Genomic DNA, 1,153,433 nt, shown 5'->3' on the forward strand with positions numbered 1-1,153,433 from the left:
GGTATACTTAAATGTTTTTGTATATTTCTTCCAATACTGAACATAATATATAGAATGCATTATCATGTATTTACAATACATTTTAACATTTATAAGAACAAAAGGTATTAGGTACGTAGTTAGTTCACCATATAACTTGTCAGTTATGTCTCTTATTCTGTACACTATATTTATCATAATATAAGATAAAAATTATTTTATTTTTTTAATTATTTGCTTAGGAAGATAATATTTACAATATTATCTCTATCTCAGCTATGCCTATTATTAAAATGTATTTTTCATAAAAAAAATTCGCCACCCCAAAAATACGTCCGATCGAATATTTCAGCAATAAAATTCATACCCACACAAAAAATTAACAAAAATAAAAACCAATTATATCGTTAGCTTCTTGTGATAGTACCTGATCACCTACAATATATTTCAAAACGTTATCTCATTAAAAATTATGAATTATCACAGTCAACACATATTTGTTGACAGGTAGTCGACACCGGTGACCTGGGCAATGTTTATGATGTCGACCTAGCATAGAACGTGTTGATATTATATTGATTCAACATTATAACATTAATAATATTGATTACATTTAAGTTTAGCGAAATCATGGTTCTTTTTAAACGATGATCTATACTCGTATTTTTTAACACTCCGAAAAATGTAAAATTAACTTGTCTATTGAAATTCGAGATTCTTAAGACATTTATCTATAGTATCTTTATATATAAACGTGAAAATGAAAACCTTTGAGGCCTGTGTTCTCGGAAACTACTGAACCGATCGTTAGACCTAACTCACTGCGGAGAAGATTTATGGTATTTGATCGATTTTCTAACTTAATAAACAAAGGAGTTATCAATTATTATAAATAATGGTCTGTTACGTAATAATAAATAATAATAAATCAGTAATATTCTCAACTCCTATAATCCATAGCAACTATTAATAAATAACAATTTCTATCGTAAATCTCAAAATTCCCGTTTGAGAACCTACCAGGGGTGATCAATTCCCTATTTAAATTAGTCTATGGCACTTACAAAGAATGTGGCTTTCTATTGGTGAAAGAATTTTCAAAATCGGTTCAGTAGTTCCAGAGATTACCCTCAACAATGGTAACTAACAACTCCTCTTTATATAACAGTGTAGACTAGCTGATCCCCTGCACTTCGTTGCTCGTTAAATGTATCAACTCTATATGACTCAAACTTTGTTCAATTCGTTATTTAATAATATTCGGTGTATAGTATTCAAAATTTATCTTAACTTTTCCGTTTCCCGGAATAAAAATTCTGATACGCAGCAGTACATTATCAGGTAGGCAATCTACCTGCGGTAGATCGCGGACCCCGTGCTGTTTGTACGTATGATTTGTATTTATTTATTTATTTATTTATTTATTCATTAATACGGACAAAAGTCCAATTCACAATATATTTATATAGATAACAATAATATAATATAATTTAAAATAATAAAATATAACATAATAATAGATAAAACGATTAATATATAGAAGAATAGGAATAATAATGATAATAATAATAATAATGATTATAATAATAAAAATAATAATAATAATAATAATAAAATACATTCAATGTTTATTAAAATAATTTACTATTTAACTCTAAAGTATCAAAGTTATACCAAGTTTGTCGTTTTTACCTAATATAATCAATTTATACAAAATCCTATCCTAACCTAACCGTACTAAAATCCAATGAATGAAATAAAAAACAAATTTAACCCTTTGTAAATATTAACCGATCTTCTCCCCAGAGGTCTAATCTACCAACTAACTATATAAATAGTAAATACACAGACTATAACTATTAACTAAACAGACTAAACTCTGGAACTACTTATCAGATCTTATATGTATATTGACAAAAGACAATAATACAAATCAACAAATATGCCCGATTAACCAATAGCAACCAATATATTATACATAGGTGGATTTTCCTAAAATTTTCTTTTATATAAACCTTCTCCGTGAAATACTCTTTCGTTTAAAAAAAAAATCAAGACATTTATAATATATACAAGAAGATCTGATAAGTAGTTCCAGAGTTTAGTCTGTTTAGTTATAGTCTATGTATTTATATAGTTAGATATACTTATGTCTATAATCATACACTTATGCACAAACAGCACGGGGTCCGCGATCTGCCTACCTGATAATGTACTGCTGTGAATCAGAATTTTTATTCCGGGCAACGGAAAAGTTAAGATACATTTTGAACACCATACACCGAATATTAAATAACGAATTGAATAAAGTTTGAGTCATATAGAGTTGATACATTTAACGGGCAACGAAGTACTCAGGATCAGCTAGTATAATAATATATGCAACAAATTATATTTTGTGCGTTATTTCTATTAATCTCTTACTGAACAATGAATGAAAAACAATGAACAAATTAATTAATATAATGTTCAATATTTGTATTGTTACTTATTTAAAATATTCGCAATATTTTAAAACAATGTTAATACATTGTATTACATTTTTTATATTAAAAATATTTTAAAACAATTATAATAATAAAAATAATATAAATATAATATTGATGGATGATCAATGCACTTGAACACAGTGTAGGAAAACAAACAGACTTTATAATTATAATATTTACCATTCTAGTAAATCATGTATCTATAAATAAATAGAAGATAATACAATTCTAAATAATCTTAATATTATGCTTAATAATAAATAATAACTCATTTATTTATTTTGTATGGCACCGTGTCATCAATATTATGCATAAATAAGCATAATACATATTATATATAGAAATAGAATTATTATTATCATTATTTTAATATATTTATATATTATTAGATATATCACGCGACTTCACCCGGGAAAAAATGAACACACCTGAAATGCAGCGCTACATGTATCGGCGTATCTCGATATTAGATGTCATAAAGACAATACATTTCAACTAATTGTTATAGTAATGTAAAAGTTGAAACTACATTTTTTCTATAACGCCATTCATATAATTCTAGTCACCTAGTCGTGGACTTGTAGTATAAAAATAAAGTGATCGGTGTTTTCTATACAACTCTCGTGTATTTAATAACCAAAGGTGGGCAAGTTAAGGAAAATAATTAATTGTGGCAATTTAAGTGAATTCAATTAAACGGCCTTCAGTTAAGTTAAAAGTTAACAAAAATAAAAATTTAGCAAGATATGTTTAAAGTTGTGATAGAAAATAAACTTAACTTAGCTCAGTTACAATATTTTTAAGTCATAAACTGCCCTTTATTTTGATTTACACAAACATTTATCAAGACGTTTTTCACTGTGTAAAAATTATATTATTACGACAATAATAAATAATTATCTTTTTTTTTTTCCTGTTTTAACCGACGACGCCGCGGGATCTGCTTTTGCATTGCTTCCGCGGCGCCGCCATCGTTTATTGACGGTATCAAATATTAATACATACGTGGGGGGCAGACGGGACAGCTCCCCGACTCACCCCGTTCAAGCATTTTCAAAATTTTACATTAACAATGGTAAACTGAATTTCAATGCATTTTAAGTTTTACTGGACCTCTTCCTGACCTTCTCGGGCCGACCGGAGTTCGCCAATAAATAATTATCTATAAAAGGTTAAGATACAATAATAAACATTTTAACTGAATAAGTTAATAAGTTAAAAAGTTAAAACAAAAATAATTAACTAGTTAAGTTAAAAAGTAAAAAAAATTACTTTTTAACTTAACTTTAACTTTTTAACAAATTAATGCCCACCTTTGTTAATTTTAAAACCAGGCATGTAACAAAATGTATATAATTCTGTAGTTTATAATTTCGGTCAGCCTTTATTTACGACAGAGTGCGTGAACAGTTATATAATCGGTGCATGTAAATTTCTCGCAAACAGCAGCCATTAAAGGTATATTCAGATACAAAAACGGATGGCAGTTCAGTTAATATAATTAATGAGTCCATTAGCAACACCCAATGTTGTAAAAATATGAAATTCAACCGCTCATACAATTTGATTTGACTTTCTTGTAGACAATATTTTTTTTTATAAAAGTAGACAAACTTATGAGAAATCTTGTATAACATTTTACAATCTTAGATTTAAAGACAATTTTTAATGAATTTCTAACTCAAAACAATTTGCACATTTTCGTCATTTTTACGTATTTTGTCAAGATTTTAAATAAAATGTATATCATAAGTATAATATTACTTAATATAATATGTAGTCCATACTGCAATATGTATAGATACATGTAAAAGGAATATGGAAAGGTACATGTAAAAGGATCACGCTGTACAAAGTATAATAGTATACATATACATTATATACATATTATCTAGGTGTAAGAAGTAAATCGATTAATTTCAAAATAATAAGAATTTTAAAATGCAGCATGTACGTTTAAAAAATAATCACACTGTACCTTCTTATAACGGAATCACTCGGTACCAACAGATTTTTCCATAATAAAGGAGTTTTCGTTGTAGGGAAACTAAAATATTTGAGATACAGGTTATAGAAACTGTAGTTGATTTCCATTGTAAAAAGATTTCAGTCATATAGGGTCCGTTATAAAGTTTTTTTACTGTATATTATAAAAAAATACTCCACAAAAAATAATTGCTTACAAGTTATATTTTTAGTTAAATTTCCCAAATGGAATTAAAGCCTATAAAACCAAGTTTCCTAAATTGTAAGGAAGTATTAATATTAATTTAATAAATTGTAATAACACTATTTTATTGTTTTAAAATGCATCATATTTTTCAACATTTTTTATTTATAAGCAATAGTAAATTATTTTTATAATCATAAATATGACATTTTTAGTACAATAAATGAAAGTCAATTAACATTTTTTTTTTAATTTTTACATTTCAGGATAAACGTAGCTCCGTGCCAAAGTTATTTGGACGTTTGTTGTAATGATACAAAAATTACTTCGACAGAAAAGTATAATCCAAGTAGTCCAGATACTACAGACAGTAACTGCGGTTGTGTTAGCCCCGAAGATTATAGTAAAGAGCCAGATATTGACCATAAAGATATTACTAAAAATCCATCTGACGGCCATAATGAAGAATATACCAAGAGGCCATCTGATGGATTTAAAGGAGATTATACTAAAGACCCACATGTTAGCCATAATGAAGAATATCCTAAGAAACCATCCGATGGCCCAAAAGATGAATATACTGAGAAGCCATACGACGTTCATAAAGGAGATTATACTAAAGACCAACATATTGGCCATAATGAAGAATATACTAAGAAGCCATCTGGTGGCCCAAAAGAAGAATTTACTGAGAAGCCATATGGTGTTCATAAAGGAGATTATACTAAAGAACCACATGTTAGCAATAATGAAGAATATACTAAGAAGCCATCTGATGGCCCAAAAGACGAATATACTGAGAAGCCATATGGTGTTCATAAAGGAGATTATACTAAAGAACCACATGTTAGCAATAATGAAGAATATACTAAGAAGCCATCTGATGGCCCAAAAGACGAATATACTGAGAAGCCATATGGCGTTCATAAAGGAGATTATACTAAAGAACCACATGTTAGCAATAATGAAGAATATACTAAGAAGCCATCTGATGGCCCAAAAGACGAATATACTGAGAAGCCATATGACGTTCATAAAGGAGATTATACCAAAGAACCACATGTTAGCAATAATGAAGAATATACTAAGAAGCCATCTGATGGCCCAAAAGACGAATATACTGAGAAGCCATATGACGTTCATAAAGGAGATTATACCAAAGAACCACATGTTAGCAATAATGAAGAATATACTAAGAAGCCATCTGATGGCCCAAAAGACGAATATACTGAGAAGCCATATGACGTTAATAAAGGAGATTATACCAAAGAACCACATGTTAGCAATAATGAAGAATATACTAAGAAGCCATCTGATGGCCCAAAAAACGAATATACTGAGAAGCCATATGACGTTAATAAAGGAGATTATACCAAAGAACCACATGTTAGCAATAATGAAGAATATACCAAGAAGCCATATGATGGCCCAAAAGATGAATATACTAAGAAGCCGTATGACGGCCAATCGGGGTATCTTACTAAAGAACCAGATAATTCGTACGACGTAACGGAAAAATTGATTACTCATGAACATATTAGTACGAAAGAACCCGTCAAAACCTCTTATGATCATCAAGAACAGCATAAATGTGGTGTTTGGAATAAATATGGAGTTGGTTTCAGAATTGGAAACGCAATGGATAGTGAATCTCAATTTGGCGAATTTCCCTCAATGGTGGCTATATTCAAAGAAGAATTATCGAAAGACGGTGAAAAAAAACTTGTGTTGCAATGCGGGGGTTCATTGATCAAAAAAGATGTCATCTTAACAGCAGCTCATTGTGTGATTAAGTAATTGTTTACCTCTAATTATTTATACCGTTAATTAACAGCTTACTTAAATAATTTTGAATAGGATATTAAAATATTTTATATAAGTTGTGTACACTTTTATTAAATATTATTTTATTAATGACTTATTTAGTATCTATTAATTACAATAATTTAAACACACATAATATATGGTGATAATTTTGTTCATGTAGTAAAATTTGCAGTGATCTTAAACGATTCTTAAGAAATTCATAGTATTTTCGTAACAAGAATCACCTCGTTTATATTATATTATAAAATTATATTTATAAATATTTTAAAAAATTAAATTTTTTTATGATTTTTTTTTTTTTTAGGAGAGAAATCTCAACTTTGGTTGTTCGTGCAGGTGAATGGGACCTAAAAACAGAAAAAGAAATACTTAACCACCAAGATCGTAGAGTAACAAAAGTGGTTACTCATCCTGATTATTACTCAGGAGGACTTTATAATGATATCGCTTTAATTTTCACCGAACATTCGTTTTCTTTACAAGATAACATCCAACTCATATGCTTACCTTCAAAAGATGATATTATTATAAAAGATACGTGTTACTCGAGTGGTTGGGGTAAAACTGTATCTTACAATAACTATACAATTGTTAAGAAAACTGAATCGGGAAAAACTAGTATGTAGATAAACTTGATAAAAAATATAACAATAATAAATGTAATGCTTTATTTTGTAGAAGTAACTGGTCAATACCAAGTCAGTATATTGAAAAAGGTTGAACTCCCAATCGTTCCAGTGGATAAATGCATGGCCGCTCTGAGGGCCACAAGACTTGGACCAAAATTTGTTTTGCACGATAGTTTCATATGTGCCGGTGGTATAGAAGGGAGAGACACGTGTAAAGTAAGATAACATTTATTAACTTTAGATTGTGACCTAGACCCTTCGGTGATGGACATAAATATTTTATAGTTAGTTGAACCGATACAACCTAATAATAATATATACTTAGGTACACTACACTTTAGTTTAAATTTAAAACTACTTATGCATTTCAAATAATAGGAACTGGACAGTTGATAAGCATAATATTTCATTAAAACATATTATAATATTCTTCTAATAATCTTCATAAACTCTTCACAAAATCTTAGAACTAATAAGCTATTAAAATATCATTGTATATGTGTTTAAAAGTATAGTGAATCAACCTTAATACCTATTAAATAATTTCACAAATGACAATATTTTAGATGTAACATAGTTTTATATTTATTTTGAAAGCGTTGACTTTCCTCAGAATATTATTTTTACTTCGATAGTTTTATAATTGGACATATTATTTAAATAATATTATGTTTTTATTATATATTTTGACATTTAATTGTTATTAATATTAAAGATGTAATAAACACTTGCATTCCAAAAACTATGATAATAATAATATAATTAATGATATATTTTAAAATATTTTCACTGACTAACTTAAGAATACTTATATTGTGTGTAGGGCGATGGCGGCAGTCCATTATGGTGCCCATACAAAGATGAGCCAGATCGTTTAGTTCAAGTTGGTATCGTGGCTTGGGGTATCGGTTGCGGTTTGGCAGATGTACCCGCGGCCTATGTTAACGTCGCCGGTTTTATGCATTGGATTAATAACGAAATAGAAAATAGAGGATATTGAACATTTCTGTTTGCAGATAGTGTGTATGCATTTTATTAACATTACTAATAATATTAGTATTATGTTGAAACGCAATTTTCTATGGAAATAGTTATTTGTTTATATCAGATCTATTTAGATTTTATACATTCATTATTGATAGTTTAGCTATCATAACAATAATAACTTTAAATTAGTGATACCATCATTACTATGCAACTATAATTGGTTTTGTTTGGAATACATTATTTTTGACATTTTTAGTAGGTAACTATATTTATAATTTTATTTTCAAGATTGTAATCTTTATGTTATAATTACAATTTTAATTTTTAAATGTTGAATTATTACACAGCATACTTATGCAAAATATATTTTATTATTAAATGCTTGTTTATATAATTAATATTATTTAGCATAATATAATATAGTTGTTAATTTTTGTTTTTTTATAATATTCGATTTAATATTATACAATCTATATTTATTAAATTATCTTTATTCTCAAATATTACAATCGACGGCCAATCATGCAATAATTTTGATTCAAGAGCTAAATAAATATATAATTCATTACTCACTTTCATGTATTTACTAGGAAATACTAAACAGATACATGAATTTGATGTGAGTGTTGTATACAATATTGAATTTTCCTGTAACATATGTGGCATATCATAATTAGATTACCGTAACCAGGATCATGGCAATGATGGATTTTAATTAGATTGAAGAAAAGAGTACATATTTATCATATTATTTGTTTAAACGTTTAAGTTTATTATAAAAAAGTCTTATTCTCAAAAGATATAATTTATAATGAGGACAAGTTTTTCCATTTTAGACAGCTGAAGTCCATAGTACCTACCCAGATTAAATAACATTTATAAATTTATCAGTTTAATATTCAATTCTTATTATAATATAATATAATATTTTCTAGTTTTAGTTTGCACAAATTGTTTATACCTACAATAACGTATTTATTAATACAAATTTCCAAAATTAAACCTGGCAAGTCGCTCAGCTGTATATTTATATATAATTCACTGTAACAGATGTGTTAAAAGAACTGAATTTCATGATAAATCATCGCATTTAAACACAATATGATTAAAATAGGATACCTATATTTCTAAGGATGTTCAATTATATATTTATATTGCTAATGGTAAATCGTTTTTATTTCAGTACATAATACGATAAGTTTAACTACTTTTTCTAAAAACAAATCAAATTTATAAATTAGTTATATAATGCAAATTATAATAATATTTCATATTATAATAAAACTACGTGCTAATAAAATACATACGTATCTACATCACATTACGCTGTTTTATATTTAACACAAAAAACTCATCAAAATTAAACATCCAATTTTTACCTGGGAGGTGGGTAATGGTCCACTTTTGCTGGTCACCCCTAAATATTATAATACAACTTGATATAGGTATACTTAATTATTTTAAATTGCATACTTTTCATAATAAATCAAAAATAAATAATTTGTTTATTATTATTCGTTTTATTTATTTCGGTTGTGGATACTATATTACTATCGAAGTAAAGATTCTTGCTGCCGTGCGGTTTTTAATTATAGATAATTTACTATCTTGTAATATTAAGTATTAACCAAATTCCACTATTATTTTAATCCGTCTTCAACCCTAAGCTAATCCATCATTATTATTGATGTATAAAATCTAAGCTGACTATAATTTAAGTGTAGTATTTAATGTTTATTAACGCATATTTATAACTAATTGTAATATAAGATTAGCGTAGTAATAACATAGCCTATAATATAGTGTAGCAGTAATATTTGATTATTAAGATACATTTGTATGTCAATCAGTACCTGATAAGGTGGCGTACTGGCGTTGTAGAGTCGAGTTTATATTAGTATTCAGTGTTTAAAATATTATAAAATTTAATACAAGGCTCCTGATATATTGTTACAATATTAGTTGAAAAATATTAAAAATACATAGGCACAATTTTTTTTTACAAGCATTTAAAGTTCAAATGTTGACAACGTTTAACGAAAATTTAAATTTAAAAATTATTTTGTAGTTAAACAATTTTTAAAATAGTCAACTTTTATTTTTAATGATTGAAAATTTAAAACAAGGTGGTACCTAATCAAGATATGGGTGTAGTTAATTCTGTAACCAAAAAATCTAAAAATATACACAAACACAGTGTTTATTTTAAAATTATTTGAAGTTAAAATTTGGTCGAAATTATATATTAAATAACCAAAATAACGGTTTTATTAATTTATTTGTAATTTTATAATAATTACTTCAACTTACCGTATTAATAATAAGTAATAACAATATTAATATAATATAACATAACACTAATTACATACTTAGAACATAAAATCGCAGATAAATGAACTTTATTTACAACATTTAAATGTTACAATATGTAACGAAATAACATCATATTATTTGATAGAAATATTTAATTATTTAGGTATATTCGGTTATTTTGATTGCCAATCAGTAACTGAGAAAGGGACGTGTTAGATTCGAGTGTTTTCTCGTTTATAGCATTCAAATTACAAAGTTTATATTTTATAATCAAGTCATTAAACAAAATATAAATTAAATCTTTACCTTAGTTACCCTCCATAGTCCATACATTAGAATTACTATTAAGAATGTAATAAACTACAATATGACTTACTAATATACACAATCGTTTTTCGGTCTAGCTTAATCTCAATGTCGACAAAATAATATTATTTAAAATGGATCAAATCTGAATATTTTATTAACGTTCTTGTAGTCGTAGTACGTTCACACACAATGATGCACGCTAAATAAATCGAATTAAACAAAAGATAAAATAATTTAAGTGAATTAATATATAGCAGTAAATATTACCATTAATAAATAGTATGGTTATACTTATTAAATAACTAGATGTCCAGCCCTGCGTAGTCAGTATCAAATATTTGTATTTTTAGATTCTGAGTGGAATGAAATAATATTTTGTATATTTACAATTATGTGTGTTTTTTTCTGTATATTATCAACATTTTGGATATTTAAAAATGTTCCAAAAAACCATGTTTTGATGTATTGGGTGTTTGACGGAGAAAAAACTGGTGTATAGTATCCTGTCATTAATCAATAAACCCATGAAGTAGAAGAATTTTGTATTTTAAGAATAAAAAATACGTTGATTATAACTTTAAAACTGGATTCAAGGATTTCAGGTTATTATTAGTAATAAGTATTATAAATGAAGTACACATTTTATTAATGTCGAGCTCATTGTTGATACGGAAACATGGTTTGCAGCAAGTGGTTAGCAATTGATTGTGCTTAAAAATGATTTGTAATATAAATTTGTATACATTTTATTATTTGACAGTCAAATAAGGGAATATTTTAGTAACTTTATCAAAACATAAGTAATTAATATTTTTATTTTTTTATTCAACAAATTGCGTCAATCAAGGTAAGTTATTATTTTTATTTTTCATTTAAGAAAATTAAATTAAATCAGAACAAGTTAAAATAAAGTTTTATAATACATTTTGATTAATTTATCCCAATAAGCATAGCTTGTAGTGGGGTAAATGAGTTATTTGTTTACAAACTTAAAATTAATATTTTTTTTTTTCTTTATTAGTAATACACAATCTGTACACAATCGGCACAATAAGAGTATGAGCTGAGACACAATAAAAAACATGAAATTATGAGCTAAGAAGCCACCCACCGATGACACTTATGTTTTTTTTTTAATTATTTGTTTTAACTTAATTATTATTATTTTTTTTTTTTTTGTTAGGGATTAAGTAGGTCTCTACACCATTTACGCTTAAGGCGACGAGGAGGACTACCAGGAATGGTTAATGAAGCCAGATTTTTTACAAGTTCGTTTGGATGAGAGTTAAGGCGTAGGTGGAATCGTTTGTAATAATTTTTAGCTTCTTCCTGAACTGTTTTCATATGTAGGTCTTTATGCAGGGAGTGATTTGAGACATATAGTGGAGAGTTGGTAATTTTTCTTAGTATTTTATTTTGGAATCGTTGAATTTTATTTAGATTTGATATTTTTGCGTCACCCCATAGCTGTAAGCCGTACGTCCAAATTGGCTTTAAAAGAGATTTGTAAAGAAGTAGTTTAATATTTAATTTAGAGTGTTTGTTGTTGAATATTAGGGTTTTGATTATTTGTAAGCGGGAATTTAATTGTGAAGTTTTGGCTTTGATGTGGTGAGCCCAGGTTAGACGGCGGTCAAGAGTTAGGCCGAGATATTTAACGTTTGGGGATGGGGGGGATCTGAGTACCAAAAAGCGATACCTCTGGACATGGTGCTAATCTAAGTGTAAATGTAGTATGTACTGATTTGGTTTGATTTATTTTAAAACGCCACTTTTTATACCAATCTTCCATTAATGAAAGATGGTTTTGTAGGTTAGTGGAGGCTATAATAGGATCTGGACTGGATGATATTATGACTTTATCGTCCGCATAGTCTGCTACTAGTGTGTTGGGCGTGGTCGGTTGGTTAGATGTATAAATATTGTATAGCATTGGGGAGAGGATACCACCTTGCGGAATTCCTGCCGCAATACCTGCTATATTAGAGTCTGAAGAACCATAATGGACCTGGAAGTGTCGGTCTACGAGATATGATTTAAGTATAATGTAGTATGTTGGGTGTAGGAATTGTTTTAATTTGTAAAGTAAACCTTCATGCCACACTCTATCGAAGGCCTGCGATACGTCAAGGAATGCGCAGGTGCAGTAACGTTTTTTTTCGAGGGCAAAAGAGACAGCGTCAACCACTCTATGGACTAAAAATTAATATATATAAAAAAAAACAAAATGATAAAAGATAAAGTAAAAAAAAAAAAGACTGACAAAACCACATTCATTATTACAAGATTAATTTTCTAAGTAAAACTATTATTATAAAGTATACGAATTAAGATTTTCTATTAAGTAGTTAAATATATTTTTTTTTACTTTATAAATAACCTAATTTTTTTCAAATGTTATGAAAAAAAATATATTTTTTAGATATAGGTAAAGGCATAGAATCAAACATAGTTGGAGCGAAAGATGATATTATTATCAAAGATACATGTTACGCAAGTGATTGGGGTAGAATTGTTTCTTATAATAACTATACTGTTGTTAAAAAAACCAAATCGGAAACAACTAGTATGTAGATAAACTTGATGAAAAATATAACAATAATAAACCTATTATTTTATTTTGTAGAAGAAACGGGTAAATATAAAGTCAGTACATTGAAAAAGGTCGAGCTTCCAATTGTTCCACGGTATACATGCTCATGCATGACCATTGAGAAAAATATAGGTAGATACCATTTTGTATTTAACAATAGTTTCATATGTGCAGTAGGTTAAGGAGGAGAAGACCCGTGTAATGTAAGATAACATTTAAACATGTATTAAATAGGAAATGTGACTAAATGTGCTAAATAAGGAATGTAAACATTTTATAGTTAGTTTCAGTTAGTTGAACCGATACAAACTAATTTATATCTTGGCACGCGGTCCTCGGTCATTTCATAACAATGTATTATCTAATAAAGTAGAAATGAGATAAATATAAATACGACTCCTGTCGATGGTTATATTAAAATAGTAAAATTAGAGTGGTAAAATTACGCTATTACCTTCCTCCAGGTGTTCGGAGAACTCTCGAGATCGTGTAATCAAGAATTAGATCAAATACACCGTAAAATATAATTTTATGGAAAAAAGGCATATAGAATGTATTAACTGCAATCAACATAAATTATTATATTATATGCCTTACCTGATTCGCAGTTGTTTGTAGATAATATTGTAGGAGTTTTAGGTTTTAGATAAAACAAAGTAATACTTCAATTACACAAATTGAATTAAAGAACGTACTGATTATTGCTCGCATAAGGAGTCCAGTTGTCGCTCGTTGAAATCGGTTTTTTTGGGACTTGATAGGTTGTTATACTGGTGGTTGGTGGCTGGTGCTCATGTACTGGTTTAAGGGACGACGCGAGGATGCTGACCAGAGAGTGGTGGGTGGCTTTATCAAAAAGTTATTGTGAGCCTGGAAACTAGATTATTCTTTGGCGTCAGCATAAAATAAAGTCACACACATCCTACGTAATACCGTTATAAGAGCGTGCCGATATCTTAATTGTCGTTGTTAATGGTTTTATTTGATGCGACCGATTTCTACAAACGACAGTATGGCCGTTGTTTATTATTCTGTACAATTTTAGTTTATTATAATGGTGTGTGAGCATATCATTACAATTATAATATTTTTCTTGTTAAAATATTACTGTATTTAAAATATCGTGAAAGTACCTAATATTAACTAATTTCACAAATGACAATATTCTATGTACAATTATATCAGGTCTATTTAGAATTTTACGATTTTTACAATTTTATACATTATTAATAGTTTAGTTATCATACCAAGAAAAACTTTAAACTAGAGAAACCCTCTTTACCGAGCAACTATAATTGGTTTACTTAATTTTCAATAGGCAACTGTATTTATAAATGTATTTCCAACATTGTTATGATAACATTTTAGATTCTGAGCGAAGCGATGAATGTATTGATTTTACAATGATGTGTGATTTAGATTCTGAGTAGAACGATGAATGTATTGATTTTACAATGATGTGTGATTTAGATTCTGAGTAGAACGATGAATGTATTGATTTTACAATGATGTGTTTTTTTTTTTGTGTCTGTTATCACGTTTTAGGACAGTAAAAGTGCTTGGATTATCTTCAACAGTAACTTTTCTGATAGGAAAGTGAATCTAGTTGGTACTTTGAGTAAAAATTTCCCAGTAGTTTTCAAAAGCGACGTGAAAAACAAAAGAAAAATTAAGGAAAAACGGGAATTTTCACGCAAAATCTGTTTTCGAGAAAATCGATTTTGGTTTTTGGTGTAACTCTAAAACAAATGACCGTAGGGACATGACATTTTGACTGAATGTTTATGATTGCATTTCTTATACACCATAACATTTTCCAAATATTTTGACTTATTTTGAGCTGTTTACGGACATTGTCAATTTCCATTTTTTTTAGTTTTTTTTTCTATAAATATCAATAAAATTTTATCTGTTGAGTAAAAAAGCTTGAAAATTTAATAGAAAGCTCCTAGGTTATTGTTTCAAAGGCAAATGAAAAAAATTAAAAATCCTTAGTCACAGTTTTTAGCGAAAAATAGCAAATTATTATGAGTTGAGAATTCATAAAAATTTTTCTTTTTAAATCTAAGATTTGAAAATGTAATACAAGATTATCCATAAGTTTGTCTACCTTTATCAAAAAAAAAAAATGTCTACAAGAAACTTAAATTACATTTTTATGAGCGTTTGAAGTTCATATTTTTACAACATTTGATATTCACTCGATATTTCATGTAACGATTTTTTTATTTTGTTGTAATTAAAAAACTTATGACTGTAGATACTTGAAAATTTCACTGAATGTTTGTATTTTCATTTTCTATACACCATAAACGTTTGAAAATATTTTGACTCTTTTTCAGCTGTTTACGGACATTGTCAGTTTTCATTTTTTTTATTTTTTTTTTCTATGAATATCAATAAAATTTTATTTGTACGGTAAAAAAGCGTGAAAATTTAATGCAAGGCTCCTGATATATTGTTACAATAGCAGTTAAAAAATATACAAATTAGTCACAATTTTTTTTTATAAGGGTTGAAAGTTTGAATTTGACAAAATACTGCATTATGTTTACATTTTAGCATCATTTAATATTTTAAAACATTACAGTTAGGTTCATTTTCAGAAATGGCCTCCTCAAAATGAAAACCAAGTTATTATCATGTTAAAACAATATTCAGTCACTGATTTAGTTATTTAAGTTTTTAGCTACATCAACCATTACCATTCAATAATAATTTATTAAAAATAATACAATTTTTTTTTGTAAATTTATGTATATTATTTGGTTAATGGTTAGCACAATATTTTTTTTAATACTGTAGGTATTATAGTAATAAATTAAGTAAAAATATTAATAATTGCAATAATTGCTTTATTTTTAATGGCAATATCATTTTTACATGATATTTATATCATCCTATACATATAATAATATAGTATAGGTACTTAAATAGCTAACTAGATGATATTGTATTTTTTTTTATTTATGTATTAAACATACTAACCGCGGCATCTGTAGCCATTGGACGTAACTTTACATTTTATAATATTCATGCATTACGTAATACTAAAAATTGAAGGAACATATAGGTAATAATATAATAAGATCATAAGAGAGATAAAAAAAATAATAAATAAAATAAAAAAATAAAAAATATAAAAATAATATTACTTAATTAAACAGGAATTAGATGTTAATTTGTATATTTCAGTTAGGAATTTAATGAGTTTGAAGAATTTATATTCTAGTTATTCAAGTGATTAAATTTTGCTTGAAACGTCGCATTATATAACTTCATTGTATGTATCAAATTTAAAATTTAATAATTATTATTTTGTAGTTAAAAATTTATAAAATGTTCAAATTTTATAGCTAAGGATTGAAAATTTAAAACAAGGTTCCACGTAAATAGGTCCTATATAAATTACTTTACTCGCAATAATATAATCAAATATACTTAGTAATATCGTAGGCTGACTGGCCGTTTTCCCTCAGAATCGTTTTTCTTATACAATGATATTATATCATTGAATTCAAATTCAACACCATCCATTACAGTGACCCACTTGTAACCTACTGTACAGCAGAGCGACATCCACTTAACCACCTTTTTTTTTGTTGAAACTTTGAATTTATAGTAGGTATAATGTTATACAATCTGTATTTATTAAACTATCTAAATTCTTAGTTATTACAATCTACGATCAATCGTGGGTTTTGATTTAAGAGCAAATACATACCTATATATTTTATAACTTTCTTTCGTGTATTAACAAGGAAATACTAAATAGAACCATTAATTTTATGTAGTTATTAAATATTCTATTTTCCTATACCATGAGGCATACCATTATCAAGTACAACCATTACTAGCATAATGATAATGATTGTGTGCTTATAATTATATTGAAGTAAAGAGTACATATTTATCATATTATATGCTTAAATGTTTAAGTCTGTTATATTAAGGGATTTTCAAAAAATATAAACTATACTAAGGACAATAATACGACAGAGCCTGATACACACCGTCGTATGATAAAGATGAATGTCATACCAGAAGTACTTGAATTGAATATAGAATTGGTGACGATAACCTGAGTAAAAAAATTAAATACGAGTATGATACAAAGTAAGGCGAATTTCCCTTTATTGTTGCTATATTCAAGTTCTAAATAATATGGTTATGCTACATTTGGCTGTGTACTATATTATCGAAGTAACGAATGAATAAAATCATAAAATTTGAATCTCAAATACTAATTTTACACATATTCCTTCATACTCTTAAATGTTTTTTTTAAACATTAATGGTTTATCACGATGTGCCATGTAGAAAATTATCCTCTTTTTAATGAATAAAAATGAATCAAATCAGACCACTCTACGTTTCGTAAGAGTTATTTCTGTAAAGTGTGTTTTGAGCAAAAAATCATTTTATTTTTGGTCGGCGGTGACGTTGACATGTGCGCATGTCCGTGCGTGCGTAGGTGGCCTGGTATCCGTATTTCGTATACAATCACAATCACACTAATCATCATTGACGACTAACACAAATGCCATGGGCGGCAACAAAATTGCATATTGCCTAAATATTGCTCCTTATTAAAGACACACGAGCAGGCCCTTTAAGTCTCAACAATTAGAATTCAAAATACAGTCGTGACTTAATTTTGTCTTGAGTAGAGCTAAAAACATTTATAATTTATACTTTATAGCTTTCTTTCAAGTATTGACAAGGAAAAAGTAAATTACAGCATCGTGACACTGATTTAGTAGGTAAATATAAATAGACGCAGGAGCATGTCTCTGATTTATCAATCCAATGTTCATAGCTGTATTAAACTTTATATTTTGTTTTAGTTTTTACAGGTTATTTTTACCTACAAAAATATGTTTATTGACACAAATTAATAATTTATACGTCGGAAAACATTAAACTATTTCAGAGTATAGGTAAATGTGTATTTAATATGTATTTGAGTTTCAAATGCTATGATTTTATTCATGCGTTTAATGGCCAATAATACAATACACAGCCATATCTATATAGGTAATATATTGTTATAAACCCATTTCATTAGTAATATAAGTATTTGTAATATAAGCATTTCTTTGACATATATATGTAACCGCATGTGAAATAATGTAAAAAAAATATTAAATTATTATTGTTTATTAGAAATCTTTTGCTTCATATTGGTTGAAAGGTTTTTTATATCTGGTTGATATGATGTTGATTACAAGGCTATACATGCTGCCGAATCTTCCTCCGTTAATCTGTTCCTAGCCTTTGAATGTGTATGATTTAATACCGAAAAGAGACTTTCGCAAGCATATGTTGAAGAAAAAATTGTTAACAATGAAATTGCCAATTTTTTGACAGAAGCAAAATTTTCTGGAATATTATTCCATACTTCTAATATTATGTTGTCAACACCGCAATCTGTTTCTTCGTTATGTATTCGATGACGTTCCAATTCTTCGATACGCTCTCGCATATTCACAAATTTGTTTGTCCAAATTGGATTAGTTTGCAAATCGATTAACTGAATTTCTAAATTTTACTAAATACTATTAAATAAAAAAAAAGATAAGATAACAATACGTCGTTGTGAAATATATATTATTAATATAAATATACACGGACAAATGAAAGTTTTTCAAGTGCCATCGAAAATCTCACGCGTGCCACTTATTTGCCATCCCTGGTATAGAGGTTAACTACCTCACTGCGTGTTTCATTTATTTAGTTGTGTAGACGTACATAACATTTTGGTGGCAGCGGTGGGATCACCTGTTGATTTCAGTACTTTAAAGTAAATACGGGAGGTCGTTAAAAACGTAAACCTATATCTTTAAACCCAAAGTGTGTAATATTAAAAATTACGGAAAATCCAGAACAACCAGAATTCAAAAGCATCAAGAAAATCATAGGAACTATCAGAAAATCCATTGTGAGTAAATTTAATAAATTTAATTCAGAACATCGAGAGTGGCATTTCCGTAGCAAGTAATTGTCGCCATTGTGGAACGAGCGCCGCGTACGAGGTGCCGCCCGAAATATCGCAAATCAGCATATTCCAACACTGAGTATATTATATAGACTGGTGTGGAATAGCACGACATAATCGAGCGTCCGCGCCGCCGTGTACATAGTGCCGCGACTGCCGCGGCCGTCCGAAACGGTTATAGCTGCTGCTGCACGTACGCGTATGCGCAGGACGAAACCGACATTAGCGCCGCCGTGAACGTAGTGCCGCCCGAACCGGTAACAGCCGCTGCGCACGTACGCACACCACGCGACGCCTACCATCGTTAACGTCACCCCGCAATAACGACACAGCTGTGTGATACAGCGCCACCGAGATAAGACACTGTCGTCGCGTTGTAAACAAACACTGTCCGAAGTATTATCAAGCCGTCACGAGTCGTGTTATATATATCATACAGATATAATACGCGAGTGCGCCGCCGTCGTAGCGTTATATTATATACAGATATAATACGCGAGTGCACCGCCGTCGTCGCGAAATATTATATACGAATATAATACGCAAATATACCACCGTCGCGCGTCATCTTGTTATATATACGGATATAATACGTAAGAGTGCCGCCGCTGTCGACGATATACAAAACAATTATTTTGATCATCGTCACAGAAACCCACTAACGGATAGTGGTCCCCGCGCCAGCAGTTTCGGGGCTAGCGAACGTCGATTCCTCAAGAGCAGTCGAAAAGGAAAGTCGTCGTCGATTTTTCGTGGATCCAGTGTCCAGCCAAGCTGAGTAGCAGTGCAAAGTAATCCAAGTATCCGTACAGAGCATCAAACGAAAATCCAAGTGAAAAAAAAAAATAGGAATCATGCAAGCGATTTCAGTAGCAGTCGCGTGAGTAATAAAAAGAGTGTTTTTTTGTTTGTATCAATACATACGAATAGCTGTAACGCTAGTATTTAATTAGTTTTAAAAGGTTTAGTATTAGTCGGAGTATTTAATTACATTTAAGTGAGTTAAATTTCGTTCATGAGTGACGATAGCGAACTTTCAAAATCTCGAACCCCTACACCTGAGTTAGGTGATAGTGCAGAAACTCTAGTAGAAACCGCTATTCAAAATTTTCAAAATCCGATTGAACACACAAGCCCTATTCCACGCACTATTTTGCCCGTGACATTCTCTAACCCAGATCTACCCAAATCTGAAAAACTTTATTAGACCTAACATCTACTTTCTTGTGTCCTCAACTACAGGAAACAGATAATCTTTTTAAGAACGTTGATCAGACTATCAGGGGTGTGGATAAAGTATTGGAGAAGATGTAAAGGCTTATTCAACCCGCATCGAACAATTACACAACTTAATCTTGGAACAGGAAACAAGTGGCAAATCAGTGGAGGTGTCGAAAGCACTAGAAGCTAGTCTAAAGGCCCAGACTGTCCAAGTGTTTATTGAAGGGCTGGGGGCATTAAATGACTTCATAAAAGCCCGTAATCCTCCGACTCTCGAAAAGGCGATACAAGCCGCTAGAGAAGAAGAAAGAGTCAGAAGATCTAACACTGAATCAAAGAAACTCTACATTGGAACCACGAAGGCAAGCAATTTCCCGAAAGTCAAATTAACGTGTTTTAACTGTGGAAAAATTGGACATTCATCTAAAGAATGTCGCAGCACTAAAGATCAGAAATCTTCAAAACCACCTAACGGACCATTTGAAAGTGGTAGTAGAACAATGATCATATGCAATTATCGTAAGAAGCCTGGACACCTACTCATAGAATGTAGGAAGCGTCAGTATGTAAATTCAAAGAAAACAGAGAATCAGGGAAACCAGCAACAACCGGCAGTCAACGGTGGACGTCCGGTTGGCGAAATCCGAATAGCCGTTCCAATCAAATCCGCTACTTCCAATAGAGCAATAAATATGGAGTTGGTTTCAGAATAAAAAATGCAATGGATAGTGAATCTCAATTTGGTGAATTTTCCTCAACTGTGGTTAAATTTGAAGAAAAATGTTCGAAAGACGAGACGGTGAAATCGAACTTATGTATATTTGTGTGGTTTCATTAATTAAAACAGATGTAATTTTATCTTCAAGTTTTTGGTTTATCCGGTAATTATTTACACATTGGTATTCGTTTATAGTTTACAGTTAAATAACAGTTTAAGTACTATATAATCATTTAGAATAAAGTGTGAAAACTTTTTATGTAATTTGTTTACACTTTTAGTGTCACTATAGGTACTATTTTACAAATTATAATTTTAGTATTGATAACAATCATTTATATAGATATAATATACAGTCATATTTATATTCTTGTAAGAAATACCTACTTAGCCGGATTCTTAAATGATTCTTATGAAGTACATAGATGTTTTTTAAATGAATTCCTAACCAGCTTGTTTATATATTACGATGTTATATTTGTATATTTTCAAAAATTGATGTTTTAATTTTATATTTTTTTTAGGAAAGATATCTCAACTCTGGTCGTTCGTGCGGGTGAATGTCCCATTAAAACAGTAAAGGAAATTCTTAAACACCGAGATCGTAGAATAAGAAATGCTAACTCATTAGGAATTGAACATAATGGTGTGACATTAATTTTCACCGAACATTCGTTTTCTTTACAAGATAATATGCTAACTGCTAACTCATATGCTTACCTTCAAAATATGACATCATTATAAAAGATTCGTGTTACTCAAGAGGTTGGGATAGAACTGTTTCTTACAATAACTATACTATTGTTAAGAAAACAGAATCGGGAAAAACTTGTATGTGAATACCTACACTAAATAAAAAAAAAAACCATAAAAAAATATTTTATATTTTATTTTGTAGAAGAAACTGGTCAATACGAAGTCGGTATATTGAAAAAGGTTGAACGTTCAATCATTCCTTTGGATGTATGCATGATCTCTGAGAGGACTACACGTTTCACGTCTAGTGTTTATAAATATCCTTACAATAATTCCACAATATGTACCATTGGTATAAATAGGCTAGACAAATTGTGTAAAGTAAGATACATTTAAACATATATTTACTTTAGATTGTGACCAACAGATTATGATGATTAGGGAATGTTAATACCTTATAGTTGGTTGGTTTTAGTTAGTTAAATTTAACCGATATAACCTAATATATATTAAAATTGCATGCCATTCATGGTAATTTCATTACAACGTATCATTATTTTATTTTAGTAATATAATGTCATTGTTTATTTGTTATAAATTATAGTGAATCGACCTACTTTTGACTAGGCAATTTTATAAATTACAATATTTTAGATTCTGAGTGGAGCGATGAATGTATTGATTTTACAATGATGTGTGTTTAATTTATTTTTTTAGTTTTGTGTCTGTCACCACTGTTTGAGGCAGTTAAACTGATTCAATTTTCTTCAACAGTATCTTTTTTGATGGGAAAGTGAATTTAGTTGGTGCATTCGGGAGATTAAGTTTTAAAATTCCCAATAGTTTTCAATAGCACCGGGATAAACAACATAATAATTATGGGAACGCGGGAATTTTTACGCAAAACGGTTTTCGACAAAATTGATTTTGGTTTTTGGTGTAACTTTAAAACAAATGTACGTATGTTAATGACATTTTCACTTATTGTTTATATTTGCATTTTCTATACACGATAACATTTTCAAAATATTTTATTTTATTTTGAACTATTTAGGGACATTTTTAGTTTCCAAATTTATTAGTTTTTTTTTCTATGAATTTCAATAAAACTTTATTTGTTGGGTAAAAATGTATGGAAATTTAATACAAAACTATATTGTTACAATTACATTTAAAAATATTAAAAATCCAATCTCAATTTTATATAAGCATTTAAAGTTCAACTATTGACAAAATACGTAAAATTCACGAAAATGTACAAATCTTATTGAGTTCAGAATTCGTAAAATTTTTTTTTTTAAATTTAAGATTTGAAAATGTAATACGAGATTCCTCATAAGTTTGTTTACCTTTATCAAAGAAAAAAATGTCTACAAGCAAATCAAAATAAATTTTTATTAGCGTTTGAAGTTCATATTTTTACGAGAATAGATATTCACTCGATTTCAAATGTAGTGGTTTTGTTATTTTGTTGAAAATTCAAAAACATATTACTGTAGATACATGAAAATTTCACTGACTAAAATACATAGGCATAATTTTTTTTTATAAGCATTTAAAGTTCAAATTTTGACAACATTTATCAAATTTAAAATTTAATAATGTATTAAAGCTCAACTTTTATAACTAAGGATTGAAAATTTAAAACAAGGTTCTACATTATTACTTAATTCACAATAATATAATGTTACAAAGAATAAAGGAGATAGTGAGGAGCCATCCGTCAGTCATAAAGGTGATCATACGAAAAACCCGTATGTTACCCATAATATATATGATATCAAAAAGCTATCTGTCGGTCATAAAGGAGGTCACACTAAAGACCCGTATGTTACCCATAATGAAGAAGATACTGGGAAAACATCCAATTATCATAAAGTAGATCATTCTAAAGACCTTTATGTTACCAAGAATGAAGAAGATAATGAGGTGCCATCCGGTGGTCATAAAGGAGATCATACTAAGGACCCTTATGTTACCAAGAATGAAGAAGATTCCGAGGAGCCATCCGTCGGTCTTAAAGGAGATCATTCTAAAGAACCGTATGTTACCAATAATGAAGAAGATACTGAGGTGCCATCTGTTCGTCATAAAGGTGATCCTTTTTCATAATAAATAATTTTAAAAAAAATAAGAAAATCTCCCCAGCTGTTCTCCACTCTCAAGTGATGCGATTACCAATGAACAGCATTTAATTTTTATTTATATGGATAATGATAAATTAATTACATATTCTATAACATTACAAAATGACCAAGTATATTTTATAGATCATTGATATAACAATATAATATAAAAACAAAACAAAACAAAAATCATAATTATTATTTAAATAGTCCTAACATTTTAACAATAAAAAATACACCATTTAGAAGAATAAAATAAAACCACTATAATAATAACCTTAAATGACACCAGAACGCGTAAACACATATGTACTCCCATAGTCCAATATATTATCATAATATTTTGTATTTCATATTTTTTAATGCGTACTACATAGTAGAGGGGTCCTTGTGCAATCTTCTTTTAGAAGAACCTCATTCGACCTTCCAACATACATTGCATATTAACATATTATTTCATATAAATCATTCCTGATTAGACATCTTATTTGTCAGAATATTTTTATTTGATTAAGATTTTTATATATGAGGTGCAAATAGTGAGAATAGAACGATTCAGTGATAATCATTTATAAATTATATTAATATAAAAATAAAAAAGGTGGATAAGTGGATGTCGCTGTGCTGCACAGTAGGTTACAAGTGGGTCACTGTAATGGGTGGTGTAAAATTTGAATTCAATGATATAATATCATTGTATAAGAAAAACGATTCTGAGCGAAAACGGTCAGACAGCCTATGATATTACTAAGTATATATTTTATGATATTATTGTGAATAAAGTAATTTATATATAACCTATTTACATGGAACCTTGTTTTAAATATTCAATCCTTAGCTATAAAAGTTGATCATTTTATAAATTTTTAACTACAAAGTAATTATTAAATTTAAAATTTGATAAATTTTGTCAAAATTTGAAATTTAAATGCTCATAAAAATAAATTGTGCATATGTATTTTTAATATTTTTCAACTGCTATTGTAACAATATAGGAGGAGCTTTGCATTAAATTTTCACGCTTTTTTACCCAACAAATAAAATTTTATTGATATTTATAGAAAAAAAAACTAAAAATATTGAAAACTGACAATGTCCGTAAACAGCTCAAAAAGAGTCAAATTATATTCAAAATTTTATCGTGTACAGAAAATGCTAATACAAGTATTCAGTGAAATTTTCAAGTATCTAAAGTCATACATTTTTTAATTACAACAAAATAAGAAAATCGATCAACCTTCTCGAAAACAGATTTTGCGTAAAAATTCCCGTTTTTCCTTAATTTTTTTTTGTTTTTCACGTCGCTTTTGAAAACTACTGGGATTTTTACTTTTGACCCCCCAAAGTACCAACTAGATTCACTTTCCTATCAGAAAAGTTACTGTTGAAGAAAATCCAAGCAGTTTTACTGTCCTAAAAGGTGATGACAGACACAAAAATTAAAAAAATAAAAAAAAAAACACACACATCATTGTAAAATCAATACATTCATCGCTTCACTCAGAATCTAAAAGCGGATAAGTGGATGTCACTCTGATGTACAGTAGGTTACAAGTGGGTCACTTTAATGGATGGTGTTAAATTTGAATTCAATGATATTATAATATCATTATTGAATACGAAAAACGATTCTGAACGAAGATGGTTTGTAAGCCTAGGATATTTTATATTACATTTATATTGGTGTTATTATTACGGTAGCTGGTTTAGTTGAATTATTATTATTTGTTTATTATCATGTTTGTATACAATAATGTACTTTAGAAGTTTCAAGTACCCACGATTAACATTTTTTTAATATAAAACAAATCTATAACTGTTCTACGTTGTTTAAATATCGGATTTTGTCCAAATTTGAACATAAAATAACTATACAAATAAACCGTGTTTAATATAATATAGATTATTTGGTTACAGAATAATCATTTATGTGGAACCTTGTTTTAAATTTTAAATTTGGTAAATTTTGTCGAAATTAGTACTTTAAATGCTTATAAAAAAAAAAATCCTGAATATTTATTTTTAATATTTTTCAACTGCTATTGTAACAATATATAAGGGTCCTTGTATTAAGTTTTCATGCTTTTTGCCCTAGAAAATAAAATTTTATTATAGAAAAAAAAACTAAAAAAAATTAAAATTGAAGCTTAACAGTACAAAACAAGTCAAAATATTTTGAAATTTGTACGGTGTATATAAAATGCTAATATAAACATTCAGTCCAAATTTCATGGATCTGCGGTCATTTTATCCTGTATATAAAATTTCTACCATAAGGAGTGCTTCGATTTCAACATATAGTATCTTATCTTTTAGCAAATTGGATAAATATGGTACTTTAGAGAGGTAATTTTTCGATTTTCTCAATAATTATTTAATGCCACAAAATCACCGACAATTACAAAAAAACTACTAAAAACGGAATTTTAATTTCTAACGCTTTGTTTATCACTATACAAAGAAATAAAAATAACGATTTTTAATTATTTTGCTGTAGTATAAAAATATTATACTTGGTAATTGAAACATTTAATGTATATACATTAATTTCATGATGACATTTTCAAATGCAATGTTTTCGGCAAAAATTAATTCAACCTTCTAAATAGGCAATATGTATACTAAATAGTATAATAATAGGTATACTATCAATAAAATAAACTACTTTAATAGCAATATAAATATAAAAATAATATGTTCAGTATTACAATTTACAGGTCTTTTATCAGAATCGTTTTAAATAAAATGATTTTATATCATTGATTTCAAATTTATTTCATCCACATTGACCCGCATGACACCTAGTGTACAGCAAAGTGGTACACAATAATTGCCCCCATTGTATGTAGTGTAAAAATCATGTTATAATGTCTGAGGTGTTAGACGGATAAAAAAACTGGTATATAGTATCCAATTCATCAATTAACTCATGACGTAAAAGGAATTCCGAATTCTGAAAAAAAAAAAAATGTACAACTTAAAAACTGGATTCAAGGACTTCAGGTTATAATGAATACATAAAAACATTATAAAATGTGTGCATTATATTACTATCGAGCTATTGTTGATGAGGAAGCAACGGAAGCAAGTGGTTAGGAATTGCATGTACGTGAAAATGATTTTTAAACAAATTCACATAAATTACATTATTTATTAGACAAATAAAAAGCACAATTTATTGATAAATTTCATTTTTGTTAGTCCATCAGTACCTATAAAATAGAAATTTTTATTTTTTACTACACAAATTGCGTTAGTCATGGTAAGTTAATTGTGAAAAATGGATATAATATAATTATTTTTACAGTAGGAAAAAATGTAGTAGACAGTGGAGTTGTATTTTCTTAAATACATTTTTAAATAATTATCAAATAACAAATTTATATCAAAGTTAGGATGATTGAATATTTTATAAATAAAACATACTTAATTTGTAATATTACAATTTAGGTATTTCGAAAAAAATAACGTAGGCGTCCAAAATAATGTTAAAAGTTGTTTAAGATTTGTATAATATTAATTTTTACCTACTTTATTATAATTTTATTTAATCACGGTTCACAGAATTACACCATGCATGTTTTTGGTTTGATTTTGTTTGCCGGAATGGCTTCATCATCGGCAATCGCAGAAATGTCTATTCCACAACTAACAGTGGACAGCTACCCGGCATATGATGAACAGTCCTCGACAGGGCTCAAGCCAACGACCATTTTGGAGACTTCAACACTATCAGATGAAAACGATGATCAAGATTGTATATGTACACCTTACCATTTGTGCAAAAGTCATAAACCGGACTATGAAGGCCACGCACTTATAAATATAAGGTAAGACGCTAAAATAGGTATAATATCATAATTATAACATTTTTAACAGCAAAACAATATAGGTGTCTCTGTGTAAAATTTTGATATATTGGCCTTTTTATTTTTCAATTGATTTTACTTTAAGATAATATTTAAATTATAAAATATAGAATGCAGGCATGATCGTTAATGTTCTATATGATAATAATATAATGTTGTTCGCTGACTAACAGTTTTTGTCAGTTATAGAATTATAGGTACATGATCTGGTTTTCTCTAGAAATAAATTTAGTACCAACATGTTTTTGCATATTAATTATTGAACTTACAGAATGCATTATTATGATTTTAAAATAAAAATTTAAAAGAACAATAGTTATAACTTAAGGTCAGTTAACCATATTTTTAAGTTTTTTTTGTTAGTTGCATCCTGTATACTATATATTTTATCATTTAAGATGAATATTATTTTATTTATATAGTTGACTGTGATTAATGATTATTAATGTAATTTTTAAGGTATTGTCTCTATTTCTTTATACATCTATAATTATTATTTCTTTTCGTACGCGTTGTTTTTTAACTTATAAAACCAACATAATTATGTTAATATATTGATTCAACATTATAACATTAATATTCTTGAATATATTTAATTTTACTTGTATACATTTTACTTGAAATTCATAAACTTAGCGAACCAAGGATGATCATTTTAAGTCATAATCTATATGTATTTTCTAAACACTCCAAAAAATATAAAATGTACTTGTCTATTGAAATTCAAGATTCCAAAAACATTTATACATACATATAGTATATATTATGTAATGGGAATGTGGAATACTGACCGGGAAATTTGAATCTTGATCACAAATAAATTATGTAATGAATGTTAGGTACCTACTAATAATTGATTAGTAAACACATATTGTTGAAAAAATAAAATAAAATAACCATTGCACGCTACTCGATATTTTTTCTCTGCAAGGAATATCTATGAATCATAAATATGTTTTTGTTAATAATAGTAGGTAACCATGACAACCAACACCTTACGAAAGATCAGTCAAAAACATTTTATCATGTACCTATCCAGTCCAAAAACATATCTATGTTAAAATGAATATATAATTGGTATTGTTAATTACAATTTATTGTTATTGTATTATTACCTATTTATTATATTCTGAATATTTTAAGAAAATAATAAATACATCGTATTACATTTTTTTATTTTATGAATATTTTTAAGCAATTATAACAATGACAATAATTATAAACGTAATATTGATGGATACGGTGAATGCACTTATAAACACAGCTTTGCAAAACAAATAAAGACAAGTGTAGGAAAGTAGACATTTGAAATTCTATTATTCTAAGTCCCATTCTAGTATATGATCTAAAAATAAATAGTAGTAGTAAGGTGTATTAACATTTCTAAATAATCAAAATAAAATAATAAATAGTAACTTTTTATTTACTTCGTTTGAAGCGGGCGTGTGCCATCAGTGTAAGGTATATTTTTATTATAATTATTAATTATTATTTATATAATTATTTTGAAATATCCATAATGAAATACAATTAAATACAATTAACAATCATGGTTTTAAAAAATTTAAAGTACAAGCCTATAATTAATAATGTATCAATATATATATTTTTTCCATTAATATTAATATAATTAAACCGATTAGATTAGATTAGATTTTTTTTTTTACTAAAGATAAAGGCTTAGTTATTAGCCTAAAACTGTAACAAATGTGAATAGAAATAACCTGTGTGTGTGTGACCTATTCTTGCTCGAGTTATAATGACCTCGTCTCTTCTTTTAAGACTACAAGGGAAGTTCCATTTTTTGATGAGAGGCTTGATGTTCCTTAACTTATTTGAGAGGGGGACGTTGCTCCAATTTTTCTGCCAAGTTTCTAGAATTTTGAGGATGATGGTGTTGCGTGACTTTGCGAATGTGGTTAAGTTTAGTTTTAAGGCATTGTTAGGAAGTGTGGCTTCATTTGCGAATTTGTCTGCTGTTTCGTTTCCAGAAATACCAATATGTGAAGGGACCCATAAGAAAGGGTGTGTTTTATTGGTTGTTGATATCAGCTCCTGGATATTCTGTACTAGTTCATTCTTAGAGTAGGGATTTAAAATTGATTTTAGAGCACTTAAAGAGTCACTTATGATAACGAAAGAATCCGGATGTGAGGAGGATGCGATTTTCAGTGCTTCGAAGATAGCATAACTTTCCGCTGTGTAGATGTTGGTGGTGGGATGTAGAGAAAATTTATGATTTTTATTTCCTGTGATTGCCGCAAAACCCACTCCGTTGGTATTTTTGGATGCGTTAGTGTATATATGTGTACTGCTGGAGTATTGTTGGGACATTATTTCCAAGAAGAAATTGCGAATGACAGTGCTATCGGTGGAATGTTTACAGTGATTGGTGAGTTGTGTATTAAAATGAGGAGACCACAGCCAAGGGGGAGATGAACGTTGTATTTTCCTCAATGTTTGTGTTTGGAGGCCAAGAAGATTAGATTGTACAGATTTTTATATTATGTCCATTCATAGTAACTATTTTATTTTCTGTAACCAATGGCAACAATATAGTTTTTCATTGGTGCACTATATTCAACTTGTGTATTAAAAAGTAACTAATAAAAAGCGGGTAAGTGGATATCACTCTGCTGTACATTAGATTACAAGATGTGGGTCAATGTGTAGTGGATTATATTAAACTTTAATTCAATGATATAATATCATTGTATAAGAAAAACGATTTTGTGCGGACGGTTTGTCAGTCTGGATATTTTATATTGTTATTATTTATTATAGCCTGTTAGTTGAATTAATATTATAATATTATTATTTTTTATTCGTTTCTATACTGATAAACAAAACGTTAGAAATTAGAATCCCGTTTTTAGTGGTTTTTCGTCGATGGTTTTATGACATTAAAAAGCTATTGAGAAAATCAAAAAATGACTTCTCTAAAGTACCATCTTGATCTAATCTGCTAAAAGATAAGATACTATGTAGTAATCAAAGCACTTCTTCTGGTAGAAATTTTGTATACAGGATAAAAAAAATAAACACTATTGTAAAACCACTAGCTTCCTCGCTCCTCTCAGAATCTAAAATTAGCCTATATTATCTACATTACGGATCTAAGCGTCTACCTAAATATTATTGACAAAAATGTTACAAAGATCGATCGAAAACTATGAATATGCATAAGAGTCATCCATTGTGAGATTTTGATTTTATAAAAAGTAGATTTATTTATTGAGTATAGCTGATCCTGCACGATGTTCACTATGGCAAATTAAATATTGCCAATAGATTTACCCTATCTTAAACTCTGCCGTATGTAAAATACGTATAATTTAACACAGTAATTTGAGGGATTTCAACCAAAGTATAAAATACTGGTCTAAAATAAATTATATTGACTATAATAGTTTTGTAATTTTATATATTAGCAATAAATAATAATGGACTGCACCCTATACAAACAAAAATAAAATTTGTAAGCCAACAAATTCCTGTACAAGTCCCTTTTAAAAATGCAGAATTTAATAAGTTGGGTTCGAGATGCACATCTTCGGGTATATGATTGTCCATGTACCGAATTTCAGAACCTTGAGTGCGATATATGTACTTATAGACATGGCTGTTTTATTAATATAGATGATAATACATTTGATACAAAATATTGCTCAAAAAAATTAAATTGCCCGTGTAAATTAAACTTTTTTTTACATATAAGAACGAACTTTTAATATTTTAAAATCCATAATATTTTTAACATATTTGTTCAATAATAATCGTATATTATTTTTAATATCGGGAATATGAAATTTATAGTACAATTAAATGTCTATTAAAATATTTGACTTAACATTTTTACATTTCAGAATAAACGCAGCTCCGTGTCAAAGTTATTTGGACGTTTGTTGCAATGATGATAAAATTACTTCGATCGAAAAATCTAGTCCTGAAGATTATAGCAAAGAACCAAGTATTGACCAAATGGCTGTTACTAATAATCCGTCTGACGGCCAAACAGATGATTCTAGTAAGATTCCATCTGGTGGTCAAAAAGAAGAATTTACTAAAGAATCATTCGTTCATCAAAAAGGCAATTTCACTACAGAACCAAATGTTAGCATTAGTGAAGATAACTCTAACAATCCATCTGACAGCCAAACAGATGATTCTACTAAAAATCCGTCTGAAAGCCAAACCGATAATTCTACTAAGGATCCATCTGACGACCAAAAAGAAGAAAATACTAAAGAACCATTTGTTGATCAAAAAGGAGATTTTACTCAAGAACCAAATGTAAACCATAATGAAGCTGAAAACACTAAAAATCCATCTGACAGCCAAACCGATAATTCTACTAACGATCCATCTGACGGCCCAAAAGAAGAATATACTAAAGAACCATGCATTTGCCCAATAGAAGATTTTAATAAGAAACCGTTTGACAGTCAATCTGAGAATCTTACCAAAGATCCGTCTGTAGATCATTCGTATGCAATGACCGACAAATCGATTCTTAAACATAATATTATTACGACCGAACCCGGCCAAACCTCTAATAATCATGAAGATCAACATCAATGTGGTACTTGGAATAAAAATGGAATTGGTTTTAGAATTGGAGATGCAATTGATAATGAATCAGAGTTTGGTGAATTTCCATCAATGGTGGCCATATTCAAAGAAAATGTATCGAAAGAGGGTGAAAAAAAACTTGTGTTGCATTGCGGGGGTTCGTTAATCGAGAAAGACGTAATTTTAACAGCCACTCATTGCGTGATAAAGTAATTGTTTACCTCTTATTATTTATACAGTTGAATTACAACTTAAATGTTGCCTATAAAATCACAGTATTTTTTTAAAAATAAATGACTGATCAGCCTATTTTATATTATTAAGTCGTATTTCTTATTGTTGCACAGATTTAAGATTGATATGTTAATATTTTTTTTATTTTAGGGAAGATATCTCGACTTTGATCGTCCGTGCAGGTGAATGGGACTTAAAAACAGAAAAAGAAATATATCCCCATCAAGATCGTAGAGTATCCAAAATTGTTACCCATCCTGATTATAGCAAAAAAGGAATTTATAATGATGTGGCCTTAATTTTTACCGACAACTCATTTTCTTTACAAGAAAACATCCAACCTATATGCTTACCTTCGACAAATGATATTTTTATAAATGATAAGTGTTACTCAGGTGGTTGGGGTAAAACTGTTTCTTACAATAACTATACAATTATCAAGAAAACAGAATCCGGAAAAACTAGTATGTGAATACACTAAATAAAAAAAAAAAAAAAAACCATAAAAAAATATTTTATATTTCATTTTGTAGAAGAAACTGGTCAATACGAAGTCAGTATACTGAAAAAGGTTGAGCTTCCTATTGTTCCTCGGAATAAATGTATGGATGCACTCCGGGCCACTAGACTTGGACCAAAATTCGTACTGCATGATAGTTTCATATGTGCCGGTGGTCAAGAAGGAAAAGACACGTGTAAAGTAAGATAACATTTATTTACTTTAGATTGTGACCGAAGGGTCTAAGTAGGGAATGTAAATATTTGTGAGTTGGCTGAATCAATACAACCTAAAGTACCTAAATATATATATTTAAATTTAAATTAATCATTTTAAATATTAGAGCCTGGGTAGTTGATCATCGTATTTCATAACAACATATTATTATAATATTGTTCGTTATCTTCAAAAAAAAAAAAAAAAAATATCTTGTTAATATTAAGTTATTATAATATTATTGTATGTATGTTTAAAAGTATATAGTGAATATTATATATGTTATTGAGGGGTATCAATACCGACCGTTTTTAAGGAGTTCAATATAGGCAATTTTCCATGTGTTTACACGCGGTTCGTGTAAATGTGTGCATAGTATGTGATCATTAGTGTGAGTTACAGTGTATATATAATAAACAGCGGGGCGGTCTCGCACGTGCACATACATGTCAATAAAGCAGCACTTTAGACACTAAAATTCAGGCAATAATTATAAATGCGAATTTTAGTGAAACACTGAAACTTAATTTCGTACTATCACCAATAATAGAGCTTACTGAGTGGCATTATACTATTATAGTATAGCCACTTATTATACAAATTGAAGAGAATTAATATAATATTACTGTATATGACTCGATTTTTGATATTTTATGTTCAATGTCCAATATTTTTTCTTTTCTTTTTGAATTATTGAGTTTAGTAATAATAATATCAAAAATTGACTTTTACACAGGCACAGATTAACTTCTTTTCTACAATATTGATAATGATGTTTTTGCGCTCAATAAGTCATATTATTGGAATTACAACAATTAATTTTATAGTATTTCTCCATTATCTTTATACCCCTTAACTAATCTCACAAAATATGACATTATTTTAACTATAATATTGTTTTATATTTATTTTGAAGCTATTGACTAGTTTTACTCAGAATATTCTTTTAATGCCAGAATATTTGTCATTGAACATATTTAAATCATTCGACTAACTACATCAATATTACTTGTGTTGTGCGCAGGGCGATGGTGGCAGTCCGTTAATGTGCCCGTACAAAGATTATCCAGATCGTCTAGTTCAAGTTGGTATCGTGGCTTGGGGTATCAGTTGCGGTTTGGCAGATATACCCGCGGCTTATGTCAATGTCGCCGGTTACGTGTATTGGATTAAAAATGAAATAGAAAAAGGGCATTGAACATTTCTGTTTACAAATAGTGTGTATGCATTAGGTACCTGCATACAAACTATAATATGTTCAAATTGAACTTCTACGGGTTCCTATATTAATTTATTTTATATCAGGTCTGATTAGACGATTTTATACAATAATTAGTACTGTCTAGAAGTATAATAGTTATCATAGTTTTGGTAAGTTTATATTATTATGGAAATCATCATTACCGTGAAAAAATTATTGTTTGGAATATAATATGTAGCAACATCTTCAGTAGAACATAATATTGTATTCATATTATAGTAGGTATATTTATAATTTTATTTTCAAGATTGTAATCATTATGTTCTTATTACATTTTTTAAGTTTTAATTTTGAATAATGACACAACATACCTGTGCAGGATACATTATATTATACTATTAAAGGCCTGCTTATATAATTTATATTATGAACCTAGCATATTTTTTTATTTTTTTGTTGAAATTAACTAATTTATTAATCTGTCTGAAGTCACAACTGTTACAATTCAATATTCATGGACAATCACGACGTCAATAAATGTACACTTTATAATTATCTTTCATGTATTAACAACTAAATACTAAATATAAGTACCTATAAAGGGCTATTATAGAACTATGAATTTGATGTAGTGTTGAAAATAATTTTCTATTTTCCTGTACAATGCAGCATATTATTAGCAAGTCACTATTACCAGCATCATGACAATGATTGACAATTGACTGATTGAATATAATTAGATTCAAGAAAGGATGAGTGCATATTATATTAATATATTATGTAATAATAATAATATGTCTTAACTTTTAAATTAAATTCTGTCATGCTATAATGTAATTTACATAAAATGGAAACAATATGAAAATTATTTTTCCATTTCAGACAGTTGATTTACAATGTTAGGTCAATCAACCCAAGTTCAATAAAAATTACGAATCCTTCCATCCAATATTCATTATTTTAGTATCAAGTCATTCAAGTGTACCTCTTCATTGAAAACTTCACCGTAACAGATGTATCAAGTTTAAAATCATAATAAATCATTGTACTTATACAAAAATCATTTCTAAGACGAGCCAAGACATATTATATCTCCTATATCTGCTGACACGCCCAAATGAGGCCTGAATGGCGCCCAAACGCTTCTAATGGCGGTTTATTATATATGTTTATTTATATTTCTGTATATTACGGTAAATTTATCTTAAACTTACTATTACCAAAATAAAATAGTATGAATAAAGTATATAATGAAAATGTTAATGTTTCTAGCTGTTATTAACTTATATACTTATAGTCAATAGAACGTATGGAACTGTGTGAATTTGTTAGTGCTATAAATAGCTTAATCTAAATATTTTGAAAATTGTATTGTGAGTAGGTAGTAAATAACAATACATATACATAATGGCAAAAAGTGTGAAATTCATACTAATACTTAATATTTTTCAATTACAAATTTACAAAAAAAATACTCAACTAAATTCGTTATTTTTCGCATATAAATAATATTATACAAATTCGTAAGAATTAAAAAATGTGAACTTAAATTTCCTTTTAAAAAAATAGAGTATTTATGATATTTTTAGGTTGCTTAAGAACAACACTGATGAATCCTGTATTATATATTTTTCAAGCCTTATCTTTTAAAATTAAAAATTATATAAGTTTTTAAGAACCAAATAAATTTGCAAATATTGACAAATTTTATAAAAATTTGCACCAGAGGCAAATAACTCTTCTATTCATATTATGGTGTTTACAGAATAGGTACAAATTATATTCATTAGTTTTTGTCTACATAATATTGTAATTTGTTTTTAATAATTGCAGAACTGAATACTATAATAGAAATTAGCTTACACCTAAGTACTTAGAATTTCATACTTGATAGATTAATAAGCTAAACATAACAGTTCCATTGAATTTGTTTATTATTTTTTTTTAAATTGTTGTAAAAATCATTCCATTTTTAGATACTGCCATCCATATTTAATAATATGTTTTATCAAAGCCAAATAAGGTATTTATTTATATGTATCTACAAAGTTGAGACAAATTCTTTAAGTTAGTTCGATTAGACATTGTCACTTGAGGCGTGTCATATTTATTTATTTTAAATACACGCCCGAGAGCAATCAGTACAGAATAATTAAATACTTATACTAGCTTGACAAAAAATATACATAGATAAAGCGTCATAGCATCAAATACAACAATATTTTTGTTTTGTTATTTTTAGAAGAATATTATTATATAATATACAGTCTATATCTAAGACATAATGAGTATATGTGCGATAAGAGGGAAACAAATAACATGATTTAGGTACATAATTTGGGTAAAGAAACCACCCACTGATGACACGTTCGACCATACAACAATATTAAGTTGATAATATGTTAACACTCTGGTTTTATCAGTTAGTATACTAAATAGGTATATATTACTATATTAAATGGAAAAAATAAAAAATAAAAAAAATAGTTAGAAAGAAAATATATTAATTTGTAACACTTTTTAAGAGGAATGAAAAATATCAAATTTGTTTTGTAAGTTATTGTAGGAGACTATAGTGCGTTTCATAAAAACTGTGACTCGACACTAACGCACCTCATGGTGTTTATTCTTTACAGTTTCTAAAACTAGAACGTAATAATGCAAGGCAAATTTAAAATTGATAACGAATATTATACATAACGCGCGCTTTACATTTTGAAAACCTCTGGTTTGACACAAAACCACCACGAAGCGCGTTAGTGTCGAGTCGTAATTTCTATGAAACGCACTATATAGTGCTCAAGTGCTCTGTTAATAGGGGAAAAAAACATAGTGTTTTGTGACTAGAAATTTGAAAGGTCGACCGGCTTCTAGAATTAAATGTGGGAACTGATATATTAATTTGGTTGAGCAGAAAACTGTATTTTATTGTACCATGTAAGATTTTATAAATAAATATTATGACGTCAAAATACAAACGTCTTGAACTTAGAGAATTAATATTAACCAGTCTTATTCAAAGGGGTTTATAGCAATGATCAGTTATTTTTCAACCTGAAATTGTAAGGAATTTTCGTATTAATAAATCTTAGGAATTTATTCTATTGAGGTTTAATACAGAAATACACATGCCTAGCTATATTGCCTATATTATGTTAAAACGTTAAGATTAACACTTTTTTTTTTCGTATTGAAGTATAAACAAAATTTAAAAGGGGGGCGGAGTGGCCGAGCAAACTAAGGCGTCGGTTGTGACGCACACTGACGCTGGTTCAAACCTAGGTTCACGGACGGGCAAGTCACTGTGTCCGAAGAGAATTGCAGCCATCCCCCACCCGGGCATGGCAGACACCCACGGCCACGGGTGCCAACTAAAAAATCTGCCAAAACTACACACATGTGTTACAACTACAGTTCCCTCCCCTACAAACAAAAACAAACAGCTAATGACCGTTTTTGCCGGGCTTCACGATCAATAAAAAAAAAAATTAAAAATAAATCAAAGGGTACCTTTTTGTTTATAGTATAATATTATTACGTAATTTATTATTATTATTTTTATTGTACGTATTGATATTTTTATGCTACAACTATTATTATTATCTATATATTTTACTGATACATTTAAAACTGTTTTAACAGTCTACATATATTTAAGGAATATGAATAGTATTGAAAAATTCTATGAAAATTTATTTTTGTATTTCCAATAATATGATTTATTGAACGGTTTGAGAGTAAATACACCTATTATCAATATTGTAGAAGAGAAGTTAATCTATATCTGTAAAAAATCAATTTTCGATATTTTAATTACTAAACTCAATAATTCAAATTCAAAAAGTAAAATATCATAAGTTTTAGAATTAAATATTGGACATTGAAAATAAAATATCGAAAATCGACTCCTATAATACAAACCTAGATAAACTCCCTCTCTTCAATTTGTATAATAGGTGTTCATACTGTAATGTCACTCAGTAAACTATATTATTGGAAATACGAAACTAAGTTTCAGTGTTTCACTAAAATTCACATTTGTAATGAGTGTGGAAAATGCTGAGGTACTGACATATGCGTGCACGTGCCGGTGTGCTCCGCTATTAACCTAACCTAACCTAACCTAACCTACTACGCACACAATTAGAAAATTGCCTATATTGAACTCCTTAGGAACGGTCGGTATGCATACCCCTTAACACATTAAATATGAGCTCCGGGTGATATATTTTTGATAATTTCTATTTAAATAATTCCTGTGTCTCTCAACGTAGCACGAGACCTAATAGTTAGCACTCGACTCGTACCTTTCATTTCGGCGCTAGATTAATGGTGTGTACTATGTAGTGAATATTGTGATGCTAATTTCTAAGACAATATAATATTATTATCGCATTTAAAAAACATATTTTTATTATTATTAAGCTTGAGCACGGTAACTTAGGTCATCAGCTATTATGTTTGTTTGTAGGTTGTTAGTAGGGGGGAAACGGTTGAAAGCACGTTTTGTATGTGTGGCAAGGATTCGTTGCTAAAAATCCTGGGCGGTCACCCATCCGGGAACTAGCAACGCCGGCCGTTACGTACACTCGGAGCGTTTCCGTAGTTAAGTGTACGCACTGCACCACACCAAACCACTTTTTATGTATTGTAATTGTATAATATGTTGTATAACATGTTTAATTTCTATATAATTATAGGCTTCCTTATAATATAATGTGGTGGTTTTATACTAAAACCGCAAATGTCTTAGGCAACCTCATACATACCTAGGTAGTTCAAAACGACACAAGTAATTTATAGTTGATCAACATAAGAAATTCAAATTTCTATGATTATTGGGTTAGCTATTGACGTGTGTATTACATATAAGTTATTAATAGCGTTTTCAATTACTTGAGAATCAAATACAAGTCTTCCATGCTTATTAACTGATTCAGTGATCCGTTACCAGTTTAGTAAAGTATAAATATAATGATATCGCCAAATACACTCGTAATTTTATTTTTTTGATTTAAATAAAAAACGTGTTCTAACGGTTCCTAATTTACGATTATAATTCGCTCAAAATTGGATGTGTGTATACGATTAAATAATATATTGAATAATATTGATATACATACTATCTCATAGTTTGATACAGCGAGTTAATTTTAAAAAACCTAAATCCATTGCAAATCTGATGGACTATAATATTATTATGTAATTTCACTGCAGTTACGGATGTATACAAACATGATTTTATTTAAAATATTTAATTTATTGAGGGACAGTTAACATTACAATTGACGTAAGTATTTAATTTGTTACTATATAAGCAACAAGTAACGACATACCTACTTTTTAAATAATACTTTTTTATTCTTATCACACCAACTAATTATTATTATAACCTATTTGAACACTGCCAACTGCATTCGATAACCCAAACTTGCGTCACATATTATGATCATTGTTTGCATACAAATGTATACCATATATTATTATGTAAAACGTGGTATTTGTTTTAATCAAACGAAAATAAATTTTTTATGTGGTAAAATTGCATAATAGTTAAAAATTGATAGTTCTGAAAAATATTATATATTATGTAATGTGTAATATTAAATATCAGTTACATAAAAAGCCCCATTATATATATATAAGCTTTGCCCATAGTACATTTATCCTAAAATATATTATTTAATCCTATAGAGGATAAGAGTAACTATATTATCTAAGTTAGACAACTTTTTTTCAAGATGTAAAAAGAGAAGGCGACGAATTAATTTGTTCGTAGACATAATTTAGAAATAGTCAAATATAGTCAAAATAAACAATAAATATAAGACTAATTTAAAATAAATTAACCATCAACGATTAGTAATAGTTAGTTAAGATAATCGTAAGATTTAACTACACAAGTAAAGAGTATCTTTAAAAAACTGTTAAAATGTGTATATTATATAAATTTAGATAAAATATAGTTCATAATAATTAAGCCTTCATTTGATTCGTACACTCAATAATTGGGAAATAACGAAATGGTTTCAGGAAACACTGGAACCAATTGACTAATACCTTTATAAAATCAATTATGTGTATCTATTTCAGTTAATCAAGGCTGAAAATCTACTGCTTTGTAACATATTTTGGAGTATATAAATATTGATAAATCTAGTTCAATTATAATATTCAGTCGAAGCCTTAAAAAAAATTAAAAAAATTATATTTTCTCATATAATTAACATAATATAATAATCAAGTTTTTAAATTTTATTTTATTATTTTAGTTATAATGAGTAATGACAATCGGTTGTTACTTATTATTACCAATTTTGAATAGTCAATAATAATGCCATTATAAACGGTTTCTTATTTAAAAAATAAATAATTTAATTAACTTTAAACTATACCTATATTATAATATATTTACCTATTAAATTAGCTAGGTAAAATTAGGTATTGTATTCTATAATAATATTTTGTATTGTCTAAAATTAACCTAATGTCCGATTTCTACGCCACATGATTAACCCATTTTAGGTTTCTAAATATTAGCTAAGAATACTTTATATCCCCATCGGGTCCATCCGTCCGTAAAAACTAACGATTGTTGCGGTGAACTCATACTAGACAATATTAAAAAAATATATAAGTACTAAAATATAAAAGTTACCTAATTCTCTTTAATTGTACACGCCTATACATGGAATTATAGAGTAATGGATTGTATTAAAATTTAAAATACGTTTAAAAACGGGGAATTGAGCACGCACGGAAAGTAAACTTTCCTAACATCTTTAATTCCTCGGCACAACTTTAGATTCTGAGCGAAGCGATGAACGTATTGATTTTATAATGATGTATTATTTTTTTTTTTTTTGTGTCTGTCATCACCTTTTAGGACAGTAAAAATGCTTGGATTTTCTTCAACAGTAACTTTTCTGATAGGAAAGTGAATCTAGTTGATACTTTGGGGGGTCAAAAGTAAAAATTTACCAGTAGTTTTCAAAAACGACGTGAAAAACAAAAGAAAAATTAAGGAAAAACGGGAATTTTTATGCAAAATCAGTTTTTGAGAAAATCGATTTTGGTTTTTGGTGTAACTCTAAAACAAACTATTGTAGGGACATGAAATTTTGACTGAATGTTTATAATTGCATTTCCTATACACCATAACATTTTCCAAATATTTTGACTTATTTTGAGCTGTTTACGGACATTGTCAATTTCCATTTTTTTAGTTTTTTTTTTCTATAAATATCAATAAATTTTATCTGTTGGGTAAAAAAGCTTGAAAATTTAATAGAAGGCTCCTAGGTTATTGTTTCAAAGGCAGATGAAAAAAATTAAAATCCCTAATTACAGTTTTTATTTATAAGCATTTAAAGTTCAAATCTTAACAAAATACTGAAAAATCACGAAAATTAGCCAATTATTTTGAGTTGAGAATTCATAAAAATTTTTCTTTTTAAATCTAAGATTTAAAAATGTAATACAAGATTATCCATAAGTTTTTCTACCTTTATCAAAAAAAAAATGTATACAAGAAAGTCAATTTAAATTTTTATAAGCGTTTGAAATTCATATTTTTACAACATTTGATATTCACCCGATATCTCATGCAACGATTTTCTTATTTTGTTGTAATTAAAAAACGTATGATTGTAGATACTACAAAATTTCACTGAATGTTTATATTAGAATTTTCTATACACGATTTTTTTCTATAAATATCATTCAATTTTTTTTGTTGCGTAAAAAAGCAAGACAATTTAATATAAGGATCCTGATGGCAGGTTAGGTTAGGTTAGGTTCTAATAGCAGTTGAAAAATATTAAAAATACATAGGCACAATTTTTTTTTATAAGCATTTTAAGTTCAAATTTTGACAAAATGTATCAAATTTAAAATGTAATAATTATTTTGTAGTTAAAAATTTATAAAATTTTCAACTTTTGTAGCTAAGGATTTAAAACAAGGTTCCACGTAAATATTTAAATATATAAATTACTTTATTCACAATTATATCATCAAATATACTTGGTAATATCATAGGCTGACCGTTTTTGCTCAGAATTGTTTTTCTTATACAATGATATTATATCATTGAATTCAAATGTAACACCATCCATTACAGTGACCCACTTGTAACCTACTGTACAGCAGAGCGACATCCACTTACCCACCTTTTTTTTTTTTAATTTAAAATTAACATTTAATAATAATTAATAAACTAAAATATTATTTACTCCAGAGCCAAAAGTATTAGGTTAGGTTGGGCGTGGCTATATAGTGTTTGAAATTTATGTTATCGTTTCTGTGTCACAGTATAATATTATTTCTGTATTATTGTTACAACGAATACAATACGCATAATTCATTATTTATATTCTAAAAGTTATAACGCACTTTCCTTATATTATATAACAATATTATATTAATATATTATTTTATTTTTATAACAATACAAGCCAAGGCTCAAAAACAAAGTGATGATAATATAAAAATGTTTACAAATATCTTAGTTATAGTAAAAATAGTAACGGTAATAATAATAATAATAATAGAAGACCAATTTGATAAATAGTTTACGGATAGATAAATCGGGACTTTATTAGGAAGAAGCATCAAACGATAAAGTGGAGAGGTTAGAGCCTTAGAAGAAATTATTTTCTAATATTTAAACAACGACTCATTATTCATGTGTTTTTCATAATATATATCGGATTAACCCACAGAACGTACTATGGGTTTAATAGTTGTCTTACAAATTAGTAATTACAATATTATATTACTGATAACATTTAAATTTGCTTAGAACATAGTCGATACTCGATAGTAGTTTTTTTTTTATAAATTTGCAATTTTAAATGGACTATTACAATTATTATAATATAACTAGGTGACCACGTTGCACTTCGTTGCCCGTTAAATGTATCAGCTCTATATGACTTTAACTTTGTTCAATTCGTTGTTTAATATTCGGTATATGGTGTTCAAAATGTATTTGAACTTTTCCGTTGCCCGGAATAAAAATTCTGATTCGCAGCAGTACATTATCAGGTAGGTAATCAACCTGCGGTAGATCGCGGACCCCGTGTTGTTTGTACGTAAGTATATGATTTAACTCTAAAGTATCAAAGTTATACCAAGTATGTCACTGAACTCCTCCTAAACGGCTGGACTAATAATTGTGATGTGAGTCTGTCGACCAATATTTCCTCCTCGTCCACGAGGATTGTTTTATGTACGTAACTTATATGTGAGTAAAATACGCTCAATATTTACGTAATTGCGATACATATAATATCAAAACACAGCGTACAAAAAAATTAAATGCATTGAATGAATACACTGATTTTACGGCAACCAATAATTATTATTATAATAGTTTTAAAACCCATTGCATAAAAATTCATTCAAATTGGTCCAACCGTTTAGGAAGAGTTGAATCACAACACACGTACAGTAGAATTATATATATGAAAATAAAGAAATATATTTTAAAGGTATTTTATCAAAGGCTATGATGGGTAGACTCCCTCCCCCAATCGATATGTTTCATTTAAATATGTAAAGCCCCTTTAAGTTAAAAACTGAAATTGTGCCTAAGGGTACATAACACATGGGTTATGGGTATAACACCTCTGGTTAATATTTAAAACTATTTTTACATAGGTAATAGGAATGGGACGAGTGCCTGTCATGGTGATCACATGTTGAACAATCTTTTTTGTCGCAGTAAAGCGTTTGTACTGGTAATTTATATGATATATGGCATATAACGGGTTTCTTTAAATTTGTGATATCGGTATTAAACCATATAGCATACAGCTACCAATTACCATCCATCAGGTAGGTACAATAGTAATATTGTATTCAAACAGCAACCATTGATCTAAAAAAAAAAAAATTATAAATATTATATAATCTGACCCATTTCCTATTACGTTTATTATTGTTTATAATGCTACTGCAGCATTGTTATTACATAGTTCCAACCACAAATATATTATAGGTACATTTATACCAATGGCAAATGGCAAGATTTACAGTAGTTGATTAAATCTTTGCATTTTTTTTAATACTAATTTTAACCATGACATCGGTATTAAAAAAAAACATTGTACTTTTTTGCAACGTTTCTATTTACCACCTACAATCTCATTAATCTATTATATATTTCCGTTTCTTTACGTTTAGTTTATACAATATTTTCATTTATTTACATAATAATATAGAAGGCCTCAAAATTATTTAATAAAAGTCAATCTGCAGTAGTGACATAATTTGGGATAAACGTATGTACCTATATTATAATATACTTATTATTTATAATAATACATATATTATACTACCTATATAATATACACTGTCGTATATTGTAGACAGTCGTCAAAATAATATTATTTAATATATATGTAATATAGGTGGGAATATTTTAAATTGTATTTTACCACCTAACCTAACCTATTGATACCACAACACATAAGGTACATTGGCGCATCTAGGGGGGTGCAAAAGGGTTTTTAGCACACTCAAGTTCTAATTTAGCATCCCTTGTTTTTTTAGTTTTAACTATCATTATTATAGTAAAATACTATTAATTTTATGTTTTTAAAATATGAAATATTATAGCACCCCACGTTTTAGAAGTGTAATTGCGCCTATGATAATATTGTATATCGAACAGACGGTTGGACACTGGACAATTGATATCAGCATTATATTATTATCAGGGCTTACAAACGTTATATTTGACAAAAAACGATTGAAATTTGTAAACGTTATTATAACGATTAACAAAATATATTATACATCATCAAACAAAATATAACGCAAAACGTAATTTTATAGAATATCATTCAACGAAAAATAACGCAAAACGTAACTTACAGAATATCATTGAACAAAAAATAACACAAAACAAAAAATTATAAAATGTATTTATTTAAAAGATCTAGAAACATTTATTTCATGCAAACAATCTAATAATCTAAGAATTGATTATATTATTATATTCCGTATCCGGGCCATTACCTACCCGCATTAGTTACTATTTTTTTAATTTAATAGGTATTTAATAGCTGTTTTAAATAACGATAAACGCAAAACTTGTAAAACGTTTTAGTTCTAAATAACGATAAACGTAAAAGTTGGATAACGTTTTAATTCTGAATAACGATAAACGCAAAAGTTGTGTAACGTTTTAATTCTAAATAACATAAAACGGAAATTTTTTTCAAATTCAAGCCCAGATTATTATACATTTATACAACGCGACATAAACAAAAACAACGATTAGCGGTAAACAAATACAAACCCAGTATAGGGACGCTAATTAATATATTATGTGTAGTGATCACGAGAACGATGTACGAGACATGTACCTACCTAATTGTTAAACGAATATTTGCAGCCCCAACAAATTATGCGAAAAATCAATACAATTTTGGCATAGGTATACGCTAATAATTTGAGTTCTGCTTAATATAAATACACCACTTGAGTGGCATATTAATATATTATATTTCCACGTGTTGGATAATAATATTTGGTTGGCTGATGGTCTGGTGAATACAATGATACTTCCGTACGTGTTACATCACGTGAACATTGTTAAAACATGGTTAGTGGTAGCCACATCAAACGAGCATTTGGGAATAAAAAAAACCGTCGTCGTATTTGGAAACATACGTAATTTATCTATGTATATTGTATAATGTATAATATATACTTATATTTATAGTATATATATATTATATATACCTAACTACACAAACCAAGTTACCAAAACTAGTTTAGTTGTTGTTCCGTTGTGATGATCCGTTTTGTCGTTTGTAATTTTGTGGGCGTATTTTACGTATACACAGAGAATTCACCATGCAGGATCGTAATTAGAAAGCTGGGAAGATTAAAACCTCGTAAGCCCAATATTTTGAGGCGCGACAGTCGAAGATAAATGCCCTCCAAGATTACTTTAGTATTATGTTCGTCGGGTACTCGGGTTTGGATTGGATACATCCAATTTCCAGTAATAGTATTTCCAGCAATATTTCTATAATAGCAAGTAATGGTATTACTATTAAATAATATTATATACATCGTTAGTTGCAGACTAGTTCAGGATCGTAAATAAAAAATGAACAACCAAAACCATGTTATTATGGATTTCTTCTCCGTTTTTAGAAACTTCAATTTCCATAATAATAATTTTACTCTGTGCTTTTTAGTCATTAGTTCCTATCTGAAAATAAATGTATTTGATTTGATTTTCATCAACAACATGTTGTACAACGCTTTGTATGTGTCCATTTCGAACTTTTTTTAATAAGTACCTACATGGTAAAAATAATGTACATATTTGTATCTCGTTTTACTAATTAAGTTTTTATTTTTTAATTACTGTACGATTGTATTTTATTTATTTATGCTTCAATCTGATGTAAATCATTATACAATTTAGCAGTTTATACAATTATACTAATATTAGAGTTTAGTATAACCTTACACAATCAATAGTAAACGATAAACAGTAAACAATAAAAACAAAGGTATTGATAGTTCAATAAATATTTAATTACCTGCCTTCATCTGTGTAATCTGTCTCTCTTCGCATATACGTCTTATTATGCTAAGTCGTATAGATTGTATAAATCTTAAAAAATAAATATTAACCTAACCTAACCTAGTCATTAGGTAGTCCTTATAATAAAGAATATAAATTATTATTTTTAATATAAGATAGATGTTTAGCTAATGCTATTTTTATAACTTGTATAATATGATAATTATTCTTTGGGTTATTTTAACATAACGTTCTGTACTCATATAATTAAATAAATAGGTACCATACAACTCTTAATAGTTTAGTTGAGATAAACTAACAGTAAATAACAAAAATAAAAATAAAAAATTATGGAAAACTATTAATTTTAGGGTAACGGATAACACTTCAAGAAAATATCGTATTCACAACCAGTTTCGATGATGCCACATCTAATACTATATATATATATATATAATATATAAGCATATTTTAACTATAATGTACACATATAAAAAAACGAGCTGTGCCGTTCATCGCGTTGTATTTATATTCATACGTACATAATACTAACTGTTCAAGTCGTTTCCTAAGCCACAGCCCACAGGCCTGAGCCCTCGTCGAATGACCGCTTAATATTCTATAGGATCAACATATATTATTATGACCTCTTCTCGGGTCTCGGATCTGACTTCGCGACCTACCACTCATACTCATTTCTTGAATTCTTCCAACCGGTTAACGCCTCCGACGTATGTATGTCGTATATATCATATTATATTATAATATTATGGCTACGCCGAACAAGTTTTGTTCTAGGGTGTGTTTTTTTCATTCCATGTACAAGTATATACTTACGAAATCATATAAGCAATATTGACATAGAATTTTAGTAAAATGTCAAGTTCAGGGCCGTGTGCGATGTTTATATTCAAATATATTTAACGAAGAAGCGGACTTAGATCGATCGACAAGAGTTATACTATATTATCACGATGTAAGATTAATACTGCGTACATTATAACTTATAAGCAATATAATTTTGTTAATACACACTTCGGTGGGCACTGGGCTCTTCAGCTTTGTTTGGCAGCCACGCGTCCTATGGGTAGAATGTAGGTAAACAACGAAATCGAATCAGCGTAGAATCAATACCTACCCGAAACAATAACAATCGAACGCACGGAAGGAAAAATAAAATGACTGTTATGTGCGCCTTTGATTTACCTCTGGATGGCCGGATATTTTGATATTAAATAATAATATAAATTACAATTGTTTCATTTTATTTTTATATGAATTAAATGCTTATATTATCATAATTTTGTAGTTCCTAGTAAAATTAATCTCAATACATGTAAAATAACGCATTCGGTATTCATTTTTGATAAGTAAAAAAAAAAAAAACGTTACTTGGCCAAGTGGTACATGAAAATGGTCAAACTGTGTAGGTGGTACGTGGATATAATAAGGTTGAGAACCGCCACCGTAGGAGACGTAATCCCTCGTTTACAACGCTATAGCGTCACCGCGGAACTATTTATTTACCTACTGCAGTTACGACGAGCTTTACATGCTGAACTATATTATTACCATTGTAGAGAGTATCAATTAATATACTCTACTTATGGTATTTACAATCAATACTATTAATACGTTACTATTAAGATTATGATACATTTTTATTAATTCATGTGTCAACCGTGTTGTACGCGTTAAAGTCTCTACGCGTCACGACGGTGATGGTGGAAGAGGAAACACGTTACGTGTCGCATGTGTGAACGTCAGCCGGGTGCGCGCTGCGGATCGGCGGTCAGTCCGTTCGGTACTTCTGCCGCAGTCGTACATGTGCGCCCGAAATCTTCGCTGGACCGTGGTCGTCCGAATAATAATTATAGTGTCGTCGTGTATTACGTAAACAATATTTTTTTTTATCTACAACTGTTATTATTGTTATTATCTATTGTCGAGTTTTGAAACGGATCGCCGGCCGTCGTTATATCGTTATATTTACAGATTTCATACGGGTTGTATAGGTACAACGACAACGAACGATCCACTAACCGTACTGTTATACCGGCGTGGTGGCGATAATCATCCCTCGCCTTACGATCGATTCGAAATAGGACGCATAGGACGAGATATTATTCTACTTCTTGAGGTCAGTATAAACGATTCTTGCCTTACGTAAAATAACATACAGGCACGGAGAATATTTTATACAAATAAATCTGTACCGGCTTAATTCTATTATGCTTTGTCTTAATGTTTTGGATTTTAATAATGCATTGAACAATATAATATTATTATGAATAAAACAATTTTCATACTAAATAAACTACCTAAATAAAAATATTTTCTGGTTCAATATTTTTTAAACATTTTTTTATTTTTTTTTTTTTACCCAAGTTTGAACATAAAAATAGCTTATATTTTCTATTTTTACACAACCAACAAATCTTTAAAATTCTTTCTAATTTTCTAGTCAGTATGTATTTTATTAATTTATTTAGTATTTTAATTTGATTTATTATTAGGCAAATTGTAATATTAAAATATATTTGTTTATCATATTATAGTATCAACGTTAATTCATTCTGTTAGATATAATGTTTATAATTAAACAAAATATTCAAATTTTTTGGCAAAGTTTACTACGATAAACTACCATTTACCAATTACCAATTACCATTTACCCGTTAGAATGTTTTGTGTGAACGTCGAGTCTATAGTAATATTCTTCCTTATTACTGTTATTATACTAGAAAAATAATATATAATAACAATTTAAATCATATTCAGCCATTAATACTTTCATTTTTTTATTAAAAATATATACTATAACACTATAATTTTATATGGTTATATATTACATAATTTAGAATTTCTTAACAATATTTAATCTAGCTTCATAATTTGCTATAATATAAAATATGTTTACAAGTATAAAACACTTAGACAGTTTTCTTGAATGGGAAATAATGCAAATGGCATATGTCATTAATAACTTCAATAATTAATTTAGGAAGTCTTGGTAGGATTTGATGTAACATTTTTAACCTTGCTCTGTGTAGTGTCATTTATACATAGACATATTGTGTGCATTGAAAAAAAACACCTATCGAGCTATTGATTTTTATCTTTGTTCATTTTTTCTTAAAGTTTTTAGCATTGAGATAATACTACCGAAATACCTAATTGTATGTAAAATGTAATTATCTATAGACAAGCATAGAATTAAATATAAAAAATCCATCGTTTCTAAAAAAAAGTAAGAATACTTATTATATTTTTTAACTAAAAAAATTAATAAATTGTTTTCTTGGCTTTGATTAAAAATAAAATATATATTAAAACATTTAAAACAACATGTTTCAACAACGTTAATGGACTTAAACTTTTAAATTAATCAGTTATTACTTATTATACATCCATACTTACTAAAGTGACATTTATTATTTACAAAAAAACATTAAGGTGGGTAAGTAGGTAATAACTTACTGTAAAATTTAAAAAATATTTACATAATTTATAATTGTCAAGTTTAAAAAGTGTGTGTGTATACTGTGTAATTACTCCAAGGTAGCCGGTAGGTATTTATTATATACCACCTCAAATTAAATGTAAACAATTTTAAGCACTAAAACCTATTAGAAAATCACACAAGGTATGTGTGTCAAGTTATTTTAATATTATGGCTTACATTTGTAAGTAATACTTTCTGCAAATCATAAATAACAGCGTCTCATTATTTGTACAATATACATATTTATTTATTTTGTTGACAAATTGTGAAATAAGTGAAATTGTTTTATATATAGAAGACACCTACCAATTTATGTCGATTTGACATTTTTGAAATGAGCAAGATTAAATACAAATAAATTAATAAATATTAAATAAAATAATATAATAGTACAAAAGTTATAAATTATACTAATTGGATAAAAGAAAATATTAAATGAAAAAAAATATACCTAAGAGGTATAAATAAATTGTTCACTTAATCATCATTAATCATCAAAGTGGTTAAGGTGAAATTATAAGCCCTGTAACTACGTTATAAAAATATATAACTAACGAGTATCATCAAATTATACTTAGAGGACGCCATCATACAACCAGTAATTTATCCATGAACATGGTTTTTCTCAGAACAAACTTACAGACGTAAATTCACAGACGTAGGCTTACCAAATGTTTACCATACATATGAAAGACATTTATGAATTAGGGTTTTAGTTTTTTTGATCACTATATTTATCCAAATTGAAAACTGATCCAAATTATTAATTTGTACAGATTCATTTTTTATTATTATTATCATTATTATTATTAATTTGCTTATAAAAAACAATTTAGTATTGATAATTTGACATCCAAATAATAAAACGCTACGACACAGACAAAGTTCTCTTTTACAGAATGTGAAAATGTGGTAAGTAGGCTACTGTAAATAATAATGTACTCGTAAGTTTGTCCCGTGCTAAATCATTTTTCTATGTAATCTCATTATCACGCAATAACCATTATTGGTACCTACTGACACAGGACCAGTTTTAAAATAGTATTTAAATAATTAAATGTACCTATTTAAGATTAAACATATAATATTAATGTTCTCAAAACGTCATTAAAATTGCCTATATTGAACCCCTTAAATAGTTAAATAACGACTGTCGTGCTGTCGTAGCATACGTAATTTAAACGAAGAAATGTACTTAATAAAAATTAATAATTTAAAACATCTTAACGCGCTTCTTTTTAATGGTTTTCAAGATGTTATATGTGGTTGTCTTTTGAACGCAAATAATTACAATATAAAAGATAAATATATATATTCTTATAAAACCCTAGTCACGTTAATCAATATCAATAATGTGAACTTTCGACCAGAGTAATGTATCATAATATATTATATTTCACTTTTGAAGAACTACGAAGATAAAATATAATAATAACAATAATAACAATCTAGCGACGAATTTACATTTTTCCAATTCATTTTTAAAGTACTTCGAGGTATGAATTTGATCTTGATTACAGATCGTATCCGAGAGTGTGCCTACTATATACATAATAATATAGTGTTGTAGACGGCCTTAAGTCTTATTATATCGAAATTATGGTGCAAAGTGCGTATTGTATAGATCACGCGATGATATGCACAAAGTAAACAAACTGCTACCGCATTTAAACACAATATAATATTATGACAACAATCGTACGATACTCTAACGCAGATGAAATGTATATAATAATAATAATATGTACCTATATATTTTAATTTATCATTAATATCATAACTCTTATATTCCGCATCCGAATCTCTGACGATAATCGCGGACTACCGTGAATATGCGCGGGTATCCGAGCCCGTGGTATACATATAATATAATGAAATATTATACTATTGTGCACGTGAATATACTGTATATTATTATATTGTTATATAATTATTATGACCGTTTGTTGACGGGCCCAGCGACCCAAATCGACCGTAAAAACGGCGGTGGCAGTGCAGTCGATTAGCCAGTCGTCGTTGCAGCAGCATCATCATCAGCGTGCTATTATATAGGTTTATAGCTCGAAGATTTGGTGATCCGCTGTCTGTATATGCGATTATACTCGGTTATAATAAATATGATGTTTTATATTATATGTTATATATAACACACCGTTGTGGTCAATTTAATGACCTGCTACAACTTACACTCGACTCTCGAAATCGTGATCTAAAAATAAAATCTTTACTAATATATAAAGCTGTAGACTTTGTTTCTTTGTTGTTTGAACGCGCTAGTCTCAGGAACTACTGGTTCGAATTGAAAAATTATTTTTTTTATTGAATAGTCCATTCATCGAGGAAGGCTATATTATAACACCACGCTACGACAAATTAATAGAAGCCTGGGGAAATGCTCAAACAGGGATTTTGAGATTTACGGTGGAAATGTTTGTTTATATAAATGGTCACTATTGGTTATAGAAGAAATAATTATAATAATAAAGTATTTATTTATTATTGGATGCCATTGGTTAATCGGGCAGATTAGGTACAAGCATGCATCAAATCGAATTTTCGCACATTGCCTACCAGGGTGGCTAATATGCACTTACTGCAGTGATTCACACCAAAAAGAAGTTGAATTTTTTTAAGAGTTGTCATTTTGTACAGGCCACAAAGTGCGCAGGAGCAGCTAGTCTTTTTTATATATAGATAATAATAATAATTATAATATTTTTTTGTAATCAATAGCAACCATTTAAATAAACAAAAAACAAAATAAAATAAATGTATTATAATTACACAATCACGCATTTCCTACGTATACCATACCACGACCAAGACGATCAAATACTTCACGACAAAAGCCGTAACGCAACTATAGGATTCATATATAAATGAATGTTTGTGTGAAGAAGATAGGATAATTTAAAAAGGATTAAATTTGGTTTTATTTTTAAAAATAGTACATTTTTTAGTAAATAATAGGTTAAATTTTAACTTTTTAAAGGGGTTGATTTTAGGAAAGGGTTAAATTTTAAAAGGCTTAGTTTTTTAGGAATATTTAAAAAAGTGGTAAATTTACTTTTTTACTTTTTTTTATCAAAGTTATACCAAGTAAAAACGACAAACTTGGTATAACTTTGATACTTTAGAGTTAATTCATACACTTACGTACAAACAGCACGGGGTCCGCGATCTACCTGATAGTATACTGCTGCGAATCAGAATTTTTATTCCGGGCAACAGAAAAGTTAAGATAAATCTAGAATATTATACCACGAATATTAAACAACGCATTGAACAAAGTTTGAGTCATATAAAAGTTTGTACATTTAACGGGTAACGAAGTGCACGGGATCAGCTAGTATTTTTATATAAAGCTTTTATAGAGTATAGGTACCCAAAGTGAATGTTCTCCTCACCCGACGTCATTTTAGTTTGTATCATTTAGGTAAGTATAGGGATTTTATTTTTATAAGCATCTTATAATTAAACGAGCGATGTACTACGGATTTATGAGATGGTTGCCTATAATCTATCAGTGTTGCTGTACGAATGTAAAATACATTATACATATATTATAGGTATTCAACATGACGTGTTTGTGCGAGTACCTACCTATGTAGTATTGTAGTATATACTTACCACTTGCTTTCGTCCGTTTCCGGTCCGCGAGATGAAAGCGCGTTTTGTACGTCGCACGTGTACAATAATATAATATAATAGTATTATTATGGTAGGTATATTGTGTTTCGCTTGTCTAATATATTATTTAATAACGCGCGTATACCCACGTATATAATATGTTTTTTTATGCATGTGTGCATTCGCTATTCACAAACGACAGAAGTGACAATAATTATAATTTTTATTATTTTTACGATGACCTGCGTCTGTTGCACTCCACCAAATCTATGATAATATTATGTATAGGTTAGGTTAACCTACCTATTCCCCGCCGGTGACCTTCGAAATGCGTAACTATAATATACACAGTATATTATTTTCATGTTACTGTTGGAGACTTCAACTCAAACAGTGTCTAGGTCGTGTTATTATATATATATATATTTTAAATACAACTACTGTCGCCCGAGCTAACTCGCGCGGCGTTCATTATAATATGACCTAAATATTATTCTAATCACGCGATATCCGCTTTTTTCGTCAACCGCCTTGGCTACCTTGGCGTACCGCGAATATTGTTGACACTACCGTTAGCTGTCCATACACGCCGGAATATTCAAGACGTGGGCAATAATCCAATGGTGCAAGTGATCGGATAAAAAACCAGTCGCTTAAACTCAAATTGGAGGTTTTAAACGATATTGAAAATATAATAAATCTTCGAGTATATCTGTCTGCATACCAATTACTTTTTTGTGTTTGACTTGGCCAAAAAAACCCTCGCTCCGTAACGGTTATTTTCGAATACATGTATACATTATTTATATTACGTTATTATAAACGTATAGGTACCTAATAATATGTCTATATTGTTTTTATTAGTTTAAATATTATCCATCGTAAGACGCGCTCGCCCAACGGTGTATTTTAAGTTGGGAATGATTCCACACCACGAAATACAATGAAGATGAGTGGCTTATAAAAAACTAAAAGTCTTGTAAAGTACCTAGTACCTATAGTACCTAGTTATGTATCTGTGGTTCGTAAAACTATTTTGAAATTATAATTATCTTAAAAGAGTTTGAGTCCAAAAATCATAATAATATTAGGAATATAAATTGTGTTTAAATCGGAGTAGACAACTACAATGTTGTGAAATTATGAAACAAATATCTTTAACGACTTTAACCGTATTTCAATAATAATAATATGTTATTTTATAATGCTCGTTATTTCCGCAAATTTTCACATTGATAATATTTATTAAGTAGGTACACCATTTATACAAGTATCTACCTATTTAAACTCACACAGTCACACGATTACATTTTGTAATAATATATTAAAGATAATTATAGTGGTTTTAAACTTAAGTAGGTAGTTTTTATTAAAATTATTGCATTAAATAAGATGCACACATTATAATATACACCTCTGTATTATTGCATTCGTGTTTGACAATTTATATTATTTACATCTGTGCCGTGATAAAGTGTCAATGTCTACTTATACTTTATTATCATTTATGACAGCAAGTATAGGTGTTTTTTAAATTACACATCTAATAAATCATTATATCGCTTATTAAGTATATACATTATACGATAATAATATTAATAATATTGTAATAATTGATCTGTACAGCCAGTTAGGAATGCAAAACGATCCATTAAATAATTATTTAAGTTGGCACGTTAAACAGCGGTGAAGATTCATAGCGAATAGCGATTTTAAATATAGTTATAGCCGTATAGATACATATTATAATTAATGATAGTTAGTATGTCGAGCTTTAAGTAGGTATACATAAATCATAATATTCAGGTGTAGAAAATCAAGATTAATGAGCAAGCTCGATTAGCTAGTTATGGTTAAAGAAAAAAAAACGGAAACACAACGCGTCCGTTATTAAATAATAATATATGTTTTGAAAATCATACAAAAACGATCAAGCACACAAATCTAATAATAACGGATATAATATATATTATATTTATACGCAAATAGTAAGTTGTAAATATGTTATGACTTATGACAAGAAAAAAATGAGTTTCGTACAATAGTGCCTATAATATTGAAACACGATAAATATACCCAATATATTATGGAAAATGAAATATACGCGTTATTACGTTTACGTTGTACATAGGAATTTTTATTTTTTTTTTTTTTTTTTTTTTTTTTTTTATTGGGTAACCCGCGGCAACATAGGCCATTGGGTGTGGGGAGGGCACTGTAGGTTTTATATTGGGTAGGTTTGGTAGGTTTTATATTGGGAAGGTTGGTACACGTGTGTGTTGTGTTTGGCAGAATTTCTAATGGGGCACCCGTAGGTTTCTGCCGTGCCCCGGGGTGGGGGGATGGCGGCACTTGTTCTCCGGACACCGTGACTTGCACGGAGAAAAATGCCGCCCAGTGGTCGAGAATCGAACTCGGACCGGCTGTGCCGAATCCGTCGCGTTAGACCACTCGGCCACCTCGTCCCCCGAATTTTTATTATTGGAATGATTTTCGATCGATGCAAAAACCGGATTGACGTAATAATATATTATATTATATTATGATTACGCAGACGAAGAGAATTCAATGCACGTTTAAAATTGTATATATTATAATATTTATGATATCTACGTAGGGTACCTGTTATATGATATATATCCATATAATATTATAACAACAATCATAATACTTTTTTTTATATATCATTGAACAAAACTATAGGTACTGTACGAAAATATATAGGTGGACTGCAGTGGTAAGCTATAGGTAATTTTTAAGATACCCCCAAGTATAAAATAATATTATTATCGTAATAATTTAGTCGTAACAATCTACAACAACTATAATATGGCAACGCAGATTATCAACGCCGCGCCGTTTCCTCATTTAATATTATATCAGGCTGCAGACGAGAACCGGTCACTATATTATCTGCCTATTATAATATGCGTTATAAAATTTAGGTCGTATTCAAGATACACGCACGTATATTATATTATTATTATTATTATTATAAATGTATAATGTTATATCAGTTATGAATGCCTTCGACGATGGGGTCGGCCGAGCACCGGTCCTCGAGTAAACTTATCACCGTATAGTCATCTGCATACCCGTCCGAATACCATGGACGCGTGTGCCGTGTGCGCGTATATATAATTTAATATAATAATATTATCTTTAATGTGTGTGATTTCAGTATTATACTCATGAGCGAGTGCACCGCTGCAGACGAGTTTTTGCGCTGGGAGATTTTAACGCGCCGGCATTCCGTTCGAATAATAATAATAGTACTATAGCGTGTACCCATACGTTATAATGTGTTTGACCCGCCATTAGCTTTTATTCCAATTCGTTATTCCAATTTTTTTTTAACTTTTAGCAAATTACCAATGCACCGTAGGTATTTGGGTATTAAAATAATAAATTTCTTTTTTTTGGTTATCATTATAACATTACTGTTTTTCGTGTTGTTTAAATGTATTAATGTCAATGTATGAATAATCACTTTGTTAAATGATAATTTGGTTTTCAAAGAAAAATAATTGAAACTGCGTATTCAAAATATTTGAAATATAAGTATATATAGAATTTATGTATTAGTTAAATATATAGTATGTACAGGTAGTAAAGTAATAAGAGTATCAATTTGGTTATACGTATAAGTGACCTATAAATGTACAGGCCTTACATTTTTTAATCTTTTTTTGAAAAAAATTATAGATACGCCACTGTTCAAAATGTGTAACTTCCATAAATAAATTTGTTGTTTCGTGTCTTTATAATATATATAACATGAATAAAAAAATTGTTCATTAACTCGGAAATTCAATACGCTGCACATAATTTGCGAAACTCAGATGAAAATTAAATCATAAATTATAAAATGTCACTTTAGCGGATAGAGTTACGTTTACGTTACGGCACTCTATATAATAAACATTGTTAAGTATATCGAACTGAAAGTCCTTGTATTAATATAACAAAACCATGTTTAAGATCGCTGCTTGTCGTACCATGCCTATTGCCTATACTGGCTATACTTATGTAAAATCGTGTCGAATCCGCGGTAGTGATTGAAACATTAAAAGTGCGACTATATGTCTATATGCCTTAAACCCGCTAACTAATTAGGTAGGTACGTCTTATGTAATTGTAACACATAATTATTGTTATACTATACAATTATTATGATCTGTGAGTCGTCTTGGGCCCACGTCGTTATCCTAAAACTCAACGCGTAATATAATATTTGCTTGATAACCAACATGCTACTGCAGATGCTGCGTAACTAATCAAAACGCGTCCAAATTTTTGAATCGTAACCTAACTTTTCTCTTCCATCTATACAGGAATCACATATTATATCAAATCATTTTAAAGTCATAGGAATCATCATTTTTGTCGGTAGATATTATACCTACAATAATATATCTATTCTGAATAATAATTGTATTTTTTTTGCGATTAACATTATATAAAGTTGGTATTTGGATGATCGACAAATATTTTTAAAACACTTTAAAGACGCGTTAAGTTGGCGGAAAAAGTCTAGCACTAATTTCTGCTATAATACCATTATTAAGTGCTCAATTGCAGTGCTATTTCCTATTCAACGGTAACATTTTCAAAATTAGTTCTACGCTCAGTGAAAAGATACGTGGGGCTTATCTTTCTCTGCTAATTTCACGTACCAGATGTACCATCAGTACAAAAATCCGCTATAGCGACAACAATTAGTGCTCAATTAGTGCTACTCGTAACAATAACATTTTAAAAATTAGGGCTGATAATTTTCCTTTGTAATTTGTAAAAATGTAGTTTTCCGTATTTTGTTTCTACGGTTTGGCGCCATCAGCACCAAAATCCGCTATAAAATAATATCTAGTATTATATTTTGTAAAATGTATACTATTTTGGAAGTCTACCATATAATGTATACTTGTCAACAAACCCATGGGCCCACAGAGTGTATTCAACAAACAGACATAATATCATAGTGTGTAATTTTTCATAGAAATTTCTACTAGTTCAGTTTTTTCGACACATATTATTACTTACAAAATTACGAAAAGCTTACATATTTTATAATAAATTCAAATTCACTATGAATATTTATTTGTATAACTTTTATGGTACAATTTCTCATATAACACCGTGCAGCTTTTTTTCTATTTCTTAGTATATTATATCCGATATCTCTGGTTTTTATTTAATACAGTTTTCAGTTTAAAAACAGAAACTTGCTCGTGAAGGAAGATTTGTATGCGAAGCAAAAACATTTCAAATATAAAAACCAAATCACAAACATTTCTTGGGTTTTGTACGTGCGTTGATATTTATCGTTCATAAATTACAAATCCAATCATTTTGCGTCTTGCGTCGTACAACATATTATTAAACCTCATACCTATGATTTTACGTATCCACGTGGCACGTACGAATCGTCAATAACAATAACAATAACAATATAATTCGCGTCGACTGCAAGTACAATATATTTTAGTTCATTGCATAACGTCCGATGTATTTAATTTAATATTACACCGAAATGGTCATCAGAATAGGTAGGTACGTAAATAATGGTAGTGTAGTATTTTATTTATTTCATCATCGGAAATTGTCGAAAACACTTATACAAACGAAACAAAACCCCGAAAAACCGCGATGACCGCTTGGCGTCGGAGTGGCTATGACCTGCACCGCACACGCATATTATATGGACACACATCTATCATAATAATATATAACTATACATATTTATATTGTTATAATATGTGAAAGCATTTTTCTTTGACGGCAGTGCATAATATTATTATAATATGTTAAGACGATATAATAATAATAATAATCGTAATCATTGTACGATACAGCATACATTGCGGTCGCACAATTTCACACGCACCCGAATATTACTGTGTCCACAAAGATACTAATTAACGATAATATTATATATCTACATCTATAGGTACATCGGACTATACTACAACTATATTAACGAATGTAGACCGAGACAAATTTCTTACTCGACTCGTACAACTGTTGTTGCCGTTGTTATTTTACTATTATAAAATAAATATAAAATATATTTATATATACAGGGTGTAATAATACTAACAGAAAGATTTGAGAAATAAAAAGGATAACAAATAATTTAAGAAATATTATATTTATGTCAGAAAATTCTCACGGAGAATATTTTGAAAAAAAGTTTTTAGGTATATACATTTAAAATAAATGAACACCAAAAAAAATATTGATATTTTAAAAAATAAACTATTTCACTTAAATAAACATTTTTGGTTTTTACTATCAAAATTTGTTTAAAAACTAGATTTACAAATTGGCTATTTTTAATATTACCAAAAAAATTTTATTGAATTTAAAATATTTGCCTTTTAAAAAAAAAAAAAATAAGATATATTGTACTTGTTGCGCAGGCGTCTATAAATTATTTAAAAACAAATGTTTAAATATTGATTAGAACAAAATTTATTTAATTTTTCAAGTCTTTTTGCAGTTACACCCTGTACAATAAATATAGGTATATAAAATACAAAACGCATTTTATTATTTTTTCTTATATCCTCGGAGACAATGCGCGTAATAACCGCACGCGATATTATTATATAGATACACGTAAACTGATAGGTAGTTGATAGGTTGTTTTTACGTGACGTACAGTTTAGTAAATATTATATTATACGTATTAGACACTTGTCCGATGAAGTATCCGACTGCGAAATTCGTTTATCGACGTCTCCCCTGTGGCTGAAACGCAATAAATTGGACGGAGGATCACATCACATGTACGTCGTGTATGTTATAAAGGTTTATCGTATAAAGTATAATAAATAATTATCCAAATCAAATCAAACAATACCACGTCACAAGTCTGCGATGGCCAACAGTGTGAAAAAAAATTAGCACACTCATTGTGGTGGTGCAGTTTCCGCGTTCGCACCTGACATATTACCATATACCGAAAAACAATACGAAATATTCGAAATGATTCCATTTAATTATAATATGGTATAATAATTATATTATATGTAACATACGTCATATTATACCCATTGTGTTCGTCACACACGTGTTTCAAGAGAATGCTATAATATAATAGTCATATCTACTCGATTTTTGTGGATCTTGATGACTAGTCGCATAATAATAATACGACTTAAATAAAAATTACTCTGTCGAAAGTTGTCGAAAATCTAAAAATACCATTAGTTGGACAATTTATTATTATTTTCAAAGAAAAAATGTTTTATTGAGTACATTAGTAGCATTAATATCATTAGTTTAAAAATGACAAAATGTAATGATCCGCATTTAATGTTATTGGATGATTTGTCCGCAATAAAAATAATTGGAAATCGGTATTAAAAAGGATTATCTTTTCAGTTCAATCAGAAAATTAAAAATTGTATGATCTATATGGACACTGATCTACCACAAGTGGTTCTCACGATTATAATATTTTAATTTTTATGACGTGGTTTTTCACATGGTCTAAAAAACATTTTGTTGAATAATCCCTACAGTTTGTTTTAAATTGATTAAACATCTGTGTAAACATTTTACTGAATATTATTTAGTTTTTGATTTAAATATAAATCCATGACTAGAAAAAATACAAATTAAATTAAATTATAATAATACAACATAAAATTACCTATTACATGTGGATGTTTTTACATTATTGTTTTATATAAAAATCATATGGTAAACTACAAACATTTGTTTTAAACGTTTTGATATTTGTTTAAAACGAATAAAATAATGTAAAATCCACAATTGAATATCGTGGTTTTTTTTTTAAAACTGTATTTTTTAAACTGTGTCAATAATAAGTAATTGTAAAACAATAAATAACAACAGTAACATGCTGAATATACCTAATATTATTAAATACTAAATAAACTATTTTATATTTTAACATAAATTAATATTTTTTAACACCTAATAATTAAACTTGTATGATTTATTCATTTTTAATGCAATTATTTGTGTTCTAAAATACTTCTGATTTCCCTACACTATTATTATTATAACGTATATTAATAACCACAACTAGTTTGTTAACAATTTTACAATAATTATAGTGCAATTTTATTATTTCGTGACTGATTGGTACATACTACTCATTTCTACCGACTCGTAAATAAACAACTGTAATGTAATAATAATCATTACCAAGGTATATGGCTTATAAGTACCATGTATGCATTATTTTTATTTTATTCCGATACTAAAATATTAAAATATAACTACTATCGATGATTTATGATAAAATTCCATATAATAATATATTTTTAAACATTTTATGAATTATTGATAAGTGATAACATTTAATTAAAACTGTGCTTAATCCATAAAAAAGTCATATAATCAATTTAAACGAGTTGTTAAAAATGTATCTTTCTAACTACAACTGTCATAAAAAGGCTTAACTCTCTTAACTCTAAAAATACTATATTTGATTAGGTATTTATAACAACAAAATAGATAGGAAAGTAGTAAAATTGTTATTTAATTTTGATTAAAAAAAAAAAAAAATGTTTTATTTATTGTCAGAAGTAGACAATTATATAATATTATATCATTAAGTTCTTGTAAGAAACTTATTTTGTTAATAATTTATTTTTATAAATATAATAGCGTTGCCTCTTTTTGACGCAGAATATTGCGTGAATATTTTTTTATTAAATTTAGCGTTGAGCTTCAGACAATAGTTAATTGGCAGTTGATAAGTGCACGTAAAATTATTGTAATGCACTTATACAATATCGTACAATACACTATAGACACTCATCTAGGCCTTAAATACTTATTTTATTTTTATTTCTAATTAAGCCATACACAATTTAAAGTACAAAATATGTACAATTGTATATGAATATTTTATCTTTGATTTAATTTTAACAGACACGATTGGCATGAAAAACATAAATGATTTTAAAAAAAATGATTTTTTCAATATTTGATGTAAATAAAATAATTAATAAATGCCTAAGTAGCTATAAGTGCTATTAAAATAAATAATAGACAAAACACGATAGAAAAATATAGATTATGTGTTATGTTCATTAATAGTTTATAACACGAAATTAATGTCCATAATATAGGTACTATACACGATATCTGGCGTTTGTCAAAAGAAAATAAACTACGTGCCTAAGACCTAGATTTCATAATTTTTCTGGAGAAATTAATTAATTGTCTTATTAATGCTCCTGAACTTTTTGTGTTGCATTATAGTTTCCGTGTTCTTGTATTTAACTCACGCAAAACAATTTTATTTTTACATTCCCTTATGTAACACTAATAATTATTCAAGGAACAATAAGAGAAATAATTATTAGAAAGATGAGTTAGGCGAATGAGAGAAACGCTTCCTTCTACTATATAGTTATTTAAATTTCCTCAACTATTTATTGAATTTTATTTATGTATAATATATTATTATCTGTTCTTGTTAGACTTCCACCAATTTTATTACACTATCATTAATATTATATTGTGTGTAATATAACATGGACTTCTACGTTTTGTTTGAAAAAAAAAATAAATAAAAAAATAGTTATTAATTATATAATAATAATAATTCTGTTTAAAAACTCTGAGATGTTAACACGTGTACATTGACGTTCTGAACAAAAAACGCCACGACATTTTAATGATGGTGATTAAAGTGCACACATTTTAATAGCATAATATACTGTAACGGTTCCAGTACTCGTTCGGCAACGTGCAATGACATCTGCATGCTTATATTGATAGAGACCTTGCCCCGTTCGCTGCTTTTGCCTATATACAATACATATAATATATATACATATATATAATATATATATCGATCGCAAGAAGATCACATATCATGGCTTTAAATTAGAATTAGTCGCTGCGTTGCGATCATTTTTTACATTTTATCCATTATGGAACCAAATAAAGATACGAAGACGCATTAAACGCGAAACGGCCGTGTTTGCACGTGATGAGCGTTGTCCGCCGTTATAACGATGTATTAATAATTTCTTGTCGTTTTTTTTTTCTTTACTTACAGACATGACTTGTGGCATAGAATTTATCGACAAATGGCTGACGAAAGCATTTTACAGACTCGGCCTAGTGGTCGCCAAACATCCCGGGTACTTTCTTTTGGTGCCCGTATTTTTGACAGCCATCTGCATCACCGGATTCCAGAGAGTAAAATTCGAAATCGATCCAGAATATTTGTTCAGTCCCGAACAAGGGCCTGGCAAGACTGAGAGAGCGATCGTTGAGAGCTACTTTAAGATGAATTATTCGTCACTTTTCAATCCAACACGGATCACCAGACCTGGTACAGAGAGAGCATAATGTTTTTATAATTTATATATGATATGATATAATGTAAGGCAACAGTAATATAATAATTTAAATAGAAATCTCCGTTATTTACATATTTTTAAGTACCTAGTTATTGTTTGTTTAGTTTTCATAAGGTTGAATTAGCCTCGCCTAAATGTAATTATGTGTTTATATTATGTAGCCATGTAGGTATTTATGTTTATAAATGTTTAATGCATAGCATTCATTATTTTACATTTTTTATCATGGCTGAGACCAGATTTTAAAAGGGGGAGTGACAAAGCCAAAATATTTTTAAAAAAAACACTCAACAATTAACAAGAATAATTTATTTTTATGTTGTTTCAATGTTTTGGCCATGTCCCTTCCCCCGGCCCACTTGCCCATAGAGACATTTAAAATGTCAGTTATAACAATCAAGTGTGCTTAGGTAGTTATAGCAAGTAATACAAATAATAATTTGATTCATAAACAATCATTTATATAATATTATATCTAAAATTATTGTTTAATAATAACGAAAATAGTATTTTATTGATTCATAATAAACACTTGAAATATAAAATACTAAAAGATAGAAGAAGCCTGCAAAGTATAAAATATAATCGTTTACGAAGTTCTACAAAAATATAATACGTAGGTAGTAGTTGTGTGTAAATTATTTTAAATAATAAGTATAATATAATGTTTATGAAGCGAAAAAAATTGCCTTACTTAGATTAAAGTTAAGGTCAAATAACAATGCATTTTTATAAACTAATAAAGTCTTTTTATATACAATTATACAGTTATATAACGGGATATTTTAATCATGAAAGATATTTTATGTTATTCATATCAATCTCGTCTAAAGTAAATAATAATAGTTCCTCAGTAACTGTTAAACGAATAGCAATTTAAATACAGGTACGTAATTTCTATAGAATATAATATATTCTATGTAGAAATTGTGTATCTTTAACCTAATAATATATAATATATTAAATGTTAAAATATTTGTCTAAATAATAGCATAAAAAATAATAATATGAATTTTTTATAACATAATTGAAAGCTTCGTTTACTAAATTGAAGAAGCTTTTATTTACATTCATAACTATAGTTTTATGTTTACAATTTATAATTACGAGTCTATTATTTTTACTTATTTATCGGTTAAGAGTTACATTGCATAGGTACTTCAAATTTGAAATTTGAAATCAATAGTTAAATCGGTGAAAAAAAAAAAAAGTACAGCAGAATATAATTGAATTATGATTATAATTTTATATTTATTTAATAAGTTTATTTAAGAAATAATACAGTTCAGGGAATAATTGAGACTTTAATAATTATGTTTTAAAGGACAAAACAAAATATAAAGAAATTAATTCATAATATATATTTTTTTCTCTAATTCTATATTATATTATTATATTTCAGGTCGATTTGGTCGAGTAATTGTTATACCTAAACAAAGCAACACCATGTTATCAGTTGAAATATGGAAAGAACTACGAATACTCGACGATATCATCAGAAATGCGTCGATCACTTGGGGTCCAGAAAACACTGTGTATAAGTATGACGATATATGTGCTCGGTGGATAGACCAGTGTTTCCCGAATGACATCTTAAATCTAGACTACGTGATGAACGACGTGGTCAATGGTAGCTTGAAGCTGACGTTCCCTATCATGTTCAATCCAGTTACGTGGGACGCACATACGTTTCCTGTTTACTTCGGAGGTACTGAAACGGACGAGGACGGGTTGATTACAAGAGTACCGGCGTTACAACTAGTTTACTTCATTACAGCCGATACTAAAGCACAAGATGAAAGGTAACAATAAATAATAATATAATACGCCATTTAATTAGTTAGGTTTGTTTTTTACCTAGGTACATCGTATGAGTACTTTAATAATTAATTGATATTAATATTAAAGTCGAAGTTATTAACACTAACAATCATTAAATCGACCGCGTGCGAAACCACAAATGCAATGATAAAACGATCTTGAATTTACTGTATATCGTCGGTACCTATTTATATTCGTTTTAAAGTCATTATATTATGATTATAGATTAGAAAAATATTTTAGTTGAATATTGTTTAATATTATGTAGGTATTATAATATTACTTATTATATATATTTAATCATTTAAAAAAATATTTAGACTCAAAGTTCTTACTATCTTTAGAATAATTGTTTTACAATGCAATGATGAATGTTTTTTGAAAGTTCAAATATAATCCATATAGATCCCTATCGAATAATTTATTTATATCTTACATATAATATGAAATAAATACATCGTGTTATTAAGCGATTTTGTATAATGTTAAACTGACTGTCTATTGTTATTAATCCAAAGTAAATTATTAATGAGCTTAGAATATTATAATAATAGGCACTTACAGAATACATAATAAAGTAACAGTGTGTTTTATGGAATTTGGAAGCCATTAAAACATACTCGTATTATTTAATTTTATAGTTTTGTACTGCATTATTACCTTTAACATGAAAAAAACCTATAAAACTCTCACTGGTATAATATTATGACCTACAAAATCTTAACTTTCGTATTTTAACTTATTATCTATTCTGAAACATATGTTTTTCTAAATTATTTGAAATTAGAAAGTACATTTTACAAAACTACAATTTACATGAGTTTCAAACAGCTTTTTTAAACGCAATTATGCGTATGCATTTTAAGTTGTAAAAATTAGATCAATCATTCGTTCGATAGTACATAGGTAATATTATTTAGCCAAATGTTGACGAAAAAATTCATAATATTTTACTGTGCCTATATTATCATAGTATCAACATAGTACATTGTCAAAGAGTCTTAAAATGTAAACCGATTAAATATTTTAAATAAATAACGATTCGAGATTACCAATGCGGTAGTCGGAACTGTAACAACAGTCGCTACGGATTCTGCGTATGACAATTATTCTAATACAATACCTACCTATAATATTATTATTGGAATACCAAGACGGTAACGAGGGACTTGGGTTTTCGACAGGGGCTCGGTGTGGGAAGAGGCGTTCCTGGACGCGGTGGGCAAGGCCGAAGACTCGGGATTGTTCAGTCACATATCCACGGCGCGTTTTGGGTCCAGGACATTGGACATCGAGCTGGAGAACAACACCAGGACGGTGGTGCCATACTTCTCGTCCGCGTTCATCCTGATGGCCGTCTTCTCCGTGGTGACGTGCATGATGACCGACTGGGTGCGCAGCAAACCGTTGCTCGGGCTCATGGGCAACGTGTCCGCCGCGATGGCCACGATCGCCGCGTTCGGTTGTGCCGTTTACGTCGGCATACCGTTCATCGGCATCAACTTCGTGTCACCATTCCTCATGTGCAGTACGTAACCTATACGATTAATAATAAATTAATAAATAATAATGTTAGGTACTCTATTCCTGTCTTGCGACGTATCATTTTTGTACCGATGAACTATTTTTGGTCATATTGCGGTTGATCACTGTCTCGGTTGGAGAGGTATTAGATACCTATTACAATAGTATTGCACGCAGTGCTGCAACAAATGTTTATAATATGGGTCTTAGCGATTCCAAATTATCCTGCAGCGTCCCTAGACGGTTAGGTTAGGTTGGAGGAGGGGAATTCAATCAGGTTTAACTCTATAAAGTCACATATTATAATTTAAACGAGTATATTTTTAAGGATGTCTTTACATTTAAAAATGTTAGTAAAATTGTACCTACGTTATACAAAAACAAATACAATCAAATCTATAAATCATTATTATTTTAAGACAGAACATGTTCATTTTTTAGTTAAAAAAATTGTCTACGGGATGAGTGATTTGTCGGCCCTTTGCTCTACCCATCCTGCCTTGGAGACTCGCTCGTCTCATACCATAGCATTAATAATAGTCATTTAAATTGTGCCCCTATGGCTAAAATATATGCTTATATACGATCAGTGTTCGGACTTATCTAGATAAATTTATCTAGATGAATATCTAGATAATTATTTGTTCATCTTTTATCTTATCTAGATAAATAGTTACAAGGTATCTAAACGTTCATCTTAGATAATTTTTTTACTCATCTAAATTAATTCATCTAGATAAATTTTTTATTGATAAAAATCGCGAAATTGTACAAGCGCATTTAAATATTTATACGGATTCTCAAACCAAGTTTGTGGTTTATAAATAATGTAATTATTTTTATTTATATCATCATTATTATTATTATGTTCCTAGTGCCCAACTAAAATATACCTAAATTTAAAACCCATTTAAAAAAAATTGTATCTTTTTTTTATCTAGATAAAAAAGTATTTATCTTTATCTTTATCTAGATAAATATGAGTTAAGTTATCTTTTATCTCTATTTATATACATTAGAGTTACATTATCTTTATCTTTATCTAGATAAAAAACTACTCATCTAATCCGAACACTGCATACAATGCGTGTGAGTCTCACGATTAACCACCTATATTTTCGTTCGGTCCTGGCCATATTATCATGTATATAATAAGTGCAATTATTTACGGTCAGTGTATATTATTAAATATATAGAAATGAGAATATCAATACAATTGGGATAAGAGCTGATTATCTTAAGATAGAAATCCTACTAGTTTTTATGTTTTATAACTAACGAAGTAAAAAAAAAAAACCGGATATACAATAATTATATTCAGCACAAATCCACAGAATTTCTATCGATTTAAAATATTATATACATAGGATAATATTATTGATTGTTTGTTTCTCGTTTATTTATTTTTATTGATGTAGGTACGATAAATTAATTAAAAATAATTGATGGTTGACTATTATGATATAAATAAATATTTATAACCATGTATGAAACTGTTTCAATGAGGTGACATTTTTATCCGTAGGGCATAGGTTAGGTTAATCTATAATATCTATACAATTCAAAATTATTTTTAGCCGTACCTACATGACTACATACTAATTAAAATAATATAACTAATGCGTTACATATTATACAAGTACGAGTTACAACTTACAGACTAATTTTATTAGATCTCTGAAAATAATATGTAGTTCAAATAGGTAACGGAATACATTTTAATTACCCAGCTAATGTTTGTTTCTGTAATCACTGGGTTAGTCGGTACCATAAAAAGTAGGTAAGTATAAATTTAGTTTAATTTTCTGTGTTCTTAATAATAGTGGTGTAGATATGAATTATATGTTTTTTCTCATGTATAATAACCACCAAATTGTGAAAACTGAATCTATTAAGCTACTTTTGATAATTAACGCATTTTATGTGAACAAGTTTTCAAAACACAACTTTAGGTGTATAACAGCCGATTTTCTTATAACATATCTAGTGGAATATATTTTATATTATATTTATAAATCTTAAGTAATTGCTTTAGTTTCAATACACTATAATACAATTAATTGTATTCTTTATTTAATTATATAATATTTGTATAATATCAAAGATAAATATATTATGTAACGTTCCATATTCGTTACCAAGTATGACGCACACATTAGCTATTAAAAGAAAATCGTTTACTAATATTTTCCTAATAACCTACTGCAGACAATTCAATACTCATTGTGTACAATTATCAAGCATCAATTTATTTTATAAATGCCTAAATTGTATTAAAAAAATGTCCAATAATGTCAACACTTGATAAGTAAAATACGCCATGTATATTATATTGGTCTTCATACAAAATTATAATATAGGTACCTATAACTCTACCTATATATATGACTTAATTTCTTATTATTTATTTAACTGTAAAACAATGATGTTTTTATTTTATTTAATTTGCTAGTGCTTATATAAACGATATTAGAGTTCTTAAAACTGTTCATACTTTTCACGCATAACTAGGGGAAAAAATCGAAATCAAATTATAGATACTCGTTTTAAATTGTAAATAAATTGACATATAGAATACATTTGTTTTCAAAAAATATTTTTACATCAGACTGCATTATTTAAGATAATATCAATAACATAAAATAAAAAAATTAGATAGGTATGTATTATATCATTGTAGATATTGCAACTATAGCAGTAATGAGTACCCATGTCCTATAGCATACTACAGCAATAAATCATGGCAATACCTATACTATGCCATTTGTCTATTTGAAATTTGCATTGAGTTGCCCATTGTCATATCAATATAATTTCATTATTTCAAGATACCTATAACCTATTTTAATATTATAAAAATTTTGTATACTCGTATAATTGTTGGATCGTACAACAATTTAAAATCAACTAAAAAATAATAATAAAAGAAACACGTTACTACGAATAATCCAATATGCGATTATTAGCCATTCCGCTGACGTTCGCGGCACCGTTTTATTTGACACACATTCACTGACATGCGCATATATCAATACTTACAGATAATTTTCACTTTTTACACAGCGAATAGTATACATTTTAACGATAGTTAAGATAACATATTATGGTTTATTTTGTTCTAATCAGTTAAAATTCTTAAGCAGTATACCTACAGGCTTCAGTCCCTTTAGGTATACCTATCCTATCCATGCTTGTTTATTATTTTTGTATCTCATCAATACGCACGACTTTTTTCAAGGGTACATACTTCCGATGTATACGACATAATAAAATTACTATCGATTGAAAACATTTAAAATAGCTCATACCTAGTTAAATTAAATCGATGCGCTTAGCCCAAATTCTACGATTAGTTTAATGGCTCAGATTATGCACTAAACGTAAAATGCCGGTCCCTATACCTATAGAGGGGTCCCCGCAGTACATTTTTGATGTTACAAGAATATTATTAAAAACTAGGTAATATTATTGTTTGTAAGGACTGACAATTTGTTCACGTTGCTTTCAAGATCTTATCTGTACAGCGTAAGGCTAATAGGAAGTTAAATCGTGCCTAATGCCCTAATCCGCAGCACTTAAAGTACTGTAGGTATGTATATCATAATATATAACGATCGTTCGGTGCGTGACTGTTCTTCCAGACTCCGTTCACTGTTTTTAAGATTAAAATTGTATTCTTTTTTTTATGTTTGAACGTCTGAATACGGTTATTATGTCCCAAGACGAAGTATTGTATTAGGTACTTTGTTAAAAAGTAAACTCATTTGTTCATTTATACATCAGCCTCATCAAAACGTACACATATTTTGTCATTTGAATGTTTGTATTATTTTACTATATAATTTATAAGGAGTACTATCCAGAAGTATTCGTTAAAATGCGATCAGGCGTTTGCTTACATGTGGAATTATATTATGATGGGTACCTACTACCTTGCCAAATCTGAAATCTGTACTTAGGTAGATACTATAAAAATAAAAATGTATTATAGACGTCAATATTAGGTATAAGTACCAATAAATTGAATAGGTACTGCATTGATATGAATGATATGATATTAAACTTATATAGAAGCGACATCGTAAAAAAATCTTTAAGCAAACATAACTGATGTACTTATACCATTGTTAACCACAACACCTTTTTATTCTCGCTTGTTTAAATGTATATTAGTTTCTTCACTCAGAAGCTTCTGAGAGAGTGAAAACCAACGCTTCTCTCTCCGTTATGTTGTGTACCTATATGTTTAATGAAGATAAGAATGTCGTATTCATAATATGTTTAATATCAATGAGGTACTATAGCACATATTATATCATGCCTATAGTTACGAATAATGTACCAATCATGGGCCGGTAAATCATGTTTGAGAGAACGCATATTATAGGCTCACTATTGATTCATTAAATGTTTAGTGATTGAATATAATATAATATGCTACCCGGCAATAGTTTAAAATGGGTATAATACCTAGGTTAGAACCACGCATTACTAATTACTATCAAATAGATAGAGTGTACCGATTGCTGTAAAGTATATATTGGTGCATACAGAAAATGTCAAATTGTCAAAAAAAAAAAAAATGTTTTCATAATAATTATTAATCGAAATTATATAAAACCCTGCTGTAATTTTAACCATGAGCTGCAGCATGGCCTGTTGACAAATGACTCCTACTTAACATGCCGGACCTGATTGGTTATGAATTACGCGTCATACATTATACACAATGCATGACGTAGGTATACTTACTATGTTACCTGTTTATTTATTAATTATTATATCGTTATATATAGGTTGTGATATTGTATACTAACTATATTATAATATATATATATATTATACTATACTATAATATAACTATATTTTGTATTGTATATTATGAAAGTACCAATGGGTACCTAATGTCCTAATAATCTCAACTCACGTGTATTAATATTATCCTTATCGCATTTTTCAGGCATAGGCATCGACGACACGTTCGTCATGTTGGCCGCGTGGCGACGAACACCAGTGACCATGGACGTGCCCGAAAGATTGGCGAGAACGCTGTCCGACGCTGCCGTATCGATTACCATCACTTCAGTCACGGACATAGTGAGCTTCTGCATCGGGAAATTCAGCCCGTTCCCGGCCATACAAATATTCTGCTTGTATTCGGGTAGGTGCCTATTTTTGTAAACTGCTACTATTAAACATTAGTATAATACGCGTCAAAAGTCAGTTGCATTGGCCTGCTCAGATTTTTTGGAAGGGGGAGGGGGTATTCATTTTTAACTATTCTCCGATCACGTTATATAGCAGTAAATATACTTAATAACTTGCATTGCTTATTCATCAAATATGTTATATGAAATAAATAAGCCAATGGTGGGGGAAGGGGGGGGGGAGAGCACCCTCGGTGAGCATGCCCCTGGTTCATCGTCATATATTATTATTATACAATAATATTCGACGTCGTCATAATATTAATATTATGATATACCTATATACGTTAACATTATTTTTCTCCGCAGGATTTGCTGTTTGTTTTATATTCGTATGGCACCTGACGTTCTTTTCCGCGTGCATGGCCATCGCCGGATACGCAGAGCACAGTAACCGTCACTCCATCACGTGCGTTAAAGTTAAACCGGTGTCGATGTCGGGTAAATAAAATATAATATAAATATTATTATTGTTATTTGATATTCAGCCATACGAGTGATACTGATAGTAACACCGTTCTTTCTTTCCAATGGTATATATACACTTCGAAGTAAAACTTTGTTCGAAGTGTAGTGTGTCGTACTATCCACCGCAATAGTAAAACAAATAATATGGCCACTACGGAGTGATCGATTTAGCGTAAAATACCCCATTTTTATTATAGAAAATTTTTATTTTCATTATTGTAAGTTGTTGCCAAACAACATTATTCACAAATTTTTTTTATTGGGTTCATATTTTAAGTATTATTTTCAATCTTTTGAATATACAATTTTAATTTCATATTCTTATGAAACGTATTGTTTGGAGTATTTCGATCTATTTAATAAAATTCGATACTTACATTTTTATAAATCCAAAAAATATTCTGTTTTGGAATAAAGAATTTAAAATTCTGCACATTGTCATAAAAAAAAGTGGGTAAGTGGATGTTGCTCTGCTGTACATTAGGTTACAAGTGGGTCACTGTAAAGGATGGTGTTTAATTTGAATTCAATGATATAATATCATTGTATAACAAAAACGATTCTGAGCGAAAACGGTCAGTCAGCCTATGATATTACCAAATATATTTGATGATATTATTGCGAATAAAGTTATTTATATATAACCTATTTACGTGGAGCCTTGTTTTCAATTTTCAATCCTTAGCTATAAAAGTTGAACATTTTATAAATTTTTAACTAGAAAATAATTATTAAATTATAAATTTGATAAATGTTGTCAAAATTTGAACTTTAAATGCTTATAAAAAAAAATTGTGCATATGTATTTTTAATATTTTTCAACTGCTATTAGAACGATATATCAGGAGCCTTATATTAAATATTCGCGCTTTTTTACCCAACAAATAAAATTTTATTGATATTTATAGAAAAAAAAACTAAAAAAAAATGAAAATTGTCAATGTGAAACTGACAATGTCCATAAGCAGCTCAAAAAGAGTCAAAATATTTTCAAAATTGTATGGTGTATAGAAAATGCTAATATAAACATTCAGTGAAATTTTTAAGTATCTACAGTCATTCATTTTTAAATTACAATAAAATAAGAAAATTGTTACATGAAAAATCGAGTGATTATCAAATGTTGTAAAAATATAAATTTCAGACGCTCATAAAAATTTAAACTAAGTTTCTTGTAGATATTTTTTTTTTTTGATAAAGGTAGAAAAACTTATGGATAATCTTGTATTACATTTTCAAATCTTAGATTTAAAGAGAAAAATTTTTATGAATTCTCAACTCAAAATAATTTGCTAATTTTCGTGATTTTTCAGTATTTTGTCAAATTTGAACTTTAAATACTTATAAATAAAAGCTGTGACTAAAGATTTTTAATTTTTTTCATCTGCCTTTGAAACAATAACCTAGGAGCCTTCTATTAAATTTTCAAGCTTTTTTACTCAACAGATAAAATTTTATTGATATTTATAGAAAAAAAAACTAAAAAAATTGAAAACTGACAATGGCCGTAAACAGCTCAAAAAGAGTCAAAATATTTGGAAAATGTTATGGTGTATAGAAAATGCTAATATAAACATTCAGTCAACATTTCATGTCCCTACGGTCATTTGTTTTAGAGTTACACCAAAAACCAAAATCGATTTTCTCGAAAACAGATTTTGCGTAAAAATTCCCGTTTTCCCTTAATTTTTCTTTTGTTTTTCACGTCGTTTTTGAAAACTACTGGGAAATTTTTACTTTTGACCCTCCAAAGTACCAACTAGATTCACTTTCCTATCAGAAAAGTTACTGTTGAAGAAATTCTAAGCATTTTTACTGTCCTAAAAGGGGATGACAGACACAAAAATTAAAAAAAAAATAAAAAAAAAAACACTCATCATTGTAAAATCAATACATTCATCGTTCCACTCAGAACCTAAAAAACACACACATCATTGTAAAATCAATACATTCATCGCTTCGCTCAGAATCTAAAATTAAATGATTACGACAAAAAGGAAAATATTGTTTTCAATAACTTAAAATTATGTAAAACATTATTTCCAAAAACGTTAGTAGTTAATGAATTAATAATAAGTGTCAATGTGTCATCATATCATTAAATAGATGACTCGGTTTATAACACGCAGCTAATGATTATTTAACCAACTCGATAAATACAATAATAACAGACCTTATTACAGTGTGGGCGGGTAAATGTGAATAAGAAAAAATCACTACTTTTCAGGAAACTGGAATAATGTTCCATTTCTATATTGACTATAAGAGCTGTTTCATAGATCATTGAAATTAAGAAATTTAACAAATTTTGTATGGCCCACACTAATACTGAATTTTACATTCTAAAAGCCAAAATTCTCACTTATATTAAAATAATATTTTTTAACTTTTATAACTTATAAATTATAATGATTATTATTATTCACAATGTAACTAAGAACTCGGAATCTTTACACCCGTAACCCAGAGAAAAAAATACGACTTCGATCAATAATAATATGAGCAAATTTAAAATTTTTTCTGCATGCCGCAATAGTAATTTAAAAAAAATAATATTTTGCGCTTTCCAAAGTCCTAGTGAGGACTGCTGATATAGACAGTTCAAACAATTATTAATTATATGTTATACCCATACACGAATGACAAGTTGTGTGAATTCATAGTTTTGAAAATTTGTACGCACATATTGCGATTCTTTTGACTTTTCCTTTTACTTACTGTCAACTTTCAAACTCCTTTCTCTTTATTCTGCCGATACATTATTAATTTACCACCCTTCAGTTCGTATTCCTGGGTATTACCTGGTAATTTTTTTTTATAAACGTTCCAAAAATTAATGTACCTATTAGACTATTAAAATTTATATGATTCACATTTTTAGTACTTATACCTATATGTAGCTCCTTTTCCAAGTTTTTTTATGTATGATTTTTTTACTACGATTTATTATTTTGTATGGAAAAAAACATGGAATTTATTAAGTGATTATCAACCATACAATAGAAATTAAAAACAATTGAGAAAAAGTGTTGTTAATGCATTATGACCTTATTTTTTTTACAGAATAGTCCGAAATTAGGTTCACTAACCTGTTGTTACTAAAGGTAGTTAACCGGTTTGATGACTCTATATAGTTTATAATATTAGTATATTTCTATATAAAATTGTTTTATCATTTTTTTTAAATACAATTTAAAGAGTGATAGGTATGATTTGTATGATTCAATAATTATCAATATTTAAATTAAGTGAGTTCTACTTGTACCGTATTAAATATTATTATAACAATAACACAATATACCTACGTAAATGTAAATTATTCATGTATGGGTAGACGATAGTATTTTGAGTGGGCTTTCATTGGGCTGTAGGGTGTGGATTTTAATAACAATTTACGGCAATTATATTATCGTAATAATATATAAATTATTCTAAATAGTTCATTGTTTTTTTTCTCATCTAAAAAAATTATAATTAATTCAAATATAGCGTTTTTTTCTGTTATAATAATTATATTAGAATAATTTATATAATATTATAACATTATAAAGAATGACTAAATTTAATTGTAAGTAGAACGTATATATTGGTTGTACAGTGAAATACTGAAATACAATTATAAGGGACCACTGAAAGGGGATTTGCTACATTGTATAAGAAAAATTTATAACTATAATACTTTAATTAAAGCAATATTGTATAAATAATGTGTTTTACATTTTCCCAATAAAATAAGAAATATAAATCTACAAATATCGTATAAATTGGTTGGTGGTACCTATATATAAACGTGTTTATATGCCCGTGTGGGGCCGTGCAGTTGCGGGTTAGTTGATATTCGATAACAACAATTAATATTATGAAGCTCAAGAGTATAATATATTTTTTTTATTAATTTATAATATATAGGTATATAATATTATGGTATATACCGTTATATATTACACCTATTAAGTCTGCGACGACTACCTACGCGCGTATATTATACGGTTGGCCTTGAAATGCATGACACGCAAATAGTGCGATGACCGAAGAAAGTCGCGGATCGAACGGATATAAGCCAATCGATTCTTTGATTTGACGATCACTCAAAAAGAAAAACAAATTAACAGTATACCAAAAATAAATAAATTGCTTTCAGCGTACGGTATTATGTATCATTTAGTGTATAGTGTTTAGTGGTAATATCGAACAGAACATAATTAATAAACCACCTGTTCCATGCGCTAGGTATAAATAATACTACCTATATAATTATGCTGTTTCCTTGGCCGGTGCAAACACTGCAAACGTTTTAATTCGACCGTTTCTACTCCCGTTACAGACATAAATATCAATAAAATTTTATCTGTTGAGTAAAAAAGCTTGAAAATTTAATAGAAGGCTCCTAAGTTATTGTTTCAAAGGCAGATGAAAAAAATTAAAAATCCTTAATCACAGTTTTTATGTATAAGCATTTAAAGTTCAAATTTTGACAAAATACGGAAAAATCACGAAAATTAGCAAATAATTTTGAGTTGATAATTCATAAAAATTTTTCTTTTAAAATCCAAGATTTTAAAATGTAATATAAGATTACTCATAAGTTTGTCTACCTTTATCAAAAAAAAAATGTCTACAAGAAACTTAGTTTAAATTTTTATGAGCGTCTGAAATTTATATTTTTACAACATTTGATATTCACTCGATTTCTCATGTAACAATTTTCTTATTTTATTGTAATTAAAAAACGAATGACTGTAGATACTTGAAAATTTCACTGAATATTTATATTAGCATTTTCTATACACCATAACATTTTGAAAAAATGTTGACTCTTTTTGAGCTGTTTATGGACATTGTCAGTTTTCAATTTTTTTAGTTTTTTTTTTCTATAAATATCAATAAAATTTAATTTGTTGGGTAAAAAAGCGTGAATATTTTTACTTTTGACCCCCCATAGTACCAACTAGATTCACTTTCCTATCAGAAAAGTTACTGTTGAAGAAAATCCAAGCACTTTTACTGTCCTAAAAGGTGATGACAGACACAAAAATTAAAAAATTAAAAAATTAAAAAAAAACACACATCATTGTAAAATCAATACATTCATCGCTTCGCTCAGAATCTAAAAATTAATTTAACATGTGAAATTGTGAAAGTACGTTTATAATTAATATAAAAATTAAAAAATATAGAAAACTACATTTGTATTAGACGTATTATTACACTGTATAATGAGAATTCCATTTGACCTGAAGATTACCTACCTGATGTTATATAGTTAAAAATGAAAATAATTTATATTACGTTTAACTCCCAAAACAATTGTGTGGTTACAACATTGAATACTTGAAATACATTAGTAGCTTGAATGTATCGAGTAAAACATTCCAAAAAAAGAAGATGCAAATACATTGAAATCCGAGCCCTAGTGATGACAATTTATTGTTATACTGTTGACAAATATCATATTTAGTATAGCTAATAATTATTTTAATTAGTGTGCAGACACACTTGCGACTATACAATTTATTTCACTAATTCAATCACAGGTAAATAATTATGAACACGTGTTTTTTGAAATATATTATATGTATAACACATACATTTAGAAGCAGTCCTCTACCCAGAGATATTATATCGTTGTTTTTGCTCAACAACAATAGTATAGATATAACTACAATATTTACAAATAACAATTCCGTAAACCATTGTAATATAGTTATATACATTTTCGAAAGTTACGTTATGTGATCGTCATTTGTCATCATTGCTTTGGGTAGGTACGCTGCATATATGTGGTATATAATATTATATGGCATATAATATGCTTAAATAAAATTGTAATGTCACGTCCACTGGATAACCGGTAAGCGGTTATACGAATGTGATTCTCAAAAATGTCCAACAATTTTGTTTTTATAAATTTCAAACGAATAAAATGTAACTCCGAACTGGTAACGTATCATTATAATATGTTTGAACTTCTACATTATATACGTACACTTATCATTATAATATATATATCCACTCTACAATTATAGATACATTATTTTAGAGTTGATCGTACAATAAACATATATATTATATATTGATAGCTGGTATAGTATTGTGAGGTGAACATAGAACGTGTGCGCGTGAAAAAATATTATCCTGCAGACCACAATAATAATATATCATCGCGTGTCACTATACTGTAATTTGAATGCGTTTATAAGAACGGGATGTCCGTACGTGAAGTTTGTACAACCGCAAAGTGTAAAGGTATTATTGTAAGACGTGAATCGTGGAATAATATGTGGAAGTTTTCGATATACCGTGGTAGGTATAGATACACAACTATAACACCGGTCATGTCTATATATTTTAAAATTTTCACCATATACGTTTGTACATTATTTTATACGAATCGTGTAGGTACAATGTACATAATCCAATATACAAATATTATTAGAGAGTTAAAATTCGAAAAAAAAAATAATTTACTGTTTTAAAATAAATATTATATGGTACAAGTTAACGTACGTTTTTCCCCTATATTATATTTACCAAATAAATAGTCATTACTAATTATATTTCACAAAACACTATTATTATAATAATCTCTTTAAAATTTAACATCTGTACCTATATTATATTATATATTCCCGTTACTGCTGTGACCTACACTACGTCATAATGTTCGCTTTTCTGATAATTTTAAAAATGCTCATCTCTACAAATGTCTAAATAATTAAATTTATTCTTCGATTTCTAAAATAATTATAATACCAATACGATATTTGTTTTTTCTACAGAAAATATAACCGTTTGACCGGTGGGGGGGGGGTATATCCCCATATACGGGACTTTTGGAACATGCTGTAGGTTAGGTTAGACTACTAACTAACTAACTAACTAACTAACTCTAACCTAACCTATAAGGCAGTTTAATACTAGCGTATACCTTTACCGCACTTTCAGTAATATTAAACAGCTGTATGATTTACGTTGCAGACAAAGAATCGTGGTTGTACAGGGTGTTCTGTTCGGGTGGAGTGAACCCCAAGGACCCTGGAAATCCCCGGGACAACCCTGACAACGCGATAATGGTTTGGTGTCGAGACAGTCTGGGATGGGCGTTGAACCAGTGGTATGTGAAGATAATGGTGCTCTTGGTGTTCGCTGGGTACCTGGCGGGTGCGCTGTATGGCACCACCACCATCCAAGAAGGATTACAGAGGAGAAAGCTGTCCAGGGTCGACTCGTACTCCATCGAATTCTACGACAGGGACGATTTTTATTTCAGAGAATTCCCGTACAGAATCCAGGTAGGAATAACATAATATAATATTATATACTATCGATAATCGACTTTAACATATTATTATAATATGTTATTATATGTAGCCAGGTAGGTATACCTAAAGGTATGTGTATACCTAAATATATGTATACATTTATAAACCTTTATATTATTATATAAAGTATAAACATTTACGTATAAAACAGAATGCACAATCCAATCAAATTTATTCATAGGTACTAGGTATCGAATACAATTCACGCTTGATTGATTCCGTTTTATCTGTGAAAGTTCTACGCATTTTATTCAAATGAATACATTATAACTATTATTAGGTATTATTTATTAAAATATATTATGTATTTAGGACTATTCGATACTTAAGCAATAATATTTTAGGGGGTGCTAAAATTATAAGAAAAATATATAAAAAGTTATAAAGTCTCCACAAAAAGCTCAGCTTACGGAGACAATAATAATTTATGTACAATGTCATATATCATTTATAAGTATAAATTATTGATATTTGAAACCATTTGGTCCCGCGGAGTACATGTGGCCACTTGTCATCGGGATCTCTTTCGCTTAGGAATTTATAAAAATATCAGTACAAAAGGAACATTGTACAATACAGTGTACGGAATACGGATACACAATTAACTGTATTTTATTAGTCCGTAATTAGGTAATATAGGTAATACTGGGTGTAACCTATAACCTCATGAACTACTACTGATATAATTATTATTATTCAAGGTTCTGGTTAACTAAAATATATTCACGAGACGGTGACGTGTAGGTATCATATTAATATGTTATATAAATACGATGAGGGACGTTTGTACCTATATAGTTATAAATTATAATTACACGTGCGTGGTTGTAGAAGTAAGAAAACGTAATTTTGTCATCAATGTCGACTTGTTAAAACATATTAAAAATAAAAAAAAAATGTCACGGTTGAAATTTTTAGCGTCAAGTTCTATATAATAAAACCACGGAGTAGACGCGTGTACCATGTTATTAGTAGGTATATTGAATGAACGACCGCGAGTAAGATTCCAAATATAAAATTATGGTGTTATAATTTAGTAGGTAATTTTCTGTTGTATAACAACTGCAAAGTCTGCAAAAATATTTCAAAAAACCGTTCGGCTAAGAAGTCGTGAAACTGCAGCAGACAAATATAATAAATGATTTCGTATAGTTCATACATATAATATTATGTAGGTCAACGATGGTGATTGGTGACTCAAAGAACAAAATATTTTTTGCGGTCTATTCTGTCTTTTTTTATACAATTATGAAAAATACCTTATGAAACTTCGGTTCAGCCCCTATAATAACTCCTTTGTTATTGATTTGCATATTCCGGGATTAGCCTTGCACATTTTTACTATTTATACTTGTAAAATACTGGCACTATCCAAATCTTGTTTTAAAAAATTGTAAGTTCACACTTTCACAGACGTGTTATAGAGATCAAATGTCGTACGGAAAAAACCGTAAAACATGCAGTCATTTATGAATCCATTTCTTAACGGATAATTGGAAATTCTTTATAATATAGCTAAATAGTAGTACAATAGAGTACCTATTTATAATCAATGATAATACTAATGTATGCATACAATACCATTTTCAGGTAATAATTGCCGGGGAATTGGACTATTGGGATGTGGACGTACAAAACGAAATAGAGAACTTGACCAAGACTTTCGAGAATTCGACGTTCATATCTAGTCCACTGTACACCGAGTCTTGGGTACGGTCATTCGTGAATTACGTGAATAGAAACCAAGAGGAACTGAACGTGACCATAGATACACGCGAAACGTTTTTGCAAACGCTGAACGACGTACGTACTGAACGTTTCCGTATTATATATATTTATGTAACATAATAATTTATTATGGTTTCGAACAGTCGACTTGGATACTTATCGTCTTACTTTTACACGATTTTAGCTGTGGCTGTTCAAACCAAATCCCTTCTCGTTGGATGTAAAGTTTAACGACGACGGTACCAAAATCGTGGCTTCTCGATTCATGATACAGGCGGTAAATATTAGCGACGGAAACATGGAAAAAGACATGGTGAGAGAACTGCGGAAAATCGCGCACGAATCTCCATTAAACGTTAGCGTTTTTCATCCATATTTCGTATTTTTCGATCAGGTAAGATTATACGCATTATAATAATATCAGTATATCACAATTATTATACCTTTACCTGTACAAACTACAATATTATATTCACGTAAAAATCATTTCAAATCATAATTGTTTGCCTCATAGACAATATTCCTAACCAAACGTCCAGACGTGTAAAATTTCTTCACTTCACACAATTATTATGATTAACCCGCATTAAAAATAAATTTTCGATTTTTCCATAAGTCAATTAAATGATTACGCCAATGGAAACGTGGCACTGAAACAATTTATTTTCTTAGAATTGAACGTACTGAAAGACTAAACAATCAGATTTGTTTTGAGTCACGTGCGTCGGTGTGCCCTGGCATTAGTTGCGCGTTGTTGGCAAATATTATATTGATTTCGGTGGGATTTGTTTTTATTTTAAACGGGATTCGAAAGCAATAGCAATACTAACTTTACATAACTACCTACTTGAAATAATAGTAATAGCAACTTTTAAGAATGAAACATCTAACCATACGTCATAGTATACTCATATATTGTATAAAAAGTTTTCAAATACATCCACCTGTTGTACCTGTCTATATCAACCTGGGTAATGATATTTTTTTGTCTTTGTCCCGCGCAGTTTGAACTCGTTAGGCCCACGTCGATTCAGTCCATGGTGGTGGGCGGGGCTACGATGATGCTGATCTCGTTCTTGTTCATACCAAACGTGCTGTGCTCCCTGTGGGTGGCCTTCTCCATTGTTTCCATCGAGCTGGGCGTGGTCGGCTACATGGCCCTATGGGGCGTCAACCTGGACACAATATCCATGGTGAACCTGATCATGTGCATCGGGTTCTCCGTGGACTTCACCGCGCACATATGCTACGCGTACATGTCGTCTGGGGCAACGCGGCCCGCGGATCGGGTCCGGGAGAGCCTGTACGCGCTGGGCCTGCCGATCATGCAGGGCGCGATCAGCACGGTTCTAGGCGTGTCGGCCCTGATATTGGCCGGCAGCTACATATTCATGGTGTTCTTCAAGATGATCTTCCTGGTGATAGTGTTCGGCGCCCTGCACGGTATGATCCTGCTGCCCGTGCTCCTGTCGCTGTTCGGCCCGGGCGCATGCGGCGGTGGGTCGCAGAAAGCTCGCCGACCGTCCACCACGGCGGACGATTGCAGCAAGTCAGCGGCGCAGCTGGCCGGTGGCAACAACAACAGCACCACCCGCGGACCGTACTGCATACCGCACCCGTCGCTGCTGCAGCCTGACTTTGGCGAAGTGGACAGGCGGTACCGCGGCGGTGCGTCTGCCAACAAGCCGTACGCCACCAACCCGAGGCCGGACAAGGACATGGGCCTGGGCACGTCGGAGGACTCTAGTGAGAGCAGTTCATCGAGGTCACAGCGGCGCCGGTTGAGGGAGGCGGCGGAAGACGAGGCGCAGCGCCGCAAGTACCTGGACGGCTGGCGGAAGGCCACGGGCCACTCGATACCGATGACGCCGGCCAGGCCTGCCGGTTACGGGCCGCCGGCCACCAATAACGGCCCCGGTTACGGTCAACGACATTCCAGTGGCGGCGCCGACGGTTACTACAATGGTCGGTCGACCGGGCCCGAGTATCATCGCGACGAACGACAGTACAGAAATAACGACAGCCGATATCATTAGGACCTTACTCGGGCGGCCATCGCGTGCCCGTGTGCGATCCAACGCTTTCGGTATTTCCTAATACGACTCCGCGCCGATCGCCGTGGATTTTTTACAAAACATGACGGTTTTGTGTTTCGTGTAAATATAAGTTAACGTTGCCAGTGATTTCTCCTGGGCATAATATTATTATTAAACAACGAGAATGAAATATTGTAATATATTTTAAATGAATCAAACAATAGATGAGGGTGGTTTTTTTGTGACCGACTTATGTGCTCGTAGTTATTATTGTTTTTCAAATTGCTCAAAAGTAAAACTTAAAAATAATATCGATATCTATCAAGTAGGCGGTATGTATATATATAAACAGTATTATAAATTATTATAATGATTATAGTTAATTGTTAAGGTTAATTGTAAGGCACATGTGGACGTTACCTACAATTATTTTTAAGTTTGACATATTATTTTTTTTATGTATTATTATTTTATTTTTGTAAACATTATATTAAAATAAACATTGTATTCATGAGAAATATCAATAATAATATATCAGCTATAATAGTGATCTTAAAGTTATTATCTTAACCTTTTATAAAAAATATAATCAGTTCCTTGACAAATTAGGGTTTTAATTTCCCAACTACCCGCAGTATAAGCGCTTATATTAAACATAATAAAAGTACCTACCTAATCTGTTTATCCATGGTTGTAACACTTGTAACACAGGGTTTAAAATAGATTAAAGGTAAGAATTAATAACGCGGATATTTGTATTTACAATAATATAATATTAAAAGAAATTCATTTTTTAATAAAGAAATAATTAGTCTTCTAATTTAGGATCTAGCTACTTAAAATACTTTGAAGCTGAAAAAAAATCTGTTTTAGGTAAATAATTCAAAAATATAAAGTTTGTTTACAAAAACTGTAGTTTGATTTATTGTTCTTCAGGTCCACTATAATTTGGAGATGTTGGAGAATAGCTGGGTGAAGATGGAGAATAATTTGGACTCCCAACACCGGGTGAATATGTTGGTGATGTGGGAGAGTACCTAAAATAAAATTGGTTTTTTTTCATAAATTATATGACAATTAAATATAGAGTTAAAAGTTTTATTATTATCGATTTTTATCTTACCTGGGACTTGCTAATGAGAAGTTAGTAGGTGAGTAAACTGGTGAACTGGGACTGTAAGACTGGTTGTACTGTGTAACTCCAGTATTTGGTGTATGTTGCACAGAAGATGGAGAGTATGACGCATTTGATGGCGAATACATTGGACTGGTTGGAGAGTATGTTGGACTAACAGCAAGTGAAGGCGACGTGGGTGAGTATTTGTAATTGCTGGCACCCGATGTAGCACTAGGAGTATAGGAAGGTGAAGATGCTGTATATTGTGGTGAGCTTGGGCTATATGATGGCGAAGTTGGGCTATAAGATGGCGATGTAGGGCTATACCTATTAAAGTAAATTACATTTTAGTTATTGGCGCAAAGTAACTACAATATTATAAAATAGTAAAACCGCGATATATAATTAATGATTAAGAAAGATGATTAAAATTAAAATTGAATATTCATACATTTTGTGAGCTTTTTAAAATTTTTTTTTTTAGTATTTAGAATTCAATTTTGACTATATAAAGGTTACTTACGATGGAGAAGTCGGACTATACGATGGAGATGTCGGACTATACGACGGAGACGTGGGACTGTATGAAGGACTGGTAGGGCTGTATCTGAAATAAAATAAAGTTTATTATAAATTATTTTAAGCTTTTGTGTATTTACATACAGAGCATATTAGTACAAGTATAGACTTAAGAATGAAGTAATAAAAATAAGCGTTGTTAGTTGTTACAATAAACTTAATTTTAATCAACTTACGAGGGAGATGTAGGGCTGTATGATGGAGAAGTAGGACTGTATGATGGAGATGTTGGGCTATACGAAGGCGATGTTGGGCTATATGATGGAGATGTTGGACTATAACTAAAAAAAAAGAGAAAAATTATAACTTTTAATGTTGCAAAATTATTTTAAATACATACGAAGGACTTGTTGGTGAATATGAAGTATGAGAGTAAGATGGACTTGTAGGCGAATATGATGGACTGGTTGGAGAATAGTTGTAGTTAGGCGACATAGAAGAGTATTTCGGAGTATTTTGTTGTGTGGCCGAATATTGTGGACTTGTTGGTGAATAATTAGTAGGAGTCATAGATGGTGACATAGAACCAAATTGTGGACTTGATGGATAATTGTAGTTTGGTGACATCGAATTAGGACTAGGCACATATGGACTAGTGGCCATGCCTGGAGATCCGGGACTACCCGGAGTTCCTCCACTTGTCATCCAGAATGGTGATGTTCCACTAGCTTCACTTGATCCAGCTGGAGAGAATCCAGGTCCACCAGGAGTCATACCAGCTTCCAAACCTGTAAATAATTTAAAGGTTAATGGAATTAATAGAAGAAAAATAATTACTTTTAGGTGTTTAAGTGTCACTCTTACTTGACGACCAGCTATTTTGATAAACTGGTGTGGAAGTTTGATCCCAGGGTGTCATAGCAGGAGACATTGATGGTGTTCCAGCAGCCATAAACATACCACCAGCACCCATACCCATGTAACCATTATCCATTGGTATTTCTATACCATCCTTAGCCTTTTCAGAATCCAAAAGTAAATCAAAACAACCTAATAAAGACATATTATATGTATTACATTAAAATATGCTGTATTTCTTTATTTTTCTTAAATTAAAATAACCAAATGATTTACCTGTTCCCATTCTAGGCAATTGTCCCATAATGATATTCTCAGACACTCCTCTCATTGGATCAACTTCAGCATGTGCAGCTGCATCCAACAACACATCAACCGTTTCTTCAAATGAACATCTATGTGTAAGCACAAATTATTATTATTATTAAAGTTACTGTTATTGTCAAGTTATTGTTATAATATTCATTTTCATTACTACAAATTGTGTTGTTCTATTGGGCTCTTAGCCCGTTCATAAATAAATAAATAAATAAATAAATAAAGTAATAATTAAATTGTAACATAATAATTTATAATATCATATGAAAGAAAAATGTTACCTCATCAAAGCTCCAGTATCTTGTCTGTTAATACCATGTCGAGTAATAGCCATCAAGTGACCTTTAGCTGTCATTACGTCACACAACAATGCCAAATGGCGATAGTTTACATACAGACCATAAAAATTCAATACAGTGTTCATTTCTTTTTCTACAGACTTTCGTACAGCTTCAATGCCCAAAACCTGAAATTCAAGACTTGCATTAATTAAGTTTGTTTTTAGTTTCAAATTTTAATTTAGCAATTTAAGTTATTATATTTAGTATTTACCGAAAATATTTCACAAATATCATTCGAAAATGTTCTTACAGGATCGACATCTCTTTCACTCAATACTTTCATTAAACTAGTACCATCAGTTTCCAACAACCAATCAGCAATTGCTTTAAATTCTCCAGTATCAGTAATGATTATTCTTTTTTTAGCATCTGTTTGAGGCAAATGCATGTACACTTTTGCTATGGCTTCTATACCCTATGAATTGGGAAAACAAACATAAAAAAATTGCAATTTAAATTAAATTTATTCTAATACTGTTATTTCATACTTGTAAGGTCATATCAGACAACATATTTGCTTCAATACATCTAAGGAACATGTCATCTTCCATTTTATCAGCAGTATCTTCATCATCACCTCCATTCATTTTTCCGTCCTCACCATTCATTATGCGTATACGTAGGATTAATTTATCAGCATTGTCATCATTGAATATACAATTGAGATCATCACCGAAACCTGCATTGATCTTTTCAGATATTGCTTCCATAGTTAATTTTTTATCTAAAAAATAAAAAATATATAGATTGATATACTAAAAAATAAATAATTATTAATATTACCAGTCATTCTTTTTCTATCTAATTCAATACGTAACAACCATGGTGAAATCCTTGTTGGATCAAAGTCAGGCATTTCATAATAAACATTTACAAACTCCTGATCTTCTCTAATGACTGTATTTTGAGGATCAGGATCATAATAAATAGCAGTGTTGGCTGTAACTTTTCTCAATGTAGTATGCTCAAGGCGGCACAGTACATTTTTAGCTTTTTCTGCATCTCTAGCAGCTGCTCCAGTCAAAAATACAGTCAAAGAAGGTGCTTTTGGCTTTTTACTTATGTTGATGATTTCCTACATTTTATTCAATATTAATTAATTGTTAAATACATTACAGAAAATAAATAAATTAAGTATTTACCTTCAATCTAGGCACTCCAAGAGTTACATTCTTTGAGGATACACCAGCAAAATGGAAAGTATTCAATGTCATTTGAGTAGCTGGTTCTCCCAAACTTTGAGCTGCCAATGCTCCTACCATCTCTCCAGGTTGTGCCTGAAAAAAAAAATATTTTTTAGAACGGCATTAAGTATATACTATATTCAACAGGAAACTTTACCTGAGCTTGTTTAAATCTATTTTCAATTTCTCCAATTAACCATTCAAATGCTTCAGATGATAAACGAAATCTTTCTGACACTAACTTAGTACAAAGAGTGGAACGCACTAAACATTGAAACAATAATGTGGCATTATGGTTTGCTTTTTTGCTCAACTCATCTCCACCAGCCACAATAACACACTTGTCTAACAATTCTTTGACTCCTAAAGTTAGATAAAATAAAAATAAAAATAAAAATACAAGACTTGCAGTTTAAAATATGTATTTTATTATACACACATACCATTTATGACTTTGACTGGATTCAAGTCTGTTTGCCCTCGTTTGTTAATATGAAAAATTTTTTGTACATTCCAAATCATACGTTTTAAATTACATGGTAATACCACTTTGCTTTCTCCAGAAGGAAAAATTTCTCTTAGAGTATCTCTATCGGTAGTTAATTGTTCCCATTCTCTTTCTAATTCAGTCACACTGTCATTGCTACCAGTCAAGTCTTTTAACACGTCTTCACTAAATATTTTCCTCATGTGTCTCTCATTTGAAACATCAAACTTAAACTCGGCCTCAAATTTCTTGTGTGATGGTTCTATAGTGGCAATACTCTGGAACTCTACGGCCTCCCCACTAAGACCATCTTCACCATAACGCAACTGAATCAACTGACCAACCGAGTTACGAACAGTTCCATCATAGTGAACCATAACTGACTCCATAGCTTTTATCAAACGTCTTTGAATATAACCTTGTAAAAGATGTTATAAATATATGTGTATTAAAATATAACTAGACATTTTTATGCAGATAAAAACTTACCAGTTTCAGCAGTTTTTACAGCAGTATCAATAAGACCTTCCCGACCACCCATTGCGTGAAAGTAGAATTCTGATGGTGTTAAACCAGCAAGATATGAATTTTCAACAAACCCTCTAGACTCTGGACCATAATCATCTTTAATGAAATGTGGCAATGTGCGTTTACGAAAACCGAACGGTATACGCTTGCCTTCAACATTTTGTTGTCCAACACAAGCAATAACCTAAAAGCCAACCAAGTTTTGTTTAAATAAAAATAATAATTTAATAACAATATAACATACCTGAGAAATATTAATATTAGAACCTTTAGCTCCTGATACAACCATAGCTTTGAGATTGTTGTATTCAGTCAAAGATTTTTTAGCAGAACCTCCAGTTTTGTCACGAGCATCATTTAAAATTCTATTTACTTGATTTTCAAAAGTTTGACGAAGAGTATTACCAGGCGTTGGCTCAAGATCCATATTATGAGCTTTTTGTATAACTTCAATTACGTCTTCCTTGGCTTTTTTAATAGCTTTTTGAATTTCCAAATAAGTTTGAGGATCAGCAATGGTATCACCAATACCAATAGAATGACCTATGTTAGCAATAAAAAATATAGTTAAAAACATAACAAAAATATATAATATTAGTGTTTTACCTTCATATAAAAGCCAGTTATTAACCACAGTCTGGATATTACCATAGAACCGTCCACATACTTCATGCCCCAATTCCAAAAAACAAATATGGAGTAATGACCCAGCTGAAGTACCTAAGGTACTCTTACACAATATCCCCATCACTAATTCACCATGTTCAACCATTACCTAGAAATTAATAAATTAAATAAACAAAAATATAATATTATAATTAAACAAATAGTAAATACTAAATACTAAAAAATAGTTTATTGCAATAGTAAAAATAAAATAAGAAAACTTTTAGTTAATGAAAAAAAATATTAGTCACAAATACTTAGGAAATTATATTACCAATTAAATTCAATGTAGTAAAATAAAATCAACTAAGTAAAAATAGTACTTAAAAATATTAAAGAACAAAATAATATGTGAATCGTTTTTTCATAATACAAATTTGAAATTAGTTATATTTTAAAATTAGTATTGTTTTAAAGAAAATTCTATGCATACATTTTAAAGATAAAATTACAGAACTTATTAATTTAATAAGTTATACCTTTGTATCACCGGGTGATATCCATTTATAAGGTCCATTATCTTCTTCATCAGGGTGAGTAGAATGAGTACGTATCAAGTTGACATTACCAGGTATAATCAGTGAGAAAAGTTGTTTACCAGTCCACATTGGTTTAGGTTTAAGAATACATGGGGTAGGCATTTTTCCATCCCAAATTGGTAGATGCATTAATAAATTCATCATTTGTTCCTAAAAAATAATTTAAAAAAATTAAATGACATTGTAAGACAATTTAAAAAATATGCCAAACTATATTTTATACTCATATTATACTCTTATCTCAAATAAGAGTAACAGCGGTGATCAAATTATTTTGTCATAGAGGGGGGGAGGGCTGATTTTTTAACATACACTATTTGATTAAAAATATAATTTATGGTTACTGATTATCCTTTTATATAATATAAAGAACAATCTTTTTCATGTTCAAATTTTCAGACGACACTATTGAAGTTTTTTCCAATTTTTTTACAGAGATATTCCAAATACTTTCCTCAGTGTCACCACGTCACACAATTTTTAGTTTTTTGTCTAAGGGGGGATGAGAGGGGGTGTACTGTATTTAAATGTTCCGTATTTTAGCGTGTCATTTAATAATTTAACAATTTTTTTTTAAAAAGTTGTTTCAAATACTTTTTAGTGATCTATTATTTCTTAATAATAATTTTATTGTTACTTAGAAAATGCAAATCCTGTTGTTTAAGAAGCCACAATTTTATTCGTCATTTCAGTACTGAACTAAACTGTAATCCGTATTTATGTGTGACATATGCCTTAAATGTGTGTTGTTTGCGATAAATGTACATGTACAGATTATATTATAATCGTTTACACACTCTGTCATAAATAAAGACTGGCCGAAATTATAAACTACAAATTAATATAAATTTTGTTACATAAATAATTTTAATATTAAATATACACGAGAGTTGTTATAGTTAGTACCTATATATGAGTTATTAAAAATATTAAAAAGTTGGGGGGGGGTCTATCCCTCTTGTTTAATCGCCACTGAAGGGTAACCACAGGTGCCAACCGGTTTTATCAGACCTCTGCCATCATTTTAATTGGTTTTCAACGTTAGATTTTGTTCCCAATGATCAGCCACAGCCAAAAAAATTCTTTACGGTGTTAATTTTAACTAGCTAGGCAGTTGATAGAATAATACAGTGGTGATTACAAGAGACCAGCGCACTTGGGACATGTTAGCATTAGCCACACCCATTGTTGTAACCATCTCCCCACTACCAGAGGTTACTCTTATTTGAGACACAGTATAAAAATCTAATTTCTAGCAATGGAAATATGAATTAATTACCTTCTCAAGAAATACATCTCTTTTTGTCATTTTTCTGATGGCTGTCAAAGTATCTTGCACAATTCCCATAACAGGTTTATTAGCTTGAGGAGTAATAATTTGTCTAGGAGTAATATGGATGTTTTCCACTTCTGCTCTTGTTTCCATAGATTGTGGAACATGAAGATTCATTTCGTCACCATCAAAATCAGCATTATAAGGAGAGGTACAACTATTAAAAGAAAGTATAAACATTAGTAATCCATTATTAATCAATTATTTATAATAATATATTAATTTACCTTAAATTCATTCTGAATGTAGACCAAGGTAGAACTCTAACTCTATGACCCATCATACTCATTTTGTGTAAAGTAGGCTGTCTATTGAAAACTACTAAATCACCATCTTTAATATGTCTTTCAACTTTATAACCACATTGCAAATGCAAATCTGAAGGTTTAGGATGAAAACGTAAATCAATTCTCTCGCCATTATCACGTATAATATACTTAGCGCCCGGATATTGAGAATTACCACGGCGAACTAACTCCAACATACTAATTGACATTAAATTGTTAATATCATAATACATGTATTTAAATAAATATTAATAATACTCTTATAAAAAAAATATCAACTATACATACTGGTCTATGTTAAATGGGGTGACAATCTCAGGAAATGTCATATTTTGAGCAATAGTACGAGGTACACCAACTTCATCAATTCTCAAATTAGGATCAGGGGTAATTACAGTTCGAGCAGAAAAATCTACACGTTTTCCCATCAAATTTCCTCGTATTCTTCCTTCTTTACCTTTCAACCGTGCTTTAAGTGCTTTTAGAGGTTTACCAGATTTTTGCATTGCCCTAAATATATAATATGTGTGTACATTTAAGGTTCACCATCTCAATTTTACATAAAATTATGTTTAAACTTTTAATAAACTGATATATTATGCTTGATTTTGACTACTTTAAAATATTAACAGGATTATTGCAGACCACATTTCTATACACATTTACATGTGTAGAAAAAATCAAGTTTATTTTTTCATGCCAATTGACGTCATCCCCATCACAAAAAACTTTTAGAGCAGAAATTGTTTTATACCAAATGGTGTCAAAACTAAAATATATTATATCTTACCAAAAATTACTCATACACATTACTAAACATAATATTATATTAAACCAAATCTTTAGTTTTTAATTCATTAATTAACTGTTTTTAATATTTTAGAATGAAAAATGAAACGGTTGTTTTGTATTTTTATTTGAAAATCATATTTATATAACAAATGAAACTGTAATTTGATAGAAAAATGAAAAAGAATAGATAGATAAATTAAAAAAATAATGATCAACACATACAACATGCACAAACATATTAAATAATAATTATAAATAACGCTGACTGAATTACAGTGCAATAAGAAATAAGGTGCGAATGATGCCAATTGGTTAACATGTAAATTGTGTTAGTTAGGTTAAAAAATGTTGGTCCTTTAGTTTTTTCTGGCATAATATTATGAAAAATAAAGTTTACTTTAATCTTAATAAATAACAATATTATTAAATAAAATAGGTACTACAAAAATATTTCCAGCTTACCTAGGTAGACCAGGCATATCATTATCTACTAAAGTAGCAACATGGTATTGTAACATTCTTATATTTTCTGCAATAATATGAGTAGCAGCGCCAGATTGTTCATTGCGAATTAATTCATTATTACATTTTATTATGTCAGACAATTTGTGGGTTAAATCATCCTGTAATATAAAAATATTAATAGAATAGAACATTATACTTAAAATATATTAATTTAACTTACTTGATTTCTCATTGATCCAAACATAACAATAGCAGGACGGACAGGTAAAGGAGGAACAGGTAAAACTGTTAGTACCATCCAATCAGGACGGGCAAATTTAGGATCCATTCCCATGATTACAACTTCTTCATCAGTTATATGTTTCAAAATTTCATGCACACGTTCAGCAGTCAGAGGTATTTTTTTTTCCTGAGAATCTTCATTAACGTGCTTCCATTCAGCAGTTAAATCTAAGCCTACACGCCGTATAGTAGGTTGATAACGACCACAACCACCATGTCCTTGTTTTTTTGGCTATAAAAACAGCATATATAAATAAATATAATCAGTTTATTATTAAATAAATTATCATCAAATAGTTTTTTATTTACAGGCATATTAGGATCATTGACATTATCCTTGTTAATATCTAGTTCATCACCACCTTCACAAATATTTTTGCCTTTACATAGATCATATATAAACGCTAAACGTTTTCTTTGCTGTCCCTTTGATTTCATAACAATTTCTTTTACTTTGGGATGAGTCTGAAAAAAAAATAAAGTTAATATAACTATATTGAGTCTACTTTCAGCATACTTACAGGGCTAACTAATAATTTGGAACAATAAAAACAAACACAGCGCAGGATTTTTATGGCTTTAGTTACAAACCCTACATGAAACACAGGTTTAGCTAGCTCGATATGACCAAAATGGCCACAACATTCAGTCATGTTACCTACAAATATAAAATAAATAAATAAATAAATAATACAAAAACAATTTATAATTATTTTTCTAACCTGCACATGTCTGACATCTTGAAAATCGATCAATAACACCTTGCCGAGGATCCATAAGTCCACCAAGTTTTGGGCGTCCTCCTTCCATAGTCTCTGCAAACCGAATGCCACCTTCTGTGACCGACATACGTCGCTATAACCGTCAACAACTAATTAGTTTTGTTCAATCATGAAAAATGTTAAACTTAACTTAAATTACATTTTAATGTTTACTACATTAGTGAACAAAATTAAATAATTAAGCAACGTTAAACAATAATTACTTAAGATATATTTTGCCAGATAAAAATATTTAGCTTTTACTGAAAATGTAACTTTACAAATTTATCTTAAAAATCTACTAAATTACGTTTGGTGGAAGGTATAATACGTACCATGATAATATATTAAGGCTAAAGAAAACACATCCATACTTAAAATTTGATTTATAATTATATCTGAATCAAATGAATTTCAATAAGCTTCTCACAACTTGCATACAGATATTACCAATACAAACATGTCTAAAAGACTTACTGGTGTTAAAAATCAGTAATTCAATATCGGCTTGTCAGTATTGGACAAAGCCTAGCTTCTATTAACAACCTAAGACAGCTAATGTATAGAACAAATTATATGAATATTTTAAGTGGAATTATTAATTTCTTATGAGTAAACTCATGTAAAGTAGAGAAATACATCTATATTTCTAAAATAAAATATTTACATGATTTCAAATATTTTAATAAAATTAGCATTACGTTAAATTGTGAGTTCTTTATCTATGTAACATTGGTGCAAATTTAGGGAGTACTAAGAGTCCTCAGCACCCTGAATATTAATGCTCACACCGCAAATCCCGAGATTATAAATAATAATTAAAAATCTTGGACATGAACTACTGTATCAACATTGACTATCAGACTTATCAACTGTCCATATCAAAAGAGATATTGTCCTTAAACCGAAGTTAGTCACGCCAGTGAGTTATGTCATTATTCACATTGCCGTATTTTTGATTGAGTTATAATTTACAAGAATAAAAAATGTTGTTTCATAAATTTTTATAATTTTATTAAAACAAATTAATATTTTATACAATGACAAAACAATTAAAACTGTTACAAAAAGTTACTTAAAGCCCTTATACCCACATTAAATTTATTGGTATATTATGAATAATATCTCACTTCAATCTTAGTTTAATATACAAATAAGTAATTCAATTTATTTAGATTATTATTATATTAGTTTTAATAATACTCTTAACAGGTAGGTATATTATGTTTCAGTGGTTGAAATGTAAAATCTATGTCTTATTAAAGATGTGAAAAAGTGTGTTTGTTTTAACCATAGCGGGATTAACGGAGCGTTAATAATGAAATTATTTTAACTAAACATGCTGAAAACAAATGTGCGTTGTAATTACATTTCTAGTATAATTATTAGTTATAAATAAATAAAAATAATTTGTGTTACATAAAATGTTATAATTAATTTAAATCCATGATTAATTTTATTTTGTTAATAGAAATACTAAACGTAACGGACATGTTACTTTGAATGATGAGTGTGAGGTTCTGTTTTCCTTAAATTTTTTTGGTTCTTAAGCGCCCTTAATATTTTTGGGTGATTTGCGCTTCTGAGTATGTATATTTGAACACTATATAAATGTTAGGTAGGTACTTGAAGAAAGTTATAGAAAAAAACAAATATATTTAGATTTTTTTTTTTTTAATAGTGTATTATTTTCAAATTTACTAGTTTTATTTAATAAAATGAAATACTTGAATATAATAAAATAATATTATTTAGTAAATTAATACTCAATGGCACTAAACACACAATCGTATACTTTAACCCTTTGACTGCTACACAATTTATCCACTGCAACGTAAGTACTGCTACGTAAAATAAAATACTTATAAAAATACTTTTGTTTAATTTAAATTTAAATGTTGAGATCTATATGATCTTATTATTTAAGTATAAAACAATGCGAGCCAAGGTTTCCTAAACATTTACCATTACCGGCAAATGAGAATATTATAAAATATTGGGACGTAATAGTACGTATGAAGTAGTGAATGGTATAAATGTTTTGAACGTAATAGTACATCTGGAGCAGTTAAAGGGTTAAATAAATATTTAAATACTTCAATGGTTTTTATGGGACATTAGACCAACCATAGGTTAGGGTAATATCACATCCAATTTAAAACTGAGCTTTTTGTTTCAATTTAATACCGTTATGTCCATATTATTATAAGGGTGGAAAAGAAATACCTATACACGAAACAAATAAAAAACAATATTTTACTGTTTTATATTTACTTATTGAAACCAGCAAAGTAGTTAATAGGAAGTTATAAATTATAATTCATAAATAAGTGTTGAATCCTGGTTGTCAGCAACAAGCATGACTGAAAGAGACATGTCATATTTCAGTATTGCACAGTATAATTATTATTAACCCACACTGCCTACTGTCCCAACTTGTCTAATGGGCAAATTGATATTATTTCCAAAATATCTTTCAAGGTATAAAAATTATTAAATAATTTTATTATTAAATAATTTTATTATGTTCTTTTTACTCGTTGGGCCAAAATTGTGCTTTATATATAACTATGGTCACCCATAGGTATTATGTTATTACATATGACTAAATAATGTGCTTTTCATAATATAGTCAACTGAGTGAGTAGCGCAACCAGAATTTATTCAAGGTAGAGGGTCCATACGTCTTTAAACATAGAGAATTCAATTAAAGAAAATATCTGGTGTATGAGTACCAATAATAATACAATCCAGGCCAAAACCCATAGTTGAAACTGAATAGAATAATTTTTATAGAGTTGTCTATTTAAGATTCTTTACTCCAGCACTCACTACAATCATACGCATTTTTAAGTCAAAAAAGTCGAACACAGAACATTGAAAATGTGTAAACAACTGCAAGTATTACTTTCTCAGTCAGGCACCCATTAGGTACCCAATACTTACCTATCAGGTACTCATATATCACACGACAAATAAATAAAAGTTCGATTATGCCATAATGGGTCTTATAACTAAAGATTTGTGACATGGGTCGGTTCATATTATTGTGGTGGTGGGTTTTTATTTTTTTCGATTCCAACAATGTTTCATTACACAATGTTATGAAACTAAATGCGTTCAGCAGTGTATTATAATATTGTGTATGTGTATTGCGTATCATATTACGGACTGCGGAATATAAATGAGGAGTTTCGAATTAAAATACGTTTCAAATTTTCAATATACTAACACATTCGTCCGCAGACAATATACCGAACTGTACTCGTTTGACACTTCGGATCGGAGCCTTTGAGTCACTGGCGGCCATTTTTCAAGTATTGCGCAGTGCCGTAGCACAGTACTCAATTTAAGCGAGTTCACTTGTTCAGTAGTCCAAAGTTTTCATCAATTACCTATGCATCGAAATAAAAATAGTTTCGTTGTGAATGTCAACAGTAATATTAATGAATGAGTGCACACAATACTTGCACGGGAACAGTGGATCATTCACGTAGTTGATAAACACTGAACACTAAAAACTGAAACAGCAAAAACGGAATGGGTAAACATTAAAATGGCGCAAAGAAAAGGGAAGGAACTGCTGGTGACAATCCAGTGTGACCAAAACACATATACACCGGTTCGGTGTTTCTCTCTTCACCGCGAAAAACTTGACGATAATGTGATAATAATAATTTACGATTATGTTACGATTTTTTAATTTGAATGTTAAATATGTGATCTAAAAAGAAATTTCGTGTTCATTGGTCATTTGAATATTCGATTTCAATGAACTCATTCCACATAATATCTTTGTTACAACCAAAGACAAAAAAAAACATTTTAATATACTTTTAACTTTTAAATTTAAATTTTTATATAGGTGTATAAATGTATAATATCTAAATCGTTTGCAAGCACGGATTAAGGGAGGGAGCAATGGGGGCCCACGTATGTAAAGGGCCCATAGTCTTCTCGGCTTAAAAATACATTGAGTGGTAATTTGTACTTTTTATAGTGCTTACAAGAGTAAATATATTTTTTCTTGTTTGAACTAACAGGCGTTGTGGCCCCTCACCCATGGGTGCACCTATGTATACCATGTTATTACCACCACAGGCATGGTAAGTGGGGACATATTTTTCATTGATGGGGCCCACAACCATGTATTGGCCCCTGGGCCCCTAATGGTCGTAATCTGGGCTTGATCGTTTGTCCTCAAAAACATACGCACTGTATAAATTACACATATTACTCATTATAACATTTATACCCTATAGATATTTTTGAATTCAGTTGTTTGCGGGACATGAAACTATATATTATTGGAGCATCAATCTCTCGCAGACAGATATCTAAAATATTTAAAGGATACTGAGTATAATGTATAGGTATAACTGAGTTGCAGAGTGTACCTACCCAGTTTTCACGGACACTCAATATTTCCAAAAGAAAATGCATATATTCAGATACATATGAATCCTTGTTGCTGCAGAGGAAAAATTCAATACTGTCTTAAAATTAAACTTATTTGATGATATTTGTTTTCCATATTTTTAATTCTATTGATACCACATATATTAAGAACAAAGTTCTAAAAAGTAAATATATAAGATTTTGTTAAAACGTAATTTTTTGATTTTAAAATAATTTTTTATAATATTTTTGTTTTATTCTATTTTATAATTCTGTAACTTGTTTATGTCCATAATGTTATTTAAGTAAGTAATTAACAATTATATATTTTACGATTCTATCATGAAACTTTAATGTATTTGCATTGTAATTTTAACATATTTTTAATGCAATTTTGACACATTTTTAAGACATTTAAATCCAGTAATTAGTATTATAAAATGTAGGTAATATTTCAAGTGACAATATGACAATACACATTACACATACTGATATATTATACACCTATACGGCTATACCTACGTATTATAATTATTTTTATTACAGTTCCATTTTCGAGATCCATGAAAGTGTTGTAGACAAAAAAATCAATATAACAATGGTGGCCTGGTGGTAAGTAGGTAGTATCAAAACTATATCATACATACATTTTGTGATGAGATACGTTTTACTGAGATTTTGTACACTCAAAAACTGAAAAACACCAATTTGAATTTCCTTTATGTTTTATGTAACATTATCTATAATTATCAATGCGGCTACCACAACACGATTATAAGAAAAATGTTTTAGATCAAAGTATAGGTACCCAACATGATGACAATTAAATGACGTTCATCTATTATACTCGACTGTGCTTTGGGATATGATCGAATTGCACTTATTTTAGTCGAACTGCTTTTGGGCTCAAAAAAGGTATTCCAACAAAATTATCATGCATTTGAAAGGGTTAAACGTTTATAAAACAATCATTTCCCTTCCCACTTACAGGCTTAGGACTGACAATGATTTTAATCATTGGCGTAGTTAAAAATGATTGTTTTATAAATACAACCATTGTCCATTATGTTAATATAATATTATATATACTACATATATTAAATCATCAAATATTATTATTGTCATTATTTAATTATTATAACTTTTTTTTTAAACTAATTTTGATATTTTTGTAGAAATAATATAAATATAATTTTTTATTCTTTTTTTAAATTGTCTAATATTATTATAATATAGTAAACGTGAACGTCCGTAGTGACCTTAAATTTTAACTCCTTTTTTTGAACGAGTCCAGTTCGACCATTTCTTTTTAGATAATAAGTGCAATTCGACTATCCCAGTGTTTTTGACTATTATTGTAATTGTATATATTTCAAAGAAATATATTATGTATATTGTAGGTAATTATTTAGAGGAGAATATAATAAATTCTTGGATTCAATATTTCTAGCTAGTTTTAATTGTATGTACTAATTATGCTTGATTAAAATATATTGTCCATTGCAAGGCCGTAACTGGAAATTAATTTCGGGGGGGGTTTTAATCCAAAAATGTGTGTTCTAATTGTATTATAATATTGTGTAGGTAATTAAATATGGTTAAAAATTCATAATATTGTAGAATTATAAATAGTATTTATTAATGAAATTCACATTAAAACATTTTTAGACTTAATATTAATTAGATTATTTAACTTAATTCTATACATTTAGTTTGAAAAATGGTTTATATTTTATATGACAAACTCTATATTTCTTTGTTTTTCATTTGAAAAACGATTGATTACTTCTTCTGGATCTACAACGATATTCCTATGTACACTGAGTAATGCTAGGCCAGTCAATCGGTCTTCTCCAGTTGCATTCCTTAGGTAATTTTTTATTCTTTTCAGCGTCGAAAAAGTTCTTTCCGGTGTCGCCGTAGTTACTGGTAAAGTTGCCAAAACTTTTAATAAAAATGAAATATTTGGGAAAAAATTTTTGTTACAATTTGAATATGCTTCAAGTATTTCAGGAGATCGTTCTAATATTGGTTTATCACACTATTTTCTTTTCCAAAGTCTTAACTCGTTCGAAAGTGCATCCAAATCTAAAAACTCTGAGTATAATTCGAAATCACTTGCTTCTAATTCGGAATTAGTACATTTATTGGGAAGTAAAAAGCACAGCGAAGATATTATTTTTTTATGGTTAGTGAAGCGTTCTTTTAATTGTCTTATAAAATCATCAAAAAATGGTATTGCAATAGCTATACGAAAATATGTTTTCGGACAATTAGTAACAATATTCACACGATTTTGTTGACGAGCTACTATTCTGGGAATTCTAATATTTTCTTCTCCGTCAATAGATTTTAAAAGAAGTTCAGATTGTTCAAAAATGTCATTAAACGTATGATCAATATTTTCACGTAAATGAGTTAATTCGTTTAGTATTGTCTCGATATGTTGTACAGCTTCTACTAAGTCACAACTAACTGATTGTAAACTTTTACACAGTGGAAGTGTCATTGAAAACAGAGTATTTGATGTAACCATACTTAATATAAATTCACTAGTAACTATTGCTCGATAAAATTGAATTGATTTTGATGACGTATTGATGTCTTGAACTAATTGTAATTCTTCCAAAGTTTCAACAATGGGTTGAAAATTTTCAACAAATCTTTGAATTCCGTTGTGGTTTTCAACCCAACGAGTGTCACACATTGATGTCAGTTTAGTCCACTTGGTATTAGGTAAAATGTTTTAACTATCATCAAAGACTATTAAGATAAGATTACTAAAATACTAAGAAATAGTTCTTTGTCGATTACACATTCTGGTGGTAATGTATTATACATATATATACCTATGCAGTATGTACCTATAATATTATCAAGAAATCCGGCTGATATACCCGAAGTGAATTTATCTGGTACAAATTGTTATTTTTAAGTTTATAACGTAGACCATAGCTGTCATTCGTATATGCACGTATCAATGTTTATCGATTATTCTAGACTGAAATAGTTATTTTATTACGACATAAAATAACGCGAACAATTTCGGGGGGGGGGTTTGAACCCCCAAAACCCCCCCCCAGATACGGCCTTGGTCCATTGGAAATGAAATTAAGTGATCATTTAGATTATACCTAACCTAACCTATACGTATATATAATATAGTTTTAAGGCCCATATCACCACTGAGGATAACCTCTTATCGGTGATGATGGAGTACTATTAAAAGATAAGTATAACTTAATACATTTTATAATATTTTTGATATTTTTGAGAAAAAAAAATTGCGTCATATTCGACTATAATTAAAAAAACATATATAGACATACCTATTATAATACTAATGTAAAAACTAAATAATAATAAAAAAACATAAATAAATACAAATACATTTAATATAAAAAAGCACAACAAGAATAGATAAATAAATGAATAAATATTAAATAGTCTACATTATATACACGTCCGGTACATTAAAATTCATGATTCAATAAAAATGTATATACATATAATTAAATTCGGCGGTGAGTGATAATGTAATTTTTTGTACGGATATGATTTTTGTTCCATGATATACTGATATAAATCGTTTATTTTATCGGTACAGTGATATACAACAACTACTGTATGTCTGTATTATACTATTATACATCATTGTCAATATTACAATTTTGAAATTAGTATTTACAATAACAGAAGATACAACATAATAAAATATATACAATTAAAAGTAATAAATATTTAATTCTAAGAAACAAAACAGGTAAACTAATATTATTATTACTCTTTTTTCACTTATACATTAAAACATACTTAATAATTATTAGTTAATAGTTTCATGAACATAACTTTTTTCTGAAATTTATAATCATTATAAATAGGTAAAAATGACTACCAATTCGCGGAAACCCAGTCTGTTTGCTTTAAAAATGCAAAAACGAATAGATCAACAAACAAATTTGTCTCTTGAACCCGAACTCGCCAAAACTTCTTTCGGAGAATCTAGTGTTGTATTGAGTGGCTCTGAAGCTAGTGATATTCACAAAGAAAACGTACAAAAACTTATTAGTATGAGCGACGAGGAGTTATTAAATGCAAAAAATGAATTGATAAATAGCATGGATGGAAAATTAATTGAATTTTTAAAATCTAAACGAAACAATGACTGCACCCATGGAAAGTATGATCTGAAACCAAAAGACAGTGATAGAGTAAAATTGGTCAATAACCAAAATAAGATAAAAGAAGATAAAATAAAACATTTATCTTATATGAAAGATCTAGTTAACAATGGTCTAAATATGGATGTAATTGAAGAAGAGAAACTTGGATGGACAGGTGATGTGAATGTTGAAAATCAAAACAAAGTTGTTGATGTTTATGCTGCTCGTTTTGGTCTTGATGGAAAACTGTTACCCTACATAATTGAAAACAAAACTACTGTTGACGGCTTACATCATCACGGTGAAGAACAACATCGTCCTGGATATACTATCGATGAACTCTATTCTTTTCTTCGTAAAAATCATGCTCCTCAAAGAATATTAGCCTTAGATGTGTTGTCAAAACTTATCAATAACGCTTGTTCATATGATTCAGTTTTAGACAAACCTCTTTTATGTTCGCTGATGGAATCTGGTATGTTTGTACTGTTGAGAATTGCATTAGATGACACTAACATCGCAATTATTACGAATGCATTGAAAGCTATAGGAAATTTATTTTCCAGAAAATCTGACCGCACTATGTTAACTGGTCTATCTGGATGTAACTGTGACATTGCTTTACCTGTTTACACAGTTCGAGAAGCAGAAATCAATCAAAATGAATTAGATAAAACCTCTGATTATGATCTGATAGTATTAGATCTTGTACAAGGAGCGCTGAGAACTGACTTAATTTTAAGATTACAGTATATTGTTTTCAATATGAATATAGGATCCAGCAGTCTTTTAGACATAACAGAAATTTTAACTGGCATTGCTTCCCGAGGGGAAAAATATGCATTTTTAGTTGTTGAGACTAATTTGTACAAGCATTTGTATAGTTTAGTTTTTACAAACTTACATTCTGACGATCTATCAGAAACCTTTGTATTCCTCGCTCGTGTAATCAGTAGTCAGTCAGTTAAATGTGCTTTAAAACTATTGGAAATGAAAATCCTAGATTCTATATTTAAGTATATTAATAATCCGACGAAGACTCCGTTGTTACTAGAATGTCTGTACTTGTGGCAGACATTTTTTGAATATAAGTTAGCTGGTCAAACAATTACCGAAGTAGCCAATCTTGTATTGAAGTTTGTTGATCGCTCAGTTGGACTTACTGCAGATTTAACAAAAACTGATTTGTCTTTAATGTCAGCAAGTTTAAGTCTAATTGATTCTGCCTTGAGAAATTTTGGCAAAATCTATATCGATCCAGTGTATAAGCTTACAGAAATAATTTTAGCCAGACTATTAAGTAGCTCTGATCTACCTAATTTTGAAACTTCAAAACTAATAGGTAACTGCTTCTCTGTTCTCAGTTCTAAGAACTTGAAATTTGATTCTGTATCCTTGAAAGCAGTTGAATATTTAAATAAACATTTTGGAAAAATATGTGAAATACTGTATGAAAAATCATGGTTAATGAGCAATTATGTGAACAATAGTGCAAAATGTTATCCCAGTCTTGGGTTTATAAATATAACATTAAATGGAGGAGAACCTTTGTTCATGTTAATTGGACTTATGAAATTTTTATGCAATAATCCCAGACATTTTAATATCCCTAAACAGTTTTGGACATATTTAAATAAACTAATGAAATCATCTATAGATGAATCACATTGGTATTGCAGATACGAAATAATTTTTTTAATTAACATACTAAAAATGTTGACAAACATTGAATTTGAAGTAGTCTCAACCCAGAAAATTGCCATTACACTTATGTCGTTCATACCTAAACATATGGCTGAAGAATTGTATTATACTTTAAAATTGTATTTTAACAGTAGTTATATAGAAAATATCAAGTACGAAAGCAATTTTGAAATTTTAAAATCATTCTATGAGATACTTATACCCAATAACAAAAGCACTTGTACGAGTATATTAATTACTGAACTGGATCCTATTTTACCAAAGGATTGGTTGTTCTTACCAATTTTGAAGATTCATGAGACTGCATTTTTTAAAAGCTCAAAAGAAGGTGAATCTCTTCTTAAAGAATCATTAGCTAATGTACTGTTTATGGAAACACATTATCCAGAAGTTTGTGAACAAACTCCATTGGCTGCGCGTTATTGCCGTGTAGCTTGTACATTCATGTGTGGTCGTCGTGGTACAATTTTTCATGAGGTAAAATCAATATTGAATCAAATTTGGCATGTATATGCAGCCCAAAACGACACTTTGAATTTTAAAGATCCTATAAAAGGAGTTGAATCCTTCTATGACTTCTACAAAACACTATGTGAACATTATGTAAGTGTATCATACTCGGACACAGTGTTTGGGGCATATGTATTGCTTCCCTTACAAAGAAAACACAGCGTTGAACTAAGAAAACTAGTTTGGTCAGAAATTGAGTTGCCGCAGACTATTAATATTGACAAAGAACATCTAGATCGAGTACCACTGCATAATTATACTCAGCCTGTTGAGACTAATAAAGAACTTCTAAAAATGTATACTCGAGTTATGAGTTTAAGACGAAAATTTATTATGTATCATATTGCCATATCCCATTTAAACCAAATTTAGTTGTTTAAAAAATTATGTATTTTCATTGTTATTTACTTACTTTTTTAGTTTTATTTCAAAGATCATCATGGGTGACCGATACAATATTCACAGTCAACTGGAGCACCTTCAGTCAAAATACATAGGTACAGGCCACGCAGATACCACCAAGTTTGAATGGCAAGTAAATCAACACCGTGACTCGTGTGCTTCATACCTGGGACATTATGATTTATTGAATTGGTTTGGAATTGCTGAGAACGAAGCTAAAGCTAGAGTACGATTCAATTTAATGGAAAAAATGTTGCAGCCTTGTGGGCCTCCACCAGAGAAACCTGATGAATAATCTTATGAACTATCAATATTTTTCAGTTTTATGTTTTATCGTATAACTAAGTTCAAAATCTAAAATAATATATGTATTAAGAATCAATTTTTTCAATTTAATCTACAATGAATATTATACAATTTAAGAAATACATTTTGAATTGTTGAATATGGCATATTATTTACCTAATTTTTATCAGTACCATAGACCTGAATTTAAACAAAAAGTAAATTTATAGTTATTATCATTAATATTTAATAGTAATAATTATATTATGTTGCATGTTAATATAACAATTAACAATGAGTGTTCGGATTATAAGTCATATTATGCAGGATTTTGTTTCTTGTGTAGCAACAGCTAGACAGCAATAATCAGCCCATTTATTTTCTTGATTATCTCATAGCTGCATATAAGGAAAAGGTGTTCAAGATAAAAAAAATTATGTACTCTTATATATTAACATTTTAACATATTAATATACAAAAGGGTTATGGGAATCTAATATGATCTGTTTCACTGTGTAATGCCTTGATTAAACTGTTATTGTCTGTAAATATAATTATATACATGATTTTGTCTGTTACTGAATGCTTGTGTTGATAAATAATTGTTTATTTGATCAACATGAATATTTAGTCTTCATTTTATGAAGACTACATTTTCATGTTTTAATTTAATTTTTAAAATTATTCATACTTAGTATATTTAAAAAAAAAATGTTTACTGGCCTACTAAATCCAAAATAAATTCCAGGTGTGCCAAGACCAACACACAATAATAATAATAATAATAATAATATTAATAATAACGACAATAAATTATTCTGAATGGGTGATTGTAGACACATCTAAATTGATATGCACTGTAAATAGATATAAATATATAATTTTAGTTTAATAGAGGGATAGATTTTGAGTATTAAATTACATTGAGGGGGAGGGAATATTGCATTATACTTATTAAATATGTATTTAAAAATAATATATCATCATCACAAATAATTATATAAGCCACTAGAGTAAAATTGTTAACTTGATTATTCGTTTGAAAACAGATTCTGAATACAATTTGACAATTTGAAATAAAAACCTGGTTTTTATTTAAAATTTACCTTTTTAAATGAATGATCATTAAAACAAAAATCAGTTTAATATGTAATTACAGCTTTAAAATAATATTTTATTTTATATATCATTATTCATTTTCATTTTCAAAATGTTCAATAACATCTTTTCTGGCTGCAGAGATCACCAGTTTGTATAGTTTACAATTTTGATTAGTCAATATTTGTACATATTCTGGAAACATGTTGACATCCATTGAACCATTCTGAGCAAATTCTGTAATCTGTTGCAAATTTTTCATATAAGCTAACATGACAGTGCCTCTGTTTTCTCCATTGTCTATCCTTGATGAGCATAATGTTTCCTCATCATATGTTGGATCCACTAGAATTTTATTTTTGTAAATACCCTATAAAAGAAAAAAGAACATTTTAGTAATTAAAACATAAATGCATAAAAGAATAAGTGAAACTAGTTATGTTGCGCAGTATTATGAGTAATATAACTGACATTAAAAATTAAATCATTCAAATATGATGGTAAGTACAAAGTATAGTATATTAACTTAAAGTAAGTTGACAGTTAAGATAATTATTGAAAAATTGATTTATTATTTTAATAGTACCATTACTATATTATGATAACTATTATTTTCCATAAAATGTATTAATATTGTCAATAAACAGTGAAATTAAAAAAAGATTCTGACCAATTGAATCACGATTAATTCAATTTTAAACTACTAATGCCACAAATCTACACCATTATACAGTACGAGTTATTGACTTATAGATGTAGTTCAACATAATATTTTAATACTCATAAATAAATAAATTACTAATTGTAAAACAAATAAATTTTAGGTAATACCTATATCGTTCAAAAATAAATAGAGAGCTGTGTGTGGGACATACCGTTATTACTCAGAATCGTTTTTAGAATGATTTATCATTGAACTCAAATTGAACACAACAATCAATGTGACCAGTTTAAATGAAGATGTACACTTGAAAAACCTACTATACAGCAGAGTGACATTCCCCGGTTTTTAATTATTTTAGTAAAATATATTTTAAAATGTGACCATTAAAACAATAATTTGAATATTTTTTATTCTATCATAATATGACTCCTTTCTAATTATTCTTTTGAGAGGTGCAATTGCTTGCACACGTAAGACTTATGTAACTTATTACTTAGTAATCACTTTTCATTAACAATATAAAAAATATAACAAACCAATGAAGTGGCAACAATCACATCGTACATAGGTATACATCCATCCATTAGTGCAAGTCCTGCAGCTGTGATTGCAGCAGCCAACACAGATCCATCATTTTCTAATACCAGAACGTTAATATGAATTTCAAAATTTGCAAATTCACCCTATAAAATAATACACTTATAGTATAATATCTACCATCTGTGCACACAATACAGGTTCTATTATTATTAATTTAAACAAGAATTAAATATAATGAAATTAATAAATATTTAATTATTTAATAATAAAAGTAATGTTTATTATCTATCTTTAAACGCATGTTAAGTAGGTAACTAGATACCAATTTAACTGTATTTAAATTAATCATCTAACATTTAATATGTTAACCAACTCACTCTACAAATAGCAGGTTCTAAAGCTCTACGTAGTTCATTACACAATTGCCGTTCTTCAGAATCTCTTGTGTAAGTGCGCCGTTGTCTACATGAAAATGTAGCAAATTTAAATTCACACTGTAGTACTCCAGTTTTAGCATATTCTACTTTGTTCGGAACTTCTTTAGGATCAAATACAGAACATATTAATTTTGTACTACCACATTCTAAATAAGCTGATCCTTTGGCTTGGGTAACAATACCAGTTTTGATACCTTGTTAACAAAAAAAATTGCATTACGGAAAACATTCATTATAACATATTAGGTATTTAAATCTTACATAAATTTCTATGGGCTGAAATATCTCTGCCATCACATCGCACATCCTTCATTAAACTTGTGGCAATTTCTTCAAGTTTATTATTATTTTTATCGTTTAAGTAGTGTTGGTAAGGTATGGTCCCTTCGGGCCCTTGGACTCTATACACATTTGTAGGCATTCTTGCCAGTATCGTTCGTAGTTGGGGATAAATTCAATATTATTAAAATTTAAAAACAAAATATTCTTCAAAATTTAATTTTTATTTTTTATTATGATTTAAAATCCGACCGGCGACCGCATGGGTAAGATGTTTGAATTTCTCATCATGATGATATCATAATTATTGTTTGTATATTATTGATAATGTAATCAGATAATAGATGAAAGTCAAAATAGAAACCATTGAACCACAGAATATATGAAATATATTTCATATATTCTGTGATTGAACTATATAATAACTATTAACTATAATATTATATAGTTTAATGATAGAAACAAAATAATATTATTTAAAGCATTATAGAGTACCCATAGGCGCAAAATGACTAAATTTTTTGGGGGGACTCAAGCTCCCCCTCCCCATAGGCCATTTTGCTTAGTACCACAGAGTATAAAAATTAGAACTAATACTAGATTTTGAACTGGGGGGACTTGACCGACATTTGGGGGACTAAATCCCCCAAGCCCCACCCTATTTGCGCTAATGAGAGTACCTTATTATATTCATGAATCATGGTAATGATGTAATATTACTCTATGTTCTAAAGACATTCCTCCGAGTGTTTAGCGTACTTAGGACAGGTGTCAGAGTCAGATAATATGTAATTTATGTCACATATAAATATCTTAAATAATTAATTTTGTTAATTTAAGCCACTTTAAATTATTTATCAATCAAGTTAAATTGAATAGATAGGTAGCTACAATATTTCAAGAAATTTGTTAAAATGCAGATAAAGTAAAATTATGAAATGTAAGCTAATTGTAATTATTGTAGGCATACCTACGTACTTTATGTATATTTGAGTAATATTTTGTTATAATCTAATAAAATATGTAAAAATAAAAATCAGGAATATTAGTCTATAAGTAGGCAATATTTGCAATGTACAATGGTAATATTAATTAGTTATTACCATTAAGTTATTGTTCTAACCTATTTAATTGTTAACATTCCATGTTATTTATTCACAATTAACGTCTTATTAAGTGGACATGTGGTATAGGTAACTAATGCTTGGTAAATGTACAGGTTAATTCAATAACTTAAATTGGAAGTGTTGCGCAAATTAGTGTTCAGATAATCCCCCCCCCCCCCCACTACAAACACAATATGTTGAGCATAATATTTTTGTACTTAATGTTACAAATCATAATTAATACTTACATATTTAACAAGTTGACCGCCATTATGAGTGCTATATCTGGACCTAACATGGTTTGTACTCTAGGCTTAAATATATTAATTTGTTAATTTTACCGGCATTGGTACTTACTCACCGCTTTTAACTTTTAGACTTTAAGATTAAGACACAATTTTTTTTTAATAATTTACGTCACTGAGTATCTACGAAGTTACAAGATATAGGTACAAAGAAAACCCCCCTATACTGTCTGCGTTGATGTCTGTTCAAAACTGTGGGGTAGTCTTGTAGGTAGGTACGTAACAAAAAAAGAGAGTACTTTTTCTGGTATTCGTGGCGTTTGACTGTTATTGAGGGCAGTTATATTTTAAAATACTGTGGCTGTCAACTTGTAAAATTATTCCTCGCACTAATTAATATTTATTTTAAACCATAATTCAAATTTGTAAGATAAATAATCTTGCGGGGTTAGGGTTAAGTTAGATGTAAATTCGGGCGTTTTGGAAAAAAAATTATTCAGTTAATATGGGTTTTGGCGGTTTGATTTTTTAAGGGCTTTTAGGGGTGTTACTGTATAAGCATAATGTACAGTGCAGTTGTAGGCACGAGCGCATGGGTATAACACTTTAACATGTTAATATAACATAATCATACGTTTCATCTACCACATAAACGCCCATTATACAACAATACTGCGTTGTCTGTTTCACTTATCGTATAACGATTGTCATCATTGGAAAATAATATTATATTAATTGTGTTTACGGTGCGTTTTTTGATCGCTATGTGCAGATAAAACGCGGTATTGAGCGCCACGTCCATAATACAATAAACGAGGGTAATAAACGACACGGTATTATACCCTACATAGCCGGTGAACAATAATATGTGTCAAAAAAAATTACGATATTACACAATATCGTCTGATAACGTGTCCGAGCACTTATATACACTTTCGTTCGGTTCGACAAATATGTAGTGTGCGCGAGATTCGTTCGCGTCCCGACCATGTTCGACGACGATAATAATAATACCGGACCGGTGTATCTGAAGCATCGGAATTTCGCCGAGTCCGCGTACAGACGGCAGCAGCCTCAACCGATAAGTGCGGTGCAGTTGGCAAATTCGGCGTTCAATTCGAAAGCCAACAAAGGGAATAATATCAGTAGTTATGTCGTTTTTTGTATTAACTGTAAAATAGTATGCACAACTATGCACAAAATATTAACACAATCCACATACTTATATATTGGTCCAACAATTTACAATATACTACCATTAGAAATTAAAAACACCAACTCTTTTAAGATTTAAAAAAAAAGGTGGATAAGTGGATGTCACTCTGCTGTACAGTAGGTTACAAGTGGGTCACTGTAATGGATGGTGTTAAATTTGAATTCAATGATATAATATCGTTGTATAAGAAAAATGATTCTGAGCGAAAACGGTCAGTCAGCCTATGATATTACCAAGTAGGTATATTTGATGATATTATTGTAAATAAAGTAATTTATATATAACGTGGAGCCTTGTTTTCAATTTTCAATCCTTAGCTATAAAAGTTGAACATTTTATAAATTTTTAACTACAAAATAATTATTAAATTATAAATTTGATAAATGTTTGTCAAAATTTGAACTTTAAATGCTTATAAAAAAAAATTGTGCCTATGTATTTTTAATATTTTTCAACTACTATTAGAACGATATATCAGGAGCCTTATATTAAATATTCACGCTTTTTTACCCAACAAATAAAATTTTATTGATATTTATAGAAAAAAAACTAAAAAAATTGAAAACTGACGATGTCCATAAGCAGCTCAAAAAGAGTCAAAATATTTTCAAAATTTTATGGTGTATAGAAAATGCTAATATAAACATTCAGTGAAATTTTTAAGTATCTACAGTCATTCGTTTTTCAATTACAATAAAATAAGGAAATTGTTGCATGAGAAATCGAGTGATTATCAAATGTTGTAAAAATATAAATTTCAGACGCTCATAAAAATTTAAACTAAGTTTCTTGTAGATATTTATTTTTTTTTGGTAAAGGTAGAGAAACTTATGGATAATCTTGTATTACATTTTCAAATCTTAGATTTAAAGAGAAAAATTTTTATGAATTCTCAACTCAAAATAATTTGCTAATTTTCGTGATTTTTCAGTATTTTGTCAAAATTTGAACTTTAAATACTTATAAATAAAAGATGTGACTAAGGATTTTTAATTTTTTTCATCTGCCTTTGAAACAATAACCTAGGAGCCTTCTATTAAATTTTCAAGCTTTTTTACTCAACAGATAAAATTTTATTGATATTTATAGAAAAAAAAACTAAAAAAATTTAAAACTGACAATGTCCGTAAACAGCTCAAAATAAGTCAAAATATTTGGAAAATGTTATGCTGTATAGAAAATGCTAATATAAACATTCAGTCAAAATTTCATGTCCCTACGGTCATTTGTTTTAGAGTTACACCAAAAACCAAAATCGATTTTCTCGAAAACAGATTTTGCGTAAAAATTCCCGTTTTTTCTTAATTTTTCTTTTGTTTTTCACGTCGTTTTTGAAAATACTGGGAAATTTTTACTTTTGACCCCCCAAAGTACCAACTAGATTCACTTTCCTATCAAAAAAGTTACTGTTGAAGAAAATCCAAGCTTTTTTACTGTCCTAAAAGGTGATAACAAACACAAAAATTAAAAATTAATTAAAAATTAAATTAAAAATAAAAAAAAAAAAAAACAAAAAAAAAACACATCATTGTAAAATCAATACATTCATCGCTTCGCTCAGAATCTAAAATTACACTTTGGCGAATGGCAATTACAAGAATAAAATATAGACAGACTCACAACAAACGTATAGGATTACTGCAGCATTATTTATCATATTAGTTGTACGACTTTAGTAATTATTGTTAATTTTAGTTTTATATTACCATATTATATTTTATTATTTAACTACACAATTTTTTACATTATACTTTATTCTAATATTATATTATATAAACAAAGAGAAGAAAATATATATTTACGTATATCAATATTATAGATTCGTGAGAAATTTATATTACAAATTGTAATTATTTAATTTATATGAACTATTTAATGAATTTATATTTCAAATTGTGAACTCATGGGCTCCCACACGAACATGTTCAATGGGGCCCATTATCTTTTTGTAGAATAAATAAAAATAAAATTATTAATTTTATACTCAGAGGCGCAGAGTGTAGACACCACAATATAGGGTTGCCAGTTTTCATTCTGAGAAATCCGGGACACATAAATAATTTACTAGGACCCATCACGCATTCACGCAGTCGGCCTATATAATGATAACTAAAGTATTATTAATTTATTGTTATTTTCGATTAAACAGACAATATGTCACGAATGAAAAAATAAAATGCCTAGAATAAGAATATACCTACCTACTTATATAAAATCATTAGTTGTTATTTCATAAACATAGCTTGATTAATAAAATAGTTATGGTGTTAAATGTTAATACGTTTTGTTAAAGTTAACAATAAATTATAAAAATATTAATATGTAGTCCCAATACTCCCAATAGGCAATAAGGTCTCTCTGGTACATGGAAAACGAGTTCTTATTTCTTTAACCGGTAACGCTTAGGATTTTACGGATTTAGGCTATATGAGAGTGCTAGTGGCATAATAAATATTAAGCACTGCAGCTTCTTAAATACAAGGTTGTTATGTTTAAAACATGAATTTAAAACATTTGTCTCAAACGTTTTCGGTTTTGTTCATTGTTTAAAACAGTGTAAAATCCAAGTGAATATTGTGTTTTTTTTTTGGTTTATTATTTATAATTTTTGGTTTCAGTATCGATTTTGGTTTTTAACGGTTTTAACCGGTATTCAAAATCGGTATCAAATATCGATTTCAAGCCCTGCCCCAAACACATGTGTAGTTAATTATCTATTGAGCTAGTGCAATGTACTAAATAATTCTAATAGACTAAAAATATTATTTAGAGGACATTTTTAAGTCCTAAAAATATTATTAAGAGGACATTTTTAGATATCTTACTAGGTAACGCATAACTTCGCAATTTTTACGTTAAGCAAAATTCGGTTTACTCAACTATTTTTAATATTAAAATTAACTTACCTATTATCAAACTTAAAGGTAAGAATATTATCTTGCGCATCTCAAAAGATTATTTTTTGATATTTCGAATTTGAAGAATGTTATAAACAATTTTAAATTTTAAATTTAAATTTGCCAGAGTACATAGCAATAATAATAGCTAATAACTAATTTATCTAGCTAAAATAAATTGAAACTTAACTTGTCTAATATATTGTTTTGAACAACATTTGACATTTCAGATTTTTTTTAGTTTTTTTTTTGCTATAAATGTCGGTTAAAAATACGATGCAATAGGTAAGGTCAAAATCCTTGAAATGTAATACAAGGTTGTTCATGTTGTAGTTCATGTTGTTAATTAATATAATTTATCAAACATACATAGTCACAATATTTTTTTTATAAGCAGTTTAAGAGGTACGTTAACTAATGATATAATTTACTTTGGAAAATTGTAACATAAGGTTTCAGGGTAACGTACCTCGGTTTAAGTTCGAAATTTGCAAATTGTTATGTACCTATAGTTAAAAACCCATACAATTTTTAATATTCGTGTAGGTACCTAAGATTTAAAAATGTAATACATGGTTCCTCGTAAGTTCTTATACTGGATCTAAAAATGTCTGTATTTAAATTAAAATATAATTTATTTATACCTAACTATTCCTAATAAAGGTTAGTTTTCATTTATTTTTTAATATTAGGTATATGTTGAAAATAAAAATAAGTCTTCTTTATATATTACTAGCTAACCCTGTGCACTTTGTTGCCCTTAAAATATGACAACCCTTTAAAAAATTGTGATTGTTCAAATCCTTTTGGATGTAACTTGCAGCAGTAAGTGCTATTTAGCCACCCTGGTAGGCAATCCGACTACGTCGGATCACTGACATTGTGCGACAGCATATCAAGTAGATATGTATTAATAGGTATCTAATACATAAAAATGTCGTGCCACAATGTTTGTTATGAACTCCTCCGAAACGGCTTGACCAAAACTAAATAATGCTCTAATTATTAATAGGTGTATAAATCTCTAATGAAATGGATCAAGTATAATAGAGAAAATCGGAATAAACATTTACTAAAGTTAGTGGAATACTTTCGGTTCCTTACCAATAACTGGTTTTTAACAATTATTGTTTCCCATGAATTTTTTGAGTGTACTGTTGATAAAAAACCACTTTTGAAGTTAAATAACAATTGTTACTATATAATAATTTTATATTTGATTTTCTTATTTTTTCAAAATATATTATGTTGGTAGGTAGAAAATATTTAGATGAAGCTTATGCTGTTCATACAGTCCTTGGTACTGAGTTGGAAGCACCAAATTTTACTTGTTGCAGTTTGTTTTAATTATGAGCAAAACAGTCAACACCATCTTCCTCTTTTGTTTAACACAAGGTTAGGTTAGGTTAGGTTGCGACCATATCATCGAGTAAATAAGTTTCACCATAACTATTTAGTGGTATAATTATTGGTATAGTTTTCCACTGATTTGTGATTATGTTAAAACAAAAGAAAGGAAGATGGGGTTTGGCTTTTTTTTCGGCATATTTGTTCGACTTTTTCAGCCAGCTCATCACGATCAGAGTCTTGCTCCCGTTGCTATTCGCGATTGAATGCATTGTGCGTGGGCTTCCAACATGAGTAGCTGAGAGAATGGTCAAACGACCAATGTTGGCCGCGTCTCCTTTAGTAGCGATGGCATCACGCAAGTGGTCTGATCGTAACTTCAACTGATTGAAATGAATGAGATTATCACGTGTGAACGGCTGGGCCGATTTGACTGATTCTTTTTTGTTGTGTTTGTAATTGTCAGGACAAGGTTCTTATGAAAGAAAATTTTAGGAAAATACATTGGAAAAGTAGAAAATTTGGATGTCAAAAAATACAACAATGGCACCATCTGTCCAGAAAAAAATAAACTAAATAATAAACATTTAGTTGCAGATTAAAATAATAATAGTGTATTGTATATTGCTAGCTATTGGTTACGGGCATATTTGTTGATTTGTATTATTATTTATTATTTTTTTTTCAATATATATATTATATAAATATAAATGAATCTTTGTGTGTAGATTAGACCTCTGGGAAGAAGATAGGCTAATCTAAAAAGGGTTAAATTTGGTTTTTTTATCCATTGGATTTTAGTACGGTTAGGTTAGGTTAGGATTTCATAAAAACGACAAACTTTGTATAACTTTGATACTTTAGAGTTATTAAATCATATACTTATAAACGGCACGGGGTCCGCGATCTACCGTAGGTAGATTGCCTACCTGATAATAAACTGCTGCGAATCAAAATTTTTATTTCGGGCAACGGAAAAGTTAATATAAGTTTTGAATACCATACGTCCATACACCGAATATTAAACAACGAATTAAACAAAGTTTGAGTTATATAGAGACATAGAGCTGGTACATTTAACGGGCAACAAAGTGCACGGGATAGCTAGTAATAAATAAATATTATTCTCAACTCATATAACCCATAGCAACCATTAATAAACAAAAATTTCTATCGTAAATCTCAAAATTCCTGTTTGAGCACCTACCGGGGGTGATCAATTCATTTTTTAAATTAGCCTATGATACTCACAAATAATGTAGCTTTCTATTTGTGAAAGAATTTTCGAAATCGGTTCAGTAGTTCCAGAGTTTACCTTCAACAACGGTAACTAACTACTCCTCTTTATATAATAGTATAGATAAAATAAAAATAAATAAATAAATGTTATTGTGAAATTAATGGTTTGCCGTTTATTATTATACTTTGTTGCTATGCAATTCGATTGTATGTTATTTATAATAGGATTGTCTAAATAGTTTAACTCCGATAAGTTACCATTTGACTTTCTCGTGTTATTGTGTAAAGCTGACTATTTTCCACGTGATAATGGATCGTCAACATAATACTACAACTGTGACTGTGTATAACCCACTGGAAATTTGGAAAAACATTGTTGAGGTTGATGAAGAATCATAAAATGTCTTTAAGTTAACGACGGACCATTTGGGATTTCTAGGAATGGTGGCTAATACTATAAAGTCTGCGGCTATGTTCAGAAATTCGAACGTGGTGCCAAGACAAATTATCGTGACGGAATCTAATAAGACAGACATCTGGAAGTTGAGTGTCGGAGACGCGGAAGGACTACAACAGCTTTCCACGGACTGTGTGCAGAGTCATCTCCTAAAGCCGAAAAGACAACCAGTTCTGCAGCTGCAAGTAACAAAGAGACGTAATCATAGAGCGAAGTTGACTGCCACTCAGGTTGTCAGAAGTACTGGCAAAAGCTCTACGTGCGGCGACCGTGCGCAGATCGTTGAACTATGTCATACCTGTGCATTTTCCTCGACGAATCACTATAATATTAGGTGTAATCGAAGAAAGGCCTTTTGGAAACGTTGCGATAACAAATCGTAGTGCGACAGGTTTTCGGCAGTCGATCACTGTAGAAAATCGACCGGACTTATATCAGCTGCAGTCCACGGACTGTGTGCAGATTGATATTGTAACCCAGGAAATCCAACCTGCAGTCCTGCCTGCAGTGATTTGTCCACAGCAAACCAATGACGATGTTGTAATTGATGGAAATGTTGAGGATGTCCGGCCAGAAGCAGCGACAGCTGTTCGACGACGTAGGCCGATCATCCTATCGGCTTCAGGGAGAAGACTCCTTAAAGTCGATAGACTGTTATGTTGCTGGTGCAGCACGATACCGTCTGAGGGTACGGAATAGCTATGAGCTCGCCTGCCTCTTTGAGACGAAGAGCAATTAGTTAAAGTTTGACTGAAGGAAAATCTTCGTTTATCATAATTATTATATTTATCCTATGTTCCCTATGTTATATATTGTGTTATTTATCAAAGTTATTACATGTTTAATTATTGAAAAGATGTGTTAAATATTTTGCTATTAACATTAATTTTGTTCCATGTATATTATTATCATAAAATTGTATACTGTTATTGTATATTGTATATTGTTTTATTAAAAATTGCTTATTTACAAATCACTTGTTAATTCAACTGACTGGTAGGGGTATAGAATAAAAACATTAATAATGCATTGATTCTATAATAATTTAATTAACCAAAATGTAGATCTACAGTATTGAAAATGTGTCTCAGTATTTTATAAAATTTTGAAAAAGTTTAGAATGAAAACAAGTAACATTGTGGTCGTCATTTTTGACTTGAAACCTTTAGTTATAAAATTAAACGTTTTAACCACAAAATAATTGTCAAAGTTCGTTATTTTGACAGATGTTTTAAAAGCTACCTTATGACAAAAATGATACTATAATAACAAAATTACATTATCTAAATTATTTGTATACAATGTATAATTTGATAAAGAGTGTCAATAATCTTAAACATAATTACTTTAGCTTAGTTTTTATTTATAGGATGGGTAGAAAAATCATTATATTCTAAATCAGGGGTCACCAAATGGCGGCCCGCGGGCCGCATCCGGCCCGCGAATGCATTTTAACCGGCCCGCAGACTGAGAGGAAAATCCAATAATTTAATACGTACTTATTATAAAGCGCGACTGTTGTAATAATAAATGTTGCAGGTAATTTCTTATCTTTGTACATTATTACTGCATTATTAGGTTTTTTCGGCTGCAACAAATATTATACTAGCCGTGAAGCATATCTTATCTTATCTGTTTTATTATTTATTTGAAATTTCATTACGACAAGTCGACAACTCGTTAAGTCACACATATTAATATACGTACTACACGTCAGTCCGTCAGTTATCGGTGAGACGGTGGTGTTCGCTGCGACGTAATTTTTGTTCGTCCGTTCCGTTTTGTTTATTAATTTTCGTAATTAAATAATATATTATTCTTTGTTTTAATTTGACTATGGATAGAAAAAGAAGAAAAGTAGAAAATGAAAATAGACAGTTTTGTCCTGAATGGATGGACTTATATTGTTTTATTTTACCAGATAGAGTAGGTGCCTTACCTGTTTGTTTAATTTGTAATCAAACAGTGGCTGTTATGAAAGTGTTTAATATCAAACGTCATTATGAGACACACAAGTCATTTGCCGAAAAATTCCCATTGGGTACTGGCATTCGTAAAACAAAAATTGAAAATCTAAAAATGAAATATAAATCGGCAACTCAAATTTTGAGCCATGCAATGACTGAACAACAGAAATGTGCACAGGCATCTTTACAAATTTCGTGGATACTCGGTAAACATATGAAGCCATTTACAGATGCTGATATTGTTAAAGAATGTATGCTTCAATCTGTAAATATACTGTTTGAAAATAAAAAGGAAATTGTCGAAACTTTTCGTCATATCCCAATATCAGCATCCACTAACACGAGAAATACTGAAGTACTGGCCAAAGATAATCACAATCAGTTGAAACAAGATCTATCTACTGCTGATTTTTATTCTATAGCCTTGGATGAATCTTGTGATATCACAGATACATCTCAGCTAATAATTCACGTGAGATACTTGAGCAATATCAGTGGGGCATTTTACGAAGAGTTATTGACACTTTTGCCGTTATCAGGGACCAGCAAAGGAAATGATTTGTACAATGCTGTAGTATTGTATTTTGAAACAGAAAATTTAAATTTGAAAAAAATTATCTCTGTTACAACCGATGGTGCACCAGCGATGATTGGCGCTCATCAAGGCTTTGTTCAAAGATTAAGAAATGACCCTAAATGCAACTCTGATCTTTTATCGTACCATTGTATCATTCATCAAAGCGTCCTTTGCTGCAAACTGGATCCGTGTTTGGAAAAAATTATGAAAACAGTAATGAGTATTGTTAATTTTATACGTGCAAAATCTTCACTCCAGCACAGACTATTTAAGGCACTTGTTCAAGAAAATGATACTCAGTTTGACGATTTATTACTTCATAATAATGTGAGATGGCTGAGCAAAGGAAATGTTTTGCAAAGGTTTTTTAACTTACTGAATGAAATTGAACTATTTTTAATTCAGAGTACACATTTGTCTGCCAAAGACTATCACGAATTTATCAGTGATAATAGTAACATAGCAACTATTGCGTTTTTGACAGATATATTTCAACACATAAATTCGTTCAACTTGAAACTTCAAGGTAATCAGAAACTAATTTGCCATTTAGTTTCTGAGGTAAATTGTTTTTGTAGAAAAATTGACTTTTTTTTACAAGATGTTGGTAATGAACGTTTACATTTTCATAACTTGAAAAAAGTTGTAGATGAAAATCACGAGATTGATATGACAAATTTTACGAAGTTTTTGGAAAGTTTAAAAACTGAATTCGAAAGACGCTTTGCTGATTTCAGAAAAATCAAAAACGTTGTACAACTATTGAACAGTAGTTTTACTCTGCAGCCTGATGGTGAATGGATTAACGAAGCAGAAAATGTTTTCAACTGCAATAGAGCACATCTTCAAATGGAAATAATTGAATTTCAATCAGATGATGTCCTAAAAAATTTGTATAATGAAAAGTATTCAAAAACTGAAATTGATTCTACATATTATGATGAATTTTGGTTGAAATATGTATCTGAAAAGAAATACCCGATGTTGAAATTATTGACAGTGAAAATGTGTACAATGTTTGGCTCCACATACGTCTGTGAGTCTGCTTTTTCAAAAATGAATTATATCAAAAACAAATTCCGATCCCGACTCACCAACGAACACCTTGAAATGATGATGAAGATAGCTACCACAAACCATAACCCCGACTTAAAGCAGCTAGTTGAAAGCAAGATCTGCCATTTTTCTCATTGAAAATATTAATTGATAATTGTTTCATATATTTATTAAATTTAATTATATTTGCATTAGTTTTAGTTACATAATAATTAATAAGTGTACATATTTTTTTTTTAGAAATAAAGTATTTTTGACCAACCGGCATATTATAATAATTATTATGAAATTTGAATTTTTATGGCCCGCGAGAATTTTCCGAATTCTTAATGTGGCCCGCGGAAAATATTAATTGGTGACCCCTGTTCTAAATTATATAATCACGATTTTGTTTTGAACTTAACACTCCCAACACAGGCTGAGCTTACATAGATTTTTGTACCTAACTATTATATTATTATATCTATAATAAATGTATAAGTATGTATTTTTGTGATACAAATAAAGTCTTAATATTAAACATATTTTATAAACAATAATTATTGTCAGTCAAATAGACAATAGTCGAAGATTAATCGAATACATAGATACTTAATTTGGTGCGAATTACCCACTATTTTTTACTACCTATACCTATGATGGTGCAAATTAGTAATTACAAACCCTCAAATATATATCTGAAAGCAAATTAAATTTGAAGCTTTTAAAGTTATAAAATAATGTATAAGTAGTGTATAGCATTTTTTATTTCTGTACCCAAGTTATAATATTGGTAGCTGTAACGTTCATATTTTATGTAATTGTGTGGTTCTTGATCACTTTGTACGGTCTACTTTGTAGGTAATAACTAATAATACACGATTCTCTTCTATTTCGAATGTATAAGATACTTAGATTTGCCTAATTATATTTAAGCTTAATAACATGGTTTGATCACGACTTCATACTTGTTAACATTAAATATACATATATACTTTATGCATATAATAGTACAAATTGTCCGCATTATGCATTTTAAGCAATGGACCGTACAAAGTGACCGTTTGTGACCAATTGTGTATGTTCGTATGTACCTTCTAATTTTTAACTGCACAATTATTCAAAATATTCAATATTAATTTCTTTCTGATAATACCTATAGTATGATTCGATTTTAATTTTGTATTATTGTATTTTTACTTTATTATGGTTATTCACAATTATAATGAAAAAAATATTTAAAAAATAATGTTTAGAAGTTTTTACTTTATCAGGTTCTATTTCGCTGTTTATATGAAATGATTTCCGTTCGTTTTAGTTTGGTACCAATGGTTCTAAGTCCTTACATAGTCACATAAGGGGGGGGGGGGGAGGGTGCAAAATTGTGTACAAATATAATATGACCTTATATAATATGTGAGAAGATGTCTTATCGTAACTATTATTTTATGGACATAAACACAAATATTTGAAACTTAATAATAGTGTTTCTATTTTGTCACAGATCTTGAAATACAAGACGATCATGGCATGCCGGTAAACTACGTAAGAATAAAAGCCTTGGAAGACGATATACGGATGAATATAATTAGCGACAAAAATTCATTGCACAGAGCCATCACTCCAGTACTAATTCTGGCACAAATTTGCGCTCTTTTACCAGTTCAAGGTATTCGAGGGCAAAACACTAGTTATTTAGTGTGAGTAAATCTGTGTAGATACTTACCTAATTATTCAATTTGAATTACTATAGTAGGTATACAGGGTGACTCACTATAAACATGCTCACCCCCATTATTCCTTCATTAGATATCTCCAGCCTCTACTTAAAACTGTTTTTTGTATGCAAATAAGCAATAATTTACATATTGTTGAATTCAAATTAATAAATATTTAAATATATTACAGTGACATACACCCAAGACTTAATAAGTTATTACTTATTAGTAGGGCTCGGATTTTGTAGCAAATGCTTCTTTTGAGGGAAGTGTGATGGAAAGATAATTCTTTTATATAAATACGTTTTGAATCGTTCTAATTTTAATGAAGTAAACTTTTTTTTGCTTTTTTTTGCTTTTTTCCATAAAATCTGCTTTTTATTGCTTTTCCTCTATTTGGTTATTTTTTCTTGATTTTTATATATTTTTCTTGAAAACTTAGCTTATTTCTATGTATATTATACGTCTTGGACTATATTAGTATTACCAGAAATTATAAAACCAGTGAAAAAACCAGTAATAAATATATGACTGATAAAATAACTGTCGTTATTGTGCCGAAATAGTTTTATCTACAATTATCTATAGTTGTATTTACGACTCAAGGAAAGGGAAAATTATCTGAATTATACCTACGTATTTTTATAGCACGTGCTAATACTTTAGTTGGCCGGTAAATATCAATCGACAATCAGTGAGGTATAAACGTATAGTGTTCTAAATAATTTCTTTAATCGTCAAAATGCCAAAAGTTATAAATGAAAATTTAAAATTAAAAAAAATCGTAAGAGAATTCGGTGAAAATGTGCTTATGACTGACGGAAATATTATATTTTGTAAATTGTGTGAAGTCAAAATAAATTTGGATAAAAAATATAACGTTCAACATATTGGCAGAGAAAAACACAAAGAAGCATTGAAAAAACTTGAAGCTGAAAAACATAATGCAGTTCAGCCATTCATTCAACAATTTTGTAAGTCTGATTTTAATGCTGACCTATGTTCCGCATTTGTAGCGGCGAATATCCCCCTAAACAAATTAAACAACGAACATTTTCGGTCATTTCTTTCAAAATATTGCAATAAAACTATTCCAAATGAATTAACTTTACGAAAAGGATACTTCGATTCTTGCTACACTAATACGATAACCAAAATACGCGATGCTGTGAATGGCCAAAAAATATGGGTTTGCATAGATGAAACAATTGACAGTGTGCAACGTAATGTAGCTAATGTCATTATTGGTATTTTGAAACCACAAGATGTTGGTAAAACTTATCTTATTCACACAGAATATTTAGACAAAGTGAACCATAGTACTATTTTTCAATTATTTGACAAATCTATGCATATTTTATGGCCAAATAATGTTAATCATGAGGACATTTTATTATTTGTTTCGGATGCCGCGCCGTATATGGAAAAAGCTGGCCGCTGTATTCAAACACTGTATCCAAAAGCTTTGCATGTGACATGCTTAGCTCATGTCCTCCATAATGTGTGTGAAGAAGTGCGTGCACATTTCCCAAAAGTTGATCGTCTGATTGCCGAGATGAAAAAAACATTTCTGAAATGTCCAAAACGGATCGCTATTTTAAATGAAAAATGTCCGGATATTCCAAATCCACCTAAACCAATCACTACTCGTTGGGGTACATGGATTACAGCAGTCGAATATTATTGCACATATTTAAATGAAATAAAATGTGCAGTTGAAGAATTCAACGAGAATGCCCAGTGTGTGAATGTTGTAAAAGAGCTTATAAAAGATCAATCTCTACATTCAAATCTCGTCTACATTACAACAAATTTTGGATTTTTACCACATGCAATTACACAATTAGAAAAAGAGGTATTTTTTATTTTTGTTTCAAGTATTTGCTGTATTTATATATTATTATTTTTTAGGCGAAACCTTGGAAAAAAGTATAGGTATTGTGTTAGAAGCAAAACAAAAGTTAGAGGAAGCTAATGGCGAAGTAGCGAAATTGATTTTAGAAAAGTGCAATCGTGTTTTTTCAAAAAATAATGGATGGGCAGAACTTCAAAAAGTTAATAGTATTCATAATGGCACTGCACTAAACGTAAATGTGGAACAGTATGATTCAAAAATTTAGTTTATATGAAATATGCACCGATTACATCGGTTGACGTGGAAAGGTCTTTTTCTATGTATAAAAATATATTAGCACCCAATAGAATGAGTTTCAATGAAAGTAACTTGACTAAATATATGGTTATGAATTCCTCTTTTAATATTTAATTTTATGTGTAATTGAAATTTGCTTTTTTAGAATTAAATTAATAAATGCTTTTTTTGGCTTTTTTTGGCTACTTTAAATGCTTTTTTAAGGATTTATTTTGCTACAAAATCCGAGCCCTACTTATTAGTAATAACAAAGCAACTTCCTTGTTTTTTTTTTTCTTGAGGTACCTGATAAATAATTTTTCAATTTATTATCTCAAACATTTTATGTTTTTTTTAGATTCAATTGGTTCAGTTGGCCAGTTATTTATGTCTTCATTGTCATTTCTGCGTCTCTCCTAATTCTTTCATTTTCACTCATCAAAATATATATGACTGGACTGACGTACTACAGCACGGGTAACGATTATGTTTCCAAAAAAATCTGTTTTTTGAATTTAAATTAATTAATATTTAATTACCTATATTATATAATATATTGTATTATGTTTTAAAATAGTAACTTAATTTAAATTCTTTAAATTTATACAACCCTCTGGATACCTGGTGCTACCTAATTAGTATTTTCAACATACAATTTAAAACAATAATATAAATAATAATAATGATATATTCGTTGTGAATTTTAAATTCTGAGTGGAGCCTATAATCATGTGGGTACTCGTATAGGTATATTATTGTATATGATTTTACTGTTCATAAAATCCCCTGGTGATACTATGATTTTATAATACCTATTTAAATCATAAATTTAAGTAATAATTATAATTATATAATGTATTTATTAAGTCCAGCGTTCTAGTTATTTTATTTTAATTAAAAATAACAATCTGTTTTAAATGAATAATTTTATTTCACTGTGTAATGGGTAACTGGTAAATGTATTTTTACTTAAATTTATGACTAAGCATTCTAATCTTATAAATTATAAGGTTTACAATGTTCTTGAAATTAGAAATTCTCCAGTTTTTGGACTCACAATTCACGTGGGTGGGATTCAATATTTACTATTCCATGCCCATTTAACTACGGGCGCATGTAAACTCCGCCACAAGTATCTTTTTTTACTGTAAACTCCGCCAGTAAAAAAAAAAACAGGTAAAATTGGGTTTATGTAAACTCCGCCACTGAAGAAAATCAAGTAACAGTATAAAATTAATATAATATATTATTATAAAATAATAAAAATAATAATAATAATTAATAGTCGTTCACATTAAAATATAATAGTTATAGAAACCAAAAATAAATAAAATTAAAAATTCTCTAACGCCTAAGAGAATACAATTGATATAATATAATATTCATAATTTTCATAATAATAATTTATAAACGTTCACATTAAATATTTAAATCATTGTAAAAAAATCATAATAAATAATCGTTCTAATAATCCAAAAGTATGTAGTTATGTTATAATATGTAAACTAAAATTATGTGACACAATTTGTAAATATTCTAAGTCTAGTATTAATCATTAATCCATTAGTGTACCTATTTATAGCATTCTGTAACACTGTCATTTTTTTTTATTTTGAATTTTTCAGTTTATTTATTTTAAATATTATGTCATTTAGTTTTATATAAGTTTGGGTTTGAAATTCGATAAGAACTTTACTGAAAATATGAACATTAGGGTGACATTTTTTAAAATTTCTAAATTTTTTAGATGACTATGAAATGATTCACAAGCATTTGTAGTTCAAATTAAATTTGCAATTTGATCAGCCCACAAAATAGGAGGAAAAGCTGTGTCATTGCTTATATAATTGTCAACAAGGTACCTAATCCGAAAACTTAATTACTCTGGGCCCTGGGGCATGATTGCTTCTAAAGTAAATGTAAATACATCGGGAACTTTTTCAGGAGATAAAAACAATAATCCGAAACATAGACGAAGCCACTTACTTCTTTCCGATTCACTTTTATATTCAACACTCAGTCCAAAGTTTTGAATTGCCCTCCAACATGATTGACTGAGATAAAATCGACATCCCACTAAAGGATGAACACTACGAATAATTATGTTCGTCAAAGTATACGTATGTTACCAGCTACTGCCGATATCAATGATATCATCATTGGAAATACTGTTAAAAGTATTTTTAAATATTAAGTAATTAATAGATCTAACCTTGAAAATGTTATCATTTTCGATGTGGATCCCAATGGATGCCAACGTATTTAATGTAAGATGGCATTTGGCAATGTGAGCAGGTAAGAAAATAAAACTGGTGGAGCTTACATTAGACCTTTTAATTACCTTTTTATCTAACCGGTATTCTGGCGGAGTTTACAATCGCCCTTAACTACATGGAGAGGTTAATTAATAATTTATATAATTCCGTAACCCGGTAACCAACCTTCAATGTTTATCGACCATCACTCACCATACTGTTATAATGACCTAGATTTTGGGTTATGTGAGCAATGAGGTTCAGATGGTGAATATACAGTGACTATAAAATGCTGAAAATTATATTCTAAAAGTTATTTAAATTTAAAAGATGTACCTGTTGTAAAAGAGCACCTCGAAAATGTTTGTTCACTATACTTATGCCTAAATACTTAAACAGTTAAACCTAATGAACTTCTTGTTCGAAATTAGATTTTTATGTGTCGATGTACAATGTACTTCAATAAATATTCTTCCTAGGAATATGAAACAAAAATGTATGTTGTCATTCATAAAAGTAAAAATTTAAAATTATTATGATTAAAATTGTAAAAGTATCTATCTTGTCAAAAATTTTGTTTGGGAATGACATAAATCATAATATTAAATTACATTAAAAAATATTATCAAAAACATCAACATTTTTAAATATCGATTATATATTATTAAATAGATCATCTTGTATTATGTGGTCCGATAATTATTTGATGTTAAAAAGGAAAATAAATATGTTATCACCTGTAGGATTATAATATTGCACCTAATAACTTGTTTTACCAGGTAACTACTATTATACCAGGGCCCAGGGGTCACCAACTGCCAGTCTGCGCAGCTGCGGCCACATTTTTACGGGCCCCAATCATATTTACGTAATTATATAATATAGTTTTTAAATTTGTATAATATAATGAAAAATGATGAATAAAAATATGTTCCAATAGGTATTGTGGAAAAAATTAAATGTTTAAAAATATAATTCCGAAAAGTTGACTGATACATCAGTACAAACTATAAGTATTAATTATGTTTAAAAAAAATCATTACATTAAAGTGTATTAGACCGCGGGAAGTTTATTAAGTTTCAAAACGGACCTCCTTTAGAAATTAGTTGGTGACACCTGTACTATTTACCTCTTGACTATACTATAATAATAGGATAGGTTATTTATTATTACATGAGCTCCTACCTATATAACTGCACAACAAGGAGAATGCCGGTCAGATTTTGTCCTACAACTTTATATTTTTTGTAGTAACATTGTGGTAATTTACATTGTACATTAAATATTATTTATTTCATAGGAGAAATAATGTTTTTCGGAAGTTCACTGGTAATTTACATTCTATTTATTCATTTGGCAAGGGAATGGCCAAAAGTTATGGAAAAATGGGAACTAATGGAACGTGAAATGAGACAATTTGGTTACCCTTCCAAAACGGCCTTTAAGTTCAAGATCCTTACAAGTATCATAATGGTGCTTGCTATAAGTATGTGAAACATAAAAATAATATTTGTAAAAACTAAAATTCAATCTAATTACAAATACAATTAATATGTTTGAATAGTAGAAATAAATTGATAAACTGGTGCACATCCTTTATTAAGCTAATTATTGTGAACAAATTATGTTATAAGTTGCTTAGTAGATAGGTAGTATTTAATAACCAATAACCATCAAGTTTGATCATATTTGAAAAAAATAAAAAAAAATTTAATGTTTAAATTTTATAAAAAATTTAATTCAACCTTTGCAACTACTATGTAATACTTACAATTTTGAAAATTTTGTAAATGTTATGTTACGAACTTTGTAATAGAATTCATGTAGTTATTATTAAATTACGTATAAATACTATTGTATTAGAATAATAGATAAAATAAAGATAAAAGAATAAAAATAAAAATATTTATTGGTTAGTATCCGGCATCCGCAAATCATTGGATTGAGAATTTTTATTAAAATATGCAATTATAGGTTGTCTGGTTGTGTATAATACAACTACTTAAATATTATGTTATCCGTTTTTAAATAATATTTTGTCTACAAGTTGATTCTATTCAGCATGCTCATCCCACTTCTATCCTTAAATAATGTGAATTTATTTCAGTTTTGATTTTCGAATTTTAAAGTTATTTAAATAAACTAAAACCACAATTACATTCTAGGTATACTTAGATTTTTTTCATAAGTATTTATGAATGTTCTGAGGAAGTACAAACTTAATTTTTTAAATGACAACCACCACTTTATGTAATACATGGTTGACAAGGGGTTTTTTTTGAAAATGTTGATATACATCGAAATTCAAAAAAGTAGTTCCTGGGTTATTAAACTATAGGTTCTAAGGATGATAGTTCTTAATAGTAATTTTACATAAAATATACAATATATTTCATAATATTTAAAATAATACATACTTATTATACTCCTAAATTGGGTGATCATGTTACAATTTTTACACATTTATATACGAACAATAAAAGAATAAATAATGATTAAAACATTTTTAATTTGGTTTTTCAGTTGGGCGGCAATTGTGAATTTTATAGTGGTAGAAATTGATTGAGGGTATTTTTCAGTGTTTTTTTTTCAACAAATTTCACTATTTTTATTCATTAATATTTATTACTATAATTTTCAAATAATCGAACCTCCCACCATATTACATAGCCTATTATCATAGATTATTATTTTCAGTAAGTAGGTACTCAAAGTTTAATTACTCGTTCAAATTTTCATTTATATTTAAGAATTTAAAAATTGAATGAAACCATCTTTTCAAAAATTTGTTATAAAAAACGGGAAAAGAAATTTGCAAAGGAGTAAGAATACTTTTTAAATGGTATAAAAATCTAATTATTTGAAAATAAAATCCTTAGTTTATAGACTAAAAAATTCTAAAAATTGGAATTAAAATAAATTTATTATTAGAGGAAAATTAACGAAGTTAAGCCATAATACGCTTGGAAAATCACATGGTATACAATTATGCAGAATTTTATGTTTTTTTAAATTTTATTTTACAGCTGAACATTCTGCTTCCGTTTTGACAGGAATAATGAAAGCAATTCCTTGTTCGACGGGTGGACTTGATATTTTTCGAGCTTACTTTTCCATGTCTTTTCGTCAAGTCTTTACATTGATTAATTATTCACTCGTAATTGCTATACCTTTAGGATTTTTAAATCTTATGCTTGCTTGTGCTTGGAATTATATGGATTTATTTATTATCATACTAGCATGTGCGTTGTCCGATAAATTTAAGCAGCTCAATCAAAAACTAGCCAGTGTCAAAGGAAAGGTTCGTCATAAATCATAATTTATTATCTAAATAAATAAGGTAAATAGGTACGCAGTGGCGTGACGAAGGACTTTATTTGAGGCACGTGCCTCAGTTTAAAGGGCGGTGGGTGTCCTGGAGACTAGGGGCATTCACATATAGTAAATAATTTATTAAGTATACACACTAAGACTAAGCCAATCATTCTCAGTTACCATTTAAGTAAATACGTAATTATTTATATAAGTATTTATAATTACTAATATCAATTATTATGCCTCATAAGTTAATGAAGTTCGTCATGCCACTGTAGGTACCTATAACATATATATATTATCTATCTATCTATACTATATAAAAAATTGTAAGGGTTTTTCTTCGACCGCGCTAACCGAGAAAACTACTAGACCGATTTGGCTGAAATTTTTTTTGGCTGAAACCCGACACTCTGCTGAAGGTTATAGTACCACTTTTGTCAGTAAAAAAGTTCATAAAAGTTCATAAAAAATTAAAAACAATTGTACCTATATTGTGCGGGACGTATTTTGACCGTTTTATTTTTGTATTTAGCATAATAATATGTAACTATGACAATATTTAAAACATAATAATTATTAATCATATTTTTTTACCGCAACTAGGATTTTTACATATTTTGATATTTAACCTGTTTTGATCCCGACCGCAACTCGGATTTTTTTTTTTACCTGTTATAATCTCGACCGCAACTCGGTATCAACCTCATTATCATGCTGAGAGCGCAAAGAGCACGCATTAGCAGAAGAACTGCCAATGCAACTCGAATGTATAACAGAAGGCAACAAAATAACACACCAGAACGTTCTCAAACACGTGCTCAGGAGCAACGTAACGCTTTGAGTATGAAATCAGCGTTTAATTATCAATCCGAGATTGATTATTTAAATATTAAAGCGCTTCAAATTGGACGAATGACTATATTATGTCCTAAGTGCCGTGCAAAAAAATGGAAAGATGAAACCCATGGACTTTGCTGCGCTGACGGTAAAGTCGTTTTACACCAATTTGGGGATCTTCCAGACCTAATTAAAAGTTTAATTGATAATTCTCACCCTCTATCAAAACATTTCTTTAATAATTCTAGACGGTATAACACTCTGTTTCAAATGACATCGTTTGGAGCAAACGAAATAAGTGAAGGGAACTTCATGCCCTCTTTTAAAATTCAGGGTCAAGTGCATCATTTAATAGGTAGTTTATTACCCGAAATTGGAAATAATGCTAAATTTTTACAAATATATTTTATGTCAGAGTCGGATCAAATATATATTCGAACAAATATGATTCCAAATTTAAAAAGAGGTCTCATTGAATCATTGCAAACAGTTTTGCGTGAAAATAATTACCTCATACAGAGCTTTAGATCTAATCTGGAGTCGAGGTCGTTTGATGAGTTGCAAAACTTTAAGTTAATTATTCATGCTGACAGAGTTCCTCAAGATGAACACAGAGGTCAATATAATGCACCTACCATCGATGAAGTAGCTGTATTATTAGTTAATGAAGATAAAGGTCCCAGAAATATAGTTCTGCATGGTCGGAGTGGACACTTGAGTCGAGTTTCCGAATTGAATAGATCTTATGATGCACTGCAATATCCATTGATGTATACTAGAGGCGAAGACGGTTATCACATTAATATATTACAGGAAAATAACCAAAATCGAACCAAAACTGTATCCTGCATGCAATTTTATTCTTATAGGTTTATGGTTAGAGAAACAAGTCTAAATCATCTACATTATTACAAAACATTATTCAGCCAATTCGCCGTAGATATGATGGCAAAAATGATTTCTGAAAGACTACACTTTATTCGTAACCATTAAAAACAACTACGTGCGGATGATTATGTTCACCTCCGAGATGCTGTTAACAATGATGCAAATATTAATGCAAATAACGTGGGGCAACAAGTAATTCTTCCCTCCTCTTTTACTGGCTCCCCACGTTACATGCATGAAAAAAATCAGGATGCCATGACTTATGTTCGTAAATTTGGCCGTCCAGATTTATTACTTTTACATGCAACCCGGAATAGCCGGAAATAAAAAATAAATTATTTCAAGACCAAAAGTCGTTTGATAGACACGATATAATCTTTAGAGTTTTTCATCTCAAACTAAAAAAGTTTATGCATGTATTAAAAAATAAATATATTTTCGGAGATGTAAATTGTTATGTTTACAGTGTTGAATGGCAAAAACGAGGTTTGCCACACTGCCACATTCTTTTGTGGTTACAAACGAAAATTCAGCCAGATGAAATTGATAAAATTATTTCTGCCGAGATACCAAACAAAGACAGAGATCCTATACTTTATGAAATAGTATGCAAGAATATGATTCATGGCCCATGCGGCGAGTTAAATATTAGATCGCCATGTATGAATAATGGAAAATGTAGTAAGAAATACCCTCACAAATTGGTCAGGGATACTCAAACTGGAGATGATGGTTATCCGACTTACCGACGGAGATCACCAGATGATGGAGGTTATACTGCAATATTAAAAGTTCGTGGTCAAACAGAAATCGTGGTTGACAACCGTTGGGTTGTACCGTATTGTCCAGTGCTATCTAGGTGCTTTAATGCGCATATTAACGTAGAATACTGTCATTCGGTTAAAGCGATAAAATACATATGTAAATATATTAATTAAGGATCAGATAGAGCTACTTTTTCTGTTAATCGTGAAAACGATGAGATTACAAATTATTTGAATGGTCGATACATATGTACTTCTGAAGCGTTTTGGAGAATTTTCAATTTCGATATCGATGATAGAGATCCGACAGTTCAGCACTTGGCTGTTCATCTAGAAAATGGACAGCGTGTTTTCTTTAATGCTAATAATCTTCATCAAGTTATTGAAAATTCAAGAAAAACGACATTAACTGCATTTTTTGAACTGTGTTCACATGATGATTTTGCGAAAACACTGTTCTATCATGAAGTTCCTTCTTATTACACCTGGGATAATAGCAGAGGCTGGTTAAAGAGAAGACGGGGAAAAGATGTTCCAGGTTGGCCAGGAATAAAAATGGACACTGCCATTGGTAGAATTTACACGATTCACCCAAATCAAAGTGAGTGCTACCATTTAAGATTGTTAATAAATTATGTACAAGGTCCTACTTCATTTGAAAGCTTGAAGGCCTTTGATGGAGTCATTCACGCGACTTTTAAAGCTACCTGTTTTGCTCTTGGGCTTTTAGAAAATGACGAGCAATGGAAAAATACTCTAGCGGAGGCAACTCTTTCAGAAAGTCCTTCAAAATTAAGAGAAATATTCGCAATAATCATAGTTTTCTGCCAACCGTCTGAACCTCAATCTTTGTGGGAACAGTTCAGAAATGATTTTTGTGAAGATATTCTTCATACTGAGCGCACTCGATTAAATGACTTGCAATTTACTTTTTCTGATGAAATATTTAATAGAGGTTTGATTGAAATAGAAGATAAAGTTGTTTGTCTGTCTGAAAAATATTTAACTGAATTTGGAATGAACTCACCTGTTCGAAATGAAAATGCATCTGATCCTTTTGAATTCTTAATTTTGCGTTCTTACGATAATAACCGATTACAAGAATTTGTAGAAATCAATTTACCAAAATTAGTAAATGATCAAAAATATGCTTTTAATGTTATTACAGAAAGCGTAATGAATCATCAAGGAAGAGTTTTTTTTTTTAGATGCTCCGGGTGGTACAGGAAAAACATTCCTAATTAATTTGTTGTTGGCTCAAAATAGATCCTTAGGTAAAGTTGCATTAGCAGTAGCTTCATCTGGTATAGCAGCAACTATCCTTAGTGGCGGCAGAACTGCTCACTCGACTTTCAAGTTACCGTTAAATGTATTATTTGATACAGAATACGTTTGTCCGATTCGTAAAAATGGCCCTCTTGGAAAAATTCTTCAAGAAACCTCATTCGTTGTGTGGGATGAGTGTACAATGAGTCACAGATCACATATCGAAGCAATTGATCGAACATTAAAAGATCTTAGGTGTAATAATAAGTTTATGGGTGGCATAACATTTGTTTTCGCTGGTGATTTCCGTCAAACCTTACCAGTAATCCCTAAAGGTACTCGAGCTGATGTCGTTAATGCTTGCTTAAAATCTTCCCCTATATGGAACTATGTTGAAAAACTTTATTTGCGAACAAACATGAGAGTTTATTTATGTGGAGGGGACGATATTTTTCCAGCACAGTTGTTGAAAATTGGAAATGGAACTTTAGAAAATGAAAATGGTTACATTTCTGTCAATCACACGATTGGACGGGTGGTCAATAACGTGGAAGAGTTGATTTCTACAGTTTATCCTGACATTTTTAATCTGTCCAATAAATCTTATCAGTGGTTATGTGAAAGAGCTATTATCTCTCCAAGAAATGTAACAGCAGAAGAAATTAATGATATCATCCTTCTAAAATTCGATGGACACTCACGTGAATATCTATCTATTGATACAGTTACATCAACAGATGATGCTATTCATTATCCACAAGAATTTCTCAATTCTCTTTCTCCTTCGGGATTTCCTCCTCATAAACTAAAATTAAAAATTGGTGCTCCAATTACATTATTACGTAATCTTCAACCACCGAACTTATGTAACGGTACAAGATTACAAATAAAATCGTTGCGAAATGATATTATAGAAGCCGTAATTCTTACAGGGCCAGCGAAAGGAGAAATTGCATTTATTCCAAGAATTCCCATGATTCCTTCTGTCTTGCCGTATTCTTTCAAACGGCTTCAATTCCCGGTTAAAGTTTCTTTTGCGATTACCATAAACAAAGCACAAGGTCAAACATTCAAGTACGTTGGCGTAGATCTTCGTACAGAGTGCTTTTCACATGGGCAATTATACGTGGCATTTTCTCGAACTGGAGACCCGAATCATCTTATGATTTTAATTTCAACAGGAAATATAACAAAAAACATCATATACTCAGAAGTCTTATAAAATTCTTATTTTAATTGTTTTTTTTTCTTCATCAACTTCAATAAAATTCTTTATCAACCATAAATTATTTCTTTTTTATCTGTATTTATTTTTATCATTTATAACGCTAGAAAAATTTCAATCCGTTTACATTAACCGTTTTTATATTTACTTGCCGATCACATCAAACAATAATATTTAAATAAAAAATTCTACATATCATGGTCCGATGGCAAAATAAACAACCAATCACGGGCGAAGCTGTGACGGGTCGGCTAGTATATAATATATAGATAAATAATTAATTATTAAATTACATCGAAGATCAAATTAATGTATAATAATTTTTTTCAAACACATATAGGTATAGATTAATTATATGAATAATTTTGTATATTCATAACATAGACCAAAAATAGCTAACATGAAGTGATCGGTTACGAAAATATTGTGTGTGGTTACTATGGTTTTCACGTGAAAAGTCACAAAAACGTCTGGGTTGGCGCGGATCTAGATATGAAAAAGGGGGATGGATAAAAAAATGTTCAATTATCAATCACTCCTAAATATAAATAAGCAATATAATATAATATATTTTAAGTATGGTATTGCTTCTATATCTATCGATTCCACCAGTATCGACTCCACCAGTTCAGGTTGTTCTAAAAACAACCTATCGATTTCGCCACTTACCAATTTTTACCTCAACCTGGTACTTGTTGCTGTCGCCTGTCGACCTATTTCTGTTATAATAATAATAATAATAATATATCTGCAAAATAATTCAACAATTCATTTAAATATTTAAAAAAAAAACCAATGGAACATAATGCTCATTTATATTTACATGGATTGTAAAGAGTTGATGAAAAAACATAGGATATGAAGAAAATGTACCATTAATAAATATCGTATTTAACGAGCTTATTAGAGCCCTCAGATTACTATCTGTAGAAAAACACATCATATTGTTCACCAAATCTGTATGAATTAAAAATGACTCCTTCAACCGTTATATTATCTCAAGATTATTTATAGCTTCAATCACTTCAACAAGATTTTTTGGAAGTGAAGGTATATTTTAAAGTATATATATGTTTTCTACGTTCTTGATGTATAGGTACATTGTTTAGTATTGTCAACATAGTTATTTTCAATTTGAGGATTTTTAAGTATTTCAAAATTTATAATTTTTGTAAGACCTGTGAAATCAGTAAGTTTTCTTTTCAGTTGGTTTGAAAATAGTTATTTTTAATACGTTAATCGGAAAATATATCATATTTTAAAATATCCGTTAAAGATTCGTTTATGTATATTTTTGTATTACACTTTTAGACTCTGAGTGAAGCGATGAATGTATTGATTTTACAATGATGTGTGTGTTTTTTATTTTTTTTTGTGTCTGTCATCACCTTTTAGGACAGTAAAAGTGCTTGGGTTTTTTTCAATAGTAACTTTTCTGATAGGAAAGTGAATCTAGTTGGTACTTTTTTTTGGGGGGGGGGGGGGGGGGGGGGTCAAAAGTAAAAATTTCTTAGTTGTTTTCAAACGTTACGTGAAAAACAAAAGAAAAATTAAAAGAAAACGGGAATTTTTACGCAAAATCTGTTTTCGAGAAAATCGATTTTGGTTTTTGGTACATGATATTTTGATTGGATGTTTATATTAGCATTTTCAATACACCATAACATTTTCCAAATATTTTGACTTATTTTGAGCTGTTTACGGACATTTTCAGTTTCCATTTTTTTAGTTTTTTTTTCTATAAATATCAATACAATTTTATCTGTTGGATAAAAAAGCTTAATAATTTAATAGAAGGCTCCTGGTATATCGTTCTAATAGCAGTTGACAAATATTAAAAATACATAGGCACAATTTTTTTTTATAAGCATTTAAAGTTCAAATTTTGACAAAATTTATCAAATTTATAATTTAATAATTATTTTGTAGTTAAAAATTTATAAAATGTTCAACTTTTATAGCTAAGGATTGAAAATTGAAAACAAGGCTCCACGTTATATATAAATTACATCCACTTACCCAACTTTTTACTAACACATTTCTACTTATACAGTTATATGCACATAAATATTTAACAAAGTTTGTTTTACAATTTTAATTTTAATTTTGATAAATAACTAAGTTATTTTTTTATTCACCTGCTATAATTTCGAAATTCATTAATTAGAAATATAATAAAACGAGGGGAAGTCGAGACTAATCAGGTTATTGTAGGATGATATTATTAATCGCTATATAGACGTTAGATTATCATTAATTAGCGATAACATTTTTATGCAGGTACCTATTTCATATAATATTTATAATATAGCTATGTAAGTGAAATCAAACTATAATTTTCATTCGGGAAGATTATTTTTTCACTGGTGGAATCAATAGGTTGTTTTTAGACTACCTGCACTAGCGGAATCGAAGCTGTCGGAATCAATATACCTTATCCCCTAGTATAAAAGGACTGGCGAAATCGATGAAACTCCTGCTTCTCTAACCTCCTAACTTTAGTAGTTTAGTTAATAAACTTAAAATTAAGGTAATCTTTGAAATAGGTTAAGTACCTACTTAAGGGCAAAAGGTGGGGGGGGGGGGGGATTCAGCACCTGACCACCCTTGCATCTACGCCTGTCTGGGTCTACAACTGTATAGTGTATAACTGTATAAGAGTTTATAACTATTCCAATGTATTAATAGTTATTCAAAATTCATTATTATCATTAACTATTGTTTTTTACAGTTCTACATTTTAACATTTTAAAGCGTAACGACTAATACAATTTAAACAACCACCTTATTAGGATAATAGTTTAATAGTTAATATAATATATACTAGATTTTTTTAATTATTATTCCCGACACTCTTGTACATTAATGATTGAAATTTAGGTGCTTCCAAGTACGTATTGGCGGAAATCGAGAGAAACATATAACCTATTAGCGTCGTTAACTCAAGACTTTGATGAGTTTTTGTCACCGGTGATATTATTATCATTTGCTAACAATTTGTACTTTATTTGCTTACAGCTTCTAAACAGTTTGAAGTATGCAAATAACTATTAGTTATGTACACTTTATTAAGGCTAAACGTGTTTTCAGACCAATGCACAACGTTTGGGAGGCTATTTACTTCGTGTTTTCATTTACATATTTGGTTGGAAGAACATGTGCAGTATCTTTATATGCTGCTTCCATAAACGATCAAAGCAAAAAACCAAAAGCAATCTTATTTTCTGTGCCGACCGAAAGTTATGGAGTGGAGGTGAATTTACATTTAGCTAAAAAGTATTATAGGGATTAATCATGATAACTAATAATATGTAAAATAAACTGTGTTTATTAGTAATCAAATAATAAACAATAAATATTGTTGAGTAGTTATATTTAAGTGAATATTAAGGCGCCCAGTGCCGATGCCATTTTGTCCTCAAAAATACACTCTGTGGGAATAACGATACCGCCTTGTAAAATTAACCAAATTTCATAATTTTTTTTTTAATTGCTAGAGGAAATATTCGACAGCCCACACCGATTTCTGTTTTTCGGCAATTTATTTTGAAACTTTATAATATGTCAAAAAAATACAAGATAAAAAGCATTTTTTACAATTTTTTTAAAACAATTATTTGAAATAAAATGCAAATATTGGTCTAAAACGCATGAAAAATACGTTTGCTTCGATCCCAGTAAAGCCTTAAGTGTACATAAAAATGTGGCTTTCGATAAAATTGGGATCAAGATGGTAAATGGTAATATAATGGTATCTATACAGTATAGGTATACACGAAAGAGTGGCCTAGCGGACTACGGCATCGGTACCGTCGCCGCCGCCGGTTCAAACCTCGACCACGGCGGCTCCTCTCTGGTCAGGCAACTAGAGAGTAGAGAGCGAGGCCGCCATCCCCCGACTGGGTATGGCAGAAACCTACGGGTGCCCAGCTTGAAGTTCTGCCAAAACCTAAAAACTCACGTGTTTCAACCAACCGTTCCATACGTCCACCCACCCTACAAAACAACAAAACTGTTAATGGCCATAATTGCCAGGCTTAAGCACTTCAGCTTTTTTGGTATTATAAATATAAAAAGACTGCGTTCAGGTGTATTAAGTATGAACAAGTAAAAAATGAATGAAATGAAAATTATTTTAACAATATTAACAGATAAATATAGAAACCTATAAACATTAAAACATTAATTTGAAATGATGAGATGATTCTTTATTAAACGTGAAATGGATGAATTAAAAGATAGTTGTGGAAACTTAAAAAAAAAAAAATTAATGGTCCTTCTTTAATTATAGGTAGCAAGATTTTTAACACAAGTAACATCTGATGAATTAGCATTGACCGGATGCAATTTTTTTTCGGTCACTAGAACATTAATGTTGACGGTCAGTTTTATATGCGTTTTTTTTATTTACTGTTTATTCAAATTATGGTTACATACGCTTTAATGCTTTTTTTTATACAATTATTAAGGTTGCTGGAACAATTGTCACATACGAGATCGTATTGATACAATTCAACAGTGTAAATAATGACGGAAATGGTCAAAATTATACAGCTGTTTACTGTCCATAATTATTGTAATTTATATTAAATACTTTTCAATATTCGAGAAAAAAGTATAGATACCATTACAACTTACAAGTAGTATTGTTAGATTATTTTTGTTAGTTTTGAATAAATTATTTATAATGCAGTGTAATCCCAAAATAAAAAAAATGTTCATTCATATATAAATTTTATATTACCTACGTTATAATCAATTAATTAAACTATTATTCAAAAACAAATATAAAAAAAATCTATTTCTTATCTGTAATTTACATTGTTTAGATACTGATATTAGATTACCTATTTTTAAATTAATTGTTTGTATAATATTATACAGTTTAGTATTTTAAGTTTTAGAAATATTGTAGTATAGGTACGCTAAATATTATTCAAACCCTTTATTTGTAAACCTAAATTAATTTTATATGCATGAATCTAATTTATCAATATTAGTTATCATAATAGCACTGTGTGATTATTTTGTTTTAATCAAGATAAACAACTAGAAATGGTATAAAATGTATTCATGGTAAAAATTAAGATTATTTTCTATCTCAAACCCATATTATGTATGTACTACATTTATATTTTCCGAGAAGCGTTTATTATTGGGTAGATACAAATCACAATTATGTATTTATGGTGTGTAAAAAATTACATTTCATAACGTTGAAAATTATTATAACCAAGTACTTATTCCAAAAACGTGTGCTCCGTGTGTCAGATACTCCGATTACATCTCGAGCACTTTATTTTTGCAACTGAATATTTAACAATTCTGCGAATTCCAACTCGGGAAGGGAATTCAGTGTTCTGAGTTTACTCGTGTTGTAGTGACATCACCAGTCTTCACATTTTTTTACTATGCCCAACGAAAACTCTTTTCGGCCCGTTTATCTCAAGGAAAGGAATTTCTCTAAATCTGGATATGAACGGCAGTTGAAACAAAGTTCATTAACCGATTCGGCGGTCTGTTCGAATTACAACGCATTAAGCTTAAAAGAAAACAAGGGAATTATCGGTAATATTAATTTTTTATACAAACTATATTTAGAACATTTCAAAAAGTTAAATACCTAATGCGATAATTGTTTTTTTGTACAAATTAATTCATTAAGAATGTTACATTAAATTTTTTTATTTTTTTTTTCAAGCTATTGAAATACAAGACGATCTTGGTATGCCAGTAAACTACGCGAGAATCAATGCCATGAAAGACAGTATAAGGAAGGACATAATTAGTGATAAAAATTCGTTGCACAAAGCCATCGCCCCCGTACTTATGTTGATGCAGATGTGCGCTCTTTTACCGGTCCAAGGCATTAGAGGACAAAACACTAGTTATTTAGTGTGAGTAATACACTATGTATTCTGTTTGATTTAACAGTTACATTTTAACTATTAATCAAAGTTCTTTAATCTCCATAATTTGTATTTTAGATTCTGAGCTAAGCGATGAATGTATTGATTTTACAATGATGTGTGTTTTTTTTTTTTTTTTTTATTTTTTTTTTTATTTTTTTTATTTTTTTTTTATTTTTTTTTATTTTTGTGTCTGTCATCACCTTTTAGGACAGTAAAAGTGCTTAGATTTTCTTCAATAGTAACTTTTATGATAGGAAAGTGAATCTAGTTGGTACTTTGGGGGGTCAAAAGTAAATATTTCCCAGTAGTTTTCACAAGCGACGTGAAAAACAAAAGAAAAATTAAGGAAAAACGGGAATTTTCACGCAAAATCTGTTTTCGAGAAAATCGATTTTGGTTTTTGGTGTAACTCTAAAACAAATGACCGTAGGGACATGAAATTTTGACTGAATGTTTATATTAGCATTTTCTATACACCATAAAATTTACAAATTATTTTTTAGTTTTTTTTTTCTATAAATATCAATAAATTTTTATTTGTTGGGTAAAAAAGCGTGAAAATTTAATATAATGCTCCTGATATAACGTTCTAATAGCAGTTGAAAAATATTAAAAATACATATGCACAATTTTTTTTTTATAAGCATTTAAAGTTCAAATTTTGACAACATTTATCAAATTTATAATTTATTAATTATTTTGTGGTTAAAAATTTATAAAATTTATAAATTTTTAACTTTTATGGCTAAGGATTGAAAATTTAAAACAAGGCTCCACGTAAATAGGTTATATATAAATTACTTTATTCACAATAATATCATCAAATATACTTGGTAAAATCATAGGCTGACTGACCGTTTTCGCTTAGAACCGTTTTTCTTATACAATGATATTATATAATTGAATTCAAATTTAACACCATCCATTACAGTGACCCACTTGTAACCTACTGTACAGCAGAGCGACATCCACTTATCCACATTTTTTTTTTTTTGTTGTTGTTCTTATAAAACTGTTGTTGTAGAATTAAACATTTTAATAAATAAAAGCAATTGGAAAGATCTTAATACTTGAATTTACAAGGAAGTTAGGTACTACAAAATAAGTTCTATCGCTTTATTGCACATGCGCATAAAAAACTGTTATTATTTTAAAAGTTTCTCAATTATGTATGTTGGCACTGCCGTCTACCTTCTAGCTTCATTTTCAACTGAAATATTAATTGGTACCTAAGCCTTACTGTGAACATATAGGTATATAATATTATGTAAGTATACTTATTAGTTATTATTATTTTAAAATTTATAAATATAAATATATTTAATTCCATAAAAGCTGATATCTACAGTACAGAAATATTTTCAGTTAAAAGATTTCCTAATATTTACAATCAATTAGTTAACTTTTATCATGGGTTTGTTATTTTATAATATGTTTTAGTTTCAATTGGTTCAGCTGGATAATGGCATACAACATTATTTTAGTTGGCTCTTCTATCGTAATGGTTTCATTTATAATATACAGCATGTATATTAATGGACTGTCATATGAGGGCATTGGTAAAGCTTTCAATTTATTTTTTATATAATTTTTATTTTATTTTCTGTTTTAATTTCAAATACTAGACTCTTAATCAATGGTTAATAATAATTGGTTATACTAACTTAATTATACAAATTTGTTGAGAAAATATTAATTATTCTAGGTTATTATTCAAATTTTAACTATACCGATTTTTGTGCATTGTATGAATTGTGCAGTTTAGAATTTTAGAGTTCAAATGATTTACTAGTTCTAAATTTATAGAATAAATAAAATATTTTTCACTTTTTGTAAAAAAAAAATTTAAAAAACTCTAAGTAAAATCAGCTGAGATCTTATTTAAATTAATTATTCGAATGCAATAATATTTATCATTGCGCCCACGAATTAATAATCTATGTAACCATACACATACTAGATGTCTACTTGTCTACTTTACATAACTATATTATTATGTAATTATGGAAAAATAAATTCTTACTCTTAGTACTAATTACATAGATGTCTAGAATTTTTAAGCTAATATTGTTATCAATTATAAATCTATTTACACTTTTAGAAAAATAAATAATTACAGTTTGTATAATTACATATAATAATAAAAAATATATGATTTACTAAAAAATAGTTTTTTGAAATCAGTATTATCAGTAGGTACCTTTAATTTTTATACATTAGGTTATATTTTGGTTTACAGGTGATTTAGTATATTTTGGAGGTACACTAATCAATTACATGGTTTTTATCCATTTGGCAAGGAAATGGCCAAAAGTTATGGAAAAATGGGAACTAATGGAACGTGAGATGAAACAATATGGACATCCACCTAACATGGCATTTAAGATTAAAATGTTAACATGTATCATTGTGTTACTTTCAATAAGTACGTAGAATATAAAAAGAAAAAAATGATGTTTTTATGATAGCTCAGAGAAAAGATAAAACTCTTATGCACATAATTACTGTTATGCAATGTTGAGATTAATTTATATTGTTGTACGATAAGTTTTTAATAATAATAATTGTATTACAATTATATTATGTTTTATTTTTACAGTTGATCATTTGGCTTCTATTTTGACGGGAGTATTGAAAGCTATACATTGCTCAAAGAATGGACTTGATATTTGTCGACTTTACTTTATGACATGGCTTAAAACAGTCTTTACGCATATAAACTACACGTTCGATGTAGCTATAACTTTGAAATTTTTTGATTGTTTGTATTCTTTTTCTTGGAATTTTATGGATTTATTAATAATCGTACTAGCCTGCGCTTTGACGGACAAATTCAAGCAGTTCAACCGAAAATTAGCCAGCGTCAGGGGAAAAGTAAGTAATAACTAACAAAAAAGTAGTATTATAGCTATTTGATATTTTAATAACTCTTAATGATATTTTAATCATAAAATTATATTAAATTTATAAAATCAAATATCATTATGTTACTGAAATTGCATTTATTGTTGGTTGATTATAAAAATCTAACTAGGTATAGTCGTAGGCAGTGTTGTGTACAGATAACTTTAAAATTGTCTAGATAAGATAACAGATAATGCGTTGAAAATGTATATAGATAAGATAACAGATAATTATAGAGTTTGTATGTTTTTTAATGCTATAAATTAAACTACAATGTATACACACATATATAATTTTTTAGTCAATATAATTTATTATTTTATATAAAAATACAATTTAAATTAAATTAATATATTAGGATAAAAACAATAAAAGAACTTTTATCGCATATTAATATATTGGACATTTTAAATTATCTGGACACTTAATTTTATTGTTTAATCAAATAATGACTTTTTTGACAAAAATTGATTTATTGGAAAAAACATAATAAACAATGCAGATAATTAACTCTAAATGAAATTGATAGTTAATTTTGTTTGGTTTTAAACTTACTAACATAAAAAATTATTACACAGTTCGGATGATGCCTTGTTGTCACATTAGGCAAGTTGTTTTAAATTTCAAATAAGTATTAAACATTTTTGAAAAACGGAAAAAATCAAGTGAAATGAATAAAAATATTATCTAATTATCTGCAGATAATCAGATAATGGTTTAATTTATTTAGATAAGATAAAAAGATGAACATTTTTATCTAGATAATGCACAACACTGGTCGTAGGTACCTACTAAGTAAGTAAATCAATTCATTTTTGCATAAAAACTATAATGTTGTGAATTGTTTGTTAAACTAAAGATAAACAACACATATTTAAAACAATCCTATGTTCATTAATTTATACTTAGTCTACTACTACAGTACTGTCGTAGTGTCGTACTACCTATACGAGTAATACATTTTCACTCATAAATAAATTTATACTCACGTAATAAATTTTAGGTGCTTCCAAGTATGTATTGGCGGAAGTCAAGAGAAACATATAATATTTTATCGTCGTTAACTGAAGACTTTGATGAATTTCTATCTCCAGTGATATTATTATCATTTGGTCATAATTTGTACTTTATTTGCTTACAAATTCTCAATAGCCTGAAGTATTTGAAAAATATATTTTTGTACGTTTCATAGATGCTAATAAGTAATATGTAATAACAATATTTTTAGACCTATGCACAGCTCTTGGGAGGCTCTATGTTTCGTGATTTTATTTACATACCTAGTTGGAAGAACATGCGTGGTGTCTTTATATGTCGCATCCATTAATGATCAAAGCAAAAAACCAAAAGCTGTCTTGTTTTCTGTGCCAGCGGAGTGTTATGGAGTTGAGGTTAATTTGAAAATTTGAAAATGGAGTGCTTAATACTATCATTTAAATAAAATACCAAATACGTTTCTTTTTTTAATTACAGGTAGAAAGATTTTTAATGCAAGTGACATCTGATGAATTATCATTTACTGGATGTAATTTTTTCTCCGTCACTAGGACGTTTATGCTAACGGTTGGTCAGAAAATTATTTTTATCCTTTGGCATACTTTTTTTATTTACGTTTTTATTAAGTGCTAATGTTTCAATTCACCATGGCTATTTAGGTTGCTGGAACTATTGTCACGTACGAAATCGTATTAATACAATTTAACAATGTGGCTAGCGGAGTACCTGGCCAAAATAATACTCTTGTTAATTATTGTTCAAAGTTATCATGATTCATAGCTTGGCTGGAAATTGAATCAAAGTGATTCGCCTCCTTAGTGATTAAAGAATACTATGCATAACTATTAGTTAGAACTTAACCATTGGTTTGTCTATGATTACATTTATAATGTAAACATATTATATTGTAAACATCAGTCAACCTTATAGACCCATTAAGAAATATTAATGTTATTCTTAATAGATCTATGGTGGTCATACTCCCTTACTATCATAATAACACAATTCATGTGTACTTAGCAACATAAATAGCTAATCTCTAAAATACAATAGTCACGTAAAAAAATGTCTACTTTAGAAGTAGGCTATTTGTAATCTACAAATACTAATAAATCTTGGAAGAAAGAAGTATTACGAATTTAGATATTTTAATAATGGAACATTCTTCAAACGAATGTATGCGTTATGAATAACATTATAAATACTTGTAATAATTCATTTTTTTCAGTATAGGAATATATTTTTTAAGACATTTGTTGAGTATATTGAAGTGAATATTATTGAAATATGTGGTTATTATTATTACTGTGTAAGTAAACAATAACTTGAAATGCTTTACATAATCATTATTTTATAGTATCCCAAAATAGGTGTTTATTTTTAGCGGAATCTGTAAAATACGTATATTATATTATGCTGTAAACTAAATAGTATGACACATTGATTTAAATATACAAAAAGTGAGACATTAATTGCATTTATCTATGAATAAAAAATAAAATAGGTAAGCGATTGTTCTTGTTTTTTGTGCTACGTTACTTTGTCATTCCACCGCACCATATTTTCGATTTCGATTTAAGTGTGCTGCAGTGAATCATGTTTAAGGAATTTTTTTTTTTAAAGAGTAATATTTAGGCATTCATATGACTGAACATTTGGGGATATGTCTATGTGTGAGTAGTAAATTAACATTAGTGCGTGTGTTTCCGAGAATCGCTGTCACGCCGTGCCGGGTAACCGGCGTTGGATGTAACTCTTGCGCGCGCACAGACACGTTAATATATTGCGAAAATGAAATATATTCCTGTTTGCATAGCTATAAAAATTACTTTTTTTTTATTATTTTAATAATAAGACATTCCTAGCCTGTAAGGCTATCTACATCTATAGATAAATAACACTAATTTTTGACTAATTTTAACATGATAATATAAGTAATTATAATAGCGATAATAACAATAGGATCACAATTATTTAATAATCATTATCGACGGTTAGGTTAGACGACCGCGTTTTAGACGTCTTTGAGGTGGTGGACGTATGTGTAAATTGAAGTGAAGTGAGCCAGTTGATTTGTGGAGTGAATTATAGATGTTTTCAGCAAGAGCTTATATGATCTTGGATTTTAATGATTCGGAGGTCTTTATGAAGATTTTCGTTGTGTATGAACCATGGTGCGTTTGTTATTATCCTTAATATTTTGTTTTGGAAAATTTGTATTTTTTTAAGTGTGTCGCTGAGAAGTTACCTCAGATATGGCAGGCGTAGGTAATTAGTGAGCATAATAATTGCTTGTAAATTAATATTGAACATTTTTTTTGTATAACTGATTTTTTGTTTAGAATAGGGAATAGCATTGAGAGGCGCTGGTATGCTTGTTGCAGTTTAGAAGTTATGTGAGGCCCCCAGGTTAACCTCTTGTCTAGCGTAACACCAAGATACTTGACAGAAGGCTGTCAAGGTATGGAATCGTTATCGAATCTTAATGGTGGTGGAGTGGAATTGCGACGTAAGCTAAAAATGACTGCTGTGCTTTTTGAAGCGTTAATGTGTATTTTCCAGCTGTTGCACCATTTTGCTAGTAGATTTAGGTGATCTTGTAAGTTGTTTGTTATCGCTTCAACGTTGCGGGATTCACTGTAAATAGTTGTGTCGTCTGCGAATAGGGCGATGTTTGCGCGTGGTGATTGTGGTATATTAGATATGAATATGTTGAACAATATAGGTCCCAGTTTGGACCCTTGAGGTACACCGGCAGAGATGGACCGGGGTAAGAGAAATTTTCGTTTATTTTAACTGAGAATTGTCTATTTGTTAGAAAGGAATTGACAATATTGAATAAGTACTTCGGTGTATTGAAAGATTTTAGTTTGTATAAAAGACCTTCGTGCCATACTTTATTAAATGCTTTTGAGACATCTATAAATACAGCACCAGTGTGGCAATGTTTTTCAAAAGAAGTTCTAATATGTTCAGTTATACGAAAAAGCTGTTGTACGGTCGAGTGATTGGACCTAAACCCAAATTAAAATTTTGGGATAACGTCTGCGCTGTTCAAACAATTTTGTAGTCTTGTGTGAATAACTTTTTCGAATATTTTTGATAGGGGGGTAAGTAGGCTTATTAGTTAGGTCTGTAGCTATCAGGATTTGATTTATCCTTACCCTGTTTTTTTATAAGTATAATCGTTGCTGATTTCCACTTCAGTGGAAAGTGCCCAACGCGTAACAAAAAATTAAATAAGGAGGTCATAAAGACGAGTCCTTTGGCAGGAAGTTTCTTAAACATGAGGTTGGTAAGGTGGTCGTGACCCGGGGCTTTTTTGTTTGGTAAGTTTTTGACAATTAGCTTAATTTCATTGGGTGTGACATAATCCATACATGTTTGAACTGAATAATCAAGTAGATCTAATAACTTAAGGACCGGCCGTTCATTATTTATATCTGTAGTTTGGTTGGTGGAAAATGTTTTGTATAACATTTCCGAAAAAAAACATTACATTTATCTGCGTCGGATATCACTAGTTGATTTGCTGTACGGAGAGGGGGGGATTATATTTATTTCTTGGTTCAGTAGTCGTTTGGTCTCCTTCCATAAATTTGAATCTCCCTGGTACATATTTATGAGATAGCTATTATACAACGACACACGATTGTTTTATAGGGCCGTTCTCACTTCTTTAGTGAGTTTATTCAGTGATTTTTTATTTTCCGTATTTCTTTGGTTTTGCTAAATGTGTCTAGCATGGTGTTTACGTTGGATTAAAGAAATTATATATTGGGTTAGAAAGCCGATGTTTTTAGTATTAGGTTGCGTGGGCTTAGAGCACGTGCGGCGTCAGCAATGACTGTAGTTAGGTGTTCAGACATTCGTTCTGCAGATTGGATCGTCGGTATAGTTTTAGGTATTATTAAGTTGGTATTAATTTGATTTGAGAATTTATCCCAGTTTGGGTTGCCTTTAATTAGAGAGTTGTTTGATTAGATTGTGAAGACGAATTAATTGTGATTTTAACTTGGATATGGTCTGAGTCGAGCTCAGCGAGAGCTTCTTGTATGCAATTAAAAGGAAATGATTTTATTAGTAAAATATCTAAGATATCTGGCTGTCTATTTACATCTGAAGGAAAATAAGTAGGCTCATTTGGAGCATAAATTGTATAAGGCGTGTTATCTATAAAAGATAGTAATTTGGTGCCGTTTGGATTAATAATGCGACAACCCCAATTAGTGTGTTTTGCGTTTAAATCGCCTGCTTTTATAATTGAATTGTCTAGACTCATTACATTATCATAATCCGAAGTGTGCATTTGGCGACTGGGAGGTTGATAAGCACTGACGATGGTAACATATCTATTGTTTAATTTAATTAGCACTGCTACGGCTTCTAGGCGCAGCAGGTTTAGATTAGGAATTTCTTGTTGTTTAATTTGGGCACGAACAAGAATAGCAACTCCACCCATAGCTCGTGTCTGTGTAACACGATCTGCGCGCTGTAAGATGTAGCCAGGGAATTTAATTTTGTCTACACTTGATAAGTGTGTTTTTGTTATACAAGCGATATCAATGTTATGATGAGTAAGGAAGGCTAGTAGAGTGTTCCTTTTATTTTTTAGTCCGTTGGCGTTCCAGTTTAATATAATGGTATTATGGGGATCCATTTGAGTTTAGATGTGAGCTATTAAGGATGGCTGGCAGATTTTCTATTATTTTCTGCAATAGTTGAGAGACAAATTTGTTAATTAAGGGTAACAGCGTTTTCATGAAGTCATTATCTGTGTTGTTTAATGACTTGTCTTGCAATTTATTTTTAGTTGCGGCAGCGTATGGACGTTTATCGGTTTCGTCATTTTGTGTGCTATTAGAGATGTTCACCGGGAATTGGAATTTCGTATAATTGCTTGGAAGTGGGTAGCGTTATTTTTGTTATTGTTATTCTTTTTTGAAATTTGTTTGTAGAAAGTACAGCCTCTGTAGCTCGCTGGGTGGTCACTAAGGCAGTTTACACATTTTGGTGGAGTTTCTGTATCTTTTGGACAAGGACTATAGTGGTGGTCACCTGCGCATTTGACGCATCTAGGTGGTAAGTGACAAAACTTTTTTGTATGCGAAAAACGCTGACAGTTGGTGCATTGAGGAATGCCCTTGGAAGGTTGTCTTGGTTCTATCGCTACTACACAGTGCAAGAGTCTGTTTAGAGAGTAAATCGCAGCAGATGATTTGGATAGCAGTACCGCTACGATAGGTATTGGAGTTTAGAGTTTATTTTGAAGACGAGTGACTGAGGCTACTTCGAATTTCAGTTCTACGAGTTCCTTTTATATACAAGCTTCTGATATATTTACAGGGAGGTTCCTAATGATAACGGATAGTTGTTTGTTTTCTGGGGAATTGGTAAGTGTGGTATTCTATACCGGAATCGTCGAAAAGTTTTGTTGCGCTTCTATAGTCGTCAATAGAATCCATGTTTAATTTGAGAGCAGTTTTTGTGTTCACGATGGAGAATTCATCAAAAGTTATATTGGCTAATGATGTATGGAAGTTTTGACAATCAGAAATGTTATATACGTAAATAGGTGGAATTTTTGGTCTAATCTGTGATTGTTGAGAGCTGACTTCGTCTTCGATGCCGTCCGTATTGTCGCTGACTTGGAGAGTTAGAAGTGGAGCAAATCTATTTTTACTTGTATAAGGAAAAGTGAGAGCAACACTGCTAGTTCTTGTATTTTTTTTTTTAAGTATCTGGAAGATTGCGATCTTAAGGAGAACTCCTATTATTTTTAGGATTCATTGAATAGGATTAATTATAAGAAACACAAACGTTGGGATTGAACATAGCGCTGAGAACAACCTGTCGCGGCGGCTACTGATAACCAACTGATAAAAGTTACTAAAAGTGGTAGTAAATTGTTTGTTTTATTTTCACATAATCAACTATGATCGACTTATAATGTGATTTAATTATTTAGTAAATGTACGAGATATTTTTTAAGAACCTTGTCTCCATAACAAGCCTAGCTTACGGAGACAATCATTTAGATATAATGCCAAATTATAATATGTATAAATATTTGTAATTTTACATGTATGTATACATTTCTGTTTTAAATGAAAACAAATAAATAAATAAATAAATAAATAAAAATTAAACTTACTTTTTTGAAGTACGATTGTAATTTCGAAAAAACAGTTTAAATTTATAAGCTTCTGGCTTCTGTAGAATGATTTCTAAAATATTTTTATTTTTTTAAAAACAATACCGATTTAGAAATATTAATAAAATACAATACATGATATTAAATTATAATTAATCTTATTTGGCATAAAAAACACCATACAATTGCCAACCGACCTTTAAGCTTCAATTCATTGTGGGGGAGTTCGCTATCCAGTAGTCAGTACTATCTATGGGTGGCGCGGTCACAGCCATTATCATAGTAGTGTTGTCATTTCTGACAACATAAATACGCTTAATCGCATATTTAAACAATATTATTGAAACACATAACTAAATAAGCGGTAAGTGGATGTCACTCTGTTTTACAGTATATTACAAGTGGGTCAATGTATAATGGATTGTATTAACCTTGAATTCAATGATATAATATCATTGTATAAGAAAAATGATTCTGAGCAGAGACGGTTTGTCAGTCTGGATATTTTATTTTGTTATTATTTATTATTTTATTTTATTTATTTTTTATTTTATTTTATTTAATATCGGTAAAGATTACTAGGCCTCACTGAGTAAAACTCGTGTGGAGGCCTAGGAGTTATCTTATATACAACACATTTACATTTATCCTTTTCTCCTTAAATAGCTACTCAATTACACAGTAAAAAAGAAAAGAAAAAAAAACAATAACAGAAAAACAGTAGTATAATTTTAAACAGCTAATATAAAAAAAAAAAACAAGTTGTATGTGAAAAAAAAAAAGTAAACAATGGTAGTGTAAAAAACAAATTAATCCTGAAACTTCAATATTGTAGCATCGTATTCATGGTGAAGCCAATGAGTAATGTATATTATAGCCTGTAAGTTCAATTGATATTATAATATTGTAATTTTTATCCATTTCTATGGTGATAAACAAAGCGTTAGAAATTAAAATCCCATTTTTAGCGGTTTTTTGTAATTTGTTGGTGGTTTTTCCCGTGGCAATAAATAATTATTGAGAAAATCGAAAAATTATCTCTCTAAAGTATCATATTGGTCCAATTTGCTAAAAGATAAGATACCATATTATGTTGAAATCGAAGCACTCCTTCTGGTACACATTTAGTATACAGAATAAAAAAAAAAAAAAACCATTGTAAAACCATTGTAAAACCACTAAAATACATATTTTTTAAAAAAGCATAATTACCATAATAATTAATTAATAATAAATCATGTATTCAATAGGTGAATTCAGAAACAATATAACTTTTGTGTATTATTCATCAATCCATTATCTTACAATAATTTTTAAAACGCAATAACTGATCGCCCAACCTGAAATTGTATTGCGCATGTGCGTAGTAATCGACTAATAGTTGAACAGCGCACTCACATCGGTGCCCCCCTGGAACTATTACCATGCTATGTCTATTAGTATAAGGTCTATGGTTACATCATATTTTACTATCTGCACAATCAACAAACAAACAAATTTATTGTTATTTACTATTTATTTAATTATTAGTTGTTTCAGAACCCCTGATTGTAATTCAAATATTTAACAAAAACAAACAAAAAAAAAAAATCTATTTCTTATCTATAATCTACATTGTTTAGATACTGATATTAGATAACCTATTTTTTAAATAAATTGTTTGTATAATATTATACAGTTAAGTATTTTAAGTTCTAAAAATATTGTAGTAGGTAGGTGTACCTATACGCTAAATGTTATTCAAACAGTTTATTTGTAAACCTAAATTAATTTATACATACATGAATCTAATTTATTATTTACTTATCATAATATCATTGTGTGATAATTCTGTTTTAATCAAGATACAAAACTGAAAATGGTATAACATTTATTCATGATAAAAATAAAGATTATGTTAGTTGAAAACAATCATGGTGGTATGGACTAATGTTATAATTTAGTAGCGATAACAGTAGACAGTAGGTATATAGGTAGTACATAATATATTTATATTATAACTTTTAACTACAATTTAGAAGTAACCGAGCGCATGATAAACAAAACCAACAATTTTAGATCAGTAAGTACTAAATCTTAAAGTATTTTTAAAACACAATTTAATATACATTTTTTAAACAACAGAACTTCCAGAAAATGTTTAAAACTATGTAGGTACCTAGGTTTCCGACAAAATAGTTCAAGATAAATGGTTTAATTATCACTGCTGCCTATTAAAAAAGACACATTTTTGAAAGATCAGTTGTTGAGTTATGAATTATGATCAATGTATAAAAAGAACATGTTAAAATATTATTTAAATAAGTTGGATAATATTGAAGGCCTTAAACAATACTACACATAGTACCTTGTATTCTACCTATATTTCTACCAAATATTGGAAACTTTTTTAAAATAAATGTTATCGTTTAATTGAATAACTAAATTATAGTCTTGTTTAAAAGTAGTGATTTTTAGATTTATTATGTATAAAAATAATAAAAAAGTCAAATTTATTATTTTTCTTCGATGTCATACGTATTTTATATTTTTACACCAATCAGTATTTTTATTTGACAACGACAAGAAATGTTATTTGTCACAAAAAATCTAAAAATAGGTATTCTTAGACGATAACATATTATATTATTATATAATTGCACACTAAATGTACAAAACAAAATTCAAACGAAACTATTAAAACTACTCGGGCATTGGTGAATCAGTAATAGCAATTTTTATACACCAAACACATAATATTATTATGTATGTACTGTATGTATACTTTTTGAGAGGCGTTTTTTATTTGGTAGATACAACTTAAAATTAAGTATTTATGATGTGTAAAAAATTACATTTCATAACGTCAAAAATTACTATAATCAAGTATTCCAATAACGCGTGTTTCGTGCGTCAGATACTCCGATAACATCACCGAGCACTTTATTTTTGCAATTATTGAATTTTAACAATAATACTTCGAATTCAAACTCTGGAAAGTCATTTAGTGTGCCGAGTTCACTCGTGTCGTAGTGACAACATCAGCCTTCACATTTTTTACTATGTCTGACGAAAATACTTTCCGGCCCGTTTATCTCAAGGACAGGAATTTCACTGAATCTGGATATGAACGGCAGTTGAAACAAAGTTCATTAACCGATTCGGCGGTCCGTTTTAATTATAACGCATTGAGCTTAAAAGAAAATAAGGGGAATATTGGTAGCATTAAATTTTTATACGAACTATATTTAGAACATTTACTATACCAAAATGTTAAATGTCAAATGTGATAAACTAAAATAGTAGTTTTTTCATACAAAATAATTCATTAAGAATGTTATATTAACATTTTTTATTTTTTTTTTCAAGCACTTGAAATACAAGACGATCTTGGTATGCCAGTAAACTACGTGAGAATCAAAGCCTTGGAAGACAGTATAAGGAAGGATATAATCAGCGATAAAAATTCGTTGCACAGAGCCATCACGCCCTTACTTATTTTGGTGCAAATATGCGCTCTTTTTCCGGTGCAAGGCATTAGAGGACAAAACACTAGTCATTTAGTGTGAGTTATAAGCTATGTATAATTAATAATTATTCAGTTTGATTTAACTGTTAATTAAAGATAAATAAGAGCTCCGTAATTTAAAATTTTTTTTTGTTGTACCCATAAAACTCTTATGGTAGTACTAAATATTTTAATACATAAATTCAACTGGAAAAATCTTTATACTTGTAAATAGATACTTCACGGTAAGAGGTAGCACTAAAATACTAAAGATTTCAGGCGGAAGATTTTTGATATAGTTATGATTTTTGGGTGGTGATTGGTGAAACACAACAACGAAATAAACAATTTGAGAAAGTTGAATATTTTTGGTACTCACATAGACTATTTATTAAAATGATTTTTGAATATAAAGTTTTTTTTTGAACTATTAAATTGACAATATTAGAGTAAGTTGAAATTTACGAATAATTAGTGTGTGATATTTTGATCATCTTCATTTTATGTTAAATAATAACAAGTAAGTTAGGCACTAGTATACTATAAAGTAATATAAGTTGTATCGCACTATTGCGCCTACAAATACTGTTATTATTTTGTAAGTTTCTCAAATGTGTATTTTGGTACTCCATTCATCTTCATTTTTAGCTGAGATATTAATTGGTACCTACATCTTACTGTTGAAATATAGGTAAATAGTATGTATGTATACTTATGTATACTATTATTTTAAAACGTACAAATATAAATATATTTAATTCCACGAAAGCTTAGATCTGTAGTACATAAATCATTTCAGTTAAAATATTTTCAATATGTTAATTTTTATCATACGTCTAATATTGTATATGTTTTAGTTTCAATTGGTTCAGCTGGATAATGGCCTACAGCATTATTTTAGTTTGCTCTTCTCTCTTGATGATTTCGTTAATAATATTCAACTTGTATAAGAATGGACTGACGTATGAAATCACTGGTAATGCTTTAAATTAATTTTTTTTATATAACTATTATACTAAATTATATATTTTTTTTGAGAAAATATTAACAATTCTGGGTAATCATTCATGTTTAAATTATAGTCAATTTTGTGCATTGTATAAAATAATGTGTAATTTAGAATTTTAAAGTTCGAATAATTTATTAATTCTAAATTTTAAATAGTATATTGTGTGGCAAGGGCGGGAAGTGAGCTATTTCATTATCGGGCGACGTGTGCGGCACGAGCCGAAGGATCGAAGGAATAAACTATAAAATATTAGAATAACCATAAATTAAATGAGTTAAGATTGACTTGGCATTATTTATCTGAATGTAATAATATTTATCATTGCGCCAATGAACTAATAATTATATGCCTATACAGACTATTGTCTACTTGTCTACCTTACTTATCTTGAATTTTTAAACTAGGTAATATTTTTATTAATTATAAATCTATTTACACTTTTAGAAAAATAAATGATTACAGTTTGTATAATTACATATAATAATAAAAATATATAATTTACTAAAAAATAGTTTTTTTTTTAAATCAGTATTACCAGTAGGTACTTTTAATTTTTATATATTAGGTTATTTGGTTTACAGGTGATTTAGTATTTTTTGGAGGTACACTAATCAATTACATGGTTTTTATCCATTTGGCAAGGGAATGGCCAAAAGTTATGGAAAAATGGGAACTAATGGAACGTGAGATGAAACAGTATGGGTACCCACCCAACATGGCATTTAAGATTAAAATGTTAATATGGTTTATCATGTTACTTTCAATAAGTATGTAAAATATAACTAAGAAAAAATGATGTTTTTATGAAAGCTTAGAGCGATGATAAAACTCTTATGCGCATAATTATTGTATTATATCTATGTTTTATTTTTACAGTTGAACACTTGGCTTCTATTTTAACGGGAGTATTGAAAGCTATACATTGCTCACCGGATGGACTAGACATTTTTCAACTTTACATTTTGACATCGCTCAAAACAGTTTTTACGATTATAGACTACTCGATCGTAATAGCTATAATTTTGAAGTTTTTTGATTGTTTGTATTCTTTTGCTTGGAATTTTATGGATTTATTAATAATCATACTAGCCTGTGCTTTGACGGAAAAATTCAAGCAGCTCAACCAAAAATTAGACAGCGTCAGGGGAAAAGTTAGTAATAACTATCACACCTAAATAATAACAAAAGTCTACTATTAAAACTTATTGATATTTTAACTATTTATAATATTTATATTATAAAAATGGCAGACTAGTGGATACCACTCTGCTGTACAGTAGCTGCCGAGCACGTCGTTGTAATAGATTTGTTACATTTGATTTTAATAATAAACCATTGTATATGAAAAAACGTTTCCGAATGCATTCGCCTAACATACATTAATAAATAATCATATTTAATCGTTAAAATAAAAATTAATAAAAATTTAAAATGCCTTATGGCTATAAATAGCGTAACTTTCCGGTGAACTTTTTCTTAGAGGTAAAAACACTTGTTCTAAACCTTCTATTAACATTTTTAATGTTAGTTATAAAACGAAAAACTTTTATGAATTTCTAGCTGAAAAATAATTTACAAAATTTGAAAAAATAGTCATGGCTCGAAAAAGAATCAAAATAGTTTGAATAATTTACCATTTATGGAAAATGCTAATTTAAATGTTTAGGGAACATTCAAAGAATCTACGGTTTTAGATTCTGAGTGGAATGATGAATGTATTGATTTTAAAATGATTTGTGTTTTTTTTTTAAATTTTTTTTTGTGAAAAAACCTTTTAGGACAGTAAGTGCTTTTTTTCAACAGTAACTTTTCTGATAGGAAAGTGAATCTAGTCTTTGGGGGGGGGGGATTTTTATGCAAAATATGTTTTCGAGAAAATCGATTTTGGTTTTTGGTGTAACTCTAAAACAAATGAACGTATATATATGACATTTTCACTGGTTGTTTGTATTTGCATTGTCTATACACTATACAATTTTAAAAATATTTTGATTTGTTTTGAACTGTTTAGGAACATTTTCAGTTTCCAATTTTATTAGTATGTTTTTTCTATAGATGTCAATAAAACTTTATTATTTGTTGGGTAAAAAAGCTTGAACATTTTTTACAAGGCTTCTACTATACTGTTACAATGATATTTGAAAAATATTAAAAATCCTTAGTCACAGTTTTTATTTATAAGCATTTAAAGTTCAAATCTTGACAAAATACGGAAACATCACGAAAATTAGCAAAATTTTTTGAGTTAAGAATTCATAAACATTTTTATTTTTAAATCTAAGATTTGAAAATATAATACAAGATTATCCATAAGTTTGTCTACCTTTATCAAAAAAAAATGTCTACAATAAAGTAAAATTAAATTTTTATGAGCGTTTGAAATTCATATTTTTACAACATTTGATATTCTCTCGATTTCTCATGTTACGATTTTCTTATTTTGTTGTAATTAAAAAACATATGACTGTAGATACTTGAAAATTTCATTGGATGTTTATATTAGCGGACATTGTCAGTTTTCAATTTTTTTAGTTTATTTTTCTATAAATATCAATAAAATTGTATTTGTTGGGTAAAAAAGCGTGAAAATTTAATGCACGACTCCTGATATATTGTTACAATAGCAGTTGAAAAATATTAAAATTACATGTGCACAATTTTTTTTTATGAGCATTTAAAGTTGACAAAATTTATCGAATTTAAAATTTAAAACAAGGCTCCACGTAAATAGGTTCTATATAAATTACTTTATTCACAATAATATCATCAAATATACTTGGTAATATCATAGGCTGACTGACCGTTTTCGCTCAGAATTGTTTTTCTTATACAATGATATTATATCATTGAATTCAAATTTAACACCATCCATTACAGTGACCCACTTGTAACCCACTTGCCCACCTTTTTATAAATATATTTGTAAAAACATGTGTATGCCATAATTCTACTAATATTATAATATAGTAATAGGTATAATATGTCACCAATGGTAGCCATTTAAATAAACAAAAATGCATGCATGAAATACCCTTACTCTATAGGGGTCGAAAAAATAAGCAACCCTCCAAGTCTCAAGGAATCTATTAATATAACTTTTATTGAAAATGGTCCAGAAGTTTTTGAGTCTATTAACCACGGATAAATCAACGTTCATGTTTAGCTGTATAACCTGATTTAGACTTTGAAAAAATGAAAATTTCTATATAGGTTTTAGTATAGCTTATTTAAGGGCAATTTGGCGTAGATGAAATAATTTTTCACTTTGTGAACTAATTCGATCGAGATCGATAATTCGCCTATACGGTGAATTGCATACAGCACTTGTTATAAATCTAACTTGTGTTTCAAACTACTTTCTAATTTTTCCTGATATCTTTATACTTGTAACCTACTGTAAAGCAAGGCAACATCCTCTTACCCAACTTTTTTGTTTTGGAAATACAACAAAAATTGATTAATGGGAATTCCTAAATGGTAAATTATACCGCTGAATATCAAATATCGTAAAAATCATAAGTTGTTCTCAAAAAAAAATAATGTTCCGTTTAAGTAAACTTTTTTTTTGTGGGTAGAAAAAATTATCTGAAATCTTTTCTTAAAATTTTTTATCTTAGCTATGAAAAGAGAAAAATTTTTATTTCTAACTTTAAAATAATTTACAAAATTTAAAAAAACCTCTTATTTCAATATTTTTTGAAAATATTTTCGATACATGGAAAATGTTATTTTTAACATTTGGTTGAAATTTCAAGTATCTATGCGTTTTTAAATTACTATAAAATATCAATAATTGATAGTTGAAAATTTGTTAATTTACCGATAAAAATCCAATATCGTGAACATTTTAATTTCAAATACTCACAAAACATTATTGTTACTTTCCGGTAAACTTTTTTTTTTGTTTAACATAGGAACATTTGTGGGTAGTTTTCTTCCATCAAAGTTTCTAATGTTATCTATATAAAGAAAATCTTTTATGCATTTTCAACTGAAAAATAGTATGAACATTTTTGAAAATTTGAACTTTAAATGCATATAAAAAATAATCGGGTCTATGTATCTTTAATATTTTGGAAATTACATTAATGAAACTTACAAGGGACCTTCTTTAAATTTAAAAAAATTACAAATTTCTATAAACTTCTCAAGGCTACAACTAGTTTAAATATTTCAAAATTATTACCATTCATTGAAAATGCTAATACAAATATTTAGTGATCATTTTAAAGGTTATTAGTTCTTGAGTTACACCAAAAAAAAAAAAAGATTTTTTTCTAAAAGTGGTTTTACTATTTTTTTTGACGATTTCTATTAATTACTAGACATTTTCCATTTTGACTCACAAAAAGTACCAACTAGATTCACTTTTATAATAGAAAATTTGCCGATCTCGAAAATCTTAGTATTTTTACTTTCCAAAATGTTGTTGACCTCTGATAGACAGAAAAAACACACATCATTGTAAAATCAATACATTATTTTGCTCCACTCAGAATCTAAAATTGAATAATTTAAACTAAAGATAAAAAACACTTATTACAACAATCCTATGTTCAATAATTTACACTGAATCTATTACTACCCATAATACGAGTAATACATTTTCACTGGTGTGTAACCTTTTATTCCTACCAATATAAATCGTAGGTAATTGTATATGCATGTAAATCAAGTATATATAATTTATTCTGATTTAAATTGTAGGTGCTTCCAAGTATGTATTGGCGGAAATCTAGAGAAACATATAATGTTCTAGCGTCGTTAACTCACGATTTTGATGAATTTCTATCTCCCGTGATATTATTATCATTTGGTCATAATTTGTACTTTATTTGCTTACAACTTCTCAACAGCTTAAAGTATTGGAAAAATATATTTGTGTACGTTTTATTAAGGCTAATAAGTAATAAGTAATGACAATATTTTTAGACCTATGCACAGCTCTTGGGAGGCCCTCTGTTTCGCATTTTTATTTACATACTTAGTTGGAAGAACATGCGTAGTGTCTTTGTACGTCGCATCCATTAATGATCAAAGCAAAAAACCAAAAGCTGTCTTGTTCTCTGTGCCAGCAGAGTGTTATGGAGTCGAGGTGACTTAAAGTTTAATTTCAAATGGCATACTTATTTATCATTTGAATAAAATACCAAATTCGTTTTTTTTTTTAATTACAGGTAGAAAGATTTTTAATGCAAGTGACGTCTGATGAATTATCATTTACTGGATGTAATTTTTTCTCCGTCACTAGGACGTTTATGCTTACGGTTGGCCGCAAAGTTATTTTTATCTTGAATGCTTTTTTATTTAAGTTATAAGTGCTAATGCTTCATTTCATTATGGTTATTCAGGTTGCTGGAACTATAGTCACGTACGAGATCGTATTAATACAATTTAACAATGTGGCTAGCGAAGTACCTGATCAAAATAATACTCTTGCTAATTATTGCCCAAAGTTATTATGATTCATAGATTGCCTGGACAATTAAACAAAGTTCATCTCTTTAGTAATAAAGGAATATTATGGAAAGTTAGAAAATAACCAATGATTTATCTATTATTAAATTTATAAAGTGTTTGTAAACATCGGTAATAGTTTTTTACTTTCATGAGAAAACAATTCATGTGTACTTTGTAACATAAATACCTAATTATTAAAATACAATAGAACCTCATTAATCCGGACTAATTGGGGCTCTAGGTTGTCCGAATTAATGAAAGTCCGGATTAAACAAAATAACCAAAAACCGTAAATTATAAATTTATAAAAATTTTATTGTATAGTTTATTAAACCATATATTATTAAACCTAACAAAATAGTAGATACATACATATAATCATTACATACATATACATTACTTACATAGTATTAAGGCACACCTTCATTATTCACACTTGACACTGGTTTGAAAAAACTGCTTATCTTTGGTTGTCTTCCTTTCACAGTGATTTCTTTAATGATTAACTCGCGAAGATGCCTTAGATGCTCATGATACGCAGATATGTTTTCATCGTTGTTATCTTCAACGTATTTAATTACAATGTTTAGATGATCTTTAATTTCACCAAGTTTTGGCTTAGGGTTTACGTTATCATCTGCTTCTTCTTGATCATATTCATCCGATTCAGGGTTTTCTGTAGCAGTCACACAATCTCCTCCTCTGTTAAAATATGATAACCTAGATCATATTCATCTGCTTCTAACCACAACTCAATGTCTTCCAGTGTAGCTGAATTTTCACCTCCTTGGTGGAAAATGTTGTGAAAATCGTCTGTTTCTAATTCAGCCGTATCTGATTCAACCTCTTCATTTATTAATAGTTTTTTCCACGAGTTAATCAAAGTTGAAAGTTTTATATCTTTGACAGCCGATGCGAAATTATAAATCATAGATCTGATATTGTAATCTTTGAGATTTTGTAACGTTTTATAACCTCTTCTATCTTCTTCTCCTGCAGCTGGTTCCTCGACTTCCGAAATTTCATTTAAAAGCTTCTTCTATATGGACGTTTGGCTATGTAAATGACGTCTTGATTCATAGGCTGAATCAGAGAGGTTGTGTTTGCTGGCAAAACATGCACGTGATCTTTTTATCATCGCTAGTAAGCTGTTTAACCTGTGGATGTGCTGGACAATAATTGTCCAGTAGAACTAAGGTCTTCACTTTATCGTCAGGAATTTTCAAAATTTTTGTTTGATATCTTCTAATTTCTGGCACTGTTTTTTTTGTGAAACCAATCTATTGTAATGTCTGAAGGGAACCATGCGCTTTTCGAGTTGTAGTAGTGAACTGGTAACGTGTTAATAATATTTTTTATTGCACGTGGTTTTTTACTTTTTCCTACAATCACAGGCTTTAACATATGACTTCCATCAGCATTAGCGCACAGCAATGCAGAAACTCGATCTTTACTGATCTTCCTACCAGGCGTGTTTTTATCAGCTTTAGACGCTTGGGTACTGTCTGGTAATGCTCTCCAATATAACCCTGTCTCGTCATAATTGTTCACAATTTACAATTTACAATTGGATAACTCTAATGACTATTGGTATTAATAAATATGCTATCGCAATAACCCGCATTTATAGGAAATTTGTAGAACTCGTTTTCATGTTTATTTTAATCTATGGTGAAAACTAGCGTAATTGTCGTACGACCGGTATATTTACGAATTATAAATGGCTGTCCGGATTAAGCGAAGTCCGGACTAATGAGGTCCGGATTAATGAGGTTCTACTGTACAACAACTGTCATCTTTGTTAGTTGGCAGTTCGTAATCTGCAAATACTAATAAACCTTGGTAGTATGGAGTATTACGAATTTAGACATTTTAAAAATGGAAAACTCTTCAAACAAATGAATACGTTATAAATACTATATTAATTGTTCATTTTTTTTTCAGTATTAACATATTTTAGAGTAAAATTACACTATTTAATATTTATAATAATTTAAATTGTACTGAATATATATTTATTTAATATTAAAGTTTTAAAGTTTTATTTAGGTTTATTTAAGCAACATGTATGATAGCTCAAAAATCAATTACCACTTATAGATGTTGAATAAATTTGGGCTGATAATTTATAAATATTTTATGATTAACCCAAAATTGGCCTGAATTTCTTGTTTTCCCTGGGTAAAATTGTATTCCTAGTCCTCTCTTGGTTACTGATATTTAAGTAATTTTGGTCGTTACTGATCATCATTTACTTATAGTTTTTATTATAATGAAAAATCAATGCCATTCTTTACAATTCACTGATGTTTTTATTTACTGTTGTTAGAAATTAATTCAACATTATTTATAATTAATGCACAACAGATAACTTTTTATTGAATATGAACACACATCATAATTATAATTATAATATTAATAATAATAATAATAATTCTTAACAGTGTATAATAGTTACAATAACAACTTTTTGACAGTTTAAGTTTAAAATTTTTTTTTACAGTAAGACATTGTACAAATATAATATTAAAGATACTACTTACAAAATAAATTACAATACTATAATAATATTATATTGTAATCGCTAGTTTTAAAATATAAACAAACATAAAAAGATACGAAAATTATATGTATTTACAAATTTAGTAGTTCAATGAATATTTCACATAGTAAATTCTCGGATTTCTGTCATAACACAATATAGAACATAACAAACACCAAAATGTACATACAATATCAAAATATTAGTTAGGCTATATAGTTATTACGTACTTAATTATAAGTATCTCTAAATCTGTCAAGAAGTTCCATCACTGGAAGCCCATCAACTTTCACAGCGCTTGTACTTATTGTAAAAAAAATAAATTTACAGATTGTATAAATTAATTAATAATGTAAAAAAAAAATTATAAGTATCTAGTATTTTTGTACCTAGACTATTTTCCATATTTTATTAAAAGAAAAAAACGCTATAAGTCATTTTAAAAACAAAAACTATACTTTTAAGACTCCTCTAAATAATAATATTACAGTCTGTATTTAACGGGTGTGTCACCGTAATGTTTTTTTATAAGATTAAAGAAATTGTAAGCTCTTTGAGCAATATTATTATACGAAAGAAAATAATGTATGTTAATAACATATAAATTATATAATATGCAAGTATACAATAAGGTAATATATGATTACTAAACCAAATCGTAATTTATTTAATTACACACTTAAGTGGCAGACCAACTGACTACGCCCTCTACCAAAGAGTAGGTAACCTAATGTGCATGACGATGACAGGAGGTGACTCATCGGATTTATGAAAATGCAAGTTAATCGTCGGTAGGGGGTCTCTGTGGTCGATTCAGTCTGGTGCAATGATAATAGAGCTCACACGAAATAGGTCAATAAACTTAAATTACTGAAGTCTCGTATATTGTGGCCTTGATGCGCAGTAGTCAGAGGTGGAAAGAACCGCTGAACTGGACTACCTGGGCGGCCTTTCACACACCTCGCTGGGTACTGGTAGATTTACACGGACGTGTCTGAGAAGGTGACCCGAGTGTGGAGCATCCCAATCGCTAATGTTTAAAGTCACAACGTCGATTGTGACGGATGTGATGGTGGCGAATACAATAATTAAAGAAAAAAGAACAACTCACTCAATTGCTGATGATACTGTGTATACTTTGTGTTCTTTTCACGTGTACGTGGCTGCATTAGCGCACACGACAAAAATTGTATTAAAAAATAAACGAAAACTGGCTTTGTGATTGCCACTACGAATCCTACATTGTTCGTGCTACACTGGCAACGACCAATAATAAATGTAAAAAAAATTGGTAAACCGAATTTGATTTTATCAAACAACTGAAAAATACAGAAGACGACGAACAAATAACAACAAAAACCATTTTCTTAATGATGAAAATTAAGATTATGTTTGTTGAAAACAATCATGCTGGTGTGAACTAATGTTTTAATTTAGTAGCGATAACAGTAGGTATATCAGTGATATAGTACATATATTTTATATTATAGGTAAGTTATAATCTGCAATTTAGTAACGCTACGCACATGAATTAATAAAACTGGACATTTTAAATCAGTAAGTATTAAACTCGGAGTATTTTTAAAATAAAATTTAATTTTTTAAACTACAGAACTTTTAGAAAAATTATGAATCTATGTAGGTTTCAGACAAAATATTTCAAAATTAATGATCTAATTATCACTGGTGACTGATGAAAGATACATTGATCAGTTGTTGAGATATGATCAATGTATGAACAAGACATGTTAAAAAACGAGTTAAATAAGTTCGATGGTATTGAAGACATTAAACAATACAATACTTAGAAGTTAGAACCTAGTACCTATCTTTATACCCGATATTGAAAACTTTTTTAAAATAAATGTTATCGTTTAATTAAATAACTAAATTATAGTCTTGTTTAAAAGTAGTTTACTTTATTAATTACTTTATTTATTATGTATAAACGTAATAAAATAGTTAAATATTATTTTACTTCGATTTCATGCATACATTTTACCTTTATTTTAACATTAATCATTAATATTGTTCAAATAACAATAAGAAATGTTATTTGCCACAAAAATAATAAAACTAAAATTAGGTATTCTTTGACGATTACATATTATATTATTATATAATTGCATGTTAAATATTTGAAACGAAAATACATATTGAAACTACTCGGGCATTGATGAATAGCAATTTTATTTTTATACTCCAAACACATATTATGTATGTACTATAGTACTACTTTGTATATGTATACTTTTCAAAAGGCGTTAAATATTTAGTAGATATATAGCTTAAAATTAAGTACTTAGGGTTTGTTTTAAATTATATTTCATAACGTCAAATATAACTATAATCAAGTTATCAAATAATGTGAGTTCCGTGTGGCAGATATTTTGATAACATCACCGAGCACTTTATTTTTGAAATTGAATATTTAACAATTCTGCATTTCTTCGAATTAAAATTCAGGAAAGTCATTTAGTGTGCTGAGTTTACGTGTGTTGTAGTGAAAATACCACTATTCAAAATTTTTGCTATGTCTGACGAAAACACCTTTCAGCCCATCTATCTGAAGGACAGGAATTTCACTGAATCATCTGGATATGAACGACAGTTGAAACAAAGTTCATTAACCGATTCGGTGGTACGTTCGAATTATAACGCACTGAGCTTAAAAGAAAACAAGGGGAATATTGGTAATATAAATTTTTTATACGAACTATATTTAGAACATTTACCTATTATTTCAAAAAGTTAAATGTCAAATGCGTTAAACTAAAATGGTTGTTTTTTCATACGAAATAATTCATTAAGAATGTTATATTAAATTTTTTTTATTTTTTTTTAAACACTTGCAATACAAGATAAACCAGTTAACTACGTGAGAATCAAAGCTTTGGAAGAAAGTATAAGGAAGGACATAATTAGCGATAAAAATTCATTGCACAGAGCCATCACTCCTTTACTTATTTTGATGCAAATGTCCGGTCTTTTACCAGTTCAAGGCATTAGAAGACAAAATACTAGTTATTTAGTGTGAGTAATGCAGTATGTATAATTATACAGTTAAATTTCATTAAATATTAATATTGTAGCTCTTTATTCTTCGTAATCCATACATTTTTTTTGTGCCTATAAAACTGTTATAGTAGTACTCAACATTTTAATAAATAAAAGCAACTGGGAAAATCTTAATACCTTGTAAATAGGTAATTTACGGTAAGAGGTACCACTAAAATACTAAATATTTCAGCTCGACGATTTTTGATATAATTATGATATTTGGATGGCGAAATGTGAACAGTTTCAGTACACACGTAGACTATTTATTAAAATAATTTTTGAATATAAAGTTTGTTTTAATTATGAAATTGACAAAGTTAGAATAAGTAGAAATTTATAAATAATAAATGTGTGTTTAATGATAGATTGATCATGTTTATTTTATGTTAAATTACTACAAAGACGCGTAGTATGTCGTATTGCACTAAATTGTTATGATATAATAACGGGTAATATTTTGAAAGTTTCTCAAATGTGTATTTTGGTACTCCCTTCCATCTTCATTTTCAGCTGAAATATTAATTTTTACTTACACCTTACTGTGAACATATAGGTCCATATTATGTAGGTACTAGCCACTAGGTATACATACTATTATTTTAAAATCTATAAATAAAAATATATTTAATTCTATAAGAGCTGAGATCTGCAGTACAGAAATTATTTCAGGTGATATTATATTTTCTAATATTTACAATCAATAGTTATTTTTTATCATGGTTTGATATTTTATAATATGTTTTAGTTTCAATTGGTTCAGCTGGATATTGGCATACAGCATTATTTTAGTTGGTTCTTCTGTCGTAATGGTTTCGTTAGTAGTATACAACTTGTATAGTAATGGACTGTCATATGAGGTCATTGGTAAAGCTTTCAATTTATTTTTTATTTATTTTTTCTGTTTGTGTGTTAGTGTTGAGTGACTCTTATCATGTCTCCACGTTTGTCGTTTTGTATATATAAATAATTTCTTTCGCACACATGATTATTGTAAATGCCATTAAAGATTGTATAAAAACTAATAAATGTTAAAAAATTTTTTTTTATTTTTATTAAAATTTAATTTTTATGGATATCTGTTTACACTTATAGTAGAATAAATAGTTACATATATTGTGTAATTACATAAAATCATAAAGAAGATTATAATTCACTAAAAAAATATTTTTTTGAAATCTGCAGGTGGTAGATATTTCCTTTTAAATATAAGGCTATTCGGTTTACAGGTGATTTATTATTTCATGGAGGTACACTAATCATTTACACACTTTTTATACATTTGGCAAGGGAATGGCCAAAAGTTATGGAAAAATGGGAACTAATGGAACGAGAGATGAAACAATATGGATACCCTCCTAACATGGCATTCAGGATTAAATTGTTTTCATGTATCATCTTGATACTTTCAACTAGTATGTAAAATAAAAGAAGAAAAAAACGTTTTTTTATGATAGCTCAGAGCAATATAAATCTCTTATGCGAATACTTACTGTAATGCAATAATTTATATTGTGCATTAATTGTTATTATTGTACAATAAGTATAGTATTATATCTATATTATTATTTTTTTTACAGTTGAACACTTGGCTTCTATTTTAACGGGAGTATTGAAAGCTATACATTGTTCACCGGATGGACTACATATTTTTCAACATTACATTTTTATATGGCTTAAATCAGTCTTTACGTCGTTTGCAGTAGCTATAATTTTGAAGTTTTTTGATTGTTTATATTCTTTTGCTTGGAATTTTATAGATTTACTAATAATCATACTAGCCTGTGCTTTGACGGACAAATTCAAGCAGTTTAACCAAAAATTAGCCAGCGTCAGGGGAAAAGTTAGTAATAACTTATACCTAAATAATACCAAAAATCTACTATTATAACTTATTGATATTTTAACTATTAATAATATTTATATCAAAAAATGGTGGGCAAATGGGTGTCGCTCTTCTGTACAGTAGATTCAAAGTGGGTCACTGTAACGGATGGTGATAAATTTGATTTAATGATATAATATCATATTGTATACGAAAAACGATTCTGAGCGAAGACGGTAGTCAGCCGCAATGGTATATTACTAAGGGCCGTTCTTACAATGTCCGGTAAAGTGTCAGTTAACGCTAACCGACTTATAACAGAATTTTTTATGGTTAAGTTTCGGTTAACTTTAACCGGACATTGTAAGAACTGCTCTAAGTATATTTGATGATATAATTGTTAATGATGTAATTTATTTACCTATTTACGAGGAATCTTATTTTAAATTCTCAATCTTAGCTATGAAAGTTGAACATTGTATACATTTTTAACTCCAAAATAACTTTTATTTTTAAATTTGATAAATTTTGTCAAAATTTGAACTTTAAATGTTGTATCTACTATATCAGGAGCCTTGTATTCATTTTTCACTTTTTTGACCAACAAATACAATTTAAATGACATTTATAGAAAAAAAACTAAAAATGTCCGTAAACCGCTCAAAACAAGTCAAAATATTTTGATAATTTTCAACTTTTTATGTATCAAAGGTTATTGTTTTCGAATTACACCAAAAACCAAAATAGATTTTGTCGAAAACTGATTTTGCGTAAAAACGACTGATGTTCCTTAATTTTTGTTTTGTTTCCTCTGCGCTCCATAAACTATTGAAAATTTTAAATTTTGAACTCCCAAATGCACCAACTAGATTCACTTTTCCATCTATCAATATACTGTTGAAAAAATCAAAGCTGTGTTACTGTCTAGAACAGTGATTAAAGACAAAACAATTAAAAACAAATTGAAAACTAAAAATAAAACACACAATATTATTGTTTCATTATTAAATCAATAGATTCATCGATCCGCTCAGAATCTAAAAATATTACGATAGAAAAGTATAATATATTAAATTTATGTTATTTAAATTTTATTTATTATTTATTAATTTTAATTCATTTTTGCAAAAAAAAAACTATGAGATTGTGAATTGTTTGTTAAACTAAAATATATAATATATACACTTAATCTATTACTTCCTTATACGAGTAATACATTTTACTGGTTAAATATTACTCCATCTATGTAAATCGTAGGTAAATGTATGTTAAGAAAGTATATATAATTTATTTTGATTTAAATTTTAGGTGCTTCCAAGTATGTATTGGCGGAAGTCTAGGGAAACATATAATATTTTAGCGTCGTTAACTCATGACTTTGATGAATTTCTATCTCCAGTGATATTATTATCATTTGGTCATAATTTGTACTTTATTTGCTTACAACTTCTCAACAGCTTGAAGTATTTGAAAAATATATTTTCGTACGTTTCATTAAGGCTAATAAGTAATAAGTAGTAACAATATTTTTAGACCTATGCTCAGCTCTTGGGAGGCTCTATGTTTCGCATTTTTATTTACATACTTAGTTGGAAGAACATACGTAGTGTCTTTGTACGTCGCATCCATTAATGATCAAAGCAAAAAACCAAAAGCTGTCTTGTTCTCTGTGCCAGCAGAGTGTTATGGAGTCGAGGTGACTTAAAGTTTAATTTCAAATGACATGCTTATTTATCATTTAAATAAAATACCAAATTCGTTTTTTTTTTCAATTACAGGTAGAAAGATTTTTAATGCAAGTGACATCTGATGAATTATCATTTACTGGATGTAATTTTTTCTCCGTCACTAGGACGTTTATGCTTACGGTTGGCCGCAAAATTATTTTTATCTTGAATGCTTTTTTATTTAAGTTATAAGTGCTAATGTTTCATTTCATTATGGTTATTCAGGTTGCTGGAACTATAGTCACGTACGAGATCGTATTAATACAATTTAACAATGTGGCTAGTGGAGTACATTATCAAAATAATACTCTTGCTAATTATTGTCCAAAGTTATTATGATTCATAGTTTAGCTGGAAAATGAAACGAAGTTAATCACCTCTTTAGTGATTAAGGAATACTATGGATAGTTGGAACTTATAACCAATGATTTGTCTATGATTACATTTATAAAGTGTTTATGAACATCGGTCGTATTTCCTTACTTTCATAAGAAAACAATTGGTGTGTACTTTGTAACATAAATACCTGATCACTAAAATACAACAGTCAATTAAAAAAACTTCATATTTGTAAGTAGGCAATTCAACATTTTAATAATGGAACAGTCTCCAAGTAAATTAATGCTTTGTGAATAACCTTATAAATTCTGTGTTAATTGTTCATTTTTTCAGTTTCAACATACTTTTTAAGTAAAATTACACTATTTATAATCATTTAAATTGTACTAAATATATCTTAATGTTATGTTTTACAGTTTTAATTCGGTACTTTTAAGCAATATGTGTGATAACTGATAACCAATTATATTTTACTACAATGGATTTAAAACATAATTAACATACATTAAAAATATATCAGTCTACATGTTTAATGTAGACTGATATATTTTTATTACCTGGATTCGTGTTTCCAATAAATGATTTAGTATGACATTTTTTTAAATAGAATAATTCTACTTTTAACATGTAAAGGAAGACAAGATAGTAAATATAAACTATTTAAAATTATTGAAATTATATACATAGGCATTTATAAATAGATTTGATCATTTTTATGTACAATTATAATATTATCTTTTCGGACACCTATGACTTCTATCCAGTCTCTGTTACATTTCATCATGACATTTATAGATTTGTAAGTTTCTGATTTAAAATGAACACAAGATGTGAAGTAACGTTACAATTTAATAGTCAATTCAATATGTTTGCGACGGCTAATATAATTATATTTGAATGGAAATTCGTGATGATGGTTTTTTTTATTATTTTAATTAATCATTGTCACCGTTAAAGACATTTCTTGTATATTATAATTGTTAATTTTACACCTTATAATAAACTACCATGAGACTATAATTATATTTTCCTATGTCTGATGATTTTGGGTAGGTTACATATTACATTAGCATCTATAATAAATTGGTATACAATTTAGAATTTTAGTTTCAGGTGTTTATGGCATAAAATGCACACGAGGTTACTGATAATTAAGTGATTTCGGTCATTACTGGTGTTGGTTTACTAACAAAATTTATTATAATAAATTAATCGATGCCATTTTTTACAATCTATCTTTGTACGTGTACTGCTTGATACTCTAGGTAGAAAAGTTCAACATTATTTATAAATGCACAACGGATATTTATTGAATATTAACATAATAATTATAGTAATAATATTAATATTAATAATAATAATTTCTTAACAGTGTATAATGGTTACAATAACAACATCTTGATAGTTTAAGTTTACAATTTTTTTTTAACAGTGATAGACATTATACAAATATAATATTATAGGTACTACTTACAAAATAGTTTACAGTTATAATAAATAATATATATATATATATATATTGTAATCGCTAGTTTTAAAATATAAACAAACATAAAAAGATACGAAAATTGTATTTACAAATTTAGTAGTTCAATGAATATTTCACATAGTAAATGCTCGGATTTCCGTCATTACACAATACAGAACATAACAACACCAAAATATACATATAATATCAAAATATTAGTTAGGTTATAGTTATTACGTACGCAATAGGTATCTAGTATTCTAGTACTTCTACTTTCCTTAATTTATTAAGAGAAAAAACGCGATAAGTCGTTTTAAAAACGAAAACAATACTCTTAAGACTCCACCAAATAATAATATTACGGTATCTCACACATCAATTTATTAATAGTATTCTCTGAATATTGGAGATGTTGGCATTTACTCAAAATCGTTTCAACTGCGGTGGTAATTTTAGCAATTCGAACAAAAAATCACTCGATAAACAATTACAAAGTATTTCAGGTTGGCAATGCAATTTATAATAATTGTCAACTTAAAACGAAAGAAAGCTAATTTTGCTAATATGTGAGTACAGTGAATAATATTTTGCATCATGTAGCGACGCCGTTTCATTCGTTTACGTAAGACTTCAATAAACTGTGCTCAGACGTAGTCCGAAAGTTTTCCGACAGCGTAATTCACGATTTTCATTTAAATTATTTCAATATTCATTATATTATCGTTCGGTTATCTACGCATACGGTTTCCTATCTACCTGCTATAATACATAGCGACAGTTAATAATGAAATTACGGATTTGCCATCCACACTATATTGTGCATGACGAGTTATTTACTTTGAAATCATGTCGTTGACACATTGGAAATGAAAATGCGTCGGACTTTTGGTTTGCGCTTTTATCGGACTATTATTGTTGTCTGAGTAAATATTTTTTCACGTTGTATTGGAGTCAATTAATTGGTTCGACTAACACTTTTTTTAAAATTATTTTCACCTGAAGTTTGTATTGGATAGAAATAATATTATTATTATAACGGAACGGTGGGTACATTTTAAAACATAAAATATAGAATCATATATACATGTGTGGATACAAGGAAGAAAATAATTCAAAATACATCCTTTAAAAGTTTTTGTTTTATGATTATAAATAATTGCATTAGAAATAGAAATTTATACGGTTTTCAACTGTTATTCGCTAGCTGCTACGAAAGTTGTGATAAATAATGCATAATATAAATTATTAAACATCAAAATCTCCTGACATTGTTATGTTATAGTTATTATTATTATTATTATTATTAATATTATTACGAGTATTTTACGGAAATGTGATATTTACACTATACACATACATACACAAAAGTTGGATATATTTAAGACTTAAAGGTAATGTGTCATTATTTAATGGCATGGACCAAATTATTATTATTTTCTCCAATTACAATACAACATATATTTTTATATCGATAACCTAATAACAGTATGACATAATTTCTGAAAAATTCTAAAAGTTCTGACGAACATGTTTTATACTTTTATTTGGAATCAATCAGATTTGTTTGAAATTTATATTTTTTTTATTTGATTCATAATGATATAATAAAAAAAAAGAAGATAATATTACGTATATATTATATATATATATATATATATATATAAATATATTTCTTTTTCAGAGATTTTTGCGTAAAAAAATCACTTTAACCTTTCTGTTAAATAAATTATAACAAACTTTTAATACGGTCAAAGTAATAAGAAAAGTTTTTTGTTTTATTATTATGTTTGTAGTTCTAGAGAAAAAAACTTTTATACCGATGGTTCTGTAAAGGAAAAACCATAGGATAACAAGAATATTGTTTTTTCTTTTCAATTTTACTTGTTCTTCTACATTATGTCATCAATTACCTCCCATTTCTCTAATTTTATGTTTTTTTACGAGTTCGAAAAATATTCTTAAACACTTTACCTATTTACGAAAATTCTAAAACATAGTTCTGCGGAAAAGGTTACCTATTGCATTAGACTAAAAATTATTATAATTATGAAATAAATCACTGCTGCAAGTAAGGGTTTTTTGGTGATAGTTTGTCGCAAAATTGTTATTATCATTGAAAATGTGATTGTTTTAGATTTGGGCTCATGATATAATTGACATGTGTCCTGGTTGAATATCTAGTTATTTAATCAAAATGAGACTGTGTTTCGGGAATGTCGACAAATCGGGATAACGATGTCCGCGGTCCATTAAATTAAAATGTACCTACGTATTATTGCACAGTTAAGTGTGATAATAATCCCACAGTTTTTTTTAAATCATTTAATGACGAAACGTTAGAATTATGACGTAATAAATACATACCTACATTTTATAATATACACCTGCCAGTTTAAAATTGTATTTTCAATTTTAGATCATATAATGAAATAGCAATTTGTAAACATAAGTTAGTCCCACTCACTGTTGATAACATAGATTAAGTATAGTTTTGTCTTTCTACCACGTGTGCGTGCGCAAACAATAATTGTCGAGAATTACCGTACGAAACACAAATAGAAATTATTTTGTCAAAAGTTATAATATGAATGAAAGAATTAAAATCTCACGGTTAAAAATCGTTTAAATGCCGATTGAAGATTAAGCTAACTTGTCGGCTCAAGTAGGTCATAATGTTTATTGGATATTATATTATGTTACTGTAACAGGTATCGTGAAATATTTCATAAACTCAAAAAACTTATAAATGTAATGATAATATTTTGCAGCATTTTTGCGCAAAACGTGAAAACATAGTAGGTATAATATAATTTACTTTGAAAAAACATCAATATTTTTATATAAAATATAATATAGTAACATTACAAACTAATAAGATAATCACAATAAAATATAATATAATAATAATACATAATATCAATGTGATGTCGACGATTTTGTCGATGACGGCGAGAGAAATATTATTCAACTGCGCATTGATGATGAAATGAAAAGTTTTAATATAAGTACTTATAATGTTATGTACATTGTACAATGAAACGAAACGTCCAGAAATTGGCGGCGCGTGGACTTCAGTAGGCCGATTCGATGCAATTATTTAAATTAATTTTGTAATTATTCATTTTTACAAGGCAGGTGGCTAATACAATATAGTCGTACCGTCCGCGTCGGCGCGAGTCCTTCCGTCCGCGGGGCGCAACCGAATAACTCATTAATATAAATTAGGTTTTTTTTCTCTGTCCGCCCTACCCTCGAAGTGAAATAAAATTATATCATGATGGAAAACATTGTTTTCCAAAAAAACGTCTTCTGTATAATACTAAAATCAAACGCTGTGGAGTGAATCGATGTTACCTACAGTATAATACTGCACGCAGTTGTACGTTGATTGGCTATACGGACTACAACAGTAAAATACGATATCATAATATTATTATGATATCTCTTTATATCTATGATTATCAGCTGGAGATTATCTATGATAATAATGTACCTACGATACGATATTATTGAAGCGATTTTGAGATATTATAATATATCCATCTGGTTAATTAGATCGTTTCCTTAAAAAACCGACGTTGTCTACGTGTATACAGTGGCGGGCCGAATGTTTCTCGATTTGCTGCGTCAACTTTTCAAAGGGATGGTGCCGAAGTCTATACGGGCATAGGTAATATTCTATATAATATTATGATAACGTGTGGCCAGTTTAGTTTTCTCTGCGATTATTGAGACATTATATTATACGTATGACAGGCGTACACGGAGTAATGCACCGGAAATTCGTACAGAACGCGAATCTATTGTATACATAATAATAATAATAATATGGGATTGATAATTAAACAGATGTGATTGTAACGACGGAAAATTATTGTGACTAAATTATTGCACTCTGCGACAATAGCGGGTAAATTATTTATTATTTATAAAATACTATGTCAGATTTTAATTACAGATTTTAAACTAGACGTGGAGCCAATAATGTATATAATATTATAATACAACAATTTAGCTTAGACATTTTATTTGTTTAAATTATAATATCAATCGAAGATTATGAAAAAGTTTAGTCGAACAGTTAAAACAACATAATATTATACTTAGGTATGTATTATTATTTATATTTTGAAACGTTTATGGGAGTTGGTTTAAATTTTTATCAACTACCCTACCTATATTATTTAAAAACAATATTACAATATATTATACTCTTCCCGCAGTTATATATTTTATAGGTACTAGCATCAACTCTTTTTAATATCTTAATAATTACGTATATTATATTGTTCGACGAGTTGATGTATATCGCATAATAGTTTGTTGAGCAGCAGCTTCTACGGTTTGATTTGATAGCAAGTAGATCAACAGCTGATGTCGTTTTTTCACACCCTTACGATAAACCTATCCTAGAGACTTATTTATAAATCCCCTTACAAACGATGAAATCGTGGGATTTAAAGGTGTGCGATTTACTTCCTGCTCGACATAATAAGAATACCTATATTATGGTATACGATTTATCAAACGACTTTTGACTGTTATATTTGAATCGTCTAAAGTCCATAACATAATATTACGCACGGTCATAAAAATAATTACATACAGGTCGGTCACGTCGTTTACGTTTCATAATAAAAACGAACCAATAAAAACGTCGCTGTAGGCGTTGGACTACGACCCGACCTTATTATTGGTCGCCGTCGACCGTCCACGGGCATAAAACTCTCGGCACGTCCAGTCGGAGGACACCACATTTGCGCAAATCAAATATTACAGTATCAAAACAAGACTACAGAACCACAATATTATTGGCGTACAGTCAAACGCGATCGATTATTTTATTACAAATACATATATTATACAGAATAATAACATAAATATAATAATTATAGGTAGGTACTGTTCTATAATTAAAACGAACGAAACGTAATAATATTATAATACCGTTTTCGGCTACTACGACAGTGACGAACCACAACACAACAATAATACGTATCGGAATAAACGATTTAATATGTTATAATATAATATTAATATTATTATTATTTACATGGTATAATGATACCGCTACCGGCGGCGGCGGTGGTATCAGAGCCCGTGGTACGAATATAATATAGGCACAACGCGCACGTTACGATCGGCGGCGCGTCATTTGCCGGTGCTGCGATGAACCGCGTCGGAGGACGGCCACACGTCTTCAAGCCGTAAATATTTTCAAGTCGAACAATAATATTGTTTAATTTTATAAAACTGCGGCGTCGATTACAACCACAACCACAACCACGACAACGACAATAGGATCATAACAACAACGAACACGACGTGCTGTATAAAAACCGTCGCGCGTCGTACCATTTCATATTATTATACACGCCAACTGCACCAATCGGCATGAGCACGGCGACTGCACGTGCAGTAGAAGCGACCGAAGCGACGGTCAGACCCTCATTTCGCTCATGGCGGCCACGGGCATCTTGAGCGTACCGGTTTTAGGCATCTGCCCGATACCCACGCCCTGCTGCACAAGCAGAGGCTGCGACTCCTGCGACTGCACACCCACCGAGGACCTGGGCGGCGGAGGTGGTTTGGGCAGCGTGCCGTGCACCAGCGACCCGTTGGGTGGACAGCCACCCCCAACGCCCGCGCCACCACCGACCTGGTGGTCGTGCAGCAGTCTGGAAGATGGTTTGGCCGACTTCGGGAACGTCATATCGTGTCCGGTGGCCATGCGCACCGCTGCTGTGGCCGCCGACAGCTGCTGTTGTTGCGTCGTCGTCGTCATCGTCGCAGTCGTCTGAGGTGGCGGTGGATGCTGTCCCCCGGTGGCGGCCGGCACGTGATGGTGGTGCATGTGGTGGTGCTGATGGTGGCCGCCGGCCCCGTGGTGGTGGTGATGTCTCTGTTCCATGTCCACGGCCACTGCGTCCGCGGCCAGGTGCATCTGCTGAGCCGGCGGATGGTGATGGTGCTGCATGTGATGATGGCGCCCGTCGTATCCGCCCGCCTTGTCGACCACCACTGCGGCCGACTGCTGCAGTCGGTCGTCCGGCACGGTGGCCGCTTTGTACCTTACCGAATCTTCTTGGCCACCGACCGTCTGCTGGTGCTGGTGCTGCTGGTGATGTTGCAAACACTTAAACCTGTCCTTCTGATAACATATGATCACCAGCAGTAGGCCGTTGAGCACCAGCAGTGACACTCCAAGCGCGATAGTCACGTGCAGCGCTGTCGAGTAGGCTGCGTATCCGGCCGCACCCAGTGTGGCTAGCGCGTCCTCGGCTGACGTGGACGCGTTGGCCGCGTTCGAACCGCGCGCCGGTGGCACGCACGTGGTCGCTTCCGCCGCCGGCCACTGCGGCCTACCCGTGGTCGTCAGCGACTGCACCACCTCGGCCACCGTGCCGTTGGCCGTGAATCGGTTGACCGTAGCCCGCTGCGGTGCTCGCCTGGACAGCGGGTCCGGCCTCACCACTCCCTCGTACAGTTCCGCGTCGTCGTGGTTCCGGAACAAGTTGTGCCGCAGCATCACGTCCTCCATGCCGGCTCGGTGCAGTTCCGGTATGAGCCGTAGCCACACGGACAGCTGGTGCGCCCGGAAGTGGTTCTTCATCCGGGGTTTCATGCCTGTAATCATTTCGAATAACCACATTAGTATAAGCCAAACGTCGAGGTACGATTTTGTTTTACTGTGTTATTTTTAAATTTTTATAACTGTTTCGGTGTGTGAGGTGAAAAAATAATTCAATAGCGTGAAAAATATAATATATAAAAATCAAAATAAATAACCCTACTCTATCCGTTCAGAATCTAAAAAAAAAGGCTTAAATATATACTCGTAATAAGCGTAGGTATAAGCAATAAAACATTATACGGGTTTTAATCGCATCATCATTAAATGGCGTAAAAAAATCATATAAATAATTAATTACGGTACATATATATTATAAAATATTGATATATGAAAATAATATTATTACAATTTTTTAAAACTATTCAGTGATTGAAATATTTTACACCGTTTAAAATGCAACCAGAAAAAAATGAACATTGTTCAAATAATTTTAAAAAAGTAGGTAAAATATAGGTAGGTAGTTAGGTTAATAGGTACCTATAAATTAATTAATTAAATATAATAATAATATATATTGTATAATAGTATTATCAGTTATAACTGAATTTTAATCCAAAGTTTTTAAAACGAATAAAATAAAGGTTAAATTATAATATTGCAATACTGTTATTTTATATCTAAAATATTAGATTAATTACAACATTAACTCCAGTTGTATGGGATACAACTTACTATAGTAATAATTTCTAGCGATTATTATAAAGTAAAGCATTTATTGTCTTAGGCACTAAACTTGAAACGGAAAACGATTAATAATTTACTTATATATTTTTGTGTACTTTTTTTCCAATAATACTTGTATAGTTTTATCCAAATGAGTGGATGGGCGGTAAAATTATAAACTGTCTCGCGAGTTCGTGAACTCATAATATTTAGATTACTGCTGCCACTGCATATGCAGACTTTGTGCAATTTTATTTATTCAATGACTAAAAGATGAAAAATGTAATTTATTTAAATGGTACTGTATGCTAAAATATGCAAAATATAATATTGACAAACGTCTGAAACGAAACTATGAAGAAAGTGGGTTAGTGTTTGTATTGGGCGCAACTTAGTGCAACTTTTGAGAGCCATCGTCTGTTTTATATCACAATAATAGGTTCTCTCATCGATAAACTGAAAATATATTATAATATGTCAAATAAACCGCAATCATAATCGTATATATACGATAGTAATACCTAATTAATTGGATAATGTGCCTACGATAGCTTTTCTTAAATGCATCCATGTTATGTTGTAAAATATTTCTATTCAAACATTGACTTTGTTTAATACCATCCATTATTGGGTCCCGTAGTCCAAATGTAATTTAATCTAAACTTTCAAAGGAAATCACATTTTCCTCGCGTCGTGTCATATCAAAATCATTGCAAAATATTATACACCATAATAGTTATAAATTAAAATGAAATAAGTTAGGATGCACGTAGTATTCAGTTGAATGCAATACAAAACTTGATGCAACTCCGTGAATTCCTTTTTAATTTTTTACCAAATGGTAAATAAATTGTAATGTTAAAAGATATTATAGATGAATAACACAGATGTCCCGATGATGGGAAATAGAAGTTAAAACAATATCAATATTGTCGCTTCTATCCATTTTCGTTGTTAGTGTATACGATTATTGAATAGGTATAGCTAAAATGTCTGAATAATATTTTGGTAGACTTCAATAGAAATTGGAATTTTAAAAACACACTTTAGTGTATATTTTTGAATAAATGTATAACTGAACGGTATTTCTAAAAAATATTATACTGGGATATACTTTACATGTACGAATGTACGATGTATCCTTATTTAAATAATATTTAAACTATGAAGAACCATTTGAAAAATTGTTCTTTATGAATATTCGTAGATGAAAAAAACAGTTTTGTAGGTAGAGTTGCTACATTTAAAAAAAAAAATAACTTCCATTATAGCAATAAGGAATAATCGACATATTAACAAATCTCATTTAAAACAAAATAGATTGAAATAGAAAATGTATTGCGTTATCCCAGTATTATATCCTTCGGATATGTCCACAAGGGTATAATAATAAATTTATTCCAAAAATAAAGCACAGAAATACAATTTAATGCAAAATATATATATCTTCCATTTTATTGTAACATAAAATTTCTATATGTAATATAATTGTAAATTTCATTATTTTTTATTTGTAGGTACTTATTGAGTTTCTTAAATTTCTTTTAACCATTCACAAATTTAAGGTTCAGACTTACAGAGTTAAAATTTAATCATTGTTCGGTACGTTTCAAAATCTTAATGGATAGGTAGGTACCAATTTACTGGATTTTTGCCATTTATTTTTATTTATTCAAATAAATTGTTTAAAAAAGTTTATGAAACCATATTATAGAGATGATTAAAATAAAACGAAAATGACATTGACAAAACTAGACTTGCTAAATAGTAATCATAAAACACGCTTCATAATATTTTTTAAATATATAGAAAAGTGTCACAAATGTTTTCAAGGAAAGGTATAAAAGTAAGCAGTAAATAATGTCATGTTAACATAAATATATTCAATTTTAAACAAGAATAGCAAAGAAAATGTCAATTAAAATTTTAGAAAATTGACATTGACAAAAACAAAATGATAAATCCCTCCAAGTTACACAGAACTACCGAAAAGGAATTTACTAAGTAGATGAAATATTTAAAAATGTCCGAAGAGTTTACGTTTATTATATCTACCTATACGTATCGGCTGTACAAAACGAAACTACAAAACTGTCAAAATTCACAAACAGCTATAAAGATTATAGTGCTGCACGACCCGTTGACGATGACAATTAATAACAATTTCAGTCGAAATAACTTCGTCGATCACCAAACTAATATTATATACATGTATACCAGATACCTACCCACTGTTCAACTGACAAACAGACTTAAATTATATGAATTAATAACTGCGTATCCGTCTGCTCCGTGGTCGTACAGTGGGAAGGGGGGGGGGACGAATGTACGATAGTAAGTTGGAGTTTGGTATCAGACGAAAGGTCTCGGGGCTGCAGGTGCTCTTATAATGTGTATCGAGGAACTTGAAAATCAATACTTACGCTCTAGGAACTAGCGTTGTACATAGCTATAGGCATGTACGATAATTCAATTTTCAAGTTAGCTCTCATACGAAATAGTTTAATATGACTATGCGGGAACATTAGCAATTACGTCTAGTCGTAGGACATGGTCCGAGCAGACTGTTATTATATTATAGAGATAATAAAAACAAGGGTGTGTGAGTACGCACGACAGATTAGTGTAAGTATAGGCACTTAAATAAATATTTAACTTTGGAACTAAAAGTTTTTTTTTTTTTTATTGAACAAAAATTTATATTTACACGTTTTACAATAAGTAAATTTGATGTGGTTCGATTGGCGGGAGGGGGAAGTCACCCAACGGCGGCACTCCGTGGAAATCGATTTAAGGAGAGAGTAGGACACCAGTTCCTTTTCAGGCGCCGGGATGGATTACCTGGAATTTGTTTGGATGTGATTGATTTGTTGAGTGATTATAGGATTTAAGTGAGTACTGTATGTTTTGTGTGTTTTTTTGTAGGTTATCATACCAAGATTATTTAAGGTTGGAATGCAGATGTATTTATGAAGTGATTCATTGGTAATATACCAGGGTGCACCTGATATTAAAAGGAATTAAAAGTTAAAATATTTTACATAAATATATTATAACGATGAACGTATCGTATAAATGAAAATAATAATACTAATATTTACGTTTGACCACGGCTATAGATAGTATGGTTGCCCATCGGTCCACGATTCCCATACTTGAAAAGTGTCTACCGAAATGAATCTCTATAATCAGTATTAAAGTTAAATTAAACAGCTGGAGACTTAAGCACTAGCGCTTATATGTAGTATGGCTATCACGGAACTACAATTTACATTTGAAAAATAATTGCATTTATAGTCACTACAACAAATAAGCGCTAGTGCGTAAGTCTCCAGCTGTTTAATACCGATAATGGAGATTCATTTCAGTAGACACTTTTCTAGATTTATTGGGCAACCATACTATCTTTAATCATACATTTGACGAAAAGCTCGTAAGACGTGTTAAACTATCCGCCGTCGAATATATTAAGCTATTCATTTCAAAAACAAAATAATTATAACTTCCGTTGAAAATATAAAAAACATTATTAAATAACTGTAAAAAATACGATTCTTGTGCTACCCCTTATGAATATTTGGTTAATACGATTCCTTGACAAATCGTAATCCGGTAAATTCAAATAATAATAATAGAAATAGTAATACATATAATAATATCACACATTAGGCATAAACTCGACGAAACAATAATTCTGTGCGCCTTAGTGGTTTTGAAGTTATTCGACAACGAATATTGTACGGTGGTAATCTCACTCATGCTGTTGGTTTTGTAGGTTATAGAAGCTTAGGAATCTCGTTGCAGTTAATCGCTTAAATAACAGTATATAGTTGAATAGAAGTGTAGTTGTTTTGTGGCAGTGGAAATAAATATTAAATATTTTATTTAACTTACCGAAGCAAAAATTATTTTAGGAAATGTTAGCTGAAAACATTAGAGGAAACCAATTACGCACCGAAAACTGCGTATAAAAGATATTTCTGATCTCTGACGACGACGCTACGTTGGTTCTGTATTAATATATAATAATGTTACGTGCACGAGAAAGCAATAGCGCTGGATTCATTTTAACGTGAGCTTCACAATATTTTGAATGGTATTTCGGTTTATTATAGTGTAAAATTGATGAGAAAGTGAAATGGTAAAATAAATAAATAATTACAGTTTCCTTCAAACGCAGTTTTGAGCAACCCAAATGATAAATGAGTAAAAACACAAGACGAGTGTCGAGTAGGTATACAATTTCAAAATATGTTCAAACTACAACTGAAAAAAAAACAGACCGTTTTAAATCTAATTTTATACTCACTTATTTCTAAATACTTTTGGTGCACAGGATCATATTCATCCCACGTGACGCTTCGGAACCTGTTCCGCTCTTTGGACCCGGAATCGGGCTTATCATCGTGATCGTTTGGATCCCTGGAGGGAGAAAAAAAATATACAATTTTAAAAATAATCGTGCAAGAAAAACGAATGTCAGGAGACAAATTTATTCACCGTGGATATTATTCGTTTACAAAGCACATTTGTCTTTCAGACAACCGATAAGGACATTTTTTCCCATCTATCCTCCCCCACAGTTTTCGCCGGAGACAAACAACAAAATCCCAAAAGCATTTTCTAATTTCAAGGCCTGGGGTCTATTTCAGTATTATCCCGATTGCAACCCTTTCATACCACCAGCCTCGAGAGCAAGGCGATGTGTCCAGTGTATTAAAAAGAAGATTTGGACACGCCCAAATGAATGAACATTTTACTACGTAAAAGGTCCATTTATCATTCAGTATAACATTTGCAAAGGGTCTCCGTATTTTTTTTTCTACATTGTTTTCGTATTAAACACGTACTCTTGTACGATCGTCAATACGCATCGGCGATCGGTGGAGCTTAAATCTGTCCAACGACAATATTAATCGAATTTGATTGAAATCATTCGAGATAATGATATTATATTTAAAATGCTAACAACTATGCATTTTTATTCAATTAAATTTAAACGTATCAAGAAAAAGGGATTTATTTTTGAATAACTTAAAACATTTTTCGGTCTTGAATATTGTTTTTTTTTTTTATTGTCTGTCGAGATTGAACGCTGCAACCGTTCTCCACGCACCGGAAATTAATATTTAAAATTTACAACAAAAGACATCAAACTTGCTATAATAAATAAAATTATCATTTTAATTTTACTTATTTATTCACTTATAATATAGGTATGCATATTGTATACTAATATAATACTATACATTGCATGTAATGGTATAGTTTTTGCAAAACTGACGATTTGTAAAATGTATTCACCTGTTTTTTAGTTCATAAGATATTTTTTTTTCTAAAAGTATTTTTGTTATTTTGTTGTTATATAATAAATATTATATTCTGATTAAAGTTTCTTAAAAAACGTATAAAAAAAAAATGTATAATTAATTTATTAATTTTTAATTTTTACATGATGTAAGTACTTATAATAATGGGGTACTTGACATAAAGTTATTGTTGCCTTAAGTCAGACCCTTAATGTAACGGTTGGTTGAACATAAATGGATTTCACATACTTTTGCAAATCGTATAATATGTGTATATACAATAATAAAATTAATAAAATTAATAAATACATAATTTCTAAAAGTGTATTATTACGAAAGAACTATTATTATATCTGATATGGAATAAGCTACCACCTATATTATTTAGAGTCAGTGAATTACAGTAAAAAATCTAATTTTTATTAAATAAAATTAATAATAAAAATGTTTTCACTGACTTGGCGCAGTGGATGCATTCAGCTAAGAAACGTGTTTTGAGTGCAAGCACCGGCTAGTGACCACCCGGGTTTTTAGTGATAAATCCTTGCCGCACATCCACACACGTGTTCCAATCCAACCGTACCCCCCCCCCCCTCTAAAACAGATATCTAGTTCTGATACAGTAAAAGTAGACCAGTACAAGTTAAATTGTATTTGTATATTTTTATGAAATTTATTTTTAAACCTATGAATTATTACGTGCCACTAGTTAATTGAAGTTAATGTGATAACCTCCGACTAAGATATTTCTAGTTGAAAACTAAGTTTGTTGACCATTTCTAAAAGTTTATTTAACGGCACTCAATGGTATTAAAACTGTCAGTGTCGCAATTTTGAAATAAAACTAAAATAAAGAGTATGAAGGAAATTGACGACAATTAGGAAAACATTGTAATATGTGTGTCTTAGAATTAAAAATTAAAAAAAAAAATGTTTAACCTAACCTACCTAACCGTTTTGTGTAAATATTAACTACCCATATAAAGTCAAATGTATATAAAAGGGCGTGGTATCTATTTATTTCGTAGTCTTATTCCTGCATGGTTTAATGATTTTAATCCAATGAAAAATTATTCGGTGTCGCGAGTTTATCGTGTAGAATTTAGCGTCGTCACTATAATAGTCGTCGTAGGCGGAAACACAGGTGAACTATAGCAGCATACATTAATATTATTACACCATAATATTATAGAAATTATCAACGACGGCGACGATTTCACATTTCCACAAGGCAGTGACAGTAGTGAAACGTAAACAGAGAAAATAATATTATACAAAATGATTTAGGTACGACGAAAAGAACAACGGCACGAGCCGCGAGGCACATAGGTATATAAACATCGATGTGAGCGACGAAGCGATTATTGGTTATATTAATATAATCTATGTCTTAGGTTAGGTATATCATAACTCATATAACCTAACCTAACCTAACCTAAAATAGGTGCCCGTCGATAGTACGGACAATCGATAACGTTTTTTTTTTATACGACAAAATGGCATCATCGATATCGCTCTGCTGTTAATCGAACCACGTTTCACAGAAAAGTACCTACGATTTGCAGTACCTTTTCATATATCTTGTAAGTACACGTACGTGATAAAGTTCACGCCACGTCATAAGAATCGTATAAAGGTATATAACATTGTTCAAGCGAACCGAATGATATGTCGATGTCGATAGCGTTGAAGTCACTCGAACGTGTCATGCGGACGGACCTAGTCGTACTGTAATGTCTAATACAGTTGTAATACGTAATAATATATTGACTAAGCGCATTTTGTGCATCATATATTATTTATTCCACCGATTTTTTTTCCCTGTGTACACATATAATAATATAATGATAATATGTACATTAAATATAATGTAAACGACTTGTCTTGTCACCGCCCCGTTTAAAATAATTATTTTACTCGGAAACCGTCAACTGCACAAAACCTATTAAATTATTAGTCGTGTTTTATCTCATCAAACCCGCCGCCGGCGAGTAATTAAGGTCAACCTCGATGGTATTATTCCCTCTGTCCTCGTTCTTTTTTTTTCCCCCTTTTCACTTTTATTTCCGGTCCGTTTGACTTTCCTAGCGCACACCGGCAATATATACACGCTTATAATAATATGATATTATATACATATTAAAATATATTGAACGAACCGGCGGCGGTGGCGACGACGCGATCTTAGGGTTCGCCCCATCGGGCGGGCAATGTACACAGATCGAAATCGTTTTTAATTAACCGCAAAAATTTCCGTTCATTACGACGAGCCACGACTACCACCCCGCCGCCGGCCGACGATCCGCAGCGATTACTGGCGGCACATCCTGCCGCTGCCGCCACTGTGGGTCTCAACAATCGCGGACATTCGGAAACGACTTCACGTCCCTCCTCCCTTTACCGCACCATCACGAACCCACCACACCCACCCCGCAGACTTTCACTGGGATTTTCGGGCTTAAGCGGTATTTAATATACTATTCACTGGAGTTGGGCACCTATATATAATATACTGAATGCCGATCCCTTAAGTTTTACGTATTATATACTATTACCTAGGTATATAATACAATGTCGATCGTGGTCGTTGTCGTCGTCGCATTGCGCCGGTTCCGCGTGCGGCCAACATTGCCTACCTATGTAACAGCGTATACCTACGCACGAACGAGACAAACGCAACGCGTATCGACGGTTATAAAATGTATATCGAGTCGGCGTGACTACCAGCTATATACCAGAGATACCGAAAAAAAAACGACGACGTGAATCCTGTCAGGGTGCGGTGGTTCGACGGCCTAAAATATATTCGATCGATGTTGTTCGCAGTCGTTGTCGGTTTGTAATATTTTCGAGCAATATCTTACAAAATATTATTTATACAGATTGGCTGCACCAGCTGTCTAATGTCCAATTATAGAAATCCAATTAATATTATAATATCAGAGGAGCGTAATATTTTTTTCAATAGTTTCCGCAAGTAGGCACACTGTCCTGAATTTTTAATTATTGCTTTGAATTTAAATATTGATCAACCGTCGTTGGGTTATAGCTCATATTATTACCATACAGGGTTTACTAAATTTTGTTTGACAAAAATGGTGGGGATCGCCGCATAAGAACCAACATTGTATGTAATCCCCAACATTATTATCACCAACAAATATCTGGAAGACCCTATTTATAATGTATATCGTTTATTATTATACATACCAGATTCATTGTAGGTAATTGGGTTTAACCACTGCGCATTTAAAATAGTCGGATTAGAAATTTTGTATTTAAATCTTTTCACATTTATACAAAACAAAATAAAGTTTAAATAACAATGCGAATGATATTATTTTTCGACGAGTTGATCATTGAAAACAAAAAAAAACTAATATATATACCAGATACCTATATTAAATATATTTAAATTACTTGTAACTTAATATTGTAAGAGATACAAAAAACTGCTGATAAAAAACGTTACATAGGAAGTACCAGAGAACAATACTATAGGAGACAAGTATTATTCAAAATGAGCTCTGTCCAAATATTTAAGCCTAACCATAATGGAAATATGTTAAATAAAATCACGTCTGTAGGGATTAGCGATAATCCCAATTCCCGAGGATTTGTAATGCGTGAAGCCTGACTAGTTTAATGGTTTTAATAAAATCCATAAAGGCCTAATTAAATTTAGCTTATAGATCCTTTGCTTTGCAAATACATTATTACATGATGATTTAATGAGCAGTGTACAATATTATTATAATTGCACATCAGCTAAAATTAGCTTATCTCATATACTATTTTATGAGGTAATGCAGAATATTATGTATAGAATACGTTTGTTAATAATATTAACTGTCTGAAAAATAGGTCAAATGTCTGAAAAATAATATAGAAACTTATCACAAAAAAAGTATAAAATGTATACATATGATTGTAATAATAATTTATTTATTTTTAATGGACAAGAGAAAATCAAATCGTGAAAAATATAATCTTATTTTCAAACATAGGTAACTAAAAAATAATTATTTAAAACAACATTTTTCATTAAAAAAAATAATTAAACTTATTCATGCATCATTATAATGAAAATACATTGAGAAATATTTTATATAATAATTATACATAAATCAATAAAAATATTAAAGACCAATATTAATTTATAGTATCTGGAAAATATAATTTAAATTTGAAACAAAATTGATGTTAAACTTATTTTGCACTGTCTATTCTTATCAACTTTTTTGACTCGAACTTTTCAATTTTTTTCTGTTTTATTTATTCAGTGCATACGATATGACGTTACAAAAACATTTTTTGTTTCCATCTTACAAGCGCGTAACGTTGCACATTTACGTAAGTACATCAGTTCACATAATATTATAATTTTTTTTTAGTTGTAATATTTTAATTACATGTCATCAAACAAAATGGTAACAACAATATTCATTTTATGTACTTATGTAGGAAGCGTCTTATCAAGTTTTAATACATTTTAACATGAGTCAAAAGTGCATTAAATATTACAATTTAAAAATGCTAATAACTCAGTTCAAAATAAAAATAAAAATGATCATCTATTATCTTATGGACGGTATTATCGAAACCATAATATTATAGAATATATTAATCGTATTTTTTTAACTAACTTGTCAGATAAAATGTGATATGAATACATGATGTTATGAACTATAATTGCTATGACGTTATTTTAATTAAAATTTTTTTTTATTATTAAATTTTATATTAATAAGTTTTTATTTAAAATATAGGACAATTAAAGAGTTGGAGTGTCAGAGGATGTTAAACAAATATAATTAAATAATATACAATTTGTGGATTAAGTGAATATATGAACATTTTTTTTTCTAAGTTGGGGATAATGAAATAAAAAACTTAATGCTTACACAAATTATAAAAATAAAAAAATGAAAACATTAAGAACATTAACAATATTATTAAAGAATATCCCATGCTTAAATTTATAAAATCGAAAACGTTAAAAGTGATTTGAATAATTTAGAATTAGCCGGTGAAATATATTTCTTGTCATTTAATTAAATTTAAAGAACTGCGTACTGTGTAGACTTATGAGTTACGATTAATTATAACTATATTTCGGCGAGGACAATAAATCAAAAATAATTAATATTTCAAATCAAAAACTTGGTATTAACCTTCATTACTTTATTTCGTTAATTTTTACTCAGAATCGTCAGAATGAATCCTCTTCGAATATGTTTTAGGACGATTAAATAAATGCACAACATAATTTTGAGCCATGGTAGTACCTAAATAATTCGTATGATTATTTCTAGTATTGTTTTTATTTCCGTGAAAATAACATAAAATATTTTTCCGTGGCTTTAACTTTATTAAAACTCGTGTGACTTATCACAGTGGAAACTGTATGACAATGTATACATCTCTATATACATCTATATACATCTTTTATAAGAGCACCACAAACGATTATTTGCATGTGCATAAAAAGTCATATTATATCTTTGACCGTCTGTACAATGATATTATATTATAATCGAATATTTATAGGTACAATATTTCATCGAATTTATACACATCTTTATTTATTTGTTAATATTATTATATACTTTGGCCAGTTACAACTTATACATATTTATGAATTCTCAGAGTATAATTCAAAAAGTTAAATCATTTCTGATAATTTTTAATGGAAACGTTCCAAGATGTTATATTTTTTGTCCCCATTTTATTTATTTTATTTTCTTTTTTTTAATCCAAAACGAGGCAGATGTTTTTGAACAAAAATATGATTGGTGAGCTCAGCGTCGGCGGTATTGCCTTTGCCGCCGCGCCAAGGGAGCAAATCTCTTAATTTCCGAACACTCATAACTTTCACGGGTCCATGAAAATAATCTAAAATGTGTTAGTAATTGAATTAAAAAAATAAAACAAATAAAAATAAAGTATGCGTAGTGGTGGTGGCAAGACAGTGAATCGAGAGACATTTTTTTTTCATTCATTCAATATCCTTTTGGAACTATGTAAAAAAGAATACAGCCAAGTGAAGCATTGATTTTTTACTGGAAGGGGCGTGAGGTGGTGAGGGTATCCGACGTATATTTATACTTATATATAATACATACACATGTATGCATATCACATATTATACACAATATTATTATTATTATACATATATGTTTAGTGTATTGCTTTAATATTACAATCACCTGAGGCCTGTAGCTTGCGCGGCGACCGTTTTTCACCTTCTACCGCCACGATCCCGTGTGGATCGCTAAACAATGGGAGATAATAATAACATGTTCTACAACAATGAACGATAAATCGCTACTGATGTGGGAGCTGCGGGAGAGTCAAATTAATTTACAATGAAACAACGCGGTGCAAGAAGACGTGTGAGACCAAAAATTATTGTCAAAAATTAATTTATAAGTCATAATATCATTATGCTTAGGTATAATATAGTTGGTATAGTTATGGTACTAATCCTTAAGAGACACCACGGAATCGTTTGTCTAGAACGCGCCACGATTGTTCATATTTGATCGTGGAATAATGGATTCGAGAAGATATTATTCTAAATCTAAAGTGAATTTAAAGCGCGCAAATAGTTTATCCGTCGCATTAATAATTTTCAATCAGGAATACAGACAAAACACGTGTTTTATTAGTTTAAATATATTTATAATATTATATTGTCTCGAGTAATATCCTGGTCATTAAAATCATAATGATCGTTATAAATTATGTATTAAACCTGGAAAATGTTCAGGTAATTTTATTCCCAACCTAATCATTGGATGAACACTTCGTTGAATATTTTAATCGGCTTATATTTTTAATTATGTTTGTAATGTAATTTAAGATTGCGAAAAAATTCAAAAAATATCTGTATCCGACGAAATGCCTATTAAAATGTTAATATTTTTATAATGAAAATCATTTCTACGAATAATTTGTATTTTTATTCCAAGTTGATTCAAGTCCAATTCCAACATCAAGTCTGATCAGAAGTCATGTTTATTAGAGGCGTAATAGAGGACTAGAAACTGAAATTATTATGAACACCAGGATATGCAATTAAAAGGGATATAAATCCATAATCACTATACTTTCTTTATCATCAAAATTTATTTTTAATGTTTTGAAATAACTTTATTCCAAGGAAAATGTCAAATGTGCGTTCGTTGTTCGCATAATATGAAACGTAGTAAGACATAGTTTTATATTCGCATTGTTATAACGTTATTATACGATTTTATTTGGTTTTGAAAAATGGAAATATGCAAGTAAAATATGTTCGTATTATTGTATTATATACTGTACCTATATATGCATATTATTTTAATATACGTGACGAGTAACTTTTTGACAAATTCTTGGTTGGAACTTCTATAACGAAGCTATTACGATTATATTATATTATATATAATACTTCAATACTTGTAACGTTCCTTATTAAAACTTATAGAATCATCGTGTATATATATCGCATAGCAAGTGATAATATTCTATCCTGTAAAATTATCCGCTTCGCTTAAACCTCTAAATGAAAATTATGGGACATTTTGAGAATACGCCATAACTCCTGATCAAGTTTCAGATGCCTTGTTAGCTGAGCTCGTTACATATATTACAGCTTTTAACTCCTCCGATCGGGTTACACGGTATACTGTATTTTTTTTAAAGTCTATTAACAACGTCTCTAATATCTTAAAACATGTCATACCATTGAAATAATTTAAAACACATAATTTTCTTCTTTCTCACTCGTATTATCAATAATATTATAATTTATATTCGTGTCAAATCAAAAAAAAAAAATTATAATAATAACATATTATGATAAATTATTGGGTTTGGTTAAAATGAAGCTAGCTGGTATATTATGTGAGTTAAATCGTCAACTAAATCATCAGTCCTTTATACATTTTTTACATTTTTATATTTTTATATTTATACGTTTTAATAATTTCAGATAACTGATTTGTGAATTGTTTTAATATAAAATACCGTCGTGCCGATTGATTAATATTTACAAACTCAATTTGTTACCAAAGTCATATTGTATTTTTTAATTTTAACCATGCGGTATACTGGTGGATTAATATGATTGAATACCTAACATTATATGGTGTGTACCTACTAGCATTTGAATAAACCATACAGGTGCACGTGTACAATTTAATAAAATACAGCTAGATTGGAATAAGTGAAATGGAATTAAAAGATTAGTGATTTAATACTCATTTTTAATTTAATTCGTTAATTATGATAATATCTGATCAAAACGTTTTGTTGAATACAATTAAAAGTTAAAACATATATGATTTAAATAAAAAGTTTTCTCATCAGAAATTAAAATAAAATAATTTTAAAACTGATTGAAACTCATATTTGAATGAATGCATACGTCGTAAAGAATATAAAGTTGTGTAATAGGTATATTACACAAGGTAATGTTTAATTACTATTATATTGTTATAATAAATGTGTGGATTATAATTATTAACAATCAACTAATAAGGTGAAAAAGGATGTTACCACCCCACAATTAATATTTAAAGTATGATAGCATAAAGTCTAAAAGTAAAAAGGTAACACTCCAGTTACTTATACGATGAACATAATAATATTAATGAAACCAAAAACATTCTAGAAAAAAAAATGAAATCTAATAATACAAACAAAATGTGTAACAGTTCTCGCATGATTTTCGTTAAAATTATTACTTAGAAGTAAAAATATTGCTATATTTTATACAGTGTTGCCGATATCATTATAATAATAAATAGTAACACGGTAATATTTTTATGGTTGTGTTACAAGAAATATATATTTCAATTTAAATGTGTCAGCTTGGTTTTTTTTTTAGAAAAAGAAACGAGAAATTCAAATTTCAAAACATAATATTTTCAACATTCAAACAAACGATTGTTTACGAAATTAAAAATAAATTTGATAAAAGATTACGAAGCAAAAGCCACTTACCCAGTTCTTGCAAAGTTTCCCAAGTAGAGTATCATAGCGTCAGACAATAAAGCTTCTGCTTTTGTGAAATTTCTGGAAAAATGATTCATGCCATCAGTTACCATTGGAGCGCCGAACATATATGGAAGCTCTTCTCCGTGGGCAGTACCTATCCTCTGTAAAGAAAACATTAAATAACATTATGTAACATTAAAATAAATAGATTTTACCATGTTATATGTGAACAAGAAAGAAGAAGAATAGATTTTTATGCTTGGGTTACGTAATTAACAGAGCACTCGTCATTCGAATACTATAAAAATTAATAATTTATTTGAATGTATTTGCAAAATAAATCGATTCTATTAAATCCTATAATTACTAAGGTATTTAATACAATTTTTTTTCATAGTGTTTCATTATATTTGTACGTGTACACACGACTTGCAAGCCCAACATAATATTATTGAAAACATTATAGTATTATATAATTTTAGTTATATTTCAAAATTTACTAAATGTTTAGGTAAAATAACAAATACATATTTAGATTTAGATTACACACAGTTTTATTTTAATAGATGTAGTTTACATTTAGTGATAAATTTAGTCATAATTTTCAAAGTTTATTAAGTTAAAAAGTTAATGAATGACACAAACATAGCAGGACATGGTGTACACATAAAAGTATTATTATTTAAAACTAAAATGTTGTTAAAAAAAAAAGTAATGGATCTATTTACTACGAAGATAAATATCCAAGAGATTACTGAAATGTATTCATAATTTAAAATTATATTGATATTAATTTTAAAGGAAAATATTAGAATTTAACTTGAAAACAAAATTCTCTGCATTTTTAAGTCATTTTAGTATGGTATTACACCTAAAATACACAACATTGCACTTAGACTTTCCCCACTGCAACACTTATTCTAGTTACTCTTACTTACACAAAAATACGTAAAATAAACCAAAATAAGAATTTAAACCACAAAAACCAACGATAAATTAAACTTAGAATGATTCAAATATATTAAAATAAGTACCGAGACGAAAAAATACGTAGATGTAAGAGACGGAACACCAAATGTTAGTAAAGTAAGATTTGTTTTTATTTAGAATTTAGTTATTTAGGAAACTCGGGGGAATTTTGTTGAAACTGTTGGTGTGTTTTAATTTTATATAGCATCGTTTCTTGGCAAAATGTATGATACTTAAAGTTATAATAATATAATATATTATATTAATTGCTCCCTTGCAATCTTTGTAAAGTACTGGCACCCAACCCAGAGATGTCATCGATTCTTTTTCAATTCCTCAAAGAGACAAGCTCTCCGTCCTGCTCCAGAAAATATAACATATAGATACACATAGTTTTATATCACATGACGTGACTACAATAAATTAAACAGTTTTGTATCATATTTAAAATAATTTTTTTCAACTTCAATATACTGTATCTTAAATAGTTAAATGCTTAAATCCACCGTTAGAAACGCCATTAACCGTAGTAGTTAAATACACGTATTAACTATAATAGAAACAAAACTATAACATAATCATGTTGTAATAGAAAATAGAATAAAATATAGTATTAAAAAAAATTTCCATTTATTTTTTTGGTTTTTGAAATCAATGATTGCGAAATTAAACTAAATGTTGATATTAGTTATGTATGATAAGATTTGTATTAATTGTAAAGTTACTATTGTGACTATTAATTATTGCATTTGGTAAAGAAAAGAGAAGAAAAAAGAATTTTATATTACACGTTAAGAATACAACTTTGGATGGATCTTATGGTAAAGCTACTATAATTGTGGTTCACTTAGTACAGTTCTGTTAATTTAACTAAAAAATAAATGTCAACAACCATATAATAATATGGAAAAGTGTTTAGATTTATAATTTATTTTTAGAGGACGTTATTTTTGTAAAAAAAGAAAAACAATCAAAAATCTAATCTTCAAGAAAAAACAGACGTCGTTAGAAAATCAATTTTTTCATTCCTCTACTGAGAATCGAAAAATTAAATCACTGTATTATAGCACTTTTGAGATACTACAGAAAATATTGAGTATTTTATCGTACACCATACTATAAGTTATTATTATTATTTTTTTTATTTACAAAAATTTTACCTTAATGAGTTTTTAAATACCTTATATTATATTACTTTACACAAAGAAAGTATGTTGAATATTAATTTCATATTGAACCAGATTTTAAATAAATTATAATAAATAATATTATAAACAATCCATAATTTATTTTTGAAGTGTTTATTTTTTTCTAGACTAGGCTGCTCTTATTTTATTTACCAGTATCAACATTCAACATAATATGGTGTGTACAAGCACAGCTTCATTTATACTAGCAACAGTATTAATTAAAATATTTACATAGATATTAATGTCTAAATAATCGATATATTAAATATTAATTCAGAAGTAGAATTTTAAAGTTTTAAGATTTTTTGGTTCGGTATTAGGTGTTATGTGTTTAATTGACATTGAAATGACTAATATTGTGTACAGGGTTAGTGCGCACGGTACCAATGTAATTTTGTTGCCAAAAATACGCTCAACGGGAATACAAACATTTGATTCTGTTCTGTAGAACCAACCAAATTTGATATTTTTTTTTTTAAAGTTCGATGCAACCTGTAGGAAGTCATATTCTTTCAGATAAAAAAATAGGTATCAAAATCCGACAATTCTACAAGGCCTGAGAATTATAACCGTGAAGTAATTTTCTTCGATATAATACACGCTATCAACCCCCCTTTATTAGGTGTCGGGTAGTAGATTAGTGGAAAAGTATTATAATAATTAAGACGGAAACTAAAATATAAAATTTTATAGAATTGCGGAAAATTCAAAAAACTGGCACCGGGCTGCTTAATTCATTATTGTATCGTCAAAGTATGAAGTTGACTTAAAATAATAGGATTTTATTAAAAATTAGTCCTACAAAGTATAGGCAAATTCAATGTTTTGTAAAACCGATAACCATGACGTATAATTACACATAATATTATGTCCATTGAACTTTATTTGGATCTCTATATACATTATAATATAAAAAACTCAAAACTCAAATTATACAACATCGGTAAATAAATATGACTGATCCGTCGCTAAGCCGTCCAGAAGGGCTTGATCGACTATATATTGACTAAACCGGAATCTAAAATTACTTGTCCCTTTCTAGTTTCAACAACAATAACAAACTGTACCGAGTACACGCGGCAGTAGTTATTGGGTAAACCACATTAAAGCTCGACGTTGATGTATTTGCATGTTTTTATACGGAATGGACCCAAAAGTGGCTACGTAGATTAGGTACTGCAAACTTAAATATAGCCAACTTCGGCCGACATAGGTCACGCCTATCTTATTTTTTATTCGCACATTATATGCTTCGAGGTTGTAAACTAGGATGTATATACCTTTATGCAATCGGATTTAAAAGCATCTTATCTTACACACGCATTGATTGTAATTTTTTCCATGGAATATAATATAATATATTTTATAATAGTCTACGACGTTGTTTAATTGCAGTTATTGACATAGGTTAATATACTTTCTTTTTACTGTTGATGAAAAAATATGAAATATGTAATCAACTATAGTGAAAATTCTTAGTAAACGACTAAAGAATAAATAAAGTTTGTTTGACTACTTTTAAAAACTGACAAAATGTATTAGTCTTTTAATCAAAATTTAACGTCATGACTTATCTCCTGCAGGACTCCAACAATTATGACTTTATTGGTGCACAAGTGAAATGCGGTCCGTATAAACACTATAAACGGCCAAACCAGTACGACGACGTATAATAATATAATACTAGGTAGTCAGGGGCTGGAGATGGAGGAGAAGGGGAAGGGGCTAGAGCCCTCCTCAGGCCGTATTTCAAAAAAATTGTACCTATATTGTTAAAAACATAATTAGGTACAAACAAAAAACATATTATACTATACTGAAAATTATGACTTAGCCCCCCCCCCCCACCCTCAACCAAATCTCTGAAGTCTCCCGTGGGTAGCCATATCATATTAATATTATAACATTACATAGTAATAATAATTAATATATTAAATTTTATTGTGCTCGCCAAACGCGCCGCGGTTTCGAAAGTCGGTCAGAGGATAATTATTATAATATCGCTAAGAGGCGTTTGTGTTCGCGTTTCGAGCACCGACATAACAATATACACATAATAATGGGTAGGTATGCATTTGCCGACGTACAACTACACGTACACACTCGACAGGTCTGCTGGCAGTCGAGTGCATAAGTCGTCGGTGGCGGCGCGCACGGTCTCGTTGCAGCCAATTTTAAATAACCCCTCCACCCTCTGCACCCGTCAACCACCCACTCGCCCACCACCCTTTACACACACACACACACACACACCCGCACGAGACACGGTCACGGCCACTCGAAATCGGTCGGCGCGGACGCGACCAGTTGGAAATCCCGTCGAGGACACGTCCCTCCCGAGTACAACATTATAAATTATATTATATATTATCATATACGTATAACTACGCGTCGGTAATAATATTATAATATTATTATTAAATCATCTGGTCTGCTTGATTAGCATAAACAGCAACAACGGTTTTACTCGCACCATACATTTTGACACTCGACGTTTTTAATGCCTATTAACCTGTGCAGACATCGCGGTGCCACGTGCACACGCACACACACCGATATTATATATAGTTTATATCGCCATAAACTATATAGCCTATATGGGTGGGTGGTGGTGGGGGAGGCAGAGAGGTGTATATATACCTACCCACCGGTGAATTATTACGGTGTTTAATTCGGACCCGCCGGTGCTGATTTTAGCACTTTTCGCGGCAACGTGTGAAACGGCCGTGTAAAATTGTTAAGCCCCCGAAAACTTGTTTGTACTATTATTATTATTATTATTTTTTTTTTGGTCCGCTGTCGCTATTTTTTTCTCACGTTCCAAACGTATATCAGCACCGGTCGTCGCCGTGCACTTGGCAAGCTGCAGTGTTACTGTGTGTACTCAGCTCATAAACGAGAGTGTGTCGGTCTTTAATTCGCTGGTCTGCCAGACCACAACGTATATATAATATATATTATGTATATATGTGTGTACGCATGTATAGTATGTATGTATGTATGTATGTAAGTATATATAATTACACCTACGTATATGATTTGGGCGTTAACATACGCATATACGCGCGTAGTGATAATATAGGTAGTATATATATGTCTAACGAAAATGTTAAAGTACCCATACGACTGGCTAACGTATTATATTTTTTATTCAACGAAAAAAAAATAGTACATTTTCAACTCTTAAATATTTTATACGTTGCTCTGTATATTATATTATATATTTTGTATATGCTATATAAATGCTTTTTTTATCTTATTTCAGAAACTTTATCCTGGACCGTTAATCATAAAACTAAAAACATCATTTTATTTATTTTTATTCTAAACGTGAGAACTTTATTTTTTTAATTTTTTTTTTTAACACTAGAAATAAGAATTGTAATATTTTTCGTTTGTTTTAAAACTGTTCGGGGAGATTATGAACGCGAAACTGCATTAACTCGGATGTTTATACTTAAATGTTAATTTCAATATTAATCTCATCTATCAACACACCATATTAATATATTATTATTGATTGGGTGCTAAAAAACATCGATTCGTATTCATGGTTTAAAAATTTTATCTCGTCAGTGAGCGAGTAATTTAAAAATAACTACATTTCTATTTCCTTCAGACAATAAGCTCAAATTCATTATATAATTTAAAATAATATCGTCTAGTTATATTGTTTTAAGTGATATTATTATCATTTAATAGGTAGGTCTAAAATTGAATCATGCCACAATAAACGTATAGTTTTACCACGTTCGTTATTGTCAACGAGCAGAACAATAAAATATATTGTTAAGCAATTATTTCGTCATTGATCTTATTTTTTTATCTGTTTCCTTTTACCATCATGGTTTCTATACTCAAGGGCCGCCAGTTTGACAAATGATAATCCTATAGAGTACAGACACATACGTGACGTATGCAATTTATTTATACTAAAATGTAATGCCGTCGATAATTTTTATTACTAAGCCTTTTTTCCGTTGTTTATAATTACTTTTCAGTCACAAAAGCATTAAAGTGTTCACGTACCTGTCTCTACTGTTTTAAAATTCACGTGCATTCAATTAATAATGAACTAAGTCAATGGATATGTTTACCGTAAAACGATTTCATTTGTATGTAAATATGTAATACGCATAGATCTTTTATTTACTTATAATGGCAAAGGTTTTACAGTGTAATGTGTAAATATTGAATTTTAATTAGGAAAACCATAGAATTACAAAGTCATTGGACCTTAACATTTATATTTTATTTGTGAAATTTCCCAACTTGCCTTCAAAACAGAAATAAAATACATATTTCGATCGAATTAATTTGATTTGAATTATGCATTTTCCATTTAAAAATAAAATGTAATAAAAATTATTCGTAGAAAGCATTTAATATAGGTACTATAATATAAATAGTTTACCAACTTATTTATTATTTTGCGACTTGTCTTAGACTAAAAACATGAAGTTTTTGATTAATTTAAATTGAACATAATATTATAGTGATTTCAATTTGTGAGTATTATAATATATTATACACATTTCATTTTTAATTGAAAGCAGGTTATACATGAACGAAATGCGTAATATATTATTTTGTGTACCGTAAATTAATTCAGTTAACAGCAGAATTCTATGCCATGCCAATCGTTTGTTTTTAGATTTATTTTTTTGTTCATTTTCGATGTTGATGAATAATTGAATTGAATTCATTACTAAGTTCAGTTAATTTATTTTTATTATTATTATTGTGGTCGTCACGACTTTGATGGTAGATTTCATTTTCAGATAATTTATAATTATTGTAATTTCTACGGACAAATGAAAAGACAATAATTATTCCAACAACTATAAAAAAATGAATTATTTTTGGTATTTTTGTTGTATGCTCCTTGATAATATAAACGTTATTCAGTTACATCCACAAATTCAAACTTGATGTGCGATTACAATTATAGGGCGTACCAATCACGTTAATAATGTTTTTGGATATTTTATTATTTTCGTTTTCTATAATGTCTGTACATCATAGTTTGTATGTTTATAAAACAAATAATTGAAGTAAAAAAAAAATAAAAATTGTAATAATTAAATTTGTTGTTTGTTAAGATAAAATAAGTAGACTATTATGTTTTTGATGAATGGTATATTATAAATAGTAATGTTGTAAGTATTTCAGAGTGGTATTTTGTTGTTTTTGAAACTGTTGCTACAGTTTAGTACCAAAATATTTATTCTGTATAAATCAATATAAATTGTAAAATCATGTTTTACTGTCTTCTTTGAATTATTGTACTATTATTGTAATTTTATAATCAAATTTCTCTAACGACTGAAGTATTTTAACGCCATAGTGCAGAATTTTTTGGAATGTATATTGTTCGTATAAATCCATTTGTGTTATAAAGGTTATTTATTTACTTCACTAGATCTAAAGAAATCTAAACGGCGAAATCGTTGTAATTTATTTTTAATATATTAAGTAATTTAAAATAAATTTCCGGATTAATTGTATATTCGTTTATTGTAACTATTACCATTAAATTTAGATTAAAAAAAATGTAATTATTATTGCATGCGCTTTTTTATGAAAAAAATTACATTTTTGACAATACCTTAAGCGTGTTCTTGTCAGTGAAGTTGGATGAAGTTAATCTATAGGTAGGTAGGTATGTACTGAGCGTCACAAAGGGCCTATATAATGGTGCAATATAAGTCACGAGGAATAAATAACCGGCGAAAATCTATTCTAATCCATTGCAATGTCAGGGGGTTAAAAACATACGAATAAATCTATGTATAAGCGGGTGTACGCGAGTGCGTGTGATATATATTATTCCCTTATCACATTTTCTTCTTTCTTTTGACCTACTCGCGCGTATACAAATGATATTACTTCCTCGGTATTTTATCCATTCCGAATTATGCATTTAATTTCACCGTATCAATTATTAGATATACAATTCGTGGCACATAAAAAAAAAATTAGACTATTTAAAGTTTTTTATCTCGTTTGACGACGACACCGGTTAACCCGCAGGAACGTTTTTTAAAATACACACACACACACTCTCGGGAGGGTTATTGGAAACGCGAGGACTGTAAAGAATTCGGCGAAAACCGTTGTCACGTGGTATTATAGTGGGTAAGTAGTTTCTTTTCGCATATTATATATTATCATACCATGATTATAGTTGTACGTAAATCCGGCGATATTATTCAAATTGGTCTGATATGAACGACCTGATGGGGGATTCTTCATTTCTAATTTCAGCCGCACTATCGCGCAAAACATAACGTCCTCTCGCGATTTTTTAAAGATAACCACACTTACCCGAGAGACGATGTTAATCCCTTCGGGTACACCGCGTACAGTTGCGTACACACTACACACTACACACATAGTTTTCAGTGCTCATATATATATATACATTATATACACACAACACACGCGAGATCGGTCCGTAAGTCAGAAATCTCGTTATAGCTAGACGTATTTTTTTTTCACCCGACTCCCGAGCACTGCAGTCACTTGGGCAGAAAATCCAAAAAGGCGTATATATAATATATTATCTAACCGACAGATCTAACGCGCGTATCACGCGGAAAAGCGAAATGATTATTCTTTTCTCTCGGTTTTTTTTTCTTTTTTGTTGTTCATGTCACGGCCTCTCCTATACCTAACTTAACCGTTACTTACACAGTTACACAACGACTCCTATCCACCCCACTCACCATTCCGCATGTCGGCGGCTCCATTTGTATACTAGAAAACGCGTATACCACTTACCCATACGTAATGGCCGTGTTAGTTCCGTATACGGCAAAGTTATTTGATTTTCGTAACTCCGGCTAGTATTTTTGGATTTTAGTAAATCCGTTAAGTAACTTTAATTTTTAGCTAAATGACATGTAACCTAACCTAAGCAGTTTAAACTAGTACAATATACATTTTATATTTTTCAGTCACTCGTAAACACTAAAATATAGAAATTCATATAAGCACGAAAATTAACACCTTAATGTACCAATAAAATGAAGCACGTCTTTAATCTCTCGTATAATGAAATGGTAAGCGTTCGCTCGTTGTCCCAACTGGTTCGCTTTAGTATTTACCAATAAAATGGAAAACAAATTGTAATTTGACCTCTGAACTTGGATCGTTCTTGTACAGAGTAAGAAAAGAGATAGTGACTAAAAAACAAATAAATATTATCGGTGGTCAAATTATGTGATGATAATATATGATGTAATTATTATGCATGACTTCGGAATCGATAAAAAACAGTAAACCAGAAATTCTATGTTAACGAGTGTACAGGGAAATTGCGAGATTTATTGATCGTTAACAATAAATAGGTATGCGTGAAATAGGAACCACCAGAGACGACCGGATCAGGCCAAGCATGTAAAACCATAAAAAAGTGAAAAAAAATAAACAGAATATTAAAACGAGTATAAGTATAAGTAAATAATAAAACATTGATACGTATTGCAAGTAAGTACCTATACAATGCACAATGCATAATATATAGGTGAATTTATTTCAAATGAAATTCAGGCACATTTAGCCTCTTCACGACAATGTGTCTAAATTATTGAAGTACCTACCTACACTATAACAATAAAGCTATAGTTCGTTGTGTTTTTAGAATAAATTACTATTTTTATAAAATCGATTTTTAATTTTAGATTATAAGACCTGTGATGAATGTATTTGTCTTACATTGAAGTGTATGTGGTTTTTTTCGTATCTGTTGTCACCTTTTGGAACAGTAAAAATTCATCAATGATCATTGATCAATCTAAAATTATTTACCTATAAAACCTTTATACATATTATTATGCCCAATTAATTTTGATAGACATTTCAAGCTCAAGTTATGTCAAAATCGGATATTCAAAGGTAAAAAAAAACTATTTTAGTTTTTTTGTTGTAATTAAAAAAATAATATTCGTAGGGACTTAAACTTTTCGACACAACGTATTCACCATACACAATGACATTTAAAAAATATTTATATTCATTTTTAAGCTATTCGTGCCATGAACCTATTAACATTATTCTATTATAAGTATTGATTTAAAAGTTAACTACAATATTAACAATAATATAATTCGATATAAATGTATAGATAATATAATAATAATTAATTAACTAATACAATTTTATAATGCTTTTCGCAAAATTTGATTTTTCATACCATATTACTAAATTAAGTATTAATAGCAATGTAAAATATACATACATTTATCCTTAGTAATATAATAAGCCATCACAGAACGCTCAGAATGAGTTTTTTTTATCATACTCCTACCTATCAATGGGTTATCATCGAATTCAAATTTAACATATTATCGATTCAACTGTTGTATGCTCATTGCCGAGGTACACTCATCACTTTGTAGAGTGCAGCAGATCGACTTTTCCAGTTTTTTATATTTTTAAACAACAGCCCCAATATATTATTTTGGTAATACATACGAAATTGAAAATAAAGTTGTTTTTTGAGAAAAAGTTATTGAGTAAATACCAATTATTGAAGCAACGAGTCAGGGGTTATGTTGTATAGCATTTAAAGTAAATAATAATATTATACTAGATACTATAGTGTATAGTGAAATTTTGAGGGGCGTATAACCCTACCCTTCAATTGTAAATAATATACTGTATATTAGGTACCTCAATGTATGTTCAATATTTGTACACGTTCAAAACAATTTAAAGTGTTTCAGAATAATATATGAATGCTTTTACAGAAACATATTACACTCAGCTGCAGTATTCACACAATAATTTTGTTATTTTGTAATATTGTATATTATAATAATTATAACTATAAATTTCAAAATAAAAAAACTGCCAACAAAACATATTATAACAAGTATATTTTTTATAAAGTCATATCGTTAAAAAAAACCTTCGCCGTGTGAGACCCGATACACGTTTCACTTTATGTCCATTGTACTTTAATAATACGGGTAAGTATGCGATATTCTGCCAGCCCTATAATATAGGTACCTACCCACCCACCTACCCACCATCTACTTTCTGACATTTTTCGAAATATTATATTGGCTTATACTCTCCGTGCCTCATCGGTATATAAGTGGGTGTAGCACGCGTTATGCGTCCCTTCATATACCCGCGATGGCATCAATAACAATAATACATGCGCCGGTGTCTTCGTATAATACACATGCCTATATATTACAAAAAAATATGTGCCACGTGTGTATGCGATTTGTCAACCTATTCATATTCGTATTATTTATACGATATATGGTCATGCGAAACAAAAACGTTGTCTTACGCCGTAACAAATCACAATGAGACTTGTCCCGTATATACATAATAATAATACTATATACGTTACACGATGTTTATACAAAATGTTTGGAATTACAATATACTATATTTGTATTCCAGAGACCATACAACAACAACATAAATACGCTACTGTGGCAGTTTTGTTGTTAGACATTTTGTAAAGGTCGATATAAAAAAATAATAATATACGTCCTAAGATAATGTACAGAGGTGAACCCGCAGAAATTGATCTCCGACAATCATTTTTTTTCTCTCTTACTTCTTCTAAACGAATGTAAAAATCCAATGAGAAATAAAAATGTACAGAAATATTCGTGTAGTGAAAAACTGAAAACACGGTGATACTATAAATAAAAACATTACAATTATTATCAAATAATGAGTTATCTATTTGTTTGATTTTTGAAGATGAATTCAAAAAACGATGGCTATAAAACGTGATAAAGTGGGTATTAACGTAGGTATTGTAATAAACTTTGACTTTTAATCTAACCTCCTAAAAAATGGAAAACAATTTGCTTGTGCGTGTATGACTATAATATTGGTGGTCAATAATAATTTAAGGACATCACAATACACAGAGATTTTAGATTTATTCGAGACAAAGTTTTATCATAAAATAAATGTATATTTTGAATTTTGATCCATAAACATGATTTCGTTGAGTAGTAAAATAGTTAAAAAGAAACTGTAAAAATATTTAATTTTTATGTCATAATGATCAATAATATACTTCACAATTCACATATTATATTTGTATTGTGATATCATTTTAGTAATAATATTTTTGTTATTTTACATTAATGGTCGTTTAAGATGTATTTTCAACTTAAAGTTAAGTCTTAAAACTTTTAGTTACATAGGTAGTGTTTGTATTTATGATAAGAATTCCTATACTTCAAACTTTTGATGAGTTTTCTCAACATCAGTCACTTAAGCTTAAATTTAGATACTTAATATCATCATGTCTAATTTTCCAATTATAGTGGTTGACCTTGATTATTTTACGCATATAAATTGGTTAGGTTAGTTATCATAATAGTATAGAGACTTCTCAATTTTAAAAAAATGATATTATTCTCAATGGATTTTAATTTATAATCATAATATTCTGTTTCTCAGTACATATTATTTTGATATGAGATATATAATATTATAAAATCATAAAATAGTACCTATATATGATCGTTTAAAATGATTAAATACATTTTTGCACAACATATTATAATCAATTAAATGTTTTCTTTTTTAAAGAAATAAACTGTGTAAAAACAAAAAACTAAATACCACATTATTATTTTAAATTATATATTTTTAGCTGTTTGAACTCATATTAATTAAACAATTAAAAACTATATTGTTAAGTAGTTTTTATGGATTTTATATTAATGATCGAGTTTTAACAAGAATTATAACCATCTAAAAATAATCAGATATTAATATAATATTAGCTCATATATATTACTATTATATTACCACGATAATCTTGTATTATAATATATTATATAGTTACGAATTATATCTTCGATTTCAAATAAAATCCATTCTTAAAATACGATGGGATAAAACATTCCTTTTTTATAAATCAAGTTATTGTTACAGTTACTATATATGTATAGACATCTAACTCATGTAGATTTAGTGAACTTACCAAAGTTGAAATTGGAATTGAAAGTATACATCGATTTGATTAAATTGTTGGAAATTGGTGAATTGGATAGTAACAAAACAGAGCACAGTCAATTCCAACGAATTCCCTAAATCATTCAAAACTTTGTTCGAATAAAATAACGAATTTCAATAGAGTATGCCTAACTTAGAAGTAATGGAATGATCTATTTTCGAATTTAAAGCAATATTTACTTCAAAATATTTATTCATTTTTTGAACAAAACAAAGAAAAAGTAATTTTTCAACTGTCTAGAAGGGAACAAAATTAATATATTATAAAACATTTTAGGTATACCTACTTGAGGTGCAATATTATTATAAGTTGCACATTTCTATGACAAATCATTTTTTTTATATTAAATATTCACTACAATGAGATATTTTATGCACCTATTTTAAAAGATGCACTCAATCATCACTTATTTAAAATCTAATCGTTTATTTTCAAGACTTGTTCAATAAGATTGATTAAACCCAAGGGAGTGTAAACTTTCAATGTACCTACGTATTTTAAATTGATTCGTTATTTATTCATTAATTTCTTATTTTAATCGCATGAACAATTTTTAAGTCTGTGTAATTGTTGTCTTATTTTGTTGTAGTAATTAATTTTGACTTAGAGACTAGAATATAATGCATTCATACCACTTTATTTTTTATTATTGTAATATGGAAAAAATAATTTATTTAATTTGTTTTATTTATTAGTTCTGAATTTAAATGACTATGGTAGTTAGCTTATTGATTATTATTTATTAATTTAAAGATGTTTAATGATATAATGTTTAATACATTATTTTATTGAATATCTTAGTTGTATTTATTACAATATGGTGCAATAATAATTGAAATATGTTTTCATTGTATTTGATTTTAGTACCTATTACAAATCCCAGTTTTTGGTATAATATAATATTATTTTATTTCTTAATATATTCCAAAACAATGTTGAATAATAAGTTGTAATTTTGTTTTGTTTGAAAAACTTTTGGTACGTTTTCAGATTCACTGTTATGCATTTTAATGGACCGTTCGTTTACCTTGTCTCATTGTCAAACGGCAGATAATGAATAATAATAATAATAATAATAATAATAATAACATTACTTTTTTTTTATCATAGGTAAATTATATATATAACAGTAGTTATAATATTATATTACATTGTCTTATTCATTCGTAATAATATGTTGATTAAGTAAATCGAGAATCGCGTGTCTACGAGGTTAGACGCAGCTATACTGACAGTCGGTTGTTTTATGACGCTATAATTATATTTTAGACATAGTGTACAGTTATGGCCATCTCAGGACTGGGAGTTGCATGGGATTATTATTATTTTAATAATCTATTTTTCGCATGATATGGTATTATATCATGACATTCGGTTCCTAATAATCACGTCGAAACTACTTTGTGTTAAAAATGTATTATAATGATATGAAAATATCGTGATGTCTACACATCGCGGTAATACGTGGAAGGTATAATATGAATTCGTGCACTAACCTGAGGATAGTCGCCGTCTCTGGTCTGATAGTCAAACACGTAGAAAAATGATTTGGTCCTTCGGTCCTTATTCAGGTCATCGGCGGCAGGTGTCTTCGGCTGGCTGAGCATGTCGCCCGTGTGCACCAGAGGAGCCACGTACTGGGCGTCGCTCAGAGCTGCAATCGTCGCGTCCCTGGTGTTGATCGGGTGCAGGACTGTCCGCTCCCAGTCCGTGTACTCGTTGACGATGGTGAAGAATATCTCGGACAGGTGATAGCTGTATGCGTTCCGGACGTACGTGCGCAAGATCTTGTCTCGGCGGTCACCTTCAAAGCCAGCCTGGAATGAGAGAGAGAGAGAGAGAGAGCATCAGATGTATATTACGGAAAAGGGTTGAGAGAGAGGATCAGAAAGATATAATAGACAGATAGTCAGAGACGGAGAGAGAAAGAGTGAGGGGGGAGGGTGAATGAGAGAGAGGAAGAGGAACTGTATAAAAGACAAACAGTGACACGGAGAGAAAACCGAGTAAGGGAGGAAAAAAAAAGGACTTTTAAGTTTCTCGTACGACTCAGCGATCCCGCGGGAACGGGAATCGGACGTGACAGAAAAACGTGGTCGGGTATTATACGCGTTAAAACGAAATTTCCCTCCAGAGTCATTTCGGAAACACCTAAAAGAGAAATTAAAGAGACCAAAGTTTTTTGTTGTTCTACTCAAACCTCTGCCGCTTTTCGTTTCGGCCATCACAGCGCGGCGATGCCAATGATAATGTATTTCGTTTTCGGATTTGTGCGACATTAATATGCAAACATAATCGTGGGCACGCCTATCATTAGAAATCGAATTACGCCGGGCAAAATGAAATGGTTTTTGAAATCGTATTCAATACGGGATGAACGCAGTTAAGGACACCTGCAACGTCGTTTTATTCGATGATCGGAATCGAATGTTTAATTCTGAAATGCTCGACTAAACTGGATAAAAATGAAAAAAAAACTTTGAAATATGAGTCCGTATCGAAAAAAGTTATAGTACTATATTATACACATAATGAATATAAGGATATAACCCTATTACTATTAATAATTTTCTATTGACGTTTTCCTGAGACATATTATATTTTGCGTCTTTAAGAATTCAACGGACTGGATACGATTTGTACGTACTCTCAATGTGCAATCAATTTGTAGAATCAAATTATTACAATATGTCATATTCACAAGAAATCTTATAGTTTATTATTCCTTTGTATAGAGCGGAGATGTACAACTTATTGATTTACCGACATTTTTTTAGATAGCTATAAGTCTACTGAAATTATTTTAAATTTTCTGAATATCTTTTTTTAAATAAATTACTTATGTAATGCATAATATCGTATATTTTTCATAAAAATAAATACCTATTTATATTGTACAATCAATATTAATTTAGAAACATACTTGGTATATTTATTTTTTTTATAATTAACTTAAAATACTTCATACCTACCTAAGTATTACAGTAAAAAAGTTGTATTAAAAAATACTTCAAGATATTTACATTTATCTTATAAAAAGTTTTAAGTTACAAAATAAAGGAAAAAAATAGTTTAATAAAAAAAAAATTAATTTTTACAAGAAAGATACTACACCTACTACTTTACGTAATAAATTTATTTTATAATACAGTTTCTTTTAATAAACTTAAATTGATGAGGGGCACAACAGTCGGAAGTCAAAGAACACTAGTATTCTGTTTTTACAGTGAGTAGGTATTGAATTCATGGAGTTTTATAATTTCCATATTAATTTAAATTTTGAACTTCGTACGTGATAATATTTCATTGTAAATCATCTAGTATGTTTAAACTTTAAAGTGACATACTTGAATGAATTATAAAGTCTCCGAAAATTGTAAGATACATTATATAAAACGATTCATGTTAAACAACCGACACTTCAAAATGTCATCTTTGCCTTAAGACGAGTGTAATTTCCTGCCTATACTATAATACTATGGCCAACCAGCAACCATATACGGATGTGATCACAACTATTGATCGACGACAATAGATAATACACATAAGCCTAATTTTATTCGATACTTTTTTTTCACAATGTTGTAAATTTTACCGGTAAACGTCCATTTTATATATTTTTGCGACGAAAAACGACAACAGACCAAAACGCATGTCGTTGGTAGTAGAAACGCGATCGAGAGCCAACGGTACGCTGTGTCGTGGTACATTCGATTGTGTCAAACGCGACGAATAGAATAGGAGTCGGTAGAACTTGTGATGGGCATGTGGGGTGGGCGTGTTACCTGTATGTCGTTGGAGCTGAATCGCCAGAGGGCCTCGCTCGTGACGACGCCGAACAGCAGGTCGTACTTGTTGATGCCACTGCCAAACTCGAACTTTTGAAACTTTCGGGCCCCAAAAGCCACGCTGGACCCGCTGTATCCGTCAAACTCTGGCAGAAGGTTGGTGATGACGTCCTCCTGGTAGTTGCTCTTGACCACCACCCCGTCGACGCTGGGCCCGAACGCACTCAGATACGTGGGCAGCGCGATGCCGGCGGACATCAACAGGTCCAGGGGCACTTCCCGCAGACAGTCCACGATCGGTTCCGGGTTGTTTCCGGTCCCGTCGGTTGTGCAGTTTACCTGCTTGGCTAGGTCCAGTGCGTACGACACGGGGTCCTCAACCAGGGCCCAGCTGCTCAGCGCTGAGCCTGACAGCAGTATCGCCCGACGGAAAAGTCCTGGAAAACGAGCACGAAATCGTTAAGTGATTAGGTATTATTTTCAATCCGAATTTTACTATTAACTTTGTCTATATTTGAATGAACTATCCTAAACAGGATAATAATACATTTTTGTATTTAATACACGTATATAACCGAATTCAATTTGCACTAGTTTTGTGTTCTAATTCGATACCACACATGCACGCAGTTAGGCAAATGGGTAACAAGTTAGCAAAATAAATCTAAAAACATAGATAATAAATACCGATTCCTGCACCGGTTTGACATCAAATAATTTTGCAGCTGTAAGTCCAATTTAATTTTTGAAATTGTTTTCTGTAACAAAATTCTTTATCGAAATGTGCTGTCAGTCATAACAGCCCAATCTGCAGTTGTCAAACACTTTGCTTCTTGTCATTTATCACCATCATTTTTATTATCATCGCACTATGCAATTACTTATACACATATTATTATATATCTATGATTTCAAAGGCGGTACAATATTCTAGATTGAAGGTTTAATTTGATTTACAGACTTGAGGTAAATTATTCATTTAATTATTCTTGTGAACAAAATATTAATTTGACTAATGAGTACTCTATCACGTGATACAGGTTGAAATCGAATACCTTATTAATTATGATCAGGTATATTATTCCGTCCCATCCTTTATTCATAATATAATACGTAACTTCGTTTTGTTTAATTTTACAATATAAACCTACCTATTTTGAGGTACCGTATAAATGGTACCGTATGGTAATCTAGGGTTTTGGAGAGGATTCAAAAGCTTTTGTGTAACTTTACAATTTATCTTTTACATTTAAGTTTATAAAAAAAAAATATTATTTTGTAATGCTTTATTTAATTTAATTTATTTATTATTGGTAAAAGTTGTTTTTGAAGAGGCCTCTAACAGCTCAAACCATTTTAATTAATTATAATACTATTTATATTAATAGAGCTTAGTTTTTCCTACTTAATACATCTATTATACAAAAAAAAAAAAACATTATTTATAGTTTATTTGAAATTCGATTTTGGAGAAAAACTGACCAGTGTATATTACTAATTTTTATCAGTATCGTTTTATTTTTTTAATAATTGTATTCCAATCAAATGTAAATTAAACATAGAAATAATAACGAAGATTCTAAGTATACTATGCATTAAAATGACCATTTACCTATTAGTGAATTGTGTAGGTAATCTAAACTCATGGAGCTGAATTAAATAAAAAGTATTTTAATGGTGCATAAAATTAAATTTCAAATATTTTGGGACCATTGCTTAGAAACAACATTGTAAATATAATGAATTAATATTCAAGTGTCGGTCTTGGAAAAGGGTGTTATTCATGAAAGTATAATGAGTACCCTTTGTTTTATTGATCTAGAACACTATTACCAGGAAAGAAAATGTCATTATGCTTAAAAGAATTGTAGCCTTGGTCCATTAAAATAATTAAATGCTGAAAACTAGACATTTTTTTAGTGTTTCCTTAAAAACAACAAATTTGAATTTTATAGAAACATTAATTTAAAAGTGTCTTCTTAAAAAATATGTCAGTAATATTTGTTAAGTGTCTCATTCATTTATTCAATTGGTAGGCTTTCTTATAATTTCTTTTAATATTATTATGAATAAATTGTTTAAAAGCTTTTTATGGAATTTTTCTACATCAATCATAACGGATATTAAAATCAAAGATTTACAAATGGTTGTAGGTACATTTTGTTTATATATATTGGAATTTTATTTGTATCAAACACTATACAGTTCGTAGGTCAAAATCCTAAATGTATTTTGTACACAATGGTGTCATATTTTTAGATATCAGATAGTCATAAATTGATTTCCAATGACAACGGAAATTTAATAAGTACTCAATGCGTCTTTTATACTATTTTGATCGAAACGTTGCCGAAATTCTTATTTATCATAATAATTTTTTGGTGTACACAGTATACCTGGAAATAATATCAACAATATCCAAGTCTAGCGTGTCAGCTATAGAAATTTATAATAAATAATAATAACAATATTACTCTTTCATGTTTTTCCTGTAGAGGTCGTTAAAAATAACGACACTGCCACGGCACGATGCGATTAAAATAATAAATCAATGTAATTTAATTATAATTAAATCCATTATTAATTACTTTCGATCGGCTAAAACGGCGATTGGAGTAAATCTCAAATAAGTGAGCTTATACCATGGACGTTTACACTATTCGGAAGTAAAACAAGTGGATAATGACTAAGAATAGATTAAGTAGATAATGTATTTGAAAAACTAAACTTTAAAGAACATTGCGTGTGTATAGATTAATATAGCTGATAGTAACGCGGAAGAAGAAAAACATTAGATTTATGTAGAACGGACGTGTCCGACGGCGTTTGACATACAATCTTATATCTCGTCCGAGAAGCGCAATCTCGACCACGGATGACCGGACGTATAAATCTTTGGTAAAAGTAAACTATTTGAAAACACAATAAAGAAGACTGAGATATTACATACGTAAAATATAACTTACGTACAACAAGGCAATGATATACGGCACACCTGTATCTCAATTAGCACTAATTCAAAAATTAGGTAGGTACCTACCCAAATTAAGTTTGTCAGAATATGTTAAGAAATATTAAAATAACCGTCCAAATACGGACTATCGGACGTATGAATAAAATTAAACAAATGGAAAACACAATAAACAAGAATGGTCAATTTATTGATATAATTTATACACACTCGACCTGAGAACGTTCAACAAAACGATAAGTACGGCATCCGGTATCTCGATTAGCACTGATTCGAAAATGTGATAGGTACCCAAATTACGTTTGTCAGCAGAATTCGTTCGGAATTATTAAAATAATAGTCAAACCGATACTTGTTCTAAATAATGTGTTTTACCTTTCAAATCCAGTAGAGCGTGACCGAGTTTATAAACCCTACGGTGTGCATTAAGTATAAGCAATTCAAATTTATTATAACAGACTGTATTATTCAAAGTCTACAAGCGGAATTGCGTGTATTTCCTTTTGTACCAATGTCCTATGGGGTGTACAGACGTTTAGCATACGATTAATTATTATTAAATTAGCGTTCATTGAAAAAAAGTTATTTGAATAATGTATTCACGTCATTATTTTATTTTATTTTCAACCCGATTTAATACAATCCTCATACAAGTTATGTAAATATTATACTATATATGCCAAATTTATTTATACATTACTTGATTAATGTTTAATATTTTAACGTAAAAAATGTGTACCTATCGATACACAAACATTCAAGAACCTAACAAAACAAAAAATGTTGTACCGATACTTGTTATAAATCCATATTAAAATATATATTATAAATTTTTTTTTAAATACACATAAAAGAGAAATATTAAACATTTAGATTTAAAGTGAAGCTTTTTTTCTTATGCTTTATACTTTAACCTTTTGATTATTAAATAATATTAATGATAATTCGAGTAGGTGAACTTAGTTCATATTATTATTTTGTAAACTGCAGAGTCGTATTTGTTTTTGAACTAAATATATTTTTTAGATTCTGAACGAAGCGATGAATGTATTGATTTTACAATGATGTGTGTTTTTTTTTATTTTTTTTTTGTGTCTGTCATCACCTTTTAGGACAGTAAAAGTGCTTGGATTTTCTTCAACAGTAACTTTTCTGGTAGGAGAGTGAATCTAGTTGGTACTTTGGGGGGGGGGGGGTCAAAAGTAAAAATTCTCAGTTGTTTTCAAACGTTACGTGAAAAACAAAAGAAGAATTTTGGCTGAATGTTTATATTAGCATTTTCTATACACCATAACATTTTCCAAATATTTTGACCTATTTTGAGGTGTTTACGGACGTTTTCAGTTTTCATTTTTTTTAGTTTTTTTTCTATAAATATCAATATAATTTTATTTGTTGGGTAAAAAAGCTTGAAAATTTAATACAAGACTATATTGTTACAATGACATTTGAAAAATATTAAAAACCCTTTGTCTCAGTTTTTATTTATAAGCATTTAATGTTCAAATATTGACAAAATACGAAAAAATCACGAAAATTAGCAAATTATTTTGAATTGAGAATTCATAAAAATTTTTCTTTTTCAATCTATGAAAATGTAATACAAGATTATCCATAAGTTTGTCTACCTTTATCAAAAAAAAAAAAATGTCTACAAGAAATTAAAGTTAAATTTTTATGAGCGTTTGAAATTCATATTTTTACAACATTTGATATTCACTCGATTTCTCGTGTAACGATTTTCTTATTTTGTTGTAATTAAAAAACATATAACTGTAGATATTTGTGAATTTCACTGAATGTTTTTATTAGCATTTTCTATACACTATAAAATTTTGAAAATAATTTGACTCTTTTTGAACTGTTTACGGACATTGTCAGTTCTCGATTTGTTTAGTTTTTTTCTATAAATATCAATAACATTTTATTTGTTGGGTAAAAAAGCGTGAAAATTTAAAATAAGACTCCTGATATATCGTTCTAATAGCAGTTGAAAAATATTAAAAATACATGGGCACAATTTTTGTTTATAAGCATTTAAAGTTCAAATTTTGACAAAATTTATCAAATTTATAATTTAATAATTATTTTGTAGTTAAAAATTTATAAAATGTCTAACTTTTATAGCTAAGGATTAAACCTTGGAAACAAGGCTCCATGTAAATATGTAAATATATAAATTACTTTATTCACAATAATATCATCAAATATATTTGGTAATATCATAGGCTGACTGACCGTTTTCGCTCAGAATCATTTTTCTTATACAATGATATTATATCATTGAATTCAAATTTAACACCATCCATTACAGTGACCCACTTGTAACCTACTGTACAGCAGAGCGACATCCACTTATCCATCTTTTTTAATATTTATATTGGATATTTATATACTGTGTGGATAAATTATCAATAACGTATTTTATTACGATATAAACCACTTAGTTTGTAATATTATAGTATATTTGTAATTCACAATATTATGATAATCTAATAAAATGTAGTTATTACAAAATATAGGACTTATTAAATAAATGTTCTACAGTTATGGTTGTCTATTGGACTTTTTATTATGTTCTATCTAACCAAAACAGACAATCTTAATTTCCAATAAATAACAAGGAACGTAATTCGTCTCAAATAGGAGGACAATATTCAAACGTAAATAACCTAAATAGTTTCAATTACATAGATATAGGAATAATTAAGTTGCATCATAATCAATGACCAATGAGTATATTAATATATTCAAAATAAACCTATGCCAACAATATCATGTTGTTTTAATGAGATATATTTTTTTTTTATTAGAAAACAAGAATATATACAATCTGTAATAATGTATACAATGGGTAATATGAGGGATACTTGTATACAAGACGGGACAGCACGATAGAAAGGGGGAGGGGTCCAATCACCCTACTTCAAATGGAGATATGTATTATATTTAGCTTATATTTAATAAGTTACTGATACTATACGGTGTAGAAGTTATACTTAAAATGGTCAGTAAAAAAATCTAGCGAGCAATATTAAAAACGAATACCAATTTATTAAAAACAATAAAGTGCCTATATAATACATTATGCATATTATGGAGCTATAATAATTAATACAGGTCAGTGTATATTATTTGAACATGTGAGGCACTTAATTCGAGAAAAAAAAGTTTCAAATAATTAAATAAAAATTCGGTTTTGATACGTTTTAAATAACGTATAATAGATTCAATCAATCAAAACACTAATGAATATTGTCATTGTACAATGAGAGTTTTATGCAGACACGTTTAAATATGAATATTATAAAATGGAACGAAGAATAATAATAATAGTAATAAAAACAACACAAAAACAATGACTGGCACAAAAATATGTCAATAATAAAACTGTATAATATATGTATCACGTCATATTGTATTTTGCTTCGGGGAAATAAAGTCTATTATACTTGGAACCCTTAATATATGCGTATATGCGTGTTATAGAAACATTCGAAGACACAGGATTTTTCTCTCGATCTCTCTCTCTTACACAGATACACACATACACACATACATCAGCATTTGATCAGAATTTTGAAAAAATAACATTTTCGAAGTGGGTTGCAAAACGATTGTGTGCGATCAACCTGAGTCAGGGCCGGTGACTGGCCAAACATACGTGCCAGTGACGTGCCGTTGGCGGCAGAGTAGTGAAGTTATAGACGTTGAGACAAACGAAAAGCGTGACAAATTACAGATCGGTCCTGAAAGGGGGGGGGGGTTGAAGAAAGGAAACAGTCATCCAGACAGATTGGCTGTTTAAAGATAAGCGCGGGGATTTAATGCTCGGTTAAAATATGAGCATATCATTGACAAGAAAGAGTGCCACGCGACCCCTCGTAGACGGAAATACAACCACCTACATACCTACGACACTACCAACGCATGCGCACCACACACGTGTGTCGAGAAAATTAAACAGATAGGTGTCCACTAGACTGTCGTCGGAATATGTGGCCCTCGTGCTCACCTGGTCTGTTAAAATAGCTGCCACTGGTCGTAATGGATACAAATGCGAAACGGGAAAATCGATACGAGAAACGCATCCGTTAATACATTTTTTATTCGTGCGAGGACTATATATTGTAGTCGAATAATAATAATGTCCCTGGCGTAAGTTATTATTCATAACGTTCGAAAATTGAAACACCGCGAATGGACATTTATTCGCATCTCATGTGCATTGCTTTTGTTCGCATTCTCTTAGCCTCCGCCAAACACACTGACACACACAAACACACACACACACATACACACACATGCCTACATGCCTACATGCGCACATTAGTTGAGGGAACTCGTGAATTTGTCGGTGTCTCGATCAAATAGCCAAGTCCATGATGACCTAATGTCGTGTATTATATCAGAGCCCCCAGTCGGCCATCTGAGGATACTCGAAAACATAATATGCGTCGTATGTGTAACTCAATTCAAACGAGTCTGAAGGAATAATTGTTAAGTACCTATACGCATAATGTTTATTTACTGTCGCAGAGGAATAAAACGGAAAATCATGAGTATTATCTGTACACTAGCATACGTCTATTTGGCTTTAGCAAAATCGAAAGGTATGTACATAATATTCTAGTAGGATTTTCAAATGTCAACACTTCGCATTAAGACGCGGCCCTGACGGACGCAGTAAGCCAAAAATGAAAAATATATTTTAAAACACTAAATTATTCATAGATTCCATATACTAATTAGTTCAGGACTTGAAATACAATAGAACAAATTATGAAAATAAATTTAGAATACTTTTTATTTTAATTTTTCTTATAATACATAAAAATGAATGATTTTAAGTTTTCCTAAAACTATAATATGACGTGTACCTATATTATAACATACTATGATAATGCTTAAATTATTAAATTGTAGTTTCCGTAAAAGTATTTTCTGTACATTACTATTGTAAAATGAATAACTGTTTTGAAATAATTTTTTAGGAACATTTAAAATAATTCTTCACTTTTTAGTTTACGCATTAAATGCACGAAACTTTTAGTTTAAAGGAAAGATAACTTTTAATAAAGCGCAACATCATTAAAACTAATACTCAAAGCTAACTTTGTATATAAAAATAAGTTAATGAGAATGTTCTATAATTAGTTTTAATATCAAAGTTCTGGATTGATATGTGTATATAATTAAAGTGGATAAGTTAGAATAACATAAATAATTATGTATAATATATAATATGACACAATATATTGTTTATACATAAATATTGTGTAATAAACTGTCATAAACTGTATTTATGGGAAGATATTTAATTTCGTTACTTAATAAGAATTAGTACCTACGGTAACACAGAAGAAATAAAAGAAATCATTTTTATGATAATTATTTATAATAATATCTTTATTGAAAAACAAATATAGCGTCTCGAGATTATTTTTATTGTAGTACTTAAATAAGGTTTTTCAATTCACAAAATGTTTGTCGTAAATAAATAAATTGTGGTTTGTTGATCAAACTTAATGCGGAATGTTCGAATAGTAAAATACGGTTTTGTTTAATTAAAAGTTTCTAAGACAATTGCAGGGTATATTATAAGAAGATTAATGGTCAGCTAATTAGACTTGTTAGTTGATGTTGTGTACTTATCTGAAGTCTATGATAATATTCTTTTTTTATATACCTAACATTAATTCATCCTGGTGATTAGCCACAGACTTGTTTTTACGATTGAAACCCATTGTTTTTAGAATATTTTGAAGGAAATAGAGTCATTCGTAATTTTTTATTTGATTATAATTTCATTTATTTCACGTGCATTTATTCTCGAACTCGTATGAGGTATCATCGATATTCTCAGGAATTAAGTTAAAGTAAAACGTGTGTTTAAATATTTAAGCTGACGGTAAGAAGTCAACTATTTTATACAACAAAAATTATATGTAGATACATCATACTATTTGCATCGTTCTCATATTAAACATAATTTTATGCAGGATACAGTCATACAATATTTATTTGATGTTAATAAAACTAATACTGAGCGTGTACTATACAAACGACATAAATAATTGATATTAGTTCATATTATGTTGAACTACAATAATTCTTATGTCTTAAAACTATTTAAGTATTCTTTGCTTTACAATAACGTTAACGGTGAGCACATTTTTAATATAGGATTTATTCATTTGAATGGTTATGCTATAATTTATGAAAAATCATTTAAAAAACTTATAATATTGTACATTTTTATATTTTAGTTGAATTGAAATGTTACATTTCTGAACTTTTCGATATCAATTAAAATATTGGTTGGATAAACAATTCTTTCAAAATGTATAAAAATGTAATCTTACTAAAACAAAAAATTCGTGTAAATTCCATGACCATAATATTATGTATTTTAATTACAATATTTTTTTTTTTTTAATTTCATGAAATTGTATTCTTAGTTTTCTAGTGTTACTTTAAATTAATAACCGTGATATTCTGTAATTCATAAATATTCTTTTTTGATTTACTTAACTAACAGATTATGTGCACAATAATTCATATTGTGAATTTTATTAACGTAGAATCTTTCAGTACCAGCTATTATAATAATTCTATTGGTTTTTCGAAGCTGTAACACATAAACAATATTTGGTCCTATATAAATTATTACTTCACTTTTTGAATATTAATTAAAACAAAATATTTTTTTTTTTTTTTATTACACTTTTCAATCGATCTTTTTATACATGCATATTTTACTATAATTTAATATAGAATAAGTAATGACGTTAATATCATCGAAATTCGTCGGCATTAATGTATTGTAATATTAGTTTTAAATGTTTTTGGTTTTAGTGATTTAACGAAGATTTCACTTTGGTCACATCGATTGCGCACGCGGAATTTTTTCAATGCACAAAACCAACCGAAATTTCACAATATTATTATTATATTTCTTATGTGATTTCAAATTACAATAATTTTCAGATCGTCGTGTAGCAGTATGTATATTTATATATGTTTATCGTACATTTATAGAATATAAATATATTATTTTATGTTATTTATAATAACAGTCTGTTTAAAGGTAAACTTAACAAATCCTCTAGTACACACGCATGACGACGAACATATATGCGATCTCACGGTGCATAATTTCACAAAGTCTGATCCTGACGATTTTAGACCCGTCCGAATACGCTGAAATTATTCGACGCACGTAAACAAAATTACTCAAGTGTACGGGTACTCCGGTTTAAGATGTAATGAATATGTTATATGTGTATAAAGAATACAGTCAACAACGTCTTGTTACGTGGAACAAATAAATAGGCAGGCAGCTCGGATAAAACTCTGCACCATATAATCAACTGAATAAATAGAGAGAGGATGAACCGGAGGTGATCGAATTTTTAAATGATAACACGTAAACCGAGTCATCGCGGAGACGTGATTATGTTTCGGCTTACGAACATTAATAATATTTTTCCTAGACCGTTATTGTGCTGCCGAATACACATTTTGGGTTTGTTATTGTTCGTCAAATAATAATATTATAATATATCATTAAAAGTTGTGTAGCCGGTACATATAGACAGCAATTTTCTATATTATATTTATATGCTCTTGTTCGGTTTCGAAATGCGTACACGAGCGACGACGAGGTGTCCGTCCGATACGAGAAATCTTTAAATTCGAATAAATACATAGCAATATGAATTTGTCACTGTAGCAAAGTAGTTATTACTTTTTTTAAATTCGTATTAAATTTTATACCGACGATCACTCATAACGCAAAATACTGAAATAACGTCTACTGAAAATTTCAGCAGATCAAAAATCGATTTCTATGATATATTTTTTTTGGTAGACTGAAAAATACGTAATTTGATACTGTGAAAATATAAAACCGCGTATGTCCCCACGTATTGTATCTTTTGTCTACTATGAAATATAAAATGCTTTTGAAATCGTACAAAATGTTTTGTAAAAAAATTAAACAAAAGGAAGAAAAAAAACCGTAATTGTTTTAATATTGTTTAACATTTGTATGATATTTATAATTTAAAACTACGAGTATGGTATACTGCAATATATATGTAGGTATATTTTTTTTTCAATAAAAATATTTTTAATATAATATCGACAAGGCCAATTAAACCGATATTATACAGTGTATTAAAAAATCATAAAAAAAATATATACCCTCAAGGCAAAAAATAATACCCTATGGCCTATATACAATCAATTTAAATTATTTGAATATAATATTTACTTTACTATTTTTTTTTTAGTACGTATAGGTATTGACTTCAATTATGGAAATTTGTATACTCGGTGAAAATTTCTCGGGTTATTCCTAAACGCGATAAATTTGTAGGGTCAACATTTTAACCGTATACGTCTGTCGGTAATAATATCCCACGGCGTCTGTACACCATCGTGTGGTGGGGATATATTCTATCCGGAGGGTGGTTACCGCCACAAAAATTCCTCATCTTACGAATGGTGTATATTATTTAAGCGTACCTGGGACGACAGTCGGCGATATCATCAAGAAATTTATGCAAGCGGCTCCGGGCCCGTGACCCATCAGAGAAACGTTCTCCGGATCGCCACCGAACAGTGCAATGTTCTGCTGCACCCAGTGGAGCACGGCTATTTGGTCCATCAGGCCGTAGTTGGCCACTCGGGCCCTCGAGTTGGGCGAACCGTTGGCGTTCAAAAATCCTGTAAGAAATTACAAAAAAACCGATGATTATTATAATAATATTAATGTAACGCATTGCGTACGCAATGAATATACCACTAATATATTATTGGTTTTTTCCCAGATAAAATTGGAAGTGGCTCAGCTGACTTAGCAATAAATACCGAGTCCGCTCAATATAATATTGTATTAATTTGCGAAACATGTAATTGTACATGTACAATTAAATCCGTTTCCTAATAGTATATTGTTTATAATGGTTTTTTTATGATCGTCGATTTTTCAAATAGTGTAGGTATAGTATATAATACTGTCAACTAACCCAATTCAAACACAAACAATATACTTACTCGTTACCAATAAACCAACAAGTATTTTATACGCATATTGCATGGGCCATGAAGTACACCTAAATATGACATTTTTTTACTGATTGAAAAGTAATAAAGTATCTATATAGGTACCAATATAATAGACATATTATTATTATTATTATTATTTATAATATTTTTTGTGGCTCAGTGTGGCGCGACGTTTGCATTTAATCACGAATGTTTTGTTGAAAATTGTTGTTTCCTGACTTAAGACAATACATTTTGACTTTTCTGCAATACTACCATAACAGTATAAGTTGTTATATTTGCAGTATCTACTTATATAGATAATAATATCGTTGTTATGAAGCGATTTATAAAACAATACCCAAGTAATTAATTATGATTCATAAATATTATATTATTTATTTAGTTACTGTTATAGTTACTGAATTATCCATTAGCAATGCTAAATTATATTGAATATTGATGAAACTGTATTTCATAATATTGTAAACTATAATATAATGTGGGTAATATGCTAGAGTGAAAAGCTGAAAATTCATTATTAAGAGTAAAATGTTAAAAATAATTTATTTATCCAAAACGAATTAATTTTTTTGAATTTCTGGCATCATTTTTCATCTATTTCTGTAAAAAAGTATACCCAAAATATTTATTTCATTTAGAAACAAAAACTTAAAAATATTAATAATAATTATCACGTTTTCGTTTACCAAACATTTTGTATTTAGTCAATGATCATTCTATTCTTACATTTCGCATTATTTCTTATTCCTATTCACATTATATTATGATCTGGTGTAAATCATACAAATAAGATACCGGGAAGCGGTCCCAAAATCTTCCATTTGGTCCCCTTAAAGCCTACGCTCAAGATTTATAATGATATACTTTCTTATTTAAATAAATATTCATTATTTCAATAACAATATAAAATATTATAACGATTTCTTCAAAAGCATGCTATAGGTAAGTCATGGAAAACAGACGAAGCCGTGTATATATTTTGCATATCTAAGGCGCCGTGTTACCAAATTTTAATAAATACATCACAATAACCGAATTTATTATATTTTTATCCTAATAAGATGTATAAGACGTCAAGTACACACGACACAAATTATTATCAAAGTAACAAAATAGATATTAGGAAATGTTATCACCTACAATGTTTTCAAAAACAGCAAGTACCTACTTAAAATGAATTTACATAATGGTCATTGAATTACAATTTTTTTGAAATACAATACGATATATGATTATCGAATACAAGACTATTTCATCGAATACAATTTATAATAAAACGGTTCCGAACGAATTATTCAATAATAAAGCAATTATTTAACAATCAGCAGAGTTATTGGATTATGAAATTCCGATCTAAAAATTGAATGTTTGAGTAACAAATATTGAATATTAAATAATGTAGATACAAGCAAACATTTAATATAATAATATATTGTCAAAATCGATAATTTTTTATGTGTCAGATAAATTTATAAATTATAATGATTTTGTATCTGATATTGAACAATTTAAGAAAAAGCTATGAATAATAATATACACATATTATAATCATTAGCATAAAAACAAGTATATATTAGGTAGTTGTAATTATTGATTAAGTATGAATAGCTAAACAAAAATAATGGACACTCATTATTTGTATAAACTAAACAATATATTATTTTACTTGTTTTTGAGTAGGAGGATTTGGTTTTTTGGCATGTATTAAGAAAAAGGAAAACTTGGCTTGTTTTACGTTAAAAATGTTTACAAATTTAATTAGGATTGTTATTGATATTTTATAAAAGCAAATGACAAGAACGACCTTCAATAGGATTTTCCTGTCGAATTCCTGAAAACGTTATGCTACATTAATCCATTTACAAAAAAGTTTTAATGAGAAGTACTGACGAGAAAAGTAATTAAAGCACAAAAATAAATGTTTCAATTTTTTAACTTTCAGTTAAAATCCTTCAAAATTAATATTAGAGTACAAGGATTTATGCTAGGTACCTGGCTTTCATAAATCCAATCAAATTGCATCCTACCATTTGAGTTGACTTTTTTCTGACAGTATATTTTACATTTTTTTTATAAATAAACATATTTTTATTATTTTATATTAATTTTATTATAGTGATATCGTTGAATTTATTGATGTTAGGGTTAAATTCAAAATATACCAGCAAACTGTTTGTAATGAGAGTTCAATTCAGTTCAATTAAAAAAAAATAGTATAATTGTTTTTCTATTATTATTTAAATTGCAATTTCATAAAATGAGTAGAATAAAAAAAACTATTTGCCTTGAAGGCTTGAATTGTAAGATAACATGATTTTTAGGCAAAACATTTTTGGTCATTTAATATCTTTAAATCTATCATGCGAACCACTTTCGATTAGATACTAAACTCAGATTGAACTTATAAAAAGTATTTATACAATTTTTCAGCAGTTTGTATACAAATGTAAAAAATAAAAGCATGCATTAGTTTAATGAAATATTGACTAATTCTCTAACTAAAATACATTTTTGAATTCATCTATTGTCACTTAAACAGCTTCTGATGCCTATTAAACAGTACACTCATTCAGATATTTTACAAATCTACTTTAAACTAAATATATTATGATAAATCGTTTCGTTCACATTAGGTGCATATATAACTCGATGTTCACTGACATGGTGACATAAATTAAATAACAAATAATATATTTGACTATTTAATCCAACAACCAAATATAGAATACACATTTTTTTAAATATCTTATTAGCATTAATATTCAAGGAGCATCCGTCATACCTGACGAGTATTTGTGCACTTTGCGTTCATGTGTTTTTGTGCAGTACAGTCTTTTCACCACACATCGGAAAATCAATGGATGTGGGGAGTTATTAAATTTCCAAAAACCAAGAGTATAGAGGCATATTTTTATAAATATTAATAGTGGGTAGGTAGGTAATTCACACACGCAAGAAAGTACATTGTACAGGCCCATCAAATCCCTGGGTTTTTCGCATGAAATATATGAATCCATAATGAAAATATATACTTTTTTTTACATAGTAGCTACTTTTTAAAAATTATAAATTTTTTTTCATTTTTTTTTTTTTTATAATAATATTATATTAAACCAAACGCTTATTAGAAACAATCGGTTAGTTGACACATTTTACCTTGGTCAAAAAGTGTCCCTAATAAGCGGCTTCTACTGTACTAATAATAATGCTTAAAATTTGAATTAAACGATTTTAACATTATGTTCAAACAAAAAAAAATAATGTGTTCACAGTTATATCATGTGAAAGTGAATATTATCTACTAGACGAGATTCAGCGCTGATGTATACCTGCCTATTAACTTTTAAATGATCTCTTCGATAAAAGAAGATAATAATATTATATCGTCAACAAATTAATAATAATAGATAGTTCGATAAATTAAAATAATTGTATTGTTATTATTATTAAGTATGCTATACATTATTAAATATCCACACAATGTCAATAAATATTTAGTTAATTTTTGAATTGATTTCATTTAGTTTTAAAATTGGAAAGGTGAACTATTCTATCTTTTTATAAAGCCGTAGAAGCCAACGTTTATAATACTATGTCATTCTATGTCTTGGAGATATTGTTTATTTTTAATAACTGAAAGAAGGCATCAAATAATGGTCATGCATTTAAATATATTCAATTATTTTGTCTTTTGAATAAAATTTCTTTTGAAACGTTGAACTTCAATAATTATTTTAAAGTATCTTAATAATGATTCTCCGTTACATTTAGCTTATTTTGCAAAATAAAATTTACCAGAAACTTCATTATGAACTTTGTGGAAACTTACTTTGTTCCCTTTGTATTTTAATTTAAATTGAAACTATATTTAAATAAAATATTATATAAACAATATTTTATAAGCAAAAAATGCATCCAATATAACGATAATAATTGTATCTATACCGCTAATAATTGGAATAGTAAAAGTAATAATAAAATACCTCATAGCTATACTAGTATGTATTGATTATAATTTTCAGAACAAAGATATAAATCAAACATTCAAAATAATTTGTTTGATTTTTTAAAAAAAGTTACATATTTCCTTATTATTTGCTTATTGAATATTTAATTGTATCATTAGAATTTTAAAATTGTTTCATTGATACTAAACGAGGGCCTATTATAAAATAGGACCTAATTACGTAGCGGTCTTTATAATTTGTTCTAGAATTCTTACCGGTCCATGGTGGGTAAAGTTGTAAGTCACATAATGCTAAGACTTCGACACAATTTTACGCTTTACGTCAGTAAATTTGAGAGTTAAGAACTCTGTTGGACATACAGGGTCAATATAGGGTAGGTTCTTATATTGTCTGGAGATTTAAAATCTTTCGTGGAAAAGTCCCGTTCGTTTTGGCACATTTCGACGTGTTCTTAGTCAAGTTTCGGTACGTGAGTATTTTCACCAATCGTGCTGTTTTTTCAGCAGCTCTTCCAAAACTCACACGAACTATGCCATGTTAAGAGATTTTTGATGTTTTTATATTATAGTTTTCCGTAAAAAACTAATCCTAAGACCCTGTCTCATAATGTAATGAAATGAAAATTTATTTACAATTAAGGCTGATTGATGATTGATCAACACCATTAAAATTTTAGACTAGTGGGAATGTGGGATTGGTTATATGAAGTGCTATAAATCCATATACGAATTGGTAATAATAATTATACTTCTATTACAGACCTGATACATATTTTTATTTATTTATTTTTTTTATTCTTGGTACAGCTTTGACAACTTAGGTTATTAGCTTACACAATATTAAGTATTTACGATGTATTTGGTTGAATACAATGGATTTCCTAGATTAAGTTGTACATATCGATGTGTTTGAGAACTGAGATGGTTTTGTTGATGTTGACTTCAATTGAGCTGAGGGTTTCAAAGTGGTTTTCAGGTATTCCTAGGAATTTTCTTGTATCCATATGGTTTCGACAGTACACAAAGAGGTGCTTGACTTTAAGAGGTTCTCCGCAGGTTCGACACAGCATAACATATTGTATTGCGCCATTTACGAAAAACATTAAGTCCAGATAAATGATTGCAGAGATAAACGACAATAAACGACGATTGAGACCAACGATCGACTATATACTTTATTGTTATTATTTTTGTAATTTATATTATATTGTATTTTATGTATATTTTAACGGCGAATGCAACAAGATAAATTTACAGTTGAATAATAATTACAACGAATTCTATTGTTTTAAAGTCAAAGGTTTTATCCGGTAACCGCAGTCGTTACAAACTTTTGTCATATAAAACATTGATATAACCACTATTAAACAGGCGTATTGTTGCTCGGGAAGCGTAGTACACTACAAGCGTACAGCGTAAACGGAAGTTTGTCATCTTCAAAAGGAATAAATACAACGCAATATAATATGGGCCATATATAAACGGAAGAGAAACAAAAATAAATATATAAACGAAGGAAAAATAATTTAAATTAAATGCATAGAAGCCGAACACAGAACACTATAGAAATCACACGATGGAACAAAAGTTGTGAAGACGGTGAGTAATAGTTAATAGAATGAGCAAATATTGCGAGAACGGCGCAAAGTAGAAAGTGGATTGACAAACTTGAAAGCTGTTAAAACGACTAATTTTCAAGTATTTGTTTGTACAGTCTGACTTGCAAATAATAATAATAATAATAGTAGTATGTAAATAATATATCACAAATCGTGTTTTGTGATTTTAAAATACTTCAGTATAATTTAAGAGAGAGAGAGAGAGAGCGAGTATAACGGTTTTATTAAATATAATAATTAAATATATAATTTATATAGGAAAATATCGTTTTGATACAGTTAAATATTTATGAGCCATTTTCACACAAAATATGTCAATTATAGAGATGTTAACAGATTACATTGTACTAATAAAAACAAAAGCTCACTTCAGATAATCACTTCAGATAATGCGTTCAGTGTATTGTGGAAATATTTTTAATGGCACGATACAAATCGTATTATTTTGTTCATTTTTTTATATCGTGCGTTTTAATTAAATAAGACCTTTAATTAATATTATATTATATTATTATGTTATAATATTATACGGAACTAGTTTGTTTTGTAAATACAACATAAATATGTGTTATAATATTATAGTTTATTTTTTATTCAATTACTAACGGTAATATTGTAATACAATTGTAATGTATTATATATTTTTGTCTAAGCATATACCTACTATAATAATATATACTAAAATTTAACAGTTATGACATTTTTTCGAGAGTAAACATTTCTATAAGAAACAAAATAATGCACATATATGATACTTTTAAAATTACAATCTAAGAAGGTAAAACGACTAAATTCAAGGTCGGATCTTGGATTTTTTCATGGTGGCTGCAATGTTGTTAAAAAAGCTTTTTAGGTACTTATCATGAACAACTTCTGGGTAAAAACAAATTTAATCTATTTTTCAGTAGCGTAGTCTACAATTAATACGTTTATATTTTTTACGCAATATCTGATGTATAAGTTATTCTTATAGAAAAAAAAGTCCAAATGCAGAACGGCTGTTACTTCATATCCCTAGCACCAACCCTCCCCCTTCCGCCCGAAATCCGAAAATGACTAAGTGATATTGCTAGTTCTAAGTAGGTACCTACTGGAAGAAATTAAAATGTTGTGACGACCATTATAATATTATTATATACGACAATTGTAAATGTGTAATAAATATAATGGGTGGCCCAATTTTTTGTTAGGATTAGATTATATTATATTATAATATAGAACTGCATTAGAAATCAAGTGACCGGGTTTGGCTACCTTTTCATTTTTTTATATGCAAAGTTGCATAGTATAATATGCATTTGACCTTTAACTTCTCTCACCTCGATGTAAAAAGGGTCGTATACATTTTAGTAAGTACTTTTAACAAATTTATGGTAATTTTAGACAATCTAAAAACTTTAACACCAACTCCATAATGTTATCGAACATAATGGTGAGGCACACCGTGAGTAAAAAACGAAGGAATATGTATTATAATGGATGTCAAAAAATAGTGCATATTGTATATTATTATAAACATATAATGTTATTTATTTCAAAATTGCTCGAATCCTTTTAAGGTAATGCATTAAGTTTTGTATATTTATGTAATGTTTTATAGCAATGGTTATTTTCAATCTCCGAGGATTTGTTTATTATAATAATTGGACAACTAAGTAAAATAGAAAATATAGTTATTATTATTATTTATTTAAAGTTTAGTTTTAAAACTTGTTTGTGGTATTTAAATAAGTCATCCGAAATTATATTGTTGAATAAACTTTTTTTAAACTCATTTTTTTATAACGAAAATTAATAAAATAATAATATTATAATAATTTATTTAATAATTTAATTCAAACAGAACGAGGAGCACCACTTATTGGTCAGTACAAATCATTTACTTGTTATTGGAATTATAGATTTTTTAGCCAAGATGAACACCTCAATACAGATCATAGTTCAGTATAGAGATTAAGTTATAACGATTATAACTCTTAGACCAACTATAGGTAGTGGGTGTCACTGTCTAGTCTAACTATATAACACTTCTTAATTCAAAACATTCAGCGATAACAAACGTTATTTAACTTAATAATACAATTTTGGATAAAAACTACAACGGTCCCTTCTGCCAACCGAAGTCGTACCATGTCTCCCTCAATTTACCAGCTGATGTAATGCTCTAGGCGGTTTCAAATAAGTATATAGTTTGGTCTAAAGGTCTACGATACGAAACCTACCAATGATAAAACCAAAGAATACAAACAATGATGCTGCCTCGAATTTTCATTTCGCGAGATAATTAAGCCATTATTATTCTATGAATGTCACATTTATTTACTACATTATTTGAACACAAGACTGTAAATTAGCGAGTCACAAAAGTTTCAACAAACCGAATAACCATATATCTTTATAATATTAGTATGCACTACTCTGAAGTGTCCATACTTTAATTTTGTAATATAATATGTAGCTGCATAATTTATAATTTGTATGGACTAAAATTGCGATAAAATTTTTTTTCAAGTACTTAAAACAGTATTTCAAAATTTATAATACCATGTGGTAAACGCAAATAAGAATACAATACCTAACATATAATTTAAAACAAATCGATTACAATTTCGTCCCCCCTCACCCCATCAAAAAAAAGAAACAGTGGTGAAAACATGACTGTAATTTTATGTGCCAAATTTTTAAGTTAAAAATATTAAATATTTACAAATAAATTTCATGTCAATAAAAAATATATGAATATATGAATAATGAATATAACGTAACATATTCTATTTTATTTTTATTTTTTATTTTGTGTCATCGTTGATGGATGCTAAATTTGAACTAGAATTGGTTGAAGACAAGTGGATTTGTGTTTGGTAAAATGTCAAGAGATAAGAGAAAAATCCTAAACACTTGAAGGGTCTTTTTTACTGTTCACAAATTCGAAACTGTCATCGTGACAATAGGATACTTCAGGTTATATTCATGGAGATTGAGATTTTTGTTTGATTCACTATAAACATCATATAATACGTCATACAAGGTGACAATATTAAAGTCATCGGGACAATAATATATTATAAACAGTTCTAATGATTAATGATTGTTATATTTGTTTGAAAAATATTATTTATCTCATTTATATTGATGGCTAGTCAAAACAATAAAATATATCTATTATAGGCATTACAATACATATTACCGTTTTATAATTTGAACTTATTCTATACAATTATGCATACAAAATGAATGGTTTTTATAAGAAATGTGAGCTGTACAAAAACATATACCATAACTACCTATGATTTGAGTAGATGTCTAGTTTATTAACGTTTACATTTAATTATATACGTGTTTCAGAAAAAAAATGGATGAGTAAAACAATATATTTATTATTAAAATTATATTAAATGGAATGTAGTAAGTAATTAAAAAAAAGAATTAACTAAAATATTTAATACCTATGATATTGAATAGCTTAACAAATTTATTTAGTTGATAAACCTATCACACTATTGTAAGTATGAAAATATTTGTTTTTTAATATTATGTTATACGAAACATGAATATAAATAAATTTATAAATAATTACTACTACCTATATATATGTATATTATAATATTATATTACTTACGTCATAATGTCATTATTTACATTATATTAAAATGGCAAAAATATACCTATCTATTATGTTACACTATTAAATTACTATGTACATTTGAATTAAACACATTAATCTATTGTAATAACTGACAATTAACATTATATACATTTTTTTTAGTTAAATTTAGCTACATTTTTTTTATAATTTGTGAAGAGCCGTGCTATTGGTGTTTTTTCATTTATTGTATTGACATAATATGTCTGATGTGAACTAACCGACGATAATAATAATATATTAATTTGTATTAAACAAGAAAAAAGGGTACAAAATATAATCGTCAATCTAAGAAAAAAACAAACTGTAGGTAATCCATTTAAAATTTTACCAAACTCTAGTCTTTAACGGTTTGATTACTCTCGCAAAATTATTCAAATACTTCAAAAAAACATTATTAGGTTAACTGTTTAAGAGATCTCATTCGAATACAATTATTGTATAGGTAATAATATATAATATTATAAATTGTTTATTTTAAACTATATGTAACTCTTTGGTATGCTTAATTTTATAAAAGCTTCATACACAAAGAATCTTTGTTTATTTTAAATACACCTATATATGTTGTTTCTAAAGTTAGTTTTCACACTATACATGTTTATCCATACTATGCAAATTTAAATTGAATTAATTATAACTAGGAGAAAGTATATTGTAATATATTTTCTACTCGTGGATTCGTTTTACTCGGTAAAATAACTAAACAAAGCACTTTCATTGTAACTGATATTTATCGGAAATTTAAAATTAAAACTACTTGGAATCTAAAGGCAAACAAGGCCATTTTGGTTAGCAACGTTCTATAGAATAATTAAGTGAAATTTAAAACGATTTTTAAGCAGTTGTGATTATTAATAATATACATATTGCCACCTACTAATAAGTTAGATGGAATAAAACAAAAATGCAGATATAATTTATATTGGCAGATTAACAATGTTTAACAAGAGAATGTTTTCGTAATTTTGTTTAATATGCCATGTTCTCAATTTCATCTGAATTAAAAAACCCTCGTCATAAAACTGATACCTACAGAATATTATACGATATTATTAAATGTATAATGTGATATTTTATTATTTACATAAGTTTCGGTACATCAATGTATGACGAGACTTACCTTATCTAAAAAATTACATGAGTCCTAAGATAAACAAATATTTGACTAGTATCGATATGGAGCAAAATTTGATTTAACCAAGTATGCTGAACTTGCAGTAGTTGGGTCAATAGGGAGAAATTTGGTTTTCTTTATAACACAAAGAACAAATGTCTATGTCAATGGGTAAATATAATATTATTATGTTCAAACATAATAATACGTACGTATTACGCTTCAAGTTATTCACTCAGTCGCTTAACGTTCAATATTATAATTTTAAAAAACAATTTCATTTTATGTATTATTAATGTAGTTATTATGGTTTATTTTTACCGCGTGGTTAAAATATGTTTAATGTTTACATGAAATAACATTATAAATATAATAATGTATTGAATATATTTTTGTAAATACTCAGAACTCGACATACCCATTAAAATACGACTTGCTCTAGTAAAAAAAATATAAATATTAAACGTACCGAACAACAATTTTTAAATTCATATTCAAGAAAGAACGAGTTAAATGTACATAATATTTCATAGAGATGAAGGTTTTTTTTAAAAAAGATGTGTGGATGGTGTGTTTTAATTGCTATGTACTACCAAAGTAGGTAAATCATAAAATATGATTTTTTGTTTACAAAACGAAATCTAATTTTATTAATTGAATATAGTATTAATTATTGTAATTCCGAGCACGTGACACACCAATCACTATATTTTCAAATATTTTGCGACTAATCGTCTCAGATATATATTTTAAATGATTAAATTGTCGGACTACTTGAACACACAGATTATTATAGGGTCAATAAAAAAAAACAGTTCTATACAGACTTATTATTATTAAAAAGTGACTAAACAATTCAGAGCATAGTACCATAAACCGATTTATTATACTATGCTAATTAATTATTAAATAAGCCATTGTGTAAGTAGTTACAGTACCTACTCGAAACAAATGTTTAGTGAAAAACGTCCATTTTGTTTTGCTTAATAAATAACAGCGACCTGAGTTATGACATGCGTTTAAATTTTAGTTCCACTGAAACACGTTTTTGAGCCGTAATACAATATAACATATTTTAAGTAGACATTTTATTTTTATTATTTATTTATTTTATAAGCGGTTAATATTAGAATATAATATTATATTGTACAAATTAAAAACATCCGTGTAAAATAATCATTTAAGTCATAAATCTTGGAATAAATAATGATAATACACATAATAATAAACTTTGCGTTAACGTTGGTATACTGGGTTTTTTTTATATTATATTTTATCTATGGCGTACCTTTCACGTACACAGAAAATAAAAACGTATACGCTTAAGAAGAACAATTTTAAAGCGAATTCTGCGGAGAAAACCATTTTTAGAAAAAGAATTGAATATTTTTAGGAACGTAGCGTTATGGATGGAGGAAATGAGAGTAACAGCTTTAGGCAATTCATCTTCTATACTTTTTTAGTTTTTATGTAGTGTTTTACATAAACATAATTAAATTAAAAAACTAATTATGTTTGAATTACTGTGGAAAATATGTTTTTTTGTTCATCTTTTATTTCAATTATCAGTGTGAATGAATATTTAATAAATTATTTTTATGATATTAACTATTCTAGGTACGCTCTTAATCAAATACCAATTTTAGAGTTATTTCTAATGTATGTTAATTAGTAATTTCACTACAACTGTGTGAATAAATAAAATAATTAATTTTAAAAGTTATACATATCCAGTGGCTGCTATTCGCTACTGCAGTTAGTTACAGTCGTTTGATGAAAGTTTATCTAAGTATTCTAGGAAGTGTACGAAGTGAATATTGTTCAATTGAAATAATTTATATATTTTAATCGTATATAATATCCATTAAAATTAAAAGGCTTTACTATTTATATATTATGGATTTTGAATATTTTTTTAATCAATTCTTATTATTTACTAATTGCTAATCACTTCAATAGTTTTAGAAAGTTTATTAATTTATACAATATTATAGTTGAAATATATATTCATTATATTATATATAAATCTATTATTTAAAATAGTTATACATTTTATAAATTTAGCCTTACGCTTTCAGAGAAATTATTTTCAGAATAGATACTTGTTTTAGTATGATAAATTATAATAATATAAAACACTGATATAGGTAGGTACATCTTATTTTGGTTAAAGGGGTTGGACTGTAACAGTTTAATGTTTATCTTATGGAAAGAGGAAAGTTGTAAATATCTTATCTATTATAATATCTTTACAAAGTTTACATATCTATTGAGTTAAATTTATGTCATAATATAAAATTACGTTAGTCGTGGGTTTAAAATAACAATAATATCTATTTGAATATCATAATATACGTCGTTTTTAATGTGTCTATTATTATTATAACGTCTATATTTTATGAGAACACTATAAAATATTATATAATAATATTCTGTTTTTTGTTTGTTATTCGTAGTATGTAATTATAAAGTCGTTTGCATGAATTGTATATTAACGTGCGTTATTTTCATTTAAACATATGATATTAAATCATATACAGCTGACAATATTATGTGTCTCGTATGTTCTCAACCGTCATATAATATTATTATAGGGTTTTAAAATTGCGTAAAATTTATTTTCTTGAAATATTTCATTTATGTAAAAATCAAAATTAAAAAAAATTCGTGTATTGTATCTAAAAGTGTATACTGAAAAAATGTTTCAAAATTGGTCGAATGCTAATAAATAATAGTCAATATAGGGACTTAACGGATAAGTGATAAATTAACCGATAATATCATAATGCCATTAACATGGTAATTTGTAAATCTTGATTGTTAATAGTCATCCATTTCCGATATCTTCTGTATGTAATAATTTCTAACCATCAGCTAAAAAAATACTTCTCATAATTTCGTTAAAATATTTAAAATTTAGAGCCCAATTAAATATTACATTATACATAACAACGATTATACGCCCACATCTTCTAGACCACATGCTCGTAAAATACGACTACCTGTATGTGATATTATATTGACGGATAACATTGAATTGAGTCCCGCAAATACTTTTGGGTTATCAGAGTTGAGTTTGACCAATATTGTTAAGTTGTTCGAGATGAGTCCCATCAGCCTATCAGCGTCACCCAGGACACACCACGTCGAGGTTGGCTGAGTAATCTCCCAAAAAATGTTTTTTCATTATATACACGTTTTTCTTTTTAATTGTTATAATAAGTATAAAGAGTCAATTAATAAAAAAATATTAAAAATAATAATAATTATGTATAATATAATGTGCAAGGTTAAAAGTCGCCACCGGCTAATAGGTAGTTGTGACATTTTATCTATACGGACTCAATTCAAAGGTAATAAGATAATAAGCTGGACTCAATTCAAACACATAAAAATAGCATGGACTCAATTCAATATCACCGATCCTGGCGGTTTCTGATCGTTAATTTGTCGTTCAACTCACCCAATATGCCGAGCCTATAGTTCAACGTGACCACCACCAATTCCGCGTTGCTGGCCAACACACGGCCGTCGTAAGGGTTTCCGGAATTCCACTCGTACGATTCGCCGTGTATGAAAACCAGTACGGGATACTTGCGGACGATTCTGCTCCCTGAAACAGGTGGTTAAAAAATCATTGTCATTGTGATATTCTCGTTTTCATAAAAATATATACACGTAACACCACAAACAACGTGGCTTTTTGTATTTTTTTTTTGTCGGTAAAATGTATTATAGCTCAACTACGTTCGCCCCGGAGGAAGACTAACCTAGCCTAACCTAACCTAACCGGCGCGACAGACGCAGCCACAGTGTCCGGCGAGAATGTTATAATATAATATTACTATAGTTTCGAAATTTGCCGTAAAATTCTCATGGTTTTACGATAATGCCCCCGCGTAACTTTATTATATACTATACCGGCAGCGAGCTATATTCGTCTCTATCCATCTATCGACTACGTCTCAGGTGGTGGCGTGCGTATTTATTATTTTTCAATTTTACCTCCGCCGCGAGTTTGCCGACGAAAATAAGCTGCCCTTAAACTTAATGCATACACTGCACACACATAGGCACATATAATATATACGTTATATAGTTGTGTTATTTTTTCCTATAAAAAAAATAACTCGTCTAAAACCTTACGTCTATATAATACAGGTACACATGTACACATACCGCGGTACCTATATACGCGTTTTATATATTTACAAATTCATAAACCGTATACCTACACGTATATCCTCTCTGCAGATATTCTCAGATCGAGCAAAGCCATATTATATTATATATATATATACAACTACCCGCTGCAGGTACGGCGCACTATATTCTTGCGTTGAAAAACATAATATGAATAATGGGATGAATAAGTAACGGGCGGTGGAGACCTGCGAGTTTTGAGATACGGAGACGTATTTTACGATTATGGGTTTTTTCTACTTATACACGGCGGCTGGTGCAGTGTGTGTACAGTGCACACTATATAATACGTCTAAGTAAGTCGAACATGCTGAATATATGAACTAGCTTTAAATGAATTCCACTCGAATGCGAGTCGGGCGTATCTCGCATAGACTCGTATCATAATAATAATAATACGTAAGGTTTGAATATATGCGAACACCGCCCGGGACGAAACCATTATATAATATTATTATAAATGCAAAATTACTCTTTATTTAGGTCGAGCATAAAAACTAAGGTTAAAACATCTCGGTGGCTTGTAGGCCTACACAGGTATTATTATTATAAAATATTTTATGCCAATCAACTATACGGTATAATAATATAACTGGATTCGGTGTTTTATGTTTTATGCTTATGGCCAACAAAATATTAACATTGCAGGAATTTATACGCATCGACGGAACGCAAGTAAGGTCTCATTAAAAATATTTGAACAATTCCAATTACGCGTACTGCGGTCACATTTTAGAACACTCTCGCGTACGCACATATAATATATAGGTATACGTATTACATATATATATATAAAATATTTGTGTTTTATATATTTACAGGTGGTTTTATAATATTTTGTTTTCGCAAAGCTCGACGACAGCATTATTTCAATAAATTATGAGTGCTAACAAATTGATATTAACGAAACTTCGTAAGCCAACTGCTATTAATATATATAGCCACTCTATTGCTTTTCGATTGCGTCAAACGTATACCTAGAAACTTTTTTTCAATATCGTGTCAAACATAACTCGTGTACACTATATACCCGTTGTGCACTTTCGCCTACTTCCAAAATTCAATATTGAAGTCATTGGAATAGTTTTCGAAACGTTCAATGACTTGTCCATTATTTATAGGCATTCAACGAGGTCACGCGACATTAAGAAACTTTCGCCGTTTACGTTTTCAAACTTGTTATGTATTATGTTTAAAAGGATCCGAAACGTTCGAGTAATAATACACTCACATACTTTATAAAAGTTGAGGTATACATTTGTAAAGAAAAAAAAGCTCAAGTAGTCGCGCACTCAGAAAAATCGCGGAATTACAATTAAAATCGATTTTCGTCGAACGTTATAATATTATAATATACGTGATATATTCTTATATATACATAGGTAATATATATATGAACATATTTTTCATACTTAATCCACGCTAAACATAATATTTTATAATATATACCTACTATAATATTATTAATACTATACGAAATTCAGAATTGCACCGAAATCAAGTTTATCGTGCGCAAAACGCGCGGTTTATTACGACGTATTTTATAATGTAATGTTTAAGTCTACTTAAACTCGGGCTTAGATCAAACTCGCGAATCTCTTATCCCCCCTCCCTACCACGCACAACCGTGATTTCAAGTGTGCGGGATTACGACTGGGCTGACGCGCGCACCCCGTGTCGCATTTTACACGCATAATATATATTTTATAATATCATAATATTACACAATAATTTTATAATAAATACGCGTGTACATCATAATATTGTTCGTACACATTGATAACCTCCTACGTAAAACACAGTTCGCGGTCGATCGGCGTTGGCATAATTGAATATTCGCTTGTACGATAAATGAATATAATAATGGATTTGGGGCGGGGGAGCTTTCGAATTTTTCCTCCGTCTGACTTCGGTGTGGTGGTGTTTGCCGAACGCTTTCGCTCGGCGTATAATGGCCGCGGAAAGCACTCGAAAAGGATTTATAATTTTCAATCCCTCCCCCCCGATAGTGTGCCCCGAATAAGTATATATGTTTTATGTATCCTATTGTGTAGTTCATCGTGTTCGCGGGCTTTAGACGGACGGACAAGCTGCCGCAGCTGTAAATACGCGAGAGGGGGGTGGGGATCGCGGGTGCGATAAGGGCGGCCGCTGCAGAGGGGGTAGAGGAACCACCGACGAAAAGGATTCCATGTCGGTATATAATATTATTATACCAACGGAAAGTTACAAGTATATTATATATACCCAACCTATAGGTAGGTATATATATATAAACACATACCTACATCTCGTGGACGATTTATTAATCAAGGGAAACGCTATGGTATAGACCCGCTGGTCGGTCGGTGCTGTTCTCCGATTGCGGACGGGAAAGTGGTCGCGGAGGAGAAGAGGCGAGATTAAAACTTTACCCAAACACACTATCCGTGTATATATGTATATGTACCTACATAATATAACTATGTACATGTATACATGTTGTATATACACACAGTTTCGGTCCGGGCCAGGCGTCGTGTCCGTTTTAGGATCGCGTTACGGCCGCGGCACGACAATGGAACATCTGTTGCCGTACACAGCACCACATTAGGTCTGGATTGCGGTGGCGTGTGCCCTTAACCGGTGCGACCCGGCGTTTTGCGTTTTGTTTGGAAAACACTATAATATATACTGTTGTATAATTCCTATACACGCGCATAACAATATATACATTATAAATGTGTATTAACATGTAATGTACCTATTGTGTATATATATATATATATATTATTATGTGCCGTCGGATTAACATGATACTATAAACCGTATTAAGACGTGCTCGCGGCGGATGTGTACAATAATTATTATAGTCGTTCGCGCCTGCGCCGGCCTACGAAACCGTCGAGATTTATACCTGCGCGACGTGTGAGATTTTATAGGAGGACACGATCGTTTCTGCGGACGGACGGGATCGCTGGGCGAGTAATTATTCCGAAGGGCCCCAAACGAACGTTGTCCGCTGTGGTTTTATATACGACGCGCAACAATAAAGATATGTGTCGCACACGCTCTGACGCTCTGTGATCGCGCGTATTGATGTCACGACGACGATGACGACGACAACAACAGTAATAATAATACGGTATTACAATGCACGAATTACGTTGCTGCAGGGTTGCCGTCCCGTCCCAATATAATAATTAATAATACAAGAAACGGGACGCATTTCATCCGAATTTCATCGATTCCAATCTATCGTACGTTATTTAAAACGCATCGAAACCAATTTTTTATTCAATTATTTGAAACTTTTTTGTCTCGAATCAAGTGCCTTACGTGTTCGAATAATGTACATTGACCTGTCTTAACTATTATTGTTCCATAATAAGAGGGGACGATCGTCTAGCGCGTGTAGGGATCGCCGGTGAGTAATTATTCCGAAGGGCTCCAAACGAACTTTGTCCGCTGTGGTCTTATATACGACGCGCAACAATAAAGATATGTGTCGCACACGCTCTGACGCTCTGTGATCGCGTGTATTGATGTCACGACGATGACAGCAACAACAATAATATCAATGCGGTATTACAATATACGAATTTATTACTATGCAGGATAGCCACCCTTCGCGCACTTCAGGGGACAGATTTGTTGAATGAGGGGATTTTAAGGGTTCAAACAAAGCACCCATATTTTCTTGAATTTCATTAACTTAGGAATTTATTCACTATTTTTTTTTTTACAGCACCTAACATAATAATTGATATTATAATTCTTGTCTCGTTTTTTGACACTTTGAAAGGTAATGACTCTGAAATATTACGTGCACGTGGAGCGATTCATACGGAAATGATGATATCGATGATGACGATTATAATATGTTATGGTGTAACAAGAAAATGATTATTTTCGGATTACGTTTTATATTTTAGAAACTTAGACCTACAGGGTTATAACAATATTATGAGTTATGACTAATGCTAATGCGTTAATTCGTATTCTACGCGGCAGATGATATTTACCGACGTCTCGCTGAAAGAAGTCTATAAGTCTATAGTCCAAAAGAAGTTATGAATATAGGTTAGCTGTGGTCGGGAAATAGCGTCGCGACGTGATTACGGTTTTCCTGTTAACTCGAATTTCAAACGAATATTACGTAGGTACGTAATTTGCAATGGAAAAAATGAATAAGCTTTGTATTATAATATATTCAGAAATTCTACGGCGATAACAAAGTCTCACGCGCATTATTATAAAAGCGTAAACGCGAACAAACCACGAGTGATTTATGTGCAAACGATGATTATTATGATAATAAATTAATAATTATTATACAAAAAATACACAATATAAAACGATTTACAAACATATCATAATATATACTTATACCTACCTACGGTAATCAACAAAGAAAAGTCGATTAGAAAGTTTATGAAAAGTATATTTTTCAAATCTATATTTACGACGTACGAACGAGTAACGACGTATTATTATTATCGGTTTGTGGCAGTAAGTACTTTCTCATAAAATAAATACTTATGTAGCATAGGTACGAAATTTACGAATATAATATTATGCACAGGGTATACGATTTATTTCATAATTATTTCATCAGTTATATGTTACCGAGATTTTTTTCCTCTCTATCGACATCCCGCTTTTGAATATTCCTCACTTCTCTATTTTTTGGCGACGTCTTATCGACACTTGGGGCTGATTAATGGCTTCCAGAACATATCGCTGTCATTAGGAACCCTTCTCTCACTTTTCTACTGACAACACAATCTCGACATTAACACGAAGTCTGAGTTTTATCGAAAACCACTCAAAAAGCTGTTAAAAAGTTACATCCTATTCGTATCCAAACATGCGTCAACAACATCTTACAAACATTGAAACACTTCCACAAATGTAACAGACAACCATGGCATGAACAGTATGGTCCCGTAAAATAGCTGACATTTTAATAATTTTAAAGAGCAGAATTTCACGTTTTCACGGAAAATAATGTAATATTTAATTAAAATTCTCTTTATCATATTGGCTATTATTGTTATAATATTTTATAAAGACAGTCGTACGTCTGCTGAGGATAATGACGTACTGTTTTCTGTTTCTCTGGAATTAAAATGAAAAAAACAAAAGTTTCTAAACATAATATCGGAAACAAACGCGGCACTAAGCAAAAAAAAATAATTGTTATTATACATTCTATAGTGCAATAATAATATTAAGTTGAAAACTCGCAGTCATAAATACATATTAAAATAAAATATTGCAGTGCACGAGTAAGACAAAACATGAAACGTAATAAAACAAAAAAAAAACACAATACGAAATTATGATGGTCTTGAAGAAGTAACTCTGTATTTTAGTGTAAGCCGAGCACGAAAAATAATAATATAAGTAGGTAGGTAGGTAGGTGGGTATAGCAGCTGATGTGTAGATAATTTTTGATTATTCCCGAGTCGTAAAAATAATAATATTATCTTTTGCTTACATTTTCAAATGCTGAGATAATGTCGAGAGATAACTACGGTTCGTGTTTCGTACTCATATGGACGACGGGACTTTGTTTAATGACTCTTGAACGACCGACATCGTTCTGACTATACGACAATACATTTTCCAAATAGAATAATAATAATGATAATATTATGTTCGTACACGCTATACAGTGGAAATCGCAGTTCAAAATGAAATAATTGTTATTATTAACTACCTATACACGTATATATTTATATTATTGCGATTGTCACCGGAGTGCCTACCTAAGTTTATTGCAGCAGTTATTTTAATAGCTGGTATCTATGTTTAGTGTTTACTGGTATAGAATTCTTGGCGGATAGTCAATGCGCGCGCCTACCCTGCTGTGATTTTATTCATTACAAATTATAATCATCGGTCTCGTACCATCGATCACTGCAGCAGCCGAGAATTTATATGATATAACGCGTTGGCAGGCATAATTGATATGCATCAACAGTGTGCCGTTGGAAATGCACGGATTTAAATTGTATTCATCGGCACCACCGCAGATTGTCATTAAAAAAATAGTGAACACTTCAATTTCTAATAAACCACGAAAACAGTTTATGAAAATATTATATAGCCAAAATTCAATGTGTTTCGTTGAGCCTTGAGTGTGGTGATAATTAATATTAAAGACCCTTAATGACCATGGCCACTTAATACATCATCATATTAACATATTGAATACAGTTGTAATCGAAAATACACGAAACAATCAAATAAATGAAAACGTGAAAACGTGAAAACAGCATAATGTGTCTTGCAGCTACGTAATATTATTATATCATATATTATCGTGTTGTATCAAAGAGAAATGTAGTAGACAAGAGAAAATTCGATTTTTTTCTATATTCCTGTTAATTGCTATTTTTGAGTTTTTTTCCTCAAAAGTTCACAATTTTCATGAAAAGCAGTAAAAACTAAAAACTAACAATAGTAGGTACCTATCTTTAAAATTGGTTTAAAAATATTTTTAATACAATAGGTACTACAATAGATACTTTGTAATAATACTGTAATATGACATTCGATTTAGTATGATATATTTGAAATACTGACAACATTCACCGAATTAATCATATTTTAAGTCATGTTCGAATCAAAACATATTGACAGACATAAAATATAGATATACCCAATACAATACTAAACGAAATTATCATCGGGTGAATACCATTCGATAATAATTGTAATAAATTGATGACGACTAAGATATCTGCAGTACCTAAATAAATAAAAATATTTGTACGAATAATATACTGAATTTAAAAATGTTTTTTTTATAGAAACGCCGTTGTGAACAGGTGGAAAAATCGCGTGGCAAAATTATATGCATCTCTTTCGAAATAAAATTATTAAATTACAGAAATAAAAACTGCGGATTGGCGTTTATAAAATATAATATTCAACGGTAGCTGGCGAATAAAGCGAAGAAGAAGTCGGATGATGATTTCGACGAGGAAAATAACGGATAAATCGAATTTGATTTTCCGAGACACACATATACGTGCTTCACGTCTTCGGGACGACAGTTGTATTTATGTGAACGGAGGATGAAACGGACGAACGAACGAACGGATCAAAATCGTATATTGACGAAAAATACGGTAATGTTTTGAGCGCGGGGAGCTTATTCGGTCCCGAATACATGCATCACGTTCCCCGTTTTTGGCGGGAGGGAGAGGGGAAAAAAAAGAAAATAATATGTTTCACCACGCGCGCGCGCTTCTATTTATTTTATCTCGTATTTTATGATATATTGCGCTAAGAGTAGTTTTTCAGCGGACGACGACCGTTTATTCCGTGTGAGGAGCAGCCCGAAATTCGATCAGCGTATAAAAGTATACGGCGTGGAACGGGACGGCGACGGTGGCGGCGGTGTGCACGCTGCGAAAACACGAAACACGTATATATATCGGGCGGAAAAGAGCCAGTTTACTTAAATAAAAAAAAAAAAGTAGAAAAAGTAGAAAAATAGAAAAATAGAAAAAAAAATCTAGGGAAAAAGAATAGAGGAAAACTGCCCATAAAACGGCGAACTCCTCCCCGACGTTATTTTTATTTCATTCCCAGGCGTTACGGCGCGGAGACCAGCGGAATAACCCTCACGACACTTTCGAATTGAAAAATCGGTTTTCGCAAAGTGCTCTGTTGAGAATCGTATAACCGGGTCGGCAGCTGCAGTACTGCGGTGGACAAATGAAATGAAAAAAAAAGAAAAAAAGAATACTCCTAAGAAGAAGAAGAAGAATAAATAGGAGGAGGAGGAGGGAGGAGAAGAAAAACGCCAACGTAATGGTGCCACCCCCCTCGATTCCTGCAGCACAATGTGTGCACCTATATACACTCAGTGTACGTGTGTAGTTGTAGGTACCTATAACGTTTCGGTTATTGGCCGACGTTGAATCGGACGCGTGTAATACAGTCGAGAAAGTGATACCTAAACGCATAAAAAATACTAACCATAAACGCGGTTAATCTGACCAAAAATAACCGATGTGGTCTTGATATTATATGCGCTAGCCCGGAAAAGCGTCGAGACCGAAAAACGATTATAACGCAGAAACATGGAATATATTATTAGGGTTTCAAAATGTCATGAAATATTTCATTTATGTGAATAATAAAAATAAAACCGTACATAAGTCATAAACTTACAGCAAGAGAACATTTTTAAAATTCGGTTTATTGTATCGGATACTTATAAATAATTAATAAATAATAATAAGTAATAGCCAATATTATATAGAGACCCAATTGATAAAAGATAATAATTAACCAAAAATATAGTACTGTTTATATCTAATTAACCGTGTAACATTAGTCGACCAGTCATTCATTATCAATTGAAATTTTAAATTTTGAAATATTTCAAATTTAGAACTCTATAATGTATATTATTATAAATATTATAATATCATCATCATAATATTATATTGTTAAACATTTTTTCTCTGCCCTCACATCAACAACGATGGCGTAGTAGGACTAAAACAGTTATTGAAACGTTTCTGTCGCCGCCATCGTGGATTACCGTCGATAAGCTCGCGTGCGCACGATTTTACAGTTTTCTTATGTTTCGGAAATGGTTCCGGTAAAAAAAAAAAACTATCGTGACTAAATGCACTCGCGATACGACAATAATCGATTGAATAATAATAATTATTATTCATTATTGTTTTTTGCTTCATTATTTTCCGAGAAGATAACTGAAAATTTCTTTCGTCCGACAAACGCCTCGTATTTTATGAAAAAAAAAGGTTCATTATTATTTTCACGACCGTCGAATGTAAAATATACGATAACAAAATCGGAAAATATTAATGAATAAATATTTTATTTTCGTTCAGCGCACTAAAGAGAAAATTAAAAAAATCAAGACTTTTCGGAGTGCGACGAAGAGAATGTTTGTTGATTGCGCCTGGGATTATAGTGTTGACATGACACCAACTTTGTTCGTGAAATAATCAATTTCGTGGTACGTAAAAACTTTTAACTAATCGTAAATACATTTATAAATATAAATATATATATACATATTATATATTCACAACGCGCAAAGTTTTAATTAATTTAAACTGTGTGCGTTTATTTTATGCACCAAATTTCATTTCTATAGTGATCATGTTAGCACAAGATCAACACCAAACGTATTATAATTATTAATAATAAATTCGAACAGACGTTTATCAACCGCAAGAAAACGAGACAATCTGTCCGTCGTTAATAATATTAACAGCGTTTCGAGCAGCTGCAGACATCGCATTGGTTCTTCCATTCTCAAACAATAATAATAAACGCATATGTATAATACGATATTATATTGCTCCCGCTGCAGTGCGGATAGTCAAAACTACCCCGAAAATGTGGTTTGATAATAATTTATATTATCATTATTATTGTCAGAGTAAAGAGCGTGCGGCAAAGAGTTTGCGAATCGAGAAAAATATATTATTGTGCCTACGACACGTGTGGGGTGGTGTTTGTGAAATAATGTACGACGATGGAACCATAATAAACATGCATATTATTATTATTATTATTTCAATACCAAACATTAGGACACACTCGTAAAGTTTCGAGTTTCCGACATTTTATTTACTATTAGACATCTTGTTATATACTCGTTATGTACACGGTATTATATATACCTACGATAAGATATCGCCAAATTAATTTTCGCATGACCGCGATGACCATCCAAATCCGCTGGTTTTAATAATATAAAAATTGACAGTTTTTTTAATCAGACATTCACTGATTATAACGTTATGTATTATTATGTAAATTGATTAGGTATAATATATTTGGAATTGTCTAAAAATATATTGTTGTGCCTATAACAAGTGTGGTGATGTTTGTGAAATAATTTACGACGATGGAACCATAAACATGCATATTATTATTATTATTATTATTATATTTCAAAACCAAATATTATGCACACTCGGAAAGTTTCACACTCATTTCCAACATTTTATTATCTTATTATATACTCGTTATGTACACGGTATTATACATATCTACGATATGATATACTTTTCACGAAAGCCTAATTGTATTTTCGCCTGACCACAATAACCATCCGCTCGTTTTAATTTATAAAAAATTGACAGTTTTTTTAATCGGACATTCGATTATTATAATATTATTATGTAAATTGATTAGGCATAATATAATATCTGGAATCGGCTAAAAATGAAAATAAATATACTTTTTATATTCAGGCCTCATTATAATAATAGTATTTAAAAGTTAAAACATCTATATATTATAACCTAATAATTAGTAATTAGTATAAATTAAAAATTTAAATATATAAAATAATAACATGAAAGAAAATTTGGCGATGAAAACTGATTAACATTTTAAGTCAAAACAAGAAAGTACTTTTAATCAACTACTGAATAAACATAAAATACATTTATTAAATTACATTTTCCTTTTATAAATATTTTTACTTCCTTAACGAACTCGAAAGAAGTACCTATATATTTTTTTCTTTTTGCAAACTACGTTGTTTTTTGGGAAATATAATAATATGATTTCCTTTACCATCTCTGATGGTTGAACAATACTACGTATAAATTGATTGATTTTTGATAAATAATTTTAGATAGAAAAAAAGTATCGATCTTTTCAATTATTAAGAATGTTTAAAAAAATTACGTTTTTTCCGTCATAAACATGATCTTATATCATAGCTCGTAAGCTCGATGAACTAAAGTACACGTCTGATTAAAAATCATGATTTTTTTTCTCCTATAAAATATATGATGAAAACTATTTATAAAAATATAATAAAGTGGGGCACGTCCCGTGAGTAAGATGACATACCTATTTATTTTTGTCGTCGGGAATTGTCCTATAGAATAAAAAGAAAAGGAAGAAAGAAAAGTTGAAAAATAAATTATTGTCGACCAGATATATAATATAATCGAATACAGTAGCATTGTATATTATTATGACCATTGTTTTTGGAAAACCGTTTCTATATACTTGCGTTACGACTACAACAGTGATCCCTTCAATTATGAATATTTTCCCTCGAGACTCGATTATGTGTATAATAACAATCCATATAATGTCGGTATACGGTATGCGGTATGTATATATATACATCACGATCTGCATCGCCAAATCGAATTTACAATACGGCCACTGCGCGATGTTACTACGTGTTTTAAGGTCGGAAAAAGATCGATCGGCGGGATGAGGATGATACGACGGTGGTAGGTGGAAGGGGTGCGCAAGGTTGGCTAGGAAACACTGTGGACAATATATTATAATAATAATATTTAAGAAGAAAAGCCGTATATCGATATTGTATGATATTATAGTCCATCGTATAATATAACACGCGCGCAACGTCTGCGTACAAATAGGCTTTTTAACGTTATGCGCACGCGCATCGACGGCGGATAGTAAAACGACTATTATTATTGGGAGCGATTGTAATATTCGATCGGAAATTTTCGGGGCCTCCAATCGCGTTGTAAGGACGAGGAAGACGACGACTGTGACGTGGTTGGGGCCGCCTTTCGACGAAACGGCTTTTTCACGCAGAAAAGACTTGTTGTCGGTTGACGGAGCAGCAGTTGCAGTCGTATGTGCAGTCGTATGTGCAGTCGTATGTGCAGTCGACAACGCGCGTTAGAAGAATATTATCTCAAAAACAGAAAATTAACACTCATACGGTCCGCCGCGAAATCACGCGGAAAAACGGATGTGACGACCAACCCCCCGGTGGAGGTGCACTTGACAATGGCTTATGTAGGGTTTGATCGTATTCGATTGGAATCGATCTTTGTGACGACGACGGCGAACGTTGTAAATCGAGTCAGACGCCGAAACAGTGACTTTTACACAGAAAAAACTTGTTGTCGTTAGACGCAGCAGCAGCAGCAGCTGCAGGCTCATGTGTGCGGTCAAAAACGCGAGATAACGGTGCGTTAGAAGAATATTATCCGAAAAACAGAAAAATTAACCCTCATACGGTCCGCAGCGAAGTCACGCGGAAAAACGACCCTCCCCGGCGGCGCACTTGGATTTTATTGCGGCCATGGGTGGTTCGTGCGCTCTATCCGTAGTTCGCCGCCGGACCGAAAACGAATAAGTCTCGGGCGGGCCACCGGTCAGGCAGATATATTATGTCGTACGCAAGACGTATAATAACTGGCGGATTATATTATGTTTCGCACGTGCCCGCCGGACGTAATGACTTTGCGAGAACGTTTTCATTTAACTGACGCGCCGCCGTGCCACGTATATATTACTATTATTATTATACAATACCTGCGCAACGTTGTTGCGTAGGTACGCCACGTTAACGACGAGATGTTGTCGGGTTGGGGGAGGGTCGGAAAATCGCGGAATACGCGTCATCATCAATCATCAGCGCGAGTGTAATATAATAAGAACGTAGGCATATATAATAATAATATTATAGCTATATATAGGTATTTTAAGAAAAGAAAATATTATATTAATTTAAAATGTTAAAAAAAAATAACGATTTTTCAATTTCTTGAAGCATACGAACTCAGGACTTTCGACGTTTCCTTTAGATGTAATCGTGCACGATAAAATCCGTCGTTATACGATCGAGTGTGAAATTCGTAAAATCGCAGCAGAGGACAACTACAACTGCTGCCGAGCAATGTGCGCACGACGAACGAAATCACAAACGCATATTATTATTATATTACTATACTGCGGTCGTCTTATAACAGATAAGAACAATAAACGACGGTAAAGTCAAAGAATTCCACAGAGTATTGCACCACGGCACAACCGTAGATAAATATAATAATATATAAGATAAATACAAATATACCACGCGGGAAACACAAGTATTGATTTATGTTGTTAACTGTGTACATATACTACTCGATTTGTATTGCTGATTATTATTGAGACTCTTTGACATTTTACAGACGAAGCAGGTACGATAAACAGAACTCATACATACAAAAGCATAGGTGTTTTAATGTTTTCTCTCGTTTCGTTCCGCACTTGCAGCCGTTTAGTTTCTAAAAAAAAAAACAGCTAGTGCGGTTTGTCATACATCAGTATATTATGGTAATAATATTACGTCACTCTAAACGTTACAGAGCAAACCTCGCGAATCCTAACGAATTACAATTATATTATTACAGATATACGACACGAATTCAGCTATGTCATCGGTACGAAATTACTATTTCCATCACATATTTACGCGTATTGAGTTCGATATTTTGTCTGCGAACCGTTGGAATTTAAATCGTAACGTTTATATAGATCCATTGTATATTGCATTATTATTCCAACTAATTGTATATTGTTGCATCGTTGTTTAATGTTTATCATGTCCAAACGCACCCTAACCGAAACCGTATTCCAGTGGGGCCGACCACTCAAACGCAGTAATAATTACAACACGGCGAATTTGTGGTTTTTTATGGTACCTATTATATACTGAGTGTCCTCGAAAACAGTATACAAAAAAAAAGAGTTAATAGTAGTTACGCACGCGCAAAATATAAGAGTTAAAAAATTTTAAGTGCGGAATTTATGATTCAATAGTTAAGTCGCTTGTCCCGTAAACAGCTGAATTCAAAACTATGAATAGGGTACTGAGTAATATATTAAGTAACTGAGTTGTTGAGTGTACCCATCTTGTTATTGTGGACACATATGGTATACAATTAATACACCGACGAGTATAATATATAGACTTTACGAAAAAGAGAATTTTTTGACAAACTCAAACCTAGTTCATGATTATATTTTTGAATGTATTTTTCATTTCTTATTTGTCTTAAACGGAAAGACGTAACCACATACCAATATTACACTTTTTTACACTCGGTGACTATACTTAGAGATTGATTTTGTCGGTACCGCATGCTTGAGTCAAGTGAAATCGACAACCAACTACATTCATCCCAGGCCAAACCTCATCGATGGCATTTAGTATAGCATTTTCAAATCACTAGTAATATTAGACAGGTTTAGACTGACCGCGAACATAACCCATACATTTTCTGCGGCTAATGCCTCAATTAAATAATAATAATAACGAAGGATATAAGGGTTTCTCAAAAAATATCTTAAATCATTTATACATTTTTTTTTGGCACAAATCGGAACATAACTTATTTAGCAGAAAACTGTCACGTGGTGATAACATGGCGATGGTGATTTTGGCAGAAAACGGTTAAGGCCCGCGTTGATGATCACGTTACACCGAGTATTAGACGACTGCAAAGATCGAAGAGATCTTTTGGACAGTAAATGTTCAAAAGTCTTATGGTGCCGTCTTCCTCATAAATATTACTTATTCTCGGCGCCTTGGCACCAGATAGCTGCTGGTATTAATACCACGTGTCCCGTAGTTTACGGTTTCCGGTCGCGAACGATGATAAATATCGTCGAAATCAAATTACTTTAGGTGTGTACCGTACCTACCAGCTATATGGGTACGAGTAGAACGTAAGAAGTATTTACTCGTGCGTTGGCGGGGCGGATACCCCCCCGGATGATGTAGTGTATATAGGTTTGACGGCGTAACAATTCTGATGGTTTTTTCGTTAATATTCATGAACTTGAAAATATATATTATATGTAATATAAGAAGGTAGGTAGTCGAAATGCGCGAACGCATTACCAGAGGACGGCTTTACAACACCTGCGCCGTCGACGAGCAGCCGAGTTGTGTGTGTGTGGCACGCGATTCTTTTAACCTTTTTGCCAATTTTTTTTTTTTTTATTACTTTTAGTGGGTGGAAAAAAATGTGAACTTTGAAACTGCCGCAGCTAATGGTCTGGAAACCCTTTTCTGCTTTTGTCGTTTTCTACTATCCTAGCTACGGGATCCTTTATTTATTTGTTTAAAGTTACAAGCGTAAAAGGGGAGAGAGAGAGAGAGACAGAGAGAATGTTAAAATAGATAAAAGAGAAGAAAAAAAACCTATACCACCTATACCCACATAAAAAAGAAATTTGGATTTCACTGAGTTCGATAACAACGTCGCGAACTGGTTGACAGTGTGTCGTTATACGACTTTAAACGATATTTAATATACATCATAAAATCATATGCGGCAAGTCGATATTATTATAGTACATACCTATGACGTGTATAATAAAATGCATAATAATAATATGTAACGTTGTATAGGTTGTCGCAAGTGTATAATATTATTTTACTTTGTACAATATGCATCGTGCGCATCTCTAAAAAAAATATTTATGCGACAGTGTTTAAAAGTCATGAAAATAATCACATTACTTCATTTTGTCATTATTTTTATTATACGTGAGTAATTATTTATATTATACCTACCTACGTGTAAAAAATATAATATGTAAAAACAAAAAAAATATAATGATATTTCTTCAACTGCGAAAACGCGTTCAGAACTCGTCGTTCCTAGTGGTTCTTTATATACGTATATTGCAGACACTTGAAAACGAAAAAAAATAGCAAAGACGTTGTTGCAGGGTAACGAGCGACCATACTATTATCATCATCTTATTTTGTTGACGTTTTAAATTATTTTTTCATTTATAATAATTCATATGAGCAAGCAAGTCAGTCACGAGTAAAATTTCACTAAGCATTACTATAATATGTTATGCAATATAATAATATTCTAGCTCGAGTGGAATTGACATTTATTGGATTTAATTATTTTTTTTCTTCAGAATTGTATCAGCTATTAATTTATATTATGTTATTTTCTGTGCTCTAAACGCGGAATAACTGAATACAAATTCAGTTGGTCGTGTCCGACAACCCGAGTTCGCGAGTATTTTTCAAATGTATAAATACGTCGATTTACATGGAAATAATTAAAATATATTATCATCGTCTATCAAACTGAAGGGTATTCGAACAACCCCGGGAATTGTTTACTTTGATTTAAATCGAAACCGATACACAACACACACACACACACACACACACACACACATTATATGTATGTAAATACCTACGAGGTTCATATTTATTGTGCGTCGAAACCCAGGCATCTAGCAAACAATGAGTATAGAATATCCGAGTTTCCGATCATCATATTTTGATATTGTTCTTATATTTTATTATAATATTATGCAATTAAAAAAAATTGCGTTTATGCCAAATCGTTCTGCAGACCGAGATGTTTAAAATCACCCGCCGCCGCACCATCCCGGAAACATTGGGATGATTATTTAGATAAATCACAATTCAATGGATAATAATAATAATAATGGGGACGAGGTGGCCGAGCGGTCTAACGCGACGGATTCGGCACAGCCGGTCCGAGTTCGATCCTCGACCACTGGGCGGCATTTTTCTCCGTGCAAGTCACGGTGTCCGGAGAACAAGTGCCGCCATCCCCCCACCCCGGGGCACGGCAGAAACCTACGGGTGCCCCATTAGAAATTCTGCCAAACACAACACACACGTGTACCAACCTACCCAACCTACCAACCTACCCAATATAAAACCTACAGTGCCCTCCCCACACCCAATGGCCTATGTTGCCGCGGGTTACCCAATAAAAAAAAAAAAAAAAAAAAAAAAAATAATAATAATATAATACTATACAATGAGCCATCGTCAATCGAGAATACCACAATACACACAAGCGCATATTACGAACAATAATAATATTATTATTATAATATATCGACTAAAATATTGCGGTAGTACAAGACAGTACCGTAGCCAGACATTTTATTTGAAGTGAGGGCACTAATTTTATTATTACTTTATTTTAGAATGATTAAACACGCGTGGAAGTAATAGTATAATACAATTAAAATTATTGGTTTACTAGTGAAAATCAAATAAATAGTAGCTTGGCGTTAGAAATTAAAGTTGAATTTAAAAAGACTTGATCGTGACGAGGAGGATAATAATAATAATCAAGTTAAATTCTGAAATCGAAACGCTTTTATTTTTCAGAGGCAAATCTGTCAACAATTTCTTCTACATAATAATATATATCAGCGTTCCAGCAAATAATGCCAAACCAATTTCATAGATTTTCACTGATATAATAATATCTCAAATATCTCGATAAGTTCACATAGAAAATTTACTATATTTTTAATAATGTCTTAACACCAGTAATGCTATTATTATCTCCAAGGCAACGATATAATATCATTAACGTATCCAGTGTTGTACAACTGTTACTCGGTATGATATAAGTATTATTGCCTATTGGTCACCGTTATAATAATCTCGTATAATATGATAAACGGTGTATAATATAGGCCAACAACTGTATCAGTTAAATAATATTGTATTTGGTTTCGATTAATTACGCGTTGAAGCCACACGAAACGAAATCGAGATGACAATGAAAAGCTATATATAGGGTACCAATCGCAAAATTATATATTATATTATTATGCTTGGGCGCGGTGTTCGGGTCTCTTACCTTTGTATCGATACAAAATGGCAAACTATATTGTAATCAACCGTACGTAGGTACAATATAAATAAACCGTACGTACAGAAAGGTGGGTAGTATAGTATATAGGTACATATATATGGGCACTTTAATTTTAGTTGTATTATTTAGGGCCTTTGAGTGGTGCGAGCCAATGAGTATATTATTATTATTGTTATCCGGCACAGAATATTATACTATACCACCGCTAACGTCGATATAATAATATAAAAATCCACTAACGATTTCGTGATATTGCCGTCTGTCTATGGTATATAATATAGATATCTACGTATGTGTATGTATGTTGTATACATTTGTGTGGGTGTGGGGTGGGTGGGGTGCGTATGTGGGTGTGTGTGTGTGTGTGTGTGTGTAAACATACACGTTGTAACCGGAGCACATTTATGTTTGAAATGATAATATATGTTTACCCGGTGCGAAAGAAAAGGAAAGGCCGCGTGCGTTACCGTAAACCCTTAAACCATTCGCAAATCGAGTTATCCATCTTGGAAAGCAAATGAAGGAACAAGGTCAAAAATTACGTTGGTTTGTTCAAGAGTTCTTGTATACCTACCCACATAATAATATACCACAGGCCGATTCTTTATTAGCACTTTTAATAAATGTGTACCCATACGTTTAGCGGGGTCGAAATCAGACGTCGTGGTACGCGGGGAAAATGTAATTTCGTAGAGCGAACGGTATAAAAATACATAAACGCGTACCTCTATTCGGCTACGTATCGTTATGCGTTCTGATGTTTTTTTTTGTTTTTGTTTTAATTTAATACGTTGATAAATATCAATATTACGGGAAAAATAAACTAGCAAATAATTACGCGAGCTTATATCGCTTTTATTTTATATATAATTTTTTTAATTTCCGATAAAAAATTCAATCACGTACACGGCGCGCCGCAAAATCCCGTAATAATAAACAAACCAGCACGTTTTGAATACGTAATTTTTGATAAGAAAAACAAAAAAATAAAAAAAGAAGAAAAAATCGAAAATAAAAAGGAAGTTGAAGAAAGATGAAAAATAAAAATAAAAGAGAAGAAAAACAACAGTAGCCGAGTATATATTTTCGTCGTTCGCCGCCCGCCCCCCCCCCCACCCCTCCCCATCGCACACTGCTATCGCCGACGCTGCCGGTTGACTGATGGTTGGCAATCGCATTCCGCCGAGCCTTACATAATTTCTCCGAGCGCGTTCCTGCTCTCTATCTATATCTCTAACTCACTCGTCGTCCTTCTTCCTGAGCCCCGCTCCACTCCTGCTCCTGCTCCTCCTGCTCCTCCTCCTCCTCTTCCGACCTTTTGGCGTGTATACCTTTTAAACGTCCGTCTCTGTCTGTCCGCCTGTCTACCTCTGCATGTGCGTATACGCCTGCTGCAGTCTCCGTCGCCGTCTCTCCCTCTCATTTTCTCCGTCTGGCTCCATCTGACTCGCCGCGCTTTCACGAACGACTACGACTACGGAGACGACAACGGCGACTTACGCTGTTGTTATATTATTATGTGCTAGGCGAGAGATAAATTCACCACCAGGGACATTCCTAACAGACATGCGAAATGACTGGCAAAGTCACGGTAAATACTTTTACGGCGGTGGCCATACATTTCCGTGTGCCCGCGCGCGGTTTGTCCGTCATTACGGCGGCGGGAACCGACCGTTTTTATGGCGGGCACATTTTTTTTCCCCCGTCCGTTTACGTGATTTCGCTGCCGAATAACGTTCCGGATTGCACAATTTTTTTTCTCCTTCAAAACGTTATAGGTACTTACGCCGCACATGATACACCCCGGCCCGGCCACCGCGAGTCGTGACAATATAATGGAGCACTGGCACTGAAGTTCGGTTTTGCCGCATTATACTCGGCCCCTCGTCATCCGTTTAAGGAAAAACAGTGGAAAATTTCTGCGAATCGCCCGAGCTTTCCCCGTGTAATCCGATTGTTTCATTTCGTAAAATACAATTATGAATCGAAGTTACTTCAAAAATGATTAACTGTGCTATTTAGCCGGTAGGACGGTATCCTATTACTGTGAAAGGTTAGCTTAAGCTAAATATTTATTTATTATTAATATTATTTAATCTGCTACCCATCTCTGACATCTAGTTTTCCGAGAAAAAGTTCTTAGACCGACCGGACTTCCACGAAAATCATATTATTACTACTAAACGAAATAATAGGGTAGTCGTAATAAAATATATTAAGGTCTGGTATTTTATCAGAAATAATAATTGTTTGCGCAGTTCTCTTCTTCTACTTACAGTTTTTACATAATTATAATATTATTATCAAGGCTGTCGTAAACAGTAGTTGAATTATTATTTTATCATTACACAATAACGAAACACGCGACGGGTTTAACTTGTGTTTTAATACAAATTATAATATTTAGGTTACCTACAGAATCGCGTGTAACTATTTTGTATAGCTCCGAATATTAAGTACGTACTAATAGTTTTGTATAAAAAATGGTTTAAACTTTATGGTGGTAAAGCTGTTGACTATAATATCATTATAGGGATTAGAGTTAAATCGCGAGTGCAGCTCGAGTACCGTAAGCCACTCGATGAAATTAAATGGTTTTTAAAAACAAAAATACGATTCAACCGATATAAAAAAAAGAATCGTGTAAAAAGAAAATATATATCGAACTCGGGTGTTCAGAAAATATATTATTATCTGGAAAACATGAAATACATTATATAGGTGGTATAATACTGCAATTTCTCCGTTCGTAATGTTATTACAGTGACGGGTAAAACGAACCGCGGTGAGCCACATCCTTGCACAAGAAATACACACACACACATATATATATGTAGGACCGATCGGATTTAGAAAACCACAGTCTTCGGCAGCAAAATTGTACGTGCATGTGTGGCGCCGGCGGCGGTGTTGGATTGGAGACGAGGTAGGATTTCGGAAAAACCACTAGAATTGCACTTCACTCCCCTCAACGCCGTCGTCGACGGATGTGAAAGGGTTTACCCGTGGGTTTTCCTACGACAATCGTCCGTTCGAGTATAAATCCTAATACAGCGAGCCCCGAATTGAGGTCGGATACGGTTTTGCAGGGAATATAATATAATAACGGATGAAATTATGTATAGCTAGACGCGCGTCCGCGGTTAGCGGGCGGAAAAAAGAAACACAATAATAATATATAGCAAAATATATATTATTATACGACCAAAAAAAACAACAACCGAAATCTCGGTTAGCCGTCAGCAACCGCCCCGTTGCACCACTTGTGTGTGTGGTATTCAAATAAATATGGGACAGTTTTTGGTCCGTGTCCATGTTTACACCCGCACACACGGTCCAGCGTAAACCCTCGACCTCGCCCCCCCCCCTCAAACATCACCCCCCGCCAGCAGTTTAGCGTGCGAGCAACACTCACATATATTTATATTATATACACACATATCTGTGTATATAATATATATTATATGTGTATGTGTGTGTGATGTGTATCCATTTCATTTATATGATAATGCGAATAACTGACACAGAACACCACTTGGCCATTTGTCCGACACGCGTTATGGCGTCAGGATCAGGAATGCGTTATTAGTTCACTTGTTCGATGTAAATTCCGACTGATTCTCCTCTCTCTGAATACGCGCACGCGCACACGCATACTCACACACACACACACCACATACCCACACATACCACCAACACACACTACATACACCCACATCCCGCCCACCCACCCACCCACCAATACGCACGTATACGAATATGTTTGTGTGTATAATTTACGTTAGGTAGCTTAAATACACAATGTACACCCTATCCCTTCCACATATGCACGCACACTGAACGTGCGATATACACTTACATACGCCAGATGTCATGTTTGATTAATGCAACTCTGGCTGCTATTTCGACTACGACTACGACGACGACTGCGACGGCGACGAACGATGACTGGAATATTCTCGTGCGCATAATAAGTCGGAATACATTTCCACCCTAAACCAATATATCGGAAACCGGTCGTTCTGCAAGTATACCATATTATTATACTATTACATATTATCAAAATACCTACGAAGCGACGAGCAATACGCAGCTAGACGCGATGGCTGGCGCCTTTCTCCTCAGGATATTAAAAAATCATTTAACCTAAATCCGTCAAGCAAACGACTACCCTTCACAGTCGCAAATAATATGCTTTCAGTTAGGTATTATTTTTTTCCGAGTCTTACATCACGTTGTCGATATTAACGTTTTCGTCAACTAGGAAATTTAATTAATTTTTTTTTTCACTTAAAAATCTGAGTACTTTATAATGTACGCATAATTTTCAGATTCATTTGTCTCTTCAAAAACCAATTAGTTTTTTATTTCCTTCGCGAAAACTCTCTGTTGGTAGAATTTCTAAGTAATTTAGAAGGGATTTTTTTAACACATTTATAGTATTTTAATTAAATAAATAAATAGATCCCTTGGTTTCGAGTAAACAATAAGCCGTGAGTAATATTATTGTTAGTCGTTCTAACAATGTTGAACATGGGCTGACGAATTTTTTTTATCTAAGTACAAAATCATTATTAAATCCAAAAAAGAGTGACCTATATTATTTTCTATATTTACGCCGCCGTATATTATCTGTTATTGTATTCGACCTTAAAAGGATTACTCTTTTAATATAAAACTTTTTATTTTTTGACAAAATAATAAATGTTGTTTTACAATATCTTGTATTCTTTCTAGAGTTTGATTACGTGTTTAAGCTAACTTTTGATGTTTTATAGTCATACATTAACTATATTATTACTAGATTCCGACATTAGACTACAGCCTGATGAGATTTTGATGATACACTTGCGCTGATGTTCGGTGATATCATATTATATGTACAAAGTTTCGATTCCCAGTCTTAACCGTTTTGGTAGAGTTTATACTCTAACATAAATTTACAGGTTGACGCTTAGAAACAATATAATTTCGTATTATAACCATGCGCGTTTAATACTTTACTGCGATAATAACTTGTTCGTAAAACTAATATAAAAACTACTGAACTTTTACCGTGTAAGGTTGGTAGTAACACCTATTTGTTCGATTAACTATCAATTATCAAAAGAAAAAAATGTATGTAAGATGCAATCTTACACCTTATACCTAGACACAAACCGTGCAAGATAGTATGATGTTTTTCGTTGGTAAATTGTCTTCATTTTTATATTTTTTTCGATAAAACTTTATATAACTATATAATACTATATACACTATGCAGTAGTTATATAGTATTATACCTACCCCAGTTATAATTAATTTTCGACGCACAAACTGGTCTTCATCGCGACTAATTAAGAGGAATTTGTATTTATTTATTTATTTATTTATTTATTTATTTAAATAACACACACACCCTATCGAGAGGTAATCACGTCGAATCGAGTCACTATATAAACTTCAATTTATCGGACGAAAAATATTCGTATATACATATAATAATCGTCGTCATCGACGTCGCAATCCTATCACTTTTTCTAAAAATTTCACACCACATAATATGTCCAACTTTATAATTACGTTATAATATAAATTTAATGAAATGCAAACGAAACGAAATTAACGCATCAGTGGCCGATCGCATCTTTTACCAGTACACTTATTTTTTGTCATCTTCGCCGGTCACGAAAATCAAACATTACAGTTGAAAACGCATCGTTGATGCAACTAGGGGGGGGGGGGGTGCTTTGGGTCCTTAGCACTCCCAAGTCAAAATATTAGCACCCCCTAAAAAATCGTTGTGGTGTTATGTCCCATTGATTCACAAAATAACCTGGAGCTTAAGCACCCCGTTGTTCAAATGTCTAGTTTCGCCAATGAAACGCGTCGTTTACGTAGAATGAACTATATATTATATAACCTAACCTATAGAACGTGATAAAATAATATACACATTTATAAAAACGATAGCGTGTGATAATATAACGTGAATTTGAACGACGAATGATATGTTTCGATATAATAATATAATGGCGTGGAACAAATTGTTTACCGACAGCTTACACGTCCGGTCATGTCTGGTCGAAGTCGCGTGATTCAATATCCTCTTGTGTTTAGAGCGCAAATGTTTATTATTTTTTTCCCCTCAAACACCCCCGGAAAACCCTGTGGGGGGGTGAACCACCGTCTCCATCAGCACACCGCCGCCGCCACGTTCTCAATATATCGCTGCAAACGTTCTCATTCTTTTTGGAAAAAGTGATAATGGAATTCCCGAGCGTTTCCGATACATTACATATATATATGTACATAATATAATCGGTCTCATTCGACCAAAGTCGTTTCAAAAAGTTATCACATAAAACCGTATATCTCATCCGTGGTGTAGCTCGACGCCGGCGGGACTCGTATTATTATTTGGTCGGTGGGCAACAAATTTTAAATCCGGTGTCCACCCTCTAACCCTATCGCGGGTGGCGGGCGGTCGTATTAGAGGAAAACTATTTTTATCGGCTCGGTCGCGTTCTATCATAATAATAATAATAATAATAAATAATAGAAATATATATATTATATTTTATACTATATACGCACAATAATGACGTAATGCGAAATATATAATAGTTAAGACCGCTAGTGCCGGTATTATAGCAGCAGGGCAGCACTCTACTGGGTTTTTTCGCCATCGACGCGGTTCGCGGTTCCGGAAAAAGTTTCCGGTCGCGCGGATGTCGTCGTCTCGGAGAAAACGATGAAGTTTACCCGCTCTGGCCGGCCACGATTTACGGTCGTCCTCTGTTGTACACATTGTTCGCAAAGTCCGACCACGTCCCGACACACAATGCGCACCGTGACTATAGTCTTTATACCTCGCACCTCTATTATATCATACGAGTTTCGACTGATTTTAGTGATTGTCGCGGCCAAAGAAAATATGTGTCAAACTATGGCAAGTATTTTTCCGGAGACTCAGTATCAGCGTTGGCGGCGGCGATGGTCTTATGTAGGCGCAAGAGACGTGCCGGACAAGAGGGGGACACAATACGTTATTTAGCGACCAAACGCTTACCTATACAACTACCCGTGATAAGCGTTTTATGTCCGGAACACGCGCGGTGACGGTGCATCCGGTCTTCAAAACGCTCGTTATAATAATAATAATAATATTATTAATTGTACAAACGGGTATTGTTCTCGTCGTCGTCAACTGTATAATTATAATCAAATCGAAATTGAAAAAAAAAATATATTCCAGTTACGCCGAACAATTTATTTTTATTGATCAGATGATTCTCGTCAGAAAATAATACAATATGTATGCAATGAATGCAATTAAAAAATAATTGTCGTGATTTGTATTTTTTTTTTTTTTGTTACCCTAACTGCACAATCACGGATTGCGTTTCAGCTTTAAATATATTATAATTAATGTTACTTTATGAAATTGGCCACGTTACGCGATTTATCATCGATTGAAGGTAATTAATAATTATTTATACCTAAGCATTTGATTTCTAAAGAGACATTTTCACAGAATAGTGTCAAATCGGTTCTCACGCATTGAAAGCACAGACAAAGATGATGGAACGGTACACGGGTATCAGAAAGCTTAAATAATTATGCAGACCGTTCACAATAGTACCTAATGCATAATATTATACCTCAATTTGATTTCGTATGATAGTGAAAAGCCAAATAATTTCCAAACAATTTCATTCCTATTGTACAAAATATTTCGATATCAATATTTTTAAGTATAGATATTTACTTACGTTAATATAGCTCTAATTAATATCTGATATTTCATATTATTAGGGTTTGCGAGGCTCAGAGAAAATATAATTGCGAAATCTAACATTAATTAATTAATTATATTTACAAGTGTTTTTAAAATACCCACCTGGTTTTACTATTCACTATATTAATGTTTTAAACTAAAAATTAACGAATTCCAGAAGAATTTGATATCGTTCGCAAGGAGCAGAAAAAAATAGTTGAATCTTTAAATTACACCAAAAAATTACAAAGTAAATACACCAAAAAAAAATTACACTAAAAAGTCATAGAATCTGCTATAATTGATACCATATTATCTTTATGAAGATAATACTCATGGTAATGTAGCCTATAGTCAGCGATATTTAGCAATTTTGCTGGTGGTAATTTAATAAATTATTAATTTATAAATTTCCGTTTTTTTTTTACATATTTTATTGCTTTTATTGTATATTTAGTGATATTTAAGTTAATATTATAGTGCATATTAATTATGCAATTTTAAGTGCTATAAACTCCCAGGGCTGGACTTATTACTTATTAGTTACGGATATTGTAAATTATCTAAATAAATTTATCTAGATTGCTATAATTTTTATCTAGATGAAAATTAGATGTCAATAAACTTAGCTAAAGTACAACACTCAACTTATGAGCGGTTCATGGAAAAAAAGAAGCTCCAGTGTTTCCTGAAAGTATAACTGTAGCCTATGCTCGACCATGACAGTAATTTGACTGGTAATTACCTACATTTATTGAGAAAGTGCCGCTACTTAATTTCGAAGAAATGTCTATGTCATTTCTCTGTGAAACGTAACATTTGAATATAGTACTCTATACAATTATATTATAATTGTTCAATCCAATTATTTTTGGAACTAAAGACTTCAAATATATAAGTAAACACCGTGAGCCCCAAGGACGGTTCTACACACGATTATGCTGTAATATATTTCATTGATATTGTAAACACGTTCTAATTCTTTTTTTAGAATACGATTTGTTGTTTATCATCACGTATTCATCCCTAAATTGTGTTTTATTGTGATATATTGTGTGTAAAATGAACTATTGTACTAGTAAATTGCATTATTATGATATACTTATTATGATTTCGCGATTATAACGTCTCTGTTGCAGTCCATAATTGTTGAAACAAATCGAGCGAAAAAAATCATTAAATATTTTAATAGCTTTAATACCACTCAGTTTTTTTATACATACAAAAGTTGTAATTACAACTGCAGGAAATAAAATAAATGTATATTATTATTATATAATGACTGACAGTCGTGCTCATGTATTATAACGCAGTCCGCTCTCATAAAACATGATCTATCGAGCGTATTTTTTTTTAATTTTCGATAGAAACAATTTTTATTGGCATCATTCATATCATAATATTCAATAAGTAAAAAAAAAAAAAAATAATAATATCAAAAACGCATCTTTTTTTTATAATATCAGCTACTAATGTATGGAAATGGGATTTCATAATATATGTTTTAAACGATACCAGTTTCGTGTGTTATATAACTTTACACTACCGTATGGGTACTTAATCCCATATAATGTATAGGTACTTTAGTGAATGTGCTTGTGGGTGTAGCATTGCACAAATAATGTTTTACAGAAATATAACAACGCAGTATTTTATATCACATATTATTGTATTGGATGTCGTTGTGTGGCGAACGGTTTAATAAAGTAATAATGATCATTACAGTAATATGATATGCTTACCTACTTAATGCCGCTGAAAAATATAAATTTAAGTGCGTATGCACAAAACATGAGTATCCGCGACCTCCCTCGTGCCCTAAACCGTACCACGGGTGAAGATGACGACGCATAAGTATTACAAATGGATTTGCAAACAATAAATTATTGATTTAAAAAACATCACAATAAACAATTATTGTACAACTACTACTATATATGTGTACAGTGTGCTTGACGCACCTACAGGCGTTCACGGTTGGGCGTATACGGCGAATGAAAATACACTGTTTATGACGTACCACTACCATGGTCGTGTGCTGCACCGGTCGAGCCGTGTAATGATTACACATTTTAAAACAGTGATAAATCGACGCGTCCGTAAAGCGGTCCTGCGCGGATCTAGAGTAGGTATAGTTGTAGTTAACGTCCTTCGGTACGGTTTTTTTTTTCCAATTTTCTGGTAAAACCCGCTTAAAAATAATGACCCACCTCCTGTGTACAATTGTTTACTATGATGTACCTCCAAACTGTATAATATATTGTACGTAATATTATTATATTGCTCCAATATTTTTGAACACTCTTTCGATTTCTGAAGAATCAATGACAGTTTGCAATAGTTTACACCAAAACTAAATAAATACATTTAAAAAAGCTGAATGGAGAACGACGTTATTTTAGTATGCATTTAGCCATTTAGGTTAGACGTCGTTTGGTAACGTTTTTTTAAAAATTATCACGAGTTCATAATAGTGAATAAATTATATAAAACGAGTGTTATATGAGATTGTTATAAGTCAGTAACAATATAATTGAATTAAATTAAATTACACTTTGTTGTAATTTAAAATAATGGAAATAATGTTATAATTAAGTAATTTGCTCATGAATACAGATATATACCTATATTGCCTATACATGACGCCGTGTAACAAATTAATAATAGAGTGAATGTGAGTGTTAGAAATTCATATTCTGGCATTCTTCACATAAGCATAGAATTATAATAATTGTGTATGATAATAATAAATACCTAAGATAAACGACCGAGCAACAAAAACCAAACTCACCAAATTAGCAAATCTACTATTCCAAGCAACTCCACAAGAGTTATACTCGTAAAGCCCATATACAAATAAATTAATCAAATTCTCAAATTCTAATGAATGTAAACCAAAAAGAAAACAACCTCACACATAACACAAAACTAATACAATGGAACCTTAATGGCTTTCAAAAAAAAATAAATGAATTAAAAATACTAATAGCCGAGCATTCGCCCGATTTCATATGCTTACAAGAAACCAATTTTACTGACCAAACCCACAAAACTTTAAGGAACTATATATGCTACACTAAAAACAGAACTAATGGTTTAAGAGCCAGCGGTGGTGTAGCAATCTATGTCAAGTCATTCTTTCCTAGCAAGCAAATAAAAGTAAAAACCCATCTCGAAGCTATTGCCATTTCTATACATCTCAATGAAATAAATTTAAATGTATGCAACTTGTATTTACCCAACCAAACTAAAATCGAATTTTCCGACATCGAAAACATAATTAAACAACTCCCCAAGCCATTTATGATATTAGGCGACTTTAATGCACATTGTACCATGTGGGGATCAGAAAAAACAGACCATAGAGGCAAGATAATTGAAAAAATACTAGAAAACGAAAACATTGTAATTCTAAATGACACATCCCCCACCCACATTAACCTAGCCAATGGAACCTTATCATCTATCGACCTAACAATGTGCACATCCTCCTTAGCCCAAAGACTCAAGTGGAAAGTGCTGCCTGATATCTATAGCAGTGACCATTTACCTATACTCACAAACTTCATGCACAGGATAGGGGATACTAATACGAATAAAAACCGTAGATGGAATCTAAAAACACCCAACTGGACATTATTCAGTGATATTATAGAGGAAGAAATTACCAAAATACAATATAATGACCAATCCAATATAGAAAACGCAGTCAAAATATTAACTAACATAATCACCTCAGCAGCAGAAATATCAATCGGTAGCTGTATAAACCATAACCAAAAACCAAAAGTTCCTTGGTGGAATGATGAGATTAAAAGAGCTATAATCAATAAAAAGAACGCCTTAAACACGTACAAAAAAAATAAAACCTTAGAAAATTTCATACAACTCAAAAAACTGCGTGCCCAAGCCAAATTTTTAATAAAAAAAAGCAAAAAAAACTCATGGAAAGAATTCACAACCAGCATAAACTCCAAAACTAACTCATCCAAGATATGGAACAAAATCCATTCATTGAAAGGTATAAACCGAAACCAAGAAATTCATATAACTGACGAACAAGGAACAACATCAGCTCCAGAAGATGTCGCCGAAAAAATCGGCGCTTACTTCCAAGATAATTTTAGCAACAAAATCTACACACAAGAATTTATTAACGGAATAAAAATACCATTCGAAAACTCACAAATAATCTCAATGATAAACCCGAACAATAGCGACCAAATTGTCTTGAACTCCAGTATAACACTCAATGAAATGGAAACTGCACTAAATAAATGCCAGAGCAAAAGCCCTGGCCCAGACAGTATCCCTTATTGTTTTATTATAAACCTCGGCATAACAGCAAAAAAATTTCTATTGAATATATATAACAATATATGGCACACAGGAGTTATACCTAAAGAATGGAAAAAGGGAATAATAATTCCTATTCTTAAACCAGGGAAAAACAAACATTCCACTGAAGGATACAGACCTATCACACTCCTAAACACAATGACAAAAATTATGGAAAAAATTATAAACTTAAGATTAACATGGTTCTTAGAAAAAAACCAAATACTTTCTAAAGAGCAAAGTGGATTTCGCCACACTAGATCAACAATGGACAACTTAATTACAATAAAAACTGAAATAGAAAATGCATTCGAACATAAACAAATACTCGGAATGATCAGTTTGGATATAACAAAGGCTTACGATTCTGTATGGAGACATAGAATACTAGCTCTACTAAGCAAAATCTTAACAAACGGCAATATGTTCATGTATATTACAAACTACCTAAAAGAAAGACAATTTCAGGTCAAAGTATCACATACCCTATCAAAGACGTTCTACCAAGAAAATGGCATCCCACAAGGATCATCACTGGCAGTCACACTCTTTCTCTTGGCCATTAATGATATTGTCGAAACAATCAAAGTTCCTGTAAAAGCTAATTTATTCGCCGATGACTTTAACATTTTTTGCAGAAGCAAAAACCTAAAAACCGTCCAAGAATTACTCCAAATAAGTGCTAACAGCTTATCAGATTGGTCAAAAAAAACTGGCTTCTCATTCTCTAACCTCAAATCCAAAAGTATTATCTTTACAAAACAAAAAAAAATAAAAGATCTCAATATAATACTAGACAACCTAGTTATACCTCACCATAATAAAATTAAAATTCTAGGAATAACATTCGATTCCAAACTTAATTGGATACCTCATCTAAAAAATATTCGTGACTCGTTATCTCAAAAACTCAACATAATCAAAATAATTGCCCACACATCATGGGGTGGTGACAGCGCATCTCTTTTAATGATCTATAAAGCGTTAATTCGATCTAAAACAGATTATGGATCAATACTGTTAAAAAATGCCAAAACCAACCACTTAAACATGGTTCAAACTAAACTAAATACTGCTATAAGACTTTCAATAGGGGGATTCAAATCCAGCCCAATTGAGAGTATTAGAAACATTGCTAATGAAATCCCACCTAACCTTAGAAGAGAAAAACTACTGCTATTATATTGTGCCAGAACCATAAGAAATATCAACAATCCAGCCATCAAAGTAATAAATGCACACATACAGCAAGCCGAAAAAGAAAATATAAAAATAAACAATATTTTAGAAAGAAAACCGTACATCTTTCCCCCTTGGAACACAACATTCAATGTTAACCTTACTTTAACTCAATTCAAAAAAGAAAACACAATGCCATCCATATATAAAAACATGCTCAACAACATATTGCAAGAACACCCAAACAGTGTACACATATACACTGATGCATCCAAAACAAATGACGGTGTTGGTCTCGCTATGATAATAAACAATCAAACAATAGCATACAAACTTCCACCTCAAGCATCAATATTCACAGCAGAAGCGATGGCAATATACAAAGCTGTAAAATATTTCCACACTGAATATTCAAACCACCAAACAAAATGTATAATACTTAGCGACTCACTCAGCAATTTAATTGCCATCACAAATACTCGAAACCAAACAGATATCACTAAGCTAATACAAGAAGAAACTTTTCTTGCAGAAAATAAAAATATATACATCCAGTTTGTATGGATTCCGGGCCACATTGGCATTCCAGGAAATGAAATGGCTGACCAAGAAGCCCATAATGCAATCACCTCCAAATTAACTGCAACCATAAAGTCCATCACATTTGCAGATGCAAAAAACGAAATTAAACTACACACAAACAACAAATGGCATTCCTACTGGCGAAAACTCAACACCAAACTCAATAAAATAAAAAACAATATAAATCTATGGATAAATCTTGAACTCAGTAGAAAAGAAGAAACCATAATAAACCGTCTCCGAATTGGTCACACACACCTAACTCACAGCTATTTGATGACCAAAGACGATCCTCCACTATGCGACGCGTGCAATGTACTTTTAACGGTCAACCACGTCATCACAGAATGTCAAAAATACAACATGTATCGAAATCAATACCACATATCAGAACAAATTTGTCAAGCACTAGGACCAAACCCACAAGACGTTAAAAACTTAATCTTATTCTTAAAAAAAACAGAATTGTACAATTTAATTTAATGTAACCATGTAAATGCTAAAATACTAACAATGTAATCTAAAATTCGTGTACTAATGGCCTAGTTGTCGATGTATATTTCAGATCAATAAAAAAAAAAAAAAAAAAAAAATAATAAATGTTTCATCACGATTCAAGACTAAACATAAATTAGGTATTTATATTCATATTATTATTAAGTTAATATGTAGCTATATTAGTTTACACGTATTATAGATAATAATAATAAATAATATATAGTATAATATGTAATAAAAAATGTAATTTATTTTTTCAGTTGATTGATATATTATTTCTCTTATATTAAAGTTTTTAATTAAAAAAAACCATAATAATGTATGGGAAATTCGATACTGTGATACGTGTGTAATTATAATGAATTCGTCTCAAAGATTACGAAAAAACTGTAAAGTTATGCAAAAAGTTTTCCTCGAATCCCGAGTATCCTGAGTGTTATTGCCAAAACTGCAGTTTCTGGTAGTTTTTCACAATTTCCTGGTAAACCAAAGCAAAAATTATAATTTTAAAATGTTGGCATATCTATGTTTCATATTTTGGTAACTTTCGGAGCATTGTTTTACTTACCCAAAAAATTGCGTACATAATACGTCATAACAAAAAAGTAAAAACTAAACAGCAACGAATAAAAATATTACTGTAAGACCCAAACATTTCTAATTTTTAATTTCTTGATATTTTACTGATAAACGTGCTGGTACTGAACATATTGTCGATGAGTAGGTTACCATATTACAAACAATGATTTATGAATGCAAAACTAAAAAGTGCGTTTTAAAAAAATAATAATATTGTGTGAATTATTATTTTTTTAATACAATATAATAATTTACACAATATTATTATTTAATAACAACAAACTGAATTATGTAGATAGTTTATTTAGACATAGACAAATATATTATTTATTTTATCACAATAGTCGCAAATTATTGATAACCTGTTTCGGGACATTTAATAATTTTTAGTAGACACAACATAATAATTATATATGATTAAAAGCCATTTGATAGGTATAATTTTAGCAGTTTCGAATACGGTAGTTGACTGTTTGCACACGGTTAATAATATAGGTGGGCAAGTTTAATGAAGAAAAGTTTTTTTGTTTGTGACATATTTGTTTGCCTTCAGACATTTATTTGTTCTCCTCCAATCAAATTTCACAGGGTACCTACAAACAGACCCCGATAGGTGCTATATATTATTTCAAATGCGAGCGACCTAATCTAAATGATGCGTAGGTACAAAGTCGATAATCCACGTACAAAATCGTCGGTTAAATCCGGCACAAGTACCTAAACGTTTCCGAACACTGCTGCAAACTCCAGAATAAAATGCTTAATGTCGTACCATATACTATGTAAACCCTGGGGCAGCAGATATTAAGCACGTGATCGCTGCATGATTCACTGCGAGCGTATAAATCTTTTGAAGACGCGCCGGCAAATATCTCGTGGCAACCATAAAAGGCCTTTGCTTACACGTCTGGAAAAAGCGCGCGCGCCCACACGCACACGCACACACCCACACACCCACAAGCACACAAACGCAAAAACGTACAAACGAACAGAACAACAACAATGAAAAAAAAAACAACCAAAATCGAGACATTTCACATTACCCGACGAGATACATTGCTGGCGGTTCCGGACGGAAATCCACAACAATGTTGGTTTATTACGAAAACATGAAGGGGAAAGAAACTGTGGCCAGTGGCAACGGTATTACTTTCTCCTTTTTTTTTTCTCATCCCATCCGTCCACTCACTCAACCCTTCCCCAATCTTCCCTCCTCCCTACCGACAGACGTTAGGGCGTGATGTGTGGCGGACCACCACCGCCGTGCCGGGCGGCAAACGACAAAACCGTTTCGGCGCCCTAAACCCCGCGCACCTTTACTATAATATATTATATATTTATACACATCCAAAAGCTCAGCTATACACCCTTATTATGCCCAGCTCGTTTCCACCCACCCTACCATCCACCACCTACCGTCCCGCGATCCTTCCGCCGTCATTCCCGTCGCCCAGCACAAAAGTGGCCACATTATTTTCACTGCACAAATGGCTTATACGTCCCGTTTTACATTAATTGGACGCCTGCACATTTCACGCGCATTCTAGTGCCACCGTCGCCCGTGATATCATGACGTAGATAGTTTTAAGGACGCGTTTTCGTGCAGCCCTAAGTGCGTAGGTACGTGGGGAGAGCAGGGGGTTTACGAAATAAAGGCGTACACGATTGAGAGCTGGACGAACTGCAAGCACAACATGTGGCAATTTGTGGTGCACGACGATCGTCTGCGCGTGTTAAGACACGGGGCAAGCATATCGATGGGGGAGGGGGGTGTTTGGAAAAGAAAAGGTTTCTCCGATGAATAACCGAAAAGCGATTTGTCCGAATCGTAATACGTTTGTTCGACGCGTCCCGGGTTTTAATGACGATTATAAAGGACGTCCGCCCGATAATATAATGGTCGTCGACAAAATTATATTATTGTTGTAACAACCATCTGATCGCTTTTCACGACGCGATCGTATTAATCGAACTCCGGTGGTGGAGGTGGAATTAAAAACGAAAACACTGCGCAGATTGACGACTGACGTTTGTCTGAAAGTGTAATGTTATTGCGATGCTCGTACTGTATTATGACTCGCAGCAGATACGCCTCAAAACTATAAGTAAAACTTTTTAACGAATAATTTTTGTTGTGCGACCTGGTTTCGAATCCCGAAGATAAAAATTATACTCACTGCATATAAAAGTGACAAATCAAATGAATGAAAAACTTCGGTGTCAGTTTAAACTCTGACAAAATCTTGTAGAAATAAATGAATTCACGGTTACTTTTCACAAAGTTCATTTCAAATCAACTGACGTTCTTATAAAAATTAGATTTTAACATCATATTATTATTATTATTATGAAGTTTAGCAATTATTATTATTTTTTATAACTTCTTTTTTTATTTATTTAAGTGGAGAATACTGCAGGGTTCTATTTTAAATAATACGTTTAAAATGATATTTATGTTTATACAAACATCTTATATTTTTATTATTTAAATTATATTCACTTTACTTACATTAATATTAATCATTACTGTGTGACGTTATAAGTTATAACGTTTTATATTTAATTGGTTCATAATTTATTTTGAGTTCAAATTATTTTCCAGACGCAGATTATTAAAACTAGCATACAACCATCACTGAAGTTTATTATCTTGACATTGAGTATTTGTTCAATAACAGTATATTTAAGCAAATCACAATTATAAGTACCAATAAATACAAATACTTATATTTCCACGAGTGAATTAAATGTTATATTAATAACATTATAATATGCAATATTATATGTTAGATATATGTAAAAAATTTAATTAAAATTATTTAAAAAATCTTTTTATCATTGGGTTAACTATTATTATAATGTTAATGCACACACATAAAAAAAAACATTGAATGATACGAAATACTACCAAAGCGTTACAACAAAATACAGACCACATAAGACACGGAAAACGCGAGTAGATGATATTATTACCGTAACTCTGGTACAACTGAGGTAATAGATCATCGCTGAGGCGGCACGGCGTACGACTAAATGTTTTGAATCACCCCCATCATGGTAAATAACAATATTATATTGTATTGAAACAATAATTGATTTGGACATTGTCCATGTTTTGTCTTTGGTATTTGTTTTCTTCTTTTGTCGAAAAACACACGAAAATCGTCGTACGATTTTTCAATAAGACGAATTAACGACTATGGCTAAACGTCGCGTTTAATATATTAATCAAATGCTCGATTCGATGAGAATTTCCTTCATCGGCACCACTCTGTATTTTATATAATATTATATTATTATGTCTGTATACGGTCTTTAGTGTGTTTACTTAATGACTCTCTACTCAAATTTCTCACGGGGGACCGGCGGCGGGCAGTTGGCCGAAATGGTATTACAGTGTCCGCGCGCGTTTGCGGTGAATTAGAGTGGTTTTGGAGTTTGACATGAGACGATATTATTGTCTAGTGCTATATTGAGTTCACGTTAGGAATTGTTTCAATCACGAGGTCGTGGTACGGTTTGTGATAACACACATTCCGATAACGAAGGGCTTAGACGCGTAACCAGAGACCGTCAGATTGAAAAGACTTGAAATATTCGACGGTTATATCGTCGGACACGGTAAAACATTATATTATTGTCATGACGGCACGATTAAAGGAGAAACTTCATTTTTCTCGATATAAGTATTAGTAGTTTGTAAAATTACGCGATTCATACGAAGAAGCGCACCGATAACATAGCTGCCTAATCAATATCATAAAATATAATAGGCCTCCTCTCAATCCATTTTCGATATTTAGTTAAGAATTATTATTTATAATATTTTCATACCTTGATAACACTAATACGGATACGAAAGAACGTTCTGTCAGTTATTACTATTAGAAATTGCATTGATATCTAACATAAAAATAGTTTTACAAATATTTAGATCGTGTTCAACAATCGATACTTTCGACGCCGAATAATAATTATAAAAGAAATGGAATGCAAATAACCGATAACATTTTATAAATACCTATTGGACAAAAATGTTTATTATTTTACTATATTGATAGTTATTCTACTAAATTATAAAATACCAAATACACGATCGTTAAATATTAAAAAGTTGTGAAATAATGCTTTAAGTTAGTATGTGACAGTCAAATCTGAATTTTCCACTAGATTTCGCGTAAGACTACCATTTTCAGGAAAACTTTTATAGTTCTAAGTATCATTTCTGATCAAAATAATAAAATACTAAATACCTATAATATTATTTTCATCTAAAAACTATTCAAGGACTCATATTATAGACAAACCATTAGTTACTAGTAACTTATTATAATTATATTGTAAATCAAATTTGCATATTATACATACTATGCGAAAAAAACCATATCACGTCACTTGATATTTTTCCTCTATAAGAAAAATCTATGAATCAAAAATATTTTTGTGTTAAGAAGTAGGTAGATAATCATGACAAAAAAAATCTTACGAAAAACCGGTCAGAAACATTTTATCGTGTCTCTAGCCCAAAAAAATATTTATATTGAAAAATGTTTAACTATATATAATTTATAAATATATGTATGTATTTAAATAATTTATGGTTGTTATATAATTATATTGATAATTATATATTTATTTCAATGGTAATTTTTAAGTAAAAACTATTTAAAATTATTTCATACATTGCAATTAAAATTATATTGTAGTGAGTAAATCATGAAAGCAATGCAAAACCAAATGTTTAACATGTATAGTAAAAATCGTCAATCTAAGAGATATATATTAGTCGTCTAGCTGTAACAAAAATTGTTTTTAAAATTAAATGCCGTAATTATTGTATTTATATAAACAATCAACGGTTTAATTTATGTATTTCAACTTGATTAACATAATTTAATTAATACCTATACTTGATTAAAATTTTAAAAATTGATTTCCACAAAAAAAAATGATGTAGAAATATATAATATGTGTTGCTGATAACAAAATAATATTGATATTATAATCGTAATAATTAATAATTTATTACTAATAAGTACTTGCGAAGTCAGCAAAATTTTTTTTTAAAAAAAACGGTACAAACTACAAATGTATAAATAAATGAATAACACTTATCTATTACTAAGTACCCATGTGGTAATATACATAATATTAATATAATTGTGCTTACAAAATCTTAATTTTAATTGAAAAATCTCTAATTTAAGTGTTTACGAGAACCGTTTGGAATCATAAAGTATATTATGATTAGTATTACTATTATATACCAATTTTGCTTGGTTAACTAACACAAAGAAAAACCATAAAGTTATTCATATTTTTAGTATATTTTTGAAAATCACGTGGCCACATTATTATATATTATTACCTATATAATATATTATATAAATTGATACGATGAGAGCATGAGTTAATTTAACGTTTTGAAATATAATATGAACAATAATTATAATGCACTGTGAGTTAACTCTTAAACCGTACAACAAAATACGCTTAAACACGCAGTCGGACGTTGGTCGAATTGAAGAAGTTCGTTTTGCTTCGCTCACTGCAGTTCTATAGGATATTACTTTACTCTATTATTTGTCCTATTAGATCCGGCGTACTTACAACTGTGAAAATATAAAACTGAACTGTGTAAAGCAGAAACGAGATACAATTTCATATCTAAAAAGTTGTTACACGAAACTTTCTGAGCACATTTCCCTTAAGCAACGGTCTCGTAAATTCCGTACCTACAGAATCTAAAATTTCAGTCTGGAATTCGAATCCCGCTTATTTAATATACATGTTAAAAATGAAACGGGTAAAATGTCGAACATTTAGTCTTATTAAAATATTCCATTTATGTCAATTACATACAAATTACATTAATATTTTAATTTCATAATGTTTAATTTAATAAAACGCATGACCGTGTCTTTGTACGTATCAATTTTTATAACTTTTAAATTTAATTTGTATAATATCTGATTTCAGTTTTATAAACGGTAAAAATGTAAATAAATACAGTCCACTTTTTTTCAGATTTTAGATTCTGAGTGGAACGATGAATGTACCGATTTTACAATGATGTGTGGTTTTTTAATCTTTTTTTTATTTTTTTTTGTGCCTGTCATCACCTTTTAGGACATTAAAAGTGCTTGGGTTTTCTTCAACAGTAATTTTTCTGATAGGAAAGTGAATCTAGTTGGTACTTTGGGTAGTCAAAAGTGAAAATTTCCCAGTAGTTTTCAAACGTGACTTGAAAAACAAAAGAAAAATTACGGAAAAACGGGAATTTTTACGCAAAATCTGTTTTCGAGAAAATCGATTTTGGTTTTTGGTGTAACTCTAAAACAAATGATCGTAGGGACATGCAATTTTGACTGAATCAAATTGACCCCCCAAAGTATCAACTAGATTCACTTTCCTATCAGAAAAGTTACTGTTGAAGAAAATCCAAGTACTTTTACTGTCCTAAAAGGTGATGACAGACACAAAAAAAAAAAAAATAAAAAAAAATAATAAAAAAAACACACATCGTTGTAAAATCAATACATTCATCGCTTCGCTCAGAATCTAAAATAACGATCTTTAATATTTTTATTTTAAAAAATAAACCATCGATTTGCTCACCAGAGGATTGTAGTAACTTGTGCTCGTAATATTATATAGTGATTTGATATTATTTAAATACAAAAATAAATTATTAAAATGAAAATCATTCGCTGAAGGAACGCGTTTCGATCAAACTCCACATTAGGTATTCTTTTCATCGAGCCGTGTGTATTATATAATACAATAAAGTTAGCTGCAGTTCACTAAATTTAAAGTTTACGGCCTGGACGGAAAAAGCACGGACGTGACATAAATTGTATAACACAGTATGCCTAGGTATATTATATTATAGATGACCTGCGGATAAACGTCACGGCATATTTTATTATTATTTATAATAAATTATGACGACGACCGGTCCGACGACGGTTATAATAATGCTATATTGTTAGACGTCGGGGGAGGCGAAAACGACGTAGTGGAACTCAAATGCGTACTGCAGCCATTCCTCGAAAAGTCCACCCTCTCCTAACAAACCCTTTGCAGCTTGCATTATCGATTAAGAACATTATTATTTATTAATATTAATATTTACGTAATATTGGCAAACGGTCGTATTTTTATTTTCATCATAAAGTGTAGAAAAAAAATAAATATTTTTTCTATAAAAACCCCCGATAAAACGGGGCGTGATGCGCGTATACAATAATATGATAATAATATAATAATATTAATTACAATATAATATCTTACATCGCTTCATCCATATAATAGTATAGCACATAAAATTATTACAATATTATAGTCATCCCTATAGCCACGCGGACATTAAAATATAATAATATAATATTTCGGAATAATACAATACAAACGCGTTTGGAGAGTAATAGAGCAATATCATAATATTGTATTGTATATTATTATAAACGGTTGGTCGATTTACACATAATACCTCTCATATAATGTAATATATTGTGTGTGTGTTTGTTATCTAGCTATAGCTCTTGATACGCGAGTATCGTAGAATTTTTACGTTTTTTTTTGTGTCTTGGACTAAAACCGAGGAGATTTTTTTTCGAATTTTCTATAGCGACTCTAAAACGTTATTGTCCATACAATAACGATCTCGCGGCGGCGACAATAACGTCGTTATCGCCGTCGTCGTCTCGCCGTACGTAGTATATATTCAAATCACTCTACCTCCTTATGTATGTGTGTGTGCGATATATTGTACGTAGAAACAAAAAACTAAAATAATAAAAATCATAAGACGTTATACGCACCGCACGCAGTATGTATAATAATAGTGGTTAGGTTAGTGGGGGGGGGGGGTATTGTAGGGGGCCGTCGGTCGAGGAGGAAGAGAAGAAGACAAACAATATAGTGCGCCTACCGCGTTATAAATTTCGTAGGATTTAAAATCGATTCTGCCGCGCGGCATTATGGCGAAATAATAATGTTTCAATAATTCACCGAGACTAGGTTTTTACACGCAGAGGGATTATGACGCGGTATACCCTCATCGGGAAGACGATGGCGAAGATGACGACAACCACTACGGTCCCTCGACCGACCGTTTGTAATAGTCGTAGTCGTATAATAATAATATACCCAAACGCTTTTTAGAATATTATTATATTCTGGTAATCTCAGATAGAGTTCATCGTTATTTAATACACTCTACATATAGTAATACAATATATGCGATTCCAAATATAATAATATACGGCGACCACTTCTTCCTTGCTATTCGGTTTACCGTCGCTCGCACGCTCCGTGTCTGCTGACTCCGACAATAATGTCATTTAAGTGTGTTGTGTGGGTACATTATAGCACAATATTATATTATATGCTATTTATATGCTATTTTTTTTTTAAATTATGTGTGCAGTACCTACACAATAATATTGTTCTACAGCGCGCGTCGAACACCCGCAAAAAGTGCGACAGGATAAAATTGAATAAAAAAATCGTATCTCCTTCGACCGAAGTCCTTTTCGTTGAGCGTAGGTATACCTATTATTATTATAACGATTTTGATTCATATTATGATATTGATACGGTGTGTGTGTGTGAGTGTGTGTAACATTGTTATCTATGCGACGAGGTGCAGAAAAACATCGTTGCGCAATGTCCGACGAGTCATTTTATTATTTCGTTATATTATGTAATAATAATAATAATAATAATAATAATAAATTATTACACCTTATTAGTGAACGCTGTACCGCTCGACATATATCATACTGACATAGTAAAATATTAGGTAAACGTTATATTATACTAATGTAAATTAATAATAATAATTATGGTCTCGAATTCATCCCGTCTCGCGTTGTTTATTCTGTTCTCGAGGGATTAGTATAAGAAATAATTAATGTACGAACATTTGAGATAATGTAAAATTAGGTGGGTAGGAAAGTAACCCGTGTATTATGATCAAAGGGGGAAAATAAACATTAAAAAGGGAAAAAACCCATTTACCAATAATAACGGGTTAATTATTACCGTCGCCGCGACTATAATAGGTAATAATAATAATAAACACAATGGGAAAACCACAGATTCACGAGGTTCGTAGCAAAATTAGTTAATGATTTTATATACAATAAAATGCTTTGCTTCAAAGAATTTTTGGAAAACTTAAAACAAGTATTACCTTTTATTTTTCCTTTGCTAAAAGGCACCGTGTCCTATAAGTCAGCTGAAATATCATTTTGGTATATACACCTCCATTGCTTTGTAATATCGAATTTTGAACAGCCTTGCTGAATTTTTTCCCCGAGATACCCACCGCCATCGCTTATATTGTACAAGAAAATGTTCCTTTTTAAAAGGATATAAATTATGCTATCCTGCTGTAGGTGATGCAGATGTTCACTTTTCCTGGCTAACGCCTACGCGAGTGGTTGGTAGACTATTAAACGCAGGAACGGCCATCGTGAAGTTATAATTATACAAGGGGACGATCCATTTAAGTTTTTACACTCATTATTTTGAAAAGTATTAACTCATTTGGAAATAAATATTTTACATAACTCGATGTGATTACGACGCAACATTAAAAATAAATACATTATATTTTTTTTTAATTTTTCATGTTTTTACTTTTTCGAAAGACAACATATTACGTTTTTAATTCAATGCTCCGAGTAGTTACTTAAGTAGTTATAACTATATGTATTATAAGAACATATTAAAGTTTGGATGAGTGGAGTAGTGAATCAACATTTTGCGGGGTTCCCCGTGGCATTAAATAGGCAATTAATAACTAATATTAGCCAACCTGATTAGAATTAGATTTGTATTCATAGAAATATTTTAAAAAAATTTCTTTGGATTATGAAATTAAAAATGTCTTAAGAAAATCAAACAAGTAAAAACCTAGAAATACGATAAAAAAAATTGTAAAAATTTTTGACACTTTAAATGGATCACATTGCCTTGGATTCACATGCAACAACGCTTGTACATTATACAACGGCAGCTCTACTTATATTGCCTAGTACGACCGCTCTGTATATAATGGACATTATTATTATATACACGATGATATACACATAATTATTATAAAATATTATGACCTTGGATCATAATATCATACATTTTATATTATATAACATTATATTATATAATATCACGAAGGTGTTCTATATAGCCACGTTAGGAGTATGTGTATAATAAATGTATAAATATATATATTTCTCCTCGTCCTTTATACGTTAGATAAGAAATCGTTTTCGACAAAAGACTTAAGTATCCACCGATAGGTGTTCGATCGCAGCGTTTTGTTACTTTGTTTTATTTTTTGTTGTAGTCGTTGTTGTTCTATTATTTTTTACGCGCACTACGCCATCAAAGCTACTACACACAGCGTGCTGTGAGTATGAAAAAAATATTTAACTTAAAAGTTTGGTGAGAAAAAAATAGATACCTAACTCTTATTCTGCGATTTGTGCGTTCTTTCGCAGCCCGTTTCGTTGTCATCACGGGTATATGGGAACACAGACCACAGTATACCATTCACCTGGTTCTAATTTTGCCTCGTTTTTCGCGATACCATGCTTATATAACACACATATGTCATATACGTACTGGTCATACTTTTCGAAAACAGTACAGTAATTATACCCGCCTGTAACGGCGGTTGATCGACGTTTGTCAAAAACGGTTATCAAAAAAACATCTTTGAAATGATATAACGATTAGAATTAGAAGTAAAAGTAAAAATACATAAAAAAAAATAGAATGGTTGGCAGTATACATATAAAGTAATATTAAAATGATAATATTATAATATTATGTCCTGCCAGTAGCGGTGCATATGTTATTGTTACGTCCCGTTCAAAGGACCGCACAAACGAATTTTCTCTAATCAAATTAACTGTATCAGAAGAAATGTTCACTATTCGCAGTCTTGACGTCGTGGTTTGTCAAAATATATTGCCGAAATCACGAAGACGTCCTAAATAGAATTTCAAATTACGGCTTTTGCTCTCTTAGAAAGTTCAACGGTAAACGTGACAAACGGACGCTCTAATCTCGGGCAAATAATAATTATTCTCCGCGGAGACATACGCATTATATTATACATTGACCGAAAAATTAACCTGTGCTTTTGAAAACTATTAGCCATTTTTACTTTTGTCCCCCCCCCCCCCCCAAAGTACCAACTACATTCACTTTCTTACCAGAAAAGATACTATAGAAGAAAATCCAAGCATTTTCACTGTCCTAAATGGTGTAAAGGAATGAGTCCTTACGATATATGTGTAGGCAAGCGATTCACGTGTTATTCGAGGTAGGAGCAGTTCTCCTTGAGTTGTTATGGTCTCATAGACGTGACCTCGTAGCTAAATACTATATTCCATATTTAGCGAACTAAACAAGAAGAGCGGGCAACAACAAAATTGCCATTACGAGGCGGCAGTTTCACTAACTGCGAGAATAACAACTTTATGAACGAACTACATCCACTTCAAGGAAACCCTGTCCATGCGCTGATTCTGTCAAAGGAACCGACATCGTATATATAGGAGGGCCAGGAGCACAGCATAATCGGATGTACCTGGACCAACAACACAGAAGCACCTTCACGCCACTAGCCATATACAAGACGACTACTACGACAATCGACGATATTATACATTTATTCTGTTCTAATAAATATGTTAAATTTACTGTTCTAATTTGACTACCATTTTATTTCAAATCATCATCATTCTGGATCTCTGAAGGGACAGCACGTAACAACGGTGACAGATAAAAATAAAAAATAAATTTTAAATAAAAAAATAAAAAAACACATCATTGTAAAATCAATAAATTTATCACTCTGCTCAGAATCTAAAATATAACTGTAATTTATTATGAGTTATGGTTGTTTTAATTTGCACATGATAAAAAAATGTTGAGTTTTAGTTCGGGTTTGACTTAAAATGATTCTAGGTTCGGTTCGGGTTCGAAAAAATAATTTAAAGTTTGGTTCAAATTCAGTTCGATTTAAAAAATCAGGGTTCGACCCATCACTAATAATTATATTATAATAATATCAAGGGACACGGTCTACGACACACAGGATAAATTAAAAAAATAATAAAATACGTACAAACATTTCAGTGATATCAGCTGTGGAGTTGCTGAACAATCATTCAAACATCCGGAACGCATATGAGACCAAAAAATATGATATCCGCGTGAATATTTGTCGTGTTGTATTATTGTAGGTTTAACGGAATGCACATAATATCAAAAAAAATATCTCTCGATATCCATATTATGTATAATAATGTGCATGGGAACATCGTTGTATTTCGCATACGTCGAGCCAATATTTACGTAACCATTATGTCAAATGTACATTACACGAAACGATCGTACCCATACATATTTTTATTTATACAATCTGGTAAAAGCGTAACATGAAAACTACAACACTTATCGCGTGCGGCTCCGGTGCTCTGTCGTAGGCGTCGGATGTTATTATTATTATTATGAAAAAATAACATTTCGCAAACATGCACAGAATCCTGCGAATCATTGTCATGCGAGTGTACCCGGAAATGGTATATTATACTACCCTCATAAGGGTATAAATGTATGGTGATGTAATATACGAGTTGTATGTCGTTATATTATTATTATTATTATAGTTATGCGCCTATTGAATTCATCCGACAGAATTCCACAAGGTCATCGTTGACCCGCAGTCGTCGGACGATAGACGGCTAGCTCGTACCTCAACTTATTAGTATAAGGTCTACGGCTACAGCAGTCATCGAAACTACGAATGTAGCTAATTTATGTTATTATTATTATATCAATATTATCCAAAAGAAATTTCGAGTGTCCAGCGCTCAATCGAACCACTTCCCACAGCAGCTAGAGACTAGAGTGCAACATACATTACATAACACATAATATCTTTATTGTTATAATATTATCGTTTTTAACGAGTGCATCTATTTCGGTGGTCATGTGGTGGCATCGGCATAGGCGTCGTCGAGGGGGGGAGCGGGGCCGAAGAGCTCAAAAAATCGAATATCGCGTTTTTGACATATTAAAACGAGAGCGCCAAATGTCCGCGGCACGTTGAGCGTGGCAGGGCCTCGAGGAAATGTAGTTGGCACGATGGGAAAATAGGAAACGAAGTGGAAGAGACTATAATATTATAATAAATAGTAATAATATACATTGCAGAGACGCTGAGTCCATCACCGACGACGACGACACTCGAGATCGCCGAATTCGTATAGACGCATATATTATGATATTTCGGTCCACGTCGATTGGTGTGCGACCGACGCTTCATACTTGTGGACAATTTCATATAATGTATTATATATTATATCGTACTGTTCGTATAGTATTCGCGTGGCGATTGTCCCGGGTCAGCGGGCCCCCGTTACAAGGTTTCGCAATTAAGTGCGTTATACGCGTAGTTCAGCTGCCGCTCGGCGTCATGTCCTTATATTATTATTATTATTATTATTATGTGAGCCGACGTTGGCCGCCGCCTGCACCGGAATATTTACATAAAAGGATCGAAAGGAGAGCGAGACCGGTGCGCTTTATCGCCGCCGAGGTTGGTGTGTTGTACTATGCTACTACAAAGTGTAGACAAAACAGTATATATAATACAACTGTATTATAATATTGTGTGTGGAAAGAGGGCACTAGGGCAGCTATATAGGTACGCCTTATCTACCTCGACGAAATAGTTAGTTAATCCCGACTTAGACCAGTCCGGCAAATACGGTTTTTCTTTTCTGCTTTTCTTTCCTTTCTTCCACCTCAGGGTTTTACCACGTTGACCCTCTCATTTATTTCCCACACACACACTCATACAAGCGCACCTTTAAAAGTTAATTCGAAATAATATGAACTAGTTTCGTATTGGTGGTCATAACATTTGACCAAGTTCAAAAATTCATTCGTTTTCTCTAAACGAAACTATTTTGTCCCAGTTCATCGCTAAATTAACTCTATGTTAATATATTATTTTATTTTTTTTTAATTAAATAAAGCTTTCCATTGCCTCAATAGTTCTAAGCAGGTTGTAATCGTTAAGTGCGTTTTTTTTTTGTAACAAATATAAAAACACTGCATTTAAATTATTTTCTCATTTCGTAATAATATTATAAACTCTTTGTAGCCGGCACACATAGAGAACGTGTAAAAAAATATTGTTCTCTGTACTACAAAAAGTAATGTTTGATATTAATTATTTTAACCATGTGCTTTAAGTGAAACGCTACAATATAAAATGATGCACTTTGGGAACAAAATCTGCTTGCAAAACGAGATTTAAGTTCAAACAAAATATGCCCTTAATTCATTTTCGTTTAAATTATATTTTGAGTGCTTTGATTGAATGAAAACCCACACACCCATCGTATATTTACAATATTTATTGTAGTCGTTCATATTCAATTTATTATGATGTTATGATATTATATACCTACTGTTATACATAATATCGATTCTTTGTAATTGAAATCTTCGTGAAGTCGCCATAGAGCTATTACAGACTGTAAAGTATTTTGTCGACCCGCTGCCGAACACAGACTTAGCGTTCGCGGCGGGATGCGTAAAATACTAGTAAGAGTATACGGAAAATTGACGTGAGGGCAAAACAATTTTTAAAAAAACTCCGTTTGCTTCTATGGAATTGTAGCAGCAGTTTTTATTTTAATTTTTTTATTCCATTTGAATTTAAATATCCGTTTTAACTTGCTTTTACAAACTACGTATTAAAATACGTATAGACTCGAATACATTAAAATGATGTTTTGATGTGACGCGTAATTACAATAATTTTAAATGCTATTACTGGAGACGTAATCAGGATTTTAATTGTTTTTTTTTTTGAAATGTATTCACAGTCAGTTTAAACGATTTTTTTGAAATTTAAACTTAATCATTAACAACTGGGTATGCCGTAACCATTTTAACTTAGGTAGTGGCTTGTCAGATATTTCAATAAAAAAATTAACTGTTTGCGATACTCCTTGGTCTCGGATAACCAAAAAAATAATACTATAATGCCTTGATCTCGAAAATTATTCTCATAACAGATGGTTTTAGTTACTGCAATTTAAAATTAACTTTCGCTACAGTCAAAAGGTACATGTATGGCTGGGAATATTAAATCGGTGTCTATTATATACACTTATGAAAATTAGATTAAACACTAATGTAGCTGCCTAAAAACTTTTTGTGTTTAGCCGCTCATATTTTCTTCATTATGCTGCGTATCACAGGGTACATTAGGCATTTTACGAATCTAATAAATAATTGTGTCGTTATGACGATGTAAAGTTCATATTAATTACATTATTTTAATTCTGTATTTTAAACAAATATAAATGTTGTCTTAAAATTAAATAAATCATTGAAAACTTTGACCACTTTGGGCTATACCTATGAATACCTTTCTATTAGAAAATCAAATGCAGTAATAGTCTTAATTATAAAATTAAAATATGAGACTTTTTGTGAAAAAATCAATAGATAGGTATGTAAGTACCTACTATGTAATAATATGTTTTTCATTTTTGATTAAAAGTTCTATTTAGAAAGATGTTAATAAAAATTGTCTTTTCTTTTACTATTATTATTGTTGTTGGGATTTATACGTACATACGAAATTATTTTGTAAATTATTACAGTATAAAAAGTAATTTTAAATTATAACATAATAAATTATGAATTCAACAATAGAACATCGATGTAGGTATTATTTCTCGATACGATTGTTTCCAATTATAGTAATTCAAAGAAATGATTTATTAAAATTTAATAAATACTTAAGAATAAATACAAATTATAAATGATCAGTTATTCTGCAGTTATAATTGAGTAGACATCGGTGTATTTTTTTCAAACATAAAGGTTGGTAAAAATGTTTCATATATTTTGTATTTTGAATTAATTGTAAATGTTTACTGACGTGATAAAAATTGATAAAACTATTGGAATTTTATATTTTTTTATTATAAGGCATTATTAAAGTTTTAGTGAAATGTTATTTTACTACCTCTAATCAATTAAAAAAATATTTATTAATTAGGTTCAATAAATGTTTGTAAAATATAACTTGATAATGCATTTTTACATTTTTTTTTAAAAACAAATTGTATAACTTGATTCCTCGTTACAATAAAATAACATAGGTATATTAAGGACAGTACTGTCAGTATGTATATTCTGTGTAGTAGTACTATAGTTAATTTATAAAAATACAATATCAGACAAATTACGTCAATTATACAAAGCTAGACGTTATCCTTGGAAATTAAATGACATTTTTGTAAATAATGAAATACCATTATATTATTTTAAAAATGCGTTTATAAATTTATTTTTAAGACATATAGCTATAAATCATGTATATACATGATATATATATATATATACCTATCATGTATAGGTATAAAGTATTATAATGTAATAGTAGCGATAATGTTATTGTATTATTGAAATGTATGTTGATAAGTAACAATCAGAAGTGGGGCTACATGATAATATTACATTATATGGTTATTGTGCAAATCAAAAACCTTTACTATATAATTAATGACCACAAAGTTTCTGTTCTAAAATAATAAGTGATTATTAGTATTATAATATTATGAGAATGCGATAGATTATTATATAATTCTTACAGCAGCGGCAGTGAAATGCAATCAATAGAAAAAAACAAAAAATATAATTATAAAATTATAAAATGCAAACGTTTGCAATTAATAGGTACGTCCTCCTAGTTATCTCAATAAATATAATAATCATATGATAATAAATAATAATACGGTTATAATTATAGAATATATTTAATGTACACATTTTGTGTGCATCACATATGCTATATAGTGCACACTGTGAGATAAAAATCAGCACACATTATTATGCTAGTGAAGTGGCTGATCTGAAGACAAATTTATTTAAAAAAAAATCCGTTGTATCGCTATAATAAGGAATAAAATAGGAACTCGACGATTATGGATTTATTGAAGGCCTGACCGGCAGCCGGCATGACAGTGGGTTACGGACTGTTATTACAATACCCGAACCTAGGTCCAAACACGATTCGATTACCGTTTTACACGCTCAGAACGTTTTTGTATTCCATGTCCGTCCGTCAAATTATTCGGGACAATCCTTCGCGCAGGATACACACCACCCGATTCCCATACAGCGCCTTTACTGCGGCAGTAATAATGATAATAATATGTAAAATGCCGTTTTCATAATAATATAATTTTACACGACGCATGCGCATTCGGTGTCGGTACGTATAGTGTAGAGAATGGTTGTAATATCGCGTTTGATCTGGTTATCATAATAATATGGTAGTTGCTAAGACGGTATATAAGAGTGGAATCTTTTATCACATCATACGAGTATAGGACGTCTTATAAAAGTAACTAATGGATATTATAAAACTACGTAGGTACCATGTGAAGAACAAACGAACCAAATAATAATAATATTATGTCAAATAAAAGCAAATTTCAATAGTTTGGTTATCATAAAAAGACTAATTTGGACGGGGAAACATATTTTAAGCCCTCGTCAACCACACAATGTCATCCTGTAATAATATCTTCGGTGATTACCTGCGACTACACGTTTACGACGTACCTATATTATCGCCACATATAACCGGAAACGAAAGGAAAATGTATTAACTACAATATACCTAATATCGCGAAATATTTTATGATATTTTTTATTTCGCACACGGCACGGGATCAGATAAGTGTCCGGTGAAACGATGCGCAGGGAGAAAATACTATTAAGGGTTCACGCCTCGAACTGATAGTGACTGGCAGTCTAGTGCAGTGTTTTGGATAGGCCACAAATTGCTTCGTTGGCGCGAAGTGTGCAAGACAGAGAACCATTGAGGGATAATTTAAATGGATGAGAAGTGAGACGGTAGAATGGTCTACTCGACAGCGAGAAAAGTCGATTACGTCTTTTCTCGAGAGTTTAACGGGTCCGGGACGTTGAAAGCTATTTACAACAAAAATTTAAAAAAAAGTAAAGTTTTAATGTGATTTAATATTATATACGAGTTTCTTTTAGACCTGACAAAAAAAAAAAAAAAATAAGAAGAAAAGCTATACTACCGTTTTCTTTGCACAAATATTATATCAACGTAAATCTAAAAAAAAAAATAAATAAAAATACGTTAAGTCAAATTTAAATTATAGTCCGGAAATTTTCTACTTTTCATAATAACAACAGTGCAGTCCATGGTATATATTATAATGTAACGGCCAATGAGTATACTTTGTAAAGTTCGGTCAATTACGCGTCTGACTTTTTAAAGTGTATATTATATACGGTGAAAAGCCGCTACTTCAAAGTTCAAATACGAACCTATACCTTCTTAAAAAATTGAACGCAATGGTATATATCATCGAAGCTTTTGAAGTTGATAATATAATAAATATTATTTTATTATATTACGGTGTATTAAAGGGTCTGCATACAGTCTCATGAATAATGTATGCTATATCATGGTATACAGAGTTATACGCTTATACTATGTTCGGTCAAAACATATTTTCATATTCTCGTACACGTCACACAGGTGGCAGATGACCTCTGTGCTTCAATCAGTTATCAGTAAATCGACGTGTCATTGTAATCGTTAACCGTGTGACATCCTTGTAAGAAGATCTTTTTATTACCGACTGTATTGTCTATGACTTTTGTTATAAATCATTACCAATATTAGGCTAATAATTTTAGGTAGGTACCTGTTTAGTTTAATAAAATATTTTTTTCATTTTTCGGAAGCAGCAAATTTGTAAATCTATTTTTTTTTTTTTAGAAAAATGTTGATGGTAAAAACGTATTTTGTTTAAGTCATAATAATATATACGTATAGAGTTATGCACTTTAGTTGAAATGTGTCCACTCGCATTACAACATAATAATATTATGTTCATATTATACCCGTGACTGCGCACACGACACAGAGATGACAGATGGCCTCTATATAGGTCAATCAGTATATTATTATCGACTACGTATCATTGTAATCGTTGACCGTGCGACATCCGTGTAAGACTATTTTATTATTACCGAGCACCAAATGTAGTATTATAAACGATTTCATTGGTTGAATGGAATCGAAAAATAAAATCACCATGACAAAAATCGTCTCGCGTGCGACGTGTGGTATCACGGGTATGGTTAGATAGATCCTGGTCTGTTATTTGCATTCGTATGGGAATTAAAAATCATACTAATGCGTGTAACAGAATGACTTGACCTAATTGATGCTAAAAAATATTTCTTTTTTTTTTATATTTAATTTATAGACATTTGCGCTACGAGGACAGAGTATTATAATTTATTAATAATTTTTTTTGGAGAAAAAATTCAAAAGTGCAGCGTGGTGGAGTATGTCAGCGGTGTTGGAAGTTTATCCGTCGTCCCTTCTCTACTAGGACAGGATATAGCGTATTATTACTGAATTTGATTTAAATGCAATGATTGCATTCGAAAAAAAAACGATTCTGAGCAGAGGATCAGTGTAACAATTATATGTAGTAATTATATGTATATAATATAGATGTTAATATGTTTTCTTAATAATATTATATAATTTGAAATTAGGTTCATAAATTATGTCTATGTTCAATAGTTTGGTGTTTTAACATTAACTTGATTAAATTAAATCCCGTTTTTAGTGGTTATTTTAAAATTTTATTCGTTTCTATGGTGATTAACAAAGCGTTAGAAAAAAAAATAGCTAATTAATAGTGTATTTTGGTGGTTTTTTCCGTGGCATTAAAAAACTATTGAGAAAACCGAAAAATTACCTCTCTAAAGTACCATCTTGATCCTCGCTCCGCTCAGAATCTAAAAATCTTGATGGTAAAAACATTTATATAAGTCTAGTATTATATTTTTTGAAATTTTTTAAAGTATCAATATTTTTTTGGAATAAATGAATTCGAAACGTATTAACTTTTTTTAAAATATTCTTTTTGGGGATTTATACAGACATACTAATAAATCATAAATTATTTATTATCCATATAATTGTCATAATTTTTTTCACCTGTTCGACTAGTATCAATTTTTCATTTTTCATCTGTCAGGTCTTTTTGTTACACCTGTATAATATGCTCCAATACTCATACCTACGTGTAGTATTATATTATTTTAACAATAATAATAATATACTATTAATATTACAGTAAGTCTTGGAAACATTATTTTTGAAATACATAATTTATCTAAAATATCATAAATTAGATATTATTTTTATTTCTATCATATTATTAGTGTATTTTATATTTACATATTTAAAAAAAAAAACTTCGTAAAATAAAACCCGAGGCCACAGTGAATAATATTTGAAGCTGTGAGCCTTTTGTGTAAGAGCTATAATAATATTGTTTTTATTGCATTTTTCGTTGATACATCTGTTGGTAGGTATAAGCTGTTTGACGGTTAATCTACACCCAATAAATACATTTTTTTCTTAGATGTTGTTGGTACTAATCTTATGCGGCCGAATTTCGTACGTTTATATGAAAAACGCTCGTATGAATGTACAATGAATAATCGTTCGCAAAAATAGTGACAAAGTTAATTATTTAACTGTATATTATTAATGGTTTTTTGCATAGAAATAAAATGTTTTACCCTGTTAGATATTTCTAAGTCATCTTACATCTCAATATCTACGTGGGTATTTATAATACTTGATTAAATATCATTTTTTTCTGTACGAAAACATAAATATGTATTTTATTTTATTAATTAACGTAATATAATACTATATTCCGTACGAGATGCAGTAATAGTATAATTAAAATTAAAAATAATTAATTGCAATATTATTCGAGAGAATATTTTATATATTATGATAAATTATTATATAAGAACGTTGCAACGTTTCGTTTCCGTATACCTCATTAATATCGTTACACTAACCTTCATACGAATTAAAATTGATAGTTATTTTGTGGTGACTTCCAATATTGGATTGTTATATCATCGTCGTCAACTGAAGGATGATAATTTATATTATTAAAATGATTGGTATAAATTAAACAGCGTTATCGATCAAAATATAAAATGCCTAAAACGACGATTCAACGATGGCAAAGTCATTTTTGTCGGATAAAGACGATTAAAAATTTTGTGTATATAATAATATTACAAAGGTAGCTTTTTACCCCGTCGAGCGTTTTTCGCTCATATTTATTCCAATCGCGTGTTTTTCTTATGTTTTACATACACAAGATGTTAACCATGGTCACTGCCAATATTTTTTAATCCTACAAATTTAGTAATTTCATAATCTAACCAATTTAAATTCTTATCCTAGTCGTTTTTACAAAAATATAAGATATGTTTAGTTCTATCGTGACATAAACGTACTTTTTTCCAACCGAAAATCACAATTTTCACAGTTAAACGATTACCAGACGACCATTTTAAAAAATTTGATGCATCTTAATCGAAGTTTGATCAGTTTTTTTTAGTTATTCTACTTTGTTTACTAAGCTTAATATATTTAATATTATATACCTATGGGGACTTATAATATTAATGATTTAAATAATATAGCTATTAATATAATTAGTTTATCAATATTTTATCTCTCGTAAATATTACCTACCTGAGTATAATAAATAATAATTAGTACTAAATATTATAATTAATTAGATATTAGATTATTATATAATCATAATAATCATATAAATGACGTCATAATTATATTATATATTTGTAAAATCATTTCTAACAAATATAATTATCCTTGGTATACACATTTTAATAACTCAAAAACTACTGGTTCGAAATGTGTTTCACATTCTTCAAAATAACAATCATCTGCTCAACAGTGTATATTTTATTATAACAAGGTTGGTTCTTATTTGAAAACAATTTTTTTTATCACTACAGTACTTTCCTTAAATTGTATAAAAAAAATCTATATTATTAAAAATATGGCTCTTAACAGTGTGTACATACACTTCAAAATTACAAAAATTTCAAACTTTAAAAAAAATTGCATTAAGCATGTTCGGATAATTCTCTGTATAAACTATAAATAAGTATTATTGCGGTTTGCTGCTTACTGCAGCTGCTTTGCTTTTTAACTACCACGGAGAAAAAAACGTTTTCCGATGAACTGTTCAAACAGCACACATCATTGGAAAAGCCAATAAATTCACCTCCACTTCACTCAGAATCCAAAAGAGAGAAAAAGTTTTAAAAGTCGTACCCGCTTAAAAACTCGAGTTAGTTTCCCGTCAGCACTACGACGAGTTTGTGTAAAATATATATTATATATATTATTATTTAATATATATGATATTATTTCTTTGAATAAAACGATATACATAATAGTACGCTACCTCGTACCACCAATCATTTCATACGGTACGTACCCCTTGTGTTAGTAATTAATTAACGATTCGACCTGTTTAGCAGTACTAATAATAAATAATATACTAGTGCGAGTTCAACACTTTTTGTTTCTGAAAAAAAAAAACAAATTATGTATAAAAAACATATGAACCATATAAAAAAAAAACCGTCTTCGTCGTTTTAAATTAAATGAATCGTTCGCAAAACGCACTGCATCGGCTGCTGCAGTATATAGAAAAAACGTATATCAATTAAAAAGAAATTGATCCAATTAAATAGAAAACGTCTTGTTTACGTCGATCTAAAACCATCGTGAGTTCATGTATTGACGTGTTGATAAGAATATTATATTGATTAGGTATGTTTTGAACAACCTTACCACGTTAACGAACCTATATAGAACGCAACAAAATATTTCAATTGGATGAACCAGCGTAAAATATGGATATATATTAGTTTATTTTATTATACTCATTAAGAACGAACCTAAAACGTGTGTACGCGTATACAGCGAGTCAAGATCGATAATAATATTATTATATTTATCGAATATTAGAGTGCGTTCTGCAGGTGGTCGACTTGACGTGATTTTGATTACCTACCTACGGTTTTTTTTATTTTTTATCCGATATAAAGCACACATTTTACAGTACAATATTATTATATCGTCTTTCGCACAGCTTTCTGACTTTGGTCTAAGCCATAAAGACGTATGCTCGAAATAATGACGCACTATTATGTAGGTAGTTAGGTACCGCCTATGGATATTATTATATATATTTTTTTAAACATAAATATTATGTTTTTGGGCTGGATACGAAAAATTTTTGTTTCTGACCGATTTTTCGTGAGGTTTTCGTTGTCATGGTTACTTAATAACTAAAACATATTAATGATTTGAAGATTTCACCTTGTAGACGAAGAACATCGAATAGCGCTTTTAATGCTAATGTTCGAGATAGGGAATCGTGACATTGAAAATACATCACACACAAAGACGAAATTGACAGACAAAATCGTAAATAAGCTAGTTGCAGTTACAGACTCGTAATTCAAAATATATATTGATATTAGTCAGAATTTAGTAAAGGAAACCCGAACATTTATTTTGTCAAAGCATATAATATAATATTATATAGACTTACATATTATTTTAAATTTCGCCCTTTAACCTAAAATATTATAATATGTAACTATACTTTTTTCACGTCTTTCGATCCTAAGTGGGTTTTAATGTCTATTATTTTTCATTAAACCGTATAAAATTGTATATTATTATACGTCTTGGAGAAAAAAAGGTAATTTGTCAGGAATCGTTATTGTATTATATTATTATATTATAATATTATTTTTTTCTGACGTTTCAGATCACATTTATGTTTATAAAAAATGGGTCCAAAACTGCTTTTACGAAAGAGCAAAAATTTAAGCAACAAAAAATTCATTAAAATACTTCGGTAAAATTACGAAAATCTACGCAAAAAATAATAAGCGGTTTTAGTAGCCGCAATATAAAATACAAGCTCTGATTTGCATTTTGTACGGACATTATAATATTGTTACGATAATATTTATTTATATTTTTAAACGGGTTTTTTTCCCACACGTCTAGCCACCACTCAACTGCGCTTATTATACATATTATTGTTATAACATACTCCACAACGAACACATTTTCGCAATATTAATTGTATAAATTGTACTAATTATGATTCGCGCTATGTTATCATTTATAATCATTATTTGTCTGCCAACTTTTCATTAATATCGATTCAATGTTTGTGACGTATATATTTATAAGTATTATTGCTAAAAAACACTTAAATCCCGATTTATTTAATTATTATTTTCTCTAGTTGTATAATGTATAATATGGCGAACTAATCACAACGATTGATGTGTTTAGGTACATTACTACTTGACTATGGTAGATACGTACACTTAATTCAAAATTAAAATAATGTTTGAGTCCACGAGGAGGAATAATAAATTTTTAAATTTTTTATTTTTCCTCCGAAGTTATAATATAGGTTGGGGGATACCATTATCATTATTACTTTTACACAGAAACAGATGCATCGTTTATTTATAGGTGATATTTCAGTCGAGAAAATAATAACAAAGCTCCAATAAAGTATAAAAGCTGTAAAATTTAATATTTGATTTTGTAAAGGTGAAATAAATTACAATATTATAAAATTAAAAAGCAATAAATTAACTGTCAGTTATCACGTTTCGGTTGACATAGTTGGTACAACGTGTGTCAGTCCCTCAGACTTGTACATCTTAGGCTTTCTTGACTTCGGCGATTTTAGCCTAAAATCATAAAAACAAAACGGTTATTGCTTAGTGATCAGAACAAAAACAATATCTTCTTAATTGTATGTATAATATAATATATGCTGTAAATATATATAGGTATATATGTTTTATTTACTTGAATGGCTTTGGTTTGTTCCATGAGGTTTTCGATGTTTTTCTTAATGAACTCCTTAACTTGCTTCTCAATCTCGGTGTTTCCTTGGGCTTTCTTGGTGATTTCAGTGCCATGTTCTACCATGTACTTAAGTGCCTGTTCGCTCCTTTCGGTGAAGTCCTTCATGGTGAGTTCCTTGGGCAAGTTCTTGATGTACGTTTCGACGAGTGTTTGGAACTGTTTGTTGGATTCCTTGAACAGATCGGACACGGTGGATTTTCCTTCAAACTGCGCGAAAAAAAAAATTTAAGTTAAGAACACAAGTTCCGAAAATGTCAGTGACGTATCATAACGTAAACGACATAATATTAAACGTTCGATTAAAATATTTCAAGTTTCGCCATACCGATTTACCGAAAGCTGTAGTTTCGGCTTTGAGACTTTCGGCGAAAGCGTTCAGATTGTTCTTGGCAGCGGTGGTGTACTCGGCGGTGTTGTCAAGGCCGACCAAATGGGTTATGTTATTTGTCACGGACTTAAGTTCATCTAAGATCGGTGTAGCCCAGTCGGTTTCGGCACCGGGTCTACCCTAAATCGACACAATAATTGGTTATTTTGGATTTTGTTTGAACATTTTATCAGATATTTTGTATAATATAATAATATGAATAGTCATCTCTAGTCAACTTATATAACTGACGCAGAAATGGAAAAAACGAAACAACGACAATGCGCCTATCGCACGTTATTGCTGCTCTGTTGTAGGTATAGTATTTTCGATGATATTATTATATTATTAGAATATTATAGTATGCTTACTTGAACGATAGCTACAGCTACGACGGCGACGGCCAAAATCACTTTGCAGGCAACCATATTGTTTGTTGTGTGTAGTGTTGTCGACGTCGAACGTATGAAATATTAAAATATAATATCGACGAGAATTCACAGTGAACTGTAATATTATCTGTATCACTGCTGACGGTGTCTCGAACAATACTGATTTAACTTACCGGATGGGACGTATATTTATATCAAGCCGGCGGTGCATACACAGTGTGTACTTGGAGGGACCTTTGATTTTTCTGTTATCGGATGAACTAACCACCCAACGGTTACGTTGTGATTACAAATCCGGCGTTCGGATCGCCCGATAAATTGATAAAAAAAACAAACACATTAAACGATTGTCGCAGGCCATAAGTTACGTAAACGAGGCATCGCCGTGTTCCGGATTCAGAGTCGACATTCAATGTCGATTAAAGATCATATTATAATATTAATGTTCTAATGATCTCCGTTGCGAAAACAAATCGAGACAACACTATACCTACTATAATATGTCGTAATAGATTTGGAAAATGGTCTTATTACTTACTAGGCACTTATATCCAGTAATAGGTCACCAAGTAAAAATAATATAGTATAGTGATTATTGGCAAAAATCACCGGTCGTCGTGCCTTCAGGTAATACCACGTGGAGGTATGACACGTATTGGTATCATTATTACAAGCAAGTGGTTGCTCTATTTTAATAGGTATTAAATAATATTGTGTGTGATGATGACGATTCGTTTTATGTTACTGTTATTGTTACTGTTAAAATATAATTGCGAGCAATTTGATAAAATTTCAAATTTATTCATCAAACACAATTGTACACTAAACAAACGAAATCGATTCCCTGCAGCAAAGTCGTCAAACGCGCTTAAATAAAAAAGCTAGAAAACGTCTATGTCGTCTCCGACAAACGCTATACAATTATAATCGAGTTTCCGCTATAAATAATAAATGATTTTATATATAGGTACCTGTGCGCATAATATATTTTGTAGGTACAATAAATTTATTCAAACACACTGATTTGTTATAATGGCATAAATTGTTATTCGACGTATTGTATATTTGTTTAAGTCATCACCTCTCACTTGTAAATATCAAGTCGTGTATACATATATAACAATATACATATTACACAATGTACATATTTTAGGAGCGGACGATTTAAAAACACGCGTTCTCGCCATACCTCGCAATCGCCATAAATCAACATTTTATAACGATCGGTAAAATATAATATAGGTAACGTCGATTAATCGAATCAAAAGTAATTTCATCGACGAGCGAGCGTATACGAATTTAGTGTAGCCAGGTAGGTGCGGCAACATTTCCATATTGTTGTTTAAACAACGACAATAGCGTAATATAAAAATATAATTTGCTTTATACATTTATTATCAACGCACAAGTCACACAAATTGTTAAGTTCCCAGGGCATTCATAAAGAGCTCAATTTTCATTTTGCTTACGCGTGTATTACATATACAATATAATATACACATAAAGAATATTATTTTTAAACCGCAGTGGAAAATGTCGGATTCATAAATTATCAATTTAAACTATTGTTCGTATTTATACGTTTACTGTGAGTATAATGTGGTACAAACGCCACGGAAATATGGTGATAAATTTCTTAAAAACGCCTGAATTTTTTCAGTATCATTATAATAAAATATACCTGAAAAAAAAACGGAAAATACTCGCGTATACGATTAAAGTTACAGCGCACCATATTCTGCTGTCTCATATTCTTATTCTTCTTCTTCGTTCTTTTAAATTTTTTTTTTTTTACTTAAATGGTTACACATGATCATTATTCATGGATGATTAACGACAATAGCTCGGAACACGCGTATATAATATTATAATAACAACGAGGGTAGGAGTTAAGGGGTATATAATGTTATTTTCCACCGACGATACCAAAAATCATGTATACAATAATAATATAATGTACATAATCATTTATTCTGAGACTTGATATCCGGAAAAGCGTATCATACGGGAAATCGGTGTACATAATAATATAGATTCCCAATGTCATTTGATGCGCGTTTGATTCAGGTTTGCGTCCGCATGACAATAATATGTATGTCGTAAGCGATTCACTGTTTTCGTCAGTGGTTTCCTGCGGTGTCTTTTTAGGAATATGAAAAATATTGTGGGGGGGGGGGGTGATAAGCATATGGTGAGGATGGACGTTTGTGGAAATGCCGAGAACGATTTTTTTTTTCTCTGAATAGAACTTTCCCAAATATTATATACTTAAAAAAATATTGGAGAACTAGATTTACAAAAATCTGTCAAACCAATATCATATATTTTAAACTATTATAATATTATATACCTACGTTAATATAATTAATGTATACAACAGCAGCATGACTATAATTATTTAATATTTTTTTGCAATAGTCAAACGAGTGCACTCAAGTGACAGAATTCACCCCACGGTGGCCGAGTTTGCTGATCGCATCACAATATTTTTTTGCGCATCACACGCTCCCAAATTATAATCAATGACACAATGAAATAGGTAACGTTCACAGATATAATATGAACGACTGCGATTGGATATTTCAATCGGTTTTATATTGACTATAGACCGAAGCAATACAATAATATGAAATGGCAATAAATTTAATGAATAAAATAGTTCGTTTTTCCCACCGTACCCACATCGGTTTGGCACATTGACCACGTCTAGTCAGACTATGCGATGGTGAGTGTACGTTTAGGCGACACAATACTATGGCCTGTCAATAATAAAACCATTGTTATATCAATTAATATTTGTCGGGCGGCTTTTGGACCTCTCGGCGGTAAATTGCATGTGGCTGGCGACTGATCGAGCCGTATACGCCGCGAGGTCATCTCGTCCAGCAGCAGACTTATAATAATATATTTGAACGTTAATATAACTTACTACGACTACCAAGACGAGAAGACTCTGTAACGTTTTCATGTTTTCGAGAAATTTGATTTAAAAACAAACCTTAAACGTCTCGGATTCCATGACAGGACATTACAGCGGTATAATACATATACCTAATACCCATAATACCAAAGTGCATATACATACACGCGTGTTGTTTTTCAAACTAACTTTTTATTTGCTCTAGCTGACAACACAAATGTCAGGATATTATTTGTTCCGTGACCGGTATATTATATTTATACATATTTATATATATTTATGTATGTATGGAGGTATGTATATATGTGTTGTGTGTGTGTGTGTTTATGTGTACATAATGTATAGGTATACCTATATGATTTGTGCGTGCAGCGAGTGCGAGTGGAAAAATTCCGTGAAGCGGAAAAAGTCTAAGTCGACCGAGGGATGTTTCGACGGATTATTTTTTGTGGTTTCCTTTCATTCTTCCTTTCTTTTCTGCCAATTATTATTGATATAAAAACAACCGACGCAGGTACACATCGCGGACCCTGTCGATACGGGTAAAATAAATCGACGAACCACATTGTACCAATATTATAAGCTGCGGGCGCGCACGCGCACTCACTCATCCACACACAATATAAAACAGTATTTACCTATATGTTCTTTACGTGCCTACTTTTGAGATGTCAGAATGTGTACTGTAAGTACGTGCCGTGTTTTACGCCAATATGTTCCATTATTTTATAGTTATTTCGAATCAACTGTCCCCCGACGACGGCCCGAGAGAAAAGTTCAAAAACATCCTACGCACAATGAAGTTTTTTCCTTTTTTAGAAGTATTTTCCTTCGAGATCAAGGACACATAATTATATCGACTTACTGTTTGCCTTTTATCATAGTAACACAATTATTATTCATTTTAATGACGTTGACGTAATATTTTACATAATTATTTATGAAATAATATAGTAATTAATTAAAAATACAATAATAATATACCTGTATAAGTGTATAACATCATTTAACATTAATTAGATGTAGCAAATACATTAAAAATCGCGAATAAAACACATATAATACACGACACAATTGTATTGTTTTGAGAAAATACAACAATAATATAAAACATAAAACATTTCAATTTTGTACTTCACAAAATGTTATAAATTATAAAAATAATTTATTTTAATATTATCCAGTTTCATAGTTTCATTTTACGTTTCACCGGTGTAAAATTAAAATAATTGTAAAGAGGAAGTTTGATTGTATACTTCGATGGTTTGTTTTAACAATCGGGGTTAATTGGACTCTCGCAAAGATAAATTGGAAGATGATAAAAATAACAAAAGACGGGACTGTCGAAAAAATGCTCTTATTTCTTAATCAATACAAATTAGAGCACATTAAATTTTGTTTTTCGCAAACAATTTGTGAATAATATATAATATATTAATATACCTAATCATAGTTTGAAATAAATTAAAATACACTTACCACGTGAGGCGTAATTTAAATGTGAACGAAAGTCAAACTTAATGTTACCTATTTTTTTTTATTTTTTTTTTTTTTTTTTTTTTATTTATTTTATCGAAAAGAAAGAAATACATAAATTATTTTTAAAGATAACATTTTCGATTATCTATCTCCTTTAAGCAAAGCTTGTGTTGGAGATAGAGAGTTATTAAATTATGTAATATAATTATTAATAAAAGAAATTATACTAAATTAAATTAAGATTTTAAATACATATAAAACTAAATAAACAAATATCAATATACATTTTCTAGAAATTGTACATTATAAAAACAAAACTATAAAATAACATTATATTCAAACATACCCGTCTAAAACAAATATAGATTAAAATTTTTTACATAACTTAAAATATAAAAGAACTTGATTTAAGGTAAGTTGCACAATAACCATTCATTAATTAATTTTTTTTTTTTAATTTTGTTTGTATAGTATTGTAATTTCTGTTTTAAATCATAATCCAATGAATTGTATGTAGTAGGCCCAAGGTAGTCAATGAATTTTTGACCACACGTTGTTTTAACATAATTTACTAATGCATCTAATGCCCTGTGTTGTCTTTTATTTTTGTATAACTCTGTATTGAACCATGTTTTTCTGTTAGTATCTAACCAAAATATTACAATTTTTTTGTAAACCGATCTAATAGGCAAAACCTTAAACTCTTTATAATTTTGATTTGTAGAGCCTACCATAGTTTTTTTATCTAAACAGATTCTTATTATTTTGTTTTGTTGAAGTTGTAATGGCTTTAAATAAATTTCGGACAGTCCACCCCATACTAAACATCCATATTGGAACACTGATTGATATAGAGCTAAATATATATTGCGTAATATATTTACAGGCAGGATATTTTTTAGTTTATAAAATTTGTGGAGTGAAGAACGTAGCCTCATTACTATATTATTTATATGTAAATTCCACTTTAAATTACTGTCAAATGTTATACCTAGATATCTGGTAGACTGGACCTTTGAAATTTTTTTACACATATCATCATTACATTCAGCGATATTTTTACAACAATGTACTGTTAGTTCCTGAAAAGGAATAACCGAATTGTAAATACTGAAAGCCATAAAGTAGGTTTTTTTTATATTCAAAGATAATTTCTTTGAGTTAAAAAGATTTACTACTTTTTTGAGCTCAGATATTGCTTTAAATTGTACAGAATGCCACGAGCTATCTGTGAAGAGTAGACAAGTGTCATCCGCATAAGTTACAACTTTACCATCTATATTTATATTACATATACAGTTAATATATAAAATAAAAAATAAAGGACCAAGAACACTACCTTGTGGGACTCCACATATGATTTTCCTTTTTTGACCCAATGTTTTGTTTATTTTAACTATTTGTTGCCTATCTTTTAGATAATTTCTAAACCAATGTAAACTAGTTGTTTTTATGCCAAAACTAGGTAGAGTCTTTATTAGTTCTTCGTGATTAACCATGTCAAATGCCTTTGCTAGGTCTAAGAAAACAGCTAAAGTTTTTTTACCATGATCAAGGGCATTATATACGTGACTCGTGGCGTTATAAAGTGCATTAACTGTCCCTAAGCCAGGTCTAAAACCATATTGATTTTTAGACAGTAGTTTATATTTTTCTAAGTAATTAATGAGTCGATTTTTGATTATTTTTTCAAGAATTTTTGAAAAGTTATTTAACATTGATATCGGCCTATAATTATTTACGTATTTATGATCACCACCTTTGTATAAAGGAGTTACTACTGCAATTTTGAAATTATCAGGAAAAACACATTTTTCAATACTTAAGTTATATAAATAAGTTAGTGGTCCTATAATAATTGATTCAATGTACTTAATTAGTTTTACCGTTACTGTATCAATTCCAGCAGCTGTTTCATCTTTTAAATTCTTAATTATATTTGAGACTTCTGATTCTGTAATTTTTGTACTAAAAATATCATCAAATGAGTGATCACTTTTATTATCTTTAAGTTCGTTATCTTTAAAATTTGTGTTATTCTCTAATGTATTTTTCCCTATTTCAGTAAAAAAGCTATTAAAAAAATTTGAAACAGCGTGTGGATTATCTACGGCGTTTACGACTTTGTTATCTATTAATATAGATTTTATTTCGTTCAATGAGTTAACTTCAGTGTTTGTAATTTCCTTAATTAATTTCCATGTCAATTTTGGACTTGATGCAACATTTTTAAATTTTGTTTTAAAAAAATTTATTTTAGTGAGTCTTAAAATGTTTGTAAAATTATTTTTATAATTGATATAATACTTTAGTAAGTTTGTATTATTTGGATGTTTTTTAACTTTCATTGCGATTTTCTGTTTATTTCGTGCTGAACACAGTAGCCCTGCAGTCATCCATTGTTTTATTCTTTTGTACTTAGCACTTATATTTTTAACTTCCGTTGCCAGGGATATACTATTGTTTAATTTGTTATAAAAAATATCACAACATTTATTTACATTCTTGCTATTGTATAGATCTATCCATAGTTCAGTTTTCAAATTGTTAACTATTTTATCAAAATTTATTGATTTAATATTATATTGGGATTTAGAGTTATTTTGTTTTACTAATGGAATTGCTAATATATAACTGTATATTGTGCAGTTAAATATTGATTAGAATATTAGACAAATATAAATATTTTTATCGAAGTCTATCTCGCGATTAATGTTTTGAAAAAATAAAATGCTATAAAAATTGTCAATACGTACGTTACCTTTATATATTTATGTTTCATGTTCTCACGCGATTTTATCATTACTCGTTAGTTACGATAATAATTTTGAACTATAAATTAGGTATCGGGAATTCATTTTCAGTAGGTAGGTATAATAAACGTAACCTGCACTGGTTTGCATGAGCTGTATTTCAAAGGGAAAAATAAATTAAAATAGTAAACGTATTTAAGACAATAATATACAACCTTCGTAAGTCATCGTATGATTCCAGTGGCGGATAAAAAGTAAAATCTTATAAATTTAATATTACCGGTTTCACGAGATGGGCATTGTTGTTGTTGTAATATTCAAGCTTAAACAATATATTCATTATAAACGACTGAATATTATACTTGGACTGGAGTCGAAGTCTACGATTGGAGTGTAAGCAGCGCGTGTGTAACTCTCGACTCAACAAAATTTAAAACCGTCGGTAAAAGTGGTAACATATTATTATTATCTATCGATTTTTCCACGGCCGAAGGTGTCCAAAAGTTTAAAATAACATAAGCCGCGGCACGTCGTCGAAAATGCCGAACGTTGGCCCGACGAGGGGAAAATAATAAAACGTAAAAAGAATACGTGGATATCTACAGAATAATATTTTACATGGTATTTTCAAAAAATAAATTGGATCGAAGAAAAAATGCGAATCCAATTAAATGCATGTAATTGATGAAACACGATAACATCGTGTTTACGCGCCATTTTTTTTCCTATTCATTTTGTAGGTATAATACAGCAATAAATAATAAAAATAACATTGACATTTAAACGAAGGTATATACGGTAGGTAACAATTATATTATTTTGAAACTATTGTCGTTTTTATACGCGTATTGTAGGTACTCTGAGTTTCTCACACTGACAATAATAACTAGACAGTGTTGTAGTAGTATTAGAAAGATAAAAATATCAATTTTTTTTTAACTCGACCACGATGGAGGATATAGTTCGTACAGTAAAATAAATTTATAAAAATAATATTTTGTAAATCAGCACATAATATTATTCAATGTTCGAGCTTTATTCGAGTTTTTAAATCATAATTTCGAAATCAAACAAACAAAATAAATAGGTACCTAATAAAGCGATGGTTGTATGGTCTGTCAAAATATTATCATTATTATTATTCTGCAATGAACCCCGTCGGGGTTTTTTTACCCTATACACACATTTTCCGCCAATGAAGGCGTTTCGTCTGTAACTGTATACTAATACGTAATAATAATAATATTCTGTCAAGTCTGGATTTATACAAATGCGAATTTTTTAATTATAAAACAATAATCGTAATTACGCATACCTACACGGCCTTTGGTAATTGGTTTTAAACTGTAACATCGATGGCGGAAAGTGGCTTTAATAATAATATAATGTGTTGTTTACGCCGTCATCATCCGCAAGGAGTGCATAATAATTAATGTTTATGAATATGTTAAACATTTTTTCAACTATCGTTACAACATTATCATGAAATCTTATATATACAAAGATGATGCAAGTTATAATGCTTATCATAAGGTATAGGTACCATAGATTTTAATTATTCAGTTTATGACTATTGAGAATGTAATATTATTATATAATAATACTAATTAATATGACTAGGTAGGTGACTCGACGATAAGTCTTGTGATATGTGCATAATGAACCCATTAATATAGGCGTACATACACATAGGTCATAATTATCTAAATGTCTAACGTACGAAGTATATTCCTCATTGACATTCGACTTCGGATAACAGCATATTTTATACTAGCTGGGTTAAGCAAACGGAAGAGATAGGTACCTATAAGTTTTTTTAAAAAAATAAAATAATTATTATTGTAATTTATTCGCCTTTTATACACATTTCAGTTAATGTTTTCCTTATAACGCGATTAATTAATATAGTGCGATCGTTGTTAGAAAACTTTGTTTGCTTGCATCATTTTGTTATAACAAATTGAACTGAACACTATTATACAGCCATCGATCAGTGTAATCATCGTCATTCATTATAATATTTTGCACACAGTTTTGTATTTAGGTCAAGCAGTTAAAATTATTATATAATAAAATATAAACCTTTTTTGTTTCTGAAAAAAACTCACTGGCTCTATTCGGACATGCAGTCAGTAATATAATATAGGTACATTGATAATAATATCATTAATTATAACGTTGAGTTTCTATTTTTTTTTTTTTACTCAAATAAATATATTATATTATAATATATTTGTCAGTTGCAAAAAAATAATTGTAAAACGTATTTATTTGAATCCAAATGAGAAAAATCTAAGTATTAATTTAAAATAAACTAAAAAATATGTAACAATTGAGACAATAACTACGCAAACATAAATATTTTCCGTAACAAAAAATATAAATATTTATTAACACTTTATGATATTAAGTGTATAGTAAATTGCACAAAAAATAAAATCAAATTTTTCGTTTTAAGTTGAATAAAGTCCTTTATTAGACAATTGATTAAAAAATTAACATTCTGATTTAATTTGAAGGCATGTATACAGATTTCCTATATTATACAAATGTAATTACCTTAGTAACTTTTTGTTAAATAATTTTGATAAGCTAAAAAAAGGTTATGAATTATTACCAAAATACAAAGTAGGTAAATAATTTTTGTTTGTTAATGAAGTAAACTACTATAATAATGATATCTAGTTGCTAATTTAATATATATACATATATTATATATAAAGTTTAACAAATAACACATTTTAAATATTTTATTATTTTAAAGTGTATCAAATAATTTATACCAACTATAAAGTTATTAATTAATGAATAATAAAAAATAATATCTACCCTTTATATTATTTTTAATTTCAAACATCTAAAATAATATTAATTGCACACATATACTTATTATTATGTTTAACGAGTTAATACAACAAGATTGATTATTAGTATTAACATTTTTTAAGACTATTATTGTTTGACAATTCAATTCATTTTATTGTAAAAATATCGAGTAAATAATTTATTGATTAAGGTAATATAATAATGATTATAATTATAAAGGTTTCATTATTTTCCTTTGATCATTGATAAAATGTTAAAATCTACAAAGTACAATACAAGAAACACTATTAGTGATTTTAATTGTAAACGTATATTCTCAGGTACTAACTAGTTAAACACTAAAGTGTCTAGAAGTAACTTATATAATATTATACTTTTTTAACATGTGAGTTGTTAATAAGACAATCCAAATATGAATACCGAATTCGATACTTTAATTTGTTATTATCACATGGACGAATAATTATTAAAGTCATATGATAATATGAAACTAAATATTATAAACAGATAAGAAATTTTTTCTCCGTCATTCCGTTTTATGGTTTGTGGGGTCCTAAACTATGTTTATCATGTTTTTTATTTGATTAAGTCTAATGATAATAATAATATGTTACCTGCATTAGTATACTTATATAGGTATTGCTATTTAAGTCGATACCTACGTCATATATTGTATTTGCTTATTATAATGTTGTTTTCAATACCTAATGTATTTTGACTAAACGCCTATTACTGCAGACGATTACAACCGTTCAGATAATTAATATTAATACCTAAAGTGAAAAACAATCTTTTTATAAAAATAACGTTATTTAATCATCAATATTGATGTAAAGTACAAACACCATAAAACTTCTAATAACATGATAATAATTTATAATATAATACAGTATAGTTGTATTTGTACACAAGAGCCGTTACATAATGAAATCGTTTTTAATGAAATATATTTTACGGTTTATCGTTAGATTGATGTGACTTCCTACTATACGGTTTGCCCGGTAATATAATACAACACAATAAGTACGGATATATTTTATTTTATGGTGGTCGTGGTATTTATTTTTGTTTTTTATTTACATTTATTTTTAAATTTAGCTGGTTACAGTTTAATATTTGAATTCGGTCGGTGTTTGATGTTTTTTTACGATATGCGTACTTCTAATAATATAATATCAGTTAACTGTGACTTTTTCAAATATTAAATTATAGTATTACTTACACTGCTAATTACAACGAGAAGTATGGACGATTTAAAAATGTTGTTTACATCCAAATACCTTCAAGTTGTTTTAAAGTATTAAATAAATAAACGATATAACTTTTAGTGATTATAATATATAACCACAATACGTCATATGCACAGATTGTAAAACGATTGAATTAAAAAAAAAAAACATTACATGATTTTAAGTCACTACAATACATAATTTTTGAAAAAAATAAATATAATTTTTCTATTAGGTACTATAATTTTTTTATGATATTGACTTTTTTGAACGAAAGTAGGTAATAGGTATAGAATTTTGATTTAATATTCCATTGAAATGTAAATAATAAAAATTTCGAATATTTACTTAGTGATAACTGTCATAGGAATTTAAAGTTTAGACACTTATTATAGTAATATTAGGTTTTTTTCTTATTAGCTTCTAGGAGGAATACTATGATAGCTCAAAAATTATGTAATTAATATTAGTTATATACCTGTAATTTAATATTCAGAAGTAAAATATTATTTTGAGTATTTTGAACAAGACGTATAGCTTAATAATGAGTAATAAATGATAAATTTATATATTATTATTATTGTTATAACTTTTAGTATTATGTAGATAATTATCTTATAAGTAAGTAGTATACTTTTTGAATGATCATAGAAAAGTTACATTTTTAATTTTTAATTTATAGAAAGGAATCCATATTTATTGAAATTCTCAGGAAAGTATAAGATTCCAAAATATCAATTTAAATTTTAAATAAATAAATATATGCTTACTTTCAAACCAGTAAACAGCAAGAGAAAAAAAACATTTTTTTTTTTTTAAATTTTGTTTTTAATGATTTAAAATTATCCATATAAAAACTATATATTCAAAATTGTTATGTTTTTCCAGAAAATGTATTAATTTCTACTGCTAGATGAACCATTATATATAATATATTATTTAAGTTTATAGAATTTTCAAATAATTTATATAATACCTTATAGTTTAAAATCTTAATATCATTATTTGTGCTGCATTTAGATTTCAGTGTCATCAACATGAATCGTAAGTTATTCGGGTTGCTTCTAAAACTTTTACACGGGATGGCAATACACACAAACTAAGACTTCCAGAAGTGTGTCACCTACGTGTTTATACTGAAACAATTATTCTACCAAGGGAACTGCAGTTTAACTATAATATATTATTATCATAGAGGTCTCGCGAGATTTTTTTCGTATGCATATTTGTTGTTAACTTTACTCATACAGTCACACGCCACTGGTTACGAACAATGAAAACTATTCATATATTTTTACTGTAGTTTAGTTGCAAAAATTGTTTTTTATCGTTAAGTCATATATTGAAAATTCAATTATCGAGCTTGTTGATTCATGTTTTCGAAACGTGTGATGGATGTGCATTGTGCAATGACGTAACAAATGTTGCATATAAATATTAATTTATTATGTTTTTAATCGTGTGGGTATGACATGTCGAGGAATATAATAATACCATTCGTTGTCATTCAACCATTACTTATTGCTCTGATTAAATGTGAGTTATTTGAAGCGCCTAAGAAAATTCAAAAATATTTTTATTCTTAATTGAAACTGCAGTATACTGCATAGGTAATTGTCCGCCTACTATAAAACAGAGTGAACTATGTTTAATACGTTTTATATGTATATATATCTTTAAATGTATCTCTAATTATTATTCAACAATTAATCCAATTTAATAACATATAAAGTAGTATTTTCAATACTTTGGATTCTCATAGTTTATACTTCTCGAGAACATTCAACACCTAGGTAGGTATTGCATAATATGTTTATAATATTAATACGTTAATATAAAAATATAAGCTTAAACATAAAAAAAAACTGTTTATAATATGTATAAAATATTTTAAATCAAGTTAAAATTATAAAAAATTACAAAAAATTATATTATAATTACGGAATATTGGATCTATTCTGAACGGCGGAGAAATCGACTAAACAAAAAATAGTACCCACACAGATACCTAATATACATATATCAATATGTATCGCAATTGAATATCATTGAATTCAAATTTAACACCATCCATTACAGTGACCCACTTGTAACCTAATGTACAACAGAGCAACATCCACTTACCCACCTTTTTTTATTTTTTTTAATTTGTAGGTTAGGTTGTTTGTGTAACTCTAAAAAAAATGATCGTAAATACATGACATTCACTAAATGTTTATATCAGCCTTTTCTATAAATAAAAAAAATTTCAAAATATTTTGACTTGTTTTAAACTGTTTAAGGATATACTCAGTTTACAACTTTTTTAGGTTTTTTTTTCTATGAATGTCAATAAAACTTTATTTATTGGGTAAAAAAGCTTGAAAATTTAATAAAAAACTCTTACTTTTATTTTAGTTAAAAACTAATAAAAATTTTTCTTTTTAAATCCAAGATTTTAAAATATAATACAAGATTTCTCATAAGTTCGTTTACCTCATCAAAAAAAAAATATCTACAAAAACGTCAAATTAAATTTTTATGAGCGTTTGAAGTTTAAATTTTTACTATTGGATACTCATTTGATTTCTCATGTACCGATTTTCTTATTATATTGAAATTCAAAAATGAATGACTGTAGATACTTTAAAATTTCACTTCATACTAGCAATTTCTATACACCATACAATTTTAAAAATAAATTGACTCTTTTTGTGCTTTTTACGGACCATTTCAAATTTTAATTTTTTTAGTTTTTTTTTTCTGTGAGTATCGATAAAATTTTTTTGTTATGTAAAAAAGCGTGAAAATGTAATGCAAGGCTCCTGATATATTGTTACAATAGCAATTGAAAAATATTTAAAATACATAGGTATAATTTTTTTTATAAGCATTTGAAGTTCGAATTTTGACAACATTTATCAAATTTAAAATTTTATAATTATTTTGTAGTTAAAAATTTATAAAATGTTCAACTTTTACAGCTAAGGATTGAAAATTTAAAACAATATTCCACGTAAATAGGTTATATTATATAAATTACTTTATTCAACTTAATATCACCAAATATACTTAGTAATATCCACCGTTTCCGCTCAGAATCGTTTTTCGTATACAATGATATCATATCATTGAATTCAAATTTAACACCATGCATTACAGTGACCCACTTGTAACCTACTGTACAGCAGAGTGACATCCACTTACCCACCTTTTTAATATTATAAATGCCTATGACCGTTTTTAGCTGTTTTTGTTTCAATAAAATGCTTTGAATATACTCCAGATAAACACTGAAAAACACTCGAGTCGTTTAATATATATTATGAACACACATATCCAATAACTGTTTGTACCTATGATAAAATATAATATTACCTAAAATTAAAACTGTAATTTTCATAGACATGTAAATAAATATAATTTATTTATACGTCCATGATAATTGTAAACACATATTTTAAAATTATTAAATTGCAATAAATTATATAATTATTGTATCATAATCGATCAATATTCCGAACGACGGGTGAATTCAAAAAATAATCATCAGCACAGAATCGTGTGACAGAGAATTGCAGACGAATTAATGTAATTATAATCTACCCACTGCAGTTCATTTTAACTTTTCATCTTTTTAATATACCTACAACCAGTAGCGTAGCCAGTGGAGGTTCGGGTGTTTAACCCCCCCCCCCCCCCACCATTCATTTTTTGCTCTTAATAAATGTATTATACATATATACGAAAACTGTTTAAAACTTGGTTTGATTCGTACTCAACCCTTCCCCCCACGCCACTACGCCTGTACAATATATTATGATTGTTAGCTGTGTCTGTTTCGACAAAATGTTTTATATGTACGGACAAACACTCTGAAACACTCTAATGGTTTAATATAATTTCGCGCATGAACTGCAGTTATATAATTGCGTAACGCGCTTACTATATATTAACAATTATGTTTGGTTATCGCGTTAATAAGTAAAATTATTATTTTTGCAGCTGTGTACAATAATTTGTGCAGTAATGTTTTAGTAGTGAGAAATAAATTATGATTGATTGAGCGTTGATGTATGAGTTTTTTTAAACATCAATTTCAATATTATTATTGGAGTTTTGAGAACACTGTAAAAAAAAAAATAATAATCACTCTCAAAAAGAATTAAAATTTTACTCGAAAACCATCGAATGGGAGTGTAATAACATAAATCGTGCATCTTCATTTCTTATTAAATCGAAATTATCGTTTTGCCAAAATTAGAACCTTAATTACTTTGCTTAATATGCGATAAAAGTGCAAATCGGTCCGGCTAGCTGTTTGTTTCGAAGCAATTGGTTTTACAACAGTGGCAGTGCTTCAATTTTACGAGTTTTTATTGGAAAATATTTTTTTTTTTTTGGAACTGTAAAAACGTGCATAAAATGAAGCTTTATTCATCACTTCTCCAACGAGTGGAAATTGAAAACAGATGGTACACAACATAAGACAGTGTGTTTCCTGAATTTTTCAGTAGTTTCTGAGAGAATCGTGAACAGCAACAAACGTTGAAGATGTTAGCGAGCGAGCACCAGTTTTTTTTTTTTTTGACAAATCTCGGGCATTTGATTAGTATAGTAACTCACTGCTGCTGCTCTGCTACGTGCGCTATTAAATGTGAGAAAAAAATTACAACAAAAAACTTGGGGTTTTTTTCGTACTCTAGCATTCATTTTTGCACACGTCCGCTACATGACATTTAAAAATAGAAGCAGACAAAAATTAATAGGATTGGATACGGTCGATCCGAGTAAAATATTATCCTTCAAATGACGTAAAAGAACCACCGCTGGCAATAAAGACGTCAAAAGATGCGAACAATGTATTGTATATTGGTATTAGACTAAAAACACAATTAGAGCAAACGAGACGTAATAATATTCATAATTATGTATAGTTATTAACTATTATGCCTATTCTGGCATCAGGTTATAACGCGTTTAGATAACTTAGCATAAGTCCGAATGTTAAAAAATACACAAAAATGCAACTGCGGCAACTGTACCACACCTGGTACAAATCGTATTGAGAGACGCACTGTCCATAATATGGTAAACTTCGCGAGTTATCTACATACATGACCAGACCCAGTTAATTAAACCGAACGACGTCGAAAAGGAAGCATGAGTCAATATTGCATAATATTATATAAATCCTCTAATATGCTATTTTTGTATTTTAATAATTTATTTATTATTATTATTATTATTATAGAACAAGTTATGAGGATTTTAAAATTTAAAAACGCTCATACGCATAACTTGCTCAAAATTAAAACATCCCAAATTCTAAAAACCCTACGAAGGTCTCGCCGGATGATATTCTCTCGTTTATACGTGGGACAACACTTTTTTGAGAATACAAATTGGCAGAGTAAAACGGATTTTTCTGTACTTAAAATACATTACAATGCGATGGACGGAGACAACCCGTTCAGGTGTAATGTGCTCGTAAGCGGTACAAGTACCGACGATACGAGGACCTGGTACCTCGCACGTCTGTATATAATATTATATCGTAATAAATGTATCATCGAAACGTAAGATTTACATATTATATAACATGGTGCCAAATAAGATTTTTTGGTATATTAATTTTAAAGCAAGTTATGAGAGCGTTCTAAAATTTACAAAAAAAATCACAAACGCTCATTATACACATAACTTGCTCAACGTTAAAAAAAAAACCGAAAAATCCTACTTGCAGGTCACCGGATGGTATTCTCTCGTTTAAACTTGCGATAGTATAATACAGGTAAATTATATTGTACACTCGGATCAAAATGAAAATCGACCTATGCGATGGACGGTGACGACTCGTAAACGTGCTCGTAAGCGGTACGATAGTATACCGACGACACGAGGACCTGGTACACAACGTACCACGACGCACGTCTGCGTATAGGCGCATCGCAATAAATTTATTATCGAAACGAAAAATATACATATATGACGTGCCGCCGACGTCCCGCGGCGTAACGCGCAAATCAAAAACACAATCTTCGCCGGTGACAGATTTACGGTTATCGTGCAGGACATTGATATTAATGAAATCGTATTTCATACACGCACACGCCCAACACACACACAATACACATGCATATGTATATGTATATTATGAATATGTATGTAAGTGCAACAACACATAAATTTCGCAATTGTTGTTAGGCATACGAAAAAGAGCGTTGTTGGATATCGAAAGAAACTGTCGGGTGGACGCGCATATATTATTTATTTTATATATTACGGCGTGTCGTTCGGGGGTTTTAGGTACGAACTATTGTACATATATATATATATATGAATAATCATCATATATATATATTATATATATGCTATGGAATAAATAAGAAAATACGAAACCCAGAAACCCACGCGATATGTGTGTGTGTGTTCGGGTGGGTGTGTGTGGTTGCTAGTGTGAGGAAAAATAAATTTTATAAAATATTTGTGTGTGTGTGTGTATGTTTAATTCAAGATATATATATTTTCTTATTATCACGCCACCCTGGTCGTGATGTATATATATATATAAAATTCGCCTATCTATGTATAACGTGTTAAGAAGAAAGTAAAAAAAAAAAAAACATAAAATAAGAGAAAGAAAGCAAAGGAAAGACGAAAAAATAACATTATAAATAACCAAAACTGTACTTATAACCGTGTCCCTAACTCAAATTGATCACCGACAAGCGCAACTGCCGTATATCATATTCAATTATATTAAATTTTTTTTTTAAACTCCTCTTAAGAATAAAATAAAAAAAATAAAAAACATTCCTGCCACACGACGGCCGCGTATACTAAATCAACCGTTATCTGATATCTCATTTATAATAATACGAACGGCCAGAAAGTTTTGTTCTCGGATATTTTTTTAAACACGTCTAAGTGTTATAGGTGTATTACGAGGGCTAATTTAAAATGTCTCGTTGTTCTTACTTTTTTAATCGAGCAATTTATCAAGTTTCTTCGTCGCGGGCTTATGATTCGTTGTGCAGGATATTTAACCTACCTACTTAAGGTAATCGGGCTCTTAAGGAAACAAAACGGTTTTCTTTTCTCAAAATCGTCTTCCGACTGTAGTAATAATATTGTTATTATCTATATTATGATTCGTTTCCTCGCGTAACGTTCATATTATATTACGGTATATTATATACGGTATTTAAATTGTTTTTTCGTCCCGTCGGTAATTTTTGCTAAAAGATAAAAGAATAGAAAATTACAATCCAAATAATCCAATACATTACGTCAAATATCGGGTGCGGATCAACGTTGAAAAATATATGTTGTCTCGCCACTGGACTAGTACAAAAAATATCAGGAATTTTAAAATCTAGTCTTTAGGCATACTTTAAAATACTAAAAATCAGAATTTGAATAGATGTAATATAGAGAGGAAATTGGAGTGAACATGTTTAAAAAATCACCCTGTATGTAAAATTATACTATTTTGGCAATTATTAACAGTAAATTTTGTAAACATTTTACAACATAACAATAAGAATATGCAAGTATTATAAATGTACATATTATTTTGGAGGATAGAACAAAAACTACTTTGATGTAACATAGTATTCACCAAATTTCCTCTTTGAGGTTTTGTCAAAACAGCTATTGTGCTTAAAATCGACTTGCCACTTAGGTACCTGGTTGGTATGACGTTTTTTTCACTGTCTACAGTGACTATCTCATCGATTTATTATTTAAGACGGCAACTAAACTGTACTTAATAATAATTGTTATGCCATTGAAGTGCTGTTTCACGTGCTTTTCATATTTTACCTACAGACTTTATTGTATTATATTAAAGTATAATGTGTAGGTATACAGTTCGTGATATGTAGTTAAATCATTCTAATAAAATTCACTGTCACGTTGAAATCTATCGAAATAGGTCTAGAAAACAAAGTTATTACCGACTTCTGTTACTATATACGGTCAGGAGGAAAGTATATTATTTCATAAACGTTGACCAAAACTATAACTGTATGCGACAGAATCGATTAAAACGCTTACGCTGAAATGAATATTTTCGAAAATTTGTTTAAACGGATCTGTTTGATGCATGTAGGTGGTACCTACCTCTACTTGAGATCGAATAGATTTCCCGGAAATCGAAAAATGCGATTCGAATATTTTTTAATTATTTCTGTCACCGTTTGCCAACGATGACATCCCGCTGGCATCTGCACCAATCGCGATTGGTGGTGAGCATTTCGGAAGTTTTTAGCCGTGGAAATTCCGGAGTAAAGGTTGGGTACAAACCAGGTATAAACAGTTGGTTATATAGTTTAACGTTAAAACCGCAGATGTCTACATTGTCTTCAAAATATATAGCAAGGGTTGTATAATAATATATATTAAATATTAATGTATGAGATACACGTCGGATAAGTTCAGTATTTGACATACTGCTTAAATCTTTTCTTTATTTTTTACGTTTTGGAACTGACGACGTTGCTAAAAGTAATATATACAGTTTAAATCTATAGTAATAAGTATTAACCCGTTTTTATGACTATATAATGTTATCGTATACAGTCTGCATAAATAGTTTGACGACTTCTGCCAATATTATCCTTTAGTAAAAATGTAAGTATAAATTTGTATTATTGTGCACTAATAAGTTTGTCAAAAATTAAAAAAAAATAAAACAATCATAACGTCATTTTTGTTGGCCTTAAAACTCATGAGCGATTGAATAGATGAGAATGAAAACAAAACTCAGTAGTGTACTTACATAAATATATTAAAATAAATGGAACGTCACGTTGGTGAATATAGACAGCTTCTCAAAAAGTGATGATGGGCTTTTCATGTCAATAATAGAAACGATTTTTTAAAAACCCGTCGCCGAATCGGAGTAGGAACCTATCATAAATATAATCATCGATTTTTTTCTAATCATTTAGCTTTTCTATAAATGGTATACCTAATATAATATTATAATATTCATAACTCATCACTTGGCATATTTTTGCGCCTATATAGGTATAAGTCATCAATATTATTATTTTTATTTTTCTTTCTGTCCACTGAATTCAATTATTATGCACGAAACCGCGTACACATAGAGACTTCAGTTGCAGTCGTATTTCTGTTTATTCGCGTTAACGGTGCAGCTTGCACATGGCGTTTAGGAAAATCAAACGACAATATAATAATGGCCGCCGTTGTGCGATAACAATATTATAATACATTCATATTATTATAATAATAATAACAATAATATTATAACGTCGTGCAATACAACACACTATTGTATTGGTATATACAATATAATATACCTACCAGCCCGAGTTATCACATTTATTAATTATTATCAATATTATCGCGGGACGGACGCGACTACGCGAGTCCGAAATGCAAATGCACATGCCGAAGCAATATAATAATTATAGAATGCGATATTATAATACATAGATGATAATTATCTATGACGAGTACAAATATTACCATAATTATCGTGAATATCACATGAGTGAATTGAATAGGTATAATATATTATTACTATTAACCATCAATATTCTGCTTCTGTACCCTACACGGGTGACGGACAGCCGAACCTAAATGCTGTGTAATTACGACGACACAATATTATCATGTAGTGAGTTCACTCGCAAAGGACTTTACAATAAAATGATAATAATAATAATAATAATAATAATAATAATAATAATAATAATATCGTCATAGTCCTGTCGTATAATATTGTGCATTATACCTATACTACATTCCGTCATTCGTATACAACAACAATTACTGTCCGCTGTTGTAGCGACGATGACAATATGTTATAAGGTGCGCGTAATATATATTCAGGTATTGTATTATTGCGCTATGATATTATTTTTTCGTAATCGCGAGAAAAATAAAACGTACGAAATACGTCGTAAACCTCCCTAATATCATTATTCTGTCATCGTGAGTGGCACTTCGTTTCTTACTAATTTATAAGCGTGTGACATTTAGAAATTTCACTTGTGTCAACAATCCAGTAAGGATCCCGTGGTTAACTTTTGGATGCGCCTGTATCCGGACGACAACCGTTTTCAATGACATAATTTATTGATATAAAGTTACATTGATTAATACACATAGATGGCCAACGAAATGATAAACATTGGAAACGCCTAAAAGTCTTAAATGGAGTCATAATTGTAGTATAGTAATGAATTCCTGCGACAACAGATGGATGTATATTAGTTATTATCCCCATAGTATAAATTTACTGTTATCACATTAAATTTCAACCGTCGTAATTCGCGGTGATAAGTGACAATGATTTTTAAAATTATTTTTTATACACTATTATTGTGTTATATTTTCAACTTCAGTCATCTGTAGTACTTAAACATTGATAATTGGTTATTTGATCTATTTTGTTTGACAGTAACTGTTAACTGTAATTTATTAGTATCATTCTCTTGTGTTCATGTAACGTAACTAATTTGTTTATTATAATTTATAATATATTTTAATAACTGGATAATATTTTAATGTATTTTATTTTAACAATTTGAATTAACTTACTTCAGTGTTCTTAATGTGTTAAGAGAACATGTACTTGTTGTCTCCGTCTTACACACGTAAGACATGGCAAATTTAAGTTCACTAGATTCAATAGCTTGCTGTTAATTTTGAGAATATTGATAATAGAGTGATCAAACTTTTAGATAAGAACTTCATCTGTATAATTGAGCGTCGGCGATTTTCGATATTTTAATTTTCAAGCAAGATATAGGTATGTGAAATATCACAAATTTAAAATGCTGATATCTCCCTTGAAAATTAAAATATCAAATAAGAGCCAACGATTGGATAATGTTCTTATCTAAATGTGTGATAATATAATTCCCTTTAATATAAAAACTATTGAATAACAGCACACCATTGGATCTAGTGAATGAAAATTTAAATTCAATGCGTGTTCCACACGTGAGCAAATTGGGGGGCTTTCTTTAGCCATTAAGAACACGTGGATGAATTGTGTGTGTCCTATTCTTAGTCTGTTTAAGACTGTTTCATTTTTCCTGTTTTGATTGTTTGGGGGCCATTTGAAAATTGATCTGCCAAATAATTATATTTTGATAATACTATAAATTACTGATGCTCATTATTCGCTCATTAATACAATTTAAATCAAGCAATTTCCCGTGTATTGTGATATAATATTATTGTCTATTTCCAATGTTATTATTACCATTAATGATTATTATGATTATTATTAGGATTATTATTGTTTTGTTTATATACCTATTGTAATAGTCGAGTTATAATAATTTATATTACGTTTGAATCTTAGAAAAATGAAAATTAAAAAAAAAAATATTACTATGTATATAATTATGCGCGTCAAATAAATAATATAATGAATTAGGTGCCGATACCGAGCGTGTGTTTTTGCGCGCACTTTTTCGACCGAATTGAAAAATAAAAAAATCACACGATTTTCATTTCTCATTTCGTATTGGAAACAATGGGGACGTTTTAAAGCATTAATACATACTCTACGTGATAATCGCGTAGTCAATACTATTATTGTACGAGTTTTGTTTCGAGCGTATATTATATTCATAACAATGTAGTGGAGCGTTTGAACAAAGAGAAACGTTACCGGGAACAGAACTATTACCAGCCCGAGCGATATATTATTATATACTTTGTCCATTTTAATATTTAAAAAAAGAGTCTGCGGCGTTCGGGTCGTTATATCATGCCACGAATAATTTGACATTTCAACGTGTGGATATGCTATTATTATTATTATATTTGCGTACGACTGTTGTAAGTCCCTGCACTACGACTATAATACAACGTCTGGTGCTGCTGCAGTCTACACCTATATATATATTATTGTTATACCGACGACGGCACATTTTGCACAAAACACCATATAATATTATATTATATCCAGAATTCCACTGTAAGACAAGACGTTTATTACAAAGATCGCATACAGTGCACTCGAACGAGTTTAACGCGGCTAAAACACACAACGACCCGAGTCGGGGGGTGGTTCTAGACACGAGTTCCCCCCGTTTGTGGGGAGGGAAAATGTTTGCATATACGTCATCTCAATCTTTTTTATTTGCCATCGACACGATAGATGAGGATTAATTTCATGTGATACATTATACCTCTAAACATGAATAGTATAATTTTTATTTGCCAATTATCATAGCGTAAATTGTTTTACGTTTTGAAAATTGTGATAATATTATGATTATGATACGACTATTATAGTTACTTCAATTTTACATATCATTTACACAGGTCAAAATGTCTACACCTATACTATCTATCCTATAATTAGGCTCATTAGTCATTTTTGATGTTATGTTGACCCAAATTGTTATTGCTGATTGGCGTTTATCTTAACATATTAAAAAAAAACCTTTTTTCTCTTTGTATGCTTAGGTCTTTAAAACTACGCAACGGATTTTGATGCAGTTTTTTTTTAATTGATAGAGTGATTCAAGAGGAAGGTTTATATGTATATAACATGCATAATATAGAAGAGAAACACTTCCGGGAAGTGCTCAAACAGGAATTTTGAGATTTACGATAGATATTTTTGTTTATTTAATGGTTGCTATGGACGCAAACAAATAGAGCATATTCAAATTAACAAAAAATAATAATAAATCTTAATCTTAACAAAGTCCCGCTGTCTGTCTGTATGCTTAGATCTTTAAAACTACGCTACGGATTTTGATGCGTTTTTTTTAATTGATAGAATGATTCAAGAGGAAGATTTGTATGTATATAACATGCATAATATAGTAGAGAAACACTGCCCCTTTATTGTATGTACGAGCATATCTCGAAAAGAACTCTACTTATTTATTTTAATACGGTTTTCACTAATAATAATCGGTTGAGTCATGGGAAAGGTTTAATGGATAACAATTTTCCTTGGTGAAATTAATTGGGTGACCGAAAATAATAACAATGTATGTCTATATATATAAAAATAAATGTTTGTCTGTATGTCATTGAACTCCTCCTAAACCACTGGATATTTTTTGTGTGTTTTTGAGCGATGTCGACCACACATCGGCGCCAAGCCCATCCACACCGTAAAACAGTCACTGCTTGGAGATATATTTTATAATATTACACATTCGCACATATTAATATCTAACCAAAGTATATATAAATACTAATTTTAAGATTTAAATATTATAATCAAATCATTTCATACAATCGCAGCGTGATATTATAAGGTTGTAGTTACGAAATTTTGAGGTGAATATATTATACAATTCAAGCTTTTAAAGTTCAAGATTTTTCTAGAATAAGAATAAGCATAATATAATATAATAACGTTATATCTTTTAACCATTCCACCCCCAAACCGATTTTAATTTAATAAATATTTGTATAACTATTGTGTAGCGTAATAGTAGTGTACCTAAACATAATACTGTACAAAATTTAATAATACATCATTCCCATAATAATATTATAATATATAAATATTATTTTTGAAAATATCAGCTACGTACCCACTACATAATAATATTATAAATGTGGCGGAAATTCGTACACAGCGAAGACGGTTATTATTATTATCGTTATATATTATTCTGTAGACGTCTGTCGAATTTTGCAAACATCGACAAAAAAAAAGAGAAACCCACGAATAATAAAAAAAAAAATTATTGATCCGTTTATGAAATATGTATTGGGTAAATACAATCGAAAAGAATAAAATAATGACAAACATGACGCGGTCGTGACGGAAATTCCTGAGCTTTCGGCGTGAAAATTGAAATACTTTTTTCGGAGAACATTTTTTTTCTTGATTTCAGCCGTGTTTACGAGTGGCGGTTAAGACGAAACTCACGGTGACATTATTTTTTCATGTTTTTTGTGACGGTGACGTAGGAAAAAAATATATAATCTCAGCCTAAAACGTGTTTTTTATTCGTATATATACAAAAAATAAATAATTCTGTCATGCGAGTTATTTTCTATCCACCTATATTATATAAAATATTGAAATATTTGTTTCTTTTTACTGAGTAAACAAATATATTATATTTATGTAAGTGTAAAAACCGAATTATGTTTTAAATAGTTCACAGATGATATTATAATTTATAACAATATAATATTATAATGCAGATAGGTCCGATGTTGTGCACCTAATCGACGTGCTCTTGATGACCGAATGCCTATGTGGCTATAATATGATCAAATCAATCGAAAACGTCATGTTGTCGCGTGTTATTGTGATATCTAAAAAATCTCCATGTTCAAACGTAGTAAGGTTGAATACAATAATCAATAAGTTGCGAAAAAAAGTATGAACAAAATTATATTAGTGTCAAGGTTTGAGTCTGCAGTGCCCGACGAGTATCGTATAAAAATTACTAATCATGCCGAAAAGAAACTCCGTGTCCTTACAACAACGTGTAATATTATTTTTATTTGTGGAGTCTCCCGCGCAAACGGAAAGTCGATAAAGTCGCGACCCCGCCACACCTCGTACGAGACCAATGAGCGGCTGTGACGATAAACAACGACCGATCTCCGAGCAGCGACGACAGCAAACGCAAATACTCTAATGATATATTATACTCTCTAAGAGTTAATGGAAATGATAAAAATAAAAGAGGAAATTCGGTAGGAAAAACTACTGCGGCCAATGAGAGGGTCGGAGGGGTAATTAATGAAAAAATACGACGTTTGAATTCGGAATCATTTTGATGTCGCAGTTTCACGGGTATAATCGTATAATAATTATTATAGGCTCCTACTTGGATTATAATACCCGGACGAGGTTCCTATAAATAAGACGATATAGGAGCATTGTAGAAAGGACCTTCACGCAAACGCAGAAGGTTCCGAAAGAAAATTCTGCAGTAGGTACAACATACATAATATTATTTTAGTCTCTATAACGTGAAAAATAGTCGTATTAAAAAATTAACAGTCGTCTCACTTACTTATACCTAAATGTTTTGTTTAACCAAGACCACGGCCACAGTCATCGCGAAATTGTTAGTGTACGTTGGTTTTGAAAGCTTTTGAATCTAAATCTATTATCCACACCACGGTATATTATAATATATTATATTAATATATAGTCACTTGATTCAAAATTAGACGAATTCACATTAATATTTCAATATTATTTAGCACCCATATCGGTTTAGGTTAGAAACTTTGACACTTTTGTCACTCCCAAGCTCTAATTCAGCATCCCTGCTTACTGTTATAAAGCACCATTAATAATTCGAGAAAAATTTATTAAAAAAAATAAAAAAAAGTCTTTCCTGGCATGAACAAATCATTTAAAATTGCACTTACAAGTTCTGTAACGTGAGAACGGAGTTTTCCAAGTATGAAACGAATTAAAAACTTGATGAGGACCAGACGTATGTTACAGCAATTGTTCACTAACTTGTGCAATTTAAATAATAAGAGAGATGTTGTAATAATAACATACAAATAGAATCTGTGCTGGATAAGTACCTACAGCATAAAAAGCAAGCAAAATGGGTTTCAAATAATTCATTCTATTTTTACTGACCAATATCAAACGTATCTATGTTATTTGTATTCATCATATTGGTTGGAAATATTGTTAAATAATATTTTATATTACAATAATAGTATAATTATTTACTTTGCGAGTGTAATATAAACAATTAAATGAGTGCTAATAATGTTAGGAACTGAATAAAGTTAGAACAAAACCTTGTTATTACTGATTATGAAATGTATGTTCGTGGGTGCGGGGTTAGTGGGTTAGCGAAGCGGTACACATAATTTTAGCACCCTCGAAATGTAGCTCTAATCACGCCTTTGCTGGGTACACTGTTTATAAACCGGTCGGACTTCGTGTGTAATGTGCAGCTATATAATATGCGACTATGTCGTTTTTTATCAGTTATGTATTACTTACTAACCTACTAAATATATTATAATATTATTATAACTTTTGAGTGAACTGTTACGCGGCGAAATGCGTTCCCGGCTGTTCGGAGCTACAAGCGATTGCAGGAAAAATAACGATTAGAAAATCTAAAAGATCGTTTTTAATCCTCTCACTGCTATAGCCGTATACGACGTTATAATATAATATACAACTCGCGTTGTGTACACACGACGACGATAGGGTTGAAGAATTTATATTCTTTCCGTATACAGTTGACACTGACTGAAGGCGTCACCGGAACGACCGTTTCGAAATACAAATTGAATTTATATACATACATATTATTATATGTGTAAAAGTTTATTTTTTATTTATTTCATTTGTTTACGATCCAATTTATTGCCGTCTCTCTCTCTCTCTCTCTGTCTATCTCTTTGTTTTTTTGTGCATTTCAACGGCGACGGCGCCGTATGTATAGTGTGGATGTGGGGATCGGGGGATGGAAAAGCGCGGAGCGATTTATAACGACACACACTGCCACCGATTGATGATGAAAAATTGGCTATACGTATATCGAATTCGCATCAGATATAAAAAAGTATCCGGTCGGGGACGTAAAAAGTAAAAAAAAAAAAATAGAGGATATTAATAAAATGAGATTTGGAATCGCCAAAGTCGGAAGTACACTCGACGGGCGTGGGTCATAAACGGGTCAAAACGATAATATTATAATAACACATTTTATCGCGGGCCGTATACAGCGCAGCACATTTTTGCAGCAGTTAGCACTTCAAATTACATGATACGTATACGAACATAATACCTATCACTATGTATATAGATAAAATATATTATTATTATATTATTATGTTATACGGGCAGACGATCGTTTACAGCTTTACAAGTCGTACAACCAATATTCACCGTAAAAAACGTGTACATAAAATAATTATTAAAAAAAAAATCATAGAACGCCACTCGATATTTTTCCTCAACAAGAAAAATCTATGAACCATAAACATGTTTTTGTTAATAAATAACCATGAAAACGAAACTGTATACTTCGCAAAATTGGTTAAAAAAAATAAAATACCTGTGACCAACCCAAAAACATATTTATGTTAAGAATATAATAGAAACTTATATTATAATATTATTATAATATAATGTCGTATAAATATATTTTGTTTATCTTCTTCTTTTAAGTCAGCTGTCCGTGTCCGTATATTTGAAATGTAATAATATATTGAATTATCACAAGTTCTATACGAGAAGCGTTTTCATATTTTTTCTCGTCGTTATCGTCGAATGGTTTTCGGTGCACTGTCAATCGTTGACATTAAAATCTGAGTTATATCGTTATATTCTGATCTATATAATAATATTATGTTACTATTATTGAACCTATCGTTCCTATACGTCTATATCTTGGACACGTGGACTATATAGGGTCAGCAACACTGATGGACCGCGGTCGGAATTCGGATCGTGAAGGGCAAACAACTGGACAGTTCAAATGTCTTTGACATCAATCAACACGATCAACAAGTAGTTGATTTAATTTTAATAATATAGATATTCGTCTAAATAAAATACTAAACGTTTGAATGCATTGATAGTTATAACTTATAGTCTTAATTTATAATATTACCTACCTATAGGCAATATTATGTATAAAACAGCCTGCTATTAACAAATTATTTTCTCCTTGGATCTCAATAAATTTTTTTTGAAGTGCCCGGATTCGGATCCCCACTAAAAATTACTTGTCGACCCGTCTATAACGTTAACTGAGTTATTATATATCACCGTGCAATGGTCACCGCTTCGGCCGACTCGTTCGTTTTATTGAGTCTATCGTTTTTTTTTTCAACGGAAATGTTCGTTAACTCACACTTTACACACATACAATCACGTGATACAACATTGCAATGCAGGTACAAGCGAACAATTTATAAATCGTTTCCAATTGCCGCGTCTGCAGCGACACACACGAACTTAATTATTATATTGAACAACTATTTTCATTAGGTTCGAATAATATTATGCACTAGGAACTCTAAACAATTATGATTGAATCGGTGGCTATGTATCGTACAACAATATAATATTTTATGCGCACACGTTAAAAAAATAAAAGAGAAGTAAGGTGAGCGTTACACCGACATTTGCTGGGTATCCATTTCTGCGCCCTACAATAATATATTAAAGAAATAAAAAACACTTTCGCGCTGCGGATCGATCATATGTATGATTGGGGAAGTGATTTTAGAACTGAAACGCACCGTTATAAAAATGAAAGACAATAATAACATTCTCGAGGGCATCATTTCGGATCCGTAGTTTTTCATTATACCAATAACAATAAAGCTCGATATTTCACGTAAAGAAATTTCATATTTTTTTTCACTTTTTAACGATTGTATTTTTTTTTTTTTACAATAAATAAATACGACTCAGAAATCCTCTCGATGGTTTAGTTCGAAAACACTTTCTATAATAATAATAATTGTCATCGATCTGAAGTCTTGAATGCGTTATTATACTATATTCACTACAGGTACTTTACCACGTGATGACATACAGTCTAAACGGATGGCGTAACGTCCTCGAAAAATATTTTAAAGATATATTTGAAACCACCATAAATGATTGGTAACTATAAGTTCATATACACCTAACACATATATATATATATATATTTAGGTAAAAAAAACAATGCCACATCAATAATTGAAAAATGTGATTTCATCATATCATACAATTGGCTTTTGGCTATTACTTTTTATCATTATTATTATTATTGTAATTTCGCACTATTATTTATTATTTGTATTGTGTCACGGATACTACATTGTTATGTTCACGATATTTCATCCAAAACCAGAGGACAAACGCGGAACTTTATATTTTTGTTGTCGTTTGTGAAATTTCCGTTGTTTTTTTTTTAACTAATTTAATTGCGTTGGTTATTGAATAAAAAATATCATTCGTAAATCTTGCACATTTCAATAGACGATCGTAAAATACTTAATAGGTACTTGCTAAATTAATGATCAGCTTCAAGGTATGTTCACTATCGGTTATCACAGAGTTCGTACATCTTGTAGGCGGCACGAAAAGCGAACCCCTTTTCATTAATTAACAACAATAATTTACACTTACTCAAAATATAATATAATACATTTACTGTACAACGCTTACTATAATATAATCACATTAAATGCATTTCTACCTTCAATAATTAAACTCAATAAAAATGTAATACCTACCTAAAGTATTATAATGGATGTCTATAAACATGTGTCTAATCACACATTTAGACCACCTTATATCTCCATTGTGTCCGTCCGTCAGTTAACATTACCAGTAAATAGTTACCATATTTTGTATCACGGTTTTATAACCATGGTTATACTATTCAAAGCAGGTTCATACTACTCGGTATTAAAAATTATCAATAATAATAGTATATTTTAATATGGATTAGTTGTGGCAGACATAATATTATATTACAACCAATATAAAAATATCGAAATATAAATGTTACCAAATAATTATTTTTAAATTTTATATTATGGAGTTATAGTTTATTCTGTTGTATAAAAATCGCTCAGTGAGCTTTCCTAACTTGTTCATAGACTATATTATACAGTATACGCCCACATCGGTTGATGAATATTATACGCAAACGACATCAGTTAGTTTAAAGTTGACATTTTTTAATTAACCCATTAGCGCCCGAATTTTTTTTTTTTTTAAATTTTAATATATTATTATTGAGAACTTCTAAAAATACACTCATAATTAATATAAAAATAATTTTTTTTTTTTTTAATTCACAGTTTTTGAGATATTTGCTGTTGCCATATGGCAACGCTGGGCACTTATCCTACCTACTTTGTAACTTTTTTTTTTCTATCTTTGAAAAATAATTCGTATAAAACTGTAAATAAATATCAAACACAGTAAAATATAAGCATTACATATTACATTACATATTGTTATTATTGAAATAAGTTACAATTTGTCACAGAATACGGATGATTTCATAATGCAATGTATCATATTATAATTATAATGAAAATAAAATGACAAGCCATAATATTATAATTATTAATAATCAATATTTTTAAGAAATAAGTAATACACAGATGAGTATAAAGTAATATTAATAAGAGATTTAATTTATTCACATTTGTGAACAAAAATAGTGATAAAAGATGAACACAAAACACTTTCTCATCATACTATAATATATTGTTTAAATAACTCACTAAGTATAGACAATACGTAGGTAGTATAACAAATAACAATTCAATGTAAAATAAATTTAGCACCGGTCTAACAAATAAACTTAGAAATAATACCAAAACAAATAATACCAACCGTTATGTCAATGACATAGCCACGAATTGTTGGACTGTTATTGAAATAAATCGTACGTAAAAATATGAATAATTAACAGACTATAATAATATTACGACGATATCCTAAAATGTTTCACAATATTATGATTAATGATACGGTTTTATTTATTTTGGTTATGTGTACGTGTGTATGGAAATCTATTACAGTGCATATGTAAGTATGGTTCAGTTCAAGTGTTCTTTATTATAGATTGATAATAAATTATGATAAATTCACGAGCAATACAAAGAGCACTGTGATAACGAGTCAATTATCAATTATCATCATAACGTGTAAACGGCGGTCGTTATATTATTATTTATACACACACGCGGGTCTTTGGCATCTTGGCAATGCGCTCGTTTTTTATAATAATAATTTACGGGTCCTACACTTTAATCTTAAAGTCGTACTACAGCGAAGAGGATAAGCCCAAAAGTGATTATATTACACGATCATAATATGTATTTATATGTCATGTATACATGTATTGTAATGTAAAGTAATATTATATACGTGTGTACGGCACATATAATATAGCGTGCATGTGTGTGCGCATCATATTTGATAACGACGCGATTCTTAACCCGAAATAAATCTTTTGCTAAGTACACTTGATGATAGTTTCAATGGAATTTTCGGTGAAACTGTGCTCGCGGGGGGTTCGGCTCTCCAGAAAACACGGATCCAACTTATATAATAGCGGCCTCCGCGAGAGGTATATATATCTAGAGAGAGAGAGAGAGAGAGAGAGAGAGAGAGAGAGAGAGAGAGAGAGAGTGAGTGAGAGAAAGGGGGGGTGTAGAGGGGGTGAGTTATATAATAATACCCATCATTAATTACGGTGGAGGACTTGTTTTTTTTTTCCCCTGGGTCGGTTGTTGTTTTATGATCACACTCTAATTTTAATTTTGTTGCTTTGTGAACTGCTAATTCACAATGCTTGTCGAAACTATATTATATGATAGTATTATAATAATTATTATTCGCCGAATGTTTACCGTCCAAAGCTCGCCGCGCAACACACGTCAACACTCAAAATACATTGTTCGTAACACGATATAGGTATAGTAACGTCACATTGTTATATCAACAGCGGCGAATCGCTGTACAAGTATAGGTCCTTGTATAATTTGATATTATTAAATAATCAAAAGTCAGCGCACCTGCCTATATTATAATGTATAATATATTATTATTATGGGCGTATGGAGTTTATAAATCGTGGTACCTATAGTATAATGCATCGTGTATAAGTGCATACGACAATATATTATGATAATAATATAATATTATTAAATACAATATAATAATAATTTTGTACTAGAATCGTAAAAAAAATAGTCGTCAGACTCTGTTCAAAGTCCCTGATATTCGCAGTTATAATATTATATTTTTGAAATGACACTATTAATTATTGCCATGTTCATTTTTCGAGCGTTTTCGTCGGAATAAAAAACCATCAAACCGGAGGCGCACTGTCGTATTGGCTAGCGTTTGATTCATTGATTTCATTTAAATAATATTGTGATTTATCGCTATACTATTATAATAATTGGTATCGTCATATTATCACATATATACATAACATATATATATATACGTTCACGAACAGTTTGTAGTATAACTATACCCAGAGTTCCGATGGAAAAAATGAAAATCGCGTCCGTCAACCTCACGCCGCCATCGTCGGTGGGTGTAAATGCACGTGATCCTATTTTAATCTCAGTCGTCCGACGTTCAACGCAATCTCGTACAGCTGTTTTCGTCGAATTTAGCGTTTCGTTTAAAATAATAATATTATACTAGATCAAAATTTGAAAAAATAAAAAATAATTAATATTAAGAGCTAGTATTGCAAAAAAAAAAACACGTGTGTCGAAATCAACCCAATCGCTTACATTTATATACCTAAATGATTAAAATATCGTATTTTATTATGAAAATATTATTTTATTTTTTTTAGTACCTATATTGGCCTATATTAAATTGAAATTCTAATAAAATATGCAAAAACGATTAAATCAATAAAATAATTGTATTATATACTATTACTATAATACACCGCCGTAAAACATAGACATTTTCGTTTCTGGTATTGACTGTGCACCTATACCAACCTGTATGTATTTTAATTCATCTGATTTCTCGCTTGGGTATCATGGTCAGCCGTGGTATGAACCGATAAACATTCGGATACATACAAACATATTATGTGTATGCAAACATTCATTTATGCGTCTGGAAGGTAGTCGAAGCAACTTGAACCAAGTAAAAGTGGTTTTTGAAACAAATATATTTTGTTTTTTAATATATTTGTTTGTAATTATTTTTTTGTCCATGGACGTGTCAAATAGTGATTTTATTTCGTGGTACGTTTTTATGAAAACTATAATAACTATTATTATTATAATTTAAAATAGCAATTATTTAGCGAGGCATGCATTAACTATTATAAAAAAAAGTAGAAGAATAAATAATAATAATAATAAGCTTTAAAACGTAGTGAACTGACATCCCCCTACCAGCAATCGTTCTAATATGCCCCTCGGAAGGGAGGGGTCAATGTTTTGTTATCGCTTCGTATATTTAAGCATGTCCATTGATACGACAAAAACACGATATTTATATAATATTTAAATAATTATAGTACTCAATAATATATTATATAATATGTACAATATGTGTAAAGAGCTCAGCGCAAGGTGTATTATATGCATTATGAGTATCATATTATATTATTATTATTCTTCTGTATTGTAATATCGGACTTAGCGTTATAGCTCTCCGCTCACACACACACAGACTATAAACAATAGTGTACAATTCTAAATCACTATACTCGTTGACCCGAAACCCAAGAGTTGGGGTGCAATACTATTTGCTTTTTGTTCTTATATTGGTGTCGACCGTCATAACTCAAAAGATAATACAACTCGTTTTGGTCTGCCAGTAAAATATAATTAAAAAAAATAAATAAACTAAACGATATCGTATTTAGAATACACACATATTATATATATATATATATATATATTATAGTTTAAATTTTTGCGCATTTTGTTTGTTTGTTTGACTTTTCCCCGTTTAAAAGTATTTTGTACTCGAAAAAAAATTCATTCCCCAGTGTCTAGTGTAAATAATCATTATATTTTATACTCGCTATTTAATGTACGATACACCAGAAATGTGAATATTATCATATTATTTATTTTAATATATTATTAAACGACTGTGTAACGTAATAGTTTTGAATGAAAAAAAAACCATTAGCTAGTATGTATGAATCGTATAAAATTTAACACATCAATGAGTAGGCCGACTCATAAAATATGAAACTGTACAAAGAAACCTTTCGATATTGTATTATAGGTATACCTAACAAACAGTATTATAATAATATACTCAACACTATTCCCTACAAAATGTGTTACGTGTAGGAACATAATAAAATTGCTTTTGTGTCGATATTTCAGCAATATAATATCTTTTGGAGCTATAAAATCAATTGGGTTTTCAAAATATAATTTATTTTACTATAGCGTACGACGTATTATTATAATACACTAAGTGCCCGCTAACAATATCACTTCAATTTTTAAATAAACGGTGTCACAGACGTCTCGTACATCGTCGTGATATTTTATAAGGGTCGTTAAAAAAAAATCTAAGTAGCTACATTACGCCTTTCAGCGTTGTATATATAATATACTGCATACAGAAATCATATTATTTAATGTGGTACCCTATCGACGTATTCCGTTTCTACTTTAACATACTACTTGCTGCGAGATCAGTGTAAAGTCACTGTCGTCGAGTTAGATCCGCGTATAATATTGTAACCACTCCATCGCAATGTCACATCAGTCGGAGCCATCGTTATTATAAAATTACGATTATCGTAATATTTCAGCTTTGGACTTGATCTCATAATTAAATTATAATAAACGTCGTGTACGAGAGCGCACGAAATCACTTCCAATTTTATAGATTATCGTGACGAGTGACGTTGCGGCGGCGTCGGTAAACAGCGATTCCTCTCTAATTTTTTTTAATTTTTTTGTCAAATTCTCATAAATAAAAACAATTTTTTTGGCGTTGAGTATGATGCGTAACCGCGTCTCCCGCGTAACGTAATATTATTATTATTATTATTATCGTGACGAATGGTTTTCTTCCACATAGTATAATGATAATATTATTACGATTATACTGCGAGTAACGAGTCCCAAGTCTCGGCATTTCATATTTCCATCGCAAGCATATATTATTATATTATCACGTAGGTATGTATTATTATTATATTCAAACATTTCGGAAGTTCGGTGAAAACGTTTCGACCCTCGCAAAAAATATAAAGTCGCGCTTCTGAAAATGTTTTTTTATTCATATAATTTTTCTCGGAGACGTGGAAGGAAAACGTGATTTTTGTTGCCACGCGACATATGTGCACACTCTCGCAATTATGCACGCGTGAAAAACTTTAGTGATTTTCCGCGATACGCAGTACCATCATTAAAATTACTAAGTACCAATATAGCATCTATATTATATATGTACATAGATTTGTAAATAAGTTTTCTCTCCATAACACCACCGGCAGTTTTTTTCACGGTGTAGGAACTCAGCACGTGTAAGGTTCGTAATATTATTATTATATGGAGCCAGCGCGTTTCGTTAAGGCAATGTTCACCGGCAATGTATTACAGAAGTTCGCTCAACCAAACCTGTATGATATAATACACATGCACGATGCACTGTATAATAATATTAAAATATTAGCTATACAAGATGATTAACCGAACGTCCGCACACTATTTCCAGTTCCATTTAATAATATCGTTAAATCCATAGATTTATTAAGATTCTGAATTTTCTTATACCATTTAAAGAGCGTTCTGATACTCCACCCACTTCTTTTTTCAAATGAAAATCGCTATTTTTTCTTATAAGTAATTGTTAATCAGACGACTTTTTCAAAACATTTTATGTATCTAAATAGAATTTTGAACGAGTAGTTTTAGAGTTTTTTTTTAACTTTGTTTATTAGGAACTAAATCTATGATAATGTCGAGGGGTTTGAAATATATAACAATGTTTTTAAATTTTTTATTATGATATATGAATCTATCACCATTTTATAATTGGTATTTGTAAAAATATTCATAATTCATAATATAATAAATACTAGATTTGATATTAAATCAATTTTATATTTTTTTTAAACCATTATTAGGCCGATTATCTATAGTAGGTATTATTATCCATTGTTAAATTTTTATTTGGATACGTCAGCATTTTTACAAAAATCAGGTGATTCGTAATTTAAAAAAAAAGATTGTTTCTTAATTTGAATAAAAAGCTTGTTTCACAACAGGACACTCCTTAAATGGTATAAAATATCTGCAAAATCATTGAAAATAATATTATAATTCTAAAGTTTACACAAAAATTCAAAAATTTGAATAAAATCATTATTAAAAAAAATAATGAGGGTTAGCATGATTGGTGAGTGGCATTTTTTGATTTTATGGAAATTTATCCTTTTTATTATTATTATTTTAGATACAACGGAATACAATTACAGCAATTATTTTAAAGAAAACGACGATGTTTTCAAAGGAATGGAGTTCGACGGATCTTCTCAAGTGCTGCAAACCTCTACAACAGCTGCTATCATAGTCAGCTACATCATACAACCGACCACCATCGATATAGTTTTATTCCGATTATTACCTACATATTTGCATTATAATTTATACGTTCCATCCGCTATTTCCGCTTAACAGATCCAAGATTGGATTACCGGTGGTACAGGTTACCGTCGCCGTCATCCGCTCACGGATGGCACACGTAAATTATTATTATTATTACGGTCCCGAGATGGCAACCACACGTTGTCGCAGATTTCTCGGAACCAACCCTACACCGAACTAAATGCGTTTAATAGATAGTTTGCGGTACGAACGAGGAGCGTGAGGGGTCGGGGGATAAAATCCATAAGTTTGAATTTGTAAAATAATCAAATTATCGGTAAAAAAAATTGTGTCGTCAATATTTTTCAAAATAAGTCTCCTGAATCACTAGCTGCAGTTCAACGCAATTTACTGAAGGATTTTCGATATTATATGCATTTTACACAGGCCGATTGTTTTAATATTTTTTTTATGACGTTTAAAATATTATTTATTTATCTACGAGATATTATATCGATAAATCGTTTTCCTTTTTTTTTTTTTATTTGAAATTAAAACTTCGATAAATATGAGGTCATTATTAGCCTGCTACTGCGGAGGAGGGTACTGTTGGTTTGAACACGTGTACGTATGTGTGACGAGAATTATTGTCACTAAAAATCCCGAGTGGTCACCCATCCGGGTACTAGTGACATCGGCCGTTGCGTACGCTCAGAGCACATTCGTGACTGATAGCAAACACCGCGTCACACTGAGCCACAATTCGTTTTTATTAAATAGTTTTTCTTCATTATTATTATCATCATTATAGTAATTATTATTAATAATTATATCTAGTGTTTAATGTTTATACGAGTGGAGTAAAATGGCAAGAGAAAGGGATACGGTGCAACAGTTGTGGTCCACTACTCCGAGCATTTGAATTTTAAAATATGCTTGATTATCTAAAACTATATTTTGTTTGATATTCGATATTAATGTATTTTTGCTTTTGAAAGTGAAATACAACAAAACATAATTTAAAAAAATCTAACAAGTCCTCAATAAATAAAAAAAATATAAAAAAAAAATGTGTTTGGTAATAGTACCTAGATACTTCCTGCAATCACACGTTGTCACAGATTTCTCGGAACCAACCCTAATGGTACACCGAACTGGATGTGTATATATGGTACGAACGAGGCGCGTGGGGGTTGAGGGATAAAATTCATAAGTTCAGATTTCTAAAATAATATAATTATTTATTGTATTTTATTTATTTATTTATCGTATGGTATAACATATTTTGCAAGCATTACATATTATAGATAATCTAATAATTATCGGTATAAAATTATAACGACAATATTTTTTGAAAAATATGTCTCCTGCATGGCCACATGACCAGCTACGCCGTTTAACCCAACTATACATCTTGCGATATTATATACACCATACACTATTATACAGGCCGATCTTTGTAATATTTATGATGGTGAATCGATAAATCGTTTTTAATATAATTATTATATAGTTTTATTATTTATTATTATTTTAAATAATAATAGTGTTTAATGTTCGAGTGCAGTGAAATCTTGGCAAGGGATATTCCCTGCAACAGTTGTGGTCCCACTACTCCACGCATTCAAAGTTTAAAATATGTTTGATTATCAAAAAGTATATTTTGTTTTATATCCAAAATTAATATAGTTTTGCTTTTGATTGTGAAATAAAAAACAGACTGTCATTTCAAAAAATACAAATCTAATAACAAGTCCACAATGGTCACACAACATTATAGGCAAATGTGTTGAATGAGCACCTGTTTCTGCGAGCTATCTGCTATGTACGATGGCATTACAATGACCTACTCGAAGACGAGATACACTCAACACGTCATACTTTGATGTGATTTCCTCGAGTTTTTTTATCGTCAAACGTTCAATAAAATTCGATACAACATTTTATTCTCTTCTTTTAAAAATAAAATAAAATATATAGGTACGATTATTGAATTATTCATATCGTATTAATACTAATAAGGCGTTTTTCGTGGTGCATATTATTTACTCATATCCGCACATAGTTATAGAGCACGCCGCTACCGTATCTTCGACGAGACGACTCGCTGAAATCGCCTGAAGTCTGACATAATTGTATTATATTATAATGTTATGTATTATAATAAAATTCTCGTCGTTGTCGAAGATTTAACGAAAACGGATTATGGCGTTCAGGCGTCTTTTCTCGTCAAAAACTGTTACTTCTATTATAATATGCAAGTCGCTAATACTGTTATAAGATCGCTCTCTCTCCCGTTTACGTAATTAAATTCATTTTAAGTTGACTGAAAATAATTATATTCCGCCTCTGCGCACACACCGATATAGCTGGTTAGGAATCACTTTTCGGCCGGCATGCGTGTGCACTGTGCGTATATATGCAAAAAAAGTTTTGACTTGGCGGGCACCATTATCGTTTCTCATATAAAATAATAACATTATAATGTAATACACACACACACACACACACACACACATATATATATATAAATATATTAAAGGTGTATATACATCGTAGGCACTCATCTCGTTAGAGCCATTTACGGAATTAATTAATACGATATACACGCGCGTCCATACCGGCTGCGCGCGTTATCGTAATAAAATATAATACGTACGCTAATCGAACTAATTCTATCGCCGCGCTAATAACGACTTGCATTGACGTAAATACGAACTGTTTATAATATTATATTATACTCTATCGAAAAACAAAAATACAAAAATAATCGCAATGACGCACACGCCGTCCAGAATGAGACGAAATATAAAAAAAAAACACAAAATCATGCGTGGCAAAAACAACGGCGGTAGCACACAATAGCAGTATATTAATATAGCCATACCTATAGTATTATATTATACGATATTATAGTATAATACCTTCCTCGAAAATATAATATTAATATAATAATGGTAAAAAAAAAGTTATATTACATGGGTAGTATTATATAGGCGTCGATCATAATGATAAACTGCGAGGTCTCGGCCATAAGGTTTTTTTTGGCGTTTATTTATTTTTTACGCACATCGCGTTTCGCCCAACGCATTTTTTAAGTACGACGATATTTCACGAAATACCTACCTACGGTGTCCCGCGCATCGGCGTATGTAATATTATTGATTAATGCGCGCAAGTCCGACCAAAATGTGTGTGTGTGTGTGGGTGGGTGTGTGGGTGTGCGAGTGCGCGCGTGACAAACACTGTTGCCGGTAGGTATATATTATTATATGGGTTCGTATACCTCCCCGCTCGGCGCGTGATTTCGGCCGCCGGACAGGACAGGAAGTTGAAATTAAATTTCAAAGGGCGGACACGTCACGCCGGACCGGCTAACCACGACGGTCCGAACCGAACAAATATTTTGTACCGACGCCGGACTACCAATGACCATGTGCACTCGGACCTTTATATACACCGCGACGTATACAATAATATAATCGTAATATATAAGCGCATACCTCGAAACGCGTAGGTACATACGAATGACCACGAGCTGCGACAGGACCTATATATTATGGGCATATGCCCGTTATCGAGTTTAAAATAATTAAACTCCGCTGAGATGTACGACACATACAGTACATATATAAATATACAGAGTGATTCACCGAGCACGTTCACCCTCGTATTTTCCTTCGATTTCGAATTTATTAAAATTCTGATTTACAACATTTTCAAATACACCAATACAACACCAAATGTTCAAACTATTGAGATTGATTATTTATACCTAATGCTTAAGACGTGTCCAATATATTATTTATCAGCCGATTATGCCTCCATGTAATCATGGGCGGTTAGAAGGACGAAGACAATAATGTATGGAATAGTATACATTTTTGATCGGCGTACAACGCGAAGAGTGCGGTCAAATGATTTCCTATATAGGTACCTCATACCTTATGTTCGTATATATTTCGATATTCAAAAAACTTATAAAATACGATTTGAACGATGGTTACCTCTACCGCGGGAGATTTAAAATGTCTTGTGCATGGCGGAGGAGGTCGGTGTAATGGTGCCGAGGAGACGGCGTCGAAACCACGACGACCATCCCATACTCACTTTCACCATCACCACTCCCCCCCCCCCCCGACTAATAACAATACGCCTACGGCACGATCATAATATTATAAAAACGGTTTTCTCACCCCAACTGTCGCGGCCGGATGTGCAGGTCCGCCACGGAAGCAGTACCTAACCTAACGGTAGTGTGGCGTACGAGATTTTCTGGACGGACGCCACACGAGGAGACGCTCGTCTGACCGTTTAGGTGGTGTGTGTCACAAAGTCGTCAGTATCTTAACACACACCTGTTATTCATATACGCGTGCTCGTATAAAATGTAATAATATTAACTTTCAGGCGTGTGTATGGGGAAACGGACACGCTCGCCGTCGCTGCGGGTACAGTGCGGAAAACGTGGTAAATAATTACGTCGCGAATTTCTGATGAACATGATATTGTGCCACGCCCGCGACCGTGGTATGGGTAGATCGGTAGCCGGATACCACGCGTATCGGTTGACTACTACTATAATATACCGAGGTAGGTATCGCATAAAATATACATATAATATGCAATATATATCATGTGTGATGTGTGTTACATATTATTATTTTATATTTTGCGAAACGCGTTATCAAATTTTCAACACTCGCAGCCGGCCCAAACGAAAATCGTACACAACGCATAGTATTATGTAATATTATGATACACATAATATTGTATATCACTCATGTATATATATAACAAGTACTTACACTCGTGCACACGCCCACACACACACACACACACACACACACACACACACCTGCGAACAAACACGCTCTCGTATTTGTGTGCATGGACCCTTAATTAGCAGTGTCCCGCAGCAGATTCTGGTGGGTCGCTTTTGTCTCGCCGCCGCTCGAGCTTGAATCGAAACGGCGAAAACCTCTGCCGATTGCAGCATGTATTGTTCGCTCTCGTCGGTTACCGCGGTTTCCGTTGGTATTATTATTATTGCTCTAGCCGAAATTTCGACTTTGGGTCATTTCGAGTACAATGCACATCGCGGCTTTTATATAATATTATAATATATATATATATATATAATATTAATGTTCATGTAGCCGAACACACGGCTGCGGGCCGGCTGCTGCTCTTGCGATATAACAACCGCGACACTTGCACTTATGCATTATAAATGTGTGTGTGGCGTGTACTACACATAATATATTACGATATTATTTCATGTTTCCCCGCCGCCGAGTCCGAATATAACATATAATATCACACAAGCTGCTGCAATGTGTCCGTTAAAAGTATAACGTAGTGACGACCAAGTATTCTATACAGCATTGTATTAAAAATAATAATATATATATACCCGTAGGAAATCAAACGATAGGTAGTTTTTTTTTATGAAGTTCATTATTTTTTTTCATTATTAAGATCTAATATACGAAACTACGCGATAAATAACGATAGTTTTTTTTTATTATTATTAAGATTTAATAAACGAACCCACGCGATAAATAACTATATTCCGATGCGCCTATAATATTATATAGTTATATAGTATATAGCTGTAAGTGACTTACAGGTCGTAAGGGCGTTTTTGTTATTTTTAGAGGCTTTTTTTTTTGTTGAGTTCTTATGTTATAAACGACATTTTTTAAAAAGAATATTTTTAAGGTGTTTAAATCCGAACCCTAGTTGTGACCTGCGCGTGCCTAGAATTCGTTCCTGCGACCGTCGAGAGCGAGAGTCAGTTTAAAGGCGACGTGCGCAAAACTTTCGTCTTTGCAGGCCGACCAGCCCAACGGCATTTTTGTCGTCGACTATTGTTCTATTGGTTTCACGGTGAAATGTTTTTTTCCAGTTTATATAATACTGTCGATAATATATTGTTTCTTACCTTCTCAGAAAGACTACAATATAGAAACAAAACATTTTTCATACAACATTTTATACGTCTAACATTTCGAATAGATATCTAATATTAATTATTATATCATTGGTCCTTTTAAGAAATCTGTACCAACGAAAAAAATATCAAAATTCTTACATTTAGAAACAATGTAAAAAAATCTCAACTATGGTACATTAATTATTCATGAAAAATATTATGTATCATTACAGCACTTACAGATTTAAAATAATAATACATCACTATATTTAGCACCAAAGTGAGGGAATTTTATATTGGTAAATAAACTGTCTGGATTTATGTCATGTATTTCCAAACACGTCAAACGTTAACACTAACCCAACATGTCTACACTATAGAAACCAAACGCATCAAATGCAAACTTTTCATAAAACAATTGAAAGGAATGGCGGAAAAACAATAAACGATAGAATACTCCGAACAAAATACGTTTCGGTAAACAAAAATGAAAAAAAATATAAAAAAATACACAACAAACCATCATAAAAACAAATTCAAGCTCGCTGCAGATTATCTTGACATAACATCACGTGAGTCTATTTAGGAGTTATTCGTATTAATTCGAATAACGTTTAAATGTCTCGTTTTGATATCATATAAATATCATCTTTTATCGAAAAAAATGTAACCACCTAAAAATATGTTCAAGTCAAACTGGACATCTCGAATAATATAATAAAATGTTATGCGTGGTGTATGGTTATAACTAACAATTAATTAATATATTATAATAATGTTGTCGATTACTGAATATTGGGAAAGAAAAATCGAACCTAACATTAGGGCTACTTGGTATAAAAATTAAAGTAAAGTCTTTCGAAATATCGTGAAATAATATACATTATTTTTATAATATAGAATATATTATTTTGTTTTATAAATAATTTTTTATTGCAACGAAATTATTAAAGTGGGCCGACTACGAGGTATCTGCATTTTAGGGCACAGCAGACATTGGTATTTTCGATGAACGGTATATATATACATTTATTTACAGACTAATAAAAATGTACTCAAGTGTTGTATTGGAGATGGAAAACGTTTTAATATTACTGAAAACGTTTTTGTAATAAAAGCACAAAGTTTTCACTTATTTGAACGCAGTTGTGTTTCGGTTTCGCTTTAATTTATGAAAATCTTCGACAACAGTGTTTATTATTATAGTGTGTAGTACAACTCTTCTTCATATTTTATCAACTAAAATATTTGTCACGTCATGAGAAAATTGCATATGTACCTCTTACATGTGTTTTGCATTATTTTTAAACTTGAGTCTCGAAAACACGACATATATATTATAAGACACGAATGTTGGAAATTATAATTATCTTATATTTTATATTCTAGAAAAATAAAATAGTTAAAAGCTTCTAAATGTTAGTTAAAAACTACGTTGTCATTTTAATACCGAATAGTTTCACGAATGTTTTCATTTTAAATCTTCTTTCACCCTTACAGCGTTTTCCGCACGTCAAAGTGAAATAACTTGTATGGACAATTTTTAAATACCTACTCAAAATAATAACTAGTAAAAAAATTATGAACAATTATAATAATATCATCCATAGAATTACTAACAAATTATAGTGTATTCTTTCTCGAATAATTTTTTTAAATTAAAATGTACCTATAGGTATAAGTGATTTTGCAAACATATTTTAAACCCACTTTTAATCAAACATTAAACTTAATACAAAAAATAAACAAAATATTATCACATATATATTATTAATCCTTCAATAATAATTACAGGCATACAAGATAATAATTAAATTATAATGCAGTTTTTTTTTTCACTAAGCATATATTATTATATAAGCGTACTTATTAATAATTTTAATGTTATTGAATAATTTAATTAAAAATAATATTTGTTGGATAGTTTATTTTCATTACAGTCTTGATTTAAATATAGGTTCTAAAATAATATTTTATTAATTTCCATACAACGTCAAATATTATTTTTAATTACTAAATAAAAAAAAAAATTGGTAGCTGCAGACTGTAACTCGGTAAATTGACAGACGAATAATAGTAGTAATTAAAATACAATATACGGTTCAAATTTTAAAACGAAAAAAGCTTTCAAAGCTTATATATTAATTGAACATGAAAAATGTCAAATTTATACCAGAAATAAAATGATTGTTTTGTGTTAATCATTCATAAAAAATGTATATTATGTTACCTGAAATGTTCGGCGGAAAAAATGTATTTTTAAATGTTACCTAATTTCCGTTATCAAGTAGATTGTTTTTGCAATTTATTACACTATAATATACACTATAATATTATAAAAGTAATTTTATTTAACATATAATTAATATAATATATTATATAATATGATACCTATCTATAATATTATTGCTACCTAACGGCTAATAGTGTATAATATTTAGAAAACATAATAATTATGTTTTTATTTTAATTTTAACGCGTAGTTGATTTTATTACTATTATTCTCCCGTTCATATTCAAATAAGCGTTTTGAATAAAAAACATTGATTTTTTAACTTGAATTTTGATTACTTTTACTTGTATATTGTTTAAACGGAACGCAGTTTTTGACGTTTTCAGTACTCGTTTTATTTTATTGCTTAAACTACGCCGCCGCTAGAAGCTCGTAGGTATTTAATTACTTATAGACCCTGCAAAGACTTCGTCACACTCTATTTTCAATAACTCTATCCGTTCTGCGTAATATTGTTACAAGAGACCCTTGAAATAAGGGTTTCATTTCGATGGTCGAGAAGAGCTGGTGTAGAAAGCGTTCGGCGTAGATCGACGTGGTAAGGAGAATGCATCAAACAATATATTAATTTATATTATTATGCAACTATAATTACAGGGACTGCGTATACCTTCCTATATACCCGTAATAATAATAATAATACATAATATTGTAATTAATTATAATATCATTATTACCCACCGCCAATAACCATCATGTCGATGGTGAGCTAATTATGTTACGGGTACATATGTGATGTCTACACGACGCTGTTATAATAATAATTCTGCAAATGACATTGTTCACATGATGGAAACCGCGTGGAATCCGACTGACAACCACGGGTTGAAGGTTATAGCAAGCGACTACAAACTTACTAATGACACAATAATGCCATTATCGACGAATATTCAGAATATTATGTATAAAGTCAACGCGTATACCTACTATACAGTACAAAAACAATAAATTACCGCAGAAATAATGATTGTTTCATAATATTATATAAGCTATTATAATATAATATAATAATAATGATAAAAACAAACGAAAGGCGAAAAAAAAATAACGCGAGCCAATCCATTTTCACATCGCCGGTAACCTGCGAGCACCGAAATACGGTATAAAAGGTACCTATATATAGCCATATAGGTACTCGTTTTCGTTATATTATGGGCCCCAGTGGCGTGATTTCACATCATTCTTGCGCAGAACGCGAATATAAACCCACAACCAATGTACCGAATTCGGAAAATTGTTTGGATTTTTTTTCCGACTGCATTTATTATATTATAACAATATATAATACAATGCGTACACCCATCACACAGTGTACACAATATATATATATATATATTCTATTATTCGTTTGATAAACGAAATAGCTGAACTGGCACGTGGAAAAGAGGAGATGAAGACTTTGGCTTAAACGAGAGTGTTGAAAAACGCGTTTTTGAAAACGATATTAAAGTGCCACATCGACAGTATATTTAGGTAAGTACCCATCGCTGTATTTGAATCATTGTTCGTATATACCTATGCGTATACATATATAGTGATCGTGTATTTCACGTGGTTTTCTGTGCGTCGCGTGTTCGTTTCGCTCCGTCAGCTTCTGCTGCGCAACGAGTCAGTGCCCCAGACGGGGGTAACCCCCCCCCCCCCCCCAACCGGATTAAAGCGATCGCCCTCTATACACCGGACGACCGGATACACACTGACACACTGACGTGCGATGACAGCATCGATACCTGTACATACCCGTTGGATACAATAATATTATGATATCGACATAGAGGACGACGTCATCGATAAGTCAATGACGACGACATTGTAATAATGCCAGAAATCGTTGGTCGCGACGGAATGTTTAATTTCGCGGGCTATGCACACGCACGCGGTCGATTCTGTCTAGTGAAGTGTACCGCAACAGCAGCTGTTGCACCGGTGTAGTGCTGCGGATGGCCCGTCAAAACGCGCTGGGCGCCGCGTCATTTCGCGGGTCGCGTTCCTGCGGAACCACCACCACTTCCGCCGGTCGAGTTTATCCAATCGGCAGATTTCAATTATAAATGGCGTTCAAAAACAGTGCTCGGTGAATCGTCGTCGTCGCGGGTTTATATTATTATTATTATTATTATTATTATAATTGATTTCGCGGTCTCGGATAGGGTCGCCCGCGCGGTGTGTATATATACAGAGTGGTCAGAACGTAAAGTCCCGACGACCCATTACAAGTGAGCATATTACAATGTTCGCGGGGTCGTTCGAATGGAGCGCCTTTTTGGGACCGATCGCCCAATTATTATAATATTATGCATTATATTATAATATTATTGCTCGCTGCAGCACACCTGTTCTGACGACCGGGACATGATCGCTGCTAAAACGGTCTCTTTAAATAAACATAATGATATTCACTCGCGATGTTAACAGATACACAACTGACGCGATTCACTCAATCTTTGCCATGACCACTATGCACCATCCACCCGCCACATGGACACCACCGGCACAGCGTCTGCGACCGAATAGTGCTGACGGTAAGTCAACGGCTTTCCGACGGCAGTTTAAGATTTTTACCACTGGTTGGTTTTATGTCCTTACGATGGCAAAGTCTAAATTTATACACTCATTACACGACCCTAGGCGTACTATATTATTATTATTTCAGATGCACATGTACCCACACTCGGTATAATAATATACGTCGATATTGATCCGTCTTTTTCCTTTTTTTTCCTTTTTTTTTTCTTAACTCGAGTGAAGGTTTGGCAAAACTTTTTTTCAATCGCAATTCCCACAGCGTCGTCGAGTATAATATATATAAATATAATATCATATAATGGCGCTAGTTTTATGGACTGAAAACAGTCTGACGCGCTACTGACGGCCTGCAATCCTCCTATCCTGATGACGACGCTGCAGTGACAGAATACGCAGTGCAGGGTGTATACTCATGTTTAAGAAAATCTCGTCATACAGTTCACCATAATAATATAATACGGGTACGTGTTTTTCTATGCGTTTAATTTATTAGAGAAAAATTAATCGGTGTGTGCCCGGAAATGGTTTCAACATGGTTCCTCCCCCCTCAGCGTATTCGGTTAACTACGATGCATAATGCTATTATAATAGCATAAACAATATATCGGTATATAATATATATTTATACGCACTCACCGGAGACGAAGTCGTTTTGGATTTCACCGTGTGTTTTGTGTCAGTTTATATACGTTTCATAAATAATTCATGTCATATATTCTTACCTGTAAAAAAAACAAAACAAAAACAGTATAAATATCATGTTGTAAGACAACAATATTGTAAAGTTTTATTGCAAAGAGGATAATAGCTTCAGAATTATCGCCATAAATTGGTATCCTATTACTATTTAAGGCGATTAAAAATAATTAACTTTTTTTTCTCAATTACTGCAGAACAGTGATTACACATACGCTTTAAAAATGACCACAACTTTGGTACCAAAAGTTTAAGTAATTATGTGGTCAGTTTACCCAATTAACCCTTTTAATAGAGTAATCGAAGAACATTAAACCGTCAGACCTAAAACAAAGGAATACAATAGACTTATAGCTTAAAGGCACAGTATATATAAGTATATAGTTAAACTACGTTTTTTCAACCAATGAAAAAATAATTAACGAAAACTAATCAATTACATTAGTTCACAAACTAAAATACCTATATGCTTAAGTTATAGAAGAATTTATATTATGTTTATTATGTACACTATCCGTCACTAAAACCTTCACTTTTTTTCATCAAACATAGTATGCAGCACAAAGTGTATTTGCTATATTTATTTGATATTTTTTTGATATTTTTATAAGAGTATATGTCGTACCAATTCGATAAAAATTATGCTGCCATCCATACCATAATATTATATTACGCCGTACGTAATTTTTTATATTTTTTTTATTGAATGTCACCATATAATTTATTTCACTATATACCAACGAAAATGGTGAGTCTTAAAACCTCCGGAGAGATGTACTTTAAAAATTATTCTAAAATCTATTGCCCCGTATAGAATACATTTTAAATGACATTTTTTTTTATGGATATTGTGTTGCAAAACACGATTAGGAGGTGTTTGGGTAATACAACAATAAAGTATAAACATAGTTTGATACTAGTACATTGTTTATGATGGTATAATATTCGTTTGAAAGTTTGAGTGAAACATCGATATCGAATCGTTCGATGGTTATATTATCGAAGGTTTTTATAATGATAACTATAGTTTCAGACATAATATTATTAACTAATAACTAATATAAATTATTTGTTTGTCTAGTAGATAGCTGTTATTAATTATATTAAGATAAATATTATTAGTCAATTATACGTCTTGCAGATGGATGTTTGTTAAGTTTAAATGCCTTATTATGCGTATTATATATTATATACTCTACAATTGCGAATATGAAATAGGTATGGACAGCATGTCTTAATGCGAGATAATTGAAAACAAATTATCAAATTTTATTTTACGTAGAATATTTATTAGTTATTTAATAATGCAATCTAGTATCTACAAAAGTACAAACTACAAATATACATATTTTCACATCGACTTGTATTATTCAATAATTAATAATATTATAACAACAAAGGAACTCTTATCGTTATTGTTTTTTTTTTTTTTATAATGAAAGATAAAATTCGAAGAAATAATACTTTCCGTCTATAATTATATACTTAAAGTTTAAATGTTTCATTATTTTATTTATAATCCCTTTCTTATTTCAAACAAAATAATATATTGTTTAAAAAAAAATGTATAGTATGAGAAATATGCGTTTAGCAGTAATATCAACTCTTTAAAAGCTTTGTACAATTTTTCCGAACGCCAAAGTAAAGCTCATAAAATCTGTGAGATTCTTATAAAACGTTAATCATCAGTTATACCTATGCCAAAATATAAATTATTAAATAATAATATGGCGTAGGCACCAACAGTTATTGTAATAAAGCTGTAAATAACCTAACCATTATAGTAGTCAGTTTTAATATCGGTCATCATAACACGACGGGCGTAACCATTTTCCACCAAAATTACCCTCGCTTGCTATCACCATAACATGTATGACAAAGTTATAAGGCCTAAGAGTAGACTTGAGCACAAATAAGAAACGCGTTTTGTGTTTTTAATAACTAATTATTATTATTTATGGGAACGTTAAGCCACTCGTGATTGATCCATGAAAATGGTTTTAAGTGGTACCAACTGCCGGAAAAAGTATTTCACATTCAACTTTACCTTTTTTCACGATGCTCGGAGAAGAACATTTTTTGATATCTCAAGATTTATATGAAAAAGCTTCGACACAAAAAAAGTCATCTTTTATGGACTATTTGGTAAATCTGCCTACTAGCATGTAGCAGTATCCAACGCGAAACCGTTTTTCTATAATATAATATCGTTGATGCGCGTAAAACGACCATTGTCGTAATTATGGACCCTACTGCAACAGCTCACATGGGACCGCTTTTGAAACACTCGATTAGTATTTAAATACATAATATTTAAATTTTTATAATTTTACTACTTCTATCAAAGTCTTTAAAATCGCCTACATCATACTCCTTAAATAGCCGCGGTGTCATATTAATATTATATTATACGTCATTAAAATATCGTTATATACTTATATGAATTGTTATATTTGTTATCCATTGCTGAGAGTGAGCACCGTAAACACCGTTTGCTGCGACGTCCTCGACCAATTTCGGATCGTCATGTACAACTGCACATCGTATACATATTGTACACACGTACTGTACAGATGTATACAATCATATATTAATATAGATAGGCGAACAACATTCAATGGCGTATTTTAAGGGTCTTCTTTGTAGCGCAAACCCGCGTCTCCGGCTTTTTACGCACAAAGGCCCCAGGTCAGCCGTACACGCAGCAGAAGGACGGATAAAAATTAATTGGTTTTTTTCTCGCGACAAAACGGAATTAATTCGTTTTTAATAGACACCCGCCCGCGCGGCGCGGCCGATATCCCGCGCGAATGTTTTTTACTCTTGTCATTTCGTTTCGAAATACACATTTACACGATTCGCGACAGTAATATTATTTTATTATTAATTGTGTGTATATTTCTAATAATATATTAATATCATCACCATCGCGGTCGGCGTTCGTGCGGGTCCGCGTACTACCCATATAATATGCTATACCACACCAACCGTAGTTTTATGGTATTTACACGTGTCGGAAACCGAGTTGAGTGCCTATATACATGTTACGGACAATGTGGAATACGGGGCAATGTGTACATTGCCCGGTCAATGTGTTCCAGCCCGAGCAATGTGAACCACGATTTATTTTATTAATCAACTAATATTATTTTTTATTTTTATTATAAATTATAATTTTATTATTATCTATTTATAAAAATTTAAAGTATTGTTTTTTTTTTATAATTTTAAAATTTTTTTCTTATATGATGGTTATAATATTACGAATATCTTAAAACAATTATAATAATAATAATTGTTGTATATAATATTGAATGAATGAAAAAAAAAATGAACTAATATTATCATTATTCATCATATTATTTTTATAATAAATTGAATGCAATGCAATTTTACAATAAACTATGAAATTTGTGAAACACGGTGTATAAACTTATTTTTGTTACCTATCGTACTGCCTATTTATTATTTAAGAAGCATAGTTTTCCCATATTGATATGGCCATATCGGAATGATAAAAGTAATAGCTGTCTTGATAAAATCAGTTAAATTTGTTAATTTTTTTTTGTTATTCCATCAAAATATTCATAATAATATGAATAAAATTAATATAAACCGTGTTTTTTAAAAAAAATAGTTAAAACTATTATAAATAGATAATAATAAAATTATAATTTATAATGAAAATTAATTTTAGTATTAGTTGGTTGGTAAAAAAAAACGTGGTTCACATTGCCCGGGCAGGAACACATTAACCGGGAAATGTACACATGTTTTTCACATTGCCCGTAACATGTATTATATAGATATAACTAGCTGAATTACCCGTCGTTGCTGGGTTTATGTATTGTTGTTATCTGGTTATATTAAATATTATCTAGTTAAATAAAATCTAAATAAGATTGTTTAAAAAATATGTTATATATTACAATTTTGGTCCATAGTACCAATTTAATTTTTATAATCTATTGTGGGATCATATGCAAGACGAGTTAAATTAATAATTTTCCATTTGCGCAATTGATTTTCAGAAAAATGATTTTCTCGGCTTTTTTTAGCTTTCTTGACTTGGTTGGTTTGATGTCTATCTGTACATCTAGCACGGCAACGCTTCTTACTTTTATTTATTAAATTGTCTGTGGCACATTCCATTCACAGTAATTTCTTCAATAAATAATAATATTAATAATAATTGGTAATTGGTAATTAGTTATTGGCAAGGCTGGGTATTAACGAGTTAAAAGTTAAAATTAAGTTAAAACGTTAAGTTAATTTTGATTACATTAATCAACTCGTTACTTTTTTTTCAAATTAACTTTTAACTTAATAAGTTACTTTTTTCAAGATTAACGTGTTAACTTCAAGTTAATTTTATTTCAAAAATATCAAAATTAAGTTAATTTTCGTCCGAAGAATAATGCAAATTTTTTAATGTGTTTTTACTTTGATGTATCATTTTAAATTTCTTTAGTACTTTTCTTGGACGTAAAGAAAACCTATCTAATAAACCGTATTATGTGTCTGGAATTTTTTGTTTTTGCAAATTAGCAAATTTTAACTTTACACTAAGTGAAGTTACTTTTTTTTCGAAGTTAACGAAAAAAAATACGAGTAACTTTAAACTTAACTAACTTAATTATTTAAAAATAACTTAACTTAACGAGTTAAAAAAAATCGTTGCCCAGCCTTCGTTATTGGTAATTGGTAATTATAATTGTAATTGTAATGGTAATGGTATTAGTAATAATTTAATAATATAAATAAACAAATACAGAATAAAGATGATGGCGCAACTGTTGTATACTTACAACCACTTGATTTCCCTTTTAGGGGTTGAATTTTCAAAAATCCTTTCTTAAAGCACGGTGATATTATAATATTAATCCATCCTGAAAATTTCAACCAGATACGCCCTGTGGTTTGGGCGCTACGTTGATCCCTCAGGAGGATTTCGTTGCCCGTTAAATGTATCAACTCTATAAGACTCAAACTTTGTTCAATTCGTTGTTTAATATTCAGTGTATGGTGTTCAAATTTACCTTAATTTTTCCGTTGTCTGAAATAAAAATGTTGACTCGCAGCAGTACATTATTAGGTAGGTAATCTACTTGCGGTAGATCGCGGACCCCGTGCTGTTTGTATGTAACTGTATGATTTAACTCTAAAGTATCAAAGTTATACCAAGTTTGTCGTTTTTAGTTAATTTCACCTACGGTGGATTAATATAATCAATTTATACAAAATCCTATCCTAACCTAACCGTACTAAAATTCGATGAATAAAAAAAAACAAATTTAACCCTTTGTAAATTAACCTATCTTCTTCCCAGAGGTCTAATCTACCCACAAATATTAATTTAAATATATATATATATATATATATCTAACTATATAAATACACATACTATAACTATACACACTAAACTCTGGAACTACTTATCAGATCTTTTTGTATAATATATGTATATTGACAAAAGATAATAATACATATCAACAAACATGCCCGATTAACCAATAGAAACCAATATATTATACACCGGTGGATTTTCCTAAAATTTTCTTTCATATAAACTTTCTCCGTGAAATACTCTTTCGTTTAAAAAAAAAAATCTGGAAAATCTGATAAGTAGTCCCAGAGTGAAGCCTGTACAGAGATTTTCATTTCACATTTTTATAGTTAGATATTATTTTATAATAACATTTATATTTAAAAAGTAAAGCAAATAGTCTTTTTTTTATTATTATTATTATTATTATAATAGCTTAAAAAACCCATGGAAACCATTTATAAACAAAATCTCAAATCTCAAAATTCCCGTTTGAGCACCTCCCGGGGTTGGTCCTCTCCCTTTTTAAATTAGCCTATCTTTTAAGTTGGACCAAATTACACACAGTGCAAAAAATGTCATCAAGTTCGGTCTAGTAGTTTCGGAGTTTATCCCGGACAAACACGTGACACGAGATTTTTATATATTATTTTAAGATATAGAGATAAAACCACATTGTAAGACCGCGATTGGGAATAATAGAGAATTAAAGAATCTGTCAATTTTATATAATCGCAACGCCGAGAGCAATTTTGCAAAACCAACGATTTGTTAGGCAGCCAATAAGAGAGTAAGAGAAAAATGATTTCGTTTCAAGGGGCTCTGTTTGTTTTGTATATCGGGCGTAGCAGTGTAGTGCGTGTGCGATTGGCTTCGGGTTGTGTTCATTCGTGTTCGGGGCCTAGCTATGACTGCTGCTGCTGCAACGAATAAAAATAGTTTTATTATAGTCTTATGTTTCCTTCAACCTTGGAAATAATGTTCACCAAAGTTTTTTCAGCCATTATTGCCGCTTGCGAAGAGTGAAAAATCGTCGTCGTGCTCAACGTGCGAGTACAAAATATATATATAATAGCATGTTCATATAAATATCTCGCCAAGCATAATATTATAATGCTGCAACTGTATATACATAGTATAAGTTTATCGTGGGAGAGAGACAGAAAGAGAGTGAGAGGGTAGAAAAACCACACCCCAACATTGAATAGGTGCGTTAATTTAGCTTTTTTTGGAAACAATAATGCCATTATCAATAAGAACACGGCCTACCCCCGCAATTATGTTAGAATAATGTAATCCGGTGTTTGAGTAACGAAAAAATTAACTCTTCAACGACTGATATAATTGGATTCGGTTATAACGAGCATTTCCCTCACTCTTTACCACTGCAACCGGGGGGGGGGGGGGGTAGGTATTGAATAATATTATTATAAATTGTTGTTCGTTTCGGCGCGTCTTTACCGCGTGCAAAGATAAGCCTAAAAAACGTTCTATCTTTTTACTCGTCGGTTGATAAAATATTATATTTTTAGCCACCCACTAAAACGAAATGCACTCAAACTGCAAATATTTATAATATACGATCGATGAAAATATAGTAACTCATTGTTACCCGCGAGGTGTCGCGATACCATCGAATCTGTTGCAGTCGTTCAAAGATAACGCCGCACGTCCTTTTTTCCATTGCACATAACATTCAAATGCCATTCGAATAATATTATATTATGTTTACAATATTATTAATACCCTGAAGGTTTTATGTGTGTTGCTGCAATTTCCGATCACATTACTTAATATATTATAATATACGTTAACATACTTTTAGTTCGAACCAAACGATATAATATTATTTATGTTAAATACCAGTTAAAATATTGTTATCAACGGTATACGTCATATTTAATGCCCTGCACGGCATCGATGATAATATTATTTGATTCCACCTATATAATTTTATTGTATACTAGCTGTCACCCACGTGCTCCGCCCCCGTCGATAGTTGTTTGCAAATTGTGGGGCTGTTTCGTGGCTCCACAAATCCTGTCTATCTATCTTGCAACGTTTTTTTTTTTCACATGAAGAGCAATTTAACTGTATGCAGAGTAGTGTAAAACTGTTAAAAAATTACCTTAACTTTTCCGTTACCCGGAAAAAAAATCTGATTGTTCAACTACTCCTTTTGGGTGTAATATAATGTGAATCTTTTTGAGTGTACATGATATAATATTTTAATGTATAGCCATCTCGACCGGCGTTATCCTGTGAGATTTGCAGCAGTATATTATCAGGTAGGTAGGCAATCGACCTGTGGTAGATCGTGGACCCAGTGCTGTTTGTACTGGTGGAAGACATAAGCGCCAAAAATGAGATAAGAAAAAAAAGTTGTATAGTACGAAAGCGCAAAAATCCTAGATACCTGTGGCACACACATAATAGATATTAGCTACATTTATAACATTATATTATATTTTAACAATTTATTATTGACAATTTTTTATAAGATAGAAAAAAATCAACCGATTTATTCAAATTATATTTATTTGTATGTATAATATTATGTATGACATTTTAAAATAAATATTTATATGAAATATTAATTTTGGCGCAAATGATATGCCATTCATCTTCAACTATATTGTTCCTAGATAAGCGCATCCTCTTGGCACCATTTGTGGAGCGGCCAAGGTTTGATTTCCTCTTTATATTTTAATAAAATTCTTCAAAATTACCAACTAAAACTATAACAATCATAACCAATAGCAACCTTACAATAAACAAAAATATATTATTAATATGTTTATTTTTATCCTGGACAGATGGTGCCACTTTTGTAATTTTGACTTCCAGATTTCCTACTTTTCCGGTGGATTTTCTCTAAATTTTTTTTTCATAAAAATCTTGTCCTGACAATTACGAACATAACAAAAAAAGAATCAGCCAAATCGGTCAGGCAGTTTCGGAGCCAACCCGTGACACAAATCTGGACTTGCTTTTATAGTATAGATTATACTATACTGCATAATATTTTTGTTTTGATATAGTGTGTCATATTATTTTGACCTATAAAATGAAACAGCGTTTCTACTCTTCTGGAAAAAAGACATTTTTTTTTTTCATTTTATTCAAATATTTGATGAATTACAATAACACTTAAAAAAATCACTCACAGATTTGTTTTCAAAACGAAACGCAAAATACATTTTGAATCGACGTAACAAAGAAAATATATCGTTCACATATATACCTACACTATTATGCCAAAAGTTTGAAAAGTTTTATCAAGTCTGTGCGGATTCCGTATTTATTTTATTTTTTTTCGTATTAGGTGTATATCGTTATTCATCTAATACGGTTGTTTAATGTGTTTTATATGGGTACATTTTCAAAGTTAAAACTATTATAACGCGTAATCTTAAAAACTATATAGTTCGGGGTGGATTATTACGAGAAACTCTCGAGTACACTCTTGGCCTTCGGGTAAGATAATTAAAAGATTATTTTAATGAGATACCTTAAAAGCGTAATATAACTCAATTTCTATTTAGCCGTATAATATATTATGATAAAATCGATACGACGCGGAACGGCTATTATGCTCTTTATAAACGTATACGATTTCCATGACATAATATTATTATAATGTATACGATTCGAATATAACGTGATGATACCTATTATGAAAAATAATATATACTATTACGCATAATCGAAACGAAAAAACCTTACAAATAATAATTTAATGAAAAAATAACCGTTACCTATACGATAATGACATCAACGCGACACAATAACTATGTAGGAAAGACAACAACCGTGGTATAAATGGTATAATAATAACGTACCGACCGCAAAAGACAAAAGTACGTGGAACCTTTACGTTTATACCTGTAATCTGTATGCCTTGGCGTCCTTTGCGTTGCGTATTTAATTCGTTTTACGTCTTGCTGGGTACTTTTGGGCGTCGGGAAAATTAACGACCCCTATAAGTGCGCGGTCGTAGATCGTACGTGTAATATACGAACAGTTTTCCTCGAGTCGGCGTCTGCAGAATTGCTAAAAACAATACCTACGGACGACGGCGACGCTGTAACAACAAGTCGTTCGTAATTATTTACCACCATATAACCTACGCTGCGTTTAATTATGCTTAGGCCGATGCGCCCCGAAGCTTAATTTGATTTTTCTCTTGCGCACGCGCACGTGTAAAACCGCTCCGTCGGATTTTCAGACAACCGCAGCTGTTAAGGTTATTATTTATTCGTAATTTTATTTCCGACCTCTCGGCAATCGATCAGCCGACGGAATGATAATATCACATCTAAAATCATTATTATGACGACTTCGGCAACAACAACAATAATAATAGTATTATGATTCACCTAAATAATAATATAAGCAATAGCCGTATTTTTGGACTCAGGAACGTCGATCGTTCTCGCGGATTAATTTAGTAATCCGAATGTTACTGCAGTGCCTCGCGGCAAAGGCGAACTATTACGATTTTCGGGGTACCACACGGCACACACAGTACGATAATACTATTATTATTATTGTCATTATTATTTATAGTCTATTACGCATTTACGCGAGCGCACAACCAACTACAATTTATGCTCGCGTATAATAAACGTTTGTGTATTGTGTTTGCGTATGAGAACAATAATAATATTATGTCATTATATAATATAATATTGTGTAATTATAATAAATTAATGTATAATATTCTACGACGGTCGTGTGTAGTGGAGAGGCGGGAAAAGCAAACCAAAAACCAATATAATTGTTCGAAGAAATGTGTAGCTGCCAGGTCTTAATAATGCACCAAACGATCCATACGCACGGCGAATTCGAATTAATTTTGAAAATGTTGTCTACTCTGCTCCGAAACAGAGCTCACTTACGTTAAAAATTCGAAGCCGACGTTGCCCGACCAATTTAAAACTGGGTTGGATGTTCCATTTTAGAACTGTATATATGTATATATATATAGCCGTTGAATTCGGTTAAATACCTACCTACTAGTGTTTAAAATCAACGGTATAGCTGCAAGTGGACTATAGTGATCACACGTATCTGTAGTCTGCAGTACACTTCAAAAAAGTTAACGGCTGATGGGGTGATGCGAGTACAACACTCCCATTGGTCAATACGACGATCCTCGGTATCCAATGATTCAACAGTATAAGCGTTACACGCAGCGGGCACACAGCAGGAAGTTCCTCGTTTTTCGGTCACTTTCGATTTCATTTTCGCCAAGCTCCCTGACGGCTGTTATGCTGATACTATTACTATTTTTGACAATGTTATACGATTCTTTTCGCCTATAATATTGGGTATATCGTATTTTTAACTAATAAAACTATATAATACTATAATATTACAAGTTACAATAAAACAACATTAACAGGTAATTATGCCTTATAGTCAGCGCGCCCCCAGGATAAAATCCCACCTGGGGCAAGATATAAGAATTACTTATAATCTAATAATAGTTGTTATAGTGATATTGATATTAAAGTACTCGCAGTTAAAAATTCTCGGGGGGAGGGACAATGGCCTCTTTGACTCCCCCTGCGGTTGCCCTTGCTTTATAGTAAGAATTTTACCCAATGTAGGGTTCCTATGTATATTTATAATATTTTTAATGACTGCATTTATTAATTTTAATTGATAGTAAATAAATTAGTAAAATAATAACTAAATCATTAACCTTTTACCTACTCAAAAACCAATACTACGGTTTTTTTAAATTAAATTTCAAATCCCCGGAAGAACAACAATGATTCTTACCTCGAAGGCTTTAATGATAATAACGATTGTATTTGGTACTTTAACTGTCATACAATTAATTTTCTTTGGACAAAGAAAAAACGTTTATACGGTCACAGATTTAATAAATATTTGATTCAACTGTAGTATCTCAGATCGAAAATTGGTGTCGTGAAAATGTCGAAAAAATTGTTGTCAAACGGAACAACAGTAAATCGATTCGGGGCAGACGCGATTATACAATAAATTTACGTTCCGCAGTCACCACTCACTATCATTAAAGGCCGATAATAATAATTCTTTTGCATTTAGGTTTCGATCGCCCATTTTAAATTTAATGATATTTGGCGTAATGACAAACGCGAATGCCAATTCCAATATCCATAGTAATAATAATATGATGGTAAAACTATACAGCAGTGTCGCCTGACCCTTCTTAATGGCTATTTTTAATAGGTACAGTAACATTATTATATACGTTACGTTATTCTCTTGTCTTATATAGTATAGAGTACTATAGACTGGAGTTTGTTTTTAAATATGTCGTTTTTGAGCTGGGTACAGATCTTTAGTTTTTTTAACTGTCCGTTTTTGCGTAACGTTTTCGTTTTCTTGGTCATTCATAAACAAAAACATATTTATGATACATACATTTTCTTCCAAGTAGGATATAATATCTAGTAGCGTGCTACGTTTGTCTCATTCTAATTGTTTAAAAACTAAAACATAATATACCTCCTACTCCTTTTTTATTATCTATTTTATCATAACTTCCAAATCGAATTCTTTCGTGGCCCCCAAACGAATACCCACACGATATCAATTATAATATCACATTATTTCACTCTGTATTCTATAAATATAACAATAAATTATCATCATCATCAAATCGCGTACGATTGTTTCGGCATCTACGCGACGTCTTACCTACGCCGATTTACCGCGACATTTAAACAATACGACGAGTACAATTTAATATAATATAAACACACACACAAAATAGAATCGCTCGTCGTATTTAGTTGTCGCGGTCGAAAATTCCAAACTGAGAACGCAATCACGGCAGCTATCGTGTCGACCCTTTTCTTCGGCGGACGACTACAACTGCCAACAACTGGTGCTGTGGCGATAATGTGTATACGCTGCCGCCGCCACCGAATGAATATTCATCGAAACGAAAATATTAATTATCGCCCGAGACACGACCCGATATTTGACTAACGCCGTATTTATGTAAAATTAATACTAGATTGGCACTGCACACGCCCACAGAAATATCATAATTATTATTGTTATACAATATAATATATACGTCATGTATTATAGTATTATATCCGAGGTCCGTCAGCGTTTTATCGGAGAAAAATAAGTTGTTTTGTAGTTTATAACCAATTTTTTTTTCTTCGTGAATTATACGCGAACGATTAACCCGAAAGTTTTTAGTATCGTAAATATTTGTATTTCGAGATGCTAATTTAATGTCGAGTGTAATGAATCGATTTCCATCCCCTTCGGGACACTGCAACTTTTAAACACAATATATGAGCAAACTAGGGGCGTTAAATGTTGCAGCACTCAAAAAAATTTCACGAGCAAACGAGCAAAAATAATAGAAATTATATGTGCAAAAAAAAAAAAAAACGATTACAAATGTTCGTTTCAATGTTACACTACGAGTTAATTTCATCGGAAATCGTATTGACATTTTTATCGCACTCACTCAACACTAAATAACAGTTAGACAATAGTAACCCTCAAAAAAAAAAAAATAATACAATCACATATTTTATGAAAGCTTCAGCAATAGCCGTTGTAAATTAAATTAAATATTTGACAACGTCTCTTATTTTTGTAATAAAATGCACAATTTTATAATAGTTTTTACCTCGATAGTCTTTTAAGTTTTTTAAGCTCTTCAAATATAATACAATATGGTTTCAACACAATAATTTACTGTTGGATCTGTTCAAGTATATAATATTCCTTCACAGCTCGTAAGTGGTATGAATATTATAAATTTGTATAACATCAATTCATTTAATTTCAATAATATGTAATAATATTACAATATAATAAATAATAATATACTCATAAACCATAATATAGTTCAAAAAACTGCTACAGCCACTATAAATTAATAATGTGTATACAATTCAATCTTAATTTGGTTTATTGACATCCCAAATCATTAGTAATGTACATAGGTAACACTATAATAGAACAGACGTTGATGATAATAATATTGTATTATTCTAATGATTAGAATATTCTTGGCAAACATTAGTTAAATATGTTAAACGTTGGACGGTCAAATATAATAATTATCAAATTACCTCTACCTATACATATTATAGTGTTTTGCTTTTATCATGTAATTATTATGGCTGTATAGCTGAAATCACGATGTCTGCGAGGTAGTTAAAAAAAAATGAATCGTGACGTTAATGATTCGCCATCGTTAAATAATATTTTATTTATCCATCCATTTTTAAAAGTTCTAAAAAACCAACAATAATAATAATATGTTATCTAGATAGGAATATATATATAGGATACCTGAATTAGTTTATATACATACAGATATATATATATATATATATTATGTATATTGTGTATATAAAATTAACTAATTAATAAAACATGTACAATTTTATGCAATTATTATGATTGTTTTTTTTATTTTTTACTCGAGGTAATTTTATAATTTCCACACGGGCTATGTTTGAATATTTAATATTTTAAATACATACTAATAATATGCGATAAAATACGAATTTAATATTTTAAATACAAAGGTATACGGGATAAAATATGCAGGAATCACTTTGTAATTATGTATATTTTTAGGTCGCAACACTTATTTGTATGGCGTGCACGTCATAATATTATTATTATATAATATTTTTTTACTATCATCGTGCATTACAATATGAACAAAAAAATATAAACGGGAAAAACAAATCCGAACACATCGATTGTATTTATAAGGCAACATGGGAAAAATCGCCGGGCGTAATCTAATATTTTTGAAAACGATAAGTCATGGAAAATGTACGAATATTATTATGACCGCGCGTATTATTAACGTTATGTATATATTTGAAAATATCCCTTATGGGGTGCACAGCACAATATAATATATTTGTATAAATACATATTATAATATTATCCTCGAACGGTCCTTCAGCTTTATTTTTATTATTTGTAATCCCCGACGAAAGTTTAACCCTAATTATGTGTTTTTTTTTTCATGCATATCATACAATTTAATATTTTAACCGGACCATAGCGTTTTGAATTTGCACATCCGGAACAACTAAATACAATAACATATACATATATATATTTATTATATACGGTACGCTCGTGTACGGTGTTTCTTATTTAATTATATATTCACGATCGTGTGTGTGGTGCTCTCGTATATCTATTTATATTTGCACTCACTCGTTCTGGTTTCAAGTATAGTATACGCGTGTTATAAAAAAATAAAATAAATAATAAACCCGTCCCAAAACCAACAGCAGCAGCGAGCGAACTGTATCGTACTTGCCGCTTTAAATATTTTTCGAGGATATAACGACCTTTAATAATATTATACGCGTACGTATAAATATCATATATACACATATTATTTTATAATATCTAGACGAACAATGGCCGCGCATTCATTTTTTTTCAGCTCAACCACTAGACTTGCAGTAGTGCTGCGGCGATATTATATAATAATATAATATATATTATATTTGTATACGCCTAGTGCGTACCCTTTTTTTTTTTTTATTTTCATTTTTAAAAACATTACATACATTACTCAAGAGAAGTTACCCTGGACGCGTATAGTAATATATAGGCCGTAAGGGGGCATGTTAATAATAGAGGGTGAAAAAAAAAATAAAAAAACGAGGGTGTGAACCAACTTTCATTTTATTACTTTGGCCAAGTCGAATGACGTTTTACGACACACTTAAAAGTGAAAAGGCAAGAAGGCGTTGCGTCACGATAGTGCTCGCGCCCGATATAATAATAATAATGTCATGAATAAGGTTTTTTCGTCGCATTAATTTTTCTAAAGCAATACGGCACGTACGCCGTAGAAACCGCGAACGCGAAACGTTTCATACAGTTTCCGCGTACTTAAGCCGGGTTCACACTACACCGTGACGTGTAAAATAATCACGGTTACCACAGTTGTTACCAAACGATACCGCATAGTTAAATATATACTCAACTTTTGACCGTGTGGTTACATTTATGTGCGGAAAAGTGATAAATAAAATAATATTATCAGGTATTCATAATAGCATTGGTATTGCATTTTGGTATAATCATAAAAATACGAAATCACACGTCACTGTGCAATGTGAACCCGGCTTTACGTTCCTGCACGTGGGCACACAAAACGATATACCGTGGTATATTAATATGTACAACGTTCACGGGGCCGTGTTAATTTGTAATGCCATTGGAGTCACACATATTTTGCGGTGATGCACGTCCGTTATTTAAAAAGAAAAAAAAGTAGAGAATAACATTTTGTGTACAACGCTGCTTGGACCCGACATTGGTGTTTGGCGGAGATTTTTAGCATTTTTATGGTATATAAGTATCATCATATGATTCGATCACATATTTTAAAATGACGGCAAGTTCTCCTAGCTCCCCCCACCCCATTAAACTCCCCTCTGGACGTGCGTACAGTATAGGTACTATTGTAAACTACGAGTAAGTATATGGGTACACGGAACATTTAGATAAAATTATGATTTGTGAGGTACGGAGTGACGATTGCATAGGTAAGTATAGTCATTTTTAGACGAGTGTCTGTAGACATCAGTTCCGATAGTACTCAGCTAGCTAGTACAAACCGTGATACATAATATTATATTAAAATATATCTATAACAGTTATCGTCACAGACATATTGTCGGGGAGGATAAGCGAATAAACTCGTCGGAGACACGTCGAAACAGTCGACGGACGGGTTGTGCGAATCGATGTGTGCCGAACGAAATCAACCAATAATAATAAACCGTTGACCGCGTACGACGCATATATAAAATATTATAAAAAGGATAATTTCCGAGAATTTCGGAAATCGTAAACTCTGATCTGCCGAGCTAGAGGGCGAGGGAAAGCGATGGGTCACATATTATATTGATTTTCCGACGACGTGTGTGTGAATTTTTTCCAGCCAACACTTTTCGGGGGTAGATACCTATGGTAGATAAAGCTTGAAAAAAGTTTGTGGCACATATTCTATATAGATTAGAAATCGAACACGTACCTAACATATTATACCGGCTATACCGTATAATCGATTTTTCTCGGTGCGTTGGGTCGGTATATTATAATATATGATACGCGTTTTTAGTAAATATAGCCGAGAAACGTAAACAAAACTTAACTTTCAACACATTTCCCATTTTTTGTTAAATATATATTTTATTATTATATTTGAATACCATAATCGAGGTCCACAGCTATATGAGTTGATTATTATTCAAATGCAATGATTTGTAAGACATCGGCACGTCATAAGAGTGAAAAGGTTTTGTTTATTTGTCGAAATTACATTTCTGATTATTTTTTTACTTCGAGGCAAATATTATTATTATATTTATTTACTCCAGAGCCGCGGTGTGTAGAACATAATATGACGTGGTACTTAGGTATAAACTTTGAGCACATCATTGAAATCCAATAATATTTTAACAACCATTATAAAATTATTAACGATCCGTCCGCTTCGGGACGAAAATATAATATCGTGTAATATTAAATTATTATTATATTATATATTTATTTTATACTTTCCGTTCCAAATAAAACCTCAAAGTTCAAACGTGACGGATAATCATTACTGTTATTATTATCATACAGGTATTATTAAAGTATCCGGTTATCGTGTGGTATATAATATTATTGTTATAATAAGTGTATCTATTTATGTGGAATGTATGGATTAATTAAGTAAATATAATCGAATACAATTTTTTAGCGCTGACGTTAAAATCCTACTAACAATTTATTATATTATAAAATATAAAATATTAATTAAATTAAAAACATTTACTACATATTATTATGATAATAATAATATTATACCATTCCCATATGGCGCATAATATGTATCACGAGCACTATCAGTGTTTTTCATCATTTTTAATTAACCAAAGAAAATCTGCACAAATACTGGTACACGATAATATACGATATTCGTGTAAGTGGCCTCTACACGTCCCTAAATGTTACAATTTTGTAATTATGGATTTCGGTATTTTATTATTTTTATAAATTTAATTTCATTCAATGTTGATAATATTATTATTATATATGTATAATATATTATATTGTATATGTACTTAAGGTATTAATTGTTTATTTCGACATTTCCTGCATAATATATAGGTACGTATATTTATATTATGTTGATAATGATTTATAAAATAAATACATGTAACATCTCAGATGTTGTGGTTCCATTTCTCTTCTCAAATTAATAACAAAAAAAACTCTCTGGAATTTTCACCAGTGTACACACTGTGCACGAGTGTGTATGTGTGTGTGTGTGTGCATGAAAAGGAGGGTTTGAAGGAGTATGTTGAGTGATGTATATGTACCACCACGGGTTACGATTTTTTTTTTAATTTAAAAATGTTGGCCTATTGAATATTTTGTTATATTATAACATACCTATACTAAGCTAATAATATAATAAATAATATTATGGTTAAATATATTGTTGTTGTTAAAGTTGCATTATAAACGTTTCGTAGTGTGAGGTGTAGTATCACTATCATATAACTTTTTGTAATGTGGCCATAAGATCGAGTGATATAGATTTATATTTATTTATTCTTTTATAGCCATGTCCGGTAGAGGTTAGAGGATTTAGAGTTGTCTGATATTTATAATGGAATATCTAGTGTACTACCTAATAGGTGATTCTTTTGTCAGTAAAACCTTATAATCTCAACAAACATTACAAATTTAAAATATACTTTTTTTTTGCAAGTGAAATTTGAAATAACCAATAATCATAAAACAACATTTAAAAATTAAGTTATATTTGATAACGTATGAATATTTTTTTTTATTCAGTTCCACATAAGTATATTTTAAATAATTTTTTTTTTTTTATTCAACAGCCTCTAATAAGTCAGAAATATCTTACTTTATAATGTCTACTATGTATAATATTTTGGTTTATAAAAATCGAATATAATAGTCGGTATATTATTATATTTACTCACTAATAACATAATATACATTATTTTTAGATCGTGAACGGAGCGGTGAGTTTTTGGCTACTATGGCAATTAGCATTTTGTAGTGGGGTTACGGTTGGTCGAAGAACACCATATGAGGTGAAGATTCGTCACTAAAAATCCGGGTGGTCACCCATCCGGGAACTAGCGACACCGTCTGATGCTTGACCTCAAAACACGTTAATGACTGAGGCAAACAAAATATAAATTATAATATAATATATCAGTTACCTGTATTATAATTACATAAGGTCGTATACGCCTATCGCTTCCGAAGTACACTACTAAACACACACAATAATATTAAAACATAACACTTTATTACTGTCCTGTCCAAAGGTGTCACAGTGACCGCATCAAGCGATCGACCCTGAAGGACCCACATATTTCGTCTACTTCTGTCACTTATATATTACTATCACTTAACCTAGTTTCTATTTTGCTACATCTACTAGAACTTACTGGCTAAGACTTGCCACTAAATTGTGTTACACATTACATAGGTACGTCGTACCCTATTTAATAGTTTTAATATTAATAATGTCTATGTTTATATTATATTTTGCATGGTAGGTACATATATTTTTTGTCCCATGTCCGTGACCCATCCTGTATAATATACCTCTCTCTCTATTCGAAATTGCAACTTGCACTTTACCATGCGGGATATAATATACAATTTTTATCATTTAGCAATACCTAATAATTATTTAATATTTATAAAAATATATAATTCCATATTATGTTATTACATATATTTATATATTTATAATGTACATGTAATACGTATGTATATAGTGTGGTATTGATTTCAGAGCACAGCACATTTTAAAAGTAAAGTATTTTTTATACTTCTCAATACATATGTTTAAATTTGTTTCATTGTTGTTATTTTTTTTTTTTTGTTTTAAGCGGTTTACAAAATATAGTTTTGTGAAAATAAATTACAAAACTTTATAGTATAATAATATACACACAACGCACATAACGGCGTATTTGATACATAAAATGATTTTAATTAACACTGTTTTATGAAAGGTTGCAGCGCCGTAGTCGCCAGTCGGGTAAAATGTCGCAATACTGTAAAACCACGTGTGTACGGTCCGCACGATTGCTTACAAATTCAGGTGAATTAATATTTGATTTGGAACAATGGGGGACACAATATATATTGTTTTATTAACACATTACAGTGCTTAGGAACGTTGATTAAAATATATACTATGCGAGTGATGGACAACAATACAGCGCGCGTGTCGGTAGGTAAATAATATATAGGCATTGTACAGGTTGAAGAAAGTCCTGACAAATAAAATGACTTTTGCTCTAATCGATATTTAAAATTTTTTTTTTTTTTGTATATATAATTTATTGACTCTTGCGTTACATGTACGATATAAAATTTTAGATTCTGAGCGAAACGATGAATGTATATTGATTTTACAAAGATGTGTGTTTATTTTTTCATTTGTATCTGTGTACACGATAAGTAGTTGAAATAATTCTTCGATTTTCCTCTTCAGTATCCTGTTCGATGAGAAAATGAATCTAGTTGGTGCATTTGGGAGGTCAAAATTCCAAGAAGTTTTCAAAAGCACCGGGAAAAACAAAAAAAAAAAATTGCATAAGTTTTTCCACTCGAGACGATCGCCGTTTGGAAATAATATAAATTTAAATATCTAAACGCGCAGACACGCGTTTCATTCCGTCTGCAGTCGACGGGTACCTATATCAATTTCATATAATATATTGGTATATTATGAAAAACTCACTCGCGGTGGACATTTTCATCGAAACTATGAATAATATTATACGCATGATGGCGATCCATCTAAACGCTCACACTATCATCGTGTATGCCTTTAATGCCTAATGAATTTATTCAAATTGTGTTTTTTTTTTCATCTACTTTTGGGGCAGTACAAATGTTTTGATTTTCAACTTCGCGTTGGTTTCTGGTACCGAGTTGCAAGACCTGGTTGATACTTTAGGGAAGTCAATATAATAAGAATAATTAATACGATGAATATAATAACATGAAATGTCAACAACAAGTGAATTACGTAGTGCAGTTATCGACAAAATATAACGCATTATTAATTATTCGATCGAGTATCCTCGTCATAATATTTATGATTATAATTTAATGTCGTCAAGCATACAATATAATCGTTTCAGATCCTTATGGGACAGCGTACATATTTTATTGTCACTCTTCCACAGTTACTCGAAATTTGTACATCGTATAAAGTGATATGAAAATCAAAACTCTACTCTGATGGCCACAGACCGTCGACCGACGATCGGTTAATATTATTTGTTTCAAATTTTTTTTTTATCAATAAAAAATTTGATCGAGACGATACGAGACGTATAATTTTAGTGACACGGGGCGCTGCTGAATTGCGATAGACTGTACGAGCTTCTCGTCGTCCGAATCTCCGATAAAATATTATCACGAGAGGCATAATGCGAGTGCATAACATAATAATATGTTCGTAGGGTGCATGTAACGGATGACGAGAGACATGAATGTCCGTATGGGATACGACAGACGATGTACCGGGAATGACCCCGTCGCCGGCGTCGGAAGTATAAATAATAATCGAAACACGTGTAGGTCTGAGGAGCGCGTGGTGATGTGGGTGTGCAGGGGTGGACTTCTCGTACCCAACTATACTTATCCACTCACGCCGCGTGGGCCACGCGGGTGCTCCGTGCGTTTGTGTAATATTGATTTTTTTTTACACTTTTACAACGATATATTTTAATAATACCTGCAAAAGAGAGTCCGATCACCTAGCCACCGTAATCATCGCGGCTGCGGGTCGCGTCGAACACTATTATAATTGTGTCTCGAACAGTGTCGACCATAATGTTATATATTTTTATAATACAAATAATTATAATACGACTGCGATGCGCGTTATTATGCGATTATATCGACGTTTTGAAAGCGGCGTTGGCAAAACGGTTCGGATATTTTGAATATTATATGATATTAAAAACCAGTGGACTGTTCGCGCGTACGTTTACAGCTGCAATACCATCGAAAGTAAGTTATTATAATATTGTGACGGAGGTGCGCCTCTGCAGAAGTCTAAGTTCAATTTTTTTTTGGCTCTGTATCTGTCCGTCACCCTATATAAATCGATCCAGTGTACTACAACGCGGCGATATGATAATACTATTTATTACAATATCACATAACATAATATATATTATATACATAGGTACGAGAGCCGGGCTTGTGTGCTGACAAATGTTAACATCTACGTAAAATATAATATGGTTTTGTCGACACGAGCGTCCTACGCCATATATATATTTATTATCAACGGACCGCAATAATCCGGCCAAAGTTATATTAGACGCGTTACCTATGTTTAATATTATATGTATTATTATCGTCGGCTGTTTCTATAAACCTCGAATAATGCGTATACCCGATTTATCGTAAACACATTCAATACTGTGCACCGTAAAATATTATATACTATATTATGTGGACGGGCAATAATAATTACAATACAAATATGATTGAAATACTACGGCATCGATTCAGCACTTTGAAAATACATCAACTCATACTGTTTGATTATATATATTATTATATAGCAATATACGGCTTTAATAATACTTTGTACATATCACGACGTCGAGATTCTAAAGTTGAGGTAGGTATTATTATTATTATTGTATATTAGCCATTAGGTCCGTACGGTGATTATAGTGTATACATTTATATTTTTTTTTTACAAAGGTGTCACTTATATTATTATGTAATTACTGTTGGGAGATATTTATTTATAATAATTAATAGGTATTGATATTATAATATAATTTACATTTCGTTTACCGGCGTAAATAGTAAATATTAATGATTAAGTCTCGTAAAATAGTATAACACGCAACATAATATTATATTATATTATAAACGATATTATTATTAAATTATAAGAGAAATAACTATATTAAAGAATACGATTTTTCTCATAAAGAATATTTTAGACATATTGTAGTACGACGAGACATTTAATAAAAAACGAAACATTGACAAAAACATATTTTGAAAAATGTCCATGATAGTGTAACTACAATGTAAAGAAATCTTTGTACATGACAAATTTCATTAACCGAGAAGTAAAGAGTTTGTATTGTAGGATTTATTAAAAAATCACGAAAACACATTGAATAGGTATTAAATTTAACAAGAAAATAAACTTCTTTAGTGGTGCCTAAACATAAAGCATATAGCTTACACATCAAAATTATGTTAATATGTTGGTATAGGTACCTAAAATAGTCATATTTCATCATTGTTTATTAAAACAGATATCGGCAAGTCATATTTTGTGATAAGTTTTGACATCAAATTCAAATATTATAGTATATTAATAACACAGTCATCACTGTAGATCACAAATAATCAGGCATTAATATTCGTGTTCTGACTTATTTAGTTATTGTAACTATTTTTTTGTTTAATATACGTCTGCTAGATTATTTCGTATAACAAAAAAATGTTTAGAACAACTTTTTTATTGTTGAAAGTACGAACAGTAAATTTCCAACAATGCCAACAGAATTCGCTAAAGACTTTTACAATATTAATGTATCAAATACAATTAATAATGTTATAATAAAAATATATAAGTCACATAATTATATTTTCATTATTTCTCAATATTTAATTTTATGAATCAATTTCGATCGTTGGCATTATATACGTTTATTGGCGTATCTACTATATTATAAATATATTTAGTTGAACGCGTGACATATACGAATACGCGCCAATGCCAAAAAAAAGTCAAAGTAAATATACCTTAAAAGGTACATATAATGTAAAATATTTTCTCGTTACACACGTACGGAGCACAGAAGTGAAACTGACGCACTTAGCACACTGCATAAACTATGAACTGTTAATATTCCGTGTCGCGTTTCTCGGGAATGCTTCGGACTTGTTTCTGCAACACAAAATCGAAATTACATTCGCGTTCTTTTTTATACACCTTTCAGACACATCGTGGCATCACGCACAGATGATGGTCCACTGGGATTTTACCAAAATTCCTTTGAGTGTCCCGATCATCATATCGGCAACGTCTCTCGTGAATCCGTCCACGTCCCGTTTCACGATTTCGGAATCCGATTTTTCGTAAATTTCGGCACCGTTGAGCACCAAGTGCTTGTATGCGGTCATGAACTGTTTTCTGAACGACTCCAAAGTGAGCGCGTCGGGAAGATTCCAATTGTCCTGCGACAGTGTGTCGATGGCTCTATACCAGCTGGTAACGGCGTTTTTCACCGTTTCACTCACGTCAGGCCTGTCTTGTAACTATATATCATAATATATTAATATCGTTTGAGTACAATATTCGCAAACGTAACGTCCTATTAATACTACAGCTGCAGTGAACTTACAGATATTATATGAATGAGGGGGGGGGGGTACACGCTCTGAACAAATAACTATTATATTAATGACGTATTACGAAAGCACACGAGGTCACGATGACGTCGGATATACCCCGCGGAGACGTGCAGCGGCGAATAATATCTGAAGCTCGACCTGCAGTGGAAGGCGTGACGAAAAAATAATTATTTACTGCCCCAAATTTATCGATTTTTGTAATTTTTTTTTTTTGTTTTCGTTCAGTTATATTTATTTTTACAATTACCTATTTAAAAACTTTGTTATTTGTACAATAATATTATAATATAGATTATAGATACACATCATAATCAATACCATCCCGATTAGCCCGTCACCAACCACCCAACCCCCTCAAATATGCCACATGCAGATAGGATATAATATATAATACAATTTTATTGTTACTGCAAGGACGACAATGAGGGATTATATTATTGTTATATACACCATTGTCTTTTTTAACGTGTCCATAAAATATTCGATATTGTTGCTGTTTGGATATTTTTCGACGTCACGCACACATACATGACATTTTGTAAGGATTTTTGTGCGATTATACGGTAGAAAACACATAGTTTTTCCAAAAGAATGTAGTAATATATTTTTGAAAAACGTGCATCCGGCGAATTGCAGTTTCGTCGCGACGTCGTGTCAAACGAACAATAATGTGCAGATATCGACAAGAGCACCAGTGTTCGGATACGATAAGTATTTTTTATCTAGATAATGGAACTCAAATGTATCTAGATAGATATACAAGATAACTTAACTCATTTATCTAAATAAAGATAAAGATGAATACTTATTTATCTAGATAAAAAAAAGATACAATTTTTTTTTAATGGGTTTTAAATTTAGGTTTATTATAGTTGAGAACTAGGAACATAATAATAATAATGATATAAATAAAAATAATTACATTATTTATAAACCATAAACTTGGTTATGAGAATCTGTATGAATATTTAAATTGCGTTTGTACAATTTCACGATTTTATCAATAAAAAATGTATCTAGATGAATTTATTTAGATTAGTAAAAAAATTATCTAAGATGAACGTTTAGATACCTTGTAACTTTTTATCTAGATAAAAGATGAACAAATAATTATCTAGATATTCATCTAGATAAATTTATCTAGATAAGTCCGAACACTGAAGAGCACACATCGTAACCGTGTTGTAATATTATTATATTATACACTTGGATGAAAACCGAAAACACGATAATATTATATAATATACTCGCATACATAATATTATTATTATGTATGTCTAAACGCTAAATTAATATCGTTCCTTTCGGTCTATTATTCGCACTCGGACTGCGTAGCGCTGTCGACCAAACTGCAGTTTAAAAGTCGGCCTGCAGAGGTGCGTATATCATAATACACGCGTAGGTATATATCTATAAATAATAATTTTATACCCATAATATTATGATACCTAAACCCGCTTAGCTGCCTCACATACTAACGTCGTTTCCGCCTCCACAGCCGCGGAAAAGGAAAGAAAAACACCGTCTGTTGAAAGTTTGCATCGGATAACGCGCCAGCGGTTCTACGGCGTAAAACTACCATTATAATAATAATATGGAACACGTCTGTGCGCGTTTAAAAGTCTCGCAAACGAGTGATTAATCCTTTCGGTCGGTGTCCGCGCCATGCGACGCTCCGACCACGGTTGTGTTATACTCGCTAACGGCGGCGAAAAGGCTCTCGAAACTTAGACATTTCGTGGCCGACCTTACACCCCCAACGCAGTCGTTTCGACTGCGACTTTCGTAAAATAACGCGTGCCCTCCTTTACCTCCCACCCCTCACCCGGCACAGAGTTAGAGAGTTCTACCATGGCCATTTGGGCATAGGTATCGTTCCCTTTTACCCCACTCCCTTTTTTCTCTCTGGTTAAGTATAGATTTATAATACGATATGATATTGAACCATAATATAATACGCACTGATTTTCTAGGTGGATTTTTGTGATTTTTAAAAAAAAAAACCATCCTGTTCTTATATTATAGCTATAAACAGCAAAGTGCATATAATATACACTTGGGGTATAATAGACCTCCTCTAAGGGTACACTCCTCAGCCGAGAGCTCTGTTCCACGCCACTCCGCTCGCCTAAATACTTATATTTGTCTATAAAAAATAAAAAGCCGTTTGTTCGATATTCGACGATATTTATACATCAGACATATATATATATTTTTTTTTTTTAATATTATTAATCTAAAAAAACAATCTGTTCAAGGTGCACGATAAGTTATTTACAAGGTATTTTTATTTACAAAAGCGTAATCGTATGGATTTACGGGCGTGGATGAATGGCCGTTTGCAATGTACTCGCATAAAATACGTAACGCTTTATTTTTATATACTAACTATTATATTATATAAGTCACAGTTACGTTTTCGTTTCAGCCGGTCCGCTATTGCCGGGGAACCATTATAATATTTTTGATTGTAAAAGTATTTTTAGCTGTTACTTATTATACGTCCTAAGTAAAATTTTAAAGTTTTCCTTGAAAAATCACTACTAATGACAGAAAACGGAACCTAGGTACGCAGTGTCGATACGTGCCACGAGCAAACTCCGTGGTTAACTGTGGTATAAGTTATGACACCTTATTATGATATGATATTATAGTTACGTGTTTCGATACCTCGCACGGTACGAATTTTGATTTTTCTCACGAATTTCTTGAAAACTATCCGGGATTCCATCGAAACTTTGTCAAGTTTTGAGTTTGACAATTGGTCCATACGCCAACAACTATCTACCATAGTATAATAATAATATACGTGGTATACCACGTATAGGTACTCGACATTAGGTTAATATTAGTATTATTAGCTCGTTTCGGCTTATACGTTATAATTATTATCATACTGCTATTGCTATATTATTATCATTATTATTATATCAAGTTTTCGGTTTTGAATCTGACGTATTTTCCACATAGCCTGACACGCATTTTCGATCAGCCCCCCCAGCAACAGGTACATATTATTATATTTTTACAAGGTTATAAGAAGTTTGTCGTGCAAAATTAGACGAGACCACCATCACAAAATAAAAATACAAAACATTAAAAAAAAAACTGTAAATCGATGTAACTTAAAACGTGATATCTTTTGTTTTCCATTGTATATCATCACCAAAACGCAGTTCGATCGACACGATATGTGTTCAATAACATAATAGTATGTATTGAAGATGTCTATCATACAATATTACTCGTACATATGTATTTTTAGTTCTCGAGTGTATTCCCGTTTCGTCTATACTCCCCTATCACTGGTCGCCCGAGACGTAATAATATAATATTATTGCTCGTCATGTCGTGCGACTTACCGAGGTTCTATTCTCCAGTCGGTGGTCGCATGATGGCGGTGACGTCGAACGATATTATGACGAAAATCGAATTATTGCGCGGTATTGACGGCGGCGGCGGCCACGTATAGAGCTGCTTCCGGATTACCACCGCCACGTACACTGGGGATATATATTTTTTTGTCCAGAGATCTTAAACCAGTAACCCATATCTATATATCTATATTGCAATTATATATATATATATATATCTTATTTTATTAAGTACGCGATTTCGGAAATGAGACGTATTGGCGGCGCGAGATAGTGCGAAAGGATTGTACGAGCCTTAATCGGGTGTTATATAATATATAGCAAGCCCACACAGTCAAATCCGCAAGTCCGCACAGTATATATAATATGTACTGTGTGAGTGTGCCCGTGTGTGATATATACTTACGGACTTAGCCCAAGCGGCCAACTTGGTCTTGAACCTCACGCAGTAATTGAGAAATCCGTTTTCGGCGATAATGCCCAGGGGTGCGTCGCACGAACGTACATCGCCGAATTCGGTCCAAGCGGACGTGATGTAGACGACAGCCATCTCGTAATCGGAAGACCAGTCAAACGGAACTTCGTTCGTCTATATATATATATATGTGTGTGTGTGATATAATACATATATACACACACGTGCCAATATTAGGTATATACACCGCTTAGGGATTACAGTTATATAGCTTATACCGTCTTCACAACGTATGTGTATAATATAATATAATATATATATATCATTACCCTGCAAAAGTACTCGAAAAATCAGAAATAAAAGTGTTACATCAGCAGACTTCCACATTTTATATAGGTACCGTGAGAGGCGTGCGCAGACTCTAATCTCGGATGCAATATATTATACAGAATAAAGCAGCCCATTTTTTTTTTTAACAATCGGACAAATCGCTATCGAACAACTGAAATTATTAACAATATTGTATATGATACACAGATTGGGCGTGTCATTACAGTGGCCATAATAATATAATTAGTCATTTTGACTAGGTTCATTTTTGTTGTAAACTAGGTATAATATTGTGCAAAGTATCAACTATTATCATTTATCTAACATGAACTAATTGGTTCAGATCCATATTGTATCTATACTGATACTGAATAGTTAATTTTTCTGACCGTGACCAACTTTACTATAACTTGCCCCGATGCTGTCCGAAATCAATCGGCCCAAAAAATGTTGCAGACGCAGCAAAGGTGAACCTTTTACTGCACTCGTGCGCACGCCTATGACAGCAGGTACCTGTATATACGTCAACCGTGGTGGCCTCACCGTTGATTTCCCTTTTTCCTTGTGCTCCTCGGAAAAAGAGAAAACTTTACGGTGGAGCCGCTCCGCATGATAATAATATTATATAACAACAATATACACGTACGATATATTGTATAGTAATAATATAATATTGTCGTGTGTAGCATACTATTACTATTATTATTGTTATTATTTTCGTTTTCGTCGTTGACGTCTCCGCGCCGTCAAAATTACTCACCGAGGACATGGTGTCGCCGACCAACGACGACGCCGAAGGCTTTAAACTTCCGATGTGGTTCGCGTGGCCAGCAGACTGGAAAACCGAGAATACATATTAAATGCGCGATAATGTGTCTGCGAAAAAATCGATTTAACCACACACGCGCATCGTCGTTCCATTATATTATTATATAGCCACGCGCGCGTAATTTCAGCGTTCGTAAACGTTATGAATTTTAATATCACAAAAGTCAAAAGATAGAATTTTGTAATATCGTAGTGCACATTCATGATAATATTATAGGCTGCAAACTAAAATTGTATATTTTCTAATTATTTATTCTCAAATCTATTATGAAAATAGCTTTCCGACAACGAGATGCGCAGTCTCTGCAAAACAAAATTAATCATACTTGAATTGTATACTATATACCTATGCCCCTATATTAATATATAAATTAAAATCGATGATTGAACAACGGCTTGTTTTAAAGATTAAATTCTCATGTTTTATTTAGCGGGATATTAAATAATTGCTTTGATCGTTAAATCGCGTCTGAAGGATGTTTCCGATGCAGTAATTTTACTAATTAAAATACAAAATATTTATTAGGTGCGCCGTTTACAACTCAAGTAGGACCGTTGGAAATGCCGGAAGGTATAGGTACATCTCGGTAGTCGGGTAGTCATAATATTAATATATTGGTAAGTATACCTAATGATCACGCTGATCCGCATATATACCCGCTATAACGTCTATGCACCGCGAAACGGATAATAATATGAAAAACTATAATATAATAATCCGTTTTTATACGTTGAAAAAAAAACCACGGTTTTACGATAGCACCTATAACGCGTATCGATATATTATAATGGAGAATATTCGCCTCTTCGGTCCTTCGACTATCCTTTGGGCAGGTCCTGCGCAACGTCGCACAAAGTGTCGTAAAATCAACGCAGCTTGCGCGCATAATACGTTTTTAATTACAGTCTTGTAAATTATTTCCCGACCTTTCCCGGCCCGTTGCGGTATGGCATAAGTTATGGGCGCGTAACGAACGAACAAAAGCCTAAAAAAAGAAACCGATAACAGCAGTATTATAATATTATTATTATTATTATACGCCGCGACCGCATTTAAGGCGACAGAAGAAAAGTCGGGCTACACATGTCATGTCGTCCCCGCGCATACGTTTTCCCGTAAATTAGATGGTAATATAATATTTCAGTACAACGCATTTCCGTGAAAATCTCTTGTCGCACACTCGCGAAGGGTTTTTGCGACGTAGAATTTCGTCAACACCCGTCGGATATCGTCTAGACGAGTTTTCCCAAAAATATTATGTTTGTGTACAGAAACGACTTTAGCGCCGAGTCATCGAATTTACCACACGGGAATAAATGTATGGTTTAGTCTTGTTTAGCTCCATTACAATTTATTATAATATCATCGAAAAAAATTCAGTACCTACTATTAATTGAGTCAGTTATACGTTATTATTAGAAATACGAATTTACATATTATACCTACTGAACTATTATAAGCCTTCTACCTATACCTAGTATATAGTTAAACAAAATGAAAAATTGATTTGCAATATTATAAAACAATTTTGTATATTATGTAAACTAAAATAGAATTTGTATAAAACAAATTTAAATGAATACATAAAAAATGTTGCCACCGTTACTCACTTTACTACCTCATAGCTTAACATGACAATGACGACCCACTATACTGACACCACTCACGTGACAACCCACTGTTATATTATTATTATTATTTTATAATTGTATTCTGTTGCGGCGTTAATGATAAAAAAAAGGTATAAAATTACCTTTGAAAAAATATTGTAAGTTTTTACATTTACGCTCGGCCGCAACCCTTTGGAAATTTACGAACAGGTGTGTTCCGGTAAAGATAATTTCGTCAGCAGAGAGATGAGCGGGAAAAAAGCCATTTCGCTCGCCTCGAATTTTCAACACTTAATATTAGTATAACCGAGCGTAGATACGGATTTTTTTTCAAAATATCACGCCCGAAAAATTATGCAAATTGTATAAAGCGATTTTTTCCCATAATAATAATAATAATATAGTACTCATAAATAAAAATGAAATCCACGCACTTTTCGCGTATAAATAATATTATTTTGGTTCGTGTTTTATTTTTATTTTTATTATTACCGGAAAACCTAATCGAATACGAATTTACCGAACTCGTGTCTGGCGTTCATAAAATCGCGTTGTACATCGATCAAGACGAATAATAAAGTTACGTCCGCCGACCATAATATTATTATTATTATGCTTTGGCCTTTGAGAACTAATAAAGGTAGGGAGCTACGCAATAATTATTGTTATATCGCCAAACTCGGCCGCCGCCGTATTAGACGTAATAATATTATATCGTTATGCACTTACGTCTTACGCACATCTGCTCGCAATAAGTCCATAATATTATATTGTTATGCTAATTATTACGTTAACACACAACTTGTATAAAACGCGTCCGTGTCATATGCACAACACACACACACACATACACACTAATCCATTGTGTTAACTTAACCGCAGTGTTGATCTAACCATTATTGTTTTGCCTCACGTCATAATAATAATATTATACTATTCGTAAATAAACGAATAACTACTATTCCGTCGACTACAACTACTCTGCTCGAGTTATAGTCGAGAGTCTATTATATTTATATTGTAATATAGGTCCTAGCTGTTGTATACAATATATCGTATTGTACGATGATGATAATGCCCTGTGATATAGATAATATAGGTATACAATATCGTCGGCTTCCTGCCAAAACTAGGTGACGGCATATTATTTCACTATTTTGAGATAATGGCGCTATCTAGTGTTAAACATTATTATCAAACGATTTGAAAGAGGCGTCTATTAATGATTTATTTTATTTTTATTTATCACGATAAACACAACAATGATGATGTTAATAATAAAAAAAATTCACACTTAAGCAAAAAACTTGATAATTGGCATAAGTACAATCTAATGATGATAATCTGACTATGTCCAATAAGCAAAATATTTAATATTAAACCAATATAGATCCAGCCAAAACAAATAGTAAAAATCATTTTCATATTCAGTAAAACTCATTAACGGTTAGATACGGTTTACATACAATACTTTACCAATAAAAAAAACAGTGTTATATTAAATATTTCGAAAAAAAATCCAATATATTTTAATGCAGTAATACAAGCAGATTAAATATCTTAAAAATTAAAGATTTTTTGGGGTTGAGACCAAAAATGTGCTTTTTTAAAAACTTTAAGGTCGTTTACTGAACAATTATTACTATTTTGCCGTTGTAGAGTTTTGGTAGGAAGCCGAATAATTATACAGTTTCATATTTTTTTCTTTATCGATCTCGAAATATAAAAACCCGTCATCTGTGGCCATTATAGTTAGGCATTTTACAGTAATTTAGAAAATACGATATAATATCCTCGCGCTCACCTCGTCCTGGTGACGGGCTGACCTTGAACATTGTACGCCAAACGTATACAACGACACTATTCCTGAAACGCAATACCGCTGAGATACGCATAACGTCGTCGAGAACGAATTGGAATCGTTAAACCGTTTACGGTCTCGCAGAAGTTCACATAATATTTTTACGAGCGCCTATCGAGACGGTATAATATTATTATACCACTATTATATATTATTATTATTATTATTTATTCGTACAAGTCGACTTGTAAGACTCGACACCTCAGAGCCGCCGATATTTCGATGTACGACTGCGTGAGGTGAAGAAAATATTATCTATTCCGGTTGCGCGGTCGATATAATAATAATGTCTATCGATTACGATTACCATCATACACATTTTTTAACGCGAAATTGTTGGGATCTGAGTTTATATGACGTGTACCACCGTATATAAAAGTATAATAATATATTATTTAGGTACACCGGAATATTGCGGACTTGGTTTTTTTTTTCGTTTTACGAAAATCGAGTTGAATGGTTTTTTTTTTATTTTTTTTTCGAAAGGCAGCAGACAAAACGATTATCCAAACGACAATTTATTTGTAATAGTGTTTGGAGGAGGTAGGTGGTGGTGGTAGTGGTGGGGTCGGTTGGAGAAATTGACCAATCGGTACCAATAAAAAGTTTTGAAACTATTATATCCCCGTACGCGTTGGGTATTTTCAGTTCAATAAAATACAATTTTTTGAACAAACTGTATGGACAAATCGCAAAAGCCCAATCCAAACTACCCTTAACGGTTAAAACATGTAACAATGAACGTTTATTTTTAAATTAAAAATAAACCCATACCTATGCACAAGTAATAGTATTTTTATATAGGTATAAACCATAGAAAATATATTAAACGGTATATTATTATATATATTATTTTGGAACTAGGTTATAAATTGCATTATACACATACAAATAGTATTACAGTAAAAAATGTTGTTATGAAAGATAAAAAAAAAAATAACGAATTATTATGAATTATCGAAAGTATGCGAATCACAAAAGCTTGAAAAAACATAGAAAAATAATTTACTTACTTAAAACGCTGAGTTCATCGTTATATGGTACATAAATTAAACCTTTGTTATGATGTAAACTTGCGTAAACATCTATTATACTTAGATATTGACTATGCTAGGTACAGAACAATAATGGATAACTTACAATTAATTTTAAATTAGATCACTAACCCAAGTTAGTTTTTGATTTAAATATTATATATCATTATGATTTTTGTTCAATTTATTTTGTTATTTAAGAAGAATTGACTATTTTAATAATATGGCCAGAGATTATTTAATATATCGATAATATTCTTTATAATTTAATATTTAAACATTTTTAAGTATTTATAAGGAGTTGCATACTTTGTTTATAATAAATACCTACGACTGTTACTCTGAACTCATTATCTGAAATAATACTAATCTTTTATTTTTAATTTGTCGATATTTATTCCGAGTAAAATAATAATATATTATTTAAATTATAATTTCTTTTTAGATATTATCCCATTTACGATAAGGACTTAGATTACTACTATTGAGTATTGAACTATTCACACAGGCGTATTGATAATGGCTGCGGAAATGAAATATTACATAATTTTAACCTCGCACTAGTCCAATGATCCAAAAAAGAAAAAAAAACAATAATACATTTTTTAACAAAGCGATTATGTTTATTTTCCGTTATTTTAATTCATCCTAGTTTAGTAGTTGGCTGTTTGGATTGGATGATATATTTCGTTACATAAAATAAATGAAGCAATGATATATTTTTGTCAATTTAATTAATTCAAGTTTTAATGTGCAGCAATAAAATAATATGATAAAGAAAACCAACGTTGTTTGCGCGCAAATTAAATTATACATTTCACTGGCATACATAAATCGCCAACTGAGTAATACCGTTGGGAATTGGGCATTTTAATAAAAGTAGTTAAACTCTATCAACTATTTAGAACCATGTTATTTTTGTAATTAAATTATAGACTTAAATGTATTAGTAACAGTTTTCGCAAACCAGGCGACCAGTTAAGATTATTACGTTTTTGGTCCGCTTGACTGCTGTGGTAATTTATTGTAAAATGAAAAAAATTGCTATCAAAATCGAAAATACAAATTTTCAGTATGGATATTTATGAAAATTAAGTTTATCCATACATGTCAGACTTGCGAGAGGTCTGAATATAAAATATAATTTATGCATCTCTACTGAAACGTTGAATCCCAAAGTCTACGCTGACTTGAGTCGAAAAGGGGTGTAAGGTCGATAATCTATAACTATAGATAAGAAAATATACTAATGGGATCCGTGTCCCATTCGTTCGATATAAACTGTAAATTATTATAGCTAATAAGCCGTTAATAAATTAGATTTATACATATTTCGGTTTACAGTCAAAAAATAATCTCTTTAAAATTAAATTTTTGGACCGCCAAAAGTTAATATTATACTCTTTTAATAATTACGATGCGAGAGGTAAAGGTACTAGCATCATTGTCATAGTGTCATTATACGAAACAAAAAATCAAAAAATCTTTGCAAACTCATAAAAAAAATAGCGAGCGACGTATTTCCAAGAATTAAAAACAAACTCGTCATATTTATATTCCTATGCTTTGCGTATTTATGAGTGCACACTACCAAATTTACGGATCAAAATCACCTCTTGTGAGCATAATTTTCGATCGTAACAACGGAAATTGAAATTATTATATCGATGAAATCGAGAAAAGGCGTCAATAAACAATACACACATATATATACACCGGAACTGACTGCGTTTATACATCCTTGACCTTTCGACCAAACGGTACTCAAGTACACGAACTATGTGCACACAAAAACTCAACAAACAAACGATGACGACCGCATACCACATATACCGTACTGTCGCGCTCGTGGTTACTAAAAATATAATGTCACGATATTATTGCGAAGTTAAAGAATAAAAAAGAAAATGCTTACTTGAAGTGATTCCGAGCCGGTCGACATTGCGACGACCGCGACAAACCATAATACCGAACCTCCTCCCAACCTTTGGACCATGATGCGGCGGCTAGACGGTTATATTATTATTATTATTATTATTATTATTATTATTATTATTACTGTCGGTCAACTCTGTTTGGCAGGCATAATATAATATATTTTTATTATATTATATTATTCATATTTTGTTATATTATTATTATGTTGTACGTCGAAAGTGAGAGACGCGTTGGCGTTCTGTGGAAAGTCGCACTGCATTTCAACAGTGGTGCCCAGCAGCGGGAGTCGAATAATAATAATATTATTATTATTATCATCGGATAGGACGTGAAATGAGATAACAAAAAAGTTAGTGGGAAATGTTTCTCGTACGTATAGCAGTATGATAATAATCATACACGTCATAATAATAGTATACAGGGGGATTTTTTTAAGCGCGCTTACGCTATGTCTATGCTTAAATAATGCATAATATATTTTATTTTTGGTTTTTGGAATTTTAAAAACCCCTTGAAGACCATATTTTTGAATACTCGAGATTTGTTGTACCACTTAAGGATGATGATGTGAAAATACAAACTTCTGTTTTTAAACCACAGGATCCCCCCTTTTTCACTTTTAATTATTCAGCAGATATTTTTTTGTTGAGAAATGTGATGTCACTTTTTAAAAATGATCCAAATATAATAAATATTACATCTAATATTACATAGGTATAGTTTATATTTTTGTAAAACCAGTTTTAAGGATTGTTATTTTTATTATAGTACCTATAATCATCTTAAAATAACTCAGAAACTACTCATTATCAGAATTTGGATTTATAGATGACTAAAAGTTTTCCAGAAAATCATTCGCTAAATAATTTGCAAAAAAAAAAAAACGTTGGGGTAGGGTTTTCATTTGAAATAATAGCAGTTTATATAGCCACAAGAAGCTATTAATTAAGTGGGCACTACAAAAAGTAACAGAAATTTAAATAAAATATGCACTATCAAACGGAAGAATGAAGGTCAGTAATCAGTATATGATGATGATGATGATGATGATGATGATTAAAAAACCATTCTGTATACGAATCGGTGTATAGGTACGCAGGTGCCATCATTAGCTGCATGCGTGATCTCTCGCTGTGAAGCTGTGCGCGCTTTGGTATATATACCTAATAACCATAATATTGTAACATCATAATATTATATACCTGGTATGCTGGTTGACCGTCGTCGCCCGCCAGTCGGTGTGGGGCAGTGGGTCGCAAAGTGTTGAAACCCAATTACGGCCCCGGACGGTCAGTGTAATATAACAACGACGATATGCGTGGACTGTGCGCTGGTGCAATGATCGCAATGGCAATAATCGTAATGATAACGGTTACGTATAATGCGTATTATTACGGTCGTCGACGTCGCGGGAGTGCGTTATGGTCGCAAATAAATGTAAAAGTCACTCGCCGAACGCGCCCGTTTTCGGGGCCCATAAGGTTTTACGATGAAAATTTCCAAAACGTTAAAAATCCACTAAGCGCGACCTCCCGCGGTCCCCCGCGCGACACGACGACTAATAATCGCTTTTCCCTGCTGCCGCCCGTGCGTTTTCTTTTTTTCCGTCCAGAGCACGAAACACAATACTTTCGTGTTTTCTTTTTTTTTCTTCTTATATACGCGTAATTACATCGTTGTTGTACGACGACGAAGTATACAATATAATAATAATAATAATAATAATACGACGTTTCGGCTGTTTGCGCACACGACGTTTATCCCCCGCGCGCGACCGCTATTATATCCATACAATAGGATAGAATGATAATAATATATTACCTACCGTTGAATAACATTTTTAACGTCTTCTTGACGGACGTAACGTCCAAACCATAGTCGCGGCAAGGTAAAACGGGGTGAAAAAAAAATAATAATCGCTCGTCGTAAAAAGCATAGCTGGTTAAATTGCAATGTGCACGTGGTATATACGTCGTGTTATACATACACACACTGATATAATATGCTTGTGACAATAACGTGCGACGACTGACGCCCTTTGTAAATAAACGGCTTTCAAAAAAATATCTCCCCACCAAGGCACTGTAGCTCTGCCACGGGTAGCATAATTATTATGTTATATTAAAAACTGTTACACGCAGTGAAGTCCAGCTAGTGGCAGAAAATTCACGTGATCAGCAAAGTCCTCGTACAGGAGCACGCGAAATCCCGACGCGATGCGTGACGGACATGTAGAACAATCTCCGTGGACGTGGTCTGTGACATGCGTGTTTCACAAGAGGTGAGAGCAAAGAACACGATGAAATATCGCGAGAGAGCTTCATTGCGATGGGAACTTTCATGAAAGTGGAAAGAGAAAATAATAATAATCGCTTGTCGTAAAAACTAGGTATACATGTTCATATATAGACTTTGTATAGGTATATAATGCGTGCTGTTCACACCAATATATGCTTGCGAAAATACCGTTCGACGACTGACGCCCTTTGTGGAAAACGGCTTTTAAAAAATATTCGTCATCTCCCCCACGGCAAATAATCATCGCGTAATCGTAAATTAAACTGTTGCGCGCAGTAAAGGCCGCCTAGCTAGTGCCGATAAATTATATTTCGGATCGTCAGCAAAGTCCTCGTATATTATATAGGAACACGGGAAATCCCGACGAACTCTGCGTACAAGTGGTCACGAGACACGTGTTTTACGCTGGAGGCGACCGAATAAATAACGAAACATCGCGAGAGAGAGCTTCATTGCGACGGGAACTTGCAAGGGTCGTATAATGTTCGTGTGGCGCTTTCGAAAACAGAGACGTGGCTAGAGAAATGTCTATACCGAGATTCAAGTCCGGTCTCCGCAAAAGTCGTTATAATAATTTTTTCGGGGACTCGACATTTTTACCATCGATAATAGTAATTTTGTGTGTTCTCTAAACGTATCAGGCATACCTAAAAACATTATATTACAATATTATGATTTCAAATTTCTCATCCGTCTAAAATCTAAAAAATGTTATATGATAATATTACCCCAGACGGCATCGGCATAATATACAAATCATTTGAGATCCTAAATAGTTATTAAGGCTACCCCATTCGACAGATTATCAGCCGCCTCCCCAAAAAATCGAAATTCCGATTTCACGCCTCTACATGAGTGGGGGTACGCTCGGAAAAGCGCAAAGCTCCGGACTTAGATATTAGCGACAACGAACAGGTAACAGCATGACGTAAGTATACAATATGATATTGGTTTATGACGTATTGAATTGATTGAATTACTCGTGTACCAAAAAGGTACTTACTCCGACGTGCTTTTCGTCGATTGACGAATATCGTCTTTCTCGGTGTGCTCTACAAAAGACGGTATTATAATATTTAATGTGCTTTGGCGCGTGTTTGGTGATGTTTAATTCGCGGACCGGTGCCTTATATAGCATAATAGTGGCGTGCGCGTTTGAAATTCGATAAGTTTAATGTAAGACGAGAATAATTGAACGACAAAATGATAAGTTTATTATCGAGAAAAAATACTTGGAATTGTTCGCGAACTCTGTTCGGATTACGTATAGTATTTAAACGTTAAAATATTATAATATGTAAACACTGTGCGCAGCATAATATGTTGTATATAATTATATATCCAGGAATTATCGACAATGAAATTCCGCGAATATCAGAATTCAGTTTGCCAAAACTTTAAGACGATAAACCACTACACAACTATTATGGCGTAGGGAGCGCACAAATTTTAAATTTGCACACACTGCGTTATTTCAAATCCAAGACGACATAATATATTTTATAACGTAATAATACTATAAAATTAGTGTTCCGAGCAAGACGTATAATATACGTAAAATAATATTACTCGGTGATAATAATATTGTGTATATAATATAATAAATAATAATAATAATAGTAAATATAAGTTGTATCAAAAGAAGATCTTTTTTATAAAATAAAAGACAACTTGAAAATTATATGGGATAGGTAGTATTACATTACGGTTTCGCGGAAATAAATAAAAACTGATGGTAATTTTCGACAAAATTGAGTTAAAAAAATTCATATAATACCTATTATACTATTATATTGTTATGCGATTGGATGCAAAGCAGTTGCGTGGCTCGATTTTACAAAATTTTATTTACATATGCGACTGAATTTCGCCATCTATGTACGGTTATGGTTTCGTATTGGATACATTTTAAACAATAAAATCAATTAGAAAAATGTATTTACTTTTGTTTTTTTACGATTGGGTTTTGTATTATTTTTGTTTAACCACAGCTGCATTATTATCGTTAAAATATAAAACAAAGATGAAACAACGAAGTATGAAAACAATGTCATTGGATCACGCAATATCGTAACATACATATTGTTTGATACGTACATATTTGCGTGATCAAAAAAACATTTAGAAACTTAAAGGTTAAAGAAAGGTTAGGACTGAAGACAATTATATTCAGTTCAATAAACTGAGCTTTAATTTTTCGGAGGAAACCCGTTGCCCACTAATCACCGTCTGGATGGTCTAATAATTCCCTGAATCAGTGGTGTGGTGAACACATGTTTTAGTGAAGCCATGATGTACAGAATAATAATATATTTCAGTATCTTTACCCACTTTTAATCCCCTTAATATTATAATCTATAACACATATAATACAATTATTATGCGACTGCATAAACTTTTTCATACATAATTTATCCAACCACTCACCTCCTCCCTACCACTAAAAATAAAAAAAAAACAAAGATATTTCCACCACGACGCATGTGGGCATCATAAAACCACGTTAATCAAACGCTTCTGCACTGAATTTTACACTGAATTCATTTACGATACTTACAACGGATGAGTTCTAAGCTGACGAGTTTGAAAAACGGATATAATACAATTATTCATAACTCTGTCGAGTATACTATGTCGTATATTGCAGACAGTCGTCAAAATAATATTATCTAATACATATTATGTAATATATAGGGGGGAATTTTTTTAAATTGTAAATTATTGACATAGGTTAGGCCAGCGGAGCAATAATGTGCTGAGGCGACAATAATATTTTCTATATAACACCGCCGTACTCGCAGGCATGGCCCCCGTTGTCGCTGAGTGATTCGGCGAGGACGTAGCTACGACGTGCGTGTAGTACGGGCTAGGCGATCTGAACTTGCTAAGTGTTTTATTTATGTTTGTTTTAATACAATAAAAGTGTTTCCGACCTGAAAACCCGAGTTAAACATTATTTTAGTCATTCTTACGTTCTTACCTTTTATAGGAACAGCGCCGGGATATACGTACTACGTGTCAATGAAGTTTTATTAAACTGAATAGTGCCAAGATGTATATAATCTTTGAGTCATTTCAACTAGATAGGAACGAACTAAGAATTGACAAGCGCATACCATCGTACTTCAACGAGTTGACAGTGCCATTCTAATTAACTTTAGAGAGTGTCATTAACTAGAGAATACGAGGGTAAGGCGTGTAGTTGGTTTACCGCGTATTGTCTTATACGGGTGATACCACAACTATATAATGGATATTGAAGTCGTTGTTTGGTAATGATTGCGGCGGCGCCGGCGACGGTCGACAGATAGTCTATAGCACTCGGCGTTTTATTATACACTTTCCGGATATCATAGTATACGATATTGTCACTATTACAATGTCGCACAACGACACGTCCGCGAAAAACCGAGGGAATCTTAAAAATATTCACTTTTTTCCACTCCGCTCGCTTATATACGAGCATACGATATCCGACTGGCGGGGAACTATAAGTACTGCCACGACTTGTATTCAACCTCGTCCATATACATTTACTCACCCTATCTATCCCCCCCCCCCTTTCACTCTCTATCTCTATCCGTCTTCCGGCACGGTGTGTGTCTCGGCCGCGGAGGCTGCGATGGCGACGCTGCAGACGACCGACTCCTATATTCGCACGTACGACGGAGGAATAATAATTTTGGCCGCCATTATACCATTATAATATTATATACGTGCACAGGGGCTACACAAAAGACACGCATTTATTACGCGCTTTCCCGCCGTCGCCGTCCATTTATCACACACACACACAAGCTATAAATACAGTCAAGCCCAGTCGGTGTCGACTATAAAATCTGAATTTTGTCGAAGGATCAAACGTCGTATATTCAAGCGCCCTTAAAAAATCTAAAGCAGCTATATCTGGTGTTTGATGTAGACAATGCAGATGTTTCGTTGAAAGTTGTTGAGTTTGAATGTCATCTACACTGTACACTTATCTTAGTATCGTGCAGTCGTCACCGGCGGAAATCGAACCGGCGCGGGGGCGACCCGCCGGCGCTTGTCCGGTTTTCCACGTTCAAAAGTGGAAAATAGAAAGCCACGATCGAGACGACGCGTCTATATTATATAGTGACTGTCAGTCCCCGCCGGTGTGGCATAAGTCTGAACGTCAGCCCTGCGGATGAGCGAAATTCGTGAAAATAAATGGGTAGGTACCGCGTCGAAACGAACACAATGTCAACAGAGAGCGCATTGTCACGCGTGGTCGCAGGTTTAACATTTTATTTACTTTTTCGACCGCGATGAGTGTATAATAATATTGTAGGGCGACAGTCGCGGTGCACTCTAAAACGCACCCGTGAGACCGATTGCCGCTCGTGCGCCATTACCGCATAATAATAATAATAATAATAATAATAATAATGAAATTGCGACGTGCAGCGCCGGTCTCCCCCGCGAGTTCCGATCTGCATACAACCAATTTATTTTCGCCAGTATTATACAACGCCGTTAGAAACAATTTTCGGTTAATATGATATTATATTTTTAATGTCGCGTTATCAGCAAGTATGATTATTACACGGTACGGTGTTTTACGCGTACAGCTGCTGCGACTTTCGACCACGAGATTGAATGATGACGTGTGCCTGTAACGCATTATATATTATGACATACACTTTAACATAGGTATATGGTTGCGTCACGTCAATGGCGAGCGTATATCATTTTACAATGCACAGTAAAACCTCCCAATAACGGACCCCCTACAAGACCGATATCACTTTACAACCGTCCCGTCGTACCTATATCCCGTATATTGTATAGTCTCCCTACAAAGGAAGCAACCACTCGTTTATAGCGGAAGAATTAGTTAATACCGCGAACGATTGTAGTACTAGTCAATTGATTTTAATATTTAATTTATTTTTAAAGCATGGCGGGGAGACAATATAGTTCTCTGAAAATGATTTCAAGCACCCCAGCAATAGGCTAACGCGTCATGTCATTTCACGTCATGTCTACGTGATTTTTATCAAACAAATCGAAAATAACATTTCATTGTACAACATAATGTTTCTGTATAGTATTTAATTTGGTCACTCGCGTACAATATGCTGCATGGCTAATAGTCTGCACTACGTTCGGTATCCCTATTACCGCAGTTACCACCTTGTTCACACGAAATTTGGCACTAGACGTTATATTATTCACTGTCCGCATACGTTTCGATCCACGGTGGCGAGGTACAATATAATATATCGTAGTTATAAATGTGATAATTTTGGTTATTATAATTGTATTATTAGTTGTATAAATGTCAAAATGGTTTCTTATTTTGATTTTATCACAAAAATAAAAATCATGATAGCAAAATATATAAAATATAATAAAAACAAAATAAACATACACATGTATACAGATTCAAAATTATGTGATTAAGTAATTTAATCTGTTTCAGAGATTGAAGTCGTCTATAAAGTGATACGCCTCCAGTCAATTTTTTTTTATTGTTCGCATATGATTTCATCTCTCAATTAGGTTTCCTCAAAAATGTTGTACTAAATACCTGTACTTCCTTAACGTACATGTAAATTATATAATATTACGTTATACTTATCGTATTGATTTAAACACTAGTTGTATAAAGGACTCAATAGTACTGTGAATATTATTGTCACATACTTTTCGCTAAAATAACAAATTTTAGTGAATTTTTATTTACCTAATATTTGTAATTTAATAATGAGTACCAACCACTTACATATTTTAATCAATGGTAACACTTAATTCTACAAATATTTTTATATTATTCAACCCGCAATGTTATTTATAATATTTTTTTTCCTAAACGTTTTCTCAATAAGATTTTTATAAAATTACTATAACACTGATATTTCAGATATTTGTATGATCTTGTACATTCGTAATGAATAAACTAGTCATTATTTTTAATTTTTAATTTTGTATATTATATAATTTAAAAATAAAAGTAAAACATTTTATAACTTATCGATGATAATAAACTAAATATTATTACTGCGGAATATTAAAAAACTTGTATGCTTTATATTATAAAATAAATATTAATAAACACAGGTTTAAATTGATAATTGATGTTGATGTTTGTCTTGTATAATATTAGAATAAGTATGTATAGAAGTTCTCGTCACGGCGCATAACGTCGTCGTTGTGTCTACGAGGCTTTTTGGAGAGCTTCCAGTTCGCTCTGAAATGTAATATAATAGCAATAATTAACAAGTAACCGGCGTTGTTTTTTCCTCAATCATTTTAGGTTTCCCTTTAAGTGCCTCCTAAACGACCAATATTAACCGATACTTTAATGACCGTCAACTAATTTATTATGATAATATCATCATAAATTGTGTATTTACGTAAGCGTACGAGAAGCATACACCAGTGTTTTTATTAAAATTTATTGACGTATGAAAATGGTAATATTTATATTATTCTCGTATAATTAAATTATTCTTTTGAAATAGAAACATTACGCTAGACAAACAAATTCCGGTTTTAATGTACGTATGGTTTCACGCGATAATAACATTATTTATGAATAAATATTACTGACGCAGGAATATTGTAGAGGTACTTTAATTATTCGTGATTTCCAAGAGAGCATACGATCTCGTATAAGGTAGACTGCGTATATTATATGGGTACCCAGGACCCGCCTGATATAATATATTATATTGAGCGATCGAAGCAGTAATTTTTAAATATTTAAACACCGATTAAACTATTATAATATAATATGCTACAGTTGATTTACAGGAAATAATAATAATATAATAATATTCTTTATCGTCTGACGTCCCGGTGGAAAATAAAAAAAAATAACAGGTATGAGTACTAAGTATAAATCAGTATAATACGTATAATAATATAGTTATTCGCACCTTTACGCCGTTCAGACGATCGATGAGGCTTTGAATGATGACGTCTTTCACGTAGCCGGAAACTTCCTTTTTGAAGTCCGCGTCGCCCTCGTCCGCCAGATGGGTGGCGCACACGATTATGTACTTGATGGCGCACTCAAAGCCCCAGCGCACTTTCTTGGCGCTCGGACCGCCGCCCGCGTGATGGTACTTGAGGTCGGCGTGGTACTTGGCGGCGTCAGCCCATTCGCCGGCGAAGGATTTGGCCCGGTCGTCCACGCCGGATTTGTCGGTGACCTGTGCAAGGTGGACGGACAGGTGAGGTGAGGACGGTGGTGGAAATTACATTTTGACGGGCGTTCATCGCGAACACGCCGGAAAAAACGGTCGGAAAACCTATCATAGATACGCGAGACGGAGAGTATTTGATGGTATTCGCATCACACGATGGCATTGCAGCGTGTCGCGTCATCTCCACGGTAATCGTCGGCGGTTATCATAGTCACGGCGATATCAAGGATTTTATTACTCGGGTGTTTATATAGTTGTACCTGTTTCACCAGAGCGTCCATTAACGATTTCAGGTCTCCTTGGAACCCGTCAAGACCCTTAACGGCGACGTCCAGCGTGCGTCCCTCGTTCTGCACCCCCAGGGTGTCAAACACTTCCGAAGACAATCGTTTAATGGTATTCTCGTATTCAGTTACCCATTCGAAATGGGCGTTGTGCTAAAACAATAATTCGTATTTAACTGCAAGATCGTCTTCTATTACGATATCAATGATGAGAAAACAATTATACTTTACAACAATAATATAAATATATAATAATAGCTTATAATATAGTAATGCATTTTTTATCGTTATGGTATTGGCAGTAACATTATATACATCCGTAGTCTGAGTTTAAACTTAGACGGTCATGAATGCGGTAAACGAACGGTTAAAGAATGCGTGTAAAAAATGTTAAAACAATAGAATAATATGAAAACGAAACCGGTGCTTGTATATTATTATTTTATTTTACCAGCGAGTAGCGGGAAATCAGGGTGGTTGACTCGCGGTAAAAAGACCGAAGACGACGACGACTATATTATATTTATTAAAACAAACGTCGTTATTAAGTGTGTATATAATATTATAGACTTTAAACAATTTGAACTTTAACGCATTTCGGGGAAACGTACGTCGTAACTTTTTTATCGCCTATTCGTCGAATGATATATTTTACGTACACAATAACAATACTATAATAGTGTAGTGTTTTATTTTCGAGTATATAACTTTAAAAACAAATATACGAAATGCCGTAAAAGTGCACATACAACGCTGTCGGTTCGTTTTGTAAAATACTTAAACCTTGGCACATCACAAGAATTTAATATTTGTTTCCACGCATCAAAAAACGTTATAACAATAGCAATATTATAATCGTCGGATATAAAAAAAAAAAACACGAAATATTCAAAACGAGCGGTTATTTTTGGGTTTTATCAGTTGTCTCCGAAATTGCTGACAACTCATTTCGTTGCACGACGGGTTCGTTGATAATGAAATAAAACGATTACACGCACATTACGCGTTTCATCGTATTTTCATCTATGTCTGTGATAGAAAAGACTCTTGGACATAACTATGAAAAAGTATCCATCAAACGCGTATTCCGATATTATAGTCTCGCGATGTCAGCAGACCGTAATATATTTACACCGCTCTGCATCATATATCTCTAATTATTGTGAGTTAAACACGCTACTTGTTTTTCCTTTTAAAAACCCGAAACACCATGTCTTAACACCAGCAGAACGCCAAATATCAATAAGTCACCACAATCGTGAGGAAGTATCCCCTACAATCGAGAAATTAAACAATTGGTAATGGTTTTAACCTATACAGGTTCCGCTTCCTCGCTGTATCTGAAATGACAAAGTCTACTCTAAAAGTCATATCGCATCACCACAACGACCCTCATATTACCACCAACACACAGCAGCGTATCTCCTCTAATTATTCAGAAGAAATCACGTAATAAACAGATCGGTCAATAAAGTACGATAACAATTTTCCAACCAGTAAAACTGACCCTGATTCAAAATATAAATCATGGTCTGCCCACATAAACTAGTTTCCTTCCTACAGACGAGCTAAAATTACTTTTCACTGCGGTTACTAACTATAGTCAATCCTTAAAAACTACTAATAACATAATATTCAATCTTTCCATCCTGCACTTTGAGTACTATTTAAAAAAAAAAAAACAATTCTTGAACAGTTTAACTCAGATAATCTAGTAAACCCTATACTATATAATGTTATTGTTACTTATGTATATACATATATATTTTCAGGGTTATATCAATCGATATTATCATACTATATCATTTTTTTTTTACTCTAATAAAATGTATAAATTAAATAAATTAATGTTAATAAACAATACTTTAAACACGTAGATATTTGAGGTTAGCATCTAAAAACGCATATTATGGGCCATAATTATAATCTATAAGATATTATTATGGGAATAAAACTTACCCAACTATTACCCTATACATTTTGGGAAAAATGTGATGTAGGTAACATTATTTACAGAACAAACCTAAATAACACCTCTTCGATTTTATTCCTATAAAACCTACGTAATTGAACTTTATAAGAATGGAGGAACTAAAGAAAATGTGTGGAAATATTTCGTTTTTGAATAATGCACGAAAATGGTTAACCTTTGAAAATAGAAAAAACGCAAAACTATGTAAAAAATAACCTTTGCTTTTATCTAGTACGCGTAACTATGAAGAGGAATAATGAACGGGGATATTATTATATTTATTTATTAGATTGTACAAGCTCAGACTGTCTGAAAAAAAACCAAATAGGCAGGTTATAGGGTATTCTGTTGTCGGAATTATGTTTTATATGGTAATCCCAATATTATACTAACTATTATATTACAATGCTGGCGTATTGCGGGTCTGAAAAAAACAAATGTCGACTATAATAATAATATAGTTGTCTATTATGTATATTTAACAATAGTTATAATATAATCTCCGAAATATGTATTTACTTTGAGTTTAAGCTCTTTTCGCATACACTAAATAAAGTACTTATATTATATATTATTATGTATACGGTTTCGCTGTGATCCGACCGACCAGCACGGAATATTTGCAACGACTTTATTATCATTGTACGCGTCCCTCTCACTATCTCTGTCTCTCTCTCTCTCTCAATATGTATACACTACAACTATGGTGGACAAAAGGTTTACGGTTTACCGGCGAACCCCTGGATGAGCTGTGGTTAGCGAGTGACCCCCTCACCCTACACCGTTTCCTCTTTGCGTTCTACGCTAAGCCGTAGCCGGACTGTGGATATTAATAGTCGCAGACCAACGGGAAACCGATTGGGTCGGATATAGTATATACTTTTGGATTTGCATCGAACGACTATTATAAAAATAGGAATATATATATATTTTTTTTAACAATATGTTTATTCAACGTGAATAGGCTGTATTGACATGCCGGTGCGTCCTGTACCACTGGGCACGGGAAGAATCATTCTTCGACTTTAATATTATAATTTATATACATCTCTCGGTTCAACAGTCGACGAAACACGTATTCACAAGGAGTGGCCTCTATAATATCTTACAACGGACAATTTTTGCGGCCAATTATTATAATATTATGACGTCTTAACGTAATATACGTTGGAACTCTGTTCAAATAGGTTATCATTATAATATAATATTATTAAAATATTATTCTTAGATTTGCCAGCCGAACCTCTCCGGAAAGTATAATCGTCCTTCTCGGCTGCCTACGAATTTGACTCGCATGTCGCATAGTGCATACATATAATAATGTTACATTATAATTGCACGAGTATACGAAGTAAGTATAATATGCTTGACAAAGTTCGGGTCTTTTGTGCACCGTAGTTTGCGTTCCGGTCTCCCTGACTGCTGATTTTTTCCACTCAAATGTCAATCATTTTTAACCTATCTATCCGTGAGAAAAGTTAATCCTTCATGAGGGGGGGACTACAATCTAAACACCATCAGTCCTTAGTTCAAAATATTATTTCCATCTTTATAAACTCGGACTTTGTAATTGTTGTTATAATTATAATATTGTCTATTATATGTATATCTATATCTATTATCTAACAATATAATAGACTTAGAAGTTAGAAGTAATGGCTACGTTTGACAACCACCGAATATCAAAACATTTAGAAATCTACAAAATGTCACGACATTTGTCTTAATCAAACTTCGACAGACCAGCTGGGTTGTGCTTGTGACTGCAGGGCCAACAAAAAATCGTAGTAGATCGCGCAACGACGGTGCATATATTTTGCACGTCGAGATGGCCAACACGCTGTGTGATTTTAAATAAAACAGGTCGAAACCGAAATGTATAGCTAAAACTGACTTGAAAATAATGCGCGTGGGTTTTTTCATTATTCTACGTACCTATATAATGGTGTTTTTTAATTTAAATTGGATCGGAATTGAAGAACAATACACAAAATCATTAGCACCGGTAACTTTTCGAGACGCTAATTTTTTCAAAAAAATATATAGTTTTTATAAACCAGCTGTTTGTCAGCCTCGTACGTTGTGGAACGTTGCCGGACGTCGGTTGCAATCGCTATTTGAACAGTACGTGCATATATGATTAATTTGAAATGGACATTTTTTTTATCAATTTCATAACGAGGACCTACGTGGTAGTAGGCACGGTTGAATTAACCATCGGTAGATTATTGCGTATTATACACCCCTTCTCCATTATATATTTGAAAAACAAAAATGTCAGCGTATATGAGCCAATAATAATATGCACCTAATCAAGACGTAAACATGGTGGGATTGCCTTACATGGGTCTTAAGGGTACCTATACGCAAAATTGATGAATTCTGTGATATCCCGTTACGCGGCCATTTTGTATTTGATTATAACAATCCTGAACGCAATAACTTTTACCTATTTCGACTATGGTATTTAAGTAAGGGTAAGGCATTGTGTATAATATTATTATGAGCGCATTGAAACTCTAGTGCAGCAAACATTATATTCATTCATAGTTATTATTGTATTGCGACCGCCGCCATTTTATTTTAAATTTGACATTTTGTGTGCATTTGATTGAATAGATTGAATACCTATTCATCATATTATTAATATTATTACTTCTTCATACGATTTTATTATTACACGCATGCTGTACACGTAAATATTCGTATTAATGTAGGTAGGGACTCATCAATAATCATCCGACTTTTAAACTTCGCGGTTCTATGAAATGTTTTCCCACTACTTTTCACTCGATAATATTATTAACACAAACCATAGGTTTACTTTACTCAGATTTTGTATAAAAAGAAAAATAGTGATTTCTCGACAAAAACTGCACTCCATCAACACTGTGCAAAAACATCGTTGAGTTATCAAAAAGTCACTCAAGTACCCAAGTTACAAAAAATAAAGTGTGTTATCAAAATGACACAGAGTAGTTTCATAAATTCATTAGTATGTAGAGTTATTTAAAATTGTTGGTATTTGATCAAGTGAGTGTTTATTTAAAACAAAAAAAATTGAACTCTGGCGGCTACTGCTATAGTATGATGTATTTGAATAGTGCTATTGTATTACTATAAAAATATACAATGCGGGAATGTGAATATTCATGTCGAATTGCATACATTGTATAATTAGTTGTAGTCATAAATAATAGTAACCGCCAAGGCAAGTTAAATTATTTGTATTAAATTAACACACTTCATTAAATACAAAATAATTATAAATACTTCTATACTAATGAATTTATGAAATTACTTAGGCCCTTTTCGATGTCACAACTTTTCCAACTTGAGTTTTTTTTTTTACTTAGCGATGTTTTTACACGGAGTTGACGGAGTGTTTTTGTTGGAATATTAGTTAGATTAAACGTCATTTTTTCTCATAAAAAACTATCAGGGCGGGGACAGTTGTGAGGCCGGTACATTGGCGCCATGACTGTCGAGGACAATGGAAACGTTTCAAAGTCTACTACAGGGTCGAACACATTGAAAATTTGTATGTATTTACACAATAATAATGACGAAATTTTGAACGAAACGTTTGGATGGATATTATAGGTGTATAATATGATATTTTCTCTTAAATCCTAGGAAAAAATTAAGGCGGTATACCGATAAAACGCCCGCCGAATAATCAAATACTGTTATTTACGATTGAATCGTCCACGCACGTACCTATATATCTGTGGATTCGTTTTACAGTCAATCGGCATTGTCAACATTTAGCAATAAATCGCTTCCGATCGACGTGCGTTTCCGGAATTTCGTACTGCAGTAGCAATAATATAATATTACAATAATAAATAAAACGGATGTGCTGCGCATATAACATGTCTATGGTTGTTTTTTGTCGTCGTTATATTTGTGTGCACCTATGTATAGTTTTTTTTGGTACTAAACGCCGGACTCGATTGAAAATAATTCGTATTCAATAAAAACAACTACCGAGACACGCTTGAAAGTATACGTTTACGTTATCGAGTTTCAAGTTCGGTTACCAATAATGTGGTACAACATGTGGTTCTATGGTACAACGTACGCTGCCAACCTCGTAATCCCCTCCTCCCGTGCAATTTAAAGAAACACAATATTAATTTGTCGAGCGATGTTCAATCGTGGATCTTTGCAGTTATGATTTTTTAATAGCAGTGGTGGCGAACTCATTATACTCGGTACTAATTGTGTTGGGAGCACTGGGAGACGGCTTATCAGTCCTCATTGTTTTTAAAAAAATTTATTCGTACTCCTACCAACGTCCAACACTACATTCCGATAAATAAGACGTTTGAATATTTAGGTAAGTACGCACATTTACACCTCATTTGCATGTCAATCGCACTGGTCCCCCCAATTCAAGCACCGGATTTATACCACGGTTGGCCGTCAGAGGACGAGACCGTTCGTTATCCGACCCGAAACTGGCACTATAATGAAGTCAATCGACATTTCTGTATTCGATACAATTATTTTGTAAGTAATAGTCATATCGATAAAAACTACATTATAGCATAATATACAGTACGTATTATTAGAATGCACTTACTTTTACGACTTCGTAGTCGACTCCGTCCAGACACTTGACACTGTCGGGCACGCCGGCGTTAGACATATTCGTAGGTGCAACGGAAATAGACAATAAAATATACGACTAAACAACAACTCGTGAGATGTGATAACTTCGGTGCAGCTGCGTCCAATAAACGTGAAGCTGGCAATACGACCACTGCGATAGTGCGACACTCCTCGTGAAACGGAACGGCGCCATCACGTAATATTATCAAACACAGTGACGTCAGTGACGTCGGTAGTAACCGTGACCTTGGTACCGCGGCGGCCGTGGCGATAAAAATAAACACATAAATAATATAATGATTAAAACGGTAATGTGATACGCGTGTTGGTGCTGTTATATACACAGATATCTATATACTATATACAATGCACTATATTGATGCCTGTGGTTATATAATAATATTTCTGGCTGACAACACGATAATAGGTATTGTGTAATATATTGTTCAAGCAAAGTCCGCGATGGCGGCGTGCATCATCAGCATCTGAATAATATTCTTATAAAAGTTAAATCTCATGCTGATTGTCAATTACTACAAGATGACCTCAGCTCGGTGATACTCTGGACTAAGGTTTAACGTTAAATCCCTTGGAATGTCAATCATTTTCATTCTTTTAGGCCCTTCTCTCCGATACATTATACATTTATACTTACAACATTAACGGAACTCATATCGCCCGTGCTGGTAACTTTGTTAAAGACCTGGGTGTCATTTTTGATACAGAATTGAATTACCACGCTTAACACCTGCTGTAAGGCCTTAAAAATTCTTGGCTTTGTGAAGAGAACCTGTTTAGAATTGAAAATAGTAGCTCCAATCAAATCTCTCTACTGTGACCTGTACGTTATTTGCTAGAGTATGAAGTCATAATACGGAATAATTATAATTTTAGTTTATCCAAGCGTTGAAAGTTTCTAAGTTTGACTGCTTTTGAACACATAACACACGACTACACTTCAGTACTCCAGCCCATTGGTCTATCCACTCTAGCAGGCAGAAGGTTGAAATTTCTTTGTAAGTTACTTAATAGTAATATTGACCCCCCCTTCCTTCTTAAAGTGCCTCAAATTTAAAAATTTTTCTCTAGGACTAACTCTCCTTTTCATACGTCTATATGCACCACTAACTATGCCATGAACCAATATTATTATATGTTATTAATTGATTAAATTTATTTTACCTGTTATTATATATTATATGTATTACCTTTTCAACCAATTTTTGCTAACAATGTATTTCCTAGTTTGTTTAAATTATTGTATAAATATACTAAAAAATGTCTGTAGTATTATAACTTTGGGCTTCTGCCCGTATTTTTAATAAAATCAAATAAAAAATAAAAATTATTATATTCTGTACGGTATAGTAATAATTATGCATAGAGTTATTAAAATCAATTTTTAAAATAACCTTCCTTTAAATTAAAATAATTGAGTGTGTACGTGATCAATAGATTTTCCCATCAGGTAATAATAATTGCATTGAAAACTTTTTTCAAAATCACATACAGTTAGGTAACACCTGTAATAATTGCAGGCGCTATTAAATTAAATATCATTTATATTAAAATTATATACAAAACCCATATAACTATATAAGTTTTAATAGCTAGGTACTTTGAGATTGATATGAGATATATATTTTTAAACTTTTAATTAATTAAAAATGTACGACAGCTTAGTGCTGTATACCGACTGGAAAACATAAACAATATTTTTCCAATTTACAACTTTCTAATTGTTCAGTGCAGACGTATCTCCTGCGAATAGGCGGTCAGCCACGACAACTCGCGCCGCCATAGGACAGCGGATTTCATAGTAAAATATAAAATAATGAAAGCAATAATAAATACCAATTGCCTCAATGAATAAAATATGTGTTGTATTAAACAAAAATATAATATTATCGCTGAAGACGTCTGTTCGGGACAGCAATAATAATATACACAATAGTAACAATAATAAAAAAACAGAATTCAATTCAGTGTGGTACAGTGGTGGATTTATGGGGGGGGGGGGGGCGTAGAGATCACCCCCTTCATCTTGGAGTTCAAATCCGATTGCTATAATTACGGTCATGTCTTCTTTGTACCTCCCATCCTATATGGCACTCATAAATATCCCTATTCATACCTCCCCCCCTTAGATATCGACAAGATACATCCTTTGTATTATACATGGGAAACACTAAACGGAAGATGAATTTATTAGTATCTCCGGGCAACAATATTGTTATCGGCATGTGTACTGAGCAGCAACGGCGTTTGATTATGTCGACGTCCAGCTGATGATAGTATCCATATTTGGGTGGTGCCGACACGATGGAACTGAACGATTTAATACAAATTACGAGTCACCCGACGGTGAAATAAAACACCTATAATATATTAATTATACAGTAAAACTTGACACTATCGGTCGCTGAAATGTTGTCCGATATTCAGAATAGGTTCATATTTTAGAGAGTTTGCAATTGGGTCCCAAGAAAATACCGCTATTAGGAGTTGTCATTAGGGGAGGTTTCACCGTCTATACTCTATATATTATGATAATTTTTGCGCAAAAAAGTAAGCACCAATTGTGACGGCCGAACTCGGACGTGCCAGGACTGTCAAATGCCAAAAATAATACCTCGGCCCCCAAAACGCACGATCGGTGAAAGACAAAAAGAGACGGTTTGCCACTCCCCAACGATTGAACGATTATGTAGACGAACGGTCGCACATACTTAAAGCATGCGATGTGGCGTCTGGATAAAGTACATAAACTGGCCACGAACTGCAGGCAGTGCTACGAAACGGATGAACCAGTCACACGATAAGGCAAGTGGTTACGGGTGTACGACAGCGGGTGACCAAAACGCAGTCCAACCGTATCTTGGCGTGACGGCGAAAATGCAACTCCGACGGCGGGTGGGGTGCCGGGGAAAACATTTCACTTTATCCTCGGACGCCGCTGATGTTAGCTAAATAATATAAATCAGAAGAGCAAATACGAAAAAAAATAATATTTCGGGACAAAAATTGCCTGTTACGAGTACGAGCTATCTACGATTAATAATATATTACGTTAAGTCGAATGCGCAATAAACTGCGGTATCTTAGTAATTTAAAATACAAAAAAGAAAATATTTAATTTTTTATTTTATTAGATTTGTTGAGAAATTTAGTTATAACTGATAAGTGATAACCTGCATTTTTCTTATAATATCTTTTACATTTTTATACGTATTTCTATACATAATATATATTATATGGGGGACGGAGTGGCCGAGCGGACTAAGGCGTCGGCTGCGACGCAGCCGACCCGGGTTCGATACCTCGGTCGTGGGTGGCATTTTTCTTCGGGCAAGTCACGGTGTCCGGAGAACAAGTGCCACCATCCCCCACCCGGGCATGGCAGATACCTACAGGTGCCCAAATTAAAAATTCTGCCAAAAACAAACACACATGTGTAAACAAACCTACAGTACCCTCCCCTACAGTACTACAGGCTAATTACCTAGTAATTGAAGCCTTAACCCTAATAAAAAATTAAAAAATAAATATATTATATATAGAATGTATTTTATTATATTGTCATAAAAAAGACTAAAATCTAAAATTATAATTTGTTTTTTTTTTACTATAAAGGTTGAATTTTTTATTAGGAATAAGTTAAGTGGTAATGGTGAAATAAAAGTGTTCTCTTAATTAATGGAAGCATAAATATAATAAGGGGAAAATAAACATTTTTGGGTTATCACTTTTACAGGGCTTTAAACCGATTGAAAAAATGTCGGTTTCGATTTTGGTTTAAATTGTTCAATACTGTTATGAGGAAATTTCGGATTTGGTTTCGATTTTGTACACCGGTTTCCAATTTTTTTCGGTTTTGGTTTGGATTTAATACCGGTTTTCAATTTTATCCGATCTTATTTTCGGTTACAGTTTTTCAACTAAAATCGGTTTCAAGGCCTGGACTATTTACGTTCATTCTTAGTTTATTAATTCTTTGAATCGCCGGACCGAGCGTTTGAATAGCCTGTTTTGTAAAGTAAATTTTTCAAAATGTCAAAATACAAAGATTTTCAAAAAAATATAGTTTTTTAAATTATATTTTTAGTTTCGGTTTTTAAGTTAATACCAATATCCAATTTTTTCCGGTTTCGGTTTTGATTTTGTTTTCGGTTTCGGTCCTATAATGGTTTATACCGGTTTCAAGCCCTGCACTTTTAACGGAGAGAAAAAGTAAATTGTAAATTAGAGGGGACTTAAAAGGTTTTTGTGACAATGAGTAAAATGAAACTAAAAAAAAAAGGGCGCCAAAATCGTAAATTCACCTCTGTCTCGGAGGTAAGATTACCAGCTCCACGTCACCGGTGCTCGTGAACTGGTCAGTATTTGACGGCAAGATACACAAAAAAAGCATAAGTGCCGAATGCTATATTATTATCCTAGTTTTTGAATAAATCCTAAGGGTATGCGTATTATATTTTATAATTTAATATAAAATTATACAATATCAGTGTTTTAATTAATGTAATTAAACGGTTATTTAAACTCGCTTGATATTCCTGAAAAACTTCATAATATCTGTCACTATATGAATAAAAGAAAATAAATTTGAAAAAAATAATATAAAATGTAATATTTCAATTCTTATTTTTTATAATATGCTATAAGGGTTACCAAAATCTGTATTTTTTTCGTTTTAGCGGAAAATGGAAGTGAATATTATTACATTATTGTGAATGGCTTTAAACATAGAAAGGTCGTTTTTGACGGAAAAAGCCAAAGCCATGTTTACGCGGAACATAATATATACTGTCAAAACTATTTTGAAAGTTCTTTATTTTTATTTATTTGTAGCCAATTTAAAATTGTTTACACGAATTTTTCAAATTGTTTTTTTATTTTTTTAATTAATCTTCAAGAACATTCCGAACATTCCGAACTTATTGATTATTTTCTCTATTTCTATCTTTGAAGTTTATTCTTTATGCGCGTGTACCTAGGGTATCCCCTTTTCCAATAATATTAAGTGTTTCAGGACGGTGGATTAGCCCGGAATCAAACTTTTTTGCCGTTTACTAAACATTTCTAGTAAGAAAATAATATGGTTATGATAAATGGTAGAATAATCAAATTTATTACTATCGTACAGTACCTAGTTAATTTGTAGTTAATTGCTAACAAAATAACGTTTTTCAACATTCTAACTGTAACATAATAATATATTATATATAATTATTATAAGAGTATTGAACAAAAAGAAAATAAACATGAAAACTAAATAAATAAAGAGATATAATTATTTAATACTTAAAATTTTTTTGGACGATATTAATTATTATTTATTGATATTAATAAACCAAAAAAAAAAACAATATTCACTTGGATTTTACACTGTTTTATTTGTTTAAAATAATAAACAAAACATTTAAAACAAATGTTTTAAATTCATGTTTTAAACATAACAACCCTGGTTATATTACAGTAACGAAGAGATAGAATATGTTAAAACTGCAGGTGGTTGACTGTGCGGAGGAGTAATACGAATTTTTACGAAATTATTTAAATCCGTATGAAATTATCATACAAAAACGTCTGTCTCGGCTTAAGCAAATTAATAAATTCAAGTATAAAAGTAAATAATTCAAATAATGAAATATGGCAATACTACCGCCGCGTACCTGTCCGCGGTAAGCTTTCGTGTTTTATTATTTTGAAATTTAGTTTACGTGACAGAATGGAAATATACTATTAAATGCAGTAGGTACATAAGAGTTAACTTCGCATTGGAACGATTGACGGCGCGCTTATTCAGCTGTTCAAAGCGACGTCCATTTAGACAATCTAACCTTTTTCCCTTTTCTTTTTCATTTCCAAAAGAAAAGTGCAGAGCGCAAGAATCGATACGATAGATTCCTCGTCGGGAAAACGGTTATTGCGGCGGAATCGATACACGTGCTGACGACGACGGCGACTCGGCCGGATAAACGGATAATAGGCAAAAATACCCCCAAACGTGCCCTGCCGCATTTTATATACACATACCTTCATACGGTATACGTGGAATAATTTTTTTTTACCGCTTTTGGCGAATGAGACGAGAGTTGTTTTATTTTTTTGTTTGTTTTTTATTTTGTTTGTTGCGAATTTCATTGATTTCTCCACGACGAGAGCGGCTACTGCGCGCCATGACGATGATGATAATAATAATAATATTCCTACCTGCGCCTCGTGGTTAGGCCCGACAGTAATTGGCTCCCTCGCAGAACATTGCAGCTGCATTAGTTGTATTGTTAACGTACCCGCCCATAGTATGACGTACCGACGACGCGAAATTAAGAAAGCGTAGGTAGGTATGGGATACTGGCTGGATACGTACGACTCTATATTATTATAATTATTATTTATTATTATTATTATTATTATTATTATTATTATTATTATGAATTATGATTATTATAAATAATGTTATTACGACGTGTGCGCATCATAAAAGAGCGGATTAAAAATGTACCCACTACCTGGTATACGGTCGTGCGGCGGAAAGCGAGTTTTCGAATCGAGCCGTAAACATTATGATAATTATATTTTATAAAACGTCGTTTTAAGTCCCTACGCGTTTTCCGGTCCTGCTGTTTTCTTCTCGAAATTTCAGAGGATGGCCAATCGCGTCCACGCGCTACGCATTAATTTATTTCCAAAATAATATTAGGGACCTACACTTCTAGGTGCCTATGCGGCTAAGTGCCAATACCTAGGTAAGTGGTATACGTCATATTTTTGTACTGCATATTGAAATTGGTATATTATTATCCTGTATGTTATGCTTGTAACTTTCCGTTGCAATTATATTATTATTTGTAATATTAATACTAGACAGCAACCCATTATACAATTAGAGAGCTGTCGACAATAATAAAATTGCGTATGCTATACTGCGCTTCGGATTGCATGTTGACACTTTATCACATTTTGATGAACCGCCATTTTCTGTCTAGAGCGCACTCTATTATATATCAGTTACACGAACGTAGAAATAAAAAATTGTTTATAAAATATTCTTATGTTTAGGAAGTTTATCCATTCAGATGTACGATATAAATTTAGCTATTCTTTGTATTTGATAATTTATTTTAGAATATTTATTACACATCAGCTGCACTGCAGTGTTTGGACAGAACTTAACGATCCATCCATCAGTGATATTATAATATAAGTTATGCATTCTTTCACTATATAATATAATGCGTATGGTCTCTAAAAAATAATATAAAGGTACGATACAATAGAGTTTAGACGCTAAATTTTTTTAAACACAATCGTTTTTGACATTTATAAATTCTTTGATTTCTTGCTTTTTCTTTTTGTCATTCCGAAAAGTATATTATGTTATATTCAATATGCATATTGTTATATTTATTTATACTTTTTGCTGCATCGCGATAAAATATAACGAAACTAAATAAACTAAAAGCTACGGAAGTCTTATAAAGTTTTGATATTCGTTGAAAATATTATAAACTCGGATATAAACAGTTATATATAATATAAAGTATATATATCGTTGATTACAAATTTGTTCGGAAAAAGGACAGCACTACAAGTTCAAAATAAAAATAACACGGTAAATGAACAAAAATCCTTAACGCAAGCAAGCGCGTAGTCTCATTTAATGCATTTTTTTCATTATTGTATTTTTTTTCTCCGTACGCCAGCTGCAGTAAGTAACTATTACTGTTAAATTCGTTTCATAAAAGCGTGTTATGAGAAATAAAAAATAAATAAAAAGAAAGATGAAATCACCGACAAATATGTTTAGTATTTATGTGTCTCTGTGTAAGGTCGGCTATAACATGAAATCGTGTATACGAGATGTAACAAGGTATACTATCACGGATGTGTGTATTTGTATATTATTACGGCGGTGCTCCGTGCATATGATATAATATTAATTCACCTACTCAATTCAGTCTGCAAGAAAATCAGCTGCTCTAAGAACGATATTGGGAGTATAATATTAGTACAATATGACTAACCTGACTAACCTAACCTATGACTGCCGAGTACATAATAATAATAATAATAATAATATCATTATTGACTATTAATTATTAATATAATATGCAATTGAATCCAATTATAATATCGCCGAATAGTACACACAATATTATGATAATATTATGTTGTAGTTGTTGTTCAGTTGTTGTATGTTTAAAGATATTATATAAACGCATGTATCGGAATTGACATTTCGTCATTAGTTGATGCGAAAAAAAAAACTTAATAATCCGTGTGGTTAGAATTAATTTAAATGCACTAATTTATCATTTACAATTACAGCGCAACGCGATCGGGAGAAAAATAAATTAACTCCAAATTATATCGACCGTCTCGATATTTTGAAACAGGGGTGAGTATCAAAGTATTGTGCAATAGTCCAAAATATACACACATTATGTTATTACGTATATGTATAAATACCGTTCGTATTTCTGATAATCGTCCTCATACAGTTTTCTACCTCCGTGTAAATCAGGCGTTTTGGATCCGTATGAAAGTTTCGATTTTAAAAAGTGCAGTGCGACTTATCAGCATATATTATACTATTGTCATGGAGTTAAAAAAAAAGTAAAGAACAAGTCTGAAATAATATCCATATATAATACTTTTAAACTAATATTTACTAAATTTTTTTTTTGTTAATTTTTAATCGCTGTAAAAAACGTACACGATAAATACTACATTATAGCTTTATATGAACCTTTATATTGTATAAATATGTAATATAATATAATATAGGTACCCAGGTATATACACGTATTTTCACCGATATCGATTTTCACGGTTATTATTTTTCATGAATACAATCGCTATCACATTTGAATTCTAATCATCAATGACATGATATTTTTGTCAAGAAATTCAAATTCAAAAATATAAGTATCTAGAAATATATATATCAATAAGAATTTACACAAAATAACTGGAATCGACATAAAAAAAAACAGGACAAAAAGCGTCCCGAAAGGAGTTAGTCAGGACAACTGCAGCAGGACACAAATCTCTGAAGCAGAGGACAATCTAGTCGGTGGTCACTGGATAATTTCATATTATTGTAAGAACAATAATAACGTAAGCGCGTTACGCGGCCAAAACAGAAAACACACTATCATCACATAATACATACTTAAACGATATATTTCGGATGATGAAATAATATTATAATATTCTGTATTTATTTTGTAGCGATATGCGTTAGTTCGACCCACATGGGTACATGATATACATAATATGTTACTCGTACGTCCCATCGAGTCGCGTTTATAATTCGTTACGCGCAACCCACTCCTACCCTTATCCCTCTCTCGCCACCGCCCCCAAACACTTCCGATCAGACGTCAATATTTCGACGGGTAACATTATTCAAGGAAACGCCAAGCCTTAGAGTAGTTGCTGCGCGCAGAGAGTAAAATAATATAATATCGTTATAAGTCCGTATATAATATTATAATAATAATATAGGTAGACGCGTACATCGAAACGGTAGCCGTGGTCGCTGACAAGTGCAGGTAAAGGCGTAAAGCCAATATTATAACAATGTCGAGCAGCTTATATCGCGCGGTGATATTATTATTTTATAGATTTGGTCGTATTGCCCGAGCACAGTCGTGTGGTCCTACGCGCGTGATACCTATGCCGGCGAGTAAAATATTTGATTAGGTACATAATATTATTATTATTGTTATTAAACACACCTATATATACGCGCAAACGGTGCATCGAGGAGAACAAAACAACCGATATACGTATATATATGCACAACAATATACAGTGGCATGGAGGGCAGCAGCGGTGGTCCTATATATACACATCTGTGTGCGTATATACTTCTCTTACGTGGACGCGTATTTTATTCGATAAAAAACGATTTCGCAGACGGTAAACAATCGGATCGCAAAAAGGTAGGTAACCTTACCTCCCATAATATACGATACGTAATAATATATATATCGAAGTAATAATATAATGCACCCACATGTATTATTGTATTATACAATCGGCCACTCTATAATATACTGAAACGCTGTACTCGACAACACACTACACACGGCGCCACACGATCGTCGCGAGGGTTTTATATTTTTATATTTTGCTCTCTCTCTCTCTCTCTCTCTGCAGCCTGTCCTGACTACGGTTTTTGCGAATGAGCTCTTATCAAAATTGATTCTAGGGCGTAATGCGTGCTGCCCACAAATCGAACAGTGGCTGCGGGTGGGCAGGTTGGTGGATGGAGGGTGGGAGGATATTGAAAATGTTAAATGTTACTGTCGCATTACGGATACACAATTTATTGTTATAGCGGCATACTGTCCACAGTAGTGAATATCATAATGTGGTAAATTTGTTTTTGAAATTATTTTCATATAATTACTACCTATATTGTTTATCCACCAAACATTAGCGTAGAAATATGATAATAATATTATACTAGGTACCTACGTATTATTATTATAGTGGTATATTCGACTTTCGGAAATCTTAAGTGCACTCAAGTACTCAACGGCCATAATGTTTTTAAATCCTTAATTTATTACCTTTTAAGAAATGTCTTTTAGTGGTACAAATGTATTTTAAATATTATGAGAACCGCTATTTTTATACTGAAAACTATTAAACAAATGATTTTTTTTGAAAATACTTATGCATTTAAATCGAAATTTTAACAAGTAGTTCTGGGATATTATTAAACTTGTAAAGATAATAGTCAACAACAATAGGGTAATACTTACTAGTCAACTCTATATATGATAATATATTTCAAATGTTTGGAGCCCACGATGATGTAAAAATAATAACAATTAATATTAATTAACTAAAATGTTTACAATTTTCTAATTTCTATAAAATTTCCGAGTAGTAAAGTCCTTCTTTTTTACACCTACTTTTCATTTTATGTAATACCATTATAATAAACATTATCCTTCGTCCCAATATATTAGTAAAGGAACTTTTGGATGCTTCAACATTTTTTTTAAAAACCATCGACTTAACAAATTTTTTTTCAGGAAGTTTGTTCTCATTTAAAAAAGAAGTTTGTACCTACGCGACCCTCCTAAATGGTGAACAATATCTAAAACTTTTAAAATATAACCTCTTTCAGTATTTTATTATAAATTAATCACTCAGAATTCAAAGAAAAATTATTAATAAAGTATTAAATGGAGATGACCATGCTTGCAGGTGAACCTATCTGCATACATCGCTATATAAATACGAGTGAAATACAGTTAAGAAAACAAAAACAAACGAATCGATCTTCGACGAGAGTTTGTTGAATAAAATTGTTATTAAACTATATATAGTGAATGTTTTCCCCTCGCAATGTTGACATTTCATAGTTTAAAACTTACGGAGCCTAAGTACAAAAACTTGACCTCAAAACGCATTACAATATTGTGGTTTAGATGTAGAAATTCGATAAGGAAAAATTGTATAATATGAGTGCCGCTACAAAGAGAATAATATACTTGTTAGTAGAAAAGGAGATCAGATAGCGTTCCAGCTTTTTGAAAAGCGAAATCTGCTTATTTTTAATAGGTAGTCAAAGAGTCGGGAGCAGATCAAATTGTTATCAATGTTTGTCTCAAAAGACAAAATGTCATTGAAATATTAAATGTATTATCAGCTAATGGCTAATGTATATAATAATAATAATAATAATTGACTTAACTTGTTCACTTGTGTAACCTGCACGTGCAGCGACTTAAATTCATTTAATTTAAAAATACGAAAAATACCATACATGCCTCCTGGAAATAAATTAAATTTATAATAATTGGTTTTATCATACGAATTATTATTATGTATTAATTAGTATTCTGTACTGGAAGTATGATGTTTCTTTTCGTTTTGATAAATAACAACTAAGGGAAAAATAAACAAATATTATGAAATCGTACCGGAATACACATCATTATACGCCAATATTTTTCAGGTTTTCATATTTAACCGTCCAAACTTAAAATATCTGGATCGTCGATTTAAAATTTTTTTGGCGACATTTTATTTTACTCACCGATCGTTTTGAATACTGCAGCAGTAGCTATGATGTTTAGAAGCATGCAAAGTTTAGTTTATGAAATATACTATACATGGCGGTGGCAAGAAACTTTTAAACCGATCGCTGTGTGCAAAGTTAAAACGAGAGAGGAACTTTTCTGTATAATGAAAAAAAAACTATATTGAATACCTAGTAATAAATTAAAATTAATAAATTTTCTATTTATTTTGTTCATGTCGATATCGGGTTTTTTGATTCAGACTGCAGTCGTTCGCTTATTTGTTGTAAAAATATTATTACTATTTTATGTCGAGAGCGGTTCAGAAACTGTATAGAGTTGGTTGTTACGGAGGGGAAATTCGTTAAATATTACAGCATTCAATTATTTTCCGAAATTACAACGAGTAATGCATAACGATCGGTAATCTTGTATTGTCGGAGGAAAAATAAAAATAAATCGACTTGAGCACGTTCTCCGTCGGTCCGTTTCCAGAAAATGATTGAAGCCGTGCTTGGGGTCCTGGGAAATGTCCCAGTTGCGAATTCCGTTCTCCCCCTGCCCTATCTCGCTGCTGCAGACAGTGCCAGCTACCGTGTCCGTCATGGCTGCCCCCGAATATTTCATAAAATACCGAGTCGGGTGCATTCTTAGAACGTATAGATACATCATAATAACATTTAGGTAAGTGATGATGCGTACAACGTAATAACATCTCTGCATACGTGTATCGATCAACTAATTCGGTATTTGGTTTGCTGTTTACTGCAGCAGTGCATAGCAACGAGCCTATACTGTACCAATGGGCACCGAACTGAATACCTATAAATGAAAGGCGTATTGTGTATAGAGTCTAATACGAAAATATGTGTTCCGCCTATACAGACCGCCTGCCATTTTAAGTACGTCAGTGTTGTTTTCCAGTATTTTTCACGGATATAACTATTTTACTAGCTCATTGCCCGCCAAAAATCAGTGAAATACCGGTGGTATCCACGGTGTTGATATCTTTTGACCGCGCGGGCGGTATTTTCACTTTTTTATGATAGTAAACACTGTCACATATCGCGCAATAATACTAATTACAATTTACAATACGATGTATTGGCGTATTGCACATCATGCTATCATAATCAGAGACATTTGTGTAGTGAGTGCGAATGCGCGAGTCATTGAGTTAATGCGTGTAGGTTTTTTTTTATAAAAAAAATTACAGAAATACACCGACCAAAGTCCACGTCGTACTCGTTAAAAAATCAAAATATAAATTATATTCAAATTTTAAAACGTACTGCAGCTACCACATTTTAACGAAAGTTATTATAATAGCTGGTAGGTACCATATAATCGACATCATATTATAATTTCAGACACTAACGATTCGAAACAATATATTATATAGTAATATTAAAACGATTTAATGGATTTTTTCTTTTCTTATATTCTTTTATTAAGAGAACGCCCCACACCCGTACATGTCGTCACTGTCCTACAAACATGGCAAATTTATGTTCAGCAGTTCCGTGTATTGAGCTTTAATAATTGAGTAAATTGACCCATAATAAAACTCAAATGTAAGAATATTATATGTGTTTTATCGTGGTGTTTTTACATACATACTCAGTACTCACTATACTAGCTTAAAAATTAAAAATCTTAAGTAAAACGAATAAAAAAATGTAGATATAATATTACTATTACTCTTACCTTTTATATACTTTGGAAATAGGTCAATATTATCGAATTTGATTGGAATGGACAAATAAATGAATCATCAATATGAAATAAACAAATGCAGCTGAAGATGAGCCACGAGAGGGATCGGGACAGTGTTGTACTAACCTTTTGTCAACCCACGTGGCATATTAAATTATATTATTATTATTATTATTACGTTTACTAATGAAGAAATAATTATAATTAGTGTAGGAAAGCCGACAAAGGTATAGTTTCTAACACAGGGAGACGCGTATACTCCGATTTTTTCGCGACTGGCAAGACGAACACTGTGTATGATATACGTATTCAGTGTAAAAGCAAGCTATTGAAAGTAATTCAGTAGAATTTGCATTGCCATTTAGCAAATCGTATAATATGATATGGGTACATACATAATATACATAAATAAATATATATATATATATCATATATACATTAAACAATTTATACATAATATAATACCTACATATTATAACGTAGTATGTAATGTGCATAATATCAGCTACTTTACGCCTCAGCACACACAGCGCGTTAAACCTATGTAGTCGAGCGGCTTGTAAATCATACACCAACTACGAGTCACCGGAAATTTGCATAAAATTTGACTTTAGACGCTAAAAAATTGTGTACACGAAGTATACCGACCTACTGCACATTTTCTATTATTCATGCACGCACGTGCAAGCTCGTATGTGTATAGTACCTACGAAATTGGGTGACGCGCAGTCACTATTGATTCAGATTCGAGTCGAAGCGGGTGTGATAATATTTTAATGCATAATTTATATTTTATATATATATCAGCTATCTACTGCCGGGTACAAGTTTATTATCTTCGAACCGTCGGCATATGTATTTGAGAAACTGTAATATTAGCATTATACATACCTACCATATTTATTCTAAATCCAGCTCGGGCTCAAGACGATTTACTAGTGATTCATCAAATAATAAACTGCAGTGCAGTGAAAGGACTGATTGGGTTCCACCTAGGAGGAGGAGGAGGAGGAGGAGGTTTTCAAATGTGTGTATATAATATCATATTGTAAGTTAGTCTTAGTTCGTATTTTTTTTATTTTATTAAAACTTTTTTTCAATCTATACAGTACGATCATAAGCATAATGAGTACATTTGATAATTGATGGTTATTGATAGGAGTATAAAATATATTATATTATTTTAAAATTTAAAAAATAATTGTAATCACAAATTAGTAAGTTTATAACAGTTGGCCACTAACTATAGATTAGGATCTTCGCCAAAAATGTATATTTTTAATGTTTGGTTAAAAATAATATTCCGTGATAAGTACTTACTTTATTATGTTTATTCGTTTATTTTTTTAAACGTCTGTTTATGTTAATAACACGACGATTTGATGGTAATTATGATTAAATATCTTAAGTGTGATACTATAATAGTAATAGTAAAAATATGTAAATGTAAAAAAATAACAAACTTTGCAAGCACAATGTATGCCCAACGGACAAATTAAATAACGGTATTTTTGGTTTCATATTTTATATGCAATTACTTATTCATGAAATTCCGAGGAGTTGTTTAAAAACCCCACAACAGGTACCGCGAATAAAACGCATTATTGAAATTATATTATTCAAACGACTTTACATAGCCAGTGGATTATAATAATATAGTAGGTACGTACAAAATGTTGAATATATTTTTAAATTAAATTTAATCTATAATATCCGTATTATAGTGTCGCCAAATTTAAATTCAAAGAAATTTGTTTAAAAAAAAAAAAAAAAACATAAAAACGTCGTAAGCCATTACAAACTTACAAAACCACCTTGTTTCTCGCACGCTGATTCGAATTTGGATGCGACTATTTCATAAACATTTTTTCCGGACGACTACCGATATAATAATATATATCGTCGCCAATAACGAATAAACGAAGACCGCACCGCAATGAATACCTTCCGAACCGGCAAACTCGTCGTTAACAGGGACGTTTCTGTGGTCAGCCATAACAGTATATTATAATAATAATAATTTCTCGTTTGCCTACTACTGAGTAAACATAGATTTTATTTTTGATTTAGTTAAGTTTATTACCTCGTGCGATACGGGTACAGTGCACGGGGTATGCCTCTGATGAATCGTAGAGCATCGCCACAGCCCCGTCGAACTTAAAATATATTGTATTTATTTTTCGGTCCGACGATGAAAAATCTCTTAAGACCCAAATTATCGATCGACACAAATATAATATATTATATTGGTACCTAATATTACAATATTGATGGTTCCGATAATCTTCGACGATTTATATACAACGACTTGGTCGAATGAAATACTCATTTACTCATCGCTGAAACAATCGATATTTAATAATGTGCTCAAGCCGAGTCTCGAAACGTTATAATAATAGAGCAATCGCAATTTTTCAGAAAATCTCCTACAATATCGGGTGATGATCGAAACTTTTGTATCTTTTAATTCGTAAATACATATTATATTAATATATAATTAATAACAATAATACCTAATAATTATTGCATAGTGTATAGTACGTGGTGGAAGTGGATTTTTTGACCAAGCATATTGTATGACGCTTGTAATTGTAAATATAATATTTCATCTTTTATTATTATATTATATTATTTATTATATAATATTTACCACCCCTATTTTACGTGTTAGTATTGTAATCTTAATTCTTATACATATTTGAGAGAATCTGATACATTTTTTAAATACGAAAAAACATCCACTGAGGGCAACTAGTCAACACTGGGTCGAACCCAAAAATATGGTCTCGAACCAAATCTTTTGATAGTATGTCGAACTGAAGTTTTTTAATATTATATGTTGACACGAACCAAACAATTCAGTGCGATGTTGAAATCGAACCGAACGATATTATATTAAATCAAACCGAACCCGTAAATAATATTTTGTTCAATACCGAACTGAATTTGAACTGAGATTTTGGGTTTAATTACGAATTAAACTTTTCAGATTTATGTTGAACCAAAATATAAAATATTTTTTGTTCAAAAAGTACGACGTGTTCCAATTTTTTTTAAATTTAAACTTTACCGTAGTTGGGATTGATTATTGAGTTTTGAACTTTTTGTTTAACCTTCTACCTCAAGTACGGAGTAATAATGTATTAGGTACTAATCCAGCTAATTGCATTACCGTCATTGTTATTGAGGACCGAACCTGGTAGTATTGATTGCTTTTTATGATTATATTTTTGTGATTGTCGTCGTCGTTGTTGTTATTATAACCTAATATTATTATTATTATTATAAGGAAATATATGGTATTAAATTGACTAAAATATCATAATACGGCAGTCGGCCGGTCGTGCGTGACATTTACATATTACAATAAGTCCATATCTGCAGCTGCCGCCACTTAGGCGGTGGTTGTCCTGCAATGTCCGTAGGATCATAGCGGCCGTTATGACCGTTTTAATAATGCTACATAATTTCCGACTGAATTATTAATAATATGCTCCACGTATACATTTTGCGTCTGTCGAAAGTCTGACCGTTTAATGACGTCATCGTATATGGTAGCTTGAAGACAAAACGAATAATTTTTCATGGTTTTTTGTCGATCGCCGCGAACGCGAACATGCTAAATTAGTGGTCTCGACCAACGCTAACCTGCTGCAATTAATATAGGTACACACCACACGCGACTGTACAGTTAAACACAATACGACATTCTAATATTTAGTGTATACACTTTTGGGTGATCAGAGTATTTTGAAAGTCGACAATTACCACAAAACATCTGAAAACACGAAAACTACATCTGCATTAAGCTGCAGGGCGTGGGACCTGCACCGCACCGATCTAATATTATATACCATAATATCATGGCGAATATGCCCATTTCGGTGGACGTCTATATTGAATTGTGTCCCAATAAATATATTGATTTGAGTCGGGTTCGGTGCATAGTTCTGATGCGTACGTCTCATTTGCGTACAGTATATTTTTAGTGACAATTTATTATGGTTCGTACAACGAACTTACACTGAATAACATCAAGTTTCGTTAAAGTGCACACTAATTTTCCTATTCACACTTGGTCAGGCTTATGGAGGAAAAGTTATGACGATGTTTAAACCACTATTTATACAATATTATACCCATATATTAAAATAATTATAATTACTTTACCGGTGATCCAGCTTTGACGCCAACGGAAAAAAACATCGTAAATTATTAACAGTGATGCTCTCTGCGCTCGGACAAAAAAAAAATGAAAATAATTATATAACACTGTATAGACAGTTATGATATTATATTATCTATACGAACTCTATTCAAAAATTTTGAGATAATAAACTGGACTCAATTCGAACCAATGAAAGTAGCATGGATTCAATTCAATGTTATCCTTAGACACCCAATCCGCCAACGATACGGGTTTTCCGAACTCCATGACAGTAAGCCGTTGACCACTTGTTCGTAATCGGAGCATTTTAACGTCGATAACAAACGACTAAACGGTACAATAATATACCTGGTATAGTGTTATCATAGATACTACTGCCTTAAGCCTTTTACGACCGAAGCACAATATCGCCACACCGATTTCAAAAGCGTATTATTGAAGCGACACGCACTTGTGGGCCGGCGACTGTAAATATTGCGTATGCATAATATAATATATTATCGTATATATAAGTACGCTACACAGATTTCACAAAAAAATGAAGACGATCGAACAGCAGTGAAAACGGCGTCACCGACGTCTACCCTAACGTCTACCGCACGCATCGTATGCATAATATACGTCTCGCCGAGAAAGCCACTATAATATAATAATAATATACGCTTTTGCGAGGATGTTAACGCGGTACTTTATAATTAGCTGGTATATACGCGATGTAATAATGTTCAAATATTATATTATTAGGAAATTAGTTTTCGCATATAATAATAATATATATATATTATATAGACAACAACCGTCGACCCTTCGCCAGACAACTATTAATGTAAATAGCAATTAGCTTTTGCATCTTAATTGTGTGTGTATATTTTAAGACCGTCGCAGATTTCAGTTTGCCCTCCACCCCTTATGATATGCACATAGCAGCAACACCCCGCGCGCACGGTTTGAGTAGTTTTACACTGTCTACAGTATATTATACTATACCTAAATAGACTTATAATAGCACTCTAGCGCAGTAGAATCGTAGCACTGCTCACTGTAGATGCTGTATGGCATACAATATATAATAATATTATACAAAGTTATGTACAATGTACCTACGATATAATTTCACCGATCTTAGGTACCCATGCCTAAGGTAACGTTTATTTTTATTTTTTATCTTCATAAAATATCACCGTCTCGTGTCTTCGGATGACTGAATTTATTCTACGAGCATTGTATATTAAATTTTTTTTTTTTAATGCGGCTAATTTTACCGGCTATATAATACAGGCGAACTCAATTTTTTATTATAATACGACTTTTTTCAAGGTACTACGAGTGTGATATCATCTTTACGGGTTCAGATTAATTATCTCGAGACCGAAAACTTTTCATCACAATAATGGAAATAGTCGGGTGGCGCGCGCGCAAAAAAAAAAAAGAAAAATTAGATCAATAAAATATAATGGAAGCGTATATACAAACGGATAGATATATATATTTTATATAAACTTATCGTCGGATGCGGTCTGATAATAAGTTTTCTAAGGAAAAAACAAGAAAGTATAATATATTTTCGAAGATGAAAGAAGAAATAATATAAAACGTGTTTCGGACATCGGGTGTAGCGTATACATACTATATTTTATATACAAACATATACACCTAATATATATATAAATAGGTGCATACTATTATTTATATTTAGTATATTATTATATTATATATTAGATATTTTTTTTCTCACCCAAAGCCCTTCGATCGATTTCGGCGAGGAAAATGAAACTCTCGTACGTCTCCCCACCCGATGATTTTCATTTCAACTATTTTTGTTGGCGGACGGACGGACGGTTACGCCACACCGTGTCGAATTATTATTACAGCACCGACCACAAACACCATATTATATTATATATATATATATACTAAAAGTTATTTTTTCGTAAAAGAAAAACATACACACACACACACACACACACACACACGACCGTACATGACGCGTCTGCGGCAGAAGGCAGTGGTCGACGAAATTAACCCTCTGCCCATACATCATCTGCTTCAGCACAGCTGAGGTCCATTTCTCTGACACATCGCAAGTTTGGAATTCCCATTTGAAACGTATTACACGCGTATCGTCCTCGTTCGATATATTGTATCGCCGCAAGTACGCTCACGATACGAGTCTGAAGACTTGCCCCTGTTTAACTTTACACGTCCGTTATAAAGCCACACCTATACAACTTGCTCCAGTTTAATGGCATTCGATTTTTTTTTCAAACTTTTACTATAATAATATCGTACAAATTATAGTTCTCAGAACTTATCCACAACATATATTGTTTGTGGGGCCTGTCTACGATTTTTTTTTCTTTTTTCGTCTACTTGTCAACCGCCCAATTGCAGGTCGAGTTACGTCGGCGGCGCCCAACATACATTTTGAAACGGTTATTGTTTTGAAGACAATACGAATATAATTATGGTGATTATATTACGTTTATAAGTCGTTGTCATATTATATAATTTGTACTTTACTTGAACCGTGCACTCAAATACACAATTATTAATATAAAACCAAAATAAATATCGAGTTCTCACAGATGTAGAAAAGTATAGAGTGTGAATACTCAGACGTCAAACATAGACACAAGAAATGAAACAAATGCCTTAAACACGATTATAATATTTTAAATACAAACACGTCATATTAACCGGATAAGAGCAACAACAATCGTCGTGAACTTTGTACGGCTTCGGACCGACTCGCCGATCAACACCTTTTGTTGGCATTCAAACGCTTATGGTCACCAGAGCACTTTTAGATGACCTACTTTTACGACCATTGAAATTAATTTGGAATAATTTAATTATGAAAAAATATTCGAGGGAAAAAATTACTGTTTGCGCGTCCCGATCGTAATATTATATTATTACCCATAATATATTTGGTTGACATGAAAAACTATACGTTTCAAATGACAAGTACCGGCCGGTTTTCTTATTTGGTTCGAAGATTTCGCCGACCTACGCTCGCCTCGTCCAATGGCATTTAGATTCGACCCTGCAAGAGGTAAATTATAATCGCACCTTTGCTGTAGTGATGAGAGTGTAAATAACTTCCACAGCCCACACTCCGACACGCCCGCAATTAATGCGCAACAGCTGTTGTTTTATATAATTCTATATTGATTGAATTGCACGGAAGGTGTCAAGTCTCGTTACCTCCGTACAAACACAATAGTGAGATATCGTTTACGGCACCTACCTATAATAATGCTATGCGATATTTGGTGGAAACAAATCGAATTTAATAATAATAATATTCCTCTTTGCCCACTCGCAACAATAGAAATCCGCCAAAGTAAACCGACACGTCGGTTTTGTGCGAATTTCCATGTAAATTATCTTGACGTACTGATCCACAAAATCGACGTCAAACCTACATACCTAATATAATGTAACATTATATCGACTATCGATTACGACGGCATTTTATGACATATTAAATTATATTTTCAACTTTGGGGTATTTTACGTATCTATGTACGCAATACAACAACATGGTTTTTAAATTGTATAGTCTTTACATATTTTCGAATACCTATACGTTTTCGTATCATTACTATACCAGAAGTCATCAAAAAGCGGCTCGTGGACGAACATCTCTACCTGGCTCCCAGACAAGAAATGTATTTTATAAATATTATTATTTTTGACGCGATGGATGAAAATATTATGTTTTATTTTCACTATAAATACGTTTATAGTTTTCGTCTTTAATTTCTTGGCGATAAACGTCCGCAGGTCCATTCAATAATTTTAATGGCCTAGGAAAAATTCCTAAAGTGGCTGTCAGAAAAATATTAACTAGTCAGGTCTACTCCATTAAACACAATACGTACACGTGGTTTTTTTTATCTACATATTATTATGATATAATATGTATCATATTATTATATTATAGTCGCAACGTTGCCAGCCAATATACGTACAGTTGCCGACCGTAATCATGTTCATTACTTCCTATAATAATATTATTATTATTTTTTTTATCATCACTGTGCGTGTAACGTTACCGAGGGAGATTGTATACCTATTATGGTTACGTTAACCAGCCCGCGTAATACAATATAACGTAATGATAAGCGAATATGATATTATGGCGACTGCGCAGATATTGCTTTTTGGATAAATGCTCGTAGATTGTTGTATATTATATTATTATTAACTTCCGTAGGTAAAACTGTCGGCATCTAAAATAAGATTTCTTTCGTAGACCGTAATCGACTTTTCACCGCAAACCGTGAACAAGAACGTCGTGAGTGTAAAGAAAAAAAAACAAGTGACTTTGAGCAGTACAGCCTTTTTTGATTTAAGCTCTTGAGTAAAATATAATAATATTATAACGACAGCTACGACGAAACCACTCATCGCCTTCTCCACGATAGAGCAAACATGTATAATTTACCAACGAGGTACACGAAACCGTTCGACGGAAATCTAAATGTATGCGAATTAAATCGTAAACATTCAAATCACATCACTATCGCATCTATCGCTCCTTGTGGTTCGTGCTAATCAAACGGTTCCTCGCAAACCGACAAAAAAACAAGTGACTTTGAGCAATACAGCCTTTTTTGATTTAAGCTCTTGAGTAAAATATAATAATATTATAATGACAGCTACGACGAAACCACTCATCGCCTTCTCCACGATAGAGCAAACATGTATAATTTACCAACGAGGTACACGAAACCGTTCGACGGAAATCTAAATGTATGCGAATTAAATCGTAAACGTTCAAATCACATCACTATAGCTCCTTGTGATTCGTGCTAATCAAACGGTTCCTCGCAAACACTCTTTCCACATAAACAAATGCCTTTATCGCTTAATCTCGTATATATTGCTCATATAGCTTGTCCCCACGAATTACTTTTTTTTAATAATTAATAGATAAACAATTATTATTTTAAACGTTAGAATTATAACAGCAGTATAATAGGTACCATCAGAATGATTATAATCGTTACAAAAATGTAATAAAGCCGATTATAGTATATTAAAAATATTTCTGTAAGGCGGAATTAAACGTTTGTTCTGAGCTTTTTTTTCTGGTTATACGGAAATCAAAATGAGTGCGAGTAGAAAGAAACTCCTCGCTCAGAGCGCTTCTTTTGGCAAAGCAAAACTCATTTTCAGATATGCTTGCAAGTGTTTAAGTGTATGAAACTTGAATGATGGAGTTTTTCTCTATGACTGTGTGTCTGTACACGGTGGCGAAGGATCTAAACTTTTTTAGACAGTATTTGTTGTATGCATTTGCATCTCGAGTACAAGGGATTCTAAGAACCCAAAGCGGAAAATTCGAGCTTACATACGTTGCCGTAAATAGAACAATTTCTGATAACGGATCGCCATATCAGAGGACGCAATAAAGTTCTGAGAAAGAGTTTCGTGCTTGAACCACAGTGTTTATTTAGGCTCAGAATATACGCAATATTAATATATTTAGGTACTTATTTCAAAAGTCAAATTTCAATCATTCCTATTGACGAATATTAATATAAAATTAAAAATGTAAGCGTGTTCAGGTGAGTACGTGTGTGCAAGGACAACCACTGCTGCAGCATACGTGATATTATTATTATTTTTCCCTCGACCGTCTAGTCTTTTGACGTATACAATAGGTCGTCGCTGCAATACTCAATATTAAATTATAATATCCAAACTAGAAAACCATTTTTTCCCCCGTTGCAGTTTTTATAATTTTTTTTTTTTGCGATCGCTGCAACGGATGTACCTACTGTGCGCGTGTCATGTCCGGCTACATTAAATTTATACGAAGGGTGTTTTTTTTCCAAGTGTCAACCTTGATGCAGGTCACATTTCGAATACTGATGATACTATGTTATGATGACTATTCATATAATTGTATGGATAAATTATAATATATATATTTATTTTTTCTGTACGCGCTTTGCGTAATTCTATTCCGAAGCTGCTTGTATGTCAAGATTCTCCTTGGATCACGCGTTTCCTGTTCCGATATCCGTTTTGGGCCCCTGACATAATACCATAAAAACAATATAATTCTTACCTACTATTGTGTTGTACATAAGCGGTGTGTCCGACAAATTTCTGGATTAGAATCTATTCTGCGCAGGTGAATAAAAACTTAGCAACGCTCTTCGTCGTAAAAACGCAATTATTATTATAATATATTGACCGTTTGGTTTTTGTCATTCATGGTAGTTTTGTCAAAATGGACGTTTACCGAAGCCGAACATCGACTTAAATCGATGTATGTCTGGCACTGATAACGGTGTTCCGACGATAGTTTCCGTTCAAACCAATTTTTCCTTTTGTCAATACATTTGTCAGTATGGCCTTATAGTATGGGGAGGTGTCATAGATAACTTTTTAAAATTTCTTCAATCTAATCAAAATAATGTATTAAGAATAATATCAAACATAAAATCTTTAGTGGGTTCATCAAAAATAAATTACTCAAATTTAGAAGTTCTTCCTATAAGATACTTATACAAACAGTTTTCAATTTTATTCATTACAACAAATTTGATAAGCCCCTATAAACAACACAGATTTTCTCAATTAGGAGAACATAGAAATTATAATTTACCTGTAAAGTACACGAACAAATCCTTTGGGTAATATTTATTGTAGGTTATTTAAGTCCAACCTACTTTAAGAGGCTATTTTCAGATTTAATTACTCTTTATAGTAGAGTCCGTATTTCGGTGAGTTTAGTTTTTATTTTAATTAATTTAATTTAAATTAAATTAAATTGTTATTATTAATATTAATTACTAGATAAGATATAATAACTTGACATTAGTTTGTTCTATTTCACATAGATGTATGCGTATGTTTATATATTTTATTATATTTTCTATGTAATGCCAATCTCTTGTATTTGCATTTTACATTTTATATTTTATATTATTTATAGAAAGCTGTGTCTTTTTTTATAACTTTGAGTAAAAATATGTATTTTATTTAATTTAATTGTCATTTAAGTAATAATAGTATACACAATATTGTTAACTATCTACTATGTCACAAGACCAGTTTTAAAGGAGTAAATATATTAATTTGTCATCTATAATGATATAAACTGTATTCTTAATGAAAAATAAAAAAAAAAACCGCATACGTAAGTTTAATAACATTGCATGTGATCTATGTCTTACGATATGCCAAGGGTATGATTATTGATTACTCGACTCGGCGTACTCGTCTAATAATATTATTATTGTAATTGATCATAATAATTCACGTTCCAGAACACCAGCGGTGAGAAAGAAATTCGCCAAGTCCTCGTAAAAATGTCGTATGTACATATTCGGAACAGCCATAATATCACGAACTAGCGGTTCAGTGCACCTACCTACACATTCTGCGCTTATAATATTATTATGTTCTAAATGAACGGAAAAGACGCGCGCACTTCTCTTACGGATCGCTGAAAAAAAATGAAAAAAAAAGAAATGTCGCAGACTGTGAATTACGTCAGTAAAAATGATTTAATATCGTAATCGCGCATTTATTATTTCACACAACGCGTTATGCGCTCGTTTATACACTTTCTGCGGCGGCGACAATGTACAATATTATATTTAAATACTGTCAGAAAAACGTCATTCGTAAACATTAAAAAAAAAAAAAACGGGGCCGCGTATTTCAAGGTGGCGAACGTTTTTACATTGTTTTACACCTTCTCCCCCCCCCCCCTTCGTTTTTCAACGGTCGAATAACGAAGATTTAGGTTTACGTTCGCGTGTACGTCGACTATATTCGGTTATTTTCGAGGACGGACGCCACTCGCACACGGACGGATACGCCAATATACGAATAATAGATAGAGATAAATGCTTTCGTATCGAAAAGTTGTTCCGGATCTAAAATGATTAATACTCCCGGTAAGTTTTCGGCTAGGTAAATTCGTCCCGCGGGATTCGCAATAAAAATCCAAAAAGGGTGTATACGGGGGGGCGGGGGACAGTAATCGCACGATAAATCTTCCGAGGCCGAGATACGTTACGCGATTGCGATCTTCGATCGCTCTCCGAATGAAAGAAATACGTCATCCATCAACACTGCAGCCGCCGCCGCATTTCGCATTTCTCGTCGTCGTCGTCGCCGTCGTCTGCATTTTCGTCACTGCACTGCACCTCCACATATTATTATAGTCGGCCGACGGATTTCGGTTGGCAGAAAGCGAAAACTTTCCATTAACACTTAGATTGATTTTAAAAAAAGCAATTTTTTTTTTTTTTTTTTGTTATTATCGATTTCGCCGAGTACAGAATGTTTAAAAGGTTTTTCGACGGATGGTGTGCCGCGGCGATGGCCTAAAAAACGCAAAACGTTTATACATTTTACTCAGGATTAAATTTCTATAACAGAATTCCGCTAAGAAATCGGGAAAAGCCAGTTTCATTCTGTATCGAAACGCAACACACGTAAAAAATAAAACAATAATACAACACGCTTTTACCACGTCCGAAATCCCACTCGCTATACATACTCTACGACACCCTTTTCTATGTATACGTTCGTATAGGTACTATATATTCGATCAATTACAAAATATACGACAGTATAATACAATTATATTTTATACGGTTACTATTGAAGTATTTTGAGTTCACAAAAAATTGGCAATTCGATAAAAATTGCCTGACGAAATAAAAAAATTAATATTATTTCACCTCGCAGGATGAATAATCCTCTTAATTGACTTTCACACGATGACACATACAGTATAATATCCATATAAGAATTAACAGTTTTGTTTAAATTGTTTTAGTAATTTCATTCGTTCAACACAATTAATTTTAAACAATTATTCAAATTCTGACCAGGCTAAAACTAATGTACGAAAAGAAGAGAAAACAAAAGTTATGCAATATAGAATATTATTTTTTCGTCTGAAAATTAATATCATTTACATAATTTCAGAAATGAACTTTAGTCAACAATTATTATAAGCGAGACAATTGAATATTAAATGTTCATTTTCCGTTTATAATCATTTTTCTGGTATTCATTTTTAGCCATGTATTCGTTTTAAGTTTCGACCTTGAGGTTACAATTAAATTAAATATTAATACGTAAAAAAACTCGAAATAAATGAGTGAATGCATTGTATAAAAATACATTTTATATTAAAATAATTTCTAAAAACTATCAAAAATCAGTTTTTATAGAATGGAGAATAAAACAAGAAAAATAATTAAGCGGGAACAAGCCTTTCACACTATGCGTGCAGCATATTATTAAATATTCTCGGATTCTGTATGTATATTTAATTTAATTTGTAAATTAATCTTTTGATCATTGAATTACAGGTAAATTAAATTAAATTTTTAAATTATGTGATTAACCGCAAACATTTACGTAATAACATTTGCTTTACACTACAGAGTAAATACATACATCTGTAAGATGCGTAATTATATAGGTATTTGATAGTCTCATAATTTTTTTTATATTTTCAACCTATAACAACGATTGAAATAATATTATTTTACTCAATACATATTATATTATTTTTTATATGCCGAGCATTGATATAATATGAACGATTTTAAGTTATTTTTTATACATTGGTATATTTAAATACTAGCAACACATTCCCATCTTATGAAAAAAGAGCCTCCGAGAATATTTCAAACATGCGTAGACATCCGAGATGCTACATTCATCAAATAATATATGTTATTCATGGAATGCAGAGACACTCAAGGGACCCGGCAAAAATACGACATACCAAACACCTTCGCGCCTCACTTGGTCCCGAAGAAGACATTATTAAAAAAATTGACATTATTCACTAAATACATTAAAATTTGCATCACAGATTAGTTTTAATAGTTTTAAATTTCAATTGATAACTAAACATATCAGCAAATTGGCTCATAAACACTAGTCCATGATATTTTATATTATATCCCTGTATCCATATCAAAATTAAAATTTTTGGAAATGTTGTTTTTAATATGTAAACCAACCTCACTATTGCATTATTTCGATGAACCGAAACCCTTTGTCATATTATGCGTAATACTACCTAGTGTACTGTTTCAACTATTTTATCAATATTTATATTGGTCACCACAGCAACCGATTCGGGTAGGACATTAGGACCGACGGATGGACACAACAAGAAATATGTTACCTAAGTATTCTATACTGAAGACGTATATAAACAAAACAAACTACGATCAGTGGTAGCCGGGGTAAGGTAAGTGATTAAAAATATTATATGAAAAGAACTCATCGAATATTGGTCTTGTATTATTATGTTAACTCATAATATGTATACAAGGTGGAAATGGGAGGAAGTGGATGAGGTGTAATTTGTAATATCGATAGATACGTAGTCCAGCAATTTTTGCAGAAATAAATGTCGGAACCGAATATGTGTACAAAAGTTCGAAAATTGTATAAAGAACGTTTTTTCACAAGTTCAGAAAACATTCAATGATAATATTATTATTATAGTGTGTACATTAGGTATAATAATTTTATTTTGAGTCAAAAATAACGAACCAAATTGATGTGTAGATTCTAAATACACGTAGGTACCTACATTATTGTATTATAAGAATTATAAATGCATGCTACGAAAACCGTGGCAGGATTTTTAATGGTTCGGCTATAGAATACTATGAGATTTTAACCAACCCGAACGTCGGATCTTGTTTCTGAAAGTGTATCAAAACAACATTTCGGTTTAATCATTATTTACTATAAATTACAATATTATAATATAGTATGAAGTGTACTGCATGCAATGCCATCACATGCATGCGAACGTGTATATTTTATTATAATATAGTAAATTTTATTTATTTTACGCGTATCGAAAGGATTTTAAACAATTTTAATAAAATACTATATTACATTTTAACCAACCCAAATAACCTTGAACCGTGCTTCAGAAAATTTCTCAAAACAACGTTTTGGATTAATCATTATTAATTATATTACAATATAATATACCTAGTTTGAAGTATATTATCAGCACGATGTAAGTCTCATTGTTTAAAGGAAAGTAATACAAATATTATATTTATTTGCATAATAACATAAAACGTTTGTCGTATATTCGATTACCTACAACAATTTTAAGCAAATAAAACATTTTAGAATATTGTCTTCAAAGTATCACATCGATGACTTGATTCAATTAATATAAATAAAAAATAGATCGCTGCTAATAAATCACGACCAATAATTGGTGCATTCGTACAAGAAAAATGGTAGAAAATAATATAGTAAATTATAATAAAATATTTTTTCAAAAATGGTTTTTTTCTTACCACCACGCAGAATGTTGTGTGTTAATCGATTTTCAGAATTAATGTTGTGTATTTATTTAACGTTTCAATGTTTTGTTTTCGTCTAAGTTTTTATCAAATTTCGTCAAAAACAATCATTGTGATTTCGACTAATCCAAACCTTACTGTGATCAGTTTACAAAATATACATGTAGCAATTATATGCTTTGAACCAAAACACATTGAAATGTATTTAACATAAGTATCTATCATACATCACTATTGAACTTTACTTCTTAATTTATTTTAAAATATTTTAATTCGCACGGAATCCTAAACAAAAACTTCAAACCTATTTATGTTGGATAAAAAAAAATGAGAATATGTACACTGGTTTTTAACTAGTTTGAAGAAACGTCAACTGAAATCACGGTTTTTACTGCTCAATATCTTTCTTTTTTATGTCTTTTTCATTGCAACGATGAATATAATATTTCCATAAAGTTTACTACACCACACCGTCCTGGGTTGAGTTGAGCGAATCGAGACAAGTTTTTGAACTTGCAGGTACCTATCTGTATCCTGTAGGGTTTCTCTTTCTCTTTGGACAATATTCTAAATCATTTTTGTTTATTTATAAACGCGTACCTGTATATTGTATACATGCGTAGAATATTTATTTGCGACTGTCAAAGCAAATAGAACACCATAAAGTATATAGAAAAAGGTCATTGGTATGGGCTATACCTATATACAGTGTTTGGACTTATCTAGATAATTATTTGTTCATCTTTCATCTTATCTAGATAAATAGTTACAAGGTATCTAAACATTCAAGTATTTATCTTTATCTTTATCTTGATAAATATGAGTTGAGTTATCTTTTATATCTATCTAGATACATTTAAGTTGCATTATCTTTATTTTTATCTAGATAAAAAACTACTTATCTAATTCAAACACTGCCTATATACAGCTGAAACAGTATTTTAAGAATAATATACTGCAGCAGCAGTATTTTTCTAAAAATAATCATAGTAGTGTGTAGACATATAAAAGTTCCAATAAAAGTCCAATTTACAATTTGATTGAAATTATTTCAAAAATACCACGTGATAAAATATAAAATAAATGAAAATTGTAAAGAATATTTCGATTCCGTCATTTACTTTAATATCATATTATAGGTCTCACATAGGTATTATTGGATTGTGGTGAAAGCGTCACACACGCGGTGATGGTAAATTCAAACTGCACAGGCACGGTTACAAAAGGGGAGACTGTAGGGGTTAAATCTCCTCTTAGGCCTTGGGTGCTTTATAATTTTCAAAGATCATCTTAATTATCAGTTTTCTAACTAAAGTAAATAGGTTAAAGGAGTGACACTATACTTAAAACATATTATATTATATTGCCTGTTGACATTCAGGAGTGATTGATAATCGAAAAAGCCCCTCTCCCATTTTTTATTTCTTGATCCACGCCTAAAACTGCAAGATGGTTTTACCTGCTACTATTCGTATGAGGCCCAAAATATGGCGTTATGTACATAAAACTCGGTACTATCATGAAGACAATAATAATACGTTACATCGGCTTCAAAACATATTATTGCACAATAACCTGCATCTACGAATTCAATTTAAAATATCTAAATCGATATCATATGCGATTTTTTTTTTCGTAATATCCATTTCATCACTGTCGAGTTGTACACGTCATCGCCCGTGTTAGGCGCACAAAAATCCTGACAGTCAAGTTTGACAACAAAGTTTAACAATATGTTAAAATTAGCGAGTGAATAAAGTATGCCACAATGCGACGGTGTCGGCGAGTTCAAAAGTGTCAAAGTACATAGTTCGTTTTCCTGATTTATAATCAAAAAGTTTTGGATTCATTAATGCATAATATTTTTTTGTAAATTGTTTGCCCTTTGTTAAAATAAATATTTATACTTGCCACAAAAAAAAAAAAAAACCATTTACTTTAATTTTGTTTGTAACAACAATTCATTGCCATTAAAAGAATCTCCCACTTCGTTGGTATTCCGAGAAACCCAAAAAATATAATGTATTGCATTCAATTATTAAAATATTTTTGATAAGCAGCTACAACTATCGCGGTGACTACAAAAACGTAAATAATATTCAGGTATTTTTCAATTATACAATTTACTGGTTGGAAAAAACAAAACAAAAGAGAAAAACCTATTTAATATACTAAAATATGATGCACATTATTATGTATGCACTGAATAATGCTTTTATTTTGTGTTTCCCCTTTTGTAGTGAATTATTGAATTTTTTTTTCATACATTCAATTGAAAAACGAAAGACTTCTTTAGAAATATGCACTATTTTTCTGAACGAAAAATAATAGAAACGAAAATTTTCCATTGCCCTCTTCTATATTTTCCGCATCGGTAAAACTGTTTCTGCATTTAAAATGACCTAAATAAATGACTCTTTTTTTCGTATTTTTTTTTTTCGTTATCCATTTAAACGGAAAGTACATTACGCTGACATAGACATACATAATCGTGCCATTAAATAACATGTATCCCTATGTATTGTAATATATAATACGTTATACGTATATAGTCTCGAATATCATTTAAATAATTTCTACACTTTACGAAAATCTCCAATTGTTTATAAATAAATGACGGGGATTAAGTTTCGTATTTAATTGTTCAGAAATGACTCACCAGGTTTAGTATCGTTGTCGGGATTAACGGGACAAAAATATATAGCAGCCTGCTTAAGTTTAAGATTTTTTAATCCGACGAGAAAAAAATGTGCCGACAAGGGTGATTAAAAAAAAAAAATCCATTAAAATAATTGAACGCGATGATATCACTCACACTTGACTTGCCTAGGGGTACCTAGGTGTCCATGTGCGAATTTATAAAATTTTAAAATCACAAAATATTAATATATAATTTAAATTTAGAAAACTTAGTTCGTAGGTATATTTTTTTGTAAAGTTGAGAACTGTTGAACTACATTGTTTAACATATCCGGTGGATTCAGTGAAAGGGTATAGACCTGCAAGGATTTTATGATTGGCACAGGGTGAGAATTAACATTATACACAGTATATAATAATATACATCATAGGTACCTTAAACATACCTTATTGAACATACTTAATACTATTATACATTATAAATTCTAGAAGATAACGCACACTTATTTTTAGCACATATTTTGAAATTCTTTTGGAGAGACCCTCAGTAGACATGCGCCTGGTATTATAATATGCTATTTATTAGAACTCTTCGGGTAATCGGTAAATTTAGCGCTGTGTCATAGCACAAGTAAGTGTCAGGATAAGGTTAGTATTTGGGATATAACTATTTTCGATTACACTGCAGCCCACGAGTCAGATATTTGACCAAGAAACGGTGAATTTTTATAAATGATTGCTTTTACATTTTTTTCTCATCCGATTTTTAACAATCACCATGACGTAATTATATAATACTATTATACGAAAATACGCAGTTGTGGTATATTATGACTACATTCGATTCACGCATGACCGACTACACCGGAATAAATCGCTCGGATGTCAATCGGTTTAATTAAAGCCTTTTGTTACATGATTATTATTATTGTAGTCCTGTCTCGATATCCTTTTTTTTGGGGGGGGGGGGGTCATCGGACGCAATACATGTGTACTTACATCCTACCTATTCAATATATATATATATATAATATGCTGATAGCAATAATGTATAATATAGCAGTGACTTTTTAATTTCGAGTCAAAGATCGTCGCGTGTATTGTACAATAAAAATGTGTGCTATACATAATACCAACTAATATTATTATCATAATATTATTATTATTATTATTACAAATTTCACTACAGTTATTATTGAACCATTACGATTAATTAAAACCCACCGTCGCCGTGATTGAAGTGCACACGTGCTGGCAGTAGTCGTCGACGATGCGGTTAATGGATAAATATTAAACCGACGATGTACGCGTTTACGTGTGTAATATGCCGTGACGAACCTATAATAATTATCATATTGGTATAACATTATAATGATTATTATAATTATTATCTTTATCATATTCTACGGCCGGTGTAGGTATACACGATAACGAAACCTTTGTTTTACAACGAACACGTCACCCACACCGCCGATGAATTCCGTATACCTATGCCACTATAACTACCTATTTGTCTATTTTCTCACCCATATTTTTTGGTTAGATTCTTTGGGAATATTGTCCGCGATGAAGTGATACAATGCATAATATCGTCCAAAATAACACTACTTCAGAATAATTCACCGATCAAAATTATATGAGATATAATATGTTTATTATTATTTTTAGGTATCAAACTTTATGACATCATACTCTGCCTACTAAATTGTTTACTACGATAATATACAAACAACTGTTTTGATACGTTTGTTTTTCGTATAATAATATTGTGATAATCAATCGTATATTATTGTACATCTTTTTTTATAAAATCTTTATAAAAATGTTTAAATTGCACCTGAACACGATTTCATCACACACATTCATGAATTCACGCACTCCATTCAAATTGGTTTCAGATATTATTAGCACCTATACGACAGACGAATCGGTTTTCAGTGAGATTCTTCTATATTAAAAAATATGCCAATAATATTATACAAACGCAACGAAGTACTATCGTTTTAATTTATGATCGACTAACGAATCGCGAGGATATAATAGAATATCGTTATGATTGAAATACCGGCAGCTCATCACCGACCGCATCTGCAGTTTTAATTATTATTCGTCTATAATAATTACGCCACAACACGTCGTTTTGTATACTTATTTTGTCTTTTCGACATCTACTTCACTCATGTGTGTATTCAAAGTACCGTTCCATGGACGTTGAATGATGATAATATAATGGTCGGACGAGGTGTAAATATTTGAAAAAAAATTTCTTTCCCAACACCCTTGCCAACACGGTTCGTCGTAGTATAATATTTATAATAATATCATGTTTATACATGTAAAGTATAAACATGATACATTATAATGTTATAACTTATAATATTATGAGTGCACACTTCGCATGAAATTAGATACGAATTTTTATCAATACGATCTATCAACAACAAAAATATTAAGAATATTTATATTATATTATTGCTGGTCATCTCCAAGCCGCGTCTGCGTGGAGGTGAGAGTTCTTTACAAAGGTAAGTTAGTTAACATATAGTGATAAATTAATTATAGATAGTATTATTTACAATTCATTGAATAATATCTCGGTAATACATTTCTTTTTATGTGTATAATATTGAAAATTACTAGGATTTTATTTATGTTTTACGCAAAAACTTACAATTAATATATAATAATATGGTGACGATTGGCCCCTGCAGGGTTGTTTTTAGTTTAGGAATATTTTATACTGCTATACATCCTCGTATAGTTTATTGAAATGCCCTATTTATAATATTTCGTATCGGTGTCTAATATTATAGTAACTAATTCGCTCAGGAGAACATTATATTATAAAATGCGCATAGGTAAATGGTTTATTTATAAATTAATATTGATGCAATGTACCGTAGTAATTCGTGCTATTTTTATTTCGTTTATATCATGGACGTTGCGCAACTATTTTTGCACGCTACTGATTAACTGTGCTTGATACTTGGTCATGTAATGTTATTATAATGTATAATATTATATTATATACGGTCAGTGGCGGTGCAAAACAAATTACGCCCAAAAGCTGCAGAGTTCTCACGATTTTGCACGTACAATATCATACTTAATTATTTCGACGCCTGGTCGTGATATTATTTCGAGCAAAAATCATCTCCGACCGTAATTCGATGCCGCCTTTAAATACCCGGCCCTATATATATTTAATTAAGGGGCGCCAATCGTCTATTAGCTAAACGACTTCACTTCAAGCATCTCAAAACGGTATGCAAATTTTGCGCGTGACCCAGCTTTATCTCTGTTACTCCCCCGACGACCCCCCCGACCGACCAAATTCATTTTGGCCATTATTTCAAACGTAGGTAGGTAGTTCGTAAAAAGCAATTAAACGTTTGAAAATAGAGCCGAAAACAAAGAACAAACATTGGTGACGAACAAATTAATTAATACTGGACCCAGAATATTATAATAATATATTATAACGTTTATATTGTTTGTCCCTCATCATTTCAAAGTTTCAAACATATTTTAAAATATGACCTAATGTTATTTATTTTAGCAATCATAATGAATTTTGATTCAAAATTGAATATTCATAAAATATCTGAAATACACAAATTATATAATATATAATATTTCTAGTTACCGCTTCGGTAAAAAAATATGAATATGAAAAGTAATACAGTGAATATTAAATTGAATTGTTATTAGATGTGTAGCAGACGTTTTGTTGTACTCCAGTAATTTTTACTACTAATGCAATCAATTATATCATAGTTAAAATGTGTATATAACAAAATAGTTGTGCTATTCATTGAAATCACAAAGGGATGAATTAATTATTATACATAAATTAACACAATTATTCTCGGTTGATTATTAATAACCATATTGTTATAGTATTGTTATTTGTAAAGGACAAAATAATATACAAAAATCATAACTTTTATAGTTAATATTGTGCATGACATAAATGAAGAGGTAAAAAAAATCCCAAATTAAATAATAATTAATTAAAAAACATAGATATTTATAAACACTACCTAACTGTTGTATGACGTATATTATACATTTTATAACTACAATTTGGTATAAATGCTTATAATATTTTTCTTTGTTATATGAAATACATTTTTTTTCGTGTTTAATCTACACGTTTGTTTTAATATAATATGAATACACTGTTTTACAATAAAAAAATTTTAATATGTGTTTATACTTTCAAAACAATTATTCTATTTAATCGCTTTTGTTTGGGACACGTAATGTATTTAAAATGGGACAAATAATATTGCCACATTAAATGCTCATATACACAAAACAAAATATCGATTTCGTTTAAGATTGCATAAGTTTTATCAATTACCTATCGGGATAATGGTATTAATAATTATTTTAATTTTACACCTCATCGACGATAACATATTTTAATAGTAGTTATATTATGTCGTTAGATGTTTAAAATAATTCAATTAACAAATAATATTTTCGATGGACCTGTGTTATTGAACAGTACATATTAATATTAGTTTAATCGGTTTTTGATAAAATTAATAGTGTACAGACAAAAAGCGTTCAAGAAAAAACATTTTTTTATCCATTACAACAATAATTATAGAGAATAAGAGATTTGAGTGTTTGACATAATATTATACATTTGGAAAAATATATTGTCTTATAACACTTTATTATTCATATTTTTGGTATTTTGTCATATTTTTAAAGACGAATATAAAGTCAAATAGTAATAATAATAATAATAAAATATAGACAATTTTATTTATAAACTGATTTGATGTCGATCCCACAAAAATATTATTATTTACAATTTGTGTAATAGGTGATTTCACTCTAGGATAATTTCAAAATCATAAAAAAATTAATTTAACGTGAATGCGTTTTGTCTATGTCGCGTGTGAGTCTCAGAGTTTATACAAATATTTTGTTGACATCTTCTCAATGATAATTATTACACTATTGTGTTGCTTTTTTATCTCGTTTTCAAGAATAAAACCGTTTTAAACATAACCTTTGTAATGTTATATTATTATCTGCGCATATTTCATATATTATATGGATAAAATATGAAACTGACCAGCCGTCAGAAAAACAAATAATATTATGCGTACCAATTCAGCTATTAAATTGTGTTTTTAAACTATTAAATCGTAATTTTTGTATAAAAATAATACACAGGCTAGTATTATCAATATTAGTTCGTTGTAATGTAGGCTGTAAGTATAATAAAAATTCTTCGTTATTAACCTTCAGTTTACGTCGTAATTATTGTCGGTTTAAACCATTTTATGTAGTTGTACAGATTGTTTTTGACTGGAATGGAACATCTGTCATCTGTAGGCTTAAAATAGTAATTACACGAACTATACTAATACTGATCAACAATGTGTACGTTATAAAATGGCAGAGGATCTATCACAAATATCGTACAGAATAATAATAACATATCCCCACCATTTTAATAATGCGATTAGTGTTTGATCGTCATTTCGTTATATTATAAAGATGAATACGAATGTGATTCGAAATTTGTGATGTTTATAAATAAATTTGGGTAAGTTATGTTAAAAAATCATCAATCGTAGTTGTTGCATACGCGTTAGCAATTAATTTCTCGTTACACAATGAATTTCACGTACGTGAATTTCGTCATTAAAATATCTCCACGCAAACGCACGTAAGGTAAACTAAATATATTTGTTCTGTACATTTCACACATTTTTTCACTTTAAAAAATATATAATTTAAATATTTTAATGAATTTTTTTGTAGACTTTGATGATATTTATTTTTTTTCAAATTTCCAGAATTACATATAATATATTATTATATTATTATTATTTAAAATGGTTTTTACATCTTATTTATCTTGAACTTATCGTATCTGCAGTTAATTGAAACTAAAAACTACCTACGTTTTAATTCTATATCGGCTAACTAGGTATAATGATTGTCGTTTAATGTTATTTTTATACCCTGGTTGCAGGTGTCAAAGTAATAATAAATTAATATGAAATAGATCTTATAAGATGATACGGATTAGTAATATTGGTTTTACTCCACCATTTTATTTAGTGTCGTTGCTGCGTGTAAACGTTTCTCCAGAATAGTTTTGGATGGAATGTGACGGGGAAACATCAGTAGATTTTCCATGTGCATTCGATTCGGTGTGGTAAGCCTTTGTGACAACGCCACACCACGCGAGTCTTCTATACCAAACAGCATATAATAATAATAATAATAATAATAATAATAATAATAATGTTCTACGCATGTTTTCATTATGACCGGCACATACCACATATACCGTGTTATATATAGGTGGTTGTATGTGGTAATCTCAGGTTAGTGGCATGAATAACCCGTGTATACCACAGACGGTTAGACTTGGGGTTCTTGGCACGTTATCGGTTGAAAGAATTTCTCATAAAATAAAATGCCACCTGCTGTTAGTGTATATTATTTAATATAAATCACGGTGAAAAATACAAAACAATTTTCGGTAACCTGCAAATCCTGCCGGTAAACTCCGATGCTTCTATATACACTGCTGATGTCTATACATAGAACACGTTGATAATAATCTCCCAATCTATAACCTACCATCTACATCGATGGTACAATATGTGAATTCAACGATACGCGTGGTATAGGTCAGATGATCTATTCAACCCCGTCAACGTTTCGATATCGATGATCTGTGGCCGTTTCGAAGTGACCGAAATTAATTTAAATAACTGCAAAGTCGGGGGTGTTATTCAAACGGTATGTTATGACTGAAGTTTGCACTTCGTGTGTGTCCGTCAGTGTCCTGTGTTCTTCGACGAATGCAAATGCAGTCCATGTCATGGCATGAGTGTTTTAGTTCGTATTCTTGCAGTAAATTTATCATAAAAAACCTTACGATGAAACTACAGTAATAAGCCAGTATTTTAGTGTCTGGTGACAGAAAAGTAAAATAAGAACGGCGATAGTTTATTTATGGGGACAACGACAAAAAAACAAACCCCCGAATATAAAATATGTACCTAGTTATTGGGAAACAGTTGTAATCGCCTAAAGGCCGAGTTTGGAATAATATGAAACAAAGTTTTCGATTTCACTCGACGGCGCGAATCATTCTCAAAGTTTTTCCTTTAAGTCCTTAGACACAGACACAGACATACATTGTATACATTATCATAATTAAATAGAAGCGTTTCGGATACAATCAACTTAAAAGGTAGGTATAATAATATACAATTACTAAGAAAACTAGAAAAAAGATTAACTATCTAAAATGTGAACAAACGTGTAAAATACAATATTAAAATATAAATAAATAACAACAAAAACACAAATAATAAAAATAAAAAAAAATTTGAGCGTTTTTGACGTAGGGTAATCGCCCGCTGGTAGCAGACAAGGGGCGTTTGGAAAAATGACGTCGTTAAACGCACAGCGTCGCTGAGAAAAACCTGCACGACCGCGCGTTATCGTTATAGTTTTGATTTTCTTTTTTTTCTCTTCCACCACACCACCGACGACGTTGTAGTCGTAGTTAGTTTTGGATTACGTCATCCTCGAGTCGCCTATGGCGACACTTGGAAAAGCTCGGACCGATATAACAGGTAAGAACAAGCCATTTTTTCATCGATATATAATATATATATATATATATATAATACGTAGAGGACCTTTCCCTATGTTTTATATATATACAGAGAGAGAAAGAGATATAATGTTTTCAAAGAGAGCAAAAAAAAAAACTGCAGAAATCGATTTTCCAAAAAAAAAATTTGTCCGCCATCCCAAGAGTAAAGGTTAAGAGCTTTTTTTGGTGCTGTATATAATACAGCTCAGTGGTCGGCGGCGTCATGCCGGTGATCGATATATACGTCAGAAAACGTCGGTTGTAATAGATGCATATAATATGGTGGGGGTTGTGAACTAGAAATTAATTTCGTCACACATCAGCATACTATCAAAATACAAAATTCTGCAGCACAATCTGCAGTATGCATTTAAGTTAGGCGACAGTCTATATATAAGTCGGATTAATCAACTTGTCATTTCGTCCAAAATTCATTATCACCCAATAAATCTAGCTCATCAAATTTTGATCGCAGTCCAGTATTGACTTTTACCCAATTAATATTGTCCAAATATATTTAATCCATTTATTACCTATAGGTGCATAATAATATGATGTCCTATTATAATATATTTATATTAACCATACATGGAACGAGGAGGAGTGAGACAGAATTATATTGTTACATTTTCTAGTTTTAATGATTCATTTTTTCCACATAATTTGTGAAGTAGTTTTCCCGGTATAAACACAATAAAATTGCTATTCTAAATTGTCTCCATCAACTTGTAGATTGTTGTGTGTTTTCTATCGGTTAGATACAGCTCTCTTGGTTTCAACATTCGCTTTATAATACCTATTGTTCATAATTTCTAACCATTTGTTCAAATATCCTTTGATTTGTTATTGGGGAAGCAGATTAACAAAACGCGCTCTGGTGGAAATAATTTGTTCCTTCCGATTTGGGATGTATAGATATAGTTTTATATTGGTTATTTTACTTTTTATAATAAATGAATTTTGGTATCGAAACTTTATACGCTTTTATAGCTAACTGTATACGTTGGTAAGTACAATTTCTACTGATATTATCAAATACATTCAAATACACTTCACTTAAAGCAAAATATATGCGAAATGTCGGGAAAATACATGCAATCTCCCAACTCCACGTAGGGGGGAACTCGCCTAACCATCAGTACGATAGGCGTCGACAGCGCTCCCAGTGTTAATCTGTCTTCCCAATATTATATGTTTTTGAATCTTAAGTAAAGTTGGACCTAAATCTATTTCGGATATAAATTATGTATACAAAATAAATTGAACCTCGTAGCGCATGGAATATAAAATACTTGGACAACATTTATTGGTGTTTTTGGACGACGATACTATGTTCGGGCCGTTTATCCTGAAGCCGTAGATCAATGATCTATGATTGATGAAGGTACAAAATAATATTATCGAGAGAAAAACTATTCGAACGTGTCACAGTATAACGTCATATGTACGTTCACACCAATGTAACGAATAAACGATCATAATTTATGGTACAATAAACAAACCACGCTATCGTTCGTTGCATCGGTGTGGTTACAATTCGAGTGCCCGACGAATCAAATACAATATTTATAAGAGCCGCCGGCCGAGGTTTCGGGTCCCAAAATGTAAACACTATTATAATAATATGTCTGTTATGCGTATGACGACGATTTGTCGTTTTTCATCAGACTACGCAAAAATAACACGTGTCCCTTTATAGGTATAACCGCAGTGAGGCAGGCAGTAAAAAAATAATATTATTATAAGGTATTATAATACAACCTACGCATAATTTGAGTCAAATTTTTTTTTTGTGGTAATATCGATTTAAAAGTTTATCGTAAACAAAAAACTTTAACAAAAACATAACACTCATATCGTATTATTTTAACGTTTGGTGAATAAAATACCATCATTGTCGGGCGTATAAATATAATATAAGCATTGTCGAGTTCACCACCACACTACAGTAATAATATGAATCTATTATATAGGTAATATTCATAGTGTACCTACGACTGCGGCCGGTTTGAATGATTTTAATTCGACATAAACAACAATCTAAATACATCGTGATATCGAGCACATCATATGAACCTGCGATGACTATCATAATATTTGGACTTCGTGCCAAAGGCGATTCGAACCGTCCTGAAAGTTGAGCACATAATTATAATTATAATATGATCATAGGTACTAATACGGCAGAAGAAAACCGCAGTTAGTTTGGTGATAGGTATGTTATATTTATCATGTTTAAAACTTTAATCTAGTCAGCTTGTACCAATCGTATTACGGTACAGTATCATGATTAAACTGTATAAACATGAAATAAATAGCCAAGATACACCATAAACCGATACGGTTTAAATATTATTACGTCGATTCGAAGAAGAGCAAAAGCAAATCTTTTAAATACGATTTTTAACTTTAAAAAAAAAACCATCATTTTTTCTGTATTTGTATTCAAATGTATTACGTACCTCCATCATTCGATGAACCTGTAGTGATATTAGAATCCAACTCCTATTATCGCGGCAAGTGGGATTCAGGTATCGGATGAAAAATGTATCAATGGCTATCTATGGTGTGACCGCTATGACCTTATCGAGTTTTTGAAAGTCTCAATCTTTCTGAATCTAGTATAATAATACTTCCAAACCATCTACGAGCATTTTTATTTTTATACACAATACCTACATAGATTCGGGGGTGTTCGGTTGGACATGTTTTCGCACACGACTATAGCGACCGACTTAACCTCAGAATCGCGATAGATAGTTGTATGTTATTGTGTATGTACGTATACGATATAATAATGATATACGGTGTATCGGATCGACCCACATCGTCGTGATTGGAGGAGGTAGGCCCCCCCGCGCACACGTCAAAATTTTATTATTATCTTGGCCGCAACCGCTGTCGCAGTGGCGATAAATCCGTTTCGGTCGAAAATAACACGGTTTCCCTGTAGAATGTGAGGGGGCGCCGAGGGGGTATGATTTGGTGCGGTGCGGTTATGTCCTACCGACGAGATTTATTTCGCAGCGTAAACACGGTTATGTTATTATTATCATAATAGTGTATACGCTAAATGACATAATATTATAATACGTATTATAATATATACTTACTATATCTATATTTATTATACGATAAATATATTAAAACGAATTCATCGTGGGGTCTCCGATGTCGGTTCGATGAATGGACATGTTGGTGTGTGGGTGGGTGGGTGGATGGGTGGTTGGGCGTATTAGTCGATACTCCGGATGTCATGTGTGTTAAATGAAATCGAGTGTGCGCTAAAGTTACACGATTTCGGTGCGAACATCTTTCACGACGCTTCAACGTCGAAATCGGCAGTTTAGTATGACGGCGCTCTGTATAGGCAAAACAGGTACACATCTACCCAAGCTGGCACTTTTCCGTGGAACAAACTGGCGCTCGTCGGTATTCGCGAGATAGCTCGATAGTTGACGACGATATAATTTATTATAAATTATTACAATAATAAACGAATGGAATTAACGCGTAGTTGCATAGTACTTGTCATGATAATACGTGTTACGGTATTTTCATTTTAAAGTGTCTTCGCTATACACGATAATATTATAATAATTTACTTTGGATTTTTGCACGGCGCTATATCCGGCATTGATAAGATCGTTTCGACCGTGAGAAAAACAATGTGACAGAAAAAAGTCCACCATTTGGTGACCCCACAAAAACTATAAATGTCCGGTATAATCAGACAATTCAGAATATTAATTCAGATGTGGTTGTGAAATAGAGTTTGTCTGTCCAGTTTTCAGCTAAAGCGTCTGATCGAAGTACGCTGCAAAGCCTACGGTTTGTTTCAAATTGTATTTATTTTTTTTTTTTCACTTTGGGCTGAATTACAAGTAAGGCATGTTATTATTATATACACTGACACATTCTCTGGCGGGGCATAATATTAAATTATTATGATTATAACAGTATCATGTTAAAAGGGAGTGTTGTACGTATACCACGTTTATAATATATATGCTTCTACGTCATAATGAAATTCAGAGCTACTCACAACTGCCGGAAAAACTTTCAACACTTTCGCCAACGCAGCTACCCGTCCCATCTGGTCCCATACAACCTTTTAAATTTTTTAAATTTTATGTTTTATTATTATTATTATTATTATTTAATGGAGTCGTGTAAATAACATGAATACGCGGGGTAGGTATAATATATTATAACGTTAACCTTTATTTTTCTCCTTATCTTTACCAAATTCGAATCGAACGATCCCGTAACGGATCTCGTCTTACTGCGAGACTCAACAATTTTTTTTTCACTACGTCGATAAACCGTCAAGTTCAAAACGGCAGTAGCGTTAACGAGGCGTCTGCAGCGGACCCCCATCCGTAGTGATAGCGCCACATATTCCATCTATATAGTAGAATTATAATGACACTCCGTTCGTTTTAAACTTTTAACCACACGATATTGCAGTATATATTACTAAAAAAAAGTGTGAAAATACTATCACGACGAGCGCCGTGCATATATTTTACGTAACACGATTTAAAACCATTTCAGTATCGTCACGATCGTCAGATGGAATATAATAGTATATTATACCATATTATACTTATAACTATGGAATATTTTTCAAAAAAAGCGGCAAATAGATTGAAATAAAAATTTAAAAAAGTGTGTGTTTCTTTCATAAAAAAAATGCAAAAAAACTTGTTCCCCCGACGGGAATCGAACCTCGTAGCTTATAGCTCATTGTATTGACCATTGCTTTATTGTGGGTGTCGTGACAGGTGATAACCTTTTTTTTCCGCACACTATCTGCAAAGAAGTTTCCCTTTAAAAAAAAAATCACCACTGCCTGTTGTTGCGTCTACCAGACAACTATATAGGAAGGTAAACGCGGTAAAACCGTGGTCGCCGGTTACTGCATTATACACTAGGTATATATACAATGGTATTAAAACACTCGGAGAAGTTGATGGCCGCCACCGCCACGACGACGACCATTCCGGAGGAAACTATAAATTTAACGTACACCTACCGAGAACATCCGTTAAAACGTCAAATCCGCGGCCGCAGTATATTTAGTCGTATAATATAGGTGTTTTATAACATAACAGCTCCGACGCCGCACGAGTAGTAGCAGGTATGTACAAAGAGATTTATGTTCCAAAACACGACGAACAATATTTATGTGTGCGCTGTATTCATATACGTAAACGGGCTCGAACAAAATAATAATATATAATATACAATATAATAGCTGTGCCGTATACTTCAAACCATCGCGCAACGGGTTTTATGCCATAAAGAGGAAAACGTGACAAAACCATTGCAGGCATAGCTCGTGACGTTTATTCCTGTGTGTGCATTATGTAGTAAATGTGTGTACCTACATTCGATATCTATATTATTATATTACGTATAATAGAACGTAGCTTCGTGGCTTATCAGCAAGCTGCTGATATATCGTCCACGTGTATCCAATTAATATTTAATTACTTTAAGATATTTTTATGATGTCTCCTTTCGTTTTTCATCTAAAAAAATTAAATACATCGTCTCTTTTTCTGTGAAATAACGCGTACGCGTTACATGCAGTTTAATTCATTTTTCGGGAAAGTATACGAATACTAATTATAACGTTTCTCTACGTTACTAGCTACTTCTAAAATAACATTGTGGTTAGAAAAAAAGAAAAATAATACGACAGAAATACCATGAAAATGCATAAGCTCGTATAATATTTATTATAGTCTGCAACTTTACACGCATATAATAAAACGTACACACTATAATAATAATATGATTATAAATGCTACACGTATTGCGTTTCGATGAGTTATGCAAGACATGGATTACAAAAATTAATAAACCCGAGTGCATACCCGCAGTAGTTGTTTGCGTATTGGCTCAGCGCTAGAGGGGAATGCGTCGAGGATATCGATTTAAAATGTGTTTGCACATATAACACAACATTTTATCGAAATTAACACGTCGAGCAAAATCTTAAGCGTGCTCTTATAAAGTAACTATTTCTGCTGTGGTTAGGCAACCGAAACGCTGCGGTAATTCAGTATGTGTATATTACCCATGTCTTATACGTGGATTTCCTAAGAAACAATACCTAAACTATGGAGGTAATACCAAAGACACAAATGAAGAGATCCTCGCAATAATAGGCAGAGGGTATAACCCCTAACAACCCCCCCCCCCCCCTGGGCACGCCACTGACGACTCACCAATATTAACAAATATAATATAATATATTGGTATTTCCATTTTTGTAAAATACAACATAGTACATACCATGTAGGTAATATGATCGCACGTGGTATATAAAAATGATAATGCGAACGAATTACTCGGCCGATTTGAGTTTCAGAGCGTCCCTGATCGACCATCGCACTATACACGTATATGTGGCGTTTAATAACATAGTAGGTGCATAAAACATAAAGACCACGTTTATTGGACGTTGCAGGGTGACTGGTTTTAGCGTGAGACGCAATATAGTGATTTTTCTGGTGGTTATAATATAGGGTCCAAGTCCGTATAAATCGTCGGCGAGGGTCAAACGGACACATATTTGGACGTATCTGCAGATTGCTCGCTGTATTTATCGATCTGTTACGACGCGGCACGTCGCCGTTTGGAAGCGATAATATATCCGCTGAAATACCAAGAGAAACACCACGACGCGCAAGGAGAGATATGGGAAAATATAAAAGCGCCACGTTGCTGCCGTCATCGGTCTCGACCAGCCAGTCAGCCAGACGGCAATAGATCCGCCGAAACCCACGCGATGGTCACGTCCGTCGATTGAAAACTACAGCGGCGGTGGGTTAAAAATATCTAAATATACACGACGCGTGCCTCGTGTGTGCGTGTGACAGCTGCTGTACATGCAAGTCACGTATGATACGACACACTTTCGGTGGCGGCATTGGCGCCCGTCCGCCGCCGCCGTCGTCGTTTTTCGGTAGATAAATTTCACCCCGGTCACACACACACACACACACACACACACACACACACACACACACGCACATATATATATATATATATTATATACACACACACACACTAGAACACCCCCCTACCTTCCACAGCGTGCGGAAAGTCCGTAAACGGCCATAATTCAACAACTTTTAAATAAACGCCGCCGCTACCGCCGATATACGTCACACTCGCTGCAGCTGCAGCTTAATGTATAATATACAATGTAAGTACACACTGGGTACACGGTCGTACATAATAATATTATACCGTCGTGGTGTATACAGTGTGCCCGATATCGTATAACGCGCGTAAAAATAAGTAACGGGTTGTGCGTTCATTCACCACCTTCCGAGAGGGTAGCGCAGTGGAACGGTCGTATGTGTGAGGTGGCCGAGGGGAGGGGGGTGAGAGTTGTAGTTGATAAAGTTTCTCCTTTTTCGGGTGCTGCGCGAGGATACTTGTTAATTAGCGCGTTGCTTACACGCACGACGTGGTCTCGAAGACTGTGTAGTGGAGGAGATGTACGGAGGCGGGAAATAGGGGTGCAGGGGGTGGCGTTTATATTGTTGTCGGGCACGGTCGTTGGTTGCATTTAAACCACCGCCGTCGCACGTGTTGTCGACGCAAGCGGCCTATATATATATAGTCATAGCGACGCACACTAATTAACAACATTTATCTTCTTCGGCAGCGCTATATATAATGTGTATGTATACATAATGTATATATATGTACACGTTAATATGTGTCCTAAACACCGTACCGCGAACATTACCCTGCCGGACTGGCTGCTGTGCGTATATATACAATAATTATATGGCAGTGTGCGTGTCCTAGCTCTACAGCCTGCAAGGAACACGCGTACGGTGACAGCAGCTCTCTTACCCCATCCCTCTTTGATCTACGAGAAATGGTCTTTTTCAGATAATTAATATCGAGCTTTATATAGGACGCGTCGTCTCCGTGGTAATTAAACTCACAGGAAAACGTGCGACCGTGTCAAATTACGCAAAGCTCGCCGCCACCGGTGCCTATGCGTACACAATATTAAAACAGACACAGCCAGCAGCAGCAGCCACCCCACGCATTACACATCTTCGCCCTTCAGCAGTTTTCAGCTTTCTATTTATTATAAGTAATATGTTCACGCATAAAATGCATAGTGATACTGTACACCACACGCAGCTGGTCTACGAATGGTCGGCAAATCACACTATCAGAGAGATATATATAAACAAAGAATTTACGTCGAAAATATTAAAAATAGTTAATAATAATGTAATAATGACGGACGAAAGCGTACATATATTTATAAACGTTATCCATATAATATGCGCGTTTTAACTAACTTTTTGTTGACAGGCGTACAACAATATGATGAAATCATAATATCACTTATATGCGAGTAGAGTGCACTACGCAGTATTATATAGGTATTAGGTATGCATAAATATGATACAATTTTTATTTAACTATTTTACGAGGCTTACCCGGTAAAATTATCCTAACACGACCGGAACAATTTAGCAATGTTAGGTTAGGTTGGATTAGGTTAGATAAAATCACTCTGGTTTGTCTGATAATACTATAAAAAAAAGTGTAAACAATTAAGAAACATGTTATTATAACAGTAAAAATTATGATCTTAACCTTCAGTTCTATTTCATATGAATATATCATAATATCTAGACTAGAGATTCTCAAACGTATTTTTTCACACACCACTCATGCGTGTAATTAAGTATCAGTCATTAACCACTAATGACTAAAAATAGAACTATCATAATGTATATAAATAATAATTGGAAATTTTATATGATATAATATAATATTGGGATATAATTAACACTGCATTCAATAATTTGTATACACAATTAATTTCTTAACAAACTAAATCAGCTTGAAATTTTAAATTATGACAGTGGGTTGCAGGTACTCATTTAAGTATAGTTGAATTGTTCGTATTCATGTGAAATCAAAAACAAATGATTATAACCTGAACAATAATGATAATATTTTCACTTGTTGTTCTATCGTGTATCGGCACATGCTGCATAACACCATGTTACAGGTTGTTAGCAAAAAGTTTTTCAATGTAATATAATATACACAAAATGGTGAGGTAAGACTATACAAAGTTTTGAGAGTTTGTAACAGTACATATTAATCAATTAACTGCTGGACATTATAAAATATAACGGAATCTATAATATTACGATACCACGTGACTTCTCAAGTCAGAAAAAAATGTTAAGAAGTTTTATTTTTCCGGATTATTAATAATGATTAAATATATTTTCAGTAACTTTTAGATTAGGAATAAAAAAAAAACTTGCTTAAATCTTATCAGCACAAAACACGCTCCAAATAAGAATTAATTAATTTAAACGAAATCATTTTTATTCAATCATTAAATGATTAGACGGCTGCAGCTTTAAAATTCCTGATAATGAGTTAATCGACGATGTAATGATAAAATATTATAAAACGCATCACCAAATCTGCAATTACAATATTTTTTACTTAAAAATTATAATATAAGGTCTCAAATCGTTTAGCGGATTCGTAAACCACATGCTCGAACAAATCCGCACAATTATAATATGAAGCCGGATATCCAACGGATGATATGAAACAACGCGAAGTACGCATCTGAAATGTTTTGATTAATGCACGTGGCAATAAAAATGTTTTATGATGAAATTAGAAAACTTTTTACAGGACGAAATGTGCTTTTAAATTTGTTCGTGGTGCGTACTGATGACGACACGCAGAGTGGTCAAAATAACTCTTTTCGCGTTTTTTTTTTACAGACTTGACGCGTACATTTTGTTTTTAATTAAAATGTTTTGAAAAAAATTTAAAAAATAATAAACAATAAAAATATCATAATATAGGTGTATTATATTATTTTATATTATGCAAATTACGCTCAGCAGGACATTTTTTCAACGTTAAAAGTTGAGGCTTACGGACGCAGCTATAATAAAAATATAGGAATGGATAATATTATATTATAAACGTGCTTTGGTGGTCACACGACGTATGACGTTATTGAGTTTTTGATATGCATGCGAGGTTGTACCCGTGTCGCGGTTGTTGATTGATCGACACCGAACTACACACTGGTTGATTGTATAATATGGAATAATAATATGATTTCCAGAGACGTTCTCAGCTGAGGCGTAATAATAATAATAATAATAATAATAATAGTAATAATATTATAGTAATGCATCGTAGTAGGAATACAACGCAGTGACACCGCATGTGGATGGCAAATCAATTCCCGAGCATATAATACACACACGCACAAACACACGACGATGACTACGAAAATAATACATAACACCTCGAAAAATTACATTTCGTTTCGGAAAACCAACAAAGTCGAAAACGAACGGTTTTCCAATTTCGAGATATTTTCTTTTTGCTCTCGTCCAACCATTCAGCACACCGCATACTATAACGACCATTACAACTCTAACACACGACCATCGTGTGCGTTCAAATACGGATTATCGAGTCGGTATATGTGTGTAGTGTATAATATATATATTCTTCTCGAACGTTCCTCGACGCTCTTTCAACCCCGGCCCGGATGAACAACAAAACCGGAGAGCGCGTTTAATGAATGGCAAGAGTCGCACGCGATACTCTCCTAAGTGGCAAACTCAACCTCCACCGCCCCGCCCCTACCTCCGCGCATGTGTTTGACTCTCTCCGCCGACCGCCCTTTGACTTCCCCGACGTCTGTTCAAACACATCCCGCGTACTGCAAAATAATAATAATATATACCGCCACTCTCTCGCCGTATCCGTGAACCGCACACGACCTCTCGACGTGGTCTCTCGGTCGCCGGAAGTCTACAGTGGCGGTGGCACAGGAATTTCCGCCGGGCAGGCTGTACACTCAGCCCTATACGCTTTGAATATATACACATAATATAAACAATATAGTGAATTTATCGGTGAACTCAATGTCTCCCAAAGTCATCGTAGTTTTGGCCACCGTAGAACACCGAACTCGCGTTATTCGTAATAATATATAATACGCGATTTCAGCCGCTCAACGGTGCTTAATATACGTTGCTGTGTCGTCGTGCAGCACCAGCGGCGGTAGTCAACAGTAGCCATCCGCTGCCTCCTGCTTCACCGCCGCCGTTGGTTGACAAACAGACCTTTATAATGCCGTGACCGCTGCTGCGGCTGTTTGTGTGTGTATAACGTATATATATACATATATATTATATACATGCATATTTATGAGCTTTGATCCACGTGATAGAGGCAAAGTAGTCCGGTAAAACTTGATTGCGAGTTTACTACGTCGCCGGCTAGCTGTGGTGGATACAATATATATATATATATATATATATACACAGGACCGCCACTGAAAATGTATACAGAGCACTCTCTCTATCTATACGGCCAAACTATATATATATATAGGTACGCATATATATTATATACCTACTGCGAGCGGTGACAATCAATCCCCAAAATTGTCCAAAACTCCGCGTAATACGGTCACCAAATCGCTCTATTGCGTAATGAAAGTCCAAAGACGCGTATACGCGAATATATTATATTATTATATATATATATAGGTACGGTAAAATCGTTTTGACTAAACGTCGAGGACTATAAGGACTTAACTAAACATTGATGCGCATTTAAACAACAATTCCTCTTCGACGACATACTGTTATAATGCCAAAATGGCATTCTGATACGGTAACTATTATTATGTGATGTAAGCACAATGCAGTGCGAATTGTTGTTGTTTTAAAATTAACTTTCGTTTTATTTAGAAATACACGAGTTTATCCAAATGTGAACTATATATTATATTAAAGATAATTACTAAAATTGTTTAATAAAATAAAATATTTCGATTAAAATAATTATAATTACTTGTGAACAACACTTCAAGACCCATATTAAATATATTATATTGTACTGCACTAACTGCATATACGATATTCAGATACATTGTACCTAAGTATTATATTTCACGTTAAGTCAACTAAAGAAGTCAATTGCCTCTTACAGGTCTGAAGAGATATTAATAAACGATATTTTATTCCGTAAAAACAAAAAATTAATTTGTTCCAAATTGTCTATATAGTTTCGTTTAATACTTTTTCTGCATAACTATTACTTTATTATATTGTATAGTTGCAGAATATTAATATCCATAATAGACGTTTAAACATAAATCCCATAAACAATACAAATACTTGATATAAGTATAGTATAACATACGTTAAATTAAGAGATGTGGTTAATACTAATCGTCGAATTAAAAAAATATATTTTGCCGTTCTTTCCTGTTTTTAATAATCGAATACTGCAATGAACCAAATTTGTCTCACTAATGAGTAACATTTGGTAGAAAATGTAATCATTAATATTAATTGTGTTTGATGATTAGATCTTAATTTTTTATGTTACGTAAGCTGAATATTTAATTATATGTGGAGGTAATAATTTATTTAAGCTAATTAATAAGCTTGTATTAGACTAGGTATAGAATATAATTTGAACACTGTGTCTACTGGAAGCTTAACCATTTAATTAGTATTACCATAAATTGTGTAATAATTATATTAGCCTAACGTAAATTTTATTAGAATACACGTTTATTTAATAAAGTGAATTTTGCGATGAAATTGATTTTTCCATCCTGGTAACATCGCATTTCATTTAATAACAGTATACGATGACATGTAATTTATCATATCAATTTTCTCTAGTTGCGTGTAGTTTGGCATGCAGTTTAACGATCAGTATTAAAATTATATATTTATTTATATTTTATATATTTTAAACGGGTTTTAAGACTCTTTAGCAAAATACAAAATAAATGTGAGTATATTTTTTGATTGAATTAATAATACTATACATTAAATTATTTATTTATATAGAAATGGATAACAAAATATAAAATAATAAGTATGAGTATAATAATGAAACAGCATAATAATAGTAAGAATTAATAAATATAACAATAATAGTAACATATAATAATATATAATTTGAATTGTATGTTTGATTGGTAATCTGTACTATGCGAAAATGGAAACTAATAAAATAGGTATAGGTATTTGATAAAATTATAAAAGTACTTACGGATAATTAATTTAAAAAAAGGTGGGTAAGTGGATGTCGCTCTGCTGTACAGTAGGTTACAATTGGGTCACTTTAATTGTTTGTGTTAAATTTGAATTCAATGATATAGGTAAAATAATTGTATAAGAAACACGATTCTGAGCGAAAACGGTCAGTCACCTATGACCCTGCCTATGATATTACTGAGTATATTTGATGATATTAAGATGGATAAAATAATTTATATATAACCTATTTATGTGGAGCCTTATTTTAAATTTTCAATCCTTAGCTATAAGAGTTGAACATTTTATACATTTATAACTACAAAATAATTATTAAATTTTAAATTCGATAAATTTTGTCAGAATTTGAACTTTAAATGCTTATAAAAAAAATTGTGCCTATGTATTTTTAATATTTTTTAACTGCTATTGTAAAAATATATCAGGAGCCTGAAATTACATTTTCACGTTTTTTTACCCAACAAATAGAATGTTATTGATATTTATAGGAAAAAAAAACAAAAAAAATTGAAAACTAACAATGTCCATAAGCAGCTCAAAAAAAGTCAAAATATTTTTAAAATTGTATGGTGTATAGCAAATGAAAATATGAACATTCAGTAAAATTTTCATGTATTAACAGTTATTTGTTTTTGAATAACAATAAAATAACAAAACCGTTACATGAGAAATCGAGTGAATATTCAGTATTGTGAAAATATGAACTTCAAACCCTCGTAAAAATTTAATTTGACCTTCTTATAGACTTTTTTTTTTGATAAAGGTAGATAATTTTATAAGGAATCTTGTATTACATTTTAAAATCCTAGATGTAAAAAAAAAAAATTTTATGAATTCTTTCAAAATAATTTGGTAATTTTCGTGATTATTCCATATTTTGTCAAGATTTGAACTTTAAAAGCTTTAAAATTGTGACTAGGGATTTTTAATATTTGCACCAACGGTATTCTTTTTCTCATCGAACCAGATACTGAAGTTGAAAATCCAATCATTATTTTTACTACTGATCGTGTACACAGACACAGAAAAAAAATAAAAAATAAAAAAAAAACACACATCATTGTAAAATCAGTATATTCATCGTTCCACTCAGAATCTAAAATTATCAACTTATTAATTAATTAGGTAATTGAAGTCGTTTTAAAAATATTAATACAATATAATCAAGAATTAATCATTTAAAATAATAATATACAGTTGTGGAGAAAATATTAATTTTATAATTTATTATTACACGTGAGGCAATTATTTTTCACGAGAAGATGTTATATCTTGTACTTTTTAAATATGTAATAAGTGATAAGTAATATTAGTATCGATTTTTAGTAAAACGACCATCAGATTTAACTATAATAGGTCCAAATCAATTACCACATCCATAAATTTAATAACGTGATTAAATACTAAAGGATGGTAAACAGTGCGCTTATACATTTTTAGTGTAGGTATATAATATTATTATATTATATAGTAATATCATTATAATTTATAAACTGTATGCACTTTGCATTTTGTTATTCCGACACTGTTTCCAATTTTTTTGCAACAACATAAATAACAATAATGTTCGTGAATATAAACAACACCGTGACATGGCATTAATTAAAGATAAAAAATTTAAAAAAATAAATTATTTTCTCAATTATGTGTACGGGAAAAACCTGCAATCTATAACTGTATTCACTGAACTATGAAAATTTACTGCACATAAAATTTTTATGAAAATGTATAGGTAGGTATATATAATATATTATTATGTCGTTAAAATGATTTTAGCCACGAAAATTGAGGTAGACGTTCACGTAATTAGTAATAATAAACCAAACTCAAGACTTTGTAAAATCACCGTATAATGTAATGCGTTTAGGTGATGAACAATGGGAAATTCTGCTAAGTTTTCATTTTACCAACTTATATATTATTAACTACGTGCACATTCCATTGTTTTCTAAGAAGTCCGTTATATAACACAATTACGCTATATAATATGTATAATAATATTATTAGCTACGTTTACAAGTGTTCTTTAGAACAGCTGATGGAGAAGGAGGCGAGAAGTATAAAACGCAGGAGAATGACTCTCGAGGTTGCTTGGTAAGAGATTTTTCGCTGGAAAAATATGACGGAAATTCACTATGTAGGTACCTACGTACATATTAGACCCATGCCACAGCGCAGTTTATTAATTTGAATTTTGGATATTATTAGAATTTCAGCACACAAAATGAAATTAATATTTCACCGTTCTGACGTATGTACGTACTATATAATAATATTATATTATTATGTAAGCGTAACAAAAGACGGAGACGAAAAATATCACGAGTTTCCACCCGGCACACCACGACAGCAGTCCATAGTCATTATAACTTATTAGATTTTCAGTTGTAAAGTCAGACGGCATTATAAAACCGATTCGAAAAACAAACGATTAGAAAGAATGTGAAAGATTTTTGCAGCAGAATATAGATTACAGGAACACGGGCAGTCAGTATGCGTCGTGGATCTAGTCACGGTACATAATATAATATAATACAGGAATTGTCAACGATGAGAAAGTCGCGAGGCGATAATAAATAGGAATAATACCTATTATTATTATATAAGTAAAAATTCTAATGATAAACACGTATATCATTATTTTATTAGATTATACTTAGATTTAAGAATAGAAATTAAATAGGTAGTACAATATTATCATCAGCTGTGTAAATACAAATTACCAATACATTATCCTAAAATTATACTGACACACACACACACACACACACACACACACACACATGAAAGAGGAATGCCGCAATCTACAATTCGACTACGGTTAAAGGCGGTATCTCACATAGTCACCCCATCATCTATAAAAACCCATACGACACACACAACGGTGCTCAGTCGCTCATTTAATCTGACTACAATTTTATTATTGTACATTTTTCATACTTAAATTATTTTTTTTAAATATAAAAATAAATTAACTATTTTATATTTCTGATCGTTGAAAATTTATTTCGATACATCTTTCCTGGTCGACATCCAGCGTCATCCAGATATCATAGACATCCAGTAAGATCATGCACAAATCATCCTGTACCGCAAGTTCTACGAAAGGTAAGTGACAAATTTATTCTATACTCTTCGCATATTGATTCAACCCGAACTTTAAATCAAAAAGAAACTCTTGTTTAACTGCACTTTTATGCAGATGCATAAATAATTCTAAAATATAATCTCATCATCGCATACTCGTTAATTAATTAATTATTCATTTCATATTCACTTAAAATCATATTTTTAACTCATTACAAAATGGATAGACGTGAGCTGTGGTTTGGCGACCCCTGATACATTATATAGTACACGTCACACCGTTTTGAGAGACATGGAATTCTGCAAACGTGCCGTCTGTAGAGACTGCTGCACATCACTACAACTACATACATATCGTGTATAAGAGTTAAAAAAGGACGCCGTGTTGAAAAAATTCCGTTCGTCTTGTATTACAGTGTTGTTGTAATTCGTCTACATAGTGTGAATGTAATTCGCCATCGAAATTACAAAACCGCAGAGCCCCCCCCGCGGCTGCTCGCGCGATTTAGTGGCGATGCACGTGGTATATATATATACAACCCACGACCGTAGGCCCCTCTCCACCTTAAAACAATAATTTACAGCCGCGTTCTATTCACATAGTGCTGCTCGCGTAGAGTTTGTGCATTATTGCCGATAGGGACCAATAATATATTATTACGTGTATGTATAGATATACAAAATTTATATAGCACTGTTGTAGTGGCAGCTGATAATAAATTTTACGAAAAGCCGCAACGCCCACGATTTCTAGTGGCGAATTAAATTAAAAAATAGACTATAGACGATGAGCAGCATGCTATAATAATTATTCTATAGTATAATTCATATAATGAATGACCTCGTGGAACATTAGATGACGTGTAAATTTCCTATATTTTTAAATAGACGCCCACGCTGCATACGTCTAATCTGACATGTATTTTAAAATCTTCATTACAATATTATTTATGGTGATACGATGTCGTATCCTACGCGGGGTGGAAGTCGCTTGATCAAACTATATACCTTTCTCCCACACAGATCCGAATACACAGCATTCCCGACTTTTGGGTTCAGGGTATTTTGCTTGTACATAACAAAATTAAAAATAATTATAAACATATTACATTGGTTTTAGGTCCAGTAATCACGGTACACTCTACCTTACCGTGAAAATTTCAAATGTAATTTACTTGCACATATTTGTACAGCAAACCAAAACGAATAGGTCAAATTCGGCAGTCTTGATTATTTTTTTTTACCTCACAAACATTCATAACTTCACCATTAAAATAAACGCAAATAATTTAAATTATTTGTGTTCCTATCATTTATTAAAGGTTTACCGTGGTATTAATATCAGTATAATAAGATGTGGTGAAATTATGTCAATAAGAATAATATTTATTACTTGTGAGACAGTATTATTTTATAACTAATCGCAAATCAATATTAAATCATAATTTTAAATATTTTACTGAGAATTGTATCAATGCATAATTTATTATACCATAAAATACATAGTTAACATTTCACTATAGGTAAGTGGAATCTTATTTACAAAATATATTTCACCGTCGATCGCACCGCATCGCTGCCAAATATATAACAATAAATACTAAAATAGGTGAAAACGTATTTTTCACCGCATTAAATCCAAAAACGGTTACTATAGGTAAGTAAATAATTATATATTTAAAATATGTGTATGCACCCAATAATATTTTATTTAACGGAATATTGTCTCGTTAAATCATCTCGTATTTTACTAAAACTACATATAATATATTGTTCATATTATTATGTATCTTTGAAAATATTCCAATGATTGTCTTGTCCGAAGAGGGCATACTATCCTATCGATGGATTTTGTACAACTTCTTATAATATTTTATACAAAAGCAATCAAATGTTTAAAAAAGGAGAAGAGTTATTGTATAAGTCCACAGACAAAACAATTTATTTCTAGCGATAAAATAAGGTTTGAATGACAAGATAAATATCGCATAGTGCAGAACAATATTACGCATACAACGAGATTTTTTTTTATAATGGATAAGCCTTAAGCCAAGCGCTTTAAACGTTAAAATATGATGACTTAATAATGTTTACAACGTGTGCTATATGTTTACTTTAAAATACAGAATAATGGTCACAATGACATATATTATTATGTAATAGTGGTATACAATATTATTATTATGGTTATATCTAATAGTTGTATTTTGTTCTTTATAAATGCATATTTTAAAACGAAATCTGTAGTTTATTATACGTAAATAAGCTTCAAATGGCTTCGTTAAGCGTTCGAACGTATGAAGACATATCGTATAATAACGTACTTAATAGTATAATGGCTGTATAAGTTTTAAATCGATAAAAACGTGAAAATAAATGCAACCTATTTTCATACGCACAAAGAAATAATGCGTAATGTGTACTGGGACTGCTTCAGATATACTTAGGGGTTTTTTCAAAGGATTTTTCGACATGACGCAGTCACTAGCACTTAAAAACTTAAAAATGTACCTATGTTACGTTCAATGTTTTAACTGAACGAGAATCAATAATTCTCTTAATACTTAAAACTTAAAAGCAATATCCTCCACTGATGTGAATTTATAAATACCAACGTTAAAGAAACAATTCTATTTATTTTCAATACATTATATATGTAATATGTATATACATTTGATGCATTTTAAATTGGAAATAATTTTGGTCTTCACGTATTATGTAACATTATTTTTCAGTTAAACAAAAAAAAAAGTGTAATTTAAATTTGTTAGTCAGATATAAAGATATGATTTGTGTAGTTATGTGTAAGCTATGCAAATTTTTTAAAAAACAAAATTCAAAACATAATATAAATATACATATAAGTTTTGGATTTAATGTGATGCATATGCAACATAAATAACGAAAATGTACATATTAAAATATAGGAATCGCGTCGTAGAATATAGTATTCATGTCGTTAAAATTGATAAGTTAGATTGATTCACTGATGTTCAATCTAGAATGAAATATTTTTCAAAAATTAGACTCATCTTAATATATAATAATAATAATAATATTATGTTATTATATACCTACTTATAAAAATAGAAGTAGAAAAAATATACAAATCTAATTTTATTTAGCACCAGGTTAAAATAGTCTATGCATTAAGAACATGTTTCATTAATATGTCCAAATAAGCACAAAAGAATCTAGAATACCGATTAAAAATACATTCTTATTTTTATTTTTGTTTCAGTTATCATTGGAGCTTCAATAACTTTTACAATGTCGTAAATTCACATTATTATTAAAATGTTAGCAAGTTTGAAATAAAGTTAGAAAAATATAAAATAATATTTGTGATAATTAAAGAATATATTAAAGAAACAATATACTTGCAATAGCCAATATACAAGGAGACGATTGGTTTTCTCTTTTAAATGATACAATTTATTTAAATACACTTTGCGTTCTTATAAACTAATATATAGGTCAATTCCAATTGTAATGTAAAATATATAATATAATAACAACAAAGTTTGCCACAAAAATCCAAAACCTATCAAGCTAACGCTCTCGCCTACTCTCTCTCTCTCTCTCCCTTTCTCTCTCTCATTTCAGGATTTCGAATTTAGGGTAAGTGATTTACTCCGATATATAAATATAAGAGATCCGTTTTTAGAACCGAAGCGTTTCGGCGTCGTAGCCCCCGGGGCGCCTTCGGGTCTGCCGGGCGCTGGGCCAAATCGGCAAAGTATATTCTCCCGAAACGCGGCAGTGGTTTTTCGCCGGTGGGGCGATTTATCGGCTCAGACGCGGCGTATTTCAAACCCCTCCTCACATCAATAGAACCACCAACCACTTTCGCTGGGGCTTCTGATATCCATGATGTACCAATAGTACAAGACGACAACGCCCGAGCCTCAGCCGACGACCACTAAATTAATAACACAAGTTGAGAGATTATTTATTTATTTATTTATTTATTTATTTATTTAACGCCAAGCGGCAATTTATAGATACATTGTACAATTAGTAGATTAACATGAAGTGATAATAATGAAATAAAATACATGGAAAATATAGTTATAATTATAGACTTAAGTTTAAACTTATACTAAACAGCGTTCAACTAGAAGAGTACATGCTAAGGTAAAATAAACTAAAGACAAAAACATTCAGTAGAGATTATGAAAAATAAATATAATATTATTATATTATAAAATTAATATTTTATAATATTATTTTTTTTTGCCAATACCACTTATCGCCTGCACAAGGTCATAAAATATAGTATAATATTTTCTGTCCCGAAACATTATTATTCATCTAACGCGCCACGATAATGAACGCTTCTTGAAAACAACGTATAAATTGAAAAATAGATCAGTTTTGGAAGATGCGTATAGTTGTAACGCTTTTATTTTGAAAGAAACAATATTTTGAACTGTATCAATTAAAACAACGCCAAAATTGTATGTCGTCCAGATTGTGGATTATCTTTTTTTTTCTTTTAGTTAATCGTGCTGACCTGGCGTTTTCATCCTAACTATTAATAATAATGACAACAATTATAGCCAGCCCGTGTGTAGAGGACACCCGGTGTGCATACTCTATACGCAGATGAAAAAATCAAATGTGGCACAGTCCCGCCTTGGAGATCGACTGACCACATAATGTCATAATGGTCATCAATAATAATTATTGAGCGTGTCATATATTATAGATGAATCGAAATGGACGTTGTTAAGCATGCAAATGCACAGAGGCATGATACAGTAGCCAGTGAAATTACCGCCAAAGATATTAGAGATATTTTGCCTGAGGTGTTAAACCGGTGTTGTGCAAAAACTCTCTAATAACTTGATCTTAAGTAAATACCTATCGGTACTACGGAATAATAATATGTAACTAAGATAAGTTAGGATCATTTTTTCTTAGAATAATATTGATATGCAATCATTGACAAGCAATAAACCACGGACATTACCCCGTGAGCCACTGACAGTTGTAGACAGTTTATTAAAAAAAAAATTGAATTCTGATCTTGACAATAATTGTCTGGTATCTAGTACACAATAAATATTATTATTTTTTTACTAACAATTATGCTGTTCTTAAAATCAGACGTGAGAAAAAAGCCTCCTTGTCCCCTCCCCCTCCCTACCCCGAAAATAACGCCAATGTCATTACGAGTACATAATATTGTTATTGTAATTTTTTTAAATCACAATTTTCGTCAAGATTAAAATATGTTTGTCGTTTATGTATGAGCAAGTAAGTTATCGCATTGCAGCGGGGGCTCACGAGGGATCCATTTAAATTTACGAAAAAAGTAATGTTTTCTAAACTAAATTGGACGTTTCGATAAGAATCGGAGATACTGCGAAAAATAACTTTCTCTATAATTCATATTTTATTTTTATTGGACATTAAAGAAAATTATACAATAGCTATACACGGACTATGTATAGTGTGCAACGCGATACAAAAATAAAGCATTTTTATTATTTTAACGTTCTGGTGGCAAATAAAACATGTCTGTATAATATAATATACGTATATATATTATGTATACCTCTAGCTCTGAAAAGTAATAAGGGTGATTTATACAAATCACTGTGTAATAGGCTTAGTATATTGCTGAACGGTCATTGAGATAAATAGGCCGTAAACAATGGACGTATATATTAAAAAAAAAATAAAAAACAAACAAACCATTTACACGACGGGTTTTGGAACATGGCGGGTCAAAAAAAATCGTTCCCCCCCCCTTCCGAAATTAAAATTTATTAACAGAAAAGAACGTTTATAAACGGCTCTGGTACAAATAAATGTCGCGGTGCACATTATTAAAACGCAGATCTTGAAACGAAAAAATAAAAATAAATATTTTTTAATATTCCTCCAATAGTTTATTCATATATATATATTTTTTGTTTTTATTGACGGAAAATGATTTAATTTGAGTAAAATTATGTTAATATTACAATGTTTTATAAGACCGGTAAAAAAGGTAAAATCATCGAATAATGCATTTTAAATTAAAACTTTTTACCCATATTGTAGATGTTACTCTTTAGAAATATTTAAGCAGGTACATCAATAATTTAAACTAATATGAAATTACCTTGTAAAAGTTCAAAATTATTTGAGCTTAGAACAACCTAACAATGCACGATAAATTTATTATAACATACTTAATATATATATTTGTATACGTTGATTATTTTATGTTTCCAGATCATAATCCATTTCGGATTTTTAGATAGCTACTATACTTGGACGCCAAAAACATTATTTTAATTTTAGTTTTATTTTTTTCAAGTGATTTTTTAAGTTCACGTTCTTTTTATTTTACGTATCATCTTTTTCATATTTTATAACTAGAGTAGTTTTAATTTTTCAACCAACATTTTCATATAGGTATATTTTGATTATTTAGAAAGAATTCAATAACAACGATATCATTGGTATCGACGTAGATAGCAACCGGCAGTGTTGAAAATTGATTTGGAAAACAGTTTCAAGCCACTTCGGACTATGCACGCTTAATAATACGTCTTCAAGTAGGTACTTGTACGATGCGAGTATACGTAGTATACTAAGTGAGCCTCCACCGCGGTAACGCACGTCAAGACGGCGTCGGTAAAAGTTTTAGTTCGTCGTGTCGACAAATACATATTATAATGTATATTATAGTCAATGATGTTTTCGCGCGTCGTTTTTCCATGAGGCTGCGGTGGGACGCGGTGGCGAGGAGTAGCGTTTGGCGATTTATATGCAAATGCGCTCGGCCAAACGAAGCGACGACAGAAGCAAGTATAGGCTCGCCGAACATATACATGTAAGTATAATATATAAAGCTTTATGCAATTTACGTGTGGCGGATGTATGTGGAGCTCTTGTACACCTATAATATAATATATTTATATAAGCAATAAGTGAGGAACGAGGGAGGAAATGGGAAAAAGGACTTCATCAAAACTTACTAGCCCGCGCTGTCGCCGCGCACCCTACGCGTTGTTTATCATATTTTATAATCATAATAATAATAATAATAATAATACTATAACGCGGTGTCCGGTTAACCGGACGAAAAGTAAGTTATAGCCGCCGTTAAGTCTTCGCTACGCGTTCTTGCCACGGGACACATACCGTATGATAATAAATTATACATATAAACATATGCGTAGTATACGTATGGCCACGAGAACTGATCTATCTCTCTGTATAATATAATATTATATGTGTGTGTGTGGTGTCCGGTCGGTGACAACATGACTGAACATGTATTATTAATATGGACACGTATTACCTACGTGGTTCAAAAAGCCCACACCGAATGATTCCGGTAATAAATGACTATTCGTACAATTTGTATGAGTATTATGCTACCTATTGATATTTTATTATTTTATACTGTAAATGCGAGTGTGTATATCAGTATTTAAAGATATTATATTATTATGTATAATTGTTTTCTTGCATTACGTTTCACACAGTGACGAGTTTGGTTAGGCCACGAATATATTATACTATTATTATGACGTATACTACCTGTCTTATCGAATTTAAAATTACAAGTTCACAACTGTATGTTATATACTATTATTATAATATAACGGAGCCACAAGAGAACTTGATATTATTTAATGAACAAAAAAAACTCACATGTTTCCAAAAATGAAGAATCCTACCATTTGAGGTGGGTGATACTATATGTATATATTTATAGTTAAAATGTGTCTTTTATAATATTTTCAAAAAATATAAGACCCCAAATAACGTAAACGGAAATTTTTGTTGAAAAATCCCCTATTTTAAACAATAATTTTTATACTATTATGTACTTGTGATAATTTACGGATCGGTAAGTCCCCGCACAGCTGTCCGCTGAGGATGTACCCGCATCCGTAAGTGCGTTTTTATACGTCGTGTAACTAATAACCCACCGCACCTGGCACCTCTTTCGGCTCGGACGGCACATTAACGGTTTTCCGCGGCGGCGGTCGGCCGGAATAAATGTCGCGGTCAAAACCAAAATCGGCCGACCGTGTTCTAATCAAATCCCTGGGGGCGATGGACGGTCGGTCGCCCCGCGTCGTGTTTTATTGCTCGTTAAGCTCATCCGTGGCTGGTACTCCGCCTGACACCCCCCCAACCCTCTCACATACACACACACCCTTAACCGTGCAGTCAGTTAAGTCACTATACAACATATACACACATACTTGGTTCGGATCCGAGAGTGAAAAGGACCACACACATACAGGGTGCTCCTTGGGTTCATCTCATCACCCCTTATTTTCACCCACTGCTGTAGCTATTATCTATGACGTAAGCACTTCAAAACGACCGTGGCTATTGGTTGGACGAAAATCGTGTTCGTTTTATCACCGCGAGTACGCAATCATAGTATAATATAACGGTTTTCCTAACCTATAACAATCGTTAGTTAAAAAAAAAAAAATTCAAGCTTACTTCATCGAACGCGCCACCACGTGCAGTACCTCCTGTATGATTGGTATGCGTGTATATGGTATATGCGTAGTATATATTTTATATAAATAGCGAACGAAAATTATTACGGACACACATTTTGATATCTGTCGCGATCGATTTCCACGAGCGGGGCGCGGCTGTGGCAGATTCGAGGACGACGTTAACAACCCTATCCACCTCACCACCACATTATCCCCATCAAACCACCCGACTCTCGTGGATCGGCCTCCGAGAACAATAATTGTAATTAAAAAATCGTCACGTATCATACACTGACATACAGTCGTCGTGGTGGGTGTAATTAATATATATATATAATAGGTATATGGTATTTTTATAATAACATTTTGTGTTGTATATTTGTATTTAACTATGTAGTATTTATAATATAATACACATTATACTACTGCGTTGTTTACGTTTCCAAAAATAAAATATATAGTTTATACGAAAAGTGAATAATTTTAATTTATGAGCGATTAATATGTATTTTTGAATATATACCTATTATAGGCATACGCACACCGTACACTGTTACATTTAAATAATAATATGGATGTAAATGTGTATAATATAGATGAATATAATATTATTTAATACATTATATTATGTTTAGTGGTTTGGTGAGCGTGTGGGGGAAGGGGAGAAGTGGTAGAAATGGATATCGACCGTCGATGTTATTTGATTTTTTTTCTTCCGATTTCCGTTCCGTTTTTTTTCTCCGATGTATGTATAAACTTATAGGTATACAATAGTTATTTCGAAAGCGAAAGTTCAATGCGTTACCGGTATTATATATAGGTGGGTGGTTACGTACGCCACTGGATTATAGAGAAATCCGGATAACGGTTCGTATATCCGAACAGCAGACGCACAACAAAGGCAGACTTAAAGGAGACGGCGATGATACTATATGCCATCCGGGGCGTTGCAACTCTAAATATTCTATAGGATCGCCGTACCACATAGCATAATACACATCGCGTAATAAAACATTTCCCAAACCGTTTTCGACAGTCATGTTTTATTTATACGGAGCAAGAGTTAGATGTAATATTTCCGAAACCATGGCGAATGTCATCTGTAATTCTTATCAAACCCCGAACCCGGCTTTCCGCGTTTATCCGTTGTAAATAAATAATCGGTTTTGTACGCCGTTCGCGTGCCTTCATCTCGTGCCCGGCAGGCATATTACGAAGGACGCCGCTCACCGCCGTGCCGGACCAGAGCTGGGACTTAATTTATTTCCGATATTATTAAATATTATTATTCCACAGGGAACCAAATGTTGTATTATACGTCGAAATGCATTAACTACGGTACCGTTGACGTTTAATAAACTATTTATAGGATTACACACGCAGGACTCGAGGATATCGTATTATTATTATATTAATATTATGATTAAACGACACTCGATGCCGATTTTTGTACTTCCGAATAAAATATGTTAACACGGACACACGGTGCCGAGTTATGAAAGTAATGCACCGTAAATTAGTAGTATAATCGTATGCGCCTTATGGCATAGCTGGCATTCGAATATGACATGCCTTAGATCGGAAAATAGTATTTTGTATTCCGCACATTTTACTATATTATGTTATTGCTGAAACAGCTGCAGGGATTATCTAATTAAAACGTACGTTAACTTATAATTAATATTATAATATGAACAATATTTTTATAATTACCACTTTATTTAAAATTAAGTGATAAGAAACCATTATTTTCTACAGAAAATATGAGCAATTTTTACAGAGAACAATACACGACTTAAATAATTAAATGTGTAGGCATTATGGCAACATAAAAATATAATATAGTATCACTATATATCATTAGTATCATTCGCACCTTACTTCGAACTAGTATCGATCAATAATCAAACGTTTTATTATTTAAAGAATAATTTTTATTTGTTTGATATTCTAAATAGTATGTAATTAGGTATAAATATACTTTATGAGATTCACGTCTCGCTACTCTCGTATTATGATTTAATACAACGCCAGATAGGTTCGATTGGAGAGTGACAAGAAACAAAACAAAAATCGTGAAAATGAGACTTACAAGATACGTCACAGAACCAGTACAGTTTTCGGTTCAATTGTAGCTACTAAGTAATCTGATGTAAGTTATAAACTATAAAGTACATATATATACGAAGAAAAAACGAAACAATATCGTGTGTGAGAATTCGCTCGTATTTCTACAGGTAATAACCGTTCGACGACTTTCACGAAACGTCATGCTTAATAGACAGTATATACGATCCGATAAACATTTCACACCAAAAAAGAAATAAAATCACAGTCGCCCATACAATTATAGTCTTAGAAAACGTTTCTAACATAAATGTTATCAATGTCAACTTAAAGGATGTCATCGCTTGCTATGTAGCATAAAACATAAGGTAAAGTTATATTTACAAATACAAAACAGTATTGATTCCGTATAATAAATGCTGTAAAATAAATTCAAAATATTAAATCTATCGAATCCAGATAACTTTTGAAGTAAACAAGAGTACTCTATCTGCAAAGGGTCTAATAATGATACTATTTATATGGGCACAGAATAAACAGAAATTAATCATATCCCCTCTCAAAAGACAGCCTGACATTGTTTTCTAAAATAAATAAAAATACAGGTTCACATGTGGTGCTAGAAATTATAAATTTCCCTATTTTTTAAAGTTAACTGTAGCTTTGTTACGCTGCGCTGTTTATTTCAAACATATTCGAATAAACAGTGTTACCACATGAAATAAATATTTAAAAAAATAGAATTTCTTTTTCACTAGCAGCAATGTTTATTGGTAAACAATACAGTTTTTAGTTTTGTACCTATCCGTCGAAATTCCCTCACAATGCGCAGCATTATAAATAATTCGCACACACTGACGACATCATGCAAAGGGGATTGATCAAGGATCCAACGGCTAGACGGATGCAGAGATAAAGGCCACCGACGACCACTTATATGGCTAATAATATACTACTAATTATGTAAATACACTTTACCTATACCTCCGAACGTGTTTTAGAATATATTTTGAAAATCAAAAGGCACCAACATATATCTATATAAAACAACTAGGCAGCTGTCTTCTTTTTATCATTGAAGCCAGGGCCACCGTTTAAAAAACAGACAATGATTACAAAACATTGATTATCCCAATCCTTTTTTTTTGTAAATTATTGCGATTGGTTACTTTGGCAGATCAGGTACAAGCATCAAATCATCGCGTTTACATGGCCTTGATTAAAGAAACTATATCTTAAAACAAAATGTATGTGTGTAGCTTATACACTTAAAAACTACCCAATTGAATTTGACGAAAATCTCAGTGATTGTTTTTAGAGATGTCTGAAAAGTTTAGAGTGTAAGTAATTTAAACCACGTTGAAAAATATATACCAAGTGCTAAATTCAAACCACGACTTGCGGTTGCCCATCTAGGTGGAATTATTTCACAAATCTGTATAGGTACACAGACCTTGATTTTTCTGCGAACTGAGGTACACTAAAACTGAGATAAACTCAAATCAAGATATACTTTTATAGCATATATACACTATATACCATATATTATTATCATGATTTACCACAAAAAATAAAAACTGCACACGGGCGAAGCCGGGACATTCAGCTACTGTAAGACGTATAATATGTTTACGAATAAAATGTAAAATAAATGTAAACATTACCTGCTTTATAAATGGCGTCCAAAATTCAACATCGGTCACAACTGTAATATAAATATGGCTATCTCTGGTTGTTGTATATATTATTATCTATAAGCATTGGCAACACCCATACGTGGATAAAACTATCGTCACCCACATTTTTCGAAAATGAAAACTCACTGACGGGCGATGACAGAAAATTTAGACCACTACAACGATTGCCAACATTCACCCGCCGCGCCGTCAACATTTATAGGTACCGTATTTATGGTGGCACACTTTATACCACTACCGCAGTCCATACGGGACCATGTCACTCGCGGACGGGTAACCACGACATGATTTTACGTTGGTCATTCTTGTTGGAAAATGGTGGCGCCGCGTCGTCCGATTCTCGACGAATTTCAATCATACCGTTTGCGAGTGCGCGTAAAAATTAATATTTTAGTTTTATTGGAAAACATACGACGACTCTAATCGAATTGAAATTGAACGTTGCAATCAACACTGATAATATGTAGGTACCTATTATATAATATTACCACTTACCAACATTTTACATTTCAAAACGATAATAAACATTTGTTTTCGTGGAAACACTTCAACAAAATCACAGTTGTGGGTTTTAAACTTGAAAGTAGTACCAAATATAATTATGATTAATTCATTATAAAACAAATCAAATTTATTCACCTTTAAATTTGAGTTCGGATATAGATAAGAAAACAATTAATAAACGAATTACATTCAAATAAATTATTAAAATACAATATAATAAAATTTTTAAGTAAGTCACATTCAGTATTTATTTCATCAATGCATATTGGCAGACTAAAATATTCTGTAAAACCATAATACATAAACACAGTGACTCTTTAATTAAAACGAACATATTTGGAGATGCAGTATTAAAATAATATTGAATTTTTTATTTAACTAAAAATACAAACACAATAATTAATTTGTTTTAATTTACATTTCATACTGTTTGGTACTTTAGATGTTTACGTTTCTCGTCTAAAGTGCACTTTTCCAACCCCCTCACGATTTTCAAATTTTTTTTCTCGGAAACTACTATTTTAGAAGTTATAGCCTTATAAAGTTTGTGATTTTACGTTTTTGTGCTTGCGTGCAACACTACTTGACTGCCATGCGCAGCGCCTATAGCAAATTAAAATGTTTTTTTTTACGTATTTTAACAAGTTGTGGGACATAGTCATATTTTGGTTAGTAAGCTTTGTCATAGAATATAGGTTAATAGGTAACCATTATTCGGTAACCTAACCTGCGAAGATAATTGCTTTTCAACAACATTGTTTAGTTCCGAGGCCTACCCAAGGTGGTTTTGCACAGCAAATCGGGAGGATATTTTCGATTTTTTTGTTAAAAAACGTAAAAAAAATTTGTTTTAGTGCTACGCGTGGCAGTCAAGTAGCGTTGCGTGCATGCGCGTAAACGTAAAATCGTAAAAAAAAAAGTAAAAACTTTGGAAGGCTATAACTTCTAAAATAATAGTTTCTGGGAAAAAAATTTACACCATCATTTTAAGCATGAAAAAACAAGCTGTTTGAAAAAAAGAAATTTGAAAATCGCGAGGGGGTTGGTAAAGTGCATTTGTTCCCATTTCTCCTATAAGAATATTAATAATACTAACATTAATTTCAAACGAGTAAATGATTTTTTCATTTTGCAATTAAAATGTTAAATATAAAATTATAGATGTTCAGTGAATGTCAATTACATAATAAATATTCAAAATGTAGACACTTATTACATATTGCAATAGCGAATGTTAATACTAATAATAATTAATAGATAATACAGATAAAATAAAAAAAGTATGATGGAATATTTTGAATTATTATAAATTTTGAAAGTACTATGAAGTTATAATAGTAAAATATAATAATATAAAAAATAATATTTGTGTTATATAAATTATCTAATAGTATGAATAAAGTGTCTAAAAACTATACTATTTAGGTACATCTCGTAATACTTTAAATAATAAATACATTGAATTTTTATTTTATTTTCTAATTCAATGTATACTATATTATAACAAACACAGAATACCTAACAAATGTTTTAAAAACATGTAAGCTAACAACCTTATAAAGTATATTGTTCTCAATAAATGCAAAATAAATTGTTTCAGACCAAGGTTAGCCACTGGCGTGAGTGCGTTTGAATTTGAGAGTTATATATTTGATCATTGCATCGGGAAAACAAATCCGAGCAGATGTCGATTTATTTTACTATTCTTTATTTATTTTATAATTTCAATTGTGCGTACAAGGAATTTATGAGTGAAAATTCCCGTAACTTAACTAACGTAATATATATAATATATTATAGGTAAGTGTAATAAGAAATATGCTGTGAGTAACCTTGTATTCAAACTCAAATTCATAATACCCAAAGCTACAAATCATACAAAAATAAAACAAAAAAATATCAGAAATTATACGATTTTGTTGAAGCAGAATATTATATGATTACTATTTCTGTTATTTTGGATACATGAGCTGCTTAAAATACTCTGTTTATACTAAAAAAATAGTCTATACTTAACATAAAATATGTATCTAAGAACATTATGAACATAATAACGTTTTCGACGGTGAAACATTTTAAATATATCCAAAATAATCCAAGTTTGTTTATACTTACCTACAGAAATGTTATATTTTATATTATAGATAATATGAACAATGGATATTTTGTTATATTGTTATTAATAATATGTAACAGTCTAAATATTTTTAAAATAAACAATGTCAAATATTTAAAATAGTTTTGTAAGTCAATAGATATATTTTTGTTCTCGTTTCAATAGAATGTCTAAAACTCCTAAAATGCTCGTTCAGCGTATATCTTATAACTTTTACCTTTGTCATGCTTATACCTTTGACAGTAGTTTTTTCAATATTATTTCCTATATAGGTAACTGAAGGAAAATTCCAAAAACTATAAAACTAAATTTTTCAATAAAGCAACATCCGTGTTCAATTTTCAATCGTTTGATAGATGTACAAAAAAACGTTCCATCATCACTCCTTTTGTTGTCCAAAAAATTGGTCACTTACCTAAAGAAAAAGAAAACAAACATAATTAGAATTCAACATAAAAAGTCTAAATATAAAATGCATATAATACAATTCCACTCTTCACTCTGAGTTTATAATAAAAAAAATAATTATAATATTGAGCATATAGGACTCATAAATTGTTTACTGTCAATCTAATCATTTTTGCTTTTTATCAAAGTAGGTAATATTATATGTTTATTAACAATTCCGAAAATTGAATTAATTAATACAAAGGGCAGTAAATACATTTTACATGGAAACCACTCAACAATGACTAACGCAATATTCGTCTGGTATCTACTGTCACGAGTAGACTTTTTTTTACATACCTACTTCATATAATGGTTTTGTTTTATTCAAAAATCGTTTACCTAAATAACTACAATATCGTAATTATTTTCTTAATTTTTGCATCTGTCGTATTATTAATAATTCACATATTTTGTCAATTTGAAATATTAAAATTATCTTATTCCCTACAATATAAATCACGCCCCGTTAAATTAAGCTACATTTTATCTAAACACGTTGGGATTATTAATTATTATTATGCTTTTTATATTATAAATAATGTATATATAACTGCAGATGGTTTGTCGCATAGTGGGCATATGCTGTTGGCGGTAAGTCGGAACAGTAATCCTCTTGCTGTCAAGTACTGCAAAAGTTCAAGATAATTATAAAAATTATACGATGACGTAATAATAAATAATTGGATAAAGAAGACTGTGACAATAATCCTAGATTTAAAAACGAAAAGGACTATATAGTAGGTACCGAGTAGAAAGAATATGGATGGCTGATGATTATGTTATAATATATGTGTTTGTGTGTGTGATACTTAATCCTTCTTGAACGGTAGACGTTTATACTTGAAAATAACCTTCGTTGGACGCGTCTGTGTGTGTGCACATCACCTGCTATAGTAGCTGAAAGAGCGTTGAAAGAACCCATTCCGGTTATTATTATCGGAGCTAGGGGTTGTATATAGTGTCGTGTGGTTGGAGAAACTATACTAGGAATTTTATTTATATTTCAGGAGAGGGGTGTGCATATAATACGCAATTCCGGGGATTGGGGAAGGGTATAAACTCGACGACGACGGTATTTATACAGCTGAGGTTATCGACGCGTTATTATTACCATCATCTTTATTATTATTATTATTATTATTTTTATTATTTCGATTATTCGGTGGTTTTCCACCCTCGTCTTGACGCATAATAATACCAACTTACAACAAAATCGGCAAAATGGCTCCGTTGTTGGTCGGAAAAGTTGTCGTTTCTTGCTCGCTTACAGTCATTGCAGCGCGTCGAAAGTATTCTACGATAATATATATTTAGGTAAGTTAAGTCGATATCCAGTTGTTTTTCAGAAATTAAACGGTCACGGTCCACGCACACACGTTTAACCTGCCGCTAAGCTGTAACGACCTATATAGTTTTCACTGGGGTTTACAACGTATAGAGATTGAATTAATTTCGTTACTTTTAAATACAAATATTTGTTTATTGTTTGATATTGTAAGTACCTACGTTAGTATAAAACTCAATTTTAGATTTAGAATTTCACGTTTTTAATGAGGCACAGATATTATAACAGACAATAGGTATCCAAATAAGATATATCAATATTACGGTTTCACGTGACTCATGAGTGGTTAAAATTAAACAACTTTAAATATTTCATGTGTTTTAATTACATGGTTTTGATAACATGGCGCTTTTTATAAGCATATTAAGAACGCTTCGGTTGAGTATTAATACACCCAATCACTCACAACGGTTACGATAACATTATTATATTTTTTCGTTTTACATTAAAATACGACAGATGTATGTGAGTAAGTTGTGCTGGGATATGTGTATATAATGACTTAGTACAATCTTTTTAAGTATTAGGAACTACGAGAATGAATAAATAATGAGTAATTAATAGTTTTTGGTAGATTAATGACAATTTTTGGAGATTGAAAGAGAGATATTAAAATTCCCTGGGCTTATACATTTCGTAAATTTGTTTATTAACTTTATACAAATAGTTCACCGAACTAAGAACTCTGGTGTAGCTATAAGTCAAGAGTGCATGGTAATTTCCCCGGAAAATTATGGTCCACCACGCTGACTCTATAAACCATTGGACAAAAAGATATTTTTTTTTAAAGGAAATAATTTGCTTTAACTAAAAAAAAAACAATTTATAACCAGTTGTTATTATTTTTTGGTTCTTTCTTCTCATTTGCCATAACGAACTAACCCAGAAAATATATTACGGTCCACAAGCTGTCATAATGGAAATGTCAAGAACAACGAGTCATATAACAGCCAAATTCTGTTATAGACGATTCATATGTTATTTTTTAATATTATAAAATATAAAAAAAATATGCAGGAATAAAAAAACATTAAGAACAGTTTAAAAACCCTTAATTATATTCTACCATGTACCTTAGGTTTTTTGAACTTTTTTCATTCTAAAAAAAACATGATTTTAAGAATACTAAATAGGAATTACTAAATATAAATTATATATATATGACTTTTGAATAAAAACGAATTGTTTGTTACTATAATTTCGATTTTCTAGGACAATTTTGATCAGCATTTTAATTATTTCAGTTTATGTATGCGTTAAAATTACAATTATAGTAAAATTTAAGTTAAAAATTAAACTTTAATTTTGGGTAAATATTATGTTGGGTATATTTTTTTAACTAGGTGTATGGACATTTATGGCAACAAATCATGATTATTGAGTATAATGTTTCAAAAATTGGTATGGTCAATGTTAGGTTATGTTTTTCCATGATTTATTAACACTATCACAAAGACAGGAGGTAGTTTGATAGCTGACTGCAGACAATTTCGTGAGTATGCCAACATAGGGTCGACTGTTGCTGGTAAAAAGAGTGTTGGTGTTTTCTCCAGCAAAAAAGTACGTGTTCATCATTTAACCGTAGCTGGCATATTTCATTAGTGTAAAACTATCTCATTATTATTTCATTTCAAATATCTTTCATTCATGTGTAATAGAATTTTTCAAGTGAAAATAATTTGTCACAATATAATTTATTTAGAATAAGCACGGATCCGAACGATCGAAGTGTCCTTTTAAGTTTTCACGAAATGTCTAGTACATTTAATTGTATGACAATTAAACGCTTTCGATACAATACTGGTTTCGTTAGAAACATTCTACTTTACAACGCACAAAGTAAAGAATAATAATTGTTTTATCTGACATCGCGTCATCGTGATGTATTGTTAATTATCAAACAATAAGCGTATTTTCAACGCTTGTACCATTATCATTTTAACTCGCTATTCTATATCCAGATTGCTCTTAGTCATTACCATCTCACTACTATATAATTAGTTTATGTGTATGATGATTTTCTAATATTAAATAGACATTGCCGAGCAGGATGATCCTTGGGAGCTATATGAACAATTGAAGAAGAGCAATACGACGAATTTCACGTAGAAAACATCGGCCACGAAGACAACGGCAACGGCAATGCGAACAATTATGGCGATGGAGGAGTTAAGACTTAGGGAGATGAATTGGTTTGAGTTTAAGAAAGAAAAACCAAAGTCGATGATTAACCTTAATGGGTAAGACGATCGGCCAGTTGAATTCTTGGTAACCACGGTAATATTAACACGAGTCCCGAAGACGTCATTGGTAGATTGGGTCAGTTAGAGAAAGGCCAGCAAATGGGTCCCCTATTGTATAGGAATGTGAAGATCTGCTATAGCGTCCGAATAGTATTCGACGAGTTCTTCACCGGTTTGACCTCTATTATCATTGGCATATCCACATCTTCGTGCACATGATGTTGGTGGTAAGTAGCCTATAAGCTGCTTCGGTTAACAGGTTTGACTCAACCATCTGATCATCTACTCTAGGTTTTGGTCACCATTTCAGACTTACTAGTACCTCAGCTGGTTGGTGATTGATGAAAGTTAGCTGAACACATTCAGCTGGCCTCTATCGCCAGCTCTATAACTGACGTATTTGATACTAGCGTTTTATAACATGGCTGTCATAATTTCAACTTACTGAATATCCTGCCCGATCAGTTGAATCGACTACGTCGGTTTGTCTTTCTTGGTGTCAAATCAATTAAGTTCCAGAATATTAGTTTCTGGTTGGTTAGGTGAGGTTTTTACGTTGTCGTAGTGGATTCACAGTATGACTCTGTTTCGATTGTTTAACATGGCGGTATCTAAAATATTGTAAATTTGAAATAAAGAAACTTCATTCCAATGGTGTCTGATAGTTTTTTCCGAATTTTAATATTATTTTGTCCACAAAAACGTTTGTGTTGTATGTTAGTAGTTTGTAATATGTTGGTATTTGTATTTAATGATAGGCCAAAAACAATTTTTTATATCACTCAACTGTATGCTTGAAATTCAAAAGGATTTATTTTTGCTCAAGTTGGTTTATTTCAAAACTAGATGTTATTAAAATCTTAAAATTACAAATAATTATTTCATAGCAAACAAATATGTTAAAATAACGAGTAGCAGGGAATTAACATTTTTTATTGATTGTTCCTTGATTTTTAAAATTATTGTAGTTTGAAAATTACATTTATAGGCCAAGATTGATGATTTTGAGTATATATATTTTTTTAAATACTATAAAAAATAATTAAATCACTATTTTTACGTCTTTTATTAAAATTAATATTGAAATTACCAAGACATTTAGGTTAAATTTCACATTTTACCAACGTAAAAAGTCTCAAAAACGGTTTATTTTTATTATTTTAAAAAGTAACCATTATATTTTAAACTAATTTCAAAAAGTTATTCAAAGCTATTTTTTTTCTCAACAATGAAATCGTTTTTATAAAATAGGTAACGTTAGTGACATTTTTTCATAATTTAATAAAGACAACAATGAAAGGGGAATAATGAAACTGATATATATAAGAACTTTAGCTACTTGTAAGATTAGGTTATTTATTTTAAAACCCTTGTAAAAGTATATCAATTTAATAATATTTAACCATAATACCTTAATTTTTACTCGTTCGAAGAGAGTTAAATAATTTTAATGGGTGGTTTTTTCTGTTTTTTGTTTATTATTAATATACGCGTTGAATAAATATATTTTTGTATGATCCGCATTTATCTTAACGTAACCTATGGTACGCATTTGTTTGATGAGTACGTTAAACCTAACCGGATTGGATCTCCTTGTCTAATAATACTTTGAGAATAGTATACTATGAACGACGGTGTATCTATCAGCTGTCTATGGGCCGATGTGACCGATGGGAAACAGCCAATACCTATTAATATTCCACTCATTGAAGTTATTGTAGTATTATATAGGCCCGAAAAAAATATACTAACGATAACAACGATACAGTTTTGAATAACCACCAGACCAGGTTTGTTGCCATGCGTCTACGTTCTCAAGTTAAGCCAGAACAGCTGAAGCTACCTAACCTAACCTAACCTAACCTAACCAAAAACACCGACGTATACCTGCATGATACGTATCTCAGAGTTGTAAAATCATGGTTTATAGTCTAGATTTATTTATCCAGTAAGACATCACATGGGCAGTTGAACGTTAAGTTCGTGAACTGTATGTGAGTTCTACAATTCACATTGTCAATATTTGCAGTTATAATCGTTTTTGCACAGTTTCTACTGCAGAATAATACAATATACAATGTGCGTCGTGAAACATAATTAAATAGTTTAATACTATAAATACCTTTGTATTTTTTTCAGTAAGTATACATTAAAAGATAATATTTTTATTTCAACTTTGCCTACCTATCGTAATTTAATTTTAACCAAACTAAAACACCGTCTTAAATGAGACATGCAATATTATTAGACATGAGTTTCTTTATTTTTCAACCAAATCAAAAACAGAAAATGATTTAGGTACCGTATTAAAAAATATACAATTCTAATGTGGATGGTTAACTACAAAATAGTAAATACCCGATTATAATATCGTGTATCATCGTGGACAGATACGCGTTGTGTAATTCTAACTGGCGGTCGCAATACACACGTCAACCAAATTAACGGGTTTATCGCGTGTACCTAATTATTATCACTCTGAGTATTCAAAACTAACGAGTGCGCGCGCACTCCTTTAAACCTATATCACACAGTGGTGCAGCATATATACTATCAAGTTTAAGGAACCCCATTAATATAAATACTTGTTTAAATGGATAAACTTTCAGTTCGACCAATTACACGTTGGAAAGTATTCCACGTCAACCCAGGCAATTTCAAAACAATTGGTCGACTTCCTGCAGTACACAGCAGCGTTATAATTATGTTATTATTATAACAGACCTGTCTATATAGAATATATTGTGCAGGACGAAATTATAGACCTTTTTATGGACCGATCGGATAATAAAGCTCTAAAAAAAAAATTGAAAATCTTGGCATTGGTTTCTGCAATACCGACAGTCTGCTGCAGTAATATTATAATAATGCTATCACTGAAATAAAACCAAATGCATTATTTATCGTTTTTCACTTGTTTTATTATTATTATTGTTATTATTATTACCTACAGTATAACTTCGTATAACGACTTAATCGCGAAAACGTGCACCCAGGTAAATTATTATATGGATTATTTTGTTGTATTCGATTGAGAAAATCTCTTAAAATTAATAACGAGATGTCGTTTTAGGTACAACTCATAATGATCACCGCCGCACGGAAATTTCTTTCAGTGATTATAATAATATTTTGGACATAATATATTATACTATTAATACATGAAATCTATACAGGATCATTTAGCTACAGAGCATTTCAAAAAATTATTCAGCTGATTCAGATTTATATCCAACTAAAATCAGATGGATCATTTTTAAACACCCTGTATTATATTACACAAACATAAGCTATATTTTATACTGCAGCAGGTATAAACAAATTAAATGATTTTTTTCTGGTTTTTGTTTTTCAGACATTACCTATAATTTACAACGGAAGTATTTCACCTATAATATATCATGCTGATACGCTACCCGCGTACTTAATGGACACATTAAGGGTTGATGGATAACGGTGTATTAGTCACCCGAGTTTGATGTTTAAATAATTGATAAGGATACCCCCGAGTAAATTTCAATTATAAAGTCGTTTTTACGGCAGCTTTTTTTTCTTGCACAACCGATTTTAAAACACATTGAATAAAAACGATCGTATACAAGATTCCAATATATTATAATATAATAATATTATATCTGTATAAGTTTTACTCGATTTAATGAATATTATAATAGGTACACGTCACGCATGGTAGTATTTACAAAATTGTAATATACCTAGTACCTACCTACCGAAGATTTACGTGTAGTTATACTAAATTAAATTTTACACCAGCTTTGGTATGCTTTAGGATGATAGTAAAATTATAATAAGTGTGATTTTTATGTTAGGTACTAATTAACGAATATTTTCTAATCAAAGAAATGAATCATAATTGATTTTGTTCTTTCAACCATTTTAATGTAATATAAATGTTTATAATATGAATAATTAGTATTATAACATAACCAACAACGAGATCCTACATTTACAAACTTTGAATTACTCATAAAAATTATAAATATAATATTGTGAACTTAAAACTAAGTTTTTTAGTGGTTGGTTCGAACACAAAGCATTTACGCTAGAGGAATTTATTATCATGGAATATCTCTAATCGAGTGTGAGCATATCGATAAACTATAATATAGTTATGTATATTTTAAGCTCAATTGTTATTTCAAATGATTTGTTCGTTCGTGACAGTAGAATCACTAAATGTATAATGTATCCTAAAATAATACATATATATAGGTTTATTCGGTTATTAAAATTAATAATAAATGGTAATTAGTTACGCAGTTCATCATTATTTAATAATAATATTTATTAGTTCTTCAGGAACAGTTTTGGAAATATTCATAGATATTATGTATAATATACACGTATAAATAAATAAATATAAATATATATATTATATACCAAATCGAAAACCCATTGACGTGTTATGAAGTGGAAAATTAATATAATAGGTTTAGATATTCCGGGAGATTTATATCAATCGACGCAAATCACTCGGAAAGAGAATATACTTAAATGTTCACAATTCGACGTTAAGTTCGATAGTCATTGCAGTCGATACTACTATACAAAAATCATTGACTGTCTACTGGTATGTATATTATTAATTATTCCGATCAAGGTCAGATTTTTAAAAATCAGAACAAATTATACTCACTTACTGTGAGTTCTGGTTATTTTGAAATTAATATAAAGTTTCATAATTAACAATCACATTAATCCTTAATGTTTGATAATTGTATTAAATTTGATTCGGCACAAATTTATTCGAAGGTAGAGGCGTAAATTAAAATTTATTCAAATTTTATCAGGATTAATTTTTATTTACTTATCGTGCAAATCGGGGTGTCAAGTTTGATAATATGAGTTTGATTGATAAAAAAATGTGGTAGAGAAGTATACGATGGAACACGGAAACCGGTCGTTTAGAGTTCGTCAATCGTCTGGCTTCGATATCACATCAGAATGTGGTTTGTGTCAGAATGACGATACGCAATAATTTAAAAACAACGATAAAGTGCATGCTGACGTTTTTTTCGACGGTTGTCGGGAGTTTTTCCTCACATTTAGAAAAAAAAAATCGAAAAACGACTTCTCTAAAGTACCATCCAGACTCAACTTCCGAAATCGTGAAAGTTTTTGATCACTTTTTTCAACCCGGAAAGAGTTCACAGAAAAAAAATATAAAACGATAAACCATTGCAAATCCAATACGCGTTACTCGCGATTCACTAAGAATCTAAAAAAAAAAATCATAATAAAACACAAAATGAATTTGCGAATTTCCACTATAATATTATAATATATTATGCTTATTACGTACTGGTGTAAAGAGTTTTGGGTGGATTTCGAATGTAACCAAACTATTTGTTTTTCTCGAAGTTTACACAATAGTGAGGTTCAATTCAGCGTGATACGAGAATGGCGTTTGGCGTTGAACAAAATCCAAATAAATAAAAGAATCGCGATCTGACAAACTGTGTAGTGTAGTCGATTAAATCTAAAAAAACCCTCTAAAAAGGTTATCTTTGCGTAATGATATTACTTCATATCGTTTTTTCTTGTGTTTATAAGATTGTACGATTTATTTTAAACATAATTAAGAACGGCTCATTCGCTGACCACATGATTCAATGTCTTTCAAATGAGTTACCTATCCATAATGATAACAATGCGAACAAACTCAACGACCATCATTATTTTGTCACGTAATAAAAAAAATTGGAACGTATTTTATGGTTTCATATTATGGTCATCTAGCGTATAAATTTTTCTACCGAAAAGAGATTCGATAGCAAATTCCTATGATAACGTTGCCAGGTTCCTGTAACCATTTGATCACCAAGACAGTATCATCCTATCCTCAATCCGAGCACACTACTGCTTGAATAAGCACCTGCCTAGCTTGAGAGTTTTTAGTCTAGTGCAGTGAACCACTAAGAACGGCCTCACTCTTGATTTATAAGAGTTTCCTAGTCGTACGCATTATTTAATTATTTAGAAATAGTGGTTTAATTTATAAAAGTGAAAATAACAGTACTTATTCGTACAAATATCTATTCGATAATTATATTAACCGATGAAAAAATGTGATTTATTTAACTCGAATCGTTCAATATAACAATAATATATATTACTATTAATACGACTAAAATAAACAAAGTTCATAAGAATGTATTTGTGACACGATTGGATAGTATGATAAGTGTGTATTTATTTAATACGTATCGATAAAACTTCGTAAATTAAATCCAATTATTAGTGTTGAGATATTTATTCCAGGCGTCATTGTAAAAGGCATATAGTTTAGTACAAAATTATAAATAATACAAAAACTTTGTTCGCCGATACGGTTAAAATATAGCCCCACTGTTGAAACTTAAAATATACATTGTATTCGTGGCGGTTTATTGACCGATATGGTTTTGTTTGTCGTATACAACAGTTTTGTTTCCAAACGAATAATATCATTATTGTTATAGTTTAGAGAAAAAATAATTTGGTCACTGATTTTACGTAGATCGTTCATACGTCGGAAAAATATGGACGTCAAATTATTATGTCAATGAAATAGTCATCAAAACTGTCAATGCTTAAATAAATATTTGAAAAAAAAATATTATATTCGCTTGTATTGTTCTGAATTATTAAGATTCATATACCACGGAACACAATTTTGATGTAGTTGTTAACTATTAACCAGGACCTTCGAATTTCGCATTGTGAACTGAACGAATATATCTACATTGCGTCCGTGCTTGAATACCAATGACAATGGTTTCTGAGAATCAAAAACGCCCGGAGACCAGAAATGTGCACAGTATGTACGGTGCGTATCGATGACACGGTTAATATTTCGAATGGAATGTTTGAGAGGGTTAGATAACTAACGTTTTGGTTTTTTTTTTAAATTTAAATTTTCATCATTATACCTAATAATATTGTTTATTAGAAAATTGTCTAAACGTGCGAAGGGTGGAAGTGCGCCTTGTGCCAACACTGATACAAATCTATAAATAAATACTTCATGAAACGAGTGTATCAGTTTTTTATCTCTTATTTTTTGTTTGCTCTAGACTAGATATATTATACGATCACTCGATGAGATCTGTGTTCCTCTTAATCTGAAGTCGGCCGAACGGGTATCGTCTGGGACGGCGTGTCAGATGAAAGTTTAGAAATTTAGTGGATTCGGATGGTTATCGTAGTTGTATGGTTTTGTTGAAAAACTTTTTTGTAAAGTGCAGAAGGCAGAAAGTGCCGCAGGTATTATATATAAATATAACTGCTATCGCATCTGTGTTTTTTTTTAATGATGGTTAACGCATACCAAATGGTTTTTCGTGATAAGCTGAAAGTTTATTAATTGGCAAGATTTAAAGTTCTAGTTAAATATATCATTGAGAACAGTGGTAACATAATTTATTAAATGGTATTAGTTTAATTTATATTCATAATAATATAGTGATTAAATACACAAAAGTACATAATATTTATTCAAATAAATATAAATATACTATATTATAAATGTACACCAGTTATGATCAGTAATAATATATTATTATATCGCCATATTTTAATGTTCGATTGATATTGAAATGCAAATCGTACGAATATTTTATACGTAGTTCGATGAAAATTAGTTTTAATTTCAATGCGAATCCTGATACATAGATGCAGTATACAACTATCACAGTAAAGGCATTTAATCTGTAACGATTCAACTCTATACATTTTTGGTTTTAAGTTCTACATAATAATATGTACATAAATTCGGAAGGACATAGTCACAATCAAGAGTCAGGTGAAGGACAGAATCGATTTATTAGCGCCACTTGAAAATTGAATAAAATATATTGTACTCACAAATGTAAATTTTATATTTGATGTATCGACTTATTACCCCAACCTTATGCACTTAAAACCTCCCCAGCACTCTTTAAGTCAGTCAATATCCCGATGAGACTACGTGTATAGGTGAAGAGCGACCAGATACAAGAGTCATGCACTCATGCCATATAAGTCAATATATTAATATAGCAAAATCGACTACCGCCCGTCTCTACCCATTATATCACGTATTATATAAAAATAGTGACTGGCCGAGCATGTCCACCCTCGTTTTGACAATTTATTTACTAAAATTCTGATTTTCGGATTTTTCAAGTATACTTTAAGTCCATAATATTTTCAAACACTAAGATTTTATACCATTTAACGAGTATCCTGGGACTAGAGTACCTTATTTTTATCAAATGATAATTATTAATACCCTTTTATAAAAAGATAACTTTATTTTTAAATTTTGATTTATTTAAATCAAAATTCAAACGAGTATTTGTTAAGTTGTTTAAATCTGCGTACGAAGGATAATATGTTTTGAATATTATATGAAGGCTGTGAATATTTTAAAATTTTAAATATCAATATAAATTTATTTATACTTTATAATTTGTATGATAGTTATTATCTGAATCTAATATTTACTAGATTAAATATTATATAAATTTTAGACTTTTTGGAAACCAACAATTTTTAAGAATAATTATCATTAATACATATTATAAATATTTTAACAACTTAGAAATAACTGATTTGAATCTTTATTTATTAGGTATCTAAATAAGAGATATTTCAACATCTCATCAACGATAAAACTGTCGATGTAAAAGATTAATTCTCATTTGAAACAAAGGAATTTGTGTATCGCTTCAAGATGACCCTAAATGGTATACAAAATCGAAGTTATTGAACATTTAATTCTTATATCATAGTATATAATTATTACTAAATAAATGCATGATTAAATGATAAAATAGGACCGAGCACTGAGCATGCTTTGTGAATTACTCTCGTGTATTATTACAATGATATACTGTTACGCGTAGTGCTCGAAATATCATCGAACTCGACTATAATTATATACATTTTTGTCTTTGATGTGCTCGTGAGGCCCCGCTACATAATATTATATTTATATAACTCATCTCAACAAGTGCTCGGCTATTTAAAACATCGTCAAAAGCTGCTTATCGACATCATAATCGAAAGCATCACCGCCGTGTTAGATTCCAAGGGGTTGCCATTGTCGGCACTTTCCCCACCAATTTTTGAGGCCAATTTGGAATTTTTTTCTGCCTACGTTGAAAATCTCTAGTGTATTCAGCCCCTGATGTGACTATGTAGGTATAGGGCTTATATATTACGAACTATCGAAAGCTAAAAATATGTCACGTGTCCAAGTGAATCGATATTTTGATTTATTTATTGGTTTAAATTAATTTATACGCAAATTGTTCACTAATAATAATAACATTTATTTTATGACCAAAAGGATTTAAGTGAATGAACACAGTATTGAAATGTAATGTCCCATCTAAACCATATTTATATTATTATAAAAGTTTTTTTTTCCCATTTTAATATTGTAAATATTATAACAACAATAAAACTATTTTGAAAAATAAAAAATTAGGCTGTTGATCAAAGTTGGCTGTTATTATCATTATTTTTGTTTTGTTGTATGATGCATATTACATAATGACATCGAGCAGCGTAAAATGGTCAAGTAATTATTATTACTGTCACGAAAAAATAAAAGATATTTATTTTATGATTATGACCTGAAACGATAACGTCGACGTTATACTGTTATTATAACTAACATTTTGAAATAATTATCATACACATTTATTGAATGACGCTGCATGCGTGAGTAATATATTATAGTACTTTCTTATTTCATTCTAAAAAAAAATTTAGGAGTCTAAACGGTCGATGTATTAATATTTTAATATTTTATGACAGATCGAATTTTATAGTCTCAAAAATCTAAAATATATAAAGGCCCCAACGATTAATGACCACATATTATACGTACTAACACCGCAACGAGTCTACAGCAGAACTGTGTAATATTTACTACTAGGTAGTAAAGTTCCCGAAAATCAAAACGGTTAAGTTATTCTCAACGTTGACACAAGACACGTACTTCCTTCGACAACCAAAATTTTTTTTCTTCATAAATTCCGGTCGTTTGTGTACAACGAACAAAGCGAAATGGAACGGTAAATTTCGCATATTGTAATATATTATTATATATTCAACTATAAGTATTGTATATTTATAACTACGTGAAATAATTTTAATAAAATTGGATAAACAATATTATTTATCGAAATTGTTAAATAACGAATTGCATTCTGATTAAAATGAGATTCCCTCGGTCATAGGCGGCATTTTTCTTCGGACAAGTGTCACCATCCCCCACCCGGGCATGGCAGATACCTACGGGTGCCCAATTAAAAATTCTGCCAAACAAAACACACACGTGTTCCTCCCCCACCGACTTAAAAACCTACAGTAAAAAACTAAAAATAGCTAATGGCCTCAGCTGCCGGGCTCAAGATCAATTAAAAAAAATAAAATAAAATAAAATGAGATTATTACTATAATACAATTTATACATACATGTTTCCTGCAATGGTCATTTAAATACAAAACAAATATTAACACGATTATATCAATATTCATATTTGGTATGACGTGAAATAATTTTTAAAGTCCAAAAGTTAATATTATAATTATTCAAACATTGACTTTGCGTGGAATCTGCAGCTGTTACATATTTAGGGAGAACGAGGCTGTCAATGCAGGTACTTTTTGGAAAATTATAATTTCAGATTTTAAAATAGTTTTCAATTTATTTTTTTATCGTTTTTGTCAAACTGTTCGTCTTTTATTTATGTTTTTAGAAATAATATAACGTAATATAATTATTATATATTTTTATGCTAGGGGGCTCTTCCCTCGATCACTTTTCCTGGAATCCTCCCGAAAGGTTAAGACCCCCCTCAACTCACATATATCTTCAAGAGGGAATCGCCCCTGTGATCCAAGGGTCGTCTCTCTATGTACCTTGAAATTTAATATAGATAATAACCATGTGAAAGCTAAAATTTATAATTTTTTTTAAATATTAAGTGTTTAATTTATAATAGTTTATAATTATTTATTTCTTTTTTGGTTGACATGAGCGTTATATTATGGGAAGTATAGAATAAAATATATGTATAAAAATAATAATACGTATTATCAATCAGAATTGTGATAAACAGTTCCCACCCGTTCTCTGTTTTTGAATGAAAAAAAAATCTAAAAATCGTAAGCATTGTCTTGTGGTATACAACGTTTAGAAAAGCACGATGCAAGGTTTTTTTTATTTAGAACTTATTATATTATGGTTATATTATATTAATGAAGTATTTTAGTTGTTTCTACTTATTTACAATATTTTATATTAATAACAATAATAATAACATTACACATAATATTATTGTATCCGTTAGACGGCACGGTGTATAGGCAATTTAGGTACATCGGAATAATATTATAATGGCTTTCAAATGATGGAATCCCACACTCTAATAAATTTTCGTTGAACGAATATTTTATTCGTGAAAATGAACTGGTATTGCGACGGAAATTATAGGTAATTACCCGTGTAAATTACACGTGACTATTTTTTAATAGCAAACGATAGATATTTTGTGGATTTCAAATAGCGACTATTTTAGTTATAATATTATACCATGTGAGTTCTCATATTCAATCCGATTATCGAGTTATATTCTATAGATGAAATATTTATCGTATTAGAAACTCAATTTGAAGTAGAATTAATTGTAATTTAAATAAACGACTTTATTATTTCATTATGTTTGTAATGGTTATTATGTTTATTGGGAGAGCTGCAGATAATAATATTATGTTTGGCTTGCAAAAAAAAAATAAATTCTTTTGACTGGAATTTACAACGGATGCTATTCAATCGTCGATTATAATATAGCCATACAATAATAATATATTATTATAATGAACCCATAATTATTAATACCTAAGATAATCGCGTTAAAAAAACGCTAAGAAATGCTGGTGTATATGCACCAACTATAATTTTCCTTACCTGCTAATAATTAGCAATATAATTATTATAAATACAGTTTTAAATAACTAATAATTTTTAACTTAAAGAATATATTATTTATTAAATTGTATTTTTTTGTATTTAGGATAATTTTATTTATTAAACATATTATAGAAAAACTACATGAGCAAATAATAACTGTGGTAATTTTCAGAACGGTTTTCTGCAGGAATTCTTATACGTTTCAATAGTAATATATTTACTCAAAAATTGTTTGCAGTAGCGCAGTTTTTTTATTATCGCATTGTCCTATATAATATTATAATTTAATATAAACGTGGATGTAATATATTCTACACTTTCGTCATAATGTATAAAATATATTTTATAATGTACCCGACGTGTATTATGAACGTGACCGAAAACCCACAGCAAAGTCATAGTGTACATGCACCGGTATGGGGCTTTGCTCTGTAGTGTTCGCGGGCGGTGTGTTTTCTCTAAGTTGAGAAAAACAAACGGTCATTGTGTAGGAGGCGGTCTGGTGATGGATGGAGAAGCTATGGGTTTGGGGGCACAGAAAAGAGAAGCACACATATTCTGTGGACCAGTTCTCGCGGCTCTGACATTTTAATGCGATTACCGAAATTTGCATCATTCGCCATTCCATGTATAGTTGTTTGGACGACGGATTTCCGCTCGGCACCGTGGCCACCGCTACTCGTTTCCGCCGAGCAGTGGTGAGGGTTGAACATGATGATAATAATATTAAAGTTAAACATTTTAAAATAATAAAAACACTGTGTATAGCAGGCCTTTTGGACTTTCGCCGTCGTCGTCGTTGTCGTCATCGCGAGGAATAACCCTAAACCCATTCTCACTACCGCCACCGAATGTCTAAGAATATTAGACTCTGAGGTGTATTAAATATTATAATGTTATTATGCGTAAGCGGTCGTTTGTTGCGCGGTGGTTGTTTAGGTTCCTCGGGAATTTACAGTGTCCGGTTTTAGAACCTACAATACACGTCGTATAAAATAATAAAAAGATGAAAAAAATTACTATACCGGGCGAAAAGATGATCGTACCTGAATCTTCCCCGGGGCTTTCTCCGGTTAGAGTCATTCACGTACATTTCATAAATATACGTGAGCAATGAGCATATATGTATGACTGCGAGATTGTTGGGTTATTGTGTGAAGAAAAATTGCCGGCTAAAAAGGAAAACATTTTATGCGTTTGCACACAACGTGCAGAAGCAACTGACAAAAAATAATAATAATAACAATAACAATAATAATAAAGTTTATCGTCCGTGCTTTACGTTAGGAATTTATAATTTTTATACACGATGATATGCGTATATAGACGCTTGTGTGGTTGTGTGTGTGTGCGTGTGTGTGTATGTGTGTGTGTGTGTGTGTGTGTGTGTGTGTGTGTGTGTGTGTGTGTGTGTGAGGAAATTGCAACACACGTATATAGACACGGAATATTGAGTTCTCGTCGCCACATCCACGTTAGGATATAATATTATGTAACAATAAAATTTATGAATTTTTTTTAATTTCACCGATTTCTATTCTACTTTGCTCTACGACAAATTTGCCTGCAGCTTATTTACTATAGACGAAACGGTACATATGATTTGTCTATATATATATATACGTGTTTAAACAATTTTGTATAATTTTCATGGATTTGTGCCGGCATGATTAATAATTATATATATATATAGGGTTTATCCATCATTTAGTACGTAGGTGCCTAAATGTCGAGACTTAAATGTCACACCCACATTTTAACGGCTCTTCGGTCTCGCCTTGAGATCATTATTATTATCGTTGCTGTAATTTTACTTCTGTCCATATTATAATATATGTATAATATATACTATGTACCTACTAATGCAACAAATGGTTCCTTCGGGTTTTTGTTCATCAGCGACCAATACTCTTATATGCCAATAGTTAAATCTGCTGGACGACTAACCGGATACTTTTTAAATATAAAAACTAAATAAAATGCTTTTATAATATACGTAAAAGCTGCAAACGTTATATATAAATATAATTCGCGTGTTGCCGTGTTATAATATTATATTTGTGACTATCGGGACGAAGTTCACGGTCGATCCCCCTGAGTAGGATTGGTATAATCTTCTGACATTATCAGTAGCGTAATAAACTTCGGTATCTATATACCTACCATAGTACATACATATACCAGCTAGGTAAGTATGCAAAAAGCGTAGATTGGAGTGTAATATCCGTACAACAACTTTAGAAGCGCAAGGGCGAGCACAACAATAACAACAATAACAACAATAACAATAATGATTATTATTATAAGACGCGACGCACGTTTAGGTTTTGGGGGGAGGGTAACAAAAAATAATAGTACCACTTTTCTCCCGCAATACAAATTTACTGTGTAGTTATGTTTTTCGCTTCTTGCGTTACTAAAAAAAGTCGTTGTTGTGTATTGTTTATCGAGAGGTGCGCGAAATCCAAAAATCGGAAATTTATTTTATCGTATAATACTTTAAGTGCTCGTTTGCGATTTTATACACACTGCCTATTACAATCATTCGCTGCAGTAACACAAATAATAGGAATAATAGCGTAGTAGGTAGGTATATTATGCGTTCGTTTAATAGTTTCGTGTGAATCGGTTTCTATGCATTTTCGTCACAACAGTCTGCAGACGCGAATGTTTTTGAATTAATTGGATTGGAAGCGGTAATTTTCTGTCTTTGTCTAACATATGTTAATCATAGGGTTCATCTACGGGTTTTTATTCCAACATACTGATTGATCTAATGAAGCAATAAGAATTTATCATAATACCATATTTAAATTTGTCGTCAAGTATACTTGAAATCGACTTTCCAATATTTTTAATTTTTGATTTTAATTTCTGCAAAATTTAAATATTCAATTTTATTTTTTGGTAAGATTTGTTTTTACGATATAGAGGGATAAAATCAAAACTGTGGGAAGGTTGATATTAAGTTAACGCGACGAAAAATTCAAATCTGTTTTCTAGAATTCTTATCGCCTCACTAGATCAATCGATACGTTGGAATGAAAACATGTCTACTTTCCTATGTCGCACGTATGTTAGACAAAATATAGAAAACCACCTTTTCCAATTCCCTTAAGACATTTTTCCGTTCTTTCATAGATCACAATAATTTTTTATTATAATAATAACGTTATTACTAATTTTAACTACTATAGTAGTACTGTTTAAACTTTTATAACCATTCTACATTGATATTAATTAAATTACGAATATTTTACAAATATGAGTTTTGTTCAGAACGAAAACAAATCACACCAATCAAGATATATTATATAATATAATATTGTGCTTTTGATATCTGAGTCGTACATCTAATTATTTACTCTTATTTCTGGCCCCTCATACAGTGTGTCCCGAGTGTAAGTCACCAGTCGGCCTCATATAAATATAGACATATTAAAGTATACCTTATGTTATGAACAAAAACCCTTTGAAGCAGGATCCAACTCTTTTATTTTTTAGTTACCATGGGAAAATTAACTTTTTCATAAACAAAACTGAACCTACCGCAATATTTGCTGATGTATCTTCAAAACTTTTTCAACTTTTTCTCGTAATTTGTTTAAAATGTTAAAGTTATTTTAGTGTGTCATCAGCTAACAAACACAACTGAACCAGAAATATACAAATTATTTTTATTAAATTAAAAAAAAAAAATTTTCAAATAGCTCCTTTAAATGGATTCTTTTCATAACTTTCATATTATGTCATTCCCCCCACTCCGGGACACATTATATAAATTGCAGTATTTTTTTATTTTGAACTAATCGTGGACTATCACGTCAAAAAAGATTTGTTGTCCACCGTTTTCTTATATTATTAGGCGGCGAATTCAACTCGGTATTCTACGTGCACCGACACAACCGATTGAATTTACTTGTAGAAGCTGGGAGCGATCGTGTAGACAATGAATATTTACAATATTTACACACACCACACCTGTATAAATCGTGATTTCACTTCAACACTGTAGTATTTAAAAAAGTCACCTTTACATAAAAAATGAACATTTTTACGAATTTTTGTTACACGTTTTAAAATTTATCCCGACAAACAATGGACCCCTATTTCCGTGAAATTTCATACATTTATCTTATTGCCCCAGACGTCGACAAGAATATAAAATCATATTGTGTAAGTGTTGTAAGAGTGTATGTGTGTGTGTGTGTGTGTATGTGTATGTTTTGTGCCTGAGTACGTATATATATATATATTATGTATATAAGTAGTATCTACGTTTCGTTTGGAAGGTATACAAATGGTAATAAACGTGTTTTTGACACGACATTAATTAGGAAATGTTTTTGTTAAGAGATAAACAGCTTTCCTTATGTACAAAATTGCATTGAACGTTTTCTTCTCTCGTGGAGAATAGAAAATTCTGATATACCTACCTATGTTTAATTAAATTTTTTTTGTTCTTTCTTCTTTATAAATTTATATTACTTTCTACTAGCCAAAACATCCTCACGAGGTTCGAGAGTAATGTTTTCACTAATTTGTAGAATAAAATTCAATGTCATAAACAAAATTGTATGAATACGACAACAATATGTTATTATAATATCATTAAATACGAGCACTCATGGGAATTATATTATAATATTATTATAATCAGTTGAAAAATTGTAACATCTAATACAGCTGAGATCTGTGTAGAACTCATGTTAGTGAGGATAAGAACATATAGTATAGGACTAGTGTTTAACTCTGATAAATTAACGGTTTGACTAATTTATGCGATTATTCGAACACGCCCTGCGAATGTCACGATAGAACGTATGTGTATACGCACAAGCAGCTCCGCCAACGTTTAAACAAAATGAACAACAAATTAGATTTTTAAATTTAATTTAACGCATAATTTATTAGACGTTCACTTTCTGCTGCAATACAATATAATATTTCACACTTAAAACTTGTCCAGTTACCCTAGAGGAAATATAAATTCAAATTAAAACAGCAGACGTATAATATAGTAAGTAGAACAGTATATATGGACATTGGACATCGACGAAAAACATCATGAACATTAGAATAGTTTCAAACCGTATAAGACAATAGCTACTATATTAATATGCGCCGCACATATTAAACAACACGATTTTAAATTATACAACTCGAATAAACATATTATTATGGACGAGCACACGTGCTAATAATTTCGATAAAATCAGTAGTGTATAATTGGTAATTTCGTTCCACGCAGAGATTTATTGATGATATTACCAATATATAGTACCTATAATATAGGTTTGTTATTTCCCACGCAATAGTTAAAATATTTTATTTATCGCCCTCAGGGATTCGCCAACTTATAAACAATCTATATTTTAATACAATTTATATTATATACGCACGTGTTGTGTATATTATTGTAATATTGTATTAATACAGACCGCCACAACGACATTAATCCCACAGTTATTCGATTAAATAATAACGTAATATACTAACGTATCCTATTAAGGTCCATATAATATATGAAATAACCATCATGACTTGCTCAAGGCAGTGGTCCATTTAACTATACATATATACTACATAATATACGTCACATATGTGATATTACATAATGCCAAAAACCGTCTTTTGAAATCGATCAATTTTTTTCGCGAATGATATGTAGATGAGAATAAGGGTGTCACCCACAACAGCGTTCGAGTTTCGGAAACAATATATTATAAAATATATCTTAATATATTTTATCATAATAATTATAATAAGAATGATATGTAATTATAAATGATGTGGCTATTGCTGTAAGAAAGGCCATGAATGTCACATTTGGACGAATTTGAGATTATTTGACAGATTAAATTACGATTTTATATTGTTACTTGTGTTAAAACGGCCAATGTGATGCAGTATGACCAAATTATATTAGACATTGGCCACTTTGACAATAATCGATAGAAGTATATCACTTAATATTATGGGCCTATGTCGATATTGGCTGTTTCATTTAATCGATTAATACAGTTTATAAATATAACATAAGTTACTATAACATTATAATATTTATGTGCAATTGAATAATGTTATTAAGTACTAATAAAAAAGTTAAGTTGTTTAATTATTAATAATTGTTTATTTTAAATTTTAGTTTTTGGCCAATGTCAAACAAAAGTAATTTTATTTTTTTTCTGGGTGGCCAATATCTAAATAAAAGTTACGCATCTGTAGTTAAAAACAAAATGAGAGTTGTACAATGAAACAAACAGAAATTTAATTTAGCAATAGCATTTTTAAAATCCCTACTATAATTTTAAAATGTTTGTTTAAATTTTAAAATTTTAAAAAGTCGTATTTAAAATTGGAACTGTATAATATTGTATATGCGATAATCGTTATACTGCTCCAGCTATAGCTACACGCCGTTATTAGTTGTGGCCCATCTCGGGTTGATTAGGTGAGGTCATCCGCCCGAGAAGTGTTTTTGAGTAGTCGGGATTTCCACTCATATAGGTACACTTTATCACGAGCCGGCTATCTAGTTGTTTTATATATTATCTATGGCCATGACTTGGAATGCATAATATGAATTTCTATCAGGTATCATGTTTCGATTAAAACACACATTCCGTATTTTCGTGTATTCAGCTCGGTGGATGTGGTGCACAACAGTAAAGGGTCGCAGAAAAAATTAATTATGCTAAAGCCAAAAAAATACGTCATTTTCCACTATATTTACGTGTCACGTAATTGCGTTCAATTAGGTATGATCGAATACCTAACATCACACGTCCTTATAATGTATGTCTATCAAAAGATTTTTTTATGCAATAATAATGGTGGAAAAACGTATTAAAGTGAAACCTCCCTTATCGAACACCTCTAAATATGATTATTCATCAAAATAGCAAACGTTTTTTTTTTGTTGAAAAAACTACAAACTTTTTTCAAACTCAACCCTATAGTCTCCAAATAGTGGATAAAATAGCTAAATAAAATTGCTAAATAAAATGCTATAAAACGCTATAAAATTATAGTGACGTGTTATGGTTTAATAATACGCGTATCGTTTTAATTTTATATTTATAACAGAAATATTTATTTACGTGATATAAATACAATTAGTGTACTTCAGTAGAGATTGTGAGACGACTGCATGACTTGTCAACAGCTTTTTAACGGAGGGGGTGATAGATCTAACTTCAATCAAATTAAGTATGAATGTCTACGCAACAAGTAGAAACACTAAACATACTTGCACCTTTATAGTTTTTTGAACTGATACGGCACTTGATAAAAATACTGTAAAAAAAAAATCAAATGAATCATACGATATGGGATGACTATAAGCATATAATATATATGAAAATTTATTTATTAAAAAACAAAATAAAAATCTTAAATACATATTATATTATGCATAATAACATGTTCATTAACACATTGATTTATGACAAACATTAATATACAAAAAAAACAAATGTTCATAGTTTTATCTGCTATACTTTTCTAGATTTATTAAGACACACATAACATTATATTCGATGTTCCAAGAAACAATCACGTTTCACTTGCCCGGTGACATTATAATACATACCTTAAATTGAAACTTAACTACAAAGTGCGCGCACCGACATAATTTTGTGCACAATTTGCCGGACACTGAGTGCAGTAACCGATTTCATACTATGTCCGTAAAATAATAATACGGAGTGCCGACCGTTCTGTGGTTTGTCACCACTGTTTTCAGTTCATACGAATGCCCGCGGTGCGCTAATGATTGGTATAAAACGCACGCGACGGGCGACAGTCGGGCCCCACGTCCATTTGGCTGATAATAAAATAATGATCTGAAGAAGTCAGTGGTTGAACGTGGTAATTGTAGTCATCGTCGGGTGTTCGGAAAGAAAACTATCAAAAATTATTTATTCGAAAATGTATTGATATTATTACGTACTATGTAATAGGTAATACAAATAATAAGTATATTTAAAAGGTTAGTCTAAAAAAATAGTTAAATATAATTTCAAATACAATAACGATGAATATGAATACCTAAATATATATTTTTTTTTCTATTGATCCTTAAGCCCGGCATCTATGGCCATTAGCCGTTTGTAGGGTTGTATTGTGGTGGTGGTAGGGTTTGGAACGGTGAGTTTTTTACGTGAGTGTTTGTGTTTGACTCTCACTCGACTACTCCGTCCCCCAGCCTAATTATTGTAAGAATAATAATGTATTATAGTTTTATGAAAAAATACATAATCATATAATGTATTATTATAACATGGTTTTATTGTTTGCCCCATCGCAGTCGAGTATGGTCTTGTAACATGAGTAAGTCAAAACTCAAATTGCTTCAAATGGCTTCACGTTGTTTGGTGAGATTTAAACTAGTTCTTCGATTGTTCTGTCTGCAGTGACCCCGCTATCAACATTTATAATTTAGTCGTTTGTCTAGTATAATATTGTATGAGTACATTGTTATAATCGACTTATAAAATAAACAATACAAATTCTATAATACTTTCGCGTCATTATAGTTATTATTTTCGTAGAGAATTTTAAATTGTACGGCAGACTAACGACCTGAATATCCAAAAACTAAACCGTTTTATTTAGTTGGCACAGTATAATAATATATACTTGACACATAAATAAATGCTTTTGTACGTGATTACTGAAAGTGTGTACTAAGAAAATTATGTGTTTTATAACGATGCACATGGAAAAAAAAGTCAGTATCGCGTTAAATTATCAGTCATAGTTATTATTATTGTATACGAAATTAGTCAGCTTTCGTGACGTGAATTTTAATGGTTACTCGAAAGCAGAGTCGTACAGTCTCGCACACAGTAATTATTGCGAATTGCTCGTAATATTATAAGACTGTATAATATTATTATTGAATTTTATTTCAACCGTAATGGAGAAAATCGGATCTTGCATTCTGTGTAAGTAGTATTATAAGTATAGTATAATGTATAAGTGTGTTAATGATTTCCGAGTTCGTTGAAAATTAGTCTATAATCGTACTAATAAGTGCCGATGAGAAGAAAGTCTCTTTTACTGATGCACTGTTTTAGTACCTATAAATTAAATTATTACTACGGCAAATGAATAGTATACAAGTACAAAGTACCTATATTTCGTTAAGTCTTTAGTTTTTTTCTTTTCCCCGTACTTTGCCATCGATCTTTGTAATTACGACTTTTATATGTTGCACCATTGTGATGTGGAACGATAATTATTTTACTTCGGCTGAATAATATAATACATTTAAGAATCTACCGCAGGCAGAATATTATAATATAGACGTCGTAATAATTTTGCATATTATTTTTTAATCATATTTTAATCGCGTATCTTAATGACATTATTTTGACCCAATCTAAAACAATAATACATTATCTAATGCATCGATACGTAATCGCGTTAAAAAAATACAAAATGAACCAACACCTGCAGATTTTTTTTTTTTTTTTATTAAGAACTTTCAGTATAAACTATTATAGTTCAACAATTACAATTTTGGTAGATACAGTGATACAATAAGTAATAATTGGTAATTAAACATAATGAGCACAATGATATTATAATAATAAATAAGATAATAATGTCAGATAATTAATAAATAAAACGGAATATTAGTGTATATAATAACAGAAATAATATTAAAAGTAGATGCCATAATTAATTGGTTATTAATATAGCGAAAAGAAAAGAATTTATCACGGAGGTTAAATCGGATAGGGATTTTGAAAGTGCTAATTTTAAATTTGAGTTTTGCGGATTAGTGTTCAGTTTTGAACTAGAAGTAGCAGCAGCATAATGTGGATTGAGAGGGGTCAATGGGGAGGGACTAGGCGAATAAGTTTTTTCGTATGTGTGATAGTTTTTTTGGAGTTGGAAGACTTGATTTTGTGGTGATTTAGTATAGTTTGATAGAACTGGTACCCCTTGAAGCAGGCTGTATGATTTTCGGAACAGTGGACGTATTTAGCTGGACTGGAATGGTCTTTGGTGCAGCTAACTGACTCATGAGCTTTGCCGAATTTGACGCAACGCGATGGATGATGGAAGTAGTTTTGAGTGTGGCCATAGTCTTGACAATTGAAACATGGCGGCGAACCGTATGTCGTTTTGTTCGGTTTTTCAATCACTACTTTCAACACCTGCAGATTATGATGAAGAAATGTAAAAACCTGGTGAGAAGAGCACCGATATAACGGTGATAATATTATTTGGCCTTTGCTCTCGACACGTCAACTATATAGGATATTTTCGAGGAAGACGATAACAGAGGAAATTTTTTGAGTTGGATTTTAGTCGTAATGCTATGTGTACGATTAACGTAATAAACTAATAATTAATGTTGTATTTGTATTATATCCTCAAATCGTTTTTCGACGGTAAATAATATATAATAATATGTGACATATCATATCATCACTTTAATAAATTTGGGACATACATTATTATCAAAAGAGTCTCCTCCGTTTATCAGCAAACCGCATAGGCCATAACGTATCGTAGCTTTAATCTAACAATAGTTATATTATATACGCTCTCTAAATAAATAATAAAAATTCACTGCCATTTGATGATGATGAAATGTCAAAATGTCAAAACCTGGTAAGTAGAGCACCGATATAACGGCGATAATATGATGTGGTCTGAACAAACTATTATGGGAAAACAGCTGAGTTTAAATAAAGTCGCAATGCAGGACGTGAACACGGTGTGTAGTACGAGTACGGCAATCGAAATAAACTAACAATGATTAATATCGTATTATATCCTCAAGTCGTTTTCGACGGTAAATAATAACACTATATAGGTGACTATTATATCACTTTCATACGTTTGGGACGTATTATATGTCACGTACAGTCTTAAAGTACAATACCGCGTATTTGGCTATATATTGGACGAGTCTCCTACGTCTATCGGCAAACCGCCGACAACACAGCACAGCTATAATAATAATAATATAACAATTAGGTATTGTCTATAGCAGCCGATCCTGACTAAACAATAATCGGCGCTTTCGGTTGAAAATCAATCGTCGCCCGTTTAGTTTCGAACAGTTTTCCCGTCCACGAGACGCAATCGAATCACCGCGGAAATCTCGACCGACGTCAATTAATATTTCTCCGACAATATCGAAGAGTTTTGGGTGGTGGGAGGGGGTGTTGTGTACGTCGTACGCACAAATCAACGAGGTGGATATGAATTTATAAATTATGAATGTAATGGCGGTAATATACCTGCAGGGCTATTCTCTTAAAACCGTCGTACATTCCGCAGCCGCAGCCGAGCTAGTTATCGTAACGTCTGACCCTCGGACGGGAATTCGAAATATACCTACATCGTAATATATATATATATATATCGTCGTGTGTTTTTGGTTTGTATATTTATGAGTGTAGTCTGTAGGTACTTTGTATATTATACGCGAATTAATAACCTCGATAATATGCCAACGAACGTAACCATGTTGACCTGCTCGTCTAGTCGAGGGGGCTTCGAACCCGCACCGCCGCTAATACTCATCTGTTGTTTCTATTTCGATGATATATAATATGACGCACCCCAACAACGCAGTTGTACCCCTAATTCTAACATAACGCGCAGCATTGTTCGTATAATAATAATAATAATAAGTTTTTCCGAAACACGCCCATTCGATATATATATTATCATTTATCTCCAGTCGATTGAAGTTTACTACCCCAGCGTGTCATAATACTTATACATTAAACGCCCAATTCATCAATAAAAAAATAATAAATAATATTTGAGTTAAGTAAAAATATAATTTTAAATAAAAGTCAAATAGTAGTATATTAATATTGAATTAGATGAGTAACATTGAAATCTAAAATTATGTCCAAAACCCAGTCAATTACTAAGACTATTAAAATGACATTCTTATATAATCTTACATTCACATTGTTGCAGAAATTAAGCATTTTAAGTAATAATAAGTATCTATTTCTAGAAATTATTTGTCTGAAAATTGGTGAGCTCAGTAATGGGGTAGTAGACCAGTAGTCTTTCATATCGAGTTTTTTGTTTCTTGACATCAGTATAGTAGTTGCTAAAAATATATACATCTCACCCACATTAGTATCCTTCCAAGCATTCACTCTAGACCAGGGGTCGGCGATTAATTTATACGGTGGGCCAGATATTTAAAAAAAAAATTTCGAGGGCCAAAAAAATCTTAAACATAATTTTATCATTAATGTATTTATTTTTGTATTAAAACACATTTTAAGACGAAGTATTTAATATTTAATTATTTATAAAGTAATACATTATTACTGCGGCACGTTCAACAACAACACAGATAATGATAAACCGTTATTATTGTCTCAGCGCCTCATAAAATCGATTTCAATATTAGTTTAATTTTTGTTATGAAGGGTGGGGGGAGTGATGCATAGGATAATATATAGGAAAATTAAGAAAATTTTTGGTGGTCAATTTTTTTTCTTTCCACGGGCCGGATATGGCCCGCGGGCCGCGGACCGCCTATTGCCGACCCCTGCTCTAGACTGATGTGAGATTTCATTAGATTGTATATATTGTTTAGCATACCTATTAGTCTCAAATACTACTCTGTCAAGTAAAAATTCAGAAACAAATGCTTAAAAAAATCTAATTTACTTGAATTGTTATTCAAACCAAATTCATGTTTTTGTACTCCAAACTAAAAAAAAAAAAGACATAACAATTGTAAGTTATGTGATCTAGTTATAATAAATAAATTCATTATCATACATAATTCAACAGGCTACCAGTATTTACCTTGGATGAATCAAAATAATATTCTTTTGGCCTAAGGTTTCCTTTAGTTTTCCATTTAAAATTTGGTGTCTGTAATGGTATTTTTTTACTCGCCTGACTGGTGCTATTTTACTTTGGACTATTGGAGAATGATCACGATACGGTGGATCTGTAACCTCCAACTCAGTCACCTCAATATCTGTTACATATATTTTATATGTATAAATATACATGATTCAAAATAAAACACAAGTAAATACATAACAGTTTTAATTTGTATTTACATAAAATAATATATCAAATTATATAGTAATACATAAAAACTATGTATATATACAATATATAACATGCATACCATTATTCTCAATATAAAAATGTATGTCATCTATAAATTCATCTTCTGATTCTTCGCTTGCAATAGTTTCATCCAAGTGGAGTAATATGTCCTCATCTAAGATCATTTTCAGTTGATTATTCTTGAAATATTATAAACAACTCAGTAATATCATATATTATACGCGAGTCAGTGAAAGGATTATGAAATACAAAAGGATCGAATAAAAAGTACTATAATAATTACTATAATATAACCGTTCACGTCAATTCTCAAACAAACAATAATATTAGAATAATACTCATCTGTTGTTTCTATTTTGATGACATATTATAGTATGACGCACCCCAACAACGCAGTTGTACCCAATTCTAACATGACGCGTAGCATTGTTCGTATGATAATAATAAGTTTTTCCGAAACACGCACAATCGATATATATATTTTATCTCCACTCGATTGAAGTTTACTACCCCAACACGTCATAATACTTATAAATTATACGCCCAATTTATCATTGCTTATCGTGTGATACGACGCGCCCTGCTGTATACGGCGCAGTCAGTGTCCGACCATCGGACGGGAATATGAAATATACAATATAACAACGTTAAATGTTTTTGGTTTGAATATATTAAATACTTTATGCGTGTAGTCGGCAGGTATACTTTACCATTGCAGTCTTTACGCGAATTTATATAACCGTAGTAACATATACAGACGACGTTACCATGCACACCTTGTCTAGTCGAAGGGGCTAAAGAGCCGCAAATACCCATCTGTTGTTTCTATTTCGATGATAATTGTACATAAAATGACGCACTAACAACACAGTTAGTACCTACTTACAGTTTACCTACTTCTAATATAAAGCACAGTAGTTCGTATAACAATTATAATACGTTTTTCCGAAACACGCCTGTTCGTTATTTAATCTCTTCTCGATCTAAGTTTATTACCACAGCACATAATACTTATATAATATAGACACTCATCGTATATAATTATCATTGCTTATCGTGTAATACACGTCCCGTTGTACCTGTCCAACAACTTCATTAACGGAACTACAACGGCCGACAGGTGTAATACCATACTACTAAAATAATAATACTATCTCGACATAAACGCAATTAGATATCAAATTGCAAAATAATAATAACCAAACATCGGTTAAAATAGGAACCTATATGCACTGTTATTATATGATCGAATCTTTTGATCCGTATGCATTTGTGGGAACGACGATAATGCGCTCTGCAAAGTATTTGAGATACAAATAATTAATAGTTTACGTTACAATCAAATATAATAATATGTTTATAATCCATAATCGTGCTATGCAATAATCGTTTTGAAAATATATAACGTAGAAACAGAATTGTTTTAATGAAACGCGAGCGAAATCAAAGAGAATATTATGATTTTATCTATATCAGTGGTTCATAAAATGTACCGTGGCTGCCTGGAGGTCCGTGCATAAAAATAAAATATTAAATTTTTTCAAAAAAATTAGGTATAGATAAATAGTTATAAATGTATATATTTTTATGTAGCTACAAATGGCATCTGTAATATAAAATAAGTATTAAAATATTGGTTATGACAACCTGAGATATCTTGTAAAAAAAAGATTGGTACTAGGTATTCAAAAGAAAATTGGAAGGGGATCCGTGATTATTTAAAGGCTTCCATCAGGGGTCCGTACACTAAAAGTTTAAAAACCGCTGATCTATATAGTATGCATATAAGTACATATTATATGTATATAGAGTCGATACGATCAATATTATACCGAACAGATTAATACTTAATCATAACTTTGGTGAGGATGGGGTGTTCATTTGCGAAAAACAGCCCACATAGACTTTCAATTATGATGTGTGACTCTTTTACACATTTTACATTATACGGGGTAATATAGAAGCTTAAAAATCTCATATAATATGTATAGATTTAAAATTTAACTCAGATTGTATTTTAAAGTTCAATTTACTTTCAAATACATCACTAGAAATCAAATAAAAATGTAGCCCGCAAACGCGTAATTTCTTAAAAAAAATCTCAACCATTTTAGGATACGCTGAAGTCCATTTGGGGTTTATTTTTAATTTGAAATAAATATTTTTTTTTTTTTAGAAAATATTTAATGGATAAAAATCACCCTCCCCTTGCTACTCAGCAGCTTTTCTGGTTTCCCATCTTTGACTAAAATTCAGACGATGGACACCCAAATGGAGTTAACCGAAAACTTGTAATTTCTCATAAAATAATTGTTCCAAAGCTCTTTAGTATAAAATAATAACAATATTGTAATATACAGACAAAATTACTTGCGAACCACTTAAACTTTACTATAATTTCGGCAGTTCACTCTCGCTTATAATAATAATAACATACAAGTGTGCAGCACAATCTAAGAACTTTTATAAAGTCTTCAGAGTACATTTTAATCGACCTTTATTGTCTGGCGGTCATAGAAATGGTTTAGTAAAAAAATATGATTATAATAATAGTGATTGCCTAGGTATATTATACATAATAAACTTTAATTAGTGACTCTACAAATCCCGAAGTCATAGTTTTATGAATATTATTTAATTTAAATACCAATAGTATAATATAATATTCATGACTGATAATCTGAATACGGTAATATTCATTATTATTCACAATAATAATTATAATAATAATATGCTCCTGCGTTGTATGAAAATAACATAAAAAGTTGTAGTTCTGTACCGAATGCATCTTTATAATTTATTTTTGTGATGGCTGGAGGATGAAATTTTTTCAAAAGTCTTAGGTACAGTATGATTAAATTCGAAATAACTATTTGGGACATCAGTAAACAGCATTATGATTTTTTTTTTTTTGACAGTTTGTATATGACTTCTATCAATTACATAATATTTTAAAAGTATTTGTTACATATTAATTTAGTTTTTATCAAACGAAATAAATCAACTGATAATTAATGTAAGACATTTCCTACAAAAAATATATTTCATGTAAATAAAAAAAAAAACTGTATGTAAACGCTAACTTCCTACGTTTTCAATATTTTGAGTGCATACCGATAATACGTTTTATTATATTCATTTTTCCGTCAGATATGTCTGCAGACTGTAAGAAACGTATAAGAAATGTGAGTGAACCCATACATCATCGCATACATGAATGATTAAATGCTCATTTTCTACGTAAATATACGATCAATAATATAAAATACAACTTGTCGTCGATATCCGATGGCCTTATAATTATTATTATTATTATTATAGCACTGTTTTATATTGCGTGCGCAATGTCGAAGTCACGTCCGCCTCGTAAGTATAATACGAGGTCGCTTTAATAAGGTACTATTGGTATAATATTATGTATTACGTAGGTAAGGTATAATACACTATTTAAGTGTTCGTGATTTTGGAGATCGTGGCTGCCGTAACTGCTGAGGAGTCTCAACTCACATCGTTTAATAATGTCGTACTACGCGCATATACAATTTGATTATATGACAATATATTTCATACGATATCTATTCTGTATTATTTAAAGATTCGTGTGCCCGTCAACTGTATAGTATAAAGATAGGTAGATTCGCTGGTTATTCAGTCAGTTGGGTATAACAATAATAATTAAAATAAAACTCCGTCTTTCACGGATGAAATCACCAATGTACCGTGGATAAAACTATTTTGGCACCGACATAACGATAATAATATTTAATTTTGAACCTAAAATGTGTTGTAATTGCGTTGCTGCTAAGTCCTCGGCAAAATAAATATAGTACAAAAAAAAAATTAATTAAAAATTAAGCACCTAATACATTGCGTCTACTCACTCGACTCGTCATCATAACACTCCAAGGAATCTGCAGGATTAATACAGTTTTATATGGGTCAGTTCGGTTCACCACTTTCGCTTTTATATATCGGAACGTCATTTCCCCCGAGATATTTAAAGGTCATATTTTACGTTGGCAAGGATCCCCAGACATTCGTGCACGAATACGAAGAAAAGTCGTTGTAAAGACACGTCGATTGAAATCGTTCGATTTTGAAATTGTTTTACGGTCGCAGTAGGTAGTACGAAATATAAAATATTTACTTCTCCACGACGATTTAGAGTACTGTCGTCGATGTGTATACTACCGTAGCCGATACTGTTTTAAATTCTACCCGCGCGACGACTGTCACACGAACCCGCGCAAAAAAACCACACAGTAACGACACCGTTAAACGCGTTACCGTGGGAAAAAGGCGAGACGTGTCATCGTCTGCTTCGTCGATGTGCAAGAGAGCGACGGTAGATTATACGGTGTGAGCATAATACAATATCGTGTATCCGCGTGGTTCTTGTACCGCAAACCCGGTTGTGCTATATTATTATTTTTTGGCGGCGCGTTTTGCTGCCATTATAATATTATTGTGCGTCAATATTGTTGCGTTTAATGTTAATCGGTTAATAATATTATATCACGACGATAATAATATTAATGACCAGGGCCGACGTTCAAGTCGTCTTTGGACGGCTTAATACACTGCGGTAGGTAGGCACACCACAATATAGCTGGCCTGGTAGCGCAAAAGCCTTTATGCCAAAGACATAATATTTTAGTAGCCCGGCGGAATCGTCGTCGGCGACGTAATTGAAAAAGCTTTTCCGCCGTGTATAAGAATACATGTGTAAGCCAATTACGTCCATCCCAGATCAATACGCCGTGCACGTGTGTGTGTGTGTGTGTGTGTGTGTGTGTGTGTGTGTGTGTGCTGTATGGCCCAGCAGGGCTAATCAGATTACCTATTGAGGTTCGTTTTCTACGACGTATTATAGTTGTATACCTATGCAATACGACAAAATTATATTAATAACGCGACTCTATTACGTCCCGGGTCCGAGATCGGCGGCGATTTTTCGACTCCAAAGTGCACAGACATATTGTCCAGGCTAACGAAAATTCGCGAGAAACGTCGATCGGGGCACGCACGTCTCTACGAGACGACATGTTTTTTAGTATTACGCACTGACAGCAGCTGTAGGCACGCAATAGGGTACACTACGACCCCTATACAGACCCAGTCCGATCCATACGACGCGAGATTGGTACGGTTAATATTACGATTTATGATGTAACCACGTCTGTGGCAGTACCTAATAACATAGGTAGGAAGTTTGGGTATACCGAATATTTGCAATTTGAAATTTTAGATTATTTCGTATAACGTCGTAGTCGTTTAATAATGTTATGCGCCAAGGCGATATATTTTATCGTGTCTGCATTACAGTTACAAAAGTTTAAGCGTTTGAGCTTGACAAAGGCGTTTCGGTCACATTGTATGGCGATGTACACACTTTATATAGATAATGTATAATATTTCTATCCGAAAACTTTTTCAATAAATATTCCAAACGAAAATGTATCATCCATAAAAGAACATAATTTTTATTACATTACAAAATAATCATTTGCAAACAACTCCTACCTAACATGCGTTCGGAAAAAATATATTCGTATGTCGAGCTGATTTTAGCAGACATAATATTTGTATTCCTATAATTTACGATGCAATGTGATATGACATAAGATTTATGTCGAAGGAAACCTTTGATGAACTATTATTATATTATATATTATAATCAGTTATTTGACCTACATTTCAAAATTCAAATGACAATCATAAAATATGTTATTTTTAATAAAAAAAACTTCCATTCAGAAAAAAATAGAGTTAATTTTTCAAAACAAATTAGTTTTTTGTCAGTATATAAATTGAACAGTGGTATTAATATTATGTATATTAAAAATGTTTGTCAATTCTGTGAAATTCATAATAACTCCATCGAAATTAATAAAAAAAATAATTATTAAAACATTATAAAATGAAAAACCTACATATTATTATTAATATATTTTTTTTTTATATCAATGTTTATTTGATATTATATTTATACTAATATACAATCGACTGTATACAGTTTTACAATATGATACTTACTTATGAATCCATGATAAAAAGAAAATAAATAATAATAACAGCGATTGTGTATAATATATCTAGAAAACAATCATCATAGTACTTTAATATAATATTATTATTTTATCATACAGAGTGTGCACAATGTTTGGATTCCTTCCAGTCTACAATATTATAAAGTTATATACACATTATGCAGAGGATCATCTAAACGGTTTTTTGATTAAACTGAAAAACATATTTACATTATCTACAGGATAACACGTCATGCAATGTCCAATCTGCCCACATTTGTACCCATTTGAAAAACAACTTACTAACTTATATTCCTAAAAAAAATTACGGAGCCCCAAAAATCAGAAATGTCTATTTGAGACAACAGTAATTCATAAAAAATGATGTCAATTGTAAATGATTTGCTTTTTATTTTTTTTTTCTGTAAAATACGAATATATACAAATTATTTAATTAATTTAATAGGAAAAAAAGAACATAATGTTTTAGTAATTTATAAATTTTAATATTTAATGATTTGAATGTGATCCATGATGTTTGCTTTATTTATTGACCAGTATTTTTATATTTGGCTTGATAGACGAGAGTTGAATGCACATATCTGCTTCAGCATCTAATTTATTGCGATATTTGGTTTTCGTTGATGCTATGATGAAAATCCGGTTTCACATAGATATGTTGTTGCGAAAGGAAGAAGTGCTAAGATAGCTTTTTTAGCCAGAGATTAATATTTGTTAGTAATTATACTGCTACTGCACCAAAAATCTGTTAATGATATTTTATCAAATAAAGTTTTTAAAGATGAATCGGTGGTCATTTCAATAAATTCTTCATACTCCGTTATAGATAAATCTTAGGGCTTATCGTTGATTAAAAACGGATTTTTAACCCAAATTATATCGTTGGATAAATTCTATATCTTTACTTTCTGGAAAATATTTTTCTAATGACGATAGTATTTCATTTAAATGTTGTTCAATTTCATCATATTATATTTTATCAAAATCTTTAATATTACCATTAATCGATTCTAAATATTCCTTTAACAAAGGAAAACTATCAATTTTATGTTGAGAAAAACACACAGCCCAAAATTTAATTTTTTTTTTAAAAGCTCGAATTTTGTCATTTGCCGTGAAAAACGGTGGTTATTTTACCTTGTATTGATAAGTTCACTTCACTTAATTTTGTGAAAATATCAGCCGAGTAATAAAATATGTGGATCTATAAATAGTTTTAAGTTTTAAACGTTTAAAATAATAAATATTGGTACGGTCCAAATAATATTGATTATAAAAATAAAAATGTAACTAAGAAATATAATAATAATTTAATAATTTGAATTTAATTAATACAGATATTCCCAGGGAGCCACGGAGCCCCTAGACTACTCTCGCAGAGCTCTAGGGCTTCGCGGAGCACAGTTTGAGAACCGCTGAAATAAACTATAATTATTAACTACGTACTTATTTATTTTTCAAATAAAAAAGATTATTTTTTTAAATTATTTAAAAACAATAATGACAACGTACTTATGTAGTAATATAGACCGTCTTAACCCCATACAACCAGACACACACATATTGTAAAAGTAGTGGATTACTGTACAAACGTTTCCTCCTCTAACCATTTACTTGCACAGTTTACGCATAATGCATATTTTTTAATTAACATTAAAATATGCGACCAAAGGACACGCGGCGTGAGACATGCATTGAGCGACTGATTAATAACAAATCGATCCGGCACAATATTATATTGGTTGATATTTACAAGATAAAGGGAAAATATCAGTCTTAAAAAAAAAAAAAAAAACCTTAGCACGCTACTCGAAATTTTTCCTCTACAAGAAAAATCTATGAATTGTAAATAGGTAAGTTTTTGTTAATAAGTAACCATGACAAAGAAAACATCTCTTTTGAAAAATCAGTTGGAAAAATAAAATATCTGTACCCAGCCCAAAAATATATTTATGTTAAAAAATTATTTTAAGACTTACTCCTTTTAATTTGTTCACCTTACTTCGCGCGAATCAGTAATATAATAATATATAAATCGGTAAATGTTATCGATTGATACCGCAAATAAAAAATAAAAAATAAAATTTAATTCAAACTCGGCTGTACATTACTGCAGTGAATTATTTACTAGCAAATGTCTGTCTGTGTAATATAATGAAAGCGACAATGCAGGTGGTTTATTTATTAATTTTTTTTTAATTAATAACAATACTCGAGTATAGTAATAATATTGTTATTATTAGTTTGATGAATTAAAATATCAAATTGTCTTGAGATATACCAACCAATTAATTTTCATATGAAAACAATAAGTTCAAATAACAATAATATCATGCATAATATTATATTTTAATATTTTAGTATATAGACGACCGTTCACGATTCGTATCGTACGATTGTATCACAAAATAAGTATTCGTGCACATTGTATATTTTATTGAAGATCGCTGTCGGTGCAAATTTTTTTCAAACTATTTTATTTTATATTTTAACAAGCAAATAATAATTATTTTTAAATCGTCCCGTGCGAATGAATAAAAAACATTCTTTAGTTAAATCATACTACTTTGATATTATTATTATGCTCTTGATCTGACGACGCAAAAGAGTAGGGGCCCACAATCGTATTTCGCATTGAGGTTTTCCCTATTTATTTATTTTTTGTTGCTTTTTGAACATACTAACTCGCTTTATTATCTACCTAACGTCATCCTTACAATTTTTCTTTTCAATACAATTTCTCACTTCAATATGCACCCTCAAACACTTCATGTACGTCATGTCATCGTTATGTCGCTGTATATTGTATTATTACACAGCTTTATAACACCGTACTGTATAATATAATATAATAAGTATGTCTACTATATATATATATTATAATATTACGCGAGTTTTTCAATATTATAGAGTTCATTACTTTCGAACGCATAATCGGTATTTAAACCACATGACAAGAGAAAAATGGAACGACTACGATCAGACACGAGTCATACTAGCAAGTTATTACATTCATTATCTATAATAATATTATTATAGAACTATGGTAATAATTCGTACAATCATTGCGTTGAATCATCACAAACAGAACACTAATACCTTTGTTATAAATTATGCATTACATCAAAGTACTTCTTAGAAAAGGAACTATATTATTCCGCATTAATTTTAACTATTTTTTATTTATTTTTAATCCTATTATTGGGTCTTTTTATATTTTTAATATAATATTATTATTTTATAAGAATGGATAATACATATTATAGGTAGTTATTATTTAGTTTGTTTTGTCGTAATAATATGATCGTTATTACTATTACTTATCTATAGTTCTTGTACCGCTTTTACCTATATGTATTGGACAAGTGGCTGCACGACGGTCTGACTAACGAAATCTTCGTCACGTGCAAACTGATATTAATAATTATTATCTACACGAGTAAGTATAATTTTTTAGGTTGGTGGTTAGCTCTTAATTGCGACTTGCAACAATCACGATGACACCAAACGGTTTAAACTAAAAAAAAATTCAGTTGGATTTATGTTTAATGATTTTCATTCGTCGTAAGGTATATGTTATATCTCATACATCTAACAATACGCTACGATTATGACTTATTACTATACCGCGGCAGGTCAGTGTAAAAGCGTGCGCGCGCGCGTCGTTATTGTTCGTAAATAATTTAATTTCTAAATCCGTCGCATCGAGATTTAATGCTGGACGCTTAGTGGTTTGTAAATTAATTACAAACGAACGTGACCCACATTTGCGTTTTTAATTATTTGTCTACCTGACTGTTGAAAGTCTTAATATTCAAACGATCTCGCGAAAATTAAACTTTGACTTTTTGCTCTTTACTTTTTTCTATTATTAGATTTTCTCCCGGGGAATCAAATGTTTTAAGATAGTATTATGCATTTTATTCCGTTCCACCACTCTCAGTTTCCACGTGTGGATACGCGATATAAAATAATTTTGAAACTGTATAATATGGTTGGAGACGTTGCACCATCGTGTGCGGTACAGAAAAGTGAAATCGATCTGTTTTGAAGTATTCATTTTAGTATATTACTATAATAGGTGAAAGTACTAAAACAATAACACTTTCGTTGCTTTCGCGTTATGAATTATATTTATTTATATAATAATCAAAAGAACAAAATATCACCCCGCCGGTCGTTAGTATGCAAACATAATAATATTATTGTTATCGTGACGTTCACGGTAGTTGACGTTGTTAATTATTACATACTGGTCGTCATTATTATTATGCCGCGTGGAAAACTTAAATATTTATGATAGGAATAGTGATTATTATTTATTTTTATTTTTTTAATTATAATTTAACATCAAACACCAAACCACAAGATGACTACAAACTACTGTTTACACACTATATTGCACGGGAATAGAATAGATATTGACATATTGCGATATTTGTATAAATATTATTATTTCCTGATCAGTTTTTCGGTCAAAAGAAAGTGTGTCGACGACGATAGTAGTTACTATCGCGTGCATAGATGCAATATATAGTTTTTATGGCATGAAATAATACCCGTCCAAGCTAAGTTTTAAACAATATATATTGTTATTCGTATATAATACCACAGCAGCAGCAGCAGCGTACATGTTCTATCTCAGTGAATAGGGCCAGACGTTTATTTTTTTTCTCCGACGTCTCGAGACCGAAGACCTGCGGTTACCGAAAACGTTCAAGAGAAAACGAATACAATTTCTTGTTTTTTGCATTTTGTATCGGACGCCCTATTATACGAGGACGACGACGGGGGAAATTCTTCTCGGAAAATAATTTGTCTTATACATTCAGGTAGCTCATGGTTATGTTAGGTAGGTCCCGCATTGTATAATAATAATAACATAATTTGGGTATCTCTCTGCTGTTGAAACTTACCAAATAATAATAATATATTGTTTGTCTCGCATACCTATTCAATCGATCGGATAACCGCGGTCATTGTGTATACAAATCTTCGGAACTTACAGTGTTGTGGCGGGCAAAATGCAGCACAAAACATATCAATGCAATATTAACAATTATTATTATTCAATTATTATCCGTCACACAGACTTGTGTCATATTTGCTCGTCTCGTACTTCAACAACTATGGTAGGTACATTATTGCAAGGCCCAACCGTGATTTCGTGGCGGTAATACGTCGTGTGCAGTTGTTGTAACCGTTATTTTGTTTTTTTATAATATTTCACGAAAACGTGAGTTTTGCGTACGATCGCTTTGGATCACTCGGAAAGTTTTAAATGTATTTCCTCTGTATATACCGCGATTATAATTTAGAATTCATAATTGTGCACAATAAACAAGATTACACCAAGTCTACGAAAAATGTTGAAAACCACTGTTGACTCTTCGCCGACGGCGCTAAGAGATGGAAAATATAACGTCCTTAAGTAAGCAAATTTCGTTCGTGGATTTGAAGAAGACGAGTTTTTCTAATTCGCTGAAAGAATTGCTCAACGAATTCGGAATTTAATTTCACTGCACATTTTGCTTGTGTAAATAAAATAAAACTTGTGCATAATAATAATATTTATAATGAAGGTACAACAAATTACCTATTTAAATATTATTTTCACGTTTATATTATAATATGTGTAGGTAATACATTTTTTGTAATACATCTCTGCGCACGTCGTTAATAATTGTAACTTTTTCGAAATCATGTACCGATGAAGAATCGTGTTGATTCAACATTATGAAATAAATTATAATAGAACATCACTTTAGCTGGTTCATACAGTAAATTTGAAAATAGGTATTAATCGAAAATAATAATTCTTTCGCATGTTATGAAATAACTTTTAGTTTTTATATTTAGTTATCCGATGACCGATAGCAGTACTCTGAACAGATGATTTTGGTTCACCAATGTGATAAATTAAGTGATAAGTGAGAATTAATTTTTCTTCAACGGAGTCTGGCGTTAAATAATAACAACACAATATATTATACCTGTACACTTAGACTCAATTTTCTGCTCGAGCGCGCGGCTTTCTATTTCTATCCGATGCATATTAATTTTAGACGGTTATATTATAATCAAGTAATATATCGTGGCGCGTAGGTAATAGAATTTGGCGGATTTCTACGTCGCGAAAATTGGGGGAAAAAATCGGAACGCTCAACGAATGAACGTCATTATAATAATATAAGTGTACTTAAAACTGTAAGTGCGCGTATTAACTATATACATATATTTACATAAATATATATATACATTAAACATGTACACTGAACGTAATACCTATGTAGGTATACATATATATATATATATATATATCCATATTATTATTGCGCCACTAATACGAATTTATTGTTATGGATTACTTTTCGGTATACTTGGGGGGAGGGGGGTGGAGGTACGGATCTCTGCCACGTCTAACGTATATATGCCATAGTAATAATAATAATAATAAGCGTTCTCTTTTATTTATTTTTTTATATCTTATACTCCACCCGAGAGATAACTACTACTGCTGCGGCTATTATCGTGAACGACTCGAGTTTAAATATTATTCTCTTGTTACGGTTTGTCTTTGCAAACCATCGAGTCTTAAAGCTACCGTAGGAACATTTAAGTCACCGCGGGTTTAGGTGCGGTCGGTTTAAAACATGAATTATGATTACGGCAACTCGCATAACGACCGACCGCGGTAACACGCAGCGGTTGTTGTTGTTGCTCTTGTTGTTGTTAAAGTTTGAGCGTAAGTCCCCAATATATTATGTTTTCTATAATTTATTTTTCGCCCGAAGCCAACGCACTGTGTAATATTTTCAGACCAGTACATGCGATGATTAAGTATTATTATTGTACGCTTTGCCATCAAAACATCGTCTTAGAGCGCTCGATAATTCTCGTACACTGCAAACACGCTGCGAGTTATTTGTATCGACTTGTAGGAGGTAACGAGTAATAAGAAGCTTATTGTACGTCGTAGGCATTTACGGACGACAGTCGAAAGTATATGTTTTAAATTAATTCCAAAATCGAAAAAAAATGAAAAAAAAAATAATATTTTTGAAGTTGGTCCCGACGCGATCAAAAATCTTTCCAATATTACGAAATATTTGAATGGTCGGAATTGCGCACCAGAGATGAAAGTAATTCTCACCCTTTTTCAGACGACATTTTAAAGACCCAGTCGCCTGTAGAAACTGTATGGGGAATCCTTAGTGAATTTATTTCAGAGATTTAACGCGATATTGAAGTGAGATTTTAGACCCGACCACCTGTCAGACTGGGATTCTCTGATCCCCAGTCCTCTTGTTAATAGCCACACGGGGTGATCTCTTGTTACCCATGCCGAACCCACACAAACCCCCCGCCCACCCATCGACAATATACGGTAAACGGCACTAACCTTGGGAAGGGGCGTAGATGTTCAGGTACAGGCAATCCTCGGACTGGTTGCGCAGGTACGGCAACAGCCGCTTGAGGTAGACGAGTCGGCCGACGGGCATGCGGTGCAAGGCCGCCGTTTCGTTGGACACGTCGGGCAAGCGTTGCGGACACACAGGTCCAGGGGCGTCGGCCATGCGGACGCCGTCCCAAGGCGATGGGGTGCGAGTGGGACCGAAACGGTTGGAGCCGACGGGCGGCGTGGCGTACGGCACCCCTAGGAACGTGTCGACGGTGGCGGACGGTGGTGCGCCAGCAGCCGCGGACACGGCCGCGTCCACGGTGCGCACCACGCCCTGGAGCTTTCCGTACCGAGTCTGCACGACTCGCGTGAGCGTGGACGCAGACGCGGCGGGCGTCCACAGCGCGACCACGGCCACTATCGCCGCGGTCAGCGCCACGGCCGCGGCGCTCGCGGTCGGTTGGCCGTTCATTGGCCGCGACACCGATCACCGTCGGCGTTTCTCGCGGCCCATGATGTCCGGCACCGCGGCCGGCGACGCGTCTCCTGTCTCCGCCGGTGGTCGGGCCGCGGCCGGTGGCGTCGGTGGCGTAGGCGACGCTGCTCCTGATCCCCCGGCTCCTGCAGCCGGTGTTTCCGACGCTACTGATGCCGCCGGTCGCGGTGGTGCCGTGTTCGGTGTCCCGGTGCCGTCCGGCGCTCGCGTGGCCGCTTCGTCAGTGTCGTCTTCCACGAATGTGCACAGCAGGTACACCGCGACGGTGCACGTCAGGTACACGATAGTCGTGGTGATCACGTCCACCACGCCAAAGTCCAGTGGCGAACTGGATTCGCGTTCAACGTTGTCAAACTCGTTCATTCGATGGCCGATCTGAGCGTGGGCGACCGATGCAAAACGTTATCGTCACGAGCCTGCAACCGATCACAATAATAATAATATTATAGGATTATAGTAATAATATGTTGGTAGCGATGTCATAACTTGTAATAATATAAATAATTTTAAACGAGAGAGAACGCGTTTTTCGATTTGTTAATTTTATAATGTTATGATGCCTGAAACACAATCTATTTATATCAAACGAAACTATCATCTTAACAATATATTAATAAAATGCATTTGAACATAAATATGGTTTTGCATTATTGATAGTTGTACTCGGCAACAAATTGTAAAGATAAATGTTACCTATGCATACCAACCTATTCGATTAATAACTGTAGTTTAAAATGTATTTAAGAATTTTTAAATTAATTTAGAACGATTATAATATAAAATAAATTCGATGAATAGACACTTTTTTTTTAGCATAAATATGTTTTTGGGCCGGGTGCCGGTATTTTGATTTTTCTACTGACTTCAGGTAAGATTTTCGCTGTCATGGTTACTTATTAACAAAATCATATATATGATTCATAGTTTTTCGTCTATACAAGGAAAAGCTATGAATCAAGAATATGGTATTCGTTTATAAGTAACCATGACAACGAAAACGTCTAGTTTCTTTTCAGAAAACAAAATATCTGTGACCCATCCCAAAAACATATTCATGTTAAAAAAAAGTTTCTGTTCATCGAATTTCTATTTATATTATAATCGTTCTACAATAAATTTAAAAATTCTTAAATACATTTCCAACTATAGTTACTATTATAAAGTAGGTCGGTATATATCGGTAACTTTTATTTTTACAATTTATTGCACACTACAACTACTATGATAATATGCACATTTACACAGTTACATATTGCTATTGTTGATATTATTTAATACCAAACAATATTATAATAATAGTACGTTATTATTGCAATACAGCATCTTCTTTGCGTACAGTTCGTACAGTTACGAGTGAAAAAAAATTAATTGTTTTTGACAGGATGTTTACAATATAACGAATATTAATTGTTTCAAAAAACCGTCAAGTTCGTTCGAAAATAGAGATTTGACTGAATTATGTGTACTCTGTCCCGTGTAAAAAATAATGACCTCGGGCGACAGCAATTGGTGTGGTTACAAGGAGTGCCGGGCTTTCGGGACGTTCGCTTTATTATTTCAACAACCAGCAAACTCGAATTTCGCCAAGGTTAACGTGGTAAAGTAATTACCACGGTATAGCGACCGACCGCAAGAAACGAAAGCAGTAGAAGTCGTAATTCGACGGAAACCTATTTAGTCGAGGGATTCGGTCCGACCGAACCGGATGAAAATCGGTCACCACGATCCGCGATGGAGTCACTCGACTTATATTATGAGACACAGCCTATAATATTATTGCATTAAATCGGACGATGAAAGGAAAATAAATTACAATATTTAATACTGCGGGGTCGGTAAAAGACGCTTTGTCTACAACAGAGCTAAAACTAGTCCTTTAGGTTAGGTCCAATAGGATCAAATTGCATTGTGCACCACAATGTCTACGCGGAACTGCAGAAGTTGCGCAGGGCCGTATAACGGACGATTTTTAGTTTAGAGTCATAGACGACATAAAAGGTATTCTATAAGTGAATAACGAGTAATAATATAATATTAATATTATTATTATTGTAAAGTATTGATTTACGCACTCGAAAGGCAAAAGCGTAATCAAACATTGACGTACGAATATACTGTGATACGACACGCGTAGTCAACAGTAGTCGAAGTTCTTCATAAACGAAATAATTGTTTTAATTTTCTTCAAGGCGCAGAAGAGAACAAATAATAAGCCTAATAATATTATGTTACCGTAAGTGTGACGTCACATCGTAAGACATTCGCAAACGCACATTATCAGTTGCAGTGTACGTATTTGAGCATAATAATAATGATAATAATGATATCTACACGTATGAAATACGCCGACCGTGATTGAAATATTATCATTCCAGTGAGCTAACGAGTCGAAATATATTGCAGTGCGCGAACATTATTTCGTTACACATAATAACGGTAGGGTATTATACACTATGTCATATTATTATTTTATTAAGACTCGCGTTGCCAAAAGGGATTAGTAAAAGTTTTTAAAGTCTGCGCGTTAATCCTCTGAAGCGAGTTACAGTGCGACGACGGCACCGTCTCTTGTCCTCTATAAATATAGGGAGAAAAGACAACGGCGGAGACGACGTTTTAATATAAATTCACAAAAGTACACATTCGTTCGTATTTTATATATAATAAAATACACAAGTGTAGTTGTGTGTGTGTGTGTGTGCGTTTGCCTGTGAGCGATATGTTATTTTCGTGTGCACACGTACAACACTTGCTTTTTGTCGATTAATTTTAATACCCATCGCGCGCCCATGACGACACAAAAACTTTGATATTAAATTCCTGGTGCGGCGGCGGGAACGAAACGGTTACAGCTAGTGTGTGGTGCCCGAGAGGAGACGAGACAGAGCAAGAGACAGCATGACAGCAGCGGGGAACGATAGGTTTAGGCGAACTGGCATATACCATTCGAACCATATACCACACTCGTGGATTTACCGCTGGTATTGCGATTTTATTATTATTATGTAATGGCAAACGCGCTTCGATAGCAAAAGATTATTACCGGCCGCTTTTCCGAACTAATGCCGGAACGAACAAATCGATGACATTTCACGCGGTCCAAAGAGCCACACGTCATTACATATTATTGACCTTTTCCGGGTCGTGGACCTCTTTAAAGTATAAAACATAACCAAGGGCTCTCACTCCTCCCCCCCCCCCCCCCCACCAAAAGAAACTGCACATTTTTTTTATTTTTATCATTTTAAGTTTGATATAATTTAAACGCCCAATAATGACCGGTGCTGTATTTCGAGTGATGGAATACGGAGCGTACGTCGTCGGACGTTTCATCGAAATTTAACGACCACTCGAGTTTATGAAAGTATTAAAATTTAACATACATGTAACATTTACAATACAAATTTACAATATAAACATTCATTTTCTGAATTTGTTCAATTTTGGGTTATTTAAAAAAAAAAACTCTCAGCCACTCCGTGGACCCCCGAGTAATCGTCTACGGACCCCTTAGGACCACCGGTTAAGAATCTTCGCGTTATTAGTTATCGCGTGGCTATTTCGGCAATAATAATATTATAATATTATGCTGCTGCAGTTGATCACTGTAATATGCAGTTGACCGTGGGAAAGGGCACACACAACATAATATCATCATCGTCATCATACTCCGACGATAGTCTCTGTCAATCGTGTGCAGCCTTTAATCACGAGCCGGTATGTTAAGTGCGTTACACTGAACTCTGTCGTCATCGCGATGCGAGATTCAATACGAATTCAACAATCGAACAACAAATGTATACATATTATATGCACATGACGTGGTGTATTACGTATGTATGAATGTATATGTAAAATGCATGCATATTATAAGTAGGTATAAATTGTACTATGTATGCATGTATGTATAATATGGCCGACTTAGATTGACACGACCAAACGTTCATTATTAATATCTGCGGCGAACACGCGTCCAAACAATGCGCTGTAAAATATATAGGCTGACATGATAATATCATATTCAAATAATACAAAAATACTACTGCAATAATATAGTTTATAGGGGATACAGCTAAACGTCAACCAAACCATGAAAATATTTTTATATAATATGGTTCACAAAAATACCGTTAAATGGAATCTTTAAATCCGACGAGAATTCGTGTCTTAATCAATTTAGTACTGACCGTTCATTTCTACGGACGACCGCGTGGTATTTCGATTTACAGGATGCATAAAATATATAATTGACATAGGTAGATAGACGTTTTAAGACATAGAAATGTGGTATTACGATGTGTGCGTAGGAAAGAAGTTATTTCTTGAGGCAGTAATATTATATACGTTCCTTACGAATATTATAAACGCCAACGATCGTCACCCCGCTTAAATAACGATTCGTCCAGCCGATTCTCGACTCGCCACAACTCACTGACATCTAATTATTTGTCTAAATTAATTAGTGTGAATAATAATTACTTTCGATCGTTGTCGGATAAGACGGTTTTGAATGGACTGCGTAATAAATTCTTTTTGACAGGTACTTAAGTGTATAATAAATAAACACGATCTGTTGTGTAATTGCCGGGGTTCCGGCCTACTATTTTTCATACAAATCTAACAATAATATATTATGGGAATGGGCACAACAGGTGCTGGCCAGCTGAAAACGGGTATATTTTAACTAAAATTCACCATATGACATTAAATAATAAACAATAATAATATAGGTATATGGAAACCGTATAGGCGACAGCGTAAAATATGGTAATTTCCTGTTGCTTGACGCTGACGGTGAATGGTTGGACGTTGAAGGTTGACGGTGATGGTGAATGGTTGACTGTAGGTGACAGTGTAACGGTGGGTGGTTGAGGTGATGGTGAACAAACTACCACATAAAGGTTCAGCCCGTGTAGTATGCGAAAGAAACACTTAAGGTAATGGGAAAACGGACTGTCGTATTCGCACGAGCAATAGGTATCGTAACTCGACTGACCGTACACGTGCAACGACCATGGAAACTGGTCGCAGCCGGATAGTAGGGTGAGGAGGGGTCGTTGTCCTTAACACCGGTTGTTTGTGTAGGAGCTCTGAACATTGAACAATCGTCATTTTGCATATTTTGGAAATTCGTTTTTTTTAGTGATTTAGCATAATTCGATTACTTATCTATACTTTAGCAATTTATATTTCTTATTAAAATGTTATCCTTCACGTTCGCCGTCACCTTGTAATGGTCCAATATCCAATGAGCTTGACCGTTAAATAAATAATACGCATTTCAACAAATTTGTCGTACTTTATATTTTTATTTTACGACACATTCCAAAATATATAATAATTTTTTTGATTAAGATATTTTTACAAAATTTATAAGAAATATTATCATTTCTGTTTTTTTTTACAGCCTGTCAGTCTTACAATTTAGTTTTTAAGCTTTTTATTTTTTTTTCCTGAATATAATCAAGTAAATGGATTTATATATAATATGATAGACCATTATTATCTTAATGTTTATTCAAAATTGTCTCATGGCGTAACGTTTACGCATGCCTTAGAGCTTTGTTAGTTGTTCGTTTATAATATTATTAAATAAATTAGGATCTGCGCTGTATAGATAAAATAATATAATATGATGTTTTAGTGCTAAGATAATATTTTTTTTCTCTCAGAAATTGCTAAGCATTAGCTATCATATTTAATGATAGCAATTTATTTAACATATAACCATTATCTGACGTTTCTGAATGTGCGTACATTAATTTATTTTTCTAAATTTTAGATTATAATATTTTTCAGTTAAAATCATATCATTTTTTTGATTCGTCGTGCGACGTTACAATAATTATTATTAATGTTTCACTCTACGGAAATTTTAAATAAGTAATATAATGTATATACCGTCCAGTCACTACAACGGGTTTCGTGATTATGTATATTTCTACGTTTGCGTGTGTGATTTTCATTTTCGAAATAGATTCGTTTGAAAGGACATACTAGCCTAATTACTGATAATATGCATGTGATTTCGAAGCATCCGTTTACGTTAACCAGATCCTTATCATCATAGCCATGGATGTTTTGAAAAGGAAAGATTATATCTATCTTGTACGTTATTACTGGTCCGATATTTGATATGGTCCGTCGTTATAGTAGCATATATAGGTGCAGTGTTAATTAGAAACATCAAATTACGTTAAATGGATCCTTCGTCAGTGACGAATACATCTATCAATATAGATCTTGACAAGTGTATTTAACCTAAATCCATCGCGTATTATATACAGTGTGAAGGAATTAATATCAGCTGTAGTCACTCACGAACGAAATGATTATCTAGCCGAATGTTATCACTTGGTATATAAATAGTTATATGAACAAAATAAGACATTTTCATTGAAAAAAAAAATATTAAGTATCTACCACAGAAGAGTTACAACGGTTCAATACGATAATTAAAAATTATAATAGTTACCATATTATCTGTAGACGACAAAATCAATTCATTTTGAGGTTCAAAACGAAATTTAAACAATAATATTATTGTCAATTGATATAATTTGTTTTTTTTGGGGGGGGGGGGGTGAGGGTTTGACAACTGAGGTCATTAGCTTGTGGAACTGTAGGGGAGGGTACTGTAGGTTTTGAACACGTGTGTGTTTGTTTTGGTAGAATTTTTAAGTAGGCACCTGTAGGTATCTGCCATGCCTGGGTGGGGGATGGAAGCCTCTCTCTCTGGACACAGTGACCGCCCAAAGAAAAATGCCACCCGTGGCCGAGTTCAAACCAGCGACGGCGCGTGTCACAACCGACGCCTTAGTCCGCTCAGCCACTCCACCCCCTATAATATTTTATTATTGTTACCTATAATATGTAATATTTTATATATTATCCACCCAATTATATAATATCTTGGTAAATAATGAAATTTAATAAAGAAGTTCTTTGATCTTTTTTTTTTAACTCGTTTGAAAATATTATAATATATTTTACATGCATTCCGTTAACTGTTGGGATCACATTATTTTTGTGTATGTGCTTTTCAATTGATAATAATTCCCAATCGATGTCCAAAATAAAAATTACAAAAATATTATGCATTAACTACTGAAATTATAGGTCGAAAAATAATTTTATATTATGGACTATGAGGTATTCATTATAGTATGCTCTCCACCATTCAGCTTTGTTCAGAGGTACAAGTACGATACTAAAATGATATTAACAATCGATGGTAAAATTAAATGTCTTGGTTAAATATTTAACACACACTCGCTGCACTTACTAGTATGCTGTAAAAAATGAATTAAAAATCTCAAAGAAAAACAATAGTTTACTTTCTCTCTTCCATTCTCTGACGTGAAACTTTTTTTTTCAATATTTTTCCTCCAATCGTCGACGCCGTTGCGTGTAATTTTTTTTCGCCCGTGTCAAACTTCGAGTGTATACCCTTAAACATACATATCGGTTGTGTTTATTTTCGGTTATGTTTATCAAGTGGATAATTTATTTATTGAACAAAAAATAAAATCCAATCGAAATTCACCACAGGCTTCACACTCACACACCGCCGCGATACTAGAGAATAAATACTTTATAACGTTTATACTGTGTCAACATCCATTCTGTTGGAATCAATATCGGGAAATAAACGCATAAAACAAAACGGATTTAACGATAATATCGACTAGGACTATATAGTAATCATAATGAAAACCTATAACAAATAATGCGTGAATTTATTGACTATAATTATAGGAAAGAGTCGCTATTTATTTTAAGTGTCGTAATCCGTCGGCGATAGTATTTCGACTCGCTGTCGTCGTAGATTCACATATTATTATCACACTACATATTATTATTATTATGTGTTAAAATAATATTTTATATTTTTTTGCGTTAGGTACTGAAATTAATATCCCCCCCGCGCAGGCACACTCCTACCTATAAATAATAACACCTCGTCCCCGTTGATTCGATTTGAGAGCATGCCGTCATCGGCGCGATTCGATTATACAGGCCACCGACTGTAAAATATTATCGTGAACCAAATTGAATAAAGTCATCGGACGCAGACATAAAAACGGCGCAGTATGTAAATGATATCCATATATATATAAATATATCGCAGAAATATATTGTTAGGTGTATGAGAATATTATAATAATAATATACATGATAATGACGCGACGACAACGTTTGTTTAGAGCCGCCACGGAATGGCGTGCGAGGTCGTTGTTGGGTTATGACAATATTATCATTATACTTACTGTAATAATAGTAATAATAATAATAATAATAATATGCATACAGTTACAACAGCTACAACAACCACTGACCTCGGCAAGTGTTGCACGACGGCGCTCCGTGTAGGCAAAATAGGTACGCCCGTGTCAACAATGGCATTGGCGTGGCGGTGGCGGACGGGTAAGGAGAATTATTATAAATATCATAAAACGGGTAGCCAAAGGCGAAGCTCAGTGCCGTGTAATATCATTGTAAGGTTTTTTTTTCACGTATTTTTTGGCACAAATAAAAAAACGTTTGTCCGACTAACTCGATGTCAGCTGCTCAACCGTGATGGTTAAATAATGCCATTATAAACGGGGAAAACACAATAGTAGTAATAATAATAATATATGACGGCTCGAAACGCAACGATAACAATAACGTCGTAATAACATATTATTATATAATAATAATAATTATTAATATTGTTATTATACCACCGGATCTACAAACCAGCAAACGTATTTAAGTGTTTGCGGCGGCGGCGGCAGGTGTATGTACATTTCTTTTACTTTTGCCGTAATTATTATATATATATATTTTTTTTTTTATTGTTACAGCATCAACATCATGGTTATTAGCTTACAATATGATTATTTGACAAAAAATGATAGGTTAAATTAAGTTGTACACTTCAATTTTTTTTTAAAAAAAGTGATAATTTTTTGTGTGTCAGCATAGGATCCGATGGCTTCATACAGATTATCTGGTATTTTGCATTCTTTTCTAGCTTCCGTGAATATTTGGCAGTGGATGAGGATGTGTTTTATTGTAAAGGAAGTGTTGCAAGAGCGGCATATAGGTGGTTCGGTCTTTTCCATTAGGTACCCATGAGTAGCTCTCGTGTGACCAATTCTGAGTCGGTTCATAATGACATCTTCCTTTCGATTTGAATAATTATATATTATTATGATTATGTCTAATTGTATTGTTCTTGGGGCGAAGTTTCACGGTACAGGTGGTAGACCGCGAGTCGGGTATAGCAAAACTAGCCTTCGCGCACCGGCACAACTGTAGTATTGCTACTTTATCGATGTATCTTTATGTATATCTCACCTACGTATATGTTATATTATAATAAGAACTAGGAAAATTGGAAATCCTCAACCAGATAAATCAGGAAAACTGCACCGGGGATTGGTCGCCGGGAGCAGAAATGTTTTTCTTGTATGACTTTTGATCGCGATCTCGTGGCGTTTATAATAGAGCGTTTGATCTAATTCTAGAATCGGACATTAAAGGGGTACATAAAAATGAAATATCTTCACTTGCGGGACCACACTACACGTCTCCTAGCAAGGGACGGTGTAATATCGTACATTCACATTATACGTACACCTATAATATAGTATATTATATATAAAATGTTTTGGGATAAAATATAGGAGTGGTCCGAACGCGGTGCAATTTTCACATTAATTTCGAATAAAACCCGTCGATATAATATATCATATAATATCTGAGCAGTAATGGACCCGATAACACTTATATACGAGTACGATTTATGATATTAAATTACTCAGAGATTAGGATTCGCCAAATAAATATCTCGAGTATAAATAGAATAAACGGTGGATGTAAATAATGATGATATTATGCAAGTAAAATTATTTTGATCTTATTTTTTTTTATTGTTATCATGGCTATGGATGTAAAATAATTTTTGTAAACAATTTTACTACTCTTCATACGGTAAACATTTTACGAATACAAAGTTATCAAACAAATCGTGTTCAGTGCCTTACTTGCAGAATAAATACAAAGAAAAAAAAATAAAACCATTTACGCCGTATATAGTCTAAGTCGAGAGAAGACCATCGTGAAATTATATTCCTAGTAAAATTATTTTGTTTTTATTTTAGTGATCTTTTGGTTCAATAATACGTATTATTATATAATATTATTATGATAATAATTATATTTTATTCAGTACACACGAGTTCCAACTAGAATGAATGATTACAATAATATATATTTGAATAAATATTGTTTATATATTATTGCTACCGTAAGCAATTTAACAAGGTTATAAAAACTATTGTCACTACCTACTGATCTATTTTATACTGCATACAGTGCGGACAAGAAACTTAAATTAATTCAGTTCCAAAATCCATGAACTCGAATATTATAATAACTGACGCAGTAAAAGAGAGACATTTTCAAATAACGGTATACGAATTCCAGTCACATTCTAAACTATATAGGTACTATAAGTATTGTGATCCAGTAACTACAACAAAGGCTTTAATGATTAATTTATTGAAATTATCAATTGTGTTCTATGACCGTGACGATAACTCAAAACGCGTTTATGAACACTATTCAAAATAAATTATAATTAGGTTTCTATTATCCTAGTTTAGATATCAAAATAGCAAAAATGTTTGTTTTTGTCAATTTCGACACACGGACTAAAATATTTACCACAGAACAATGGAAAATAGTACCAATGTTCAGTGACCAATATTACGTGCAACGAAGAGTACATTTCAAAATTAAAATACGAAACGTTCTTATTATAATATATAACACGAGCGAAGAAATATTTTAAATGAGAAAAAGAAACTACACAAATGTTTTCGACCGGAAACGCATTTTAATTACAAGTTCACGAAAGACATAAAATCGTTTTTGCTCACATCCGGTCCTTAAGTTGGACGGTAAAAAATTAACTGTAGTTCAGACAATAAAACTAATCAAATTAGTTTATGGGAATTACTGTAAAATATACCCATTAAAGTTTGAATACATTTAAAAGTAATATAGTCAAGCAGTGGGCTTATATAAACTTCAAACTGAAAATGATTAAGTTTTCCCGATATTGTATACCGTATTTACATAATATATATAAAAATTATTCTACTAAAATACTACAGCGATTACCTTTAGATTCTTAATCGCTCAACTACTTTGTTTTTTTAAATTGAAAAAAAAGAAGACCAAAGAATCGTTAGTCTTAAATAATATTTAGGAGCGTAATACCAAACTAAAACATTATTCCCAAAAATGTATAAGTTATAACTTCAACATAAATAAAATATATTATATTGGTATATACTATATACGTATGATAGCTTGAGTCATTTAAGAATTTAATATATTCTTCCGGAATCGGACATAGTGAAGACTATGTGGATTCGAAAAAAAAATTATATCGAATAATATTGGTTTGTTGTTGCGGTACAACTAATGAAATTACAAGTCATAAACGTACAATAATTAATCCTTTCACTTGTTGTGTTACACATATAGTTTACTTAATTTAATATAATATTTACACTATACTATAATTATATAATTTTTATTATATTTTATTTTCTTTCTCAAACCGAAAAATAATTATTTTTTTCAATGAACACAATTATTTTAACAATTATAATTATTCTCCAGGGTTATAGTAGCTATTTCAGTACCTTAATGGTATAAATTCTAAAAAAAAATAAGTGTTTTAATGGTTTTAAACTTTTATAATATTTTGTATTATAATATTATTTTCTGACTCAAAACGGAAAATAATGATTTTTTTCAATTAACACAATTTAATATTATAATCGTTATAATTATTATTGTCCAGAGTTTTTATTGCTATTTTAGTACCTATATAGTTTAAACTACAAAATAATGTAAGGTTTTATTGGTGTATGAGTTTATGACCCAATGTTTAATTTACACATATTGTAGAGAACATTGATAGCTATTATTTTTAAAATAAAAATGTACTTGCATTATCCGGTGAAGACCATTTAGTAATTTATTTTAACCATTCTTTGGTACACGAGTATGTTAAAAGTATGTAAAATATATTAGTTGAAATGATTATAGGCACACTTAGTGGCGTATTTATGGTTTGATGTGTGTAGGGTTGGGGGAAAATGTAAAGGAATAATTACGATTTTATACTGTATAATAGCCTCTATAAAATGATAAAAAATAAAAAATTATAACCTTGTTTATAAATACACAGCTAATCACACAACTTCCAAATGTTTTTTGTTTTGATTTTTATCCCGTTATGGTCGTGATGTGCCTGCACATAAAAGCTTTTGCTTCAATTACATCTCGAAATGGAATAATAAATAATATTTTTCAATCGCGCTTTAGTGTTTAAGTTGTACATCAAAACTATACGAAAATATACACGTCTTATACTCCTCAATGATCTCAGCCGAGAATGGGGTAATATTATTATTCAAACTGGATATCTAACTACCCACCTATTCAATTATTATCGATATAGGTACAACAGCAGACGAAGCTCTGGCGCTTATTGTTTTCAACGACCGACAAAGGTATATTGTTCGGACGTACGTCGTTTGATGAATAACCACCGTGCACACATATTATTACGACCGTGTGTCGTAAAAAGTTTTGCGTGCTCGCGAAAATGTTTTCTCGACATTTGATGTACTATATCGTCGTGTACCTGCTCACGATTCGGTTTGCGCGCTGTGCATTTAAACATCCGACGCGTACCTATACCTACACACGATCGTGTGCGCTCATGAGGAATTCGTCTTTTATCTTTGGGATGCAACTAGTATGCAGCCTGATATTTGACGTATAAGAAAATTTCACTATTGATCGGATGATTCGGATGGCCAGAAACGTTGTACGACATAGTTGTGTGGTCGGTGGTATAAGTCACCAAGTCGTACGGACGGTGTATACGTGCAGCACGACGACGGCGACGACGACGACGGTATTAATGGTATTACGTATTATTATTATATAAATGGTCGCAAACAGCGCACTACACGACTCTCTTGTATACGGTGCAACTGGGCAAGTTTACTATATTTTTACTATTTACGTTGCAAACGAGCCACACGTACGACGTTTGATGAATAATCACCGTGCAGACTTATTATTACGACCGTGTGTCGTAAAAACTTTTGCGTGCTCGCGAAAATGTTTTCTCGACATTGGATGTACTATAATATCGTCGTGTACCTGCTCACGATTCGGTTTGCGCGCTGTGCATTTAAACATCCGACGCGTACCTATACCTACATACGATCGTGTGCGCTCATGAGGAATTCGTGTTTTTCCTTTGAACAAGTCCTCGTCATGTCTATAGGTATAAGTCTGTGACGGTCGAGTGAAATTCGCGAGCACCACTGGCTGATCTGTTCCACCCCGCCGTCTTCTCGTACACTACCGCGGTGAGCAATACACCTCACGATAATAATAATAATCAAACAAACACAAACGTATACCAACTCTTGTTGTAGCACTATAAATTACTACACGCTATATAATCAATAATTATATTATAATACACAAATATCTTTCAAATTGAAGGAGCACAAAGCATAAAATATGTTCTTCACAGTATTATTAAATGCTAAACCATTGAAGTCGCAACTACCTACTAAAAATGAATTTAACAAAACCCAATCAAAAAAAAATAAATAAATTATTCAAGGATATAATATTGGGATATTTTCTAGAATAAACGCGTGCCGTCATTGAGTCGGGCTCGGCATAATCGTCTATCTCACTCATGTCAAAGTTTCTCGCTTTACACAATGATTTACCAATCAGAACATTTTATTTTTGATGTTTGATTTATGTAAAAATATGTGATTTGTTGTGCTAATGACGATATAATTAATAGATTTTAAATATAAAGTTTGGTTTTTTTTTAATACTAAAAATACTAAAAACGATATTTTTTGTATGTTCATAATTAATTTTAGTTACAACGGTGCAGCTAGTAAATTAATTTTGACACACATTTTAAATATTTCAAAAATACTAAACACTTTAGAAAAATTCTAGTTTCACTAACGTTTTTAGTACTTAAAAACACTCCAGATACGTCAACAAAAATTAGAAAACATACTTCAAAGGTAGGTAAATTACTGTGTGAAGAGAGTAACATTTACGAGCATAAGATAAGCAATTACCGAGAGCCCCGCCCAATGACGTCAAGCGTCTTTTTTCAATTCCTCATAACTCATTGAATAATGTTAGTAGAAACGTTAAACCTATACCATTATTCTTAGAATTTAATATTCTTTCAAAATAAAAAATGTTCGTGTTTTGTATTCTTTTTTCTAAGAAAAGTATATCACAAAGTAAAAATAAGAAATGAAAATGTTAAAATCTATTGACGTTTTTGGGTAGTTACTAGATCAATAGTAATAGTTTCAACAATCAATGTTAGTTGATATTGTATTAACCTCAGTATTATAACTAAAGACTATCAGCAGCACACAGGGTGCTATTAAAGACAACCACATCGTACCCAAATGCCACAAACTATGGATGCAACTACAACTACACTCTGTCAAACGTCTTTGAGATCAAAACCACCAAAACTGTTGTTTCTACCCGTAATAGTGTTAGACTCAAGGGTGCAAATAGGAGGGGGGGATTTAGGTGCTATGCCCCCCAAGAATTTACTAAATGTCGTCTTAAGCTAATTCATTATTATTAAATTAGGGATTTAGCTCCCCCACCCCAAATTTCAAACGCTATTTTTGCCTATGACTCGGACTAGGCGTTTGATCACCGTTGACGCTAACAATCGCCTACCTATCAAATAAAATTACATAGAAATATTCAGAACACGTGGGCTAGTGAGTGGGTGAGTGAGTGAGTGGATGTCTGAGAAAATGATTTTATTATCTTAAAATAGCGTGTTGGAAAATGTTGGACGTATATATCACGATGTCCAACACGTGTATTCTGCCCTCTGGGGACCCAAAGGCGCGTAAGTTACAATTCACACTGCAGTAAGACAGCGATCTCGATTGTCCATTTACGAAAAACAATATCATATTATGATTTAAGACTTCGTTCTAGGTCTTGATATTGGGTACCCAATAGTTAACTAAAATATTTTAAAACAATTATAGATAGGTATACACAGAATATGACTTTTTTTCTAAGTATTTAGTAAATTATTCATTATTACTAAGATTACAGATAATTAAAATAGTATTATTAAACTGATTTAAAATTTGGCATATCGTACATCTCGACTTGAACAGTTTGATACGTTTTGTTATTAATTGAGTGCGGATGACACATACTTTTATGTTGAATAGAATATAAAGATTTAAATTTTCAATGGAGTTATTATACCTAGTGTCTGTAATTTCGTGAAAAATTAACTGTTGTTAAAAGCTTGTGAACAAGTACCCGAGTACATTACATACATTTCTTATCTAACAGCTTTCGGACGGAAATATAACCCGCGATTATGTCCAATAATTTACGAGCACAGGAATCGGCGCACTCTGCGCAAAATAAAATAAACGAAATGACTTTTGATCTTCGAAAAAAAAAAATCATCGGTTGGTCAAAACAGTGGTATAGCTTATATTTTTTTATGTGGATCGTAATGATTACGATTTGCTATAATAATAAGTGTTTTAATAACATTACAAAACAACATTGGCCAGAATGAGCAGCGGCGGTGTACCTGTACGTTGTTATATTATTATTATTATCGTGAACGTATTGCATGCCGCAAGTAAAATGTCATAGAGCCTAACTAACCGAGCCGAGAGCGAGCGAATGAGTGCGAGAAGGGGAAAAAACCCACCTTAGCGAGAAAAAGGCTGCGGAGAAAATTAATCCGCGACTGCAGCAGACCACTAAACAGCCAGAGGAAAAATGCGTGTATCGGACATTTTTTTTTTTCCATAAAGAAATTACCGAGTGAAAAGCAGAAAAAAATGATCAATAATTCATAGAATGCTTTTTTCTCTTTTCTTTTTTTTTTTTTTGCTAATAATTTATGACGATACCGGTTATAATATTATCCATAACGTATAATAATATCAACACTCTCGAGAAGCGTATATCGGACACGCGTGCACACGTATTATCGTCCAACTTCTAAATAATAAAATTAAGCGAGTCAGCATCAATCGCCGTGGGTCACACATCGACGAGTGCCCGTTCGACAGACACGCGTCGGCGCCATACCTTTTATATTATTGTTTTCGCTAATTATGATAATATTGTTATAATGGTTGTTCTGTAATTTTGAGATGAAAAATACGACGAAACATTTTGCTGACACGCATATCATTGTACGCTATGCCGTCGTCGTTTCTATCAAGTCCAATACAATTTTTCATAACAAATATTAATAATTAGTCACGCAATTAAATATATTATTTTATCGATTTGGTCGCACGTGGAATCTGGATTAATCTTATTATGCATTAATACTTTTTGAACCATCAATATTATTTTTATTGTATTTTGTCACAATACCATATTTTTATCTCTCAATAATAGGATATTGGCGTTCGAACAACCAAAATTAAAATATAACAAATTTAACCGATACTTTTGCAATACAACTGTAACTGTGTAATAAAATACAATGAAAAAACCACATCTTTTAAGTAATAAACTTTTTTTGCTCAAACTATTACTTTTGAAACTTTTGAAATTAAACAGAAAACCAAACGATGTAAATTTATAATAACCATGACCGATTTTTTTTAAGTAGCGTCAGAAAGTCTTGAAATAAACCATAAACTTCATCGTGTATCGAAAAAATAGAGCATACTAAGCTTATTTTACGATATCTTAATGCGACGAATGAATTTCAAGAACTCAACTATTCCAATGAGGTACCTATGTTGTAGACACAATAACGTGACAAAACTAATCAGCATACGATGTATGTCTGTCCATCCATGAATTGTTATAATTAGCAAGACCATATTAAGGTTTTGAACAGGGGGGAGGGCTCTGGTTTTGAGGGGTTGGTTATTTTTTTACCATAATTTATAGCGTTATCACTATATTTAGCATACCTAATGTAAATATTACCTTAGCCTTATTATAGACATTAAAAGTGATCGACCACCATCAAGTATTGACTACAGCGGATAATATGATCGAAGCATTTTTCTAAATCACAATATATTCAGGAAGAAAATTAAAATTTGTTTTCAACATAAAACTATTTTGATTGTATTATAAAACGCGTCTATTGTAACCCCTGAACGCCAAAAAAACCCTGAAATTTTTACAAAACATACGGTTCGTCCGTAACGTCATGTTTGACAATTTGTTTTGGTTTTCTTTTACATTCAAATTTTGTTTGAACCCCATCAGTGACTGGCGTCGTATTTTTATTGATTTATGCTTAATGTAATTAAGTTCTTAAAAACAATTTCATTTCGTGATGATTAAAAAATTAACGCGATTCTATAGTTTTGTGTGTACATAATATATTTTATTACAGAATATAAAAAATAAATTGCATGGCACAACATTGTTATACGGACCGACCGTTTTAGTACACAATTGCTTATTTTTTTTTTCGACGAACCTTTTTTTTCCACAGCCGTTTTATTAAAGTGACGTATTTTTATCTCCGGGCCATTCGCTCGCCGATTACAACCATTATATTATTACTATGTACTATGGCGCTGCTGCTTCGGTGCAGTTTGTTCAGCCGGCTGAAAGGAATATTATAGTAGTAGTAGGACCGTCTCGTTATCGAATTAAATCCGGACAAATAATGAGGGTTTCCTACAACGCCACCGGAAACTTCGCTGTATCGGTATCCCGCCGCGGTCTATGAACGGTTTTCGGTATATTACACAGCGGTGATTTGGCCTGCCGAACGACAGAAACCCGAAAAGGGCTGATCGAACACTACGTAATGAATAATAGTAATATATAGTCGTTATTAAGACGACGCACAATGGATAAGACGATAATAATACAATACGAGTGTGACAGTGTTAGTAGTGTGTGTTATTGTTTTTATCAGATAGAAAATATATTATATATCTCTTATCGACTTCGAAACGGATTATTATTTTTCGTACGAACTCGATGCGAACCACAGTTGTCATCAATTAATGTCACGCGTTATATCGGGCGACGGTCACAACAGTGGTGGATATTAGAGGTCGGGTAAATTAAAGAAAATTACATTTTTAAGATTATAATGTTCGTAATAACAATTTAGTAATAATGATGTATGATTATTATATAATTGTACAGTAACAAAATGTGACAGTGTGAGTCGACGGCGCACACACCACTCGCGAACACACGTCAGCTGCTGCCATCGGACTCTGACCCTTTGTAATTTTTGACACGTCCTGCGAATTATAATTTCACAAATGCAGCCCTCGTCGTACATCCATCCGTTGGGTTTTATCGATACATAATTATATTATAACTATCGTGATATCAGTTATCTATCCGTCAAATTATTCGTCTCGTTCTCATTCTTCCCGCCAGGTATATTGTACGGGGCAGTAATAATAAATCGTTCATTTTTGGTCCCATTCCCCCGCCCCAATTGTTCTAAGAATTTTGTAATTGCAATAATTTACTCACTCGCATATTTACACGATCTTTACCAGCAGCGGTCCGGGCTGACAATAATATTACTTGCATCGCACTTTCCCCGACTTCTCTCACCCACCGCCGATGGAGTGAATTAATCAGACGAACGTGTAGGTACGATTGATAAAAAACAATAAATTCTTCGCCACCGAATTTTTTATCTTAGTCATCGGGTTAACCTAACCTAACCTAACCGGGAGGTATTTTTTTCTTAACCACTTCCTATACGAATACCGCAAAACAATAAAAAAAAATATGTCGCATCGCGCCGCCAACTCCGGGACGATCGACGAGGCTGATGTTCGAATAAAATAATAATAATAATTAATAAAAATATGGTAGAATTTATAATAATTATTATGTACCTACTATGTATCTATTTGATGGTATATTGTCGGTAAAAAAGGTTAGGTCGAATTTTTTTGGTTGACTCGAAAATATAGTAGGCACTTGAGTATAATATACAGGGCAATTTTAAAAATCATAATTCTAACGAATTTATAAAATTAAATGTAAAAATGCAAGTGCGTAGGTCGGCGATCACTCTGTTTACACCCTAACTGCAGTATACCTTTGCACGGAAAATCGACTATTCATTGCTGGGCACATTACACGACGTGTGTGTAATACGAACGAACGCCCATAATATTATGCCTACGTATTACATTGTATATATATTATAAGCAGCAGCATAATATTCGGTTAATGCTAATGAGCTTTATACGCGATTTTCATGTAAACAAAAATGATATCGCATTACTGATGATTTTATAATGGCGCGGAATTAGTATAATAATAATATACACGCACGTCGGACTGCCATTCGCGCTGGTTTGATCGAACGTATTTGTTTCGATAATAATGGCATAATATTATCGTTATTATTATGTTTAAAAATACAACAAGTATCGTAATAGGGTGCACAGGGTATTATTCTTTGATGACCGTTCTCATTTAAATATGTTTTTCATATTACTTTTACAGACGTCATTACCACCTGTGATTATTGCCATTATATAAACTAAGAGAGTCGTTGTATCTGAGTAACCATATTTTTTGCGATGTATATTGTGCGTAATATGTTTATAATATTGTATAATATTGTAATGTACATAATATAATATATATTTTTTAATTTAATTAATTCATTGTTTCAATATATTATTATTCAGTGTTTTCGTGAAGTTCAAAATTTACAATAAAATATATAAATAAACATCAAGAATAAACAAAATAATAACTTCTGTGTTAGTTGCCCAGTTAGTCTTTTAGGAAATGTCTTATTATGGTAAGCGTGATTTTAGCCTAGGCTTAGATGTTTCGTCGCCAATTTTGTTGTTTATTTTATTTATTTATTTTAGTTATGGAGTTCCTTCGGTTGCACTTGGGTAATTTTGAAGTTTTTGTGTTGGTTAATTATCCAAGTTTAAAGTGGGGCAATCTCGCGTGTCATTGTGCAGTTTTTGAAGAATTTGAATTTTTTCGTTGGGCTATCGTAAGTTACTATCGGTCTTAGTATTACTATATATAACATTAGAGAACATTATATCTGCAAGTTTGAGAGGTGTTTTAATTGAGGGTATAGAATGTTTATCCTTGTATACCCTTGCAAGTTAAGTTTTTATTGATATTAATTCCAAGTTAACGATATACTCTTTATTATAATAATTGAAGTAAAAATTCCACGACTACAATAACTTTTGTAAAACAATTTAAGATAAAATTACTTACTGAATCTAATCATTTAAAAAATGTGTAAAACGAATAATAATAATATATAATATAATATTTGATTAACTGAATTACAAATATTTGTCGATATAAGTACATTTTTTTTAAACCAATACTAATTGTATAATATACTAACAATATTTTAACAATCGGAAAAATTTGAATTAGTTTAATTATGGTTTAAATGGTTTTGTGAATATAATTATATTTTGATACTATACTAATATTACGTAGAAACATTCCATGACTGTTCACCACATTTTTAATTTCTGTTTTATATAATATAAAAGTATAAAATGCCTGGATTACATTTTTCAAATTGTCAATAATACAATCTAATATATGTGATGTTAACGGTTAGTTTTATTTGGTGAGGGTCAACTACGTAAAACAAATTACAGTTATAATTCTGATTTTTGTAAATGACACATAAATATATCATAAGCGTAAATATACCATAAAATTGTTGTAGTAGGTGTACACATATTTTGGTTTTTTTCCAGCCTCTAAAACTATAAGCTTTTTAACACATTAATCTGATGAATTCTTTTATATGGAATTTAGATAAAACTATAAAAGCTATTTAGTTACTAAAATAAATATTACAAACATTATTCGATACTAATATATTTAGTGAATAAAAAGATGATATTGTAACCTGTCATTGTACATAATATCGTAGTAACTATTATAATCCAACAAACCGGCGCTAAGTATAAAAAGCAAATAGCGCTTTAAATTCTCACGTAGGCAAAACAAACGTGAAAACTTTTTTGAGAAAGCATAGCAAATTATGAAGTTTGAAAATACAATCATCTAATGGGTAACGGTAAGAAGGAGTGCATGCTGTATTTTTCAAATCATTTTTAACAATATCAACAGAGTTATAGCCAATTTAACTAAAAATGATTGTAGCTTATTTTCATCGTTTTATTAGATAATATTCCCCGCGGCCCGCATTACAATATACTATACGACACGTCACTCGGCGGAGAACCCCCCCTCCCCCCACATAATATGATAGTGTTATCGATATTTTATGCACGTGTCGCCATGGATATTATAGATATTATATTCGTTAATTTTTTTTACACTTTTTTTCACACGGAGCTTTGTCGGAATGTTTTTGTTGCGTTAAAAATATATACGGCAAGAATTATTTGTAAAAATCAAGAATTTGAAACTTAAAAAAATAAATATTATTTCTAATTAAACAATTTTGATAATGTATATTACGCTTTATCATATTAGCCCAAATGGAGTTGTAATTTTTTTGATATATTTTATTCATTAAAACCAATTAAAATGTATAGTGGATAAAAATCGTATTTATTTGTTTTTATAGGTTACCTATGATTTATTGTATTTTTTAAAAAACTGGTTTAATTAATTCATATTATTAACATTAAATATATTTAGTTGACAAAATGTAATAAATTATGAATCAAGTTACATAATGTTAATTATAGAATTTGTACAATCATTTTATATTTTTCCAACAGAGAAACACCATGCGTCTTGTCAATTTGAGAAAATAACTGTAGTATACAATTTAATCATTTACCTAATATTTATTTTGTCGATATTTGATTAATATCTTTATTATTTTTGATTTCAATTTTGTATATGCAACATATGGAAATAAAAACTACATTCTTGTGTAAATTTACAGTATACTGAAAGCAGAAACATTTCATTATTATGTTGTGTAAATACAATATTATTTGAACGAAACTATAATTGAAATCTAAAGAATTTCATCAATCAATTTGTAAATAATGGAACAAACAATGGCACTGAATAATTTACATTTGATTGTTTCCATACTATTGTTTTTCGTTTGGTTTTAAATCTCTGGCGTCTATAACATCTATTAACTGTTACAAAACTTTAGCTTTTTTACTTTTAATTTAAGTTTCACGTTTTATTTTTCAACGTAGAAAAATGTAATAATGTGTTTACTAGGGAACCGACGATACGTCGTAAATCTGTAAGTACAAAAAACAACAATTTAAATATAAAAGTTGGACAAAATAACAACAAAAACGTCCTTATTCTTCAATATGCTCATTCGGCCGTTGGTATATATTATATTATTATATATATATACGTAGAATTTTACAAAGACAAAAATATATATTCATAATAAATGACTGTAGATTTCGATCACATAATAAATTGTTTTCTTTTATATGAATCAGTAAGAATATTTAATATTTATATTATTTTTTTGTAAATATTTATATTTATTCCGTAGCATTCCTGCGATACTGGAATAATTGTAAATATAGGAAACGTTCGTCTTTCATTATGTGTCTGCACTTTGCTCTTGAAGTCTTGATAAATGTAAATGCGGGGAGAAGTAGAACTCAAATTAATCACCTGATGAGAAATTTCTCCAGACGTAAAGGAGTAAAATAGTAAAAAAAAATAAAAAAAGTGTACGTTATTATACACGGATAATATTATATAGGTTTAAGCGATAAAATTAATTGTGTCCATAAAATAATACTTACTCCAATAATATTTCAATAGAGTCAGGATAATTTCAGTAAGTAGTTTTATAGTAGGTAATTTTTTAAAATAGGTAATAAAAGTTGTATTTTGACCATTGTCCATCTCAGTAGTAAATCAAATACATATTCTTAATTCACTTGATTATATGTTTACCCTTACAATAATATCACATATCTTATACGATATTATTATACCCAATTAAATTAAATCACTTAAGGTAATATCACACTGATTTTAAATAGCATAATGATTATTTAGCAAAAAAAAAATGTACTTTTAGAAAATTTAAAAACAAGCAAATTTTTAGAAAATTAATTTAATGGATATTTCACTGACACAGTTCAATAAACATTCTTTGTGATTATAATTCTGCGTTACACAGATAACCAACTACCCATCTTCATCAAAATAATAAAAGGACGAATAACAATGTTTTACTTTGTTTGTAATTACGCTGTCTACAGATGTCTACAAGTATTTTATAAAGTTACTTTTCCGAAAGTTGTTAGCTTGGATAAGCGAAACGAATGTTTAAAAAGTTAAAAACTTTGGGTTGTTCAAAGCAAAATGCATAAGTTATTTAAATGTTTGAAGAACAACAATATTATCTTATCATTGTAGTTATCGTATTGGTTATCCCGTCAAAATCTATTTAAATAATGCGCTCATATTACCGATTGCCATATTATATTGCTCCGATATTTTGAACTATTAAATATCCAATATTTGAAATATTTGTATTGTATGCGTCTTATATTTTGATACAAAGTAGTGAGTTATAATATTTAACTTAATTTTACTGACACTGATCGACAAAACGATCGTTTCCTCCTGACCCATTGTTTTTAATTAATGATAACCAAAGTAACTTTTCAGACAGTTCCACTTGAAACAATATAAACCAAATGAATCAAACTTATGGCACGAAACAAATTTCATCGGGAGAACAATAGATAGCGATTTCCGAAGGTTCTTTGGGGGTATTATTAAAGATTTATCAAGAACTCTTCAAGCGCTATATCGCCATGGTTTAAAAATACGTAAAATACGCTAACAATAAGAAATATTGTATAGAATAAATATTTCAGAGCTGTAGCGACTACCACCGACTAGTGGGTCTAAAGTTTGTTTACAATATTTAAAAACATATTTCATGCTCCGCGCAACATTTTCATTATTTTTTAAAATGTTAACTATTTATTTTGTTAAGCGTAAAAAATAAAATCAACAGTAAACGTTTTTACTGAAGCATAACAATAATATCTTCTAAAAGATTATAATATTATATTTTACTTTCGAAATGTTATGAATTTGCAAAGCCAAAAGAAAAAAACAGTTATTGATAGTTCAATATCGATGATTGAGGTAAATATCGTTAATAGAACAAAATCATAGCTGTTAATTAATCATAATAAAAATAATCCGTTTGTCCTTCCCCACTCTGATTTACTCAGTAAAGGGGCCCTGTGCCAGTTTTCAAAATTGTCGGCAATTCCATACAATTTGAAAATTAAATTTTATGTTTTAGTAGTCGCCTTAATATTAATTTTTTCCACTAATCTACTAACCGATACCTATTTAGGGAGGAAGGTTGATAGGGTGTATTATATCGACAAAAAATAACTTAACGGGAATAATTCTCATGCCTTGTTGAATTGTCGGATTTTGATAACTATTTTTTTTTACATGAAGAAGAGGACTTCCTACAGGTGGCTTCAAACTCCAATTTTTATTTTATTTCAAATAATGGTTAAAATTGTATTATTTTTAAAGTTTGAGATTAAAATATTGAAAAACGGTTAGGAAACGTTGATAATCATTAATCACTAATGATTCAAATCCATTGTTCATTTTAACTTTTATTTTTATTGAAATATTTAGTCGTCCGCTGTTTTTAGACAATTTTGAAAGACATAAGTGGTCCGTAGTGTTTAAAGTTATGGATTTAGTGGTCCGCGAGGTCCAAAAGGTTGGCGACCGCTGCCGTAGAGCGTTTTTTTGTGTACAAAATTACATTGGCACCGGGCGCCAATATAAAATACTAATTTTTTTTTATTTTTTTTAACGTAACTATAGACATAATAATACATCAGAGCATAGATCTCGGCTAGGCTGTACGCCTGTACAAATGTTTTGTTATATTTCGATTACTGATATATAACCCTGTATAATCGTATAAACACTCAAGTCGTACGCGTTAACAAGCTTTCAGATAAAATCAATGTTTCTTGTTTAAATATGTTTAGAACAATTTCAATTTCCCAACACCCTCGTATGATATTATCGTAAAGGAAGTCTTCTATAATGACGGCGAAAACCGGACGTTCCGGCCACATATTATGTATATTGTGATTTAACTATTGAGCGTAGGTTCAATGCGAATAAATTGTGCGTCCGCCCGTAAGTTTAATGTCGATTTCGTGCATTTTTATTTCCTTACGGTTTGTGTGCGTGCACTATTGGTCTGCGTAAGTAAGTGCCTACACAATGACCGCAGACTCTAATATATTTTCTGTTTACGTGTATTATGCGATTTCAAACAAATTTTTCTGTTGCACTCGTTAGGATAATATACCTACCTATGTACGTCCTATACAATTGTATTATTATTATTATTATTATTATTATTATTATTATGATATATAGTTTTTGTAACTTACAAAGCGAACGTAATGCATTTCTTTCGAACCAATGGTTCGGCATTCGTTAATCCAGTATATGTTACGTACTTCCGACACTCGTCTAGTCGGATACACACATAAACATACATACGCAAACACACACACACACACACACGGTATTACGAGTCTGTACATAAATGATCGTGGTGAGGCCAAAGGAGGGTCTTATACACAGACTGACGTACTCGTTATTTTCACTACCTACTCCCAGATATCGACCAAATAGCTATATTTATTATTATTATTATTCGTTTCCATGCATTTTATAATCTAGTCGAGAACATATTGACAATAGTACTATGGAAGGTATACTACGTCGTACATAGATTATATTAATATCATAAGGAAATAAACGTTACACCTCTAATTTGTACCTAAGGTTTTCCACCGATTTGTATGCCTGTTATAAAGGCGTACACGACTCACCGATTATTATCATTACGTGAAACATTGAATTAATTTGAAAAATAATTTATACTCACACATTTCGTAGTCAGGATTAATTTCAAATATTTATTTTTTTTTATTGAAGTATCTGTGTTTTAAGTATTTAAATCGAGTAAATATTATCGTTTAATTATTCACGACCTAGGTATATATTATTATTGTTGTATACATTCAAATATAAATCAACTTAAAATTATTCTAATATTTCAGATGGTAATTAACATTAATTCTATCACTGTACCACTATTATTAACCCTTTGATAATGTAGTTTACCTTAACGTAATATTATTATATTTTATATCACGTAGTAATTATGTCATTCACAATACAATCAACGCCATTTTCGACAGTTGTTACCCTAAAGGCATGAAAACTGTTCAAAATTCAATATAAAGTAATTTTATAAGAACGACGAATTAATTTCAAAATAATCTATACTCACAATTAACCTATTTTGTTTCAAAGGGTTGAACAAATATGATTTAAAATATCTTTTGTTAACGACGATTAATTTAAATTATAATATAAATCTACCTATATTGTCCTAGACTAAGTATTGAAGATCACACTCAAAATCAAAAAATAATATATTTAGTTTTGAGCGTCTACAGCTAAAACTTAGCTATTCTACATTATGTAATTAGATAGGTCCCACAATAAATCACAATTCTATGAATCACCATCGCACAAAAGCATACCACTAATCACACAGTATACACAATAACACCTAAATATATAGTAACATTAAATAGAACAAGAACAGAAAACCGGCCACAAGAAAATTAGTTATAAATAATTACAATCACATTCGAACCCGTTAATCTCTAAACAACGATTAACACAACATTCCTGGCAATCCCTTGTTGGTTTGATATATGCGGTAGTCGGTTAAGGGATTTTCTCAATCCTTAGCACATTAATAAATAATATAAATTGTGTAGGTTTGTCAAAACGTCATGTTACGATATACCTACCTAATATCATAAAGTTATGTTTTACCATCCATTTTTAATTTTTGAAGAGCTAGTAAGTATGATTCGTAAATATTAAATATTTTAATCGCTGTACAGGGTGCAGTGTCACTTACCACGACCGTCAGATCCATAAAATCATACTCTAAGTATGTCTTTAGGAGTATTTTCAGAATTGTTTTTTTTTCTATCGATCTTCCTACTGAGTGAATCATTATTACTTCTAGTTAACGCTATTATAATAATATAAAAATAATGCAATAATATTAGCCATAAATAATGATTATTCAAGAACAAAACGTAATTAAATCGGTTCCAAACGCTTCGGCGAAAAACGCCGTGCACGGTCGTGCCACGGTGGTAATAATATTATACATTTTACAAGTGTAGTACTATATATGTATTATTCTGTCTATGATCCGTACGACTGATATGCAAATACACGTCATTATAATAATATGTACTAATGAGCGAGGCTATAAACATAAAATGAAAAAAGCACTTCGAGATGAAAAACATATTGTGTGCAAACACAATGAAATCGAAAATTACGGCGGCGGCGTGCAGCTGTGCGCGTTGCACGTATATTATTATCATTATTATTATTATTATTATTATTTGCGTCCGCGACTACGACGACGATTAGGAGAGGCCAAAGGGTCACGCGGTTTCAGTGCACACCAGTAAGTCGCAGTCACCACAGTCGTCGGGTAGGTACTTCTACAATAATAATAATAATACGCGTGTTATAATAAAACACAGTTTCGCCGACGTCGTTTTCATTATAGTACTCGCCGGCGCGTGTACGTAAATCATCAATTTTTGTTTTTACTATTTTCCCCGGCTAAGAAAGGAGGTAGCTAAGTGTACATAATGAAAGCCAAAAGCCCAAACAACGAGCTCGCACGCATTCTCCACCTTACAAGATGTATAATAATAATATATGTATACAATATACGCGTATATATTATAATATGCGTACGCGTGTGCGACGAGCGCATAATACACGTATAATATATATATATGCATATATATTGTATGGATATGCGTATATAGGTACATATATTATGTGATGTGTATACTCGCGGACGTTAGGCAATCCAAAGTACGTATTTTTTCGCCCCCTCCCCTGCTCGTGTGTTTAATGAGCACGAAATGAGAGAACCGACCGCGCGCCGACCCCGTCGAAAGAACACTTGACAGAAGGGGATGCGCCGAGATCGTATGACAAACAAGAACGACGACATATTATACAGGATGATTCGACGGGCATGTTCACCGACATTTTTAAAAACGATTTATGTACTCAATGTAATACAGATGTTCAAAAACTGTTTTTCGGAATTTTTAAACATACGTAAAGACCACATTTTCAAATTCTTGATATTTTCCTTGACAAAATTAAGGTTTTTCAAATGAAATCTCCCCCTTTCTACTGTGAATTGTTGTATAGTTGTTTTGAACATTTTGATTATGGTTTCTAGTTCAAATTTCAAGTAAGTAGTTTCTTATTTATTGAAATGTCTACAATAAGAATATACAATCGCTTAATATTAGATCTAATATTTATTAGACTTGGACCATGTTTAAAAATTATAATAATATTGTTGATGGTTTAACATTAATTACTAATATTTTCAAATCACCGTAGCTCCTAATCTATACAATCGATTCAATAACTAATTAGTTATCTGATGAATAATTTACAATAGAAAAGGGGGGTTCTCAAGAATATTTGAAAGTATATGGTATAAGACGTTTTTAAGTTTATTAAAAAATTCCGAAAATCACGTTTTTAATAACTGCATTATCGGAGAAGAAAATATATGGGGGTGAATGTGCTTGGCGAATCACCCTGTATATAGCACTCCGTACACGCTGTTCGAGATCCATGTGGCTGAGCACATCGTCACGTGCACATATTATACAGGTTTACTGTCACTCCTCTTCGGAACGCGGGAAATTCTCACGTGTGAATTCGTATTATGCGTCATATTGTGTATTTTGTTTTTCTTTCTTGTAATTATTTCCTTTCGCCGTCTCGCTATGAGCACAACACTCGCCTACACGGTATGCAACATTATAATAATAACGATAATGATAATAATGATACAGCGCGGGGCCAGCCGGATGTCCGTTGAAAACGAAAACAAATTACACCCTAAGCGTTTTATGTGTACAGCGCTGCAGTATATCCGCACAGAGATTTGATAAATAATAATAATTCATATCATTATTGTTATGTATTTATACTCTGCCGCAATAATACGAACATTCGGCGACGGGGAACGAGGACGCTCGTAATAACGACAGCGACTATACGCGTATATATACAGACGATAACGGGTCGGCGGCGGCGGAGGTGAAGCTGCAGGAAAACCGGCCGTCGTCTTCGAGCTGGCCCCGTCGGCTCGTAAAATTAATGAAGCACGCAATGACCCATTATATAGAACGCGTTATTACTGGCGGCGAAACGAAATTGAGATTTACCGTAAGTGTTAATATATCATATTATTAAATATATAGATAATACATCGTTTTGGCGTACAGTACTCGCGTTCAGTTATCAAATAATATATTACGTTATATACGTCATAGTGAGTGAGTCAGTGAATGAATGAGTGAGTGCGTGAGAGAGAGTGAGAGTGATGAGAGGATCTATACTGTGAACACCGTCCGTGCGTGCCGGGTCAATACGAAATTTACTAATCACTCCGAAATGTTTGATGTCTCTCGGCACCATCTATAAAAGTCAAAGGTTTCAGTGAAATCGTGATTGGAACACGTGGCTTTGATTTTCGTCTCTTAACTTTCCGCGCGTAATTGTTTTTGACCCGAAATTGATCTTTTAGTCTTATCACGGTGTGTGTGGTTATTTTTTTATTTCTACGTATAACACACGCATAGATGGGCGCTCTGTTGAAAAGAGGTTGAAAACTTTTCCAAAGCTTTTCTGTATTTGTACCTATTGAGATTTGAACATAGATTAATGACTGTAGTGCAAAGAGGTCATTTCTAAAATTGCCTAGCAAACTTCGAGAAAATCGTGAAAAACAGGAATGAGCTAATATTACAATCGATAGATGGGCAATCGACATTATCTCTACTGCAGATTAGGTAAGCCACGAGTTTGATCTTAAACATTCTTTTCGAATGATATCGCGATTCATTACTATACAATAATAATAATGAAAAAAAACCATATTTAATAGTGTTTGTATATATATATATTATTCTTGGAACACAATATTATAATATAGTAATATTGACGATAAACAACACAACCACTCAGATGGCGATCTGCTAACAGTGAGCAATATGCAGCCGAGTCAATAATAATAAAACTTGAACGAGTGGCGAAAATACTGAGAGATGCACCTTAGGATGGTGGTTTTTCAATCATTTGTTAGGTTGTAAATAGTTGTACTTCTTGGAAATATTTTTTTTTCCAATATAAGTCTTTATAATATTAGGACCGTGAGTTGTAACTTCTAAGTAGGGTTTTGTTGTTTTATGGAAAACTTATATATACTGAGCTAAAATTACAGAACTCCAGTTAGGCCAATGTATTTAACTTTGTGTTGTATTAACGACGCATTTAAATGGAGTATCGCAGAGTCAAAACACTGAAAAACCCTCGACAAGAATAATAATTATGTGAGCCACGACCGCCCACCGCGTGGTTTAATCGGAACGCGACGAATAAAGGTTGACCGCTCATTTTATTCCATTATTTTAGGACGGCGCGCTTTTCTAAATCAAAAAACAATCGATCGTCGCAAACACCGGTAAACTACATTTGCCGGATAAACTTGTACACCATAAAAGTTGTCAATTTATATGTTCTTTGTCTCCGAAAGGTCCGGAGGTCTGCACATAAAACGTAAACCTTTCGGTCGGTCCTCTCTCCGGCGCGGCCATACCGGTAGAGCAAAAGAACGAAAAAAAAACCACGAAATACTGTGTAAGTGACCTTATTTCTACGGAACAAAACCAGGAAAAAAAACAAAAAAAAATACGATGCGCATCTTCGCCGTCTATATATTTCTTGCGAAACGGTTTTAAGACAGCTAACGACCACCAATCTCGCGGCGTTTGCTCAGCGGACCGCGAAACATCGGTTTTATATACATCTATAATAATGCACATACTGCAAATATATATATATTGTATATACATACACATTTCGACCTCAGAACACACCCCCTCCCCCCCAACGTTCACACGGTTAACATCGCGCGATGCTCTTATCGAAATCTTTAAAACGTTTCCCCGAAAATTCGGGGCGGTGCGATTATATTCTTCACGGCGAATATATAATATACGCACGTGTTTGCAGTATTCATCGTTCAAATTATTATTATACTATACTTCTGACGATGATCACAGTATTACGATATTCTATTCATATAGTATGTAATAAAAAATTACAATAGTAAAGGTATGAGACGCGCTGACCGTAAAAACAATACGTGCAAAATAGTCGTACTGAAATACGTGACAAAATTGTAATAACAAGACATTCGCACTATGAAAAACCAAAAAAACTAGAAAAGTTCTATGTAAAAACGTCGCGGCCGTTTACGAGAACCGAATTTGTTTGGATAGGATAGCATCACGAGTTCAACGACGATCATCAATCCGACAATCATATTTTGTATACAAAATTATATTGGTAAGTATATAATATTATATTGTATACGCAATGTACGTTGCCTCGTGTATCTCATACCATCGTTGGTCGGTCACTCTCGATCGGCCGACCATACGCCGCGGGAGCTGATAACGCTGCAGCGGAACAACGACCGGAGACGGCGCGGCAGAGATAAAGGTTTTGACGGCGGCGGATTCGTCGTCGATGGTGATGGTGGTGGTGGCGGTGGCGGCGACGTGGGTGGAATTAGAGGCGTACAAGGTGGGAGGAAACACCCGCGAGTCCAAGCCGAGGGTGAATGTAGTCGATGGGCGTAGAGATGCGAGAAGAGAGGCTGTATAGAAGGTTCTAATAAATTATATCCCCTCGCCTCGCTCTGCCCGTGCGAACCACCACTGCCACCGCCACCTCCACCGTCACTTCTACCTACGCCACCACCAACCCTACCGCCACTGCCACCACAGCCGGGATGCCGTAGCGTCCTGCGGGAGCTGTGAAACGGGCTCTAAACCCGCTTAATGGACGTTCACTTTACCGATGCGATGACACGCAAAAACAAAGCGATAATTCTTCGTACTACCACCGTTTCCGCTCCTCTCCCCCCATCTATACAACGCTAAGTCGCGCATCTCTATGTATAAGAATTCCGCCGCCGGTCAACCCTCAATTAATTTATCTAGGTGCGACCGGTGGCGGGCCGGTAGATCAGGGACGGAGAGAAAGATAGATTATATTTGTATTTATAATTTTTTCCACTGTGCCATATTATGTCACTTATGAGTTAGCATCGTATATTACCTATAATATGTTTTATGTAATATTGATGTTGATTGTCGCGGTTAAGTTCATATTGTCTTACAATACAACACACACTATATACATACATAGGTACTTTTAATTTGAAAGCGAGGAAATATGACGAGTTTTCCGACCACGGTGGTTTACGTATGTAGGTAAAATGTAGACCGGTACGACTCGTGTACATTGTAAAGAAGCAATGATTAGGCGGTACTCGTGATTTTTTTTTCAAACGCGTCTTTTTTGTAGGCTGAAGCCATGCGGTGATGTGCCAAAAATAAGTGGCTAACTCACCCCAAAATCTATCGTCATCGTAGTCGTTCTAGGTATACTTGGCACGGTTATGAAAAATTGTATAAGTCGGGTATTAAAAACTTGGATAGTAATAAATAAATCAACTTTTCACGTCATGCTAAGGCCCTTAACGGGTTAGTGAATAGTTAGAAATCTAAAGACTACTTACCTACTATAAACTATTCGTATAATAAGGCCTATGTAAAAACAAAATCATTTCCTATAAACCACCTGCAGGTGTGTGTGAAGTTACGGCCACATATTGGCACATAAGTTAGAAATTATAGCACTACTACTGTGGGGAGACATTTAGACCTTAACAGTACTATAAAGTACAACGATATTTAAAAGTCAAATATTTTTTTTTTTAGAGCTTTTGTCTTAAACAATATTACGCTTGACAGTTAACTTAATATGCGTAATTGTTTTATTAAAAACAGAGGTCGTGGGGGTTGTTTTTAGATAATTTACTAGGTAGCTAATTATAATTTCAAATCGGGAAAACTACGATTTCTATATAGACATTTCTCCACTGCATCTGTTTGTCAAATTCTCGCTGTTGACATTGATATAATATGAGTTATAACTGCCTTCATATTATAATAATTATTACAAAATGCAAAAACACAATCGTTTTGCATAAACTTTAATGAAACAATTATAATATAATGTGTATACTGTATATAATATGTATGCTATGTTTTTCGTACTTTTGTACTAGAGAAATTCCTAGAGGTTTTTTTTTCGTTCTCTTTTGGGGTGCCTCAAATTATATAAATCAAGCTCTGCGTGTCTACACTCACCACCACTGTGCTGCGACTACACAACAACCGTGGTACAGTTGTACGCACTACAACACTATACCACTATATTATATAATGCCACTATACACGGCTACGCCGACGGAATACACAATAAAAGGCGAAACGGCGAACTTTATATTTATACACACAACATAAAACTCGTCGGTGTTATGCACACAGACATTATTATAACTACTGTATACCAGTCGAAATGTCTACGTGATTTTACCACCGAGGCTCTAGACGTGGGGTGGAATGCGCCTCTATCATGGTTGCAACCCATTGTTTGAAGTGCGTTTACTCACTTCACGCACATCCTGCTGCTGCTACTGCTGCGGTGCACGCGACAATCTTATGTTTGTAGATACGCGGCTTAAATACAATAAATGCAGTGTGTATATGTCGTATATATATATTCCATTATATTATACGCATATCGCCGTGTGACCCGCGCGTATAGGTGTATATTATTATAGTTTAATATCGGCAGGGCAGATTTATAGGACGAGTGTGGTGCAGCTCCAATGAAACGATTTTTGAAAAGCCACACGTATCCATTATTCCATTATAATAATAAAAACATGTATTCACTACACGAGAAAGCAGACCCGAAATAATTAAAATTTTACATCATTTTTGAAACGTGGACAGAAATGAAGCACTTACTATTATTATTATTGTTATTATTATTATTATTACTACTATAATCATCATCATAATCAGCAACATCATCGTTTTTGTTACTTTATAAGACCAGTGAAGTTGTATAGATTTACTACACACGGTATACAGGATTAAAACACGAGTCAATGAGGCGTATGAGTATCAAAAGGTATAGGTACTGTATACATACACACAATATACACAACAATAATTATGAACAGTAGAGCGAGTAAGAAAAATCTAATTGTGATCGTTAATAAACATATACCTATTGTATAGTTAATTTTTATATTAGTCAATAACAAAAAACATAATATCTACCTATATTAGCATGCACTACGGCAACATGACGTTTTCAACGACGTGAAAAGGTTGTGATTTTGAGCGGTACTTTTGAGTGTAACCAGAGTGTATATATTCCTTTTTTGATCATCTTCATACAATACAATTATAAGTAGATAAAACTCAGAAATCAGTGCTTCAGTTTTTTAATTAATTATCTAACAAAAGTACATGTTTGTGGGGGGAGCGGGGAATGTGTGTAATGAACGGCCAGGGAACGGAGGGTATATAGCAGCTGAAAAAACACGATCACAAACTCAGGGTGGATGAACACACATTTATTTTTTTTTCACTTCTATATTCACCCTCCTAGACAATAGTAGTTATAGGTAACAATAAATGCTGAAAACGAAGTTTTTTGAATCTTTCGGTTGAATGGCCAATTTAATATGTTTTTTTTACGACGGAGAAGTAGCATAAAAGAAAACCAATTCCTTGAAACGTGATATTTAAAATGTAGCATAGGTACTCCAAAGTAATGTAGTAAAACAATACAAATAACAAGGAAAGTCGCTCTCCTAAATAGGTAGTCAGTAAGTGTTAAGTAGGTGTCAGCTGTAGAGTGTAATTCGTCATTGAGCAAGTCCATGGTGATGGAAGTGTTAAATTTGAATTTAATGATAAATATTTATTGTATAATATGAACAATATAATAAATTATGTGTTTGAGAAGGTATGGCAGCTTTTTTATAAAATTATTTATTATAATTTATTTTTATTTTTAGTATAGTAATACGGTAGCTGTTAGGTTAAACGAATGTTTTTCCAAAACGTCAAGTTTAGGCCTGTCATCTAATAGTCCAGGTGATTTAATTATAAATAAAACAATTCAACTTTTTTTTTTAAATTCCAGTACAATAAAACTTACGAGGAATCTTGTATTACATTTCAAGCTTTAAATGTTGAAATTAAATATTTTATAAGTTTTAAACTACAAAATAACTTACAAATTTTTGTGATTTTGACGAATTTTGTAATATATTTTAATTGAATCTACTGCAGTAGAGTTGATGAGTTGAATTTTGAGTAAATATTTCCGTTTTTCCATAAATTTCTTGATTTGGTTTTCTCTGATTATTTTTGATCCTCAAAAGTACCAAGTAGATAAAATTATTTCCAGACATCACTCTCAAAATTAACAACTGAACCGTTTTTTTTTTGCATTGAAAGGCGATGAGTGATTAGTATATTATACTAAGGAATGAACAGAAAAGAAAACATAAAACGATTTTTTTATATAGATTTCATCATAAGATAATAATCATAAGATTAATAATATTATATAGTATACATCAGTATAAAGCTATCGTGTGTCGCAGTGGTTATCAACCTTTTTTGTTTCATGTCGCCCTTAGCCACTAGTGTTCAACTCTGTGACACCCTAACATTTATATATAAAATAATATTAAAAGTGAATTTTAACTGTAAATTTAAAAAGAAAAATATGAACACCTTTCATTTTCTTAGAAAAAAAATACGGTACGCAGAAATATAATATTTATATACTTTATTTGAGTTGCAGGGTTCAATAAATATTGACACTTTATCATTTTAAATTGATAAACTAAAAAAAATTATGAAAAATATTGAAAAATAATAATGAACTATATTGTAAGGTAATATGTTTGTATTATTATGTTGTTCAGACGTTGGTGGCGATTACATGACGGCGGTGACGATTGTATTCGAAAATATTAATAATTTTTTATTCCTTTTTTGGTGGATATTTTATGTTATCCTAGTTGAGAACTACTGGTGTATCGAACAAAATTATATACGCTACGCGCCTACACCGCACGGGGATGGTTGTTTAAAAGTAAGCAACACAATAACTTTGTCAATACCAAACACATTTAACATTTAACAGCTAATTTTAGTCGTTTTTATATTTACATACCATCTCGTTGGATAAAATAGAGTTTTGTTGCTTTATACAGGCCATAGTATAGTGATTATGGTAAAATATAATAAATTAACCGAGTACTAAAAAATAAAAATACATAATATGAAATTGTCAAATGTATATTGTCCGGTGTATGCAAACATATTCGAATAATATAATAAAAATATAAATAATAATAATAATAACTATAATATTTGTATTGTAATTTTTCTTTTTACTTACTACGTGCCATCAGTTTAAACAATTATTGAGTACAACTGTCAATTAGCGTGATATTCACATCATGGGAAAATAGATACATGTCACATGCCATCTTACAAATATAATACGACGTACAATAGATTTGTACGAATCGGACAGAAGAAATATATGGAAAACACGCGTTATCGAACATATTATTATTATTTCGATTTCTGTGGACGCTGTTCAGTAGCCAACAATCTATTATATTATTATATATTATTATAGACGAGCAGTGCTACTGATTTCGCTATAATAACATACGCTGTATGGACGCATTATACACTCCAATGATGACACGAGCGATGCCGAGTGCAACGAATTATATTCCGTTCACAAAGTTGACGTTGTTGTTTACGGCTCCAACGTGAACAGATGGACGAAAACTATTGTTTTAGTTTGCCAAACTCGGATTTGTTTTTAATAATAAAAAAAACAAACAAACAAACAAAACAAAACACTGAAAACAAAAATCGCACCGCAAGCGCGTTAACTTCTAACGCCACAGCATTATGACGTATATAGGTATTATTGTGACGTGTACAGGGTCTTCCAAATTTCGTGTGACAAAAATTGCAGGGATTATGTCATTGTTACGTTATTTCCCCCTCCCACTTTCGTCATACAAGATTTGGGACACCCTGTATAATACTTAAGCACGAATACGCAGATGCGATGTTTGTCGGATATTTTTGTCACGAGTGCCTAGCCTAACCTACCTATATGATATAACACGTACGGCGACGAAACGGATGTATTTCGATGACCTTTGCTCGCACTTTTCGTATGATAATAATATGTTTGCGGACGATATCCATGTATGTTTTCACTAGAGAAATATCGTAACCAAATCACGAAAATATATTATGGTACCTCACATCATAGGTGACGTCATATTTTCAGCTCGCCCAGTTGGTCAACAGTTTTGACCAGCCCAAATGGGTAACGTAAACAAACCAACCATTCGCAAGCACATTATCAGTTACATTTTTATGAAATTACCATTTCCATCTTACGCGTTTTTTAGATATTTTTTTACTTTTAACTTTACAATGGATCCATTTTTATTAACTGATAAGCGATAAAAAAATGTACAAAATAGCCGATATTAAAAACAATTAAGTGCCAAGCTGTTGTTGTTTTTAGAATTTTAATTAATTTTAAATTGTATGTCTTATTACTAAATCATAATATGTTATTTTTTATTCACACACAATATCCAATTTTCATGCACGTCCGTGTCCGTCCATATATATATTCCAACTATTAATTATTATTAATAATTACCAATTCATCATTGTGAAAATAGTTTCCTAATACACAGTATAATATTTTCTCAAAGTGCCTATAGAAAAAAAAATGCATGTATTGTTTTTCACAAATAAAATAAAAAAACGGCAATAACTGGGCACCGGCCCGCTTTCAAAATGACCACACCTCGCCATCCCCCAACAAAAATATAAAAATGACACTACTGCCTCCTCACATTAATATAATAATACGATGATAAATATAATAATAATAACGCCGTTTGTCGATTATATTAACGGATTGATAATAATATAATTTGTCAACATAATCATTGTTTGCATTTCTTTTGTAATTATTGTTTTCACAGGACGTTTTACAGATAATATCACTATTGAATATCATGTCATGTACGTACTTAGAGTGTATTTTTATTTCTTTCATCTACACAACATACGCCCTACAAACCGCGTAATACAGCAATCAATTAATTCAAATGAATATGGCACGGATCGTACTCACTGTCAGAAATACACACGGATACGATGTATATAATATATATATTATTATTATATATGTAGACGGAGTAGGGTCCGCGACGCGAAACGTTTGACCGGAACAACTGCACGACGACCACCGCAGCAAAGGCCGGAAGGGATAAGACGTATCGATTGCTCGGGCTGGAATAAAACACCGTTCGATTACAATAATGATGTTGTTATTTAAAGAGTGATAATAAATACGAGCTAGGCCAGGTGACAGACGCCACACACACACACACACACACACACACACACACACACACACACACACACACATTGTACCTATACAAGTTCGTATATTATTATAATGTATAATAGGCAGGTTCATTATGTTTCGAATATCAGTCATTTCGAATAAAATATTACAACATGACCGTTTCGGCGCTTATTCGCGTCTTTCGCATCCCTCCTCACTCACCAGTCTCCACCCACCGCTATTACCAAAAACAAACTTATTGACCCAAACATCACAAAACACTTTTATCATTTACTATTCACTATTATTATTACAGTTTTTATTAGGTAACGATAATATCAAATCATTCGAACGTAATACAATGTCGCGGACCGCGGTAAATACAAACAAAATAATCCCACTGTACACCTAGGTAGGTTATAACTTATAATAATACTGTAGTCCAATGTGTATTATGTCTTTATGTCTAACTTCATATAATATTATGTAGGTGTATTGAATTAATTGACCACTTCGATTAAAGTACATACTATAGCTGTGTGGTATATGTGTACGTTGGCAGCTATAGGTACGATATATAATACATAACGATTGTTTCCGAGGTTGTTCAAATGCGGCACAATTTCCGAATGTTAAAAACAATTATTAAACTTTTCACCGTTTATATTTAAAAACAAAGATGAAAAAAACACCATTAATTCTAATTCGATTTATCGTGACAAATTAATATAAGATTTAATCTTATTTTTGAATTAAAACCAAATTATTCCTACACTTTAATCGTGATTAATTATTTAAAACCCAAATGTTCACCATAATTTGGGTCCTGTTTAAAAATAAGAGTTTATTTTCACCTTTATACACGTTTAATATATACCTATTTATTATATTATATTGTATAATAATATATTGCATAATACTTTCACATTATTTTAGCACCCAAACATTAAAGCACTATAAAATCAAACGTCGTTCAAATATATTATATACCTAACTAATATTATATTATTATGATCCAACTATAAATATAGTTTTAAAAAAATTAAGATTAATTATCGTTAGCGTAATTATATTATGAACGTACGGTACACATCTTAAAATAAGCAAACAAACATAATATTATATAGAACTATAGAACTATAAATAATATCGGCTATACAATCCAAATAATGGCTATTATAATATTATGTAAAATAAAATATTACAAGATAAATAATCCATTAATTGTGTAAAATATGTTTTTAATCATTCGGTGCGTCATAATTCAATGATATAATAATATGTTTGGAAAATCATGTTTTGGTGATTTATCTTAATGACTAAACAGACCGTCCTATTACAATACTATTATCAGTATTTCGCAAATTTCTATTGAGCGCCACATTAGGGTGAATGATATTGTACTAGAATGGTTAATAGTTAATGTAAAGCACTGATTTTATCAGTTTTGGTAAATGCACAGTGTTCTGATTAAATTTTACTGAGAGATAAATTGTGTTCATTCATTAGCGTATTCATACAATAAATAGGTACAGTTATAATTCTAATTTTGATTAACAAACTGTCGTAAATCATGTGGTTGAATATATAGAAATGTTTTTTTTTATAATATAAAATTATAAAAATAAAATAAAAATTTGGTTTTTCATATTTATTGTCCATAATTTTGGAAACGGGATTTGTTTAAAAACAGGTATTTATGGTAAAACAAATACATATATTGTTATATTATTATATTATTTTATAATATTCATAATATTTTATTATTTAGAAAATAACAATAGAAATATCATAAACTGAAGAATTATTTGGTTCAACTGTACATAGACTCTGTAGAACCAATAATACCAATTAAAAATATAATATGAAATGATTATAAAACGATTTCAAATAGATTGCGTATCATCATGTAGGTACATTTATATTTAAATAATTAATACAATATATATGTCAGTTTTAATTTATAATAAATAAGGTTATACAATATACCTGGTAGCCAACGTATATACATACACCACATGACGTATAGTTCTACCGTAACGGTTAATTTATTCAATACACTCATATAGGAAGTTAAAAGAAATATAACTACCGTAGATATATATTAAACTAAAATTATCAAATAATAGGTACGTTTATTGTGTGTTTATTTATTCAAAATCTACTGTAAACAGTTTTTGGCATATAGAGTATATAAAAAAAGTGATAATTTTACTACACGAAGACCAAAAAAATGATAAAATCGATATGTACTTCATTTGGCTATATTATTCTATCTATATATATATATATATATATATAAGTGAAAATTTTGAATAAATTTTATAACTCAAGAGTCAAGATTCACCAAACCGATTTCGATAAAAATTTCAGGACATATTGAGATTGATATGTAGATAGTTTCTGTGAAGTTTGTACGCTGTGTGATAAGTGGTTCCGGAGTTATAGCTTCTTAAGTGCACACCTGGCGACATGGCCAAAAACAACAATAACCTCTATAAATTATTTTTATCTACATATATATATAACCCATAGCAACCATTAAAAAACAAAAATTTCCATCGTAAATCTCAAAATTCCTGTTTGAGCACCTACCGGGGGTGATCACTTCCCTTTTTAAATTAGCCTATGACACTTACAAAGAAAGTGGCTTTGTTTTGGAGAAAGAATTTTCGAAATCGGTTCAGTAGTTTCGGAGTTTATCTCGATCATACAAGCAAACGCTATCATTTTATATATTAATATAGATAAAAATGAATGTTTGTGTGTAGATTAGACCTCTGGGAAGAAGATATGCTAATTTAAAAAGTGTTAAATTTGTTTTTTTTTTTCATCGGATTTTAGTACGGTTGCGTTAGGCTTTTGTATTAATTGATTATATTAATCCTCCGCAGGTGGAATTAAGTAAAAATGACAAACTTTGTACAATATTGATACTTTAGAGTTAAACCATACACTTTCGTACAAACAGCACGGGGTCCGCGATATACCGCAGGTAGATTGCCTACCTAATAATATACTGCTGCGAATCAGAGTTTTTATTCTGGGCAACAGAAAAGTTAAGATAAATTTTGAACACTATACATCATATACCGAATATTAAATAACGAATTGAATAAAGTTTGAGTCATATTCATATAGAATTGGTACATTTAACGGGCAACAAAGTGCCAGCGGGATCAGCTAGTATTGCTATAATATGTTATGAAAGGAATAATATAACATATCCTACTTGAAGTAAAAACCTGAAATATTAATTTCATATTCGGACGTCGGAATATTAATAATAATATGTAATATTCAAGGAATTTCAATTATTTTGATGCATATTATATTTTTTTAAAAACCATTTTATAAGAATATAAGAGGCAATATTCAAAATATAATTGCATAGAACTTTACTCAAAAAATGTCTATTGTTTATTTAACATAAAATAAGGTCCGTGTATGTTTTTATAATTCAAAATCTAGACAAATGTCTAGAGTAGGTTAAGCAATAGTTTTTTTCCTCTTTATGTTCCACATAATACATGTGTTTGCACTACATGTGACAGATAAAACAAATCTGCTTTATCACTAAAAATTGATTAAAGATATAGAATCAGAATAAAATAAAACAAAATGTTTTATTTCCAGCAATTAGAAATCCAGAATAAAAATTCTATAAATAAAATGTGCACCTAATATTTTACGATTGAATATAACATACATTTTTAATTGAACCGAAAGAATAAACCTTTTTTCGTTTTATGTAACTGACACAATATAATATTATGTTAAATGTCGTTATAGATTGTATTGTGTAAATATTTATGCCTATAATGATCCACCATACGACTTTGTACAGGCATTTTCCCGACATCACCACCGTATTATGTATACGTCAAACTTTATGTGTTTAGTATAATGTAAACCGGATAAGTGGACCACAGTCCACAAACGAAACGATGGTTCTAGGTACACTTATACGTCATCGATTTGTGACTGAATTCATTTGGAAAACGTGTCAAATAAACGACCACGTTATATCAGCAAATAATAAATTACCTACCTGCAGCCGTGCAAATTCGTTTTTCGTCAAACGCCACACTTGTAGGTACGCAACGTATAATATTATTGACAGAAGTTTATTTTTAATTTGCACTACATATGTGTCACAGCGAATCTGTTTTTTCACTTAAATTCAATTGACTATGTCGATTAGAAAACGAGAATAAAATTTATATTCCCATGTTCGGCTATTAGAAGAAAAAAATGTGCACACTATACTTCACGAACGAATATAATATATTACCACCGAAAGAATAAGCCTTTTCATTTGATGTAAAAGGCACAATATTATATTAAATGATTTCGTTATAGGTTTTATTGTGTAAACATTTATGTCCATTATGGTCCACCATTTAAACGGCTTCGCGCTTCCCACCATCACCGTATATTGAATACGTCAAACGTTATAATATTGTGTTTAGTACTATAGTATATTACAATGTAAACCGTGAGAACCCGTGGTTGGACCACAAGCGATATACATATGGTTAAATACGTCATCGATTTGTGACCAAATTCGTTTGTAGAACGTATCAAATAAACGCCCACGTAATATTACCAAATAATAATAATAATAATAATAATAATATACTACCTGCATCAGTGAAAATTCGTTTTTCATCAAACAACACGTGTGCTTACATGCGTAATATTATTGACAGAGTCGTAAATGTAATTTTTAGCTCGTTTGATATAGAATCGAATATAATAATTCCATACATTTGTAAATTACTATGCACGATATTCCTACAATATGAAAACCGTTTACCGTCGCAGTCGCTCGATTTTGCCGATGAAAACCAGAAAAATCGTTAACCGAAAAAACATACTATTATAAATTAATAAATATAGGTAAAAAGTTAATAAAAAAACCTTTTATTCTGCAAAAATATCGAAATTATAGCTGAAGAAATGGTTATCGAAATTATAATTTAATCTCGTATAAATCATTGGAAATCAAAACGTGCTCCGAAATAAATCCTAAGACTATGATGAAATTGGCAAAGACTAAAATATTACGAGGATACCTGTACATATTATTAGGTACCTAATATAAAGGTACGTTTCGACAAAATGGAATTCATTAATCCAGGTCATGTGTACTTTTGTGCATTGCTATAATTATTAATGTCGTACTACAGTGAACGTCGCAACGAAAAATAGCAAACGAATCAATATATCAATGAATGATGCTCTATACGCGAATTGAGACGTAAAATTTGATATTTTAGTTAAGACATCGCATAAATCAAATATAGGTACCTATGCGGAGTAAACGTACCCTATATTATAATGTTGGAATGTATTTTGTTGAATGCAAGGATTCTCGCGTGTAATTCGATAGTCGAATTCACCTAAACGTAGTTTGTTTATAAGTATATTGCGAAATCCAATTTTCTTATACATGCATTTTATTATTCTGTCATGGGGAAAAAAAACTTTGTTTCCGAAATCCGAACTACAACCAATGATTTTACAAAGCTTGTCCCCTAGTAACTTGTTGTATACTTGTTATATACACACGCACACATATATAAACATACTTTTCAACATATATGATCTAAAGGGTTCATTATGGAAAGTGCGTACCTCTACCTAGGCAGAGATTAAAAAATATATATTTGATTTCTGCTAGTGTCATCTGCCAGTTGCCACACGGCATTCGGTATTCACATTTTAAAATACTGAATATAAGTTATAACCGACACAATGTGGTTGAAAAAGTTAGTAACGATATTTTAGAAGTTCATATAAAAACATTGGAATATTCGTAACCAAAAGAGTACACGGATTTAATTCACTATCGGATATAGATTTATTATTAGAGATGTAATTTAATGATGTGGGCTAACAATCTGCAATCTCTAAAATATACACACACACACACCCACCCACATATATTGATCGAATCTGTGATTATTATGTGAAGTATGTTTATTAGTTATGGAATTTGGAAAAATTTAAACATGGAACTTATACAATATTTACATTGTACAAATTAAATATAGTTTTGATTACAGGTTTAATTCAAATTCTATTAAATGATGTCCAACATAGTATTATATTTTGTTATATTTTGTTAGACACAATAAATTAAATCGATATTTTAAAACTGTGCAAAGAACAGATATCATGAACGGTGATGACTGATGAATAAATATTTTGAATAAATAGTAACTATAATTTATATTGTGCAACACAAAATAATTCATTCAATTTAGTGGTAAATCAACATTCATATTTTATAATACTCACGTAGGTAATTATTACAACATAAAATTATCTATGATTTATTTGACACATGAAAATGAATAATTTTTGCGATTGATTGGACAGTACCATTTAAAATAAATCAAATTCATGAATAATAATGATAATAAAACGCAAATGATTATAATATATTATTAATGTGAAAATAATTGTATTTGATAAAAAATGAATATAACTTTTCAAACATTTTAATTTGTATGCATTAAATTAACTAACTGAATAGTGTATACATATTATTCGCATTTAATATTACTCGCTAGATGTTTTATTTTCTAATTAGTTAATTCAATCTCATCATAGTCTAATAGGATAAAATAAATAGTTATTTTACTTAATAGTTTACGCCAATCGACTTGTTTTTAGAAACATATATTATAAAAATTCTATTTGATTAATGTTCAGTTCGAAAAAATATTACACACCATAGTTTTGTGTACCGATCGGCACTGTTGCGCTTTCATAGCTTTGGTAGTTCGTTCAACAAAATGGAAAACAAAAAAAAAACAAAAAAAAAACAAGAGGAAAATAATTAAATGAAAATAAAACAAATAACTCATGTGCTCAATTCACTTTGTTTTTTTTTTTAGTCATTAAGTCTATATCGATGACACTGATTTCCTCCGTCGACGGAGTCGTCAGTGAAATGGATGTGAGTAGGGGGAGGGTCTAATGATGTCCCCGATTTCATTGTATTCGATACATCATTAATAATTTACTCTGTATACCTTCCTCCCCGCCAGTGGATGAGATGGGTCATTGTCGCGATTTGGATGACGGGCCGTAGCCGAGGGACGCTCGCGGGAACGCCGAGATTGCGGCCGTCAAAATTCTCGATTGTGAGCTTATATACACCACCGTCGTTGCCACCTCTGAAACGCTACTGCCGCCGCCGGTATAATCCTTAATGACCCTTAACGAACGTCTGCAGTTGACGATCTAAAAGGGACGACCTGGGTAGGATAGGAAAAGGGGTAGCTTAATCATCCTCCGTTGGATACAATGGCTACAACACGCATTGACTATGTACGGGTGTGCCGGGGCAATATGGACTATGGGCGATATGGCTGAGTTTTTGGGTGGGTGCGTGGCGGGTGTTACGTCGTCGGTGGTAAGAGTATGGTTGTGTGGGTCGGGAAGAGGGGTGGTTATAAGGGGTCATAGACGATGTAGAAGAGCAAACAAAGAGGACTCCATTAAAGACACAATCGTAAGCGAATCCTCTCACTCTTGCTCTCCCACCCACCCACTCTTCACCCACTTATTTCCAGCAACCATATATCAACTCTTCGTGCCATGGATCAAACACCTCATCTCTCATTGGGTTTCAATCATGCAGAAACACCGTGCGACGGGATGACAAAACGATGATACTACTTTACGGTTCTCCGTGGTCGAATCCCGTTGTGTTTGTGTGTGGTTATAACGAATAGTTGGTGGAGGGGTGGTCTTAGGAATTTTTAGATTATTTATTTAATTTTTTTTTCATGTATAAGTTTCTCGTGAAGAATTTCAATCAGATTTTTATTTTCCACCAAAAAAATGTCTGAAATGGTTGTGTGCAAATACGATAAGAAGACTCGACGAGGATAAGCCGAAAAACTGTAAACGGTTGTACCGAGAAGAATAGATTCACCATTCACATTATAAGATCTCAGCATACCGTATTTTTTGGTACGAAAATAGGAACCAAGTTAACGATGGTCAATTGTTCGTTGGCACAAAGAGATACTGCTCTTTATCCTTTCCTCGTTAAATATATAATTTGTTTGGTATCGAACTCAAAACAAACTCAAGAGAACTTTGTAAAAAAAAATTATGGTTAGAGTAAAAATGTATATTTTATGTATATATTATAACGCGTATGTTTTAATCTTTACATAGAAAGGTCGGAAACCTTCTGCTAATATATTATAATGATATTATAATATTCACTAAGATAAATTAAAATTAAGTCGTTTACCTTTTACTTTAATATTACTCATATTACATATTTTAATATTATTCTAAGCGTAAATATAAAAAAATAAATAAATATTTTAGTAAAACTAAACAGAAAATGTAATATACCTCACTTTAATTTTACTAAGTAAATTTACATTTTATTTTTTATTTACGTTCTAAGATGATAATATAATTACTACACAAAGTTTAATCAATATTCATGAATATATAACTTAATAATTTGGGTTTAATTAAACTTTATAAATTATCTATTGATGGTTCAATTAGTAAATTGGATCAGTATAATAGTTTTAATATATAAAATACATAGTAATACATTACACTATATCTGGATAGTTAATATCAAGTAGTGATTTTATAAATCATATAAAAGTTAAACGAACACAACAAAACTGATAAGTGGCGACTGTTTAAAATGATTTGCTTGAAGCTGTTATAATGTAATATTCGGAATACAATCGGCTAAAAAATATCTTCTTTCTATATAAAATTAATTGCTTATAAGCTACGAAATATAAATTAAAATCTATTATTTCTCAAGATATATGAACTCAGAAATACTGTGATATAGTTACAGTATGGTAGGTATTGACATAATAACTCATGAATAATATATTTTTTTAATGAGGTAGATATATGCGAAAAGTTGATAAATGAGTTCTAGAATACATTAAAAAATTACAATCAAGAACATAATACGTATGACAATGGGAATGGAATTATTGCACATCAGTCGTTAGCTAAATAATTGTAAACGTAGAAATAAAATGCATATAAATTACAGTTTTTCAACCGAATTTCGTCAAGCGAAAGAAAATCATTATTTTATCAAATTAAAAAAAAAAACTCATAATACCAATATTTTTCAATGGCATTTTATAAAAATCGGTCACAACCCAATTCATTTTTCATTAATTAAAATTAGAACTCCAGATGGCTCGTTTAATCAAGTTTTATTTCATTATATTATAGTATAGTACCACTCTTTAATTATTATTGAATTATTAAATTCTAATGTAACTTTTCGGTTGGATAACTATTTTTCTAATTTTATTTGGCACAAATATAATATGCATTTAGTGTTGTATATTTATAAATTGTAATTAACTAAACAATCGACACGTTATCACAGCTAAAATCAGTTATTTGTACTAATAATTAAAATTTTTAATGAACCTATAATATACCTACTCAAATTATTACGAATTTTCACTTAATTATTATGAATTAATATATTATATCAATTAATGAACCTAACCTAACTAACCGCAGTCCATGTTTTTTTTTTTTTTTTATTACGAGTAATGTGTCGCGATTTTAAATATTTCAATGTGTGCAAATCAAAATAGAAAAATAATATAAACCGTGTAATATACCTCATGGATACCCTTATTTTTTCTGTATAATATACCCAAAAAATAATAAATATATTTAACCAGAAATGAAAACGATCTTACCCCATACAATACACGCTACTTACTATCATTATTATTATGTTGTTACGGTTATTTTGACGTGATTTTAGTTTCAATCTTAATAATTTCTAATTTATATGGCACGAAGCCATAAAGAACGACGTAATTCTTAAATATGTAATAGATTTTTGACGTAAAATGGGGTGTTATTCAATTTACATTTCAATGTTTAACATTTTGTTTTATAGCTTCCAGTTACCTATGCGAACTAAGTTAACATTTTACAGCACAGTTTTTGCAATAATGTACTTACCTAATGTTTTTGCAGTAGAAGTTGCACACCGCAGTTAGATATTTTATTTAATTTATTATTATTATTAATATTATTATTTTAAATTTTAACCAGATAATCATAAAAAAATGTGTATAATATTTAACTACCACATAATTTATTGAAATATATGTGTTATTCAAACAGTTAACAATTACTTTGCTTTACAAATGAAATTTTTTACTTTTGAAATATTTAATTTATTTTTATGAAAACGTTATTAATTTTATCAACGACATATCATAGCACGCAACAATGAAATTCCTACGGGGAAAAAATAATAGTATACACCAATGAGATGAGTTATTATAATTTATAACAACTGCCGCGCTGAACACAAATGCTAATTTCTATTCAAATATGTTCTTAGTAAATTATACTAAAATTTAAAACTGTTTAATATTATATATTTAATAAACTGTACATTGTCCAGGGACAATTAGAATAGTAGTTGTAGGTAGTCAAAACGCATACCCTAATTTCTTACTATATTGGTAGTATTATAATATATTTCATGCCCTTATATTATAAAATATATTATAGAATTAGCCGTTATAGTGTTAGGTGTTTATCGTATACCTACGATAAAAACAAATATATTAATTGACTATTGATTATAATATTAATAATTAATCAAATAATTAATTATTCAAGTATATAATATTATATTATATTTGTATAGGTCCTAAGAAAATAAAAACGATACACAAACTTTAGTAAGTGTATACAACACATACTTATACTATATTATCTATATAATGATCGATACAACAAATCAAATAACTTCAAATTCCTTAACCTTTAAATTATATACCTACTTTTAGATTCGAGCTGTCGTCATATTATGTGTCCTAACAATGTCAAAAATATTTAATGTACATAAATACACAAAAAAAATGTTTCACAGTTTAAAGCATTATTAAATTATTTATTTATTTTTAAGTATTGAGCTAGAAATTTAATAGTTAAAGAGATGTTTAAAAAGTATTTCTTACTTACTAAACCCCTATTATTTTGAGACTTAACCAATTATTGACCGTAATTTTATTTATTTTTAAGTATTGAGCTTGAAATTTAATAGTTAAAGAGATGTTTAAAAAGTATTTCTTACTTACTAAACCCCTATTATTTTGGGACTTAACCAATTATTGACCGTAATTGTATGATTATAATATTATAACATAAGATTATACGCAGTTATCTAACTTGTGAATTAATCTGTTTATATGAATGCACGGATGTAAATTATGTTCCAAACAATAATTGGGAAATCAAGAGAAGTGTCGTAAAGAGCCTTCAAATAATCGTCCTATCACATGGGACCATATCATTAACTCATAAATTCATCAGCTATCGTGTGGTTTGAGTACACGTTTTAAGGTTTTTTAGATCATTCTTGTGAGTGTTTTAAACCTCACACAAATATCCAATTAATTTACATTAGACGAAGACGATAAAAATTAAAACCTTTTCTCGTTGCTTCAAAGATAGAGAAGATACATAAGTTTAATACATTTATAAACGTCAGTAAATTATCTGAAATGCAAGGTTTCGTAGAGAAAAAAAAAACTCATGCCATCAAATCTCATTAAATATTTACAAACTAAGAGCGGTGATCCCAATATAATTATTTTTAACGTACGCATAAGTATAGAACTCATTAAACTACAGCAAATAATCATCAATAAACTGTAATATAATAAAATAAATAAACGGTCGAAATGAAATGGTTAACACCAAAACAAATATGTTTTGTTGGTACTACAATAACAAACAACAAAAGGCCTTCATCTGATCCCCTAGTTCTCCATGATGAACATTTATGTATCTATAAATTTAACAACTTATAATAGGACACCAATACGATAAAAAAAAATATATGTAAGACCGTCTCCGGTTAAGAATATGACTACAACAGGGACTTGTATTGCGTTAACTCTTCAAAACTCTACGAACAACGCGAATCAAGCACTTAAACCAAAATATAATGATTTTTATCATAAAAAGAGTAATATTTTATTTTAAATGACTATTAGGTATAGATGGAATATTTAAGCTCCAGTTAAAGGGTTGTACACAAACACAATCGACATACTTTAGATTCCATAAGTCAGAGATATCGAAATTAGCTGTAGTTATGTCTTAAAGCGTAAACAAATTATACACATCATAAAGTTAAAATAAAAAACCAAGTTAATTTCAATGATATAATTAGTGATGACAGTCGACAGATCCACATAGAATATGTACTATAATTTACATATTGTATACTTCAACTACTAGTCGTGATAATCGGGAATATCATCAAGTTTATATAATTAACCAAATATTATTAACCAATAGACAAACATAATCTTATCAGTTATCAATGGATATGTTATAACGATAGATACCTACTTGTTATTTATAGCTATATTGGTATTGCATTTCATAGATAATTAACTATGAAATTATGTCTACTGAAGCGAACAAAGCCCAAATTAAATTAAATTTTCGATAAAATTACAATTGAAGTGTATACAAAAAAAATATATAAAACCACTATTTAAAACGATGTGGTAATAAATAAACATATAATAATATCATGAAATGGATAAACTATTATGATAACCTATACTTATAATGCATGTACGTATATTATAATAAATACATATATACATATTAAATTTATATTATATAAAAAACAACCAAGAAGGTAACTGATTACCTTTTATTTATTATGCATATAACAATCGGCCAGTAGAAGAAACAATGATGCTTACAATAATATGATACAACAGAGGGAGTAATAATATGAAATATTTGTATAAATATATAATATAGCACTATACTAGAATAATAAAACAAAACAAAATAAAATAATAAGGATGTAATATTTGTGTTTTTTTTTTTGTGAATATTTTAATATAGCCAGATTCCTGTAGTATGATATAGTAACTAGTCAATAGTTTAGCGAGTGATTTAAAGTATGTTAGGTGTTGATCATAGAGCTCATTACATATTAATTAATTGGGTATACACGTAATTATTTTAACTGTAAATTAATAATTATTTAAGAAAGTAGTACTTAACTAGAAACATTTTTATCAACATAAAATTATAATAATTTAACAATCAATCTTTTAATAGTGATATATTGCGTTTATTAATGATGACCGACATATAGGTTCACAATGCTTAAACAATATATATTAAATTACATTAAAATACTATTAAAAAATACCAGATGTACCACTACACCCAAAAGCTTTTAAACTTTTTCGTATAGTCTAACAATCTAACGATGCATAAGTTAAAACCAATATCACTTAGTCTTTATAGAACATTACTTTTTAATTAAATTTCAAAATAATATTAAACAATGTATTCATAAAATAAAACTATTACAACTGATTAAATAATTCGATAAAACGAATGTATTAACTTTATTCAGTATTAATTACATGACATTACTCAATTTTAATAAAATATAAACTACAATATTAATACCTAATAGAATTATATTATGTTTGGAATATATCAAAGTATAGTTAAATTGTTTTAAAATAATCAAAAAAAAATCTATCAAAACCTTTAGTTTTCTGCGTAATACTAAAGATTATAAAGAACATAATATTAAAAGGAAAAATGGTTTCAATTTATTTTACAATCATATGGGTAAAACACATCGGGCAAAGATATTTTGGAACAAATCCAATGAGAAGCTACAGGAATTCTCCAAAGTCAATTCGCGTTATAATTTATTTGATTCATACGTAATTTATTATTATTGCCTAATACAAAGGAGAACACAGTTTCAAATCACCTGATTAAAAAGAAATCGTATTAAATAATATACACAATTTACTAATGAAATGACAAAAGAGTTAAGAAGTGAAGTAATCAAATTATGAACTTTAAAATCATAATATCAAGTTTATATAGTTTTTTAGATGGTAATATTTGGATATAGTTATACATTTTGTTTAATATAATATAGTATTCACTATTCATAGTACTTTATTTTATATTATTATGTACTTGATGATATATATCTTTATATAACGATCTAATCACAAAAATATATTCTGTTATCATTGATTTTTGTATACTGAAAGAAATTTAAGTTGGTAAAGACTAAAAAAAAAAAACCAAAATTATAATTAGAAGAATTTTCGAAGTTACAATGTACGTGCTGAATATAAATACATGTTTCCATGCCCCAGTTCTTTCACATTTTTCTGAATTAGTTTCACTGACGGTAAATAAAAATGATGACCACGTAGCGTCAACACAAAGGTGAGGAATTTCTCAAATCACGTCTTTTGTCGGTATTCTTTTTGTGAAATCCAAAGTGCCGGAAGTACGATGCACGTAATTACTGGAGGATTGGGAAATCAGGGAAATCCTAGACTTTGAAAAGGCAAGTAGAAAAAATAAATCTAAGCTTAATTCCTTCATTGTATTCTACTGTTCAGAATCATTACTTATACCCTATCTCTTAAGCTCAAAGATTTATAGTACAGTATAAATTGTATAATACCATATTAAGTATATATATATATATATATATAGACATCATGCAACTAACCAATTTTAATAAAGAAATAATTATTATAAAGTACAGCGCAAATAATGTAACAAATTGTCTCGAATGTGTTTACGCCGTGATAATTTTATTTATATAACAATATCGACGTACATGTAAAATAATTAATAACTAAAACTTAGAAACACGCACAGTAATAACTAATAACCCATAAAAAAAAATGTTCAATTTACGTTTATGTTAACTTAATGTTATCTAATTAGGTAATAACGAATGTGTTGTTGCAGGCGTTTCGACTAAAACGTTTACGAGTAAACTGTATTTTACTTAACTTGTTTTATAGTTTTTTCAAATATTTAATCATAATACAATTTATATATTTTAACTAATGTAATCAAATAAGATTATGAAATCTGATATATATTTTATATAGATATAAGTGTCAAGAACTTGGTTATACCTCTATTTAAAAATCAAAATATAATTTATTGTGATCCGAGCAAAGGGTTAAAATATTATTAAAAAACTAGAAGAGATATCTCACTGGAAAGCCTACCATTGAAAATGTCCAATAGATATTTCGTCAAAATCTCTGTACTTCGCGTTTTCTAATGGTATACCGATTAAAAAAAAAAACAAAGAAAATCGGCTGGCCACTTTACAATAGCGACCATAGTATTAATATGATTATGAACCGGAGTACTTTATCATTTACAGTACCAACAACTTAACAATACATAATGCATGCGTATACAAACATATTATATTATATTATAACGGCACGCAGTATATAATTGCGATGGGACTTATTGCGGCTAGTCCGTGGTCCAGGTTGACATTTCGAAATTATGTTATAATCCGGTGAAAAACATTCGTTTTCATTAGACCTAATCCGGCAATATTGTTAGACGGCGTGGGCTATTAACTCGGCAGAAAATGCGGTAGCAGTCGTGGTCCGCTGCGGCACTCTGTCATTAGTCGACCGCGTCCATTTTTTCGAGCTCGAATCCTTTGCGGTGGACATGGGTCGTGTATATAGTTGTCGCATTTCGTTCATAATAATATGGTCGCTGCTGCAGGTTTTGGGTGAACGGTAAAACTCAACGACATCAAAAAGTGTTTATAACAGGGATAATGAAAAAAAAAATATCGAATCAGAAAGGGAGGGGGATGAGAAAAAACAAAAATGTCGAATCGAGAAGGGAATGAAAAAACAATATAGTGTCATATAAACCATGGCGTTTTTGTTTTCTAGACTGTACGCCAAAATTCGTAGGTGTTAATATTATTATTATTATTATTATTTTTAGAATACTACCCGTAGAATGGATGAAGCCAATCATATGCGTTCATTATATATGTGTCATGTGTGGTCTTTGGACATTATAAAAAGTGCTGGAAATCGAACACAGATTGTACTGTATAGATGTTATAATTGCGTGTTACTCGAGAATACCGTACAAATACATTTTATTAAAAAAAAAAGGAAAACGATAGTGACGGTTCTTTTGGTTTTGTTTTTAAAAAGCTGACTTTTAAATAAATCTATAACTCGATAATTTATCTTGGAGTTTGGACTCGTCATGAAAATCTTTTTTTATAACCGTGAATTTACCGTTTTCTCGTTATAAAACAGTGCTCACACACGCATACGCACAACTACTAGTTCGTTCACACTTCGTCGCTTCGAGCCACCTACACTGCGATGTACCGAAATTGCCTACACTCCGCGCCGGCGAACGGATGTGATATGATAATATTTATTTATTATTATTATTTATTAATAATACATTTATTAATGTCGATATTAACGAGTTATTTGCCTCGGTTTCACGATTTAGACTCGATACGTTGATATATTATGCATCAATCGCGCAAAACATCGTCAAGTCGTCACTCGGACCACGACGGGTACGCACCATACGTACCACACAGTCTACACCGCTAAATTCCGACGAAAATACAAACCAGTTTTTCGATATTATTATACCGACGTTGTAGGTAATCGCAATAAATAATTTCTCGTCAAACGACACGACAGTTGTTTTATTTTCGATCGCCGATTTTCAAGTCTATAATGTTTTTACGTTATTACCTATATTATACCGCGTGCCGGTGCGTGTGGTTACCAGCCGCCATAACCGCGACTCTCTCTCGGTCGGCTCTGGTCCCAATCGCCACCACCATCGTCGTGGCAATCGGCACAATACGACTGCTGAACGCGATGTTAAATGTATATTTCATATTATCGGGCACACGCCACACAACACGCGTGGCAACAATCGCGTGATCCGAAACGTTATTATATGATATTATTAGGTATTATTATTGTTTCACCACAACGTCGTCGTCCGGTACACACAATAACATAATATTATTATTATATCGGTATAATATACGCGTATACGCCTATATTGTATTATAGTATGATATCGTTCAACGCGACTTCGATTTTCCACCAATTGTTCGAAGGTGCCACGGTGGTAACAGGGTACAAAAAAAAAACGACAGCACGAACCTCAAAAAACACGGCGGCGGCGGTACAAAAATATACAAGTACAGTCGTAATTATTATATCATGTGCATGTATAAGAATAAAAAAATCGCGCGATGACGGCGGGTGATGAGACGGCGGGTTTATGTCGACGAACGGTCGGAAAATCGTCCTCGTGCATTGTACACAATAATAACAATATGCGTTACATTACACATATTATTATATAATAACATTGTATATTGTGCGTGCAGCGCGCGTGTGGTACATAGTCGTTATTCGCGGGCAACTATAGCGGTTTTTCCTTTTATCGATTTTCGGGTGACCTGAGGAATACATAGCTATAGCGGTGTACACAAGGGGTACACGAGAGCGCGTGTACACATACAATACCTAACTGTACATTTATAAGCATAAAAGTGTACGTCGAAAATAAAAGAGACACGTGGTGTTGTTTGATTTAGTGTGCGAAACGCGCAAATAACATCGTTTTGCACCTACAGGAACGCAGTGCGCACTCCGTGAACAACTTACTGACTCGTATATAGTACGTCGTCTCGTATCGTATACATTACCATGACCACGGTTATGCGGGGGCGTATGGTTTTAATACAGTATAAGTATAACTATACGACCACGCGTGGTCCCGTAAATAGGACGGAGACTATGTTATAATTTTTTTAACGGCCTGCCTAGTTATGAACATGGTGCAGATAAAAAGACTATTATATTATACGTATACAGTTTATCACTAAGTCGGTTCGAGCCTTTTTCCACGTCAATCGAGTCATGTCGTATGGATATTTGGCACGATATTAGTTTGTGATCGGAATTGATTTCACGACGAGGTCGAACGCATATTTGCATCACACCGGAAAATAATAATAGTCTATATCGCAGTAATATAAGTATTCCACGTTTGGGTCCACCGATACATTCCTCTGTATATTATAATATAATACGGCTGACGTCGTTTCAAAATGCGTGTCTAACGTCTGTCAATATCCTATTATATAATACAAATACGGCGCACGTAAAAAGTAATTTACCGAATTTTCAATATGAAGCTAGGTGAATAAAACTAGATCAGTCGATCGAAGCAAACCACGATTTGTTCAATTAAAATAAAAAAAAATTTTCCGTTCATATTTGACGCTGATAGAATTAATTTACAAACGTTTTTTTTTTCCACTAAACCATTTAAGAACCGTCGTAGAAAATCAAAAATATCATAGATTTGTATGTGCAGGAATAATATAACTGGACAAAAATAATTATATTGTTTATTAATTTAAACTGTCTTACTTTTTACAATTTTTCGCTCCTATAAGTTGCAATTTGAAAAATATTTTTAAAAATTGAGTTTATAATTTGGCAATTAAATACAATTATTGGAAGCGTTATTAAAAAAATGTATGGACATTAAATGAAAACGTAATGGAATACAATTGATCATACGATTCGGTTTTGTGGATTTATATTATAATTAATTCATGGACAGCAATGTTATCCCACACATTACATGATTATTATAATATTTGGTGGCGGACGGTTGGGCAAAAGGAATTTTTTAGGTTCTATTACATCAATTTAAATTTAATTTGGCAACACTGTCCAAATCCATATTATAAAGTATGAATACATTTTCAATGTAAATTTGATTATACGTTTTGAAAATCATTCTATTGAGGAAACGCTCGGGAACTCACATTTAAATATATCAAACTTCAATTATATTTTAAATATTTTAAGTATTCGTGTTTTTACATTCATTCTCTTCTGTGAAATAATTTTGTTCGTGGTTTTATTATAATTTATGTGTTATAATTTCACGTATTATTATAAATTATTGTTCGTTGAATATTAATAGGTTGATTGAAATTCAATCACATCAAAATTATATTGAAAATAACATATATTATTGTATTGGCAAAACAATTATAATTACAAAATACAATAGATCATACAATTTTAATTGGTAGTTTAAAATCTGTGTTAAATAATCTATGATTATGCATTATGTTTTATTTCAAATGTATTGTGTACGTTTATATTATAACAATATAATTTTTATTTAAATTTAACAACATCGTTAGGTATTTTTGTATCTTAAAATGTACATTTTCATAATAATATCCAATAAACAAAAATATGGATGCCAAATGTTAACGTTTAGTATTTTTTTAGTTATTTCATTGAATATTAAATTGTACTAATATAATATTAATTAATATTGATTCGGAGATATTTAAACTACGAATATTATTATTGCATAACGTTATACTATATTGGATAATTTGTGTATACCCCGCCACACAAATGGTAATAATTTCAAAATATTTATATAACCGTACATCATATTATACAGAGTGTAAAAGTGAGAATTGAGATATTTAACTATCTGGGTATGTTGTAACTTGTAAGTAATAACTTTTATTCTCATCAATTTTAGGTTCTGACTGGAGCGATGAACGAGTGGATTTTACAGAGATGCCAATATTTTTTGTGTACACGAATAAAATTATAGTAGAAACAAATCTTCAATATTTAAGTTTGGGAATGTTTTCTGGTGGAGAAGTTCCGGGTATCCGGCAATTACTCGATGGCCGGTTACTCGATATCATATTTACGACTCGGTTCTTACTCGGTAGTCGGTACCCGGCAAAATACTACATTTTTACTCGATTCATATCCAATGGCAAACTCTGATAATCTATTTATAAATATATGCATACCAATTAATATAACGGGAAAAATCTAAAATTCTAGGGTAATAAATTATAACATATTTTGGTACATATTAGAATAACTGAACCGATTTCCAATAGCCAGTTGATTATAAACAAATCATGTTTTTCTTCTATGAATTACAAAAATAAATCTCGTGTTTATACTGTCTAATGTTTATTTAGTTGATACTTGGTACTTTGACAGTAGTATAATACCCATTTTGTATTTATATTTCTACTCGGCCAATACCCGATACCCGGTTAGTACTATGAATTTTACTCGGCCAATACTCCGGTGTAATACCAGATTTTCTACTCAGAATATCTCTAGTTTCTGGTACCAAATCAGATCTAGTTGATACTTTTGGGTGATCAAAAGTGAAAATTCTTCGTACTTTTCAAAATAATCAGAAAAATTAAAAAATAACCATAGGCACATGATATTTTTACTGGATATTACATAACTTTCAAAATATTTAAGCGCTATTTGTGCTAATTATAGAGATTTGAAAATTTAAAACGAGATTCATTATACATATTGCTCTTAACACATTAAAAAATATCGAAAATAAAATTCACAAATATTTTTTATAGTTGAGCGTTTAAAGTTGAAATTGTTATAAGATTCATAGAAATCACGATAATTTACAAAATATATTATAGTTGAAAATTAACATCGTTTTTAATTCATTCGTCTAAAACTTAAAAAATTGGTATAAGATTGATTATGAGTTTATTCACTAGAAATTAAAAAAGAATCTAGTGTCAAGTCCCATAAATCTACTCAATGATTTAATCATTTAGGCTGACCGTTACCGCTCAGAATCGTTATTCGTACGCTATTTTTTAACATTGAATTCAAATTTAAAACATCCATTACAGTGACTTACACGATGCTGAAGTACACTCAGTAGAGAGGTTACCTCCCCACATTTTTAATTCATATTTTTAATATGATTATTGTTTATTATAAAAGTTGTAACAAAAAAGGTTTTATTGAAAAAAAAATGTTACATAGGTACCTCCTAGTTAGTTAACTACATTAGTGAGCTATTTCTGTTACATCATGTAAAAACGTTTATAGATGGTGATTATTTATTATTGAGCATGCAAAAAATGTCAATAATTTAACATAAAAAACAAATAACTGACCAGCAAACGTATTTTCTGATATCTGATAATGCAGAAAAGTTTTATTTTTTCATACGTTATGTTTTTAGCTGTTATAGATGCAAAATAAAAAAAAATAGCCAATTAAAAACCTAGTAACCAATTAGGATTCAATGCCTGTCATGCTTTTACTAATATAAAATAAAAGCAATTTTTCAATAAAAAAAAGTTTGTTTTTTTAATGTGATAAGTTTCTCGTTTCTGTGTGATGGTATTCTTAAACAAAATATTAAATTTCTTTCATGTTTGATCTTAGGATCATTTAAGTTTTTTTTTACTTACAACATCTTTAAGATTTAATATTATGAACAATTAATTATTCCTAACTTTTCTTAGTTAGGTATTGTTTACTGATGAAAAAAATATATAAAAAACACACTTCACATTTCTGAAATATTTATCACAAACTTTAGTTGAATTCAATTTATTACTAAGTTTTTTTTTAAAAAAAAAACCAAAATACATGCCTAGGTATAAGCATTTTTTTTATTATTGAAAAATTTAAAATTCCAGAATATATTATAATTTAAAATTTTTATCAAACACACTAATTAAAATAATTAACAAGTTTTATAATTTTTGAACGCGGAAAAAACCATGAAACATTATTTTGAGATTGTAATAATGGTATATAATCTATTATAGTCAACTACAGTTATATTATTTTCAAAGTCAAAATTAAATGTACATTATATCATATTTCCATTGTTTCGGAGAACGGCTACAAAATAGTGGAGATTTTAATTGTGTAACAAACGATTAGTGAAAAAATAATACAAAATTTATGATGCGATAAAATATCAAATAATAAACGTTACGAACGGAGAAAGTACATTTTCGTTCAAAAATCGTATTCCCTAGACATTTTATTCGCCGTACGAGCCCGCATCGCAGCGTGGAAACGACATGCCCGATAACGTCAAGTAACTGACACGTATATACTATACATATACATTAATCTTATCAGAAAACAGGAGTACAGTGATGGTTATACAGTTACCACCACCACGTTCAGCTTCACTTTAACCTCCACCATCCTGCGCCGCCAACTTCTACTACCGTATTTGTCATTCCACAGCATTTGATAAAACGAGGGCCGCTTATGACCGTTCAAAAGTGTAAAGGTTCACTGGGAGGCAACTGTGGCTGTGCACATGGATTCGAAGTTTTCAAGTTTTCGATGGCGCGTACTCGGACCGTGTCCAAGTACGCGAGTGACAAATCGTTCACCGATCTCCGAGTTCGAATAATACTGGCCGTTAGCAGGCTTTGGATTTACGTTTGACTTGTCCTCACCAATATTCACTGAGTACCTTTTAAACGACGACGACGAAGCATGAACTACTGCACATGGTGCGTGGGTAGAATACGATTTCGGAAATAACGTGAACATGAGCTTCTGCAGTGGTCAAAGTTTTTGGGTATACCCTTATTCTCCAAACTACCCTTCGCCACTCTTTCCGTCTTCTAATTTAATTGTAAAGCGAATATAATATCTGTGCTCGTGCATATCCGGGTAGACGTGCCTAAAAAGCACATTTCGCTCGATGGTTAGCAACGATAGGATGGGTAGTTTTCCCTTTACTATAGCTGTTTCTCCTAAAATCCGTGCCTAAGTAATTAGACGGAAGCGATCCGAACAAAGATATTATATAACTGTACCATTTTACCACTTCGGTAGTTGCAAAAGTCTAGTAGTTTATCATTTTGTGTCACTTCTCCCCATGATAAAATAACCCCTGAACGGTACAGACACTTCCTTATTCCGTAAACAAAAACACACTCCTAAACGATAGTTTAATAGTCAAAATCTTGTTTCATTTTATTACATTTAATCAAAAATTAATTCATGTTGAAAAAATATATGAACATTGACCACAATTTAAACAACCACCAATATTTGGGTCACTGGATGTTGTTTTATATTTAATCTTTTATTGACATTGGCAACGAATCAATATCTAATAATGCCAGGATAAAATCTGTTAACTGACAGATTCAGATTAACATAAATAAATTACAAAATATTAATTTTAACCAAAACGTGGATACGCGTATATTATATAATAATTGCTTAGTATAATAAATCAAAAAAAATGTGTCTTTAAAATATTATAAGATACTATCTTCTAATATTTTAAAATGTACTAAAAAAATCAAATTACAGTTATATTTTATAGAAATATAGAGTAATGTATTAAAACTATATTTACATTAGATACCTAGTTAATAGTAGATGAAAATATTTTTCATATAATTAATATAGATGTATGTAACAATACTATTGTCGATGTTTCCAATTAATTTTGACTTCCTATAAGGAATATTATATTATATTATATTATGTAAATATAATAAGTGCATAATTTATGGTTATTTGATTTGTTACCTATTAGCATTTTATATGAAATCCAAATTACTAAGGTAGTTAAATATAAAAAATATATATTTAAAATGTATGATATAGTTTTGATATATTATTTGTATATGTTCACAATAATAGAATATTTAATACATTTCGAACAGATGAAGAATAAGACCATGCATTTATCATAATGTTGACATTAAATGGGTTTACACTGAACTAAGTACATTATATTTCTACGTAGATACATTTTGTCTAATGTACACTACTTGTTACAAAATGTAAAATTTGCATCGAGATAATTAACAGCGAACTATATTATAAATCAACTAGAAATTTAATTATTTTAGTGTGGATTGAAGATGACAGCAGTCGATATGTCGAATATAACTGCTTATCATTAGGTACTATGTGCGAGAATCGGCTGCAAAAGTGGTGTCTTGTGTAATAGTGACAAAAGGCCAAATACGATAAATGGTTTTTGGACACCAACCAACACTATGTTCACGCGCGTATTGCCTACGGGTAGTAAAATAAAATCTTGAAAATCACAAACCCAGATTTTCGGCCCTAAACTATGTCGAAGGAGAAAAGATGAAAAATAAAATACAAACAAATAGATAACGTTAAGTTACAAACAAGTAAAAAGGTTTAAAAAAAACGAACCAAACACGACACTGGATCCGATTATTTGCTTCAGTTTGGTCGTATCGAAACGAAAAAGTGTTTTTATTATTATATATTTTATGATAGTAAATTACAGTAGACCACATTGATGAATAATACAATTTATTCTGAAAACAACTAATTATTGCATTTAGTCAAACAATGTTGTATAATGATTTTTAATAAAATATATAAATCATACCTAATAGAATATTTTATAATTATCTAATCTTAGTTTGAAATTTCAAGTTGTCTAACCTCAAATTGTTAATTTCAAATACAATAGCTAACAACGTTTATTTTTGATTCAACAATTAATTTCTCAAAACTTTGATCACATCTAATTTTTATTAAATCATTCGTATAAGGTCAGTAGGATTATTGTTTTTCGTTTTTTAACAATCAGATTTTTAACAAATTGAGTACATAATATTAAAGGGGAAGTGTATGATTGTGGCCAAAACTTGAGTGGTGAGACCTTCAAACTTGACGCTGCAGAAGAAAGGAAATAGAATAAGTTTTCAACACAATCGATCAAAAGTTTCTAAGTAAACAGAAAAAATGTGTACAAAAATATTGCCGTCATCAGTTATGTTAAAATTATAATAATAATACATAGTCAAGAGACCGGAGTAGTGAAAGTTGTACTCCCAGTGTTTTTATTTAACAGTCAAACAAAATTTAACATTTTGCAGCAGAACGTATTAGATTTCAGACATAGATGACACGTGGATAGGCCATTTTACATTTACACATGAATTACAACTTCATTACGACGCGTGTTTATTGCAAAATATCGTCACTTTTAATTTGGTTTACCAACTCAATTTAACTTGAGACAGTAGTTGAATGCAATAGTATAACAGACATATTATTATTATATTCTCCGTTCAACTCTCTTTCTCCGTCCCCATCCGGGTTATGAGGGCCCTTTTACTTTCTGTATCTAATTACCATTCTGGAAGCGTATTTTTGGAAACGTTGCTCGTCATGGTCGACTACCACGGTACAATGACAAACAAAAACAAATCGCCTCCAGAATGCAAAAGTCAAAATGTGATAAAAGTAGAAATTTGACGTTTACACGTCGAGTGGAACTTCCGTAAATACATGCCAAGATGTTTTGGACGAATTTACCGATTAGGCATAATTGGTAGTTGTTGTAAAGCGTAGATACACAATCAATTATGTATGGACTATTATTAACAACAGTTAAAGTCATTATCTAACATTCTAACCACTTAAATTACTTAAACAAAAATACAAAACTTATATTAGTTATAAGTTTTTTTTTTCATTGCATTATAACTTAAAAACATTATAACTTTATAACATTATTAAATTATTACTACATTAGTTAATACGAGATCAACAATTATTATATTAATTGACTAATACATAGTGTATGCTATTGTTGTATCAGTATAGTATACCACACCTACTATAGTACAATAGTTCAGAAATTGAAAAAAAAGTGACTGAATTAAATTTTATTTTTTTTTTACTTGAGCCCGGCAACTATGGCCATTAGCTATTGTAGGGATTACAGTTGGTATGGTTGGTACGGTTTTTAAGGTTGGTACAGTTGAAACTGTAGGTTAGCAACACGTGTATTTGTGGTACGGTTTTTGTCACTACGAACCAGGGTGGTCACCCATCCGGGAACTAAAATAGACATCAATTCCTCGAAATTACATTGCGTGATTTATTGCAGCCACTGCGCCGCGCCAAACTACTGAATTAATTTATCCTATAATATTGTGTATATAATGTGAATAACTAATAATATAAATTTATAATATTGATTAATCAACCATAAAAAATATTCATTCTAACAGAATTTATAGTATTTTGTTTAAATTAACACCAACAACAATAATTATAATAGTTATCATTGATAACTTATCAATATCGACCTAACCCGTTTGATATACTAAAAACATAATGAAATTGTACTAAAACTATTTTTATATTTTATATGCATTTTGAATATTTACTGAACAGAGCCAAGAATGTTTTTTTACTTTCTACCAAAATATGTCATTATTAGTATTTAAATAATTCAAAACGTAAATGTATGTTTAATATTCACGTTACAATATTTATGATAAAAATATAAAAATATAACACTTACGTGTATAATAATTGAATGACTTGTCTTCTGTTGAAGCTACGTACTCAACGTCGTCAGCACAATATTAATTCAGCACATTTTCAAGTTATTTATTTTGTCTGTAATATAAAAATTAATAATGGAAATAATTAATATTATATAGAATAATATTATAATTAAAGATTGGTTGTATTATTGTGTACGTTTTTATTTCTAATATTATATGAATGAATATAATATTATATAATATGCATTAAAATACAAAAATTTCTGATTTTGTTTTGATTTTTATTTAATTAGTTATTTATTATACTCCGTTACAGTAAATTATTAATTTTAATTTAGTACAAAAAAAGTGTACACAAATTAAGTAAATATGAAATAAAAATGTAGGTAGTGAGTTTTCTGAATGTGTAAAACAATGTATATACTTTAAGCTATATTATTTTATCTTAAATATGTGATTGTATGTTAATCTTAATATGAGAATAGGTGAATGAGTGTTCAATAAGTTGTAAAAGAAATAAACAATACGAATATCAGCCATTCGTTGAATTAGGTTATAAGACAATTTCAATAATTACTTAAAACATAACCAATACGTCTAAAACATGAATAGATACATAATATGGTAGATTTTATACCAACATCAAACACATATAACATAATATTATATTGATTACGCTGGTAATTCAGAATATATTAGTTTAATTTAAACGTACTTTCCATAGTTTTACAAGTATTTACAGACTTTAAAATGCTTCAAGTGCCCGCGCTAGCCTTATGATACCTATCACAACAATTTCATAATAATTCTAATAACCTTCCTAAAGCACATAATATAATATAAGATTTTTCTTCCATCACTGTTCTTGACAATCTATCTCGTCAGCCTAAGCTTAAATAGCCAAGATACCTTCTTAATGGATCCTTTATAAATAAACTAATGAATTCGAGAAAAGTTTTAAGTAGTGTCTAAGGACATCATATTCTTTCAAGTCGTCATTGTATCTTTTTTATTTGTATTACTTATTGTATTATTTGACACAAATTTTAAATATTTGATTCCTTATATAGTAAAAAAATAAATAAAAATGTCATGTACAAAATCAATTAGATAAGTAAAATAACTGAACAATAATACAATTTTACATCAACTTATAACAGCTTTCCTTTATGTTCTTTTTACATTTATTTTTTGGAAATTTGCCCCATATGTAAAACTCAAAACTTATATTGTATAGTGTATTTTTTTCAATAGTTATGTGGGAATAAATTATAATTCTTTTTTTCCGGGAAAGTATGAAATTTAAACAATTTTAGAATATAAAAATTGTAAGCAATAAATGAGAACGAATTCATAAGTGAACTGCTCACGTTTAGTACATCAGGTCTTAACAAAGGTACTATGTCAAGTGTTCGAAAGTCATGTGTTAGAAAGTCAAGTGTTATAAATTTAAGTCTCATAAGAGTCATGTGTTATAAAACGGATTTCTCATAAAAATCATGTGTTATAATATAATATTATTAGAGTACCTACATCCATACATGTTCCTTATCGTTTAATCGTTTTAGCTAAATGTTATCTTTATTTGTTATCCGAGGAATACAAAAAGAGCAGAAAGAAACAGAAGTAACCGTAGAACGCTTAATAACAAACTCAACGTCCATTTCCAAAAATACAAACGACCAAAATATCCGACTACAAAATATATGTAAACGATTAGAACAGAACCCTGAGTATGATATAAAAGAATTTCTTAAAGCAATTGTTTCAAATTTTAAATTTTAAACATTTTTACAATTATTCCTTTTTTTTAAATTGTTTAACATTAACATTTTAATTCACACATAATATATAGTTAATTCAATTTTTTATATCTACTGTAATTTTTATAATAGGTACATAACTTTTATGACATATGATTTTTATGAGAAATATATTTTATAACATTTGATTTTTATGACACTTAATATTATAATATCTGACCTTATAACACATGACTTTCTAACACTAGACCTAGATTCCTTAACAAAACACAAATAATTGTTATTCTATAAAAAATATATTATTATTGCTATGAATTTATCATAAAATTGTTTTCATCATCATTATATGTTGGAAAATTTAAGAAAAAACCATTTATTGTGTATGATCTTATTTTAAAATAATATAATTCTTAATTTAAATAATAATTGTTACATGAAAGCTAAACAATGGCTGCAATGATAAAACTGTATACTGTATTCTAAATAGTCAAATGACTTAAAACTATTTTATAATATTATACAAACGATAAATATGAATAAAGATTGCACACTGATACATCGTATCTTTTTATATGGCAACAATTTACAAATTGTAACTGAAAACGTTCTAGTTACATTAATTAATAATTATATATTTATATTTTAATTTATTATTATGTGTATTAAGATACCTCATCAGTCATCACTATAATAAATTCATTTTTAGTTTATAATTATTATTGAAACATAAATACATGATTAATTAATACCTAATATTAATAAATGTTCTGAATTTAATTCTGATAAAACATTTACAATATTTTATTCAATATAGCGTGGACGTAAATAATAGTTTATGGTAATATTATAAAACATTATTAAAATTAAAAGATATTATTTTAACATGTATACCTAGTAGGGCATGGTCTAGTTAAATTTGCATGTTAAATGCATTTGAACGCGATTCGTAGAAACCAAAAATAACATGCAGAAATTAATGCAAATTATTTGCATGGATTCCTGTTAAAATAAACTCTGATCGATGAACTATCAATAGGATACTGTGAAAATCGTTATTGAATTTATACTTACAATATTTTACACAACGTGATATGAAACAAAAATCCATGCTCGGTGACTTAAGCTCTGTGACTGTTATTGGTACACATACATACTGACTGTAAATTTGGTCAATATTGGTTATTTAAAATGAGATTATAGTTAAAAAAAATTCTTTATTTGTTGATACACTAATCAAATGACTAAACCTTACATAGACGGTGTACTAAATTTGTACTGTTTTGTACCAATGAAATTGAAATAACACATAAGGTGTGAGTATAGTAAAGTATTCATGATTGATAAATTATTTCACTTTATTTAGGTATTTGCAAAATTAATGTCGGCCATTTCTCTATATCAAATTTATTTCACTATTTTGCATTTAAAATGTAATACTGCCTAGTTCCATTGTTGTTATATTTGATTTTTTTTTTTTATCACAATATCAGCTTATGTATACAATATAATATCCTATGCATACAATTGTAATTTCATAAAGTAATCTAGAGTTTAGAAATAATAAATATTATTTTTTCTTTTATTCATATTTTTAAAACAATATTTAATTAAAATAAAATACTGTTATGTATAATCTATGTTATAATATTACTATTATTTGATTTTATTTAAAAATAATATGTATATATATAGTTAATATAATTATTATATTATATCCATAATATTAATTGACACGTTTCTACAATAAATAAACTAAATTACATATATTTAAAAAACAACTGTTTTTATATTTTTTTATCCCTGTTTATTATTTTTTTATTTGATCGTCAGTTTATTTTTTTGTATAGTATTATTGTACTAGATAGTACTGTTGCTCAATTTAATTATGAAAGTAACATAATTTTTGTCTAAATCTTAATATCATTGATAACAACAATTTATATGAAAAGTTACATTATAATTAGATATTCTTGAGAATAAAATAAGAAATAAAATATAATTATCATGCACTAATTCTTAAGCTAGGTTTTATCTAATGGAACATTTTCCATTTCAACTGATATAAATTATATAATAATATGTTTGTTTATGCATTTAATATTCTCTTGTGAAATACACATTCTTTGTGAAACACTATTAAGTAAAACTGACTGAATATTTAAATTAAATTAATCTTTTAAGTCTAGACGTTAAAAGTGAACTATTCGTTATAATAGTTTGATTAATATTAATGACAAGAATTTTAAGTATCATTGACATCAAATATCATACAAAAAGTTACGTCACAAACAACTCGATATTTTCACACCAAAGAAAATTTGTGAATCATATATTAATAAAAACGTATATTATAATAATATGTTGTTGTTAATAATAGTAACCATATGACAACGAAAATCTTACGATAGTTTGGTGAAAAGTCAAAATATATGTACCCAGTTCAAAAACATATACATATATTATGTTAATTTCAAAAGCTATAAAAATAAACGTAATATAATATATGAAAAGGAAAATTTCAAAATTAAGGTTATCAAATATGATTAATTAGTAAGAACATATAACATAATGTAATTACTAATTCACTTAATTACCAAGTACATTTAACCAGTGCTGGGAATTATCTAGATAAATTATCTAAATAAGATTTTTTGAAATAAATTATCTTTTAAAGTATCTAGATAATTATGTTACGATTTATCTAATGTTTAGCTTAGATAAAAAATGGGCGTATCTAGATAAATATTATAGTGCCCCTACAAAATTATAAAACCAATGTTACTAAAATTCTAATATAATATAAATCATTCATAAAATTAGAAGAATATATTTCTTGTTATTATTACCAACGACAGTATTACGATAATACGAGAACCTACAAGCGGGCTTACATTACACATCGTTCTCTACAAGCCATAGTAAGCATATTCAAATTAATTAGGTATAGGTTTATTTCCCCATCCATTTTAAAAATAAATTAAAATTAACTTCGTAGAACTGTATTTCATAGGCTCGATTCGTTGTTATTATAAATATTATGTCATTATATTGATATAAATCTAATATTACAAAAATACTAAAAAACAATAAAAATAAGTGTAAAAAAATTATATTCATCTAGATAAATTACATTTATGTTATCTTTATTTTTATCTATATAATATTTTGTTAAAATTATCTTATCTTATCTAGATAATTTTTTAGTTATCTATTCCCAACACTGCATTTAACTACAACAGTTATACAAGGGAGTGGTTTTTACTACCACTTTTCAGATAATTGGCATTATAGTGAATGAATTAACATTAAAATTAAAAAAACAATACATTTTAAGTACTTACAATACGATTTACATTTGTTTTCAAATAATTAAATTATACACTATTTAATAGTATCGAAGAAAATATGATAATGACATAACGATTACAGTGATTCATGTGCCTAAGTGTATACAATAATAGTATTATTTTAATATTATGGAAAAAGGCGAAAATAATTGTAATTGTGTAAACGAAATGTTCAATAACATCAAATTAACAAAAGTTATTTAAGAAAGTTATTATATTATAAAATCCTTTTTATGAAAACTAAAAATGTTTTCACCATATATTATTTTGTTTTTAAACTCAACAATTTAATGAAAAATAATATCAATGATACAAACTAATTGAATACTACTCTTTTTTGTATGTTTTTTTAGTAAATATTGATATAATAAGATAATAAATATTAAATTTGATTGAAAAATCAATTCCAATAAAGAATAAATCACTCGGTATAGTAACATTTTAAAAAGTTTCTAAAATCAAACACTTATAGGGATTCTTCAATTAATGGAAATACGCTGTTTTTATAACTAGACAAATTTTATACGTTTCTAGTTTATTATTTTATCACATCTTAAAGAAATTGGCAATGTACACCGTATATCCACACGGATGCCATTAGTTTGCCTATACGGGATGCCGTCCAATTTTAGGCATGTAAAAATATAGTGAATTCCTCACAAAGTTTTAAAGTTGCGTATACGCTATTACAATTTATTATATAAATAACTATAGAATAATCATGCAAAGAAAAGTAAGAATACGTATAAGCTATTCAGAAAAAAATGCATTGCAAATAGAATAAAATATAAATTAATTTTATTGCATTGCTTGTAAGACATGCCACTGTTACAAAAAAATAAAATTTAATTAATTGCTATGTGTATTCCAACTACACTCCTAGAAGTAATAATACCTATAAACACATAACATTTTCATAATAAAGCTATATTTTTCTCAATTTGACATGTTTAATTTGATTAAAATTTCAATTATTTAAGATTTTATTGTAACACTGTTATTAAGCAACACAAGAAAAGAATATTTCTAAACCAGCCACAAAAAACTTTACTAAAATTTACTAAAATTTACTCTGCTTGATAACAAAATGAACATAGTTTATGAAAATTGCAGTACCAAACTATAAATTATAATACAACGGTATCGTATTATGATAAATATCTCAAAAATACTGCTGTTAAATGATAGAATCTATATTGTTATAATAATATTAAATAATATCAAATGACATAATGGCTGAAATGTTAATAGTTATAAATTATAATATAAACTTAAATAATACATATTTTTCTAATATTACACAGTCCTCGTTCTCATAGTGCACTTGTAGCGTGAAAATGTATACGTTGCCAAAAATGTTTACTTCCAATTATTATAAAATGCGTATACCACCGGTAATGTACAGTGATAAAATAATGATTGATAATAATATTGTATATGTATTGTAGAAATTGATTATTTTTTCTTAAAAAAAGTGCTTTTTATTTAAGATAATTGAATGTACCTGTAATATTGCTAAACACAGTTAAAATACCTATTTAACTGTTTTGAATTGAAATTAAATTTCACAGATCTAATATGTACACTTTTACTGCTCTGTTTGTCTGTTGTCTGTGTGCAGCGAGTGCTTATTGATAAATAACGAGTGCGACATGTTGTGTTATAATAATTTTAAATATAGTCACATGCTCTGTTTCCTACTGCATTCGTCTTAAGATGCGTGTGAAATCGTACGCAATTTCCCATGAGAATTAACACATACCTGTTTATGCCCATTATTTGTTTTTTTGTTTTAGCATCTAACATATTATGCACATATTATTATTAGGGCTCGGATTTCGATGCATTTGAATCTTTTTTCTGGAATGCTTGACACGATGCTTTCCGAAATACAAAAATATTTCAAGTATATACTATAATATCCTAAGAACATTTTTTGCATTTTTAAGTGAATTTTTTAATGTTAAAGAGCATAATTTATTTTTTTTTAGATTATTTATTAACCTACCTATTTCTATTTATAATATTACGAATAAAAATTGAATTTATAAATACGCATATTGTACCTTATAAAACAACTTAAGGTTATCTGGTTTTTTAATAATACGATTCACAAACTTGATTTTTAAAGGAATACTGGGGAAATTCCGGGGAAATTTTCCAGGAAATTCTTTAGGATTTTTTTTAGAGTTTTAAGTCGTATATGCACTTTTTGAAAGGGCATTTTTCGATATTTTTAAAGGCATTTGAATTTTAACCCTAAATATTATACACACACATCGTTTAAACCGATAATCAATTAATATCGCCGTATTGGACCAGAGTAATTTGAATGTATCCTATATAAGTATATAACTTTGCATTAATACCTACATCATTATTTCTTGGTGTACACTGAACCAATAACTGGAGTAAACGTACGCAGTATCCACTCAATTATGAAAACAATAGAAGTTCTATTATTATCGAAGCTAAAAAAAAATATTCATAAATCTACGTCGACGCGATGGCACGTATAAACAATAATTATTATTTTTTACGTGCGACGAATGTGAAAATTAAGCAAACAAAACAAAAAATATTCTTTTGACCCTGCGAGGCTTACAAGTCACTATAATATTGTTAATAATTGTATTATTGTTATTATTATTATTAATATTTATAGATATATAAATACAACCTATTCGAGAGTTGGTATATTAAAAATGTTAATCCAACTCTCGACGACATTTTTTTTTCAAACAAACACATCGATGAAACGAATTGAAATGCGCCAATAAGCAAAAAAATAAAAACGTATTACAAAAAAAACAATTGATTGGATTAAACGAGGTAAATTTATTTTTATTAGACAGGTAATTTGTATAACACATTTCACGTAATTTTATTAGGATTTTTTTTTTTATCATCTGCGCTGTTTTAATTGCTATTGTAGATAAAATTAAATAATATTATTACATTTACTAATTATTATATAAACTAAATAATATTATTAAATGTATTAGTCGCTATGCAATTTAATACGTGTTCAAGTGACCGTTTCTAACTATACATACATTTACCCACATTTTCAATTCATAATATGATTTCTACGAAGAAAAAAAACAAAAACATGTAATACGCCCATAAAAAAAACTTATGTATGTATAATAATATAATATTGTTTGAATGATATTTTATTCAAACGGTAACTACACTACACATAACATTTTGTGTGGCCGTGCATAAACCGCCAATGTATGTGTAAGTTGATGTATTTGTTTATTCCCCCAACAGTGACAAGTTTGCGATCATTTTTATCTTGTGAACTTACACGATCGTGCTCCTAACATATTTTTACGGAACAAAAGCCATCACAGTTGTAGTCAGGTAAAGTTCAAAAAAAAACTCGTAGGTATTTAATAATATTATGGCATATTGTATTATAATGTGCTCACACACACTGGCTCATAATAATAATACTATATGCAATAATAATATAATGCAAACGTACATTTTTTCTCCGTATGAACAAATGTCAAGTTCAGAACGCCAGTACATAACCTAACCTAGTTGTTTTTTGTTTTGTATCTAAGAGTTAGCGTGCGAATGTGTATAATTTGCAAGCAATTGGCGTACCTGGCTTATAAGTTTGAAAGAAATTTCCGGTAAAGAAAAATGTCCTATTGACACCATTAATGTATTATATTACAATCATTTTGAATAAAAAGTATGACTGTATAAAATTCCATAATTTATTTTTTTATTATTGGGTTAATTAAACAGTACAGTTAATGAGTTCTTATTTTTTTTTCGTGTCAGACATCATACAGGCAAATAAAATATAGTAAAATAAAATGAAATACGTTAGGGTTAGTATTTTGACTACAAGTTTTCAGATCGCCAGTACTAGGCCACATACCGTAGCTTTCTGGTTGGCAAGAATCAAGTCTTTTGGAGTTCAGGGTCCTCGTTCCATCGCCCGTATTGTTCCACAGTGGCAAGAAGTATCTCCATATCCACGTGTATTCTTTAGATCTTCCAACTCCCACTCTCAGTCGATTTAATGTGTTCTACACGAGCCATTGAAACTCGTTCCCTGGTGGTAAGTGTCTGCTGGTTCAATCCACCCTCTGATTTCCACTGTTTTATCCTTGCATACATTTATTCTACTCTGAGAGGGGTCATTTTATAAGGCACTAAAAACTATGAGAAAATTTGTGGTACATAGAAGAAACCTCTACGTGGTGTACCTTAGGCAACAGTGGCTCTAACACTTCACTGGCTAATTATTCCAATCTACACTCATACGATTAATGAGTAATGACTAATGAAGTACAACGCAATAATTAGTTACTTCAGTTGCGTGTAACATAGGGTCCCAAGTGTTGCTCAGGCAACACCTTAAATATGGGTGGGTGGGTATCGTTGAAAGGAAAATATGACAATTCATCGGTAGGTATAACAATATTATGAGAGGTATAGCCCATCTAAAACTATTTGAGCAAGAACATCTTTTTTTTTGCCACTGACAGTTATTATAAACAGCTTGTATAGGTACCGTAATTATTCATTCTTACGTTTTAGTCAATTTTCACTCTGTGTAAAATTAGAATAAAATAAAATAATTCGTTTTCGATTCTCATTTATATGCGTTATTATATCCTGTTTAAACATCTTTATAAATTACAACCAAACAAATACATGTTTTTGTAACAATTATTTTTATTACTTACATTTAACGACTAATTAATTAGATTTCTAAGTCTGTATCTTTTAATTTCAATTTAAAATGTAATAGAACTTATTTTAAACTTGAATAGAGTATATTTCCATCGTCGTTTATAGAAAAAAAATGTAACTTATTATTCTTGGTACTTGGAACTATTAATATTTTTCATTAAACTAATAGCATTTCCATTTCATTTTGACTAGGTAAAAGAATTATATTATATTATATCCTACAATCGTAGGATTAGTATAGCTTCTGTTTCAGTCCAGAAAGACTAAAATGAACCATGAACAGAAAACAAAAGAAATAACTCTAAAGGGTTGAAACGACCCGGTTCTTTATAATATATAAACATGTATATATATTTTTTTTTTTTTTATTAAAGCAAAAGAAAAGAAAAATATCTCAAGAAAAATAGTAGTATTGTGATATTTTACTTTATTTTCATTAAAAACAGTGCACGAACAATACGGTTTAAACTATTATGTGAGAGTGTGTCTATTATATTTAACAATCAAAATATAATATATAAGTCATGATATATTTTATTATGTATGTTAGCATATTAAATACTGTATCGGATAAAGTATTTCTTGATGGAACAGTAAGTTTCGGATCAAGTATAGATAGTATAGGTAAGTCTAACTTGAACTGCAGGTCAGTGTTGACTAACTGAGGGTTACAATATAGTTGCGATAAATTAAGTTAGGTAACAGAATACGTTAACAGTTGACGTATTCAATACTCATATACATATTATTATAAATATTTGTTTAATTAAATTATTCGTTTGATTTCGAGTCAGCAACAATATATTAACACATTATTATGATATTATAATGGGTTTATCGTATATTTAATTTTACTTATAATATTTTTTGGCGCGTTATCTGCTTGAATGACACTTAAAATCACACAAATCATAATATATAATAACATGGCTGGCTGTGGTGCATTGAAAAAAAAGAACCTATCATAACAAATCAGCTCTGCTTTAGATACTTTGCAGGGACACATTTTATATACTGACCAGTGAGCACTGTCTAGTACATTATTGCATCAACTTGCTATTCGAACTATTCAGTAAATAAATTAAAACGGTACTGAAATGAGCTTAAATACATCATGATTTGTAACATTGCACACATTAATTTGTAGGTATTAATACTTTCCTCAATAACTCAATCGTAACGTCAAAAGAACAAATTTAAAAAAGCAAGTAAGTGGATGTCGCTCTGCTGTACAGTAGGTTACAAGTAGGACAATGTATAATGGATTGTATTAAACTTGAATTCAATGGTATAATATCATTGTATAAGAAAAACGATTCTGAGCGGAGACGGTTTATCAGTCTGGATTTTTTAAATTTTTATTATTTATTATAGCCTTTAAGACTTAAGTAGAATTAATATTATAACATTATAATTTTTTATTCGTTGCTACGGTGAAAAACAAATCGTTAGAAACTAAAATCCCATTTTAAGCGGTTTTTCGTAATTTATCAGTAGTTTTTTCCCGTGGCATTAAATAACTATTGAGAAAAATCGAAAAATTACCTCTCTAAAGTACCATCTTGGTCTAATTTTCTAAAAGATGAGGTGCTATATGTTGAAATTGAAGCACTCCATCTGGTAGAAATTTTGTATACAGGATATAAAAAAAAAAAATAAATAACACCATTGTAAAACAACTAGTTTCCTCGCTCCGCTCAGAATCTAACATATACGTTTTATAATATGCAACACATAAATTGTACAATAATATTATATAATTTAAAGTCAATAATTATAATATAAACCATTATAACTATAAAAATTATCCAAGTTTTATTAAATGTATTTTTTCGCATGAATATATCTCATTGTCTTCAAACGCATAATCCCCGAATCTACAAAAATATATTCATTGAGTTTACTAGGAAGTCGGAAGTCCTACTCAAAGCATACATAACTGTTTAAATAATGTAATTATGATAATTGTCCTTTTGATGCAATTCACAATTATGTAAGTCAATGCAGCACTGTTAGAAAAGTGCCTTTATTTATAAATTAATTAATTGCTGTCGACTGTCATATATGTAATCAGTAATCACGAAGTGAACAATTAACGTACACAACGAGAATATCGGTGAACTGAACATGAAATTCATTTGAATATAAAACAGTAAAAATACTAAATAGAACGAAAATAATTTGACCAATGATAGGTACAAAACTATTTAAATGACGATTTAAGCAATTTGGTGTAAATGTAAGTACGTCAAAAATAATGTTTAAAAAATAATTATAATATCTGTAATGACGATACTTTCCCGATCAAAAAACAAACACCAAAAAAAAAAACACAGAGGAACCCCGAAGTGATTTATCCAATGTTTTTTTTGGTCGAATTTTACTTTTTTCATACGAATTATGAGGTATCAAAATGCCATTATAACATTTTAAATGGGTAAATATAAACATCTTTATTGACTATACACTATAATATTATAATGTAGTTTAATGCCGCAATGACAACCTAAGGTTCCAGCACCCCATCAAAAGTCAAATATTTATCATATAAAATAATTTTACCCCGAATACTGACATGGGTAGTCTGCCTGTCACAGATAACCTTTAATGATTTTCGATTTTAAGTTATAATAAAATTTGACTCCGTCTACATTATCCATCCAATTGAGATATTCCGATAATAACACGTGTAAGTCTCGAAAATGCATAATGGTTTTTTCTTTTATTTCTTTTTTTTTTTACTCAGATTCGGATAAGTGACTTTTTGAGTTCAACCGTAATTGCTGGAGCCTTTTACGCGGTTGAAATGCTTAGAGCATACCACGGATATACATATTATATAATATATATACAACCAAGAGTTTCTCGGGCCAGGGCGTCTCAACATTGCAACCGTTCAATATAGATTGTATTGTGCACCCCAAACCATTTTCGAGAGATTGTTCGACAAAAATCCATTAGACGGGGCGTGTTTGGAATACGTTTTATTGGCGTTGAAATCTATCGCCAACGAGTGTTGATTTGATGCCAAAAAGTGGTTCTAAAATTACCGAACGGTTGTACGACTCTAAAAAGTAAATTAAGTACATTTACCAAAAAAATTACGAAAATTAAATATTTCTTTTCAGTCCATCCAATGTGAATATTGAAAATTGAAAATTTAATTCAATATTTAATCAAATTTAATGATTCACATTTTATGATTTAAAAAAAAATCAATAACTGATCGAAATCATAATGTACTTCATCGACATAACACAAAAGAACATCTTTACATTTACCTTATAGTCAACCAAAAAGGTTTTAAAAAATGGAAAAATAAACTAAAGTGCATTAATTTAGACTCGCAATAACTTCATATTTAATTGAGAATAATGATATTAATATTTTACTTAACATAATTATTATAACTCGATACTAGGACAATATTCAATGTTTATAACATTTCAAATTTTCTCCAACCAAACTTCAGTGATACAATTTTTATAGTAACCCTAATAATGATGAGTATGTTCATATTTTGGTGGTTGATGGTAAAACAGGTTTACTCGTGTTAACTACAGTGGGTAGTTAATTTAATATAAATCCAAGAACATTGAGACTAGAAGATTCTATTTTGATATTATTTAGGTCCACCACTAATAAAATAGAATCCAAAATTGTAACATAATAGAAACCCTTCGGGGCACTCGTTTGATATAGTACAGCAGGACCCTCTCATTAGTACTATTTGCTGTTGTCTTCTGAAAGTGCCTATGGGTCACATTGTTTTAAATTGATATAAGCTAACTCTAGACAACTTTTATTCGTATATGTTTATATATGAACGTAAACGTGACTTCTGCGGCCCAAAGAGCTCTACTTGTGTAGTCACATACACGAAAAAGCTATGATAGAGATTAAAAAAAAAAAAAAAATATAGAAGCTACTAATAAACACGCAGAGTTCGTTAGAGTAGTTTACGAGGGTTTCGTGTATGCAATTATAGCCAACATAGTCAGACGTGCTATTTGTCGTGTGCGCCGATGGTTTCAACTTTTGAGACAGGAAACTAAATTTGTTCCACGTCATACTTAATGCAGGACTCGGGAGTCGATGCCTATAGAAATGTCAGCTGTGTATTGACACATTTTTATGAATTTTTTCGACTGATTGTTATGTGCGCGTAGTTCTGTAATAAAGAATTGAGTACAACGAAAGTGTATAATAAACTATAGTATAATATCTAGTTTGCAAAACAAGTCAAGAACGTCTTCACGATTATATCTAACCCTGTCCAAAAAACAATGAAGTACGCAGAAGACTTAAACACCAGTTCTACCAATATGCTATAACTTTTAAATTAGATAAATAAAATATAATAATATTATATTAGTACGTTTTGTGAACGTTTTAATGAATAAGCTATACAATTGTCTACATCTGGGATCGTAGGTATACTGAAGGCGTTTTGTGTTTTATATAAAAGTTACCGTGTAATATAATAAGAAGTTATGATAAACAAAAAACGACCCAAAATACTGGAACATTAAGTTTTCAACGGAAATAAAAATAATTAGTTCTCTCATGAGGTAATATAGTGGTAATTAATGCAATGTGCAGACGACAAAAGTTTTCAAAGTATCTGTATGAAAAATAGTCGAGGCAAAACGTCAGCAGTATGAAACAAGTTAAATAAAATCACAGCATAATATTTACGAACGTGGTGGTTAATAATAAAGGGAAATGATAGATAGAAATAATATATTTCACGGAAAATATAATAAAATATAAGACTTTTTTTTTTTTCTTTCGAATTCGATGGAGGCTGCGTACAGATGTAAAAGTAGCACATACGTGCAGTATAATAATTCCTATAATAATCATGGAAATGTTGAAAGATATTTGAAAGGAAGTTCTTTAATTTAATTTACATCTGCTCTCGAAACAGAAATAAAAAAAAATGGCATAGGATTTGAATTTAACACAAAGGTGGACCAAGGATAAACAGAATTACCATAAATATGAAATACCGATGCATGGAAATGTGTGTATATACTATATAGTATATATATTATAATATACGCGTATATGGAAATAAATAAGGGCTTCCTGAAAGAGTTTATTTTAGCAATGACTTAAAGCGCGCCCCTAATTAGATTTTTTTGCAATCCACACATGCAATATAATTTGACGACAAGAAATTTCGTAGGCAGTCTTCAAAAAAAAAAAAAAAAAACGAAACAAGTAAGAAATAATTGCAAAAAATAACATTATAATATTTTGAATTGAATGAATAACGATAGAGGACTTTTGTAAAATTAAATTACAATTTGATGAATTCTAATAATTATCTCAGAGGTAGATTTTAATTGTAACAACAATTTAGTTAATTTGTATAACTTTGATACTTTAGAGTTAGTAGTTAGTTATAGTTATAGTTATTATAGAGTTATTTAACTCTCCAAGTTTGATACACATCCACAATTTCAAAAAATGTATGGTTATAAAATCTTACTATTTAAAAATCTGAATTTTTTCCTACCTATTTAATCTATTATATTATTTATAAAAATACATTTTTATGTCTATATACAATTAAGGTTATAAGTTTAAAAAAAAAAATGTATTGGTTTTCGAAAATATTTTAAAATATCATTCCGCATACTTGTACATAATAATATAATAGGTATATATTTACGAATAAATCAAATTATTTTTCAAATGTAATATCCCTTGTTCAGCAATAAATAATTCAAAAAATAATTCAACACCATTAATTATTATTGAAATGGTTTTTTGAACAGAAACACGGTAATCTATATTTTGCATTTTATTTATAACTTAATTTTTATCATAGCATCAAATATACATTATTTAATATAGAATTTATCGTCTACAATTTAGAATGTTTTAGAATAGTTTTTGAATCATTTAAAAGGTTAGGTTACAATAATTTTTTTAAACTCTGTGAAAATCTGCGTTATTATTTCATGTACTTATAATATTATTAATTATAAAGTATACTTTATGATTTTTTTCATTAATGTTTGTACTTTATATGAAAATGTGTATACTAAAAATGTAAGTCTCACCACTTGGCTTATTTTGAATTAAAGTATTTACATTTACTTTTTTTTACTTTTTTTCATCTTTGGATTAATTACACTAGACCAAAACAAATTAAATAAAACATTAAAAATAAAATAAAACTTTTAACCTATACTAACGGCTAACCTGCATTTTCACCTAATTTAAATTGTATTTTTTCACATTGAATTCACAAATTTTTAGGAACTCAATAATGTTAGTTTCAAAAACAAATATTATTAAAACAATACATTCGTGTATATTATTGTTCTATTTGTGCACCAGTGTGTTTTAGAACATACTTAAGTACAGGTTTCCTTTTTTAATGTCTAAATCTCAAAACCAAATGATTTATAACTAAATTCTCTTTAGGATTAAAGTATACGTTATATTATAAAGTATATACATAAATATAATTTGCATAATTCTGTCGTTTATACATGCATATATATTTTTTTCTTTCTATGTGTTAACAATTTTATTTATTTCGAATTCGTGATCTAACCAAAAAATACCCTAAACACATTGTATAAATGAAAGGAAAACAGTGGGTGTATACGTGGACGTTTGGGAAAACCCGTATGTTTTTTGGTGCTTTTGTTGGCGTACATTGTGTCAGAATAATGAATGTAGTTTGGGACAAACGGGCTGAGGGATTAGAAACTCGCGGCAGAGCTGTAAAAATATACCCTCTCGTGTTGTTTTTCTACTGCGCAGAGATAAATACGTGTTTTTTCGGGGGTCAAATAATAAAGCGACGGTAATATTTCGAAATATTTTTATGGCCACGGCAGACGCATCACTCTGGGATATATTGAAATAACAAAAATGTTTTCAAAACCGTTGGTTATATAACCGTACTAATATTTAGCGAGGAAATTATAAAGGTAATTGATTTTTTTTTTTTTTAATTTCTTACAGTTACGAGTTCAACTTTCGTGTGTAGTGTGTACATTACATTAAATAGTAAATGAAAAAATGAAATAATACATTTCACAATAACATTGATGTCTGTTGATAATATTTGAACATATTTAATTTCAAACGTAGACAGATATTAGAAGTTGAATTTGTCATGCCAAGCTCAATTATTATGAGTATATTCAAAAGTGTTTTAACACATTGTATAGGCGATCAATTATATAGGTACACGTAAAAATTAAAAAAAAAAACATCTAATCGCTAAATATGACGTAAACATTTTATTATTTATTAATTACTATGGATATTTACTATTTTATTGGTTTCGTTTAAATTGTTTTAATAAATAATATGATATAGCAGAGGAGTAGTAGTGTTCACACAGGTCCTCCTCTGCTGTCGGTTCAAACGGAAAAAAAAAAAATAATAATATGATATCAACAAAATATAATGGGATTTAATACTTACTTGACTTAGGGCCAGTTGTATCATCTCCGATTAAAGTTAACCGGAGTTTAATTGGCCGAATTTGCCCGGTTAAATAATCTGTTATCAGCTGATTAAGCGTAATCGAAGTTTAACCGTAGACGGTACAACACTGGCCCTTAGTGAAACATGATTATTAAATAGTGAATTCTAGTATGTTTTAATGAAATTGAAGGGTTAATACATTTTTCGGGATATATGTATACGACCTAATACAATTTGTTCGTTAAAAATAACGAAATAGCTTTACGGCAGATTCTAGTGCAGATTCTACATGATGCCATTGAAATATCGATTGAAATTTGTGGCCGGTATTCGTATTACCGATAATTTGATTTATGATGTTATTCACATATTATTAATATAGGCAATAGCCTTTTGATTTTGAACTTTATCACATATTTGCTTATATTATGAAGAACATTTAAAAATTATGCCTACTTACGTAGCAGAAATACTAATTTAATGTTATTAAGATAATAAGCCAACTATCACTCTTGAATCCACCTATAGTAACTCAGATCGTATACATTAGGTACCTTAGGGGTTCCACGAAAAAGCTTTTCGAATAAAAGACCTTTCGTTAGTGTAATGAAGAAAATGGTCAGACCACATTCATATCACTGTAGTGTATAACATGTATGGGTTAACCTGAAATATAAAAATATTTACATATCTTTGTTATTTAATGTGTTCAATGTCAGAATTTACATTTGACCTGTATAATTTAGTTTAAATTATATTTTATGTTTGTATTTTTTTTTTACAGAAACTATTATTTTTAATACAACATAGCAATAGCAAAGATTGTATTATTTTTGTTTTCTCATTTGAATATTATTTTTAAATAAAATATAATGATATTATTTTTTTAAAATTTTAATAATCATAAGTTAGAAAATAATATATGAAACGTTATTAAGGTACCTTATCTATTAATTATTGAAACTACCAAATATGTTATAATATTAGTTTATAACGAGAGATCATAATATAATAAAATATTCTTGATTTAAAAATACAAAATCGCTAAATACAATAATACAAATAAATCCAGGTATATGATTTCTAAAACGTAAGATGGTTTCTATAATCGTAATAATATATTTGTTTTTTGTAATGTACTGTTTGTACTGATATATTAGCTCAAATTGGTTTCCGTATTCCACCTTATTTCTGTACAAAAGATTTGTCTTCCCGGTATTTGTTATCCCACAATACAGCAATATGGCATTGATTCATATTTTCTTAGATCATTAACTATAAACTAACAAAGTCTCCTTGCCATGTCACATTGTTAAATGTATGGGCTACGTTAGGTGAAAAATTATTATTTTTGATACCAATCATTTATTTATTCCTGTGATATAGATTATAAGACCTACGCAACTGTATTTTTTCTTTTTAATTTTGTACATTAATTTAATTTTGTTTTATAATTGTATTTGTTTATAACTTTACTATATTTATGTGTCTATATATGGCAAAAGTCTAAAGAAAATTATACTAAAATAATATTGCTGATTAATTTTCACTGCATATCAGAGAATAAATATGTTTAAAGAATTTTTTTTAAATAAAATTTTTTTATTTATTAGGTCATCATAGAAATTAATTAATTTTTTTCCAATATTTTTCTTTATAACTGAGCAAAATATTCACTATTATTTATGTTCGATTAAAAACATATTTAAATTGAGTAAATGTATTTTAAAAGAACTGCAAACCACTAAACAGTATAATATATTGTATTAAATAGTCCATCCAAATCAAATGAACATTTTTTTGAAACCTGTTCAAAAAATATATATACAGAAAGCTGATGAACTAGAAATCTCTAAAAATATTCATGAACGACAAAATGTACAAAGGAATTTATTTTTGAAATGTTAAAATAAAATATACACATTAAATTACTAAGTATCTTAAGTTTGAGTAAATTTGTTTTAAATTATGTACTAGAATAAAGAAGGATATTATGTTGTTTTATTCATGAAGATAACTAAATTGAAATAAATTTCTGCATAATATATTCAAAGATAATATTATACAAGTATAATGCTGGCACTACATTTTATGTCGATTTCACATCACCAAGCACACAAATATTGGTAAATAAATAAATAAATAATCATTAATCAATAGTACCGAATGTAATATTATGAGTTTTTCAGTTAGGATTGGGAATGTTTAAATAAAATGGTCTGAACAAAAAAGAATGATAAATGATAGTATTATGTTATTTCAAACTTATAATTACCAAAAATATTTGCTATTAGATATTTCATTATTAATTTGAATATATATTATATTTACAAAATATTAAAATAAAAATATATCATTTTAATTGTTTGTATACATTATTTTTATTCTTTATAATATACACGTTTAAAAAATATTTCAATTTATGAATTTGAATGTTTTTTTAATTATTATTTTTTTTTTGTAGGGGAGGGAACTGTAGGTGGAACACGTGTGTGTAGTTTTAGCAGATTTTTTAGTGGGTATCTACCATGCCAGGGTAGGGGGATGGCGGCACTTCTCTCCGGACACCGTGACTTGCCCGAAGAAAAATGCCACCTGTGAACCGAGATTTGAACCAGCGTCGCTGTGCGTCACAACCGACGCCTTAGTCCGCTCGGCCGGGGGTTTCCGTTTTCCGCCAAAATGACCCTCGCCCGTTATCACCATGGCCGTTTTCCGCCAAAGGTTATATTCCGATTTCCGCCAAAAAATATTATTAAAGTATTTAAGATATTTTTTGAGAACTCCTGAACTAAATCCATCAAATAGTAATGATTACGATATTATTATTATTTCATCTCAGCGCTATCCGCTATCAGCCGTTCACTGTCAGTCTGCACCTGTCAGTTGAAACCACGGTGTCAAAAAAAATGTCCGAGAAAATTGAAGTGATAACTAGTAACCGCAGTCATATTATGCTAGTATACAAACATTTTAAATTTACACGTCAAAAGACGGTATTACTCGGTGGAGGTGCTACGAGAAACAGTGTGGTGCTAAACTTTTTACAAAAAATAATAATTATAATTACACCAGATCATTTTTCAGTCCCAGTGAAGTAATGAGTTGTTTTATGGAAGATTTTATGCCACAGTGTCCATCTGATAATCGTGTTCTAGCGTATTCACAATATTTATTGAACAATTACATCTCAAATACAAGTACGTTCCCCCCAAAGTTATGGGCGGAAGCAGTGATGTAGTCGTAATTTTTTTACTGAGTATACGTTTTAATGTGCTTGATATGTAAACGTGGGGGCTTCTCCCCTCCCCCCCCCCCAACCACTATATATACTACGCTATTACTAATGATATATTTATAATTACATACACTTTACTACTACCTTACCGCAATTGAGTCTCTATAGTTTACAATCATACTCCTAAAATATATGATTATACATTTAAATTGCTTATGATTACCTATGTTAATTTCTTAACCCCCCTATCCCCACTTCTTTTTAAGTCAAAAAACCTAAATATTTATTAATATTTATAGCCTTAAATGTATACTCGGTAGTATATAAATTAGGTATCACAACTTTGAATGACTAAAAATAAATGAAAACATCATTTTTTTTAGATCAATTGTTATATTTATGTAATTATTGTGTGACACAGTGTAGGTACAAGGTACATAAAATAATATTTTTTGACAAAATTATTTTCAGTAATGCATGTGACCGTGAATCTCAGCGTCGGCTATCGTTATCGATAAGCTTATAATTTTAGACGTATAATATATATATATATAATAAATAGAAATCCATGCAATGAAGTTAAAAATAGATGTGTAAAATGTAAAAATAATAACAGTTCCTAATGAACATGATAACAAGGATATATGTTTGGTATTATCACAGATTATTTTCATATAATCTGTGGTATTATTGATTATTCGTTAATACTATTTATATTATTGATTTATAGCTATACAGTATACCCGTATACCTGCGTATCACAAATTATTTTATAAGTATACGCATCAACCAAAAACTGGAGAAGTCGTTATACGCCGTATACCCGCGTATACGCCCCACTACACCACTGGGCGGAAGCAACTTCTTCATTAACAAGAACCACGAATGCGTGTGAATCATTTCATTCAGACTTCAATCAATCGTTCTATAAAAACTTGCCTTCAATATTTACGTGGGTTCAGAATTTGATTGATGAGATACAGACCAGTGTATATTGTAAAATGTAAAGTGTGAATCAACTAAAAACTCCACGAAAAATAATTCAGTTAAGACAATTGAAAAATGAAAAATACATATATAGGCATTTAACTAGGTTTGAGTTTGTCAAAAAAGTCTCTTTTTCGTACAGTAAATATTCAAAATGATGTTAATAATCAAAAATATTTTATACTTATACTGTTTTTACACACAATTTGTTTTAATTTTAATTTTTATAATAATGCATTATTTGGACGACAAATTTAATATATTGTATAATATATCGTTTTAATTTTATTGTATATTATAAAAGCGTATACGTTGGGAAATACATTGGGTATACCTATATAATAGGTGAATAATAATAGTAAGATAAGATATAGTCATATAGACAATAGTTTATGATCGATATGTGTGATACAAGGTTAGCCCATACATCAAATTTTGTTCAGGGGTTCTCAAAAAATATCTTAAATACTTTAATAGTATTTTTTGGCGGAAATCGGAATATAACCTTTGGCTGAAAACGGCCATGGTGATAACGGGTGAGGGTCATTTTGGCGGAAAACGGTTACGTCCGGATAAACACCTCTTCTTTCACGTTTATAGTTAAAAAAATACTTGATACACTATTCCAAATTTTCGAAATTTGTTGGGCTTATAAATTATAATAGATATAAAATACTATATTATTAAATATTATCTTGTCGGCATGTAGTATGCTAGTATGCATTATCATAAAATATCTGAATTTCATAACCTCAGATACGGGATTTTTCAAATGTTTCCATTAGATGTCTAATATGATGAAAACTTCGTCTATTCAAATTGTCATGAAAATAACTTCATATATTAACGTTAAAACCATAAATTATTATATTAAATCAGCTTAATGAATTTCCTTTAGATAATGTTATTTAATGTACATTAATGGATGAGTAATGCGTTGACAAATACCGGCCAGGCTTAGTTAAGCAAGCCGATATTGGTGGTAGTGCTTGAAACGACCATAGATTCCATTTTTTTCGGAAAAAAAAGAAAGATCATTGAAATTAGTCATCAAAGAAATTCGTCTATATATCTCTGACATTGAATTATCAAATGAACTACCATGCTGGGCTACACACCAAAACTTATTAGAGGTTTCTTAAAAAACGGAAAAAGAATCCCTATACACATAGTCTCCTTTCTCAAGCAACCTTAAACCCTTACTCAGACATCGTAAAAACACACCCCATATCTCCCACTTTACTTGCAGTTTCAATGATACATGTACTGTACATCAAAAAGAAACTACTTGCCACCCTCTAAAAATGTCCTGACTTTAAAATGCTAAAGAAGCAATTATAAACACAGTCATGTTAATTTTTAATGTCATCCCTGAAAATCATTATGTCTAACCTAAAATTCATGTCTTGGAACTGCAATGATATCACACATAAAATACAAGAACTAACAAAATGTATTAAACTCCACAGTACAAACATAATACTGCTTGGTGAAACCCATCTTGCCCCAAAAACACCACTCAAAATTCTGAATTTCCACGTATATCGTTATTATTACCAACCACTATCATGGCAACTACCAAACGGGGGAACTGCAATGCTGATTCGTCGTGCAATAGTTCACCATCACGAAAATACTCCATCAGAGCTCCCACAGTGGCCAGTTTGTTATCGACGGTGACCTAAACTTAGTGTCCCTCGGGGGCTTCCTTGTCACCACTCATGTATTAGTTCTATTTGACACCCCTACGCTAAGATCAGTCACAGTAGCCCTATTTGTTGATGACACCCTCTAGTAAGCAAGTAACCGTAACTACTAATACGCAGTAGTAGCCTTGCAGCGTTAATTAAATCCACGATGGACTGGTTTGTCAATTGGAGAATCCAACTAAACGTCTCTCAGACACCGTTAGCAGTAATCTATTTGGGCCTCCTTTTCAAAATTGCATCATGGAGCTAAGCAACAAAACCAGTACCTGGAATGGAGCCACCACACAAAATACTTTGAAGTGACCCTTAACTATAACCTAAGATTTGAACAACATATTAGAACTATCATCCAAAAAGTGCGTAGAGCCCGGGCGACACTGTATCCCGTACTGAATCATAATAGTGCGGTCCCATTACCAGTCAGATTGTCAATAAATAAAATTCAGCTACGGCCTATCGTAGTATATTTAGCACCAATCTGGAGACACCTTCATTGGTTAGCATACGTGGACCAGGATCGAAGCCTTCCAAAATGTTGCTTTACATACTATGATCGGTGGCGCCCACTACTTGGTAACAAACAAAAACTTCCTCAATTCCACAAACACTTCTGCTCTTCAAGACGAAGCACTCAGACTACCCAAATCCCTTTAACACACGTTATCCCACAGTAAATACCCACATTGATCACAGCTAGCCTAAACTGACCACAATACCATCCATGCAACACGCCAACACCTCATACAGAGTGAAAAGACTTAGCCTGGTGCTCTAGATAGGCCACCGACCGCACAACCAAAGCAAATTGCAAATTACTTCGTAGCATAATGAAACTGCCATAAACATAAAACCATACATTTTTTCGAATTACATTAAAAGAAAGACGTATAGTAGTCATTATGTTTCTTTACTAAATAATTATTTACTGCCGTTTGGTATTCATATTCCAAAAAATAAATAGCTGTCTTACACGTAGTTTCTAATAAAATCATGATTATATTAACCAGTATTTATCACGTATTAATTTGGTTGGATTAGGTAAATCAACAATATATAATTTTAATTAATTAGAATCAATATCAAACTGCACAGGCTATAACTATAACAAGACAAGCCGGGGTCCATTAACGAGTTTATTTCAAACCGTAACCGATTAAAATGTATGGAGTTTATGGAGAGAAGCATTAAATTAATAATTTATTTATTTTAATATTGAATTCAATATTATTAAAAGCTAAAAGTACCAATAAAGGTAAGTATTTTAAATACATACATTTATATATTATGTACTATTTATTTAATCAGTAATAGTCGTAAAATCATATACATACTATCATATCGTCTATATTGCATTAAACATATGATGGGGTTCTGTAAATTCAATAAACTGTCATATAAACTAGAATAGAACAAAACGCCAAGCGCTGAATATAAGAATATAATATATTATATATATTGTTAAAGTAATACCGTATACCAGGTATAGCCTATTTGCGGTACGTTTGTACGTTTGCAATTAGAGTTGTGACTGCGTTCAACGCGTTGAAACGGAAAAAATACGTACTTGGGTTTTAAAATGGTAAAGCGCAAATAAAAAAACGTAGTGTGCTAAATGTTGCTAACATTGATTCATTTTCCTATACCTATAAAATGTTTAATTTTCATGATGTTAATTGTATTGCAAATTTAAAATCCATTTTTCATAAAAAAAAAATGTATAATATATCCGCAAGGCGGTGTCTGGTAATTTCAAAAACAGCGTGTTGTTCACTGAACAATTTGTACTTGTGTATAAATTATTTTTTGTATTTTTTTTTATTTCAATATGCTTTTTAGATTGTGTTTTTTTTTCATCCAAAAAATTCTTTGATTATAACTTTTTAGAAACGCAAAAGTGATAAGTGAAAAAATTACTTATTGTCATTTGCTCTGACATTATTATGCATCATATTATTGTATAGATATAAATATATAATTATAATATTATGTTACTCACATTTAATGAATAATAGTTTGACAGTGACTAAATTGATTGCGAATCTGAAATAAAACAAAATACTTATATCAATAAAAAAACAATAATCATTAATATAATACAAACAATTTATAAGTGTAGTATTTAATAATATATTATTATCTACGACATAAATGTCATTGTAAGATCGCAAAAAAGTATGTACAAAATAAACCATATTATGTTATATTATATCATAACATGAATTATAATAGTTGGTCATTTTTTTTTTAAATTAAAATATGGGAAACGAACTTCGCTGATTTCAATAAACATAAATAAAAAGAAAAAACCCTGAACAGAATCTTGAAAAAACTAAGATCCCCATAGACCAAACTCGGCTTGGGGCTCCAAAACTTCCATAATTTAAAATATTCACTGGCGTATGGTTTTTACTTGATTTGTCTTTTTATCATATAAACGAGCTACGGAAGTCAAACACACGACAACGATAATTCCCAAGTGAATTTACAGACTATTATATTGTCTAAAACAATATATATTTTGGCTGTATGTGTTTTTGTTCAAAAAGTTTCAAGTCTTAGATAGTTAATAATTTATATTGAAAGTAAAAATATTCAGTTTAAAATGCTCATTAAATCACAATGTTATAAGTAGATTATTTTCAAACATATAAAAATGGTTTAACAATTAGAATAATATAAACTATTATCAAGCCGAAATACAAATCTTAACACATCATAACTTTAATAATGAATTGAACTAGAAAAATATTTGATTTTATAATGAGTAATCCTACTTATAGTTATATTCATTATAAACCCTTCAAACTTTTATAAACCAAGTTGGGTTTATCAATCACTGTTAAACAAATATTTATATTTTATCAGTTTATTCTGTTGCATTCAAATATATGTTATCTTTATCTATTGGGTGTCATATGTTTATTAGTTTGATTAAAACAGACGGTTATTTCAATTTAAAATTTAAATTGCGATAATTATATTTTTGTTATTTTTTTCTAAAAAAAAAAACACATAAAATATATGACAATTTAAGATAAAAATACTTCTAAAAAAAACAACAGTTGCAATTCTTTTTAACGAAAAATAAAATACATGTACATATCAATTTAAATTCTACAGCCAAATAACGTCACAAATTATGAATAAGATAAACATATTTTTTAATAAATTTCATAATTACGTTACAATTAAAAAAGGTAAACTGAAAATCTACAGAAAAACATAAAATTATTACTACTCCTCTATTTAAAATAATATCTTAACAAAAATATAATTTATAAATGTATTAAATAATCTATAAACCAATGCCCCTAACGATATGCCACTAATTTAAAATGCATACACATCATATTAATCTTATATGCAAATGTTAAATTATGTTTTATTTAAATTATCAAAAATCAAAATTTATAACGGTATTAAAAAATTGACTGTTATTTTATTATTATTTGACTACTTGCCTAAAAATCATGGATACAAAAGTAACTAATTTAACTGAGAGAAATATTTTTCTTTCAACCATTTAATAGTCTTCATTAATATTTTATATCTATAATTTAAAAGAAAATCCTGATTTACAATAACTTTATTATATTTTTTAACCATTGATTATTCTCATGATTTTAACTATTCGTGGGCTCAACACCAGAAGATGCTAAATCAAAATATTAAAATGTCCAGGAGAACAATTTTAAATTTCAAACAGCCACATCTTCATTAGTAGTGAATGATTTTCAATTATTCTTAAATCTAAAAACTAACTAAGTTACTTTGCTTTAAGTCTTGTAATTTGGGTTTATTCTAGGCAAAACTTTATATAAAAAGCGATAATGTAAAAGATGTCAGTTGAGTACAAAAAGTTCTACGGATAGACCTTTTGGTTGTGAATATATTTTTTTTTCACTTAGTTAAAACTTTTTTGTTCCGAATTAAATGTATGTTTCCCGGGAAACAAAATTTGATTAAACAAAAGACGATGTGACGTGATGTTAAGACCAAAATAATTTTATGGTACATTTATTTAAAGAGTTTTTAATTTTGTTGAGAAACGAATAATAAACTAATTGTCTTATCATATTTGTATAATAATATGCTGGATACAAATTTACGATTAAAAGCTTAATAGCTGATAATACTTTTTGATTATCACTTATTTATTTTATCTTGTAGATAATACCCATTAGTGTTAACGGTATAGTTAAGAACCGAACTGATCTATTTAGATCGGTGGAGACCTGTTTACGCACAAAATACAGTGAAACTTCCATATAACGAACTTCCGTTTAACATTTTCTGTTCAACGAAATATTTTTGAGAACGAAACCAAATTAGAACCAATTTTATTTAATTCTATTTAATGAAATATTTTTAGCACGAACCCAAATAAGAACCAAATTTATTCAATTCTATTTAACGAAATTTTCTATAATACTAATTGTTCCCTATAAGATTTCGTAGTATGGAAGTTTCACTGTATTGTATTCACAGATTTTAAATCGACCAGTTAGTGTACATAATTATAAACAATGAATACCCATTTTCGAGTAGAATCTAAGTGTTAAATCCGTATACAGAGGTATGTCTAGAGTACCACCTGGACGAGATTTACATTGTATAATTTGAATTAAGTACTATTAGACTATTGACAATTTAATATCGCGCAAGTTATAAACTATAATGTTAGGTATTGTATTATTGATTCTAATTTTTCAGATGATTATAGAAATAGATAAACCAAGTAATACATATTATCTAAGCATTACCTACGTCCTACACGACATACTGTAACTACTTAAAAAACGGTAACTATTGTTCGCAAATTTCTGGGCAATCAATTTATATATTTTAAGGTGAATGTAACCGTTTGGATCACTATTAAATAATACATTTGTAAACTGTTTTTATCTAGAACCTTTTAGTTCCCGATAACTCTTTGAATAATGCTCCAAAATAGTTTTTTGTGAGCATGAATTTTATAGCAGTGATAACTAAACCTATAGGTATGTATAAAAAGTGGAAATTCAAAAAAATCTATTTTAACACAATGTATTGGGTCTGAGCCCACTTTATCAATATTATAGTGTCCTAATGTAAAAAATTCTTAAAAAAAATGTAATATAAACATATAAATTATTATGAATAATTTACTTGACATAATAACGATCTTTATTCACATTAATTTATATATATTATATAACTTCTGCATCTTAAGAATGCATTGTGGGCTAAGGTGTGAGTTTATCATCTACCACTGATGGATCACCGGAGGTCATCAATAGATGGTCATCAATCAAATCCCGTCTAGGGACGTAATGCTGACCGACAATTTCATTAACTTTTATTCTACAGCCATCCGACAATATAACCGATAATAAATAATAATAATAATAATAATAATCCAATTTTGAAGGGTAGCCCCTCCAGAGGAAACCACTACCACAAAAAGTACAAGAGCACAATACCCATTATTAAATGTATTATCATATAATATCTTAAAGAAATTATAGTCATAAAAAAATTATTTATATTTTATCATACACGCATTTGTTAAATTAGACAACCATTTCCTTTCATTTTTTATATTACGGAAAAATATAGAACTCACATGCGTGTTTAAAATAACTTTTAGTTGCTATTTTTTATGTAATAGAAAAATTTTGAAATCCAAAAGTTTAAAAAATTACAATTGAATGCTTTATTTCACATCGATATTATCAATTGTTTCATAATTACACTAATGTTTACAGAGAAACCCCCAACAATTATCAGAAGCCCAAATTTATCAACATAATATTATTGTTTATTATTATTATTGAAGTCGTTTTATCGATATTTGTTCGGATTATTTCTTCACGTCATTAAATCGTGTTTTGACAGCAAATATCTTATGACTAAATCCATGTATATTGTGATCGGTACCATCAAAAATCGTATTTCACTGTCCGGAAAATCCGTTATGAATTCTATGGTAGTCAAAATATGTAGAAAAATAACATTTGGCTTGACCCTAAAGGGAATAGTAACATCATATGGCTGTAGTAATATTTAGCACGACACAGAATGGAATATAAAACATCAAGTACGTGACAATACGAAAAGGTCCAAAAAAAGACTGCAATAACACGCATAAACATATATTTTCAAAACCCGATAATCCAAAGCTCTAAGCGTTTCTATGTTAAGTATACAACACAGCAAGCTTTCTGTATAGCTTCAATAAAAATGACAAAAAAATCTTTACACCAGGAGATTTTGAAGAAAAAATATATGTATATAAAAAGCACCTCATCCATACCTCATACAACCCGTATAATTGGTAATTTGCATTTTACCATTTCCTTAGCAATACAACAATCAATTTGAGTTGGTTTTAGTTTTGAGAAATAACAATGAAAGTAGTGAGTATAGAATTTTGAAAAAAAATCATACTTAAGGTACGTACCAAATTGAATTAGATATAAAATATCGATACAATTTTTTTTTTTTCAATTTAAATAAACAATTACTTTAAAAGTATTTATTAATATTACCATTTGAAATTGAAAATAAAACAGGTAATACATTATTAAAAAAGAAATATGAATTATTATTAAAATAATGGTATAATGGTTTATGGTACATGATTTATTTTTGGTTTTGTAAATTTGTATTTGATAAAAAAAATAAAATAAACTATTACTTATCCACCACACTCAAATTTTAATTTTCTATAAACTTGCATTATTTCAGATTTATAATACTCTTGTTTCCATCAAAAAAATGTTGTGTTTAACTAAACATAATATATAATACCATATTCTAGTTTAAAAAAAGTCCTCCAATTATAAGACGTTTAACACAGCTATGTTTTGATAATAATTATTACAATAAGTTGCAATTCATATTAGTACATTTAATATCCAATCAAAATACCAACTTATATTATATTTCAAATAGTTTCAAGGACTTTTGTCTAATCTCACTTAATAAAATCTAAAATAACTAATCCCACAGTATATTATAAGATTTGTGTCTACCGCTTAGGATATAAGTGTTATATTCCACTGTTCAAAGAAAAAGAAAATCAACATTTTCTTACTAACATTTTTCTTTAACACAATGTGTTAAACATATGTTTATATCACAATACCTATCAGTTAATATAATCATTATTTACTTTTTTTCCTTTACTGTATAATGTAAGAACAAACGACCACAGTTATATAATGAAAATACATTTTTAATGATATAATCAATATACTTGTTGCTAGTAACTTATTCATATTTTACTAAATCAATTACCTGCAGATATAGACGAGTTTGTACATAATACAAGTATGTGTACTTCAACTACTGTCACATTTGTATTATTGAATAGAAATTGATCGAAAAAATCTGTTATGCCTTAATTATACTATAAAATGTATTAAAAGCTTTTCAAATTGTCAAAGAGATAAACAATTTAATAATAACAAGTGTACGTAGGTACATTGTAAATCAGAATAATTAAACGCATGATAAAAAAATCTGAGTATGTTAATAAAAAATATTAATTATACAAGCGAAATTAAAAAAGAAATAGATCAAAGAAATAATCAAATGTATGGTAGGTATGAGTAAATATATATTTTTAGGCACCTAATAATTTATCATTGGTTAACAACAACGATAATTGTCATACAAAACAATAATCAATTACTATATTAGCTAAGTTAATCAGATTCTATTCAGAATAATCACAATTAAGTGTCTAAGGAAAACTTTTAGATACCTAGGTAAGTTTAACCTAACCTAGATATTTTTTTCAAGACATAATATATATAATATATAATTCCAAACTAATATACCGCTATATGTGCTCGAAGTTAACATAATTATTATAATGCTTCGAATTTAAAAAACATGGTAAGCCTTTTTATTTTGTTCACGAAATGACGTGTTTGAATATAAAAAAAAATAATTTTCTACCTAGGTTTCTTGTTCTAAGTTCAATTATATATCATGTAAACGTGTGATTTTGAAATTCGTAAGTACAAATTGAGCAAGTTTATTATTGCGGCTATACGAGAACGAATTTAACTTTGCGCAACTTCTCGATGCATTATTGTACATAAAACACACTCGGTATAGTACAACGGAAGAAAAATACAAATACAACATAAAGGGTACGGTTCGCTTTTTGACTCTTTTTACTCGCTTTACTCCTAACCCGTCTGTGCAGCTGCAGCTGAGTTCATTTTAGCTTTTGTCGTAAGTCTGATAATTTCCTGTTCGGCGACCGGTCGTCGTGGACGTTTTGACAAATATTCTCTACGAGGCGTACTATAGACGACACCATTGCAACCGGAATTGAATAAACAACAGAATAAATCAACGTCTGTGTGCTCTGTGGCTAGTGGTAGAGGGAAGTGGGAGTAAAAGAGTACACGATGACTTCGGTGTTTCCACGGGTAAACGACGTCTTTTGTACACAGTCTTCTTTGCCCCCCCCTCCCCATCTCCAAATAGCGTAGAAATATAGTAGTAGTGGTAGTTGTAACAGCACTATAAGGAGTTATGGTGGTAGGAGTAGTAGTAGTAGTAGTAGTAGTAGTCGTCTTTCGGGTAATTTGTAGGCAACCTAACCGCATTTCAATTCACTCTGAAGAAACCTACTAGAGCGTTGGCGAACTCGGTCCTTCGCTCGAATGCATGGGAAACGAAACGAGACGAGAAGGGGGACGCGGTCGGTCGTCCAATGACAGACGATGAAACATATTTTTATTATTTATTTATAATTTATGAAAAACGAAAAATGGCGTAATCACCGTGCATACTGCGGTCCGCAATTTGTTCGCTCACAAAACTAATATTGTTTAATGTATTTAAATAATGTATAACTTAATCTTTCAGTATATAATTTTTGATGAATGTTTTTTGCCAAAGGATGAACTGTACTTATGAAATTATAATATGTCATCATACAAAATCATACAAAATCATATTATTATAATTTATAATCAAGCGCACCACGAATAAAATACATATCTTTTAGAAACGTAAGTAGGTACAGTCCATTTTACAAAATATAGGAGCTATTATAAGGTATACCCACTAAACTAAACGGAATATAAATACAGAATTCACATCGTTAACTTTACGGATCCATTTTAAATATTTGTAATCACTTTAGGTCCTAGAACCATATTATTTGATTATTGTGTCATGCGCATGACTTAATAAAAACGTATTCAATTTTCCCGAGTGATGCACACAATGAATGACCTTTTTTTGTCCAGCAGATTTCCATTTTCAGAAATTAAATTTTTTTATTACAGAGGTAAACGAGCAAAAAAATATTCAGATCTATAGGAAATAATTTTTTCAACTATTGACAAACACAAACCTGCACCTATAAGTACACTTTTTAAACAAATTATTACTTGTGTATAATGAACGAATTAAAATTATATTCAATACATAAATATAATGTTATTTAAATCATTAATATACTGACAAAAATTACAAATCACAAATGGAAAATACTTTGCATAACTATAATTGCAATCGCATAAATTTCTCAAAGCGTATTTATTCAAAATTATACTATCAAATATTTTGATACAATCCTTTTTAGTGAAAAATCACAATCAATTTATTTGTTTTAACATAGGTACTGAATATTTAAATATAATTTATAATTTAAAACTAACTAAAAGTACGATAACATTTTGCATTTTGAGCGATACGAATCTATTAAATAGAGTAAATAGGAGATTTTTTTATAAACATGTGTTTTTATTTTAAAAAACAAGCATTGTGGTGGTCAAGTATTTAATTGATAGTATAAATACAGATAATAAAATACAGAACTTTTTCAATTAAAAAATCAAGCATTAAAATCAAATTAATATTGAAGTATATTAAACTTGGTAAACAAGACAGACAAATATTTCTAGGAAAAGTGTGTTAGAGAGAGGATTAAGGGATAGTTGAAAATTATTTTGAGTAGTTAAGGAGGGTATTCGAGTAGGAACTCATATAATCTAAAGTTTATTTATATCATTATTAAAAATCAATTATATAAACGATTTTAAAATGATAAATAATTTAATCTTACAGGTAAAGTGTAAACATTGAGTTCCTATACATTTTTTTCTTGATCCTTAAAATTATGTTTGCACAAAGAGATATGGTGTAATATTAAATTTTAAGCCATCTATTGAGTATTTGAATAGTATTAACTTTCAACTGCAGAACATTAAATGGCGAACAGGTTAACATACATTACGTAAATTATTATTATAAGCAACGTAAAATAACTTATAATTGCAAATTAACTGTGCAATTATTTAATTATTTTAAGGTCATTGAAAATACGCAATTGGGATCAAAATTAACATGAAATAAATAGTTGTTCAACGTACCTATTGAATGTTACTTAGTTGTAAACTAACAGTTACAGTTCAATTGGTTTTTTACGTAATTTTATGAAATTTATACAATCAGTTATTATAAAATGTACAGAAAATATATATGTAATTATAATATGTGATATTAGTTCACCGTACATGACAAAACCAACCATCAGATGGGAACACTTGATACTTTGATTAGTCTAAATATTATTTTATTAATGTATGATGGTGACTTAAGATTTAAGTCTTATAATAAAACTAATGGCAAATTAAAATTATTCATTCAGAGTTATCTATGAAACAACAAAAAAAATCGGTGGTTGTCAAAAAGTGGCAATTGTGTGACATAAATCACTCAATAACACGCTTGATTCCTCTTGAAAGAAAATATATGAATCATATTGTATATGTATTAATAAGTAACCATTAATTGTATATTATATTATAATATATACCTACCTAGTGGGAATTAAGTAAATTTTACATTTTGTTTGTTTCTATAGTGTTAAACAAAGCGTTATAAAAATTCAGTTGGAAAAATAAAAAATCTGTACCTAGCCTAATAACATATTTAATATTTATGTTAACAAAAATAATAAAGAAAAATAACTAATTTAGTAGGTAACTATGAGTATACAAAGAAAAAGATAAATATTCAATCTGACAAAAATTACATGATTTCTATATTAATTTTAAACATTATTTATTATTAAAATTAAAGTATAGTTTGAGATAATGTAGGCAAAACATAATAATTAGAACCTACCATTCATTTTTCCAAACAATACTATAAAAATTAAAATATGAATTAGTTCACTAAAAAAAAAATACATAGAGAAATTTATTAAATAAAACATACCATGATTTTAGCTAAAACAAAATCTAAATTATTAAACTATTGTAGAATATTGGTTGAGAATGTGTCAAGTGTTAGTAATATACGTGGTCTGAATGTCAAAATGTGAAATGCATATTAAATTAAAAAAAAATTATGGACAGGATACAAACGCTGAGTGTTAAACTGTGTAAGTCCCTTGTCTCGCTTGGCACACAAGCTACTTTTGTACTATTATATTAAATTAAATACAGTACGGAAAATGGCTCTGAGTAAGGTTCCGCTTACTTTAATGTCCATGTGATATTTTTTTACATTTTTAAATGCCTAGTAAAAATAAAAACAATAATGTATAAAAAAAGGTTTTTAACTAAGTATTGATATAGTATATTTACTTACCTACTATACCTAATGACCAATGTATAAATAACAATAAGAGTGATATTTAATCTTAATAACTAAAATTAGAAACTAATCTAATTATAAATTAAATTTTAAAATAATGTAGCTATTAATCAAATTAGAAGGAAACCATTTATTTGTTTTAACAAAACGTGTACCAATATTTTATCAGCTGTATCAATCGATTCGGCGATAAGACCTTTGGATTCAAATATATCAATTGGATTAATTAAATTCTACTTTGCGCCATATTTTCAAAATATTGATTTCCAAACAACCCAATCATATTGAAAAATAACAACTCTAGAAAACATTGTAAATATAAGTGTACAAAATACAATAGATGACAACCGTCTTAATTATACAGATAATACCTCGGATAATATTTACCATCTGTATTTACCATTGTCGTTTCTAAACGTGTCACAAGATAATTTTTTTTTATTTCTCATACACTTATCTTTTACCAAAAAAAAAAAATTTGATTTAATATTAGTGAGTACAACTATTGAGAGCGCATGATTTATGCACGTATATAAGTTTAATGTTACTGAAGCATTGGTAATAGGTTTAGTACAAAGTTATACAAGAAATGTGAATGTTAATGATCATTGAATACATATGCATTCAAAGGACATATTATGAGCTAATACTTTAACTACTTATAATTCATACACTGGACTGATTAAAACAATATATTATATACCACAAAATACCTTATAAAATAAATATTGTATTATTCATATTATTATTACTTTATGTCATTGTCTATATAATACAAAATTTAAAAACTATATTTTTGTCAAAATGAAACTTCTCCTTAGAATAATGATGCTATGCTGATAAACCTCAATGCTAAGAATAAATCCCTATCGTTATTCACCGTCAAGGAAGTTTGAAACTTATCAGATCAATAGCTTTATCTTTTCACTGACACGTATAGAAACTTCAAAAGCTGATCATTAATCTCCCATTAAATAATAATCAAACAAAATATTTGTATACTTTTTTAATTGAATATTTGAAGTCTATTTAGTATAAAATTAATATACGTATGGGGATTATAAACGAATTAAAATCATATACAATAATGTAATATATTTTATTATGACTGTGCTTAAAAATTTAAAACAACTTCTAATTTTTTAAAAGTCAGACTAGAAGTAATCAATACCACTTTTATTTGTTATATTCATTTAATTATTCAAATGTACCTATAGGGCTATAGACTATAATTGTTGTAACAAATCTGCAATTGCAAAGTCAATTGTTTTAATTCTATTCAATATGACGTTTAAATGCGAATGATTTAAGATGTATGCATAATGTTTAAAAAAAGTACACCGGGATATGGGGCAGGTTAACACTAAATCACCACCACAAAAATAATGTTTTTTCTTGTATTACATATTTTTAAACATCAACTAGGTATGAGGGTATTATCCAGGTACAATAAATTATTATATTATTTACATTATTTAATATTATAAAAATAATATTATGGCTTTTTTTTATCTATATAGCTAGGATTTATAAATAACAATAAAACATGATATTACAAAGTTATAGCTTATTTTAAAATGAACAAATAAACACGAAACTACCTCATTTGAAACAACACAATAAGGCCTCTTCGAGATTCAGAGTTTCCAAGAAATTAATGTCTAAACTTTTCATCTTGTTTTCAAGAAATCGTAAACATAGCCCACTAAATGTGAACAACTCGAATAACATCATGAACAACACTTATTAAACTTCAAGTAATTTTAGTAGTCTAGATGAGTGTGAAATTATCCTTCATAATACTGTAGCTGGTGTTTAAAATGTAAATAATATTATAAACTATTTTACCACAAATCCAAACATAATAAACACAGCATAATGTTATTATGTCTAATATTATGTATTACACATGCATTCCGATTTATAAATTAAATTTAGTGTTGAGTAAATCATATTACTTATGTATTTATATTCAGCCTGAAATAATGCATAATCTGGTCAAATATATAATACAACCATTTATAATTAATTATATTTTCTTCAAACGAAAATGTTGAAAGTAAAATTCACAAAATGTTATAAATATAGGTATGTATGTATGTGCCTATTATAAAAGTTAAAAACAATAACATAATTATTTTTTGTTCAAAATAACTTAAGTGATAGATAAAAATATATGGTGTGGCAATTATAATTACGTCATAACCAACTAGGTAATTAATAAGGGAAGAATATAAAACTAAAAGAAAGACGCAATTCCAAGTAGGTATATCCTCGACAAAGACGGCAAAGACTTAAGGTTTTTTTTCTTTTTTATTTGCCAATTGGACTTTTCGGTTTTACGCTAGTATTTACGTACAATATAGACGTACTACCTACTTTGGTGGTTTCACTGTAATTTTCCGCCTTACACCACGGTGTACACTCACCTAATTGCAAACCATCCACAAGGATAGAACCTTAACTTATACACTATAAAATAGCTATTTCCATTAGGCCTTATGTTACTTTGGCCAAACGACAACAATTACTATTATAACAACGGACCACTCGAAGAAGCTTTGAAGATCGTGTAAAAACTGGATCAACATTTAATCACCTAGTTTGGATCTCCCCGGGCCTCCGGGGTGTATTTAATCAGTAATAACTAATAGCACACACACACACATGGTATGTCCAATATTACTATTAATTTATTGTAAACTCTTGGTCGTATAATATATTAATATGTGTTTAAGTCGATGAAAAATCTGTGCAATTTGGTGGATACACGCGTCGAGAAAAATGTAATAATATCAAGAGTACAATATACCTCATCATTCGTATTCCGAAAACCGTTTTATTGCACGTATGATTACACAGATTTTGAAGAATGTGTGGCCCGTTTTCAAAAAAAAAAGTGTATCATCACGACGGAGCTCGAGGGCGTACGTTTATATAACATAATACCAAAATTTACTTGTATTATATATTTGTATATATACACATAACTGTTTTCATATGGATTATTGATGAGAAATCCTTATTGCAAATAAACGGATAACGCCGTGGTGGTGGTGACTGATGTACATACATAATTTACGAATTATTTCGAGGGGAAGCAGGCTATCGTAAAAAGATCTCATCCCGAAACTCTTTCGGAACGTGTAAATCCAACAATGTACTATGAAGAAAATTTAAAATTTAAACCGTCGATATAATAATACATTACATAATATTGTAGAGAGCCTATACATTTTTGAAACGTTATTCGTTTATGAACAAAATGAGAATGACGTGTTGCACTTATAATACGTGTGTAACAGACTATAGTAATATAATCTCATTTAACAAATCATTATCGTAACCATTATTGTGACCAAAACCATATACATATACCTACTATACCGCATATTATCATGTGTACAATATATTGGATGCGTGACCGACGCTAATTGCACCGCATTAATCAATCACAGAAATACGATCGGTAATTGAATCGTTTGTGTGTGTGTTTGGTATTGAATATACATAATATATATACATGTTATAATGTACCGGAGCGTTACTTATGCGGTCGTTTATATGGTATACGGTCCAGGGCGGTGCGCGAAGTGTCTAATGAAGCAAACGAAGAGAACACAGTGAATATTCGCAACGTTAATACGCGCGTAAACTATGAATTATTAATGTCTATAAGGTTCCAACTATTAAAACTATCCGACCGGATGCTATTGGACTTAAAACACACCACTGTATATTGTATAATGTATATGGCGTGGTAATGGCAACGAACATTCAGAATCTATTTACATGGGTTCCCACTGTTTTTCATATCATTACAGGCACACTACGTTGAATACGGACACGCAGCGAGTCTGCAGGTCTGAAACCGTATTTGAAATAAAACTTTTGCCCAACCTCGCGATCCCCGTGTCGTCACCCACGTGCTGGCTGGTGTATACATACAGAAATCTATTCCAATATTATAAGTCTACAACACGTAAAAAAAAAAAAAACGCCTTAACTGGGTTGGCGCAGTGTCCGTTGCATAAAAACCTAATCGATTTGTTTTCAGTTTTCCTATTATGTTCACTGTTTAGCACATGACATCTTCAATAAATCCCGATATCGTCCGTAATCCCAGTTGTTTTTTCCACTGTGAGTTACACGAGCTAACGGGGCTCAAAGAATTTTCTAACATAGTATTATATTGTGTACATACTACATAGTATATGATAATGTGTGCCGACGCTATACCAACCGTTTCCACCGTCCTAACGACTTGTTTATGATTCAGATAACTAGAATTTAAAACTCCCAAAGTAAATGTTACAAACAAGAACAGTTTCTAACACTTGCGTTCGATATTTGTTTGAAATAAACATAGAAACTTATATAATTACTTGATCAACGATGAGATAATCGCCCTTAAATTTGGATGAATGTAAGTTTAATAACGATCAAAACATATAATCATTCTGCAGTAAATCAAACGAATTGTTTCGGTCTAACAACTTTGAATAAATATAAACATAGTTTTTAAAAAACATTTGACAGTCTAAAAAAAAAAATAATAAAATAAAAACTGTAAAAAGTAGAACAAATATAGTGGTTGATATTAACATATTATTAAATAGGTAAGTACATAAAAAATATGTAAAACAAATTCAATCAAATATCAAGGTTTTCCTTTGCATGGATTATATTCGTACATTTAAAAGTTTCAATTGATATGTTAGAAACTTTAAATTACATTCACTTATTTTTAATAGTGGGAAAATAAATAACATTTTACAATATTATAAACCAATTTTCAAATAAAATTATTATTTCAATAACAGTACCTATAATAATTATACGCATAAATTGCACATAATGACATGCCATTTTAATATTATAATTCACAAACTTTTTAATTAAAAATTAGTTATTTCGAAGTTATTTTTTAATTGAAAAAAAATGCATAGGCACTTAATAAAACATTTTTTTCACGAATCTCAAATAAAATAAAATTAATAAATACATTTTATGGATGAAATTTCAAATGTCTAAAATATTATATTTTTCATTTTTTGTTAACATTGTTCCATTTTCCCTTTTTGTGAGCACATGAAAATCATAGAAACACAATCACCTCGTAGGAATTTTTAAAATGAAGTAAAACTATTGAACGTTCTTCCAAGACGTAATCAAAATCATATTAGCACACATAACGAACGTAGACAGATGGTGTGGAATTTTAAATGACGCCAGCAAGTGTGTACAGACTTTGATCGAAGTGTTTGGTATGTTGTAGTTATGGTATCCGAACATGCGTGTAAATCAAATGTAAACACTAGTAAGAAAATTTGAAAAGTATGAACGCAATCTGTTTATTAAACAAGGTACGTTGATTTTATAAACAACATCAACTAGTAACAAAATATACATTTACAATCATAGTATACAGATTATACAAATCACCATTCAACAAGCACGCTCATCCCTATTTTTTTACTTTAATAATTCAAATTCTGATTTTTGGAATTTTTAAATATACTTAAAGACCATATTTTGAAATTCTTTAGATTTTTCATGCTACCTAAGAAGTGTCCTGTGATGATTCAATCGTCATTGAGTTCTCATTTGAAGAACAGAAGTTTATACCTCTACAAGACACTCCTTAAGCAGTACGGAAAATCTTAAAATTTTAAAATGTGGTCATATTTATGTTTGAAAATTCCAAAAATTAAATTTTAAATAATTACATTATTGAAGATATATATAATAGTAGTGAATTTGGTTGGAGAATCACTGAACATAAATGTATAAATGAAATTAACAATCAAAAACATAAATGATATACGTAAATACAACCAAATATAGTTCGAACTCCCAAAACATGAAAAAATATCAGATACATAATGTTTCTTATGATTTAATGTTTTAACCCAGTATTATTGTACCAATTGTATAATCTAAATTTGCTATATTAAAATTTAAAAAAAGTTATTATTTTATCTTAAACGATGAATAATAAACAAAATATAATCTAACACCATAAAATAACTAAAAAACCGAACGTTAGTAATAATATATCTATTATCCTTTACAAATTATATTATACTGACTAGTCTAAACTCTAAACATTGAGACAATTATAAATATAATTCAAATATATTCAGTCCCAAACATAAAAGTACACAAAATTATAAGCCAATCGATCATCCTTTTAAAAATAAATACACCTTTAAATACATATTATAAGTAGGTCCTTCTTGAAACTTCTATGTTAGTCCAGTATAATACTATATATCGTATTGTAAATATTTGTCATAAATTTAGTTTACCATGAAACTTTACACATTTTAAATATCCTTAAGATTATTTTTAGAAAATATCTAATACTCAACCTTTTTTACCAAATATATTATTTTATTATTTAATATATATCATAATTAAAAATATACTTTTTACCTCTTAACCTACTTAACCTACTAATCTATATATTATTAGCCCAAAATTCTTGAATAATTATCATAAATTCGCATAACAACCATTTTATTCAATTAATTCCCAATAGGTAATACATTTAATTAAATAATCAATGATATAATTTTTTAACAAAGTGTTTTTTTTATTAATATGCGTATTAGGTAGACACCTAATATTTATAAATTACAAAATGTAGTGCGTCATAATAATATGTAAGTACTCCAATAAAACAAATGTATTTCATACTAACATTTATAGGTATTACAAAACTAATAAATATTCAAAATAAATAGTGCCCATTCTAATATCAGATCAAAAATAGTTAACCTGGAAAAAACATCATAACAAATATTTAATTAGATAAAATAATAATTATATGATACTCCTGAAATTCAATTTTTTTTTCTAATAACATTATATAAAAGAACTGTTATAGAAGACTCATTGCAATTATCTATAAAAGTCAGTACACTTGAACTATATATTCTTCTAACAAATATTGGTCTATGAAAAACCTTATTTATATTATTTGGGAAACTAATGATTAAACTGAAACAGGATATCAAGTTTAGGTGGATGAACAAAATATTATTACACACACTTGTACGATAATAAAATTGAGCAAAATTGGTTTTTCCATAAACAAAATGGCGTCAACTATAGTAGGACAGCTGGTATAATATATTGAATTTATTCCAATCACATTATCCAAACAATATGAGCATCAGTACGTATACATTTACTATCATCTTAAAATAGGTTTTATAAAAAACAGGCAAAAAGTGTGAAAGACAAACATTATCATTTATGGACCACAATTTAGGTTAGTTCCGTGGAGCAATTTCCAATTTAGCTTTATCCAGAGTCTAGCTAGTCGCTAGTGTCCTCTTACTCACTAACCATTTAAGAGATTTTTCAAACAAACGGAACCCCTTGTGGATATATTTTATGTTATTTTTATCAGATTTCTAAAGTATAAGATTGTTTATTCTAACGAATTTGTGTAAAAACAACTCGTGCGAATATACTTCAGCGTACGTCGGGTATAAAATTCTAGGGTATCGGCTATACAAGACACTGGGGGAAGATTTCAAACAAATTTTTATGATCACCCTATGTATTTCATATTATGTAAATATATACATATGTACGTATAATCATTAATATGTCACGTTAAAACAAATGTAATTATTATTGTTAATTTTTGACGAACAATTCAATAGCTACTGTAAAATGTAGTAGGTACCTACCTACAATTTTATCATAAAACTATATCAATTATATTAAAGATTACAGCTAAATTTAATTTCAGAGAATAATTTTCAGAACTAAAATTGCCTACATAATATTGCTGGATATGATTATATATGATAGTAAAAATTGTTCAATAGTTAATTATTTAATGTATTACTATATATTCTCAATATTCGAATAAATTATAAAATAGTTAACTAAAAATTTTTTATTAAAAATTCAATAAATTAAAAAATAAATCTTGTTTATATAATATGTCATATAATTTGTATTCTAAACTAACCACATCAATGTATGGGTAGGCACGTTTTGTAATGAAGCAAAAATAAATTAGTAGGTATTATAGTACAATATTAATAACTATTTTATCATGATAAATTAAAAATTAAAAACACTTTACAACAATTTCTATAAAATAGAATATGTTGTTTATGGCATTTAAGTTTATAATAAAGAAACACATTTACTTAACTCTAATTAAAACACTCGAAAATTATTCTTTAATTAAACTTGCTATTTAAAGAGGAATTGGTAAATCCCGTTAACTAAAACACTAATCTAATTAAATATCGTACTAGAATGTCCATGTTTTAATTGTCGTGTTGGTATTAAGAGAAAAAGGAGCGTGGTTAACATTATAGCCAACGGAATTTCAGCTAAAAATGAACACCACAAGTCGTGAGATCGTAAGCAAAGTAAAATAATCCTTTTTAAGATACTATAAAACCCACCAGATTAAAATAGTTATAAATGATCCCTCCCCTTGTTCTCTCCGGTTTCTTACTATCAGTCTCTAAAGGATTCGGTCCATATTTAAACTATAATATTTACGCCGTTCGAATGTGTAGGGTTCAATATAGTAATCCTTTAAGTGTCCATACAAAGTACGCATCATTTGCACACAAACCTTTAAAAACATTAGAAATAATCTATGAATAATTATTTTAAACGTAGGAAGACGTTTACTTGGAACGTAGTTGTAACGATATTATTGTTGACAAATGGTTTCATGCAATAATCTTCGATTCAGTAACAGTTAGTTACGGTTAGTTGTACTCATTTTAAATTATTTTTATTACTCGTAAGTCAAGTCGTAAATCAATTGTATTAACATCATACGCAATAAAAACCATTCAAATATTAGATTTTTTTTTAAATTTAATTACAACAAATCACAATCTTTACAATACAATATTATATTCAAAACACATTAATTAAATCAGGTACCTATTTGCAACACACAGTATGAATTTAGAGACAAAAAACATTAAAAATTTTTAAAAATGTCATGAAAATAACTGAATATGGGTATCAATATTTAAGGGAATCACTTACAATGTTTACAGTTAAAAATTATAAAAAGTTTAATACTCTACATTATGATGAACCAAATACATTTTTTTACAAAAATTCGAAGTAGCATAGCAGTTCAATAATCTATAACATGTAATATAATATTATAATTAGAACATTAAAAAAATGTGTGGTAAACCATAACGAAATGCAATTCAAAACAAATACATTTGACAGCATGAGATCACTTTTTAAAATCAGTGTCTGATTATCTTACTTTTAATTAATACCTCCTCTACGAATTTCCCCACTAAATTGGCAATATCTAATAAAATAAAATATTGACAAACTGAACTATAACTACATATTTAACGATTAAATCAAGCAACGAGATAAATCACATATGACGTCCTATATGCATCAGGGACTGCCAGAACCTGCATTTATCCAATTGTTATTAGTACGGCCAAATGGTCTGCAGTTGTTGCGTTGGCATTTAAGACACAAATGAAAATATAATACGGCGGAGATGTCGGTATCGCACATTGGGTAGGTTTCTCTAGTCATATAAGTATATAACTAAAGGTAGTTAAACGCCTTCACTTGTCAAAAGCTCCCGAGATTGTAGTTTGTACACAGGTAGGTAGTGTGTATATGGCGCATACAAATAATGTAGGTATATACGCAGAAATCCTTTGCCTTTATTGTAAAATTATCCACGAAGTACAGAACAGACGAACCGGATCTCAAACCCTTGTTGTGGCTGGCTATTACCTAGGTTCCTGTAATTAACAGAAATTATTATATTTTCCCTCGTTTGGCGTTGGATTTCTGCGAAACGCATTGGCCTAGTATATTATATTGTTCGAGCCAACAGTCCCCCCCCCCCCCTCAGCTCCGGCTACCATCGATCACGGGGTTGTGTTATAGGACACCCTAAACGTTTTTGGCAAAGTTAATCCTGGAACATTTTAACGACCAGTTTAATTGGTGGCACGTGCGCACTAAGTAATCAAAACACATTGATAACTTCCGTCATCCAACAAACCCTAACATATAAATGTAATATTTACAGGATAAAAAAAAAAAACAACAAATTTTAATACTTTACTAACATTACTAACACATAAATAATTTGGGAATGTATATAGTTTCAAGTCTATCTACAGAAATATCAAAATATATAATATTTATAATTATATTCTATAATTTTCAAATATTTAAAATTACTAAGTCAAAACCATTAACCAATCTTAACTATGTATTTCCTATTCCATGAACTTTAAAATCAAAACATTTCAAAACATTAGGATGAAATAAATTTACATACTCATACTTAACGAGTCAATGAAGTACAGCTATAATGATGTATGGCGTAGAAAGTATGGTGTAAAATAAATAATTACTTAGTAGTCTGAAATAACTAACAATGTTCATGAACATCAGAAAAACATTGACTTTTTATAGTATACCGCGTCACACTCTAGTGCTAAAATATTAGTTATTGACATATTTCTTAAAATTTCATAATTATCTTGAACTTTGTAATATAATTAGAAGAAAGTATACACTATATATTATACTGTATTATATAGCATATGAATATAGGTAATATTAATACGATAAAAGGACAAATTGTGATACTCTAAACTATAACATGTATTTGCCATAAATTATTTCTTTGCATAGATACTGAATAAGTAGCTCACATTTTATTCAAGTTATTTATACTCGTAAATCTATATATTTAATATTTAAATACCAAAGAATATAGAAGAGAACGAATTGTCAAGAATTAATCTGTTCAACAAGTTTATAAGTGATTAAAAGGATGTAATTATTATTTATTTTTCATGTGATAGCTCTACAATTATATAAACAGCAAATCAATAATTGAAGACAAATAAATCTATAAAATATTAAATTTAACAAGCCAATGAATGAGTACAAGTCATATTTATCTTATGAGATTTAATTATAATATAACATTTAACTGTATTTTTAACTTCCATATATTTGTTGTGACGAAATTGTGTCAAAATAAAAGACAACTTGTATACATTATGTTTTCATAAAACTGTATAGTGTAAATTATATGGGCCCATTCAAATTAATAACTATAATTACCAATCAGAAATTTGAATTTATTTTTATTACCTAGTTTAAATAAATAATCCAAACATTCAATAATTTATCGTGTCCATTACCAGAAAATGTCTGCAATATTCTGTGATGAAAAAACTAGAGGGTGATCGAATAAAAAAAAATATTTCCTGGTCACCTATTCGTGCATTTTAAAATCATCCAGAAAATTACAAATGAATACGGATACAACTAATATTACAAAATAAAGTGTAATTTATAATTTACCTTTTATAGTTAATAACTTAATTTACATCATTTATTCCCAAACATTTACAAAAACCACCATAACTATTACAGTAGTTCCGTGTTCGTATTTTAAGAAGGTATTAGAATACAAAAATGTTGATTGTTTAATCAACTCTCAAATTCTCTCTCTATTTGTAAAATAAAACATTTTTGATATATTTTATTTGTTTTTTTTTACCGTTCATACACTACGGCAACCTACTTTGACTGCAAATGGCCATTATATGTGTGCATGTCATCAACATTGTTTGTAGATGTTGTCACACAACCGGAAAGGAGTAATTGCCACTTAAAACTCGCTAAGATTATGACGATAACATCGCATATATACCTAGTCACTGAACCACCCTTCCACCATTCAAATATTTAACGCCAAGACTCTCATCAAACTCTCAAGTTGTACGTTATTATTAAAACAAATACTCCCAAACCCAATTATATCTTAAACTCGTGAGGTAAACTTTCAAGGATTTCGTCTAATCGAAGCATTTGTATCAAAGCGTTCGTTAAAACTCGATCAATATACTACTTCAGCACCTCAGTTCCACCGGCGCTTAGATTGTACAATGCATATTGTATAATGTACATAACATTTATGTTTCATTGATTTTAATACACGAAACAAGCAACATTTATTACAACTAATATACATTTCTTTCTGATCTGGAGCCCTAAACACGGGCTTATGGATTTTTAATAACATTTCACTACCTATCACAATTTTAATGTTGGAGTGTTTTTGAAAAAAAAAGGTAATGGCTGTTCCGTGCATAATTACTTATAAAGGTTACGTGCATTTACAATAGTAGAGTGCAGCTAAGCGTTAAAAAATTCCAATGTAAAAGTGAAGGAGAAACCCTATATGTATAATGCACAGTTTCAGCTAGAAACCTGTCATTACTTCAAGATTAAACGTTTCGTTGCGTACAATGAAAGCCACTCGACTTGGATGAGGGCCATTAGCAAGAAATGGATATTGAATGAATTCAAAGGTCACCTTTTAATGGTAAATGAACACCCACGGAACACAGGTTTAAAGTTATTGTAAAGTAAAAACAAATTTGCATGGACAAATATTATAAAACGTTTCAAATACATAATAATATAGTTTTACAATGATAATATTATATATAATACACCTTTTGTAGATATGCAGTGCATCATAGACCTACTGAATTGATTTGATTTTTAATCTGTTATTTTCAGCACATTATTTTTTTATAAAATGTAATGCTATACTTCGTACGTGTATTTCAAACAATTCCATAGCATTTAACACTAAATAATCACAAATGTCATACACAATTTCGTAAACAATTATCAAGAATATATTTTTTAATTTATCTATTTAATATCTACATATTATAAACACTGAGTTCACCCTATAACATGAGTATCCAACAACTATATTATATTAAATGATCCTGAGTAAGGACAACAAAGTATAGTATCTTCGTTAATATAAAATTTCCAACCGAGGCTAAAATACGTACCTGCCAAATTAAATTCACTCAATTACATCACAATAATACTATTTTTATATATTTTATAAGACAAAATTACAAGTTGCCATCTATTGAGCAATACGAGTTCCTATGAGCAAAATGTCTATATATGTACCTACATTTATTTGTTAGCGTAAAATGTTACTGTTGATGAAAATAATATTTCAAATAAAAAATCCGTAATCACAAATATTTTAAATAATCCACCTACGAATTTGAATCATTTTAAAAATATGTGTTTCGTATAAAACATAAAAATACTTTATTTAGGTACTAATGAAACTTCGCTGATTGAAGTTTATACATTTTTATAAAACGTCAAATAAAAATATTTATTTTTAAGTAGATACTTTTGAATTGTTAATACTGATAAAAAGTATAATATTAATTTTGAGATACAAGAAACATTTTTAATTTCATTCTATGAATAAGAACACTTTTCTAAAAATGCGAATATATAAAATAAAAAAAAGGTAAAAATCTTCTTTATGAAATTAGATTTTTCACCAAAATATTTTGTTTGCATTAAATAGTTACTTCAAAGTATCAAAAAATATTTTTTTTTATAAACAATTAACTGAATAGAATACATAAGAAAATATATAAGGTTGTATATTTTATATAGGTATAAAAGGTATATATAATAGGTATTGCTTAAGTATAGGTGCCTATACTTAATATAAGTTATATAGGTATAATAATAATTATATAAACACCGTGACGTCGATAATATTACTCCAATATCTTACTCAATAATACTAATAAAGTGATTTTCTTGAACACGTAAAATAAGAATATTATATGAATTTTATTTTTTAATGCACCACCGCAATTACTCGATAGTGCTGCATTATTATACACCTACTTTTAACTTTATTAATTATCTAACGATTTGGAACTCTTTTTTTAAACAACTACAATTTCGTTATTCAAGAGACACGAATGAAAGTATAAGTATAACCTACCTCTATAGTTTACACAGGTAAAGTTAAGCAAAAGTTAAAAGTTTTAGATTCTGAAACCACAACGCTATAACAAACGCCATCAGCGTAGTGTAGGATTTCAATTTTAGACAGTCACCGCAGTAATTAAACTCTAATTTTACAAAATGAAATCCAGGAATTCAATTTCAATGAAGTCTTAAATATATACTTATATACCTATAGGCTATTAATATTGTACAATTTTTTTTTTATAAACATCCAACATTTTTGTATATAAACCATGAGGTTATCACCTAACATCTATCGCAAATTAATTTAACTCAGGTTATTTAGAAAAAATATAGATAATATTCTCAGCAGTTAAATTAATCACTTATTCTTAATTTAATTCATATATGAATACTAAAAATTGTTTTATAGGTTTACTTATGAAATTAAAAACCATTAATACCTATACACATTATTAACAACAAAATCAGAGTTGTTACACTCAAAGTTGTTACTATCAGAAGTAATTGACATCATTAGTATTAATAACTCACTAATTATCACATAAAACACTAAATAACGGCTTAAAATTACCTAATGTGTTATAAAAATTTAGCTGTATCAAATATAGAAGTCTTAGAGTATTATAACTTATAATACGATTTTGGACAAGAGTCTTGAAACAAATTAAAAGACAAATTCAATAAGAAAAAAAATCATCTATAGAGTAAAATATATTTTTATTTTCTCGTATTTTATAAAATATGTATACAGTTGAAAAGTAGGTACCGTAATGTATATACCTAGCAAATTAAATTATTTTAGTTAAAACTAAATTTGCCTCAGATTTTCACTATTTTGGCTCAAATTTTTAACATCTACTGTTATTTTTTTTCGTGATTGAAATTTAATTTCTATACATAAATAATTTTGCGTAGTTCTGATGAAAAATAAATTAAGATAATTTAGCTTTTTAACAATATTAGTATTTAAATTATACTTAACTGGTAATACTTTTTTTATTTATGCTTTATTATTTTGTTTTTTGTGCATCTGTCGTCATCTTTTGGAGCAGTAAAAATGATTTGATTTTCAACTATGAAGGACGGATCCTGGATAGCAAATTGGATCTAGTTGGTATTTCAAGGGGTCAAAAGTAAAAAGTTCACAATATATAACAAAATAATCAGTAAAACTTAAAACAAAAATAACTTAAAACAGGAATATATCTTAATAGCAGTTTTTGACTAAATTGGTTCGTTATTTTGCTGTAATTTGAAATTAACCAAGGTGTTCACCAATTATTTTTATAATATAAGCATGTTCAATTTCTAGACAATAGATGTTCAATTTTTTTAGTTTGTTCGATTTATGCTGATAAAAATATTTTTCTAAGTCAAAAAGGTTGAAAACTGAATACTAGATTCATCATAAGTTTTTCTTAAGGGAATTTAAAAAGTTCGGCAAAAAGCAGCCTTTTTTTATGACCATTTTATGTTCAAATTTTCAAACGATTTTGTTATTTGGTTTTAATTCAAAAAATATTAAACGTAGATACATACAAATCCAATGGATGTTATTCAAGGTAACTTAAATATTCAATAATCCAACCAAAGTTCATAAGAACAATAAAAATAAATAAAACTTAAATTTACATTTTAAGCTTAATTGTAATATTTCCATTAATTACGTGATTACTGATGTATGTGTTATGTATACAATTATACAACGTAGAATGAACATATTACAAAATTCATTATCAAATTAAATAAGCAGGACTGTTATTATATGTCATCGCATAATTCATCTTTATTAGAGCCTCGCGAGTGTACAAGTCAAAAAATGAAAAGGTTTTACACTTAGCTTTGTTTTATTTATACAATAAATGGTTATTATTTTCATTATTTTTATAGCTAACTTACTGTTAAGGCACCAATTTCCCTTAAGTGCCATAAAATAATAAAATCCTACTTTAAAAAAGATATACTCCTAGAATATTATTACTAAATTCATATTATATAAATCTACTTAGTTTATACTATAGTCCAATATAAAATAAAAACGGTTTAATAAAATAAATTCTGACGAACTATACGATCCATAGAGCATATTTATTTTTTACTTTAAATATTTTTAAAGTAAGGTACCCTGCTAAAATATGTTACTTGATATTATTATTATAAAATACGTTTGTATAATTTTTTTTTTTATTTCATGATATTATATATTTAGTTTCTGGTAAAAACTTTTGTCATTTTTAACTTATGATAATTATAGGAGCCAAATCAAAATGATAATAAAAATACTATAAACTTTTTCAAAAACCGTAAATAAAAACCAAAATAACAATTTTTATACGTTCAAATTATTTTTAGTATATTTACTAAGAAAGATAATTATATGAGTGATAGTTGCATAGCCAATAATAATTATAGAATTGATCTATAAGTGTCCTAGATTTTTTAAAAATACATTGAATAGTCCTGCACATTGCAACTTTTTTGCTAGATTATTTATAATGAATTTAATGTATGTACGATATTCAACAATTTATCTACTATGTGGTTTTGATGTAAAAACAAAGTACCTACTCATAAAATACCTATCTACATCGGTGTATTTTAAACGAATTACAAAATTAGTTTAAAATGTTTGTTCTGTAACAATTCACAATAATTGAAAGCCCATTTTGAAAAAGTTTTTAAAAGTATTTGAATACTTTTGGAAAGTATTCGTATTTATATTCGCATTTTTCAAAGTACATTTAGAAACGTATACACAATATATTTTGTAATCGAATAGCTTTTAAAAGTATTTTTACAGTAGATATTTTAGTGACGTCATATTATTAATAACTAATAACTAATAATATACTATGCAAATACGTTAGTTTTTGTTGTCCCGTTCAACGTTGGGTACCTAAGCCAACTTTATGATTTTAGGTACCTCCTACCAAAAGGGTTGAAACCGCATAATTTTATGTAAAAGCACATTTTAATAAACTTATGGGTAATAATAATTAGTATGATCTCATATAATAATACTACACCTAGGCATAGTATTTATGTATATTATTAAATCGTAATAAATCGTTTTGGCTTAAAAATCACTTACGGGTGTGGAATAGTTTATCCAAAACTCGCGACGACGGATACCGATAACTCGTGAAAAACACACCCTCAGTATTAATTATTATTCTCGTCAATGCACAAACAAATGACTGTGTAAGTAGTCCCGAAAATTGTTGTCGGTAATGCGTAAACTTCAAGAAAACACAAAGCGATATGGGAAAAAAATTTAAAAACACAACCGATCTGGCCGGACGTATCCCGCTGGTATATCTGCACGGATATCGACAGTCAGAAATCGCACTGCGAAAAGCCACGGAAACGATTTCCGGAAAACCGACACGGAACACGCGCGAAACGTCGTGAAATATTGTTATCGTCGATATTGTTATGATATCCGTGCAATATTGTTGGTGGAAAGCGTCGGGCGGAGGACGATCGGAACGCGAAACGAACGACACGCGACCGCACACAAGACTGAAATCGGTCCACGGAACTATATCGGCGGCGGCTATCGCGCGGCCCGACGCGACGCCTTCAACCCCGTACGAAAAATTCCGACAGTGGTGCCAGGCGGCTACCCCGAAAACTATTATACATTTATACGTGACACACACACACGCCCCCGCACGCAGATATTAGATATTATATTTGTGTACATAATATATATAATAATATATATAATAATATATATATATATTATATACATAAACTTATACATATACTTATACATAATATACACATGTACGCGTATTATATATACGGAGGGAGATAGATTTTGGGTATATAGTTGTGTGTGTGTGTGTGTGTGTGTAGGCGCGTGAAAAGCACCAAAAAAATAAAAAATTAATGGAAAAAAAGAGTATGCGCGCCCCAATGTCAACACCTGTACTCGTAAAGTACGCTAGAAAAGTGTATTATTATTACGATATTATTATGTTATAAAATATATATATTATAAATAATTTTTTCCCCGAGCCCTGCTCCGACTATACGTTATTACACCACCGGCCAGCTACTCTGCTCTCCGCATAATGCGTACCTTTTCTCGCGGGCTAGAAGTAATACCTACAACGTCGCCGAGCTCCTTTATGTAAAAATAATTTTCTTTTACGGTTAATTCGGTTTTTCCTTTTCTTTTAAAAGCCGCAGATACTTTACGGACGAAATGTGTGTGTGTCTGTACTTGTAGTCTGTGTTGTACGCGTCCAATGTGTATTATATAATACGTTGTTGTATACATCATAATATTATTATTATTATATTATTATATTACGTTGTGGTCCAAATAAATAACAGTAAGTACCTACAACTTTTCTTAGATTCTAATGGCGGAGCGATAAAAGCATCTTTACGTTTCGTCACAATTTATTATATTATAGTAATAAATTCATTTCATGGATGTATGTTATTTTATACGCACATAGTACCTACAAATTAAACTTTATAGGTAGGCACTATACGTATTAGGTACAGTGGGGTACACAGGTACACTACACGTCTACTCCGATCAAAATACAACGAGCAACAATTTTTTTCCTTACGGAACTCATTGTATCTATAAATTATTTATTTTGTAATTATTATTATTATTACCTCAAAATTGTCAAATTATACTTCCTATTGACATTGATTCTAAATTATAAAAAAACACTATTATTAATTAAATCACACGGTTATTTTCAACAAAAAATTTAACAATATAATATATTATGTATATGCACTCACTCATAATAAGTTTTAAAATCTAAATCGATCTTAGCAGACAATTACTTATTTCATACCACTTTTCAGCTTAATTGAATTTTCCGATAATTCGGTTAAAAGTTTTTACTCTTTATACTCTATAGTTTATATAGTAATTGACTATTAATTAAATTATATCATTATGATAATATTTTAAAATTACTCTGAGTTTATAATATCACTTATAATTTTCATTAAACCTAAATGCACTCAATCAATAGGTACTACTTATCTGATAAAATATAATCACTTAATGAACTTCACACAAAAAATATTGTAATATTTATTTGTGTATGTTTAAACAATTACATGAATATAGGTAAATAATAATAATAAAACACGTTTTTCTATCAATATTCTTCATATTTTTATGCATACAAATTTGTGAACGTTCAATAATTATTCATACAGAAAATATTAACATCAAAAATATAAAAATATATGTGTTTAATTTCAAGGAATGTTTGGCTTTGAAATTTCAGAATGTTCCAATGCTTTTAGGAATTTTAAATATTTTTTTTTTCGATATTCGAACAAGCGAAAAAGAACGGAGAAATAATTTATGTAAATTTTTAATTTACATATTATATTATATTCTATAATAATAATCGAAAAATCGCACGTTCCATTTATGACCGTGTTCGCAATCGTTTTTCTATACAAACTCAACACAATATTTAAGAACAAATTAATAACGTTGAAACAATTAACGGCTTACGTAAAAATAATATCAAATCAATTAGGTATATTGGCAATCTAAGATGCAGCAACACGAATCTCGCTTAGAGCCCTGTTTCAGCGACGACTATGGTACACAAAAAGTGTTCTTCTGGACTTCAACAACACCTAAACGGCAGAAACACAGAATTGTATTATATTATAGAATTTTTCCAAAATAACCCTCCTATTCATCTCGTAACTACACGTCATATATATAATGTTATAGCGATGGCCATATGAAAAAATAAAAACTGTTCAACTATCCGAAATTGTTAGATCTATTATGTCGGCTAATCCAGCGGTTCTTAACCCGTGGTCCTCGGCCCCCTAGGGGTCCGCGATACTCATGTCGGGGGTCCGCGGCAGCCTTAACACATAACATACGTCAATAAGTGACATGAATGCATTATTACAATATTGTTGGATTATTATTATTTTTTTTTTCATTACATAATAATATGTAGATTCTACACTAAATAATTGTATTATTAATGTTTATTAAGTAAAATCAGTTTTTCTTGTTCATACGAAATGTATATGCGTACAGCACTGTAGTCTCCGAAGTCTTATATTTACTGCCACTAAGTAGTGCAGCTGATCGATCGTAGTCAACTATAATTTTATACATATAACATTTTTATAAAAAATTAATTGTAATAAAATAATTATAAATATGTATGTTTTGTTATGTCTACTTATGTAATTTGTTATATAAAATAATGATTACAATTTTGGTTATGATAACATGAGATGTTTTGTAAAAAAAAAAGATATTTGAAAATAAAATTTGGTAAGGGGCGATCTACAAAAGGTTAAGAACCGCTAATCTATTGGTGCCTAGTTTCCAACAATTTCGAGTTATCACTTATTTCAGTAAATATCATGTGCGCTGGCCGCATTTAAAGTAAAAACTAATACTTTTTTCCAACATGTTTTAAGAATTTTATCGTCAATAGAACATTTTTTAAATTATTTTGAATTATTTTGGATACATTATTATCATTCCCAAATGCTGTCACTCTGTCGGCCAACCAGTTCGTACCATTTTTGACCATTAATCGCTAATAGGACATCAGCGTATACTATTAATTATTTTCTCTCTCTGACACACCCGCAATAAAGAAAATTTGTGTTCCGCGGAGCAAATCTATTGTTAGCTTTAATGTTAAAAGTGAATTTACTTATTATATGATACTTCAATTTATAAATATTATTATTTGTATTCATCTTACACTTGCATAAGTCATAAATAATATAAGCCAAAAAGGTGGGTGAGTGGATGTCGCTCTGCTGTACAGTAGGTGACAAGTGGGTCACTGTAATGGATGGTGTTAAATTTGAATTCAATGATATAATATCATTGTATAAGAAAAACGATTCTGAGGGAAAACGGTCAGTCAGGCTATGATAGGAGCCTATGAAATAAGTATATTTGATGATATTATTGTGAATAAAGTAATTTATATATAACCTATTTACGTGGTGCCTTGTTTTCAATTTTCAATCCTTAGCTATAAAAGTTGAACATTTTATAAATTTTCAACTACAAAATAATTATTTATTTTTAAATTTGATAAATTTTTTCAAAATTCGAACTTCAAATGCTTATAAAAAAAATTGTGTCTATGTATTTTTAATATTTTTCAATTACTATTGTAACAATATATCTGGAGTCTTACATTCAATTTTCACGCTTTTTTACCCAACAAATAAAATTTTATTGATATTTATAGGAAAAAAACTGAAAAAATTGAAAACTGACAATGTCCGTAAACAGCTCAAAAAGAGTCTATTTTCAAAATTTTATCGTGTATAGAAAATTCTAATATAAACATTCAGTGCAATTTTCAAGTATTTACAGTCATACGTTTTTTAATTACAACAAAATAAGAAAATCGTTACATGAGAAATCGAGTGAATATCAAATGTTGTAAAAATATGAATTTTAAACGATCATAAAAATTTAATTTGACTTTCTTGTAGACATTTTTTTTTTTTGATAAAGGTAGACAAACTTATGGATAACCTTGTATTACATTTTCAAATCTTAAATTTAAAATGGAAATTTTTTATGAATTCTCAACACAAAATAATTTGCTAATTTTCGTGATTTTTCTGTATTTTGTCAAGATTTGAACTTTAAATGCTTATAAAAAAAATTGTGACTATGGATTTTTAATTTTTTTCATCTGCCTTTGAAACAATAACCTAGGAGCCTTTTATTAAAATTTCAAGCTTTTTTATTAAACAAATAAACTTTTATTGATATTTATAGAAAAAAAAACTAAAAAAAAATGGAAACTGAAAATATCCGTAAACAGCTCAAAATAAGTCAAAATATTTGGAAAATGCTATGGTGTATAGAAAATGCTAATAAAAACATCCAGTCAAAATTTCATGTACCTACGGTCATTTGTTTTAGAGTTGCACCAAAAACCAAAATCGATTTTCTCAAAAACAGATTTTGCGTAAAAATTCCCGTTTTTCCTAAATTTTTCTTTTGTTTTTCACGTCGCTTTTGAAATCTACTGGGAAATTTTTACTTTGGACCCCTCTCCCCCCAAAGTACCAACTAGATTCACTTTCCTAACAAAAAAGTTACTGTTGAAAATCCAAGCATTTTTACTGTCCTAAGAGATGATGACAGACGCAAAAATAAAAAATAAAAAAAAACACACATCATTGTAAAATCAATACATTCATCGCTTCGCTCAGAATGTAAAAGGCCAACGTACAAGCACAGATAATGTTCATAACTTAAGTTCATAATCACTTTAATAATTATATGTATCTTATTAAAGTTAACAATTCAATATTAGTTCTGCCGTTGCACGTGATTGGAGTGAGAAAACAAATAATCCACAGACATCCTCTTAAAATATGTTGTGTAGGTACCTCATTATTTTCTTGTAATACGAGTGTCTCTAACATTAATGAGTAAAAGTTTTTGTCAGTAGATATTCACTAACGCAAAATATATTTTTATTATCACATTATAAAATATCTTATATTGAGAAAATATTAGCTTCATAATTATTAATATGTCTGATTGTTTTACTGTTGCAATAGGTATACATCGATTTATTTTAAAGTTTTCTCATTACCTATTAGTCATAACTTGTAGTACGAAATAGTTTTGAAAAATAAACATTTTTTTACGTTATATCATTGGATATACAACTAGTAAAATAATAGTTTTTATTATTTATTTGTTTTATATATATATATATATATATATAACAACAATTTATATATAGGTAATATGTATTTTAATATAAATATATATTTAATTATGTTTTAAAAGTTAAAACTAATATGGAAACAAAGTTAGTCTGTAATCAAATAACTTGTGGAATTCACATACCAAAAATTCAACATGAAATAGTTATTAAAATTTACAAAATTAGTTTAAAGATCTTATAATACGTCTGTATAGACTGTATGTCAGGACATAGGTAGATATCAGAAACGTACTTAGACCTGGATTTTAGTGGAGGGGGGAATTATTGTGCGTTATTATTAACTTAAAAATACCAATCTCATTAGAAATTAATTTTCCCTGAAAATTTCGGGGGAGATTTGAATCCCCTCCCGTTAGTACGTCACTAACGTATTGTATGTTATTGTAGTACAATATTATTAATATTATGTTTACTAATATACTAGGACGATAATAGGTATTACGTTGGGCAAATCGCAACAACATAATATTATTATATATCTATATATGCGTACATACCTAATATACACGTAATATTATAATGATATACAGTATACCTATCTATTTATTTATTAGTATATTTATAATGATTTTAACGGGCGAGCCCTATATAATATCCATATAAGTAATTGTATTACAAATAATTATTCACCGGAAAAAATTAAAAAATTTAAAAAAAAAATTCTGCCTTGACGTTTGGCCACCACTACGATGTTTATATTATAATATTATAATATTATTCCCCACTCTCTCCCACGATCAACTCACGCCGAAAACCGGTATTTTTGACGTCGCCGATCTGCTCGCCATGATAATAATATGCATAGACGCTAGTGCTGTATAATGCGTCTTGTCGGCAACTGCTGACACTGATGTACTTACGTCCTCTAACCTACCGTAATACGTTGTAGGTACCTACCGGCATTCGAGGCGATTTTGGCGTGTTTTTTTTTTCAATTTAAGTAGTGTTCATATTGTTTTCAATACATCGCATAGCCGACCCGAATACAGTCAAACTATGAAATGAACATAACACACATGCAGCACTATAATACCATTTATTTAATAAAAGTCACAAATCACCGCTGAACACAAATACTGTCAATACCTACCTACATGTTTATCAGTTTCATGTGAAAAGAGTGAGTTTAGGGTATTCAATCACAGTAATTTTACATAATATTTAACTATATTTGATAATTATTACATAATAGTATTACCTACTATGTATTACTGTGATGTAGTATGCCTATATTAACGATATAATATTTTTACAATATCATTAATATTTATGCACAGCCACTATAATAATGTCAATATTTTATATGACCACGGTGGAACTGATGTAAAACGACTCCGTAAAACAATTCTCGGCTGAGTAGTCTATGTAGTTCCGTGTATATTATAATACACAAGTCCTAAACATGTGCTGTGCTACGTCATCACTTGTCACAATAACGTGTATTTAGGTATTAAGTAGGTACTTCACGTACCTATATGTGAATAATATATTATCAAATGTCAACTGCAGCATTGCATATAATATTAGGAATTTAAAAATATCTCTCTGGATATTGAATGAGAGTACAATTATATTTAATTTAGTGAAAATAAATAAATAAATATTGCAAACAAATTATTATGCGAACAAAACATATTTTTTACGAATTTCAATTAAACACATAATAATATTATAATGTTATACGTAGATACCACAATGTACCTAATTTAATATATTATATAATACTTTTAATATATTTCACTTTTTAATCTGTAATAGATAATCGTGGCCAATAACCTAAGTATCCGTAGGCTTTACTGTAGTTAAATACTGTTAAATGTATAATTGCAGATTATTTGACTAGAATTACATATGTAAATATAAATAACAATGTGTCATAAATTTACATAATAATATGTATTTATTACCTATTTACTTGTATTTTCTTTTTGAGATATTAATTTTGGGACACTAAAGGTATTTGTAATTTTAATGGCCTGGTAATACTGTATATTACATTTTTTTTGTACCACACTGCTGTAAAATATACATCAACATATATTTTTTTTTAAATTTATTATTTTACGTTCGCTTAAATGAATTATTTTATATCAATACATCATATCATCCTGTATCACCTATACTTGAAAGTTGATACACACTTTGTTTTCAAACTTGTTAACCTCAAACATTTATAATATTAATATAAATATTTTAAAAACTAGTCTATAAATTGAAATTACTTGAAAACGTTAGAGGTAAGTACCTACCGCTGTTTTATTAGATTTATTGTTTGTTTTTAAATATTTATAATTCTATTCATTATGAAGTAGATATATTATAAACAAAAAAGTTAATATTGGTCATTCACATTAGTACCATATATTACATAACTTTAACCGATTCCTTATTGCTACAATAAAAACTACTATTTTTTTGTAATCTCAAGAACCAAAAATCTGCGTTTATTTATTCCATTAAACAAACTAATTAATATTATATTATATTTTACAAATTTGTTCCTACATACTTACAGAAATTACACGTTCTAGAAACATTTTTAATACCTACTGACAAATAGTGATACCTAGTAATTATATAGTTATACCACAACCACATTCCGGAGCAGAGTTTTAATTTCTAAAAATATCTTGGTTTGTTCACGTAACACGTTTATTGAGTCACAGGTGGTCATAATTTTTTATTTTTTGGAGGGGGGAGTGCAACTTGGGAAAATACCCCACTTTTTGACATTTATGAAAGGTTTGCAATTTCTTATTCAACAATCATTATACCAAAAATCAGTACAAAATAAATGTAAATCGTTATTAAATAGTGTACCTATATTAATTAAATGTAATTTATATTTTACGATACATTGCCAAATTTGGTCCCTTTCCACTTTGTGCCGAAATCTTAAAGGACGTTTCTGTCTGTTGCAAACTGTAAATACTTACCATTCGCCACTTATATTTATTAATAATATTATGTACAATATACTTACAGCTGATTTAGTTAATATTATACTCTATTACACGCAATTAAACGAGCATTATTATACATACATTATAAATATATATATATACATATTACAATAGTTATACATATGCTCAAATCCTTATGAACTAAAATTATTCAAAACATTTAAATTTTAGTTTACATCTAGATCGTTTTCTATAAATATATTACATTTAGTTTCATTATAATATCAAATTAACGTAAATTCAATAAACATTTTAATTATTGTATGCGTGTTGAATCTAAAAATATTGTATACTAATATTACCATACACCATACAGCTAATTCTTAAATCTAGATAATCTACTTATTTGAATATCTGATATCTTCAGAAACAAATTTCAATTCAATATCTGTACATAAAAATAATGTTTGACTTCAAAAATGTAGGCAAGAGCTGTAGCTGAGCTATACCCGTGGGTATAATGCATTAGTATAATATATTATTTTAAAGGTGGACTACAGGTTTAAGTATTTTATACACCTACGATTAATTAATTCATAATTTTTAGAATAGAATAAATATTCTATTTTGATTTTTCACATCAAACATCGCTATAATATATTAATAATTACAAATAATACGTCATATTTAAACAAATCAGAAATTTATCAATATAGGTATATCATCAATGTTAATCCCACTAGCTACTGTTAATACTCATTATAAAACCTGGTTACATAATGGGGTATAATATTACAAAAGCCATTAGTGCAAGACGAGCAACTATTCAAAAGTACTTGATATACATACACAATACACCAGTGGCGGCTCGAAGGGGTATATTATTTAAATTATGAAAAAAAAAATAATAATAAAATCCTTGTGTGTCTGGGCATGTATTATGAACTCAAATAATTATTTTTAACATCCATAGAAAGTAAAATAGTTATTGACAGTTGATTAAATTGAGTAGGAATATAAATCAATATAACGGTTGTATAGATAAGGATAACTACCTACTGTTGTAGTCTTGTAGGCAACACATTGCATTTATAATAATAGGATATTATAGTAACTAATCATTTATGGTAATTATGGATGAATTTCATAAATCGAAAGCTCGTCATCTTTATAGACCTACTTCACATTAAAATATAAAATCTCATTTTCAAAGCCAATTTTATTATGTAATAATATTTTAATTAGATTACTATACATATATTTTTTCAATTATATAAAATAGGCGAGATTATTTTAAATCTTAATTATATCGGGTATTTAATCACTATCGACTACATACCTATATATAACATTTATATTTCTTACAATAAACTAAAGTCTATGACTATAAATTACGAATAATAAAACTAAATAGATATAATTAAATACACCGATAACAATAATTATCAACCATAATTTTATTTTTATCATACTATCATAGGATGTTATCAAATTATAATTATATTTAAAAACTGTTTTTTACTCAACTATTTTTAATAATTTTTTCAAAATTGTATACATTATTATATATTGTGAATTGTATTATAATTATAATAATAATAATATTTTATTAACTAAATAAAATTCCAATTTACAATAATATTATAATGACAGTTGTAGGTACATACGTGAGTTATACTAAAAACTAATACAAATAACAGAGAAAATAAAAAAATAAAAATATATATAATGTATATACTTGTTAGAAATTAAAAATCTGACAATTTATTAAACAACAATTTTGACTTAATTAAACTTAATGGTTAGCTAATAATCTAAAAATAGCAATTTAAAGAACTATAAGAGTCATATTGAACAGGTCCAAGTTATTGAAAAAGTTATATTATATTAATAAATATTTTTCTTTTTATTCTGAACGATGCAAGTTCGTGAAATATATAGTTTTGAAATGATGAAGATTGGAAGGTTTTAAGGACACCTTTTTCGAGTATCTTATTCTGTAATCAACTATAATTAGGTCAACTACAAATTATCACTAAGTTAAATGTAAAAAAAAACCATAAAACAATAAACTATTTATTGAATTATAACGAGTAATAATAACCTTCGATCAGTCGACTTACAATATTATTAATGACCTAATTATTCTAAAAATCAATATGCTCAAATTAACTATGAAATTAGTTATATTTTATTCTATCGTTGTCTTTGTTTTTTTGAACAAATCTTATTTCAAAATGTCAAAAAATAATTATTATCAATTTATATTGTTATCATATATAGGTAGTTATAAAACTATAAAAGGTCGTTCAGTGTCCAGATTACGTAGGTTAAGTAGCAATTAGTATTTAGTACGGTACACAATGAATTATTTTTACACTTAATTATTATAAATATTTACAATGCTATATCCTAATATTCCCGCGTAATTGTTAATATTTTCGAATTTAGGTGTATAGGAATAAAAATCAGTTTAGGGAGACGAGTTATTTTCGAAAAATGTCGCGCCAACGTGATTTGACGGTATTCTTTGGTCTGGCTCGATTATGGACGTCTGATCAGTATTATTTCATTTCCATTAAATATCATAAATTATATTAACCGGCGGCGTGCCCAGGACTCTTCGATGGCGGGGGAGTGGTTTTACAAATATAATACATTTAAATGAATTTTGGTGATAATACCAAAGACACAAATAACCCGTAACCCTCCTCCCCTGGGTGGCATACCACTGATAATAACTTAGTACCTAGTGCAGTTGTACCTACTGCGGAAAATCAATTATGATTTAATAATCATACCATATATATATATCATAGCATACAGCTATTGTATGCATCACGTGTAGATTATAATATGTGTCCAACGTAGTTGTGTTATAATGATAATGTACATTTTCAACACGTTCAAATTGATTGGACATTTGGACATGATAATAATATCATTAATTGTTATGTGTATACTCATTTACTATGATATCATTGTAGACACGACTGACGCACAAAACAAGCAACTATATAATATTATGTTTGGTTCAGCACACTTTCAACTCGTGAAGGATGCACTTTTCCTCCTTGGTTTTTTTTTTATTATAATATAATAATACCGTAACAAACGAAAATGTCAACATGAATATTATGTGTATTATTATCATAATATTATACGTCACACAGTTAAAAATATACTTAAATAATCTGTGCGACAGTCGACGGTATATTAATATTTAATTCTATTTATATTTTAAGTTGGTTTGTTCGCACACTTCAAACATATCAACGTCATAGTGGTGTATTAATTAAATAATAATTAAGCAAATGTTATAATGTTATACTAATTATTATTTTTTTTTTTTTCATTTCGCAGGTGAAAATCAACAACTATTTGTAAACAATAATACTATTCGGTTTGCTTTTATGTAAGTGCTAAACGAACTCGTAAAAAAATAAATAAACTTATTATTATGATTTGAACGAGATCGAGATAACGGCACTTTGATCAAATTAAAATGTGATTTTTTTCGATTTATTTTCTTATCGTTGTTCACACACACTCCCGCATAATAATTATGTATAATAAATTGTATTATACTCGTCATCATCACCGCCGCCGCCGAACGATAAAGTTTAATGTGAACGCGTTTTCGATAAAAAAAAATTGATCGTTGTTAAGACCACCGGTGATTACCGCGAGATCGAGAACATATTATTATTAGTACAGGCTGTAGCATCAACAACAACAATATCACTCGTCGAAATAGTTCAGTCGAACCGCGGACACCCACTCGAGCGCTCTCGTATACGTCCTTATTGCACGCACCACCGCAATATTATTAATTTACACGACAACGCTATGCCCGTGTGACGTGTAACGACAACGGCGGCGGCGATAAATCGATCTTGGCCGGTCCAGTGCACCACCTACAACAAGTCTTGTAGTGCAAGCGGACGATGTCGTTTATACGCGGCCTAGCGGCCCACGTGTCCGTAGAACCGGTGGTGTTTTTCTACTTCGTCGCGATGGTGTTCTCGGGGTGCCTGAGCACCAACCTGCTGCTGTACAAGGCGTGCGACCCGACGGGCGCGATGGCCGCCCGGGTGGGCTCGAAGTGCCAGGACGAGGCGACCGCGCAGCACGTGGTGGCGCCGATCAACGGCTGGAAGGCGCTCGTCCAGCACCTGGTGCCCATCGCGCTGGCCATGGCCGCGGGCACGTGGAGCGACCGGCACAACCGCCGCCGTCGGCCACTGATCATTCTGCCGATCGCCGGTCAGATATTGGCGGACGGTCTGTCACTGTACTGTACCGTCGTGTGGTCGGTGTCGCCGGCAATTACGGCCGCCGCACAGGCCGCCGCGCTGTCACTGACCGGTGGCCCACCGATGCTGTTCAACGGCATCAATTCGTACGTGGGCGACACGACCACAGACGAGTGGCGGACGGTCAAGTACGGCGTGGTCGGTGGCACCATAGCCGTGGGTGGTATACTGGGAATGCTCGTCTACGGGTTCGTGGTGGTCAACGTGGGCTTCGCCTTCGCATATGTGGTGTCCATCATCCTGGGCCTGACCGCACTCGCCCTCACGTTCATATTCATCGACGACGGCGGCAGTGCCCTTCGCGGGGCGTCAAGCGTCGCCGACCAGCTTCCGTTGTACCAGGACGTCGCCCAGGCCGTCAACCCGTTGGATGTGCTTCGCAACTGTTACCGCGTGCTGGCCAAGTCGCGTCCGGGCCACGGCAAGCTGCTCCTATGCCTAGTCGTGTTCGTGTGCGCGCCACTCACGTGCGTGCCACTGGAGGGTGAGTTGTCCACCATATATAACCAACTATAATGTACCTATATAATATGTTTACCTACATAGTTACTCGACAAAATATAATACTATGTAGTAGAGGGGTGAATATTTTTTTTGAGTCCTACGATAGTACGCACCAAGTGGCGTAATCACGGTAATGCATTTGCACCCCCTGGTATTATGTAGGAGGTGTAATGATAATATGCTTTTGCACCTGCAAAAGCTGAACTATAAATTATAATCCTGTTAAAATTCAATACCATTTCATTGATTTGTTAAATTTTTTTATAAATGATAACACAATTGAACAATTTATAATAAAACAACGTTATGTAATAATATTATAGCTATCACTTACCTATCTGTTATAGCCCAATAGCCGTTGTCATTTTCATAGTTACGGTGGTGAAATGAACCTAAAATAACCAATAAGCACCTAAAGTTGACCCACCCACGCACCAACAATTTATAATAAACACAAATACTACTGGTATTACTATATAATTACTATTTAATATAATTATTAATTAGCAATAATATTGTTTTTCACTTTCATATTGAGCATCCACCAACCCACCCCTAAATATTAAAGAAAATTCACATGACTATGATTCATAAACTTAGTCTTGACATTTTCCAAAATAACATTTTTTACCATGTATGATTTGTATACGACCATCAAATTATATATTATTATAACATTATTAAATAGTTCAATGATAAAGGTATAGTAAAATAATATACAGACTTTTATGTTTGTGAATATTATCAAATACAAAAAGCTAGTACTCGAGCAAAGCGATTGGCTTTAAATATGAATTAATTTGTTTTATGATTATTGGATCAATAAAAGATTTGCACCAGCTGAAATTTAATGGAATTACGCCAATATACGTACCAAATTATCATAGTCAGTATTTGAAAAAATTGTTTTTTTTTTCAAGCGCAATTTGTTTAAGGTTAAGACTTTATTGATATTTGATTATCGCTTTATAAATACTATGCCTAATAATAATTAGTATAATATTGTATATAGCAGCCTATAATACAAGTATGTATTATCTAATAGTATTAGAGTACACTTTATACACGTTAAACGTTTGATTGTATTAAATTGTACCTATCTAAGTATGTTTAAACATTAAACTATTATAGTTGAATCCTAAATAACAGCTGTAGGTTGACATTTTAACAAAAATGTATTCTGCCTCAAAATTAAAAAAATAAATGTTAATTTTTAAAATTTAAAAATTCAAAATATAAGTAGGTAGGTAAGGTACTCCGTCAATCTTAAAACCAAAATTATAATAATTTAGTATAGTATACAAAATAAAATTTTCAAATTGTCTATTAAATATACGTGTACAAGGATACTCATATAAAATATATTTAGTATTTACCTTATATAAACAACAGGTGTAAACCAAACATATGGGCGTTAAAAATGTAGAGCATAATATTAGGTGTAACATGTTTTATCAATTTTTTTTTTACATTTGACTACACAACATTGGAATGCAATAATGCATCTATTGATATAGACTCAAAAGGCCTGAACAGAACTAAATACTATAATACAATACGATGGTTTATAAGTGATCAGTGATCACATTTTTAGATTAGTGTCATAGGTCATTCTTTACTCTCACTCCATCAAGTCGTAACTATAATTGCACATCACATTTTCTTTTTGTATGATACGTAACTACATGAATACATATTGTAGATTTTTCTATTATAATAAAACGAAAATCCAATGCCGAGTGTCTATCCATAAAATATGTTAACCTCCTGACACTTACCAATTAACAATCAAAATATGTAGTTACTTATTAGTTATTATACTTGTTGTACCTAACAGTATAGATTATAAATCGTTTTAGTAAAACATTTTTTTAAAAAAACCTGAGAGATCGCTTTGATACAGGGTGATTCTTTTATCATAAAACACTCATTATCTCAAAAAGTATTAATGTTTTTGAAAATATTTTTTTATATAGTTTCAAGTTATAAAAACAACGTTTTTATTAAAAAAATATATTTTTAAATATTTCTTATCCTTATAATTTTTTAAGTTTTTACTTTTTTGAATGACAACATAGAGTTTTAATTTCATATTCCAAAGCAGAATATTTTTACGAATCGACTTTAGGGCGAGTAGGTTATGAGTTATAAGTATTTAAAGTTTAGATGAGCGGAGTGGGGTGGTACGGGATTACCCCGCAAAATGTGTCCACTACTCCACTTGTCTAAGCTTTAAATACTTATGACTCATAAACTATACTCGTCCTAAATTCAATATTTTTTAATAAAAACGTTGTTTTTTAACAACTTGAAAGTATGTAAAAAAATATTTTCTATAACATTAATACTTTTTGAAATAATGAGTATTTCGTGATAAAAGAATCACCTTGTATTGTAAGTTACATCGTCATTAAGTACTAATAGTAGGATAATCTAGCCGGGCCCGGTTCAAGGGGGGTAGGCGACATAGTGTTGTATGTGTCAATATTACTTTCTGCTTAAATAGTTTAATGTTTCATATTCGTAATAATAGGCCAACGAAGCAAATGAGCTGAGGACGGCACTTAAGCAGCACTTGAGTAAGAGAGCGGCATTTTCAAAATACTGATAATATTATATTGTTAGAGGCGGCAAAATTAGATTTCGCCTAGTTCACTATTTTTGCTCGAGCCGGTCCTGAGTCTAGCTCTAGGAATAGAAGCACGGATTTTTAAATATGAATTCAATCATAAATCATTGATACAAAAAATCAATTTTGAACGAAAAGAGTCTGTCAGTCTTATTTCTTAGAATACTTTATAATTTATGTTTCTAAATAAAGATATTATAAGTATTAGTGTATTACAGTATGATTTTTGAATTTTTGCCAAAATCAAGGTATTAAAATGAAATCTTTTTAATTTCAATATTTTTTAATTGCTATAAGAACAATTTATCTACCCATTTTTTTACCCACAGACAAAAAGTGTATTATACAAAAATATACCTATATGAATCGTTTTTTTTAAAAACTCGAAAATCTAAAATAATTATAAATATCACAAAAGAGCCCAAATATTGAAAATTATATCATATCTAGACAAACGGTAATATAAATATAAAACTATTATAATGTATAACAACAATATAATATAAATAAAATCTAAGTCTCAATAGTTGTTCATTTTTAATCACTACAAAAAAAAAATTTATCAAAATTGGTTTTGCGTAAAAAAAAATGTTGTTTTCCTGATTACTTTGAAAAATATTAGGAATTTTTATTTTTGTTTACACGATGTACCGACTAGATTAAATTTTAAATTTAAATAAAATTGCAGATTGACGCATTTTCAGTACTCAAAAGTTCATGAAACCAATACATTCATCGTTCCGCTCAAAATCTAAAGGAATGATAAAACTATTATAAACACCAATTAGAAGGAATGTCAAAAAATGATACATTTAAATTTAAAACAAATTGTAGGTTTATAATCCAAGCTCCATTTAACTTGCTGTATACTAATACATATAATATACATTTTATGGCTTTTAAAAAATGTGTGTATGTTGTTGCTATTTATATATATTACCTACCTACTTACTTACTTATAAGTTACATAACACCAGTTACATTTTATCAGAATATAATATAATATAGTGCACGGCCACGGCCCACTGATATAATACATTGTTTCATATTTTCTGGGTACCCCTGCTCATTGCCATACTATTCATTCATCTTATCTTATTTAAATATGCCCATTGCTCATACATAATTAATAATAATAAATAATTAATTTGATATTCATATATTATATACATCAACATATTATAATGTAAGTATTTGATCACTTTACAACAACTAAAATTATGTACGAGTTATCTTTAAAAAATTTAAATAAACTCAGGTAGACAATTTATTATTATACAATATACATTATTAATAAATATATATATTATATTATACGCTGATACGTGTGTCTAAGCAAAGCACATTTCGAAGAGTCATAAAAAATTAAATTAATTCGTTAAAAAACGAGTATGTAGGCATCTCGTTTAAGTTAAGGTCGTTTTGAAATATTGTCTGTATAGTTTTACAAGATGGGTGAAACTTTCGATCAAAAATGTGCTACATAAAACTTTTATCATTAATTCACTTAATGTACACATTATAGAAGGGAAAGGTATGCCTTGAGGAAATAACCCTACAATTTATTAATTATAAATCAATTATAATACGTCGTATACTAAATTATAATTATTATGAAAAATATAATATCAGTACATTGATAATGTTTCTACTAAATTCCTTTGATTTTAATTAGATAAAGGTAATAGTATTTTTTTATTGTGAAACGGTGAATGGCGATATGTAATTAGATTGATAATATTTAGCACGTCCGCAACATTCGGTGCAATATTAGGATTTAGGTGCCATGTGATTGATTTTCTTATTAATATTCTGACCGGCATTTATAAATTGAATTAAATAGGTAACTAATTCGAAAATGTATACGAATTATTTGTATACTACATAAATTACTATAGTTTTTTTTTTTATCCAATACTGTTGATCAAAGATGTATTTAAAGATGTTGACAAAAAACTAAATCAGAATCAATAAGGTTTTATTGTTTGTCAATGTTCTTTGATTACAATATAATTGTTCATTGTTCAATAATTTATTATGAAAGAAAATAAATCGTTTACAATTATCAATACCTACAAAACATTTTGTAAAATTCAAGAACTACAGATTGTAACAAATATGACATTACGATTTGGCTAGTCTTATGATTTACTACCGTTGCTATTAAATAAATTTTATTCGTGTATAAAAACATTGTTGTTAAAATAATATTTTATACTGTCATTAAATCAAATTAGTTAATAGTTGTTTCTCTAATATTTCTCTAATAATTTTTGAATACCCAAAACCAGTAGATAATTGATATTGAATTATTGACAACTAAAAATATGATATTTTTCTTCTTCTGCTGCTTTATGTAGCCGTACAACTATGTAAGTGTTTGAGCCGCCACCGTCAACGACCTCCAATATTCCCGATCGAGGATTTTTCCTCATATTCCGTAGCCTCTAGTTCATCTGATCTGGAGTCCATCAATCATTTCTTAAGCCTACCTCTGGGTCGTCTTCTTCTTGTTGGTTTGTACGCAATTGCCGCCCTAGCTCCATATAGGTTTCTTATCTTCTCGTCGTCTGTTCAAGCAACTAGATTCTTTGTCACTTCACGTGGCTTGTTTTATGTAAGGTACTTTGGTGATTTCCCTTATTTCCGCGTTTTTCCATTTATTGTATTGTCAAACACGGAGCCAAATATTTTTCTTTGCACTTTGTTCCCAAAACTTCTGATTTCCGTTCAGTTTGCACTGTCATCGGACAAACTTTACAACCATATAGGTTAATATTTGTCTTATAATAATGTACATGGGTATTTTTGTGTCTCTAGAGAATAGTTTTGATTTGAAATATTTAATCATTGCAAAGAAAGCTCTTTCTGCTTTTAGTATACGACTGGCTATTTCAGCGTTCCAGTCGTTGTTGCTAGTAACTCCTAAATACTTGAAACTTTGGGTTTTCTCAAACATGTAGTAAAAATATGATGTTACAAATTAATAATTAAGAAATTTAGGTTCTATTTGTTTCTTAAACATATCAAATTACAATACTGAAATAGATAAAAAAAGATATATCTAACGAACACATTATATTTGTAAAGCGTTGTAGGTACTTGGTTATAAAATACTTATTTTAATACTTATTGTTTGGAAATATAAGTACCTGTATAATAATTCTAATAATGCAAACAAATTATATTTTTAGGAGAAATGTCAGTATTATATCTATATTTGAGGTATAAATTTCAATGGAATGAAGTAGACTTTAGTATTTTCAATGCTTACCAGATGTCCGTCGTATTAATAGGTAAGTTTAAGTTATAATAACAAATAATATCTAGATACATAGGTACTTAAAAATTGTACATTTAATAATTACCGATCTGTTTATTATTACAATATATCGAAAACATATTCAATAAAAAGAGTCATATTTCAGAAAGAAAGACAACACTAAAAATGTATTTAAGTAATTATTTTTTTATTGCTTCTTATAATCTATAGTAAAAATGATTGATTATAAAAATTTTAAATGTTGTGTTTTGTGAGTCATTTAATACGTATATTAAATTGATGTACCTATCTATATTTTGTATTTGATATCATATTTTATTGTTGTTTGATTTGTAAACAACAATAACAAATATAACAAATTATCGTTATTGTTTATATACTATAAACACTATAATAAATTATAATTATTTTATTTACAATATAAATTGTTTTTACAGGCACATTGTTTGCACTAGGCATTTTAAGCTACAAGTTTCGAATGAACGATGCGTTAATTGGTACGATTGCTTCAGTATTTGATCTTTTAGCTGCGGTAGCTTTCTTTTTAGTTGCCGAATCATGGCAACTATTTTTAGGTAAGGATTAGCGTAAAAAATCGCAATGGTTCAACGGCTGTGTTAAAATAATAATAAAATAATAATTTGTAATTTTACAGTGCCACCGTTAGAACTCTTTCGGGGTGCAGCTTTGGCGTTAACTAGTTCTATAGCTTCAAAATGCGTTGGATCTGACGAATTGGGTGATTATATAATAACTTATGAAATTAACCACAATAGACATGTTTACGATCTCCAGTAGTTCAACTTTAACACCGCTTTTTTTATGTATACGTTGCAACAGGTGCTATGAATTCAGTAAAATTATTAATGGAAAGTACAATGAAAAGTGGATTTCTACCATTATACAATTTTATTTACAACCATACATTTGAATCGATGCCCAGCGCATTTTTTATAGTCAGTATTGTCCTAACAACTCCACTCATATTCGTTTTTTAGTAAGTACCTACCTATTTATTCAATATTGTTTTATCTGTTTATTTAGTTTTTTTTTTAATTTGTACCTATGTGCGATATAATAGGTACCTACCTACGTATAGGTTAAACTATATTATATTCGTGATTTCTCTGTATGTGCGAGTATCAATTATGTAATTAAATAATTATGATGATGATGTCTTTACTATATATTTTTGGTTTACTTTTTCAGTTTGATATATTACTTAAACGGAAACCAAAAATCGTACACCGTTGACGGCGACCATAGTGAAAATAAAAAACAAAATACCGAAATCGCACCAATCAACGACCGAAACGTAATAAGTTACCATATTTAGTGGGATGTTACTTATAACAATAACAAAACGTTTGTAAGACTTATTATGTATAATATTATAATAATAATAAAGTTATTCAGTTTCTTAATTTAACTTATGTTCTCTTAAGAAAATTATCATTTATATTGTTCATGTATACACTATGTAAATATTATCATATTATATTATGTTAGAATATTATCAAAAATCAAATATTTAAATAATTGTATTAGAAATAATTTATAAAATATTTAATTTATATCAATATCTATTAGGTATTTAGGTATAGGTACCTAGTTTATAAATTAAAAACCATCAGTCGGACAACCGTTCAAATATCTATATTTGTACTTCCATGGTACAATATTTCAGGACTTTTTGGTTTTATGATAACTGATAAATGATAAGTAATAAAAAAAAAATTTTATCTAGATAAAAATTGTTAATTTATATCATACTACGATCTACGATTGTATATTGTTTATTTTATCTTCATTGAGATAATTATTCCACTAATCAATTATTATCTCTTATATCTTTATATAGATATTTTAAAATAAACATTAATTATAAGTACAATGCTGTCAGTGAGCAAACAAATTTTTTTTTAAATTATAATATAATAAAAACGTACTGGATATTGTCATCTAGCGGCTTAAAATGCAACAGTCACGGTCAACAAATACGACGATAGATAGCACTGCCATCATCGTCTCAATATTATATAGTAGTCACCAGTCACCACTCACCACTCACTTAAAAGTACTCCACCAACACGATCAACACGATCGGATTAAATTAGTATTAAATATAATATAATATAATTAAATATCATCTGGATCAATGATCATGAACGTAACGTTGAGGGAATCTTTAGGAACTATAGTCATCACTCCAAAGTACTATAGGTCCCCCACTTCACATTTCCATTTTTATTAAGCTTTAACTTATGTGTTTAATAATTAATTCATTAATATTTTAAATATTTATATAATATTTAATTGGATTTCTACTTGGATGTACCTATTATTAATTCTCTAGACGACACCTAATGTCCAACAGAGACGCAGAGTGTAACCCACTTAGCCGCTTTTTTGTAATTTCAAAGTTTATAACCCCAATTCACAGCGAGGATTAAATATAAAATATTGTTGGTAATGGACTCGATGTAGATAAAACTACGAGTGTAGTCACTCGGTGTCGAAAAGTAAGTAGTCGTTTAACAGCATTTAGTTCAGGTTAGGTCCACCAGGACCGCTAAAAGGCCAATTATTTATTTTATGTACACTAATTTAAAGCTGGAATTTTACATATTATAGATTTAAATCACGATATTTTTTATGTGTTCAGATATTCTCTTTCCTAGTAAATTTTGACATTTCAGAAATTTAACTTACTGTTTCTATAAACCTTCCAGCCAAGTTATGAAGTTTTGTGGAATATCCGTCAACCGCAAAAATAAAAAAACACATAAAATACATACGTATATCCAAATAACGAGCAACAGCTGATTTCGTCATCCCCTTGAAGAAAAAAATTTACTTTTTCAAACAATTTTTTTGTGTGAATAGCAAGTATGACATTTACATGATTTACAATTCCACTTTGGAAATTCGCACGACACTCCTTCCCCCACAAAATTACATTCCTACATGGTACATTATGAAACAACACTTTCCATCCCTTTTCTAGTAAATATTGACATTTTGGACATTTACGGACGCTACCTACACGTATAGTATAACATTTTTTATTTTTATTTTTTAAGAGGACATTGTACCCGCATGTGTTGTCTCTGTCTTACTCGCGTACATCATAGAAATTGTTCGTTCACCAATTTCAATAGTGACATAGTGTGCTGCTGGTTTTGATATTAGAGCAGGAGTGGTCGTTTTTAGAGTAAGAACGATAGAGGACAGTGAGCCGCTGCTCTTGGCTGGGTTTTGGGCCGGTGCCTTGTAAGTGGTACGGTTATATTTATATCGCATAGGACATAGGTACATAAACATAGTAATGCAACATAAACATAATAGGATTATATATTTATATAAATGTCAAGCCCGACGCCCCGACGTTGTCCAGACCAAAGATTTGTATTTTTAATAAAATATATTTTTTTTACAAATTGTTTATACCCTATTTCTTCTAATTATAGTATTAAAATTTAGTATAATATTATGTAACCAATTGCAACCATCATAAATGACTCTCTTTAATTTGCCGTTATATTATTTGGGGGGCAAAAACATATTTTGACTGCTAAATCCCCTCTAGCTCCCAAAAAATTACGCCTATGGTCGGGGTAGGGACGCTGTTATATCTGTGATAATGGGCCGGACCCTACCCAGTCCGGCACTGTATTAGAGCAAATTTACATATTTTTCAAACTTTTAGGTAAAAACATTATCGGTGTTTTCTCATTGCTTTTTTACGATATTTTAATTTTCAAGTGAGTAAAATAATAATATGATGAGCGAAGACAGTCGACCAGCCTTATTACTAATAGTATATTAGATGGTATTATTGTGATTAAAGTAATTTATTTTACTATTATAGACATTAGTACAACAGTAGGCTGAATTCATTTTTGCCAAAAAATTACATTTTAAAATATCATTGTGTGTATAAAATATAATAATATACTCTAAACGTTTCATATACCCACGAGTAATGTTTTTAAACGACAAAAATATTACTAAAATCGTAATTTTTGATTTGATTTGTAATTTCATCCAAATTTTAACTTAAAATGTCTGTAAAAAATAACTGTGTTTGCATATTATTTTTTTACATTTTTTGGTTACAGTTGAACTATTTATAAGAATTCTTGTTTTAAATTTTCAATCCTTAGCTATAAAAATTGAACATTTTATAATTTATTAATTACAAAACAATATATGAAAATGTTTGAGATTTTGATCAATTTTGTCAAAATCAGAATTTTAAAAACTTATAAAAAAAACGTTCCCATGCATGGGATTTTTTAATTTTGACTCTTTCAAAATACCAACTAGATTCACTTTCCTACCAGAAAAGATGCTGTTGAAGAAAGTCGAAGCATTGTTAGTTATTACAATGTTACTGTACCAAAAGGTGATAAAGACACAAATAAAAAAAAATTTTTTTTTAAAAAAACACAATTGTAAAATTAATACGAAAATACATAAAAAATGTTATAGGTGTGTACTATGTACAAGTCACGACTCAATAAATTATATATAAAAGAAAAATTAAAATATACTGAGAACAATATATATATTATATTATAATAGATATCAAATATATCTTTCGAACAAAAGTTATTTCATTTTTCAGGTCTTCCTGTTCACGCTGTGGTCATACAGTAATTGTTATTATAAAAGTATTTTATAAATAATATTAAATTATTATTATATTAATATTAATATTTTAAATACAAAATATATAATAATAATATGAAATTTAAATAAAAATGTTTTTTTAATAAAACAAAATAAATATTTGGAAAATGTTGCAAAATCGATTTTGATACCAGGGCCTCATGAAAATAGTTGTTACGGACCGACCAACGTCACGTAGGTAAACAAGCGACGAAACATTGTAAAATCAATTGTGTTTTGAAGGCTATACGAACGGTTCCGTTATAGACTATACATATTATTTTAATCTGCATAACATTTTGAGAATTTCACTGTACATAGTAAATATTAATATACAAAATGATATCTTCGAATAAAGTTTTACGAATTAGTCCAGTGGCGGCGCGAGGTAAAATTAATATGTGGGCGAAGTAGACTTAAAGAGGCCCTTTTTTAAAATTTTTTTAATAAACATTTAATTCGGAATTACCTACAACAAAATAAGTATACATTATTTTATCGCTATTGAATTTTATGTACGATTTTTCATTAATGACATCAAAATAATATACTTAATCACATCTCACTTTTCTGATCTAGTGGTTGTACAATGGTGTTTATTTTTTTTTCTATCCTGTTTACAAAATTTCTACTTGATGGAGTGCTTTGATCTCAACATACAGTATCTTATCTTTTAGCAAATTGGATCAATATGGTACTTTAAAAAAGGTCATTTTTCGATTTTCTCAATAGTTATTCAATGCCACGGGAAAAACCACCGATAAATTACAAAAAATCGCTAAAAATGGGATTTTAATTTCTATCGCTTTGTTTATCAGCATCACGATTTAAGATTCAGCATAGAAACAAATAAAAACAAAAATAACGCTTTTAGTTATTTTGTTGTAATTCATAATATTAATTCAACATACAGGCTATAATAAAATTTAATAACAATATAAAATATCCAGACTGACAAATCGTCTCTGCTCAGAATCGTTTTTCGTATACAATGATATGATATCATTGAATTCAAATTTAATATAATCCATTATACAGTGACCCACTTATAACCTACTGTACAGCAGAGCGACATCAACTTACCCGTTTTTTTTTTACATTTCTTTCGATTTAAACTAGAAACACATTGATGTTTGATGATTGATTAAAAGCTCTGAAGTCTGAATGCTTTGCGTGGAGTTTTGATTTTAGTTTGCGAAATTGTTTAAATCCAAACAATAACAACTAGGTAGGTACCTATAAATCTTATACTACCCATTGATAATGTTTATGACCAAAAAATAAAAATACTTTTATATTATAATATTATATTCTAAATATATGGTTAGGTATAGGTAGGTACGTCGTGTGTAAAATGTACATAAACGATTCCGGTCTGTGTACATAATGTTATATGTAAGTAACCACTTCAAATTTAAAGGGAAATCAAACCAGTGACAGAAACAAGATAAACAAAATAAATAAATATCTCTATTAATTTATTATATTATTTTTATGTCATATCCGCGAGTTTTAATAATATTCTATACGAGACTCGCGTACGGCGGGATATTTCACCCGGTATTTCGTTCCGATCCGTCTGGTAGCTCTGGGCCGTCTCGGTGCATGTGCGAATGTGAAAACGGCGGGAAAATCTGACTTTATCATCGGGCATTTGTTTACAATGTTTACATTAACTATTTTTTTTCTTCGTTCGAGTCTTACGTCGTTGCTCGTCGACTGTTATACCGCACCATCTCCACCGCGAATTTGACCGGACGCAATTTTTTACCACCGTTGTTGTTTCTCCGCAATTCGTATTCTTTTCTCTGCGTTTCGTGACGCCCACAGTACGTACGACGTTTGTCGACCGACTAACCGATTTTTGGACGACGTCATCCAGTGCGCTGCAAGTACCAGATTTTCGGTACTTCCTGTGCCTATCCCCATATACGGCGGCCAACGAGACATGCAGGTATATGATGTTTTGTGCACGATATAGAAATAATTTATTATTCTTATATAATATTTATATATTTTATACATGACATTAAATGTAATATATTAAAATAAATACCTATCCATTTGCCTACCTTTATGTATGGTTGTGTGTGTGTGTGTGTGTGTCTGAGCGCGCGCGCGCGTGTGTCACTTCTTGTGAAATTTTTTTTGCAGAGCGCCGTGAAGAGTAGACAGTTTGTGAAAGAAGGTCCAACGAAAAATGTCAGCATCAACGTCAACTATGACAAGCTGGAGCAGATTGGCGAAGGGACGTATGGAGTCGTGTACAAAGCGTTAGACAAGCAGACCGGCAAGTTTGTTGCCCTGAAAAAAGTCAGGATGGAATCGTAAGTTTTTTTTTTTGACAACTGCCCAGTTAGATTTAGTTCTTGCCAGAAATGCAAGTCGCCATGTGTCTTAATATCTCCGTCAGTCTCAAGATAATTTTGTCCACTTGACTGTGTGTACCATCTTTGTGTGACGTGTTTTTGTACCTACGTTGTAATAAACTAACCTTTCGTGGATTGTACAGAAGTGCAGAAGGTGTACCTTCGACAGCCATGAGAGAGATTTCATTGTTGAAGGAAATAAACCATGAAAATGTCGTTAAACTCTATGATGTCATTATGTCTGACAAGAAATTGTTTTTAGTATTTGAATTTATGGACTATGATTTAAAAAAAGTATTAGAATTGCGCAGAAAAGAATTTGGATTCGGATTACCTGAACCTCAAATTAAGGTGAGATTAACTTAGAGGAATATAATAATTATAGATATTACTATAATGTAACACCATCATCCTCATTTAATAGATATGTTGTTAATAGTTCTTGTTCAATTTATAATTACATAATAATAAAATAAATATTTTCTGCTTGGATTTAATCAAAAACAAAATTAGATAAAAATTATTTTTGCATAGGTACTTTATTTAAGAATTTAAATTCTCAATATTTTACTTTTTAATTTATTGAAAATGTCATAGGTAGGTAGGTACTTTAAGTTCACTATTATACACATTTTATTCTTAAATATTGATTTATGACATGAATTTGGTACATTACTTACACAGGAACATACACAGCAATATCATAAGAAGTAGGTATTCCAATTATTTACTAAATTATGGTAATTTTTCCACAATAGTAAAACAATTACTTTTTATGTTTAAAAACAAAAGACTATAATATTATAATTATGGTTCATTGATTTTAAAATGATGTGCATATTTTTTTTATGTCTGATAACACTTTTATAGTGGAAAAAATCATTTGATTTTAAACTTTAAGGGGGTTTCTGGTAGCAAAATGGATCTAGTTTGTACTTTGATGAGATCAAAAGTAAACAATTTCAGTAACAGTACTTTTCAAAATATTTGGAAATTCAAAAATTATAAATTTGTTAAAATGTTCAAATTATTACTAAAACAATTGTTTAATAACTTTAGTTATCAAAAAGTTAGACCACCTTCATTCAGAATCATTTTTTATTGTACACAATGATTTATCATTGAATTAAAATTTAAAATGTTCATCATAATGCCTACTCAATAACGAGGTATACTCACTTCTGTACTGTACTGTTTTTTTTTTTTTTAATTTGTAAATAGATTTACTAAGAAAAAATTAGTTTTTAAATAATATAGATTTTATTGGAATATTAAAATTATTTTGCATTTGGCCATTGCCCTGAGAAAATAATAATTTCACAATTTGAGATTTACCCATTAAATTATTAGCTATTAAAATTAAAAATATTTTTTCCTGACAACTACCCTTTTTCTCTCTCCCCTCCCTCCCTACTTTAGAACCAATAACTACAGGGGAATTGTTTTCAGAGTTCTTCCCTATTGGCTATTACTCCTGACCATAAGTACCTACAATAAAACCTTATGACAATTTTATTTATTAATTTATAGTTTTTTTAAATTTATTTAATATATTCTTATTATACTTACTTGCTTAAGTATAGTTAAATTGTTATTAGTTAATACTTCATTAAACTATTCTTGACAAATTTATTTTATAAAGTATTTATGATGACATTTCATTAATTTTATTTTATTTTAACCTTATTTTCTTATTTTTAATATTTTTTATGTACAATTTTTTTTTAACTTTCAGAGTTACTTATACCAAATACTAAATGCATTAGCGTATTGTCATATTCATCGCATAATTCATCGAGATCTGAAGCCACAAAACCTTTTAGTAAATACTGCAGGTGGTATAATAAAATTGGCAGACTTTGGATTAGCTAGAGCATTTTCATTTCCCCTCCGTAACTATACACATGAAGTTATTACTTTATGGTATAGAGCTCCTGAAATATTGTTAGGAGCTAAAGTATACACCATGGCTGTAGATCTCTGGAGCCTTGGGTGTATATTCACAGAAATGGTGAGTTTTTAAAATGCATTTGTCTTTTATTAAAAAGTTATTAAAAAAAAAAGTTTAAACAATAATAAACACAATACTTTATTCAAACTTTATGTTTTTATTGTGTTGTTTTATTTAAATAGATGACTTTAAGGCCATTGTTTCCGGGCGATTCAGAAATTGACCAGTTATTTAGAATCTTTCGGACTCTTGGAACTCCAACAGATGTCACATGGCCTGGAGTAGATCAATTACCAGATTTTAAACCATTATTCCCACTATGGGAAGCACGCCTTATTGAAGATTTCTTACCTGAACTCTCTGATAAAAATCAACAAAATGTGTTTTATGTGAGTAAGAGTGTTTATTAACAGAATAATAAAAACACTAACAATATTAAATGAATTAAAATCAAAACAAAAATAACTACAGTCACATAAAAATTAAAAATATGTGCTAGTTGAGTAATGAAATGAATGTTATAAACGTATTATTATTCATTTAATTTTATACATATAGGTATAATAGTAGTTTAAATTTGAATAATGATGTTATTTTAATTATTAATCTATACCATGTGTTAAGAGGACGGCACATGATGTCTCCGTTTTACAAACTTAAAAATTGCCATGTTGTACGATTGAGATAACAAATGCCCATGTGGCGTCCTCTTAATCAAGGTACCTTGATTAGTGGTTTCTTAAAACATTGATTTTAGATATTAAAGATTTATTTGAAAGAATATTATTTGTTTCATTACATTTCTATCATTCATTTTATTAATTTTAAAAGATAAGTGGTATCCAATAAAACTGAAATTATCTGCCTGAAGAAGTAAATAGTATAATGGCAAAATCTCTTAATACATCAAATATATTTTATATTACATATTAGCTATTATTTATTATAAACGTCTTATAAATACGTCTTAGGTACAAGTGAAACTAAGAAAATATTTTATTAAAAAGTCTAAGATTTATTTTCTATATTACATGTTATGTAGAAAATACTGAATGTCATTATATTGGAAAATAATAACAAAATATCAGATTGTAAATTACCATTACTTGGATATGAGTAGGTATATGAAAATAATGTTAGTTTTAATATTATAATTAATAATATTATATTATTATTTTTAATCCCAGATTATAAAATACCACATTTTTCAATAATGTGAAAATTAAATCAATAATATAAGCTTATTCTTAGAGATAATTAAATGTAAGTAACAATATATTTTATGTTATAATTAATGTATTTTTCTTTAATAACAGGCAATGTGTACCTACAATCCGGCAAACAGAATGTCGGCTGAAAAAATATTGGAAATGGATTATTTTCATAGTTTAAGACTGGCATCTCTACCGGAAACACCTTAAATAATATCGATAATTTTTAACTTTTTTTAGTGAGTTATGAATATCTGGTTTATTTTGGAGTGTTGAGTACATTCTAGTTATACCAAATTAAATTTTAAATTTTAAAGTGTAAATAGTTAGTGAAATACTACCATTGACCAAAAGTTAAAATTTAAGTTAATATTATGACTTGCTTTGGGCCAAAAACATATATAAAAAATAATCGACACGAGTTCAAACCTGTAACAAGATTAATGTATTCATTTTTTTTTCCTTTTTGTTGAAAATTTTATTTTATTATGTACTTTATTTTGTTTTGATTTTTTTCCCCTTATTAATTTTTGTATAGTTAAATATGCAATTTATCCCATAATTACTCTTGTACTTACTGTATTATATTTTGATTTTGTATCAGTATTTGAATTAAGCCATTTATTAATTATTATTATTCTTATTATCATCACACAAATGTGCATATTGTACCATATATCTAAAACATTAAATTCCAACATCTCAACTATGCTGCTAATATCAGGAACTGTAAATGTAGTAACCTCATGCCACATCTGGAATGTTTTTATGAAAACGTTCTGCACAATAGATGAAAAAATACATAGTTCTTTATAAATTTTGATTACATCTTATCATTTTTTTGTTTTAACTGCCTCTTCGGGTATAACTATATTATTGTGTATTGAAGGTGATCGAATGTATGCTGATCGCCTAGGTCCTCCTTTGCTGTCGTCTGTTGCTATTTTATTGTACAAATCCTCCTCACTTGTTGGTGTAACGACAATTTTCACATGGCTTTTGGGTCGTTCGTCGGGACTATATAACTTCATACTTAATGGACTTTTCAAACTAGAACTCCTCCGGAGCTATGCAACAATGAAACGCAATAACAACAATATTGTTGTAGTGTTACAAAAAGAGATAATAAAGTTGTATTTTAAAATCGATAAAACTTAGTACAAAATGATGCTTTTTACATTAGATTATTATTAATACGTACAAGTACCAGTGAGTGTTTTACGGTAGTGCAAACATATTATTCAGTAATAATCAATATATGATAATATGTGCTCTGGCTTTAATAGAGCCTTATCAAAAGCATTAAATACTATATTATTATTATATAATGTGTATTTCGAGTATGAAATACGTAATAACAAAATAACGCTTATGAAGTGATGATGGTGGTCTAAATTTCTTGTTCAGCTACATTGCCGGCCTGCGATGATCTCGAACTCTGTAAATAAATTGTTAAAGCTGTGCAATTTATACAAATATTGTGATGTTCGATACATACGTTTAGTGCTTAATAAAGCCCTCGTAACGAGGTGTGAGAATAATTTAATGTAGTGGTTAAAAATACATATAATGAATAATATAAATTAATACTTGTATAATTATATTTATGTGTAGACATGAAGTATACAAGAAGCTTAACCTACTTAAACTTGTCCATGATTAAATATGGAAAGTTCTTTTTATGTTAGGTACCTATAAGCTATAGGGCTAAATGTAATATTGAATATCATAGAAAACACCGTAGTTACAGTAATTGAACAAATTAATAAGCCACTCCAGATCAGTATTATTATTTTATATAATTTTAAGTTCTTGTAAGAACTAAATATAATACTGTATTTTTCTATAAAAAATAATTTTTTTATTGTTTTCTGATAGCTTAACATTTTTTCTATAAATAGTCATAGGTGGGTATTTAAATTTGAAAATGGGGAGTATATGCCAAATATACCTATATATATCTGATCACTAATCCCGCTCATCTAAATATCTATAATAGTAAATAATCATGAAGACAAATAATTTTCTAATACAAGGGGTCGTCTTTGAATAAAAATATAAATATGTATAGCTTGATGGCAGTACAAATTATATTATAACTTTTCAAACATTAACGTTGGAAAAGATATTATAATGATAGCCTAGGTACCTAGTTACCGAATCAGCGTTATAACAATCTCCATAGCTTTAGCTTAAGTGCCTCTACGTATACTTTACCTACATACGAACGTTAATAAAATAATAATATAAATAACAATATATTTTACCTGCGTTTTTGTTGGCGTTCCGATCTGTCCCGCGGTCGTTTGTTTTATGTAACTCTTGTCATCAAATATTTTCACCTCTCCACCACCTGGTCTGTGTTTCATGTTATCCAACGAGCCGACCTTGCTCTGGGCTTTAATGACGTCCACTTTTTGATCCTCGATCTATATATTCATATAATACGTGTTTAATAATATTATAGGTACATAATAACAACAATAGGTATGTATTTTATATGCGATTTATGTGCACGTAAAACAGGAACAGCGTAGGTACGTTTTTATAGCGCAGCAATCCGTTGTGAATATTATAGTTTTGTTTTATGTGTGTATGTATATAATATGAACTACCTACCGATAAAGGTATAATGATATTATACCGAGTGATTCACCTAGCTTGCTCACCCTAATTGGCCTAATTTTTGTTTAACTTTTAGTTATTTATTTTTCATAGGCGATACATTTAAACATTAACAACTAATAAAATATATAATACGTGACTAGATCAAAAAAAAAAACTAAGCAAATAAAACAATAGTTAAAATAGTTGAGATACCTAGTTAATAAATAAGGTACAGGTAAACACTGTTCTTTGTAAACTTATATAGAATTGAACGCGTTTTAGATTTGGACGTCTAGGTTTGAGATATAGATGATGATTGCTTCTAGTGTGGCCATGTAGAGATTTTTCGTATGCCCAAGTTGAATATCGCCTCGGGCATTCTTCAACTATGTGTAAGAGTTTTTCACGTTCGGATGTAGATTTAAAGCCCCAATTATAGAGCATTTGTCCAGTTTTTCTATGATTTGTTCAGAATAGCCCATTGTCTGCGCTTCTGCCTTCAACCCTGGTTATCTTATCGTTAGATTACCTTTCTGGGTGTTCGTCTATCCACTCGTCGATTCATCCGCTTATTACTTTCATAATAAGTGTATTTAAATTCAGGTTTTTGGACGTAAGGACCAGACTTTTAAACATTTTTTATATTATTTAAGGGGTGCCCTAAACATTTTAATTGAATATTTACTTTATTTTAGCAAAAATTTGGTAGGTACCTAGGTCGTTACTCGTTATATAGGTACATTTTATATTTCGAATAAGTAAATACCGCCATTTAAGGTCATTCGCAACATTCACACATTTAATATGACACTTAACGGTAGGCTGATTGGATGAATGATGATTATTGATTATAGCCATAGGTATTCGCATAAGTAATAAAAATCGTAACATTTCCTCGGCGTAACACGAATTTATGTCGCTCTGTATAATATTATTTGAAACGGATTGCTGTTTTTTTTTATATAACGTCCACAAATAACACACTTAAAACGTTATACCTAGATATGTAATATATGTATAAATATTTGCAGAGACCAAAAAAATGAACACAGAACAATCAGTGTATAATAATATATAATATAAAGACTGTGGAAACGGTGTACTGTTTATAATAAAATGTAGGTATATAATAATATTATAGTATTGCAGTGTAAGACATGAACACGCACACTCGTTTGTACAAACAGTTTTGCATATTCTATAGGTATATTTTACGGCCCTAAATATATGTATATGCATTAAGCGTTGTGACTTGGTGAATATATATATATATTATTATATTACGAGTAGGTACCTCCTGCTATGTATATGTGTGTATATATATATATACATTATACACATTACACATACATATATAAGGTACATACGCGTCTTGCGACCTAATTTTGTATTTACTCACGTCGTGCGAATCCTTTTCTAATAATTGTATGGATTGGCTCTAAAAAATTAAAATATGGTTTTCCATAAAAAAAAAATTACACAGCCTTCTTGATAAACAATAATAATATTACTAGGTCATTATATGACTCTTATTAGAATCTGTTCGAAGTAAAGTTGTTGAAAAATAATACTAAAAACTACGTTTTGATTAACCTTTACAAAAAAAAAGATTTCTTTAAGCATTAATTTAGACTCATTGTAGTTATGACAACTATATCGGGATAGACACCTAGTATTATTTGACTAATATCGTGCCTATAAGATTTCATACCACAAATATGTATTATACCTACCTAATAACAATATAAAATGTTACACAAGGCACATAACATAATATTATAATACAGTACCTGCACTCTGCAGCTAATTATAGGTAGGTAAGACGTATTTGTGTAGAATGTAGAACCATTATTTATTGTTCTATGGTAGAACATAGCCCATACGCGGCGATTTAATATCAAATAGTATTAGAGAAAGTCCAACATTTATATAGAGAATATTACCTAGGTATGTCTAATTAACAAGCATAATATTTCTCTTACAGAAAAATGTAAAATATTTTTTAGTTTAATAAAAAAAATAAATGTTTGAGTACTCATCAACGGAATGAAACGGGTCAGGGCATCAAGCCAAAGATAAAATCCACAAAAATAGAATCTAATGTATAAATAGTTTGAAGTTTTAAAATAATAACAAATCGTTCAAATATTATAACTTATATTATTAAGCTATAAAATAATAAAATATTTCGTCAAATGTGACATATTTTTAGAGGGCTTGATTATATATTATTTGAGTGTACTTTGCACTCCTACGTTCTATTCCCACCGCCACCTATAAAGGTATGTATATAATATTAATTCCTAATGGTTAAACAATCAATTATTAATCAACAAGTTGAAATACTGCAATAACTGATATTTGTATAATCGTATCTATAGATATGAATACGGTAACCGAACGATATTTTCCACGAATCGTGTGGTTTTAGTTATGTACATATTATATTGATATGGAATTATTTTTCAAAGGTCAGGGACTTAGCACATACAACACACAAGTCACTCAGTTAACAATGCAAACTGATATTTAAAAATTAATAAGTCATAAAATATTTAAATAGTGTTGGTTATGAGTGTTATAATATTTCACACTTTAATTTTAATCATAATATATAGGTTGATGTGTATATCATATATTAGACCTATAAACTAATGGACAGCGCATTCCACTCCGCCCTGCTATCATTGCTAAGTGATCATATAACCAGAGAGGGAAAGAACATAAAGTAGTGAAGGAGCCCGAAATATAAGGAACTGAATAAATTTTACTACTTTGTTTCTTTTCTCGCTCACTCTATCATACCCCTGACTTATCTCTCTTAGCGCTGTCCATATAATATTATAGTTTATAGGTCTATGATTAATAACTACCTTGGAGGAAAAGGTATGTTCTTTTTTCATCCCATGGAATTTTCCCAGGGATATCAAATAATTTGTATTACTCTACCTAAATAATAGCTAGGTAATTCTTTTCATCGAAATATAATTATTATTATTATTTTACCTTTTGATTTTAAATACGAATCGAATACAGTTCAATAATTCAATTTCAATTTCAAAAATATTATATGGAAAGATTGAAAGACTGAAATACTGAAATATAATAAATTAAAATGTTTGTGATATTTTGATTCTTGTACCTATTTAGTTGATGACATAAAATACATAGAATATCTAGGTAATACATGACGATTATAATGTTCGTAACTATCTATAATATACATCACAGTATCCTTACAAGATTTTTAAACAAGAACTTTTAAAATAAAATAGAAAACAAGATTACCTATACCTCACGCGTCGTGGTATATCAGAAGTCAGAACGAATCAATTTTCTATTAGAACCTATATTATAATTTATAATTCAGACGACGGTATAATATATATATATACCGTTTGTCTGCGAAAACTGGGTACACTCTACTACCTATATTACTCAGTAGGCACCATATACATATTATTTTAGAATTCTGTCTACGATAGATTGATGATCCAATAGTCTAGTTTCTTGTCACTTAAACCGAATTCAAAAATATGTTTGGGGTACTGAGTAACATGGGTAATTTAGTTGTAGAGTTTACCCTGGTTTCGTGGACACACGATATATATTAGGTATATTATAGGTATATAATTACATAGTATACCAATCAAACGGAGATTGAAAATCTAGTTAAAAAAACAAGTTGTTTTTAATTTGTGTACCACTGCTGGTATTATTATAACATTACCTTGACAGCTCCTCCGCCGGGAGTGTGTTTAATGTTGTCTTTAGACCCAATTTTCGGTTTTGCCTTATCTTTGAAGTCGAGCTTAACTGTTTCGATTTTTTTGTCACCTCCCCCCGGCTTGTGGGTTTTGTTGTCCAGTGAACCGACTTTAGGTTTGGCGTTCCACTGCAGCTTAACACTTTGAATCTACAAAAATAAACATTTTAGGTTTATACATTTCAATACAATTCAAATTAAATAAATAATAACGGAAATAATATGACAATTATTATAAGATGATGAAATAATATAAATTAGGTATATAATAATATGATAATATCGGTACTGATTAAATTATCGCATTTAATTAAACATTTCAGTTTTCACAATTTCCCCTTTTAGAAATTAACTAAATATTACAGCAAAATATGTTCATCCCCGATTTAATTTTACAAAATATTTTTATAAGTGTGGGTGATCTCCGCTTGGGCTTGGTGAAAATTTGGGTCGATAACTTAAAAATATTTTTAAATATGGGCCGTATTTTCTGTTTCCCCGGGGTCAAATTGTATTTCCAGTCCCTGTGGCCTGCACTAGCACCACTGAAAGTAATCGCGTGCTAGCTATTAAATAGCCTTGGGTTTTTAGTGTATAGTTTACCTATAATGAAAAATTAAATTTATATATTGAACTTTATATTCTATTTACAAGGCGTATCATAGCTGCAATACAACATCATTCATAATAACTATCATTAGCACACATATGCAATGTCGACATTACAAAATATATAGGTACCTATAATAGAGTTCAGCTGTATTTCGTGCCTCATATTAATATTATAATATCCATGATATTATTATTATTATTACCTTTTTGTCGCCACCGCCGGGAACGTAAGCGTCATTTTTGGCCTCGACTCTCGTACCGGCTTTCCATTCGAGTTTTCTGTTTTCGATTTTCACTTGCCCGCCGCCCGGTTTGTGACTGGTGTTCTGCAGTGATCCGACTTTCGACCGGACTACCTTGAGATTCGGAGATGGCGCAGATCCCACTTGCACTTTGTTCATCGGCAACCCTATACATATTACCAAAACGACATAAGTACAATATAGTAACGAACAGTCAACGGAATTCGATTCCGCCACACGGCACACCCCGTGGTTGTCGTCACTCACTCTTTTGTCCGATTGACATCACGCTCTCCGAAGGAGACTTTGGCGTAACCGCTCGGGTGGGAGTTTTCAATTCTGAACGGTCTTTTTTCGGGATTTTGCTCGGCGACTTGCCCACGTCATTATCGTTCTGACGATCGCCCTGTATGTCGACAACAGTAATAAACGTATTACTATTATAGTCGTAGGTATAATCTATTATAATAATTTATAATGATGGTTCTGCAGTGTTCCTACAACCGAACATTCTCTTAGAATATGAATTATATCTATGTAGGTGTAGCTGTATCTATAGATACATACAAGTCACAACCTACAACGAGTAAGGAGTTAAACAATAAATACACAGAAGACGACTTACTTTAGAGTTTGACGAATCTTTGAGAGGTTCATTGTCTGAAATATACAATCAGATAAAAACAAATTAATTAATATTTATTTTGTTATTTTACATAGATATGGGTACATATAAATATTCGAAACATTTATTGTGAATGTTAATAATATAATAATAATAATATTATAATAATATAGGCGTGCAATTGAAATTTATTATTTTCTATGTATTATAATATCAATAGTAATACGTAAGTATATATTATATAGGTAGTTTTAATAATTTGCGTATACTCTACTATTATATAAGTTGAAGCTGTAATTTATTACACATACTTTTATTGATTAACAATTAAATTTATACATACCACATAGGTAGACACATTTATTTATGTAAAAACATACCAAAACATATGAAAACCATATGTATATGTTATGTTATATAATATATAACAAACAATAATATGCAAATATATAGGTATACTTATATAAGTACCTAACATGTATATGATGTATGACGTAATAATATAATAGGTATTATAAAATTGAGTGCAGAATATGACATACTTAATGATTTAAGAGGACGCTACACGGACATTAGTTGTCTCCGTCTTACAAGTGTGTAACATAGCAAACTTACGCACATCATATCACGTTTAGCTTCGTTACCTAGCTTAAAAACTAGAGTGAATTGACCTATTGTGAATATGGATGGTAAGAAGTAAGAAAATAGTATTATATGTGTTTGTATGTGGGTTTTTATAATAGTTCAATTTTTTACCAAATATTGCGTATTTAATAAAGCGCCAATTAAAAATGCTAAAACTAACTTAAAAACTGAATTATCGTACAAATCTGGAATACAAACACAAATAATGTTCTTACCATCAAGTTTCATAATAGGTCGATTCACTTTAACTTTTAAACTAAAGAAACTAAACGTGGTCTACTGAGGGTAAATTTGGTATATTATGCACTCGTAAGACGGAAACACCAAAATATGTCTGTGTAGCGACGTAGCGTCCACTTATGGATTTAATAAGCGTGCAGTTGTAGTATTGAGTGTGCATCTCTAAAGTGCCATCGGTAAACACCACTACAGTGGCTTTTGTGGGACACCACATGATTATCGTAATGCGGTGAACATTTAAATATTTGAATACGATGGGCTATAGCCGCCCCCCCCCCCCCGAATTTTAGTTCCCTCACCCATAAATTTTTTTAGTGACATTTTTAGAAAATATGTTGTGTACCCTAAATATTAAAGGCTATAGCCTCCCCCCATTAAGTTCATCACGCATATGCGTACAGCTCCGTTTTAAACGTTCAATTTTACAGTATAAGAGTCAAGTACACAACACGTGTTGGCATACCTAGTATAATATACTTCAATAGCAACGGGTTGTATGCATTCGACGTAGCGGTGTATGAAACTACTGCATTCACAAATTATTTATGTTTTATGTAAAAGAAATATTATAAATCTAATTTTAGTACCTATTTAGTACTTTATAATGTTAACCTAGATAATTGTTAACATTGTTACGTCACGTTTTGTCTGTCATTGTAATATTATTGTTATAACGAAATTAAATGAAATATTATATTCAAAGGACAATTAATTAATAAATAAATATTATGCAATATGTTTGGTGAATATAATATAGTGCGTGTAATCGGCCTGCTGGAAATAGAATAATACCTTTAATTATTTTTAAAGTATCGGGCCTGGAGTTCTTACTCAACTGCGGCACGACCTCATCGTCTCCGCCGGCAACGCGGTCTTCCGCCGCGGTGAACGTCGCTCTGTACCGTTCGTTTAGCGGGTCACCGTTGCCGGTCGACTTCACCGCCGCGGCCGCGTAATCCCTAGCAGCTCTCGTCTCATCCACCGGCGGCTCCCTACCCCGCGCTGAGCCTACCCTGCCGTCGTCGTGGGCCACTCGTGGTTGCTCCTTGACCGTTTTCAAATGAGTGGCTTCGAAGTGCAACTTTCTAAGTTCCGATGCCCGGTTGCCGTGCTCCACCGCAACCGGCCTCTGGGCAGCAGGCTGATCTTTTTCCGGCGATCCTTTGCGCTCGTACCGCGGCTGTTCGTAATCTCTGACAGCTGACGGTCTGTCGTCTGGCCTAGTCGCCGCGGCCACCTGTCTGCTGGCCGCGCCGTACTCTGCGGCGGGACCGACTTCTGATCTGATGTTTTTGAAGTCCGTCAAACGCCTACCACTCACGTCTTCCTGTTCCGGTTTCTTGAACTCGGCGGCCGGCCGTCTGCCATCCTCTAATTGTACAGAGTCCTGCCCGGGCGCCAGTCTTCGGGCACCACCGGTAAGCTCCGGCTGCCGCCTACTGCCACCTTCATCCTGCAGCAAATCCGGCGCCGGCCTCCTACCATACTCGGCCACTCCGTCGTTCCTGCGTGACATCATGTCCACCCCGGCCTTTGCAGTATTCGCGTCCAACACGCTGTCCCGTCTCGTCAACAAATGTTGCTGTTGTTGTTGCTGTTGTTGTTGCTGCTGCTGTTTCTGTTGTTGTGGCTGCTGTTGTTGTTGTTGTTGTTGTTGTTGTTGTTGTGGCTGCACGTCTCTGATTTTTTGCATGCCATTTTGCATCTGCGCCGGTTGTCTACTGCCGTTGAGGCCACCATCGTCTTCCTGTGGAGCCGCGGGCCTGGTGCTGTTGTACCCGCCGGCTGCCTGAGCCGGAAAACGTGTCTGCTCCTGTCCCTCAGGTATCACCAACGATTGTCTACCGTACTGTTGTTCCTGCTGCTGCGGTTTTCCGTACGGTACCGCTCCCGGCGCCACCGCCCTCGGCTGCCACTGCTTGTTTGGGTCAGCTGCTCCGTCACCGGCTCGGCCGCCTATAAACGCCGTCGAATCCCTTCGATTTAGCACCGGCTGCTGCTGTTGGTTAATGGAAGAATTGACCACTACTTCTTCGTCATCATCACCTCCTACGGGTCTCGCCTGTCTACCGTTTTCCGACCTGAACTGCGGCCTGTCTTCGCTGACCCGAGACGTAGGGCCACGGCGGTCCTGCATCGGAAGCTGTTGCCTATACTGTTGTTGTTCTTGTTGCATTGGTGGTCTCTGTTGCATGCTGTTGTTGTTGTTGATGTTGTTATAGTTCTGCGGTGGAGGCCCACGCTGTTGCTGTAACTGTCCCGGACCACGAACGCCGACGTCCGGTGGCAGAGTTTGCCGGATAAGATTCCAAGGACTGGCCTTATTATCGCCTGGTGTTCTCGGTGGTGGTGGCCGTTGCTGCTGTCCCTGTGGCCTGTTGGGCGCGCCGTACGGACCTTGCTGATAGAATTCGGGCCGCGGCGGTCTTGCACCGAATTCAGGGGCCCGCTGTTGCGGTGGCTTGGGTTGTACCGTCGTCTGACAATGAAAAAATACAAATGTATATACATTACAAACAAGCGCGTACGCTCTCAAATATTTATCTTCTTATTGAATATTAATTTGGCACAAATAATAAGTGGTTTTTTTATGATTACAATGCTGTTACAAGTTCCACTTTATTAAATTATTCTATTACAGTAACTTTAATTTGTCCTCAAATCTCTATAATAAGTCTCAAACGACTGTAAAATTATAAAATTTCACCCCAAATATCACGTATGAGATGACATGAAATTTAAGTTCAACACACATATTTGTATAGTCTATATTGTCATAAACTCATAACTCGTTAGTAGGAACTTTCAATACAATATAACAGTCATTGTGTTTTTTGTCAATCTGCTGACTGTTTATGTACTTAATAGTTTATTAATTGTTATGATAGACGACACTACGATAGTGTACTATAAAATATATTACTAATTATATTGTGTTGATGATGAAAGGCAATAAAATAGTTTGAAGAAAACGGCTCGCTCATTAGCAGACAAAAAATAACCGCCCAACGTCGAAACTTCTCTATAATATACCGTAAGTAAATCTACTTTCAATAATTTTTACATAGCGTACACGTATTATTATATTTGTTGTGGCTCTCCCTGGCTCCATATTATATGGTTCACAATAATTATACTATACAATAATATTGTACCTGTGTTATATCTCTAGCAGTGCAATACTGTGAAAATATTCGTCTCTTACCGTGTTCAATTGACTTCTTGTATCCGGTACGTAACCGCCGCCCGTGGGTTCTACAATGCTACTCCGACGATGGCTGTCCATGTTATTTTTTATTGTTAGTTAATTTCGTTAGTGTTCACAATGTGTATCGCAGTTACGCGATGCCATGTGTGTATTAATAAAAAATATATTATTTACGCGCTATATATATGTGTATTTGTATTTATTTAAGAGAGTATATAATTATAATTTAAACACGCTTTTGTCGTTTAAAACGATAATATACATAGACTATATTATAAATATAGCGAACAATATTATGTTATGCATACATTTTTAAATAGGTATTGTATGCGTCCGTTTCTTGCGATCACCTAAAAATGACAATCACAACATTTAGGTACATCGCTTTAAACACGATACACACCGCTGGCGAATCGTAACTATATATTGAATCGCACGCGTCGAACACTTAACATATATATACATATTATAATAATATACTGACTGACATCGTGCCTACACACACAAAACATAAATATATATATTCCTATATATTCATATAATGCACGAACAAAATGGGGCAGAATCGATTATTCGGTATGTTTTGAAGACTGTGGGAAGAGGGGTAGACAACGGAAAACTACTATATTCCACCCAAAGCTACGCTGCACGTCATCCATCGATTTCCGGAGCTATACATGTATAAATTAAACGTCCGTGAGTATTTACGGAGACCCCAAAAATGAATACCTGTATGGCGGTATATACGACTTATAACTATTATAATTTATCATGTTTATTTTATAAGTTATATGAGTTTGTTCCATAACCAAAAACGACTGCACGAAAAGCAGGCGTATCATAATATCTACGCAATTTTTTTTTCGATTCGATTTCGACTGAAAATTGTTTATATGGATGTTAAATATTTTTAGAATTACGGATGGATATAATATATAATATGTGTATGTCTATAGATAATTATAATACTTTTAAAAAGTTAATATGGTTTAAATACCAACTCGTTTTCTACTGTATGCATATCAATATATAGTACTGCCCCACGCCTTAACGCAGTTCTACTATATAACGATTAAATTAATAAAATTAAAAATATAAATAATATTTGTGCAATTAACACAAATTAACACTTGTAATAACACAATAAATTGTAATACATTTTGCAATTAAGTGAGCAAAATCCCTGATAAAAATCGAAAAATGTATTTTTTAACCGTTGTTCTTAGAGGATTATCATTGTCTATACAGAATATAACGAGTATTACAAAATGCTTTTATAGATATATAAAATGTGTAAATACTATACACACATAATATTATATTTGTAATATAATATAACATACCTTATGGACGAGTTTAATAATAGTTCTACTGAAATGAGCGTGAATATGTGTCAAAGCTTGGTAAGTTCTTGTGCTTCACTGAGCTCGGCGAATACAGCTCTAAACTTCGGCGTGATCAAAATTCGCGTGCTTATACACGCGCTAATAAAACACTATATACTATATACGGCACGAACAGCTCCCGATTTCCCTGTAGCTAGGCGGGGTTGGTGGTGGGGACAGCTTTCAGGGGTGACAGAGTGGAGGCTCTTCCCTCCATCACTTTATATACATATATAAATACAAAATATATTTTCCACCAATAAAAACACTATATACACACATAACAAATTCCAACAATCATAATAATACATATGACGTTTTGCTATGACTTTATATATTTTAGTGAGTCATATATTTAGCATGACGTTCCAAAATGCAAAAACGGTATACTTATATAGGCTATATGTCCTATATATTATAATAATAAATACCATAAATATCAAGTAATCAAATCATGTAAAGGTGGTTACGTGTATTAATTTCTATTAACCATTCCAATAAATTGTAGTTTTATACAAAATTAGTAATTAAACATACAATATTCTAAGTTATTTGACAGGTAAATATACCTAAACGGAATAAAATAATAAACTATTTATTGCGTATGTTCATCGATAAGAAAATTTTGTTTGTCATAAGCCAAGTAGTTTTAATAGGGACAAAGGGTGCTAATTTTTAGTAGACAGCTAGGTACATTATCATAATTTATTTTTTAGTAAGGATTTTTTGTGTTTTTAAATATTATTGCTATAAAATTGAATATTCTTATAAATTAGACTGTTTTGACACCAGTAAATGTAGATCTATTGATCGATACATAGAAAATCTGTATATAAATAAATATAATATGTAACCTATTATACCTATATTATAAATATAATATAATACAAACATGTTAGATTAAACTCTTTAATATAGTACGATGTTTTCGTTTCGGTGATTCAGTTACAATGATATCTGATATAGATTTTATAATGTAAGCCAATTTTGAACAAGTAGGTTAAAGCTTTAACATGTTGGTACATGTTCTAGTTTAACTGACGACGAGGGTTGTCTTTATATTTTCATACCAAAAAATATAAATAAAAATACGAGTATAAAGTGAAAGGCGCTGCCTAGGTAATAAAATATTGACATGCAATCCTGTAATAACGGCGTAATCTCCTGTTTAGTAAATATCCACCCTCCCATGATGCCATATTATTATTATTATTATTATTAGCTTCTGGAAGAATATACCTACTACAAAACACTGTGGATATTATAATAACAATAAATTGAGTTCTATACGTAGGTAAGCAGCGTACATTTTAACGACTGTGTACAGTGAAATAAGACTATTATATGACATTATATACCTAGGTATCTTATGATTATACTATAATATGTTCAGTTCCTTTGAGAAATATAACAATTGAAATTTGAATTGAATAAAAGTACTCGCATCGCACATGCAACAATAATAATTATTATCTTTTAATATTTAGGTACCTAGTAGAAATACGTAATATTTTATTTTAATTTATTCTAATCTAATTCAATAATTAGATAAATCAGTATACTGCATTACCTAATAACCCTTAGCTATACCTACTTAAAAAATTACATTATCTATATTCTTCACATACATTTACAAATGTTGAACGACTTATTTTGGCCTCTAATTTTTTTTAGAATATCAGACTTATGCATGAAATGCGTATGCACATGCATATTAGGTATATTTAATTAGTATCGACCACATACCAACAAAACCTTAAAACATCAAAATATTATTTTACAATACAGTTAGGTACATCATACTTAATATTTATATACAACTTGTACGAGTATATAATATATACAAAAATGTTTAATAATTACCCCACACCCGTGATTAAAACATAATATATACTTACATTGACCTTTGAGGCTTAGCGGTTTTGTTTTGTTTTATTTTTAGTGTTTTACTAATCATACTGTTTTTACAGTAAATTATTCTATTACTTATCATTATATTTAATGACCCGTTGAAATTATATGGTAAATATAATTGGTAATTTTGTATAGATAGAGATAAGTTGAATTACTATTATTTAAAAAAAACCCCACTATACCATACATCTCAAATCTGAATACGAAGACACATATATCCGCATAAATGTCATAGATATTATTGCCCGATTAATTGCGTCATTTTATTACAATAACATATACCTATCTGTCTATTTATATAAGATAATGAACAGATTTAGGTTCTATTGACGATTATACATAGCTAACTTATCGTTTCAGGCATAATTATATTGTTATTTATTATAATTTATGGTAGGTACACGCGTACTGTGCATGTTTTTTGACTAGACAAATTGCCACCAAAACAAAACGCGTGTCAAGTACAAGTGCACAGAAAATGACACGCGCCCGGCATTTAAAAAAGAATTTGTACAGAATATTTTCCATAATTTTTATTTTTTATTACAATAATAATATGTATCACGATTCACGATCATGTGATGACAAAGGAGGGTATGGTTGGTGGTACCATTATATTATATAGTATATACATACGCATTACCCAAGATATAATATGACGTGTTAAGTAGGCAGGTACTTAATGTACTTACTATTTTGCCAAGCGCAAGGTCTGTTTAAATTGCCGTTCGTAGCAACGGGTGAGATCTCATTTTCAAATTGTATGGTTGATATTTGCTCAGGTGTCTGATAGATGTAATTTTTGACAGGACTGGTATTTTCTAAAATACAAAAATACTATTAATTTCATCCGATAAATAAATATTTATTTTATAGATAATGTATATTATATATATTATGTAGATACGTAAATATATTAAACATATTTAACTAAAATATAGATTATGTTTTTGAACCCGTGTAAAACATACAATATAATTAATACTTGTTGTTTATTATAATATATGCAAAGAATATATAATTCTTTAAATTGTATTTTACCGCGCTCTGCGCGGTTAGTGTGGTTGTAAGGTGATTAGTGATAACAATAATAATGATGAGCAAGTTACGATAAAATAAATGAATTGTAATTAGAAAAATATAATATTATAATGAAAAATGTAATACCTAGTTTAGGAATTGACATTTTATTGAACAACAAACATTTATTGTCGTTTCTTTATGTTTAGGTAAGTTCTGTATAAAATATAAATAATATGTAATAATAATAAATAAAAACTTTATGTTTGGAGCAACACACTATTGGTTTGATTTGTTTGTGGTCAATTCCTGAATAAATAAAATAGAAGTCTTATTTATATATTATAGACTATAGCTTATATGAAATTGGTCCTCAAAATCAAAAATTTTTAATTTATAAAGTATAATCATGATATTATTAGTTAATAGAATATTAATATAATCCAAAAATTATACCAACAATATAGAAATATTAATTTAAATTAAATGTAATTATTTTGAAAAATACTTAATATAAAGCTAGTAAAAAATAAGAATGTTATTTTATATTACAATATGTGTATTTTAAAAAGATAAAAGTAATTTTATTCATTATTCAAGGTATTATCATAAGCGTTTACATTTTTAAACAGAGAGTATAAATTGTATAATATATAACACATGACATTAATTATTACATAGGTACTAACTAATACACTCTTGAGTTATTATTTATTAGTTATTATTGAACTTTACATTTATTTTTTAAGACACTTAAGATTGTATATTATAATTCATTGTGAGTTGTGCATAAGTATTTTAATTTATTAACACGTATATTGTATTTTATAATCAGAAAATTAGAAATTAGAAATATGGAACAACTATCGACATTCATTAAATACTATTGTACTCAATTATTAAAATCATATCGTCTACATAAACTGCGAGCATATACGGAAACATTTAACATTAAGTAATGTATATTGTAGACAGCCTTCAGTATTATTTAAATTAATATATATTTGTGGTAGGTTGTAGCCTGTAGGTATAGCCGTATTGGTGGGAATATATTTTAGCAACCACCTAATTAATTAAGGTAGGTCAGGCCAGCGAAGCAAGATGTGCTGAGCCGACACTAAAATAAATTGTTCTGTATCACACCGTCACACGCTCAGAAACGATAGAGTTTGGCAGGAATGTGTGTGTGTGATGGTCGTTTACGGAGACACGGACATCATTGAAGTATTTTATTTACATACTTTGTTTTTGTATCAATAAAAGTAATTCCGACCAAAAACTGCATTTGAGTTTATTACAGTCGTTTTATGTTCCTACCTTTTAAAAGGAACAGTGCCGGGATGTGCTTACAAGGTATGGCAATGAGGTTTTATTAAACCAAATAGCGCCATGGTATTTGAAATCTTTGAGTCATTTTAACTTAAAAAGGACAAACGCAAGACTGACAAGAGCATAAATTCGTACCTCATAGCTTAGATAGTGTACGAGGGTAATGCTAATATGCTATACGGGCGATACGACAGTAAACATAATATGTATGAATATGTCATCTATGTGTTTCTAAAATGCAAATTAAATATGATTTAAAGTCACACATTTTTATTACAGAATTGAAAATACCATGTGTTACTGAGAATTAAATCTCGTGTTGTTTTTAGTAATTAAATCATTTAAGAAAATAATATCGAACAATATAATACACTAATATTTGGGTAGGAATTAAATAAACTGATGAATTAACAAAATATATTCTCTTATCGTTTTTGAAATTCCCTAAAGCTAACGATTTTAAATAGAGAGAACAATATTTAATAATTACGTATAAAATATATGTTTGTATAATTGTTATACAGTGCCCGGGCTATATAGAATTGACCAGTCCAACTCGAGTAAAGAAACCTACAATGGTTTTTTGATTTATGATTTATTATATATTCATTTATACCTTCTTAGTTTTAGAAAAATATGTAGGTACTTACTACTTACAATACAATTTTTATTTAAATGCATATTTTTAAATTTTTAACACTTTATTAATATATTACACACGACTCAACAACTTCACTGCACAAATAGTACCCACTAACTCACATGTTACGTATATGAATGTGTAATAGTTTGTTGTGACACTGTAATGAATTAATAATAAATAATAATGTAACTATACAATATCTTAAATTTCCTATAAAATATATAGGTAATTGCTAGTTACAATATTTTAAAAATTGAAAACAGAATTACCGATCAGGAAAATGTATGAGTAGGTTTATAATTATTTTGATAATCAATATTAGTTTTGTCGGTGAAAAAATCTTAAAACTGCGATAGTTAACAAGATAATATTATAAAGAGTTTTATGCAAGTACCTATGAGTATTATAAATGTTAATACACAAACTAAAAATTTGATCAATAGTTTCATATTACGATTATTACTTATTAATAAGGTATTATATTATTTGTACTATTACATTAAAAATACGTCAGTAAGCAATGTCAGTCAATACCTACGTAGGTACTAAACTGTCAGGAAACATTGCATCTTTTTAAAGTTAGTGATTCAATCAAATGCCAATTTGTTTTAATTTTTTTTTTATAATCCAAGTTACAATGCCTATTGCCTAGCTGACAACGGGCAAAGTATACCTATAGGTATTTCCTGACGTTAAATCCGCCACCAAATATTGTGTCTCGTGTTTTTATAATGTATTTTATGTTACTTGTGTACAACGTTGCCACAATTGTTAGGAAATGTGAGTTTCACGGGGGTGGGGGGATAAAAAACAAATTAAAAATCACGCGACGATAATGAGAGCTTGTGGGTTGGTACTTCTAAGAGTACATATATATACATAAATACCTACACCTGAGCTACAACTGCTACAACTAGGCACGAGTATAAATGATAATAATAATGATGATGATGATAATAATAATAAAGCCGGTGTGTATATTACACGGGGAAAAGTCGCGGAGTTAATTGTCCGACATCACGCGGCATACATATTGTTATTATAATATAAACGCGCGACCAAGCAGGATATACTTATATATATATATATAATATAGTTAAACGGGAAACGACGTATTATTTTAGTAGCTAGTCGTTTTAATTTACGCCGCCACCAAATTACGTGTTACATTGTCATCAGCAAATAAACAACCACACGGCCCACAGGGCGCCGCACCGATCATTATAATATGGTACATATTATTATTGTATAGACTATAGACCATAAGTACGCAAGTTGGCCGTGTTATGCATGCGATAATTACTTCGTTTAGACTTGTTGAAATAGCACTATTTAGTGTTTATTAGTACAATATTTATATAAATGTAGACGATAATAGGTAGCTATATGTTATAACTGATAATATACAATTCAATAATTGTATATACAATATACATAAAGTATTTACATTTTATTTTAATTAACACTTATTACTTATTAAATATAAAAACTGTAAATATTTTTTTTTTTTACAATAAATTATTAGTATATATAATGGATAATAATAATATATAGGTACCTAGACATGAACAGACATAGAAAAAGTCTTCCAGTAGTGACACTTTACATGTTTATATCATCGTTGATTATTATTATTTAGGTCTTCACACCATTCTCGTTGAATCCTCCCTAGTGGGTAACCAGGTATGGTGTCTGTCACAGTTTAAGTTAAGTTGATACATTTTTACGATTTACCGGCGACAAGCGTAAACGTTTATACTTACATAATAGATAAATGTCGATATTCGATTAAAATAAGTATCTATTTTGTGACTTTGTCACTAATTTACATGAATTAAATTAAATTTTATTCTCAAAATCTAAGTGACTAAATATATCCATATATTATGTACCGGATTAAAATAAATTATTCTTGATCTCCTCTAAAATATAGTAAACAAACATAATAAATTAACTATATCTGATCTGCTCGAATAAAGAATATTATTTTATATAAATATAATATTATTATTGAATAAAATGTATTTATAATAGGTACTATAAAATAAATATAACCTAACCTAACCTAACCTTTTAACATTGCTTCTAAACTCTAGTATGGATTACAATGGTTGAAACCTAAATAATATAATTAAAATAAATAACGATAGGATATTATAAATAATGAAGGTATACTTAGCCTTGGTCCATAGATTACACATGACGTTTATAAATTATTTAACAACATAATGGTTTGTTTAAATGTAGGTACAAAACACAAATTTACATGAGTAATCGTGATTTCTAAAGACTATAGGATCATTAAGTATTTAAGGGTCTGTTAAACACTATGATAATGGAAATTAGTGTGACCTGACACGGTAGTGTTTTAAAGTGAGCCAGTTAATTAAAAATTATATCAACTTTTAACGTCCACGCGCTTATACCTCTGCTTCTTTCATAATTTTAACGTAAAAGTGTAAAACTATATATAATTGTCGAGGGTTCGTTACGCACTAGTGGACATTACGAGCGCCCCAACGACATGTTGTATAATTACTTGGTAATTGTAATTTGTCATCAAGCATCACCTACAGTTAACCATCGGTAATTTGCATTTCAATGCATTTTGCTGAAAATGTTGCAGGATTTTATTATTGTTAGCCAAAATACACTTTTGATTGTTTCTTATTTATAATAGTTATTGAGTTATATGCAAAATAATATCCAGGATAATTACTGTAGAACTGCCAAAAACAATAATATTAATAATATATTAAGACTCATTTTTGTCAGCGGCTAAAATAAGTAAAAGTAAAATATTTATTTTAATATTGGAAAACTCAAATAAGAGTAAAGCTTGGCGGGCGCGGGGTTACATACTTCTAAAAGTTTGGTTATTCTCACATATTTATAATTATACTAGATATGATACTACATTTTTAAATATATAAAGCTTTTATAAAATATAATACAATTATATGATAATATTCGGATACATAATATTATATAAATATACAAGGTGGTTTTTTTAAGGTAAACAATCTTTTCTCGAAAACTAACGTTTTAGGAAATACATAATCTTTTACATAATTAAATCATAACAAAACAACATTTTTTTATCGTTATTATTCGTAATTTTATATGTATTTTATATCGTATAATTGTATAAGTTTTATACTATTTTGAAGTATTATTAAGTGAAATAGAATGTCACAGAGGAATCCTGAAAAATGTTTGTCCACTCCCCGCTCATAACGAGTAACAACTTTAAATACTTATAAAATATAACTAATTAATTACTTATTCGAAATTCTATTCTTATGTATATTCTCAGAAAAAATTCTGTTTCAAAAATGAAACTAAAAATGTATGCTGTCATTTTAAAGAAGTAAAAACTTAAAAATCATAAAGATAAATAAAATATTTAGATACCACAGTGAGTGTTTATTTTATGTATAGACAATTTAATTCAACCTAAAGCTTTTTACTTCATCCTATCATTATTGACACAAATGTCTAACGGGACGGACAGTATCAGGACACACAGTATAAGACAGTATATTTTGTTTAAATTAAACAATTTAAAGCTTTTAGATTTTACCTTGAAAATTAATAATATATACTATACGGGTGATTTGTGAGTAGAACGATAAACATTATTTCTCTTTAGGCCAAGAAAAATAAAAATGCAAACTGTTATACCTATAAAATTTTTATCGATGTAATAAACATTACCTTGACACGTCAACAAAAGTATACCACCTACGAGTTATGTATTACAACCAAAGTTATATAATCAGCTTGAACAAAAGACATCTAATAATATATAGACTTGCAATAAATTGGAACGAAACACCCTTTTGTATTTTAACGGGTACTAACCAACACAAAATGACTGTTCAAAAAATATTTTTGCACGGCCCAAAGTATTATTGACCATGTTGGAGGCTAGCCAGCTGGATTTGGACTATATAAATAATAAATGTTATTCATCGACAATAGCATTTTTTTGGCCAAAAGGCTTCTAATAATATTTACAGTTTAATAAATTAGAACAAAAATATCTTGAGATGACGAGATGTCTTTTCTTTTTAGTTTTAAAATTTAGCGAGTACCTATATAGTATATACCAATTACAAATATTACCAATTCCCAACTCAAAAACGATTATATGAAAAATATCTTTCTGTCTACAACATTATGAATTATTTACTATTATAACATCTATTCTGATATTTTAATGACACTTTAAATAATTGAATACTTTGAAATAGTTTGAATACTTGGATGATGGTAATATACTAGTATGGTATAGTATAATAGGTAATTGATATGATGTGACAAAAAATTCGAAATCAAATATCTTTGAATGTATAATAAGGTATAAGTATTTGATAAATTAAACATGAAGTACTATCTAAACTGTTTTGTTAATATTATTTGGCTAATATATTTATTTATACAAATAGTATAAAAATATACATCAACAGTTCAAATTAAAGTTTCTAATTTAAAAATAATAATAATAATTACTGGTCAAATAACGCTACTTAGTTCGATGGACCTAGTTTCATAAGGTAACCCGAATTTAAACTGTGTAGATAAAGGCACGTGTTGGCTCAAACTCTTTTTGGTCGTGATCAGACAAGAATATATATGTATGCATGCCTCAATAAAATAAAAATACATTTTCATTGAGAGTGTATAATATTATAGTATCTCTATATAATATAAATACCGTTTTTAAAATATCATTCGGTGTTTTATAAATTATAACAGCCACAGATCCAAAAAAAAAAAACCAATGATTAAAAAAAAGATGACACCTGTTCTGTGATTATTATGACTGTCTATTTAAGAATAAAAAACTTTTTAAATAAAACATGGAAGAGGTTAGTGAACGGAGATATCAATGGGCGAAGCCATCAAGTAAATTATAAAGTTTAATATTACGACTGTGCCGGGTATGTGTGCTATTATTTATAATATTATGTCATATGCAATCGGTTGAACCTATCGTACACTAGTATCAGATCCAGAAGTGATTCAAGGGGCGTGGAAGGTCAATTTTGAGTATACTTAATTTAAAATTATATATCTCTTAACAGTAAGCTATATTATCTTTGCAAACAATTATACTTGAATCGGCGTAAGCGTAGGGGAATAATCTCCATATAACCTCCCTTAGTCCCTTGTTACCGCTACTGTCGCAAACACATAAATGTTTCAAGTGCAGAGTATTATTGCGCTATTGTCGTTAGTCATAACAATTATCACAGTTAGGATCCAATCGTACAACTATATATATAGGCAAAATGTAACATTGCGTGGAAAAATCACCTCAATTATTGACGTTTTTTTCGAAATATTAGTAAGTACAAACTGTTAAGGCAAATAAATCGATGTATTGCAGTAGTAGACTTATACGCATAGGCGTGACTATCGATGCGCACACAATACAAGTATATACATATACGATTATATGATACGTGCATTATAATATTATATATTATTATCACAATGTATTTATTTATTATAGATACTATTTTATCGGCGAATATGTAAAACGTAGTCTTCGTATGCGAATCATCAACGTCGGACGAATACAATAATCTACCTAATGTTTACCGCAGCCCTCACCTCGATCGACGGTCGTCAGCTCCGACACCCGCTGCGATGGTGTCGTTGGAACATCGTCAACCTCGTCGTCGCCGACCGTTTTCGGTGGCGGTAACGTCGGCGCCGTTGCTTCTTCGGACATATTATTTTCTGAGCGGTCGTGTGATATTGTATTTTTGCACTCGGGTGAGATTAGATTACCTACGAAGAAACTGTGCGGTGGCGGTGGCTATGGCGGCGGGTGGACGGGAAAGGACTGCGGTCGTCAACGCGACGACGAAAACACTCGTCGAACGTTTCACTCGCGAAAAACAAAGCCGCTAATAGACACGGTGCGCGTCCGTCTGGATCAGGTTTCCCGCGCGTGTGTGTATCGGATATAATAGCCGACGAATATTTTATTACTTAAACATCGTATATGATACCGTTACGGATTCGTGCGAATTATAATACCGACGACTGCAAATCCATAATAATAATAATAAAACGACGACGTCGTCGTCGCGGGGACCGGTAAACGCTCTGTATATACTGCACGTGCGTACGGTTGTGTGCGTGCGTAAGTATACCGCGGTCGATGGGCGGCGCGCAGAATCTCGCGCAAACGACAAGGACTGCATATATCGCGGCGGCGGTGGCGTCGGCGGCCAGCCGCTGTAGGTGCGCGCGCGAGTGTCGCCGGCTTAGCGTTCGTTTTACTCACACGCGCAAACTCGCCGCCGCACCGCCACCGCGTTGACCGCGCGCGCGATCAATTTCAAAGACTCTCTAGGGGTACTGTTGGGGAGGAGGGAGTCCGCTAGCCACCCACGCCACCCCGTGCCGTGGATTCGATGGTGAGGGATAATAATGTTATAGGGGGGGGGGGGGGGAGCGAGTACTCGGGGTAGGTAGGTAGGTGGATCGCGATTGGGGATGGTTGATTTATATTTAATATGCCCGAGTGCCAGACTATACTTTTTCTTTCGAAACATAACAAAAAATGGATGAAATGAAAAATATTTACTATACCTGCAGTCCACCAAAGTCATGATGCTGCTGCAGCCTAATAATATCATGAATGTTTACAGGTTTACGGATACTCCGATACTCGTGATGTGTTGAACCATATTGTGTGTTGAGTACGCGTACATTGTACAATATGTTCGACAAAAACGACATACATTATATACGAGCATCAAAACTTCAACCGGTTCTCGTTTAGATTAATTAGTAAAAATCGATTGGCATTGATCCAAATTTTAAATTTTAAAAAAATGATTCACTTTTTGCAAGCTTTTATGGATACATATAGCGTAAAGTAAATTGAATTCTTCGAGGTTACGTGTTGGTAGTATATAACTGTAGACCAGGGGGTCACCAACTGGCGGCCCGCGGTCCGCATCCGTACCACAGACACTTTTTTAACGGACCCTAATGGCTGCGTAATGATAAAATATATAATATAGTTTTTACATTACGTTTTTACAATAAAATTACGAATAAAAATATTATCCGATATTGTGAGTATGGTATGCATATATAATATATATCATTTACGTGTCTCCTTCACCGAGCGTTACGTTGAAAGCCCATACGCGCAAAAAATAATTCAGAGAAGTTGACTGATAGGTACGTTAGTAACGTTAGACGCTCGTTCCAAGTAGTTACGTTTTATTGCAATTCAGTAGTTATTAATTGTTAATGTATGAAAAAAGTCATTGGGTATTTAAATGTGTTCTGGACCGTGGGAAGTTTGGTAAGTTTCAAAATGGACCCCTGTAGAAATTAGTTGGTGACCCCAGCTGCTGTAGACCGTAGTCACCCCAGGGTGCCGAGAAATTATTTCAAATATAAAGCAATCATACATATATTTTAGAATTAAAAACAAAATGTTATGAAAGATATAGCGTGTGTGTAATAACGAATAACACAGATTATAAAAACCATTGCGTGTTTATATCTATAACTAAAGAAAGCCGGTGTTATAAAATATAAAAATAAATAGGTAGGTACACGATATTAGTATCCAGATTTATCCAGAAAATACTTTAAGTTGCCACGAGTCAAAAAAAGGTTAGAAACCTTTGGCTTACGTCCCCACGATGTTGCGGATTGCAGATGCACGAGTGATAATTAGCGTTCGGCCGACCAGAAAATGTTATCTCATTCGATTGAGAAATAACGTTCTGATTCAAATTAAAGGTCTATAGAGTAACCTTCGATTTTTTTTTTTTTTGCTATGCCAGGGCGCGTTATCAAATATTTTAATATTATCATATAAGTATATCGACCTATTCATAAAACGTATACAGTTAAATGTATCTGAAAAATAAATGAACAATTTTTAATTTTTAATGCACATTTTCCAGCTGTATTTATATGATGCACGCACGGCTCGGTGGGAAAAGCGACACATCCTGAGCGTCTATACACATTATATATTATATTATACGATAATGAAGGTGGAGTAATATGGTAAACGTGCGGCAAGGCAGGTAGGTACTGTACGCGTCGTTTATGATGAACGCGATTAAGAACCACACGCGTGTCGACCGCGAATTTACGACGGTATAATATATAATATATTACACAAAGTCACACGGCTACTACATATATTATTATTATTTATGTTATCAAATCGCAACTGTTGCTACGCTGCTTTACGATCGCATCACACGCAGTGTTAAACGCGATCTACTGCACCAGTTTAAATATTGTATATTATTATAATATTATGCGTTTATTGTTGCTAGTTAATAAATCACAATAAATAGATTAGAAAACAAATACTGATAGCGTTGTTGACCCGCATAATATAATAGGTTGGTATACAACCCGTCTTTTAAGAGAACTTTCATGAATATTACTGTAGTTTTTGATAACGGTTACTATTTGTATGGTACTATGCTAGTAATACAATTAAGAAAACCAATAATAACGGGACATACGTATATGAATATTATTATGAATATTACTTACATAAAAAACCGAAGTTCTTTAATACCGGATTGCATTAAAAATGTATTAATTTAATGGTTCACTAAAATTTATTGAACTAATCATGGGTCTCTGAATCATATTTAACTTATCTACTGTTAATTCATTAAATAATATTTAGTGATTGTTCATGCGACCCAGCTAATATAATTATAGCCTATCTTCCTTCAGAAACAATAATATGCATGGCTTAAAGATTCAATATTTTATAAGCTAATTTAGTATATTTATAGAGTCATGGGATGCAAAGAGACTCAGTTCCTACTCTTTCTATTTCTCTGAAACCGATTTAAAAATTTACTCAAAATTGTACGTTGGAGCGCTCAAATCTGACCTCAGATAGTTGTCATTCGTCTTTATGGATAAAATTATTTATATTTCATAATACACATTTTATATTCATTGTTTTTCTATCTTTATTTATTTGTATTGTTGTCTTTTGTCAATACATTTTTTAAGCATTGGATAACTAGGTTTCGTACGAACATATTAATCGAAAAATATCAAAAAAGTCATACAATAAAGTCATATAGAATTAACTACCTATTGAAAAAGTAATTGACAGCACAAATAGACAATGAGCTATATAATATTATATTTAACTATTTATTTGCACGCCCTGGAGAATAATCGTTTTTGGACGTAAATCGTGCGCTAAACTGGCACCACGATATATTTTTACGACAGTATAATACTCGTCACTGTATTATTTAAAATACACACGAAACACTACCATATAAGTGCAGTACCTAAACAATTTTTTTTTTCTATGCGTTCGTTGAAACATAAATAATATGAAAATAAATATATTGTAGGTAGTATTGTCTGCTTGGCTTTGCATACACTATGACTGTTTAGTAAGCATAATATTATTATATAGTAGTACACCCATTGACCATGTTGTGTATAGTCATTAGTGTTACAATAGGTTTTTACTATATACATATGAGTATATTATTTAGATATTCAGCACAGTAACAAACGCGTTGAATACGGTTACTGTAACCTGGAATTAACATGTATTGTAACGACATTATTATGTTAACAAATAATCGTGTCTTATTTATTTAATATTTATATATAATTCGATCAATCAATCAATCGAATCGTTTTACTAGCTATTATTTAGAAATCCACGCATATAGACTTCATAACATTATTTAAGCTATAAAAGTGGTAAAATTATTGTTTTGAAAAAATAATAACAAATATTTTGATCCTATCGCTACAAAATTGTATATCAAGTAATTCTGGTATGTTATAAAGTGTAAAAAGGTATAAATGATATTGTTGTCTACGATGATTATATACTACCTACCTATTGAATAGTTTTGATTTATTTTTGTTACAGCTAGTAAATAAATATCAGAATTTTGAACTTACCAATGACACTTGAGATGTTAAACAATGTAGAATCTATTTTTTACTCTAGAACAGCATAGACCGTGGCCCACTAAGCCTCAAAAGGGTCCCGTGGCCAATTTTAAGATTGAAAAATAACTGTTGAAGTATTCCGTACGCCATACGGCACACGACAAAAGGATATGATGTATTGATGAAATATTAAATTTATCTATTATTGATGACCAGCACAAAGACAACAGTATTTTACTAATATGACTAGCTAATTAAAACCTTGAGCATTACTGCACTCTAACTAGAGCAAAAAATCTCATTTTTGACCTCCTTATTTTAGATATATTTAGTACGGTATGCAACTAACTATTTCGTTGTAATATATTTTATGTTTTTATATGTGATTATAAAAATAATTCATTCTGTATTATAATTCTATACTTTTAACTAATTATACCCACCTTTCATAATAATATTATATATTATGATATTTTTATTGAAAACTTCAATATTTAGATAAAAAAAGTAGGATTAGACGTTTTATATTCATTGTTATGTTAAGTTTGCAACGAACCATTAAATGTCCAAATATTAATACAATAAATTGAATTATTTTTTTATTATTTTCATATTTTAGGTATAATAATATTGCATGTTTTAAAAATAGTAGTGTAATAGTTTGAAAAACTAGATGTGAGTAAATAACACGTCATATTACGCGCTTACTTTTAATTTCATAAAATCAGTGATTTTGTCTTTGACAAAAAACTATAAATTGTATTGAAAATGTTATGGAATTATTTAATAGTAAGACTATTTTAAGATAAAACATCCATTTTGCTTATTGTACTTTTTTATGTACAAAAATGTATCAATTCTAGATTAAAAAAAAAATTTAAGATGCTTCATGAAAGTTTGAAAATTGTTGGTAAATTTATTGTACAAGCGTTGTATGTTTTATTTTTATTGTATTCACTATTTTCATTTCATTTTGTTAGAATATGCTAAAATTCTAATACAATTAAATTCATATTTTAGGTACTATTTTATATTGCATATAAATCCCATAGTTATGATAATAATAATAATAAATATCAATGTATCATGTCTGTATGGCGTGACTGCGTCTTACGCTTTCGTCCGTGCGCGTGCAATACACTGACGTTTAAGAATTGCATAAACGAAGCGCCGTGTTACAGGAGTAAGTTAAATCGTCGTTAGCGGTGTTTTAAAATTGGCACAGCGTCAGGTATGATATGGTAACCTATAGTGTTTGACCGGCCGCGATTCTAAAACTAAATCCGTCGCTGGCACCATTGCAACTATTATACGCCAGCCGGGTAAAATACGAAAATAAGAAAAGCCGATTAAATAAATAGAAATCGAAAACGAGCACGAGCTTCGTGATGACGTGTTGCGGGCAAACGAGTGAGATTTCCAGTACGCTAATTTTTTTTTTTTTTTTATTATTATTATCATTCGTTGTCTGTATGATATTTAAATCAAAATATAATGTAATTTTTTACAAAAACATCGTAAATTGTTTTGTAACAATACAAATAATAAATAACGATCGTCTCGTACGGCGGACGCGCGTGGGTGCAGAAAACAACAATAACAATAATAATATAATAATAATAATAATAATTATATTAATAATAATAAATAAATAATAACGTGTATTTGCTTTTGTTGGAGCGATGCGCGTGTGGTTTTACTTGTTGAACGGGTTGTCGTCGGCCGGTACGGGCTTTCCGCAAACTTTGGCCAGAAACGCTGAAACGAAAAAACAAAACGAACGGCGCCAAGTTTAAAATACAGTCTTCTCTAAAAATAGACCACCGCGTCGCGGGTAACGCAACGCTGTAGTAAAAAGAACCAAAAAAAAAAAAAACCAACCAAGCAAAAGCGGACGGACAGCGACAATCGCAAAATGTGCGTGAAAACAAATATTTATATTTATAGAGGCGCTGTCCGGTCAGTATAACACACAGTAATAGCAATAGCTGTGCACACTATACGCTACTATGGCGATATTATATAACGCATCGGTCGTCGTGACCATACGATCCGCGGCAGTTTAAAAATAAAAGCGTTTATACATTATATCATCCCAAGCGCGGTATTTCGTTATGACCGCAAAACAGATTATGATTTTCTTTTCCTCCCAGAAATGTTATGCAGCTCCGCATTTCTGCGGACGGCGAGAAATCGCTCGTCGATAAAATATTTTACACGCCGATCGATAGCAAAACCAAAATACGGAAAGCTCCTACTGCGACAAGTGCCGCGTGTAGGCAGAGTAGTATATTATAATATTATTTTTGTCAAAGCGTTATATCGCGTTGTTACTGGATTCGCAGGATACGCGTCCTTTACACGAGCGAAAAAATATGTCCTCGGAATCGGCTAGAAACCGAAGACGACGACGATGACGAATTTTAAGGACAACTGCGGAAGCGGCGTTGGACCAAGGTCCTGAGTCATCGCCTTGTACACACAGGCACGCACTATATATTTTACAAGCAATTTGCGTTGAACAGAGAAAAACGCAATGACGTCACAACAGCGTATCGTTTAAAAACGGTATCTTTACACTTACGGATAATGGTCCGGGTAGTTTTAATTTTTTAATGGTTTTTTTTTTTTTTTAACGTTAAACGCTTAAAATGGAATTTATTTCATGTCGCTCAGGCGAACCATCACTTTTTTTACGAACGCTGAAAAACATTCGATCAAGGTGGTTTTTATTTTGGCACAGGTAGGTAGGTATATTGGTATAATAGGCGAACGTTGCCGGCGGGTGCACAAACTTTCGTCAGACACCGCACTGGAAACGCGATTTGGGTGTACATAGTATAAATTATTTATACATATTATATTATAATAGGCATATAGTATAATAAAATATCGATTACTCACGGACATAGGGGATCATACCGTCCTCATCCTCGGGGTCCATGCAGTCCTTGACAACTTCGTCGAGTTCCGCGTCGGACAATTTCTCTCCTGCAAACGCGAAACAGATATAAAAATAAAAACAGGACATCGGCCAGCAATAAGGAGCTCATTATTGGTGGGTGGGGCATAACATTATACAAGACGTTCGAATACGAATATAATATTAGAACCCGACCGGGTGTATCGGCGACCACTTACCCAAGGAGAGGAGGATGTGTGTCAGTTCTCCACCGATCATGTGACCGTCTTCGGCTTTGTCGTACAGTTTCAGGCACTCAATGAAATCTTCGTACACTCCTTGGTCTTTGTCCTTAATCACTTGAGCGAAAATTGGGTAGAACTCGTCCACCATCAATTTCTTTTCGCCTGCTCGGGAAAACACACACAACCACGTGTAATTAGCATATTGTTATTGTGTCTCAAATCAGACATTGCACGATGGCTCATATTATATAAATTAGATAATAATTGAATAAACATAAATCGTTCGACACTCACCCTTCTTTTTGGTACCACCCATCTTCTCGATGGTGGCCAATGTTGGGTTCATTTCCAAAGCGCGGAGCAGATCTCCCAAGTAGAAAGCGTCGACGCCTTCATTGGTACTGTCGTAGATACCCCAGATGAAGTTCACACCTAAAATTTCGAACAATTATTAATAAATTATAATGGACGGGAATATTACGCGTAAATGGGTTCATCTATGCTACGTTATTATTTATTATTACTATTATTTTTGTATGTAACTTACGTTCAATATCGTCTTTGGACAATTCCTGAAACGAAAAAAAAGCAAAAAACCTTTAGACCGATTTCTATATGTACGAATAAACATCTGAGGCAAAAAGGCGTGTTTTCCAAATTGACGATAGTATAAGATACCTAATAGTTTATTTTTTAGAAAAAGTTTATCTTATACCGGGTACCTTATACGAAGAACTAAAGAAGTATTTGAAATATGCATCTTTTAAGCGTTGTGATATTGTTATAATGAATAACAATGTTAGTGTGTAAACCAACTAAATGTGGCCCCTATTATAGTATTATAATATACCTATTATATCTGTACGGCTGTACACCTAAAATCACTGAATAGGATAATATTCTGGAACGGTGTACATTGTACAATCACCCAAATATATTGCCTCTCATATTTTGTGGTAGTAGTCTTCACTGGTTTGAAATTTGAACTAATAGTTTATATCGAAAAACGAGTAGATATTGTTAGTTAAGATAACGATTAGGTATACTTCCTAGCAAATAGTTTTTTAAAGACAATTAAAATAAAAGTAATCTGGAACTTAGTATAAACTATAAAAAAATTGGCTAAAAAATGCGTATCTAATTAAATATTATGTAATAAAATATCTGTGGTCATTAAATTATAAAAAACGGAACACTGTGCCTGTCTTGTCGATAATACCAATTATCGCTTATTGTGTTGTTATAATAATAATAAGATGATGATTATTGATTATGTTCCTGAGCATAAAACTTAACTTTTTAAAAAAATACGTCTGCATTTAAATGATAATTTTAACTTTTCAATATAAAACAAAACATGAATTAATAAGATATTATTTTTCTTCATAACAATTTTTATTGCAATTTTAGATTTTTTTTCGCTTTAAGTGCATCCTTTTGATCTATCTGCCCCAACAATCGGCCGACACCATCGACCACCAAACAAAAAACGCCCTCCCCAAATCACAGTTCTAGTTGTTCGGGAATGTCGAGAACATTCATGATTTATAATAGTTAACAATAAAAAAATATACAAGTAGGTACTCACCATTTTAATGAGTGCGCGTTCAAATCGTGAATGGACTGTGTTCGGTTCGCACGTGTATCCTCGGAAGGCGATGCGAACGAATATCGACTGAAGTGCACCTCGTCTGCTGACCCGCTGCTCGGCCGCAGCCACCCCTCCACGACTTCGGTTCTATTTATAAACGTTTTATTTTCGAAGGCACTCGCTGTCGTTCGCCAATATCATGTTGCAACTAAAACCGTCCCGTTGTACTTTTATGGGGAAAAAAGGACGGCTGGCACAATATTGTATTATTATTTTATGCGCTCGCTATCTCCACGCGCACCGCCAAAGGTAGGTACACGCCACGCGTTTTCATAATATATATATTATATATATAATTATAATATGATGATTATACTACATATAGGGTAGGTACTTGGTTAAAGGTAAGGTCGGCCGCAAGGAAGACTTATGAATTAATAGGAATCTTCAAATCAGTCTAACAACACGAGGCGGTTAGACAAGATATCGCGGACGTCAAACTAAAATACACGAAACGTGCGCATTTTCATCCAAGCCCAGAAAACCTATTGTGCCTACGCCGAACGTTTTGGAAAAATTACGAAAGCGGCACACTTCAGAACATTGCCTCAAGGCTTAAATACTTCTTTCAGAAAATATTTTGTTTTTGATGTAAATATATAGGTATAGTAGGTAGGTACCTACTCCTAAATACGGATTTTTCGTTCGCTTTTCTAGATTTACATAATATTATGATAATACCTAAGCTAGATCCTACACATTTTGCCATTTTTAGAAAATATATAATCGCTTTTCCATATAGGTAGAGTTCCAACGCACACGTCGACCGGTATAATTTACAACGAACCAAAAAAATCAAATTGTTCGCTGGTACCTACTATTTTATATAGATATGGAAATACCTATACCTGTTCTGTTCGATCTATATTCTGCTGTCCTGAATCAAAACAGGATAACTATCCAGTCAATACGATTGTTGAGAAACAGCAAATAATGTTTTGAACAGTAAATCAAGCCTTAAAGAAGTGCTTATACAAAAGATTGATCAATACTTGTGCTGATATTTCTAACTGTATATCTAAAGTTGGTCGAACACTTAGAATTTCAACTTTTTTGAGTTTTTAAGGAAAAAATGAACTTACCCTAAAGTAATTAAGCTCCGTCAGCCTGGCACTCCAAAAGTGAAATTTCGTAATTTTTTTTTTTAGATAATTAATAACCAATTTGTAACCCAAGATTTGGAATTTGTAACACAAAATGTCACCCTTAAATTAACGTTCCGATGTTAGGGGTGCTGAGCTGACGTCAGCCCAACGCCCAAAAATGAAATTTCGTAATTTTTTTTTTAAGATAATTAGTAACCAATTTGTAATAATGGACTTACCGGATTATCGCTTAGTCTTTTTTGGACATAACTAGTTTTAACCTAAATCGTTACTATGTCACGTCAATACCATTTTTCTCCAACGTAGATAATATGAACCATTATATAAGCCAAAATCCAGTAACTCCATTATTTTTCATGTGATATACCGAGTTTTTGTTTAATATTTATAGATTTACCGTGTTTTTGCTTACGAAACATCTAATATATTGGACTTAGGTACTGTATGTTTTCTTATTTTAAATTGCATTTTCAGATGGCTTTTAATAGAAAATTTTTTACATAAGAAATCGGTGTAAAACAACTATTAAATTTATCCATTGAAACAAAACAATCCATTTTTACGAATTATGGAGTTATCCGGTTTTGCTTAGCACGGCAGTATTAGATTATGAGAGTTTCGACGTTATATTTATGTTATTGTTTAAAATTCTTATGTAGAAATTTTAATAGGTATGTTTACGTACAAATGAACATCGATATATTCAATATACCTAGGTTCTTCTATTTACAAAAACATGCAGTGGCCACTCTTTTAGTTATTGAAAAAAAAAGTAGGTAGGTGCCCTAAAAACTACCACGAAATCAGATAAATTTGACTAAGGGTCCTGGTGCCAGTTTTTCAAATTTTCCACAATTCTATGGAATTTGAAAATTAAATTTTATAATTTAGTTTCCACTTCAATTATGAGACTTTTTCACAAATCTACTACCCGATACCTATTTAGGCGGGGTTGATAGTGTGTATTATATCGAAAAAAATGACTTTACGGGAATAACTCTCAAGCTTTGTCGAACTGTCGGATTTTGATGACTATTTTTTTATCTGAAAGAAGAAGACTTCCTACAGCCCGCATCGATCTCTGATTTTGTATTTTATTTCAAATAATTGTATTAAAAAATTTGTAAAAAAATGGTTTTTATCTTGTATTTGTTTAGACATATTATAAAGTTTGAGAATAAAATATTGAAAAACAGAGATCGATGCGGGCTGTAGAATATTTTCCTCTAACAATTAAAAAAATAATTATGAAATTTGGTTCATTCTACAAGGCGGTATCGTTATTACCGCAGAGTGTATTTTTGAGGACAAAATGGCATCGGCACCGGGTGCCTTAACGAGTTTAAATATACTTGGGTATCTAGACGGCCAGACAAAAAAATGTATGTGAAAACGATTATAGTCGAAATCATAATATACTCCGAAGACGATGGCACTATCTATTTATAGGTCACAAATGAATGGGTAACTTATAACATAATTTATTATTGTACCTAATAGCTACAGCTGAGCCTTGTAAATCGTAATATTAAACACAGTTATCATTAATAGGTACCTAAACATATTTTTGTGAATTGTGCCAATAGTGGAACCTAAACTAGATTTAAATATATAAACAAATCCAAATGGTACTATTATAAATTATAGACAATCTTTATATAGTTTATACTATAAGTTCCTTGTTCCTACCTGTTTGTAGTATGTATATTGGGTACCTATACTATTTAGTGTAACAAAAATAATATCAATATACCTAACCTAACCTAACCTAACAATATGTAGGTATAGTTACCTATATAAAATGAATTCAAAAGGCGTTTAATGCCCATTGCCAATACGGATCCCTCCTTCACTTTTTAAATTCAATTAACAACTTACACTGCACATAAAAGTTTAACACTATCTTATTGTTATTATAATGTTATGATATGTAAATGTTTTTTTTTCAGCTAGGTGTGCTGAAATATTTTATAATAATTATAATATTAAAAAAAAAAAACATTTACATGTCATAACATTGCATGCTATATTTACAAGTAGGTACCTATTATCATTGAATATATTATATCGTAGGGGAGAGTGGGGCAGATTTGAATGTAATTTTTTTAATTTTTTAATTTTTGACAAATTTTGTATTTGATATTTACAATCTATAGTCTAGATGGTTGTTAATACTATTTGACTCATAACAACCTTATATATTTAATAACCAATTTAATTTCTAATTTTAAAGTTAAGTATATTTTTATTCAAATGTACTCCCAACCATTTGGACGTGCATGGGGGTAGATTTGAATATGTGTCTTACACAATTGAAGGGTCACATTTGAATGTTGAACGTAAATAAATATTAAATTAAATTAAACTTGTTATTTATTTTAATAATAAAAATAACTCAATATAATATAATAATAATTTTAGATTCTGAGTGGAACAATGAATGTCTTGATTATACAATGTGTTTTATTTTTTTTTTTGTGTGTCTGTCATCCTCATCACGGTTTATGGGGAAATACAACTCCTTCGATTTTCTTCAACAGTATCTTGTTTGATGGGAAAGTGAATCTAGTTGGTGCATTCGGGAGGTCAAATTTTAAAATTCCTAATAGTTTTCAAAAGCGACGGGAAAAACAACATAAAAATTAAGGGAAAACGGGAATTTTTACGCAAAATCAGTTTTCATCAAAATCGATTTTGGTTTTTGGTGTAACTCTAAAACAAATGAACGCATATACATGAAATTTTCACTGATTGTTTATATTTGAATTTTCTATGTACGATAACATTTTCAAAATAATTTGATTTGTTTTGAACTGTTTAGGAATATTTTCTGTTTCCAATTTCATTAGTCTTTTTTTCTATGAATGTCAATAAAACTTTATTTGTTGGGTAAAAAAGCTTGAAAATTTAATAGAAGACTCCTAATATTGTTACAATGACATAAAAATATTAAAAATCCTTAGTCGAAGTTTTTATTTATAAGCATTTAAAGTTCAAATCTTGACAAAATACGGAAAAACCACGAAAATTAGCAAATTATTTTGAGTTGAGAATTCATAAAAATTTTTCTTTTTTAATCTAAGGTTTGAAAATGTAATACAAAATTATTCATAAGTTATACCTTTATCTATTTTATTGTAATTCAAAAACGTATAACTGTAGAAACACGAAAATTTCACTGAATGTTTATATTCTTATTTCTTATACACCATACAATTTTGACTCTTTTTGAGCTGTTAACAAACATTTTCAGTTTCTATTTATATAAATATCAATAAAATTTTATTTGTTGGGTAAAAAAGCGTGAAAATTGAATCCGAGGCTCCTGATATATATTGTTGCAATAGCAGTTAAAATATTAAAAATACATAAGCACAATTTTTTTTTAAGCGTTTTAAGTTCGAATTTTGTTAAAATTTATAAAATGTTCAACTTTTATAGCTAAAGATTGAAAATTTAAAACAAGACACCGTAAATAGGTTATATATAAATTACTTTATTCACAATAATATCATCAAATATACTTAGTAATATCATAGGCTGACTGACCGTTTTCGCTCAGAGTTGTTTTTCTTTTACAATGATATTATATCATTGAATTCAAATTTAACACCATCCATTACAGTGAACCTACTGTTCAGCAGAGCGGCATCCACTTACCCACTTTTTAAGGATTATTATACATATTATAAACATTTTAATAACTTCTAGTTAGAATTTTCAATTTTGATTTCGATGGAATAGATGGATAACATTTTCAAGAAAAATATAATTTGAATGGTACCGGACATTAATTAATATGCCCTGAAATAATGCCGTCTTTGAGTAAGCTTACAATTTACAAGTTATACTTAAGTTATAAATAATATATTTATCTTTCTATAATTAGGTTTAGATGTTTTCTTATCAACTTTTTTTTATCGTGAAAAGCTAGTTTTTTGGGGATTTCTTAGAGATAAATACACATGTTGTGACATAAATCCAGTAAATTAGTCTATTCCATCCATAAGATAGGTATTTCAAGAAGGAAGAACCTATATTACACCCTCCCTATTATCAGCTACCCTATTAATGAAGATTCAAATCTACCCCATTCCAAAATTGTCAATAATAATCGTAATATAAATTTTAATAATTATAAATAATGTATTTACATTAAATATATTACTAGGCAACAATATTTTAAATAGGTATACATAATTCTAAATTTATGATTTTGGATTTTAGTTTCCAAAATGTTCTTACGGAAACCACTATTTTTTTTAAAAAAAGCCGGAAATTCACATTACCAATTTTGCTATTTTCCAAGTTATTCAAAATTGCCTGATAATCACATATGGTATACAAAACATTGTCATAAACTTAGATTATTATTCTTATTAATGTAAATAATCTGTAACAAATTATATTAGACAAATTCAAATCTGCCCCACTCTCCCCTACAATATATACTCAATGATATATTGATATTATGTTTTACACAAGGAGTACCTATCAAGTACATATCAACACACCTTGGTTTTACAGTAAATTATATTAAATACATTAATTAGTAATGATATTGATAATAATATGACCTAGCAGAATATTCTTTTTTTTAATAATTTTATATATCAATATATGGATGTTCGGAATATATGATGTGTGTTATGAAATTGGAGTGGTGGGGAGTGGTATATTGTTTTAACGATGCGATGCAGTTGCGTAGACATGATTTTTGAAAGGGGGGGGAGGGATAAAAAAACGACAAGCTAAATGGGAGGGGAAAATTGGAAAATCCCCCACCCTCTCAAAACTTTTTACTAAGGTAATAAAAAGCCAATAGGGTATCTGACCACCACATCCCCCCTTGTCTACGCCACTGATGCGATGCACTTAGAAAATGGTTAAGATATTAAGGATTGATTTTAATTTGCCGCTTCCACTTCTTTGAGTTGTTGGGGGCCCAGCATATGTTGGAAAATGTAAATGTTTATAAATTCAATTTAAAAAAGGGCTCAGCCTATAATTTAGGCAGGTAGATACTTTCTATATTATATTTATATAGTACTTATCTGTATGACAAGTGACAACAAAGGTCATAAATCATAAATTATAATATATAGTCTTATAGATAAGTAGCTGACGGCACAATGTTTGGGCCCGGGAAAACTTTCCTTGCTCTCACCTTCCTACGCCCACCTCACACCTGGCCACCCCCGTCCATCATTATTTTTTTCTTAAAATCTAACATTTTCCTAGTCAATATTGGAATGTTTAAAAATGATTTAATACTGTTTCTGAGTACCAATTAAACTAAGGGCCAAGGATAATAGTTCAAGATTGGAGATTTTAAAGATACTAGGCCTCTAGTATGATGATGTTACATTTATTGTGATTAATATTAGTTTGTTACTATTTTGTATATGTTTTCTTCTGTATTTGACAAATTTTTGGAAGTGGAGATAATTTCAGAATTTTTTTTAACCATATTGCCTTTTGCAATTTTAGTTGAAAAATATTTTTAGTCTTCAATAACAGAAAATCATTCCCTTTAAAACAATAATAGTAAATATCATATGACAATAATGTGGCAGGGATAAATAAAGTATTTGCAAATTCACAATATATATTTTTTTAAATTTATATAATTTTAATTTTAATCAAAATATAAACGATGTACTAATTGTACAACACATAAGAACGTATAAACTCAATACAAATAGGTACAATTAACGTCAAATTATAATAATAATAATAATAATAATAAAACAAATAAACTGCAACGACTTACTATTCTAATGAGGTACCTAGGTAGTTAGTTTATGTATCTAACTGCAATCAAGAAACACAAATACAAAATTCTTATCCAAATACTACAATATATTGAATATTGGGATTGGTATGTTGAAAAATATATTACGTAATATGTATAATGTATATTAAAGTAAATATTCAAAAAAATATGACAAAAAAAAGAGATTAACATACACGTAAGATTCATAAAAAAAAATTTGACAGCATTATTGCTTCAGGGTGAAAGATGTTGCAGAAACCAAACTCACATAAAAATATTTTATTTATTTTAACGCGATAACAAATAATTACAAAATAACAAAGCGGAAAAAATCATACAACAGATTTATTCATAGAAAAAAAAGTATATCAATATAGATCAAATTATCATATTTTTTAAGATATTGAAAAAAAAATTTGTACTATTTTTTCTCATACAAACAGATCAAATAGGGTTTAAAAATGTGGAGCAAATATAATATATACCTATGTTGACTATTGTACAAAATAATATTCCAATCAGATTTTCTTTAATTGTGGCAGTCTTCACATGTATATATGGTATTTATATAAATATATTTGTGTATGAACACTGTGTATTATAAAAAAAAGTTATTATAATTTTTAATTGAAGCACCTTAAAATATGAGCTTTTTCCATACACTTAGAACTAGTTACCATAAATTCAAAACAGTATACTTTTGACGAGCTACAAAAAAAGGCCCTGAAAATGTTTAACTTACTAATAGCTACCATATAAAAATACGTTTAAAATGTACCAAGATTTAATAAAAAAAATTTTGTTCAAACAAGAATATAATACATGTAATTGTATTGTTATATATATATATTTTTTTAAACAAACATAAACTTGAATTAAAAATGTTTTAAACATCGCAATATAATTATATAATAATAAAATATTCTGACAAATAGTTGTTAGTATAGAAATAAAATTGGCCAAAGGTGCCAAAAGAATATATATTTATATTGGTTTTATTTTTTAAATTCCGGGTTTGTCAAAGAGCACCAAAATAGGCCATTACATATTTCACTGAAAATATAAAAAAATTGAGTTCAGCTTGTACACATTTAAACATAGCTATGCTATTATAGCCATTGATTATAAACTACCTATGATAATTAACATTAATAATCAAAAATATACAAGTACCTTGGCTTATTTTTAAAATATTTATAAATAAATTAGCAATAATAGTGTATTAAAATTATTGTTTTTTTTTAATTGTGTTTATCTCATATAGATTCAACACAATTCACAAAATATAAGTATGAGTTACATTACATTTTAAACAAAACTATCAGGTACTTGTGAAGTATCATTATATTTTACATAATTATAATCATCATAGCAATGAAAACCATAGAAGTTTACGGTAGTTTCATGATCACTTCTTCAGTTCACACATAGTAATATCAATTTAATAAGTAGACATGACAAAAAAAAACATCTTAATTCATAATTGCTTTTTTGAATGAAAATTAACGTTGGCAAGTATAAACTTAACAGTTAAATAAATAAATAAAAACTTAAGCATTGTAACTTAAAAAAATATTTTGTACCTACTTCTTTAAATGTAACAAAAAAAAAAAAGAATAATAATAATAAAAAAAATAGTATGTATAAAATATACACTAAGTACATAAAGGTTGTAAAAATATTATCGGAGATTGAAATAAATATAATATATATATATACATGTACACATATTATACTTGTATACATATATATTAAATATATATATATATTTATATATAGTACATACATATAAATAATGAGATAAATTAATCACAACCTGTTTGAAATGTGTCAGGGAAATGAATATCTAGATGATAATGTAATTGACTTGTATGTGAATAGGTTAATACAATATACAAAAGAACTTTTTCAATTCTAAGCGCCATTTGAGATCCATTATTATATCTCTAAAGAAAAAGTTCCATTGTAAGTATTTCTCTTGTTCAAAATATAAAATATTCAGGGGAATAGGAACTACATATATAATATATATACAAATATATATATATATTACACACATATACATATATATATATATATTGTTGTAAATTAAACAATTTAACAAACAAAATTAATCATTAATTATTAATATAAAATATACCAGCAAAACTGCTAAATTACGTTCAACTTTTATAATGTAAAAAATTAATTTTTCTCACAACTTTTTTATACTTTATAATTTATAGTTATAGTAATAACATTATTATTATTATTATTATTATTATTATTAATATTATTATTATTATGAACAACATTCCGTTTTAAACTATATAATGGATTATATACTAGTAAACATTAATGTTATTGAAGTTTTTGGCAAGCTATTGGCTTGTAGTTAAGGTGATGGACACTATATGTATGTATATTGTATAACTTAAAATGTGCACAAAAATGAAACAGGAAAAAATACAAGAATAGCAATGGTTATTTGATACCAAAATCTTTGATAGAACTCAGAAGATCATAAACATATAAAATATATATTAATTGTACTATATTTGTGAGGTTCAGTGAAACCTAATAACTAAATACTCTAAAAAAAATATAGATATAATATTTAGGAAAACACTTATAAACTATATTAACAATATTTTATTAATGTACGCATGTATCTCACTTTTTATCGCGATCCCTAAAGAAAATAATAATTTAAAAATGGTAAGAACTGGAGACAGTGTATTATAAAAATCATTAAATCAAATTTAAGGGATCAAAATTTCAAGAAATCAATCTAAAAATTACACATCAAAAGTTAAACATAATAGCAAACTAAATAATAATAAGTCACAAAACAAGTGTTTTGAGTCATACATAGTTATTCCTAATACTACTACTACTACTACTACTACTAATAATAATAATAATAATAATAATAATAATAATAATAATAAAAAACTTTTAAGATATAATAACAGTGGCCTACACTCTTTCAGGTTGAATCCAACATAATTTATGTTGTTGGTATAACATGCGTAATGTGATGTCAGTAAAAACCAGACATTTATTTTTTTATTTTTGGTGATGTTTGTTATAATATGTATCATATAAGTTTAAAAAAATAATACAGACTTTAGTGAATCTCAGGGAATACATAAAAAATATTATTATTATGTCTGAGTTTTGGCACATCATTTATACCATTACCTACACACCAACCAACTAACATTCTCTTTAGCTCATAACGTGTTCATGAAATCCATCATCAACCACGCTGGAATCACCACCACCTTTAAGGCTCTTAGCCAGTTGGTCACTGCAACCAGATTCTTCGGTGCCCGCACCACCTTCAGCTGATTCGCTTAATAGACTGTCCACATCATAACCATCAACGTCAACAGTACACTAAAATATAAACATATATAAAATATTAGTTCCAAAGCATTCTGATACAGTTAAGAGTATGTTACATAGACATATATTGTATCCATCTTACAAGTGTGTAACATGGCCAATTTTATGCTCAGCAAATCACATTTAGCTCCGTTAGATTAAAAATTAGAGTGAATAACCTCTTATAAAATTTAAAAGTACGATTATTATCTAGGGCTTTTTATTATATTTTAATTTTAAAGCGAGTTATGAGTATTTTAAAATTGTAAAAGGTTTATACATCTTAAAATACTCATAATTTTGTTTTATAATTAAAATATAAAAATAAGCCTATGAGATTCCCTAGAACTATCTTTGCTTTAAATATAATAAGAGGTCAAAATTCACTCTAATTTTTAAACTAACGGAGCTAAACATGATTTGCTGAGTGTAAAATTTGCTATGTTACGCGGTTATAAGATGGAGGCAACAAATATCTGTGTAGCGTCCTCTTAAGTATTATTATAATAATTGTTTACAGTAATTACAATGCTACAAAGTAAACTCACCTGAGGGTTTTCAATGATATGGACATTTGTTATGTCATGATCTCCTGGGTTACTTTGGTCAAGAAGTGGCAACGCCATGCCAGACGTGTTATTTGAGTATCGACTTCTTCCGTCAATGTGCCTAGTAATGTAATTTACATCGTTTAAAGGAACACTTTCTTCGTGTTGATCATGATCAATAGTAAATGGTCGTAGATGTTGAGCACAGAATGCCACGTCAGTACCCATTGAGTTTTGTTGGGGATCTCGTTCTCGTTCAGCTTTCACGCATTGACGTTTCAACATAATACTTGTAATACATATCATCATGAAACAAACTCCAATCACACTACCGATGACTATACCTAATAGCTGCTGATCTTCTATATACAAGGTTGGTGAATTAGCGGGATATTTTGAATTAACCGGTAGGTTAATCAGTGTAGTTAATGGAGTAATGGAAAATATGCCACTTTGTAGACCAAATCCGGCATCAGAAGCAGCACGTACCATAAAGAAGTATTGTGTGTTATTGCTTAAGCCATACAACTAAGAAATAATATTAAAGTCAATAATAAGTATTGTATTTCAAAGATTAAGTTCAAACATTAAATACATACATCTAATGAGTTTTTATGACGAGAGACATTTAGCTGTTCCCAGGATGTAGGTGGTATGTGAAGATCGGATGTATATGAAACATAATAACCCATAATCACACCATTTGACTTCATTGGCTCTACCCAAGTTATGCGAACAGTGCTAGTATTTATCCACTGCAATTCTATTTGTTCTACAATACCAGGAACTGAAAAGTAAAAAATAATTTATTTTATAAATATAGAAATATAAGAGACCAGCTCTTTTATTTTGTATAAAATACCTCCTTGAAGTGTGCGTATCTGTATCTTTTGACTGAATTCACTTTTTCTGTTATTTTGGTCTTGAACTGCTATCTTGATTTCATATAAGCTATAAGGTTTAAGTCCTGATAGTTCAAATGAAGATACACCTCTAAAAAACAAAAAATTAAATAATACAATTTTCTAGAAAATTAAAAATATAACATATTTTGTTACTTACATATCAGTTATAACTGTAGTGGATTTCTGAGAAAAATCAGATACTAGATTGTAGGTAATAATAGACAGCAAAGACAATGGATTAACAGAATCTGAATGAACCCATGACAAATTCAATGTCTGGAGTGACGTAGCAACAGCTTCGATCTGAGATGGTGGTGACAATATATCTAACGCTACCGCTATAGTTCTAGATACTGATTCCCCTTCACCGCTTTCAGATACACAGTTTAATAATACTTCATAAACATCTAAATCACCTAAAAAATTAAAATTAATGACAATTCAAAATATAGTTATGTTTATAAGGGTGTCAATGCACTATTTGTTTTCTCTCTGTCTGACGCATACACAATATAACAAACTTGCTTTCAGCTAAATCAATTTTGTGTCGTTACCTTTATATTGATTATATTTAAATGAATTAATCTATTATTTAACTTAAAGGTAAGAATATTTTTATCTAAGGGTTTTAAAGGATTTTATTGATGTTTTAATTTTTTGTGAATAATATTTATATTTATATTTATAATAAATACAGAACGAAGCCCAACATTATTTTATAATCGTAATATTTTGAAATTAATGTTTCAATGTTACGTGATAGTAACTATTAAATTATGACCATTTCTATTCTCTGGTATGGTGTAACAGTGACTTATTAGATATAGAAATAAAATATTAATATTAATATAATATTAACTTTGTTTACTGATAAACTTGGTAGGAATATCAATACCAATACTAATACCATTGCAGAATATCGGTTCTAGTATCGGCCCATCCGTATTTATTGTAACTTCTTTATAAATAATTATAACAATACATAAAATATATTTGTTTTTAAATAAATAAAAATTATAACCCATCTGACTTAAACTTGGTTGTCCGGCGTCTTTAAATATTGCGGCAGCCCAGGCACAGGCTGCCAGTAGGCTAAAGGACTATTATTATACATTTTGTAATGTAATAATAAACAGTAATATCTATATTCTATCCCAAATGAGATCAGCACCAGGCAGCCAAGGCGCATGGACGTGGCTTTGTTACAAATGCTGAACCAGGTGGTTGACATGGTGGGAGAAGCATCTGACTCACAGCCGCCGGACGAAAACTAGTCACTGTCCGGTTCTGATCTCATTTTGAACAGAGTATATATGGTTAGGACACTGCGATAATACAAAACGGATGTAAGATGACACACACGTCGGATGTAGATGTATAGATGTGTACATAATATATGTACATTATAATAATAAAATATAAATTCTGTACACTAAAATTCTAATGAAAGACTATGATAGAAATGTAGGTGCTATGATAATATTCTTACTTTAAGTTTGATACTAGGTCAATTCATTCTAATATTATAGATAATAATACAAAATTTGTTCTGCTGAACTCAAATTTGGTATGATGTGCATGGGTCAGAAAAAGAGATAAAACAAATAGTGCACCAACACCACTAAAAATTACTTACTGGTATAATGTATTATATGATGGTTTTTGTCTGGTCTGAGTGTGTGTAGTGTCATCACTGATTGGTTTGTTTGGCTAGTGATGCGATACATTAGTTTATACGAGTCAAATTTAATTGATTGATCATGGACAAACCATGAAAGCTGTAAATAATATTTAATAAGAAACAATGAATAGATTGTTTTTGAATTTTCTCTCATTTTGTCAAAACAAATCATCAAAGAAAAATGCAAAAATATTGTAATTTAGTATTCTGTAAACATTAAAATACAACATACCTTTATAATTGATTGGTCAATGCTAAATCTTAAAACAGGTATGGGCAATATAGGATTAATATTAGGTAACTCGACTAAATGCCATGAAAAATTAATGTTGGGTAAACCATTTTGTGTTGCACCTAATACTTGCACTTCATATTGTTCTCCTGGCTTAAGTCCTAAAAACCGAAAATACAATTTAAATTATATAGGTACGTATATTTATTATGTAAAAAAAAAATGATATTTTTTATATACTGTTAGTCTGTTATATTGTGGACTTTATTAAGACCAAATATGTTTTTTACAAGCTTTATGGTTTCAGTAGTTTAAAAGTAGTAAGAATTCTGGTTTCGTCTGTTACAAGTAAATTTGAGTGAGGCTGTTTTAAAAGGCAATTACAATAATAAAAATCTGACGTAAAATTTGCTTTTGTACAGTACTAGAGTTGAGAAAATGAGGGTATATCGTTCAACTAGTGTGCAAAACTTCTTCATTCAAAGCATAAAAATATAATAAATGTTTCAAGTACAGGTAAAAACAAACTTAAAATAATTTCAATTGCTATCAGAACATAGGTAACAACAATTTATTTATTTATAGTTTAACACCTGCATTGGGTAGGATACAGTGGACATTGTTATACATTAATTTATAAACATAACCAATATAAAAATATTTATAGTTATTTTCAAATGTATATTTAGTTTGGAAATCATAATTAAAATCAAAATTATCTAATTCACTACATGACTAGGGTAAGCAACATTGGGTTATTAAGAATAAACTATTTAGAATCAAAGGTGACATGAAAAATGATGGGACATGAAACCCAGTTAATTGTAACTATTATAAGCAGTTTATCAGTTAACAGTTTAGATGCGTGTATAATACCAAGTCGCTTTGATTAGTTTAGTTTGTTATAATCAACTTTTTAAGATGTATGTAATATAATTTTAAAGTATATTTTCAACTGAAGAATCTGCAGTTAAATTAAACAGTTCTTAATAATAATTATATATTTTTTAGATTCTGAGCAGAGCGAAAGAATGTATTGGTGTTACAATGATGGGTGTTTTTTTTTTCTGTTTGTCAGCAACATTTTGGATAGTTAGCAGTACAAAGCATGCTTCAATTTTTGATAGAAAAATGAACCTAGTTGGTACTTTTGGGAGGTCAAAATTGAAAATTCCAAGTAGTTTTAGAAAGCGTCGAGAAAAACTACCGACAAATTAAGAAAAACCGCTAAAAATGGGATTTTAATTTCTAACGATTTGTTTATCACCTTAGCAACGAATAAAAAATAATAATATTATAAGTACTACACTAACCGCTCAGAATCATTTTTCTTATACAATAGTTTATCATTGTATTCAAATATAACATATCCATTACAACTACTGTACTTTTTGTATTTTAATAGTTACTTATTTCATGTTAAATCACTGAATTTAATACAATTTTGTCTGTAAACCACAGCTTATTAATACACCACATATTGGGAGATAGCCAATTTATATAAATTGCTCAGTAAAAATGTAAAAAATTTAAGTGAAGCCGTGCTATTTAAAAATGTTTACTCATTGTGTACTGGTACATATATTTAAATTTAAGCAAAATCAAATGATATTATGTTACCGATGGAGTTTATAACTAGATTATGGTCACACGTGATTGCATTAGAAATATAAGGGCAGCATAGCATGCAAAAGAAATCTTCAATAAGTTCAATGCGATGGTACAATATCATTGATAATAATTCTGTTGCTTCAGAGAATACAACGCGTCTCTGTTATTCTAGCTGCAATAGACCTGCTGACGTACAGTACACAATCTTTTTACCATTGTATACAATTCACTTTTACTTTTACTGCATCTTAAGGGTTGTGATTGTAAAGCTCTGTTTTTAATTTGAATTGATAAAATGGTAAATTACCTGTTATTGTGTATTGTCTGGCATCATTATCCAACAATTGTATATAATTTGATGAACAATGTAATCGTTTCCACATTACTTGATAATGAGTAATGGCTTCATTAGCCAAATTTACGTTAACTGCAGCCCATTCTATGTATAATGATATAGGGCTAAGAGCAGTAGTAACCACTAGTTCTGGAACTGTTTGTGGCACTATGAGAAACAAATACATTTTTAGTTAAATGAGTTTAAATACAAAGATTTTTACAATAAATGTACAAACCTCCATCTTGAGTTTTACAAGTGACTTTTTCAGATTGATCAGATCCAGATTTACCATTATAGACTCGTACATAAAAAGTGTAGTTTTTGTATGGTTTCAATTTTTCTACAATAATAGAATGGTTTACACTAACTTGTTGTGTTTCTTCTCCACCATCTGTAATACAAAATAAGGTTAAACTTTGAATTGACAAGAAATACCTACAAGTTAAAAATAGAATCAAGTACCTGTAGGCATGTAATGAATAGAATATGCTCTGGATACTTTATTTGCATTATCTGTAGACACAGTAGCAGATGATGATGATAGCACACCACCGTGAGAAGGACCAAGTTGTGTAGAATCATCGCGAACAAGGATAGGCGGATCATCAGGGATATCAGTTGGGGACTTTCGCCAAGATACTTGAATTTGAGTAGGAGATAATGTACGGCAGCTGATATTAATAGGTGGTGCTGGTTCAAATGGGGATGAGCTAATATTGAGCATCGCTCCTGCCCATATAGTCCCATATTGGTTAGAAGCAAAACATTGATAGAATCCAGAGTCATTCGATACTGTATTACTAACTAATAAAAGTTGTTTGCTCTTGACCTTTATACGACCTGATGTAAAATAAAACAATTTATTGACTTGAACCAATTTACTATCAAAACTTAATTTGCTTACCATTTAACTTCAAACGTTGACCATTGTGATACCATGTTATATTAGGAGTGGGATTACCTTCAGCCACACACCCAAAGCGAATAGTATTTGCTATAGGCATGGTTTGTGTTTCTGGTGGAATAATGATGTTAGGAGGTGTCATAACTTCTAATTGAAAATACTATAAAACAAGTAAGAAGCAAACACAATATTATTGTCCTGTATAAATTGACGCGGCTCGCATTAGTAGCAAGTATAATGTACAAATTAATGTAATATTAAATAAATTCAAAATGCTATTTAATATATATTACTTGAGCTTGTGGCAGATCCGGCCATCCCGTCACAGACTGAAATGCATGACATGTATACGTTCCTGAATCCTTAAAACTTACTCTTGTTAAACTTAATATGTTGACAGAAGTTTCTTCATCATTAAGCATAGTATTGTGTCCTATACATAATAGACAAGCTTATACTAACATACATTTAATGAAATTTAATTAATGTTTTTAGTTTACCTGTAGAGTTTTTAAATGACCAGTTGAGCTGTGGAGCCGGAACACCAGTAGCAGCACATTCAAATGTCACATTTTCACCTTCAGTCACATACTTAACATTCAGGTTCAAGACATTAGGCGAAATGAATGCTAATTTTTGGATATCTGATTTTGGTCCAGAAGATCCTCCAGTGTTTATCTTGTTGACAGTCAAATTACCAACTTCACTGTATTTTATCTTGTTCAATAAATGGTTTTTTCCTACGCATCTAAATTTTATAAATTAAATTAGCGGATTCAATAATATTTCTAATTTCTAATTTATTATTTACCTATACTCTCCAGCATCATTCTCGTTAACTTGTTTAATATATAGTACACCAGGAACTTTAGTTACAAACCTATAGAAACAAATTTTATTTTATTTTATTTTATTTGATAATTATACGCCCCGAAGAGCATTTGGTTAACAAAAATAAGCGAAGTAGGTAAATTACATAAGTAGATAAAAATTAATAAAAATCAATTTATTAAAATTATTAATACTTACTTTTTATTGTTACTGGACAAGACAACTCCGTTTCTCTGCCACGTAATAGTTGCTAAAGGAATGGAATTCACATGACAGTTAAATCGAATAACAGAACGACTAGCTTCTGAACTAACTGTTACATTGGGCGGTGATACATCAAAGTCATGAATAACTGAAATAAATACGAAAACAAATATTTATCATTTAAATATGATATATATTTATATAGGTAAAATGGTAAGTAGACTCATTAAGCTAAAAATAAACATTTTAGATAAATTATTTTATTTTCAAGAAATTGTTATTCAAACAGATAAATTGAAGTAAATACTCAGGGTTGAATAAAAAAGAAATTCTAGAGTTTGGACCATGAAGTAATGTTTAAGACTTGACATAAAATTTCCAAAATACTTTAAATTATTGTGGGCATCTCTCAAGTAATTTGTTAAATAAAAAAAGTAATATGTATGTAAATTGTAGTATGTGGTATATAAAATAAAAAATATTATATTCTAGTGGACAATGCAGATTATTATCCGTTGTTTCTTCAAACTCAGTAGTGTCAATGGGTTGATAAAAAATTCAGAACACCGCAAACATGTAAAAAATAGGAACTATACACGAGTAAAAGATATAAAGAATTTATAAAATTCCATAGACGGTAATTGTAAACAAATGAATAGTCTATTACTCTATTACACTAATCTGTAATTAGAATTCAATTAGAACAGCCATATACCACCACGTTACAACGAAAAAGCATGCGCCTCATTATAATACATGTTTCAACTACTCGTATACAAACTATCATCGTGTCACGTACCATTAAAATAATCAAGCGAGACGAAAACAAATTGTTAGTTGTCGAAAATGGGAATGTATTGAATTATATTTTTACGTGACTTAATATTTAGCACTGAGAGTACGCGAGTCGAACGTGAAAAAATAATAATTGGAAACGTACATAATGCGTCAATCACCAACATCGTATTATTACGAGTCACGTAAAACGGCGTGGAAAAATAAATTACTAAAAAAAATTCGAATTTTCTTGTTGCATTTCAAGAATCGCTATGTTCAGCAACGCTGCACATGCGCTTCATCTACCAAAAATGCAATGATAATAAATAATAATACAGCCAGTGCGGCTACATATAACGCACGGTTCAAATTGTATTTATAGTACCCACGTACTAAACTAAATCAGAGTTTAAAAATCATCCAATATCATACTATATCTCCATATGAATATATAGATATATAGAACATAGTATGTACTATATAATATCATAGTGACATACTATATACTATATATTATTATAATATCTTAGTACTTAAAAAGATAAACATTAAACATAGTATACATGTATGTCATTACTTGTTATAAATGTATAACGAAAATGTCGCGGTAGAGTTAAGCCAACGAGCATAATATATATATATATATATATATATATTATATAGAATGGTGGAAACAAAAAGTAATGTCGACAATCGTGTTCAAAATAAAAAAAAAAATTAAAATTGAAATATTTACCTGCTGTGAGCAATGTAACTGTTTTTGAGGAAACTGCACCGTGGGGAGTTTGTACTATACATCTATAGGATCCCGCGTCGCCCAATTTTTTGTTCATCACCTATAAATTATAATGATATTATATTATATTATTAACATAGACGACGTGTTAATCAGATATAACGAATTCCATTTATTAAGCTGAAAATGCGCGTGTGGAATAATAAAATAAATAAACGATACTCAATAACATATTACATTGGAGTTCAATTTTCTTGCGGTGGAGGGGTAGGGGGTTAAATTATGTACAAATGTTTATCGGAATGCATCACCCAACGCAATAAGTTTTACCATAGACCATAGTAAAAACGTAATACTGGTATAATTTCATTCTAACCATTAACCATTTCAAAGATGAGTTTGTAGATTCTGAGCGGAGCGATGAAATTATTGATTTTACAATGATGTGTATTTTTTTTTTGTGTATGTATACACCATAAGTAGTGGAAATAATGCTTCGATTTTCAACTTCAGTATCTTGTTCAATGGGAAAGTGAATCTAGTTGGTGTATTCGGGAAGTCAAAATTTTATATACCCCAGTAATTTTGAAAAGTGCCAGGAATAACAAATAAAATCGCTCCGCTCAGAATCTAAAATTAAGAAAAACGGGAATTTTTACGCAAAATCGGTTTTTGACAAAATTAATTTTGGTTTTAGGTGAAACTCTAAACCAAATGACCGTAGATACATGAAATTTTCACTGAATGTTTATACTAGCATTTTCTATCCACAACAAATTATTTGGACCTGTTATGAGCTGTTTACAAATATTTTCAGTTTCCAATTATTTTAGTTTTTTTTTCTATATATGTCAATAAAATTGTATTCATTGGGTCAAAAAGGTTGAAAATTTAATACAAGGCTTCTGATATATTGTTACAATAGCAATTAAAAAATATTAAAAATACAGTCACAATTTTTTTTTTTTATAAGCATTTAAAGTTCGAATTTTGACTAAATTTATCAAATTTAAAATTTAAAAATGATTATGTAGTAAAAAATTTATAAAATGTTCAACTTTTATAGCTAAAGATTGAAAATTTAAAACAATGTTTCACGTAAGTAAGTTTTTCTGTAACCAATAAACCTAAAAAGTATAAAAACACTATTTTTTTTATAGTTATTTTATGTTCAAATTTGAACGAAATTAAATATTAAAGAGCCAAGAATAACAATTTTTTTATTTTGTTGTCATTTAAAAATATTATTCTTGGGTACTTGAAACTTCTCAAGTATATTAATATATACAATGTCCAACTTACCATCTAGGTGCCGTATTAATAATAATAATATCAATATAATATAAAATACCCTTGGATGACAAACCGTTTCGTTTTTCATATACAATGATAATAGCATATCATTGAATTCTAATTTTACACCATCCATTACTACAGTGACTCTCTTGTAAACTACTATACAGCAGAGCAACATCCACTTACCCTTTTTTTTTTGTGTCCTTCCCCCCATCCCCCTCCCCCAATTTGTAAACGACTGGCATCAGTAGTGTATCTAGGATTTTTTCAAGGGGGATACACAATTTTTAATAGACATTCAATATGCACAATATATTATATTTATATTATTATACATAATATACATGTTGTATTGTGTACACAATTTGGTCTCCGGGAGGAATATGACCCCCGTATCATCCCCGTAGATACGGCAATGACTGGCATATTATAGCATACCTATCACGGAAGTTCTATAGTTAATAACTAGTATTGATATGATTTAAATAATAAAAAACTTTTTCTTCATTTTACTAGGAGCAATAATTAATAATCGATAATAAGCGATTTTCTGCACTTAATGGACGTATAACGATAGTTATATTATAGTTATATTCACTCGTACCTACACTAAAGATAAAAATACATAATAGTAAAATTAATGTATAATTTTAATACACAGACTAACATAAATCATTTTATGTATTTATGTACTAATATAATTTTTACCATATAACAGCGCATAATATTTATTATTTTGGGTTTGAATAAAGTTTATGTATAGTGTTTGGGGCGTGAAATTAACTATTCCTATTTAGCCCAGTTATCACAAATACAATTATTTTTATAGTCAAGATGCAAAACAAATTAAATCAAGTAAGTAAAATTAACTATTAAATGTATAATTAAATAAGTGTATATTTTCAATTTTGTATAAAATTACTTATGATTTTTGAATAATTGTTGATGATATCGAAAATAAATCAACAATTTTATTTTTATCTATTACAGTTGCATGATTACATGTATAGGTACTTTATAAATAATTACTAATTATAGGCTTATACGTCACGCGTCCCTTGATATGTTTCACTAATGTCTACAGGTGGAAAATGGGTGAATTGACTTAGTTCCACAATATATTTAAATTGTAATTAGTTAAAATGTCGTTAGGCCTTTTTTAAATATTTCTAAAGACTTGTAATAATGTGATTTCTTTGTATATTGCGGAGTTTTAGGGATGACAAATAGGTTGATTACTCCAAGCAACACATTTTTATGTGTCACTTTTTAGATCAGAATTTTTTTCTTTCCTTTAAAATTATATAGTTATTTTTCTTAATAAAAAAAATAAATGGGAATTTTATTTTTATTAATACAATTTAGATCTATGTATAAACAAGTCCTATCACAATAACAAGTCATAAATAAATAAATACTCGGACCATTAGTTACACAGGTCAGTGATCAATTTTATTTCCGAGTAACCTACCTATAACTTATTCATACATATTATGTTTCTACGATTGACCAACTAAATGTGAGTATAATAATATCAATAATATTCAATATTCAATTAAATGTTAGTTTAAAATGTGTACCTATAACATAATAATAATATGAAAACAGCAAAGATATTAGTTTTGGTAGTAATTTGACAAAAATTTTATTTGCATACTGTATATTGATTTTTCTTTTTTGCCATTGTTCTGATTGTTCAGGGTTCGTTTGCCATGACTTGTCATTGATTTGGTATCGACAATGTAAAATTGTAAGGTGGCCAATAATAAATAGTATTCAGTTATACAAAGAAGATTGGATTGTAATGATTGTACACGTTTTTTATTTTTCGTATTATCTGTCAGATACTCAAATAACATACCTACCTAGTTATTATTATTACCTATTATTATTTATTATTTATTATTAATAAATATATATTTTAGCAGTTAAGTGTACCATTGCCTTTATACCAATAAGTACCTACACCCCTAATTTAGTTAAAGGATATTAGTTCATGGTTGAAATATACAGGTTATTGCATATCGACTAGGATTGTTATTATCAGAAACAAAATGGCTACTTAAAGGGATATCACAAATATCAATTTTTCTTATAATCAAAAATACGCCGACCAAAGCTAACAAATTCAGAATCCGCGCATACATACTTGATTATTATTGGCTCCCTTTACGCTGCCATTTTTGTTTTTATCATCAAATATTTGATTGAGAAGGGGTATAATATATGCAATAACATTGTATATTTCAACCACGGGAAATATATAAATCCTCCGTAGGCAAACGCGTATATAAAAGCTAAATCACTCATTCATCAAATCCACTACTCCCCAAAACAGAAAAAACTGGATCGCTTACGGTTTTGAAAAACAGAGAGCCGTTGGGAAGAATCTGACGCCGCGAGTCGTTGACTAGATCTAAAGTTCGATTGTTGTACATCCATAGATACGTGGCATTCGGCAGGGTTGAATGACATTGTAACGTGTAAGGCTTACTGCGGACCGCAACGCCACTCTCTGGTGGCTCGGTGATCCACGTTGAGCCTGGTCCAATGTCGGTCATCATGTCCGCTCGTGCTGTTCAATAAATCACAACATAAATTATATAGATAGGCCGTAGACATTTTTTTTATAGCAGATATATTATCACATAGCCCAATTATGCACTTTCAAATAATTATTAGGACATTATACAATTATTTTTTAATTTTATCATAAATCTGAAAAATAATCATGAAGCCAATTTCGTTCTTTGCCAATTTTTCAGAAGTTTCATAGATTAAAAATATGGTTTCAAGTAGATTTTCTATGGACGTTTTGTTATCAACCTCAAAATCAAATTTAATGACTAATAAACAATTGATTACAACTATAACTACAAACTTTTTGATTCAGTATTATCAGTTTTAAGAACGTCCTTAGAAAAAATAAAAACAATTTCCGATTTTTAACTTAAAAGAAATTGATAACACGTTAAATATTTGTATAATACATTTTAAACGATTAACTATTTACTATTTAGTGACAGTACTATTGATGGATTTTCTTCTTTGACTTTTTTTGTTTAAGTATAGACTAAGTAGTTGTTGAGGGGCAAGGCTCCATAAAATCCACACTTAATATGGTCGTAAACATAAACTGGATGTGTTTTTTTATATAATCGATCATTTTTAAATAAAATATGATTATATAACGAGTCAATTAATTCGACCTATTATACAAAAATAGTTACACGAATAATACACGATCAGAAGTTTACGAACGCGACTCGTCACATATATTTTATCTAGGCGTATACTCTACTCAGTACTAGTATACCATGCAGAAGAAAAAATATGTATTCAATGCAAAATAACCGCATATAAAATAATAAATTCTTCTGATGCTTGGAAAAAAATCGTCATTGAAAAATATTTATTTATAAAAAGCTATTGGGTACATACTAAATAAAACCATGAAACGAAGGTATTTGTCATAGCACTATCTTTACCTATAATTATGATACAAGTAATTTGGTTGAAAAACATATATATAACAGACAAATCTATAAAACGAAATAAAAAAAAATGATACGTTTTAAAGATGATTCCCGGTACCAAAAAAAATCAATAAATAGGAAAAGTCCAGTTGCTTTATATGTGGTAAGTGCCTTAGTAAATTGGAGAGTAAGGAAAAGCGATGTATATGGGGAACACAGGTATATTGCTACTATAACTAAGAAAGCCTAAAAATGTAGTTTCAACAGCTCCTAATGACAGTTTATGCTGTTTATTTTTACAAATGTCTTTATCGTGTTATTGTTATCGTTTGAATAATTATGTTATTAACTATAAAAAATATAACTTAATGTTTACAATATTACTTGTTATTATAGTATAGAACTAATCAGTGTGAACTTTTTATATTTATAAATAATAAATAAATCATTTAATTTAAAAGGAGATGTTTAGACAAGAAGTTACTGACAATGGCGGATCTAGAATTTTTTTGGGGTGGGCCCGTTGTCTTTTTCCAAGTTATACGACACAAATAGTTAAGAACGGCTCAATTTACTAACCTAGATGCCAATGAGGGAAGGGCATCTCTGGCCCACCCTTAAATCCACCACTGGTGACTGTCTATATAGATTTTCAAATAATTTAGTAATCAAAGAAAGTGGTAAAAAGGACAATAATTAATTACCAACTTTAAAGAAATCGAAATTTTTATTGATACAGGAAACTATATCTACTAGATTTTCATAAATCGGGAAATACCGGTTGAAAGGGACAAGTTAAATATATAATGAAGTGAGATACTAAAGAAAACATTTACAACATTGTTAGAAAATTAAAATTGAATAAAAAGTATTGGTCATTAAACCGTTTTTAACAAGTACATTTCATTTTGGTGTATTGTATACGGCTATATAATATACGGCCGTATAGGTAGTGTATATGCGTTGTACGGACAAACAACAAATAACCATAATGACGAAGAAATAATATTATTGAAATATCGAAATTTATAAATAACAGAGAACATTAGAACAATGCACAGTGTCAATGATAGTTGATATGCCATGAACTAGAAACTATAAAGTATAAAAAATATAATATATAAATATCGAATGCGCCGATCACAAGCCCTGTGCTAATTTTTAATTGAACAAACAGTTACGACTTGCAATACAGGAAGTCAACTGCTTTGCTATAATTGTTTATCTTCAAGATTAATCAATATGAATTGTATACGGTCTTTTTAAAGATTTATTTCAGTCCCACGCTTAATTCTGACTATAATAAATACTACTATACGCTATATTGCCCCCGACGAAAAAACAACTACGGTAGAATACAACATACAATTTTCATATGACTTAAGAAAAATACATTCATAATGATAACGATTCGCAGCTGAATATCCGCAATAACAGAAATTATACCTAATAATAACTGCCGATACGTATATGATCGCAAAACAGTGGCGTAGTCAGAATTTTGAAAGGGAGAGGAAAAAGCCAAAACATTATACATAAATATTGTTAATGTCAAACAAATTAACAGTTTTATTCTGATTATATGTAAAAATAATTCTGTACATTTGTGGGGGGGGGGGGGGGGCTACGCCACTATCGCGAAATACATTGATTTATACATCATCTAAAAATGAAATAAAACGAAAAACCTTGCGGGTTAAAGGTGGCGGTAGACGGTAGTAGTGATATACAAAATTCTTATGAATCAAAGTGGCAAATATGCACTAAGCCAGATCGATGAGAGCACATTAATTATAGCTACAGGAGTGCGACGCCGGCGACCCTGCGACACCCCCGTTCCCAAAACAATAATGACGACGACATTGTTTAAAAGTATAACATATTATGTATATTATACTATTATAGCGTACCGCATGTCCGAAAATTCCTAGGAGTGCATATTGTGTACAGTAAACCACGTGCGTTTGATATGATCTTCTTCCAAATAGTCATCAGCCTCATTCTAGTCCACTTGTCATCATCGTCATACTCATAAGTGATGAACTGATAACATATTACATACTCAATGCTATACTGCGAGTCGAAATCACTATACATGTATTTTAAAAATATACAGTTTCCCACTACTCTTTGATCGTTTTTGAACAATATATTTGAACATACTTCACGACACAATATATTGAACCAGTCAGTATCCTCTTAGTGAAAATCTTATTCTCCTGTCCCATACTGCACGAGGTCTGACAGCCTCTTTAAGGGAGCAAAGAAAAGGACGAAAATCAACCACGGGATCTCATCTTCTAGCGTTCTAGCGACACTGACCGACTATTTATATCTATTCGAATAGGTTAATTATAAATATTAAATGTATAACATATATCACACAGAGCGCTGGGTAACTTCCCCTTCCCGTCAATCATATCTCATCAAATTTACTTATTGTACAACATGTAAATATAGAATGTAAATATATAAACTTTGTTCAATAAAAAAAACATATATCATAAAACAAAAACTTTATTTACTCTTATTCTTGTAATAAAAAATAATAATCTGTTAACCACGAGCTTTTTTATTCGAACGAAAATTACGAATCATTGAGAACGCATCATCATTCCATTTTGGGGGGGGGGGGGGGGGCTGAAGTGCTGGACTCTCCCCATAAATACGCTACTGATACAACGCGCCTAGCAAACACTCGAAATAACTAATGGCTAAAAATAAATACTACCTATATCAACAACTAATATCACATACAATTAATAATAAAATAAAAAATAATAAGTTATCTTAGAATTTATATTATTTTACCCCCCCCCCCCCTTCCTCGTCGATCACCAACAAAAACAAAAAAAAATAGTAATAATCGGTTTTGACAACGACCTTGGCTGCGCGCAGCATCAGTAAGTTGTTTTAGAGTGGACTATTACGTCTTTTATCGTATCAACTGCGTGTGCCATCGCTGATGGATATTTTCAAACTCTCCTCGTCGTCCTGTTCAAGGCCAATGCCATCATCGTTGTGGAGTTTTTATTATTTCTTTACCAACAGGCGTTAGCCTTTTGTCAGCGTATATAGCATCCCTTCTACTCAACTACACACTACTCAATAATAATAATAAAAATCCCTAACAGCCAAACATGTAACGGACATAAATCATAAAATAATATTAGTTCGTGTAAAAATCAAGTCTCCTATATAGGTAGGTACATAATAATTAATAAATAATAATATTATAGGTACTAAATATATAAAAATCGAAAAACGAGTACATAATAATATTATAATCGAAATCGATCGCAAACCACACGCACACATGCTTCACATATTTCGCCGGTAAAAAATCGTATATTATTACTATAAGACATCCAGGTTATTGCGTGTGTATTCGGCAGGTGAATTCGTTTGAGGCCAAATAATCAACGGGGGCACGCGTTTTTATTATTATTGCGCAAACCTGTTTATTTTTTTATTCGGACGGTCGTTACCTACCGTAGGTCAGCTTCTAATACAATCACAATCGCGAAATAATTTCGGATTTCTGGAAACCCAAATTTATGATAATCAAGCTTCTTTGTTTTTAACTATATACAGCGTGTAACAGGAATACCTGACTGATGAAACTCAATTTGATTGAAACTTGATTTACATTAAGTTGTTAAGAACAATTTTTTTTAAATATCAATATAATTTCGAGCTTAATAACTTTTTTCAAAATATTATTTTTCAGAATTTCTTGACATGAGTATATTTCTTAAATTATTTATTAACCAGATAATTTTTAAAATTTTTATCATACATTAAAGAAGCATCATATTTTTAACTTTTTTTTTCAGGGCTTCCTGTTACACTCTGTATATCGCGACGCGTGATGCAATCGGATACTGGCACGGATTTTAATTTTAAAATATTCGCCGATTACATGTTTGCGTTTTTATATAAAAGAAGTAAGTATATAATAAGTTGTATACAAGGAAATTGTGCGTATTTATGTATGTTCTTCTCGATACAGAAACGATTTCTTTATTGCTTTTTAGTTTTTTTTCCTAACAGAGTTCAAAATTCAGCTTGTCCGATAACGGTTTTGTGGTTTGCCGGTATTATTAGTGCATCGTTGAACGACATAATATTATATCTCCGTTGCTCACAAGAAAGAGATGTTTTTTTCTGTAATCGACTTGCAAACAGAGTGAAAGATAATATTTTTAATCATTACTTTATTAATTTAGAAACGCGTATAATTTTATGTAATAACATTATATTTTATTAAAACCCATTGAAAATAATAATTTTATGTTAAGTCATAATTGTCATTAACTGTTCATTCATTTTAAAATATTAATATGTACCCACAAACTACAAAGTAGTATTAGTACCTACAAAGTTCATACAAATGCGTCCGACCATATTTTGTCCGACCGAGTAACCAACGCATCTATTTGAACTAGAGAAGTTTCTTATAATTCATATTAGTTGGTACCTATTATATTAATACACCTACCTAATCATTTTTCAAGACAAATATCTGATACTGAATAAATGAAATTGAATGTTAACAAGGGGGAAAGTAGATAACAGCTCCATTGTAAAGTAGAAGTGGAGTGTATATGTCATATGACGCCTATATTACCTACTGAGTACTGAGTATATATTTTTATGATACTAAATATTATAATTTATTTTACTATAAATATTATGGTAGGTTGAATTAATTTTTGCCACCAAAATGACATTTATTATAAATAAGTATATCCGAAAGTAATAATAAAATAATTAATTAATAACAAATAAAAACTATATCTGTTTTAGTAGTATTTCATTAAATATATTATAGGTAATATTTTAGGCAATAATTGCCAATTATTGTGACTTCTAATATTTTAATTATTTATTCAAGAGTGTACCTATATTTTAGTATATATGTATATTATATATATATTTTATATTTATATCATATTATAGTATATATAATATATATTTATTATTTATATCATATTATAATATTTCAACGCTCTATAATTCAAAAATCATTATATTATATATAAATTTTAATGACTTCAAATTATACCAAGTAAAAAGAACATTTTTTAAATATTTTAAACCGAAAAAATTAACTGATAAAATAGCTACCATGTATAATATATTACCCAGCAGTAAATAGGTACCTATATTAATTATATTCAAATATCTACAAAAGCTTAAAACATATAAAAATGTTATGTAACTAACCTTACCTATCCGAGGGCTGATCTAGCCCAAGTTATGTGGGAAGGGGGCATTTTATAAATTATTTTTGCATTATTATATTATATTAATTGCACTCGTATATAATTTATAACTGATAAAGTACCTATTATTTTGTAACAAATCAAATGTTTAATGGCGTTTTCGCCGATGTTTTGTTTTAGGTCAATAAAAAAAAATCAAATGTTTGCCTAGCGAACGAGAGAGGGGATTCCACCTGAACCTAACACATTTAATATAATAAAATAGTTAGACTACATAATTAGGTACTACAAACATAGTGTATTACTGCATATTAAATCCATAATGATGATATGTTGTTATTTTTATACGTACCTTATGCGTGCTTAAGTTTTGTGAAATTTGACATTATATTTAATATAAATACATATTTTCTATTTTAAACCACGCAGAATATTTAAACACATATGTATTTATTTATTATTGTATTATTAACAATAGAATGCTGACCATCGTCAGCAAAAACCTGTACACCACCCATTGTTTACCGCTTAAATCATAATAACAATAACATTTTCTGTAAAATAGAATACATTTTAGATAATAGGTACCTACTACTGTACAAACGTAAAAAAAATTTCTTATTTTCAATCCTTGTTGTCCTTACAATTAAATATTAATTATAACTTGTCTTGTTCAGTATACACTTATTATATAATGAATCGTCTTATTGAGCCTTTGAGATCGTTAAGAAAAAAAATTAATTTAATTTAATTCAGTTGAATACCAAAAACAAAACCAATAGATTTTTTAATCTAAAGTTAATTTAAAATATAAAATGCAAGTATATTAAAAATTAAAATATTACGATATGTATATAAACCAAAACTTTTATTAGAATATAATTTAATTTTAAAAGATGACAAAATAATTTTATTTAATAAGCCTATTATATTATATTATAACACATATATTATAATATTATTTTTTGATCGAATGTTGGTTTCAAAATATCTAACTAGTAACTGTCCTTTTGTTCGTCGACGGTTTATTATTTAATATTTCAGTAGGTATAGAAAGCAGGTTTTCATTTTAACACGTCGTGATATACACAATATTTTTTATGTAGATATATACAATACATTTCTTACAATTGACCATTTTATTATATTATATCTATGCATGAATAATAAAAAACAATGTTTATACGTTATAAGCATTATAATTTCCGGTCTTTCAAACACGAACTATATTTAAATTGTATTTTAATTTACTTCCATCCCCTTTTCAATAAGTGTTTAGCTACGTTTGCTCAATACACAACCGAACACACCCCTTGTGACGGATGATGGGAATATGTACGTCATTTTTATTTAAACATTTTAAACTGTACATGCCGGACGAGCTCGGAGCTACCACGACTGGTCTGTCTTGTTTCTTATATGCATGAAAAATAACGATCGGTGAATAGTCTCAGGGAATAGCAGTCGACTCACGCATAGGGAGATTAAATATATACAGCGATGTATTCAAGAAAAGTTGGCCCTTTTTCACTGTCATTTTTTTTCTTGGGCTTATTTACAGTTTTATACTTAAGTGATAACGTCAATGTCGCCGCGGAAGGATTCACCGAGAAAAAATCAATGGTATACGACCGCCACGTGGCACAAGTTACGCCCTGCACGTATAACATAGGTATAACAACAGTATAGAAAACAGAAGACAATAAGCCTAAAAAGGACTATTGAATATTTAATATTCAATATATATATTATATATTTAAGTTTTATAATCGGCGCAGTAAGAAAAACAGTGACACAAGTTATATCAGACACAGGCATTAATATTATGGTCTAGTACCCTTATAATACACATATTATGATGTTCCTTGATTAAATATTTTAATTTGAGTTTTTATATTATAAAAAGTTAGGTACTATTAAAAAAAATTCAAACTTCATGAACTATATAGATTCGGTATGTTATTATTGTTACATCATTTAAAGTATTATAAATATATTATATTATGTTAAGTTCAAAATATACCTACTTATTATTTTACATCGCGTTATTTAAAAAATAAAAATCAAAACAGTATATTTACATATTAAAAAAATCGAATAAAAATAACTTACCTCCGTTTATTAATACAAACAAAACAACAATAATAATCTAATAGCATTATTTTATAATATTAAAATACAAGTACATTATGAGAGGAGAAATACAGTGATAATATGGCTACCACTCTACTTCAATTCATTGATACATACATTTTACTGGGACTTAATTTTCTTTTAGAAACATGCACTGATGATAAATTGTTATGTAATTTAAAATTGTTCACGATTAGGTATAAACTTAATCGTACTTTAAATACTTATAGGTAACAACTAATCGGGGTTTTTATACTACGCTATACATAGGTCGTAACAGGAAGACCTGACAAAAAAAAAATGTAGGTATAACAAAAATTATTAAAATTATATGGTTAATAAATAATTTAAAAAATATACTCATATCGAGAAATTCCCCAAAATAATGTTTTGAAAAAAGTTATTACGTTCAAAATGAATTTACTCAAAAAAAGTATTGTTATTTAAAAAAATTCTAAAAAATAAACTACTTGAATTAGTTAAATTTTTTTCCACCAAAACTGTTCTTATATAATCTGATTCAAATATTGGTATTTTGAATTTTTCCAAAAAAAATAGAATCAAATTTTCAATAAGTACGGGTAAAAAAATAAATTTTTTATACTACCTATACGTGTAACGCAAGTGACTATAAATTATATATAAAAAAAATATTGATTAGAACAAAAGTTATTTCATTTGTCAAGTCTTCTTGTAAACCTGTTACATCTGTTACATCATCCCATTTTAACTTAAGACATTTTAATATATTATGTCCAGTGAAAATGTTGAAAATTGAACATATAAACATAAATATTCCTATTTGAAAAAACTTTTATGACGACAGTGATAATTAAAATGCACGTATTTTACTATCATTAATTACTTACTTGTAAATTTGTTAAATAAGGGATTATCAGTTAGACCGGTGGTTCTCAACCTTTTTTGGTTCACGGCACACTATTATACATTACAAATTTTCGCGACACACTCACGCACTTGACAACAACAACAATAACTTTGGCAACCATGCGAAGCAACCATGGGCCGTTCTTAGGATTTTCAAGGTCCAAATTTTAAATCAATTTTATCAAATTTTTTAAACGCCATGCATCCAAATGTAAGCAAAAAGCGTGAAGCCCAGGGTCTGGGCCCTGCTCGCCCCCCCTACCCCCTAATGACGGCCGTAATGCGAGAAATTTAGTCATCACTCATCGCTATGCGCTTACATATGCATCGCGGTCTTATCTGCACAATTGACATTAATTGACATTTAATTGCCACAGTTTTATAAAAATTGGTATTTTCAATAGCATAATCCCAAATATCAGACATTTCTCGCGGCACACCTAGTCGATCATGCGGCACAGTATTGTGCCGGGGCACACTGGTTGAGAACCACTGAGTTAGACTATTCGTAACTATAAAAAAAACACTGATTTTAACAAAAAAAAATTTATCATTTTAATAACCTATCTCACGAGAACCACCTAACTTACATTTTGTCAAACCAACTACTTACCCAAGTAAAATTAAATTTTTCATCGTAGGTTTTTAGTTTATTAAGAGCAATTTAAAATAAAACAAATACCTACAATTTTCAACTAGTGGGAAATTTAAGGTAAAATAGGTACCCAATTAAAACGTTGGTAGATAAATTATAAAATATATAATTATTTAAAGATCACAAAAACTAATAACTTATAATGGTAAAATTATTTATGTACAAAGTTATTATACTTCATGAAAGTAATAAGTATAATACCTATATAATACCTATAATATGTACATTTCAAATTGTAGAAATATATACATTATTTAAACATTATTTGCACAAACTATAGAATACAAAGTATATTATAACAAGCAAACATACTACTTCCAGAAGAACAGAATAAATACTTAATTGACATAATACCAAGCATAATACTAGATGTGGAAAACTAATAATGTATTCAAAATATAATATTACCTATCGCAAAACCAACTTAATTCGGTAAATTTTATCAAAAAAAATTTCAAAAATGTACAAAATGACAAATTTTCGTACACCTACTGGCTACTATTATTTATTTACACTGTGTAGGTAGTTATAAAATATCAAGATTGACAATGAATACAAGTAAAATATTATAAAGCTATTGGATATCACGGACGAATACGATATAATGGAATAATGCACAAGTTAACAATGGTATAATGTGTTGGCGAATGACGTTGATATTTGTATATAGATGCATCATAATGTGAAAAAAAAAGATAAATGCAACAGAGATAATATATTGCTACATTATACTATGCATAATGTGAACTGCTGTTCACCCTTTCCACTAGTCCACCACCAACACCAATCGTTGTTTGTACACAGTCATTTACTGACCTATCGACTATCATTATATACACAAAGTAGTATAGGTTAGTTATAATTATATAAGCAATTGTAACAAGAGTGACTTTGGAAAATCACAAATGCATGTTTTCAATGAACAGCTATTATAATATTGAACTGAAAATAGCATTATTCGTTGTTACCGGTATTATTATGTAACAATTGTAGTTTTAACGATCTATTTTTTTTACTTTAATAACAACTAACTAAAAATAATAGTATTGGCGACCATAAGAAAATATAACAAACTATAAAAGTATTAAATAAATATAACAGAATAACGAATAAATGATTAACCAATTGAACAAGTTTAATCGTGTTTTAGATTCTGAGTGGAGCAATGGATGTATTTTTTGTCTATCATCGCGTTTTGAATCAGAAAAAAATGCTTCAAACAGGTCAATCTTTAAATTTGAGAATGGTTTTTGGTAACAAATTGTATCTAGTGACTTTGGGGGAGCGCAAAAGTAGAAAATCCTAAGTACTTATCAAAATAATTGGGAAACATTACGTATATATCTAACGAAAATATTAACACAACGCCAGTTTTTGGCAAAAACAATTTGTTTTTTGTTCTACCCGGTTCTACCTAATTCAAAAAAAAACAGTAGATTCTTGATATTTTTACCAAACATATAAATACAATTTTATCTGGGTATACCACTTTTTCAAGATTTAATATCATATAATTTTCATAATATTTTGGTTGGTCCTTTCCCCAGTTCTTTCCAAGCTATACAGACAATTGAAAATTTTAAAGCTTTAGTTGATTTTCAAATTTTATGACATTTTTTTTAAGCCATAAACCTTAAAAATGTAATACAAGATCTCTCATAAGTTGTCCTTAGTAGTTAAACAATTATATACAGTCAAATTATTTTCAAACACGTTTGAAGTTAAAAATCAGAATCACGAAATTATTAATTATTTTAAAGTTAAATTCTTAAAACTTACCTACTTAAATTTAATAAAAGATTCCTTATAAGTTGTTTTTAAAGAAATGTTAAATTATTAAAAATACATATTACACACATTTTGTATAGACATTGTAATTCAAATTTTACGAAATTAGATAATGATACAAAAAAAGCGAATTTGTAATGATTTTGAAGGAGATTATGTTTATTTCGAAGTTTATTTATTGTAATTCAAACAATATTAATCGTGGGGCTCTTCGACTTTACATATATTATTATTATCAATATACAATACATTTTCGAAATACTAATTTTAAGTTTTCATACCATAATAGTCCTATCTTCACATCATTTTAAGGTACGTCACAACGTCGGTATTGACTTATAATAGTTAAAATAGACGATAATATAGTTGATATTTCAGAAAAAAATGTCTTAAGAGAATAATGACCATGTAACCTATAGCCGTTCTAACTCTTAGTATTTTACTAAATATACCTATGTGTGTTAATCAGCTAATAAATATGGAATTTAAATCATAATTTGTATTTGTATACAATTTACATATTTATAAATCGATAAAAATATATCGATACTTAGATTATGGTTACCCCACGCTTTTTTTTAATAAATATTATGGGACTTAGTGCCCCCCCCCCCAAAAAAAAAAAAAAATAATAAATTTAGTTGGTTACGACGATGTCCATTACAGAGAATTACTGATAACTAAAGAGGTGCATTCGACATCTACTATACATGACTATACAGTAGAGCGAATTCCCCGGTTTTTCAAATATATATTTAAAATAACAATCAGTAAATAGCGAGGTAAATAGTTACTTTTAATCTGATTTTAATAGTTTCAGTCATCCCTGACATAAAAATTAAATAAAAATCTATTAAACGCTGTTAATATATCATTAAGTAAACAAACAAACTAAACTTAAAAAAATATTTAACAACTTTTTGTCTACCTATAATATATTTTATTGGTCACAAAATAATTAAGATTTAACATATATAACTATTTTATTAATGATACTAACAAACAGTTAACAATTCGTAAGTTTGAATTCCTTGATTTATTATTTAAAATGTATAGTTTTATATTTAAGTCGAGCATAACAATATTTTATCATAATTAAAAATATTGTTACACATATGTTTATAATATTTATACAATTTCAAATTATAATTTATCAATGCTATAATAGTTGAATAAATTATATATGAGTAAATTACTGAACCTTTCAGGGAATTAAAATAAATAACGATAATTAATTTTTAAAAGGAGAAATAAGCTACTTAATTGTTTACCAGGAATTAGATTATTAATCGACACTCATTAAATAGAAAATATTCTACAGATTAAGTATTTTGTGACCTACACTAGCAAAACAAGTTATTATTATAATAAATAAAATAAAATATACTGCATATAACACTATCTAAAGACGTTATATTGCCATAAATATACTCTCGCTCAACACCTCTTCTCAAATGATGAGTCCACAATATTTCGTAAATAAACATCGTAATATAAATGACAGGTACAATATTATTAGATATTGATGAGTTCAATATTGTAATATTTCCCATACGCATTGGAACAGTCACGTAGAATTCGAATAACATATGGGTATCAAAAAAAAATACATACCGATAGCTGTGACTAACTGAAAAATTACACGTATCCCGCTAACCTTTTTTCAGTGAAAAAACTATAGACGAACTTTAATAATGTTAACGTTACCCCTTTAAAAATGAGGACAATGAACTCTCCTGTACAAGAATGTGTGTTATTTTTTTTTTTACATATACCATTTATAACTCTTGGGTCTATTGTTCTAGAACAAAGGTAAATCCAGAAAAAGCATGCAGAATCCCTGTGACTGATTACGAAACTAAAAATTTCACAATCGTGATTTACTCATTCTACAGAACTATTCAAGTACTAAATGTTCAACACCTTTAAATAAACGCCCCGTAAAAAGTTCATTGAAATTGGACCATCTGGCAAATTTTTAAGAAATGGCAGTTAATTAAACCCCTGCCAAAAATAATTTAATTTGTATTAAACCTATGAGATCAGAGAATGAATATACAAACTACAAAGTACATTAAAAGTATTTTTTGCTTATCTACGACGAGTTCAACAATTCTAAGAATAAATTTTTATTTTGATTAGTGAAAACCAATTTTCAATTCAAGTTCACACATTATAACCAAACTGAAGATTTAATTTAATTTAATTAGAATTAAATTAAACTAATAAATTGCATTTAATAGTTATTGTAATATCTACCTAGTACATTTTATTCATCACGTGATTATAAACATTTTGACCTTTGTTATTTTTATTCAAATATGTAATAATAGGTAATTTTCATCATATCTGAATAGGCATAATATATAGTGAATTACTTATAATTTAATTGATTTGTTAAATACAAATTTAAAAAGGTGGGTAAGTGGATGTTGCTCTGCTGTACGTAGGTTTCAAGTGGGTCACTGTAATGGATGGTGTTAAATTTGAATTCAATGATATAATAGCATTGTATAAGAAAAACGATTCTGAGCGTAAACGGTCAGTCAGCAGCCTATGATATTACCAAGTATATTTGATGATATTATTGTGAATAAAGTAATTTATACATAACCTATTTACGTGGAACCTTGTTTTAAATTTTCAATCCTTAGCTATAAAAGTTGAACATTTTATACATTTTTAACTACAAAATAATTATTACATTTTAAATTTGATAAATTTTGTCAAAATTCGAACTTTAAATGCTAATAAAAAAAATTGTGCCTATGTATTTGTAATATTTTTCAACTGCTATTGTAACATTATATCAGGAGCCTTGCATTAATTTTCACGCTTTTTTACCCGAAAAATAAAAAAATAAATTTCAGCCGAAAAAGAGTCAAATTATTTTATACATTTTATCGTGTATAGAAAATTCTAATATAAACATTCAGTGAAATTTTCAAGTATCTACAGTCATTCGTTTCTTAATTACAACAAAATAAGAAAATCGTTACCTACATGAGAAATCGAGTGAATATTAAATGTTGTAAAAATATGAATTTCAAACGCTCATAAAAATTTAATTTGATTTGATTGTAGACATTTTTTTTTTTTTGATAAAGGTAGACGAACCTATGGATAATCTTGTATTACATTTTCAAATCTTAGATTTAAAAAGAAAATTTTTTATGAATTTCTAATTCAAAATAATTTGCAAATTTTCGTCATTTTTATGTATTTTGTCAATATTTGAACTTTAGATGCTTATAAAAAAAAAACTATGACTGGATTTTTAATTTTTTTTCATCTGCCTTTGAAACAATAACCTAGGAGCCAACTATTCAATTTTCAAGCTTTTATAATCAACAAAAAAAATTTTATTGATATTTATAGAAAAAAAACTAAAAAAAATGGAAACTGAAAATGTCCGTATACAGCTCAAAATAAGTTTAAATATTTGGAAAATGTTATGGTGCATAGAAAATGCTTATATAAAAATTCAGTCAAAATTTCATCTATGGTCATTTGTTTTAGAGTTGCACCAAAAACCAAAATCGATTTTCTCAAAAACAGATTTTGCGTGAAAATTCCCGTTTTTTCTAAATTTTTCTTTTGTTTTTCACGTCGCTTTTGAAAACTATTTTTACTTTTGACCCCCAAAGTACGAACTAGATTCACTTTCTTATCAGAAAAGTTACTGTTAAAGAAAATCCAAGCATTTTTACTGTCCTAAAAGGTGATGACAAACACAAATAATAAAATAAAAAGAAAAACACACATCATTGTAAAATCAACACATTCATCGCTTCGCTCAGAATCTAAAATGTCAACCACATTTAGGTACAAAGTATGCGAGACCGAAAAACGTAGAAAAATACAATAAGTATTTTGGATATTTTGTTCATCGATGTTTTATGTTATTCTATAAAATAGACACTTCCATGAATAATAAAACTAAATTACTATCAAAAAAATTATATGACTATTATTAGCTCGACTATTAGCCATATACTATAAGGCATAACCTTCTTATAAAATCCATTTGTTAATTTTTAGACATGCAAAATTTAGGACTATACGTAGCGAATATAAATCAGAAAAACCGATACATTCTTTAACACAAAAAATCATGAAAAAGACATGATGAAACAAAAATATGAGTTTTGCGTCCTCGATATAATTTTATTATTAATGGTATTGAATGGGGTGTTTACTGCAGTAATACTGTATACTAACACATAATATTATATTGAGTTGGCATCTCCGGTAGAACCCAACCCTCGCCACCAGTCCTTTGTTATGTCCCACACCCGTGGTGAGGCATAGGTGGCCTATACACAATATCAGACAGAGATCCAAAGAAACCAGTTTTTCATTTGGACCAACAATAAATCGTTTCTTTTCAGTAGATCCATTCCGGTGAGCATTTTGCCGACAGTTTGCCAGTTTTATGCAGCTGTTCTTTTTTTGGCAATAATAACAAGCGCATACTATACAACCTCCAGCAAAATCCCTCGAGATGATAAACAAATACCTAACTCCCTTATAAACGCTACTACATTGGCTACTCTGCGTTACAATTCAAATATTCAATATCACCAGTGTAAAATAAACATTATTATGCACAAATATTTTTTATTATACAAATTTATCATAAATAATAAATGAATTCGATTTTTTAATGATAAATTGATAAAGTACGGAACATCGTTAAGTAATTAGAATAGGTTAATGATTTGCTAAGTATTAAATTTAGTAGTAAATATATTTTTTACAATCACGTAAACAACTATTTATAGAGATAAGTAATTAATAAATATGGGTACCTAAATACATTTATGATAACTATTCAAAAAAATATTTTAAATTAATTAACTAAAAAATCTCATGCTATCAACATTTGAAGTAAAACTAATGTAAGCAACTAGTTGAAAACTTCATGTACCTATACTATCCATAAATTATTTTTAGTTATAATTACCTATCTAATAGAGGGATTCTAATCCTATAGAAAATCTTAAAACTACACAAACAAAAATAGTAAAAATACAAAAAATACAAAAAATTATGATTATATTATACATACGTACCTACGAGCATATAAAATATCAAAAAGTTATTAAATTCTCAATATTGTATTTTATTTCTAGATTAAGGTTCAAATGACATCGTGAAAATAAACTTAACCTTTAAGACGCTATAGTATTAAACCCACGCGGCCATGCATGTGTTGTCTCCGCCGTGTAACACGGTAACGTACAACATTGCAAATTTGCGTTCAGCAGAACTAATTTTATGTTAGCTTGAAGTTTTATAATAATTTATGGGTCAATTCACTGATATTAAAAATGCTAACAACGCAAAATTGATTCTGCTGAACGTAAATTTACTATGTTGACGTTTGTAAGACGGATACATGCGGATGAGGCGTCCTCAAAGTAGGTAATAAAAATAAAGTGTTTTGTAATCCCAACTTAAGGGTCCCAAGGCCAGTTTTTAAAATTTTCCACAATATTCTATAAAATTTGAAAATAAAAATTTTATATTTTTGTTGCCACCTCAATTATAAGACTTTTCCACTAATCTACTACCCGAAACCTATTTAAGGGGAGGTTGATGAGCTATTGTAAACTCTCCCGGGTCTACTTCAATACTTCCTGGCGGGAACATGTTAACTCTCCTAGGTCTAGTCCAGTACTACCTGACGGGACAGAGGATCGATGCGGGCTGTAGAATATTTCCCTCTAGCAAATAAAAAAAAAATTATGAAATTTGGTTGATTCTACATGGCGGTATCGTTATTTCCACAGAGTGTATTTTTGAGGACAAAATGGCATCAGCACCGGGCGCCTTAATTAATTGTTTATATAGGTACCTACATTTATACTTAAAACCATTTTCATTTAAATTAATTTGAAACTAAGCATTTAAAAATAAAAACAAATACGTACCAATAAACATTACCATCTGGGATTACAACAATAAATTAAATTTTTTAACCATGGGAATTATTTTGATAACATTTGATTTCTGTACTATTTTTTATAGCACTATCTAGGTACTTGTCAGTTGTCAGCTGATTAATTAGTTCTGTATGGTTAACTAATAAAATTATATTAAATTTATATTTTCAGAAACAACTTTCCTTCCAGGTTATATGACGAGCGGATTTTTGCGGACTAGTTATTAAACATTTAAACTTATGAACGTTAGGTATTTACATATCATTATACAACTTGCAGTATCTACTGTTTAAACACTGTACATTTCCAGAAAAATATAACAACAATTATAAGACTATGTTAAACGTTTATTTTATTGGATTATTTAATATAATTTACTTTAGATTCTGCGAGTGCGAGGGAATTACATAGTTTCCAACAGAGATGTGCTTTAATTTTTATGAGTTCAACATTTTAAAGATTGATAAAAATATCAAAAAGTTTTATGCAGCATCTCTAAAAAGGTAATTACAATTTTACTGAAAAGAATTCATTTTTTGAAAAGTTGAGCAATTTTCCCTCAAATTCTCCAGACAGTCGAGAAATCGGCAAAATTATTTTAAGAGCATAATGTAAATATGTTGTAGTCAAACTGACACTTTTGATTATATTAGTTTTTTTTTATTGAGCTTAAGATCGGCAACTATTATAGCGATTAGCTGTTTTTTTTTTTGTAGGAGGAAGGATCGGTTGGTTAATATTAGTTGAATACGATAATTGTCGTATAAAGATATAAAACATCTTCTTACTTTTATTAAACATTACACAATAACAATAAATATTCTTTAAGAATAATAATAAATGAGTGAATGAATGCTTACCTATTAGTATTGTTTTTGCAACACGAATTATATAGGTATAGGTCGAGGTATAAGTAGGTACATAATACTGAATTTCTAATCAATGAAACATGTCATTGGAAAACAATTGACTAAACATAAATCAGAACAATACTATGTAGCTGAATGTCAAAGGATACAACTCTAGTAAAATATCAGATAGATATTGTAACCTTCGATTCGTCAATAAAACCTCAGTTCAATTATTGATCAAAAATGTAGGTACCCCTGGCAACCCCCGCCACATGTAATAAGTAATAACCCCCAAGACAACCATTATACATTGTACCTAATATTATTATGTATGTTTTTCATTAATATTTTTCGTTTATTATTAAATACTATCTACCTATACCTAGTAATATAATATATGTATTTTACATGATGCTGCTTTTTGTATAATGTTTAGGTTAATACAACTAAAAACAAATATTTACATTATTTTGTACATAAAGCAAACATATACTATCTAACAGCTTCGTTGGACTTTATAATATTAGAAATTCACAAACATCAAGATAATATTATGTTTGAAAAGGAAAAATACGCAACGAAACACAAAAATTATAATATATTAGGTAGGTATACAATATATTTATAAATAACAGTCTGAATGATCGTGCTCTAGGACCTTAAAACTATTACAAATAACATTATATGAGAAAGAATAAACATCACTTTTCTAAACATCAAACCAATATAAGTCGGTAGTTTTGTGATAAAATCGACGTATACAACTAATAATGGTATAAATATTAAGTTATGTTAGGTTGCTAGGTAAATTTTAACCCTAAACGACTTAAATATCTCTTTTGGGTACGTGATTATCTATTTATCTATTTATCTCAACACGAGAAATTAAATATACACAGCTCGATAGATCACATGATTTATACAATTTTGTTAGCGTTTGAATTTGGAATATGAAATCGATCAGGAATCAGGATTTGTGTGTATAATTTTATATTATCATTATTGTTATTATAAGACACGTTCGCACCACTCTCGGCGACTGTCTAAAATCTAAATAAAAGTATAAAACGGCAAACGGTAATGAATGACGACAATTGTTGTCTGAGGCCCTAAACGCTGAGATAACAACTAACATTTCAGCCGTGTAATAAATCATTAATTGAATCGTTAAAAATTGGTGGGGGAACGGGGAAAATACGTATAGGTAGATAGAGGTGTATGTATGAATATTATAGGTAGATAGAGGTATATCATCATATCGATATCAGATCGACAATTCCGATCGGCGACGGGCAGGTCGAACAGACAACAACGGTAGAAAAACACGTTGAATAACTCAAACTAAGTGAAAAAACATAATCAGACGGCGATAATAACAGAATACCGCTGCCACTGACAGTGGCGATAAGTGAGATTTTACAAATTTCGACATTCCGAGACAAACCACATGGCTCGATCGTAGCACACTCGGCCTGTCGCCGTTATCACGTGCGGACGAATAACAATAACAGTAATTATCATTTATCTCGCTTCATTAGGTCGCTGAATTCTCTGTTCAGAGATGGGATGATAACAATAATATTAGGTAGGCACATCGTCGAACGTTAGTGTAAGATGGTGTAAGAAGTGACGAAGACGATCGTCGAGATTTAGAAATTATGATGGTAATATTATATGTTTTCACAAGATGTGATTTTTATGATTTAATTCATACATTTTTAAGTCTTGGCTCAAAATAGGACTAGGGCCACTCATGAGAATCTTAACAGTGGTATTATTGCTGACCGCTGCTATGAATCTTGTTATAATGTTATCTATAACTAAGATTATGAAATCGTGTTTGTGTACTCACCGACACTGCCGATCGTTGACATGTGCAGCAACAGGAACAGAATGATGACGGCGGACGCGGTGGCGGTCGCCATGGCGGCACATCGGAATGACTTTTGCTTGTCCACCACCTCCACGATCGAAGGGACGATGACCGCGTCGGATAGACGCTGACGTCGGGACTTCAGCTATCACCAGTGTTCCGCAGACCCCTGAGACCGCTCCACCACCAAGTCGTCCAAACAGTCACGGTCGTCGACAGCTCGGTGTACGTCACTCCGGATGGCTTGGGACGAGGCCGTCGTCTTGGATTAACGCCACTGAATAAAACGACACTATGCGTTCTGTTCCGGTGTTCGACAGATCACTAATATTCAATATCGTGGTCGCGTCAACGAGATTAGAGTCTGCAGTTACCTTAGTACACGGGGCCTCGCACAATGCTGTATGACACGCGTCGTATACGGCGGGCGATGGATAGCAAAAATGATCGGGAAAATGTAAAAATCCTGACGATCGATATTTAATTTTGTGTAAAAAAAACGTGTACTGCGCTGAGAAGATATTTTGACCGGACGGACACGACGGTGATGGCCGATGCGCGCGCATTCACACACTGTCACGGCACTACGGCAATAATATTATTGTCACACGCGCGCGCACTCACTCGCACATATAAACGCGCGCACGCGCACACGCCATAAACACCGTCGTTGTGTACGAAGCAGCTAGTGCGCGCGCACCTTTTTATAAACGCGCAATACGCCGAATTATTATTATTGTTGTTGTTGTAGTCTGAACATTTTGCATGGGTGAGAGAGCGGAGGGGGGTTTTCGAGAATTTCGCGAACGACCAACGACGAGTGAGAAGATAAAGAAATCGCTGGCTGAAAACGACGTGATCTAGCGGTGATTTGGACGCAATCTCGACGGTCGCGGCTTTGTTGTGAATTTGCGACGTCTTCCCAATCCGATTCGCGCGGGAGGGTTGCCAAATGCAATGACGCTGCTTATCGTTATAATGTTATATTCACAAATCACAATCACAGACTATATCATAGACCCTATACTCTATTTTAGTATCTTAGATCATATACTAGTGTATGATCCAAGATTAGTATAGAAGACGTCTATGATCACAATTCACGTAACTTTCGCAACAATAAAATAAAAAAGCTTGAAAAATACGCAACTCGCGGTATAGTACTCGCGAGGTTTAAACTATTGTATTTAAATTTAAATAGTTCAATATTATAATAGAATATATTAAATAGGTATATTATAATATTGTTCTATGATAAAATATAATTTATATTTTAAATCACATCTGCTGCTTAGTGCCGTCGCCGTATCGATCTTATCACGATTGCGCGTTGTGTGATAAGATAATTCGATAGGCCGTGAACTCGACGTGTAAGCGTGTTGTTTATAACAACGCTGTGGGTACACCAAGGTCGCCGTACGAATACAAACACATGCGCACACCACACATACAAATACTCAATATTATGATCACAGTGAATATTACACCGAGTAAAATACACATGGTTAAATACTTAAATCGCAGTATCGTACAGGCGACAGGGTGATACGCGACCAGCAGCTTCTGGTGCCCGAGGAAATCAATTTCCCTACCCTATTATCCTAACCATTGATTAAGACCATTAAATATACATAATCAATGTCTTAAGTCCAAACCATATTTAAAACAATATCTGTTCAATAGATGTAGCTGAATACAGCCGATACTCGATAGCGTTATACTAATTATACTTAAATTATAATTTTACTAAAGTGAGATCGGATACAATAAATTCTTGGAAGATTTTAAAAAAAGGCAGGCAAGTGGGTACTGATCTGCTGTATACATGTACAGTATAGGTCTCGAGTGGGTCACTATAATGGATAATATGTTAAATTTGATTTCAATGATACCTTATGTCATTGTATACGAAAAAATATTCTGTGCGAAGACCATATTACTATAGCCTTACTACAACCTAACCTAACCTATTGTAAGTATATTTTATGATATTATTACTTTTAGCTATTAAAATGATTTTTTTTATTATTAATAAACAGAAGTAGGTATATCTTTTAGATTTTTTTGGTTACAGTATGAACTGCTTATAAATAGCTAAAAAGGAGTCAAAATATTTTGAACATTTTATAGTTTATAGAAAATACTAATAAGTAAAAGTTTTAAATATTTGATGAAAAAAAACCATGCATCTACGGTTATTATCTTTTTTTTTTAGTTTCACCAAATTAACAAAGCCGTATTTCTCAAAACCTGGTTTTGCGTATACAATTTCTGGTTTTCCTTATTTTTTCCCCTATTCTTTTGAAAACATTTAGAAATTTTCGATTTTGATCTCATTATTGCACTAATTAGATTTAATTTTCCACCAGAAAATTTCTGAAGTTGAATATCGATGCATTATTTTGACCACTAACCACACAAACATAAAAACAATATAATATATATTGTTAACATTGTTAATTGTTACGATTTCCTAACATGAATATATGATATTATAGAAAGGGTGGATCGGTAAATAATTATGTAAAAACTAGCTCTTATCATGGCCATTGAAGACATTGAAGTATGTTTTTTCCACGTATATTTGTATTATTTAGCGGTGATAGATGTCGTTTACGCACGGAAAATGAATAATGAGAAATTGTTTTCAATTGAAATGTCTATTTAAATATTGTAATGTTCACTATAGTGAAAAAATTATTCTTTACAAAGACAATATATTCATAATAGAAAATATAACAATAACATTTTTTCAATCGATCGGGAAAATTCAACAAGGGAGAACTACCTCCCGATTTCCACCAATGAACTAACGTAGGTAAATGACATAACAGGTCCCTATAAAAATATTTCTAATGATTTTGCCAAAAAAACATTCAAAACCATTTTTTAAATCCTATTAACTTTCGTAAGTAAACGACGGCGCTTTATGTAGGCAATTTAATGTCACCAGTAGTTCATCTTTTAAAATGTTAAATAATAATAAAAAGATGTATACGACAGTCGTGCCACGATGATTTTTCTTAAGAGGACGTTACATCAACATTTGTACCAAGTGCCTATAACATTGCAAATTGTACGCTCAGCAAAACACTGAAACGGCTCCGTTACTTTAAAAATTAGAGTGTATTAACCTCTTATAATATTTTAAGGTATTATCTAGGCAATCTCGTCGGCATTCTAGTATGTTTTAATTTTAAAGCGAGTTATGAGTATTTTAAGATGTGCAAACAATTTACAATTTTAAAATATCTTTAAATATTATAATAGGTAAATTCACTCTCTAATTTTTAAACTAACGGAGTTCCACGTGTTCTGCTTAGCGTCAAACTTGTATGTATGTTACGCACTCGTAAGACGGAGACAACAAATGTCGGTGTAACGTTCTCTAAAGAGTAATTTTGTACTGCGAATATAGACAGACCTTAAAAGTTGAAATTTAGTATTGTCTTTAGTGCTAATTCACATATAGATATTTCTATATTTGTGTATTGACATTTCAATAACATGCGCACAAATCGTCCAAAATATATACGATTTGGTTTGAGTGTGGTGAGCGCCTAGAACGATGACTAACGTCTCCGTTTCGCATTTGACTATAATCTCCGAAAGGCGATATATTGTTATATATATACATTATTTAACCTAATATTTTTTTTTTAATACTTCCTTAGATTAGTTTGGGGCTAAATTTAGAATGAAATCGCTTATAAATATTATATGTCAAATCGAAAGTTTAGAACTAATTATTTAGGTACTATATATGTCAGTCTTATTCGATGTTATATTTTTAAAATAAATTACAGTATAGGTATTATATATTTAAGCATACTAAAGGTGAGTGGCCAGGCTTAGATTTAAGTTTCAGGCCCACCCTAAAATTTAAATTAATTGAGTTATGATTTATTAAAATGTTATGGTTTTAAAATAAATTTATTATATTTGGTCGTTGAAAATTATCTCATGACTTATGAGGATTAAGAATACAAAAATATTGTAACATATAATCTTAATGTGTACTTAAATATTGTAAATTGTAATGTATATCGTGCATTCATGTATGAATTTAAACTGCATAAATAGACTCGTGTTTACCAGCGTCTAAATATGCTATAGAAAATAAAACTATATAGGTACTTATAGGTAACTATATAGCTACTATAGCAGGTACTAGGTAGTTAGGTACTATTACAATTACATTGTAATTATTACAAATTAGTAATTACAATACCGGTTGCCTATTTCTTTTTTACCTAGTAGGTATATGAGTGACCTTTTGAATGTTTGAAGAGGATACAAATGTATTGGAAAAACAAACTCAGCTATGCGACTATAATATGCTTCACTAGAATCTATCTAGCATAGTACCATATCTAAACATAATTACTATAGAAAATTCTGAAGCAAAATCGTTAAATATTGATGATATTATAAATAATTGTACTAAATGTCATAACAATAAAAGAATATTGTTAAAATAAATTATATGTGGATATTATTATTAAAAAATATGTAATTTTTAGCTGGTATTGTAAACTATTCTTAAAGATGATAAAATATGTGTTAGGTGTATTATTATTTATTTCCAATTAAATGAATGTGTTTAATAAATTGTTTTTGATGTTAATCTTGTATTGTATTTAGCCATCTAGGTATATTGTTTTAATAAAAACGGAATGTTAACTGTGTGAGCCTGTTGTTATTTGTATATTACAAAATATTTTGAGTTACCTATACTTTATTATAGTCACATTAATCGGTGTAATTTTAGAAGTTGTTATATAATTATATAAATTTAACATTTTGCCCCAGCATGGTCCACATGGTTAAATAGTTCTTGCGTTGTTACTGTATGTTGTATGTACATATAACTATATATAGGTATTCCTAAATTTGAGGCTTTGCCAAAAACATAAATACTAAAAAAATTCAAACTACAAAACAAAATATTTTGGATAATCACTAGGTACCGCCGATTTTTTTTATCTCAGACAAACTCTCCGCATGTATTGAATAGCCCTTCGCATAAAAACAGTACAAGAAAGCACTTCATGGTTCATTATCATATAGATTTAAAAAAAAAAAGTGGGCAAGTGGGTGTCACTCTGATGTACAGTAGGTTACAAGTGAGTCACTGTAATGGATGGTATTAAATTTGAATTCAATGATATAATATCATTGTATAAGAAAAACGATTCTGAAGGAAAACGGTCAGTCAGCCTATGATATTACCAAATATATTTGATGATAATATTGTGAATAAATTAATTTTAATATTTACCTACTTATGTGGAATCTTGTTTTAAATTTTCAATCCTTAGCTATAAAAGTTGAACATTTTATACATTTTTAACTACAAAATAATTATTTAAATTTGATACATTTTGAGGAAATTCAAACTTTAAATGCTTATAAAAAAAAATTGTGCCTATGCATTTTTAATATTTTTCAACTGCTATTGTAACGATATATCAGGAGCTTTGCATTAAATATTCACGCTTATTTGCACAACAAATACAATTTTATTAATATTTATAGAAAAAAAAACTAAAAAATTGGAAACAGCTCAAAATATTTTGAAAATGTTTTCATGTATAGAAAAGGCTAATATAAACATACAGTGAAAATTCTATGTATTTACGATAATATTTTGTTTTGGAGTTACACCAAAAGCCAAATCCATTTTGTCAAAAACCGATTTTGCGTAAAAATTCCCGTTTTCCCTTAATTTTTATTTTGTTTTTCCGGGTGCTTTTGAAAACTATTGGGAATTTTAAACTTAACCCCCCCCCCCCCCCCCCACTAAAAAAAAGACAGTTTTTATCATAAGCACGCACCTCTCAGTATCAATGGCGGATTGGCCCACCGGTAAAATTCCTGGTGAACCGATCTTCGTAATAAAACTTTGGGCCAATGTTATTGGATTACAAATTATTTGATAATATGTCTATATGTGTCTACAGATACGTTGTTTGTTGTCGTATACTCGTGTCACGATTCTGGATGTCATTTTCGCTGCACATTTATATGAAATTTGTTTTGATTTGATAATGATGTGTTCTTTTTAAAAAAATATTGACTGTTATCACTTTGCATTGAGTTTCTAATTCAGGATCTTTTCTGGTAGAAAAGTGAATCAAGTTGGTAATTTGGGTGGTCCTAAAAGTTTAAGAGTTATGTACCCAATCACATGTTATTTGATGTTAAACGCTTATTTTATTAAACTATAAATAAGAATAATGAAATTATATTCCTGGTTTCGGGTTTAAATTATAATACTTGTTCCCAATTTCTTTCGGTTTCAATTTTAAATTTAATACCGGCTTTCAGTCTTAATTTACGATTTCGGGTTTTTATGGTTTAAACCCGTTTTTGAAATAGGTTTTGAAACCGGTTTCAAGTCGTGGTTTTACTCTAATCAATTCATTGTTTTAAATAATTAAATCAATGTGAACAATATGAGTGAGTTTCACATACTGATACATTTATGAAAATTCCATTGTTAAAGCATAACTTTTTTTGGTCAAAAGTAACAAGAGAATGAGCACCCATGAGTGATTTTCAGTATCAAAAAGATAGCAACTTAAAAATAAAATAAAATGATTAAATGGACAAAAAAAAGGGATTTATTTACAGCATTATGGTCTTGCCTCTAGCGGTATTGGATTATATGAACCAAAGCAAAGAGATTATAAACAAATAATAAGTATCAATAGAATACAATTAATACAATGGAACAGAAATTTTACTCATCTTTGACAATTAGATATTTTTTTTTTAATAGGTATTTAAAGATATAAAATATATACTCGCAAACAATATTTGATTAAATAAAGTACGATTTTATACTATGTTTCATTTTTTTCGTTTTATGTTTGTGTTCTAGTAAGTAATTTAAGTAAGACACGACAATAGTTGCCTTTATTTATAAATTGTAAAATATTTTTAGATTTTAAGAGTTAATTATTGAACACTTGAAAATTTTCATAGGTAGATTAATCAGTGATTACAGTGAAAATTAAACAAAATATGGTAAGAAATAAGTAAATTAAGATTTTTTCTAGAAACAACTAAAAGAAAATTCCAAGCTAAATAATATTTAAATTTAATTTTCAAGTAGTTCTTTACTAAAAAATGTATTCAAATATTTTTATACACAATGTACATTATATTGTACCATACACAAATACAATTTAAGGAGAATATAAATAATAATATACATTATAAAAAGTATTTAAATATTTAAAAATATAATGAAAAATAATATAAAAACAATACATAATCTTAAATAAATTATATATCATTCTTGCAGGTACATTAAAACTATTTAAACAAACATATTATTCTTATACAGAATATACATAATCTAACAGATATTCTGGTACAAGCGTATTAAAATACCAAAAAAAAAAAAACTAAAAATAATATACACGTAATAAGTAAATATAGGATTGACAGAACATTATATTATAATGTACGTTTGATATTGTCAACTTATCAAAATAGATAAATGATAGAATTACAAACATATTTATTAAATTTATAGTATTTTTCTTATACATTTATCAAATACTAATAACAAAACTATTTTTTATAATCATAACAATTATCACATGTTGAATTAATAATTATTGTTTCAACTAATATTAGAAAACGAATAATTAAAATAATTTTAAGTATATATGAAAATAATTGTTAATAGAGTATGAACAATATTTGAAATTTGAAGCTGAGCAGTCTGTTTTTCGATTAAGTTATTTAAAATGTTTATATTTATTACTAAAAATATTTCATATGATTAAAAAACTTATAGCAATAAATCATAGCCTTTAAAAACAATATTTTAACTATGAAAAATAAATCATATTTTGTTACTATTTAAAAGCGATACATAATTTATAGTCAATAAAAAGAAAATCAAACTTTATTAGGCTTTTTGTTGATAAGCTGTTTAAACAATATGATTTTGCATATTTGATCTACTTGGTTCTGTGTTGTTCATCAGTTCTGGAGCCAAACTAATCTCTGAATCTGAGATAAACATATAAATGTTAAGTATAAAATACAAAAATACAAACAAATTGTTTTTTTCTCTTCTCTTACTTGACAAGGATGATGAAACCGCTGGGCGGGCTGGTGGCGGATCATACAGATTTAGATAATCTGATAACATTGAGTCTGATGAATCTGTTTGAGATGAAACTGTATCATAGTCTGCATTAGCTACATTTATTGATGGTAAAACTGGAGCATGCACTTCAACAGTGTTAGCAGATCTACCACGAGTAAATACGCGTCCCTGTAAAAGCACTTGTAAGACATTGGACATCAACATAAAAATCATTGTCACTTACTCTGAAACTACGGAATGTACCAACACCCAATGAATTTGAATTATTCATAGTAGGTGCAACTAATGGAGTCCTATCATTGGGCTGCTCATCACTATCGGTATCTGAAGAATATGCCACAGCATGTAGATCTTCGTTATTACCATAAACACGACGTTTACAGATAGGACAAAATCGTCGGTTTCGGGTTAACCATGGATCAATACATTTACAGTGATAAGCTGTGAGCATTTAATAAAATAATTTTTATATCACACACGTAAAATATAAAAATAAATACTTACCATGAGCACAAGGCAAAATTCTTAGTTTGTCTCCATCCATATAATCATCTAAACATATGGCACAAGTATCATATGGATCACCTTTCACAAATGTTGATATCGGAATTTTACGAAGAATAGATGCAGGTAATCGATGTCTAAATGCTCGTCTTCGATCTTTAATCCATTTAATTAACTGTAAATTACTCATAATTTTAATATCAACAATAGCCAATCAAGCAATAAACAAATAAGTCTTATGATGTTTATTTATTTTTTAGATTCTGAGTGAAACGATGAATGTATTGATTTTACAATGATGTGTGTTTTTTTTTTTATTTTTTTTTTTTTTTATTTTTTTTTTTATTTTTTTATTTTTGTGTCTGTGTACACGATAAGTAGTCGAAATAATGCTTCGATTTTCGACTTCAGTATCTTGTTCGATGGGAAAGTGAATATCGTTGGTGCATTGGGGAGGTCAAATTAATTTCCCAGTAGTTTTCAAAAGCGATGTGAAAAACAAAAGAAAAATTAAGGAAAAACGGGAATTTTTACGCAAAATCGATTTTTAACAAAATCGATTTTGGTTATTGGTGTAACTCTAAAACAAATGACCGTAGATGCATGAAATTTTCACTGGTTGTTTATATTTGCATTTTCTATACACAATAAAATTTACAAAATATTTTGACTCTTTTTGAGCTGTTTACGGCCATTGTCAGTTTTCAATTTTTTTAGTTTTTTTTTCTATAAATATCAATAAAATTTTATCTGTTGAGTAAAAAAGCTTGAAAATTTAATAGAAGGCTCCTAGGTTATTGTTTCAAAGGCAGATGAAAAAAATTAAAAATCCTTAGTCACAGTTTTTAATTATAAGCATTTAAAGTTCAAATTTTGACAAAATACGGAAAAATCACGAAAAATAGCAAATTATTTTGAGTTGAGAATTCATAAAAATTTTTCTTTTTAAATCTAAGATTTGAAAATGTAATATAAGATTACTCATAAGTTTGTCTACCTTTATCAAAAAAAAAATGTCTAGAAGAAACTTAAATTAAATTTTTATGAGCGTCTGAAATTTATATTTTTACAACATTTGATATTTACTCGATTTCTCATGTAACAATTTTCTTATTTTATTGTAATTAAAAAACAAATGACTGTAGATACTTGAAAATTTCACTGAATGTTCATATTAGCATTTTCTATACACCATAAAATGTTGAAAATATTTTGACTCTTTTTGAGCTGTTTACGGACATTGTCAGTTTTCAATTCTTTTAGTTTTTTTTTCTATAAATAACAATAAATTTTTATTTGTCGGGTAAAAAAGCGTGAAAATTTAATATAAGGCTCCTGATATATCGTTCTAATAGCAGTTGAAAAATATTAAAAATACATAGGCACAATTTTTTTTTATAAGCATTTAAAGTTCAAATTTTGACAACATTTATCAAATTTATAATTTATTAATTATTTTGTGGTTAAAAATGTATAAAATGTTTAACTTTTATGGCTAAGGATTTAAAATTTAAAACAAGGCTCCACGTAAATAGGTTATATATAAATTACTTTATTCACAATAATATCATCAAATATACTTGGTAATATCATAGGCTGACTGACCGTTTTCGCTCAGAATCGTTTTTCTTATACAATGATATTATATCATTGAATTCAAATTTAACACCATCCATTACAGTGACCCACTTGTAACCTACTGTACAGCAGAGCGACATCCACTTATCCACCTTTTTTTTTATTAATTTAATGATTTAATGAAACAGTTATTGACATTTTACTGACATAATTGTAAGTTGTTATAAACAACTAAAATGTAATATTATAATTGACTACCAAAATAATTAATTGAAACTTGATGTCTAATTATTTCAATAATAAAATACATATATATTTATAAAATGTGAAATATGTATCATATATGTTTTTTTTATTGGCCTGGCTGCAATATTTAATGTGTAATTTTTGGTGAGTTTATTTACACCACAGTATACACAACACTGAAGACTTAAAAACTTTTTGGTTAAAATATTTAAAAAACAAAATATTCATAAGCATCCCATTTAAATCAAATTGGTATAATAACTTAAAACCAATTTAATTAAATAATAATTTAAAACATATTTTAATATTATTCATATATTCAAGATAATAGGTCCCCTGAACAAGCTGTCTATTTGTTTTGACTATTTTACATTAAGTATAATACTTATTGTACTTTTTATAATAATATACAATTTGTATCCGTTAAATACAGAGCTTATATATATATATTACCATAAACCCAAGCATTGCGAAGAAACATACCGCAACAATCACAGCAAATGGCAACAACAAATTCAAGTTTATATCAAATGGGGATTGATTGTTGTCTACAATCACATAAAATCTAAAAAAAAATTGATATGTATTATTTGAGAATAACTAAATCATTCCGAATTGTATTAATATTAATAATGAAAAACATAATACATAAGTAATTAATGTACATTTAACCTGTAATATTGTAGTCACCTGAAGAAATCAAATTTCCAGTTTTCAATAGACATTGTTTTATTTTAAAACTTTAATATATAACAATTTATATATATATATTTTTACAGATTATAAATCTAATTAGTGAAAATACTAATTAAAAACCAACAATAGAACATAGATAATGTAAAATTTGATTTCTGAATAATCATTAATGACTACTGTACGTAAAACTTAAATTAAAAGAAACATTATAAATTATATGATTTTATTTTTAGCCTACAATGATACTAACATGGGAATCAATTTTAAAATAGAATATTTGAATTGTTAAATTTTAAATTTTTTTGTGACTTGTCACAAAAATACCTATGTTAAACATCCTGAAAAAAAACCCGCGCTGTTTAATATTCCAAGATTAATATTTAAATTATTGTAATTGAAGCTAAAGATATTTTTTTATTGTAACATAAGATAAAAAAAATGTCTTTATGGCGAACATAGAATAGTATAAAACCTTGATAATTATCATAAGAGTGTGCACGAGGTGGCTGTCTTCACTGCAAGATTTTCTACTACCTACTGTATATTATTTAAAATGTTTAATTTTTTATATAATTTTTTTTCTTTATAAAATTACATACACGTGTATTTTTTAAGTTTTGATCAACAATCTATATCTTCTTATGTTTTATAGCAATATAGCATTAAAATATTATTGATTAAAAAAAGAAGCCTTTTTAAACCTACAATGGTGATAAGGAAATTACGTAGTACCACGCATCAGGACAAATTGTAAACAAGTTTAATAAGAAATGTGACTATGATTAGCCTCTGGCGTTTTTAAAATTACTGCCAATTATTGCAAGTCATGGAACTTTAAAAAAATAGTTATTTTAAAAGTCTAATCAAAATAGTATTATTAATTTTTTAAATTCTGATATATTTTAATTTTGTTGATTTATGATTTTCAAAATTAAAACTCCAAGTTTGTTATTATATGGTGATAGTTAAACCATGATTTTTTATAACAAACTGAACTTTATATTATTTTTTCGAACCCAAACCTTGTTATTAAAAAAGTTACAATGGACCAAATCATGTCTGTCTTGCTGACGTAATTAAATGTTTCAACCTCAAAAAATATTTTTTTCAGTAAATAATATAATACTATAATTTTTATTTTATATTAATGCTTTTAAAGGGGGTGGGTTATGGAGTATTTTGAGGTTGATTATCCCTCTAAGGTTCCTGGGTTACTATAGCTCCTGTCATGATGACCTATGCACACCTATGATGATAATACATAATTAGATTTTAATTTATTGAAAAAAAAGTTGAACCAGATGTAACCTAATTTAATGAAATTGAATTAATTTAAAAATAAAACCTTAATCATTAAAATGTCATAATTATTACTTGTTGGTATAATCATAGTAGTCTCTCAACATAAGCCCTGTGCTATCACCAACAAAAACTGACGGAATCACTATATCACTTGAATTTTCACCGTGCATTGGCACTAATATACAAAAAAGTAGAAATTAATTAATAGTTTTATTAAATACAGTAATCAGTTTTTAAACAACTTGAAGTGTGTTAAATATACTTACTTATATAATTTAGTTTAATTTAATAAAAATATCACCATTATTTGTGTTATAAGATTAGGTATTCAAAATGTGAACTTACCAATTGTACTAGAGTTGACATTGAATACAATGGCTAAGGTATAGTTGCTATTTTGAGCATTCCTCACTTTTACGCCAAAATTACAATTTCCTCTCTTAATTAAGGCAAACCAACTTCCACTTTTGGGCGGAGATTCAATTTTAGTACAACCATCTTCAGGGTTAGCAGGCAAAATGTAACCCTTAAACAATATAAAAATTTAAAATAAATATACATTTAAATTTTGAGTTTATCTATAAATTATTGAAATACTTTAAGGCCTTCTGAAGGTATATCCGCTCCAAAATCAGATGGCGCATCTGAAAACTGTAAATCTAGCTGTTGTTGTTCATTATTATATATGGTAATTTCACATTTTACTATAGTCACAAAGGCTATTAAGGCAATAAATGCCATTGCCTTTTTAAACATTTTTGATAAAAGTTGTACAACATCTGATAATCAACTAAAACAAATAAAAATAATATAAAAATTTATTGATATGAAATAAGAGATCCAATAAGTTATCATTAAATTACGACTATAATGTATCTGGAGGGTCAAGCAAAGTATTGAAATATACAATGTGTTCTGGAGAAAGTGATCATATTATAGGAGTTTACATTAAATTACGAAAAAAACGGGTTTTACTCCTGAATTTTTTTATTACTTACTTTCAAAAATTAAATTTTTGAAATTTTATAATTGTATCAAAATGATGTGTATATTTCTGGTTTAATTATACATGTTAGTTGTTAACAAAATAAAATAGTTATAAAAATAAAATAAAATTACAATAAAGAGTTGATGTTTAAAAAATTTCAGATATTGGGTAGGTTTGGTTTTGTTTAAAAAATAAAAGAGCTAGAACCACCCTAATAGGTGTTTTTTTTTAAATAACTTAAAGTATACACATGTCACTGGCCGGTTTACTTCTCGCCAGGACACATTGTATGCATTTTTTTATACTATCTATATTCTATATTAATAAAATACAATGTTTGAAAGTATGTGTGTGTAAGCGATCCACAGCCAAGCCTATAGCACTTTTGGTTCTGAAAATTGATACATAGTTACATAATTCTATACCAAAAGATGTGCTTTCTTCGCCAATTTGTTTAATTTTAAAAAGGGGCTTACAAGGGGACAATGTTGGTTCACAAAAATCAAATATTTTTTTGTTTGTATAGGGTTCCCATTGGTTACATAAAATAGTTTTTATAATAAATTGTATATCATTTTGGATCTGTATTTTTTATTTAGTGAAAATTACAATTATTTGTCTGTGTTAAAAATATGTGTACCTAGTTTACATTTAATGGAGTAAGATAAGGTAAATCCACTGACATTATTTAATTTATAACTTTCAAGATCAGCTCGTACAATAATCTGGTAGGTCCAGTAATCTGGCAATATTTTTCGTTATCATAACCATACAATTGTTATAATAAATTGATAAAACTAACTGATGAAATCTGAATGAACCGATTTAAATTAACAATAAAAATTGTTTTAAAAAATAAGTTTAGGTTTTTCAATAAGTAAAATGCGTTTTTATGTGAATCTCCAACGTTTTAGTTAATCCGGCAGTCCTCTGGTCCCATATCTGCCAAATTACCGAGGTTCTACTCTATACATATTAATATGAGAATATGATACAGAGAAACCGTGTATATACGTTTAAAAACATTGACTAACTGAGCATAGAATTTATTGTAGTGAAATTAGGCAAGTTTATTGACTGTTTGAATGTTTAAATCTTTATGTAAAGATGCATTTGTGGTATACCATGGAACTGTAGTTATTTGCCTATAGGCAAATAGATTGGAATGCTTCAATTTGTGTGAAGGTTTGATGCTTAGGTTTTACCCCATTTTTGAATTCAGTAGGTCCAAATTGACCTTATAATATTGGACTGTTTTATCTATTAGTATAATGTTTTTAAGGTTTATTTTGGATTTTAATAATGGACATAGTAGTGTAGTCTTAAGTTTAATTATTTTTCTACATGTCTTGGTATGTTCTGCCTATGTATGTCTTTTGTAATTTGTTGAATAGGGATTGGGATATCATACTTGATTTGTGGATAAATAGGAATATAAAAAATATAATATTGATAGTGGTGTTGGTTTTTAATGTGTTGTACATGATATTACAATAAGTTGTCTATATTAATTTTTTTTAATACTTGGTATTCTCATCTTGTCCTAGAGATAATTATACTCCACAAGCTGTACCTACATTGTATTGGATCTTTTTTCTCATAAGGTAGCTGTGAGTGTATAGTGTATTTGGTGGCAGTAGCCTTAATCTTAGGTGTGTTTAAAATGACACATTTTCTATTAAAACATTCCGATTTTGACAATGTTTAATTGTTCTATAGGTACTAATAACAAATGATAAATAATAACCATCAAAATGTCATTCTGTTACATTTTAAGTTAATTACTCTTTGGTGGTTATTAGCTGTTTTTATGGCCATTTTGACAACTTTTTCATCCCCAGTTTCCCTTCCTTATAATTGTGGCATGGTATTTAAGCTATAGTCATAATATTGTTTTTTCAGATAGTTTGCTTCTGTCATAAAAATGTTATGCAAGTTAGTGTTCTAAAATGCTTAAATAATATATAATATATATATATAAGCATACTACTAAACAATTTTTGAATGTTGATATTAAAAGATATATCACAACATACAATAATAATTTTCTACCAGCAATTTACAATGTTTCATTCAAATTGAATCAGATACAGTTGGTATAATTATCAGTTCTTCTTAATATAATTTATTCTAAGTTAATACATTATTTAATAATGCTGAAATAAATAAAATAAATTGTATTATTATCAATATGTACCTCATGGTATACCAACTACTTATTAATTTCTTATGTACCTGACATTGTGAGAATTAATTGATCTAATCTTAATAATTTCTTTTAAAATTATCTAATAGTATACACAACAGTTATAACACTGAATATAATAATAGATTATACCCGGAGTTCTCAACTTACGGTTTGTGGGCCGGCTCTGGCCCACCAAGATTTTCTAACTGGCCTCACCATGCTAATTGGTGTTATGAAAATATATTAATTTTTATTGTTTTTAATATATTAATTACTAAAAATAATTCTTAATTATCTTCAATATTAATAATAAACATTTAATATCCCTACATAAAAAATTTTGGCCTGTGATGCCAAAGCGTATCAGATTGGCTCACCATAAAAAAAGTTTGGTGACCCCTGGCCTATACTGTTAGTGTTATATTGTATTTTCTACTTTAAAATATTATCTTATCAGCTAATCATATTATACAAAAAGCGTTGTTAAAATGTTAAATATACATGTTAAACGTTAATGTTTACATACTGGGAAAAAGTGAATTAACTAAACCACATTAAGCAAAATGACTAGATTTTAACACTGATGAAGTATTTGGTTTAAGTCATTAACAAATAATCATTTTTTTTAAACAAGTTTACAATAGATTTACTAAACTGAAAATACTTCTATAGTTATTCTATGCTTCAATCGTTGGCAATAATGCGTGTGAAAAATTAATTTTGCAATATTAATTGTTAACGTGAAATCATTACATTAACATTGCATAGACCAATAAATCTATGTTAGACAATATTATATAAATGTATTCAGAACCCATTTATTTACTTTTTTTTCTGGCAAACCGTTACAGTAATTCTGGGCATACAATATGTAACTGGCAGTTGAAATAAATCTGACCTTCGGCGTTAATCATGATCTGTGAAAAAAAAGTTTTTGTTAATAATCGACAAAGAAGTCGTAGTGGCAAACACAACCGGGACCAGTACTTCTGTCACCGATAACAACTATAGCAGCTAACTCTTAATGGTAATAATAAAAACAACGACAGCAACGTTTGATATTTTGACGAGTAGGTAGTCATCGAATAGACAATAGCGTTCGATGAAGATCGCAGCCTACAGATGCACACACGCAACTGAATGCTGAGCTAGTGCTGTCCAAATAGCGTTACGTTAGTCGTGCATGTCATGAATAAAATATTTTGTGGAGGAAATTATTGATCATATTGGTATTGTATACGATAAACTGACCTTGACTTGCAGCTCGAATCGCTGAAACCAACGCTCAACACAAGCACAAATAAATCAAAACTCGTACTGAAAAACGTTGGTGCGGCCAGAAGAGCGACGTGTGGTGATGTCAATATTTTGGACGGCAAAGAGGAAAATCGTACGTGATACTGCAGTACAACTGCGGACGACGCTACCAGTCTACCAGTATAGAGTCTACACGGAACAAAAACAACGGACAGAGGCGATAACAACTACGATGGGACGGACCCCCCGCCGGGCGAGAGGAGACAATAATGTTGAAACGCAAATGTGTGGAAAACAACAAGACGAGCAACACGGTTGTCGATTACGCGAATAATAAAAATAAATAAATATATAATAATATAATGATATATAATGATAATAAAAATAATAGTAATAATAATAATTGATGTAAATAGGCGACGTTCACGACCGACTGGCTCGTCTGTTATCACGTCGTCCAGCAGGCAACAGCTGCAGCTACAACACTGCTGCAGAGTGCAGGCAGCCTGCTGCAGACCGACTGACTACGGACTGCGGAGTACAGGCTAGCCGCGTTGTTGACCAATAACGATTGTGCGGTAATCGATTTCCGAACAAAACCGTAAGTTTATAAATTGTGATTCAATGATTCAAACATGAAACAATGTCATCAAACGAAAATACTCTTGAACTGCCACGCTGTGGATGGCTGCAACCGTGTAGCACGTGTATATATTTATTTTTCAACGATAGGAATTGACGTAATATACATTTGTGCACGCATACCAAGTATAATTATAAAATTGAAATTAATTATTATTCATTTTAATAATAAAATATTCGATATTTTGTTGTTTTCATATTTTTCATTAGACATAACATTGAGTATTGATGACTTTTTAAGGTATTTAATTAGCTACATCGACAAAGATAAATATATTATTTATAACTTATGTATAACTTGTAAATTGTAAGCTTACACAAAGACGGCATTATTTCAGGGCATATTAATTAATGTCCGGCACCATTCAAATGATATTTTTCTTGAAAATGTTATCCATCTATTCCATCGAAATCAAAATTGAAAATTCTAACTAGAAGTTATTAAAATGTTTATAATATGTATAATAATCCTTAAAAAGTGGGTAAGTGGATGCCGCTCTGCTGAACAGAAGATTACAAGTAGGTCACTGTAATGGATGGTGTTAAAACTGAACATTTTATAATTTTTTAATTACAATGATTGAGCATTTTCGAGATTTTGATAAATTTTGTCAAAATTTGAACTTAAAATGCATATAAAAAATTTTTGCCTATGTATTTTTAATATTTTTCAACTGTTATTGCAACATTATATCAGGAGCCTTGCATTACATTTTCTCGCTTTTTTACCCAACAAATAAAATGTTATTGATATTTATAGAAAAAAAACTAAAATAATTGGAAATTGAAAATGTGCGTCAACAGCTCAAAATAAGTCAAAATATTTTAAAAACGTTATGGTGTATATAATATGCTAATATAATTATTCAGTGAAATTTGCATGTATCTAGAGTCATTCGTTTTTTAATTATATCAAAATAAGAAAATAGTTACATGAGAAATCGAGTGAAGAATACATTTTGTAAAAATATGAATTTAATAAGCTCATAAAAATTTAATTTCACTTTCTAGTAGATATTTTTTTGTTGAAAAAAGGTAGACAAACTTATGAAAAATCTTGTATTACATTTTCAAATCTTAGATTTAAAAACAAAAAATTTTATGATTTTCTAACAAAAAATAATTTTCAAAATTTCGTGTTTTTTCCGTATTTTGTCAATATTTAAAACTTTAAATACTTATAAAAAAACTGTGACTAAGGATTTTGAATATTTTTCAAACGTCATTGTAACAACATAATAGAAGCTTTGTATTAAATTTTCAAACTTTTTTACCTAACAAATAAAGTTTTATTGACATTCATAGAAAAAAAACCTAAAAAAAGTTGGAAACTGAGTATTTTCGTAAAGAACTCAAAACAAGTCAAAATGTTGTGAAATTTCTTTCATGTATAGAAATCGCTAACATAAACGATAAACATTCATTGAAAATTTCATGTATTTACGATCATTTGTTCTAGAGTTACACCAAAAGCCAAAATCGATTTTGTCAAAAACCGATTTTGCGTAAACATTTTTCCTTAATTTTTATTTTGTTTTTTTCGGGCGCTTTTGAAAACTATTGGGAATTTTAAAATTTGACCAACTAGATTCACTTTCCCATCGAACAAGATACTGAAGTTGAAAATCGAAGCATTATTTCGACTACTAATCGTGTACACAGACACAAAATAATAAATAAATAAAAAAAATTAAAAAAACACATCATTGTAAAATCAATACAGTCATTTTTCCACTCAGAATCTAAAACATAGTAGCATGCTTCTTATTATATATATCCGAATGAAATTGTTTACATGAAATTAACTTGTACAGCTCTTTGATAGTTACATGTACAAAATCAATAATTAACATTATTCAATGATAATCTTTTTAGATTCTTTGTGGAACGATGAATGTATTGATTTACAACGATGTGTGTGTTTTTTTTTTTGTATCTGTCATCACGGTTTGGGGCAGTAAAACTGATTCGATTTTCATCAACAGTATCTTGTTTGATCGGAAAATGAATCCAGTTGGTGCATTCGGGTGGTCAAATTCCCAATAGTTTTCAAAAGCGCCGGGAAAAACAACATAAAAATTAAGGAAAAACGAGAATTTTTAGGCAAAATTGGTTTTTCACAAAATCTATTTTGGTTTTTGATGTAACTCTAGAAAAAATGAAAGTATATACATGAAATTTTCACTGATTGTTTATATTTAAATTTTCTATATACGATAACATTTTCAAAATATTTTGATTTGTTTTGAACTGTTTAGGAACATTTTCAGTTTCCAATTTTATTTGTCTTTTTTCTATGAATGACAATAAAACTTTATTTGTTGAGTAAAAATACTTGAAAATTTAATACAAGGCTTCTACTACATTGTTACAATAACATTTGAAAAATATTAAAAATCCTTAGTCACAGTTTTTATTTATAAGCATTTAAAGTTAAAATTTTGACAAAATACGGAAAAACCACAAAAATTAGCAAATTATTTAGAGTTAAGAATTCATAAAAAAAATTTTTTTTTTAAATCTAAGATTTGCAAATTTAATACAAGATTATCCATAAGTTTTTCTACTTATATCAAAAAAAAAATGTCTACAAGAAAGTCAAATTAAATTTTTATGAGCGTTTGAAATTAAAATTTTTACAACAATTGATATTCAGTCGATTTCTCATGTAACGATTTTCCAGCTGTTTTGTTGTAATTAAAAACCGAATGACTGTAGATACTTGAAAATTTCACTGAATGTTTATATTAGCATTTTCTATACACGATAAAATTTTGAAAATAATTTGACTCTTTTTGAGCTGTTTACGGACATTATCAGTTTTCAATTTTTTTAGTTTTTTTTTCTATAAAATAAATATCAATAAAATTTTATTTGTTGGGTAAAAAATCGTGAAAATGTAACGCAAGGCTCCTGATATATTGTTGCAATTGCAGTTGAAAAATATTAAAAATACATAGGCACAATTTTTTTTATAAGCATTTATAGTTCAAATTTTGACAACATTTTTAAAATTTAAAATTTAATAATTATCTTGTAGTAAAAAATTTATAAAATGTTCAACTTTTATAGATAAGGATTGAAAATTTAAAACAAGGCACCGTAAATAGGTTATATATAAATTACATTATTCACTATAATATCATCAAATATACTTGGTAATATCATAGGCTGACTGACCGTTTTCCCTCAGAATCGTTTTTCTTATACAATGATATTATATCATTGAATTCAAATTTGACACCATCCATTACAGTGACCCACCAGACTAACCTACTGTACAGCAGAACGACATCCACTTACCCACCTTTTTTTAAATTTAAAATTTAAATTCCTACTAATTCCCGTAATAATGTAATATCATCAATCATCATTGCCTATTCCTGAATCAAATTGAACTAAAAAATTGTATATCTACATTTGCAAAAATAAAATGTTCAATAAATATTTTTATCATAAGCCAGTAACATTTTACAAGACTAATTATTATAGTTTTTTGAAGTTTTTTTAACCACAAAATTTTAAGTGTCAATTTATTGACCAAAAAATTACAGATTTACACGGTAATATTATTAAAAATGTACATCTAATTACTAGGTATTTATATGGTACTGTATAATAATTAATCATATAACTTTTAAATAAATATCTTATCAATATAAATATAAAACTAAATTTTACTTAGGTAATAAAAAAACACATTTTGAGATTGGATTAAAATGTAAAAACTCAACAGAAAATAAAACGAACAACAATAAGACAGTAGGTAATAATTTACACATATTTATAAGTATGCCTGCAGCTATACAAATACAAAAAATAAATACAACATTAATAGTATATAGGTATAGTAAATACAGTTCATTAAAAATAGTTTAAACATCATTGGACAAAATTATTTATATAATGTCTGTTCAATGTTATATTCACATTTGATATTAATTTTTTTAATACAATGCAAATATTTAAGAAATGTATGCTTGTTACAAATTTTTTACCATGTGTGGTTAAACAACTTAGGATGTTTTTATGTTATAGGTACGTCTCAATACTCATATACATGAAATAAATGATTTACATATGTACAAGTCCTTCAACATTGTCGGATTTCATCTCATTGGTATTAGTAGTAGTATTAGCGTTGAGATCATTTGATGTATCTTCCAAATTATTTTTCTGGATTGGTTTAACTGCTGACACCTGATTTCGAGTCAAGTAATAAGTAATTCTGAAATCCAAAAATATGACTTATGTTATATTTCTTAAATTTAAGTGATAATAATGTATATGCATTACGTAATTGTGTGCATTGTAAAAAACTTACGCAAAACATCCGATTAACGGAACGGTTAAACATATGCTGATGATGAAAAAGGCACTAGGCATAGATTCCAGCGTTCTGTTGTACACTACATTATACAATGGTAAGATTGCACTTTTCGATAAATTGTCCATGGCCATTCTCACAGCATTCATAGATCCTATTATATAGACACAAAAACACATTTTCAACATAAGTAAATAAGTTACTAAATACATAAGGAATTTGGAATGTGTTTTAAATAATCATAGAAAATAAACATTAAAACGTTCTAATAACGTGTAACGATTTTAAACATTGGTTATTGAGACATTTCATTAGATACTAGATATAAATTAATTACTTACCTAGTTCATGAGATTCCACGCATTTCGAAGCTATGGCACCACAGAGAGCTAATGCCGCACCACGAAACAGTTCTAACGGAGGTACTATAATATAAAAGAACCCGATTAGTTGTTGTATAATTTGCATTGTGATTATTCAATGCAGGTAGGTACTCAATATTCATAATAAGTAGGTGGGTATAAAACATTGATTTTACAATAAACAATAATATTGTAAAATCAAGTACCTGCCATTTGTCAACGATATAACTTTTACAATTATAAATAACAACCATTTTACCTATTATTGTTAGTATTAATTAATTTAAAAAGAAAAATTTGAATTAATGATTACTATGATCAAAGTTATACATAATATAATATTCTATATACAATAAATAGTGTTTGTTCATGATATAATTAGTAAATAGTACAGTTGTAGGCAAGAGACAACATTGATACAATATACATAATGTATTTTAGTTTATATTCTAACTTACTGTTAGACTATTATCCAAAGCTGGGCAAGTTAACCAATTTTTATAACTAGTTAAAGTTAAGTTATCCTAAAAAAAAAATAACTAAGCTAAGTTAAAGTTAGTTTTAAAAAGTTACAGAATTTGAGTAACTAAGCTAAGTTACAAATTTTCATGAAAATAATAACTAAGTTAAGTTACTTTTTTTTTTAAAAATACCTTTAACTTACTCATAAACGTTTTTTTTCTCATCGTAGGAAAATAACTAGTTTTGGTATAAAGTAAAACAAATTAATAACAAATGAACAGACTAAATTATTTTATAAATTATACAACTGTTTTCGATTATTGTTATAGCTATTAGTATTTATTTATTAAAAACAATTAAATAGTATTTGAATCTTGAAATATAATTTTTTTCATTTGTTTCCATTAAAATACAATAGAAATATAGAATAGAATATATTATAATATAGTACCTATTTAATCATATTCTACTCAAAAAATATAAATTAATCTACTGCTGCTAGTTCTGCTATAAAGCAAAATTGTGAAGTTAATAATTATTTTCAGTTTTAAATGTTGTCTAATCCAAATGTTTCTTTTTTGAATTTGAAGGAAAATGTTTAAAACATTGATATAAGAAAAATAATATTTACAGTTCACATTAAAATATAAAATATTAAAATGTTACAAAAATATTTTTACAGTCCTAAATCTTTTCAGTTTATTAAAAGTAGCAATCAAACTATTAGAGCTAATAAAGTGTTCAAAATGACAAAATTACTTAATTAATCATGGCGGTTCTCAGAAATATCAATGCAAATAATGTACAGTTCATAAATCATAGTAAGAACTTTTTTGTAAATAACTTTTTACAAATAACTTTAATTTTAACAAAATAACTAAGTTAAGTTACAATTATTTATAAAAAGAAATAACTTAGTTACTAATTAAGTTATTTTCTACATTCTATTTTTTTTTAAATAGTTAAGTTAAAAGTTATCAAAAAAATTAAATATTAACTTAACTTTTAACTTTTTAACTAGTTACTGTACAGCTTTGCTATTATCTTATCGTGTAGTGTCAAGTGTGTACATACTGCATAGTAAATAGCAATAATTAGTATTCGTTCATCGTTTATTGGTATATAATATATATATATCGGCATATAATATAATATACTAATATAATATAATATAATATATTTATAGTCTTTATTACCACTCATTATTTTTCAAACGAAACTGAAATTCCGTTCTTTTATGACTTAAAATATATGAAATATACGAAATAATAAAAATACGAAAATATACGAAATATATGAAACAAATCTACGTTTAGAAATAATTCACTGCTTTGCGGAAATTATGTATACTACTAGTAACAGTTGTATAAATTTGCATAGAAAAAACTATGGAAAAAAGATTAAGTTAAGAGTATCTATTTATAATTGTGAAAGAAAGGTACTTACATTTTAATCAAGTGGAATTATTATGTAATTTTTTTACAACACTGTTAGAGTACTTGTAATTTGTTTTAGTATAATACTTAGAAGTGTATGTTTTAATTAAAAATAATTATATTATCATAATTAATAAATACCTAGTTTGTATCCAAGATAAATAAATAGGTATTAATCATATCTTCAGTAGAAAGTATAAAATAAAAAAGCGCGTAAGTGGATGTCGCTTTGCTATACAGTAGGTTACAAGTGGGTCATTGTATAATGGATTGTATTAAACTTAAATTCAATGATATAATATCATTGTATAAGAAAAACGATTTTGAGCGGAGACGGTTTGTCAGTCTGGATATTTTATATTGTTATTATTTATTATATCATGTAAGTTAAACTAATATTATAATATTGTTCTTCTTTATTCGTTTTTATGGTGATACACAAAGCGTTAGAAATTAAAATCCCATTTTTAGCGGTTTTTCGTAATATGTCGGTGGTTTTTCCCGTGGCATTAAATAACTATTGAGAAAATCGAAAAATGACCTTTTTAAAGTACCATCTTGATCCAATTTTCTAAAAGATAAAGTACTATATGTTGAAATCGAAGCACTCCTTCTGGTAAAAATTTTGTATACAGGATAAAAAAAATAAATAAACACCATTATAAAACCACTAGCTTCCTCGCTCCGCTCAGAATCTAAAATCATATAATTTAGTCTAGTAAACAATATTTGAAGCTCTAAAAATGATTTATCAAACATTTGTATGTTAAAATAGATAAATAAAAAAATAAGATATGGCAAAAAAATAATACGACCGAGGCCAATAATCCATTTGTGTAAGAGGAAGGAGGTCGCAGTAATTAAAATATATTTACTTACCAAATAATAAATATTGCAGTTTAGTCACTAGTAGGAATCCGACAGCAGTTGCAATATCGAAGAAAGTAGCAATCAGACCGATCATTGCATCGTTCATTTTAAGGAATCGACTTAAAATTCCAAGAGAAAATAATGATCCTAAAATTTGTTTTATTTTAATATTAAACGTTCATAAAAAAAGAATAAGAAAATCTTACCAAATAGCATAATTCCCATTGTGTACGCACTGAATAAACTAAAATTAATTTCTTTGAAGCCAAACTGTTTTCTCAAATACAAGTACATTAGACCTATTTCACCTGTGAATGAATAAAAATAAATATTATTTAAATTAATAATTCATATCCTATGAACAAAATAGGCACATATAAGCTGTTCCTTTTATTATTTTCTTTCTTTAATTAACTGCCAGAGATACTATCTCGAAAGTCGAAGACTTGTATTAACATAGCCATCAACGCCGTTTTGAGGATGAACCAACACTATAATATCTCTTTCTGAATTGTGATCATACATTTTACCCACATGTGATTACAATACATTGAAAAATACAAAAATATTTTTCAGTGAAAGTACGGTTAAATTGCCTAAAACTGATCTTAAATAAGGGCCATGTGCGTAAATCAGACTAAATCTATAGGTAACTCACATACCTATATGGTCGATGATAGAGTTTTTAGGGGCCATGAGTCAAGGTTTTTCGTGGGTGAAAACGATTCACATTCGTTTGGTGAAATAATGATGACTATGGCTATAGGTACTTTTTTTTTTGTACTTAATATAATAGTATTATAATTTAGTGTGTACCTAACTGCAAGACTAAAGCGTAAATCAATTCTCTAATTTTATCATACATATAGGCTGCGTTAGTAGAAGTAAGATTAGGGTGCAGGCATGATGGTGGGTCTAGTACCTATGAAATAAACATTTTCGGCCCCATCAAGCAAAATAGTTCGCCATGCCGTTGATATATATATAGTATATAGGTAGCCTTTCGATACGTTGACTATATACATTTAGGGACCTACCTATAACAATATAATTTACTTATATCCACAGCGCAGTTTAAACGTTAAAGCGATATACTTTTAGCGATACTGGGTCGGTTAGGTTACATATTAATATCTGTATCTCACCCACAAAAGGAGCGCCGGTCAACGGCGAGGCGACGATCATAAGCAAGAGTACAAAGCGCTTGTGGTTGTCACGCTTGACGAATACGGTCTTGCAGCTCTGGACGACGATATTTGGGTCAAACGTGTTCCTGTACAGTGAACCAGTCACCTTGTACGGTTCGGACGTGTCGTAAATGAACAGCAGGCCCAAGCACAGGGCGATCGCGTTTAGGCCCACGTTCAAGGCAAACACGGTGGCGAACCCTAGTCTTACGTTCAGATAACCACCTGACAGCGCGCCCAAGGTGGCGGCCAGCGGCAGGACGGCTGACGCGAACCCGATGCGCATGGTCCGGTTGGACATGTTGGTGATGTCAGCTAGGTACGCGAACATGCCGATGAAGAAGCAGTGCTGCGACCCGGTGACGGACAGGATTAGCGACTGCGTAATACCGGTGACAGTGGGCGACAGCTGGTTCCAGAACACGGCGGACAGTAGGTTGAACGCGTCGCAGGTCATCTGTCCGATCACCGGCACGAACATCAGCGGCCGGCGACGGCGGCCGTGCCGGTCGCTCCACGGGCCCGCGAACATGATGAACACCAGCGACAGCAGTTCTTGGATCATGTGTTTCCACACGTTGATGGACGAGACGCCGTGCTGCGCGCTGTTCTCCAGAAGACAGTCCGGCAACACGTGCAGGTCCGGTGCCATGGTCGCGTTCGGGTTGCATCCTTTATGCAACAGCATGTTCGTGCCCACGTTGTTTGACAGTACGTTGGCCACGAAGTACAAGAACAGCATAGGCTCCACCGTCACCGCGCAGCGCAGCGTTTTGAACGATTTGAGTTTCGGCACGTATATTGTCATGATTACGCCAATGACGACGACGACACTCGCTTAGTCTAAAATAAAAAAATCGATCGATTTGTATTCATATTATATACTGCAATAATGCGTATATTGCAGACTATGCAGTTTTTTTTTAATGATCGCTTAGTTACCGAAAGGTTAGGTTAGGTTAGGTTACGTTATGTAAAATATTGCTAAGTTGTTATTTAATTTTAATAAATTATGTGGATGTAGAGGGAAAGATGACCTACAAGGCAAAGTTTCCCTCTACAGCGCCACGATTACGACAAAAAAAAAAGGTTAGGTTAAGTTCTTTATATAGTTTTAAATACTACAATGGTTTGTGTTTTGTTGTTATTTTGAAGAATTCGTGAATAGGCATTAGGCTTTTTAATAAAATCTCTTTAAAGAAAAATAAATGACAACACTTTATTCTCTTTATTCTTAGTACTATATAAACGTATATTGTCCTACCTACCTATACGGATAAATATTTCAGGTGGTTATAAATCATAACAAATTTACTAATTACAAATTGTAAAAGTTGTAAATTATAATTTACAAGTTTTCGTGGTACAACACGTTTAGTGGTGAGGACGTGAGGTTGAGTCAGGTTAGGTATTATAGATAATATACTATTACTAGCTGATCCCGTGCACTTCGTTGCCCGTTAAATGTATCAACTCTATATGACTTAAACTTTGTTCAATTCGTTATTTAATATTCGGTGTATAGTATTCAAAATGTATCTTAACTTTTCCGTTTCCCGGAATAAAAATTCTGATACGCAGCAGTACATTAACAGGTAGGCAATTTACCTGCGGTAGATCGCGGACCCCGTGCTGTTTGTACGTATGATTTAACTCTAAAGTATCAAATTTTTACCAAGTTTGTCGTTTGTACTTAATATAATCAATTTATTCAAAATCCTATTCTAACCTTAACCGTACTAAAATCCGATGAATGAAATAAAAAAAATAATTTACCCTTTGTAAATATTAACCTATCTTCTTCCCCAGAGGTCTAATCTACCAACTAACTATATAAAAACACAGACTATAACTATACAGACCAAACTCTGGAACTACTTATTAGATCTTATTTATCTTATTTGACAAAAGACAATAATACAAACCAACAAATATGCCCGATTAACCAATAGCAACCAATATATTATACACGGGTGGATTTTCACGTATTGGCAGTGAATAATTATAATCGTTAATTACTCCACTAAAACGCCACATTTTTGAAAATCCTTTCCTATTGCACGGTGAAAATATGAGAAGAACCTCTATTCCAAATTTCAAGTCCGTACGTTGAGTAGTTTTTGAGATAAAGCGATCAGTGAGTCAGTGGTATTTGGATTTTATATGTATAGATAACTAATTATTGACTAACATTATCGGACTTTATTTATGCCTAAAACCTGCTCCGTGATATCCTCTTTCATTTAAATAAAACTGCATGTCAATTGGATAAGAAGTTTCGAAGCCAAACCGTAACAAAGATTTCCTCTTTTGCTTGATTTCAGTTTTATATATATAGATATCTACTATTAAAATGCCTGAATATAAATGTTCATAGCATGGCAGATTGCAGAATGTATATCCGGAAGCCAGAACCATCTTCACATATTATTCTTCCAAACTTTGCGGAATCACTCGCTTTGTCCGGACCTCACATCCGCCAAAAATATATTGGACTTTACCTCACCGTGTATGCAGTATATAAATTTGCAATCATATTTCAACAATATTTATAGGTATTAAAATGTAATACTGTAATGCAATATATATATTAACCAGACATGTATTAATTTCTTTAACTTAGTTATAATTAACATTATAAGGACTGACGTGTGCAATAATATATGATTTGTCATAATTTATATTATGCATAATATAGTTATTAGGCGATGGTCATATATTGTAGTTTCTACAGCTGCTTTCTAAATAAAAATAAACACTTAAAACACTAGGTATCGACTATCCTCTGGTGTAGAGGTAAACGCGCGTTGTACGTAGATTAATATTAACTCGAACAAATCTGTACACAATTATAGTTATGTACTTTGAATTTGTATGTATATAATTTATAAATATAATAATTGATTTACACCTGTATACGCACGAGGTATATTGGTATATATAGGAAAGTTACATCGAACAATTATTTGATACGGAAGAAATGGCGAGAATATGATATACAAAGCCGAACACAGAACCCATTTTTGGAGGGTACTTCTTTCATAAGTACTCGTCAGGGAGGGATACAAAGGGGTAGGGGGGGCTTGGGGTTCAGCCCCCCCAGACACATTATTTCTCCAATTTTCATAGGGAAGTTTACATAAATATTAACCTTAATAATTGACAGTTTTGGAAAAAGCGACAATATGAAAAGACGTTTGGATTTTGTTATTTAATATAATATACTCTTCAATTGATTTATTATATTAAGATTATAATAATATTGGAAAAAAAATTTAAATTAAGAATGTCTATTGTAATTGTATTTGTGTTGTAAAAAAATTGTTGCCCTTCCCCCCAGATATTCACTCTGGATCCGTGTCTGGTACTCGTAGTATTTGAAATTTCATTACCCGCAGGTTTGTTTATTGCAATTATTATGATAAGTTTTTTTTTTAAATTTATGTGAATGCCTCAGTAGCTGGTCATTGGCTTCATCATGATTGTTATTAAACTAATAATCGTTATCGATCAAATATGTCAAGGTTACACGATTCGCTTTACGGTATCTATGAATGTAATGAATGGTGTTGTATCAATCAAGTTTAATCGCATTACGAGCTAAAAAATTTGTGAATTTGGTTAGTTATCGGAATTTACTATTTGGTTACCTTCTTCAGTTTCCTACTTGTATACCACGTTAACGAGAATATAACTATTGAATAATATTATGCAAAAATGCAATATTCAATGCCACATAATATATCACAATATATATATATAATGTTGTGCTATAATATATGCGTATCGCCTATGTGCAATTATTAAATTATACAAAACTTTTTTTTCTTTTAGGTTTTTATTTAAGACTTAGAGAGTATTGGTAACGATGATTAAGATGATTTCTAAAATTAAACATTTGTCAACATTTAGTTTATTATTTGCTGGAAGTTTAATCACAAAGATAGTCATGAAATAAAATGATTAATTTATTTATAGAAATAAATAAATTGTTTGTTTTTAATTTTTTATTTGCTTAAATGTTGAACCCATTAAACTAAAAAAAGTGTTTTCCTAATGTTTAATTTTATAAATAATTTTTACTGTCATTACCTATCAGTATTTACAATATAGCATACTGATTAATGGCATATGACTATAATTTATAGTAATTAGTAGCTGGTAGGTCGTAGGTATATAGTAACTAATGTACATATTATTATTATGCATGTATGTACGATGTACCTATATTATGTATACCTACTATATATATTAATAATACAATTAAAATTAAATAAAATGCGCGTAAAGTACAGGTTTACCATTGAATATATCAATGTATATGATGTGTATTAACTATTGTTGATATTCGGGGTGTTTGTGATCAGGCTATAATAATTAGTTTGAATACAAAATTATACAACGGACGCCTACGTTGGGAGCCGTTAAGGCTTTTGATGTTGCCGCTGCCGTTCAGACTCGTGATTCAGTTAGTGGGAGCATAAAAAGTAATAATTCGCACTATACTGCCAAATTTTAGTTCTCAGTTGGTACCTACTTATTAGTTACCTATTTGGGATGTACAAAAATACAATTTAGTGCTTCATCCAAACCAGTTATTTCTCCCCCGGTTTTTCAAAGATGCGCCGTTGAAACAACGATATAGTATGGCGAGGGTCCATCAAGGTCGACAGATATTAAATAACCTGGTCTGTATTCACAAATCGTACTTATGATAGGTAACGACTTAGCGTCCTTAGCGAGACTGCTGGGATACAACAATATTTTATACGAACTATCAACATTGAACACGGAAAATATTGAACATTTTTGCTTAATCCTTACAACTTTTAAGTTGTTTAGCCAGTTTGCTTACAAATGATACCTGATCCTTCCTTCTGCACAATATCTCCAATCGATTGATACCTTTCAGTTAATCGCCTACAATTTCAGTCGTTGGTCACCTAAGCCTAAGTAGCTTTGGGCGAAGATTATGAGGGAATTATCACGGTTTTAATGCAGACATTCTGACTATACATATAGTCATATAGAATTTAAGAATTATAGAAACACAATCGTGGCTCCTCGTGTGACCGCTATGACGCATTGTTTTTTTATCCATTGCTTTACCGGATAATACGTAAATATTAAATGCGAATTAAATTAATTTAAATAAACGGGTATTTAATGCTATGAAGCACTGGTTCCCGACCAGGTGGGATCCCCCCAGGGAAAGAATTTAGATACCGCACGGGGGGAATATAGTGGTGATGAAATAACGAGAATTTTGTTGTTAAAATAATTATGCCATTTTATAATCAATAAAAATGAAAATAATAAATTAATTTTGCTTATAATATTTAATATAAAAATATTTATAAAATTGTATTCATGCAAAAATATAAAAATAATATTATTAATTATTAAGTCGATTTACATATTTATTTTTTTTATTATTGATACAGCATTAACAACTAATGGTTATTAGTTCACAGAAAAATAATATTAGCTACATAATATAATATATGTATATGAGTACATTAAATTTCCTAGATTGAGTTATACATGTTAATATATTTAAGAAATAAACATTTATATTTTATTTTTAGTATGATGAAAAAAAGAAATAAGTCATTATAGGTAGTTGTATAACGTATATAATTATTTGTTATTACTAAAACAAAAAAGGTTATCTAAACTCTAATATAAAGGGGTGTGAAATTTTGAAAAATGTACATGAAGGTTGAGAACTACAGTAAAGTTAACTTTTAAAATAATCGGAAGCCAAAGCTCTCTTTATTTTTCTATAACTCCGTAACTAGATAGTATATGCAAGGTTAGTTATACCTAATTACATTTTAAGTAACTAAGATAACAAGATTTATAGATTTGGATAGCTATTTATGTTAGTGGAATGAAATTATATAATAATATTCATACCAAGAGTTTATATTATGTTTGAACTTTGAACACGCTAATCTCAGAAACTGCTGGACGATATGTCGGTATCAATAAAAAGTATATCAATAGACTTTTTGAGACTAGGTGAGTGTTTTTAGCTTCTTGTTTAAGCCCCTATAGGTAGATTACTATAGCATGGCGCACATTTCACAAATTATTTTCGCTTTGGTTCACGAAAATTGAATAATTGTTTTGTTTATATTATATAGGGTTGCCATTGGTTAAAGAAATAACATTTTAAAATTTGTATAAAAAATGTCGTTCGTATAAATCATAATTTATAATTAACATGCTATATTTTGTTAGGAATTTAATTAAATTATTATTATTTTTTGATTTGTGTTTCTATGACAATAAACAAAGTGTTATGAAAATCAGTCTCGCGATATTTATTGTATTTTTGCGTTATTACAAAGAGTTTAAAAAAAGTGGGTAGGTGGATGTCACTCTGCTGTACAGTATGTTTCAAGTGGGTCAATGTATAATGGATTGTATTTAACTTGAATTCAATGATGTAATATAACTGTATAAGAAAAACGATTCTGAGCGGAAACGGGTTGTCTGTCTAGATATTTTATATTGTTATAGTTATTATATTTTATTATACCTAGCCAGTAAGTTGAATTAATTTTATAATATAATTATTCTTTATTCGTTTTTATGGTGATATACAAAGCGTTGGAAATTAAAATCCAATTTTTAGCGTTTTTTCGTAATTTGTCGGTGGTTTTTCCCGTGGCACATTAAATAACTATTGAGAAAATCGAAAAATGACCTCTTTAAAGTACCATCTTTATCCAATTTGTTAAAAGATAAGATACGATATGTTGAAATCGAAGTACTCCTTTTGGTAGAAATTTTGTATACAGGATAAAAAAGGTGGATAAGTGGATGTCGCTCTGCTGTACAGTAGGTTACAAGTGGGTCACTGTAATGGATGGTGTTAAATTTGAATTCAATGATATAATATCATTGTATAAGAAAAACGATTCTGAGCGAAAACGGTCAGTCACCCTATGATATTACCAAGTATATTTGATGATATTATTGTGAATAAAGTAATTTATATATAACCTATTAACGTGGAGCCTTGTTTTAAATTTTCAATCCTTAGCCATAAAAGTTAAAAATTTTATAAATTTTTAACCACAAAATAATTAATAAATTATAAATTTGATAAATGTTGTCAAAATTTGAACTTTAAATGCTTATAAAAAAAAATTGTGCATATGTATTTTTAATATTTTTCAACTGCTATTAAAACGATATATCAGGAGTCTAATATTAAATTTTCACGCTTTTTTACCCAACAAATAAAAATTTATTGATATTTATAGAAAAAAAAACTAAAAAAATTGAAAACTGACAATGTCCGTAAACAGCTCAAAAAGAGTCAAAATATTTTCAACATTTTATGGTGTATATAAAATGCTAATATAAACATTCAGTGAAATTTTCAAGTATCTACAGTCATTCGTTTTTTAATTACAATAAAATAAGAAAATTGTTACATGAGAAATCGAGTAAATATCAAATGTCGTAAAAATATAAATTTCAGACGCTCATAAAAATTTAATTTAAGTTTCTTCTAGACATTTTTTTTTTGATAAAGGTAGACAAACTTATAAGTAATCTTATATTACATTTTCAAATCTTAGATTTAAAAAGAAAAATTTTTATGAATTCTCATCAAAATAATTTGCTATTTTTCGTGATTTTTCCGTATTTTGTCAAAATTTGAACTTTAAATGCTTATAATTAAAAACTGTGACTAAGGATTTTTAATTTTTTTCATCTGCCTTTGAAACAATAAACTAGGAGCCTTCTATTAAATTTTCAAGCTTTTTTACTCAACAGATAAAATTTTATTGATATTTATAGAAAAAAAATTTAAAAAAACTGAAAACTGACAATGTCCGTAAACAGTTCAAAAAAAGTCAAATTATTTTCAAAATTGTATTGTGTATAGAAAATGCAAATATAAACAACCAGTGAAAATTTCATGCATCTACGGTCATTTGTTTTAGAGTTACACCAATAACCAAAATCGATTTTGTTAAAAATCGATTTTGCGTAAAAATTCCCGTTTTTCCTTAATTTTTCTTTTGTTTTTCACATCGCTTTTGAAAACTACTGGGAAATTAAAATTTTGACCTCCCCAATGCACCAACGATATTCACTTTCCCATCGAACAAGATACTGAAGTCGAAAATCGAAGCATTATTTCGACTACTTATCGTGTACACAGACACAAAAATAAAAAAATAAAAAAAAAACACACATCATTGTAAAATCAATACATTCATCGTTTCACTCAGAATCTAAAAAATAAATAAACACTATTATAAAACCACTAGCTAAAAAAAGTTATAAAAAAATTAAAAACCTAAAAAACTAACTCTAAAAAAATTTGTACCTATCCCAAAAACATATATGTTGAAAAAATTTAGTTTTAGTTTAGAAAGTAGTTCGAAAATATACCAAGTTCTACAACCAATCCACCGCAGGTGGATTTCCCATCTCGTTCAAATGAGTTCATATAGAGAGGTACATCGAAGTGTGATTTGCCCGTGAACTTAGGTACACTAAAATCGAGATATACCGGGTGATTCTTTTATCAAACACTCATTATTTCAAAAAGTGTAAATTTTTTTACATAGTTTCAAGTCACTTATAAAACAACGTTTTTATTAAAAAATTATATTTTTAAATATTTTTTATCCTTATGTTTTTTTTAAGTTTTTTACTTTTTTGAATGATAAAATAGGGTTTTAATTTTATATTCCAAAGCAGAATATTTTTCTTAGTATTTCGATACATGAAAATCGAATTTGGTGTAAGTAGTTTATGAGTTATAAATATTCAAAGTTTTGATGAGCGGTGAAGTGGACAAACATTTCGCGGGGTAACCCCGTACCACTTTACTCCGCTCATCTAAACTTTAAATACTTATAACTCATTAACTACGAGTCCCAAATTTGATTTTCATGTATCAAAATACTAAGAAAAATATTCTGTTTTGGAATATAAAATTAAAACCCTATGTTGTCATTCAAAAAAGTAAAAATCTTAAAAAATTACAAGGATAAAAAATATTTAAAAATATAACTTTTTTAATAAAAACGTTGTTTTATAAGCGACTTGAAACTATGTAAAAAAATATTTTCGAAAAAATTTACACTTTGAAATAATGAGTGTTGTTTGATAAAAGAATCACCTGGTATACTTAAACTGAGATACACCGGTATAACGCCGTATTTTATGTTTGTTCACTTTATATAGGTGGATCATGTTCTTATATTTCTTTCAAATATAATATTTATCTATGTTTTTTTATGATTATAATTGTATAAATAGTCACATACTCATAATAAGGAGTCATTAATATTGCTGCGATTATACCGACGATTTTGTATGCCTTCTTAATATTATAATCTTTAGCTAGCTTGATTGTAATTACTTTAATCACGAATATAATTTTAAATTTATAATCTAGCAAGAAGACAGTTTGTTGTGAAAAAAGTTTCATATCCATATAATCACTGTATGTAGGTTACCATAGTAACCATATAGACCTATCATATTTCACCAAACACATTTTATCGTAACGGTATGCTTAAATACCTACCTAATATTATATTTTGTTGAAGCATACTGTCGATTAATAAATAGGTAATAAGTAATAAAAACCTGTATTAATCCACATATTATTATACATAATATCGTAACCAAAAACCGTGTTCAAAATAGTTAAATATAAATATAAAATATTATATAATATATAGTTAAAGCGGTCAGCGGACTACTATTATAATTTATAATACAGCAATACAATGTTTATATAACGAATTATTTATTTAACTGCCCAACAAATTGGGTTGTTATACATAAGTATCTAAATGCCGCAATTAATGTTTCTACAAACTATATAGTATAATGACGATTAAAATCCATTTGAACAATTAATTCTGCAGATAATAACGCTATAAAAAAAAATAAAACAATATTTTTATACTCTTTATGATGTAGATAAGCATGATATATTGTATAAAATCATTAATGAGTTTATTGATGATGTATGTACCTACCTATATAATACCTAATAGTTAATACAATCTTGACTTTAAATGTGTACCTACTTAAATAGATTATAAGTCATCATGGTTCAATAATAGTTTTAATTTATTTGATTTTATATTCTTTGGAAATTTTAAATAATTTGTACCCAAAAAATACGAAAATATAATAGGTAACTAAGTACATTATACAATGTACATAGGTACTAGATAGAATATAACATTATAACGTCGTGGGATAAACCAGTTAAAAACTATTAAGTCCTATACGTTTCTTTCCTTTTGTGTTATAATTTATAAATCTTTTGAAAATTAACTTTTAGTTAAATTACAAACAATTTATCATTCATAGATATTTTTTTCTCATTCTCGTAAATAAATAAAAATATTTTAATATTTCTGTTGTAATTTTTTATTTTATTGAAATTAAATAGTTCTCCAGTGAAAATAGGAAAAGTAACTAATTAATCGACAGTCTGCATAACATAGGTACGTATTATTGTATTTCTCCAAATCATTAAACATTTTAAATAGGTACTTAAACTGTTCACACCCAAATGTATTGTTATTGAGATGTAGTGCATTTAAATAATTTATAAACAGTAAACTGCCATAGTAAATATCAACCGGTATAAATGTACGAATAGGCCTTGAATACTTCATATACTTAGCAGTTATGAAGCTAGTCAATGGATTTAAACTGTCAAATTAAACACAGTTTAATAGTTCGGACAGTTAGGTAGGTAGGTACATATCTTTTGGCAAATAATTTTTTTTATTTATTTACTCCCACAATTCTATTGTTTATAAATTTAATAATTCCATACATTTTAAAGGCTTAGCCTAGAGTAATTGATGCATTTTCTTATATGCATTGGAAAGTTATAACTTATGAACATTAAATGTTATCTCGTTACGAATATTATTATCATTTATATTGATTAAGTGTATACTTATACAATCAGTATTTTTAACAAATAAATTTGAAAACTTATATATTACATAACACGTTGGTAAAACAAAAATTCGAAGAAATAAATATAATATTTACTATTGTATAAAACCATATTGTGATAAAACCATTAGAACCCAATAAGATGAACATATAATCAGTTTAAATAAAATATTTCGTTATTAAAATGTCTGACTTCAAGATGAGTCATACTTTGAGTTGACCGAACGAAATTAATTGTATTTGGTGATAACTGATAATATTGTACGAACTATTTGGTACTGTATCTGTAAATAATAACACCAGTGACCTTTTGACCAAAATATAAAATAAATCCTATTATATTATTCGACTCCTAAAATGTATCCAAATATCAGGCGGTTATATTATAATAATATAATATTTAAACTACCTACCAATATTATTATTCAATTTATTTTTGTGTGTTATTAAAATTATGTAATTGTATATTAAATTATCTAGCCATCATTCATTCGTAACACTAATAACCTTTATGTTGATGTACCTATAATGATGTAATGATGTAAATAAATAAATAAATAATAATATACAAAAAATAAGTGATTGTTATGAATATCTACGTGTTTGTCAATAATAGTTTTTTATACATCCGTGGATACTTTGTCGTACAATTAAATTATTACAGTCAATATTAATAGTAGCTATATAATATTTAAGTAATTATTTGGAGTAGCTATTAAATATCAAGTTTCCAACACAAATATATATTTAATATATAGAAAGTACCTATACACGGATGTATTATAGTATTACTTATGTCATGCGGTAATTGTTTGTGGTTTAAATATACCTACCTATATGTGTATAATATGGTCATCCGGTGTACGACATTATTCACATAAACTAAATAAGATAGGTGGGACTAAGCCAAAAATTAGGTTTCTTATGTATAAAAAAATGTGTACATGTGACATGAAATAGGTAGTATATTATTATAATCTTTATTTAATATATAAAGCTGTCGAGTTTGTTTGTTTGTTTGTTTGAACCCACTAATCTCAGGAACTACTGGTTCGAATTGAAAAATTATTTTTTTGTTGGATAGTCCATTCATTGAGGAAGGCTATAGAATATATAACACCACGCGACGACAAATTAATAAAAGCCCGGGGAAATGCTCAAACAGGGATTTTGAGATTTACGGTGGAAATGTTTGTGTATAAATGGTTAGGAGAAATAATTGAATGGTCGCTATTGGTTATAGAATAAATAATTAATAGATAAAGTATTTATTTATTATTGGTTGCCATTGGTTGATCGGGCAGATCAGGTACAAGCATGCATAAAATCGAATTTTCACACATTGCCTACCAAGGTGGCTGATATGCACTTACTGCAGTGAGTAACACCAAAAAGGAGTTGAACAATCACAATTTTTTTAAGAGTTGTCATTTTTTATGGGCCACGAAGTGCGCAGGAGTAGCTAGTATAATATATAAGTACATATACATTTGATTTAATTTAATTTCAAAATAATGAATAAAATTATTGTATTGAATAAAAATGCTTCGAAATTTCATAATTCTGAACATAAAAATCTGTTTATATTTTTCTCCACGATGTGATTAATTATCGGCCAAAACAAATACAATAGTTATGCAAACTAAAAATTAAAATAGAATTTTTTTCCTAAAACGAATAATCTCGAGTCGTAACTATATTACAGCTAAAAATGGTTACAGAATAGAGTCATAGAGAGTAATTAATATAATGACATTTATTTAAATGTAACGTACGCATTGTAATAAATATTTGTACCTATAATGTATAATTTGATTAAGTTATCGGCTACCTATATTATTAAACAGTACAGGAAAATAAGGATAGTTGTCTAAAAATAAGTAAAAAATATCGTTACCTGTGATATTATATTGCGACAATTAAATCCTAATAATTGATTAAAATTATATTGATAATCGCATTCGAATATTGTTTACGTAATACAATTTCATTTAAGACAACTAGACAAGTAAATTAGAATCTCGACCATTAACTTGAAAACATTTTGGTCATTTTTAAAATCACATTGAAAAAAACTAATTATTTGAAAAATCATAAATTACACTAGCTAAATTAAAAAATGAATGGGTTTACTATAAGTGTGTTTTAAATACACTATTACCTATAGTTTATACCTATATAACATGTGTGGGTAGATACATAGAGGTAGAAAAGCGAGGACATATCTATGGATAATGGACGGTGCATAGTGTCCTAAATAAAAGCGCTCTACAAACATTCACTCTCTCGTGAACACTGACTGTCGTACGTCGACCTAGCGGACTATAATACGACAACAATATTATAAGTTATCGTTAATACCTAGATACCTATAATAAAACAGTTGATTTTCGATAACTCGAATCTCATGGGGAATAAAAATAAATTCGACTTATATGTATTTTCTCAAACACAACTTAAAAACACTGCAAGGGAAAACCATTCAAGTTACCGAGACTTGACTGTTTTATTTTATATGGATCGACGTACCTACGATGAACGTGCGTATTATGGCGAAATATGTGTTATATATTATTATTATTAACGTATTTTGACTATGAGTATAAAAAAAATAAAACAAACTATGAAAACAAACAAAAAACTATTTTCAGTTTTACGTACGATTTACGAAGCGTTATATTGTGTTGGTGTGTGAAGTCCACTATAATAGTCCGGCGGCAACTGCAAAGGTATAGGATTCGGTTAACCGGGGACGACAGTAGTAGTTATGAAACAATGATCTATTACCAATATCGATGTGCAGATATTATACTTGGTTTCTGGTTACTTATTAATGTCTAATAACCGATAGCTGGTAACCGACATCCACTGGATCGACTACGACGTGGATACAAAATAATGAAATCGCTCGGATGACATGATGGCGATCGAACGCACACAAACGCAAACACAAACTCCCGCAAACACGCGAGCGCAGACGATCACGGATGATGTATATATGTGGACGGAACGAGCGGACGAGCTCGCGAGGATCGGCGTCGCAACTCGCAGCGATCGCACGCCAGCAGATCGACGGTGGTCGGGTCGCATACTATTTTATAATGCGCGAGATCACGCGTATCATTATTTTATCGAACACATAATTACCGTCTTGATTATTCATTTCATCCACCAGCTTCTCTTCTAAATGTGTATACGGCGACTCGGCACACGCATGCAAGTACCTACCTTAAGTTTCTCATATAACTACGACAAGAAAATTTATAGGTTACACCCCCCCTTTTCCCACGGACGATTTTCGTGTTTTCAAACATTACAATGTTTCCCGTACATACAGCTTGCGTGTGTTCAGGTAGGACGTATACTAAACCAATACTATAACACTTTGAGAAACATAAGTCATAAACAAACGATTATGTTCGTGGTGAAGATTTTTGGCTTATATATATATATATATATTATATACGCTTACCTGTTGAAATAGCAACAGATTTTGACTGCTTCGTAAGTATTTTAACTTTGGACGTGGCCGTTATACGGAATATACTACGTATAATGACGGACAACCCGAATTTACCACCATTTGTTTACCGCATCAATCAACGACGGTTATTTAAATAAATGTCTATCATGAACATAATCAAATTTTGTTCATCGTGATAAACTGATGATTTTTGGTTTTGTTACGCTTACCAGGTAAGTCTTACCTACCTATTGACATGGCAACGGGATTTTAATTGTTTTATTAGTATTTGAACTTTAAACTTTGGGCATGACCACTAAACGAAAAATGCTACGTAATAGCAAACAAATTTGTTTACTTCTACTGTCAATCAGTTATTTAAATAAACATTTATTATGTGTATATAATATTTGTTTCTACGCATAGACGCGTTAACGGTTAGGTACTGCTGACAAATAATTTAAAAAATAACGGGGAGGTCGCTCTGCTGTATATGTGTAGTAAGTTTCGAGTAATTGATTATCCGAGTAGGTTATGGCAACGGTTGTTACATTTGAAATTTTTTTCAAAAACCTCACATATATTATATTCATTGCGCGTATAAAAACCGATTTTGAACAGAGACGGCCTGTCATCACCTATTTCTAATGATATTTAATGATTTATTTGTACTGCCATAATTATTAATACAGTAGGTAAACAAATTTTTTTTAAAAATTTTGCATGTATTTTAATTGTTATAACTTTTTAAGTAAGTTATATAAATTGGTACCGTATAATGGTGGAAATAGGTTCTAGGTAGCTTAAAATTAGTGTTAATCTATTTTGAACGCATTATTATACAGAAAACAATAATAATAATAAATTGTCCCTACAATTTATATTTTTTGAACCACTACCAAATAACTGAATTCGGCTGAGTTAAGATAATTTTTTTTTTCGTTTAAATATCCAATAGGGCCTTAGCCTTTTCTGGAGAATGATATAGTATTATTAGTGGCGACAAAAATTTTCCCTGTGTAGAAAATCACTATTACTAGTCCTGATTATAATAATATGTAAACAGTGTAAACTAAGATCGTGAGAACATGATATAATGTAACGATATACGATATTGTAATAATCGATATTATTGCAAATATTTTCCGTGAACAGTTAGCTATTTATATTTTATACCAATAATAGAGGGATTCTGCGTTTTATATACATTTTATTGCATATACCGCTGGATATTATTTTTTATTCCATTCAAGTACGCAACTGAGATATCACACGAGATATTTATTCGCCATTAAATTTATCTCGGGTCGTGTTTATACTTGGAATCATAATATTATAATTTATAAGTTATGATACACGTCGATGTGCTGTAAAGCGCGCAACGTTGTATTTTACTGGACTTGGCCTTCAGACTGTTTATATTTATACCTATATAGTAATAAATAATAAAATACTAATAATACTACCTATGCTTGATAATATTATAAACTAAACGACTTAGGTATATGTAATATTTATTGTAAAAATAAAACTCCTGTTAATGTTGAGTATTTGCGAAGAAAATTACGACGAGGAACGATTTACGTAAACAATATTTTCCATCACGAATACAATGTTGGTGATAGCGATTTGTGAATAATATCAATATTATTATTATATATTATATTATAATATATTGTAGGTATTATATTATTCAACGACGTCATCGAAATCGTGTTTGATATTATGTCTACATATTGCATTAATTATTCCGTCCACGTGAAGCACGAGCAACAGAATTCAGTATAATATAATATACTAATGGCGTATGGCGTATCTGAATCTTGTTCAGACGAATTACATTTTTAATTCAATTCTTTTACAGCTTGATACGGAAAGCGCCTCGTCAATCAACTTATAATATTTTCTAACCGTTTTATTTTATTTTTTATAGAATTTATTGCTAATATTTGATAATTGTGTTATTATAATATATCTATATAGAAAAATAACTTTAACGCCCAACTCCAAAGGGCGGAGTGTGATCTACCCATCGACCCCTTCAGATTGTCTGCCATATAATATTATAGTCGAACACACTAACTATATTCTCATATAATCTACACGTATATGGCATATCGTGGTATAACATATGCTTTATAATAATATATATACTGCTAACACATTTATCGTTCATATTATTATATTATTTATATTACATCGCATGATGTACAGTACATCAAACATCTAACTGTTGCACTTACAATACTATACTAGGTATATATTATACCTATATACATATATAGAAATATATAAACACGCCACAAGCACTCGTAAAGTCGTAACTAAAATGATACACGGTTGCTATAGTGTACAAATCGTACATAAAACACACACACACGCGTGCGTAAAAATCGTAAATGTATAAGGATGTTGGTCGGAATCGTCGACCGTAACGAATTATTTAAATTATTTGTATGTAAATCAACACGTAGACGGATGTACATGCACGCCGCATCCTTCATACTACATTAATAACACGCTGCAAATCTCACACACTCGCGTGTGCACTGCACTTAGAAACAAAAACATCAACAATTGTTTTTTGCCCGGGAAATTACATTAATTCTGTTAATTATTTTTGCACACGTCCTATATAAAATGTGGGGATTAAGAAAGCGTATTATACGCACAGCGCTACTGTACCTACATTAGCTAATCACTATATTATTGTTAAACACCATCCATCATATACAATACATTAATAAGACCATTAATTACTTATAGAGCAAAAAAGTGATGAAAAAAAAATTATTACTTTAACATATCATTTTGGAGAGAAAAATACTCCGAAAGATTTTTCGTCCTGTAATAATAACACGCTAAGTGGTGAATGGAGGAGAAGAAAAATTATGAATTAGAAACACACTTCCAAAGGGCGTTACCTGATTGCGGCCCGAAATAACCTTTTTACCTATCACGATGATTTCGGCCTGTACATAGTAGGTAGGAAATACTACTTTCAGTGGTTATGAAAACTAAATAAATACCTATCTGAATTTCATCCGGTATGTATTTTGATATAAATATTTAAAAAAAATTTTTATAAATTCAAATTGAAAAATTAAAAAACAAGGAAATACGTAATTTTGAGTTTGTGAAAATAATAAGTTATAAAAACGTTTCTATGGCATTATAATTAATTTTTTTTTTACTCGACCATTTATTGACTTGACTATTAATAAAAAAATTTATATTATTAATTTGTTCCATAAAAAAATTATTATCCTATTTTGAGTTATTATTGTTATAAAACATTTTTGTTGTGTTATGAGTTTTTTAATATAATTGCTATGTTTATTTATAATTTCATATTTATTGTACTTCTTTTTTTTCGTTAAAATTTTTTGGCGTTTATAAATAAACTATTTATATGTATTTATGATGTATTTTTATGAAAATGTATGTTTATAAAACTTTATTTTTAGTTTACCAATAATATATAACGATTTTCATAATTATGTATACGTTATTTTGTGAACCAATGTGTGTTTGAACGCAAACGGGATACTTATATTTGGGACAAAATACGATTACCCGAATTAGGACCGCAATCGGGCATCCCCGCTTGCACATACCGAGTATACTGGAGACGATAAGGTACAAAACTACAAAACACTAAAATTGGCTGGGCATGTATGGGGTAGGCACGCAGGAAATCCTACTGGAAAAATACCACTGGGAAAACCACGATTGAGATGAGAGGACGTAGTAAGGGTAAAGATGTAGAAGCATTATCAGAAGGATGCGACAAGAGAATACAACTGTCAGATAGGGAAAACTGAAGGCAAGGTTGTCTATCGGAATGGTCCTAATGGCCGATTTAGTATCTACCGAAGAAGAAGAAAAATAAGAATTATCATGTACCTATATAGATGTATGCGGCACGCCGAATAAATTCGCACAGGACCGATGTTTTCTGAATGTGAACATATTATTATTATTATAACATAATGTGAATAATGTAATGATGTAATGATGTTTTCTTTACTTTCAAAGTGAACGGAAGGTAGGTTGTGTGTACACAGTCTTGTCGCCACAGCAATGGGTTGTTGGCCCGTCCGAATGACGTACGTCGTTGAGTGTCGACACACTTTTTTGAGTAAATTATATACGCTATGTAAAATACTAAAATACGTCTTGTAGGCTGTAGCTTATACAATGACATGTATATTATCGAGAGTTTTAATACTTAGTTAAAATCATTATAATAATAAATTATTAAAAATAAAGTACGAACACGAAAGCTGATTCTCCATGATTTACCTTTTGATAGACAACGCCAATATTATGTATATAATATGTATATATATACACACACACACACACACACACATGAAAGTATGAAAGTGTTAAGAGCAATAACCTTCGGATACAAACATACACAACCATGCAGACATGCAGTCAAATAATAAATTAAAATCACAGTATGCGCCTGAATTCTCGATATTTAGTTATATTATAATATTATGTTACATAATAGTTTTAATCCACTATTAGGATAATCATCATAATATAATATAAAATATACCGACTAAACTTCCTTTGATGCACCGTATAATAATATGATGGTAATCGGTAATGGTATTCTTATATTATTAAATATTACATATGAGATTTTGATATAAAACACAACTAAGCAAAATTACCCCTCCCTTAATTTCACTATCGTTTTGTTAGACGTTATCATAATTATTTTACAATTATTTAATTATTGGAACTTGTATATTTTTCAGAGTAATAAATATTTTACTTTCTTGATCTTTAATCAAGTAAGTATGGTAATTGAAATGAAAAAAGTCTGAATTTTGAAAACTTCAATAATTTGTGTTAAATAGGAAAATAATAAAAATGTAACTCAGTAATGATGAGTAGGTAAGTAATTAAGCTAGCTTTAATATAAAATATTAATGAGAGAGATTTGATATCACACCCAAGCGGTATAACGATTCGAATTCATAAAAACGTCGGCGTGAACAGTCCCAAAATTTCTAATTTTTAACTTTTCTCCTAAACTATGATATCTTTTTTTTTTTTTTTCAGTTTATAACCGACGACGCCGCGGGAACTGCTTTCGCATTACTTCCGCGGCGCCGCCTAAACTATGATATCTAGAAAGTTAGTTGATAACTCATTAAAAAGGGATCATCAAGTAGATACAAAATGTGGAACTACATTTTTTTCTTTTTATTTTTTTTTCACAGTTAAAAAAGAGTTATTTTTGTTAGATTTTCATTTTGCGAGGTAGATTTCCGAAACTGGAGAACGGATTTTGTTGTTTGGAGTCTTGTTAGATTCACATGGGCTAGGATAATTGCAGTGAAGATTTTGAGAACTTTATCTTCAATCGATAATTAACTACAAAGCTGAAAAGATGAAAAACATCAAAAAACGCCCTATAAAATGTGTTTTCATTTTTTTTTAAGGTTCCGTAGTGAGTTAACTATTAGAGGTAAAGTTCTGAAAATCTTCACTGCACTTCTCCTAGCCAATGTGAATCTAAAAAGACCTCAAACAACAAAATCTGCTTTCCGGTTTCGGAGATCCATCTCACTAAATGAAAATGAAAATTATTTTTTGTGAGGCTGCAGTCGTGTTCACACTGAAATTTTTCTGGATTCAAATTGTTAAATCGCTTGGATGTAACATCAGTTAATATAATTGTAAAAATTAAAAATCAAGAAAGTTTACATGCCAATCTCTGGCTTGGCAAGTTTTTTTTTAAATAAAAATAATTAATAAATGTATGTGTACTGTGTAGGTACCTACATGGCTACTTACATATTTATAGACTATAGTATAATATACCTAGAGTGATCTGTCCAATAAAACAATGTTGAATAATATAAGAATTATGATAGGTACGTGTTCTATGTATCGTAAATTGTAATCAATCACAAATCAACATATTTTATTTCTATTAATTAGTGTGATTGCTAATTATTAAAACATCACTGATCAGTAATCACCTTACAAAATGTATGTACGAATATGTAATAAGCGTATGTACTATGTTATGTGAAAGCCGCATAAACAGATTTTTTTATAATATTATGTTTGTCTCTATCAGACATAAAGTACTGAAGAGATTTAAATTTTATTTTCATGAAGTTACGGGTGTGGATGATCACGACGATGAGTTTACTACAACTAAGTAATACTAGATATATAAATACGTCCTTCAGATTTAAGATCTACTCACCATTTAAAACCATGATGACTTTTTTTAAAGTCAATGTTAAAAGAAATGACGAAAAAAACCCGACGTCCTTGAAAATATATTTTAATATTCACTGTGCATCAACTAATCAAGTCTAAATTCAAACAATTAATGCAGTTATAACTTATAACATAAATAAAATATACCTGTTCGTATAGACGTATAAACGTATAGTGAACTTGTTGTGTTTACGTAGGGGAGTTCAAATATACAGACTACAGAGGTTATATAATACGATCGTATATTATATAAACGTGTGTTTAACAACATTTTTTGAAATTTGAAAAATTATAAAGGTAATACACATTGATACAGATTAATAATATTCATTAATATTGATACATACCTAAACAGTTCATCATTTATTTTCAAATTGAAAAAATCATTAACGTAAATTTATTATGAATGGAAAAAGTCCAAGAACAGTAGCTTGGGGTACCCGGTGCATACGAATTGCGTACCATGTCAGGTAAACGAACCTTTTTGAACGAATTTAATTTTGTATCGTGTATTAAATATTAATAATTATACGAGAGTAACTGATGTCTCAAACTCGAGTATAGACCATATTATTATTATAGATTCTAGGCAGAGCGATGAATGCATTGATCTTATAACGATGGTGTGTGTTTTATTTGTGTCTGTCATCATTGTTTGATTTGAGTCAGTAACACTGCTTCGATTTTCTTCAACTGTATCTTGTTCGATGGGAAAGTGAATCTAGTTGGTGCAATCGTAAGTTCAACATATAAAATTCTCAATAGTTTTTAAAAGCGCAGGGAAAAAAATTACAAAAATTAAGGAAAAACGCTAATTTTTACACAAAATTGGTTTTCACCAAAATCGATTTTAGTTTTTGGTGTAACTCTAAAAAAATGATGGTAGATACATGCAATTTTCACTGAATATTTAAATCAGTATTTTTTATACAGCATACATTTTTAAAAATATTTCAATTTGTTTTGAGCTGTTTACGGACATTTTCAGTTTCTAATATTTTTTTCTATTAATGTCAATAAATTGTAGTCATTGGGTCAAAAAGCTTAAAAATTTAATACAAGGTTCTTAAAATATATTGTTAAAATGACAGTTGAAAAATATTAAAACCCATATTCACGATTTTTTTTTATAACCATTTAAGTTTGAATTTTGACAAAATATATCAAATTTAAAATTTAAAAATGATTTTGAAGTTAAAAATGTATAAAATATTCAACTTTCATAACTATAGTTAGATATAGTTAGGATTGAAAATTTAAAAAAAGGTTCCACGTAAATATATAAATAAATTACTTTATTCACAAACATATCATCAATTAATATACTTAGTAATATATCATAGGCTGACTGATCGTCTTCGCCCAGAATCTGGGTAAAATAATTGTATTTGCAATGATGTGCTCTTTTTTTATTTTTGTCTGTCATCACCTTTTAAGACAGTAAAAATGCTTGAATTTTCTTCAACAGTAACTTTTATGATAGGAAAGTGAACCTAGTTGGTACTTAGGGGGGGTCAAAAGTAACTATTTGCCAGTAGTTTTCAAAAGCGACGTGAAAAACAAAAGAAAAATTAAGGAAAAACGGGAATTTTTACACAAAAGATTTATTTAGTCTTTAAATTAATATATCCAGGCGTGGATCCAGAGGGGGGGGGGGGTCCTAGGGTGCTATAGCACTTCCCTTGGCATGTTGCTTCCTGGAAAACAAATATGTACTCTACACAATATGTATTTTTCAGTAGAATGAAGACAATTCTAACCAAAATTGGTACCAAGAAAAAATTGAGTAAATTGAGGACTAAAAAAAAGTCACCATCAGTATGGTGTTTACAGAATACGAGACCTTAACCTTAACATCCCCGTAAAGAAATCCTAGATCCGCCACTGGCTGTAGCGAGTGTAAAGTGATTACATTGAAATATATCAATATCTCCGCGTAAAATTATTTTAGAGTTATTTTTATTACTATTAAAAAAAGTGTCTAGACCAGATATAAATTGCCTTAGATTAACACTGGGTGAATGATTTAAGGTTGTGATAATATATACGTATTCTATTTCGATTAAAAAAATAGTAAAATACTAAAATCCTTCAAGTTTTTATGTAAGTTTTTTTTAAAGACAACATTCACCGAGATATATTTTGTTTACACATACTACATTAAAAACGTAATAATAGTCATCGTGATGGAACGCAACACGATGTGATTACTGTATAAACCTGTATTGTTTTTTATTTAATTTCTCGTATGCACGCATACACAAAATACGACACGTCCTAATTTTGTATTTTCCTGCAGCAGGATTTAATACAAAATTTAAAATAACCCAATCGTCGAATTCTAGATTTAAATAATAATTTGGTTTTGATATCCAAAAATTAAACCAAAAGACGAAACTTAATGTAATAAAATGCTATTAGATCTCAACTTCTAAACTCTAATGCCTTTTAAACTTTTTAAGCAAATTCGTTTTTCAAGTAAAAATAATACAGGCCATCATTATATTATAATATGTCAATTTACAAACTTTATAATACAGTGGCCTGTGGGTAAAGTAAACATTTTCCAATAGTTTTCAAAAGCGACGTGAAAAACAAAAGAAAAATTAAGGAAAAACCGGAATTTTTACGCAAAATCTGTTTTTGAGAAAATCGTTTTTGGTTTTTGGTGTAACTCTAAAACAAATGACCGTAGGTACATGAAATTTTGAATTAATGTTTATATTAGCATTTTCTATACACCATAACATTTTCCAAATATTTTGACTTATTTTGAGCTGTTTACGGACATTTTCAGTTTCCAGTTTTTTTAGTTTTTTTTTCTATAAATATCAATAAACTTTGTTAGTTAAAAAAGCTTGAAAATTTAATAGAAGGCTCCTAGGTTATTTTTTCAAAGGCAGATGAAAAAAATGCATTTAAAGTTCAAATATTGACAAAATACGTAAAAATGACGAAAATTTGCAAATTATTTTGAGTTAGAAATTCATAACAATTTTTCTTTTTAAATCTAAGATTTGAAAATGTAATACAAGATTGTCCATAAGTTTGTCTACCTTTATCAAAAAAAAAATGTCTACAAGAAAGTCAAATTAAATTTTTATGAGCGTTTGTAATTCATATTTTTACATTTCGATTTCTCGTGTAACGATTTTCTTAATTTGTTGTAATTAAAAAACGAATGACTGTAGATACTTGACAATTTCACTGAATGTTTATATTAACATTTTCTATTCACGATAAAATTTATAAAATAATTTAACTCTTTTTTAGCTGTTTACGAACATAGTCAGTTTTCAATTTTTTTAGTTTTTTTTTCTATAAATATTAATAAAATTTTATTTTTCGGGTAAAAAAGCGTGAAAATTTAATGCAAGGCTCCTGATATAATGTTGTAATAGCAGTTATATAGTTTTAAAAAACCTGCAAGGGGTACTGTATAGATGTTTATATGAAACCTATAATTAATTAAATATAATATAATAATCAATTATTAGTTTCATAGTATATTTTATACTGACCTTTATAAATAGGCGTAATATAATATAAATATAAATATAATATAAATTATATATAGGTACGAAAAACTGATAACTATATACCTAATAAATATTTTAATCTAAGGTTAAGTACTTGTAGCCTGTAAAGTATTGGATAAAATCCTCTCAAATTATCGAAAACACATTACCAATTTTTGATTAATTCTATTAAATTAAAGTAAATATTACACAAGTTAATCACTAAAACAGTAGTATATGGTTATCATAAAGTTAACATATATTTGCAATGCAAATAGATACTACCTACTTAGTAATTTTAACTAGGAATTTATTTATTTATATCCATTTGCCAAAAAAGATTCGCCGAAATGGATTTTGCCAAATTGACCGATTACCTAATCTAACTGTATAATATAATTGTATATTGATTAAGGAAGGAAAAATAATTAGGTTTAATGTTAATATCTTAGTATTAGACAAGAACACAATTTAGGCACTTTAAATACTCAAAAGAATATATGTACTTATATTATAATAAATTATAAATACAATTGTTTGCTACGTCTCACAATAGTCTAATAGACAGGCGCAGAGATTTATTTCGATAAGGACATATCCAGACGCGGATACAAGAGGGGTTATGGGAGCTGAAACCTTAGGCCTAAGGTATTTAAAATTATTTCAATCTTACCTACGTAATTATACAATATAATATGCAATAAAATGTAATTTTGTTATTAAAGTTTGTAATACTAATACTTATATACTTTCCTAATATCAATAAAAGCATAGGCATTAGTTTAAGTTTGTATAGTTAATAAAATATTCATCATACATGCATACTATAAAATAATAACAAACTTTAATAACAAAATTACCTTTTATTGCATATTATATGGTATAATTACGTAGGTAAGATTGAAATAATTTTAAATACCTTAGGCCTAAAGCATAAGGCATACGGTTTCAACCCCCATAGATATTAGGAAAAAAAAGTTTTAGAAAAAAAGTCCGAGAAAAAATTATTTAAATATAAATTAATTATTAGTATATAAAATAAAATTAGTAAATTTAGCAAAAAATTATTTAACAAAAATGTTCTATTAAGTTATTTCTATTTAGTTATTTTTTTCATATAATATGTCGAGTATAATAACGATAATGATAAATTGCATGTGGCAATTAACTTATATGTACCTAGTAATAATAATGATAATTGATAAATAATAAAATATTTTTTTTGTCACGCCTGCACCGAAAGTTTAGTTTTCGATGACGGTTGAAGCGTTGGAAATCGATGTTTTCCGTCCAGCGGGCGGTAAAGTGGAAATCCCCAAAAGTACCGGGCGAAAAGTGGAATTCCCCAAAGGTACCGGGCGGTAAAATGGAAATCCCCAAGAGTACTGAGCTCAGATATCACGGGTATTCTCTGAACAAACAGACACTAAAATCTATACTACGGTTCTCATAAAACATAAACTTTTGGTTACATCTTATCAAAGAACAATCTTATATTCATAATATTATTATAACCTCCTTGCATGACGCGTAAACATTTTTCTTTCATGAAATTGTTTCCGTATAATAATTTGGTTGATGCATAGACCCCCGCATAATGCATTATCTTTGCCCTGAAATAGCTCACTTCCCGCCCTTGCCACACAATATACTATTTTGTTAATTTTTTACAAGCAATGCAATCACATTTATATAATATATCATACATATTTTATACGTCAATTGTTTAATATAATAATTTAATATTTAAGTAATTTTAAAATAATAATAATAATGAATGCATAATTAATAATTATGTGTACCTAATAAATAATATTATTTTTAAATTATTTTTTTCCCCGGACTTTTTTACCGTTTACCGCTTTTATTTACTTCAAGCAGATTTTTTGTCTGTCTCCCCTCCCTTTTTTCATTCCTAGATCCACGCCTGGACATACCTAATATACATAATGCAAATACATAATAGTGATTATGATGATAATCACTCCCATGAGCCATTAATTAAAATGAGTGGCTCTCATTACAATTGATACTAAGTACAAAATATGTTCTATCTATAGCATTTTCTATGACCTGTAAACAGGGATGTATAATATGGAGCCTGGCGAGTAGATTGGTAAGTATACACATAACAATATTAATATTTATAAATAAATTAGTACATGCATAAGAAAATATACATATTATATATTTGATAATTATTATAATTTATAATAAATTATTTTTTTCTGATTACAATTTTTTTAAAGCATTTTCGTATGTAGTGAATGATAGTAGATAGTTGATAACCATGATGTAGGTCAACTGCTGCTACTAGAGTATATTATATTATATAGGTAGGTACCTAAATATAATTGAATGAATATTATAGATTTACTGTGAACATCCACGACCCTTAAGGCTTAAAGGTATTTATTATTTACTCCTTTGTATAGAAAAATATTTTGCCGCTATTTTTTTCAGTTAATACAATTTATTGAAATCAACTAAATAATTTTAAACACACAAAATCAATCATAAAGTAATCTGTAGCGATATTAGACATGAATTGTAATAAGTTTCTACTTACACTCGACAATAATAAAACTAAATTGGTATTTTAAAATAATTTATCACGCTATGTGAGAAAATTTTTTTCAGAAAACTTATTTTGATAATTTAGGTATATTAATGTATAGGTACTCAAAACAATATTTCAATACTTACTTTAATACTGTATGTTTGCAGCCTGTGAGCCAGCCAATACGGCCCAATTATCACATACATATTATACCATGGGTACTGGACCTACTTAGTGTAAATACTGGAATACAATTTCCAAGTATACCTACATATTAACTATTAAGGCTATTAAACATTCCAATATCAAGAACTTTGCTAATAAGTAGTTATCAACAGTATACATTTTCACAAACGTCTATATACATTATTTTAAAGCTACTAGCCTCCTGACAGTAGCCAGTATAAGTACTTTTCAAAATTGTACTCAAAATCGTCGCATCAAACACCTATATTCTGTAACTTTCCCTAGAAACGTTGGCTATACTATGCAAGACTAATTATAACTTATAAGTATTAAGTGTATATAACTATATAAGTAAAGGCTAAAAAATCTTCTATAAAATAAAAAAACATATTCATCAAATTATCAAATAAATTTCAGTGGGGTGTATGGTGTATCAAACTATCAAACTACGTAGACTTCTCTGCAGTGTTATTTATGTTTTCAGTCAAACTGTGACAAAAAAAAACAAATTACTTGGTTTGTCGGTCGTGTTATTTAGCCTAACCACAAGAAGTCGTATTTTCTATACAGCCACGAGTAATAATTGTAAAAAATAGCTCACCACGCTAGAACCAGCAATAACTTTTACGCTGGAAACTAGGTCCCACCAGCCACCGATCTTTTTCAATATACAATAAGTCATAACCATTAACCATAGCTATAAAATGTGAACTCAACCCGTGAATCATATATTCATATTTCATATTATATACCTACAGTTGATATGAAACCATATTTCTTATCGTACGTCCGCATCACGTCCACAAATCGTAATTTATTCATTATTATTTATTCTCGTGTAGGTTCTTGTAGTACCTATAACAGACGGCATGTGTGACTAACTGACAAACCGGCCAACGTAGGTACGCTTATCATATTTTCAATCAAATTTGCTAATGCAAATAAATAGTGAGTGGTTTAAAAAATTAAATTTATTTTAATAGGTAGTTACTTGTTTAATTTTAAAATCTTTGTTCAATGTTCTTATTCTGATCCTACGGTAATGACTTTTTATTTCTGAGATTTGTTTGACACTTAATTGAATTGTTGAAATTATATAACTATATTTATTTTATACAGCTCTAACGTATTTATTAATTTGGGAAATCACAGGATAATCCAAAAGCTATGACTCATGTAGCCACGTAAGTAATAGTTTAGGTACTATTATATACATAGGTGCCTAAAAAGTTATAATAATTCTTAGTAGTGTATAATAGATAAAAATATTATAAAATTAATAAGAAACACGATTTCTCAAAGAATATGTTTAATAAAATAAACTATAGAAGGTATGCAGAGTAGGTACTTTTATTTTATTATTGTTGTAAACTTGTAACAATAATTAATAATATCATTATTATTTCTATCTGATCAGGCTATAAAACCTAAAAAGTAAAAATCATTATTCAAAATATATTTATAGCGTCTAAAGCTTGAATATTACAGGAAGTAAGTTAAGTGGTTGAATCGTTGAGGTAGCGTATTGTGTGTTACCTATACTTAGGTAGGTACATTGTACTTACATATATATTGCTGTCACTAAAAACTTTCTGATGATTGTTTTTAGTGACTTATGCGTATGTGCATTGTATCTACGTTGTAAAAGTTACCTATAAATATTACAAAAAACAATGTCTTTAGACACAAAAATACATAGGTGGTAGGTACCTAAATATAAAAATAATAGTAATAAATTTGTAAAATGTAGTAAAATCGTTTTGGTTTATTCAATTTATTGCTGAGGATGGCTATCGTTCGGTTGCGTATTTGATTACCGGGTAATTATCGGTATAATATAGCCGAATATACCTTCAATTATAATGTGTCAATAAATCACTCTGCACGTCGAAATCGAAACTGCGTGCTCGAAATTTCGTATTGAACGATATAATTTTTATCAAACAATTGATTACATAAATTAAGAAAAAAATAAATAGATTTTAATGGAATTTTTTTCGTCAAGTAGGTATAAAATAAGAATCAAACTTACTCATTGGTCATTACATCGTAAATAGGTACCTACTATATCTGCGATTAAATAATTATCTAAAATAATTTTTATTTTAGTATTAGGTTTATTACCTATTTCATCACCTGCGCAACAATTATAATATACAGTTATTTGTTACCTATTTATGTTACCTGTTATAATATTATTATTTACAGTTATTTGTTGCCTATATAATATTATTATTTTATAAAAACTTTTGGCGACGTGTACGATTTTTCATAGGCCATCCACTATTTCACAATCGGTAGAAAACAAAAAATATCTGGTTGAAATTTACATAACATAATTATATTATAATTTATAATATAATATACTATTCAAAGATATTAAAAGTTAGGCCTGTGAATTAATTACGTAGGTAATATAATGCAGTGTTATTTCGACAGGTTTATAATCGCCTTAATCACCTTGTTGATTATTCATGCGAAAAATCCCGCGCCCCACCAAATAAATTTGCAGTTTACCCTGAAATTGTTCATATCATTAATATATATAAAATTTATCAATAATCATACAATATATTTCAAATTTTTAAATGTTACGAGCAACTCAGAGCAAGTAACAACAAAATATAAAAAAAAAACGGAAATGACACTGTATATGCATATGGTATGATTCGAGTGTAACTCGTCCATTTAAGTAAGTCGTTGTGTTTGAATTCAATGATAAATCCTTGCAAATAAAAAATGATTTTGAACGGAAACAGTGTCTGGCACCTATCTGACTGTACAGTTGTAAGGATATTTATATTACTATTATTAATATGGTATATATATTATATATTGGTGTATAAATAAATAGCTTAATACCTTATGATAATTTTTTTCAAAAATATCGCATATATTATAATATTTAATATTATTGTATATCATATTCATATACTATTGTTTTTTATACAGTGCAGAAAATGACAATATATCTATGTCATAGCAAAAAGTATCAAGTACCTGCGGGCTGCGGGTTAGGGCTTAATATTATAATAATATTTTAAATTATAATAAAATAACTAGGATCGGTCGAAAAATAATCGTTAAACAATATTCAAGATCGTCTCCAATTCCGGCACTGATGCAGGATATATATTACTTACTATAGTTACTATATACATACTTGAACTTTGTGAGCTTTGGGTCTACTAGTAGATAACCGGGATTCTAACTTAGTTAATAGCAGTGATTTTAGAAACGCATTGTCAGAATCTACTTGATCCGCTGTTTATTTGGTAGATCTCGGTCGAAGATCAACCTATTTAGATTTTTGACAGCTATATTTAGAATATAACTATGTTTATCTAAACTAAACGGAAGCTTAAGTGTAGCCAATTCTCATTAAAATAACAATTTATTGATTTAGATATATCAAATATAATATAATCGATAATTATAATTTATTATGGACTTAATATAAATTATGAGTAGGTAGTGAATTGTCTAGATCTTAGGCTTTAGCTGACAACAGTTAAAATGGTTTAATTAGGTAGTATTATTATTTATTAAATCATAATCAAATAAAAAAAAAATGTATAGTAAAATATAATTTCGATTTGGGACTACAATATGGACTACTTTTAATAATATTGGATTTAAATTCACTTGATTATTATTAACACAAATAAATTATTTTTTTAAGCCCAGGACCTAGTACCAATGCGTTTATCTTTATTATATGAAATTGAATATCGGTGATTGTATAAAATATAAATTTAATATATTCTTATATAGTACACCCATAGGTCCTTATAGTTATTACTTATTATTGTTTATATAAATAATAAAATTATATTTATTTCAATACTGTATTATTTCTAAACACATTAATTATTCGTTGTACTTTTTTTTATTGCATACAGAATGTAAATTGTAATTTTAATTATCTATTTATATAAAAGCGAATGTACGTCTATTTGTTTTATTTTAAAAATATGAAATATCGCAGTCAGTTTCGTAAATACTAGGACCACAAGGCACAGGTTAATATTTATATCGAATCGACTCACTGGCCCGACTGACGTACTTTTATTGATACAAGAATGTAGATTGTAGAATGTAGAATTTCCTATATTATAATGACTACCTATACGAATTACGATTTTTAATTATTTTACTAGACTTTTGGAGTTCTGGACTGGATGTGTCTATTATAGTATTAAAATACAGATATACTTATATTTAATTTAAAAACATATTTTTGAAATCATCATTGGATATTGGTTACTTATAAAAACAAAAAAACGATGTCTTTCGATTTTCCAACAATGATAAAAAAATACTAAATACTGATAAAATACACAAAATTGTATTGTTCGATCTAGTTTGGTCAATTAATTAAAATAAAAATCCATCTGTCATGTATAAAAATATCGGCCTGAAAATGTCTTAACAAATGGTTTTTATTTTTAATTAGTCAGGTTCAATTATTAGGTTATCTAGTTATACAAACATCATACTAAATTAGTTTTATTCACCACATTATATAGATATAATTTATTATTATTTACATTTTAACAATACATTATGTAAACCGTAGTTATCGACGGTACCGTCTATAGTCTATGCCTATAGGTACGCCAGTCAAGGCCACACATTTAAAAATTAAAATATAATATGACCTACCTATACAGTTTTGAGTTATAAATGACATAAAACAAAAACCCGATGCAGGTAGACTCGTCGATAAAGAATCTTGTTAAAATAAACACTACGGACCAAAGTCTTTGATTATAATATCACTACCTATGTAATAACTAATAAGTAATAACCAAAGGTGGGCATTAACTAATAAATTATTTTTGTTTTTAATTTATTAACTTATTCAGTTAAAATGTTTATTGTTGTAACTTAACTTTGTATAGTTAATTATCATTGTCGTTCAAGTTAATTTTCTTTTCGTGTCATGCGGAACCAGCTAGACATTACTGATTCGTTGGCTCTTTTTCGATTTTGGTAATTTATTTTCTAATTATGTTTTATAATAATCTAAATTTTTACACAGTGTTAAACGTCTTGGTAAATGTTTGTGTAAATCATAATATTATGGCAGCTTATGACTTAAAAATATTGTAACTTGAACAAGAATTAATTTTTTTTTAACTGAGTTAAGATAATTTTATTTTCTATCTTAACCTTAAACTTATCTAGCAAAATGGTTTTTTGTTAACTTTTAACTTTTAACAGAAGACAATTTAATTGAATTAACTTAGCTTTCCACAGTTAATTATTTTCGTTAACTTGCCCACCTTTGGTAATAACAGTATTTAGCAGTTAAGTATTTAACCTATGTTCGATTAGGTTGGTTTGGTGTCTCGGTGGCTTGGTTGGCCAACGACTGACGTGTTTCCTTTTATAGTTATATCCGTCTACTATTGTTGTTTATGAATGCATAATCTATATGCATGTCATCTGTTTCAAGTTCTCTATTGTGCAATGAAAATAATATAATAAATTAATATAATAATATGTGATAATGATTAATGTGATATTGACAGCGTAATAAAGTATGATCAGTTTGCTTAGTAAAAATATTATTGTTTAAGTATTTATCAAATAAAACTTATTGTCATACATAATTTATACAACAAATAACAATATTGGTCACAACAAATTATTTGATCGGTTAGGTACCTAATGTACTAATTAACTAATTAATCATATTCGCGTGTAGGTACCTATACCAAACACCTACCTATCTAATAATTTAGTTTAAATTAAAAATATTAAATGAACTATAGTACAGGTACCTACCGAGTTATAGTGCCTTATAGTATATGATTTTCATAAAATTATAATTGTATGATTATAAAGAATCGCATTAGTTATAAAATTCAAAGTTTCTGTATACTTTTATTATATTACTTTAAATCCAATAAATTTAATTGTTTATTATTAGATATAAACTGTAGCTGTAGCCGCCTGTAGGTGTAGCTGTACTATATAGCTACAACTTCGCCCGAGGTAAAATTAACAATTATAAACTATAGGCAACTCGGTACAGCAACTCGGTATATTTTAATTTTAGTGTACCTACCTCAGTTCACGGACATATCGGTGTCAGTGTACCTCGCACGTTGTAGGTCGTAAATCCGCCTACGACGGATTGGATTTGGATACCATGATAAGGCGATCGGTGAGTATAAAACTATAAACCGCGGAAATATTTTACCATAGTACGATAAAGGTAAAATATATTATTATAAAATTGAAATATTGTCCAATGTGTAATATAGTTAAAACCTCCCCCCACATTATTCTAATCATTGCATTGCATCATTGAAATTAAGGCATTTTAACCAATTACTGCAATATTATAAGTCTTAAGTTATAATAAATATATTTTTTTGTCAGAAGCTGTTTTTAATATTTTTATTTTTGTAGGAAAATTATGAATAAAATCCCAAATAATTAGAGAATTATAGAAAAAAAATATTATATACATCAATAACTTTCTTAAAAATCGAAATATATTTTTAAAAAAAAAGCTCCCGGTAAAATACAGTCAATATTATTCTCTATATTATATTATCTGTCAGAAAATTTTAATAATGAAATCACTGCAATGTCCTTATGAGTGAAATATACGGAGATATAGGTGTTAACGATATCAATTACTCTACGTTTGTAAGACAGAGAAAACATTTTAACTGATGCGCATTCTTCTTAATCTAACTACCTACTATCTAAGATCCATATTTTTTTTTAATAATTATAATTTCAGTAAGTAAAATTACTAAAACGTAAAATACTTTAAAGATATTTATTGAACTTGATTTATTTATTAGTTATATTATAATAATACCTATGTGGTAGGTGCTAAACCTATGCATACCTATACATACTTATAATTTAAACTGTAGATGGACAAATGACAATAGTGACGAGTGACATCATTGTCAGAAATCCCGATAATATAAATACAATTACAATCGGTGAAGTATTTATATGCAAGGCACGTGCGGCAAATTTTGAGGGGCGGCAAATTGTTTAAGTTTATACTTATATACGTTTTCTGTTATTGTAAAATATGTTATGTATACCTACTATAGTAGTTTTGTTATTTAGGGCGGAAATTTTCCACAGGCCTACACGCGAGAAACATGTAAATACGCCCCTGATTAAAATAACCTATACAGCTACATACCTATAGGCTATAGGTTATATGTACCTATAACCTATAGGCTATAATTATCTATATAAACTAGTTAAACATCTATCTACAGCCTACACCGAATTATCCTCGTTTAATAATATAATATTATGGTTTTTTTCTTCACTGCAATGTGCTTATGTGCAGACTTTTTTAAACTTGTTTTACGATTAGTTTTATGATTCCGTCGACCATCTATAGAAATTACATGATGCTAATATTTCAAAACATCTTTGAATACATTTTTTTTTTTTGTAAATAATATGTATAGTTTCTTAACACAAGATAAAATAAACAAAAAAGTATCTAGATGCAAGATATTACCCATCCTGGGTATATTTAATACATTTTAAACAGTAAAAATAATGAGTATAGTTGGAACATGAAACGTTCAATGTTTACAATATGACATTCCGTAAGTATATTTTGTATGTATCAAAAAAACAAATAATAGGTATTTATAGATATATTTATTATTATTTTTGGAGGTCTTGGAATTATACATTTCTGCTTTCCATCTTAATATTTTGGATATTTTATTAAAATAATAAACATACAGATCATATTAAATAAATAATAGTTTGGAAAAAAGTGCAAAAAATTATTCAACCATTGCATCCCTGGTGGGGATCGAACCCACGACCTTTGGATTAGAAGTCCAACGCGCTATCCTCTGCGCTACAGGGACTGATACATATTTTGATGAAAAAACATGTTATTGATGTACAAGATTAGTTATAAATTATAATATTGGTATATTATTAACAAAAATATTAATATATTTTGAATGTAAGTTCGAACGATACGGAAACGTTAATCAGATATCATATACAATTTTTTTTTTTTAGGAACTTGATAGATTACATGGTACTTACTTGGATGATTTTTAGGTACCTTCCTACCTATAGTTCAAATGAAATTCCTAATTTAACAATTAAGAGAGGCGAGATGGTCACAAGTCTGAATTAGCAGTATTTTAAATGAATTTAATTAAGAGGATGTCAGCGCACCATTTGTTTTCTCTCTCTGACTCACACGCAACATAGACAAAACGCATTTGCGCAGAATCGTTTTTTCTATATTTTTAAGTAATTTCAGAGTAAAATCACCCATTACAAAAAAGATAGAGAATAATATTTTAGAGGGACGTATCGATTTTACATTTTATTGTTATTTGACTCTCAAAATAAACAAAACAATGTTGTAAATCTAAATTATGTTTAAATTGTTTTGAAACAATATTTAGAGAAATCGATATGTCATTCCCTCAAAAATATTATTCTCCATCTTTTATGTAATGAGTGATTTTACTCTAAGATTACTTAAAAACATAGAAGAAACGATTCTGGGCAAATGCATTTTGTCCATGATGCGCGTGGGCTAGAGAGAGAAAACAAATAGTGCGCTGACATCCTCTTAACTGGTACTGGAGTTTCTCTCCAAAATCTTGTTAAAATAGTTGTGATAGGTAATTTTATTGTATTCCTCATCCGTTACTATTTCACTCATATTAAATTATTATAGTACATAAATATATAATTTGAAATTATTGTTAATATACAGATTATATAACAGCTAGGAAGACTAGATAAAAAAACTTTTGTTCTAATCTATATTTTACATTTTAGATTCTGAGTGGAACGATGAATGTAGGTATTGGTTTTACAATGATGTGTGTTTTTTTATTTTTAGTCTGTTTACATGATAAGTAGTCGAAATAATGCTTCGATTTTCAACTTCAGTATCTTGTTCGATGGGAAAGTGAATATTGTTGGTGCGTTAGATAGGTCAAAATTTAAAATTCCTAATAATAGTTTTAAAAAGAACCGTGAAAAATAACATAAAAATTAAGAAAAAACTGGAATTTTTACGCAAAATCGATTTTGGTTTTTGGTGTAACTCTAAAATAAATGAACGTAAATACATAAAATTTTCACTGGTCGTTTATATTTTCATTTTCTATACACGATAACATTTTCAAAATATTTTGATTTATTTTGAACTGTTTAAGAACATTTTCAGTTTCCAATTTGATTCGTCTTTTAGATTCTGAGCGAAGCGATGAATGTATTGATTCTACAATGATGTGTGTTTTTTTTTTTTTTTGTGTCTGTCATCACCTTTTAGGACAGTAAAAGTGCTTGGATTTTCTTCAATAGTAACTTTTCTGATAGGAAAGTGAATCTAGTTGGTACTTTGGGGGGTCAAAAGTAAAAATTTCCCAGTAGTTTTCACAAGTGACGTGAAAAACAAAAGAAAAATTAAGGAAAAACGGGAATTTTTACGCAAGATCTGTTTTCGAGAAAATCGATTTTGGTTTTTGGTGTAACTCTAAAACAAATGACCGTAGGGACATGACATTTTGACTGAATGTTTATATTAGCATTTTCTATACACCATAAAATGTTGAAAATATTTTGACTCTTTTTGAGCTGTTTACGGACATTGTCAGTTTTCAATTTTTTTAGTTTTTTTTTCTATAAATATCAATAAATTTTTATTTGTTGGGTAAAAAAGCGTGAAAATTTAATATAAAGCTCCTGATATATCGTTCTAATAGCAGTTGAAAAATATTAAAAATACATAGGCACAATTTTTTTTTATAAGCATTTAAAGTTCAAATTTTGACAACATTTATCAAATTTATAATTTATTAATTATTTTGTAGTTAAAAATTTATAAATTTTTAACTTTTATGGCTAAGGATTGAAAATTTAAAACAAGGCTCCACGTAAATAGGTTATATATAAATTACTTTATTCACAATAATATCATATCAAATATACTTGGTAAAATCATAGGCTGACTGACCGTTTTCGCTCAGAATCGTTTTTCTTATACAATGATATTATATCATTGAATTCAAATTTAACACCATCCATTACAGTGACCCACTTGTAACCTACCGTACAGCAGAGCGACATCCACTTATCCACCTTTTTTTAGTTTTTTTTTCTATAAATATCAATAAAATTTTATTTGTTGGGTAAAAAAGCGTAAAGATGTAATACAAGGCTCCTGATATATTGTTACAATAGCAGTTGAAAAATATTAAAAATACAAAAGCACAATTTTTTGACAGAATTATCAAATTTAAAATTTAATAATTATTTTGTAGTTCAAAATGTATAAAATTTTCAACTTTTATAAATTCTTATCCAATTTGTAAATCTGATTATAAGTACAATTTTAATGGTAAAAACTAAAAACATTTATCTAAGTCAAGTAGTTAATTTTTTAGAATATATTAAGAAACCAATATTTTTTTTGAATAAATTATTTAGAACGTAATAATATTTTTTAAATATTTTTTTTATAATTTTTGTCATGTTTAAGGAGTGTAATTTTTTTTTCAGATTTTCCTGTTACACCTTGTATAATATACAGTGTGGGTCTGGGGGTCTGGGAATTCTTTATAATTTGTGTATCCCAAAAAAACTAGGTCTAGTTGAGCCTATATGCTATAAGAATAGGACATACTCTGCAGCTACAAAATACACAGCTATCTTATGACGAGAAGAACAGGATTGAAGAAGATTGCTTCAATTTGTTCTTTGCGGGGTCTGGCGGGGAAGCTCTAACAGTTAAAATGAGAGCCCTCATACTTTATTGTCGCAAGTCGCAACTGTGCAGCTACCAGAATTATTTAGTATTTTAAATAGGCTTCTTCAGCGATATCGATATCGCAAACTTTTTCCAGAAATTTAGATATCGATAATCGTAATTTATCGTAAGATACTTGAAATGTATCGATAATCGAAATATATCGTACAAAATTAAATACTTTGTAGTTTTGTAATCAAAATTAATTTTTAATTAATTGTCCCCGGCTTTTGAGTATTTGGATTACCGGAAACCATCTGATTTTAACTCCAAAGAACTGCTTGTCTGCTTGTATAAATGTATAATATATTTTAAAATTTAAAAACAATTTTTTCGAGTTAACGATAATTTAGAATATCGATATATCGATACCTAATTTTTTTTTTCGATATAACTATTCATTATCGCACATAACAAAACGATATTCAAAAATATATCGTTGAAGAAGCCTAATTTATTTGAACACCAAAGCATGAAATACGAAGCATGACATGGTCCATGGGACAGTGGGACCAGTTAAGAATAAAATTGTTAAATAGTAAAAAATTTTCAGAAATGCATCCCTGGTGGGGATCGAACCCACGACCTTTGGATTAGAAGTCCAACGCGCTATCCTCTGCGCTACAGGGACTGACACGTAATTTCTCGAAAAATTGTGTCTTTCATTCAAAAATTGTAACTAATGAGTAATGACTAATATACTTATAAATAAATACTTACCTATATATATTATTTATACTTTTATAAACTAAATTATAGCACAATAATCATATTATATTCACATGAAGCCATACTTTGAAGCATGTAAGCTATAATTAAGTATGTACTAAGTGTCGTAACTCGTAATAGTAACTCGTAAGCATAAATGTATGAACATTGAAAATTGATACATAGGTACGTTATGAAAACTTGAAAATGTAATTGTAGCTGCAATTATATCAAACATATACATAGTAATACAACTTTCCTCAATCCTCATAACTCATAAGCTGCAGGATTTGTAAGTTCGTGCCCTAAAAACTGCCTAATTAAGCATACACTTATGTATTAAAGACTGAATAAATATGCATTAAAATACTCCTTAAATAGTTCAGAAAATGTATATAATTCATTAAGATATGCAGATTAAAAAAAAAATTGGGTAAGTAGATGTTGCTCTGCTGTACAGTATGTTACAAGTGGGTCAATGGATGGTAATAGATGATATTAAATTTGAATTCAATGATATAATATTAATTTCAATATATAATATCATTGTAAGTATTCGAAAAACGATTCTGATGAGCGGAGATACGGTTTGTCAGTCAGGATATTTTATATTATGTTTATACCTATTGTTATTAATTAATAATTATTATTAATACGGTTAGGTTAGGTAAGTTGAATCTAATATATAAAATGCTCGTATCACAGTGGCCACACTCCTCCCGCCTCCGTAACGGCTTGAAATTTTGTGTGCATATTTAGTAGGTCTGAGAATAGGTCGTAAAGTATTTTTGATACTCCTACCGCCCATCTGGGGAGGCGCTCAAACGGAGATATTGAGATTTACGGTGGAAATGTTTGTGTATTAATGGTTAGGAGAAATAATTAGTATGAATTAATATTTATTTATTATTGGTTCATGGTTGCAATTGGTTATTCGGGTTATTAATGTAGATCGGGTTATTCGGTTATCAGGTCCATACGTTATTAAGATCAGGTACAAGCTTGCATCTTCGAACTTTCGAACATTGCCTATACCAAAGTGGATGAGTTGCACTTAGTCCGCGATCCGACGTAATCGGATTGCCAGTCAGTGGCGTGATTTCTGAAAGGAGGGGGGTGGATCATAAAAAGAAAACGACATAGCTAAATGGGAGGGAAAATTGGAAAATCCCCCACCCTCACAACACTTTTTACTTAGGTAGTAAAATATTTTACAATAAGGAACAATGAATATAATTTGAATTGATTCAAAATTCACACCAAACACAATATGGATGATTATTCACTCCTGTAAAGCCAATGGGGTGAGATCTGACTCTCCACGTCCCCCCTTGTATACGCCACTGGATTGCCTACCAGGGTGGCTGAGTGCCTGAGTTGCACTTAGGGCCAGTTGTACCGTCTAGGGTTAAACTTACGCTTAATTAGCTGATAACAGATATTTAACCGGGCAAATTCGGCCGATTAAACTCCGGTTAACTTTAATCGGATATGGTACAAAACTGGCTCTTACTGTAACGAGTTGCACCAAAAGGAGTTGAATGTTTATAGGTATATGCTTGTAAGTTGTAATTCATGTCTTTATAAAGATGACAGGTGTTACTTTTGTTACTTGAGGGAGAGTAAAAATAATAAATAATAAGTATTATCTTTGATTATAAAACATTGGTTAGTGGTTAGCTTTGTTTAACTGTATATGCTCTCAAATTACCCATGTGCATCACTAGGTGGTAGGTACTATTGTCATAGTCCATAGATAAGTATATAAACTGTACTGTAAAGTTTACATTCTGAGACTTTTTTTGTTTATTTAAATTTTTTCATGTTTTGAAAAAGTTTTATGTAAAAACATCGAAAAACATCGATGTTTTTCTAGAAAATCCGATGTATCGACAACATCGATGTTTTAAGTTTCGATGTATCGAAAAAATTTTGCCCATCTCTACAACTTACTGTAAACTGTAAAGATTATATTATTTCCTGGAGACTATTTATGTGGCTTTCGCAATATTCACTCAACGAATCTGACAATACAGAAGTGGCATCTAGCGAGATAATTTTCAACTTTTCAACACGTGCTAGAAGAACTGTTTAACTGTTAACTTTTATCACTGTTAACATTTTTTATTTCAGAATTTCGAATATTCTATTATTCTAATTCTGTTGATCTAATTCTGTGATGTAGGTTTATAAATAAAAAAATTATTCGGTTGTTGAATCCCTTTTTAAAATAAAAATAACTTATTTAAATATAATTGACAAGCAATAACATCTGCTAACTTTCAAATCTCAACAATATTATTATCTTGAAGTTAAAATAAATTGTTATATTTTTCTTTTACACACCTACTCACAAGAACCAATGTTGCATCAATCTTAGAAAAAAAAAATACAATATTAATATTACACATAATATGACAAATCACATACAGATAATTGATTAAATTATCTTATTCGTTCAGTCATGAAGTCCGATCTGCATGACGGTTGAGGGACATCCTCATATACACTACGCAGAACTACATAATAGATAGGTACATACCTACTGGCATTCCTCAATAATACATTACCCGAACAAAATCATTTCGATGGGATACCTTAATGTATTGTAATCCATTTTATTGTGGCAGCCAAGTACAAACGGCCATGGACCATGGTACGCATAGATTGTTTAAAATAAAATAATTAAATTAGTTATTTAAACTCAAATGTTAAATGCAATGTTTTCTTAAAAAAAAACAAACATCTTGGTTATATTGACATACAAGGATGATATTTTTAAATTGATAATTCTAATATTTTGATTAGGTAGTTTTTGTTTCGATTAAATTAATTTCTTCTTGACCTGATTTTGCTTAATAGCGTTAACATATTAATGTATTTTAACCAGATATCATTGATTATTAAATTATTTATAATATATTAATATATTTAATAAATGCCGATATTGACATTCTTCATGTTTTGCAAACCAGTAAATCTTTATTAAGTTTAATTGATCTATTGGCAATTGCAGAATCACTACCTACATTGAATCTCCAAACATATTCTGACCCTCATTGAATAAAATATTTCTATCAATCCTATATTTTACTTAGGTGTTACCATTTTTGATTAACAACAGTCATCTCGCATCGTTTTTATTTAAAACTTTTAAAGTTACATTATTTATGGCATACTATATTCAAACCTGGACAAGTTGTCACTTTTTTCAACTAGTTAAAGTTAAGTTACTTTAATATAAAAAGTAACTAAGTTAGAATATAACTATAAGTTAGTTTCTGAAATGTATGAAAATAGTAACTTAAGTTAGAGTAGAAGTTAGTACACCAGTTGTAGTTACTTTTTTTTTTAGTTAAAATATACATTTAAAAACTTTATTTCAAATATAATGTATTATTAAGTATCTAACTAACTTGAATTATTGGTGATGAATAAACAATTAAATTGTACAACTGTCAACTGAGAATTTGATTAAATGTTTCAAATAGGTAGGTAATAATCTTAATTTCTTGGAATATCAGTCATTAAAATATAGAAAGTTAAACAAAATATAAAATTCAAAAATTCAATAAATTAAAAAAAACTAATTACTTATTATTTTTAACAAGTTAGATTAGATTATTTTACACAAATTCCACTATTCAAGTAACAAAGTTAATATGAATTAAAACTAACTTAACTTTGACTGTCTAACTAGTTAGTGCCCAGCTTTAACTATATTATATATTTTAAAAGTTTTATGACATTCACACTCGTATAATTTTGTAGCAACAAATAAGTTAATTTATTATACAATATTAATAATAAATATGGAAAAACTATAAAAATTAAAAATTAAACAATATAAAATTAAGTAAAAGATATAAGTAATGAAATATAAATATGGTCTTTACAGATCAACAATTAAAATATTAAGTATAACATTTATGTAATGAAAAAAATAATTAAACAATCTCATGGATGTGGCGTAAAAAAAATATTTAACAAACTTACTCCTATAGATAACACAACAATATAATATAAAAAACGGACAAACATAAAATTTAAAAAATATATGTTATAAACTAATACAAACCATTTAACCATTATTACTCTTTTTTATGATCAATAATAAAAAAAATAAGCTCAATACATCACAGATTTTCATAAATTGACAATATTGGTTCATTTTAGTTTGTTTATACACAATAGAAATATAGTAGAATAAAAATATATGCATTTAAAGTGTGAGAAATAAGCTGAGAGATAATTATTGTTTAATGTTTAATCATCTAAACTGTTGATAAGTGATACATTAGAAGATTGAGTGGACTTCATATCTGGATCATCACTTTCCATAAGCTCACTAATTTTATCAACTATCCACTAAAAATAAATAAATAAATAATAATTAGTTATACTAATAAGTAAACATTATGTTTAAATATAAATACATACAGAGCATAATTCAGGGTCTGATATCAAAATTAATCTAACATTAGACTGCTTAACTTTGAAACACCACCAACGACGTAAATTGTCATTATGTTTTCCATAGAGTGATATTCCATTTTGTTTTATTTTTGGATGCCTAGTCATAGCTGACCAAACATACTCCCACTGTATCTAATTGAAACAACATTTTAAATGTAAATTTTTTTATAATATTAAAATTGTATGAAAAATACTTTATAAGAGTCAGTCCAGTAACTCCGAGTAATATACATTACTCTTTGTGACGTGACAATGAAAATTTCTTTATCAGTAGGCATAGTTTGAATGTGATAAATATAGTTGTCTGATAGTTTATACACCCCTTTTCCAGCAATCTGTAACATTTTATCTTATAAAGTTTAGTACAAAATAAACAGTTTAACTTGCTTACCACAAAATGTTTAATAACTTACAGGAATCTTAGATTGCTTATGCATCAAAACGCTGTCAATATTAATTATATACTAGATTTCTTTTATTACCTTGGTACTAATGTAATGTAAATAACCTTAGGAGATGGAAAAAGATCAAAAACTAACATACATGTTTTTTGCAATAACATTTTATTAAAAAACAAATTTTTTTAAATTATTTTTCTATTCTAAAATGATTTGAACACTTGGTTAGGTTAGGTTAACATAAATGATAATACAGTTCAAAAAGTATTCTTTTAATATATATAAAATAATCACAAGTTGTTTCATTTAAATGTAATTTGTTAATACAATTTGTTGCGTTTCAATATATTAATGTAAGCAAAAGACGAAGAGTAAGCAAAAAGTGATTAGAAATTCAGAAGTAAAGAAGAATATACACATATACTTATCTCTATTATTGAATATAAGATAAATCCAATACTAACTATTTTCTTATCACCATTTCCTTACTCTCCCTAAGGTAATAAACAATCATACATTTAGTAAAAAAATTAATTTATATTAACTGTTCAAATATAATTAAAAACATTAGATTGGTTCACCTTTAAAAGTTTATATCCCTCAGCTTCTCGTTTATTGTACGGTCGCACTTGTTTATCTTCTCTGAAAAACCTTGGTAAACGAACACGTTGCACTTCTGATGTTGTATCGGTAACCCTGATTAGTGATATTTTAATACATTTTAGTTTCAATTCAATTATTTGTTAAATTTTTTATAATATAAAACTAGATATTTAGATACTTTGATTTTGTATTTTTTTTAAATTTGGTAACTTTTGATTTATTTAAATACTTGTGCAGTTTTGCAATAAATAACATTAATGAGAAAAATTTGACATGTGGTTTTTCCTCAAAATACAATTTTATGGTCTGAACCTAACTCATTCTTAATAATAATATAATTAATTAATTAAAAGAATATTTTAAAATTAAATAACTTTCATGTAGAATATTTTTCAAACTACAATATAGTTATTTATTAATATGATGTATAGAAAATTAATTTAATTATTTTAACTGTTAGTTTAAAAACAATAGTTATTTATGAAAGCAAAATTGAAATAAGTGGGGAAAGTATCTATTAAAATCTCTACATAATATTTATTGATTATCCCTCTTCACCATTTCTAAATTAGTTCAATATTAAATATTTGCATATTCAACAGTTGTACAATACACAACAACTATATACACATTCAATTTTAATGTAAAAGATAATAACACAAATGTGTGTATTCAAAAACTTTAAAAGAAAAAAATATTAATAACATACCAAAGTACCAACTTAGTGTATATTTGTCTTTTTATATTAAGAGAACATTAAACTGGCATTTTTTTCTCCGTCATACAAGTGCACAACATAACAAATTTACACTCAGCAGATCACATTTAGCTTTGTTAGTTTAAAAAATGGAGTGAATCGATCTACAATGAAACTTGATAGAGAGAACACTATCTGTGTTTGTATGTGGATTTTTTTTTTTACAATATTTCAGTTTTTGGTACTCGTGTAGTAAACTAGTATGCTAATTACCTCTACTTTGTTGATGTAGTATTCTACCTACCGTAAAAAGCTACCTATCTACAAAAACAGTTTACGGGTAGTTACAATTTGTACATACCTACCTACTGATTAATAACAATTTAATTAACTATAATTTACTTAATTTAATGCTAATGATCATAATTCATAACTGTCAATTATTTTAATACGTTATATATTGCTATGCTGTCATATATTTTAATATACAATCGCTAAACACAAGGAGAAGTACCCTTCATTATTAATTTTTATTAAAACTATTAAATAACTCAATAGACTGCTCTTATTTACTGGAACGATTAAATTTTAGAATTGATACCAAATCCACGAGAAATCAAGAAAGTTGTTTAATCAATAATGTTTCTAAAACATACTTAAGATCATCACCTACAAATATACTGATGTCTATAGGAAACACTATGGATATTAATTTTAGTTAATAATTAATTATGGCTGTACAATTATATACCTCATAATATGTTCATTGTTATATAATTTCATGTGAATTTTATATTATTCGTACCTAATTCTATTGTATCAGTGTCTCTACACAATTTTATACATATATTGTTTTGTAAATGGAGTTTTTTCCGTCAATAAAGATAATAATAATAAATAATCATGGTCTTAGCATCAAGTTTCATATAGGTCAATTCATTCAAATTTTTAAGCTAATGAAGGTAAACATGATCTGCTGAGCGTAAATTTGCTGTTACACACTTGTAAGACATTGATAACAAATGGCCGATTAAGTCCTTTTAAGACAATGCTACACTTACATGTGTTGTTTTTGTATTACAAGCATATTACATAGTACATTTTAAGTTCAAATAATACATTTATTAGAATGAATTATTGTCCTGGGCACAGTGGCGGCTCGTGAGGTTCAGCGAAGGTGGTGTACAAGAAATGTATAAGATACCTATGTAAAATGGTAAAAATATTAATTTTAGATTCTGAGCGAAGCGATGAATGTATTGATTTTACAATGTGTGTTTTTTTTTTTATTTTTGTGTCTGTCATCACCTTTTAGGACAGTAAAAGTGCTTGGATTTTCTTCAACAGTAACTTTTCTGATAGGAAATAGAATCTAGTTGGTACTTTGGGGGGTCAAAAGCATAAATTTTCCAGTAGTTTTCAAACGCGACATGGAAAACAAAAGAAAAAGGTGGATAAGTGGATGTCGCTCCTGTGCATCATATCACGAGCCACCACTGCTTGGGCATCTCAGAGGTTTTCATCGATATTTTAATTTTAAAGCAAGTTATAATAGTTTTAAAAAGTACAAAAAAATAACAGTTTTAAAATATTCATAACTTGCTTTGTTATTAAAATACCAATAAAATTCTCCGAGGTGCCGTAGATAAAAATCTTACCTTTAAATTTTATAATAGGTCAATTCACTTTAATTTAAAAAATAACAGAGTAAAATGGATCATTGTGAACAAAAAATGTTTTATGTTATACATTTGTAAACCGGAGACAACACAAGCGGGTGTGGTGTCTTCTTAAGTAGTATACATCAAGCAATTTATACAAACCGTTTTATGGTGTTCAAAGTTCCACTAGTAAAATCTAATGCTCCAGATAAAGGTCTGGCTACAAGGCCAACCATTCCTTTACAACCTCCCTTGAAAAATCCTTTAATGCCATCACTACGAGCACCGCTGATAGGTTTCTCAAAGACACCTTCTACACCTTCCACAACACCCTAATTAAATTTAAACCAATAACTAAGACAGTAAATATCTTACTTATTATCATACAAAACAAGAAAAAATAATTACCAAAACAAAACCTCGACCCCCTTGTGCTAATCCAGCTGGTATATTACTTGGTTGCTGATTCATTATTTCTTGTCGTTTCTTTTGATAATCTTTGTCAAATGTTAAAGCAGCAATACCTTTCCCTTTTATATTAAAATTAATGAAGTACACAAGTAACAAATTATTAAAAACAATTAAAGACTTTTCAATATTTTTTAAATTTATTAAATTTATTAAATTACCCATGGCCCCAGTTATTCTTCCAACTGCTCCAGCTGCACCTCCAACTGTATGTCCAAATAAACTCTTTACACCCAATACTAATCCTTCGGCAAATTCTTCAGGGCCTTGAATTGCACCCTACATTTATTAAATAAGTTAAATTTACCAAAATAATATTTTAACTTTACATTTTATCATAGCAGCATCAAGGACTGTTCCAATATAAAAACTTTTCTTATGCCCCATTAACTAGATTTTATAGCCCCTAAGAGAATTACAGCACACTATTTATTTTCTCTCTACTCCCAGAAAATTTGCATCCAGCCAAACCAATCTTGCATTGTTAGCTTAAATATTAAAGAGAATATGTTTGCACATCAGTTTTTTTTATGTATTTCAATTTTTATGAAAAGTTAAGAGCATGCAAAATATTTATACGTCATAGAAAATTTGAAATAAAGTGAAAAAGCCAACTTTCAAACACAAATAGTGTTCTTAACTTTAGATTTGATAATGATTCATGGGACAATTCATTATAATATTAAAGCTAATGACACAGGATTCTATTGAATGTACATTTGCTATGTTCCGTGTGGGTTAGAGAAAGAAAACAAATACTTCACTGACATACTCTTAAATTTAAAAACATTATTTAATCTTAGTAATTATTATTTACTTGGAAAGGCTCATAAAATAAATCTTCAACTCCTTGCTTAAAGCCTGATACCAGACCAAACGGATTTCCCAATACATCAAGACCCAAGACAAGCACATAAAGTTGTTTTATTAGTTGACTGACATAATGATGTTGAGCTTCCATCATCAATTGTCGCTGATTAAGCAAAACATATTGTCTTTCAAAAAATGCCAACCTATAAACACAATATTGTTAGTTTATAGAAATTAAGACATATTTAGTTATATTTTACATCCATTATCTACCATGCTTGATAATATTCAGCAATTTATTTTTTAAATAAAATATATAAAATTAAATCTATCATATAACTCACATTTTAATATGTTATAATACTTCCCCCCACCGTTTAACCGACAGCAGAGGAGGCTCTGTTTGAACAATACCACTCCTCTACTACCATTGTTAATTGCTGTATATAATTGATAAATACATACAATATACAATATACATATTACAAATAAATAATAATAACAACTGATGATTATAGTTTGTGCTGTGTCACCTTAAAACAATGTTATAACACTTACTTTAAAACAACATCTTGAACACTAGTAATAGTAACACCAATACTTTGCAAGATTATATTAATAATTGGAGGAATATTTTCTAATTCATCTCCACTTAATGAAAATGTAACATGTATCTAAATATAAAAAATGTATGATTTAAAATTGAATTTACATAATATAGAATATTTTTGATAAGTTATTACATACTGATTTACAAAATAATATATGATTTACAATTACAAACCTTAAGTGGTGAAAAATGAAGCATATCATAATAATTCTTTTGTTCTTGTAAAGAAAAAGTCATCATTTGAGATTGCAATGGCTTACTGGCATATGTTAAATCTTCATTGAACATAGTTAACTAAAATAATTTATTAGTTTTGATTAGTAATATACTTTCTACAATAAACTAACTGTTAGAAAAAAAATCAATTAAACAAACCCTTTCTTCTTCAGAGAGTTCATATTTTTCAGTCATTTTTATTATAGCATTGATAAAACCAATATCAAGTTTGATATGAAATTCTTGAATAAGCATTTTATAATATTTATATTGTTTAACTGAACTGTATTTATTCAATCGTTCTACAATGCTAAGCTCCACAAATGGCTTTCGTTCTAAAAAATTAATTTATTAATTGGTTAGACTTGGAATTTAATTTCCATATACAGGATAATCCAAAATATGTTATCTTTGAGTATAATATTGATTTAGTTTAATTTGAAAACATAAATAATTATCCATACATGACTTTCCAAAATGTTAAAATATATTTTTAAGTATACAGATTTAACGATTTAAATAACATATATTTACATGTTTAAAGATTGGCCATTGGCCAAGCACTATATATTAATGTGAATACTATTAAAAAATATATCAACTTAAAGTCTTTTTAGCCATTTTTTTTTTTTTTATCTATGTTCAGATTTTGAAAACATTAATCTTAAAAATTAAACCATTTAGCATTTCTATGCACACTTTTAATAGACAAATTCAAAAAAGTCCAAAGTACAATAAATTATTATTATTATGCCTTTTTTTTGTATGAAATATGAACATGTACCTGTTTGTGCAATTGTTTTTGGTGGTGGTACAGGAGCAAATACAACAGGGAAAATACAATTGTCTATTTGACTATCAATTTGTAAGTTATTTATTTTAGCATGTATCTGAGATGTATAATCAGAGGACTGCAAATTAAGCCAAAATCCAGTATTGTAAATTCGTCTAATATTTTTTTTAGAAGGTTTTGTAACAACATTTTCAGCAAAATTCACCTAAAAATATAAATTTATATAAATATTTTTAATTTAATAGTGCAATTTATCTGAAATATACCTCAATATTCAATTCTTTAATGAAGACAATAGGTTCATTTTCGCCAATTGCCAACATTCTAGTATAGCGTATATAAGATGTTTCAATTAGTTCACATTCTTTCTTTGTCATTGGTATGTAACGAGAACCACTTAATTTTTTTGTTTCCCATATAACTCCAGAACTATAATAAAAATCACACTTAAAAAAATTGAAATTCTAAAAAGCACATTTTTATTTATTATTTAAATATGCACAAAAATAAATTGTGTATACAGTCAGTAAGTATTATGATAAGCCTGCAAATCTAGTTCTATTAACCAAATGCAAATAATAATTAAATCACAAAAATACTAATTATTAAAATATGAATTCATAATTTTTACCTTCCAATTCTCAAGTACATCAATTCCATACAGATATCATTATTCACCAATGATAAACCTAATGAATGTATAGAAACTAATATTTCTCTATTTATTATTTCAAGTTTACTCGAAGCTTGACATTCTTCAGCGATACTGGCATCAGTAGTAAACATAAGTATACGTTGTATACCATCCAAAAACGAAATCCAATACACTTTTATACCATCATCATGATTGAATGTCCCTACACCATCCTGGAAAAGTAAATACAAAATATAAATCGGATTAAAATCAATCATTTTTTTCAAATACTGTGATATAATTTGTGAATAATATGAAAATTCCTAATCCAAAGAAACTTTATCTATAGAACTTGATACTTACGGTTTCAAATTTATTTAATTATAATTAAAAATTTTAAATAATAAACTTAATATAGTTTTAGACACGGCAATCCAAATATACATTTTAAGCTTTGAGTTGGTTTTAAATGAATTTGTATTATGTAACAGGAAACTACTTATTTTTCTGTAAGCCATTTTGGGTTGAATTTTAAGTAAAAATTAAAAATACTAATACTATTAAGTATCATTAGGTACTGTAGGTTATTTTAAATAATTACGGATTTTTTTTAGAATTACAATAAAAATAGTACATAATATAAGATACTCAGGACATAATATATTTATACCTCTCATAAACAGTACAAATAAATAGAAAATTCTGTTCACTACCACTAATATGACTCTAGCATTTAAAAAAATGTTGAACTTTTACTAACTTTTCTTAAATCTGCTTGATTCTGCATCATATTCCAATAAATAATAGGGTTATCTGTTGGAGTAGTCCACGCAAAAAACATTTTATGCCTAGGTGGTAATATTTTTCTGCAAAAAAACATATTAAGTAATAAAAATACATAATTTAACACTAAAACTTATAAGCAATAAGTATAACTAACATTTCATCTAAATATTCTGATAAATCGTGTTCAATAAACTTGAGGTAACTTTCTGTATGATTTATAATTAAAGCAGGTGCCATTCCCTCCATGTATGGACTAAATGTGATGTAAGTTCCACCTTCTGTCATCTGAATATCCACTTGAACAGCACTATACTATAAATATACTTTTAATGTTAGAAATCTAAATACTATTCTAGATTAACAAAACTATTGTTATATTTTTAATTTGTTATTATTAATCAATAATAGTAACTACTAACTAAAAATATCTATTAAAACATACATCTTAATTGACCAGTAAAATAATTTTTAATAATTTACTTTATTACGGAGACGTATTAAATCACTTCTTGATTTATAATATGGCAATGGTGTAGATGCATCTAATGTACCAGTTATACGAAAAATAAATATTTTGTCTAAATTCAGTTTATCTGTAATGTTTTGAGGCCAAAATGGGATACAGCTATTTGGATCCACCTATTTAAATAAATTGCACAACTTGTAATATTTAAAAAAGAATAAACTCTAATTTTAAGTATACTTTAGTCCAAGTTTGTTGTAACTTATACATTTCTTGAACGTCTATAGCAAATGGACATTGATTGGATGTGATGTAAAATGGAGTAAATGTAACTTGTTTTGTTAAAGAATTGTTAGTAAGTTGGATGTGTACGCCCATCTAAAAAAAACAAATGCTTATAAAAAAAATATTCATAATATCTTAGGACAAAAATATTACTTGATATAGAATGTTATTTGATTTACACATAATTGATCCAGAGTTTCCAGCCACATCCAAAGAAAATTTATCAGACCATTGACCTGAATCAATTTTAACATAAGCTTTTTTATTAGCAAAAAATATCTTTTTTTTAAATGACCACATTAAAGGTTCTGTAGGATTTGATGAATGTTGTAACATATTTGCCTCATCATCAACAGCCTATAAATAATATAAGATACGAGATGTTTTTTTAAAATATATATTTGATTTCTAATAAAATACTAATATACTGTTTTGACCTAATACCTTATAAGTAAGAATTTTTCCAGTCTTGTTGATCATCCAAAACGGGCAATAAAGTGTTTTGACATGTGTTCCTCCTTCGTGAAATTCAGTTCGTATGCCAAAATTTATAACATTTGCATTTGTATCGGGTTTATCTTCATTATTTGTGAATGACCAAATGGAAAATTCATCTGGATGTTCCTCAACAGTACATTTGCAATCCCAATATTTATCTAAATATTTTATCTGTGAAAATAAATCATTTGTTGAGATAAAAAATATATTAAACCCATCTCATAATTTTAAATTCAAGCTAACATACAAATGTGTATGGTTTTTAAAAATGTTTATTTTAAATATACAGATTGATTTATCAAGAATTCTTACCCTCTTCCCTCTATTTTCATTTAATAATTCATTTATTCAAACTCAGATTTTTGAAAATTTTAAGTATAGTTAAGGAGCATAATTTAAAATTTAAAATATTTTTTTTTTTTTTATTAACAAAATAACATTTACAATCTGTACATAATAAAATACAATAAGCAAATAGGTATGTTTACAATTATAATAGTGGCTTTGGATACATGAGAAGGGAAGCTATCCAGTGATAGGACCGTTTTGAGTTGAGACGTTAGGACATGGAGTGGTGTTCCAGTTTAGGAGGTCGCGACACCAACGTCTTTTGAGACGACGAGGGGGGTTACCTGGAATTGTGGCTGAGTGTTGATTTGCAATCAGAGGATTTGGATGATGAAGTAATTTGGAATGAAACTTTGTGTAGTGGGTTTTAACTAAGTTCTCAACTGTTTCAATGTTTAAGTCTTTATGGAGAGTGTGGTTAGAAACAAACCAAGGAGCTGACGTTATTGTGCGGAGGGAAATGGACTGAAATGCTTCGAATGTTTTAATTTGGGTTGGTTTTGCACAACCCCATATTTGGGCTCCATAAGACCAGATTGGTCTTAACAATGATTTGTAAATTTTTATTTTATTATGGATTGGGAGTTTGGATTTTAATATAGGACGTAGTAAGTGAGATCTTGAATTGAGAGACTTTCTTTTGGATTTAAGGTGAGGACCCCAAGTTAGTCTTTTGTCTAAAATTATTCCTAGGTATTTTACTTGAGCCAAGGAGGGGATGGGAACTCCCTGAAATAAGGTAATAGGTGTGTTTTTTTTATTGAGGGTAAAAGAGACAAGAACGGATTTATCGCAATGATTTTAATTTTCCAGTCGGAGAACCATTTATCAATAAGGTCGAGGTGGAGTTGAAGAGCATTGAATGCTTCTACTGAGCTATTATTTGGGGATAAGATGGAGGTATCATCGGCGTAGGTGGCTAAGAGCATGTTTGGAGTTGTGGGGATATCTGATGTGAAGATGTTGTATAGGTCAGGAGAAAGATCGCTACCTTGAGGGACTCCAGCTTGGATTGGAAAAAGAGAAGAAAGAGAATTACCGTGACGAACTTTGAAGGAACGATGTTCGAGGTAATCGTTGGATCGAATTAATAGGTATAGTGGCACGGGAAGGAATTGTTTAATTTTATAAAGCAGACCAGTGTGCCAGACCCTATCAAAGGCTTGCCACGTCAAGGAATATTCCTGGGCAGTATTTTTTATTCTGAAAAGAGGAAGAAATTGTGTCTACTAGCCTATGAATTTGTTGAATTGTGGGATGTTTCGCACGAAATCCGAATTGGGCATTGGGTATTATTTTTTGTGTTTCTGTGATTGGTCTTAGCCTTTTCAAAACAACTTTCTCAAATAATTTACCTAAAGTTGGAAGTAGACTTATGGGTCTATATGAAGTTGGTACATTAGGGGGTTTACCTGGTTTGGGTATGAGAATTATGATGGATAGTTTCCAGATGGTAGGAAAATAAGACAATCTTAACATAGAGTTGAATATATATGTGAGCAAGACAATTGTTTTTTCGGGGAGGTGTTTTAGGATTTTATTCGTTATCAAGTCATGCCCAGGGAATTTGTTGGGCTTTAACCTTTGTATAATATTAGAAATTTCATTCGGAGAGACATGATTGATGGGACGATACATAGGTAATGGGGCATCAATAAATTTATTTATTTTATCTAAATGAGCGGTATTAGGAATAATGTTTTGGTGAGGTGTGAAAATATTTGAAAGATGTTCCCCAAAAAGATTTGCTTTCTCGAGGTCTGAACATGCAAGCAAACCGTCAGCTTTTTTAATGGGACTAGAGAATTTTTTTAATTTGAGCAAGCTTTTCGTGGTTTTCCATAAAGATCCATCATGCGTATTTAGAAGTTTAAATTTCTTGTCAAAAAGATCGTTCTTATGTATTTGGATTAGTTTTATGATGGTATTTGACAGATTATTGAGGATTGATTTGTCAGAAGGTAGTCTTATCTTTGCCATCGGGAGCGTGCCCTGCGTTTTTCAGCAATTAAAGCTTTTATATCAGGGGGTAAAAGATAATCGTTGTGTTTGGATTTAGGGTGACAATTTGGGTTAGGAGGATAGGAACACTCATAGACTGCTGATTGGATTGAGCTGACTAAATTTAGAGCTGCGGATTCTATTTCGTTGCAAGACTTAAGTGAAATTTTTAAGTTTGTATTGATTGCTAACGACGTGGAAAAAAGGTTCCAGTTGACTGGACCTTTGGAAAGGGAAGGATGAGGAGAAATAAGAATTGGTGGTTAAAAATATTTAGATTTATTCTATTTAAGGCGTGTTCTCTGGCAACTTTTCACTTCCTTATGAGTATTTCTCATTTTACTTAACTTTACCCATTTTACCCATTTTCTTAACTAGTAATATAATAAGCCACATCAATTAAAATTTCCATAAAAAATTGTATTTTATATATATATTTCATTAGACAAAATAAAATTATTCAAATGAAAGAAATATTTATAACTGAGATAATATATCATTATTTTCAAATAAAAACTAACACTCTACTTTTTGTGCATTGACAAGTAAGTATGATAAATTCTACTAACATGACGTGCCTAATGAATGTCTGAATTCATTATTTTAAATTTAAATCTATAATACATCTCTACACTAATTTTCACACAAACACTAATTGTTTGTATGTATTCATTTTACTTTGCTATACACCTATAGCTAAATTAATTAAACTTTTTTGATGTTTACCAAAAACCAAATCAAAGATATAAATACCTGCAATGTAAGACAAGAATATCCAATTTCCACAATTGGTAAGTTTATTTTTTCTCCAGGAGCTAATGTTTTTAATTCAGAATCACCTTGCATTAAACAATCCAAATTTACTGGTAGAGCATTGACTAATATAACTGTAGGATATAAATGAATATTATAGCAATTACTAGACATCAAATATCGATCGGTGTGCTCAAAATATATGTGTTCCATATTTCCTAATAACTAATAATAAAAATGAAATGTTATTAATGATATTTCAAATATTTTAATGATTTAGTTTACTTGTATAAAAAATGGATCTCTGTCCTCAACTTGATTTGGTGGACACTGTAGCATTGCACGTAATTTCATAACTGGTTGGATATCTTTCCAAATAAAAGATTTAACGCATATTTGATATCTAGAGATAAAATTATTATTAGAATTGTCATAAACTCTATTCTAGATTAATTTACTTCTCTGGACAAAATAATATTTCTTTGGTTTGTGAATAAATTGAATGAACGGGTAAATTAAATGGTTTGTTAGGTTTTGCTTTACCGATCATTTTCAATTTTCCTTGTTTCTTATAATAAAGAAATATGCTTTCATTGAAATGATTATGAATCTATGTTAATAAAATAGTAGTTAGTTAAATAATCAAATCTTATTTCATAAATATAACATTACTTGGACAACACTTCTCAATGTTACAACCATGCTGCCATTAATTACTTGAGTGTCAGTTACTAATCCCCATGGTTCATTTACAGTACTTAGTTTATGTTTAATATTAAAATATCTTTTGTCGGCCTTTATTAATGGTAAACTAAATTCTGTAACATTATTATTTTCCTGAATCTGAAAAGAAAATGAATGACTTTAGATCCTGTTCTCAGATCATACTAATTAGAATAATTTATTACAACCTTAATTTTTAAAGATCTTTCAGTTATTTTACTCTGACGTAAATGATCTGATACCGAATCATCATTTTTAAGACAAAGACTGATCTGTTCTCGATCTTTTAGAACAATATTATCACCAACGTCGTCACTGTTACTTACATTGTATAACTATAAATACAAAAATTCAAATAATTTAAATATATATATTTATTTTTATCCAATTTTTACTTTAAATGGTGTATTTGATATCATGATAGTTATATCAAATCCAAGATTGTTCTGAACAACATATGGAGCTGCTTCAATTCTTTTTGAAAGTGGTATTTCTGCTGTAATTGCTTCATTAAAAGCTTTACCTAAACTGGTTAGAACTTCTAACGCAGTTTTCGTCATTGTTATTTCAATAGTTTCCTGAAATTAAAATAATAACAAAATTAATATTTTACATACTTGTGTTATTCATACATTTATTGAAATCATACATATGATGTCAAAGAAATTTTCATTGTTGGCTTCCTTTGAAATACTTCTTCTTGAGGACTTAAATTTTGATCAAAAGTCTCCAACTAAAATATTAATTAAATTTGAATAATCAATTAAAATTATTTAAAATTAGAATTGATTACCTTCAACTCAAGTAACCATGGTTTATATTTAGTACCAATAGTAGATTCAACTTCAACAGGCTCAATAAATGGCTCCCAAAGAGCTAATCGGCTGTTATAATAATTCATTTGCATTGTTAACTCTCCCGCAACAGATAACTAAACAATAATATATTAAAGTTACATCTTACTATTACTACAAAGAATAAAAAATGTTTATGATTTTTTTATTTTAAAATAAAAATAAAAATCATTGAATCACAATACATGCATCATATATTTTTAACCAGTTAAAATTATATAATAGCAATGGCCAAGTTAATTATTTCACTAATAGTATTATTACCTTAGAGCTCCAATTATTTACAGAACCATTAAACGTACACTCTGTTAATAACATTGGCATTGTCTTGGTGCCAATGCCTGCTTCAATAGTAAAAACTATAGAGGGAATTGATATTATACATACTTCACTTTTCTTTAATGTAGGTAATATATCATCTTTGCCAAAATTACTAGCTTCAACACCTAACTCTGAAATATTTCAGTAGTATCAACCAGTAATTAATATTTAATAACTTTAAATAATACACTTACCAGTTTTCAAAAACCAGAATTCTGAATCATTAAACACAGTTTTATTCCACAAATCTTCATATTTTTGTTCATCATACTTTGGTTCTTCGGATAAATTTTCTTTTTTTTCAGTTAAGCTTTGATTGATACGATTTAACATTTCAATATTGGCTAAGAAAAACAAAATATTCTAAAAACTATAAAAATTAATTTAAATGGCTTCATTAGAAAATTATTACCTGGTGTTACTGATATTATCAAAGGAGTCATTGTTACATCAATGTTAAGGCAAGTATCATCAGGTGTTGAACCAATAACATTTATAGTAACTGGTCTTAATATCTATTTAATATAAATATTATATATATATAAATAAACTTAAAACATATTTATAAAAACACAAAAAATTAATATTAACTTGATTCATTGTATCTTTTCTTCTAATAGGATTATAGCAGCAAGAATACAATTGCAAATCTTTGATTTCTCCATTTATAGTTTGACGAGTTGGGGTAGACATGCGCAGTTTCAATGTAGCTTCGGTCTAGAATTAATTTATGGTAATTAATTATTAAGTTATTAATATATTTATTGTTAATACTATTACATTCATAATAATTGCATTTGTATTGATGTCATCTAAACTTTCAACCAATATAATATCAGGCTTTTCTAATTGTACTTTTAACATAAGTGTTTTATTGTTTTCTTTTTGTTCTATGACATTTGGTTTCTCTTTCTACAACATATTTGAAAAATAAATAATCTACCAAATTTGTAGTTTTAATAATATTGTTAATTAAATTTTATTACTACCGTTATATTTTGTTTGGCATTTTTTGTTACATCATTTATTGCTAAATCTTGATTTTGAGATGGCAATATAAAGAAATTCAACAAGTATTGAATATATTCCACATTAAATATTAAATTAAAACTAAAAATTTTCAGCTGAACTAAAATATCAATAAGTGTTAGAAAATTAGTGATTTTAAAGGAATTTTTGAAGAATAATAATTACCATCTGATCCAGCAAGGGTCTGCTTGTACTTCATGTCAATAGTATTTTTTAAACTTTCATTTTCGAGATCACTCTTTTTTCTCTCCATATAGCGTACTACCTTATTTCCTGGAGATTTATTTACTCGTGTATCATCTAGTGTTACATCTAACAAATATAATGTCAAAGCTAATGAAAGATCTGTCTGCATTGATCCATCCACAGTTAATGAGGAAAACATAAATTGTCCCATACTATTATTCTTAATTTGTAAGCCATTCTACAAAAAAAATAATAATAAAAACAAAAATAATTTTTAGAATTGATGACTGTTAATTATTAAGTAATAAATACAAAATTGAAAATATATTATATTTAGTTATTAGTTCAATAATTATAAATCATGATGGCACTGTACAAACTACAAGTAGCAACATAAAAAATAGTATTATAAAAATAAGCCACTAAACAGTCAAATATTAATGAGCCGGTATGTTTACAACATCGTAACTACATAAATTATATTTTTTTTTTTTTTTTTATTTTTAGAAGAATATATACAATCTATATCGTAGACATAATAAGTATATGTGCGATAGGGAGAGAAACAATAGGGTGATACTTAAGTTTGAGGAAAGAAGCCACCCACTGATGACACTTTCGTCTTGATTTAATTAAATGCGAGTTTAGTTAAATATTAGTATTTATATAATATATAAAATATTATATATTTAGTTATAACTTGTATAATTATTTAAAGTAGTAAATCTCTGCACCATTTACGTTTAAGTCGCCTTGGAGGGCTACCTGGGATTGTGAGGGAAGATAAGTTTTTAATGAGTGGATTTGAATGAGAGGATAGACAGTTATGAAATTTTTTATAAAAACGTTTAGCTTCGTCATGAATAGTATTTAAGTTACAATCTAAATGTAGAGTATGATTTGATACATATGGAGGTGCGTTAAATACTTTCCTTAAGGTCATATTTTGGAAAGCTTGAATCTTATTCAGGTTTGACTTTTTAGCATTTCCCCATAGCTGCAATCCGTATGTCCAAATGGGTTTTAATAAGGTTTTATACAAGAGAAGTTTGATATTAATCGGGGTGGCTTTGTTGCCAATTAAATTCTTAAGCATACGTAGACGATTGTTTAGGGAGAGTCTTTTTTCACGTATGTGTTGAGCCCAGGTTAAGCGTTGATCGAGGGTTAGACCGAGGTATTTTACTGAAGGTGATGAAGGAATGGGGATGTCATAAAGTAGTACCCTTGGGCAAGGTACTTGTCTTAGTGTAAAAGTAGTGTGTATTGATTTATTTTGATTTACTTTAAATTTCCATTTGGTATACCATCTTTCCATCATACCTAGATGGGTTTGCAAATATGCGGAGGCCATATATGGGTCATCGTTAATCGAGATAATCACTTTATCATCCGCGTAGTCCGCGACTGAGGTATTTGGAGACGTGGGTTGATCAGATACAAAGATATTGTAGAGTAATGGGGATAAAATGCCACCTTGAGGAACTCCAGCATTTATACTTGCTATTTCAGACGTGGTAGTTCCATAGCAAATTTTAAAAGAGCGATCAGAAAGATAAGATTTGAAAAGTAGGAAGTAGGATGTAGGTAGGAAGGATTTCAGTTTGTATAACAGACCTTGATGCCAAACACGGTCGAATGCCTGCGAGATATCTAAGAAAGCACATGTGCAGTACAACTTTTTTTCAAGAGAGTAGGAAATTGCATCTACCAATCGGTGGACTTGGTGTATAGTAGAATGTGAGGTACGAAAACCAAATTGATAATCTGGGAGGATTTGTTTTTCAGCGATGATTGGAGCGATACGTTTGAGCAGTAGTCTTTCTAGGATTTTTGCAAAGAAAGGTAGAAGGCTTATTGGTCTGTGGGAAGAGGTAGAATCAGGAGGTTTATTTGGTTTTTGGATCATGATTATATTTGAAAATTTCCAAAGCAGTGGAAAGTATGAAAGTCTGAGTATTGAATTGTATATATGAGTTAGATGTACAATGGCCCTTTTTGGTAGATTTTTAGCAACTTCAGACGTAATGAGATCGAAACCAGGAGACTTATTGCGTGGGTATTTATGTATGAGATATTTAACTTCGTTAGGTGAGAAAGGTTTAACTGATGGCGAAGGTTGAAGAGGAGCATCAAGAGCAGTATTCACAACATTAGTGTTTTCTAAATCTACAATATCTAAGTGTGGGTGAAATATTTCGGAGAGGTGTAGTTTGAATAGCTCAGCTTTTTCTAAATCAGAGGTGGTTAGACTCCCGTCGGATTTTTTTAATGGTAGATTAGAAGCTTTATGGCGTAAGAGTTTCTTAGTAGCTTTCCAGAGACTGCCGGCTTTTGGAGTAAGATTGGTTAAATTGTGAGTGAGAACTGTATCCTTGTGTTTAGCAATCAGTTTTTTTTTTCAATGAGTTTGCTAAACGGTTATAGATTTGTTTATAAATTATATAACAATTGATTATTAGAACTCATTATTAGAATTTTTGATAATTATAATTATAAGTGTTTTTCGAGTGATATAAATTATAAATACAATATAAGATGTTAGTTAGTAATCACACACTAGTGCTGAACTTCAGTTTATAAGTGGGTTCTTTTTTTGTTGTGTCTATAGTGAACCAACATTTTGCAGGGTACCACTATGCCACTCCATACCGTTCATCTAAACTTTAGATACTTATAACTATAACTCATAAACTATCTGTCCAAAATTTGATTTTAATATATCTAAATACCCAAAAAAATATTTTGGTCTGGAATAAGGAATTAAAAATACACCATGCTAAAAAAAGGAAAAACTTAAAAATTAAACTAACTTAAAATTATGTAAAAAAAAATTTTTAAATATTAATAGTTTTTGAATTAATGAGTGTTCTTTGATAAAAGAAATACCTGGTATAAGAAATTCTAATGTTGGTCAGAGAAAAGAAAAATATTAATTAAACCTCCCCACTCTCGAAAAAAAAAAACACAAAATAAATAAAATCTTAGATACATGACTGTTGGTGGTCCATGTTATTAAAATGGTATTAAATATAAAAATTTAAAATATACATTTTGATATGTCTGAATAGTCAATGATTTTAACTTTATGTTTAAAACCTTTAAAAATACCATTAACTTTTCAAAAAAAACGCAATTACTTTCCCTCGGAAATATTGTAACAATTACATTTTATAATAGGTATTTTTACTCTATAACCAAAATTGAGCAAATTATGCTCAGACTGCTTAAACGCGTTTTATCTATGTCGTACGTGTGTAAGACTGAGACAACACATGCGGGTGTGATGTCCTCCTAACAGAAATTTGTTTGATTTTGTAAAATTATAATCATTTATATAATCTAAAATAAATAAAGCTATTAAATTATCATCGTTTTAAGAATTAAAATATCACAACTTGTAAATTAGATGATACAAATATCAGTTTTAAATATATATTATTATAAAAAAATTTTAATTTGGCAATTACCTTATCAGGACCTTCTTTAAATAGCTCAAGAATAATACTTTTTACAGAAAATTCAAATTTAGCTAATGTTCTGATTTCTTGAGACTGAGATTTATTTTTTTCAACATCAACAATTACTTTGATTTCTGAAACAAATAAAAAAAAGTAAGATATTTAAATTTACAAAATTAACTATTGAAATGTTCAATATATACAACCAACCATTTGAATCATTTTGAGATGTGCTTAAATAAGGTTGGTTATTTGTAGGAGTCAAGTCATCTTTTCCTTCACTTAGATTTTCATTTAACACCTTCATTACTAATATGTAATCAATATGACTAACAGTTACCTATAACAGTAACAATTTGTTAACATTAAACAAATAATTATATCTAAAATATGTAAACATTATTAATTATACTTTGATGGAGTCAAATTTAGCCACAATATCAAAATCTGGGTGATCGGTATACCATGCTGATGATAAATTACGTTTTACAATAAGCGAAAATGTAATAGGTTGTAACAATAGACAGTCAAACACAAAAGATTTAATACCATCATTCAATTTTACTCTGAAATTAATATATTAAAAAACATATATTATACATGTATATTTTAATCTTATAAATAACTATACCTTGATATTTTAAGATTTTGTAAATTTAAACTCAATTGATCAATAACTGCTGGAATATGATCAGTTCCTTTGGAAATAACCAAAAATGAGTTTGTAATAGATAAATATCCAAAATCAAAACATAATGCTTCCAAACTAAAAGAATTTTGAGGTACTATAATGACTGGAGCCTTTAAAAAAATATAAATAAATTGTTAAAAAAAAGTATTAAAATCATTTATTATAAAAAAGAAAATAAATACATACTTTCAGATTTATTTTAAGAGCAACGCGAGTAGCAGATTTCACATTCATTTTAGCGGTAGCTACAGCCGCAGCCCCGGCTTCATAAACAGCAGCTTTTCCAGCTTGGAAATGATTTATAAAGCTCTATGAGTAAAAATATAACAGACACATTTTGACAAACTACTTTGTTATTTTCATTACATAAGTTTGTTTAAACATTTTTATTTTTAACAAACTTATAATAGATATATAATTAAAAGTAAAATATACTTACTAATAACTTGGTCATAAAACGATTTAAAAATACACATTTTATACACCCTGATGAAATTAACATAAAAATTTCTGGTGAATCATAATCAATAAGATATTGTTCATTATACATTATCATTTGAAATTTCAAAGCTTCGTCATTTTCAGCAACATGAATAATCTAAATGTGTAAGTGAATCATTACAAAAAAAAAATTGAGATTGTGTTATGATTCTGAGGAACAGTTTATCGCATTTAACAAATTATATTGAAGAAGATTATATTAGTAAATTAATTTAAAATACTTGTTACTTACGTGTTTATAAATTGTATCTGATGATGGATCAAAAACACTAATATTTTGTAATTTAGCATCAATTTTAATATCTGATTTTTTTATTTCAACACATGACTCAAGTTTAGTTATAAGCATATGAGCTAAATCTTCAGCTTCGGATACAATTATAAGTTGTATTTCCCCTATTTTAGCTACTAATTTAAAATCTTTGATGTCTTTGTCCTCAGTTAATTTTTTATTCACTAAATATATATGTTTTTTAATAAATAGCAATACTCAATATATTTAATTTTAATTATGTCATACATACATTGTAGAACTTTACTTGCAGCAGATTCTTCAAGAATAGTTGACAATGCATTAGAAACTAAATGCATTCTTTTAAGTTTGATAGGTTTTTGAACTTGCGGTGGAGATTCTGAGATATAATTATACTGTTTTTGCATGTTTGTTATATTAGAACTGACATTATTCATCCAATCAAAAAAGTAAAGCAATGCATCTCTATTAGCTGTTGCTAATAACTTAGTGAAGTTTAATTCAAGTAGTTGCAATACATTATCATTTGTATTAAATTCTGGAGAGTTTTTATCGACCTATAAAAATAGATTTTTCAAGACTTTGTTACCTTTTAAATAATTATTAAATATAAAATGTATACTCACTAGAGTATACTTCATAAGTAAGAGGTACTGGTTTTCATCTTCATTTGGTGTGTCAACTAAAGGTATAATAGTGTCTTTATAATACTGAGCTAAAAATAGTCTACCCAATTTCAAAGCAATACTCGTATTAAATGATTGCTGTGTTAATGACAGTTCAAGGGTAAGCAAATTAAAGTCTAATAATGGACTTAACCAAGAACCTTTGTCATCATAAGATAATACTTTAATTGACAAGCCTAGAGTTATAGAAAAACAAGAAAAAAATTATTTTAAAATTAAACATATAACTATCAGCTTAAACTAGCAATTATTAATTAATTATATTTTGTGTATTAATCTTACGTTTGAGAACTAATTTAACATCTAATGATGTAAATTGCACATTTACATCAGAAGATTTTTCTGCTTCTTTTCTTTGGCTAGTTAAATTTTTAGTCATATTGAATGAATCAATTTTTTGACGTAATGACATTGCTGAACCAAGTATATCAAAATCCTTAAATTAAATTATACATTTAATTAAAAAAAAAAAAAGATATAATATAATATGTAGTATAACAATGATTTACTTAACCATACAAAATAAGAATAATATATTAAAATAATTACATGAGGATCATTGTCTGATTCTTGGGCTTTTTTTGGTAAAGGAACACTTAAAAACACTGATAGAGCATCCAAAATGCGATTTTCTGTAGTAAAATAAGATAATATGATTAATGATTATATTATAATGTATGTACAAGAAATAGAAAAGACCAATATAATTAAATATAATTAAAACTATTATTCAATGGTAAATATTTCAAATTAAACTATTTATTAACTCATAAAAACACATTTTTTTTAAAAATATAACTTCAAAAAAAATCTTAATAGAAATTATTATTCAGTATTCACAAATATTTTTTTGTAGATATATTTGAATAAATATATATTACTGCTGATTTGAAAATCCAATTCTATTACATCTAACTCTATTTTGACTAAAGAGTTGATTTTCTCAAATATGCATACAAAAATATCATAGGTACAAGTTACAGGGAGGCTAAGGGGACTTTTCACCCGCAAAATATCCCATTAGCTCCCTCAAATGTATACAGCGTTTTAGTTATGTGAGATCAACACCTCCCCCCTCCCCGCTCATATTGATGTTGGAAATGTTAGCTCATAATAACATTTTAATGGATTCAACGTTTATGAAGAATGTATAAAATAATTATTTATATTTAAAAAAATATACTAACACTTTAACACTAACTCCAAAATAATGACAGTTAATGTTAATTTATTTATTGAAGAGTAGACAGTTTGATAATATATAAGACTCACACCTACCATACATTTAACATCATGCAATGTATGAATAAAATATAAAGTAATTTTAATTTTATCACCTGCAATTTTTATATCAATAGCTGGTAGTTCTCCAGTCACCTTCAGTAATGGTAAACGAGGATCATCAGTTATTAAACATTTTTCAACTTGAATAGATACAGTAGTTGGCTTCAGAATATAAAGTTCATTTTGAAATGATTCATTAAATTTATTTTTCCACTTGTCACCTTTATTAGCAATTAATATCTAAAAATGAACAGTTATTATTAATATTATTATAACATAATATTATTTTTAGTATTATTTTCACCTACTTGAGCATTTTCTAATTCAATGTAATAGCGATCATAGCTACGACTGACAATTTCTTGTAAAACTTCAGATTGTGATGCTCCCTTTTTATGCATTGAATGTATACTTACTAAATTCTCTGTAGTTTGTGGTTTGGATTTTATTTTTAAACAACCTAAATTAAAAACTAATAAGGACTGGTTTCTGTAAGAAAGAAAATTATGTTAGTTAATATTTGCTTATTTTTAATATTTTGAAAAAGTTCTTACTTTCTATAAAATCCACCATGAGGTATAACAATGTAAGATGGCATCATATCAATCTTTAATTCAAGCCTTTTATGTTCTTCTATGATATGTTGCATACCTAGAGCAGATTTTTCTTTGATTTCAGCCAACTTTGTACCAGCTGCAGCTTGTAGTCTTTGTAATTAAAAAATAAATTTAAATTAGCATAAATTAAAATACAATCTTATTACAATTCAATATACTAAAATATAACTGAAAAATACTGTAAAAAAAATGATATGCAAATATCAACAATATATGTATATATCTCACTTATTTTATTATCAACTATTAAATTATAAAGCAAATAAAATGTATATTTGACGTACTGTGTTGTAACATTTGATTGTTGTATTGTAAATATATTCATAATTTTAATTATAGTTTGGGCATCATAGACCATTTTTAAAGGTCTAAATGACAATATTACTCTACTATCACAAATTTGATCAAGAGGATTTGTTTCAAACAACAAACTGAATAAATACTTTTGTCTATCAATGCTATCTTGATCAATGCTTTGGCTACATGCTAAATCTTGAGCGCTTTTGTATTGATCAAATGATTTAGAGATAATAAGTTTTGGTATTGTATTTAATTGTTGTAAACCTAATACTGATAATGTTTCACCAGAAGCTTCCACTCTGGAATATAAATTATAATATGTTATTAAATGAAAATAATATGTAAATAATTGTATTGTAATACTTAATAGCATTAGCTGTTAATCTTCTTTGAAGTTCCAGTGAAAATTCTTTAAAACAGACAGTCAACACTTTTTGTGTAGATGTAAATTCTTCGTCAAAAACAGATATTTCTAATGTATGTAAACAAAATTTAAATATTGTGTCTATAAATGTTTCAGGATATATTGTTGTAGCTGAACTTTCTTGATAACCTATTGCTTTATACAACTTTTCTTTTTCACTAACGTTCATAACTTCTTCAAATTGTTTAACTAAAATACAAAAATAAGTTAAAATAGGCCTTTTAACTTTTATTAAAATTGTAAATTACTAATATCTTTTTCTTTTTCTTTATCATTATCATTTTTGGAACGCCAAAAACTGAACCATCCTCGTTCTGCTTCTACTTTTTTTATTTCTTCTTGAATTTTTCCTTCTCTTTCCACCTGTAAATACATATTTATACTTAAAATTTTCATAGACTAAATTTGAGAAGTTCTTGTCTTATTGTTCGTCATTAAGGACAATATTAAAAATAATAAGCTAAAAATTAGAAATCGGATACATTTATAATTTATAAATTTGAACTATATGTGTATGTGCATACCATTTATTTCATATGGAAGAAAATAATAATAAATATATTTGTTAAAGCACACCAGATAGAAAAATTAAAAACATACAACTCCAATATTCAAAATTATGTTTTAGGAAAAGATAGGACAAAGATATTTAAAGAATGTATAAAATGTAATTAAAAATTGTACACAAGATTCTTACTATATTTTCTACTCTTTGTCTGGTCAAAATAATATTCATCACATCTAAATTATTTTCCAATTCAGATATTCTATTCAATGTTATAGTTGACGGTTTTTTTGATTCTAGTTTTTGTCTGTAAAGAATACTATACTCTTTAATTAATTTCCTATGTGAACTCATATGAATCCAATCCCAATTTCTATGTATCCTTCTTACATCTTCTTCCAATACACACTTATATGCAAATTTCCACCTAAATTTAAAAAAAAACAATACTTAACTGAATAAAACAATAATATTAAAATATATTATAAAACCTATATCCTAACAAAAACAATAATTTTCACTTATACCAAAATTTAAAGTTTAAAATAAATAAGTTTAGTAATATTTGTCATACTATTATATTAAAGAAGCACACAACACAAAAAAAAATTTTCTTTATTAAAAAATAATCATCCAGCGTATTGGTATATACAACACACATACATACATTTTGTGAGTTACCTTTCGGGGAAATTATTTTTAAAATTTTGCTCACTAAGTAATAAATATGAATAATAATTTGTTTAAACAATATTACCATTCTTTATAGTTTCCTTTATATTCTTTAACTAATGGTCGGTATTTTCTATAAGGCATTGCTTTAGTTAAACGATCTAAAGATTCTGCAGCCATAATTAAATGTTGATATTGAGTTTTACTAATTCCTAAACCATAAAATTATACTATGTAAATAAATTTTGTTTAAAATAAAAATCTAGTTTATCTAAAAATATTGTATTTACTTATGTTTAAGCTTTCCATGTCAATATAAATAGAATATTTTGGTATTGTATAATCACTACCATCTAATTCTGGTTTCGGATTCATTTTCATTTTAGCTTTAGCGTTAATTGGACCCAACACTAAAATAAAAAAGTAATATTTTTCATAAATAATTAAACAAACAATGAAAATATAAACAAATATTTATATAATAACTTACAATATTCATAACCATCAGGTAGAACATCTTTCTTTGGTATTCCATTTATGAAAGAATCATTGTATGTTTCTCTTGGTTGTTCAGTAAATAAATTACCTTTAGAATTCCAATAAACAGCATATCCTTCCATAGAGATAATCTAAGAAAATAACATTTAAAAAAAAATACAAGCCTAAGACTTTTTAATATCTAATTATAAAAATAATTACATTTTTTTTTTTGGATTTTACAAAATTACAACTCACTTTTAAGTAAATTATTTGAGATGAATAATAGATTTAAAATATTTTAATATTGAGTTTTTAAATATGATGATAGGTCAATTAACTCTAATATAAAAATTATTATACTAAATATGAACATTTGCTATGTTAAACACTTGTAAGACAAAGACAACAAATGGGAGTTTGTCATACTTTTAGCAATACAAATATATTAAAAAAAAGAGGATAAATTTAGTAATGTATTTTGTTAAATTTGTATTACAGCAGAACCTCAAACTTCCAAACTAATTGGGACCGCATCTAGTTCGGATATTGGAAATTTAAAAAAAAAATTTAGAATTACATATGTATTAATTATTTATTATTTGTATGATTAAATATTTATTATTGTTATTAATATTTTATTAGAATTACATACATACATTACATTATCAGAAACATTATCATACATTATAAGAAATACATAACATTTATTTTATTTACATATGTATTATATTTTTTTGACAAAAATATCAATTTTAATTTGATGATGAGCTGCAACACGCTTTTGTGCAGCCAAGTCTCGCAAACGTTTAAGGAGAAGTAATTGTGTTGGACAACATTCGGCCTGTTTTTCAAACCACTCAAGACCAGTTTCAAATGCAGCAAATGCTTCAGCAGATGTTGGTTCTTTTGGTGTACTCATACTTTCATCACTACTGCTGTCGTCACTTTCTTCATTTTCCAAAGAATAAATGATTTCATCGCTATCTAATATTTGATATCCTAGATCATTTACATCAGTTGCTAACCAATCAACAACATCATCATAATTACAGTCATTAAATCCTGGAATTTCATTAAATAAATCAATAAAATCATCAAGATTATTTAGATCAGTTTCTTCTTCGGCTTCTAACTCCATAGAAGCAACCCACAACTTCTTCCAAGCATTTCGTAAATTTTCCTCAGTCAAATTATCCCAGGCATCTGGCTACCATGTAACAGCAGTGTTTCAAATTCAATAATTTTGAAAATGCAACAACACTCTCTTCAGTGCCTTCATTTAATAAAAGTCTCCTCAACATTTGTTTTCGGTACATTCTTTTGAACTTTTCGATTACTCCCTGATCCATGGGTTGAATCAAAGACATTACGTTTGGTGGAAAAAACATGACTTTATAATCTGGATCAATTAAATTTAATACTTCGGCGGATGGGTGAGTGGGTGCATTGTCTAGTAGGAGTAACACTTTACCTGTCTTGTGATGATCTTGATGCCATTTTTTTACATTTTTTATGAAATAATTTTCAAACCAATTAAGAAATAATTTGAGTCCATCCAAGCATTTTTTTGAGCTGTATATGTTACCGGTAAGTTTTTGATGTTCTTGAAACACGGTGGTTTCTTTGATTTTCCTATGAGTAGTAATGGCAATTTATGGGTCCTAGCAGCATTAGCGCATGTCATAATTGTTACTCTTTCTTTGGATACCTTAAAACCACGCGCTGCATGTTCTTAGCAAGGAGCAAGTGATTTTTTTGGTAGTGCTTTCCAGTTTAAGCCATTTTCATCGGCATTGTAAACTGAATCTTGAGAATATCCTTCTTTTTCCACAAATAATTGGAATATTTGTTTAAAATTTTCAGCGTTACTTGAATCAGCTAATAATGATTCACCTTGAATTTTAACTCACGTATTCCATGTTGAGATTTAAATTTATGAAGCCAGCCGCTGCTGGCCTTAAAATCTTCAGGGCCCTTAAGTTTTGTATTCATCCAGAGAGCTTTTTCACATATGAGTGATCCAGAAATTGGTTCATTTAAGCTCCGTTTTTATATAAACCATATTTCCATTGCTTTGTCAAGATCTTGATATTTTGCGACTTTCATAACTTTCCTTCTATTTATTCCATCACCACTATCCATCTTTGACGCAAAATCCATTATTGCATGACGGTTGTTTTTAATATCTGTAACTGTTGCTTTACCTATATTATAAAGACGCTAGTCTCACCTTTGTCCGGTTTAGCAAGAATTTCTATTTTTTAATCCATCGTAAGAACATGACGTTTACTAGACATTTTAGATACATTTCACAATCGTAATATATTTGTACGTACAATGTATAACAATGTGTGTGCGGTAGAGAGCCGAACTAAACTGCCAAGTAAAACACGAGGACATCGTTTAGATAAGTCTATTGCGTTTTGGTTATCTACTAATGATTGACGCCCGTAAAATACATACATAATCTGTACTAATAATAAACCAAAAACGATAGTTATGATAAATTCGATAAACCGACTGGCCGGATATGAGTTTCCATGTTCGGATAACAGAACGTTTGAATACGCTAATTATAGTTCGGATAATAGAGGGTTCGTATAACGGAGGTTCAGATAATCGAGGTTCTACTGTATTTAAAATATTTAAATTTCTTTAGAAATTACAAATCTACTTTCTAAACACAGTGTCAATGTTGTTTGCAGTTAGGCAGTCAAAACCTAACAAAGGTATTTAATGCTTAATTGGTTTTATTATAATTATTTGATAACAGCCACTAAGGAATGGTATAGTTTTTTTATAATCATAATTGCGCCACTGGTGGAAGCCCAAATGTAATACATTTATGCATCATAAAAGAATTCAACATAATTACAAATTTATAATACAGGCACTGGTCTAACGTGTGATCTACCAGTGATTGGTGATCTACATTTAAACGTTTACAGTATAAATAATAACAGTAACAAAATGTCGAAATACATATTATTATAACTTATATCAACTATGCTTCTTAAAATGTATCTACCTTAAAGATCATTGCTAGTGGATCTTGGCCTTTATCAATAAATCTATTCCAATTTGAATCAGTTGAATGTGAAGTTATATCATAAAGTGTACAGCCAAAAGAAAATGGATTATTCGGAAATGTTACTCGGTCTTCATATCTAATATGGATTGTTTTAATATTGACTTGCACATTTCTGATAATCTGAGTAGCCAACTTTTCAACAAAAGAATCTTTTACATTATCTTGATCCATTTCTAAAAAATAATTTTACAATGATATTAAATATTAATAATCAATGTCCAATGTAAAACACATTTTAAAACTATATAATAAGATATTAATAAACGTTATAAACTATTAAATTTAGTAATGCATGTAGCACATAGTGAAACTCGATGAATTTAAATGAATGATTTATACTAAGTGTTGCACTAAGTGAGGGAATATTATAGAATTTCGTCAAAAATTTAATTTATAAAAAAAAAAATTGTGGCCATGTAATCTCGATATTTTAGATTCTGAGCGGAGCGAGGAAGGCAGAGTGGTTTTACAATGGCGTTTATTTTTTTTTTTTATCCTATATACAAATTTTCTACCGGAAGGAGTGCTTCGATTTCAACATATAGTGCCTTATCTTTTAGCAAATTGGATCAAGATGGTACTTTAGAAAGGTCATTTTTCGATTTTCTCAATAATTAATTAATGCTACGGGAAAAATTACTGAAAAATTATGAAAAACCGCTTAAAATGGGATTTTAATTTCTAATGCTTTGTTTATCACCATACCAACGAATAAAAAATTATAATATTAATTCAACTTAAAGGCTATAATAAATAATAAAAATATAAAAAATCCAGACTGATAAACCGTCTCCGCTAAGAATCGTTTTTCTTGGTATGATATCATTGAATTCAAGTTTAATACAATTCATTATACATTGACCCACTTGTAACCTACTGTACAGCAGAGCGACATCCACTCACCCGCTTTTTTTAATTTATAAATTATATTTACTATAACCTACAAACAAAAATGTATCATAAATGAATAAAAAAAAAAGTTTAAGTCAAAAATTTCAATTGTCTGTAAACATTTCAAAAAGATTCAAAGTATTTTAAAAATTATAGATATAATGAATTATGCATCGAAAATTCTTATTTTAATATTTGGTGGAAATTTCATGGGGGAATAAAATATATAAATGTTATGAAACATTTAATGTCGAAACAAATTAACAGCTTTGTAATTATTAAAAAAATGTTTTCACCAACTATCATTTAATAGTATTTATACATATCTATTTTATTTTTTAGTTTATATATACTGTGATTATTGAACATACTATTTTTTTGTTGATCCAACAATTTAATATTCTCTATTCTTGAAATTTCATTTTGTTTTGCTGTTTGTTTGTTTTTCTCTTCTTTTTCCACATCATATGTAACATCTTGGGTTGGAACCACAAGTAAGAAAAGACTATCAATGGATGCTTCTACTGAACCGCTATATAGATTTTTCCATGGTATTTTTAACACCAACTTGCCTATGTAACAAATAATAACACCGATCTTCATAAGTACTTAATACAATAGAATTTAATAGAATTATAGTATTTTCAGTTTACCAAGATGTCCATAAATAGTTCTGACTGGTAGGTCTAAACTATCTAAACATGTTTCCTTTAGTTTAAGATCTCTTAAAACAACATCTCCTATAACAAACAATTATTATTATTTATTACATTTTATAATATACCATATTGTTCAGGTTAAGAATATAATGGGTCGGCGGATGCAGACCGAAACACAAAACCCGTGGGAATCCCTAGGTAACTACTAGACACTTTTTCATTGGACGTTAAATATCGGCAATCATTGTCTATCACAAGTTGATGTACACCTATAGTACAGTGGGTATATGCAACACAAATAATTTTTTCGGCTGTCCGATATACTCTTATCCTGAATAGAATATATTTTTTAAATTTATTTATAATACTTAATTAAAACATTGCAGTTTTTCAGATAGTTGTGTGCATTTAATATTTAAACATAATCTATTAATTAGTTTTGAACTCAATCACAGTAATTAATGCTACTAATTTCACTAATTTAAGTAAAATACTAAAATATCATAATTTTTTCTCAGTAATAAGATATTATACATTAAAAATAGACCCTTATAAATAACCACTTTTGGCACTCTTAGATTAAAATTATGAATTTAAAATAAAGACAGATTAAAAGGATAATTGAGTTTTTACAAAACCAGTAAGATAAAATCCTGCTCTGTTCTGTACTGCCTCGTTAATTTGGAAATCAATGTGTATAAATCAAACAGACTTCTATTGTATTTAATAATAAAAACTAGGAACAAATAATTAACTATAAAAATAGTTCTTATAAAGATAAGATAATTATTTAAGAAGCAAATAAAATTTAACAACACTAATTAGTTTTTATTGATACTGTTTAACTTAGTTGAACTTCAACACAATCTACATATTTTTAAAACTATCGGTGTATTTCAATTATTATAATTATTATTATTATTTACTACAATATACAACAATAATAATTTAGAATAATATAATGATATAGGTGTGACTGAAATGTTTAATAAATAAATATGATAAAAACAATAACATTCTTTTATTTTAAATTTAATTTATTTAAGTCTTCAGTGTTTTGTTTAAATAAAATGTATTACTAACTTATATTAATCAAAACAAATTATCAACAAGTCAATAAGTAAAATAAAACATAATACATTTTTGATAAACACATAATAAACAATTATCATAGGTAACTCCGAAGCATATGCATAAAAGTATAATATTATTTTGTACACGTAATGGGGTATAAAGTTATCCATTATTATATCAGTGATATTTGAATAATTGAGTTTAATTAATACAATTATTGATTTGTTAAAAAAATATTATTTTTAATAGTCAAAATATACAAATTGTAAAAATTTAAAGTGAAAAAAAAATTAATCAGCTAGTCTCCTAGCTAAGTCACCTAACTTTATACGAAAGATGCACTTGATTAAAGTTTAGGTTCAATAGTCGATAGATTATATTATGTAAAATATATACTATATTCAGAAGTTGAGATCTTAAAAATATCAAAATTAATTAAATTATTTAATGGCAATCAAGAAATATTGTAATCAATCATTTTTATTTGTTTATTAGTAGGTAATTGTATACACAATACAAAAATGTATTAAGCCACCTTAACACGTTCACTGTGTATACTTTGTCGTGATGCTGAAAAAAATGGGTTTTAAAAAATGTATGCTAAAAATTGAAAAATTAAAATATCAGTGTAAGGCTTGCACTTGTTTATGAAATAATGTTTATAGAAAACACTGATGAAATACAAAAAGTTTAATCGTAACTCCGACTAAATTGTAGTGTATTTTTTAACAAGGTACAAGACATCAATTGGAATTTTCAGTATATTCAAACTATATAAATTATGCCATTTGGCGTCATCCCGTAGTGAAGTGTTAAACTTTCAAAATCATTATCATAAATGATAAAATTATTATTATATGAAAATATCAATTTACAAGAAAAGAAAAATATTCTTCATTCATAGAAATTGTTAAGTGTTGAATTCTTGGTATATAATAATAATAAAATACCTAATAAAAATCAATAGGTAGATTATTTTTTATATAATATGTTTTAGAACTGTAATAATAATAATATGATTTGAAAAATAATAGAACAAATCAATCTTATATAGATGAATTTTAAGATAAAAGTATGAGTGAAACATTAATAATAGCACTTTAACCAAAATAAAACAAAAAATTACGACATTATATTAAAAACTTAAATAAAAAGCATTTCTTTAATTTTACTTTTTAACTTGTGAAGACAGCTAAATAAAAAATATGTTACATCAAATTAAAACAGACAAAACAATATAGCAGGGGTCGAAAAGAAAGAATATTTTAAGCGTTGAACAAAAAAAAAATTTAAGTACCTACTCGAAAATGTTATTGAATATTTTTGATATAGTAAAATAGTTAATTGCGTTTTAAGCTGGAAGTAATGTTTATTTTTGCTACTTCTATCAATTTATTTAAGAAGTGTACACATTTTTACTCACCACCCCATATTCCAATATTCAGCTGAGAACTATCTAAATTCTCGACATATTCACCAATAAACCTGTTGAGCACATCAGCCACCAAAGATTCAAACACCATGATTTCATATGAATTTTGAGATTATTGATTAAAATCAAATATAGTACAAGACATCATTGCTAAATAATTAAGAAACAATATTTAAACTTCCATATAAATATAATATAATACAATTAACTGTACATACAATATAAATGAGTTAAAATTGTCTTACTTGCAGTAGTATAGTATAGAATAGAATAAAAGTACATGTATATTAAATGGATATATACTATATTACTAAATCTATAATACACAATTAATGAAAGTTTGATGACATAATCATAGAATTTTAGTTCTACAAATCTACGAATTAAATAATAAAAATTAATAAAATAATAGATAACGGTTGATAAAAAAACAAGCTTTTATCAGTAAGTGAGTAACATTATTTTATGGCAACATTGCCAACCTTACTTTGAGATTGAGAATTTCGGGCTTTGAGTATTGAATTTAAATAATATGATGTGAAATGCTGTAAACACTTAAACATTTATTACCTATATTATTATTTATTATCGACTATCGTCATCACCAAAGGGCAAAGACCACAATATTTGTTATTAATATATTAAATACTTATTATTACTTTATTACTTAAAAAGTTAAATTACAATTATTTAAACTTAATTCGTAATTACTAATTCGTACCACAGACATTGATGATGATTGAAATATAAATATTAATTCAACATGTTTATTGTATGCCGGTGATAACAATAATATTTTTTTATAGCAGTAGTAGTCAGTTACTTCTTCACGGAAATTAATTACTAAATTAACATTAATTATTATTTATGTTTGAATGTTTCCGTATACATTACTAAGCAAGATGCCTTAAAATAAGTATAGCGATACGCCGATACTATTCTATACTCTATTAAATCGGCCTTAATACACTATTAAAAGTTACAACCTAAGCTTTTGATTTTCAACGTCAGTATCTTTTCAGGTGGGAAAGTAAATCTAGTTAGTGCATTCGGGTGGTCGAATTTAAATATTCCTAGTAGTTTACAAAAACTCCGGGAAAAACGCAAAAAAAAGGTGAGAAAGTCCATCGCTCTGCTCTGTACAGTAGGTTACAGGTGAGTCACTGTATAATGGATGGTATTAAATTTTAATTCAATGATATTATAATATCAATATATCATTGTATACGGAAAACGATTATGAGCGGTGACGGTTTGTCAGTGTGGAACTGTGGAATGTGGATATTTTCATTTTATAATTATATTGTTATCAGTGGTGTAGCTATGATTTTGGAATGAAAAAAGTGAGGGGGGGGGGGGGGAAGCAAAGCAAAAAAAATAAGGTGTGCAAGTGGGTGTTGCTCTGCTATACAGTAGATTACTAGTAAATTTGCACATTTTCACGTTTTTTACGTGTTTTATCAACATTTGAACTTTAAATGCTAATAAAAAAAATTGTGACTGGATTTTTAATATTTTTCAAATATCATTGTAACAATATATTAAGAAACCTTGTATTAAATTTTCAATCTTTTTTACCAAATAAATACAATTTTGTTGACATCATAGAAAAAATAATTTAAAAATTGGAAACTGAAAACAGTCCAAAACAAATCAATATTTTTTGAAAATGTTATCGTGTATATAAAATGGTGATATCAACAACCAGTGAAAATTTGATGTATATACGGTTAGAGTTACACTAAAAACCAAAATCGATTTTCTCGAAAACAGATTTTGCGTAAAAATTCCCGTTTTTCCTTAATTTTTCTTTTGTTTTTCACGTCGCTTTTGAAAACTACTGTGGTTCCTAGAGCTTACAGCGCCCTCTGTATAAACACGGACTTCGTACAAATTGTGAAGCCAAATTAAACCACCGGTAGCGCTGAAAACTTCAAGAACGGTATTCTTATCAGCTAAGTGACACTTTTTCGTGGCCGTCCGCCGACCTTGTCGTTTCCAGTCCATTATATATAATGGATATATGATTATTAGTCCGTGGACCACACTGTTCCCTTAGAACCTACCCCATATTATCTATGACTGTTCCACGGCAGGTGGCTAGCCTGCTGGCCAATGGCCATTCACCAATAAATATATTTTAAATGAGCTAGACAGCGCCACAGGCCAAAGCCTTAATCGATAATCCGCCATTCCGAACCCGGATCGGCGGGCTTGTGTATTTTCTTATCAGCTTATTTTATTTATTCTTTGACGAGTGACGACTTGTGATTGGAGAGTCAGTGGAGATGCTATGAGTATTTCTCGTGTTTGAGGGCTGAGTTTCGTGGTTATCGAAATTACCATTTAATATTTATCAGTTACTAGTTGCGTACTTGCGTCTTATTTTTCACATTAACAAATCGACGGTTATTATTCAGCGTTAAGAGAATAAGACGTAAAGTGTAGTTAATATACGCGTATAGGTATCGTATAAATTCCGAAGTTTATTCTTACTGTCAAGTGTAAATAAGATTTGTGTAAACTGAGTTATAATAACTAGAGTTATCTAGTGACTCCGGGACTCTTCCAATTTGTCAAAAGCAAAAAGGTGAGCTTCAGAAATTAGTCTATTTATTTAATTTATTCCCATACTGTACTTTAAATTTTTTATTTAGAGATCAACCAAAAAATCTAATATTACAATATTTCGTTAGAAAGTAGAAACTTAATATATGTATGGTTTATTATTGAGTCATAGATATACTATTTTAGTCTTGAATTAACCAGAACCCGTTACACATTTAAAAACCCTTAAAAATTCAAGCACCCAAAACCCATATAAACCAAATGATTCTATTTTCAAAACACCCAAATTAACATTCATTTTTAATTAAGTAACCAAATAAAACATTTAGGTTTACTCAAAACACGAATAAATTTTTATTTTACAATCTATGTATTATTTTGTATATTATATTTTATGTGGTTAGTTCGATTTTGTAGTTAATTATTTGTCTAAAAAAATATAACTATAAAATATTATGTTTCTTCTGAATTACTAAACACCTGTATAAATCAATATTAACCCTTATTAACGGTTATTAACACTCAAAAGTTATTCTGGTGTTTAACCCGAAACCCGGATAAATCATTCGGGTGCAATGCCCTAATATTCAGATCTTTTTGTTTTAAAGGTTAGCGAACATTCATCATTATGAGTAAGCGCAGAGCAGGTAACGAACTAACCAAAGACAATTGGGATGAAGAAGAAGAAAAAGTAGACCCAGGAATATTTAAGGTAGCAGACGAATCTGTATTGAAAAACCGAGTTCTGAAAAGAGCAAAAAGAACATTACAAAGAGATGAATCTGGTGAACTAAAACCAATATTTTCTGGATTTTCGGGATTTAACAATCTATCTAGTAATCTAAATTCCAAACAAGCGTTTTCTTTTTTGTCAAAATCAAATGACACACCGAGTGAGAGTGGAAATCATCCATCTGCATCTACGATTAATTCATTGACCACATCTAGTAGCTTAACATTTTCAGAAAGTAACAAAAGTAACAGTTCCAAAAGTTCAACTCTGCCAATTGTGAATCTTGTTAAGGTGATGAAACTTAACGAGGCATTTGTTAAATTTATTACAAATGCTGTGCAGAAAAATCCTTATTGTGTGCTAACTCCTACATTGAAAGACTATGAAAAACAAATTAGCAAATTTGTCGATATTACTAGTTGCAAGTCAAATACTCCTGATACTTCAATGGCTTCTACTAAAGGTTTGCATATTTATATCCATATTTATGTTATACAGTAGATTCTCATTATGTCATACGTCAATATCCCAAACTCAATTAAAATCCCTCTGAAGTAATATTAACATTACATTACTCTTATTCGTTTCTGTTTCCCTTGAGTTTAGACAAACGAGAGTTTACTGTATTTATATTTTTAATTTAAGGTTAGGTTAACAACTACAATTATGTTAACCATGTATCAAAAATGTAGGGATCTATTTTTTCTCTTCTCTGGACTCCTTTTTAAAAGAGTATATACCACTTTCATGCATGTTGAATGATTTGATTGGTGCGTCGAGAACTACGTGATCACGTTAACAACAGGAAATTGGTGGGGAATGCGCGCCGCCGGACATAAATTGATCGCCGACCGGTATATTTTCATTTGAAAAGGAGTATAGTTACTATTTTTTTCTGAGAATATTAGTAAAAATAGTAAAATAATTTTTTAATAGATATTAGTATAATTCTAACAATCTAACATAATACTTAATATGGAATAAAATACAATTTTCATAAGTAAGTTATGATATACATTACAGTTTAAATATAAACATATCTAATAAATTCTGGACCGATGATATATATGTTCCATATCTAGAAATGTACACTTTCTAACTATTTATCGTTGTCTGTATTGTAAAAACTTAAGAAGACGCCACACCCGTATGTGTTGTTTTCGTCTTACAAACGCGTAACATACCAAATTTACGCCCAGAAATTCAAGTTTTATGCTGTTAGCTTCAAAATTAAAGTGAACCTATCATGAAACTTAATGGTAAGAACATTATCTGTGTTTTGTTGTAAGTTTTTTTACAATAATTCAGTTTTTAAGTGAGTTATGAGCATTTTTAATTTACATTTATTATACCCGCTATAATTCACTTAAAAACTGAATTATTGTAAATTAAACTTCCAACAAAACACATAATGTTCTTACCATCAAGTTTTATAATATGTCGATTCACTCTAATTTTTAAACTAACGGCATAAAACTTGAATTTCTGAGCGTAAATTTGGTATGTTACGCGTTTGTAAGACAGAAACGACACATGCGGGTGTGGCGTCCTCTTAATTAATACTATTGTTTTGGGAAGTTATGGATCATCTCATACAGTTTTAAAGTTATCATTCATTTTGAATGATTTATAATTTATTAATAAAATGTTTCAGGATCTCCTCAAATATCAGTAATGGAAAGTAAAATAACACGTACAAAGAACTCTGATGAAGTAAAAAATAATTCTGTCAATGTCCAGAGAAGTGAAACTAGTTTTATAAATCCAACTGGCAATATTTCTAACAATGAACAATTGTTTAGTTTTGGTAATAAAAGCCAAGACACTAATGCCAAAGAATCAAGTACAAATATCTTGAAACTTGATAAGACGGTCACAGAACATACAGAAAAAAAAGATGTTGAAACAAAATTGCAACCATTTTCTTCAGAAGAATCAAAGAATACACTGACAGGGACCAATGGATTCAAGTTGGGAGATTTCAAATTTAACAATCAGTCATTGTCAACTTCCTTTACTAGCAAATCTCCTGACTTTAAATTTAATGATGAAAAAACATTGCCATTTAGTTCAAAAGATAAAAAAACGTCATCCTCAGAAAAACCTATTGTATGCAAGACATTAAACACAAAGCCTCCATTTAATTTCGGAAGTACCCTACCGTCATTTTCATTTAACTCTACAGAACAAAATAATTCCAAGCCATTCTTTAGTTTTGGATCAAAATCGCCTACCTTAACATTTTCTTATGAAAAGTTGAAGACCCCTCCTCAGGAACCTAAAAATCCAATAGATGAAGATGAGGATCAACCGCCAGTTGTAAATTTTACACCTATTAAAGAGAATGATGCCGTTTTTGAGTCTAAAAGTAAACTATTTTGTTTTAAAAATGGTAAATATGAAGAGCTTGGGGTTGGTCAATTGTATTTAAAATCAGTGGATGATAAAAAAATACAATTAATTATGAGGAATGATAGTGCCTTGGGAACTATTATGGCAAATACGTTACTGAATGAATCTGTTAATTTTACTAAACGCAATGCAAAAAATGTTCAATTAACATGTGTTCTTGATCCTACAAAAAGTACCAAACCGCAAACGGTTCTATTCAAATTTAAGGATTCACAAATCACCGATTCATTTGAAAACGAACTAAACAAATTGAAAAAGTAGTCCCAACATCAAGTTTTCAGATTAAAAATAATTGATTTTCATATTTGTATAATTTAATATTTTTCCAGACTATTATTTAGATTATTAAAGATACATACTATTGTGGGATAAGTTATATTGATTTGAGTAGGTTTCATTCATATTAAATAAACAATAAATAAAATAACTTTGGTGTTTTAATTATTAACCGCCATGTAATGTTGATATAAATGTAATATTGTCATTATTCTTAATATGATATTTTAAATCGCCCAAGAGTTCCCAATCTTGGTCATTAACAGCTACAATGATGCCTGGCCTCACAGTGTTGCCCTTCAAAAACAAATCACATTTGTCTTTGTCGACCAATATATTGTCTTTAATCCAGAACAGGAGCAATCCTAGTGTCCAAGGATTTTCCGTTTCAGGCAATACCACTTTGTGTTTCTTTACGTTGTTAAATAGAATTTGAAGTCCACTTGTAAATTCAGTGGTTATGTTCAGTCCCTTTTCCATTATTATCTAAAAATCTAAACGAAAAATGTCAGCTACATTCAAATCACCTAGAACATTTAATACAATGTATACTACTCTGTTACCTGTTGGTACTGGGTTCAAGTCGTTGTATTTATTGTATTAAAATACCACTAGTACGACGTTTCGATGTATGTGCATTTATTTTTATAAATTATATTCAAGTTTAAACGTAGTTGAAAAATGTAAAATAAGATAAATTAGAATTGAAATTGTTAATTTAAAAAAAAAACGTAGGATTAATAAATTATTATAAATCCTAATACATTAACTTATTGATAATATAATGCATGGCAATTTAATTTGTCATGATAATATGGACTATGCAGAATAACAACATGGTACGGTCTGTTAACAATATTGGGGAAACAAAATAACAAAACGCACTCTGGTGGAAGTAAATTGTACATTCCGATTCAGGGTATATAGATATAGTTTTATATCGGTTATTTTACTTTTTCTAGTAAATATTAATATTGTTCTGTATTAACCGGGAGAATAATGAACTAACACAACAATCCTATAAAGCGCTAGTGGTCTAGCCGAAACGCGAGAATCTGGCGGATTCAGAAAAATATTGATAAGACCTTTCCTTTCCGTTCCGTATCCTGTATAATATCTTAATTCGTGCTTTTTTTGTATAATTTAATTATAATAATTTACCATGTTCATAGATAATATAAGAATGGATAAGACCATGGATAGAAAGAACGGTTCTTTTTATCCGAGGATAGGACATAAGAACTTATCACTAGAAAATTAATGATACGTTTTTAATTAGTAATAATTAACGATCTATATTATTCTATATTCTAATTACAATTAATTATGTACGCAAAGTTTGGAGTAATTTGACTGTTCCAATTTCCATTTTCAGGCACAACAATCAAAATACATATTTGAAATTCACAAATATTGTTAACAGCTTTTGGACATAACCTTAAAAAAAGCCCCATATCGATATCGTCCTCTCTTTACGCTCTCTTCCCCAAAAAAGCTCATGGCCTCATATGAAACTATGATTTATTTAGCTAAAAATAATAAATGTGTCAAAATCGATATTTTATCGACGGAAGACCATATTATAATATATTACCCGTGTAACGTATTGTCGTTTTTACCCAAAGTCGCCTATTAAAGTATAATATTGTAAAATATGTAATGTTCTTAATATAATTGACGTGTAAATTCTGCCTGAATTAAAATAATACGCCCAATTCATAAAAAATAGATCACTTAATAATATGCCCAGATCTGCTCATATCTAATTAATAATTAATAACATTTTTGAGATTCATTTAGCATTACCCCGAGGAACCATGAGGTCACGATGATGAGGAGGCGATTGTATCGTTATCCTCTTAAAACGATTTCGTTTAATTTTAATTTTCAAATTATTAGAATGGAACGAATGCAGTTTAGCTCCCAAGCGATTTTTTGGAATTTTTTCTTTTCAAAATGTGTGTTTTTGCATGCTTAATTAGATGGTACTTTCAAAAAAAGCCGGTCGAACTTATTTTGAAAGTTATGGTCAAAAAACTTCAAAATGCTAAATTTTTTCAGAAATCGTGTTTTTGAATTTAAAATACAAAAAATTTAAGTTTTTAGAAATATTTGTACTTATATTTTTAACATTTTTAACATTTCACTGTAAGCATAGAACATTAATGGGCATAAATGCAGTTTAGATCCCAAACTCGGGCAAATTTTGATTCCACCAAAATGTTAAAAATATAAATGAATCCCGGAAAAAAAGTCCGACAAGAAAATTATTATACGGAAAAAAAGTCCGGTTTGATTTATTGTTTCATAAAAAATATTTAAACTTATTTAATTAATTCAAAATTAATAATATATATGATTATTGGTATGATCTAATATAATTTAAAACTATAAAGAATTAAAATTTCACGTCGTTATACAATCTACAGAAATAGAAGGTATTAAGTTAAGGTAGATAGAAAAAATATACTAGAATATATGATAGAAAAATCGTGTACATTAAAAGGCAATAAAGATAGCACAATTAATCTGTATTATAAGATAAAATATGAATGGAAGTTAATTTCTAAAATGCGTGAAGTGTTAGGAGTAGATAGAGCTAAAATAGCGTTACAAGAATTAGGTGAAGGGATTCCAACACCAAAAAAACGTACCGGTGAACGTTTAAAAAACTTATGTTCTAGAGTGGCCCTTGACGAAATATCGGTGGAACAATTTTTAATTAATATTGGCCATTGCATTCGAAAACGAATTAAATATTAGTTTTAAATTTTAATTATTTATAGTTTTAAATTAAATTTATATTATATATTATACATTTAGTAATTTTATTTTTTTTTTAATTAAACCGGACTTTTTTCCGAAAAAAATTAAATCGGACTTTTTTTCCGGCTCCCGCTTACAGTAGTGAGTATTGCTTATAGTATTGTGTTTGGTAACCCCTGTATTATATTATCAAATACTATACTCATGATACTACAAGTAGCAGTTACCAGTTGCCAGTTAAAACTTCAGATTTTAGAACCGGGATATGCTTGAATGCTTGATGCGTGTTTATTTACTTCTAAGTTTTATAATTTTTATCCAGGTATACTGTTCAATATTTCACCCGTATTTCTTCATCTATTAATTACTATACTTATTACTATACTTTACAGTTAGTGACTATTTTTCAAAAAAACAAATGTCATGGGCCCGATTCCAGTGGACCGTATTATAAGCATAAGCAGTGAAGACCATGTAAATATTTTTTTATTCTAAATTAATATTTTTATTGATGATTTTAAGAGTGTGACAAATTTTAACAAATAGGCACACAAAGCTGAAAACATACTTAACGTCTCAGATTCACATCAAACGTGGCGTTGTAAATCAGGTGAAAAACAAGCTACAGTCATTCTTCAATTTTTGAAACCGTCGGTCATTAGTTCTATTGACGTTGGAAATGATAATTCTGCTTTTGTAGAAATATTTGTAGGAAAATCTACGTCTGACGAATTTCAAGTAAACATTACATAAACAATATTGATTGTACAATGAATGTACCTAACTTTTAATTTATTGTATAACCTTTATATTGTAGGTACTATTGGTAACTTCTTCTTTGATGACATTGCATGAATGTAAAAATGGATTAAATGTAAATAAAGTCCGTTTCTTCGACACCAATCACCTATCTTTGGCATCTAAGGAGTCATGGGATAGAGTAAAAATTGTGTGTACACAACCATACATTAAGCAGAGCAAATATGGTTTATCATTTGTAACATTTCATTCTAAAGATATACCACAAAAAGAGCCTATCCAATCTCAGTCTATTCAGTTAGGATCATTTACATTAAGAAATGATGATGAGTCTGATGATATTTCATCTGCTGGTCGATTATTTTCCAAGCGTAATGAAAATAAAGATGTTGTGAGGATGCCAGAATCACCAGTTAATCGTCTACTAGCTATACATAAAAAAAACTTGGAAACGGGAAAACATAAAAATACTAATTCTACAAATATTAATATTCAAACACCTTTAATGAATCAAATGAACTCCAAATCTCCAAAAGATTCTGTAAAACCAAAAAACATTGATTTAAATGTTAAAAAGAATGACACGATTACAATGGCAGCTGTTAAAAATACAGGTAGAGTAATATCTAAGTTAAATATAATATAATACAACCCATGTTAAAAATTAAAAATTTTGTTTTTCTAAAGGAGCTGAAAACACAGTTTTTTTATTTGAAAAAATGTTCAGTTCTAAGAATAATGGAATAGGTTTTACGTTTTACTCACATAGTCACATTATTCAATAAGTTGTGAGTAATTGAATAAAGACAAGTGACGTCATTGTGTTCGGCTCATTGTAATTGCCTATCTTATACGTGTAAAAGTTCTTCGCTTCACACAACAATTTGCCAACTTAAAAATTTTATTTTTGAAAATTAATTTACTTATAAATGTGATTCTGAGCGGAGACGGTTTTTCAGTCTGGATATTTTATATTGTTATTATTTATTATAGCCTTTAAGTTAAATAATTATTATTTTTTATTCGTTTCTATGGTTACAAAGTTAGAAATAAAATTCCCTTTTAGCGGTTTTTCGTAATTTGCCGGTGGTTTTTCCCGTGGCATTAAATAATTACTATTTTGCTAAAAGATAAGATACTATATTGTTATATTGAAATAAAAGCACTTCTTCTGGTAGAAATGTTGTATACAGGATAAAAAAAAAAAAACCATAGTAAAACCATTAGCTCCGCTCAGAATTTAAAATTATATCGTATTTTATCATTGTGAGGTTATAGAATGTAGAATGTGTTGAAACATTTTTTAATTATTAATAAGTAATAATATTCTGCATTTGAGGAAAAATATTTTTGGGTTGTATTACTTAAGGTGAAAAAATTGTGAAAAAAAATTCACCCTGCAGGTTAAAAACCCATTATTGTCTTAATGTTTTATTTTTGTTGAGATTTTCTTATCGCTTAATGTTTAGGATGATTTAATAAATCAAGATTTTTTATTAAACATAACTTGCCTAAATTAAAAAATAAATTTAATCTAAAACAAACAAATAATAAATAAATGTATGACTATGTTGAAACCAACAATACAAATTAGGTTGACTATTTTGCTCAAACCAGTCAATATGTCATGTCAAAATAATAAAATAAATTTCAATGCTCGAACTCAAATTTTCTGAGGTTCTGTCACTGGACAGTCTCCTCTTCATGTGTTTCATGTCACCTTAATCACTATCATCATTGTTACTTATTGTTTTATGTGTAAACAGATTGTAATATATTTTTAATAAATAAAAAAAAATGTCATGTCAACATTTTTATCAATAGTTGGTACCAATAAAATGCAACTTATTGAAAGGGTTTACCCTAGATCATATACTATGGATGGAGCCATGCTCACCTTGCCCGTGTTAACAATTTGAAGCATAAGTGACTAGTCTCTGACTGAGATGCTTGATGTGCGCATGCATGAGTCAAACCGTCACATTTTTAGCTGTATGTTTATATTTAGATAGATAAATATGCAACATTTCTCTTCATGCATGTGCAGCTCTCTTCACATATGTGCACGTCAAGCATCTCAGTCAGAAACTTTTCACCAATTTATTGCTTCAAGTTATCGGGACATGGATCCATCCATAGTGCCTATATGATCTAAGGGTTATAAACTTAAACGAGTATTAAATTTTTCAATTATATTTATAAAATATTATATTATAATGTACTATAGATAAAACAATTCTGCCACTAGCATGATCATTTTTTCTGAGGTGTTTTTTACAACTATCTACTACAATAAGCATATTTCATAAATATTATTTTTTGAAGAGGTTAAAAAGAAAGAATCAAGTCCATCATCACACTTGCAACCTTCCAGAAAAAAAATTAAGTTAATGAAAAACCCATTACCAGTAACAAAACCGTTCAGCGAATTATTGAACAATGTTGTATTTGTAATGAGTGGTTATGAAAATCCATATCGCAGTAATGTACGTTCAAAAGCTTTGGAAATGGGTGCTAAATACAAACATAATTGGGATCTGTCATGCACGCATCTAATGTAAGTAATACAAATTAAATTTTTTAAAAACCACTTACATACTCATAACTATTTTCCTTAATATTTATACATTTTAATATATTTTATAGATGTGCTTTTATAAATACTCCAAAGTATCATGAATGTAAAAGACAAGGAACCTATCGTATAGTAAAAAGTGATTGGATTGATAAATGTCATTCAAATAGATGTCGATATCCGTGGAGAAGGTAGTGTTAATAATAAATTATATTCTACCATACTACTAAAAGTAACTTATATTTTAGGTACGCTTTGGATAAACTGGAACAAAATAAACCTGAGAGTGAAGATGAAATATGTGCACAAACTGATTCAGTTGAAACTGATGATAGTGATAATGAATGGAATACTGTTTCTGCAAAGTACTACTTAAAACATTTTCAAAAAAAAAATGTAACATAATTTGAGAATTTTAACTTAACCTATTTAACTTTCTGTTATACAAAAGGCATGTACCCTCAACATCACAATCAAATAGTTCTGAAAATCAGCAAAATACAATAACAACATCACTATATGATTTAGATACTGACATTGATTCAGATTTAGATATTCCTAAAGATATATTGGCTGATGAAAGCATTGTACCATTGCCATTTATAGATGATATATTTCATGATTGTTCATTTTATCTATCTACCAGTTTAAAACCTTCACTAAAACAAGAATGTCATCGCTACATTTTAGCACTTGAGGGGTAATACTAACACATTGTATTTTTTTTTTTGTATATTTATTAATTTTTTTTTATATAGAAAATTCAGTGAAAAGGAGAAATGTGATTATATTGTTTCAACTGATGCAAATGATTTACAAGTAAGACATTAATTTAATGTTTGAAGTTTATTTTAATATTATTTTAAATATACATTTTTTCAGTTTAAGAATTCTGTTACTCCACAGTGGATTTGGGATTGTTATGATGCAAGAAAAATATTACCGTTAAAATAAAACTTGTTTCTATTGCAAAAAAGAATATTATGTAATAATTTAATTCTCTGTACTTTAATGTGTTCTGTAAAATTTGTGCTTGTGTATGGAAATAGACAATGGTTATTCATAATAATTATTACTAATCATACCTAATGTTGTATATTATATTTATTTTTTAAAAGTGTTGTAAAATAACAATTAATAAACTATATTTTACTATTGTATCATTTTTGTTGATTGTACTCTGGATTTATTTAACTAATATTCTTAGAGCAAGATGTGAATATGTAATAATTGTTAACTCGTAATTTCAGGTACACATGCACTGTGATATGCATCGTACATTAATAACTGTATATTTTCTGTTAGCCGGGAGAATGTGGTTACTTCGCATATACAAATGGAACTGATAAGTGTGGATTTAGGCGCACATTGGGTGTGAATTTAAGGGGTGCTATCATAATTTATGTTACATAGGTAAATCTTAATACTATAATAAACTGCATTACATTAGATTTAATTTGAATACAATAATATGTAAATAGCAATGCATCAAATATTCTGTATGATTGTAAAGAAGACGCTAGGTACACCCACATGTGTTGTCTCCGATTAACATATGTAAGACATAGGAAAAACTGTTTTTCACGGGTATAAGAACCACTCGGGTTGTACTCTAAGCTAAGCAACTAAATTTCCACACTAAAAAAATGAGAACATTTACTGTGCAACACTAGGATTAAAAAACACTACATAAACTGTTTTTTAATATTTTAGATTCTGAGCGAAGCGATGAATGTATTGATTTTACAATGTGTGTTTTTTTTTTTTATTTTTGTGTCGTCATCACCTTTTAGGACAGTAAAAGTGCTTGGATTTTCTTCAATAGTAACTTTTCTGATAGGAAAGTGAATCTAGTTGGTACTTTGGGGGGTCAAAAGTAAAAATTTTCAAAAGCGACGTGAAAAACAAAAGAAAAATTAAGGAAAAACGGGAATTTTTACGCAAAATCTGTTTTCGAGAAAATCGATTATGGTTTTTGGTGTAACTCTAAAACAAATGACCGTAGGAACATGAAATTTTGACTGAATGTTTATATTAGCATTTTCTATACACCATAAAATTTTGAAAATATTTTGACTCTTTTTGAGCTGTTTACGGACATTTTCAGTCTTCAATTTTTTTAGTTTTTTTTTCTATAAATATCAATAAAATTTTATCTGTTGAGTAAAAAAGCTTGAAAATTTAATAGAAGGCTCCTAGGTTATTGTTTCATAGGCAGATGAAAAAAATTAAAAATCCTTAGTCACAGTTTTTATTTATAAGCATTTAAAGTTCAAATTTTGACAAAATACGGAAAAATCACGAAAAATAGCAAATTATTTTGAGTTGAGAATTCATAAAAATTTTTCTTTTTAAATCTAAGATTTGAAAATGTAATATAAGATTACTCATAAGTTTGTCTACCTTAATCAAAAAAAAAATGTCTACAAGAAACTTAAATTAAATTTTTATGAGCGTCTGAAATGTATATTTTTACAACATTTGATATTTACTCGATTTTTCTTGTAACAATTTTCTTATTTTATTGTAATTAAAAAACGAATGACTGTAGATACTTGAAAATTTCACTGAATGTTTATATTAGCATTTTCTATACACCATAAAATGTTGAAAATATTTTGACTCTTTTTGAGCTGTTTACGGACATTGTCAGTTTTCAATTTTTTTAGTTTTTTTTATTTGAATATCAATAAAATTTTATTTGTTGTGTAAAAAATCGTGAAAATTTAATGCAAGGCTCCTGATATAATGTTACAATTGCAGTTGAAAAATATTAAAAATACATAGGCACAATTTTTTTTTATAAGTATTTAAAGTTCAAATTTTGACAACATTTATGAAATTTATAATTTATTAGTTAAAAATTAATTATTTTTTAGTTAAAAATGTATAAAATGTTTAACTTTTATGGCTAAGGATTGAAAATTTAAAACAAGGCACCACGTAAATAGGTTATATATAAATTACTTTATTCACAATAATATCATCAAATATACTTATTTCATAGGCTCCTATCATAGCCTGACTGACCGTTTTCCCTCAGAATCGTTTTTCTTATACAATGATATTATATCATTGAATTCAAATTTAACACCATCCATTACAGTGACCCACTTGTAACCTACTATACAGCAGAGCGACATCCATTTATCCACCTAACCTTTTGCATAGGTTCTAAGGATAATGAGCCTAAAATAATGGGTTAAGAACGTATAGGTGCTTTGGTGAATTGAAAATGTTAGTAATTACTAATTTATCAACATCATAATTATTTGAAAACATCTTCAAAGTAGATTCAATAATGCATTTATTTTATATTTTTGTAAAACCATTGTTAGTACGATAATTTTAATAACTGAAAGACTACTTAATTAAATGAGGTACATCAACATTTTTAAAAAAATTATTCACTAAATGATTTACAAAAAAAAGTGGATTATCATGTGAAAATCAGGAGTTTGTATTATCACGAGACACTCCTTAAGTTGTATAAAAAATCTCAAGAATTTTAATAAATTTATTATTAAACGAAAAATGGGAGTGAGCATATTTGGTATAACATCCTATATAAAAGTCAACAGAAGAGAAGTAACAATAATATAATTGATTCTTATGGTAAATATTATAATTTATTAATACAATAAAAGATAACACATGAAAACATAACAAATATTTGTTAATTATTAGGTACACATTGTAGTATTTGTTACAAAAATGAAAATTGGCTTATTATTTGTTAAAAAGCACTAAAAACTAGTAAAAACTGGGGGTGAGCATGTTTGGTATAACATCCTATATAAAAGTCAACAGAAGAGAAGTAACAATAATATAATTGATTCTTATGGTAAATATTATAATTTATTAATACCATAAAAGATAACACATGAAAAAATAACAAATATTTGTTATTTATTAGGTACATTTTGTAGTATTTGTTACAAAAATGAAAATTGGCCTGTTATAATTATTTGTGTTAAAAAGCACTAAAAACAATTATTTACTTTAGCCAGTTTAATCAATGAGTCATTAGCTTTTGTCATCAACTTATTGATTATTGATCATCATCATCATCAGACCACCATATCAGTGAATCATTCATTTTAGTATTCATAGGTTCTATATTGCTTATTGATTTTAAATGTATTTCAGGTGTTTCTAATACCGTAAGGGTTAAAGTTGACTTGTTATCTTGTTGACAACCTGTGTTTTTCTTGAATTTGGACATTCTTGTTACAACAAAATCCTTACACTGTTTTATTTCTGGCACAGTGAAATTATTATCATCAGAACTCGGTGATTGCAAAGAAGAGTTGCTCTTATTCATCAAAGAACTATTAGAAGAGTAAACTTTTTGTTTTATTATTGGAGTAATACAATTATTTTGTGATTTTGTAATGTTTATTTCTGAGTCATTGCTAAAGCAAATATTTTCAGAGTAGTTAGAGGTAGAGGAAAATTCATTGGCAGAATTATATGACGAATTTGTATTTGAATCATCAATACAATTTAAGTCAAAGGAACTTGAAACTAGACTACTATCTAAAAATACCATTTTACTTGGTTCCCTTGGTATAAAAAATATTTTTCTAAAGAAATAAAAACAAAAATTAGAATTCATAAATTATATAAAATTAAAATTTTAACTTACTAAATATTTTATTTCTATTGGATTGAAATTTGAATATTGATGCTTTTTGTATAGTGGTATGTCTAAATAAAGTATGTATTTAATTTATTTAGTATGTATGTTAAAGTATGTTAATTAGTTAACATTTTACAAGTGTAAAACTATTATTAAATTACCTTCAAAAATTTTTTTTGTGCACACATTTTTTAATAACTTTTTTAATGATACATTTTTCTCTTTAATGTATACTTTTAATTCGCCAGAGTAAACATTATTTTCAACAGATTGAGGGGTAAAACTGAAACTTAATTCACCATACTGATTTTTCTTTATCAAGATTGTAATTGCAGTTATTAAATCATCATTATCCAAACAAAGATTTATATCAATAGTGTAAGTTGGCAGTATAAGCTGCAACAATTTGGGCGGACATGTTCTCAATTCAAATATGGTGTCGTTGGCAGTAAATCTCTAAATACCAAAGCATATAAAATCTATAACACAATAAATATTTACTGACAAAATATACAATACCTGATAGTCGATTAAATAAACTTCAGGACGCAAATTATTAGAATTATGACAATTTGATATGATACCACGCTTCCAAACCCTGGAGTTTTTGTCATCTTGAACAACTACAACCTGCAAATAAAAAATATATAATACTAAATGTTACATTTCAAATATATACGTTTATTAGCAGTAGATATGTATTACATAACTACTAACCTTTCCAAATTCAATAATAGGATAATCGAATTGTTGAAACCACTCGATACAATCGTCAAAGAGTGAAAGTTGTTCATAATAGTGATGAAAGTATCCCGTTGAACTACTATTAAATCGTTCAACAGCGACAAATAAGCCACGTTCTTTGTCAATTTGGCTAATTATATTTATATTGTATGTTGTGTTCAACTCCATTTTATGTTAATAAGTTGTAGGTACTCTAAAAATTAATAATAATAATAAATTATGAAGTTTTAAAATCTCAATTAAAAGTAAAGTAAAATTAATTCATTTTATTTTTGTATGTTCAGTCACTTACAATATCAAATTACGATGATGACCTTAATTCTAAGTCTAAGATCTCAAGTGAGATAATTCCAAGATCTAAGCATGTTCTCACTTTGAAGTTCTGTTCATCACAAGTTCCTTCAGTCTTCAGTAGTTGACGGTTGGCTGTTTGTCAATGGTCACAGACAAATTCCAAAACACATGAAACTATATTCCATAGATGATGGACACCAGTGAACAGTTCAACAGTATAATACTAAAATGGGCATTGAATGCTTGAACTTCTGGTCACTAACTTATTTTGTAGTTTGGTGATTATAGATAATGCAAAGATAAAGGCAAGGTGGACATTGTTCTGCGATATAATAATATATCCACCACAGTAATTCAGTTGTCCACGATAGGGATATATTACATATTTTCACATATTATCTTAATTTGTTATTTCCATTTGAACAAACTATAAACTCGTATAATGGTTTCCTTTCTCTCAAGTTCAATGTTATGGTTACAGATATATAATATAACACACTAGATTGATAACTATAGCCCACGGTCTTAGAAGATCTTCTAAGACCGTGCTATAGCCCATAGAGTAATATTACTCTATGCTATAGCCTAAGCAACAAGCATGAAGATTAGAGATAAGGAGACCAAACTCCGTATACAAAACATGGCCCGGCAACGAACAAAGTTATTATATCTATATCTTAGTCCGTGGGCTCGGCAAAAGTCGCAAGGTGGTTATTCGGCCACCAGGAGCGCGTCGTTCGATAGCAGTGCTACGTTTTACCACACATTATACGTAGGTACTTTACCATAAAAGTACGTTCTTTTTGATTTTTTTGAATTCAATTTAAATTATAATTTATTATTCATTACCGGGTCATGTTAAAGTATACCTAAATATACAATTAAAGTTCAAAAGGTGTTTGCTTTAAAAAAAGTTTAAAATTCAAAATATTTTATAATGACTACGAGTCTTAACGAGTAACGAATAATGATAAATGAATACGTTATTTAATAACAAAATTAATACCTACCCATTACTATTTATTTTTATATAAAATATAGTATAATATACAATTATGTAAATTAGTAAAACGATAATCACATGTTATTTGCTGATGTCATAATCCCTTTGCATGCTATTAAATAATGTATATATTTCAATTAAATAAAATAGCACTCAAATAAAATTGCAATACCATTAAAAAAAAAAAATGATTTAAATCTATTTTATCTATATTTATAAACCTTTCATTTTTCAAGAGGAGGTTTATTATCTTAATTGTATGCTCTGTTAAATAAAACGGAAAGTTTGGAAATATAGACGGAACTGCCCCTGCTTTTATTATGGGTATGATTAAAATTAATTGTATTGACTGTTCCAACATTTAAGATAGTCTCGTCAAAAAGTAGAATATCATTCTCTTCGAAATGCAATTCACACACAACACCTTTCTATGAGCATTTTATCTTTTCTAGGTATAGCTCTATGCCATCTAGTTGAAGCTCTGTATTCTAAATAACATATGCAACAAATAATTAAATAGGAAAATGAAATAAACTTTTGTTTTTTGTTGTTTGACATCTAGAGCATAACCAGTATTACACCCTGGTACAAAACAACACTTAATCATTTGTAATATGTAGGTGCAAAAATACAAAATACAAATTATTGTCAATGTGTTCAATAGCTAATTATCATAATATATATTTGATTTTTACTATTGAAACAATTTTAGACGAGATCCCCCAACTCCTGTATATATGTTTTGGATCTGATACAGATCATTAAGTATTTGTAAGGAATAATAAATCAAGTTTAATTCGGAAAACGTACATATTCCTATATTTATAACTTATAAGAATGGTGGATTCTATTTGTGACCATTTACTCAGCCAGATCAATGGCATTTCTTAAATTAAAAGATTACAAAATATTAAATAATATATTGTTATTATAAAATGTATTATACTCACGTAAGCAGTTCAATTTTCTACATAATATTATATTATAATATACCTGTATCATCTAATCACGATAAATTGTTGACATTGATCAGAAACGGGTCCGATTTCCTCAACCGATGTCTGATTAATGATTATTAACAAATATACTTTGTGATGTAAAAAAAAATACACTGTCTATTGTTAATCTGCATGTGTCATACAGCTGGAGTAAATAATGATGTCGATTAAAAGTACATACATTTTCCATATATTTATGGGCTGTTGTATTATATTATAAAGTTTAAACGTAATAAAACATGTCACCAGTGGGCAGTGGTAATCCTTTATGAATAGGTATTTTATTTATTTTTATTATGGCGCTCATCTTATGACAATTACGTATTTATGTTATAGTATTTAATAAAACACAGGAAGAATATAATATTTGATATTGAATTAAAATATAGTAACTATCACACATGACTTTATATTATATTTAGATTTCAGAGTACTTATCTACCCGTTTAATCCGAGAAAACCGTACACAATATGCATAATACACAATATGCATAATATTTTAGAACTGCAGATTTTTGGTCTACAGTGCTTTTTTCAATCAAAACTATTTATGTGGCGTACCTAATTTTAGTTATGGTTGTGGGGGTGGATTAAAACATTTACCCCTCCCCTCCACACACACACCAAAAAAATAGTAGTTTATATCATAAAAACCTCTCTTTTTTTCCCTACTTTTTCGAGTAAATTTGTGGAATAATCTGCGTAGACGTAAAATACTCAAAATTGCAAACTTCAAAAGGTTAGGTTAACCTAACCTAACCTAACCTAACCAAACCTTGAAACTAAACCCGACCGTCAAATTCTGATTGCACCATTGTACTTAACACGTTGAAATATAAAGATTTGAATGATTTACGTATGCGTAAAATACGCTACCGAACTTCAAAATGTTATAACCTAAGTTAGATCTACAAATTCTAATTGCGCCATTGTGCTTGTGCTTAACTCGTTTAAATACATCTATGTGTTTCCGAAAAAAATTCCCAAAAATCGAGCTAAGCTGCATTATTTCAATATATTTGTGCAATATTGCAATAGTGATAATTGTTTATTACAAAGCATGGTTATATACTATAACCGTGTTACGAAGTAATATTATCTTATTTACAGCTACCATCTATGTGTTTCCGAAAAAAATTCCCAAAAATCGAGCTAAGCTGCATTATTTCAATATATTTGTGCAATATTGCAATAGTGATTAGTGTTTATTACAAAGCATGGTTATATACTATAACCGTGTTACGAAGTAATATTATCTTATTTACAGCTATCATATGGGATTTGGGTTTGTATTCTATAAAATATTTAATGTACTATATTAGTACATTAGTACCTATAAATAATAATATTTATATAATTAAATAAGTAAATAAATATGTTTCGTCAGTTTAAAAAATAAGTCATGGTGGGGAGGGATTTGGGTGTCGTTATAATGTTATTTATACCACAATGAAACTTTACTGGGTGAAGTGTATTTATTCATTCATTACGTTACTAGTTTTTCGTATGAATTGTTCATAACTCAAACTAGATTAGTCTATTATTAATATATACTTAGGCTACCTAATATAGCTTCAGAAAATTTATTTTGAATCAATAAGTTTCAAAAATGAAGTATTTAAAAATTTTAAATTTGCATTTGGTGCTTAAATTACGAAAAATGCAACTTAAGTCAAACTTTTTTTGCTTAATAAGAACTTTTACGTCTAAAATGTAATATGTATAAGACTGGTTTTTAAAGATATCTAACGAATAAGAAAGTATTTTTTTTAAATGAATAGTTCAAGTTTGATTTTGATTATATACGAGTGAAGAAAAATAACATTTTTGGACATATCAAGCAATAATCACAGCAGTTTTTCAAATTTCAAAATGTCCAAGGCTTTAGCATCTTATATATTATATTGAACGTAGTAAAGTTACTTATAAGTTACAGTCGAAATTCAGGTTTACGAACCATTTGATTGTTGCTTGCCATATTTTAACATGTATCAGAAAGATTTTTTATATAAGTCACGTATAGATATTATATAGCCATAAATAACATAACTCTCAACGTTTTTAGAAGTGGCTCATTTTAATTTATCGTATTTAACATAAATGTTAATAAAAATATAGAATTTACTGTTAATCATTAATCATGGAGTTACCTGTTGTAATATTATGTTATTGCATATTTGGAGAGTATTTTAATTGCATAACTACGACACAAGCACAACGCTATAACGTGATGTCGTTCAACTATTGTTTGAGCTCAGTCACGCAAGCCCCTTCATATATAATCTACATATCACTTAAATCGTTTTCATATAGTATTAAATGTTTTATTTTTAAAAAAAGAACAAGATAATTTTAATAAACAATAATATACAATTTACAATTTTTATTTTCGGCTTGGGAGAAAGAATAATATGAATAATACACGTCTTAAAAACTGATAGGTTTAGATATGAATTATGAATATGTTATAAACGTGTCACAAGGAAAAATAAAACGCAATGGAATGATTTCAAGCACTATTGTCTATTATAATTCATTTGTTTACGAAACGATTACCTTACACATTACAAATTATAAATAGTTAATATAAAATATAAATCATATCATGACAATAGTGCAGCTTACATTTGGCCAAATAGAATGGTAATTATTGTAGTATGTAAATATGACGTATACTCTAATGAACTATGCATTCTCCAAAGAAAATGTCGAGGTCTAAAATGTACAAGCTATTGCCGAAACGATAGGGTTTTATAATATTATTAAGTCTCGGAGACCCCTAGAGGAGATAAAATGGGGGATTTCCAAACAACTGTAAATTTCCAATGCAAATATGTAATTTGTCACTAGTTTTTTTTAATGCTTTGTTATTAAGTACCTACTTATACTTAAGTCTATTATTATGAGTTATAAGTTATAACTATATACTAAGTATCTAAATATACAATTTTACCTATAAAAAAAATTATTTCTATCTTTTATAGACTAATAAATATACACATGGGGGACGGAGTGGCCGAGCGGACTAAGGCATCGGTTGTGACGCGCACCGACGCCGGTTCAAAACCTCGGCTGTGCGCGGCATTTTTCTTCGGGCAAGTCACAGTGTCTGGAGAGAAGTGCAGCCATCCCCCACCCGGGCATGCCAAACTGTGTAAATGTGTTTAAACCTACAGTAGGTACTCTCCCACACAGTTAAAAACCACCCCCAATGGCCTAAGTTGCCGCAAGTTAATTAAAAAAAAAAAATTATACACATACAATTATATACATATTTAGATTGTTCAATAAAATTCTTTATTTGAACTATAATAATATAGGTATGAAAAATAATATGAACATTAAGAAAAAAGTTATTCTTAAAAATAAACGTAAACATTAATCCTATATAATAATACATATTATAAAGTTATATATTTATTTGTTCATAGCTTAACAACCGCAAAGGGTAGAATACAGTGAATATTATTATACATTAACATACAAAACATATATATAAATATTTACAGTTGTTATTTAGCTAAATTTTCAGTTTGGAAATTGAATCATAATTAAATTCAAAATATTTGATACTACTGACCAAAATTCTAGGTTCAATCTCACTGATGCACTATAGTGCCGGACAATAGATAGCGTGTGTCTTTGAAATCAGAACATGTTATTTTTATGAAGCCAAGTACTTTTAAGGAAATTTCTGTAGATTGAGTTTATATGATCGTTAAAGTAAATATCATTGAGTATATATTGTGCTATTTATACATTATACTCGATGCTAATAGGAAATAAATAAGGACATAAGGTACATATAATAATTGAAATAATAGTTAATAATAGATATGAATTGGAAATTGAAGCATCAATATTAAATTAAAAATGTAAATAGGAAGATATAAAGGTAGTCCTAAAATAATTGAGCAACATTTTAATCTGCATTACTATTATATATTTATATTAATGAAGTTTTAGAATACAAATTTTATAAGAATTAAAAATAAATTTATAATCAATGATTAAAAGTTGAAATTCAGCTGTGATAGAAAAAATAATTGGATGCAGAAATATTTATCTTTAGTCATTTAATAGGCAATAAGGAAATTATATGATATAAATTATTGTAGTAGCCAGTAGGACTTTTTTTTTTTCCTGTTTTAACCGACGACACCGCGGGATCTGCTTTCGCATTGCTTCCGCGGCGCCGCCATCGTTTATTGACGGTATCAAATATTAATACATACGTGGGGGGCAGACGGGACAGCTCCCCGACTCACCCCGTTCAAGCATTTTCAAAATTTTACATTAACAATGGTAAACTGTATTTTAATGTATTTTAAGTTTTACTGGACCTCTTCCTGACCTTCTCGGGCCGACCGGAGTTTGCCGCCCTTGAATTCGCGTACCTGCCTCCGGTTAGCGAGCCGACCGGAGTCCGCCGCTCTGGATGTCTCGTTCTCACAACCGTTGTGCCCTTCGCAAGGCCTCTTCTTCGCGTTCATCTTCTTCTTTGGTCGACAGAATCGTCTCGACCATGCGGATGAACTCCAGGCGATTAGTTTCGAACTAGTTTCGACCTGCGTCAGTCAGAAAGTCAGGGTTAGCGGTGGCTTTGTTAACCAGCGCCCAACGTCAGGGAGGAGCCGGTATGTCCATCTGCCTTTATCAGACCGTTCCCACCGAGCTTGCCAAGCTGCAATGCTGTTTTTCTCTCTTGTTTTTTTTAACGGTGCTCGGGGTGACGTGAGTCTGGTCGTCCAGGCGAACCCGAACTCTAGCCCTTTCTGTTGCTAGCGGGTCTGCAGGTAGCATTGAAGCCAATACTGACAAGGCGTCGGCCGAGACTGTCCTGTAGGCACGTATTATGCGGAGTGCAACGGTCCTCTGCGCTCTTGCCAGTTCTGCGCCATTCTTAGCCGTTTTTGTTCCACGAATGGCCCAGGTCAGCGAGGCGTACAGCATCTTGCTGTTGGCCACAGTGCCAAGAAGCGCTCTTTTGCTTTGCGACGGTCCGCCGAGGTTGGGCATCAGTCTGGCTAAGCCAGTAGGAACCTAGAATATACAAATAATACCTAACCTTAAATGCACAACCATTGGGTAAGACTATGTAAGATTGATTCCATGGCTTAAATATACAAGGATATTGTATAGTACCCCCACTATATCATTTTATCACGTTAAGGAATTAAAATGGCAGCGTAAGGGGACGACCTATACTGGCTATACTATGATATTATATACCATGATAGAAGTAATCTTCTATCATGTTATATACAATATACTATGATATGGACCGTACCCTTACGCTGCCATTTTATTTTTGTTTGATAACAATATGGGCTATGTGCAATAACCTTGTATATTTAAACCATGATTCATTAAAATTTAAAAGTACCTACCTATCTAGATCAACTACTAACTCTATAGAAGGAAATCTAAATACTATACACACTAGTTGAAACATGATTGCTACATAGCTATATTTTGTGAGATTTAAAGTTTATTAAAAATTAAAAAATACGTCCTGTTTACTGTTTAGGAACAATCCGCGGTTTACGTGTAAAAACTGTCCAAAACATAATACCGAATACCTACATGATGCACAATAATAATAATAATAATAATAATAATAATAATAATATATCCACTTACAATAACCGTATTAAATATTTAACATAAGATACAACAAATTAAAAAGTAACATTTTAAATTATAAATTTGGATTTGGATTTTTTAACGTTTATAGATTAAGATTCCATTATAGTTGTATTTATATTTTTTTTATGTAGAACAGACCTTTGGTTTATGTATTGATTATAAGCACTTAAAGTTGTAAAGGCTTGATAAGAAATGGCCAATCAATGTTCCCTAACAGCAATGAATTTATATTAAAATACAATTTTTTGGGCATTCTTTAAAAATACTGAAAAAACCCGAAAGTCTGTTATAACCCGAATGGGGTTTTCGTCTGACATGTCATTTAAAGGATAAGTATTTTGAAAAGATCATATAACTTATTATACTCTAAGTTGATATTTTAAATTATTCCATAGGCACCATCTTTGGAGTGTTCACGAAGTGAAAAAATAAGGAAAATTTTTAAATGTTATAAATATAAATCAAATTTAGACTATAACTTATAAGGCATTGATTAATTATTTCTTAATATATAATAATCAACTACCTATTTCTTAATGGTAATAGTCTTTTGTTTAGTTCATAAGACTTTGATATATAATTTTGAAACTAATGGAAGAGGATATAGTACACAAAAAAAACAAGTAATATAACTACAACGGTGATTATATCTAACAACAAGTATTGGTACCAAGTTAGTTTAAGAGCTTTAGAGTTTAAATGGTAAGCTCCATTATGGCGTAGTACGTACTCGAACCAATAGTTGACCATTTCTGGTGGTCCTTGAAGCGTTTCGAAACGATTTTTGCACGGAGAAAGTACCTATATAAAGTAAATACAGACAAACAGTAATGTTGTAGTTTAACCTTTTTTTTTAAGATTAGTATAAATCAAAAATATAAAAAAATATAAAATGTACCTATTGGCTATTATAAATGAAGTTGGAATTAAATATTCATTAGTTTAAAGATTTAAGGTGCATATAAATTAAAAATAAAATAAAATGTTTAACAAGATTGTAAGTTGTAACCATTATTTACTACACATTTTAAGATAATGTATGGTCGTAAAAGTTAAAAACTCGATTACATATTTAAATTTGAGCAAATAGACTTAAAGTTGAACGTGTTTATTTTTAGGAGCTATTAAAAATTCAAATATAGTGTATTTGGGTATGTTATATTTATGTGATCGGAATTTAATTGTATTTAACTATAAAATAAAGTATAATGCGATTATATTATATTATATTATTGTATATTGATACAAGACTAAAATAGTTAATTTATATTTGAGAAATAATACATAAGTAATAATGTAATTTAGAAATATTTAAGTCATAAGCAAATATTTTCTTTGATCCATAAACAATTATAATAATATAGTGGTTAATATTTACACTTAAGATCTTCAACGAATAACATAATGAATTGTTGGAGTACCTATTGGATTATATTATATAGGTAATATCCATTGTTTATAAGGATCATGTTTAAAATAAACAACGGTTTCAAGTCTTACTGTCTATTGATCAAATAAACACAATCGGTGTTTTATCTAAATTATTCTTTATTTTGAACTGTAACCAAAAAGATTATTTTTATATTGAAATTAAAATTAAGATAAATATTATATAAACTATGTGTTTATTTATTATTTTATATTAAAATGAATACGACCTGTTATTGATTTATTAATGGTACCTAATTATAATGGTAATTGGAACGAACGAATGAATATTATTATATAATAGCCATTATAGTAAAACCATTCATAAAAAATATAAATAATGTATACAAAAAGAATCCACTTATAGAACTAGGTGAGTAAGTATAATTAGGGCGATGATAGTGTACAGGTCGGCGGAGACTTGAGGCGTTCGACCCGAGCGCCCTTCCGCATCAATCGCGATCACCCGGACGATGACCAAGCCGTTCTGTGGGTGTCCTACTAATGCCCCGGGGCACGCCTGCCGCTGGGGGGGGGGGGGCAGTTTCGGATGATTGTACTGAGGCGCTGGGCGATCTAACCGTTTGGTCCCCGCTTCCCGGTTGTCTTCGCATCGAGCCTTCGGTCTGTTGTCGGTGGTTGGAGGGCGATGTTGGCCCTCTGGTCGCTGGTGTTGACCCGCCGGTGTTCGGTTTTATACAGTTTGCCTTCTGTGCCTCCCCCGTTGGCCGGAACAGGAATTCCGTTTCCAGTCGGCACCGCTTGGAGGTGGGGGTAGGACTCTGCCGACCACCAGTTTATGTACTTACCTTAATTGTACAGAACGCAAAGAATTAAGAAATACAAAAATTAATTATGAATCGAAGTATCTGGATTCTTGAATGAAACACTTGTTCAGTGGAGTATGGACGAATGTCAAAATATTTAATATGACTTGAAATGAAACATTAAACGTAAATAGTGTAGGTACATACTAAGTATATAAGATAAAAACAATTAACCGATAAACGTGCAAATCTTAGTAGAAATCTAATTCAGATAACATTACTTATATATGTATAAATGTATTAATTTATTGCAACCAACAAAAATGCTGGTCAATGAACCTACCTAAACCACTATCATAATATTGGTATTAATATATTTTCTATTAACATATAATTAGAACAAACGTATTTACTTTTTTTTCATACAATTGAAATTTCAACGTTTAAATAAACTTTTGCCTATACGTACAATGTACACAATGTATAAAATAAACTATATTTATTTTATATAATTTAATGTAATTTTACTTAGCTAACTGAATTGCTACATTATTGATGGAATTACAATCTTAAGATATTTTATTAAAATTAAATTTTGGTTCTACATCTATGCGTATTTCAATCACATACTTGATAACACACAAATTAAATAATTATAGGTAAGCTAGAAATAATATAAAAACAATTGATTTAGATTTCATAACTTTTGACTTTTGAGTTTTGGCAAATCTATCAAAATGTATTGCAAAATTGTCAAATGTTTAAAAAATGAACTGCACATTATTTAGTTGACAATGTATATAGTACATAGAGTAGTATATAGAGTTCAATAATTTTACCTAGGTAATAGGTATATAATATTAGGTAAACATATATGTATAATATAGATTCAACTAGATATTAATTAATTTTCTGCTTGCCGCGTACTCACGATTAGTAATTACCTACTAATTTTCAGAGTTGGTCAGTATCATGATACATACTTTTGAAGTATCAACATATTTGTATTATTACTGAGAAGAAATTACCATTCCACGTCAACATTATTTGATAGGCGCGTACAGCGTACATACAATTGTATTAAAATATCTCGTATATATTATGCTTCTAAAATATCTACAAATAATAAATATAATTGTTTAAAAAAAGTTTGTAGATATTAAATCTAGACTTCATTAATCTAAATCATGCATAGCCGTATTATAGGTACATGTAAAAATGTAATACGATTCCGATTACGCCGAAACCGGTAGCATTTTTAAAACATTCGTAGGTTTTACTTGATAAAACTATATTGTTTGAGTATATGATTTAATTGTAACTATTTGCTACTTACTAGCTGGCCACAAGCAAACTATACTGGCCACAATATAATACTACTGTCTACTAGGTACTATAGTTTATTTTTTCGGTAACAAATAGTTTTTTGAAAACCGTCATTAAGTGTTTGGCTCTCATCCTTTTCACCCGTCCGTTTACAAGTCATATATATACAGAGATGGACGCCACATCGAGAACTGTCGTATGCCAACAGTATTATGCCAATAACGAGGGTCGATCCATAGTAGATGTTCTGGATTTGGCAGTTGACCCCAAGAACACAGCCGCGGTCGAGACATCGTTACTGCACAGCGGACACGACGCAGAGAAGAGAACGCGGTCATCACCGGAATTGAGAATAATCAACTCAACCGTATACCAGCAGGACGATACAGAGATGGACGCCACATCGAGAACTGTCGTATGCCAACAGTCGTATGCAAATAACGAGGGTCGGTCCATAGTAGATGTTCTGGATTTGGCAGTTGACCCCAAGAACACAGCCGCGGTCGAGACATCGTTACTGCACAGCGGACACGCCGCAGAGAAGAGAACGCGGTCGTCACCGGAATTGAGAATAATAAAGTCACCCGTATACCAGCAGGACGTAGTTATAATTGCACCATCATCGGAGCCTGCTGCAACTTTTTGTGTGACATCAAAGACGGACGCACCCGGGCAAATCTCATTGATTGACGCGCTGGACCTGGCCGTCGATCGTAGGATCACTCCCACGCCTGTCCTGCAGCTACCGATACGGCGGCGCGAACATTTCCGGTCGTCTTCTGAGCTGCAAATCCAGTCGCCCGTGTACGGTGGCGTGAAGTCTGACCCGCCGGTACCCGCGGAATTCCCGGAAAACCCTGCAGCGCGGTCTGTTGGTCGGCGGAAGTCTGCCTGGAAGAGAACGAAAAAATTCGTTTGGAAATCCTTGGTGAACGTGGCACGCAGGGTTTGCTTTTGTCAAACCTTCGTGGACATAGAATAATGTTCGCCAAGTTTTCCCCTACCATCACCGTTGTACGCCACAGTGGTACCTGCAGCAGTTTCCGCCGTCAGCCGCTCGTCAACCTGCAGTTTTTGGCGTACCACATGATGGTGCCAGGCCGGTCAAAACGCACCACCTGTTGTTTCCGCCGGACAATTCGTCCGACACCGTTAAAACTAGTAATTTATTATTGTGCGCGTTCGCCAGTCCATCCGACGTTTTTCGCCCCCGCTTTTAGGTCCGTTCGCGCACGCTGTTTTTCGCATACGTACTTTGTATTACATTGTACTCTGCCGTTCTCCGCCGAGTGTTTAGTTTGTCGGGCTCCGTCAGTTCTTCGAATAAATATTAAATTGTATTACTTCTCGGCGCCTGATTTTTTTTATATGTTAGTTTTGTACAGCTTTCGGCTCCTTTTCGCTTCGTTTTTTCTTGCAGCTGAGTCAGCGTCTTTATGTTCCTGTTGCAGCCCTCTCAAACCACGTTGTATACCTATGTGATTTAGTGAATATCGTTTAGTAATTATCGTTCATTGCAATATTGCATTATAGTTTGCCCTCACTAAAAACTAAATGTGTAGTTCGACTGTCGTGTAAGTCGATCAATTATTCATGTTTATTCTGGACGACGAGCCTAGCTTTATATATTATTATCACGGTCCATTAGAAATTATGTTTTATTGTGTATTGTTATATGGGACTACTGTCTAAAAATTATGAATTGTTATATTATGAGACTGCTGTCTAAAAACCATGTATTATATGAAACTGCGCATTATGATTCTTCACATTATGTATTATTAAATGAGACTGTTGTCTAAAAAATTATGTACCTATTGTTATATTATGAGACTGCTGTCTAAAAACCATGTATTATATGAGACTGCGCATTATTATTCTACACATTATGTATTATTAAATGAGACTGTTGTCTAAAATTATGTATCATTGTATTAAACTGTTGTAAATATATATTAATTAGCCATGAATTTATTATTGTTTATTTGTTTATGGTAATACGCACAAAGTTTTGTATTTCGTTTTGTGTAGCTAGCGCCCTAGCGGGTACATCATATTATTATACCACGGTATAAGTACTGGCATTGACTTTTTATTGATTTGTTTTTTTTTTTTATTAAAGAAGATTTTTATTATATTATGTTATTAACAAAAAATGATACAAAGTATTAAGGGAAATAATAAAAATTACCTACACCTTTAAGCTAAGCTTGTGGTGGATGAAGCGAGTCACGTGATTGAATTAAACTACACAATTAAATAAATGATAATACGAATAATAAGAACAAAAGAAAAAATATACAAATGTTTCTTATACTAGATTTTGTAATACCGAATCATAAACATAATCACTGACTTATTTCAACAAAAATAAAACATTTCTTGATGTTGGTATTATCAATAAAAATATTTCTTTTCACATCCATTAGCAAAGATTTAAAATTAACAGGACCCAGATAGTTCACGAACTTTTGTCCAAAACTCGTTTTTGTATATTCCACTTTAATATTAAATTATCTTACTTCCCCGATGGGCTTATTATTTTGTTCCAATAAAGAAACAACACATTACGTGTGCGCTCATATCGATATGCAATAATTGAAGTAAATAAAACAGTAAGTTCATTATTCGTATATTATTATATGACTGAACTGGACGCCCACGTGAGAACTCCAAAATTCCAGCAGTCTTATAATGCCATTGAAAGTCGATCTACAGCGAACGCTGGATTTCACCGTCGTTAAATAAACGTTGAATTCAAAGCGTACCTACTGTATGTAGTGGTAGGTAGCAACCTACTGTAATTTTATTATTATTTATTTTTGTATATTTAATAACACCTTCGCCGAGCCGACAGTGAGATGCCTGCTGGATATACACACGCACACCGTGCATTCACATCGATCAAAAAATATTTCAGGTAATGACTAATGTTTGGTGTGAATTGTTAAGTTAATTGTAGTACAAGATTATAACTTCATCTGAATATGATGGGTACCTATAATAATAATAATAAAATCAAAAATTAGTATTATATATCAAGTAGTCAAGGTTAGGTAGGTAGGTCGTTCAAAAAATGAATTAAAATGATAAAATATTTCACTTCGCCACGCCACTGACTGTACACAACGTAATATGCGTATAATCCTATAATATTGAATGTATTATATAGGCACAGCAGCATATAATTAAATTGTTTTAACATATATATTATATAATATTAAGACATAAGTTTTCTGTAACTTTTGCGGTTTTATTTAAAAATGTTGTAGTATATTTTTTTACACAATTTAAACTGAAGTATATATCTGAATTAAATACCTAGCCTTATAAACACTTGAAAGTTCAGATAAAAATATTTTCTATTGGCATCATGATGGACTATTAATTGAACTATTTGTGCAGTTCAGCGAAAATGTAAATTATTTTTTTTTTATTGATCTTGAGCCCGGCAGCTGAGGCCATTAGCTATTTTTTAGTTTTTACTGTAGGATATTAAGTCGATAGGGGGAGGAACACGTATGTGTTTAGTTTGGCAGAATTTTTGATTGGGCACCCGTAGGTATCTGCCATGCCCGGGTGTGGGATGGCGACAATTGTTCTCCGGACACCGTGACTTGTCCGAAGAAAAACGCCGCCCATGGCCTAGGAATCGAACTCGGGTCGACTGCGTCGCAGCCGACCCCTTAGTCCGCTCGGCCACTCCGTCCCCCGTAAATTATTATGATAGTTTAAAAGCATAAATTATGTGTTCAATATTAATTGTTGTTGAATCAATAAAAATTTTAGAGTACGGAAGACGACAAAAACATTGGTTACTATTATACCTAACCGATGAAAAAAATTCTTGAAACATCGGTAAGTCTTACATAGTAAGATTAATATTATTTCAATATAAGCCACGTGTATAACTGCCTCGTACGTGTCTATACTTGCACCCTAATTTGCATTGGTTCATAACCGATCAAATTAATTCAAATAAACAGATGAATATAAAAAAGGTGTAATATATTACAGAGGACAAACAAACAAATATTCATTTCATAGTATGTACATATTATAGGTATATTATATTATAATATTGATACATTATATTTTTGCATGTATATACACGCACGATACACGTTATGTTCGTGTCACCGTGACATTTACGGTTTTTTATGTTTACAAATTACATAATATTATATCGTCTGTACGATATTTATATAAAAAATGCGATCTAAATATTGTAAAAATGAAAAGAATCAGTGGCGTTAGGAGTTGTTGTTGCGGTCGTCTCTCGTCCGTTGTCGCGTGGAGACTGCTGTGCGGTGGTCATCTTAGTTCGGAACGTCCTTTACAGGTAAGCCGGAGCGGCGTACGGGTAGTAACCGTAAGGAGAGGCCCCGTATGGCGACGCGGCGTAAGGAGAGGCCACGTAAGGAGCCGCGGCGACGTAAGGTGCGGCCGCGTAAGGCGAAGCGACGTATGGTGCCGCGGCGTATGGAGCGGCGGCCACGTACGGAGCGGCCGGTACGACCGGGGTGGCTACGCTGTGGGCCACGCTGTGTGACGTGAACGAGCTAGCGTATGGCGTAGCAACGGCCACTGGAGCGATGGCGGCGGCGGGCACGAGTTCAGTTGGTTTGGCAGAAGCGGTCATCATGGCGGACGCGAAAACTGCAACGGCGGCTAATGTCTGCGCCAAACACAAAGTACAAAAATCATAAGTGTTCATTTGTGTTCTAAGAGAACGTGTAAATATGTATAATAACGTGGTTTGTAAATTCAACAATATTATTATTTATTATGACATTGTCGTCCGATTCACCGTGGTTTGTTTAAGGGATTCGGTATAGGCAACTTTTACGCGAATTGCGTAAGAAAAACTAGGAAATCGAAGAATGTAGAACCTCCGAACAACAGAACAACATTATTATTTATTAAGGCAGAAATGTTTGTCATTTAAACACATGATATGATGTGTGTGCCTATTATACCGTGTAACGATCGAGTGGATTGCTACTATTTTGTAACGGTCACAATTCAAAAAATTATTTATACTCGACTACTCGAGTGTGTCACACCTCACAATGAACAAAAGATGAGCTCTGCACACCCGCACATATACATCATATTTCTAACGTCATCAAATTGTATTATTATTTTCTCAAAAATGGCATAATTTAACGCTCATGAAATTTAAAATGTTGTTCCTATAAATTGATTATTTAGTTTCCAGATACAATTATTGATGTATGTGTTTGAAAAGCACCACTCATCGTAAATTAATTTTTTCCTTTGATAATATAAGAAGCGAATTAAATTCACACAATGTGTAAAAACTGTAATGAATCAACAGGCTTGATATGTCTAAATGTCAATAAAAATTATTTATCCGGTCAAAAAACTTAAAAAAAGATTCGTAAGTTTTTATTATAGCTAAAAAATTAACAATACATAGGCATCATGGTTAATTTTTATAAGCAAATTTAAATTCAAATTTCGTCAAAACCACAGTTAATTTGTAGTTCAAAACTTATAAAATATTAAATTTGTATAAGCTAAGACTAGAAAATTTAATACAAGGTCTTTCATACAAGTAGTTCATACTTTTACTGAAAAATTACAGATAATTTTAGGAAAATTGGTATGCAAATACAATGTTTTTTTCAAAAATGAATTCATTCTGGTAAGACGTATATGCAATTTACGTCTTGTTTACTATAGTTGACAGTTGAAACTTGATAAATATTTTTTTTTTAAAGTAATAATAATACGGGTAATGGGGGGGGGGGGCTTCAGCCCGTTAGCCCCCCCCCCCTGTGGATGCCACTGCGTTATAGGATTATAAATAAATAATTGCAGCTGTTAAATACTCGTACTTACGATTTTCGTGATGGCGATCATTTTTGGTTTTTATTTGGTTTGGTAGGTTGATGAGTTGAAGGAAGTCGATATTGTTTTACAAGCTGTTATGCGAATGATATTTGTATCGAGACGGACTTGCGCTTATATACGGACCGATGACACTTAAGTGTCCCAATCCTATTATACTACATGCTATAATTGTAAAACGTAAGGTGCGTCGTCCTGGCACCCGTAAATCGTCAAAACCCTCTCTAACATATCTCATTTTTTTGTACCAGATTTGTACCCATTTGAACCCTTCATAAAAAAATTTGAACCCCTCTCCCTTTTACGCAAAATCAAATCTCCCGTCCGGGTGCTGTAACGACGTCGTCCTGGCACCCGGAACCACCAGAAGTCAACCGATCGATTTCGGACCTATCTCATTTTTTTGTACCCGATTTGTACCCATTTGAACCCTCCATAAAAAAATTTGTACCCCTCTCCCTTTTACGCAAAATCAAATCTCCCGTCCGGGTGCTGTAACGACGTCGTCCTGGCACCCGGAACCACCAGAAGTCAACCGATCGATTTCGGACCTATCTCATTTTTTTGTACCCGATTTGTACCCATTTGAACCCTCTATAAAAAAATTTGTATCCCTCTCCCTTTTACGCAAAATCAAATCTCCCGTCCGGGTGCTGTAACGACGTCGTCCTGGCACCCGGAACCACCAGAAGTCAACCGATCGATTTCGGACCTATCTCATTTTTTTGTACCCGATTTGTACCCATTTGAACCCTCCATAAAAAATTTGTACCCCTCTCCCTTTTACGCAAAATCAAATCTCCCGTCCGGGTGCTGTAACGACGTCGTCCTGGCACCCGGAACCACCAGAAGTCAACCGATCGATTTCGGACCTATCTCATTTTTTTGTACCCGATTTGTACCCATTTGAACCCTCCATAAAAAATTTGTACCCCTCTCCCTTTTACGCAAAATCAAATCTCCCGTCCGGGTGCTGTAACGACGTCGTCCTGGCACCCGGAACCACCAGAAGTCAACCGATCGATTTCGGCCCTATCTCATTTTTTTGTACCCGATTTGTACCCATTTGAACTCTCCATAAAAAAATTTGTACCCCTCTCCCTTTTACGCAAAACCAAATCCCGTGTCAGTGTGCTGTAAAACGGTCATACTGGCACAATAAAGACTATTGTGCGCTTGCCCCCCCCCCCCCCTGAGAAATATTTCTGCGGACGGCCTTGCTTGGTGTTTTTAAAAATCTTTGTTTTTCGGTTTACCTAAATGTTCCTCCTTACACATGGATGGTAGTAGCTAGGTAATTACATTATATTACCATTGCATACGAGTATATAAGTATGTATATTGTTATTTGACAAAATCACTTTGTTGTATTTTACTGAATGAAATGTTTAATTCTTAAGCTTAAAACAATATCACGTTTTGCTACAGCATTAATGGCTTAAAAAATAAATTACAATTTTTTAGTGATACCTATAAGTTATTTGGATCTATATAACTATTCTTAAAAACCTCTACTTAGTATTCTCTATTCTTAACGAATATTAATTAAAAATGTATATAATATATATTATTTTCATCATGGCAAAACGAGTGAATAACATAGTGTTTTTTTAAATCGCTGTAAAAACATAACTGATTATATTTACTGATATATATTAACTGATATATTTTATATAGCAGTTTTGGAGGGCGATAAGAAGAACTGATAACTGATAAGGTGACACAAAAAAATTTTTACGATGTGTTGAAAAAACCGAATTTATGGTAAGTAAAATTAAAAAAATACGGCCATCTCAGGGAAATTACCAGAACTAGTATTTTTTTTTACGAAAAATTATTGTATTGTAAGGACCAACATTTATAAAATCTTTTGCAATATACTGGACCAATAATTTATTTACCACAAATAATTTAAATGATTTTAACTTAAAAAATAAAACATTTTAAATTTTAAGCCATTCAAGTAATAGTTTTAGATGCACTTCTTAATGATGTATTTAAAACTAAAATCTGTGGTCAATATTTCTAAGTTTCAGGTTTAGAATAAATAATATATTGTTAATAATAACATGTATGAATTATTTATTTACAAATCTAAATTAGGTTAGAACAAGTGTAAAAGAACAATATTTAATTTACAATATACTAAAACTACCTAACAATATTATACAATTTTAATTTTTAATATTTGTTACAATCAAAACTTAATATCATGTACGGGGTACTAGGTACGGAAAAAATACAATGGATCAAATGTGATAATGTACTGATAATTCAAAATTGTAATATAATGATTATAAAATGATAAAGAAATTTACTTTATCATAGATTTTAACTTATGGATTAAATGTATATACTAAAATATCTACATTTTACATTCTACATTTTATAAATTTCCAAAATAATAAGAACCTGGTTGTTTATTTGATATCTTGAACTATAAAAATAAATTATATAAGAAAAACGATTCTGAGCTAAAATGGTCAGTCAGCCTAAGATATTACTAAGTATATTTAATGATATTAACGTGAATAATGTAATTTATATATAACCTATTTACCTATGTGGAATCTTGTTTTACATTTTTAATCCTTAGCTATAAAAGTAGAACATTTTATACATTTTTAACTACAAAATAATTATTAAATTTTAAATGTGATAAATTTTGTCAACATTTGAACTCTAATGCTTATAAAAAAAAATGTTGACAATGTATTTTTAATATTTTTCAAGTGTTATTGTAACAATATATCAGGAGCCTAGCATTAAATTTTCACGCTTATTTACCAAACAAATAATGTTTTATTGACATTCATATAACAAAATCCTAAAAAAGTTAGAAACTGAGTATATCTGTAAACAGCTCAAAACCAGTCAAATTATTTTTAGAATTTTTTCATGAATAGAAAAGGCTAATTTAAATATTCAGTGAAAATTTCATGTATTTACGACAATTTGTTTTAGAATAACACCAAAAGCCAAAATCGATTTTGTCAAAAACCGTTATGCGTAAAATTCCCGTTTTCCCTTAAATTTTATTATGTTTTTCCGGAGGCTTTTGAAAACTATTGTGATTTTTAAATTTTGACCTCCCAAAAGTACCAACTAGATTCACATCCCCATCGAACAAGATACTGAAGATGAAAATAAAAAGCATTATTTTGACTAATAATCGTTTACATAGAAAAAAATTAAAAAAAAAAAAATAATAAAAAACACATCATTGTAAAACCAATAGAGTCTAAAATCCGCTCAGAATCTAAAATGAAATAATAATGGACTAGTATTAAACTGTTTTAAAGCGGGTTAGTGACCCATTGATACAAAAATAGGTAAGTGAGCAAATAAGTTCAGAATTCAAAAAGCTCTAAGGTGAGTAAAAGTAACATACAATTATACAAAAGTACAAAACCGAGGAATTCTCTGCTGTATTCGTGTATAGTAGGTACCAAGTACCAGATCTTTTGAATGTGAGTCCATTGATAAAATCATAGTCTATATTATAGGTTATATACACTGAAAAAAAATTATGAACTAAGTCTTTCCATCAGTTATGTTTTTACAGCGATTTAAAAAAACACTATGTTATTCACTCATTTTGCCATGATGAAAAAAGCAACTTTATGTAGCAAAACGTGATATTGTTTTAAACTTAAGAATTAAACATTTCATTCAGTAAAATACAACAAAGTGATTTTGTCAAATAACAATATACATACTTATATACTCGTATACAATGGTAATATAATGTAATTACCTAGCTACTACCATCCATGTGTAAGGAGGAACATTTAGGTAAACCGAAAAACACCAAGCAAGGCTGTCCGCAGAAATATTTCTCAGGGGGGGGGGGGGCAAGCGCACAATAGTCTTTATTGTGCCAGTATGACCGTTTTACAGCACACTGACACGGGATTTGGTTTTGCGTAAAAGGGAGAGGGGTACAAATTTTTTTATGGAGAGTTCAAATGGGTACAAATCGGGTACAAAAAAATGAGATAGGGCCGAAATCGATCGGTTGACTTTTCTGGTGGTTCCGGGTGCCAGGACGACGTCGTTAAAGCACCCGGACGGGAGATTTGATTTTGCGTAAAAGGGAGAGGGGTACAAATTTTTTTATGGAGGGTTCAAATGGGTACAAATCGGGTACAAAAAAATGAGATATGTTAGGGAGGGTTTTGAGTGTTTTGACGATTTACGGGTGCCAGGACGACGCACCTTAAAACGTAGCACTGCTATCGAACGACGCGCTCCTGGTGGCAGAATAACCGTGCGACTTATGTCGGGCTCATAGACCTATAAAAGAATATTTATATCTTTTATAGGTCTATCATGGTCGGGCTACTTTATGAACGGGCGGCTATATGAGTTTGGTCTCCTTATCTCTAATCTTCGTGGCAACAAGCTAACAATTACCATAGATAGTATTATATTATCTATGACAATTATTACTCGTATAGATCCATAGATAATAAAGATATGAATAGGACATAATGGTCCTATCAGCGGTCTTCGAGGGGAACAATTTAGGCCAAATAAAGTATACCTAGTATGTCGAGTATCGACTATCAATCACGGTTATGGATAAAGGAGCCGCCTCAATTGCCTTCCCCTCCAGAAACGCGGCCTCAAATATATTTAACACAGCCGTGGCCTATCCATATCTTTATTAGTTATGTATAGATCACGATTAAAGATATACAGGTTGCACATCGCCCTATAATAAACGGCTTTCAGATTGACTTATAAAGTGACTATAAAAATCAGCTGTTAACAATTAACTAGTGGGGTGCTTGATGTCAACACTCGACCATATTATGTGTCGACATTTAGAACTAATTTTACACCTGTGTATCTATAACCGGTTAATTGTAATACTGACGCTTGGAGCACAACTTACTGGTTAATTATTGGTAGTCATTTCGTATTTCACCTCATCAGTAGTCGATGTGCAACCTGTATAATGTCTTTAATCGTGGTATAGAGTAAAATTGATATCCACGGACTAAGATATTATATCTTAGTCCGTGCAGATATCGAAACTACAGTATACTAATATAGTAATATACTATACATATTGCTCACGGATTAATCCGTGATATTAATTAAAGCAATTTCAATAAGCCAAAACACGTTCTTCAGTTCACACATCAGTACTTCATAGACTTCAAAGTTCAAAATTCGAACACAATGCCGGGTCATGACAAAGATACTAATATCACCATGACACCATAACAAAAATTACTTTGTCCATGATATAACTAACTCAGTTATATCATGACTTTGTTCATAGCGCGGACTATAGAGTATAGAGAGCCAAGAGGAAATTCTATAGCGGAAAACGTTTTGCAGAACAAACGCCAACGTTTGAACTTTGAAACGTTGAAAAGGTAGAAATTCGTGAGCGCTTGGTTTAGTGCAGTATTTTGTTTAACCGCGGTCGTGGTGTATGACAAAAAGTGAATCGTGATAGTAACACCAAAGAATAACCAGAAGGGGCTGCAGCGCTGCACTCGCTGAGCATCACGATTAAAGATGGTAAATTACGATTAAAGGTACTATCTATATAGCCGTGCTGACCACTCAAAAATCAGCTGTTTAATTTGATGGAATATCAGTGGATCCATGAATATAACAAAAATGTAAAATTCTTTCTGTCTGGTCACACTGATTTGCTGTTTACATTCTTACTTTGCAACAGTAAGTTACTTACAAGTTTGTTAGGATCACGGACTAGAATATAGTATCTTAGTCCGGCGTGGTTAGGATAAAGTTAATTGCCTCTGTTCGGAATAACAGTCTATCAAGAAACAAAGAATAATGGGAATTGTCTTTCTACTGGCTATGCTGATATTCCAACAGGTGTTGCAAATCTGTGCCCCATAAGAACCATGAACTAATATATATATATATATATATATATCTTAGTTCATGATAAGAACCCATGTTAAACTCAAAAGGACAGGTGCTCCTTCTGGTTATTCTGTGGTAATGAATAGTGATAACGATCGGCAAAAGTCATGGACACATACATAAACTCATGACAAATTAAATTAAATTAAATTACATTTGTCATGCATAGACTTAAGTCTCTCTAAGTCTCTCTCTATGGATTTATAATAACTAGATACCCGACTTCATCTTATCAATGACGCTTGCAGACATTTACAACTTGGGAAATGTTTACTAATCGTTAGAAAGGTAATATCACTGTGAAGGCAGTACCACAGTGAAACTACTATAATACTATATTGCTTATTACTATAATAATAAAATTAATTCTTCATGAAATGAAAATGCTTGGTTTTTAACTGTATAACTATTTAACTGTATTTCCAATAATGTTTACTTATAATAATACCTTTTAATATATTTGAAATAAAATTATTTTGTTTTATTTATGACAATTTTTATGATACTATAGTATTAAATTTAAATTAATAATATTTTTAGAACATCAATTGAAAGTATATGTATAATTAATTAGGTACACGGAATGTATTAAAATAATTCTACAATTAGAAAATCAAGTTAGTGAAATGATTATTAAAAGTTTATGAGAACAAAAAAGAAGAACATCCTCTAAATAAAAATTAGTAATATTAATAAATTATTTACCTATTTATTATATATTTTTTTAGAATTTAAAAATGGAAAAAATGTCTTTATTTGAGTCTTTTAATATGAATACAAACAACAAACAAGTAAATGATGATAATTATAACAATATGATGGATTTATTGAATGAATTATCAGAACTACCGAGGATGCCCAGTCCATAAGGAATTTCAATCTACTCTACAATCAAAAAAAAACTTTAACCCTCAATCAAATCATGTTCCCCCAACATCTGTAAACGCTACTTCAATTTCAGCCTCAAACTTCCCCAAAACTTACGCCCAAGCTACCACCGATAACACAAACAATCCAACCAATCCTACAACACATCCAGACATATCCCTCAAACTTTCATCTTTTCTCGAAGAACTAAAAAACCTAATCTGTCCCCTAATCTCTCTACTAACCACTGTTATCAATAAACTTATAGTTTCTAAAGATGATAAATAATCACGAAACTATTCTCCACCCGTTATCCATCCTTCTTTGGAATGCAAACGGCCTATTGCAACAAAAAAATGAATTAAAAGCTTTTCTTACTGTAAACAACATAGATATACTTCTAATTAGTGAATCCCACCTCACCACACACTCAAATTTTCATATTCCCTGCTACTCAACATACCACTGCGATCACCCCGATGGTACTGCGCATGCTGGTTCTGCATTAATAATAAAAACTAACATTAGTCACTCAGTACTTCCACAATTCCAAACTACATCCATTCAAGCTACTAATATAGAAATTTCAATAAACCATGTACCCACTACAATCTCGTCTGTTTACTGTCCACCGGGTCACGCTAACAAAATAACCGACAATGATTTCACTCAGTACTTCAAATCCCTCGGTAACACATTTTTATCCGGAGGTGACTTCAATTCCAAACATAATTTATGGGGATCTAGAGTATCCAATACTAGAGGCCTTTCACTACACAGATCACTACTTTCTAACAACCTAAAATTCTTATCTCCTCCTGACCCAACGTATTGGCCATCACACTCCAACAGAGTTCCCGACATTCTTGATTTTTTCATTCATACTCTCCCAAATAACTTCAACTATAATATTGCCAATCTCGCAGACCTCTCGTCTGATCACACCCCTATCCTATTAACTTTAAATAATCAATTGGTCTCACTGAAAAAATTCCCCACTCTCACCCCAGGGATAACCGATTGGAAAAAATTCTCCCGCATCGTTGAAAACAATATATCTCTAAACATTTCTTTAAAATCTACTGAAGAGATAGACTCTGCTGTCTCAACCTTCACCACGTTGATAAAAAACGCCGCCCTTGACTCATCAACCTCCTTACCCTCCAATCGCAATAAAAATTTTCTCCCTGATCACCTCTCAAAACTGCTTGTTGAAAAACGCCGAGCCAGAAACCGATGGCACCACACCCACCTCCCCAGTGACAAAAGTCGCTACAACAATATTGCGTGCTCCCTTAAAAACCTTCTACGTATTCACAACACAGAAACATACCAAAGATATTTAAATTCTCTATCGAACTCAAACAATTCTATTTGGAAAGCTACTAAACAAATCCTAAATAAGAATAAAGTAATACCACCAATTAGATATCCTGACAGATCCTTCGCAAAGACCAACCTAGAAAAATCAAACCTGTTTGCCTCTCTCCTAGAAAATAATTTCTCTCCTCATCCCGACGTTAACAACATCGATCACACATCCTTTATTGAAAAATCTCTAACCAATTGCCTTCCTATGTCGCTACCCACAAAACATACCTCCCCCAGCGAAATCCAATTTATTATCAGTAAATTATCAAACAAAAAATCTCCAGGTCACGACCTCATAACAAATCAAATTATTAAACATTTGCCTAAGAAAGCCATTCTTCTCTTAACCTTTATCTTCAACTCAATTCTTCGTCTCTCCCACATTCCTCATTCATGGAAACACTCCATAATTATTCTAATTCCAAAACCAGATAAACCTCCTGACCTGCCTTCTTCTTATCGTCCTATCAGCCTTTTACCCTCATTCTCAAAAATTCTAGAAAAGATTATACTAAAGCGAATAAATCCTTTATTAGCAAGCCATAATATAATCCCCCACACTCAATTCGGTTTCAAAAATAAACATTCGTCACTCCATCAAGTCCACAGAATAATCGACATAATTGCACAAACTCTCGAAAACAAACAGTACTCCACTGGCGTCTTTCTCGACGTAGCTCAGGCGTTCGACCGCGTTTGGCACGAAGGCCTACTATATAAAATACGATTTCTACCAGCCCCCCTGTTTTTAACCATAAAATCTTTCCTTCATAACCGATCCTTCGTCGTTCGCTGCGAAGACGAACTCTCACAAATCCACTACATAAAAGCTGGCGTCCCCCAGGGAAGCATTCTAGCACCTACTCTTTACAATATATTTACCTCCGACATTCCTCACTTTGAGAACACCACTCTTGCTACTTTCGCAGATGACACAGGCATAATATCGACTAATGTTGACCTAACCATAGCATCCGAAAATCTACAATCCCATCTCAATGAACTACAAAATTGGTTCAACTTGTGGAGAATCAAAATAAATCCAAATAAATCTACCCACATAACCTTTACTCTACGTCCAGACCATAGTCCCCCCATGACCCTCAATAACGTCACGATTCCCAAAGCACATGCCACCCGTTACCTCGGAGTCCATCTCGACAGTAAACTCACTTGGGCAGTTCACATAAAAACAAAAAGGAAATCACTTAACTTTAAACTCCACAAAATGAAACACCTTCTCAAATCAAATCTCCCTCTCTACACAAAACTCCTAATCTATAAACAAATTCTCCGCCCTTCAATGACTTACGGAATACAGTTATGGGGCACATCCAAAAAATCCAACATTCAAAAATTCCAAGCCTTCCAATCAATTTGTCTTCGTCTCCTCACAAACGCACCCTGGTACGTGACCAACCTCACACTCCACTCTGACCTTAAAATCCCATACATAAGCACCCTAGCCTCCCTCTACTATAAATTATTTCACAATAACACAGTCAACCATCCAAATCCATTCATTTCCAATCTCTCATCCGTCACTCTCCCCGATAACCCTCCACGTCGTCTAAAGCGAAATTGGCCCAGGGACCTCCTCAACCAATAATAGTAAAATAAAAAAAAAAAAAAAAAAAAATCATCAATTAAAAGTCTAAAATTGAAGTAGTGTTGTTTGGACACTCCCTTCTATCAAGCCGTCCAGTTTTGTATATAAATCATCAATATTACTTATTGTATAGTTAATACAGATTGTATATATTTTCTTTAATAAAATAAAAAAAAAAAAAAAAAAAAAAAAAAAAAAAAAAAAAGATCCATAGATAATAAAGATATGAATAGGACATAATGGTCCTATCAGCGGTCTTCGAGGGGAACAATTTAGGCCAAATAAAGTATACCTAGTATGTCGAGTATCGACTATCAATCACGGTTATGGATAAAGGAGCCGCCTCAATTGCCTTCCCCTCCAGAAACGCGGCCTCAAATATATTTAACACAGCCGTGGCCTATCCATATCTTTATTAGTTATGTATAGATCACGATTAAAGATATACAGGTTGCACATCGCCCTATAATAAACGGCTTTCAGATTGACTTATAAAGTGACTATAAAAATCAGCTGTTAACAATTAACTAGTGGGGTGCTTGATGTCAACACTCGACCATATTATGTGTCGACATTTAGAACTAATTTTACACCTGTGTATCTATAACCGGTTAATTGTAATACTGACGCTTGGAGCACAACTTACTGGTTAATTATTGGTAGTCATTTCGTATTTCACCTCATCAGTAGTCGATGTGCAACCTGTATAATGTCTTTAATCGTGGTATAGAGTAAAATTGATATCCACGGACTAAGATATTATATCTTAGTCCGTGCAGATATCGAAACTACAGTATACTAATATAGTAATATACTATACATATTGCTCACGGATTAATCCGTGATATTAATTAAAGCAATTTCAATAAGCCAAAACACGTTCTTCAGTTCACACATCAGTACTTCATAGACTTCAAAGTTCAAAATTCGAACACAATGCCGGGTCATGACAAAGATACTAATATCACCATGACACCATAACAAAAATTACTTTGTCCATGATATAACTAACTCAGTTATATCATGACTTTGTTCATAGCGCGGACTATAGAGTATAGAGAGCCAAGAGGAAATTCTATAGCGGAAAACGTTTTGCAGAACAAACGCCAACGTTTGAACTTTGAAACGTTGAAAAGGTAGAAATTCGTGAGCGCTTGGTTTAGTGCAGTATTTTGTTTAACCGCGGTCGTGGTGTATGACAAAAAGTGAATCGTGATAGTAACACCAAAGAATAACCAGAAGGGGCTGCAGCGCTGCACTCGCTGAGCATCACGATTAAAGATGGTAAATTACGATTAAAGGTACTATCTATATAGCCGTGCTGACCACTCAAAAATCAGCTGTTTAATTTGATGGAATATCAGTGGATCCATGAATATAACAAAAATGTAAAATTCTTTCTGTCTGGTCACACTGATTTGCTGTTTACATTCTTACTTTGCAACAGTAAGTTACTTACAAGTTTGTTAGGATCACGGACTAGAATATAGTATCTTAGTCCGGCGTGGTTAGGATAAAGTTAATTGCCTCTGTTCGGAATAACAGTCTATCAAGAAACAAAGAATAATGGGAATTGTCTTTCTACTGGCTATGCTGATATTCCAACAGGTGTTGCAAATCTGTGCCCCATAAGAACCATGAACTAATATATATATATATATATATATATCTTAGTTCATGATAAGAACCCATGTTAAACTCAAAAGGACAGGTGCTCCTTCTGGTTATTCTGTGGTAATGAATAGTGATAACGATCGGCAAAAGTCATGGACACATACATAAACTCATGACAAATTAAATTAAATTAAATTACATTTGTCATGCATAGACTTAAGTCTCTCTAAGTCTCTCTCTATGGATATATAATAACTAGATACCCGACTTCATCTTATCAATGACGCTTGCAGACATTTACAACTTGGGAAATGTTTACTAATCGTTAGAAAGGTAATATCACTGTGAAGGCAGTACCACAGTGAAACTACTATAATACTATATTGCTTATTACTATAATAATAAAATTAATTCTTCATGAAATGAAAATGCTTGGTTTTTAACTGTATAACTATTTAACTGTATTTCCAATAATGTTTACTTATAATAATACCTTTTAATATATTTGAAATAAAATTATTTTGTTTTATTTATGACAATTTTTATGATACTATAGTATTAAATTTAAATTAATAATATTTTTAGAACATCAATTGAAAGTATATGTATAATTAATTAGGTACACGGAATGTATTAAAATAATTCTACAATTAGAAAATCAAGTTAGTGAAATGATTATTAAAAGTTTATGAGAACAAAAAAGAAGAACATCCTCTAAATAAAAATTAGTAATATTAATAAATTATTTACCTATTTATTATATATTTTTTTAGAATTTAAAAATGGAAAAAATGTCTTTATTTGAGTCTTTTAATATGAATACAAACAACAAACAAGTAAATGATGATAATTATAACAATATGATGGATTTATTGAATGAATTATCAGAACTTGATCCAAAATGTAAGTACCTATTACAAATATTTAATAGATTAAATTTTTCATTAAGTACCCAAAATAGTTCTAACAATTTTTAATTGACCTATTTGTTTTGTGAATAGTAGGTACTAGGTAGGTATTTTTTTCTATATCAGTCTATGTAAGTGTCTTAATCCCAATTTTAGAGTTTATTACAAGTATTACATATTAAGTCCTATCACTGAATACATTGTTTACATTAAATTGATTCAATGAATATAATATAAACATGAATATAAAATTACTATTTTTAGGTTTGTCAGCAGATGATTATAGTAAATTAATTGAATATTTGCCTTTATCGCCTAATACTCATGGCCATCAAGTTTTAGCTGCTGGATGTAATGTAATTGCTTCATTATGCTCAGATGACTCAGCGAGACATTATCTTGGAGAAAAAATAACCGTGTCTACTGTGAATATATTAAAATCACTTACAAGTTGTATTAATAAAGACAAATGTATTCAAGAATGTTTGCTTCAGACATGTCGTGCAGTTGGGAATCTTTGTTATTATCATGGTAAATAATAACATTAGTTGTAGTTATAGAACAATCAGAAGTGTTCATACTTACTAGTGTGTAGAACAAAATATGTAGTCTTATATAAAATAAAGTACTCTCAAATATATTATTAAAACTTAACTATAGTTACTACCAAGAATTCTATCTTAGTTTGTTATCACTGCCAATTTATAATGAATATTTAAAAATGTATTGATCAAGTTTCTTTTGGATCAAATTTGTCTGTTTATAATTATTTAATTTTAAATACATTGTGCATCTAAATTAAACTAAGCACTTTAAAAAAAAAAAATGTATACATTTGTTTCAAAACATTTTTAGAGGAAAATACCAAGTGTGCATTAAAAGAAGGATGTCTTTTAATTACGATGGAAGTGTTGAAAACAAACATTAATGAAGAAATTCAACCTGTTGTCATTGGGTTATTATTAAATTTAACTCATTTGGATGACTACAATTATAAGGTTTATATAAATTATAAATAATAATCTATAAATATATAAAAAAAAAATGTTATAGTAAATTTTTCAGTTTCAGGATAACATGATTGAAGAATTAAATTTTTATGGAATTCAATACATGGAATATAATAATAATAACTATAGATTTTACATAAACTTGGTATCATTAATGATCAATATTGTTAGAAAATCAAAAAGTAACACCAAAATAACAGATTATGAAAAATGTTATTTTATTGATCGTTTATTGGAAAGATATAATATGCAAATCAATGTTACTTCCATTTGTATTAAATTCATTAAACAAGTCTCTAAAATTTATAGTAAATGCATAATATACTTAAACTAACATACTTCAATTAACATATATGACGTATATTATATAAAACAAAAATATGTTTAGATGTTTATAATTGGATATTAAAAGAAAAACATAAAACATTAGTAGAAATATTAGATAAATATGAAGAAAACCAAGAAGAGGATCCAAAACGTATTGTTAAAAAAATATGTGATATCATAATATTACTTTCCAATGATGGTATGGATTACTTATTGAATTTTTAACTAAAATATATTAATATTAATAATTCTCTGTGATCTTGGATTGTGCTCTATTACATCTGGAGTCAAAATTTGAAATACAATTTTTGTAATATAAAATATATATATTGTGAAGTTAAATTTTAACTTACATGAATTCTCTCTCCTAAATTTTAATGTTTTTATTTAGATGGTTCCATGGAAAAAAATAAACAACTTGATGTTTTATATTTAGTAGAATGGCTACTTAAAAAACTACATTCTAATAATTTATACGTTAAGTTGTCGGCTGTAAGGTCTTTGGCCAATTTTAGTAGATATAGTAAGTTTATATTAGTTTTTATGTAAAATTAAAATATTATTTAACATCACTTTGTACTACATCAGAATATGACTCAAATCATACAACTATAAGTCCTGCAAAAACTATAATGAAGCATATAACATGGTTTATAAATACTTTGGACCAATCAATCAAAGATAACAATTCATTGATGGAAGTATCTGTACTTTGTTTGTTTAAGTGAGTTTTAAAAATATTTAATTTATTTTGAAATCGACTAACTATAGTTTATTTATTTATTAGAAATCTTTTATATGTTACAAATTTTGAGTCTATGGATGAGAACAATACAGATAAATTGATCAAAATCACTATAGATGTTTTAAACCACACTACATTTAATCCAATAGTAATGAAAGGCATGGACATAATAAGATGTATCATCAAAAAAGGTGAGTTAGTGAGTAGTGAGTACCACTCTCCTGATTCCTAAACAGTAAATGTTAAAAGGTCCTTGTATAGGATGTTTTAAATTTGAATTCAATATTATAAAATCTTTGTGTGCTAAAAAATGTTATCAACAATAATTTTAAAAAATCTATAAAAATAAAAATTATCTTATTCCTGTAAATAGCCCAAAAAAAGTAATTATTTTTTAAATTTAATGTTGTGTAGAAACTGATAATATAAACATTCAGTGAAAATTTCATGTATTTACAGTTACTTTTTTTTAGAAATATGCCAAAAACCAAAATAGATTTTGTATTAAATTTCTTGTTTTTCCTTAAAAAATTTTTCCACTTAAAAAATACTAAGAATTATCAAAATTACAAAACAAAATCAGAATCTAAATTTAAAAACCTCATCAAATACAAGTTTTATTTAATTTTTAAATTTTTTCTGCTTTACATTAAATTCTATTATTGTATATGTTACAATATCATTCATCTTGTCTTTAAATATTTTGCTTATTGCTATAATATACATTTCTAAGAAGTGACGCTAACACTCCTTAAGGCTTAAGATTCTAATACCCTAACCATTCAGGGGCGTGATTAGGGGGGTGGATCCCCCCCAAAACTTTTTTTTTACCGTTAACATTTTGATCAAAGTATTGATAATGACCATTCATGTTTGCTATAAACATATATTCTCCCCCCCCCCCCCAAACCAAATTCCTAATTACGCCATTGTAGCCAATAGGTAACTTTGCAGGTTAATAAGTTATCAAAAGATATTTATAAAATTGTTTTATTTACAAAAATATTTTTGGAAACTTGTCGATTGAAGGTGTTAATAATCACCCCAGATGAATTGAATAATAATTAAGCCAATGACGAATTAAGTTCACTACGATTCTAATGATGGGCAAGCCCGGATTAAGGGGTGGGCACGGTCCTATGGCCCATCTTTATCTCCAAAATATATATAATTTTTAACGCGTCCAACAAAGTTTTCAAAAAAAAAAAAATTTTTGTAGGTAGTACCTATAATAGGTAAATTATTATTAATAATTATGAAATAAATAATATTGTTAAAAAAAAACCCGCGTACAATGACATAAGATACACTCTGTATATTTTTTGTATAGTAAAAAGTTATACAATAATATAAAGTCGTTAATATGTAACGATACAATTATCGTCACACCCGCATGTGTTTTTTCTATCTTATACATGTACGACATAGACAAAACGCGTTTACGCAGTCTTAGTAGAACTTGCACAATTTTGATTCTAGAGTAAAAATATCTATTATAAAATTGAATTGTGACTATACTTCTGAAAGCTTCTTGACTTCTAGTTCATTTTTTTTTAAATTAAAATTTTAAAATGTTGTATATTTTTAAACGATATAATGAACGTTATTCTGGGTATAATGGAAAAACGCAACAACTTGCCATCAGAAATATTGTCACAATTCAATTTTATAATAGGTATCTTAGCTCTAAAACCAAAAATGAGCGATTTTTACTCAGACTGCGTAAATGCGTTTTGCATATATATATATAAGCCGCGTACACACTTGTAACATTTTCTGTTAGGCCGTAACAGCACCGTTCCATCAGTTGTCAGTAAATTTGGCCGCATCAAAGGATGTTACGCGCAAATGTTACAAGTGTGTACGCGGCTTAAGATGGAAATACAACACTTGCGGGTGTGACGTCCTCTTGTAACAATTATTGTTTTCAAGTTCTGAATTGATACATTATAATTATATTTAATTCTAAGAAATATGGAAAAGTTTTTATCATATTTATATTTTTCGTAGGTGGCATTAGTCAAAAACAACTTGTTTTGTACAAAAATTCAACCTTTATAAAATTAGTGACAACACATTGTAATAGTGTTGATGAAGACATCCAAATATTGGCCAAAAAATTACTTTATTCAATTAACGAGGATATAAATGAATCTGAAATTGTTGAATCAAAAACAGTGGAAGACAATTTAACAATTGAAGAAAAAATTTGAACATCACTTATTATATAATAATTTTATTTTTATAATTATAATTATTATTTTTTAACAAGACACCAAATTAAATAAATTTGGTACTTGCCTTGTATGTTACAAAAAGTAATTACCAAACATTATTATTCTACTTACTAATTAACTTAATTTAATCTTTTTATTTTGTTATTATACTTATTGATAATCGTATATAATATATTTGGCCTAAATAATGCAAATCAAATAATTTTGTTTTCACCTAAAATCTACTACACAAAAATTTCTCAAAAAAATATCTGATAAAATATTAGAAACGCAAAGAATGAGGGGAGGGAGTCAAGTCCTATTTAAAAAAAGATGTTTATACTCACAAAAAAAAAAATTCCAAAAATCAGGATTTGAATATATGCATAATTTAAGCATAAAAGAGGGTGAGATATTTAAAATACCACCTTTGTATATGTAAGGTGTATTAAGAAAATGTTATGATAATTTTACATTTGAATGTGTTTTCACAATACAGTTTGGGGTCCAGTCCATTGAATATACATGAGATCTTAATTGTCAAGTATAATTCACTGTTTTAAAAGAAAAATATTATGAGACAATTTAAAATAAAAAGGAGTGTTGTAATTGGCTGGTTACTTTTTCTCCCGTGAGATGTTTGGTTAAGTTATTGGTCTTATCATAAAAATATCCCGCACTAGCCTCAGCTATTAATTATTGTTAGTTAATAAAAATTTTGTTAAATATAAAATGGGATAATTTTAAAAATATTATTTATTACAATAATTAATAAATCAAATTATTTATTATAAAAATTGATAAAAAAATTAATAATATATTTTGGAAGATAACTTTTCGTCACAAGTTACATATTATAAGACAGGTATTTGACAAGTAGATTTTTGATATAAATTAAAATATATTACATTTAATAAGACATTTGCACACAGTAATGTAATAACATTGATAATGGTAATAGGCAATTTATATTTTATACTATTTAGTATTTATTATTAAAGAATATTTTGTAAATTTGTACTTGTTACTTACGTGCTTTTCGGATTGTAGTTTTTATTTATTATTATTATTGGTTTTACATTAAACAAATGGTTTCTATTGATGCATGTTTGAGGCTAGGCCATCTATGGTACTATCTTTGAAAAGTAGGAACAACATATTAGTTGACTTTCTTATATTTAACAGACTATAAAAAATTTAATATATTCATTTTGTATCTGTTGGTAACTTTTTAGTTAAGAACCTTAGCAGTATTACTCAGACAACAGCAGTAGTCCACCTAAAATTATTTGTAAATTGAACTGTTAGAAAATGTTATGAAGCATTTTTAAACATTTAACTCAATTTTTTATGCAGTTACACAGTTTAGTCACACACAGTAAATCATAAAAATAACAAATTTTTGTTTCTAATTCAAATTGCGTTTGGCAGTGGGCATTGAAACTTAACAGGGTCAACATTAAAATTGAAATTTATATAAACAAATAAAATTCATATTTAAGTAAAAATATATGTCATATTTATTTTTTTATCTAATTGTAATAGCTAATAATAACACATTACTAATTAATGTAAACTATGTTGTATTGCTTAAGTGAAACATTAAATTAAACAATGTATTTTAAATTATGATACATTTTCAAAAATTGAATATAATATATTTATTGTAAGACGTGTATATAATTGCATTAATGTTATAATTGTTAATTACTTAAAAATTATTAAAATTTAAGATATCTTCAAAGAACCATTCTTCAGAATTATCACTAATACTTCAAATTCTTCTTAACTATAAGCCCTGAAACAAAACAATTAAATTTAAAATAGATTTTCTCATAGCAAAATATTTTGGACAAAATAAGATTATATTGTATTATATTAATTGAATAATTTGACATAAGCCAAAAACTTTTTAGATCAACTGTAGATTTTCAATTGGTCTAGGTACATTTTCAAACAGCAGTCGTAGGTATTGTATTTATCCTAAAATTAAAATTTAAAAAAACTTTTAAAAATGAATGTTGATTTAATAAAATAATGATATTTTAGAATGCATACCATAACACAACTCTCATTGGTAACATTTCACATGTCATCTTATTCTAGATTATACTAATCATACGGATATGAATTAGTGGATGAAGCGATAGTTTTCAATGGTTTGAAAACACAAAACACTCAAATGATCTGAAAGAGTATTGAAAGATATTTGACGATGAGAGAAATGTTGATTGCAGTGAAGATTCGGGTTGATAGAATAAATGTTGATCGTGGATGTGTTGATAGAAGTAATGTTGAACGCAGATATGTTGATTGCGGGTTTGTTGATAGAAGTAATGTTGATTGCAGATATGTTGATAGGAGAAATGCAGAATGAATGTTGATAGATGTATTGTAGTTGCTCATTAAAAATGTTGATTGAAAGAAAACAATTGTGGGGCTTCAAAAACGATCAGACAGCGCTATGAAAATGATGCAAGTATAACTCTGCTAACAAGTCAGCAGCCTGTTGACTGGACGTAGGGCTAACCTGTCAAATTCTCGTTGCTAGAATTACAACGATCGATATGACAAAAACAAAGAATTTCTTACCTAAAAATTATTATTTATTGACTAAACGAGTTAATTAAAAAGAAAAAAAAACATAAATACATTGGTTATGGGTTATCCAGAGTGACTATTTGAATACAAAAATATAAGTTTTATAAATTATCGGTTTGAAAACGATCAGTTAAGATAAAAATGGAATGAAATTATGTTTATATTATACCGTTTTTGTATTTAAATTAATTGATTATTATATTAGTATAGCAAAGTAATAATAAAAGTAGTAAAAAAAAAAAAAAAAAAACATCTAGGATACAATTATATTATAAATATACAGATTTACCTAAATGTGTTAAATAATATTAACGATTTATGTTTAAAAAAAATTTCTCTGTACTGTTTAAGTTCTACAGATTTCTTAGACCAATTTTGTTGTTGTTTTTACATGCAAGTATAATTAGATATTGTATCTTATAAGTAATTATTAAGGTCTATACTAGTCAAACAATATTTAAGGTTTTATCTTCAGTATAAACTAACCTCTTTTGTTAATCACTGCTATTACTATTAGGGGTTCCGTCATGTTTAGCCTGATTTTTCTTTTTCATTGTACGCAGTGCCTTCTCCCTTAAACGTTGTTCCGACTCATCTCCAGATTTGGCATCAGAACCCTAGTATGTTAAAATAGAAAATGTAATTATTAGAAAGTTAAATATATAATAAGTATAGTTTATATAAAAATATTGTTTACACTTTCTTCAGTCTTGCGTTTCTTATGTTTTTTGTGTTTCTTATGCTTCTTATGTTTTTTATGTTTCTTGTCCTTTTTCTTTTTTTTGTCATCTCTGTCACTTTCCTGTAATAGTACATACAATGAAGAAAAATACAAAGATTAAACTTAATTCAAAATTACACATACATCAGAACTTGAACTGGACGATCTCTTTTTGCGTTTCTTTTTTTTCTTCGAATCATCATCTTCAGATGAAGTAGAATCCTTGAGTTTCCGTTTTTTAGCTTTTACTTTATCATCATCTGAACTAGAATCTCTTTTAACTTTCTTTTTAGACTTTTTTAATGATTCATCTGATGAACTTGATTCTTCCTTTTTTTTAATTTTGGTGTTTTCGGCATCAGATGTGTCAGATTTCTTAATAAGTTTTTTTACTTTTTCTGTTTTATCCTAAAAGTCAAATAAAAAAATATATAATTCTAGGTACATATTTTAATGTAGATGGATTAACTATAAATTTAATGAATAATAGATATACTGAACAAATAAATGTATAACATAATCAAATTAGAGTTCAACAAAACCAATTTTGCGTTGGTATATGGTCCTTAGCTTTATGACCAGAGTGAATTTAATTATTGACCTAATATATAACTGAAAGGTTAGACCATTATTTGTGTTATAAGTGGGATTTACACGATACTTTTATTTTAAGGAATTATTGAGTATGTAAAATATAACAATGCTCATTACCCACTAAAACTTTTCAAGTATAATAAAAGACATACAAAGATAGAAAATTGTCCTTTAATTAAGTTGGATAATTATTAATTAATATTATATAGGAAAGTTAACTCTAATATTAAGCGAACAATACAATATAAAAAATTAGTTATTTTGACATCCGATTATTTTCTGCTGTCCTCTCATTGTTAATACTTAACATCTATTTCTGTTTTTAAGATATTTGTCAATATTTAATTGTATAATAACAAATATTAACAATAGTATCTATTTGTGTTCTTAAACTGAATATAATCCTCGACATTTTATATGTTGAACAGTTCTTACATCTCGACTATTGTATTTTATAAACATGATTATCAAAATAAATTCTAATGCGTCATTACATATTACTTTTAAGAATAATATACAAATTTAACCCTAGTAAATATATACTATGTGAGTAAAAAAGTACTCACTTCTTCTTTCTTTTTAATAGCAGGAGATGTTGATGACTTTCGTCTAGAACTAGATGAATTTCTAAAATAAATATTCAATGAATATGAATACATTTTACATAATTTTAACATTTATTTTGTAAATAAAAATAAAATACTAAAATTACTTTTTATCAGTGTTATTTTTCTTTTCCGATGAAGGAGATTGTCCTTTTGATTTTTGTGGCTGAGAAGATTTAGAATGTTGTTCATCTCTAACGCCCCTAGGAAAAATAAGTATCAAATTATTTAATTTAAAAAAAAGTTATACAAATTAATTTTTTTAGTAACAATTAAAAAGTATTGTAATACATGTTTTCGGATAAAAACCACACGGAGTAAGGTTAAAAACCCCGGCTCTAAGCAATGAAGTGTATTGAGGATTTGAAAAATGATTTAGTTTGTTTTTTAAAAAATATAGAACATTCATAAGTAATAACATTGATTAGAAGTACTATACCAATCTCGCTGGCCAATATTTCGCATCGCATAAATACAGGCCAGTGAGCGATCTATAGTATTTATAATCAATGGTAATAATTTAAGTATGGAGTAAAATTAAGATAAATAATTATTTCTATATTACGAAAAAAAATTTTGAATTTTGGTTTCTGTTATCAAATAATAAATATTCATCTTTATAATATATGGTATAGGCTTCTTCAGCATTATCGATATGTTGATTTGATATCGCAAACTTTTTTTTGGAAATTTACATATCGATAATCGTAGTATATCATACAATATTGAATACTTTGTAATTAAAATTTATTTGTAATATTTAATTAAGGGCCCCTGGCTATTAGGTATTCAGGTTAACTGAAACTAACTGATTTTAACGCCAGAGAACTTGTATAATATTTTTTAAAAACAATTTTTTTGAGTAACCGATAATTCGGAATATCGATACCTAATTTTTTTTTCAATATCACAGAAAACAAAACGATTTCAATATTCAAAAATATATCGTTAAAGAAGTGTAATATAGTAAAATATTATATAAAATTAGAATTGTCTTAATCAATGTGTATAAATTACCATTTTACAATTAGAAATATATTGAGTTAAAATATTAAAAAGTAAAAATTATGTTTTAGAAATAAAATTATCTTATACGTACAATCTATCTTTTACTGGTTTACGTTCTGCCTTGTCTTCAACTTTCTTAAAAGGTGAAGGGGTTCTAGATAAACTTTCTTGAGAAGCCTGATTATACATGAAAAAAAATAACAATTTAAAGAACTGCAATAACATGTTGAAGAAATGAGATTAATTACATAATATAGTAACATTATCAATGCGATATTAATGTATACTAAAATGTTAATTATCTTAATAAAAATAAATATAATATGTATAATGTTCTCTACCTTTGATTTTGAAGTGTTATCTTTTTTAGTGGGAGAAACAATACTTGAATCCTTAACAGTGCGTTCCCTGCTACGTGATTTTCCACTTGGTCTCCTCTAAACAATACATAACTTATATAACTTTAAGCTTATAACTTAATGGATTACAATCAACAAATACTGTTTAACTGGTACAACAAATAAATTAATATTAATAAATAACACACTTTAGATTTTGAACGAGATCTTGTATGTCTGCTGCCTGATCTAGATTTTCTTTCAGGACTTCTGGATTTCCTAACCATAAAACATATATTGTTGAATTTTTTTTAAGATATAGGTTTTAGTGTTTAATATTACAAGTTACCTTCTTCGAGGTGATGATTTTTCTTCTCTTTCTCTTTGCCTACGTCTATCACGTTCACGGTCCCTTTCACGAATTGCTCTTTCTCTATCTCTACGTTCCCGCTCACGATCACGGCGATTACGTTCTCTTTCTCTTGCCCTTTCCCTTTCTCTATCTCTATAATAACGATCACGACTTTTTTCACGATAACGGCCACGATTAAAAGCATGTCTAGATGGACGCCTTGATCGAGAAGATGAACGATCACGACGATCCTTAAAGATTATAAATATACATTTTTATTATTAGTCAGAATTCATTACAAAATTAGGTATACCAATTTCTACATTAAAATTAAAAATATTACTCTTCTATCTGTAGATTTATCTTTGTCAGATTCACTTCCGGACGATTCATCTTTATTTGTTCGGTATTGTCTTTTCTTTTGGATACTGTTTTCTTTTTTCTGAATTTCAAAATCTTTTTTACGGTCTAAAAAAAAAAATATTTATAAAATAATTAAACCAATTAAATTAATTTAAAATGTTTAATACCTACCAGGGCTTAAAGAAGAATTAGATGATGATGAACTGCGACTTGATGAAGAAGAATGATGTCGTTTTTTCTCCCTGCGTTTAGTAGAATCTCTAGATAATGATCGTTCTTTAGGTTTAGGTTTATTATTTGTTTCTACAACTTTGTCTTTAGCAGGTGAATCTCTGAAATAAAAAATAATAATAATAAATAATATAAAAATAGGTAAGTATGGTAAATTTGTACGGTGCTTAGGTAAAACAGAAGAAGTAAATTTTTATAAATACAAATATTTTGTTTTGTTTTGTAGATAATTGTATGACGGTTTGATTGGTGACACTGCAATTTAGTTATCTTTCAAATTGCTGTGTCACCAGAGTCGACCCACCATAAAATTATTTACAAAACAAAAAAAATATTTTTATTTATACAAATTGACTTATTCCCTTTTACCCCTCACCATCCATTTGGTTATTTATAAATAATTAAATAGATCAAGCAGATCTAAAACTTTTATGTTTTTCACTGGTTACACACAAAAAAATATTTTTTATGTAAATTTTTAACATTTTTAACATTATTTGAACACATAATATAATATGAAAATACATTTTTTTTTTTTGCACAACTTAAGTATTTATTTATTATTAAGATATGTAGAATATATGTATATTAGTAAGATAATACTTACGAAGTCTTTGGATTAGTAGTTTTTTCTTCAGTTGAGGTAATATCATTTTTAGGTGAACAACTACGACTTTTTTCCTTTTTAGTCGGTGAAGTATGTCCATTACTCACAAGTTTTCCTTTTGACTTTGAACGAGAACTAATGACATAAAAAAACATTTATTATATTATTCAATACCTGATAAAAAAAAAAATTTAAACAATACATTCAAATAAAAAAAAAATAGGGCAAGTAGGTATCATCGACACACAGTAGGTATAGAAAAATGATACTGTGTGGAGGCGATCTGTCAGCTTTAAAACTTAGTATATTTGATTATACATCTATATTGCTATTTAAGTTATTTATTTTGCTATTATAGGTAAATATGGTAGACTAAATTAATTTTTACCGAAAACATTGCATTTATTATATTGGTATTAAATTGATAATCAATATTGTATGAAAAGGTTTATGGTATAAACTATAAATATGATTGTATTAAGTATAAATGTAGAGTATAATAATGTAAGTAAAAGTTTCAAGTCTCCAAGATAATATTTTTGAACAACAAAATAGCTAAAACCATTATTCTTTGTTTGAACGCTCAACTTTTTTTTTTAATTCCAGTAATAAGAACTTAGGAGGAACCTTGTATTACATTTTTTGAATAAAAACCAAAATTTCAAATTCCTAAAACTATCTTGGTTAAAATATTTTGAAAATTATACTATATAGAAAATAATAATAAAAAAATGTGATGTAAAACTTCCTATTTTTCTCAATTATTAAAAAAAGTACCAAGACATTTTTACTAAGTACCAACTAAGTTCACTTTTATATCAGAAAAGATATTGAAATTGAGGATTGAAATCAGTACCAGATACAGTATCTTTAGACATAAAAAACACATACATGCTATCATATCGATGGTGTTTTGTTACCACAAAAATAAAAAAATTAGATTTTGGCATCAACATTTTCAGAAAAAAGTATGGGCATAATTTATAATAGAGGTGGTTAAAAATATTGATGTTTATTTTCTATACAAGGCATCCAAACGCCCAAAAAAGTCACTATAGTAGAAATTAAATTTATTGACAAAAAAACAAAATGATTACAATACTTACTCTCTTTTTGTATGTTTTTCTCGTACTTTATCTGAATCATGATCTTTATATTTATCTCTTTCCTTTTCTTTATCACGTTTATCACGATGGCGATCTCTAGATCTGCTACGACGATCTCGTGTATGTGATCTACTACGACTTTTCCTTCTAAGACAATAAAATTGTTGACAATTAATATTACTATTTTAAATCATTCATGTTTTAGCTGTGATAAAGATAGGTAGTTTTTAGAAAGTATTTAAGAATTATTAGGTATGTTCTGTGTGAAGTTACTAAATTTTATTATTGTATAGAATTATTATTAGACTAAAAAAACTGTTCAAATTGTTTAGCCACATAAAGTATATACAACAATTGACTTAATGGCGTTAAGTGTAAAATCACTATATAAAAGTGGGCAAGTATTCGTTTTGCTGTATAGTAGGTGTCAATCAAGTGTACTTCATCATAGAGTAAAATACTGTAATGGAAGTGTTCAATTTTAATTCAATGACAAATAATTATGGATTGGAATGTTTCAAGTTTCATTTAGTTTCACCAGTGTTTTTTTAGTATAAAATGTACTATTATACATACTATTATATACATGTACTTATTATTATACTTAGTACAATGTTTTTGTTTACTCCTACAGGGGAAATAACGTCAAAAATCAAGCTGCCGGACTGGGAATCAAACACGGGTCTCTCGCTTCCGAGTAATTTCTCTACTACTGAGTTAGCTGACCGCACAGACCCATGACGTCTACTGTTAACTGTGGGGTATAGTGTCATGGGTCTGTGCGGTCAGGTAACTCAGTGATAAGGAAATTGCACAGGAAGCAACAAATTTATTTTTCATAGCAAAATGTAAACTACTGTTAACTGGGGGGGAATATTTACATTTTGTTATGAAAAAAATCAATTGGTTTGATTTTGAATAGTAAATTTAATACACACCTAATTTGGGTTTAGTAATAAAAATATTATATTTATGAAGTTAATTTTTTTTTTATTTAGTAATTTTCTAATTGAACTAAAATGACTGATACTCATATAAAATGTCACCAAACTTAAAACCAATATAGTAATTAATGAATAGGTAGTTATCCATTTTGTAGAAATATAGGTACACATGTTTTATACATGGTATATTATTCATCGACACGGAAGTGTCGCGAGCTAAGTAAAAAAAAAGAAAGCGTAGCACATGACCATGTATATATACAGAAACCTTAACATTCCTATTTAATATATGTTAATATTTTGGTAATCTTTATTAAATACTATAGGTCTAATAAATGGACCAAATCGTTAGAATGAGGTATCAATAGATTGAGAAAATCACAGGCTACGTGCTAAATTATAATTTTCAATGGAATTGGTTGAATAATATTTCTGTTATGATCAAAAATAGTGGATAATATACTACTTTTGCCGCCGGCAGCTGTATTAAACGTGCCATGGTGTCAACAGGTGACGAGGATTCTTGTGATGGTACTTCTCACACTACTAGACACATACAACACACATAGTTCACTCTCGGTGCATTCAGTCTCTGGTTCGGAGCATTGATTACTTTATGGTTATGTGGCGTTAGTGTTTGTTTTGTTTTGTCTACGATTCAACCGTGCTATCAAAATCAGTTAAACGGCTGTCCTACCCGTTTGTAGTCGGTGCGTTACGACTTGCATAGATACTAGATACACAGCAAATTTTGTGGATAAATTTAATTTAATTCGTCGTTGGGCGCACGGGTTAAACAATTACCCCAGACATATTAATACAGTATATTAAATATGATAATTTATAAAAAAACTATAGATACCACAACAAAAACACTCTGTTAACTCCGCGTAAGAAAACGCTAAGTGAATAAAAACTTAAAGATAAATGCTATAAAATGTGTGATTTATTTATTAATTACGACCAAGATGAGCAAAAGTTACAAAATATATATACATTAAAATACATTACTTAGTTGATAAAGAGTATAGTAAACACGGTGGATCATAAAAAAAATCAAAATTTTTAAGGTTATTACAGAACATACACATACAGTTTAACGGGCTATAGTAACTGTAATTATAGTGGTAGCAGTCGATATGAAATAATAAGTGATTTCGAGAATTGAATGTAGGTACCTTCAATTTAATTTTAGTAAATAGATCGGGACAATCAATTTGATTATTATTAAGTTTATATACATAATTAACATCATTATATAATCAGTGTATCAATATCACATTGTTTAGCAACGTTAGAAATATCATTAATTGGTAATCTTAATTTAGGTGCAAAAAAATTTAGATAGCGATTTTGAATACTTTCAAGCTTATTTCCCCAAATACCAGTAAATGGGTTCCATACTATACAGAACATATAAATATATAAACATATAAATACAGATATAAGGTGAGATCTAAGTAAATGGTTTAATGTGTACAATGTATATATAAGTAATTAACCCAAATTTAATAAAAATTGGTTATTTATATTTATTTATTATATGAATTACTTTAACTAAAATTAATCCAAATTTAGTTTATTTGGCCGGAAGATTCAGTCTAAAAATGTATAGCCAAGTACTAAGTATTATGTAGTAAATAATGCAGACCCCATTTAAATAGATAAATTTGTTTCTGACCAAGTATGCTAAATTTGGATTAATTACTTAAATATACATTTTACACATTAGACCATTTACTTAGATTCCACCTTATATCACACATTTTATAGCATTTATCTTTAAGTTTTTTTTCACAGTGTTTTTGTTAGGATAGGTGTAACAAAACACAAATATTTTAAATGTGTATATTACCTACCCTGAACAATGTAAATCATAAATTGAGGTGATAGTGTTATGTAAATCCAGTATAAAATTAGATTGTCATAACAAGTTGAAAATATATATTAAGTTTAAGAGAAATAAAAAAAAAAATTTTATCATAATAAATACATAATTGAATTAAAAATTACCTTTCTCTATCTTTTTTTCTTTCTTTTTCTCTATCTTCTTTATCTTTTTCAAACTTCTTAATCATATCTCCTACACGCTCTTGATCTTCCTGTAATATATAGTTGCAACATTAGTCCATCAAAAATAATAATAAATTAACTTTTAATAATAAAAAAAAATTCTAATGAACAAAATAAACAAACAAATTGCATAATAATTTCGGTATTCTGATTTTCTATTATTAATTATCAGGTATATTAATAATATACATTTAATGCTATATTAATGCAAATATAATACTATAAGGGCCCGTTTAATAATCATAGTTAAGATCTTAGTTATGCTTAACCCACTGATTTTACTGGCTGAGTTTCACGGCTGTAACACACGGGCCCTAAGACAGCGATTCTCAAACTGTAATATAAAAGTAAGGTTACTCAAAATTAATTTTATATATTATCATTTTTATCATAGATAAATTGTAGATTTTATGGATTTTAGTAATTTTTATTGTAGCTAATAAGACATAGGTACAATTAAAAAATTTGAGAAACACTGCTTTAATTTATACAAGAAATGTATGTCACAACTGTTCTTACTATAAACTAACTAGATGACATTTTGTATTACCAAAATCAATAAAAGTGAAACACAATAACTATAAAAATAATATTACCATTTTCTTTTTTAACTCTTCTTTTTTTTGCTCAATAAATTTAGGGGGGATTCCCGATGGAGATTCCTGTGCAGACAAAAGTAATTCCCACAAATCCGTCATAAATACTCGAGCATTTTTGCCATTCAAGAAACCAGTGAGATTTATTTGCATTTTTCTTGGATCAGGCCACTAAAAAATGGCAATATTAAAAAAAATGTAAGTAAAACATACAAGATATTTTACATACAGTATCGGCTTCAAGCTGATTGTTCACAAATTCTTCTACAACATCGTCTTCCATTCCTAGCAATTCTGTTATTCTTTTACCAATCCAAGGTTTGATAGTATCTAGTTTTACTTTATTCATATCAACCTTTCATGGAACATATATATTTTGATTATTTTAGTATTTAAAAATTAAAATAAATAAAAACAAATTTATAAACCTAGACAATTAAATTATATTAATTATAATACCTTAGCGTTTAAAGATTCACTAAATTTCATTTGTTTCAAAAGCTTTTTTTCTTTGTCACTGAATCTAGTATCCTGGTCAGCACTAGTACCCTATAAATTAAATAATAGTATGTTATCAAAGTTATTTGAATATATTAATGTGATTAAAATTTAAATCGATCTTTTAACTAATGGTTAAAATGTCATTATTGGTTATTACAATTTAATTGACTAGAGAATTAACACAAAATATATTCAAATGACAATGAATAGAAAAAGTACACAACTATACTCTATTCCATCTAAGAGTGAACTAATTGGCCGACCAAAACACGTTTTTTCTGCGCATCACCACTATAATTTGGACATTGGTGAGAGCGTTAGCACAGGCACCCGATGACGACTGTCGGCCAATCATAGAACGCATAGCCATTGCATGGGGGATCAGGCACTGTTCTGCGGTTTACTCTTAGATGGAATAGAGTATATATAGGTAGGTAGTTAATTTTTAAAACTAGGTCTAGGAATGGTATATTATTATATCATTATTTAAATCCCCAATTACAGAAAATTTTTGACATATATATTTACTATTTATAAATAACTAGCTCATCCCTCGCACTTTGTTGCCCGTAAAAAGATGACAACTCTTAAAAAAATTATGATTGTTCAACTTTTTTTGAGTGTAACTCGCTGCAGTAAATGCAACTTAGACACTCTAGGCAATGTTCAATAATTAAATTTGATGCAAGCTTGCACCTGATCTGCCGATCAATAAATAAATACTCATTTCTACTAATTATTTCTCTTATAACCAATAGCAACCATTTATAAACAAAAATTTCCATCCTAAATCTCACAACCCTACTGGGTCCAATTATGAACCTAAATCATTCCGGGAACCACTCAAACATACACAAGCAATTTCATCAAAATCGGTCCAGCTATTTAGGAATACATAAAGGACACACATTAATTTATATATATAGATACAATTTTTAAAAACTATAGCTAAAGATATTTATTTAATATTTTTCCCAAGTCTTCTTATCTTGTTTTTAGTAATTAATATTATATTAAAATAGGATGGGAGCTATAAACCTCATAGGAAAAGGAAATAGACTATCAGGAAGGAGACCTGAGGAAAACATACTCATAGGGTGAACTGTACATAATTGACAAACAGGCAAAGTACCTATACAGTAATGTTAATGATAAATATAGCTGAATAAAAATAATGTTATACATTTTTAAATTATTAAACAACATTCAACTATATTTATATTCTATCCCACAAGAGAATAATCACTTTTCGCGCATTACGACTGATTCAATTGGTGTGTCGTGAAACACTGGATATTTGGTAGGGGGTGCGTAGCACTGACGAGAATCGGTTGGCGGACTGATTATTCTCTCGTGGGATAGAGTATAGTAAGAACAATACTGTTGAATACATACATTAATATTAGTGAACCAACATTTTATGGGGTACCTACTGCTGTGTGACAGCAGTGCATTTGATTCCTCTTTTAGTGAGAGGCCAATAACCTTTTGGTCCAAAAACGTTACTTTTAACTATTTACCCACTTAGCCTATAGGTACAGAGGGGAAAACATGTATCCAATAGTAAAATTTGTAGGCCGTGGTTATAACTTATTAACACTCTGAATATAGATATAGAATATAAATTATTGAAAGAAATTATAATTTATAGGTAGTTTATGTCTAGGGGGGCACATCTACCCATAAATGGCATGCCTGGTGTCCCTCATTTAAACTATAAATAACTATTACCGTTGATTATGAATACTAAAAGTATTACTGACACAACTAGTCTTTCTTTGAAAAACAATTTGATTTGTATGTAGGTATGTACATTTTCAGAAAAACATCCAGCATTGGTAATAAAATAAAAACTAACTGTCATTTAAAATTACAGGTATTTAAATTTGTTCTTGGTGTCACAACATGTTCAGGAATGTCCTAATTAATTTTCAAAAATATTGTTTAGTAAATAACCTAACTAAAAAATATAATTCCAAAAGATGTTAAAACTTTTTGAGAAGTGTTTACCTATAAAAGAGTTACTCAGTATTATAATAAATAATAATAATTGATAAATGCACTAACTTCAAATGATATAATTTAACATCTAAACTTAATTATAACCACCCTATTTGGGATTGCTCATATACCTAAATACCTACAAATTTAAAATGAAGAAAAATTTGATAATTTCTATTTTATTAAATAGATATTTGGTAATAGTTATCTATTGTATTTACTTTCATAATTGAACTAGGTAGGTAGGTATATATAAAATATAAATAGGCACACATGTGAAATGTCACTTTTCTATCATATAATACTACATTAAAAGGTTAATTAATTAATTGTATTAGTTACTTAATATTATTTATTTTAGCTTATCTACTAAATTGTAGATACAGGTTGTATTATACACATAAAATAACAATATTTATCGTGTATATAGTTGTGTGTATGATGATCAAAGGATGACGATTGTATATCAATACGATTTACAATACCATGATAATGTATACAAAATGTCAAAATATTATTATGCCAATCTACTTGGTAATTAATTCAAGTATAAAACAGTAAACTTATAACCAGCCTATTTCGACAATGACATAATGTAGATAATATCCATAAACGCAAACATAGACGTATCTTAAAAAGTTCAAAATACGCGACGGAAAATGACGAGATCTATTCACCATGGTGTTCAGAATAATATCTGTATTATTAATAGTGCTGGACAATTTCGATGAATAATAATATTGTGCGTTTGAAAACATGAAACGCCGTAATCATTGTCGTGATCGTAGGTAAACGTTTAACATATTATTATTAAAAATGTACTTACCGTATACATCTTGATTCCGGTCCTAGAACCAACGGATCAGAATGATAATACAACACTCGGGACGGTAAAAAAACCAAAAACGCCGACTACAATAATATTAAAATATTATATTGTTAGAAAAATCAAACAAACAGACACGGCTCGAAGTGCCCCGGACGCTCGGCAGACGGTGGAGTTCGGCACCACGGCACCACACACGGCGGAAAACAATGGTAAAAAGAAATTGGATGTTCCTGATTGGTCGCGGACTTGCGGCTCGATCAGTATTGTAACATGCACGGACTATAATACAATATCGTGTAAACGTAGTTCCACGCCATCTGTTCAAATATGTAACCGTACAATATAATTGTATATAGCATTATTATTGTGCTGGTCATGGAAAAGGAAATTCCATCGTTTACCGGCGCGCGGCCACAAAACGATAAAACCATGTAAATAATATAAACAGCAGCTAATAGGTCTATGAATAAAATAATAATATGAAATATTGAAATTCACGGGCCCGGCTTGTCAGTAGTTGTCATGAATTCATGATCACGAAGATTGAAGACATTATTATTCCACTAGTCTTCATAGTCATGAATCATTATTCATAAGTATATCGATTACCGATGGATAAATCATAAAGTAAATGGTGACCACAGAATATATATAAAGTAATAATAATTATGGTGAAACTCTATTAGTTCATTTGAACGCCACCGTGGCTAAGAAAGCGCTGTAAGTCATTCTGGATTTTTGTATTCAACATTTCAACTGATAACTGATAAGTCTCGTTTCTCGTTTCGCGTTCGGCCTTTTTTAATTGTATATTATGACATGCTACGTTAGGTAACAGGCAAAAATAAGTATATTTTTAAGTTTATATTTTAGGTTTGTGACGGCGTCGCACGTGTGTCGTGTAATTAATACTGAATAGCCGCTGCTAAAAACATTCCCGAAGATGCCGCGAATCATGATAAAAGGCGGCGTTTGGCGAAACACCGAGGTGAGATTAAAACATTTACGAAAATTAACGTAAACAGAGCACATCTTAGTAAAGGTCTTACGGCCTTACCTTGTGATTCAATAAATTTTATAGATTCAGTTGGTTTATAAAATTAAATAATATTGCCAATGTGTATATACATTTATATTATTACGTCTCACGCTGTACATACTACATATTTCAGTTTGAGAGATTCAAAAATATATTGTTATGTTTTTGATGTTATAAGTGTTAACATAAAAATCTAAAAATATTTACTATCGTCAACACTTTGACTGCTGAATTAAAAAATGATTAAACCTGGCTGAATTTAATGCATTGAATTTATTTTCAGTAGGTATTAAAACATAAAATAAAAAGTTATTTTTTACGTGTATAGCAAGGCTCTGTACATTACTAAATTATAAAGAAAAAAATAATTAAATCATATTGATTAGAATTGTTTAGACTAAAAGTTATTTAATTTGTCAGGTCATCCTGTTACACTCTATATATTTTTTTTGTCAAAATCATAATTTAATTAAAATATAACTACCATCAAAATAATAGTTTTATTAAATCTATGTAATGCCAAACCACATCGTTTTAGCATAAAAAATACATACAGGAGTTACATCCTAACCAAAATGAATCAGAAGTCACATTAAATAAATGTTGAGTTATTGGATTTAAATGATAAGGGTAAATTACATATGCAATGATATTTAATGTGTACCTAATTTTAGATTCTGAGTGAAACGATGAATGTATTGATTTTATAATGATGTGTGTTTTTTTCTTATTTTTGTGTCTCATCACCTTTTAGGACAGTAAAAATTCTTAGATTTTCTTCAACAGTATCTTATCTGATAGGAAAGTGAACCTAGTTGGTACTTTGGGGTGTCAAAAGTAAAAAATCCCAGTAGTTTTCAAAAGCACAGTGAAAAACAAAAGAAAAATTAAGGAAAAACGGGAATTTTTACGGAAATTCTGTTTTTGAAAATATCAATTTTGGTTTTTGGTGTAACTCTAAACAAATTATCGTATATACATGAAATTTTCACTGGTTGTTTATATTTGCATAAAATTTTCAAAATATTTTGATTTGTTTTGAACTATTTAGAAATATTTTCTGTTTCCAATTGTATTAGTCTTTTTTTCTATGAATGTCAATAAAACTTTATTTGTTGGGTAAAAAAGCTTGAAAATTTAATACAAGGCTCCTACTATATTGTTACAATGATATTTGAAAAATATTAAAAATCCTTAGTCACAGTTTTTATTTATAAGCATTTAAAGTTCAAATATTGACAAAATACTGAAAATTAACTAATTATTTTGAGTTGAGAATTCATAAAAAATTTCTTTTTTAATCTAAGATTTAAAAATGTAATACAAGATTCCTCATAAGTTTGTTTAGCTTTATCAAAAAAAAAATGTCTACAAGCAAATCAAATTCAATTTTAATGAGCGTTTGAAATTCATATTTTTACAACATTTCATATTCACTCGATTTCTCATGAAACAATTTTCTTATTTTATGGTAATAAAAAAACGAATGACCGTAGATACTTGAAAATTTCACTGAATGTTGATATTAGCATTTTCTATACACCACACAGTTTTGGAAATAATTTAACTCTTTTTGCGCTGTTTACGGACATTGTCAATTTTAAATTTTCTTAGTTTTTTTTCTATAAATATCAATAACATTTTATTTTTGGGTAAAAAAGCGTGAAAATTTAATGAAAGGGTCCTGATATATTGTTACAATAGCAGTTGAAAAATATTAAAAATACATAGGCACAATTTTTTTTTATAAGCATTTAAAGTTAAATTTTAACAAAATTTATCAAATTTAAAATGTAATAATTATTTTGTAGTTAAAAATGTATATAATGTTCAACTTTTATACCTAAGGATTGAAAATTTAAAACAAGGCTCCACGTAAATAGGTTACTTATAAATTACTTAATTCACAATAATATCATCAAATATACTTGGTAATATCATAGGCTGACTGACCGTTTTCGATCAGAATCGTTTTTCTTATACAATGATATTATATCATTGAATTCAAATTTAACACCATCCATTACAGTAACCCACTTGTATCCTACTATACAGCAGATCAACATCCACTTAGCCACCTTTTTCATTATTTATTTTTTTTACAGGATGAGATTCTTAAAGCAGCTGTTATGAAATATGGCAAAAATCAATGGTCACGTATTGCATCATTATTACATCGTAAATCAGCTAAACAATGTAAGGCACGTTGGTTTGAATGGCTTGATCCAAGTATCAAAAAAACTGAATGGAGTCGAGAGGAAGATGAAAAGCTTTTACATCTTGCTAAACTCATGCCTACACAATGGCGTACCATTGCTCCAATTGTTGGTCGTACAGCTTCACAGTGTTTGGAAAGATATGAATATTTATTGTTAGTAAATATTACTAAATAATATTTAAATTTAATATTTATTTGTTGTTATCAATATATATTTATATATTTTAATATAAAAATATTATTTGTTGGATATAATTTATTCATAATGCTTCCAGAGATCAAGCTCAAAGGAAAGAAGATGGTGAGGAAGTAGGCGATGATCCAAGAAAATTAAAACCTGGTGAAATTGATCCAAATCCTGAAACAAAACCAGCTCGTCCCGATCCTAAAGATATGGACGAAGACGGTGATTACTAGTTTATAATCTAATTTTGAATATATAAATATTAATTTATTTTTAAGGATCATTTTAAAATTAAGAGAACAATAAACAGGTCTTTAGTAATAACTAACTGAGTTATGAGTATTTTTATTAAAAGTTACATTTTAACTTTTATAAAATATTAGTTTATAAAAATGTACTTCAAACAATTAATATTTTGTTGACATCCATTCTTACTGTTATTTGTTTTATTGGCTCATCATAGAGCTTATTAAAATATAATTTTTATTCAGGTTAAAATCTATAGAAGTAAAATCATATACAAGTTATTTATTGCTTGTTATTATAAAGTTTAACTTATTAAAATATTTTCTAGAGTTGGAAATGTTATCTGAAGCAAGAGCTCGTTTAGCCAATACACAGGGAAAAAAGGCAAAACGTAAAGCTCGTGAGAAGCAATTAGAAGAAGCTAGAAGACTTGCTGCATTACAAGTAATTTACAAATTGTTTATAAAATTATTATGTAGATGAAAATTATTTTTTTATTTTGTAGAAACGGAGGGAATTGCGTGCTGCTGGTATAGGTGTTGGAAGAGGCAATAAACGAAAGCGTGGTATAGACTATAATGCTGAAATACCATTTGAGAAAAAACCAGCTTTAGGGTTTTATGATACTGCCAATGAGGATGTTGATCCACTTGCACCAGATTTCAGAAAATTGAGGCAACAAAATTTAGATGGAGAACTACGTGTTGAAATTGAAGAAGTAAATGATTTATTGTAATTTTTAAGAATTAATTTTTAATTGTGTTTGTATTTTAGAGAGAAAGAAAGAAAGACAAAGCTAAGCTCAAGCAGCGTAAGGAAAATGAAGTTCCTTTAGCTATGTTAAATAATCAAGAACCTATAAGGAAAATGAGTAAACTTGTTCTACCAGAACCACAAATATCTGATCAAGTAATAATCTATAATTTTATTATAAATATTTTTTAAATAAATTATAAACTATAATTGTTTTAAAGGAATTGCAACAAGTTGTTAAATTGGGACGAGCCAGTGAAATGGCACGAGAAATAGCAATGGAAAATGGTCCTCAACAAGCTTCAGACGCATTATTGTCAGATTATACCCCTTCAATTAATAATATTCCTGGCCGCACTCCAAGAACCCCATCTGTTTCAACTGACAAAGTTTTACAAGTAATTTGAAGCTTAAGACGTTATATGCTCATGCATTATTTCTATCTTAACGTAAAATTTGAATCTTATTGTAACTAACACATAACACATCATCCAGTTCCCACAAGGAAGCTTCTATTGATATTTCAATTTTAATGCAAGTTACGTGGGTTTTAAATTTCAGAAAAATTTTAATTTAAAAATTTAAAATTAAAATGTGAAAAAAGAAACCTACGTATCTTAACTTAACATTTTATAACAAATTAATTTAATATAATATTATGAATAACATAACTAAATGGATTATTCTATACTTAAAATGTGCTTGTTGTACGTTTGTAAGATGGAAACAACACAGATTAATGTCCACTCATAAGGAATGATTCAGAGCTGAACCCTGTTAAAACTTCTCTTGCTAAGACTAGCTTCAAAGCTTTTTCTTTCATATACTATATCTATATTAATGCGCACAATTAATTTACTTTTTATAGGACGCTCAAAATATTATGGCTCTAACACATGTAGATACTCCTCTCAAAGGAGGTCTTAATACTGAATTGCAAAATGTTGATTTCAATGGTGTCACCCCACAACGACAGTTGATTACAACACCTAATACAATTTTAGGTACTCCACTTTCACAAGCTGCTAGTGATGGTTTCCAAACTCCACAAAGTGATAGATCACTAGTAAAAGCTGGTATGCTGACACCTACTCCTCTAAGGGATCAGTTAAGCATCAATCGTTCAGATTCTATGGAAGTTGATATTATAAATACACCCCAAGCTATGAAAAACTACCAACATCAAGTAAAAGAACAGTTGAAAGCGGGCTTAAGTACATTGCCAAATCCAAAAAATGATTTTGAAATAGTTGTACCTGAGGACCAACCCGAAGACGAAGAAACTGTTGTTCAAAAAGATTTCATAGAAGATCAGTCTGATGTTGAGATGCGTAGTGCTGAAGAACTTCTTGCTCGCCGTAAGTATGATAAAAATATACACCTATTATTATAACGATTATATAATATGTACTAGTTAGTATGGTTGGATCTAAGAATTTTAGGTTTCAACACCCGGGTATAATAATGAAATATGATAATTTTCATTGAAATAACTTAGTTGTTTATTAATTTTTAAATATTTCATTTTAATAGTATATGAATGTTAGATAAATATAGATAAAAAAAAATGGTTGGTAATATTTGCTGACTTCTTAAAGGTCTTAACTAATAAAATTGGCATTTTTTAATATAAGCTTTATTTTAATATTTATAATACAGTCAAATCCGCTTAATTGGGACCCATCGGGCGGTGACCTATTTGTCCCCATTATCCAGACTGTCCCGATTAACCGAAGAATTTTACGTACAATATATTCATTCGGGACTATCATTAATGTCCCCATTAAGCAGGTGTCCCTTTTAAGTGGTGTCCTGAATAAGCGGATTCTACTGTATATATTGTAGTTTTAACTATTTCTAAAAATTGTGTTTTGTTCAAGTATTGTAAGTTGATATTCATATGAAACTCATTTTAGATTCTTATAATTTATCATTAGAAATTCATACAAATTTTTCTTTCTAAACCTAAGATTTTGTAGGGTGTTACCACTGGGTACCTTCCTTAATCTTATTATCATATCATTCTTATTCGTCACTCATCCACTCAACCTATTTATTATACTAAGAACATGTATAGATTGTACAGGTTAGGTTGTGTTGTTTGTACAATTGTAGATTACTTTAATAAAAAAAAAAAAAAAACCTAAGATTTTAAAACTTAATACAAGATTCCTCATAAGTTTTTTACAACATTGAATATTCACTCGATTTCTCAGGTAGCGATTTTCTTATTTTGTTGTAATTCCAAAATTAATAAATGTAGATATTTGAAATTTACAGCATATGTTTATTTTATTAATTCTTATACTTGATACAATTTTCAAAATAATTTGTCTCCTTTTGAGCTATTTACGAACATTAAAATTTTATATTTTTCTAGTCTTTTTTTGTCAGTAAAATTTTATTTGTTAGGTCACGAAGCGTGAAAATGTAATACAAGACTCCTGATTTAGCAGTTGAATAATGTTAAAAATACATAGGTACAGTTTTTTTTATTAGCATTTAAATATGAATAATTAAGTATTAACAAATAATAATAATTCAACTTAACTGGCTACTGTATTAATAATAATAATATAAATATAATATAAAATATCCTAGGATGACAAACCGTCTCAAACGACAAATCGTTTTTGTTTACAAAGATATTATATCATTGAATTCAAATTTAACACCATCCATTACAGTCACCCACTTATATAACCTACTGTATAGTAGAGCAACTTCTACTTACCCGCTTTTTTTTAAATTTATTTTTGTTCTTAACATGAAATGAGAAAACATACTTGGATTTGATTGCTACATAGCTGATATGTCCTTAATGAACAAATCATAAAATAAAAATACATCAATATAACATAATGTATTTACATATATATATAAATATGTTATTATGTATATTTCATTAATATGTACTATTTTGCAAAAGCGGTATGACGTTTAAAATAATAAATAAAATTAAATAAAAATAATTTCCACTCAAAATATGAGCCTCTCTCCAGTTTCTCTGTTTTAGATCTGGCCCTATTATACTACGGTAAAAAAGTAAATGCATTTAACTTTATAACTTGTATATTTCTAGGCCAATTAGAAATGAAGTTGCGATCTCAAGTAATCCAACGATGTTTACCTCGTCCACCAGATACTAATATTGTTTTGAGACCTTTGAATTCAGAGCCACCCCTTACAGATCTTCAAAGGGTGATCATATTTTACTAAAAAAAATATTAGTAAATTACATATTATTTAATATTTTAATATATTTTTAATTTGTTATGTAGGCTGAAGAATTGATTAAGCAAGAAATGATTACAATGCTTCATTATGATGCTGTCCGTAGCCCTTTACCGCCAGAAGTTGCTACACTTACTCAAAGTGGTCCCAAAAAACAGCCAATCCTAACTGAAACTCAGCATTTAGCTTATTTACAGGCACACCCATACCAACAATTCACTGAAGAAGAAATGGAAAATGTAATTAAAAATATATGTATTCACAGATTTAGAAAAGAAGCAATGCAATAATATGTGTACATTAGTAAACAAATTATTTATTTACTTATTTCATAAAATATTGTTTTAGGCAAAACAAGTTTTGATAAAAGAAATGGAAATTGTTAAACAAGGTATGAATCATGGGGAATTGTCATTAGACTCATTTACTCAAGTGTGGGGTGAATGTTTGGGCCAAGTACTATTTCTGCCCAATCAAAATCGTTATACAAGAGCAAATTTAGCTAGTAAAAAAGATAGAATTGAATCGCTTGAAAAGAAACTGGAACAGAATAGAGGTCATATGACTAAAGAAGCTAAAAAAGCTGGAAAAATGGAAAAAAAAATTAAAATTATTCTCGGGGGATATCAAGTATGTAATATGAATCATAATGATGTTAACAATATATTATTGTTCCCGGGCTTAAGTTTTTAATACAACAATTTTGTTTATTTAGACTCGTTCTCAAGGTCTTATAAAACAATTCATAACCAGTGTGGATGAGATTGAACAAGGACATTTAGAATTATCAACTTTTCAGTTTTTGCAACGACAGGAAGAATCTGCTATACCAAAACGACTACAGGTGATTTTAAATATACCATTTTTTATTTGTTTATATTTTTGTAGTTCATCATTATTTGCTGTTAAATATTAACTAATTTAGTATACAGGGTGTATCTTATGTTATTGTATGCAGGGTTTTTTAATGATTATATGGAATTTTGTTAAAAATAAAGAATCACATTTTTTTTCGTTTTAACGAAATTTTATATCATCATTCCATACTTGTTAAAAAAACCCTGTATACAATGACATAAGATACACCCTGTATAATATAGCTAAACAGGTTAAACAACAATTTCCTAATAATCGCTATTAAAATATTAATCGGATTTCTTTTTTAATGATGAATTATATTTTAGTCATTAACTGATGATGTAGACCGTCAAAAAGAACGAGAGAAAATTCTACAACAAAAATTCCTTGACCTTGAAACACGATGGAAAGAATTACAAATTGGAAATGATTGAACATCAAACTGTTATTAATGCAATAAGCTTGATATTTGTATTATTTTTTTTCAATTTATACTAAACCTCTATTATATTTTCTGATAATAGAATTTAAATCGTGTGGAATTATGTGAGAAAAAAAATTTATATAACTCCCATCACATTATGTGTACATTTCTTAAGCAACTTGTCTATTATTGTAATTTGAGATTAATTATACAATCTTATTAAAACTACAAAGTCTAGAGATTTTCCACTCTACAATGTGTTATATATACTTTTATGAGCTCTGCCTATAAAATATTATATTATATTAATACGATCCAAACGACAATCTTGTTGTATTGAAGTGGCGTACGTTAGTCAACATTTTTATATCTTCATGACGGGCAAACATACCATTCATATTATGAATATTAATTATGTACTCTTTAGCTGTCCATCTGTAGGATGGAATGTAAATGCAACCAGCAGTCTTCTAAGGTCTTGTGTTGGTTTATTTTTTGATACACTGGAGGTATATAAACAAAAACTTAGCGCCTTAGCTTATACTTCGGATTCCCTTTAAGAGGACACCACACAGGCATTTGTTGTCTCCGTCTTACAAATATACAACATGGCAAGTTCTGCATAGTCACAATTTTTTTATAAGTATTAAAGTTTAAATTTTGACAAAATCACGAAAAAGAGCATATTATTTTGAATTTGAAATTCATAAAAAATTTTCTTTTTAAATCTTCGAATTGAAAATTTAACTCAAGATTCCTCATAAAAGTTTAAATTTTGACAGTCATACTAATATGTAATTAGGTACAATAGTGTCTATAAATATTAAATTTAAGTACAAATTCAGTATTATTAGGTACTATATTCATAATATATTATATTATTACATGTAAAATATAAAGATTCTAATTGCAGGCATAGTGATAAAATTGTTTTTCTTATAATAACTGTTGTACTAGTTTCAGTCGGTATACCTTACGCGCCCCATAAATTAAACATTTATAGACTATTATAGTACCTACATAGTTTATTTAATTTTTTTTATGTTTCCTTGTAACGTGCTAACACTAAGAAGACTATTTTATAAAACTTAAAAACAAAAGCTTATAGGGGGATTTGTCTCCCACATCACCCTCTTGTATGTAATTAATCTTATTCAATAATAGTGTGCTTTTAGACTTGAGTATTTTAATAATTGTTTATCTATTTCGCATATAACACCCTTTTCTATTGACATGAACTAAAACCTAGTTCACTTAAGTTTACAAGGACTCAGGACGTCATATCCGCATGTGTTGTCTCCGTCTTACAAGTGCCTTACACAGCAAATTTACGTTCAGCTCCGTTACTCCGACTTCAACTTGGCAAGCTATTTTTTCTTATCAAATATTTATTTCAATATTAGTATAGATACCTAAGAAGGTAAGTTGAATTGATTATTCAATTATTACTTAAAACTTTGCATTTATTGTACTTCTGAAGATTGCAGAGTAGTACAATGATTGAAGACTTCAGTGTTTGTAACGACCATTTAATTTTATCTGAATTTAACTCGAGTTGATTTTTTGTATGTCTAGATATCTCAAACTTTGGCCAGCCATCTCAGTTCTTTGAACCGTTCATTAATGAATTAATATTAGGTACCTATTGTTAGTTATTTTTGGGATTTGATATCAGACTGCAGTCTAGCGGCCAGCTTATATTATTTCCTACATAACTTTGAATCTTAAACACAAACATTTTGTAAATAATATAAAATAAAATTTAAATTAAAATGTTAAATATTTCAATCACACAAGTTAGTAGAGAACCATAACATTATATTTTCTAATAAAAATTAGCTCAAATATTAAATAATAAAAAATATATATATTGTATATTTATATTTATATTGTGTGAGTTGATTTTGTTTATGTAGTATATATTAAGAGGACGCTACACCCAACAATTTATCTTAAACAATAATAGTGTGCTTTTAATAATTTCATCATTACCTATTTCGTATACAACATCCTTTTCTATTGATATGAGCTAAAACTTTCTAGTTCACTTAATTGTTTGGGCCAAAGTTCGACAAATCCATAGACATATTATTAGTATGTATTATGTCTATGATTAAATTATATATCTGCGGACGTTTTTAATTGCATTTGATTAGAGTGGCCACACAACATTTTTTAGGCTTAAAAATAATTACGGTAAATATTCACCTGATAAATATATAGCATTCATATCTCCAGAAAAATCTGTCGAAAATTGACTTTTTTTATAACGGTTAAATATATAATTTCACATTCTGTATCTAATCTACATGACAAGCACTATTTAATGATCTATCAACCAACTTTCTAGTTTTCATAGTTTAAGATAAAATATAAAAAAATTGAGTATTCAGGACTAAACATGCCGATGGTTTTCTGTATTCAAATTATACTGCCGTCCACTTGGGCATGATATCAGATCTATCTCATTAATATCTTATTTATTATCCTTTTCAAAAGAGAATATACCGCTTTCGCGCATGTGGAATGATTCGATTGGTGTGATCACACTAACAATGGGAAATTGGTGGGGAATGCGCGCCGCCTTAAATAAATTGATCGTCCACCTGTATATTCTCTTTTGAAAAGAAATATAGTTATATTAAAGCTAACTTAATTACCCATCAACTCATTACTACTGAGTTATATTTTTATTATTTTATTATTTCCCATACTCTTGAAGTTTTCAAAATTCAATTTTTTTCATTCCAAATTAACATCTTACTTGAATAAAAATCAAGAAAGTATAAATTGCAACTCTATGGATAATAAAGTAATTCTTATTGGCTCAGGAATTTGATGAGAATATCATATGACATTTTATTTGTATAGAATCGTTATTAAAAATATGGAACAAAACAATAATTACTGAATATTTAATCACCATTCTTCGCATTCGTCGACTGAGTTTGATATCTGTAATCACAAATAAATACAATTTTATAGTTGATAATTATTTACATTTAATATATTTAATTTAATAATTTATTATAATTGAAAGAAGATACCAATCTATAACATATTAAATGATAAGTTAGTTTAGAATTACTTCAATAGGTATTTCATTTTAAAACAATATAAGCAAAATACTTAATTAATTGAAGCCTATGTCTTTAAACTAATTTATATCAATCATCAACTTAACAATAAGAACATTATTCAAGTAAAACCAATTGATACAAAGTTTACAACAAATCAATGCTTGACAAAATACAAAACCATTATTTTTAATGTTAAAGTAAACAACTCAAATATGTTTTACTTGACTATCGAAAAATCAGAAAACGCTGGGGTATGAATATTTTTATAATTCTTAACATGGTAATAAAAATAAAAACTTAAATGAATAAATTTTAATTATTTTTTAAACAATATTTATGTATGCATACATATTACTGCAGTTAAAATGTTTCTACATTCAGCAGATGTTGAAATGCAAACCGTCTTTTTCTTTTAGTAGGTAGTATAACGCTTTTGAATTTGCTATGATATTAATCTTATCAATTTCATCATCACAATATATGTTTTAGTGGCATTTAACTTTGTTGATGATTAATGCATTCAGTTAATAGATTTGAAAAACTGAGAAACAACCCGTGGCACCAGATGTCGTCAGTGTCGTGCTTAGTTTTTTTGAATGTAGAGAATAATTCAAAGGGGGGAGGGGGGGGGGGTATTACACCCTCATCACCATTGTGAGCACACTCATGTACGTATTTGTACACTACATACTGCCCCATTTAGCTGTGGCTCAAAATATAATAGAAAATAAAAAATGAATTTGACACGAAAATAGGAATAGACATCCAATATTAAAGGAAAGTAATGCAACAAAAGCATATAATCTGATAAATACATCGAGTTTTACTTAATTGTATGTACATTTCCATTTAAGTGCAGCATACAATGAAGAAAATTGGAAAAAATATACAAGAAACTATCCATTAACGAAAAAATAAATATTGTTATAATGGTAACATTATCTATAGTTAAAGGATTAAAAATATTCCAACATAAATTAATAATAAACAATGTTGAAATAAAAAAATTTTCATATCCTGTTATGCCACGGGTTCCACATATATAGAAAACAACAGTAAGTACAATATAAATATTATTTACAATTCTTATATCTGAGCCTCCAAATTTATCTATATCATCATTAGCATCATTATATCTGGCTTCTCGTCCAAGTTTAAGTAACCAATTAGGTATTTCTTGATTTGCCTAAATTGAAACAATTACAAATGTACAAATATGAAATTAAATAAAAAAGATAAGTATAAGATTTATTACTGATGCAAGAGTTGTTATAATTGGATCCACCAAAAGATAATCTTCTTCAGGATCAAATAAAGACGTAGCAATTCCTTTGTTTCCCAGTCTACCTGTTCGTCCAATTCTTTGCACATACTCTTCAATTTCCAGAGGCATGTCATAATTAAGTACATGGTTCACACATTTAATATCTAAAGATTCAAAAGTTAAAGTTTTTCAACAAATTATTAATGAAGTAATAAAAATTTCAAAATTATTTTTTGCAGACGACTCTATTGATAAATAATTTTGTTATAGATTCTGTTTTATTTAAATAGTCCACTGGAAAATGATTATATAACTAATACAATTATTTAACTATAAAAACAATTCATCATTTTTTTTAATATTTAATAAAAATAAGTCATTGCTCGTTTCAAAATTAATGAGTGACTATATACTTATTTTAGCCTACAGTTCATTGAATAAAATTTTTTTTCCATATTGTCTATATAAAAGGAGGTGGTAAATGATTGGTATTGTGTCCTTTGTTAGAAGATATTATTCTATTAGACAAAATATTCTGTCGAATTAAACTTAACCTATTAATGTTGAATAAATTTACCTAATCCTCTTGCCGCTACAGTTGTTGCTACAAGTACATTCATCTTTCTGTTACGAAAATCATTTAAAGCAATTTCTCTCATATCTTGTAAACGATCACCATGTATACTTGTTGATGGAATATTCTTTTCGCATAGATATGTAGCAAGGAAATCTGCTGTCCATTTCTGTTTTACAAATACTATAGTTCCTACTGAATCTACAAAAGAACAAATAATTAAATGTTTTTGTTACGTATACTTATAATTTATAAATTAGTCATTAGTGTTAAAGGAACCTGGTTAGGGTTTTTACAAACATAGGTAAGACTTAAGAGAATGTCAGTGCGCTATTTGCTTTTTCTCTCTGACCCACACGCAACATCGCAACAATTTTATGTTCTCAATAATGATTATAATCATAATAATTTCTAAAATTAGAGTGAAATTACCTCTAAAAATGTAAAGGTAAGATAAGTCTTGGGCATTTCATAGGCGTTTTATCATGCTTTAATTTTAAGGCGAGTTATGAGTATTTTAAAATTGTAAACTGTTTGTACATCTTAAAATACTCATAATTCACTTTAAAATTAAAATATGATAAAACGCCTATAATGCCCAAGGGTATCTTACCTTTAAATTTTATAAGAGATTTTTTTACTTTAATTTTAGAAATTATTATTATTACAATCATTATTGTGAACATAAAATTTGGTATGCTGAGCGTAGGTCAGAGAGAGAAAACAAATAGTGCGCAGAAATCCTCTTAACTACACAGCAGGTATAGGGATAAACATAGGCGTGCGCAGACTTTTGGTTCCGGGGGTGCATACTAAAAGTTAGGGCTCACAATAATTTTGAAAACAATTATAGATACAGACAAATGTTTTAAAGATATCAAATGTACTAAAAATATTTATTTTATTTTATTATTCATTCTAATAAATATTACATAACAATATATAGATATACAATCTTATAATGATAATCAACGTTTAAAAGGAACATTTTTTAATTCGTTAATAATTTCATTAATTTATATTACATTTAATTAATAATTATGGCCCTTGTAGTTTTTGGTGAAGGGTCAAGGGGTGCCCAGGCACCCCCGGCACGCACGCCTATGTGGATAAATGACTTTGTAGAGATTAAAAGCAGACCACGCCTGACAAAAATTATTTGTTGCCACTATATATAAATAGAGTATAATATCTTAGTCCGTTGTTGCCATCGAGGTTCCTTCTCAACATGAATTAAGTATAGGTAAAATACTCAATTAAATAAAATATAAACCTTTTTTTAAAATATTGGATAAAATTTCACGTTTATTGAATCTATTAACCAAGAAAAAGGTTTGTTTTATATCTTTTGAAGCACTACTAATAATACCAACTGCTAAAAATAAATAATTTTTGTTTAAATAAAATTTTGCTAAATGCTGAGTGGCATCTGGTAAAGTTGCTGACAACATAATTGTCTGTCTATTCATCTGGAAATTATAAACACTAGATATTAAATACTATACAAGCATATTTTACTCTACATTAATTGATCAATGAAAACTCACAATAGACGGCATTGAAAAGTGATCTAAAATTTTATCAATATCCGGTTTTGACTCAATGTCTAACATTTTATCAACTTCATCCAAAACAAAAAATCTCACAGATGAAAATGTTATGAAGCCATGCTGAACAAATTCATTTAATCTACCAGGAGTTGCTACAAGTATGTGACAACCTTTCTAATAAAAAAAAATATTGGTTACATTTTTTATTATTATAAAATATGCCTAAATATCTAATACATATTGTTGTATACTATAGACAGCCATTAACATTATAATATAATATATATGTAGCATAAGGTTAGGTTAGGTCACAATATTATAATATAGATACAGTATGTTTGGTATGTAAGTCACTAACATAGGTAGGGCCCAAGAAGAAAATTTTGCTGAGGAAACATAATATTTTGTAATTTTAACACCAACCCCCCATGCAAGGATAGTCTTGCTGCAGTCATAGAGTTTGACAGGAGTATGTGTGACAGTCGTACAAGGAGAGACAAACAGCTATCACAAGGACCACAAAAGAATATTATATTATTATGTTTGTTTTAATGTAATATAAATGTTTCAACTATGAATTGTGTCAAGCTTTCTTATAATCATTTGACGCTCTATCTTGACTGATTTATAGCGCCGTAGTATTAATATGTCGTAAGGTCTAAAAGAAACGAACATAAGACAATAAATGTATACCATTGTACTTCAACTTAAACCTGTTAACAAAGCTGGCAAAATTAAATTTTGGGCTATAATCATTAGCTTTGAATGTTTGAGGGTAAGATGTCATAGTTTTAAACGTGTCTCACGACAATATACACCTACGTAATATTATGGTATACTAAAAACATTCTACTTACAAGAATTTGATTTTTTTGATGACTGACTAAAGTTCCACCATAACACACAAACGATGAAATTCCCGTACCTCTTGTCAATTTTAGCACAACCATTTTAATTTGAACAGCCAATTCTCGTGTAGGTGCCATTATAACAACTTGGGGTTCACTATGATTTCTATCTTTTACTAATGTCTGTGGGTCCATGAGCAATTTTTGTATGATTGGTAAAACATAAGCAACCTGAAATAAATTTATAATAATTAAGAAGCAACGAGTTATTTAGTGTAACTAAGTGGCAATATTTTTATTTTTGGAATTAGGTAAAAGGAATAATTATTGTTTGGGCATATTAAATTACTAAAAAATAAATTATTAAAATAAAATAATATTATTATCTGAAAAAGATGGATAAATTCTATATAATAAAACGCTAACATAAGTCATAAATTCATAATTTTAAGAAAATATTCAGATATATTAAAAATTCTTTGGTGGACAGATAGAAACCCACTACAACCATCTTTCACCATAAAAAAGACCTTTGACATAATTACCTACATTTGTAGCATGTTTTATTATATTTTTATAAATTGTGTAGTATAATTTTTTTATACATTTTATATTTTACGTTTCAAAAAGTATATGTTAACTTTTTTAGTTTTTACAGAAATTATTTCAATATTTAAAAATCTCAACTAGGCAATTTGATAAACAAGTTTCAAATACTCCGCTGTACCTTATTATTTTTTAAAATAACATTATTCATATCATGTAATATATTGTAAATTATAATGACTATAAAAACATATAACCGAAATGTTTTAATTTTCACTATATTCTGTCCAGCAAGAGAACGTACAGCGAGCCAACCAAAATGGGTTTTTATGCGTATCCTGATGTGACACCCTGTTATAAAGGAACTGGTTTTGATAGCATGGTGACATGGAGGGATGCACAGAATGGGTGTGTTCTCTCGCTGGGCAGAGTATACATGGATCAGTTGAAGGTTTTCAGCATAATATATTGTTCTATAAAAACATAATAGACAGCATGCATAAAATAGCTATTCTGATTACTATAAATAAGTAGATGTATGTAAATACTAATGTTTTATTTATTTAATTACCGTTTTTCCTGAACCTGTTTGTGCAGTGGCCATTAAATCTTTACCAGATAAAATAATAGGAATAGAATATTTTTGTATAGGAGTTGGTTTCACAAAATTACACATTTTAATATTATCCATTAACTGCTCTGGTATATTGTTCAACGTATTAAAGCTTTCAATAGCTTCGGGTATATTTTTTCCGTTCACCTTCACTTCAATGTCATTGAATTTTTCAAAATTTATACCAGAACTGATTCCGTCATCATAAATAGATTCATCATTTTCATTGATATCAGGTGGAATATAAGTTGATCTTGCGGGGATTTCATAAATATATTCACATTCTGGAAAACTAGACTTCTTAACAAGGTCTTGGTTATGTACTACAACATTGCTCTTCATATTTTCTGTGGGCAATATTGATGATGATGATGATAAATTCCCAGATTTTTCAGAACTGATTCCGTCATCATAAATAGATTTGTCATTTTCATTGGGTTCAGGTGGAATATAAGTTGATCTCGCAGGGATTTCATAAGTATACTCATAGTCTTGAAAACTAGACTTTTTAACAAGGTCTTGGTTATGTACTACGACATTGCTCTTCATATTTTCTGTGGGCAATATTGATGATGACGATAAATTCACAGATTTTTCAGAACTGTGTTTTCCAATCATTTTTAATAAAAATCCTCGTCCTCGGCCTCGGGTAATGGAAATATTTTCATTTTTAGAACTTTCATTTGCGATTGGTTTATTAAGAGAATTCTAAATCAGTCATAATATTATGTTAGTGGTATAAAAATATATTTATTATTGAAAAATGTCTAATCATACAAACCATATTTAATATTTATCCCATTCAAACGAGAAGAGCAAGAATTAATAAGCACGAGACTATTAAAGCATAGTGAATGTAAAATTTCGTAATTGGTCAGCAACATTCAGCAGGGCTTATTAGCTTAAACGCTTAAGCCTAAAACATAAACAATAATTAAATTTATCAAGCATAATATAAGAAGATAATAAAAGAAAAATACCCCAGGAGCACGGACTACAACCGAATACGAGTAAACAGTCTGGGCTCTGACGATTTCCGTAGTAGACGCATAGGCGTTATACACTTATACCACAGATTACAGAATATAATATGAAATTTCATATATTCTGTGTTAATACCATAGACATACACCACGATTTAAAATAGTATGGTTGCCCAACGGGTATGATAAGACGGCCATTGGATTTAAATCGGACCCCGGGCCTAGCGCTTCTAGTGGGCTATTTTATAATATATAACTATGAAATTTATTTCATATATTCTGTGATAATATCACGCTTAAGAGTTAAGGCCCGTTTCACATGGACGCGTATCATACGCGACGTATCGTACGCGCGCGTTTTCATTTTACATTGATTAAGTTCATACCCGCCAAACCGGCGATGGAAACGCGCCATCGTCGGAGTGACGCGTATGAATTTGACCAATGTAAATAAAAACGCGCGCGTACGATACGTCGCGTATGATACGCGTCCATGTGAAACGGGCCTTATACCACGATGTAGATACCTTAGAATATGTAGGTATCATCGGTATTATATGTAATCTATAGGCCATGTAGATTTTACGTGGTTTATATTGTTTATAAGCAATAACAAAAAAAGTAAGTAAGATAGGTAAATTCTGATTTTACCAACACACAGGGCATAAAAATATCAACATTTCATAAAAAAAATTCCAAACAATTTAAATTCTTCGTATTCTTAGTATTTTCGACTATAACTTACAAATAAGGTTTAATTTTTTTTAGTACCATCAAATTGCAAAAATACATTTTGAAAAAAAAATTCGAAAAAATCGTTTGGTAGATAAACAGCATTTATGCCAAATTAATTTAATTAATCATATTAATAACAATAATGTTTAATCAATGCGCCATTAGTCATTACTATGTGCATTTGTTCAGAGTATTTAAACTGAACTTGAATTCCCATATGAACTTATAGTAATTAATATAGAAATACAATTTTGACCATAACTTATAATTAAAGTTTGAACAAGAAAATGTTAGTGTTTTATTTTAAATAATATTAATTTTCCTTTTATAATGAAACATACCTATCAAATTATTGTATAAATTCTAAAAGTCTGTAATTCGGTTATTTCGGTTACCGCCTTATCAGGAGTGGCAATATAGGAATTATCTACTATCAACAACTATCGACTATCTCCTTATGGCTTATCAGTTTTCACAGTAAGTTCACAAGTTTACAGACTCGCCGTTTCATGTGCTAGTTAATAAGTAAATTGTGTTCATTGCCGTTTGCTTATTTGCTCGTCAATCGTACATCCTTAGTCTTAGATACCATGGCCACTTCCGTTGCGACTAACCCTTCGACTTTGCTTCCACTCGGTAAGTGATACATTATAAAATATTATATAGGCACTTTACTTTTTACCATAGTTTAATTAAGTCTTTTTCAATGGTTTGAATTTTTGTCGTGGAGCGTGGTGCGAAAAAAAATTATTATACGTACTTACGTAAAATGAATTCAGTTATTTTGTAAAATCCACCATAATGAACCAAGTAAATTGTTTGAGTCATGAAGGTTTTCATAATTTATTTTGTTTTTTTGACAACAAAATATACATTACCCAATTGGATAAACAAATCTACATAAATGTTAATGTGTTACATATTTCAGAACTTGTGGATAAATGCATTGGATCTAGGATTCACATTGTTATGAAAAACGATAAAGAAATAGTTGGTACTTTATTGGGCTTTGATGATTTTGTCAACATGTTGCTTGAAGATGTAACGGAATATGAATCTACGCCCGAAGGAAGACGAGTCACTAAATTAGATCAAATATTATTAAATGGAAATAATATAACAATGGTAAATTTCTTATTTAATAATGAGTGATGTTATTCTATTATAAATTATAATAGGGATAAAAATATTAATTACATATTTATTGTATTTTTTTAGTTGGTTCCTGGTGGTGAAATGCCTGGTGAATAACATTTTAATTGAAACATCCATCAAGTCATACATCGACATAATATGTTTAACTATTAATAATAATGTGTACATGTTTAGCCCATCTAAATGTTCAAGTCTGAAATATAATAAGTTACTCATAACATTTTTTTTATACATACCTAACCAACAATGAACAAGTAACAACTATGCCTCTTTCAACTCTGAAAAATACATTTTTCTGGGTCTTAAACTATACTTAATAGTATAGTATTAACAGTATTAACCGATTAAATGAATATCATATGCGGTGATTGTAATAAAAATCAATATTATTATCTAAAATTAAATTGAACTTATTTATATACTTTAACATTGTAACATAAATTTATTCATCTGTAAAATAAAGTTATTTCCATAGAATTTGTACTTATACAAAAAAAGAATGATCAGATGTGCACGTTTGAAAGTGTTGATCGTTTCATTAGAACTACATTGTTGACATGAAAAATATTAATGTGATTTATTGTAATTATGGTTGTTCAACTTCTAATGTTTTATTAAAATTAGTTTAGTGAAATAACTGATTAACACTTCTTTTATCTCTTCAAATAATTCTAGAAAAACATATTAATATTAATTTTTGGATAGTGATTACTGATTAATGTTTTAAGTAAAACCTACATTTTACAAAGAATTCCGTAAATATGTGTATTGGTCACGATCTTAGAGGATAATCTTAATAAATTAAACCAAAAATAAGTTACCAACACCTGTATAGGCACCAAGTAGACGGGTGCCAGGCTGCTCAAGCACCCATTAGCCACCCATGCATTTGTTGTCTCCGTCTTACACGCGTACGACATGGCAAATTTTCGTTCAATAATGTGCCCTTAGTTTTATTATTTCTGAGTCATTTGACCTATTATCAATTTTTTATATAATAACATTATCTGTGCTTAAACGTTGGATTTTATTCGATATTTTAATTTTCAAGCGAGATGAGCATTTTTAATTTTTGATATTTCACATACCCCTATCTATTCTTGCTTGAAACTGAAAATTTCGAAAAATCGTCAACGCTTAAGCACAGATAATGTTCTTACCTAAAATTTTTATAATAGGTTAATTTAATTCACTCTAGCATCAAAACTAACAGCACACAATTGAAACTAGTGAACAACAATTTGCTGTCGTGGCGTCGTCCGTGTGTAAGACGGAGACAACAAATGTATGGGTAGCGAATTGATGGTTAAGCCTTTACTCAGTACTCACTATTTTTTAATTGTGAAGATAAGGGTGCTTTTCACCTAGAGAACCCAATGATTTTTGGAAATTTTAGCTACTATGCGGCCGTCAATCACCATTTTACATAGATAATATCATGAATAAATTAACTTTTATTATAGGCAGAATCATGGGTTAAATATTTATGAATTATGAATTATGGTAATGGGTAGCACAATATCTATATCTATACTTCTATACTACTATATAAAATGAAGTCGCTTTTTTTTGTTCGGGATAAACTCCGAAACTACTTATTCAATCGTCGTGCAATTTTTTATTAAATTAAAGAGGACATCACAGAGAAGGTTTAAGGCAAACAATTAGTCCGATTAAGTTAATAAATAATTAGTTATTATTAATTAAAATAACCGTGTGAATTGTATACCTATATATATATATATTATTGTACATATTGTGCGAGCCACGGGTTTCCTGCTACCTGACCTTTTTGTTCGTCAAATTGTATTTTGTTTGATATCGGCGGTGTTCCGAGAAGTTTATCACAACATATTGTATATCCAATATTCGTATTAATATCTTAATAATACAAATGTATACTGCTAATAACCAAGGCAGGTATAGTGCGCTCGCGTCGTCTGGCGCCCCCACTCACTACCATGACACATACTGTGAAATGGTTTCAAGAAAGGGCTATCTTGTCACCAACAAATGAGCAAGACGTCGACAAATTAAATGATTTGATTCTATCTAGGTTTGACGCTCAATCACAATAATGTACTATTCAGTTGATACAGTTTTAGAAAAAGAGGATGCAGTCCATTTCCCGACTGAATTCCTTAACTCTTAGACGCCTTCTGGAGTCCCACCACATACACTGATTTTAAAAATAGGGACACATATTATTTTAATGAGAAATTTGTGCCCACCCACACTTTGCAACGGTACAAGACTACAAATCAAAAAATTGAGAAGTTCATTTCTCGAGTGCATAATATTAATAGGCTGTGGAAATGGAAAAACGGTTTTAATACCAATTATACCCTCAGATTTACCTTTTAAGTTTAAACGTATTCAATTTCCCGTTAAATTAACATTTGCAATGACTATAAATAAAGCACAGGGACAAACACTTAACGTTGCTGGAATTGACCTAAGCCTTCAATGTTTTTCTCACGGTCAACTATACGTCGCCCTGTTACGTGTGACATCCAAATTTAATTTGTATATTTTTGCCCCCGATCCAGAAAAAGTTGATAACGTTGTTTACAAAGAAATTTTTTAAGTATTTGAATAATTATCAAAATACTGGCATAATTCATATCTTTTGTTCCATCCATAGTTATACCTACAAAATGTGCAAAGTAAATGTTCAAGTCTAGAAAATGAATAGCAATTTAATATCTGAGAAATCTTGCATTAGCGAAGCATTGCCGGGTCAGCTAAAAAAAAATAAAATATTATATAATAATTGTGTAAATAATAATTAGTTATCATAATATTATGATTATAAGGTCTGTGAATTAAATACCGTAAAATTGAGTATTTACTATTTCAGATTTTGTTTATGGCAGCACTGCTGTAACCCATGTGCTTTACCCATTGGAAATCTGGATGTTCGGATAATAGAATTATCACAACTTATTGACTACTGTTAAATGTTAATACTTAAGTACGGCTATAGAATATAGATAATTAGATATATTTTTAAAATCGTGGTACTAACTGGAGTGAACACTTAAAGTTAAAAACACACATTCATTGGGTAAGTAGTAAGTGCACATTTCTTAAAAAAATAGAATAATATACCTTTACTATACAATTTGTTTAGTTTAAAAATGTCGTCGTGGATAAAAGCATCAAAAGTTAATCAGAAAACGCACAGGGAACGCCACCAGCCGGATGTTCGTCAAAAATATGGGTTGCTCGAGAAGAAAAAAGATTATAAAGTCCGCGCTAGACACCACCAGGAACGTGAACGTGTAATGAAATTATTAAAGAAACGAGCACAAAACCGCAATCCAGATGAATTTTATTTCCATATGACGAATTCCAAAGTCGAGGACGGACGTCATACAGAAATACGAGAAGAAGATGAACATACTGAAGATCAAATTAAGCTAATGCAAACTAGAGATTTGAAATACATCAATATGCGTGCGACTATGGAAAGGAAAAAAATTGAGCGTTTACAATCCCAACTACATTTCTTAGATCAAGCTAATCAAACAAATAACAGTCATATATATTTCAATGATGGTGACCAGTGTCTTGGAAATTTACCTGAAAATATCGACACACATCCAGATCTTATTGAAAGGAAAACTAATCGTATGAGAATGTCAGATTTGGAAAAAATTGAGTTGCCAGATTTAGATGAAGAGACTATTAAGCAAATGATATCTGAAAAGAGAAAATCATATAGAGAACTAGAACGAAGAACTAATAGGGAAAAAGAATTATCTGTTGTACAGAGGAAACTGGAAATTAAATCTCATTTGCTTGGTTCTAAGCAAGAACAGCCAAAGAAGATAAAACCCGCAACAAAAGATGCAGCCCCAATTTATAAATGGAAATACGAGAGAAAAAAGTAATCCTTATTTATTTTTCTATAACAAAATTAATGTAAAAATTGCTTTGACATAATAGTGTCCTTCTATTATAAATAATATACAATATATTTAACAAATTTGGTTTATTTTATTCTTGACTTTTCTCATAAATCATATACTTTGGTATAAAATCTATGTTTTCCGCTTTAATTAGAGGACATTCTTTAACACCAACCTCTGAAAAAAATAATAAATAATTATAGACTGGAAAGTTGATGTTATGCTACAAATATTAAATTAGATATTCAATCACTACATATTGATAGTTCAAACACAAATAAAAATAAAACAATTAACCCTTAAACTAATGTTAAATTATATTCTTTTAAGTAGACATTATTTAAGGATTTGTGAATCTCAAAAATGCACAGGATTTAAAAATTAATTTTTTTATACCAATTAATAAAGTAAATTAATAGTAATTGAATTCAATCCATCATCAATACGACTTACCATAAGTCGAACAATTATTTTGCAGTATGTCTAAAAACCGTTTACCATTGGTAGCGATACTTTTATCCCAATTACCAATAAATAAATTTTGTTTTAACACTATTCTCTTATTTGAATTCTTCAATTTAATAAGCATCTGAAAACAAATAATTTCATAAATATTAATTTCCAGCAGATAATATACCTAGTTTTAAAAAAAGAGCATACAATTGATTGGCAAAAATAAGTTTATTCTTTTAGTTTTATCTTATTAAAGCACAATTCCTCATGAAAATATTATTAAATGGAATATTTAATATTTAAAATATGGATAATGTTATCTATAGGTATTTTTTGATGTAATAATTGTGTCCACCATTTCCCTCCCAGGAAATGTTCAACGTCGTCTCAAATGCAACTGACCCAAAGTTTAACTCAAGTTTTATAGACCAACAAACAATAAAAATGAAACAATTTTTTATTTGAGGTGCTGTTAGTAAACAGCTTCCTACTCAAATTATCCATGTGGAACTTTTATTATTAAACATGTACTAAATTTTCAAATTGTTTTAGTTAACAGATTGTAAATAAATTTTAAATAAAAAAATATATGAAATAACTAATAAGTTAAAATACAAGCACAGCAAAATGTATAGAATACTGATGAAAGAAGCAAGCCATTCGTTGATGACACTATTTTATGTGAATTGTATGTATCTATAAAAATGTAGTAATTTTCATAAAATATAAATCTCCATATCTGAATAATATGTTATTATAATATTTATTTAATCTTCAGGGGTCTAGGACTACCATGAATTGTGAAAGAAGAAAAGTTTTTAAATAGCAAATTTTAATGAGAAAATAAACAATTTGAAATATTTAATAGGAGTATCTAAGCTTCTTAGTGTAAAAAATTCACATAATATTTATTATATTAAAATTAGCTAACACTAAGCAAAATAAAATAATTTTAACTATGAACAATTAATATACTAATTGTATAAGTGTATAACATTTAAAATGTAAAATAAAAAAAACAAATAAATATTTTCAATGATATTTACCAGCTTAGACTAAAAAGCAAAAGAATAAAACTTGAATGTAATTAACAAAAGTAAATTAGAAAATTATCAATGTTTATTAAAAATAATAACCTTAATTTTATACTTCACTTCAAAATAGTTAAATGGATTGTTGGATGTATTTGTAGTCGGAATAATTGCTGGTAATTTTAAAGGATGACTATCCCATATTTGTTTATTTCCACTAAATATATATCCTCGTATTCCTTCTGCAATTACTCTGACATGTTTTACTGGTAATAAATGATGAGTCTTCCAGTACTTGGTAATCTATGGTATGTATAATAAATATGATACTTAATATTATAATAGTATAAAAATATTTTAAATACCTCATACACAATGCAAAATAATCAAGTATCACATCACATAAAATTATTACTTTCGATCACAGACTTAGAATATATTATATTATAATCAGGGCTGGCTCAAGGGAAAATAGTGACTAGGCAAAATCAAATTTTGCCACCCCTAACAATATAATATTATCAGTATTTTGAAAATGCTGCCCTCTTACTAAAGTGCTACTTAAGTGCCTATGTCGCCTACCCCTTGAGCTGGACCTGATTATTATGCTTAGTAATGTTTAAATTTAATTTGAATTAAAACGACAAATTTTACAAATTTATCTTTTTCATTTTTGTTTTAAACACATTTTACAATAGATACATAATTATCTATATTATACAATAGTAAAATATACCAAATTTAAGTGAAATGGTTTATCTTTTTAAATTCAAAATATTCAGTTTCAGTCATAGACGTTATACTAATAGACGGAGTATTGGGACATGGCCCAGGCGGATAGTGTGGTCTCAATGGTCTCATTATAGATAGAGTGTAGTTATATGTTGTACACCAAGATTAGCGCAATCACATCAAATTTTTGGAACTACAGTCATGTTATTTCTAGTAGTATTATGTCTATGGTTTGGGTTCAAATATGTAAACAAATATAATTTTAAAAATACAACTAACCTGAACAATGAGTATTTTAGAGAAAATTATATCTGTCCTAGAATTGTTTTGTATCATAGCTATCACATGAACAGTTTCACCTGGTAAATAATATGACTGGTTTAAATTTAATATCATCTCAATTGATTGGCAAAGTGCGTAGAATGGCACAAAGAATGTTGCACGTTTAACCTATATAAAGTGTAAACAATTCTATAAAAGAACTATTAATGAAAACTATTACAAATAATACTTACGGAAGCGTCATTACGTTTGTTCAGACCAACCCATTGGTTTACACTAAAATAGTCTAGAGTGGTTAAACCATTATATTGCACTTCTAGTTTGTACCTTGTATGACCAAATGGGACTTCATGCGATGGTGGCAAATTGTTTGGCAAAACAATGTGGAACTTAAATATTTTGGAATATCCTAGATATAGGTAAATGAAATAAATGAGACAATTATTGATAAACAATAATTGCAAGATCAGTAACCTTCTAATTCGTCGATCAGTGACAGATTAGCCGTATCCGTATGTGTGTCATCTTCTTTACTCAGCACTGCCATGCCGTTGAAGAACACAGAGTATTCGTCGATTTCACCATCGGTCACCACAGTATTTGCGAGACCCGGTTTCCATATACACGTGAATCCAGTGACCTTTATCCTGGGCTCAACTGTCCGCAACGTACAATGAAAACATTTAGAACAGTAGACATTAAAAAAAATTGGGTACTTAGTACTTACTATCGAAATCAAAGCATTCTCGTACGCAGAGTATGCCGTTAATGACGTCGCCTGGGAAGTTCACTCGACACGTTTCATCCAGGTAGAGTTTCATCTTGAGCTGATTACGGTTTACCGAATTTCTCAGTCCTCATTAATTTTGTTTCTAATGTACGCATCTCATGATACGGATTGTAGTAGACACCGAGCACAGATTTAAGGTGTATCCACTGTTTAGGTTCGTGGTGGACAAAAATCTAGCGACAAATCGGTTAGGTTTCAAAACAATGTACTGGCAAGTAGGTAATCCAAATTGGTAATGATCATTGATCAACCATCAATAATGTAAATACGGGGAAAGACTAATAAGAAGTGAGAAGTGACAACTAACAAGTACCTTCGCAGTACAACAATACAATATTAGTATTTATTATTATCTATTTATAGTAAAGACTCAAATGTCCAAGGATGTAAATAACATTTTATCAACACCGCGACTCTTGAGGTTTAAAAATAGCATTTCACTAATTTTCCCATTTTTGATTCAACACCAATAGAATACCGTAGGGTATGTACCTATATAATATTATTACAAAATAAAATTCGATAATCCGGTGTAATACTACAATGACCGTACAATTTTTCTTGATGCGGCCACTGTAGAACAAAAAGTAAAGAATTTAGTGGCTTATTAGTGTGTGTCGGAAGCGATCGGCGCATACGACAGAACTTGGTATTAGGTCTATGGATTTATCATATTATAATATCACAATCATCTATGGCAGGGATCGGCAACCTGCGGCTCTTTTGGTCTAAAGTTGCGGCTCTTCAGTTTCATACTCAAAAATTAACCATTTTATTATATAAAAATATTGAATATGTTTTGTGCGAAAAATATTTTAAATATTTTTGTAGGAATAAATATTATTTCTTGTTTAAACTTTAAAGTCGTTTATTTTAAATCTAAAATCATATATATTATAAACAAAATATAATGTTATGTACTATAATATTGAAACGAACATTTTTAGTGGCTCTTTAAAAACTTGGAAACTTTGTAAATTGTAACTTTTGGCTCTTCCGTCTCAAAAGGTTGCCGACCCCTGATCTATGGTGATTGTCATCGATCGTCGGATACGATTCACAATTCTATAATAATTTCAATGGACAAAAAAAATATTTATACCGCGCCAACGATAAACGGGCAAGTCGTTAAACAGTACTTTAGTACCTACATGATATGACAATATTGTTGTATCATGAGTACCTATTCAACATTTACTCTCACATTTCGTTCTGCTCAAGTTATTTTCACAAAAGAGAGACGAAAACGGACGAAGATAACAGTTCTTTGATACATTGGAATCTGCACTCAACATATGCCACAGCTATATTTAATCTGAAAACTGAAGAGTCGATGTTTACATAAGTTTTTTTTCCTATTCTTTTGGATCTTACATTCTGACATTTAGTTTTTAGTCTTAAAACTAATATCTAATTTATTTAAATCTGCTACCCGGGTGACGTAGACGCATGTTTTCTTCCCGGGCGCGCAATGCATAAAATACGCAAGCACGAACATCACAAATGTCGACGCGACGACGCCACCGCCAGGTCGTAGAATAATAATATATTTATACAATTGTATTATAATAAATAATAATATTAAATTTGCATAGGTACTTATATAAATAGTGCTACCCATATTCCATAATACACACGGGCATTCTTCTATCCTTCAAAAATTAACAATCAATATTATTTTAATTTATTACTTTCTTGATTTTTAATCAAGTAAGTATGGTAATTGAAATGAAAAAAAGGTGGATAAGTGGATGTCGCTCTGCTGTACGGTAGGTGACAAGTGGGTCACTGTAATGGATGGTGTTAAATTTGAATTCAATGATATAATATCATTGTATAAGAAAAACGATTCTGAGCGAAAACGGTCAGTCAGCCTATGATTTTACCAAGTATATTTGATGATATTATTGTGAATAAAGTAATTTATATATAACCTATTTACGTGGAGCCTTGTTTTAAATTTTCAATCCTTAGCCATAAAAGTTAAAAATTTATAAATTTTTAACTACAAAATAATTAATAAATTATAAATTTGATAAATGTTGTCAAAATTTGAACTTAAAATGCTTATAAAAAAAAATTGTGCCTATGTATTTTTAATATTTTTCAACTGCTATTAGAACGATATATCAGGAGCCTTATATTAAATTTTCACGCTTTTTTACCCAACAAATAAAAATTTATTGATATTTATAGAAAAAAAAACTAAAAAAATTGAAAACTGACAATGTCCGTAAACAGCTCAAAAAGAGTCAAAATATTTTCAACATTTTATGGTGTATAGAAAATGCTAATATAAACATTCAGTGAAATTTTCAAGTATCTACAGTCATTCGTTTTTTAATTACAATAAAATAAGAAAATTGTTACATGAGAAATCGAGTAAATATCAAATGTTGTCAAAATATAAATTTCAGACGCTCATAAAAATTTAATTTAAGTTTCTGCTAGACATTTTTTTTTTGATAAAGGTAGACAAACTTATGAGTAATCTTATATTACATTTTCAAATCTTAGATTTAAAAAGAAAAATTTTTATGAATTCTCATCAAAATAATTTGCTATTTTTCGTGATTTTTCCGTATTTTGTCAAAATTTGAACTTTAAATGCTTATAATTAAAAACTGTGACTAAGGATTTTTAATTTTTTTCATCTGCCTTTGAAACAATAACCTAGGAGCCTTCTATTAAATTTTCAAGCTTTTTTCATCAACAGATAAAATTTTATTGATATTTATAGAAAAAAAAAACTAAAAAAATTGAAAACTGACAATGGCCGTAAACAGCTCAAAAAGAGTCAAAATATTTTGTAAATTTTATGGTGTATAGAAAATGCTAATATAAACATTCAGTCAAAATTTTATGTCCCTACGGTCATTTATTTTAGAGTTACACCAAAAACCAAAATCGATTTTCTCGAAAACATATTTTGCGTAAAAATTCCCGTTTTTCCATAATTTTTCTTTTGTTTTTCACGTCGCTTGTGAAAACTACTGGGAAATTTTTACTTTTGTCCCCCCAAAGTACCAACTAGATTCACTTTCCTATCAGAAAAGTTACTATTGAAGAAAATCCAAGCACTTTTACTGACAGACACAAAAATTAAAAAATTAAAAATTAAAAAAAAAATAAAAAAAAAAACACACATCATTGTAGAATCAATACATTCATCGCTTCGCTCAGAATCTAAAAGTCTGAATTTTGAAAATTTCGAGAATTTGTGTTAAATAGGAAAATAATAAAAATGTAACTATCAGTAATGACAACAATGCTAAATCAGCTAAATGTACAACAATTATTATGCCTAAACCTACCAAATTAAAATTTCGACAAAATTGATAATTGAACGAAAAATAATTATTTTAGTTGCCTATTATGAATCTTACCAGGTACTTAATACAAACATTAAATTATTATTCAAAAACACAATTTCGTATATTACTATTTACTAAATACATTGAAACTAAAAATAAACATATCATAATTACATTCTGAGTATAATATATAATATAATATATATATATGAAAATCGATAATAATCTAAAACTTAAAATATACCCAATACAATTAAAATTAACATATATTAAATAATTATTATTCATGCTCGTCAGATACTGTACTGCCCACCAGATTATGCTTTACAAGTCAAAAATAAAATTATTTTAATTCATTATAAAATTGCTACAAATCTCTACATGTTCGTAGTATTTTAAATACATATATGAAGCTAAAAAAAGGTGGGCAAGTGGGTGGTGGTCTGCTGTACAGAAGGTTACAAGTGAGTCACTGTAATGGATGGTGTTAAATTTGAATTCAATGATATATAATATCATTGTATAAGTACAAGAAAAATGATTTTGAGCGAAAACTGACAGTCAGCCTAATATATTACCAAGTAGGTATAATTATTGATGATATTATCGTGAATAAAGTAATTTATACATAACTTATTTACGTGGAACCTTGCTTTAAATTTTCAATCCTTAGCTATAAAAGTTGAACACTATACATTTTTAACTACAAAATAATTATTAAATTTTAAATTTGATACATTTTGTCAAAATTTTAACTTTAAATGCTTATAAAAAAAAATTGTGCCTATGTATTTTCAATTGCTATTGTAACAATATATCAGTAGCCTTGCATAAAATTTTCTACCCAACAAATAAAATTTTATTGATATTTATAGAAAAAAAACTAAAAAAATTGAGAACTGACAATGTCTGTAAACAGCTCAAAAAGAGTCAAATTATTTTCAAAATTTTATCGTGTATAGAAAATGCTAATATAAACATTCAGTGAAATTTTCAAGTATCTACAGTCATTCGTTTCTTAATTACAATAAAATAAGAAAATTGTTACATAAGAAATCGAGTGAATATCAAATGTTGTAAAAATATAAATTTCAGACGCTCATAAAAATTTAATTTAACTTTCTTGTAGACATTTTTTTTTTAATAAAGGTAGACAAACTTATGGACAATCTTGTATTACATTTTTAAAATTTAAATAAATAATAAAAATGTTTATGAATTTTCAACTCAAAATAATTTGCTAATTTTCGTGATTTTTCCGTATTTTGTCAAGATTTGAACTTTAAATGTTTATAAATAAAAACTGTGACTAAGGATTTTTAATTTTTTTCATCTGCCTTTGAAACAATAACCTATAGGAGCCTTCTATTAAATATTCAAGCTTTTTTAACCAACAAATAAAATTTTATTGATATTTATAGAAAAAAAAAACTAAAAAAAAATGGAAACTGAAAATATCCGTAAACAGCTCAAAATATTATGGTGTATAGAAAATGCTTATATAAACATTCAGTTAAAATTGCATGCACCTACGATCATTTGTTTTAGTGTTGCTCCAAAAACCAAAATCGATTTTCTCAAAAACAGATTTTGCGTAAAAATTCCCGTTTTTCCTTAATTTTTCTTTTGTTTTTCACGTCGCTTTTGAAAACAATGAAAACTACTGGGAAATTTTTACTTTTGACCCCCCCAAAGTACCAACTAGATTCACTTTCCTATCAGAAAAGTTACTGTTGAAGAAAATCCAAGCACTTTTACTGTCCAAAAAGGTGTTGACAGACACAAAAATAAAAAAAAAAACACACATCATTGTAAAATCAATACATTCATCATCGCTTCGCTCAGAATCTAAAACAAATAAATTCCCTAAGCTGTGTGTAAAAACGATGTAAAAACGTCATCACTACGGTCCGACGCGCATTCTTGGCAGTTGCAATAATTCCGGACCATATTTTTCGCTTCGTCCTGCCGTGTTCGGCGCACAGATATATAAAAATATACTTTATATATCTGTGGTTCGGCGTCTTTCCTCGTTCATGATGTATTATAGTATAGATATTATGCTTGGTCTCACCACGGTTTAAATAGTTTTTTTACCTTAAACCGTAACCCCTTAAACCACGGTATTAGAATAATAAGGGCCTGCCTTAAACCATGGTGGGCCTGCAACCTTATCATCATTTTATCTGTTATCATTTATCACTTAACAACATTATTTTTTTAAATAATAATGTAGTTACAGTCGACTTGTAATTTGTATTCGGAAAATAATAAAAATTTAATCCATATTACCTAATATAATTTCACAATAATAATATATTATTAATTTTATTTGTAAGTTATATGTTTGAAATTAACGTTGAATTGGTAGTTTTACCAAAATGAACTGCAATTTATTGAAGTTAAGTGGTTTCAAGTTTCACAAAAGTTTGCTTATAGAGTTAGGAAAACCGTCGTTCTCACATTCAGCCGTTTCATTAAAAAATAAATGCGGTTCAAAAGGTCCTCCTTGGCGCGTTATGTTCTTTGGCAATGATGATTTTTCGGTCAAAAGTCTTCAGATGCTCACATCAAAAATGTAATCATACTCATTATGTAGTGTAGGTGGTGAAATTAAATTATCTTATTTACCTAATCGCTGAGAACATTTTTTATAGGAGAACACAGACTATAATTTCCAAGGTAGATGTTGTCACAACTTCTACAGGCAGTGGCAACAATGTCAAAAGTTTTGCAAAAGAAGAAAAATTAGATATATACGATTGGCCTGTTAATACAACACTCTTGGATGGAAAATATGATATTGGAGTGGTTGTGTCGTTCGGACGATTAATACCCGAAAAAATTATAAAATGTTTTCCGCAGTAAGAATGTAATATAATTGCTAAACATACAAATTGTTTTATTTTAATTAATTTCCTAATAAAATATTAATTATTATTAATATTCATAATTGTAATGCATTTTTTTTTAGTAGGAAGAATGAAGTTTTTATAATTTAAACTCAGTGCTGTAAATTCATAACACAAATGTAGCATTTATATTGTTTTAATTCAATTTTTATGGCTATATTCTAATAATTAATAATGTATTAATTTGGTTTCAGAGGAATGATAAATGTGCACGCCAGTCTTTTACCCCGATGGCGAGGAGCTGCTCCTATAATATATACTATACTTAATGGTGATTTAACATCTGGAGTAACAATAATGAAAATCCATCCTCGTAGGTAAATTTACTAATTTTTACATGGTATCTCATAACACTATTTGTTTATTAGTATTATGCAGTATGTTCTGAAAGTCAATTTAAATTCAGTTTTTAAACATTCATCTAGAAGTAATATATGTTATTAAATTAGAGTTTTCTTAGATTACTGTTGAAAAAATCCTCGTTTAAAATTTTTAATATATTGATGAGTCAAGGACTCGCAGAGCTACTTGTGGAGATACAGGATTTTTGGGATAAACTGTATATATATATGATGTATAATATATATTTGTCAGAAATATTTATAAATACATAGCTATTTTATTTATTTGTTATTTGTTGAGTATATTAAATTTATTTCTTAGGTTTGATGTTGGTGAAATTGTTAGACAACATAGTTGTTCAGTTAACAAAGATGAAACAGCTGATGAACTAAAGAAGAAACTATCGGATATGGGTGGACGTTTGTTAATTGACTCATTTAAAGAATTAACAAGGAGTTTAAGGTACGCAGTACCACAATCTGAAAAAGGGATAACTTATGGTAAAATATAAAAGATATTTCTACAGTAATTTAGACTTAAAATTTGATGATTTCAAATGCTAAAAATAAAGAAGTATTTGAAATGGTTATCTACACAGGTTGGCGTACAGTGTTATCGTTGATCTATGCAGCAACCATGGTGAACTAATAGTGCTTGCAGAGTCAGTTGGTGTGTGGCTATATTTATGTAATAATATTATGCACTATATTGGAAAATTGATTTTTACCAAACAGTTAAGTTTATAACTGCACATTCTCAATTTGTGACTAAGTGGATACATTTAACCTTTATGCATGAATGATATTGTTGATACCAAACAATAAATACAATATATTAGGTAATCCATTTGATTTAAAGTTTATAGGGTTAGTAGGTAACAGAAGATTGAGGAATTAAATAACAATTTTTCTCACTATTTTATTAAATAAATACATTTACTCTGTGTTAAGAATTTAGATTATGCTGTCAATGCAAAATATAAAATAAGCATAGGTATTTATAAACTCCATGGTCAAATCAAATATTTAAAAGAATAACCAACTTTAATATTTAATAAGTATGATTTTAAAAATTAATTAAATAGATAAATGTATTTGATTAGGTAGGTACTATAATTATTCTAATACAATTAGCAAGCTGGGCAAGTTAATCATTTACTTTTTTATTTGTAATAAAATATGTTAACTTTAAAAAGTTTACTTTTAAGAGCAGTGCGGCATATCACAGCCACAAGTGCAATAACATTGAAAAATATTATATAATGCATAATTATATGTTCCATTCTTGACCAATACACACTAATGATACTATTTTTTAAATATAAACCAACTATGAACTAAATTAATAGAGGCATTAAGATGATTTTATTATCCCACACTGAGTATTATAGTCATAAGAGCACATCTAGTAGTGTCTTAACTTGTTTAATCAAGTGATCAATAATTATACTTCTATGTAGCCTAGAAAAAATAAATAAATATTAATTCATAATAAATCATTAATAATGAGTTTTACTAAAGACATGAAAATCTATCTTATGTTCATTGCAGAATAATTTATCCTGAATTTTGTTTAAATTAAATTATACACAATATACATATTCTAAGAAGTTTAAAATTTAAAAATAAGGATTGTTGTCAAACAATAACTAGCAAAACAAACTAAGAAATATTATATAAAAAACGTCTTACGAATTATAAATATTTAAATCTAAAGAATATTCGTTTTATATTTATTAATTTAGAAACTTTTGACAAAAAGAACTGACAAACCGCATTTTCGGACTATAGTTTGTTTTATCATACATTTTATAATACTTTGTTCTACATAACTACACATAAACTTGTGGTTTATAACTACATTCATCGCATAGATCTTATATATATACAGGCAGCACACCAGTGGACGCCAACCTGTAAAATTAACCGTGGTATTATGAGATAGTATTGTCCATTAAAAAAGTATAATTTTTTATTTGTTTTCTTATCATATTCTAATTTAAAATTTGCATATACAAATTAAAGCATTATTGAAAATTTGTAACATGTAGGTAATAACTAAAACATTTAAGATACTTTTTTTAAAGTATTCAAAATACGATTGTTAAAATCCATGTTTCAACATTTTATGTCTTATCATAAGCTAAGAGTACTTTAAAAATGTTACTAAATGTAATGGATTTTTGAAAATAATATTATAATTTAACATTAGTATAATCATTGATAGTATTTATATATAATTAATGGTATAATTAAATTTTAAAGTTTTAAAATAAATATTTAATTGTTGATTTTAAATTAATGTTATAGCACCAAAAGTAGACAAAACCCTATCCATTATTGATTGGAATGTTACGGATTCTAATTCAGTTTATAACAAATATCGAGCATTATGTGGCTTGTGGCCATTAATAACCACTTGGCATGGGACATCTGTAAAGCTGTTGAAGGTATGCAATTATCAGATGTCAAATGCAGAAACTCAGTTACAACCAGGAGATTTAGTATATGATAAGCAAAGACAAAAATTATCTGTTAAATGTGGTGGAAAAGGAGGTTATGTGTCTATTGAAAAACTTAAAATTCCTGGACATAAAACAATGTCGGGTAAAGATTTTTTTAATGGTTTTGTTTACATGAAACCAAATAGTGAACGAAAATTTGATAGTACACAAAAGTTTGTTTGACATAATTATGTAAATTTGCAGTTAACAAATCCTATGTACTAGTAAATAGGTATTGTGATTCTTTTATTGTAAAAAAATGATTGTAAAATGTATATTTTAGAATTTAGTTATTAATAAAAAATGTTACCAAGTATTGTAGTTACATATTATGTTATTAATAGTTTAATTGAGATTTATTGTTTCTAAATGAAACATGATGTGGGTAATACATTGAATTATTACGGAACTGTTCATTACTTTGAATTGTGTTGTAATAAAAAAAATGTATTGCATATAAATTCAAAGCTCAGTTAGGAATAGAAGTCGGAAGTGGTATTTTCCTAGGGCCTCGCAACAAGTAACTTCATATTTTTTTTACTATATTATATTTAAATTAGTGTTATAACTATGGCCATTAGCTATTGTAGGGATTGATGTTGGTTAGGAAGGTTTTTGCCACTATGAACCCGGGTGGTCACCCATCGGGGAACTAGTAGCAACAGCCGTTGTTTACTCTCAATCCCAGATTTCAGCCACTGTGCCACAATATTTTATTACAATAATAATTTATTCTGGTTGTATTCTTAATTTTTTTTAATTGTTTAATAATGGTATCCATATAACAAACAAATTATCTAAATTGCCAATCAATGTACATGAACAAGAAGAGAGCTTGATTCATTTGGGATTTTAATAAATCTGGTATGGCTAGATTTTTTTTTTGTATTTACTAACTTAACTAAACAAAAAAATTTACAATATGGAACAAAATAAATGAGTGTGTGGAAATTACAATGACTAGAAAAACGTAATAAAATGTGCCACCACTTCAGCTTAATTGAGTTAGACTTTTTATATAAGTATTTTTTAAATGTTTAGGAGGTAATTATTTTTTTATTCAAAAGGTTAGATTTATTTTTAAAATTTATTTATCCATAAACATTGTTTTATTTAGATGGATGGCTAGATTTAAAATATTATAGAAGAAAGTTCATATTATTTAAATTATGCATATTGTCCGTCATCATTGGTCAGATGATATTTATGTAAGTTTAAGTGTTAGATGACAAATTAGTAACCTAACCTATTGTATATAGTTGTTAATGATGTTAGTGCAGCAATGTTCATTAAACAGAAAAACAATCCAAAATAATAGTTCTAAACCACATACCCATATTTAATTCTTCAATGATGATGAAGCACCAGAATTTTAATAATAATGTATTAATTCTCCAACGAGCAATATATACAAAGTGTAATTATAATAAACAAATGTCTGTTGGATCACCTTCAAAGCCAAAGGCTGTGCTGGAGGAGAGAGTCCATACAAGTACAAAATTAAATAAACATATCAAAAACATTATAATAATAAAAATAAAAATAAATTAAAAAATAGTAGATAATCAATATTATTTATAACTAAATTATTACAACTAGCATGTTAATTATATTCAAATATTATTTAAATCCAGAGACATAAGTTTTCTTGTTACTTGTTTAAAATCTATAAAATCATGAATAAATATTTTAGGTTTAATAAAAAAATTGAGTGAATATAAAAAATATGGTCCTGATTGACAAAAACAGTCCTTAATTTAGGTAATGTAATATTAAAATTTTAAACGAATCATGTGTAATAATTATGAGTAGGAGAATTAATTGTATTATTATATTTAAAAACAACAGCAAAAACATACATGATATGAAGGGATTTAATATTTAAAATTTTACTTTCATTATATAAATTAGTTGTTATTTTACTTAATGCAGACTTATTTTATATACTAATGATGGGTTTATAATGAATAAAAATGTATTAATTTGATGGTTCAATAACATTTAATAGACCAATCATGGGCCACTAAATTATGTTTAACAACGTTTAGCTCAATATTGATTTGTTATATGTTTAGAGATTGTTCATGTAACTCGTCATAAGTACCATATCATTTTATAAGAATTATTATGCCTAAAGCATAAATACTAGCACACATAATTCACTTGTTCAAAACATGTAAATATTGAAAATAATGTTGATATAATATATTTTAATTTACCCATGAGTCATGGCCATGGCCTAGTAGCAATTCACAGAGTTAAGGAAATTAAGAGACTGCAGATTCAGTATACACATTTCTTACAGGCCGAAAAATCATTAGTTAGATATAATTAATCATAAAAATACAGCTAAAAAAAAATAAAAAAAATACATATGAATTCAGTTCATAAATAGCAATCAACCAAGGTAAGCTGAGTATATACGAATATTAAAAACTAAAAAGAATCAAGATTGTTTGAATTGTTGACAAATTATAATACTATATTAAATATTTCAATTTGGCCCTCTTATGTTATGACAAAAATGCAATATTGATATGAATTCACAGTGTGACTGAGTGAGCGTCCAACAGTTGTCCAGGAAAAGTATTATTACATAAAAATAAATTAAAATTTCAGTCCACTTTGAATTAAATGTTTTACTAAACTCACTTTTATAGTCAAAAAATAATTGTATTAAGAAACTTTTATGTTTGCTAATTAATAGCTTGCGCAACAGCATCCAAGGCTCTTTTGTGTTAGTCATAGTCAATGTAAATATCCAGGTAACTAATAAAAGTTTTCAAAACTTCTTGGAAACATTATTCTTGGCCATGGCCAATTGGGCTTCTGCAATCATCTGAAAAATGTCAAGACAATAAAACAAACAAAATGAACCAAAAATGCAAAAGGACTGAGTATGACAAACTACAAAATTTTGGAAAGTTAGAAAGCTTGGCTAGACATTAGACATCAGAATTATAAATAATAGACTACTAGAGTCTAGACCCTAGATATATTATAAGGAGACCAAACTTGTACATAGGTAATAAACGTTCCATAATACATCGCAGACTTATTTCTCCACCAGTATGTGCGGCAGTTCCCCTTCCAAGACTGTTTTGACACACAGTTAACCCAAATTAGATATAGAAAGATATGGAACTATTAAACCTTAAAAGGATGTCAGACAGATGTGCGACATAGCAAATTTACGTTTATCAGAACCAACTTTATGTTAAGAACATTACCTCTGTCCCTACGTTGCTTATTTTATGATAATTTAATTTTTATGTAAGTAATGAGCATGTAAAATATTACAATTTAAAAATGTTTATAAATTGTATAAAAGCCAACGAAGGGACACAGGTAATGTTCTTACTGTTCTTGGCTTAAAGTTTGATAATAGATGAATTCACTCTAATATTAATTCTGCTAAACATTAATTTGCTGTTATGCGTGGGTGAGAGTGAGAAAACAAATTGTGCGATGATATCCTCTTAATTAGTTTATAAGTAAAAAATTATACGTTTTATTAAAATTATACTGACACCAGTGTCTTAAGCATGAATTCATAAAAATCATTATAAATAAATTTAAAAAAAATAGTGTGTTTATGTTTGTTAATTAACCAGAATTAACTTTATTCATCTACATTTATAATTCAAAATTTGATAGCTACCTAGAAACACTTAGAAATAACTAGATAATTAAATAAAATTACTGATGTAAAATATACAAATGCATTTTAATTAGATCTATATAAATTTCCATGAATTTAAAAACTTTAAATTAAGTATAAAAGTACACAATATTATACTTTGATAAACTACCTAATAAATAAATAATTAATTAATTTAGATATCCATTCAATGAACTCTGATCATAAATAATGTGTTGAACGTTTTATATTAGTAAGTACACTATATATGTACTATGTGGATGAATTATATATTAGTAACTAGTAAGTCAGTTTTATATTTTAATAGTAGATGTAGATACCTAATTAAAAATAATAGAAAATATCACTTAGTGATTTTAATCACCCTCTATAGGTATTTCAGGTAGTTTGCACTTCCCTTAGACATCAATGTTATAATTAGAAAAAAAAATTATATAACAAAATATTTTACTTACTTTACATTTTTCTGAATCTGGTATATGTGGAATGTTATTCATCCAATCTTGAATACGGATGTATAAACTCTTGTTTACATGATACTGATCATATGTAATAGGTTTACTCGAGAAATGTTGCTCATTATTGCCTGGTATTGGCTGTAGCAGGGTTGCTATTCTTTAATATGATAAAAAGTTATTATAGTTAGTTTCTAAAGTTAAAAAGTGACTTAATTAGTTAATCGGGTTTTTTTTAAACGGGCACTTATCAGCGTTGTAAATATATTTTTAGTAAGATTGTTAGAAATGATAATATTATTTTTGTGTAATCATAATATCTGATCATGAAAAATAAAATAACTAAATTATAATATATAATTTATAACCACATTACATTCAAAAGAGATATCTGCGACACAAAATTTAAAATTTCAACTTGATTACCACATGTAAATATTATAATAGGTAGGTAGAAGATATAATATGATAAACTATTTAAATACATGCACACCTAACATGTCAGTTTACTTTTTTAGGAATTCAAAAAAAGGTATTTTAATTTAACTTAGTAAGTCTGTCTCAAAAAAATAAAAAATTAAACAATTAATGAACAATATATTCTCATAAAAATAATATTGTGTCATACAAATAAAATACAAACAAGTAGGTACCTACTAAATTATAATTAAATTTAATACCTAATTAAGACAAACAATTTCGTGACATTTTGCTTTCTAAAAAATAATTTAAGGTGCCTACTTCTTTAATCAAGATAGTTATTTGTGATTCAAAACTGATTAATAAATAATAATACATCAACATTTATAAGATAAAATATGAAAAAAGATGGTCAAATGACATTACCTACTGAACTAGGTACCTACTTAGTATCTACCTATAGGTATCAAAAAATTGACAAAAAAAAAATGTATTTATTTTAAAAATAAAATTAATAATTATATATGAAAAAAGCAATTAATTAATTCAACTTACGTTTTACATTCAGAAACTAATTGCACTAATAAAGTAAGTTCACAGAATTGGAAATTATTAGCTCTCTTAACAGCTCTCAATGCGCTTTCGTGTTCTTCGTATTCAATGAATAAGTAACTAATAAAAGAAAACAATGGCTTTTTCAAAATGTACGTTCAAAGTGGAATGTCTAATGTAAGCACTCACCCTTTAGTGTCGCCCTTTTCAGATTTTGGATAGTAATCTCTGAGGATCTTACCGAACTGCGTAAATATTTTGGTAATAAATTGTTGGAGACGGACGAAGCCTTTGTGTCCGACCTTAGGAATACCGTCGACTTTAATGACGGTGGACACTTCGAGTTTCTTTTGCAGTACGAGATTGAGCAATACTAAAAATGACGATGTCACACGAATGAGTGGAGGAACCTTAAGGGCCGATTAATTGTCGCTGCAGTCTTACCTTCGTCGATTTTGTTGTCGACGGTCAATTCGTTGTCGACGGCATCGCCGGCAACCGCCATGACGAATCGGCTGTCTGCCTTATCGAATGAAAAAAATCAATACGATGGAACAAAAATAATGAGCAGAAAACGGAAAAGATACGTGCAGTGAGAACTACGCGAGACTTGGGATGGTCAGGTTAAGTTTTGTTGTTGGTAAGTTGGTTAAATGTGGTCAGCGTTAGAACCACGATTGACTATAAATAACTGCAATAAGGTATAATGACCAATGGAACTTATGAATCGGCTCGTACCTACTTCTAGACTATAATTTACCATAGGTAGTCCACAATAATTTTCAGTAACGAAACGTTCAAAACTAAAGTGGATTTATAAAATATCAAAACATTACAATTAACACTGGCTGCGCATTCCGTGTAAACCTTGTGGTTAACCTGTTAACCGTAATGATATAGGTACTAGATATTCAAATATCTTCATTACAATATTATTCCATTACATTCCACTGTGGGTTAGGTTTTACATAATAAATAATAATAATTAATAATATTATTATAATAAATAACATTATTATCATTCTAGTTGGTGAATTATGAGAAAATTCTGAACGCGGGACTACACATGACTTCACGGAGACATTGTAATATAGAACCACAGATTATGAAATAGAATATAGAACTTTAAAGGTATTATCAACTATTTTATATTTGTATACCGGACGAGTGGACTAATTTTAAGCTAATTATACCACCAACATACTGGCCATTCAAATTTCGCACTGTTCTGCGGTACCTATACTCATAGGTCTTTGGTAGGTGGTAAGTAATGAGTTAAGAGGACGCTATACCCGCATGCGTTGTCTCCTCCTTACAAATGTACAACATAGCAAAAACTGTTTTGCGCGGGAAAGAACCTAGAAGGCTACAGTCATAAGTCATAACTATAGGTAAAGAAGGGAAAGAACCGAGAAGGCTACAGTCATAAGTCATAAGTCATAACATAGGTCTTTGGTAGGTAAGTAATGCGTTAAGAGGACGCTACACCCGCATGCGTTGTCTCCGTCTTACAAATGTACAACATAGCAAAAACTGTTTTGCGCGGGAAGGCTGTAGTCATAATTAAGAAACGAGATTTTCACCACATAAAAAGGAGAACTTTGGCTGTGTAACGTTGTTTTTATTTTTTTGATATCACTTAAATGAAATAATAGTTTCTACTGTTTCAAAAACCATTATTTTTTGTGTTATTTAAACTTGAAAAACTTTTTTCATATAAATGATATCAAAAAATAAAAACAAACGTTGCACAGCCAAAGCTCTCCTTTTTATGTGGTGAAAATCTCGTTTCTTAATTATGACTACAGCCTTTGAGGTTCTTTTCCGAGCAATTACAGTTTTTGCTATGTTGGACATTTGTAAGACGGAGACAACACTTGCGGGTGTAGCGTCCTCTTATTATCAATTCAATTATTATTTAGATGAGGCACTAATCATTGGCGAATACTTTAAAGGTATTATCAACTATTTTATATTTGTATACCGGACGAGTGTACTAATTTTAAGCTAATTATACCACCAACCTACTGGCTATTCACATTTCGCACTGTTCTACGGTACATATACTCATAGGTCTTTGGTAGGTAAGTAATGCGTTAAGAGGACGCTATACCCGCATGCGTTGTCTCCGTCTTACAAATGTACAACATAGCAAAAACTGTTTTGCGCGGGAAAGAACCGAGAAGGCTACAGACCTACAGTCATAAGTCATAACTAAGATACGAGATTTTCACCACATAAAATGGAGAGCTTTGGCTGTGCAACGTTGTTTTTATTTTTTTGATATCACTTAAATGAAAAAATAGTTTTTACTGTTTCAAAAACCATTATTTTTTGTGTTTTTCAAACTTGAAAAACTTTTTTCATATAAATGATATCAAAAAATAAAAACAAACGTTGCACAGCCAAAGCTCTCCTTTTTATGTGGTGAAAATCTCGTTTCTTAATAAATTATGACTACAGCCTTCTCGGTTCTTTTCCGCGTAATTACAGTTTTTGCTATGTTGTACATTTGTAAGATGGAGACAACACATGCGGGTGTAGCGTCCACTTAATATCAATTATTATTTAGATGAGGCTCTAATCATTGGCGAATACTTTAGAACACTAATAAATTAGACGATGACTTTAGTGCACTAACCAAAATTTGTATTTTTAAATCTTAATTTGAGGTAGGTAATTTAAGTTTACCAAATGTTCCATAGTATTGAAATGCTTATTTATTTTATAATTTACTAAACAGATAATTCTAAAAATAATTATATTAAAATATTAAATACCCATGATTTCATAAACAAATGGTTTCATTTGAAGTATACAAATGTATTGTTTTCAAACAAAAACTAAACAATAACATTTATAAGCTAAGACAGAGGGGATTATTTAGATACCCACTCTAATAAAATAATCTAAAATTTTAGTGTACTAATAAAAAAGTTTTAGTGTGCCACCGTTCAAAAATACGGTTTTTGGCTCTTGCACTAATAGTTAAACTAAAACGTGCTGTTTTAGTGTACTTGTGTACTAATATGATTGGTATGCTAATGTAAAATTCAAAAATAGACCCTCAGGGGTGGACGGGCCACTGTGCTACTGTGTAATTGCACAGTGTAGGGGAGAGTGGGGTAGATTTGAATGAAATTTACATTTAATTTTTTAATTTTTAATTTTTTTACAAATTTTTTATTTGATAATTACAATCTGTAGTCTAGATGGTTGTGAATACTATTTGACTCATAACAACCTTATATATTAAATAACCAATTTAATTTCTAATTATAAAGTTAAGTATATTTTTATTCAAATCTACCCCCTGCACGTTCAAAATAACATTTTGAACGTGCAGGGGGTAGATTTGAATATATATTAAATTAAACTTTTTATTAATTTTAATAATAAAAATAGCTCAATATAATATAATAACTTTTTTTACAATTATGTTTAGATGTTTTCTTGTCAACTTTTTTTTTCTTGTGAAAATTTAGTTTTTTGGGTTTTCTTATAGATAAATCCACATCTTGTGACATAATTACATAAATCCAGTAAACTAATCTATTCCATCCATAAGATAGATATTTCAAGAAGGACCCTTTTATTTACCCTATTAATGAAGATTCAAATCTAGTACCCCATGTCAAAATAGTCAATAATAATCGTAATATAAATTTTAATAATTATAAATAATGTATGTATATTAAATATATTACTAGGCAAAAATATTTTGAATAGGTATGTTTTATTCTAAATTTATGATTTTGAATTTTAGTTTCCAAAATTTTCTCATGGAAACAACTATTTTTTTAAAAAAAAAGCTGGAAAATCACAATATCATTTTTGTTTATCACAAAATTGTTCAAAAATGCCTGATAATCACATATGGTATACAAAACATTGTCATCAACTTAGATTATTATTCTTATTAATGTAAATTAATCTGTAACAAATTATAATAGACAAATGCAAATGTACTCCGCATTCAAATCTGCCCCACTCTCCCCTACCGATGTCATATTATGTCCCAAGCACCTCAATACGTTTTCCTAAAAATGGAGGTTTGCCGTTTGCCCACATGGCCACATCTCGTTCATCGTTGTAAATCGTATATGACAGCGCTATCTAACTAGAAAATTGAATCAACTGTGAGGGCGATTCTTCACGAACGCGTTAGAGTTAAAAATTATTTGGCGGCCATAGATGGCGCCGCCGTTATTGAATTAACTTTAATCTAGGGCTGCTTTTGAAATCAGACAAGGAAAAATGCACACCTGGCACCTTGCATGCTTATTGTAATAAAAAGTACCGATTCTGTAAATCTTCATGTAAAATTTAAAAAAAAAATCATCTTTACCATGTTATCATAATTCAATTTCAAATTTAAATTCGATCATCAGTCCACTAATTTCCCTCCTTTCCTCTGTTCTAAATGAATTTATCGCTAAAGAAAGGTACCATTTATCCAAAGTCCATCCATGTTTAATATTTCCAGTTTCCACACTAATAAGTTATAATCAGCTCTATAATTCCCTCATTAGTTCAATCTTCATTTATAATCTTTCATTATAATATTATATTGATAGGTAACTAATAAGTAATAACACTATTCCCTATTCATTATAATATACCTAATTATTAATTTAGTGTTATGTGTACCTATGCATATATACTCTAAATGCACATATTATTATTATAATATAACAATATAACCATCACGATTAACCCATGACAATTTATAATTTTATCATTATACATTAATATCTTAAATGATGTCTCATTATTATGATTTATAATCATAGATACCTATATACTATATACTTAAGTACCTATATCGGCTATACATATCAGCATTTAATATTTTAATCTAAAATTTATTTAGTTAGGTAAATAAATATGTTATTCATATGAAATTTGTCCAGTAAGGCTACAGATTTTAATATTTCATTTTACCTAGTAATTGGCTAGTATAAGATTGTGCAAGATGTTTTGTTGCGGAGTATGCAATGCTGTATTTACCGGCATATACCAGGAATCTGTATTCACAACTCAATGCGGTCATTTGTTCCATGCTGAATGCCTTAGAATGTGTTTCAACAAGCAGTAGGCACCTATATTATTTATTTATCGCTGGCATCCCTTAGTAACGTAGTATTATTTAATAATTTTTGATTGACTTTTTTTTATTGCAAATTGTTCATTATTTATAATTTATAATAAATGGGTACTAAAATATAACTTAATGACATTGTTTCAAGGTTTTTAAACCAAGATGTTGTACTTAAATGCCCGTATTGTTCACTATTCGTTGACACAGCCAAATTGATTAAGTTACATCTCCAAATAGATGCAAATTGGAAAGATACCGCTACTGCTCTAAGAAAACAGGTACCTATAAAATATAATAATTGTTTTTTAATAGATTATCATGAGAGACCCATTCAATGACAGCTAGAGTAATCACATAAAATACTATATTATTATTAATTTATTATTAGGTTATACTACATTTGTAAACAAGGCTATACCTATCTGGCTATCTACTCAGTAGGTACATTTGTTTTGGTTTTATATTTCTTGTATACAACTATGCTTATGTTCATCAGGTAGTTTATATAAATGAAAATGTTGCTGTTGTTAATTTGTAAATCTTTAACAGTTTTATTATTTTTTTTTTAAATTATAATTAATTCTATTAAATTCATTGGAATTTTTTCACGTATTATATGAAATGATAGTTAATATTATTGCAATTTATAACATACAAATATTCTAGTTATATGTTATACAACTCTAAGGGTTCAAATTCTTATTTTAAAGGGTCCAGAATAGGAAATTTCGATAAAACTTTACAATAAGAAAATAAGTAAATGACTATTGACAATAATTGCAAAGAAAGACAAACATGAGTAGGGTTAGGTACCTACACAACATACCAATACCTACTTAGGTTATCAATTATTAACATTACAAATACTAAAACTTAAATTTAGAATATTTGATAAATGAGAAATGAGAATAATTGAAACATAAAATATAGGGAGCATAACACTGAACACGACACAATGTTGTGGGAACCCCAGCTTTAGTGTCTCCTAATTTAAACACCCACAGTAATCTATATCTAAATGTTGCTTAGTTGGTATTATAAAAAAATATAACTGATAGTGATAGTATTATAGTAATATACATTAGGTAGGTAGGTATTTAATGAAATATTTTGTAAAATTGATTTTTAAAATTTGTTTTTATCAGGCCAATAGAAGCATCATTAATTTGGATGAAACATTAATGAACAACTCAGTATAATGATGGAAAATCCAAGCCTTGATATCAATCCTGAAATTTCTGCTGTAAGTTTAATGTCCAAATTACCGGTTTGCTAAATTTTACTAGGATAGAAACTTAATTTAATTATATTTATATTGTTTTTTTAGGCCAATAGGAGCATCATGAATTTAGATAAATTGTTAATGAACAACTCTATAATGTATTAAATTTAGTGATACTAATGAAGGTAATAAAAAATTGAAAAAAATTGCTGATGAAATATAGCCATATTATTTTTATATTTTATTTCCATGTCAAGTCGTATAAAATATTGTTATTATTTATTAATTATTTTAATTTAACAAAAATATTATTTTAATGCTTTTTATTGTATATTTTGTATGAAACATTTATTTACATTTTATTTGTCTTACCTAAAAAATGATTTGAGTAACAAGAACTCTTGTCTCAAAGAATTATATACCAATCATTATTTTTTATTTTACCTATGTTTAATTATTTTTTTATTTTATTACAATACAGCCTGGGGCACATATAATATATTATATTATATTAATATGTCATCTCATAATAATATTAATTTTTGAAGAATTAATTAAATTAAATTTATAGTACCTAATAACCAAGTGTATGTAATATTATATGGGTGGGTATTTAAAATCCTAAAAGATAGTTTTTAGGGTTTTTTAATTTTGTACAACACTCTTAGCTGCATATTGTGTGATTATATTGTAATCTAATATTGTACTTTATTATTATATTGACTTTTTTAAAACAAAATATACTTCATTTTATTAATATAGTGAATCATGTCTATACCTTCTGGAAAGTTCCATAAAAAAAAATGGAGAAAGATATATTATACATAATATTATTGAATGTTCTAACCTAAAAATTGGCGAAAACTAGACTGAATATTATTTGCTAACCTTTGAAATATTTAAACGCAGTTTTTTCCATAGACATTTTATATTTCTATGTTAAAATTTGGACGAAATTAGTTGTTTAAACAAAGAATAACAATTTTAGTTATTCTGTTGTCATTTAAAAATATTCATTACTAAAGCATTCAAGTCAAAATGACCAATGTATAGGACAATATATTCAAAAAATAATAATTTAAAATAACCGGTTTTAAACAAAAACATTCATCAAAATACATTTTTTTTTAATAAAGTAAAATTTTTATTTTAAAATCACATTTTAAAACAATATAATATGTTGTTTATTATTTTTACAGTTTTTCTGTAATACTAGTGTCATACCATCATATTTTATGAAAAAAAATGTTTGTTAGGAATAATTTTTTACTACTATATACTGAGTATATAGTGTAACTGTAATAACTGAGAATATTATAATTATTTTATGAAATTTTGTATGCAATAATATATTATTATTATATTATTATCAAATGTTTTCAAAATATAATTTAAAAATAAAAAATGTATCTAGGTACGTTTTTAAAAAAATAATGTAATTTTAAATAATTTTCTCTTTTTAAACATGTTGTTTAAAAACAAATTTATTTGGATATTTTGTCCTAGATTCCACAAACCACCATCCAAGGGTTTTGTGCTTCCAATGACTCATTCTGTATAATAATGTTTTATTTTTATTTATTTAGTTATGATCTACTGACTATAATGGAACGATATGGTCTGGCGGGTGACGCGAGTGGTACTTGGGCGCCACTGGACGTAGTAGGTATCTCCTAGCTATATGAAAATATAATATAGATTGTAAATGTATATAATATATAATTTGTACAGAGAAGAAATAAAAGTCAGTCTATGCTAGGCGTAGCTATTATTATATTGCTACTTCCGAAGATGGCAGTGTAACAGTAGACAAGTCATAATAGCAATGAATAACTAAAAACGGTAAAAGTGATTTGAAATTCAACGCAAATGGAAATTACAGTTCCCGGTATCATATTATTTCTCAGACTCTCAGTTATAGTTATAGTAACCATGATCCATAAAGGTAGGTACCTATACACATACGATTGTAGGTACGTATAAATAATATGTATATTCCACATTTCCAAATGCCGGTTTAGTAATATGAATATTATGTAGATAAGTATGTGCTTATGCGTATACGTGTAAATATTGTATATTATTATTGTTTGACGAAAATAATTTATTGTTGTCGTACAAGACGGTACTTCAGTAATTGTAGGTACTTGCGTGCAAGAAGGTACACATTAACTTATTAGGTACTACAGGCGCGTAATATAATTAATATAACAATACACACACACATATATAATAATATATTGTTATATAAATAACATACCTACCGTGAAGTCGAACACGATTTCATATTTAATTAAACAATTGTTTATAATGATTCAATTATAATATATAATATCGTACGTAGAGTCCTCACTGTATATGTTCAAGTGGTATATAATACGCACTTTTATTCCTACCTTATAGGTACATTTTTACAAGACGATCAATTTAACGTAAACTTGACACTCATTATTTCAAAAACACTGTATCGATTTTGAACATATTAGGTACTTCAGCACAATTTTAAGTCGTTACAAAACAAACATTATTATATTTTTCATAAATGTCTTAAGTTTATTACTCTTTTGAATGACAACATACATTTTTTATTTCATAGTCTGAAGCAGAATATTAATCGGAGTACTTAGATATATGAAAATCAAAATCTAGGACAAGTATTATTTTAAAGTTTTGATGAGGAAAGTAGTGGACCAACATTTTGCGGGGTAGGTAGCCGCCTTGTACTACCTATTCCACTTTTGCTCGTCTAAAATTTAAGTACTTATAGCTCATAAACTAGGTATGAGTATTATACATACATTATTATTAACTCTAAAGGTACTCATTTTTGCTAACGGCTCTGCAGTTTATGATTGGCTATTGCTTATTGGTAAATATTGTTTTGCAATCAATGTGAAATTTGCCAATCCCGGCAATTCCAGATATGATGCTCCCGAATTTTCAGCGTTCGTCTATAATTCCGAGGTCGGTGAAACAAAAAAAAAGGACAGCGTATAATAATTATGTGGTATAACGATTATCGCTGCGACTCTCGCAACTGAGACTCAAGCATAGGCGTTAACCGGGGAGGGGTGAGAGGGGGCAACTGCCCCCCCTCAAAAAATTTAACAGGGCCCCCCTTGGTATTTTGCAAATTAATTTGAAGACTTATTTTTTCAAGAAAACTGAAAAGGATAATATTTTAAAAAGATTAACTATAGAAAAAAAATGAATTGATTAATCAAAATGTATTTATTCATTGTCATTTGCCATATGCGATATGCCATCGTAATACATCATAATAAGTAATAACAGATAGATAAAAAAACCGAAAGTATATTATACCAGAATAATATACACACAATTTCCACAAGCCACATAAATTAATTTTGCACAAACGTGTCGACACATTTATTAATTATATTATCAAATAAAAATCAAATATATAACATAGGTATTTTAACAAAAATATTTATTCATTTAAATAACAGCAGCATAGCATAGCATTATTTATTGGTAGGTACATTTATACTACATTTTTATTACAGTATTACATTGTTATTATATAGTTATTAATGTATTATTACATTATTACAGTGTTATTAAGTACATTGTTAGATTATTAAATTATTACGTTATTACATTATTCAATTTATAAATTATTAGACAGAATATATGATTATAATATATACAATATGACATTATTTAGAATACATTATGATTATTTACATCAAGTTAGAAGGTATACAGATATATCTATACCACTCTAAGATATACGACCGCGAAACGGCATAAAACACGTGGCGAAGAGCCGATGGTGGTACAGATAACAGTGGGAGGGGACGTTTCAAAACTCTATGATATTAAATATTTTACTGGTCTATGATGTCAATATAACCACAACAACAAAACAATCGACTGACGAATTTTTTCGTCCTACTCCAAAATGAACGGCGAACTGGACGTCTACATTCAACAGCGGTTACATCCGTGTTTTCCGCGGCATTCAAATACGGCAACTCCGTCTTGCAGGACGTGACAGACGGCAAATCGGGAGCATCACCAGCTAGATTTGGAAGCACAACGATATCCGGCATACAAACCAGTGGCCTGCCCTCCAGCAAATCCTCGGAATTAAGATGTTTCGACAGTTCCGGTATGCAGATATCGCTGGTGACCTGTGGAGACATTACATTAGGCGTGGATCCGATCTCTGCAAGTGTCTCGACATTTAAATCTAGACGCTCGGGGATATTCGGCATAGATACAAATGTTGGCGTCGGTATGTCAATATCAGGAGACTCGCAAGGCTGTGTTTCCTCCGGCGCACTCACAAGACACAACGGTAACGGCGGAAGGTGCTTTCCGTACTTTGTATCTGCATTTTTAATTTCTGGCAATACTTCGTCAAACTCCAACAACTTGTCCAAGACCCTCGGTACAATAATCCATGGCACAGGCATTTCTGACGATGTAATACTATCATCGTCACGTGAAATAGATGACGACTGTTCTTCACTTGGACACAAAGATACGGGTGGTACGTTTAACGACTTTTTAACGGCTGTCACCAGTAAGTCTTCAGTGAGCTCATCCAACACCTTGAAATCCGCGGAAGTCAATATCGTCGTCGTCGGTTGTTGGTCATGGATAGTGCATACAATTTGTGGCCTCACAGTCTGTGTAGGGTAGTCCACCGCGTCCTGCAGCTGTGTTCCAGAAAATCATTAAGGTTTGGTAAAATCTTAGTTCATATACTATGGATGGAGCCACAGCGAATTATTTTGTTATCAATAGGTGATATTAGTCTTCGAATTAGGTGATCGACGGACGATGTGCAATATTGTGAATATGCGCAAATTAGCGCGATGCAACTCCTCGCATAATTATCCATAAGTTATACTATATTACAGAATTATTTTAAATCATAGTTCGTGGTTAATTATATTATTATATTATTATAGTAGGCATTATACTATTTTTTCAATATAATATTATATTTAAACATAATATGCGGATTTGATAAAAATTTATCTGTGGATAAATATGCAAGAAGTGGCGTCGCGCATGCACATATCGAATACCTAATTCGGCGGCTCATCGTTGATATTGCCGTTATTTTTTTGTATTGGTATAATACGCTGTAGTTCCATCCATAGTATAATGATCTAAGGGTAAAATGAAAGACTGTTTTTTCCTATTCGTGATAAATGTTTAACTTGAGTTTTACTGTCAATTTCAACTGATAACAATATGACATGACACGTTCTCTATATCTTGTATTATTCTTCTCTATTAATCGTTGTGTTTGACTATTTGAGTTTTGAGCAAAGTGTTATAGAATTACTACATTAAAATATTACTATAATACCATTTAGTATAATTCAAGGTACTTATTTATTATGTTATATTTGTGTGTATGCCATTAGTTATTATTTGTATAAGCTTATAAGCTTTAATTAATATAGATACAGACGCACAGTGTAATACTTTTAAAAATAAATATATATATACCTAATAACTATAAATTATAACATTAGGTATATCGTATATTATATACATTATATTTATACCGTTATAACTTATGGACTTCAGAAATAAATTCCATTTTATGTAAAAATAAAGTAATAGGTAAATATAGAAATGCAGATTGTTTTTATTAAATAAACTATCATCTTATCAAGCTTTTTCCATAATGTAATTTAATTTTACATACTACAATAAAGATTTAGCTTAGATAATAATATTATTATGTCATGCTTTCCACTTTCCACTGATTATGTATATGTTTTAGTCTCCAAATATCTTTAAGTATGTACGGTATATCGACATAAAATAAAGTCCCCCCCCCCCCATAAAAATTGCCCAAGTTACGCCCATCGTCTCAAGTATTGATATAGTACACCGGTACCTATGGATAATGATTGGAAAATTATTAGTTTCCCGGAACTATAGTATTTCAAAAATGTGAGTAAATTGAGAGAAAAAATTATTGGCGCCGACGATCACACCCTGTATCGCATTATAATATACGATATCCGCGTTATTCCGGGCACGTATAGGTACCTATGTCGTATACCTGTGCCCATATAAATATATAATGCACCGGCACCTTGCAGCTTGATCTCCGCGGCCCTTCGTTACATTCTCTCGGTACATTTCCCCGCTGTTCCCCTGAGCCGCGTACGTATATACGGCAGATAACAGCTAATATACAGGCTGATTATTTCAACTGCAGCGAACACTCGTCATATGGAAAAGTATAATCTATTGTTTTTATTATTTTTATTTTTAGAAATTATCCGCCCGGAACATTCAAAGTGCCTACGAAATGTATTCCAACCGATATAGTGATTTTTTATTTTGTAATGACACCCTATTTTTTTATGTAAACATTTTTTACCTCAAACAGAATAGGCCTTTTACAGCGTTTAGATATGTATACACGCCAAACTTTGAACGAATAGTTTCTTATTATTAGTATTAAAAGCATGTAAAGTTACAATAGGTAATTATGTCGTGTAGTCTGTGAAGAGGGTGAGATACTATTCTCAACTAAACAGTAAATGTATACAGCTATATATGTTTTAATAATAAAACAATTACCTAGGTTAATATTTGATGTGTATACAATTACACGTCGAAATTAATGTTATACACTAGTACCTACGTTTAAATCCCAAACGCATGATATCATGTTATATTCATATAATATGAGACTGTGGTGTCTGCGAAATTGACTTATATAACATTTAATAACAACATTAAATAGAATAGGTGGCACTAAAAAAATTTTAAAAACATAATATGTTAAAATGGGTCAACCGCTGATGTGAATAACGTTATTCCCAAATATAACCCACAAATTAAGTTAGTACGTACTATCTTAATTTGTTATGTCGAAATAATAATTTTTTTCATCCAATTTTCGTTGGATCGTCTTGATAACCGTTGAGTTTGTATGCGGTTTACAATGATTTAAATTTAAATAATAATTTGGAACAAAATACCGTATTTTAAATACGTTTGTTCTATGCTCACGGTAGATATCCGATTATTTTTTTCAACAAATATGTGTATTTAATTATATTTAGTTTATTTAAAAACGTATATAATGCGACGTACAGATCAAAACGCATATTATGAGATTCTTGGATTCTGACTAGATTACCCGGTACTGAGATGTCTCGTTACCATGGATATGATCAACACCTTAATACTTTATAAATATAACTGATTCTCTCTTCTCTGTTTAATGTGTGTGTTCCACCATGTTCAGTTTTCAGTACAATATACCTAACCGTTAAAAAAAAATTAAATATTATTTTAATAGAAAAACTCAGTACTCATATTGTGTCGCCTCCGTCCACCCATACTACTGAGGACACCGTGATGGACGGATCGCGTAAAATATTAGAATAATAATATTATATTTCGTTATAATTTTGTTGATCTGCTCAGAGATGTACCCAAATTGCCTATATATTGCGCCGGACAAGTCTGGCAGTCGATTAATGCCATAATATTATTATTATCAAAACAAATCGAGCCACCTGCTGAAGTTGACGCTCCAACGAGATACGGTAGACACCTAGAGATCCTTTTAAACCCTCGGCTCGGCAGGTAATGTACCCTTGGAACCGGTTGCACCCACTGTTCAACCGGCATCGCAGTTTTTGGGGTCGCCACCACCACCTATAATTTCAAAAACGTAGACAAAAATGTATAGTATAATAATTATGTCTATTCGTTTTTATGAAAAAACAACTCTTAATAACGCATGCTATGATCATTTTTGAGTAAAACACTCAAATTACCGTATAATTCTATAGAATTATATTATAATTTCGAAACTTAAATCAGTGTTGTATTTTAATATAACCTTACCTGACTAAAAGGAGGTGTGATAAAAATATACGACCTTTAATGGCATGTCGAATTCAAAAACTCCGCAGAGGATCATCATCAAGTCGTGATAATAGCAGATTCTTAAACCATTTTGCGAGTTAAATACTCATCTTGGATCACTTTAGGTCACAGAGGGCTACACACGATACGATCATACGTGTATTATTATGTTAATGAAATGAAATATAAAAATTATAAAAACCAAACAATATATATTGTGTGAAAATGCGCGTTCTTCGTCAATACATATTTTCGGAAATTGAAATAATTCCTGTTTAATAATATTGTTCTTATTTTTGTGTTTTTTTATTCTATGACTATTGCTGAGAATCTTATACGAAATTGATTAGTTAAATGGTTCACTAAAATTTAACTGATTAATCGTGTAGACGGAACCATTACATCACTATTGATTTATTAAAATATGTTTAGAAATTGTTTATGCTGTCTGGAATAATATCACTTCTTCAATCAATTTCGAGGAGAATGTGAATAACATATTAATTAATATTAGCGGACACTGTGCAATAACGATTATGAGATTTCTACATTAATTTAATTATAGATATTTGCAAAAACGATGGTGCGAGTATGGTGAAATTACAAATTTGTTGTAAAAAAATGGGGTAAAAATATATTTGTAAAGGATCTAGTAAAGAGAACAACATGAAATGGTTCCACTGAAAAGTAAGTATTTTTTTAATAATATTTACAACGCATATTTATTATATATATATATATATAAAGGTAATATTAATATAATATAATAAATTCAATAATATTTAGCCAATAAAATAGATTTTAATTTAACACATAATGTAGAATAACATAAAATAATTAGATAATACTTTATAATATAATATATGTTTTTAAACCATTTAGACGCACAATGTCATAAATAACTAACTACGGTATTAAATTTAGCACATAATAAATTAGACGGTAGGTAGCCATTCGTACCATTCAAATATTATAATTATTTATAAAATAGGGCGTATCACTATAAGATCTCGATTATTTTACAATGAAAACACATACATTAAACATGGCTAATCCCGATCGTGATACACCCTGCGCTGTGTGATAGAAAGTGATTTTTTTTTTTAACGAATACGGTTTCATTTTATTAGTTCGTTTTTTAAGACTGAAAAAATCAAATTTTGTATTGTTATTTTGTTTACACGTTTTTTTTTACCGTTGAACTGCACGATTATTTGTAATCCATCGAGATTAATACATATTTTTGTGAGAACATCACAATAATGTAGATATATCTACAGACATGGGGTTTTGACCCAACAATATACTTTCACCTAAAAGTTTATGTAAAATTAAAACCAAGGATTTTGCAGCTCGTACATTTTTAAACATCAACTAAAACTCTTAAAAATCACTTATATTATTATAGTGTCGTAATAAAGTATTGTTTCAAACATATAATTAAAAAAAAAAAACATACAATATTTGAAAGATAAAACGAGTTGATTACGTCGAAAAAAATCACTCTGTATAATGATATATTAAATGTATGTATTAAGTTTAAAGTTATATTATATAACACATACAATATTTGTTATAAGATTCACGAAAATTCTGGATTGGAACGGTTTTCAAACTTCGGTCCGGCCGACAAAACGCCTGTGCGGTTCGTTTAATCGTTTTAGCATCGTTTACATCAAGTATCTACCCTATATCATATTGAATACAACAATAATTATATGTACCTACAGGGCCTCTACGAGGGGGGGAGGTGCTGTTGGACCTGGATTTCAGAGGCCGGCTGTTCTAGATTCCCGTTAAAATGAATATGTAATTTTTAAAATTTTGAAAGGACTACTTATTTTATGTTAAATGGTAATATTTTATAGGGCCCGCAAAAATGTTTAGTACAGGGGACAAATGTTAAAGTGGGGCCCCATGTGTACCTCGTTCCGATGTTCTGCAGTTGTCCACCACCGACAGCGGCAACAACAGCGCGTCGAACTCGTTTCCAAAATTTTCTAGTGCGGCATTGCTCGTTGTGTCTCTGTTCATTACGACAGTTCAACTTTAGGACCTGATCTGACTGGCCCATGCGAAGAACACTACCAAATTACACATCGACGGTGGTGCGCTAAGATTCTATAGTACAACTCGGAGACTCTACACATGCTGGCACAACATACATACAACTATAATAGTTATATTTCATAGGTAGGTATCATATTATTATTATACTCTCCGTGCGGTCGTGTTGTAGAGCCCGGATTCCGTCCATCGCGAGAGTAGGTTAAAATCGTATTTTATCGAAACAAAATAATGTAGAGAGATTATGTTATTAATATAGTTATCTTGGACCGCATGATAAAATATATGTATAATATTAAAATAATATAGGTATATATTATGTACTTATAAATAAAAATATTTTCAAAAATGATTAAACTCTTATTCACATTTATACTCATTTTTATACATACAAAACAACGGTTTCAAAGTTTAAACTCATTCCCCCACCGCTATGGATATTTAACTGTTAGATCGTTGAGTATATTTTTAATATAGTGTGTTCTAAAGGTCCGCGTATTTATTTAAATTTGGAGCGGTTTTTTTTAGTAACAATCATAATGCTTGTCGTTTACAGTTCACGGATTGAGTTTAACGTCATTATATTACGAACTAACACTATACAATAGGTAAAAGTATTGAAAAATAACAAATCACTGTGGTGAGTACGTATAACTGTAAAAGGTATGGACTGTGACGAAAAATAGGTAAATTTAACGATAACAATTATTTTTAATATGTACAGGTACTCGATCATCCTAATTATTATTAAACATGTTCCAGCGAGTTGTTAATTTTTAAAATGAAAAATACTTAAACGGTTAGACAAAATAACGACATGCGATGAAATTTAAAAATCATGGACCGTAGGTTAGTGATAATAACACGTATAGGTCTCATGTTTGTAAGAAGAATATTTAAAACAATGAATAAAATATAATATAACATTATAATTAAAGTATGGATTTTAAAGACATTTAATTTTTTGCATGTACAAGTTCAAAACGAAGTTCAATAAGCTATACATATTATCTAATTTAGTTTAACGTAATAAATGTAGGGTAGATAGTAGGTACATATAATTTTATTTTACTTTTTTGTGCTGATTTTGGATTTTATGGATTTTTGTTATTTTTGTGTTTTAATATCATTTTAGATATTTAATCAACTTTAGTGTATTAATTATTAAAAAAAAAACATACCAAATTTTTTTTTCTCAATCTTTCAATTAAATTTTGTCAGTTGACGTGGAAAGTAGTTTTTCCAAATACAAACAAATTGTAGTGTCTGATTGTCGTCAAAGATTTTTGTTTGAAATATTAAAAGATTAAAAAAAACTTTGATCGTCCAATGCAACTAAGAAGTAAGAGGATGGGTGTAAGTAAATTAGTTAGTAAGTATACTCTGTCCAGCGAGAGAACGGGCCCATTCTGCGCATCTCCCCGCGTCTTACTGCTATCGAAACCCATGGCAGAGTGTTGTGTGGAGCAACCAGTTTTGGTCGGTGCGCGGCGAGTTCTCTCGCTGGACAGCCTATAAGTACGTACTATTATTTTATTAATTTTTATAAATTATCTAAAATATTTTATTAAATGTACAGATTAATCACTGAAAGGAAAAATATTAGTAACATTAATTAGCGTAAACATAATATTAGTAATTAGCTAATAAAACAATCTTAAAAACAGATTTTATAATTAGTTGTTTTAAGGATTCTTATAGCCTTATTTTAAAGCTTTTTCAATAGTTATTTATTGATTTAAAATCCGTACTCTAATTATAATATATATTATATACATGATATAATATCGTTTAATCAATACCTACCTAACTATAAGTATGATGGGGGTTGCTAGTTCTTAAAAAATAATTTTTATTTAAAGATTCTAAACAAAAAAAACCGTATAAAATATGTGTTACCGGGTAACTTATCATAATATTATATTATTATTTATAAATAAGTGTATTTTTATTTACAGTGAAAAGTATTATAATGATGGATGCGAAATGTGAAAAATGTAATTTATTATAACCATAGTTTGTATTAAAACTTTTACTTCTGGTTCAAAAGTGACCGGATGTAATAGAATTTATATAGGAGGACGGACGATACATGAGATGAATTTTTATATTATATTGCGCAAATTAAAACGCATAGCGAACGAATGACAAGGATTGAAAGGGACTATAATTTTCGGGTTTTTCAGACTGAGTTATTATTATTAGACAGAGATATAAAGATACAAACCGCGATGATCTCGAATTACCATAAACATAATCTCATTATTATTGTGGTGTAATCGTATTCAGCTTGTATAGTAATTTTGTACACGCGTTTATACAGAGCGATTCTTTTATCATCATTGCACAGTAATTTTTCCGGTAAATTTCTGTTTTTTTTTAAATAATTTTTTTTTCAATTTTTTTTTAACATCTTAATGTGTGAGCAAAAACATATTTTCAAATTCACAAACGTTCACCGAGAAAACCATTGTGAGTTGATAAAAGTACTGCCTCAGTACCTATAGGGGAGTATATACTATATACTACCTGTGCCGTCGTATTGTACGGGAATTAAAATAAGAGAAAAATAACAAAAGAGGACGAAAACTAGAGCGGTGGTACGTATATGCGTTTAAGCAGTATAATGCAGGGGATAATCAGCGGATTACGTTTTCTCGGTGTATAGCATATATTATATACAGGGTGATTAATCACGCACGCTCACCACCGTTTGGTTTCCTGTAATGATGCGCATTTATTCAAATTATAATTTTTGTAATTTTCAAGTATACATAAGGACCAACATATTTTTAAATACATACATCTTAGACCACAGCTCTACGTTAAATTAATGTTACTGAATAGATGATTGTTTTGAAAATGTTTAAATACCTGCCTAAATTTAAATTCAAACCAGTAGTTTCTGAGTTATTGAAATTAAGGACGACTTCGGATAATAGTCCCCAATAATGGCTTTAAAATATACAATTTATTATTATATAATATAGTATAGTATAGTACTTATATTAAACTCGTACAATATTATAACAAATTATATGATAATATGTTAATAGATTCGTTTAAATATATTATTATATAATTAATAATTAAAATCATCATTACCATACTATAATTGGTACCTCATTATATTATATCTTCCAAACCTATCATGTATCTACCTATATATTTTATCCTTAACACATACAATAATAGTCGAATAATCAAACTGCTATGCTACTACCTAGTTTGAATTTTGATTATACATGAGAAAATGATTCAATAAGATGTTGAAATAACCAATTATTCTGCCCACCGTTTTATAATGAAAAGGGTTAGTCCACATATTATGAAAAAATTAATTCTGAATTCACCACGCTCCTCTAGATCTAAAGTATTTGAAAATATTGTCAGTATAATATAACAACTTAACTATATTAGAAAACGTCAAAAATCATAATTTGAATAAAAAGTGTATTATTAGAGGTCGGCAAACCGCTCCGTATAATAATTGTTGTAGAACCCACGCGCCGTTTGTGCGAGTATATTATTATGACGTATAATAATACAGTTTATATCTGTACGAGCGGTGCTGTGTGCCGGAAGGGTTTACGGTGAACGTCCGTTGCCTTTGTCGAGACGAGAAAAAAAACGGAATTCAAACAAATGGAAAAACAAAAAACGAACGTTGGGCCAGATGCCGACATTGTTCGTGACGACATAACAACGGCGATTCCACGTAGGTACATAACAATATCATTCCGCCGCCGCCGCCGCCGCCGCCGATGTTGTGTCGCTTATAGTGGAATTAATGTCCGTGGGATATCGCGGTATAGGTATTTACACTATTGCCTATATAATAATATACCACGGTAGATGTATCACACCGACCATGTGTCGACGACAGTGGCGAGGCGTGAGTTTTTGGTCGGGGAGACTTTGAAAAAAAAAAAAATTGCTCTGATACGGCGACGTCGATAATTGAGGACTGACGTAGGTAATACGAACTGCGAGACGCGTCTCGTAGCGCAGATAGCAAACCCCATACACATTAAAATCCCCCCTGTACCCGCGAGCCCATTATTGGGAGACGTCTCTTTGACATAATACCATATTTGGAATGACCCGCATCGCCAGCTTGAACGCACGGCCGTATCGAGCGCTCCTAATCCATTTTAAGAATATTCTATATAACTGTACAACGAAAAACCGATTTCAACAAATATCGAAACACACATCATATTTAAAATATAAAATATGACTTTGAAATTTGTAAATACGTATATATATATATTATAAAAGAAAATTATTTGTCCCGCGGTCTAATTTATAATAGTGGGGGAGACGTTGTCTCCCATGACGCTTCGCCACTGGTCGACGACATGCCGCCGCTTGTAAGTCGTAGGCACCCGCCTGCAGCTGCAGAGAGGTTCGTGTGTGCGCGTGCTAAGTACGCGCGGCCGCCCGTCGTAAAGTGACGCTGAATTTTTTTTCTCTCTAATATTTCGTCGGGGAAAATAATACAACACACGCGCTGCGGAGAGGGGGCCGCGACGATGATAATATTTTAAATTACGACGGTTGTTATCACTATTACTATTGTTATTGCGCGGGTGTAACGGAGTCGTTTTTACGTGGAGATAGTGAGAGCGGTATAATAATATTGTTATATAGGCGCGCGTGTCGTCCGCTGATCGCACATTCCGTCTTTTAGGTGTTGCTGTTGTGGCGGCGGCGCGGGGATGGTGTGGTTTTTTTAAATTTAGTTTTGCAAATAATACGGCCAATACAGCGCGTTGAACGCTATGAACGCGACCGGGAACAGCAGTCTGGAGTATTCGTCGATCTTCCTCGCCAGCACCGTGTTGGTTTCCGCGGACGTCGAGTAGGCGCATTCTTGTTGTAAGATTTTCTTCACCTGTCCAACAGAACACACACAGCAAGTATTAGTCATATTATATAATATAATATTATGTATAGGTGTTGTGTGCGGTGGGTAAAACCGTCGGGTCGACCGAAGAGGTCAGTCGTAATATGAGTGATTTAGAAACTTACTAAGTAATTTGCTGTCAGAACTCGGAATTAAAGTGCGTTAAGAAAATATGTGTTTTCTACGAATGAGATTTATATAATAATAATATTATGATATGGATTACGCTATAATATACACTGTCCCACAGATCACGTCGACCATTTTTTTTTTATTTTTTCATTATTTTTTTTTTTAATTGATCTTGAGCCCGGCAGCTGAGGCCATTAGCTATTTTTAGTTTACTGTAGGTTATTAAGTCGGTAGGGGGAGGAACACGTGTGTGTTTTGTTTGGCAGAATTTTTGATTGGGCACTTGTAGGTATCTGCCGTGCCCGGGTGGGGGATGGCGACACTTGTTCTCCGGACACCGTAACTTGTCCGAAGAAAAATGCCACCCGTGGCCGAGGAATCGAACTCGGGTTGACTGCGTCGCATCGCAGCCGACGCCTTAGTCCGCTCGGCCACTCCGTCCCCCGTCGACCATTTTAATAGTACATATTTTCATAATATTATGTGTTTGATCAACAACTATTTTGTTGAACTGTAATTACCACGCTGACTGGTATGACCGGCGACGAGGGTAGATTTTCGTCGTACGGTTTTGTGCCCGCGGTGCCACCGTTCACCGGTTCTGTTAATATATTTCGCAATATGTCTGGCCTCAGTTTTCTCCACATATAGTTGACGACCGTGAATTCTAGCAATGCGCAAAACACGAACGCTGCAAAAATACAAATCGATTAATAGCAACGGTTTAAGTTCTGGGGATGAGGTGGGGTAGGTTGCAACCTAGGTGGGTGTAAAACGAATGTATAGGTATTTATTACACATTTAATAATAATACTTATTATACGTCGTCTAATATTATATTACTACGCCCCAGTGCTGAATGCAGGGGGAAGGGTTGGGTTTCAACCCCTTCCCTCCGAAATTATAAGAAATAAAATATTAGATTTATTAATAAATAATAAAAAATAATAAAAATAAATTGTTTGACCTACCTACAATGATTTATGAACAGTTAAAATTTTTTCGAAAACCCCACAGAAATTTTTTCCTACGTTCGCCTCTGCCACGCCCGCATCTGTAGTTGTTACTGTGTAGTAATCGGTAAATGTACGTTAATTCAGTTCACGTTCAGCTTCGTTAGCTTATTAATATAAAATATTATAGTGAATCTACATTTTATCAAACCAAAATGGTTACGACATTGTTGTCACTGCAGATGTTGGAAGTGTTTTTTTAAGCTATATTGTTTTACAATATTCACAATTTAAAAGTACTCATGACCAGGGCCGGGATTAACATAGGTATTGCTCCAGGGTGGCATATTTCTTTTGATGTTCAAATATTTATTATTTTGTAAATATATTTTTTCTCTATATTTAATCGAGTAGTATAGTAGGGGTATAGATGTCGAATAACTCTATATTTTTATCCTTGAAATATTTGTTGTCTTGAATCTTGTTAAGAGGTATCAAATATATATTGCTCATGAATTGCTTCAAAATTAAACCATCGGAAAAAAAACTCAATCAACATAAATAAAATAAAATGTTAAGTTTCAGTTTGATAATAGGTTGAATTCATAATAATATTAAAAATCTCAGGATACAAAATAATAAAGAGTAAACGTAACCACTGAACGTAAATATTTTACAATGTTAAACGCACTTTGTAATAATACGGAGACAACAAATTAGGATGCGGCATCCTAGAGTGACAATTAAAACAAAGGTGGCAAATGTCGGGAGAATTTTCTTTGTGAGAAGTAAGTTCATATTTGATTAGTGAAAGTTACAAAATAATTCGAAATATAAGACTATAGATTTTATTATTAATATTTATAAAATTAAAAATGTATGATCTGACCATTATTATTGAATATAATTAATATAATTAATCACATAAATGTCAATATTATGTGATCACAAATAATATAGCATTGATATACAATTGAACGTTACTTATTACGCGATTGCGAAGGCTACCGACCGATATCGCGAACAAACAGCACATCCGAGGTTTTGAAATCAAACGAACTACGTGAATAGAGTGACGCCGATGAGAAAAGGTCAAAAAGGTGAAAACTGTGTAAACGGCATAATATTTTTCAAGCAACGTTATATTTATATATAATATAATAAATGTTTTTGAAAACTGATAACGAAAAAAGCGAGATAACTGGCCGGCGCCGCGGTGAAGGTACACGATTAAGGAACACGTGTCGAACGACCGAATGGTCGGCGGGCGGTAGAAACGGAGAGGCGTTTAATTTTTGCATATTTATTAATTATATCTGTGGTATCTATCAACCAGCTATAATAATAATTGTGTAACTATTATCATTTGTGACCTGTTGCACACTATCATAATCCAAAAAATATAATTAGGGATTTCTGGTTCGTGTTCGAAGTTTGAATTCATTTATTCATATTTTGTATTAGTTTTATTTAGGCTAGACTCCCAGTGGTAGTTACTGAGTATGTCGAAATCTTTTTATTAAGAATTACTACGAATCTGAGTCGTACTGAACGCTAAACAACACTGGTACGAACATTATACTTTGATTTAACATTGCAATATTTTTCATAACGAGTCAACATTATTTTATTAGAAAATATGATGCTGGAAACCACAGAGGTACGTAATATGGATGTTTCGCTCAAATTTCAACTGGTCAATTTATTGGACATTAACGATGGCTGGAAAACACTTATGGCTAATGTAACTGTTGACTGTGACCCAAATAAAAGTCTGAAATATACCGTTGATCACATAAAGTAATATTTATTTTGGAGTTCATCTTACCTATTGGTTACCTATTATTTACATTTTTGAAAACAATCACACAATTGTTCTAGGTTAATAGAAATGGCAAGCCAAACACAACGACGATTTTGTAGTGCAATATTTTTAGAAGAATGGGGAACTAGTGGTAATATTAGGCCTAACCTCAAGATACTTATGGATCTATTATTCGAATTAAAACTAATACGAGCTGCTGAATGTGTAGCTTCTAAAATAATGATTGGTAAATCCAAAAATAACATGCAGTTTAGAGTTAACTATGTGAAATGTAAATGTTATTTGTAACATATTTCTAGATAGACGTATTGACAGGTTGGAAACATCTATGCACTTTTTCAACATGGATGAATACACGGATAATGATAATAGTGAAAATTGAGTCTACTTTGTTAATTGCTCATCAGGTAGAAACCAGATCAACTTAAGTGATGATAAAAAAAGTACAAGGTATAAATAGTAATGAAAACAGTAGTTTTTACATTTTATAGAGTCTATATAATAGCTAATGTTAGTAAATTTGAAGGACCACTTTTTTTTTTCTCCTATGCACTGCGGCCCGCTAGATTTTAAAGTACTTAAAAGTGGCCCGCTAGTTACTTTGAGTTGCCCATCCCTGTTATAGACGATGGATCAATTGGCATTTACACTGAGTCAGAGGGGTATGGTTGAATTACATTTATTTTAGTAGAACTGCACTAGGGTTTAAAAATGGTAATGGTCGAACTGCACTCGGGCACAAAAAAGGTATTCCAATAAAAATATCATGCATTTTAAAGGGTTAAACGTTTGTATACACTCACAACCCTTCCAACTTACAGGCTTAGGACTGACAGTGGTTTTAATTATTGGCGTAGTTAAAATTGTGTTATACAAACCATTGTCCATTATTTTAATATAATATTATATATACAATATACATATATTATTATAACTTTTTTTTTAAAACTAATTTTGATAATTTTTGTATTTATAATATATATTATTATTTTATTATTTTTTTTAACCGTCCAATAATATTCATTTTTTTTCATTTTAATCATTTTTTTTTTTGTAATTCTTTTTTTTAAATCGTCAAATTTTATTATAATAATAAAAGTGAACGTCCATATAGTGTCCTGAAATGTTAACTCCTTTTTTGAACGAGCGCAGTTCGACCACTACCTGTTTTTTACTCGAGTGCAGTTCGACCATTACCTTTTTTGAACCCAAGTGCAATTCGACTATTTCTTTTTAGGTAATAAGTGCAATTTGACTATCCCGAGTCAAAGCCTGCGGCGGTTAGGCCTACCAAGATACCGGACTTTCCCGGTGCGCCTTCTTCCATTGCAGTGATGACAATTTTTTTAAGTTGGGATCCATAAGAGCTTTTAACTTTTAAGGCCTTAGTTTTATCTTAAAACTATGTAATAAAATTAGTATGGTATAGCTACAAATAATAAATTGTTATTAGAAACTTAATTATTGTTAGTGATTTTTATATCTGATCATTTTATTCATTACCGCAACGAGAAAAATTTATATAAAACCAGGCACATGATAAAACCTGTTATAACAATAATATACTATTTAATACAATCGACGATAACGCAACGCAAACGCAACGCTATTTAAGCAATATATCAGGAGGCTTGTATTAAATTTTGATGCTTTTTGGCCCAACAAATAAACTATTATTGATATTTATGGAAAAAAACTAAAAAAATTGAAATTTTAAATTGTCCGTAAACAGCTCAAAACAAGTAAAAATATTTTTAAAATGTTATCAAGTATAGGAATTGATAAAATAAACATATGATATATATCTCAAGTGTCTACGGTTATTCGTTTTTGAATTACAATAAAATATGAAAATTGCTATATGAGAAATCGAGTGAATATCCAATGTTGTAAAAACGATCATAAAAATAGACATTTTTTTTTTGATTAAAGTATATAACCTTATATGGAATCTTGTATTACATTTTAAAATTTTAGATTTAAAAAGAAAATATTTTAGGAATTTTTAATTCAAAATAATCTGTACATTTTCGTGATTTTTACGCCTTTTGTCAAAATTCGTACATAAAATGATTATAAAAAAAAAATGTTGACTATGGATTTTAATATTTTTTAAATGTCATTGTAACAATATACTAAGAGCCTTGCATTAAATTTTTAAGCTTTTTTACCCGACGAATAAAATTTGATTGACATTTATAAGAAAAAAAATTAAAAAATTGGAAACTGGAAATGTCCATAAACAGTTCAAAACAAACCAATATTTTTTTTAAATTGTATCGTGTATAGAAAATGCTTGTATAAATAACCAGTGAAAATGTCATGTATCTACGGTTATTTGTTTTAGAGTTACACCAAAAACCAAAATCGATTTTGTCAAAAATCAATCTCTCGTAAACTTTTCCGTTTTCCTTAATTTCTTCTTTTTTTTTTTTCTCTGCGCTTTCGAAAACTATTAAGAATTATTTACTTTTGACTCCCTAAAGTACCAACTAGATTCACTATCCTATCAGAAAAGATACTGTTGAAGAAAATCTAAGCATTTTTACTGTCTTAAAAGGTGATGAGTGGTGACAGACACAAAAAAAAAAACACACATCATTGTAAAATTAATAAATTCATCGCTCCCCTTAGAATCTAAAATGTATTGTACGAGACGTCGTAGTCGAGCTCAGCAACTTGTGTTAGTTAAAAAAAACATTCTAATTCGGACGAATAAACCTTCGAATAGCGTTTGATTAATCAATTATAAGTACTATATTAAATTATTGATGTGCATAGGCGGTACCCGTGTTTACACACTGTCAAATTGTATTATACCATACCTGTACAAGTGCCCATCCACACATCTATGGCCTTAACGTAGCTGACTTGTGGCAGACCACTTTGGATACCTATGTAAAACACACGCGGAACGTCGAAAAGATTAACAAAACCGAAATTGGATATTGGCATTGAATAATTAATACTCCGACAAAAAATCTATGTTGTTCGGTCAAATGTATACTGCGACGTACCCGAAGATTGCGAACCGACGGCCAGCAACGTCGTCACTCCCAGCGTGGTCCGGCCAGGCACCGAGTCGACGTCCATCCAAAACGACACCCAGGAGATGACCACGATCAGCATGGTGGGCAGATAACTCTGGACTAGATGGAAACCCACGCTACGGCTCAGATAGAACTGGGCCACCAGACAACTGTAATTGCCTGAAAAAAATAGATGGATTACGATTTCGATACATAACAATAAGGCGCTTGGTTCGAGTGATTTAATATTATACATTAAACATATTGATTACAGATCGATCGCAGTTTGATAGCACGCTCATCCCCATTTTTCCTATAATAATAATTATTATATTCGGATTTTTGGAATTTTCGAGTATACTTCTTTAGGACAATTATATTTTAAAATACTTAGATTTCTCTATACCGAGAGGAGTGTCCTGTTTCGATATAAACTTTCTTTTCCCAAATAAAAATTAGGTACCATTTTTTATTGTAAATTGCTAAGCAGATGACTTTTTTAAAAATGGAGAAGTACCTAAATTGAAATTTGAACGAGTAGTTCTTGAGTTAAACTTTGTGCACTAAAGATAGGTTCATGATGAAAATATTTTTGAATGTTGGAAGATAATATTAATCTATCAACATTTTTATAACTTGTAAAAATTGTCTGAGTGTAATTAGTACTAGATTCATTTGGTACATCAATTTTATATTCGTGTAAATCCATTATTAAGGACAACTATCCTTAGTCCATACATTTTAATAATACAGAAACTAATATTTGCGATTTTGATACATCAATATTTTGAAAAATAATTATCAGCTTATCAATTAAAATAAATTAAGTAAAAAAGATTATTGCTCTTTTGAACAAAACAAGTTCATAACGCCGCAGGACACTCCTTAAATGGTATACAAAATCTAAATATTTGTTGATATTATCCTTAAGTACACTTGAAAATGTAGAAATAAAAATCCATTATTAAAGAAAAATATGTGGTTGAGCATGCTTGGTGAATCATACAGTATAGGTAGTAGGATATAATAATATAGCCACGGCGGTTACCGATATTATTATTTATGTTTGGAATAATCTGTACCCATGTCAGTTTTTGACCTCAAACGTCTAACAAATCGTTATTAAATGCCATACTACACTACTAGGTATATAAAGTGCAGTGAATATTTCATTTTTATACTCTGTGCAAAGGATTCGACGAAATATCATGTGATATCGAACCACATTATATAACTTTAAAAAATAAAAAAATAAACATAAAAGGTAATAATATGAATACGGTGCGGTATATACCGTGGTATCAGTGTATAACATATATTATTATACCTATATAATAAGAATTATGATCCGTGCAGTCTTACAATACATTCCTCGAACGATAACAATAAAATATAATGGTACCTACACATAAATAGAATATAGATGGCAGAGCTTAGCCTTTAAGTTTGAATTACAATTAATCTTGTGGCTTTAAAATGTCGAATTATTATTACAAAACGAGGGCCGATTTTAAGTTTTATCCGAGTTTTATCATCTTATAATTTAAAATAAGTCAAAATCCGTAATAGGTACGACGTAAAACGTAAACGGCATAATCATAATATTATGGTTGACTATCCGGACTATAACACTCAGTTAGTCAAATGTGTTTATCAGGATTCATAGGCAGTAATAATAATTGCTCCGGAACATTTTTCCAAGCCACAGTTGTAATATATATATTTAGATTTTTAAGTATTTTCATATCCTTAGATTTTTTTTTATACCATTATGAAGGTGTGTCCCTTGGTGATACAAACTTATTTTTGCAAATGATACCCACTCTTTTTTCAGTATCTGATTGAAATATAAATGTGATGTTGATAAATACTAATCGAAATTCAAATTAGTTGTTAAGCTTTATGTCCTAAGAATAATAATCCTGATAATGCATAATGCATATTATATAAAACGAAAGTAACATTTAGTTTAGTACCTATTGATTACACACAGATCATTTTAAATTCTGTATATTTTCAAATTATCATAGCCCCATAATTATTCAAACGTATAATCCATAGTAGGTACACAACTTTAGAATGGATCATAATCATATTCAACAAAAAAACCATCTCCCCAGTATCTTACAATAAAAACGGACGTTTCTCAATTGTAAAAAATAAATTTTGTATTGCCCTGCAGAACCCTGCTATCACTAAAATGGCACAAACATAATAAAGTTATTTTAAAATCTGGTGTTTATAAGTAGGCAAACTTAAAAATTAAACGAATCAGGATAAATACCAACATTATTAACTTTGGAAACAAATGGAGACTGATCATGGTCGATGAATCGCCTTGTATAATATACTTAATAACACTTCAGCGGCTTCATTTGTCATTTCGTCCACGAGTCCAATGTCAGAAGGAATCCACAAGAGATTGATTAATTGGTGGGCGCCTGCAGATTGTTTAAATAGACGTGTAGCAAACCGACTATGGCGTCGTCTAGCTCAAGTCGAGTCTGCAGCTGTACGGCATTTTATATCGGAGAGCGTTTGCGTGGAAATGTATTATATCGCCTGCAGCGGCATAGCGTTATAATTATCGTTGTACGTTAAACCGAAGATTATTTCGTTTCCCCGGAAATCTTAATTTTCTCCGTAAACGAGAGTGCTTATTTTATATATAATGCTACAACACTTTCCATTTAATGTTCTGAACGCGCACTAAGCCTCTTGACCGTGAATTTTTTCTATTGTCTGCGCATGGTTGGGATAGAAGAGATGAAAATAATCACAAAATAAAAATTGCATTTTTAGATTATGTAGAGCGCAGCGAAGAGTGTATTGATTTTGCCACCATGTGCGGTTTTTTTTGTTTATTTTTGTATCTGAATACACTTCTTTTAGTTAAAATCAAAAGCTTTGAAGAAGGTTTCTAGTAAAAAATAGATTCTAGTTGGTACTTTTGTCTGGGGGGGGGGGGGGGACCCCCCGTCCATATTGAAATTTTTCATTACTTTTTAAAACGATCGGGAAAAAAATAAAAAAATACGAAAATTTGTTAAGATTTTAATATTATATTATTACTAGCTGATCCCGCGCACTTTATGAGCCGTTAAAAATTATTACCCTTTTGGGTGTAACTCGCTGCAGTAAGTGCAACCCAGCCACCTTGGTAAGCAATGTGTGAAAATTCGATTTGATTAACCAATGGCAACCAATAATAAATAAATACTATTTATACTAATTATTTCTCCTATAACCAATAACAACCATTTATAAATAAACATTTTCAACATATTCGCTCAGAATCGTTTTTCATCGTATACAATGATTTATCATTGAGTTCAAATTTAACATATCTATTACAGTGCATACTCAATGACGAGGTATACTCGACATCTACTGTATACCAAAGTGGTAACCTAATTGACGGTTTTTATTCTCTTTAAGAGGAACAGCATGTGTTGTCTCCGTCTCACATGTGCGTAACACAGCAAACTTAAACTCAGCAGATCACGTTTAGCTACGTTTATTTAAAAATTAGAGTGAATGGACTTATTATGAAACTTGCATTATTATTAACTTCTTGCGAACGTTATCTGTGATCGTATGTTGGTTTTTTACGATAGTTTAATTTTTTAGCAAGTTCTGCGTTTACAATATAGCGTAAATTAAAAATTCAATTCACTCTAATGTCACTCTAATCTATACGAAATCAATGACGATCGATTAAATAATTAAGGTGATGATAAGTACCACCTACTATTAAAACAAGTCAGGCTTAGTCAGCTCATTGGTTTTATTATTTCCAGGGGTGAGATATATTTTACTCAGACAAAATTTGAATTTTATTGTCAGTCAAAAATCTAACGGGACCTCTTCTGGGTTAACAAGTTATTTTTTCACTCACAAATTGATGCTTGGGAGTGCACGACGTATTTGTATTTATACTTTATGGAAGCACTACTGTATATACATAATACATATACTGGGTGGTTATTTCAACAGTAAACACTCATTATCTTTATCTCAAAGAGTATAAACGTTTTACAAAATATTTATTTTACATCATTTAAAGTCAGTATTTTTACCAACTTTTGGTCGTTATCAGTTTGTAAGATTTATTTTATTTAAACATAATGTGCATTTTTATTTTTATATTCCGAAGCTGAATATTATTTTTCTGCTTGTTTTGAAGTTAAGATGAGCGGAGTGGAATGGCACAATCCGGGATACTCAGTACCCACCACGTAAATTGTTGGTTCACTACTCTCGTTGTCAATACTTTAAAAAACTTACCACTTACAACTACCTACTATAATTGTCCAAAACAACAATTTTATACATACTAATCTTCAGAACTTAAACAATGAATTTTTCGAAAAATGTTATGGTTAGCGTTTACTGTCAATCATCCAGTACAATATGTATATTTCTAGGGTTAGGTCTATTTCTATCTATTATATGCATTATGTGTAGTAAAAATAATAAATTAAAATTGTATATTGTATAATACTATGTCAAATTTACTAATTGAACATTAAAGTACCATAGTGTATTTGTAAATACATAAAAAAAAGGTATAATTAGTACTAAAACAAGCAACAGACTTGTTTTTATGCTGTATTATTATGATTTGAGTTATTTTATTCATATTGAATTCAAGAACCACTCTCTTGAAATATTTTACGACCTTACAATTATTTATTTTTATTTTTTATTATTATTTGTAGTAGGTACTTAACATTATAATACTGTTATTGTTCAAAATGAACCCTTTTTTTTAAATAATTAAAATTATTTTTAATTGAAAATGTGTACCTACCTAAAACTGAACAAATCATCAATTTTTCTTTTTTTCTTTCCAATGCATATTGTATTTATTTATTTTAACGATGAATTGCAAACAATGTACTTACAACAAAAATGCATTGCTTAAAAAAATACAATTAAAATAAAATGTGTAAATCTATTAAGTATTCATGTATAACTTTTTTCGATCACTTAAAAAGATAATTTCGAAATATTATAATTATGATTCATCGGTATGTTATGTTATGTAGGTAGAGGACGACAATATTGTTATAATGTGTTGGGTGGGTAGTTAATAAATAATAACTATACAATTATATCCGAGAGGTTTTTTTTTTTTTTATTGATCTTGAGCCCGGCAGCTGAAGCCATTAGCTATTTTTGGTTTTTTACTGTAGGTTATTAAGTCGGTAGGGGGAGGAACACGTATGCGTTTAGTTTGGCAGAATTTTTGATTGGGCACCTGTAGGTATCTGCCATGATTGGGTGGCGGATGGCGACACTTGTTCTTCGGACACCGTAACTTGTCCGAAGAAAAATGCCGCCCATGACCTAGGAATCGAACTCGGGTCGACTGCGTCGCAGCCGACGCCTTAGTCCACTCGGCCACTCCGTCCCCCAAAACCGAGAGGCTTATTATTTATTTTTTGTAAGATAACACATGTTTAGCAATTAAAAAATTATTAAAGTTACTCAAAGTTTTTGGAAATTCATAATGCGTAGATTATTATTACGTTACAGTATAGTTGTACTGGTTGGATCAGATGGTCGTGAAGTGGGACATTGTTGAAATATACATAGTTTTACTCTCTGTACTCCTTCCATAATTTATCAAATGTAGATGCATATAATTTATGTATGTATTATGTATAGTAGTATAATATTGGTTTGGCGGCTGTTAGTTAGGTAACCCAAATTAGAACTTATTGCACTCCGTTCGATTAAGAAATATTATATACAAAATATACCGCATTAATGTTATACCTACTCGAAAATCAAAAGTTCACCTTTTTGACGCGATGTTCCGATAATAATAAAGAAAGTAACATTTTTAAGAACGATAGTAAAAAATATATAGGTAACCGTTAAAATTTGTATAAGGGCAACGAAAACAAAATTTAAAAAAAACATAATTAAAGTTAGAATTTTTACAAGTAACCGCGGGTTTATGTAGTTAATAAGTCATGCTGACGCCCATGCGGTATGTAATATTCATTTCGCGTTTTATAATTTGCTTGAATAATTCAGGTGCCGATCTAAATTAAACGACTACTTGAATGTTTTTTTATAATTTAAAAAATATGTGCTTTTTATATTTAGGTATCGTGATAGGTAAGTTAATTGTATTTTGATTTTTATCTCTACAAAAGTATAAACATTACCAACTTTGATATTTTCGCGTATAACCATATTTTGGAATGCTGCGCTGTGCCCTCAGGTATTTAAAAAAACATAAGGCGAATTAAAATTATTATTTTTGGTTAATGGAGTTCTTGTTTCTCGTGTTGAAAAATTGAAGTTTATATAGGTCCATTTTTTTTCCAAAACAGATGTCCTGAGGTTAGCACGACGCGATACATAATATTGTACATAATTTAGTTTGAAATTGTTTTTAATAATTAAAATAATAAAAAAAAAAACAAAAAAAACGTTGAACTCTATTTCATTTTCAGGCAGGTACGACGTGCTCCGACGTCGGGACACGATGATAGTCATTATTTTGAATTTCCACATACAACTCGCTGAATATTAATACAGCCAAATGTTGTACCGTTTATCATTGGATAAACGGCGAGTTAAAAGTTTTGTAATTTATGGATAAATGTATACTGTTCAAACACGAAAACAACATAATACATCTGCGTACAAATAAACAACGTACAATAATATTATATTGTTTTTCTAATATAATATATTATACTATCGTTACGCAGATCGCACGCAGTTTACCGCATCACGACACAGGTGGAAACCTAAAGACAAAAGACTGAGCGGGGCGTGCTGAGAACCAAAAAAAAAAAAAAATTTCACGAAACGATAAGCCCATTTGTTCATAATTACATAATAATAATAATATGTCGTATACGCGAGTTCAATAAAAAAAGTCGTTGCAGTTTGACGGTTTTTTTTTTTTATAATATTGTATATAATATGAGAAATATTTTTATACTTCGGTGCGATTTCTTCTGGAATATTCGTGTGAAAACCATCAGGTAACCCGGCCGTATCGGCAGTCGGCCGAGCGTAAAATGTATTTAAATACGAACGTCCCTGCTGCTATTAGTGAAATGCACGAGAGATAATGCCCAAGAGACTTGACATGAATAATGGGCGGCCCTTAGCGCATTGTGTGTACACGCGTTTTCGTTTTAAGTTCATTTGATCGTAATGTGTAGTTATTATTTATCTGTAATTTAATTTCGAATAAAATTATTCGTCTTAATTAACGTTTGCTCCGAAACTAATATGGTTATATTAAACTGTTTGGTTAAGAAGGAGCGATGATGTCTTCCTACGTAACAACACCTTACTATATTATCATAGAATACGAAGCGTTACCGTACGGTAAATCAGAAAACAACAACAACATGTGCAATTGTGCAGTTATATGTTTACACCGTATATATACCTACAACGAATCGTTTATACAACGGCGTTTTAAATTATACGAAAAATAATATATACCGACCACGAATTGCATATTTATCTCCCAAAATTATGCGACTTTAAAATTGCTGAATTTATTATCTAATAGAGGGATTTTTAAAAATATTTTTTCTGGTCACGCGTTACTCTATAGAGCACTGCTGTAACTTATAAATCATAACAATAATATAACAGTAGAAATAAAGATTACGTCTCTGACGCTAAAAATCACCTCTTTTTTTTTACGTATTTTTATTGAATGGGCTTAGTTTTTTTTACTTTAAGCAACCATGTTAATTCAATATTTTTTTTTATATATACGCAATGCATGTTACACAAATATGGGTTTTATGATTATTTAAATGTAAAAATGCGTTGGTAAGCTTTTGTATTGATTTAAATGTATTAAAAAGCACAATACAGCAGAACCTTTTGTAGGGATATTTATACTGTAGGTAAAAAAATATTTTTGATATTGTTTAGCAGACATAGTTTTAACACAAACAATGAAGTTCACTATGTACCAGTTAGGTTCTTCTAGTTTTTGTTCACACGTAATGTGGTATGTACATTTTATTATTTTTAAATTCACTTTATAATTGTCATATTTATGACTCATCCGCAAGCGTAATTTGTAACTTTGACCAAATACTAAAATTAAATGTTTTATCATAAAAATAAATATTTTCATAATATAATTATTTCTCTCACCGGTTCATATAAAGGTGGGTAACAGTCGTATTTTACTATCAAATCATACCTTTAACAGTTTAACGAACCATCAATTTTTGGTTTGAAAAAAATGAACGTTATATTATAATATCGTAGAAAATAAAAGAAAGTTTTTTTTTTACTTATTTTGGTACAAGTCTTAAAATTGATGTATACAATTGTTTGCTGCAGTCATATTTAATAAAAAAAAATGTTACTATCTCTTCCAGGATTAGGATTTTGGGAATGCATTTATTGGATTTTTATATTCGTGAGCCGTATGGAAATATTTGATCTTTTGTCGAACAAAATAAATACAAATCGTGACGTTAGAAAATAGAGAAAAATCAATTCCAGGTGGTAAATCTGAATTTTATAAAAATAAAAACATCTCCATGTTCTCATACTCAGTACAAATATGCACCGGCAGTTTATTTTTTATTTTTTGTATAAGTATGTAAAATATAAAATTTATTGATTTCTATATGAAATATCTATAGAATATTGATACTTTACTAGAATTTTATGTGCTTTTTATACCCATCTCTGTCACTATTTTTGTGATACCTACCTATATTCAACAGCACAATCAGGATTCATTTTCCTTGTGTGGTGAGTAGGGGGGGGGGGGTGTTATGCATTTGAAAAATGTTTCTCTTTAGTTTTTGTGAGTAAAATCTACTAAAGTGTACTCATACATGGTATACATACGTACCATTTGATGTCTGAAATTTCAGTAGAAATGATGTAACTTTTTTGTATCACATACGTAGAATTTGTAAAAAATAATCTCATATTTCGTTGGTGGATATTACAACTCCCACGCCTAACTATTATAGCCCACACTCTTGAATAAGAACGCGTTAAGCGAAAACAAATTCATAATTGCAATCAGTGATAATGGTTAATATTATTAAAATAAAACTGAATGAATAACGGTCAAACCGAAAATGGTCTGTCAAATAGACGACGTTGTTGAATTTGGTTAAATATCGTCTACATTTTCATTAATACCCGAAACACGAGTTATTACATTTTAAGTTTTGTAATCCAAAAATACAAATGGCAAGGATAAAAACCTTTAAGATTAATAGTGTTTTCACAATGCCTATCAATTTAATCAAAACGACAAATTTTAATTTAAACAATTTTTTGAATTGTTCAAATATAATATATTTAAATATACGTATATATAATTCAATATATAATTTAATTATAAAGAATGTACGTACCTATTTGAAATGATTCTTGACAGTCGGAAGGCACGATGTCTACAATTTCAAATTGTGGCATTCTCAATCCTTTGGCCATTAGTACGGGGTCCGTATTTTTCCACTCCAATCGAAGTTCTTCAATAGTTTTTGAAACTAAAGTGATACACGTGAAAGTTATTTTGATAAATTAAATCATTAAAATTGTATAAGATTAGAAAGAATTTATTTAGTTTGCTAAAAAAATATTAATGTTATCAGGGACCAGGACAATGGATAGTTGAAAGTTCACGGGGTATATTATACAATATGTATTTTTGGAACTGTAAGTAATAATAGTATGTATGTAAGTATTCAACCGTTAAGTATGTACGAATGTGGTGATTTAATCACTTGCATTTTTTGGCAACAGCAAATCATTTTGAGAATTACATTTTTCTTTTAAATTTGTCCGTTTTTTAGGCCCTTTTTAAATAAACGCCCATTCAATTATGGTTTGTTTATAGATTGCTGGACTAACTTAAAATAAAACAGTCAATTCATAAGTTGTATTATAATGTATTATTAAAAGTTTATTTTTATTTCACGGTGCATATTTAATATAATGAAAATATGAACTTCATCTATAAAAAGTAAAAATCTGTATTATAACTTCCATACATATAGATTTATATACAGTGTTGAGCCGAGATAAAGATAAAGTTAACTAAATTAGCGGATAATTTTTTTTTATATTGGTTTAATTGTCTACCTATAAATTATAATAAATAAAAGCCGTTTAATAAATTAAATTATCTGGATGAATTCATCTAGATTCTAGATAACGGTGATAATTTATCTTAGATACTGTTTAAATTAATAATCTCTATTTATCTAGATAAGATAAAAGATAAAAGAATATTTATCTAGGTAATTTATCTAAATAAACTCAACCCTGTTTATATATTTTCATTTTTAAACAAATACCATTTACTATGCACAATTGGAAAGTACTATTTTAAATATTATTTTTTTTTAAAGTACTTATACGTATAATGTAAAAACTATATGTTTATAATATTGTAATGCTTCGGCGAAGAAACAATACATCGTAAGTCTAAAAAGCAGTGGCGCAGCTAACATTTTTTTTTCTGGGTAGGTCCGAATACCGTTATATACATACAAATTTAGTGAAAAAATATCGATTAGCGTACCTATATGCGACTATATCTAAAATCTATTCATTTTTTTTAAATATAACTTTGCAGGTTTAGATTTTTTAAAATTGTGTTAAGGCCCTGGCACTTACTTTCAAAGAAATACATAATGTGAACGTGGTAAAGATATAGTAGTATTATAAAAACACAAGTTAATATTATGAATATGTAAATACGTGATAATTCTGACAAAAATTGATAACTGCTTTTCATGGAATTACTTGTAAGTTCATGTTCTCTTTGGGAATAATGAGCCATACGTGATATTATCAATAAAATATTCCAAGTTCTATTTCTGAAAATGTTTATGTTCGTATCACAAAATCACTTTTTTTTTAAACTTATGAGGTATTACTTCTCTATCAAAGAAACCTTATAATTGTTAAGTTTTTAGTAAAACTTGTAAATTTTATTACATGAATTAGTCTGTGACAATTATTAAAAATTAAACATATTGTATGTAATATTATTAATTTTAATTAATGGTATTTAAAAATTGAAATATTAATCTTGCCTTTTAAAATATTTTACAGTTTACTTGTTTTACATGCTCGAACAGGAAAAAAGCTTAGTAATAAATTATTACTCTTATTTATTTAACATTTAAAAAACTTAATTTCGTTTTTCAAAAGTATGTGAATACCGTATTTTATTTTTTACACAGATAATTAATTATAATTGAATGATGTTGAATAATGATGAGAAAAAAAATATGTATGAATGTGGATTTATGAAATACATTTTAAGTCCAATTATAATTATGTTATAAAATATTTTCAGAGATTAAAAGCTATTTTCCAACGTGGTTTATTGGTAATATATTTTAGGTTTAGTCAAAATTAATGAAATCACGTTTCAAACTACGTATATAGCGTTTAAAGGTTTATTAAGAAGATTGCCCTGTCCCTAGATATCTTTGCTTTGTTTGTCAACAGGATTAAACTAAACGTGTTATGTTGTTGGTTGGTGGTTTATCCTACTAGTTTTTGAAATTAAATAGTTCACTAAAACCTAAACTTTGGTGTCTCTAGAATTAACTTATTAAGTTAGTATACCTATCTTTGGTCATAAGTTTTAGGCATATAAAGCTTGGATAACGTGTTTGACTAAACAGTTTTTGAGAGGTATCAGCTTTGTGATTGTTCAACCATCTGCCAAATTATGATTAGCCATATAAAATGTATTGTAACTGATCATGGTTGAATGTAAGTTTATCTGTGTTTATATTCAATATTATTCATGTATGCTGATTTTGTTTTAACCAAAACCTTTGATTTTATTCGTACAGAAAAGTTACTGGTTTTTTAAAAAACTTTTTACATCATAATATTCTAATTTTTTTAATAATTATAATATTTTTACTCACTACCTTTTTTTTGTTTGATTCTAGAATTTAAATGTAGAATTTATTATCTTAGGGGATATTTTTTTGAAAACATTTATTGTTTTGATACAAAACTAATGGTGCATTAACTATAATAATTATTTAATGTTCGGATTGGAGTAGAACGAATGGAAATTCGTCTACAAAAGTACAAACATATATTGTGGAATATGTTACTCTCTCTCTCTCTCTCTCTCTCTGTTACTCCAGTCTAAATATTTAAATATTATAATCTATAATGGATTAGATCTAATGTAGAACCAATGTACAATATCAATATTTTTTGAAAAACTATCTGTTCGAGAATTTAAAATTGCAATTACGTATTGGATGTCATATGTAAATTGAAAGTCAATAAGGCAGTTTAATAAAAAACAGTAAGACAGCAAGAACCAACAAATGGCAATCGTACACAAATATAATATAGAGTAGAAGTATATTGTTATTTACATATGTTAAAACGAATCGAATCATAACCAAACAATAACCACGAATATTTCTCGAGATAAACCGGGTTTATTTTAAATCAACTTGTATACCCAGACTGAATATTCTACAATATATTGGACAGCATCTCGTGGGTGCTAATAAAATAGTAAACGAAATCCGACTTCAAAATGTTTTCGACTATCTATTATGGATATCATTTTCAGCTCTTCAGTTTTTTGAACACTACTAACATAATATACCTAAGTAGATGCGATGAAATTTTAACATTATGAATATTTACTTTATCCAACTTCAAGTATTTGTAGGAATATGAATATTGAGCAATATGACCTGTAGGTCTAAATGTTTGTGTATGCTTCAGAGGTTGTTTGGAAAATCGTTAAGTTTATAAATCCAATTATTTACTAAATTTGGATGTTTAAGTAGAGATACCTATACTATGTAGATACTTATACAGCATTAAACTTCTTATTTTGCAAAAACATTGAGTAAAACTGATTGAAAATACAAAAGTTAAATAACTATACTTATAATAAAAGTTATAAAAGAAAAACGAGTTTATTTTGAAAAAATATGGGATAGTTTCCTCAAATTTAAATTCCAATACGCAATCAAAATTTAAATTACAGAACTAAAACCAAAAAAATAATCTGACGGCGTCAGTGTTTTTACAACGTTAAAATAAATTGTATCTTGTTCCTCTCGAAATGAAAAAAAAAATACATAAAATAGTTTTCTGGCGTAGAATGATTTCTGAGAATACTAAATAAAAACAAAATTGTAAATAGAACCTATTGGAAAAAGTAACTTAAAAAAAAAATCGTTTAGTTAACAAGATTTGCCCTCATTTTCCTCTTTTTATATTATGAATACCTTCGTAATTTTAATTTATTATCATACCTATTAAGTATATATTGCACTCAATTTTGTTTTTGTGTTACAATATATTAAAACATAATATCTATATTATTCAAAGGTTGGAAACGAAACAATTTACTTGAGTAAGTTAAGTTAAGTCAAAACGTCAAGTTATAAGTTAATTAGTTACCTAATAAACAATATATATTTTTAACACTGAAAGTTTAAAGTTAGTAATATGATAACAATTTTAACTGAACTCGGTTGAAAAGAAGTGTATTAATTTTTTTTTCGCTTGTGTCACATATTAGTGTGATTGTACAACTTTAATTTTTTTAAATAATATCTATCTAACCATTTTGTAATAGACACATAACACTATTTCTTCCTATGCACACTAGCTGTGATTTATTCAAATGCAGATTTGTGTCAACTAACTTATTAAAACGTGGAATATTTATTTGTTTATTTTTATTTAAAATCATTGTATTCAGCGTGACTATTGAATAATAATAAAAAAAATTTAATTATTAGTTATAACTGATAACTATATGTATAAACTATAAAAATAGTTTTAAGTAAACTTATTATTTTTTAAATCAATTGGAAATGGCTAAGTTATAACATAGGATACTTCAACTTGTGAAATTATTAGTTTAGTTAGAAAATATATATTTACTAATTAAGTTGAAAAGTTTAAAAAAATTAACTTTAACTTATCTTTGATAATTAATAACCATTCGATGTTATGGAGCATAATATTTTTATTATTTGTTTATGGTTATCTCGTGAACCATTTTTTATATCGTGCTTGGGTTGTTTATTAGTGTTTCGATAAGTTTTATAATTATTTAATTGTTAAATCCTATAAACTAAATTCCTACAGATATTAATTCATCCCTCGTTATTATGTTATATAGCTATAGAGTTTTTATATAATCATATTTACACATAACACATGTCCACTGTTTTTCCTATCATTCTTATGATTTATTTTGATATTATTTTCATCACTATGTATCTACACTATGTATCTAGCATTCCAGCTATATTTTCTAGTTTCTTTATTCAATTTTTTTATTAATTTTTTTCAGCTATATATAATAATTATGTATTATGAGTATTGTCACTATAAGGTACAAGTGTATTATTTTTAAATCAAGGTAAGTTTTTTAAGTTTCCTCCAAAATAATATTACAAAAATAACTCTCTCTAGCCGGAATCTAATCTAAAACACATAAAATAATCAAGTAAACACATTGAAATGATTTGAAATTATCACGGAATATACTTAATAATTCAAATATTTTTTTAATCGTTATGTGGTAAATTTTAAGCGAGGGGTCACATTTTAAAAAACCTTATTTTTTTTTTATAAAACAACCATCCAGATGTTTCATTAAAATACTGTGATAAAACTCACAACTGGCCACTTCCATCGTGCAAATTTGGTTATCCAATGGAAATTTAGACAGGTCCATCATACATGAAAATGTCAACTTCAATCTGAAAAAAATATAAATATATGTATAATGTTTTAGGTAATGTAGTTTTTAATAAAATTTAAAACTGTACTGAATGGTGGAATCAAAAGAATATCGTTGATAATAAAGTATCAAGGCGTATAATATTATATTGTAGTACCTATATCTATTTTGAAAACTTGAATCTGTATCGGCAGTACCTATATAGACACGACGTATTGTATCATTTATTTTCAGAGCTCCAGCAAGTGATTAACTTTTTTTAAAAATTAATCGTTAAAAAGTTATTATCAAATTCAAATGCGGTTTTGATTTCATTAAACGTTTTCAAATGCATAATAATATAAGAAATATAAAAATAATTTTATCAATGTGATTTGAAATACGAGTTATTATACTTATTGTGGCATATTTTCGGTCGATAATATAAATTAATGCATCATACTTAACGGTACGTGCTATTCGCTACTGATTTTCATTGATGGATTACATTGCATTAATCTCTGCGTTTTAAATACATGTAATCATAACCTATAACCATAACGTTATTTGTGCTCAGCTTGTTTTTTCTGTTTAACAAGAAAAACGTAACCAAAATTATACATTTTTTTTTTCATTTACTATAGACCGCAATTTACCAGCGTTCTGTAATAGCCTGAAAACATTCAGAGCATTTAAATATGTTTTTAGAGTGTATATTCATTTTTTAAATTACTATTTACTTTCTGCTGGTTTCCCGTTTCTCCTTTCTACTATTATGAACTAACCGTAACAAACGTTGCCATCTTTTTCCATTTCCTACTTTACGTAATATAATATAATGTAATGTAATAATATACAAACATTTTGATAAATTGATAGTTAAATATTTATGGCTGATGTAGAATGGTCAGTAGAAATTCAATTAAATCGTATCCGTAATATATGCATCTTATTGACATAGAATCGTTATAATTTAATAGTAATTAAAATGCGCATTTGTGATGAAATTATAATATTATGCAGTAAATAATTATTTTCAAATATTAAAACTGTACAGAGATACTATTATTATGATATTATATTATAATATAATTGATAAGTATATAATAATGTGATTTATATTATATTTTGATGAAAATCCGTTATTTTTAATTTTTTACGATATAGGTACCTACAGATATTGAAAATATTTGAAAAAAAAAAATAATGTACCAATAATCAATAACTGTAAATAATTACATTAAAAGTGTACATTTGTACTCGTTAGTCGTCTCCATGTATAATAATTTTAAGTGCACGCGTTGGTGGTGCATGGAAAGAATACAACGAATGAAGACCTAAAAATAATCTAACTGGTAAAGTCGTGGGGATGTGAACACTTTGAAGGACCCGGTAAATTTAGAGACAGTTATTTGGAAATTATTTTCTACTAAAATTGAAGGTGAAGCTGTGCGATTGATGGACGTAAAATAACAGGTGGAATACTTAAAGTCCACAAGCACTTCACAAACCTATGTAATAATACATATCGTGTCGTATAATTATTTATATTAGTCGAAGTAATACATTCGTCGTACGTCAGACCCGTGAAGAGGTCAGCAGAGACAGCACAGAATATTTTCAAGACGTGTCGAGAATCCAACTACCCCTTATCCATCCATCTCAAAAGTAATTATATTTATATAATAAATATTATAAAAAAGGTGTTGTGATCGCGACACCATAATAATATAGAGGACTAGCTGGATTGCCAGAGAATACGTTTTGCGTATACATTTATCCACGCATTATATTATAGGGGTAAGTGCTATATAGTCTACTAAATACTAAACAATAAATTCAATTCAATGATTGTAATTTCAATATGGAATTTTTGTCACATTTCCGAAAACCAACCGGATTTTAAATTCAATTTTAAAAACAATTAGAAGATTATATTATGTATCTGAATTTGAGTGACAGTTTCGTTGAGAATTTTGTCAAATTAATGAGTCATGTTGTTTTTCATAGATAATATATAATATATCCTCATAATACGCTACCAATCGTACAATCTTCTTCTTGCGAATGACATTTAAAATACAATACGCCATTCTAATTCAAATGTTTTTCCACTGTTTTATTTTCTCGATACCACCTAGCAAATTCAAAACGAAAATAACAAATAATAAGATCGCCTCTTTCTTCTTATCGTTTTTTTTCGAATTATATTTCCCAATTTGGATTCGTACACACACACACACACACACAGACACTTACACACGCACGCAACGCACGGTTCACGGCAGTGGCGTAATTAGGATAAGGTCGTTGGAGGGAGGTTCATAATTATATTGTAAGAGCACTTTTATACTATTTTCGAAACTTTTTAAGCCGGGTATTAAAATCGTGTACTGTACGACACACATTGTTCATTACGAAATGTTGAACGAGTAGAACGAAATTAAAAAGTGGGCAGTGGTCAGTAGTGATGACTGCATTATTATGAAAATTCGTTGATTTTAAAATCTAAAACTGTTAAGATTTTAATTTAATGACCGTGAAAAAATGTCAAAAATATATGCTTATCAAAATACTAATTACAGTATGAAGTTAATAGGACGTCGCACCCACATGACGTGTTGTCTGTGTTTTACAAACAAACAACACAAAATTCCATATCGAATTGGCCGTTTGGCAGAAACAATTTAGTGTTGTTAGATTTATTATTAGATTGAGTATTATTTCCATATTACTTAGGTACCTACGAATATTATCTGCGTTTGCACGTCGGTTTTTTATGGTATTTAAAATATGTTCATGCGAGTGATGGGTAAATCATATTTTATATTTCAACCGTAAATGATTGATGCGGTTATCGGAATAAGACATCTATACCTCCTGTGCTGTTACAGATCTAAACAGTCAAAACTGTCTGACTGATGTTTGGTTTACCCCACCTTAACATCTGGTTCAATTTTAGACACATACATCTATATAGTACTAGATAGCGAACTCCCGCCGTGAATCGAAGCATCGAGGTCGGGGGGGGGGGGGGGGCAATTGTATGGTATTTCATATGATAAATAAGATTAATTACGATTAATTTTGTATTGTATTTTTTTATTATTTCTAAACCTGTAGTTTTTAAAAACAAAAAAAATATTTTATGTAAGTCATTTTACATTTACTGTTTTATTTTACCATTAAAAGCGATGTTGTTCCTAATACATTTTGTATAATGAATGAAATGATTTGCCCCTCCCGAGAAAATGGCGGACGTCGACAGCTGAGCTTCACTTGATAACAATATAAATTATATAAAAGTACCTTATCTAGTTAGTATATAGATATCTGTGATCTTGGAGCATATTATTTTATCATGATATGTCATATCCATCTATTGGTAATGATGGTAATTAACGCTTGAGCAGGAACGAGAAAACCACAGAAGTTTCGCATAGTTTTTGTAAATATATGAATAATGATATAGAGCAGTGTTTTCCAAAGGGTGTGCCGAGAAACCCAAATTTGTTTTTAACAGAGTAGATTAACACAGTTTTAACGTTATTGTTTCGTACAATGGAATACAAATATGTTCGTTATTGAAAGACAAATAATATAATATAAGTAGGTATAATATTACCAGATAATAATATAAAGAATTTGATTCAGGTGTGTGTTTCGTAGTCCTCATAAGTACTTATTTTAGGCAAATAGACTATGTTTATCCAACGCGTGCTGTATGATTTATAATAATTAATAATAACTTATGTGCAGTGATGGAAAACAATTTTGGGGATTACTCCAACTATAAAACAATCGTCAAGACAATCGTCTTGTGTTGGAAAAAGATTTACAGTGCTGATGGTTTCAATTTCAGTCATCCGATAGTACAAAATATTTTATCAAAACAGTAAATTATTTTTCATTTGAAAGTTTAAAAATAAAAACGACCAAAGCCCGGGGGCGGGGAGAGGTCCGAATCTGACACCCTGACCCTGAGGAGTCCCCTCTCCTCCCCGGCCACGATAACCCCATCAATTTACATGGAAAATACAAAACCGTTGTATTTCCGGTAAAAACGAAAACACGAGATCGCGAGTACATATTTCAATATATTTTGATTAGATTTTGCGTCATCGACTGCGCTCCCACGTGCCTGAAGTTTCATAACCATTGGCCTATCTGAAACCGATTCCGATTCGCGTTTAGACGAGCCGACGCAACGACGGTCGTCGAGGACTTCCGAGGAGGACGTGCTCTGCGGTCGGCTTATACTATACCTACGCGGCACAACATTACATAGTAATAATAATAATAATAATAATAATATATCCAAGTGAGTGCGTGCTTTGGTGGGGTGGTAAACCACACAAAGTCAATTACCGAGAACCCGCACCGGCGATACGCAACTGCTCAGTGCTCACTATATACCTACAACTAGAATATAATAGCGTGTAATGCACTTCATCGTCATGAGATGATATATTATATGATATTATTATTACGTTTATATACTACGCTTGGAAATGTACCTGCAGGACGTGGGGTGTATACTTACTGCAAATGTTTGTGCTCTTTGAATAATGAAAATGGTACTTGGTATGTGAAGTTGGATCGCGGATAGCGCATAACGCTAACCTATCGGAGGATGGACAATATATAGCTATAGTTCGGTTGTACATACAAAGTCTACAAAATACTCTGTTTGCTCGGGATCATAATATAATATCATTATCACGAATGCGCCGATGAGCCGATTTCTAGCGGGGGTGTCGTCCTCGAGGATGAAACGAGGGAAGGTGGATTGACAGCCACACGGGTGGTTGACACACATCCACGCACATCCCTGTGATTTTTCACTAACGAAATGCGTAGGAAAACGCACTTCGTCGTATTAACTCTATGATAGGTATACTCTTGAATTTTCTTGCCGGAGAACGATCGTCATCGTCATATTATTCGAAAACTACAGCTGACGATACTTAGGTAAGTACCTGAATTCTAAACTTTAAATATTCATAAATTCATGATGTATAGAAATATCGATTTGGTGTATACATTTTATATTTTATAAAATATATGTATTATACGTATGTAATATAAGTGATGGGTTTTATTGGTTTTATATGGTTTTATCGGTTGCCATGAACAAGCGTTCACAAAAATATCCAGTTTGTTTTAACTAGAATAATTGATTAGTTTGCTAGGAGTGAACAAAAAAATATTGTATGGTTTAATACTGATGAGGTGTATTAACATTGTTATTTTATAGTTATGATTATACCAAACATTTTAAGTTATCGATTTAATTGTTTTTGTTATATAAATTAAACAAATACTCAAGTTTTATACTTCATAAATAATTGCAGTATATACTGCAAGTGAAACTTCTATTTGACGAACTTGATTGATTTAATTTCGTTCAAAAGAAATGTCATTTTTTTTCACTTAAAAGACTAATTATTCTGCAGGGAATTTAAATATAATAATATTTCTGTTTTATCCATGTTAAAATTGTTATCATGTTTGTAATCTTTTAAAATGTTGTCTAGGGAGGGTCTCTTTCCAAAACTGCAATCTTTTATCGTAACGCTTTTATACTCTCTGCTGATATTTTTATCTGTGATGCCATGACATTTTTTAAATTTGTCTAACCAACCGGAGCTAGCTTGAAATGTTTCGTGTCTCGAAAGAATACTTTTACTATTGATTGTTCGTCTTTTACATATCAACATCGATAACATTACATTCCAAGACAATACAACTATTTAACGAGGTATGATTAGGCGTGCGCTCGTACGTCGGATTGCAAGCGTGTACTTTGTAAATAACAAAAGTTTAAAAATGTATTTAAGGATTTTTAAATTTATTGTAGAGTTATAATAAAAAGTTAATTATAGTTAAATAGAAACGTTTTTGAATGAATATTTAACGGTTCTATAAAAACTGTTATGTAGAGGGTTTATACCAACGTTTTACAGGGAATACTCGGTGGGCCACTCTAGCTGTATTTATATATTATATGTTATAAAGTTTTTGTTTAAACACCATACAAAATTATAATAGACATTTCTTCCCTTCCCAGGGCTGTTTTAGGACGTTACTTATACGAAACAGGCCACCACGAGATGTCGGCCCCGCGAGGACGTCGTCGCCGGTTCGATAGAATTTACCGCGGGACGTACTCATAATAGCCTTTAAGGATCAATATGCAAAAGAATCGAAAAACACCAAAACTTACAAACGACGATGACGACCGCTGACGACGTATTCTATATGTGCGTTCAGGCAATGATCAAAACACAAAATTTCTAATAGAAAATAATAATTTTCCGGCAACGGCGGCGGCTGCTCAATCCAACCGCCGCAGATCAAATACAATACATACCTACCTAATATACAGGACACACGTGTGTCATCTGTTAGCTTATAATGCGATAACCTAACGAACTGTTCCGTAGTTTAGAGCACACGAACTGGCACATTTGCATTACATCGACCTGTTTTATTTTTTCGTTTGAACCGGCGGCCCCAGGAGAGCCGTCCTCACGCATTGTTTTCGCTGAATTTCGTCGACCCAGTTGATAACTTGAGTAGCCGAGTAGCCGTGCCAGGGGCGGGTGGGCCCCGGGTACGCCGAATGCAAGTCCCGAGCTCACCCACTCGCGGCGGTGTGACACGTGCAACGAACATATAATAGTAATAATAATAATATGTTCTATCGTTGTTAAAAAAGACTCGCAAAATGTGTTTCACACAGGTATTCGAATGAAATGATACTTCCTGTGCATTCTCAAACACTATTGCTACTACTTATAGATGCCTACTGTGCCTTCACGAGCAAATATCATTTTCGGAACGAAATTTGTCGACGTAAATTTGGTATCCAGGTATATATATATATATTTGTGAACGACGATAAAGTATTTTGACACATAGAAGCGTATATAGACTTGCAGAGCTCTTTCTTTTGTTGTTTCAGTAAGTACCTATGGGATACCATACTCGTATATTATAATAACGTCGTTGTGATGATAACATAATCGCGTGTTTCGGTACGTATCTGGCAACTCTTTGTCTTACAGGTGTTTCGGAACGTGCATATTATTATTAGTTTACAGTGACGTTCAAATTATCACGTGCAACGTTATACTATTATATCATACGTCCGACCATCGGGCGAGACTACATTTTCATCGTTAGGTTAGGTTAGGTTAGTAAATAAAACATATCGCCTTGACGAGGGTAGAAAACTCGAAGCGCAAACTTTATTAGGAATATACTATTATGATGTAAAGCGAGTGTAGCGGCTCATCCGAGTATAGTTTGATTGATGTCCAATGCGGTTTCTTCAATATGTCACCGCCGGGAATCTAATCACACACACACACACACACACACACACGCGCGCGTAAAATAAGCCCCATCAGCGAACATATTTCGTTGGCGTCAAAATTATATTTTAGGTGAAATTACACCCCTCCCCCCCACCTACGGGGTGGGTTTGACTTATAAATTACAAATTTTTGGTTACAAATATTACTACGATTGGGAGTTGATTATCATTAAACGTTTTGAGTTTAGGTGGGTAGTAGTACGGGCGTAGTTTGCACGTTTATAAAAATGACACGCCGTCGTCGTCCGGGGCGGGCGAAAGAAAACCGTCCGACGATAAAACAAACCCTCAATTATTGTTGTCGGTATGCTCTCGTGGGACCGCGTGTCCCCTGGTGTATATTGTTTACGGGTTAGGAACATACAGTAATATAAATCTGGCCACAAACTGATGGGCGACGGGATGGGTTCATCTGCATTTTTAACCCTCCGAGAGAGTAAAAAAAAAAAAAAAAAATAATAATAATAATACACGAATACTGGACAGTGGACACAATACGCGGGTAGAGCGTGTTATATGCGGGACGACGATAGGGCGAAGTTTTCAAATCTGTTTTAACAATTCCGAAAACGGTATAGATAATATTGTTATAACGCGGTATTAACGCGCTCAGAACTATAATATTGTTACCTATAGTTTTTTTTTTTTTTTACGAGCACCGAACAGTCGTTGGATTTTATTATTATTATTTTTTTTATTATCATCGCCCAAGCATTGCATTGTGACACGTCCCATATTGTACGCACTATTTATTTTTTTATCTCGGACAACGGTTTTTATTTTCACAGTTCGATGTGGTTTTCATTAATTTTGTTTTTCTCGGAGCACAACCGTCCTTAATCACTCCACTGTCGATCGTATGACATTTCTGTTCACGTCGGAAAATCTACGAATTATGATTTTCAATAATACACGTCATGATATTTTAATAATATTATACTTATCAGTTATCATAATATCTACACACGAAGCAAAACAATAAGTGATTTAAGTCAGGGCTTCGTGACCATATTGTTACGTATAACATCACCCGCATAAGTGGTAGGTATAATATAACCCATAACAACCGAACTAGAATAAAACTTAAATAAAAGTTAGGACCGAACGATAAACTACCTACTATCCATAACAGACAATTTTATTTTGGTTTAATCAAAATAAATTCTTTTAAAACAAAACTGAGTTACATATCAATATCATTTGCGCCCAAAACATTATTTTAAAACTCTAAAAACAATATAAAATAGACAATACTAAAATTAAATTAGTTAAATAAACCCTCTGGCGGGTTAACGTAAAACCCTCTGCCCCAAACCATGATATTTCTTTATATGTAACCGAATTACCGAAAACCACAACCCATAAAAATAAAAACTCAAAATCCGGTCACAACTGCTGATTTACGTTCTAAATTAATAAACAACGCATTTTAAAAGTTCGTTTACTAAAATCAGGCGGTAGGTATAGATAATAATATACATATTATAAATAATTTATAAAATGCTATACATTTGGTGGTGTGTTTTTGTAAAACCTTCTATGGTGTTCTTTTACCGGAGCTAAATTAAATGTTCAACAAACCGGATGTACTGCACAGGATGCGCCAGTAAAATAAGTTTATTCTGCACGCGTTATTGTGATATTTTATCATAAATATTGATTTATCACACCTAGGTGTGTGTGTTAAATATGTATAGCTGCAGGTTGCTATTATTAGTATGGTTATTATTTTTTTTATTAAGTATCTATGGAAAAGTTATTGTTATATTGCCACGTGTACGTTTTAATTCTTTATTTTGGATTCAAAACAACATTTTTACTATAGCACTTGAAGGGTAGACACCGGTCAAGTTCATTATTCTTGGGGTTTTTGACAGTATGATATTTTTTGTTTGTTGCGAATAACCTTAGAACATCTAATATTTAGACAGTTTTGTTGATAGATTACAAATTGGATATTTTTAAGAAACCCGAGAGTTTAGTTTTTTCTGTATTAAAACTTGAATTTGGCCTCGTGTTTTACTATCATAAACCAAGTCTAAAATATTAATATATGATTAATGATCATATTTTTTTCATCGATTGTATTTTGTTTTTTATATTACGACATTGGTAAAGTCATGGATCTGAAAGTGACTGTTTTCGTCTACATTAGTATAATATTATAATACTTCTATTATAGCTATACACATTCATAAGAGTAATAGAGTTTTGGTAAAGATTTTCCCGGGTAATTCAATTAGCGTTGAGATACTCATTATTTCAAAAGTTATTAGTGTTTTTGAAAATATTTGTTCACATGATTTCATGTCGTTCAAAAATTATATTGATTTTTATAAATCGAAATACTCAGAATAATAATATTCCACATCGGAACAAAAATATGTTATGTTGTCATTCCAAAAAATACATATAACTTAAAAACGACAAAAAACAGTAAAAAAAATATAATCTTTTACAAAAATGTTGTTTTGTAACGACTTAAAATTATAATATTATGCAAAAGAAATACGTTCAAAGACATTTTGTGTTTTCTGAAATAATGAGTTTCTTATATCAACGGAGGTACTGGATCAATCCGTATTCATGAGTTTGTTTTATTTGGATAATAATACTACGTGTATACCGCGGTTTCTGTATGTTTTTAATTTCTTGTTCGTTTGCTGGTCTGAAAATGTACTGTAGGATGTAGCTAAATACCTATATGTTGTAAGTTTTAAGTGAAGTATAATGTGTGGCTCGAATAACGTTTGAATGTAGAAAATATTGAGTAAAAGCTAATTTTAATAACTCTCGTACATAATTTAATGTTGCTTTACTGGAATGTAATTTGCATCGTAATATTGTATATGTATGATACATAATACATATTGTGTATGTGTACACCTTTTCCTAATTTTACTTTGAGGCTTATATTAAAAAGTATTTGATTCAATTTTCAGAATACGTCAACGATCTAGTTAATAAACTTATCATGAAAGTTACAAACAGTTTTAGTTAATAATAAATATATTGCTATAAAATAATTGGAAATTTAAAAGTCGAGCTAATTTGATTTGACGAAAGTGTTTCACTGCGAGTTTCACGAAGCATGCTTACCCCCCCCCCCCCCCCCCCCCTTTTTCATTTAATTATGAATTTATTCAAATTTCGGGTTTTGGAATTCTTAAGTATACTTTATAATCTTATTTTCAAGTACATATATTATTCGTATATCATTTAACGAGTATCCTATATTAATGTCAATTAATTTAGGAAGAATCACTTGATGCTTTAACGTTAACGATAATGGTTCTATGATGTTAGGGGCTATGCTAATTTGAAAATTATAGTCACTAATATTAATCTGAATTCAACATTTTATATTTTGTACTAAAATGTTACTATAATAAGTAAGTAGGTACTAGTTAAATTAATCAAATAGGCACATACATTTTTATTTTTTAAACCAATTTTAATAACTACAATTATTTTAAGTATATATATTTGAATAGCACAGTAACAACTCATTAGAATTTAAATTTAAATACATAAACATTTCTAAAAAGTCATCTTTTCATTTGAAAAAAATAAATTTGTATCACCTTAGGTCACTCCTTAAATGATGTAAAAAATAGTACTACAATGTTGTTATGAGTATTTGAAAAGATAGCCTTTATAGCTTATTTTTAAGCTATACTTAAAAATTTAAAATTTAAAATTTAAAAAATCAAAAGATTTTCAGAAATTTTCAGAATTCGAAAAATGGTGGGGGCATGCTTGGTGAATCATTCTATATATTTGCCATTAACCCAAATTTGAAATTCGTTATACTCGTTATAGGTCAAGTAGTTGTTTTATAACAAATTTATAGTAGTGCTGTGCAGGTAATAAATGTTTTGGAGCGTCAGACCTTGAAGTAAATAGTCTAATTAAACGGCAGGAAATCACGCAAGATATAAAGATCTGAACGTATTTTGGTTAAACTTGGAAAGTTTGAGAAAACAAATTAAAGTTAGACAATATTTAGTAAAAATTAAAGGATTTGAAATTTGTGATTACCTACGGTTTCTTGGGGTTTTTGTATTAGCACTGCAGCAGTGATATACGGGTTACATACTGTATTTATTTAAAAATTTGGAAATATACTTGTGAATATAATATTATGTACCTATGTAAAGGCTTTATGTCTATTTGTGGAATCTGAATGTTTTTAAGTGGGATATTATGTTATATTTCAATGGACAATGGTCGAAACGATACAACCAGTTATCCCTAAATAGCGCAATAATAAGAACATTTTTTTATTTTTATAATTTGAAAAATAGAATATGTATTACCGTTGAGGGTTAGGCACTTACGGATCGTTTATTTCTAGAAAAGATTTTATCATTTGTGAATTTGTAATGTAACATTACTATTTTATTATTAATAATGGTTATAATTGAAACATAAACTTTCAGAAAAATTTAATTGTTATTGGATTTGAAAAGAAAAATGATTTATAAGCGTAATATAGAACTTCCTTTGTTTTAACGTATATTATTTTAATATCCAAAATTGTAAATTATTATTAATTTTTACGACGAAATCATTGTTATAGACATACACACATGTATATATACGTATATACATAAATCCCAAAACAGAGTTTGGTTATAAATAAATAAATATTGTCTTTGCTAAAATGTTTTCATATTAATTCAATATACATACATACATATGCGTACACTATAACTGCAATAAAATTTTTACTTAAAAGGCGTATTTTACTATATTGGTTGCCTTTGAATTGTACTTAGCAAACAAAAGCATTGAATGGCGTTTTGTTTAATATTGAAGAATTGAATCCATTTCATTTTATGGATTATTGTTTTTCGAGATTCTTAAAGTATATTGGAAAAATAACGAAGTTCTTACATTATAAGACAGTAATAATAAACGATATAAATCGATTTTATAAATTCACCACTTAGAAGCTACTATATAAATATGTTCAACATAGTATAACAATAATATATAGAAATAAGTTCAAATAACAATAAACGTTAACATAGACATTATTACGATTTTCCCGACGACTTGAATACAGAACACGGTATTGTAATATTTATATATTTTATTTACCTGAAACGAATGAAAAACGGATTCTCGGGACATCAAAGCCCAGAGCGGTTTAACCGTTTTAATGTTATGTATTGACGTATTGTTACTAAAACATAGGATTTCGAGAAAGGAAAAGCACTTGTCCAAACAATACACACGACCACGTGGATAGGATATGATAATATAATATATTAATAATGGACAATCCACAATGGACCAAGTCCACCATTATAGCCTACCGTGGTGGTAGCATGGCTCGAGTATGATTGTTTGTTACGTCATAATAATATTATTGAACCTTGGCCGCCGCTGCACCGAACGTTATCGGATCGCAAAAAAACAGTTAAAAACAAATATATTTTATACAACCATGCTACAGTCAGTGAAAATTCTCAGACATTTTCAAGTTCATTAAAATCATCGAAAACGAGAGCGAGTTAAATTTTAGGGGAAAAAAATCAAAGAGACATTTTTAATGATAACGTGTATAAGACGTGTTGACGATATTTGCGGCTGCAGGTGGAGAGTACCTATGCTAATATAATACAAGATGTTTTTTTTTCATATTATAATATAACGATATTCTATTCAGTGTTTCTATATCAATATTATAAGGGTAAGCAAAACGATCAGATCGCCATCTGAATCCGTCGAAAGACGACATTGTGTAATAATATATTAGAATAATATAATAAATTTATTTTAAAATCAACATAATATTTGTATTTGACATTATATAGTTTTTATTCCTATTTATTTTTCTATAAATATACATATACTACCATGATACTTGGATTGCAAGTTGGTTTTGGGACATTAGTCGTTAAAATTTTTTATTACTCAAAATGCATTATAATAAATATAATGTAGATTAAGACGAAATAATTATTATTCAATGGTTCATTAAAATGTAAAAATTAATAATGTATAGGGCCTAAAAATGAGCTTATTTTACTAAATGTACTAAATTTAATCTTAAAAAGTTTCGATTTTCTTCATTTGTGTGGAGTTTATATTTTGACGTACATCCCTTTTTGTACGTGACCTAATTTCATACTATTTACGAGGTTCATTTTGTTATTATCATCAAAACATTTGCACGTGACAATAATTTAAGTATCTGAAATATGAAGTTTACAGTATCTTGGAAAAATTATATTTAATAGTACCAACATTTTGTTAGATGCCTACACCGTTTTCAACAATTAAAACAAAAAAACAATTTACTATCAAAAATAAATACTAATAATATTTTACGTTGTGATAAATTATAATTTAAACAGTAAAATATAAGAAATTCTATTTTTTTTTGTTATATATATCTGTGGGTAATAATATTTTTCAAAACTAATTTAATTACAATGATTATTAACGATATCAATATTTTGTTATTCTTTTCTTTTAAAATAATAATATTATGGTTTAATGTTTATTTTTTATTTAATTACGAAAATAATGTAATTTAATTTATGACTTGTTAGGTGCATAATAATATTTTCTAATCGTATAACCAAACGGCAAAAGCAAATAATATATTGTATACAAACCGATAGAGAAGAAATGTTTTGGTTACTTAATTATTATTTGATTACATTTTAATTTTCTTTACATTATAATCAGATATATTTAACTCTGAAATGATGCTATGATCGGTATCCTTACTAATTGGTTTTTTACCGATGACATTTGTGCGAGAACAAATAAAAAGGATTCACCACTCAATGTCTAACTACGTATTCAAAAAATACCTGAGCATATAAAGTATATCTCCATCAGGTTTGATGCGTATCAACACGTTGGGCACAGTAACGAATTGGAATTCTGCGTGTTTTGCATTTGGAAAGTAAACTTCAGGTTTCCAGATGGCTTTGACTAAATTCGGATCATTTAGGTCCAGTGATTCCGTTATGTCTTTGTGTTGCAATCTCGCATCTTGCCACTTTTGTCGTAAATACAGGTCAACCTCGTAATCCTGTGAAACCAACAATTAATTATTAGTTTATCAGCAGGTTATATACGGCTATATAGGTGTTATACGTTTACCGGTCATTAATTGATATTCGTGTTAAACTAATACACTAGATTTCGTCTGCACATAGTATAAGATTTTTATATTACTATGAGTAGCACGAATACGCTAAGATAATCTCAAGATATTTTATAGGTCATATAGCAATCAAATCCAAATTCGTACTTAAGGTAATTTTTCTTTTGTTCTTTAACTATTTTTGGAATAAACCATCATATGATTATTATACCTCCGGTAGGAAATTTTACATGTAAACGTCTAATATCGCGATCGTAAAAAGTATACACGTGCTAAGACCTATCCAAATAGCCACAATGACCAATTTTTCGAGTGGCGTATCTGGGATTTTTTTTTTAAGAGGGGCGTCATTTAAATCCATTTATATATACTGAATAATGATAGTATATATTATTATATTACTAGGTACCTGTATATAAATTAAAATAAAGTTAAAGTTATAATAAAAAATCAACTAATAAAAACGACCGGCCAATCAAGACATTCATATATTATTATAATATAGATTTGGGAAAATAATTAATAAACCTTAAGGTTAGTAATATTTTTTATACTTAAAACAAGGGTAATATTCTCCAAACTCCCCCAGCTTGTATACGAAACTGAATGCCCCTATCTTTATATAAGTATTACGTTATCTCATTTTTACTAACAAAACACTACTAACTGTTATCCGACTATATGCAATTGACACAATCAGATATATGGACTGAGGAAAAAAAGTAGGGCTATGTAAACGTGTGTTTTTTTTTTTGTTTTATCATAAGCACATTGTTGGTGGATCTTAGTGTTTTCGAAAAAAATAACAATAATAGAACCTGCCGCCGGGGATTTCCACTATTGTTATAAGGTTTTGGAATAAGTGTGACACTCGTATTCAGATGATATACAATACATTTACATATCAAAAATAAAATACCACGAGAGTGCGGTATTATCATTACTTATTTCCTCAGTCAACATCGATTATCCATTTTACATGCGCGCGTATTTGATATTTTTCGTTTTACAATTGTACCACGTACATACCTACGCATTATAATATTTGCGTGATTTTCAAGATTCGAGATGAGTCCACAGAGTTGCGTACGAACTAACATATTATTTTGTCACTTCTTCCGTTAAAAATGATTTTATTACGTGGACGACAGTACACACTGCAGTCGAGTAAAAGTTATACTTTATTGGATCTATCGGGTATTCGAGTACGTAGTTTTAGTGACCAAACACGAAAGTTTGTTGTTTTCATACAAGCAGTACTTCGAAACTAGAGTGGTGTTTTTATATCACTCTGTCGCTGCTCAGATCGTTAATTAATATTGGATATGACTTCAGCTATGAGGAGGTAATTCGAAGCTATATAATATCAGAAATACATTTAATATGTATTGTCATTTCTTCTTTTGTTTGTTAATTTTAATAGTACCTACTACCTAGTTACTGATTCTTCGAGTTCCATTAAATATCGAGAAAAAAGTTTTATTAGCCACCTTGAAAAAACTTTATTAATTCGATGAAATCAAATAAAAAACTTTAGCGTATTCGGATGTTTGGCTGCCCAAAGAACTTTTTTTTATGAGGATTCCCATGTGGCGTTATGTATGTACTATTTGTATTACTTATATATATTGGTAGTTACAACGTTCGAAAAGGAATTTGTACTGTGGTAATTTAGTGTTTCGAAATATAAATAAAATTAGTTAATATTACTGTAGTAAAATAATATACTGATTTTACAAGATGGGCATTATTTCACAAGTTTTATGAAAAACTTATTATAATAGATGGAGGCGCAAATTTTGGTATAACAATTTATTTTTAACCACTTAATCATCAAAAAATTAAACGTGACCTCAATATTTGACATTTTCAAGATTTATTTACTACATTATATAATCATTACAGGTACCGAAATTAAATTGTTTTTTTTTTTGGTAGAATAATTAGATTATACAAACAAAGTCTTAAGCTTCAAAATAATATATTTGGAACACTGCACTGTTACAGATACAATAGCTAAAATGTGTAATTAGAAAAATTGATTATACGGAATAAATATTTTTGAACATTTTAAATATACGAGTGTAAAATATGTACGAGTTATTTAAGACCACTTGAATGCGTTTTTAAAGTACTAACTGAATGTAGGTATTACTTTATATTATTATTATTTAATTGTTTGTTGAAAGTTTATTTTAAAACGTACTTTTACCTTCTTTAATATATAAACTAGGCACCAAGCTTTCTGGCATCCGATTTGGTAAGCTTACTATTTTACCCCAGTGACTACTATAAACTTTAAAAACCAATGTCAGTGGGTATATGTAAAACACACAATCCTAACCCTGGAATTTTCGTCAAAATATACTAATATATATTTCCTTCCATATAGCTTAGAAATGTGAATCACTAGTCTTGAATTTGAATTTCATCGTATAATCTAACAGCTGGAACTGAAATACGGGCAAAGGTTCAATATTTGATGTTTAAAGTTCTCGTGGGACTACTTTTTTGTATCGTTCAAAAAAACAAAATTTGTAGTGCCTACCGCCTATCTAACACCTATATAATTTTCCGATTCTTTTGTAAAAAAAAAACAAAATACATTTATCGATGTAAGATGTCCACACTATTATTTTGCATTATAGCTTCTTATTCTCCCCGTGTCCGGTGCTGGACAATTTTATCAATTAAGTATATCAGTTATACTTACATACTAGTTAACATAGGTACCATTAATAAAGATAGGTATCAAATACAATTAATATTAATGTCAATAAATGAATAAATATAGAATAGAGTAAAACGAAAATAACGTGATAGATCATTGATATAAGCAATAGTTAAACATAATAATAACGTGTACATAAAATTGTTCAGTGGTCAAATCTCGTTTGTGAGCCAGTAGGTTGCCATAACTATTGCTCGATCATTAGCTGAGATATAGCTGAGAATCATAAACTGCGTACATTGTTTTGATTTTTTTAGGTTTTTAAACATTTGTATTAAATATGTACAAGATTATATCCACCATTTTTGCATCGTAAATATAATTTGCACGCGTATAAAATATTAATGAATAATGATTTCGTAATAATTTCGCACCAGTCGAAGTTTTTGAATTTAAATTTTTCAACTAAGAAAAATTTAATAACACTTTATATTATCTACAAGCATAAGTATATAGATATTTATGAGCATCTATAAATAAGATCAACAATATAATATCTATTTTGGAATTTATATAATAAAAATTATGTACTAATAATTATAAATTGAATTTACCTTGGTTTGAATATAATATGACGCTTAACCATGGTTAATTTACTTATTTTTTTACTATTCATTTTGAAGGTTATAATGTATCAATTATGTTTTTCTATAGTTAAATATACACATATATATATATATATATATACTATAAAGAATGTTTATTATTATATCTAGATAGTCTTATACAATATTTATGATGGATGGATAAATGGTATACTGTAACATTGACAACAGAGTGAAGATAACGTGAATAACACCTAAATTTGTATATTGATTTTATTTTAATAAACTCAAAATTCAAGGTAGAATAATAAAATTGAGTTATTATTTATACTTATATTATTGTGGTAGTATTTGTATGTCTACATTGTATTAGCTTAAAAATGTAAATACTGTTGTTGTATACAAATATTGTTTTGTATGGAATAAATAGTAAATACGATATGAATAATATCGTATCAATAATATATTATTTATGTTTGTTTCATCTTATGAAATGTCTATAGTTACATACTAAACATATTAAATATTACAGGATACAAATATAGCTACCTTGTACAATACATTTTGTTAATATTGTCCATATTTTGATACAACAATATTTCGAAGATAAAAGAATGGTTTTAAAACAAAATGTTTATATCAATTAATTTTTCGCTGTTGTTAATTAATGATTATATAATATTATTTATGCATTGTTATAGGACCAATTAAGGTTGTGTAGACGTGGGAAATAAAAACAATAAACCATATTTCTTAGTTACGAAAAATCGCGTGATGAATGATTTGTTAATCTCAAACAATATTAATGTACATTTATTTGGTGACAAACTTTTGGCTTTAAAATTGTTTCAACATGCCTTGTCAGCATGTCCTTATTTTATTTACAGTAGATTTGATTAATTTTCTCTCTCGAAAAAAAAACATATAGGTCGTACAACGTAATCCTATAAAGCTACCTAAGCCTAATTGACGAAAGTTTAGGTTAACTCTTTTAACAAGCTCTATCAATACCAAAATATTTCATTGCATTTTAATGATGAAAATAACCGGGGTAGTCGCTCTGCTATATATATAGTACCTTTTGAAAGCAACTCATGTCTCGTCACTGTTATGGATGTGTTAAATAATTATTTATCCATAAATAATTCACGACAATTTGGTTGAACTAATTTTTACCAAAAACAAAAACAGATCGAATATAATATTAAAGAGTAATTATTTCATATAATATTTCAGCTATTATTAGCTTATAACTCAATACCGAGTAGCTAAAAATCACGAATAGGTGCGTGTGGTAAAAAAAGATGGCTTATCTGAACATTTCCTGTGTATTAGTGGAATGTTTCAAATGTCTACGAATTACTAGTTTTTAAATTGCAACAAGTTCATAAAAATCGTTATTTTCACAAATGTCATCGAAATTTAAAATTCAAATGCTATGAAGAAAATATTGTGTTAATGTATTTTCAATAACTACTGTAATAACAATTTATGAAGAATATCTTATTATATATTTATGCTTTTTGATTTAGAAGCAAGTTTTCTATCGAAAAAAAAGTAAAAATGTCAGAATATGTTGATATTTTAATTATATTATGATTATATAGTGGTCTAATATAAAATGTATTTGTTGAAAATATCAAGTTAGGTAGTAAAATAAAAAAAAATATATGTTTTCAAAACTGTAGGTATTGCATAAAAATATGATTCCTATTATAAATTTATAATTTTTTTGTGGTTTTCCCGTTTGTTTAAGAAATCACGAGTTTTTAACCCTCCAAAAAACTGAACAACACAAACCCTTGTAAAACGTTTAGCTTATAATCTTAAATAATGTGGACAAATAAGGGTCTTCACCAGTCGCTTAACAATACATTTTCATGACAATGGCATTATAATAGTATCATCCTTTTATAGTTATATTTAAAACTACAATTTAATTTGATGTATAACATTTATTAACAAAATGTATTGAAAAATAATAAATCGTTTTAACTGTTTCATAAAAAATGTATGCCGGCGTATTGTATAGGCAATATAGGTACACGTAGTTTTTGATTAGGGAATAAAATGATTTTTTGCGTTTTTATTCGATTTAATTATAGTATTTAAATGTGTTAAATATGTTTTTTTTTATAACATTTTGACTTATTATGGAATCATTTGGTATTCTGACCACCTGTCACAATTTGGAGGCGATACAAAGTAATTCAATTTTGTAGACATCTTGTTTGAAATCATCATGTGTTATAAATTATAACGGTTATTTCTAAGTAATAACTACAAATAATTATTAGTCAATTATTAATTACAATTTATGGGAAAATGTCTTAAAAATGGTATTTAGTTTAGTGCATATTTTAATTTTAAAGTTTGAAAGCTTGATAATACAGAAATAAATTACGTTAAACCTAATAATAAATATTTAAAAAAATAAAACTAATTTAAAATTGAATCTGATAAAGTTAATAAAAACAGTGTCTTTATAATTATGAGTCATAGATTTTTTTTCAAACTCATAAATTAAGGATAAAAATATAATGTATGGTTTGAATATTATTGTTGAAATGTAAAACCCTATGAAATAAATTTGTTAGATTAAAAATTGTAATTGATAAAGTTACATCAGTTATAAATTATAATAATTTTAATTTGTATTTTAATAGGAACAGACTATTAAATTCAAACGAATATAATTCGTTATAATTCAAACGAATTTATAAGTGTTTAATTGAGATTAGATGGATATTCAAACAAGATAATAGAGAAATACTTTTCGGAGTTAACAAAACGGTTGAGGCTTTTTAATTATAATTGCTAACGATGTTTAAAGATAGTAGTTTTTGGTGGTCTAAAGGAATATTGAATGATTTTTTTTTGGTTGAGATAAGTTACTTTCTTTGGAAAATTAATTGCCTGTACATTAAACTCAAGAACTTAACATATTTTAAGGTTCACTTTTGAATATAATTTGTATAGTATAGTATTTGTAAATGAAACACTATATGGGTACAGAGGTACCTTCTACAACTGAAAACATATTTTATATTCATACATTATATTTTTATATTATTTTCTCTTACAAACATTCATAAAACAAATTAAACCACTTGTTTATGAATAAAATATAGATTTTACAAAAAGCGGAAACAACAAAACAACACTGGTTATGGATAAAAAGCTCATATAAGTTAAATTGTTATAATATCACACTGCTGTCATCAATAAATTTACTTCTTAGTAAAGATGATATAAAATGTAATAAATACTATTAACATTTGAAAATAATAAATACTTTTATAATAATCTACAAAATTAAAGTCCAATATTTAAATCAAATAAGTAGATTTATAAAACAAAATACACTCTGGCTTATAGAATAATTTAACATATTTTGTTCGTTTATATTTATAAAACATGGTTCAGGCTATTGACAATTAGTTTTTTAATATCTCTTGAACACTCAATTAATTATTTTAGTGACATAGTGTATGAAGAATTTATACAAATTAACAGAAATGATAACTTAACAGAATTATTTTTTTACTATATTGTTGTCGATTTTTCTAGGACATATACATATATTATAATACGATTCATGTCATTTTACAACTAATGCTTTTAATACGGCACATAAAAAATGTACCATTTCAAAACAGGACATTCAAAAACCTCGATACAAAAAGGGTGAAAAAAATATTATACAACTTTGGATTATCGAAAAATCCCAAAACTGAATATTGTCTTTTATCGCTTTGGGTATGTTTCTGGTAAAAAAAGTATAATATATACTAGAGGGTAAAAAATAATAGAGAAGCAAAGTAGCTAGCTTCAATAAACTGTATTTCATCAAATGAATGAAATAGTGGTGTAAAAAAGAAACAAAAACTATAATTAACTGTAGTACTATTCAACCTTTATGGACCTTCTGAAGTCGACTGTCTTACGAAATATGTAATGTATACTTAAATTACTTAATGTTCAAAGTTCCTTCAATGGAAGGGTTCTTCATTCTGAGAATCATGCATTTTTTTTCTCTCTCTTACATCATCACATTTACTTATTGTTAAAATATAACAAAATATATTATGTAACAGATTGTGATTTAAAAATTTTAATTAAAAAAAAATATTTACGCATCTTATGAAGTAATCGTAATATTTTTATTTGGCCATTCGTATTGTCACATATAAATTAAAACGAATTTGTTGGTCATGCGAAATGTGATCATATTGTGAACATTTTTATAATTTTATTTTTAAAGATTAAATTTGTGTAACATTATGATTTTTTTCTCTTTGTTGTGTTGTTTTGATGTCATCGTGTAAAAATTGACTAAGTACAAATAGAACAATTATTATAAAGTAATTTCAATTCAAAATTTAAAATTAAATTAATATAATTTACACTTGATCACCATTCACTTTTTGCATGATAAAATATCGTATGGGTAGCGTTTTTTTTTTGAGGAGGGTACTACCATTTTCATATTATATAATATATAGGTACATGTTAATGTTTGAATAATAATGACGAGACTGATTGAATTCCAATACTATTTGTTTAAATATAATATTATATACATTGTGCTTATTTTCAGTTTTAAAATATGTAACCATCGCAAGAACGGCGATAAAAAAGTTATTAAAATAAAATATATTTTTTACAACACGAGATTAATGATGCTTCATAAATATATAGTTGTAAAAATAGAAAAAACCATCTATTTTCTATTTTATGCGATAACATACAGGTGCCCACCGTGGTGTATTTATCTTATTTTTTTCTTAAATAGGTTTTTTTGTAATCTGATTTTTTCAAACTTCTGATTTTTCACTACAACTGTATAATGTACCATGTGGCCACCTTTATCAATTTTATTTTTATTTTTATGTAAAATAAATAAGTATGAATAATGTAGATATTAAGTTTAAGATAAAATTAATGACAAAAATGATACCGTAATATTTCCTTGTTTAATAGCACAATACGATGATGGAAAGGTAATGACGATTACCATATATTGGAAATAAGAGTATAATATAAACACTAAGCCAATATTTAAAAATTCATAATTTGAATATGTTTTATATTATGGATATTATAATATGTATTTTTTTTTAAATCAGCTAAAAATAGGCTACTTCAATTTTATAAATAATAATAAAAATTAATTGATTGTGGAAAGGAAGTGCGATCACTGGGTGGTTTCTTCCCTCACCATATTCATGTTCAAACTTATTGTAGCACATATTCTTATTATGCCTTTGTGTATAGGTTGTATATTCTCTAAAAAAAATTAAAAAAAAAAAAATTGATTGTGGCAATTAAATACAATACCTAAAAATTATTTTGAAAGACTATATCGTTTAAAAAAAACAATGCATCGCTCCACTCAGAATCTAAGAAGAGATTTAGTGAAAAAAAAAATAAACAATAAGAATTTCCGTATTTATTTGTAATTTAAAAAATATGATTAGTTTTACTAACCTACTTATAATTGCGGTAAATAAAATATAACACTATATCTATATTATAATGATATAAAAATAATTTAAAAAATAATTAAGTACAGTTTTTGTTTACCATGAAGTTATATTATTATATCGTTGGAGCTATAAGTGTATTCAGAGACAATTCATGTAATATAATATTTTTTTTTTTGTAAAAAATAATATTTTACAAACAGAGTTGGTAATGTTAGGTAGGTAGTTGAACATTGTATAACCATAAAGACATTAGTTAATTATTTATATGCTGAAAACAAATCTCGAACCCCGAGTGAGAGCATATACCTGAAAGATTATCTGGTAACCAGTTAAATGGCTTGTGTAAATGTTATATTACTTATGAAAACTAGCGAAATTCAAAAACATATTTGCAGGTTATTATATTTATGTTGGTTATGACAAATAAAGTACCCACTAACTTATCCTCAGCAAGTATTTGAAGTAATAAATCTGTAAAGTAAGATTATTGCTTTCATACTGTTTGATCCGCATAAATTCAATACATTTGTTATACTTTTGTGGAAAACTAATAATAATACAATTAAATAATATAATTCTTTATAGAATTATTTTTAATTATTTGTTAAAGCCTTAAATACATTAGAACTTAACAAGTCAAACCTTAAGTATATTGAGCTTAATTATCAATTTTTTTTTTTACTTGCTTATTGCTACTTTATCAAACATTGTTAAACATTGAAAATTAAAATATTAAAATTACATATTATAGTGTAATAATAATAAAATCAATAAGAAAAAAATAATAATGTGATTAATTCAATTAAGTAAGGGATTTGTATTTTGTAATTACTATTTAGATTATATTCCTTTAGTGCTCATATGAGGTTTATAATCATATATTTTTTAAATATGACAGTCAAAACAATGCTCCAAAAGTTTCACATAGGTTTTTATTCACTGATTAAAAAATAATGTATTTTCAGTAATAATAAAATTGTTATTTCAAGAAATAAAATGCATAATACATTATTTCTTATTAATTTTAAAACTTCTTGTAACTATATTATATCTACTTAAAAATATTATATTTAATAATAGTATATTTTTATTGTTCATAAAAAATGACATTATTTGAAAAAGATTATTTTCCGGATATTCTTGGTAACACTTTTTATTTTAAGGTAATTATTATAAAATAATCGATGGTAATTTATTTATTTTTTTATCAAATTACTTATGTACAAAAAATAAAACCAAACAAGCATGCATGAACTTTCACTATTTTTTGCGATTTTTATCGAAAATTACTTGTTTCATAAAAAAATTGCCTATCTAAAGTACAATATTCTATGTTGAATTTTCAATCTATATCTAGGGCTATTTTATAAATCCCTCATCCTACTCGAAATAGTGTGTACAGAATATAAAAATAAAACGCACAGTAAAACCAATAGCTTCCAATCGCTGTGCTCGAATCTAAAAAAATAATAAAAACAGACTTCAATCACAGAGATTTTTTTATTACGAGTCATAAAACGTAGTGTTTGTTTTATCACTATAGCAATACAATTAATTTAAATTAGACTAATTGTTTCTTCATTCCAATGCCGTTGTATTACCCTTTTCCTGTCTTTTATGCAATTGCATCCTTCCGAAAATTAAATTTCGACGTAACTTAATTGAATTCTCATGCAGGATAGAGTTTCAATAGAATAATAAGGTTCATTAAAATTTTTTTGTATCAGCATTTTGGTTTAAAAAAAAATTCGGATCGAGGCCAATTGACTCATATTTTTTTGACTTTGCCCTGGTAATTTGACATCGAACAATATGGGGCATCTTTTTATAGACCTCTTTAAAACGGAATCTGTGTAATTGCTTGGATAACGAAAAACCAGCATGGTAGTTCTCGATTTTAATGGTTTTATTCCCTTGGTGTGAAAATACACTAAACTAAAAGTATTTGGCTCGTTAAACTCCCGTATAACAGCATGAATAATTTATAAAATGCATTAAATATGAAATGGATTTTGACAGAAAAATAAGTAAAAGTATTGAATTTTTTGCTCAAGAAACCGTATTCAGCAGTCTGTATTATGAGTGTACCTATTTATTAATCGTTGTTCAAAAATTGATAATCCGAACTGAATGCAGTCTTCATAGCATATACATGTACTTAAAAAAAAAGTTAAAATTTGCAGATAAAAATTATAATATTACAAAATAAAATAATCAGACAGTGCGCACAATCCTTGCGTTATTTAAAACCAGTAAATGTACGTAACTCAAAAAGAAACATAAGGCAAGGCTGCTTGTGATTGAAATGTAAGCTTGTGGTCCAACGCATAATACTGTATAGGTATAAGTTGTATAACATCTATACCACGGAATAGTTTTGTACAATAACATTAACAAACTCAAGTTTTGTTTATTTCACAAAAGAAATCATATTTAATGAGTAGCATTCGATTTCCATATAATACACCTGTTTACACATAATGAATATTTCTATACACAGTTACACACATTCGAAACAAAAAAAAAAACCCATTTAAATTAGTACCTATATGCAATTATAGTTAATACGAATATTAGGATTTAAAACGGTATAATAATCCTATGGAATGGTTTTGGTACGTGTGTAATGTATATTATGTATATGCATATTTTTTTTTGTAAGAAATAAAGAATAATTTTCGTTTACCTTTTTTGCAAAATCAAAACACAATTTTAAGGTCTTTAAAATTATGCATATTTTTCGTACAATGCAATATGGAAATTTAAAATAAATAATAAACATACACGTAAGCACTTATTTTTGTTTCATAACACGGAAGTTGTACAATTTTTATTTTATTCCTAGCTTAGAGATAAAAATTGTTCACCGCGGAGACTACATGTAAATATTTTATTATTCGGAATACATTTTTTGTACATGGTTATATTATTTCAAGTGTAAGTTTATTGTTTATATCGAACATCGATCGTATATCACTGGTGAAATATAGTATCATCTGCCCCCTACAATAGATTCGCGATAGTTATTCAATAATCCTCACTAAATGCACTGTGCATTTTTATTTAAATAAAAAGTATACAATGAAAATGTTATATTATATAGGTACTAATTTTTGGTACAATAGTAATAGGATAGGTAGCTTAAAATGCTTTCTTTTTGCTTTCCTTTTTTCGTCAACTCCGTTTGAGAATATTTCACTGTAAAAACAGAATTTGAATATATTATAATGATTTATATAATATTATATATTAATCGCCGAGTTGTAACATTTGATCAATACCTATATGTATTTCTTTCGAATGAAATATTATACTAATGACTTAGATGTTAATGATTGTTATAATAATATATTATATTATTATGATGAGTTCCCAAGAATAAAATATGTACTTTGGTGTAAATGTAATTTTATCTTGACGTTTCGGACGAATATCATCATTAATCACTATAGTTTTCTTTGATCAATACCTAAATGTATTTCTTTCGAATAAAATATTATACTAATGACTTAGATATTAATGATTGTTATAATAATATATTATATTATTATGATGAGTTCCCTAGAATAAAATATGTACTTTGGCGTAAATGTAATTTTATCTTGACATTTCGGACGAATATCATCATTAATCACTATAGTTTTCTATGTAATCAAGTTTAACATTAATGTACCTACTCGAAAAACGCAATCAATGACTTACGAAAAGTAAGGTAAACTTTGTAATGATATTAAACAAATAGTGTTTGCCGTTTCCAATTACAAAAGGTAAACGCAATTACTGGCAATTTTCTAGTACTAGATTAATTTGTATAATGCATTAGTCGGAAACCTTAATTAATAAATCAAGTTTTTGTTTTACCTACTCGACTGAATACCTTACGTGCGTCGAAATAAATTTGTTGAAAAATAGCGAAGTCAATGCATTTATCTTTTAATGTCATTATTGATAAAATATAACGAATATGATTATTATGTAAGTTCTTATATTATGTTGTTTAAAGTAAATTTTGTATTTATATTTAATTTATATTTTGTTGTCGTGTGATCAATCATTTGGTAGGTTCACAAGTCACAATGTACAGCTAAGATTTCCATCCCTCTTCCCATCCGTTTTAGTTTAACGAAATAATTAACCCCCGTATCCCTTTTTAGTTGTGAGATATGCCAATAATTACTAGCAGTATTTCGTCCTTATTATTATTTTGCCTTTTTAATTATTATTTATTTCCCTTGATAATGAACATCATCAAGTTTATTTATTGCTAATCATTTTATTGAATTTTCCTACTTCTCCAGCCTGAGTTAGCACCTCGACATAAGTTTATCTGTCTATTCAATTGATTTTCTCCATGCGTCTCCTATATCTTAATAGTCTCTAAAGTCTAAAGAGATATTTTTTATGTTTCATTGATCATCCATGTTTGAGTTTTACACCCATAAATAAATTGTGAATAAATAAATGTAATAATGTAATATAAAATCATTGGTAACTCTAATTTTTGTAAATAATGTATTCAACTCAGTACTCTCTTGATTTGTAATAAATTCAGTTAAAAAAATATTATAAGAGTTAGATATAACTTATATGACTGTTTTTTTAGAAAACAGATCAATATTTGAATATTCACAATAAATAAACCTTTGTACAATTTGTGGATAGTTGAATAGGAATAATATTATATTGCTTGTGGTAAAAACTTTTAGTTTAGAGACGCAGTGCGTACCTATTATAGAAATTACCTATAACAATATGGACATTTTAAATATTTATGTTATAAAAACTGATTAAAAAAAATATATATATATTTACTACCGAAAACCGCGATAGATATTTTTATGTACAAAATAATTGACCTCAATTTAAACACGGTCAAAACCAAATGTTGGTAAGCAATGAGATGTAAATGGACAATTATTATATGTATAGCCATTCATACAAGGGGTTACAACTGACAAGTGTTAACGTTAACAGTTCATAAATCACGAGCAAAAAAAATACATTTATGCCGTTCGTCTCAAATACAAACATTTTTAAAACAATCGACTGATGTGTAATAATGGCACAGCGTTGTGTTGCCGATAAAACGCTATGCGCCAATCGAATAATATTCATTATTTAATATTTTATATTTGCTTAATATACCTAAATAATATTATCTTTGACACGAACAATATGTTCCACCCTCTCGATGTGTACATTCAGGATTACGGTCTAGAATGATATAAACATTTTTTATTTTATAAAAATTCAAATTCGTTGAACGAAAGACGAAATCGACAAATTGATGATTGATAAATGTATAGCCGTAACGTTGTAGTTTATGATGTTTGTATAATAATGTATACACCATAAGTGGAAAGTATGAATATATTTGAATGCAAAATCTATGTATGTTATAGCTTATAATATATGCTACTGGTAATGTAGGTAATTAATTCTCGCATTATGACTATTATAATTCATTATGCATCTTATACGTTTCTGTATGTACCTATTTTACAATAAAAACATACAAAGTAACTACATACAAACTATTAAAAACTTGCATCTTGCCACTTAAAATGTCACTGGGTTAGGTTATACTGCTAATTTATTATACGCATCTGATTTATCACTCGAGTCAAGGATTTCCCAGCTCGCTCTAATCAGGAAGAAAAATCGTTTAAATTTTTTAATTTTAGTAGGCATAAATCATTTTTTACCGAATTTTATTCTCTTAACCTCTAAATATCCGTATAGTAAAGAATAAATGGTCTGAATAAATTTCCAAGCTTGAAATTAAATTCCCACTTCACCCTAGCCATTTATATTATATATATTACGCAGTTTGATGAAAGTCTAGTACCCATAACTGTACATGCATGCTATATTATGGTATACATTTATCTCTGTATTATTTCATTTTTACGCTTAACGTGGTATCCATGTTTTCCTAAATAAAGTTTTTTAACATTTTTTCTTTTATTTCTAATTTTTTAAAATTATTATTTTGTGAATTAAAAATCAATGATTGCCAAATTATATGCATTAACGTTAAAATTGTTTTTTAATTTTTTGTATTGATTTTTAACAACCAACTATGTGAATAAGTATAAATATTATTTTGAAAATTTAGGTTTAACATTTTAATTTAAAATTTATATTTGTTGATGAAATTATTCAGAAAAAAGTAATCGGCACGCACATGGTTAAATATTTTATAAAAATCGGTTCGGTTTCAGTTTATAGTATCTAGCAATGAATGTGATAATAGTATAAAATATTTAAACCAAAGTGAAGTAAAAATGTATATTTCGGGATTATTTACATAGTTTGAAACATATTTAATAACTTATATAACTGCAGGTATATTATAATATTATACATACCCATTATTCATACAATAATTTACGAGACATTAAAAAATCAATTATAATTTATTAATGTTATATTCCTATATTTGATTTAAGATTATCTTATTACATGAAAATATTCCAAAGCTTTATGATTTCTTTTCGTTATTTAAAATAATAAAATTTAATGTATATTTGGGAAGTAATATAACTCTGAATGTATAAATAATACATGAATAAATAATCACAAAATCTGTTTAGAGGGTTATACAAATTTATGTATTAAAAACGATTAAATTAACCAACAATGGTTTTTTAATGTATAGGGACCGTGTTTTACAAAAATATAAAATCAACACATTATTTTGGTAATAATTACTTACATAACGTTTAAAAGTTTTATAAGTAAAATAAAATAATTTTAACTTAGTGGAATGTAAACATATTTCTGATTTTTATACCTGCCTATATGAGTTCTTACCTAGGTTATATGTATTCATTTTTTTTTAACATTAATCGTACAAAAAACACCTACACCTGTCTATTTAATTGTATGCCTATTATCATATTAAAAGTAGTTTATTAAACATCGTACTTAATTGATTTGATTGTAAAATGAAGACAAGTAAATAATATTCTGATGTTATTTTATCTTGCTGCTAACGAGTAAAATAACAGGTAGGGTTATGGGTAGAGTACAGGTACCTGACTATGACAATCGAATAATAGATTTTTTTTGTTTTTAATTTTTTAATTTTTGTTTATTACACATAATCTGTTACAATAAAATGAAGAAAAGCTTAAGAACAACTCTAAAGATTATATTGTAGTGAACAGCTGGATTTACAACGAGAGTACCAAGAGATTGTATTAAAACGCTTAAAAATAAAGCTCAACACAATGGAAAAAGTCTTGTTATAAACATTATAATAGAATTATTCATAGGAAGAGGATAAGTACTGTTGTAATAGATAGTTACATGCGTTCACAGAGTTGGTTTGTATAAATCCGTCAAAAGTCTACTTGTTGTTATTTTTAATAATTTTAACTTACAATAAAAATGGCAGGCATAAGAAATAAATCAAATGTTTGTTAAAGAATTACAGTAATTATTCCCAACAGGTAGGACGCTGCGAGAACGAATAGTTAACCAAATATATGAAATATAATATTATGTATACCTATAAGTTCTTACCTCAATATACTAAAGGCGCAATAATAACATTTGTAATGTGATATTTAAACGCACCTAAATATAAAGAACATCTAACCATAAAATACACGTCGTCATTGAACCCACGAGACACACAATACCATTTGGACACCTAAATAGCCGAGATCGAAAAAGAATCATTGTTAAAAGTACAGCACCAACAATGAAAAAGAAACATAAGGAAAAGAACAGCACCAACAGCTACTGTACATTTTGTGTTACCAACTTACTAGATTTAACTATATTTTAAGAATCCAGCAATCATAGCCTTCATTATGGGGTAGAGGTGCATGGCAAATGCTACTCCGCCAATGTTATCCACCGACTGCTCCGAGGCTTTATATAGACCACATACAATTGAATTAAAAATATTATTCAAGATGCTTGCTTCCCAATAATTTTACTCCAAATGACGCCCCTGCCAGCAATTGTTGCAAACTAATTTATTTTAATTTGAAAATAGGCTGGTTATACCTAATATTCGCTTCAATCCTTTATAGTTCAAATATAGTTTTGAATAAATAATTATATTAATATAAAATGTATTTATTGTTATTTGAACAGTGCCATTATGTTCAAATATAATAATACAAAATATTTCGTATATTAAGTATGTTATTTATGTATGATTCAAATTATAACACTACAATTACATTATTTTACGATATGAGTATGCAGTTGACTTTAAACTGTATTGCAACTAATTTTTTCAAAATATATCTATATCAGATGAACATAATATAGTACCTGTAGCATATTACTTTTATGGATTCGCATAATTATAGTTTATTATTTTTTTATAAACTCACATAATATAATAACAAAGTGGTGATTATTACATTTGGAAAAATTGATCTATACCACACAACAACATAGTAATATTAAGAAGTGCTGGCTGAAGCAAGTAAGTAAGTGACACCACTCGTCCGACTATCAACTGATACCCAGTGCCACCAACGGTTTACCATTAAACAATCACATACAGTACAAAACACCAGAATTAACAACCCCCTCCCTCTTATGACACGGACACAGTACTGGGGCCTCATCTGTTTCTATACAGTTTTTTAATGTACCTGGTCTAAAGATGTATTATGTCAAAAAATAAAATATAAAATGTTCATATCATAAAAACTAAGTACTACATTATGATAAATTCATAGTAAATTTATATTTTATAACAATGTGATAAAGTTTGAAAATTAGTAAAAATAGGAATTGTGAACAATGTAGTTCAATGTAGTGCATGATATTATCATGTAGTTATTGATTCGTTAATAATATTAATATATTTAATTGTGAATTGATATTAGGCGTTATTAACATATTAACGCGAGGTATAAATATATCTATATATTTTTTATTTATCTTTCAAACCACCGACGACAAAGATTTTTAGTTTTAAATTGTACAATATGGATACAGTTTTACAATACATTTATTAAATGGTGACATAGTTTAAATTAAGATATAAGTAAGATACCTATATGGCTATATAAGATATTAAGATATGTATAATACACATGATATTTGATAATTATTTTGCTAGTCTCATTAGTTTTTTTTCAAATTATTCTAAATGGTACGAACACGCAACCATGATAATAGAAATTAAACATTTTTTCATGGCTTAAGATTGACCGTTGAAAGGGACTCACTAAATATATATTGTTATGCCTACGACCTACCTATATATTTTACAAGAATGTATAAGAAATTTGTTTATATCTAATTACGAACGGTGTAAATAATAATTAATCAGATTATCAGCCTTACTTAAATGTCAATAATAATAAAAACAATACGCCGTTAGTTAATGACAGTAAGAATATTAATATTAATATACCGGTGCGTATATGGGACGGTTATTTTCCATCTTGTCAAAAGTAAAAGTAAGTTCCGTATTCTGATGCATCACAAAGACTTTGTAATATCATTATACCAATATATTGATGTTTGGTAATATTTCACCAACGCACACGTCAGGTATTGGAGAAAGTTGTACTTAATCGTAAATCATGTCGGCACCAAGTGCCAAAGTCTTTGAATAAAATTTACTGATGATTTATAAGCGTTCGTTGGCGAATACTTATGAAGCCTCAATATTTAGACCAGCTATTACACCATTATGTACTTAGTCGATATACAATAAAATGTACATTGTAATCGTATGACCCTGGTTGTACAATTGTTTAAGCTGATTGTGGTGTAGGTCAATAATGTGAGTCACGATGACGTGTTTCAAACTATATCAACAGCTGTTCCTATTGTGGATAAGATTATAATGAGCAACATTTATTCTGATGAGAGTTAACCTAAATGTTATGTTATTATTGTTGTATTTGAAAAGTTTAATAATTTATCTTTAATAATTATTGAGATTTTTGTATTACTTGTATTTCTTGTAACTTGTGGAGATACTAATGTCTGTGTATTTGTGTATGTGTGTGTGTATGTATGGGGGGGGGGGGATGAGAACCTCCGTTTACTACTATTATTATTTAACGGATAATTTTCCTGAAAATATTTATATAAAGTATTGACGTCAAAAGAGTAGTTTTGAGTTATTTAACTTAGTGTACAATGAATAATATGTCCATATATAGGTATCAATATGTCACATTTTTAAAAATGGCCACAAGTATAATAAATACTATATTTTATATTACATAATATATTTAATGTTTTCGCTAAATCATTTTAAAGGACTATTATCCTTAATACTAACATTTTAATAACTCAAAAACTACTTGTTCAAGTTTTGTATTAGGTAAGTTATCAATGTGTTCGTACAAATTATCCACTAAATAATTTACAGTAAACAAGAGCTGTTCTTATTTGAAAAAAAAACAGAAGGTATTATCGCCACAGAATACTTCCTAAATAGCAAAAAAAAAAATCTCAAAAATTTGAATGTATAGTCTTTGTCAGTATATTTGAATCAGAATTTGAATAAAAATATTATTAAATGAAAAACGGGAGTGAGTCACTCCGTATAATATTTGTTGTTTTGAAAAAAACAATCATAGCAAATTGGCAATGCTTCCATAGATCCATGTCATGTGAAGATTACCGTCCAGTGACTAGATTACGTTATGAGGTCTCTGTACCGTTTATATTTTAGGTGACGGTGTATGTCGAATGATATGAAACCAAAATATACATTGTAAGTTTCAAATATAAGAATTAAAAAAAAATTATAATGTTTGATTTGTACATGTGATAAGTGTTCTTATACGAAAAACTTTTCTAACACAAAAGTAAATTATTAATAACGGAACACTAATTAACAATTAATTACGTGAGATTAATAAGAGAATTTTCATACAGATAACATAACATAACTATATGTTGGATATAGTTACATATTAAATGTTCCTGGCTTCAGACTTTATAATCACATGTTTTCGATGTTTTAACTGTTGTAGGTAGTTTGAAACTCGATTTTGACTCAAAAATATTCGCTCAGAAAATATCTAAAATCATTTTACTGATATCAGTTATATTTTTTAGTATTTTTATAACTTAGTAGAATCTATAAAAATGTTATTGTTTTTAGATTCTGAGCGAAGCGATGAATGTATTGATTTTACAATGATGTGTGTGTTTTTTTTTTTTGTGCCTGTCATCACCTTTTAGGACAGTAAAAGTGTTTGGATTTTCTTCAACAGTAACTTTTATGATAGGAAAGTGAATCTAGTTGGTACTTTGGGGGGTCAAAAGTAAAAATTTCTCAGTAATTTTTAAACGCGACGTGAAAAACAAAAGAAAAATTAAAGATAAACGGGAATTTTTACGCAAAATATTTTGTAGCTGAAAATTTATAAAATGTTCAATTTTTATAGCCAAGGATTGAAAATTTAAAACAAGGTTCCACGTTAATAGGTTATATAAGTATATAAATTACTTTATTCACAATAATATCATCAAATATACTTGGTAATATCATAGGCTGACTGACCGTTTTCGCTCAGAATCATTTTTCTTATACAATGATATTATATCATTGAATTCAAATTTAACATTATCCATTACAGTGACCTACTTGTTACCAACTGTACAGCAGAGCGACATCCACTTACCCACCTTTTTTTTTTTATTATCGAATGTTCATAAAATTAAAATTTTAAAATTTTTTATAAACTTTACTTTGAAAATAATTGAATTTCCAAAGTCTATCATAGGCGTGTAATGTATGTGATTGCAATGGTACACAGTTGTGGCACTGGGTATTAATTCTGAGTGGCGCGAGCAGTGTCTTTTGCTTCAGTCATCACTTATTGTTTTATTATGTTATTATGTTGTTCAGTGGTACAGATAAATTTCCATATGCAATGATCACCACTTTGTTTTTTAACTTGTGAATCAATAAAAAGTAATATGGTATAGTAGGTGTATCTACTTACTTATTCATCAAAATAATATGTTTTTCCAAATTATTTTCATAATATAGTTTCATAATTATATTATTGTTTTAATTTTATATTATTTTAGCTTATTAATATAGTTTAATATTTAACAGAGATAAATTTTAAACGAGTTTTTAATTACCTATTAAATATTTTAAAATTTTGAGAGAGCGAGAATATTAATTGAAAATTGCTAAGTTACGCGTTATTTTTTGACATTGGTAATTGTTTTTACAATGTTTAATTTATTTAATATTTTTTATAGTGTACAGTTATACCTAAATATATGAATAGGCCATATGAATATATTAATATATTATAAACCATTAAATAATATACTTTCATATTTCTAATGCTTAGTTTATCTAATTTTATTGATAATTAATAAAGATTTTATTTAAATTTGTATGCATATTCCTATATGTATACATTTTACAATTTTAACTAATATTTGTTGAAATCATTATTGTTATAAAATGGAATGTAAATATCAGTGTATTTTTTATTTAAGTGGCCATTGAAAAGAGTTAGACAGGCAGGAAAAGGGAGTGAACACTGAATACTCGCATACCTAGCTTATATAGAGAAAAAAAATGCCGTAGAGCTTAAGCTCTCTCGATTTCATTTTTTATTTACGCATACGTATGGATAAGGGTTTAATTTACGATGATGTTTTAAAATTTAAAATAATGAAGAATAATACTATATCCGAGATCCGCCAAATGATTATGCTAATCAGCTATGTTTTAATAAAATCTGTCAATAAGACCAGTAGAATCTCTTCCAATAAAGGGTATTCTGTTCTATTAATTCGATGATTGAAATATACTTATTTTATTATTTTAATCATTTAAAAGAATACAATTTACAATCTGAATAGTAAAATATACATATATAAACATTGATATAATTCTCAACCTTTGGAACTGACTTTAAAAATCTTAAATCTAAGTAATGCTTAAATAATAATTTTTAATGAACAAAAACAAATTATGTATTATTTTTAATTTCTAAAATAATATTGAAATAAAACAATTGGATGTGTCGTTAAATTTTATTTTATTTTTCATAATGATATACATTTATATTTTATAAGCTCATATTATTATACTTGTTATTATATAGTTGTCAAATTTATATCTGAGCGTACTTACTACATTCTTTCGTCGAATTGAGGCTAGCAAATGAGTAACCAACACTTGGTTCTCCTATATTCCATTGGAATTAATTTTTATTAAATATTTTTTAAATTTATTTTAAATTTATCGAATGCAAGTACTGGAATATGATTTGATTTTTAGTATAATAGCATGTTAAAAAATAAACAATCAAGAATTTCTAGGATATTAAGTAAGCTACGTCAGAGACTTTAAGATGAATTCAATAAGACAACACATATTTATGTATAATTATTAATTACTTATAGATTTAACTACGAAAAGCGTTAATTATGGACAACAAGGAAAATTAATTGATGTCGATAATAATTTATAAGCTCATATATGTGATATTTTAGTCTGAATGGAGAATATATTAACTATACCTACCTAAAAATTCAAACGTATTCACCCGAATTAAAAAAATCATATTTATTATTAAAATGCTGGTACAGTAATAAAACAACAAAATGAAAAATATTCTTAAGATAATCAATTTTTTTTATACTATGTGTTACACTGTAAATCTGTAACTATAATGTTCATTATGTTCCACTGGTCACCCAGCACACATCTAAACGGTATTTATTCGAAATACGATATTTTTTTGTCTATTTCGACACTAACAGATGATAGTTGACTTATCATTACAAACGCTCACAAAATACGTTTATCAGAAACGAAAATAAAAAACAAACTTTACGAAAATAAACTTGACTATCTTATTTTTGCAATGGTTTATATGTCGTTAACCTGGGATTTACTGTTGCTGAGCTATATCAATTCGTAATCTGATGAATATAACCTTGTATACTTGGCGAGATATGTCAATGATTGTATTTTTTTTTTTAGTTTACCTCATGTAACAAGTTAAAATATAATTAAACTTTAAATCAGTTAATCCATCGTTTAGTTTGGTGACAAAACAATATAATTTATAAACAATGACTCTCGATATTCAATGGATGATCGGTCCTATTATTTTTATTCGAGATAAATAACGATATTTTTACTGAATAAGTTGTCACTTTTGGTGAAATAATAGTATTAGTATAACATTTTAACAAGTTTCATATAATTGTGATAATTTAACTTGAATGTTCAATGTTGAATTGATAAGGTTCTTACAATGGAAATAATGTATCGATTTCAAATGTGTGACTAAATATTCTGTAAGCGGATGATGCGATTAAAAACAAAAACATAATATCTATTTATAAGCTGTTTTGTAAATATGAATAATATATTATTTTATTCAATTTCGTGTGCATTAGTTTGTTTTTTATGCTGAAAATGAAATCGTGTCTATACATTGGCAAACCCATACAGTTGTGTTGCCAAAAAAGACAAATGTAAGACATTTAGTCAATAGAAACATGATACTTACATATTTTATATTTATATAATATTAATAAAAAAAAATATGCTAAACCTACTACAATTATTTATTGTAAAAATCATAGATTCCATTATTCGAGTTTAGTGCATTGTTCCATATGCGTGTATAATATCAAACTGTATTATTAATATTATTCAATTATTTATTAGTATAAGTTTGTAATTTACTAATAATTGTGTAGTAGATAAGTCATACTATTATAATCGTAAGCTAATGAAAAGTTTGAACATTTTACGATGCTTATAGATTAAAATTAATAAACGAACTAACTGTCAAAAACGAAACGGAACATTTTTGTAGAGTTGAACAACGTTCATCTTTAATAATAATACCGATCTGTCAATATAATATGATTTTATGATATTATGTATTTCATAACATATATAATTTGTTTGGTCCAGTAAGAAATAATTAATATGTGTAATTGTGAGATAAATTAAATATATCATTTATAATATTACATATTATAAATCGAATATTTAGAGGACTTGATACCCGTCTGACGTTTGTTGCCTTCACCTAAAGCCATAGTATAGTCCATTTTACGTGCATAATAATCCATTTTAACCTCATCATTTTAATATTAGAGTGAATTGATTGATTATAAAATTTAAAATTAAGTGTTTTATACTGCTCATAATCTGAATACAAATGAAAATATCAAAACAAACCAAAATGGCAACACGGGACCCTCTAGATAATATTTTTAACTTTAAACTTAATTATATTTAGGTAAATTCACTCTAGTATTAAAATTAATACATATGAATTATTCTGAACGTAAAATGTGCGTTTATAAAATGGAGGCAACACATGCGGCTATAATATCTTCTTTTAATATAATATTTTGAAAGGTACGAGTCACTTTTAATAAATATTATTCGTATAAAGGTATAATAAAAAGGTATTAATACAAGATGAACATACTAATCAAAATGAACAAAACTAAGTGTGATTTTAAGTCGTAGGGTTATTTAACGATTATAACTTAAAAAGAGCCCCTAAAAACCACGTAAATGTTTAAAATAAAATATAATTAACAAAATATGCAACATGAGCAAACAAATATATTTATTATAATACAACATATTTGTAGGAATGATATTATGATAATAAGAAACAACTCATTCCTAAAATAGTTGTGAATGAAACACGAATATAATATTTTGTACTACGTAAATAATATATACAATCTAATGGCATAAATATATGCACAAATGACTTCATTTCATACACATTGTGTCTTTTAAAATGTATGTTCTGACAGAATTAGACCAAAAATGACCGATTGGATTTTATCGCATAAACACATATATATCTAATCATGAATGAAATAAAATGTAATATTATCTTTGAGTAATTTGTATTCGGATTTTTTTTTTATAGTTTTTACTTTAATAATATACTCCAACGAGAAATGAAAAAATTGTCTGGCGTAAATGAAAGTACATATTTATTTTAATATATACTGAGAGTGGATTGTGTAAAGGGTAGGGGAGGTTAGGTAAATTAGATTGGTCAGGGCTGGAAAGTGCCGAGTATAAATGTGTGTCATTTTGTAGAAAGCTTCAGATGGAATTAATTTATTCTTTACCACGCGATGTTATCGTTCATTGTATAGTGCACGTTTTACAATGTTTAAGAAACAAGATTATAGATTATACCATCAATTACCGACCAACTCGTAACAACAACAGAAACATCACAAAACTCATATTTTTATATATTTAATATAATATTTACATAGATACTTTTAACCCTTTAAGAATACTAATTGTAATTTAACTGAATTCTATACTGAAATTGTGATCGAGCTCAGCGATTGGTTGGAATATACAGCGCACCAAGTCAATGGTAATTTAAATTTTCACACCTAATAATGTTTTGTTTTAATTGAAAGTAAGTATATTGTTTTCATTTTTGATTAAGTTAAAATTATATAATATATGATACGATGAAAACTATTATTTTTTTTATCATTATCGTAATTGATAATTTATTATAATATGCCTATACGGTTTACTGTTGAGTACATATAATATGTCCAAATATTTTTGCCTCTATAAAAATTATAATTTGTTTGAAATATATAATTATAATTGTATTAGATTATATAAAATATATATATATATTAAGTCAATTGAATACACTGTGTAATGTACACAAATAATGAATAACAATGTAGCAGAGAGTAGGTATGCAGGTAACCTACGCAACGTAAAAACCCGTTGCCATTTTTGCTATCACATTTATTTTGTATAAGCCCACTTAGGAATACAAATATATTAAGGAAGCTATGTTAGGTTGTACTGTTAATGACAAGGGATAAAAGGTAAATTATTATGGTTGAATTATAAAACCTATGTTTTTAAATGGTATTCAGACGGACGAATAAGAGATGAATCCACCATTTGGAAACTATCGTCGTAAAGCTGTTTGGCATCCTGGCAGGTGTAGATTAAGTAAATGGTAATCACAAGGCCCTACCCTTTTGAACCCCGAGCACGTACGGTTTGTATAGTCTCGTCATGATTTTCAGAGAAGCAAAAAACTGAAGGGGTATGCACGAGTGTGCCTGTGCGTGAGTGAAGAGAAAAACGCAATTCCATCTGATCATTAGACGTCGTTTGTTTGTGATGACTGTTTACCAATACGATTAACGAAATAGTCATGTATTTTAAGAGCGAGATGTATTGTCAAATAGGGAGAATGGGCGTTGACGAGAATTATGTATATAAAAGCCACATGACCCACATGCTTAAAAGTGTAGCGATCCGAGCTAGGGTATTCAACAACAAATACGTGTCCGGCTGATGGACGTATCCATCCATTATCGTTTATCAGCATTACTAGATTGTCGGTAATGACTTCAATCGTAATTCGACGGTGGTACACCTGAATTAGACTTGTAGGATAGGTTTCAGCTAGTGTAGGTATTCGTTAAGTGAACTTGATTTAATAATGAACGATTCCTACATTTATTGGTTAATTACCTTTAAGTAGTTAACCAATGAAATTGATATTGAGTCTCGTACTTATAGCACACTAGACTATAATATATTATGCATTTATTTATGGTTGGGTACGAATTATTCATTAAACTGTAGTGAAAAATAAGAAAATTATAATCGAAGAATATTTTAAAAATAAATATTAATGTATACTGCAATGTTGTAACATTAAAAAACAATACGACTAACTATTATGATTGAATTAGGGTAAACATAATAATAATACAATATTTCTAAAAAACTTTAATTATGATTTATTAATTATTATATTATTAATGTCTAATTATAGTATTATACTATGAATTATTATAATATTATGGGATACAGAGTAGTCTTTGAATATAAGAGTGGATACCTACCAACCATTTAATAATATTTGTATATAGTAACAAACATGTTCTTCAAAGAAAATACAAATTAATAAAATAGACCCTATCATATTCAGATTATTTTATTTGAAGCAATAATTATTGTCATCGAAAGAAAACATCTCATGCATATTGTGTATATATCTTTGAAGAAAGGATGAAAGCGTAATAGATTAAATAGGTGACGAATGGTCCAAATCATGGACAAGTCAAGTACATGGATTTTGGGGCTTAATTAATGAAAAATAAGAAGCTATGCGATGCGCACTGCGCAGTGAAGATGAAAATGGTTATATCCGGGGTGTTGTGCATTTTTACAATAAGAGGATATATTTTTATGGACGTTTTCAGTAAATCCGTAGACGATCAAAGTATTTTAAAGAGCACTTTAATGACATGGAAATTACTCTTAGTTCAACATTTTTTTTCATGGTTAAACTGCGCTTAGTTATAAAATGTTTTCGTTTCATCAGTACTCATTGATACATATATATTATATAGAGATAAACGTAATGACTATAACAATTATTATAGCAAACCATTTTAAAGGATATTTTAGTCATTGTTTTTGTGAATGAGATAGAGCCATTAACCATTAAATGGTAGATACGGTTAAAGCTAAAATGTTCACATTAATGTTTTATTTCTTACATGATCTATAAAATAATTTTTTTACAATAAGTATGAGTGCTAGATTGGGTGCTGGGTGGGTGAGTGAAAAGACTTTCTTCCGTTGAAGGCATATCAGAATGTGAATATTTTAACTCAACACCTTAATAATTATGCATATTGAATACTTGAAATAATTGTATAATAGATGTAGGGGCCCAGTAAGTTTTATAAATTTCAAGCATACAACTCTGTTGTTAGATATCTATAGCTTACTTAGATTATGAGGTTAACAATTTGTAAGTCTAATAAGCGCGTAATATACAAATATTACAAATGTCCTTTACAAACATAATCGATGAGTTTATCTTGTATATTGAACCTAATCAGTGGCGGATCCAGGGGTTAATTTTGGGAAGGGCATGGGGGGGGGGGGAAAGTACTAACATTTTCAAAATTGGATACAAAATTGACTAACACAGGGTAAAACAAAGAAAAACTACGGTGATTGAGGGGGGAATTCCCCCTTTGCCCTCTCCCTGGATCCGCCACTGGTGGATTTAGGAATTGTATAGTGGATGCTATGTGTTGTTAATAAAGCTCCTTAGGTACTTATCATGAACTACTTCGGGGTAAAAACAAATTAAACTTATTTTTTAATAGTAGTCTACAATCAATACGTTTAGCTCTACAATTTTCAGTATCGTGCTAACTTTCATTGGCACACCAGGGCAATAATATTTGGTGCCCCTATTAAACATACATATTTAAACATTTACTGCCCTTTAAAATATTACAAATTTTTGCCGCCCTAGAGCATGTGCCCCATTTCCCATCCCCTTGGCACGGCTCTGACAACTTCTACGTGATGCATGGTAACTAAGTAATTAGGTACTTATTTATAATAAAAAAAAAAAGTTCAATATTTAGAAAACGGTGAGTGCTTCAGCTACCAAGCCATTTCCTAAATCCACCACTGTACTTAATCAATTTATACTTGAATATATTTTTAAGTACAAACGATATAATATATACCTACCTCATTCGATGATTTTTAACGTATTAGGTATGTTATTCGCAACTATTATAATTACTTTACATTACAGTGCCAAAATATTATCTATATGTCTGTAATATACTAGTATTCTGTTTAATTTTAATCTCTTTTGAACAACGTCCAAGACAAACTTAAAAAACATTATTGTATTAAATAATTTTTGTATGAATCATTTAGGTAATTAAAATTTCACTAGCTTTCACATTTTTACTGTTATATAGTCCATGGAATTTATTTACAATTTTGTCATACGAATTTGTTTGACACTTTGTGTGACCTATTTTGTATTTACTTAAACGTATATTTAAGGTAGATATTGTTTTATTTTAATCTACGCATCTAAATATGTAACCATGTCATATGCATTACAATACAAACCTAATTTACTGAATAAAATATATCAAATTATTATGTTTCACACTTGCACGTTGATAATAATATCATACTTGGAAAACAATAGCTAAATAAAATATTAGTCATAATCCTATTCATTTAGACTTCAAATAAGTTTCAAAGCGCTTATTAAATAAAATATAATTGGTTATATTATTCCAAGAAAACTGTCAACTATATAGTAGATAAGTTGTAACTTTTAATTATTTTTTCTGTTAATTCCTGTTAAATTTTAATAATTTATTATACATAATAGCTCATATAATTATAATAAGAGGAAAGTTATTTATTATTGAAAAGCCATCGTATAATTGTTTACATAAAATAATTTTAAATTGTATAGTATTGCCCTTGTTTTGATACATAAATTATTTGTCTTTTATAAGTTTTAAAAAACAATTTCAAACTGTGTATGCTATAATTTCATAATATAATTTTAAAATAAAATAGAAAACGATGCAAAATGTTATATTATTTAAGCACAACTTGTTGATAACACTAACATTTAAGATAATGTTAATACATGTAGCTGTAATGGCCTAGTTATTGAAAATAAAATATATGTTTTATTAAAACACATTATAGGTACTTAATTAATAAATAATACATTAAAGTTTGTATGGACACACAACTATTAGGAAAAGTTTTTTAAAAGTTTATAAAAATAAAATAAATACAGCTAATTTAAGGAACATTTTTGATTTATACGTGATTAAATAATAAGTGGCGTAACTAAATATGTATATTTAAATACAAATTGTACTTCTCATAACATAATATTAAAAAAATAATTTTGAAAAAATAAATAGATTTGTAGCGGTGTGTAAATAATCATTTTCATAGGTAATATAAATTATAATATAATTATTACACATGATATGATTTTAAGACGTTTATAATATTCGACAGATATTATATTAATATACCTATTAACCTATACAATATCATAATATAATCTTAATATGTAGGTACCTATTCAATTTACTGAATGCAGCAGTAAACCCTATTGTTGGTTTCATCAGTTTATATTAATAATTCCTCACTATGCTTGTAAACTATAACGTTATGAGAAGTATGACAATGATCCAAGGTCTACGTGTATAGTTAATATTCTATTAGATAAGACATAGTTGGATCAGTGGTGTAATTATTAATTTACTAACTTTAAAATGTATCAACTTATTAATTAGTAGTTATAGGTATGTAGTAGGTACTTCGTTATACATAATAATATATTAACATGTTATGTTTGATAAAAATTAAAAGTAGAGGCTGTTGAAAACGAACCATTTTTAAGATGTCAGATTTAGGAAATATTCTATATCCATCGTGACTGTGTATGTATAGTGACTGTGAGTGTATAGTGACTGATCATTAGTGTACGTGAGTTTCCCGAAGCTTTATGTAATTAAAAATAAACTACGGTTAAGATTATAGGAAATCCTACACTTACATACGCGCAGTCCCACGTCACATATTTTGCGATCAACATTTTTCAACTCCCATGTGCCACGAAAGTCCCAAAAAGCGGAAAAAAAATTCAACCAGTACTAAAAGCCCTATTTTAATGTTGAAAACATATTTGAATTCCATAATCTCTTTTCTAGGTCATATAGGAAATGAATTTTTGATTTTTTGTATCGTTTAATTAGTATAGTGAGGGATGAAGTGGCCGAGCGGACTACGGCGTCGGTTCTAATGCGCATCGTCGCCGATTCGAATCCCGGCCAACAGGCGGCATCGCTCTCTGGGCAGGAAACTGTTTAGACCGCGAGACCACCATCCCCCAACCGTGCATGGCAGAAACCTACGGGTGTCCAATTAGAAATTTTGCCAAATAGGCGTCCGAACTAGGCCTTAAGGCTAGCGACATACGCAAAGGAAAAATTAGTATAGTACCAAATTCATTTTTTTTTTCAAAATTGTCTTTTATTTTAGTATTACTAAAAAAGAAAATATCACTTCCTACAAAACACAGACAAAAGCGAAGAAATTCTAATATTCTTTCCAAATAAAAATTGGACTTCTGGATGTATATATTTTTCTGCTTATTCGTCTAAATGCACCAAAAACCGACAAGCTTTCAATAGTCTTAATATAGTATTGTTTTCTTGTTAGTAATTTGTAATAATATTCGACTAAAAAATGAAATGTTTTGTTTACAACACTTATTGATATAAATATATAATTATATATTAATATTCTTATATTAATGAATACATAAACCTATGGTTTACAATAATGTTAATGCATTGTTAAACGTGCATTACACGTATAGGACATATAGGTACTATAGTTGTTAACATAAAAATATATTCCAAACAGAGTGGATACACTTTATGAACAAAGGGGTTAGGGTTCATAGGGGTCACCTAACCTCCCTAAATAAAAATGGCACTGATATACAATATATTAATAAACTTGATGATATTGTATATATATAATCACATAGGTATATACATTATGAGATCCATGAGTACTTACCATGGTAACCGGGCTAATGGATCCAAAACTTCTAATGTACAACTCGCAATGAACAGTGGTAGCATTATCTATAAAAAAAATATACGTATAAATATTATATAAGTAATATAATTAATAATAATAAATATTTATTCTCAAAAGGGTACCTATAGCTTAAGAAGAATAAGCCCAAAACGATAATTTTTATAGACATTTTGTTTTTTTATGACCTGATCACAAGATAAATGCATTTCTGAAATGTAGGTAAGGATAGACTTACTCCTTTAAAAATTATTTCATCGTAAATCAACCAAAACAGTAGTCAACCTCGTTCATACCATATTTCATCGACGTTCAAGTAAATTCATGGCGCATGTTAATATTGTTTTTTTTCTACATTAATAATTTTAAATTATCACAAAAAACCATCTCACTAATGCTTTAAATTTAAGCATAGACAATGAAACGGCAGAAATATTAAGTATGGATCATACATCCGAGAATAGAGCAGAAAAAAATCACTTAAAATAATTTAATTTAGAAAAATTACATATTCACCCTTAATAATACATATATTTTTTTCTATAATATGGTTGAATTTCTAGTATAATAATAATTGTTTATAATTCATGTAAATGAAAAAGGATATTATTTACTATTGCCTACCTATTAGCGGAATTATTTGTTATATATATACCTATAATATTATATGAGTCTCATAAATTACCTTGACAAATATAATATAGAATAATTTTACTGTATTCTAATAAAATATTTTTAAATAGTACCAATTTATCAAAAACTTTAATCCACACTCTCATATTACAAAAAAAAATTTCTATTGTTAAAAGTTGTCATGTACATTACATCATAAATGCAAAAACTTAAAAACAAATACTGGATTTAACGCGTTACACGAATCATTCCTTAGATATACCTATTGTCATTTCTACTAGGGCTCAAATGTGGTCGTTTGTTTTTAATAAATTCTATTTCGTGATGGTATCATAAGTTAATGAAACAAAATTATTTGCATGTATTACTATTATTTTTAAATTTTAATGTATAATTATGCAAAATTAAAAAGCGATTTGTACCTCAGATCACACTAAACAAATCCTGGTCGATGTTATTTTAGAAATTGTGGTATTAAAGTTCATAAAGTTCAAAACATAAATATTTAATGGGTATTTAAGTCTACAATCTTATATTTGTGTTGGTTGGAGTAATACAATTAAAAAATACAATAATAAGTTTATTATAAATTATAATTTTACTATACTTTAGACATCGTTAAACAGCAGAAATTACATAAAAAATATATTATTAGAAAGTATAAGATTTACGCAGCTATATATAGTTCAAATTTGTAATTTAATTTATTTCAACAACTAAATTACGTGCATCTTTATAAGTTTAGATGTTGATAATAATATTAATAATAATAATAATATTAAACCTTAAGGTTTTAGGACTTAGGATATTAATTAATTTATAGTTTTTAGACTTAAAGTTCAAAATAATTACATTGTTTTAAATAATAAATTAATTTTAAATAAACATAATATTATATTATAAATTATCTATTAAAGTTTTTTTTTCTACCTATCGACGAAAATCTAAAATTATAGAATGATACCTAACAGTATTGACTAGTACGAAAAGTTAACCACAAAAGAGCTGTAAATAAATAAAAATAAACTAAGCATACAATTATGGTTTCCATTACACGAAATGGATAAAATGTATGTCCATTACAGGAATCTAAAAACGTCTAACACGTTATGATCAAAGTTCATGAAATGGGTATCCATTTCATGAATAGTTCGATTATGTGGACGTGACAAATATACCTAAGTCCAAATAGTGGGTAGTGATGGTGCCAAAATGTCTAATAAAGAAGTGGCCAATTGTCCATAAGGTAGGTAGGTTAAGGGACCTATGAGTCAGTTATGTACTGCGAATATTTATTTTCGTTGATGCGTTTGAACTTTATCCACCTCCTAACCAATTTATAATAATATAATATAATGCATCACATGCATGTGGTTTATTTATAACAATCAAACGTCATAATATATTACTCTTGTAGAAGTTTTCAAATCATAATTAATATAGTATTCTGTGTCTTATGTAGGTACCAAGTACCCTACGCGTTATGGTTACAATACACGATATTTTTTAACCTAAGTATAAAGTTATCGGGATGGGTTGACCACGAAATACGTGAAGATATTTTGTCTAGACTACCTCTGCATATATTTCTCCACAATTTACTAACATTTTTGAGATCTGTATTTTCAGTATTGGTGCCTATATTAATAAACTAACACTGATGATTTCTTCACTTTTTAGTTTTTTCTGTGTTACCTATCAATACTGTTACAGGTTTAACGAAATTACTTTATATAGATGTGAGTAAATTGAACAACGAATACGCATTAGGTACGTGTATATATTTACATCTCTAAGTTCCCTGAATGGTAATAATTTATGTGGATAATTTAGCTACAGTTCATTCAAAAAAATCTAATATAATAATGATTATTATACTACTATTATAGACTGTAGATTATATTATGAAATCGATTTTTTGTTTTTAATATTTAATACCCAAGAAATGCGTTCAACCTGGAAATAGCGAATATATTTTCGTACTTAAAGCAGCCTCGCAAAATGCTAGCATAACAATAATATACGTATTCAATAACAATTTTTCAGTAATACTGATTGCAGCGAGGGAAATCAAAATCTTCATTCGACATTTAGGTCAAATAATGTATAAGCACCTGCACATTCAGAACTTCATGCATTGAAATGCAAGACTCGATAGCAGCCATTGAAATAATTTATGAGATACATTCATAATGCACGTATCAGAATTTATCGAACAAATAAAAGACAGATAATGTAGGAAATTTAGTTTATCGGTAATTGAGCTAATACGGTATCACTGCACGAAGTTAAGTAAAGTAAAACCCATCTAAAGGCATGCGATATATGATATTGTATATTGAATATACGGTGGGTTTTCGGGAGGAGAGGGGTATTATATCGGGTTGTAAATTAAAAGAGTGCATTATGAGTGAATGAAAAAAAAATTATACTTACACAGCTATAATATAAGCATTCGTGTCGGAATGACAAATAAGAGTATATAATCAACGAGGAGTTAGTAGACGTCAGAGAATTTGAGTTAACGGACTTGTTATAAAATATTATACAAGTCAATAACAGTATAAACATTCAATTTTATACGACCTGCAATAATAAGCAGTATACGGTATAAATATTGTGTTTACTGAGATGATAACGCACACTACGTTCTTACAGCATTGCCAATTATAATAATACATGAAACAATATTATAGTAGGTATGTTAAAATACGTCGTGGCTTCACTGTTTGAGTAATCGTTAAAATCCAAACGTTTGGATGTTGTTTGTTTTTGTCGAATTTAATATAATAATATCAAAAGATCGGATAAGTATTATATATAATATAATATATTATATACTACTAATTACTATATGTCGACGTGTAAGTACCTGTACGCAATGTTAAACGTGACAATGCGCGTTTAATAATCCATACAAACAATATTTTGCACGCCACAAACGACAGAATAGTACCACAAACCACGTAGTAGGTACATAATAGTTAACGGCTGCAGCGAATCAAAATAATATCGTCAGCCGACGCGTTGTTTACTCGAACAAGACGACTCGAAGTAAATTGTCGACGCAAGCAATATTTATTCAGATATCAACTACAAATAGTAAGTTATAGTTATTAATTTATCATTAAAAATCTCCTCTGTTCGTGGTTACTTTTTAAATCAGCCAATTAAAGTATTAGGTTCGCTATATTATGTTTATGGTCTTATGAATATAGGTTTGGTATATATTTGTAAGTCTTGCATCAATACTTTAAAACTATTGTTGAGACAACATTTTATTTTATTAATATTATTATAAGCGTTCTAACAACAATGAGACTTACTTCAATATTGACGTCTCCGAACGACGGTGATGTACTATTATAACATTATGTAAGCCATCGACGGCGTATACCTAGACTATACAAATAAGTATAACTGGAAGAGGTCGACAATAAAAATCGTCCAAAAGTTATTACTATTTTATTTTCATGGCTATTAGTTACGAGGCAGCTGCAGTAAATAAAATATATCGTGTACTTACCGAGGGCAACACAATTCTAAATATGCGGCACTGATAACATATTCGGCTGGGGACCAATAATTCATTTCGGGCCTATCGCCGCGCAGACAGATATTCTAATCGTCTAATGGCCGGTATCCACAGCACCGCGCAATATGTGCACATTATAATATATTATTATTTTATAGTGCACATTCCTATCGGGAGAATTTCGTTAAATTTACCCAACCATCTCTATACAATAATAATTATAGTCGCACAGTCCCATGCTCTTCTTCTATGGATGGTAAACATAATGAATAATATTTTAATAATATAAAATTGTACGTTCATACGATATAATCATAGACTGTATAGCGTCCCATTTGGGACACGTATGTTCTGTAAAATATATTACAATAATATTTATTTTTTTATTTTTATTGAGCTTAAGCCCGGTCTTTATGGCCATTAACTGTTTTTTGGTTTGTAGGGGGGGAGGAACGGTTTACAACAATATTAATATATTCCGTGAACAATAAACCAACTTTTCGACCGATTGACTGTATCGAGGGATTGCGGAATGTCATAGAAATCACGACGACCGTCGGAAATTCTTATTAATAGGTAGCCAAAACTTAGGTGTGTGCATTCCTCCTCAATAATCTAGCAAGTGAAGAATTAGAGATGGTATTTGATGGCGCAAAAGTGCAACATAGATTCAAGTCTAAGTACCAGGAAATTGTTTTAGACTTATCTTTACTCACTTACCTTTAGAGAACTGAATGTTACAGATAAGCTTGCATAACTATAGAGAACGTAGGTACACATAAAGCCATAAAGGTATAAGTTATAACCTTGTAATTTTTCGTCTGTATATTTTTATAATTTCAAAACTTAATGGAGTATGGGAAATGAAATGCGTTGTAATTAGATTGCTATGACGAAAAATCTTTGATATATTCTTTTTGACAGCAAACCAAACTAAAAGATTATTAGATTATTATTAAGATGGGTGATGAAACTTTGTCAAGTGGATTATTTTTAGTAATACGATTACACTTTTGAAAACTGATTTGGATTTATTATTATGTCTACTTGAAATCGATAAGGCTACTTTTTCAAATTTCGTTCCCCAACTCCTGTGATTTTAGCTTGAATATTTAAAATGTATGGAATTCATTGGGGATGAAACATGTCTAGAGTATTGTAATATTATTTTATTGAACAATTCTTCAATTTCAGTAGATTTACTCTCAAATTAATCAGAATTATTATTCTTCTTAACTCGAGAATAAATCTCCTGAATGTGAAGAATAATAAATTGTTCAATCAAGTGATTCGAGTAGTCTCAGAGGTTATTTGGAATTTAGGGCTGGAAATTAATTGGTCGATACGGATCATTGTTATTAGTCAGTTCTGTAGACGAAGAGCTACGATATGGGTGCAGTGTTTCTCTAGGCTCAAGACTGTTGTGAAATAAGACGTATAATGTCGTATATTTGTTGTGAATGATCTATTATATTAATTTATGTATATTTTATTTGGTATAAGAGATTCGCATTAGACGAAATTGATAGTTTGTCAATGTTTTCAGTTGTTTTAATTCATTAGTGGTCAAATAACACTAAATTGTTCCTGTTTCCGTTATATATAATTGTGTTTATTTTGATTTATGTATTATAAGTACTAGAGTGTTGTAAAAAAATATAGGCATTTTATAGATATATTCTTTATTCAAAACTCATTGATATTAAATTTTTACTTTGGAATTAGTATTATTTCCATACGTGTATATTGTATATAAATAAATACCAATCGTGGTCTATACGAAATATCTGCAATAAGTTGTAATTTGGTTTGAAGAACGTATACGCAAATATTTATTAAAAGTATATACTTGTATTCATACAATTAATGAAAATGGAAAAACACCCAACAATAATTATACTTATTGGTATTTAAATGTCATGAATGTCTAACTATGTATACCTAGGCATACATAAACATAATATGGATACATATATTACAATCGAACGTGTCCTGACTGACTCGCTGACCAACGTAGAGCCTAAATAATGTTGGCTTGAGGCTTGCAATTTTCATGATACCTTCGTGCCGCCATGTAAGTATGCACTAAAAAAGCATCATCCAAAATTCACATATTATAAAGTGGTGCTGGATTAATGCTTCTACAACTGTGTTCATTAGCTTTTAGGGTTGGAAGGTACAGTTGTAAACACGAACATGTGTGGCAAGGTTTTTGCGCATTTCGAACTCGGATGGTCCCCCATATGTTATATCGATATGTTTTTTTTTAAATATTCACGATTTTATTTTTGGTTTTATTACAATGTTGGTACTATGAGATGTACCTACAAAACTACAAATAAAATAAATATGAATATAATACTTGAATAATATGTATATACAGCACAAATTCGTTTTAGTTGCATAGGTAAATTTGGTTATGTCTATGTTTACTTTTAATTTGGTTTTGTTTAAATACCATCATTATTATGATGTTATTTATATTATTCCCTACATACAAATATAAATTAAGTATGGTGCTCGTATTATATACATCATAAGTATAGGTACTTAACTGAGAGAAGTAAACAATTTAATGTATTATTACGAAATAAATCTCAGATATTCAAATTTGATTATTCAAATTTTCATGAAAATAATTAACTTTTAAATTAGAAATCGTGTTTTTTAAAGCTAAATAAAAACGATTAGGGTCAAAAGATTTATTTGAGAGATTACGTTTAGTTACCTAACCAACAACTATTGCAATAAATTAGAAAATTGTTTTAAAATAAAAATTTCAAAAATAAGTGATATACAATCATACTATTACTAGATATGACACTGTTGTTAGGTACTTTTACTGTTTTTAAATTTATTATTCTATTTTATTTTTCGAATTATTATTATATGTTTCGAAATAATAAGACGTATACCAATTTATGGTTTTAATATTTTTCATATTAAGAGGACGCTAGACAGACATTTGTTGTCTCCGTCTTACAAGTGCGCAACATAGCAAATTTTACGCTCAGTAAATCACGTTTTGCTCCGTAAATTTTAAAATTAGAGTGAATTGACATCTTGTAAAATTTAAAGGTAAGACTATTATCTAGGGAATTTTATAAGCGTCTTGCTATATTTAAATTTTAAAGTGAGTGATCAGTATTTTAAGATGTACAAACAATTTTCAGTTTTAAAATAATCATAATTCGCTTTAAAATAAAATATAATAAAAAGCCTATGAGATGTCCTAAATCTTACCTTTAACTTTTATCAGAAGTCTATTCACTCTAATTTTTAAATTAACGGAGCTAAACGTGATCTGTGTGTAAAATTTGGTATGTTACGTACTTGTAAGACGGAGACAACAAATGTCCGTGTAGCGTCGTCTTTATAAAATACATATTAAGAAAGAATATATTATACTGTGAATAGGTTATTAATATAAATATATAACGACATTTGGTCGATAGTAAGTTACTTTTGAGTAAATATTATACTTACATACAATATATCATAATAATATGTATATTAAACATTGATAAAATTAAATCAACGGTCTAACTATTAATATTATACAAACCATGAGGTTGATAATGATACTATTATATAATAGTTATTGTTTTTAAAAGGATGTTTTACTTTTTTTTTGAATTTGTAGAATATAACCGTGGCTTAGAATATATTTTTATTTTTTAAATAGGTAGAGTGTTATGGTATTTTCAATTTATTATTGATATAGGTACTTTACATTTGTTGAATGAGTTTAATAAATCTGAATTTTCATTACTATTGTTAATAACTTAATTCATAAAAGATGTTTAATACATTATATTCATGTACATTATTAAGTAAATTAACATAAGTTATCAATCGTGTGCGGTGTTGAACAATGTTGTCGATTTAAAAATATGAGTAAAGTAAAATGTATAGAAAGTATGTTTATATAATATTATATAATATAAAAAAAAAATACCAGCAAGTCACGATATCTGAAAATTTGACACTTGACAACTACAGTGCGACCAAACTTACAGCACAGTTTTTTTTTTGGAAATGACGTGCGGTATAAATGTTTAAAATATTATACACGTTTACATTCGAAAAATTATATTCGACTGGATCTTGTGATCTACAAGTGGGTGGGATGCACCATATGACTGGGTGTACGAGATCAACAACGACAGCCGTGGTGTTACGAGCTGTCCGAGAGTATCATAATCTACTATATTTTGATTTCCGGTCTGTTTCATATGCGACGCTATATGATGATTTCATATGCGCGTTTTTTCTACTTTGTACACAAAACTTATGAGCCGACGATTTCCTCTGGGAAATATAGCCGCAGACCTTTCTCAACGTCGCACACCTCTCCCTCACTATGACGATCGCATCATTACGTCCTCTGCCGCTGCTGTCTCTCATTATTTCGGGAAACGGGTAGATAGAACACATTACGCATATTATTATATACCACAGCGTAATATTATTACATATTATTATTGTACACGCGTGTCCATATTATATTATGCGAGTTGGTTTTCGCGCAACCACGACGCCCAAGTTAAGTACAATTCTAAAAGTTCTGTTATTTGTAGAGGGGAAGAGGGAAATTCGACACGTATTATTTTTGAATCGGCCCCCAGCGATGGAAGTTTGTCAGTGAGATCGGTTAAAAATAACTATCGGGGTTTGATTAACATACATGTAAAAAAAAGAAAAAAAGAACATTATTGTTGTTTTATGTTTATTTATTTATTTATTTTTTAATTGTATGGCATCAACTGCATGGGTATTAACCTGTTTTTGCTGTAGGGGGTTACGATTGATTCGGAACAATTGTAAGTGTGGCGAAGATTGTCGCTAAAAACTCTAGTGATCACCCATCCGGTAACTGGCGACATGGTTGATGGTTGACCTCAGACTTAGGCCACGATTTATTAATATAATAAAATACTTAGTTGTACATTATCTATAATTGTTGTTGTGATTTGTATTATTATGAATAATATAGGGATTTATTACCTCAACTACCCATAAATTATCCATTGCTATTATATGTTCCTATAATTTTTAAATTTTAATAGTAGTTACCGATTTATCGAGTATTTGAATATTGTATTATGTTATTATTTTTATACAATAGTCATATATTTTTAGGAAGCGTAGGAGGAGTAGTTTAACCCCTTAGAACAGAGGCAAAAAATTAGGAGTAATTGGATTATTTTTTTACGGCTATCATTTTGTCCCACGTGCTTTGAAACGAGGCCACTGAATACCGACCGAAAAAAATAATAATAATAATAATAATAACAATAGATCCAGACGCGTAAAATAAACGAGTATAATATTATAATAGATACCTTACATGCTCACGAGTATAAATTATCGACGACATGGCAACAAATATTCGTGCACAGTGGTAAATAGGTAATATGTATACATGGCCAAAGGTTACGTGACATATTACTATATTATTATGTGCGTAAACGTGTTCGTGTTGTAGCCCTGTTGGCCATGTGAAATGGACGTGGGTCCTTATATGTTAACGTCAAAATCACGTGCATTACCGGAATAGGTGTAGACGGGTATGCAATTTCCTGCTAGTGACATTTTCTCCCAGAATAACACACAATGATAGTTTATTCTTATGAGAAATCTATAGTAATTTTTCAACAAGATACGTTTGAAATAGCATTTTGTATTAATACGGTGCAGTATTAAAACGGAACTCGACCCTCGGGTAGTAAAGGAGAGAATGCAACTAATGTTAACTACTCGTTCGCAATTCGGTTTTCGTGAAATACTCAGTAAAATAATTCTGCTTTCTGCCTGTGTCTTGTGTAATATTGTATATTATGCTGTAATTTGAAAAATCTTCATTCAAAAATGTTGTTTTGCAATGACAAAACTAAAAATTATCTATGTAAGAAAAAAAAATTATCAGGTTCATTATCATATTAAAGTTAATTTTGTATTAAATATAGACAACTATCATTAAATTGTATCTATATCGTAAAAAAAATCTTTAACTTTTATCTCAAATTACCAAGCTATTGTTGATTATAAAAGTATTATGATACTTTTAATATATTTAAGTTTTATTTTACATTATTTTGGGGGTATTTTTTAGTGTATTAAAAATAAACAATATGAAATGGCTTCTTCCTTTTTTAGCATCGATATTAACGTTAAACAGATGACCAACTTATAATTTATAACATAGTCGTTCAGTCCTTTTTATCGGATCATTTACCAACATTTTGGTGGTATATTTACCCTTGAATTTACTTTTAAACAATATTTTACAAATGTTCATTATTTTGTCAACCAAGTTTTTATTTACAATATTCGTTGGTTATTATATTATAAAATATATTTTAATTTTTAATTTACATTTGTTTTACATTATAGTAGGTAATATTACAAACAATTATTATAAGATTTATTAACTATTAAACTCCGAGGGGATTAATTCCGATTTAAATCTATAAAATTACTATATAATCATACGTTCATTATCATAAACTTCAATGTGCATTTATAAATGTTCTGTGTAAATATTGTTTTGATGTATTAATTAGTAGTCATAACTTATATTGTTTGTAAATATATTTGATACGTTTGATATTCTATTATTCTATTTTATTATTCTATAGACATATTGCAGATTTTATATCTACCTATAAATGTTTTTCTTTTTCAGAAATGTTAATTTTTAGACATTAACACAGTGGTTTAAAATAGTTTAGTCGCCTTTTTATAGATTTTAATGGATGAATATAAATCTTTAATTATGAAACACTTAATTCTGGTGGGCAAGCCTTGATTTTTTTTTATTCGATTCCTAGGTACCGGATTAAAAAGCCTAAGTAGGTAATACATTTTAAAAACTCATCACAAATTTAAAATTAATTAGAGAAACGGGATACAAATTGTTTTGGTATTTTAATTTTTTTTGGATGTGGGAAAAAAAAGGACAAATTCACTAATTTTTGAAAAATAAGGCACTTGATTCAAATATACACAATAGACACAAGAAAAACGACCAACAGTTTATTTCAAGTTAATTGGATAATTTTTTTAAGCTAACTTCACACAAGTTATATTTGTTGTTGAATAAATGAAAATAGAAATTAATATTCTAACAACATATTGGATAAAATGTAGAAGTTATGAAAAAAATGAAACTTGAATAAAATACTTTATGTCTTAAAATGTTGGTAAAATAATTTTTTTCATGTGAATAAAATAATAAAACCTATTACCTATATATATCATAGATAATATAAGAATGGATTGGACATAAGAACTTATCACATGAAACTTTAGTGATACTATTTTTAAGGTTATATGGGGCAAATATTGATATGATAATTGATAAATAATAATAAATATTAAATAACATAATTTTATTCTGTAATAACTAATAACATTATATTGATTAATTAGTGATATTTAACAATATTATTCTATATTCTAACAAAGTTTAGAGTAATTTTCCAGGCACACGTGGTACAACAATCAAAATACAAACTGACTATCATGTTATAATTATTATTTAATAAAATAGTTTTGCACATAACCTTAAAAAGCCCCATATCGTCTTTCTCTCTTAACGTTTTCTCTTCCCCAAAAAATCACACGGCCCCATAATATGGAATTGGTATAGGTATGTCCTATCCATTCTTATATTATCTATAATATAATGTATTAACTCAATCGTTAAATGTTGTGCAATCATTATTTTAATCGGATAAACTACGTCATTGAGCATTATTAAAGAGACTTCCTATTGGTTAATATTGGTAATAACTAGTTATCACTAATAATATTCCATATGGCCACTGGAAGCTGTGAAATGTATTAATATGGTACTACTTTGTTTGTATGGATTGATGTGTGATCAAATTATATAATATGTATAATGACTGCTTTTATCGGAATCAAATTACCAAATTGAAAAATGGACAAAAGAAAACTTGTGGAAATGAGTTTTACGAAACTGTGTATTGAAATAGCTGTCGAATCAATACACCTGTCAAATTTGATATGCTTCGAGACTTTTTTTAATTCATGCAATAAAAAAAAAAAATAGGTACTTACAAGAATAGCACGTGAACAACATTTAATTGAAACGTTTTAATTCAAACTAGTAATTGCAATATTGAACGTCAATAAATTACAGCTGACGTGTGAAAAATATACACATAATATTATTTTTTTATCACCGATTGATACTTATTAATCAAACTGACGATAATAATTGCGCACATGATGTAAATCACCACCGTATTATAAAATACAATAACATATGAATTCTGTACCATATAAAGCAATTCAATAAATTCAATACCTTTACATTGACATATTTAGACACTCGAAAAAGTCAAAAACTTTTATACGTTTTAAATAGTATTTTCAGTATTAAAAATGAAAAAAACGAGTTAAATTATTATATTGAAATATGATTGAAATGAAAATGCAATCATAATGATTTTGTCATAAAAATATTCAATTAAAGTACTATAATAAGTTATGTATTTTTTTTTCCATAAACATATTTTGTTTTAATGTAACAGATTTTATGTAACTCAAATCTATCTAAAATTTATCGTATATTAAATTATTGCAGTACCTAAGTATAAGTACGACCAAAAACGGTGAAAAAGTAACTATTTTTGTATTGAAATATGTTTGATTATGGATACTATGTAGTATGTATACATATAATAAAAACTATCTTATGACAATATACTAATTGGATTCAACGGGGGTGCCTGACGTTGAAATTTTCAATTAAATTGATGTGGATACTATTGAAGTCAGATCTGATAGGTTTGGTATTGAATATCAAAGGAGTCGAGTTCTGTTTATTGAAAGTTGATAAATAAACATTAGTTTTATAATTTAAGCCCCGGGCGTTATGTATTTTATCGAGATTTTCTAAGCAACTTTTAATAATATCTGAATCCGAAAATTTATCTCTTATGATTTAAATTTCTTATATTTTAGAAAATTGTATTTATACGCTTTTCCCAGTAACTATAGCTAATTCAACGTAGCTGAGTTAAAATCACATAAAAAGTCTAATCCAACCATTCTAAAATGTAATATAAATAACCAATCATCCATCACGTTATGTAGCGCTATCTCGCGGGTGGATGTGTGTGCTATTATCAATTTTTGTTCAACTATATACGCAACGAAAAATTGAAATCGAAATAATATAATGTGTTGTTATTGGACTTTATCGATATCGTAATGCACAGTAAGTACTACATATCGTTATCTACCGAACAATGTTAATTTCGTGAAATTACATTATAGTGGTTGTAGGTAATAGAAACTGAGAAAATATCGTTATTTGTGCGAGTAGACAATATGCGCGTAAAATCTATCCGAATCGTGGAATATAAGGCGATCATCATTTTTCACTGTTTCCGAATTTTACGATAATCCGTAATTTAGTGTGTTACACAGGTATATATTTCCGTAAGTTCATATCATAAAATATACACAGGTTTTATGTGTATATGGTCATTTCACTATTTTCGTTATAGGTATACAATTTTTGTTACATCTACGCGTATCTCAATCGAATTACGATATTAAAATATAATACTATCATGTTAGGTAGTACAACACGGTTATCTACAATTTAAAACGCGTCCTCTACTCGGGTGCTATTGTCATTCCATTCACCCAATTCGCATCGCACCCAATTATACCACTGTCGTCATCCACAATAATAAGATAATAACGCTGGAGATCTAGCATAATACTATACATATCAAGCATATTATTATATTTAGAATATAACGAAGTATAGTTTGTGTATAACATATAGAACATATGATATTGTAACAAAAATATTATGAAACCACTTAATATCTTTACGCTGCGACACTATTTTACCAACAGGTTTGCTCTTTTCGTCGTTGTTAAATCATAATATCAACGGGTAAATTCTTCACGATTGTATTATTGTTATTCGTGCCAAATATTAATCTCAAATGTATAATATAAAAATATGTCCTTATTTATTTGTTGTTAAATATTATATACATATACATAAGTCGTCATTGTTTCAAATAAAAATAAAAAATCCAGGAACTCGCTCTGCTGTATCTGATATTCGGGTGCTTTTGTCTTTCTATTTGCCGAATTCACATCCCACCAAATTATACCTTTGCCGGTCACAATTATAGGACGGTCGGTAATTGGGCCAAATTTTATCTACCTGCTTCATATACAACAGTTGTTTACATTTTATTATCCAGCTATTGGTCCTCAAATGAAATATTTTTAAAAAGTAACCTGATATGGGGCTAAAAATATAATATTTATTATAACTGTAATATATATGTAATTTAAAATTTTTTTTTTAAAATAAAATATAAAACTAAACTAGGTTAGGTTTAACTAGGTGCATAAAACGAGTCAAATAATTATAATTTTTTTGGAAGACGAAATCAAAATTGGTTAGATAGGGTAAAGTAAGGTGAGTAGGGTGAGTCAATACAAATTGATAATTCAATTGACCGGAATAGATGGATAAGTTTGATACAAAAGGCCTCAATCGTCTGTATACACTCTACATAGACCTATAAACTAAGTTATTAGTTTATAGATCCATACTACCCGTATAGCACTAACATAAAAATAATATGTATTCGAGATGCTTAACATATTTACCTATTAATAATAGTAATAAAGCTTACTCATATTTTAAACTTGTACCTATAATATATTATTAGTAAACGCTTAAAACAAATTGATTCCTTCTTATGTACTTATTATTATTAATTCTTATCGAATTACTATTATTTGATATATAAATCACAAGCAATCGAGATAAAACATGTTCGATGTTATTAATACTACCATTAAACTGTGCCCTTTCGAATCGTTTATACTTTTCACAACACTTGTATGTTTATTTGATCACGTGCGGTATTTATATGTAGGCGCAACCAAAATAAAATTTTCAAGTATCATGCAATATTTGACGAATAGTTTTTTTCTCCTTTTGTGTATATAATATACACTTCTGAAACCCACGCATTGTGAAAGAGTATGTCAGACATCATATTTTGGTATACATATAATATAATATATTTTTATTATTTTAAATACGAGTACAGTAGCATTTTTGTATATGAGTTTTTTGAAATACGTTTTTTTATAAAGGAAATTCTACAAAGACGAATGTCATATTTGTGTTTCTTGAAGTTCCCCAGTGGGAGAATTTTTCATTCCGCGAAACATAAGTCTTTATTTCTTCACTACCACACTCACTCTCTCATTATATTGTAACAGATTGCAGAAACACAAATTCAGTTAAAAAAAGAAAAAAAGAACTTGTATTTCGTCTTCTTTTGAACGTTTTGATGACTGAGTGTAGAGCGTAGCATTTAGGAACTTAGAGGGTAGATAAAACCATAGAATATGTTCGATAACATAATTTCGATCGAGTCGAAAGAGATAAGATTTTTAAACACTACTAGCTCAATTATATAATATTATCATTGGGACGCAAAATGTCAGATACTTACATTGACAAAATTGATTTTCAATAATATTTTAGTGTGGAGAAATGAATAAAAAAAATATGCTGATAATAAAAAGTTATTTGTTCATATTTGACAAAAACTAACTTTAGTATTATATTAAACCTACATTATACACATGGAAGCAACAATACAATTTTTTGTGACTATATTTTAACCTCATCAGTTCCAATAATGAAATATTGGTGAATTATTTTAACCGGTTTTGAACGCATATGACTTCAATCATTATTATTTTATAAAACTGTGAAGAAATATATATAGGCCAGTGAGTTAACTATTGTTAACTCTAGTTTTGGTTTGTATTTAGTTTTGTTACCTTTTCTTAAGCCTATAACGTTGTATTGATTAAATTATATTGATGAATGGCGTTATGTCGATACACAGTTTATTTTAAAAAAAGTTTCTTACTTTTTATAAACTAATAAAAATATGCATAAAAATTATAATGATAATTATTTAGACAAAAATATATTGCAAAAGTACATTAATTATGAAATAACGATTTTTACCACTATTAAACGTCAAAATAAGTTTAATGTGTTTAGTAATTAAATAATTTTACTTTCGTTAAACAAAATATAGTATATACATACACGACGTTTATAGTTATTTAGAATATTAAATTGAGTACTTGATTGTGAAACATGTGAACTTTGAGTGTTTAATAAATCTTTAGTTTTAAAATTATAAATCAGTTATGATGAAATATATAATTAATAACAACATGAATATAAAATGTTAAGTTTTACTGTGATATTATTTTATGTAATTATTTCCCTCAATCTTATATATTAAAATTTTAATTTGACAAAATCATTTTATAACGAGGTTTTTTAATATAAATACATGAAATATTTTAATAAACTTAACAACGAGATATTATTATACGTATTACCACTGTTATGAACTATGAGAAAATAATTGGATGTACATTGTTTTTTGACGGATCAGTGAATTGCTTCAAAAGTTCCAACTTTCGTATGGCTTTTTATAGTCATTTGAGTAGGTGCTATACACCAGATTTAATGTGAAGATGAAGTGTATAGCTATCATATATTTGGATTATTTACAATCTTATGCTATATTGTAACATTTGTTCTGATTCTCTAGCACTCTAGTGTTCGAAAATTTAACAACATTTTTTAGAACACAACTTGAACATTTAAAGAGACACGTACACTCCACGTGCCGAGTAGTAAACTGAACTTTGTTCTAAATTGTTTTTTGCGTTGTCAAATGCAATGATTTATCCTTGTTTTAATACCTAAAATTGAAACACAACACTGACTGTGCCGTGGTTAAATAGTGAAAGTTCAGAGTGCCAAATATCCCGAATTTGGTGTAATGTTATGTCTGTATGCGTTTATTTTATCGGTAGGTACATCAAATTAAAAATACTTTTTTCATCGTTCTAAAATATTTGAATTTTTTTAAACAACAAATTACTTATAGCAAGAATGTTTTTACAGTCGTACAAAACTCATTAGGTGGTAAGCCAATGTTTGGTAGGTATGTAGTGTAAATTAATTTATCGATCGGGGTATCCTGGTATAGTTGGTACCAGTAAAATACGTGTGTCGTTAAAGAATCTCCTGGATGCTATTTGAATTATTTGTTTTTTTACGAAAGAAAAATCTCGTAAAACTTTAATCCTTTATTTGTTTAATTATATTTCAAACCAAAGCTGAAACTTAATTGTCCATGAATGATAAAATGATCTTTGAGTTGTCTAAAACATTTTTACGCCTTTTGAATTTTGACGTAGGAAAAGAAAAACAATACTGATAAAGTTTTCCTCTTACTAGATATTGTTTACCTTGCGAAAATACCAACTTTTATTTTTACACCAACCCCATTTATTATTTTTTTTATTGCCAAAAGGGAAAAAAATGGTTACAGGCTACTGCAGCCATACCTTTTATGTAAGACTTTTTATCGTTAACAGTATCTTTTCTTATTCACTCATACTGGTACCAACGATAGGTATTATAATTAATTATGCATTTTCATAGTCTTGTCGAGGAATATTTTCACGTAAACTTTTTTTTTTCACATCCAAAGAGTAGTATTTATATTGCACACATAAATCAACTTTTTTTCCATATCACCAATATAATGGTTTTTATAAAAGTTCAGTATCTTTCAAACCAAAGTTAAAAAATGCATTATTTTCTTCTTATTATGCATTTCAACGTGTAATACTAATATTTTGAACGACAGTGAAATGTTTTCGTTTGATTAAAAGTTTCCTATTTCACTTGCCGTGTCTCTAGGTTCAATATTAAATAACCAATTTAAATTTTTTAATTGCATTTTAACAAAATGGTTATTTTTAGAAATGTTTTTTTTACCTTACAAACTTGAACGGACAAATTGTATTAAAACAACTTGGTTTAAATTCAAATATAGGCAGGCTGTTATAAACAATTATCTATATTTGTTAATGATTTAAAGATCTAATTGTAATACTCTAATATTTGTTTTAAAAATATTTTATAATCATTAAAAGTTCTCATAAAATTTCTAGAAACTCTTTTGTAGATGATTAATTATTATTTTTACTTATTTTACTTTCCTATTCCTAACCATTTTTTTGATGAAAGGTATAAGTGGTAATAATACAATTTTAAATACATATACAATTCTAAACTACGATCATTATCATTATATATTGATAATAATAATAATAATAATAATAATATAATATTAATGTATAAAAAACGTTGAATTTAAAAGTTAGGTAATTGATCTCATTCATTTCTTATCCACTAAAAAATAGCTGGTTGTTTGTTTATTACAAATCCCTTGTGATAGGTACCTTTTTGTTTTTAATCGGATTTTTTGGCATTTTCACATATTCTTAATAGTTTATTGGTATATTCAAAACTTTTTAAAATAATGATGATGTTTTGTTTTCTCCGAAATGTTATTCTTTATACTTTAAGTTTGCCGTTAGCGATTTATCAAGGTTAAAAAAGTCATTCATAACTGCCAAAAAAAGAAAACTGTTAATCCGTTAAAAAAAACAATAGCTAAATTAAAATCAATAATAATACGCAAATGTTTATTTAGAATTAACTAATTAACTTAATTAACTATGCCAAGTTATTTCTGTGATGCTTAATATATTTTTAAATTGTCTTTTTAAAGTTTTAAGTGGTTTCAAGTTAATTAAAATTAAAATAAATAAGATACTGTATTTGTTCATATCATTAAAATGTTGATTTTCTGTGCATATATTTAAAAAACCAAATAGACTTTGGTATATATTAATATAGGTACCCAATTAATCAATGAAATTCAATACCTTTATTTACATCAAATGTATAGAATTAATGTAGCTTGGCTAAAAAAAAAATATAAAAACGTAATGTGTCTAGACTCTAGAATGCCAAGTTTCAGAAAAACTGTGAACAAATTAGTGAATTATAAATGGCAAGTTGATCAATCGCGTTGTATAAATTATTATATGTTATCATATTAAATTACTATTTGAAAATAAAATAATAATATTAATTACTTATCTATATAGGTATATAAAGGAATTTGTCCTCCTGAGGGATCAAAACGTTGAGCCCAAACCACAGGGCAGATCTGGTTGAAATTTCTAAAACAACTGTATGGTTTTTTCTAACAAATATAATTTAACAAGTATAATAAGTCAACGAATAATATTATGCTCCAATTCTTATTTGCTCAAAGTGTTTTTGCACTCTGTTACATGTAAGTTATTCAATCCTCAGTGGTTAAATTAAAATTCAACATGCGTGTGTTGGGTCTTCCCATTTGGCAAACAGTTAGTGAACAGTTAAATGGATATAATTTACCAGTATTTCTGATTACCATGGACGAATAGCAATTACTATTTACATGACTTTTGAACAGATAATCGTTTGTACGAATCTGTGTTCGCGAATATACTATATAAATTGATCATTGATGAATCTAATTAAATTAGTGATGTGCAGCTGATACAATACCAAACTATATTTTCAAAGCGTATAAGTTCTTAATAGTGTAAGTTGTTTTTAATTGAAAAAATTGTATGTTCTGCGTGTAAACCGAATTGCACAGAACATATTATGTACATTTTGAATGTAAACATTAAATTACATTAATTTATAGGAGCTCATCAATTTGATTCCAACATGATTAAAATATACATCATAATCGTCAAAAGTGTTGTATTAAATTATTCATATATCATCATTATTTATCGTTATTTTTTTAAAACTAAACTCTTATCTATTAATTTTCTGCACGGTTAGTTTTTAAATAGATGAGGTTTAAATTGTTTCAAAGTATACGATATGGTTATATAAACACGGTTCACTACAATATCGTGGACTTTAGTTTTGAACATTTCTTGCATAATATTTTAGATTATTTTACGTGTATCTAAATAACTTTAGCGTATGTAAACTATATTCATAAATAAAAATATTTAGGTACCTACCACATGTTTATTTTAGATTCCAAGTTACGTGATATTTATTTTACAATGATGTGTGTTTTTTTTTATTGTCAGCATCTTCAACGTTGAGAGTGGTTTTTGGTAGAAAATCGGATATATTTCATATTTTAAGTGAGTCGAAAATAAATAATTCCCAGTACTTTTCAAAATAATCGAGAAAAAAAATTAAGAAAAATGGAAATTTTGAAGCAAACCCATATTTTGACTAATTCAATTTTGTTTTTCTGTTGTACTTCAAAAATAATAACTGCGAAGATATAGTTAAACATTTTTTTACAAGCGTTATTTACACGTAAAATAATGATTTTTTCTTCAAACGATTTTTATGATGTTGTTGTTATTCAAAAAATTGTGATCGTAGAAACTTAAAACATTCCACAATTAATGAGATTATCGTTTTATTTACACAATGCGATTTTCAAAGTATTTTGACTTATTTTAAGCTACCCAATTAGAAAAGGCATTAAATAAAATAAATTATTAAGAGCATTTTAAATATATAATAAAATATACTCAGTACAGGCTGGCAGAATCGTTTTTCGTATGCAATGATTTATCAATGATTTTAAATTGAACATAATCACGAATCATGACAGTTATCAATACTCGAGGACGAGGTACACTTGACACCAACAACTGTACAGCAATGCGAGTTCCTCGATTTTCGAACATGGAATTATATAAAAATTAAACATAATATCCGATGCACAGTATATTATTTGAAATGATTTTTACGAACACACGATTGAAAAACATCTTGTTCCACAATGAAAAGTAAAGAGTGCATTATTTTGCAGATGATTAACGCCGTTTATAATTAATACGAAACCTTACGATACTGTACTACGCAACCAGGACATGCATATTATTATTTAAGAAGTTTTCATTTAGAGCCCTTCGTCGTTAATTAATTCTATAATCCAAGACACAATTTAATTTAAAAACTTTTACCCAGTTATTCATACTTATTGTGTTAGTAGCTATAGACATAATACCTCATCCGAACTACAATAGTAGGTCTATAATAATAATATATCCATGTTAAAAAATAAAAATGTAATAGGCTTATAAGTTATAAGCCGATAAATATTTTTATAAATCAAAGCAACCATTTATAATGTATTACCTTGATGGTTTGTGTTTAAGTTAGATTACATTGTGTTTTAGGGGATAATGTGTACAATGATTATTGAATAGTGATTTGGAAATGTATAGGTATTTTGTATTAAACAATTCATAACTTTGTCGCTTAGTAATTGTCTTTAATAGTGGAGTTATAGAATGTATTTTGTGAACTACTGATTGGTCGAAGTTTCTCATTATTTGCAATGATCAAATCGATATAATCCCACATGAATTCATTATGTTAATTACATTTTCCAATGTCGACAAAACATAGCTATAGACGTATTGTCAATTAAAGTGACCGGCCGTCCAGGTTTAGGCAGAGTGTATATACCCAAAGATTTGTCATCAAATTCCCCAATAAATGTCACAGTCGACTGCTGTGATGCCAATAAATGTATCGATTTTCACTGAATTCCGAAAATATTCATCAGATGTTTGCCATTAAAAATGTCATAATATGGCTTTAAAAATTTGATCTTGGACGTGAAAATAATATTTCTAGTAAATCATAGATTTGGATCGTTAATTATTAGAGTTGATTTCGCACACATATATATTATAAAAGTTCACTATACCGTTAAAATCATAGTAAACCGTTTACTTAAAATACTGACATTGAAAGTATGAATTCATAAACATACACATATTTCATATTTTAATTAATTATTATATTCACCTAGTGGTCGAGTTTAAATTTTCAAACAATTTGGCTAGGTGATAGCATAAGCAGGCGCGGTTCTAGGACTACATTTTCGTATGGGCAACAGTAGATTTATAATTAGGTTTTAACCGTGAATAATATTCCTCATTTCCTCCCCTTTCCCCAATAAGGGGCACCAGAAATTTTGGTATGGGAAGCTGCCCACCCTGTCCATACGATAGAACCGCCACTGAGCATAAGTGTACAATAATACAACTAGCATTAAATCAGATGACCAAACCAAATGTACAGTTATACTAAAATGTTTGAATTGTTCGAATTTTTAAACATGATTAATACTGTCAATTGAGTTATATAGAGTTATTCTTAATCATACATATTTCAACAAATCATTTTCAATAATTTAAAGAACCAAAAGGTGTATGTAACGCGGAATGTCAATTTATATGCATACGTAATTTAGTATAGTTTGTGTTATAATGCTGTTGGTCTATTGAATAAAAATAATTATAACTAATAACAATTATTAAGTAAGTGATTTATATAATATAAACAAATAAATAATAATTTAACATTACCTTATTATTTTAATTATTTTTTTTGTGTTCTTTAATTATATAAAAAAGTTAGAGAATGAAGAAAGTAATGAATACCCATCATTACAACATAATTTTTCGTACAAATTTGGGATTAGGTACTTTAACGATGATTATTATTTAAACATAATTTGAAATAATAGAACAACTATGTTTCACTTATTTTATTCTTTGTTAATGAATAATAAAAAAAAATACTGAATATATCCACCTACATTAATGAATGTCTTGCGAATGTGGTCAATCCTTTATTTAAATTTTCAATTAAGTTGTTTTATTTTATTTCTTGCTCATAAAATATTAGTTATATACATACTTTAAAAATTATCAACTTACAGTATTATTTACTTCTTCAGTTTCAGAACCTTATTAAATTGCAATATGGTTGTCTGGTTGAGATTATCACTAATGATATATTATACAAGTACTGCAGTCTTACAATCATATTTAAAAATTGACCAATTGTCAATTTATCTCTGTATTTATCATTCATAATTTGTATATAATATTGTATGTTTTATTATTATTATATTCTGAACTACATTTAATTAATACAATCCAATAAATTATGATAATTTTGAATTATTCAAAGTTCCTTGTGTGGGAGGGTTTTTATTCCGTGAATGATACCAAATTTTTTTTTCAAAAGTATCACACTTACAAACTGTTCATTAATTTTATTATTATAGTGTATATTATAATATATTAAATGGTAGATAAACTTGTGCTTTTTTCATCGTATCCCCTCGCCCCTAGTTTCTTGATTTACGTTTTTGTTTTAATATAATAATTATTGAATCACCATAATATATTTCAAATGTTTATTGTACCACACCTTCTATTTTAGCGAGGGTGTAGACCAAAAATATATTAAAAGTTCAATATGTGCAAATATTTTAAATTGAGGTTACACCTCCGGCCCAATATTATGCAGGAGTATTTATGCTTATAGGATATAACTAAAATAAACCATACTCAACGCACATCAATTTATATTTGATGCCATGCATTTCGCATTATTTACTGAAATAACCTATGAAAAACGTACTCCTTGAATGGTTTAAGAATGTTTAAAAGACATGTATTTTGACCAAAGAAGGTTTTAAATGGATTTTTCACATCAAGGCATCGTGTTAATCACATAGTTGTTGCGATTTTTGTACACTTGCCACAAAACTTGGTCATTAATTTGTACATAATTTAGAAGTATTTGCATATTATGTCAGGTTTTTGAATGGCCCTCAAAGTGCTATAAAATAAAATAAGCACCAAGAGGCTTTTTTTTTAAAAAAAATTGGTATTTTGGGTGCAAGTGTACTGTACGTTCTTATTTACCCACAAACTTTTGGCCGTAAATTACGTAATTGGAAAATTGGAAAATTGGACATATTTTTGGGGTGATAAAATGTTTACGTTGGCGTAAGCTCATACATTATACTCTATTATCCTTTTGATACATAATTAAATACATACACTAATATATTTTGCTTGTATAAAATATTTTTAACGAAATTAAATTTTTCTAACCTACTTAAAACGATAAGAAAATTACAGGTATAAATTAAATATAATACCAATTATTTTTTTTATACCTCAATAGCATATAACGATTTATTTTAGTTCCTAAATTATTAAACAAATAAATGTTTTAAATATTTTTAATGTATGTGTTTTTACCCAAATAAATTAACTTTTCAATGGACTTTTTTAAATTTTATTTGAGCTTTAAATTCAAATACGTGTGTTCACCTAACTAAAACAGTGGTATTCGCATTGGCTAAATTTTCTCGGCTCTTAATGTTTCAAAATACGTGTCTTGGAAATTCTTAAATAATTCTAAGTGTAAATTTAGTTATGATTCATGTTAGAAAATAATGCAAAATGCATAGTATAAATTAATGTACTTTGAGTATAGTTTATTTTACTTATAAGTTATAACCTCTGTTAGCATAAACACATTAATACTCATATAGTCATATGATGTATAAAATTATCTTCGGTTACCTATATAGTTTTTTATATATATATATACGTTAGGTTGTGTTAGTTGCAATAATTTTAGGTGTTCGTTAATAAATACTAGAGAAGAAATTTAAACTCGTAAAATGCTTGTGACATTATTTCTGATGACGTATTACTAAAATGAATGATGATTTATATAGTTTTAGTAAAAAAAAAAAGATAACGTCTTAGAAATACTTACATGCTAGAACATGGTATCAAATATGTACCTATCGAATATGTGTGTATAAGTAATCGATTACCTATTGAAATATTTAACAAAATTGTAAATATTTGTTTGTTTTAATAATATAGAATTTAATAAAACTAATAATTGAATTGACATTTGTAATTATTTACAAAATAACTTATTTTCTAACATGTTTTGATAATGACTGTAAACAGCAACCTTAGAAATCTATAAACTATGATATTTTAAAAATTTTATGGGATCAATCGTTTTTAATATTAAGATTTGGTTAATTTATTAAAAAAAAACATATTAAAATCTTTTCTTTAGTTTTTTTTTAAATATTAAACAGCTTAAATAAAACGATCCTCTGCTTCAAATTGTTTCTCAAATTGCTTCTCAAATAAGACATTTTATAATTGCTTTCATATTTTAATTATAAATACACTATTATCTTGATTATAAGTATATATAATTTGTATTGTGATAAAAATATATATCCATACAAATTATTATTTTCACATCCGTATCGCATCTAATTATAATATAAGCTTGATTTTATTTTTTTAAACCGCAAACATATTTTGAATAGATTGTAATAAAAATGATTTTATTATATTATCATTATTGTAAATTAATTCCTAAACAACTTGACTGAAAATTGAATTCGGTCATATAGAGTATTACGCTGTGAACATTTTATGGTTTGCTGTTTACACCTAAGCCGTTTTTTATTATTTTTACTATAATCTAGCAATACCGGTAAAAAAAGATGCCATTTACGATGTTTTTACGTTCCAAATTTTATACTTCTCATCTTTTGCTGTTCTTTATATAAAAAAGAAAATAAAGCATTTTTTTAACGTTATTTTTATATGACATAAAACATACTTTATTTAATAGAAAAGCCGTGAGAACGGAGTGCTAAGAACGTCAGAGGGACGTTCCGTCAACGTAGAGATTTTAACTTACTACATTTAAAATTATTTTCCTAAACTGTAATACTATAATTAGATATAATTTAATTTATTAATATTGTTGCTTATGGTAGGTACATTCTAAATATTATCATAGACAATGTATATTTATTATTTTAACGTTTACGATTACGAATTTGTGGTAATAAAAACCGTATAGTATTGTTATGAACTCATATTTAATAATGCATGGATAAAAGAATATTACTAACTACTTTAATTATAATCTAATATTCATAAATGTAGCATAGTAAATTAAAATAATAATTCAATTTTAAAAATCTGGATAGGATAAAGCGACACCGGAAATAGGCACTAGTCTCCCTACATTTGTCCAAGTAAAATATCGCCAAGAATTATATCTTATTATATTCCAATTTAATGCAAATAACGGTACAAAATTTAAGTGTACGAAAATGTATTTAATTTCATTGTTTAGTAAATTCAATAAATTGTATGTTAAATCACTATGCATTATATATTTATATGTAACTTGAAGAACATTACCACTACCGTTAATATTGCACTTACTACTTATTGTAGAAAACCGTTGGCATTTGTTTTCTGTAACATTTTCTTACAAACGATTTATTGATTGTGATGAGTATCTGAGTATATATTTTTATTTGGACGTTTGAGTCTACATTTTAATGATGAAATAAACTTTATTTACATAATAAGTGAATACATCCGATTTAGTAGGTAATCGTTGCCTTAACGAAAAATATAATAGCAGATTAAAACAACTGATATCTGGGGAAAAGAATTTTCGATTTCGATAAAAAAGTGATCGATTTGTATTTCATTTTTGATAATACGATACATATGTAGATAATGATTAAAGTAAACATAAATATATAACTGAACATAATTCGTGACTCAATTAACTTCACTTTACTTCAGGTAGGTATATGTACCTAATTGCTTACAAAAATAAAACACTACCTGCAACAATCATTATAGTCTTTGTATTTGTTGTATTTTGTTTAATTATACTATATTATACTATATTATTAATTATATTAAATAGGTATATATACATTTTATGTTTAATATAGTCTTGAACACTTGATATATTACCTACTACTAAGCATTATTAATTTAATTATATTTATTAATAATACTTATGCATAATTGATGCATTAAATTACCGTATAGCTTCGAGTTTGGAACACAATACGTCAATACATAATTAAGAATTTTAACCCAATTCTTTGAACATTTTTATTATAAACTGATTCAATAACTTAGAAGATCGAAACAGTTTTTGTGTTACCGATTGCTTTTCAGAGGGGTTACTTAAAAACATTAAATAGAAACTAATGTTTTCATTTTTTTTTAAAAACATTTTTACTTAGTACGAAGGCGTAGTAAGAGGCAATATAGTAAAGAGAAGACCACCTACGGCTTCTTATTATACAGTAATTCATTTTTTTTTTATTCAATATATTTTCATCCTTTTTAGACATTTTTTACTTCCAGCTTTGGATTAGTGTCATGCATTTTATTATAATTTAATTAAAAAAACTTATTTGTTGCATAATACATTTTCTTAAGAAATCTATGGTTATATTTCGTAAGTGTCTAGATAAAATTACCATTTTGATGTAGGTAGTTGATACAACACGATAACTAAACAATTATAAAAAAAATCTTAAGAAATTGTGTTTACGTTAGTGTGCTGAGCGGGTGTTTTAATTATCTGTATTCTAGAATACCCCTCGAAGAAAATAATAGTATTTAATAAAATATACCGTTAAAATGCCTTAAAATTGATTCACAAATTAAAGTGAAATTAATCTAATTTATAACGTACTCTTTAAATCTCTCAAAATATATTATACATTGATGAATCTCATAGGAGATAAATAAAGTTTGTGGATAGGTATTACATTTTTAAATCTAATTAAATACTCCAATAACTTTCATCAGTTATGAAAATCTGTGATAATTCAGAATATATTCTAAGGATACGTGTTGGCTTCAGCCCAATAATTAAAAGTACCTTATAATGTCATTATTGATGTTGGCAATTTTTCATTGTATTTTAGCAACTTATTTTAATCATTAAAATTCATTTGTCATCGTTTTCAAGGTTTTATTCTTTACAACATTAATTAAATTCAAACTCTGAAGATTAACATTAATAAAACCAAATTAACGGAATAACATTGTTGGTATAATAATATAATATTATCCTAATAACTACTTTGTTACTTTCATGAATCTTAATTTTTTAATATTTTTTTTGTTTTCAAAAAGATATACGTTTCGTTGTTTTTTAAAATTGTATGTACGTAATGGATTTAAGTGAAAATATATTGTAAACTTAAAATAACATAACCATGAAAATATAAAATACACTTAAGTGGAGTACTGTGAAATGTCTTTTTAAGAATTACATAAACAATTTCTAGGTATTATGTAAATCAAAATGTTTAAAATTAATCTAGATCTGTATAAAAACATGAAATTGTTGAAATTAAATTATTTTACTAGATTTTCTTTTGCAAATATACGTTAAATTTTGTTCTTTTATTCTGATAAATGTAATAATACTTCGTGAAAAAAATTAATGAAGTAGGTATTACCGTATTTCATAATTTATATAAATGTGTTTGTGACTGATAAGTATTTGATTTGACTAATCTGTAGAGCTCAATTCTGTATTAATATACATATCTAATACAGAGTTCATTATTGTATATTTGTAAATACATTTTTTTGGTTGGTAATTTTGACACGATTTATGTGAAAAATTTACATTTCTGGTGATTTTAATTATTGATGTGCAATAAATATTTATAAATAGATAATAATACGGTGTATAGTAGTATTATCGAGTTCGTAAAAATAATAATATTTAAACAAAATTCCAGGAAATTATACATTTGTATAAGCACTTTTTTATTATGCAGGTCAACTTACCAGTTGATTCACTTTATTATTGTACCTATATTGCCATTATTGTTCTAATTTGCACGCATATTATATAGGTAATAAAAATAACAAAACAACGTTGGTCGTGGATAATATATTGGAGGTGTTTTCATCGCTCGGAAATAGAATTTCAGATAATTGTATTTTAGTTTTATCAATAATCTTCGATCGGTGTTGATCGCGATGCCGTTGATCACATTCGACACATTCGTCGCTTAATATTATCATCTTGGACCAATCGAAATCGGCTATCTATAAGATTAATTTTAGTTTAAATGTTATTGTTGTATCATAATATATAATACCTATAGGTAATGATAATATTTATGGTGGCCCACCGATATGATCATAATATTTATATATAGTAATCGAATAAGGGTCGTGCGACAATTAACGTCAAGCAGTGCGTAGTTTTAAGCACTTATATTATTATACTCGTAACATAATATATTGTACAGGCACTCGTCCGATAAATCATTATCCCTTAGTCCGGGGTGGAAAAAGAGAAAAGATTAATGTAGTATTCTTTAAATTACAACTCTCGAAGTGACCTGCAGACGACCTTAAAACGGCGACGACGCGTTTTTCGTAAATTATCGCGTGCTGCGACTACAATTCCTCCGCATTATCGGTACCCAACCTAAAATAATATTATTATTGTCTACGCGGGGGAGATGAATGAATTCTATCTGACATGTTTGACACCCTTTACCGGCTATTTCCGTGGGTTACCCACTCCAACATCGTCTCCGTATCCAAGATTTTTGTAGACGAATTTATTTTAAAGCACATCTGTACGTCCGTACAGCGTTAAGTCATGGATTCAGAACCAACCTCACTCAGGAGTTGGGATTTTCATGAAACACCTATTCACACCACCGAGCCTGGTATCATATACAATTTTTTGCCAACTGTTTTAATGGGCCCGCGCCCAGGTAAATGTGTTACTGAATTATTATGTATTGAATTTTTTTTTAAATAAATTTATTCTGATTATTGATAAGACCACGCCGGTGAAAATATAAAATCAGTTGGCAACTGGGAAACAATCTGCGGCATTTAATATTTTATTTCGTCTAATACACGTATATATAAATAATAATTATCCGTTGTAATTTAATGTGCCTATAGTATAGGTACTGTATGAATATATTTTTAAACAATATATGCAATATTGAAAATATTTGGTAATGTACAAAAATATTAATAAACGGTCTAAAACTCTAAAACATTATTCATAAAATGGTTTACTATATTTATTAATCAATTATAATCGCCGTGTATGATATACACAAACGTTATATTTAACAATAAATTATAATCTAATAGGCTAATGTATCTTTTAAATTACTTTATAATAATAACCTTATATAAATATGGACTTTTGGGAAAAGTAAATATGTCAAACTTAAAGCTTCATTTAGAACTCTGTACCTCATATTATCAATATAAACTTTTGTTCACGTTTTTGTTCTTTTTTATCGTCGTTCATTAAATAATCTACCAATCGACTTTCAATTTAAAATTGAATTTTACATTTTACTCTCTTCTCCACAAGGCATATCAACTATATAATGACGATCACGTTTTACCAGTTCGAGAAAAAGGTAAAAAAAAATTACTTTTTTACATCTGTATCCAACATAATCGATTAAAAATTTACATGAAATGTACTAAATATATTACTCTGTGATAATGCATGTAGTCTTTTTTAACTTATAATACTTGTATAATAGTATACATATTATGAATATTTTAGTTTTAGATAAATAAATAATAATTATATATTTAAAGTTGAAAACTACGTTTTTTGAAACTTGCATATTTTGATGAATTTAATTTTTATGATATTATTATCAAGTATTTAATCTAATTTTATTATTCCTTCAATGTGTTGGGTATGTAATTTATTGATATAAAATATTTTGATTGTACGTGTTTATTATTCAAATGTATAATTTAATTCATATTTTGGTCAGTTAATATTTGTTTTACAAAAATTTAAAGGTCTAAAACTAAAATAAAAATTAGTCAGAAATTTATAATATACATTTGGTACGTTCAACTGACTTCTAACAATTTGAAAATTATTTTTCTGTATTTAAGTTGTATTTATAATCAAAAATATGTTGGTTTTAAATACTTGGAAGGATAATATATCGTTAAAACAATTAGATTATATTATAAATACATGATCACAATGTTCTATAAAATATTTATTAGTTAGTATATTATAATATTTTTAGACAATTTAAAGAATATTTCTCATTTTGTAATCTTATGATATATATTTTTTATCTACCATCGTTATTTAACAGTAAAATTGAGTAAATATTATTTTTATGTTGTATACAAATTGCAAGAAAAAAGCATTTGCCTAATAGACAATACACTTTTAAACAGGTAATTCAGAATTGAAGAAGGGTCGAAAAAACCTAACTTAAAAATATAAACAAGTTTCACGACTATCATAGAAAAAAGGTGAACATACTTGGTGTAGTAAAAAAGAGATATTTTTAGATTCTGAGTGAAACGAAGAATGTGTTGATTTTACAATGATGTTTTTTTTTATTATTATTGTGTCTGTGTACACGATAAGTAGTCGAAATTATGCTTCGATTTTCAACTTCAGTATCTTGTTCGATGGGAAAGTGATTATTGTTAGTGCATTGCGGAGGTCAAAATTTAAAATTCCCAATAGTTTCAAAAGCGCCAGGAAAAACAACATAAAAACTAAGGAAAAACGGGAATTTTTACCAAAATCGATTTCAGTTTTTGGTGTAACTCTAAAACAAATGAACGTATATACATAATATTTTCACTGGTCGTTTATATTTACATTTTCTAAACATGATAAAATTTTCAAAATATTTTGATTTGTATTAAACTGTTAAGGAACATTTTCTATTTTCAATTTTATTGGTCTTTTCTCTATGATTGTCAATAAAACTTTATTTATTAGGTAAAAAGCGTGAAAATTTAATGCAAGGCTCCTTATATATTATTAAAACAGCAGTTGAAAAATATTAAAAATACATAATCACAATTTTTTTTTATAAGTATTTAAAGTTCGAATTTTGATAAAATTTATCAAATTTAAAATTTAATAATTATTTTGTAGCTAACAATTTATAAGATGTTCAACTTTTATAGCTAAGAGTTGACAATGTAAAACAAGGTTCCACGTTAATAGGTTATATAAGTATATAAATTACTTTATTCACAATAATATCATCAAATATACTTGGTAATATCATAGGCTGACTGACCGTTTTCGCTCAGAATCGTTTTTCTTATACAATGATATTATATCATTGAATTCAAATTTAACACCATTCATTACAGTAACCCACTTGTAACCTACTGTACAGCAGAGCGACATCCACTTACCCACTTTTTATTCTTTAAATTACAAACAAAAAGTTCTTAGATAATTGTTTAGTTAAGATTTTATTATGAATCCAATTTGTATTCAGCATAAAATAAAAAATGTGTATATTCTTAACCTACTGTCTTGTTATATGTACTTATTCAATTTATATATTTAAAAAAAAATGTAAAATTGATAATTTAAAAAAAAATTCGAATGAGATGAAATGGCTTAACTATAAATTAAGCTTAATGATATTGACCATGAATAGGATAAAGGCTCAGTAAAACTTTAACGGTTAGCTTCGAGGACTTTATAAATATTTTTGAATTACTCTGGTTGGTGACCAGTGACTAAATCCATTCAAACCGCGGACTCAGGGTTAAACGACGCTCGTTTATTAGAGGAAAGTCTGAATCCCTGGTAATGATGAGTACTGATAGTCCGACATTTATTTTGATACGAACCCTTGATTGTGACCGTCGAATAGAATATATTAATCAACCGAAACATAAACATTTATTTTTCATTTTTATAGACTTTCTCAGAGGTGAATTTACAAACATTGTAAATTCTAGGCCCATATCATAACTATATAAAAATAATGTAATAATATGAGTTTGAATTCGTATGAGTGTATATAGTTACTGTAGGACAAAACTTATTTGAAAAAATCCTTAATGCACCTCATTTATGTTTTCCGTTTTTCCTCTCGTATTAGCACGTGTTTTCGTTTTCGTTTTCTTAATGCGTTTTCTTTGAATTTAATGTCTAATCACTTTAGATCGTTAACTATCTTGGAACACACAACAAATTTTAAACCCCAGCGAGGTGATTAAATACTAGACGATGATATACCCTATTTTTAAACTAAAAAACGTCTAAGCTGAGAATAATATTCTTAAAAGTCATATACATTCTTAAGTTTCAAATATTTTATCTGTGCTACAGTCAAACTATTCAAATACATCAAAATATCTAACATTACCATAAAATATAAAATATAAATGTATTCTACTCATTTATTTTTAAGTACTGTTCTCATTTTTATGTTTTCTCCAATAACCGTTAGTGCCGTGGATGTTCTTTTAGTGAAAAAAAAAAATAATTTGTTTTACCTAGTGCAATTTTAGCATTTTAATAATTTAATCCAAAATTTAGTTTTAATTTATAATTGATGTTGAAAATTCAGGTGACGATGAAGCTTGTGAGACGTTTCAAAAATATGTTTCCATATATATATTATATTATTAAGTTAAGTGGTAGATATTATAATATTATAGATCATTGATTTGTACTTGAAATGTGGGTTGTACTTTGGAGATTATGATTTCATATTAAGTAATACTTATAATATGGATATGTATTATTATGAAATTTAAAAAAAAATATATTTAAAGATTTCAGTGCGGCGTGTATCAATAAACAGTATATAGTGTAGTATTATTATATTGTTATATATTTTTAGATTTAAACAAAATATTATTAAATTACCGCATTTGTATAAAACAATTCTAAGCGCTGAACTATATTATGGTTAAACCAAAATTGTCTAGGTTTAAATTCAAAATGATTGATAGTTTGTTCACTGTGCGTTTATTGCCTTAGATATACCCATAAAAACCTCTGAAAAAAATGGAAAATTACTTTTGTATAGATTGTGTAATTTGTGTTCAGCTTCCAACCTATATTGACATATTGTTTCGTGCTTTTGTACTGCCACAAAATGTTATTTCAAAAAAAAAGAAAAGAACAACCCACATAATTGTAAACCAGTATAGGTATAATACCATTCTCACTCCGCTAGAGTACATAAAATACTGAGGAAATTTAATTATGACAAAAGTCTAAGAAAATCACTGTAGAAATCGTCTACCTACCACAGAACAATTTATATTTAATACATAAATGAGTAACAAATTGTTTTAATTAAAATACATAATTAAAATTAATGTTCAATGATATTGTTATAGACATATACCTAACTGTAATAAATACCATACCTAACAATTATCATATTTGTATATATAAATGATACATTTATACATATAATATAATTATGTACATGTATATTATATATTATATATTATGTTACCAATTTAAAATAATAATAACCTTCATTACATTTTACTAATTAGAATAAAAATAAAATCACAAAAACTGAAGTTACATAAAATAGAATATTATTACAAAGTATGTTTATATAAAGGAAAAATGTCAAAAATATAATTAGCCTCAAAGTAGCCTTTCTATATCGTCATGCTTCGCTAGATTTTCGAGAAACTTTTATTTTTAATATTTAGGTTTAACCCTTTTTTGTAACAGTGAATAAAGAAAAGGTTGAGAAAATATAAATATTATCATCACGTCTAACTGTGTTAAATTAAATAAGGTCGTATTTTCGATGATATCTTATTTATTTTAATTAAGACAAGACCCTCCATAAAATAATAATAAACAAAACAAAAACACATCCGTCAAAAAATTGTGATGCTCATTAAGATCCGTTCGTTTCAATTTAACTATTTTACAAATTAATTAAAGCCAACATCAAAATGAAAACATAAAACAACTATTAATAAGTACGCAAGCATTGAATGTGCCATTTGAATAAAATTGTTGTATTTAATTTTAAAAACAATTATTAACCTATATTGCATTCAACGATTTTAAGTGGAAATTGACTTACTAAAAAAAGTTCGTAACCTCGTTAAAGACCGGTTTTTGTTTACATTTCAGTTTTCCGTGCTATAAATATGCGATAAATTAAATTGCATTTAAAAGTTGAGAGTAAAATTGTTTGTCTCGAGATTATTTCAATTAATTTATGTCGGTGAAAAATTATAATTTATTTTTGTAAATATTCGTACATCGTACGTGACTTCATTTTGTGTAAATATTCTAAAAAGTGAATAATAGTTTGTATTATTATTCTTGTCCGTGTTAACAGAAAAATAAAAATAAATGTTAATTGCAAAGGTCTCTATAATACATCATAGACTATATTACGCACAGAATAACTAGCCCATTGCAGTATCTGTCCGTCGTGACTTTCGTTGCCATGGTCACCCATAATATTATACATTAAACATTTGTTGATGTTAAACGAAAACTAAGATATATTATGTATATTGTATATAATAGGAATTTGCAGCTATGCTATGCACCCAAGTAAGCGGAATCGGCTTGATTTCGGGCCCGTTTATTTTTCCAAACACCATTATTTGTATGATATTATTGATACTTGTACTTACGTTATAACGCAGAGGTATACTATAATATTGTATTATAATATTTTAACGATGATTTATTTATCGACCCGCATTATATTTACTGTTGTACTCGTTTTTATTTTTGTTGTCAAAGCAATATATAACGCATTGAATAGTACTTTTAACACATATATTATATTGTATATTATATTTATCTTAATTTTCTAACCTAAACTCATATAGATATTATATTTTATGCATTGTTTTATTGACATGCCTATATCAGAGGCGGTGCTTTTTCTTTGGTTTAAGTATTATATCTCTCATAAAATAATTTTAATTAGAGCAAATTAACGCGAAATAAATATTATTATTTATTTACTATAATACGATTTGTGTTATATCCTTAATATATAATATAATATTGCACATAAACTATACAATATTTATTTCAATGCCGTTTTGTAATGTCATCATAAAACTAAATATTTTTATTAGATAATAATATGAAGTGGACGTTGAATTATTAAACGTCAATACTGAATATATTTGCTTGTATCATACAACATATTAAAATTTAATTATTATAACTATTTAAAAATGTTTATGTATAAGAATTTTATTATAAATGTGTTAAATATGACACAAGAGAGTAGTTCAGTAATAAATCGAATACTGTATTTAAAATATAACATAACATACTTTTAGTATACCATTTAGAATATTTTACGTTTAAAATCAATAATAAGCTATAATTCGTATACGATTTGTTTTGTTGTTCGTTTGTTTGATTAGTCGGACGAAAACATACTTTTGAATGCTTGTATATTATCATAAAGGGGGAAAAGAGGAAATATAGCTATCTATGAATTTCTCGGACGGATACTAAGAGTATTAGGACGAATAGTGTGTTTGTTTACTGTTTAGCTGACTGAACACAGATAAATGTAGACACATGCTGTGTTTGTTGATTTATAACCAGTGGCCAAAGAGTAGGTAAAGTATACACTATATTATCATAGTACTCAGTACTCCCTCATAATATTATAATACGCATACGCTCCCTATCTAGGCGCAAAAGCCTGCTTGCTACGCCGTCGGCATCCATCCGTCAAACGTATACAATATGCACCGATTGCGTATGGTGGTAGACGTTGATTTTTAAAAAGGTTATTCATACGCTAAAATATCTCCGAAATGGATATAACTATATTCTCTCATATAAGCACAACACAACTGTGTGAATACACAATATACATATATGGAAAAATACATAAATATTATATACATACATACATACATACATACATACATACATACATACATACATACATACATACATACATACATACATACATACATACATACATACATACATACATACATACATACATACATACATACATACATACATACATACATACATACATACATACATACATATAATATGATCATGCAGTAGATAAAAAGGTTAGTAGGAAAAGGAAAAATTAAAAAATCAAATTAACAAAACCAACCAAGGAATTGGTGTGGTTTTCATAACAAAATATTTTTTTATTTTAGGCTCTATGCCTTTGATTACTGCAAAACATGTAACAGTTTTCTTAAAAAATTGCGCTTTTGTTGTTGCGACTTGTTATGGACTTTCTCAAAAATTACTGAAACGATATTTTCAGAGTGTGTTGAATTTCCGATCCAGAGACGTAGCGCACAAAACTTTTGGAGTATTCTTACCGCGCTTAAAGTGTAAAGCAAAAAACAGCGCGTCATTATAAATCCATTAGCTCCTACTTGTTCTACACCAAAACTTTTTATAGATAACCAGCAGCTGCAGTACACCATAATATCAGTAAATACAATACGGAACAATGTTGTTAGAGAAATCGAAAACAAATAATGCAGGACTATAATACGACGTCGTAACGCCACTGTGTATATTATTACACCTCCTCCGGTCTTAATTTACTGAAAACATTGTACACGTTACAAAAATATAAAATATGTGTATATAAATCATGAAAAACCGTTCAATATTGCAGCGCTGAGTCGTGGAACAAAACAAAAATTTGCGTACACAGAACACGCAAAAGCGAAACGTGCTAACCTAACCCTTGACTGCAGCGAAACCCGACAATGGAGACAATGACGGTGTGAGACCTCCGCAAGTGCTTTGAGATCAAGGAGGAGGAGGTCGTATAAAATACATTATGACAGTGCACATTTTATCACAGCCCCACTTTGGATTGACAGGTCTTTAATTCTATAGCTGTAAGGAACTATATTATACGTCTCTACCTGCGTAGTGAACGCGTAGTGTTTAGATCGCAGAAGAGTTGGTGAACCTGACCATAGATTAAATAACAATAAATTATAATATGGATATGAAACGACCATGGAATCATTTATCGCTCGTTAATTTGATTTTGGGTTTTTATTCACTGTGTAGACGCGATTTTGCATAAGGTGATGGGAAGAGATGGGGAATAAGCATCTACTCGTCTCCTGCCCCCGTGCGTCACTATAATGATATAATAAGCATCAAATCCAAATATTATAATAATGATCAATATATGTGATTGCATTGGCGTCGCCCATCTATAATAGTGATGTTTAATCGATGATCCGACATACAAACCAGGGGTGCATTCATCACGTACACGTTACGCCGTCGCCGTAAAGAACAATGTATTCTTGTAGTGAACTCTACCCGAATAACTGCAGCGCGGATTGAAGGCCAGGCCACCTACACTAACGTGTACCAAAATTGCCTATACAACACGCCGGCCAACGAGAATAATAACGTCGCAGTGGTATTAATTATTAAACGCGTTATTTGGACTTGGAATTAATGCATAGGTAGACCCGTGCGATAACGTTTAATTCTCGTGAGTTGCATTTACATTGTTTTTTTTTTTTTGCATTTAGTTGAGAAAAAAACCAATATGATTTTAAAATCGAAATACCTATTATTTGACTTAATTATTCAGAGTACAATAATCGCGATCACGGCAGCATTGTACCCAGGGGTTTCGGGGTTTAAGACAGCCCCCCCTTCCCATCGGCTGTATTATTTCAAACAACACAATATATAATATATATTATACTACTATATGGTTCAGATTTCTACAAAATAATATTTATGATATATATGATATACTATAATGTCATATGGATACCTATATTTCAATTCAATATTTAATATTATTTATAATATGAATACCGATGACTACAATCATGAAGGGTGTGTGTGTATAACCATCACCACCACTCCCCCCCACCTCCGTGTTATATTTAAATATAAAATTAAAACACCCCCGTAGAAGAAAAAACTTACCAAATGCCTGGATCGCGGTGTCTGGACTTAAGTATAATTGACAATTTATTCTCATGGAACTTATACGCTATAAGTCTATAAAGCAGTGTTGCACAAATCGCGTAAGACTGCACTTTTCAACAAGTTCACTGGACCTATGTACGTTATCTATTGTGTGCAGTAAGAACCAAGATTCCCATTCAGTATTAACACGCACGAGACAAACCGTGTGGTAAGCTTGTGGCATTCGCAGTCGGCTGCAGTGTGTGATAATAATAATAACAGTTAAGACTTTACGGTTGTTTGGAAATTACAAAATTGAAATGTTTTTTGCGAGAAAACTTTTCGCGTTGTTGAATGCGATCCGGATGTACGAAATATTTTGCTCGGTGTAAATGCACGGCATCTCATCGCGGCTACAAAGTTTCGGTTCAAAAATATTTACTCCCTTTGTTAACGTGAATGTTTTATCCGTATTGCTTTTGACTTAAAGAAATCTAGAGCACCCGCAGGGGGGGGGGAGCAAAAGGGCAAACCCCCCCCCTGGGAATCTTTAACTGCATTCACTTTAATATCAATATCGCTATAACTAATAGATTAGATTATAGGTAATTTTTTTCTTGCTGCGGGTGATATGTTATCCTGCGGAAGTGCTTGAGAGAAAGTCCGCCGCTAAACCACCAAAATACATTATTTTCAAGCTCTTTTCCGGTGAGTCGTTACGTATAATATCAATATACTCTATTCTACAACGGTCACGAATGTGTTTTCAATTTACATAGTAACGACGTAGTAATTTGTGTAAATACTTATAGAGTATTATATGGTTATGTAATATCACACGTAACCTAAAAATCAATATCCATCACTTGATTCTCCGGTCTCAGATTTTTCGTCTCCAGATATTATAATGGTATAATATGTGTAATAGGTATGTATTTTATATAATATAAATGTCACTATATTTTGTTTTCTCATTCAATGACCACGCCGATATTAAAGTTTTGCTGACAAATCGTAAATATTATTACTACTATTATTATTATTATTTTTGTTTTATCTTCAATCGTTTAAGAACGAGTCAAAACAACAACGCAGTTATATATGTTTTCCTTATTTTTCTCGTTGCGTTTAAACGGCCATAACTCTAAAGCTACTCACTTGCATACATTTCTATTATGGAACAGTGGGACACTGAGAGATTCATTAAAAAAATAATTTTCTACAATCTACTGTTTGAAACGAATTTTATTTGTATTATTATTTTTTTCCCAACGATTTTCTGGGTCATAATTCCATTGCATTTTTTATTTTTATATTTCATATTTAATTAATTATTTTATTTATTTCTGTTGTTTCAAAGCTGCAAATATAATATATTGCACAAATATTTAAATGTGTATATCAGTAAGTACTTATTATGTTCGTCATTAAACTTACTTTATTTGTATTCATATATTTTTATAAGTTATTGCAGTATAGCTTTATGAATTAATAACACATTTACAATGGTTACTTTAGAAGTATAATTGTATTTTGTTATTTTACCAGTATGAATCAAACCTTATTTATTTTTTAGATTAATCATTTATTGAAAATCCACTTAAGAATCGTTTAAAACGTTGTAAATTACTTATTTGTTATTCGTTGAAATTCATACTTACCAATGTAAATATAGATTTAATATAAAAGTATAAATTTAAGTAAAATATTATTTCAAAGACACATACACACAACTTTTGCAAAGGATAATAAATTAAATTAAATTAAATTGTTGTTTTTGTTTTGAAAAAAACTGTGTTTATCTTCATAAAATAAAACATTTAACACTATTTATATTTTATAATATATGTAAATAATTTAAAAATCAAATTTTACAATCTTGTTTCACGTGAAAATTTGCAAGTGTGTGTGATTTTTTTTTAGTGAAGAAAAGTTTCATAAGACAACAACAAACTTTGTTTACCGTATTACAAATTATAATTTAAATTAGGTATGTATTATTATTATTATTACTATTACCTATTAATATTTGTGTATAATTGTTGGTTGTTACAATATATATATAATCGATTTAGGAATATTTTACCTTGATTCAAATTATGTAAATAACGTTTCGTTTCTAAAATACATGTACCTATTCTATATAATATATAATATATATGAACAGCTTAAAGGATTTCAAATTAATTTACGAAATCTGTCACCTTCTAATTTATAAATCATCTATGTCACTATGCACAAATCCTCGTGTTTTAATTCGAGATTTAGAGTTTGATTGATATGTATGTATTTGTCAGTTAGCGTCGAAATGAAATTAGCTTTTCGACATTAATTTAAAACAAGTTCAAATGAATATGTAAGTTTTAAAATTGTACAAATATCCAAGAATAATATATAATTTGTATACATTTCCTTTCCAACGGAAATAAATTAACGTACACCGTGACGATCTCGCGTACATTTCAACGTTCTATCAAAACGCGATTTGCATTTATATAATATTATGATACGAAATATTTCTTTTTAAAAAATTATTTCATCTGCTCAGCTGCTCGTCAGTATAAATTTCTGACAGACATCCCAGGTATTCGCTTACAACTAAAGTACCAACACTTGTCCCTTAGGTATAAGGTTTTTTTTTGTTGTTTTTTTTTTGGTAATGTCGTATCCGTATGTGTTCACCATTAATAATAATTTGTTCGATTCAGCAGACGTTTTATATAATAAATGTGTCACGCGATGGTGGACTCGTATCAAAAAGAAAAATTATTTTTACCAACGGGATTAGTTTTTCGAAAATATGGTGTAATAATAATCGAAACACGAACGATACACGTATATATATGCCTAATAGTAAAAGACCGGTAGTCTAGACTCGAGCAGAAATACTTATTTTTACTTGGCGTTGAGTATAAATAAAAATATCAAGGACAAATTTTTGTTCGATTAAATGTGCACGTAGCACCTAAGTATATAAAGTTTTTTTGTTTTGTTCGCTAATAAAAACCTCTATATTATAGTGCGCAATGGACGTCACCATAATTCGTCCAAACAATTAATTAATCTACGTCCGATATAAATCTTCTCGGTTGACTAATTTTGGACTGTGCCGCTAAAATATATATTAACTTCCGTAATTTATACAATCGACGCAATGCATGGCGAATACGCGCGTATAGTTCACAACGTGCGCACACAAACCCAAACACAAACGTACATAAAACTGCTGTAGAGTTATGGCACAAAATTTGAAGTTATATCGCATATTATATATATTAGGCACACGCGCACATTCAACGTCAAAATGTCTAGCCATGGTTTATGATGTCAAAAATTAATAACTAACTAAGCTGATAAAAACAAATACTTAAAACTTGTTACCGTAAATAACGATTATTACCGGCAATATATTATTTTCGTACATAAAAAATTAAATAGCGTACAACATAATATAATGTATTTTATTATATTTATATGTAAGTGTGTGTGTGTGTTTCTTATAGTTTTGCGAATGATGCTACGAAAAATTCCATTACTTCCGAATAAAAAAAAAAAAATGCAGTATATTTATAAGTTATGACTTATTATATTACAGTAACTGCAGTTAATTTATTTCAAAGAGTAAATACTGGGTATATTATACAAATTGTCTAGATACCTTTACAAATTCAATAAATCGTTGAGGCATACTACAACTTATTGTAATGCATAGTTTTTTGATTCGATCATCGAAGAAAACAATTATTATTATTGTTATTCGAATTTAGTATTGAGATGATAGTTATATTTGTGTGATTTTGTTTTCATTGCAGTAATTACTTGCTTCGGGTATTCAAGTTATTTAAGCTTAACACATAATATCACGATCACATTAAATAATATACCATTTGTCATCGCTACTATTCACTGCCCTCCTAGGCATAATTTAACTAATACTGATCTCACCCCAACTACTTCGACACTATCCCCGATAACTTTATAATAGGCGGCGAATACAATGCACCAGAGCTGGGGATGCAGTGTAACCAACCTGCACGGCAACTTACTGTATACACTTATTAGTATAAATAAATATAGAATTATTTCTCCCCCAGAACCAAAATATTGGCCAACTTCTTCGAAGAAAAAAACAGATTTTCTGGATATATTTGTCGCAAAAGTTCCCAGTAATTTGTATTGTACTATAAACAATACTCTCGATTTAAACTCTGACTGTTCGTTAATTATCCTAAATATTAACGCTTCACCACAGTCATTATATAACAACAGACCATCTCTTTCCTCATCAATGACCGAACATTATAAATTCCATAACTTATTAAATCAAAATATAAATATAAAAGTTAAACTAAGAACTGAACACAACATCGATGAAGCAGTCGACAACCTAACCACCATCATTCATTCGGCGGCTAGTCTATCGAACACCATAAATAACTCAAATCCTTCATCTTACAAATACCGTTTTCTCCCCGATCAAGTGCAATTAAAAATTACATCCGACGGTAAAATAATCAACTTAAAATATTTTGCACTATGTACCTATATATTATAAAGATGATGATATAATCAAATCAACAATTCCTCCATAAACTAGTAACTAGCTGGCTGAAGATTTATCGTTGAAATGTTAACCATCGTAAAATACGAAATACAAAATATTTAGTTTTAAGAATATAATGAATATTTAAAAAGCATAAAAGAAGCATTTCTTGGAATCAACTGCACCGGAAATTGTTGCAGTCGAGATTATTTAATTTGCATTTTAACTGATTTCAAATTTCAAGAAAACCGTTGACCATTATCTTGTATAATAATTTTTTCGTTTAAAGTATTCCGCGTATAAAATATGAAGTATTTCTCAACAAGTAAGCTTCGGTATTGATTTAGGTATATATTTTACTGTAGTTATAACTATCTATTAAAAGTTAATGTGGCATTTGTGTGATCATATTATCATACTTAGCCAGTATGTAAAATTGAATTTATAGTAATTCTGTTGAATGCATCAAAACGGGCGTCGAAAATATAAACATTGTGATATATCATTATGCGTCAATAAACTATTGTTTCTTTAATATCGCATCGATCTAATATCCCTGTAAAACCACCGTATAGCAATCCGCGTATACTATTCGTACAATAATATACGCTTTTGTACGATTGCCGTCAAAATTACATAGTCATCGTGTCTATATTGTTCACGTGGATTATAATAATACGTATTATATATATTTATAAATATCGATATAGTCGATGGTTAAAGATATTGTTTTACGGTACCTATACACACGTACATAAAGGTCGTGCAACATTAAACGGCCCCTCCTTATTTGGTCGACGAGTGGATACACTTTACACGGGATCACCGGTGTTTTCGACACGGGAACGTATATTTTACAGCTGCGGCATACTTGTGTACAGATTTTAGCACTAAATGATCACCTTGGAGCGTCGGAAAAATGAAAAACAAAAATAAAGTTACAAAGTACAGACTAACGGGATGGACGCACGCACGAGGAGACCGGGGGCGTTGGTCATCCGTCTCGATTCGCTCACCTAAGCGTAAACCACCAACTTTGTAATACCTATATAATATATTGTTATCTCACATTCTAAAGCAACGATAAATTAACACATTTAGAAAATGAACTATTGTATACAATGGCGTTTTAAAATAGCTTTCTCTCGCGAAGATTAAAAAAAAAACAAAAAACATTTATTATTGCACCGTGAACGACGCGAGTGCATAACTCTATTGCAGTAGGTACCTACAATATTATATTATAGTGTTTCAATATTGTATTTCTTGACAATTAATAAAACCATAAACTGTGTTAAGATGAATCTAAAAACTATTCGATCGCTTCAATGTATCGGGGAATAAAATCAAATTTTTATATCGTTCCGTAATTGAATAACTTTCTTTTGATTTAAGACCAGTCTTCAAGTCTATTATGTCCATCGTATAACGAGTGTTATTAATTTATTATGTTTTCACATTGTATCGTTATTTAATCGAGGATTATGTTGTACACCGCTTTTATACTACAAAACTATCACGAGTAATGGATTTGTCCAGAGATTTCGATTAAATTCTAATAATGATCATTATTTACGTAAGACACTTTTGTATGTTTGGTTGTGCTATAAATTATCGGCGACCCCCCACCCCTTCTATTCTAGACAAAACAACAATGATAAGCCTTCGCCCTTAAATACAGATTTTTGTTTTAAAAATCATACCATAGAACTGGAGACATTGTTCAAAGTGTTTTCAAACCTACATAATCAGAATTACACTAAACCCTTATATACAAAAATGTATATTAATGACGTCGGTATAATTAGGAAAATGAGTTAACTTTGTTGTAATTTGAATGCCAATAAAAAAAAAAAAAATATCGCAAATGCAGATTTTCGAAAATGTTTAAAGAAAAATATTAATATAATACACAATCATGATTATGCTTTAAATAAAAAGCGTGTGTCGCGTTCATTTTTAAATTTATTGATTATTATCATAATTTCTACGTTTAAGTTGTTGGCAATTGTTTTTGACGAAGTATTGGGAAATTCCCAAATCGATACGTCTATATAATAATATAATCTAAAGCCTTTTTATCGCTACTATGGCCAATTGGCAATTTCAAATCTATAGAACGATTTTAAAATATTTATAAGAGCGTCATCGTTTTTCGTCAAAGTGACCCTCGACCGTTATCGCCGTGTCCTTTTTCCGTCAAAGGTTTTATTCCAATTTCCATCAACATAAATTAATATATTATTTTATATATTTTTTGAGAACTCCTTAAATCTATCAAATGTTAATAATTACGATAGCTCACCTCACCTCAGATATCACGATTTCTATTCATTTAATTTTACCGGTGTATTTACCGATGTTCACATTCGATATAATATTATATTATAAGTATTGCAGTATAACATGGGCATTGAAGTCGTGTAAAAATTAAAATAAACAAAGTTTTAAAACATTCTTTGGTTTTATTATCCGTAGTATAAACAGTGACCTATAGAATATAAATATTAAATAATTTAGACGAGTGGGGCATACTTGCATTTTAAATATAGTTTTTGTATAAATATTGTGAATACACTTCAACGGGAATATGTGATTTTTAGACGGGCACTCTAATATACGTCGGGAAATACACTTGATACGACATGTACAATATGTGAAGTGAGGTAAGGCACGTACATCGTATTCATTGCGGATTTAAATTCAGGAGTTTTCAATAAACATCTAAATTTATTAATCTGTTTTAGCGGAAATTGGACCAGCCTGACCTTTGGCGTAAACAGACACGATGATTACGGGTGAGGTTTGCTTTGGTGGAAAACGGAAACATCCCCCCCCCCCCCCCCCCGGTATAATGTTCAGAGCGCACGTCATTATATTTCCGGAAACGCGTCGTTTGCACATTAAAGGAGAAGAAAACGACCAAACAAAAACCCTATACATTAGTAAATCCGCGTGAACGGTCTCTCATCATCCGGTCATCGGTCAGCAAACTTTTGAATTCGACGAGAAAAAAAATATTTGCGTGCCGACGACGTTTGTTGGACATTTTCGTTAACATCGTATAACACGCACACAGGTAGGTTTAATCCACGACTAGCAATTTCCGCCATATTCAATATACGACGCACATGTGCGAATCTAGTCAATTGCTTTCGATCAGCCCTATAGAGGCATTGTAAGGTTTCGTGTTCGGCTCGGCCTCGTCCTAATCTCATCAATCTGTATAATAATATAATATATTATTGTGTGATACAATGCAGCTATCGTACGTCGATTGCATATATCGGGTGGTCTGTTTATCGTATAACACTCGTTATTGCAAAAGCTATTTAGTTTTTTTTTTTTTAAATTGTTTACATTATCCATGTCGTTACCAAACGGTATACTTTTAATAATTATTTTTGACAACATTTTTAATTCCTTATTCCAAAGCATGATATTTTTTAGAGTATCTACTTCGATGTGTACATAATAAATAATAATATATATCAAATGTATGAATTATGAGTATTTAAAGTTTAGATGAGTGGTGTGGGAGTGGTACACCGGTACCCCACCAAATGTTGATCTACGACTGCTCTGCTAGTCAAAACATTAATTAAAAGACGTAACCTAATAAAACTGACATTTTGTTTTTATGGATTGTAATACTCCATTCTGCTTCTGATTATATGAAATTAAAAATGCATAGATATTGTAATTAAAAAATATAAAAATTACAATGATATAAAATAGTAAAAATATTGTTTTGTAACGACTTAAAATCATGCGAAAGAAATATTTTCAAAAACGTTAGGTATATTCTGAAATAATTAGAGTAGTGCGTTAAATGGATCACCCCTTATATGTGTGTGTGTGTGTATTTATATATACCACTGCGGAATAGAAATACGTATATAAACAATTTATACTCCTGGAAAATCGTTTTAAAAGCACATCCGAGGCACAATATTGTTGATTTTACAATGCTATTAGTGTGATACCCCAACGCCACCGCAATGACTATCGGCGTAAGAATGATTTTAAAATCTATTGTGTAAATGCCCTCGTTTATTTGATAAATTATTAACAGATATATCTATAAATAATGCGTCATAATATAACATGTGATTGGTACAACAATATAACATAATATATTGGTATATACCTCATATTTGAAAACGATAAATCTAATAATATTAATTTATACAAACATTGAATAAAATTCATGCGTACATATCATATTTTTTTCAATCGTAGAATTAAAGAAAAAAAAATTAGTTACCTGATTGATGGTTCGAGATGAAATTATTACGGTCTGAACTCTGAACCGTAAAATATTTTGTAACTGTTCGTATACCTATGCTAAAATAATATTATACAGTTGTTTGTAACACTTATATAATACTCATTGATAGATTTATTATAATATTACGTGTCTAGGAATGAATCTTGTAAAAATAAATATTGTGTACTTTAACTTGACAATACTATGCGTTAAGTTCTAAATGCTACCAGAAAAATAATTTGCTACTTATAAACTTGCAATTTTTTCATTGAACCTAGAATCTATACCCATTATACATTATATAATAATAATAATATTAACAAGTAATAATGTCTCTATAACCCACGAAAATTGTACGTTTACCAGATAGTCATTGATGATCAAACAACAATTATTGTACTACTGTTGTAGTAGAATTATTATTAACAGCTAGTTTATAACCTACCGAAAGATTTAAGACATTATGTTTTTTTATTTTGTCAAGGCGTTCGTTGTTTTTTTGTCGGTCAAATAAAACAAAAAACTCATTAAACGTACAATTGTACACCTGCAGCTGATCAAATTAAATTCCGTGATGTTATACTTATTTATATGTATTAGTTAAGCAACACGACAACATTTTTAATTCCAAACAAATGTTCGAACTCCCACGTAAACGTAAACGACGCGTTTAAATCGCTGTGGAAATGAAAAAAAAAATAACTAATCGTAATGATTAGTAATTACCTTGGAACAGGAACAATAATAATCTATAATAGTTGATCGCTAATCTTCCTACTACCTTTGTATCTTCTATTGTATCTACTCATTTAAATGTTTTGGCGATTACAACAATACCATTTCTATTTATTTTTTCCTGCAAGGCTCTTATTATTCCCACCTCCGATCCACTTACGGTTTACGCCCTTTTGGCGAGAATACGCTTTAGTCGTATCTAAACAAAGTCGATTTTTAAAATGACTAGTCGAAACACTGCAGTTGGTTTTGCGACATTTACATACAATATCGTTCGGTCCTAGCATCATTTTCGGCACAGCACACAAAAAAATAATGTACAGGGTGATTCGCCGAGTACGCTCACCCTTATTTTAGCCATAAATAATGCGTTTGTTCAAATTCTGATTTTTGGAATTTTTAAATACGTGGACCTTCTTATTGACCATAATATCATATTATGGATACTTTTTATTTATTACCATTCATATAGAGTATCGTATTTTTCAAGTATCAAGTTATTAGCCATAAGTTATTGTAAGCTGAATGTATTTAGGACACGTCCAAACCGTTGTCATTAAATATAAAATATATTATGAAATAATAATATAGGTTGGCGTTTTTTACAACCCGGTTGTTTTTATAAATTTCTAAAATTTTAACGCTTTCATAACAATGACAACTATAATTTTCAAATCATAATAGCTCCGATATATTATTATATCTTAACCTATCGACGAATAAAAAAGTTTGTATCGCCACTGCATGCAATAAAAAATATATTTAGTAATATGCTCCTTAAGTATACTGCTAAAGAGTATTCAAAAAATCAGAATCCGAATAAACTCGTAATCAAAGGAAAACTTGTAAGTATGTGGGCTTGCTCAATAAATCACCCTGTATAATACAAACCATATTATAAAGTCGAGTATTACGTTTTCGAAAAACGACACATCTCTCGACGATAAAACCACGCATCCGTGTATATGAACGCAGCTACTAAGAGTTCCATTTAATATCGTTTTCAAACTGGCATTTGTGAACGGTATAATATAGCCTTATATATATATTATTGTTTTTATATCATCGCGTCACCAGCATACATAAATCGATAAATTGTGCATATTACGTATATTGTATACGTGGTATACGTGGTTAAATAAATATTCGAAACAACGACCTACTACGAAGGCACGGACGAGATTGATAGACATAGAACAACCAATAGTAATCAAATTAGATAATAATATATGACTCGGCGTTAGTTTTGAAAACTCTGTCGAAAAGTAAAAACAAAAATAATAATAATACGTACATATACACGGTTATTACAGTCATTGAAATTGTTTTGTATTTTGTTACAAATTATTGTAACCCCAGAAAAAAAAAATAAAAAAACTTGCTTAAAGAATAATTATAAGAAAAACTTATCTTAAAGTTTTGAACGTAAGTCTACATTTCTTTAATCTACCACACGATGTTTATAAAGTAAGTATAACGTTTTCTCGATGTACATATTATTTTATTCTTTTCTTTTTTTCTGTTGAAAATCAATAGGCAAAATATATGAACTTTAACTTCAAAAACTACATTTGACTTTTAAGTTAGGTACCTAACTAACGTCGAACATCGTATATAATTTAATTATTATATTTATTTACCTACACTACTTTTTTTTTTTTGTAAAGCTACATTCTACTATATTATGTCGTACATCAAGTACATTGGGGCCAATTTAATTATTTTGATTCTGACTTCTTTTTTTTTTCTTTAAGTGACTATCGGGAGTGGTGTGATATTACACCATATCTAGGTCACATCTTAGATATTTTGTTTGTACTTACGATAACAAGTTAATAGGAATGATTTGTTTTCAAACATTGATCATAGTAATATATAATATGGTACAATGATAAGACGTAGGTACATTGACAATAAACTATTTAAGTATAATAATTTGTCAACTCGAATACTGCAATAACAGAATCAATAAAATTGTTTTATTATTATTGTAATACTAAAAAAATAAATTACATGTGTCGTACAACGCGATAAGCGAATTTTGATCACATATAATATTTAGGCACTAAAATTTAAAACCTCAATAGTGACCATGGAAAGAAATAAAAAATGGGATATTTTGGAAACTATCCAATGTCGTCATTATCATGATACTATAGTAGTATAATGGTAAGGAACTTGTATACATTTTTGTAACGTGGATATTAATTTTATGGCGTTTTATACGTCCGTCCGGTAATTACCATATTTTGTCCAGAGTAGGTCAACAATTATGAAAAACGTGAAACGTGGGTGGATGACTCTAAAAGTCCGATACATCCAGTGCAGTTTAACTTGGAGGGAGTAATTTTCCCTGTAAAATTGTCAAATACTTTAGCGTACCCTTACATTTTGAAAATCGGGACGCATGGGACGGTAACTTAATTTCGGTTTTTCTTACAATATTACAAAGTTAATATATACCTATTTTTGTTTTTATAGTTATTTATGAAAAAAAACTGTTCACAAAATGTCCTACAAGACAAGAAGATTCTAATTTAGATGACTAATATTCTCATTTATAGAACTTTTCAAGTGAAAGCTGAAGACTAATAACATTTTTTTATTTAAACTGTAAAATTAATTTATTTTGTTGATTCCGTTTAAAGATTAGGCATCTCCTGCGGGGTCAAATTAGCCTTTATATATTTTTCGTTATAATTATAATTTGGGACTTATTTTGCAGCCAAAAAATATCATTATATAAATATTAGGTCGTTTTATAAATATATTATATCGACGTTTATGGTCGAAACTTTTAAAGTACTCAAGTACCTATAGTGAGTTATGAAATGCTCTTGGTTCGCGGTAATATATTAGGGGATGTAATAATAAGGGTGGTGTGTGGTTGTAGGTTAGGTTAATGTGGGAGGGGGGGGGGGGAGGGGTGAGGACAAAGCATACCACGCTCATATTTGGTTTTTTAATTAGGCGGAGACGCAAATCGTATGTGTCATCCGAGTACCTCTGCTATAATTGATATTCTTTTCGAAGTCAGAATGCACTGGAAATATGATTGAGATGCTCCACGGGGGGGGGGGGGGGGGGGGACGTAGTGCCCGCGGGATCACCGCAGCCGTCGTCGTCCGCGTTCGTTTGCCAACAATCGGTTAGAATGTTTTCTATTTTCCGCGGTAAATAAATTGTTCGGTGTACACGTATTGCGATTTGCGTACGTACAGCAGCCCCGGAGGGGGGGGGGGGGAGGGGCAGGTTTAGTGACATTGAGATAAATGGATTGGAAACGATCGCGACGATACGGATTCGGGACGGCTTAGCGCGACCCCGAATTTGTACACACCACGCATAGAACGTTTTCGCTATTGTGCGACCGTGATTTGTATATAATGGTCTCTTTTTATTTCAGACCGCGGAATGCGTATAACATGTAGAAAGTTTCGTCTCGAGAACGGGCCGAAGAGTAAACGCAATCGACCGTCCGATATATTATATTTTATGCTCAGCTTTTAGGCGTGGACCCCGGGTTAATCTTTTGCCCGCGAAACGATTCCTAAGTGGCTGCACAAAGTCCAACGTGTCCGCATATATTATAACGCACAGAATACCTATGTACCGACGTCCGACACGATATTAATACCTACGTCGCATAATATAGTGTTACAGCTGTAGCCCATGGCCGCGGGGATTTCATCCTTTATGTTTTTATCGTTTTTGGTTTCTCCAAAAAACAATTTATTATTGAGGTATCGGTCTGAATTCCAAACCTTTGAAAAGGTATATGAATATGAAATCAAGGTTGCGGTTTCGTTTTTGGTTAACACCGGTAATAACCGTTTACGAACAATTATTTTTTAAATTTAAATTCTAAATACATTCGATACACTTTCATTTTTTCGTTAGTTTATTTTTGGATAGTGTACACGACTATAGATACTTAAAAAGATTATTATTTTTTATGTAAGTACTTCACTTTTTGATTCGTCGAAAAATATTCCATATACACTATGGAGCTAAAATAATTTTAACAAATAGTATAAAATTCACTTCTAGGAAATATAAACTAATTAATAGTAATGTATAATGTTGAAAACGTCGCCCAATCAGTATAATAAATTGCTTGTTGATAAATTTACTAATAAACACAAAGTAATAACCGAAAAAAAAAGGAAAATAATCAAACTTTATAAATTAGATTCGTGTTTTGATTTGGTTTTGTACCACTTGAAACGTTTTTCTATTTAGGTTCCTCCGATTCATAATTAACCACACAAATTTCCCAGCTCTATACCTGTTATTTTCGACCCAGTTATAATTTCTGGCCGTAAATAAATATCATGTCAGTGGTGTCCTAATTATAATTATACTTAGTACTAACGTGTTTAATTAATACGAACTTGCATAATATGTTATCATAAACGAATAGCCACAAAACTCAAGTAGAGATCATTAGGCCATTATAGGGTGATGTCATTGTTATCTTTATATTTTTACAAAATTGTTTAGATTCCTTTCGTTCGAAGTCGATACTCTCTGTTGTGGTATTTTTGTGCTTGCGAATTATTATAAAGTTTTAGATACATGTAAAATGTGAATTTATTTGTTAAACGTTCGTTTCGATAATTTAATTGTGGAACGCGTGAACTGCCGGTCACTGCCAACTCGGTCATTGTTTGAAACTTGGAATTTTCTCCGGCCAATCGTATACTTGCTCTGGGTTGCATAAACATTCACTAAACATTTAATGAATCAATAGTGAACAATGGCCCCTTAAACGTGATTTAACGTTCATTATATTTTAGTGAATCGTAAAACTTTTTTTATTTTTAAACAGCCCCCTTTAAGAATTTCCAGCTAAATTATACCAATTATTAGACATGACGTACATAATATCTATGATTAATTATTAAATATTAATTATGGACGACAATGTGAGTGCTATATTTTTGTTCGGTGGATTTGTTACGTACGGTTTCCACAAAATCAAAATGACAATAGCTAATAATTTATGTCGAAAGTTTATTGTAAAAAATCATTCCAATTTACAGTCATCAATTTCACCAACGATTACGATTAATCATCCGAGTTGGCAAATTTATCGATATCGAACCTCGTATAATGTATTTCGTTACACTTATACAATATAATATACGAACACAATCGTGCAATTTTATTGTTCCGTTTTTTCGTACAACAATACGATAAAATTGTCAGTCATTATTTTTTGTTGTTGCTTTGTACGCAGTAGTTTATGTCGCATTTTTGAATCATTGATTTCCTGGTTTAAAATTAAACGCGATTGCCCGTAGTCGTACACGCGTCATTATACGCATCCTGTAGGTATGTATATACGGACGGAATTTATGTTCATTCGTTCTTCTCGTTCTTCATTCGTTCTTCTTCTTTTGAACATGACGACACGGACAGTGTAGGTAAATAAACACATTAACCGGATCTTGGCTATTAAAAAAGACCGTTGCGCGCATATTTCAAAGGAATCACTCCGGGGACCATTTCGAGCCATATCTAATAACCCCGTTTCCAACAGCGCCGGCGCACGACATGATGATGGTGTTCTTTAAATCTTTTTTTTATTTTTTGAATAAATAAGTTACATCTGCAGGGATATGTTTAAACGGTGCAGTATAATAATATAACGACTGGGCTCGAGGAGGAAAAAAATTTCTAAATAATTTTACACCTGTATATTTGTGTAAAAACGCGCGCGGAGCGTTATAAAAAAAAACCAAAACCGTTTTTATTTCCACGTCGATCCTTCCCCCGTTGCCCGTTCGCCATTTTTACCTTAACGTTTTATTATTGTTATATTATTTTTTTCACAAAGTTTATTTTTACGTTGGTCGTCATGATTTCGACCCGATGTCTGTATAGTGTTCGTACATAGAGCTGCAGTCCGACGTAATCGTGTACGCAGGGTTGTAAACCACTGTAAACAAATCCGACAAAGTTACGTTTTTACGCTTCAGTGTTGCTCTGTAGTTCTATACTTTAAAGGATTTCGTATTTGAAAATATTTTTAAGAAAATCGACAAAAACGTACCCAATCATATATACGCACAGCGATATTATATATATATATATATATATTTATTTGTACACTTGAAACATATGCAAATATATAAAATAATACAATTATGCCTATATATATATATATAGAGAGAGAGAGAAAATATTATAAATATATACATCGGGTACGTATTGCGTATTATATAATATACTAGCTGTCCCGCCCGACATTGTCCAGGCCAAAGATTTGTATTTTTAATAAATATATTTGTACAAAATGTATTTACCATATTTCTTCTAATTATAATATTAATATAATATGTAACGAATGGCAACCATTTCGATTGACAAAAAAAAATTTCTTTTTTCGTATGCTAAAAAAATCATGTGTGAGCTACCCTTATCTACAGCCTATATGAGTGGAAAAATTAAGCCGTATACATCCTCCGATTTTCAATTTCCTACATATCCCCTATAACCAGTAGCAACCATTTATAAACAAAAATGTCCATCGTAAATCTCAAAATACCTATTTGAGCATCTCTCCGGGATGAACCAACTGGGTCTAATTGTGAATCTAAACCATTCAGGGACTCACTCAAAACACACGAAAAATGTCCAGTGGTTTAGGAGGAGTTCAATGACATGCAGACAACCATTTATTTGTATATATATAGAAATAGATTGTTATAATTTTCAGTCACCCAATTAATTTCACCAAGGAAAATTATTATACATTAAAACCTCGACCGGTTTATTAGTGAAAACCGTAATAAAATAAGTGGAGGTTTTTTCGAGATATGCTCGTATACATACAAAAAAGGGGCAGTGTTTTTCTACTATATTATGCATATTATAATATACATATAAACCTTCCTCTTGAATCACTCTATCAATTGACAAAAAAACGGCATCAAAATCCGTTGCCTAGTTTTAAAGATCAAATCATACACAGAGAAAAAGGGACTTTGTTTTATAATATGTTAAGATCATGTAGATTTGTATGTAAATTTGGCTGAGCGAAAAACAATTTCAGATATAAATATTTCACTTGCAGTCCGTATGAAAACGTCTATATTATTATTCTATAAATGAAAGTCCGAGCATGCACACATTTCGTGTTTTTCGCCTACTGACATTTAATGCACAATAAGACTTTTCGTAATATTCCGTTGAAATTTATTACACCGCCTCTTGTTATTATTATATATTTTTTTTATCGTCACATTATGTATACATTGCTATTGCATGGCACGTGTCTTTTAAACGAGTCACGTTATAATATATGGTATAATAATAGAGAAAATTTGACATATTATTATATCTATTGTCGTACCTAAATTTAAATTTAAATAGGTATATATAATATATTATGTAATATTGTTATTGTTGGTTATCGAAATGAAATATAACGTTTTAAATAATTTTTTTTATTGGTACCTATAATACCTATGTAGGTATGAAAAAAATTCATTTTTATAAGCTCATATTGTTATTATTTAAAACCCAACAATACGGACAAGGAATTTTTGAAAACAAATCATCAATAATTTATCGTACCTAATCAATATTATATGTATACTAGCTGTGGCATGAGGATTTTAAAAAATACATATATAGGTACATATAAATTGTTTTGCAATGTTTTTTGTAACTATTTAATTTTTTTATCCATATTATGTTACAATCACAATTGAAGCAACGGAATTTTTTTTTTTATTTCAATTAAAATAATTATTATACATTTTTTAATCAGTTTTATCACAACTGTTTAAACATAACCTTATTTACAAGTTGTAATGAGAAAAATATCAAACTCGTGGAATAACTTTGTTATATTAAAGTAATGTCCTACAAGAATAATCAAATTGTATAAACTACATAAATTATTTATAAACTCCAATACTAATTATTCCAGGTTTATAATATTAATAAATAATGCTTATTTTTCAGTTATATTACGTATAAACCTTTTTTTAAAAAAAAACATTGACTCAAAAAGTTGTATGATGGATGCTAAGTTGTAAATAATTAATAAAACACTTCTCAACTACTGATATTTCCATTTATTTCATTATATTAGTCACTGCCTTTTTTAAAATTGTTTTGCTTGTGTACATATACTCTCTAGTATTAAAGCGAGTGGCATTGTGGTCTGCGTAAAGTGTGTTAAAAAATAATATTACAACAATTACCAGAGTAAAGACATCAAAAATAATATTGGTATTTGTCGATAATACGCTATACGAGAATACGATATGCATAGTATATAATATGACCTATATACGATTTTAATATTACTTTTATTACCTTATTTTATGAAAATCTGTTCCTGTTAAATAATTTATTGCTAATTACTTGTTAAGTATCAAAATATTAAATTATGCATTTAAAACTATAAAAATTGTGCTAGGCTATAATTTAAGAATAAAAAATTCAGACAATTTCTATTTATATGGCACGATAGTTATACAATATGAAAAAATAAAAATAACCATTTTAACGATAAAAAATGATTTTACAGTAAACACAATCATGCCTTGTAAAATAGTCAAACAGGTATTTTTATTTGAATGGTGAAAACTTCATTCAGGTGGCGCATTGGACTCCGATTTTTGAATTAACTTTAAACAATGGAAAAATACATTTTAAAATACAAAATCATTTGTAAAGAATGCAGACGTTATTATTACAACTTCTAAAAATCGGTTTTTTTTAAATCGGAGTCCAATTTTACCTGTATAAAGTCTTAGTTTTTCAAATAAAGAAAGAAATCATCAAAATCTGACAATTACACGAAGGGTTAGAGTTTTGACTTGTAAGTTTAAATGTTCTAAAAAACACATTAGCTCCGACTCTCCATTCAAACAATTATTAAACGGTTGGTTGTGATGGATATCGAAAAGTAGGTACAAAATTCTAATTGTCCCATTGGTTTTCTTCTGTTATCAAAACTAAGCACATCATATTTCAGTACAGCCGTCATCACCGTCACTGCACTTAAAAACTAAAATTACGATATGGTGATAAGTTTATATGTATGGTTACCAAAAGTTTATGTAATATAAGATACGACTTAAACCACAATTATTACATTTAATATATTTGATGTTTTATAGGACACAACTTTTTATTAAATAATGGAATTTGAATATAAACTTAAAAAAAATAAAACATTTTAGAAACACGCACTTGTATTATAAAGTTAACAAAATATTGGGCTGATGGTTCTGAAAAGTTTTAAAGAAAGGTCATAATTATATCAAGATGATAAGTGTATGCATTATATTGTTATATAAACATAATAATAACATGCAAGAAAATATTTCGCAAAAAGTACGTTAATGGTTACATTTTGAATTTCGAAATGTACTTAAAACCAGGAAATACGTATAAATAATTCATCGTACAAGAATGATTCAAAATATATCTTACGGACTTCCGGAGATAATGTCCGACGTATACAAAAAAAAAAATAAAAACGTTCAGTGTCCGTCATTATACGTCTTCGAGGGAGAGAGATTCACACACAATTTAGTCCGCGACATAATGCGTTCATAATAACGATTTGAAAGACGCGCAAATGCCTAAAACGGCCAGGAATAATATTATCAACGCTCGCCATGGCCACAGAGATGTATATTATATGGTTTAAAGTCCAAAACATTGTCGAAGTGTCCGACGGTGCATTACTAATTAGCGAAAGCTCGACCTCGGCGGCTTGTTTAATGGTAATTATGGCGTTTTATCGGTCTGCGCGCGAACGGTCGGAGGAAACTTCCGGAGGAACTCATTCGACGTTACATTATGCCACAGATTATTATTATTATTATATAGGTAACAAGTCGGCGCAAAAGCAGCGACAGTGAATTATTGCCTTACATCTGAATTCAATGACGAAATAATATGACCGCAGGATTCGGGTAACGATACACAAATTGCGTGCCACTTGCAGCCGTGATTTATTCGGCAACATTCGAGGGTAGTTTTCTTCCCACTCGGGAAAACCATGAACATATACGCGCGCTGAGAAAATCGAAAAACGTCATCGTTTGCAGCCGTGTCCCGCGGTATACAAGCGTCCAACTTATAACTCAAAGTCGTGGATGAAACCATACCAATATCGCATACCGCTTCCTTTTCTTGTTGTTTTCGTTTAAAATTATTTATTTACAACTGTAGTTATATAATATACTCTTCGGCAGAGTTCAATTATAGGTAAAACTGATGTCACCGTACTAAAATTTAACACGATAGGTGTGAAAAATGGTCCCACATAATAATAATATTGTTCCTGTCCAAGTGCTGATATTCATCAACTACAATCGTATCGCCGAGACTAATGAAAATCACCCGTTCGAACTTCATATGATAATTATTTTACCAACTGACTATACTATTGCCAATTATTATCTTAATGCGCAGGTCCGACTGATGCGTGCATAACGCACGTTGTATAATATTAAATATTATACATTTTTACTATTTGTACGTCTGCACGAGTTGAGTTTCGTGACTTTTTTCGGTGTGACCGACGCAATTAGTGCTGAACGAAAATAACCTCAAATTACACACTCCACCGCTCGAGTTTATTATTATGACGTAACCATTTTATGTTGTGGTTGTTTTCCTAATGGTCGTACTACGAAATAATATTATGGACAAAAACAAAAATAAATCACAAGTCCGCTTGTTGTACTTTGTTTGCAGTGCCCAAGCCCGACCGACGTATACTTTGATACTCTTCGGCAGAGTTCAATTATAGGTAAAACTGATGTCACCGTACTAAAATTTAACACGATAGGTGTGAAAAATGGTCCCACATAATAATAATATTGTTCCTGTTAAAGTGCTGATATTCATCAACTACAATCGTATAGCCGAAACTAATGAAAATCACCCGTTCGAACTTCATATGATAATTATTTTACCAACTGACTATACTATTGCCAATAATTATCATAGTGCGCAGGTCCGACTGATGCGTGCATAACGCACGTTGTATAATATTAAGAATCCTCTGAACTCTTGTACACTTTAATTTTTACTATTTGTACGTCTGCACGAGTTGAGTTCTGTGACTTTTTTCGGTGTGATCGACGCAATTAGTGCTGAACGAAAATAACCTCAAATTACACACTCCACCGCTCGAGTTTATTATTATGACGTAACCATTTTATGTTGTGGTTGTTTTCCTAATAGTCGTACTATGAAATAATATTATGGACTAAAACAAAAATAAATCACAAGTCCGCTTGTTGTACTTTGTTTGCAGTGCCCAAGCCCGACCGACGTATACTTTGATACTCTTCGGCAGAGTTCAATTATAGGTAAAACTGATGTCACCGTACTAAAATTGAACACGATAGGTGTGAAAAATGGTCCCACATAATAATAATATTGTTCCTGTTAAAGTGCTGATATTCATAAACTACAATCGTATAGCCGAAACTAATGAAAATCACCCGTTCGAACTTCATATGATAATTATTTTACCAACTGACTATACTATTGCCAATAATTATCATAGTGCGCAGGTCCGACTGATGCGTGCATAACGCACGTTGTATAATATTAAATAATCTTCTGAACTCTTGTACACTAATTTAATTTTTACTATTTGTTCGTCTGCACGAGTTGAGTTCTGTGACTTTTTTCGGTGTGATCGACGCAATTAGTGCTGAACGAAAGTAACCTCAAATTATTACACACTCTACCGCTCGACTTTATTATTATGACGTAACCATTTTATGTTGTGGTTATTTTCCTAATGGTCGTACTACGAAATAATATTATGGACAAAAACAAAAATAAATCACAAGTCCGCTTGTTGTACTTTGTTTGCAGTGCCCAAGCCCGACCGACGTATACTTTGATACGTAATATTTTAATGTACAACCCCCTACGTGCTCCTGAAAAGCTAACGTTTTAGATTTACGTGCGAGTTTACCTAGAGGGCACAGGTTTGAGCTGAGGTTGTAAAAAGCGGTGCTTCCGCATTAGATAGACATATTTTGTAAACGGCACGACGACGACCCTAACTGAAAATCGCTACTAGGACGAAAAATCGTTATCGGTCTGGGTCGTCTTCACGACGAGGCCAGCGTTTTCCTGCTGGGACAGCTTTTGTAATTATAATAATGATAATATCGTATCACCGCGCGGATCGGATTAATTTTATCTGCTCGGTAAAATGCCAACGACACGACGATATACTATTAGGTTTCTATGCATTTTGAATTTTAGAAAATGTGACAGGGAATTTTCCCTATACACGAAATGTATTGGGGCAATGTATCGAGATAATAATATTATTTACTTATATAATTTCGTCACAGACATTTGCTAACGTAATTTGTTATGCCACGGTAGAATATTAAGATTAAACTGTATATCAACATACCGGCTGCCACAGAATTCGTAAGATTAGACGAAGGAAGTTTAACGAAAAATGTAATTAACATTTTTTTCATTCCTATATTTCATGAATTATTTTAATGCATATATTTTTTTAATAATTGACTTTTAAAAATAATATTTTTCTGACACTCATTTACATAACAAAAATAAAACACGATTCGTACCATTATATGATAATATTATTGAATAGTAGGTGTACATCATAATATTATAATATTGTATTACACACCGTGCTGGGAGGTGGCCAATTCCGGGTCGCATAATTACAGTGAATTACCGCTTCCCGTGCAAAGTCAACACAGACAACTGAAAATCATGGTAACCGAGGTTCTGTACAGTATTGGACCATGGTGCACGGATCTGGTGTGTACCGAATAATTTGTCATCACAACGGCTATTGCGTACATTATAATTGTGATGTACACAAATGACCGCGTGTTACGCAAACCACAATATAAATAAATTTGTATATATTATACTTAATACTGCAGAGTCTAGTTAATACAGTCTACTCAATCCAGGGTCATAAAAATTGCGGAAATTATTTTGGATTATATGATATTGATATATTATATACGAGATGTCTAATTCAACGTAAGACACTAATTGCTTCAAAAACTATTAACGTTTTAGAAAATATTTCTTTAATATAATTTTAAGTCATTAAAAACAACATTTTCTTTTTTTATTGTTATCGTTTTTTAATTGACTGCGCATACGAAACTCACTACTTCTGATTGGCCGGTAAAACGTATGTTATTCAAGTGTACACAGCATAACAATGTTAAGGTAACCCCACAAAATGGCGCGATGCCAACGTCACGACTGCGTGTCACATGAATGTCATCATCCCTTGACGTAAAATGATCATGACATTATAATATTAATACAGTGAATCCTCGACAGCTCGAATCGGTAGGAGACAAAATAAAAATTTAAATTATAAAAAAAAATGTCCCTACTATATAGGTGTTATTGAAATTCACGGGCTCAATTCCATCGAGACGAAAATTCGACTAATAGACATTCGAGTTACCGATAATCCACTTTATATTCGATTTTGTTGATGCATATAGGTATGTTTCGAGTGTACCGATTCTACCTCGTCGTCGAATAAGGTACGCTGAGTAGTCCAGTATAATCGATAAAACTAAAAAATAATTTGTAAACTAATCATGATTTGGACATCAAACGCTCGTAAAAAAATATTGTGACAGACGACAGTACGTTCGATATTCATGTTTGTATAAGAATAACTTATGTGAAACGTTGTATCAATACCTAAGCCTTGTTTTAATATTCTAGCTAATTCGCCGATAAAAAAAGAATTTGATCAGCATAAATTGAATAAAAACTTGAAAAATTCTAAAACTTTGAATGTCTATAAATAAATAGCTCGAGAACAGTTGGAACAATATTTTTCAAATTATGTTATGGCGAGTAAATGCAAATATAAATATTTAGTATTCTACGATTATTCCTTATTGAATAACAAAAAAAAAAATAAATACATTTTGTCAAAATTGGTGTTGCATAGGTATTTTCTTTTGTCCGTTGTTTTCCGTTATTTATTTTTTCCTTATTATTTTAAAAAAAATTACAAACTAGATTAACCGGTAACCACCGCAATATAATATTATGCTAAATTATGAGTAAGTTCGATATGACATTGCATTGTTAAAATGTATATTTTCAATACTTCTGTTTCTCATAATATATATAATAATATACTTGTAATAATCAGAGTACCTATACCATTTTAAAACAAAGCACAGAAATATTATAAAAATATGGACAAATATATTGATTCCATGATGACTTATTATTTAAAATCGTTTGATATAAAATTATATTATGTTATGGCCATTGCATGTAAATTTAGCTAGGGGAGATGATTTTTATCAGAAAACGGATAAACATTCGACCATATCATATTATAATTTATGATATTTAATAGGTAATATTATATAATTATATTTATAAATCTCATTCAAAAATATTACGTTAGGGTAAGCTGCACACATTTTTGAGATATTATTGAAATCCATACACTTTAAATATCGATATTGATAACATTTTTCTTCCGTGATTTTGGCATGATTATAATTCTTTTTTCCAATACGTATAATGGTTATATTATGATATATGAATTTACGGTTTAATTTTTTACGCTTCTTTTTTATGTAAAAATATAATTCTGTATTCGTCTCCTTCAAAACTTTTTCTATTCTACAAAGTTGTTTTCTTAACTTTTTAATCTATTTCTAAATACGTCTCATATCCTGTTTATACGCCAACGTCTTATCTACTTCCCCATTTTTTTTTTTTTTTTTGACACTGTCATAATAAATATTTTTTGTAACGAGGTACTTTCTTGATTCACGAAATAATCATGTGTTCACTCAAACTTAAATACTAGCTAACTCGGTTTTATCGGGCATGTTATTTTTTGCGCATCGTTTTTAATTTTTATTGCGAATTTCACTGTACGTCTAAATAGGTCATATTATATTATACTCTGTTAGGCTTACAAGTACAATACAACTTTCGTTGTGTATTACGCTCACTAAAAATTAAACAATAAAGATACCTACCACGTAGAACCAGTTGGTTATCAAATTCGCCGGCTCCGGGCTCACGAACTCTGTGTTTGCGTTGTAATAGGTGTAATAAGTCGTATCGTCGCTACATCGCCTGCAGTTTATTACAGTTTCAATTTATCAAGACAGTTTAATATATTGTTTGGTTTAAACTGTTTAATGACAAACCTTGCATTTTGTAAGATTAGTATCTTATATAATATACGAGATAAAATTGTCAATTCGGTATGATAATAATACATAATATATTTCCCACAGGGTTTGAGTAACGTAGGAAATATCTTCAGTATTTTCGAATTGACCAATTTGACTAGATTGCCCGCCCTTTTAGCCATTGTTTCCAAAGTATAAATAACTCATCTGTTTAACTTACCATTTACATGGATTAGATATAAGAATGAATTGGCCATTTCAGATTTGTAGAAAAAACGAGAAAACGACATTATTTACTACGGGTTAAGTTTAAAAATACTTTGAATTAAAATATTATATAATCGTGACAATCTTTTAATAGTCGTACAGTAATAAGTTTTTGAAACATAAATGAGAAATAAAGGTCACGGACCGAGTTGTGAGACACCTTGAGTGTAATTTGAGTTGGTAAATGGTAATTCATTATGGACATGATACACCTATTAACTATTCTTAGTGTCACGATGACATAAATAATTTATATAATTATGGTACTGCGATAAAATATGTCGTACGAGAAGAGACCGGTTAATTTTGTCGTCAGAAATCTCATAATATTATAATCATTGTGATTTTATTTTTGAATTTAAATAATCGGGTCTGAAGAGCTTGTTTTATAAACGCGGTCGATGCAATCCGAAAAATATACCGTGCGACCGAAATATTTTGAAGTTGTCTTTTCACGAACATTAAACTCGCTGCGTTCGTCGTACAATGTATATAAAGTTTAAAAATTGAAATGAATTCATTAGAGTTAATTCGCCAGAAATTTTATCCGAAATATTCGCGGATTTTATGCAAAAACTCGTTAGCACACTGTGTTGAAGCGACGTTGTAGCGAACGACAATTATTATGTAGTCAGTGTATATAATATGATATAAAGTTGTTTGTCTGAAATTGTTGCTCGTGAATTAATGTCACCGAAAATGTTTTTGACAATAAACTGTTGGGATCTATACATTAAATAATATATAACCGCCTTTAATTTATACATCTGTATAATATGGATCTTTGCGTCTCGAATCATTTTCGTTTAATTTTCGGTAATGTTTATTGAGGGTTTGGCCGTTAACTTAAGTGAAAAAAGCCATTATATTTTTCATCGGTGGATTTATAACGTCAAGTTATTTACTCAATTAAGTGTCTGTAAAGTGTGTGTAGATAGCGAACAGAACTCGTAGCTACCTATATATATATTATAATAATTAAAAATGGGCTCGTTTCAATCCCTATTTCCGTCATCACGACTAAATCGGTAGGTAGGTATAAATATAAACATTTCTCAAAGCGACACTTTTGTAATTATTAATAACAACAGCCGTTTAACACTGTTTCCAAAAAGCGCGTCGATAATTTGATGATTCTCAAGTCTTGCTGTTGAAACTCTACTCGGCGGCCGACGTTCGTATAATGGACGATGATTGTAATAGAAGTATAACCCTTGGTGGGGTTCACCGTCTTCATGGGTGCAAATCTAAGGCGTTCTAAGGGTGCTACCCTGCATCATCAAACAAACTAATATCGGTACGAATAGGTATATTAATATTATCGCCAAACTAAATAATATAATATTTGTTTTTATGTGTTTTCAGTTTAACACATAAGCTTGAGAGTAAACAACACTCGTCATTTCGAAATGAATACATTTTTTTTTTTTTTTTGATTACCTATGTAAGTTACGTTCTAATATATTTCATGCAGTCCTTATTTTTTTCATCCATATACGAAGTTTTTTTCTGCTAATTCTTTCACATGTCGTCTATTTTTTTTTTTAAATCGCAACCCACATTTCTATGGTATACATTGTATATAATATGTATGCATAGTTTTCAAGTCTGAAGTAGAACACTATTCTAAAAAAAATATGTCATTTATTTAACTCGAATAGTACTTAGTTATATTAATAATATAATTTAAAAATTATACATGTCTGAGACAAATGTCCCTTTTTTCTATGTATCAATCAGCCCCTTTTTTAAAAGTACGTGCATATCTCGAAAAGTACTCAACGGATCTTAATACGGTTTTCACTAATAGATCGGTCGAGTCACGGGGAAGGTTTTAATGTATAATATGTTTTGAAAAATTAATTGGATGGTCGAAAATAATAATAATAATATATATAGTATATATTGTATGATTATTATAAGTGGAAACACTCAATAACTATATGTGCAGGCTTCATATTATATTTCAATTCTGCTTTTTTGGCTCACTAATAAACATTGTTATAGGTACACATTTTCAAATAATTAGACTATTTTTGATGCGCACAATAAATTTTTTTTAAATGGCATGACCTATTTTTTACCACAATTTATTAATTTTTGTATTTTTTAATGAATTTTAGTGGTTGAATTTATTTTCTAAGTTAAAAACTAGCCAAGTTATTATAGTAATCTGATTGTATGTTATTTGCATGGTATCTATAATAGATTATTAAATACGTACCTAGTTAATAATAATAAATACGTAAAATAAAAATACAAATAACGCAAATATCATAAAATCAGATTTCTATAACTTGGGCCATTTTTTAACTTAGAAAAGAAACTCAACCACTAAAATTCATTAAAAAAAACAAAAAAAATTATTGTGCGCATATTTTGTCACAAAAATAGTCTAATCATACTACTTGATAATATTCTGTCTACCGGGGTTGCTAAATTGCACATACTGCAGCGAGTTACATCCAAAAGGAGTTGAACAATAAAATTACAATTTTTTGAAGAGTTGACATTTTTTACTGGAAACGAAGTGTGCGGGATCAGCTATATTATAATAAAATAGAAGAAATATGGCATATACATTCTGTATAAATAATAAATATATTTATTAAAAATAAAAATCTTTGGCCTGGACAACGTCGTGCAGGACAGCTAGTATGATATATTTACGAAGGTATATTAACAGGGAAATAATGTTTGCTCATTCGGATCACCTGGCCACTGGTGCATAAATGTACACATAAACTTCCTTATTAAAAATGCTATAAAATTGTCATTAATTAAAACGTTATGCCCTTTAAATTTACCAACAAATTTATACAGTACATACACCTTAATTTAATTTATTTTGTTATTAACAGAAAATGCATTTTAAAAAAAACCTCGAAGTCGCTGCATTGAAAGTCGGCTAAACGTAGGTAGGCGATGATTTTAATATGGTTTTTTTAGTAAATTTACATGTCAGGAAAGGGGTAAAAATAAGATTTTCTTCTATGGTTTTTTTTTAGTTTTTAATTTTTAATAATGACTAATATTGTACTTTTTTGTATGGAATTTTTTTTTTTTTTTGTGAAACTATTTAGAACGATTTGAGCGTTTATCACTCGCATTCCGCTGATATTATCGCTGCCACGCATCTATAATATAATATAGCTTTTTAAGCACATATTTTATATATTTTCACATTGTGAATTATTTCATTATTTTATTATTAGTTCCACTCTCGCTCAGACGAGCAAATCATTTCCATTAAAACAATATAAAATATTTCTGCGTTCAGTGCGTTTCGATTTTCCAATCAGCTGCTTTCGTCGCTATATCGATGACTGATGAAAAACCTCTACAGATTCGTCGAAACTGCGCGTACATAATATTATTATATGTGTACGTAAAGTGTTTAATATATTATTTACGCGCGTGTATTATTCATTATGCTTTAATTTCGCACGGAGCTAGTATTAAAATAATACGAGCGTTGTTCGGTACATAATTTATTGTATGAAAGAAAAAAAAAACCCTTCGACATCTTATAACTCTAACCGACTGCGCCACTGAAAAAAAACGAGTGATCGGGGACGGACGGACGCGGTGGCAAGTGGGTGCAAGCTCCATTAGCGACGTTAACGATTGGCACCGCTCTAGTAGAAGTATATAATATAATACGCGGTAGTAGCGGTTAACCGGCGTTGCGATAAGACTCCGCAGCGACTCGCTCCTGTAACATAAATTGTGTAGGTGTAGGTACCGCGATGTCGGATGACGGAGGGGGGGGGGGAAACATGCTAAGTACCCGAGGTTGGTAGGTGTACATAAAATATAATATATAATATATATATACGTGTCCTGCTCTTCGTAAACGAGGAAAAAATATAACGAAAAATAAACGTATTTTTATCGAACAAGTGTTAAAAATAACAGCCATGTAACGTGTGTGTGTGTGTATTGTATTATATTTATATTGACGCGCACGTGTTTGTGTGTGTGTGTGTGTGTGTGTGTGTGTGTGTGTGGTCTATATCGCGCATGTGCGTGTACCTATATATTACTGCAATATTATGTTATTATATACATAGATACATATTATATGATATGTATATATACCGAGTGATCCATTTAACGTAAGACATTCGTTATTTAAATAAATATTAACGTTTTCGAAATCATACATTTTAGATGATTTCGAGTGGTTAAAAAACAACATTTTTTCTTACTTCTTAAATTATAACATGCATTTTTAATTGTTTATTTCAAAGTGAAATATTTATTGGACATATAAAAATCGAATTTAGTAAGTATATGAGTTTTATGTATTTTACCCTTTCACTGGTACAGACGCATATATGCGTCCAACGAAAACACTTCTGCTGTGCTACAGACGCATATGTGCGTCCTGTACAATTTAAAATTGATGGGTTATAATTATAAATAACAACAAATTGTCCATTCTCATCTACGAACAGCGAGCAGTTCATAACCGTTTTCAGAATTGAATTATCACCAATATCCAAGGAGTTACATTAGTCAGGTACTTATAAGTTATAACCAATAAAAAAATTATTCGAAACCTGAGTTTTCTGGGTTGAAATAAGAACTCTAAAAAATATTTGCTCTGATGCATGAAATCAAATGTGTATACTATTATCATTGAAAAGAGTAAAAAAAGGATAACAATAAAAGATAGTAACATTTTGCAACGACTTAAAACTGTGTAAAAAAAAGTATTTATAAAATCTTAAGTACCTGCCATTTAAATAAAGATCATATTAATGATTTTACGTTAAACGGGTCACCCTATAAGTATAATAATACGACACGTTGCTGGCGGTGTGTCGCGTCGATATACTCGCCGAGTGTTGATTGCTAATATTATATAATATAAAATGGCGTACTTGCATGATATGGGAACGAGCACCGTAGGTAGAAACGAGTTAAATCTATGCATAATAATATTATATATATAACAATAATACAATAATTAATATATACGCTAAATTCGTACATGCCTATACGGATTACGGAGGGATTTATTTAAGTGGTCATGACTAATAACGATTTCCCCGCACATATTTGTGTTTAAATAAAACATTCAGACAGACGTGTTCCGCTCCGGATTATGACAATGATAAATGTCGATACGCCGACGACGGAAAATTATTATACCTTGTAAACCGTATACAGGTGGTTCGGCATTTCGGTATTAGTACCTACCTGTGTATATGATGTCGCACATGATATTATTGTTATACGCAACGTGAAATTATTCTACCACATTTAATATGCAATACGATTTCCCTGTCGTACGGTGCGTCGTAATGTTATAAGTTAAGTTATATCATATTATAATACCGTTTGCGTGTGTGGTGTGTGTGTGTGTGTGTGTGTGTGTGTGTGTGTGTGTGTGTGTAGGTGTGGTTTGTGTGTGTGTGTGTGTAGGTGTGGTTTGTGTGTGTGTGTGTGTACTGTGGAGGCGGCGTTCGGATGGCGGAAATTACGGTGGCTCGGATTATTCGGCCGCCGCAAACGAATGCGAAACGAATGCGGAATAATTATAATATTCAAACGTAAGCGAGACATGCAGCTCGTTTGGAATCACGAAATTGCCAACTACTCTTATGGGGGGGGGGGGGGGTACTCTTTGTGCGCATACGCGCCAGACGTAGGTACGGTATACAGGGTGTCCCGTGAGGATATACGCATTATAGCTGTAGAGTGGGGGACTCGCCGCCCTGATGAAAACCGGGGATTTGCCTATAAGCTAAAAAAAACATTAAAAATCATGAGATTTATGAAAATAAAATGTTTAAAAGTCCAAATGTACACAAAAATAAGTTCCATGAAATAGTTATTTACAATTGTTTCAAAAAATCAAAAAAATATAAAAATAACTTTTTTACCAAAAAATTAAATTAAATTAAAAAATATGTGTAGTCCTTGTCTCTGTGAATCTATAAAAAAAAAAAAACAGATTTATGATAATATATTTATTATCTCGGGAGACATTGCAATGGGTAAATCCTCGCGGGACACCCTGTACAGTTTATGTATAATATATCATTATGTACAGGCCGTGTCGCGGGACGATCGGACTGTTTTGCGCTGAACGTTATTACGTCTGTACGTGCCAGACGTTCGAGAATCAGTCTGTATATTATATACCGTATTATACTATTATTATTGTATAGATCGGTTCGCCTGTCGCGTGTTCATATTATTATTATAATGTCGTTTCGCACGCGCTGCCAAAACTTTGACCATTACACCGAGGCAGAGTGATCATGTTATATCATCGTACCGACTACGGAGACTACAACGCGCCGTAATAACGACACGTCGCGGCGATCGACCAAACGGTATTCCAATCAGCAGTGCGCCTTGTGAACATCGCACAGCAACAGCTGCGGCGTCGGATCATTTGGGGGTGAATTTCTCCGAAGTACGCCAGTTGTGTATTCGCTTCGAGGTGTAATAATAATTGTTATTATAATCTTATCGTCCGGTTGTCTCGAACGATTAAGAGACTCGACACTCCAGACGGTATAATATGTATAATGACGGGTGGGAATTACCTACGTCTGTGTCGTACAAATATTCGTCTCCATCAGGAACTATAATATTGTAACGTTAATAGTTTTGGGGACTTTTAGTTTGCACCCACCTAGAGAAGGCATTTTTTTTTTTTTTTTAATCAAACGATAAAACAGAGTCTCAAGAAAATCTTAAGTGGGGTATAAAAATTCTAAATTCTAAGCATACAATGTTATTTTGACGTTTTTGATTACTTTGTATCAAATGTTTACGCGTTATAGAGTTTTACTAATTATTCTGGAAAAAAATAACTGTATGTGTTTTATATGACTCGATAAGCGTTGCGCTGCTCCACTCCACTGATGCCATTCATAGTGTAATATACTACCTATTGTCGACTTCTAAATTTTTATTTTATTTATACATTTAACGTAATTTGGATTTTCAAAATGGTACATAGACTCATAGCAAAGTATAACATAATATTATATGTATGATAACAGATGTGTGTAATAAACTTAAATTATAATTTTGATTTTTTTATTAAATGATCGGAAGACACGATATAGCAAGAATAGTATTTTACAAGAAGATAAAAATGAATGAAACAAATACCTAAAAATAAAAATAAATTTTATACTACTTATTTTACGCAGGTTTGGTAATTGTCCCGGCTAGAATATTTCTTGAGTTTGTACATCTAAAGCTAAACCTCTCAATCTATGTATGCAATTTTAAGTTTTGTTTGAGGAGATTTCTACGCCAGGCGCTGTTTGATATAAGTTTATAACTTGTGTATAACTTGTATGTATAATATAAAATTGTATGTTCACAATAATTATTATAGCAGGCTGATGGCTAGGGCTAGGATTTAAATGCAATATAAAATAATATGATATCATGCATTTCATTTTGTTAAAATTTGCTAAATAATAAAATAATAAAATATAGGTACCTAGTGCCTAGAGTGAATTTACTAATAAATTTAAATATATTATTAAGTGAACAAAAAACACGTTATAATTAAAAAAAAAAAAGATTGAATTAAGTTACATCTTATGAAAGCTAAATCATTTTTGTTAGTCTTATTTTTAAACAGATTCATAAAATTTAAAAATTATTTTCATACAATTTGGGAAGGGAACTGGCCACCAAATTTGTAAATAGGCGCTTAAAAATAAATATAAGTACCAATGTATATAAACCCTTTTCCTAATTGAGTCATAATAGTTTGATTTGCGACGCATGCGCACGCATACTTACTCAGGTGGTTCGTCGGTGTCGCCCGTCTGTCATAGTTTTTCTTCAGAAGACTGTCTAGTATCTGGAGATGATTCATTTTTGCACCGTACCTGTGAACATCACAAAAACAATGATTGATAGAATCACGGGTTTTTACAAAACAAATCCATTGTCTATAACTTTTAAATTGTATTTATTTTAACAAAACTTTATAACATTCTATTATTAGGTACGTTTATGGTGAGTAAATTCTATGAAAATTCTTTATTATGATATTACTATTATTAACGAGACCAATATTATTGGTTTATCGATGGTCATTAGACAATCATCTACTATCGTATACTATATTTTTCGCGCGGGAAACGAATCTGTTAGTCGGCGTGGCACTATTTGACTTTACATCGAAAAAAAAAAAAAAGTTCTACTTCAAACTCGGCAAAACTCTGTTCCCCTTCTCCACTCTCCCTGAGCGAACGCGTCAAATCGTTATCCCGCAAAGCTCGTAAAATGTTTAAATAAAACGTCTTTTTAAACATAATAGTAATAATATAATATAATATAGAACGATCGTCTTCGATGCGATGGTGTCATCGGTTGGAAACTTCCGACGCAGAATTTTTAGATCGAGTTCGGACCGTAAAATACTCACACACACACACACACACACATACCTTATTAATATAACTCGCGAACGCGCGGCGTCTCGTGTATGCAATTTAACGGCGTACGCGCGCTATACAATTTTGTTACCTATTTTGTGTTTGTGTAGTATATTATAATACTTATTATCGTATGCGCAGCGAAAATTTGTTCTCTGGCGGAACATCTCGCGCACTTTTAAGAACGTAAAATTACGTTATTATATTTGTTATGGAACCGCGAAATTTAATTTGTTCGGCGTCGTTTAACTTTCCACGGATACGTTTCTTTTACCTCTCGCCGCCGGTAGGTGTAAGAGGTTATGTGCGCACACAATATTATTATAATAATATAATACAATACACGGCGTATAATATTGTGTACCTAGCGCACCATAATATAATATTGTTATATTATAATACATATTATAATCGCAGCGATGCTGAACCGTTATAATAATATGCTTACATTATACACCGTGTATCAATTTCCCGACGCACATAATACGCTAAACTATTATACACTGTCGTATTATCATCACTATAAACGTCGTCAAACGATAAATTATTGTAAATACGATTTCGTGTGATGTCAACCGCCAAAGGATTGACATGCACAGTTATAACGTGATCGTTCACGATCGCCCGGATGACACTGTTTTGCAAGAACGCGCCTGCGCTCAAAATTATTAATAAGTACCTGTTATTGATGTTGTTTTTATATTATTACCCGTACAAATATGATCCGAGATTCTTTTGAAACGACTACCTAAAAACCAATGTTCACTGCCTACCCACTGAACATTATTTATATACGTTCAATTATTTCTATATAATTTCAATTGTATATGTGTATTGATTGACTGTTGAATTTTCTTCCGATTTCTAATTAAATACTATGCGTATGCAGTTAATTTGTGTTTTCATAAATGTACGTTTATATTAGGAGGGGCGGGAAAAAAAATAGCACCAGAGCTGGAAAATCCTGAATAACAGCTGCAGTAGTTCGGAAAATGTTAGATAAATGTGAACAATTATTATTAGTTAGGAAAATGTCAAACGGTTCGGAATATTATAGCACGGCCGAGTATGACATTATTATTATTATAATTATTATTTATTTATTAGTTTTGACAAAAGTCATAATAATTAAACTACTGCAACAGTTTAAGATAATAGTGTATAATGTATTCTCGCCAACGCCTACGCCGAAGAAATATTATTATAAAATATAAGTACGAAAAATTCCGTTTGCGGTTTTACAAAAACTTGTTCTGCAAAGTTACAGCGCGCGTATACAAATTATAACTTACCCATTATTTACTTATGTAGTGTAAGTAAATAAAAAATTAAAACTCAAGTTTAGTATTTCTCTGTGTCTATTCGTGAAATTTTTTCCTCTTTGAAAAATTAAATTACAACGTTGATTTCGCTTTTATAGGCGAATCCCATCTGATAACCTTCTATATTCCACAAGTCGTACAAATAGAATTATTTCTGTTTTATATTTGAGTGGCCGACCTTTGAATTTGGTTTTTCCTCTACAAAGTGTTTATTTAAGAACTTTGTCGCTTCCTTTGTTTGTATTGCACAAAAAGATGTCAACCTCGTAAATAATTGGATTAAAAAGGAACTACAAAAAAAAAACCATCTTGATCAAAACGAGTACTGTCCTATTTATATCACCCAATGACACACTCTCTCTCTTCAAATTTCCTTCTAATCATATTTACTGTGGACTAAATGGATAAGTATATATATTTTTTATATTAGATTTTCCATTTATCACTTTTAAAATAATTGTCTCCATTTGGACGCACTCACTTAAACTAAAAATAAAATTGGACAAATATTGATTGATCGAAGTGCAGTGTGTCCTTCTGATAGATTTAATACTCTCAAAGTATTTCCTCTTTTTCCAACTAAATCTAATCAACCTCCATTTTTACCCTCAATTTTCAAAACACAAAAACGTAGATATGTTTCTATAAAGTTTTGAAACACTGGTTGTATTCGTATGTTGGGGGGAATCACGTCATGGTAACACGAAACGTTTGAAGATAACAATAGTAATATCCTATATATTATATTAAAACAAAATATGATAAATCTTTGTCCTTAACGTCTAATTTATTAGCATCATATATTATATATTATATACCTAGTGTTTATACGTTATCAATAATTTTGGGTTCCCAACTTTCGTGGTGACTTTCCGACACTGTATAATATTTACGCATTAAGTATATGATATTGGAAACCTGACCTTGTACATATATCTTTTCGCTTTATATTATTTATAAGCTTTGATGTATACCTACGTGGAATATTTAAAAATATACAAACACTATCTAAATATTATTGTTGTTGTACCGTTATGCAATTTATTAATATTATTTTATTTATAATAATCGCATAACAATATACGTAAAAACTAATAAAAATATGAAACGGCCCGTTTAATTGGACGTTTATTTAGTTAAGGTCAAGGTATTTTTCATAGGTAACCAAAGTATAAATATAACGTTAATTTTATTTTGGTTATATACTCATATAATATTTATGAATGCATTTTATTTGTTTGCTTACTGTTTACAAACTTCTTTTATATTATGTTTGTATGTATTGTACACTGTGTAGTCGTATCGTATTTGCTGCACAATAATAATACACAGTACACATAGTATTATGAATAAATAAAAAATATATATATATATATATTTTAGTGTCTCTGCAGTTTGATAATAATTGAAGAACCTGGATTCTGATGTAAGTCGATAAAAAAAAACTTCCCTTAACGGAAATCTAGGAGAAGGACTCATAAAATATATCCTTGACCTGTGTTCTTGACATAGGTCTTTGGGTGAATTAATGGCACGGATCCTTGTGTCGAGCTTTTAGGGGTCCATAGACAAATTCAAAATGGCGGTCATCTTGCCTTGGATACCATACATTGAAGATCGGACCGATTTATAATCATACATTTCGATTTTGTTTTGACCATGAGTTATCGCGATTCCAGAGACGAAAAATCTAATATAATCCATTATGGATCCAATGCACTATAAAATAATGAAATACTCAAACACGTTTACCTATATAGGTACCTATAAATCTATAAAAAAAGAAATCTATTATAAATTTAACGAAATCAGGATTTTTATCATATATATTGATTAGTGCGTATCTAATATTAGGTACAGAGACATTTAAAAGTCATATTTTAAAATATATCTTATAAAATACAAACTTATTTTAAGTTTTATGCTCTTCATATTCATAAAAAATAATCGTAATTGGTCTAATAATTTGTATATGTTATTATAAATGTTTACTTATTTTCAGCATCAAAAAAAAACAACACTTTCTTAATGAATTTCAGATTAAATTTTAATTAGTTTTATAAAGAAAATATATATTATATAAAGAAATGCCAATGATTAATTTACTATATGAATAAGGAAATTATACTACTAACCTAATTTGTGTAACTATATATTATGGAAAAAATAATTAAAATTATTAGTTATAATTAATTTTATTATTCTAGAAAGCATCTACATCAAAGCCGGATTAGAGGTTGAGTAGAGGAGGTTTCTTGATAAGTTTCAAAAAAAGGTCAAAACGTTTTAACATTAATTTTCAACACTTTCGAAAATAGAATGTTCGCAAAAATAATTATCAATTAAGGCATTGAATGCTTTTGACGTATATTATATTTTAAGTTATCTTTATATGAAATAAAAAGACGTTTTGTATTTATAATATATACACACGTATTACAAATTATTTGTACCGTTGTCAATGTTCTCCAACGAGGTGTATTTGATAAAAAAAAAAAATTTTAATAATGTTGCTTTAAAACGTTAATTTTTTTTTAAATTTTTATGAAAAAAATACCTATATCAAAATATCTGCTAATTTATCGCTGGACAGCCTTCACTCAGGCTTGGTAATAATCTATGATAATTTCCAAATCGATCCTACTACAGGAGTTTTTTTTTGTAGTTTGAACATAGGTATAACTATTTTGATACACGACACACGTTTGTTTTTATTATTTATTATTGTTAATTGATACTTTTACATCATAAAAAAATTCGTTTTTTTAAACAACATTTTAAAATCCTGTTTAGTGTAAACATTACAACTTACTTTATTTCCTTATTTTAATTATTTTTTTTTATACCGACATTATCAGCATTTAAATTACTTTGTCGTGGTACGATTATTGTTGTTTTCAAGAACGATTAGGTCATCACTCATCAGTCGACTCATCATTGTTCTGAGTTTATTAGTTAATAATTAGGATAAAATCCATAGTCGAGGCTGGTCGAGGTTTGCCGTTGGGATTGTGGGAGCTTTGCCATCTCCATTCTAAACCGTTATAAATTTATTTTACCATTACCCTCTTTCGACACGAAGGTGGAAAATATTTTTTTCGTAAAATACCTTAATCCTCCGGATACAGTCTACATACTTTACATACCAACGAAATGAAACAGGGCAGAATTAATTCTCGTCGTGATGATTTAAAAAATATTCAAATTTACACTCTTATTGTTATTAATTGAATAATTATTATAATTCTCCGATACCATTATAATTTAATGATACAACCGATATAATTTATTAGTTTGTTTAAAAATGAATGAAGAATATTCTTCAGTGATATTACTAGGAAAAAAATTATTTACCTGCTTTTAGCATTTTGCAGGAAAGTAAAATTAATATCGATTTCTATTACAACTAACCAAGCTGTATAACCATATTAAACCATCTACACCGGCAGTTATAGAAATTGTTAGTTACAGAATGTGTGAGCATTGTCCATAGGTTTTGTATTGAAACATTTTAATGACGCTGTATAATAAATTATTATAATAATATCGTAGAATTTGAGTCATTTTTTTTTTTAGTACTTGACAGGAACTTATAAGTATTTCGTTTTATAAATATTTTCATAAATCATTTTTACTTAAAAGTTTATTTATCGGTACACATTAAAATGGGAGACTTAAATGTTTGTTTGTTTTTTTAATCAATCAATATGGACATATTTGTTTTTGTACATTTGTTAAATATTACATATAAAAATTGGGTAATTTTTAATATATTCGCGCACACTTCGAAGTGTACTTTAACAAAATTCATTCTGACACTACAAAGTCACACAACTAGGTAATAACTTTTCAAAAAAATACGAACTCAATTAAGTCAATATTGTTTGGTAGCCCAAACAGAACATTTTTCAATACAAGACAATATTTTTTAGATGGCTTGTATGTATAATATTTACTATGGTTATTGAAACATATAGTAATTCATAAATATTCAGTAGTAAGAACATTTATTTTTGAAACATTTTCTACGTTTACAACAACAAAAGAACCAAACTCTGTAATAAGTTTTGTCATTTTATCACTAAAAGTAAAAATATGTTTATATTAATATGTTAGGAATTTTTTTATTTTTTTAACTGTAAATATAATATTTTATAATACACAGATCTGGTTACACTGAAATATTTATATAAACGAATAACTGCATAGTTTAATTATTTGGTAGTTTATACATTTTATTGATAGGTATGGTGTGAAAAGTGTTTATTATTATTCCGTCTGCCCCAGTCATATAATATTATATTTATAAAACATGCTACTGTAGACATTTATAATAATAATTAATATATCGAATTAATAAAACCAACAATTATTACCTCGATATCTAACTAAATATTATAATGGAATATCTGAATTTACAACGAGTTTTTAGCGATGATGTTCGGTTGGTGTAACATTGAAAATATCAACCTGTGTTTATCGGTAAGTATTGTTTAATGGCATAGCATTAAATTGAAGTTGAACATATTCAATCTTTAGGGAAATATAACGTCGTTTCAACGATATTATTGGCTGTGAGACGCAACACATGGACCAAAACTCAACTTGGGAAATTTACACTGATTTTTTTTTAATAATTCAAAGCTTTACGATTGAATAGCATATATTTTATTTTATAATAAAACGCGACTTACGTTAACCTCACGACTTATGGTAGTCCCAAAATTAGGTTTTTTGAAAAAATGTATTTCTGACCTAATTTACCCAAGAGTAACTGTACAATTATCTCATGTCGTTAAATAGTACTAATTTCAAGTAAATTATTGAATACAGTTATTAATAAATGTGTGTACATCTGTTATAGATAGTATCGTTGGAGAAAGTTTTACATTCATATTATTATGGTCGTGGCACGCAGTAAGACAAAACAAACTCATAGTCAATAACTAAGTCGTATGTTTGTCACGTGTGATGTTGTAAATTCGGTTACCAACGTCTTTATCCGGTAAATATACATTATACACGTAATTATAAAATCGTTTCATCCTTATGTAGGTACCTATGGTATTTTTAATTTTAACGCCCACTTCCTGCAGATCCGATAGTTGACAAATCCTGATGATAGATGAACCCGTAACCGAAAAATACATTATTGTCTGATGACTTTCAGTCGTAGGTAGGTATTGCAATATTTCTGATGTCGTATTATCGTCGTGACTCGTGACACACAACAGCCAATAATGGTTCAAGATATTTAAATAGACGTCCGGAAGAGTTATGTCCGATACCAGAGAGACTAAAAGTACCTACTATGATGTAAGAATATATCATTATGCTTTGTCGAAGAATATTTATGATTTTAATATTTTTCAGTATATATTTAAAAACTAACGAACGTACGAAAAATCTCGATAAATTTATGGCTTATAAAACTTAAAATATAATATTATAGAACATAAATCAATGTTAACGTTGAGCTATAAAGTATTGTTTTGTTCACGACAGTAATTATAATCTATAATATCGAAGAAAAATTTTAGGAAAAAACTGAATACTACAATAAGACGATTTTTAAAGAAGATTATCACAATCGATATAGGTAATGGTATTGGTTTTGAAGTTTTTCTGAAGTTAAGTTTAATTTAATTAAAAACTATGTTAATAATAATTTAAGTTATATCTACCAAAATCATTTCTATTTTAATCTTCATACATGTCAAAAATAACTAACCACTTAAAACGGCTTACCAAAATATACTAATGGTGATACATGCCTGGCACATATTCGGTTGGATTTATACGTCGTTTGTACCATAGGCGTTCAACAGTCATAATACAATTCAAACTCAGGGCTCACAAGTCACAATCCATATAATTGTAATTACCAGTCGTGTTGCAGTCAACATTTGTAAGACCTTAATTCCATATAATTAGATACACAATTCCGCAGCGAACTCACATCAATGTATCAAAAGTTCAAACATCAAATACAAAACTGTTTGGCTTAAACAGTCGAAACTGCGATTTTGACGAACGTTTGGTGCATTATATTATGCGGGGTAATTAATTGTCAACCGTACTCACCACTTTTTTGAATATGTTAGTATACTTACACCTAAATTGAAATCCAAATGAGTAGTCTATGAATTAATTAACTTTATATATACAGGATGGGTACATTTTTCGGGGCCACACCGGCTAATTCAACTTGTATACAATATTATACGTAATATCTTTCAGTCTATCACTCAGACATTTAACTCGTGTCATAATTCAACTTTAATATATTAATATGAATTACAAAAGTTTTAAAAATATTTGTTTCAGCCCCAATAATATATCTTATTAAACAATTTTATCATGGGTTATTTTTCTAAGTACATACGTATTAATGACTCAGAAACTATTCATTTAAATTTGGATTACTACAATTGTTTTTCAAAACAAACATGTGCTTAATATCGTTTTGTAAAATTAGGCAATTCTCATTTGAAAAAAAATTCTTCAAATGGTATATCTGTGTATATAGAAATACAGTAGGTGTATTTAAAATTTCCAAAAATCAAAATTCAAATAAATATAATTTATAATCGAATGAGAATGCATGGCAAATCACACAACGTATAATGTGAATCGATTCGGAGGGATCTATAATATCATTGTTAATGTCTAACGATCCATTGTAAATCCGCGTATATAGATACTACGGATCATTGGCCAGCAGCGGTTTCAATAGTTGTTACAATAATAGCGATTTTTTCATACATCCAAGGTAAAACCGTGTTGCTTTTTGCCACGATAATAATAACACTATGAAGCGAGTCCTGGCAACTCGGCGGGATGCGTTCAATGTAAAAAATAAAAAAAGAGAAATAATGTTTAAACACAAAATGGCCTCTTCCGCCGGCACGAAACAGCTAACGTTAGTATGGAAAGGCGTGGTCCGTCCATTATATATGTATATATGTTATGTCTTTAATATCTATGGAAATTCCGGAGATGTTATGTATGACGTGCTCTATAGGGATCGGTCGGGCGGCGCATTTTACCCGAAAACCGCGATATGATACGACAATATGCGTTGATGATGGACAGTACGATTAGTATAATTTGAAGACGTCATAGACCACGATGGGTATCACGGTGGTGGCCGAGTCGTGGAAAATGAATTTAGGAATTACAATATCACTCGGACAAAAAGAAACGGTTAGGTACGTTACGCGTTTATAATAATATTATTACAATGTCTTTGTCCGCGCGAACACTATTTGTATAAAACGATATTCGTCTTGTGACCGGTTATATATAGGGCGGTTCACCAAGCGGGTTTTCCCCCATTTTTTATCCGTTTAATAATGATTTTATTCAAGTTCTGATTTTAGGAACTGTTACGTATGCTTTGACACATTTTTTTCAAACACTTGAACCACTTTTTATACCATTACTTTATTACCAAACTTATTTTCTTGAATGAGAATCACAATTCTTTTTACTGTAAATTCGAACAAGTTGCTTATGAAGTATCAAATTTAGGATTATATAACTGTATGCCCTTAGGATAATAGTCTATCATAATTCATAAGAGTTTTAAAGATTCCCTATGGCGTATTGTATGATTTAAAAATTATCTAGTAAATAATTAATATTGATATATTAGAATTTGATATTCGTAAACAATACAGTGATGAGTACCTATACTAAGTACTAGATTAATAAATATGTTAAATATTAGATACATGATCAAAAACCATTATTAATAAAGACTATTTAATACTTCATACAGTTTAATAACTCTTGGAGGTTCAAATTTTGATTTAGAAGCTGTTACACATATTTATAATATTATAAACACGTGCTTAACGTTTTATTATTTTATGTAAAACAAATTGAGATTTGAATCTTTTATTTCAAAAAAAGTATCTTGAATTGCCACAGGACACTCCTACTAAGCACAGGTATCAAAATCTAAGTATGAATCTGAAAAATATGTTCTTAAAGTACATAATATATATATATTTCATAATTTAAAAATCACGATTTGAATAAATACGTCATACTCGGTGAATCATTCATCATCATATTGTATACATTATGAAAATTATACGTAACACAATTATGTAAATACGATTAAAGCAATAAAGCCATTGAACTATAAACATTATCGATTACGCACGAAATACACACGATTCGTATCTATTTTAGTACCCACTTTAAGTACAAAGCAGTCAACGCATGGACAGTTTTCAAATTAATTTTAATTAAGCACGTGTATACCAGGGCAGTAAAAATTGCCTCGGCTGATAGCATATATTATATTTTAATAAAGGCGTACATAGTTACAAGTGAAAATTCGGTAAAAAAATATATATATATTCATGGAGGGCGCGGGGAGGGACTGACGAATTATTTCTCACCAACACCATAGACGAAACTCGTGTGATAACAGAAATAATAGTAATAATAATAATTAATAGTAATCGTAGTATTGATAATAATATGTTAAGATTGGTCTATGGTAGGTATAATATAATATAATTACACATTACAGACCACACGACATAATATGAACGTTACTCGTACAATTATATTTTGCATGTGACGATGGGGGGTTTTTTTTTATTAAAAATATTGTTCAAAAAAAATTTAACCATTATATGATTAACTACTATTAATATTTGCAACAACTACTGCATTTAATATTATATAGATTATAGATATTATCATCGTATATTTTAGTTGGTCTCAGCCCACCCATAAAAACTTGAGCGCATTCGGGTGGACTAACTCCCTTCAAGCCATCCAATTTCCACCAATAATGTATGTTGGCATATTATACTTTTGGCGTTCGTGTTTTTCTATATTTTATAATCAAATATTACACACAATAATATGATAACACGATATTATTATAAAGTGCGACGGCTTATCCGTTTTTTACGGATCGCGCGCGTTAGTACATCCCTCCCCTCTTCTCACAAACCTAAGCAATTACTTTCGAATGAGGACGGTAGACGAGATGTTCAATCTGTAGTTTGTATAGTTTAAGAATCGAGTGTGAAGAGAGAAGAAAAAAATCATAGGGCATCGGCGATAAGGATGGTTATTTCGAAAACGGATGTGACTCGCGCGCGGATCTGTTGTAGTCTGTACCTACTACGTTTAATAACCAAAAAGAAAATCATTGATACGAATATTGTAGGAAATACATGATTTACTGCATAAGCACTAAATAATATTTACAGACCATTTTCATTTAAGTATAAATAATATTGGAATATTGTTTTTTTTACGTTCAAAGCATAATATTATAAAATATTAAAATGTAGATAAGAGTATGCGGTCTTCTGAACGTTAAAATAAATTATCGTTAATAATGACAAACTACCTAGATATTTGTTTGGTTATAGTGTTTTATAAAGACGGTACAGATATTAAAACAAACTTTTTATTAATAATTATACGTGATATTTTTTTTTCTCTTATCAATTCTGCTTTGGAATATTATAAAATTAAAATTAACGAGACTACGTCCTCAGAGGAACGAAAGAAAGAAACTAATATTGTCGCATGAAAAAATGTAACAGAGCTCGCGTATAAGTGGATCGAATTGTGCTAAAACTTTTCGAAAAACCTCGCCGAGATAACGATACGTCAGAGTTTGCTGTTAAAAGAGAATCGCTCTGTGTGTGTATATTATAATAACATAATATGGGTTGCTCGGGGCCGGTGAAGCCGCGGCTATTCCTCAGACAAACATTGGCGCAACGCAGTGCAAATATTAGAGACGATAAATTATGAGTCGTTGATATTATGGGGCGTATATAATATATGTTCCGCCTTATTTGCTAATTATTTACTACTTTGTACACGGCATTTAAAATTAATTGCTCTATTCAAAGTGTACTCGCCGGTTTGATATTTCACTTTATGCGCATTCGCTTCGAGCCGCTCGCAGTCGCGTGTATCGCGTCCTCCGCGATGCCTTCAGAAATCATCATGATTTCGTTTTGTCAAATAATATTGTTTTCGTCCTTTGCAATTAATGAAAAAAAATATATATAAATAACTGTACAATTACAACCAGCAAGAGAAAAAAATTTAATTCTTCAAAGTTTAAGTATTCTATAAATATACAGGGTGATTTATTAAGCGTAAAATACTCATTATCTCAAAAAGTATTAAGGTTTTTGAAAATATTTTTTTACATTGTTTCAAGTTGCTAAAAAACAACATTTTTATTAAAAAATTATATTTTTAAATATTTTTTATCCTTATAATTTTTAAGTTGTTTGCTTTTTTGAATGACAGCATAGAGTTTTAATTTCATTTTCCAAAGCAGAATATTTTTCTAAGTATTTTAATACATAAATATCGAATTTAGGACGAGTAGTTTATGAGTTATAAGTATTTAAGGTTTAGACAAGCAGAGTAGTGGACACACATTTGTGAGGTAACCACATACCACTCCACTCCGCCCATCTAAACTTTAAATGCTTATACCTCATAGACTACTCGCCCTAAATTAGATTTTTATGAATCAAAATACTTAGAAAAATATTTTGATTTGGAATATGAACTTAAAACTCTATGCTGTCATTCAAAAAAGTAAAAAACTTAAAAAATTATATAGATAAAAAATATTTAAAAATATAATTTTTAATAAAAACATAGTCTTTTTAACAACTTGAAACTATGTAAAAAAGTATTTTCAAAAACATTAATACTTTTTGAGATAATGAGTGTTTTACGCTTTATAAATCACCCTGTATACTTATAAATTATAATATTATATTTATATAATATATATTATACATTATACTACATACCTAATCGCGTTTTAATATTTTCCTTTTTTTTACCTCTGCCGTTTGAAATCATAACTTATTTACATAATGGGTACCTACCTACGTGTTTTTTTTATGGCACGATTCCACTGACCGTTTACCGAAACCGTTTGTAGTAATTTACAAACTTTGAACTAATAAAATTCATATAGGTATTTTTATCTTTAATTATATTATACAGGAAGATTCACCAAGCATGCACACTTAAATTTTGTCATTTAACAACGGTTTTGTTTAATTTGTTTTATTTTTGGAATGTTTAATAAAATTATTAACGACCATGTTTTAAAATTATTGAGATTTTTTTCTACTACTTCAGGAGTATCATGCGGACTGTGGCGATACAAACTTCTGTATTTCAAATACTTTTTTAGTGAAAATTGTTCAGTGGATAATTTTTTTTTATACATTTACATTGAAATTCGATTGAGTTGACTTTCAGTTATAAAAATGTTTATATTATAAGGATACAATATTATGACCTTTAAAATGGTTTTACAAAAAGATGAAATAAAATATGGTATAGTTATGGCATTGGATACAGTTTTTATTAATACTGGAAACATTTTTACAAATTATAAATGTTTATGGATTAATATTAATAAAATATTAAAACCACCATAGCCGCCCTTATATCTTCCGAACCCATTATTATCAACCTTACTATCAATGTATGACCTAAGTACATAATTTTAAATACATAACTCAATAAATACTCGTTAAAATTTTGATTTGGATGCATCGAAATTTGCAAGGAAACCGTCTGTTGAATAATAATAATAATAATAATAATAATAATAATAATTAACAGTAGAAAAATGAGGTTCTTGTTTGAAAAACTTAAGTTTGTATCTCTACAGGGCACTCCTTAAGTAGTACAATAAATCTCATGGATTTGAATATGGCCTTAAAAAGCAAATTTTAATAACTGCATTATTGAAGAAAAAAAGAGTGAGCATACATGGTGTATCACTCTGTATATCATCTAATAGCACGTGGTATATGTAAAATATTTATATATAATATATTTTTAATCATCACTAATATTTTATATAATTTCGTATATACACACTGTATAATATTATATAAATCTTGTATGTGTTTTATATCATCTGAAGAATTCCAGCAGACCTCTTTGTACGCACACTATAGAAATACATCCGTTGGACCATCTTATTTTGGAAAACAATTTAAACTTGAACATTCTGTGATATTATAATGTATAAATAGTTTTAGCATACTGTAGACGAATTGTTACATACATAAATTAGTTTTCATTTAGACTTATAGTATATCTATACATAATTTGTTATATATTCGACATTTTTGACAAAATATTTATATATATATATCTATAATGGTTATACAATTTTTTTACTGTTATAATTTTTCAGTTTTTTACTTTGTCAAAAGAAAAGAAAACTTTTTTTCGTGCAGAATATTTTTCTAAAGATTTTCTCTTGTAACGACTTTACATAAGAACTTCAAATTATGTAAAAAAATATTTCCAAAATCTTTAATACCTTTTGTATTACTCTCTACTGAATCACCTATAGTTATGTATACCAAGAAATAACGTGGATTTATATAATACTCATCGTTATTATTATCATTAGTTATTTTTGTTTGTGTTTAATGGATTCGTAAGGAAACAAACACGTCCAAATGTTATTGACGCGTTTCTTATTTTTGTGATTGATATTACGATTTACGATAAAGCACGAAAATATTGGTTTTATTTTTTGTAAAGTGTGTAAAACGTTTTTAAACGAAATGTTAATACGCTCCAGTGGTTCCATGGCGTATCCAGCAACATTTCCATAGGGTGTAACCACATGTTATCGGTATTGAGCAATTTGCGAATAAAAATAAACGTACTCAACTGATTACTTAACTCGAATGATCCGAATAATCGGTTTGAATTTGAATCTGTCTATTTTATTATGTTAAACGTCTTGTTAATGAATTTTAGATAATATTTTATAGAATAAACTCTTACCATCTAAGTAGTTTCTAATGAATTCCTTAGTTTAACGTAAGTAAATAAATTAATTGAATATTTGTTTTTAATTTATTTTTTATAGGTAGAAAAAAAAAATTAATAAAAATATTTCTCTTTAACCGTGAGACAATATAAAATAAACTTGGACGGACACATTTTACATCTTCAAAATATTCACTGGTCTCGTCAAACGTAATTACTGTGTACCTGTAGGTAGGTATGGTTTTTAGATTTAAGATGTTACACTCGCGCTGAATTGCCACTCGTTCGTGCATTGTCAGTTGTCGGTTAATATTTGTTGGGTACGATACGTAGGCGAATACGTCTTACAGAATAAGTTTTCGATTCTCGTCTATACTAGATTTCCCCCATTTTTCTTACAATTTTTTTTATTATAGTTTGGACAGTATTGTGCTCAGTATTTAAATTATAACACGGCGTTTCAGATAGGCAATTAGGGTACACCGCTGTCGCGGGAGTCGTTTTACTAGATTCTCATTACATAATATTATAGTAGGTATATATTTTAAAATGAGTATAAATGTATAATATATTTCATTAGTATAATATTATTAAGCTAATTGAAATTATGAAAATTGCATTTAGTTCTATAATATATCTGTAACGACTGAATGCAGAGTAAAAGCCGAGAATAGTTATACAAATATTAAATATACATTTTAATATTTCATAATAAGGTGAAACCTTGGAATTAAAACTCGGCCGAAATGCCTCTACATAGTTTACCACTAGAGCTGGTATTTTGATGTTATGTAATTTTTTCTAGTATCATAAAACGTGGCTCCTTTGTTGCAACAATTTGTTAATGTTATATTTGTTTTCCTTTTTTTTACGAATCTGTCAATTTTTTTACTCCATCTAAGAACATTGTTCGATATTTTAAATTTCTTCTATAAATAAAGATACTTTATAACTATTAATAAAATATTAATTTTTTTTGTAATTTATGAATAAGCACCGAAATAAAAATGCATAACAGTGTAACCTACATAATATATATAGTGGAAAATGTTTATATGATACACAAAATTCATCGACCGCTGTAGATATCATATATATATGAATTATTGAAAAAGTGTTAACAATATTTATATTTTAGTTTTCAACTATATGGCTACAATTTTATAGTAAGTGTCAAATAACTTAACTTATCATTAAGGTATTATTATTTAATTTTTAAAAATATATCAATAATACGTATCGTTTTAATGTAAATATTGATTTTTGATTGTGTAGTTAATTATCTCGAACTCGTGTATATAATATGATGCAAATTTATGTGTGTACAACTGTGTGCTAAATTAAATTGCATGTTAACTATACATCTTAATTTAAAATTTTTTTTGTAAAAATGTATGTATTCTAAGTATTCGCTATTATGTATCGTACATTTTTTAATATTATGTGAATTTTGAACTCAACATTCCCATTACAAGTTAATCCTTATAGGGGATGTGTAAAAATGTAAACATTTAAAAATATTTTTGTATTTAAATTGTTCATGTGAAATCAGTTACAAGTAAACAATATTATTATTATTTATATTTAAAAAAATACATTTGAAACATATTTTTTGTTACGCCTGCACCAAAAGTTTGGTTTTCGATATCGGTTGAATCGTTGCAAAGCGTCCTATTTCCATCCAACGGGTGGTAAAGTGGAAATCCCAAAAAGTTCCTGGTGGTAAAGTGGAAATCCCAAAAAATGCCGGGGGGTAAAGTGGAAATCCCCAAAAGTGCTGCGCACACATTTCACGTCCGACGCGCGTATACCATATACAAAAAGTCACTGAAATCTATACCACGGTCGTCGGTTCCTTACAAATTATAAACTTTTGGTTACATCTCATAATCTCCCCATGCATGACGCTCAAAATAAATAAAACCAAATCGTTTCTTTCATGAAATATATTGTTGTCGTATAATTATTATAGTCTAGTTGTTGCATGGATCCCTGCAATACCTTTGCCGTTATCGATGAATGCAGAGGCGTGACAAAAAATAGTATGTGTGGCTCGTGTGGGAAGGTAATTTCAGTCTTGGACGAAACGCAGTACACATCGCCCGCGACTGAAATAGCTCACTTCCCGCCCTTGCCACACAATATACTATTTTAATTTTTAAGCTCTGAAAAATAAATTGTATGGGTTTTTTAAAATATATTTTTGCATTTTTTTGTGGCATTAATTCCATATTCCTGGTTGACACTGTCGACGCGTCCCGAATGTTCACAGCCGAATAACCACATCGAAATGCGTTCTGAATGGTTTTTCACGAAAGACCTTTCAGGCGCAAACATTTTGTCCAACGGCAGTAATGGTCATAAATACTTTCGGAGCTCTCTATTTCATAATTTTTTTTTCTACTCCGCAGGTATTTTAAAGCAGCGTTTTCTGCCGTATAGAAGAATGAGAAAAAGTAACACTCGCCGTCGTCGGCGAATTCGTCGATTCGTCCGAAACTTAAAAGGTCAGCGGAAAAAAAAGTATACACTAGTGCTCGCAATTTTCGTAGCCCACATGTATTACTATAATAATAATATAGCGGTCCCGCGTCTAACAGCGACCGCGATTGCTATAAATTTGCGCGCAGCTCGTGAAACGAACATCAGCCGCAGCCGAGTGCAGCTCGTATATAGCTCCGGTGAGCGATTTGAGGTGTGTGCTCGTATGTACATATACTATATATATATATACATAATATATTATATAAGACGGAGTTTGGCGATGGCGTGTTGTGTCCCCAGAAATACGAACGCACCGCAGCCATGTACAGTTTCCGGTCGGGTTGTCAAAACGCAGGAAAAACGTCTGAGAGACTTTTATGCGCGCCACTTCTCTCTCTCTCTCTCTCTCTCTCTCTCTGACTCTCTCTCTATAGCTCGCATACACACACTCTCTACCCATCCGCCGGTTTCAACTTTTATTTCTGTGGGAATCGCCAAACGTCCTTCCTATAATGTAATGGCGCACTGTGTTAGGCGAAAAAATGGTTTTATTTTTTTTGCAAACGTACCTTTTACACGGACCGAACGTTTTAACGCTGTGGTTTTCCGGCATCGAGTTTTTCTCGTGTCATTCCGTTTGGTTTGGTCGTCGCACGACAAAACGCCATTACTTTCCAACCATTTATTTATGTTTTTAATATTTTTAATCTCTGAAGTATGACGGTAATAATTATTACGTCTCGGGTTGAATGGTGATTTCACGAAATTAACGTTATAAAACATCAAAGCTAATATAAATTACGTCTTTCTATGACGAAAAAAAATTTAATCCGCGGGTATATTATATTGTACAGCTTTTGTTGATAATATTTAAATTTGATTTAAACTTTAAACACGGTTTTTAAAAAGCGTTTTCATAGCTTATTACTAATTACCGGAAAAGTTAAGGAAAAACAAATTAGGTTTAATAACCATCTTTATGTTTTGTTTTTATACAGTTATTTTTTTCTGCGAGTTTGATATTTTTAATACGAAAACTTGATTTGACGTTTCGCAAAAAAAAAAATGTCCACAAATTTACTTACCAATATAATAATATTATACTTAATAGTTTAAACAAAGCACGAAACTTTCAAAAGGTCACTGTGTATGGCACTTTTTTTGGAACACAGATATAATTTTCGGTCGCAAATGTCAATAGGCTAAATTATAAAACGCTAACTGTGTTCCTATAATACTATCAAAAATGTAAAGACGTGTAATAATTTAAAAACAATATTGTCTTGTCAACAGTAGGTACCTATATGCAGCTCCGTAGAGGTGCCACAGCTACCCTAACTAAGACGATCGAAATAATTTACGTAATATTTTGTTATTATATTATTAATATTAAAAAAATATATTTTTCAGATCGCAACACATTTAGTCATACATTATAATAATACAATTTCAGTACCTATATGATCATGTTGTACGACTCGTGGGTATATAAATTATTATGGGACAAATTAGTCCACGCGAAGGTCGTTCAGACGACGTTGTCCGCGATGGACCGAATAAATGACAATATATTATAATATATACGGTGCTTGGCAAACTTTAAGTAACGTGAAATACACTTCCATAATGGTTTCGCGAAACTTGTGAGCTTGTTCAATTATATTTATAAATTCGAGTGATTCCGGTAAAAATTATATCCCGTGAAGTGACGATTATAATTATCTCAATGAAAAATAACCTAGTTAAAATTGGTAAAATTTACTGCGCAGTTCTAAATAAGTGCCCCGCAGCAAACACTATTGTGCCAACATTTTCACAATTAATTTCAACCGCTTATTTCTCATACACCGTGACCGGGCCAAATACATGTAATAAACTGCCAAAATTTAAAAAAAAAAATAATCTTCAAACCGAAATTAAATTGTTGGCCAACGCGATATTATATATTTCTTTACTGCACCACCTACCTTGTACAGTAAACAGGGCGATTTATCAAGCATGCCCACCCCCCATTTCTTCCCTTCAAGTACCATAAGCACCATATTGTTAAATAATTAGATTTGTATGCAATTTCAAGAGTGTCCTCATACGATACAAACTTCTCTTTTACAAATGAGAACAACCCTTTTTTGTTCTAAGTTGTTGAATTTCATTCTTTTAAAAATGTCAACTTCATAATATATATCAGATAAAATGGTCCATTATCGTATTACTTTTAAAGGTATGTGCTTTATTATTTAAAAATTATAGTAACTTCTAATAATAATTTAATATTGGCATTTAATATTTGTGAAACTTGTCCGAGCATAATAAGTACCTACTAGACTGAGTAATCTATTCAATAAATTATGTATGATATAAACCATTCTTAGTATGAAACATTTTATAACATACAAACTTCTAGTTCAAAATTTAATTTAAATGCATCAACGTTTTCAAAAGACGCCATGCCTACTATGGTCGTGACTATAAGTGGTAGTCATTCGAAAAATATAAGATCAAGCCGTAACAGGATACTCATTAAATGGGAGCTAAGTATATTTTGAAAATATAGTCCTTAAAACTTAAGTTTAGTTAAAAGTGCTGAAAATTTGAAATGTATATAAATGAGTTATTAAAGAATAAAAGAAGGGCGGTCGTGCTTGGCGATTCACTTATCAACCTGTTAAATAAATATTATATTATGTGTCTCATTTACTGATATTATTCACTATGATATTGTATATTATGAATAATAATATGTTTTAAATCATTTTATCTACCTTTAAACTGTAGGACTGTTGGTGACATTGCACTTTTCTGGCGTGAGAAATACGTTTTGAAACCTTTCGTAGGATTTAATATTATAGAAAAAATACCTATTCTGTCAAAATCATTTTTATGAAACGCGTATATAATCTGATTAGCAGCATATTGAAACGTAGAGAGGGACGGAACCATTTCGATGAAGCAGTACGAACTATTTTAATCACGTTCGGCTTTTATGAAGTTCTTCGAGATATTATTACGATTCTGCAAAGTAAAAAACTATATAAATTTAAGTAATTACTTTCCTTCGTGAGCGATAAAGTCGGAATCGCCTTTGAGCTGGACTGCTTTTTTGCGAATCAGTTACCCATATAATAATATGATACACGTGCGCTTAGGAATTCAACTTATATAATTTAATACAATATGCATCACGCAGATGAATACGAGCGTATAATATATTATTGAGACGTCGGAAAATATGATTTCGTTCGCACAACAACCTACCGAGGAAACATGTTTGATTTATAGAATCGCATAGTATCGGCCACACGGACAAAGACGAAACACACGCTCGCCGGCGGATTTGGCGAGCACAAAGTCGCTTAATATTTAAAAAGGATGTCCGTCGTTTATTCCTAGTCGTTTTCATATTATACGAGCGCAAAAGTACATTCAATTCCGACTAAACATTATAGACGTCCGGCGTGTTCCGTCCGATATATATATATATATATAATAATGTATGCGGGTCGTGGGTACCTGCTCTATACGGATGGGTACGTACGTGGAATATGAGACACACACGTTTCCCGGGCACGTTATTCTATAATAATATGGTCGTAATCGATTAAAATTATTTGCGCATAAACCGACCAGACGCACACATCATTACGTCCGTTAGACGGTCTCGGTACCTACTCGTCGTAATTATTATGGATAGCCTGATAAATTATGTGCGTATTATATTTTATGCGTGTGGGGCCACGTCGTCGGTCAGAGGCTATACGATTTCATGACAATGATAATAATAGTAATACCGATAATAGCGGGTAAGTATTAAAAATAATGATAATAAGCTAAGCGAGTTTCTGCGCGTCGTTAATAATAATAATAATACATTTCGACACAAAACCGTTTAGGTGCGATGAAAATATATTCAATGCGGGCGGCACGGGAAAAATAGAACCAAAGTGGCATTTCTGAGCAGGGCGGGTTTTCCGCACAACATTCGAGAACGATCTCGCGACGACGGCGATCGAAAACCTATTTAGCGTTTAGCGAATTCGTGGCTTAACGAAGGGTCGGCCGTACCATTTATATTATTATACGGTAACTTTAAAATTACTCTATTATTTATAAGTCATCTACGCGAATCGTTATTTTAATGAAAAATAGAATTCCCACGAGTGTATTTTCGGTGGCCATAAATGTCTCGAGCACCGTGTGACATACCGAGTTGTGGGTTTCGGGTGGGCGATAAACTTATCGTGGTGCGTTTAGTAAACAGTATGTTTAAAACCAAATGAAATAGATATATCGTAATAGTGCCATTAAAAATCGTATCGCGTTCGACAAACGCAAAATAGGTTTTCGATTTCAGTCACTCGACGTGAAATCGTTTCAGAGAAATTTGTGTGGAAAACACCCTCAAACACGCCGTATATGATATTGTGCAGGTAAACGGTTTTATATTATGCACGCGTGTTCAATAATATTATGAAACCATATTTCGTGATAAATAATCGTTATTTACTCAGTGATGGTAGCTCATCAGCTAGCCAGAGTTCGTCGAATAGTTTTTCATTAAAAGTGAAGAAAGAATATCCTCTTCGAAAGCAATATACCACGTTTTACGTAGTAGTTTCTAATGGCTATGTTATAAAACAAAACAAAATACCCAAAGCCCGACGACGAATATAGAGTTTCGGCATCGGTCCATCGGTACCAGCTGAGATAATAATAACGACGATCCTCAGTCGGCTAGATACTACGGCCTTAAGGGAATTTCGCGATGACGAGTACGGCATACAATAAGAATACACATAATGTCTTCGGCTAATGGTATCCGATGAATGTTTGACAGGGTAATGGAAAAAAAAAATTGTTTGCGAAATCCAAAGCTCGCGATTGATCAGTGAAAGCGAGATAATGACGCAAAGTGCTTAGGTACCTATCTCTGACGAAAAACAGTCTTTGCCTATCGTTACCTATAGCACGGTTCAATAGAATATAGTGGCTACCCAAACATCGATGTCGTTGTCGATAAACTTACAATATTTTTCAGATCATATTATATATTATAAAAAAAAAAAATGAAAACCAGTAGACTGATGACTCGGTGGACAGATAACTGTCTAAAGAGCATATATTCTATATACTCGTGGATATGGAATTTTTATTATAAATGGTTATAGTACAGGGTATGGCCAGGGTGGAATGATTTTTTTGGATTGAAATTTAGTGGGGCGGGGCGGAGACTAACGTTTCCTGAACGGTTGGCGCACACTCAGCAGGTAATTCAGATTCGGTTGGGACAAGCATGACGTTAAGTTTAATTGGATGGGATAACTTTCCAAGCACACACTCAGTGTGACTGTATGCAGATCTGTGACTTTTTTGAGGTAACATTTTCCAAAGCACATAATTTCATTGCGTGGCGACTCCCTAGTTGTCCCCTAAATTTCTGACTCTGCCGCAGTGCGATTATTCTTTGATGGTGGAACATCCCTAAGTCACATAGTTTTTGAAGATGAGCCCTGATATACGTATTGATGCTCTTTCAGTTTCTGTCCGGATAAAATCAAAAAGGGTTTCGTCAGCTGCTATGATCAGCTAGAAGTGCACGGAAAACATTTAAATGATCGTCATTTAGACGACATTATTTTCCATTCTTGACATTTTATTTCACATTTCTCGTGTTATTCAGAATTGTATTATTTACATAATATTGATTAATTTTAAAATACACACGTTTACATTTGTTCGATATTAACTGAGTTTGACATTTGAAAACAAACGCCAACCCTTTCTAGCTTACTCGTTACTTTCAATACCTATTTCCCAGCTATTTATGTATTGAATAATAACGTTGTAAGTTATTTCAGATATATCGAGTGAAAAAACTATTTTCACGGTTTCACGTACACTTTCGATCATAATTTGTCAACAGGCATTCGCTGAAAACGATCGCAAAAAGTATCGTCCGAAAATTGTATTGAACATCACTTCAAATAAGTTACATAATAATTCAAGTAGGTATCTTAACACTCTCACTGCATATATTCGAATAGAGTTATAACCACATAATAATATTTTACGTTATCTACGCTAAGGACTTTACCGATCGAACGTATGTAACATTTATTTTGGCGAGTACACGACATTAAATATATATTGTACGGTGTATTTGATCTAATTCTCGAATACACGATCTCGAGAGCCCTCCGAACACCTGGAGGAAGGTAATAGCGTAATTTTACTACTCTAATTTTTACTATTTTAATATAACTATCGACAGGAGTCGTATTTATATTTTTATTTTATTTTAATTCTACGTTATTACAGTAGTTATAATATGGTTGATTAATGAATGTTAGACGAATATATTATTGTATTTGATTGATAATATAACGCCATAATATACAGCGTTCTAATATTATCAAACAACTGATATAATTATAGGTTGTGAATAAGTAATAGGTCAATTAGATAAAAAAAACTAATTATCATTATTTTTTATGAACGAGAAAAATAGGGGTTTAAATTAGCTTGCAACGTGTAACGACGGAGTGGTCGATTTTCATCATAATTATAGTAAGATACTTTGGGGTGCGGAAAGGAAGAGAATGATGCGAGAAGCGAAATGAATTTGAGATGACTGGTTGTACAATAAGAGAGTCTATTTTACCATTTATTAAACTACTCATAAGTTACTAATGTATTACTTGTTATTATAAGCTAGCCGCGTTTATTTTTACGTTTTTCAATATGTATGTGTACCTACGGACTTTTTTTCGTTAAAAATTTCAATCTGATTTACGACCCCTCTTCGGGTTATCTTCAACCCGTAATTAACATAATATAGACCGTAACCACATTTTATAAAACACGGTTACACAATTATTATTCGAACGAATTCGTTAAGACGTATTCGCCTATATATCGATTTTGTGCACTATTTCAGCTCGTCGAGCATAATAATTCACGATGTCGAACGACGGCGGGTGGCGGGACGAATAACGAACGACTGAACACGATCAGCGATGACACGTCGGATGAAATGTGAAAAAAAAGTATTCATCACATGCGTGCGTGCGTGTGTGTGTGTGTGTGTGTGTGTGTGTGTGTGTGTGTGTGTGTGTGTGTGTGTACAACTTATACTGTTGTACTCTATTGGGTCTCTATTATGCGATCGTCGAGCGGCAGAGACAATGGGCCGATAATCTCGAAGTGTGAGACAATATTAATGATACGATCGATAACGCGCAAGTACTTACCTATATACATAATGTAACGTGATGCGACGTAGGTATGTAGTGTGTCGCAGTATCGATTAATCAAAATAATATATTATTATACAATATAATATATCGTTTTCTTCGGCCACCAGTATATAGGCCATGCGACGGCCGTCCGTACATGCAATATCACTACAATGCGTCATTATTTATTATGGTATAATGTCGTGCCGGAAGTGCTACGTTTCCCGTCAATTATCGTTCGGTGATTTAAATAGTTGGCCCGTCAGTCGCTAATACGGTCGAACAACAACTGTTACTATCGAGCCCGGCGGCGGAATCACTCCGCTCGGCCGACGTCGACAAACGGTTTTATAATATCATTACGTCGTTGTTATCATTAGAACCGTTTTTCTTACATATTATTACGATACTAGCTGGACACGGCAATTGCTAGGTTTTTGTGATTATGCAAACAGTATACTATCAGGTAGGCGATCTCCTACGGTAGATCGTGGACCCCAAGTGTTGCAGGGGCGTATCTAAGGGGGGTTTGCTGCTCAAATTGGCCTCTTTTCAGATCTTGGGTAGTTGGACACTTGGACCCTCGAATAAACACACATACAGTATAAATTTTTTTTGTGTTATATACCTAGTACACAAGTATAGATTTCTAATCTGGTTTTAATAAGTGGCCCCTTGAAATTCCTGACCCACAGTTTCCTAACTCTATATCCGCCCCTGAAGTGTACGTTGTGTATAATTTAACTCCAAGGGATCAAAGTTATACAATCAACTAGGTAATACAAAATCCTAACCTAACGTAGTTGTACTAAAATCCGATTAATAAAAAAAGCCCAAATATTCGTATAAATAGATAAAGATAATAAATTAATTCAAATTAATAAAAAAGAACAATGTAAAAACAATGCAATTAATAATAATTGGTATTATTTTTAAAACCTTAGCAACCATTTATAAATACAAATTTCCAAAAAAACAATGTAAAGACAATGCAAAAAATTTGTCCATCGAGACCGGCCCCTGCTTAAATCACTTGTTTGAGAACCTCCCCGGGTTGGACTTCTTATTTACCTTTTTCGCGACAAAACCTCCTTCCCCGAGATCTAATCTATCTCTGTACCAAATTACAGCGCAATCGGATCAACGGTTTACGAATGCATAAAGGACATAGGTTAAACATGGTTTGTCTTTTAATTAAGATTAATTAAGATTATTAAGATATTAATTTTAGATAGATTATAATTTACACACATGACATGCCCGCGTATGTGTTTATTTTTTTATAATTTATTTTACAAAAGTTTAATGATTGTGTAACCAGCTGTTATAGCTATAATCATACGTCATATACCATGCAACACATGCATTCTGAAAATCAAATGCGTTTGTGGGTATTTAAAAAAAAAATTCGTGATAATTTTTTCGCCTCGTTAACGTTGAATAATGAACGAAAAACTTAATATTAATGAGCATTAAAAATTTAGATGAACCGAGTTGTGCTACGGAAATTCTTCCAAGGGCGGTAGGGAGGGATAGTGCGTGCGTATGTGTTATCTGCCTATAGAGGCACCTCTCATTTATTCTTTAATTGCTTATAAAGTATACAATTTAATAGTAGAGACATTGGTACAATGTTCGCTATATTATATTTATCGGAATAATAATAATTTAAAATGTAAGACATGTTTTTTTTTTTTTGCAAAAATTCTTAAAAAAAAGACACTAACATCAACCGATATAGCAAGTACTATCTTCACTAAAAAAAACACCTAGATGTTTTATACATATTGTACGTTTTACCCTTTTTTTAAACCCTCTCTCAGTGGCATAACTAGGATTAAATTTCTAATGGTGGGAGGGGGAGAGGGTTCAAGTTACAACACCATCTAGTTACGCCACTGTTTCCGCAGCAACTAAACATTCAGATTGTATCACTCGTGTATAATTCACGACCGACCTCTGTCTACTTCCTGTATAATATACATTTTAAACTTATCTGGCGGTTTAGAATACCTAATGGAAATTTATTGATGATTCAACTTTTAAATTATTTACATAAATTATCCCTATAAATTTTCGGATTTGAGTAATTAACAAAAAATAAATAAATACTCATAACGATTGTCACTCATCGGTATTCGATTTTTCGAATATCACACATTTATCTCGGGGTCGGAAACCGGATAAAATCATTTTCTTATCAGGTATCATACAATTTTTCCATAGTCACATTTCGAAAACTGTGATTTGCAAAAAAAAAAAAATGATAGTGGGACACCCAGTATCGTATTTTACACTCACCGTCACTTCCTCTCGAGTTCGATGACGGATCTTATTTCATATTAGCAGCGAGCATATGACGTCAAGTATAATTATTATTATTTTGTCGTCCTGTTCAACAGGTAATGACTATTTTCGTTCGAACGGATTCGTGTTACGCCCCGTCAAAGAAAGGTTAATCTTCAGTTCTCACTCTATATAACGGCCATTATACAAGTATAATATTCAGTATAAGTATATTCACGCCATCAATACAGCCGTGGATTCTGATTTGTCGCTTCGTTCGCCATTTGTACCCTATTATTCGTCCGTTCTGTTTCGCGTTAACTAATTTTATTATTTCCATCGTTTCCGTCGCACATCTCCCGATGGAGATGAGTGGAGGCCGTTTTATGCGACGACCAGCCTTGAAATATTATGCTCCATATCATACAAACGATTTTGCGTTAAACCCGAAATCTCATTTTGATTATAAGACCAACTATAAGTCCAGATCGTCTGTTTTAGAGATGTAACCGGGTGTCGGAAGGACACAAGTGTCAGGAATAAAAAGTTATCGGCACTATAGTATGCAACTTTCTACGCATGCGTACATACGACATCAAACGACTAATATACTTATATACTTATAATATATTATATTGACTAGAAAAAAATCCATTACATTTTTCAGTTCTCTGACGTATCGCAGACATAAAATAATTAGAATTTCCAGTCATAACCGTGAGTCACTGACATGTCGAGGGTGCAACTTAGCACCTAGAATTCCAGAGGTAATACAACGAACCCATTGCCGTAAGTAAAATAAATTCAAATCAATCTTACTTGGCCATGTCGGAAAAATAAATTCTTATAATACATTTGAGGGTGGGTTGAACCTCTAAACTCCACCTTGTCTACGTGCCCACATAGTAGTATTTATTATGCACCTGCTCCCCGAGTCATAATATCGTCTTGAATAATTCGTCTTAACATATTTTCAGTTTACGTTGAATAGTGTAAAATATAATAATGAAAAAAATACATACGCACTACCTACAACACTATAATAATACACGGTGGCGCTTTGTGACGACAGTGAACACTATTTTTAAAACCATCAAATCGTTTTTTGAAAACCACCCGACACGATAACATTTTCATTTATTCCCGTTATCATGGGTTTGTCTGTTTATCCGTACACCAGAATATCTTTCTAAACGTTTAGCGATGGCGAAATTCATCGAATGCGTCGGATTCATATAGTTTCAATTTTTAAATCGAAGCTCAGGCGAACCTCAGACGAATATTTCGCGAATTATTTCCTCGTGAATTATAGTCGCCCGGAGAGATGTTTTCCAACACAGTCACGACGGTGATAATGATATTACGTCGCTTTTTTAATCGCAACAAGACGTATTCGTCGTGGTCTTCTCGTTTTGTCACTTTGTGTACACAGAGTTTCGTCTCGTTCCACGAGTTTTATGTTAAACGATCCGCCCGGGACAAACGTCTATAATTTCTTGTTTTGTTAATGACGAATTTTCCCCTCTTTCTCGTATTTTGTTTTTCTCTCGTCGCGTACCGCCGCGACACTGCCGTAGGTTTCCACGAGGACCTATTATATTTTATATTCGTATATTGAGCTCTGAGTCACGTTTGATTCGTATTATATTATTACTTTTATTATTATTATTATTATTATTATTATTATATAACGTTTTCTGTGTTTTATAATTTATTTCGCTCCGTGCTTCGTTAGTCGTTTTCTGCGGTGCGCGCATCGCGCGTAATAAAGTTTGGTAATGAGGTTACTTGTTTATAGTGGCTTTATTTACTTTTGAATCGCGCCTGATGTACGATATTATTATGATTTGTGACACGATAAGTAACCAGCTGCAAGAACTAGTGATGAACACGTATGGTGTGTACTGAATATAAAAAAATTTCGTATTTCCCCCGTACCTCAGGTATGTACGTACTCAAATCACTATGCCCAATATTCAAAAAAAAAAAATACATTAAATTCGTTATTCGTTTGTTCGTCTTTATTATAACCAGCGGACATTGATCGATATTAATGTATTATAATTTATAGTATAATATTATAATTTTATTATTATTTGGCCACTTATTACATCAATAAATTTAAACGTTTAAAACACTCGTTGTTATTTGATGGAAAACAATTAATGTTTTTGAAAATGTTTCAAAATATTTGAAGTCATCAATATTTGAGTGGAGATGTGGACCAATATTTGTTGAAGTGGTACTTATGTGCCATTCCACTCTGTCCATCTATAAAATATAAGTACTTATAAGTAATCAACTAGATACCTACCCGTCCGTTATTTGGTTTTACATATCGAAATGCTCCGAAAAATATAATGCTGTAATTTGAAAAAAAAAAAGATAATATACGTAATATTATAACAATTTTTTAAAAAAAAACGTTAACGATTTTCAAAATAATCAGTTTATGTTTTACCATAAAAATATCACTGGATTTATTTCATGACACAAAAACCTACAAATCACCGACAAGTAAGTATACGCATAGCCAAGCTAAAATCACGGTTGTAATATCGAACATAAAACTTTTGTACACTCCAAAAGTATTGTAAGCGACGATTAGCGACTCTTTCCGTGTGCCGCTTACAAATGAGTTATGATTCGTCTGTTGCTGATATGTTGTGTCACAAGTATAAACATACATATAATGTCGTTTCACATTAGGAAAAATCCAATAATTTTCGTTTGCCCTCAACCGATGAAATTACATTATATATATATTATTATTTTTTTTTTTTTTCAGAAAATTGAGTCACGCTTTGAAAATAATAAAACAGATTTCCAATCGAATTTTCAAGGTTCCGCATATACTTTCTAGTCACACGATATTACGAAAAATAATAAAACTGTATAAAGCTTCGCTATATTATAACCCTCGGACGTGGCCGTGCGTATATATACAGAGTGATCACCAAGCATGCTCACTCCCAATTTTTCCATTAATAATATAATGAATTAATTAAAAACTTAGTTTTTATAATTCATAAGTATACTTATCGAAAATATATTCAAATGATTTTCCTCCTTTTTTTATAATGAGTACCACCCTTTTTTACTGTATATTTATTGTTAAAAAGATAATTTTTCTAAAAATATTAAATATTGATACATCTAAACGATATCTGAGGAGGCAGTTCCTGAACCCTGAGTTATAGTACTTTGTATACTTTTGTAGTCGATGATAATAGCCAATAGGCTTGTCTAGTTTAGTACTTGTGAGGCTATAACGATTCGAAAGTAATATTAATTGTAAATATTATTGACTTACTAAAATACTCAGAATCTTTTTGTATACATTTTGATTTAGATTTTAAGTGCATTGCAATTTTCAAAAGTTATCTGTTTAACAATCAGTTACGGTTGACAAGTTCGGTTATCGTTAAAAAAAAATAAATAAGTCTGTAACACCACAGGACGCTCCTAAAATTAATACAATTTTATGATTTTATCCTTTGGTACTTATATCTATTTTAGTGTTTTTAAAAACTCCAAAACTAAAAGTTAAAAAAAAATGCATTATATTGAAAGATAAAATGTGGGCGATCGTGCTCGGTGAATTACCCTGTATGTAATAATTTAATATATCACCAGACATTTCCGACTATGACGTGATTTCGGACTGCGATGTCGCACCCTTTAGAATTCCACCACAGTAGAAACAATGATTAGGATCGAATTTCGATTATGGCGATCTTATTTCTCCTCCGATTGAATTAATAGTTTACGGTGTTCGCGCACAGAACGGATCCTGGTAATTGATTACCGCGGACCAAATATATATTCACCAATAGTTTTAATGACGGTTAAGTACGTTGCGGGTAATGATTTTAGCGGGGGCGATTTCAATTCAAGCATTTCTGCTAAAATGTCCACAAGTGAGTTTCCGAAAAATATTCGGATAGTATTTTTCTAAAACATTCATATTCAATAGAGTTATGTTATCAAAATAGGTACGAAGACGGACAGTATAATATTATCATGAATACAGACGTTGGATATTACAACAACAGCGGTGTCAGAACACGGCGTCCTGTTATATTATTATGTTTTCAAATTCAGAAAACGTTTGTAAGTTATTTATCGAAAATGTACGTGTTTAGGTTAAACCCTAAATTAAAATAATTATCACATCTCCGAGAGATCATTTTCAACGGTCGCGACGGTATTGTCATTCGACAGACGCTCAGTGGACGTTTTGATTAGTCGCAAGTCTGCGGCCAGAAACTCTGAAAACTCTGAGCGTTATTATTTTCGTGTCAAACTGTGCAGAGTTGCAATAATAAAGTGCACCTAAACCATCATAACATTATATAGGTATCTCCTCCTAACAATACATCTTGATATCCTATCATATCGCATTGCATATTATAATAAATGGTTATATTTATATTAAAACGCGCGTTTATATTAAAGCAAGCGTTATTATTTCTTTGCAATATTATTATATAGATATTATGGCGCGAGTACAGTATCTATATATATATATATATGAGATACTCTTTCTCGGTTTTCATTTTCTTTTAAGGTTCACGCGGGCCATACGCATTAGGTACTCCGAGAAATTCCTCGAGTTTTGATATCGTTTCTCACGTGCTATAATATTATTACACACAGTTGACGTTTCGTTATGAATGTCTTTCAAAATACGAAAATACTGTTCACCCTTGAGAGAAAATGCCAAAAAAAAAAACCGAAAATTTCCTTTTCGGCGCAAAATTTGATGCTCAGCCGATGCCCTGACGTCTTCACCTCAATATTAGTTTTCAAGTGCATACACGACGTAATATCATAATAAACCATGCAGAGTGTGCGTAACATATTATTATCATAACGTCAACGCTTTGGGTGCCAAACGTCTACACAGTTAAATTAATGTTATTAAATACATTATTACGAAAACGATTTACCGGCAAAGTTTAATTTCGATTCATATAATACTACTATCAGAATGTCGTCGATAAAAACTTGGAGATACGTTATTTTCGAAATGCAAATACGTTTCGACATTTCGTAGCCAACAATATTATATCATACTATTTACTACAGTATTCTGTAATATAGATAGTGCGGTCATACGGATAATATTTTCTATACGAAACGTGACCTATATTAAATGTGTATATAGTTGCAATACAATCGCACAATAGATCTAATATTTTTCTTTTTCGTATACGCATTTATATTAGGGTCGGTACAGACAATCCAAGACCAATAATCCACGGCTGATCGGACGCTCCCCACTAGTTTTATTTTTCAAAAACCCTAGCTTAGCGGAAAGCCCGTAGCGATTTTCAAAGATGAACTCATAAATAATTTGAAAAATATTTTAATATACAACTACTGTGCACTGGAAACGAATACGGAATAACCGAGTTTACATTTACCTGACATACGTGTTTCAACTCTCAACTCATAACTATTTTAATACAATTTTATATCGTGCGATATTCGTTTATGCAAGTCGGAAGCCAGGTATTACAACTATGTTCGTATGCAGGTAGCTGGTATGTAACATTTATGTGTTCGTATTTTTATGTTGGTTAAACAAAAAAACCAGCCAAGTTTGCGGTCGAGTAATGACCATTGGAATTAATTGAATTCCATTCGAAATTATTGTTATCGTTATTCTCATTATAATATTATGTATTTCGTTTCGGGGAAAACAATGCGAACAATGTTTTGTTTCAGTTAAAAACTCACCCGATCGATGCATTATATTCCATTATAATAATATAATAATACACTATGCCGTATAGTATGCGTACCTATAACTATTATTGTTGACCTAACACAATCGCCGTACAAAATAGCACCAACGCCGAGTGTAACCGATGAGGGAAATCGTGACGAGATGAATCGTCGCACGAATTTAAGAAACGATTTTATTCTCTTAGTTATTTTTTGCAGCGAACAACGCATAGTTTTCGACGTTAAATCGTGTGCAAAACGCCCACTACTGAGGTTCGTGTGTATAATATATTGTATCTACGTATTTTCGTCTACATATAATAATATGATATCGGCGCGCATGTACAAACGGAAAAACTGTTCTAGAAAATTGCGTGGGCCGGGACTACGACAACATCGTAATATTTCCAGTCGTAAATTCATCGGGAATATATATTTTCCTTCGGCAAAACAAACCCAGGGGAAATTAAAAAAAAAAAAAAAAAAACCGAACGCGCCATCGAATAATGACGTGGCGCTCGCGTTCACTTGTGAATATCGTAATAACAATACACGGAGGGAGCACCTGCCTATCGCGCACATTAATAACGGTTTTGACGGATAACCATAATCGAGTTAAGTGCCGGTTCCTTGCCGTTAAGAGCACGTCGCGTTCTCGTTCTATATATTAGACTGTTGTTCAGACTCGTAGATATTCTCGTTCGAGCCGCCTCAGCCCGTTTTGTCGGTAAAATATAATAATATGAAACTATTGATTGTAATCACCGCCCCCGCCAATGTTTTGAATAATCACATTATTACCATAGTTTTTTTCCCGCGATAGATCTCCGTCAACGGCCATGCAGCCGTATAATATTATTATGTGGTTGCGCGAAAAACGCACTAAGAATATGTCGAACACGATAAGTCGTCTTATCTCTCAAAAACTGAGAGACGTGCGCGTTGGCTCTCTCGGCACGTCCGTCCCCAACTATGTATATACAGCCATAAATTGGGGGCGATGCGAGTCGGAGGATTTACGAGCCGTGGCGCATTTCACGATGAGCGTTCTGTATAATGCGTATATAATATCGAATTCGTCTCGATGGATGTATTTCGATATAATATGAGCGTAGATGTTGCGGCGTTTGGATTTTAAGCTAGGCGTGCACTGCGAGGACGAAACCGATGACCACGAGATATGTTTTGATGAAAAAACGACCGTCGCCAGATAAAAAGTTTACAATAATTCATTCCGACGCGACGACGTCGTCGGCATGTGCTCGCTAGGGTATGAAATTCTCGTTTAAACGTATATATAAATGAAAAGAGTATAATATTTATCCGCAAAAAAATCACACGACAGTGCGCATTTCGATTATCTAAAACCGTCGTTCAATCGTCGCGACTCGCGAGTCGTATATATAGGTCATAGGAAATCGAAAAATCACCTCGTTTCACAGTAAGTAGGTACAACAATGAACGATCGGATTTAATGAATAATTTACCTCCTCGTGGATAATAGATAATTCATTTTGCTGCATTGCACCATCGAACGATCTTCAAAGACGCGTATTTTATAGTGAATAGGTACCTATTTATGTGGATTTTTTTATATAGATTTTAGGTGTACATTATCTAAATATATAAATATAACAGATTGATATTTGAAGATACCGTGTGATAATTTTGATAAAATTCAAATTTTAAATCATTTTAAAAGCTTATCAAGCCATACAGTGAAAATGAATTACTATCTCATGCATGCGTGACTTTTATATAATACTAGCTGATCCTGTGCACTTCGTTGCCCGTTAAATGTACCAACTCCATATGATTCAAACTTTGTTCAATTCGTTATTTAGTATTCTTGAATTTCAAAATACTTGTACAGGCACCACTTTGTGAAATGTGAATTTTAGAAGATGCTTTCTTAGTGCACCCTTACATGGTGGTACGAAGGTACCATACAATTTTTGAGCCTCAAGCTATCATTATTTAGGCTCTACGTTGATCAGTCAGTGAGTCAGGTCAGGACACATTCGATTATATTATGTTATAGCCATCCCGAGCCCGACCGGCGTTGTCCGACGGACACGCTTGTGATTATGCGAGCAATATATTTTCAGGAAGGAAAACCACTTGTGGTGGATTGCAGACCCCTCGAGAGGGCATATAAATATATTTTCATTACCACGTTGTTTATGGTAGCGTGTCATGTGTTCGAAAATCATGTGTTCGAATGCCGTATGTTCGAACGTTTAGTGTACGAAAGATTGTCTGTACGAAAGATTATCTGTTCGAAAGATTATATGTTCGAAAGGTAGTATGTGCGAAATTGTCGATAAATGAAACTAAACAAAAATAACACTAATATCGCGTTTTCATTATATTGGATTTCACACAATCTTATCTTTATTGATTTTACGTGGGGAAAGCATTATAGATATTATTAAAGATGTTTATGATGAGCATGTGTAGGTTCCCGGGACAACAGTCGAAAAATTAGCGTTAGGAATACCATTTTTAATAAAGTATAATATGGTTTTGACCAAATACAATATACAGGTCTAAAATTATATTCAATCATAACCAATAACAACTTTGAAATAAACAAAAATATTATATTATTTAGTTTATTTTCTTGTTGGACCACTGTTGTATTTATGACATCCAGATTTCCTATTTAAAATATACTAAATTATTAAAATATTTTGTACATATTTTATTAAAATACAACCCCGCAGTAAAATACCAAGTTGATTAAAATAAAATAATATAAATAATAATTATAATTTATAGTATAAATTCTAATTTCAAACAATCATAAAAAAAAAATATTGTAGATTTACGCTCAGCTTTTTTTTCAAAGACTATTTTATTTCCATGTGACCGTATATTGTCTGTAATATTGTTGTATATACCGTAATAACTGTTCTTCTCGTTGACTCGTAATATATTATTGTAAATACGTTGTCTTTGAAAACAATAAAAACTTATTGAGGAATACTGGAACTGGAAGACTCAAATTAAATTACAGCTGAAATTCCACTAAATAATATCGTATACTTATATTATAACACAGTTGTTATACTATTGTAGATTTATAGCCAATTAAAAATGGTTGTCCAGATTATCTAATGTATACCTAATACCAATATAACTGAACCGATTACTATTGCGCTAATGTTATACTGTAAACGTGCGGACATTTTTTCGACTGTAGTAATTTTTAGTTAAAATTCAAAATTTGTCGCGCTGAACATTAATAATAATTGTCGTGCGTTCAAGCGCCTTCGCCGGATAATTGTGGCGAGCTGAATATTATTACCGGGGCCCGATAATTGACGGTACACCAAAATAGAAGTCTTGCATACAATTTTCCCTGTAAAATATTGTGACTTATTGATACATTTTTCATAATCTCATCTGCGCGCAACGTGTACTGAAAGTGTGCGCGACAATTCGATACGCCCTTCGTATTATTATAGATTTGGCTGCTCGTTGGGCCCACCGCCGATATCTGCCAGTTCTAATGATTATTATTGTTAATATTCCATCGTTTCGGCCAGTGTCAGTTGTGCGCCTATTGTAACGTCACACTGTAAATCACTATAAATCGTCATAACTTGAATACCGATACGACTCGCCGATCACACCGTTTTATCCTTTGGTAATAAATAATTATGGTTTTTTTTTTTTTAAAAATTTTTATAAACAGGTGAGGACTTAAAGACCGTATTTTAAATGGGTACTTAAATCTTTTGAAGCGATCGAGTAGTTACTTCAAACGATAACCCCCCCCCCCCACCCCTATATTATACGGAACCAATTTTAAACTGTTACAAGTAGATGGATTTTTAGAAAATTGTACGAGTGTAGTGTATGCAGTATTAATATGTGAAGTACTTATTAGTTATTTGCCAGACGGTTTTTAGCGAATTATAAAATACAAATAGCTTAATGTTTTTAGTAGTTACTTTAGTTCTCAAACTATATTATTATAATAGGCGTCATTATACATTCAGAGTTAAACTCTTACCTTCATATCACTACTATAATGTGTCTTATTACTATACCTAATACTATTACTATATAGTCGCCGAAATCATATCACCGATCTCTAATCTTCTAAGCCTATTATCATGAACGATGTCATTCTTATAGTACCAACTTAGAGTTAAATAATTCAGAATCTACTCGTTAGAAATTCGATTTATGTACACCAAAATTTAAAAAGAAATAATCTCCTTAACGATTTGCAATAAAATAAAGAAATAAAGGTTTTGATTTGAAAAAAATAGTTATGTACTTCTACGTCCCGAATACTCCTTAAATGTTTTAAAAAATATACGTATTTAAAGTATTTGAATATTCAAAAAATTCAAATCTAAAAAAATCGGAATTCAAAATAATTCATTATTAAATTGAAAAATCAGGGTGAGTACCTATGTTTGGTGAATCACTCAGTAGGTATATATATAGATATATATTTTATACGCAAACAAAAAATAGCCTCAAAAAAATATGTACCTATACATAGATTTATCTAATTTTCATCAACCTTTTTTATTTTGTTTTAGATTCTGAGCGAAGCGATGAATGTATTGATTTTACAATGATGTGTGTTTTTTTTTTATTTTTGTGTCTGTCATCACCTTTTAGGACAGTAGAAGTGCTTGGATGTTCTTCAACAGTAACTTTTCTGATAGGAAAGTGAATCTAGTTGGTACTTTGGGGGGTCAAAAGTAAAAATTTCCCAGTAGTTTTCAAACGTGACGTGAAAAACAAAAGAAAAATTAAGGAAAAACGGGAATTTTTACACAAAATCTGTTTTCGAGAAAATCGATTTTGGTTTTTGGTGTAACTCTAAAACAAATGACCGTCGGGACATGAAATTTTGACTGAGTGTTTATAATTGCATTTCCTATACACCATAAAATTTTCCAAATGGTGACCCGTTATTTGATCTGGTAAATAATATCCGGCGACAAATGATCCGCGACATTTGGTCCGGTGAAAAAATATCCTGTATCAAAAATATTCGGGGCAAAAATGTCCGATAATTTTTCATAATTTGCATGATATCGTCAAGTCTTAGATTATAAGAATAGTACAGACAGACAAAATACCGATCAATCTTATCTGTACTTCGCTCGGTCAATTATTGTTTATGTATGCGAACAATCTTATCATATTTAGTGTGTGTTCTGTAATCTGTATTCGTCTATTCGATAATAGTCCTCATAATTTTGTACAGTATACTGGAATTTTTCTTAGTGTTTATCGCTCCACACGATACAAATTTCTTTGCGCGTGGTTTTTATAAGTTTGAATTATGCCACTAAAATGTATTAAAAGTCAAAAAGGCAAACACATGTTGGCGTATAACGGTTTCCTGTACAGCAAGCATGAAATGTACGAAAATAAAATTGTATGGCGTTGCTCTGATTATAAAAAATTTGCATGCAAAAGCCGATGTCACACTACTTCAGAAGATGAATCAGGTAATTTAAATCAAAAATTAAGGTATTAAAACTGCTGCAATTTGCTTGAAAATAATTTTCTTGAAATTTTTATTGAATATAATTTTTTTTTAATAGCGGTAAAAAAAGTTGAGATTTGTTTGAAATTTTTTCGATATTTTGACTATTTTCTTATATTTTCTTCAAACTATTTGTTTATTCACTTTATTCATAGGCGAGATTCTAAAACACAATGATCATTCACATGCTCCAAATGTAGCAAAATCGGAGGCTAAGGGACTAGTTAATGAAATAAAGAAAAGTGCGGAAAATGGACAATTTTCAACTAGAAACATCATCTCAACTAAGTTAGGTGAAGCTTCTGATTCAGTAATTGGCCAACTGCCTACTATTAAATCGATGCCGAGAATAATTCAACGTACAAGAATAACTAAAGAAAATCCTCCAGTAAATCCTAGTAACGCTAATAATCTTATAATACCAGAAATATATAAATTTACAAACAAAAATGAACTTTTCCTGTCATACGATAGTGGAAATAATGAAAGTAGAATTTTAATTTTTACAACTAAATCTAATTTAAACTTGCTTCAAAAATCGGATAATTGGTTAGGTGACGGAACTTTCAAAACGGTTCCGTCAATATTTTCACAGTTATATACAATACATAGTTATAAAAGTGATTGTGTTGTTCCATTAGTTTATATCTTGATGACTAACCGTACAAAAAGTAGTTACATTGAAGTTTTAAGACAGTTATTAATATTAAATCCACAACTCGACCCATTATTGATCCGCATAGACTTTGAGCAACCATTTATTTCTGCATTTGGCGAAATTTTTCCTAAAGCAGTAATAAAAGGATGTTTTTTTCCGTTTTGGACAATGTGTTTGGCGTAAAATACAGACTAATGGTCTACAAAAAAAAAATACGGAGAAGATTCTTTATTTGCGCTCCAAATAAAACACTTGTGTGCTTTGGCTTTTATTCCGGTTCAAGATGTAGCAAATGCTTTTGAACAACTTTTGAATTCCCGATATTTTGTTGATAATGAAGATGTTCTTCAACCAATAGTAGATTATTTCGAAGAAACTTGGATTGGGCGTACAGTTCGTAGAAGAAGAAAACATCCAATGTTCTCCTTAGAAAACTGTTACAATGATGTAGTAATGGATTTCCCTCGGACTACTAACGCTGTTGAGGGCTGGCATCATGCTTTTAATACAAGTTTGGGATCTCACCATACCACGGTATGGAAATTTATCAACTTTTTGAAGAAAAAACAAGGGCTGCAAGAGGCAAAAATCGAGAAAATTAATTTGGGTGAGATTAATCCAGCCAAAAAACGCAGGTATAAGGACCTTGACAAACGTTTAAAAAATGTTGTACAAAATTATGATTATACCAATTTACTTAATTATTTAAAAGGCATCGCTCATAATTTTAATTTTTAATTTAATAGTTTAAAGACTTATAGAGATATTTCTATTTATTTTTTATTTTTTATTTTTACTAAACTATAATTTGTGTAATTATTAAAAAAAAATTGTCCATAATTTGCATAACAATAAAAAAATTGTCGATTTTTATATTTTTTATTATTATAAAATTATTATCGGACATTTTTGCCCCGGATATTTTTGATACAGGATATTTTTGATACAGGATATTTTTTCACCGGACCAAATGCCGCGGATTATTTGTCGTCGGATATTATTTCCCGGATCAAATTGACTTATTTTGAGCTGTTTACGGACATTGTCAATTTCCATTTTTTTTAGTTTTTTTTTTCTATAAATATCAATAATATTTTATCTGTTGAGTAAAAAAGCTTGAAAATTTATAGAAGGCTCCTAGGTTATTGTTTCAAAGGCAGATGAAAAAAATTAAAAATCCTTAGCCACAGTTTTTATTTATAAGCATTTAAAGTTCAAATTTTGACAAAATACGGAAAAATCACGAAAATTAGCAAATTATTATGAGTTGAGAATTCATAAAAATTTTCTTTTTAAATCTAAGATTTAAAAATGTATTATAAGATTACTCATAAGCTTGTCGACCTTTATCAAAAAAAAAATGTCTACAAGAAACTAAAATTAAATTTTTATGAGCGTCTGAAATTTATATTTTTACAACATTTGATATTCACTCGATTTCTCATGTAACAATTTTCTTATTTTATTGTAATTAAAAAACGAATGACTGTAGATACTTGAAAATTTCACTGAATGTTTATATTAGCATTTTCTATACACCATAAAATTTTGAAAATATTTTGACTCTTTTTGAGCGGTTTACGAACATTGTGAGTTTTCAATTTTTTTAGTTTTTTTTTCTATAAATATCAATAAAAATTTATTTGTTGGGTAAAAAAGCGTGAAAATTTAATATAAGGTACCTGATATATCGTTCTAATAGCAGTTGAAAAATATTAAAAAATACATAGGCACAATTTTTTTTATAAGCTTTTTAAGTTCAAATGTTGACAACATTTATCAAATTTATAATTTATTAATTATTTTGTAGTTAAAAATGTATAAAATGTTTAACTTTTATGGCTAAGGATTGAAAATTTAAAACAAGGCTCCACGTAAATAGGTTATATATAAATTACTTTATTCACAATAATATCATCAAATATACTAGGTAATACTAGGCTGACTGACCGTTTTCGCTCAGAATCGTTTTTCTTATACAATGATATTATATCATTGAATTCAAATTTAACACCATCCATTACAGTGACCCACTTGTAACCTACTGTACAGCAGAGCGACATCCACTTATCCACCTTTTTTTACTATGTGACTTTTATATATATAATAATATAATCTCTATTAAATAATATATACGTACGATTTCCGAGGCTTTGGTTTTTAGAGCAATGGCTCTTGTTAATATTTAAAAAAAAAAAAATTTTAAAAATAGCCGCATAAATAATGCACACGCGGTTTAATATTGTGTATTTAACACGATTTCGTGTGGTACTCATAATTATACGATTGTGTTAAATTATTTTATTTATTTTTCAAACCTCGCGTGCGTTGTAATATTTTTACAAACGTTTCAACGGTATTTCACACATTGAGGCTGATTAATATTGTTCTAGTTTGTTCCAGCTGGCTTATTCCAGTTGTATTCATCGTCACGTTATAACAATATAGTCAATACGCACAAAGTATAATATCATAATATTATACAATCGGAATAATATTAAATAACATTATGCCCCAACGCATTAATTCCAGTACTTGCCGTTGTTTTCGAAAATTTAATTTGCACAACGTTTGCGATACTTATTGCAATAGACGTGCTTTTGTGCACAGGTACTGCAAAAGTGAAACTAATAATTAAATCGTTTGTATCTATGAGACCCACGACTACGGTTTCGCTTTGACGGAGTAGATCGCATTATTTATCATTGCGATTATATACCGTAGTTGTACCTAAAACGGTTTGCGCGTTTAACTCTTATACCCGATTGAACTGATTTAACTGTTGAATTCCATAAACAAAACTCGTTCCCCTTTCTGTTGCGATTGTGTCGGAAATTCATAGTCAAAAATTACTTGTCCGGTTGTTCTGAGGACGGCGTACCGGATATATATCCAAAATTTCCTTTCTGGAAAAAACATTCAAGCTCTCCCGAATATGTTCAATGTGGGGGGGAGGGGAAGGGGGACGGCTGATCCACAATTTATATTTTCGTTCTTTGAACTGTAAAGTAGGTAGGTATGTGGTTTGAAAACTTCAAACATTCCAGTCAAAGTATATTTTAATCAACGAAAAATAATTTTGAAAATGTGCTACCACCCGTTCTCTTGTAAATATTTCAGAAAATTCGAAATCCATTTCGTGGTGAAAATCCGAGTAAGCGTGGCGTGATGTAGCCACTAACGAATTAGAATCGTTCGTTTGAGTGAAAAATAAAACGAACTGATGAAATGTACACGAAAGTGCATAAAATAGTCGTTTACCTTGTAAGTTTACTATATTTATTTATTTTATTTTTTAACAGATAAAGTAAAATCCATTTACTTGCAAAAACTATTATGAATTCCCGTATACTAACAATAATGATAATTATTCCGTCATTATATATCGATGACACGGATGATAACCGGATGAAGAAGTTATACAAATACCTTAAAAAGTTGACTACCTATAGTTGATACTTATTGTGTTCCTTCAATAATACTCGACATCCACATGTTGTGCTGTTGTCACTCGTGTCTGTCTTACAAACGAGCGACGCATCAGATTTGCGTTCAGTAGAACCAATTTTGTGTTGTGAGATTTAAATTAAGTTACAAATCGAGCGAATAAACCTATTATCAAAATAAAATGTAAGAACATTCTGTGTCTGTTATTGTACGTTGTTTTTTTTACAATATTTCAATTTTTGAGGTTAGGTACCTATATGAAATATGAAAATACACAAGAACCGCATAAAAATTAAAATTTCGTAAAAAACGGTAACGTATAATATATTTCAAGTCTGGTTATACGCGTTATAATCAATGGTTATATTATAATATCCAACCACGAAAAATTGGTTCTGCTGATATATTTGTAGGTACCTTGTCGGACACAAGTGACAAAACATGTGGTTGTGGCATCACTGGTCATTCTCCTAGAAGAACCATTTTAACTATCTGTTCTCTGTTCAAGTTAAGAAGCGTAGTCGGCGGCCATTCTAAACGGCGGGTGTAAAAATTGTTGAGGGGGGGGGGGGGGGAAACGGGTATTGCCTGACTGCTGCCCGACCAAAACTGGATGTTGCCGGCTACGTTTCTTAACTTGAACGAAGTGTATTTAACTTCGTGAGGTCTTTACAACTTGTTCATCTGGTCGTCGTCCAATCATCTTTAAATTTGATAATAATTCAAATCATCACTCTAACATAAAATAACACAGTAAAATGGATTATTCTGAACGTGAAACTGTCCATGTAACGCGTTAGTAGGATACGGATACAACACAATATGTGGTTACGGTGACCTAAAGACTACAGGGAACATATAGTGAGTCGCTAGGCCACTTTACGTACCTGTGAAATATCATTGTACGATATTATACCCTAAATAATATTTTACAAACGAAAATCTGAACTACGTATTGTACTCGTAATTGGTGTTGTTATTTCACTGCCAAATTCAGGCAAAGGTCTCAAAAACAAAAAAAAAACGCTGACAAGTCACTGAATAAACTCTTTGTAATAACACGTTATCATAATATTTAAAGACGATTTAATTTTTCTCTTATATAATAATATAACACGTAGCGCAGGTACTTCGTGTTATCAGTTTTTTTTTTTCGTCTTTTGCTGGTCGATTTTTTTTCGCACTCGGGACACGCAAAACATGCAAATGTCGTAAAAATAAATAATAATATGTTTTTTAAAACCCTCGATGAAAATATTATGTTCGATCAACAAAAAAAAAAGCGTTTTTTACGCTTATAAAAACGCTGTGTGTTTAGTACTATAACACAATATTATTTATAACGTTTCGTATGTGACGGGTTAAAAGTATTTAAAACCGTTTTCGTCGGGTTTTCCATTCGGTCAATAACCTACCCATATTATTAGGTCATTCGTTTTTGTTTGCGAACCGAACCATACAACATTATTCCACCATTTCTACCGGTCCTGTGCCGAGTAATTCAATCGAATGCAAATAAACCGTGTGGTTTTCTCTCTCTTTTAGATTAACACATAATATTACCGTATAGTCGCCATCAGAAATAAGTTTAGAGTTAAAACTATAATATCATTATAATGCCCACGCCCGACGTTATGTGCGACTTTTGTGATATTCGGGTACAGTTTAGGTGCCTACTTATATCCAGTGATAATGACAGTGTGAGCAATTTAAAAATGTCAGTTAAAAAAATTATAGAATTTTAAAATATGACATTTCGATCAATATTATAATAATAATATAGTCTACAAAATTGTATAATCAAGTTTCTAAACTATGATCATATAATATCTATTAACCACGTACGAATATAATATATTCTATTATACCAATATCACTACGTCGAGTTAATACGTTGGAGATCAGGAGATACAACATAAGACAGTATAAACAATATGTAATTTATTATGATAATAAACAATACGATAGGTACGATAAAGTATGATTCAATTTTCAGCATAGGAAATTGAAGTACTACATAAATGTACACATCGATATAATAATATTGTTATATTGTTGCATATTATTATCCTTTAGTGACGTCGTTAAATAAAACAAACTTAAAAGTTGAAATCGGTGTTTTTGAATTATTGTTACTGTGATTTTTTTCCACGCGAATAGCTGTTTTAGTTTCGAGTCAAAAATATATGATAAACTTGACTTATTTTCAACAACGAGTTATTTTTTTAGGAGATTTATCGAAACAACATGATAACAGTTTCAAAAATTTAAATACATTCTCATATTATTGCAGCATATACCTATAGACTATATGTCAATGTGTGGGGTGATGATGAATGACACTCGTCATTTCAGAAAACACTATCTTTCCTGATAATAATATATCTTTTACATAATATTATAATGTCGTTATGAAACATTTTTGGAAAAAAATCGTGTTTTTTACTATTAATTTTTTTTTTTAAGTTTTCACTATTTTGAATGACAAGACAGTACAGACAGCTACAAACATTTTTATTTCCACAGAATAATATTATTAGTATTTCGATCTAGGAAAATTAAATTTTTAACAAGTAGTTCTTGTGTAGGTATTTAAAGTTTAGTCGAGCGGGCCAACATTTTGCAAGGTAGCTCTGTACCACTCAATGTATCTACATTTTAAATACAAATAACTCAAAAACTACTCGTCAAAAATTTGATTTGTACCTATACATTTTGGAAGTAGTTCAAACAGTTTTCAGTTTTGGCATAATAGGAATTAAAAATACATTTTTTCAATTAAATAAATTATAAGAATAAAAATAAAAGTAAAATTTTGTTTTTAATGACTTAAAATTTTGTAAAAATTAACATATTTAAAAACGTTAATGTGTCTTAAGTTATATAAAACTTATAATAAGTAGACGATGTGTGATACGTTGTTTACAGAGAATGTATTATAAAATATTAAGCGATTTTCCTAAACAATCACGAAAATAGTGAATATATATTATTGTACCACTCATAGAATATTTTAATAAAATTCAAAAATCTCTACTTCTAAATTAATTTTATGATCGCTTAATCAAAAAAAGAAAAAAGTCTTAAGTACTAAAATAAGCTCCACTTTCAATTACTCTTCGAACGTGATATTTCGATGGTAAATAATATTAGGTACACTGTTTTCCACTGAGCTGAAAATCTACTGCCTAACACAAATAGTTATATATAGAAATGCATCTTGTCCTTTCATTTTCTCGTTTAACTTAAACATTTTTTTCCACGTTATAAAAATACTTAAGCAACAAAAGAAATAACTAAAGTTTCACTATTATCATTTTCAGCACTTTTCTGTTTTGCCTATTGTTTATTCGGTCCATTGACTTTGTGTACATATTAATAGTCTTATATTGTCTGTAATTTCTTTAAAATTAATAAATACATAGTTTCGCTACACGAAAAAGCCACTAGCACGCCTCCGCAGATCCATAATCACATTATTGTCTTAAACTGTAGACAATTCAACTATTGAATATTACCATTTGTATACACATGTATGTTGTAACTATTATACTACCATATGGTTTAAAACACAATACAAATAAAAAAATTTAAAAAATTGCACCCAGTGTGGTCGTTCTATTTATTTATTTGATATTTTAGTAATTTTTTAGACTTGACTTTAATCACCGTGGTTATGTCATTGAAACGCATAATTTCAGCCAAAGATTGTAGTTATCGTAATATATTGGAGATACAATTACTATATTAATTTAACCATGTAGACTTGAATAAATAATATTAAAAATTAAATATTCATCTTAAAAACCATTCTCAACAATATATTAATACAAACACGACTCTACGATTATTTCAAAACTATAAAGGAAATACAGATTTATTATGAGACCATGATGAAGTTTATTTATAATCCCATAAGCTCCTTCCGGAGTACTACTATAAATCCAAAATATACTGAATAAAGTAGACACATTTGTCTTTGATGATACATCCAAAATGTACTTACAGCACAAAAGCATATTAGTTCTTATGAAATATTTTCAATTTAATACGAAGTATGCCACCACTGTCTATCCAAATAACGGCCCAACCCGTTTATGGTTGTAATACAAATACTGGAAAAACGTAAGTAATTATTTTATGGTTTGACAGTACTTAGGATCATAATTAATTCAATATAAACATTTGAGCAGACAAACACGGTTTCTTGAAATTCATACTATATAGTAGTGCCGCAAAGTTACACAGGGAAAAGTTTTCCCGTCAATTGATTTTCAAAATTAAAAACGAATTCTGTCAGCCATTAAATGCAATGCTAGACTCGAACGTATAGGTACTAATAAATTATTGTTAAGGGTTGTATGCTTTCCAATAAAGTAGATGCGAAATATGTGGCTGTTCGATAGAAATTTATTACCACCCTGAAATCTCGCTCGTATTGTACATTATATTATTATTATTATTATTATTACTTTTCATCTATAGTGTTAGGCTTGTTAACGTGACATAAATCCCGTAGAACAAAATATATTTACGGCTAGAGCCCAACAAATACAAACCGATCGAAACCGGGAAAATTAATTACTCGCCTGAATTGTCAAATACAATAATACTGCATATGTTTGACGGTGATAAATTGACGAATTATTATATTTCAGGTGATACCCGAACCATGGACATGTTACAGTGATTTTATATTATATTTGCATTTGGCTGTGAGCTACAACACATGAGTGGTCAGAAATTAGGAATAATATTACGGACGGCCATTTTGGTCCTTTCGCCCACTTAATAATATTATCATATATGTAGGTATCTGAAATTATATTATAATATTACTATATATATTTAATATAATATATTATGCAAATCAATAAATGTAAAACGATTATAAAATATTCGTACCTCTGACAACGTTTTAATATCTTTTTTGTTTTTAATTTGTTAATAGAAAAATATTATTAACTGTATCGGAAATAGTTTTTGGACCGACCACTTTTACGCGTATGATTGAATTTGGACTCGACGCTTTTAGAACATAAAAAAGGTTTAAAACCACGAAATTTTGATGTTTCTTTGTTATGAATATTTTTCGTGAAACAGAAAGTTTATTGTCATTTTGTTTTTTTTTCTAAAATAATCAAAAAAAAAACAAATATTAAGTATAAATTGAATATTTTGTTTCAACAACTCCCAGTAGTTAAGACAGTGAAGTTTGAACACTAATATTGAATTTCATATTCTCCACAGTGCAAAATTAATATGTTTTTTTTTTGTTTGTTTGTATGGGCCCGATATAGTTTTTAAATTGAAAAAGTTACAGAACAAACAAATCTGCTACGTAACTACTTGTTTGATTTGATTACTGAACATTAAAATATAAATCTGCCAATAAACATTTTATACGTTGTTATCGCGCATATATTATCATAATCATTATATTGATAATAAAATATTAACCACAGATAAACCAAGTAAAGGACACTTATTGAGTGTTAAAATATTACAAATATTATGGGTTCTTACGATTTGTTACAACCACAGACTAGCAAACCGACGCTGCCAATATGGAGCTAATCCCCGTTAATATATTCTACCTTTCGTCTGAAGTAAATTTTTTTAAATAAAACCATATTAAAAAATGATAAAAATAGTTTGTAAAGTAAAATGCATAAGTTCGATTTCTGCAGCAAACCTGGAAATTTAGACGAATTGTAAATTCACGAATACACTGGTTCGTTAGGGAATTTACAGATTTTTGATGTTTTGTCTAGCTTATCTTCTTGCGGTTGTTCCGTGTTGAAACTCTAGAACTCTACTTGTTTTATTATTTATTTATAAAAACATACACCCTTGGTACATGTTTAGTACGATGAGCATAAGGGATATTATATTACAGTGCTTGTTACCGTAGAGAAAGAACTACACAGTGACAGCACTAAGTCGGGACTAAGGAGTTATAACTTATACATGTGGGATATGTGCTTAGCAAATTAAATAAGGGCCACTTGAACCTTCACAGAGGTGAGAACATAATATATATAGATCAGTGTTTTACAACTTGGAGGACGCACCCTTCATATTATGAATAGTAGATTTATAACGCTGGGTTGATATGGTTTTAAGGGCGCGGTTACTGAATTATTGAGCAATGTAAGTTCAGATATTTTAGTGACTTTAGGAATGTGAAAATCGGTGTGGAGGTCACGATTCGAAACGTGGAACATTCGCCATGACTGTTATGAGTCTGAGGATTTTTGATTGGTATACTTATATTGTTACTTGTTAGTGTCATTTAAGTTATTTCGGTAGAACTATAAAGTTGAATGCCATACATCCACAACGGATTCAATCAGTAGATTATAAATTTCAATTTTGGTTTTGAGGATGATATTTGAGCATTTTTCTAATATGCACCTGAGTATCTGATATTGTTTGGTATTTAGTTTTAAATTTGTTAAGTGAATGTGTTTTCCCCTCGTAAGAAGTTAGCTGAATGTCTAGGCTTAACATTAATACTTTGGTGTGGATCACATTGTTTATACTTTATTGAGAGTACTATTGGGGGGAAAGGGGGTCGGCCATGACGAACTTATTAATAACAAATACTTTAACAATACAATTCACACAAAGTGAACTAATATAATTATTGAAAAAATAAAACAGACAACGAAGACACGCATAGTTGAATAATTATAACATATTATTGAACAAAATATTTGATTGTGTCTGGTAACTACACTGGTAAAGTATAGAACAGACGAATGTTATTTCAGCGGTATTAATAACTGGCGTATAATATATTGTATCCAACTTATTAAAGTTAAAAATGTTATACAGTTCTGTTTTGTTTTTCCACAAACCTACCAATACGTCTTAATATGTTTTAATAATTTTTGTTCATCTAAACTCAAATTCAAAAACATTAAAATTTTTGTTTCTGCGGTACTTAGTATCTGAAACCGCCAATTTACAGGGTTAATTTATGTAAATATTTTAAAAGTTGAATTATTAATTTCCATTAAGTATTCAAATGGTTAAGTAAGTTTTAAAGTTTAGGCAGGAGGTTGATTGTAGAGTACATAATGTATAATCCTAGGAAGGGGGTTTGGGATGTTTGAGGAAAGACACAGTGAGACGCTTTATAAATAATATGTTGTGCGAACATCCTGTATAACGGACAATTCACATAAAACACCAAACCGTTTTAGAAAAAACGATAAAAATGTATTGATATCAATATAATATAGACACATTATATAGTTGAGTTGTATCGTAGAGCGTAATCATCCTGAGATAATATATTCTTCAAAATAAATCGGTTTAATTATATTTTGTAGATAGCTAATTGTAACAATTATAGTGATTGGCTTCAACAAGATATGCGTAATAAAGTGAAAATAAACATACAAATAATAAACATACAAAATAAAGTGAGCGAATAAAACAATATATATCGTTTTTTGTGCACGTAAAAAGAGTTCAGCTGCAGACGAGACTACTTTAAAAGATACATAATTTAGATGGATTTTCTAACGTAATCAAGTATCAGTATAGCGATCGGGACTAGACGAGTACACTTACGTCGGTCGTTAATATTGCTTTTGGATAAGCTCAAGTTTATAAGTACGATCAAAAAGTTGTTACAGACATCTTGGACGCAGACGTAGACGACAGTGTAAACCCATCGTGCATTCCAAGTGCATGCGCATCATACTCGCATTCAGAAAAACCAAAGAGTCCAAACATATTATTTTTTTTCGATCACCTAATCAGTAAAATAATATTCGTCACTGCAGGACACGCATTTTCGGTGACATTACAACATCTCTGAGCGAAGCACAATAAAGTTACGGTACGAGAACTTATCCTGTAAACATAATAATATTATGTCGGTGGCAAACTCGAATCTTCTGTCAAGTGCCGATATAATGTGACAAATGTCGTGAGGGAACAACAAGTTACTAAAATGATCTTTCGAGATGAAAGTATTATTTATTTAAACTCTTCATTGTCGCTGTATTTTGCGATAACGAACCCTGGGTATACCCAGGGTATATATATTATATAGCTGAACGATTTTAAAACACAATTTAAATCTTAAATAATATAATATATTTAATATATATATATACATATATATACGGGTCAAAATACGTTCAAACAAAAGAAAGCCATTTTACGTCTCGAAACAATAAAACATAATAGAATACGCCAAATCTATATCATAGTCGGCGCCTATACGACGATAATCATTATAGTCGGTTTGCTCGACCCCAACCGAACAGGTAATGGTTTCAGGCTATAAATCAACTAATGTTCCGTTTAATATTCACTATGGGATACCCAATATAAAAATTTAACCTAAATATTTCAGTATTCACCGACGAAGCGCATTTACTTTAATCACCATTCATACAAGAACAAGCAACGCATAACGCATTACTAATACACCGTACTTAAGTAAATTATACAATAAATTTTCTTTTTTGCATATATATATACATATTTAAACTAATCACTATACCAAACGAAAATAAAACCAAAGGAATAATTCGATAAAATTTATAAATATAAATTTATTTGGTAATAATACCCTTTTTCAGTTTTCTTAACTGCGCTTCCTCACAAACGTAATGCATTTTTCAACTCTACTTTATTACTATATACAACCCAATGCCTGTATACCAAAAACAGAGGTGAATTTCAATGAAGAACTTCTAATTATGCCCACAATTTCACTTTTTTTTCGGTAAAAATAAACTTTGTTTCATAATCAATTGTGTTACCTATATTTTTTGTATAATATGCCAATTACCAATATACACAAAATATATTGATTTTCATTCAAAATATTTGAACATGACTTTATGTTACGCTTAAAATGTGTCTGAATTTTTGTTTTTATTTATTCAGGCTAACAACGAATATGTTTTATGTTATCATAAAACCGTTAGCAATAACAACTATAATTGAGTTATTTTACTTAATTTAATATTCAATTTTATGTTATTTTACACGACCATCTTATCTAAGATGTAGGTACTCGCCTAGATACATACCAAAATAAAACAAAAATATGAAGGTATAATATAATATATAATATCATCATGTACAGAAAATATATATGAAAAGGTACACAAAATAAGTATGTATTTTGGTTTTTTCATTTTATTTATCTGTTTGAAAAAGTGTTTATGATAACATTACTGACACAAAACAAATGTATTAAACTTATATGGTTTAATAATAATTTGAAACAATAAAAGTTAAATTACTAATAATATGTAAGAGGTTGAAACAATTTAAAATAGATAATAATATAATTTTAGCTAATGTTGGTCTCAATTTAATATTCATATAAAGTATATAAACGTTTAACAGTGTCGTAAAATTATTCAACGCATATCGATGTGTTATACACGTATACGACTTAATTTAACAGGAACAATTAAATATCGGAACATTTCAATGAATGAATTCCATAAGTTCCAGTGTTCAAAACATTTCGTATAACAATGCACAACTTTCATAATATAATTTAATTATTTCACTAAACGCTAAATAATATACAACGATTGTATTTTATTGTCAAAACATGATAACTGAATCTATCAGATTGATTATATATAAAAACGACACTGTTATTATTTATACGACTTAAAACATGAAATTTATACTATTTTTAAAAACATATATTTATATTTAAATGTGTAATTTAGTTTTTAGAAGAGTATAGGAATATATTATTATTATTTCGAACCTAATCCGTCACTGAAGTGTATATATATCCCAACCAGAAAATCTAGAAGAAAGTATAAATAAACTTCGGAAAAGTTTAATGAATTCAGTAAACTTAAACTTCATAACATCACTCAAGTTGTTTCATTAAGAAAGTTATTGCATAGGTAGTTTTAGTTACTGATATATTTTTATAGATTAAAAGTATTCATAAAACTAAAATAATTATCTTAGAGTATTATCATTTTAATCAAAATATGGATAAACCGCAATTATTATGCACGATAAAACAAATAA

General features: G+C 30.0%; 41 protein-coding genes, 1 long non-coding RNA gene and 2 other non-coding genes across 75 annotated transcripts in view; 20 read left to right on the top strand and 24 right to left on the bottom strand.

Moving 5' to 3' along the window:
* The window catches only part of LOC132944209 (uncharacterized), a 10,651-nt gene extending 1,056 nt beyond the window's left edge, over positions 1 to 9,595 (top strand). For both annotated transcript variants that reach the window (XM_061013436.1, XM_061013439.1), the window contains exons 3-6: positions 4,905 to 6,431; positions 6,770 to 7,083; positions 7,144 to 7,310; positions 7,918 to 9,595. In XM_061013436.1, the coding sequence (XP_060869419.1) occupies positions 4,905 to 6,431; positions 6,770 to 7,083; positions 7,144 to 7,310; positions 7,918 to 8,094 (2,185 nt within the window). In that variant the 3' untranslated portion in view covers positions 8,095 to 9,595. The remainder of the gene's footprint in view (positions 1 to 4,904; positions 6,432 to 6,769; positions 7,084 to 7,143; positions 7,311 to 7,917) is intronic.
* A 10,029-nt stretch (positions 9,596 to 19,624) lies between these two features.
* LOC132944210 (inactive CLIP domain-containing serine protease A8-like) lies at positions 19,625 to 35,273 on the top strand. Of its 3 annotated transcripts, XM_061013441.1 has the most exons (8): positions 19,625 to 20,174; positions 21,758 to 22,064; positions 22,132 to 22,310; positions 27,620 to 27,885; positions 31,791 to 32,705; positions 32,881 to 33,194; positions 33,264 to 33,430; positions 34,470 to 35,273. In XM_061013441.1, exons 3-8 carry the CDS (start codon positions 22,203 to 22,205, stop codon positions 34,641 to 34,643), a joined length of 1,944 nt encoding a protein of 647 aa, XP_060869424.1. In that variant the 5' UTR covers positions 19,625 to 20,174; positions 21,758 to 22,064; positions 22,132 to 22,202; the 3' UTR covers positions 34,644 to 35,273. The 3 variants fall into 3 exon arrangements, with proteins under 3 accessions (XP_060869424.1, XP_060869423.1, XP_060869425.1); XM_061013440.1 differs by lacking the exons at positions 19,625 to 20,174; positions 21,758 to 22,064; positions 22,132 to 22,310 and adding an exon at positions 22,391 to 24,024; XM_061013442.1 differs by lacking the exons at positions 19,625 to 20,174; positions 21,758 to 22,064; positions 22,132 to 22,310 and adding an exon at positions 26,814 to 27,317.
* Positions 35,274 to 48,981: 13,708 nt separating this feature from the next.
* Positions 48,982 to 85,342, top strand: LOC132945490 (patched domain-containing protein 3). Its single transcript, XM_061015255.1, has 10 exons — positions 48,982 to 49,339; positions 64,386 to 64,664; positions 66,095 to 66,494; positions 67,698 to 68,041; positions 72,998 to 73,198; positions 73,554 to 73,685; positions 80,691 to 81,004; positions 82,625 to 82,837; positions 82,947 to 83,156; positions 83,767 to 85,342. Exons 2-10 carry the CDS (start codon positions 64,388 to 64,390, stop codon positions 84,796 to 84,798), a joined length of 3,123 nt encoding a protein of 1,040 aa, XP_060871238.1. The 5' UTR covers positions 48,982 to 49,339; positions 64,386 to 64,387; the 3' UTR covers positions 84,799 to 85,342.
* Positions 85,343 to 85,550: 208 nt separating this feature from the next.
* On the bottom strand, positions 85,551 to 98,833 carry LOC132945489 (DNA-directed RNA polymerase II subunit RPB1-like). 4 transcript variants are annotated; one of them, XM_061015252.1, is made up of 28 exons: positions 98,738 to 98,833; positions 98,508 to 98,670; positions 95,237 to 95,369; positions 95,036 to 95,172; positions 94,824 to 94,979; positions 94,453 to 94,746; positions 94,230 to 94,390; positions 93,264 to 93,485; positions 92,916 to 93,173; positions 92,635 to 92,845; positions 91,296 to 91,505; positions 90,757 to 90,925; positions 90,395 to 90,693; positions 90,112 to 90,334; positions 89,579 to 90,040; positions 89,293 to 89,498; positions 89,094 to 89,228; positions 88,735 to 89,026; positions 88,440 to 88,675; positions 88,163 to 88,366; positions 87,892 to 88,076; positions 87,569 to 87,687; positions 87,299 to 87,484; positions 86,835 to 87,222; positions 86,671 to 86,775; positions 86,439 to 86,522; positions 85,922 to 86,242; positions 85,551 to 85,835 (listed from the first exon to the last, which is right to left on the bottom strand). In XM_061015252.1, the coding sequence occupies exons 2-28, from the start codon at positions 98,583 to 98,585 to the stop codon at positions 85,721 to 85,723; spliced, it is 5,589 nt and encodes a 1,862-aa protein (XP_060871235.1). In that variant the 5' UTR covers positions 98,586 to 98,670; positions 98,738 to 98,833; the 3' UTR covers positions 85,551 to 85,720. The 4 variants fall into 4 exon arrangements, with proteins under 4 accessions (XP_060871235.1, XP_060871236.1, XP_060871237.1 ...); XM_061015253.1 differs by having other exon boundaries at positions 98,743 to 98,817; XM_061015254.1 differs by having other exon boundaries at positions 98,747 to 98,781.
* A 4,445-nt stretch (positions 98,834 to 103,278) lies between these two features.
* LOC132944982 (splicing factor 3B subunit 5) lies at positions 103,279 to 106,897 on the top strand. Its single transcript, XM_061014563.1, has 2 exons — positions 103,279 to 103,436; positions 106,471 to 106,897. Exon 2 carries the CDS (start codon positions 106,490 to 106,492, stop codon positions 106,745 to 106,747), a length of 258 nt encoding a protein of 85 aa, XP_060870546.1. The 5' UTR covers positions 103,279 to 103,436; positions 106,471 to 106,489; the 3' UTR covers positions 106,748 to 106,897.
* On the top strand, positions 103,443 to 106,463 carry LOC132944980 (RNA polymerase II-associated protein 1). Its single transcript, XM_061014561.1, has one exon. The coding sequence runs from the start codon at positions 103,561 to 103,563 to the stop codon at positions 106,420 to 106,422; it is 2,862 nt and encodes a 953-aa protein (XP_060870544.1). The 5' UTR covers positions 103,443 to 103,560; the 3' UTR covers positions 106,423 to 106,463.
* A 910-nt stretch (positions 106,898 to 107,807) lies between the features above and the next one.
* On the bottom strand, positions 107,808 to 110,051 carry LOC132944981 (exosome complex component MTR3). The gene is made up of 4 exons (XM_061014562.1): positions 109,738 to 110,051; positions 109,417 to 109,670; positions 109,036 to 109,182; positions 107,808 to 108,205 (listed from the first exon to the last, which is right to left on the bottom strand). The coding sequence occupies exons 1-4, from the start codon at positions 109,895 to 109,897 to the stop codon at positions 107,927 to 107,929; spliced, it is 840 nt and encodes a 279-aa protein (XP_060870545.1). The 5' UTR covers positions 109,898 to 110,051; the 3' UTR covers positions 107,808 to 107,926.
* Positions 110,052 to 112,094: 2,043 nt separating this feature from the next.
* LOC132945352 (gustatory receptor for sugar taste 64f-like) lies at positions 112,095 to 140,878 on the top strand. Its single transcript, XM_061015068.1, has 9 exons — positions 112,095 to 112,254; positions 123,346 to 123,541; positions 126,049 to 126,167; positions 129,247 to 129,432; positions 130,973 to 131,247; positions 139,125 to 139,279; positions 139,335 to 139,497; positions 140,536 to 140,625; positions 140,714 to 140,878. Exons 1-9 carry the CDS (start codon positions 112,095 to 112,097, stop codon positions 140,813 to 140,815), a joined length of 1,446 nt encoding a protein of 481 aa, XP_060871051.1. The 3' UTR covers positions 140,816 to 140,878.
* Positions 140,879 to 141,600: 722 nt separating this feature from the next.
* Positions 141,601 to 164,220, top strand: LOC132944713 (uncharacterized). Its single transcript, XM_061014193.1, has 20 exons — positions 141,601 to 141,812; positions 141,946 to 142,141; positions 143,597 to 143,715; positions 144,396 to 144,581; positions 144,756 to 145,030; positions 146,064 to 146,218; positions 146,289 to 146,451; positions 146,534 to 146,623; positions 146,716 to 146,819; positions 150,870 to 150,946; positions 151,015 to 151,138; positions 151,180 to 151,256; positions 155,559 to 155,754; positions 156,555 to 156,673; positions 157,288 to 157,473; positions 157,583 to 157,857; positions 161,414 to 161,568; positions 161,639 to 161,801; positions 161,884 to 161,973; positions 162,058 to 164,220. Exons 1-20 carry the CDS (start codon positions 141,656 to 141,658, stop codon positions 162,169 to 162,171), a joined length of 3,021 nt encoding a protein of 1,006 aa, XP_060870176.1. The 5' UTR covers positions 141,601 to 141,655; the 3' UTR covers positions 162,172 to 164,220.
* LOC132944714 (tigger transposable element-derived protein 7-like) lies at positions 162,577 to 164,414 on the bottom strand. Its single transcript, XM_061014194.1, has 5 exons — positions 164,315 to 164,414; positions 163,543 to 163,695; positions 163,324 to 163,424; positions 162,919 to 163,205; positions 162,577 to 162,868 (listed from the first exon to the last, which is right to left on the bottom strand). Exons 1-5 carry the CDS (start codon positions 164,412 to 164,414, stop codon positions 162,577 to 162,579), a joined length of 933 nt encoding a protein of 310 aa, XP_060870177.1.
* Positions 164,415 to 167,241: 2,827 nt separating this feature from the next.
* On the top strand, positions 167,242 to 171,656 carry LOC132945262 (gustatory receptor for sugar taste 64f-like). Its single transcript, XM_061014955.1, has 9 exons — positions 167,242 to 167,404; positions 167,558 to 167,741; positions 168,514 to 168,632; positions 168,995 to 169,180; positions 169,346 to 169,608; positions 170,899 to 171,053; positions 171,124 to 171,286; positions 171,369 to 171,458; positions 171,543 to 171,656. The coding sequence occupies exons 1-9, from the start codon at positions 167,242 to 167,244 to the stop codon at positions 171,654 to 171,656; spliced, it is 1,437 nt and encodes a 478-aa protein (XP_060870938.1).
* Positions 171,657 to 172,588: 932 nt separating this feature from the next.
* On the bottom strand, positions 172,589 to 627,241 carry LOC132945961 (neuroligin-4, Y-linked-like). 3 transcript variants are annotated; one of them, XM_061015805.1, is made up of 12 exons: positions 626,825 to 627,241; positions 600,260 to 600,303; positions 575,051 to 575,148; positions 548,720 to 548,877; positions 509,776 to 510,687; positions 237,529 to 237,678; positions 223,174 to 223,374; positions 211,668 to 212,107; positions 209,379 to 209,699; positions 194,722 to 194,876; positions 184,731 to 184,843; positions 172,589 to 179,751 (listed from the first exon to the last, which is right to left on the bottom strand). In XM_061015805.1, exons 5-12 carry the CDS (start codon positions 510,245 to 510,247, stop codon positions 178,565 to 178,567), a joined length of 3,039 nt encoding a protein of 1,012 aa, XP_060871788.1. In that variant the 5' UTR covers positions 510,248 to 510,687; positions 548,720 to 548,877; positions 575,051 to 575,148; positions 600,260 to 600,303; positions 626,825 to 627,241; the 3' UTR covers positions 172,589 to 178,564. The 3 variants fall into 3 exon arrangements, with proteins under 3 accessions (XP_060871788.1, XP_060871787.1, XP_060871789.1); XM_061015804.1 differs by lacking the exon at positions 548,720 to 548,877; XM_061015806.1 differs by lacking the exons at positions 548,720 to 548,877; positions 575,051 to 575,148; positions 600,260 to 600,303; positions 626,825 to 627,241 and adding an exon at positions 517,609 to 517,692.
* Positions 295,227 to 296,518, bottom strand: LOC132945154 (uncharacterized). Its single transcript, XM_061014814.1, has 4 exons — positions 296,332 to 296,518; positions 295,919 to 296,101; positions 295,534 to 295,800; positions 295,227 to 295,412 (listed from the first exon to the last, which is right to left on the bottom strand). The coding sequence occupies exons 1-4, from the start codon at positions 296,386 to 296,388 to the stop codon at positions 295,383 to 295,385; spliced, it is 537 nt and encodes a 178-aa protein (XP_060870797.1). The 5' UTR covers positions 296,389 to 296,518; the 3' UTR covers positions 295,227 to 295,382.
* Positions 368,066 to 382,152, bottom strand: LOC132945058 (uncharacterized). Of its 2 annotated transcripts, XM_061014679.1 has the most exons (6): positions 381,434 to 382,152; positions 380,209 to 380,299; positions 373,720 to 373,794; positions 372,621 to 372,803; positions 368,472 to 368,744; positions 368,066 to 368,373 (listed from the first exon to the last, which is right to left on the bottom strand). In XM_061014679.1, the coding sequence occupies exons 2-6, from the start codon at positions 380,287 to 380,289 to the stop codon at positions 368,329 to 368,331; spliced, it is 657 nt and encodes a 218-aa protein (XP_060870662.1). In that variant the 5' UTR covers positions 380,290 to 380,299; positions 381,434 to 382,152; the 3' UTR covers positions 368,066 to 368,328. The 2 variants fall into 2 exon arrangements, with proteins under 2 accessions (XP_060870662.1, XP_060870661.1); XM_061014678.1 differs by lacking the exon at positions 381,434 to 382,152 and having other exon boundaries at positions 380,209 to 380,503.
* On the bottom strand, positions 388,562 to 396,748 carry LOC132945191 (uncharacterized). Its single transcript, XM_061014870.1, has 4 exons — positions 396,549 to 396,748; positions 389,965 to 390,141; positions 389,435 to 389,710; positions 388,562 to 388,743 (listed from the first exon to the last, which is right to left on the bottom strand). The coding sequence occupies exons 1-4, from the start codon at positions 396,612 to 396,614 to the stop codon at positions 388,711 to 388,713; spliced, it is 552 nt and encodes a 183-aa protein (XP_060870853.1). The 5' UTR covers positions 396,615 to 396,748; the 3' UTR covers positions 388,562 to 388,710.
* A 6,072-nt stretch (positions 627,242 to 633,313) lies between the features above and the next one.
* On the top strand, positions 633,314 to 647,912 carry LOC132945450 (uncharacterized). The gene is made up of 7 exons (XM_061015198.1): positions 633,314 to 633,606; positions 638,753 to 640,189; positions 646,033 to 646,134; positions 646,559 to 646,696; positions 646,777 to 646,860; positions 646,962 to 647,118; positions 647,331 to 647,912. The coding sequence occupies exons 2-7, from the start codon at positions 639,337 to 639,339 to the stop codon at positions 647,455 to 647,457; spliced, it is 1,461 nt and encodes a 486-aa protein (XP_060871181.1). The 5' UTR covers positions 633,314 to 633,606; positions 638,753 to 639,336; the 3' UTR covers positions 647,458 to 647,912.
* A 4,242-nt stretch (positions 647,913 to 652,154) lies between these two features.
* Positions 652,155 to 657,149, top strand: LOC132945957 (cyclin-dependent kinase 2-like). 2 transcript variants are annotated; one of them, XM_061015802.1, is made up of 6 exons: positions 652,171 to 652,749; positions 652,950 to 653,122; positions 653,308 to 653,515; positions 654,900 to 655,175; positions 655,298 to 655,504; positions 656,432 to 657,149. In XM_061015802.1, exons 1-6 carry the CDS (start codon positions 652,744 to 652,746, stop codon positions 656,534 to 656,536), a joined length of 975 nt encoding a protein of 324 aa, XP_060871785.1. In that variant the 5' UTR covers positions 652,171 to 652,743; the 3' UTR covers positions 656,537 to 657,149. The 2 variants fall into 2 exon arrangements, with proteins under 2 accessions (XP_060871784.1, XP_060871785.1); XM_061015801.1 differs by having other exon boundaries at positions 652,155 to 653,122.
* LOC132945956 (microtubule-associated protein tau-like) lies at positions 656,432 to 669,985 on the bottom strand. 3 transcript variants are annotated; one of them, XM_061015798.1, is made up of 10 exons: positions 669,615 to 669,985; positions 668,269 to 668,621; positions 665,856 to 667,542; positions 664,179 to 664,213; positions 663,821 to 663,959; positions 663,515 to 663,720; positions 662,664 to 662,849; positions 660,333 to 660,371; positions 658,594 to 658,755; positions 656,432 to 657,393 (listed from the first exon to the last, which is right to left on the bottom strand). In XM_061015798.1, the coding sequence occupies exons 2-10, from the start codon at positions 668,347 to 668,349 to the stop codon at positions 657,160 to 657,162; spliced, it is 2,769 nt and encodes a 922-aa protein (XP_060871781.1). In that variant the 5' UTR covers positions 668,350 to 668,621; positions 669,615 to 669,985; the 3' UTR covers positions 656,432 to 657,159. The 3 variants fall into 3 exon arrangements, with proteins under 3 accessions (XP_060871781.1, XP_060871782.1, XP_060871783.1); XM_061015800.1 differs by lacking the exons at positions 656,432 to 657,393; positions 669,615 to 669,985 and adding an exon at positions 657,437 to 657,764 and having other exon boundaries at positions 668,269 to 668,684; XM_061015799.1 differs by lacking the exons at positions 660,333 to 660,371; positions 669,615 to 669,985 and having other exon boundaries at positions 668,269 to 668,679.
* Positions 669,986 to 686,127: 16,142 nt separating this feature from the next.
* Positions 686,128 to 689,384, bottom strand: LOC132944951 (myosin light chain alkali). Of its 2 annotated transcripts, XR_009664498.1 has the most exons (7): positions 689,252 to 689,384; positions 688,211 to 688,235; positions 687,958 to 688,095; positions 687,658 to 687,825; positions 687,421 to 687,507; positions 687,101 to 687,218; positions 686,128 to 686,274 (listed from the first exon to the last, which is right to left on the bottom strand). XR_009664498.1 is itself a non-coding variant. In XM_061014523.1 (6 exons), the coding sequence occupies exons 1-6, from the start codon at positions 689,252 to 689,254 to the stop codon at positions 686,213 to 686,215; spliced, it is 483 nt and encodes a 160-aa protein (XP_060870506.1). In that variant the 5' UTR covers positions 689,255 to 689,384; the 3' UTR covers positions 686,128 to 686,212. The 2 variants fall into 2 exon arrangements, 1 of the variants encoding a protein (XP_060870506.1); XM_061014523.1 differs by lacking the exon at positions 687,101 to 687,218.
* A 147-nt stretch (positions 689,385 to 689,531) lies between these two features.
* LOC132944952 (uncharacterized) lies at positions 689,532 to 690,865 on the top strand. The gene is made up of 2 exons (XR_009664499.1): positions 689,532 to 689,926; positions 690,057 to 690,865. It is a non-coding gene; the product is annotated as an uncharacterized LOC132944952 (long non-coding RNA).
* Positions 690,866 to 696,008: 5,143 nt separating this feature from the next.
* On the bottom strand, positions 696,009 to 733,069 carry LOC132944617 (protogenin B-like). Its single transcript, XM_061014062.1, has 18 exons — positions 732,447 to 733,069; positions 711,985 to 712,202; positions 708,332 to 708,431; positions 706,813 to 706,966; positions 706,595 to 706,663; positions 706,284 to 706,531; positions 706,077 to 706,216; positions 705,784 to 705,943; positions 705,342 to 705,719; positions 705,115 to 705,270; positions 704,850 to 705,044; positions 702,932 to 703,092; positions 702,655 to 702,796; positions 701,176 to 701,434; positions 700,976 to 701,106; positions 700,713 to 700,900; positions 700,114 to 700,641; positions 696,009 to 699,577 (listed from the first exon to the last, which is right to left on the bottom strand). Exons 1-18 carry the CDS (start codon positions 732,517 to 732,519, stop codon positions 699,407 to 699,409), a joined length of 3,471 nt encoding a protein of 1,156 aa, XP_060870045.1. The 5' UTR covers positions 732,520 to 733,069; the 3' UTR covers positions 696,009 to 699,406.
* A 6,689-nt stretch (positions 733,070 to 739,758) lies between these two features.
* LOC132945001 (E3 ubiquitin-protein ligase RNF13) lies at positions 739,759 to 749,843 on the bottom strand. Of its 3 annotated transcripts, none has more exons than XM_061014599.1 (10): positions 749,352 to 749,843; positions 748,927 to 749,017; positions 745,522 to 745,714; positions 745,270 to 745,450; positions 744,997 to 745,099; positions 743,410 to 743,491; positions 741,103 to 741,277; positions 740,822 to 741,039; positions 740,571 to 740,766; positions 739,759 to 740,498 (listed from the first exon to the last, which is right to left on the bottom strand). In XM_061014599.1, the coding sequence occupies exons 3-10, from the start codon at positions 745,678 to 745,680 to the stop codon at positions 740,419 to 740,421; spliced, it is 1,194 nt and encodes a 397-aa protein (XP_060870582.1). In that variant the 5' UTR covers positions 745,681 to 745,714; positions 748,927 to 749,017; positions 749,352 to 749,843; the 3' UTR covers positions 739,759 to 740,418. The 3 variants fall into 3 exon arrangements, with proteins under 3 accessions (XP_060870582.1, XP_060870580.1, XP_060870581.1); XM_061014597.1 differs by having other exon boundaries at positions 739,761 to 740,498; positions 743,380 to 743,491; positions 749,352 to 749,842; XM_061014598.1 differs by lacking the exon at positions 749,352 to 749,843 and adding an exon at positions 749,088 to 749,214 and having other exon boundaries at positions 739,761 to 740,498; positions 743,380 to 743,491.
* Positions 749,844 to 753,753: 3,910 nt separating this feature from the next.
* On the bottom strand, positions 753,754 to 772,693 carry LOC132945370 (proton-coupled folate transporter-like). The gene is made up of 8 exons (XM_061015091.1): positions 772,402 to 772,693; positions 772,276 to 772,335; positions 758,602 to 759,486; positions 757,663 to 757,764; positions 757,466 to 757,603; positions 754,668 to 754,751; positions 754,324 to 754,480; positions 753,754 to 754,227 (listed from the first exon to the last, which is right to left on the bottom strand). Exons 3-8 carry the CDS (start codon positions 759,449 to 759,451, stop codon positions 754,074 to 754,076), a joined length of 1,485 nt encoding a protein of 494 aa, XP_060871074.1. The 5' UTR covers positions 759,452 to 759,486; positions 772,276 to 772,335; positions 772,402 to 772,693; the 3' UTR covers positions 753,754 to 754,073.
* A 20,713-nt stretch (positions 772,694 to 793,406) lies between these two features.
* On the bottom strand, positions 793,407 to 793,479 carry Trnar-ucu (transfer RNA arginine (anticodon UCU)). The gene has a single exon. It is a non-coding gene; the product is annotated as a tRNA-Arg (tRNA).
* Positions 793,480 to 796,952: 3,473 nt separating this feature from the next.
* On the bottom strand, positions 796,953 to 797,025 carry Trnar-ucu (transfer RNA arginine (anticodon UCU)). The gene has a single exon. It is a non-coding gene; the product is annotated as a tRNA-Arg (tRNA).
* Positions 797,026 to 800,523: 3,498 nt separating this feature from the next.
* On the bottom strand, positions 800,524 to 802,116 carry LOC132944087 (intermembrane lipid transfer protein Vps13-like). Of its 2 annotated transcripts, none has more exons than XM_061013254.1 (4): positions 801,992 to 802,116; positions 801,773 to 801,913; positions 801,543 to 801,710; positions 800,524 to 801,470 (listed from the first exon to the last, which is right to left on the bottom strand). In XM_061013254.1, exons 1-4 carry the CDS (start codon positions 802,013 to 802,015, stop codon positions 801,369 to 801,371), a joined length of 435 nt encoding a protein of 144 aa, XP_060869237.1. In that variant the 5' UTR covers positions 802,016 to 802,116; the 3' UTR covers positions 800,524 to 801,368. The 2 variants fall into 2 exon arrangements, with proteins under 2 accessions (XP_060869237.1, XP_060869238.1); XM_061013255.1 differs by having other exon boundaries at positions 800,525 to 801,470; positions 801,970 to 802,111.
* A 111-nt stretch (positions 802,117 to 802,227) lies between these two features.
* Positions 802,228 to 834,094, bottom strand: LOC132944086 (intermembrane lipid transfer protein Vps13). Of its 2 annotated transcripts, XM_061013252.1 has the most exons (59): positions 833,955 to 834,094; positions 833,728 to 833,886; positions 831,225 to 831,311; positions 830,943 to 831,143; positions 829,618 to 829,853; positions 826,600 to 826,738; positions 826,400 to 826,519; positions 826,195 to 826,321; positions 825,630 to 825,864; positions 825,181 to 825,295; positions 824,872 to 825,121; positions 824,493 to 824,807; positions 824,146 to 824,298; positions 823,900 to 824,080; positions 823,645 to 823,831; positions 822,857 to 822,939; positions 822,590 to 822,743; positions 822,248 to 822,483; positions 821,893 to 822,178; positions 821,601 to 821,824; positions 821,307 to 821,465; positions 821,054 to 821,176; positions 820,808 to 820,977; positions 820,589 to 820,742; positions 820,387 to 820,516; positions 820,186 to 820,310; positions 816,695 to 816,953; positions 816,490 to 816,629; positions 816,281 to 816,412; positions 816,092 to 816,217; positions 815,913 to 816,015; positions 815,695 to 815,844; positions 815,444 to 815,631; positions 815,119 to 815,256; positions 814,975 to 815,058; positions 814,721 to 814,903; positions 814,514 to 814,660; positions 814,275 to 814,445; positions 814,061 to 814,212; positions 813,888 to 814,005; positions 813,603 to 813,827; positions 810,447 to 810,671; positions 810,156 to 810,359; positions 809,958 to 810,095; positions 809,735 to 809,893; positions 809,409 to 809,566; positions 809,229 to 809,334; positions 808,466 to 808,701; positions 808,101 to 808,263; positions 807,826 to 808,039; positions 807,201 to 807,376; positions 807,000 to 807,119; positions 806,774 to 806,889; positions 806,223 to 806,418; positions 805,567 to 805,684; positions 805,346 to 805,467; positions 805,100 to 805,269; positions 802,558 to 802,672; positions 802,228 to 802,470 (listed from the first exon to the last, which is right to left on the bottom strand). In XM_061013252.1, the coding sequence occupies exons 2-59, from the start codon at positions 833,825 to 833,827 to the stop codon at positions 802,462 to 802,464; spliced, it is 9,351 nt and encodes a 3,116-aa protein (XP_060869235.1). In that variant the 5' UTR covers positions 833,828 to 833,886; positions 833,955 to 834,094; the 3' UTR covers positions 802,228 to 802,461. The 2 variants fall into 2 exon arrangements, with proteins under 2 accessions (XP_060869235.1, XP_060869234.1); XM_061013251.1 differs by having other exon boundaries at positions 802,228 to 802,672.
* Positions 834,095 to 835,971: 1,877 nt separating this feature from the next.
* On the top strand, positions 835,972 to 839,877 carry LOC132944245 (nuclear pore complex protein Nup50). The gene is made up of 3 exons (XM_061013488.1): positions 835,972 to 836,326; positions 836,913 to 837,500; positions 838,692 to 839,877. Exons 2-3 carry the CDS (start codon positions 836,933 to 836,935, stop codon positions 839,708 to 839,710), a joined length of 1,587 nt encoding a protein of 528 aa, XP_060869471.1. The 5' UTR covers positions 835,972 to 836,326; positions 836,913 to 836,932; the 3' UTR covers positions 839,711 to 839,877.
* On the bottom strand, positions 839,869 to 840,581 carry LOC132944247 (ubiquitin-related modifier 1). Its single transcript, XM_061013490.1, has 2 exons — positions 840,289 to 840,581; positions 839,869 to 840,219 (listed from the first exon to the last, which is right to left on the bottom strand). The coding sequence occupies exon 2, from the start codon at positions 840,203 to 840,205 to the stop codon at positions 839,894 to 839,896; it is 312 nt and encodes a 103-aa protein (XP_060869473.1). The 5' UTR covers positions 840,206 to 840,219; positions 840,289 to 840,581; the 3' UTR covers positions 839,869 to 839,893.
* Positions 840,582 to 842,321: 1,740 nt separating this feature from the next.
* LOC132944243 (DNA repair protein XRCC1) lies at positions 842,322 to 846,988 on the top strand. Of its 3 annotated transcripts, none has more exons than XM_061013487.1 (10): positions 842,322 to 842,813; positions 842,884 to 842,965; positions 843,038 to 843,229; positions 843,309 to 843,864; positions 845,576 to 845,807; positions 845,897 to 846,016; positions 846,074 to 846,190; positions 846,277 to 846,525; positions 846,584 to 846,644; positions 846,708 to 846,988. In XM_061013487.1, exons 2-10 carry the CDS (start codon positions 842,915 to 842,917, stop codon positions 846,777 to 846,779), a joined length of 1,650 nt encoding a protein of 549 aa, XP_060869470.1. In that variant the 5' UTR covers positions 842,322 to 842,813; positions 842,884 to 842,914; the 3' UTR covers positions 846,780 to 846,988. The 3 variants fall into 3 exon arrangements, with proteins under 3 accessions (XP_060869470.1, XP_060869469.1, XP_060869468.1); XM_061013486.1 differs by having other exon boundaries at positions 842,888 to 842,965; XM_061013485.1 differs by having other exon boundaries at positions 842,322 to 842,965.
* A 2,020-nt stretch (positions 846,989 to 849,008) lies between these two features.
* LOC132944246 (uncharacterized) lies at positions 849,009 to 852,161 on the bottom strand. The gene is given in 5 exon segments (XM_061013489.1): positions 849,009 to 850,535; positions 850,629 to 850,923; positions 850,987 to 851,097; positions 851,185 to 851,404; positions 851,504 to 852,161. Coding segments are annotated over 4 exon segments (1,260 nt in total). The 5' UTR covers positions 851,380 to 851,404; positions 851,504 to 852,161; the 3' UTR covers positions 849,009 to 849,876.
* A 14,645-nt stretch (positions 852,162 to 866,806) lies between these two features.
* On the bottom strand, positions 866,807 to 867,408 carry LOC132945213 (cuticle protein 16.5-like). The gene has a single exon (XM_061014888.1). The coding sequence runs from the start codon at positions 867,391 to 867,393 to the stop codon at positions 867,013 to 867,015; it is 381 nt and encodes a 126-aa protein (XP_060870871.1). The 5' UTR covers positions 867,394 to 867,408; the 3' UTR covers positions 866,807 to 867,012.
* A 12,617-nt stretch (positions 867,409 to 880,025) lies between these two features.
* Positions 880,026 to 886,482, top strand: LOC132945750 (uncharacterized). Of its 3 annotated transcripts, none has more exons than XM_061015508.1 (10): positions 880,026 to 880,260; positions 880,701 to 880,830; positions 881,100 to 881,366; positions 881,691 to 881,833; positions 881,907 to 882,153; positions 882,234 to 882,371; positions 882,564 to 882,695; positions 882,761 to 882,896; positions 882,960 to 883,108; positions 884,928 to 886,482. In XM_061015508.1, exons 2-10 carry the CDS (start codon positions 880,710 to 880,712, stop codon positions 885,128 to 885,130), a joined length of 1,536 nt encoding a protein of 511 aa, XP_060871491.1. In that variant the 5' UTR covers positions 880,026 to 880,260; positions 880,701 to 880,709; the 3' UTR covers positions 885,131 to 886,482. The 3 variants fall into 3 exon arrangements, with proteins under 3 accessions (XP_060871491.1, XP_060871489.1, XP_060871490.1); XM_061015506.1 differs by having other exon boundaries at positions 880,029 to 880,260; positions 881,901 to 882,153; XM_061015507.1 differs by lacking the exon at positions 880,026 to 880,260 and adding an exon at positions 880,309 to 880,589 and having other exon boundaries at positions 881,901 to 882,153.
* Positions 886,483 to 886,629: 147 nt separating this feature from the next.
* LOC132945749 (serine/arginine repetitive matrix protein 1) lies at positions 886,630 to 900,807 on the bottom strand. Of its 8 annotated transcripts, none has more exons than XR_009664588.1 (20): positions 900,601 to 900,807; positions 897,732 to 897,821; positions 897,502 to 897,627; positions 897,273 to 897,443; positions 896,617 to 896,705; positions 893,660 to 893,806; positions 892,554 to 892,688; positions 891,887 to 892,047; positions 891,696 to 891,820; positions 891,350 to 891,603; positions 891,210 to 891,279; positions 891,004 to 891,099; positions 890,754 to 890,839; positions 889,762 to 889,848; positions 889,616 to 889,676; positions 888,600 to 888,863; positions 888,432 to 888,536; positions 888,221 to 888,351; positions 887,192 to 887,663; positions 886,630 to 887,116 (listed from the first exon to the last, which is right to left on the bottom strand). XR_009664588.1 is itself a non-coding variant. In XM_061015505.1 (19 exons), exons 1-18 carry the CDS (start codon positions 900,607 to 900,609, stop codon positions 888,229 to 888,231), a joined length of 2,208 nt encoding a protein of 735 aa, XP_060871488.1. In that variant the 5' UTR covers positions 900,610 to 900,806; the 3' UTR covers positions 886,630 to 886,931; positions 888,221 to 888,228. The 8 variants fall into 8 exon arrangements, 1 of the variants encoding a protein (XP_060871488.1); XR_009664587.1 differs by having other exon boundaries at positions 887,192 to 887,658; positions 889,762 to 889,857; positions 900,601 to 900,806; XR_009664586.1 differs by having other exon boundaries at positions 886,630 to 886,931; positions 889,762 to 889,857; positions 900,601 to 900,806.
* Positions 900,808 to 901,361: 554 nt separating this feature from the next.
* On the top strand, positions 901,362 to 909,791 carry LOC132945748 (cell division cycle 5-like protein). The gene is made up of 13 exons (XM_061015503.1): positions 901,362 to 901,591; positions 903,748 to 904,013; positions 904,136 to 904,266; positions 904,619 to 904,734; positions 904,796 to 905,008; positions 905,065 to 905,199; positions 905,265 to 905,441; positions 905,912 to 906,401; positions 908,126 to 908,244; positions 908,325 to 908,516; positions 908,626 to 908,907; positions 908,993 to 909,121; positions 909,462 to 909,791. The coding sequence occupies exons 1-13, from the start codon at positions 901,547 to 901,549 to the stop codon at positions 909,567 to 909,569; spliced, it is 2,403 nt and encodes an 800-aa protein (XP_060871486.1). The 5' UTR covers positions 901,362 to 901,546; the 3' UTR covers positions 909,570 to 909,791.
* A 2,602-nt stretch (positions 909,792 to 912,393) lies between these two features.
* Positions 912,394 to 919,201, bottom strand: LOC132945194 (ATP-dependent RNA helicase vasa-like). Its single transcript, XM_061014871.1, has 10 exons — positions 919,015 to 919,201; positions 918,816 to 918,950; positions 917,993 to 918,742; positions 916,885 to 917,106; positions 916,025 to 916,201; positions 915,751 to 915,946; positions 914,481 to 914,678; positions 913,895 to 914,067; positions 913,721 to 913,825; positions 912,394 to 912,514 (listed from the first exon to the last, which is right to left on the bottom strand). The coding sequence occupies exons 2-10, from the start codon at positions 918,816 to 918,818 to the stop codon at positions 912,479 to 912,481; spliced, it is 1,860 nt and encodes a 619-aa protein (XP_060870854.1). The 5' UTR covers positions 918,819 to 918,950; positions 919,015 to 919,201; the 3' UTR covers positions 912,394 to 912,478.
* Positions 919,202 to 920,174: 973 nt separating this feature from the next.
* Positions 920,175 to 921,127, top strand: LOC132945195 (U6 snRNA-associated Sm-like protein LSm5). Its single transcript, XM_061014872.1, has 3 exons — positions 920,175 to 920,388; positions 920,681 to 920,877; positions 920,971 to 921,127. The coding sequence occupies exons 1-3, from the start codon at positions 920,343 to 920,345 to the stop codon at positions 921,001 to 921,003; spliced, it is 276 nt and encodes a 91-aa protein (XP_060870855.1). The 5' UTR covers positions 920,175 to 920,342; the 3' UTR covers positions 921,004 to 921,127.
* A 2,693-nt stretch (positions 921,128 to 923,820) lies between these two features.
* Positions 923,821 to 924,898, top strand: LOC132945736 (probable U3 small nucleolar RNA-associated protein 11). The gene is made up of 2 exons (XM_061015489.1): positions 923,821 to 923,974; positions 924,041 to 924,898. Exon 2 carries the CDS (start codon positions 924,048 to 924,050, stop codon positions 924,801 to 924,803), a length of 756 nt encoding a protein of 251 aa, XP_060871472.1. The 5' UTR covers positions 923,821 to 923,974; positions 924,041 to 924,047; the 3' UTR covers positions 924,804 to 924,898.
* Positions 924,794 to 928,621, bottom strand: LOC132945735 (uncharacterized). The gene is made up of 7 exons (XM_061015488.1): positions 928,047 to 928,621; positions 927,794 to 927,976; positions 927,553 to 927,728; positions 927,317 to 927,487; positions 926,411 to 926,608; positions 925,275 to 925,410; positions 924,794 to 924,998 (listed from the first exon to the last, which is right to left on the bottom strand). The coding sequence occupies exons 1-7, from the start codon at positions 928,138 to 928,140 to the stop codon at positions 924,910 to 924,912; spliced, it is 1,047 nt and encodes a 348-aa protein (XP_060871471.1). The 5' UTR covers positions 928,141 to 928,621; the 3' UTR covers positions 924,794 to 924,909.
* Positions 928,622 to 933,646: 5,025 nt separating this feature from the next.
* Positions 933,647 to 937,494, top strand: LOC132945458 (methionyl-tRNA formyltransferase, mitochondrial). 2 transcript variants are annotated; one of them, XM_061015204.1, is made up of 6 exons: positions 933,647 to 934,001; positions 934,081 to 934,287; positions 934,530 to 934,652; positions 934,999 to 935,139; positions 935,276 to 935,346; positions 936,987 to 937,494. In XM_061015204.1, exons 1-6 carry the CDS (start codon positions 933,805 to 933,807, stop codon positions 937,361 to 937,363), a joined length of 1,116 nt encoding a protein of 371 aa, XP_060871187.1. In that variant the 5' UTR covers positions 933,647 to 933,804; the 3' UTR covers positions 937,364 to 937,494. The 2 variants fall into 2 exon arrangements, with proteins under 2 accessions (XP_060871187.1, XP_060871188.1); XM_061015205.1 differs by lacking the exon at positions 935,276 to 935,346 and having other exon boundaries at positions 934,999 to 935,177.
* Positions 937,495 to 939,086: 1,592 nt separating this feature from the next.
* On the bottom strand, positions 939,087 to 943,124 carry LOC132945459 (eukaryotic translation initiation factor 3 subunit B-like). Of its 2 annotated transcripts, XR_009664571.1 has the most exons (6): positions 942,713 to 943,124; positions 942,458 to 942,641; positions 942,272 to 942,388; positions 941,297 to 941,456; positions 939,833 to 940,019; positions 939,087 to 939,734 (listed from the first exon to the last, which is right to left on the bottom strand). XR_009664571.1 is itself a non-coding variant. In XM_061015206.1 (5 exons), the coding sequence occupies exons 1-5, from the start codon at positions 942,771 to 942,773 to the stop codon at positions 939,963 to 939,965; spliced, it is 579 nt and encodes a 192-aa protein (XP_060871189.1). In that variant the 5' UTR covers positions 942,774 to 943,124; the 3' UTR covers positions 939,800 to 939,962. The 2 variants fall into 2 exon arrangements, 1 of the variants encoding a protein (XP_060871189.1); XM_061015206.1 differs by lacking the exon at positions 939,087 to 939,734 and having other exon boundaries at positions 939,800 to 940,019.
* Positions 943,125 to 947,243: 4,119 nt separating this feature from the next.
* On the top strand, positions 947,244 to 948,825 carry LOC132945460 (uncharacterized). The gene is made up of 4 exons (XM_061015207.1): positions 947,244 to 947,362; positions 947,518 to 947,647; positions 948,515 to 948,612; positions 948,697 to 948,825. The coding sequence occupies exons 1-3, from the start codon at positions 947,244 to 947,246 to the stop codon at positions 948,566 to 948,568; spliced, it is 303 nt and encodes a 100-aa protein (XP_060871190.1). The 3' UTR covers positions 948,569 to 948,612; positions 948,697 to 948,825.
* An 8,385-nt stretch (positions 948,826 to 957,210) lies between these two features.
* LOC132944613 (glycine receptor subunit alpha-2-like) overlaps positions 957,211 to 1,153,433 on the bottom strand; it is a 226,522-nt gene continuing 30,299 nt past the window's right edge. Inside the window, exons 2-10 of the mRNA XM_061014057.1 lie at positions 1,101,241 to 1,101,329; positions 1,029,829 to 1,029,896; positions 998,330 to 998,553; positions 984,073 to 984,155; positions 978,783 to 978,917; positions 969,382 to 969,573; positions 969,190 to 969,258; positions 964,108 to 964,277; positions 957,211 to 963,442 (exon numbers count right to left, since the gene is read on the bottom strand). Of these exons, the coding sequence (XP_060870040.1) occupies positions 963,287 to 963,442; positions 964,108 to 964,277; positions 969,190 to 969,258; positions 969,382 to 969,573; positions 978,783 to 978,917; positions 984,073 to 984,155; positions 998,330 to 998,553; positions 1,029,829 to 1,029,896; positions 1,101,241 to 1,101,329 (1,186 nt within the window). The 3' untranslated portion in view covers positions 957,211 to 963,286. The remainder of the gene's footprint in view (positions 963,443 to 964,107; positions 964,278 to 969,189; positions 969,259 to 969,381; positions 969,574 to 978,782; positions 978,918 to 984,072; positions 984,156 to 998,329; positions 998,554 to 1,029,828; positions 1,029,897 to 1,101,240; positions 1,101,330 to 1,153,433) is intronic.
* LOC132944614 (protein Tube-like) lies at positions 965,931 to 968,116 on the top strand. Of its 2 annotated transcripts, XM_061014058.1 has the most exons (5): positions 965,937 to 966,106; positions 966,174 to 966,339; positions 966,421 to 966,590; positions 966,664 to 966,814; positions 967,602 to 968,113. In XM_061014058.1, exons 2-4 carry the CDS (start codon positions 966,179 to 966,181, stop codon positions 966,744 to 966,746), a joined length of 414 nt encoding a protein of 137 aa, XP_060870041.1. In that variant the 5' UTR covers positions 965,937 to 966,106; positions 966,174 to 966,178; the 3' UTR covers positions 966,747 to 966,814; positions 967,602 to 968,113. The 2 variants fall into 2 exon arrangements, with proteins under 2 accessions (XP_060870042.1, XP_060870041.1); XM_061014059.1 differs by having other exon boundaries at positions 965,931 to 966,339; positions 967,602 to 968,116.

The sequence above is a fragment of the Metopolophium dirhodum genome, chromosome 5 (assembly GCF_019925205.1).
Source record: "Metopolophium dirhodum isolate CAU chromosome 5, ASM1992520v1, whole genome shotgun sequence".
NCBI lineage: Eukaryota > Metazoa > Arthropoda > Insecta > Hemiptera > Aphididae > Metopolophium > Metopolophium dirhodum.

Bases quoted from the DNA above. Each gene is read 5' to 3' on its own strand.
- LOC132944210 (XM_061013440.1), top strand. From the start codon at position 23,830: ATGTTACCAAGAATGAAGAAGATAATGAGGTGCCATCCGGTGGTCATA. The intron at 27,886-31,790 runs GTAAGACGCTAA...TTTACATTTCAG, and splicing joins CACGCACTTATAAATATAAG to AATAAACGCAGCTCCGTGTC. The intron at 33,195-33,263 runs GTATGTGAATAC...TTCATTTTGTAG, and splicing joins AACAGAATCCGGAAAAACTA to AAGAAACTGGTCAATACGAA.
- LOC132945490 (XM_061015255.1), top strand. From the start codon at position 64,388: ATGACTTGTGGCATAGAATTTATCGACAAATGGCTGACGAAAGCATTT. The intron at 73,199-73,553 runs GTAGGTGCCTAT...TTTTCTCCGCAG, and splicing joins AATATTCTGCTTGTATTCGG to GATTTGCTGTTTGTTTTATA. The intron at 83,157-83,766 runs GTAAGATTATAC...TGTCCCGCGCAG, and splicing joins ATTTCGTATTTTTCGATCAG to TTTGAACTCGTTAGGCCCAC.
- LOC132945489 (XM_061015252.1), bottom strand. From the start codon at position 98,585: ATGGCCGCCAGTGACTCAAAGGCTCCGATCCGAAGTGTCAAACGAGTA. The intron at 94,391-94,452 runs GTAAGTTAAATT...TTTATATTACAG, and splicing joins TTGGATCAATGAGAAATCAA to GATGATTTAACCCACAAATT. The intron at 86,523-86,670 runs GTAAGTTGATTA...ATTTTATTTCAG, and splicing joins TACAGCCCTACATCTCCCTC to ATACAGCCCTACCAGTCCTT.
- LOC132944980 (XM_061014561.1), top strand. From the start codon at position 103,561: ATGACTACCAATTCGCGGAAACCCAGTCTGTTTGCTTTAAAAATGCAA.
- LOC132944982 (XM_061014563.1), top strand. From the start codon at position 106,490: ATGGGTGACCGATACAATATTCACAGTCAACTGGAGCACCTTCAGTCA.
- LOC132944981 (XM_061014562.1), bottom strand. From the start codon at position 109,897: ATGCCTACAAATGTGTATAGAGTCCAAGGGCCCGAAGGGACCATACCT. The intron at 109,183-109,416 runs GTGAGTTGGTTA...ATTATTTTATAG, and splicing joins TAGAACCTGCTATTTGTAGA to GGTGAATTTGCAAATTTTGA. The intron at 108,206-109,035 runs GTTTGTTATATT...TTTCTTTTATAG, and splicing joins TGATTGTTGCCACTTCATTG to GGTATTTACAAAAATAAAAT.
- LOC132945352 (XM_061015068.1), top strand. From the start codon at position 112,095: ATGTTCGACGACGATAATAATAATACCGGACCGGTGTATCTGAAGCAT. The intron at 139,498-140,535 runs GTGAATTTACAT...CTTTAATTATAG, and splicing joins CCGAAAGTTATGGAGTGGAG to GTAGCAAGATTTTTAACACA. The intron at 140,626-140,713 runs GTCAGTTTTATA...ACAATTATTAAG, and splicing joins CTAGAACATTAATGTTGACG to GTTGCTGGAACAATTGTCAC.
- LOC132944713 (XM_061014193.1), top strand. From the start codon at position 141,656: ATGCCCAACGAAAACTCTTTTCGGCCCGTTTATCTCAAGGAAAGGAAT. The intron at 146,219-146,288 runs GTATTTGAAAAA...CAATATTTTTAG, and splicing joins CAAATTCTCAATAGCCTGAA to ACCTATGCACAGCTCTTGGG. The intron at 151,257-155,558 runs GTAAATCGCAGC...TTTTTTTTCAAG, and splicing joins TGCAAGAGTCTGTTTAGAGA to CACTTGAAATACAAGACGAT.
- LOC132944714 (XM_061014194.1), bottom strand. From the start codon at position 164,414: ATGATCAGTAACGACCAAAATTACTTAAATATCAGTAACCAAGAGAGG. The intron at 163,696-164,314 runs GTTAATCATAAA...ATGACGAGACAG, and splicing joins GAAATTCAGGCCAATTTTGG to GGTTATATTGGAGAGCATTA. The intron at 162,869-162,918 runs GTTGTGGTTAGA...ATATTTTAACAG, and splicing joins GCTACACTGGAAGACATTGA to AGGAGGAGATTGTGTGACTG.
- LOC132945262 (XM_061014955.1), top strand. From the start codon at position 167,242: ATGTCTGACGAAAACACCTTTCAGCCCATCTATCTGAAGGACAGGAAT. The intron at 169,181-169,345 runs GTATGTAAAATA...TTTTTTTTACAG, and splicing joins CATCTTGATACTTTCAACTA to TTGAACACTTGGCTTCTATT. The intron at 171,054-171,123 runs GTATTTGAAAAA...CAATATTTTTAG, and splicing joins CAACTTCTCAACAGCTTGAA to ACCTATGCTCAGCTCTTGGG.
- LOC132945154 (XM_061014814.1), bottom strand. From the start codon at position 296,388: ATGGTTGCCTGCAAAGTGATTTTGGCCGTCGCCGTCGTAGCTGTAGCT. The intron at 296,102-296,331 runs GTAAGCATACTA...GTGTCGATTTAG, and splicing joins TAGCTGTAGCTATCGTTCAA to GGTAGACCCGGTGCCGAAAC. The intron at 295,801-295,918 runs GTATGGCGAAAC...TTTTTCGCGCAG, and splicing joins CTACAGCTTTCGGTAAATCG to TTTGAAGGAAAATCCACCGT.
- LOC132945058 (XM_061014679.1), bottom strand. From the start codon at position 380,289: ATGGTCCAAAGGTTGGGAGGAGGTTCGGTATTATGGTTTGTCGCGGTC. The intron at 373,795-380,208 runs GTAAGCATTTTC...TCGGTTTTCCAG, and splicing joins CCGGCTCGGAATCACTTCAA to TCTGCTGGCCACGCGAACCA. The intron at 368,374-368,471 runs GTAAAATCCCAG...TTTGTGTTGCAG, and splicing joins GGACACTCAAAGGAATTTTG to AAACAAGTCCGAAGCATTCC.
- LOC132945191 (XM_061014870.1), bottom strand. From the start codon at position 396,614: ATGTCTAACGCCGGCGTGCCCGACAGTGTCAAGTGTCTGGACGGAGTC. The intron at 390,142-396,548 runs GTAAGTGCATTC...TTATTGTTTTAG, and splicing joins TCGACTACGAAGTCGTAAAA to CACAACGCCCATTTCGAATG. The intron at 388,744-389,434 runs GTGCGAATAACT...ATTACATTTCAG, and splicing joins ATCGTCTGAACGGCGTAAAG to AGCGAACTGGAAGCTCTCCA.
- LOC132945961 (XM_061015804.1), bottom strand. From the start codon at position 510,247: ATGAACGGCCAACCGACCGCGAGCGCCGCGGCCGTGGCGCTGACCGCG. The intron at 237,679-509,775 runs GTTAGTGCCGTT...CACCTGTTTCAG, and splicing joins CATCTACGCCCCTTCCCAAG to GGAGCAGAATCGTCCGCAAG. The intron at 223,375-237,528 runs GTGAGTTGAACG...AATTTCTTACAG, and splicing joins CTATAGGCTCGGCATATTGG to GATTTTTGAACGCCAACGGT.
- LOC132945450 (XM_061015198.1), top strand. From the start codon at position 639,337: ATGTCGTTTATACGCGGCCTAGCGGCCCACGTGTCCGTAGAACCGGTG. The intron at 640,190-646,032 runs GTGAGTTGTCCA...TTATATTTTTAG, and splicing joins CACGTGCGTGCCACTGGAGG to GAGAAATGTCAGTATTATAT. The intron at 646,861-646,961 runs GTGATTATATAA...ACGTTGCAACAG, and splicing joins CGTTGGATCTGACGAATTGG to GTGCTATGAATTCAGTAAAA.
- LOC132945957 (XM_061015801.1), top strand. From the start codon at position 652,872: ATGTATGGTTGTGTGTGTGTGTGTGTGTGTCTGAGCGCGCGCGCGCGT. The intron at 653,123-653,307 runs GTAAGTTTTTTT...TGGATTGTACAG, and splicing joins AAAAAAGTCAGGATGGAATC to AAGTGCAGAAGGTGTACCTT. The intron at 653,516-654,899 runs GTGAGATTAACT...TTTAACTTTCAG, and splicing joins TACCTGAACCTCAAATTAAG to AGTTACTTATACCAAATACT.
- LOC132945956 (XM_061015798.1), bottom strand. From the start codon at position 668,349: ATGGACAGCCATCGTCGGAGTAGCATTGTAGAACCCACGGGCGGCGGT. The intron at 667,543-668,268 runs GTAAGAGACGAA...TTTCATTGTCAG, and splicing joins CAAGAAGTCAATTGAACACG to ACGACGGTACAACCCAAGCC. The intron at 660,372-662,663 runs GTAATGTTATAA...TTAATTTTTTAG, and splicing joins CCGGCGGAGGAGCTGTCAAG to AGCCAATCCATACAATTATT.
- LOC132944951 (XM_061014523.1), bottom strand. The intron at 688,096-688,210 runs GTAAGTTACATA...TCGAAATTTTAG, and splicing joins GTCCAAAGACGATATTGAAC to GTGTGAACTTCATCTGGGGT. The intron at 687,826-687,957 runs GTGAGTGTCGAA...TTTCCCGAGCAG, and splicing joins GGGTGGTACCAAAAAGAAGG to GCGAAAAGAAATTGATGGTG.
- LOC132944617 (XM_061014062.1), bottom strand. From the start codon at position 732,519: ATGGCGACCGCCACCGCGTCCGCCGTCATCATTCTGTTCCTGTTGCTG. The intron at 712,203-732,446 runs GTGAGTACACAA...TTTATTGAACAG, and splicing joins GTCAACGATCGGCAGTGTCG to CACGAGCGGACATGATGACC. The intron at 705,271-705,341 runs GTACTTGATTCT...TTTGTATTACAG, and splicing joins TATTCATTACATGCCTACAG to ATGGTGGAGAAGAAACACAA.
- LOC132945001 (XM_061014597.1), bottom strand. From the start codon at position 745,680: ATGTTTAAAAAGGCAATGGCATTTATTGCCTTAATAGCCTTTGTGACT. The intron at 745,100-745,269 runs GTAAGTTCACAT...TTTGTATATTAG, and splicing joins TGTCAACTCTAGTACAATTG to TGCCAATGCACGGTGAAAAT. The intron at 741,278-743,379 runs GTAATATATATA...AGTAATTTACAG, and splicing joins TCGCAATGCTTGGGTTTATG to TTAATTAAATGGATTAAAGA.
- LOC132945370 (XM_061015091.1), bottom strand. From the start codon at position 759,451: ATGACAATATACGTGCCGAAACTCAAATCGTTCAAAACGCTGCGCTGC. The intron at 754,752-757,465 runs GTAAGTAAATAT...TTTATATTATAG, and splicing joins ACTGCAATATTTATTATTTG to TACCTCCGTTAGAACTGTTT. The intron at 754,481-754,667 runs GTAAGTAATTAA...TCTATATAATAG, and splicing joins CGTGGAATCTCATGAACTAG to GATCTATGAATGCTGTGAGA.
- LOC132944087 (XM_061013254.1), bottom strand. From the start codon at position 802,015: ATGCATAAGCAATCTAAGATTCCT. The intron at 801,914-801,991 runs GTAAGTTATTAA...AAAATGTTACAG, and splicing joins ATAAGCAATCTAAGATTCCT to ATTGCTGGAAAAGGGGTGTA. The intron at 801,471-801,542 runs GTATGTATTTAT...ATTTATTTTTAG, and splicing joins CAGACCCTGAATTATGCTCT to TGGATAGTTGATAAAATTAG.
- LOC132944086 (XM_061013251.1), bottom strand. From the start codon at position 833,827: ATGGTGTTTGAATCTTTGGTGGCTGATGTGCTCAACAGGTTTATTGGT. The intron at 831,312-833,727 runs GTGAGTAAAAAT...TGTTTGTTATAG, and splicing joins GAATATTGGAATATGGGGTG to GAGATGTTGTTTTAAGAGAT. The intron at 822,940-823,644 runs GTGATAAAATTA...ATTTTACTACAG, and splicing joins TATTGATATAAAAATTGCAG to AAAATCGCATTTTGGATGCT.
- LOC132944245 (XM_061013488.1), top strand. From the start codon at position 836,933: ATGAGTAAGCGCAGAGCAGGTAACGAACTAACCAAAGACAATTGGGAT. The intron at 837,501-838,691 runs GTTTGCATATTT...AAAATGTTTCAG, and splicing joins TTCAATGGCTTCTACTAAAG to GATCTCCTCAAATATCAGTA.
- LOC132944247 (XM_061013490.1), bottom strand. From the start codon at position 840,205: ATGGAAAAGGGACTGAACATAACCACTGAATTTACAAGTGGACTTCAA.
- LOC132944243 (XM_061013485.1), top strand. From the start codon at position 842,915: ATGGGCCCGATTCCAGTGGACCGTATTATAAGCATAAGCAGTGAAGAC. The intron at 843,865-845,575 runs GTAGAGTAATAT...TATTTTTTGAAG, and splicing joins GGCAGCTGTTAAAAATACAG to AGGTTAAAAAGAAAGAATCA. The intron at 846,191-846,276 runs GTACTACTTAAA...GTTATACAAAAG, and splicing joins TGGAATACTGTTTCTGCAAA to GCATGTACCCTCAACATCAC.
- LOC132945213 (XM_061014888.1), bottom strand. From the start codon at position 867,393: ATGAACACTTATGATTTTTGTACTTTGTGTTTGGCGCAGACATTAGCC.
- LOC132945750 (XM_061015506.1), top strand. From the start codon at position 880,710: ATGGAAAAAATGTCTTTATTTGAGTCTTTTAATATGAATACAAACAAC. The intron at 880,831-881,099 runs GTAAGTACCTAT...TACTATTTTTAG, and splicing joins ATCAGAACTTGATCCAAAAT to GTTTGTCAGCAGATGATTAT. The intron at 881,367-881,690 runs GTAAATAATAAC...AAACATTTTTAG, and splicing joins GAATCTTTGTTATTATCATG to AGGAAAATACCAAGTGTGCA.
- LOC132945749 (XM_061015505.1), bottom strand. The intron at 891,280-891,349 runs GTAACTTGTAAT...TTTTATGGTTAG, and splicing joins AAATCATCACCTCGAAGAAG to GAAATCCAGAAGTCCTGAAA. The intron at 888,352-888,431 runs GTAAACAATATT...TTAACATACTAG, and splicing joins AACGCAAGACTGAAGAAAGT to GGTTCTGATGCCAAATCTGG.
- LOC132945748 (XM_061015503.1), top strand. From the start codon at position 901,547: ATGCCGCGAATCATGATAAAAGGCGGCGTTTGGCGAAACACCGAG. The intron at 904,267-904,618 runs GTGATTACTAGT...AATATTTTCTAG, and splicing joins TAAAGATATGGACGAAGACG to AGTTGGAAATGTTATCTGAA. The intron at 905,009-905,064 runs GTAAATGATTTA...TTTGTATTTTAG, and splicing joins TACGTGTTGAAATTGAAGAA to AGAGAAAGAAAGAAAGACAA.
- LOC132945194 (XM_061014871.1), bottom strand. The intron at 915,947-916,024 runs GTGAGTTTTCAT...TATAATTTCCAG, and splicing joins ACTTTTCAATGCCGTCTATT to ATGAATAGACAGACAATTAT. The intron at 914,068-914,480 runs GTAAATTTATTC...TTGAATCTTTAG, and splicing joins TGTAGCGGCAAGAGGATTAG to ATATTAAATGTGTGAACCAT.
- LOC132945195 (XM_061014872.1), top strand. From the start codon at position 920,343: ATGGCCACTTCCGTTGCGACTAACCCTTCGACTTTGCTTCCACTCG. The intron at 920,389-920,680 runs GTAAGTGATACA...TACATATTTCAG, and splicing joins TTCGACTTTGCTTCCACTCG to AACTTGTGGATAAATGCATT. The intron at 920,878-920,970 runs GTAAATTTCTTA...GTATTTTTTTAG, and splicing joins ATGGAAATAATATAACAATG to TTGGTTCCTGGTGGTGAAAT.
- LOC132945736 (XM_061015489.1), top strand. From the start codon at position 924,048: ATGTCGTCGTGGATAAAAGCATCAAAAGTTAATCAGAAAACGCACAGG.
- LOC132945735 (XM_061015488.1), bottom strand. From the start codon at position 928,140: ATGAAACTCTACCTGGATGAAACGTGTCGAGTGAACTTCCCAGGCGAC. The intron at 927,977-928,046 runs GTAAGTACTAAG...CGTTGCGGACAG, and splicing joins AGAATGCTTTGATTTCGATA to TTGAGCCCAGGATAAAGGTC. The intron at 926,609-927,316 runs GTTAGTTGTATT...TACATACCATAG, and splicing joins CTAAAATACTCATTGTTCAG to ATTACCAAGTACTGGAAGAC.
- LOC132945458 (XM_061015204.1), top strand. From the start codon at position 933,805: ATGAACTGCAATTTATTGAAGTTAAGTGGTTTCAAGTTTCACAAAAGT. The intron at 934,002-934,080 runs GTAATCATACTC...CATTTTTTATAG, and splicing joins CAGATGCTCACATCAAAAAT to GAGAACACAGACTATAATTT. The intron at 935,347-936,986 runs GTGTGTGGCTAT...TTAATGTTATAG, and splicing joins AGTGCTTGCAGAGTCAGTTG to CACCAAAAGTAGACAAAACC.
- LOC132945459 (XM_061015206.1), bottom strand. From the start codon at position 942,773: ATGGCGGTTGCCGGCGATGCCGTCGACAACGAATTGACCGTCGACAAC. The intron at 942,642-942,712 runs GTAAGACTGCAG...CGTCATTTTTAG, and splicing joins CGACAACAAAATCGACGAAG to TATTGCTCAATCTCGTACTG. The intron at 942,389-942,457 runs GTGAGTGCTTAC...TTCTTTTATTAG, and splicing joins GAAAAGGGCGACACTAAAGG to TTACTTATTCATTGAATACG.
- LOC132945460 (XM_061015207.1), top strand. From the start codon at position 947,244: ATGTTTTGTTGCGGAGTATGCAATGCTGTATTTACCGGCATATACCAG. The intron at 947,363-947,517 runs GTAGGCACCTAT...CATTGTTTCAAG, and splicing joins AGAATGTGTTTCAACAAGCA to GTTTTTAAACCAAGATGTTG. The intron at 947,648-948,514 runs GTACCTATAAAA...TGTTTTTATCAG, and splicing joins CTACTGCTCTAAGAAAACAG to GCCAATAGAAGCATCATTAA.
- LOC132944614 (XM_061014059.1), top strand. From the start codon at position 966,179: ATGATGCTGGAAACCACAGAGGTACGTAATATGGATGTTTCGCTCAAA. The intron at 966,340-966,420 runs GTAATATTTATT...CAATTGTTCTAG, and splicing joins TATACCGTTGATCACATAAA to GTTAATAGAAATGGCAAGCC. The intron at 966,591-966,663 runs GTAAATCCAAAA...ACATATTTCTAG, and splicing joins AGCTTCTAAAATAATGATTG to ATAGACGTATTGACAGGTTG.